General features: G+C 40.3%; 7 protein-coding genes, 3 long non-coding RNA genes, 3 other non-coding genes and 1 pseudogene across 33 annotated transcripts; 5 read left to right on the forward strand and 9 right to left on the reverse strand.

Moving 5' to 3' along the window:
- The first annotated feature begins 16328 nt into the window (after positions 1–16328).
- Positions 16329–383784, forward strand: NR3C2 (nuclear receptor subfamily 3 group C member 2). Of its 2 annotated transcripts, none has more exons than XM_067736718.1 (9): positions 16329–16850; positions 22196–23951; positions 191605–191756; positions 268900–269016; positions 309578–309916; positions 311694–311838; positions 345503–345633; positions 351445–351602; positions 381752–383784. In XM_067736718.1, exons 2-9 carry the CDS (start codon positions 22198–22200, stop codon positions 381905–381907), a joined length of 2952 nt encoding a protein of 983 aa, XP_067592819.1. In that variant the 5' UTR covers positions 16329–16850; positions 22196–22197; the 3' UTR covers positions 381908–383784. The 2 variants fall into 2 exon arrangements, with proteins under 2 accessions (XP_067592819.1, XP_067592820.1); XM_067736719.1 differs by having other exon boundaries at positions 16334–16850; positions 191605–191744.
- LOC137223251 (uncharacterized) lies at positions 251346–253408 on the reverse strand. Its single transcript, XR_010942765.1, has 3 exons — positions 253329–253408; positions 252647–252827; positions 251346–252079 (listed from the first exon to the last, which is right to left on the reverse strand). It is a non-coding gene; the product is annotated as an uncharacterized lncRNA (long non-coding RNA).
- Positions 320442–326998, forward strand: LOC137224137 (S-methylmethionine--homocysteine S-methyltransferase BHMT2 pseudogene; annotated as a pseudogene).
- A 6921-nt stretch (positions 383785–390705) lies between the features above and the next one.
- Positions 390706–716091, reverse strand: ARHGAP10 (Rho GTPase activating protein 10). 5 transcript variants are annotated; one of them, XM_067736721.1, is made up of 23 exons: positions 715683–716085; positions 635281–635376; positions 635146–635207; positions 609277–609348; positions 600093–600194; positions 593112–593222; positions 590934–591038; positions 582873–583002; positions 579804–579910; positions 577342–577436; positions 552522–552603; positions 550532–550577; positions 548612–548677; positions 519484–519558; positions 513013–513100; positions 497132–497190; positions 484509–484614; positions 482926–483085; positions 443919–444069; positions 416983–417142; positions 399584–399736; positions 398398–398489; positions 390706–391469 (listed from the first exon to the last, which is right to left on the reverse strand). In XM_067736721.1, the coding sequence occupies exons 1-23, from the start codon at positions 715834–715836 to the stop codon at positions 391381–391383; spliced, it is 2361 nt and encodes a 786-aa protein (XP_067592822.1). In that variant the 5' UTR covers positions 715837–716085; the 3' UTR covers positions 390706–391380. The 5 variants fall into 5 exon arrangements, 4 of the variants coding, with proteins under 4 accessions (XP_067592822.1, XP_067592825.1, XP_067592824.1 ...); XM_067736724.1 differs by lacking the exon at positions 715683–716085 and adding an exon at positions 706891–706984; XM_067736723.1 differs by lacking the exon at positions 519484–519558 and having other exon boundaries at positions 715683–716086.
- On the reverse strand, positions 629060–629132 carry TRNAA-UGC (transfer RNA alanine (anticodon UGC)). The gene has a single exon. It is a non-coding gene; the product is annotated as a tRNA-Ala (tRNA).
- A 2735-nt stretch (positions 716092–718826) lies between the features above and the next one.
- On the reverse strand, positions 718827–759967 carry LOC137223941 (tigger transposable element-derived protein 1-like). 13 transcript variants are annotated; one of them, XR_010943144.1, is made up of 9 exons: positions 759804–759967; positions 756879–756927; positions 739945–740078; positions 731530–731743; positions 729125–729238; positions 728463–728608; positions 726328–727399; positions 724749–724798; positions 718827–720617 (listed from the first exon to the last, which is right to left on the reverse strand). XR_010943144.1 is itself a non-coding variant. In XM_067736725.1 (3 exons), the coding sequence occupies exons 1-3, from the start codon at positions 759929–759931 to the stop codon at positions 746431–746433; spliced, it is 480 nt and encodes a 159-aa protein (XP_067592826.1). In that variant the 5' UTR covers positions 759932–759967; the 3' UTR covers positions 745673–746430. The 13 variants fall into 13 exon arrangements, 1 of the variants encoding a protein (XP_067592826.1); XR_010943146.1 differs by having other exon boundaries at positions 726328–726572; positions 726647–727399; positions 728463–729238; XR_010943142.1 differs by adding an exon at positions 733084–733123 and having other exon boundaries at positions 728463–729238.
- Positions 759968–760087: 120 nt separating this feature from the next.
- Positions 760088–788188, forward strand: PRMT9 (protein arginine methyltransferase 9). Its single transcript, XM_067736727.1, has 12 exons — positions 760088–760460; positions 762900–763048; positions 765119–765355; positions 765877–766044; positions 768357–768459; positions 770051–770157; positions 771660–771852; positions 772545–772728; positions 775276–775993; positions 782205–782358; positions 786510–786632; positions 786924–788188. Exons 1-12 carry the CDS (start codon positions 760272–760274, stop codon positions 787137–787139), a joined length of 2541 nt encoding a protein of 846 aa, XP_067592828.1. The 5' UTR covers positions 760088–760271; the 3' UTR covers positions 787140–788188.
- TRNAG-UCC (transfer RNA glycine (anticodon UCC)) lies at positions 781540–781612 on the reverse strand. Its single transcript has one exon. It is a non-coding gene; the product is annotated as a tRNA-Gly (tRNA).
- Positions 788189–788754: 566 nt separating the features above from the next.
- TMEM184C (transmembrane protein 184C) lies at positions 788755–820237 on the reverse strand. Its single transcript, XM_067736728.1, has 10 exons — positions 819538–820237; positions 811071–811201; positions 810936–810972; positions 810081–810286; positions 795013–795087; positions 793809–793902; positions 791853–791965; positions 790407–790506; positions 789714–789885; positions 788755–789495 (listed from the first exon to the last, which is right to left on the reverse strand). Exons 1-10 carry the CDS (start codon positions 819658–819660, stop codon positions 789230–789232), a joined length of 1317 nt encoding a protein of 438 aa, XP_067592829.1. The 5' UTR covers positions 819661–820237; the 3' UTR covers positions 788755–789229.
- An 8-nt stretch (positions 820238–820245) lies between these two features.
- Positions 820246–911380, forward strand: LOC137223946 (uncharacterized). Its single transcript, XR_010943153.1, has 3 exons — positions 820246–820551; positions 840537–840670; positions 911241–911380. It is a non-coding gene; the product is annotated as an uncharacterized lncRNA (long non-coding RNA).
- Positions 824686–826486, reverse strand: LOC137223252 (ribulose-phosphate 3-epimerase-like). The gene has a single exon (XM_067734745.1). The coding sequence runs from the start codon at positions 826469–826471 to the stop codon at positions 825785–825787; it is 687 nt and encodes a 228-aa protein (XP_067590846.1). The 5' UTR covers positions 826472–826486; the 3' UTR covers positions 824686–825784.
- EDNRA (endothelin receptor type A) lies at positions 884059–946100 on the reverse strand. Of its 4 annotated transcripts, none has more exons than XM_067736731.1 (8): positions 945983–946100; positions 939307–939791; positions 911265–911392; positions 897523–897721; positions 893157–893309; positions 888684–888817; positions 887916–888024; positions 884059–885647 (listed from the first exon to the last, which is right to left on the reverse strand). In XM_067736731.1, exons 2-8 carry the CDS (start codon positions 939724–939726, stop codon positions 885507–885509), a joined length of 1284 nt encoding a protein of 427 aa, XP_067592832.1. In that variant the 5' UTR covers positions 939727–939791; positions 945983–946100; the 3' UTR covers positions 884059–885506. The 4 variants fall into 4 exon arrangements, 3 of the variants coding, with proteins under 3 accessions (XP_067592832.1, XP_067592831.1, XP_067592830.1); XM_067736730.1 differs by lacking the exon at positions 945983–946100 and adding an exon at positions 943929–944325 and having other exon boundaries at positions 939307–939795; XM_067736729.1 differs by lacking the exon at positions 945983–946100 and adding an exon at positions 943925–944325 and having other exon boundaries at positions 939307–939795.
- On the forward strand, positions 934058–934164 carry LOC137224187 (U6 spliceosomal RNA). The gene has a single exon (XR_010943282.1). It is a non-coding gene; the product is annotated as a U6 spliceosomal RNA (small nuclear RNA).
- Positions 946101–1080764: 134664 nt separating the features above from the next.
- LOC137223253 (uncharacterized) lies at positions 1080765–1082443 on the reverse strand. The gene is made up of 2 exons (XR_010942766.1): positions 1082190–1082443; positions 1080765–1081091 (listed from the first exon to the last, which is right to left on the reverse strand). It is a non-coding gene; the product is annotated as an uncharacterized lncRNA (long non-coding RNA).
- Positions 1082444–1153433: the final 70990 nt, after the last annotated feature.

The raw sequence follows: 1153433 nt of genomic DNA on the forward strand, positions 1-1153433 counted from the left end.
ATCACATAGGCTTTCTCCAACTTGGGAACTTTCTGAATAATGCACTAAATAAAGGGAAAATTGTTCTCTGCTAAGCACTATTTTCAACACATAAAATTTTGTAGTGATTTTCTTTTATTTGGGCATACATTAAGGATATAGATAATTTCTCTGGACCCAATTGTTACCTTTTACTGCTCCTATAAAGTCAAATTTATGAAAATCAGTTTAGAATGGAGAATCACAGAAATTAAACACTGGATTGGAAATATTGGAATATTGAAAAGGGTATAGGGATGGAAGACAGTTACCTAATAGGTTTTAGGTGCCTAACCCTGTAGTGCTACTAGAAAGAAAGTATTATTGGGATTTCAGAGAAAGAACACATTAAAATCAAGGTAATAACTGTTTGAGACAGAATTTGAATCTGATTCAGTAGGATTCCAATCCATATTCTTTTCTCTATAACATTCTGCTCAGCTACCTAAACTCCATAATGAATTCGGTAATCTTAAATATAGGAAACATTAGGATATAAATACATGCAAACTTCACTATAATACTGTTCACTCTAGGCTTATATTCTGTACAAATATTCCTATTCTGCACCATCTGAGTTAATCAGAGCAATGTACCAGAATCTCATGGAGTGCACACAATAAAGATTTATTTATCACTTACATCACAGTCCAATGCTGTTCAGGCAACTCTCCTTCGTAGCTCTCTTTCACAAGGTGACTCAGGGATCTAGTCTCCTTCCATTCTGTGATGTCGCCATCCCAAACTTGAGGCCTCCAAGGCATTCATGGTAAGGGAAGTGAGAGCTGAGACAAGCATTCAAGGGGTTTTAAAACCAGTGGAGCATGTCACTTTCGCCAATACATCAGGATGTAGACCCAGTCATACATACCCAACCTAAGTGCAAGGGAGGCTGAGATATGTAGCCTTCCCGTCTGTTCAGAAAGAGACAAATGAAAGTGAATTTGGGAAACCCATAGCACTGTCTCTTCCACACCATTTAAAGGAATTTATTTCTTCAAGTAGAAAAACACCCAATGAATTTTATGTAAGGGTCAAAGTCAAGTTTATGACATGGACACTAGGTTACGTGCCACAAGTGTAGCATGTTTTGCGATGGGAGGCTTGAAATATTAGAAAAACGTGTTCCTGAAAGTTAGTGGGAGGAAGTCAGGCAGTCAGTCCTAAATATCAAATAGCCCAGTAAGGAAAACACCAAAAAAGAAGTGATCCAATAAGGTCAGAAGCCAAGCATGGAGAGCAGGAAAGAATATGGATAGAAGAACAAGTAAGAGTATATGGTTTAGGATTAAGGGTATGTAAAAATATCATAGCTAATGTTCATTATTTACTATAAGCCAGTCATAGTACAGGTTATTGATCTCCATAACAACCATATGAGGTAAGTTGTATTATCTTACTTTATAAGTGATGAAACAGAGGCCCAGAGTTTACTTAATTTACCCATAGTCCCACAGCTACTCATAGACAGAGCTGGGATCCAAACCCAGGCTAAGTCTGACTCCAGAGTCTATGCTTTTAACCTTTATTCTTTATTGTCACTCTTAAAGACAAACACTGTTGGATTTCCTCTTTTATGTGATATCTGGTTTATGACTTAGAAGCAGCTTTTCAAAAGAAAATGTAAAAGGCTGGATGTCAAAGTTCCAATGTACTTTATCACCCACTGACTCATCAGGCTATATTGGGACTTTCTTTTTCCCTGATCTCATTTCCTCTTCGCAAAGTAATTATTTAAAAGGCTGCACAAACCTATAGATACCTTACTCCATCACTCTGGTTACAGACCCCTGCCTTTGCCATTCCAGATCAGAGGAAATCCTACTTCTAAATTCCTCCAGAGTAGGAAGTTCACAACTTCCTTTGCAATCTGTCTCAATATTTTGTAATCTGTAAATACATTAGATATGTAGCATCTGGAATGTAAGAGAAATCAGAAATTCTTCATCAAAATTCCAGGAAGACCAGTAAATTCAGAATAGCGTATGAACCAAAGTGGCAAAAAGTATGTTTTCTGCAGACCCTTCACACTTAAAGAGAAGTCGACAAATCAATCTGGGTGTTATCTTTTTCCTTCTCCATCTTATCTATTCCATATGCAGAGTTACTGCAGACTGAAGGAGAAGAAACTACTGCTTTCTTTCTTAAGAATCTTTCTTCCTTGGCCCTATGTGGTCTGAACACCTCTCAAGAAAATTTTGAATAGCCCCTGAAAGCAGGGGTAACATTGATAATATTTAATGACCTGTATTGTAACCCTGGTCAATCAGGCCTGTATATCAGCCAATCAGAAGGAACTAGGGCTGTGAGCAGGGTCCAGCTGTCCTGGTATTGACCAACTGAACATCAGTCCTGCCCTTCACCTTGTTCTGTGGGGTTCTGGCAGGCAGACTAAAGGAGACTGTGATCTCCTGTGCATTCCCCCTGTGCTAACATACATGCTGAGGGCCACATGCTAGCTCTCTCTGTATCAGGCATTTTTTAAGTAAAATCTGAGCATTAAAATCTGAGTCTTTTTTGGGCTTTCCATGGAATAGTGTTACTTGCATTTCAAACTCTGCTTATTTATCTCACATAGCTGAAATTCCTGTTATATTTCAATGATTTGGGGGGTGATTGGTTTGTATTGGATCTATTTCTCTCCATTTAAAAAAATCATTAATTGGATCTAGCTTGTTCTGGAAACTTACCATGTGGCTCAGTGAAAGATGAACCCATCTTCACTAGAATATTTAGTTACCGGATTCCAATCTTTTGGTTTATTGCAAAAGATGGATCCCCTTGATTTTTTTTTTTTTTTTTTTTTTTTTTGCCGTACACGGGCCTCTCACTGCCGTGGCCTCTCCCGTCGCGGAGCACAGGCTCCGGACGCGGACGCGCAGGCTCAGTGGCCATGGCTCACGGGCCCAGCCACTCCGCGACATGTGGGATCTTCCTGGACCGGGGCACGTACCCGTGTCCCCTGCAACGGCAGGCGGACTCTCAACTACTGCGCCACCAGGGAAGCCCCCCCCTTGATTTTGAGAGTATAAAAGCGCCCCTGACCCCACCCATCATTTCTTGCACCCTTCCTTAACCCTAAACTTAGGTCTTTGTGCCATAGTTTAAGCCTGTCCCATTTTCTGCTCTGCTCAGAGGAGCTGGTCATCACTTGACAAAGACTGTTACTTGTCCCATGTATTAATTTACCCCTTCTTCCTTTTAGTAGAACTCCAGTTTTAGAGGGGGGCACATGGCCAGTCCACCTTTCTTGAAAATTGCCCTGGTAATGAGATGTAAACAAAAGTGATGCATGCAAATTACTTGGTCAAAGTTTTTGTTTTTAATGGAAAACTGTGGATGCGATGCTGGTGACACAGCCTCCACCATACTGATGAGGACAACACTCTATGGAATTGGGGAGCAGCAAGAGACAAGGGGTCCTGAAGACTCCACACAGCAGAACCACCTATCTACCCTGGATCACATTCATTTTTCTCAGTTTCATGTAAGATAGATGTAAACTTCTTTCTTACTTGAGCCATTGTATTTTGGGGGGGGCCTTTGTATAGGTGGTTCATCTGTACCTGACTAATACATCAGAATATATGAAATACCTGAAGATTATTTCTAGGTTAAAGGTCAGTATATTGCCAAATAACGTGAGCCAAATAGTGGTTAAATGTTGAATTCTTAAGCCCTGTCATTATGGTCTGAATCTTCCTGTCCTCCCAAATTCGTATGCTGAAACCCTAATCCCCAATGTGATGGCATTAGGAGGGGGGCTTTCGGAGGTGATTAGGCCTTGAGGGCAGAGCCCTCATGAATGGACTAGTGCCTTTTTAAAAAAGTCTCCACAGAGCTCCCTGGTCCCTTCCACCATGTGAGGATACAATGAGAAGTCTGTGCTCCAACAGCAAAGAAAACCGTAAGCAAAATGAAAAGCCAACCCACAGAAAAGGAGAAAATATTTGCAAATGATGTGACCAACAAGGGATTAATCTCCAAAGTTTACGAACAGCTCATGCGGCTCAATATCAAAAAAACCCAACCCAATCAAAAAAATGGGCAGAAGACCTAAATAGACATTTCTCCAAAAAAGACACACAAATGGCCAAGAGACACATGAAAAGATGCTCAGCATTGTTAATTATTAGAGAAATGCATATCAAAACTACAATGAGATATCACCTCACACCAGTCAGAATGGCCATCAACAAAAAATCTACAGACGATAAGTGTCGGAGAGGGTGTGGAGAAAAGGGAATCCTCCTACCCTGTTGGTGGGAATGCTAATTGGTACAGCTACTATGGAGAACCGTATGGAGGTTCCTTAAAAAACTAAAAATAGAGCTACTATATGATCCAGCAATCCCACTTCTAGGCATGTATCTGGAGAAAACCATAGTTCAAAAGGATACATGCACCCCAATGTTCCTTGCAGAGCTGTTTACAATAGCCAAGACATGGAAGCAACCTAAATGTCCATCGACAGATGAATGGATAAAGAAGATGTGGTACATATATACAATGGAGTATTACTCAGCCATTAAAAAGAATGAAACAATGCCATTTGCAGCGATGTGGATGGACTTGAAGATTATCATCCTAAGTGAAGTAAATCAGACAGAGAAAGACAAATATCATATGATATTTATATATGTGGAATCTTAAAAAAAATGATACGAACTTATTTACAAAACAGAAACAGACTCACAGACTTAGAGAATGAACTTGTGGTTACCAGGGGGAAGGGAAAGGGGGCTGGAGGGATTGGGAGTTTGGGATTGACATGTACACACTACTATATTTAAAATAGATAACCAAGAAGGAACTACTGTATAGCACAGGGAACTCTGCTAAATATTCTGTAATAACCTAAATGGGGAAAGAATTTGAAAAAGAATAGATATATGTATATGTATAACTGAATCACTTTACTGTGTACCTGAAACTAACACAACATTGTTAATCCACTGTGCTCCAACATAAAAAAGAAAAAAACAAAATGACCTTCATGAAAACATGTTTTCGTAAGTGAATTGTTACTACCCTGCCCTCCCTCAAATTGTATCAGGACACTTATGTGAGAGAGTAACCACTGTAAAACCATTGTTGATGTATATGTATAACTTAACCACTTTGCTATACACCTGAAACTAACACAACATTGTTAATCAACTATGCTCCAACATAAAAAAAAAAAGTCTGTTCTCCGGAAGAGAGTCCTCAGTCAACCACACTGGCACCTGATCTTGAACATCCAGCTTCCAGAATTGTGAGATATAAATTCCTGCTGTTTATAAACTATCCAGTCTGTGGTATTTTGTTATAGGAGCCCCAACAGACTAAGACACCTGTCCGAACTGGACTGAACACTTTCCTCTAGGATTAGAGTCAAAATACTTGACAATTCATACAACATGGGCCAACCAGTCAGAATAGTTCTGGTAATGATTTAAGATCAGCATGCAATGATTTATATCAGCCCTGAATTTCATTGGGTAAAAGACTATTAGAATTAATTGGGCTAGGAAGAAAGATGATTGGAAAGTGACGCAAAAAGCAATATTATTGAACTGAACTGAACTTGAATTGCTCCTTTCCAAGGATATGTAGTTTCCTAGGTGGGCAGTTCTCATGCCCTGAAGTCATCTTCATTCTTGAAGGTCTCAGAGAGAATAGTTTGACTTTTAAATCCCTGCCCTCAGTGGAAACCATGAGCTGGGATGATCTACCAGCCCAACTTTGAGTGTTGTTTGGATATATTAAGAACTAATTCCCTCTTCTTAAGATCTGGGGCAGAGGATGCAATACTCAGAGCTTTTAACAGTGGAAGCAAAATTCCCAGCTGATAAAAACTACCCCCTATACTTTTTGTCTCCCTCCCTCTCCAGCAGTAACCCCTATCAAGAAATAGGAATGTATCACTTCCATGCAAGATTTTATACTTCTGCAGCAAATATGACAAAATGTTCACACCTCATAATATGAGGGTGGTGACTATGTGAAAACATGATTAGTTTTTGGTGTGCTTGAAATATTTTATGAAACATTTATAAACTTTGAAATATGTTATGCTTTATAATATTATAATTAAATATATAACAATATTTTTTAAAATGCAGTCAAAAACTCTAAGTGATTTTCACAGTAGCAAAAAATAAAATGAGCTCAATGGGCTACCTGACTTGTTATGATTAGTTTTGTATGATGTCACTGTTTACAAGGTTAAGGGAATCTAATTACTTTAATTTTTTCACATATTTCTTACTTTCAAAAACTGTTAATGATGTCTGTCTTTCTGAACAGTTTCCATCAACCTATGGATGACATAATGCTCCAATAAGGGTCTACTGCAAAGTACAACACCAAGTTTCCTCACAAGTACCATATTCTACTCTTCCCTTTGTAATCTCGCTCATGCCAGGTCATTTGATTTAAGTAACACTAGGAATACAGTGTTATTTTCTTTCTGCTGGCTTTCCTTGATTATTCTTCAGGTCCATCTGTCTAAATACAGGGGTTTCATCTATCTTGATTGAATTGCATTTTTTCAACTTCTTAAGGAAGTTAAATCTTACAATGTCAACATCATTTCTTAATAAAGCAATGAACTTGTTATTAGAAGTAAACAGAAGGCCTGAACTCCTGAGAAAAATATTGGAAATCTCCTCACATAATAGTTGGTTAAAAACTAGGAATGACCACTATGGCTTTGTCAAAAGCTTATCACATCCAATTGACCTAACATTCCCTTCTGATTTGATGAAACCTGAAAATAAAAACATCAGTTAAAATCTAACTCAAGAGTAATGGGTTCATCTTCATGACACACTCAGGATACAGGGAGAAAAGTGATCTGGACTTGGCCACGGTGAACTATGTGCAAAGGTAATTGAAGGAATGTGGTTTACCAGTTCTCACCGCCCCCCCCCCCACTCCCCAAATAAACCAAAGTTAGTGCCTTAAGATAATACAATAATAAACCAACAGATACTTTAAGAGCCTGAAAGTGGTAAAGTACTTCCCAAGTACTGATTCAGGGGAAGAATCTAGAGGTCATGAAAAATCAACATATAGTCTGAGGGTTGTGGAGAGAGAGTCCTCACTCAGCAGCAGTTACCAGCCCCATGATTCCAATGATTATGTGATTGTGAAGCCCCACCCTGCTTTATCACTACCTGACAGTTCCTTTCTTCAGTCTCTTACTTTGTGCTTCTCATCCCTCCCTCTCACCTACCGCAAATCAGCAGCTGCTAGCAATAACTTAAACCTTGGAAAGTGCGCAGCCTGGGGGCAACTGCTTCTTGTTCTATACTCCAGGGCAGTGGTTCTCAAAGAGTAGTCCCTAGAGCAGCAGCATCAACAGCCACCTGGGAACTTGTTAGAATTACAGATTCTTAGGTCTCACCCCATGCCTACTGAATGGGAAACTCTAAGAGTGGAGCCAAGTGAGCTTTGAAAAGGCTCTCCAAGTGATTCAGATGCACAATAAAATTTGAGAATCACTGCTCCAGGGAAGAGGATTCTTAGAAGTCTGAAGTGCTTGAAGACCTCAGGCAAAGCTCTGATTCTTGAGGGATCTCAAAACCCCTCTGAATTGGAGGCAAGATCTTGAATCCTCAAATGAATCAGTCTCGATTTTCTATAACACGTCTCTGGAGGTAGATATCTAACACTTTTGGAGAGCACTTACCAGGTCCAGGTACTGTGTTAAGTACATATCCTGTTGTGGTGTCAACTGTCTCATGTTACAAGTGAGGAAACCTAAATTTAGAAAGATTAAGTAATTTGCCCTGGGTCATATGGTTAGGAGGTGATGGAGCCAGGATTCAAAGCCATGCAAGCTGATTTTACTGTACTGTTTGATTTCCTGGTTCTGTGAAAAGGGGTAGTGAAATACAGCTCTAGGCTGAAAGTTACTGATTAGACTCATTCAAGGAGATTGAGCCTTGGGGCTTCTTCTTTACCTTGGGCTTTTTGAATTATCTGTAGAAGCTAGTGTTTGCTTGAATTTCTCAGTGAGTATACTTGCTATGGTTAATAATCTTGATTCAGCTATTGGATCCATAGTTTGTTAAAGTATTAGTAATTGTATTCTAGTATTTTAATCATATAGTGCAATGGAAATAACATAGAATGGGTAAAAAATATGTGTATATGATATTGCATTTTGTTCCTTGGCAATTTTTATTGAATTACAATAATAATATATTTTTTTACAAATAAAGGTAATTTAAAAATATATATTTTCAAACAAAGCTTCAGTTCATGTCATATTCAAATTGGAAATAAAAGCGATGTAATTTATAAATGAATAGGGTAGTAGTATATATTGAATTGATGTAGTTATAAAAATAATTTTCGTGGAATTTTTTCTTTTGAGATATATATATTGTGAAAATACGTGCTTTTGTGTTAAATCAAAACAACAACATAAAAGTTACATGTATAAGTGTATTAGAAGAATCCCAAGACTTTACTTAGGTGCTTACTTGGTTCTTTATACAAGCAAGCAATCCGTACTGTCATATAGTGGCATTGTAAGTCTACTTAACTTCTACTTAAAGGACATTCATAGTGAAGGTCATCAAAAAGCTTTTTTTTTTTTAAAGTAATGAACTAGCTTAAATTTCTACTTGTTTTGATAAAATATTAAAGTCTAGCTATAATTAGCACTAAGCACTTCCAAATAGATTGTGGTTTAAATATTAATAATTGATGTGGCCTATACCTTCCATATAGAAGGTGTTGATACATGTTTCATTTTTACACATGGATATTTAATGTCAAAAATGTATGCACTAAGAAAACCATATAATGCTCTGTGAAAAAATATCAACCCCAAAAGATTTGCATCTGACAGGGGTTTGTGCTGGGAGAGAAGAAAGGATATCTACCTCAATTTTTATGAAAATTTCACATGTCTGTTGAAAAAAGTCCTACCAAGCAGTTAAAAAGGCTTCATATTGAAAGAGCTAGTAGATCGGTGCCCCCACAAGGATTAGGAAAAAAAAAACAAATGCAATATAATAAAAATATCATTTGATCTAAGAATGCATTCATTCCCCACCACGCCAGCTAGATGAAGTGGGAAATACTCAGTTGCCTTAGTTGGGACAAACTCAAAATTTGGATTAGGTCCTCGAAATGAGCAGATGACCTCTGGATAGGATGATTCAGTAGGCTGCTTTAATAATATACCATTACTTCTCTTAGAACAAAAATCACTCAGTTTGGGGAGACTGCAGATGAAAGGGAAATTTGACACTTGCAGAGATTAGTTTTAGTTTGCTTTGTAATGCATTACCCACAGCAAATTTACCTCTATCTTTAGGAATAAGGATGACATCTGTCATGAAGCCTCTTACATTTTTTCTGTCTGCTATTTCCAGTGTCATATATCTGACATGTGATAACCCCCTTTATAAACTCTAATGTTAGGGAGAAGATTTTATTCCTTTCGGGTGCCCACATGGCTATTCCTGACCTACTTGCAAATATATGACAAGATCCAGTGCACATTATCTTATTCTGAGGTTTCTGTTTCTGACATTGAACACACCTTTCAAGAATAAATTAACCTTTATTATGTGTACCTAGGCATCAGTAAATGAAAACTTAAGAATTCACTTGCCCTCATTTTATGTGGATACCTTTTTGCCTGCCTTTGATGCATTGTTAACATTTTACGTCACAAGAAAATATCTTTTTTGTTTTTGCTTTCAGAGCTAAACATTTAAATCCTGAAGCATTTTGTTTCTTTGCAATCATCTTTGTTAGAATTTTTTTAAAAAGTGTTGATCAGAATGTTGTCTTAGTTGTTACTGACAGCTGTTAAAATGCTGCTAAAAATATAGCACCAACTACTGAAAGATAACTGCTCCTGTGAAGTCCTAATGAGAAATTCTAAATGAGTTTTTCATCAAGTTCGACAAAGACTCTTATTTCCCACACCTGACCCACTGGATTGTTTCACTTTTCCACGGTTGTTATTGCACATAATATCAGAGAAACAGCCTTGATGCATAATTCTAATGAGCCCACAAACCATGCAGTTATTTATGTAAGATTAGCACAGTTATTTAAAGGTGATGAATTTCCTGCACTAAACCAAGAAAAAGAGAAGGAAAGAATAATTGCAAATATCTTTATTTTTATTAAAATACACTGCTCTGAGTTCCTACCCCTCCCCCTTTTTCAACTACTGTACATTATTTCTAAATTTAGAACATCAGTGTAGGCACAGTGAAATCTGATTTGCTTCTAATAATATGGCATACTAATTGTGATGCATGTGCTGTTTGGTGCTCTGTCATCTCAAAATCTGGTCATAGAAATGTATGAGGTTTGTGTGTTTTCTGTTTAAAATGACTACAAATGAAATTAAGGTAGACAGATGAATAAATAGTTTGGTAAACAAATATGGAAATTAATGAGTAAGCAGAGCTAATAAAATATTCCAAGTAGTCCAGAAAATTGAATTTGGTCTATTTTGGATATTAACTAAAACTCTGATATGTTTTGTATTTCTCTTCTGGTCCACAATTTCTTATTTGCTTGCAATGTTTATAAACTGTAACATGTGTGTTTTGCAATAAACAAAGAAGTTCTATCTTATATTATTCTCCTATTCATCTTTGCTCTCCAACACCCCCCTCCTTTCTCTCTCTGACTCTCTCTTTCTCAACTCTTTCCAACAGCTGGTAACAGACAGGGAAAAAAAAAAAAAAAAAAAGCTTAGCTTTTTAGAAAGAAAAAAAAAGTGCCAGCATGACTAGGCTTATTAATGAAGTTAACTATGACCAAATGCTTAGTCTTTAACTTCTTAAAATTATTGAATACAATTAAATTATATGATACTTAATGGGCTTTACTTTCCTATCAGTAAATAAAGATATAAAGGAGTGGTATTTAATACATTTCAAAATATATTCAATTTGGGGGGGTTGCTTAAAATTTCTCCGCTTAAACAACTCCATGCCTTTTATTTCTCCCCCCAGTGTCAGCTGTTTGAAGAAGTGGGATTTGGATCAGAGAACTAAGGGGTGGTTCTGCTAAAGCTGAAATAAAGAGCAAGGGAGGATTTTTTCCAACACAAACTTAGATGATATTAAGCTTTGTATCTGAAGTTATATAATAGAGGATGTGACGTCACACATGTAAATTGCAAACGCAGAGCCGTGCACTTTATGGTAGCAAACCTCAGGGAGTTTGACACTAATGGGATGAGGGAGGGAGGTGTCCTGAGGTACAGCGACTGTGCAAGGAGGGTGAACAATTGTCAAAAGGGACAGATCTTATGCTGCTTCAAGCTTTGAGACTATTTGGCAGATGTAAATAGTCTCCAACGATTTGGAGATGAAATTAAGGTCCATTTCTGTGCTTTTCCTTTCTTAATTTTTATTTTTCTTAAAAACACATTTCTACCCTTTTGCAAAGAAAAAATACATCTAAAAGGATGAAAAGAACAAAGTTTGTTAAGAGCTTAAAAAACAGCAAATAATGACATTTCTAGGCGTACATTTTTAAAGTTGATAGGGCTCTTTATTAATGAGCATTGGAACGAAGAATATTCTGAACAACCAGGAAAAACCTGCATCTCCATCTTTGATGGAGTCTCTCAGAGACACTACTTGTGGGGTGATTCCCAGCAAAACCAGTGCCACCTTTTCTTCAGATGAGGGAGCCACAGATCTTATCTTGGAGCTGTTTTCCTTTTAGGGTGGCACAAGACCACCTCTTGCAGCCAGCAAAAGTAAATGAAGAGAAGACGGAAACTTTATCGTTCAAAAGTTTGGGCAAATACCCAAATACTCAGATTTCCAAAAATAAAGTTTTGCCTGTTAGTAATGGCAAGATCCCCTAATATCTCTGTCAAAGGATAAGAGAAACTGATATACATGGGCATATGGACCTCCCCATGAGCTATTTTGGTGTGAAAAAGTTTCAAAAGAATATATATAAATGCTTAAAAACTCAATCTTAGTTTTATAATACGAAACTGTTTTAAAGCATGGAAGATTAAAATTTGAAATTGGACAAGAGAAAAACGCAGGAAGAAATCTTCTAGATTTCTAAAATATTGCAGTTATAACCCCGCTTTACAACAGAGTCTGATCCCTGACAAGATGTTTGTAATAGAAATTACTGATTAAAATAGTGATGGAGTACCTAGGTAAAAAAAGTTTAAGGACAATCGTTTTGTAAAGGGGAAAAGAATAATCAAATGCCTAATTTATCGATTTTGTAAACTGAATTTACATTACAAAAGTTACCTTAAAGGAGGGTTCTTTTCCCCTAACATTTCATTATGAAAAATTTCAAACATACAAAAAAACCACCAGCTAGATTCTACTACTAGTATTGTACCATATACATGCTTTAATCACATAACTGTTCATCCTTCTGTCCATTATATCAATCCATCAGCGTCAATCCGTCCTATTTTTGATGCAGTTCAAAATTCAGTTTTTGCAGTCAATACACTTTTACATGGTGGTGCTTTTTAAAGTTCATTGAATATTTATTGTTAATTTTTTAAATGTATCATTTAATTATTGTTTTCTTGATTTCACCTAAAACATAATACCTTAAGAACTTCACCTTCCCTACCCATAAGGAAACAGGCAAAATGTTCTTTTGCTACAGGCCAGATGCCACCTTGAGCCATGCAAGAACAGGGTAGTGCCAGCACTGTGTGGGTGACGACGCAATGGACAGCTCGGGACTCGGACAGTGGGATTGTGGTTGAAGAGACGTAGTGATTGTGTTAGCAGTGCAGCTCCGTGTTTAACACAGTGGGAAGGGATTAACAACTTTCACAGCTATTTAGGAAGAAAACGGGAAAGAACCCAGCAAAGGGCAGGGGGAAGGGGTCAATAAAGCCTGTAGGAAAAGGAGTGTGTAGCCGGGAAAGGGGCGTATGTTGTCAGTTCCTGGGGTTTAATTGAGTCCTAAAGGACCAGAAGCGTGGGAGCCTGGAAGTGGTAGTGATATTCACAATGCATGCCCCCGCCCACCCCAAATCTTCTGCTAAGGGTAAGTGTAACGGTGAGGTAGAAGAGTCTGGGGCGGAAGCGTATTTCTCCCACACGTGAGTGCTCGTGAACACGAACACACACACGCACACATTTGCTCTCATGAGGGTGATCTGTGTGGCGCGGGGGGGCGGGGTGGGGGGTGGAGGACGTGGGACTTCTGGAGACTCCGGAGCCAGGAGGCACAGGCGGCTCCTCAGGGCAGCCGGAGCTGGAGAATCCCGGGACCGCGGGTCACAGCTCCATCCTCCGCCCCCCGCCGCGCTCCCTTGAGCCGCCCGCCGCCCTCTCGGCTCGGTCGCCCCCCTTTCACTTTCGCGTTTGCGTAGGTGTCTGCCCGGGCGGCGGGAGGGCTCGGGGGCGCGCGGGGCGGCGCGGGGGCGCGCGCGGCGCTCGGCGAGCAGAGAGTGGAGGGGTCCTGGCGCTCGGCCCCTTCCTCCGCTCGCTCGGCCGAGCGGGCGACGGCGGCGTCCGAGTCGCTGTCAGAGCGAGGGGACCGGTGGCGCCCGCCTCTCCTCGCCATTCTCCCCCGCACGCAGACACCCTGTCCTTCCTCGCCGCCCCCCCACGGTGGGGGTGGGGCACAGGCGCTGCGAGCCCGAGAGAGGGGGGGGGAGAGGAGCAGCCTCGCCCGGTGGGCAGCTGGGGAGCAGGAAAAGAAACTTTTCCCTGCTGCCCCCGGCGCGTGGTCCCTAGCCCGCGTCTCCCCCCGCGGCTGGGAACTGCACCTGAGGCCGGGGCGCGAGGTCAGGGCTGGACTTTGGGGAGCCGTGGGGAGGGGTGTGGGGTGACGTGCATCGGGGTTCCGTTTGCTCTGGGCCTCCTCGCAGCCAGTGGCCAGGGTGGGAGGGCGGCCACGGGAGCCCCCGGCCCCCTTTCCCACCAGCTGGTGGCTGGATGCTTTGCTGCCTCCTCCCGCTGGTGAGGGTGTGACCCGGCGAGGGGGCCGCGGCGCCACGGGCTCCCCCTGCGGCCGCCCCCTTAACACACACACACACACACACACACACACACACACACACACACACACACACACACGTTCAGCCGCCCGAGCTGTCACCGGCCACCCCAGGCCTGGGGAGGGGGCGCGGAGAGCCCGTTGCGGGGCGGCCGGCTTGGGGTCATCCCGCCGGACTTCCCGGCTCCCAGGGCCGCCACCGTCACCGCCCAGGAGACCCAGCAGCCCCGGGAGAGGGGCCCGCCTGAGGCCCGGCCGCCAGCTGCTGGGGGCGGGCGGGCGCCCGCGTCCCGCTCTGCGCGATTTGGCGCCGCCGCCTCGCCTCCTCCTGCCGGGTAACGACACTACTGCTCTATTGCTCTACCCACCGTCAGTAGGGCGACTGCCGGGATTCTCTTCCTCTCCATCCTTACCGCCGATCTGCTAATATTGGACTTGCTGGTGGCGGCAATAGCGGCGGCGGCGGGAGTTGGTTGCCCCCACCCACCCCTCGCGCCCCAGCCTCCCCACCATGTCCTAGAAAAGGTGAGTGCGGCGACAGTCACTTTGCGCTGACAGCGGCGGGAGGGGGCCCGGGGAGCACAGGGCTGCCCCAGGGAAGGCATGGTCCGCGCAGAGGGCGCGGGTTGGCGAACCGAGGTGGGTTGCGGTCAGGAGATGAGGTGCCCGCCGGGCCGCCTCCGGGCGCGGGTGCTGGGCGGCGGGCGAGCAATCGCGGCGGCTCTCCCTGCAAGATTCTAACCTAGATTCTGCAAGAAGCTGAGATCCAGGGCAAGACCGGCCCTCCGTAAAGGAGGTAAAAACTTAGTAAAAGAGACACGTCCATTCCTTTAATAATGAATAATTCGGCGGCGCAGGCGGAGCCGCTGTCTCCTCTCGTGCGCGGGCGCTAGGTCCGGGACTCCCTTCGCTCCTGCCGGCCGCCCGCGCTCGGCCCCGGGTGCGATCGATGCCCGGCTGCTCGTTTGGCCAGGAGAGCGCGCATGACCTCGGGCCCCGCGGGAAAGTTGGGACACTTGCGGGGACTCCCGGCTGCTGGTGCGCAGGGGGCCGCTCAGCGCGGGGGACTGTTGAGCACCAGAGTCGGGGGTTGGGACCAGCTCTCTTGCGCCGCCGCCGTCTCTCCCGCAGCCAGGGAGTTTTGTACCTGGAGCGGCGGAGAGTTCGAGTTTTCCTGGGTTCTGGGTCTGAATCCTGAAGCTTAATTAACTGTAAGGAGAGGAGGGGCCTTTGAGCACAGGGCTAACTCCCTCCCCCCTTCCGAGTTTGGCTGGTGCGGGGCAAGGGTGAGGTGGGAGGCTGCACAGCTGCCGCCGCCGGGCTGCGGGTCGCCAAGGGCCGGGGGACCAGATTTAGGTGTGTACGTCACTGGTGCTGACTCTGGGCCAGCCGGGAATCTAAAACGGAGCCTCATACGCGGAGCCTCAAAGTCCTTAGAAATCAAAGTTAAGAAGCCCATCCTTTCCCTTAGTAGCTTCAGCGTTTGGGTGGGCGGGAGGAGAATCGAGGTGGAGGCGATTGGAGGGAAACCGAAATTTCTTCTTGCAGACACTTGATCCTTAGAAAACAGTTTGTTTCCTTCCCCACTCCCGTTTGTTTCTCCCAATTATGTGCACCCCCCCCATTATAAAGAAGTGACTCTCCTCGATGGTAAGCTTTCTTTCAAACTGAACTAGTGGAAAAATCCAATACGAAAGTAATAAATACAGCAACAAAATTATAAGGGAGGAGTGCAGCAGCTCTAGACCCTGGCACTTTTTCGGGGGTGCGGGAGGTGGGAGAGAAGCTGTGTTTAAAGGGTTTTGGCTGCAGTGAAATCACTCGCTTTTCCGGCACGGTTAAAACAAGGAAATTCAAATCGAGTGGGAACGTGATCCTCTTGCTCGCTGGCTGCGGACGCTGCGGCTTCTCGGCTGAGAGGTAACTCGGAAGACAGACGGGAGGGGCGGGGAGCGGAACCTCGGGGGTCTGAAGAAGCCCACTGAGAGTCCTCCCCTGAGCGCGGACGCGGTGGGCGGCGCTTGGGCCAAGGCTGCCGCTCACCTGGAGCTGCAGGTGGAGAGCGACAGGGGACGGCACCTTCACTGGCTTTCGGAAAAACCGACTTCTTCCGCGTCACCAGAGTTTTCACGTCTTTCCAGACATCCTGGGTTTAACCAGGAGGAGAGCCAGGTGGGCGTGAGCAACTTTGGGGCAGTCAAGCGATGGGGGCAGGGGGCCGCGGGTGGAGGGTACCTAGTGGCGTAGCCGCTGCCCTGCACCCCAAGCGGCCACCGCTTCTGCGGCTTTAAGGGAGCTGCCGAGTCCAGGCTGTGTCGCAGCAACTTTGTATCAGTCATGTCGCCCTCCTGGTGACTGACAGCCGGAATTGCCCAATGAGAAGCCAGCCTGACCCGTGCAGCGTGGAGACTCGCTTCCCTCCGGGCCAATGGGAAGGGCCCAGGGAGGCGGGATAGCAACCTGAACTTTTTATCTGGACATGTGACCGGCTTTTAAAAGGGCCGGCCCTGGAGCTGGCCCACTCCCCCTCCGGGCTTTCGCCCGCCCTCTCGAGCTCTCTCCCTCCCTACTTCGCCCGCCCTGGCCCTACCCGTGCCCCTCCTCTCCGCCCCTCCGCGCCCGGGGTGTCATTGGACTGGGAAGACGTAAGCCAACTTCAGGCCGCTCGGAGGAAACGCGTGCAGTCACCTGGGTGCAAGAGCGTTGCTGCCTCGGACTCTCCCGCTGCAGGGAGAGCGGCACTCGCTGGCCTGGATGTTGTTGGATTTAGGGGGGCTCCGCAGCAGGAGTGTCGTGGCGTTGGCAAGCGCTGCAACAGGTAGACGCCGTGAGACGGACCCTGGCCGAGGCAGGTGTGTACGGGTGCGCGGCTGGGCGCCGCTCGCCCGGGTCGGCGTGCGGCCGCGGCGCGGGAGCGTGCACTTTGCAGGGAGAAGTGGCTGCGTAATCCGGAGGCAGTCAGTAGGGTGCTGTGTGCTTGTTGTTTTGTTTTGGTTTTCCACTTTTTCTCCCCTTTGACCGCCAGAGGACTATTTTGGGAAAGTTTGGCCACTTTGGATAAATGCCCTCTAACGAGCAGCTTTCAACCGGCTTTGGCAGTGGGAGGTCTACCACCCTTCCCTTTACCCAAAGATGAATTTCGGATCGTTTTCCTTGTACAGTTTTTAAAGGACGTTTGAATAATATTTCTTTCCTCTATCAATTGCGGAAGCACCCAAATCTCAGCCGGAGGTGCAGCGGTAAAAGGGCAGTTGAAGGAGATAACAGATCCTGATGGATCCTGTATGAAAGGGGCTCTGGAAATTCGTGCATTTCCCGTTCCTTAGTATTCGCGAAACTCCTGAAAGAGATTATGCTTTCTGTGGCATCAGTTGGAATTCTAAAGGCATCCAAAAAGGAATGAGGCTTCTTTTGGTGGCATCAGTACCCTGCTACTGAATTTAGGTGCACAGCTTTTCCTAATGCATTTTAAAAGGCCAGGTTTAAATCTTAATGGTTTATGGCACCAACAGTTTTAACTATTTATTATAACAAGTTTTCAAGTAGGAAAACTTGATAGCAGACAAGTTTTTGAAACCACTTAATTTCAAATGCAGTAATTGGTCTTTAACATTTGAATTGCCATTTCTCTAAGTGCTGTTATTGATCTTATTTACATAGTAATGATAACAGCGTTCTCCGTCTGGGAAGTTCTGGGAAGTATTAATTTTATATCTGACTTCATAGCACGCTATCATGGAAATGCTTGAGGAGAGAAGTTTTTAAAAATAATCTGAAGGGGAGTTTTTTCCTTTAAGGGAGAAATAGTTTAGTTCGGGGCTTTTAGAAAGATCAGGTGGCTCAGTGAATTAGGTGAGTGAATAGAAATCAGATGTGTTCAGTTCTAACTGGTTCTCCGGCTCCCTTAGGTGACCTTGGGCTGATTTCTATCATTTACCTCATCTGTAAAAAAGAGGAACCTAGTAATAGTTATGCAGGGGGGAAGACAGCAAAATAGTTACAAACAGTGAACTTTTACAACTATGCAACTGGTGCAAATTATGAAATTCTTAAGGTTCTGTCTTTAAGATGTCATTATAGTCAAATAACTATAGAAAATGATGCATTTGAAGGGAACTATGTTTGGGGGGTAGTAAAAGTGAAAGTGTTTTCAGATAAAATATAAATTCGCAAGATTTCTTGTTAATACTCCTGAAAAAAAACTACTTCCTTGTAGAAAACAGCAATTTAACACAGTCTGTAAAATATAAAATTTTAAAGTCAGGTTTTTCCTTTGCAAAATAGTGTTTAAGAGCATATATATGACTTAAGGTAGAACTTATCAGTGCTTTTCCTTACTTTCCTTATGTGAAAGTTCCTTTATTTTTTTTGGGTGGGGGGAGGCCGTTTGCATGAAAATTAAGGGGTCCTCATTGTTTTTGTCTTTGTCCCAAGGGAGTCTCTGTTAACAGTTTCCATTTGTAAGGGAGACAAATCTGATTTTATGTAAGCTAGATTTGTATACTGGTATCTGTTTCGTCTTATACTTTAGTAACAAAACTTTCCCTTTACCATCTGGATATTAAGTTCTATGAGGATCATATTCATCAACTAATATTTTGAGTATTCACTAGTAAGTTCAGGAAATTCTGCTCCAGCCATGGTCCTTATGCCGGTTTTAAAAAGACAGCCTGGATTTCCTGGACACTGTAGGAAATAATTACCTAAACTGATCCATTTGTTTTACAGAGAAGACCAATTAAGATAATCGGGAGAATTCAGCATAAAATACTTCAATAATCATATTCTTTTAAAAACCCAGTCTTTAAAAATATTTGCAATGGAAGCATGCTGATGTCCTCCATTGTTTTGTGTTTGTTGCCAGCCTTTACTCTGTTTTCTTTGTTGAGAGGTGCATTAGGTTGGTAGATGAGAATACCTTAAACAAAGCTAATGTAATAGATTTCAGCAAAACCTTTTGCAAATTCTCTAATGATAGCCCTGTCAATAATGTGGTGAAATGCAGGCTGGTTTATGTTATTGTCAAGAGAGTTCAAGGCTAGCCAGACAGGACTTGGAAAGTTATGATCACCTGCATGATGTTAGCTGACATGGTGCTTCCTTGTAGATTGCTTTAAGATGGTTCTTGCCCGTCAGCTGTTGTAGAGATTCTCTTCAAATCTTCACATAGCCTTACGTATCCGTGGCTCCTGCTTTGAGGCAGAGTGGTGAAAAGTGTCCCTCAGCCTGCTAGTAGGTGTTCTGTGAAAAAAAGGTGCAGTAACCAAATTATTTAGAGGACTCTGGATTAAAAAGGAAACAGATTTCTGTACCGTGGAACTTCCCTGGAGTTTTAGCATGCAAATTTCCACTGTGAAACTTCAGAAAAGGCAGTGAGTGATCATGCTTTCCAAAAGACAATTTGGAGGATGAATTTTTGGGGAGGGGTCTGGATGAGGATGGCCCTTCAGACCCAGGGCAGATGGTTCTCTTGCCTGGGGGGCAAGGAGTGACACTGTAGGTGTGGGAGTGAGGAGGGGTGAGCCTGTGGAGACCTTTGGTGGGGGTGCCAAGGCAAGGGTGACTTCTGGGCATGTGGGTAGAGGGTGGTGCAGTTCACCAAGACAGAGAATGTGGGTTTAGGGACGGGGTTGGGGGTGGGGGAATGATGCACAGGTGTTCAATTTTGAACAGGAGTAGACATGTTTCTTGTGGTGTTTAATGAACTTGGACCTGAAACATCTATACGTTAGATATACATCTGTTCAAGTTTGCTATGGGGAAGACAGAATATTCTCAGGTAGAAGTAGAAGCAGGGCATAATATTTACTGGTATTTTCAACCCATGGCTACTATTAAATGGTTTTTCAGTAAGGTAGAAAAGGCCAGTATTAGCTGTTTTGGTCCCATTTCACTATATATATATTTTTTTCTTTTTTCAACTTTCATTTAGCTTTCATCCACATTAATTTTTTCAGCTGGAATTACCAGATGACCTCCTCAAACTTCGTAATTTGACTTATTTTCCACTGTTTTGTGATTTGATTTGTGATTAGGAATTTATAGAAAAATGTTCTTTAAGTAAAAGCACACTGCATGATTGGGAGATTTTAATGTCCACAAGTTACTGAGTATTGATTATGTTATAATAGTTTAACTTTCTTAAATTTGCATTATGCTGTCGTCTTGGGATGCAGTGGTAAAATTGATAAAGTTTCTGCCTTCTGGGAACTTAAAGTCTGGTGTAGAGTACAGAAAAGTAAGAGGTAATTATGATACTTGGACAATTTGGGCATTAAATTTTGTCAGTGAGCCCTGCAATATCTCATGCCAGTTTATTTAGTAGAGTCATTATATTATTTTTCCATGATAATTAATATAATTTCTGGAGCAAAAAAGCATCCTAGTCTCTTTTTAATGAGGGGAACATAGGGCAGAAGGAGATTGTGAGTGGCAAAAGTTGGTGGGGAGAGGACTGAGAGGCCTAAAGTAATATTTGTATTCAGAACTGCAGAAACTGCATCTTGTAGATCAGGACCTTTATTTGGGTCAGAGAATGTTTACACACCTGAAAGGATTTTTAAAATGCATACTTGAAGATTTTAATTGTTTTATGCATGGAAAGGCACAAATGAAGTTTTATTGAGAGTGAGTTAATTTTCTTTGAGATATGTTTCTTTAGAGCGGTGGTTTTCAAACGAGGGGTGATTTTGCACCCACCAGCCCCAGAGACATTTGTCAAGGTCTGGAGGCAGTCTGGGCTGTCACAACGGGGGAGGAGGAACGCTACTGGCATCTAGTGGGTAGGGGTCAGGGAGACTGCTGGACATCGTATGATGCGTAAGACAGATCTCAACAAAGAATTATCAGGTCCCAAATAGGGCCAAGGTTGAGATAGCTTGGTGTAGACACCTGGGATCAAATTCCAGCTCTGCTGTGTGGCTCCTGCCTCAGTTTCCCCAGTTGTATCATTTGGGATAATACTTTTGCCAGTCTTGTAGGGTTGTTTATAAGGGTAAATAAGTTAATATATGTGAAAGGCTTGTAATATGGCATTGAATGATATAATGCGTAAGAATTATATAAATATAGCCTATTATCATTATTCTACCTATGAAATAAATTTATAGAGAGAGCCAGTGAGTAAGATGGTATATGTAAAACAATCCTGTGGGCTCCCTGAGGACGGGGACTGGGCCTGTTTTGTTTATCACTGTAGATTCAGTGACTACTTGTAGGCCCAGGATGTAGCACATACTGGGTAAATATTTGTTGAATGAATGAACACATAAATTGTCAGGGCCCATCTCAAACTTCCTCCATTAACTGTTGAGACTGAAACTGGCTGTCTGTTGGGAGTCGTTTTAGCAGAAGTACCGCTAGGTCAGACTGCATGTCAGAGTCCTTGCCAGGATTGAAATACAGACTAGAGTCCTGATATTCTTAAGTTGTCCTACAGCCTCTCTGTTATCGACCAGCTTAATTAATCAGGATATGTGACTCTTCACATAATAGAGTTGATATTAAATTATCTTCATCACTAATCCATTTTAAGAAAATCTTATTGTTTTAAAAGTAATTCTTAAGTTATTTTGCCTGTGATCATTCACTTGATGACTTTATATTGGGAAATGGTAACATTAATTGCATTTCCTCGTTGTTTTTAATAAAGCCACGTATTAGATATGGAAAGCAGCTTCCATATGCTGGAAAGACTCCAAAGGCTTTGGAGTTAGAAGATTTAGTTTTAAACCTGACTTTGTCACTTATTATGCCTTTGACCTTGGGCGAGTTGCCCTCTTCACTAAGCCCTCAGTTTCCTCCTTGCCTGCCTCATGAGTCCCCAGGATTACTTTGCATATTAAATAAGTTAACATTTGTAAATACTCTTTGCAAACTCTAAAGGCTGTATTATAGCAAAGATGATTTATTGGTAAATATTCTTTGCAACCTCTAAAGGCTGTATTATAGCAAAGACGTTACTTTTATTTCCATGCAAAATAGTTTTATTGCTTCTTATATTCTGACTTCCAAATTATAGTCAAGACTGTTGTATCAGCACCTAAGAAGGTAATAATTTTAATATAACTAGAAGTATTGCTTATATTAAGTAGAATACGTATTTAGAGATCATTCCATGCAATTTCAGAATGTCTTTTAGAGTAATCTTGCTATCAAGAACTCTAATTCGGTTTTTTAATATAAATTTATTTGTTAGCTATGGAAACCAAAGGCTACCACAGTCTCCCTGAAGGTCTAGATATGGAAAGACGGTGGGGTCAAGCTTCTCAGGCTGCGGAGCATTCTTCCTCGGGACCTACAGAGCGGACCGATGAGAATAACTACATGGAGGTCGTCAACATAAGCTGTGTTTCCGGTGCTATTCCAAACAACAGTACTCAAGGAAGCAGCAAAGAAAAACAGGAACTACTCCCTTGCCTTCAGCAAGACAATAATCGGTCTGGGATTTTACCATCTGATATTAAAACCGAGCTGGAATCTAAGGAACTTTCGGCAACCGTGGCTGAGTCCATGGGCTTATACATGGATTCCGTAAGAGAGGCCGACTATGCCTATGATCAGCAGAACCCACAAGGAAGCGCGAGTCCAGCAAAGATCTATCCACACGTCGAACAGATGGTGAAATTTTACAAAGAAAATGGCCACCGTCCCTCCACTCTGGGGAACGTGAGCAGGCCCTTGAGGTCCTTCATGGCTGACTCGGGGAGCTCCGAGAACGGCGGGGTCATGCGCACCATGGTGAAGAGCCCCATCCTGGGTCACGAGAAGAGCCCCTCTGTTTGCAGCCCTCTGAATATGTCATCTTCGGGCTGCAGCCCTGCCGGCATCAGCTGTGTGTCCTCCACCTCGGCTAGCTTTGGCAGTTTCGCAGTGCACAGCCCCATCGCCCAGGGCACTCCTCTGCCGTGCTCCCCTAATGTGGAGAATCGGGGTTCCAGGTCACACAGCCCAGCCCACGCCAGCAACGTGGGCTCTCCTCTCTCCAGTCCGTTGAGTAGCATGAAATCCCCCATTTCCAGCCCCCCGAGTCACTGCAGTGTAAAATCTCCAGTCTCCAGTCCTAATAACGTCCTCCTGCGATCCTGTGTATCCAGCCCGGCAAATATCAACAACTCAAGGTGCTCTGTTTCCAGCCCTTCCAACACAAATAACAGATCCACACTGTCCAGCCCCACTGCTAGTACCGTGGGATCTATCTGTAGCCCGGGAAGCAACGCCTTCAGCTACACTGCTTCGGGCACCCCGGCTGGATCCAGTGCAGCCCGGGATGCGGTTTCTAGTCCAGACACACACGAGAAAGGTGCTCATGAGCTTCCCTTTCCTAAGACTGAGGAGGCAGAGAGTGCAGTCTCCAACGGTGTGACTGGCCAGCTTAACATCATCCAGTACATAAAGCCGGAGCCAGATGGAGCTTTTAGCAGCTCGTGTCTAGGAGGCAATAGCAAAATAAATTCTGATTCCCCATTCTCAGTACCAATAAAACAAGAATCAACCAAGCATTCGTGTTCGGGCACCTCTTTTAAAGGGAATCCAGCCGTCAACCCCTTTCCATTCATGGATGGCTCATATTTTTCCTTTATGGATGATAAAGACTATTATTCTCTATCAGGAATTTTAGGACCACCTGTGCCCGGCTTCGATGGTAACTGTGAAGGCAGTGGCTTCCCAATGGGGATAAAACAAGAACCGGATGATGGGAGCTATTACCCGGAGGCCAGCATCCCTTCATCTGCCATTGTTGGTGTGAATTCAGGTGGACAGTCCTTTCACTACAGGATTGGTGCTCAAGGTACAATATCTTTATCACGATCAGCTAGAGACCAATCTTTCCAACACTTGAGCTCCTTTCCTCCCATCAATACTTTAGTGGAGTCGTGGAAATCGCACGGTGACCTGTCATCTAGAAGTGATGGATATCCGGTCCTAGAGTACATTCCAGAAAATGTATCAAGGTAAGTGGGCCTTTTTTTCCTGTTTTGAAAATGGCTTTATAAAATGCTGAAGGTTAGCACTATCTTTATAGTTAAGAAATTTAAACACGTTTGATTTTTGTTTTCAGCATGGTCATTTAGCGCTTCTCCCTTCGCTTGTTGGTATGTTATTACTTTTTTGAAATAGAGAAACGAAAAATTCTGTGAATCTCTTAGAAAATATTTGTGTTGATTTTGAAGGAGTGTATTTAGGTGTTTTTCCCCCTCTGCATTGCCTGTTGTAGGTGTTTAGGAAAAGTTTGTTTCCTATTGTCTGTTACTATATTTACTTTAGCAAACTAGTGCTAGATTTTTTTTTTTTCTTTAGCTGTGTACGGGTTCACTAAAATTGCTTTAAATTGGTCTCTTTGTGGTCATAGTCTTTTTTTTCCCTTTAATTTTCTTTATTAACCACTTCATTGGTTGTGAAAAATGAAATGAAACCCCAAATCTGTTACCCACAAGCTCCCCACCCTCTTCATCTTTTTCTAGATTGGTTAATCGTATGCAAGTTGTGGTTTTCAGTACAAATAAATCATTTCCTTAACTCTGGAGGGCTTTTTAAAGACTCAGCACATCTAAAATTACTAAGTGGCCCGTCTTGCTTTCTTACTCATTGGAAGTGAAGTATGTCACTGCAGTTTTGAACTGGTATATTTATAACTTTTAAGATCTGCAAGAAGACATACTTTACTTACTGTAAAATACCTCTTGGCTTTCCTTCATGCAGATAGCATATTGTATATATTTAGAAAAAACAAGGAAGAGGTTTTAGATATGACTCTGAAGGGTGGTTCTACGTTATGCAATGAATACTTGCATTGGACTTTGATTCAGTACTGTGTTTATTATACGGTTGTGGTCAACGATCCCTGTATTGAACATATAAAGAATAGATTTCCTAGATATAGTTCACATGGGCATCTAGGAAGATGTGGCTGTTTTCCTTAAAAACTTATTTGGTGGGGAAAATGGCCATTCCCATTAACAAGATGTAAGGTTGACGTGTATTCCTTACTCTTTCTCCTTCGGTTTTTTACCGAAGCAAAAGGAAAAACTTTCATTTGTGCATTGTTTTCATCATCATCAACTCATACCTCGCTCCTCTTGCTTTTATAGAAGCACACATTCCATAAAGGAAATTTACACATTGTTACAGTTCTCAGTAGCATGACTAGTCAATCCTATCCTAATGCTGCCTGTCTCTCCTGAATTCTAAACTCTTTACACAAATGCTGAGGTGGCATGGTTTTCCTCAGAACCAAGCTCAGCAGGTGTTCCACTGCTAGTGCTTTGTTTTACTTTCAGAGCAGGACATTTTGCACACGATGTAGATATTTTTGTAAGTGATGTTGGTAGTAGGTTATTCAGAGCGGGGACAGCCTGGTAGTTAAGAGCATGGCTGCCCTGGTTGAAATCCCCAACCCTGCCCCTCAACTGCTTTGTGACCCTGTGCACATCCCTTCACCTTTCTGGACTTTAGTCTTCTCATCTGTAAAAAGGTAATTCAGTAGTACCCATCTCAAGGGTAGTCAAGACAATTGAGTTAATTTATGAGAAGCACAGAGTATTATATACAGTTCATTGATTGCTCTTAGCATTTAATTCAATTGTTTTCATAACCTTTAGTTTCCGTTTCCTTTAGAGTTCTGTTTTCTGCATTCTGTGAAATTCCACAGAATCTTTTAAAGAAATATGCATAGTGTAAGGAAATGTTTGTTGATAAATTCTTATGATTAAATTATTTTTTTTTATGGTTAGGCACCCTACATTTGCTACTACATTTCTATTTATGCTCTTTTACCTTTGAAGGCTATTGCTTTGGGTAATGATATTTCTGGTAGAAATACTAGAGTGATACTAGCTAAGATCAGTAATTCTCTTTTGTTTGTTCTGTATCCTATTTCTACTGTTTTAATTGTCTTTTTCACACTCAACTCATGAAGCCCCTCCTGGTGGTCTGGGGACCCATAGCCTTACATATTCGTATAAATCAGTGACCTTGAGCCTACTCTGCCTTTGTGGGAACCTGGGGTGTTGTCTGGTGTCTCTTCTTGAGCCTTCCAAAATTCTTACTGAGCTTGTTAATACAGTCAGAGGGGATTCCTTTTGTTTACATATATACCGGTATTGTGCTAGTTAATATAAGTTTTCCAAAAACAGTAATGTCAAAGCTTTAATGTTATTCAAAGTCTCTTTTAGATTACTAATTCTTTACAGCTTTTCCTGGTGAATATTATCCAAATGTATTTGTTTTGATCATTCTCAGAGTAAACTTAGATTTTTTTTTCTGGATTTCAGTCTACATGTTATAATATTTAATTTAATCTCATCCAAGCTTCATTATTGGCCTCTTCTTTTGTGTCTTTTGGACCAAATCCAACCTTTCTGCCTATGTCATAATTTATCATGATGATACCCCATTCCAGGGAATGTTGGATTAATGAATTAACGATTGTAAAGGATCCAGGCAGTGCGAAACTGCTTCTAAGTTTCATAATATCCTTTATCTTTAGGTTCAACTCTAAACTATTTTCAAGTAGATGCCGAAGTATGGTTTGGGGTTCCTGAGACCTTTTCAGGGAGGTCCACAAACTCAAAAATTGTGTATTGGTAAAAGCCATTCAAAATGGGAGACAGGGCTTCCCTGGTGGCGCAGTGGTTGAGAGTCCGCCTGCCGATGCAGGGGACACGGGTTCGTGCCCCGGTCCGGGAAGATCCCACATGCCACGGAGCGGCTGGGCCTGTGAGCCATGGCCGCTGAGCCTGCGCATCTGGAGCCTGTGCTCCGCAATGGGAGAGGCCACAACAGTGAGAGCGGCCTGCGTACCGCAAAAAAAAAAAAAAAAAAAAAAAAAAAGGAAGATAGACCAACGGTTTTAATGTAATAGTGTGTGAAAAGTTCACTGATAGAGTTTCAGATTCCATGTGGCAACTAAGCTTTAAGAAACCACTGACTCTCCATTTTCAGTGTTGTGTTAAAGAATCGTATCTGCAATGATCTGAAATGACCATTAAAATGCTCCTCCTTTTTCCAACAATGTATCAGTGTGAAGCCAGGTTTTCTTCATATGCTTGAACCAGAACACATCACCACACACTGACCACAGAAGTAGATATGAGAATCCAGCTGTCTTCTATTAAGCGAGACAGTAGACTTGCAAAACTGTAAAACAGTGCTGCTCTTTTCACTAAAGTTTTTTGTTCTGGGAAATAGTTTTTTTTTTTCACATATGCACTTTTATGTTAATGTGTGATGACTTATTTTAAATGATTTAAAAGAAATATTCGTTTTAATTTCTAATAGGGTAGATATCAGTAGATAGAAATGCAGATAAACAAAACCTCTTGTCCTCAATACATTTTAAGAGTGGAAAGGCATCCCGAGACCCAGAAGTTGAGAACTGCTGGTCTCTTCTATCCTATACACCCTTTGGAGGTTAATGCAGAAAGAGGATATTACTCTATTTGTGTTAGCTTTACTGAATGTTATGCTGAGGAAGGGGTGCCCCAGGCAGATAAGGAAAATGATTCGTATCCAGGTGAACTTGTCAAGCTGATAGAAGTGAGTGATGGCCATGGAGTGTGTGTCTGTTTCAGCCTGTGGGCGTTCTATAAGAGCGGTGACCAGAGGCACACCTGTTATCATATCCAGCGAGTGGTTTATCTGAGGGCCACACTGGAAGGTACATGATGACAAAAGCTGGATGTAAAACTCTGCGGTGGACACTGGACCTAGTTGGGTCATGCAGATGCAAGTTCCTCTGTCCGCTTGGACACAAACAAAGCTGTGACCTTGAGTGAGTGGCAACTTCTCTCGGCCCCAGTTTCTTCATTTGAAAGAAAACGAGTTGACCTAGATGCTCTGTGAGGTCTGCCAACAGCGCGACTGAGTGACTGTGTAGTTTCCTTGGAGTCGTGTACGTTAAGAATAAAAATAGAAGTATCCCTTAACATATTTGCTAGTCTGGTTTCAAGTTTATCTTACAAGTCCAGCTCTGTAGTTGCCAGGGTAGTCAGGATAGAAAAATGTCATGACCATTTACCTTTTAAAAGTAAGGGTGAGTAGGGGTGACCTGTCATTTTGCTTGGAGAAGTGGCAGGTTTTTTTTCTTTTAATCAAATCTTTCCTTTCTTAAAACTTGACACTTACACTATGAGTTTCTTGTTCTTTTGAATTTACACTATTCCTTCTGGAAACAGGGTTTTTCTGTTGACATAACATTGGGTGTTTATGGCGATGGTCATAGTCACTGATAGCATTGTAACACAGTGCTACCATTGACTTAGACTTTTCGAATATAAAGTTCACTGTTTCAAAGGGCACGTTCTGGTAGTTTTCAAGACAAGTAATCAGGAATTTATCTTAATATATGCTGAACTTTTTTTCCACGATAGGAGGAAACAATTTAGTGATAACCTACAGTTGTTTTCAAAATTTTTCAGTGGTCCCTGGAGTTTTTCGAAACCCATCTTCCATAATAAGTCAAAACCTTCAGAATTCAAGGAGTTTGTTACAAAGTTTGCCATGTCTCTTGGTAAGCTTTGTAAATAAACCGCTGAGATATAAGTAACTTCATGTAGTGCAAAGCATGAAAGAATAATGGGTTTTGGAGGGGAAAGATTGACTGATTATTGGTGCTTACCATAATAAATCCATTACAGAATTACTTAGGTCATTTGGAAATGAAAACATGGAACTTTCTTTTTCTTATTTGTCTTATAATATTTTGATTTTGAAATTGCTAGTGTGCCTAGAATTTCTCCAGGTTAGTGTTCTAAATAGTATTTTTATAAATATTTAGAAGGAGACTTGCTTCTTCTGATGATTCATTCACCTTCATTATTTATGGTATTTCTGGTAGAAGTGGTGATAAGTTTATTGGAGAAAAAAAACCCTATTCCTTTTTAATAAACAAATCAGTATGTACTGCCCTTCTATACATTTTGCTTTTCACCTCCTTGATTTATATGTCAGTATGTCCACCTTTTATCGTCTGAAGTGTTAGTATATTTAGAACTGTTTATTTCATACTTTAAAAATAAAGTGGAGGTAAAAGCCCTGGTTTCAGTTAAATAAACTCAAATTATTTAACTTAAGGCAGTTCTCATACATACCAGTGACATGATGAAACTAGGGCCTGGAGAGTTATCATTTATGGATTTGATGCCTTTTGCAATATTGAAATTCTGGGTGTGCCTGACCTTTTCTATCCTTGTAATGTTTACAGTAAGAGAAGATGTTATATTGATCACCAGTAATTTAGGAGTAATACTTCACTTCCCCTGATGTCCTTTATTTTTTTCTCCAAAATAATACTTATTTTCCCAGGCTTTCAACTATTGCTGTAGTTTCATACAGCTCACCTACTGATAAAATTTCAGCTCTGCTTCTAAATAATTGATCGTTTCCTTTCATTTACCAAATTCAAATTGAGAGAAAAATACTGATTTCTTGGATCCATTTAAATGTAGCCATTAAGTTGTATATTTTTGTGGACTGCATTCCAAAATTTATTAGTGAAAATCCAAGAAATATAAGTGTGTTAAATGGATAGTGTCATCTTAAATTTTAGAATTTCTAGTTTTAAACTTGTCAAGTCTAGGCTTTGTTTTCATTTTTAAGAGTTTTATTTTGTTCTTTATATAGTAAGGTAATGACGAAGTTAAAATGTAATTTTATGTAAGCACGTGTTACTTAATTGATGCTCTGAAAAACCTCTGGATTTATGATTGTTAGTGGTATGGCCAAGGCCAAAATTTCTATGTAGAAAAGAGGTAGAAATTGCTTATATTTTATGCAAGACATAGAACACTCTAGCCCAGGAAGGAAAAGAGGACAAACAAAAAGTAATCTGAATACTTAACAAAGTTAATACCCTGGGGAGAGAGTGTGAGCTAATAACTGGCCATCTGAATTCGCAGCTCTGGCCATGACTTAATGTTATCAGTGATGACCTCTTCATTGGCATGTATCCTCACCTTATATATTAGGAGCTGCCGAAACAAATATCCAAAAATTGTGACCTGAAACACAAAGAAACAAGGTTTGTAATGGGCAAAATCAACTTCGGGTGTTCCGACAGGGAAGGATCTGGGCGCGTCTTGGAAAATGAGGAGATGGGGGTATGGTGATCACAGTTGGTATTTATCCTTAGTCTTGAAAAGTTTGCTGGGGATCGGGGGGCACTTCCTGGTGGAAGGAGTTACGTGGGCAAACCCCTGACAGGCAGAAAACACTGAGTGTGGTCCAGCTGTATGGCTGGCTGTGATATGGGGAATTGGGGGAAAGAGGAAGAGCCTAGTTGGAACTAGAAGCCAGTGGAACTTGGAAGTCACACTAAGAAGTTTGCACTTAATTTGGCAGGTAATGAGGAGTTCCTGAAATGTTGGAGCAGGCAAGCAGCCTGAGCTGAAGTACACTTGGGTAAAACCTTAATTAGGCAGTGGTAGTAGGGTGGATTGGAGCGTAAAGGGCCTTGTTAAGAAGTTATTGCAACAGTGCAGGAGGATGGGAACTGGAATCTCTGGAGCAAGGATGTCGGGGGTAATGGAAAAAAGGGGCAGATATGACATATTCCAGAAGAAGACTTTGTAGTAGTTGATTTTTTAATAAAATTTTTATTTTGAAATAATAACAGACTTAGGAAGATCATGGGGGAACCATTACAAAGAATGATAAACAAGGACACATGTACACAATACAGCCATCAAAATTCAGAAAATAACCTTAAGTTACTGACATCTTGATTCTGGTTTTGCCAGTTGTGCCCATAATGTCTTTCATAGTGAAAGCACCCCGGTGCAGAATTGTATTTTGTTCTTTTTAGCTGTCATGACTCTTTAGTCTCCTTCAGTCTGGGAAAGTTCCTCACTCTTCTCTAGATTTCTTGACTTTACAGTACTTTAGGGCAGTAAAGGCCAGCACTTCAGTAGAAAGTCCCTGATTTGGGTTTGTCCTCTGTTTCCTCATGATTTGATTTGGGTATCGCCCCCTTGTCAGGCGTATCACAGAAGGGATGTAGCATCCTTCCTCCTTGCTTCCTATCACATGCCAAGCCGTTTCCCTTCGTGCCTTTACAGTTCATCTGCAGCGTTTTATCCAGGTGCTGTCTGCCAGGCTTCTCCACGGTGAAGTTACTCTTTTCCCTTTGCAATTAGGAGCTATTTGGGGGAGTGGTACTTTGAAGTTGTATAAACATCCCAATCTTCATCGCACTTTGCTTATTCATTAAGTTATCGATATCTTTATGGCATCATTGTTTCTTCTTTTCTGCAGTGAGTTATAGCCTGTTACTGCCCTTATTTTTGAGGTTCAAACTGCTCCTCAAACAATTGGGAGCCCATTCCAGCTGGTTTCCGTGACCTTTTGCCACGTTCCCATCATTTCTCTGAGTGCTTCCTTGCTTTAGGCCCATCTTGTACTTTTCCTGCCCCAGTCCTGGAGCCAGCCCTTTCTGCAAGGAGTGCCCCACCATGCCTGCAGACACCCTCCTCTCCTCTGTGACTGGAGTCTAACTCTGCATCCTGGGTCACAGGGCCACACCCCCACTGGATGCCCTCCTCCACCACTCGGGCGCTGACTCCCGCTGCTGGGTTCTGAGACCCGGCACTAGGCCAGGTGAGCACATGGATGCCCCCCTCCCCCTCTGTTGGGACTCTCTGCATGGGGGGGCTGCCCCCCCAGTGGGCCACCATAGCCATCCACACCCTAGCCCCCAGTGTGGAGCTCTGCCATGCTATGTCTGGCCTAATGGCTTTAGGACTAAATCACTAAGGAAGGGCAGGAGAGGAGTTGATATTTGAGTGGAAAGGATGTGGAAAATCAGTGAAAACTCACAGGTTGTCAGCTTGACCATCATGGAGGGGGGTGAGCAATTAAGAGAAACGGAGAGGTCGAGAAGAAGTGATGATTTATCTTGGTTGCCTGAGTTTTACGTTCCAGAGAGGTGGGAATGCTGGTGTGGGAGTATGGGAGGCCTCTTCACAGACATGGCAGTGCAGGGGGCAGCGTGGGTGCTAGCCAAGGAGAGAAGGCATACATGACTCAAGTATCGTCTACAGTGCCTTCTCTGGGAGTTTGGAGGAAAAGTACCCCAGTAGATGAGCAACACCTGCTAATAAAGGCCACAGGAGTTGTTTTGACAGTCAAGATAGTGCGGACTCCTGGATGCCAAGGGAGGAATAACGTTGTCTTGGAATTTCCAAATTAGAAGGGCCCTAAGTCTGTCTATAAATCCAGCCCTCTACGGGCACAGATACTGAAACTGAGGCTGAGAGAGACTGTATGCCTCTTCCGGTCTCAAAGTAGTTAGTAACAGAGCTTTCCTTCCAGTGGGAGAGGGGGGTTCAAAACCCGATGGGAGGGCTTCCCTGGTGGCGCAGTGGTTGAGAGTCTGCCTGCCGATGCAGGGGACACGGGTTCGTGCCCCGGTCCGGGAAGATCCCACGTGCCGCGGGGCGGCTGGGCCCGTGAGCCATGGCCGCTGAGCCTGCGCGTCCGGAGCCTGTGCTCCGCGACGGGAGAGGCCACAACAGTGAGAGGCCCGCGTACCGCCAAAAACAAAACAAAACCAAACAAAACCCGATGGGAGGGCTGAGGAGGCCAGGAATTAGGCCGAATAGTTGGAGCTGGTGGCTTTTCAGGAAGGAATTCTGTAGAGCGGTGGGAATGGGACCCAGTCTGTGATTGACTGAGGAATAAGTTAGCAATGAAGAAGAGAAACCTGTGGGTGTGGGGACAGTGCTTACGCTTTGGTGGTAAAGGGAGAGGAGTCGAAGGGAGAGACGTTGGCAGAAAGACACAGCAGGATTGGAGAAAGGACAGGTAAGTCCTTTGTTGGACAGGTAAGGTCTAAAGAGGGCAGTGGACCTGTGCTGAGATTGAGGTTGAAAACGTCACAGGGAGGGAAGATGCTTGATGGGGGGCCGTGTCCCAGGAAGACGAGGGCAGAAGTGAGACTGTCGTTAGCCTACGGTCAGATATTTAACTGCTGGCTCGAACCCACAGGTGGAGGCAGTTGCTGGTAGCCGGTGTCACCGTTTTATAGACCTGGAAACTGAGACTTAAGCCTGTGAAAGAGATCCATCTAAGGCCACAGAGCTAAGGTAGATGAAGAAACAAACACTTGAGCTAGAGAAGACGAAAGCTGAATGTCCTGGAATAAGCAGATGGGTCTTTTAACGAGCGTAAATCAGATTGGGTGGCTGACCTAAAGCCCTCTGGCCGCATCTCATTGCAAGCAGCGCAAAGTAACTTAGGGTCTGTAAAGCACTGAGTTACCAGGCCCCTGACGATTTTATTTAGTATGTTTCCTCCTTGCTCATTTCCCACACTGATCTTTCTGGGGCTCAGACAGCCAAGCTCCCTTCCTTCTTGGGGGCCTCTGCTTGCTGGTCCCTCTGGCAAGAAGGCTCTGCCTTCAGATTTTGGTTTCCTGTCCCTCGTCACTCAGGATTAGCTCAAATGTCACCCTCTCAAAGAGGCCTTCCCTGACCATTCTATTTAAAGTGATGACACCCCCCTCCTCTAACACATCATCCTCTTTTGTTGTCTTCATAGCACACACCTGTCAGAAATTATCTGCGTTTACTTCACTTCCCTAATTAGAATGTCAGCTTCCTGAGAGCAGGGACCTTAGCTGTCCTGTTTTACCAGTACGTTCGCCATACCTAAAACAGTGCCAGGTACGCTGTGGATGTTCAGTAAATCTTGATGGACTGAGTGCCTTGGTTAGCAGAGGGACTTGGGGTGATGAGGTAAGTGTTGGTGATTGGGTAAGACTGATAAAATTATTGTTAAATAATAGTGGAGTTCTACTGGGTTTAGCAAAAATTCTTGTGACCTCTATCAGCATATTTTTTAAGGACTTTCACAAAATAAGCAACAGATGCTCTTCTTATTTTTTCTAATCTCAGCATCATAGAGGAGTTGGTAAGGGTGTATTCCAGGCTCTATGGTGACATTCTTAGTCTTCATTATGAGGTCATTTATTTAATTTTAATTTATAAACAGTGAAATGTTCTCTTTTTGGTGTACAGTTCTGTGAGTTTTGCCAAATGCAGAATCAGGTAACCACTGCCCACTCAAGATACAGAACAGTTCTATCACCCACTGAAATACCCTTGTGTTGCCCCTTCCCAGTTCAGCCCCTCTCCTTACTGTCAAACCATGGTGACCATTTATGTGTTCCCCATCCCTGTAGTTTTGTTTTCTCTAGATTGTCATATAAATGGAATCATACTTTATACAGTCTTTTGATTCTTGGTCCTTTCATTTAGCATAGTGCATTTGAGATTCATCGGTGGTATTGCAGGCACCAATAGTTAGTTTCTGTTAGTGCTGAGTGATATTCCATCTGTGGCCACACGATTATTTGTCCATCTGTTCACCTGTTGATGGACATTTAGGTTGTTTCCAGTTTGGGCTGTTAACAGATAAAGCTACTGTACATATTCACGTGCAAATCTCTGTAGGGATGTTTACTGCCTTTTTTCATCGGTAAATACCTACAAGTAAAATGGCTAGGCCATATAGTATCAAAAGATGTAGGTTTAATTTTTAAGAAAGTATGAACTATTTCCCACCAAAGTGATTGTACTAGTTTACATTCCCACCAGCAGTGTGTGAGTTCTGGTTCCATTACATCCTTGCCAACACTTGGGAGGGTCAGTCTTTTTAATTTTAGGCATGATAACAGTACTGATAACTTATTGCGGTTTAAATTGGTATTTCTCTAATGCTTACATGATACTGTACATCTTTTCAGGTGTTACTTGCCATCCATACGCCTTCTTTTCATGGCTGTTAACTCTTTTGCCCATTTTAAAAAGATGTTTCCCCTTTCTTCTTCTTTTTTTTTTTTTTTGTCTTGCCACGTGGCATGTAGGATCCCAGTTCCTCATCCAGGGATCAAACCTGTGCCCCCCGCAGTGGAAGCATGGGGTCTTAACCACTGGACTGCCAGGGCAGTCCTCTCTTTTGCCCATTTTTATTGGGTGGTTTTCATCTTTTTGAGTTCTGCTATCAGTGTATTTTAAGATAAGCTTTTTGATAGAAAACCTAGAACTAAGAGAGAAATAGCTTAAAAATTCTGTGTTGGCAGCGGGAAAAATACCAGGCAACTCTCGAATTATTTAGTACCTACTGTGTTCTTAATGTGGGGGAAGATACCAAATGAATATGAAGCAAACCAAGTGTCTCCCCTGTATTCCCATCTAGCTGAGAGAGAGGACTCACCTGAGTTTATATAGCCCTTCTTTTGGTTGTTCCCTAGTTACGTGTTTGGTCTGTTACCGAAGATGAGAAAAGGAGGAGTCTTATGTGGGCTAGAATAGTGAAGGAGAGCCTCATACAGGAGGTGAGATTTCAGCTGAAGTCTGAAGATTGGCGGTCTTTGGGGAGGAGTAGAGAGGTGTCACAGGAAGAAGGAAAAGCACAGGTCATGTGTGTGGGCACAGGACAAACAAGGGCTGCTTGGAGGGGTTTAGTGGTAGTTGGGGAAAACTAGACTATAGAAATCTGTGAATGTGAAAAAGAAGTGCTTCGTACTTTTAATATAGTGCTCGTAAACATTAAAAAATTTTTTTTATTGTGCTAAAGGTTACATAATAGAAAACATACTATTTTAACCATATTTAACTGTACAGTTCAGTGCCACTGAGTACATTCACGTTGTTGTGCAACTCTCACCATCATCCAATCTCCCGAATTTTTCACCTTCCCAAACTGAAACTCTGTCCCCATGAAATAATTTTCTTTAAATCTAGGAATGACCTAAGAGGATAGAGAGGTCCATCCGGTAAGGGAGATAGAAAATAGTGACAGAAACAAATTTTAAAAAGCAACGGAGAGGCTATCATATTGGTAATTCAGGCTGAGTGGTTGGAATGGTGAGCAAGGGATAAATATTAGAGACAGTTTATGGGAAGAAGTCATTGAAGATCAGATTATCTGACCCAAAGCCTGTTTCTTTCCCACTCTACTCCCAAGCCATGTGTGTTAACAGCCCCACAAAAAGTAGATTGCCAAAGAGCATAGGGAAGAAAAATGCAGAGTTTTATAGTAACAAGGAGAGAATTTCTGCGTAATTATGACTCTTAAGAGAAAAGGAGCAGAATAGTTTTGTTATTTGGATGAAGGTAAAACCCGATAATTTCGATACCAAAATAGAATACTTTTTATTAGACTTGGGGAAAAAACGCCCCCAGGGAAATGGAAACAGGAAGAACCAGCTCCTGGTTTAACAAAGTTGGAAAGCAAACTGGTGAAAGATTATGTAAATCAATTAGAAATAGTGACATATGGAATTCTGATTTGCATACAAAGATATAAAGGAACAGAAGAATCTCAGCTCCTTGGGAAGTCCATTTATTTTGTGCTCAAGTATCTGGTGTTTGAATTCGCAGGGCTCTTTCCAAAAGTGGAATTGTGCTGATTTTCCTTCATCACGTGGTAGAGTTTGTATTTACTTAAAAAAATACTTTTCTGATAAGTTTGAGGTGAGAGTCCAAGTGCAGAGTTTGAGAATGTAGGGATGTGATGGGAGCAGATATTCTTTTATTTACTCCAGTTCGGATTTTCACTGTATTTTTTGAAATGGAAATTGTGTTCAGAGAGGCTTTTTTTCTTGGAAACTTGAAGGTATGGCTGAAGAATTTCTGGTCGTACGATACAAAGTATTTTTTTCTCCATCTCTCTGTCATTTTCAGACCCAGCCGAGGTAAGTGTACATGTGAAGTATTCCTTTGAGACCTCTGGAAGCATTTGAGTTTCTGTATGTGGCAGAAATATGATAATTTTGTTGACATATACCCTGTATTTTGGACTTGGTTGCTATGATTCAGGTGAAAACAGCACTTTCCCCTCCTAAGTACTGTTTTTTAGGGAACTGAAGAAATTGACAGAGGCCTGGAGTAGGGGAAAGAGGAGTTACAAACACAGCAACATTGTCATGATGAAAATCTAAAGCAGATTGCGCTTATATTTACATGACTTCTGAAACGTTTAGCTCCATGGGTAGTTCTTAAATGTCCCTGTTTTTGAGCTAATGTTCATTTACAAGCCAAAGATTTTTATAAGAGGGTATAATTACATGAACTGTGCATTTTTTTGAAGATTAATTTGTCACCAGTACCCGAGGATGGAAGAAGTAAAGAATAGAAATCTAAGTGTTGAACGTGGTCTAGCCTCTACGATTTCATAACACTGATGAAATATGCTTTTTTAAGAATTTTGATTCTTGCCAATTCTACTCTAGCAGCAATTATCAAATTTAGTATTATGAGGGTTTTAAGGAAAGTAGACATAAAACAAATGTTAAGAAATCAATGTTTTATTTAATATGGAAAATGACTACATTTCCATGACTGTGTTAGAGTCCCTACACAGTCAGTCTCCTCCAGACCCAGACATGTAACTGATGCAGAGCTCGCTAACCCCGAGTTATTTAAGGCTTTTAATCAATGAAGAATGATAAAAGTTTGCTTGTCATACTATTCTTAGACAGTGTTGATATTTCAGCTGCTTGGCTTTAAAAGGGGGTACCCTTCCCTGATCCTTAGCCCAAGAGAGACTATGCAAGACAGAAAACATGGAGGTTTTTTAAAAAGGCATTTGCTGCTACCTATAAGTAACTAAATGAAATACCAATTCTGTTTACTGAACACCATGGAATCTATAACAACAATGTACATTAAAAACACTTACTTGGAAGTCTACAAATAATAAATCCTGGAGAGTGTGTGGAGAAAAAGGAACCCTCCTACACTGTTGGTGGGAATTTAAGTTGGTGCAGCTACTATGGAGAGCAGTATGGAGGTTCCTCAGAAAACTAAAAACAGAATTACCATATGATCCAGCAGTCCCACTCCTGGGCATATATCTGCAGAAAACTCTATTTCAAAAAAATACATGCACCCCAGTGTTCACTGCAGCACCATTTACAATAGCCAAGACATGGAAGCAACGTAAATGTCCATCGACAGATGAATGGATAAAGAAGATGTGGCGTGTGTGTATGTGTGTGTGTGTATACACACACATGTATATATACATATATATATATATAAAATGGAATATTACTCAGCCATAAAAATGAAATAATGCCATTTGCAGCAACATGGATGGACTTAGTATGATAATCTATAAGTGAAGTAAATCAGACAGAGAAAGACAAATATATGATATCACTTATATGTGGAATCTAAAAAACATACAAATGAACTTATTTACAAAACAGAAATAGACTCACAGACATAGAAAACAAACTTATGGTTACCAAAGGGGAAAGGGGGGGCAGAGAGGGATAAATTAAGAGTTTGGGATTAACAGATACACACTACTGTATGTAAAATAGATAACCAACAAGGACCTACTGCATAGCACGGGGAACTCTATTCAGTATCTTGTGGTAACCTATAAAGGAGAAGAATCTCAAAAAGAATAGATGTATTAGAAAAAAACACTTACTTGGCAAAAGTTCTGGGCGTGGATGGTGGTGATGGTTGCTCAACAATGTGAATGTACTTAGTACACTTAAAAATGGCTAAAATAGTGAGTGTAATGTTGTATATATTTTATCACAATGAAAATAGCACCTAATCCTAACAAAAACGGGGGTGCCTTGCATTGATGAAATTTGGCACACAGTAAGATTCCGGGGTGCCCTGAAGGCCCAGTGTGGGAGCCCCTCTAAGTAGAGAGGAGGTGGGGACCGTATCACCCAGAGCCGTGCACTGACCTGTACAGCGTCGCACACAGGCTGTGTTCAGGACTGATTCCCACTCAGCAAGCCTTTATGAAGCACTTGATTCTGTCTGGGCAGAGTCCTGGGTGTATGTATGGTCACAGTAAGAATGGGAACTTCCTCATCCTTCGGAACACCCAGTCTAGATCCAGCCAAGATCCCATTGCAAAGTAGGTTGTGATGAGTCTTTTTCTGGAGGTACCAAGTAATGTTTCCAGAACATGGGGGAAGGAACACTTCGAAAATATTCATTTCGTTAATAAAATTACATGATGGCCACAAGCAAATTTTATGTGATCAGTCAGAACTCTCGGTTTGGAAACAGCACAGGAAGCCATCTCATACTAATTTAAACAAAACGGAATCCCTTGGCTCACAAAATGGGAGAAGTTCAAGGGGTAAACCTCAGGCTTGGCTAGATCCCAGGTTTCAAATAGTGATGTTGTGACTTTCTTTGTCTCTCCATCTGTTGGAGCTTTTCTCTTTTCATTCGACTTTGTTTTGGGGAGCAGTGGCCAGTATCACCCTGGGCTTGTATTTTCATTAGTTACTGACCCTGGTGGAAGGAACAGCCTCTTTCTTGATAGATTCTGATTGGCCTGGCTGGGGTCTGGTGTCCAGCCTTGAGTACAGATGGTGATGGTGTGTGTGTGTACATGTATGCAGGTGGGGGGGTGAGTCCTTGGCCTCACTTTGGACTAAAAACACAGCAGGATGAGTCTCCAGAGTGTTCTGGACAAACAAGACTGTACTCTATAGCAATAGTTTCAAAAGCTGATCATGTTGTCCGTTATTAATTATCTCTTATTGAAATAGAAATGTTAAGCACAATGCTTGATTCTCTAAGCATTATCATTAATGAGGTTTTACTAGTATTGAGGTGAACTATCTGGCAATGTTGAAAACTTGTGCAGGAGAGAAAAATGATGATTGGGAAAGGCCAATGCAATGTTTTTTAGAGGGAGAGAAGATCTGATGGTCTCTTTTGTGAAGTACATTTATAGATGTTTGTGGGGTTTTTTTTTTTGCTTTTTGTTTTGGCAGTACACGGGCCTCTCACTGTTGTGGCCTCTCCCGTTGCGGAGCACAGGCTCCAGACGCGCAGGCTCAGCGGCCATGGCTCACGGGCCCAGCCGCTCCGCGGCCTGTGGGATCTTCCCGGACCGGGGCACGAACCCGTGTCCCCTGCATCAGCAGGCGGACTCTCAACCACTGCGCCACCAGGGAAGCCCTATAGATGATTTGATGATGGGAATATTTAGCAGTAACCAGGATGTGCTCCAAAAACAGTACACTGCAGATTTAATCCCACTTTCTGATACAGAGGGAAGATTGGGGTTAATGAAACTCTAAAAGGTTCATTAAATTGACCCCCTTAATAAATATGGCCCTAGGCCATCCAGAACTAGTTATCATTGCCCATCTAGGAGCACCTAAGAAATGCCTTATATTGTATTTTCTTTGGCTTATTCATTGAGAGCCTCTGCCGTTCTTGGTAAAAATGATAGTTTCTTAGTGTGGGAGGATTACTAATAAAATGAACTTACACCTGTTCACCAATTCAGTATACATGCATACTTATGCATATAATTTTGCTGTGGCTTCAGAAGATTCATGGATCATTTCATGAACTCATGGACTGCAGGTTAAGAACCACTCCACTTGTTCATTGTTAAAATATGATTACATAACTACAGAAAGAGGACTGTAGTGATCAGCTACCAATAGGACATGTGTAGTTGAAAATGCAGTTTGAATTATGTGTTCAACAGTAGTGCCAGGTTATACATTTGGTCACATCATCTTACGCAGTAAATATTTATGCAAGATGGCTATCTAGGCAAAAGAATCCCATGAAATAGGGAATGTGGAGTGGCCCATATAAACAGGCCAGAGATATCAGTTGCTCTGATTAGTTGATTTCTGACAAGTTGAAAAAGATGAGGCTCAGTAAGTTTGCAGGTATTGACAGGTAGAGATAGCATCATTTAGGAAAAATATAATCAGAAGCCAGAGTTATCTTGGTAAATGGGAGAAAATGTAAGACATGAATAAATAGGAGAATGGTGGTGGATAGGAAGGCCAACTTTGAGGTCATACCTCCACTTACTTGGTGTATGACCCTGAGCAAGTTACCTACCCTCTCTAACAGTGAGTTTCCGCATCTTTAAAAGAGTGACGATAATAGTCCTTACCTCCTGTGGCTATGGGAAATTTATCTGAACCAGTCTGAGTAAAGCGCTGGCATACAGTGAGTGCTCAGTGGAAATCCTAGCTCTTACCATTATTGTTGATTGTTATTAATAGTTTCAATTAGAAATGAAATCGAGGAATAGGAACAATAGGAACTACAAGCATAAATAATTGCTCATGTGAAAGTATGACGTAAAAGATTCCATCGTGAAAACAATTAGCAATGTAGATTTAATAAATTCAACCACAAAACTAACATTATTTTAGAGCGAGGAAATCCTTCCAATTCTCTGTGCCCTCATGAGATCCTTAATTGAGAACTCTATTCTTCTCTGAATTCCAAAAATAGAGATTATTATGAAGATAGTTTAGACTAGTGAGTCTCAACGCTTTCTTAGAGCAATACAAATGAAGATTGATATTCACATATATCCCATACTCCATGGCAGATTTGATTTAAAAAGCGTTGTGTGGGTATGTGTGTGTGGGCAGCAAAGCAAATAGCACCATGAGCTTTTTGTTTTTGTGGTATTCATAAAAATCAATACTCGGCATAAAAATATTATTCTCTTAGAGTTGCTTATTATGGGCTGTAGCATAGATCAGACAGGCTGCAGGGTGGTATACTGTGATGGTTTTAACTTCCATCTCTTTTCCCATCTGCAAACGAGTGAGTGGCTTTTCCCATCTGCAAACGAGTGAGTGGCTTTATTGTAGGAAGAATCATGGACCTGTTGTGTGTTTCTATTTTAAAAGTAAATAATTCACAAACATCAATTTCATTATTATTAACAAATTACTTGGCACACGGCTCACAACTGATCATGCCCTATTGTATGGTACTCTGATATAAAGGAGAGCCTGAGAAATTAGTAAAAATGCCATAATCCCCCCTCTTCCTCTACACAGTTGAAATCACTAACTAGAATAATGCTATTCAAATTGGAGAACCGTTCAGTTGATGATACCAAATATATAGTTGCTGTCTTCTTTGGACGATAGAATAAAACAAGAAGAAATCCTGTTAGGGATTTAGATCAGCTATGAAAATCTGCTGACTTTATATCACGGTTAAACATTGGGCTAGACTTATTGTTCGGAGAAGGCCCATGACGGCTTTTACTCTGCAAGGTTTGAAAGGTAAGAATAATTTTCATGTTTGAGATTTTTTTTGATGTAGCTGTAACCAGAATAGAAGTGTCTTAGATTATGACTTTTCCTCAGATTGAGTAATTCGGCTGTAATAAATCAGCATATGTTGCTGGCTAGTCTAAAAACTACATGAGGATAAAAACACGTTATGTAAAACCATCCATAGTATCAAGTCTTTACGATTTCACTCTGCTGAAGATTTAATGCCAGCACCATACACCAGATAATTTCCAGTTTCTCTGAAAGAGAATGTCAATCGAGAAAAAACGTTTGAACCCCTATCTGAATCCTGGAGAGAGAAGTACTTTCTAAGACTAGAGCAGTGTGTTTTGTTTGATTTTAGGTTTCAAGTCTCAAAAGGATAGACTGTGATTTGTGGGTATCATTCATTATACTGAAAAATACAATAATGTTGGTGCAGTAATTAATCCCTATTAATCCTGTAAATTAATGTTTTTAAAGGAGGGTATGGTTTTATTAAAATGTGCTTTGGTTTTCACTGTTTGTATGCGGGTCTTATTTATTAGCTGAGAACATATTTCACAAAACGTGTTGAACAAATAATGTTATACATACTTTTATTGAGGTGTAATTGGTATAACGTATTTTTCAGGTGTATGTTTTGATATCTATATATATCATAACTTTTATAACTGAGAATATGTAACTTTTGACCCCTTCACCCATTTCGTCCCACCACCCACCAAAAAATATTTTATATGACTTTCAGTTCCTCATAATTGTCATTTATAAATATAAATTTAGATAAACCGGTTTATATGCCTATTTAGCCTTGATTCTTGTTATTCTGAGCAGACCTCAATTGTGGACTTAGAGTCATTTCCAAGGTTCACATGTTGATAATACATGTAACGTAATTTTAAAAAAGCCTGGAGCAGTGGAAGAAAAGCACACGTACACATAAACTGAGCATTTTGATTATATAAAAATTCTGTGTGCCAAATAAAATTAAGACAAAAGGTGGAAAATGATGATTACGTTAATTATCTCTATATTAGGAGCTAATACAAATCAATAAGATCGTGGAGACTTCCAGTAGGGGTGGGAAAAAACAAAGAACATGAAGAGACAGCTCATAGAAAAGTCAATACAGAAGGAGTGCATGAACATCTAAACTGTTCCGTCATGCTAGTAAGTAGAGAGATGGAAATGAAAGCAACAGTTAGATAGCATTTTTCACCTATCAAGTTTTCAGAGAGGAGGACAAATGATGGATAGATGGATTCCACTGTGAAGGATGTCCACAGGAAGTAAGTATAAAGAGAAAGAAGTGATATGGCCATCAGAAGCAGTGTGATGTGATTCCATAGCAGGAACTCTCCAGCCAGAAGGCCTTGTATGAATCTCAGCTTCACCACTTACTAGCTGTGCAATCTTGAGCAAGTTACTTAACCTTGGTTTTCCCATCTGTAAAATGGAGATAATCATAGAATTTATCAAACGGAATTGTTATAAGGGCTCATTGAGTTCATGTATGTAAAGTGCTTAGAAATGTACTTCGGCCATGTAAGCCCTACATAAGTATGTTTGCTTTATTGTTGTTATTATTATCATTGCCGTTATATACCTCAGAAGGTCCAGTTTCTTGGACTGTATCATCAGGAGATTATTATACATGTGGACAAAGATTAGCGTATAATGGTGTTTATTTTAGTGTAACTTAGAAAAATTTAAATAGCTTTTTCCCCAATGAATTAAGAATTAGCCAAATCATGGTAAATTTATTTTTATTACTATCATGTAATATATGCAGTCATGTCTATGGAGAAAATTTAATAACTTGGAAAATCATTAAAATGTTTTTCATTTAATATTATATATGCAACTGTATTTACAGAATTTGCGCATATTTATGTATGTGTATATTTCATTCCCAGTGGAAGGAAAAGTCTCAAAATCAGAAGCGGTTGTCACTGCTGAATAGTAGGATTTCTGTTTCGTTAATTTTTCTTTTTTGTAATCACCAAATTTTCTACGATGAGAACGTTATTTCTGCAGCAAAAAATTATTAAAAGAGCACCAGCAATGATCTTGAGAGTGTAATAAATCTCCCACATATGAGAACAGATCATCTCTGTCTCCAGACGGTACTATCATTTTCACAGAGAAGTGAAGGATTCTGGGCTGATGGGCATTTTGTTTCCTTATAATCTGTGCTTGCTGGGTGTGTTTGCCTCTCGCTCTCCACACCAGCCCTAGAAGACCCAGTGGTCGGTGGTCTGGGACAGCGAGAGGTGGGCGGGCCCTGCACACGCCCATCTGAATGTTGCTCTGTTTCTTGCAGGTTTAACCTGCTTCCAGATTCTTTAAGGTTGTAGGACCATTTGTCGTAACAGCCATTAAAACTACTTGAGAGTGAATTAAACTGTTATGTTTATAATTGTCTGAATAAGCAACCATGATGAATAATGCAAGTTTTTCGTAACAGTTTATTTCCTAAGCTAATAAAGGAACTTAAGAGCTATTAGGGCAGAATAAAAACATTGCTTAAAAAAATCCATTATCCTCACATTTATTCCTTCTCTACCTTAATGATCTTTCCTATTATTCCACCATGGGGTCCCGGTTTTATCAGGCCTGAAATCTGACCCCTTCAGTTCCTTTGTGTAAGAACGGTTCTTTCGGGTGCTTAGGTTAGATGGACCGTCTTTTGTTTCTTCTTTTCATTTCTGTTTTTGTAAAGTTGTGCTGTTCTCCTGTAGTGATCCTTTAGCTTAATGATATGAAGAAAAATTAAATGTGAATGAACAGGAAGAGTTTTATTTATTAATTGGGATTGGGTGATCACTGGAAATTTTGTAAGCCTCATAGAGTTTTTTTGGTAGGCTAATCAGTTGAAAAATATTTTAAAGATCGACTTTTATGTATAAGTATGAAATTCTTATTTTTTAAAAACCACTTATATTGTTAATTCATGGTTTGGAATTGTTCCGCTGACTAGATGCTATATTCACCAAGGGTCTGATGACCTTTATGTAGTGACTTATCTAGATTTATATTTATAGTTAGTCAGCTGTTACTGTGAAGTAGTATTTCTTTGTAGTAAAAAGTAATTTTTTTATGAGATAAGTTACAGGAAAATTAATTTCTACATAAGTTTCCTTAACATCAGTATATATGACAAATTATCTTCCAGAAGACTTTAATGTATTTCAGTTTGACCTACTGGTAATTTTGGGGTGTAGTTTTCCAAAGGGGCATAAAGTTCAGCATAGAATTCCTTAAGCTAGGCAACAGTCAAGGTAGATTACAGTTACCTTCCAGGAAGTGGGATCAGTTGAACCAAACAGAGGCCAAATCAGCTAAACAGGGCTTAGGAATTTACACATGATGCCTTATTTGTTCCTTTCTTTATTTTAAAATTACCAAAGACAATAATAATATCCATATTTTGCCACTCAGAGTTAACACGTGTTCATTTGTCATTTGTTTCAGATCTTTCTTTAAATTATTAGAGGCAAAATATCACAGCTGAAGTTCAAGTCCTATTTGAATCCCTTCCCCCCTTCCTCTCTGTCTCTGCAGAGACAGTTGAAGTCAAGAATGTCATATATATTCTCTGTCCGTATTTTTATTCTACACACATTAATATATGCATATATTTAACAATTTTACAGAAATGGAATCTCACCCTTGCAAAATATCTAACAATTTTTGAGCTCCATGTGTGATGATGTATTCAGATCTAGTTCATTCCACTTTCATTACTTTATGTATTCTGTGACTTATCTGGTTCTTTATTACTGGGCACTTAGGTTGTTTCCAGTGTTATTGCTAATAAAAATAGTGCTGCAAAGACCAATTTTGTAAATGTCTCCTTATACACACGAGTAGAGATTTCTGTAGGATATATAACCAGAAGTAGAATTCCTGGGTAATGGAGAATGTATGTATCTTTTTGCAAGTTTTACATGATGCAGGGGCAGTGTATTTGTACTAATTTACATTGTGTGTAAGGTACTGGTTTCCTCACTTCCTTGTTGGCACTTTGTATTGCTAGTAGGAAAGTGTCTCAGTTGTAGTTTAAATGTGAATCTCCTCATTACTAGTGAGGTTGACATATTCTCCTAGGTTTATCAGAGTGGGTTTCCTCTTAAATTGCTATTCATATCCTGTTTACCCAGATTTCTTTTTTTTTTAATTTATTTAATTTATTTATTTTTGGCTGCGATTGGTCTTTGTTGCTGCGCGCGGGCTTTCGCTAGTTGCGGTGGGCGGGGGCTACTCTTCGTTGAGGTACGCGGACCTCTCACTGTTGTGGCCTCTCCCGTTGTGGAGCACAGGCTCCGGACGCGCAGGCTCTGCGGCCGTGGCTCACGGGCCTAGCCGCTCCGCGGCACGTGGGATCCTCCCGGACCGGGGCACGAACCCGCGTCCTCTGCATCGGCAGGTGGACTCTCAACCACTGCGCCACCAGGGAAGCCCCCCCAGATTTCTTTTGACTCATCTTCTGTTTATTGATTTATAAAAGCAATTCATCTGTACGTTAAACCTTTGGTTATATGAGTTGAAAATATGATCTCCTAGTCTATGGCCTGTGCTTTAACCTTGTTATGGCATTCTTTTTCATACAGATGCTTTACATTTCGATGTAAAATTTCATTTTTTTCTTAAGGTTTGTGCTTTACATGCCTTACCCAAGAAACCTTTCCCTACTTTACATTCCTAAAGATATTTTCTGATATGTGCTTTCTTCTCTATTTGTTTTAAGTCTCAAAACTTTTCACGTAGTAGTTGATAAAATAATTTATTTTTCAGAAATGTGGTTACTCTAGAAAATGTCCTGTTGCCACCACCATCCTTTAACATAATCTTCACAGCAATAGGAATAATTTCCTACCATATTTAAGGAGCTAAGAAAATAAAACAGTGACTGACTTACCAAGAGAAACAGCTACATAGCTATTTAGAAGTTTTTTCAGTAAACACAAGATAAAGCACAGAAGTCAGGGTTGTGTTTATTTCTGATTTGGTTTTGAGGTTCAAATATTTGTGAAAATAAAATGTGAGTGTGGGAAGATGAAATAGAGGAAACTTCTACTTTTGATGATTCCAGTTGTCAGTGTAGATTTAGATTATTATCTTAAACTTCATGGGAAATGAACATAAGGCAACACAGGAAAAGCGCAAATGATATAAATTTGGGCTCTCTTCTCGCAACATAATTGGTCACCTGACGTATGATAGGGATAGTCAGTAGCCCTTTGGGCACGATGCCTAAATAAGGCGCTTATATTCACAGTGGGTGGCCTGGGTCAGGGAGGGGAGCTCTGTCGCAGATTCAAAGACAAAAATTACTCATTTTTAGAAACAATAAAAGAATGTTCATAAGACTGGAGAGCACTGGAAATTGAGTTTTCGAGGCTACAGTTGGTGTTGCCATTGTAAGGCTCTCAGACGAACCTATTTTTCCTTTCTAAGAAAGGAAGGAACCTTTTTTTTTTTTTTACCGTCTTTCTCTACTTCTCTTGTTTCTGCCTCTCCAAGTTAAATTACTGATAGACACTGCCTGCATCTTATCATTGAAGGGCTGAATCTGAATCCCCAAACTGTGACTCCTTAGCCAAGAGACTAGTTAGAAGTCCAGCTTGATCTTTTTTTACTTCACTTATATATTCTAACACAAATTCAGTCTTTTGAAACTTAACTCATTTGAACTACACTTTGAGGAAGAAGTCAGCCCCAAGAAAACAAGTGATTAAATATAAGGGATTCATTGCTTGCTTTCTTTTTTCTTTTTCTTTTTTTTTTTTTGCCGTACGCGGGCTTCTCACTGCCGTGGCCTCTCCTGTCGCGGAGCACAGGCTCCGGACGCGGACGTGCAGGCTCAGCGGCCATGGCTCACGGGCCCAGCTGCTCCACGGCATGTGGGATCTTCCCGGATCGGGGCACGAACCCGTGTCCCCTGCAACGGCAGGCGGACTCTCAACCACTGCGCCACCAGGGAAGCCCTCATTGCTTTCTTAACATTAAGAATGGCGTCGCTGCACCCACCTGTCCCCACAGAGAAGAAGCTATCCCATTGGTGGGTACACAGCATCAGTCAATCCTGCCTTCAGTGTTGCCCATGGGCCAGTCTTAGTTGCCATGTGCTTTCCCAGCATGAGTCTCCGTGGCGACCCTAGGAGACAGGTGTGCCACACCTGCTTTGCTGGTGAGAGACGGATGCTTTTACCAGGCTGAGTAGACCTTTGTGATCCGGATCCCACAGTAAATGCAGAGCTGGGCTGATAACCCCATACTCACAGACTCTAAAAACCCTTTTCTTATCGATCCTATCTGCTTAATTAAAACGAGCAGTGGTGTTAGAACTGTATGACTTTGTGCCTTGGAATGAGTGGCTTCTCAAATTCCTACCTGGGGAGATGTGGAGTCAAAGATCAAGAGCCAGGGATTCTTGCTGTGTGCTTGCAGAAGAGGCAGACATTAGCCTTCAGTGTTGCAGGAATAAATATTCTCTTTTCCCTCACCTTGCCTCTTGTTTATATAACAGTAAATGGAAAGTAACCTTTAAAAATTGTATTAAATTTTTTAATTTTAAAAATAAAATGAATAAAAATTTAAAAAATCATGTCAGAAGTTTTAGAAAATATGCTAATAATCTTATATGTGTAAACTTCCTGTTATTATGAAATATAAGTAGTGACCAAATTGCTTCCGGAAGTAAGCTCACCTCAAACCAGCTGGCTGCTTCTCACCCATGCTATTCCAAATCAGGTGACCTGTGCTTCCAGTAAAGTGCTTAAACGATCTATTAATAAGTTTACAATAAAAGCCCATTCTTAAAACCAGGGCACAGAGGAGACGACAAGAAGCCAGACCATCCTCCACAAGATAACAGATCAGATTCTCTCACATTCTCAGTTCACAGGATCTCTCCCTTGAATGGAGCAGTAACAGGAGTTTATGGGCTTCAAATTTAAAGAGACTCAATTCAGGGAACTCTTAACACCGCACTGTAATAGTTAACCTTGGAGCTTGTCCTGGATCTCGATGCAGGTGGTACCACCCATAAGTGTCTTGTGATGTGCTGTTGTCCGAAGACAACCTAAGTAGGGCTACACTGTCCAGAAGGTTGGAGGATGGGTCTCAGTGGCATTGTGTTGAGGTTTTTTTTTTTTTAAAAAGGAAAAAGCAGAAGCAGATTGTAGAGCAGTACATATCGTGATGATACCATTTGCATAGTAGAGCAGTACATATCATGATGATGCCATTTGCATAAAAAATTTAAAGCAATAAATGTGTCCATTTATTGTTCATATGTGTGTATATAATGAAGTATAAACAGATGGGACAAAGATAGCAACGAACCTTTTGTTACTGCTTGGCCCTGGTGAAGGAGGGACACACAGAGACATCACCCTTATCTGTAATATTTTCATTATATATTTGAAAAGGATCTGAGATGGATTTCATGAATGCTATAACATCTTAAAATTCTAGGTGGTAGGTCTGTGAGCGTTTTGTTACATGTTGATATTCTTGCTTTTACTTTTCTGTACTTGAATTTCCTCCCCCCCCAATAAACACCACAACAAAACATGGTCAGAAGCCAGGAGGATTTGCTACTGGTAACCCAGCCCCCAAACAGAGCTATTTTGGACCCAGAACTAAAGAGTTTCTTTGATTCCTTGTTTGCGCTGTTGAAAAGAGAAGTCTGCTGTGACCAGCTAAAAGGAGTGGCATTAAGCTCTTCTTGCCCAAACGAAGAGTATGTGGTTGGGACGTAATAAGAAACTGCCCTTTGGGCCCCCAAATTGTGTTAAGGTGACGTTGAATTGAGAGCTGGAATGTTGAAGTTTATCTGAGGCTTTCTTACATGCCTTGGTTTGTGGCTTGGGTGGCTATGTGTTTTGTATGTCTGGGAACTCTGGCAGCAACCTGCAAAGCACACCTCGTCACTGCTCCTGTCCAAATGGTGTGTGACACTGTTGTGCTCTCTGGGCACATAAATGATAGAAGCACAACTTCCATTATTATGGGTGAGAAAGAAATCTGGATGACCAGCCTATAAGTACTCACTGCTTGGAGTCACGTTTTTCCCCCCAGAGTCTAAGATGGTCACATTAACTCACAGATAGGTAAGAAAAATCATTTCTTTGAGAGACCCTGCTTCTTTGAGAGATAGTGAAAGGTCCCCAGCCATGTAGGTAAGGTCACAAGGCACTAGTTTGTATTTTCATTTTATTTCTGTACTTTAAACTTTGATTTAAGCTTCTGCAGTTTAACTACAGTGCGGTGTTAAGAGTTCCCTGAATTGAGTCTTTCTAAATTTGAAGCCCATAAACTCCTGTTACTGCTCCTTTAAGAGGGGAGATCCTGTGAACTGAGGATGTGAGAGATTCTGATTTGTTATCTTGTGGAGGATGGTCCGGCTTCTTGGCATCTCCTCTTTCTGTGTCCTGGTTTTAAGAATGGGCTTTTATTGTAAACTTTATTAATAGATCGTTTAAGCACTTTCATTTATTGGAAGCACAGGTCACCTGATTTGGAATAGCATGCGTGAGAAGCAGCCAGCTGGTTTGAGGTGAGCTTCGTTCCGGAAGCAATTTGGTCACTACTTATATTTCATAATAACAGGAAGTTTACACATATAAGATTATTAGCATATTTTCTAAAACTTCTGACATGATTTTTTAAATTTTTATTCATTTTATTTTTAAAATTAAAAAATTTAATACAATTTTTAAAGGTTACTTTCCATTTACTGTTATTATACAATATTGCCTGTTTTCCCAGTGTTCTACAATACATCCTTGAGTCCAGCTTATACCCAGTAGGTTGTACGTCCTACTCCCAGTCTCCTATATTTCCCCCCACCCATTGGTAACCACTAGTTTGTTCCATATATATGAGAGTTTGGTTCTTTTTTGTAATATTCACTGGTTTGTTGTATTTCTTAGATTCCACGTATAAGTGATATCATGCAGTATTTTCCTTTCTCTGACTTACTTCGCTTAACATAATCCGTTCCAAGTTCACCCATGTTGCTGCAAATGGCAAAAGTTCATTTTTTTTTTTATGGCTGAGTAGTATTGAGTTGTATAAAAAACTTCTGACATGATTTTTGAACTGGACAACCCATAGATTGAGAAATGAATAAACATGCATTGTTCTTTAAAGAGTTTTTGTTTCCTTTATGTTAAAAATGAAGTAACCCTTTAAAAGTACCTACATTTTGATGTGACTTTTCCTTCATGGTTTTTATAGAAAACATGTGAAATGCTAGTTTTGGAATTTGTGTATGAGTTTTTTAAAATACAGGATGGTTTAAAGGGCTTTATTGACATTATGTCATTTAGACTGATAACATCCTTCTCATGTGATTGATTATAGGGTCATTCTTAAACCTGCTATTATATAGAGGGGAATTTTTACTAAAGAGAAAGTATGTTTTCCTTAAAGTCCTAAGGAAAATCACGGTAAAAACAGAATTTAGGAGGGTGGGAGTAGGAGAAATGGGTGAAGGAGGTCAAAAGGTGCAAACTTCCAGTTATAAAATAAATAAGTTCTGAGGATGGACAGCATAGTGACTACAGTTAATAACACTGTATTGCATGTTTGAAAGTTGCTTATAGAGTAGATCTTAAAAGTTCTCATCACAAGAAAAAAAATTTTGTAACTATGTAAGGTAATGGATGTTAACTAGATTTGTTGTGGTGATCGTTTCACACTGTATCCTGAAACTAATATACGGTATATTGTCAATTATATCTCATTTAAAAAAAAAAACAACAGAATTTAGGACAAAGTAAGTTACTTTCCTTGGGACATTTTACCATGAACCTTATTTAAGCTATGATAGTTAAAGGGACCACCTAGATAATCACATATCTTTATATGAAGTTTAAATATAAAATTTCTATTTTGATAATACATCTTAGTTTCAACATTTTATGATCTCAATTTACAAAATACTAACCTAGAAATTGACCTCTTGACTTAATAATTAGGGGTATTTTTTAGGTAATTCTTTGGAAGATAAAAATAACAGTTAAAATATACTTACTATAACTGGAGAAACGTTCCATCTGAATGCTGGAGTCTAGGTTTACAAGTTTTGACAAAAACAATGTTGTGGCAATAAAAACAAAGGCTAAGGCTAGGGGATAAATACTAGGGAATCCACAGCTACCCCCCGGGTTATTGAAATTAGGCTCTGAATAGTTCATGGTTCTGAACAGTTCTGAACAGTTCATGGCTCATAGTAAGGAAAAACACTAACAATTTTTGTGCAGAAAGAGAAAATATAAATGGCCAATAAACATATGAAAAGATGTTTTATCTCACTATCAAGGAAATATAAATTAAGACACTAAGAATCTATTGCTTGCTTTCCACTTTGATAAAAATTTTAAAATAAGCTGTGTTTTTTGAAGTGAGAGATATACATATGCTTCTCATGAGATTACAAACTGGGATGTCTTTTCTGGAAAGCAGTTGGCAATATGTTAAGAGCCTTGTTTTGTTTACCCTTTGACCCAGTATCCCCACTTCTAGGAAACTATCCTTAGGGAAAAATGAGAAATGTGGACAAACGTTCACAGTGATTTATTGTGGTATTAGAAGACCAAGAAAACAACAACTAATAGGGGAATTAGTGAACAAAGTTTGGTACATTCCTATTATTTGGGACTTTATAGCTGTAAATATTGTAAATATTTTCTAACAACTTTCAAGAATAGAAATTACTGAGTGAAAAAGCAGAGTATAAAACAGTCCATACAGCATGAGCTTTTCATGTATCCATGTATGTAAAATATACATTCTTAGATGTAGTCATAGATGAAACAGATTCATAGATGAAATACACTATTTCTCTGGGTGGTGATATTATGAGGGATTTCATTTTTCTTAACACTTTTAAAATTCTCTGTTATCTATAATTAGTCTATTGTTTTTATAATCAGAAAGTTAAATAGTTAAAACAGCTGCCCTTTTATTTTTTTATTGAAGTAGAGTTGATTTACAATGTGTTAGTTTCTGGAGTACAGCAAAGTGATTCGGTTTTTTATACACACATATGTATGTGTCTGTATGTATATTCTTTTTCTTTATGGTTTATTATAGGATGTTGAGTATAGTTACCTGTGCTATACAGTAGGACCTTGTTGTTTATCAGTTTTATATATAGTAGTTTGTATCTGCTAATCTCATACTCATAATTTATCCCTCCCCCACCCCCTTTCCCCTTTGGTAACCATAAATTTGCTTTCTATGTCTGTGAGTCCATTTCTGTTTTGTAAAGAAGTTCATTTGTATCATATTTTAGCTTCCACATATAAGTGATATCATATGGTATTTCTTTCTCTTTCTGACTTACTTCACTTAATATGATAACTTCTAGGTCCATCCATGTTACTGCAGATGGCATTATTTCATTCTTTTTTGTGACTGAATAGTATTCCATTGTATATATGTACCACATATTCTTTTCTTAAAAATAAATTTATTTATTTATTTATTTACTTATTTATTTTTGGCTCTGTTGGGTCTTTGTTGCCACGCGCAGGCTTTTCTCTAGTCGGGGCGAGCAGGGGATACTCTTCATTGCGGTGCACAGGCTTCTCATTGCGATGGATTCTCTTGTTGCAGATCATGGGCTCCAGGCACACGAGCTTCAGTAGTTGTGGCACGCGGGCTCAGTAGTTGTGGCTTGCGGGCTCTAGAGTGCAGGCTCAGTAGTTGTGGCGCACAGGCTTGGTTGCTCCGTGGCATGTGGGATCTTCCCAGACCAGGGCTTGAACCTGTGTCTTCTGCGTTGGCAGGTGGATTCTTAACCACTGCGCCACCAGGGAAGCCCATGTACCACATATTCTTTATCCATTCATCTGTCGATGGACATTTAGGTTGCTTCCATGTCTTGGCTATTGTAAATAGTAACAGCTGCCCTTTTATAAGCAAAGATACTATCTAGCATTTTTAAAAAAATATTCTTCTTTGAACATTGTAAAGTTTTAGTGGATGATTTGATTATTTAAACAGAGTATAAATTACTGAGTTTGATGCTCTGGAGTATAAAGAAATATAGTATGATATCAGCCTTCCACGAGTATAAAACGTGATTGGAGAGGCAAGATAAAACTCTGCTGAAAATCCTACAAGTAAGTTCCCTGAGTTTTCAGAACCTACCTCTATAGTTACATTAAAATAGAGGGTGGAAATCTAGTTTCCATTCTTGCAACCACCTGATAACCAGCAGTGATTAATAGAAGTATTAATTTTGATCATTTACGCGAATTCACTGAGGCCTGCTTGGCCCATCTGTGAAGACATGTTACACCCCGCCACCCTCTCCTTTCCATGTTTAGATTAAAACTTAAAAAATTGTCTTGCAGGTGTTGGGTCTCTGCTAGTTCATATGTGACAGCTAATAAAGGAACCTTCTTATTTGCTAAGGATATTAATTTGACCACATGTTGGCTTACCTCATGCTCAGCACAATAGCAGAAGGAAGGAGGTGGGAGGAAGGATTCTTTTAAGGTTTTTTTTTTTAATCTAAAAATTGTTGCTTTTTAATTTTCAGGAAGGCATTACTGAGGGCCTTTCACCAAGTTGTTGGAATTTTCTTCATATCAATTTGCTAATATAAATTGTTTAGAAGAAAATACTCTAGGATTAGTGTTAATATTCCAAATTGAACACTATTCCACTAGTAAACAGTGATGGGGCAAGGATACTGATCTTTCATAGAAAGAAGGGTGGCACTTTTGAATACTACAGTAATACTAAAATGGTTAAAAGAGCTGCTAACTAATGTAGAAATGGGACGGTGAACTAATTTCTTTAGAAGGATGTATTCCTAATGAAGTGGGACCTCTGTTAGATTTGAGTGATTTACATTCATTTAGATTCATTATGTGCATATGCTTGCAAATCATATTCTAGAATGATGAAAGGAGTATTTGGCATGCTTGGCAGTCTGGTGAAATCCTGTCTGTCAGTGGTAATTTATGCAGACTTTAACACTGTTTTCTTTGAAGAATAAGCTGTTTAATGAATGGATCAATACAATTTCACAAAAGTAAACCATTCAATCAAAACTAATTATATGTTTGGGAGGCATGATAAAATCATTTTAATATGGTAAACTGTATGAAAAGAGATATTTTTTTATGACCCCCCCCATGCAGTTTATGGCCATAGACTCTGATTTGAAGACTTTCTTTAGTTGAATAAAATATAATCAGGGGAACGCTGCGTGTAACAGGGTCTTTGTTGTTGTTGCTAATGGGCTGTATTTCCCCTAGGTTACAGATTATCATCTTCCTAACAGACATCTCTGACTTTGATTACTGTGTAATGGCGGGAATTGAAATTGCACTGACTTGCATTTGCATTCTGGTTCTGGATGGCTATTAGTACTGTGACCTTGGGAAAGTTATTAATTTCTGTAAGCCTCAGTTTCTCCATTTGTGAGAAGCTACTTAATTCATTGGGGAGGGGGTTGTGAAGAATAAGTGAATAATACACACAGAGTCCTTAGCACAGTGCTTGGCACTTATGTCAGTGTTAACTCTGCAAATGGTTGCCATTAATAAGATTCATATTTTTAACTACTTGGTATTACATTTTCTTAGACTAAAACGTGTAAGTCCAATAATTTTGCAACTTAACTTCACATCTTCCTGAAAATTGTCCACTGTCAGATTTCAACACTGAGATGTGTATGTTTTGTGTTTTCCAGATCACACAACCTGATGGTCAAGAAATCGAATAAAAAAGTTTTTTGTTAACAATTATTTTGTATAATAATGAGTTGTCTTATTTTAACATTTTTAGAGTTTAATATTTGAAAAATCCTGAATGTCAGTATTTTAAGATCCTATCAGTCAGGATCTTTAGTTCAACCTTTTGGTGGCTTCTTATTGCCATTAGGATAAGAAGGCCAAACTTTTTAATACGGCCTCTAAGACCCTGACGAGCCCTTTTTCTCCTCTCTTGCCTTCTCTCTCACAGCACAGCTCTCTCTGTGCTGAATTTCTTCCAAGCATTCCAACAGTACCTACTCTCACCTGTGGGTAGTTTTCCCTGCATACCTCCCAACCCCACAGCTGTCTTGCCCCACGTGTGTGTCCTACCTCTTAGGACTTCAGGGCTCAGCTTGCCATTTCTCCATCAAGAAGGCGTTCAAACTCTGTGATCTTAAATTCTCCCTCTATGTATTCTCACCGATCTTCATACTTTTCTATCAAGTATATACATTATCAGTATTGTGATTATTAGTACTACTAGTATTACTTGTTTAACTGTCTTCCCTTCTAGAATGTATGCCCGCATGAGGACAGTGCTGTGTCTCTCTTGCTCACTTTTATCTTACTGTGCTTTGCATTTGAAAGTTGGAAACCTCTGAACTGGAAAAGAGTGGCAAGAGCCACTGAGGGACTCGGCACCTGTCAGACAGCTGTTACGTGGGCAGATGTGCCTTGTTGCCTGCCCTTGTATGAAGCAGGAACTTCCCTTTAAAAACCTTCTTTAACTTCCCATTAGAGACCTTGCATTTGTAAAATGCTTTGTAATTCCAAAGATCTCTCAAATTTTTATTAATAGCATTCAAACTTTGCTGGGAATAGGCAGATTTCTCTTCGCGTAGGTAAAATCCAGTTATGACTGGTTCAAGAACTAGTCAATATTTTGTTGCAGTGCAATTTTGTTAAACCTGGTAACTTCCCAAAGTGAAATCCCTCTAAAGATGATGTGGTATATATTTACAATGGCATATTTCTCAGCCATAAAAAAGAATGAAATCTTACCATTTGTGACAACATGGATGGACCTAGAGGGTATTATGCTAAGTGAAATAAGTCAGAGAAAAAGAAATACTGTATGATTTCACTTATATGTGGAATCTGAAAAACAAATGAACAAACATAACAAAACAGAAACAGAATGGTAGATACAGAGAACAAATGAGTGGTTATCGGAGGGGAGAGGGGTAGGGGTTTGGGTGAAATGGTAAAGAGGATTAAGAGGTACAAACTCTCAGCTGTAAAATAAGTCACAAAGATATAATGTACAGCATAGGGAATAGAGTCAATAATATTGTAATAACTTTGTATGGTGACATGATAAACCAGACTTATTGTGGTGATCATTTTGTAATGGGTAAAAATATCAGATCACTGTGTTGTACATCTGAAACTAATATAATATTTTAGGTCTTTATACGTCAATAAAAACCGTAAGTCCCTCACCAGGGAGAAGTGAGTGAAGTCTTTGCGCCTCTGTTATGAATGTGTCTGTAGGAAGAGATAATGATTCTGGTGGTTGACAGATCCATCTTGAACCTACTGTCTCTTGCCTACTCCCAGTTGGAGAATATGAGACGGATTTGTGTGCTGCACATGTGTGTAGTTGAAAGATTTGCAACGTATTTTCTCTCTTGAGAGTTGGAGAGAGAAGGGTGATGGCTGTATATGATGCCCTTCATATAGCCTTTTGGCGAGAATATTGTATCTCTCTGTCAAAGGCATACTGCATGTCAAATTGTCATTGATATGATTTGTTATTTCCATGTACTGAATTTTCTTTAAGCAAAATAAGTCTGTTCTGGGTTTGGATGTTATTATATATGAGCAGAAGACAATTTCTAAAACATTACTATCTTATTAGAAATTAATCTTCAAAAATATTTGGAACTTAACAGTCCACTGACTTTGTATACTGAAATAATTTGCTAAAAAATCCAATCTGTGAAGTTGGAACCATTTGATTCCTCACATGCATTTTAGTTTTATAAGCTTAGAAGATTCTGCTAAATATATGCTTTTATTTCTGGTTATTTTAAGTCAGCTAAATTTGATTATAATTTTTTTCCTTCAGGTAACATTCTGAGAAGCAAATATTACAAATAGATTGTGAATGTAAATGAAAAACGTTACCTAGACTTTCATCATTACTGAAAATATGCCCCTAAGTACATTTCCTTCTTTTTTTTATTATTTTTTTATGCTTTGGTATGATGTTTTAAAATCATTTTATCATTTTCCTTCCAAATAATTCATCAAGATCCACATATATTAGTTTGAATTTGAATTTCTAGATGAGATGCTAGATCATAAGTGTTAGAAAATGATTCCCTGAAATTAACTGAGCATCATGCTAGCATCATACTTACGCTGTGGTAAGAGATCGGAAATATGTTCTGTTTGCGTTTTTGCGCATATACTTCGCCCGCAGACCTCCTCGCACCAAACGAAAAACAAAACAAAGGCTCTGGGAGCCTTGAGATGATCTTTGGCCAATAACAAAATGTTGACTGTTAAATACTAGTGTACCTCATTTAATGACTGGGTTCTCATTCCTTTTTTGAGAATTAAGTTCCATATAACATATTTAAAGTTTATTCAGGAGAATTTAATTTTTAAAATCTTTAGAATCATATGCTAAAGAAAAATATCTAATGTAAATAACCAGTGAATCATTTCTGATTCACTGATTTATATAAATTTTAATAAACTTGCGTTTTCCGTTATTTTATGCAGGTGTACCAGGTTTTTAAGCCTGAGCTATAAAATGAAGACAAATTAGACATGAATTTATACTTTACAAAATAATTGTAAGTAGAAAGCATCAGAAGCACAGATTTTGGAAATCAGATATATTGAATTTAAAATCTGACCCAGCTCTCTAAGCCTGAGCAAAATATAACTACTTTCACTCTTGGATGTCCATCCAAGAAATGAGGATAACACTTACCAAAAAGAGTAGACACATAAATATGTAAAGTTTGTTATAGAATGTGAAACTTCATACATTTAACAAATTGTCACTGGCCTCCTCGTGATAAACAGTTCCCCTGATATATTTAAAATAGAAAGTATATAAAAGAGAACATAAAATTTTTTGACATTTGAAGAGATCTCAGAAAATATACCTTCCTCTAAAACATAAAGAAACTAGCTATCAGAGGAAGTATGCAACGTGCTTATTTTAAGAATCTTGAACTTCTACACTGGTACTTATTTTTCACTCTGTATTATTTAGAACAGTTATATTTGCAAATTACTGTGATCAAATCTAGTCTAGTAAAAAGGTTGTCTTAATTTCATGGCCTCATGTTTCCACCAGCACCTGGCTCTCTATAAAAAATGTGTTTCTTGAGGAGTGAGAATAATCTGTAAAGAATATTCTGAAATAAAATTGAGTAACATTATATAGAGAGGGCAGGCATTGAAATCTGCTAGCAGTAGATATTTTCCTCCCAGTCATTAGAAAATAGAACATCTCCCTAAATTTCTATTTTCCTTTGGGCCTGATCACCTTCCTTTCAACACTTGACTACTTTCTAATGGAAGATTTCCTTTTAAAGCCAGGAGGGATTAGTCTGTAATAATGATATTATTACCCAGTAAATGGAAAGCAAACCATAACAAAGTATAAAGAGCTGGTGGAATAGAGAGACCTCTTTCTTTTTCCTTTTCAGCATCCAGTATCTTATTTGGATCTAAAGTAGTAATTTATTGAAATATGAAGCTGAAGTTTTGTAATATGAGAGGAAACGTAAGGATTTCATGCTATAGACTCTTCTTTTCTCTTCTTTTTTTATTTCAATTTTGTGATTAAACTATTTGAGTAATATTCATCTTTTCATTTGGATCCCTCAAGTAATTAAAAAAACATTTAAAGTGCTTTATTATAGAATACGTGTTTTAAAATATGTACATATGTTTATATGTGTATATATTCATACATACAAATATATGTATGAAATAATGCAGGATTACATAGAGTAGAAAGTTTCCTATTGTTCCCTACTACCAAAAAAAAAAAAATACGCTCAGAATCAAAAGAGCCACTATTTGGTATTATATCCTCTCAGAGATTCTTCAGTGTATTTACCAGTTAGTTACTTGTTTGTCTGCAACTACCATTTTTAATTTACTAGTAAATTTTGGACTTATTTCCATGTCAGGAAAGCCTCATAAGCCTGTTTTGTTTTCCATTGTCTGTATGTTTCAATCTTAAAAGCCTTTAAACAAATAAATTGGAAGCATTTATTAAATCATAAAATAAATATTTATTGAATATCTATCATTTGCCAAATAGGTACAGGGATGTTGATATAGCTCCTGACCTCAAAGACTTACATAGCAATTTTATGTGTGTCCATACACAAAAATAATATAAATACTGAAGAAACTTTCTAACTGAAAATTTAACAAGTTGTAATCAAGAGATGTCCAGTCAGCCTAGGGCCTCTATATTAGTCTCTGAGGCCCTTCACTCCCAGATACTTTATGTGAATTTTATGTCTATCACAAGACCTGAAGCCCAGTAAATACCAGCTTATTGATTTGACCATAACAAACAATATCCTGGTGAGATAGTTCATGTTCATATATCATCTGCTATAATATAGATTACTGATGATGTTTTCCTTATTAAGTAGCTGGTTTTGTTATTAACAGCTTCGTTTTGATTAGCTTCTCTTTTTCCTCTCTCCAGTTATGCTAGCTCAAAATAATTACTGAAACATAATTTAGCCTGGCAGTTTATTGTGAAGAATTCAAAGCCCAGAAGGTATTTGTGTCTGTCTACTGTTCATGAAACTTATGACTATACATGTAACACTGACCGCTGCCCTGGGATAAGGTTAAATGCCTGCATGTAGCCTGACACCCATACCCCATTTTGGATGCTTCCACCCTTGAAAAATACAATGTTAGATATTAAAAAGTCAGTGAATAATAATATGGTAAATGATGGCATGGCATTCAGTGGAATATGATGGTGCCATTTTACCACAATCATGAAACTCTTACAAGTATGGCGAATGTTCACTATATATAACACAGAATAATCTTATATGTATTCTGTGTGTAAGTAGTCATAGCAGGACAGTTACACAAAGGCCGGGGCAAGGGAAGGCGGGCTGTTTTAAGGGATTGAAAGTGGTTCTGAATGGAAGGCAAGCGTAGAGTTGGAGTTGGGCAGTGTGGCAGGAATGACCCTGCAGAGATAAGCAGGAGGTGGTTTATAAAGAGTCTTGTCTGTGCCATCCTAAACATACATTTGTTCTCTCTTCCTAGAATGTTCTTCCTCTGTCTCTCCTGTGGCTGCTTCACCTCTTCTCAGACTATGGCTCAACACACCCCTTCATAAAGGGCCTTCCCCAAACCTACCCTGAATTCCTCACCCTCATCCAAACACACACACACACACACACACACACACACACACACACACACACACACACACACACACACACACGCGCGTCTCTCTCTGTATCCATCCCACCACTGTGGGTATGTCTTTTTTAGCTTATCATAGTTGGTAATTATTGTGAATTTCTTAACCGCTTGTTTCCCTAATAGAATGTAAATTCCATGGGAGCAGAGATTATCTATATTTACAGATTGATGGCTGTTACATATGGAGCATTCAGTAAATATTTCTGAATGAATGAATCAGGAGTTCCAGCTCTCTCCCCAGCACGATTCCTTGCTCACTGTGGGTCTTTCTCCTTTATGGATTTGGAATATACTTATACCTTGGGTTCTGGTCTCAGCTGACATGATGTAAAAGATTACATAATGTGGCCAAAAGTGTGACAATATGTCTGGATAGCCTCTCTGAGATTGTGGCTCTGTGTAACCACAGTACAGAGGTCATCTGACGGGCCCAAGCCACATAGTTCTTAGATGGCAGAGCCAGGATGAGAACCCAGGACTCTGGCTCCAGGACTGTTCATATTTTCACCGCACAGTGCTGCCTGGAAAGGGGTCATGATGAAAGGCCATGGCTCCCCAGGGTCAGGAATGGGGCCACCCTGCCCCTCTGGGATGTAGGGCCCAGCCTGGTGGTCAGGACAGCCAGTCAAGGACTGAGGGGTGTGGGGGGAGGCTGGCCCTCTCTGGTGTTTCCCGTCATGCCTTCTGGGAGGGATGTTCAGTGAAAAGCAGGACTTTGTAACATGATATATAATCCATCATTTATAATATATAAAGTAGCTGTTCAAACCATAAATCTCAATAAGGTTCATGTGGGAAGTTTTGATACTGGAACTTCCAGAGGACATTTGTAAATGGTAGTCTATATTTAATACTTAAAACTTTTGAATCCCTCATAAAGAAGTGTTCTTAGATGTCTAACAGGGAAGAAAAATACCACCAACTTCTATAAATTGAGCCGTCCTTTATACGCAGAAGTAGGGCTTAGAGAGAACCCCATCCCTTTTGTAATGTACTTATGTTAAAAGGAAAAGTTTAGAAAGTTAATGAAAAGATTAAAAATTGCTTTAAAATTATTCAAAGTTTATTAGAGTATACTAAGTTTTCAGCTAATCAAAAATAAATTTTACTTCATGGAATACATTCAGATGAGCTATGGTGTGATTTCTAAATGAATTAAAAATATCTTTTAGTAGCTACAGTGTTTTCTATGCAGGTAGTTTTATGGAAACCTGTTTCCAGGGACTTAGATGTTTCTGTCCCTATATTATTTAGGTTGAAAAATAAGTTCATGGTATGAAAGTTGTGTTTGTTTTTTTATAGTTTAATGAAACTTTCCACCCACTTAGTTAACTATGGAAGGAAAATAATCTCTTTACTATTTTTTGTAATTAAATTCAAGTAAGGCTTCAATTATTTTCCTCAAGTCTTTGTTAGTGAGAGGTGCTTAGTTATACTACTTGAGGGTAATTTAGATGTATACAGAATGGCCGGATATAAATTTTTCTCAAATTGCCTTGAACTCTTAACGGATAAAGTGAAGAAACTCTGCCCCAGGGAAAACATAAGCATTTCAAGTTTTATTACTCGTAAGTACTAACATATGAAGTTTTAGTCTCTGTTTATATATGTAATTTATTTTATGTGCTGCTTTATATTTATGTGACATATCGTGAAATATTGCACATGATATGTTCAGTACAAGTTTGGCGTTGAGATTGTTCCAGAGAGCTGAGAGTTTGCTTAGAATTCAACACTGTTTTGTTTTAGGCATTTGAAATAGAAGACTGTCGAAAATAAATTGCCCGTTTTCCTGTCTTCTTAAATAGATGGCACCGAGCGAAAACCTTTCCTTGATGAATGATCAAACGATCAGGGTTTGTTTTAAGCTCCTTGGGAGCTTCGTTGCTTTCATAAGGGTAAGATGTCTTATCCTTGTATGACTATCACTTTGGCCCGCTCGTAAGTCCTCTGAAAGCAAGATTCACATTGCGATGGACACCTAGCCTGGCACATGGTCAGTCATGTTAGTTGAATAGATGACGCTGTTATGCCAAAATACGATGCCCTGAGTGCCAACTGATGTATTTAGTGTACTCGGCCAGCAAAATAAATGACCTCAGATTGCTGTTGCTGCTTCCTGTTTGGGGGCTGATAATCTTGTGTAGCTCATCCTAAATACTTTTCTCCTTTTGTCATGAGTCTGGAAAATTTAACTGAGTATGCTTCAGTATTCTGCACCGTGAGAACAAACACTCTCTAAGAGCCTGACCCTCACTGTGCAGGAGCGCTTTTGGCATGTAGATATGGGGTCATCTGTCTTAATCACGGAGGTCTGCTTTTCTATTTTTTTTTTTTTCCCCGGTATGTGGGCCTCTCACTGTTGTGGCCTCTCCCGTTGAGGAGCACAGGCTCCGGACGCACAGGCTCAGCGGCCATGGCTCACGGGCCCAGCCGCTCCGTGGCATGTGGGATCCTCCCGGACCGGGGCACGAACCCGTGTCCCCTGCATCGGCAGGTGGACTCTCAACCACTGCGCCACCAGGGAAGCCCTGCTTTTCTTAATTTGCCTGCCATTTGCTTCCGTCCTTTTCTTTTGAGAAACAGATCTGTGAGGATTGGGATAACCCTTGTGGCACAGTTCTCATCCCATGGTTCCTTGTTGCCATGCTCCTCACCTTGGTGGGACCTTTAACTGATGCCAAGTTTCCAAAACTTGGGAAGTGAGGTCTCACCTGGGTGGCTTATCGCCCTTCTGGGCCCCCCTTTTCCACCCAGCACCCGTCATGTGCCGGAAGAGGAATGCCCATCCCAGAGGGTTTAGGGGTATATCCCAAACCACCAGCCACAAGAATAAAATTTTTTGAAGCCTTACATTTTATCTTAAAAAATTAATGCCAATTTAGAATCTATACATAGTACATTCACACTTACTTTAATGTAAAGCAATATTTTCAATAAGTCATAGAAAAACATTGTATCTGCACACACACACGTGTATACATTTAAGTACCTTGTTTGTTTTTACACCCCGGACCCCTCATGCCCCGTCAGTACACGTGCGCACATGCGCGCACATGCGCACACACACACAGACACACATACACACACAGTCACACTGGTTATCTAGCACATTGAAAACTTTGAGGATGAGAGAGAGGTTTATTTTCAACCCACCAAATCCTAGCTCTCTCTTTTTCCCCTACATTCTGCTTGCAAACTGAACAATTCCTTATTTAGCTGTTCTTTCCCCCCCACGCCCCCCGTGCCTTTATCAGCTTAAGGAAACCAAATTATATTTTCAGCATTCTTTCTAGAGATCTTCTTGGCCAAATCAACAAGGTCGTTAGGTACATTTTTATCTCCCACTTTATGGCAGGCAAAGACGCGGTCGGCTATTTTGCCACAATGGGCCGCTGCTTTTCCCATCGTTAATCACCTCTTTATTATTTCCCCGGCTTCTGTCTACCACCCAGCCCGAAAACCGACTCCACATGTTTCCAGTTTTGATTATGAGCTTTTATTATGGCAGCCCTCTGCTTTCAGTACAGCTTCTGTATCAGTTTTCTATTTCTGCTGAGTCAACCTCCCCAAGTTTCGTGGCTAAAGCAATAGCTATTTGCTCACGATTCTGCATTTTGGGTGGGCTTGGCTGGGCAGTTGTTTGGTATTAGCTGGGCCCACTCAGGCGGCTGTGGTCATCTGATGCCTTGTCTGACTGGGGCTGGAGAGCTTAAGATGACGTCGCCTGTGTGTGGGCGCCCTTGGTACTGGATACGAGGCAGGCCCTTCTCCCCAGGGGGGGGTCTCATTATCCTGTAACCTGTCCCAGGCTTCCTCATCTGGCAGCAGGAGTGCTCAAAGAGAGGGAAGGGGAAGGCTACCAGGCCCCTTGAAGCCCCAGCTCTGCGACACACACACAGTGTCATTTTGCTGTGTTCTGATGGTCAAAATAAGTCACAGGGCCAGCCAGACTTGAGGGGTGGGGAAATAGACCCCATCACTTAATGGAAAGAGCTGCAAAATACTATGATCGTGTTTTACCAATTCCCTGCCCCTCCCCGCTCCATGACCTACCTCCAGAGCGCTCTGGCTGAGGGGCACAACTTATTCAACACTGTTGATCTTCTAAACCTGGGAAAAGACCGCCAGGGCCTCAGTGTGATCATTGGCATGTTTCAGCATTTAAAACCCAAGAGATTTTCTCATTCAACTGAATCTTGAATTCTTTCTTCTCTTTAGCGAAATGGAAGCCCTGGTAATACCAGGCTTGCAGCTGCAAGTTCCCAGGGAGCTGGTGCTAAGTAGGGGGTGTCTTTCCCATTTTGTCACCATCCCCACCACTGCCCCTTCTAGTTTAGATGACCCACCCAGCTTCCAAGGCATTTGAGCCTGTGACAGCTCACCATCAACCAGGGCTGTATCAGAATCACCTGTGAAACTTTTAAAACTGCAGATTCCAGGGCACAACCCTTCGAATTAGATTCGCTGGGAAGGAGAGCCGGGGTATATGTGCATTCACACAGCTTTACAGGTGATCCTAATATCCCCCCATCATTAAGAAACACTGATTCAAGATAAGGTTCCCACATATTTGAATAATATTGAATAATTGAGAAATGACTGTACATTACTTATTTCTCTACTGAAAAAATGTCATGTGCTTTCACGTTTATTTCATTTTTCCTGATAACTTCTCTGATGAAACTGAGACAGGAAAATTAATTTGTGAATTGCTGGGAAATTTAATGTTGTCTAACTTCTCCATATTAAAAATAGAAACAGTCAAAACTTCAGCGTTTGTTGTAGCTTCAGGGATATTCCACTTACAGGAAATTCAAATAGAAACAATAAATATTAGTGGTGGTCCTTTTACTAGCACCTGAATCTCTGCCTATTGAAAGATATCTTTATAAACACAGACTTAGAGAACGAACTTATGGTTACCTGTTGGGGAGGGATAGCTAGGGAGTTTGGGATTGACGTGTACACACTGCTGTATTTAAAATAAATAACCAACAAGGATCTACTATTTTTAAAAAAAAAAGGAGAGGGGACATGAGAATGATATAGATGGAAAAAAAAGATGGGAGAGAGTTGTGAACGTTAATAGCCACTGAAGATGCTATGGTGATAGTACCATTCACCTTGAAATTAAGGTAAAGCCTTAAATTATGTTAAAGGGTGAGGCGGCACACAGAATGTATCTTCCCTCTTCAGTGTGTCTCAGAAGGCAGCTTCTTTTATGGTATTTTATTTTAGTAAAATACTTCTACTTTACCATAATAAAATTTTATAGTGTTTTAGATGTGGTCAGTGTTTGAGGTTCTTTCAAAAAAAAACCATGTTTTGGGCTTCCCTGGTGGCGCAGTGGTTGAGAGTCCGCCTGCCAATGCAGGGGACAAGGGTTCGTGCCCCGGTCCGGGAAGATCCCACATGCCGCAGAGCGGCTGGGCCCGTGAGCCATGGCCACTGAGCCTGCGTGTCCGGAGCCTGTGCTCCGCAACACAGAAGAGGCCACAACAGTGAGAGGCCCGCGTGCCGCAAAAACAAAAAACAAAAAACAAACCAAAAACATGTTTTAAGGTCAGCTTTTGTTTTCCTTGACCTGCCTTCTCAGTTTTGTCAGCCCTGTCTTCTGTGTGTCGTACATACCCATAGAGTCGCAAGCAAGTGCTGGGCTAGATTCTGGGGACACTGGCCAGGCATGCCTGCCCTCAGAGAGCATGAGGGGACCAGGAAGTTACAGTGTGTTGTAAATCCTGGAAGAGAGACTCCTGCCAGCTGCTCTAGAAGTCAACAGGAAAAACACAGTGTAAAGCTCGCCGATAGCAAACATTTCAGAAACACATTAGTTCCCTAGAATGAATTCACTGAAGTCTGAACCTTAAAAGGGGTTAAGCACGGTACTGTCTTTCCTATTTCACACTTTAAGGTGTTCATAGAAAATCTGAATTGATAATATGACCTGAAGAGAGTTATAAATTGGCTTCTTTGAAACTTCTGCCAAAGCCTGTCTCTTCTGATGGAACTTTCTCTGTTAATATTTGGTAAGTGCATCTTACTTGTCCTGTCCAGGTCTTTAAAGCTGTGTGCATTCAGTATATTTGGCTCACCAGATACTTTTCAGGCCTTAGAAATATTGCCCCAAATTGCAGGTTTAGTACTCTCTGTTTAAACCAAGAACCTGGTATTATGATTAACTTTGTATTTAGAAAATTATTCACTGTCTTAATGTGTGAATTTCTTATACTTCCCCCAAGGTTTTCTACCATTTTATTAATTATGATTTATTATTTTTAAAATTCTCACATAGGCTAAAGGAGACATTTGCCCTTTTATATTTAAGTACTGGACATAATACTTATTAGTATATGGTTTGTCAACATCCTGCTAAATTTGGATCAAGGCCATGAAATTCTCTTATCTCTTTGGGGAGAAGTCTCTGCTTTACTTGTACCAACAATTCAGTGGATGGACATGTTTAAATAAAATATTATCAAGGCCAAAGACAATATTTGTACGAATTATATAACACACTATTAAAAGATTTTCTAAAATTAAGAAAACCTTGATTTTTTTTCTTACATATTATTATAGCTCACTTTAAATGTATAACTCCCCGACTGTGAATCACAGTAAGAAGTAGAACAGAAAACCATTTATGTTAGCTATTTCATGTATTGTTACATACCGTGGTTTTGAGAAATAGATTTTGTAAGCCTTGGGATCTAATGAGAGGCCCTGTTTGGTTTATAAATACGTGTGGGATATTATTTAGGTCTTTAGAAATAAAAGCAGAGAATGATTTCCTTGTGTTATCAGTTCCTCTATGGGGAAGCTTATTAAAATGTAGAAAATATAATGCTATATAATTTAGCAACATAATGTACAGTGTGGGTTGAGAGACAATTACAGTGTTTTATTTCCCTATATTTTCCATTTTAACGGAATGCATTTTAACAACAATTGGTTTCTGGCCGTAACATTATTTTAGCTCTTTCATAAAGCTTTATAGCAAATTACTGTGTGTACCAGATAAAATAAATTCCTGACTTAACTCTTAAAAGTTGTATTACGAGCAGGCATAAGTTTTTACTTTTATAGGTAAGCATGTCTTTTATAACAATTTTTTTTTGTGTGCTGTCAAAATCTTAGTTCAAGATTGTTGTTCCTAACATTACTTTAGTGTTTTCCTCTGTATTTAAGGTTTAGTTTTATGGAGCAAGTCAGGCTTCTTCCTGTTTGGTTCATAGTAAGGTGATATATACAGTACTGAATTCTGGGGTCACACATCACCAAGTAAACAGCATCTGCTTGAATGGGACCTTGTTGTGTTTTCCATTCACACAGTGCCTGTAGTGTACTGTCTCCCCAGACAATCCTACCTTGTCCTCTTTTCAGGTGATTCTGGCTTTACTCTTTGACCCTTCTAAATACCCTGCCTGCCTCTCTCCCCAAACCTTTGAATTCTTATAGTCTGACACTTCTTACCTAACCTCAGATCCCACTGGGTCTTGTTTTCACCTGAGAATGTTACAGTTTCACCCCAAGATTTTTTTCCGTACTGAAGACCCTAGAGAACACACTAACAAAATTGTCCCTCCAATTTAATTGTCAACGTTTTGCATATTTACTGCTATTCCCTTTTTTTAAAGGAATGTATAATTGAAGGGCTCCTAATCACATTTCCTTTCTTCTTTCCCAGATGTTACCACTCAACTGGTGTGCCCTTTTCTAGCACATATTTTATACTTGTATCACAGTCCTATATAGCCACAACAATAGGAACTATTGCATTACATGTTCATAATTTGGCATATGTAAAAGGTAATGATTTTAAAAATTGGGGCATTGTGTTACAGGTGAACGTTTTAAGACTTTTTAAAGGAGCCGTTTTAGGTTCACAGCAAAACTAAAAGGAAGGTGCAGAGATTTCCCACATACCCTCTTCTTCTTTACATGCATAGTTTTCCCTATTATCGACAGTCCCCCACCAAAGTGGTACATTGGTTACCAAGGAGGAACCTACACTGACATCATTATCACCCAAAGTTGGTAGTTTACTTTCGGGTTCACTCTTGTTGTTGTATCATCTGTGAGTTTGGACAGCGTTATAATGATGGGTATGGATGATCATAGTACTGTACAGAGTATTTTCACTGCCCTAAAAATCCTCTTTGTCCCACTACTATCAACCCGCCCCCAGCAGCCACTGATCTTTTTCCTGTTTCCAGAGTTTCACCTTTTCCAGAATGTCATAGTTGGAATCATACAGTATGTTGCCTTTTCAGACTGGCTTCTTTCACTTAATAATATTCATCCCTAAGCTTCCTCCATGTCTTTTCATGGCTTGAGAGCTCATTTCTTTTTAGTGCTGGATAATATTCTTGTCTGGATATACCACTGTTTATCTATTCACCTACTGAAGGACATCTTGCTTGCTTCCAAGTTTTGGCAATTATGAATAAAGCTGCTGTAAACATTCTTGTGCAGCTTTTTCTGTGGATATAAGTTTTCAACTCATTTGAGTGAATACTTAAAAGCGTGATTGCTGGATCATGTGCTTAGAGGAGTTTAGTTTTGTAAGAAACTGCCAAACTGTCTTCCAGAGTTGCTGTGCCATTTTGCTTTCCCACCAGCAATGAATGAGAGTTCCTGTTGCTCCACATCCTTGCCAGCATTTGGTGTCGTCAGTGTTTTGGATTTTGGCCTTTCTAATAGTTGTGTAGTTTATCTCATTGTTTTAATTTGCATTTCCCTGATGACATATCATGTGCAAGTGAAATTTTTTCAATAATATGATTACATTGCTTAGCATTTAAATTTCTTATTGCATTTTAAATATGAAAAATGGTTTGTGAATATAGGTTTTTAGCCTCAGCAGTATCCTTTATCCTTTAAGTATTTTTGTTCTTAAAGCTCTGTTATAGTTGGTAACCACTAACATGTCTTCTGTATATTTAAATGAAATAATGTACACCTAAGACTTGATTATCTCATTGTAATCACTATAAGATGCATAGAGGATGCAAGATATGTATCAGTCCAAAGAGTGTACTTTTTTGTACAGTTGAGTTTTTTAATTCTTATCTACAAAGATTGTCTTATTATAAGTTAAACTGGAAAATGTGGGATTTTTCCTGTAATTGGGAAGAGAGGAAAGCCTCAGTTTCACAAAAGTAAAACTAAAGAGATAAATGGAGAAAGAAAAAAAAAAAGCAAAGGGCAAGAAGACTTCTAAAACTACAAGAACAGTATATTTTTCAAATATACTGTACAGGTACATTTACCAAATTAATAACCTGAAAATAGTGCACTTACATTGGAAACGCCCATCTTTTGAATCCTGCAGGTGAGCCACTGTAGCTGCGCACTGTAGAATCATGGCACAGCCCTGCCATCTTTATTTTCACATACAGGTGGACGAGGTTCTCTCTGCAGTGAGCTCTTTTTCACCTGTGGCTCTGCCCTTTCTGAAGGATCTGGCCAGGCCCCTCACTGCTGTTAATTGCAAGTTGGATGGCTTCAAAGACCTGGGGGAGAGAGTGTGGCCGAGAGAGGCTTTCCTTGAATCTTAGGAAGAACCAAGTGTAATGCTTTGGTAGATGAAAGTGGAAATCTTAGATGAAAGCTAGACCTGGAAATGGAACATTGAATCAGTTGAGATAGAACATATGTTTTTAAAGTATTGACCTGTAACATAGCTTAGTTATGATCTTAGCCAAGCAAAGCTTTCTCATGTAAGCCAGCATGCTGTAGGGTGCCTGCAAAGGCAATGCCTATGAGTTCACATGTCCCTTTCCAACTCGCTTGCCAGGGTTATATGCCACCCAAGTCCCTTGCCCGAGGATGGCGGAGCTTCAGGAGAGCCAGAGAAACTCCACTTTCTCATCTGAGTCTCCTGCAAGCCCCGTGACTACAGAATGCATTTCAGTTGTCAGCTATCCCTACTAGTCCTTCCACTTATTATAATAAGTATTTGGGCAAGACAGCGACTAAATGACATGCATTGTTAAGAAATAGGTTTATTTAGTTCCAAATAAATGACTGTTTAATGTTCTCCTACTTATAGCTAGGCATTTTGTCGTTTTCTATCTGGTTTTATATGTTGAAATTGGGGCTGACGCTTGATATGTTTTTATGTGAAGTTGTGATGTGATACAAATACACATTTTGAGGAGTAAAATTGGTGTAATTTAAAATTTAGAAGAGTGTCTATCCAAGGCTGATGCAGCCTTGCAGTGCTTTATCATTTTGTCCTAATGTATTGGACTTTATTTACTTGCCTAATATTCTGAGAAAAAGTAAAGAAAACTACTGTAGCATATAAGTTATTTTCTGAAGCTGTTTTCTCCTTTCAGCTTATTAGAATTTGCAAATGAGACAAGAATAAAAATGAATGCGTCTGGCAGAGGCAGAGGTGGTAGCAGCTGAGAATTCTTGGGTAGTCTCAGGAAGGAATCTGGACATAGAAAATGACTTACCAGAAATGCAGTGTAGGTGGCAGGATTTTTAGGGGTGTGTTCATATTCTGATTGTGTTTCTGGCTACAAAGTATTTCATAGGATGTGGGTAACCAGTTGCCTGGATGTTCTTTGCACCACCTGTAAAATACTGCTTGCACTAAATTGCAGAATTGAGACATTGAGAAATCAGCTATTTAGAGTTAAAAACATCCTTTCGAGAAAACGGCATCCCCAGTTCATATAGGAGATGTTGCTGTCGCTTTTAAATTCTTAGAGATTACTCCAAGTTACGGACCCAGTTTACCTCAACTTTTCTCAGTAAAAAATTTTTTTGAACTGTACAATTGAAAAAGTACAATTGTGATTTTTTTTCTTGTTCATGGTGACATCTGTTGACACCTGATATATAAATAAGGAATAATTTCAGCTGTGAGTAACTGAAAACTCAAGCCACAGTGGCTTAATCAAACAGAGGTCTCTTTTTCTCTTATCTAGACTGCCCAGGGCAGGGTAGGGAGCCTTACAATGTAATCAGATCTGAGGATCTTTCTGACTTTCTGTTCGGCCCTCCTTTTGGTTGTCCAGCTTTCATCCTCGTGCTTGTTGCCTCATGGTGACAAAGTGGCTGCCACACCTCCAGGATCCTCCTAGGAATGAAGAAGGTGAAAGGCAAGGAACAAAAGGCACAAACCAGTCAAATCTGCTCCCTTTTAAAGAGCTTTCCTGGGAGCTCCCACTGGCAGCTTCTGCTTATATATTTCATTGTCCAGAGCTAGGTCTCTGCCATCTGTAGCTGAAGCAGAGGTTGGGATATGTAGTTTCTTAGCTAGGAACTGCTGCTCTGCATGTAACAGGGGTTGTGTTGCTAAAGAAAAAGGAGGGTAGACTAGACAGGCAGGTAGAAGGACCCCCCCCCCCCCGACACACACTCACCTGTGTGCAGAAGTGCCATGGCAGACAGGCCAAGACAAAACCCTGGAAAATGGCACGTAGAACAGAACTACGTTTTTTATCATTGACAAAGCTCTAAAGAACAATAGCATAAAAAGAAGTTAACATTCTATAGTCTTTTCTTTTGAAATGGACCACAGGGAGTTCTTGAATTCCAGCAATTTGTAGTGTCATAGAAATGCTCCAGACCCAGTATTAGGGGAGCCTGGGGTCTGCCCCTGGGTCTGCCCTTGTCTGACTTTATTATGCTCAACAAGCTGCTTCATTCTTCTTGGCATAAGGGTTTCTTCCCCTGGCCTCTAAAATGAGGGAGTGAAACGAATCACTGTGATCCCTCCAAGGTAAAAGATGTTTTGATTGTCCAAGTCTGTGGCCAACAATTTACTCAGTTTGACTCCAAATCCAGCTCACTTTTACATCCCCGCACGTGAGGTTGATTAAGTATATATAGTCCTGGTGGTCATTTTTAGGAAACGTTACCATCAGGTTACTTGTTAATAAGGCTTTCGTTTGTATGGAAAGGAAAGCCGAGGTGTGCCGTTTGTCCAGAATGTCACCCGTTTAAGACTCATCTGTGGCTCAGACCTGTGCCCACACAAGGGAGTGGGCCCTGTGAATTTTGGTGTTAGAGTTGAATTTTCTTTTTTGGACGCTCATGTTCAGAGCTGTGGAGAGAGGAGCCGGGGGCCTTGATGTCACGTGAGTGATGGGAACTTATTCGCAGATGCTCATCACGCTGGTTTCAGGCGTGCAGACACCAGTCGCGTTGACATCCCAGAGCAGAACTGCCCCCCCTCTCTGGTCCCTCTGTACCCTGTCTGCTCCTGCAGCAGAGAGCTCCTTTGGCTCACCTGTGTATCGGAAAAAGGCAGACGATTAAACTGATGACAGTAGCTCTGTCTTTAGGGGCAAAATGTGCCAGGAAGCAACTCAAATAGACAGAGGTGGCGTCACTGATGCTAAACCACGTGGAGGCTTTTGGAAAGTGCCTAGCAATGCTTCGGTCAGCCTTTGAGGCTGCAGAGGGGCCTGGACCCTGAGAACAGCACAGGTTCGTGGAGAAGGCAGGTGTGGGACAGGAGGGGCGTGTGCAGCTGAGGTGCAGGAGGGGGACCCCTGTGGAAAGTCTGGTCACAGAGGTTTGCATGATTTGCCAAGATAAAATAGTGCATCTGTCTGTCTTGCCTTTCTCTTTTTCTCTCCCTTCCTTCCCCTCTCTTTTTCCATCTTTCTCTTTCTGGCTTTAATTTAATATTTTATTCTAAACAAATAAATCTTTGTGTTCCACTGAAAATCGGGGAGAGACATTTTGGTCTCTTAAGGCATTTGCCCTTGAATAAGGCAAAAAAAACCCCCTAGGATTTCAGATAGAAATCTGAGCAACCTGAGGTTTCTGTATGGAATATAAGCAGAGTTGCAATGAATAATTAAACAAGTTATAGCTAATAAAATATACAGCACATTGCTTCAAACTAAAACATTCTAACTCTGCCTTTGGGATGAATGCTTTTCATTATTTTTAAATTGTTGCCAGGGTTCGACCTTGAAGATCTTTGCTGGCAGATAATTTGTTATGGTAAGAATGAGATCACTAAGCGTTTTAGCACAAGCCCCCTGATGCATTCGGTTTCTTCCTATTATGTAACGGTGATGTGATAAATCTGTTTTCCTGGGGATTTGTTCTTTCATTTCGGTGGTAGCTTCTTTCTCGGGTCCTGTCTTTGGCCATCTGAGTGTTGCTGTCCTATAGGAGGATCTCCGTGGTTCCAGTGCAGCTCCCTGAATCCAAGTCATATTAGGCCTGCTAACCTCTGCCGGGCCCGTGGACCACCAGAGCCATGATCCTCCACTTTGATAAAACGGACACAGGAAGATCTAGGTTCTCCTTTCTACCCTCAAGATCACGTTGTCCTGGGAGATCATTCTTCCAGGAACAGGGGTGTACAACTTTGCCCTGATGGCCTTTGGGTCTTCCTTTGCATTTACTCTAGGACCTATGATTGCAGAGTGGTTACCAGTCTGCCTAGTTCCCAGTATTTTTACAAATGACTTTGAAAAGAAGCAGTACAATGCCATTAAATGTTTTATTAAATTAATTCACAGTTCTCCATTTACATGGCGTCTTATGAAGAACAGATAATAGAACATTTTGGCTGCAGAATTGACGAAAGCGTAGGGAAAATCTGTAGTTTTCACCAAATAGAATAAGAAAAACATGTTGTATACAGTTGGGGGAATTACATTTAGCAAATATAGTTTCTTGTTTGTTTAGAATGTGTCCTGCATTTTAGGCTTGAGGAGTAAGTTCAAAACCACGTGGTGTTGAAGTGCAAAATATTAGTAAGTTTTATGTAAACCATTTGGATAAAAAAAACACCTCATTCAGTTGATGGGGCCATACGGTATGTCTTTATTTGTCAGTAACATTTAGAAAAAAATGTTGGTTTAGGAGCAAGACAATATTCTCATGATACTTCCTTACTGACGAAGAGAATCCAGTGTACTTTTAAATAAATATAAGATGTATACTGTATATGAACATATATATATAAGAATAAGAAAATTACTAGCAAGTGATCACATATGGATGTGAAAATTTTAGCTTCTATTATTACAGGTAGAAATTATTTGTTTTTATAGTCTTAATATTTTGGATGATAGAAAATATGCGTTGTTTATCATACGTGATCATTTAAATTCTATTTTGATATACGTAGAACAGTAGATGCCAAGTGTACTCTACGTAATATGTATTGCTTTTCCTTCCCAGAAATTGCCAATGAATCGTGGTTCTTAAAAGACAACAGAACCCCCTATCATTTACTAAGTGTGTAGTTCCTTATTGCTGTCATCCAGCTTTAAAAGGTGCTTATTTATAGAGCCTGTGAAATCAAACTGTGTCCTTGGATTATGGTGTTAGAGTTGTAAACTTAGACCCTTTGCACCGGTGATGTTCGTTTACATTTTGATATGGTAGATCCCTAGTCAAACAGCTGTTATTTAACATTTATAAAACTTCAAAAATTTGTGGCAAAGCTGTCATGTTTAATTTCAGACACACAAAATATAGAAAACTCATAATTGTTAACCAAAGGCTCGAGTATGAAGTTATCCTAAAGGTAACGAAGATCTACTAGATTTTTCGGCTGCTGTACACTGGAGCGTAACAAAATTATAACTACACTGTCTTGATTTACATGAAGGCAATTTAGCCTCTTAATACAGTAGATTTATCTTCCCTCTGATTGCCTAAGGCTTGGTTTTCTCAGCTCGGAAAGGAAAAAGCTGGAAAATCATTGAAAATTGCTACTTTAGTTCATATTATTATAGCCACTTTTGATACAATATAATGAAACATGCAGCATGACGATATTTCATGCTACCCTACACGTTATCATACATTAAAATAATCAAGTTGTGACTCTCTTAACTCCTGTCACAGATTAATTTTGAGAATATTCTGAGTATTTGCTTATTATCTAATTTATAGGCCTTCTTATTTACACTTTGGGTAAATGATCTTCATCTTGTGGTGACAAACTGGATTTGAAAATATTACCTCTGAGGAAGTTGAGACTTCAACCATTTACATTTTTTTTTAAGGAATGGGTGGGGAGCAGGTCTTTTTTTGTTGGGAGAGAAGGATAATACTGTTTCAATGCTTTATGGGTAGTCCTACTTTACTTATAAGATCCTAATAACTACATCCTTCTTTTAATATTACTTACAGACTCTTACTTTACTCTTTTCTCCAAAACAGATCTCTTGATTGGCAGTAAGAGGTTAGAACCTATAAATAGATTATGGTTTTAAAACTCTACTAAACCAATTACTGCCATTCATAGCCTATTTTTATAATTTTACAAAAGATTTATGAAAAATTTTATAAAATATTTAATAAAAGAAATTACATTATAATTTAGAATAAGAAAACTAGAGTAGCCTATTTAATGTATAATGTCATGGAAATTATGGACATTAGTTTTATATGCTATAAAGTACATAATGATTGCATCTATGTAATATGTATTTTTATACCTTAATACACTTCTCAGTGATTGAGCTGCCTCAGACATTGAGATTGGGTGACGTTGGAGTTGGAAAAATTTGTCTTTTTTTCCTCCAGATTTGTCTTTTGATCTTGACTTGAGTACTGGTTAGTTTTGTGAGTTTGGACAACTTCACTTCTAGAGGCTGTTTTTTCTATGCAGTGAATAAAATAGTAGGGTCTTTTGTGAAGATTAAAAATACAGGCATATCTCATTTTACTGCACTTCACAGATACTGTGTTTTTTACAAATTGAAGGTTTGTGGCAACCCCGCATCGAGCAAGTCTTTTGGCACCATTTTTCCAACAGCATTTCCTCATTTCATGTTTCTAGGTCACATTTTGATAATTCTCACAATATTTCAAACTTTTTCATTATTATATTTGTTGTGGTGATTTGTGATCAGTGATCTTTGATGTTACTATTGATATTATAATTATTTGGGGGCATCATGAACCACACCCATTTAAGATGGTGAACTTAATCAATAAATCTTGAGTGTGTTCTGACTACTCCACCAACTGGCCATTCCCCCATCTCTCCGCTTCTGAGGCCTCCTTATTCCCTGAGACACAACAATATTGGAATTAGGCCAATTCATAATCCTGCAGTGGCCTCTTAGCGTTCAAGTGAAAAGAAGAGTCACGTCTCTCACTTTAAATCAAAAGCTAGAAATGATTAAGCTTAGTGAGGAAGGCATGTTAAAAGCCAAGACAGGGGCTTCCCTGGTGGCGCAGTGGTTGGGAGTCCGCCTGCTGATGCAGGGGACGCGGGTTTGTGCCCCGGTCCGGGAAGATCCCACATGCTGCGGAGCGACTGGGCCCGTGAGCCATGGCCGCTGAGCCTGAGCATCTGGAGCCTGTGCTCCATAACGGGAGAGGCCACAGCAGTGAGAGGCCCGCGTACCGCAAAAAAAAAAAAAAAAAAAAGCCAAGACAGGCCAAAAGCTAGACCTCTTGGGCCATACAGCCAAGTTGTGAATGTAAGGGAAAAGTTCTCAGAGGGGAAAGTTCTTGAAGGAAATTAAAAATGCTACTGCAGTGAGCACACAAATGATAAGAAAGTGAAACAGCCTTATTACTGATATGAGGGAAGTTTTAATGGTTTGGATAGAAGATCAGACCAGCCACAATATTCCCTTAAACCAAAGCCTAATTCAGAGCAAGGTCCTAACACTCAGGCTGAGAGAGGTGAGGAAGCTGCAGAAGAAAAGTTTGAAGCTAGCAGAGATTGGTTCATGAGATTTAAGGAAAGGAGGCATTTCTATAATATAAAAGTTCAAGGTGAAGCAGAAGTGCTGATGTAGAAGCTGCAGCAAGTTATCCAGAAGATCTAGCTAAGATAAGTAATGAAGGTGGCTACACTAAATAACAGATTTTCAGTGGAGATGAAATAGCCTTCTGTTGGAAGAAGGTGCCATCTAGGACTTTCATAGCTAGAGAGGAGAAGTCAATGCCTGGCTTCAAAGCCTCAAAATACATATTGACTCTTGTTAGGGGCTAATGCAGCTGGTGACTTTAAGTTGAAGCCAGTGCTCATTGACCATTCTGAAAATCCTACGGCCCTTAAGAATTATGCTAAATCTATTTTGCCTTTGCTCTATAAATGGAACAACAAAGCCTGAATGACAGCACATCTATTTATAGCATGGTTTACTGAATATTTTAAGTCCACTGTCAAGACCTAATGCTCAGGAAAAAATTCCTTTTACGATATTACTGCTCATTGACAATGCACGTGGTCACCCAAGAGCTCTGATGGAGGGGAGATGTAAGGTGAGATTAATGTTTTCATGCCTGCTAACACATTTATTCTGCAGCCCATGGATCAAGGAGCAATTTTGACTTTCAAGTCTTACTTATTAAGCAATACATTTCATAAGGCTATAGCTGCCATAGATAATGCTTCCTTTGATGGATCTGGGCAAAGTCAATTGAAAATCTTCTGGAAACAGTTCACCGTTCTAGATGCCATTAAGAATGTTTGTGATTCATGGGAAGAGATCAGAATGTCAACATTAACAGGAGTTTGGAAGAAGTTGATTCTAGCCCTCATGGATGACTTTTAGGGGTTCAAGCCTTCAGTTGAGGAGGAAACTGCAGATGTGGTGGAAATAGCAGGAGAACCAGAATTAGAAGTGAAGCCTGAAGGTGTGACTGAATTGCTGCCATCTCATGATAAAACTTGAATAGATAAGGAGTTGCCTCTTATGGATGAGTAAAGAAAGTGGTTTCTTGAGATGGAATCTACTCCTGGTGAAGGTGCTGTGAAGATTGTTGAAATGACAACAAAGGATTTAGAATATTACGTAAACTTAGTTGATTGAACAGTGGGAAGGTTTGAAAGGATTGATTCCATTTTTTAATTGAAGTATAGCAGACATAATTTATGTTGGATTGTCTCCAGTTTTGAAAGAAGTTCTACTGTAGGTAAAATGCTATCAAATAGCATTGCATGCTACAGAGAAATTGTTTGTGAAAGGACAAGTTAATCGATGTGGCAAACTTCATTGTCTTATTTTAAGAAGTTGCCACAGCAGCCCCAGCCTTCAGCAAACATCATCCTGTTCAGTCAGCAGCCACCAACATCAAGGCAAGATTCTCCACCACCAAAAAGATTATGACTTGCTGAAGGCTCAGATGATGTTTAGCATTTTTTAGCAATAAAATATTTTTAAATTAAGATATGCACATTTTTAAAATGTAATGTTATTGCATACTTAATAGACTAAAGTATAGTGTAAATATAACTTTTATATGCACTGGGACACCAAGGAAATTCATGTGACTCACTTATGAGGTAGTCTGGAACTGAACCTGCAATAGCTCCAAGATATATCTATAACAGTGCAGATGTGGAGCAACTGTTATATAGTAAGTGCTTAATTAATATTAGATATTTATTAAATGCATGGACCATCTTCCTATTTTTATCCTTAGCACTAGGTTAGGGTCCACTTGGGAAGAGGTGGAATAAATGCTGAATAAATGAATGAATGCATAATAATGAATTCATTTAGAGATCCTAGAAAGGCAGCTATTTTTGTACCTTCTGTTTTGGAGGCTATCCTCTTTGAGTTGATTCGTACCTTCATTGCATGTTTATGGAGAAGGGGATGTGACCTACATAGTCAAATAAATGAGAAACCTAGGAGTCATCCTTGGTTCTTCAAAATCCAGCTCCTTTTACCTACCCGTGAATTTAATTGCCTCCACTGATATTTGGTGTAACTGTTCAGTGGAGGGAATAGTTAAACCAACAGCTTCATATAAATTATGGGCTTGTATTGGATGTGGTTAGATGGCAGTGGTGTAGAAAAAGAAGACTGGAGAAAGGAAAATTCCAGGCAGGGAAACTTACATGAACAAATGTATTGAGGCTGGAAATACAGAATATATTGGGGGGAGTTAGTGGTTAGACCAGAACATCTGAATATATACACATACACAAAATATTAACAGAGCTCACTAAATGGTTTTGGTACTGGCAGCGGAAAAAATTATGGCATCATTTACTAAATGATCAAGTGAGCATATCCTGAATGAGTTAAAGATCATAGCTTGAATGAGTTAACCGTTGCCATCAGCAGTACTTTGAGCTTTTGACTTATTTTAGGTTTTGAAAAATCGCAACATTTTGATTGAATTTTCCATGTTTTAAACATCAGTCTGAGTCCTAACTTTTATTGTACAGAGGTCTTAAATGTCATGAGTGTGGGCAGTAATGTATTTTGTCAAAAGAGAAAGTGTACCTTCTAGTACTTGAATTAATACTGAAATGTTTCTGAATGTACTTTAAGTTAATGTTTTATTTTGGTCTAGCACATAGAAAGGTCACAGAAGTGAGATTAAAGCAATTTGAAAACTGTAACAAGTAATGAAACTTTTAGTGATTACTTAGAATATTTTTCTAGAGAAATAATAAATGGCATTTGAACAACTGGGCTAGCTACTTACCACCAATTACTGCTTTGCTATAAGATATTGAACTGCTTTTCCCAAACTTTATGCTTATGCTAGTATTCCTTTGATCAACCATTTTGCTAAAGAAGGACAAAATATATGCATATTATAAGCATATAAATTTATAAAATTTCATAACTATATAAATGTATAAAATCTTATGTCAGCGTATGTACTTTTTAAAGATTTACTTTATTTAAAATTTTTCTTTTTATTTGGCTGCGTCCGGTCTTAGTTGCGGCATGTGGAATCTTTCATTGAGGTGTGTGGGCTCTTCATTGCAGTGCGCAGGCTTCTCTCTAGTTGTGGCACATGGGCTCTAGAGCACATGGGCTCAGTAGTTGTGGCACGTGGGCTTAGTTGCCCCGCGGCATGCGGGATCTTAGTTCCCCAACCAGGGATCGAACCCGTGTCCCCTGCATTGGAAGGCTGATTCTTAACCACTGGACCATGAGAGAAGTCCCAAGATTTACTTTTTGATGATCTTCTAGCAGTTTCCTTGTTCACAAAATAAGTACTCATTGACTGTGTAAATCTGTTAGGTCTAATTATGTAAGAAAAATATTATGCAAGAGTTAAACTCATTCATTATTGTTGTAGCACTAGTTAGATCAATATAAGCTATATGGAAAAACTATTTTTCTAGAAGTCTTTGTGCTGAAAGATGCTCAATATTATTAGTAATTAGGGAAATGCAAATCAAGGTTGCAGTGAACTACCACTTCATGCCCACTAAGATGGCTGTAATTAAACAGAGAATAACAAGTGTTGGTGAGGATGTGGTGAAATTGGAACTTTTGTGCATGGCTGGTAGGAATGGAAAATGGTGCAACTGCTTTGGGAAAGTCTGGCAACCCTTAAAAGCTTAAATGTAGAATTACCGTATGACCCAGCAATTCCAAGAAAATGGAAAATATTTATGTTCACACAAAAACTTGCAGACGAATGTTCATAGATGTGTTATTCCATAACAGCCAAAAAGTCCATCAGCTGACAAATGAATAAACACGTGTGGTATAGCGATACGGTGTAATATTTTAGGGTCATAAAAAGGAATGAAGTACTGATATATCTGCAACATATATGAAACTTAAAATCATTATGACAAATGAAAGAAAGTAGACACAAAAGACCACATATTGTCTGATTCCATTTATTTGAAGTGTTCAGAGTAGTCAGTTCCATAGACATAGAACATAGTTGAGTGGTTGTCGGGGGCTGGAGATGGAGTGTGGGGAGGGGGTGGAAGGGTGGGGAGTGACTCTCAAGTGTACAGAGTTTTTGGGGGGAATGATAAAAATATTTTGGAATTAGATAGAGGCAGTGGTTGTACAACTTTGTGAATATACTAAAAATCACTGAATTGCACACTTGAAAAACACGTTATATGAATTATATCTCAGTAAAAACAAAGGAAAAAAGTTTATGTGCGTGCAGAGTACCACTGGCGCTATATTTCCCCTAAATCACTATGTTTTAAAAAAATATCTAAATTTCTCATGCGCCTTTTTGAATAATTAAAATTAAAATCATCTAAATCTATTTTTATGAACTTTTTCATATAATCCTTAATTTTAGTTTTCCAAATTAGGTGAAAGTAGAGGATTAGTTGGCATTAAAGTGTATTCATACTAAAATAGGAACTTAATAAATGAGCACGTGTGAGGAAAAGTAAGTACAGAGGCCAGGCTTAATGTTATCCAGCTTCTCAATATCTTCAAGCTTTTGACATAGATTTTCAAATTATTCTTTGAACCTTCACTGTATCTCATCATTCTCTTTATCCCGGGCAGCCAGAGAAAGTTGAAGATGCTTGTTTAGTAGATAATACGGGAGACTACTATAAAATTTTGTTTTTCTTTTGCTTCAGAATTGGCCTGTCATCTCTTGTCAACTCTTGTTTCTGAACAGAAGCTCAGATAGTTGTTACAAAGGGATGGTTTCTTAGACCCATTTGAAAATTGTACCTAGAAACTCTGCTGGTGCCTTACTGGTACTTTTCCAGGACCTCATTTCCCAAAGTAGAAACAGCCTGGCTCTGGCAGGGAGGGTGAGCTCCCTGCCCGTGTTGCTTTTATGCTAGAAGGTTCTGCTCTACCCATTTGCGCACCAGAGATCGAATCCTTTCCTCCCTGGAAGTGGGGAGGCTGTATATCCCTGCCTGGATCCCCTGATGAATTCCTGGCCACCTCTATCTGAGAACTTCTGGCATAAAGAATACTTGATTTACATCCTTAAATCAAATTTCTAAATAAAAGCTGTGTAAGAATAATAATATGCATATTCCAAAAGAGGTATCTGGATTTTCTGTACAGTTAAATTTAGACACGTAATTAAAGTATGAGGTAAATTTTAATTCCCAATCCTTTTTCATTAGTTGCTTACTCTCCCTCTAGTGGGTTTTCCAGCTTTTACTCTTTATAATATAGCATACTATGTATTCTTTTGTAACTTGCATTGTTTGTTCATCTTTTCCTTTTTCCTTTTTCCTCCCTCCCTTGTTTTGCTGGTGCAGGTTGATTCCATGAATTCATTTTAATTGCTCTTTAATATCCTATTATATGAAAATAATTTGTTTCTTTCATTTCCTTTTGATGAAAATTCTTTGTAATTTTTCTTTATTGCAAACCATGGTGCAGTGAATACTTTTATGTGTTTCTTTGTGCAGAGATGCGACCATTTTTCTGGGTCTATTCCTGTAAATGAAATTGACTGTGCATGGAGTATGCCTGTCTTCATTTTATTCTAGTCATTGCCAAGTTCTTTTACAATTTATAGTCCTACCAGCAGTGTATGAGGCTCCTCCTGGTTTCACATTTTTGCCAACACTGCTATTAACGAGTTTAAAGTTTTTGCTACTCTCATGGGTATGCATGTCTTCTTATTGTTGCCTTTCAGTTACTTTTTTCTTTCTCAAGAGCCCCTAAGCAACCAGATTGGAAGGAAATTGAATCTTCCTAGTCATACTCATTATTATTCCTCTAACTTCCTCCATGGCTGATGTGAAAGACCCAGAGGTTATACACAGAGTAGAACATTTGAGGAGGTCCCTCTGGCTGTCAGTCTGTACTTTCCCCTCATGTATCTGGTGTGTCTATCGTCCAAATCCATGTAACCCCTTGAAGGTGGCATGAAGATTTCCAGGACATGCTGGCACAGTCTGTATTTGCACCACACACCCACGAGAAATAAATTTCTCGGGTCCTGTTATTTTCCTGGGCACTGGGAGGCCTGACTGCCTGGATCCCAGAGAAGTTCCTTCCCCCATCTGTCCCCACAAGGAAGGAAACAAAACAAAACAAAACACTGGAAACAGAACAAAAATAAAATCTCAGTAAACTACCCTGCTGTAGAAGTATCTTGGTGATTCCTCCATGTAGCTACTCAAACTCTCCTGAGAAGCCTCTTGCAGGCTTCAAGAGTTTACAAACTCTCTTTCCAAATGTCTAATGTTCAGCTGTTCTGCTAATTATTATTAATGTTTAGGCCACTGCCTCAAAACCTTTTCTCTTCACATCATTCCCAGCTGTCCATGGCTTTGCCTCTCCCTTGTTCATCCGCTTTCTTTTTCTCTCTTTTTTCACATTCCTTCTGTGCCCACATGAGCTCCTTTTCTCATTTGGGGAACAGCATCTGTGTTTAAAGAAAAGTCGCTTTGCTGTCCGCCCCCGTTCTTTGGGAAGAGCTTCACAGTCCTTGAGAAGACTTGTTGATTTCTTAGGAAACCCCGTCGTGTGCTGGTGATACCCAGAGACTGGTTCCCTTGTACAACTCCAGACACACCTTCCCAGACACCTTCCCTAAAACTGCACCCTCTTCTTCCTGCCCCACCAAATCATAACCCCCCATTCCTTCTTTATGTTTTCTCTTCAGCAGTTTTCACTATCTAGTAGTCCATCTATTATACTTATTCGCCTTTCTTTTGTCCTCCTTCTCCCCTTAGAACAATGTCAATGAGGAAACTAAAAGTTAAATCAGAGATGTGTTTTCCATCACATTGATATTTAAGATAAACTTTTGTTTCGGCTGAAGCAAATATGTAACCTTAGGTATAGATAGAGAAATAAAAATTGCAGTATACTTCATTTTCATTTACATTGTATTTGGGCATAGTTTCAAAAGAAGTGTCACTTTGGGGGAAAAGAGTTTTTGTGGTGGTTGATTTTAATATGCTGGTCATAAAACTGTCACTTTAAATTTTTAGTTACTTCTGGAAACAAAGTAGGAATGCGCTCTATTAAAATTGTCCTCGGGTCCCTAATATAATTTTCCTGATGTCATTCAGTCCATTTTATTGGCTAAAAATGTGTCACAACATAATGGAAAGAAGAGATATTAAAACTCCCTGAGAAGCTTCTTGTTTCAGGTTTAGCTGTTCTCAGAAGACAGAGTCCACCTATATTGTTAAATATCATGTGCTTGTAAGCTTTGGAAATTTTTAAAGTTCAATCTAAATGAATAGATATGCTATCTTGGCAAGTAAAATACATGGTTATTTAAAGTTTAAGCTAAAACTCTTAGCCCAGTACGCTTTCTCTTGCCCTTTTGGCGACTCTTGTGACTATAATTTGAGAGTCATTGAGGAGAGAGAGCTGTAAAAAGGAGAGGGTCTATTGCATGTGGGGTTACATTCCTTCTCTCCACAATATTTGAAACACACAAACCCAGCAACACTACACAGAGTCCTTTGTTCTTCCCGTTGGGCAAAACACTAGATAGCTTACTGTAAATATGGCCAGCCGCCAAGCTGTGGCGCAGATTCTTTTTTTTAAATACTGTAAACTGGCACAGGCTCAAGAATTACAGTTCTTCCTCTTATTTACTTTCCCCTTCTATACTGAAGAGTTTCATCTATCGGAAGATAGAAAAGCAGTCGTTGTGGTTGGGGGGAAAGAAATTCCCAGACAATCCTTTTTTTTTTTTCTGCCTTTCTCCACTTAACCTCGGGTAGATGTCTCATGAAATAAGTAGAATCCCTTCATTGCTCTTCACTTTGAAAAGAATAATGTCCTCTGATGACACATGAAAAGAGCTCCAGTGGAGCAGGGTGAGCTGAGTTGAAGGCAGAGCACTGCTGCATACCATGCTGCTTTAAAAACGGATTCTGCCCCCGTGTTTTCCTACTTCTCTTTGTCATCCTGGCTTTACTTCTTGTTGTCCTAGAGTGTATTTGGTTTTCGATTCTCGTTTTCATAGGCCTGCTGTATTTCTGACATTACCAAGTTGCCTTCCCTTGTGTTGGAATTTGTGTGGCCGCAGCTGAATTGAAAAGAGGTGGAGGGAAGTGAAGGGTGGGGAGTTCTGCCTTTCAACTACAGGGTGTGTTCCTTTTGAAACTTTGTTTTTAATATAAGAAAAAGCTTGGAAGTGTATTTTTGAAAGGATTATTTGCTCTGATATTAAAATCAAGATGCCAGAAAGGAGATCCTTTTTTGATATAAATGACATCTTGTCAAAATCTTAGTTGTGCAGTTTTATTGATTTTTACGCATAGAAACTTCTAGATCCGAGTAAAAATTAAACATATGTTGCGATTAGTTTTTTTAAAAAATCAAGCTAAGGTTGAACGTACTATCCTTGCCTACTTCACTGACATTAAAAATATTTTATATGATAGACGCATCAACATGTTTACTTTCTCATTTCGTTCACTACTCCTTTTAATCTTGACTTCTTGATTTATTAGATTATTACATGGTAGAAATAACCTTTTTTTTCTTTTTTTAACATCTTTACTGGAGTATAATTGCTTTACAATGGTGTGTTAGTTTCTGCTGTATAACAAAGTGAATCAGCTGTATGTATCCATATATCCCCCTATCCCCTCTCTCTTGCGTCTCCCTCCTCTGTCCCTATCCCACCCCTCTAGGTGGTCACAAAGCACCGAGCTGATCTCCCTGTGCTATGAGGCTGCTTCCCACTAGCTATCTATTTTACATTTGGTAAAAATAGAACTACCACATGACCCAGCAATCCCACTACTGGGCATATACCCTGAGAAAACCATAATTCAAAAAAGAGTCATGTACCACAATGTTCATTGCAACACTATTTACGATAGCCAGGACATGGAAGCAACCTCAGTGTCCAACGACAGATGAATGGATAAAGAAGATGTGGCACATATATACAATGGAATATTAGCTATAAAAAGAAATGAAATTGAACTATTTGTAGTGAGGTGGATGGACCTAGAGTCTGTCATACAGAGTGAAGTAAGTCAGAAAGAGAAAAACAAATACTGTATGCTAACACATATATATGGAATCTAAAAAAAAAAATGGTTCTGAAGAACCTAGGGGCAGGACAGGAATAAAGATGCAGACGTAGAGAATGGACTTGAGGGCACGGGATGGGGAAAGGTAAGCTGGGGCAAAGTGAGAGAGTGGCATGGACATATATACATTACCAAATGTAATATTGTTCATTAATCGTTTCTTAAAAAAGGGAAATTTCACTAGGTTGTAATTGAAGGATATTCGTCTTGTTTCCAGATACAACTCACAGTAGAGGATATTTTGTTGATAATCAGATAAGCTTTATGACAGTCTTTTTAGAACATGTGGAAGATCTAAGAAAGTATAGATGAGTAAGATAGGGAGACTGCTTCTACAAAGATGCTCTCAGTTACTGTGATGAATTTTCTTTATACCCTAATATATTTTTCATTGTTTGAGGGAGAATTTTCATTGAACTGATTAAAAATAAATTTAAAATTTGGGCAAAATGTATTGGTTTATTTGTGCCTCAGCTTTCTCATATGAAAATTTCGGTTGTTACACTAAAGTGTAAGGAGCCATAGGTTCTTTCAGGTATTGATATATAATTACTAATTCTTATTTTCAGTGTTCCTCTAGAAACACGGTATATAATTATACCAGCATAGTGTAATTATAGTATAACCAGTGGACAAAGCAGTTAGGCTGATATTATATTTAGGGGGCCCATTTCTTATCTTGGACTTTATTAATAACAATATGGCCTTGAGGCTGTTGAATCGTTCTGGGCCCAGTTTCCTCATCTGTGAAATAATCGGTAGAATTAGATGATCTTAGATGTTTCTTCTAACACGAAGAGTCTAGATAACTTTCTATGACTATTTTGCCTTTTTTATGGACTGGAATTTGTGAATAATGAGAACATGATATTCTAACGTAGGGACTATTTGATTTACATTCATAGAGTATAGGTGTATAATTTTGTAAAGTTGTATAATTTGAAGGTATTTTTCTTATCTCCTTAGTTCCTACTGATTTTAGAATCCTTTTTCTTTTATTTACAATAGCCCTTTGTCATTTGATGTCACGCATCAAGAGAATGTGAGAAAAATGGCTTACAGATTAGGGTATTTGGTAATTTTGAAGAGTTCCAGTGCATATTAAACCTCCCAGGAGGGGGATACCATTTCATATCTTGAGCGGCAGCCTCAGAGCACCATGCCATAAGACTTTGAGCTCAGACCCTGCGTTTTAATCCTGGTTTTGTTGCTGAAATTTTTATCCTGGGCATAATTTATTAAAATGCTCCAATTCTGGGATTCCTTGTCTTCAAAATGGGGATATCAATGACAGTTCCATAGATACACTGTGAGTACTAACGGAGTTTAAGTTAGATTGTGTGTATGACTACTATTAACTTCAATTTTAACATTTTAAAAATGTCATCTTTCAGTTTGTCAGCAAATTTTTGTTGGGTATCTAAGGTACGATGCTCAGGGGAAGCATGTATATGCCTGGATAATAAGAATGGAAAGCATGATACGGAAAAGTTGGTTGTAAAAAAGGTGAATGACAGTACAGTAATGTAGATTGGGCAGTAGATGTCAACTGGTAAGATTGTGCAAGACTGCATGAGAAGGTGGGTTTGGGCAGAAGAGAAGTTGCTTCACGAGGAACTCAAGTACAGCATTGTTTTATGGAAGAAGAAATAGTGTTTAATTTCCTCAGAAATTGGAAACTTATGTAACGTGCTGGTTTATTCTAATGTCTTATGAAAGACATCTACCTTCTTTGGATACTTTTTCCAAATCATATAATAAGTGTGTGTGTGTGTGTGTGTGTGTGTGTGTGTGTGTGTGTGTGTATTCAGACATAATCAGATACTGCTGAAAAATCTTTCAATTACAAGTGGTATATAAATTCCTCTAATAGTAGGAGAATGTTATACTCCTGATTTTTTTTTAACTAATTAGGATGAAAAACTTCTTTAAAGGGATTAAACTATCTGAAGCATACTCAGACATCAGTGGAAAGATTGGAATATTTAATCTTAGCTATTATCACTTCAGTTTATGCTATAACTTAATAACTTTTTCTTTGGAATTGATCTAGTCAGTATCTGAGTTTGTGTTACTGACTTTGAAGTAACAAACTTCAAAGTTTGGTAACAAACCGTTTTTAATAATATTGTTAAATATGTATAATATAAAATAATATATGTATAATATATAATATTATAAAATATATTATTTAAAATAAGCTACTATGAATTAGATTGCTTATAAATACATTGTATTTCTAATTGCCAATAGGAAATTTTTTTTTCAAACCTTGAGTTAAATTATTTTCTTACGTGCTAAGAAATTTTCTTTAGTGTTTGACTACATATGTTTGGCTTTTGGGAATGCTGAGATTACCACTCACATCATTTTAAAGGATATAAATAGAATCACTGAGAAGAAGTGGTCAAGGCCAGGGCTTTTGTTTGAAGAATATATTAACAGGACATATAAATTAAGGGACTCTAGCATATGCATATTTTAAAAAGATGAGATCATAATGTAGTATCTAGAATTCTATTTCTGCCGTTATCGTTAATTCACTTAGGAGATTTTCAGAAAATGACACATTTTTCTGCTTTGGTTTCTTTATCCATAGAACACCTTTTGAGGTAGAATGTGATATTAAATGTTTTATCAGAGAACAGATCTTAATTTAAATGCCTTATGGTTGAAAAACTAGTTAGTCTTCTTCATTTGCTAAAGCATGATGCAGGTGTATTTGCTTCCAGTTTTAGACATCGTCTTTTAAAATTGTGACCATGAATTTTTGGTACGTGAGCAGCATTCACCCCTTATTTCTTTTCTGTCCAGGTCACCAACAATAGTAGGATGTGTGCAGAATGAATAAATGAAAAATCAAGGGCATAGAAGTAATGATTTTCATGGAAAAAGTTGAAAAGTTGACTTTCTCTACGTTGTCCTTTTAATCTTGTCCTGTTTGGGTACTCTCACTCACTAGCTTATGACCATGAGCAATGACCTTATTTAATGTATCTAATCTTTAGTTTGTCTGTCATAGAACCTGTCTCTCAGGTGCGTGAGGATTAAGTTAGATCATGTTTTCATTTTAACAAAATTTTGAGAAAAATGTTCAGTGTAAATTTGTTTGGCATCCCTCCAAAGTTCTTGGTGCTTTTGAATGTGTTTTCCTCCATTTCTTTTCCTCTCTGGTGAATTAGAGACTACATTTAAAGGGACTGTTTATACACAAGATTATTGGTATAAAATTCTCACTTTCTATTAGACAGGATATGCCTGTTTAATTCTGTGCTGTAATAGTGTCTTTGGGAGCCTCTTTTGTCTCTGTGTATTTAGAAGGTTAGTAGAATTATAAACTAGTCAAACCAATGGGTCCTTGGGCATTTATCTAGTTTCCTCTGCAGAAAGGTCCAGAGAAGTTTTTACCAGCTCTCCTTTCTCCCACATGATTATAAGAATTAAAAGTAATGAAGGGAACTTAACATTCAAAACTTAGTCTCTGAATAATATTTGTTGGTAAGATTGATTTTTCTGTTTTAAGGTAAACCAGACTGTGAGCATGTCTGTTTTTTTCCACATTTCAGCACTCTCTCCCATTCCTGCATTTTTATTTCTTATAAACTGCATAGTTAGGGAAACTCCTACCTAAACCCCTTGATTTTGACAGCATGCCATGTAATTTTACTCAAAATAACACATGTGAAAGAAACATGTTTCTTTCACATGTAGGCTTACATACATACATGTTGAAACAAAGCTACGTAGCAAGGCTAGTTCTTGTATTCTTCTAACCATACCACTTTCAGGATTACCTTCATAAGAAAAGCTCGAGCAAAGTAAATTGAGTAGCTGCCTTTTCATTGCTTAGTAAAGTTTTTTGTTCTTTTTTTTTGACTGTTGAATTATTAGTTTGCAGTGAGGTGCATTTTGCACCACAGGAACAGAAGTATTGAGTAGACAGAAACGCTGTCTTCCGAACTCTTGGGTCGGTTTTTGTGCCTCTGGTAGCCTGTTTGACCAGGTCAGTCCTGGAGTTCGTGGGGTCCAGGTTTCCTTGCATAAGGAGAAGGCACTATACTTTGTTCTGTGGTCAGACTGCAAGGCCGAGTCTGGACAGTTGTCTTGCACCTGTCCCTGGCTATCCATCCCCATGGGATAGATCTTCCCATCCATCACCACTGCTAGCAAAACACTTCAAAGCGCATGCCTCCCTGCGGACGGGCTGGCCGTACCATCTTGGTCTACAGGAAAGCAGGCCGTGACTGATTTAGAAAGTTACTGCTTCTAAAGAGGCTGTGCTTGCTTCCAACCCTTCCGTGCCATCAATCGCGTCTGATTCTGTGAGACTCTATGTGACGCCTGGAGAGACTGACAGCCAGCATAGCTAATCCTGAGCTCGGAAGCAAGTCTTGTTGCTTTTTGCAGTGTAGCTCACTGCGCCTTTCCTCCTGTGACATTATTGTGCTTGTTTTGTAGTGTTCTCCTCATTAAGATCCTGCCAAGGGGGGAAGTAAGTGTCTCTGGATAAGAATTTCCATACTGACATTAAAGTGGGCACAATCCATTTGCGGTAGACAAATAGCAGATTATGCTTTAACATTTAGAGAAACTGAAGGATTTAAGAGAAATGGTGAGCGTGGTGATTATACTCCTGCTTAAGAAATACTTGTCAGTTTTCAGATCTGTTACCTTTTACGTTCTGCCTGTTGATTTTTTTTTTTTTTTCAGTCCGGCTTTAATTTTTCATGCTTCAAGTCAAGTGTACATTTCTGATAATGCTGCCATTTGGGGCATTTAAATTTCTATCGGCAAATGCTGTAGTCATTAAACGTGGGGGGTTGAATGCAAATGGAGAGCATTAGAAGATGGCTTCTATATGGCAGTGTGAAATTGCATTCTAACTTATTTTTAATTAATGTCACGGGCACCTTAAACAAAATTTCAAGAGAGCTCTAGATTTTATCCATTTATAGCCAACACTTTAAACCCACCTAAACTCACAAATGCAATGCCACGTATGGAATCACAGTTTCGATACTTGCCTTTGTAATCCATTCTGGATCATTTTTTGCATAAACTCTATTAAGGGAACTAATTTTTTCCCCTGGCTAACAGGTAATTGCCAAGTGTGACCAGTCCCATGACTTGCAAAGAATTCTAAAGTGCTGACTCCATTTTTACAGAAAGCAGTTAATGACAGCCAGCTGTAGAAGAGGAGTAAACCCAGAGAGGAGCTGAGTGTAACAAGCTGAGAAAAGGCAGAGAAGGAAAGTTAGAACCGGGAAAATATCCCCAGTACAGTGGAAAAAAGCTGTCTCCACAAGGCTGCGTCTTTGTGGAAATCACGCTGGACAGAGTGGAGCAGGTATGAATCGAGATGACCGCTTTCTGGAGTCTCCTCGTGGACATACCTCCTAGGTGGTCATGTGTGCCTTTTATGTTGTCCTACCTTTTCTTTCACTCATGCTCTCCTTTCTAGTGCCAGTTGACATACCCATCCAGTCTTCAGATCTCTTTCTGCTGCTGCTTCCCTCACCCGCGTTTAATGAGCCATCATATACTGATAGAATGTATAGGATTCCCATTGCCCTCGGTGTAACCAGGACCAGGGAAGGATTAACTTTGTGATTGTGTATCTTAAAGTACCATGTTAATTTCATGAATAATAAAAACGTGCCACTGTTGGTTACTTATTATTACTTATTATTGTTATCAAACATACTGATGATGTAAGAATAACCATGTAATAACAATAGCAGAGACGGGGTGGGGGGATGGGAGATAAAAATAACCACTGCCCTTGAAAGTGCTACTGCACAGCTCAGGGTTCTGCTCCCTTCCCTGGGTTGTCTTCTTTGAGGAGGTAGTGATTCAGTTGAAACACCCTGTTAATATTAAAAGCACATCCCAGCCAGAGAAGTTAGAGCTCTTCCTCCCCGCCACAATAAGCGACTTTAAGGGGCAACGGGAAGTGTGCGGAGGCTCAGAGGTGAGAGACCCTGCCAGAGCCTGAGCAGGGGTGGTGGTGACTGAAGGAGGGTGGAGAAGAGGGAGAGGACAGGTGACTGGCCTCACCTGGGGAGACGTGTGGACACTCCCCCCATCAGGGGCGTCAGGAGAAGTGACAGATCTGGGGGACACTTAAGTGGAATCTACAGAACTTGGTGAGTGAGTGATGGCGAGGGTTTGGGGAGAAGGGTGAGTTCAGGATGATACCTGAGACCCGGTTTGGGCATCCGGGTAGATGGTGGAGGAAATACAGCAGGAGGGAAGGTTTGTGGGCGAAAAATGAGAGTTGCTTTGGTGTGTCTCTGGGTGGATGCATACTGGGTAATTTGCAGTTCGTTGTTGTTGTTGTTGTTGTTGTTTTTTTTAAAGAGGAATGTATTTCTGTTTTTCAGTATGTGGCATTGAACATAAGAAAAACAGGTTTTTAATGGTTTTTAAAAAGTTAGCTTCTTCCTCAAAGACTTCTAGTTTTGTCTTTACTGTCACTAAAGTAATGCTGAACATAAATCCTTCGTGATGTGGATAATGAGAAATTTGTGTCGTTCTGTACACTTAGAAGGTATATTACATTTGCCTTTGTGCCTTTATGGATATTAGGTTGGGATTGTGGTTAAGCTAATGAACTGAAGAACTCAAGCTAATGGTCTCATCATTCAATCCAGCAACTTGTCTGAAATTTCAGGCTAATATCTATGTATACATGATTGCTTAGCTAGATTTCTTTTGGAACATTAACACTTTTCATATTAAACCCAAGCTGAATTTTAATATACATTTTTTTTCAGTTTGAGAGTACCTTTAAACTTTTTAATATATTATAGGTTCAGTTAAATGATGACATTGTTGACTTAACATTATGATAGTATTTATGTAATATGATCTAGACTAATAGAACAATTATAGTATATTGAAAGTTTGTGTGTTTAATATTTGGGTTGCCGTATCAGCTCAAACAGTTGTGTTCATTGAAAACCACCTCTTAATTTTTAGGTAGCTTTTGAAATGTAGCAAAGTCACATGACAAATCCGTTTTATTATATATATATATTTTGTTGTTGTTGTTTTTGGACAGTGACTCTCAAGTGTAGAGGTACTGGAACCTTTTTGCACTTTTCAAGTGATATGTACTTTTTAAAATGAATGACTTTGGAGGTAACAAAACTCAAGACTGGGTTCATAGAATGTAACATACTTTCTGAATGTTATAAGGGCTCTTTTTTAACTTCATAGCCTTATAGAAACTAAGTCACCATACATAAAACATAAGAGTGAAGGTATTTTTTTGTAGATTGGCATTGAAATCACGTTGCCAGTGTAATTGTACATCTAGCTATTGTTTTATTAATAAAATCTGAACATAACTAACAGAAGGTCATTTCACTGATTTGATGTTCTAGAAAATTCATTTCTTTTTTTTTTTAATACAGCAGGTTCTTCTTAGTCATCCATTTTTATACACATCAATGTATACATGTCAATCCCAATCTCCCAATTCATCACACCACCACCACCACCACCCCTCCACTTTCCCCCCTTGGTGTCCACATGTTTGTTCTCTACATCTGTGTCTCAATTTCTGCCCTGCAAACCGGTTCATCTGTACCATTTTTCTAGGTTCCACATATATGCATTAATATACGATATTTGTTTTTCTCTTTCTGACTTACTTCACTCTGTATGACAGTCTCTAGATCCATCCATATCTCTACAAATGACCCAATTTTGTTCCTTTTTATGGTTGAGTAATATTCCATTTTATACATGTATCACATCTTCTTTATCCATTAGTCTGTTGATGGGCATTTAGGTTACTTCCATGTCCTGGCTATTGTAACTAGTGCTGCAATGAACATTGGGGTGCATGTGTCTTTTTGAATTATGGTTTTCTCTGGGTATATGCCCAGTAGTGGGATTGCTGGATAATTCATTTCTATTATAGTTCTTGGAGAGGTTTTTATTGTTGTTGTTGTAATTTTAGTTTTTGATATTCAGGGTGGCATGTAATCACTCTGGATTTAAGTATGGGAGAAAGAGGAAATCAGAATTTTTTAAAGATTTGATAGGTCCTATCTTTGCCTTTCATAGGTAAGGAGGCTTGGGAACTGATGAGAAAGAATAGAGACATTCCTTTAGTTTGTTTTTTTTTTTTTCCTTTAGTTTTAATTCAATTTAGATTTTCCTGAAGTAGGACTTGTGTCTTGAAATCGATAAATGAATTTTAGTGCCAGTAACTTTTTTCTCTTCTAGTATATCTTCTAGAATATCTTAATGCTTCCTAAAAACAAGTGTATGAAAAAGGAAGTAGCTGAAATTACTTCAAAACTTCCCAGATGGTGAAAGACTATCACGTAATTGGCGAAAGACGTACTCACCGTACAGCGTGTAGAGCAGGCAGATATGCCCATTGTAGTACAGGAAGGTCAGCCTTATCTTTAGGAGGAGGAAAAACTTCCCTTTGTGTGCATTGAATTGTTCCTTATGGGTTTTCCAGGAGCCTTCCGATAGCAAGTATTTTGTCTGGTTCTCCCCCCATCAAGCCATGTCTGCTTATTTTAGATTCAGAATCTGTGGTCTCCGTATCTATAAGGAATGAATTTGGGGCTATTTTGAGGTCTCTCTGCATGAGGTACCTCGGTAGAGTTGTACAGGATGATAGTGAAGTCGAGCCATGTGTTACAAAAATCTTGGGGAAAGGCGCAAACAGTGGGAAAGTGTGTCCAGGGGAGGAGATTTGGGAAAAGGCATGGAAACAAATGCATCCTACTTCATCATATTTAACATCCTTGTGTGTGGATACACCTGCCATGTGTCCTTTTTCTTTGATTTGGAAGCCAAACTACGTTTATCCAAATAGGTTTTCAGCACACTAGGTTTTTTTAAAATTCCGTATTTCTTGAAATTTTTTTTAGAGATTTATAGAAAGGTTTGGAAAATTAAGATTGGTGGAAGTTGGGAAATAAAACTTTGAATTCATGAAAAGTAGAATTTTCTGGCTTTTTTTTTTTTTTTTTTTTTGGTTCGACCTTTAGATTTTGATACTGATATTAAGGACTACTTTTTTGGTCATGTATTGAAATGCTTTGAAACTCATGTGGCCATCTTATACATTGGTGAACTTTGTTGTGGCAGTTGTCAAGGGTCCCAGTGGCATCGGTGGCTAGAATTTCCAAGAGTTCGTGAGCTTTGGTGAGGGAAATAATTACACTTTCGTTTTCAGTAATAGCTAACTGAAATTGAACATTTTCCTTAATTATGAGCGCAGGCAATAAGCCATAATAGTATTGGCACACTGTGACTTTGCCACTGGTAGAAATCACAGATATTTTCATATCACATTACAGTTGTGGTAGATATCTCAAAATATTTAAGCTCATCACTACTTTCAAATTACAGTATTTATTAGACCCACACTAGAACTTGTTATTTCATAGACAAATAAGCAGTACATTACTATATCACATTTAAAAATATTTTGATAACTGTCAATCGTTTTATTTTCTATGTAATCTAGTTATATACGACCAAAAAACACACGTTATTCTGAGAAGGAGTCCATAGACTTTACCAGACTGCGAAAAGGATCCACAGCGCAAATAAAGGCCGCTGGGCAAGGGAACCGAACAGATGGGTATTTTAGAGCCGGTTTACCAGCTCCTCACTGTGTGACCTTTCCCAGTACCTCACAGATGTGCCGTATGATGACGGCATCCATTGATTTAGGAAATTACTGTAGAGATAAAACAAGGGAAATCGTTTTGAAAACTTTTAGTATTCATACAGAAGGGGTTTTTGCCTTTGTAAGAACATGCGTATATTATTATTCATTGTTAAGAGCGTAAATGAGGCATCTAATATAATTTCTGCGTTCAGTCCGACATTTCAGAGTATAACTCAGCATCATTACTCTTTACAGTGAACTGCTACGGGGACACGCCAGTTTCAACATAGCTCTAAAAACCATTACCATTCACGGAAGCAAAGAGAATTCGTTTTCTCTAAATATTTCTTTTTCAATTGATTCCTGTAGTCTCCTGTCCTCTAATCCAAACCGATGGGCTTCAGTGCTCTCCAAAGCAATGTGTCAGTCAGGCAAATCACAGGAGAAAAGTGCATGCTTCGTTTCCAGCAAACCAAAGGGTAACAGTGTGGTGAAGTCCCTCTATTTACTCAATATTATTAATCAAGAAATGTAAGAAATGGGAAGAGGGAAGAACAGGTACGGAGAATGATATTTGATGTTTTATAAAAGTTTCATTTTTATGGTGACCTTAGGTAGGTCATAATATTACAGCATTTAACAAATGAGCAAACAAATAGGTATCAACTTATTAAATGGTCATGTTACTCAGAAGTTACCAAACTTAGCTTATTGTACAAGACTAATTGTAAAGCCATGTGACTGAATTAAAATATAATTACTGAGTAAAAATTAATTAGGCATTAATTTTGAAATGTGAGATTCTTTTTTCTTTTAGAATTTTCTCTCTTTAATGCACTGTTCATTTCTTCACTGATGCCTGAGATTGGCTATACAGTTTGGGCAGGAGGGTATTTTTACCCCTTTGAAATTATAGGTGAGACATGATAGAGAGATATATGAAGAGTCGACTCTAGTTATTATGATTAGTTACATATTTTCATTTTTTAAATCCTATCCCCTTGTGCCTGTGACTTTGATACATAACAAACGTATTTTAAAGCTCTGTTAAGTGAATGAGTGACTGATAAATGGAAGGAAGGTGTGTTGTGTTGCGATGGGTCAAAATCCTGGTGGAGGTTGACTTGGGAATATCTGAAATGTCTGTTCATTCAGAGAAAGCTAACAGCAGTGAAGAGACCACTGAAGATCAGAAGGGAGGAGAAAGAGAAGATGTGGTAATAAATACAAGTTCACACAGTTAAGGAGCTCTGGAGTCCCCAGGACCTCTGGCGTCCGTCACTCACACACAGTCTTATTCCCAGGATCTCCGTATGAGGCGCTCAGGGCACCTGTCCTCCCCATTGTACGGTTGGAGCCCAGGCAGGGGAAGCACCTCTGTCAGCTTTGCAGATGAGAGGCAGAGCGGGGTCTCCTGATTCAGAGTTTGACTGCCTCTCCACCATATCCTGCTGGTGTGGTGTGGGAAGGGAGAGGGATCCTGGGGAGAATTGAAAAGCTGCAGAAAGAAATAGAGGAACAGGTAGTAAAGAGACGCACCGTGGAAGCCTTGCTGCAGGGACTGAGAGGGTCTCCTTCAGTCCTCTGCTGAAGCGTACGTCCCTCAGAGACCCTTCCCGGCCTCCCTGGCTCCTTAGCCCTCCCCTCTGCCGAATCTGGTTTTCCTAGGATGTGATGCTCTCTCTTGTACTTCACAGCAGTTATCCCAATTTGTAATTATTTATTTGGGTAATTGTTTCATTAAATACCTCTTTCCTCTGTGTGTGTGTATGTGTGTGTGTGTGTGTGTGTGTGTGTGTGTGTGTGTGTGTATGTACCTCACATCTTTTTTATCTAAAAAATGAATGAATATAACAAAACAGAAATTCACTGATAATAGTGACCAAACTATTGGTTTGGTTACCAGTGGTGAGAGGGAAAGGAGAGGGGCAGGGTAGGGGTAGGGGGTTAAGAGGAATGAACTACTACGTATAAAATAGATAAGCTACAAGGATATATTGTACAGCACAGGGAATATAGCTATTATAATAACTTTAAATGGAGTATAGTCTATACAAGTACTAAATCACTGTGTGGTACATCTGAAATAATATAGTACTGTAGTAATAATACAGTACTATAAATCAACTATACTTCAATTTAAAAACTACCTCTTTCTCCCTCAAGAGTCTAGATTGTAAATTCCAAAGCAATGAGAATAGTGCCCGTATCTTCCCTTCTGTAGTCTCAGAGCGTAATGCTTGATATACTGAAACTTTTATGAAAGCAAGGATGAATATATAAGAAATTATCAGTGAGTGGAAAAAAAAGAATGGCCAATGTGGAGATAAAGACTCAGAAGGACTTTTAATGAAAAGAAGCAGTGCAGACAGCTTGCAATCTTGGGGAATGCTCTGTGCCCTGAATTTTCCAGGAAATCTCTCTTTTAAATATTAGTCTAGTTGTTTGGTTTTGTCCCCCAATTTGGGGTTTAGAAAATATGGTCACCTGTACCTCAGTAACCTTGAAGGTAAGGTGCACCTTGTAAGAACGGAGGAGGGTGGTGTGTGTGTTCACTCGAGCTCTGCAACGGCCCTGGGTGGATGGTGTTACCAAAAACTTAACAGTTGAAAAGATGGTGGACAAGAGATTGAACTTGTCCGAGATTCAGACGTTAGGTGTCCAAGCTGAGATTAAACTAGAGCCCATGATTTTCCGTTAATTGAATCATATTTGAGGAAGCTGGAAAAAGACAATGTCGCAGGCCTGGAAGGTCATCAGCTTGCAGAGCTACTGCTGGGACAAGTTTCGGTGTGGTCCTCCCATTCCTTGGCTTATGCCGTCTATACTTACAGTTGCCTCTAGAGTTCTGTATAAGAACTGATGTTCACAATAATTACTGAGTCATTGGCAGAACGTTGAATTATATTACATTTAAGAAAGAAAAGAATATCATAGTGTAGGGATTTTTCTTCAAAGTGACTAATGGTTTAGTACTTTAATTCTGTTGTGGAGGAAGCTGATGTTGAAATTGATCTTGTGTAACTGATGTGGGCTATCAGTTTAGAGATTCTTTCTTTTCATTTAAAATTCATTCTTTTTTTTTTAAGAATTGATAAACCTTTATTTTGACAAATGCTTTTTTTTTACTTTGTCATACTATTTTATTTTAAATTTTTAAAATTTTATTTATTTATATTATACAGCAGGTTCTTATTACTTATCTATTTTATACATATTATTATTGTATATGTGTCAACCCCAGTCTCCCAGTTTATCCCACCACCACCACCCTCACCCCGCTTTTCCCCCTTGGTGTCCATACATTTGTTCTCTACATCCGTGTCTCTATTTTTGCCTTGCAAACTGGTTCATCTGTACCATTTTTCTAGATTCCACATGTATGCGTTAATATATGATACTTGTTTTCTTCTTTGACTTACTTCACTCTGTATGGCAGTCTCTAGGTCCATCCACGTCTCTACAAATGACCCAATTTAGTTCCTTTTAATGGCTGAGTAATATTCCATTGTATATATGTACCACATCCTCTTTATCCATTCATCTGTCGATGGGCATTTAGGTTGCTTCCATGACCTGGCTATTGTAAATAGTGCTGCAGTGAACATTGGGGTGCATGTGTCTTTTTGAATTATGGTTTTCTCTGGGTATATGCCCAGTAGTGGGATTTCTGGGTCACATGGTAATTCTATTTTTAGTTTTTTAAGGAAGATTCCTTAAAATCTTCCTCCATACTGTTCTCCATAGTGGCTGTATCAATTTACATTCCCACCAGCAGTGCAAGAGGGTTCCCTTTTCTCCACACCCTCTCCAGCATCTGTTGTTTGTAGATTTTCTGATGATGCCCATTCTAACCGGTGTGTAAAATTCATTCTTGATTTATATTATCTTTGTATTCTTTAAATCCCCAACTTCTGTTAGGTTATCTGTAAACAAGCACTTCATTTTTTCAAAATTCAGCAGAGGTTTATTACCAGGTGCCAGAATGTACCATAGTTAATGTATGGTTTCTGCCTTCTAGGAGCTTACAGGCCAGTGAGGGAGAAGGAGATATATACAGATATTTACAATCCTGGGGTGCTGATGCCACAACAGGGATTGAGTGGCATCCTAGGGGGCTGTCTACAAGGGTGACAACTGTGGCCCAAGTCATACACTCCATTGTCCTGGGAGCCCCAGACTTCGTGGGTCTAAAATACAATTTCTTGTCAGTCTGTATTTAATACTGTGTTATAAAAGATGTTAGCATTATATGATTATATTAAAGTGAAAACTTATATGAAATCTCCTATTGAAATACCTGGCACGTAGCACTTAGAGTTTTTTAAAATTCTCTTTCATAAATTTGTGTGAATTGGAATATTCCAGACTCTGAGAATATTCTAACAAGCGGTGACTCAAAAGTGTGATTTTGTTTATAACGCAAACACATCCTAAAACCATACAGGGATGATTAATCTTTAGTTAATATGTCAGATGCTTATAAATTAAAAAAAAATAAAGTTCTCTAGGGAAAAGTACGTTTGTTAGTGAAGAAAATATACTTCTAATTACAGTGAAGTTTTTGTGATGCTTTTGGCTGAGTTGTTTGCCTTTCCTATGAGCTTCACAATAATATCCTTTAATACCCAGAGCATACAGTAAGAAATTAACGAGCATACTTACTGCAGTTACACAGTATATGGATCTTGGCCTGCGTTACTATGATCCAGTTTCAGTTGAAGCTTATTTTCGGTTTTGTTTAAAGAAGAAAGCACATACGGTTATGTGGAAAAAAACATATATACAGTATGCTTATGTGTATATATAAATTAATAGTGTCAATTATATAATTAGTTTTATTTTTATAAACTTCTCTACGGTGCTTGATGCTAAATAAGCAAGATGAGAACGAAGCGTGAAGCAGGGGGAGATGAGAAATTCCTTTGTATTGCCAAGAATGACTTGTGATATCCCTTCTACATTTTTGTGCTTGAACAGGCTGCCTGAGAAAAATTCCATTTCTTCTTATCACTAACTTCCTTCCACTTTATTTGGCTACCTTTACTTCCCGCTTAGAAGTGAAGAAAGCAAAGCCAGGGGCTCTGCTATACCCCTGGGCATCAGCTTCTCATCCATACGTACCTGCGTCGCTCATCCTGAGGGCTCACCTGTCTCCTGCCTCCGTAACCAATTACAAAGGATAATCCAATTAATTGTGTGTGAAGATTTAGCTCCCCATACACGTGCTACTGCCATTTTTAACATTTTAATTCTTGAAATTATATCTAACATTCTGTGTATATGTTACCTAGGGGAGAGGAGTGGGTACACAGCTGTTTCTCAAAGGGTTGGGACCCAAAAAACGTGGGAAAAATGGGTACTGACTCTTAGATCTCCTCCACCTCCACCAATATACCACCATTTCCTCTTAAAAAAAAAAATTAAACTGTGGATCTTGAACAACTGTGAAAAGCTGTAGTGATGATTAATTTATTTCGCACCTATAAAATTTATTGGTACTCATTTGTTTCTTCTCTAATTTTTTAGCTATATTTGCCAATTTTGAGTGGTGAAACTGAAGGTAACTGGGATCCTTTTGTTTGCGGAGGGAGGTACAGATCTTATATGTCACCCAAGGGGATGTGAGAATTATAGGCGGTAAAAATCCTAACTTCTATCAGGAATGTCTAAGAACCATGTGGTGCAATAAATTCCAGCTATGAGGTGTTCAAATTATTAACTTTTTTAATAGCTACGGTGAGTACAGGGCAGAGAACTCAACACATTTAGTCAGATGTTGAGTGAAGTTACTCCGAGAGCACTGGCTTATCAACTTTTTGGATGATATCCAAGTTGAATGGTCCAGAAAAGAAAATTAATAGAGAGAGAGAACTGTGTAAGGAAGTTGGTCCAAAATTACAGATTAGCAAAAGCAATTCATTTATCATTTCATTCTAGCCTGAGTTCTTCCTTTATGCAACTCTCTTCTGACACGATGATCCAAAGGAATGATGCTTGAAAAATAGGTATGTTTTGTGACCTAGCAAGTGAATCACATGTAGCATTTTGGAATTTTTTTGATTTATTGCAGTCTGTCCTTTTCATGAGTTGTGGTTTAGCTTATTTTATTTTATCTACGTAGTGTTTCTGTAGCTGCTTTTCCCTTTTTCTAGACCAAACTTTGATTATGGAAATACTGTTATTGGTATGCTATTATCCTGTTTAAAGGAAATTGCCAATTAAATATTAATTTACTGGCCAAGCACGCTAATGGATTAAGATAAGCACAGCTATAATGTCTTGAAAATGGAAGCATGTTTTTTTTCTTGAGATTCTAGGACCTACTACTTTTAGAAACCTCAGTGATTAAGCAGTTTCATGTAATTTAAATTTAGGAAACAAAGAACTGGGGCATGTCATTTTAATAAGGGGTTTACCTTGTATTGGAAACACATAGTTGAATAAATATGGCTCTTTTGAAAGAGAATACTTTCAGTACATTTTCACAATTTAAAGATACTTGTTTGTGGTTTTCTCTTATAATAATGCTCTATTAACTGAGTAGTAAAAATTTCTGATCTCAGTGTATTTATCCCTTTTTTGACCCACTCCTCACCTTCATAGCCTTTGCCTTACTTTGAATTTTAACATGCCAGGAACTAGAGTGGTTTGCACCTCTATTCCATTTTCCTTTTAAATGACAATTGAAAAGGAAAGGATATAGTGGGGATTTATAAACAGAGAAAAATGAACAATCAATATGCTATAATTTAGCAGAGATAATTAATGTTAAATAAAAAAGAGCCTTTGATGGAAGTTTCCTCATAAAAGTTTGTCATGTTAGCATTTTCCTATATTCTTTTAGTAAGAAATAAAAATTCTTAGCTATCACAAAAATGCTTTATATTTGGAGCAGTATATGCATTATATTTGCTTAACTTTGATAAAGTTCTGACTTGGGGGAGCCTTCGATGTTACAGCTACCATATAAAAAATACTTATAGTCTAGTCATTTAGAAATGTACCTTAGAATTCAGTCCTCTCACTATAGAGGAGATTGATGGTGATTATGACATTTGAAAGCATAGGTAGTTTTACAATAGGTAAATGGGCTTGTCTTTTATAATCTAATGCTGATTTTAAAGATTTACAAGTAAAGATTTGACCAGCGTTATAAAGTTATGACCAGAGAGTTGTGGGAAAGTAAAATTTTATTCAGGTAACAAGACTTTATTTTTATATATACACACATATGCTACCGTGTCAGAATTTTTATAAATGTCTGCTATTGTGATATGTGCCATATACGTAAGGCTACTTGAAGAAGTGGTCTTTTTGTTTGTGAAATAATATCATAGTACTATATGGATCCTAAGTATCTCTTTTAGCAAATTCCAATTTAGAGTGGATAGATTTATGTTACGCTCCCAGTATATTTACACGTAGGAAATTGTGGCTCAATAAGCTACAGCCTAGATCTACAACCTTTATGGATAAAACTACTGAAAAAATATTCCATTTTTTTTAACCCTGGATGTCCATTTCACAGATGTCTATCTTTAAATGAGAATTTGCTATTTGTATGTTCATATAGTTTTTTTCAAAATTATATAATGTACATATAAAAACAGGACACACAATGGAATTAGCAAAATCATTTGTACATTTACAAGAGTTTTTATTTTCGTCAGTATTTTAAGTACTTTGGATAAAATTTTCTCAAATATACAGAGAGCATATTTTCGTTATTATAGCGACAGTGGTTTCCATTGTTTGATAAGTATAATGTATAAAATACTTTAAAATTTGTCCCTTTTCATGCTATTAATTTGCATGATGAGAGTTTTATCCTGTGTGTCTGAGGTTTGCACATGAATATTATGTGATTTTAGTGGCACTCGGGAAACACCAGCTTAGGTCGGGTTCAGTGCTAAGAACCTCATGCACGTGAGTCATGTAATACACACTCTAACCCAACGTGATGGGAATTCGCCGTGTCCCCATTTTAAAAACAAGGAAATTCAGGCTCAGAAGGTTAACTAATTTGGTCCGGGCCAGGTAGCAGGACCAGGATTTGATCTCCAAAGCCAAAACTTTACTTTTCCTCTTCAGATTTCTGACAAGAAACCTCTTTATTCAAAGTGTTATTCTTATCATTCGTTTTATTAGTAGGTAGCTCGTCTCTCCTCCCAGTGATCGTGGTGGACGTCCAAGCTTTAGAGCAGTTTGTACCACATTTGTTGTTTGCCAGTGATATGCTCACAGTAGCTGACCGAAGGAGCAGAAAGGGCCCCTGCCCTTCCCCTGGAGAGCGATGCTGCTGCCTTTGGAAGTGTGCTGCAGTCTCGTCCCCCAGGTGCCTCGCGAGTACTGCCCCAAACGGGGCACTGCCTGGGAAATGCAGGAAAGCTTTCTTCTGGCTATTACACGAGGGTTGAAGTTCAGCAGTTGTTGATCTGGAAAAGAATGGGGGTGGAAGTTGAGTGAAGTATTCTGGGCAAAAGAAAGAATAAACAAAGATCACGAGACAGAAGCACTGTGATGAATGTAGGGCCCATCAGCATGTTGGGGCTTTCATCTGAGATGCTTTTGTTGGAAAGCATGCTACTCCTAAAGTAAAAAACCTAAGGTGACATGCTGCAGGTTTTCTTGGGACTTCTAATCTCTGGCACACCTCATTTATCCCAAGAGGTCTGTGGACCTCACCTTGAGAAGTTTTGGTGTTAGATATTTTACTGATAAGTTGTGGAGGGTGCAGGAACAGTGAGAAGAATCCTTACTGTACGCAGGACACTGATATCTAGACATTTTCTGACAATAAGAACAGCTCATTTTAAACTCTTGATTATTGAAATAGGTGGTAGTTTAATTTTGCTCAGTTGCATTAAAAACTGTTATTTGATTGCCCCCTTTCATTGAAATAATTAGTGTGATTAGTGATGTGATCGAGGTATTTTTTTTAAATATAGCATAAACTCAGTATAAAGTCATCAACTCACTTCTTCATTTCGGTTGCTAATTTGGAGTATAATGTTTTTGTTCTTGTTTCATGTTTCTCCTAGGTACAACAGATTCGTTTAATTTTATACTTCTAGAATTAAACCATCCTTGATTGGGGTGAACCTGTATCATTCGTAACTGAATATGGTGCAGTTTTATAGTATTTTTCATAAAAATAACTTCATGAACTCTGTTTCTTTGGGAGATGCTTTGTACACCCATAGCATTGGGAAAAAATCTGTGTTTTACTATCACTATTAGCTTTCTATCATTGTTTTATATCAGGACTTTTAAATTTTAAAATACCCAGCACAGGCTTGAAAAACAAATATGCCTTTATAGCCATTTATCCTTGAGAAAAATGTATTTTATAATACAATCCTTCTGAAAATGTAGTTCATTTTTTCTTTTTTCAGTTATTTCTCTTCATTGGGTGAGTAGATATTTTCAAGGTTGGGTAGGTTTAAAATAATTTTTACATGTCCAGAGGTGTAACTTATAACTTATGAATTGTGTAATAATTTTTCATGCTGTGTAATATTAATTTTAGGGGGTAGTAAAAGAGGTTTTGATTCCTAAGTGAAAGAAGCCATTAAGTTGAACCCCTTTTATATATGGTAAAACATTACTAGGATATGGTTCCTCATTTACAGTACATGGGTTGGCCTAGGGTGAAACTCTGTCCTATAAAACAATAAAATCTTAATAAAACATGTTAAGTCAGCAAGAAGAGTGATAATAGATCCTCTACTATTACTCATCTATAGGAAGTCTGTTGTTTTGAGTAGCAGCAATGGCCTTTTCCTATAGGAATATAATTAAAAATGCATATAAGAATATGCATTTTTCTTTTTTAAAAAATTTTATTGGGGCATAGTTGCTTTCCAATGTTGTATAAGTTTCTGCTGTACAGCAAAATGAATCAACTATATGTATACATATATCCCCTCTTTTTTGTATTTCCTTCCCATTTAGGTCACCACAGAGCATTGAATAGAGTTCCCTGTGCAGGTTCTCATTAGTTATCTATTTTATACATAGTATCAATAGTCAATTTATATATATATATATATATATATATATATATATATATATATATATATATACAGTTGACATAGTATATATGTCAATCCCAATCTCCCAATTCATCCCACCCCTCCTTTCCCCCTTTGGTGTCCATACGTTTGTTCTCTACATCTCTGTCTCTGTTTCTGCTTTGCAAATAAGTTCATCTCTGTACCATTTTCCTAGATTCTCTTAAAAGTATAGTTTTCTACTTTATAAAAATAAAACACATTCTTTGTAGAAAACTTTTCTGCAGACTGTCTTTTCATTACCACTTGCATTTACTGTATCTCATAAAAATTTTCCAGTGTTGTTATATATTCTAGAATACATGGATATATATGTGTGTATATATACATGTATATGGAAGATGTATCTATAATTATCTTATGTTGGTATATTTAAACAATCCTCTATTATTAAACAAGTTGTTTCTTATGGTGGTTTTGGCAAACTATAAATTTAGCTTTGACTCTAATAGATTTCTGTAGTTTAAAATTAAGGTAAATTTGTATTAATAAGAATATATTGGTGCTTCAGTTGTGTATTTTACCAGGGTTTTGGAATTAATTTAACTAGCATTTTTATTGTAAGCCTCCTTACATTTTTTTTGGAATAAAGCAGGATATAAATATATATTAAAGTACACTATCTGGTTTAATTATAACTTGGGAGCATTTTGAGATTGTCTACTTATTTAGGCAGAAAAGATCTTTCTGGTTTTGTAAAAATGGATACATTGCCCTACAGTGAGTACTTCCCTTTTTTCTACCTGTGATCTATGCAAACCGTCTTTAAGGAGTTTTTTTTTCAATGTTAAGACCTGCTTTGTCATCTGTGGGGTTCTCATTAATGTGTATTCGTTCATCGTTCAACTTTATATTTTATGTTATTTCAGAAAATTTGTTAAGTAACTTGTTAGCTGCTGTACATTTTTACACCACATTTATATAAGAATCTTTATTTTTCAAGCGTTTGCTTTGCGTTTAGCATTCACATTATTTATATATCCATACTTGCTTGGCGTTTCCAAAACATTTAGTAAGATAGGATTTTTAAAACAGGAAAAAGCTATAGTTTGTTCACTGCTGGGTTCATGGTGGAGGAAGCTAGCTGCTGATTGCTTTTAGGAATAAGATAAATAGAGATCAAGGGCCACAGTCTCTCATCCTTTCCTGATGGCCTGTGGATGCAGGAGGGACAGTCTGCAGTGTGATGTTGGGATGGGGTCTTTCAGTTCCATCTGAGCATCAGCCTACACGAGTCACTGTGTCATGGCAGCCCTGGCTGAATAGAATCTCAGAGATGCTAAGCAGCATTTTGGCCAGATGAACAAGGATATATATCATCATAGTTCTATGTAGGGTTAAGATTTATGATTTTAATTAACACAGTAATAAGAGAAGTCAAATACTCTTGAGTGATCTCAAAAAATGTATAAAGTAATACCCCGTAAGTATCACCCCACGCATCATCTTTTCTCAAGATAACATCCAAAAACCCAGAGAGAAATCCAGAAAAATATCTTCACGTGTTTTATTGCTGGGAAGTGGGTAGGACACTGTTGTCCAAGGACCAGTATTGCAGAATCCATTCTCAAGGTTTAAGGAACAGGTTTGATCTCTCCATTAGCCCTCCTCCCTCCAGCAAGGCAGGAAGAATAAATAACTTATCGTTCCATTGGCTACTTAATAAGATTCCAGAATTCCTTTCTTTTTCAACCGCAGATTATTCACCCTTGTGGTATCCTGAGTTTAGAACACTGAGGAAATACATCTTATGGTACTTGATCTGCTAAGGCTTGAAAATCAGAATGGAGACCGACATAGATGCAGAGAATAGACTGTTGGTTACGAGAGATGGGGGTTGGGCAGAATGGGCACAGGTGGTCAAAAGGTACAAACATCCAATTACAAATCCTGGGGATGTAATGTACAGCTTGGTGACTATAGTTAACAATATTTTTTAACTATATACATTTTGCAGTATATACATACATCAAGTGATTATGTTATACACAAGCGAATACAATGTTATGTCAGTTATATCTCAATTAAAAAAAAGAACAGAGGCTGAATTTTGAGAATGCCTCCCTTGATGCAGTCATATCACCAACAATATCTAATGTCACCTTGTAGGCAGCGTTTATCACCCTTTTATGACTGAGGAAACCTGGACTCAGAGTTGATCACCATGAGTCAATTTATTTGCTTTTGTTCACTCATTTACTCAACACTTGATCACCTGCCAGCTGCCCCGGGAACAAGATGCCGTCCTGCCCTCAGGTGACTGAAAGCCTTGCAAGCTTGTCACTAACCAGTGGGGCCCATATGGGGTTCTTGTCATTGTCCCATGGCTGAGAAAGGGGAGGGACAGGCATCCAGTGACAGGGGAAGTGGTAGATGTTCCTGGCCAGTGAGAAGAAACAGGCAAAGGTTACCTACTAGAAAAGACAAGTTGGACCAGAATATGAAATTGCTGATGAAACAGAAGACTTGGATATCCTATGCAGCACTTTTAAATGTTCAGGGAAAAAAATCAAAACATAAAAACATGAGTCTGGTAAGGTTGTTATATTTATAACTAATTTTTTTTTTAATTGAGCACCTACTGTAGCACACCAGCTACTCTGGCATTTAGAGATGTATATACATGGTTTCTTTATCTCAGGATGGGAACAAAGGAATAAGACAAGAAAAAGAACAGTAGAATGAGAGAAGAATATTTTGTGCCAGGTTTAAGGCTGCTAATTTAATTCATTTCAATAAACATTTATTGAACTAATAAAGCTTTTTTTCTCACCCTTGAGCTCACAGCTACTTTAAGACAGGTGATTGAGGAGTGCCAGCCTCTGAGGTCTCTATATCCCATGCCAAGGAGATAGGAGTGTGTTTAAGTGTGGGTTTAAGTTTAAAATGCGCTGTTCTAATGAGATATCATCTCACACCAGGCAGAATGGCCATCATCAAAAAATCTACAAACAATAAATGCTGGAGAGGGTGTGGAGAAAAGGGAACCCTCTTGCACTGTTGGTGGGAATGCAAATTGATACAGCCACTATGGAGAACAGTATGGAGGTTCCTTAAAAAACTAAAAATAGGACTACCATACGACCCAGCAATCCCACTACTGGGCACATACCCTGAAAAAACCATAATTCAAAAAGAGTCATATACCAAAATGTTCATTGCAGCACTATTTATAATAGCCAGGACATGGAAGCAACCTAAGTGTCCATCGACAGATGAATGGATAAAGAAGATGTGGCACATATATACAATGGAATATTACTCAGCCTTAAAAAGAAATGAAACTGAGTTATTTGTAGTGAGGTGGATGGACCTAGAGTCTGTCATACAGACTGAAGTAAGTCAGAAAGAGAAAAACAAATACCATATGCTAACACATATATATGGAATCTAAAAAAAAAAATGAGCTGTTCTTGTCAGACATTGTCTAGAGGACAGAGGAGAGACAGTTTTGAATTTGTGTTTTGAATTTGAATTTTAGTAAGGTGGCTACATAAATAAAAATGAGGGGTTCATTTAGGAGACTAATCCAATAATCTGAGAAAATAGCATGGCCTGAACAAGGGTATAATTTGGAAATTTAAGAATTAAAAAAAAAAGTCTTTTAGAGATATTTCTAGACCTCTGAGTTTTTCCATTAACTTATTAGTGCCAGTTATTTGAAAAGTTAAGTAAAGGGTGTGTAGTTCGTCTTTTCTGTCCAAATATATAGTAATTAAAAGTCTTACTCATATTATGGATATGAATATGGAGTTTCAATCCCACCACCTGAAATTTCTTGGAAATTACCATATTCGGCAGTGCAAGGCGGGGTCCAGATGATTTCAGAAGGGTCAGCATACGAGGACACTAACTTCGGAATCAAACAGACCTTTTGTACTTTGCAGCTGTGTTTCTTGGGCAGTTTAATCTTTCTCGGCATCAGTATTCTCCTCTATAAAATGGGCATAATGCCTGATTTCATGGCTTATAGAGTTAGTGAGGATTAAGGAGACAACGTAGAGCATCTGGCACAATACTCGCTCACATTCTAAGCAACAAGTAAGTGTTTCTTGGTTTTATTTATAATAAGATACTTGTCTTTCAGGAAAGACAACCATATTGTAATTTGGGGCCGCTTGGTTTATTTTGCCACTTCTGTAATAGGACCCTTGTTTGCATATTTCTTCAATTTTATGTTTATACATCTTTTCTTCTTCCTCTAAATGTTTTCCCTCAGTCTCATAACATTGCCTTGGGAGCAGTACACTGTTGTGTTATTTGATGCCAACAATATACACCATCAGCCTTTCTTTTACACTTTTCTGGGGACTCAAAAGAAATTTAGCAAATAATGAGAAATTGTCTAATGGGAATTGGAAGTCATGAAATTAACTGGGATATTGCATGTCATACATTAACATTGACAACAAAAAATCAAATGTGTTATAAACACTAAGGAAGCGGTCATAATGAACTATTTTCCCAAGCAACCAACATGGCCCTCATAGAAGGGAGATAATTCTCATTCAAAAGGTTTGCTCAGCTTTTAGACCAGGAAGCATTTGTGATCCCTTTTTTTTGCAGGAACGCTTCCTTTCCTTATGGGGCTACCTTAAAGAAGATGATGGACATTTGTCATAGGCCTTTCCTTTTCTGAGTTTAATTTCTGTTTTTTTCCGGCTTGTCTTCTAGCTGATCTTAACAACCTTTGCAACAGGCAAAATCGTGAGCTGTCCCTGGAAAGTTGCTATAGCTCAGATTCAAGTTACAGTGCAAGAAAGACATAATGAAACCAGAAAAAACTGTAGAGACAGCCAAACAAAATAATCGGTGAAAAGGAAAGGCTCTTGTGAGAGAGAACACTTTTCTTTTTTAATACCAGAAATATGATGGCTTATTTTGCATAGTACGTAATGGAATTTTCTACTCCAAAAGGTGCCATGTTCTGGATTCATTGTTTTAGCCAAGTCAGGGTCTAGGTTAGTAAGGAAGCATCCGCTTCAGGACTTTCAGAGTTATTGCCATGTCTATGTAATTAAATGGATAAATTAACTTAGTACACGTTCAGCTGTTCTGTTTTCTTTCGAAAACAGCTGTTCCGTTTTCTTTCTGTTTTATTTTCCTTTTGCTTGGTAATACTGCTTTGAATACAGCAAAAATCAGGTAACAAGTTAACCTTAGGGTGTGAAGATGGTTGACAAGTCAGAAGGATGAAAGGAGAAAAGTCATTCTAGTAGTTAAAATAAGATATACCAAAATCTCTGCACGATATTCCATGCCCTTTTTTTTTTTTTTTTTGCGGTACAGGGGCCTCTCACTGTTGTGGCCTCTCCCATTGTGGAGCACAGGCTCCAGACGCGCAGGTTCAGCGGCCATGGCTCACGGGCCCAGCCGCTCCGCGGCATGTGGGATCTTCCCGGACCGGGGCACAAACCCGTGTCCCCTGCATCGGCAGGCGGACTCTCAACCACTGTGTCACCAGGGAAGCCCTCCATGCCCTTTTGATAAGGCCAATAAACAAGTATCAGGTTTCTTGGATTATCATATATTAGAAGCAGCAAATGAGAGGATGAGAACAAGCATATTGAAAGTGGTAAGAAAGACAGGATGTTAAAACCCATACAAGCACTTAGCACAGCAATTAGGGAGCGATCTGTTATCCAGGCAAACGACCCTGCAGACCTCATTAGCTCCCGATGGTATCACTGCATTTACAATCAAGTGCAAAAATTAGAGTCTATAATGATGACCCAGGGAAGATACAGTTACATCCATTCTGCACGATACAAGAAGGCAGACAAGGATAAGAGAGTTTTCTTTGAATGGTAAAAATACAAGTTTGGGCCTGTATGTGAATAAATTTCCTGAATTTGGAAAATTTGCTTTCATTCATTTAACTAGTAGTTATGGCACAGTTGTTGACAGTTGTAAGCCTTATAAGCTGCACCATTAAGCCCTTTACACTTATTAATTGTTTAACGCTCACAATTAATTCATGAGTTAGGTCACTCGTCGGGCCTATTGCACGGATGAAAAAAAATCAAGACAGAGCAGCCCGCGCTCGAGCCACACTCTGCCTGGGTAGACCTAGCCTCTTGGTTGGGGATCTATGCCACATTCCCCTGCCAGCTGTATCGGCCACAAACCTGATGTTACAACACACCCTGTCCGCCCAGAGCAGCACTCACAGTACGTGATTTACGTCTGATTCACCGACTGTTCTGTACACCCCATGAAGGCAAGGATTGTATCTAAATCAAGGATTTATATCCTCAGCACCTAGAAGAACACCTGGGATATAAGAGGTGCTCAGAAACTATTAGTTAAAAGACTTAAAATGCAGGAAAATTAACTACAGTAATTATTATTATTATTTTTTTGCGATACACGGGCCTCTCACTGTTGTGGCCTTGCCCGTTGCGGAGCACAGGCTCCGGGCGCGCAGGCTCAGCGGCCCTGGCTCACGGGCCCAGCCGCTCCGCGGCACGTGGGATCTTCCCGGGCCGGGGCACGAACCCGTGTCCCCTGCATCGGCAGGCGGACTCTCAACCACTGCGCCAGCAGGGAAGCCCAGTAATTATTTCCTTATAATTTTTTTAATAAATTGGTATTTTAGAAACAATTTTTTCTTCTACCTGTGTTCTAGCTTGAATATGCTTTTCAGTCTTTTTTCTTGTCTGACGGCCCAGCAGACCCTGTTCTCCCCTCTCTGCCATTCCGAGCCTGTGCGTTCCTGGTCTCTTGTGGCGCCACATTATCCAGTTTTCCCAGCTCAATCCTCCTCATCACCCCCATCCCGCGAGTGTTGGAACCTGCAGCTTCCTGAGACCAAACTCTCACTAATGCTCTTCTTCGCTTTTTCAAGCCTGTTACCATCTGTCAGCGCTGCCCGTAGAAATATAACATAAGTCACAGTGTGAACCTCACACGTAATTTTACATTTTCTGGTAGCCACATTATCAAAGTGAAAAGAAACAGAAGAAATCCATATTAATAATATATTTTGTTGAAACTGCTGTCAAAAATACTTTCACTTCACCATATCATCAACGTAAAAACGATTAATGAGACCCTACATTCCTTTTCCGTATGGATTTCTTGGAAATCTGGCATGTATTTTATATCCAGCACAACTCACTGTGGCCTGGCCCCACCCCAGGTGCTCCACAGGCACTTGTGGGTCGGGGCCACCGTGCTGCACCCTGCAGGTCTGTGCGCTCACAATTGCCAGGTCTTCATCTCTATCACACAAGTTTCATGGGGCTCTAGACCCCCTTATCCAGTTCCCTGGAAAGTGCCTCGGACTCAGCCTGCCGTCTTCCCTTCCTCCTTCCAACCTGCTGTGCCTCCAGGGCTCACGTCCGTGAAGACACCTTCATCTACCCAGTTGTCTACCCTGGAATCTTGTGCATTTCCTTTGGCCCTGCCCTCTCCCTCAGCTGCACATCTGGTCCTGTCACATGTATCAACCAGACGTCTTTGAATCTGTTCACTCTTCATCATCCTTGCAGTTCCTTGGACCACAGAACCATCATTTCCCATCTGGGCTTCGGTAACAGCCTCAGATCTGGTTTTCCTGCTGCGGTTCTTGCTGTGACACAATATTGCCCACAGTTCCTTCCTGATTCTAATCGTCCCGTCACCGTTTAAGATCTCTCCATAGTTTCCCTTGCTCTTGGGATAAAATTCAAACATTTTTATTGTGTCCATCAAGGTCACTTCCTGCCTTCCTTTCCAGGCTTCACCCCCGCCCCCTGCCTTTCAGCCATCCTGACTGTCCTTCACTTCTCACTCACAGTTTTCCCTGCCTGGAGAATTCTTCTCTCTCCTCTTGGGCAGTTAACTTCGATTTGCCCTTCAGATGGCTTTGGTAGAGAAGTCTTTCCCTGCCCCAGGCCTAAGTCTCTCATTAACATCCTCATGGCCCTTATGTTGTTTATAAATCCTTGTATTTCATCTTTCCTACTGGACTCTGAGCTCCAGGAAGGGAGAGACTAGGTCTGTCCTTTGCTCTGCTGTGTGTAAAGTGTGTAGTAATTTACCTGGCATTTAGTGAGCATTTCATGAAACAAACAAATATAACAAAACAAACAAACTCACAGACACAGAGAACAAATGAGTGGTTACGGGTGGGGAAGCGGGGATTGGGTGAAATAGGTGAAGGGGATAAAGAGGTACACACTACCAGTTATAAAATAAATAACTCACGGGGATGTAATGTACAGCACAGGGAATAGGGTCAATATTTTAGAACTTTGTGTCTATATATTTTACAGTCACTTTGTGTAATCTATAAAAATATCACATCACTATGTTGTATACCCCAAACTAATATCATATTGTAAGTCAACTACAATAAATTCAAAAGAGAAAATATTTGAAGGGATGAATGAATGAACAAATCCAGGAAGAACACAGTGTAGTGGTTTCCAGGTTTAATTAACCTTTACCCAGTACATGAGTTACCTTTGGAACATCCCAGCCTCTGCTTGAATACTAGTAATGGAAATCTCACTAACTAGATGGGCATTCCTTCAAGTCATTATTTAAAAGTTATTTCATTGTATAGAGAAAGTACGTCTTATATAAGAAACTGGTTTGTAAACTTTAAAGCATTATACCCTCTCCTCCCCAAAGAAAAGCATGAGATAGTTTGTATTATCCTAAGTATTCTGTTTTGACTTAAGTGTTATTGTTGAGTTTAGTTAATAGTTGCATCATGAATTTCATTTTCCACTGAAAACAGAACAATGTATATATATATATTTTATTCTTGATAATTAGTGTCTACAGTGAAGAGAAATGAAACACATGTCAACTCGTTTTTTGTCTTGTTTACATGTCTGAGTGTGTATGCATTCTTATGTGCATATATGTATTGTCTGTTTCTCGCTGGAGGAAAAAAAAAGTGATCTTTCTAACTATAAAGCATCCAGTGTTTTCCATTAGGTCTCATTTGTTACACATTTCTGCTTTTAAATTACTTCTGAACCACAGAATCTGGCAGGCCTCATTGGAAGGCATTTGAGGATAACTACTCTATCTGGAATCCAGCCATTTACAGTATTTGAAAGCAAAGAACAAAGCAAAGCAATTTGAGATTATTTCACTGAATGTTTAAAAGTTTTGGAAAGAACAATTAAAATTAAAAGGAAATCCTCCATTGGTGCATGCTTTGAAAATACCAACTTTTCTCAATCTTTAAGTTTTGTGCATCTGAAAACCAATTCGAATTTGTTCATCTTTAATCCTTCGCTAATCAGTGGAAAGGTTTACTTTCTGCCAGTTTATGGCAGAATTGCTAATCCTCTATGGCCTGGAATAATGTTAAAGAATCAGATAGTTTATTGGGTCAGTTGTCCTGCTTTCCCCTCTTAGAGTCAGATGCAGACCCAAGCAAATCTTGATCGTGTGTATTATCTCAGTTCTTCCTCAAGAGAATTCAAATTGCATCATCTGGTTTTAGAATTTCTAAACCTCTTAATAATGTTAAGTGTGTGGAGCAAGAGTAGCAATGCTGACCTCAGACTAATAACAGAGAAGCAGTGGAAAAACTCGGGCTTTGAAGGTGTACAGATGCGGGCTCTCTGCTGAAAGCATCTAACATGTACCAAGTGCTGATGCAGTGCTGAGTGCTGCACTCAGTGCTGTAGGTATGTTGTCTCATTGAGGACAGAGGGGTATCTCCATTTCATGAATTACAGAGGTCAAGTCACTTGCCATGTTTACATAGCTCCCAGTGGAGTTTGACCTCCAATCCTGGTGTCTGGCTTTAAAGCCCAGGCTTTTTCCAGCACCACCACCACCTCTGTGTTGTTTAGGTTTCTTGAGTTATTGTGGTTGTCATTGCTTACAATACCGAAGTTGCACTGTATTACAAATAGTTCTAGTATTTTAATTGAGCTTAATATAAGGGATGTATTTGAGTATTGTTTCAGGAGGTTTAAAAACTCGTTATTAATATTTCTGAAGATATCGACCTGCAAGGAGCCATTTCTGTTACTTTAAGAGAGAAATGAGATGGAAGTTTCTTTTCCTTGTTGGAGTAAAGTCAATCCTAGGCAAAAGAATAAGGGCTTTAGAACTATTCTTTGTGAAGTTTTAAGTAAAACATGGGTCTATTGTTCTTTCTCTAGATAAAGCTTATGCCTTAGTTGGCATTCAGCAACCAATTTAAAGCTATATCAGGGACTGTCAACAACTTTAGCCTTGCTTATCATTCCTGAGGCTCAGCAAACAAGAATGCAACCAGCCTTATAATTTTGTAGCTGAACCAGGTCCCACTCGGCAACCTGTCTTTCTGTGGAGAGGTCATAATTGAACCCCCCAATTCTGAATGTCCTGCTCTCCAAAGGAGAAGACTGGCACTTAACTATTACATTTCCTTTTGCTTTTTAGTTTTTTGAGTGTGTGTTCGTGTGTGCGTGGGTTTATATCACTCAATGACTTCTGCTCCCTCATCTGACTTTACCTTTTCTCAGAGGTATCTTTAAAATGCTCCTTTGGGGGAATTTTCTCATTTATAGGAAGTTTTAGTCCTAGTTTCTGTACGCTTCGGTTGTAATTGTCTACAAACACAATGAGAAATTGGGGCTTCATTCCCTCCAGCTCCATCCCAAAAGTTGAGAATTAAAAAGAACGAACCTAGTAAAATCCTGGAGACCAAAAGCATGCTAGACAGGGTGGGTGTCGGTGGGGAGAAGCAGCCCCAGGATGCTTCCCTCCTGCGTTGGCGGTTGAATCAGAGAGATTCAGACAGGCTGAGTTTGGTCTGAAGTAAAGGGTTTAAACTCTTTGATTCCTTAGCAGTTCTCATTCAATGACACAGACAATGATGAAGGCGAAATAATTGAACTTGAGATAAAATAATATGGACTGAGGGAACCCAAGAGAGGTGGGGGAGGGGATAAGCACTTGGCTGTGACAGTAAGGGGTAGACCGCCATTTGTTTGGCCTCAGATCCTGTAGGTATTGGAGTGGTGGATGTATGTCTGCTTTACACTTTCCAGAGTTTGGGCTGCTTAGGAATCTTTCCTAAGTCTGATTAGGGAAAGAGCTGTGATACTTGATTTAATAATTACCATGTAATCAGATAAACTCCATTCTGTATTAGACTACCATATTAATCTCCTAATTGGGCTTTATTTTACGTTCCAGGAATGGGCTAAAAATCTGTCCTTGTCTTTAGTAAACTCAAGAAAGATTACTTTGTATCTGAAGTAGTTGCATTAGTAATGGATTCATTCCAAGTTCTTTGAAGTTTTCTCAGAGCCTTTAAAAGATGTCACTTAACCTTATAGCTAAAGTAATTTACAGTAAAAAATACAGACAAAATGACTGAAACAGTATTTCTGTGAAAATTGTACTGTTACTCTTTGTTAAATGGTGAGATTTTGGAGTAAGATTAGGTTTTTCGCAGTTCTTTAATGCTACAGCATGTTAATTGTATGTGTTAATAATAAAGGTATAGCAGAGGATTAGAAGTTCTAGTCACTGCTAATAGCAGTTTAAAAAAATCCTGCAGCAGGTTCGGATATGTGGGGAAGGATTATAGTGAAAGCGCAGCTTAGCTCTTAAGGGGCTTATTACGGATCAGCACTCAGGGGCCTCATCAGGTATGAAATACAGGTGTATTCTCAGAGTTGTTTTACTTTGTGCCACTTGATACCCATCCCAGTACATGTATGGAGCCCTAATGGAGAAATTTCGAATGTGCTTTTAATCTTTCAGTCTCTTGCTAGTTGGTGTTTTTAGGTATCCATGACGTTAAAGAAATGGTATAATAGCTTTCCTTATAAGGGTTTCTCTTCTTTCACTTTCTCGGCTGTGGTTCCTGTTTCACTGAAACTTCTTCTCTTGAAAAGAGAACCCTCCTACACTGTTGGTGGGAATGTAAATTGTTACGGCCACTGTGGAGAACAGTATGGAGGTTCCTTACAAAGCTAAAAATAGAACTACCATATGACCCAGCAATCCCACTTCTAGGCAAATATTTGGAAAAGATGAAAATTCTAATTTGAAAACATACATGCCCCCCAGTATTCACAGCAGCACTATTTACAATAGCCAAGACAGGGAAACAACCCAAGTGTCCCTCAACAGATGATTGGTTTAAGAAGACATGGTATATATATACACAATGGAATGTTACTCAGCCATAAAAAAGAATGAAGTATTGCAATTTGCAGCAACATGGATGGACCTAGAGATTATCATACTAAGTGAAGTAAGCCAGAGAAAGACAAATGTTGTATTTTATCACTTGTATATATAATATAAAAATAATACAAATGAACCAATATATGAAACAGATTCACAGACGTAGAAAACAAACTTATGATTACCAAAGGGAAAAGGGATGGGGGTAGGGTTAAATTAGGGGGAAGGGATCGACAGATCCAAACTACTCTACGTAATATAGATAAGCAACAAGGATTTACTGCATAGCACAGGGATATTCAATATCCTGTAATAACCTATAATGGAAAATAATCTGAAAAAAAAATATATATATAGAAAACTGAATCACTTCGCTTTATACCTGAAACTAACACACTATTGTAAATCAACTATACTTCAATTAAAAACAAGAAAATTCCCCTTTATCCTAATTTGAACCGCAGTCTTCTTTTATTGCCCTTAATGGCTCCTTGAATATGTCACAGAGCTTGACTCTTTAGGACAAGCTTTATTTGGTATACACTATAACCTTTGTTCTTATGCTTCTAAAAGCCAAACTTGGGGTTATTCTAACTGATACAGGACATGCAGACTTTCCTCACCTTATTCAATTTATTTGAAATCTAAATCTTTGGAGTAAAAAAATAAAAAGACCCAAAAATTTTAAATGAAACAATACTAATAGATAATATTGAGTAGTGAAGACTTAGAAATAATTTATTTAAAAAGTCACTTAGAAATGTTTTACTTACTCAACATTTTCAATGGCTCTTGTTTTCTGCAGGCTTGGAAATTGTATATCTTAGAGAAATAAATAACCACAACATAATGACAGCAAAATGGACTTCATCGGTTCTTAAATGCTAACTCAAAATACGTTCAGCAAGACAAAGCCAGGCCTGTCTGATTGCTACAGTACTTTGGGCGCACTGGGCTGAAGGTTAATTGCTGCTGCTTATTTCCTTTACACTGTGAGCTAAGAGGGAAAGGCTAGCACCTCCTCCTGATCTCATCAGAACGTGCCATCAGCAGTGGCAGAGTCGGTATTAAAATCTGGCCAGTGTACAGAAAAGTTTTGATCATAGTTACGGGGCAAACTTGATTTGAATGACTGCTTATTGGAGCAAACTTGTTTTTGATCCACTCATTGATAGCTAAAATCCTTAAACCTCAGAGTTTTTTTTTTTTTTTTTTTTTTTAAGTAACCTGTTATCTGTACTCATGATTCTGATTTAAAACAAAACAAAACCCCTTATCTCTACCATTAGGAACTCTTACAGGTTCAAATCTGATTTTCTGGAAAGCTTGAGTGTTTAACCCCTTAGGAGAAAAGCACAGGCCAATGTTGAAGTTGCGAGGCCCTTCAGAGATGTAGTCTAACCTATAATGAAACATCAGCTCGTAAAATAATTCTTATCCAGTGTTTATAATGGCCCAGGACTTTGCACATGATAGATTTCCTATAAATGTTTGTTGAATTAAACACATACCTTTCTAGAAATGTAATGCTGACCAGCCTGCGCCTGTGTCCTAAGAACCCAGGGCTGTGTGTGTGTGAGTGTATGCAGTATGTTATTTGTAGCACTAGTTTGAACTATTGTGCTGTGTAGAAAAGCCGTCGGGGCCCTTTGGTAAAATACCTTGCAGAACTCTGAGCTTTGTGGGTCATGTTGGGCAACGTGACCCTTCACCAAAGATCTCAGGCTCTGACTTTGACTGCTGGTAGCTATCACTCTCTGAGGCTCTTCCTGTCATCTTGGGGTCTTTAACATCAAGTCTATTGTTATCAGTGGGACTGTCTGCAGCAACCCCATTCCTCCTAGGCTGATGACAAAACATGTAAAACCAGAGTAAGAAAAATTAGAGGGGGGTACCCAAGGTTTCCATGTAAATCCACTGCATGAAATGGTGACAACAGTGTTTTCTGCTCAGAAGCCCTTTTGCTGCTTGGTTGGCTTTTGAGTGGCACATAGGCGATGTTTGGGGGTATTTAGATTACAGATATGTGAGTTGTTATTCTAGTTTTCAGTTACTTTTCCCAGACTTAAAAAATAAGTGTTTATATTAAAAGGGATGTCTACCTATATAAGGCAATTTTTAAATTAAAAAAATGTATATATTTTTCTATTTCATACACTCCAAAAGGGATGGTACTGAAAATGTTTCAGGTGATTGGGAACACTTACGGCAGAGGTCACAAAACTGGCACCATCGCCATATTTGGCCCTGCAAAGTGTTTTGTTTTGCCTCTACATTTTAAAAATTAAATTAGTCCCTAACTCTTTAAAATCGAGTTATTTCTGGTCCTTCACAGCGGGGATGGGGGATGGCGGAGACCAGACTGTCTGGCGCTACTAGATTTGAATTCTACCTTGTCCAGGGCAACTGGCTTCTTTCCAGGGGACACATGTTGCTAGGTCACTGCATTTGCCACTGTACCCTGTTGCTCTTTCTTGCTAAGATGAAGGGTTGGGTGTCATTCAACAACGGGCTTGCCCTGTCCCAATCTGACACCTTTCCTCCTTTATTTCACCTGACTAAGTCGTATAACCATTTCCGTTTTGACCCCTGATTTTGACATGAATAAGCCAGTCCTAGATAAATCATGAGAAAGCTTTCATACCATGAGCAAAGGAAAATGTATAGACAAGATTCCATCATCTACACCACTTAAAAATACAAACACTGAAATATTCTTTTTTTAAAAAAACTAATTTAAAAATCATTACATTTAGCTCTCAGATATTCTGTTTTTGATTTTTAGTCTATAAACACATTATCTGAACTTAAGACTTTTGGTATACCAGATGCCTTAACTTATGGAGCAGAGGATCTGCTTAATTTATCATTTAAAATTCCTTCCTTAATTAATTGGATATTAAATATTGTAGCAGAGTAAAAAGGAGTTTATAACTTAGCACGTTTCCTTCTAAGGTAGTTACTAATACTGGAAGAAACAACCTGAATTTCTAAAGGGAAAGTGACTTTTGTGAGTTGCGTGGTAGTTTTGCTGTTCCCCATAATGCAGGGAAGGTTTCCTCTTTGAGAGCAAGTCCTGTTCCTAAAAATAACAATAACGGTGGAGTCATATTGGTGCTCACTTTGCGCCCATGTACTTTACATATAAAGATACTGTATTTAATTTGATTGAGATACTGTATTTAATTAATTCACAGTATCTGAATGAAGCCAGTTCTTACATTATCCTAATCCTACAGATGAGAAAAAAATGTATACCTGGTCACAAAGCTGATGAGAAATCCAGGATACAAATCCAGGTTTTCTGTCTCTGTAAGCATTGAACCACGATGATGTTTTCCAAAATTTGAAAAGAGAGACACGCGTCCTTTGGCTCCACTCCCTCCAAAAACAAAAAGCAAAAGGTGAATTCCCACTGTGTGTACTGAAACCATTACACTGTAAGTGTACTCGTGAAAACACTGATATTTTTGCCTGAAATGTTTGCTTAATTTTGGATATATACCATATATTTCTTGTCTGAAGGAGCATTTTTAATATTGATTTTCCTTTTAGTTGTTAAAAGGTAGTAAACATAAACATTTACCCAGTACTGAAACCAAAGCCTTTCTGACCAAATGACATGCTTTATAATAATTGATAAATTATGTTTAGACTTGTTATCAGTAGCAAATCCTAAATTCTTAAATATATTTGAAAGTTCATATAAGGCCTTAATCAAAAGATCTTTCTTGGCCTTCCCTGGTGGCGCAGTGGTTGAGAGTCCGCCTGCCGATGCAGAGGACGCGGGTTCGTGCCCCGGTCCGGGAAGATCCCGCGTGCCACGGAGCGGCTGGGCCCTTGAGCCATGGCCGCTGAGCCTGCGCGTCCGGAGCCTGTGCTCCGCGACGGGAGAGGCCACAACAGTGAGAGGCCCGCGTACCGCAAAAAAAAAAAAAAAAAAAAGATCTTTCTTCTTAATGTTTCTGCTTTACAGTGTATTGCTTAACCAACCACTTAACCAATCTAGGAAACCAACCACTAAATTATAACTTCCACGTCATCAGGAGATAGTGTGAAAGTTAGCGATCTTAAAAAATAATCAGCAATCAGCAGAATGCCAGGTGAACCGAACATTTAGGTTTGAAAGGAAAGAATATACTAATCCCGTGTGTTTATCTTGAACTGTTTTTCCATTTTAAAAGTAATATAACCATATTATAGAAAAACGAGAAATAATATTCCCTCTTCCCAGGCTGCTGAAAAAAGAGGAAACAGCAGCTATTGTCATTTTGGTATGTTTCCTCACAGGCTTTTTTCCTGTGTGCTTTCAAAAAACAATAATACGTATATGTCATCAGACTTTCACCTTTTTTTTTTTATTCTGCCTTTTTTCCCATAGCATATTACAAGCTCTTTTTGGCATAATTGTTTTTTCACCATTTGAATGGTTGAGTAACACATAGGATTCTTAAGCTAAAATCTAGGGTAGGCAAGAGACTTATACATAATTTCTTGTAAATTTTGTAGACTCTGACAGGTTAGGGAGAGGGACACTGTTTGCCACCTGTAGCTTTCTCCTCCCATGTCCTGGCAGAGATCCTGTGGGGTGTGCGTGGAGTCTTGCGTAGCACTGTGGAGGTCCCCCACTTAGGAGTCCTTATGCCCTCACCACTAACATGCCTGCCATCCAAGCCACCATGCTCCTTCAACAGCTGATAGATCTACGTCTTCATTGGGCATGGGAATCCTGTCAGGTCTGCACCCTCTGGATCTTGGAGTTCTGCCTGAATAGACCCATAAAACTACCATTTCTCCTAGCAGGCCACCTACTCCCAGAGGCCTGCCCTGGCTTGCATAGGTCTCTCCTATGCAGCCGTCACCTCACAGCTCTCAAAGGCGTGCTCCTCTCTTCCATTCCCACCCACGGGAACACTTGGTCTAATCCCACTGAGGAGTGCAGGCTTCCAGAAGACATAAGGGAGTCCCACTGTCTGCCCGCAACATCAGCCTCTGGCTCTGAGGCAACGGAGGGACATACGATGCCCTTGTATGTTAGTTACCCAGTCATAGTTGCAGAGTATAGTATCTGGGCTGCACTATACTTTGCTACCCATTCCCCTGTCTCAGACAATTGTTGTCCATTATGTTTGTTTTGTTTTGTTTTGCGGTACGCGGGCCTCTCACTGCTGTGGCCTCTCCCGTTGCAGAGCACAGGCTCCGGACGCGCAGGCTCAGCGGCCCTGGCTCACAGGCCCAGCCGCTCTGCAGCATGTGGGATCCTCCCAGACCGGGGCACGAACCCGTGTCCCCTGCAACGGCAGGCGGACCCTCAGCCACTGCGCCACCAGGGAAGCCCTGTCCATTATGTTTTCAGTGTTACAAATAACACTGCAGTGAACATTTTTGTGCATACACTTTCTTCGCTATTTATGATTTCCTTAGGGTAAATCCTCAGAAGGAGCATTTCTGGTTATGAAAAACTTTTTATGACTTTTTAGATACTGTAGAGCCAAGATGCTTTCCAACGCTGAGTTTGAAAACTGAGTAGAACATTCTGGGGGTTACAGCTATGTAGTGAGTAAAGCAGGCTTTCAAAGTCATTCTTCTTTTCAAGTTTTTCTAAAATGATGAGTATTCAAGCAATTCTAATGCTTGCTTTTAATAAATTTTTTCAACTTAAGGCAACTCGCTGAGCACGCTGAGGTACCTGAGAGGAGCTGGGCACTCAGTGGATGAGTCAATGGCTGCTGTGGTGTTGAGGCTGAGTAGTGGCTCCCCTGTGGGCAGTCACTCCTGTGGTCCTGCCTGTTTCAAACGTGGCCCCATCTGTGCTCAGCTCCACACATCTTCTCTAGTCTAGTCACTCAGAGCTTTTATTTAGCTAAACATCAGTTTATTAGTTAGTTACTTTAGTTATTTCATGATCAGGTACTTTGTACATTAACATGTTTCACAGACCCTTTTAAATAAATACAAATAGAAATCAATACAAAACGGCACAGGTGTTAACACCCGCTTGCTTTCGTCCAGCTGTCCTGGGAACGAATCAGATGGACCTTAGAGTCTTACCAGTTGTTATGGGTCAGGTTGTGTCCTGCCAAAACCCACATGTTGAAGCCTTAACCCCTCAGTGCCTCAGAATGTGACTTTACATGGAAATAGTCACCACAGATGTCATTTGTTAGATGGAGTAGGGTGGGCCCCTAATCCAGTATGACTGGTGTCCTTATAAAATGGGGAAATTAGGACACGGACACTCAAAGGAGAACATGTGAGAATGGAGGCGGAAATTGAAGTGAGGCAGCAGAAGCCAAGAACGCCAAAGATTACCAGTAAACCACCAGCAGCCAGGGCAGAGGCTGGGACCCATTCCCTTCCATGGTCCTGGGAAGGAGCCAACCCTGAGCAAACCTTGGTCTTGGACTTATATCCTCCAGAACTGTGAGACAGTAAAATTCTGTTGTTAAAGCCAGCCCAGTTCATGGTATTTGTTATGGCAGCCCTAGCAAACGAATACACCAGTTCAAGAATGTTTTACAATTATCTATTTGATAACCAAGGGTCCTTCTTCCCCCTTTTAGGTTGGTTGCCCCTTTTCTTTGTCATCTGAAACAAATTATGGTCACATCAATGCCGGAGCTTCTAAAGTTTCTATTTTGTGCTATTCTCCCTTTATGTCCATTCTGTTACTATCCTTGAAGGATGCTTTAAGCACATTTTTATGTGCTTTGTGCCTTTTCTAAATCAAAAAACCTCTCTCATTGTAGCCATAAATGTTCCTAATATTCTTCATCATTTTCCTGAAGGCCTGTATGGCATCATTGTGCTCAGGCCAATTACGGCATTTCATGACTTCCAGGTTTTGCAGATACACCTTACTATTCTGTGTATGCTTTCTTATTTCCACTTCACAACTTCTGTTTTCTAATTATCAAGCCATCGTCTCAGCTGAAAAGAAATTTTAAATTATTTTGATTTTTAAAGTGTACAATAAAAAAATAGAAGCCAAACACTGGTTTTTAGTCAGTTTTTCAAAGCTAGTTTCAAAGAAAGTTAGCTGTGTGGACATCTTAGGACCAGTTTTGAAATCACTGCTTCCAGCTTTTTGATTCCTTTGGACTAGGAGCGCTCCAGTGGGCAGGGTCCCGGGCACAGTCTGTTGCTGTAGCAAAAATATATCTGTTTCACTTTGAAACAACTTTTATACTAATACTGCCTTCCTTGTCCTGATTTTATATCACCTGGGGTTAGGTTTAGCTACACACACAAAAACAGTGCTTTAAATAAGGTTTCTTTCAGGACTTCCCTGGCGGTCCAGTGGTTAAGACTTTGCCTTCCAATAATGCAGGGCGTGAGGGTTCTCTCCCTGGTCGGGGAGCTAAGATCCTACATGCCTCGCGGCCAAAAAAAACAAAACATAAAACAGAAGCAATATTGTAACAAATTCAATAAAGACTTAAAAAATGGTACACATCAAAAAAATCTTGAAAAAAAATAAGGTTCCTTCATGTAAAAGAATCTAGGATGTGGCCGTCTGGAGCGATCATGGTGGTCCTACTTAGTCATCAGAGACTCACGGTCCTCCCAACTTTCCATTCTGTCTCTAGGGAGATTTTTTTTTTTTTTTTTTTTGCGGTACGCCGGGCCTCTCACTGTTGTGGCCTCTCCCGTTGCGGAGCAACAGGCTCCGGACGCGCAGGCTCAGCGGCCATGGCTCACGGGCCCAGCCGCTCCGCGGCATATGGGATCCTCCCGGACCGGGGCACGAACCCGTGTCCCCTGCATCGGCAGGCGGACTCTCAACCACTGCGCCACCAGGGAAACCCTCTAGGGAGATTTTTAAAGAGACGTTCTAGAAGTTCCATGAATAGTTCGGCTTGTATCTCATTGGCTACAGCTTAGTCACATGGTCACAATCCAGCTGCAGAGGAGACTGGAAAGTCTAGTCTTTTGGGTAGGCAACAGTATGCCCGGCCTAAAATCAGAGTTATTTTACTAAGACAGGAGACCAGATATCAGATATCCACTGATGATACAAAATGCCAACTTTTGTGGTTGTCTATAGCATATAATGTTCTTTTTTAACCCTGAGTTTTATTTTTTATGAAAAAAGCCACACGGCTTCCCTGGTGGCGCAGTGGTTGAGAGCCCGCCTGCCGATGCAGGGGACATGGGTTCGTGCCCCAGTCCGGGAAGATCCCACATGCCGCGGAGCGGCTGGGCCCGTGAGCCATGGCCGCTGAGCCTGCGTGTCCGGAGCCTGTGCTCCGCAACGGGACGCAACGGGAGAGGCCACAACAGTGAGAGGCCCGAAAAAGAAAAAAAAAGACACAAAATTAAGTAATACAGAAAAGTAAGTTTCTGTAGATTTCAGTTGTACGCTTATGTACAGAAAACAAGACAAAAACAAAATGCCGAGAAGAAAACCCTAAAAAAAAAAAAAAACCACATGCAAAAAAACCTTAATTTGGAAAAGAATTAAAACTTTCTCTAAAATAGAATAAAATTGATGTCCCATGAAGACACACTATCGTGTGCCATGACTATCTCTATAATGTTTCATTTTGGGATATCAGAGCCCCATGTGAGAAGCAAGGCTATAAGGTCAGATGGCAACATTACCGTCGTCTTGCTATAGACGTGTGACGTTTTGACTGAGGTAGAATGCCACAGACATTAGCATACTGAGGACAGCCTGCTAACCATTTTAATACAGGACATTTTGACAAAAAGCAACAAAGCAAACAAACCTCTCAGCGATAACTACTGTTAACAAATATTTGTGTATAGTCTTCCAAACTTGATAAATGGGAAGGTGTGTATATTCATATAGCTATCACCTGTGTTAAGAAAACAGACATTTCCAGTGGAATTCTGCTTCAAAGGTTATAATGGTTTAAATAGTAAAGCATTTTTTAAATGGCCTCCTAAAAGATTGAATTGATTTACTTTACCAGTGGCAGTAAGTGTTATAAATATTGTCATCCTGGGCAAAAAAAAAAAGATTATTTTATTTGCAGTTTTTTCTTGCCATGATTACCTACTTGCATAGATTTATAGAATATCTTTCCCCCTCCCTCCTCCCTCTCTCTATCCCTCCCTTCCTTCCTTCTTTCTTTCTTTCCTTCCTTCCTCCTTTCCTCCTGAGTTTTGTTGAGGTCTAATCTCCATATACAATTTACCTATTTAAAGTGTACACTTCAATGTTTTTTAGTATGTTCATAGACATGTGTAATCATCAACACGACATTTATTTCTTTTTATAGTTTTTAACCTTTTGGATTTCTTGTTCAACCTGATTTGCAAGAGCTTGTAATTTAATTATCACAATATGTTGCATTTATACTATTCTCAAGATTGTAAATTGTCAATATTTTTAAAGTGTTTTTTTCTTCCTGAAGTATTAATAGCTGTCAACCTTCATGATTCCTGGTTTTAGTAACAGATTTGGAAAGTTCTTTCTAACCCAAAGTTCATAGAACAATTCTCCTAAATTTTCTCTGATACTCTTATAAATCATCAAGCTTTCAGGTTTGTTTGTTTTTTTCTTTTTTTTTAAACAACTAATGTGTGAAAGCAGGTATTTTTACCCCAGCTCTCTAACCTCATGCAGTGGAGCTATGAGGCAGAATGGCTGAGCCCCAAGGAGAGTGTTGACAGTTGAGCTTATTACTTAGTAATAAAAGATAGTATTTTATATGTGACAAGGTCAGATGACCTCTGTGAAATGTCGTGTTTCATTTTCTCACACCCTTTGTTCACCTGGATATGGAAGATCAACATATATAGATATTTTTATATCTAAAATATAGGTGTAATTATATCTAAAATATAGATGTTACTATATCTAATATAGAGATGTTACTATATCTAATATAGAGATATTATTATATCTCTTTGCAGCTCACTACTCCTCTCCTACTAGGAACCTACTTTCTTTTGTTTCTAACATCAAAGTGTATCTCTGTATATTTATGAAAAAAGCAATTTTTCATTGGATTCATAGAATTTTTGCTTAACTTAGGTTTAAACTATTGCTTAGAAACCTTGTAGAAGTGTCCTTTATGTAACGTTCATCCTGGATATCCTTTGATAGTTAAATGTTTTCTAATTCTCATGTATTTATTTTTTGAATGAGGAGAGTTACCTTGGACACTTTTCTTTTCTTAATTGGGTTATAGCTGCTTTACAATGTCATGCTAGTTTCCACTGTACAGTGAAGTGAATCAGCTACATGCATACATATATCCCCTTGTTTTTGGATTTCCTTCCCATTTAAGCCACCACAGAGCACTGAGTAGAGTTCCTGTGCTAACTTTGGACCTTAAATGTCATGTTTCCACTTGAAAGATGCTGTCACCTCTATGCTGCCCCCTTATGTTGATGTGTGTAGTTGGCTGAAGAGACTTTAAACCCTTATTCAACTGATTCTTTCCGTGTTTGGGACAGTCTTTTTTGACAATCATTTGTTGTTTTTTTTAACCGATCTTTTTTCTTGTAAGAAGAAAATTACAAAGATTTCTAGGTATAACTTTTTCTATTAGCAGAATGACCTATTTTTTTTCCTTTGCACCTTTTTACAAACCTTATGAATGCCAAAGGTTAGATCTACTTCTGTTGACCAGTTTTGGAGAATATATGTATCTCATTTATATACTGTGAGTGAACTTTTGAAAATAAAGTCAAAAAGGAGAATAGGAGTGTCTGGGTATTTATCACGGGGATGCACGTATACCTAAAGGTTGGAGTTTAAAAAGGACTTATTAAAAAGGACTTATTAAAAAGGACTTATTCTTCAATCTTTAATTGCCAGAATCAGAGGAAGAAAAACACAGTTAACAAGGCACAAAAAGATTATATGCAATGAAGAGTTATTGGGTGTCTAAGTTGGGTCACCTCTGCTTGTGACACGGGAGTTATTTTCTGGGATGCCATGAGATCAGAGGCGAGGGATAGCCCAGTGGAATCTCTGTGAAACACTGGGTTATAAGTCAGTGAAGCTTGTTATTTTATCAGAATTTAGATGGGCCAGTTGTGAACATAAGTCTGTATTTCATAATGTTTCTGAGCTGAAGACCTCATAAATTTCGAAACCACAACTTGTCTAGTTTATAAATGCCTACTGAGAATGAATCTGACCTTAATGCATATTGTGGGGCTTTCACTGGGATTAATTAGCTAATATTTGCTGAGTTTTATGAAGATGAAAGGCACATGTAGGTGCTCAGAGACATACTAATTTTTTCCACTTCCATTAACACCAAAATGTTTTCTAGCTACTGAGAGGTTAACCTTTGAAACTCACAGTTGGATTTTCAACTCAACCACCCAATTTTTAAACTTGCCCTCAAATCAGTATTGTAGAAATATTTACATTGTTGGAACCACGGTCTCCTTGGATAGTCAAAAAGAGGTAAGAGATGATCAATGGCTAGGTATGTAAAGGTAGTAGTAGGTGATCACAGAGTGAAAAGCCATTTGGCACCAATCTGTGCCTTAGGTTTCAAGTTTTACTAACAGTTAAATAAAACTTTTTTCTGGTTAGCGGATTCAAATTCATAGAAGAATCACTCAATACTTTTATTTGAATGAATTGTTGAGTTTAGAATTTGTCAGAATTCAACCCCAGTCTCCACCACCTTGGGCAAGTTCCTTAAGCTTTCTCAACCCGTTTCTTTACCTGTAAAATGTAGACGGTCCTAGAAACGTTTGTAGTTTCTCCCAGAGTTGCTTGAGGCAGTTGTATATGTAAATCTACTAGTGTGCCACCTGGTACAAGGAGGGTGTTCAGCAAATGGAAGTTGTCTGTCTACCTTCTTCTTTTTTACTTAAAAGGATTGCCATCTAACAGGGAAATCTATTGTTATATCAGATTGGTATTGTGGAAGAAAAGGACTTGAAGTTTTGGAAGAAAGAACCAAAAAAGTATAGAATCTGTAAGCAGTGTCAATGAATCCTCCTTGTTTTTTTTAATAACTTGGAAAATGAAGATGTCCCATTTTAGATGATTCTTATAAACTTAGGAGTTGGGGCTTAAGTGCATTGAAAAATAGCTGATACAGAACATACACACGTGTATGCATATACATCTGTATGCACGTGTGTTTGTATACGTATATACTGATATATTCATTTTCTGTAGTACAGTGCTAAGACTGAATCATATTACATCAGTGGGGAGGCAGAACAGAAAAGAAAGAAGTGTGAAGAAAGAGAAAGGGGTAAATATATGACACATAAGAGTTCTTGCAATGGAAAGGTTCTGTAGACCTGTGCCCGTGGATGTTGAGGGGACATGGGGCTGGTGCCCCTCCACTCACCAAAGGTTCTATACACCCTGGAGTGTCATTCTTCAGCCTAGTGACCTAATTTGTGTGACCGGTCACCAGGCCCCTGAAGGTGTTCACAATTTAGACCTTTATCCCATCGTCCTGTTGTATAGTCTCTCACGAATGTAGAGGTTTACAATTTCTACAGGTGTAGAGAATGACAGGGAAGAACAGAAAAATGGGTCGCATCATCAAGAAATCTGGCAGAAGCTCGGTCGGAGACTGGTTGAGATTGGGCGCTACAGTTAGATTCTGAAATATCTGAGAATTCACGTGGAATCAGAAAACCCAGGGTTAGAAGTTGCACTCCGCCATTTATGAATCATGAGGCCTTGGATAAATACTTGGAGCCAGCCCAGGGCCTGGCTCTTTGGTGATAGTAAACCTGTTGTTAGTTTCTTCCCTTTGTTAATTAAGAATTGAATATAGTTCTGTGTTAACAACACTCTTTTTACTGTTTAGACTAAAGGATACAAATTTAAGAATCTGGATTGACCGGGTGGAGAACTCCTGAAAATTGAGAACAAAAAGCTTGTTTGCTTTTACTGGGGAGAAGGCTTATTTCTTTTATTCACTCTCTTTTTGGGGGGAGGGGGGGTGTGCTCTCGTTCCCTTTACATTGTTCAAAATTGGCCATTGTTTCTGTTTCTGTGGCAGAAGATGACCGAGGAAGATGCTAGGACCTACTTTCAAGGCATGGCTTTGGCTTCGTGTCTTTTCTCCACACACCTCCCTTTGGGTATATGTGTCCGCCTTGCAAGAAAGAGAATCTGCATAGGGTTCAGGTGGGGAGGTGTGTTTTGTGCCCCAGGGATGCTTCTGTTTCCCTTAGCCACACTTTCCTCCCCACACTGATGCTTCTTCCTTTAATTTCGCCTCCCCTCTTTTACAGTGGGAGCAGGAACCTTCCATCTGCCACTTGCCACTGCCCTTTGCAGGGTTATGTTGTTAAAGGCAAAAAAGGGAAGTAGGACAATTTGTTCCTGCTGCAGCCGCTGCCACTTCTTTCCTCATCCCTCCAGTCCTTTCTGCAGCAAATGCAGCCCTGGCTACAAGTGGCAGAGCCCTGGCAGGAAGCCAGCATTGAAGTAAATACCCGTAGTCGATGGGCTCCACTGTTGCCTCTGAAAAAGGATAAGCTGGGGCATGGGATTGAGGCAAGAAAGCACAACCGCAGAGACCGAAATCCCCCCACAGGGAGGAAGAGGCTGTAGGGGCTCGGGATGTGAAAATACTTTGCCGGTAATGGGTGGGCTCCCATGCGCCTGTCTGGCTAAGCTGTGTAGCTGCAAGCAGGTAAGAGTGTATATGTGAGGAAACGGAGAGAACAAGGCGAAGTCCAGCAAGTTAAGTCTGGATGAGACCATACAATTTCATTCCATTACCAAATCCCAGCTACCAAGAGATAATACTAAGATGCCCAACGCTAGCAAAAACAACAGGTTTTATTTGACTTCTGTAACAGAGCACACCCACCTTGCCCCATTGACCAAGCATAGCCACTCCCGCCCCATAACTCTTTCTCCTCACTTCGGTAAAATCATCAGAAAGGATGTCACAGGAAGGGACCTTGGGAGCTCCAGTGCGCTGACTGATGCATCGGCTGATCGCTGACTAGGAGGAAGAGTAGGCGTTCCAGAAACCATCGTTATAGCGTGTTTAGAGGTGCTCCAAATGGTAGACATGTTTTTGCCACAATAGTAGTCCCCAGGATCCCATGATGCTCTAAGGGACCCCTGGGGTGAGCTTGAAGAATACATAGGAATGGCCATGATTAGAGTGTTTTTTCTTTTTTTGGATTGGGGCTCTACATGGTTGACCTTGAATTTGAAGATTCACATATTCTCAACTAAGTTAGCTCTGTGTCCTTAATTTTTCAAATGTGCTTTTTCTCCCATCCCCTTTTGAACTTCCAGAAATTGAGATGTTTCTTAAAATCAGCAAAAACATGTTGTATAGGTTTCTTTCCAGATAAATGAATGTTGCATCTTACCATTCATCATGACTTAGAATTGAGGGAATTTGGTATGTTTATTTGTGTTCCTTGTGAGCGACTCTGATTGTTGAAGATTACTGCCCTAACCCCACTGACATCTTCTGCCTGTTTAATTTTAATTTCTTCCAATTATGTAGCCTCTCCTTATGTAGGCCTTAAAGTCTAGAACTCGGATTATTAGACAAAAATAATTCTTACTCAACTGTAGACTTATCTCACATGGTGTATCTGTAAAGAAGTATTTAAAATAGGATTTTAGACCCATTTGAGTTATGTTTTATAAATATAATGTATTCTTGGTCGTATTAGTATTACTGAGCTTTTATATCTTCTGATCATTTTTGCCTTTGTAATGATTTACAAAGCAGATATTCTTTTTCTTTTTAATTTAATTAATTAATTTATTTATTTTTGGCTGTGTTGGGTCTTTGTTGCTGCGCGCGGGCTTTCTCCGGTTGCAGCGAGCAGGGGCTACTCTTTGTTGTGGTGCGCGGGCTTCTCATTGCGGTGGCTTCTCTTGTTGCGGAGCACGGGCTCTAGGTGCACGGGTTTCAGTAGTTGTGGCTCGCGAGCTCTAGGGCACAGGCTCAGTAGTTGTGGCTCGTGGGCTCTAGGGCACAGGCTCAGTAGTTGTGGCGCACAGGCTTAGTTGCTCCGTGGTGTGTGGGATCTTCCCGGACCAGGGCTTGAACCCATGTCCCCTGAGTTGGCAGGCAGATTCTTAACCACTGCGCCACCAGGGAAGTCCCTAAAGCAGATATTCTTTTAGAAGAAAATTTTAAATATTTACATTTAGTTGTAAGCATTAGACAGTGGGATTTCTTAGCAGTGTGGCACAAGCTCCCTTCATGAAAGGTAAACATTGTTAGTGGTGGTGAAGCTCCACTGTCACAGAAGTTGTTTATCAGTCCTTGTTGTAAATGTATTGTTTAAACCTGTGTGTTACAGAAACAGTTGGTGTCAAAATCCTTCAAGCCCTAAAGAAAAAAACCTGAGAAGCTCAAGTCTGTCAGAGATGGACGGCTTGCATGTTAAGACAGTAAAAATAATGGATAATAATAAAACCTCTGCCTGGACCAATTTTAGCTATGTGTAAACTTCTCTTTAATTCTTTTCCCTAAAGAACTCTTTCATTTTGGAATCCTAACACTGGCAAGCTTGAGCTTTACATAAAACTTATAAAGATGCTTTGAGAAATACATATTTTAGAAATGAAACCTCTACAGTTCTTATCACAGTCTGGGTCCAGTGATCTTGCTGGTTGGAGTTTACATCTAACCTTAACTGTAAATTAGAGAGTAGTATATTTTGGGGGATCAAACTGAATTCATCCATAAACTTGTTAATAGTGTTATGTTTCATGGAACAAAAAGTAAAACCAAAACTGACAGAATCTGGACAAATGCAGCTAATGTAGCACACACATGTAATTATATCTCCTACTTAACAGACAAAACAAGATCTTAGATATCATCTTATATTTTAAGGATCTACTGTTTTGTTTTGTTTTTTTGCGGTATGCGGGGCTCTCACTGTTGTGGCCTCTCCCGTTGCGGAGCACAGGTTCCGGACGCACAGGCTCAGCGGCCATGGCTCACAGGCCCAGCCGCTCCACGGCATGTGGGATCTTCCCAGACCGGGGCATGAACCCGCGTCCCCTGCATCGGCAGGCCGACTCCCAGCCACTGCGCCACCAGGGAAGCCCAAGGATCTACTTTTGAATATATTCAAGGAGATCAGTTGCTTGCTCTGATTATTACACAGGTAGGGGAAGTATTTAGTTTTGTTGACAGTCATTGGGGAAACAATTTGCTACTGCGTTGCTTACTTAATGGCAGCAGGGAAATTCTGGTTTCTCTCTCCCTGGTGAATAAATTATTGGTTGTTTAGATCTGTTTTGATCTTACCCCTCTTATGCTGTAGCACACTTGGTGGATGACAGGCACCTGTGTGAAACAGCCCCCTGTACTACCGTGAGAGAGAATACCCATATTTCATGCAGAGTTACTGCACTTTACATGTCACAACTTCCTGCTAGCCGTAAGTCCAGTCATGTCTTTCTCAGGGATCTGTAGCACACTTACGTGTTGTAACATCTCTGCTATTATAGAGAAGGCAAACAATAGGGACAATGTAGTAGAGAGAGAAAAGAGAGACATTGAGACACACATGCACGCAGAGGCTGCTTTGCAACTTCACTCTGTCTGCTTATTTTTCTCCCACCTCCTGTAATTTTGATGACTCACAGTATGTAGTAGTATAGGAAGGACATCATTTACAGATAAGGATACCAAGATGCAAGATGTCTTGCTCAAGGTTACAAAGCTGTTTGGTAGCAGAGCTGAGAGATTTGAGTGTGAAGAAATGTATTCATTATGGTACCCCCTCCCCAGGGATGCACACCCTTCCCCCCATTCTCCTTGCTTTATCACAGCAGCAGACCTTGTGATGCTTGTTTTAGAGAATCATTTTGGTAAGTGTATGCTTATACAAATGATCCAGTAACCTGTAATCATTGTCATTGATCACTAAGTCATTGTAATCATTGATCCTGAAGTGTGACTGGTTTTCTCTCTCATGCCCATGTTAACTTCTGAAATAACATTTGGCTTTTGTCACAGATATTTTGCCGTGTCTTTATTTCTATAATTTACCAGCCTGTAACAGTTTTTAAAAAGAGAGACTTCTGTAGTAGTTAAGGCACGTAGAATGATTCTTTATTCAATTAAAGATAGCTAATCCTTCTCAGAGTTATGCTGTGTTCCCTGGTTAATGATGGAGCATATAGGAGGATAAAGGCATTGTTACGTAGATGCTGGTCTCACCAGCTGGTTGTCATTCTGCGCTGAGATTTATGTTTGTTTTTGTTAGAACTATGTAGAGGTTGGAAATGAGTAATTTGTGAATTGGAACAAATGCAGACATTTTAAAATTATATCACATTTAGAAAAACCTTGGGATTGAAGACTTTTTAAAAATATGAGATAGACATAATTTCAGGTTTTTTTTACTTTTACTATAGATCCATCATTTCCCATTTATTACCATAACACTTCTCCTTCATTTGTTCATATATTTAAAATAATGCTGAAGTGATTTGTGATGTATATTTCAAGGCAAATTAAAACTAAATACCTTCCTCTTTGAGATCATTTTTTTTTTTGGCTTATCATCTTTAAATCCCCATGCTCCCTCTCTTCAACTTTATTTTAACCACACCAGTTATATTTTCTTTCATGTAGCTTGTAAACTTTTTATGAGTTACTCAAAATAGGTACAAAGCAACCTGGTTTAGTTTTATTTGGTTGGGCTGCTTCAGTTATGAAGAAAGCTAATAAGATGATACTGTTTCAATTTTTATAACTGGAAAATTTTGAAGTACTCTTTTTTCCATTCAGATAGCTATCTTCTATGAAAATCTTTCTAATATATGTATTGAATTTCTAATGCCTTAGGTCAGTAAATTCCTAAGTATTCATAAGAGTATGATTTTCCTTTTAAAAATACTAGTAGAGAACATTTGATTTTTAAGTGGGTGTTGGGACCCAAAATGCACATTCTCCTAAAGTAACATGAAGTATAAATATAATGTCAAATTGGAGTCAGATCAGTAAATTAAAAAACCCATGTAATTCTAAGCATAATTTTGACTAATTATAAAATATTCCTTCTTAAAACAAATCGAAGAGAGAATTTCGCAAATACCTATTGATTTTTATTTCTCAAAAATTCTAATTAACACTTTATATGTTAACTTATGCCAATTTCTCCATTCTATCCTTTTTGTAAAAATGTGCAAGATAATATTTTTCTCTCATATTTCATAAGAATTGGCACTTGTGTTATTAAGTCAGCGCCTTACAGAAATTTGTGTACAGCAAATTAAAGCTACATTTACATGGGTTGTAGTTCCCAGAAGATAAATAATACCCCCATTTAAAGAGGAAATACAAATAACAAGTTCACTATAAATTTATAAATATAGTTTTAAAAAATTGTTGTAAATAACTCCCTCATTATATATATAAATAAAGATTAAGCAAACCAATGTTATTCAGCCACACCAGAAACAACCACTATAAATATTTCACAGATTCCTTCCAGTCTTTTCTCTGTGTGTGTTTTGTGTGCACTCAGTTACATAAATTGAACATAATTGTGATCGTGTTTTATATTACAATCACCTTCTTTTTTCCGTTAGCACATCATAAGCATTTTCAATATGGAAAATATTTTTAATGCTTGAAAAAGCCTATTGTAGCCTTTATCCTGTATCCTAATGTGCTTAAGTTTTCTCTTTTTGACCATTCAAGTTCACATGTGGTTTTTTCCTCATATAACTCATGGAAAGTGCACATTTGTACTTAAATCTCTACCTGAATTCTGACACTTTAAGATGAATTCCTAAAAGGGGGCTTGTCAGATGAAAGAGCGAGGATTTCTGAAAGTATATGTCATAAAACTGTCTTTATAAGTATAGTACAACTTACATTACTGTCAGCATTAATTTTCATATGAAAGCAAAAGATCCTATAAGAAGCTACACCAAGAGAAAATATTCAGAAGGTGTTGTGGGATCCTGCAGCCTAAAACTTTTAGCATCGTTGTGAAGAAACATTACTTACTGCTTAGATAGTAAGGGGTTCAGAGTTTTCCAGAAGAGTCTATTTTTATCTTGCTCGAGTTGTATTTAGGTGTTGGATAGTCGGGAATACTAACACCCAAACGTGGTAGCTCAGAGGTGACACTGCAGGTCATTTTGCATGACAGGTGGGCTCGGGCACCATGTCAGCTCCGAACCACCCAGAACGGCCATGGTTTGCCACGGAGTGAATATGGCCGTGACTGGGCACAGCCAACCCTGGGAAGACCCTGTTGGGCTTTGTGAGTAACTGATCAAAGTGACTGAAGAGTGAGCCGTGATGTAGGAGGGAATCAAGTGCTGGCCCTAACTATTCTGGTCCCATGACCTACTGCCAAAGCCATTTTGTAAAAATAAATTCTCATAGCAACTTTGATCCTGTCAAAACGTTGGTTATTTAAAACTTTCACTTGTCTAAGTTATAGATAATCAAGAGTTTTCCACATTAAAAGTACATAATTGTCATTTATTATTATATTTGGAGAATGCTGTTTTCAGTGTTAGAATTTTACATAATAGAGATTTTACATCAATTTCATTGTATAAAACACTCAAATTGTTTACTGTGTTCACTGAAGATTCTGTGTCATTGGACGTATGTTTCCTTAGTTATGAGAATATTGTAATTTATTTTGGTATCAGAAACAGGTATAGAATTTGTAATTGTTTTTACAAATGAGTGGTAATGGAAGACTTTGGATTTTAATTTTTCTTTTAGAATCTTCTGGATTATTAGGAAGTCAGAAACTTAGTTTTCATTTCAAAACCAGTGTGAACATTATTTACTTTTAAAATGAATTATCCTTCCTAGGAAATTACAAAACTGTTTGTAAGTGATTATTAATAACAACAAGATCATGTTTAAAATATGTGGACAGGCAGGTAGCCTTATAGTATTTTATTAAAATACCATATTGAATGAAGGCTTTTAGGTACTGAAGTGTCATTACTGTGTACATTGTAAATACAGATGTAAAATATTATTTTATACCAATTAGGCCATTTATGGGAAAATATATATATAACTATGTACATAGTAAACGCACAACACCTTTTCCATGACTGATACTGAAGAAAGCTCTTAAATGTGAAGAGGTCTCGTATTTGAAGCATGGTTTTCTATCTGGAAGAATGCTAATATTTTTCACAGAACTAAAAAATGGCCAAGTTTAGTACCGTGCTAAAAACAGAGCACTTGCATCTGAAACTGTGTTGTTTGTTGATTTCTGGTGACGCGTGGTAGCAAGGTGGGTGCTTCAGTCTCCCTCATGGCACACTTGCTCTTTCCTTTCCACCTCAAACTGTGTGATCAGATTACTTTTGAAGATCTTTTCCCCACATGGTCCTTCAGTTGTTGCTTTTAACTGAATCCACTCTTAGTTGCTCTCAGGAGAGTTTGGTTCCAGGTTAGGAACTGCGATGCCATACACTTGCTCTTATGACAAAATACACCTCTTTCAAACAGAAGTTGCCATCTTTGCAGCTTCTGTAAATGAGACCCTTCCATCACCTGCTTTCCTGCTAGAAAAGATGTATCAGCCATTTCCATAAAACCTGCAAGTGTGTGCTAGCAAGAAAGGCTTGCCATAGGATATCGGGATCTGAGTTTTTGCCGTTGAGCTTAGCAAAAAAATTGCTTTGCCTGGGGGTATGTTTACCATTTTGCGAGACAGAATACATAGAAGAAGGGGAAGGCCAGGCTTCAGTAGGTAAACTCAAAGCATATAAACTTTAAAAACTGGAATATGAAGAACGGTTGAAAACTCGGCATAGCATAATAGAAAGAGCAAAGAATTCAGGGTCAAAACTGAGCCCCATTTTCGCACCTTACTAACTGTGTAGTCCTGGCTAAGCTGTTTAAGTTCAGTTTTCTTTCATTTTGAAAACGGGGCCAATAACAATTCTCCCCAAGCTTTGTCCTCAGATTTAAAAGGATTTTAACTTTTAGCTAGATTTACAATAACAGCGTTTTGTTCTTTTTAGTTTACAAAACGTAAATTGAAAGTTTTTTTAATCAATACAAAATCTGATAGGAACCATACCCAAGTGTATTATTATTATTTTTACATCTTTATTGGAGTATAATTGCTTTACAATGGTGTGTTGGTTTCTGCTTTATAACAAAGTGAATCAGTTACACATACACATGTGTTCCCATATCTCTTCCCTCTTGCGTCTCTCTTATTATTGTTGTCCACCAGGTCAAGTTTCTCACAAATATAACACGTTGGATGGTTTACAAATATTTTTGTATATCAAAGCGTGCCCTGAGTGAAACGGACCTGTTGCAGATTTGAAGTTCTTCAGGACTAAGTACGTTAAAAATGATCATGTTTTATATGGTTTGTTTTAATGGATCGTAATAAATCTGCTTACTAGTCACAAGATAAACGTTATTGGACTGTAGCCCAAGGACTTTCTAAAGACTGAAATGTTTCCTTTCCCTGGTAAATTATCCATCATATTTTATCTTATTTTGGTATGGCTTATTTCTCGCAGTTGGTAATAAAAGAGAGTCCTGGGTCATTTAAATAAGTAATTAAAAGGACCATTTACTGGTTTTTGCCTTTGAAAAGTGTTAGTTTTATTTGTTGTGAGTTAATGATGCATTTATTGTCTATGCTTACAGCTTCCAGTAGTTCAAAGGTGAATCATTCCGACAGTAAAAAATTTTTTTCTGAATTGTTACATATCTTTAAAAACATATGCTTTCTTTTTTTAGGAAAAAAGGCCTTATAAATTTGCTGAAATCCAAGCTAAACAAAACTCTGAGGCAAGAATGTATTAATTTTAAAAGTCTGGAAAAATGCCAGCTGTAGCTAAGTTGAATCATTGTTTCCTGAGACATTTATTTGAATTAATGGGACATTATTTAATAGAGTACATATAAAACTGTATACGACTTGTCAAATGAAAGTACATTATAGTTTTGCGATTTCTTTCTTCTTCTTATACTTTTGCAAGTGACTTTCAGGGAAATTCTTTCTCTCATCCCTTCAGTATTTTAGCGCCTGCTGTGTTCCAGGCACTGTACTAGGTATTTAACAGCTGGCGCTCTGTGGGTGAAGAAAGGCCTGATTTTTAGTGTTTGTTGATTTCTGTGGTGTAAATACTCCCACCATAGCTGATTTCACAAAGCAAATGTGACGTTACTGAATGTCAGTTGGGAAAAGGTGCTAAGGTAGCCTGCGGTTATGCGATATTTCCACCTAAAGAACATAGAGGAAACGGTAGTAAAATAATTAGAAAACGATGAGTTTTGAGTATTTATTACCTTTTTAAACACAATTAATTAGTTGTAAGTTTACAGAAGGTAATTTTTAATAATAGCTGACTTATATCAACCAACTGGCCAGATTCCTGAAGATTTAAGAATTAACTTTCATGACCAACTGAAAGCTGTCTCAGTACACTGCGAAGGAACACGCAAAATGAAAAATTAAAGGTGATAAGTATTATCAAAAAAATTAAAGGTGATAAGTATTATCAAAAATTAAAGCAAAAAAAAAAAATCTAGGGATTGCTGAGTGTGTGTGCACATGTGTGCAGATGTACCGCCTTAGAAAGTGTGGGCAGTAGCAGCCTTACCTAGAAGTTGACATTTGAGCAACTTTCCAAAGGAGGTAAAGGAGACAGTTATGCAGCCTCAGGGGAAGAGTACTCCAGGCAGGTGCCAAAGCCCTGGGCAGGAGTGACTTGGCACATTCCAGAATCATCATGGAAGCCCACTTGGCTGGTCCAGACTAAGTGAGGGGCCTTATCACGAAGGCTCTTGTAGCCATTAGTAGGACTTGGGCTGTTATTCAGGCAAGGTAGGAAAATATTAGAAACTTCTGAATGACACTTGTTTCAGGTGTCACAGGATGACTGGCTGCTGCGGATTCTAGGGGCCAAGGGCAGAGAGGTGTGGAAACCTGTTAGGACACTATTGCCATAATTCATTGAATGATCGCCTGGACACGGTGGTAGTGATGGAGGTGGTTAGAAGTCACCAGATTCTGGATCTGTTTTGATGGTAGAGTTGATTGAATTTGCTGACGTGGGGTGCAGGAGAGAAGATGGCGACTCCAAGGCTTGTGCTGCGGCCACCGGAAGAATGGAATTACGATTGATGGAGGTGGGGAAGCCTGCTACAGATTTAGAAGGAAGAAGTATTTTTTTTTTTTGGAGATATTAAGCTTGGGGTATCTGTTAGGCATTTAAGCAGGTATGCTGAGTGGGCAGTTGGATTTAAGGATCAGGGGAGAGATTGGATTTGGAGATAGAAATCTGAGAGTCCTGAGAATAGAGGTGGATGAGGTTACCAAGAGGATGGAGAAGAGAAAAGGTCAAGAGCAACCCAACAGATTGGAAAGATGAGCTGGTGAAGGAGCCCGAGCTATATATAGCCCCGGCGTTAGAAGGGAAATAAAGGGCATGGTGTTGGGAAAGCAAGTGAAGTGGTGTTTCAAGAAGGAGAGGGAGATCAAACATGTCTGATGCTGTAGGTTATAGGTCAGATAAGGCGGGAACTGAGAATCGTCCAGTAGACTTAGAATGTGAGGGTCATTGGTGACCATGTTGAGAGCAGTTCTGCTGTGACTGACCGTGTTCAGAGAGTGGGTTCACAGGAGTATGGGAGGAGAGAAGTTAGAGACCAGGAGCATGGGGATTTTCTCCTTAGTTTTAGCTGTGAAGGCCAGCAGAGAAATTGGTGGTAGCTGGCTGGGGAAATGGAGTCAAAGTGTTTTTCTTTCTTTAAAAAAAAAATGAGAGCATGCTGATATGCTAACGGCAGTGAATCAAAAGGAGCAAACTGACGTGGAGCATCATTTCTGAGCAGGCATGAGAATGTGGCGAGCTGACACACCAGGGGACACTCTGCATTAGTTAGACGCGTCCTTGGGGCATCCATAGAAACACAAGGGAATGCGGAGTCCATGGGTGCAGGCGGGCAGATGTGCCGGTGGACACCTACAAGAGATCTCTTCCGGGCTTCCCTGGTGGCGCAATGGTTGAGAGTACGCCTGCCAATGCAGGGGACATGGGTTCATGCCCCGGTCCGGGAAGATCCCACATGCCGTGGAGCGGCTGGGCCAGTGAGCCATGGCCGCTGAGCCTGTGCGTCCGGAGCCTGTGCTCCTCAACGGGAGAGGCCACAACAGTGAGAGGCCCGCGTACTGCAAAAACTAAAACAAAAACAAAAACAAACAAACAAAAAGAGATCTCTTCCAATTTGCCTATGTCTTCTCAGTTAAAAGGGAAGGTATGAATAGCTGTGTAGTTGCACATGAGGGTGAATAGACTAGGGAACTGCTCTCTGCTGCCTAGGTGATTGGTAGGCAGCACTAAAGGTTCACATGCATTTGTCGATCTTGAGATTAAAATGAGACCCGTCTTCTGAGTGGAGTTTTATCTAGCCGTGGTCAGAGGCATGGATGCAGGTGTGGAGTTGGTGGGTGGAGACTTGGATTAAAGCAGGGTTAGAGTTTTGCTAGGCAAGTATGATGAAACAAGTATGAGGTAGCAAGAGGAATTGAAGATTTATGCAAGAGGAGAGATTAAAATATTTGGGGATGAAATAATGTAATTCTAGCATAAATCTATGCAAGTATTTTAGGAGGTAGCTCAAAACTTTTTTGTTATATTTGATTGGCCAAAAAGTTTGTTTGGATTTCCTGTAAAACCGTTGCAGTTAAATAATCATATCGCATTTATTTATAGTTCTTAGAGGCAAGGACAGTATTTTTGTAAGCCCTGTGATCTCTTTTATAATTTTCTCCTCCACCCCGCCTGTCACCCCACCAAGCAAAACCTGTATCTCTCTTCTTGCTCCTTTATCGCTCATTAAACTTGCATTGATGGTTAGGGAGTGTCATCTAGATGATCACTTAACACATTCTATGAGTTTTATAATTACTGTGATAAGAGGTAAATAAGGAGTCATATGCTTTAAATTCACATACCACATGGCTCCATGTGAACTTGGACAATTCCCATGATCTTCCAAGGTCGTTTGTAGATTAAGAGGGATGATATTAAGATTTCTGAACTCTATTCCTGCTTATAAAAAAACTATACCTTTTTTCCCAATTTTTTTTATTGTGGTAAAGTACCCAAACATAAAATTTACCATCTTAACCATTTTTGTGTGTACAGTTCAGTGGTATTAAATACATTCGCAGTGTGCTGCTGTCACCACCCTCCATCTCCAGAACTCTTTTCATCTTGGAAATCTGCAACTCTATACCCAACAGACACTACATCTTTTTCTTAAATTGAGGTATAGTAGATGTACAATGTTGTGTTAGCTTCTGGTATACAACCAAGTGATTCAGTTATATATATATATTCTTTTTCATATTCTTTTCCATTGTGGTTTATCACAGGATATTGAATATAGTTCCCTGTGCTATATAATAGGACCTTATTGTTTATTCATTCTATATATAGTAGTTTGCATCTGCTACTCCCAAACTTCCAATCCATTCCTCCTCTGCCCAACCTCCTTGGCAACCACAAACCTTTTCTCTGTGCCTGTGAGCCTGTTTCTTTTTTGTAGCTAAGTTCATTTGTGTCGTATTTTAGATTCCACATATGAGAGATATCATACGGTATTTGTCATTCTCTCTCTGACTTACTTAGTATGATAATCTGTAGGTCCATCCATGTAGCTGCAAATGGCATTATTTCATTCTTTTTTATGGCTGAGTAATATTTCATTGGATATATGTACCACACCTTCTTTTATTCATTTATGTGATTTTCATGTAAAAGATATTTGAGTGGTTCTTTGTCATACACAGATCTCACGTAATCTGAATCTCATTTGTCAAATGTTGCCTACCAATCTCATTTCATCCTCATGTTAGTCTGTAAGTTAAAACTTCAGGCAGTTATGTTGAAGATTATAAAGTAGGATAGAAATATAATACAGAATAACTGACTGATTTCTTCACTTGTTATTTTGTTTTCACTTTGTAGCAGACAATATATTTTAACCGCAATCATAAGTTAGATCTGAAGTTGTCAGAAATGACTGCTGCAAGTGAGAATTCAACAGAGAAAACCATCTTAAGTAGGAAAATTCTTTCAGATAGTTGTCATTTCTCTTTGCCAAGTTTTAGCTTGTTTTATTTTTTTACTTAATATAATGTAACACAGCAACAAACTCTCCTAGTGTTTAAATATAACGTGGTTTCTTATTAGTGAGGTATAAATATAAAAACATTTAAATTCAAAAACCCTAAACTGTCACAAAAATATTTGTTAGAAGGAAAACCTTCCCTCACTATGCTTGGAATATAACTATGTCAAAAGCTGTCACATTTAATCCACAAATTCTGGTGAAAGGGACACATAGTTGTAAACAAGTATTATCTCTCAACTATGAGTCTTTCCACTGCAGAACTGATCTTATCATTTCATTTGCCCCATAAGGCATATGTGCCATAATCTATTTTTAATGTTTTACAGCATATTTATAGGGTGAAATTATGCATTTAAATCTATGGTATGTGTTTGGAAACCATCTGTTAGAACTTATTGGAAAACAGAAACTTCTTATATTAATGTGTTTCCTTATTTGGGGGGCGGGGAGGCTTAAACATTTAATATTATCTTTCCTAGTCCACAACTGAAAGAATGAGAAACATTGAAAATGAGTTCTGTTGTTCTCCCACAAGAGAATTCAAACTGCTTTGTATTCTGTCATATTTCAGAATCATTATGTTATAAAAATAAACACTTACGATTTCCCAAGGCAGCAAAAAATATGTCCAGTTAATAGTAATTTAGTATTTAAAGTTCAGCATGTGTTGGAGGGAATATTCATAATAGACTTGTCCTCAGATATAGGAATGATAAATCTGTTTATTTGAAAATTCACTTAACCAATTGGAGAAGGTACAGTAGGGGGTGGATTCAAAAATGAATACAACACGGGACTTCCCTGGTGGCGCACTGGTTAAGAATCCGCCTGCCAATGCAGGGAACATGGGTTCGAGCCCTGGTCTGAGAAGATCCCACATGCCGCGGTGCAGCAAAGCCCGTGAGCCACAACTACTGAGCCTGCGCTCTAGAGCCAGCGAGCCACAACTACTGAAGCCCACGTGCCTAGAGCCCGTGCTCCACAACAAGAGAAGCCACCACAATGGGAAGCCTGCACACCACAACGAAGAGTAGCCACCGCTCACCGCAAGTAGAGAAAGCCCACGCACAGCAACGAAAACCCAACACAGCCAAAAAAAAAAAAGAAAAAAGAAAAAAAGAATACAGCAGTGTCCCTGATTTCAAGGAAGTTTAATCGAGCTGTAAAATATGCAAAATGCTCTATAACCAAGGGGTATGATGAGTCTCAAAAGAGAGGTGTAAGAATTTTGTACAAATTGATCACAGTTTGTTTCAACGTAACCAGTAAATCTATAGGTAATGGCATTAAGGAAATTTTTTTACTTACCTCTCCTTGATTTTATCACTTTGGAAATGATCAGATATGTTCTCTTTTCTCTCAATTTTTCTTTTTTATATCTAGGAGATTTTATCTCTTTTTGGAAAGTATATTAAATCCTTCCCTTCCCCCAATTGTGGAACCATTTATGGATGACTTTATTTATTAAAATAAATACACTCCCTCAAGAATTGCAAGTGCAAGTATTTCATTGACGTTCACTGTGAAAGGTTAAGAGTGAATAAGGAGAGAGGCCTCCTGGTACAAGAACTCTAGGTACTGTTCCCATCATTGCCGTGTAACCTCTAGCAAGAGGGAAAGACAGACACGAAGAGCACCACTGATTCAAAATCCATCTTGGCACTTGTATTTCAAGTTCATATTTAAATTTTTATAAGTGAAACACATGTGCGGAGAAGCTGTGTAGAAAGTGATGACAAAATATACCTGGGTCAGCAGAGCCTTGGTGTACATCTTCAATTAAAATGATATTTTCTTTAGTTCACTAAAATCGAGATGCTTATGTCCCAGAATTTTTCATTTAATAGTCATTCCATTTTCTATTTGGATTAGTATTTTTCCTATATTTCTTCTGGACTTTCAAGTATGAGTGGAAAGGAAGGTGAAATATAGAAATTCATTTTACTTACATCAGAGTATGAAAGTCACGTTGTTATTTTTAGAAAGTGAAAAACAAACAACAAACCCGTTAACATCCTAAAAAAGACACGGTTGGGTTTTAGTTTCCGCTATAGATTTTAGTAGATTCTCTTTTTCAGTAGACTTCATCTAGGAATTTTGTTTCCCCAGAGATTTGGAATATAAAGTTGTTCTTGAGCTTTTAAAAAAATTCCAAACAACAAAAAAACAAACAAAAACAAAGTAAGGAAGGTACAGAAAACTAAAGAAAGGGAAGTGACAAGAATCTGATTTTCATAGAGTGAGTAGGAGGGTGACAGACTGACACCACTCCTGGTTCTTCCCCAACAGTTTGAATATGTAAGTCCTTTGAAGTGAATTATCTTGCTATTTACTTCATTAAAACCAATTCCATTGTTCGCATGTTTTTACTTTAAAGTCTGCAGATTTTTAAAAAAAAATTTTTGGAGTGTAGTTGATTTACAATGTTGTGTTAGTTTCAGGTATACAGTAAAGCAATTCAGTTATGCATATACACACACACATACACACACATTCTTTTGCAGATTCTTTACCCATATCGTAAGCATGGGATCATGGCCCGTGGTTTCTGTAGGTTGTTTGAAATGCCAGCTCCTTAGAAGTATTTGGTGAATAATTATAACAGAATCTAGACTAGAAGGGGTGTATACTTGGTATTAATTTTTTGGTTTAAAATTGCTACTATCATCAGAGATGGGATAACCTGATATATTACATGCCTTTTGATGTGACACAATAAAGAATACTCAGCATCACGTTATGTAGAATTCTTGCAAAAAACAACTTATCCTAGGTCACCAGAATGTGGACCCCACTTACAAAGTCTGTTTCCTAAATAAAGATGGATTTTTCGAAATGCAGTGAATAGCCCTTGATTGGATCCTTATCGAAACAAAGTACAAAAGACATTTTGAGGACAGCTGGGACAATTGTAGTATTGACTATATGTTAGATACCATTGAATTAAAGCCAGTTTTCTTAGGTGTGATAATGGAATTATGGTTATGTTGGGCAATATTCTTAATCTTAGAAGATACGTATTCATGTATATGAGGTAAGATTTTATGATGTTTACGTGTATTTTCACATGTTGCAGCAGAAGGAAAAAACTATATGTATTAGGGTTTTCCAGAGAAACAGACCCAATAGAGAGAGAGAGAGAGAGAGAGAGAGAGAGAGAGAGAGAGAGAGTGTGTGTGTGTGTGTGTGTGTGTGTGTGTGTGTAGAGAGAGAGAGATTGATCGATGGATTGATTGATTTTTAAGGATTGGCTTGTATAATTATGGAGGCTGTCAAGTCCAAAATCTGCAAGGTGAGCTATCAGGCTGGAGACCCAGGGAAGAGCGATGTTGTCATTCAAGTCCGCAGGCTGTCAGGCTGAAGACTCAGGCAGAGCTGAGGTTGCAGTTTAAGTCTGAAGGCTGGCAGAATTCTTGCTGAGGGGAGGTCAGTCTTTGGTTGTATTCGGGATTTCAGCTGATTGGATGAGGCCCATCCATGATTCCCACAGTTTTCTTTGTGATCTAGACTCCCTGATACCTGCAGCATCTTGTCCCTACAGTTCCAACTCTGGCAGACAGAAAAGCTGAAGAGTCCCAGGTGTCTATCTTAAAAATCAGTGAGAGAAGTCATCTTCCTTCCTGAAGTCCCAAAGTGCCGCCAAGAGGAACTTAATATATAACAGAAGGAAGAACTTTCTAATTCAAATGCATTAGAATCCAGGAAAAACCTCTACATCTAAGCCTCTATTCTACCTCTTGCTTCCTTGGGCAGTTACTTAATTTATGTCCCCTTCTGGGGGAAAATGCAGGTGAGATTGCCTAGAACAGTCCATGATGGGCGGCAGAAGAATAACTCAGTTTATTAAACACGTCTGAAACTGTAAAGTGCTGCACAAATACAAGGCAGTGGTATGGCGTACATTGTGGGCCAGATGGCTCTCATGGACTTATTTCATGTTAAAATAGATTCAACTTTTGTCCTTTCATTAGTCAGTCCTCAGAACCCCTTCCATCACCCTTTAGCTCCTGCAAGTCTGTCTTTTCTGAGAACTCTGGGAGCAGCTGCTTACTTGGCATGTAAAATAAAAGCATCTAGAATAGCCAGCACACATATTGAATCTATAACTTCTATGAGTTTTTTATAAAATATTCATATTCCTAAAAGGACCTTCACCTGTTTTCATAGTAGTAACATTTCGTTAGTTCCACATCCCCAAATCTAGTTAACTGCCTGCAAGCCCCAGCTTTTTCCTAGCTCTGAGGCATACATGCTCACGTACGATTATAGATGAAGATTGTCCTAAAGTTCCCCCAAGTAGCCTTTTCTTAATTTTGGAGATTTTCAGAGGAGTCTTGGAAGTTGTAACTTTTTTAAAGAAAGAATGAGATATTGATACTTGACAAAAGGATCAAATGGATACTGCACAGTTCTGCAGTCCAGTGGTGTGCCCCTCACCACCCATTCCTGTGAGCCCAGCCCTGGGAGTGGGGCACAGCATGTGGGACTGTATCCAGCTCTGCTGGGAAAACCTGCTCCTTCAGCCTCTGCCAGCCTCTTTAACTATGGCCACTGTCTCTCCTAGCTGGCTTTAAAAAAAAGACTGCATTTTTTTTTTTAATTTTTATTTTATATGGGAGCATAGTTGATTAACAATGTTGTGTTAGTTTCAGGTGTGCAGCAAAGTGATTCAGTTATACATATACGTGTATCTATTCCTTTTCAAATTCTTTTCCCATTTAGGTTATTACGGAATACTGAGCAGAGTTCCCTGTGCGTGCAGGAGGTCCTTGTTGGTTTTTTATATTGAGGGGGGTGGAGGAAAAAAACTTTATTTCATCCCAGATCCCAAGGATATTTGGTCTAGAACAAAACTTGAGAAAAAGTTAAGCAAGAATCCAGATTAATTAAATGGAAAATTAATGACATCATATTTCCCTTTGCAGTTTATATGTACCCAAATTTTAAATTATGCCAATGATACCACAGATATTTTGCACTTTTTTCACTCTTGCAAATGAGAAAATTTTGATTTTATCATTTCATTGACCACCCCAGAACTACAAGAAATTGTAAATTACCTAGAGAATTATATACAGATTGCTTATTCATTATGGATTAATTCTAAATACAAAAGCCCTTATGTTATGGGAGACATAACATATTTGCAATAGCATTTGTAATTTCTCTGCAGCAGAATCACTGAAGTGTTTGTGCCTTGTTGAACTCTGATCGGTCTAAGTGCCATTTAACAGTGGATGAGGAGAGACACACCAGGAAACACACAAGGAGGAGTAGATCCGCAGATCTTTGATATTTGCCATCTGTTCTAAGACATCCACATAAGTCATTTGATCATCTTGTCATATATCAGTATCTCAAGTCGCTATTAATGATTTTTAAATTAGCTGTGTCTTTGCTGATAAAAAGGAAACTAAATTAGCAGTTAATTTGTTCTTCTTTTATTCCAGTTCTTTATTTTGGCTAAAAAGAAAACCTGTAAGTTCTAAAATAACAAGCAGTATGCATCACCCCAGTCATTCTTTCCCCTTATCCTCTTCCAGAGACGATCACTGTTCTGCATTTTGTTTTGCTTTGTTTTGTTTTACCATAGGTAAGCATTGCGTCTTCTAGAACTTCGTATCAATGGAGTCATATATTGCAATAGTATGTTCTTGGTCCAGTTATCTTAATGTTTTTGAGTTGTATTCATGTTGTGTAAAAAATGATTCTTTTTTATTGTTGTGTGGTGTTCCATTGTCTGAATACACCAACAGTTTATCTCTTCTGTTGATAGACATCTAGGCTGTTTCCAGTTTCTGGCTATTTAGAATGAAGCTTCTATGAATGTTCTAATACAAGTCTTCTGTGGACATGTTTTCATCTTTTCGGATAAATATCTTGTAGGGAAATTGTTGGATGATAGGGCAGATGTGTGTTTAGTCTTAGAAGTAACCACCAGACATTTTCCTAAGGTACTTACAGCATTTTACACTCCCTCCAACATCTGAGAGTTCCTTTTTCTTTACATTCTCACCAACACTTGGTATTACCTTTTTTTTTGTGTGTGTGTGTGTGGTATGTGGACCTTTCACTGTTGTGGCCTCTCCCGCCGCGGAGCACAGGCTCCGGACGTGCAGGCCCAGCGGCCATGGCTCACGGGCCCAGCCACTCTGCGTGGCATGTGGGATTTTCCCGGATCGGGGCACGAACCTGTGTCCCCTGCATCGCCAGGCAGACTCTCAACCACTGCGCCACCAGGGAAGCCCTGGTATTACCTTTTTAATTTCAGCTATTTTGGTGTATGTATAGTGTGTGACTTTTTAATATATGTATAGGTATATTTTCAAGAATTCCAAGGTTATTTTGGATGCTATGAATTATCTACATATTTTGATGTTTATTTTTTTTTGAATTAGAAACTAGGTGGACTCTTTTTCAAATTGGCACAGATGTTTTTGTTAATTGGTTAGAGTTGAGATATTCAGCAATTAAAGGTAATGGATAATGATTAGGGATAAAAGATATTTAAAGATAACTTGGCAATTATAAGTCTTCATCGCATGAAATGTGGAAATGTATGTTTTAATAGGTTTGTTTGTTTGTTAGCCAAGTCATTTATTCATTGATTCATTCATTGATAAGTCATTTTTTATTTTTAATAATTTTATTTGATTGTCTGACGGTGCTGCCCAGTAGACCTTTCTGTCTTGATGGATGGACATGGTCATTCTGTGCCATGATAGCGACATGGCTGTTGATCACTTGACGTGTGGCTAGTGCTACTAAGTAATCGATTTTTACATTTTATTTTGTGTTAATTATGGCCAGTGGCTACTGTTTCAGACAGCACATGTCTAAATAAATATGTCCAAGTATTATCTGGTCTTATATTGTAAAATAAAGAAAATGTCTTTCTTATTTATATACTAGGAAGTGCAAGCCTGGTTATAATCATTTTAATATCACTTAAATTTTTTGTGTTTGGAATTTTTAAAAATTATTTTCAATTGAAGTTTTTATGGAGATAATTATTGATTCACATGTAGTTGTAAGAATTAATAAAGATCTTTTCTACCAAACATATAGAGAAGAACTAATACCTATCCTTCTCAAACTATTCCAAAAAATTGAAAAGGACAGAACACTCCCAAATTCATTCTATGAGGCCACCATTACCCTGATACCAAAACCAGACACAGACACTACAAAAAAAGAAAATTACAGGCCAATGCCTTTGATGAATATAGATGCAAAAATCCTCAACAAAATATTAGCAAACCAAATCCAACAATATATAAAAAGGATCATACAACATGATCAAATTGAATTTATTCTAGGGACATAAGGATGATTCAACATTTGCAAATCAATTATTGTGATACTTCACATTAACAAAAGGAAGGATAAAAATCACATGATCATCTCAATAGATGCTGAAAAAGCATTTGAAAAAATTCAACATCCATTCATGATAAAAACTCTCAGCAAAGTGGGTAAAGAGTGAACATATCTCAATGTAATAAAGCTTATTTATGACAAACCCACAGCTAACATAATACTCAACAGTGAAAAGCTAGAAGCCTTTCCTCCTGTGCCTACTCTTGCCACTTCAATTTAACATAATATTGCAAGTCCTAACCACAGCAGCCAAACAAGAAAAATAAATAAAAGGCATTCACATTAGAAGGAAATAAATAAAACTGTCACTATTTGCAGATGGCATGATACTTTATATAGAAAACCCTAAAGTTTCTACCCCAGAATTATTAGAACTAATAAATGAATTCAGCAAAGTTGCAGGATAAGAGGTTAAAATACAGAAGTCTGTTGCTTTTCTATACACTAATAATGAAATATTAGAAAGAGAAAGGTAAAAAATCCTGTTTAAAGTCTCATCAAAAAGAATAAAATACCTAGGAATAAACTTAACCAAGGAGGTGAAAGACCTGTACTCCGAAAACTATAAAATATTGATGAAGGAAATTGAAGATGATACAAAGAAATGGAAAGATATCCCATGCTGTTGGATTGGAAGAATGAATATTGTTAAAATGGCCATACTACCCAAAGTAGTCTAGAGATTTAATGCAATCCCTGTTAAAATACCCATGACATTTTTCATAGAACTAGAATAAATAATCCTAAAATTCATATGGAGCCACAAAAGACCCTGAATTGCCAAAGAAATCCTGGGAAAAAAGCTGGAGATATCATGCTCCTAGACTTCAGACTATACTACAAAGCTATAGTAATCAATGCATATAGCTGATTTATTTTGTTATACAGCAGAAACTCATGTACCATTGTAAAGCAATTACACTCCAATAAAGATGTTAAAAAAAAAACTACTGTACTTTTTGGCATCTGATCTCCAATTAATTGCCAGTTATTAAGGGGACATGTCTATAGATCTTCTCCTAATTGTCAAGGGCAGTGAGCCAATGAAGTAATAAATTGCTAGAGAAAGAAAAAAAACAAAAACAAAAAACAGCATGGTACTGGCACAGAACCAGACACATAGATCAGTGGAACAGAATAGAGAGCCCAGAAATAAACCCACACACCTATGGTCAATTAATCTTTGACAGAGGAGGCAAGAATATACAATGGAGGAAAGACAGTCTCTTCAATAAGTGATGCTGGGAAAACTGGACAGCTACATGGAAAAGAATGAAATTAGCACCTTTTCTAATACCATATACAAAAATAAGTTCAAAATGGATTAAAGACCTAAATGTAAGACCTGAAACCTTAAAACTCCTAAAAGAGAACATAGGCAGAACACTTATTTGACATAAATTGTAGCAATGTTTTTTTTGGATCTGTTTTCTAAGGCAGAAGTAATAAAAGCAAAAATAAACAAATGAGACCTAATTAAACTTAAAAGTTTTTGCACAGCAAAATAAATCATTGACAAAATGAAAAGGGAACTTACGTACAGAATGGGAGAAGATATTTGCAAATGTTATGACCAACAAGGGATTAATTTCCAAAATATATAAACAGCTCATACAAGTTAATATCAAAAAAACAAACAACCCAATCAAAAAAAGGAAAGAAGATCTGAATAGACTTTTTCCAAAGAAGACATACAGATGGCCAACAGGCACATGAAAAGATGTTCAACTTTGCTGATCATTAGAGAAATATGAATAAAACAACTGGATATCACCTCACGCCTGTCATAATGGCTATCATCAAAAAGTCTACGAATAACAAATGTTGGTGAGGATGTGGAGAAAAGGGAACCCTTGTACACATCTGGTGGGAATGTAAATTGGTACAGCCACTGTGGGAAACAGTATGGAGGCTCCTCAAAAAACTAAAAATAGAAATACCATATGATCCAGCAATTCACTCCTGGGTATATATCTGGAAAAAGCAAAAACACTAATTCGAAAAGATTCATGCACCCCAATGTTCATAGCAGCACTATTTACAATAATCAGGATATGGAAGCAAACCAAGTACCCATAAACAGATGAATGGATAAAGAAAATGTAGTGTAAATATATACAATGGAATATTAGCCCTAAAAAAGGAATGAAATTCTGCCATTTGCAGCAGTGTGGATGGACCAAGAGAATATTATGCTTAGTGAAATAAGTCAGACAGAGAAAGACAAATACTGTATGATATCACTTGTACGTGGAATCTAAAAAAATATATAAACAAATTTATATGCGAAACAGAAGAAGACTCACAGATATAGAAAACAAATTAATGGTTACCAGATGGGAGAAGGAAGGGAGGAGGGGCAGATCAGGGGTATGGGATTAAGAGATACAAACTGCTATGCATGAAATAGATAAGCATCAAGGATATATTGTATAGCACAAGGAATTACACCCGCTATCTTATAATAACTTTTAATGGAGTATAATCTGTAAAAATACTGAATCACAATAGTGTACACCGGAAACTAATATAATATTGTAAATCAAGTATACTTCAAAAAAAAAAAAGATCCTGAATGACCTTCATCCACTTTCCCTCAATTGTAACATTTTGCAAAATGATAGTACAATATCACAACCAGAACTTCAATACAGATACAAGCAAACGCAAAATTCCAAGTTCTGTGAGGTTATCTTTTATGTATACTTGATGTAATGCTTAGGTTATTTAGAACAGTAGCAACCTATAAAAACATTCATTCTACTGGTCAGCTGTTTCTGTGCATAAAATGAAATAGCTGATTCAGACTGCCTTCTGTTTATGCTGTTAGAAAGTTTTCATATGTTCCTTTTATGTTACAGGCACATATGCTTTTTTAATTGGTCAGATCATTACTGAGCAGATTGAAGTCATAAAGACAATGAATTATTAAAGAACAATCCAGTTTTCTTAAGAATGAATTCATTTGGTTTCAATGATTATGTGTTTCTGATAGGTATAATATCTCGGTGTGAAGAAAGAAAACAAAAGATCCTAATTAGACAGTGTTCTCTTTTACTATTGAATATAATGTGACAAAATAAAATAATACTTGTTTCTGTTTTTTTTTCAATCTAGATTCTTTTATAAATCTTAAGGAATACTGCCTTTTTGGGTCAGTTCCCAGAAATGTCGTAGCATTTTAAGTGATGCTGTAGCACAGATAAGTAAGTTGACAGTAAAAATATTACTTTTTCATTCTTCAAAATAATCTTTTAAAATAATAGATGTTTGTTTTGATAATGGATTTAAGGAGGATGTGAGTCCAGTAAGATGTTTTGCGACCTTCCTAAGCTCATCCTAGGTCTGCCTAGCCCTCCATTCTCCCCCCCACCCCCCAGCTGATATTAAGGATCTCTATGTTTCAAACGAAGTATTGACTTGAACAAAATTGTCCTATGTTTTCTGTACTTGCTGTATTTCTGGATGAAATGGGTTGATTCTGAAGTTAAAAATGCACCTTTTCCAGCTCCTATCAGCCTCCAGTCTGTGTGTTTTAACTTGTATGGAGATGATCAGCTGGCCTGGGTAGGCAGGACAGCATCACCTGCCACTGTTAAAACCCCTTCAGAATGCCTCTACTGATGCTTCGTGCAGGTCCTTTGCCGGGGCTGTGGTGAAGTGAAGATGAATTAGTCAAGAGGACTATATCTTGTCCTTATTGAGCTTAGGTTCAAATAGAAGAGGGTAGACGGGTATCAGACGAATTCAGGGTAATGCCAACAGTGAGAGTGGAAGGAAGAGAGAGCCCATCCATCTTGGTCTATGCAGGTGCTGGCCTCTGGGCATGGCCTTACAAGACGGGCAGGATTTTTGATGAGCAAAGATGGCAGGACTAGGCATTCTGATGGAGGGGATGAAATGGATAATGGTTCAGAGACTAGACATACCAGAAAAGTCTGTACATGTAGTCCCTGGAGTAGAGGGTACATACAGGGAATTAACATGAGGATGGAGAGAATTAGGTACTCATTGTGACAGTTTTCAATTAGGGCTGTGGCTTTTGGATATTGGGGGGACAGTGCTTATTTTCATACTTAAATGTACTTCTCAATTCACTTGGTTTTCCTATACTTTTTTCTCCATTTTTTTCTGATTATATCAACATTTTTAAAATACTGGGTTCCAGAAAAGATGGTCTTACAACATAATTCAAAGAGAAACTTTCATTTTGTGGAATATCTAAAATCAGGTAGAATTTAGTGATCTTTTCCCTCTCTTTTATAGTTTTTTGTTCTCTAATGAATGTATTTAAATAGATTTTTGAATATTTCATATTTTGTCAGTATTTAGTCTGGGAATGCTTATTTCACTGTTATTTGATTAACAGTATTACAGAGCAACATATTTTTATATCAACAAAGAACTCTAAAAGGAATTCTTGAACTAGGATGAAGGTACAGGTGCTATAGTATTAGATTAAAATTCAGATTACCCGCAATTGAAGTACTTGCATTAAATTACAGTAGAAAACAGGATAAAGGGCTGTTTTGTGTAAGGAGTGGCTAATAATATGCTTAAAATATTTCCAGACAATTTAAGTACAGTACTGTCAAAAATAGCTATGCAGAGGTTGTATGTATATGGAAAACACAGAGTTGTATGTATAATATAGCTGAAATCATTTGGAATTCATTAAAATAAAAGGTGGCACTACCAGGCAGGACTTGTCCAAATTTAGGACATGTAATTGGAGATTAATAGAGTACTGACCTAGTCCCTAGGCCTGTGCTGGGTGTTTGTCGCGGTCAGTCCTCAAAACTCTAAGGAGCTTGGGATGAGCACGCACACACTACTATATATAAGATAGATAACCAACAAGGACCTACTGTATGGCACAGGGAACTCTACTCAATATTCTGTGATAACCTCTATGAGAAAAGCATCTAAAAATGAATGAATATATGTATATGTATAACTGAATCACTTTGCTGTACACCTGAAACTAGCACAACATTGTAAATCAACTATACTCCAATAAAATTAAAAAAAAAAAAAAACTAAAGCAGGTACTGTCCCCATTTTCTGGGTGAAGAAACTGTGGTTTGGAGGCAGCATGTATCTAATTCATGATCACACATGGCTAGTGGCACGCCGCTGTGTGAACCTAGCTCTCTTTGCCCACAGAGCTGGTGCTGGTAACCCCCTGTAATTTCACTGGATCAGTTCTTGAAAGAGCAGATAGGCCAGACTCCATACGGTTTAGGACAGACACAGAAAGCACTCACAGGGAAGGCAGATTTCTCAGTGTGAAGAGCAATACCAGTTGTGATTATAAGAAAAAAACTTACAACGTTTGGTGAATATATATTGTTATTAAGGCATTTCTGATCAGAAATGGTTTGGAGGAGGGACCACCACCAGCCTTCGCACCCCTAGCAGAGTCAGTGTCTGGGAGTTTCTGAGCAATCTCTGTCTCTAAATTTTCAGAATGTTTCCAGCGTGATCTGATGAGATGCCCTTCTTTCCAGTGAATTCTGATACCGAGTTTGGTCTGAGGACAACCATAATGATATTAGTTCCTTGAACATACCCAAGTGAGGAATTTGATCTTCTAAATAAATGGTTGTAAATTGACTCAGCTTTTTTGGAGAAATGTTTATATCTAGTTGGATCTTCTCTGTGGCCCGTGTCCTGATATTATCCATATTATATATGAATATATTTATTATATGTGTTATGCATTGTATTTGTTGGAAAAGGGTATAAAATTTTACTTACTTTAATTCGAAGTTAAACAAACAATGGAAAAATGCTTGCCATGAGTTCAGATGTTCTTTGTTTTTTGTTTTATTTATGGCTGCGTTGGGTCTTTGTTGCTAGCCATGGGCTTTCTCTAGTTGCAGTGAGCGGGGGCTACTCTTCGTTGCGGTGCGCGGCCTTCTCATTGTGGTGGCTTCTCGTTGTGGAGCTCTAGGCACGTGGGCTTCAGTAGTTGTGGCACACGGGCTCAGTAGTTGTGGCTCACGGACTCTAGAGTGCAGGCTCAGTAGTTGTGGCACACAGGCTTAGTTGCTCCACAGCATGTGGGATCTTCCCAGACTAGGGCTCGAACCCTGCATTGGCAGGCCGATTCTTAACCACCGCACCACCAGTGAAGTCCCAGATCTTATTCTTATTTTGAGTTCTTATTTTGAGATTTTTCAGGGTCTTCTAACTGTGAAGTTAACTGTTAACCTTGTTTCATATCATGCATTCTTTCAAAAGCTCTAAATCAATATATATTTTAGTGTTCTGTACAGCTATTACTCAACATCATCTCTATATCCCCTTTACCTATCACAGCCCTGGTGTCTAGACGGCAGTGAGTATACTTTGAATTGCTTGTTGAACAGAGTATATAAAAATAGATACATTCTAAGAGGTTAGCTGTCAAATCCTATTTTTTATAGACTTTAACCTATCATATCAGAATTATGTTATGTTGCCTGGAGTCTGGCAATAGCCCTGACTAGTCCAAAGACCTGTGAGCACCACAGTTGGGCAGATGGTCAAGAACTCAGCCATTTGAGTTTCAAAAGCCCTTATTAAAATTCCCTATATTCTGATCCCTCACCCTCATTCAAACCACAGTCTGAGGGAAACCTTATACCCTGGGCACCAACCTGGAGTGGATTACTTTGTACTGCAACCACGGTAGGACAGGGAAGGGGGAACTAGTATGTTTTTATACGTGGGTCTTTACTTTCCAGTTTTCAAATCAGTATAGCAAAATGTCTAAAATACTAGAATTTTCTACTTTAGATCTTTCTAAAATGTGTATTATAATAAGAGTTATAGCAATATTAACATGGCACTTATCTACATACCTGTCTTCTTAAAATATGATTATATAAAACAACAGATATTTACTGGGCATTAATACATGCCAGACAGGATTTCAGTTAAGAAACTATGAGAGGTAAATCTAGAACCAGAGTAAAGTTTCTCAGAGAATATCAGGGTGACAGCTGATTTTATATGAATCAAGTAAGTTTACCCTTTCTACGCTCTATATGATATCTAGAAATAATGGTGATAGAGAATAATAAAGAGCAAAAGAAGAAAGACTTAGAAAAATAGGAAGGTAATAGGAAGGTATATTAAAGAAAATCGAGGCTACTCCAAATAAAGAAAAGAGATACATACATAGGAATAAATACTACAGGGTGAAGCTGAGACTGGCGATGCTACTGAGTGTTTCCTCAATGGTAAACTTGATGTTCTGAAAACATTTTAAGATATTAAAGAAATAGTAACTAAATACCACTGTTCATAGAGTTGTAAGGTCAAAGAAGAAAAGGCAAGCAGAGTCACTTCCCTGTGTGTGTAAATACAGGTGAGAACTGAATAGTAGGTAATGCCTGTAGACAAGAATTGGATTTCATTGTTTAATGTTCAGTAGCCTACGGAAATATTGATAGTCACAGGAAAAGAGATAAATGCTTTTCAGACCCCCAAAGTAAGATCAATAAAAATAATACATATAAGAAGTAGTGTACAAAGCAGTCCCTGTAAGATAGATGTTATCTCCTAAAACATAAGCAGAGAGGCACTTTTGGAAAATACTATGTCAAAAGGCTAAATTCAGGATGTGATCCAGAATTTTTCCTTGTAGCAAACTAGAAATTCCTGGCATAAAAGTTTAAATGAGTAAAGACCATCTTGAAGTTGTTAGGAAAAAAATTCTAAGTCGTAATCTAGTTACAGGTTTACAATTAGCAGGGGGAACATAAAACTGAAATTGAAGAGAGTGTGTTTTCTTGGCCTTTAATTAATGTTGATCATTTTCATTAACAAATAGAGTAAAGAGTAGATGTCAGTGTAAAAAGCTGATGTGTTATTTGTATCATCTTGCAATAAAAATGCTAATTTACTGGGTATGGTTTGTAAGTGGACAAGCGTTGAAGGCAGTTTTTTATACGAAATGGAATGAAAGGAAATAAATAATATATGATAAAAATCATTGTATTGCTCATTCTAATGGGTTATTATAAATCTAAAATTGAAAATATTTTACAAAGACAGAGCATAGAAGATGACCCTCCTCTCTGGAAACTGATGAACCTCAAACTTTTCAGAATATTGCATTTTGATGATTTAAGTGCAGGAAGTACCAGAAGTAACAACAAACTTGAACCTGTTAGAGAGGAATTTGAATCTGGAATTGGTGTTTACCAGATGGATATGCTCCAGATTTCTGCATGACAGTAGTTTTTGCATTCAAAGGACATTAGTCATTTCAAGTATACATACCTTCAAAACCAGGAAATATGGAATAAAAAATTTGAGTTCATTAGGTTTAAGTTCAAATGACAAGTTTTAATGAAGTCTTTTTTCACTGGACCCAGATGGTGAATGGTAATAACTGTTTTACCTAATATATTGATTATCTGTTACCGCATATCAAATTACTCCAAAACCTTGTGGCTTGAAACATTTATCTCACGTTTTCTGTAGCTCAGGAATCTAAGAGTGACTTAGTGAGGTCCTTTGCTTTAGGGTCTTTCTTTTTTTTTTCTTTTTTTGCGGCACTAGGGCCTCTCACTGTTGTGGCCTCTCCCGTTGCGCGGAGCACAGGCTCCGGACGCGCAGGCCCAGTGGCCATGGCTCACGGGCCCAGCCGCTCCGCGGCATGCGGGATCCTCCCAGACCGGGGCACAAACCTGTGTCCCCTGCATCGGCAGGCGGACTCTCCACCAATGTGCCACCAGGGAAGCCCACTTTAGGGTCTTTTATAGGCTGAATTGTGTCGCGCCAAAAATTCCTGTGTAGAAGCCCAAACTCTTAGTACCTCAGAATGTGACTATATTTGGAGAGAAGGTTTTTAAAGAAGTAATTAAGTTAAAATGAAGCAATTAGGGTGGGTTCTAATCCAATATGACTGATGAAGGGGAGGAAATTTGGACACAAACGTGTTTGCAGAAAGAGAAAAGACCACGTGAAGATACAGAGAGAAGGCGGCCACCTGCAAGCCAAGGAGAGGCCTCAGACAAAACCAAACCTACTCACACCTTTTTTTTTCTTAAATTGGATTATAGTTGCTTTACAGTGTTGTGTTAGTTTCTGCTGTGCAACGAAGTGAATCAGTTATATGCATACATATATCCCCTCTTTTTTGGATTTCCTTCCCATTTAGGTCACCACATAGCATTGAGTAGGGTTTCCTGTGCTATACAGCAGGTTCTCATTAGTTATCTATTTTATACATAGTAAAATATATATGTCAATCCCAATCTTCCGATTCATCCAACCCCCTCTTTCTCCCCTTGTTGTCCATCTGTTTCTTCTCTACATCTGTGTCTCTATTTCTGCCTTGCAAACAGGTTCATCTGTACCATTTTTCTTGATTCCACATATATGCGTTAATATATGATATTTGTTTTTCTCTTTCTGACATACTTCACTCTGTATGAAGTCTCTAGGTCCATCCACGTCTCTACAAATGACCCAATTTCATTCCTTTTTATGGCCGAGTAATATTCCATTGTATATATGTACCACGTCTCGTTTATCCATTCACCTTGATCACGTTCTCCTAGCCTCCAGAACTGTGAGCAAATGCAGCGTTGTTTAAGCCACCCAACCTGTGGTTCTTTGTGACGGCAGCCCTAACAAACTAACACAGGGTCTCACAGGCTACAGCTTTCTCAAGGCTTGGCTGGGGAAGGATCCACATCCAAGCACACTTAGATGGTGGTTGGCAGGATCCACTCCTTTGCAGGCTCTTGAACTGGGGGCCGCAGTTCTCATAAGCTATTGTTCTGAGGCCATGTGGGAATCTCCCAAGAGCAGCTTACTTGCAGCATGCGGCCCACTTTATCAGAGACAGCAAACAAGAAAGGAAGGACCCAACGAGGAGAGGGAGTCCAGAAGTTCCATTCTTTTATAATCCAGTCTCCAAGGTGATGTCTCATCGCTCTTGCTGTATTCTGATTGTTAGAAATATGTCTCTAGGTCCATCCCGACACTCAGAGGGGAGGGGATTATACAAGGGTGGGGCGCCAGGAGCCCGGGCTCGTTGGGACTGCCTACCACACCTGGTTGTCTGAGGGTCTTAGAGTCTTCATAAGTATATATTTGCCATTAAGATTATCCATATAATAAAAAAAAAATCAGAGCATAGAGACCCATTACGTGGTAATGATTATATGTATTTGTAAACCATCTATTCTTTATAGTGGTTAGTGAGTCATTTTGATATTTTAAAAATAGGCTTTAATTGGATTATATAACTTTTATGTACAAAACTAACAACCCGTGTATAGTTTTAACTTTTAACTTGTGTTTTTGAAGGAGGTTTAAGGCATGCTGAGGGCCAGTAAATGCCAATAGGCATTGCATATACCGTGTATTTTAAAACCTTTTTAATGAAATATGTCAAATGTACAGAAAGTCAAGAGAAGCATACAGTGCATACTCATCACCAGGGTTTAACAGTTGTCGACTGTCATGTTTGTAACACCTATTTTGGTTGTAAGTATTAAAAGTAAAATTACAGACACTGTGGCTTTTCATGTCTAAGTATTTCAGTACTCAGCTCTTAAAACTCCTGTTTTGCCCCATAGCATACTACTGTAGTAATGCATAACAAAATTAACAGTTAATACAGCTGACTTTCTCAAACCAGGATTCAGACAAGAGCCATTATTCCATTTGGTTTTTATGCCCCATAAGTTTCTTTTAGTGTGCTAGAACCCTATCCCGCCCTCATTTCTTTTTTTCTGTACATCAACTTGCTAAAGAATAAGACATATTTTAAATCAGTGCCTTTTTCATTTTCCCAAACATTCATTCCTTTAGTGAAAAAGTTATTTATTCATACCAGAATCTTGCACTGGGAGCCTAGTATGTTAAGTAGAAAGCATGAAACAGATAAAATAGAGACATATGCTCTGATTTAGGCAGGGCAGAGAGACCTGTTCCCACCAGCCACCCCCATCCCTACTCCCAGCAACCTTCCTGGCTGAACCCCTGTGTTTGGCACAATTTGACACGCCATAGTTTAAATCATAGATGGTTGAGACTGAAGGGCAGAGTAGGAAGAGAAGAAAGGAGCAGACAGGAAAAACAAGAGAGAAAAAGTAAAGCAGCCAGGCAGGATTCAAATCTTCCAACCTTCTGTATGCTCTGGAGCAGTTGGCTGGTACCCAGGAACCGTGTGCTGAATGGAGTGGTGAGGCCAAGTTGACTGAGGGGCCGCTTGTTGGCATTTATGCTACAAGCCAGCATCTTTCTGATTCGCCCTACTAGAATGATGGTTCCATGTGGGCAGTGCCTTAGAAAAATGCCTGGCACTTAAGAGTGCTCAATTAACATTGGCTGAATAAATTTAGATCTAAAAGAATTATGCGTGAACTACCATGTACAGAGCATCTATTTTATATCAGTTATGCTTCATGCTGGTCACATAATTAATAAGGTATTCAGGTATCACTAGATGCTTATCAGGTAGGTATTATTGTCACCAACTTCCATATAAAGAACTTGAGCTAGAGAGAAATTTGAATTTGTCTCAAATTATACCAAGTAAGGTTTGGCAAATTTCTAAAGTACATACTACTGGCTTTAGTGGAACTAGAAATAGCCAGGAGAACCGGATTTTAATTTCAGCCTTTCTTCATGCTATTTACAGACAGTTTCATTTTATGGAAATCATTTTGGTTTTCTGCTCTTCAATCCCTTTATGGAAAATATAGGCAATTAAATATGTTTTATGGATCAGTTATGAAGATAAATTTGATATCAGGAAGCAAAAGAGTTTTAGAAAAAACTCGTGCTCTTCCCCAAGGTATTATTGACCACGTATTAGAATGTTTAACATCTGGTTGGCACTTAAATTTTTTGTCTGACATTAAGAACTTCTGAATGACAGAATGTATACATGTCATTCAAGTGCATGCTATGTTTTTATAGGCTATGTAACCAAAACCGTTATACACTTTTCCAGGAGTTATTATGTACAAATCATATTTACAACGCACACCCAAGGAACTGTGTGAAATATTTTATCCTGGAACTTAGTTGACTATAATAGTGAACTGACATGCAGATAATATGGTACCTGATCATTTTATCACATAGTTTTCTTTTAATGGTATCTGCCTTAATAGAATTTGAATTTTTTAAGTATAGTAATTTTATAGGAAAACTTTGAGAGTTTAAGCTGGCAATTCCAAATCGGCCCACTCATTGTGTTCACTAAAGTGTTCTTCCAAAAATAAATGAGTAGGCTGGCATTGTGTTTTAAACATCAAGCTAATTTTGGTTAATTATATAAATCTAAAAGCCATGGACAAGGCAGCAATTCAGTCTTACTAGATGATGATCAGTGAAATTGTAAGACAGCTTGCTGAATGGTGCCCATCAAGCTAATAACCTGAATGCATTGTGTCCAAAAGGACAGTGCCTGGCAGAGTATCAGATAGGAAGCCTTCCCAGTGCTTTAATAAGGGGCTTGTGAAAGCTTGCAAAAAAGGGTACAAAGTTAGAAACAGTAGTAACAGCTCTGATCGGAATTCAGAAACATTAGAGAAAAAAAAAAAAAAAAAAACCATGGTTACCATGCATAGCTAATAATTCTGTTAAATAATGGAAAGCTGGCTTGAGCAGTGTTGTGGGCCATCCCTGACTTGGCCTTATCTCTAGTTTTTGTTTAAATAAAATGAGAGTGCTACATTATGTGGGGGCTCTCATTTAAATTAGGTGGAATTAGCATTGTGCCTTAAGCGAGCAGGAAACACAGATGCAGAATAAGAATGCGGTTGCGGGCAGGAGAGTTTAGAGCACTTGATTCTCTAACGACTTTCCCATTCAGAAAAGAATCATGACTCCCTTTGTACATGATTGTAAAGTAATAATGGGTGGAAATTATATTAGATGATTTTTGCTGTAACCGAGCTCAATTGGTGGATTTATGTTGCTATCTGTAAAATAAGAGGTTGAATTTATTAAAATGCTTTTATGCTTGGACATAGATTTCTTTAGCCCTCATTCCATCTCATCCCTAGAAAAGGCTGTATGCACTATTGAGAAAACATCTTTGTACTTGACTGTTGCATGATTTCCTTATCTTAGTTGAATGACCTGTGGTCATCTCTCAGATTTATTCAGGAAAGAAGTACCTCTCTCCTTCATCCAGATGTGTTGAATGGGCCCAAGGATGACTGTTCAGGCTCGTTTGCTTCATGAAATAATAGATTTGATTGAACTTTATCTTTTTTTTCAGTGACCATATGGTCATTGTGAAGATCATGCGGTTATTTGTAGAAGTGAATCACAGAGAATTTCTATTGCTATAGAATCTAAACAGTTGATTCATATAATCAGGTAATTTTCCTCAGCTTTGTACAGCCTGATTTTTACTGGCCTATAAATCCATGAGCAGTTGAATGGAAGTCCTCAAGAAGACAGACAGACTTGAAAGCCATTCACAGTAGCTGGGTTTTTTAATGTGATGCCTAGTTTGCTCTGGAACTATTATCAACCATCTTCCCAATGTTATAATATCCTAACAGTTCAACATGTCCCAAGAAAATTGTATTCCTGTTTATTGTGTTCTTTCATAGAGTTTGAACTGCTAGCAGAAATTTAAATAGCAGAATTATTTGTGCCACACACACCCAGGCTTGTCCTGCAGTGTCACTTTAGATAAAGTAAAAACTTCCCATGCAAACTATTATATATAGGATGGTTAAACAACAAGGTCCTGTTGTATATAGCACAGGGAACTATATTCAATATCCTGTGATAAACCATAATGGAAAAGAATATGACAAAGAATATATATATATATCTATATATATATATCTGAATCATTTTGCTGTATGGCAGAAATTAACACAACATTGTAAGTCAACTATACTTCAATAAAATACATTTAAAAATTTTTTTCCAATTATCATTATTTAACCCATTGCTTCCCAACTTTCCTAGTCATATGTTAATTATACAGTAAATGATGTATAAAATTTCATTAATTTTAATCATTTTTTTAAACACACACTGTAAAATCATTCTTTGAATAGAAATAACATGGGGATATGTTCCTCTAGAATAAATTCTTTGAAAGATAAATGTATTTTACAGCATACCACACGTGTGAAATAGATTGATAGAAATTATATGAGAAAGCATCAGACTTCTTAAGGTCCTCTATATTTGACTGTGACTGAAGTTTATATGTGACTGTGATACCTCGTCCTTTCGTCACATGTAAAGGACAGAAAGCCGCTGCAGGATGTGGCCATCCGGAGGGAGGTTTTCATTTCAGAAGATGAACTGTACTTCCTCTCTTGACTTCTCTGTAAATTGGACGTGTTGCCTCTCTCATTGGCACCCCTAGAATCGGTACAACTTCAGCCTCATCCTTCAGTGAGTCAGTTTATCTTTGTCTTCTGTGATACAAGTTACAGATTAGAGAGCCCTGAGCATTTTTTAATGAATTCATTCCACGAGAAAGGTTGCAACAAGGGGGAAATCACTTCCTTCTTGGAGCAGAAAACATCCTGGGCCCTGGTCTCTTCTGACATCCTCAGTTCACTTACTTCCTATGAAGTAAACCCTTGGCGTAAAAGTAAAGCCCCCTAGAGTGGGGCTCTCAGAGCTGCTATTGCTCGAGAGATCTGGGCTTTGGAAATGACCTCTGTGTTGTACAATCCAGAGAGATGTCGAGAGAGAACTGGCTTCCAGGTCTTACTCACCCGGGTTCAAGTCTGCCTCTTCCAGATACTCGCTCTGTAACCAAGGGTAGCTAGATTTCGCTTTTTCTGGGCCTGAGTTTTTCGTCTATAAAGTGAGAACAATTATCTGTAGCAAGAAGACTTATTGTAGAATTAAAGAAAAGAATGCATGCAAAGACTCAAGCCCCTCAGTGCTTTTATGTTCAGCATGTGTTAGTTTCCTTCCTCTTCCCCTTGAAGGTCAGAAGGTTTGGGCAGTGGCCTGGGATCACACTGCCGTGGGCCAGTGTGCCATCTGATGGCAGCAAGGGCTCACTGGAGCTCTGTATATCAGTATCAAATAAAGCTTGCCTCACAAGACAGACAGTCATGGTTCCTCTCACCTTTCTAGCTTGTCAGAACGCTGTCACAGTAAGATTCTTGACAGCAAAATGGACTAGCAGGAATCCTTATGGAAATAACCTAAATGTACTTGTTCACCTACCTGATTTGTTACAAAAAGAAACAAATCTAGTATTCCTCTAGGTAAAAGTAAAGATCACTGGGCAGGACCCGGACTTGATCCTGCCATGAGCTAGCTATGAAGACTCAGACCTGTTCACGACCCTTCGCTTCACTCCTTCATGCATTTATGTCAGCAAACATGTATTGAGGATTAAGATATGTCAGACCTTTAGCTGGGCAAAGACGAGAAAGTCAGCCCGTACTCTCAAGGAGTCGTCAGGCTTCTTGGGGACACGTGTGTATGCAGAGAAGAACCCGGAGGAATAAGTATCAGTAGAGAGAGGTATGTTCACGCTCAGCCCTCCTTTCGCACCCCATCCCTGAACTACTGCATTGTCCCATTCTTTTGTACAATATTGTTTCTCATACTGTAGAAGATCAATAAAATATTTCTTAAAGTGAATTGAATTGGTATGGGAACACCTTGGAAGTCGTAATTCCTCACATAGGTAGAGATGGGCTGGTAACCGTCCTCACCCTCTATTGTCTGTGACCTGAAGGGGTTTGTGTGCTTTTGAATTTCTGTTCTGACTACTGTTAAAAATTGAATAATGAGGGTTTCCCTGGTGGTGCAGTGGTTGAGAGTCCGCCTGCCGCTGCAGGGGACGCGGGTTCGTGTCCCGGTCCGGGAGGATCCCACGTGCCGCGGAGCGGCTGGGCCCGTGAGCCATGGCCGCTGAGCCTGCACATCCGGAGGCTGTGCTCCGCAACGGGAGAGGCCACAACAGTGAGAGGCCCGCGTACCGCAAAAAAAAAAAAAAAAAAAAAAAAAAAAATTGATTTACCGGAAACTGATGTAATCAAATATGAATTAATGAACTAAGTTATTTGTTGTCCTAGCAGCAGTTGTGAATTAACCAAGAATTGAATTATAAGTTGCTGGGTTTTTATTGTTATAGATGGCATAATTTTCAGCATGTTTCTTCTATATTTTGAAAATGGAGAGAAATTTTAAGTACTTTTGCCAGTTGCGTTACAAAAAGAGGTAGATAAGGAGATGAATGTGACTAGGTATGTATTGAATAGTTCAACTGAAAAATAACAGTCATCTGAATTTAAGGTTGTTAATGCTTTAAAATTTTCTTGATATTCCCTGACGAATCCTAATACGCTTGTCAGCAGCAGTCACAATGGGGGAAGAACACCCTGGGTTCTTGGGGTCACGGTCACTCTTGTGTTTCCCTTATTGATGGGTTCTTTACAAAAATATCCCTTGACATGAAGGAGACTCTACTGATTAATCCTAAGTGCTATAAACCTGGTATCATTTGTTTAAAAGTTTAATATTTTGAAGAGCCTTATGAATTTTGTAATGTTATTGGTATAGAAGTAAGACTGACCTATCTATGGTGCTTATATTTTTCCGATCCTTTCAGTTGTACGTAATGACTAAAATTGGCTTACCTGACCATACGCTTAAGCAAGGTTATTTTATTTACTTTTCTTACAGTTATCTTCTTCCTTCACATGCTCCTTCTTATCTTTTAAAGATAAATGATAAAAATGACCCAATTATTCTGATTGCTTACTTCTTTCACGTGCTGTATGTTTGCACTTGTAGCACATAGAATATTTAAAATAATTTATTCTTGCAGTTTGCTAGGTGTGATTTTTTCTCAGCCCTGTTTCCTTCCTTTTCCTTCTAACGTTGTCTCTCACATCTTTGTTGTTTTCTTTTCCTTACATTCCCTACAGAGTCCTTCAACTCTCATCCTTCCAGACCATCGTCTTTGTTTCTCTTCTCAGTCTTGTAAATTCTACTCTTCCTATTACTGCCATCTTTCACTTATGTCCACCTTGTATTCCTTCCTTGCTACTCTGTCTTTTCACCTACCCCTGTCTTTTCTTGTCTTTTATTTTCCTTCCCTCGTCACCACTCCTGGAATTCTTCAGATTACTCTTGCCAAATGAGTTTTAGGCAATTTCCTGGTATTTCTGTCCCTTTGGTTATCTATACCCATTCGCTCACGTGCACAGGTGCACATACACACACACACAGTTTGATTTGGGACTTTCTTTCTTCTTTGTTTCCTTGCTCCTTCCCAGCAAGAACTTTGTCAGCATCCTCTCTGTATTCTGTTAACCTGTTTTGTGAATGTTTGTTGAAGGAATAGCTTATTTGACTTTTCTACTTTTATCCCTGTTGCACAAACTCTTATACTGTAATGTATATTAGACTTGCCTGCATACATAAAATGGTTCTGTTTTTAATTATTGTCTCAGCCTACCGTGTAGTAAACAAATAATCTAAAAGATATTCAGATAAGTTAATGAAAATGTATAGGTGTTAAAATCTTACCGGTACTTCAAGGCCCACCTCAGGTATTACTGCCTCTAAAGTGAATTAATCTCTTCCTATTTTGTTCCTATGACGCAATTTCTATAAATGATATAGCCTTTATGAATATTACATATGACCATCTTTACACATATTTTGCTTCTCTGTTAGTTCCTTGAAAGGACAGGAATCATCTTTCCATCTCCCAGAACATTTAGCATGATGCCCTGCATAGCATAGATGCTTGCTGAATATTTGTCAGACTAAATTGAGAGGTGTAAAAAGCATAGAAAATGAAAATTCAGAGAACGTTGCTATTTAACCAGATCTTTTCATAAGGCATAAGGCAGAAAGAAGCAGTGAAATCTAGGGCAAAGGTTGGAACTTAAATTGAGAAAACACAAAGTATAGGAAATAGCTGAGAAAACACTGATTTTTGAAGCTTTAAAATACATGAGTATCTGAATGTTTTGCAGTTGAATTTTCTAATCATGAAGGAGAAAATGTAAATGAAAATATCTGGTAATGATTGAAAGTATATAAATGTACATAAAGTGTTCATTTTTTTAATTAGGAAAGAACACAGAGTCATGATAGCATATAGAATCATAGAATGTGCTCAACAGTGTTTGACTGAATTGAAACTTTTGTTTCAATTAAATGTAATTAACTATAGTTCAGCAGTTTTCCCTGCATTTTCGTATAATCAGGGGCACTAGTTTTATAGAGGAAAATTAAAAAATGATTTTTCTCATCTTTTACCCACTTTTTTCCCCCATGGGATTAACTAGCTAGTGTCATAGTCTGTCTCCTCTGCTTTGGGGATTGTAATTATACAAAGGGATAAAAGAACAGAGGGAATGTCAAAGCCATGACAGCTTGAACTTAGAGAGCCAGGGAGCAGGAAAGAATGAAGTGCCAGTGGGAGGTAAAGAGAGTGTCAGAGGCTCAGTGGAGTTCCCAAGGAAATGGCTCCCAGAGGTACCTGCAGCTCTGGCCCAAGGAGGACAGGTGGCCTGGGATTGTTTCTCTTTCTGGTCAGTGTTTTCCCTAACTAGCATCCACCCCTTCTCTCGAACACATTATAACACCCAAAATTAGCATAAAAGGGGAATTAATGCATATGAATCTGTTTCTCTTACCTTATTACCAGAGAAAAATATCATGTACATATATATGCTCTGAAATAGACTTAATTCTCTTTCTTGATAGTCTGAAAGCCCTGTCCCATTCTTGGCATTTCTAAGTACACTGAATTTTTCTTTGCTGTAATTGACATTCTTTTTGGTATTGCTCATAACTTTCTTTCCCTGTTAACCCTTCTAGGTGAAGAGGTAACTGTATTTATAAACTGAAAAATTACAGAACACATTTTTATTTCTCCAGGGAAGTAAGACCATATTAACTCTAGTTATAATAGCAAAAAGTGCACTTCAGAAAAATTGTGAGGATACATTAAGCTTTAAAATTTCTTTGAACAGATGTTGAAAACTAGACTCATTCTACCATAGGAACTCAGTGAAATTCTGTTAAAGGATACACTTATCTCCTATTACTAAGTTTTCATTTTTCCTGATGTAAACAGATTATTTTAAGGTGAAAATAAGATATTTTTGTCAGTTTGAAGCCAGCTAAAATTATTGCTTTTACATAGTGTGGCAAGGAATGGAGGCGATGCTTGATTTGATTCAGGTTAAATTCTTAGTTAACCCTACATCAGGGAAAATAGGTTCATTTTATGTTTGTATGTAAGGTTGTCAGCATGTGCATTGCTTTTTTATAAATACTCTGAACCCTCTCTGGTTGATACTTTGAGCTGGAAGACGTAGGGCAGGGCTTTGCTTATATTTTGTTTTTACATTGTAGTCCTGTCTTTAGACTGTGTTGTTTCCTCTTTCCATAAGTCTGGTGTAAAACGCATATTCTCGATAGTTACGGCACTTCCAATAATGGGAAGAAAAGGAAGGTCGTGTTTATTTAGTGTTCTGCTTTCCATCCAGTTTGACGTAGATTAATTTTTAGGCACTTAGATACTTTATTATAATATTTAAAATCCTGTGGTACTTCATATGCCTGTGAGGATGACCAGTAGCCGTGAGGATTCCAGGGCACATTATTTTCTGTACAGCGATGATTCGTATTGTTTTAATAGTCTTTAAATGTCTTCTTTGGGAACTCATTATCTTGCTTAATATTACAACGTAACAGACTAAAATTCTTTAAGAGCTGGAATTTAAGCTTTTATGTATGAAAATATTCCATTTTGTAGGATTTTATGCTAATATTTATCAAAAAGTGAGGTGAATGCTGATCTTTAAGTTGCTACTATAGATCTAGTTCCCAAATGTTTGATTATTAAAGAATAGTCCAAAAAAATTATTTATGAATATTTTCATTCCTTTTAGAAATTGAACATTTGCTTCTAAAGATCAAATGAAACAAATCTATTAAGTGGTATTATCAAGTCACTCAACACAGTAAATTATCATCTGTCTTAATCTTGCTTGAAATAATGTACAAACACATGTAATTAGTTATTTTAACTAGAGTTAAAAACAGCTGTCAGTATTCTTGAAACTGTTTATAAAAGAGAAATTTATCACTGGGTTATGGTATTAATGTTGTAACTCAGCAGTAAATTATTTCATAGTGTAAAAGAAATACTGTATCTCTGTGCAGTATTACCTCAGTTTCTCTTGAACAAATAATAGGAAATTGTGGTACCTTTGTGAATGATTGACATTTGTTTCTCGGGAACAGCCTGTTACTAATTGTGGGAAAGGGAGAGTGTCTGTAATCATCTGTTTCATCTGGTCCCACTTGCTAAAAAATACCATATGTAACTGTTGTTACCGGACTGTAGTCCTTTTCTGGTTTGGGGTAATGTTTGCTGGGACTGTACATATCATTAGGAAGAGGAAATCCCTATTCCTATATTACTGTGTTGCCATTATTTGTTTAGTGCTCATACTAGGTCTTTAAACTTTATGCAACTGTGAGTAATAAGAGTAAACTCTCTTATATTTGGTCCTTAATCCCTAGATTCTGGGTCAACTTCAGGACCTATAAAATGCACATTATAAGACCCATTACATCAGAGTTGTGTGCATTTAAAAAACACTCCAGAAACTCACAGTTAAATAGATCCACGTTAATCAGAGCCTGCAATTACTAATTTGTATGCAGAATTCTAGTAGTTAATAGGAAATCATCAACAAAATAGCACCTCACTCCAGTGGTGTCCCCACCCTACATGTACCCCACTTCCCCTGCTCCGTATTCTCAGGTCAGACACATTAAGGCTCTCATCAATTGTTCACAGTAAGGATTCTAAGGTTCTGAGTGAGGTGAAAATTTTCCATTGAGTTCACTATACTCTGTGTATTTTAGAATGGTTTTAATACTTGTTTTAAGGAAAAAGAAGTTTATGAATAATAATCAAGTAGTACTATGAAATTTCACAAACCAAATTATCCCTTATTTATTACGATCACATTTTATATTATTCATATAAAATGTGTTTATTTAAATAAGCCTATGTTGAAATATTTTTCCCTATTTCAGGAATTATAAATTGAATTAGAAATTTGTTCAGAGTTGCTTGGGATCTGTTGACTCTTGGAACATCCAGATTTTCTTCTGTTAGTTGTATGAATGGCATATGGTAATTATTTTCATTATATTTTTCATATGGTTTATAACATAAAGTTAGCATAATCTACTTTATAGCAAACTTAATTCTTCATAAACTCCTATGTGCTTCTATAACTTAAATTTTGGAAATAAAAGTGAACAAGACTTTTTAGCTTAATTTAAGACCTCCACAAATTACATTCTTATTCTACAAACATGCGGTAGAACATTCTTCTATCCTAACACATCCTTTTTCCTACCCTTAACTTCTTAGGCTTCTTACTTTATAGTGATCTTTCCATTTAGTGTGGCTCTAATTATTTCAATTAGCAAATAGTCTTCTCTACCCAGAAGATAAACAGTGAACTTGGATGCATACCTCAGAATTATGTTTCCCTTGATCTCAAATTGATTTCTACCATTATTTTCCTGTTTCTTCCTTGGAAATACAGGCCACGTCTAGGTAACATTCCTGACTAAACTTGTATATACCCACCCTCCTAGGACTCCAATATATTATTTACCACTTGTGTCTCTGAACACCATCTGTTCTTAACAGCATTTCCCTTAAAACACTTAACATACTCAGAAACTTTATGCTGTTTCTGACTGCTTGGGTTTTTTTTTAAAGGTTTGTTTTTCTCTCCTTTCTTTCTCACCTGCATCAACTTCCCTTTTTTCCCATGCACCAGCTGCCTACTGCCTACTGAACTTGCTGGCCTGTTGCTGCTTGTGACGTGGTCTGGGCTGAGCACAGTTATTGGCCAGGGCAAGCTGGGGAGGCTCCCAGGACAAGGCAAACTTTGACACCACAAGGTTTATCTGCCCCAACACTGTAATGTACATCTGCCCGCCAACTTGACCTGGCCCGGGCCAGCTACCTCGTATCTGACTCTGCTGCACAGGTGGCTGTGATTCTGTTGGCTGGTTTCCAGTGGCCTCCCTGACTTGGAAACCTTCCTTGTCCCAGCTTTGGGCATCTCTGCACCCACTGGCTCTAGCAAACACCCCTTTTCCCGGTGTGCCTTCTCTTCCTGCTTCCTGACCACCTTCTTGTCCCAGCTGTGTCCCTTCTCAGGTGTCCACACTGGCTCTTGAAAGTTGCCTGCTGGACTTCCCTGGCGGTCCAGTGGTCAGGACTCCGCACTCCCACTGCAGGGGGCTCGGGTTCGATCCCTGATGGGGGAAGATCCCGCATGCCGCGCAGCATGGCCAAAAAAATAAATAAAAATTAAAAATAAAAAATGCTAAAATCTTAAAAAAAAAAAAAAGTTTCCTGCTGTCCCTGTGACCCACCCTGCTGGGATCACAGCACCCCTGGGGCCAACTCCTTCTTTTCTGGGCCCTTAAAAATTATATTATCTGTTTGGATAAGTTTTATTAAATTAAGAGGAGAAAAGGCCAAGATGCTATCTTGAGTCCTGAACGTTATTTTACTGTATTAAAAAAAAAAATGTTGGTGACCATATTCTTTAAATCAGGTAGAATTTACCCAGATACACATCCTTGTATGTATATGCATCTGTATTATGTTCCCTCTGTTTGAAAATATATTAATCTCTTCCAAAGAATATATATAGTATATACAGATTTCAAACACTAGAAAGGGAATATTGATGCAGATTTTTAAATTTTTATTGCAAACAGGTGATTATGGTACAATTTTGATAGAGGGTATATGCAGTGTCCTTAAAATCAAGTCGGGACATCTAACAGTCCTAGTTCTGTGGCACTGAGATTAAACATAGGAGGTTTAGTAGATCTTATATTAGGTAATTCCATATAATAAAATAGAAAGAGAAAGTCCAGGTTCCCTCAGATCTTTGGTGGTGGGTATCAGGGTGGTATCAGATGGCCGTTCGTCTACTTCTTCTCTGGCAACAGTAGTGGCAGGGAAAGATTTTTGAAGCAAGATAGATCTAAGTTACTTATCCACTGCTTCTTGCCTTGTTGCTATTAAAACTGAAGGAACGCCCTTCCTCAACTTCACCATCTTTCATCACTATTTATAGGCATTCTGAAATCTTTTTCTTTTTTCACAAGTTCTAGTGGAACTACTTCTGACCACTAAACAATGTCATATTTGCTTTGATATCTATGCCGTTTGCCTTGTTTTTAAAATGTTTTTCATCTTTTCTCAGATCCATTCCAAAGGCAAAAACCTAACTTGAGGTTTTAAACTTTTGAGAAAAGCTTCTGTGATTGCTCTTAAGAATGTCAGGAAAATGATAAAGGTTATTTTGGTGCAAGTTAACGATTGTCTTTTCATAAGTACAGATTTTCACAACATTGGAAGATAATTAAATGGAGTATTCATGCCAGTTGTAAAAACATGAGTACCTTTTATTGGAAGGACTGCCACATCTCACTGAAAGCAAGAAAAGACTAGCGTGTTTACTTAAATTCCAAGGGCATTTTCACACACACACACACATACACACACACACACACACACACACACACACACACACACACACACACACACACACACACACACACACACACACACACCCCCCCCAGGACTAAACCATGAAAGTATGTATTTAAATCCTGATTCAGTACTCTCGGGGGTACTTTCTTGAGTCTCATGACTGTCATCTCATTTACAAGAAGTTACATTGAGTTAACTGAATCTAGACCTTTCATTTTGGTTTTTCCTGCTTTGAGGAAGAACTCTTTTAAGCAGGCTTGATACGTTTTATAAGAGTGAGGAAAATAATTTTAAATGGTTTCAGAAGTTAATACATATATCAACATTCCTTTACTTTCCAGTAGGGATTTATGCAGTCCCCTTGCCCCTCCACCCCCATCTGAGCCCAAGAGCATGACCTCCAAATTACAGGGATTTTAGTATATTTTGTTAGCTGGTCAAGGCTTAGGACAATGCCTGGCATATGCTAGGTGCTCAGTAATGGTGTCAAGTAAGTGAAAAGAGGGACAAAACAGTTGTTGCAACACCTGCTTATTGCTCACAGCACAGGACCTCTGGGTTTGGAGAGAGATGTGGAGGTGACTATCCCTATTCCTTAGTTACAGAGACACGGTGAGGAAGAAGGTATATGTGAGCTAGCTAGAAAAAAGGTGGGTCCACTACTGGCAAATACCTAAATGGTCCCTTCCATTTAAATGAAATATTTAAATACTTTTAATGTCTTTTCTACAAGAACCAAATATACCCACACCTCTAATAATAGTGGTGGCTTTTTTCTCAAAGCCAAAATATGTATGATAGTGGGGTTGGGGCAGGAGGAAGGTGGGGACAGAGATGGAAGAGGAGAAGGAAGAAGCAGAGTATTTGATAGATATTTTTTGTCTTGCTTTTTTTCCTTAAGAGTAAAGTAGGGTACAAGATACCTGGACAAGATGATAGCTCGTGAAATAACTCCTGCATTTTTATGTACCTCTGAGTTGGCCGCATGGAGCCACACTGAGTCAACACATGGGTGCAGACAGTCTTTGCGTGCCAAAACCCAGCCTTTGTGAAACCTTGGGTGTCAAGTATTTTTGGAGGGAGGCAATCAGAGTAACAGCCCGACGTGTCAAACCCTAAGAATAATAAAGACCCAAAGAAAGTACACAGGATTCTGTCATTGTTCTGTTCATGTCAAGTCAAAAATGAGCATATGGTTTTGTTTATTAATTTTTTTATACTAGCATTTCACTGAAAAGTAAAAGTAATGAAATCGATCAGAAAAAATGAACAGTTTTTAAAATAAGAGCCAAAATTGCTGGAGAACATGGTAATGGAAAGGAACTCGGCGGTCTGGGGGTGGGATCAGCAATATCTAAGTTCACCTCAGTAGTTCAGTGTGTTACCTTGAAGACCTGAGACCATCATACTTAGTAGAATGCTATTGCCCACTTAATTGTAGATGATGATTTTATCGATCTGGAAATGCTGTCCTGTGATAGACCCTGGTTTTATCATTGAAACCAGTGTCCAGAAATGTGTTTAATGGAACCATAAGAAATGCCTGCTTTTGCAGGTCAAAAACAGTTGAGCAGCAATTTCATATGTAGGCTTAATCCTACAGACTGTGCTTAAGCAGGAGAAGTTTAAAAGGGAGCTCTGTAGGGAACTTAAAGGCGAGCGTAGGCGGCTCAGATGGAACGGTACAGCATTGATCCCTCAGTCCTGAAGGGTAGGGGGGTGGAGTCGAAAAGGCGCCTCTGAATTTCCTTGCAGACTCAGTCATCCAAGTCTACTGACTAGTGCCCTATGCTGGCTCCTCCTTAAAGCCTCTGCCATTTTCTTCCGAGGGAGTTCTTATGAAGAATACCTGCAGAGCAGAAGAATACTGCAGAAGATTCTTGCATGTTTGAGGGTACATATGTGTTCCTCTTCAGGTGTCTGTGCACACATATGCCTTCTTTTCAGAGCTTACCAGTGAGGCTGACCATTTCCCTGAGTAGCATTTTGCAGCTCTGACCAAACCACTCCTTGTAGTGATGCCCGCCAACAGGAGCCAGCCTTGAGTCATCCTGCCTTCAAGCAGAATGAGGACAAGGTGGCTCTTTTCGTGTGTGGTTAGACTGTAGGCTCCCGTGAAGAAAACCCTCGTAACTAGAAAAATGTATTAGTGTTTTGAAAAGGAATATTCTTTTGACCTGTTATAAACTAAAGTGTGAATGGAAAAGATTTTTTTCTGATAGATTCCTTATACCTTTACTGAAAGATCATTTCAGAGTATTAAGCTGATCTGAACGCAGTGATGTCATTTCACAATTATAGAATTAACTCTAACAAAATACGTTAATAATTTGGGATTTATTTTTCAATTTTTTTCCCTAACTCTAAAGTGGTGATACCTCATTGATCATTCAGAAACTGAGATGGTAAAGAATGAATTTATTTGATCCAATTAATATAAGATTCCTTAGGACTTTTGATGTCATACTAAGAGGCTGTTTTTCAAACTTAGGTTACCAAAGGTGAAAGGGGGATAAATTAAGCGATTGGGATTAACATATACACACGACTGTATACAAAATAGATAATCAACAAGGACCTACTGTATAACACAGGGAACTCTACTCAATATTCTGTAATAACCTATATGGGAAAAATATCTGAAAAGGACTGGATATATGTATATGTACAACGGAATCGCTTTCTGTACACCTGAAGCTAACACAACATTGTAAATCAACTATACTCCAACATAAAATAAAAATTAAATTAAAAAAAGATGCTGTTTTTAATATTTCAAGGGTGGTAACTCTGCGCAAAATCAGATACTGAGTAGATTTGAAGTAAATATGTCATGATGCCATGTCAGCAAATGTGCCAGGACGTTGTCATTAATGTCATTAATTTATAGATTTTGGAATGAACCTCTCTAAACCTATCGCATGTAAATTTTTGAAATAGTGAAGGCTATCCCTTTATCCCATGTGAAAAAAACTTAATATAAGGCAGGAAGGGTAGAGGGTGCCAGCTGCAGAACCTCTGTGATCTTACATACGAGCCTTGCATAGCAGCGGTCATAACTGATTGAATTGAGTTGGCAAATCGGAGGGCCGTATCAGTGGCAATGAAAATCATTATTTCTAGAATTTAAGAGAAACAACTCAGGGAAAAAGCAGTTTGGAGTTTGGAATAATTAAATTTATAGAAAGAAGCCATATTCTGTTGCTCAGAAAGGCCATGATGAAGCATGTTTTCCATCAACTTCTTTAAAATGTGATAAAAAACACGCTGAAATCAGTAATTTTCTAAATAACTCAGGTTCAGGATCCACAGCTAGGTCCAGTGTCCATTACTGCTCAGAATCTCAGGCCATCCGTATCAGCATCTAAGTCTGCATCTTAACATAAGGATAGTTAATGTTCAGGGAGAAAAGTTAAATCATGTTGACTATTGATAGTATGTTTCTTTTTTCACAATTTTTATTTATTCTTTAATTTAATTTTTATTTTATATTGGAGTGTAGTTGATTTATAATGTGTTAATTTCAGGCGTACAGAAAAGTGATTCCGTTGTACATATACATATATCCATTCTTTTTCAGATTCTTTTCCCGTATAGATTGTTACAGAATACTGAGCAGAGTTCCCTGTATTATACAGTAGGTCCTTGTTGACTGTCTATTTTATATACAGGAATGTGTATATTTTAATCCCAAACTCCTAATGTATCCCTCCGCCACACCTTTCCCCTTTGGTAACTATAAGTTTTCAAAGTCTGTGAGTCTGTTTCTGTTTATAGTATGTTTCAAAAGCAAAGTCACTGCAATTAAAAACACTCAAGCAAGCATTTTGTGGTAATCTTCTTAAAACATAATTTATACACTCAAGCAAGTACTTAGAGGTAGTCTCTTTCCAACATACTTTATAAAGTACTGTCCAACAGATCGTGTGATAAGTTTATGATTCCTTCCAAGGGGATTCTAAATAACTAACACTCAACATGCCAGTGATTACAGAGGTAAAATAAAATGTGGAGGCATTTTTTTAGCACATATATTTGGTCATTGTATTAGCAACCACTGATTGGCATATATGTGCTCAGTAAATGTTTCTGGAGATGATTTGATGTTAGATCTTTTTTAGAGACTTTTGCATGTGCTCAAATTACCAGGTAGTAGTTTTATGACTAAGACAACTTCCCTGAATATGGAAACTTCTTAATAGAGAAGATGGGGAGTGCCTTTCACTTCAATATGGCTTATATATGCAGAAAAAACCATCGCTAAAGTCAACAGTGTCAACAGTGACCACAGCCCAGTGGTTCACCTTTAGTCTTGCTCTCTTGGTGGCATATGACACTGTTGGTCCCCCATTCCTGATCTCCTCCCGTTAATTCGAGACTCTGCATCATCTTGCCTTCCCGCCTCTTTTGTCTTTCTTCCTCAGGTTTGTTAGCAAGTTCTTTCCCTGCCTAACCAGAAATGTGAGTTTTCTGTAGATTTCCATCGGTGACCTTCTTTTCTCCTCATTTCACCTTCTGCCGGGGTGAGCTTATTCATTGTTCTAAGAGTAAAATCCAGAGTCCTTGCTCTCTAAGGGTGACCTACCTCTTGAGTGATGTTCCAAACTTTCTCTTGTTGAACCTGTTTTTCCTGCTTCCCCTATTCAGTGGTCCTTAGTTTTCTTTCAGTTCATCAGACCTTTTGTTGTCATTATCCGTATTGTGCATATTAACAGTTGTCATCAGTCACTTTGTGTCCTCTAACATGGTAGATCTTTGCACCTCGCTTCGTTTTCCATGTCACCTTTTCAGTTGTCTACCAGATGTTTCAACTCACTGTTCTAGAATCATCTCTAACCACTGAATCTGGTGTTAGAGACTCATGATTTGGGCCTTTTTCCATGCTTGTCAGTGTATAACTCATTGAGTTCTGGATCCCAATGCATTTGTCCCTGTCTGGACATTTTTCTTGGTCTGGCTCATTTTCACCTTGCCCCATTTCTTCGTGAAGCTTTCCTTCAACCCAACTGCAAGTTACTGGATTCTATGAATTCTTTATTTTTAGCCATGGATTGCTCCTATCACACAGTGACTTTAATATTTACCAATCTCCATGTCTTACCTACCCTGCTCGATTATAAACTTATTGAGAATAGAAGTCATTTGTTATCTTTGTGTTCTAAGAAGGACGTCCACACAGCTGGTGTGGAAGTCACCTGATTAAAATGATTCATTAACAGTACAGTGGCCAGTAATTACATTTGACACTTTGTTTTGTTAGAAAATACGTTTTCATCTAGGGTTAAATAATTTTGCCTACTGTCCAAAAAAATAGATTTTGCATATTATCATCAAGTGAGAATTTGTCTAGCCATAATTGAAGGAGAAAAAGTTACTTGAATGTCCTTCTAGCATAGATCTTTATTTTATTTTATTTTTTATTTTTTTTATTTTTTGGTACGCAGGCCTCTCACTGTGTGGCCTTTCCCGTTTTGGAGCACAGGCTCCGGACGCGCAGGCTCAGCGGCCATTGCTCACGGTCCCAGCTGCTCCGTGGCATGTGGGATCTTCCCGGACCGGGGCACGAACCCGTGTCCCCTGCATCTACAGGCGGACTCTCAACCACTGCGCCACCAGGGAAGCCCTAGATCTTTATTTTTAAAATGAAATTTTACACATCCTAGGCTAGGCTTAGCATGTGATCCAAAATATTCCTACCTTTTTTTCCTTCTAGATCTCTGTCAGGATACGTTCCTGCTGTGCTGAAGCTATGCTCTGTTGATTATAAGTCTTTTATGGGAAAATTACATTCACTTAAATGAAATTCAAAGTATAGAAAATACTTATTAAACAGAGCCACTCTAATAAATATTACTAATCATATAAACTGTTGTAAAAACAAAGAAAAAGGTAAATAGGAAAAGACTAATCAGCCATTTTGGGGGCTTTAATTTTTATTTTCCAAGCTAGTTATATCCTTGAAGTTTCTGTGTCAGGTAGCTTTATCTATAATTTTATTCATACATCTGAGATTGAAAGATGTGTACCAATTATTTAATTCCTGTCTGTGGTGCATTATGAATTGTGGCTTAAGAGGAGGAATTTTGTTTAGTGGTAAATCATTCCCCAAAACATTAATGATTCACTTATCATCAAAGATGATAATACCACCAAAGAAAATATACCACAAGAATCACTCCCAAACATTACCCCTAAATAGTGGGAAAACTAAAATGAGATATCTTACGTTAAAAATTGACTCAAAAAGGAAATAGTCAGCAAAAGGGTTTTTTTTTCCTCATTTATATGTGGATGAAGGTACGGATTTTAGTAAACTAGTAGTCAAAGGTGATTTGTTTCTGAAATGTATTTTTTGTATATTGAGTGTTCTCCAAATTCTTAGGTTTCTTAAATTTAGTGTTCTTTATATAAAAGTATATATTTGAATCTCAGTGATTGTTTATCCTAGTGATCTAATGTGGCTGTTCCCAGCCTACATGCTACAGTCACCAGAGGAACCAGAATTCTTAAAAGAGATTCTCAAATCCATATTCACACAGAACATTGCCTAAACAGTAAATAAACAATATGGCTGTTGCTGTACCACTCTCTTATACTATATTTTTAAAAACCTTGTTTTTTGCTGCTAACCAATGTTATACATGCTTATATAAATTTAAAGCAGTACAGAAAAATATGCTATAGAAAAGTAGAATTATCTGTAGTTCTACTACTATGCCAGTCTCTATTAAGAGTTGTAGGGACTTCCGTGGTTGTGCAGTGGTTAAGAATCCGCCTGCCAATGCAGGGGACACGGGTTCGAGCCCTGGTCCGGGAAGATCCCACATGCCACGGAGCAACTAAGCCCATGCGTCACAACTACTGAGCCTACGCTCTAGAGCCCGCGAGCCACAACTACCGAAGCCTGCCCGCCTAGAGCCTGTGCTCCGCAGCAAGAGAAGCCACCGCAATGAGAAGCCTACACACTGCAACGAAGAGTAGCCCTGGGTCACCGCAACTAGAGAAAGCCTGTGCACAGCAATGAAGACCCAACGCAGCCAAAAATAAATAAATTAATAAATGAATTAAAAAAAAAAGAGTTGTAGATCCAACAATAATACTGATTCATAATAGTCCGAATTTAAATAGTGCTGAATATGTGTCAGACACCGTTGTATGTGCTCTTAAATATATTGAGTAATTCAGCCATAAGAAAGAATGAAATAATGCAATTTGCAGCACCATGGATGGCCCTAGAGATTATCATACTAAGTGAAGTAAGTCAGAAAGAGAAAGACGAATACCATATATCATGTATATGTGGAATCTAAAATACGTCACAAATGAACTTTTTTACAAAACAGAAATAGACTCACAGACATAGAGAACAAACATATGGTTACCAAAGGGGAAAGGGGGTGGGGGAGGGATGAATTAGGAGTTTGGGATTAGCAGATGCAAACTACTATATGTAAAATAAACAGCAAGGTCCTACTGTATAGCACAGGGAACCATATTCAATATCCTGTAATAAACCTTAATGGAAAAGAAAAAAATATTTTGATAACTGTTACAATAAAAATTGGATTCCTTTAAAATATATCTCTATCTATATGTATGTATGTATGTATTGACTAATTTAATCTGTAAGAACCCTATAAGGTAGGACTTTTGTTATCACTCCTTAACAGATGACAAAGTGGGCCCAGAAAGGTTAAATAAGACTGATATATGTTTGCTCCCAGTTTTTCCTATGGATAGACTATCATTTAATATTATTGCTATTGTATTATTTACAAAAATAGGAACATACCATACTGATAACTGTTTTACCACTGTCGGGTCCAAAACAGACTCCCCTGAACTGCCAAACTGCTCTTCATTCCACTATGAAAATATAAACAGCACCACCATACAATTTTTCTGCAAGTCCAGTGGGTACTATCTACTTAAAGAGCGAAAAAGGCCATTTCTCACTGTCTTCACTGCTTTAAGCTAAATCCAAGCTCTGTCATCTCCTGCCTGGATAATTGCTGGAGCTCACGTGGCTGGTCTCCCCACTTCCAACATCACCCACTCCTGTAGTCCATTCTCCAGGCAACAGCCAAAGTCAGATTTTTAAATGTCATGCAGATCATATTACCCTTCTGCTTCAAACATCTCAATATTCACATCACTCGTGATGTCACTTAAACTGGCATCCTGAGTCATCACCACAGCCCTCGAGACCCATGTAGTCTCTCTCTGTCCTCTTGGCCCACACATCCTACCTCCTCCCATCTCTCCTGCCTCCTTTCGGCTACTACTCATTTGCCCTCGTTTCCATCTCTGGAACGTGTCATGTTCATTCCTTCCTCAGGGATTTTGCACTTGCTCTTCCCTTTGTTGGCATCTTCGCATGGCTGGCTACTTTGTCCTTTCAGTCTCGCCAGAGATGCCTTCCCAGGCTACCTTTCTAAAGAATCCTAACCACCCACTGCCCCAGCCAATCTCGATCTCTGTCATTTTCTTCAAAGCACTTACCACTGTCTGAATTTATTTCCTTACTTCTGTATTGTTGTTCTCTTCTACTGTAGTAGAAACTCCATGAGAATAGGGACTTTTTCTTACTCATCTGAGTGCCTAGAAAAGCGGGGGGGGGGGGGGGGGCATAGCAGGCTTCCAATGAATAGCTTAATTAATGAAGGATTTAAAACACACCAGCATGTTCAGATAGAAGGATGTTTCCTGAAGTATTGTTTGCATAGGCCTCCAAACTCTCACTCTGCTCTAGATCACTGAATGAAGGATTGAATTGATTGCATGTGGAAAGATTCAACTTTTCAGCAGCTGGTGATGATGGTAGAAGCATCTCTGATTAAGTGAAAGTACAAAAGACAGGTTTGCTTCATTGATGTTGAGTGAGCTTGAGAAATGGGACAAACTCCTTGTCATGTGAAGAATTTCTGGTCACTGAATAGTGGTGGATCAATCACTATGGTGGTGTTATGTAATTGTTATAAAGATGGGGAAGTAACATAGTAATTCCTGGAACAACATGGTACATTATAGATTCTCAGCCGAATTTTCCAGTTCAGTCAGTAGAAATCCCTTTTTCTCACACAGCTTCTTATTGCTTCTCCCTAAGCCTCCAACCGTTGCGTGGAAAAAGATTGCCCAGTAAGTGTTTTTGATGATTGGTTAGGATGTCCCCTCCCAATTGTCACCCAAATCAGCATGAACCTTTGATTAATCTCTTTAGCTCTTCACTGAGTCATTAGAACTATTCTACTTGGTACTGAAAATAGTTGCACCTTCCTTGTTTCCCGAAGAGAGACACTTGTCTTTACAAGTGGAAATACAATGCTCACTCATTTCTGCTTTATATAGTACTTTAACATTTGTCTAAAACCCTGTGAACTACCTTTGTGGATAATAAAATTCTGTGCATGTTATTTCTTTGATTACCAAGACTAAAAATGACCAGTTTGGGTAGTTTTTCCCAACTCGTCGCTGTTAAAATGGTTTTTAGTGGGTAGAATACCATTTGAATGCATACATTTATGCAGAATTTTTAAGCAAAATCAGCAAAGACACAATCATATAGATGAAAGAAAGATTTTAAGTGCCATAGGATTAGCTGTTCTAGAAAGAATAAGTTTTTACATGTAGATGTTTTTTATGCTTGATCTAGATCAGACAATGGCTATTTACTGTGTGTAAGGTGCTGTCTTTAATTTGAGCTTGAAATCCACTTCAAATAAAGCTTGATCATGACAGGGTGTTCCATTTATCTTTTGTGCCCATATTTATCTTAAAGGGATATCTTGAAAAGGATCTTAGAGATGATCTGTTCAACGTTCTTGTGGTGAGAATTACGGCCCAAAGAGGAGAGGTGATTTTGTTAAGGTTTTATCAGTTAGTGGCTGAGCTAGAACCGGAACCAGGCTTCCTTACTGAGCTCCTGTGCCTGCCTTTACCCCTGCGTGTTTGGGACTCACATCCCATGAAGATGCTTAGATGTTATAAGATGTTAATGGGTTCTACATACTATAAAGGTGAATTCTTACATCCAAAAATCACTCAATAAGCTTTGTGTTTTGATATAACCCAGAATCTAACAAGTGAGTTCAAGGTCTGCTCCCTTCTCCTCCTTTTCCTCTCCTCCCTCTCCCTGCTTATAAAATGTAATAATGTATTTCTTGAAACCAGACATATACCCTTCCAACCATGTCCCATCTTTCAGTTTCAGAGGTAATCACATGAAAGGGTGTCAGTGGAGACTGGAGTTTTCCTGACCCGTCCACACTTTGTGGCCTGTCTTCTTTGTTACTAATGCAGACGCCTGTGGGATAGCTCGCTGAGCTTTTGAGGATAGTCTGTCTCCCCGGATGTTTTTTCCCCTCTGTGCAAAGCTAAATGAACCATATAGGAATTGAACCTATAACCTTGGCCTCATTCATTTATCTTCTTTAAAATTGCCTTTTGGAAATTTATGTTCTGCTGTGATGAGATTAAGGTTGTGATTTCATTCATTCAATAAATAGTCCCAGCTCCACACTAATGGCAGCAGAGAGTACAGAGAGGCAGAGGACAAGGTCTTTGCCCTCAAAGGATTAGGATAAGGACACAAATCACGAATGTCGGGGCAGAAGTGATGACCGCTGGGGGAGGGGGGGTGAGCAAATCAGGAATTCACGAAAGCGAATCAGGAGAAGGGAGAGAGGTGCATCCTGCCGGGAGAACATTAGGGGCCCTTGAAGGATGGACAGTTTTCCCAGGAGTCGGAGCGGGGGTAGGTGTACAGATGGTGGTACCCACAGCACCTCAACAGGGTTGTTGCAGTGGGGCGAGCACAAGCATGAGGGGACCTGCGGGGGCAGGCATGAAGGAAGAGGGACAGGAACGTTATCATTTATGGTGGTGTTGTGTAGGGATGATGGAAGATTCTGAACTGGGCAGTACTAGAATCAGAACTGTATAACAGGAAACGTCATTTGTCAGCCACTGTAGAATGAACTGGAGGGTTGGGGAAGAAGCCTGAGGAAGTGACAAGGGTCTGAACCTGGGTTCCCAACAGGGTGAAGAGAAGTGATGGGAGACAGGCCTGGAGAAGCAGAACTTGGTAACTGACTAGACGTGTTAATGAAGGTTTGAACCTGGGTGCCTAGCAGATGGCAGTACCCTTCCAGAGGCCAGTAGACCACAGAGGCTGGGAAGTTATGTAAAGGAAGTGAACACATGAAATTGGAACACTGGGGAGAGGTTGGAGCTGGATATAAAGATTCGCGAAGTCATTCACCAGGAGAGCTGTTTGAGCTGGGAGAGTGGATAAGGTCATTAAGGGATAAAGTGTAGAAATGAGAAAAAAAGATGGCCAAAGGTAGAACGCCAAAGAAAATCTACATTGGTGATATAGACAATGAGAAAGAGCCTGAGAAATAGAGACTGAGCTCAGTACACTGTTACAGAAACCGAAGAAGCAGAGGGCTGCCGAGAGACACGTAGAGGCAAGTGTGCTCCCTTGTCATTGAGAGATGTTAGTGAACAAGAAGGAAAAATAATCCCCCTTTGCTTTAATTTTGTCATTGAGCCAAATTACTGTTTTAATTGGGATTTCACAATGCATCTTTTCGATGCTATGCTTTGACTTCTCTGCATTCGGTTCCACTACATACTTTTCACTCTCAAGACAGTTAAAAACCAATCACATTCTTATATGTAAGGAATGCAGTAGGAGTTCAAAACTGATGAAAAGGCCAGTCATCTGTGATCACTCATTTATCCCAAGTGTTAATTGGGAGGCTAATAGGTACCAGGGACTATGCCATGCCCTGGGGACATAGTGGCAAATAACACAAAAGCAAATCCAGGCCCCTGTTGAGTTTACCTTCTTGTGTGGATGAAGCAAACAATAAACAGACTAAAGAAGGAAAATACACAGCATGTTAGCTGGTGACATGCGCTAGGGAGGAAAATAAAGCAGAAGGGGAAGGGGGTTTGGAAGAAGGGGTGTCTTCAGTAGAGGGGGCAGAAAAGGCCTGACTGAGAAAGTGACATTTGGATGACACCCTGAAGGGAGGTGGGGGTGTGGGGTTGTATAGATACCTTGGTGAACAGGGGGCAGCACGTGCAAAGGCCCCGAAGTGGGGGCACGCCTGGTGTGTTTGAGGTCTGGCAAGGATGCCAGTGTTGCTGAAAGGCAGCAAACAAGAGAGAAAGGTTCGTAAGGTCTCAGGGGCCACATTGGGGCCCTGTGGTCATAGGATGACTTTGGCTTTTCCTCTGAGCCTTTGGATGGTTTTGAGCAAAGGAGTGAATAAGGACCGTTCTGGCTACAGGGGAAGGAAGGAGGCAAGGAGAAACAGGAAGATGAGCGAACAGACTTCCACACATCCTGGGAAGAGGTGTTGATGGCTTGGACTAGAGTGGTCCCAGAGGAGGTGTGGGAAGTGATCAGAATCTGGATGTTTTTTGAGGGTAAAGTAAATAGAATTGAACAGATTGAGAAGGAAACTAGGGAGAAGGAAGAGTCAGGGATGAGTCCAAGTTGCTGTATCGGTCGGCTAGGGCTGCATAACAAAGTACCACAAATGGGTGGCTTCGGAAACAGAAATATATTGTTTCATGGTTCTGTAGGCTTGGCCAAGTTTAACGTGTCAGCTGAGTTAGTTCCTTCTGAAGGCTGTGAGGGAGAATCTGTTCCATCCCTCTCTCCTAGCTTCTGGTGGTTTCTTGGCCGTCTTTGGCGTTCCTTGACTTGTACGAGTATCACTCTCTTCATCTTCACACAGCATTCTCTCTGTGTGTGTCTGTGTCCTAATTTCCTCTTTTTACTAAGAACCCCAATCATATTGGATTAGGGATGACCCTTCTCCAAAATGACCTCATCTTAACTAATCATATCTGCTATGACCATATTTCCAAATAAGATTACACTCTGATGGAAAACTAAAAATGAAATTACCGTATGATCCAGCAATCCTACTCCTGGGCACATATCCGGGCAAAACTATAATTCAAAAAGATAGATGCACCCCCTATGTTCGTAGCAGTACTATTCACAATAGCCAAAACATGGAAACAACCAAAATGTCCATTGACAGATGAATGGATGAAGAAGATGCGGTACATATCCACAATGGAACACCACTCAGCCATTAAAAAGAATGAATTCATGCCAGTTGCAGCAACATGGATGCAACTAGAGATTATCATACTAAGTGAAGTAAGTCAGAAAGAGAAAGACAAATACCACATGATATCACTTATACGTGGCATTTATAATATGACACAAATGAACCTATCTATGAAGCAGAAACAGACTCGCAGACACAGAGAACAAACTCGTGGTTGCCAAGGGGGAGGGGGAGGTGGGGAGGGATGGACTGGGAGTCTGGGGTTAGTAGATGCAAACTATTATATATGGAATGGTCGGACAACAGGGTCCTACTGAATAGCACAGGGAGCTGTATTCAATATCCTGGGATAAACCATAATGGAAAAGAATATAAAAAAGAATGTGTGTGTGCATATATAGATATAGACATAGATAAAAAACTGAGTCACTTTGCTGTACAACAGAAATGAACACAACATTGTAAATCAGCTGTACTTCGGTTTAAAAAAAAAAGGTCACCCTCTGTCTTAGGGGCTAGGACTTCAACATTGGAATTGGAAGTAGGGAGAAGGACATGATTCAGCCCATAGCAGTTGCCATTGACTGAGCCAAGGAAAGTGTATTTGGATAGAAGAGGAGAGTTCCAAAGACCAAAGTTAAGAGACTCTTCAGTTTGAGGACCAAGACCAAGGCTCACAAAAATGTTAAATACAAATCCCATGTATGCTTGCAGTTGTAAAAAAGCACTTACATGTTAATGATGGTTTTTAAGTTGTATTCTAATTGTTTATGCAATCATGGTATTTTCCTGTGAAGCGTAAGAGAGAGTATGGGTTGAGTTCTACTGGCCAATATGCCGAAGAAGTTACTGGGGCTGAAATGGAGTGTTTTGAATGCCATAAAGAAGTCAAAGGACGCTAATAAAAATAATAAAGAGCACTTTTCTCAGAAGGAGAAACAACTTTGGAGAACATTGTTTCAGCCTTTGATTTAAGAAGTCATTTTTCTAGAAAGTCAGTCATGCTGCAGTGCTCTGAGCAGCTGCATAGTTTGTTCCTTCATCTGTTTTTGGTGAGAGTGTAGTTAAAACGTATAAAATCAATTTTAAAAAAATCACGAAGGCAATAGTATCACATTTAGCTAATTTGAAAAACAGAAATCATCACCATGCTAGCCATTTCATATGTTTTCTTTGAGTTTTTATGTTCCTGCTGTTTTACATGGAGACATAAAGCTAGGACAACAAGGTGATGGTGCTGACATACAAAAAATCTACCCAATGTTTTCTGAACACGTTCAGCTCGAATTTCTCTCACATTCCAGCTCGCGTTGCACATTCTGTTTGCTCTGCCCCTGTCTTTGTCTGGCTACCATCTAGTCGTGCTTCAGAACTCAGCTCAGCTGTCGCCTTTGGGGAAGGCTGCTGACTGGTATATTCCTAGCTTTCCCAGTATGGAAGGCTGAGCCTACCATGTGCTGCCATATTACCCTGCACCTAAGCTCATACCATAATGCTGCATGTCTCCACCAACTTTGAGGACAGGGACTGAGCAGTCTATATTTATTTCCTCAGTACCTTGCACAGGACCTGTGGGTAGATATTCAATAAGTGCATGTGGGCTAGGAATGAAAAAAAAAATCGAATTCTTTGCCTGCTTGGCACACATCGGTCACTGAACTATGAGACCTTATTAGAATTTAAAACAATTTTGTTCAGATTGTGCCATAAACCGGCACGGGAATATGTAATATAGCTTGACAAGAGTCTCCTTTAAAAGTATTCGTGTAGGGCTTCCCTGGTGGCGTAGTGGTTGAGAGTCCGCCTGCCGATGCAGGGGACGTAGGTTCGTGCCCCGGTCCGGGAAGATCCCACATGCCGCGGAGCGGCTGGGCCCGTGAGCCATGGCCGCTGAGCCTGCGCGTCCGGAGCCTGTGCTCCGCAACGGGAGAGGCCCGCATACCGCAAAAAAAAAAAAAAAAAAAAAAAAGGATTCATGTAGATTGTTGCTTAAAAGGTTAAATTTGTCCCTAAAAACTGCACCCTTCAGTTTCTTACCATGAAAGGTACCTGAGATAGTTACCATATATGGCTTGTTTTTAGTATTGACTGTGCCCCTTTAAATTAGTAAGCGAAATGAAGCAATTTGAACATACCTAGGTAAGGTAACATGGGAGAATATGCAGGAGCTTGGAGGAGTAAAATTCCTGGCAAAAGAGACAAGAATTATTTGAATTTTAATTTGTGGATTGTTTTGGAGAGGGGAGAGTTTTTTATCTGGCATAAATTGAGATATAATCTGAGTCCCAGTGAAGAGAGTTGAGAAGTATTGTAATAGCCCTTTGATGCCAAAAATAGTTCTGTGATGACTCAGCTCAAGATTTCTCTCCTCTCTGTTCACCTAGAATGCAAATAATATTTTTTGGTAAACGTTCTCAAAAACAGGAAAAGGAAGAGAAAAGTTTATATGGGATTATTTATGACTTCTTAGTACTGAGAAGAGGCTTTGCTGTAGAGAATTCTTGATACATTACTTCCCTCATAGGATTTTGCCTTCATTTCCTAAGTCACTAGGGATGGGACCATATTGAATTCATTGATGGAACCAAGATGATTGACAGATATTGAGCTAAGCTGTACAGCATGTCGAATGTGCCACTACACTGTAGTTATTTAAATCTTGATTTCTTTCCCCAGCTCTACTTTACGAAGTGTTTCCACTGGATCCTCAAGACCTTCCAAAATATGTTTGGTGTGTGGGGATGAGGCTTCAGGATGTCACTATGGTGTAGTGACCTGTGGCAGCTGCAAAGTGTTCTTCAAAAGAGCAGTGGAAGGTAAATGTTCATGTGGGTGTTCCTTTTACACATTTTCTTTCCTGGTGTGCAGTTTACTTGCAAGGTTAACTCGATAACACTATTGGGAAATAATTCAAAAATGTCCTTAGTTTTGGATGTAATCTGTCCTTAGTTTTGGATGTAATCTGTCCTTAGTTTTGGATGTAACCTGTCAGTGATAAATAGTAATGAAGCCTTGTCTAAAAACCACTTGGAGATTCTCCACCGAGCAATATTTAATGGCCAAAATTCTAAACTGTGGATTAAGAGCAACCAGTCAGAAATACTGGTTGTTTTGGTTGTTGGTTTGTCTCAGTTTTGTTTTTTTCACTTAGACTTATCAAAATCATTCTGTGTCACCATAAATTTAATTTGCATGATCAGAAAGACCATTTTTTTACAGCACGTCTGCCTGGTCTGTTTCTATATAAATATATGTGTTGGTGGCAAGTTAAAACATTGACATCAGGATCGTGTGTGTAATTTAAGTTGTGTTCCTTACAAAATAATGTCATTTAACAGCTGCTTGAGCGTCCAGGTCCCCATTTGAGTCCTACCTTCGTTCCTACTGAAAGTTTCCAAACCAGTACATTAAATGAAAAATTGGACTGAGATTCTTTAAGTTATGTAGTCTAGCTTTTGCTTCTGTCCAAGTAATTGTACTTACTAAGGAGAAATGGTCTTTTCGTTTGTTTCTGCCTTTCTCCAGCTTCACTTCCAAGCAATTAATTAACATCAGGCTTAGGCCTGATGGTTTTATTAGTGTTGACTACTACGACTGGTCAAAGTGTAGAATTTTTTGCTATCAGGAGAAGTGTTGTGTAATTGACACTTATTCTTACTAAGGAGTTCAGCATTAAGATTCCTGCAGGTGTATTTCTCAGGACATTTTTCTGAGAGGTGAATTGGTGTTTCAGAGACTTAAGCATAAATGACTTGAATGTTTGTTTTGCTGAGGACCACAAGGAAATGTCCTTAGTTCTGGGATAAAAAAAGCTGACCAAGTAGTTATTTCTATGCTTCTGAGGTTGATTCTGCATTATTTAATTGATAGTACATGATTTTACATTATTTATACTATTAATTATTTAGTAGTCCCCAAACCCAGCATTGAATTGGTAATAGGAGTTCCATATTTCTTTCTCGGGGTATGAGCTCTTGGTTACAGGTGACAGAAGATTCAACACAAACTGGCTTCAGCACCAATGGAAATTCATTGGCCCACATAACTGGAAAGTCCTCATGTGGGCATGGCTTTGGGCAAGCCATGATCTTAAGCCAGGTCATTCGCATTCAATCTCATTCTCTCCATCGCTTGACTTTGTTCTGGCTCTGTTCTCATGTGGCTTCTCTCGTGAGAAGAAGAGAGGTTTTCTGTTCCCAGGGGTTGTTATAAAAGCCCCCAATTGAATCTCCATGGACTGAACTTGACTCACGTTGGCCCCCTCCAGCCCAATCACCGCGCCTGGGGGGAGCAGTGATCTGATAGGGTGGTCCTGGCTGGAGTCGGCCAACCTGAACAACCTAGACCCACTGTGGGAATGAGCATTTCCCGGAGAAAAAGGTGGGCCCTGTTACCAGAAGGCTGATTTCCAGAAAATGGGGGAAACAAGTATGTATAGTACTGAAATCAATTTAATTTTTTAAGATTGTCTTCCCCGCCACCCTCTTCTTTCTTTCCTTAACTCTGTGATGGACTCAGTAGAAGATAAGTAGGTAAGATATACCTCTGGCATCTTCTAATGCCGCTTTATACCTTCCAACATAAGGGCTCCCCTCCTAGGCTCACTAATTGGTGAACAAAGGTGATAAGTAAAAATAAAGCAGTGAGCGAAGGACATTTAGAGAGGGTGCCTCTGTGTTGCCCTACCTGTGGGTCAGCATTCACATCAGAACCCATGTATGGCTCTTTATAAAATCTGCCCTTCTCTGCAAAAAACGGTTTTCTAGATGTTTTTGTTGTTTTTAAGTAGTTTCTCTGGAAGTAGCTAAGGAAAGAATTGTTTTTGCAACTGAGGTACATATAAACATGGAAAAACCTAAATGTCTGTACGTCTTTTTCTCTCATTGAAAAGCTGATCAGTAATGGATAATGAACCTTGACAAGTGCCTTTTAAGACTTTTATTAATATAGCTTATTGCCTATTTATTTGGGAATTAGAATTTTAGCACCTACCTGTGTGAAACAAGGCTATAAATTTTAAATATAAACTTCATGAGAGTAATGACTTGTTTTTGTTTTGTAATTTGTATTTGCTTACTGTTTTATCATGTGTGTATGTGTGAAAGAAATAGGACTATCTCTGTATCAGAACTTTTTGATTTAGTAAGAAATTATTTTTAAAATATTTTATGTAATTAGAGGCACTAATTTCACAAAATTATGGTATATGGATGTTATTTTTATTCCCCTTTTACAGATGAAGAAATTTGGGATCAGACCCAATTAATCTATTTGGAATCATAAGGCCAAACTTAGACCCATATTAAAGTCTTATGACTCCAAACCTAGACCCAACCTAAGGCCTCATAGATCTAAATCTCATAATCTCTTCTTTCCATTTTCCATAATTCTTAAGTTCATGAAAATCCTGCTCTATATGTCATTGTTTATGCCTGCTCGGTAATAATGAGGGCAGTGATGTAAACATTGAGAAGACAGTGTGGTACCCTTAGTGTGTGTCTCTGCGTGTGTGTCACTGTGTGTGTACATACACACACATATACAAACATGTATGTGTGTTTTTATATTTGAATATTTACTACGGTGGTTTTCCGGTTTTAACCTTAAGCTCCTCCTCGGATTACGTATACAGAGGCTTCTAAGCAGCTGCAGGTAGGGGAGTCCTTTAAAATCGAAAGGAACTAACAACATCAGGGCGAACTGGAAATGACCACTAGAGAGAGGACAGAGGGAAAATCACAGCAGTCTGAGCTTCAAGCTTGTTGGCTTCAGGCTTTTATGCCCTAGAGCACCCCACTGCAATGCTTGGTCTGATAGTGTAGTGGTGACTACATAGGGAGACTGCACATCATTTGTTTTAAGTGTATATTATGTTCTCTGTGTCCCGTCTAATGGGGTGTAGATATGTGCTTATTTCTTCTTCTTAAACATTTAATATAAAAACACTTAGGTGTCTCATCCAGAATACCTTTTTTGTCAATAATGTTGGTTTAGAGCCGTATTACTGTACCTTACAATGGAAGCTTATCGTTTTATTTTTAAATTTGAATTGCTTATTTGCCTTGAAGGTTTGTCAGGACCTTTCTGTCTTAAGAAAAAGAATAAACCTATATGCACACGCACATGCACACATACACACATATATATTTTAAGTTGGGTTCTCCCTAGTGGTGGAAAGTGGACTGGCTTTAGGGTCAGAAGACTTGGTTTAATTTCCAGCCCTGCCACTCACCTGGTGTAAGATTATGGCAAGTTATTTAACTTACTTGGGTGTCAGTTTCTTTATTTATAAATGGAAATGGTAGTATTGCCTTACCTGTTGCTATGAAAAATTACATGAAAGCAAAATGTCTTTGCAGATTTTATAAATCGTAAAGTGGCATCAAAATATTAGACCTTGGGCTTCCCTGGTGGCGCAGTGGTTGAGAGTCCGCCTGCCGATGCAGTGGACACGGGTTCGTGCCCCGGTCCGGGAAGATCCCACATGCCGTGGAGCGGCTGGGCCCGTGAGCCATGGCCGCTGAGCCTGCGCGTCCAGGGCCTGTGCTCCGCAATTGGAGAGGCCACAGCAGTGAGAGGCCCGTGTACCACAAAAAATATATATATATATTAGACCTTGACTTTAGGAACAACTGCTGAAGTTCTTTGGCCACATCTGTACACAGAGATCATGTAAATGATTCGGTAACGTTGTACTGTTAGGTCTTCATTTTTTCTTCATTTTTCCCGTATTACATTATTTTGCCCATAGAACTGCCCTTTGAGGTTGTAAGATCCTTCTAGACTAGCAGTTCTCAACGTTTCAAAGGATGTCGGCATCAGGGGTGAGGGGATAGAAGGCCTGTTGACATTTCCTTGAGGGACTTTTCCACATTTTCCACCATGGACTGAACCACCAAGATTGATTCCCATAACGAACCTTCATAGCTGACTCTGACACCCACCTTTGGGAGTTGCACAGTAGAGGAAATATTGAGAGATGCCAACTGGACTTTTAGCTCCCCTGTTCGATGTCTTTAGGGCAGGACAGGGTCTTATCTCTAGAACCTAGCAACACCGCAGATATTTAGTAGCCACTAAATAAATGTTTGAATGTACATATCAACGTACCTATGTGGCATAAGAGCATTCCAGGTTAATGACTTGCCCCTCAAACCAGTAAATTAGCAACGAAACTGGCCCAAGAATTTACGCAGGCCTTTTGATGTCTAATCTGCAACTTCTAATTCTAGTCTGAGTTTTTACTTTCTCAGTCTCTTTCCAACTGTAAGTTCCCATTGGTTTCATCTTGTGTGTATTTTACTTTGTGATCCCTCAATGAACAGAGCTGCCTACAGTCAGCAGGCTATTTTATAACCTAATTTCCTTTCTGGCTACTCAGTATACAGCAGTGTCTGGAAGACACAGCCCCCACAAATCACTGAAGAGGTACAGGGCTGTGAAAGAAGAAGAGAGTTCACTATAATGTAAAGTCAGCTGGATTTATATTTTTGTAAGCAGACCCGTTAGGCTAAAGAGTCCATATCTTGGTATGGCCAGCCAAATCATATGATGTCTATTTCGACACTCAGACATTTCCCTTAAGTAAGAGACGTATAACTCTATTTCCTGAAATGAAACGGCTTTAAAAGGTCTAACTGTAGATTAATCTCAGCAGTCCTCAAATATGCAGCATTTAAGGTACCCACACCTGGATACATGCACCTCATTCCTTTCACGTGTTCTTCGCAGCATATAGGTGAGAAATCCTGCAGTTCATAGACTGATTATCCTGTGGGGGAACATGTTTTTAAGGACATGTAATGGTTGACTAATAGTTAATTTTCTTCGCTTTTCTAAACTGAATGAGTAAACCGAACAGGTCCAGAGGAAAGTGTGTCTCACCATGTCATGGGCTCACGTTATCCCCATCAATACTGTGTGTGCTCTTAAGCAAGAGGGCCCAACAGGCGAGAGTGTGAGTAAGTGTGAGGTCTGGGGGGCTGGATGATGGACCGTGCAATTATGCCGCAAAACAGAGCATTTAAATTGAATGGACACAAGCTAGATCAGGATGGTCTTACATAGTAATTGAAATACAGCCATCCCCTTGTAATTGGCAATATGAAATTAAGGAAATGATAAAACAAGGAAATAACACCTGCTTATTAGATGTCTTCAGATCACGATGTGTGTGATGCAGCCCTCTGTGTCTCTGTGTGCCACATACAGGAAGCTTATGTACATCAGAGGGCATCGTCCCTCCTACAAAACTGCTGAGTCAGAGATAGGAAACCAAGGATTCTTCTGGCTTACAGTTTTCTCACGAAACACTTTAAAGATTAAGTCTTTTTTTCCCTTTACCAAAAATTGGGAACGAGGTAACCTGATTCTTTCCAACTACTTCCTATAAGTGCTTAAATAAATACCTACCCAGTAGATCATATCTAGGATTTTTATGAACACTCCTTTCCTCCTTATATAAACCCAAGGCTTTTGTGTTAATTACAAATGTTTGCCCAGATTTTTTTATATATCCCTTCAGTTGGTTGCCATGGGAACATACAGAGCCATGACATTTAGGCCAATCTGGAAGGTCAAGGAAACTTCTTAAAGAATTGACCCCCAAACTGAATCTTGAAAGATTAGGATTGGCAATGCTGAGGGGGAGTAAGGACAGGCTGTCTGCACAGGGCACCAAAAGCTATTTCGTGTTACCTCTATGGACGTGTGAGAGGCAAGGAGATAAAAGTGGAGGCTGATGTGCAGATTGAGTCCAGGTCCTGGACTCTAAGGAGGGGCCTGAATTTATCCTTGGGCAAAACAGAACCTCTGAATGTTTTCATACAGCAGAATGGTAAGCTCAGGTTCGCATTTAATATCTGGCTGTGCGGAGGTAGGCTTATTTAAAGAGAGACAGTTCCGGTGGCTCTTCTAAGTCATTTCGGTGAGAGATGACCAGAGATAGAACTAGACCAGCAGCGTTAGGGATAAAGAGGAGGGGACAGCTAACAAGACTATCTGGGAAGTAACATTGGTGGGTCTGTATTGGAGGTAAGGAAGCAAAGATCTGGGATGTTTCCATAGGCTCGGCTGCTGGTGCCCTTTGCTGAGACTGGGGACGCTGGAGTGGGAGCAGCTTTGGGGGCATGGGGGGGCAAAGGTCATTCATTCACCAAACATATTCAATATCCACTAAATGACAGACACTATTCTTGGCATACCTAGGGACTTCCTGGATGAAGAAAGTGAACAAAATATACAAAGATCCTTGCCGTGGTGGAGATTACATTCTAGTGAGAGGTGGTGGAGAGATTAAACATACTAAATGAGTTATTTGTGTAACATGAAAAGTTGATGGGTGCTCTGGAAAACAAGCACTGCCCGGATAAATGGGGTTGGAATGAAATTCCTTTTAGGACAATGAGTTTGAAATGTCCATAGAACATTCAGACGTGCCTAACAGGAAGTTGGATGTGTGATTCTAAAGCTTGGGGAATAGGGAAAGATCGAAAATAACTATTTTAGAATCATCAGCCATGAAAGTAGATGCATTTGCCCAAGAAATGGGTATTTAGAGAGACAAGGAATAAGCCAAGGTTAGAAGCTTAGAGAGCATAAATATAGGACATTGTGTGTGTGTATATGTGTGTGTGTGTGTGTGTGTGTGTGTGTGTTACACATGTGTGAATAATTTTTCTCTCTCCTCCAAGTTGTACACAGAAAAGTCTTAGTTGCTTGGTCTCTGGTTCTTCCAAGTTTAGATGAACTTCAGACATTATTGCATCTGTGGAACTTTCAATCCCAGTTTTTGCTCTTTATTAATCATTAGTCTTGATTTTCTTTTAATCTTAGCCAGTCCATAGCCCACAACCAAACATGATAGCGAGGAAATTTGATTTGCTAACCCGGGCAGAGATAATGTCACACATGTAGCAGATGCTCTAGACACATTTGTTGATTGATAACTATTTAAATATATGTATGGGGTTCCCCCTTGTTCCTGTCACTGTTTCTCTGAGGTCAAAACTATGTTGAAGTGATTTCTTAGAAAATGATTTGGAGTAGGGACACGTAGGCCAAAAATAAATTAGCGTTATCCAAAGAGAGCTTCTTGCTGCTTAAAATTTTAAACGAAGGTGCACTTCACATAGCAAATTTGGAAAGTATAAATTAGAAGCACAGTAAGTAATTTTCAGGTATTCCCCATGTCTGTGCCTCTGTTTGCAGCCCATGTCGTTCCAGAAAAGAATCCAAAGCAACTCACAGCTTTCCATGAGGTAAAATGAAATTTCTCATAAGTGAAATGAAAAACAGGACAAAGGCAAGACGAGAGCAAGAAAGAGAACATACAGCCAGGAAAGGGGATGGTAGAGAGAAATATGCCCTTTGGCCTTGGCAGACACCGGCCACCTACTTGGCTTTCTAGGCCCCAGCTCACAGACAGTGGTGAGTCACCTGATGTACGACGTTCTTAACAAGTAGATTAGGGAATTGCCTGTTGGGAAGAAAATTTTCATGAGCTGCTTTGGTTGTAATGTGCCTATTCTTTTCATGTGAATTATAACCTGAAATTTAAAAAAGTAACTCTCCCATTGGTATTAGTGGGATTGTTTGGTTTATCTTAAGGAGCAGTGCGAGAAACATGCTTTATTCTGTCAGACACCTTCTCCGAGAATCATCGCTGTTATCTATGGAGCAGTTACTCCATGCCAGGCAGGCACTATGCCAAGTACTCCATGTTTTATCTCATTTTTTCCTCATAACTGCTGTCTTAAAGCTGAAAGTTTTGTGAGTTTTGCAAGGCAATATCTTTAAACCTGAACCCTCTAAGCAATTGTTGTAACAAGGAAAACAGTGACTACTTTTCTTTAACAAGGCTTAATGGTATGATCGTTCCACTCTTAAAATTAATAGCAATAGTGGGCTTCCCTGGTGGCGTGGTGGTTGCGAGTCCGCCTGCCGATGCAGGGGACACGGGTTCGTGCCCTGGTCCGGGAAGATCCCAAATGCCGCGGAGCGGCTGGGCCCGTGAGCCATGGCCGCTGAGCCTGCGCATCCAGAGCCTGTGCTCCGCTACGGGAGAGGCCACAACAGTGAGAGGCCCGCGTACTGCAAAAAAAAAAAAAAAAAAATTAATAGCAATAGCAATAAACATTTGAGTACTTATTTTGTGCACATTAACCTAAGAACTTTATTGTTTTATCATTTTAATCCTCATGATAATCCTATGAAGTAGGTCCGATTATTCAATTATTATCTGTCCTCATGTTAGAAGTCAGTCATCTGAGGCATGTAAGAGTTGAATTAGTCAGTCCAAGGTCACCCAGATCGAAGGAAGTGGCAGGGCGGGGATTTGAACCCAGGAAGTCCAGGCATTCTGACTCTGTATATTCAACACATAAGCTCTACTGCCTCTCACAGAGTTATATCAGATCCCAACTATTTTTACCCCTCAAAAAGTAGGGCAACATCCCTGGCTGGAGAACACTTATGAAGAGCCCATTGTAATTTAACAGTTTTCCCGCTATACTCTAAATAATTAACTCCTAGCCATTCCAAGTTGAAGCTCTCATTTGAATTTCTGTTGCCCTAATGGGAAAGAAATTGGGTAGTCTCTAATTTTTTCTTAAGGAGTGAACTCCCTATTTTTAAAAATTACCATTACCATCCTAAAGTACATCTTTAACATCTTGATATTAATCTAAGGTTTGATGGAAATTTTTTATCTTCCTGTGTTTCATTTCCTATGTGTGATAAAAATTAGACAGAGCCTGTCAGGCTCAGAGAAGCATTGCAAGCAGGACCTTCCTCCTCCAAAGCTGAAAGCCCCAAACTCTTCAGCCCTGATGCCTGGCAGCTCAGAAACAGACCCGAGAGCCAGAGGACGCAGGGCTGCCCTCCCAGAACTTGCGCCCATGATGTCACTAGGATTGTACCGCTTACGTGATTCTGTCCCCTTGAGAATGCTTTGACACCGGAAATGAAAATTGCTAAGTTGATTGCAGTCAGTGCCAAAAACAGAGTCCTGGAAGATACGGAGGACAAGGAGGCGTTTAGGCATTAAGGTGGAGGCGGGTGGTGGAGGGATGGAAAGATGGGGGCTTGAACCTGAGTCTGCTCAGTTGAGCAGGCCCCGTTCGGTGAGGGCCTGATCCATGCCCAGAGGTGGAGGAGGCGACTGAACAAAGACACTGGGGCCAAACAAAGGCCCTCATTTTGCAGTGTGAAATCTCAGCCCTTCTTAAACACAGCAAGTCTTTTTTGAGGAAAAAAATCAACGCAGGGGTATAGACAGCGTTGTCCCTTGGTGTCTGCGCAGTGGCTCATGGCAGGTACCACCTAGCAGAAGAGAAGACGACTGGGATGGGATTGTGGATGATGGAAGGTAGAAAGGGCCTGACTTAGGATGGAATTGGTGCAACTGAACAGAAGGCCTGATTTGAGAAATGAGAAGGAGGAACGGGCAAGACCTGATGGTGGATTAGTTCTGGGGGATGATGGAGATTCTGATGGAGACTTGGGAGGAAACACTTTGAGAATGGAGAGGATGAGAGGAATTTAAAAACTGTTGAGAGGGACTTCCCTGGTGGTCCAGTGGTTGAGAATCCGCCTTCCAAGGCGCAGGGTACGTGGGTTCGATCCCTGGTCGGGGAACTAAGATCCCACATGCTGCGGGGCAACTAAGCTCACGTGCTGCAACTACAGAGGCCACGTGCTCCAGAACCCATGCGCCACAACGAGAGAGAAGTCCATGCACCGCAATGAAAGATCCCGCATGCCACAACTAAGACCTGATGCAGCCAAATAAATAAATATTAAACAAAACAAAACAAAACTTGAGATTGGGTCAGCCAAAGAGATAAAGCAGTCTCTATGAAAAAGCAGAGACTAAATTCTGAAAAAGTTCATTTTTTTTTTAACCTGGATATATTTTCGGGCACATTTTAAAATAAAAGAAGTGTGTAACTAGATATAAGGTAGTTTGGCAGATCGCCTTAGTTTTAGGCGACAGATGTCAGTGGCTGCTTTGGCTGTTTGGTGCAGAACATGGGAAGTTATGAAATGAAATTGAAATCCTGGTGAAAGTGCTGGGCCCAATGAAACAGCCCCGCAGGGCATGGTGGATCGTTGGGGAGACATGTCATCATTACTGCCCATGTTAGAGGTACTAAATGATGTTAGCAGCTCATGACACCGTAGGAAACCACAACATGAAGCTAATTTTTTTTTTTTTTTTTTTTTTTACCAATTTTAACCATTTTTAAGGGTACAGCTCAGTGGCATCAAGTACATTATTCTGCAACTATCACCACCATCCATCTCCAGAATTTTCTCACCTTCCCAAACTCCATACAAAAACTCCCCAATACCACTTCTCCCAGCCTTTGGGAACTATCATTCTACTTTTTTTTTTTTTTTTTTTTTTTTTTTTTGCGGTACGCGGGCCTCTCACTGTTGTGGCCTCTCCCGTTGCGGAGCACAGGCTCCGGACGCACAGGCTCAGCGGCCATGGCTCACGGGCCCAGCCGCTCCGCGGCATGTGGGATCTTCCCGGACCGGGGTACGAACCCATGTCCCCTGCATCGGCAGGCGGACCCTCAACCACTGCGCCACCAGGGAAGCCCTCATTCTACTTTTTATCTCTATAAATTTGACTGTTCTAGGTATCTCATATAAATGGAATCATACAATATTTGTCCTTTTGTGTCCAGCTTATTTCTCTTAGCTTAACGTCTTCAAGATTCAGAAAAATTGTATGGCAAAAAAAAAAAAAGCGCATGTTTCAAGTCTCCAAAATTTTTGCTGTAATATTTTGCTCTTTAAAGACAGACATATCCAATGGAGTGATTTTTTTCTTTTACCCTTATTCCTTGGTATCTTCATTCACTGCCCATCCTGACCTCTTAGATCAGAAAGAGAGAAAGGCTGATGATGATTTCTGTAGAGATAAGCAGGTACCTGTAACGCATACACACATAAGCACACACACACTTTTAGAGCTCTGCTCCACTTCACCCTGTCACCCAGTGATTGGCGTTCTGAGGAGAGGGGAAAACCTTGAACGTCAGCAAGAAGACTCCCAAACCACTTGAAATGATCATGAAAGCATCTGTGCACATGCTCACATTCTCTGTCTCACACTCACACACCTCCCTCCAGTATCAGAGACCAAATCCACCTCTAGATAAGAGCAGGTTGACACCAAGGAATGAAGCTCACCCGTCTCAAGCAATGGAGCTTGTTTCCATCTGCCCTCAGGTTGGCCCTAATTGAAGCTCTTTCATCCATGCCAGCACTTGGAATTTGTTGACTATAACATTACATTTACAAAAGCATCATCTTCCTGTCTGTGCTGTGTTGCTAATTAACAGTGAACTCTTCTACCTCACCAGGCAAAACATCCCTAAGGAGGAGTGACAAATGTATTTTCTCCTTACAGGTATAAGACTAAAGGCTCCATTAAGTCACTGGTCTTTGACAACCTAATGCAGCTTTACAAAAGGACTCTGTTTACTTTTCTAATGGTAAAACCACAAAATAAAGCAAATGAAATAAAACAAAAGATTAAAGAATCAAAATGTAGAGGGGCATCATAACTGTGAACAAGAATTGAAAAGTCACTTGTAGCAAATAAGCTGAGGAATAGATGGGATGAGGTTTTTAGGAAGTTTAATAGAAATTCACACTTACACATAGCACTATAGATGAGCCCAGACTCAGTCAATTATATTTGTTTCAGAGGAATCAAAAGTATATAATTTGGCGGGGGGCGGGGACACAAATACCTCCTCCTCTCTCCTAATCCCTCCTTTTATTTTATTTTCTTCTTCAATTTGGAAGGAAGAACCAAGGCTAGAGTTTGGAGATTCACACCATCCTCTTAGAAGCCATACTGACCACTTAATGTTTTAGTGAAAGGCTCCTTGAATATTATCCAGCAGTTTAAGCACTTACTGTGCGAGTGCTCCAGTAAGAAGCTGTATAATAAAGCACCACCAGCACAGATTCCAGAGTCATCTTTATGTTGAGGTATCGCGTGAGTAGAGAGAGATTTGGCCTTGGGGTCAGACAACCTGGCCTTGGGTCCAGAATGACACTGCCCACTCTGAGACTTCGAGCAAATAATTGAAGTTCTGTTTCCTCTTCTGTAAGAAAATAAATCTTAAAAGTATCTGCCCTACCCATCTCTCAGAGTTAGGAGGATAAAAATTAGTACCTGTATGTTGAAACTGCTTTAGAAATAATAAAGGGTTACTTTACAAACGCCATATTTAAAAATGAATATTCCCCTTCTTAGGAAGTAATTGAGTCAATAATTCATGGTTCTCAATAAAATGTAGAATATTTAAATTCTAGCTACTTTCTGTATGTGCTAAATATTTGCCTTGAAGGAAAAGAAACAGTAAAAATTAAAAGAGTATCTCACTTTAGGCAAGACTTAGAGGTTTGACTTCCTTGTTTAGGAAGGTTTAGGCAGATCCCCATTGTTCATGAGGATTGCACCCAAGGGCCACAGTGGGGAAAGCTTCGTATATATTTAAGATCAGGATTTAAATTTAATCTTCCTGAATACAGAATCATAAAAAGCACAGAGACAGTTTTCATACTCTTTCTACATCTTAAACAATTGGGAGATCACAACTACTTTTCACTTTCTTCTTCTTTTTTTAATTAACTGTACCAGGATTTCTAAAACATGCTGCATTCTGTTGCCCTCCCACTTGTGTTGAATGGCTTAATTGCAAAACCAGTGCAGAATTAGTCTAGGTTGGTTGTTTTTCATCTGGCCTGTACCATAGCATTTTCCCAGTTGAACCAGGCTCAGCAATTTGATATTGCTAGCATTACATAGGTACTAATTGTTCTGTTTTTTACTATTCAATATGAACTGAAGTTGCATTCAGAAAAAGAATAGGAATGAAGAGTATTAGTAGCCATTAATTAGAAATCTTAAGTAAAAACCACTGTTTTTAAAGGAGAATAGTGGAGAAACTGTTATTGAAATGTCATTATTAAATGATAATAGATTTAAAAGGTCCTTCAAGCAACCTTTCCTTTCAATATTTAAAAATAAATGTGCTTCTGACATATCTGATGAAGATTAAGATGTATTTGAAGATCTTTAGTTGCTGTCATTGGTGATACTTAAAATTCAAAATATTTCTGTGACATCTCCCAAATACTGAAATAGCTGACCTACACCTAATTTAACTAGCATTTCACAGAACAGAGCTGTGATCGTGACTAAGGTCAGATGTCAGTGAAACATGAAGCACTAGGTCCAGAACTTGGAGAATCAAGCTAGGATCAGGTGCTAAGAAGGCAATGAAGAGGCAAGGAACCAACAGGGCCAGAGCTGATGTCAGACAAATAGTCATTGAAAATAGAAAGGAAAATGCCGTATGTGGGCCCACAGTGTAGACCCACTGTGTAGAAACCAGGCACATTCCTTCAATTCAGCCAGCATCTGTTGGATACTTACTGTGTACTAGACCCTAAGTGTGTGCTACAGTCCATTCCTATTAACAGAAAGGCATGGGAATCCCAGATACCTTACTTTAATTTATTCTAAGTAGTGCACCTTTTTATAAAATCCTCTACTGTATCTTAAAAATTACCTGTAAAGCAAAAATCATCATATAGAGCCTTAGGAATTAACCTTGTCTTTTTTACTGCAGCAGTGCAAATTGTGCAAAACTCAAGTGGAACTAGGAAAGGTTTCCCGTTTTACAAAGTTTCTCACTGTTGAACTCAATTTACTAGGCAGAAAATTGGTGTTTTCAGGTGCTGATGGCTATTTCCTTTAATAGACTAAGTTGTAATTTATAGTCATGACCCACAGGGAGGGGATAGGAACAAAAAAACGAAATTATTTTAGTAGTGAAAATTAACCTCTATTGAGCCATTAACACATCCTTTGTAAAACAAGCCTGAAAATAAAAGCGATTTTTAAATGACTTAAAAAATCAAGCAAAATTGTCTTTCCTATAGTGAGGAGAGAATGTTAGAAGTATAACATAAAAGCGTGTTTTCATTTATGTCAGAAAACAGAGCAGGCTGTCTCTTTTATCTTTACCATAACTCACCATTACATAAGTACTAATTCTGCTTTCTTTTTTTTGCTCTCCAATATGATCTGAAATTACAACTTTAAAAAGAACAGTAATCTAAAAAGAGTATTCAATAAATGTTAATAAAAATCACTGTTTTTAAAAGAGAATAGATGGGGAAATAATTACATAAGTGTTTTTAGGTCTAAAATTCCTTCAATCAGCTTTCCCTTTAACATTTTGAAATTAACTGTACTCAATGTATCTGACTATGATCTTTTGAAGGTCGTCAGTTGCTAGCTGGATTACAAGAAGAATGTCATTTCAGATACTTGTGACTATGGTGCTTTCAATAACGATTTTTTAAAAATAAACTCTATTAAATATTTTTACAGGTACTGAAATATGTTTAAGATTTAAGTTGAGACATTAGTACACATTTTTCACATGTAGATAGTTATTCCTTTAGTAATTGCACTATGACATCATTCTGCTATACGTTCTATGTGATTTGTTTTGGGAAAAACAGTTGCCAAAAGAAATGTCATTATGCAGTGAGGTGTGTACCTGTGTTGCAGCCATGCTGCCTACCACAGACCAGCTACTTTAAAATAGAAATTGCTGCATCTAGAATCATGGAAAGGGCCCTCCACCTTCTTTCATCTCATCATATGAGGGGATGCCAACCATTTTGTTACCTTTAGGTTTCTAGAACACATTGCAGGTACCCACTCATTGTTATTAAATGACTAATCTAGAAATCAGATGGAAATTAACCCCAGGCAATGACTTGTTTATTTATGTATTTATACTATACAGGTAAATCATAGGATAAATATTCTTCCCACTGTTTAAGATTCTACTAAGATCCTATAATAAAATAATTCTGTTATATTTAAAATGTCGTAATTCCACTTCCTTATACAAAATTTCCAGCAAATACCGTATTTCCAGCTTCAGTCTCATAAAACTTAGTGTTTATTTTTGGTGTTGTTCTTTATTGTGGTAAAACACACATGCTATGAAATGTACATCTTGCCATTTTTAAATGTACAGGTCAGTGGCGTCAAATACATTGACGTGGTTGGGCAGCCATCGCCACCTCTTATCCTTATAATGCTTTTCATCTTGTAAAACTGAAATTCTGTATCCATTAAACAATCACTCCCCATGCTCCCCTCCCCCAGCCCCTGTCAACCACGATTGTACTTTGTCTTTATATGTCTTGGTTTTGTAACATTTGCTTTTTCTTAATTTTAATTGTTACTGAAACTAGACGATGGTATGTCATTTTCCAGATTCAGTGTAGATGTACCTTGTTACGGCTAGAATCATAACCGTAGGGACCTGTGTTCAAAGTCCAATGTCACTGTCTCTAGTATTCATCATGGTGAACATTTATTAAATGTGACTGTGAGCTAGGAGGGCAGTAAACAGTCTCTCATTTTATTTCTGTACAGTTTTTGTAGGTGTGAAGTAGTATCCTTCTGTTTTGATGAGAAAATTAATCAGAGGAATTAAGCCATTTGTCCACAGTCACACAGTGAAGAACAGAGGTAGGAATGGCAGGCAGGTTTTCCTGACTCCAGACTTTGTCTGATTTCACTGTGTTGCCCTACTGGCCCCGAGGCCTGGGCAATTTACCAGCCTCTTCCTGATTCCTCGCTGTAAAATGGAGATGGGGAAATACCTTGGGTATTGTGATGTTTTGGTGACTGTGGCATACGCCAATTTTCTGACACGTTGTAGACGTTACAGGAATGATAGCTTCTGTATCATACTGTGAATAGCTATCATACAGAAATGATAGCTATTCACAGTACTCTTATTACTTGTCAGACTGGACACATCCCACAGAGTAGGCAGAACTCCCTAAGTGCTTACTTGATGAAATAGTGTATAGATGTCAGGGGCACAGTAATTTTATATGTCTGATTCCAAACCCCCCTACACACGTGTTAAATGCAAAATGTGTATTTGAAACCAGTAAAGGGGCTGCTTTGAATCCTGGTGAGAATAAATACCACTGAAATTGAATGTAGACCAAGGGCGAGCAGCTTTTCTAGTTGTTAAAATAGCTCTGTTTTATTATCAAATCGGGTGATGGATGACATTAAAAACTATAATACTATTTTGTAGAAGAGCTTCTCTGCATGATATTAGGTATGGGCACAGATCAAAAGTCCTAAACTGTCATGTTTCTAAAACGAGTAATTTCAATCCTAACTTGAAACAAAATTTTACTAAAATTCTGCCCACATAGGTCTGATAGGGAGGTATCCTTTAAAAAACTTACGGAAGAAAAAGAAGGGAATACAATAAATTGATAAAAATATTAGGCAGTTTCTCTCCCTTCAAGACCAGATCTCCAGAAACCAGAATACATTGGCAGCCAAAGTTAAGATCCTGGGGGCTTTGCTCCTGAGAAGGAATATGCAGGGAAGGTCACCTCCATTTCTTCGTGTACCGTTGCGATAATAACAGCGTGTGTTTGTACGCGTCTTCACACTGCTAAACGCTTGCCAGTGAGCGGCTTCGGCAAGTGGCACAGCTAACCAGTGAGGAAGCTGAGACTCAAACCTGCATCTGACTCCAAAGCCAGTACTGTTCCCTGACAAAGTAGCTAACTCTGTGAGCATGGTAAATTGGAGAAAAGTGGAAAGAGAGAATGCCCCTTAGTTAAAGTGTTTAAATTGGAGTTGATATACATGGTCCCAAAATACTTTCTTAAACTTCTAGTGATTTTCCCTGAAAATACCTGAGATGCCCATTCCTCTCATCCCAGAACCTATAGCTGACCATTTAGAAGCAAGTATGTAAACTGAGATTAAGAGAGCACCATTTACTGAGGATGCTGTTTGTGTCATTGGCCTCTTAAATCACGGGAGTCAATAAATGGCTCCGGGACACCTTTCAAGGTGGTGGTTTTGCCGGCTCCACTGGTCCATGTGGCTGACCCTGTGTACATATTAGCAAGAATTTACTGTGATACAAACTCATTCTCGTATGTCTGTGACTGTCCCGCAAACCAACCCATTTTAATAATTTTGTCCATAGTGCCAGTTGTAAAGGATGTAACCACAGGAGACTTTTCTGTTGCAGAAATTACAACAGTAAGCGTACAGCACTCTTCTTCAATAAACAGGTACCGACGTCACACTTGGCACACAGTTAAAATCAACAGATGATTCGCTTTCCAAGACTTCCCAATGCTTTGCACCATTGTAAGAAATCAGGATGGCTTCATGTTTTCAATTATGAATACGTTATTGTAGATTTCGGGGGTGGGGGCACATTTAGGACAGTAGGGAACTAGTCAGGATTACTGCTCTGAACTGTTCAAGTGTACTCCATTTAAAGAAAGCCCGCTCTGTAGGAGTCTGTATTTGTTGACATGGAAATGATAGAAATGATCAGTGAGTCTTTGGTTGGTATACATTATTCCTGAGTGTGTAAGGAGGTGCATGGGGCCCTTGGAAATCCAGGGAGAACAGGTCTGGTCTCATACAGAACTCGGGATACTAAGTGGATACTGGAAATCCTTTATAAAACTAACCATTGAGGCAGTGAAATGAAGTAAAATTAACTTTGCTCTGAGTTGTTTTTTGTAATAGTAATCGGCTGATTAGTGATACTTGAGGAGACTTTTATTTATCATGGGACCATTTTTCCCAGAGTTAAAACAACAACAAAAAAAATGCCTGTATAGAAAGAAAGAGCCAACTACCTATTTTATTAAAAAAAAAAAAGAAAAGTTCTACCTATAATGGTAATCTTCTTGCAACTAATTAATGTTCCTACTTTTATCAGGATCATTTTAATAGGATTTCATTTTTGCCTCATTAAGTAGACATAAAATTTTTGATTTGGCAAAATGTTTTGGAAAATTAAGTGGTCGAAGCTTAATGTGATTCACTCACTCTCATTCCTCAGCTTCTTACATGTTCGCACTATTTCTCTTTACTTTGTAGTAGACTTTTAAACTTCTCATCCTAAAGAAGTTGATTTGATGACAGAATTGCATTGGTTTACCAGCTTTTTAATAAGTAGTCTTTTCTCCTGCTTATAAGAAAATATTTTCTGTAAAATTTTAGAAAAAAAGAATGAGGAAGAGAAAACATTTATGCTTTGAGCATAGCAGGGAATTAGGTGAGAGTCAGTCGATGTTGTGATGTTTGCTTTACTCTCCAGTAAACGCAGGGTGCCCAGGAATACAAAAAGTATATGCACTCTGAACTCTTCCCACATGGAGGGAGAATGCTTCCCGGAAGATTTTTCCTACATATGTCCTTATATTTTCTTTTAATATTTGATAGGCTTCCAGACTAAGATTTCTGAATCAAATGAGGATTTTAAATTTTAAGAAATGTTGCCAGGGACTTTCCCTGTGGCACAGTGGTTAAGAATCCACCTGCCAATGCAGGGGACATGGGTTCGAGCCCTGTTCCGGGAAGATCCCACATGACGCAGAGCAACTAAGCCTGTGCGCCACAACTACTGAGCCCACGTGCCACAACTACTGAAGCCCGTGAGCCTAGAGCCCATGCTCTGCAACGAAGAGTAGCCCCCGCTCGCCGCAACTAGAGGAAGCTCGTGCACAGCAATGAAGACGCAACGCAGCCAGAAATAAATAAAAAAATAAAATAAAAAAAGGAAGGAAGAAAGAAATGTTGCATGTTGCTTTCCAAAAGGTTGAAGTAATTCACATTTCCGCCTGGAATATATTTGAGGACCCTTCCTCCATCCCCACCAGTGACTGGTACTACCACACTTTTTGCTTTGTGCTACTTTGCTAAGTATATATCACTGTTACTTTTTTTTAGTTGTGGTAAAATACACATAACAAAAAATGTACTATCTTAACCATTTTAAGCTTACAGTTGAGCAGCATTAAGTCCGTTCACATTGTTGTACAATCACTGCCACCCCACCTTGCATCTCCTGAATTCTTTTCATCTTTCTCAACCGAAACTCTGCCCATGAATTACTAACTCTCCATCCCCCTCCCCGTAACCCCTGGCAACCACCATTCTACTTTCTGTTTCTAGGCATTTGACTACTATAGGTGCCTCATGTAAGTGGATTCGGACAGTATTTGTCCTTTTGTGACTGGCTTCTTTCACCTTGCATAATGTTCTCAATAAAAATATATTTTTTACGATGAAAGATAACTCCTCAAGACATGAGCGGCACTTCCTGACATCTAAGCAGTCGCATGTCCTCTGCATCTGTGCAGTTGTCGTGGTACTTTTTGCATATCAGACACTTAGAGATCGCAGCAGACTCTCGACACTTTCTGTTCACTTCTGGCCCTGCTGCCAGTAGTCTAACCCAGAGGCGGACTCAGATGCCCTCAGAGGTGGGTAGGTAAGGAGTGTGTTAGCAGCCAGGTAAAGGAAAAGGTGGGACCCAGGGCTGAACTGAAGACGCCATGCCTTGCAGAAGGCCTGCAGGTCCCAAATGTCATGAACTGTGTTGCCAGTCTGAGAGCCTGGCCTTAGTTGAAAAGTCCATTACATTTAATAATGTGGCAGAAGCACTAGTTTCATTCACTGAGTGCGGGGGGGGGGGCACTGGGGAGAGGTGACGGGGAGAACACATGAGCCTTTCTAGCATTCACTCATCTACGTGGCTTTGCTTTGCAAGGTTCCTCAGAATTCCTCAGCGTTGTAAGAGCAGAGGAGGCCGGTTGTACCTATGTGCTTTTCAGATGCCAGAATACTCCCTCTGACGTGGAGACGCCTGTTCTTGGGTTTGCGGGAATGGCATTTTCTGCAGGGGCATCTAGCATGCCCCTTCACATTTGCTGAAATGTCAGCTCTTCGTGGGGGCTTCTTCAGGGCTACTTTGCTTCCCTAGCCACCTTGTTGGGAAACAGCTGGCAATGTTGGCTTTCTCCAAACGTGTCAAATTGATCATTGAATCAGCAAGATCTGTAAATATTTATTATCGAATTCCAGCAGGTCTTGCAGGATTTGATTCTGTATCCAGGGTAGGGATTCCTCACCCTGTTTTCTTAGATTGAGTATGTAGGATTTTGTGTCACTGCATAATATAAACCAGAAGGCTGCTATGCACAACAGATCAAGTTGTGACCCCTTGATAATGCAGGGCTGTGTTTTTTTCCTGCATACTACATATTCTGGGATTGTTACATTTTTATTTTTCTCCCTCCCAAGGGATATGAGAATGTTCAGGAACATCATAAAATCCCTGCATAGCAGAAACAAAGCGTCTTTCTGGTTCATGATTAGTTTGACATTGTCATAGCTTGCTTGCTGTCCTCTGAGAATATTTTCAATGTGGCAGAACTTCCTAGTTCATATCAAAATTGTGAAGGGGTGGGCTTCCCTGGTGGCGCAGTGGTTGAGAGTCCGCCTGCCGCTGCAGGGGACGCGGGTTCGTGCCCGGTCCAGGAAGATCCCACGTGCCGCGAGGCAGCTGGTCCCGTGAGCCATGGCCGCTGAGCCTGCGCGTCCAGAGCTTGTGCTCCGCAACGGGAGAGGCCACAACAGCGAGAGGCCCGCATACCACAAAAAAAAAAAAAAAAAAAAAAATTGTGAAGGGGCTTAGTAAAAAGTTCCTTGACGAAACAAATTATAGTAAATGTGCATAAAATCAGATCATTAATTGTACTGTTGTTCACTATGACAAATATTTGGCAAATAGAGTTTTTATTAAAAAGTTTTGTGAGAACCCACCCCCCCAAAAAAATAATAAAAAAAGAATTCCTCAGCATTATACACGAGCTTTGGAACCTACCTCCTTCTCTAGCTGCATCACTTTCCGCTCATGCCCCAGAATCTGTTCCTTAGCTGCCCTTGGCTTATGAAAGCATCCATCCCTCCCGCGTGTGTGTGTGTCTAGATGCCCATCCCACCCCGAGGCCTCTGTGCACGCGGTTTTTTCTGTTTGTTCTCCCGTTCATCCTCCGTCTCTCTGATCTGTGCCAGCTGGTTCCTCCTAGGGATTCTGTCCTCAGATGAGAGGTGGCTGCCCCTGGAGGCTTCCTTGACTCCTGTGTGTCCTGTCGCACCTGAGCTTGCCCCATCACAGGTCTTAAAGTGGCCTGTTTCCGTCTTCCCACTGGATCCCGAAGAGTAGGGATGCACCTGGTTTCCTCTTATATTCCTACAAGTAACGCAGTACCTTGTGCATTGTAGGGGAATGAATGAATGAGCTGGAAACCGAGACACGAGAGTCTCCTCAGAAACGTGGGTAGTTTTTGAATGTTTGTCTTAGATCTTGGAAAATGCAATATTAAAAAAATTAACTATGGGAAAAAAATGGACGCTTGTTATCTTTTGCACTGGGTCTCTGCAGTGCACTGTCATTCAGCATTTCATGATGATCTTTTGATGCAGTTTATATCTATTACTATCTTTAAATTGTTCTCACACTTTTGATAGCTTCCTTCAGTTCCACTTCCGTGTTGGTTTCTCTGACCTCTCCTTTGTCTGGCAAAATGATTTTTTTTTGTTGCCGGCGTTAGTCACAGGGATTTGCTCAAATTTCTCACATTCTTACGGATGACGTTAAGAACCTCAACTTGTTTTGACTTAGATGGGTCCAGTGGTAAAATTCAGCTGAAGGGAAACATTGTTTTGGCTTTGGGAAACAGATATCGAAGATAAATCCGGGTGTCATTCCCATCTGTAACTGCATAGTCTTTCCTGCTGAGGGGCTTTTTAAGTGAATAACAGTGGCCTCTCTCTCCTCTAGACCCATATACTGAACATACCAAGAGAGGATGCCTGAACGTTGATACTTTTGCAAATAGAGTTTGCAATTTTAAACAAAAATATAAAATAATGCTGGCAGTAATTATAGTGATCAGTTAGAGAAAGGGAGATATATTTGATGGTGTCCTCAGATGGCTTGTTCTAAATATTAGTCAAAAAGTTACATTGAGGTTTCTCATTTGGGATCCTTAGACTGTGTCTAAATTCCTCCTTGTGATACCTTGTATAGATGGAATAAACTGTCAGAACCCATATTTAAGCTGGTATCCTCTTACTCTCAGAGTATTTAAATGAATGATACTAATAGTTTTGGACAATCATTTGGAAATAGTTTTAACATGTATATTGCTTGTTTCTTGACAGGGAAGTTCACATTGCTATTACTCACCCATTATAAACAATTTTAGCTTCACAAAAGAAACATAGCACACTAATCTACTCCGTAAAATGTATCAACTTTATGCATTAGTATTCTTAAATTGATTTTTTAATGCCGTGTATTTTCTTACGTAATTGAATTTTTAAATGTAAATCATTTTGACTTCTGCATAAAAAGTAGCAAGAAAAATGTTCCCATTTTGTTTGTGGGCAGTGCTCCAACTTACAAAGTTATTGAAGTGCTGCATAATGTAAATTCATTTACATTATGAATTTACTAATAAGTTCATAAAACTGTGTCACACTTCATTATAATCTCTTAACCAAAGTGGAAAAGCCTTTTGGTTTATAAATTCCAGCTGTTTTTAATTTTTCAGTTTGATTTGGGTTTTAACGTTCATGTACATAGTAAGTGCTGCTGAGAATTTTAATTATGACATTTTTAAAGTGAGGCGACCTTAAAAGAAATTGAAATGTTATTCAAATTCTAGGGCTATCCAAATGAGAAAAATATGGAGAACACCTCAGAGTTCATTCTTTTTCTATTTTGGATTTCTAATTTACCTGTACACTCTGCGTCTCAAAATTGTTGTTGGTATTTTATAGTCCTAGTGGTTTTGGGCCATATTTCTTAAACAAATTATCCAATTGGGAAGTGAAAGTATTCTCCCTAGAACTGGACTATATTTTCAAAATTTTGCAATTGAGTGGTCACCATAATTCTTGTTTGATAAATTATAATTTACTATATTCAATAATGTTCATTAAAGTTCATAATTCAGTGATATATATATTACCGATATAAAGACAAGGATGTTAATGGTACAAATGTAGAATATCAGAGTCAAGGGATAGGATTAAAAATGAGGTCCTTTTATCATCTCCGTACAGATGGCTAAAGCTTTCCAAAGGTAGAAACTTGAGAATAACTATCGGAGACTTCATTACAGCCCACAAAGAATTGGGAACTATAGCTAAATCTCATTAATCTTAAATGTTTTCATGTTGAATTGCTTATAACTCGGGTGATCATGTGTCCCAGTTTGCCTGGAATAGTTTTGGATTATGCCTGTTACCCTGGTGTAATTTTTTATGGCATCTCCTTTCACATTCAGAAGTATTTGGATAATAAATGGTATGGTTGCTGTACATATGATGCATTATAATTGTGACCACAAGTGTCCAGCTATGTACCACACTTCCCCAAAATCATTTATTTTCTTAAAAGCTCAAAACAATGAAATATGAGCATTATTACTGATAGTAAAATCTTACATATTTTATTTATGGTATCCCTAAACCTTCAAATAAAAGTTTTCTGAGGTTTTATTTTTAACTTAAGGGATATCCATTGTTAGTTGTGTATGTTAACAGTATATATCCAAAGTGAATTGTTCTAATACTAAGCTATATTTTCATCTATATGAAAAGCCTATAGGATTTCATTAGACAAATCAACCATTCTTTTTCGGTTGATACTGGAGATTTGAAAATGAGAGCACAAATGCCAATTCCTAGAGCAGACACTAAAGTAACACAGAAATGTTTATGTAGAGACGAATGTTAGAAGCCATTGTTTGCTGGGTGATAATTTACCTCATCCTCTACGCCTGGGTGGGAACGATGGTGGAGAAGTAATGGTACAGTTCTAGTCAGGCCTACTTTAGTGTATTCAGTTTTTTCCCATTTCCTGAGAAGTGGGAAAGATAAATTATGTTCTGCTCTTCCCAAGGGGACCTGAGATATCGGGGGTGGGAACCCTCCCTAGAGCTGCCCTGGTCTAGCCTTAGAAACACAGAAGGGTCGATTCAGATCTCGTGTTTGCCCACTGCTGCTGGCCGTGGCCATCTGCCAACAGAGAAGTTATATGGGAAAAGGGAAAAATGTCTATTTCTTCCTCATAACTTGGCAAGGAGGAAATATGTCAATAAAGATGGAGGAAAAAAGATAGCTCTAGTCTCAAAATCTAGTTGCTGATAAATGCTGTTTTTTTAGGATACTGGTATTTAAAGAAGAGGAAGATAGGCTATTATGATAACCATCGTTTAAGTAGAACTTTGTTTCCCAACAAGAAAAAATAAAAATAGTCCCCAAGCAAAAAAAAAAAAAAAAAACTCTCCTGGTTTAAAATTCAATCATTGTTCTGATGGTTGTACAACTGTATAAACTAACTAAAAATCAATGAACTGTGCACTTAACAGTGGGTGAATTATATGGATGTAAATTATACCTCAATCAAGCAGTTAAAAGTGAAAAACATAAAATCAGATTTCAAGATGGTTTTGTTGTATCTTTAAAAAAATCCATTGAACCATTCTGCTTTAATTCCTCATATTTTAAAATAAGTGTTTTTTAACATGGAGAATTTTTTTTTTTTTTTTTTTTGCGGTACGCGGGCCTCTCACTGTTGCGGCCTCTCCCGTTGCGGAGCACAGGCTCCGGACGCGCAGGCTCAGCGGCCATGGCTCACAGACCCAGCCACTCTGCGGCATGTGGGCTCTTCCCGGACCGGGGCACGAACCCGTGTCCCCTGCATTGGCAGGCGGACTCTCAACCACTGCGCCACCAGGGAAGCCCCATGGAGAATTTTTTAAATATACAAAGGTAGATAAAATAGTATACTGGACTGTCAGGTTCAACAATTATCAGTATATCCCCTTTGCTGCCTCACTGGGTTATTTTAAAGCATGCCCTGGCATCCATAGGTTCTTCAATTTGTATCTTTAAGAGACAGGACCCTTTTTAACGTAAAACTAAAATTTAATAGTTACCTAAAATGTTAAGTGTAATTATCACTAAAAGAATAATCATTGAGAATTTCTTTAGTATCATATCATAAATGTCTTCTTATAATTGTTGAAATCAGGAACTAAACAAGCTCCACAAATTTTAATGTCCTAAACAGCATGTAACTAGGATCTTAAGGCTAGGAGTTATACTTATAAATGTGATTTATTAAGCATACCAAAGGTCTTGTAAATATTTTTTTTAACATCATTATTGGAGTATAATTGCTTTACAATGTGGTGGTAGTTTCTGCTGTATAACAAAGTGAATCAGCTATATGTATACATATATCCCCATATCCCCTTCCTCTTGCGTCTCCCTCCCACCCTCCCTATCCCACCCCTCTAGGTGGTCACAAAACACCGAGCTGATCTCCCTATGCTATGTGGCTGCTTCCCACTACCTGTCTGTTTTACATTTGGTAGTGTATATATGTCAATGCCACTCTCTTACTTCGTCCCAGCTTACCCTTCCCCCTCCCCATGTCCTCAGGTCCATTCTCTACATCTGCATCTTTATTCCTGTCCTGCCTGTAGGTTATTCAGAACCATTTTTTTTTAATTCCATATATATGACTTAGCATGCGGTATTTGTTTTTCTCTTTCTGACTTACTTCACTCTGTATGACAGACTCTAGGTCCATCCACCTCACTGCAAATAACTCAATTTCCTTTCTTTTATGGCTGAGTAATATTCCATTGTATATATGTTCCACATCTTCTTTATCCATTCATCCGTCGATGGACACTTAGGTTGCTTCCATGTCCTGGCTATTGTAAATAGTGCTACAGTGAACATTGTGGTACATGTATCTTTTTGAATTATGATTTTTCTCACAGTATATGCCCAGTAGTGGGATTGCTGGGTCTTATGGTAGTTCTATTTTTACTTTTTTAATGAACCTCCATACTGTTCTCTATAGTGGTTGTATCAATTTACATTGCCACCAACAGTGCAAGAGGGTTCCCCTTTCTCCCCACCCTCTCCAGCATTTATTGTTTGTAGATTTTCTGATGATTGCCATTCTGACTGGTGTGAGGTAATACCTCATTGTAGTTTTGATTTGCATTTCTCTAATGATTCATGATGTTGAGCATTCTTTCATATGTTTGTTGGCAATCTGTATATCTTCTTTGGAGAAATGTCTGTTTAGGTCTTCTGCCCATTTTGGGATTGGGTTGTTTGTTTTTTTGTTATTGAGCTGCACAAGCTGCTTGTAAATTTTGGAGATTAATCCTTTGTCAGTTGCTTCATTTGCAAATATTTTCTCCCATTCTGAGGGTTGCCTTTTCATCTTGGTTATGGTTTCCTTTGCTGTGCAAAAGCTTTTAAGTTTCATTAGGTGCCATTTGTTTATTTTTGTTTTTATTTCCATTTCTCTACGAGGTGGGTCAAAAAGGATCTTGCTGTGAAATATGCCATAGAGTGTTCTGCCTATGTTTTCCTCTATGAGTTTGATAGTGTCTGGGCTTACATTTAGATCTTTAATCCATTTTGAGCTTATTTTTGTGTATGGTGTTAGGGAGTGTTCTAATTTCATATTTTTACATGTACCTGTCCAGTTTTCCCAGCACCACTTATTGAAGAGGTTGTCTTTTCTCCACTGTATATTCTTGCCTCCTTTCTCAAAGATAAGGTGACCATATGTGTGTGGGATTATCTCTGGGCTTTCTATCCTGTTCCATTGATCTATCTTTCTGTTTTTGTGCCAGTACCATACTGTCTTGATTACTGTAGATTTGTAGTATTACTCTGAAGTCAGGGAGCCTGATTCCTCCAGCTCCACTTTAAGTTCTCAAGATTGCTTTGGCTGTTCGGGGCCTTTTGTGTTTCCATACAAATTGTGAAATTTTTTGTTCTAGTTCTGTGAAAAATGCCATTGGTAGTTTGATAGGGATTTCACTGAATCTGTAGGTTGTTTTGGGTAGTATAGTCATTTTCACAATGTTGATTCTTCCAATCCAAGAACATGGTATATCTTTCCATCTGTTTGTATGATCCTTCATTTCCTTCGTCAGTGTCTTACAGTTTTCTGCATACAGGTCTTTTGGCTCCTTAGGTAGGTTTATTCCTAGATATTTTATTCTTTTTGTTGCAGTGGTAAACGGGAGTGTTTCCTGAATTTCTCCTGCAGATTTTGCATCATTAATATATAGGAATGCAAGAGAGTTCAGTGTATTAATTTTGTATCCTGCTACTTTACCAAATTCATTGATTAGCGCTAGTTATTTTCTGGTAGCATCTTTAGGATTCTCTATGTATAGTATCATGTCATCTGCAAACAGTGACAGTTTTACTTCTTCTTTTCCAATTTGGATTCCTTTGATTTCTTTTACTTCTCTGACTGCTGTGGCTAAAGCTTCCAAAACTATGTTGAATAACAGTGGTAAGAGTGGGCAACCTTGTCTATTTCCTGATCTTAGTGGAAATGGTTTCAGTTTTTCACCATCGAGAATGATGTTGACTATGGGTTTGTCATATATGGCCTGTATTATGTTGAGGTATGTTCCCTCTATGCCCTACTTTCTGGAGGGTTTTTATCATAAAAAGGTGTTGAATTTTGTTGAAAGCTTTTTCTGCATCTATTGAGATTATCATATGGTTTTTATCCTTCAATTTGTTAATATGGTGTATCACATTGATTTGCATATATTGCAGAATCCTTGCATTCCTGGGATAAACTGCACTTGATCACGCTGTATGATCCTTTTTAGTGTGCAGTTGGATTCTGTTTGCTAGTATTTTGTTGAAGATTTTTGCATCTGTGTTCATCAGTGATATTAGCCTGTAGTTTTCCTTCTTTCTGACTTCTTTGTCTGGTTTTGGTATCACGGTGATGGTGACCTCGTAGAATGAGTTTGGGAGTGTTCCTCCCTCTGCTAACTTGGGAAGAGTTTGAGAAGGATAGGTGTTAGCTCTTCTCTAAATGTTTGATGGAATTCGCCTATGATGCCTTCTGGTCCTGGGCTTTGTTTGTTGGAAGATATTTAATCACAGTCTGAATTTCAGTGCTTGTGACTGGTGTGTTTATATTCTTTATTTCTTCCTGGTTCAGCCTCAGAAGGTTGTGCTTTTCTAAGAATGTGTCCATTTCTTCCAGGTTGTCCATTTTGTTGGCATATAGTTGCTTGTAGTAATCTCTCATGATCCTTTGTATTTCTTCAGTGTCAGTTATTACTTCTCCTTTTTCATTTCTAATTCTGTTGCTTTGAGTCTTTTCCCTTTTTTTCTTGTTGAGTTTGGCTAATGGTTTATCAATTTGGTTTATCTTCTCAAAGAACCAGCTTTTAGTTTTATTGATCTTTGCTATTGTTTCCTTCATTTCTTTTTCATTTATTTCTGATCTGTTCTCTATGCTTCTTTCCTTCTGCTAACGTTGGGTTTCTTTTGTTCTTCTTTCTCTAATTGCTGTAGGTGTAAGGTTAGGCTGTTTATTGGAAATGTTTCTTGTTTCTTGAGGTAGGATTGTATTGCTATAAACTTCCCTCTTAGAACTGCTTTTGCTGCATCCCATAAGTTTGGGTTGTCGTGTTTTCATTGTCATTTGTTTCTAGGTATTTTTAAAATTTCCTCTTTGATTTCTTCAGTGATCTCTTGGTTATTTAGTAGTGTATTGATTAGCCTCCATGTGTTTGTATTTCTTACAGTTTTTCTCCTGTAATTGATATCTAGTCTCATACCATTGTGGTCGGAATGGATACTAGATACAATTTCAATTTTCTTAACTTTACCAAGGCTTGATTTGTGACCCAAGATATGATCTATCCTGGAGAATGTTTCATGAGCACTTGAGAAGAAAGTGTATTCTGTTGTTTTAGGATGGAATGTCCCATAAGTATCTGTTAAGTCCATCTTGTTTAATGTGCCATTTAAAGCTTGTGTTTCCTTATTTATTTTCATTTTGGATGATCAGTCCATTGGTGAAAGTGGTGTGTTCAAGTCCCTTACTATTATTGTGTTACTGTCAGTTCCCCATTTTATGGCTGTTAGTATTTGCCTTATGTATTGAGGTGCTCCTGTGTTGGGTGCATAAATATTTACAATTGTTATACCTTCTTCTTGGATTGATCCCTTGATCATTATGTAGTGTCCTTCTTTGTCTCTTATAATAGTGCTTATTTTAAAGTCTAGTTTGTCTGATATTTGAATTGCTACATCCGCTTTCTTTTGATTTCCATTTGTATGGAAAATCTTTTTCCATCCCGTCACTTTCAGTCTGTATGTGTCCCTAGGTCTGAAGTGGGTCTCTTGTAGACAGCATATATACGGGTCTTGTTTTTATATCCATTCAGCCAGTCTGTGTCTTTTGGTTGGAGCATTTAATCCATTTATATTTAAGGTAATTATCGGTATGTATGTTCCTATTATCACTTTCTTAATTGTTTTGGGTTTGTTATCGTAGGTGTTTCCCTTCACTTGCACTTCCTGCCTAGAGAAGTTCCTTTAGCTTTTGTTGTAAAGCTGGCTTGGTGGTGCTGATTTCTCTTAGCTTTTGCTTGTCTGTAAAGGTTTTAATTTCTCTGTTGAATCTGAATGAGATCCTTGCTGGGTAGAGTAATATTGGTTGTAGGTTTTTCCCTTTCATCACTTTAAATATGTCCTGCCACCCCCTTTTGGCTTGCAGAGTTTCTGCTGAAGGATCAGCTGTTAACCTTATGGGGATTGCCTTGTAAGTTATTTGTTGCTATTCCCTTGCTGCTTTTAATATTTTTTCTTTGTATTTAATTTTTGATAGTTTGATTAATATGTGTCTTGGCGTGTTTTTCCTTGGATTTATCCTGTCTTGGACTCTCTGTGCTTCCTCGACTTGATTGACTATTTCCTTTCCCATGTTAGGGAAGTTTTCAACTATAATCTCTTCAAATATTTTCTCAGTCCCTTTCTTTTTCTCTTCTTCTTCTGGGACCTCTATAATTCAAGTGTTGGTGTGTTTAATGTTGTCCCAGACGTCTCTGAGACTGTCGTCAATTCTTTTAATTATTTCTTGTTTATTCTGCTCTGCAGTAGTTATTTCCACTGTTTTATCTTCCAGGTCACTTAACTGTTCTTCTGCCTCAGTTATTCTGCTATTGATTCCTTCTAGAGAATTTTTAATTTCATTTTTTTGTGTTGTTCATCATTGTCTGTTTGCTCTTTAGTTCTTCTAGGTCCTTGTTAAACATTTCTTGTATTTTCTTCTTTCAGTTTCCAAGATTTTGGATCATCTTTACTGTCATTATTCTAAATTCTTTTTCAGGTAGACTGCCTATTTCCTCTTCATTTGTTTGGTCTGGTGGGTTTTTACCTTGCTCCTTCATCTGCTGCGTATTTCTCTGTCTTCTCATTTTATTTAACTTATTGTGTTTGGGGTCTCCTTTTCACAGGCTGCAGGTTTGTAGTTCCCATTGTTTTTTTTGTCTGCCCCCAGTGAGTAAGGTTGGTTCAGTGTGTTGTACAGGCTACCTGGTGGAGGGGACTGGTACCTATTTTCTGGTGGATGGGGCTGGATCTTTTCTTTCTGGTGGGCCGGGCCATGTCTAGTGGTGTGTTTTGAGCTGTCTGTGAACCTTTTATGATTTTAGGCAGCCCCTCTGCTAATGGGTGGTGTTGCGTTCCTGTCTTGCTAGTTGTTTGGCATGGGGAGTCCAGCACTGGAGCTTGCTGGCCATTGGGTAGAGCTGGGTCTTAGCGTTGAGTTGGAGATCTCTGGGAGAGGTCTCACAGATTGATATTATCTGGGGCCAGGACGTCTCTTGTGGTCCACTGTCCTGAACTCATCTCTCCCACCTTGGAGCCTGAAGCATGACACCAGGCCACCTCTCCAAGACCAGATGGCACTGTTGATGGTAAATTTGTTCACCAGGCTAAGGCAGTGTTTATCAGGTTTCTCCGCTGTACAGTTACTCTTTTCTCCATTCCATATTGTACTTTTGGAAGGACGTCCTTTTGTAAATATTTGTATCATATCATAAAACAGTGCATGTAGTTTAGCCCAAATATCCTGTGAAAACATTTTCATGTAGAGCAGATCTGTACAGTTTGTTTAAAAGTCATCGAATATTATTATTGTTATATTGATCATTAGTACAATGTTTTCAGTAGGCAGAATAAGACACTTTTAAAAAAATAATTTATTTATTTACTTTTGGCTGTGTTGGGTCTTCGTTGCTGCGTGCAGGCTTTCTCTAGTTGAGGTGAGCAGGGGCTTCTCTTCATTGCGGTGCATGGGCTTCTCATTGAGGTGGCTTCTCTTTGCTGGGGAGCACGTGCTCTAGGCATGTGGGCTTCAGTAGCTGTGGCACACGGGCTCCGTAGTTGTGGCTGATGGGCTCTAGAGCACAGGCTCAGTAGTTGTGGCGCCTGGACTTAGTTGCTCCGTGGCATGTGGGATCTTCCCAGACCAGGACTTGAACCTGTGTCCCCTGCATTGGCAGGTGGATTCTTAACCACTGTGCCACCAGGGAAGTCCAGAATAAGACACTCTTGGCTGTATATGACAGAAGCCAAACTTGCATGTGGAGATTGCTTTTGGTGGATTGCTTGTAGGTGATGGTCAACCTTATAATTATTTAGTAAATATGGGCCATTTATTTCAAGTTTATTCGTAGGTTATTTTATCCTCACAGTGAGTCATTATCAGTCGTTGTAGCAAGTGTTGTTTATTTTTTGTTTTATAGAGCAAAAAGGCTGAATTCAGGAAGTTTTAATTAGTTGTGCAAAATGATTATTAGTTGTATACCTGGGCCTAGAATCTAGGTCTTTACTTGCAGTAGAGAATCATGTTTCGTAGAACATGGTACTTCCGGTCATAACTTCAGAGCACTGTGCTTCTAACTGAATACTGCTTGAGATGATTCATTTGTCTAGGAATTGGCGTTCTCACCAGGGGGTGAAAATTACCTTGACACATAGGTTCTAAGACCTTTTAGATGGTACTAAAACTAAAAGCCTGTCTTATTTGTTAGGCTGTAAGACCACTACCATGCCCATTTATGAATTTCACATCTTAGAATTTATTTTGAGTTTATATTGCAAGAGCTTATTTTCAGTAACTGATATTTAAATTTTGAAAATTTGCTGAGCACATCTTTCTCATTCTTTAGCTGTTGCTAAACATTAATGTGATACTAGGAACCACATGGTCCGTTGAATTTAGGACTAAGCATAATTATATTCTGCCATTTTTACTTTGGAGCTTTAACTTGTGCTTACTACTGTTCCATCCTACTGCATGGTGAGGACTGAGCAGGCAAGCTTAAATGAAATGCAGGAAGAAATTACTTAGCTAAGATGAAGGTATTGAATGTTAAATAGTGTATTCTATCATTTAGGATGCTTTTGGCTATAATTAATTTTCAAAAATCCAACACAAGCAGACTTCAGTAGTGCAGAATATTACTGGCTCCCATACTTGCAAATTCACAGGGAAGGCAGGTATGAGGAATTGGCAAAGAGAGGAGAGTAACAGTATCAGGATCCAGGTTACTTTCCTCTCTCTGTTCTTCCCTCTGAGTCCCTGTTTTGCCCCCAGAAGCAGCTGGAGCTCTGTGCTTTCTCATTTCTGTCATGGAGAAGAGAGAGAATTCTCATTTAAAAATAATAATAATGAGTGCTTTGTTCTTCTGGAAGTCCTCAGCAATCCTTTGGCCTGAGAGTTGCACGCTCACTTGTGAACAATTATCGACATAGGGATTGGTGTTAACTGTAGGATTAAGAACTTTCCTGGGGCTGAGATGGGCGTTAGCTCCCTTGAAGTACATCATCTGTGTGGGAAGTGGGGGTGGAAAAGGGGGCATGTTTAGAGACCTTTTGGGAAGGGAGAAGGTGGAAATGGGTGGTAAGTGGATTACAGTAGTGACCACTACAAGGTCTCTAATTTCAAGCAGCTTATGAAAAAGTCAACTTTCTTCTGTTTACTTTTTTTAAATTGATGTATAGTTGATTTAGAATGTTGTGTTAATTTCTTATGTATGGCAGAGTGATTCAGTTGTACATATATACATTCTTTTTTATATATATTCTTGTCCTTTATGGTTTATCATAGGATACTGAATATAGTTCCCTGTGCTATACAGGAGGACCTTGTTGTTTATCCATTCTATATATAAACGCTTACATCTGCTACCCCCAACCTCCCACTCCATCCCTTCCCTACCCCGCTCCCCCTTGGCAACCACCAGTCTGTTCTCCATGTCCTTGATTCTGTTTCTGTTTCAGAGATAGGTTCATTTGTGTCATATTCTAGATTCCACATATAAGTAATATCATGTGGTATTTGTCTTTCTCTTTCTGACTTACTTCACTTAGTATGGTCGTCTCTAGTTACTCTTCTAACTGTTTAAATGGGAATCTTTGGCTAGGGGTCACCCTGGTGAGTTTCACTTTGGTGTCTTTCTCTTTGCTGTAATGAGTCATAGAGCTGGGAGACCTGGGTGCCATAGGAGTTTCTGTGACTTGTCATAATGTGCATCTATGAGCTGACAATGTCAGTACTCTCTAACCAGACCACATCCCATTCTGCCATTAGAGCCACAGCCCAGATCGCATTTGTTTCTTTAGAATCAGGTCTTGGGATCCCTTCCTTTCCCAGAACTGGCGTGTACACTAATCTCTAATCTCACTTACTTTGGTCTACTTTCAGCAAAACGCTAAGAGGTGGCTTCTTAGCCTAGACCTTGTCTGTCAGCAGTCTTTTTCATGGAGTCTGGACCACATGTTTCTTAGTGCTCAGATCGTTCACTGTAATTGTTCATTCCTTCTTTGCCTCCCAGCTCTTTTATTGGTATCATGCAGAGGTTTGGACTATGTCCTTGCCGTTCTCTTGTGCCAGCAGTCTGGCTGCAATGGAAAGATTCTGTTTCTCTGAATGCTGTTATTGTATAGGCTTGAATATGAGGTTTCTTAAACTGTATATTTACAGTTTGTATAGTTGACCCATTTTTTAAAAATAGGTATTTAGATTTCTGTAACTCCTCAGACTTTTTAAAGCCTTCTTCTGCTTCACCATCTTTTCATAAAAAATTGGGGCCTCATCAAAATTTTGACCTCTGTTCATCAAAACATACCATTAAAAAATACAAAGGAAATAGAGACTGAAGAAAATATTTACAACATATATCTGATATATCTGACAAAGGACTTGTTTATATAAGATACATATATATATATTTTAAAGGTAAAAATTTTTAAACGTAAAAATTAATTGCAACTTTGCTTGTTATTGCAAAATGTTGGAAATAACCTAAATGCCCATACGTAGGAGAGAGGCTAAATCAGCCATGGTACATCCATGCAATGGAGTACTATACAACTTTATGAAACAATGAGAAGGGTCTCATAATTGACATGGAGGACATTTTGTTGAGTGGAAAAAAGCGGAGTACAAAAGTGCATCTATGTAACGCTACTGTTCATTTGAGAAAGATGAAAACATAAGATTTAATATAAATGTATCTGCATATTTGTACTGGAAGGATAAACCAGAAACTAATGAAATTGGTTACAGATAAGGAATGAACCCTATACTGTTGGATTAGAATAGGAAATAGTGTGAACTCATGATTTTTAATCTGCTTACAGATATATAAATATATATGTCTTTTTTTACATGCATATATACACTTTCTTGTTCTGTCTCCTGAGAAGGCCCAGAAGCAGTGATACCGGTAGCAATAAGCACACCTAACATCCAGATCTTGATTCTAATAAATACCATTCTCCCACAAAAGGGTCAGAATCTTTGGAGAAATGGTTGAATTTAGGGCTGGGGCTAGAAACGCACAAGATGATCCTGGAACATCTAGCGGCACTAAAAAATAAGGATGTCTTCAAAAAAAACAAATGATGGGGACATGTCAAAAGCACACAAGAGCCAACTTGAAGGCGCTCTCAGTGGCAAATCAGGGACTTGCACAACAAGATGACTGATAGTAATGGGTTATAACCCATAGCATAAATAAAATATCCATATTCCATACACAATTGATATATAAATTAGGGGAAATGAATGATTCTTCTGTACAGTACAGTTCCATTATAAATGTAGAAGAAAGGAGGGAAATGGGGAACCACCACTTAGCCAACACTGCAGTAATAATTATTACAAGTAAGGATGATTAATGGTTGCTAAATTACTGGGTAAAACTATAAAAAGCAGGATACAGTTGTCCATCAGCATCTGCAGGGGGTTGGTTCCAGGACCCCCTACAGATACCAAAATCTGTGCATGTTCAAGTCCCTTATGTAAAATGGCTTAGTATTTGCATGTACCTGTGTACATTCTCCCATATGCCTTAAATCACCTCCAGATTACTTATAATGCCTAACACAATATAAAGAGTTGTAAATTCAATGTAAATGCTATGTAAATAATTGCCAACATACAGCAAATACAAGTTTTGCTTTTTTGGGACTTTCTGAAAATTTTTTTCCACTAATATTTTTGATCGATGGCTGTTTGAATCCGTGGGTATAGAGCCTGTGGGTATGGAGGGCTGACTGTATTTGCCTTGTCTCAAAATACCTCCCTACATAATATTTATTAATAACAAAAGGTAAAATAATAACACTACAGTGGAACACACAAATGTGTTCCATATATATTCATAGCATCTTATATTCATAACATAATAGACTACATTTGTTCATATAGTGGAATACTACTCAGCAGTGAAAAAGAATGAACTAGTGATACATACAACAACATGGGTGAATCTTAAAATTTTATGCTGAGTTAAGGAAGTCAGACACAAAAGAATACTTACTGTGAAGTTCCATGTGTATGAAGTTCAAAAAAGGCAAAAACCCAACTATGGTGATTGAAATCAGAATAGTGACTGTACAGTGGTAGGTGGGGATTGGCTGGAAGAGGGCACAGGGGAATTTTCTGGGATAATGAAAATATTCTGTATCTTGACTTGGCAAGTGTATATATTTATCCAAATTTATTGAATTACACAATAAATTTTATCCCAATTAAACCCAAGGCCCAGAATGGAGCAGAATGCCTGATATTGAATAAGCTCTTAGTGAAATTTGCAAGGAATGATAACTTAAACAAGAATGGCATGTATAAAACTGGAACCTTAAGTTAATATTCATGTGTGTAAAGCTTTCAGTAACTATCCTGTGGTAGACACCGTAGGAAAGTTAACTATGTATTATTTTTTATTAGACATATCTTAGGAAAGCATAAAGACATTTTATCTAAATTTTATTAATCTATTTTACATTATAGATAGCAAACGTCTGAAAATATCTACTCTTCAGTAAACTTCTGTAGAAAGCTAGGACATTTATTAGTAAGTCATAAACATCCTTTTTGAAAGAGGTAAAATGAACCAGTGAGTAATAGAGTAGAAAGCCAGATGTCTGAGTTCAGCTTAAGTAAGAGTATAAAAATATTAGGTTCATAATCTTCCAGATGAGTCTGCTGTTAAATTCTTTGCATTCACTTCATTTCCTCAGGAGGTTGGTTTTTGTTAATAAAAATGTTTTTCATGGCTTTTAAGTGGCATTTTTCTGGAACTGAGTGAATCTGTTAGTAGTATAGAAGTGATATAGAAATTTGCTTTTCAAAAGAGTTCTAATTATTTCAAAATTAGTCAAGTTTTAATATTCACAACTTATATGTAATTCATTAGGAGCTGATGGGAATGAATATTTTCTAAATGGATATTTGTGTCAGTTTCAGCAGAGAAAAAGATTAAAACTCCTACAGAATTCATAAAATTATTATTTATAAACTTTTGAAAACAAAGTTCTGGAGGTGAGGGAATTTGCATTTTTATATCTATCTTTTGAGGCATGATTTGATGTGGTTTCATAATGAATTATATTTGCAAATATTAACTCATATTTTCAAATATGTAGATGAATAAATTGTTCTAGAAACTCACACAGCATTTTTATATACTGTTGTTTTATTGATCATTCAGCAGAACGTTTCTCTCAGTTGTCAGGCGTCAGTGTGTTGTTTCCTGTTATCCACCAGAACCCTACAGGTTTGGCGACAGGATTTTCTAGAATCTTGTGTCAGCTTGGGTAGGGGGTTAAGATTAGGTTCCAGTTAGAAGAGGAGCCCTTCAGAGGAGGGAAAAATAACCGATGTTTTATCAACAATATGCTATATATCATCATAGCTTCTTGTCTTCCCAATGAAGATTTAAGCTCCCAGTTTTACACATGACATTCTTACTTAAGTTATAATTCCTTAATATTTAATTCCTAGTAATATGTTCCTCTTTGTTCATCAGTTTTGCCTTGACTCAGCAGAAAGAGGAAATACTTGATTAAAATGGATATGATATGCTGGAATCTCAACTGTAGGAGTTTTTTTCTGAAGGTAACTTTCCCAAAATAAGAGGGAAGATAAATAAATTTCCTTGCTTTAGTCAGGCCCTCTCACATATACTATCTCTTTAACTCCTCTTAACAATCCTGTTAAATATTGTTATTACCATTTTTAAATGAGGACATTAAAGTGGTTACTTCCAGAAGCTTCAGGATTTTAAAATAAATGGCAGAGCTGGGAGTCTAACCCATTTTGTTCACCTCCAAAGCCCAAATAGTTTCCCACATGCCACATTATGGCTTGAAGTGTAGACTATGTTGAAATCCATAAAATGTGAAAAAGCTTAAAATGCTCTCCAGCTATAGAATGTAAATACAGGGCTCACCTTCGAGTTGAGAGAGCGCCTCATTCTCCATGCCTCTGTAATCCATGATGGGATGCTATCTCACTGTTTCTAAGGAGAGAGAAACATTTTACCTGTTTATGTAACCATTTATTTATTCACTGCTTGCTCCAAGGTTTCCTGTGTGTTAGGGCTGAAGGGTGGAAATAGATAAAATCATTGTGCCTTGAATGTCAAATCATGAAATAGTATAATACATTCCATTTGGACTAATATAAGCATATGTGTATATAGATAGTCTCTTACAAAACCTTTAAACTAAAATTCATTGTGTTCCTTAATCATAAAATTCCTGACTGTACAGCTCACTACGTTGATTGCAAAATAACCTGCTTCTTCTTGAGAGTGGACGCTCTCAGGTTGTCTGTGTTAGTTCCCTCTTTTTCCTCCACTTTTTTTTTTTTTTTTTTTTTTTTTTGGGTCCATTCTTTCTCCAATTCATACTCTTCCCACCTAACTTGAGGCTCTGACTCTCTGGTCTTTGCCTTTTTTCACTTAATCCCTTTGGTAAATCCAGTCAGCATATGTTTGTAAACATCTCCCAAATCAATATATTCCTCTCCCCAGCTTCAGTTCCCAGTCATGTTCTTTGAGTTCATCTGCCTATAGAATCTCCTGATGCCTGTATTTTACAGATGCTTAAGCATCTATCTATCTATCTATCTGTCTATCTATCTATATATATAGATGCTTAAGCATCTTATATAAGATGAAGTTTTAACTTGTGAGCCTTCCTGCTAATGTGGCAGTTCTTTCCAACTTCCAATTACTGTTAATGATAACACCATTATTACTTCAGTCACTAAGGTTTATAACCTTGAAGTCATTTGGATTCATCTCTTGCCTTTGTTCTTTCTGTAAAATTAGTCTCCAAGTCTTAATTACTCTTCCTTCAAAATATCGCCACTCTCCCTCCTCCGTTTATTCAGGTATTTATTCTCTGTCACTCGGCAGACTCTGCCCTGTCCCTAAACTAAGCGTACCACTGCTCAGCTGGTATTTCTCCAATGCTGATTCCTTTGTGCCTTCCTTTAATAAGAGCTTATCATAGCTCAGTAACAGTCTGACTTTGCTCCTAAATCGGATCCTACCTTAATCAAATACCAAATACTTATTGAAGGCCTGCCAGGCACTGTGGGGAGTGTACAGATTTGTGTAACACACAGCCATGTGCTCAAGCAGTTTTATGGTCTAGTTGGAGAATTAAAACATAAGTGTGAAAATAACACTAACAATACATGGGAGAGTTTAATGAGGACCAGAGGAGGGCGTCCTTATGGGGCTTAAGCTGAGTCTTGGAGAATAATAAGAGTTAGAGAAGCAGGGAAGCCATAGAAGCAGGAAGTGGGGATGCCTTGAGACTCCAGAGAGAGAATGAGTGGAAATTCTAAGGGGATGTAGGGACTGTTAGCAGCTTAATGCACAGCTCTGTAATACTGCCGCAGGGGAGAGTTGGTGTAGGGTGGAGTGGATGGTCAGGTTGGAAAGTGGGGCTGGAACCCGAATACCTTTGACTTCTCTAGTTATTCGCTTTCTACTCCCTTTTTAATATTCTTTCTAAAGACTTTCTAAAGGATTCTAGTTCACATTCTTTGTTCCCTTTTACCCAGATGCCCATATTAATTTACCATACATTTTTACCCCTGATAGCTTTTTCCTTCCCCTCACACACTTTCTTTTTCTTCCCCTCCCACACGTTTTATGTACAGTCGGCCCATTTTATATGAGATTTGAGCATCTGTGGATTTTGGTATTTGCAGGGAGTCCTGGAACCAATCCCCTGTGGGTACTGAACGATGACTGTATATAGATCTTGACACATCCAATATATTCCATGAACTTCAAGTGCATAAAATGCTGTCTGAAACGTCTTTGTATTCCTGTAGCATCTAAGAAGCTGGTAGACACACAGTATGTGATCAGTAAACACTTATCTTATTAAATTGTGGCAAAACAAATGCCAAAACTTCTACCTTCTCTGCTCCTTTCTAGTGAACATTTCAAATGGCAAGCTATAAAATTATCTGAATTAAATAAGGAATCTCAAACAGAATGTATAACCTGCATTTTAAATTGCGTTGCTCTTATTATGTTTTCTTAATCTCCTAAATGCTACTATTTGCCATGGAAACGAAGTACACTGAAAATCTTCAGTCATTCAGTGGTTTATAAATCAGTGTCTACACTACTAGGTATATTGCTTCTCTTTCAACTATTATCGTTAAAAACTTTAAGATTATTGTCCCTTTTAGAGACAGAGAGTAGAGTTGCTATTTAAGGTAATAGGAATTCGTCCAGCTTCATAGTAACACTGGATAACCAGAGTGAATTTCTTTCAGGCAAACATTGTGGGCTAAAGTGGGCTTTGAGTTCATTGAATAAATCAACAGGCTTTTGTGTACTTAGCACCTGGCACCCTCCTAAGAAATAGGAATCCGTTGGGGAATTTTAATGGTTCGTGCTCTTCTAATTCCTCATAACTGTAAGTAATAGAAAATCTGTCACTTTAAATGGTGTTTTGTGGCTCTTCGTAAGATATGTCCTAATTCCAATGATGTTTCATTTCATTTCAAGACAGTATAATCACAGTGTTCCACAGATTAAACAAATGAAAATCCTATTGGTATCCATTAGTTTTCTTTTCTATCAATAACAACCATAATAATAGCTAACGTTTACTGATTGCCTACTTAATTAGTGACTGAGTAATCAAGTAAGTTTAATGGTTGCCAGACATGGTTCTAGCTCTTTATATATTATATTAATTCATTTAATCCACATACACACAAATCTATAAGTTATGTTACTATAATTATTTCATATTAGAGTATTAAGATTATAGTACTATTTCTAAACTGGCTTTGAAGTGTAATAAAAATATGCTTTACCTTTGATTTAAATCTGTAGTTATTGGAGGTTTTGTTTTGTTCTAGTCTCAGTCAGTAGGAAAAATGCTTTTTAAAACTTTCATCAATTTGTTTTGAAGAAGCTTATCCTCTTCCAAACAACTAGCAAGACAGGAACACAACCCCACCCATTAGCAGAGAGGCTGCCTAAAATCTTACTATAAGTTCACAGACACCCCAAAACACACCACCGGATGTGGTCCTGCCCACCAAAAAGACAAGATCCAGCCTCATCTACCAGAACACAGGCACCAGTTCCCTCTACCAGGAAGGCTACAGAACCCACTGATCCAACCTTACCCACTGGGGGCAGACACCAAAAACAATGGGAACTACAAACCTGCAGCCTGTGAAAACGAGACCCCAAACACAGTAAGTTAAATAAAATAAGAGGACAGAGAAATATGCAGCAGATGAAGGAGCAAAGTAAAAACCCACCAGACCAAACAAATGAAGAGGGAATAGGCAGTCTACCTGTAAAAGAATTCAGAGTAATGATAGTAAAGATGATCCAAAATCTTGGAAGTAGAATGAAAAAAATGCAAGAAACATTTAACAAGGACCTATTAGAACTAAAGAGCAAACAAACAATGATGAACAACACAATAATGAAATTAAAAATTCTCTACAAGAAATCAGTACAAGAATAACTGAGGCAGAAGACCGTGTAAGTGGCCTGGAAGATAAAATAGTGGAAATAACTACTGCAGAGCAGAATAAAGAAAACATGAAAAGACGACAGTCTCAGAGACCTCTGGGACAACATTAAACACACCAATATTCAAATTATAGGGGTCCCAGAAGAAGAAGAGGAAAGAAAGAGACTGAGAAAATACGTGAAGAGATTATAGTTGAAAACTTCCCGAATATGGGAAAGGAAATAGTCAAGTCCAGGAATCTCAGACGGTCCCATACAGGGTAAAGCAAAGGAGAAACACGCCGAGACACATATTAATCAAAATATCAAAAATTAAATACAAAGAAAAAGTATTAAAAGCAGCAAGGGAAAAGCAACAAATAACATACAAGGGAATCCCCATAAGGTTAACAGCTGATCTTTCAGCAGAACTCTGCAAGCCAGAAGGGAGTGGCAGCACATATTTTAAATGATGAAAGGGAAAAACCTACAACAAATGTTACTCTACCCAGCAAGAATGTCATTCAGATTCAACAGAGAAATTAAAACCTTTACCGACAAGCAAAAACTAAGAGAATTCAGCACCACCAAGCCAACTTTACAGCAAATGCTAAAGGAACTTCTCTAGTCAGGAAGCACAAGAGAAGGAAACGACCTACAATAACAAACCCAAAACAATTAAGAAAATGGTAATAGCAATGTATGTATCGATAACTAAAATGTAAATGGATTAAATGCTGCAACCAAAAGACATAGACTGGCTGAATGGATATAAAAACAAGACCCGATTATATGCTGTCTGCAAGAGATCCACTTCACACCTAGGGACACATACAGACTGAAAGTGAGGGGATGGAAAAAGATATTCCATGAAAATGGAAATCAAAAGAAAGCTGAGGTAGCAATTCAAATATCAGACAAAGTAGACTTTAAAATAAACACTATTATAAGAGACAAAGAAGGACACTACATAATGATCAAGGGATCAATCCAAGAAGAAGGTATAACAATTGTAAATATTTATGCACCCAACACAGGAGCACCTCAATACATAAGGCAAATACTAACAGCCATAAAATGGGGAACTGACAGTAACGCAATAATAGTAGGGGACTTGAACACACCACTTTCACCAATGGACTGATCATCCAAAATGAAAATAAATAAGGAAACACAAGCTTTAAATGGCACATTAAACAAGATGGACTTAACAGATACTTATGGGACATTCCATCCTAAAACAACAGAATACACTTTCTTCTCAAGTGCTCATGAAACATTCTCCAGGATAGATCATATCTTGGGTCACAAATCAAGCCTTGGTAAAGTTAAGAAAATTGAAATTGTATCTAGTATCCATTCCGACCACAATGGTATGAGACTAGATATCAATTACAGGAAAAAAACTGTAAGAAATACAAACACATGGAGGCTAATCAATACACTACTAAATAACCAAGAGATCACTGAAGAAATCAAAGAGGAAATTTAAAAAATACCTAGAAACAAATAACAATGAACACATGACAACCGAAAACCTACGGGTTGCAGCAAAAGCAGTTCTAAGAGGGAAGTTTATAGCAATACAATCCTACCTCAAGAAGCAATAAAAATGTCAAATAAACCACCTAGCCTTACACCTAAAGCAATTATAAAAAAGAAGAACAATAAAACCCCACAGTTAGCAGAAGGAAAGATCATAAAGATCAGATCAGAAATGAATGAAAAAGAAATGAAGGAACAATAGCAAAGATAAATAAAACTAAAAGCTGGTTCTTTGAGAAGATAAACAAAATTGATAAAGCATTAGCCAGACTCATCAAGAAGAAGAAGACCAAATCAATAGAATTAGAAATGAAAAAGGAGAAGTAACAGTTGACACTGCAGAAATACAAAGGAACATGAGAGATTACTACAAGCAACTATATGCTAGTAAAATGGACAACCTGGAAGAAATGGACAAGTTCTTGGAAAACCACAACCTTCCAAGACCAAACCAGGAAGAAATAGAAAATATAAACAGACCAATCATAAGCACTGAAATTGAGACTGTCATTAAAAGCCTTCCAACAAACAAAAGCCCAGGAACAGATGGTGTCACAGGTGAATTCTATCAAAAATTTAGAGAAGAGCTAACACCTATCCTTCTCAAACTCTTCCAAAGTATATCAGAGGGAGGAGCACTCCCAAACTCATTCTACGAGGCCACCATCACCCTGATACCAAAACCAGACAAAGATGTCACAAAAAAAAGAAAACTACAGGCCCATATCGCTTGTGAACATAGATGCAAAAATCTTCAACAAAATACTAGCAAACAGAATCCAACTGCACACTAAAAAGGATCATACAGCGTGATCAAGTGCAGTTTATCCCAGGAATGCAAGGATTCTGCAATATATGCAAATCAATGTGATACACCATATTAACAAATTGAAGGATAAAAACCATATGATAATCTCAATAGATGCAGAAAAGGCTTTCAACAAAATTAAACACCCATTTATGATAAAAAAAAAACCCTTCAGAAAGTAGGCATAGAGGGAACATACCTCACCATAATAAAGGCCATATATGACAAACCCACAGCCAACATCATTCTCAATGGTGAAAAACTGAAACCATTTCCACTAAGATCAGGAAATAGACAAGGTTGCCCACTCTCACCACTGTTATTCAACATAGTTTTGGAAGCTTTAGCCACAGCAGTCAGAGAAGTAAAAGAAATAAAAGGAATCCATATTGGAAAAGAAGAAGTAAAACTGTCACTGTTTGCAGATGACATGATACTATACATAGAGAATCCTAAAGATGCTACCAGAAAATAACTAGCGCTAATCAATGAATTTGGTAAAGTAGCAGGATACAAAATTAATACACTGAACTCTCTTGCATTCCTATATATTAATGATGCAAAATCTGCAGGAGAAATTCAGGAAACACTCCCGTTTACCACTGCAACAAAAAGAATAAAATATCTAGGAATAAACCAACCTAAGGAGCCAAAAGACCTGTATGCAGAAAACTGTAAGACACTGACGAAGGAAATGAAGGATCATACAAACAGATGGAGAGATATACCATGTTTTTGGATTGGAAGAATCAACATTGTGAAAATGACTATACTACCCAAAGCAGTCTACAGATTCAGTGAAATCTATCAAACTACCAATGGCATTTTTCACAGAACTAGAACAAAAAATTTCACAATTTGTATGGAAACACAAAAGACCCCAAATAGCCAAAGCAATCTTGATAAAGAACAACGGAGCTGGAGGAATCAGGCTCCCTGACTTCAGACTATGCTACAAAACTACAGTAATCAAGATAGTATGGTGCTAGCACAAAAACAGAAATATAGACCAATGGAACAAGATAGAAAGCCCAGAGATAAACCCACATACCTATGGTCACCTTATCTTTGATAAAGGAGGCAAAAATATATAATGGAGAAAAGACAGCGTCTTCAATAAGTGGTGCATGGAAAACTGGACAGCTATATGTAAAAGAATGAAATTAGAACACTCCCTAACACCATATACAAAAATAAACTCAAAATGAATTAAAGACCTAAATGTAAGGCCAGACACTATAAAACTCTTAGAGGAAACCATAGGCAGAACATTCTATGACATACATCACAGCAAGATCCTTTTTGACCCACCTCCTAGAAGAATGGAAATAAATACAAAAATAAACAAATGGGACCTAATGAAACTTAAAAGCTTTTGCACAGCAAAGGAAACCTTAAACAAGATGAAAAGACAACCCTCAGAATGGGAGAAAATATTTGCTAATGAAGCAACAGACAAAGGATTAATCTCCAAAATATACAAGCAGCTTCTGCAGCTCAGTATCAAAAAACAACCCAATCCAAAAATGCACAGAAGACCTAAATAGACATTTCTCCAAAGAAGATATACAGATTGCCAACAAACACATAAAGAATGCTCAACATCATTAATCATTAGAGAAATGCAAATCAAAACTACAATGAGGTATCACCTCACACCGGTCAGAATGGCCAGCATTAAAAAATCTACAAACAATAAATGCTGGAGAGGGTGTGGAGAAAAGGGAACCCTCTTGCACTGTTGGTGGCAATGTAAATTGATACAGCCACTATGGAGAACAGTATTGAGGTTCCTTAAAAAACTAAAAATAGAACTACCACATGACCCAGCGATCCCACTACTGGGCATATACCCTGAGAAAACCATAATTCAAACAGAATCATGCACCACAATGTTCATTGCAGCTCTATTTACAATAGCCAGGACATGGAAGCAACCTAAGTGTCCGTGGACAGATGAATGGATAAAGAAGATGTGGCACATATATACAATGGGAAATTACTCAGCCATAAAAAGAAACGAAATTGAGTTATTTGTAGTGAGGTTGGTGGACCTAGAGTCTGTCCTACAGAGTGAAGTAAGTCAGAAAGAGAAAAACAAATACCATATGCTAAACACATATTTATGGAATGCAAAAAAAAAAAAAAATGGTTCCGAAGAACCTAGGGGCAGGACAGGAATAAAGATGCAGACATAGAGCTTGCACTTGAGGACATGGGGAGGGGAAAGGGAAAGCTGGGACGAAGTGAGAGAGTGGTATGGACAAACATACACTACCAAATGTAAAACAGATAGTGGGAAGCAGCCGCATAAAACAGGGAGATCAGTTCAGTGCTTTGTGACCACCTAGAGGGGTGGGATAAGGAGGGTGGGAGAGTAACGCAAGAGGGAGGGGATATGGGGATATATGTATACGTATAGCTGATTCACTTTGTTATACAGCAGAAACTAACACAACATTGTAAAGCAATTATACTCTATTAAAGATGTTAAGGAAAAAGAAGCAAAGTACCATCTACTATATGATTCCATTCTACTGCCTTAGAAAGTCAATTCTAAAGACAGAGGAAACATTAGTGATTGATTGGGGTAGAAGAGATGAGAATTGACTGCAAATGAGCAAAAGGCACCTTTTTGGGGAGATGGGAATGTTTTAAATCTAGAATGTGGTTGCTCAAGTCTATAAATTAACGAATAAACATTGAGTAGTACACTTAAACTAGGTGAGAGAAAAACTATTTCTGTTTTTTAAAATGCGTTCTTGAAAAATAAGGGAAGAGAAATACACTCAAATTTTGACCAAAATAGAGCAATAAAGCCACTATAGACTGACATGAAGGCTTGTTACCTATGAGAGAATATGTGATTATATCCTATAGCCTTTTGAATCCCTTAGGGATTGACATATATATACTAATATGTATAAAATAGATAACTAATAAGAACCTGCTGTATAAAAAATAAGTAAAATAAAATTCAAAAATTCAGGGAAAAAAAGCATTTCCTATGATTCTGCAGAATCCTGTTTTTGTATAATGGACTGTTCAACCCTAATGTGTTTTTTGCCTGAAGAGGCTCTTTGAACCACACTCTCAAGGTATTATCTTGTTTTTGCCATTATATATATATGCATGTATGTATGCATAATTTCCAGTGGTTCCCATGCATTCTTATCATTAATATCTCTTATTTCCATTTTTTCTCTTTCTCTACAATAAGTGTAGCACTTATTAATTGTAACTGTGATATTTACTTTGTTTTTGTACTTAAGCTTATAGCAGATTCACAGCCTTAACTCCAGACATTGGGCGCCTAGTGTCTTAAGAAGTTAAAATCTAATGTTGGTAACTTTTTCTTTTGTACCATTCTTCTGAAGTTACAAGGTACCCCTTAGCAAATTAACACAAGACAATAAGACTATTTATCTGAATGACTAAACCTCCCAGCAAGTAAAGACATGTAGCTGCAGTAGATTTGCCTTGGTTTTAAGAGGTTTACCTTGTACTTTATTTTCAGAGGTGCCATTGTTGAAGCTTCTTGCTGGTGGCAACAGATGTTCATTACAAGGGCCGTAGTTCATTACACATGGGTTCTGTCTGCCCCTTTAGGTATATAGTTCTTCTCCATGTCTGTTTATAGCTCTTAGCTTCTTGAGCACTTGAGAAGCAGCAAGCACTCAACTCCAGTGAGAAAGTGAAAAAGTTTAGACTCCTTTCAGTTCCAGAACCCTGAATCCACATTTGGTATCAGAGACTTATAAGTAGACGGAAGGAAGGAACAGTTGGCTAATGTCAGCAGAGACAGTGGCGAGCATATCAGCACAGGTCATCAAAAAGAAAAGATGGAAGGAGGCAGAAAGTCCATTGGAAGTGTAAAATCCCAGTAAGAGAGTGGATCTGCCCCAGGAAGGCTTCAGTAGAGACAGTCACATCCTTCGCATGTGTTGCAAAGAATCCATTGCATGAATGGCCTCTGACAAGGGGAAGTTCAGGAAGACATGGCTGGCCCTGACCCCAGGATGAAAATCTCTGAGGTGTAAAGTACCAGGTTGGACTCTGTGGGCCATGAGTGATTTTTCCTGTGCCTGTCCTAGGAGCTATCTGTATTTTTCTTCTGAGGTAGAAGCATATTCCCTGGGCAGACTGCTTTTTCTGTGTGGTTTCCATTGGGTTAAATCTAGCAAGGGAGATCCTAAGAACTTCATATGGTGAGTTTTTTCTGAGCCAGAGACTGAAATTCTTTCCTGAGCCCGAAGAGGGAATTCTGACCACTGGGAACCCATGGCAGTCATGCAATAAATGCTTTGCCCCAAATCAGGTCTGTTTATCTATGATTATTCTGTTTAAATGTATTAGTTAACATTCTCACGTGATTTGTATTGCCTTTTCTAGCCATCTTGCTACTTTTTGCCCTTGATATGGCTTAAGAATCCAGTTGTAGTTCAACTTTGGCTCATCCCCAGCTCCATGGCTGTAGTTTTCAGCAATATGGCTTTGGTAATAAGACTCCAGCCACCATCTGGGACTTGGCGTGTTATGAGCCTGATCTGTAATTGGATGCCTTTAAAGAACTTGTCTGTGATTGTGAACATGAACTAAGTAACAGGTCCAAATAACAGGGCGATGTACGTTCAAGATATATAAGCTCTTTATCTGTAGTACCACGTCTGATAATACTTGGTCTCACAAAGCAAGGGTCTAGGCATATAGTAGTCCTCTTTGTACTCCAGAAACACTACGGGAAGGCTTTTTTTTTTTTAAACATCGATATGTCTGGGTCCCCTGTCCAGTGATTCTGATTTAGTAAATTGGGGGAATCCAGGTATCTGTATTTTTGAAAATTCTCCAGTAAGGTTGCCCAACCAGGGTTGAGAACCACTGTGTGCATATGTGGCCCTCAGCATGTAGCATGGAGCCCACAACCAGTGTGTTTGGGTTCAAATCCTGTCTGCATACACTTAAGCAAGTTACTTGACTGCTCCAAGCTTCCCTGGTGGTGCAGTGGTTAAGATTCCGCCTGCCAATGCAAGGGACACGGGCTTGAGCCCTTGTCCGGGAAGACCCCACATGCCATGGAGCAGCTAAGCCTGTGCGCCACAACTACTGAGCCTGCACTCTAGAGTCCTTGAGCCACAACTACGGAGCCTACGCACCACAACCACTGAAGCCCGTGCGCTTATAGCCCGTGCTCTGCAGCAAGAGAAGCCACCGCAGTGAGAAGCCCATGCTCCGCAATGAAGAGCAGCCCCCGCTCACTGCAGCTAGAGAAAGCCCACATGCAGCAACAAAGACCCAGTGCAGCCAAAGATAAATAAATAAAATAAATTAAAAATTTTATGAAAAAGAATATTTCGTAGGGTTGTCATCATAGTTAAACCATTTATGGTAATTGACCTGGAAATGCTGTTTCCTCTTGTTTGATTATTTCTCTAGATCAGAGGAAGATCCGGCTTGCTGATGGGTTTTGTATGCTCTTTGAGCTAAGAATGGGTTGGGGTGGGGGGTAATCGAAAGAAAAATCATATTTTGTGATACATCAAAAATACATGAAATTCACATTTTGATGTCTATAAATAAGGTTTGATGGGAACCACAGTCATGTTCCTTCCTTTACATATCTTCTGTGGTTGCTTTCACACTACAGTGGCATAGTAGAGCAGTTGTCACAGAAACTGTACGTCCCACAAAGCCTGAAATATTTACAGTTTGCCCTGTCACAGAAAATCTGTCTACCCCCGCTCTAGATCTTTGCAGTCCCCAGAGCCCAGTTGGGTTAATCACAGCCCTTCTCGAACAGGACAAAGAACGAGGAAGCCTTTTTGCCTGGATGTTCTGGTGTTTTTGATGCCCCGTGTTACTTACCAGGGTGGATTGAAGGAAGCACAAATTCAATAGCTATACTGAGCCTGAGGTTACAAATGCATATCTTGGGTCCTGTGTGGCATTGCTGGGATTGGAGTTAATAAATTACCCCCACCTTCTCCGTATTGTTTATCCACAGCATTTGCTTCCTAACAAGGAAGGCCCAGCCCAGCTTCCTGAAGCTTGCCAAGCACAGTCACCACCAGCACACAGCAGTTCAGGGAGAAACGCCTCAAGGGCATTTAATAACATTTGCAGCTTAGTGAACTGGAATGGTTTTCCAGAGAACTGAGAGTCGATGTGAATGCTTTTCCCAGTACTCAACGAAACGCCAGAGTCATATAGCCGCGAATCCCAAGGACATAAGGGTAACGAAATTCAGGGACGTGCCTATGTTCTAGATGCCCTGTTTTCCCTTCTCATACCCTGAACAGGATTTATATTATCGACCCTAATACCAGTTTCCAGGGTTTACTGTGAATTCTTAGGCATAGAAATGTAAAAATCCAAATACAGAAGGCCAGGTTCCTGCCCAGCAGTGCTTCAGTGGAGAATTTGCTCCGAGCTCCCATCCGGGAACAGGTAACCCCAGCCTTCACCCCTGGTGCACCTGTCCTTTCAAGGGTTGCCTAGAATCGGATGGAAATCCAGCCTGCTGAGGTGTTTTGTTTGGCCTATACGATTTTGTTGTTTGAATTTTTTGAATGAGTTGCCAGCATTTAAAAATCAGGAGATTTCATATAAAATCTGGACCCCCAGCCTTTCTCGAAGCAGAGGATGGTTTGGCATCACCGCCCCTGCGTTCCCACATGACAGCAGTTGGCACTCCTTGAGTAGCAGCTGTGACAGCTGCTGTCTCCTTGGGGCGGGGCCTGCAGTCCACTGCTGCCTTGCTCAAGTCATCTTCTGGCCTCAGCCTCATTGCAACTTGCTGGGCCGCACCTTTCCTAGGTGCTGTTCAGGTAGCTCTTTGTAGAGTCTTCGATTCCTTAGTTATAGGTAATTTTCACTTGTCACCTGACATGCTAAAGAGTCATAAAGCCAAATGCATCATTTTGACCTAAACTGTCATCTGGGAAACCTTCTTGTTTAATTTCGTTTGTAGGGTTGAAAAAACAACTCACCATGTAGGAAGTGGGTACAAGATTATATTACCTTGTTGTTTTTTTGTTTTTTGTTTTGTTTTAACTTCTCAAAAGGAGAGCAGAAGAAAAGCAGCCCAGACAGTATGGTGGACTGAAGCTAGGAGATCTTGGTTGGTTCCAGCCTCGACTTTATAATCCATATTAATAGCTGCACTGTTTGCAAACCTATTCTGCTTAGCACTAGACTTGACACCTTAAATATGCTTTCTTTTCTGTCCTTTACAATTGCAAGGTAGATTATATATTTACAGTTGTACAGATGAAGAAACTGACCTATAACGAGTAAAGTAACTTGTTTTAAGTCACATAGCTAGTAACTAATTGAATTTGATTTCAAACCCAGGTCTCTTGATTTAAAGTCTAGCATCTCAGGCATATACATGCATTATATCATAGCAACCCTATGAAATTAGCATTGTTATCTTTATTTTACTGGTGAGGAAATTGAGACTCAATGCAGTTAAATAAATGGAGGAACTGAGTTTAACAAAAAAAAAAGATAAAGTCCAGCATCTCTCTGTTATCTCTGTGACCTTGGGTAAGCCGTAGGTTGGAGTGAACTGTTTCCCTCCAGCTCTAAAATGATATAATTTTCTAAAATAAACAGACCAAAAACCCTCTATTTTCTTCTATAAGAAGCAAAACTTTAAATTCAACAATTGAAGGTAGTACCTACTATTCAAGCTTCAAGGAGAACCATTTGTACCATTTCCCCCTGCCTTCTTAGAGTTCAAGAGCAAGAGGGCTCCGTGAGTTGAAAAATATTCCACAGTCATGATGACTATAGCCTCATAGCATATTCATTCGATGGTCTTACTGGGTGAAACGGAGTCGGATTACAAGGATCTCATTTGCAAAAGTTCTGAGACCCTTGCATGCCCTATTCAAGAAGATTTTATTTTAACTTTAATCAGAATTCCATTTAAATGATTTAGAGTGTTTTTAGGCAGAATGGCTGTCTGAAGAGTAATGTCTTCTTAAACTATTAGGTTGTATTGACTTAAAGGTTGAGTACGTGTGAAAGACCATATCCTTCGGAACTGCTGCATAATAACACTCAACTTTAATTTCATATGAGAGAAACATTCAGTTCAGAGTACTATAAATATTAAAGTGGAAAACTGATTCTTTAGTCAGTTATCATGTAACTGCAGACCTACACAGGAATGCCATCAGTTTAGGGGTTCAGTTTCTTACCTTTTGTTTGACATTCCTTGGACTTGAGAAGCGTGTCGATGATTTCTGTTTTCCTTTGGGTTCGGCAATATGATTGTCTTCATATACTGATATTTTTTGGTATCTTTATTATACTGATTTTAAAGTTAATTCCATGACGTCATTGAATTTCACCATTCAGTTATTTTACTAATTTGTTCCGAGTCCTGTGTAGAGGGTGCTCTGTGTGCTGCGGGACTGTGTTGAGGCCCCTGTGACCCTATCTAGGGAGGTATGATCTTTGTCTGAAAGAAAGCATCATCCTCTCCCTTCCCAGCCTGGAGACACTGCATTTCTCCTTTAAGGTCCAGGTGAAAGATCACCTCTTCATCAAGGCTCTCTGATCCCCACTTGCTGTCTCCCCTCCTTCTCTCATTAAGTTCTTCCTCCTCTAAGACCCTTTAACACTTTTTTCAGCTTCATTGAGGTATAGCTGACAAATGAATTTGTAATATATTTAAAGAATTTGAAAAAGAATAGACACATGTATATGTGTAATTGAATCCCTTTGTTGTACACTTGAAACTAACACATTGTTTATCAACTATACTCCAATATAGAATAAAAAGTTAAAAAAATAAAATGTACAACATGATGATTTGACATACATATACATTATGAAAGGATTCCCACCATTGAGTTAATTGACACCTATATCACCTCGCATATTAACCCTTTTAAGAATTATTTTCTTTTCGATGAGAACACTTATGTTCTACTCAGCAAATTTCATTTATATAATACAGTATTATCAACTATAATCACCATATTTTTTATATATATATATATATTATATTAAATCCTCAGACCTTGTTCATTTTATAACTGAAACTTTGTACTCTTTCACCAGCCCCTCCCTATTTCTCCCACCTCCTAGCCCCTGGCAACTATCATTCTACTCTCTGTTTTTATGAGTTTGACTTTTTTTTTTTAATTCCACGTGTCAGTGATAAGATGCAGTATTTGTCTTTCTCTACTTCACTTCTAATCATGCAAAGCCTGCTAGGTTCATCTATGTTGTTGAAAATGGCGGGATTTCCTTCTTTTTTAAAAAATTTATTTTTGGCTGCGTTGGGTCTTCATTGCAGTGCGTGTGCTTCTAACTGCAGTGGCTTCTCTTGTTGCAGAGCACGGGCTCTAGGCACATGGGCTTCAGTAGTTGTGGCACACGGGCTTCAGTAGTTGTGGCATACGGGCTCAGTAGTTGTGGCTCACGGGCTTAGTTGCTCTGTGGCATGTGGGATCTTCCCGGACCAGGGCTCGAACCTGTGTCCCCTGCATTGGCAGGCGGATTCTTAACCACTGCACCACCAGAGAAGCCCTTCTTTTTTTAAGGCTGAATAATATTCCTGTGTGCATGCGTCTCACATTTTCATTCATCAGTCAACACTTAGGTTGTTTCCATATCTTGGCTTGTGAATAATGCTGCAATGAACATAGGAGTACAGATATTTCTTCAAGATAATGATTTCATTTCCTTTGGATAAATACCTGAGAGTGGAATTGCTAATCATATGGTACTTCTATTTTAATTTCTTGAGGAACCTCCACACTGTTTTCCATAGGGCCTGCACTAATTTACAGTCCCACCAACAGAGCACAGGGGTTCCCTTTTCTCTACATCCTCACCGACACTGGTTATCTCTCGTCTTTTTGATGATAGCCATTCTAACAGGTGTGAGGTGCATAGCACTTTTTATACATTAATCATCATTGTATGTAGTTCCGTGAACTCCTTGTGAGTAGATGTTTTTTCTTACAACCATTGTGTGCTCAATACATGTGGTGTTGGTCACACAGTGGGTGCTTATAAAGGGACAGAGGCTGAAACCAAGCAATTAGAAAATACTTTTATTTTATCACAAATCATTTTGTATCATAGGATTAAACTTTGATAAGTGAGAATCTTTTTTTTTCATTTTGTTGCAGACCACTAAAAATAGTTGAAATGTACTTAAAAACATTTTTTTTTAATTTCATTCAGATGAACTTCTTATCTACTTCCAGGTATTTTCTTGGCCCCCTGTGTGTATTTGCCTTGGTGATACAATAACTAACGACTCCTCTGGGGCAGGGTTTTAAACATTAACTCCTACTACTCTGCCAGTCTGGGCATTGCAAGGTTTAGGAGGAAATGGTAGTTCACAGCATGGTATTGGTGCATCAGCTGAGAGGACAGGGCATTCCTGCCCCAGGTATTAGCCTCTTGCTAAACAAGAGGATAGCACGTGACTTCTGAGAGTAAGGGTGTAACTGCCCAAGCCATGTATATTTAATACCTACCAGGTACAAGGCACCATGGGGCTCTATTGACACATAAGACATGCTCCCTCCTTGAAGGCCTTTTGTTACAGATGTGAAGAAGTGATGTACAAACAGCCAACCTTCACGTAGGGAAGAAAGTGATAATTACCAGTAAGGACAATAAGAACAGCATGAAGTGGAAGTAAGTTTAGTAGTGTTTGGAATTCTTGCAAATCTTAGTTAAGATAATGCGGTGCTATGGGGCCCGACTCATAATAATTCTCAGCCAATGTCAGCTGGATCCTTGATGTTGAAATTAAGTGCAAGGGTGTTTCAGAAAGAGGAGGTATATCTGTCCAAGGTCATTGAAGTTTTCGGGCAAAGTGGAGAGTTAGTCGGGCATGTATAGAGAGGACGTGAAAGTGTTCTGACCTTAGTCTCTAGAAAAGGAAGAAGAATAGGCTGATGGTAATGACCAAAGCCTTCTTTGCATAAACATTTATACAAATTCCATGTTTTTATAATGGTTGATTCTTATTATGGATAATAAAACCAAGTTCCCCAGAAGATTGAATCAGTCCAGCTACATTTGCATTGCTGGTATCTGGTGAACGCTATCCACCTTATTTATTTATTTACTTTTTTTTTTTTTTTTTTTTTTTTTGCGGTACGTGGGCCTCTCACTGTTGTGGCCTCTCCTGTTGCTGAGCACAGGCTCCGGACGCGCAGGCTCAGCGGCCATGGCTCACGGGCCCAGCCGCTCCACGGCATGTGGGATCTTCCCGGACCGGGACACGAACCCGTGTCCCCTGCATCGGCAGGTGGACTCTGAACCACTGCGCCACCAGGGAAGCCCCCGCCTTATTTTGATAGGTGGAATTCAGAACTGGGAAAAACTAGGCTATTTTTGACCTACAAGCTGTATTTTGTTTATCACCATTCTGCTTCATAGAGGCACATTATCTCACAGAACTTGATCTAAGGTGTTAACCACAGTACCTCTTCCTTTAATATTCTTCCCGCGAGGCCACAGCTTATCAGGTATAATAATCTCTCATTTTTTCTTTGACTTAAAATATTACTTCTAGACTTTTCCCCAACACTTTTTATCAATTTTTTAATTGCAACGTAAGATAAACACACTAGAATACATCTATGTGTATATAAATACATAAATAGCCTCCTTTTAGGACTGCAGTGAGCAGGGAAGAAAAGGGGAGTGAACCTTCCATTTCTGTAATTTTCTTTTAATCATGGAATACCTAATAAAATTCTAGATTTTTTTTAGAACAGAGCTTCAAGACTGTAGCGTGATCCCTTTTTAACTTTCAACCCTGTTGCAGTTACCTAAAATATATGTATGAATAGATATCTATACATGTATGTCCACAATCTTGTTTTTCTTTATCTCCTGGAGTACTTTCCTTAGAAGTTATTTTCAGAAAAAAGTAATTTCCCTTATCACTGACTGCCTTTTTCATCAAAGGCCATAGTGACTGCTTTTGAATTCTTTTAACTCATTTGCAATTCTAAGACTCGTATGTGGGGTAAGGACGCTGATTATAGCTCCCCGTCCTGTCTTTAGCACTTTGCTCTTAGTCAGCTTTGCCAGCTACGCTATGTATTTACACAGGCCACAGGGTAAGACTCCATTGCCCTATTTACTGCCTATTCATTCTAATGCTGACTTTATATGTTCCCCTCAACAGTTCTTCTTTACAGGACCCTAGAGGCAAAGAGATAGAGAGACAGAGACAATGGAGATCATCTAATCCCATCTCCACATTTTACAGCTAAGAGAAGGGATTTAGAAAGGCTATAACTGGATCAGATTGACCAGCGTGGTAGTGATTTACAAACATTGCACAGGAACTTATATATGAAAAGGCTGAACATATTAAAGTAATAATTTGTTGGTACTTGTGATAGAAAAGGCTTAAAAACCACATCATGATTGCTTTGTCCTTGCTCTAGATCAGGGTTTCTTCATCCTCACAGCATGGTGCTGTGCTTGTAACACATCTTAGGACAGATAGGAGTAAGGTCGAAAGTCAGGGGGATGTGGCAGTACCCAGGCTCGGTCCAGGTGAATGGCTGGCATGACGCCTCAGAGATTGTGGAGCAGATGGGCAGGGCTTAAGAAGAAGAATCCAGGTAGACAGTCGGCATGTTGGAGTTTTACCCATGGTTTGTTAGAGCTTAAGCCACATTGTGGGATACGGGGGTAAATGATGGGGACCAGTAAGGGCGCAGCAGCCGTGGCACACAGGTGACGGGGAAAGCAGCTCGGAAGGGGGGGCCATGGCCAAGGCCCAACCTTGCCTCAAACCCCAGTTCTTTTTCTCCTGTTGGGAGCATGCAGAGGGGCACTGACCAGTGGGGAGGCAAATTACCTTGTTGTAATGCACTAGGTTTAGGTCCAGACCCTGCTGCGGAGGGTCTTAGAAAGTCAGAGTTAGTCAGGCGCCCCACCAAAGCAGGCCTCTGTGTGCCCACCTTCATTCTCTGCTAGCAAAAAGAGACTGTTCTCTAGAAGCTGACCACCAGACCCTCCTCCAAGGAGAAGAGCATGTGGAACAGAGAGGCCTTGCCGTCTTAGGACCTGAGGCCCAGCAGGGAAACTTAGGCCTGGGAAACTGTTGTCCAGAGAGAGAACATGATGCGGCAGTGCAGCTCGGAGCAAACTCAGGAGGCCAGCATCATGGATTGGGAAGTAGGAGTAGGGAAGGGCTGGAATGTTTCAGGAACTTCTGGTTTTAAGCAGGATCAACCCAGGCCTAAGGCTTGAGGAACCTAGAGATAGGAGTCCTGGAGGAGCAGGGAAAGGCCCAGACAGATGAGGGCTGGAACAACCATCCCAGGCCTGTTTAGAGTCTCTGAGCTAAAAGTCAGCTGGCGGTTTCCAGTGACATAGGCCACTAAAATGAATGCATCTCTCATTTACAAGTGACGGCAGTGATAGGCCATCAGCTTGTAAATCTATATACACTCTTTTAATGACCGAGTCAAGCCATTTCGGTATGTTCCTCATGACAAGCCCTTGTTTTCTGAGAGACAAAAAATGACACAGTACAATTGCAGTTGAACTAAATGTTATTATGTATTTCAGTATGTGTCTTATCTCTTCTGTGTAAGAGAAATGGTGACAGGAATTAGAGAAAGTACCTATGTCTTCGGAAATTAACTAAGGTAATAATGGGGCAGAGTGGAATGTCCTGGGCTGTGAAACCAGGCCTGCTCACCAAGGTGGGACAGTGATGGAGCCTGGACACAGGTGTCATGAGAAAAGAGTTCAGAAGGCAGAGCGCAGAAGCCCCTGTGGTCTGGGCAGGACATGCGTTTGGGTGCAAACAGAGACAGGTAGACTGTCGAGAAAGGCAAGTGTCAGAGCCCCAGTCTTGGGCTGGACTTCAGAGGGAGCCAAAGTTGTAGGAATGTGGGGTGTAAGAATTGGGGGTACCATGCAGGCAGTGGGACACAGGGGAATGAGGCACAAGCCAAGGTAACAAAGCGAATATGAAATACAAGCATAATTAGTAGAAAAGTGGCTTAACTCAGAGATCCAATTTAGAGTAGAGGGACTAGATCCTTCCTGCTCAAAGTCAGGGTTGTCCTGGACAGAGCTAAATACAGCCCTGGGGGAGAGGCACCATTACTGCCCCATTTTACAGACGGGGAGACTAAAGCTTCAGGAGGCTGGCTAACCCTGGCTCTCACAGTCAGGGTGTGAGGAAACCGGCTGAGACCCAGCAGTTTTGCTCCAGGAGCAGTGCTCTACTTCCCGATCTCCATCACTAAGGGAATGACCTTGAGGAAGACCGGAAGGTTTGTTCAGGCACGGGGCTAGGCTTTTAAAATGTGCTACTGCATTTATTCTTGATAATCCCCTGGGAGATAAGTTTTGTCACTCTCACTTTATGGATGAGAAAATGCAAGCCTGAATGGCTTGCTCAGGGTTACACAGCTGATTAGTGACAGAGTCTCGATGTAACCCACACGTGTCCGAATGCCAAACCCCATTACTACATTAGGAACTACATTAGGAACTTGTCCTGAATTTTGGCTGTAATTAAGGATAAGCTGTTCTCTAAATAGGAAATTCTTTCATTTTAAGCAATTTATTCCAGTGAGGAAATGTTCAAAGTTAAAACGTGTAAGTACAAAGCTTTCTCAGAAAGCAAAATGAGATAGTTTTGTGCATGTTGAGATTTCATCATTGCTCTGCATGACTTGCCAGGTGAGTCAAATCCTGGTATCACCACTGGCCACATGAAGCACCATAGACAGCTGCTTAACTTATTTCCTTGTCCAGGGCAGAAGGATAATATTACCTATTTAAAAGGTTATTGTAAATAACCTTTAAGTATTAAGTATGAGAAGAGTATAACTTTCCCAGTCTAGTACCTTAGACCATAATAGATTCTCAACAAATGTTGGTCCTCTTCAATTCTATCTCATGCTGTCTGTCATATTTTCATGGTTGCTCCCCACACTTACGATCTGGTCTGTCGTCCAGCCCTGCCTTTCTTATTTCTTGGCAAACAGCTTGTCTTATTTCACAGAACAATTTCCCACAGTTTCTCTCCCCTCTACCCTCTCTCATCTGATTCTAATCTTTACCTCCAAGTGGTAAAATAAACTTAGACAAAATTCTAGTGTATGCAGATTTATGTCTTGCACCATTTTTTCCTCATAAGCACAAGAATTTTGGTTCACATACTAAAGTTGTAAGTCATTTCTACTGGGAATAATTGGATAAAAGGGGACTGGCCAGTTTAGAATATTAAAAAAGAAAATATCTATTCTGCTTTGGTAAGCTAAGTAATAACTCCAAGGCTGCCATTTTTATCTCAAGAATACATATTATCTATTTCTTTGAGACAATGACAGGACGCAGGAGGCAGAAGTCAATAACTTTGAGTTAGAAAATCAGAAAGGTGTGGAATATTTGCCTGAAGGTCCGGAAAGAAATCATTTAAGATGGCTTCAGTTGTTCTCTCTTGGCTAATGAGTAGATGTTGAAGCAATTGAGATGTGGAAAAAACACATTTGGGGCTAGGGAACAACAGAGATGAGGATGATTAATTGAAAATTGTATCTTCTAACCACCATCTTCTGAAAGAGTCATCGGAAACCTGGGCTTAACCAGTCCCTTTGCCCTTTCTCCAAGATATTTTCCACTGAGCTGTCAGTGTGAGCTTCCTCAAACACAAACTAGACCTGGACAGGCTTCCCCATCACCTGAAGATTCAAGTCCAGGCTATGCAGCACGGTATAGCAAAGATCATCACTTCCTTTTCTGTGTGTCTGTAGACCTCTGGCCCCAGGGTTTGATGTGCTTAGGATCCCCTCTCCCACATTGGACCATGTATGAGTCCCCTGTGGACAGAGATCTCATTGCTCTCTCCACCCCTGTGCTGATGACAATGACAGGCATGTAATAGCCACCCAATAATTATTTATTGAATTAATTAATAAAAGAGCAAGCAGACATTGAATTAATAATGCCTAACTTAACAAACAGAACAGATTTACTGTGGTTAAAAAAACATGTCCTAGAAAACCTCTGGAAGGATACAGAGTCATTGATAACAGTGATAGCCTCTGGGGAAGGGAACGGGTGCCTAGAGGACAGGGGAGGGACAGAGGACCTTTTCACCATATGACCCCTAGCGCTTCTTGAATTCTGTACCATGTGCATGCACTATGTCATTATATACCCAAACCTACTCTAATTTGATGTGTGTGTATGTGCGTATGACCAAAACAAACTGATATCAAATGATGTCATAATTTCTTTCCTTGCAAAAATTTAGATTGCTGATAGAAGTTTATGATACCGTTGTGCTCTATCACCAGTACGGTGCTCATCTGGGTTTCATTTGGGTTTCAAGCTCTAAGGGTGTTTAGAAACCGGGCTATCCCTGAGATGGCACCTATGACCCACTGAGCCGTGTTGAGACCTTCAAATCTTAACAAATAGTTTGAGGCCAGAGTGGCTAAACCAGAGTCCCTTCTGTCTGCCCAGGTCTCATTTCTACTTTTGAGATCTTGGGAGATTCACCGGTTGGGCAAGAATGAATGAAATCTGATCATGAAGAAGCCAGCACACAGGAGTTTTCACTTCTGCAGGGCTGTGCACATGTCTGCTTCGAGGTCTGGGGTTTAGAGGTACCTTTGGATCAGGCAGAAAGAGGTGGATTAGTTAGTATGTAAGTTTGTCATCCTATGCATATTTCAGTTGAGTCTTGGATTTCTGGGTAAGCCTATATTCATGCAGTTTCCTCTTCCACCTGCCAGAGTGATGAGTGATGTTTCCATGTGAGACTTATCCATTATATGGCAACCTAAATATTTTTCACTGCAAAGATTCTGTTTCTGTTCCGTATTACCCTCTAGGTAGAACTATCTTAAGGATACTTCTAATATGTATGAAGCCATAGAAAGAGCAAGTGCTGTAATAAAAGAGTTCCAAGTACAAATCCCAGCTAAGCTAGTCACATGATTTAACCTCTCTGTGTCTTTATTGACAAAATGGGGATAATATGACCAATCTCAGAGCCCCCCACCCCCGGATAGGATTTTTTAATTAAGGATTAAATTATATGATTGGGAAAGCACCTGTCACATAATAGGAATTCAACAAATGTTAGTTCCTTGCCCATTACCCTGAATAACTTATTAGTTTATCGAGATAACAGATGTTTTTGCATAGTCAAGTACAACTAGGTTAAATTCTTACTATTGAATGTGTAGGATGTAAGTCATGCCTCCTGAAAAAACGTTCCTTGTTCCATGGCGATAACTTGTCTTTTCTTATTACACGTCATAATACATGTTTCTCTGGGTTAAAAGCTTATAGCACTTGGCTTTTGCCGTATAGTATTTTCTTTGATTATCTTTCACTAAAATATGCAGCAGGCCTAAAATTTAAATCATGATAATTAGAAGTTATATATATTTTTAAAAAACTAACACCTTTCACACTGAGAAGAATGTTTATCCAGGAATTTCGTGCTTACCCACATGGGAAGAACTCTTAAAACACCACAGGGAAAAAATAAGTCCAATCTGCCTTCTAAATTAAAATCTTAGAATCCCCAAATCATAACTTCAAAAGATCTGTGTTTAAAGGTGGTGGCAGAGGTACCACTTCCTTCTCAAGTGAGTTCCCCCCCGCCCCCCTGCCCCCAACTCTGGCATTTTAAAGCCTGTTAATCCAGGCTCACTCATAAAGCTCAGCGGCGGGGGATCCTTGTTCATTGGTTTATTATGGGCAGACGGGACTGGTTTTAACTGAACAGAGGCAGTTAATTGTCAAATGTTTTAGCTGGCTCGAGCAATGAGTAACCAGTCCTTTTTGGACACCCTCTCACTCACCAGACAGCAGTATAAGATGTAGAGAGGGGGGGATGGGAACTCACCCTTCAGAATCCGCAGTGCGGGAATTTGCTGGGACCGCCCTAATCTGTTTCCCAGGTTGCTCAAACCAGTTCAAGAGCAGTTAAACAAGGTTATGTAAGTGCCATGTGATGTAGCCCAAAATAGTGACTGCAAACCCAGGCTGCTGTTGCTGGGCAGTTGTCAACTGCTTTAAAAAAAAAAAAAATCCTCCAGCAGGACAACACATGGACCTCTAAACATGAAAAAGAGATTTAAGCAAGAAGTTAATTTTAAAAGGACTTTGATGAAATTGCCTTTCTGAGGCTGAAACTGAATGAGATTTTTGGAAAAAGGAAACCACATTGTATGTAAGATCTGGTCATTCTAGAGCATCCATCAGGGATCGTTAAGTGAAAAAGACTCTTAAAAAGTTTAGTTTGCTGCTGACATGCCGAGTTCCCATGTTTTAAGGAACGGCAACAACAAAACCATCGGGTTTGGCTAAAGGCTTTGGGCGTATAACAAATTATTGAGCAACATATCATTCAGAGAGTGATGAATATTCAACTATTTCATGTTTCTGTCCCTTTGAGTTAAATTCTCTGGTAGCTTCAAGGTGTGAAAAAGAAAATTACATTTCACGTAGCACAGTAAGCATGAAAATAAGGTTTTAAAGGAAAATAAGATTCTTTGGTGAAATGTCATTGACGGATGGTTTTTTAAAAGGGAAACAAAAACAACAACGGAGGAGGGTTTAAAATCTGCCTTAACCGTCATCAAGAGACTTGCACCCTAAGTTGGATTTCCACAGCGACCACATCCTCTGGGTTCCCTGCCTTTTAAGAAGCTGCAGTTCTGGGGAGTCAGGGATCCTGAAGGAAGCCCACTGGGTATCTGTCCCTGTTGTTGAGGTCCGGGTCTCAGGACCGGTCTCTGGGGTTCTTTCCCCACCTGGATTCTGAGGAAACGGAGAAATAAAACAAAGTGGTGGGTGGAAGATAAAATATCAACTTTTTTGTTCTTGTTGTTAAATAGGTTGAAGGATATGGTTTAATGGTAAGAGCAAAAAAGGCAGGGGGAGGGGCCTACTCCCTGGCTTCCCTGGTGGTGCAGTGGGTGGGAGTCCGCCTGCCAGTGCAGGGGACACGGATTTGAGCCCTGGTCTGGGAGGATCCCACGTGCCGTGGAGCAACTAGGCCCATGCGCCACAACTACTGAGCCTGTGCTCTGGAGCCCGCGAGCCACAACTACTGAGCCTGTGTGCCACAACTACTGAAGCCTGCGTGCATAGAGCCTGTGCTCCGCAGCAGGGGGGAGGAGGGCACCGTGGTGAGAGGCCCGCGCACTGCGGCGGAGAGTGGCCCCCGCTCGCCACAACTGGAGGGGACCTACGTGCAGCGGCGAAGACCCAACGCAGCCAAAAATAAATTAAAAAAAAAACAAAAACATTTGCACATCTTGAGTTTATAATTTGTGTGATATTCCTGCAGTTTTTATCCAATAACATTGTGGGAAATGTTTGGGGGACTGAACGAGCATAAATAAATGTAGCAAAATTACTTTCTAACCTGCCAAAAAAAAAAAAAAATTAGATACGAGAACAGGCAGTGCTGGGTCAGGGCAGGCCCCCACCCCTGGACGCTGCACCTGCTCCCTGAGGGAGCCCTCCCGCATGAGGAGGAGAATGGTGCTGAGGCAAGCAAGTCAGATCTTCTCAGACTTACTAGTGAAGGCAGAGTGAGTAAAGGAGATGGAGAGGGGCCTGATGTGTGGCATCCGTGCAGCTGCCTCCGCCTGGAAGGAGACATCAGGCTGGGGGTGGGGACAGAAGTGGTCCCCTCCGGGATACCCGATCTGAGGCCCCGGGCACAGCTTCTCTGAGGGCATGGGAAGGGATCTGGGATGCTGGGTAGGGCCAAATGTCAATATTCGGTGTGATGAGAAGTCATTTTTTTCCACACATGGAATTTGGGGCATTCTGTTCAGTCTAAAATCACTTAAATTTCCTGCCTGGTGAAGCGCCTGCTCATAGGATCGAGTTCAACCACCTCTTTCTCCACGCCTCTTTCGTGTAGATTCTAAAAGGTATTTGTAGGTGTTCATGATGGTTTGGGGGCTTCTAGAACCTGGTCCTTTCCATATCTAATCTGACCTGAGAACTTTAGTATTTTACCTGATAAAAGGGGGCGACCTGGATTGTGAGTCATCCTTATCTTAGCTCCCACGTGGAAGAAAAGGAGATAGAGTATTTCCAGATGATGTAGCTGGAGGCACAGAACATTGCTGGGGACTTGAAAGAGTGTGCATATCCACAGATAGCGCTGGATATGAGATCAGTGGAGTCAGAGAAGAGCAGGAATAGGACACTCCTTTCTGAGGTCAGAAAAAGAGCTGATGGGGAACACGTGCCACAGGTGCTGCCCCAAAGTACGGCTGAACACCCACCTGCGTCAGCCAGGCAGGGGCCTGCCTCCGGGCTGCACGACCCGTCTGCAGCCTTAGGATGTCTCTAAAGACGGTGTTCGTGATTCAGGACCAACCTACGTGTCTGTACGTGTGAACAGGGATACAGATATACAGAGCGACCAATCTTCTGAGTTTTTCCATTTTGTTAAGATATACCTCAAAATATATTGTCTTTCATCCCAATAATAATAATAAAACACCAAGAGTAAAAACACCAATGAAAGTAACGATCCAGTGCTACTGTATCAAATGCCTCTGCTCCAAGCTTTGCTTACTTTTCCCGAAATGGCAGTAAGTTTTGCTAAGAGCATCGTTGAGCTCTGCCCACCTTCCCATCTCCCCTCCTTGTGCTCCGGAGGCCCAGTGTCACTTTGAATAAGGTGGGTAAGAGTTTGAACTTGAGAGTTTAAGTAGTGAAGGGCCCTAGAAGGCCTTTCATCAAAGGATGCGCTCATCAGATTTGTGATTCAGAAGGATCACTGCGCAGGCTGTATGGGAGATGGGGGCTCAGAGGAGCCCTAGGGGTCCAGTGGGTACCTTGTGGACCATTGACGGGTACAAAGTGGAGGCCAGCCCCGGGAAGCTCCCTTACATTCGTTTCAACCAGAGTAGCTCTTCTTTCCCTGTTTTAACAAGTTGAGGTCTGTGTGAGAGTTATTTTTTTTTAATTTAATTTTTTATTTTTTGTGGTACGTGGGCCTCTCACTGTTGTGGCCTCTCCCGCTACGGAGCACAGGCTCCAGACATGCAGGCCTAGCGGCCATGGCTCACGGGACCAGCCGCTCCGTGGCATGTGGGATCCTCCCGGACCAGGGCACGAACCCGTGTCCCCTGCATCAGCAGGCGGACTCTCAACCACTGCGCCACCAGGGAAGCCCGAGAGTTAATTTTTTAAGAAAGCTTTTGAAGTTTAAGACTCCTTTGATTTAGAAATGGGGAAATAGTAGAGACAGGTAGACTCATTACAAGTCCATTGAGGTAACGAAGATAATATGCAGTAATGTGTGATAACAGCAGTAACATGTGACAGTAGCAATACTACAGTGATAACAGCTACCATTCATTGGATCCTTACTGGAAGCCAGCGACTGTTCCAGTGCCGTGTGTGGTGTATCAATCTTCAGGGGAACTCATGAGGTAATTCATGATAGGCACTCATGATAGGCATCTGGGTAATTCCCATCTAACAAAGGAGAAAACTGATGGACAGAAAGGTTGAGTCACTTGTCTGAGGTCATACGAATAGTAAGCAAGAGTTCAAACTTCCTAATTTAGAAGTTTAACCAAGAGACCCTGAAATAAGGGGAGAAGGTACTGGTGCCCATGGAGAGGATTCAAGAGAAACTTGGGGGAAGGGTCATCAGGATCTTGTGATCAATTGATTATAGAGGATGTCTGGGGTTGGGGTGTAAATCAGGGAAGATCAGGGGCTTCTAGGTGTGACTCCTGGTTGTAGCTTTAAGGACAAGGAATAGAGGAGGCTGCGTGTGTGGTGGGGACGTTAAGCTTGGTTTGAAGTGTCAGGCGTTCAGGTGGGGCATTCCGCAGGTACATGCCTGTGTGGGTCTGAAACCAGAAGGGAAGAGAGGGCTTAGGAGCCCCCGTGGCACTGACAGCCCCTGCACATCCTCTGGTCACCAGAGTGCGTAGAAGCTGCTTGCTCCTTCTCTGCACCCCTGCCTTCCCGGGCTTCCACCCACCAGACCGGTTGCTCACTGCACATGGAACTGTGTCTCTGCCTTTCCCTGTGCCCATCCTTGACTTGGGGTGCCTGTATGCCTGTCCTCTCCATGTTTCAAATCCACAACACTCTTCAAGGCTTACGTCAGATGCTTTCTTCCTCCATCAAGCCTTGTGCATCTCCCCATTCAGATATAATCACTTCCGCCTTTAAACTCACAAGAGTCCCATGTGATTTCTCTTAATCATTTAAATTTCCCCAGCCTTTAGAATGTTACGGTCTTAGAAGGAATGGACCACGTTCTGCCTCTTTATATCTTGCTTTAGACATCTTTGCTGAATGGAATTAAATCATGGTCTGGGAACTCATTTTAAATCACAGACATAAAACAAACTTATGGTTACCAAAGGGGAAAGGGGTGGGGGGGAGGAATAAATTAGGAGTTTGGGATTAACATATACACACTACTATATATAAAATAGATAACCAATAAGGACCTACTGTATAGCACAGGGAACTATACCCAATATTGTAATAACCTATAAAGGAAAAGAATCTGAAAAAAAAAATATATATATATATATGTATGTATAAATGAATCGCTTTGCTGTACACCTGAAACTAACACAACATTGTAAATCAAGTCTACTTCAATAAAATCAATTAATCCCAGGACCTATTTTCCTTCTTTGCAAGGGTCTTTGGTCCTCAATCTGCTTGCCCCTAAGTATCTGCTACCCGCATCTGGCAGAATGGAATTCAGTCTCCCGGGTTCACCTTTCCTTCTGCCACTGAACGTGTGTACCTGCCGACTTTTAAGAGTTTGGATGTTAAGGTGTAACCAAAAACAGACAGGGGAGATGAGGAACAATAATGCAGGGGAGTTATAACTTGCCAGCATCTTACACCACTCTTACAGTCTTGGACACTGCTGTAGAATTCTTAGCTGAGTTGCAAACAGATCGGAGAGTCCTGGCTTTTTGTCCTGTGTTTACCTTAAAAGGATATAGTTCACCATTCTCACATCCTTGCCAGCCTTTAGAAAAAGTTAAGGCTTGAAGATGAGATCAGAGCTGAGTAGTATTTGTCGTGTCTCAAGTGGACCCTTTTCATCTAGAAACCTCCTTAATTCAGTGGTCATAGTTGCTCCCACAGGAAAATCTTTACTCACTTATATTTAAGAGTTGACTGTGTTTGTTCTTTGGATTTTCTCATATTTTTTTTTTTAAGACCTAACCAAATGAATGATGGATGATAACTATCACCTTTTTTTTTTTTTTTGAGTACCTCAGGCCAGGCTTTGTGCTTCTTGTTTATATATAATAGCAACCTACATTTAAAGTAGGCATTACTGTGTCCATATCATAGATCAGAAAGCTGAGGCTCAGAACCATTAAACAACTTGGCTGAGAATCTCATAGTTCCCTGTTGACTGAGGTAGGATTGGAGCCCAGGTGTATCTGGTTTCAAAATCGTGCCCTTCCTACTGTCTTCTCCCTACCGCCTTCCATGTTTCCACCTTTTCCATTCTAGCATTATAGATGCTTTGAGGCAAGATCCATATGTCACCCAATCTGTATTTTCTCATTTGGGACCAGCCCAAGTAATTCAAAGTAATTGACAGTTTTAAAAGATAATTTGTATTGGGTTCAGTAACTTTTTAAAGAATGAAACTAACTTTAAACACTGAATTATTTGACAGTTAAAAGCAATATCATAGTTGGAAAAAAATGATACTTTTGATTTGTTTTTTGTTTGTGGTACGCGGGCCTCTCACTGTTGTGGCCTCTCCCATTGCGGAGCACAGACTCCGGACGCGCAGGCTCAGCGGCCATGGCTCACTGGCCCAGCCGCTCCACGGCATGTGGGATCCTCCCGGACCGGGGCACGAACCCGTGTCCCCTGCATCGGCAGGCGGACTCTCAACCACTGCGCCACCAGGGAAGCCCTGATTTGTTTTTTTATTTTTGAACTCAACTTTGGTTGTTTTGGGCTTTGGTTTTTTTAAGTCTATAGGCATTTCCCTTTTGATCAGAGTACTTGTGGTTTCCCTGTACATCAATTTTATACATGTACTAACTAATCATCCTGGTGCCTCATCCAAGTTTACTGTAACCTTGACAGCTTTCTATTTTCTAGAAAGACTTCCTTTTCTCCAAAAAGCGACCACTACCTCAGGCAGGAGATGCATTGAGCTAGTATACACAGATGGATGAGTGACTAGAGTTCCCTGAGCCCTGCTGGACAGATTTTCATTCTTAAACAAGATGCTTTTACATCTGAATGACTCTGTAATAGTTTTGATTTAAGGCAACCTAACCAACTTACGTGAAGGGTGATTCGGACCTTACAGGGGAAGTATTTAGTACTTTAGGACACCAAGAAGGTACAAACATCCTGCCTGGGATTCTGACCTTGGTTTAAGCTGTTTCTGCCTTTCTGCTGCTGCTTTGCAAATCCTCAGAGCTCTTTTTCTTAATTGGTGTGTGGGTAGAGGCGGGGATCTAAAAGGTATGGTGCTGGAGATGGGGCAGAAATGATTTGTGTGTATGGGTCTTTAGTGAACCAGTTACTTAGGAGCCAGTAGGTCTTGTGTGAACATTCATGACTGCAGGTTTGTGTCTATATACAACATTCTGTATGAACATGTAAGTCCTGAGTTTCATACATGTAGTAGCAGCTCTGTGTCAAGCAGGATGCTGTTTGTACCATATCTCTACTTGCTCAATTAGCTTGTAGACTAATTCTCCACAGTGTTTCCAGTGGAGTGCCTTAGTGCCTACAGATGGAGGCTCAGCCGTTTTGTACAAAAGTTTTATTTCAAAGGAATATTTTGGAATCTTTGTCATATCCCATTTATTTTAAGCTTTTATTTCTCTCCATGTTGTGGAATTGTGCATTTTTTTCTTTGGAGTATCTATCACAGGGCTTGCTACCAGCTAACTAGACAGAACTTACTCTATATTTTGATGAGGAAATACAATCAATTTGAAAATTGTGGGATATTTGCATTTACCCAATAAGGTTTTAAATTATTTAGTTTCTAATTTTTTGTACAGATTCTTGAGTATGTATGCATATTAGCGTACTGACATTGAGAAAGTGGGTTGTGGGTTTGGGGACTTAGGGGTGGAGTGGTCACTGCATTACATTCTTTATTAAAATAGCCCATAGATTTTTTTTTTTTTTCTTAAAAAAATTGTATTAGGTACTGGTAGCTTCTCAATAATGTTTTGAAAAATCTAGCTATTTATGGAAAGAGGCCTCAACTTCATCCATTAAAATTAATTTGTCCCTAAAAAAGCAATAACGTAAATATTTTAATACTTCTGAGAGGAAGTAATATGGAGGATGAATTTTGTGTTCTCATTTCCCCTTCATGGAGGTAGTCTTCAGTGACGTTCCCCATATATTTCCAGCTCTTTGTCTTCTGGGCACAAGGTGAGATGACAGTTCCATCCTCCCTTGCAGTTAGGTGCGGGTCACTGGACTACATCTGAACAATGAAGAATGAGTTGCCCACTCTGGGCTGGAGCAGTAGATTTCCTAAGTCAGATTCTATAGCTGCTCTGCCGTGAGACTCACAATACTCACTATGGTGGCTGCCCCATCAGCCTGGGGCCCAGGGTGAGAACACGTGGAACGGAATTCGCAGACTCTCTGCCGCTGCCTCATTAATATGTACCAAAACCCAACTTTTACCTTTGTTGATTTTTCTCTGTTGCCTTTTTCTTTTTCATTTCATTTCATTCACTATTATTTCACTCCTTCCATTTGCTTTGGGCTTAGTTTTTATTTTTTCTAGCTTCTTAAGGTAGAATCTTTGATCATCAATTTTAAACCCTTCTTCTTTTCTTATTGAAGTATATAAAGCTAAAAATTCTAAAAGTACTGCTTTAGATGTATGCAACAAAGTTTGATATGTTGAATTTTCATTATCATTCAGTTTGAAACCTTCAGTAATTTCCCTTGTTGATTTCTTCATTGACCCATAGAATTTTTGAAGTATGTTGCTTAATTTTCAAATATGGGGCTTTTTTAGATATCATTGTTATTAATTTCTCATTTAGTTCCTTTGTGGTCAGAAAATATATTGTACATTATTTCAGTCCTTTTATTTAGAATTTTAGATTTGTATTAAAGCTCAGGATACAGTCTGTCTCAGTGAATATTTCATGTGCACCTGAAAAGAACATGTGTATTGTGCAGTTGTGTGACCTAACTGTTAATTAGGTCAAGGTTTCTGCTAATATTGTTCAAATCTTCTGTATCCTCACTAATTTTCTAGATAGTGATTGTTCTATCAGTTGCTGAGAGAGGGGTTTTTAAATCTCCAACTATGATTTTGGATTTGCATTTTTTCCCCTTAGTTCTGACTAATTTTTAGTTGATGAATTTTGAAGCTCTACTATTAGGTGCATTGATATTTAGGGCTGTTATATCCTAATTTAATAATTATGAAGTGATAGTCTTTATATTTTGTGACAGATTTTCTCTTGAAGTCTACTTTATCTGACTTTAATGTAGCCACATCATCTTGCTTATGCTTGCATTTTTTTATTGCATATATTTTTCCATCTTTTAGCCTCCACCCTGTCTGTGCCTTTATATTTAAAATGCATCATAACACACACTTGGGTCTTGCCTTTTTGAAATCCAGTCTGCCATCTTTGACTTTTAACTGGAGTGTTTACACCATTTATATTTAGTGTAAATATTGCTGTACTTGAATTTATATCTCTTATCTTGACGTTCGTTTTCTTTTTGTTTCCTCTTTTATTTGTTCCCCCATTTTTCCCTTTCTGTCCTTTCTGGGTTGAATATTTTTTTAGTATGCCATTTTATATCTTTATTGTCCCTTGAGCTACACTTAGTGTTATTATTCTAGTGGTTGCTTCATGGTAGTATTTCTCAAACATTATTGTGCAACAGAATCACCTGAAGGGTTATATAAAACACAGATTTCTAGGCCCTGCTCCAAAGTTTCTGAGTTAGTAGGTCTGGAATTAGGCCTGTGGATTTAAATTTCTGTTAAATTCTTAGGTGATGCTGATGCTGCTTGGCAAGGGACCATACTTTGAGAACCATTGCTTGAGGGATTACAGAATGTACTCTTAACTTACCATAGTCTACCCTGAATAATTTATACCATTTCAAGTGTAATGTAAGAAATTTATAGCAGTAAAATTCCATTTATATCTCTTCCTATCCTTTGTGCTATGTTTTTAGGTATTTTACTTATACACATTTTATTTTTTTATAAATACCATAATACATTTTTTATTTTGCTTTAAATAGTAATTTGACTTTTGAAGAATTTAAGAAAAGAAAGAAAATTTCTTTAAAATTTTACTCTCTATTCATCATTTCTAATTCTTTTCTTTGATGTACATCCATATTTCTCTCTGGTATCATTTCCCTTCAGCATAAAGGACTTCCTTTTTTTGCCTTATGTGATTCTACTAGCAACAAATTCTTTTACCTTTAGTTTATCCAAAAATGTCTTTATTTTACCTTCATTTTGAGAAATGTTTCCATTGGTTATTCTGAGTTTAAAGGTATTATATTTTGTCTTCTGGCCTCACTTATTACTCTTATCCTTGTTCCCCTTAATACGATGTAATTTTGTCATTGTTGTTCTGGATGCTTTTAAGAATCTTTATATTTTCTTCCGGCAATTTAACCGTGTTGTGCCATAGTGATTTTCTTTATCTCTTGGGGCATTTGCTAAGCTTTCTAAATTTGTAGGATGTTGTTTTAGTCAAATTTGGAAATTTTTATATATATTTTTCTGACCTATTATCTCTCTCCTTCTAGAACTCCAGCTACACATACATTAAATTACTTAATGTTGTCCTATAGGCCCCTGATGCCTTTTCCTTTTATCTTTTTTTTTTGTTTTTAAATTTTATTTATTTATTTATTTATTTATTTATTTATGGCTGTGTTGGGTCTTCTTTTTTGTGCGAGGGCTTTCTCTAGTTGGGGCAAGCGGGGCCACTCTTCATCGCGGTGCACGGGCCTCTCACTATCGCAGCCTCTCTTATTGCGGAGCACAGGCTCCAGACACACAGGCTCAGTAATTGTGGCTTACAGGCCTAGCTGCTCCACGGCATGTGGGATCTTCCCAAACCAGGGCTTGAACCCATGTCCCCTGCATTGGCAGGCAGATTCTCAATCACTGTGCCACCAGGGAAGCCCTCCTTTTATCTTTTAATGTTTTCTCTTTGTGCTTTAGTTTTTATATCTCTGTTTCTTTAATTTCACTGATTTTTTTTGTTAGTGTCCAATATATTGTTAATTTCAACCAAAAATATCTTAGATATTATTTTGTAGTTCTTTAATTTCCATTTGTGTTTGTTTTTTATCGTTTCCAAATCTCTTCTGAGAGTCTCTATTTCTTTAACCCTTTTATTCATATTTTCTTGTATAGTCTAACAAGTATAGTCTATTTAAAAATCTTTATCTGGTAATTTCAACCTCTGGGTCATTTGTGAGTCTGTTGCTAGTGACTTTTTCTATTGACTCTGGTTTGCATTTTTCTAGTAATTATTATTGTATTCTAGACATCCTGGAGACTCCAGATTCTGTTATATTTTTCTGAAGAATATTGAGTTTTGTTCTGTAATCAATTAAATTACTGACAAATCACTTTGAACTTATGGGGCCTTTGCTGTATGCTTTTTTAGGGTAAGTCTGTTTTGGCTGTGCCTTTAACCCTAAGGTGAATGCCTTAATCCTAGGATACAGTATTTGCTCCAAAGGCAGGGACCTTCTACAATTTCAGTGGAAAGCCTGAGGTATTGATTGTGTCCTTCTGATTTAGTGGGATTCAAACTCTGTCACCCTGTGATTAGTAATAGCTGAAATACCTGCTCAGCCTCTTTCAAGCCTTAAATTGTTTCACCCCTGAATTCTCACTCTTTGCAGTCTTATGCTCAGTTCACAGGTCAGCCAAAAATTTGAGGGGAGTTAATATGTCCACCCCTCCTTTCCAGAATATCTATCCTTCTTCAATTTTTAGCTGTTCTCAAAGTCCCACAGTCTGTTCTCTGTCTTCTCAGGCCAGTAGGACTGAAGATGTTGCAGCGTTTCCATCCAGCCTCCACTGAAGGGTGTAAGAGTCTAAGGCCCTTAGGAAAAAAAGCCGTTCAAACATGAATCATGTCTAGGGTGGTTCTCTTTTTTCAAGAGTCAGTATTCCTCCAGCCTCTCCTTTCTTTTGGTTTCTCCCCAATGCCTTCAAATATTTTCCCCCCCCTTTTGTGGACAGTTTATAATTGTTTTTTGTAGGAGGCTTATCTGATTCAAGCTATTCTGCCACTACTAGAACTGGTATTCTTCCCCAAATGGACATATAAGTGGAATGAGAAATAAATCTTTGTTTCCTTTACCACCGACATTTTTTTTTTTAAATCCACAGGATTATTCCGGTGACTATATGTTCTGATTAATATATAACTATTAACTTGCAAAGAGGCCGTCTCTGAGAACTTCCAAGTAGATTGTTAGTAGTGTTCCCTACTTCCATTCTACCTATCTAGGACATGACCTTCAGATTAATGTTTCTAAAATACAGCTCTGGACTTCACATCCTGTAAGCAGGAGTCTCATCACCAGCTTGTTATTCAGAGCCTCCACTGTCTGGTCCCCAGCATTCTGGTTGTCTGCCCTATTAATATAGTACTAATGTTATAGTAGAAAATTACTTACCCTCAAAAGCCTGGGGTATGACTTATTCTGAATTAGCTGTTTTTACACTAGGAGAGCACAGTATTTAAAAAAAGACATGGGGCTTCCCTGGTGGCGCAGTGGTTGAGAGTCCGCCTGCCGATGCAGGGGACGCGGGTTCGTGCCCCGGTCCGGGAAGATCCCACATGCCACGGAGCGGCTGGGCCCGTGAGCCATGGCCGCTGAGCCTGCGCGTCCGGAGCCTGTGCTCTGCAATGGGAGAGGCCACAACAGTGAGAGGCCCGCGTACCGCAAAAAAATTAAAAATAAAAAAAATTAAAAAGGACATGATCAAAAGTTTTTAAAATCTTCTAAATGCATTCTCTTGTTTTCATTGCGGTTTTTTGGTGGTGGTTTGTTTTTCAATATAGATTAAGGGATGGGGCACACATTACCTGTTTGTGTAGGTGCAGTTCAAGTCTTTCATGTTTACAAAATTAAAAATATAAGTGACAGATAATTGTCTGAAAACTAGTAACACATGCCCACAGCTGTCCCTTAAGCTCTCCATCCTGCTTGTGGAAGATGAATCAGTGGCTGCAACCACGCTGACTGATAGAAACCAGGTATACTATTTCATATATTGTACCTAGAAGGAAATTTTTTGCAGCTGTTATAGTAACTTGAATGTTTTAAAGGTGCTTACTAAAGAGAAATCCTCATGAAACAATCCCAGCTTTTAGAAGTCTGTTTTTGAACACCCAGAAAAGAAAGTTTTCTAGTGTGTGCATTAGACAGTGACCATTTCTTATGCATTCTTGTATGCCTACAACTAAGAGGCTGTCACATTTTATTGTAGATTACCAGAAATGGAAAGAACCATAGACTACCCCAACCCCTGATGCAAATGTTTTGTGGCCTTGCACACATAGTAGGTTCCCAATAAGTAATTGTTGAATTGAAACCAATTAAAGTTACATTTAGTTGTTTCTTTAGACATTAAATTTTATTCAATTCAGTGTGAATTATAGATGAAATCTTTGGTTTTGTATTTAATTTCACACCATGATAGAAGGAAGACACATAATGCTGGTTGCCAATGCAAATACTGGGTGATAGAGTATGCCTCATTCAAAGAATGTGCCTTTGCTTGTTGTTTCCAAAGAGCAGTTTCAGCATCCTGTTGGACCACCAGTAAATTATATTGCAAATTGATGTTTACACAAGCCTCTGGCCTTAAGACCCAGCAACATTGTCAGACTTACTGAATTCTGCTTCCAATTCCACCCTTTGGGGAAGTTACTTTACCAGTTCTAACGTGAGTTTCTTCTTGTGAAGAATAGGAATAATAATCGCCTCACCTGTGTCATAGGGTTGTTGTAAGGCTTACATAAAATAGTGCTATAATAGGGCCTTGAAGTTTTATTTTTAAAGTGGTAACTTCTTAAGATATTGTGCAGCAACATGAAATGTTATATTAATCGGTTATAGTCTTTACCGTGGGTATCGATTGCCTTTGTGTAATTACCTACACCTACTTATATTCGCTAAGAGCCTTCCATTTTTTAAGAAGTCATTAGATTATTATAATGGTGGAGTTTCATTTCTTCACTTTGATAGATTTCCCTATTCTATTACTGTTGTTTTATTGTGATCATCATTACTAATATTTACCATAATGTTACCGAGAATGAGCTATAGATTAAATTATTTTAATACCATTGGGCAGTACACATTATTTTTATTGAGTATTTGCTGTAATTTACTTAGTAATTCTCGACGAAGGGAGTGTGATGGTACTAGCCTGAAGGGAGGACTTTAGAGCCTGTTCCCTGTTTTACAGTCATCAGTGAGACACCCTCTGCTTTTCTGCATGTTTTCAATGACCCCATGACTCAGTCCTCAGACCTCTTCCCTTTCCAGTTTCCATGTGATCTCATCCAGTCTCACGGCTTAAAATGATGACCACAAGCTGATTACATCTCCAGCACAGACCTCTCCCGAACTCCAGACCTGTGTGTCTAACCAACCCGCAGGCACTTCCATTTAGATGCACCTCAAGTGTCTCAAAGTTAGCATGTCCGATACTGAGCCAGGGTAATTCCCCGTAAGCCACGAGCTCCTACTGTCTTCCTCATTTTAATTTACGGCAGTTCCATTTTTCTAATTGTTCCACCCAAGAATCTTCATGCCTCTTTAGCTCCCCTTTTTCTCAGATCTGTCAGCAAATTCTAGCAGCTCTACCTTCAGAATGCCTCTAGAACCTGACCACTTTTCATCACCAACCCACCATCATCTTCCCCTGGATTATAGGGACAGCCTGCTACCCCAGTCCCCCTGCTTCTGTCCTCGGTCCACTGCAGTCGGTTTTCTATACAGCGGCCAGAGCCATCCTGTGAAACTTAAATCACATCAAGTGGCTTGTCAGCTAAAAGCCCTCTAGGCCCATGGTTTCCCATCTACTCCAGGTCTTGAACATGATCTATAAGGCCTTACATGATCTGAGTCACACTGGCCCTTTTTCCTCATCTCCTCTTACTGTTCACTCATTCTTTCCCTCTTTCATCCTTGGCTGTTCCCTAAACATGCCAGGTTTCCTCCCCACCCCTGCCCTCCCTCGTTTGCTTTTCCCTCTGCTCTACTCTGTTTTCTCCCCAAGATGTCAACATAGTTAGCGCCTTCCTTTTCTTCGGAGCTTTATTTTAAAGTCGCCTTCCAGCGAGGCTTCCCCTGCATTCTTTCTAAAATATCAACACCCTCCTCACCTCCACCATGTCCTGTGCCCTTCCCTTCATTTTTCTCCCGAGCATCTATTACTGTCCAGCACTTGTACATTTTACCTACTTACCTTGTCTGTTGACTGTCTCCCCCTCACGGTAGGGTCACGAGAACAGGAACTTTGTCTGTCTTATTCACTGCTGTTTCCGCAGTGTGTCTAATACTGCCTGATCCCTAGTGGAGGTTCAGTAGATATTTTCTATTTATTGGAATACATAAATGAATAATAGAGCTAGGGTACAGCTTTGCATTTTGCCGGTAGAGGCCGCCTCCCCAAGCATATTCTGCATCTGAATTATTTTGGTGCCAGTTTGGCATGCAAAATGAAATCATTCTACATTTCTAGTTGTATAATTTGCAAGTCTTCCAGTTGAAATGACATGTGTAAATGTGGATAGGCAGAGGAGCTTAAACAGCTACAGCAGTTGGGAGTTTGGGGTTAGCAGATGTAAACTATTATATATAGGTTGGATAAACAACAAGGTCCTACTGTACAGCACAGGGAACTATATTTAATATCCTGGGATAAACCATAATGGAAAAGAATATGAAAAGGAATGTATATGTATGTATAACTGAATCACTTTGCCATACAACTGAAATGAACACAACATTGCAAATCAACTATACTTCAATAAAATTAAAAAAAAAAAAAAACACCCTGCAGCGGGGCCTTTGTTTAGGTTGGTGCTGGGTGATGGCTGAATGAAAGGTGCACCATCTCCTGAAAGGGTACATGCCAAGAAATTCAAACAGTGAGGAGTGCAGCTTTACTTCTGTGGGAACCTATTAGAAATAAACATTAAGCTTATCATCTGTAACCTAAAGTCTCAGCTGTGTGAAACTGACGATTTCTGTACCTATATTATTCGCAAATCATGTTTCCCTTCTACTTTTTTGAAGAAGAGATTTCAAGGCAGGAAAGAGGATGTTTCATTACCTGATTGTACATATTAGTACTTTATATTAATATAATAGTCTTTATTGTAACAATGGTTCTTTATTATTTTTTTCAGGGCAACACAACTATTTATGTGCTGGAAGAAATGATTGCATAATTGATAAGATTCGACGGAAGAATTGTCCTGCCTGCAGACTTCAGAAGTGTCTTCAAGCTGGAATGAATTTAGGAGGTAAGTTTTGTAGTTTTAGTTCAGTAAGAGTTGTTAAGATGGATATCACACCACTAGGCTTTATACTCCCAAAATTGAAGATGAAGCTAACATGAAGCAAAGATTTCTAAAAATCTAGTAAGTTCTACATTTATGCTAAAACATTTCAGGAGAAAAATATTTCTTAGGAGAAGGAGTTGAAAACAAGTTTGCTATGTGGCTGTGGTCCTCTTGAGTTTGCTAAGGTTTCAAGAACTGGGTGCATAACCAAAACAAAAATGAATGATATTTTACATAGAACTATAGCTAACAGTTTTTATTACTGTGTCTGTTTAGAAATAAGACCTATAAGTGATAACATTAACCAGATAGGAATATATTCCTGACTCTAGGAGTAAATGTAATAAAGGAAGACCTATATGAAAAAAAAAAGCAAAAAAACCCCAAAAAACAAAACTTTAAAAATGTTACAGGAGCTCACCAAAAGAGTGGGACGGGTAAAGACTTGAACCATACACAAAAGTATACAACGTCCCTGGGTGGGGAGATTCAACGTCTTGAAGGTATCAGTTTTCTCTAAGTTATTTTATGAATATAACACAAGCCCAACAGAAATACCACTTGGTGATTCTAAGTTCCTAAAGAACAGCCAGCAAAATTCTGGAAAAGATAAATAATAAGGACAACTAGCTCTGCCACACAGTAAAGCATATGACACAGCTACAGTAGTTAAAATGGTCTGTGTATTTGTTTATGGAGGGTCAGATCAACAGAAAGTCAAGAAATAGATTCAAATAATATGAGAATTTTGTATATAATAAAGTTGGCATTTCAAATCAGTGGGGAAAGGATAGGTTATTCGATAGAAATTATTGTGACAACTGCGAAGCCATCTGGAAAACAAGAAAGTTGAATCCAAACTCCTATGATCCTCCAAAATGAATTCTGCTATCACAGAAGTACTGAAGGAAAACATGGATAATTTTATATTCTGCAAGTGGAGTATTTCATACTTTTTGAGTATTAAATAAACCCAGAAGCTATAAGAGAAAAGAATGGAGGAAATCAATACTACTTACAAATCAAATATTACTGCAAAGGCAAATAATAAAAAACTGGGGGAAAATACTTGCAGCTTATAGACAAAGGGTTTATTTCTTGTGCTTGTCTAATTCCATAAGAAAAGGAAACCAACTCAGTAGAAAAATGAGAATGAAAAGAACAGGAATGTGAACAAAATATAGGGAAAAGAATAATAAAAGAAATACAATTGGTTCTTGAAACACATGAAAAGAGTCCCAATCTAATCCTAATAAGAGAAATGCAAATTTAAAATATGAGATACAATTTCTTGCGAATGGCAAAGATAAAACATTTTTATGATATATTGTTTGATGAGTATAGAAATAAAAGTAAAACCCAGTGTTGATCTCCTACATTTTAGGTGGAAGTAGAAATTGATATAACCTCTATGGAGAGCAGTTCAGCTATTTCAATAAAATGTTAAAAGGCACAAGGCCTTTGACTCGCCAATTCCACTTTTAAGAATTTATCCTAAGTATATTCTGGCAATGTAAGAAATGATATATGCATAAGATGTTCATTGTAGCCTTGTTAAATATCAGACACCCATTAAATATTTATCTGTTCAGAACTGATGAAATAAATTATAGAATACTCTCAGACACTAATAAGAATAAAGGGGGCTCTATACGGACTGATTTCCAAAATATTGTTTAGTGAAAAAAATCAGGTTGCAAAATAGTATGTTTCGTATCCTACAAGTTGTATATCTGCTTTCAGAAAAGAATATATATTGTATAGAGCATTTCTGGAACGAGATGCAAGAAACTAGTCATGGTGGTGGTCTCAGTAGAAAGGACTGGGTAGCTGGGAGACAAGGATAGGAAGGAAAATTAATTGTCACTGTATATTCTTCTGTGCCTTTGAACTTCATATTGGACTAATGCATGTATTGTGTACACAAGTTACCTATTTAAAAGAAATAAAGTAATTCGAAAAAGAAACACAAAGAGATTTCACTCTTTGCTTTGATGAAAGCACCAACTGCCTGACTAGTCAGGACTAGGGAGGAACATGGCTGCATGCAGAACAGAGCAGCTCTTGGGAATTAAGAGGTGGATGAGCTGTGGCCATGTGGCACTGCTCCTATGAGAGCATCCTGGGTGGCTTGAACTCAGCCAGAGCAGCCCATGCTGGTCCAGAGGGCGGGCCCTGGAGCCACACTGCCTGGGTGAGAACCCTTGTTCTGCCACTTCCTGAACTTGTAACCTCAGAGGCAGGTTACCACCTTTCCATGCCCCTGTTTCCTTCAGCTTGTGCCTACCTCCTAGGCTGTGGAGAACAGTAAATGCGTCAGGGTACAGTGAAAAAAAGTCAGTACCTGTACACGTTGGTGGTGTGGTGGGTGGTAGAAACTCTCACTGCAGATTCCATGGCAGTTGCACACATGATCTGAGGGACACGATTGCCCCACATGTTGGTGATGGTGAACCTCAGTTGCCCAGAAAAGTTCAGCTGCTTGCCCTAAGATGCCACAGCCAGTGAGATGCTGGAGCTAGATCTGGATCTCTGGACCCCGGGTCTGGAGGTTCTGATGTGCCACACTGCTTCCTTGTTCTAACGTCCAAATCAGCGCAGATGTGGCGCAAAAGAGCGCCTTCTGAAGCATGTGAGCGAGGATCGGGCCAGATGAATAATTTAAAATCTAAATGGCACAGTGGTACAGCCGTTGGTCATAAAATGAACTCTGAATCAGTTTTGTAAAATCTACCATCTGAATTTAAACACACACACTGCTGAGGTATATTTTAAAGTATTTCTGTGCAATTTTTGTATAGCTTTACAAATCTTATATATTTACATATACTATGTAAATATTACTATAAATACTGTATGATCACACTTTATAAAATGTCATTACTATCAGTTACTATAAAATACTAATGAAGTAGCCATACTTATAGTTCCTACCTCATAGGGTTGTGTTGAGTCCATACATAACCTTCAGAACAGAGTTCCTCAACCTCTGCATTGTTGACATTTGGGGCCAGATAGGTCTTTGCTGTGGGACCGTCCTGTGTGTTGTAGGATGTTTATCAGCATTCCTTGTCTCTACCTATTAGATGTCAGTAGCTGTCCCTTTACCCCCAGTGTGACAACCAAAAATGTTTCTAGGCTTCCCTGGTGGCACAGTGGTTAAGAGTCCTCCTGCCATTGCAGGGGACACGGGTTCGAGCCCTGGGCTGGGAAGATCCCACATGCTGTGGAGCAACTAAGCCCATGCACCACAATACTGAGCCTGTGTTCTAGAGCCCGTGAGCCACAACTACTGAGCCCATGTGCCACAACTAGTGAAGTCCACACACCTAGAGCCCATGCTCCGCAACAAGAGAACCCATCACAGTGAGACGCCCACACATCACACCAAAGAGTAGCCCCCGCTCACCGCAACTAGAGAAAGCCCACGCAGCAATGAAGACCCAACACAGCCAAAAATAAATAAATTTAAAAAAATGTTTCTAAACTTTGCTAAGTATGCCCTGGGTGGCATTGAGACCCACTAGTTTAGCAATAAGAGTAAATAATTGTAAGCGCTATTTAACTGTGAGATATTTTCTGCTGGAATATACATTCCATCAGGGGAGGAATTTTGGTCTCTTTGTTCGTTGTTTTATCTCCAGTAACTAGAACAGTGCCTGGCACCAAGTAGGTGTTCAATAGTTGTTTGTTGAGTGAATGCATGATTAATTGGCATTTTTAAGGGTTCTGTGTGCTGAGAATTCAGCTAAGCCCTCTATATATGTGTCGTGTCTTCTAAATATCACATAACACCATGTGATACATACTGTTAACCTGTCCATTTTAAACGTGAGTTCATGGAGGCCCAGAGAGGTTAAAGAACTGGCCCAAGGCCACAGCGCCGGGTAGTGGCAGAGCCAGAACTGAGATCTCTGTTCCTGGCACCAAAGCACACACCCAGCATCACTCTTCTGTATGAAACGGGTCCACTGTTTATAGATTGACATTTTAAAAATAGCTCAGATTATCTATTAATGGCAGCTGTGGCACCAGGTTTCTTTCTTGTGTCTGTGATGGTCTGTAAGTGAGGCCTGGCACAGTAGTACATGATACAGAATCCACATGCTTTGTTGCTGGTTTCTAGGTATGCAGGGTAGGTTTTATGGATTTCGGTAAAACATTATACTAGAGAAAAAGCTTACCTTGAATCTTGAGGTCATTGAAAACTGAGTCAAAAATGGGCAGGTAGGCACACCGGTCAGAATGGCCATCATCAAAAAATCTACAAACAATAAATGCTGGAGAGGGTGTGGAGAAAAGGGAACCCTCTTGCATTGTTGGTGGGAATGTAAATTGATACAGCCACTATGGGGAACAGTATGGAGGTTCCTTAAAAAACTAAAAATAGAACTACCATACAACCCAGCAATCCCACTACTGGGCATATACCCTGAGAAAACCATAATTCAAAAAGAAGCATGTACCAAAATGTTCATTGCAACTCTATTTACAATAGCCAGGACATGGAAGCAACCTAAGTGTCCATCAACAGATGAATGGATAAAGAAGATGTGGCACATGTGTACAATGGAATATTACTCAGCCATAAAAAGAAACGAAATTGAGTTATTTGTAGTGAGGTGGATTGACCTAGAATCTGTCATACAGAGTGAAGCAAGCCAGAAAGAGAAAAACAGATACCGTATGCTAACACATATATATGGAATCTAGGGGGGAAAAAATGGTCACGAAGAACCTAGGGGCAGGACAGGAATAAACAGGCAGACCTACTAGAGAATGGACTTGAGGACACGGGGAGAGGGAAGGGTAAGCTGTGACAAAGTGAGAGAGAGGCATGGACATATATACACTACCAAATGTAAAATAGATAGCTAGTGGGAAGCAGCCGCATAGCACAGGGAGATCAGCTCGGTGGTCTGTGACCACCTGGAGGGGTGGGATAGGGAGGGTGAGAGGGAGGGAGACGCAAGAGGGAAGAGATATGGGGATATATGTATATGTATAACTGCTTCACTTTGTTATAAAGCAGAAACTAACACACCATTGTAAAGCAATTGTACTCCAATAAAGATGTTAAAAAAAAATGGGCAGAGTAGAAATTAATATTTATAAAAGCAGCATTTTCTTTAGGTTCAAGTTATACTTTAACTACTTCTGGTTCCTGGATTAAGTAATTAACTTTTACTAAGTGTCCAGTTGTGGTAACATACATTGCCATTTTTCTTTTATAATTTATTTTGAAGCCACATTTTCCGTTTCAATTTGGGCAAAAAGAAATGCAAGCAATTTTATTATATTAAAAGAGATAATATGAAGTTTAACCTTTTAATGTGAAGCAATTTTTTAAATGAAATATGTGATTTAAATTAAACCCTTTTTATGCATGTTCCAATCTCACCCCTGTTTTCCTAGCAAAGCAGGTCTGCAGTCTCTTTTTCTTCACCCTTCTTTCCTGTTACCTTTCTTGGGGGATACAGCAGATGCAACCCTGTACTTGAAAGACATTTTCTGTTAGTGAATGGTCATGACTCTGGGAGCAAAATTAGTCATCTGCCTTCTAAAATCATCAGGAATTCAGAATACTTTAGAATATTTTTTTTCCTATCCTGTCAGCTGGTTAGCATGTAATCCTAACCATGTCCCCAAACTAGTCTCTCCCTTAGAAAGTGGAAGGAAGAAGAATGAGTAGGTTTATATTTATCAGAAACCAAAGCCATAAAACGTGCCTCTTCCCTTTTCTCTAGATCCACTCCCTTCCTCTTCCTACACGTGCTATCCCTTTTCTTTAAAATCCTGCTGAGCTTTAGGGCGCATGCAAAGTAATATAGAGCAGAAGATGTGAGAATGTCAACAGAGAAATTAAAAGGAAAATAACAGTTCTTTGGCCCCAGGCTGGGCCCACCACTCTGCAATAGCCCCTAATAATAGATCTCAAAGAGGCATGGTTTTATTTACATGAGAATGTACTGCTTTGCATAGCCTCCTCCAAAGGAATTCATCACTTTGGTTTTACTGCCAGTGATCTGAAGAGGATGATCTATGTGTGTCTTTTAGAGCTGCTCCTAAAATATAAAGCACAGCGTCAAGGCTATGTGGACCTCATATCAAGAATGAGTCCTTTGGGGCGTTTCTAGCTCGACTGTACTCTGGCCATAGAATATAGAGAGGATCTTAGAGGTTTTTCTTTCCCACTCCTCCCACTCACAGATGAGGAACTTGGAAGCCAAGATGCTATCATCAGAAACTTGAGAAATGCAACCTAAAGATTCTAATACAGTTGTCTTTCCTCTTTTCCAAGCCACCCCCCTGATTCATTTTTCATCTGATATGCTAAAGTCTACTTTCACGTTCCTTTAATGAAGACTCTAAAATATGCAAATCTTGCTTCCTGTGGCTTTAAAAATGGAAATTTCACAAACCATAGTATAGTCCTAACTCTGGTTTCAGTTGACTTCCATGACTATCTGCAGTGTTCCCTAATCCCAGCCATCACTTTTACTCAGGTGAGCCTTTAAAGGGTGGCCATCTCGGGTCCACCTTTTCCTCCTGGAATGGAACGTGTCATATGAAAAGAGAAAAGAATTTCAGACACAGGAAGCAGTCGCAACAGCAGACCTCACATGGTTGCTTTTTTGCAGACTGGAAGGCAGGCAACTAGGTGAAAAAGGTAGGGAGACAGGAGATTAATGCTGGGAACCATTCAAAGAAATGGATACTCTTATATTCCTGATAAGAATGGAACCAAAAAAAGAAAAATATTTAAATTAAAATTCATCCACATAATGCAATATTAATCAGCCAATAAAATTACGGCTAGGAAAATTCATAACAACATAGAATACTTTCTGCACAAAAGTAATAAAAAAAATGAGTATGCAAAACGATTTAGGTTCCTTATTCCATGATTACAGCTCTATAGGAAAAGATTTGCATGAGTCAGAAGACTAGGAGGAAATGGGAGAATACCAAAAACGTTTGTGTTTGTGAAGGTGACGGATAAGGTTTTTCTTCCCTCTTTCCTAGTTTATCAATCCTAATGAACATGTTCTGTAATCAAATTTAAAGAAAATAGCATTCACAATTTTGAACTGAAAAGAAGGGAAACAAGATTAGTCGTGCTACTGAGCAGAAGAGGTAAAGAATTAGACATATACAGAAAGCCAAACAGGAAGGAAGAAAAAAGGGGTGAGAAGAAAAAAAAAAAAAAAAAGACCTAGAGACATCAGTAAGTCTCCTGCTGGGAAGTGCTTTAAAGACTGAAATGGAGAAGTTAAGTGAAAAACAAAAGACCCAGAGACAAAAGAATGACAGAACTATGACCAACATGGAGAGGCCAGAGAGAGATCTTTTTACTTGAGGAAAATTGGCTTTACCTGCCAGCAACTTGCTCCAACTAGCTTGTATGGTCCGGCACCTGTAAAATTCACATGCAGCACAGGTCTGGGGAGAGAAATTACAGGATCAATGCCAGTGAGAGAGGAGGTTTAATATCTGAAATCCAATAAGAAAAACAATTTTTATATCTTTAAGGGTCTCCTGAGGCATGATATGCAGTAGTCTGTAGAAGTTTAGAAAGCCCAAGTGTACCGAGTTTTATGAAGAAATACCATTCCTTAGGTTTTTTTTCCCCCTTCCCATTCCCCTTGCTTGTAGACAATAAGAATTTAAGTGGGACTTTTGAGCAGGAAAGTGGAGGGGAAAATAACACATTTCTATAAATCAGTGAAAGTATGGTTTTTGAATCTTCATTTATAAGTTAAGCCGTATTCATTGTCATAGTAATACAATTTGAATTAAACAACTGGTATTTTTACCTTGCAGAATTTCAGAAGGAGAGTTTAGGGTCGGTCCCGAAGCAGGCAGCATTTCAAGATTTATTATATTTCTTCAACTCTAAGGAATTTCTTTCTTTTCAGATTTTTGGCTGTTGTGATTATAATTTGCAACCAATATGTACGTTTAATTTGTATTAGTTTCCTTCAAAACTCTAATTAAATTGGAATCTGAGAAAGAATAGATTTATGTATAACTAAATCACTTTGCTGCACACCTGAAACTAATACAACATTGTAAATCAACTATATTCCAATAGAAAATAAAAATTAAAAAAAAGAAAAACATCAAAGCTAAGAAAAAAGGGGGGGGGGAAATTGGTGTCTTCTTTCGTGACTGATAACGTCTTAGAACAGAAGCAATACAGGCATTGGATGCAAACGTTCTTCCCTCCCAAGAATATACATATTCGTAGCCGCACTTGAGCCTCAGTGAGCTTACCCAAGTAGGCTGCTTATCTTGGGTCTTTTTAAATACAAAACCCCGGGATGCTGGAAACCTTCTGCTGGGTATACAGATGCCCATTTTTGCTTCCATTTCCTTTTGCATTTGCAGTCTGTCCTGGTAGGTCATCATCCCAGTCATACTTAAGGGGCCAGTGGGCCTGGAGCTTAACATTTCCACCTTTGAGATCTTGCATTTGTTGTCTCAATAGGCATGAATCAGAGCTGTCCTTCCTAAGAAGCGTCTCAGATATACAGGTCTCTTTAGACTGGTCTACAGCAGCCCTGCAGTTCCACACACTCACCGATATTTTCTGTAATACACGATTCTTTTTCTAACTGTCTGGTAAAATCTTGGGGATTTTGTTTTGTTTTCGTTTTGTTCGTGGCGCTTTATATTGTTGTTATACTCTTTTGGGTTACCGCAGATGATGGGGTTTTATTATAAAAATATTGCTAGTTTCACATTTTGTCTCTGGGAAATACCAGGATGTCATTTAAGACACAATAGGTTTTTAATTTCTAGGACTTTTTGATTTTTTTCTCTTTTTGTCAGCTTCTTTCTTCCATGCTCTCTCCTCCCTACCTTGTTGCTTTCTTTCTTTCTTTTTTTTTTTTTTTTCCACTGCACTTGTTTCTACTTACTGCCTTCTCTCTCTCTGTCATCATTGTCCCCTGAGTGTCTTGTATTCAAACTTCCCCAAAGAAGGTCCCAGCCAATTGGCTGGTCACCATCCAGAACAGAGCTTCTGATTGGGCTGAGACATAGACAAACATCTGGCTTTGCCTCTACTGCCCCTACCTTACTCAGGCTGGCACGGCCAATTATAGGTCCCTGTGGTACAAAGCATGACAGCCTGTGACAAGAAGCCTTTTGTGACCCCATTTTTCAGACGGGAGCTGTAAGTGTAGATAGTGATCAGAGTGTAGTAGACGCAATACAGACTTGTAGCCATTATAGTCATCTCTTAATTGTGGAGCATCTCTTAAATCATAGCAATTTTTCCAACAGCCTGATTTTTATTCACACATTCTAAGTTATCTATATATTTAGAAGTAAAAAAGTATCCATTTTTAAAAAGCTGATGGACAAAACAGAATAATATCTTTCCATGCCTCTTGGAACAGAACTGCAAAGGCTCTGTTTTGGAGTTCAAGAGTTTTTGAGATGGCTACTCTGAAAACACACAAACCAGAACAAAACACAAAAAGCATTAAAATAGCAAATCTTAATTTTTTTTTTTTAAACCATCTGTTAATGTGTAAGGTGGACATTCTCTTATAGAACACCTCTCTAAACCTGAATCGTTCTCTCTCCCTAAATGCCAGACACTGGGATTGCGGGTGCACTCTGGGCTCATGGAAGAGTAGGGGTGAGGTATGTGGAGATAGTGTGGAAAGAAGGACAAACCACTTAAAACCAAGCATCATAGGTTTTCTGCACTCAGTCATCTTAGAAAGAGCTGATCCATCACTCTACGTAAAGTCCCTGCCTATTCTGTAGGTATCATCTACCTCAGACTCTGGTTTCTCAGTTATAATCATTGATTTCATTTACTTTCAGTTAACAGGTATGCACACTAAGGAATATAACTTAGTCTTTTTTCTTTCATTTGAAAAATCTACAGACTAGTGATCTGCTGCTTGTTGGCTCTCTGATAAATATCCTCTTCTCCCCGCTTCATAGTAAAATAGTGTGATTATAAAAAGGGGGGAGGGACCTCTTTATGTAACAGTAAAGTCTCTGTTCTCACCTCTGAAAGGTACAGAAAGCCATTCAACTGTCTATTAGAAAACAGCCCTTCATATCCTGTGATAAACCATAATGGAAAAGAAAATGAAAAAGAAAGTATATATATATGTATAGCTGAATAACTTTGCTGTACAGTAGAGATTAACACAACATTGTAAATCATCTATATTCCAATCAAATAAAAAAAAATAAAACAGCCCTTCAATCTTCAGGAATAAATAAGTATGATATTTAGTATCATTGATGATGATTTTTCTGAGACAGATAACATACCTTTTAACAGCTAACCCAATTCTAACAGATTTTTAAAATATTTTTATTGATTTATCAAGTTATAAAATGCATACTCATTACAGTGATTAATAAAGGAAAGAAAGTTCTCTGTAATAAATTGGGAGAATGAAGATGGAAGAAGAGTCAAGACGTTTGCTGACTAAAAAATAATGATTTACATTTTGACGAAGAGGCTCTTCAAAGCTGAACTAGCAGAGCCAGTAAAAATGGTTTCTTCTGAATGTGCTGCTTCATTATTTTGAAAAGTAGATCTGTCAACAACGATGTAAAGCCAGTTGCTGAGTTAGGTCATGAAAACAAGAAACTCCAAGATGGAATTGTTCTGTATTCCTCCAAGTGTTTTGTTTTGTACGGTATTTGTTTTGAGAGCATAATAACGTAAAATATGTTTAAACAGTGATGACACTAAGCAGTTACTGTTACCGTATAATTATTTTCTGTATTAAGATTAATCTGGTTTGTAGAAGGGAGGATCATCACAGTATTTAAAAAGTGCATCTCTGATGAATCCATCCATTGATTCTTCATTCCGCAAATATCCATCACACTCCTCCTAAATTCCAGGTGTTCCCCACAATGTTGCCAGTGTAGCCTGGAGAAGGCAGGCACTGGCCTTGTTTTCAAAGGGCTAATCTCTAAGAAAGAAGACATTTATTATGGGCCAAATAAGCATTCGAAATTTACAACGATGTACTTAAGTGTAGCCTCGGTGTTGACAGTGGGACACATCCCTAGAGCTTTCTCCTTGCTTTAGAGCAGTGTCAACTTCCTGACTTGTGTCTCTCGCAGCAAGATGGTGGCATGTCAGGATGCCATTCTCTAACTCCGTCCCTCCATATTTGGGGGTGTTCATCCCGGTTGTGTTCGCTGTGCATGGATCCCATCATAATGGTCCTATGGCACGTACTGACACTTGCTTGGGACATAGTCTGGAAAGGAGCAGCTCTGCATCATGAAATCCTTCAGAAGACCCACGCTCATCCCTACCTGCAGACCACCTCCATCAGCATCCATCAGTCAACAGCATTTTTCATTTGATGTTGGCACTCTGAACTCGGACTATGAAAATCAGCCCTTCCTATTCTTACCAAAAAATTGAATACAACTTTAAAGCTTTCTGGCCACCTTAGACACTTTTAAATTGTTTCTAGCCTGAGGACGGCTGAGGCAGCTCTGGTTGGTCCCTTCAGAATGCATGCCTTGTCTGTCTCTCTTGTAGCTCTTGTAACAGATACTAAGAAATGTCTGTGAAGACAGGCTGGGATTCGCAGGGCCACTTGCTAGCAGCCGACCTGCTGACATCTCCCTTCAGTTTCTGACCTGCCCCAGCACGTTGCTGTCTCCCCTGGAAACTCTTCAGAACTCACTTCAGCATCACCAGAGAAACTGAGAGACACCTTTATGAACAATTTAAAAAATTTTTAAATAATCGAAGATTTCTTTCAACATACAGTTTTCTTAATCTATCAATCTTCAAACCAAGCTGTTCTTCATCCTAAAATTAGACTAATTCACCAGTGAAAATTCAGACAGTTATATCTTCATTTGCCATATAAATGACAGGCATTTCATGTTAATTACTTAGAAACATTTGCATATGTTAATTAGGTCTGTTTTTACATTTTTGCTTGTGTGTGTGGGGGGGGTACGCGGGCCTCTCACTGTTGTGGCCTCTCCCGCTGCAGAGCACAGGCTGCGGACACGCAGGTTCAGCTGCTCCGCGGCATGTGGGATCTTCCCGGAGCAGGGCACGAACCCGTGTCTCCTGGATCGGCAGGCGGACTCTCAACCACTGCGCCAACAGGGAAGCCCTACCTTTTTTTAAAGCAAAAACTTAAATCCCATAGAGCAAAAACACTTTTTCCATTCTGTAAATACTCATATTTTTAGGTAAAGTTGAGTCAGATTCGAAATTTTAAGCCAAATTCTAAAGGTTACACCACGTAAGAATGATGAATGATGGGAATGGGGAGGACTGTGTGATCAGCAATCCAGTGGGGCGATTGTTCTCAGTTCTTGCTGCCTCTCTAACTCATCTGTCAAGTCTTTGTTCTATTTTTATTTAAAAAAATTTTTTCATTGAAGTATAGTTGATTTACAGTGTTGTGTGAGTTTCTGGTATATAGCAAAGTGATTCAGTTATGTATACATTATTTTTCATATTCTTTTCCATTATGGTTTATCACAGGATGTTGAATATAGTCCCCTGTGCTATACAGTAGGACCTTGTTTATCCATCCTATGTATAATAGTTTACATCTGCTAATTCCAAGCTCCCAATCCATCCCTCCCCAACCCCACCCCACCCCACCCTGCCTTGACAACCACAAGTCTGTTTTCTATGTCTGTGAGTCTGTTTATGTTTCGTGGATAAGTTCATTTGTGCCATATTTTTAAATTTTATTTACTTTTTCTTTTTATTTATTTTTAACATCTTTATTGGAGTATAATTGCTTTACAGTGGTGTGTTAGTTTCTGCTTTATAACAAAGTGAATCAGTTATACATATACATATGTCCCCATATCTCTTCCCTCTTGTGTCTCCCTCCCTCCCACCCTCCCTATCCCACCCCCTAGGTGGACACAAAGCACTGAGCTGATCTCCCTGTGCTATGCGGCTGCTTCCCACTAGCTATCTATTCTACATTTGGTAGTGTATATATGTCCATTGTGCCATATTTTAGATTCCACGTATAAGTGATATCATATGGTATTTGTCTTTCTTTTTCTGACTTATTTCACTTAGTATGATAATCTGTAGGTCCATCCATGTTGCTATAAATGGCATTTCATTCTTTTTTATGGCTGAGTAATATTCCACTGTATGTAAGTATGTGTGTGTATGTGTATATATATGTATATGTGTGTGTGTGTGTGTATACGCACATACACACACCACATCTTCTTTATCCATTCATCTGTTGATGGACACTTAGGTTGCTTCCATGTCCTGGCTATTGTAAATAGTGCTGCCATGAACATAGGGGTAAATGTAATTTTTTGAATTATAGTTTTGTCTAGATATATGTCCAGGAGTGGGATTGCTGGATCATATGGCAACTCTATGTTGAACTTTTTGAAGAACCTCCATACAGTTCTCCATAATGGCTGTATCAATTTACATTCCCACCAACAGTGCAGGAGGGTTCCCTTTTCTCCACACCCTCTCCAGCACTTCAAGTGTTTGTTTTAAACACACTCACCCATGCCCTGCATCTAGAGACTCTCATGTTGTAAATGTGGATGGAGCATGGCAGCATCTTGATCTTATAAAACTCTAGACATTGTACATCACTGCATCAGAGCAGAGAACCACTGTTCCAGGGCTTGCTATAACATTGGCAGCATTTTTCTTAGGATAAGAAAAACCTTTCATTGGTTTTTTTTTTTTAAGCCCTTTAGTTTTTTTTTTTTTCTCTCTATTTAATGTTATTTTTATTTTTCTCAAGTGAATCAGTAACCACCATCTGGTAAATATTTCTTCACCAGGTGAAGTCCCCTAAAAATATTTTAAGTTAATGTATTTGCATTTTTCTTGCCAGCCCTAGCATAGCCTTATGAAGGGCCATGTTAGCTTTTAGTCCACTGACTGTACTAGTTTTGTGCCTCACTAAAACTTTAAGCATATTGAATAAGCTGTACATTTAAATGCTACACATCTCTGGGGCAGAGTGTTCAGAACTCAGAGGTGAAGGTAGGTTCCTTATCCCCAGAGAGGACAGGTCCTGAAACAGTGACCCTGACATTCTGTATTGGGGAAACAAGAGGAGCATAAGAGAGAGAAGGTGGGAATAATCCTGAGAAGGAAATGGAGAGGGAAAAGAGGGGACCTTGGTGAGGTTTGTGATTTGTTACAAGAGAATAAACACATTTAGAAATGCCACCCTCAGTGTCACCTCACTTCTGCTCATGTGCCCCCTGGACACACCCTGGACGTGCGTAGACATTTGTACCCTCTGGGGACAGGCAGGAGCAGAGAGAAGGGAACTGGGGTTGCATCTCGCGCCCACATTCACAGTTCCCAGGCCCCACCATGGTGGTCTCCTCTCACGCTTATGTGAGTTAGAAGGAAACATCTGTGTGCCCGGTGTCTTCCAGGCCCTCAAGCGAGTCTGTTCGGTGCACAATGTTTGTTCTTCACAGTAAAACCTCTTGACCCGCTTCTCCATCTTTACTCAGTAGAGTCGGTTTGGGCCACATCATTAAACGTTTTCAGATAATGTTAGTGGTGACACTATTGTTGGCTTTCCAGCTGTTTTATGGTTAAAGAAAAGTTCTTATCAGGCTTTAAATATGATATAAGAGATATTATTAAAATACTCTGGAGTCGAAAACAGATTCAAAATAGAAGTTAAAGAAGCTAGCTTTACTTGATTTATTTACTCTAAGGCTCACTAACTGCCCCGTTCCCACACAGGCTTTCATAGCCAGTGGGTCAGTCCTTCTCAAAGTGTTTGATTTATTTTCTTTAAAAAACAAAATCTGAAGCCTCCCTTCGGGCTATTTGAAATTCAGAATAAACGGGATCCTGTGACTCATCCTAAAGCAGTGGACACAATGCTTGTTTGCTCTCAACCCCACACACACCCCTTTCTGCCTCTGCCTGCTCCCCAGCCCCTCGTAGGGTTCTGAGCCACTTCTGGACATCATCCTATGTGATTGGTCCTGCCACCTGCCCAGCTGTGCCCTCCGCATGGTCAGCGACTTCTGCACCCCTGACTCTTCCTTCTGGTTCACTGCTGTGGGACAGTTCCTGCCAAGTCCCCCTTGGTGGTTTGACAAGGCTCCCTTCTTCAGGCACAGCAAAGGCCTCTCATTTGCACCAGACATAGGAAGGCTAAGAAGGAGGCGCCTATGTACCTATGTGTATGAGTTTCCTCTTGCTGCTATAACAAAGCAACACAAGCTTAAAACAGCACACATTTATTATCTTACACTTCTGGATGTCAGAAGTCCAACATGGATCTCACTGAGTTAAAATCAATGTGTAAGCAGGCAGTATTCCTTGGTGGAGGCTCAAGGAGAGAATTCATTTCCTTTCCCTTTCCAGCTTCTGGAGGCTGCCTGCATTCCTTGGCTCCTAGCCCCCTTCCATCTTCAAAGCCAGATTCAATGCATTCTAACTTTGCTTCTGTTGTCACATCCTCTTCTCTGCCTATCATGCCTCCATCTTTCACTTACAAGGACCCTTGTGATTATATTGGTACCACGTGAACAGTTCAGGATAATTACTTTATCTTAAAATCCTAAATTTAGTTAAGCCTGAAGAGTCCCTTCTGCCCTGTAAGGTAACACATTCACAGGTTCTGGGGATTAGGAGGTGAACATCCTCAGGAGACCATTATTTTGCCCATCACCTATGTAATAGTCTGTGTCCAACAAAACCCTGGAATTTTTTATTTTTATTGAAATATAGTTGATTTACAATATTGGGTTAATTTCAGGTGTATAGCACAGTGATTCAGTTATACATTTTTTTTTCAGATTCTTTCCCATTATAGGTTATTATATGATACTGAATATAGTTCCCTGTGCTATACACTAAATCCTTGCTGTCTATTTTATATATAGTAGTGTATATCTGTTAATCCTATACCCCTGATTTATTCCTCCCTCTGCCCTTTTCCCTTTGGTAACCAGAAGTTTGTTTTCTATATCTGTGAGTCTGTTTCTGTTTTGCATATACATTTGTTTATCTTATTTGTTAGATTCCACATATAAGTGATATAATATTTGCCTTTCTCTATCTGACATACTTATCACTGAGTATGATAATCTGTGGGTCCACCTATGTTGCTGCAAATGGCATTATTTCATTCTTTTTATAACAATAATGTTCCATTGTGTATATATACCACATCTTTATCCATTCATCTGTTGATAGACACTTAGGTTGCTTCCATGTCTTGGCTATTGTAAATAGTAGTGATACGAACATTGGGGTGCATGTATCCTTTTGAATTAGAGTTTTTGTCTTTCCTGGATATATGTCTACCACTCTGGAATTTTTGGATGCCTTCCTGATTTTGGCCCTCTACATACTCACCTACCTCATCCCCATCTCTCCTTACTCCTTGACACTTCCCTTCCTTTTTGAAAATCCATTCTGATTACTTCTTCACAACCTTCTGGTTGTGCCTTTGTCCACACAGTTTTTAAATGGCCTACATATCCCTCCCCTATGCTAATAAATCCCTATTACCCATTTCAGACCAACCTCAAAAAATTCATCACCTCCAACTCTACATAAATTGTACCCTTCACAGATCAGTCTTTTACACAGTTCTGAGATGTTCTCTATGTATATAATTTATTAAGACTTCTTCTCCTTTAAAGCTTTTTTATGACTTCCTTAGGTCAAGTTCATTAGTACCTCCTCTGTGCTTCCAAAGCCTCTATTGTAGCATTTCACAGATTTTATTGTACTTACTTGTTTGTAAGTATTTCTTGCCAAATAGTCTTTGAATTTCTTAGGAACAGAGTTATCCTTTTGCCTTCATATCCAGAGCACTTAGCACATAGATACTTAATAAATGCTTATGGAATAAATGAATGAATGAATGAATGAATAAGAAGTCAAACCTTGTTCATACATTACTAAGCTGAATTTAGCAAAAAACTCTAAGTTTGGTTATACAGTTACTAAAGTCACAATGGACTTCATTTTAAAACCAATCCCATAACCGTAACAAAGATTCCAAGGATGGTATTTTAAGAAAGTTCTAGTACAAGTATTATTTTTCAACCCTGCACCAGGAAGGTGTAGTTTCCAAGAAACATATAAGTCTTGATCTCATATTGACTTGTATAGCATAATTTGGCAACTTCTTAAATGATAAGAAACAGTTTTGCATACCTCTTCTTTCCTTGATGAGAATTTTTAAGTGTTTTCTTAATTATGCTTATTTAACCACAATTTTTGTTGCAAGCATTGGGGGGATAACATTTGGGGACAGCTGTTTTTGCTGTTAAGGTGGGAGTTCTAGCCCTGGTCAGATAGTTTGTAGTGGTGCGTTAAATTCAAAGTCAAGAGAAGCTAGGATGAGTTGACCTAGAGTAAAAGGACTGGAGGAACGAAACTGGAGGAACAGCCTCCAAAGTAAGTGTAAAAAAAAGAAAAGACAAGGATAACAGGGAATGGAAGGTAGAGAAAACAAAGGAGTGAGGCAAACCCAAGAAGAGTAGGTTAAGATGAAGTTTTGGTTGAGGAGGTTTAGTGGAGTAAATTCCAAAGATTATTAACTAAATCAGTGGAATCCGCGTATAACCCAAAGTCAGAGTCAGGGAGAAGTGCTGATTTCAGAAGGGAGAAGAACCTGTCTTCACCAAAATGGACAGAAACTCTCCATCCATGTTCGAGTGGCCTGTTGAGTGAAGTGGAAATAAGCAATGCTGTGTTCATGGCCATAAACACAAAGACAGTTTTGCAGCCCCATTTCTGGGGCTGTACATTTCTTGTGCCAGTACATTTCTGGGAAATGAAGAAGCCTATCAGCTAAAAAAAGACAGTGCTACCAGGGAGGATTTAGAAGACCTTCATTCATGAGAAAGCTGAGTGCCTATATAACTGAATGGTGTGGAACTACACTCATGATTGAAGTCATTCTATGCAGGTCATGCCTGGAAATCCCTTTAGATTGTAGTCATGATTAATTCTGCACTTAAGTTGACTGGACGCAAGGCTACCATTCCTGGTATAGGGGAAAAGGTGCAACTTCCGAAGATGAGAAACAGGCTGTAAACTTGGGGGTGTGGACCTTTTTCCCTCCAGGTGGTGTCAGCAGGAAGTTGACCTTGGGGAGCAGTGCCAGGCACACAGCTGAAGGAAGATTATTTTTTGGGGGGTGCGTTTCATCCCAGGAACAAATATTCTTCTCAATGGATGGTTAGTAAGGAAACCTATTGTAGAAAGCCCAGCTTGAATTTTAATATAAGAATATCGAAATCGGTCAGCTGTTACTCATGTTCTTTTATGAGTGTAATAACATACTTGTCAGTCAGTGGACACACCCTTTGGGTGTGGTAGGACACTTGGCCATGGCTTGTGCATTGTAAATCCGTGGCTGTGATTACACCAGGCTGCGGGAACCTCTCTAGCATGCTGTGCCTGCGTTGCTTGTAAATTACACTTTTATTTTCATGAGCGTGTTTCAGACCTTAATGTTGCTCTGTGACTCCATGATCATGACTTTTTTTAAAAATTTAATTTAATTTTTTTATACAGCAGGTTCTTATTAGTTATCTATTTTGTACATATTAGTGTATATATTGTCAATCCCACTCTCCCAGTTCATCCTGCCCCCCACCCCCCCACTTTCCCCCCCTTGGTGTCCATAGGTGTGGTCTCTGCATCTGTGTCTCTATTTCTGCCTTGCAAACTGGTTCATCTGTACCGTTTTTCTAGACTCCACATATATGCATTAATATACGATATTTGTTTTTCTCTTTCTGGCTTGCTTCACTCTGTATGACAGTCTCTAGGTCCATCCCCGTCTCTGCAGATGACCCGATTTCATTCCTTTTTATGGCTGGGTAATATTCCATCGTATATATGTACCACATCTTCTTTATCCATTCATTTGTCAATGGGAATTTAGGTTGCTTCCATGACCTGGCTATTGTAAATAGTGCTACAGTGAACATTGGGGTGCATGTGTCTTTTCGAATTATGTTTTTCTGGGTATATGTCCAGTACTGGGATTGCTGGGTCATATGGTAATTCTGTTTTTAGTTTTTTAAGGAAGCTCCATACTGTTCTCCATAGTGGCTGTATCAATTTACATTCCTACCAACAGTGCAAGAGGGTTCCCTTTTCTCCACACCCTCTCCAGCATATGTTGCTTCTAGATTTTCTGATGATGGCCATTCTAACTGGTGTGAGGTGATACCTCATTGTAGTTTGGATTTGCATTTGTCTAATAATTTGTGATGTTGAGCAGCTTTTCATGTGCTTCTTGGCCATCTATATGTCTTCTTTGGACAAATGTATATTTAGGTCTTCTGCCCATTTTTGGATTGGGTTGTTTGTTTTTTTAATATTGAGCTGCATGAACTGTTTATATATTTTGGAGATTAATCCTTTGTCTGTTAACTCGTTTTCAAATATTTTCTTCCATTCTGAGGGTTGTCTTTTCATCTTGTTTATAGTTTCCTTTGCGCTGCAAAAGCTTTTAAGTTTCATTAGGTCCCATTTGTTTATTTTTGTTCTTATTTCCATTACCCTGGGAGGTGGGTCAAAAAAGATCTTGCTGTGATTTATGTCAAAAAGCATTCTTCCTGTGTTTTCCTCTAAGAGTTTTGTAGTATATTGTCTTACATTTAGGTCTTTTATCCATGTTGAGTTAATTTTTGTGTATGGTGTTAGGGAGTGTTCTAATTTCATTCTTTTACATGTAGCTGTCCAGTTTTCCCAGCACCACTTATTGAAGAGACTGTCTTTTCTGCATTGTATATCCTTGTCTCCTTTGTCATAGATTACCTGACCATAGCTGCATGGGTTTATCTCTGGGCTTTCTATCCTGTTCCATTGATCTATCTTTCTGTTTTTGTGCCAGTACCATATTGTCTTGATTACTGTAGCTTTGTAGTATAGTCTGAAATAGGGTGTCTGATCCCTCCAGCTCTGCTCTTTTCCCTCAAGATTGCTTTAGCTATCTGGGGCCTTTTGTGTCTCCATACGAATTTTAAGATTTTTTGTTCTAGTTCTGTAAAAAGTGCCATTGGTAATATGATAGAGATTGCATTGAATCTGTAGATTGTGTTGGGTAGTTTAGTCATTTTCATTATATTGATTCTTCCAATCCAAAAACATGGTATATCTCTCCATCTGTTTGTGTCATCTTTAATTTCTTTCATCAGTGTCTTATAGTTTTCTGAGTACAGGTCTTTTACCTCCTTAAGTAGGTTTGTTCCTAGGTATTTTATTCTTTTTGTTGCAGTGGTGACTGGGATTGTTTCCTTAATTTCTATTTCTGATCTTTCGTTGTTATTGTATAGGAATGCAAGAGATTTCTGGGCATTAATTTTGGGTCCTGCCACTTTACCAAATTCATCAATTAGCTCTAGTAGTTTTCTGGTTGCATCGTTAAGATTATCTGTGTATAGTGTCAAGTCCTCTGTAAACAGTGACAGTTTTACTTCTTTTCCAATTTGTATTCCTTTCATTTCTTTTTCTTCTCTGATTGCTGTGGCTAGCACTTCCAAAACTTTGTGCATAATACTGGTGAGAGTGGACATCCTTGTCTTGTTCCTGATCTTAGAGGAAATGCTTTCAGTTTTTCACCATTGAGAATGATGTTTGCTCTGGGTTTGTCGTATATGGCCTGTATTATGTTGAGGTAGGTTGCCTCTGTGCCCATTTTCTGGAGAGTTTTTATCATAAATGGGTGTTGAATTTTGTCAAAAGCTTTTTCTGCATCTATTGAGATGATCCTATGGTTTTTATTCTTTAGTTTGTTAATACGGTGTCTCGCATTGATTGATTTGCATATATTGAAGAATCCTTGTATCCCTGGAATAAATCCCACTTGATCATGGTATATGATCTTTTTAATGTGTTGTTGGATTCTGTTTGCTAGTATTTTGTTGAGGATTTTTGCATCTATATTCATCAATATTGGTGATATTGGTCTGTAATTTTCTTTTTTTGTAGCATCTTCGTCTGGTTTTGGTATCAGGGTGAAGGTGGCCTCGTAGAATGAGTTTGGGAGTGTTCCTTCCTGCACAATTTTTTGGAAGAGTTTGAGAAGGATGGGTGTTAGCTCTTCTCTAAATGTTTGATAGAATTCACCTGTGAAGCCATCTGGTCCTGGACTTTTGTTTGTTAGAAGATTTTTAATCACAGTTTCAATTTCATTACTTGTGATTGGTCTGTCCATCTTTTCTGTTTCTTCCTGGTTTATTTTTGGAACCTTATACCTTTCTAAGAATTAGTCCATTTCTTCCAGGTTGTCCATTTTATTGGCATAGAGTTGCTTGTAGTAATCTCTCATGATCCTTTGTATTTCTGCAGTGTCAGTTGTTACTTCTCCTTTTTCACATCTAATTCTATTGATTTGAGTCCTCTCCCTCCTTTTCTTGATGAGTCTGGCTAAAGGTTTATCAGTTTTGTTTATCTTCTCAAAGAGCCAGCTTTTAGTTTCCTTGATCTTTGCTGTTGTTTTGTTTGTATCTATTTCATTTATTTCTGCTCGGATTTTTATCATTTCTTTCCTTCTACTAACTTCGGGTTTTGCTTGTTCTTCCTTCTCTAGTTTCTTTTAGGTGTAAGTTTAGATGGTTTATTTGCAATTTTTCTTGTTTCTTGAGGTAGCATGGTATTGCTATAAACTTCCCTCTTATAATTGCTTTTGCTGCATCCCCTAGGTTTTGGATCGTCATGTTTTCGTTGTCATTTGTCTCTGGGTATTTTTTGATTTCCTCTTGATTTCTTCAGTGATCTCTTGGTTATTTAGTAACGTATTGTTTAGCCTCCATGTGTTTGTGATTTTTATGTTTTTTTCCCTTAATTGATTTCTAAAATCATAGCGTTGTGGTCGGAAAAGATGCTTCATATGATTTCAGTATTCTTAAATTTCCTAAGCCTTGATTTGTGACCCAAGATGTGATCTATTCTGGAGAATATTACTTGAGAAGAAAGTGTAATCTATTGTTTTCAGGTGGAGTGTCCTATAAACATCAATTTAATCTATCTGCTGTGTTGTGTCATTTAAAGCTTGTGTTTCCTTATTAATTTTCTGTCAGGATGAGCTGTCCATTGGTGTAAGTGAGGTGTTAAAGTCCCCCACTATTATTGTGTTACTGTCGATTTCCTCTTTTATAGCTGTTAGCAGTTGCCTTATGTATTGAGGTGCTTCTATGTTGGGTGCATATATATTTATAATTGTTATATCTTCTTCTTGGATTGATCCCTTGATCATTATGTAGTGTCCTTCCTTGTCTTTTGTAACATTCTTTAAAGTCTATTTTATCTGATATGAGTATTGCTACTCCAGCTTTCTTTTGATTTCCATTTGCAAGGAATATCTTTTTCCATCCTCTCACTTTCAGTGTGTATGTGTCCCTAGGTCCAACGTGGGTCTCTTGTAGAGAGCATATTTATGGGTCTTGTTTTTGTATCCATTCAGCGAGCCTGTGTCTTTTGGTTGGAGCATTTAATCCATTCACATTTAAGGTAATTATCAGTATGTATGTTCCTATTACCATTTACTTAATTGTTTTGAGTTTGTTTTTGTAGGTCCTTTTCTTTTCTTATGTTTCCCACTTATAGAAGTTCTTTTAGCATTTTGTTGTAGAGCTGGTTTGGTGGTGCTGAATTCTCTTAGCTTTTCTTGTCTGTAAAGCTTTTGATTTCTCCATCGAATTTGAATGAGATCCTTGCTGCGTAGAGTAATCCTGGTTGTAGGTCCTTCCCTTTCATCACTTTAAATATATCATACCACTGCCTTCTGGCTTGTAGAGTTTCTGTTAAGAAATCAGCTGTTAACCTTATGGGAGTTCCCTTGTATGTTATTTGTTGTTTTTCCCTTGTTGCTTTTAATAATTTTTCTTTGTCTTTAATTTTTGTCAGTTTGCTTACTATGTGCCTTAACGTGTTTCTCCTTGGGTTTATCCTGCCTGGGACTCTCTGCACTTCCTGGACTTGGGTGGCTATTTCCTTTCCCATGTTATGGAAGTTTTCAACTATAATCTCTTCAGATATTTTGTCAGGTCCTTTCTTTCTCTCTTCTCCTACTGGGACCCATGTAATGCGAATGTTGGTGAGTTTAATGTTGTCCTTCAGGTCTCTTGGGCTGTCTTCATTTCTTTTCATTATTTTTTATTTATTCTGTTCCACAGCAGTGAATTCCACCATTCTGTCTTCCAGGTCACTTATCCGTTCTTCTGCCTCAGTTCTTCTGCTATTGATTCCTTCTAGTGTATTTTTCATTTCAGTTATTATATTGTTCATCTCTGTTTGTTTGTTCTTTAATTCTTCTAGTTCTTTGTTAAACATTTCTTGCATCTTCTTGATCTTTGCCTCCATTCTTTTTCCGAGGTCCTGGATCATGTTCACTATCATTATTCTGAATTCTTTTTCTGGAAGGTTGCCTATCTCTACTTCATTTAATTGTTTTTCTAGGGTTTTATCTTGTTCCCTGATCTGATACATAACCATGTGCCTTTTCATTTTGTCCATCTTTCTATGAATGTGGTTTTCCTCCCACAGGCTGCAGGATTGTAGTTCTTGCTTCTGCTGTCTGCCTCCTGGTGGATGAGGCTATCTAAGAGGCTTGTGCAAGCTTCCTGATGAGAGCGCCTGGTTGTGGGTAGAGCTGGGTGTTGCTCTGGTGAGCAGAGCTCAGCAAAACTTTAATCCTCTTGTCTGCTGATGGGTGGGGCTGGGCTCCCTCCCTGCTGGTTGTGTGGCCTGAGTCGACCCAGCACTGGAGGCTACAGGCTCTTTGGTGGGGCTAGTGGTGGACTCTGGGAGGGCTGATGCCAAAGAGTACTTTCCAGAATTTCTGCTGCCAGTGTCCTTGTCCCCGCGGTGAGACACAGCCATCCTCTGCCTCTGCAGGGACCCTCCAACACTAGCAGGAAGGTCTGGTTCAGTCTCCTGTGGTATCACTGCTTCTTCCCCCTGGGTCCTGATGCACACACTGCTTTGTGTGTGCCCTCCAAGAGTGGAATCTGTGTTTCCCCCAGCCCTGTCAAAGTCCTGCAGTCAAATCCCACCAGCCTTAGAAGTCTGATTCTCTGGGAATTCCTCCTCGCATTGCCAGACCCCCAGATTGGGAAGCCTGACGTGGGGCTCAGAATTTTCACTCCAGTGGGTGGTATAAGTGTTCTCCAGTTTGTGAGTCACCCACCCAGCGGTTATGGGATTTGATTTGTGATTGAGCCCCTCCTACCGTCTCATTGCAGCTTCTCCTTTGTTTTTGGATGTGGGGTATCTTTTTTGATGAGTTCCAGTGTCTTCCTGTCAATGATTGTTCAGCAGTTAGTTGTGATTCTGGTGCTCTCAAAAGAGGGAATGAGCACACATCCTTCTACTCAGCCATCTTGAACTAATCTCCCCCATAAATTACATCTGTAGTTAAAAAGTGTGGCAGTGATAATAAAATTTGGATTTCTACGAAACTGAATGTAAATCTTAACTATATGGATACACTCTAATCTTTTACAACCCCAATGACCTATATCAGGAATTTTGTGTGGAATTTACCTATCTGTAAAGCATAAAGGGAAAACTTCAGTGCTCCATCCAAAGGAGATGTCCTGATCTCAGCTCCAGCCACTTGTTTCCATGAGGGAAAGCAGACAGCTATGGTGAGGTTTTAAGATTTCTTTTCATGATATCAGAAATACAAATTTTTGTGTGAAATATGCCAAGTTGTGAAAGATGAAAATGAAGTTTTGAAATTATCCTTAGCTCACTTTCCAGTTTATGACTTCTGCTAACAAGGAAACTAACTTGTGGAGCATAATGGATTAGCACGCTTCTCATCTCAGCTCTCGTTTGGCTGTTTTTTATTGATATGTAGTCTAGGGATTTAATTATCTTCCTAGCTTACTGTTCTTGTTTTTATCAGTTTCCTTAGTGTAGACCAGTGGTTTTCAATCAGGGGCAATTTTACTCCCTGGGGGCGGGGGTTATTTGGCAAAGTCTGAAAATATTTTTGGCTGTCACAGCTTGTAGGAGGATGCTACTGGCATCTAGGGATTAGAGGGCCTGGGCTGCTGCTAAATATTCTACATTTTCACAGGACAGAACCCAACAACAAAGAATTATCTGGCCTCAAGTATCAATAGTGATGAGGTTGAGAAATCCTGGTATAGGCCATGTTTTTATCCCGGTCTATCCCTCCCTCGCTCCCTCCCTCCCATCCTTCCTTCCTATCTTTATTTTAAAGAACCTTTTTTCCAGGTTCTGTCTGTTTTTCCCTCATTCCATAATCTTATTCAGAACCTTTAGGTTGGTAGTTTTCATTTTCCAAATGCAGAAAAATAGTCACATGGGAGTTTTTAAAAATGAAGAGTCCCAGCCCCCACTTGTAGATATGCTGACAGGCAGATCTGGGATGGCCCAAGACTCTGCATCTTGAAAAAGCTCCCAGGTGATTCTAAGGAAGACCATCCTTGGACCACAGTTAGAGAAGTAGTGAGATAATCTTCGTTTTCATAATCTCTGGCCCTGTGCTTTTCTTCATTTTTTCAGTCCTTTATTAGCTGAACATCTCAATTATATCCTGTTGCTTTTATTAATCCCTTAATATAGACATAGCTTTTAGTAATTATTTATACTTTGGGAAATAAGTAAATTTAAATGTATTATGGACAAAGAGTTGAGAGTATATATAATCGTATGTGGTCCTTATGAGTTATCCAAGTAGCTGGGTAGTATATCTTATATCTTAGAGTTTTTTCCCCAAATTTCTAGTCTCTTCCCCATTTTTTGTCATATACCATATGTCCTCCCCATAAGACGCTGGTTGATAGTGGTTCCCTGAAAGTAAAAGATTAAACATTTGTTTTTTTAAGCATATGAACTAGTCAAAAAAAAAAAAAAAGGTCATGGACTATTACAGCTGAAAATGTTGAAAACAATCCATGTAAGTGATTTCTTGACCACACTGATGTATACAAAATGTTACAGAAGATCGACTCCCAGGAGGTACTAGTTTATGCTGTGTGCTTGCTCCGTGAAAGCAAAATGGTGAGGGCAGTTGTAGGGTCCGTAAGAGCTATTCCTCTACATACTGATTGCTACTTAGGAAAACTGCATGTTTATGCCCCTGTAGGTACCTGCCTTCAGAGGCTTCAATTCATGTCTGATAGTCTATGTGTCGTAATGTATTGAATTCAAATCACAGGACTTTGATAGTCAGGTATTCAAATGTCTTCTTGAAATTTATAACTAGGATGATACATTGCAATGATTGGGTCATTTATCAAGGACTGTTCTCCGGTCTGTCATTACCAAAACGTAAATGTCTGTCTACACAGATAAGACCACTTACAGTCGTATGCTGTCAGTATACTAACCAGCTTACCTTCACGAGTCCCGGATAACTGTGTTATCCAACTTTGGTTGTTTCTCATGATAATCCTGAAGAAACTGTTTTTGAGAGAAAACTGGAATTCCATGTTGATAGCATGTGCTTATGCCACACTAAACAGATATTCAAGTGGCTGTCAGATGGCCTGGGGAGAGGGTCATAGCCTTTCCCTCATAATTTTCATCAGATGCCTTCCAACCTACTATGAAATAAACATGAATAACTGTCGCATTGAGTACATGTGTTTTCACATGTTTCTTTAAAGTCTTCCTCTATGAAAGCTCTGATGCTGGCACTGCTAAACAGGCCACTGAACTTGAAATGATGGAGCTGAGAGTCTCCCACCTCTACCATCTGGAATCTCGAGCAAGCCAGTTCACCCTCTGGAACTTTATTTCCCTCTGTTTAAAATGAGATCAAACTTGCTGTTTTGTGATGCCCCTTCCGGTTCTAGGAGGTTCTGTTAGGGTGTTCACAATTTGGGTATCAGAATGCTGAATTGATGATGGTGTTTTGAGTCAGGAGAAGATCACAGCTTTTCTCTGAATCCCCGCCCGTTCCCCAAGGATGGGTCAGGGTCAAGGGCAAGTACATTTCCCGTAATTCCAGCCACAAAAAGAAACCCATGCTGACATTCCTGATTCAGAGATACTAATCGGGCCCTAAGATTAGGGATGCAGAGTGACCCTTTCTGGATTCTATTTCCAGAGTGTGTTTCTTCCACAGAGCTGAAGAGGAAAAAACCTTCTTTTTGGCTTCTCCCTGTTCATCTCTCTTTAGACTCTCTCAAGGTTAGAAGTGGCAGGCTACCTGCCCTCCACTACTGTACTTGGGGTGCTGCTTTTTGGAAGATGCCTGACCTGCCTCTGTCATCTGCCTAAGACTGAGTTGACCCTTGGCTGGAATTGTTTCCTCTAGGAAACTACCTTAGCTCATTGGGGTTGGAGGTGAAACTTAACATCCTCTGTGTTTCCCTTAAAGGCTTTGTTAGAGAATTAATATAAGGTGTTTCATTATATTGGGCGTGGTCTCTTGATCTTTATTCTCTGTGGTCATATCTATAAAGGGAAACGATTTGAATCTAAAAGAGAATTTCTAATTCTAACTGGGGACCCAAAGAAAATGCCATTAAAGGGTAGAAATTCTCTAAAGGGAAGCTTAGAGGCTTGTGTCATCCCCTTCAATTACGGAAGTTAAAAATTATTATGGGGGATAAAAATTGTGTTTTACCTGGTATGTGACTTAGGACCACATCATCCATTTGAAAATCATAGCATGAGATTGGCCTTCACCCAAGTCAGCAGTGAAGAACTGACTCCTGGTCAAGGCATCTGCTCTGGGATGACAGCCGTGGGCCACCCTGTGACCCCAGACAAGGCTTTTCTAACGCTAGCAAAGCCATCAGTGAAATCCATCATCAACGGTAGTGTCCGTTCTTCAGAGCTACGTATAGGAGGGCTGACATCACAGCATGCTGGCAGACTTAGTTTTAAATGAAGGGAAACCTATCTTTGGAACAGAAGCAGAATTTTAATAGGAAAATGGAGAACCATATGTGAGAAGAAATAAATAACTGTTTTTGTTTAATCTCTTTATTGTAAATGTGACGTTACTTTAAAAATAGTGACTTAAATGACTTAAATGTGAATTGCGACCCCAAAGAAAAACTTGCAGAAATGGCCCAGTTATCCATCCTTCTTGAACTACTTAAATCCTCTCCCGAAGACAGCTCATCTTCCAGCTTTGATGGAGAAGGGCCAACTCGTTTCCATCCAGGTCTGTGGTTCAGTCTCATATGTGAAAGAAAAATACAGATGATAAGGAATCACTGAAAATAAAAGGACATTTAATGTTTCCTTCTTCTAAAAGTTTCTTTTTAACGAGTCAGCATCGTATTCACAACTTTCTTAAATTCTTCCTTGGACTTTTTTTTTTTTAATGCAGCTAAATGCTATAAATTTGAAGAGTCCTTTGCAACCTAAATGGAAAGCATATTCTTTTAAAGATGCTTTTGTTCAGCCTGCTGTGCTGAGCTAGGTTTGAGAGAGTCACCAAAAGCTTTGGAATTTACACTGTGGCAGAATACCAAAGGAAAAAAGAGCAGTTTGTCTTCTCAACAGAGCTGAGAGGTCAGACCTGGGCGTCGGCCCTACCCTGGCATGGCTCCACTCGCCACCAGGCAGCTGAGAGGCCTCCTCTCCAGCAGTGACCTATACCTGCCAACACCAGACATCACCAGAGGGCCTCAAGACGTTCCAGCACGAAACCCTGTGTGCAAAGAGAGGCTGGAATGAAAACACGAGAAGCGAATGCAAGAGAATCACTTATTCAAAAAAGGCCATTTAGCTTGGTTCAGCCTGAATCCTGAAGCGATCCCAGCCTAGAAAAATATTTTTTTTTCAAGTCCATTGGCTACTATTAATTCTTAATTTCAACTCATTCTGATGATGTCAGTGGAATAAAATGTGGAGTAATATTTATTGAAAATGCAGAAAAGCTATCAACATTGACGTTTGTTTTCTTTTTCCTCAGGCCTATCTAATTTTTGCCCCCAACTTAAGTGGGAGCCTGTTAACTCATTAACATGTCCTCATTCTACTCATTCTTTTTTATATTAGCATTAGCTTCTAACATGAGGATATTTTTCAAATTCTGCTGGCCAGCTTTGTCTTGCATTTGTAAAATGTTCTTAATACTAGAGTGATAGTATTTAGAAATACAGAATCTTTTCTGTGTTATACCAGTTGTGAAAAATTGTGAAAAATGTCCTTGTATCAATTCATGGGATTATTATTTTACATCTGTTTTTCTGCTTCACCAGTTCATTTTCTTCCGAAGCAATTTTAATCATTTTTAATCATTCAGTTATAATCTCAACATTGGTAGTCTCAACTAAAACCTCGTTGGTTTACTTTTCAGCTAAATAAAGTAAAGCATTACTTAAAATTTGATTAAAATTAAGGTGATTGTATATAGAAAATGCTGTTAAATAAAAGCTTTTGAAAGAATAATTATAATGTGGCTCTAAGTAATTATTTTATAGGAAGAATGTTGAGCTAAGGGAGATGAAATAATTTGAAGAAAATTGGTACTGGAGATAAAACTGTTCTATATCTGTATATTTTTTCATTTCACTGCATGGTTTTTATGTCTTATGTACACAAATACTAATCATTTAAAAATTTCTGAAATTGAATTTAGGAAAATTCCTTGGTTGCTTTAGAATTCTCAGACACTTCCAAATTGTAATGTCAATTGTAAGGCTACAGTTAAAGGGACCAAGCTGAGGAAACCATTGCAGTGAAGTAGCAACAAATGCTAAGAGGAAAGAACAGGATAATTGAAACATATGTAAAAAATAATGTGCAGACAAACAGGAATGCATTACATTTTGTATGTTCTTTGAGAGCTTATGAAAGAAGTCTTCGGTTGAAATTTTTGTAAAGGAAAATGGCATTACCCAGTGTAAATACCCTCATCATACCTCTGTTGGGTTAAACTCTTATTTTTCTATACATAATATTTCTTAAGGTAGATCCTGCTTAGCTGACTTGCCAGTGTGAGCAGGTCTGCTCGGGACCATTCTTCTGGGTTTTCTGCCCAGCGTGTGCGCTAGCATCTGACCAGCTCTTTTTGGCCTGAGTCTATGGAGAATCACGCCAGGACTGGGGAAGACACAGTAAATTAAGCTGGGTGCCATAATCTATTTCCAGGTCACTGCCTTTTGCCTCTTTATCATACCTTATTCACCGCTTGACCTTGTTAGAACAGTCATGTTTCTTCATAAAATATTCTTAATGAGACTATTTACCTTGCATATCCAGTGAGATCGTACTTCATGTAATAAGTTCTCTGCTGAAACATATGCCAAGAAGGCGGCTCTTGTAGCTATTAAAGAATGAACTTTTTAACTGAGAGAAGGACCTTTTGCTGGACAGCCATAGCTATCACAGTGCTCTTTTTCTTATTTTAAGTAGATTGTAAAACTAGAAGGAGCTTTTCTGTCTTCTTTTTGCTTATTTGCTTGTGTTTTGTTTTACATTTACACAGATATCAATCTTGAGCACAGCATCATTATTCCCAAAGAATAAGAATTTACAAAAGCAAATATATTATCTGTATTTTCTAAAGAATGCTCATTTGATTTAAAAATATATTTATTCAGACTCAGAACTCAGCTATCAGTTGCAATGGAGCTTAGGAACCTTATGTTTTTTACCTAAGAATTCTGCTTTATTGGTGATGCAGAAATAAAATAAGATCATACGTGAAGTTTAGCTGAACTAATACTTATAAGAGTTGACATTTGGGTTCGTACATTGATTAATCCATCTCTACTAACCATTTCAATATTCTTGAACATAAGAACTTGTTTTTTTTTTTTTTTTTTTTTTTGTGGTACTTGGGCCTCTCACTGTTGTGGCCTCTCCCGTTGCGGAGCACAGGCTCCGGACGCGCAGGCTCAGCGGCCATGGCTCACGGGCCCAGCCGCTCCGCGGCATGTGGGATCTTCCCAGACCAGAGCACGAACCCATGTCCCTGGCATCAGCAGGCGGACTCTCAACCACTGCACCACCAGGGAAGCCCAGAACTTGATTTTTAATCAGAAGGAGTAAGTTCTTCCCCCAATAAGTCCTGTTTTTTAGTACAGACTGGTTTGATTTCTGCCTGCTTTGATTTCTCCTGCCATCAGAGTTGAGGTGTCAAAACAAGGAGCAAAAGCAAAGAGACTGTCTCATCTGCTACAGCAACAGCCCCGGAGTACACAGGGGTTGACTGTCCTACACAGGGGTTGACTGTCCTGCCCAGGGAACTAGGAGAGAAAGCATCCTGTGTATTGGTACCGGTTCTTCTGTGTCTCCCATTAAAAAAGGCTGCTGATCTTGTTACTAGAGGTGATCCAATGGCAACCTCGCTGATAATCTAGAAAAGTCTTTAGGGCTCTGGGTCCTTTTCATACCCCTTTGACCTCCTGATTTGATGCACTCTGCACATGTGATGGGGTTTCTCTGTTCTCTTTTTCTATGCCCTGACAAAAACTCACTTTCTCCTAACTGCAGACCATCCTTGTGACCCTGTACAAACCACTTTACCCCTGTGTACAGTGGTGCTAACAATAGTACCTAGCCACAGGGCACTTATGAGGACCTAACAGGATAACATTTTTAAAAGATGCTATCATGCTGGACATACAGATTCTCAATTAATGATAGCCTTTACTATGAACTGTTTTCCCCACTTAAAAAAAAATTAGGTAACCTCAGGATTAGGAGAAACCACAGAGCCCATTTTCAGTACAGACCTGAGTTGTGTACCTTAAATGGTAAAACTGAAAAAAAAAAAAAAAAAGTTGGGGGGGGCATGTGAACTCTGGGGATAGGGTAAAAGGGAGCATATAGAACTTTAGGAGTTTCTTCCATGGCAGTGGATGTTCTCCCAAGCCTGCGTTCAGTGATCACAGTATTTGCCCTTGGAGTATATTTTGGAAAAATATTTCTAAAATTATCTCTTACCACATGTACAAGTGTAAGGGATTTCTTCCTGTTTTTGAGAAAAATATGAGCCAGAGAAGTTCCACTCAGACACATGGAAGGCTGGAATGTACATTGGAGGTCATATTTCCTTCCCTTGTAGGGCTACCGGGTCTCGATAACTCATTTCATCGTCCTCCTCCTGCGCGGCAGAATTGCACTCAGGCAAGCAGGGAACCTGCCTACCTATTACTTTCGAGTTTTTAGAAAAGAATATTACATGTTCTTGGCGGTCATGCATTCCAGGCTCTCTCCATAACACATTCCAGAAAACTTGCAGGAATTTCTCCTAATGTCTCATCTAAATCCCTGCTTCTGCCCTTTAAACCCTTTAGATCTTATCTTGACCTCAGTAGAAACAGAAAATAGATGCTCACTGTGATTTGGAAAAGGGTTGTCAAGTTTTTGAAATTGCTATTTGGTTTCTCATATCCCTCACTTTCTACTCTAGAATAACTCAATCCCTGTCTTTTTTCACTTATTTTTTTCCCCCCCATAAACATTTTTGGTCCAAAGCTTTGGGGATGGAGCGTTCGTCATTTTGTTGCTCCCTTCTGATACTCCCTGGAGGTGGGTATCAGCCCAACAGTGGCAAGGCCCAGATAGGGGGTGTTCCGTGCAGTAAACCCGCTGTCCACCCCACCTGGCTGTGGGGTGCTGGCTGCCGCCCTTGCCCCACCACTGCCCGCGGTTCTTTAGAAGTGATGTCCAAAGGAGTTCTGGAATTACAGTGGCTCAGCCCACTGCCACTCAGTCCAGTGGCATTCTCTCTTGTTTAAACCAGCAAAGGTTTCAACAGAAGAAAGCACTGGAAACTTTCTCCATTACCCAGAGGCCATCACCAAGAGGCCATTTCTCAAGACATTGTTTCCTCTTCTTTGGAGTTTCTTACTTGGTTTAACGCAGTCCCAGCCTGGCCAGACGTCGAAGACATACTGCCTCACCTTTAAAACTCTGTCCAGAGATGGAACCCTCCCCCTGACACATCCTCCTATGTACAGACGTTCCTGAGTCTGACTGACAGTAAAAGAAAAAAAGGGAGGAGAAAATGTTGCGAAGTATTAGAGGAGAAAAAAAGAATCTAATTACAGAAAAATATAAATGCCATAAAAACAATCATGTTAATCAGCCATCTAGCCCAAGAAGTATCTCCTGGGCAGCGTCTGGCTTTGCCCCTTTCTGAATCCCTGTCTCCAGCAGGGAAGGAATCAGAATATGTCACTGGGGATTGTCTTCCAGAACCTTGTCACTGTCTCTGCAAAATCAGCAGACCCCTATTCTATCTCCCTCAGATTCCCTTGAGTCTCTGTTCACATTTAGCTTCTGGTCTGAGGGACTCTCCTCTCGGGACGGAGGGGGTGGGGGGGTCAGTGATGCTTAACATTGGGTGGATGCCCACACAGGGAAGTGACCGCTCCACGTGGGCCCTCAGTGTCATTTGAATCACACCAAAAGCAAACCAGGGCACAGTGGGAATTAACACAGAGGGATACAGGAAAGTGGAGGCGCTCATAGAAAGATAAACCAATGTCTTCCTGCCATTGTTCACTCACCACATACATAGTCCGGAACACTGACCCCAAACTTGTCATAGCCTATTTTATAACCCTGATTGCTTTCTTATGTATTGATCCAACTTCCACAAGGTTGTAAGCTCTTGTCTGGACTCAGATCATCTTATTCAGCATTGCACTGCTCATAAAACCAGGGCACTTTCTACACAATGGGTGAATATTAGTTACTTGCTAAGTAGTAGATAAATGTATTCTATAACAATAGCAACAAAATTATGTTTGTTATAGCTATAGAGATATCTATGGTTATCGCTATACACACATTAAAATGTAATCTGTGGAGATCCACTAATCTGGAATGTCTTCTTCCCCCCAGATTTATTGAGGTTATGATTGACAAAAAATGATACATATTTAACGTGAACAGTGTGGTATTGTGATATCAATATGCCTATGTAATGATTACCACAATCGTGCTAATTAACATGTGCATTACCTCACACAGTTAACGTGCGTGTGTGTGGGTATATGTGTGTATGTGTCTGTTGTGTGGAATGTCTTAAAGTGGTCCAAGGTTGGGTCTGAGTTTGCCTTAGCCTGGTTTTTATACTAATAAAATCAATAATGCCTGTTCATTTGTTAAATTATGTATATTAACGTGAGAATGTTTAGATATACTTTTTAAGACACCCAGTATTCAAGTTCTATAACCACTCAAGGAGATTTATTAAACAATTGGAATGCCACTTATTATCAATTGAGAGGCTAATTATTTATTCATAAAGCAATGTGCCCCTGACCCTCACCCCAATTCTATTAGTGTGTATGGCTTTGAGAACCGTAGATGTTCTTTTTCCTATTAGTAAAAATGAGAGAGGTTTTGCTGCAAAACCAGTTAAGTCTGTAGGAAGGTGGCATTCCTTCCTTTGATCTCATGACACAGAAATACTTGGTTGTTCCGCTAACTCTCGGTGTGTTCCTCCCCTGGCAGGAGAAGGGGAGAAGTCGTGCAGATAAAGGGGATGAGGAAAATAGGAAAGCATGATTAGGAGGAGAGTGACAAGAGAAATGGTCTATGAAAGAAAGAGAATGGGGTGGATGCTCTTATTGCCCTGTGGGTTTTTTTTGTTTTTTGTTTTGTGCGGTACGCGGGTCTCTCTCACTGTTGTGGCCTCTCCCGTGGTGGAGCACAGGCTCCGGACGCGCAGGCTCAGCGGCCATGGCCCACGGGCCCAGACGCTCCGCGGCACGTGGGATCCTCCCGGACCGGGGCACGAACCCACATCCCCTGCATCGGCAGGCGGACTCTCAACCACTGCGCCAGCAGGGAAGCCCTGTCCTGTGGGTTTAAACCAGTAATTACATTTGGCCTGGAACAGAAAAATACATGTTTTCATATAACCTCAATATATCCTCTCTAATATTTACTGCCAAGACCTAAAATTTCAAGACATGACACTGAGCATTTCTAAAATGACAGAATTCTCACTTTACATCTTTCCAGTGAAATGTTATGGTTGAAAAAGCTCCCCATCAGTCTTTTAAATTAAAGGTTTATTTATTTATTTTTTTTTTTTGCGGTACGCGGGCCTCTCACTATTGTGGCCTCTCCCGTTGCGAAGCACAGGCTCCGGACGCGCAGGCTCAGTGGCCATGGCTCACGGGCCCAGCCGCTCCGTGGCATGTGGGATCTTCCCGGACCGGGGCACGAACCCACATCCCCTGCATCGGCAGGCAGACTCTCAACCACTGCGCCATGAGGGAAGCCCCCCATCAGTCTTTTATTCTACTCCAGATGGAAAAAAAAAAAAAAAAAAAAAGACGTTGTCCCAATGACCCATCTCCAAGTCTAAAGAATCTGTCATTTGAACACACTTGAGAAAGATAGTGATGAAAGTAGCAGGAGAATCCCATGCATCTCATCATTTTACTGGGGGATGCAGAAGCGGTGTCTGTCATTCCCAGCCGGCCGCCATTCTACCACACTGGCAGTTTGTCCAAAGGGTATGTAGCAGACCAGGTCGGCCTCAGGAGACAGAGCAAACATGGGCCATGTTTCAGGGCCTTTTTGAATCTTGAGACCCCCATTGGGAATTTTCCACAATTTTTATAGGGTCCCACCAGACGCTTCCTGCTTGCTGTCCAGCTTATAATTCTGGATAGGAAGCAGGTCCTTCCCATTGCACAACTCCTGGGGGAACAATTCATGGGGAATCTATAGCGTTCTTTCCCCCGGCAGTGCCAGGAGAAAGTGGCTGCTAAGATGCTGCTAGTAATTAAGGACTTGGCACCTGGGGGCAGCTGCTAAGCATATACTGTTACTATAACATCCAGGTAGAACAAGTGAAATTCTCCTGGGCTCACGTGGGACTGGGAGACATTCACAGTCATATTAATACACACCACACACACACACACACACACCCTGCAACTGTGGCTGGCAGGTGAGAAATGAATTGTGTCTGGGTCACAAGGGAACATGTGTTCCCAAGCCCAAAGGCCATTAACTCCATGTTAATTTATTAAGGTGGTAGGTAGTGATAAGACCCCTAATTTATGTTCACGGATGCTTTGGGTAATGGAAACATGTTCATTAAGTATCTTTGGCCAGAAATTTTCCTGTGTAATTAGCACACATCTTAATTATACACTTGGATTTGAAGCTGGTGCTAATCTTAAAGTATTAAAAAACAAATTAGATAAAGAGAAAAGGATTAAAAGAGAGACTGCATAGCACAGAGGTTAAGAGTGTGGGCTCTGAGCCATGGCCCAGTTCAAAAACTAGCCCTGGTGTTTACCAGCCCTGCAACCTTGAAGAAGTACTTCCTGTCTCTGTGCATCTGTAAAATGGAAGTAACATTGCCTAATCGTAGGGTCATGGTGAGCATCGGAAGGCTTAAGACCACTAGAAATTGTTTTGAACTGTGCTTGGCACGTAAGTAAAGTGCTCCATAAATTGAGCTTATTATTATTTTAGTTGTGGCATTTTCAGAGTAATAACTCTGCAGGTGGATCATTACACAGTAGAAATTTTGAAAAGGAATAATAACAATTCAGAAATTTTATCCTAAAATGTCAAACTTGCCTACATTTCCTACACAGAAGTAAATTAATAATTTACTTTTAATTTAATTTATTAATAATTTACATTTACATATGTAATAGTTTGTTAAAATGTATTACAGTTTGAAAATGAAGTGTCAACAGACATTTATTGAGTACCCATAAGGGTCATGGAAAGTGATGTTATAGGAGCACATCAGACATTGGCAACTTTCAGGGGCTTTAATTTTAGAAGGCGGCGTGTGTTAGAAAGAGTATAAAATTTTCAAGCATTTTAGAAGGGCTACTTTGGGTAATATGATTGTTATGTAACTGTACTCTTTTAGAAAAAGATGCAGGATGAATACACTTGGCTGAAGAATCTGCACACTGAAAATATTTATTTTCTTGAACTATTTAAGGAACTATAAATAAATACTCAATTCCAGTGTCCCTCATATATTCATAAAATTACAACATAAAATTAAATGTAACTGAAATGCTAAACATAATATTGATAATCTGCTCAATCAGTTGTGCTACAGGCCACAGCCTTGTGTATCAGTGCTAGAGAAAATATTAAGCATTCTTCTTCATGATATTTCATAGCATTGGCCTTAAATCAGCCATGAGAATAGACACAGCATTACAGACCAAAGGCCTAAAACAAGTATGAATTTTATAATTAACTTGCAAGCAGATATCATTTTTAATAAAATTTGAGAATATCACCCTTGTCTATTTCTCATCAATCAAATGATGGTTATCATCAGATGTAGTCTTATAAAGGATAAGGACATTTTAATGAACGGGAATAGTTTTAATATCTGCAAAATTATGTGAAAGAATGGAAGTAGCATTGAAGCGCTATTTCAGATGTTAATAATAATTTTCAACATCGTTTTTAGTTTTCTTACCTGTTGAGTCCTCTGTGAGATAGGAGAGGGAAACACTGTCATTCTCATTTTTCGGATGAATGAGTTGAGGCTTAGAGACAAGTTTATGTGACACAGAGGCAGTTAGTCCCAAGTATCTGATTCCCCAAATGACTAATCTGTGCTATCGAGGATCTTCTCAAACTCTTATAGATACAGTCATCCACTGACCAGCATTGGGGATTATCTGCCTGTTTGATTCTTTTCTTCTCCTTCTCTGTTTTGCCTAGTTTTTGAGGCATTTAGTGATGATTTTTTTCTTTGGTTCGTTCACTCATTCATTCATCAGAAGCATCTTGGTCCCCTTCTGTATGCTCAGCACTGCTGAGCAGTACTTTGTCAGCCACTCCCCATTAGCATACTACATGAATAGGATACATCTGCTTTTCATTCAGACAGTTCTAAAACTCAGGTTTTTCTGCCTCTTTCATTGAAGGAGACAGTCCATGAGAAATGAAATGATCTGAAATAATTGAAAATTTTAAATTGTTTTGCTAATTTCAAACTTCTTAAAGATAGGAATTATATCTTGTTCATCTCTTAAGCCCAATTCCAGTATTTTATGAATGTGTGGCAGGTATGTCTGTTGTTGGATAGGGGCTTGTCTTTTATCTGAATCAGTGTTTCTGTGATGCCAGTGGTAAATGTAATATTAATGGCCATACTTACAAGCATGAATGGTTATTTTGAAAATCAAATTAATCGGTGTGGCATAGCCCTACTCTGTGTTCAATTTGTATCCTGTAAGTTTCTCACACATGTTAGAGCTAAGTTGAAGGTGTCTGGTACTTCAAGAATTTTAAAATAAATTCCTCAATAGAATGGAAAACCTTACAATTGCAAAGTAAATTATTACCATAGCTCTAAGCTCAGTTTGGCACATCTGAGCTTTCTCTATCCTTTATCCATTTATTCATTCATTCACCCATCTTCCCCATTATCTATCCATCTCCCCGTTAACCCCACCCACCTGCCATCCATTCCCGAGTCCTCACATCTACCTCCCAATTCTCCCTTCCACCTCCCCAGTCTTCCTTTCCCTGTATCTATTGTAAGAACCCTCAAGAGAGATGTGAATGAAAAGCAGTTGCTGTTACACTATTTACAGTAGCCAAGACATAGAAACAACCTAAATGTCCATCGATAGATGAATAAAGATGTAGTACATATATGCAATGGAATATTACTCAGCTATAAAAACAAATGAAATAATGCCATTTGCAGCAACATGGATGGACTAGAGGTTATCATACTAAACAAAGTAAGTCAGAAAGAGAAAGACAAATACCATATGATATCACTTATATGTAGAATCCAAAATGCGACACAAATGAACCTGTCTGTGAAACAGAAGCAGACTCACAGACATAGAGAACAGACTTGTGGTTGCCGAGGGGGAGGGGGGATAGGGGAGGGAAGGATTGGGAGTTTGGGATTAGCAGATGCAGACTATTATATATAGGATGGATAAACAACAAGGTCCTACTATTTAGCATAGGGAACTATATTCAATATCCCATGATAAACCATAATGGAAAAGAATATGAAAAAATACATATATGTATAACTGAGTCACTGCTGTACAGCAGAAATTAATACATTGTAAATCAACTCTACTTCAATAAGATTTGTTTAAAAGCAGTTGCTATTAAAGTTAATACTGATTCTTTGGTTTTATGATGAACACACTATTTATTGTCCAGAATGTGGTACTTTTAGGAGTAAACAGGGCACTCACTAATAAGCATGCTGGGAAACAAGCATAAACCAGGACTGTTCTGGGTAAATCAGAATATGGTCACTTGTAATACATTCTACTAAAATTCTAAAGTGGTATTCTTGTACTGTATTGTGATATCTTTTAGTTATAGGCTATGTGACATGTTTATTTATAGTAAAAATATAGAGTAGGAGAGATTTTTAAGGATTGTGTAATGGTATAACTCACACCTGAATTTTTTAATAGCATTAATTCCTGTACGTTTACTGGTTAGTGCCCCAATTTGGAATCATCCAGATATTTCATTTCTTCCCTTCTGTTGCCTTTCTTTGGGGTTGATTAGCTCGCATTCATTCAGTGGAAATCGGTAAGTCACTTTGTGTAGGCATAGCATTTACCAAGGTGCGCCATGCGGGCTGTGAAAGAAGAGGAACACCCAATCTTTATGCCTCAGCAGTTCACAGTATAGCCGGGGACATCGGTCGGTCTAACAGCATCTGCACAAAATAACTACTCTGAGTAAGCAAGTGGTTGCACATGGACCACAGCAGGAAGAGTAAGTGGTAGAGAAGCACCAAAGAGGAATAAGTAAAGGGCCAGAGAAAGCTAATTAGAGGGAGCAGAGACAGCACTAAGATAATAAGCTCAATCGGGCGAGTCTAGCCCTTGTTGCCAATTCTTCGGTGGGTAATAGGTGGGAATTATTGGCTTACTTAAGATTTAGTTGAGGCATATGTAACTTATTAGCATCTGAAATAATTTATCCTTCCTCTGAGCTCTTAACTCTATTTTACATATACTAGCTGTGTAGTCTTGGACAGATTTCTTGACCCTTCTGGTCTGCTTCCTCTTTATAGAATGAGAATCGTAATAGTACCTAGTCATAAAATTGTTAAAGTGGTTAATTTATAAAAAGCATTTAGGACAGTGTCTGGTATCAGAAAAATATTGAAAAGAGGCTGTTCCTACTAGTATAACAAGACATCCTTAGAGGAAAAGTACGCTTTAATCAATATAAGTCAATATTTGCTTGCAATTTACCTCATGTAAGGTATGCCAAACATAATCTTTTTTTAATTCCTTCTTTTTGTGTGGTGCCACTCACTGATTTATTTATTTAATCCCAGTTTTCCTGAGATAATAATTGACCTACAGCACTGTATTAAAGTGTACAGCATAATGATTTGACTTACATACGATATGAAATGATTATCCCAATCAGATTAGTGAACGTTCGGCATCTCATATGGATACAAAATGAAAGAAATAGAAGATTTTTTCTTGTAACACAAACTCTTAAGATTTACTCTTAACATTTGTATATAACATACAAAAATGTTGTGCTTTAGATGGTATTTATCATGCCAAACATAATCTTAATTTGCCCTGTTTATAATTTTTTTTTTTTTTACAGCTCGAAAGTCCAAGAAGTTGGGGAAGTTAAAAGGGATTCACGAGGAACAGTCACAGCAGCCTCCACCTCCCCCCCCACAGAGCCCAGAGGAAGGAACTACGTACATCGCTCCTGCGCAAGAGCCGTCCGTCAACTCAGCGCTGGTTCCTCAACTCTCCACAATTTCCCGAGCGCTCACACCTTCCCCTTCCATGGTCCTTGAAACCATCGAACCCGAGATTGTGTATGCAGGCTATGACAACTCCAAACCAGATACAGCCGAAAATCTGCTCTCCACCCTAAACCGCTTAGCAGGCAAACAGATGATCCAAGTCGTGAAGTGGGCGAAGGTAATTCCAGGTAGGATGGCCTCGCGTTTCAGGGTCTGCGTCCTGAACTAGGCACGTCAGGGCAACAGAGCGTACCGTATACAACGGTGCGATTGAGTTTGCTTTCTGTTCGATCCCGACAGCCAGTTTTTTACTCATTGTCAAATGAATCAAGTGTGTAGAAGAAAAATCTGGTGAATATGCTCATTTCTCTTGAGAAGTTAGGGTTAAGGGTTCTATTGTTAATAGAACAATAGAACATTGTTCTATTGTTCTGTTAATAGAACATACCCATTTCTTATGTTGAGGATTGAAATGGAAAGTTTCATTCCAGTAATATTAATAAGGCAAAACACATTCTAGTTGCCAAAGCAAGAATTGAGCCCATTATTAGCAGCTTGTAGCCAGGGCTACTCTAAGCCCTAGACCAGGTAAATCAAGACATATATACACTACTATATATAAAATAGATAACTAATAAGGACCTGCTGTATAGCACAGGGAACTCTACTCAATACTCTGTAATGGCCTATATGGGAAAAGAATCTAAAAAAGAGTGGAGGGCCTCCCTGGTGGCGCAGTGGTTGAGAGTCCGCCTGCCGATGCAGGGGACACGGGTTCGTGCCCCAGTCCGGGACGATCCCACATGCCGCGGAGCGGCTGGGCCCGTGAGCCATGGCCGCTGAGCCTGCGTGTCCGGAGCCTGTGCTCCGCAACGGGAGAGGCCACAGCAGTGAGAGGCCTGCGTACCGAAGAAAAAAAATAAAATAAAATAAATAAAAAAGAGTGGATATATGTATATGTATAACTGATTCACTTTGCTGTACAGCAGAAACCAACACAACATTATAAATCAATGATACTACAATAAAAATTAATTAAAAAAAAAAGACCTCTCAGGTAGGCTGTAGGGGCCTCTGAAAGAGTCTTTCTGAAAATATCTTACCTCCATAACCCTTTAATTTGTCCTTGAAATGCCTACTTTAGTCTGTTTTATGCTGTAGCATTTTATTAATAAGGCTTCTATTAATCTACAGAAACATTGCTCAGAATTGTGATCACATTGTCCCAGTTCATTAATCCAAAGCAGTTTCTTAGATGCCCTGTTGTCAACCAGCAGCCGTAAGACAAAAGTCTGGGGAAAGCTCTGATGACTGACTCTTTGAAGGGGAGCTTGCCCAGGTGAAACTATATACAAACAGAAGAATACCCTGGTGCCCCTGGGAGTACAGAGGGTGAGAAAAGAAACAAAAGAAGGGCCTGAGGCCCAGAAAGGAAGACTGTGGGTAAGGCAGGACAGCATCAAGGATGCTTATTATGCCTCAGAAGTCTGTTGAAGTCTGGCATTATCCCAGCCTAGGGGAAGCTAGGAATAAGACTTTTTCAATCACTGCAAACTCATGTAAAGTAAAATCTTCCACCAGTATTGCAGATATGCAAGAGTTGATGTCATTAAGTTATCTTTTATTTTGAAGTTATTCACTGTGAGTAGGATGAAGCAAGTGGTACAGGTGAACACAAATTCTTTCAGTCTAACTAAGGGTTGTAGACCACTGTCCACAATGAAACTCCCAGAACGTCTTAGTTTTTTTTTGCCTTGGCAGTTTACCCTCATTGACAATTTAAGGTGAATTTAACATGAAATGTTGAACAGGACCAGGTCCACGATAGGTGCTCTGTAAATAACTGTGGAATTGATTTGAGTCAATGAGAGTAAGGGGGCAGTTTGGCGTTGACTTACGAAGCTTCTTCCTGGAATGTTCTTAAATGCTAAGTGTATTTTTGTGATGAATTGTTCTCTTCTTCAGGATTTAAAAACCTGCCTCTCGAGGACCAAATTACCCTCATCCAGTATTCTTGGATGTGTCTATCATCATTTGCCTTGAGCTGGAGATCGTACAAACATACGAACAGCCAATTTCTCTATTTTGCACCAGACCTAGTCTTTAATGAGTAAGTACCTATTAATTAGCCTTCATAAAATAAACCGAAGAGTTACTCGCTACGCTCTTTTATGATTTCTAAACAGATGTACCTTTGTGAAAGAATCCACTGATAACGTTTTTTAAGAGTTTAAAAGCTATCATTTGAGAACTTAAAAATGACTTTTTTACAAAATTATAATGCACGTGTCTGAGTATATATAGATCAGTGTATATAGATCTCACATGATAGTATGTGGGAATTGTCCCAAAGAATGATGATCCAGTTGGCTCCCAAAACTTGATTGGTACAAGCCACAATTAATAGAAAACAATCTCTTCTGGTATCTACTCCAGTTGGGAAGACTGTCTGATTTCTAGGAAATGTGAATGTATAACGTGCCAGTTTTTGAGCACAGTCATATAATGATTCTTTTGTTAATAGTATACATCTGCTCAGTGTGTTTTCATGACAATCATAATTACCCTTCTTTGTGATCATAAGAGAAGCCAAACTGTTATTCTGTAGTGAAACATTTTTAGGTTTATGATGCATTTTAAAAAGATTGAAAGAATAGTACTAGATTTTTCTTTGGCCGTGAATTCCTCCCTATGTGAAGTTTACATTTTAATATTGTTTGCATTCTACATTAGCACATTTCGTGCGTGTTTATATCCAGCCATGCTTCTTTGTAATTGTTGGGTCAAGAAACAGATAAATTAAAAAGGAACATTTGAATGATGATAGTAACCACAGCCATATTCTAACAGATGGCTGTCTCTCAAGATATGAAAATAGGGGTTTTTCAATAGGGAAGGAAGCAGATGAGAAATGGATTGGTGATAAAAGAGAGAAAAGGGACGTGAAAGATTCAAAGTGGACATGTAGTGCCAAAATACCTAAATTGTACCGGTAGTAGTTGCCCTGAGAGTATCACTTCATCCAAATATGGTGGACCTGGGAGGCAGTTTTAGTCCAAGGTAAATTAGGAGCATCAGTTGTTGGTTCTTGGGGTGACCGTTCTTTGGGCCATTAGTCAGAACAAATAATTCTACTAGTGCATAAATTTTCATGCTTCAGAAGCATGAAGTGAGGCCAAACAACTGACAGGCACATTTTAATTTACTTGTTTTCCTGAATAATCAGCTGATATTATTAAATAGTAAGACTTTTTTAAAATGGTCTGTAAACCGAAAGGAAAACATATTTGGATTCCCTGGCGGTCCAGTGGTTAGGACTCTGCACTTCCACTGCCGGGGGCCTGGGTTCGACCCCTGGTCAGGGAACTGAGAGATCCTGCAAGCTGCTCAGTGTGGCCAAAAAAAAAAAAAAAAGGAAAGCATATTAAGGAGGTTCTTTGTTTTAAGAGGACACGTGGGTAAATACGAATCTCTACGGTTGCCATCCGGAGTGTCTCCTTTAGATTTTGTTTTAATAGAAGATTCATTTAACCTTATTCAGTGAATCTGTTGATTCTTTGTAATAAAATACGTATAATATAAAATTTTCCACTTTAACCGTTTTTAGTGCACAATCAGTAGCATTAATTGCACTGACATTGTTGCACCACCATCATCACTCTCCATCTCCAGTACTTTTTTCATCATCCCAAGCAGAAACTCTGGACCAGTTAAGCAGTAACTCGACATCCTCCTTTCCCCCAAAGCCCTGATAAACTCTGGTCCATGAATTTGCCTATTCTAGATATTTCATATAAATGGAACCATATAATATGTGTCCATTTTTTGTCTGACTTATTTCACTTAGCATAATGTTTTCAAGGTTCATCTTTATTGTAGCTTGTATCAGAATTTCATTTCATGGCTGAATAATATTCCATTGTACGTATGTATAGAATTGACCTCATTGTTTGCAGATTCTGTAGTTGTGCATTGACCTGGCACATTTATTTGTAACCCCAAAGTCAGTATTTGCAGCACAGAGAGGCCGTAAGTTTGAGGTACACAGCATGTACATTTCAGCTGAGACTCTGCCTTCTTGTTTCAGCTCTCATAGTGTAAACAAGCGTCTTTTCCATGGTCTATTTAGTGCCATGTTTTTTGCATTGTTGTGCTTTTGGCTGGTGATTTCACTGTTTAAAATGACCCACAAGCAGAGTGCCAGAGCGCTGTCTAGTGTTCCTAAGTGCAAGAAGGCTTTGATGTGCCTTAGGGAAAAAATATAGGTGTTATACGTAAGCTTCTTTCAGGCATGAGTGACAGTGCTGTTGGCTGTGAGTTCAATGTTAATGAATCAATAATATATGTTAATAAGGTGTCTTTAAACAGAAATACACATAAAACAAGATTATGTATAGATCACCTGATGAAAATGTTATGATCAGTGTCTACTACAACTTTATGGAATATAATTACCATACTTATTTTTACCAAATAAAGAGAATTGATCACATTTTGTTTATCCATTCACGGATACATGGGTCGTTCCTGCCTTTGGCTATCACGGTTAATGCTGCTGTAAACATTTGCATATGATTATCTGTTTGAGTCCTGATTTCATTGCTTTTGGGTATATACCTAGCAGTGGAATTGCTGGGGCATATGGTTATTCTACATGTAACTTTTGAGGAACCACTGAACTGTTTTCCTCAGCAGTTGCACAATTTTACATTCCCACCCTCAGTGTACAAGAGTTCCAATTTCACCACATCATTGCTGACACTCATTTTCTGGGTTTTGGGGTTTGTTTTTTGCTTTTTTTAATAGCTATACTAGTGGGTATGAAGTATTGGGGAGTTTTTTGGTTTGCTTTTCTTGAAATATATTTGTCATATAACATTGTGTAAATTTAAGGTATACAACATGTTATTTGACACATTTATATGTAATATGATTGCCATTGCAGCAGTAGTTAGCACCTCTGTCGCATTACATAATTATCATTTCTTTTTCTGGGTGGGAATAACTAAGATCTTGTCTTTTGGCCAGTTTGTTTATTATAATATGGTATTGCTGTCTGTATTCACTGTACGGTGCATTAGATCTCCAGGACTTACTTGTCTACTGGTTGCACCTTTGTCCCCTGAAGCAACATCCCTCCTCTTCCCCCATCCCCCGGCAGCCACCATTCTATTCTCTGTTTGCTCAAGCTTGGCTCCTTTAGATTCCACATATAAGTGATATCATCCAGTATTTGTCTTTCTCTGCCTGACTTATCTCATAGTAGGTGTGAAGTACTGTCAGTGTGGTTGTGATGTACACTTCCCTAATGACTACGGAGGTTGTGCATCTTTTCATAGACTTTTTGGCCATTTGTATATCTTCTTTGGAGAAATATCCATTCAAGTCCTTTGCCCATTTTTAGTTAGGTTGTTTGTCTTTTGTTCCTGAGTTGTAGGAGTTCTTTATGTGTTCTGGATGGTAAACTCTTATCAGATATATGATATGTATATTTCTCCCATTCTGTGGTTAGGGGTCAAGTTGAAGGCAAACACACATGATCTGCTAGAAATTATCATACTAAGTGAAATAAGTCAGACAGAGAAAGACAAATACCATATGATATCATTTATATGTGAAATCTAAAATACAACACAAACAAACCTTTCTACGATTTCACTCTCTTGATAGTGTCCTTTGATGTACTTTTAAAATTAAAGTTTTTAATTTTAATGAAGTTCAGTTCATCTGTTTTTTGTCATTGTTTGCTATGCTTTTGGTGTCATCTATTAATTTTTAATTGTGTGTAAACATCCAGGTGTACAGGTTTCAAAGTCCAAAATTGTAAGAATCCTTTTTCACAAATGAAACTTAGGGGGAAGCACCTTATATCTGAAGCCTGTACCCCTTCAAAATTAATGTCATTGAAAAAAATTAATTTTGAAAATTGTCATTGAAAATTAATGTCATCGAAGGCTTTTAGAAGTAAATAAGAAACCAAAAAAAAAGAAAAGGTCATATAAGCTCTATGCATGTCTATTCTAGAAAATGTTAATAGATATAAAATGGAAACAACAAAAAAATTGCTTTCTAATGTTACAAGTAGTTAAATAGCATGATATTATACAATTGTTACAGTGAACATTTATTTTTTTTGCGGTATGCGGGCCTCTCACTGTTGTAGCCTCTCCCGTTGCGGAGCACAGGCTCCGGACGCGCAGGCTCAGCGGCCATGGCTCACAGGCCCAGCCGCTCCGTGGCATGTGGGATCCTCCTGGACCAGGGCACGAACCCGTGTCCCCTGAATCGGCAGGCGGACTCTCAACCACTGTGCCACCAGGGAAGCCCTAGAGTGAACATTTTGTTCCCTATTCTTAAAACTTTTGACCTCAACCCCAGCCTAGGCTTAAGTTTTCTCTCAACTAGAAAGAACAAGGCAGAGCTGTGTTTTTCAAAGGGGGAGGTAGGACCTACTCCCAGGAAACATTTGGAAATGACATAAAGCCTTTTGGTCAAATCCCCAAAATTGCCTGTACCTCAGACCCTTTGCCAAAGGGAAGGAAACTGTCTGGCATTTTGTGCAAGGGAGTAATGCATGCTATTCAGCTGAGGATAGAATGCACTGGTGGAACCCTCCCTTGTTTTCCCACCCACCCTCCCTCAACTGTCTTGGACCCCCTCTCACCCGCATTGGCAGATCTTTTTAAGCATCTGTATCCTTCCCTTGTTTGATCGGCACCTCCTCCTTGAAATCACAGACTCTGTCTTAATCATTTTTTAATTTCCAGCCCGTGGCATTGTGTCCAGGACATAGCAGGTACTCCATAAATATTTGGTGAATAAATGAATTATTGAGCAAATGAACCAAACAACCTATTAGTCAGTCTAGAAGGGGTTTTCTAGGTTATCATCGCTAGTTACGAGGGTGAAGCTTATGATCAAGAAGTGTGATGCGGGGAAGCGTTTTCACCAACAGAGACATTGCTATATTTAAAATGGTGAAGAAAACTTGAATAGTTGATCATGTGTGTTTGCCTTCAACTGTGAAATGGATCTGAAAGTTCCCAAAGATCTTATCCTTCAGCTGTGTACCGGATTCATTAGAGTTGGAGGAAAGATGCGAAGTAGAGAATAATTAAGGAAAACATTCTTTCTAAGTTTTTATTAAACATTGGGGTGAAGATATGAGTTAATACTTTAAATTAGAATAGAACTTTTCTTATTATGAACTTAAAACTTTTCAAATATGTATTAAATGATTCATTATTCAATTTCACCTTGAAACAGCTTATCATATATGGCTGCAGATCACTGCAAGTATTCAAATGTCTTATCAATTCAGTACACGTATTAAAACTCCCATTTAAGCCTGAAATGAAATTTCTTCAATTTTTTTAAAATTTCTGAAATGAAGGTTCAGTATTACGCTCTTTTAAGTGTCAGCCAATATTTTAGAATTAAAAGCATATATATTATTAATTTTATTGAAGTATAGCTGATTTACAATGTTGTGTTAATTTCTACTGTACAGCAGTGACTCGGTTATGCATAATATATATATTCTTTTTCATATTCTTTTCTCTGATAGTTTATCACAGGATATTGAATATAGTGCCCTGGGCTATACAGTAGGACCTTGTTGTTTATCCATCCTATGTATAATAGTTTGCATCTGCTAACCCCAAACTCCCGGTCCTTCCCTCCCCCATCCAGCCTCCCCCTTGGCAACCACCAGTCTGTTCTCTATGTCTGTGAGTCTATTTCTGCTTCGTAGAAAGGTTCGTTTGTGTTGTATTTTAGATTTCACATATAAATGATATCATATGGTATTTGTCTTTCTCTGTCCGACTTATTTAACTTAGTATGATAATTTCTAGGTCCATCCATGTTGCTGCAAATGGCATTATTTCATTCTTTTTAATTGCTGAGTAATATAGAATTAAAAGTATATTTAAAAGCATGTTTATATTGTTTCAAGTCAGAGCCCAATAAAAAAATGTATTTTCGATGATCTTTCACTGCCTTTGTAGTTCTGAACCTTCAATTATTTCAGTTCAGAGACTGTTGGTGAGAGAGAGAGTTTAAGTCTTAGTGCCACTTTCTGGGTCCCTCAGGTGAGTGCTGAGTGTGACTCCTGGGAGGGCAGTGTTTGCCCAGCTCATCAGTGAGGGGAGCTGAGCTCAGCCCACACTGCCCTCTTTGCTCAGTGCTGGCTGTGTGATGGCAGCACCAGTAGAAAACCATAGGACTTAGTTATCAGTCATTTCAGGCCATGTTTCCGTGGAGCGATGCCCGTCCCTGTTGTGTCCCCACTGGGGACCACTGTGCTGCCATTGCCCAGCTGTCCTTAGTGAGTGGCTCTCCCCAAGGCCAGTCCGCCAACAGGACAGTCTCCTTAAGGTCCTTCTGCACCTAAGGCCCTAAAGTTCCAGTAGTCTTGGCTCACTCGTGCTGTGTGTTCCAGGCCATGTCCCTTTTGTTCAGGCAGGGATCAGAGTGTCCCCACAGGGACCCAGGTGTTGGCACGCCCCGCCCTCGCCTCCTGAGGGCGCTGGTTGATATTCCTGAGCCACAGGAGATGACTTCTTTGCCTGGACCCTTGGCTCCAGCAGGGTTAGGACAAGGGGCAGAGGTGCTGATGAGAGAGCCAGAGGGTGGGATGAGCCTGGTTCAGCATCCCCTGCACCGGCTCCATCTGCTTTCCCCCATCTGTCCCCAGCCTCTCTTTCCCTCCTCTGTTCCCTTGCTGCTGCTTTTGGATAGGATTTCTTACTTCCCTCCGCTTACGGGGACACTGAACTGTGTAGTTTCTGTGTTTCTAGTCTCTGACCGCCTCCCTTTCCCTCTCCCCTCCCTACTGTCTCACTTCCTTCCCCCCCCTCCCGCCCCCTCTCTTTTCTTCCTCCTCTCCTCTCTTTTTCTGTGTCTGTCTCTCTCTCACACACACACATACACACGTACCCCTACACCTCTTTTCCTGCCACTGAAAAATCAGCAGCCTTCTGAGATTTCCATTGTTTTGCTTTCTTGTTTACTTCTGGGTCAATTTAAGGGAGTAAACTATAAAAGAAAAGAAGTCCTCTTTCTGTCTCCACTGGACCCTCCAACACCCCAGGCCCTGTACCAGCAGCTGGAGGGCCAAGGTGTTTAGCAGAAGGGGCTGAGCACTTGGCTTGCTGGGCAGGACTCAGAGCCCCCCCCTTTAGACGGTGCACGAGCTGCCTGTCTCATCACACTTCCCACACCCTCTGCCCTTGTGCCCTTCGTCATCCGTGCCCGGCCCCTGTAGATGGTTGAGTTTGAGACTCTTGAATAAAGAAAAACAATGTCACAAATAGAGAACGGTCATTCCTTGTCTGCAAGGGACAGAAACATCGCAGAATGGAACTATCTTTCTTTTGCACAAAACTAGGTATAAAGGACATCTTGCCACCTGAAGGAGGCCAGGCAGAGGGAACTGCAGGAGAGGGTGCAGTGGGGTCTGAGGAGGTTTTGTAAGTAACAAATAAGAAATAATTAGTTATATATGAGGGCAGAGAAAATGTAGGTACAGTCCCAAAACAGGAGGTGTTTCTTTTCCTTCTTTTTTTTCTAACGATTATCTTGGGTTTTTTTATTATTATTATTTTTGGCTGTGTCGGGTCTTAGTTGCGGCACACAGGCTCTCTAGTTGAGGCGTGTGGGCTTAGCTGCCCCACAGCATGTGGGATATTAGTTCCCCAACCAGAGATCAAACCCGCGTCCCCTGCTTTGAAAGGTGGATTCTTTACCACTGGACCACCAGGGAAGTCCCCCTTTTTCTTCTTTTTTCAACAATATTTCTTCCCCTTTATCAGCCTAGCATGATGATGAGAAGTAGAGTTGGGAGTTAAAAGTTACTTCCAGATATGTCAGCAGAGGAGGTGAGGGGAGGGAAGTTCTTTTTTTTTAACCTTTTTTTTTTTTTTCTTTTCTTTTTTTGCGGTACGCGGGCCTCTCACTGTTGTAGCCTCTCCCGTTGCGGAGCACAGGCTCAGCGGCCATGGCTCACGGGCCCAGCCGCTCCGCGGCATGTGGGATCTTCCCAGACTGGGGCACGAACCCGTGTCCCCTGCATCAGCAGGCGGACTCCCAACCACTGCGCCACCAGGGAAGCCCGGGGAGGGAAGTTCTTGAAGGAATGGGTAAGCTGCTCACATCAAGAAAAGTGCATCACGGGGAATTATATTCAGTATCCCGTAATGGATAAGAATATGAAACCGTAATGGAAAAGAGTATGAAAAAAATAGAAATATATGTATAACTGAATCCCTTTGCTGTACAGCAGAAACTAACACAACATTGTAAATCAACTCTACTCCAATTAAAAAAAGAGAAGTTCCTGAGAGGAGCGTGCAAGGGACAGGGACCTCCCTTACCTGAGAAAAATGAGTGCGCTAAGGAGAGCAGTCTTAATTTAAAGCTAGAATCGCAGGTAGATATTCTTACTCACTCCTTGTCCTGTCTTGTTTTTCCCCATTCACGCCTCTCATTTTGGACCACCCTGGGGAGGAGGAGATAAGTGGCATTCACTCAGTGTGTTCATTCGACAGATCTTTCTTGAGCAACTTAAATACATTAAGCACTGTTCTAGGAACCAGGAATTCAACAGTGAGCAAAACGTGGGGCTCCCGCTCTAGTGGCAGGTGGGGGGTGTCATGGGAAAAATGAAGGCAGCGTCATGAAGAAATCCCACCTGCCATATCCCCAGAGAATATGACTCAGGTAATATACCATCATCTTCATATAGGACCACAAAAAAGTGGTATTGAAAATAGTAAGGGGCAGTTTGAAGGAATTCTCTCAGAGGATTTGCTAGCGCCCTTGGTTAGCCCCACTGATGACCTTTTGGTGCTTTGAAGAATCTAAGGTCATTCCTGACTCAGGCCCTTCACACTTGCTGTTCGCTCTGTGAAGGAGGATGGTGCGTTCTCACCTTGTCGCTCAGAGTATTGCTATTCAGACAGATTTTGCCCGACCGCCAGACCTAGGGTATATACCCTCCCTGACCACCTTGCCCAATCCCTCCCATCATATCACATGTGTATTTTCTCTGTAGCAGGTCCCCTGACCCCATAACGTAGGCTCAGGGAGGGGAGGAAGCTGGCCTGTGTGGTACACCTTTGCATGGCCAGCACCTAGGATACTGTCTGGCATTAGTAAGTACTTGATGAATTAATTAATTTTATTTTTTTTCTGTTTCTTTAAAATTTTTACTGGAGTATAGTTGATTTGCAATGTTGTGTTAGTTTCAGGGGTACAGCAAAGTGATTCAGTTATACATATACATATGTCCACTCTTTCTTAGATTCTTTCCCATATAGGCCATTACAGAGTACTGAGTAGAGTTCCCTGTGCTATACAGTAGGTTCTAATTAGTCATGCTTAACAGGGAGGGAAAGGGGAGGGATAAATTAGGAGATTGGGATTGACATATACACACTACTGTGTATAAAATAGAGCTAATTAATTTTAACATGCTATTTTCAGTATTATTTCCCTGCATAAACTCTATGCCAACCAAATTAACCTTCCTCTTCCCTTTGTCCTGTCTTTCCACTGCTGTGCCTTTGCTCCTAACATTTTCCTTTCCCCTCCCCCAAGCCCAACCCAAAGGATGCTTCCTCTCCAATCACTTCTCTTACCATCAAAGTCAATAGTGACTTGTTCCCCCAAAACTGTTTTTATCTGTGTCAATTTTTTCTATATCAGTCCTTTGGTACTTTCTATGTTTTACTGTGTGTGTGTGTGTGTGTGTGTGTGTGTGTGTGTGTGTGTGTGTGTATTTACACATACAATTTTACTCCAGATATACTGTAAACTCCTAGAATTCAGGAAGTATTTTAAATTTTTTCCTTAATGTCTAGCAAAATGCTTTCTACATAATTGGCACTCAGTGATGATTTTGGGGGTTGGTAATGAGTCTTCTTTCCAGTACAAGGGTCAGAAGCAAGATTTTTGATGTGGGTTGACCCTACAGTGCTTTTAGGGCTTGGCCTGTAAACTTGATGAAAAGGATTTCCCTTTCAAGGTTGACTTCAAGAGCACTGCTGTAGGTTAATATTTCTTGCATGGCGTTTCTTGTAGTGTACTTGAGAAATTTCCTAAGTAGTTAATGAAGCTGGGTAATTGCCAGTATAGTACGAAATTAAAGCAAAACGAATAGGAGACTGCAAATGGAATGAACTGTTTAAGCTATTTATAACTATATTGGAATCACAGAGTAGTGGTGATGCAAGAAATATGTCCCAGCTTTACTCTGGCTAACTAGAGGGAGCTATTTTTCATTTCGAGTAAAAGTCAAAACCAGTTTAAGATCATATGTTATGTTTAAAAGGCTTAGTGTGGCTAATATTAGCATGTTGTTCTTCAGTTCAGTTAATGTGCTCAAGGACTTTGGTCTCTTCAGGTAAAAATACTCTTCAATACAAAATGAACTCACTGGAGTATATTTCTTTATTGAAAAACTGATAGAGAAAAATTAGTCTTGATGCAGTGATTATATTGCAAGATGGGGCAGGTGGCAAGGAATGGATTAACCAACTAACACACTAAGGAGGGCTCCAGGCTTCCCCCCTTGACACAGGTCATAAGACACAAAGATGGTAGCTTTTTTTTTTTTTTTTTGCCGGGTTGGGTCTTCGTTGCTGCGCATGGGCTTTCTCTAGTTGCAGCGAGCAGGGGCTACTCTTCATTGCGGTGTGTGGGCTTCTCATTGCAGTGGCTTCTCTTGTTGCGGAGCACAGGCTCTAGGCATGCGGGCTTCAGTAGCTGTGACTCGCAGGCTCAGTAGTTGTGGCTTGTGGGCTGTAGAGTGCAGTCTCAGTAGTTGTGGCACATGGGCTTAGTTGCTCCATGGCATGTGGGATCTTCCCGGACCAGGGCTCAAACCTGTGTCCCCTGCATTGGCAGGCAGACTCTTAACCACTGCACCACCAGGGAAGCTCCAGAGATGGTAGCTTTGACAGCGCCCCTCTGGATTGAAGGAGAACGTACCTGCTGTGTCTTGATATATAAAGTATTTTCTGAACTTGTGTCTTTAGATACTTCTAGAACCCAAACTAGGTCACATGATTATCCATTTTTATTGTATCACACACGAGAGATGATTTTGGTTTTATGTCCCTCACTTCCCCTGATGAAACCCTAAGCTAATTTAATAAGATTGTGTTTTGGGCAGGCTCTGAAGTGGTTATTTAATTTTTCTTAAGTTCTGAGATTGATACTTTTCTGAAAGAAACAAGTGGAGAAGGGAGAGAAACCAAAAAAAAGAAAGTCATATGTGGAGACCCTCCACCTCCTTATTTAAAACTCATCTGTGTATCTGGGTCATTAGCACTGCAGCAGGAATGTTGCCCCAGTCAACTTACACAGTGATGGGTGTTGCAAGCTTTGTCTAGCTGGACCCATCTTCTGTGCCCATCCACCTTGAAATAGACACTGCCTCAATAGAATCAATGGAATGAATAGTTTATAAACTCCTCTAACTCCCGTTCTGCTACAGGCATGGTGTCCCTCTCTGTCTTAGGCACCTCAGGCTGCTGTAACAAAACCCCATAGATGGGGTAGTTTAAACAGCAGACCCTTATTTCTCATAGTGCAAGAGGCTAGAAGTCCAAGATCAGGATGCCAGCATGGTCAGGTTCTGCTGAACGCTTTCTTCCTGGCTTGCAGAGAGAAGGCTGCCTTCTCACTGGTCTCACATAGTGGAGAGAGTCAGCTCTAATGTCTCTCCTGCTTCTTGGAAGGGCACTAATCCTGTCATGGGGGCTCCACCCTCATGACCCTAAATGCCTCCCCAAAGCCCCACCTACTGATACCATCACATTGGGGGTTAGAACATCAACATATGGGGGTTGGGGGAGACGAACATTCAGTCCATAACACTCCATTTACATGGATACTAGAGTGCAAAAGTAATTAATAATCGAGTAGTTTACAGGGGTTATTTGAAGGATTATGGGCTTCTGCTGAAAGCTGGTGAAAGGCATCATGCTGTATGCCATCTCCCACACATGATCCTATTTCATCTTCACAGCTCTGTGACGTGGGAATTTATTACCCCTCTTTCAAAGATGAGGTGACAGAGGCTCAAAGTTTTGAGCCCCAGTGTTTCTCAGTCCAAAACTCAGAATGTTTCAACTACATCAACGCTTATACCTTGACCACAGAACTTGATTTTTCAGGCAGTTAGGCCTAGTGGACCTTTGGTGCTAATATTGGTTTCATTGGGTGGTTTCAGAGACTGTATGTATTTGGAAACTTTACTGACCGATCATGTATCATCTTTCATAAGAGTTACTGTCTAAAATGGGTGAGAATATGCCCAATGTATAAAGAACACAAGTGGAAAATAAAATATTCTTAGAAAAACTGGAACTTTGGTTCAGAGTGTGACTTAGTCCTCCAAATCTGTTTCCTTCCTCTCTGATATCACAACAGTATTTAAGAGCTCCATTGTTGAAGACCAGGGGCTCAGTCCCTAACCTTGCTGATCAGTCCCTCAGTGTTGTCAAGTGAATGAGTTAACTTCACTAGACCCTTGTCTCCCTTCTGCAGAATGAGGGAATTGGATGAGATCAACAGTTCACAAACTTTTTGTTCTCAGGACCCCCTTTATGCTCTTAAAATCATCAAGGATCCCAAAGAGCTATTGTTTATGTAAGTTATGGCTATTGGTATTTACTCATATCAGAAATTAAAACAGAAATTTAAAAAAATATATTGATTTATTGATTCATTTTAAAATAAAATTAACCTATTACATATTACATAAATAGCAAGACAAAAACATAATAGCATAAACATTTTAGGAAAAATAACTGTTTTTTTCAAAACAAAAAAAAATTAGAAGAGTGGCATTGTTTTGCCTTTTTTGCAATTCCTTCAGTCTCACTTAAATGAAGACAGTTGCACTCTCTTACCTGCTTCTTACATCCAGCCAGTTGTGACTGGTTGTTTGGCCAAAGTGTAGGAAAAAGATTCAGCCTCACGCAGATGTATAGTTGGAGAAAGAACCTCTCGGAATCCTGGAAAGGGTCCTGGGGACACCCCCGCATCCTCAGACCACATTTGGAGAACCACTTGTCTAAGTGATGTTTAAAACCCAACCCAGACTCTGATTCTGCTTGGCTTTCAGGAAGCTTCACTCAAGGTCCAGATCTCTGTTTCCTCATTTAATTATCTACATTTCCCACACCGGAGAATCAAAGCTCAGTAGAACATCGTCTCTGTGCTTAAAGGGCTCTCCGTCTAGTAGCAGGATACTTATGGGGCCTGCCATGTGCCATTAGCTCTACTTGATGCTTTTATATGACCCACTCGTTTATAGACAATCATATTTTAAGACAGGTACGATGATCACTGTCTTATAAATGATGCAGCTGCCTCAGGCAGACAGCAGTTCAGTGGATTATCCGCGATCACATAGCAGTGGAGAGGTGAACCTCACGTGTGGGCCCAGGTCTTCCCTGAAAACTCCTGCTGTTTTCATTACATCACATGTCTCCTCTTGTCTACAAAGTAGTGGAGAAGGAAGGGTCTCAGAGGTCCCTTCCAACCTCTTACAGTTTATGATTCTGTAGTTCTGCTTTACGAGTCACATAACTTATAGCTGTGAGAACTTGTGGTTAGCGTGAGGTCGATTAAGAAGGAGGGAGAGGGACTTCCCTGGTGGTCCAGTGGTTAGGACTCCGCGCTCCCACTGCAGGGGACGCAGGTTCAATCCCTGGTCGTGGAACTAAGATCCCACAAGCCGTGAGGTACAGCCAAAAGAAAAAAAAAGGAGGAGAACAATACTACAAAGACTATCCCAGTCACTTCCCCTAAAGTGAAAAGTAAATCTCTTCACTCTTATCATTTAGCCAAAAAAATGAACAACAACTGGTGTTTTGCTAGTCGGGAGGAAGTATTGAGAATGTCTGCATTGTGCAAGGCTCTGTGGTGGCCATTGTAAGGGAACCACAGTGACAGTCACAGTTTCCGTTCTCCAGAATTCTGTCGTGTGGTTGGTGAATTGAGATGTAGACACGTGTGGAGAATAGGGAGCCCTCCTACACTGTTGGTGGGGATGTAAATCGGGGCGGCCACCATAGAGAACAGAATAGAGGTTCCTGAAAAAACTAAAAATAGGAGGGCTGGGCTCCTGGCCCCGTGTGCTCCCCACCACCCAGCGCCTGCAACAGCTGCAGCGCGATGGCCCTGGAGCCAAGAAGGGCATTTTAGAGTCTCTGGATAGCGGGGAGGGTGTGCTTGGAGACGGCAGCTTTCACATAACTCTGGAGAAGAGGGGCTACGTGAAGGCCGGGCTCTGGACTCCAGAAGCCATAGTAGGACATCCAAATGCAGTTCGTCATCTTCACGTGGAGTTCTTGAGAGCGGGATAGAATGTCACACGGACCTTCACCTTTTCTGCCAGTGAGGACAATATGGAAAGCCAGTGGGAAGCTGTAAACGCCGCTGCCTGTGACCTTACCAGAGAAGCAGCCGACAGAGCTGACGCTTCAGTCGCAGGGGGGATCTGCCAGACGTCGTTGTACAAACACCACAAGGATGAGGCTAGAATTTTAAAACTTTTTCGACTACAGCTAGAGGTTTTTGCCAGGAAAAATGTGGACTTCTGGATTGCAGACTACTTTGAACACGTTGAAGAAGCTGTGTGGGCCGTGGAAGTCTTAAAAGAATCCGGAAAACCCGTGGCAGCCACCGTGTGCATAGGCCCAGAGAGAGACATGCATGGTGTAACACCTGGAGAATGTGGTGGAAGCTGGTGAAGGCGGGGGCTTCAGTCGTTGGCGTGAACTGCCGATGTGGGCCCTGGACCAGCCTGAAGACAATGAGACTCATGAAGGAAGGCCTACGGGCTACAGGGCTGAAAGCACACTTGATGGTGCAGTCTCTGGGGTTCCACCTGCCTGACTGAGGCAAAAGAGGGTTTGTGGATCTCCTCGAATATCCCTTCGCACTGGAGCCCAGAGTTGCAACCAGATGGGATATTCAAAAATACGCCAGAGAGGCTTACAACCTGGGGGTCAGGTACATAAGGCGGGTGCTGTGGATTTGAGCCCTCCCACATCAGGGCGATAGCAGAGGAGCTGGCCCTGGAAGGGGGATTTTTGCCTCTGTCTTCTGACAAACGTGGCAGCTGGGGAAGTGGTCTCAGCACACGCACCAAACCCTGGGTTAGAGCCAGGGCCAGATGAGAGTGTTGGGAGAATCTGCTGCCGACTTCGGGCAGACCTTTCTGTCCTTCAGTGTTAAAGCCAGATGCCTAAGGAGTCATGAAAGAAAACACTGAAATAGCAGAATGGAAAGAAATCCCCCTCAAGCCCCATCTGGAGCCTTTCCTCGCCTCTATCCACAGCCCACCCTGATGTCTCCAGCGGCTGAACAGCTAATGTGCTGTCAGTTCAACATAGGATGCGTATTGCATCCCTGCTGTGCTTAAGCTCTGAGCGGGATGCTGGGGGGAGATGCAAAGCTGATGAGGAAGGGCTTCTCATCTGTCCTCCAGGTACTTACTGTCCGGTGATGCTGCAGGACGTGCTTTTGAAGGGCATCAAGAATAGTGAAACTTGTCTTTAGAGTGAATTTGAGATTTTAGAATAACCAGAAGTCGGTGAGCAACAAACCCAGTGATTAATTCAGGTGTCTAAATTAGGTACAGAAGGACGATAGAGCAGCATTCTAAACTAAAATTAGAGTAATGAGTCTGCCTTTCTTAAATGATTTGTATAATGACTCCAAAGGCGATCCCAAAGGAAAAGATGCAAAAATGTTTGAGGATTTTTTGAAATAATCATATAACCTTCCAGAGTGATTACTTTCAAAGATGATTTTACTTAAAGGTGTTAGGTCCCAGAATTTTTTAAATGTGTCTTTATAATCACAAATAGCTAGATTATAAACTGCTAAGGACAAGGACAATGTGATATGCTTATATTTTTTCTTAAAGTATTTACATTATGCCATACTAATAGATGCTCAATGAAATAATGTTGATTGTTGGAAATAAGTAAAAAGAGATAAACAGTTTTGGAAGACCTTTTTAGAAGTCCGAGTTCAAATCTATCTTGGTCTAATATTTTCTTGACTTATGTTTGAGCTATTTGCTATGTGCCAATTTCTCTCTATTTTTCAAAACAATGTATTCATTTGTAACAATTAATAAAATTAAAAATAATCTACCTTTAAAAAAAAACTAAAACTAGAGCTACCATATGATCCTGCAGTCCCACTCCTGGACATATGTCCAGACAAAAACATGATTTGAAAAGATACATGCACCTCTGTGTTCATAGCAGCACTATTACAATAGCCAAGACATGGAAACAACCTAAGTGTCCATTGACAGATGAATGGATAAAGAAGATGGGGAACTCAGCCATAAAAAAGAATGAAATCATGTCATTTGCAGCAACATGGATGGACCTAGCAATTATCATACTAAGTGAAAGACAAATATCATACAGAGAAAGACAAATATCATATGATGGCACTTATACATGGAATATGAAAAAATGATACAAATGAACTTATTTACAAAACAAAAATAGACTCACAGATATAGAAAACAAACTTATGGTTATCAAAGGAGAAAGAGGAGAGGGATAAATTAAGAGTTTGGGATTAACAGATACACACTACTATATATAAAATAGATCAACAACAGTGTCCTACTATATAGCACAGGGAACTATATTCAATATCTAGTAATAACCTACAGTGGAAAAGAATCTGAAAAAGAATAGATATTTATGTATAACTGAATCACTTTGCTGTACACCTGAAGCTAATACAACGTTGTAAATCAACTCTACTTCAACAAAAAGTTATTTGTTTGGGGGGAAAAAGATGGAGACACATGAATAGCGTTTTGAGAGGTGAAGTGGGAATAATAAATGACAAAGGAGTTTTTCCTAAGGTGGGTGCTCCAGGAGTGTAAGGACAAAATAACTCCTCAAGGAAAGCTGCTGGCAGAACCATCTAGCTTTGAAGGCTCTGCCAGCCTCTAAAGGAGGGTTAGAATCGGGCCGGACAGAGTACAGAGGTGGCGTGTGCAGTCCAGACATGAGAAACCATCCAGAGCAGGAAAGGTGATCAGTCTCTGAGTGCAGAGTTGAAGTGATGGAACCACAGGATCTGAAGCACTGCGGCTCACCCTCCAGAGTGGAGGGGGCTCTTTCCTTCTGCCTTCCCTTCTGGTGGTTTCTGCCTTCCCTCTCCTCCTTCCCCCTACGACCATCCTTTTCATCTCTCTCCCATCCCATCCCATCCCATCCCATCCCATGCCATCTCATCCCATCCCATCCCATGCCATCCCATCCCATCTCATCCCATCCCATCCCATCCCATCCCATCCCATCTCATCCCATCCCATCCCATCCCATCTCATCCCATCCCATCCCTCCACTTCTGCTTGGCCCTTCCCCTTCCTCCCCATTTTCTGGCTTTCTCTCCCCCCCACTTCCTCTTTTCTTCCATCACTGTCTCTCATGTAGACTGAGACCTTATCACCAAATATCGCATTTATTGAATAAAAACATTACCTCCGAATGTCTTACACTGAAATTAAATGCATTAAGGCTTTTCTACACTTTTCCGGGGGAAGAAAACTGATGACACAAACTTGCTTTTTTACTTTACTGTGACCCTGGTGCTCTTCTCTTTGGGGTGGTCACCCTACATGGAAAACTTTTTCCCACAGGCTCCACCAGTTTTGCCCTTGAAATCATTGAAATTCCTGTTCCAGATGTTACTTGAAGGGATGACTTCACTTTTCTAATTTTTATTGTATTTTCTATTTTTTCCCGACTGCTGGCCTCTGTCCTTGTGGCAGAGAACATTGACTCCAGCTGGCTGCCCACACCTGTAACTGCACCCCCAGATCTTGGTGTTGAGCACACAGTGAGGGGGCTTTTGTGGCACCCACCTCTCTCTTAAAGGTGCCAGAGCTGGTGCCTGGCTGGGTACCGGGGTCCTGCCTGCTCCAGAGACCCCAGGGAACTAGCACTCATGAAATGTGAGCCTTAACTCTCTTTGCTTCTAGGCGATGAACACAGAAACCCAAAGAATCGTTTGCTTGTCCTTAAAGAGAGACTCCATGGCCACTTCGTTCCGATTAGAGGAAGTTCAGAAGTTCACAGAATTTCTGAGTAGAAGAGAAGGTTAGAAAATGTCAGCTGTGCTCCTCAGCAGTCTTGACTAGCAGTTTTCTACAAGCAGATTAAAAAAAAGAGAACTGTTGAGGCTACCCTTTGAATAAGCATTGTGTTCATGTCATTCCGTGTGCATGTGTAGTGTGTCCCGGTGTTGACATTTATGCTACTGGTGTGGTGGCCTGGGGGGGGGGGGTGATCACCCCCTGGGGGGGTGATCATGAATGATGTAGGTGTTCACAATGTCCTAAACAACATCTGCTTTGTGACAGATGTTTGGAATCAGTAATAAGAAAGGGCACGTGGCTAATCTCTGATAAATTAATCGAGTCGAACATCATCTTTATTTTTTTATTTAGGCAGATAAATGATGCCATTTGCAGCAACATGGTTGGACCTAGAGATTATCATACTAAGTGAAGTCAGCCAGACAGAGAAAGACAAATATCATTTGATACCGCTTGTCTGTGGAATCTAAAAAAAATGGTACAAATGAACTTATTTACGAAACAGAAAGAGACAGACATAGAAAACAATGGTTACCAAACAGGAAAGGTGGGGAAAGGTGAGGGAAGAGGGATAAATTAGGAATTTGGGAGCGACAGTACACATTACTATGTGTAAAAACGATAATCAACAAGGACCTCTACTGTAGAGCACAGGGAACTCTACTCAGTATTCTATAATAATCTATATGGGAAAAGAATCTGAAAAAGAATAGATATATGTATATGTATAACTGAATCACTTTGCTGTACACCTGAAAATAACATTGCAAATCCACTATACTTCAATTTAAAAATAATTTATAAATAAATAAATTTAGGGAGATGGATTTATCAGCTTTTACAATGAGTCAAACAGCAGACTCTACCTTTCACCCAGAATTATGGCACCTGAAAATGTTTTCTAGGTCCCCGTTTGATTAATGAATTGAAGAGCGTCTATAATAACAGTCGCTGGAGGTTTAGCTGTTTTCTTCTTCCAAAGCAAGACTCTCAAGGTAGAAGAAGGCATCTGTGATCCAGTTGCTTCCCATCTTCCACATCTGCATCCCCATCCTAGCACACACACACTGCTAAGGCCACCTCTGCATGAGTGAGCCGCTCAGCTGTTGCCTTGGAAGTGCAGCTGCACATCCGGGCTTCATCAGAGTGAGCGTCCTTCTTTATAACCTATGGCAGGTTCTGGTTGCTAGAAGAATGTGACTTTTGCCTCAGGAAGAAAACAACTCCACAACTTGCATTTTAATACAAAGCTTTTATCATACTAGGAAAAGGTGTTTTGCTATCACCCTTTACCCAAACAATAGTCTAGCCACACTTCTAAATTCAGCAATTTACTTTGTTCATATTCTTGAAATTCAGTAGTTATCAAGTGGGAATTTGACCTTTTTATGGCCCCTTTTAACAAGGAAACTATGGTCATTTAGTTCATTAATTCATTAATAAATTCATTAATTTATTGAAATTGAGCAATGTCTTTAAGTATTGATATATACCCAAAATGCCTCTGTTTTTGAAGCAGTAGCTCACTGTAGGTTTTCTGTCTTTTGTTGAACCATCTGCAGTCTGCATACTGTTAAATTTACAGAAATTTTCTATTAAAGTCTACAGCCTATGAAAATAAGGCTTGATTATTTTAAAAAATGTTTTCACAAGAGAATATTGTTCTTTTGAATCCTTTCTGTGTGTAGAGAGATTCTAGTGATGACTTTTTTTTTTAATTTTTGTTGGAGTATGGTTGATTTACAATGTTGTGTTAGTTTCTCCTTTACAGCAAAGTGAATCATATATCTTCACTCTTTTTTAGATTCTTTTCCCATACAGGCCATTACAGAGTATTGAGTAGAGTTCCCTGTGCTATACAGTAGGTCCTTATCAGCTATCTATTTTATACGTAGTAGTGTGTATGTGTCAATCGCAGTCTCCCAGTTTATCCCTCCCATTTCCCCCCTGGTAAATATGGTTAGCACGGATTAAATCTCATAAGGTTCTGAGCATGCTGTTGGGTGTTTTAACCTGAATATAACAGTTGAGTCCAGGCTCTGAGACCAAGCTGCTTGGATTCAAATCCTAGAATACTATTTTCAGCGAGGTTTGACTTCCTAGTTTTTACTTGGAATAAGTAAGTCACTTTATCTAGTCAAGAACTAGAGCCTGTTCCTTTGTCAAGGACGTATATAAGCTTCCTTACCACAGCCAAGAATCAAAACATTTGGTTCACTAGGTCTTCACATGTCCAGGGAATAATCAGGCCAGGCTCTGTTCCCCTGCTAGAGCGGCTGCTGTCAGTAGGCATGCAGTGCCAGTAGTATTCACCTGTTTGCCCGTGCAAAAGGCTCCCACCCGTGGTATAGATAATAGACGGTGAGCCATTTTTCTGGTAAACATTCTGCACTTGGCTGGGTTCCTTACTTTATTCTAGTATGAGGTATTTAGTCACACATCTCAGAAACAGGTGTGTCCCCCATGACACAGTGGGTAGTGTCATGAAAAGTTGCTTAGAAATCACTTTTTGTAATTTATTTTTATATTTTATTGAAGTAGAGTTGAGTTACAATGTTGTATTAATTCCTGCTGCACAGCAAAGTGACTCGGTTATACATATATACATTCTTTTTTATATCCTTTTCCATTATGGTTTATCCCAAGAGATTGGTTATAGATCCCTCTGCTATTTAGTAGGACTTTTTAAAATGAATTATACTGTAACTGGCCTGTGGAAATTCACAGTGCAGTGAATACGAAGATTAAACCTTTGGTCAAGCCAAAACATTTTTGTCATGCGATTTATCACAGATACCCCCAATTTAACTTGCTCTAAAATCTGAACTTTCACAGTGGGTTATGGCTGCATGTTTCTTTCCTCTACCAAAAACATGTGTCCTGTACCCAAAAGAAACTGTGCTGACTCTATGAGTATTTTAAAAGGTAAGGTACAAAGGACTGTTTTATCAAAAACTATAGATAAAATGTATGGTAAAGATTAAACATTTCTAGATTTCTAGGACCATCTGTGGTAAATTATGGTTGTTGTATAACCAGGCTGCTTCTAGATTTTTCAATTGTCACATATTCTTTTGGTCTGTGTAACATCCATTAAAGTCAGCAGAAATTGTGATGCTTAAGTCGAGGGCAGTTCTATGAAACGTATCCCTTCTGGAACATCAATTAAGGTAACAAACAAAACACTGAACTAGCTTTTAACTATTACTGGACTTGGCGATGTAAAATTAATAGAGAATACATGAATGTTATGGAGATCACTGGGTACCACTCCCTCTGGCTCATCTGTCCAGTAAAGCAAACCACAAACAACATTCTGCAGTGATTCTTAAGCAGCTGAGTTCTGCCCTGCCTATTAATAAATGATGTAAGTACTATAAAAATGAACAGACATCTAAACTGCAACTAGAAAAATGGTCCTCCTACAGATATATATTGTTTGTCCGTTCAGAAAAAATCTAGTAAGACTATGAAAAAAAATAAAAACCATAAACTGGCATAATTTGAATGCTCAAATTGAGGTCATTTTTATTCTAATTAAGATTTGAAAAAAAAGGACTGTTTCTGCATGCTGTTTCTAGGAAAATAACAAGCTTCAGACAGGCACCATCTGTTACACTGACCATGTAACAAGATGTTAGATTTATTCATACATAAAAATGTAGCTTGCAGTATCATATGTAAGGTCTGGTCCTGCAGATCTGCTGTGATTATCTGTGTGCACCATACCACTCAAATTATTTAATTCTCTGTTGTAAGATTGACACTATCGCTGCACGCATTCCAGCCTTGTATAACACACACACACACACACACACACACACACACACACACCCCTACACCTGGGGCAATTGATGGAAGTAATAACATGTTAGCAAACAGGTTTATGAAGAGGCTTCTTCTTGAGATTCCAGAGATTTCAAGGAGTTCAGCCCTGAATGAGCACTAATTTTCTTTGTTTATATCTATATTTGAAGAGCAAAGTCTGTGAAATTTGTTGGATTTCCCTGTTCTCTGTAGCTATCAGGTATTTATTTAGCACTCATGTAATTTTGGACCTATGCACTGTACAAGAATCAGTCATAGAAAGATATGCGCCTTAGTATCCAGGAGAAGGACACAGACTTTCCAGGTGCTGAGAGTTGCCTGTTATTTGATTAAACAATACGATAGCCCTTGGATTCAAGGGATAAAGTGAAATATTTCAGAGGTTTATTTTTCTAGTTCCTTACTAAGTAAAGTGATGTCTTACACACCTAAAAGGTGTTTGGGTGACAGGTACAGTTTGGTGCAGTATTGCTAAAGGAGCTTAAGTTTTTAAATGTCACTGTACCTTCCCTAGGCTCCCATAGGTAGAAGGGTTAGGAACCTCTTGTGCTTTGGCATTTATGAAATCAGCCAGTGTGAAAGGATTTCATCTATTAAATGTGAGTTCTTGGAAAGAGAAAGGAGTGATAAAGGTAGTTCTATTTTCCCTTCCCCCTTAGGATACCAGAACTACAGAAGACAGGCGTTTAAGGAGCTGTTTCTGACTGATTTTTAAAACTATGGTTTATTAAAGAATTTTCACTCTTCCTGCTTTCAAAAAGCATTTAGTACAGCTTGCAATAAAAACACTGACACAGTAAGACTAAAAATGCAGCAAAACACAAAAAAGGCAAAAGGCAAGTAGTAAAAACAGAGGAGGAAGAAGATAATTTATATATTCTAAAAGAAGAAGAATGAATGAAAAGCCTAAACCCAAAAAGAAGTTACATAATTAAACACAAATCTTAGTTTCTAATCTCTATCGAAGTATAGCAGGTAGGATTATGGGTTGCAAAGATTCGTTTTTTACGGAGGTATAGTTGATTACAATGTTATATAAGTTTCAGGCGTACAGCACAGTGATTCACAATTTTTAAAGGTTATACTCCATTTATAATTATTATAAAATATTGGCTATATTCCCTGTTGTACAATATATTCTTGTGTCTTACCAATTTTATACATAGTAGTTTGTTCCTATTACTCCCATACTCCTATCTTGCCCCTCCCCCCTTCCCGCTCCCCACTGGTAACCACTAGTTTGTTCCCTATGTCTGTGAGTCTGTTTCTTTTTTGTTATATTCACTAGTTTGTTTTATTTTTTAGATTCCACATATAAATGATATCATATAGTATTTTGTCTTCCTCTGTCTGATGTATTTCACTAAGCATAATACCCTCCAAGTCCATCCATGTTGTTGCAAATGTCAAAACTTCATTCTTTTTTATGACTGAGTAGTATTCCATTTTGTGTGTGTGTGTGTGTGTGTGTGTGTGTGTGTGTGTGTATCACATCTTCTCTATCCATCCATCTATTGATGAACACTTAGGTTGCTTCCATATCTTGAGTGTTGTAAATAGTGCTTCTGTGAGCATTGGGGTTCATGTATCTTTTCAAATTAGTGTTTTAATTTTCTTCAGATATATACCCTGGAGTGGAATTGCCAGGTCATATGGTAGTTCTAGTTTTAGTTTTTTTGAGAAACCTCCATACTTTTTTCCACAGTGGTTGCACCGATTTACATTACCACCAACAGTGTACCAGGGTTCCCATTTCTCCACATCCTCTCCAACATTTGTTATTTGTGGTCTTTTTGATGATAGCCATTCTGACAGCTGTGAGGTGATAGCTCATTGTGGTTTTAATTTGCATTTCTCTGATGATTAACAACATTGAGCATCTTTTCATGTACCTTATAGCCATGATGGCCTGATGGCCTCCTTTGGAAAAATGTCTATTCAGGTCTTCTGCCCATTTTTTAATTGGGTTGTTTGGTTTTTTGATATTGAGTTATATGAGCTGTTTATATATTTGGGACATTAACCCTTTATTTGTCATATAATTTGGAAATATTTTTTGTTTTTTGATTTAAAAATTTTTAATTGCAATAAAATACTTATAGCATACAATTTATCATCTTAACCATTTTTAACTGTATAGTTCAATAATGTTAAATACATTCACATTGTTATGTAAACAAGTGCCCATTCCCTCTTACTCCCAACCCTTGGTAACAACCATTCTACTTCCTGTCTTTATGAATTTGACGACTCTAGGTATCTCAGATAAATGGACTCATACAGTATTTGTCTTTCTGTGACTGCCTTATTTCACTTTGCATAACGTCATCAAGGTTCATCCAGGTTGTAGCATGTGTTAGAATATCCTTCCTTTTTAAGGCTGAATAATATTCCATCGTATGTATATGCCACACTTTATCATTCATCTATCAGTGAACATTGGATTGCTTCCACCTTCTGGATATTTTTAATAGTGCTATGATGAACATGAGTGTATAAATATCTCTTCAAGAGCCTGCTTCCAGTTCTTGCAGAGATTCTTTAAGTTGAAGTTAGCTTGCATTCTCCTTGTAGACAGCCACAGCATGAGGTGTCCCTGTAGGTGTTCAGGCTAATGCTTAGAGCTCCTGAGTCCTATGGTACCCATAACCTGGAATGTGTTGTGGTTTGGGCTTATCAAATGTCTATTTCTATCAGAGTAGAACATGAATATGATTCCAGGAATGTATTTAGTTTGGGGCAATAATTTCCTAAATCAGCTACCTCCAATATGGACCTCCAGAAAACTGAACAGCTAAGACTTTCAAATACATTTTTAGTAGTGTTTTGGTAAGCCAGTACTTGAAAACTGAAACAGAAGTGTTCCTTCTGACAGCCATTGGCCAATAGGTTCAGTGGACTATTCTCATAATGTGAAGTAGGACAACACTGTTAACATATAATAATGGCAAGAGTGCATGGGTCCTGTAGATACACAAGTTGTTCAGATCGTTTAGCTACTAAGTCAAAAGCAGGCAACTAGCATACAAATCATTTAAATTGTGAATGCCCTTCCCACTCTGATTTTAATGAGCCTTTTTCTAATTCTCACTCTTATTATGAGAATAAATTCCAACCCTGAATTCTCTCAAAAAACAGGAAAAAAAGTATTTTCTAATTCTTTGATTATTCACTTTTATTCCAGGTGAATAAGGTTTAGAGACATTAGATTCTTTTAATTTAATATTTTAAAACTATTTCCAAATGATCATATGATTGCAGTTTAGTGTAACACGTCCTAAGAGAGGACCAGCTGAAGTTGTAGCTGTGAATAAAATTGGTTTGCTAGCTTAAGAAAATGACAAAACTATTGAAATGTTTCTTTCATTCTTTTTTCTTCTTTTTTGAAGAGTGTCTTTGAAAATATTTTAGAACTGTCGTTTTCATGGATTTTAACCGAAGGTCTTTGGAATTGGAACTGGATCTCTATGACCATTTGGTTGTTGTGTTTATTTATTTAAAAGTGGAGTTTATGCTGTCCCTGCAAATGAGCTGATATTTATAAATCGATGACATGTCCACAGAAGTAGAGACTGATGACTGTCAGTTTTTCAGGTCTGATGTTTGCTTTAATACAGGGATATTTCCTATCTCAAAAATCTCCTACTAGGGCTTCCCTGGTGGTGCAGTGGTTGAGAGTCCGCCTGCCGATGTAGGGGACACAGGTTCATGCCTTGGTCCAGAAAGATCCCACATGCTGCAGAGCGGCTGGGCGCGTGAGCCATGGCCACTGAGCCTGCGTGTCCGGAGCCTGTGCTCCGCAACGGGAGAGGCTACAACAGTGAGAGGCCCGCGTACCACAGAAAAAAAAAAAAAAAAAAAAAAAAATCCTACTGCCTTTATATTAGCCCACTGTTAAGAGTGAATTTTGCGTTTACTTTTACTTTCTAGAAACATTATACAAATTTCATCTCTTTCCCAAGGTAATCTTGGGAATACCAAGGTATTTTTACATTTTTTTTTACTCAAAATGAAGTAAGATTATTAAATGAATAAAAGCATGTCGCGAAGAAGAGTATTTCTGTGAAGTAATGTTGCAGAATTAATCCCAGTATCATGCCAAAAAGATTGTCCTTATTTCAGCTTCTTTGGATGTGCATTCCTGTGCATTTAGTCTAATTGTGCAAAAATGATGTGAAGTAAAATGTGTTTCTAAGATGGCCTATTTTCTTGAAATTTTAAGCTATATTGAGGACACAGTACTCTTCATTTAGAGAACTCAATTTCATGCAGTCGAAGCAGCAATGGAATTTGAAAAACACAACATCTTACTGCATAATGGTGAGCAAAAAATAAACAAATGAGTGAATGTAATAGCAAAACATCTGAGGTTCCAAATATCTCTTTATAGCTGTAAAGAGATACTCTGGAGGAAAGAGCTATAAATGATTGAGCCAGCAGCATGGAGAGAGGAAAAGGCATGAGTTTTGAAGTAAAAAACCTGGGTTTAGATCCATGGCTACATCATATACCTAAATTATTTTCTTGTCATGAACATGAGAATGATTCTGCACAAGGCATTATGAGAACTAGCAAGAGGAAATTTAAATTTGGGCATGGTAGGCACTCCGTAAGTAATAGCTCTGAAAACCATAGAGGTTCTCAAGAAAGAGTTAAAGAGATGCTGTTCCTACTGAAGTGAAAAAAAAGTGCTTTTTATTTTTAGGTGTGTTGTTACACATTAACCTTATAATCTGTTTTCAAGTGGAACCTGAGGTCTCTCTTTAGTAACCTTTCATCTGTGTGTGGATGTTTTGCTAACACATCTGATAACAGAAACACTTTGACACAGAGGCATTTCATTCTCATGTTCTACTCTGGGCAAGTCATGCCTGCCTTCCTGAAAATCTGAGTCCTCTCCAGTTTCTCTCCTGATTTATTTACCATCCTGCATATAGAAATAACAGCAAGAACACAGTCTTATTTTCCTGAAAAGTCATTCTAAGAATTTGATTAGGGACTTCCCTGGTGGCGCAGTGGTTAAAAATCCGCCTGCCAACACAGGGGACACTGGTTTGATCCCTGGTCCGGGAAGATCCCACACGCTGCGGAGCGGCTAAGCTCATGTGCCAAAACTACTGAGCCTGCGCTCTAGAGCCCACGAGCCACAACTACTGAGTCCGTGTGCCACAACTACTGAAGCCCGTGTGCCTAGAGCCAGTGCTCCTCAACAAACAGAAGCCACCACAATGAGAAGCCCACACACTGCAACTAAGAGTAGCCCCTGCTCACCGCAACTAGAGAAAGCCAGTGCGCAGCAGTGAAGACCCATCGCTGCTAATTAATTAATTATTTAAAATGCACTGCCTTTCCTCCAGAGGTTTCAGTGTGCCTGACAGCAATTTATTAAGACACAATCGGGCTTCCCTGGTGGCGCGGTGTTGAGAGTCCACCTGCCGATGGCGCGGGTTCGTGTCCCGGTCTGGGAAGATCCCACATGCCGCGGAGCGGCTGGGCCCATGAGCCATGGCCGCTGAGCCTGTGCGTCCGGAGCCTGTGCTCCGCAACGGGAGAGGCCACAACAGTGAGAGGCCCGCGTACCGCAAGAAAAAAAAAAACTACCCACAATCATGAGTAGGTTCTAAGAAATTATTTAAAAAACAAGCAAAAAGAAGAATATGATTATTTCTTGGTTTGTTTTAACCAAAATGATCATTGGTCTCCAAGAAGCATTTTATTCTCCCCATGATATCAGCAACAACAACAAATGCTAACATTTGTACCATGCTTTATAATTTGAGAACTTCCATAGAGCTGGTCCCTACATCTCTGCAAAGTAGGAATTTGTGTTAATTCCCCGCTTCACACATGATAAGCCTGGATCTCAGAAGTGACACGATGCCAGGCTCCCAAAGCCAGCACGCTGAGGGGCCAGTGGGCCGTGCATCTCTACGCCCTGCTGTGGCAAAGCCAAGGATGCCTGTTCTGCCTCCAGCACAAGGGAGAGGAAGGGGTCAAATGCTTAGGAGCGCACTTCCTAAACCGCACAGCTTCAAATGCGTGTTGTGTTATATTCCACGGGGGTCCAGATTTGCAAGCCACTTCACCAATTTTACAATCTAAATCTCTCCCTGTTTTTTATTTAAAAAAATTTTTTTAACATCTTTATTGGAGTACGATTGCTTTACAATGGTGTGTTAGTTTCTGCTTTATAACAAAGTGAATCAGCTATACATATACATATCTCCCCATATCTCTTCCCTCTTGCGTCTCCCTCCCTCCCACCCTCCCTATCCCACCCCTCTAGGTGGTCACAAAGCACCGAGCCGATCTCCCTGTGCTATGCGGCTGCTTCCCACTAGCTATCGGTTTTGCATTTGGTAGTATGAGAAACTTCTTGAGAACTTCACAAATACCGTATCTATTTCATTAGCCATTTGATCTTACTTTCTGTAAGTTTTCAGTATTCCCTTTCTCTAATCATCATCCTCAGTTGCACATCTGTGTGTCTGAAGTTCATTTTGTTGCTTTCACTTGTCCTCTTTCCTTTAGGCTTTCCTTCTCTCTCATTCGTTCATGAAACACTTTGGAGCAAATATTGACACATGGCACTTGCCTATCAGACTCTATTTGACGTTCACAGAGGTCAGTCAGACGTGGATCCTGCCTTTAAGATGCTTATAGTTGGCAATCAGAATGGTGGTAGTGAACTGAGCCTTTTTCCCCCTCTGAACACATAGAAATTTTGCATTAAAAAAAATCTTAATTATATAACCAAGTTCAAAAGAAAAGAAAAAAAACAGGTCTAAGAACAGGAAATTCACAGCTAGAGTGGTTTAACTTGGAGTTAAAGCTACACGTGGCCCACAGACTATTGGATGTAGAAAGATGCCTTAGGGATGTGCATTAGAGCACAAACAGGAACAGGACGCAAGAATGTAGACTCCAGCAAGACCAGGGCATGAAATGGAGCCCCCTGCCAAAAGCCAGGCTCTGCAAAGATTTCACTGTCTACTAACAAGGACAGTAAAACCCAGCAAGCCAGCCAGCCCAGGGACATAGCAAGGAAGCTGAAAGAAATAAGAAATACAAGGCTGCACCACATCAAGTGTGGAGTCTAAAATTTAAACAACGCAGTCTCGCAGAAAGCATTTAAGCTGAGAAATTAGCATCAAAACTGACAGAACCAGTGAAATGCTTGTACCCTGATAGTTATAAATGCTGAAACTTCCTGTAGAGTCCCTTCCACAAGACAGCGCCCCTGGGATTCACCTAGAAAACAATATATACCAAAATAATGCATGTTAGATAGGCATATGAGCATCCCCCCAAAAAACGAATTTAAAACATTTGAAAGAAACTATAAAATAAACATGTTAAAAGTATTTAGAGACAGAATAGGTAAGGTATAATTTAGAGGAAGGGGATGTAGTAACCATAAAGTAAGAAGTCTGTCATGGAAAATAACAGAAGTGTTTGAGAAAGAACCAAATAGAGCATTTCTAGGCACCCAGGCACTAAAAACATCCAAATGAAAACACTGGAGGCATTAAACAGATTAGCCCACAGAAAAGGAAAAAAAATTATTAGAAAATAGATCTGAGAAAACTGTCTAGAATGCAGTACAGACAGATAAAAAGAAAATATGAAAGGGAGGTAAAGGTGGAAGACAGTGAGATGGTCCAACACACTGCTAACAGGTGTTCAAAAAGGAAAAATAGCAGGAATGGGGTGGGGATGATGTTTGAAGAAACAATATCTAAGACCATTTCAGAACTTAAGAAATACCTGCATCTTCAAGTCAAATAAGGACATTGAGTCCTGAGCAAGAGAAATAAAAATCAGTCTGCACCTCCGTCCTTCATATTGAAACTGCAGACATCAAAAATAAACAGAGGGGCTTCCCTCGTGGCGCAGTGGTTGAGAGTCCGCCTGCCGATGCAGGGGACGCGGGTTCGTGCCCCGGTCCGGGAAGATCCCACATGCCGCGGAGCGGCTGGGCCCGTGAGCCATGGCCGACGAGCCTGCGCGTCTGGAGCCTGTGCTCCGCAACGGAAGAGGCCACAACAGTGAGAGGCCCGCATACTGCCAAAAATAAATAAATTAACTAATTAAAAAATTTTTTAAATTTAAAAATATAAACAGAGGAAAAATTTTTTAAGCTACCAAAGAGAAGATGCAAATTCCCTACCTGTAAAAGAATGACAATTAGACTAACAAGAAGTTTCCCAAAAGCAGTAGTGAAGGACCAGGTGTAATGGAATATTATCTTCAAAGTACTGAGGGAAATTACCTGTCACACTAGAAATCTATAACGTGTTAAAACTATCATTCAAGAATAAAGGTGAAATAAAGACATTTTCAAACATATCAAGACTGAAAGATTTGAACATTCAGCAACTGACCGCTGCTGAAAGAATTACAAATATATATATGAGTGCGTACCCCAATAGCTTAAATCCAGGCTTCTCATATGTAAAACTGGGAATTAACACAAATTCCTACTTTGCAGAGATGTAGGGACCAGCTCTATGGAAGTTCTTAAATTGTAAAGCACTGTACAAATGTTAGCTTTTGTTGTTGTTGCTGGTATCATGGGGAGAATAAAATGCTTCTTGGAGACCGATGATCATTTGGGTTAAAACAAACCAAGAACCCAGTTGAACCCAGTAGTACGGAGTGGAGTGCAAAAAGCAATGGTGATGAGAGAAATATGTTTGTAACTCTAAACAGACATGGGGTGTGGATGTGAGAGAGAGACAGACTGATTTCAAGGGTGATCTGAAAACAAGTTGAAATTTAAATACTAAAGAGGAATAAGATGCAGGATGGGAAGCAGTGGACCAAAGATAAAGTACTCGACATCTTTTCAGTTTCTCATGGAAAAGCTATTGATTAACTTTAGATTTTTAAGTATGCAAGTTCATAACTTGATAATTATTTTAAGAGTAAAAATAGAATGTGTGTCTTCTAAATCCCAATAGATGAGCAAAGAGGTTTTTTTTTTTAATTTTGTAAGCTGGATCCATGTAATAAAAGGAAGGAAAGTAGAACGAAAGGAGGGGAGAAAGTTAGAATGGTGGAAAAAATATCCAAGTATATTAGTAATCATGATAAATGAGAACAGATTAAACTGAGCTATTATAATACAAAGACTCTCAGATTCTTTTAATCCAGCTTTTTGCTGTTTAAAAGATACATGTGTGATATATAATTATGTGGGAACTTTGTAAACAAGGGATTTTTTAAAAGGGCATTCCGGGCAAATTCTAAAGAGACAGCAAAAGAAGGAGACAAGAAGGAAGAAAGGGAGGGAGGGAGGGACTAAGGAAAGATCATCAGACAAAATTTTTAAGGCAAAAAAATATTATGAATAAAGATGGTATTAGTGATAGGAGGGGGAAAAAGCTTTAAATAAAATGGATAAAGATATGAGGAGACAAATCATCAAAGAAGAAACCCAAATGGTCAGAAAACATGTGAAGAAATGTTTCAGCCTGCTGGTGATAATGGCAATGCAAATAAAAGCAACAGTGGGATAACCTTTTCAACCCCCATCAGATGGCGGAAAAAAAAAAATTCAAATCGGTTAATGACAAGTATTCATGGCATGTGGAATAAAAGGACATATCATCTCTTACTGGTTGGAATGAAAGCAGCAGATGTGCACACATCTATGACTCAGCAGTTCTATTTTTGTCCTGTATTTTAGAGCAGTGCCCAAGGATGTCCCTTGGGCATCATCTGTAATACTCGTAAAGTGGAAACAAACCCAAGTGTCCATCTGGAGTGGAATGGATTAGTAAACTGTGATGTATTCAAACCGATGAAACTCACAGCAGGGAAAATGTCCTTGCTTAGAGTTACCTGTATGAAAATGGATACGTCGTAGAATCACAACGTTGAATAAAAATAAGTTGCAGAAGGATATGCATATCTATTTTCAAATTTACATAAAACCAAGCAGTACTGTGTGCTGTTTTTATGAATACATACGTGTGTGCAAAGTATGCACATCTGAGAGGAAATAATAATCTCCCAAAGTGAGTGGTTCACTTCTTCAATGAGGAAGATGAATGGGGACAGGGAGGGAGACAGAGCGGGCCTCAACCCGGCCGTGTTTATTTTATAAAGATCTAAAGCTAATACGGCAAAAATATTAGCATTTATTCTTAATTCTGCATGGTAGGTCCATAGGCTCCTGCTATTTTTCTGTGTGTGTGTGTGTTTGTGTGTGTATGTGTGTGTGTTTTAAAAATATTTCCTTAATTAAAAATAGCTCCCGGAAAGACACATACCATGTGATATCACTTATATGTGGAATCTAAAATACAACACAAATGAACATATCTACAAAACAGAAACAGACTCACAGACGTAGAGAACAGACTTGTGGTTGCCAAGGGGGAGAGGGGTGGAGATGGATAGACTGGGAGTTTGGGGTTAGTAGATGCAAACTATTATATATAGGATGGATAAACAACAAGGTCCTACTGTATAGCACAGGGAACTATATTCAATATCCTGTGATAAACCATAATGGAAAAGAATATAAAAAGGAATTTATATATATATGTATAACTGAATCACTTTGCTGTACATCAGAAATTAACAACATTGTAAATCAACTCTACTTCAATAAAAAAATAAATTTAAAAAATGATAACAATATCTCTTAGCCTGTTATGGGAAGGGAGAGACATATAGCAATAATACCAAGCAAAATGCTATGTGTTCCATTATGGGTTTTTTACAAATGTCTTTCAGACTTGGGATAAAAGAGATTTTTGCCATTTGAACCCAAGAGTGCATCCGGAAGAGGTGTCGCAGGGTTGCTTTGCTACAGACACCCACCTGGTTCGGTCACTCATAGAAATAGATCAGCCATCGTGACCTCCTTTTCTGTGTCTATAGCCTTTGTCAAGTCCTTTCCCATTTCTCACTAGTAAACTCTTTTTTACTAATTTCATTCCGGTCATCATAACAGAGTACTTATCCAGGGCCTCCCAAAAGAATTATTACTTTGAGGAAAAACATCTGAACAACTAAATGATGCCTTACTTCCTTCTCACGGAAAGAGAAAATAATGAGTTCTGTCGTAAAATCATGAGGATTTTTATGGAAACACTTGGATTTGGCGGAGAAAGTAGCTTGGTTGGCTGTTTAAATGGACACGTGTATGTATCACACAAACTCCCATATCACTTTCTCCCTGTACTGGAGAGATTCCATTTGAGGAATCTTTTAAAATGTTGTCTGATTTCCCTTTTGAAATGTGCTGCTGCAAAGAGTTAACGGACACGTTTCACGACCTCTGTAAAGGGGTCCGTGTAGAAATAAGAGTATTCATCACTGTCCTGCATCCACAGCATCTAACACAGCCCTTCCAAATAGTAAGTGCTTGGGATCACTGGCCAAAGAGGAACAGGCATCTCCAGGCTTCCCCCCACATCACAGCAGCTTCTCTGCTTGGTGGACAATCTCACGATCACACACGCCACCATCACTTGTTGTCACTCTTGACGTAAAATGAAATCACAGCACGCTTTGAGAAAGGTTGGTTTCGGTGCTTCTGACACATTCTCCCAATGGACGAGTCAACAGCCTGACAGGGTTGGTCTATAAGCCATTTACCAGTCACTATGCAAGGCAGCTGACCTGCCTTGCAAGTACACCTCTGCTCCATGTTGAAGCCAAAAGCAAATGAGAGATCTGACCCAGATCTCTCATCAGGCTGCCTTGGGCCGCCAGTCTGGGTCTGATCGTGGACCTTGCCTTCTCAGACATCTTTGCTTTTCCTTTGCAGAGAGAAGATGCACCAGTCTGCCATGTACGAGCTTTGCCAGGGGATGCACCAGATCAGCCTTCAGTTTGTCCGGCTGCAGCTCACCTTTGAGGAATACACCGTCATGAAAGTGTTGCTGCTGCTGAGCACAAGTAAACTGACACCCACTTGGCCCTTCTCCTACATTGTCACATCATCTCCCCTTTAGGAGAGTTGCCTATTTATAGGGTCAGGGAGTCGATATGAAAAAAAAACAGGAGGAGGTGGGCGGAGGGCTTTGGTGTCAGATGAACTAAGTTACTTGCAGAGTATGAAGCTTTGGGTAGAGCATCTGCCTTGATTCCTTCATCCATCTGATTTGTTAAGTGTCTGTTATGTGTATGGTGGGACTGGGCAATTCAGGAACGACTGGGATGAATGAGGCACAGTCTCCACCCTCAGGGAGTTTTACCGTAAGATAAATTCCAAGGTAGTTTTAATACATTGTGGAAAGGGATTATCTACCGTGATGGAGATAAAGAGGGGGCTCTTCTCTGGGGGCTCAGAGAAGAGAAGCGCATGCTCAGTTCTGGGTATCAGGGAGGGATTCGTGGTGAAGCTGCAACTCAGAGAGCTTTGCCAGGATGAGGGGTTGAATCTGAGGCAGGAGCTGGCCTTCCTGCTGGGGAACACAGCACGAGCGAGCGTGGCAGGGTGGGAAGCAGACCCATGCAATAGCACTTAGTTCTCGGGAATTGTTTTGCCTGTTAATGTTTTAAATTTTTTATCTCATTTCTGTATCCACTAAATTTTTCAAGGCACATCAGGTGGTATTGGATTGGGGAGAAGTGGGGAATTAGGTTGGGATGCAGATTGGGCCGGAAGATTCGCACCTGTTGAAGACAACTGGTGTCTATTAGGCGAGCAGGGGAGTGTGGTACCAAAGGCTCTGAGCAGTAGGGTGACATGACCAAAGGGATCCTTCATGGCTTTATGAACATGTATCTGACAGTAAACTGGATGAGAGGGAATGGGACAGGGAGGGAGAGAGGCCAAGCCAGACAGAGAATTGAGCCAGACTAGAAGCCTAGAGACCTGCTGTGAGGCTGTTGAAATAACAGCCTGGAAAATAATGGTGGATGCTATGATGACAGCACCAAACGCATTCAAGATACACTGCAGAGTTGACCTTGGCAACTGACAAGAAGGGGAAATAAAAATAGTCTGGGTCGGAAGTGACCTAGGTTTTGAGTGCAGCGAAGTGACTCAGATGGCAGTGATACCATGAAGAGAAATGCGTTCACGTCAGGACTTGGAGCAGATTTTGTGGAGCGTAAAATGACTTCTCTTTGGGATGGGCGAACTGTCAGAGGTAGCCTCTCATAGAGAGGCTGAAAGAGGGGGAAACTGGGGGACTCGAGCTCAGAAGACAGGTTTGGGTATCAAGATATAAACTTGCAATTATCCTTGTAGAAAATGAAAGTCCAATGGCGAGTGGGGTGCCGAGACACAGAAAGAAGAGGAAAGAGCCATTGAGCTACTGGAAAGGAGGATTGCAGCGGCTGAGGGACAGGGACAGAACTGTCAGGGAGGTAGGGGAACTGGGAAGGTGCCAAGAGTTCAAGGTTTCCCGAGCGGCATGACTAATGGCATCACTTCCAGGGAAAGCTGAGAAGGCTGACAGAAGCCTAGTGGGGTTGACCATTGGGCATCAGGCAGGTGCCAGACAGCCAGGGACTTGCAGATGGATGGGAAGCCTTTTTAGGAGCCCGGAACCAAGCATGAGAGGAGAGAAGTCGATGGCAGACGGTGCCAGAAGAGACGAGGGAGGGCAGGATTAGCCTTGGCAAGGATGCTGGGCGCTTCTTCCCCGGACAAGGGCACAGGCCTTTTCAAACAGAGGGGAAGGAATTTGAGGAAGCTCCCATCAGATGAGGGTGAGACCGGGAATGACGGCAAGAGACAGGATGGAGAGGAAATCCCAGAGCCAAGCGCTGTGGGCCACTGAGAAAACGGAGAAATGTCCTGAATGCCGAGGACGCCGGGGTGAGTGGCGAGGACTTCAGAGGAGGAGAGTTTGTTGAGCGACCACCTGGAAGCTGAAAAGAGCATCCAGGATGCCGCCAGCTCTCCCCTTGGTCCAGGAATCGGCAGCTTGGGAGAAGGGGCGGTTTTCAGTAGAGTCACGTGCAAGGAAGTGGCATCAGCAGCCAAGCACTGAGGATGGAATAGATAAGAAGAGACGCTGATTCGAGCAAGGGAGGATTGGGTCTGGGGAAGACTGGAGCCTGAGACGGGTAGAACAGGAAGCAGGGAGGCAGTGGCAGATGCCAAGCACTGAGGATGGAATGGATAAGAAGAGATGCTGTTGCCCACAAGGGAGGATTGGGTCTGGGGAAGACTGAAGCCTGAGACGGGTAGAACAGGAAGCAGGGAGGCAGTGGCAGATGCGGATGAGTACCTGCTCCACCTCCGTTTAACACCTCTCAGGTGTTTTTATCTGTGATCTGATTTAACACTGCAAGATGGGTAGCCCTCCGTTCTAAAGTGGACAGGATGGAGGCATGCAGGTGTGACTTGTGCAGCCTCCTTGGGGAGTTAGGACTCAAACCCAGGGCCTTGGCCTTCACTCACAGCGATTCCCGCTCTGCCCCAAGCAGGAAGTGGAAAGCAGGCCGTGACAGATGAGGGCAGCAGGGAGACTGGAGGGAGAGCAGGCTGTGGGAGGGAGCTGGGGTCAGCACTTCCCAGCTGTGTTTCACTTGGCCGGCAAGGCTTTTCAGGTTGCTTTTGGCCTTTTGTCTGGTTTGATTTTCACTGACCAGTTGTGCAGGGCAGCCCATGCTGTCCCCAGTTTACCGCGGGCCCCACCGGTCCCTCCATTCCTCCCTGTACACTCAGCCCACAGCCAGGAGCTTGTGTTTGCAGCCCCTCGTCCGCAGGGTCAGTGGAACCAGGCTTAGCTCCCTGCTCCAGTGTTCCTCAAGGTTTCTGAGGTTCCCAGTTTATTCTTTCTGGAATGTAACCTTGGAAATGTACTCTTAGTTCCCCAAGCAGGGATTGAACCCACGCCCTTAGCAATGCAAGTACAGAGTCCTAACCACTGGACTGCCAGGGAATTCCCTGGAAATGTACTCTTGAAATTCAGAGACAGTGATTTTATTCCCCTTTCCAAGCTATGTCACTAATCATTACTCTTAGAAAAATGTAAAAAAAAAATATATATATATATATATCAGATGGGTGATATAATTTAATTTTTTTCTAAAATGCGTGTGATACTAATCCTTTGTTAACTTTGACCACTCCTTGTAATTGGTGTCTTATCCTTTTACATCCATTTAATCAGTCAGCCTATAATCAATTCTGATATCACTTTGAAGCTCCCTGAATTAATTTATTAGCTTCCAAGTAGCTCAGTACATTCAAGGCTGATTTTTGTAGATGCAGAAAAAGCAAAATCAAAAAGTAGAACAGAAGTAAAGAATTTTACTGCAGCTTAAACTGCAGCTTATTTTACTGCAAGCCTATTTTGCTAACCTGTGATACAACGTATGAAAAATTTTCTTCTTATTTAGAAGCTTAAATGACACACTTGATGTCCAGTGTATCAGGAAAGTTTCTAAGCAATGACATCAAGAGAAGATCATGTTCTTTTTGCTCACAGGGGAAAGCAGACCATCTTCCCACCCAGTTGCCTCTTTGCTCTTCTCCAGCCCATAGATTTTGGATGGTTTCCAGGAGCCCTGCTGCATTTAATAAGTAAATTCAGAAAATCCGGGCAGACCTCCAAAATTTGAGGTTTTGCCTAAGTTCTCTTTTTTTGTGGGTTTGTTTCAACTTCTAAAATATCTGGCTGGGAAACTGGTACAATATATTTCAGTCACAGCAGTAAAACACAAGTAATATTTGATACAAGCTGTTCATAATCTTGAGAATTTTGATAACACAGGTATCAGAAATATGAAGGCTTTTGGTTAATCTTAGTAGCTATACCAAATAGCATTGAAATACAGTTGTGAAATGTATTCACTCCATTCTAATTTTAGATAATTTTTTAAGGTATGACATCCATGAGTATCTATACTGAAAAACTAAAGGTTTACTCCATAACATTTTGAAACTTAAAAAAATAAATGTTTATCTGTGGGTGGGCAGTGTAGGCACTTACTTGCAAACTTTCAGTTTCTTTTGGAACGTTTTGGGTTAACATTAAAGTTTTGGTAGAAAGTGCATCCGTCGTTTCACTATTAACGTCCTGGTTATTACCATCCTGCTTTACGTTTTTTATACTTTTACAGCAAGGGTTTAATTGCAAAGAAAAATAAACTGTCACATAATGGATGATATTTAATTCTGAACGTGAATGTCAAATATTTTAAACCACAACTAATATTGTGGCAGCCTCAGGAATTTGTGCAGTGGCCATTAGGGATTTATTTTTTCCCCACAAAAAATAGACTTAGATAAACGACAAATCAAAAGCCTCAACAATTAAACTCAAGGAGAAGATTATTAACATCATATGGGAAGTTAATTTGCAAGATAATCTGTATCTTTATACAGGACAACAGGGTTTATTTGGAAACAGTGGTATTCCTGCTCCCAGGGTTACATGTAACACTCAAAAACATATTCAGCCATTCTAAAGAGCTGATGGCCCAAGTAAGTTATTATTTATACCAGTTATTGTAAATTAGCAAATAGGGTGTGCACTTAAGAAGTGAGAGTAAGAGCAATTTCAGACTCTATTATCACAAGTTGAGTTTTTATTATCTTCATCATCCAAAAAGGAAAGTTCTAAGTGATTTGATTTTTCAGAGTTAAAGCATAAGCATGAGTACATATTGGCTGTAGTGAACAAAAGCAAACATGTAAGTAGATTTTCAAAGGGGACACCTGTAGCTTACACTCTGCCCTAGATCTCCTCGCAGAACACAGACCCTGGTGCACCCCCTTCTCCATAAAGTGTGTTCACATGTGTCCTGGGAAAGAGCATCTCCTTTCAGGTCACAGAAACACTCGTATCCTTCCAGGTGCTGAATTTCAAAGTATTATTTTTAGTGAGATTTTTTTTGTTTCATTAGGAAAGCCAGCCACTCCATACAAAGAAAGAAGAAAACATAACCCTTAATTTTCTATCTTATCGAAGATAATGATGAATGTGGTTTCTTCTCTTCGAAAGTTTTTGATCTTGCCTTGTATGCAGAGCACTGTTTTGTTACCCGTCACACACACAAGCCAGTGCACAGACCTGCCAGCAGGTCTGGGCAGTCACATGACAGTGCCTCGGTGGTCATGTGCTCTTGGAACAAAGAGGACGGGAAGTGCTTCTTTGCCACACACTGTCTTGCCCCTGGTAGATGTCAGGTTTCCCCGAGTGTCTTTGACATTGGAACTGGAATATGAAGATGTTGCTTTCTAATTCCAGCCCCAGCTTACATTGTCTGTGGCTCTTCCAGTTGTCCTGGAAAATCAAAGTATATTTTCCTATGTCTGAGGTATTGGCAAGTTGGGATTCATAAAAACTTTGATGACAGACCACAAGACAGTATAGCACTGTGGTTAAGAGACAGGCTTTGGAAACAGACAGACTTAGGTTTATACCCTTCCTCTACCATGTATTTATTGTGTCCTTGTGCAAGTGATTAAACCTCCAGTCTTCAGTTTCCACATCTGTAAAATGAGAATAACATAATGATTATGGCGTAAGACTGATGTCAAGATTAAGCAAGCTAATATAAACAAAGTGCATTATAACGTACACCCAATAAACCAGTTATTATTCTTTTGTATATGTGTGTGTACAAAGGTTAACCGTCATATAGCTGCCATGTTTATTCATAAATGTAATCGTTGAGATTCAATATCAATCTCAAAGTGTGAGCCTCATGACCTCAAAATAGTCTAAGCCGTTTGACTATGAGGACGCTAAAGCTGTTTTCCAACTTGGGAGCTTACATGTCGGTATTCCTTCAACACAGTTCCAAAGGATGGCCTCAAAAGCCAGGCTGCGTTTGAAGAAATGAGGACAAATTACATCAAAGAACTGAGGAAGATGGTAACGAAGTGTCCCAACAATTCCGGGCAGAGCTGGCAGAGGTTCTACCAACTGACCAAGCTTCTGGACTCCATGCATGATGTAAGTAGAGCCTCTTGGTGCCTGTTAAATGAAGGATCCACAGCCACACACTGTGGACCCAGAGCAACTGGAGAGCTGAGAAAGTTCTCGAGGCTTTGGGAAGAATAGGGGTAAGTTATCCACGGGAGGCAGCAAGAGTTGAAAACTCAGGAGGAAAGAAGCGTTTCTTCAGAATACCTTTGAAACAAACTTCATGTAAAGGAAAAAGTGTGGCTCTTTTCCCTCCTGAGCGGAGTGTGAGAGAAATGTGCACCATGGTGGCAAAGCCTGAGCTCTGGGCCAGGGAGGGCCCTCGGATTTGCTACAGGTGTCAGATCAAGTTTCCCGTTTCTGCTTGCAATTTAGGAACTGTTTGGTTAATGAAAATGTTTGCTTTAACATTGCATAAATAGAGTCCATCTTCTACAACTGTTAATCTAATAACCCAATCTTTCAAAAACATTATTAGTGGTCCAGGGCCAGCTGGGATCATCTCATTTGTTGCCAAATTTTGAATCTTATATTCAGTATTCTTCGTAGGAGTCACCTTTCTTGGCTTGTGTAAATGTGGAAAGTAAATTCTGAGCTGGTTTCTAATTTATTCAATTACAGATGTAGTGGCGGTTAGCAGTTTCTACAAAATACTGACTTGGATAACTTGGTTTGTTATGTCACTTAAAATATGCTTCTTGTTTCATTTTGCAAGCAGTTTCTCTAGTTCTGGCTCAAAAAAAAGTTCTACACGGTCATGCTAATTTAGCTTTTTTATATTTGGAAGGTTTTCCTACTTTCTTTTGGAAAATTTATTGCCCAAGTTCAGCCCATGTAATTTGGGTAAGAAACCCCTTTTCAAGTACTTCTGTATTGTTAAGGACAATGTTGACAGGCTTGATGACCAATATTATAATGGTATTACTACTGAAATAATGGTTCATCCTTTAGAGATTTGTTTATGCCAGTGGAATGGTATGGCCTTGTGGGTTGGTTGATAAAAGAATGTCACTTTCCAGGGTTTCTACACTGAAGACCCTGTGCGTATCACATTGGCCCTTGCTTTCTCTGAACGTTTCATACAATAAGAGTCAAATTTCCACAAGGTGAATAGAGCGATAGATAGTTTTGCTAATTATTAGTGGCCTAAAAGCATGGCTTAATAGAAAATCTCAGGGATGAGAAATGATGGTCTACAGGACTTTGGGGAACACAGCAAACGATGCTATCCACAGCCCTCACAAGAGGGAGTAAAGGAAACTAGACCGTGCCGCAGGACCATCTACCCGAGAACAAGCAGCACAGTTACTCGCTCCTGTTGGTTTTCTTGAAAGTCCTTCTTAGTGGAGCTGGGGTGGGGGCGGAGGAACAGCAGGTGTGATTCTCTCTTGATGAATTCTGTCATTTGTGCAAATGATTGGGCAGGCACAAGCGCAGTTTCAAAATGAGTGTGTAAGTGTTATCACAGCATATGAAAAGAGATGATACATTTTGAAGCAATTTACATGTAATGAGACTGACAATAGAAGTTAAAACCTGTGTATCCACAGCCTTTCGGGATCTCCATGCCTTGAGCACAGTAGGACCAGTGGAAACCCTTGGAGGCTGCACCGGTGGTCAAGGTGTCAGACCGTCCTCTGCTGGCTTGCTTTTAGTGCAGCACAGTGCTTGGCACAAGATAGGAACTCAGTGGACAGTTGCCAAATCATAAATGATGACTTGCTGCAACATCCCCCAAGGCAAATCAATGTCTTTTTAGTATTTTTTCTATTATGGTATAATTGATACAAAATAAACCAAACCTAGTTAGCGCATACCATGTGAGAAGTCTGACACATGTCTACACCCATGAAACTATCATCACAATCAAGACAGCAAACATGTCCATCACTCCAGAAGTTTCCTTGTGCCTTTTTTTTTAATTGAAGTATAAGTGATTTACAGTGTTGTGTTAATTTCTGCTGTACAGCAAAGTGATTCAGTTATACAAATATATATATTCTTTTTCATATTCTTTTCCATTATGGCTTATCACAGGATATTGAATATAGTTCCCTATGCTATACAGTAGGACCTTGTTGTTTATCCATAAGCTTTCCTGCTACCTACTACTCCCCAGGTGCTTTCCATATTGCTTTCTGGCAATGTAGATTAGTTTATATATGCTAGTGTCTCATATACACGGAATTATGCAGTAGATAGTCTTTGGTAGCTGGCATCCTTCACTTGGCGTAATTATTTGGGGATTCATCTATGCTGTTGCCATATATCAGTACTTCATTTCTACTTATTGCTGACTAGCGTCCCATCATAAAGATATTTCACAGTTCAGCGGTCCTATCACCTATTGATGGACATTTGGGTTGTTTCCAGATTGGGCGCTACTAACAGATAAAGTTGCACTGAACATCGTGTATACGTCTCTGTGTGGACATTGCTTTCTTTTTCTTGAGTCAATAGCAGCGGAAGACTGGGTCTTAGGGTAGGTATGTTTTCGTTGTTTACGAGATCGCCAAACGGTCTTCCAAAGTCACTGGACAATTGTGCATTCCCTCGAGAAGTGTGTGTGAGTTCAGATTGTCCCACATCCTTGCTAACACTCAGTATCATTAGTCTTTTTAGTTTTAGCCATTCTAATAGCTGTGTGGCGATGTCTCCCTGTGGTTTTAGTTTGCATTTCTCTCATGATTAATGCTCTTTTCTTGTGCTTATTCCCCATCTTTGCTGAAGTATCTGTGCACCTCTTTTGCTCATTTTTAACAACTGGATTGTTCATTTGTAATTAGATTGTTGAGTTTTGAGCCTCCTTTATATATTCTAGAAACAATTCCTTTATAAGATATATGACTTGCAAGTATTTTCTCCCAGGCCGTGGCTTATCTTTTCATTCTCTTAACAGTGTCTTGTGCAGAGCAGGGATTTTGAATTCTAATAAAGTCCAATTGATTATTTTTTTCTTTTATGAATTATGTTTTTGGCTGTAGCGAAGAAATCCTTGTCTAAGCCAATGTCACAAAGCTTTTCTCTTCCATTTTCTTCTAGAGATCATTGTCCTTCATTGACTGATACGTAGTGTCTCAAAAACCTTTTCTTCATGTATTTTTTTTCTGAGTATTTTTGGTTATTTCTGGTGGAAGGGTAAATCCAATCCACCTTACTCCACTTTGGCTAGAAGGAGAACATTCTTTTGGGAATCACTGGAATCACTTTAATTCTAAAACCTTTATTTTAAGTAATCAAAAATGTTTGCCCTTAGAAGTAGCCTAACAGAAGCATCTTGAATGCTCTGTTTATATTCCCATCCCAGACAGAACATTGAAAAATGCATTGTAAGTCTAGAGGGACCTTTCTAACATTCACACTTACTCAGACTTGAGACTGCTTACAGCTTTTTCATTAGAGTAAATAAAAGAGTCAACATTTGTAGAATTTTCTTCCAGGGAACAAAGAGCTACAGAAGGACTGGCTCTGTACTCAGAGCCTCGTTCTGGTCACCTTGTAGAAAGAGAGCATGTGTTCCTAAGGGTCACACAAACAAAAACCCTGTACTGGGCTTCCCTGGTGGCGCAGTGGTTGAGAGTCCGCCTGCCGATGCAGGGGACACGGGTTCGTGCCCCGGTCCGGGAGGATCCCACATGCCGCGGAGCGGCTGGGCCCGTGAGCCATGGCCGCTGAGCCTGTGCGTCCAGAGCCTGTGCTCCGCAACAGGAGAGGCCACAACAGTGAGAGGCCCACGTACCGCAAAAAAACCAAACAAACAAACCCTGTGCATGTAAATCAAAGTTCTGCTTAAATAGCGTGCATAGTACGCAGCCCTCAGGACACACATCCTTAGATCTGGGGACACGTGTACACAGCTCTCGTGATGCATGGTTTTCTCCCACTTGGTGCACACATGGGTTGGCAGAGCAGTGCCGAGGTGCGTGGAAGGAACATTCTCTGAAAGAACAGGTTGGCAGTTAAGTATTTGAACTGGTCAGCAACTTTCATGAATCACAAGCCCTCCAAACATCAATCTTCCCCCCAAAAAAGATTCAAAGAAAGCAGCTCTGGCCAGGCTTCTCAGGATAGGTGTATTTTTGCATCGTAAATGGGCGTTATATGTAAAGCATGTAGATTCCTTATTCTAGTGAGAACAGAGAATTACTAGTCACTTTCTAGGTATTGCTGTGAATGGCAGTTAATTTCCTGTGAGTGTAAGAGGCACGTTTCTAATGAATTTGTTGGTAACTTCCACTCATTCATGGAGATCAGGGACTATTTATGTTACTATCAGTGTGTAGAACAGCTGGTAAACATTAATGGATGATATTAGTGTTTCTTAGAGGCAAAAAAATTGCCCTTTCTCTGTTAACTAGTTTCAAGGTTATACTGTTGTAATTGACTTTATTTCCACCTACACACTAGCCTACAGAGTGCCTCATGCCTAGCAAAATTGATGAGATTGCAGAGGATACAAAATAAACGTGGGACACCAACCCAACCCTCAGACTGCTTAGATTCTAGAGAGACAGCTAGAGTGTAATACAAGGCAGAAGGTAACTAGGGGCAGTGGGACCTTTGAGAGCACCCGCATGTTCATTCATTCATGTGACTGAGCCCCTACCATGTTCTAGGACCAGAGGTGCAAGTGGGAACAGAATGCCCGTCCTTAGGAATCCCACTCACCCTGATGGAGGAAGAGGTTCATCCCATTCTAAAGGGGAAGCCGAGGGGTGAACACGGGTTTGGATGCCTCAGTACCTATGTTATTTCATGCAGTTCTAAAAACCCCCTACAAGCTGGGTATTATTCTCATTATTCCCATTCCTGTCCTTAGGAATCCCACTTGCTCTGATAGAAGAAGAGGTTCATCTCATTCAACAAATACATTAGTGTCTAAAAGCACCAGGCAGGGCACTAGTGGGAGAGACCCAAACCTGGCCACGGGGGGCTTCCTGCCTGCTCAGGACCACCAGACAGCACTATACAGGGTGGCGGGCCGGGAGCTCTGTAGAGATGAGCACACCATGAGTCATGGGCTCACTGATGTTTATTCTGAGTTGCTGGAAAGGCTTGTCGAGAAGGTCTAGGAGCCAGCTGTGCTGGGCAGGGGTCATGGAAGGCTTCCAGTGGTGGGGTAGGGGCATCTCAGAGAATCTCTCTTTCGTAGAAGAAGAGACAGAGGTCCAGAGAGTGATTTCTCAAGGTCCTTAGGTAGCCAGTGGCAGCTTGGAACCCTCTTAACTGACTGGCAGTCTCTATGCCACCCACGTGATGCAGGAGGGCTTCAGGCTGATCATAGCTGCTGGGTTTCAGGCTGGGCTGCATCTCTGGAGATCAGAAAATGAGTACATTGAAAATAGCTGCACTGCTCTCCGGCTCTCCAGACTCATTTTGCTCTTCCCTGGTATCTTCTGGGATGCGTTGTTTTTGTGAGGCATGGGGTTACATCTTGAAGGCAGTGAACCTGGTGTTATATTAAAATGTCATGCACGTTCAGCAGTTCCCAAAACCAAATGTTGGGTCTGCCTCACCATAAGCTGAGCCGTCTTTGGTGGGGAGGGCTTTCATCTCTGCTGATGATCGTTAAACCCGGCTAAGAACCTACCCATTGCCTGGGCAGGTACTGGCAAGTCCCTCGGCATGACCAGAGGGTCCTGTTGCTGAGTGATCGCTTTCTGTGGTTGTAGAGGGAAGGCTGCACAGCCCAGGTGGCTCTCCTACAGCCAGGCTCTCAGAGCCGAGCTTCCCTTCTGCAAGGGGGATGCAGACGAGATGGGAGCAGAACATCTGGTGATACAGTACCTCCCTGAGTGCCCACTGGGAGACTCCCTGCTTTCCATGGAGAGGGCATTACGTTTCAGTTTCATGATCATCAACAAAAGAGACATCGCTGCAAGCAGCTGGATCTATTAACGAATAATTTTGAGATCCCCATTGCTCATTTAACGAGTGGGTGCTTTTGCATCCGGCAGTGATAGTGGCAGTTTCCATCATGACCACGCTCAAGGTGGTTTTCAGGGCAATGCAGATCTATTTCTTCCCGCACACTGAAGCATGCCAGCCCCCAGGTTGGGTGGATCCACCATTTGGGCTGTCTGCTGCTTTGACGTCTGATTCTGTTTCACGTCATTACAGTCAGTATCTCCTCGAGAAAAGTTCCAAGGCCCACATGGGAATCTGCCACAGAATTGTGACCACTGGAGACAGCAGATAGAGCATGGCCTCTGCTGCTCCACCAACATTTCTCTCAGTAAACTTGGGCACTTGGCCTAAATTTTTGGCCCTCCGTTTTTTCAGCTGTAAAATGGGAATAATAATCATTATTATTATGGGAATAATAATAATTTCCTACCCATCTTGTAGGAAATTTTTAGAAGCGCATGAAATAACACAGGTACTGAGGAGTCCACAGGTAACAGGCACCGAACAAATATTCGCCCCTCCGCGTCCCCTTTTCCAAGACTGTGTTTGAGTTTCCCAAAACCCTGTCTCTGCACCACCAAAGAGCATCATATATCAGGCAGTTTTAGTTTACTTTCAGCCCAGAGACACTCAGACAAGCACATGGCAGAGCCTTCAAGGGGGTGACAGTGTAAAGTTGGCAAGATCAAGCAGGGACATGAGCAGGAAAGGCCATTCTACAGGGTGGGGCAGTCACCTAGTCGCGAATCACATAGACCGAGGTCGGTATAGAAGCCTTTCGAGGCACTTCCGGTCCTGGTGCTCTACGTGTGCTGCCACTTACCAGGGGAGGCTGGTGTTGCTAGAACGTGTTGGGTGTGCTTGAGACACTTTCAGATTCACAGATGGGATGGAAGGTGTTTGGTGATGGAGACAAGGGCAGATTGCTGTGAGGTCACCATCAGGAAAGATGGATGTTGGTGAATGAAAACCCTTGCCCCTGTGATATGATTGTTGGCGGTATTACATGGCCTTCTTCTTTGACGAGACCATGACTAAGAAAGATTCTAAATAAAGGCAGATTTGCTTATCACCAGAGTCAGCAAAGTGAGCAAAGCCTTATCTTTCAGAGCACGAGGGAGGGGCAAAGACCCACTCGTCCGGGAAAAGAAATCTTCATAGGTAAAGATTTCAAATTAATCGAGTAATTGACCGGGCAGATCTTACTCTTTGTCTAGTTGGTGAAACCAGTGGGACAGGTATTAATGGTTCACGGCATCTCTCTCTGCAGCCCTATTTTTGCATTTGCCTCTACAAATTTCCCACTTCAAGGGTATAGCAGGGCTTCCCTGGTGGCGCAGTGGTTGAGAGTCTGCCTGCCGATGTGGGGGACACGGGTTTGTGCCCCGGTCCGGGAAGATCCCACATGCCGCGGAGCAGCTGGGTCTGTGAGCCATGGCCGCTGGGCCTGCACGTTTGGAGCCTGTGCTCCACAACGGGAGAGGCCACAACAGTGAGAGGCCCGTGTACCGCAAAAAAAAAAAAAAAAAAAAAGGGTATAGCAGAGTTCAGACTGCATTGCCCTGGGTGAATTGTGCCAGTGGATAAATAGGGAAAGGATGACTTTGGGTGTGTGGTGTGAAAAGGTCTAGGCAGTTCCAGGATTGGTGTGTTTCATGCACTGGTAGCTGGGGCCACAAAGCCCAGCTGGAAGATGCAACTGCCTGTAGATACAAAGGGTGTCCTTGCGTGTTGTATCTCCTTTGTATACCATGTTGATGGTTAAGGTTACTGCTGCTCAGTTGTGTTTCCGATCACAGTTGTGTTTCTCCAGGCTACCCTGTAGGTGCCCCAGGAGGCTGTTGCTTGATGTAGTCGTACTCATTGAGCTTTGCCTTTGTCACTTGTGCTTTTGGTGTCACATCCAAAAAATCATTGTGAAAGACAGTGTCAAAGGGCCTGGGGCGGGCAGACACCACTGGGCCAGGCACTGTGCTGGTGCCGAGGATACAACAGTAGCCAAGGAGACTAGGCCCCTGCCCTCCGAGTGTGCGGTCCGATGGGGGAACAGAGTAGACAGGTGAACTGGGAATTAGAATGCAGAGTGCTGGGTGCTCGAGGTGGACTGGAAAGCCCATGGGCCGGGCCGGCGGGGTTGGGGCGAGCATCCAGAAGGTGAAGTGGCAGGGTGGAGATGGGCCAGGGCAGCAGACGATGGAAGCCCCAAAGGCAAAGTGGGAGTTGACCAGACAGACAGAGGGAAGCTCACCGAAACCAAAGGCGTTATTATGCCAAAGGAGAAGGGTGCATGGTGATTTTTGAGAAATGGAGAATTTCATTGTATCCAAGGAATGGAGAAAAATAAGGATGGAGACAATGAAAGGACCTGTAAAACCATGTTGAGGGAGCTACTGAGAGATTTTGAGCACATCTGTGGAGTCTAGCGCCGCTCCTTCCAATGTGGTAACCACTGGCCATGTGTGGCTCTTGACATGTAAATTTAGTTAAATTGAAAATTGAGTTCCCCTATCACACTAGCCACATTTCGAGTGCTCAAGCAGCCACATGTGCCCAGTTGCCATCATCTTGGGCAGGGCAGATGGTCATATTGACAGTACTGATCTGGAAAGTCTATTAGAAGAGGAGCCAGAGGGCCAGTTAGGATGCTGGTGCAGTGGTGCAGGTAAGAGATGGGGGCTGGGGGCTAAGTTAGAGCAGGGGTAGGGGGACCTAGGACATATTCAGGTGGTGGGTTGGATGGTTCTTGGTGGTGGATAGGACGGAGAGGTTGAGAGAGAGGAGGGAGCAGATCTAAGATGACCCCCAGGGCTTCCCTGGTGGCGCAGTGGTTGAGAGTCCGCCTGCCGATGCAGGGGACACGGGTTCGTGCCCCGGTCCGGGAGGATCCCACATGCCGCGGAGCGGCTGGGCCCATGAGCCACGGCCGCTGAGCCTGCGCGTCCGGAGCCTGTGCTCCGCAACGGGAGAGGCCGCAGCAGTGAGAGGCCCGCGTACCGCAAAATAAATGAATAAATAAATAAATAAATAAGTAAGTAAATAAATAAGTAAGTAAATAAATAAATAAAATGACCCCCAGGATTTGGACGTAGGTTGGTGGATGGAGTGGCACCAGCACTGGGCGAGGGGATGCAGGCGAGGAGCTTTGTGAGTGGAGAAGATAAGGATGTTTTAGATGTACTGACTTGAGGTGCCCTGAGGAGTCCCGGGGAAATGTCAGGCGAGCTCAGGGCTCCATGGAGATGAGGAAGCAAAGTGCTGATACTGCCTGAGGAGGTACAGCGCGTGGTGGTCACTGAAGCCCAGGGCTCGACAGAACTGCCTGGACATCCGTGTGGCCATACGGTGGACAGAACCGAGCCCGGAGGAAGAGAACCACCAAGGGACCAAAACCAGGAACGCGCCTGCAGAGAGTCTGGGCAGGAGCTGCCGCTGAGGTGAGATAAGAAGGCAAAAAGAGGGACACGGGGGACAAGCCAGAAAAGCGTGTGTCCCCCCCGTGCAAACGTTGGGGCAGAGGCTGCAGACAGGTCAGTTCACAGAAAGTCTGAAAACTCTTCAGTAGCCATAGCAACGAGGAGGTTTTTGTGAGGAATAGCTGATTGATTCACCTAGGTTTCCAGTAACTCTGCCGGAAGCCACAAAGCCACCAGGGGCTGCAGGAAGCTTTGAAAAGGTCAAGGTGCTGTCTGGTAAAGCCCTTTAGTAAAACTCCTTTAATAAAATAGAACTATAAGTCTTTCTCTGATGTGATGGCAGGTATGTAAAAGGAGCATTTTGAACGTGGTTGAGTGAACTTGCAAAGTGTTGTGTTTATGTGTTTAGATACAGTGAAGAAATCACAGTAGCCTAGCAAACTATCTTTATAAATAACCCCCAAACAAACTTTGCTATGGACCTAGACCCGTGTATGAGTAGTTTTGAATTAGTGAAAGCTTTATTATATATTATATACATGTACTATATATTAATACATGTATATGTACTATTTATAGATAAATGATAGATAGATGATTAGATAGATAGGCAGGCAGACACATAGGTAGGTAGGTAGATAGGTGGGTAGGTGAATGGAGGGATGGATGTGAGTGTTTGGCATTGAAGAGCTATAGATACAGATACGAGATTTCGGCATCAGAGGGAGCCATGATGCTTCAGAGCTGGTCTTGCGCTTCAGGTCATGATTTTATCAGTAATGTTGGTCCTGAGTCCTTTCTCACCCATCACCTTCACATCACACCGTAATTACAAGGACAGTTGATTTCCACATACAGCCACAGAACTTGATCTCCTTTGGTCTTTGCTCATGGTTTTCTGCAGCTGACTTAATGCAAAACCTGGGTTATTTCCTTACCTCCTTGGCAAAGGTTGATTTAAAACGTTTAGATATTTTCAGTGGCTAATGTGTAGACTCTTGAAGACAATGCTTACCAACTGCTGATCCATCACCCGGACACATTCTAAGATGCAGTTGTATTTGACTTCAGAGAAATGAGGAAACAAACTTCAAAACAGGAGCTCATCATTCCTTTTTATTTTTTTAAATTGTGGTAAAATACACAAACAAAATTGACTACTTTAACCATTTCTAACTGTACAGTTCAGTAGTGTTAAGTACATTCACACTGTTGTGCAACCAATTTCCAGAACCCTTCATCTTGCAGAACTGAAACTCTATACCTATTAACTCCTGCTTCCCCTCCCCGCACCAGAACAGCCACCATTCTGCTTCCTGTCTCTGAATCTGACTGTTCTAGTACCTCATCTGTGTGGACTCATCCAGTATTTGTCTTTTGAGACTGGCCTATTTCACTTAGTATGATATCCTCCATTGCCATCCATGTTGTAGCATATGTCAGAATTTCCTTCCATTTCAAGGGAAATCATAATCCACTATAGGTATAGACTACATTTTGTTGACCCCTTCATCTGCCAGCAGACACTTGTCTTGCTTTACTTCTTGGCTATTGTGAATAATGTTGCTGTGGACATGGGTGTGCAGATATCTCTTTGAGACCCTACTTTCAATGTGGGGGGTATATTCCTAGAAATAGAATTCCTGGCTCACATGATAATTCTATATTAAATTTTTTGAGGAACCACCAAACTGTTTTCCAGTTATTTTTACCTTCCCACTAACAGGGCACAAGGGTTACAGTCTCACCAACACTTGTTATTTGCTGGGGTTTTTTTTTGATAGTGGCCATCCTAACAGGTTTTAAAGTAGCATCTCATTGTGGTATTGGTTTGCATTTCCCTAATGATTAGTGATACTGAACATCTTTCAATGTGCCTACTGGCCATTTGTATGTCTTCTTTGGAGAACTGTCCAGTTTCTTGGCCCATTTTTAAAAATTGGTCTCTATCTTGTTGAGTTGTAGGCATTCTTTATATATTCTGGATTTTAACCCCTTATCCAATATATGATTTGCAAATATTTTCTCCCATTCCATGGGGTTTTGTCTTGGTGTGAAAAATCTTTCTCTTATGAACTTACAATGATAACAGACAGTAGTTTGTTCCTTTTAATCCTTAACTGGCAAAATTAAAGATTATGTCTGATCCCAATTTATTTAAAGAGAGGGGAAGAAGCATTTTCTTCTTATGATAACCACTCCTTTGGCTTCGTTATTCATTTCATAAGTTTCATAAGTATACCCACAGAACATGTGCCATTGTTCACAGCTAGTTTTGAAAATCTGTAAGAAAAGAAAGTCCTGTAAGGATGCTGGGGAGAAACTTGGACCTTGCCTTTTTCAGGGACGTTAAGGGAAATGTGCATTCCATTTCCACGTGATCCCGTGAGATTTATGATGCCATAGGGTGGGCTTTCTGGAAAAAAAAACATCAGATAGAAAGATCCACTGAGGGTCCAGGAAGCCGTGCTCATAGAAAATCACATCTGACATACAGGAATCTTCCCAATCTGAAATCTGTCTAGGGAAGATTTTGGAAAGCTATCTCATTGTCTAACACCTGTGTCTATAAATCCCCCCCCCCCTTAGGCAGCCTAAATCCCTCCTCTTACAATTAAAATAACTACATAATGCCTGGGATTTACCTAGTGCCTTTCTTCCTAAGTCCTAGCATTAAAGCCTTCTAATATCTCCATGAAGGAAGGATGAGTAAATACTACTATTTACACTTCATCACCTCATCTTAATTCCTTTCTCTATAAAAAGGGAATAATAGTAATATTTACTCATTTCTTTTTACCCTGTTTATAGAGAAAAGAATTAAGGCAGGGAGTGATTAAGTGCATTTTCCCTGGTTCATGAGCGAGGCAGGCGCAGAAGGCAGCAGCAGAGGGGAGAGAAGCCCCTGTGGAGGATGGCAGTGCAGAGCCAGCCCTGCACCTGGTCAGCCCTATGGCTCCTGGTAGCTTAGCTGCCACTTCGGGGGCCCCGCACATAAAAGGGCCCCCCTCTTGGCTTAATGGTCTGATGTCACCATCTTGAAATTCTTAGCAAACTTTGAACAAGGGGCCCCAAGTTTTCATTTGGCACTGAGCCCCACAAACGATGCAGCCTGTCTCGGGCATAATATAATCTTTTTAAGATCATGTTGATCAGAGGAGATGCTGAGTGTGAAGAGCAGCTTGTAGCCCGTGGTGCACCGTGCAAATGTGTCTGTGGAAGAAGCAGGGGTAGGAAAGGCAGAAAGCTTCATTGGAGCAGGGCGTGAGGACGGAAGGGAACAAGAGACACCAATGCACTGTAAAGGAACCTTAAAACTAAAATCATTTTAAATGACTGAGATTGAAAAGGCTGGGAAGATGCCAGTGGATCGATTTTATTTATCACTGTCATGGTTAATGGGACTAGAAATTGTATATGGTTTCACAGTACAGTAAATAAGTGTCCTTTTGGTGGACTATTTAGTGTCATTTTTTTTTTTTTTTTTTTTTTGCGGTATGCGGGCCTCAGTGTTTTGGCCTCTCCCGTTGCGGAGCACAGGCTCCGGACGCACAGCCTCAGCTGCCATGGCTCACGGGCCCAGCCGCTCCGCGGCATGTGGGATCTTCCCGGACCGGGGCACGAACCCGTGTCCCCTGCATCGGCAGCAGGACTCTCAACCACTGCGCCACCAGGGAAGAACTTTTTTTGCATTTTTGTTGGTGATTTTGCTGTTTAAAATTGTCCCCATGTACTGCTCACACACTGTCTTGTGCTTTTCAGTGCAAGGAGGCTGTGATGTGACTTATGGAGAAAATAATCTTCGTTCGGGCATGAGTTATAATAATGCTGTTGGCCGTGAGTTCAGTGTGAAGGAATCAGCAACACACATGGGAATAAGGTGTCTTTAAACAGAAACACGTAAAACAAGGTTATGTATCACTTGTTTGATGAAAATGTTGTGACCAGTAGCTTGTGGGGACCTAACCCTCTATATCCCTAGGAGCAAAGGTTCTGTATTCGCTGACTCACTCTTGGCAATGACTTTATAGAACATAACTACCACGAACAGTGGGAATCAACTGTAAATGTATGTGAACTGCAGTGACTATAGGTTCAAAGGTCAAAAATGGAAGACATGAGTGATGGGAACTCTCCATTTAAATGACAAATTCTGGATCCTTTAAGCTGGGCAATGTTTTCGGTTCCCTAGTTCAACCCCTTTATGGACAAGGATTCTTTCTAAAGCCTTTTCTTTTCTAAATTTTATTTATTTACTTTTGGCTGCGTTGGGTCTTCATTGTGGTGTGTGGGCTTCTCATTGCAGTGGCTTCTCTCGTTGCGGAGCACAGGCTCTAGGCATGCTGGCTTCAGTAGTTGTGGCATGCAGCCTCAGTAGTTGTGACTCGCGGGCTCTAGAGCGCAGGCTCAGTAGTTGTGGTGCACGGGCTTAGTTGCTCTGAGGCATGTGGGATCTTCCCAGACCAGGGCTCGAACCCATGTCCTCTGCATTGGCAGGTGGATTCTTAACCACTGCACCACCAGGGAAGCCCTCCAAAGCATTTTTTAAAGCCTTGAAGAATCTGTATAATATTTGGAACACCAGATCTGGCCACCACCGTATCACTTGATCCATATACTTCTTTTGCCCACATTTAATATTTCTAAAATCAGGAAACATCTTATACTTGCTTTATTTATTTTAGCAAGCGACCAAAACCTGTTCTCCCAAGGCTGTTACTGAATCCGTGGAGTGCCTCCCAATCCAGGGCCAGCAGACTCTTTCCATAAAGGACCAGGTAGTAGATGCTGTAGGCCTTGTGGGTCCCATGGTCTTTGCCACAGCTACTCAGCTCTGTCACTGTAGCCTGAAAGCAGCCACAGATAGTATCTAAATGAATGAGCATGGCTGGGTTCCAGTAAAACTTTTCCATATAATTTTCATCTGTCACAAAATATTCTTTAGATTTTTTTGCAACCACTTAAAAGTGTAAAAAACAAAATGAAAAGACTTACAAACACCATTATTAGGTCAGATTTGCCCTGGAGGCCCGACTTTGCCAACCCCTGATTCCTTCAGTGGCATCGTAGGATCAAAGGAATAAATTCAGCCACCTTGGTCTCTACTGTAGTAGCCCTGCTTGGATCAGAAGAGGCCTTCGGTCCTTAGCCAGGGGTGTCTGCCCTTGTTACTCAGTGTTCCTTTTCTTTCAGAGACTGAAATAAGGATTTAACGGCTTAATCTTAATGTAACCAGACAGTAAAGTTGGTAACTTATAAATATGAATTGGTTTAGGTTTTTACATTGTTCCGTGTAGCGTACATTTGCAAGAAGGATCTAGAAAATATTGAAAACAAAAGTAGCAAAAGTTCATACTTCTATATACAGTAACGTGCCAATGCATTTCACACATAACCCTTTCATTAGATTTCCTTTGTTCAGCAATGTTCTAATTATCCCCTTATCTTTAAGCTCTACTTTCTGCTTTTGCATTGTGTCATTTTTCTTTGTGTTTTTCACATGTACAACAGACCTTATTCACAGGAAGGCGGAGCCGCGATCTAGAATGAGGCTTGTAATACAAGGAAACTTAAACAGAGTGGAAATTAAATAAATTTAAGTACCAAAAAAAATAATCAGAAGGAAATTGAACCCATCTTGCTTAGCACAGCATCCAGACAACGTATTTTGAAGATTGAATATTCATCACTGACCAGAGATCAGTGACTGGTGTTGAATTTATTATAAAAATGGTGATGAGGAATGAATTAAAATGTAACCTCAGATAACAGTCAGATGCTGATGGATGGGAAGCAGAGGTGAGTGTTCAGAAATGCGCTTGGCTTTTCATGAGATGTTGAGCAGCCTGCTTCCCATCCCGGCCGCCAGCCCATTCCTGGGCACCTGGTGTGGCCCAGCTGCTCCAGCCCGTACCAGCCTAGACTCAGGGACCAGCCCTTTGAGGCCACAGGGGACATCCCTGGCATCGTCAGGCAGCTGGGCCTCTGGAAGCAGAGCCAGAGGTGCCCATTTTGGCCTGGAGTCACCCTTGCAGAGAGTCCGCTTGCCTAGAATTTGCAGGCAGGGCTGACATGAACAAGCAACCCCACCGAGGCTTGTCTCCTGCTTCAGGGACACACTTGAATCCAGATGCCCGCCTCCATGTGGGCTGGCCCTTGGGAGAGGACAGCAGTTTTTTAAAATAAGGAATCAACAAAAGATACCCCTTCCAGATGGCAGCTTTGCTGCTGCCGGTGGTAGTTCAGAGCCCCGTAACACCCTGCTAAGTTCCCCAAATGCCTCCTGTAGGCCAAGAATTTAGCTGATACATTGAGCGTACTGACAGCCAAGCTTTTGGCCAAAAAACACCCTTTTGGTGAGCGTTTAAAATCCAATCTTTTTAGGTATTTTTCTGATGGCATTTTTTTTTTAATTGAAGTATAGTTGATTTACAATGTTGTTGTCTTAATTACTGCTATACAGCAGGGTGATTCAGTTATACATGTATATACATTCTTCTAATATTCTTTTCCATTATGGTTTATCATAGGATAGTTTTTTAATTAAATTATTTATTTTTGGCTGCGTTGGGTCTTCGTTGCTGCGCGCGGGCTTTCTCTAGTTGCGGCGAGCGGGGGCTGCTCTTCGTTGCGGTGCACAGGCTTCTCGTTGCGGTGGCTTCTCTTGTTGCAGAGCACGGGCTCTAGGCATGTGGGCTTCAGTAGTTGTGGTTCGTGGCCTCTTCAGTGTAGGCTCAGTAGTTGGGGCGCATGGGCTGTAGAGAGCATAGGCTCAGTAGTTGTGGCGCACGGGCTTAGTTGCTCCGCGGCATGTGGGATCTTCCCAGACCAGGGCTCGAACCTGCGTCCCCTGCATTGGTAGGTGGATTCTTAACCACTGCACCACCAGGGAAGTCCTATCACGGGATACTGAATATAGTTCCCTGTGCTATACAGTAGGACCTTGTTGTTTATCCATTCTATATATAAAAACTTACATTTGCTAACCCCAACCTCCCATTCCACCCCTCCCCCAACCCCCTCACCTTTGGCAACCACCAGTCTGTTCTCTATGTCCATGATTCTGTTTCAGAGATGGGTTCATTTGTGTCATGTTTTAGATTCCACATATAAATGATATCATATGGTATTTGTCTTTCTCTTTCTGACCTACTTCATTTAGTGTGATAATCTCTAGTTGCTTCCATGTTGCTGCAGATGCCATTATCCCATTCTTTTTTACGGCTGAGTAGTATTCCATTGTGTATGTATACATCACATCTTCTTTATCCATTCATCTGTCGATGGACATTTAGGATGTTTCCTTGTCTTGGCTATTGTGAATAGTGCTGCTATGAATAGGGGTGCATGTATCTTTTTGAATTATAGTTTCGTCTGGATATATGCCCAGGAGTGGGACTGCTGGACCATATGGTAATTCAGTTTTAATTTTCTGAGGAACCTCCACACTGTTTTCCACAGTGGCTGCACCAGCTTACATTCCCACCAGCAGTGTAGGAGGGTTCTCTCTTCTCCACACCATCGCCAGCATTTGTTATTTGTAGACTTTTTAATGATGGCCATTCTGACACATTTAAGGTGGTACCTCATTGTAGTTCTGATTTGCATTTCTCTAATAATTAGCGATGTTGAGCATCTTATCACGTGCCTATTGGCTATCTATATTTCTTCTTTAGAGAAATGTCTGTTTAGTTCTTCTGCCCATTTTTCAATTGGGCTGTTTGTTTTTTTGTTGTTGAGTTGTATGAGCTGTTTGTATATTTTGGAAATTAAATCCTTGTTGGCTGCATCAGCCTGTAGGCTGTCTTTTCATTTTGTTTATGGTTTCCTTTGCTGTGCAAAAGCTTGTAAGTTTGATTAGGTCCCATTTGTTTATTGTTGTTTTTATTTCTATTGCCTTGGGAGACTGACCCAAGAAAACATTGGTATGATTTATGTCAGAGAATGTTTTGCTTATGATCTCTTCTAGGAGATTTATGGTGTCCTGTCTTATGTTTGTCTTTAAGCCATTTTGAGTTTATTTTTGTGTATGGTGAGAGGATGTGTTCTAACTTCATCAGTTTACATGCAGCTGTCCAACTTTCTCAACACCACTTGCTGAAGAGACCTTTTCCCATTGTATATTCTTGCCTCCTTTGTCAAAAATTAATTGACCATAGGTGTGTGGGGGTTTATTTCTGGGCTCTCTATTCTGTTCCATTGATCCCTAAGTCTGTTTTTGTGCCAATACCACGCTGTTTTAATTACTGAAGCTTTTTAGTATTGCTTGAAGTCTGGGAGGGTTATACCTCCTGCTTCCTTCTTTTTCTTCAGGATTGCTTTAGCAATTCAGGGTCTCTTATGGTTCCATATGAATTTTAGGATTATTTGTTCTAGTTCTGTGAAAAATGTCATGGGTAATTGGATAGGGATCGCATTAGATCTGTAGATTTCTTTGTGTAGTATGGCCATCTTAACAATATGAAGTCTTCCAATCCAAGAGCATGGGATATCTTTCCATTTCTTTGAATCATCTTCAGTTTTCTTTATCAGTGTTTTTATAGTTCTCAGAGTATAAGTCTTTCACCTCCTTGGTCAGGTTTATTCCTAAGTATTTTATTTTGGGGGGTGCGATTTTAAAAGGGATTTTTTTTTTTACATTCCCTTTCTGATATTTCATTATTGGTGTAAAGAAATTCAACCAGTTTCTGAATGTCAATTTTGTATCCTGCTACCTTGCTGAATTCGTTTATCAGTTCTAGTAGTCTTTGTGTGGAGTCTTCAGGGTTTTCTATATATCGTATCATATCATCTGCATATAATGACAACTTTACCTCTTCCCTTCCAATTTGGATACCTTTTATTTCTTCTTCTTAGCTGATTGCTATGGCTAGGACTTCCAGTACTATGTTGAATAGAAGAGGTGAGAGTGGGCATCCTTGACTTGTTCCAGATTTTAGCATGAAGGCTTTCAGCTTTTCACCATTGAGTATTACATTGGCTGTGGGTTTGTCATAAATAGCTTTTATTATCTTGAGATATGTTCCCTCTCTACCCACTTTTGTAAGAGTTTTTATCATGAATGAATGTTAAATTTTGTCAAATGCATTTTCTGCATCTATTGAGATGATCATGTGGTTTTAGTCTTTTGTTGATATGACATATCACATTGATTGATTTGCATATGTTGAACCATCCTTGTGAACCTGGGATGAATCCCACTTTGTCGTGGTGTATGATCTTTTTTATGTGTTGATGGATTCAGATACCTTTTTTTATTGAGATATAACTGACATAACATTGTGTAAGTTTAAGATGTCCAACATATTGCTTTGATACATTTATATATTGCAAAATGATTACCACCATAGCATTAGCTAACACCTATCATGTCACATAATTATCATTTCTTTTTTGTGGTAAGAACAATTAAGTCCTAGTCTGTTAGCAACTTTATAAAACAGTATTGTTGTCACTGTGGTGTGCATTAGATCTCTAGGACTTATTTATCTACTGGTTGCAAGTTTGTACCTTCAAACAATATCTCCCTAAGTCCCCCATTCCCTGGTAACCATTCTTCTGCTCTCAGTTTTTAAGCATTTGGCTTTTATAGATTCTACATATAAATGAGATCATAGAATATTTGTCTTTCTCCGTCTGACTTATCTCACTTACCATAATGCCCTCACAGTGCATCAGTGTTGTTGCAAATAGCAGAATTTACTCCTTTCTCATGGCTGAAAAATTGTGTGTGTGTGTGTGTGTGTGTGTGTGTATCACATCTTCATCCATTCATCCGTTGACACTTAGGTTGTTTCCGTATCTTGGCTGTTGTGAATAATGCTGCAGTAAATATGAGAGTGCACATATCTCTTTGATATCCTGTTTTCCTTTCCTTCAGCTATATACCCAGGAGTGGAGTTGCTGGATCATAGGTTAGCTCTGATGTTTTGAGGAACCTCCATACTGTTTTTCCATAGTGGCCAAACCACTTTGCATTCCCACCAACAACAGTGCACAAGGGTCCCCTTTTCTTCACATCCTCACTAGCACGTATCTCTTGTCTTCCTCGTGATAGCCATTCTAACAGGTGTCATCATCTGATATCAGTGAGTTATTTCATTGTGCTTTTGATTTAAATTTCCCTGGTTAATGATGTGGAGCATCTTTTTCACATACCTGTTGGCAATTTGGATGTCTTCTCTGGAAAAATGTCTATTCAGTCCCTCTGCCCATTGTTTAATCAAATTGTTTATTATTGAGCTATATGAGTTTTTAATATATTTTGGATATTAATCCCTTATCTGATATATGGTTTGAAGATACTGTCTCCTGTTCTGTCGTTTGCCTTTTCATTTTTTTTTTGATTCTTTTGCTCTGCAGAAGCTTTTTAGCTTGACATAGTCATACTTGTTGAACTTTGGTGTCATGTCTAAAAAATCATTGCCAAGACCAATGTCAAGGAACTTCTTTCTTATATTTTCTTCTATGATTTTTATGGTATCAGGTCTTACATTTAAGTCTTTAATCCATTTTGAGTTCATTTTTGTGAGTGGTGTAAGATAGGGGCCCAGTTTTAGTCTTCTGCATGTGGTTATCCAGTTTTCCCAATACCATTTGTTGAAGAGACTATGCTTTCCCCATTGAGCGTTCTTGGCTCCCTTGTCAAATGTTAGTTGATCAAAAATGCAGAGGTTTATTTCTGGGCTCTCTTTCTGGTCTGTAAGTCTATGTATCTGTTTATTTGCCAGTACCTTACTGTTTTAATTACTATGGTTTTGTAGAAAAGTTTGAAATCAGGAAGAGTGATGTCTCTGACTCTTCTTCTTTCTCAAGATTGCTTTGGCTATTTGAAGTCTCTTGTGGTTCCGTACAAGTTTTAGGGTTGTTTTTTCTACTTCTGTGAAAAATGCCATTGGAATTTTGATAGGGATTGTGTTGAATCTGTACATGGCTTTGAGTAGTATGGACATTTTAACAGTATTGTCCTTTGATTCATGACCACGGGATGTCTTTCCATTTGTTTGTGTCTTCTTCAACTTCTTTCATCATGGTCTTGTGGTTTTCATTGTAAAGATCTTGCACTTCTTTGGTTAAATTTATTCCTAAGTATCTTATTGTTTTGAAGCTATTGTGAATGGGATAGTTTTATTTCTTTTTCATATGTTTCATTGTTAATATGTAGAAATGCAACTGACTTATGTATGTTGATTTTGACCTCTGCAACTTTATTGAATTTGTTAATTAGTTCCAACAATTTGGGGGCTTTGTATTTAGGATTTTCTGTATATAAGATCATATCATTTGCAAACAGAGGTAATTTTACTTCTTCTTTTCTGATTTGGATGCCTTTTATTTCTTTTTCTTTACTAATTGTTCTAACTAGGATTTCCAGTACTATATTGATTAAGAGGGGTGAGAGTGGGCACCCTTGTCTTGTTCCTGATATTAAATGAAGAAAAACTTTCAGTCTTTCTCCATTGAGTATATAATGTTAGCCCTGAATTTGTCGTATATGGCCTTTATTACATTGAGGTATGTTCCCTCAATACCCAATTTGTTGAGGGTTTTTATCATGCAAGGATGTTGCATTTTGTCAGATGCTTTCTCTGCATTTATTGAGATGATTGTATAATTTTTATTTTTAATTCTGTTAATGTAGTGTGTATTTATTTATTTGTGTATGTTGAACCATTCTTGCATCCCAGGGATAAATCCCACTTGGTCATGGTGTATAATCCTTTTACTGTAATGTTGAATTTCGTTTGCTAATCTTTTGTTGAGAATTTTTGCATCTATATTCATCAGGGATATTGGCTTATAGTTTTCTTTTCTTTGGCTTTGGTGTCAGAGTAATGCTGGCCTGGTAAAATGAGTTTGGAAGTATTCCTTCTTCTTCAGTTTATAGGACAAGTTTGAGGAAGATTGACATTAATTCTTCTCTAAATGTGTGGTAGAATTTGCCAGTGAAGCCAGCTGGTCCAGGGTTTTCTATATTTGGAGATTTTTGATTACTGATTCAGTCTCCTTACCAGTTATTGGTTAGTTCAGATTTTCTGTTTCTTCCTGATTCAGTCTGAGCAGGTTGTGTGCTTCTAGGAGTTTATCCATCTCTTCCAGGTTACCCAACTCGTTAGCATATTATTGTTCTTAGTAGTCTCTTATGATCCTTTGTATTTCTGTAGTATCAGTTGTAATATCTCCTCTTTCATTTCTGATTTTATTTGAGTCTTCTCTCTTTTTTTCTTCGTCTACCTAAAGTTTTGTCAGTTTCATTTATCTTTTCAAAAAACCAACTCTTAGGTTCATTGATTTTTTTTTTTTCCTATTGTTTTTCTGGTCTCTATTTCATCTATTTCCATTCTGATCCTTGTCATTTCCTTCCTTCTGCTAACTTTGAATATAGTTTGTCCCTTTTTTCTCCTGGTTCCTTGAAGTGTAAATTTAGGTTATTTATTTGAGATCTCTCTGTTTTCTTAATGTATGCATTTATCACCATAAACCCCCTCTCAGAACTGCTTTTACAGCATCCCATGGATTTTGGTATGTTGTGTTTCCATTTTTATTTGTTTTGAGATATTTTTTAAATTTCTTCTTTGACCAATTTGTTATCCAGGAGTGTGTTGTTTAATTTCTAATATTTGTAGATTTTCCAGCTTTTCTCTTGTTGAACTCTAGCTTCATACCATATGGCCAGAAAAGATACTTGGTATAATTTCAATCTTCTTAAATTTGCCGAGACTTATCTTGTGTTCTCCCACATGGTCAATCCTGGAGAATGTTCCATGTGCACCAGAGATGAATGTATAGTCTGCTTCTGTTGGATGGAATGTTCTCTTCATATCTGTTAGGTCTATTTGGCCTAATATATGGTTCAAGTCCCGTGTCTCCTTATTGATTTTCTGTCTGGACGATCTGTTCATTGCTGAAAGTAGGGTGCTTAAGTCCTTTACTATTATTGGATTGTCATGTATTTCCCCCACCAGATATGTATTTGCTGAATATATTCAGGTGCTCTGATTTTGCATGTGTGTGTGTGTGTACACACACACACACACACACACGTTGTTTTCTTGATGAATGTACCCCTTTATCATTATATATTGACTTTCTTTGATGCTTGTTACCATTTTTGGCTTAAAGTCTTATTTTGTCCGTAATAAATAGAGTTACTCCCACTTTCTTTTCGATTCTACTTGCATGGAACATCTTTTTCCATTCTTTCACTCTGAGCCTGTGTGTGTCCTTAAAGCTGAAGTGAATCTCTTGTAGGTAGCATATAGTTGGGTCTTGATATTTCACCCATCCAGCCACTCTGCATCTTTCGACGGTGAATTCAGTCCATGTACATTTAGAGTTGTTATTGGTATGTAAGGACTTAGTAATGCCTTCCGGTTCATTGTTTTCTGGTTGCTTTGTATTTTCATTGTTTCTTTTTCCTCTGTTTCTGCCTACCTTTGTAAATTGGCATTTTCCATTTTGGTATGCCTGTTTCCCTTTTCTTTATCTCTTGTGCATCTACTCTAGGTGTTTTGGTTTGTGGTTACCACAAGGCTTACATAAGACATTGCATGCATAGATAAAACAGTCCATTTTAAGTTCATAGCAACCTAACTTCAGTTGTCTACACAGGCTACCCCATTTTATATTTTTGATGTCATTATTTAACAAATTATAGTCACTATAATTATTTTTGATACTCTTTGACCTTTACAGTATAGTTAAGTGGTTAACATACCATCCTATTACAGAATTAGGATTTTCCAAGTCTGACTGTATATTTACCCTTACCAGTGTCTTAGATACTCATATATTTTCATGTCACTGATTAGCATATATTCATTTCAGCTTGAAGTACTCCTTCCAGCATTTCTTTCAAGGGGGGGGGGTCTAGTGGTAATGAACACCCTCAGCTTTTGTCTGTTTTGGAAAGTCTTTCTCTCCTATGTATTTGAAAGGTAATTTTGCCAGATAGTTTTTGGCTGGCAATTCTTTTCTTTCAGCACTTGGAATATGTGATTCTGCTCTCTCCTGGCCTGTAGGGTTTCTGTTGGGAAATCTTCTGATAGCCTAAGGGAAGTTCCTTTGTAGGTTATAATCTTTTTTCCCTGGCTATTTTTAGAATTATTTATTTTTGCTGTATGACAGTTTCATTATAACATGTTTTAGAGTAAGCCTCTTTGCATTGAGAAAACAGAGTGAACTATTAAACTTGTGAACTTGGGATGTCCATTTTTCTCCCCAGGTTTGGGAAGTTCTTGGCTGTTTCTTGAAATAAATTTTCTGCCCCATATCCCTCTCTTCTCCTTCTGGAACCCTGATTTTTCTAATGTTAGGTGTTTTAATGGAATCCCTTAGATCACATAGGCTTTCTTCACTCTTTTTCATTCTTTTTTCTCCTTTAATGTGCGTATTTTGGAATCTTCTGACTCACTTATTCTTTCTTCCTTTGCTCTGCTTTACCGCAGATGCTCTCTATAGCATTCTTCACTTCATTCCATGAGCTCCTCAGCTCCAGAATTTCTGCTTGGTTCTTTTTTATGATTTACTACTCATTTTGAGCCTGTATTTCTTCATGATTTTGTTGAACTGTCTTCCTGAGTTTTCTTGTAGCTGAGTTTGTGCAAAACAGCAATTCTTGAATTTAGCTAGATTGCAAAAGTCCATGCCTTTGAGCTCAGTTATTAGAGAATTACTATCTTTTGGAGATGACGTTTTCTTGATTTTTCATATTCCTTGTAGTTTTGCGTTGCCTTTTTCTTGCACTTGAAGTGGCAGATACTGTCTTCAGTTATTGCTAGTTGCCTTCAGATGGGATAGTCTGTTCACTGGCGCTCTTCTGCCTTTGTAAGGATACATCTGTTCCACTCCTTTTTGCTTCTCGTTGTGGCAGAATTCTGCAGCTTTTATGTCTTTTCTGGTTCTTACAGCTCCCCAGGATGGCTACTAGAGGCCTCTTTTTGTTTTCCAGAAAGTGGCACCACTGTAGCTCAAGTTTGTGGTTTCTCCGTAGCCCACAGATCCTGGCCTGTTTTCTGAGCACACTTCCTGTCTACTGGAGCTCACTCTTGCCGCCACACTCAGGAGTGTGCACAAGATGCCAGCTGCAGAGTGGGGGAAGGTATGAGTTTAGCACTCAGGGATTGGGGGGTACCTGTGGACCCTCTAGGGAGATCCCCAGAGGCTCAGGGTAGACCTTAATGGCTGTGTCCCTTTAATGCCCTTGGATATTCCTATCTGTCTCTTTCCCAATCTCCTCCCTCCTCCTCCCAGTCATGGAAGTCCCACCTCAGTACTCTGGGTGCCACTGGTTTCTCCAGCTGTATCCTGCAACACGAGGGTAGCCAAGCACTCACTCACCACTCTCCTTTTCTCCTGGGGGAGAGGTTGCTGCTACCTGATAATTTGGTCCCATGCAGTGTCGCCAGGGGTTGGGACAGCGCTGGTAAAGTTCTTTCCTCTCCACTACTTCCAAACTCATTTAATTTTATTGCTCCAGTGGTGTGCAGGAGTCTCCCCTTGGGAAGGCTGATTTTCTGCGATTTCTCCCTTGTCAGTCGGTATCTGCCCAGGTCAGCAGTCTCCAGGTATTTTCCTGACCATGGCAAGAGGGGTTGGGACAGGTTCACTGGTTTCATAGCCCATGCCAAAGTCTGTCTGCCTATTACCAGATGCACAGATGGGCAAGACTCCTCCCCAGGTCCCTTTGCACGTGGGACCGGATCCCAGAGCTCCACAAAGGTGCTTTTGTTCATGGATGGATGACTAATTCTTTGTTGAAAGGGGGGCATTGTCAGCGTCATGATGCTGACAGTACTCTTTGATGGTCTCTTGCTGATACTTCTTCTCTCAGTTGCCTCTAGGAGGCCTTCAGGACTCTCCTAAGCTCAGCCTCTGGTAGAGCCTGCCAGCACTCAGCGGGGTAGCCTCACTGCAGGGCCTGGGTTTTCAAAGGGAATCCACGAGTAAACAGTCTAACCTTGTTGTTAAAGGTACATTTTCTTCTGGGTGTAGAAACAAGTGCTACCAAGTTGAGGGGGTGTTGTTACCATCACATTTTGCTGAGACGTCACCAGCCAGAGAGAAGCAGTCCTGCGTGGCCACGGGGACCCAGCCTGTGCACATGCCAGCATCTTCCACACTAGCCCTCACTGGGTGGCGGTTGCGGGTTTTGAATGAAGCCCAGACTCCTTATATAATCACTGTGCATCATTTTCCAGCATTCAGAAGGCCATTGCTAGAGGGTAGACAGTTGCTAGTCGTTTCTGTCTATACCTTAACAGTATTTAGAGTTGAAGCTGTGTATCTTTTGCCCCTAATGCTATCAGTATATCTGGCTAAAATTCTGATCTTTGCAAATAAAGCTTCAAACCTCCCAATGCTCAATTCAAGCCAAAGCGCCATCCTCATGAGGTGAAAGTTCTAGAGTCAGCGGCTAACTTATGAGACATGGGCTTGCTGTTGAAAACCCGTGGGACCCAACCCAGAGAGGCTGTTATCATTCAGTTGCTCAGTCACTGCTCACTGATTGTGTAATCTTGGAACAGCAGTGCCGAACCCTCCCTGCGTGCCCCTCCCTCCAAGAGACTGCAGCTCATGGTGGGAGCAGGGCCCAGCTACTGGCCTGCCACAGGCGATGACTCAGTGGACAGAGTGGGAAATAGGCACCGACTGAGCCTGATAGCTTCAGTGTCGAACAAGCAAAGTGCCACCAGTCAACCTGTGACCTTGTCAGGCTCCTCTGTCACCCTAACAGCTGTGGCCCTGACATCGGGCTCTGGATAAATCATGTTGAGCGTCCAGCTAGACTTCTGTGATCCCAACAGATGCCCTTTGTACAGAACGAGAAGTCAACGCAGGACTCTCTTTGATTCCTAATAACATGGACTCTTATTACTGATTATAATTAGGGTTCTTGACTCTCCTTCTAGCCTAGTATTAACCAGCCTTCCAGGCTGTGACCGTGGGGCCTGCCTGCCCCCAACCAAGCCCCTGTACCTGGGGCAGAGGACAGGATGGCGCCTGGTGAGGGCACACGCATCATACCTGGTTGTCCCCATGTTTCCTGGCTCCTCCAGGCTCTGGCAGAGGTGCCACCTGCCTTGCATCAGGCCGACATCCAGGAGACACACGTGTGTAACGTGACCGTTGGACACTTCGCTGTGACACGGCAGTTTGGCTCAGGAACCGGTATCTGTTCTGATGGGTCAACATCTCTGCCGACCCAACAGTATGTGACCCCCCCCCCCGCTCTCAGGACCTAGTTCCCACCGCCTCATGCTCTGACCACCTGCAGCTTTGCCCTCCCCGTGCCTTGTTTTTTCCAGGAGGGGTGGTGCCCTCGTACCAACCTCAGCAACAGGCCAACTCCGACATCCGCTAAGGGCCAGGGACCCCTAGGGCCCGGCGCACTGGCAATGCACTGTGGGTCAGCAGGCAGGTCCTGCAGCCTGGCCACTCAGTGACTGGGGGGTTCCTGGCTTCGATTCTCAGATGATTCCCTGACCCCAGCAACTGCAGCCGTTGGCTCAGGCCCTGCTGGGTTGGGATCTTCAGAGGTTTGCAGCCCTCCCAGGGCAGGCAGGTCCGCCAGGCTTGTGAGGCAGCCAGCGCCTTCTGGTAGCTGCTGGGGCCCCCAGGCATCTTGGTCAGTTAGTGGTAATGGGGGTCCCCTCTCCAGGTGTTCACAGGGTCAGAGGCCCAGCCCTGGCCTTCCAGGCTGACCCCATGTGCCCCAGGAGAGCCCCCATCCCTCAGCAGCTGACATCTATTATGAACAGAAGCCCTGGGTATAGCTCATAACTGGAAATGAGCTGCTTTCCCAGTCCATGGAACGTGGACCAGAGATGCGCGGGAAATGCCAGCCCCCGGTTAATATGCAGGGTCTGTGAGTAGCGTCTGGGACACCTAACCCCCAGCCAACCTGCCAGGAAAAACAGCCGAGCCCCTGGCCCTGGTCTCTCTCCATCTGGTCTAGTTCCCCAGCATCTCCTAGGCAATACTCGTGTGGGTGTTAAAGATGGGGCAGGGGACCTGTCCCCATTTACAGGCTCACAGAGGTGCTCCCCTGCACACTGCCTCAGGTTCACGGACTGATTTACTCTGCTCCTTACCTCTCGTTGTATATAGGAATCTGCAGGCAGTGCTGTCTCCTGTTTACAAGCATAAACCCTTCGGCGGCCCTGGCCCTGCAGGCTCGCTCACAAGCTTCCTGCTGCTCTGAACCCCCTGAGCGACCCCACACTTGCTCCCTGAGTGCCACACGGCCCAGCTCCACCCCCCTCAGGTCATATGCCAAGGCCACCTTGTCACCATGACCTTCCACCTCACCCCTGCCCCACACCTCAGACTCTCTGAGCACCGGGAGCCTTTATCTCCGGATGTGAGCCAGTCCCAGCCCCGGAGATGTGCAGGCTGTGGCCGCCAAGCAGAGCTGTCCTATGTTGGGGGGGGGGGGGGTTTAATATGGCCTAGAAACTCGGATGTCAACGCTTGGGTTAAAATTCAAAAGGAAAAACACCCTCCTTCACAGCCCTGAAGGTGGCCACCCAGAGGGACCCTCGGGGGCAGCGGCAGGGGCAGAGATCAGGATGAACTTAAACTGGGTCCCGAGTGCCCTTGGCCGGTGCCACAGTGAGACTCGTCTGTGGTACCACACCTGGAGAGCAGGACCCAGTGTGGCTTTTAGCGCCCGCAGCCACTGGCCCACCACCGGAAACAATTAAGAAACCTGCCACCCCAAGTCTATTTCAAGACTCTCTTTCCAGGAAAGGCCAAACACAAAGTTCCCCCATCCCACATTTTATAGAAGGAAGGCCTGAGGACCAGGTTACACAAAGATGACCCAGAGCAGGTCCTGCAAGCTGTGTCCCAGTTTGCAGAGAAAAGTGATGGTTGAAGGAGTTTGGGAAGAGGGAGAGGATGACTGAGAATTGGCATCTGCTCAGCACTTACTTACTCCGTGCCAGTTCACTGACTCAGCCTCTGCTGCACCGCTCTGCAGCTGATACTCTCACGGCCCCCATTTTACCGATGGGGAAACTGAGGTGTATCACTCACTAAGCAAGCACAAGTGTGTCTGAACAAGCCCACAGCAGACGGTGCCTTGTGCTCTTTCCCAGCTTATTTGGCCCCAACTTCCTGTGGGTACAGAAAAGTCAGTCCTTGGACCTACCTAGGAAGATATCAGTCTACAGACTGAGGGCCTATTCAGGCACCAACAGAAGCACCAGGTACAGCTCCCAATGAGTTTTTCTGGATTCCTGGTTTGTATCGAAGGCCTTTACCACACAGTTATTTACTACGCGACTCAATTTAAGCCTGCTGATTGTTTTGGGTTTTTTTAATCTTGAGGGAAAGTTACAGATTTTCACTTAATAAAGTGAAAAACACTTCACTAAGATGACCGTTTTGACATGTAATGTTAATGTTGTCTGCTTTAATACAGTGGGAAATGACCCAAAGTCATTTTTCCCATGATAGGATACAGAATTAACTAAAGAAAAATTAGAATGTATACTTTCTGCTTTGAAAGTATATTCCTAGTAAAGAGAATAGCACCCAGTAATGCTATACTGCATTTGTGGGTTGGTTTGTTTTTTTTAACCTTACCGAATTGGGAGTAGTTCAGGTCCAGGAGGATAGGAAAGGTCCTTGGGTCACAGAGTAGGGAAAATGGCTGGACAGGCGGAAAGACATAGATGTTTTCCTTGATGTTTTCATGTTCTCCAAGGGGCTGAGAATGGATGAATGGATAAAGACGATATTAGATAAGGCCGATATTATGTATCATCTTTATCCATATCCACACATACACACACATAACGGACTATGACTCAGACATAAGAATGAAGGAAACCCCACCATTTGCAACAACATGGATGGACCTAGAGAACATCATGCTAAGTGAAATAAGTCAGAGAAAACTCATACTATCTGATCTCACTTATATGTGGAATCTAAAAAAGCAAACTAATAGAGACAGAGAGTAGAATGGTGGTCACCAGAAGGTGGGGGAAATGAGGAGATGTTGGCCAAAGAGTATAAACTTCTAGTTATTAAGAGGAATAAGTTCTGGTGATCTAGTGTACAGCGTGGTGGTGACTATAGTACTAATGCTGTACTCTACACGCAAGAGCTACTGAGTAGATCTTAAAAGTTTTCATCACAAAAAAGAAATGGTAGCTACGTACCTTGATAGAGGTGTTCCTCATTTTGCAATATTATAAGTGTATCAAATCCGCTACACCTTAAACTCACACAAAGTTGTATGTCAGTTATATCTTAATAAAGCTGGGAATGGGGCTGAGAAGTTCAGCCCCAGCCCCCAGCTCAGCACTGGGGTCCTGAAGGAAGGAGGACACTGGCAAGATGAGGCCAGGGGGCTGCCGGTGGAAGTCTGGCTCCCCCTGCGGCCACAGCTCCATTGGCAGGGCCCAGCCAGGCCTCGAGGGGGCACAGCACCTGCCCTTACAAGCTGGGGAAGGCCCAGCGCCAGGACCCAAAGCTACACGCAGGTGCTTGCCCCGCCCAATTCACACATTTATAAATGAGGATTGGATGAGAGCAATTCAGTGACCCTGCCGCTATGAACTCTGTTACTGGCCCTGTTGCTGCTGATATATTTAAGACTCAACAATGACACAGCTCCTGTTTGAATCTGTTTTGCACGAAAGACCTATTACGTGCAGCGGACGTTGAGCATCCTTCCTCCCCCGAGACGGATGACTTAGTCACGTTAATTAAGCAGCTTCGTAGACACAGTGGGATTTGTGAACGTTGCTCTGAGCTTACTCCGGAGTTAGTTAGGACTCAGAGGGGCCCGGAGACAGGGTGGGAATCAGGCCTTGATGTCACAGCCCCTCTGTCTGTCTGTTGCAGCTGGTGAGCGACTTGCTGGAATTTTGCTTCTATACCTTCCGGGAGTCCCAGGCCCTGAAAGTGGAGTTCCCAGCGATGCTGGTGGAGATCATCAGTGACCAGCTGCCGAAGGTGGAGTCCGGGAACGCTAAGACCCTTTACTTTCACAGGAAGTGACGGGAGACATCTCACCAGAAGAACTTTGCCTTAAGTTTCCCCGTGTTACTACACACCCACGAAGGACCCAAGAAAATCCTATTTTTGACACGTGATGGTTGATTCCCACTTGTTCAGCAGTTGCTCAAGTTGAAAATCATGTCAAGGGTTGGGAGGCAGGCAGGCAGGGTGACGTGGATTTGGCGAGACCTGCATAGTCTGAAAGGTTCTTCCCTCTCCAACCCCCAGCACTTAGAAACACGTTCCTGTTCCTCTGGATGAAAAGCCATATCTAGTCAATAACTCTCTGATTTTGATATTTTAACAGGTGGAAGTTTTAACTATGCCATGTAGTTTCTGGGATCGTTCGCTTGTTTTAAAAGGGTTCAAGGACTAACGAACTTTTTCAAGCTCACCCTTGGTTTGCACATAAAGCGTATAGTCAATATGGGGCATTAATATTCTTTCGTTATTTAAAAAAACAAAAAACACAAAAAAATATATACAGATTCCTGTTGTGTAATAACGGAGCACGTGGACTGGACTAGCGACCCCCTTGGGGGCATTGCTTCGCCCACGTCTTTCTGCATCACTGGTATCCTCACCCTCTAGCCTCCATTTATTATTTAATTAGAACGGATAAGATGTTCAAACAAATGCCTTGGTTTCAATTTCTAGTATCTATTGTGTTGGCTTTACCAATAATTTTTGCAGTCTTTTGCTGTGCTGTACATTACTGTATGTATAAATTGTGAAGGACCTAAACTAAGGTATAAGGAACTTTTGTAAATGAGACACATACAAAAAAAAAAAAAAAACTTTAATGGTTAATAGGATGAATGGGAAAGTATTTTTGAAAGAATTCTATTTTGCTGGAGACTATTTAAGTACTATCTTTGTCTAAACCAACAAGGTAAAAAAAAAATTTTTTTTTTTTGTAAAGTGAAACGTTCTGCATGCATCATGAACCGTTTACAGTGTATTTAAGAAAGGGAAAGCTGTGCCTTTTTTTAGCTTCATATCTAATTTACCATTTTACAGTCTCTGTTGTAAATAACCACACTTAAACCTCTTCGGTTGTCTTTAAGCCTTTCTACTTCTTCTGTACTTTCGTTTCGTCCTTGGTCTCCCGCTTGGGGTGTTCGTGGGACTTGAGCACGTTTTCCGGCTTCGGCTCCATCCTCCTTCCACTGGGGACGGCGCGCTGTGGTGTCTGCAGCTCCATGAAGGCGTCATTCGATGACACCCTCCCTGAGAGGATGTCCGGGGAGTGCAGCAGCTCTAGGAAAGCTGCCTCTTTTCCATTTTCCTCAAGAAGCAGAATCAGCTTTAGGGGAGAGAGAGACTGGAAATGCGATGGCTCAGAGAGCGTATCCTCATCCCATTTTAGAAAATCGAATTTTCTCCTTTGGGGGGAAAGGAATTCCATGCACGCGCTACGTCCGCAAAAGGTGAAATGTTCACTTCTGGTCTCAGAAGGGGTTGTTGCACTCCTGGCACTGGTCATGGGAACACGGAGGTCATGGCAGGAGGCACTGGGAAGGTGTGTGTGGGCACAGCACGGTTCAGTCAGAACGGCGAGGAGACTGCACGATGATTAGAGGGTTTTTAGATTTTTAAAAGGTAGGTTTTAAAAATGAATTTTATATGTAAACAGTTTTGGAAAAAAAAAAAAAAACTACAGATCATATAAGCAAGACAGTGGCACTAAAATTTTTAATTCACTAATCTGTTTGGCACTGATGCAATTTACGGCTTTTTCTCTTGCCCCAAATCACAAACATGTATATCTTTGGGGAAACTTAACAATATGATTGCACTAAATACTTTGAATAGAGGCCAAAATTAATCTTGTAAAAGTGATGATAATCATCAGGTACTCAGTGAAATCGTATTCTTTTCCAAAACCTAAAAGCTGTAGCTGGAGAAGCCCAAGGCCGGGAGATGGCAGCGTTGGGATCAACACTTTTCTCCAGGGTTCACCATGCAGGCAACATTACCATGTCTTTCAGAAGACACCTGCCTTGTGCAAGGGGGAACCTGTGAAAGCTGCACTCAGAGGGAGGAGTTTCTCTTACATAATTTGCAGTTTCAAAAATTTAATTTTTATGCAGATCTTTAAATACAGTCAACTTACATGCACAGCAATATGAAAGCCACACTTGGAAGGTGATAAACACACAGCATGCAGACTGGGAGTTTCTAGAAAAGAAATGGCTTCACAAGAGCAGCTTTTAGCTCAGACTGACTTTTGATGAAATCGGAATCTTGACGTAACCAGGTTTGGGGATGGAGACGGTCTGCATCGGCTTTTTGTATTAACGAAGTTACTGGCTCTTTGTGTGTCTCCAGGTAACTTTGCTTGATTAAACAGCAAAGCCATATTCTAAATCCACTGTTGAATGCCTGTCCCAGTCCAAATTGTCTCTTATTTTTGTACCATATTGCTCTTAAAAATCTTGGTTTGGTACAATTCATAATTCACCAAAACTTCTTCATATAATTAAAAAGGACACTAAATTAGTTTAAAATGAAGCAATTTATATCTTTATGCAAAAACATATGTCTGTCTTTGCAAAGGACTGTAAGCAGATTACAATAAATCCTTTACTTTAATCACTTGTTGTTTTGGAAACGGTTCATTTGAACGTCTGTAGGAACACGTGGACTTTGTGCCCTTTTCCACCTGGATAATATGCCCTTCTGCCTACATCCAAGATGGAGTCACCATTTTTCCCCCATGTTAGAAAGCCCTGTGTAATCCACATATTAATTATCCTCTTTGGGGACTCGTTAGATGTCCTGTTTCTTACTGCTGATATTTGGTTCACTGAAATACCCCATAACAATTTTATAACAATAACTACTACTGATGTAGCCACTAAATGCTGTAGGTACACTGCCTCATTTATCTTCGCGACCGCACGGAAGCTTGTTCATTTTACAGACTTCCAGACTCACCTGAGTAGACCAGATGCCCCGTCTCATTCCCAGGTCTCCCTCCACACAGTGGAATCTTGCTCTCACCCCAGGTCCTCTTGGACTATCAAGAGACTCCATTCCAACTGGCTGTGATGCTTCTCACATTCCTTACAGGCTGCTCCCCTTGACGTCCCTCATTAATACGAACAACAAAAGAGCAGTAAGCAATTATGAGTTCATCTTAAAACTAGAAAACATGTATTTCCCACAAGAGAAATTCAGGTACATTGTTAATGTGTCATTTAACTGGTGATTGGTCGAACTAGAAGACTATTTGAGAGTTAACCACAACCTTGCTTTAACACAACTGATATATTTCTGGAACACAACATAGTCGTGAAACACAGCCCAGGGAAAAAAACTATTTAAAAAACCTTTGTGGGGCTTCCCTGGTGGCGCAGTGGTTGAGAGTCCGCCTGCCAATGCAGGGGACACGGGTTCGTGCCCCGGTCCGGGAGGATCCCACATGCCGCGGAGCGGCTGGGCCCGTGAGCCACGGCCGCTGAGCCTGTGCGTCCGGAGCCTGTGCTCCGCAGCAGGAGAGGCCACAGCAGTGAGAGGCCCGCGTACCGCAAAACAAACAAACAAACAAAAACTTTTGTGCACAAATTTGTAAAGCCTTAATTGAGAATGAAGGTAATTTTATATCTTAAAATTTATGCAATCTGACCTATTAGGGAGCACAGTTGGTCGCAGAGAGCCCCTAACTTTAAACAAAAGCCATCGTGGGCTGTGAATCTGCTGTGGCCAGTGGTGGGGGGTAGGGTGGAGGCCCCAGGGTTGTGCACCCTTGGCTAAAGTCGGTGCCCTTTCTGAATAGAGCAGGCTCGTTCTTGGGTCAAGTGTGACTGCATTTCTAAGACCAAAAGTGCTCTCGGGCCCAAAGGATCCAGCTGCACATTTAAGAATCACTAGCTAAGAACTAAGTCTCTGCCACTGAGCCAGCCAGCCACCGTACGCCAAAGCAGGAACAATTATGCATCATGATGCATATATAATTAGGGGTTGGTTTACTTCCGTATGACCAATGTCCCTCAAGCAAAAAGGAAACAATGTTCCTTTATGTTAAAGTCAGCTCCAACATACTTTTTGATAAACTGCGAATGTATCCAGACTAAAATGACTTGATTACATGTATCTCCGACACTTTAATTCCAAGTCATGCAATTGCTGGTGCAGCATTTTTCTTGGAAATAAAACAGTGGCTTCCCAAACAACACTGGCTAAGAGAAGATTAAGATGTGATCTCTTAACGTTCAGCATAGACCAAGCCTGGATCCAAAGCAAAGTGAAAGATGGGGCAGAGTAGCAGGTGCTTAGCTGCAGACCACCCCATCACCGAGTGGTTTAAATCAGCCATCATTTATTATTCTCATGAGTTAGCTAGCGGGGGGAGTTCTGCTCACCTGGGCCAGGCTTGGCTGGGTTGGACTGGTCATGCAGCCGACTGGTCTGAGATGATTTTGCTCCATGTGGCCTCCCCTCTTCCAGCAGGCCAGCCTGGACATATTTTCATGGTAGAAGAAGAAGGCTCTAAGACAGTAGAAAGGGTTAGCACTTCTCAAGCTTCTGATGGTATCAAGTTTGTTTCCATCCCTTTGGCCAAAGCAAGTTATAAGGTCAAGCCCGGAGCTGACATGGCAAAGGCTCCACACAAGGGCATGGATCCGGAGAGGGGTGAAATTTGGGATCATTCAACCGATGTACCGCGCACAATTTAGGTATTTTTTTTCATAGAATGTATGTTGCCAAGACAGTGATTTCCAAGTTTTCCAAATTCTGAAAAAGCCAATTCTTTGGATCTTCATGCCCTGGTCCAGCCTGGTCCAGAGAGGGTCATGGTTCTTGTGAAAACTGGCTTGAGCTGAGTCGGATCGTGTTCCGCCCACTCTCTGAGATGCTCCACCTGCAGCCGCTAAGCCCTCCAAGGAAGGAAAAATTCAGAAACTGACGCATGGTACCAAGCAGCCTAAAGGAATCCCATGCACTTACTGCCCATCCAAAATGCAGTCTCTCTTTGGGCAAAAATCAAAAGTCTACTTTCCAGTCAAGTTGATATTCTGATAGGAAAGAATTCTCCAAGGTACTCCACCCAGCAGATTGATATACTTTTAGCCAGACATTAAAGCATTAAGAGAATGTGCTGGGTTACCCAAATAGGGGAGCAGTAAGGTACCACCCAGGCCAGCCAAGGAAAAAGAGTGCTGACAAGCATCAGAGAAGACACTTGCAGAGCTAGGAGACAGAAAGCTGTTTGAGGACACTCTCCTGGAATAACTTCCCTCCCAGAGGAGGGAGGAAAGAAAGTCGGGTAGCTCAGGAAGATTCAAAAAGTCACGCAGGACTCTGGCTGAGGAAGGGGTCACCAAACCTGGCTGTGAGAGTCTTAAGGGGAGAACCAGTGAGAAGGGGCCCAGCACGAAAGCGAATGGGGAACAGAGACAAGGTCAAGATGAAAAAGGCAGCGTGTGCCCTTGGGAAGACAGAGAAAGGGCGAAAAATATAGGGCAGAGGGAAAGAGCAACGTACGGCCTTGGAGAAGGTACGCTGGAGGGAAGCAGGCATAGCTAGGAGATGAAAAGGGGGGCAGAGACTAACCCCACCCCCCAACATGGTACCCTGCGGCTACCCTCTCCCATCTTCCCCGGTTACTAAACCGTATTTCTTGCCAGGTACCCTTGAGGCATTTAATATCATCATTTGTCCCAACCTCCCAGTAAAGTTGGTACCGCTCTCTCCATTTCACAGAAGAAAACCGATGCATAAAGGGGTGAAGTGAACTCGTCCAAGGTCACCAAGGTATAAAACAGTGAAAAAAGAATTTCAAAATAGGTTGTTTTTTAACTCAAAACACGTACTTTAGTCACTGTATTTGTTTCCTAGAAATGTCGTAACAAGGAACTACAAACCGGGGGCAGGGCGGGGGGTGAGGCACTTAAAATCAACAGAAATGTCTTGTCTCCCAGTGTGGGAGGCTAGAAGTCTGAGATCAAGAGGTCATCAGGCTTGGCTCCTTCCAAGGCCATGAGGAAAGCATCTGTATCTGGCTCCTCTCCTTGGCTTGTACGTGGCCATTCTCTCCCTGTGTGTCTTCACACTGCCTTCCCTCTGTGCTCGTTTCCGTGTCCAAATTTCCCGTTTTCATAAGGCCACCAATCATATTGGATTAGAGCCCAACCCTACTGACCTCATCTGAACTAATTACATCTGCCATGATCCTACTACCAAATGAGGTCGCATTCTGAGGTACTGAAGTTAGGACTTCAACATATGAATTTTGGAAGGTGGTGCACGGTTCAACTCGTAACAGCCATTGTCCCCTACCGGCCCCCAGTGGCAAGACGGTAGAGCAGAAAGACCATGGCTAGCTTACTGAATCTAAACAAAGCGCTCTGCTCGAGAGCCTCTGTTAAAATGAGATCATTTCCCCTGGCTCAGTCAGTCCCCGTAAAGAAAGAATGAGTTGATGCCCACCACCGGTACGGACAATCCATTGCTTTCCCCACCCAGACTCCCAACTACAGACGTTTCTACTACTACAAAGAAAGGGGGGTTACAGCCCCCCCTAGGCCACTTGGCTCTGATCTCACCTGGCATCTCCTCTCCAAGCACAGAGACCACCAGGGCCAGCCTTGGGGTGACACCATCAAATGCAAGCCCCACCGCGAGAAACAAAATCTGAGCGCCCTCTTTTGCCAAAACCCCACGGCCCCAGCGTGTGCCTCTGAATGAACACAGGCCGAAACCCGGTCTAAGCAGCTGGTGCTGAAGGAGGCGGGGCTGCGGGTCCTGAGCCGTGAGGGAGGCAGGGCCATTGCTCAGCCAGCCTTCAACAGATGCTCAGGGGATTGGCCGCACCCATGCAGCAAAAACACAGAAAAACCTATCACCCCATCCCCCCATCTCTCCTCTGGGGAAATGAAGATGATCTGCCAGTTAAGGGAATACTTCCTGATCTGGTCACTAAGTACACTTTGGGCCAGGCCCAGAGGGAGGCTCCCTAGCTGGGGGCTGTGGCCAACCTGGCCACACTGGTCCTACCTGCAGAGGAATACACCCCTGGCTCCCCTCTGGCGTGACCCCGTTCTTCCTGAAACAACCACAGGAGGGGTTGGCAGGGCTGGGGCTTGGGGAGCCCTTGCAACCAGTGCTGTCCTGAGGCTTCACCCTTGCCACACTGTCATCCTACAGAACACAGCTGCCCCGACAACAAAGAGGCAAGTGACACTCACAGCAGTAACAGCATGGGGACTAGCAGTGCTAACTGAGCACGTACTATGTGCTGGGCATGGTGCTAACTGAGCACGTATGTACTGGGCATGCTTCTTGTATTCAGGCACTTCAACCCAAAACCTCTGAGTACAGTTTTCTTTTTAGAAAGCGGGAACAGAATCACAGAGTCAACTTAATTTGCCCCAAACCGCACAGATAGCCAGACCTCACAGCAATTTTCTTGACCAAGAAAGTGGTGATAAACGCACTTTGGGAGTTAACAACAGTTTGGTGGCGACAGCAGGTTGGGTGCACCTCACGGTGAATGAGCAAAGTCTTCCTCAAGCGAGCAAAGAAATCAAGCCCCAGTGTGGTGGGTCATATTTTTACTGCCCCATGGATATATACCAATTAAGAACACGGCCAGGAAATCCTTCCCAGTGCTAACCTGAGCCCACTCACTGTAACTGCCCATGAGTTTGTATTTTCCCACGGAAATAGGAGAGTTTGCCCCAGGCCAAGTTTTTCTTCTACATCCCTAAGCAGCGGGCAGGGGCAGGAAGTGATAACTCAGAAACGCGGGGGACACGGGAGACGATGCCATCCCCACCCCCTGGTCAGGCTGGCCCTTGGCCTTAGGGCCGGCCATTGTCATGGGGCCCTGGTTTCTTCAGCAGCCCCAAAACCCTCCACTGGGCCTGCAATCCAGTATTTTAAATTATGCTGCACTGAGAGTGTCCTTACTTTTTTTAGGTAGAACGTGGATACTTTTCAATGGGCCTGTTCCCCTCTACACACCTGACCCCAAACTTGACACCTTACCTGGTCCAGGGGAGGTGAGTTCCAAACGCATAACCAGCGCTCTGGAATCATCTTACCTGGGGAAGAGGCGACGGACACATCCTTCCTGTGACAATCTTAGGGGAGAACTGTGACAGGCCGAGGAGCCTCCCATGGGGAAGACAGACATGCCGGGCCCCCAGAGCGGGCCCTGGGGCAGGGCTGGCTTCACAATCCTGAGGCCCCTAGAAATGAGCTCCACAGCCCAGGGACTCCAGGTCAGGGGACAGAGACGTTCCCCCTTCCCGGAGAGGTCGGTTTAGCCTGTGCCTGGGAGTCGGAGACTGACAAGACAAACAACAAAGCATCCATTGCAGGGGCATGGCTGAGGTTCCTCCAGGACCGGTCCGAATGCCTGACCCGCCGCCCTGCAGCCCGGCTTAGATCCAGATGGAGACGTGAGCGTCAAGGCCTGGAAAACATAGGGAGTGTGGGGTGGGGACAGGGCTGTACACTGAAGGTCATTGGGAGGGAGGGTCTCACACACAAAGCCCTGGGGGGCAGCGCCCCAGCCCCATCCTGGCCCGGGTTCCTGCAGGACACGCGGGAGAGGCCAGCTGAGGCAGTGGAGGGGGCCCGCCAGGATCTCACCTGTCAGAGAAGACCGCTGCCCCCAGAAACACGCCCCGCTCCGAAGCGGCAAGGCTCCTGGGTGACCCATCCTGCCTGTGAGTGCACACGTGCCAACACCAGGGGACAGTGCCTCCCCACCCACCGGCTGCCAGATCGTGAAATGTTACAGTGAGTGAATTCCACAGTCTCTTCCCCACGTGAGGACACAGATCCAATAGGAAATTATATTTTATTTCATGTACAGAGAGCTCAGGGCTGAAAGATGATGGTTGGGGAAACAGCACACAGGTGAGCAGCACGGAGGAGAAAGCCTGTTGTGAGTCCACCGGTGCCCTAAGTCCAGTGAGGGTGGGGTCCCCAGGGCAGCTGTCCATACAGCAAGGAGCCTCTGTCCGCTGCCCTCTGGGTTTAGACCAATGCACCGCCCGCCCGCGGCAGCCCCTCCACGACACCAGAGTTAAGGGCACGTCCTGCAAACGCAGTTCCCTTTCAGGTGTGCGGGGGGGCGGGGGGCGGTGTCCGGTGGTGTGGCCGCCAGTGGGGCAGGCGGGCCGGCAGAAGGCTGCCCTTCCTCTCGCTCTGCAGATGGGAAAATTAAAACTCACGAGTCCCAAGGCTTGAAAATGCAGTCCATCCTGTTAACCTGGACATCCTTCTCCCGCTGCACCTATCCACACAGCCCTATGCAGCTCTGTGCCGTGCGTCCCCTCTCCCCCCACGTCTAGCAGTATTAAACCACCCCCCCACCCCTGGAGTGCCAGTCCGTGATCTGTCATTGCCGTGTGTCCAGGTGGCCGTGGGTTCACCTGGGGGGAAGATGGTGCTCACACCCCACAGGCAGGTCCTCGGGGGCCAGGGTCTGCAGCGGGGCCCTCACGGGCCAGTTGCTACAGAAGCTTGACGTAATTCTGTGGAATCAGGCCCCTCTTGCCATTCAAAGTCCCTTCCAGCCAGCCAGGTTCTCTTGAGGTTTGCACTGAAAAGGAAGAGAAATCCTTTTTAAATGCTCCCGGGTACTTTCCACCTGGGAACTCACCGCACCGCTGTGGGTCTTAAAGGCTCAACCAACACCGAAACGGGGGCCATTCCTGGGATGTCTGGTTACAAATCTGCACAAGAGTTATTTATAGGTGCCCCCTGGTCACCCCAGCCTTCACCTGTCTTCACGCCACAGCCTCCTAACCGGTCCCCCAGCTTCCGGTCAGGTTCTTCCCAATCCACAGTGCACAAAGGAGCTCAATGAACCTTCCAGAACACACAGCTGGACACGGCACTGCCCTGCATAACATCCACTGTCTGTAGGAACAAACCCAAGCTTGCCCGGGCACCTGGGCCTGCCACCTCCCGAGCCACCAGTCACTCGCCCACAAGCACGTCATGCGGGTCACCCACAGTGAATCATCCAGAGAAAGCCCCGGCCGAGCCTCTAAACCTCTGTAGCTGCAGCGCCGGCCGAGCCTCTAAACCTCTGTAGCTGCAGCGCCGCCGTCTGCTGACATGCCTTTCCCGACTTCTTCACCGGGGAATTCTTCCTCGTCAGAGACCCCAGATGCCCTGTCCTCTGGGGAGTCTTCCTCGGCCATTCTCGGCACCTGCCAGGCCTCACCGGCATCATCTGGGCACCTGTCTGACTGCCACCTGGACGGGGAACTCCTGAGGGCAGGGCGAGACCTTCCACAGCTGGGCACAGTGCCCAGCACGTTCCACAAAGAGCCATGACGGACACACAGGACAGGGACCACAGGCTAGACAGCAAAGGGCACAGGGCCCAAACATTCATCACCAGGGTTTAGAAGCATCCAGTAACCCCCAGCTGCGGGCAGGCCCCGACTCAGGCCTCGGCCATGGCCAGGAGCAGATGTGGCAGCCGTGCATGTAGAAGAGAGGGGAGGTGCGGGCTGGATCAGCAGAGCAAGTCAGGAGCTGGCCCAGCAAGGCAGCCATGACCGCAGCCCATCAGAAGACGGCTGACTGTGTAGCTGGAACCCAGCACACACGTCCACGTGCCCAATACACAAGCGCTTCACGGAACAGCACTTCCTCACTAGGTGTGATGCACTCTTTTCTATTATTTTTCAATGCCGATGGCAACTCAGCAAACGGGCTTCATAACCCACTCCTGTGTAGCAACCCACAGTCCAACCTCTGCATGGCTGGTCCTCTGCTTTCCTCCCCGTTTATGCCTGGACAACCCTCCTTGCCCTTCAGATACCAGCTGAGGTATCCCCTCCCTCCGAGACTACTCCCAGTGCTCCAGATCAGGACAGAGCCACCATATGTGCCCCCTACTCATTCCCCCCACACACACAGGACCCTCCCTCCTAGTCTAGACCGGGACGATTTGCTGAAAGGACGAATAAACAAATGAACCAGAGATGCGCCCTCCAGGTGACCTGGCGGCACCCCTTTCTTCGCACCCTTTTACCCCGACATCGTTCCTCACAGCAGGGTTTTTAAGGGCTCTCACTTAATCCCACGCTGGCAATGCCATCGGAGCACAGCCCCTGTTGGGGAAAAGGACTGGATTCTATGGGAAAGGCACCCAGGGGTCGTGCAACGCGGGGTGGGGGTCCGGGGGCCAAGTAGATCCTTTCCTCAAACACTCAGGGAGGTAGTGACCATGGGAGAGGAATGAGGACCGAATCCGCTCGTCCCCGCATGTTGGGATGCCACCTGGCCACCATCTCCCGTGGGGACAGGGCAGGTCGGTAGCTCCACGCCCCACACCAAGAGGCTGCTCACTGAAGACTCCCACGACACACGGCAAAGAGTACAGCACTCACTTGGCACACACTGGGGAGCACTAACCTTGTGCCAGCTACCGCCTACGCCAGAGACCCTGTCCTGCCACTCACGAGCTGCGCTGGCCCCGGGCAAGGCTCACATCCTTAAGAACCTGATGAGTATGTGATGACGGTCACACCAATACTGCCTGCTATCATCATCTTTTCTACTTGCGGTAAAATACATGTAACATATATATGGAGAAATGTAACCACCAGAACCATTTTTAAGTGTACAGTTCAGTGGCATTAAGTACATTCACAATGCTTTATAACCATCACCACTCTCCATTTCCAGAACTTCTTCATCTTCCCAAACTGAAATTCTGTCCCCATTAAACACTACCTCCCCCCTCCCCCTCCCCAAGCTCCTGGTAACCTTTATTCTATTTTCTGTCTTCATGAGCATATGCCTACTCCAGATATTTCATATCAGTGGAATCATACAATCTGTGTCCTTTGGTGACTGGGTCATCTCACTTAGCATAATGTCCTCCAGGTTCATCCATGTTGCAGCACGTGTCAGAATTCCATCCCTTTTATGGGTGAATACACTATTATACGTAGAGACCCCATTTTGTTTATCCATTCGTCTGTCGGCGGACATGTGGGCTGTTTCTACCTTTTGGCTATTGTGAATAATGCAGCTATGCACATGGGTGTACAAATCTGTTTGAGTCTCTGCTTTCAACTCTTTGGGCTACATATCCAGAAGAGGAATTACTGGACTACATGGTAATTCTATGATTAATTTCGAGGACCTGCCCCACTGTTTTCCACAGCAGCTGCACCATTTTACATTCCCACCGGCCATGCACTGGGGTACCAATTTCTTCACATCCTCACCAACACTCGTTATTTTCCATATCTTTGATAACGACCATCCTAACAGGTTGTAAGGTGGTATCTCACGGTGGTTTCTCCATGGCCTCCGGATTTACCATCCCATAACAAGGACACTGAGCCAGGGACAAGAATACTTTGTGAGAAGCTTTCTCCAGAACAGAATCTGGTCTCAGCTTGGGGTATTTTTTAGCATGATGTAAACAATATGAATGAGAAATATCTAAATCATCATTACACAACAGAGAGCAGGAACCCACACTCAACTCAAGAACTGCAGCCGACATGGACGCCTCCGTCCTGGGCTCATTCCTGTGTCCTGCCCTCCCCCCTCACACCCTCCCCCTGCTCCAAGGGGATCGGCAGCTTCCATGCTGTGTTTCTCACTGTCTTACCCCAGCGATGGTTCAAACACAGGTTCATCACGTACGTTTAGATCCCTAATAATATACTACTTATTTTGTTTGTTTGTGAGTTGAACCAGAATCATACACTATAGAAGCTTCTTGCACTTAATTTTTTTTACTTAAAATGAGTTTCTAAGAGTCCCTCATGTTAGGGATATATATAAGAACACAATTGTTAGGCTGTGGGGTCTATAAGAGGGTCAACTTTCTAAGATAATGATGGCAAGCTGTCTTCCAAGGATTGCTCTTTATATATCCGAGGACTTTAAAATGAATCACCAGCAGCTTTTAAAGATGAATCTGGGCCACACCTGCTCCCCAAACAATGGACAGATCCTGTCTCCAGATTAGAAATGAACAAAGTCTGGCAAACAAGGCAGCCAGCCTCCCTGCCCAGAGAGAGCCAGACCTTGGAAATCCTAATGCCGGGCAGCCCTGGGACGGATACCACTCGCTGCTTGGACTGGTGGGTCCGGCAGCTGCAGGGCAACCTATCGGGAAAGAGAGCAGAACTGACTGGTCACCAAAGTAACGTATTTCTGAGGTTCCCCAGGCCCAGAGAAAAGGGCCCTGGCCTCTGGCTGACACACGCACATCAGCTGCCCTGAGACCTTACACACGGCGCCCCCTGGAGGATATGGGAGGCACTGCCCCAGAACAACAGCTAAGCATTAGTGCGTCTACTATAGAAATGAATCTTCAGCTTAGAATTTAAACTCAAGTCCAGGCCCACACGGTAAGAGCGAAGAGCAAGGGACAGTTATGGGGCAAGGTGATTACTAAAGATCCCTTTCCCTTCCACACTCTGGGTCAGGATTTCCTACTGTTGTATATGTTCGCAACCACGTGACTACTGACAATGCGGCCCAGGGGCCACTCTGACCTGGATTTTGTCTACTCCAAAGGCCACTGAATGGCGTAAGCCAATTTCCTTTGTTGCCTGCACGAGGGACAAGAACGGCTGGCCGGGCAAGAGCAAGAGCATTTACGGTAGCTGGAAGACTCCAGATGGACACAGAAAAAACGTCTTAGGTATTTCAGCGATGCTACGTATCCCTGGTCTGCAGGAAGGACATGTTCCCAGCGACACTCCAGTGGCTGAGCTATAAACAGTGGCCGCCTGGAGCAACGGCAGCTGAGACCAGGGGAGCTGCTGCTCCGGCCCGGCCTGCGTCCGGCATCGGAAGGGAAGAGCCGCAGCCGTTCCAAGAAAGGCATCACTAGACGTGCTCCGAGCAAACACTTCTAACTAGTTATCAAGTCTCTGCTAAGAGATCAACTATGCACAGAAGATGAAGGTACAAACACCCAGAAAAGAATAAATCCTGCTTAAGGGTCTTCCATTTCCTGTGACCTTTAAGAACCACCCTAAGAAACAGTAAGTTTGGGGACGTGGGTTCCGATCGTGGTCCCCGTGCGTATCTTTGGCAACAGGAGTGGGATGCAGGGGCTGCAGGGCAAGGAGCTCACATCAGATGAGATGTGCACGTGCTCCTGTATGGGGAAGGTGTCAACACATCAACAAGCGTCTCTAGAGCAGCTGGCCTGGGGGAGGACCTGAGGACACCAGCGCCACAGAGCCCGGAATCTGAGTGGTATGTGCCTTGGCTCAAAACGAAGCCGGGTGCACGGTGTGCCAAGCGAGGCTCCAAGGTTGGCAACATCCTCCACAATGTCTGTGCTGCACACGTGACCCAAAATGCTGCCCTGACACATCACCACACGTGTGGACATCCTTGCGGATTAGGATGGAGAGGCTGATGCAGAGAGAACTTAAGGAACTTGTCCAGGGTCACAGAGAAAGTGGAAAAGCCAACTGACCTCAGGCAAAATAAGTGCAGAGTTGATAGCTACCTGCTATCAATCACTCTCCTGTTCCCGAAACACACTGAGATATGTGTGTGTATGCCTGTATGTGTGTGTATACATGCATATGAGTATATACAGAGAGACAGACAGACAGACAGACAGACACACACACACACACACACACACACCCCTACGCACACACTATTTTTCTCAGGAGGTCTCCTGCAAGTCACCGAGGGACTTTAAAAGTGCAGAACTTCAGTGTCCCGCGTCAGACATCTACCGGCCTTTCCCAATATCCAAGTTGGCAGAACCGGATTTGATTGGGGTCCTGACCCCCATTCCCATGTCTGAGTGCCCAGAGGAGAAGCCCCTGGACCCAGTGTGGTGCTGATTGATCTGAAGTCCTGGCTGGCAATGACTTTAAGGGGAGCACATGACCTCATTCTTGCTATTGAGACGTGAGAGCAGGTCACCTAGGAAGGATGTTCTGAAAGAGTTTTCTCATGCTTCAAAAAAGAACACAAGGATGAGGCAACCCCCTTCTGCTAGGGTTGAGTGTGGCCATGAGGCCTGGAACTGGGACAGCCATCCCACCCGCACTGGGGAAGCAGCCAGGGGCTCCTGTCCATAAGCAGAGATAGAAACACTGTGGTCTTGGGTGACATCTTTGAAAAGGTGATTAACCAGCCCCTGGAGCTCCCCACGTGCAGACTTCTTAGCGTGTGAGCGAATTCGCTTTCGTGACTGATTTAACCAGCTCTATCTGTTACTTGCAGCCAAAGGCATTCTAATAGATACACCTTCCACCAAGGTAAGTATCACATGAACAATACTGTGTTCTGAGGCCCCGAACAAATCCAATCAACCACACAGCGTCAAGATTCACCCTCATTTCCTAAACGGTGGGTTTCAGTGCTCTCCGCTTTCCCTTCTGCCATGTGGGTGCCCGTACATGCCAGGCCTGGAGGAGGGCAGCTAACTGACTCTCCTGCCAAAACTGCATGCATGTATGTTATGGTGACAGAAGACTGTTCTTGCTTCTACTCCAAGAGCAAAATTTCTCCACGAAGTATAATGCTGTCATATGTGGGGTGTTTTGTTGTTTGTTTTCTGACACTATCAGGAGTCTCTGGCTCTCCAGAGTACGTATCACACAGATATAGAAATCTACTCTAAATGAGGCAACTCGCTTTCTAAAAAACAATCATCAGCTCATGCCGCATTACTGACAATATAGCACCAGGCGTTGTGTTGATATACTCCGTATATTCCAAACATTCTGGCTAATCAACCATTCCATTCCAAGCATCAAAGGTTCTCGCTGCCTCTCCAGAACCCTTTTGGGCAGCTCTGCCCCCACACAACATCACTGTTTCCATAGCAACCAATGAATTTCATAATGAGGAGGACGGGGAAGGAAGAAATCAAGGGGGAGGGAAGAGATGTACACTGAACCATGGGAGGAATTTGTGCAATGTGAAGCCGGGCATAGCTCCTCAATGCTTGTGTGTGACTATTAAACATGCAAACAAAAATCTATACCCTGGTTTCAGTATGCAGAATCAGTACCCCTATCTAGAGATTCATGCACTATTCAAACAAGCGAAACTCATGTAAAGCAAAAGAATGGTAAGGGAATGATAAACCAAAATTGGTCGACAAAGCACTTGTCTGTAGCACAGAGCTGGTGAACCTGAAGCATTTAGGAGGCTAGGGTGGGGACGATGAGGGAGGAAAACAGAGGATGCAAATCACAAACATTTCTTGACTCCAAGTGGCACCGGCTTCTCTACATCAGGAGAAAGATATCCCAAACGAAGACCCTCAAGAGTTACAAGAGTTGGGGAATAACCAAGATTAAAGCGGAAGTGGGCACCCACAGCCCCCTGGCGTTCGGTTCCTGGGACCCAGGTGGGCAGGCTCTCGCCCGTCCAAAGCATCAAGGGACAGACTTCTACTCCTGACAAACCCACAGCCAGGGACCGCCTGCGTGCTCTGGGTGGTAGACCCTCTGCGCCGGCAGAAGACAGCCTCCCACAAAGCTCCCACTAACACTTACCATCCTCAAAAATCGCTCCTATTTCAAAAGACAATTCCGAGCTGTGTTCTGCTTCACACGGGTACACTGCCCGGGCCTTCCGACTGATGAGGCTGAAGAGGGAACATGCAAGGCACCAAGTGAAACATGAGAAACCTCACCTTTCCCCCACCCACATTGCCCAAATCTCATTTCTATGTCACCAGCACGGCAGCTCCTTCCAAAAAGGAAATCAGCGGGAAAGGGAACATCGGGCAAACCACAGCACTTGACTGTCAAGTAAATGACAGGTTTCAAACCCCAATCTTTCTTTAGGGAGCCTCTCCGAGAAGCTTTCCCTGAACCTCTTCACCTACTTTTCCTCTCCGCTCAGTGGGATGCCCTTCCCTCTCGCTCAGCGTTATTAGAACCACAGGGCATGTTTATTTCTGAAGCATTTTGGTTTATCCATTAAGGAAAAGCACCGGTGTCTTGAGACCGAAGGCGAGGCATTGAAGGGCAGAGGCACACGGGCAGTAAGAGGCTCCAGCCACGCACCTCGGACGCCCATCAGTCTACAGTGACGCTCTGCTTTCACGCCACCCTGGAAGGGGCTCATTGCTCTCAGCTGGGTCTCGCCCCCGAAAGGTACATCAGTCTTGGCTTCTCGACACTTGTCAAAACATCCTGTGTGTTCTTGTGGGAAAAGAACACACTGGGGAAGGATGGAAAGCAGGCTGTCAGCCAGATGCACGCCGAGGCAGAAGGAAGCAGCCCACCTCACCGGAGCAGGGGAAGCCACTGATGGGGAGAAGAGCCTCGGCCTGCTGTCCCGGAGGAAGGGCTTTGCTACAGGGTCAGCACCTCTGGCCTCTGCACCACTGGCCCATTAAAGAGCTGTGTTAACTACAGTTTCCAGTGCCTCATTTACCTTCCTTTAAAACAAACCGTGTGCTTTCTATTCACGTATAAAAAGTTCTTGCAAAACACGTGGTTTCATAAATGCACAACCAGCACCAGAAAGAGTAGGTTCAAGCAGGTCTCACGTAAGGCAAATCTCTAAGAATGTACTTGAACCTTTAAGTCTAAGGCAAGGTTGCAAATGTTGTCCACGAAGTCCAGGAGACCAGAAGCTTCTTCCATGTGGGGAGCACAAGAAGCTGCTCAGGTTGATCAAGCCCCTCTGTGTGCCGCCCTCACATTCTACATCACACTCCAAACCACATACCTTTCAGGTGGCTTGTCCGCTACGGTGGCAGGAAGAGAGAGGGGGAAAGACGACAGCTTGGGTGAAGGAGGTGTAGCGGCTGGGTTGCAGCTCGGTGTGGCTGGTGACTGAGGGTTAAGCCACTGGACGGTCGATGATCGGGCCTGGCCTGGGCTAAGTGTGGAAGTTTGAAGAACAGGATTAATAGTATAAAGGCCACGGAACACCAAATACATGACACCCCATCCCTCAATGGCTAGGGTGATAGTTCCTTTCTCTCTCCTGATGACTGAAACGGACAGAGTCCTCTCCACCTCCTCCCAGGTCTGTAGCCCCAAGAGCCACACCCCAAAACTAGAGATGCCTCATTGTACTTCTTCAGGTTTGTGGAGAAGATCTAGTCTTGTCCAACCTAGCACCATACTGGTGCACTAATTACAACACCAGAATCCAACGGCCAAAACTAGTTGCTTGGACTTTTGAGGTATTCACGTTTTCTGCTTATAAGGAAAGTCACAAGAATCTACAGTCAAGCCCATGACCTATAGCTCTAAATATTCAACAGTGGCCTTTTAATGTCTAAATTGGTACAGCCATTACGGAGAACAGTACGGAGATTCCTTAGAAAACTAAAAATAAAACTACCATATGACCCAGCAATCCCACGACTGGGCATATACCCAGAGAAAAACCATAATTCAAAAAGACACATGCACCCCAATGTTCACTGCAGCACTATTTACAACAGCCAGAACAGGGAAGCGACATAAATGCCCATCAACAGAGGAATGGATAAAGAAGATGTGGTACATATATACAATGGAATATTACCCAGCCATAAAAAGGAACAAAATTGGGTCATTTGTAGAGATGTGGATGGACCTAGAGACTGTCATACAGAGTGAAGTAAGTCAGAAAGAGAAAAACAAATATCATATATTAAGGCATATGTGTGGAATCTGAAAAAATTGGTATAGACGATCTTATTTACAAAGCAGAAATAGAGACACAGACATAGAGGAGAAAGGTATGGATACCAAGTGGGGATGGGATGAACCGGGAGACTGGGACTGACATATATACACCATTGATACTATGCATAAAATAGATAACTAATGAGAACCTACTGTTGTATAGAACAGGGAACTCAACTCAATGCTCTGTGGTGACCTAAATGAGAAGGAAATCCAAAAAAGAGGGGATATACGTATACATATAGCTGATTCACTTTGCTGTACAGTAGAAACTAACACAATATTGTAAAGCAACTACACTTCAATAAAAAAATAAAGCTCTTTCATCTGGTCATATACATGTGGCAACTCAGAACAGAATGCCACTGGGAATCAAGATTCCTGTAGAGTGGACCAAAGACTAGCCTTTAAGGGAGAAACCAATGAACAGTAAATCTTTGGTGACCTTAACATTCCCTAGTAGTTGCCAATTTTGAAAATAAGTTAATGTAAAAAGGTCAGTAGACAGACCCATGGAGGGGCTTCTAAACGTGGAGGGTTCGATAAATACATGTTGATCTGAATAAATTATTCTTCAATGATTTCAAAACTGGAGGCTTGTGACGATGATCTACGAAGCTTGCTTTCAAAGCACAGTGCTGAAAGCTTCTCGTTTTACTCAAGTACATTTTCAACACATATGTATTCAATGCTGCTATACCCCGATGCCCCTCACCTCAAATTCACCCTCTTTGGCTAAAACCAGTTTCTACAAGCAGCTTCCGTGTCCTTCCATATTACTGAGTGTTACCTTTGATTCTTCTTCTAAAGCAGAACTAACACCACATCCTGTCCATTTTTACTGCAAAAAGCTCCCAGGCTGTTCCTTTCTCTACGCTCTCGTCAAGAACAGGAGAGGATCCCAATCTCACTGCTCATGCCGGTGTCAGGGCGGAGCTCTCCTAGCCAAGGCCCTAGCCCCGGGCCTCCCATTCGGCCAGTTCCATCAGCCACGTTCAGCCACCTGGGTAAGACCCAGTCCACCCCGTGTGCCTCCCCAGGAACAGGTGTGCTCTCCCACCTGCCCTGGCAGCCTGGCGGCTCAGCCCACAGCTCTGCTCCCCTGACTTCCCCTCCTCCCCCCTCAGGCTCTTCCGCTCCTCTGCTGGCTCCAATCTGTCCCCTCCCCCCGGCTCAGCTCCAGCTGCCTCCCCCAGTTCTTCTCCTCTGGGCTAAGTCACAGACCTTCTCTGAAGGCCCGTCACACCAATAAACGGGAGGGCCGATCAGCATGAGTTGTTCTGTGTTGGTTTCAGACATTTCTCTCGCCTCTGGGTTGAGAGCAGGTGGGTTAACTCTTTGTGTGGATTCACAAAGCCGGGCAGAGGGCTTGGCACAGGAAGTCTTCAAGCCACATCTGAAGCAGCCAGTTCGCATGTGCTAACACTACAACTATTATACAGCAGGCCCGTGAAACATTGCATTACTGACTGGATAGATATTTAGCACACAGAAGGTTGCCTTTACTCTGATCAGAAAAGGGGGGGAAGGAGGAACATTTTAAAAACATTATTCTCTGAACAGCTTATTTACAATCCCCCTATCCAGCCATTCATTTGGAAGTCATAAAACCTACTTCATGCCAAGCGAAGACACCTAGAAATCTCAAGGTGATCTGTATCACCAACAGCAAAAGTCACTCCATTCTTCAGCAGAAAATGAAACTTTAACGAGTTCTTCTTACTAATCAGGAAGGGAGAGGATGGCGTGAGTGAAGCTCTGACAGAGAATTTAAGACCACAGTTAGCCAAACAACTGACATGTTATCTCCCAGCAATTACTCAAGGCGTTGGTGGGTGCTGGTGGTGGTGGAGGATGAGGTGGTTTACCCGACCCGAACCAACCCTTCCTGGTCATAAATAGTCAGGTGATGAAACGACGGCCATCTATCTGCTGAGCGGGAGGACAGCTGCGGGATGAAGAGAAGCTCACAGTGTGCGTATCTATAAGGCTCTTTAAAAGTAAAGGTCATAAATTGTACAGCTATGATCTGCTTCATCCTCACATCTTTCTTTTAAAAAGAAATGTTGGGCTTCCCTGGTGGTGCAGTGGTTGAGAGTCCGCCTGCCGATGCAGGGGACACGGGTTCGTGCCCCGGTCCGGGAAGATCCCACATGCCGCGGAGCGGCTGGGCCCGTGAGCCATGGCCGCTGAGCCTGCGCGTCCGGAGCCTGTGCTCCGCAACGGAAGAGGCCACAGCGGTGAGAGGCCCGCGTACCGCAAAAGAAAAATAAAATAAAATAAAAAGAAATGTTTTGTTTTGATTTTTTGTAAAGGGAAAATACTCCTCCTGGCAAGTGAAAGAATTGTTGGAATAGCAGGTTTAGAAGGTAAGGGCCTATCCTTAGCTCGGCTTTCTCCACCCTGTCCCAAAACAGGAACTCAGAGTCACCCATCCTTGTCCAGAGTCAAGCTCGCAACATGAACCTTTCTTGCTTCTTGGCTTGTTCTCTGTGATTTTTCTGTTTTCTGTCAACACACAGATGTGCTATGTGATCCCACACTCACTGGTTCACCAAGAGAGTCTTTTCAGGCTTCCCACTTAGACCTAAATTTCTGTATTTGAGTCCCTGGGTTTCCCCACAGTATCTCAGAAGCCTCCGCTCGGGACTTCTCTGTGGGCATGAACTTTGCAGACTGGACTATTCATGTTCGCCTCTAATATGGGGAGGAGGTATCCTAAGTCATGTAGAGAACTAAGTCCTGTGAAAGAGGAGACCTGCCCAGCCAAACAAAGTTCAGGAAATGGAGCCAAGGAGCCATGAGGATACAAGAAAATTTCCATGGGCTTCTTCGCTGGGAAGGAGTGGGGATGAGGTAGGAAGCGGTTAAACACACTCAAGACCTAGGACCTGAATTCTCGCCTCAGCCAGCAGAGGCCAGATGACGTTTCACAGGTGTCTCCAAAAGCAACCTGCCAACAATTTTTTTTTGGAAGGCAAGAAATTGTAAATATGAGTTTCTTTATATAAACCATCTCCTACTTTCCAGAATTTGGGTTTTATTTTGCTTTTTGGTAATAAGGATCAAAAAATACTTTTTAACTATTTAATTCTTTAAAAGATAATACTTATAATTTTCTCAAAAAGCAGTAAAGTATTCCTTTTAAAGGAGAATTTCTGGCATTGTCTTTCTCTTCTTTGACTTAAAACATTTTAGAGGAACCCTAGGCATTTGGGAAACGGCAGCCCAGAGCAAAGGTCTAGCAGTTTTTCTCAGCCTGGGCCTCCGGAGAGAAGGCGTCCTAAGGCATCCATGTACATAATGAATTAACCCCTCTCCTGCATGCCTAGAACCGTTCTAGCTACCCATGTGTTGGGAGACAATTCAATACGGGTCTCTGGTGTGTCTGCACTTCTAGTGAGCAAAGGATGGATTATCTTTTCAAGGATGCTTTTAGAGCACAGAGCCTTGGAAGATAAAGTTGTGTCTTCCTCTGGAGCGAAGAGCAGGCTTTACTGTCCGTCATAAAAGATGTGTTTTTCCTGAGCTCTGGGTTTCTCTCTTGCTAACACTCCACAGGCAGGTGTTATCTGGGCCATGGGGCATCACCCTGTGGCAACTGGGACTCGGATTAATACTCTGAGGACTGCTACAGCTGTGATTAGTACAGTCCTTGGACTCTGACCAGGAGCCCATGTCTTCTGCCAGCATCCTTGGAATCATGGCAGGCCAATGCGGGACCCTGCAGAGTCAAATTTCAGATGTCACAGTTCTTGACAGCATCCTTGGGAGCACTGAGGAAATACCCAGGTCATTTTTTGTATTCTGTGGTTCAGAGGAGAACCCTGGCTAAGAAAGTCTTCGGGTTAACGATCAAAACTGGTAGGTGATCTTAGAATTCAAAAGCCCATTGCCTTCAAGAACGCATGGAATATTTCAAGTGTGCTCTCCTACCACTTCCCAAATTTAAGCATTTAAAAAAAACAAACAAAGCTATTTAATTCCTTCTTCCTCCTGCCCCTTTAACTATGGATTTTTGATGCCCAAGACTGGCATGATCAGAAACCACTGATTTTATTGAATAAGGAGCTGCTGAGCAATGATAAAAAAAGCACCTAAAGCGCCATGTTTCCTGAAAGCCAAGCTGTGGTTTGCAAAAATGCAGGCAGAAGTCTACTCTTCCTGAAAAGCTCAGAAACCACATTTACCAAAACAGAAATAAATTACAGAGAAATATGAATCTCTTTCTCTGCTCTCTTCCCAATTTCACACACTAGACTGAAAGCATCATGACTTCTCTCTGTCTTCAGGGCAAAAGAGCCAACCTCCCTTTGAGGAGAAATGTTTCCTTCTCAAAGAAAAGGAAGAAATGGAAACAAGAGGGTTTCACTAAAAACACCGAGATTTCCTCCTGCTAGCTCAGAAACTCATCCTCGAAAACGTTCTGACATTGGAAGGCTACCTGGTATTCCTAAGGCAATGGGAAGTCTCCTGCCTGGGGGCGGGGCAGGTGGAGTGGAACACACATTTGTGAAGGTGACGAGCGAATTCTCTCCACTAACAACACTCTTGCCTTGGCAAAACAGGTCTGCACGTCAGGGAAAGACCGTGTAGCTTTCACGATGGGGAGGACTAAACCCTCAATAACATGAAATTATGACCATTTCTGTGTATGCGTACACTTTACAGAGTTCATTTTTCTGAAAATGTAACAAATCAGTGGTATATGCTGCTTGGGATTCAAACTGTGACCCGATCGTCTCCAATACCAGACTCCACGCGCCATGCATATTAAAAAAAACTTTTTGGCAGCAGAAAAGCACAAACATTTCAGAAATGGGGGAGGGGACTTAGGGCCTTAACTGTTAAAATTCGACAACAGCTGCACCAGTCACCAGAGAACGTCTGCCTCTAACAAACATTTCTTGCAAAGCATAGGCAGGTCAGGCTCTGGGCAGTGCTCGCAATACAAGTGCCTGATTCCAGGCTCTGGGAGTACAGAGCATAATTTAGCATTTGAGGGAGGATACACATCAGGAAAAGAAATGACTGCTTCTCTGAAATGATTAAATCCCCCAAATAGCAAGATATTTGACGATGGCTTTTATGATGTCGGCATCAAATCAGAAGTTTGCACCGGAAGGAAAGATTTTAAAACCTCATTTGCAAGGTCTCCGAGCAGAAGCCAACACATTAGTGAAATGATCTTTCATTCCAGGCTGGGAAACGACGTACAGCATAAGTCTAGAACAGCTGTCCTGGGCAAAAGTGTTTGAAAGTGTTAATAAAGACAGAAGGAAATATTGTCGATCTGTATATTATGAGAAATTTCTGTTCAAATTAATGCCACCGTTCTTCTTTACGTGCCAGAGAGGGGCAATTCCCCAGCCAGCACGCTGTTGGTCCCAAGCGAGCACAGTGAGGGACACAGCCGTGGGGAGAAGTATGCACCTGTGACAAGGGGCCAGAAGCTACAGCACTGGGCCGAGAGGACATCACTGATCATGAGGAGGGTTCGAACTGGACCCTGTTCGCTCATCACTCTTGGTCTGAGAACTACCTGTCAGGCCCCACGCCTGCCCTGGGGACACCCAGGGAACTATAACAGCTCTTTTCCATGAGCACCCAGTCAGGTGAGAAGAGAAGGACAAACTGATGATCATGACGCAGCGTGATGAGCGCCACACAACAGAGAGGGGGCCAGGGTCCCGCAGGAGAACAGAGGAGGGAGCAGCTACCACGTGGGCAGCCAGGGAGGCTTTCCGCCCGGAGCCCACGGCGCCACTGTCAGTATCATCACGTCCTCCCTACATCCTGGCACAGTCGGCGCTGCGCCAGGCACAACCGGCACGCGCTAATCCACTCATTCCCAGCTATGCTACCGCTCCACGCGACACGTGAGAAGCCGAGAGCAGAAAGGTGACGGTGACTTACTCCAGGTCAATGTCGGGTCAAAGCCCCGTTTTGACAAGACCGCACGGAGCTCACAGCCTCAAGTCCCTCCGAGCGAGCAGCTGGAGTGGGACACAAGGAGCTGAATGGAGACACAGGAGAGTCAGAGGCACTCACTGCGCAGGTCCACTGAGTCAGATGCTCACAGGCAGGGTGACTGAAGGATTTTAATCACACCGATTACAATTGCATGAGATGCCGCCACTCTACACAGACCCTGGGTTCCAAAGATAGCCCTGGCAGTGTGCCCATTTGCAGTTTCCTAATCTCCCTCAGCTTGTTCCTTTTTTTGTTTTTTAAAAAAAGGAGGCAGGGCTTCCCTGGTGGTGCAGTGGTTGAGAGTCCGCCTGCCGATGCAGGGGACACGGGTTCGTGCTCCAGTCTGGGAAGATCCCACATGCCGTGGAGAGGCTGGGCCCGTGAGCCATGGCCGCTGAGCCTGCACTCCGCTATGGGAGAGGCCACAACAGTGAGAGGCCCACGTACCGCAAAAAAAAAAAAAAAAAAAAAAAAAGAAGGCAGGAGGGGAATGGGGAGAGAGGGGAGGACACTTCTCACTCTCAGAGGCTGGGGCAGAGCTGGCATTATCAGCCTGGGCTGAGAGTCAGCCACAACTGAAACTTGGGAGAGTAACCATCTCCCTGGTCTCAGTTTCCTTAGCTAAAATGAAAGTAAGTGTTAACAGGCTGGGTGGCAGTAAGATGTAAATAAGATGACAGGTATAAAGCACCCAGCAGTGACTGGAGAACAGTGAGTACTCAACAGGTGAAGCCCTTCTTATGAGCATTAGGTATATTGCCTCTGCTTTCCAAGCTTACATCTTCACCAATGAATCATTTTCTTTACCAAAAGACAACAAACTCTGTCAAAGGGGAAAAACTATAAATATTAAGTAAATGTCACCATTGGGAGAAAAAAGTTGCTAAGTGCAGTATGATTGCATATGATCCAAGACTGAATCCTGGAACAAAAGGACATGAGTGAAACAATTAGTGAAACAGAAATAAAGTCTGTATGTAACAGTGTCGCACCAATGTGAATTTCCTGGTTTTAACCAAAGTACCATGGTTTGGTGTAAGATGTTAGTAGTAGAGCCGGGTGAAGGGTCTATGGGAACTCTCTAGACTATCTTTGTAAATTTTCTGTAAATCTAAAACTATTTCAAAATAATTTTTTTAACAACAGGTTGTAAAAAGAATAACCCCAAATAAATTTTTCAATCACTGAAGCACTAAAAAGCCTTTTGAAATTATGATCACACACTTGAAGGCATCCAAAAGCCATAAGGAAAACTTTTGGTTAGTTCAATGACATGAAAAGATTCCTAAGAGTTACATTTAAAAATCACTTGGACCACCCATCTAAAACATGGCAATTACCACAACTGTTGAAACTGGTTTTTAAGGAGCGTGGGCTTTCCCAAAAAGATCAGTTTTGTTTATAGATTAGATCGAGGTCAGCAAACTTTTTCTGCAAAAGGCCAGATGATAAATACTTCAGGGTCTGCAGGCTGTAGGTCTTGCAACTACTTAACCCTGCCATCATAGCAGCACGAAAGCAGTCACAGACACAACTGTAAATGACTGGGTGGCTGTGTTCCAATAAAACTTTATTTATTAAAAAAAAAAAACAGGCAGTGGTGGGCCACAGTTTGCTCACCCCTGGATGAGATGGATCAGATGTGAATCCATTTCGTAGTGGAGAGTTGGAAGAGGTGAAGATAATGATGGTAAACTCCCCTGGGCTCAGAAAACCCACTCGCCTTCCTCCGTCTTCACTGGCTTTGCGGCGTCGGGACTCCTGTGTGTACCAAAAGCCGATCTGCAAGCACCCAGGGCTTTCCTGCAGCAGGAGCTCTCCTGACTAATTGCTCAGGATCACCTCCCATGCAGGAGGCAGACAGCCAATAGATCGAGCCAGCACGTAAAAGCAAGAACTTGGTCCCCCTTGAGGAAAAGGAGGCAGGTGGGCAGGGAGAGGAGGAAAGGCACGGAAGGAAATCTCTCGAACACAGATAAGACAGAACCTTTTGAGGTTGCATACAACCACACTGAACACTCAGTCCCCACCCCCCAGGATGCTGGGTCTGCTGGGGGGTTTCCCTGGACAAGAAAGGACATCACTAGACCTAGTCAGCCCATATCTTATGAAGTTCACCCCCAGGCTGATCATTTTCTCGGGGTTTGCTATGAGAGAACTGAGAGTTACACCTCTGACTGATCTTTCACTCAAAGTGCTCCTTGAATTGCATTTCTCTTCCTTCCAGATCATCACTGTGGAATCAGGGACCAGGCCTGAACTTTAGCTTGCTAGCCAAACAGAAAAGGAGCTGCAGCTGCGTTTCAGACAATTATGGGGCTGTAGAGAGGTCTCAGCATTATGGTCCCGCAGGGCAACCGACGGGAATATATCCACAAGCTCAATTCGTATGTGGAAGACAGCCACCAGCCAACGTGAGGGTGGAACATATAAAACAGGGGCTCCCAAGCACAGCTCAAAAGGGGTACAGCACTACTCTGCTAAGAAAATCCTCTGGTTACTTACTAAGCTGTTTTACGGGTTACCTGTGGTGATAGGTGAGCTTCCCATACTGCTCAGAACAGTTTAGAGAGCTGGCTGGGTCCCACTGGGAATACTATGCCTTGGTCATGAGCTACCCAAGGGCCCTATTCTCCGAAGCTTCTACAGAGGAGCTTTCTACACAGCGAGGCAAGGACAGGAGCTGCGGGTTCTCCTGGTATAACTGCTGTAAATGCTGGAAACAATGCAACTTCAGGTCAACACTAAAGGCTTCTCCAGGACTAAAGAGCCTATTTTCCCTAAGCCATTTAGTGGGGAGATTACATAACTGATGAACCAGGAAGTTGGGTCAAGTTCAACTAAGAATATTAAATTAAGTTCTCGGAGGAAAGGAAAATGCAAGCCTAGGGCTCCCAGGGGAGCCGTGACTGGGTTTTATGACATGTGGTACCTTGAAACCTCACAACAATCAGGAGGGCTGGGTGCTGTTACTCCCCCTTTGCAGATAATCTTGCTAAGCCTTGGTTTGCTGACGTAATTTACATAAGGCCTCCAAGGTTTGAAGTGGCAGGAGAAGAATGCAAAGCCAGGCTTGTCTGACTCTAAAATCAGTGCTTTACCAGTCTACACCACGGTCTTCCAACTCACAGAAAGCTCACGAGGCCCCTGCCTGCATTTCAATATTGAGACCCAGCCAACCAGTCCACGCAGAGCAAATGATACATTACAATAGCAAAAACCAGTGAAACAAAAAAGAAAAGCAAAACCAAAACAAGACTAAGGAGAAGACTTAATTTTTGTTTGTTTGTTTGTTTGAATCTTAAGCAGTAGAGCAGCTACTACAAAAATTCAGACCGGCGTCTTTAATTTGGAAAGTCAACTTTCATTACGGGGCTTTAAAGTTAGATGAATGACCAGCCATTTGGCTTGAAAATAAAATCTCTGAATTTCAGAACCTGTCTTTAGAGCACAGCAAAGGAAGAGGTGACTCAGGCCACACGCAAGTGCCAAGTACACAATACAAATACCAAAAATACCCCAGCAGGACCCAAGGGACATGTATGGAAGGCTGTGAGGATGCTAGGCGGTCAGTCGGGATGGCGTAATTTCTATACTGAGTTGGAGAGAAGATTGAAGAAGATATACGGGACTAAAGTTATCCACCACCACCACCCCAATGAGTGTGAAGAGACTGAGGGTCGACGGCCAAGCACGTGGGCCCCGAGATTAGCTTCAAGAGCTGTACCGGATATCATGCTACTCATGAAAAGATTGCGGATGCTTCTCTGTTGTAAATATCAAATTTCCAAGTCTCCCAGCTCTGCGGCAGGGGAGGATGCCCTCCTCCACAAATCTCAGCCAAAGGTGTTGGATGGTGAACGTGCCGCAATTCAGATTCAAGGGTTTATTCTCCACAGGTAACTATAAACCACAGCAACGTGTCTTAACACAGGGTCAGCGCTCCCTCTTCAGAACAAGGGCAGCGGCCAGCTGGCAGCCACTGTTAGCTCACTGTGGGTCTCAGAATCGGGGGAAAACTACAATTGAACAACGTTCCCATACGCCACCAGACTTTCCATACCAACAGTAAAACAAGTCCAAGGGAACCACAGATCACAAGGTCAGACAGATCAGGGTCATAACCCTTCTCTGCCCCTTACTAGTCATGTGGCTTGGGGCAAATTTCTGACCTTCTTTGTGCCTCCATTTCTCTATCTTTAAAAATGAACATAGGGCTTCCCTGGTGGCGCAGTGGTTGAGAGTCCGCCTGCCGCTGCGGGGGACACGGGTTCATGCCCCGGTCCGGGAAGATCCCACATGCCGCGGAGCGGCTGGGCCCGTGAGCCATGGCCGCTGAGCCTGCGCGTCCGGAGCCTGTGCTCCGCAACGGGAGAGGCCACAACAGTGAGAGGCCCGTGTACAGCCAAAAAAAAAGAACATAGTTCTACCTCACTGGGTCTGATGTGAGGATCAACATGACATAGTTATAAAGCAGCTACAACAAAGTCTGTGGCCCCCGAGAGTTAATGCTCCACAGTCTTTGATTCTGAGAAATGCAAGAGAGGATCTACCGCATCGAGCCTTCTCTGCAGCCTCTCACCACCAGCCACTGCTGACGCAGACGCTTCTGCCCCCTCTAAGTCCCCAGCCCCCAACAGGTCCAGATGGGCTAAGCTCTGGGCAGAAGTCACAAGGCTGCCGGGGCTCACAGCAAGGCGGTCTACTCCTGCTCATTCATGTGCTTCCCTACGAGCTATCTTACACCTCCATCTTTCTGAACCCACCAGGGACTTTGCCGCTCACTTAGGTATGGGAGACTGGCTTCCAATCCACTCCTCACAGCACCCAGCGCCACATGAAGGCACCAGCTCTACTAGAGACGCCGGTCAATGGAACCCACCACTTTCTGTAACCAGGGTCCACGTACAGGTAAGCAGAGAAGAAAAGGTGCTCCCCTTATTAGGATATGATGTCCTAACTAGCCAATAAAGATGCTGGAAATGCCTGTGATGGGCAATTCACTTTTGGGGGTTAAATACCACCGTCTCCTGATCTCTTTTTAAATATACATAACTTTTCTCCCCTTTTTACAAAAGCCATATGTGCTCATCTTAGTCAAGTTAGCAAAAAAGCAGATATGCACCCCCCCAAGAGAGAGAAAACTTTTAAAAGTTAAATGCCCTATTTTCTTTTGAAACAATCAAAATTTAAGACATCAACTTCTAGGGTGAACTGACTGCCCTGGCAGGGTTGGGAGCAGTAAAGTCAAGGAGCAGTGGGGTTGAGGAAGCCCTCCCTGAAGGGGTGGAGGAGAGAGAGAACAGAAAGAAAGAGAGACGAAGGGAAGAGGCAAAGACAAAGTTTGCCCATGACTGCTACCTTATAATTTCTAAGTGTGCACCCAATTTCACCAAAACCTGCTAAAAATTGTTTAAGGTGATTATTTTTCTGAACTTCAGACAAATCACTCATGGTTTGTTGTCACAGACACAAAGCCAGTTTAAGGGGTACTTTGCTATCTCCCCGCAAAATTCATCAACTCCTTGAAAAGCAATCATGGAACCAAGTCAAGTAATCTCAAATGCCAAGTAGCTGTCTACGGGAAACCTCTATGTGTTTGCCCAGTTTAAAGGAGGCAAGTTATTATTTCATAGACAAGAATAAAAATGGTCACCAGTGAGCACACACAAAGTCTACAGGTGACATGCACGAGGCTGTAAATGGGCATGGGAGCTTACCGTCTAATGACTTTAACCGACTAGCACCAAGCCTGGGGAGGCATATGTACCTCTGAGGCACAACAGCGGCTCAGGGCAGCATCGGGGATAGACGTTGTTAGGAACACCTTCACATTCAGGATAAACCAAACTAAGCCAAGCCTCTCACTGGGTGGGAGAGAAGGATCTATTGCCCTCCCAGCCTGCCAGAGCACACACTGAGTTACATCTCGGGGTACCAACGTTCCCAGCTACGAAGAACGATACTAAGATGCTGCTGCCATCTTGACTACGGACACGTGCTAGCAGGAGGTACTCCTTTTCATTTGAAATCTGTACAGGAAGCAGATAACAACTCCTGGTATCTACTTACAAGAGATTTTCTTTTGTGGCAGAAAACCTAAAAGAATTACTTATCAAGGACCTGCTCCATCATTTAAAAATGAAGAGAAAACTACTTTACTGGGGAAAAAATGACTTTGGAACATTTGAAATACCTTGACCTATGATGTAATGTCCTCCAAGGAGACTGAGCTAGCAATTCTTTACTGGCAATGAAGTCACCCATCACCTTGAGTGTACAGGTAAGGAATAGCTAGAGATTGATTGACTGCAATGAATAATACCCACAAGTCATAAACATCAGCAGAAACCCAAGAAATCCAATTCTGCTGGATTGTTTTCTACCCGTCAGAGACTACAGCTGTATTTACACACTGCCTATATCAGAATATCAGCTGCTGTAGGTTTTCCTGCATAAGTTTGCTTTCTGGTAGCTGGGGTCATGGCATTTCTGTACAATAGAGCTACTGGGGTCCTATGTGATCTACATACATTTGGGCTTCATTTTTCAGGACCTAAGATAAGGCAGGTGTAAGTTTTGGAACAGAGAGTCACCAGGCTGGATTAAAACCAAGCAGTCCAGGCAGTGCCTCCTTTTTAAGGCTCTGAGAAGAGTTTTAATGACTACACAGCAACTTCGGTTTTATTAAAAGGGTTCTTAATCAGATTTACTCAGATCCTACTGTAATCAATACTGTACAGCTGGTATGCAGAGATGATGGATTTTAAAAAAAAAGAAACAAAAAGAAAAGCACATACAATGAAAACTAAATTTATAAGTGCTAAGGAAATAAAGAAAAACGTTATAAAGAGAAAATGGTGAGATTAATTCTGTGAAATTCCCAAAGAGTTTTAAATTGCCTAAGAGACATTCAATGACACACAGAAAGAAATGAGACTTCCAAAAGAAAAGTATTTTTATAAATGCATAATAATTTAAATTGGAAATAAAATATTTATTAATAACTATGTCAATATCACTAAAAAGTTCAAAGAGTATGAGACCCAATTTTATTGTCAAGAATTTTATGATCGAGGGCATCCCTGGTGCTACAGTGGTTAAGAATCCACCTGCCAATGCAGGGGACACAGGTTCAAGCCCTGGTCCAGGAAGATCTCACGTGCCATGGAGCAACTAAGCCCATGCGCCACAACCACTGAGCCTGCGCTCTAGAGCCCGTGAACCACAACTACTGAAGCCCGCGAGCCACAACTACTGAGCCCGCAGGCCAGAACTACTGAAGCCCATGCGCCTAGAGCCCACGCTCCGCAATAAGAGAAGCCACCGCAATGAGAAGCCCACACACCACAACAAAGAGTAGCCCCCGCTCGCTGCAACTAGAGAAAGCCCGTGTGCAGCAACAAAGACCCAATGCAGCCATAAATTAATTAATTAATTAAATCTATTAAAAAATAATTTTATGATCGATCTTGGAGTGAGGGAAAGATTGGATAGTGTTATGCATCTAATGTTTGTGACCCCCCCCAAATTTGCATGTTGAAACCCTACCCCCTCCCATGGGATGGTGTTAGGAGGTGGGGCCTTTGGGAGAAAATTAGGATGCAATGAGAGTGGAATCCTCATGAATGGGATTAGCGTCCTCCTAAGATCCACGAGAGAGCCTGCTTCCGCTCTCTGCTCTCCATCATGTGAGGATACGTGAGAAGTGAGTCGTCTGTACACTGGAAGCAGCCTCCCACTTCAACCCAGCCAGGCTGACACCCTGACCTTGGAAGTCCAGCCTCCAAAACTGTGGGAAATAAATTCCTGCTCTTCATAAGCCACTCAATCAAAGTATTTTGGTTGTAGCAGCCCAAACTGAACAAGACTGATAGATAAGCAGGCAGGCAGATGGAGACACTGATATAGATACATAGATAGACACACACATATACTACACATATACTACTATCAAATAACAATAAAAGGTAAGTACCAACTAGTACTAGAAGGGGATCGTTTTCTAACATCACGTATTGGGTATAGACAGAGGAAGGGATTATTCCGAACCCTCCAGTAGACTAGAGCCCTAGAGAAGGCTACCTGAAAGTGAAAACTAAATTAGATCCTCAAGACAGGTCAAGATTGTCTTGAGCAGAAAGGAAGGGAGACATGTCAGGCAGAGGGAATCAAAGTTTGCAGGGGCACCCAAGGGCTGCTTGAAGACAGCAAACACAATCCTAGGAAGAGAGAGGAGGGGAGGGGAGGGGAGATGAAGGGGGGGAGGGGAGGGGGGAGGGGAGGGGGGAGGGGAGGGGGGAGGGGAGGGGGGAGGGGAGGGGGGAGGGGAGAGGAGAAAAAAGAAAAGAAAAAAGAAGGAAGCACTGTCACTTCTCCTAACTACACTCCTCAGAGAAGCTGTTTACATCAGCACATGCCTAGAACCATGCGGGGAGGGGCGGACAGGAGTCTATGTCAGGGTTTGCCAAACATCATCGGGGAAAACGTTAGAAATCCGCATTTGCAGGCTCTCCCCAATCCTAAGCCTCACTATGGTGTGGGCCCAGTGCCGTGGGCTGCACAAGCCCTGCAGGGGGTCCTCACGGTCCTCAAGTATGAGAGGCGCCCCCCGACTTCATGAGAAATCTGCACTGAGATATGCTTACCAGTAAGTCCTTTAAAAGATACACAGGAATTCTATTATATATATATGAAAGAGAGAGATGCATTTTATCCAGTGCCCAGAAAACAAAAAGTCAAGCTCTTCAAGTAGCAGGAAGTCTCCACTATAACAAAAATCTCCTTTCCAGACTTGTTTCAGCTACTTATTTTGGCCCCTCCCTTTCGGGCCTCTCCAAGGTTGGAGTGCTTTCCATGACATTTTAAAATTTGCATGAATAGGAAGCTGGGGGGATTCACTCCTCATCTGATTGATGACCAAAAATATCAAGCTCTTCATGTTTCAGCCATGGATGTGCTGTGAACTGAGCACTGCCTGCGTCGTGGCTTGGAATGTCACTTCTCCACAGAACCACTGTGGAGTAAGAAGCACTGACTAAAATGCTCTCCACTGACTGTGACAGACACTTACTGACAGGAATAATTAGAGACCTGGCTTGTGCTCTAAAACACACACGCGCGCACACACACATAACCCCAAATTCCACTGCTGGAGTGCCCAGCATTGCAGAGGCTGGGTTCCTATGTTACCACTGTCACTGTGGCTTGTAGCACAAAAGTGAAAGAGTATTTTTATTTTGAAAAAAGAATAGCAAAAATGACAGGCCTGTTTGAGTACTCTGCGGTTTAAATCCACAATACACAGTCTTCAGCATTTAAATATACATATAGGACAATTTTGAAGGGGAAAAAAAATCTCATCTGGAGAATGCGTACCCATATTTTGAGTTCCACTTGGATTTTCGGTTAGTTTTTCAAAGTCTTCAGGTCACCCCCAAATTTTAGCATACCCAACTTCTCCCAGCCTCTTGTAATACTTACTAAGTTCATAATGAGTTCATGTGAATCCAGCAGTAACTATAAAAAGCCAAGTGATGTGAGAAACACTCTCCAATTCCATTTAAAGTCCCCAGAATGCCCAGCTAGGGTAGAATGACATCATTATCTATGACTTATTTTAAGCAACTTCGAGTTTTTGAAAACATTTTTTTTTTAACTTTAAAGACAGGACACCCAAATACTCTCAGGCTGAATTATAGATGTATTTTTGGATGTCATTTGATTGACTAATCAAGTAATGTCATGTAATTATTAGCAGAGTTCTTTTTTTTTTTTTTTCCTTCTCTGAGCATCTGTTTGAAATCTGATGCTCCACACCACCACCAACCTGCACTTACGCCACAGCCTCGGGAAGCAGAGAAAGACAAACCCTCATGTGGTCAAACCAGGTCCATGGTATTTTGTTTGTATTGGTATTATTTGTCTTAATACACCTGAGCTGATCTGCTCATGGCTGGCACTCACAAACTGAGAAACTAAGATCGGGTATTTCATCCATCAGTTGTCAATTATGCAGGGTGCTACGGAGTAAACAGAGCAGGACACTAGCGTAAAGCTTGCAAAAATTCATATAACTAAGATATCATCCAATAGAAAGCCTGGAAAGTCTACTGATCACAACGCACGCATTTGCATCTTTCTAAAAGTTTGCAATAACTAGCGAGAAAACATCCCGAGCAGGACAAGAGCAAACTTCCTACGTGCAACCCCAAACTGCCATGAATTGAACTTAAAACAGATTTGAAATAGCACCTGCCCACCCCTTCCATACTGGGAACACAGACACCCTATTAAAGAAAGGCCTTGTTTTATGGACCCTCTCCTTTTGGCAGTCCCACTAATTAGAGAACAAAGGTCCTGAGATCTAACGGCTTCAGTATCGACCTGCCACATAAACTTCAAAATGAAGGGCCACTTTCATTTCAGGGCCCTCCCTGCCTCGGCACCAAACAGAAAAGCACAGCTACTTACGCAGTGGATGCCCAGTCCCCAAAGGTACCCCCATCTGCAAGAAGGTGGTTTCTGTCTGGTCCAGGGGGCCCATGGGCAGCGGCAGCCGTGGGAGATGGGGAGGAAAATGAGTCCAGGCTGCTGGGAGGAGTGTCCTCCTTAGGAAGATTGGGACGGTCACCTGGGGAGGAGAAAAAGCCATCAACTTTCAAATACTCTGAGGAGAAAAAAAAACCTCCACTAAGAACTACATGGTATCGCTTGATTAGTCAATCAAATTATATCCAAAATTACATTTACAATGCAGCCTGAGAGGATTTTGGTGCCCTGTCTTTAGGGATTTTGGTGGTTTTTATTTTAACCAAAGATGCTTAAAATACATTATAGGTAATACAAAGTGAGGAGTGTTTTCCCCACAAGAAAAAACAATAATCAAAGTCAGATCAAACGGAAGATGAAAGCCTTAATGGCGGCCACAGTGACCTCCTGGTCTCTAAGGAGCACAGTCATAAATCAGTGATAACCTCGAAAACAATCCAGAGCAGTACCCCAGTCCTGCAGGGTCCAGCCTCTCACTTTCTAGTCACAAGATGGCCCTTTAAGCCACTGCCAATCACCACCCAGTCATAACAAATTCAACAACTTGAAAGGGACCTTATCTTCTGAGCTGGTGTCTTGGATTACAATTTAATAGCCCAATTTATTAAATCCCGGACACAGAGAAACTTCCATTTCCCGGTGAACATTAGGGAGGATGTTCTACAAGAACCAGACCCCTGCAGTGACTGCAGGGGATGACTTTAAACCCAAACGAAAATGCATTTCTTAAATGGGTTGCATGATTTATTCGTTCACGGAGGACCATTTTGTGAAATGCGTTTGTATCATCTGTACACATTATGGGCGTGGGTGGGAAATGCAGAAGGTAGAAAAGCTCAGAAGAGCAGCCGTGTCCCTCGACTGGTCTCCTCGCTTTCATGGTACTCCCAGCTGCCATCAACACATCTGAACAGCCCGCACTGAAGCTTGGACCCTTCAGTCAAAGTCACAGTCTCCATTACATTGTAACTGCTCCGGGGCAGCGACTTTCTATTAAGACAGCACTGGCTTGGCCTTGATTTTATAAATGCCGGGTCACAAGAGTGGCTCAACAAACTGCCGTGGCAGATGACACACAATGTGGAGGGTCACACCCCAGCCACAAACAGCTTCCAGCTGATTAAACCTTCGTATTTCCTCAGTCCCAAGTCCCAGAAATGGAGGGTGTATGAACACCAGGAACAGCGAGGAACGTGCTCTCGGAAAACCATCTTAGATGGATTTCAATTCTGCTAATAATGGAGCGCAAGAGCAACCCCGGGCTCTGATGAAGCTCGCTCCCAAGATACTAATCTTGAAAATTGACTGTATAAAATAATTCTTACTTAACTCTGACCTAGCTTACAACTAAGGCTAAAAGAATCTTAGAAGTGGAGATCTGGAGAAGCAGAATTCAGGCCAGGAGGAATTAGAGGGGGTGGTGATGGCTGGAGGAAGGGACCCCTTATAGAAGCAGCTAGGGGGATGCACGATCCTGTGCAGAAGATTGCGGTGAGGGAGTTTTCTGAACTTTTTCTTTCCTAAGTGCATGGTCAGGGAGAGGGATACAATGGGGTGAGAGGTGAATGTGATCTCTGTGAGCAGGTCTTCTCCCTGGGCAAAGTCGCTCTACAAAGCCTTGCTCTCTCTCCATTCACAAACACACAGCCCAGAAGACCATATGCTTCCTCTTTCAGTGAAGTTCCTTTTTCTACTGCCCTTCACCGCAAACGTATTTAGCTAACTGGAATCATTCAGCCCCAAAAAGAAGGGTTCATTTTCAGGCAAATGAACCCAAACCCACTGATCTATCTCTATGATTTCCTTTGGATTTATTTTCGTCCTGGGATACAGTCCACTTTGAAACAAAGGCTGCCTCTCCCCCTGTGCCTGGATAGCTCAATCCATCCAGTTCTTTCCTGCAAATGAGACCTGGAGCTCCAGCTTTCCAGGACCCTTCTGTGCGTCGTTCAGTCGTCCTGGGCAACAACCCCCTTCAAAACTAAGAAGGTCTCCTATGTAACCCCAGCGCGGAGTCTAAAGTAAACTCCTGAACGTTTACCTGCACGAGAGCTGCCAATTCAGGGCTTGGCCAGAAGTTGCAAAATAGGACCAGCTCTGCAGCAGGACAAGACAACCTCCAGAGTGGGTCACAAGCTAGCAGCTTCCTGGCTGCAGGAGACTGGATGTTGGCCCTCTGCTCTCTGGGCTGCAGGCCCTGTCTCTGGGGCAGGACCTGACACAGCAAAGCAGCAAGTGAGAGTCTGGGCCCAGCTATTCCCTGACTCACTCCTACAAGGAGAAACGTGTCAATGAGAAGCTGCTTTGGGGAAGTGGAGCCCAAGGGTCTAAGGTTCCTTTCAAAAAGATACCTGAAAGGTTCTCACAACCATATACACTAGCTCATCACCACCCCCTCCAATCCTGTCCCTAAGCAGACTGACACAGCACAAATTGTCACTCAACATATTAAATCACGTGCTAGTAAGAGAATTTCTCCCTTACTTCCTGCCAAACAGTGGCAATCTGAACCGTCAAGTGAAAAGAATATTGATACAACGGCATAGGTTTACACAAAGTGATCAAACGAAGAGATCTCTCAGCCTGCTTTCCATGCGCACAAAATTCCTCTCTCTCACTGTTCAAGAATGAGCTTATCTACCTGAGAATCACTGCATTTGAGGAAACACTAATACCAGGCATGTAAAGGTTAAATAGTCTAAAATTTTAGTTCACCAAAATTAAATGACTTCTTTTTAACTAGTAGGAAAATAATAAAGCTTTAAAAAATTCTGTTTGACAATATCAGGAATAAAGATTTTAAATCCTATGAAACTAATTTGTACTTGAGAACTACAGTCCGACACCCTCGTCATTTTTCACCTTTTATTTCTCCAGAGTGTCACACAAACTCTTTCCCTAGGTGCTACCCTTCAACAGGCATCTCCAGACTCATCACCTGCGACTAACAGTGTTGATCCGAGTACGTGAACAAAAAATGGTGCTGAAGGGCTTTTGTTATGAACAGACTCCAAGATGAGAAATAGAACACAACTACCACATCTAGAAGAGACAATGACTTCCTCACAACACCCAGCTTAATTCCCACCTCCTCCATAATCTCTTGCCAACCACCTTTTCTGCTTGTTCTCCTTTCTCACGACGGCAGGCAAGCAGAAGTTTACGTTGCACTGTCAATGCTTTCATGACCTGATTTTAGCTCCCCACCTCCGTTATGCATCTTTTGAGGGTGGAGACCATGTCTCATCTTGGTAATCCGTAGAGAACACAATGCAGTGCCAGGCAAATCAGGAGGCTTCAGGAAATACTGGCTGTGGACTCACTGCCACAGAAAAGATCATGAAATTGAAAAGCCAGTGCCTCTAGGAATTAAGAAGGAAAAAAATCTCCAAGTATTGTTAGAAAATCTGCACGCAGCTTCTGATAATCGTCCTCTCCCCTTTCAAGCCACAAACATCTCTCACCCTCTTTCTTCAATTTACTGAGGTTCTACTTATATACTAAGGCACACTGCAGATGCCAAGTTACAAAGGTGAAGAATCAGCCTCTAACCCAAAGGTGCAGAAGACAGTCAGGTAAAGCCAACACAGCAGAAGGTGGTAGGGTGTCGAGTTTTATATCTCGCTAAGGCGTCTGTATTTGTGCTACAGGCATTAGGAAGTTATTGCAGGGATTAAACAAGGAAGTGATACAGATTCAAGAGATATTCAGGTATTACAGTCATCGGACCTCTGTGAATGAAGGTGAAGGTTGAAAGAGGAACCTACCATGACCCTCAAGTTCTTGCTTTAGGTAACCGGGTGAATGTAGACTTATCCATTGAAATAGGGCATGAAAAACAAGGAGCAAGTTGTGTGTGGGAGATAATAAGACCAGCTGTAGACATGTTGGATTCGAGGGGGTAAGAGATCGAGGGGAAGATGTCCAAAGGAGAGCTGGTTTTACAGCCCCAGAGCCCTGGAGAAAGATCTGGGATGATTTTATTGAGAGGCATGTGGGTTGAGTTGAAGTCATAGCACTGGATGGAGAGGGCAAAGGAGAAGATATAGAAATGGAAGAGAACCCTGGAGGAACTTCAGAGTAAGGAGCAGCCTTCTCCGTACTGATGGTGGTGGTGGTGGTTATTGTTGTTACTATGGTAAACAGAGAGAAGTGTTATCTTACAAGTATTTCGGTTTCCGGCCCAGACATAGATTCGCATAAAAAATGGACCAAAAAAGTATTCACGAGGACATGCCTTTCATGTCAGCTACTGGATTTCACTATTTAGTCTGATTTCTTTATGACCCTGAGTACATGCACATGTGTTTTGTTTTCAGGAAAAGACTAAAGCGATCTTCAATGACTGGCAGAAAACTGAGCAGGAAGAGGGAAAAGGAACTTGATAATTCTACCACAGTTAACAATACACAGGATGTTTATCTATCTTTCTATCTATCTATCTATCTATTTATTTATTTATGGCTGCACTGGGTCTTTGTTGCTGTGCACAGGCTTCTCTCTAGTTGTGGCGAGCAGGGGCTATTCTTCATTGTGGTGCACGGGCTTCTCACTGTGGTGGCTTCTCTTGTTGTGGAGCACGGGCTCTAGGTGCGCAGGCTTCAGTAGTTATGACACACGGGCTCAGTAGTTGTGGCACACGGGCTTAGTTGCTCTGTGGCATGTGGGATCTTCCCGGATGAGGTCTTGAACCCGTGTCTCCTGCATGGGCAGGGAGACTTAACCACTGCACCACCAGGGGAGCCCTATCTCCTATATTTTAATAGGCTGATCAACTTTTACTCTAGATAGTTGAACTTTCTTGTTCTGATGATAAGTGCTTCTCTCCACTCACCTTCTGCTCATTTCACTTAAACAGAACTGCTGTTGGAGGGAATAAGGCTTAGAGTTTTCCCTCCCATTTCATTCATTTCTTCTTTGTCCATCTCTCAAATAAACTTCCTAACTGTTAAGACGTCAGAGATGGTTCCCCTTGAATCCATTACCTGCTGTTTTCTACTCAGTCTAGAATGTTTGAGTATGAGCTGAAACCACAGGAGATTTCTGTTATTTGTCAGAGATGAGTTGTCTCCACTCATAAGGCTGGTCCATGCTCCCCTCTCTCAAACATCCTGGCTTATGAATTAGAAGAAAGAAAGAAAAAGAAAGGGGACAGAAGAGAAGAAAGAAAAATGGAAAAAAAGAAAAGAAAGAGAGAAGAGAAGAGAAGAGAAGAGAAGGGAAGAGAAGAGAAGAGAAGAGAAGAAGATCTAATGAATTAGTTAAACTTCTGACAAACTCCGCAGTTACGTATTTGGTTAAATGGAAGACAACAGCAGACTCTCTCTGTGGTTCCGCTGGCACAGAAATATGCTTCCCGTCAGAATAATCTTAGATGCTTCTAAATATCAAACAGCTAGTCACTAGGATCAAAGAAAGATTTATTGTTATAAGTGCAGAACAAAGTAACTGCACTTGTAACAACAGAGTAACACTTTTACAGTAAAGGCCAATCAGGAAATTTCCAGTCAAGACGGCAATGAAATTTTAAATGGAAACCCACCTCTCCTCTCACATGTGCCCAACAACAACAGCAATGAAATGACTTTTAAAATAAATTTGCACTTGAAAACTTGTTTCCCATCTCTGTGAAACAGAAACAGAAAGGAAATAGTTTCAGAAGTCAGCGGGAGTACAAGCCAAAAGTCTACCAGCTCCAGGACTCATCCAAACCAGCAGAAACAACAGACATTTAAATCCTGTGGTATCCTTAGGTCAATATACCTACAATACACCAGGCATGGTTCAGGGGTAGAACCAGGCTCCCCGTGTGGAACTAGGGGTTGGGAGACACTCACCACACTAAATGGAGGCCAAAAATCTGTGACCAAGTTCCCCACTTGCCTGGAAAGTAGATTTGATAAGCCCAACCACTCCCCTCCCCGGGATGAGAGTTACGTACAGGAATAATAGCTGGTTCTGAACCAAAGCACCTGGTTCAACCTGGTGAACACAGTGGTCAAGAGCCGGAGAGGGAGTAGAAGAAAGAAGGAAGAGAAGGAGGCTCTAAGTCGTCCCAACGACAGGTACACACACAAAATCCTCCTTCCTGATGGACTTATACCTACAGTTTCTAAGAACATAAAGCAAACTAGGATAGTAAACTCAACAACAACAGAAATTCAGCAATTTAGAGATCTGTAACACAAAAGAGAAGTGAAATTGCCAACATTCAGATCCCAGAAAAAGAAGTATACTGAGAGGAAGAAATATTTAAAGAAATAATGACCAATTCCTCAAAATTAAAGAATTTCAAAGACCTCAATCTAAAGGACTCAGAGTACCAAACAGACAAATAAAGAAAATACTGCACATAAGATACCTTATTGCAAAATTTGAGAATATCAAATACAAAGAAAAAAATAAAAAGCATCCTGACAGAAAGAACAGACCATATTTTTTAAAAAGACCCAGAGTGACATTAGAGTTCTCAACAGCAAAACTGAATTCAGAACAATACTGAAGTAACATTCTTAAAGTATTGAAGGATAAGAATTTTGAGCACAGAACTGTATATTCAAACTGCCAATCAAATGTGAGAGCGTAACAGTGGTTGAGAGTCTGCCTGCCGATGCAGGGGACACGGGTTCGTGCCCCGGTCCGGGAAGATCCCACGTGCCGCGGAGCGGCTGGGTCCGTCAGCCACGGCCAGTGGGCCTGCACGTCCGGAGCCTGTGCTCCGCAACGGGAGAGGCCACAACAGTGAGAGGCCCGTGTACCGCAAAAAAAAAAAAAAAAAAAAAAAAAAAAAAAGTGAGGGCGTAATAAACCTATTAGACTTTAAAAACACCCAAGGTCTGCCACATAAAGAACTATAATGATAACACTCCCAAAACACAGTTTTCAAGTATTTAAATAAAAGAAGCAATATGAGATTTTCAATGTCTATCATTGTCTTCTAAAAACTCTAGGACAAAAGAAAAAGGGAAAAAAAATAACCAAAATGATCCAGAGCCTAGAATCTAGAAAATATCAACATAGTGGGGGTGGGGAGCCCAAAAAGGAAATGAGAGTCCATTGGATATTCATCTTATTAGAGATGGAGGCAGAAACATAGTTGAGTTTAAGAAGCCAACAGATAAATAAGCTTACAAATCTCAAAATAAGGCAACCACCTTAGAAACAAAAACAGGATACACATTATTAGAAACAGCATAACATTTGCTTTTGTAAAGAGAAAGGAGGAAGGAAAACAAAAAGGTATCAAAATTCATTATTAAATAAAAATTATAAAATGACAGAAATCCTAACATAATGGTAATCATAATATACATAAATGGATTAAACTCATCAATTAAAAGACAGTGATTCTCCAAATATATTTTCCAAATCCAATAATATGTTGACTACGAGAAACATGCTTACAACAAAAAGACAAAGCAAGGCTGGAAATTCAAGAAAATAAAGCTATACTAGGCAAATATAAATCAAAGTACACAATGATCTTAATAAACTACATGAGAGATAAAGAGGGTCATTTTATACTGATAAAAGGACAAGATGATGGAGCAAGAAGATAAGCACCTAATGATACAGCCTCAAGCAATATATAGAACCGTAAGGGAAAACAGAAAAATCAACTGTCATTATTGGAGACTTTAACACACTCCTCTCAGAAAGTTCTATCAGGCAGGGAGAGAGAGAAATATCTGTAATCAACAATACAAAGCTGCTCTATTGTTTAGATACACACACACCTTGAAATAACAGAGGATAAATATTCTTTAAAACAAATGTTTTTTTAAGGATTTTTTTTTTTTTTGGCCACACCATGAGGCTTGTGAGATCTTAGTTCCCCGATCAGGGGTCGAACCTGGGCCCTCAGCAGTGAAAGCGCAGAGTCCTAACCACTGGAACGCCGAAGAATTCTTAAGGAAATGTTTTGAAGGATAGATATTACACATCCTCTCTTCTCAGACCAAAGTTACAAAATATTTAGAACTTAATAAACGAAAGGATAGATTTTACCATTTCAATATGCTGGTAAACTAAATATGGTTTAAAAGAAAATCATAATGGAAATTAAGAAAGATTTAGAACTCGACGATAAAGACATTTCATGTCAAAATTTGTGAAACATGGCACAATAATACCAAAGAAAACTTTATAGCTCTAAAATATTGATTAGGAAACAAGATTCAGAACATTTCCTATGCCATATTTAAACAGACAATTTCCCTAAATACTGACAGTCAAAGGGTCATCATGACTCTTTAAATATTCACATTACATTTCATCAGGGAAAACTCTCAAAACTAGAATTTACTAAAATACATTTGATTTCTTTTATATTTTAGTGTGCTCACTCAACAGGGATTACTTGTATACTATCATTAGTGTACACTAATGTGAAAAGCTAATATTCTTAACTATTATTTTTATTATCGATTGGTATGTAACACTTACTGGGGGAAAAAGTCTCCAAAATCACAGTGGAAATCGACAAGAAAATGTGACCAGACATATAAAAACTCACTACCTAAGTACAGAGAAATAAATCTCAAGGCTAAACATGACCTAGTTTACTTTTGAGGGGGGCTTCAGCCCAAACTAGGTAGATTCTTTCCCCAGCAGGGGGCAAAAAAGCTGACGTGGTGACATTTACCCTAGCCTCCTCCTCCCCTTGTGCCTGGATTCATTTTCCTGTCATTCTGCACTGTAATTATCCTCCTTTCATTCTGAATTTTCTATCTTTTAAACAGGGCTGCCCAATAATGTCTTGCTTAGAGTATTTCAATTTCTTCTTTGCCCACTTGGTGTGTCTGTTCTCATGATGCTACACCCAAGGAAGACTCAAGCACCAAAAATTGAGGCTTAATGTCTGAAGCTGAAGAGGGCACAGCATGTAGGGAACTGAGAAAGGCTATCCTCAAGGAGAACATGTCTGGGTACAAGTCACAGTAGTAGACAGACTGATAGCTGTGGGAATGGAAGTGATGGGAAGAGGCTGAAATGGGAAGAGGATGATGAAATGCCACAGGAAGAGGAGAGTTTTGTTTGTTTTGCTAACTTATATAAGCCTGTTCAAAATACAACCTTTGAACTAAGCAGAAAATATTCAGGCTGCCCTAGTTTCCATCATGTGGCAGATATTATGACATCAATAAAATCTCCTTCGAGCCATAGTGGTCTTTCTTCCTAAGGTCACCCAGGACACACAGCATACTGAAAAGGAGAAGGGTGCCTACCATCAAGAACAGTACTCCCAAACTCATTTCAAAGACACTCTGATGTAATTTCTACTATGCTAAAAGAAAGTCTGAATTGCTATATTTCATCATGTCAAAAGCTAGTTTCTAATACTGCACTGACTAGTGTAAATTAGAGTAAACCAAAATTTATGTTTTCCCTCCCCCTGCTCAATATGCAATGGGACTTGACGTTGTATATAAAACCTGATGCTGAACAATAAATATGGAAGTGACCTCTATAAATAAAACTAAATCTGTCTAGGAGCTGGTGAGATGCTTCAACATATGAAACAGTAGAAGGAAAACATTCCCCCACCAATGTTCATAAGGCCAGCATAACAGATGGGATGGGTGCCAACAGTGGCATTTTAAGGTTGATAGAGATCAAAGGACATAGCCACCATCCATTCTTTAATGACCCTGTGTACAGGAAAAGTAGCATGGACTGAGCGGTGCTGGTCCCTGAAATGTAGTTAATACAAGTCAAAGTATACTACTTAACTCATGAGAAATGAGACATCATAGAACTGTCATACTGCACTGGAACACTAACCCATCTAGGAGAGCACTCTACTTTTAACAAGGACACTCAAGAACACTTGAGTCATACATAGCCTCACTCTTCCTACCTAAGTCTTAGAAGTACATCATAATGTCTTCTTGCTTTCAAATTACTGGGTGAGACTGTTGTAGTCAATGAAACATTCAAGGGTTCCAAGGCTAAGTAAAGGAGCATGACTTCCACAACAGCTTAACACTCACTACTGCTCCAAAGGGAGGATTACAGTTCTGCCCAGTATTTTGGTTTTGCATCTGGTCCTTAGCGCTAGCATCCCCATATTTACTGATGTGCAGATACCAGTGTGACCAGATACCCAAATTTATTGAGACTGAGGAAAACAGGAAAAGGCTACATTCCAACAACATAGAAAGACAGCCTGTCCTGCCTAGCTGGATTATCTAAGACTAGTTTCGTCCAAGTAGCCCACTCTTTGGCTAGTTAAAAAAAAAAAAAAAAAAAAAAGTGAACAGGCCTGTTTCTTCATAGCATACTTAGATACTCACCCAGAACCTCACGGAGTCCTATGAGCTTCTCGAACTAGAAGCGGCAGTATACACACGGAATGACTAGTGCACAACAGAGCAGTCTGTGAGCAGCATGGCTGAGAAGGGTCAGGATCAGATCCCAAACCCCACTAACACCTAACCAGCCAAAGAAAACCCAGCACTGCCTTCATAGCTTCCCATATGCTTAGTCTACTTCAACTAAAATGGCCACGGAATTGAGAGACCTTGCATTATGAGGCACTAGCAATAGTGGCGTTATACAGACAAGATCTATAGAGAGAAAAAGAAGTCACCCCCCCACACAAAAAAGGAATCCAATGCAAGACAGAAAGTAAAGCCGATATATTTTTCAGGCCAGATATTTATTCTTATCCTTCTAAAAACGTAAGCCAAAAGAGTTATATTATCTTGTACATTAGTTTGTACGTACACACACACACACACACACACACAATTCCTTTCTTTAATTAGAATAATAAAGATAGGTTAGGAGACTCAAAGTTTGACTTTAAAATTGAACTTTTAAAATTGCTAATGTAATTGGGTGTCTTTCTTTAAAAAAACCAAATCCAACCCTCCCATTCAAAGGGAATTCTTCTTTGCTGTCCACAGAGCAGTAGGTAGTAAATGACTATTAAGAGAAAACAGTTTAGATTCTTTGATCAGAAAATCTTCCATTAGGGAAACAAACGGGAGGGGGGTAATAAGAAATTAACCCTGCCAACTGCCCATTAAGGAAAGAACGCTAATTGTATTTCTCAGCAGTGAAAGGTGCACTGAGAGACCAGTTATAATTGCCAAGTGGAAGGAAAGGTTCGTAAAGTCCCACTGACCCCAATTCTCAGTTCTGCTGCAAGTTAAAGCAATGTCATGCTGGGGGCGGTAGGGCAAGATGTCCCAGTTCCTCTCATTTCATTTGGCCTCACCAAACAAGACAAACCATAATGGGAACCATGATAAAGCTAATTAACATGCAGGTTAATGACAGTCAGCGGCTAGCTAAGAATAATTCCCTTGGGTAATATAATTTCTTTATCTGAAATCATGTCTAGGAAAGGGAAATGTGACTCTCAATGAAATAACCTCCCACTCCCAGTCCAAAAAGTCCAAAAAACAAAAGTACACATAGATATGCATCCCCCCCAGAAAACTGAATAAGAGAGAAGTCAACTCCTAAACTACAAGTTAAACTGTCACAGTAAGGCGTGAAAAGATGTAATGAAATTGCCATACAATTATAAAGCAGATTTTATTTTCTACTGTCTGAAGATATTAAAAATTAAGCATAACGCCTGCCTGAAAAGCTACCGAATGGCTAAGACATGGCAAAAGTGTATGCTAGGAAACGCTGATGAGGGAATCGGCTGTGTTCTAATCGCATGACATAAAACACAGACCCCATTATAACGTTACAGCAGCGGCTAACAGGCTTTACGTTACAACTCCAGGAACCACCTCTGCTACTTACAAGGTCAATGAAAGGCTGTAGCAATTCAATTACAAAGTGAATAAGACCAGTTCAGCTGCAATGTCAATAGAAGTCAAAGCAAATTGCTTTACTCTGTAAAGCAGAGAGCATTTTTATATCGTAATCACAGTCCAGAGGCATTATTTACAGACTGAGATTTCTGCCTATATAAACAAAAAATATAACCACCATCTACGATTATCCTTAGGAACCAAAAAGTAATCAGATACTGAATCAAGCTGTCTTGCATAAACTTCTGAGGAAGCCTGACATTTTGACAGCTCAGGAAATTTAGAGCAGTGGGTTCAGAACACACTCCAGTCCAGCTGAGAAAGGAGGGTTGTTGGACTCCTAGCTACTTACCTATCCTCCTCCCCCATCACATCATTCTTTTCACCTGAACAATGTACATTATTATCAATTGTCAGTTTAAGGTAGCAACCAATAAACTTATTAAGCTGGACAAAAATAACCAAACACAAAAGACTAAGTACATTTTCTTGGAAAGTATACCACACAGGAAAATATATTTGAAGCCCTCTCTTTTACACATCAGGCCCGCTGGAAAATCTAAGCTAAAATTGAGTATTCACTAAATATTGGGTGGTTTACAGCCATGAACTCATTTGTTCGTGGCAAAAGCCACGGGGAAGTTTACTGACCCAAACTCAGGAGGCTTCAAAGGGGAATTTGCCTAGGTCATATAAGACAGTAAGAAGAGAACAGGGATTTAAATCCAGGTTAGGTTAAATCCAAATGTAACCACAAATAATTCTACCACTCAATAAAACTCTTTGTGGCCTAAGTATTTCCAGTGATAGTGATCCCCAAAACGCTAGGACAATGTGACTTTGAGAGCAGCCCAGGTAGAAGGTGAAAGATGCATTAAATCCAACAGGAAAACACTAAGCGTGACAGCTCCCCATTCTCAATGTACTGCCAGTGAAATTTCTCCAGGTCAACTCATGCTAGCGCGACTCCATATGCTTTTCTCTTGGGCTCTGCTTCACTCTTTGCACTTCAAAATCTTCAACTTACACCCAACACGCCAAATAACAAGCACAACTTGCATCAGTTTTAGGCTGAAACTTTTGTAACTTAAATACACATACTCGTATGCATGATGCATGTGTATATATGTGTATATATGTACACGTATATATGTGTATATATGTGTATATACATATATGTGTATATACGTACATGTATATAACAAGGAAAAAGAAATACAGATACGTTTAAAGAAGAAAATCATCATTCTCTCACTTCCTAAGGAAAACCACTGTCATAACTGATTAATATTATTCCGGATTTATTTCTATGATTATACACTTATTCACACAGTTTTCCCTTTAGAAGTGAGGCTATTCTGAAATTCTGTTTTATAACTTACTTTAGTCATTCAAAATCACACCATGTATATTATTTCTGTGGACACATTTCTGTGATCCTTGGAAGGCTAGACGCCTGTGTGTGATGACTGAGGACCTGTACCACCTGCTTATGTCTGGCTGTAGAACAAGGCCTTTAGGAGCACACCCACACAACAGAACATACAGAATACTATACAGCAGTGAAAAAGGAGAGGGTACTCTTTTTGTGTTGATATGAAAACAATACCAGATATAAAGTTTTTAAAAATACGGTGCACAACTAGCTTTTGAGCACACAGGGGATATATAAAAATCTCTATTCATCTCTGCTTATATGTACATGAAGGATTCTAGAAGGAAAAATAAGAAACTATAGGTTGAACCAAGTCAAACTGCTGCTATTCAATCAGTTTTGACATAGACAAACAGCAGAGCAGTTTCATGTGATACGACCCTCCTAATAACAGCGGCCAGCAATCCAATTTGGAATTTTAACTTTGAAAGGATTTAAGAAACTATAGGTTGAAATGACATGTAAATGAAAAAACATTTGAAATTGCTGATATTAGATAACTTTGGAACTGAGAGCTGGCCCTCTGACATGGCTCAATCTATTAATAGCAGTGGTTACAGATTTGGTTTGCAGGGACTGAGTTGATGGGATTGAATGGAGACTTTTCACCTTACTGCAACTAACGTAAGACCAGATATTTGTTCATTTAGGTAAATGGGTATCTACATCACGATAAAATAAATATACTGAAATAAAATGATTGCTTTTCCTTCTCCCTGCCCATAAAAATGAGCGACTCCTTTCTCTTAGAGGACCCATTTTTGTTACAGTGTATTGTGTCCCAGGTTTAAATCCATCCTCATCTCTGGCCCTTTCTTCTCCTTCATCTCCTTCATCAAAACCATCACTCTGATTCCTTTACAACAAAACTAGCCACTGTTTTTAATGGAAAAACTAACAATCACTCTTAAAATTAAAAAAGAATAAATCAATGTATTGTTTGAAAGGCACATGACATCTCTGAAAAGACTGGCCAAGGAAAACTCCAGAGAAGAGAAGACCATTTGCTGAGGCACTTGGGTTTGCACTTGAGCAGAGTGGTAAGGAGCCCAGACTCTGGAATGGGACTGGTTAATCCTGGCTTTGTCACTCACTAGCCAGGAGACTCAGGTGAGCTCCTGACCTTCTCTGAGCCTCAGTTTCCCCAATTATAAAATACGGATAATAATACTACCGATAGGATTGTTACGAGGGTTACCTAAGTTTAACGAATATTGCTAACAGTAGCCGGCATATAGTATGGTATCTGTAACTGTGTACTATTACCCTCCAAATTTTGTATCCTGTTCTCACATTAACTATTAAAATTTTTAAGAAAAAGAGTCCACCTTTAAAATAACTAAGATAATAACCAGAGACTTAAAGAGTCACTATTTCTATTCTGACCCAAAGAGTAAAATAAAACCACAGCCACCATCACCATTCAAGCTCAAAGACTCCTGTTGCTGAGTTCAGAGAACAAATATTAGTACATGCAAAATGTCAGCCGTCTAATTCACTGTAATAGGTTTGAAGATTTTTTTTTCCACCCAAGGTTGACACTGGACTCCTTCTAAATACTGCCTAGAAGACGTGTGTCTTCTGCCATGCCAAGCAGAATGAGCATTTGGAAGGAGCCAGGCTGCAAGGTTGCGACCCAGAGTTCATAAAAGGCAAGGAGACACAACTCGTTACAGGAGTAGCCTCCACAGTTGACTCGATCTCACATCATTTCTTTTTCCTCAACAGCTGGGAAGGATTCAGTAAGTACAAATAAACTGACCACAGGTTTGTTTGGTTCTATTAATTGTAGACAGCAGTCTTATCTCCTGGTAATTTTTATCACGGTCCATAAGAGTTTTCTGAGTAATAACAATTGCTTGGAATTGGCCACACTGAGATAATACCTTCCCCTTCAAGATTTCTCCTCATCTTCCTAGCTACAAAGGAAACGTTTCAAATCAGTCACTCCTGACAGCCTTAAAAATTCTATTTCATTCAGGATAAACAATACTTCAGCTGGTTTGAAAAGATGTTTCTTAGACAGCCCGGCTACCTCCTACGTTGTAAGTGTTTCAAAGAGGGCTATAAAGAGAGTGACAGCTGCTTGAATTCAGAACTAGAAATTAAAATAAAAGCTATTAGAAGTGAGGAAAAAACCCACACCACAGGGAGACAAGCTTTAAAGAATTTTTCTCTCTTCTATTCTAGTTACCTGCCATGAACTTTTTTAAGGCGTTAAATAAGACTTTTTTTCTTCCCCCTCCAGAGAGAGGGGGAAATGTTCATCCCACACAGGAGCATAGTTAAGATTATAGAGGAAGTCATATAAGAAGGTGCCTCGTGCTTTGTCACTAACATTAGGGGAGCTGAGCTTCGAGGAAGCGTCTGGGGAGACGCCGGTGCAGGAGAAGCAGCGGGCATGATCTATGGGCAGGTCACAACTCAATCGCAGCCCTGGCATTTCTGGCTGCCTTTTCCAACCCATTGATCTCATCACGGTAAAAGTGAGAAATAATCTGTCGACAGAGCCTGTCACTGGATTCAAGCCCGGTCTTAGATTTAACTTCACAACACAGTAATTCCATGCCAGGGAATCATGACTTTGCTCAGAGGAGGTGGTAAGATGGCTCGGCCTTTGGAAAGTTATTATCCAGAATCTACCCGTGAAGCGTCATGCAAAAAAATGGTAAGAATCGAGAGAAGATTACCAAGCATAAGACATAGATCTGCTTGCAGCCGGTTACTTGGGCTGATTATTAATCTCTGCAAGCTGATCAGCTATGTCTATAAGGAAATGTCAATAGCTGCAGAAGGTCTCTGAAAATCCACATCAAAAATGGTTTTACAGTGATTCTTCTCTCACATAAGTGTCCTGATACAATCTGAGGGAGGACGGGGGTAGTAACAATTCACTTACGAAAGCATGCTTTCATGAAGGTCATTTCTTTTTTTTTAATTGGAGCACAGTTGATTAACAACGTTGTGTTAGTTTCAGGTATACAGCAAAGTGATTCAGTTATACATATACATGTATCTATTCTTTTTCAAATTCTTTTCCCATTTAGGTTATTACAGAATATTGAGCAGAGTTGTCTGTGATATACAGTAGGTCCTTGTTGGTTATCTATTTTAAATATAGCAGTGTGTACATGTCAATCCCAAATGCCCAATCTACCCCTCTAAAGATACTCCCTTGGGAGCTGAGATTGGAGAGTGCATAGTTGCCGTGACTGTCAGCTCTCCATCCTTGACTTCTACAGAAATAAACATCTTTGAGTATGGTGGGGGCCGCCCATCCTTTACATAAGCCTGTGACTGAATGGATATAAGTCTGCGAGGTAAAGTAGGAGAAAACTGAGCTCTACATTGTTCATAATTATGAGACTAATCTTTCTCTAAGAAGACACAGCATTTCAGTTATTACTTAACATTTCTCTGTCCACTGGCTTTCCACATACACTATTTATACCAAACCTATTTTCTAAACAAGTTACATATAACAATATGTATTGAAGACACTAACAAGATGAGATGATTTCTTCCTTTTGATGGAAAGATGGTCTAAAGATATATATTAAAAAAAAGCCTCAGGACAAAACTAAGACATAAACACAAGGAAAAGATTTACCTATGAGCCTACAATGTGGCTGATGACATCTGTGTTGATTAGCTGCCTTCATTCTCCACACCTGGTCAGTGGAGAAGTACCAACAACTTGCTTTCACATTTCTACCAGATATCCATTTTATTTTCAATTCCTAGAGCTCACTCAAGCCCACATCAACCTAAGCTTAAATTACTTAACCAGCCTTTTACCATGGCCTTCTTGACTCCTACAAGACAGATCTGTCCCACCCTGATTTTACAGACTGATGCATATCAGGATACGTTCTTCCTTTAAGAAAGGAGGAAAATGGTCCTGCTTTATTGTTACCCCATCTCCCCTTCAACAGTTGTATTTTCACTTTTTTGCCTATAAAGTTCTGCATCCTCGTCATGTTCTCTACCACACTGTAGGACTACAATAATACGTGTTCAACAAAATGGGCTCCAGTTAGCACATCCGGGATCCAAGTGGGAAAGTGCCAACCTAACGATACCCAAAGTAAGAACTACCCTAAAATAATATTAAATCCTGCCAATTGGCTCGCAAGATGATTTTGTTTTCAACTCTTTATAAGTCATATCTTTTCTGTTGTCTAAATAAACAAACTGCTATACCATGTACAAAAGAAGACAGGCAAAGAATACCTAATTACCAAAGAAGATACAAATAAAACTAGTCCTGTGAATGTCTAGTTGTGTTTAAAATTAGAGCTAGCATAAAGGAAGAATGGGAGAGCTTAGTCAAAATTCAGATGATAATCCTCTTCTCACTCACCAAACCTTCTTTTAAAATGTTTCTTCTGCCTTGAAGAGAAAATAGCAAAGAATATACCTCATACAGCCTCATGAACCTTCCTTGTGTATGGGGACAAACACAACAGTCTCTCTTTATATAAAAAGGTACTAAGGGTCCGGGACCCAGCCCCGTCCACCAGACACTGCACCAGCAGCCACGTTGCCACCACAAGAGGGCACATGCAGCCCACATAGGGGATACTCCCTGAATGCCTGGCTCTGGTGGCCAGTCAGTAATGCACTTCTGAGCCCCACAAGGCATCTCCTAAATAAGGCCATTCCTTCAATTCTGGGAGAGATAGCTGATTTACCTAATACATAGAAACAAACACAAAATGAGGCAAAATGAGGAGACAAGGGAATAGGTTCCAACAAAAGAAAAAGACAAAGCCTCAGAAAAAGAACAAAAGGAAACAAAGATAAGCAATCTACCTGTCACAGAGTTCAAATTAATAGTCATAAAGGTAGTCATTGAACTCGGGAGAAGAATAGATGAACACAGTGAGAACTTCAACAAAGAGACAGAAAAATATAAGCAAGTACTAAACAGAAGTTATAACTGAACTGAAAAATGCACTACATGGGCTCACCAGCAGACTAAATGAGGCAGGAGGATGAATGAGCAAGCTGGAAGAGAAAACAATAGGACTCACCCAGACAGAGCAGCAAAAAGAAAACAAAAATTAAGTGAAGATACCTTAAGGGACCTTTGAGACAACATCAAGAAGAAGAATATTTATATTACAGGGGTCCTAGAAGGAGAAGAGGGAGAGAAAGGGCCAGAAAACTTATTTGAAGAAATAGTGGCTGTAAACTTCCCTAATCTGTGGAAGGAAAGAGACATCCAGGTCCAGGAAGCCCAAAGAGTTCCAAGCAAGATGAAACCAAAAAGACACACACCAAGACATATTATAATTAAAATGGTAAAAGTTAAGGACAAAGAGACAATCCTAAAAGCAGCAAAAGAAAAACAACTTGTTACATACAAGAAAAACCCCATAAGGCTATCAGCAAATTTTTCAGCAGAAACTTTACAGTCCAGAAGGGAGTGACACAACATGTTCAAAGTGCTGACAGGAAAAACTTCCAACCAAGAATTCTGTACCCACAAAGTTATCATTCAGAATTGAAGGAGAGATTAAGAGTTTCCCAGATAAGCTAAAGCTAAAGGAGTTTATCACCACTAAACCAGCCCTACAAGAAATGCTAAAGTGACTTCTTTAAGCTGAAAAGAAATGGCACTAATTAATAATGAGAAAACACATAAAAGTAAAAACATCACTGGAAAAGGTAAATATATAATACAGGTAGTGAAACCACTTAAAATGCAAACATGAAGGTTAAAAGACAAAAGTAGTAAACTTAACTAAAATTAAAACAATTGGTTAAAAGATGCACAAAATGACATGTAAAATGTGTCATCAAAGGTATAAAATGTGATGGGGGGAGTAAAAAGATAAATTTGGACACATTCCAAAGCTTTAAGAGGTTACCAATTTAAAATGGGCTACTATTTACTAAGATGTTATATGTAAACCTCATTGAAACAACAGGGAAAAAAACTTGCAGTAAACACACAAAAGAAAATGACAAAGGAATGTAAGCATAACACACATACATACACACGTGCGTGCACACGCGCAAAAACCCACCAAGACACAAAGGAAGCAAGAAAGAGAAGAAATGAACGGAGAAGAACTACAAAAACAGCCAGGAAACAATTAACATAATGACAATAAGTACATACCTGTTAATAATTACTTTAAATGTAAATAGACTAAATTTGCCCATCAAAGGCAGAATGGCTGAATGGAGAGAGACTCATTTCACAAGAAAGGGTACACAGAGACTCAAAGTGAAGGGACTTAAAAAGACATTCCATGCAAATGGAAATGAAAGAAAGCTGGAGAAACTACACTCATATCAGACAAAATGGATTTTAAAACAAAGACTGTAATAAAAGACAAAGAAGGGCATTACATAATGATAAAGGGGTCAATCCAACAAGAAGATATAAGATTTATAAATGTATATGCACCCAGCAGAGGAGCACCAAGATATAGGAAAGCAAATATTAATGGACATAAAGAGATATTAAAGGCAATACAATAATAGTGGAGGACTTTAACACCTCACTTATATCAATGGATAGATCATCCAGATAGAAAATTAATATGGAAACACTGAATTTAAACAACACATCAGACCAAATGGACTTAATAGATATATACAAATACAGAATATTCCATCCAAAAGCAGAATACACACTCTTTTCAAGTGCATATGGAACATTCTCCAAGACAGATTACATGTTAGGTCACTAGACAAGTCTCAAGAAGACTGAAATCGTATCAAGCATCTTCTCCAACCACAATGGTATGAAACTAGAAATCGATCACAAGAAACAAAAGGAAAAACCACAAAAACATGGAGATAAGCCAACATGCTACTGAGCAACCAATGGCTCACTGAAGAAATCAAAGGAGAAATAAAAAAATACCAAGAGATAAATAAAAACAGAAATACGACATGCCAAAATCAACAAGATGTAGCAAAGAAAGTTCATAGCAATACAGGCCTACCTCAAGAAACAAGAAAAACTCCAGTAACTTCACACCTAAAGGAACTGAAAAAAGAAGAACAAAGTCGTCCAAAATTAGTAGAAGGAAGGAAATAATCAAGAGTGGAAATAAATGAAAGAGATTAAAAAAAACAATAGAAAAGATCAATGAAGCTACGATCTGGTTCTTTGAAAACACAAAATTGACAAGCCTTTAGCTAGACTCACCAAGGGAAAAACGAGGGCTCAACTAAATAAAATCAGAGATCAAAGACGGGAAGTAACAACCAGAGAAATACAAAGAATCATAAGAAACTACTACAGACAATTACAAGCTAACAAATTGGACAACCTAGAAGAAGTGCATCAATTTCTAGAAACACACAACTGAATCATGAAGGAATAGACCAATTACTAGTAAGGAGGTTGAAACAGAAATCCAAAAATCTCCCAACAAACAAAAGCCCAGGCAGATGGCTTCACTGGTTAATTCTACAAAACACTCAAAGATTTAATACCTATCCTTCTCAAACTCTTCCAAAAAAACTGAAGAGGAGAGAAATCTTCCAAACACATTTTATGAAGCCAGCATTACCCTGATGCCAAAACCAAACAAGAACACCACAAAAAAAGAAAATTACAAGCCAATATCCTTGATGAACATAGATGAAAAGAATCCTCAACAAAATATTAGTAAACGAAATCCAATGATACATTAAATACATTAAGAGGATCTTACATCATGATCAAGTGGGATTTATTCCAGGGATGTAAGATTGGTTCAACATCCATAAATCAATCAACATGATACATCGTATCAACAAAATTAAGGATAAAAACCATATGATCATCTCAACAGATGCCAAAAAAGCATTTCACAAAATTCAAAACTCTCAACAAAGTTGGTATAGAGGGCATGTACCTTTACATAATGAGGCCATATATGACGAACCCACAGCTAACATCATATCCTAACAGTGAAAAGCTAAAAGCTTGTCCTGTAAGATCAGGAAAAAGACAAGGATGCCCGCTCTCACCTTACTTTTATTCAACATAGTATGAAAGTCCTAGCCACAACAATTAGGTAAGAAAAAGAAATAAAAGACATCCAAACCAGAAAGGAAGAAGTAAAACTGTCACTACCCACAGATGACATGATACCATACAGAGAAAACCCTAAAGCCTCCATCAAAAAAACAGAATAAATGAATTCATTAACGTTGCAGGATACAAAATCAATATACAGAAATCTGTGGCATTTATATACACTAATAGCAAACTACCATAAACAGAAACTAAGAAAACAATCCCATTTACAATTGCAACAAAAAGAATGAAATACCTGGAAATCAATTTAACCAAGGAGGTGAAAGACCTGTAAACTGAAAATTATAAGGCACTGGAAAGAAACTGAAGAAAACACAAATATATGGAAAGATATTCCATGCTCATGGATTAGAAGAATTTATATTGCCAAAATATCCATGCTCTCTACAGATTCAATGAAATCCCTAACAAAATGCCAATGGCATATTTCACAGAAGCAGAACAAATGACTCTAAAAATTGTATGGAACCACAAAAGACCCCAAATGGCCAAAACAATCTTGAGAAAGAACAACAAAGCTGGAGGTATTACACTCCTTGTCTTGCAACTATACTACAAAGCTATAGTAATCTAAACAGCGTGGTACTGGAACAAAAACAGACACACAGATCAACAGAACAGAATGAGAGTCCAGAAATAAACCTTCACATATATGGACCATTAAATTATGACAAAGGAGCAAATAACATACAATGGAGAAATGACAGTCTCTTCAATAAACAGCATTGGGAAAACTGGACAGCAACATGCAAAAGAATGAAACTAGACCACTATCTTACACCACACACAAAAATCAACTCAAAATGGATTAAACACTTGAATGTAGGAGGTGAAACCATAAAATTCCTAGAAGAAAACAGAGGTGGTAACATCACTGACATCGGTCTTGGCTATGTTTTTGTGGATCTGACTTCAAAGGCAAGGGAAACAAAAGGAAAAATAAACAAATGAGACTACATCAAACTAAAAAGCTTCTGCACAGCGAAGGAAACGATCAACCAAATGAAAAGGTAACCTACTGAATGGGAGATGATATTAGCAAATCACATATCCAATAAGGCATTAATATCTAAAAATATCAAAATATATAAAGAACTCATACAACTTAACAACAAAAGCAAAAATAAATAAATAAAACAACCCAACTGAAAAATGGTCAGAGGATGTGAACAGACGTTTTCCAAAACAACACAGAGAGATGGCCAAAAGACTCATGAAAAGGTGTTCAATATCATCCATTGTTAGGAAAATGCAAATCAAAACCACAATGAGCTATCACCTCATACCTGTTAGAATGGCTATTAACAAAGACAATAAATAACAAATGCTGGAGAGAATATGGAGAAAAGGGAACCCTAGTACACCGTTTCTGGAAATATAACTTGGTGCAGCCACTAGGGAAAACAGTATGGAGGTTCTTCAAAGAGTTAAGAAGAGAGCTACCATATGACCCAGCTATTCCTCTTCTGGGTATTTATCCAAAGAACACAAAAACATTAATTCAAAAAGACACATGCACCCCAATTTTCATTGCAGCATTATTTACAATAGTCAAGATATGGAAACAACGTTAAGTGTCCATCAATAGATGAATATACATATGTGTACCATACATATTGTATATGTATGTATGCAACTCAGCCATGACAAAGAATGAAATCTTGATATTTGTGACAGCACAGATGGACATTGGAGGCATTCTGCTATATGAAGTAAGTCAGAGAGAGAAAGACAAATACCATATGATTTCACTCACATCTGAAATCTTAAAAAACAAAACAAATGAACAAAATAAAACAAACACATAGATACAGAGAACAGATTAGTGGTTACCAGAGAGGAAGAAGGTTGGGGAGTGGATGAAAGGGGTAAACGGGGTCAAGTGTATGGTGATGGATGATAACTAGACCTGTGGCGGTGATCACTGTGTAGTGTACACAGATGTCAAATTATAATGCTGTACACCTGAAATTTATATAATTAAAAAAAGAGGTAGGGCTTCCCTGGTGGCGCAGTGGTTGAGAGTCCGCCTGCCAATGCAGGGGACACGGGTTCGTGCCCCGGTCCGGGAAGATCCCACATGCCGCGGAGCGGCTGGGCCCGTGAGCCATGGCCGCTGAGCCTGCGCGTCCGGAGCCTGTGTTCTGCAACGGGAGAGGCCACAACAGTGAGAAGCCCGCACACCGCAAAAAAAAAAAAAAAAAAGAGGTAGGAAGGACATAAATTTGGAGTGGGCAGGTATAAACAAAAACACGACATACACTGAACTTTTTGAGTTACGTTACTACCACTTCTAAGGAAATAAAAACACAAAGATAACCTGAGAACGAAATAAAAGGAAGCCTTTGAGTTTTGCATCTTCTTTTTAGCACTTAGCAGCCTACCTCATATTTTGCTATTTCCCAACAACTGACGTAGCCAAATCTGCTCAGCTTTGAGGTTTGTGAGACTATTAAATGCTACATGAAAATGAACGATATGGCTTCTACAAAATAATAAAAAGAATTTCAGAAAAAATTAACAGCTGCTCTATTTAAAGAAATCTAGCTGGATAATATATCCATTTCAGTTCATCTTAATCATCAACAGAGATCTTTAAGCAAGCAACTAGAATTCTAAAGTCTTCTGCAAATAACAAGTTTAATGCCATTAAATCACATGTTAAAAAGGAAAATAAATGAGCATTGTGTATGCAGTATGGCTAAATGTGCCAATACCAATTAAAGCCTCTGTTAAAGTAAAGATATTAAGTGTCTTTAATTAAACTTGGGGGGCGGGGTTGAAAAACGATGTCTAACAGCGGAGGGCGTCTCTCCTATTTCACACCAGCTAAGCTAGGATTCTCCACTTCTAGGTCTATCCTACTTCAGCTCATGCTAACAGGCTTGCTGACTGCTAATGACGACTTTCTGATCTGCCTAATGCTGAACTGAAACCAGTTCTGAGTGTTTTCCAGGGTTGCCTGTTGGGTCCATCGCATGGTTTCATACCTTACTCAATGCAGAAGAAATAACATACCACAAAACCACTTCACTCAAATACCAAATCTGTGACCAAATCATACAGCTGAGGAAACTCTCCAGTCATTCAAACTAGTTCCTTGAATCTTGGCAAATAATCTACCTAAATTTAAACAAAAATAATTTGTCCTGGATTTTATTAAGTCAAATTTAACTTGTACTACAGTGAATAAATGGGGGGAGGGTAAAGGTGGAAACATACTTGCATTTAAACCTTCTATCGGACTCATAATAAACTAAAAAATTTGGAAAAATCATCAACCAAAGTTGGCTACTAATGCATACCTTAACCAAAACTAGATAAGCATGGAAAGTGACTCAACTACCATCAATAAGAAAAAATACATAAAAAGATTAAACTTTTGAAAATTTCAAATAGAGTTGACAATTAGATGACTCAGGCTACTGAAAAACATTTAAGTCTTGGTGATAAGAAGAGATTTTTTTTTTTTTTGAAAGGGTAGAGTTTTCAATGTGCTAAGTAATAATCAACAACATAGCCTTTTAATATCCTTTCCTTGTATGCTTCCTTTCAAAAGCATTTTCACCACCTCTTCATTTATTTCTTTTTTTAGAATATGCAAAACATGGATCCCACTTTGTTCTCCCTGAAATAATTCTTTTTCACACAACTTGAGTTTCACTAAAGCTTAGCTACAAATAATAGGTGGGGCAGGGGAGAGGATAAATAACAGGTTTTAATTGCTTTATCTTATGACCTGTAAGATAAAACAAAATCACCCCATGACCAAAATCATGGGCTTTTCTGATTCTAACAACTTCCGGAAAAATCAAAGGCTGCAATCCAGAAGGATCAATGTAAAGTTATAAAAAGACAAAATGTACAATAAGACATCATATAGATGGTGAACGTAAAAACAGACTACAGGAATTAAATATTTGTCCATCTTCTTTTTTCCCTTAAAATTAAAGAGTTGTACAGAATTTATATATGGCCTAAAAATTAGGAAAGCTATGATTGTACACCATTTTGAGTATTCCCATAAAAGATGTGCTAAATACCACTTCAGCAGCTTCTTACCCATTAATAATAATCATTCAGCAACCCAATGATCAAAAAATTAGTAAACTATGTACACATGACTGGCTATTCTGATTCAATTCCTAAAAATACCCCCCAAAGTAGATGTGATTCCCTCTTTGGTCATTACCTTTATGAAACAGAGTCAATTCAGTTTTGCTCAAGGGCCGATGAGCCCAAGTAGGTATTGTTTTACATCGCCTTGATATTGCTCCCCTCCTACTTTCCAACATTTGCCTCGTTCACGAATTTTTTAACACTTCCTCCAGAGGACAAGTGATAGATAAGACAAGGCTCAATTCAAACCAGTCAGCTTTACTCCTTATTAGCAACTCCGTTGAGAGAGTGAACACGAGAAAAGAAACAGAGAATAAGAAGTTGGCTGGGCTCAGAAGCTGAAACTAAGGGCTAAAAGGAAGCTCTGAAAGTACAGGTTGACTTTAATAAATCATGCCCATTCTCTAGAAAATGAGGATCTGATTTTAAAACTAACGTGTGTGCATGTGTATATGTGTGTGTGTGTAATATATAAGTGTATACACACACACACACACACACACACACACACACACTACAGGAGGCATTCTGAGTCCTCGTGTACAGATCCCCTGAGAGTTAGTTAAAGACCGGTGTCACCTGCTTGCATGGGTCTTTGGATATTAGCTATGTGACATTTCATTATACAGCTGCTTACGATGGAGGTATTGTATGTTTCTATCTTCATTTCCTCCTTCCCTTTGACAATCACCTCACACCTCCAAACCAATAAAACCTTGGTAGTTTCGATCTTATTCTCCACGCCAATAACTACGTGATTACAAATCAGCAACTGGGGTCTCGCTATGGCTCACAGCCTTGTTTTGTAGGGATCAGTGTTTAAAATTCCAATTTCTAGGCTCCAGTAAAAACGAGGCAATCTGGCAATACTGAGACAAGGTGGCCACATGACAACAGAGAGTTGGAACAGCGTGGCTTGGATGGAAAGTAAGGACTTCCACTGGTCAGAGTCCCACTGCAGCTCGGTCCACTCAGCCTAGCCCCCGACCGTGGTCAATTTGCCACCCCACCCCACTTCCTTGCCTTACAAGAAAGTCAGAAAACCGGACGGTGCAGAAGCACAGACCCCAGCGCCACAGGGACCCGTGCCTTTGATCTCAATGCATTTAACATCAGACTCCAATCTGCTCCTCTCATGAAAGATCTACTTTCATTTTAGTTCCTCTTCCATTTGTCTCGGGGTTATGTAACCTCACAGGAGGTCACACAAGTCTCCCCAAAAAGAAATTTTAGCTGTCTTTTCAAAGTAAAAAAAGAACTGTGAATAACAAAGACAAACACAAAACTGAAACGTGCATTCTCTCCCTGACAAGGAAAGATTTACCACGCCCCCGCCCCGTTAATCTCAAAAATCATAATCTTAAGGGGAAAAGAAGTTAAAATCCAAAGGATGGAAGACCATGGCCCGCCCTGGGGTCATAGGCTTTGCCATATTCGCAACAGACTATCAAGAAGAAACATGTAATTAACATCTTACCATCTTCCAGTTCAAGACAAAGATTATATACAGCCACGGGTCTCTTAGTCCTCTGGCCCTGTCTCTTCGATTGCCTTGGTGGAGCATTCGGGGGTGATGCTGACAGGGTGACTGGCTCAGGCAGTGTGGCGTCAGGCAGGGTCCTAAAAATCTGCCATCAAAACATGAAGGACATTAATTGTTTTCCATGAACAGAAACCTGGGTTTTCCAACAGTCATACCAGTACCGAACAACATTTGGAGTTCATCCAAAAGGGACTGTTGGAGCCAAAAATCCATGCCTTCAAATTTTGGGTATTAAGCCGTAAGTCTTTATTTTTTAACAGAGATTTCAAAATAAAATTTCTCATTAAAATTAAGTAAAAGCAGCATCAAATCATTATATTTAAAAACAGATTCATGCCCAAACTAAACAAGTATAACTATCTTCACCAGATGTAGACAATACCACAGCTCTTCATCCGCAAAGGAAGTAATCGGGATAAAATATTAAAAACAAATATCCCATTCAATTTCACACAGAGTTATATCTATGCCAAAATGCTAGTCTCAATTTTTTTTTCAAACTACAGAAACAGAAACATATGACCGCAAATATTTTTTACACATTTAAAAATAGCCTGTGCTTTACGAAATTACCTTTCGGATTCCCACGCGCATTTTTCAGAAAATGCTTCGTAGATTTCACCAATTCGTTTAATACCTTCCAACTTCTCTTAAATATTTCCCCTCCATTTATGAAACCTAGAGTATCAGCACCTTGATTATCTACAGTGTCATCCATCTATCAGCAATAACAACATTAATTAAAACGTGCTGCTTCTTTGCTCAGCAATTTTTTTTTTCTCTTGAGAAAAGCAAACTATGCCATAAAGGGAAGCATATCATACAGAGGTGATTCATAATAAAATTTTCATAGCTGCCAAGACCTGAGTTCAGAAGCTTCCTGTCCCCAATAACACTGGAGTCCCTTCAGCCCTCAATGAAGTCATAACATAAAATATTTAGACATCACCCTGACACTGTATCTCCAGAAGGCTGATGTTCTAAAGGTAGATGCTCGAAGAAAGCCAGCTAGCATTAAACAAACTGTAAATATAAAACTCACAATAAAAGGCCCTGTGTGAAAGCCCCACTGTTACAAGGAGATTATTATTTATATACTTGAATAAAAACATGACCTGTGTATACGCGTGAGCGTATCGCATATATGTATCACATTTAATAGCTAACAAACGTGTCAGAATTATATTCATGGTCTAAAAGTTCTCACCTAAAAACTACTGTATACCAACAGAAATAAACAATTTCAACAGAGCATTTACTTTCTAAGTACCATACTGCCCCCTCATGTGTAAACTGAATAAAAAATGGTTTAAATTACTGTGGACAAATATTTGCTAGTTAAGAGTTAGTTTTGTCCTCCAACTGGTAACCTGCTAATACCATATTTCCACAGACTTTGTGCTCCAATAGGGCAGTCTGGAAACAGCAAACTACTCATCTGCCCAAAATCCTCTGCTGTCCCTACTAGAGAATGGACCTGAGGACACAGGGAGGGGGAAGGGGAAGCCGGGACGAAGTGAGAGAGTGGCATGGACATATATACACTACCAAATGTAAAACAGCTAGCTAGTGGGAAGCAGCCAGATAGCACAGGGAGATAAGCTCGGTGCTCTGTGACCACCTAGAGGGGTGGGAAAGGGAGGGTGGGAGGGAGACGCAAGAGGGAGGAGATAGGGGGATATATGTCTATGTATAGCTGATTCACTTTGTTATACAGCAGAAACTAATACACCATTGTAAAGCAGTTACACTCCAATAAAGATGTTAAAAAACAAAATCCTCTGCTGTCTAGACTATCATCCACATCTGGACTTATTGCCATCTCTCATTGTTCAAATTAAGGAAGGTTGTGAAGTAGAGGGAACAGGAGAGAAGTTAGGTTGTGAAGAGGATGACAATGGTGAAGGACAGAAGAAAAGGTGGGAAAACTTGATCCCATCAAAAGAAACTAGCACCTGTGGGTGACCAACACTGGGAATAGCTCATTGACTTATGTTCGATCTTTATAAACATGGCACATGGCTCTGGAATGGTACTCGAATAAGAAACCAAACAACACAGAGCCAATATATCCAAAGTATAAATAAACAGTGGAAAGGTTATATCCCAAGAACCGGCACTGGATAGCTGATAACCTTCCGAGCAGCTCTTCCTGGAAGATCGCACTGACTGGAATGATGAGAATGCTGACCATGGTTTCCCCTCCCTGCCCCACTCTCCTCCACCACCACACAGAGTGAGGGTGAGGGTAGTAAGGTGTGAGAGCAGCCCCGGTCTGCAGAGCCAGAATACCAAGCAAACCGGGACCCAAGAGTGTGACTCCAATGTTCCTGGGGGGCTGATCTGAGACATCCCAGAGCTGGGCCTCCAGAAGTCTCCAGAAGACTTATGACATCGTTCAGTTTACATCAGAGTATCTAGGAAACTATTATTGAGCCATCAAAAAGAAGAAAGTCCTGCTACATGCAACAGCATGCATGCACCTTCAACCTCAGTGAAATAAGTCAGACAGAGAAGGACGACACTTTATGATGTCACTTATATGTGGAATCTTAAAAAAGAAAAAAAAAAAAAAACTCATAGAAACAAAGAACAGACTGCAGATTGGTGGTTACCAGAGACAGCTCTGGGGATGGATGAAGGTGGCCAAAAGGTACAAACTTCTTCCAGTTATATGATAAATAGGTTCTGGGGATGTAACGTCCAGCATGGTGAACACAGTTGCCAGCACTATATTATATACTTGAAAGTTGCTAAGAGAATACATCTTAAAACTTCTCATCACAAGAAAAAAAAAAATTGTAACTATGTGAGGTGATGATGGATGGTAACTAAATTTATTGGGGTAATTTCTCACAATATATACCCATATCAAATCATTATGTTGTACACCTTCAACTAATACAATGTTATATGTCAATTACATCTCAATAAAACTGGAGGGGGGAGAATATCTAGGAATGGGGACTGGGCTTGGGGGGGGTTGTTTTGTTTTTCTGTGGTTTGCATTTTAAAGCTCCCCAGGTGATTCTTTTGTATAGTCAAGGCTAAGAAATACCCATTAGGCAGTCATTCCACAGCATTCTGTACTTGTCTTGGATGGACCAAAATCTAAATTGAAACACCAGAAAAATTAGTTCAAAAAAAGTGGCACTGGGGCTTCCCTGGTGGCGCAGTGGTTGAGAGTGAACCTGCCAATGCAGGGGACACGGGTTCGTGCCCCGGTCCGGGAAGATCCCACATGCCGCGGAGCGGCTGGGCCCGTGAGCCATGGCCGCTGAGCCTGCGCGTCCGGAGCCTGTGCTCCGCAACGGGAGAGGCCACAACAGTGAGAGTACCGCAGGAAAAAAAAAAAAAAAAAAAGTGGCACTGGACATATGCAATCAATTCCTTGGATCTTCCCAAGTCCTAATCAGGCATGAAATGTTTCAAAGCTTCTAAAGACCAACCATTCCCTCAAAAAATTCTGTGTATTAGCATTTCAAAGAGCTAACCTATCATCAAATTAGGTGGTTCCAAAGCACAGATGCTAACTTGAAAAGGTACTATCCTGGCTTTTAAGTCTTCCCAGCTATGGAGGCTTAGACATATTATTAAAAGAGTGTATTTCATCTTCTCATTTATATAGTGAGAGCCATAATACTTATGTCTCAAGTTATTACCGGGATTAAATGAGACATTCATAAAGTATTTGGTACAGCACTTGGTACATAGTAACCAGAAGTAAATGGTAGCTTTTCTAATTTGTAAATATGATCACATCCAGTAAATAGTGATAATAAAAATGGATGCAGACCCTCGTTACTCTACTAAACCACTGTTTTGAGAGGTCATTAATTTCTTGAGGTCTTGACTTCCTCAAATTCAGCGTTTAGTTAATCAAAAGTGTTTGCGGAAAAACTCATCAAGAAATGGACTAAAGGGAAGCAATAAACAGAGGCTCTTGTCAAAATTCCAAAGTCACCTACAATCACACGGTTGTTTTGTGTATTTACTTCCACATTTCAGCACTGAAATTTGAGATTTAAATTACTTTCTCTATCATTCATTACTTAATAAACACCTACTAGGTGGTAGGCTTTCTCTAAAGCGCTTCAATATCCTCAAGAACCTCTGAGGTACGTATTGCTCTTCACAGTTTAAAACAATAAAAGCTCAAAGATTAAACAATCAGCCCAAGTCTCCACAGTGTGAAGATGGCACAGTTGGTATCTTAACTCTCAACTCTGATTCCAAAGCCCCCGCTGCCAGTTGAAAAAACAAACAAAATTTAATTCTTAGGGGAAAAATCACCAATTATACTGTTCCGTATCTGTTTAGAAAGAGTAAACCTGGAGATTATAGACTCACCATCATTGTGCTATGTTCTTCTAGATGTTTCAAGAATGCATTACCTTTTATATGCATTTAACCTTGTCTGCCAATGCATCAACCTCAGTTCTCAATTCTCTTTTTTTTAAAGCTATTGATACAAAGCTATGCTCTCATGGTTCTCTCTGAAACATCAGAAATGATTTTAAAAGATACTCTTTTTAAATTCAGAAGAGGAAGAAACAGTAAATTATTTACTTTAAAATTTGGTCTTCTTTCTTGGCAATCTGATTCTAGAAGTTAAAAGTTAGCTGATCTTGTTCTGTGTAGCCAGTGTGTGTCTTCTTTAAATATAACACTGATTTTCCAATTCTAGAACCATGGCATGGATGCAAATTCCTCTAGCACCCAGGTCTCCTTCCAGAATTGTGTGACTCTCCTAACTTCCCTACATCATGTCACCTTTGTTCTGGGGCAAAAGATGAAATTACCTTAAGGAATAGATCAAGTCTACTCAAAACTTATTTTTTTCAGGGTAGAAAATTTCTTCACTTCACCTACGTATTTACAACATAAGAAAAACTCAAACCAGACAATCCAATGACAAAAAACAAAACTCCACACGTAGGTGTCAGGTAAGGAAGCGCTTATTCAGGTCTCTGAAGAGTGCTAGCACAAACAAAGTCTGGCACTATTGCTCAGAGTCACAGATTCCTTACACACAACAACTGGATGTTTATGCCCACGGGACGCAGCCATACATATAAACACCTCCCCAAGTCCTTCCATTGCGCTCTGCTACCAGGGGCCACGTGTGGAAATGACCAGTCCACCTCTGCTGGAAATACTTTGCAGAGAATAGGAAACAAGAATGGGCTCTGCAAATTTCACTTTAGTACCCAACTCAAACCTACAGCATTTGGTTCAGCTGAATTAATAAATACTATGGGTAAAGGAAATTAAGGGGAATGAGGTCATTCTTTTCTAAAAAGCTGTTTCTCCAGAAGAGTTCAGTGATGTTTCTTGTGATTAGAAGATTACTAATATGTTTGTATATTCCTGTCATCTTGAACAATGACAGTTGCAACTATTGGGTACTTGCGCTATGGCTGACATTATGCCAAGTACTTGACTTACAAAGATTTGAACCCAGATTTCCTGATTCCAGCGTGCATGTCTTGGTCATCATGCCCGCCTGCCTCTGATATCACACACTCGTATTAAGCCCCATTCATATTATGTCCTCTTTGGTGATGTCATATCTCTCATAACTATGTGACCCATAACAGAGGTACAGCCAGAAGACAGTTGGAAATTAATGCATACTCCCCTTAGTAAACCTTTAACATGGAAAGAAGGGAAAAATAAAATTTCCAATCTCTTTCTAAAATACATCATGATATTGCTGTACACCTGAAACTAACTCAACATTGTAAATCAACTATATTCCAATAAAGTTAAAAAATTAAAAAAATTAAAAATACAACAAACTAAGGAATACAACAAAAAGGGCACAGACTCACAGACACAGAGAACAAACTAGTGGTTACCAGTGGGGAGAGGGAAGGGGAGAAGGACAATCCAGGGGTAGAGGATTAAGAGGTACAAACTATTGGGTATAAAATGAGCTACAAAGATATGTTGTACTACACAGGGAAAAGAGCCAGTATTTTGTAATAACTGTAAATGGAGGGTCACCTTTAAAAATTGAATAAAAATTAAAAAAAATTTTAATAAAATTACATGACCTTAAAAAATAAAATAAAACACATAAATACAAAATGGCCAAATATTTCTTTCAGCTTCAGAGTCTCTAGCGTGTTTAGACAAATACTCGTTACCTCGGGGCTGTATGACTCTTAAGTTGCCTCCAAGGTAGCCTGAACCATCCATCTACAGCATCACTTCAGAGTTTAGCTATGGTGGGAACAGTCCACGGAAAGCTCTAAAACCTTTCCAGCTGTCTGTCCTTGAATCAGCACTACCCCGTGACCAAATATGGGTCTTTTATAGAAAACTTTAACTAGAATTAATGATAGCGACTGAGAGTGAGACAACAGTTGGGTTCAGGCTAGACGCTGGAAATAGTCTAAGGCTTCATGTTTGTTCTGGTTCATCCAAACTCAGAATCTCAGAGCTGAAAAGGCTCCTGGTTATAATTTCAGCCACCCCTGTATTTCACAGGGGAACAAACTGAGGCCCTGTGGCTAAAGGTTCGCTCACATTCACACCACCACCAGCGGCAGACCCAGGCTTTGTTCCCGGACCAAGGCCTCAACATCCACTGCTATCTCCCATCTTGTTGGCACCAGCCCTTTCTCTCCAACAGACTGTCCTCTATGCATGTACTTCCTCATCGGGGGAGGTTTTTGCTCGGTGGTTGAAATTCCTCTAAGTGCTCTCACATGCATTATCGGACACAAGCCTCAACACACAGAGCTGTGAGGCTGACACAGGAGCATGTTACAGGGTCTTGCTCGGAGCCCTGCTGACGCCCGTCAGCATGAAACCATTTCCATTACATCACAGGGGAGAGGGAGAAGGGCAGCCAGGAAGAATGAGAGGGGAGAAGTGGGCAGGAGAGACAGCCAGCCCAATGGGCATCCATCCCACAGGCTCCGGCTTGACAGGCTCTGGCTTGACAGCGGCCCTGACTTACCATGAGCTTTTTTTTTTTTTTTTTAATTTATTTTTGTCTGTGTTGGGTCTTTGTCACTGTGTGCGGGCTTTCTCTAGTTGCGGCGAGCGGGGGCTACTCTTCATTACGGTGTGAGGGCTTCTCATTGCAGTGGCTTCTCTTGTTGTGGATCACAGGCTCTAAAGCACAGGCTCAGTAGTTGTGGCACACGGGCTTAGTTGCTCCGTGGCATGTGGGACCTTCCCAGACCGGGGATCAGACCTGGGTCCCCTGCATTGGCAGGTGGATTCTTAACCACTGCGCCACCAGGGAAGCCCGCCATGAGCTTTTTGAAGAACAACTTCAATTTTGGTTTACAACCGAAAGAAAAAAAAAAAAAAGAAACTAAATTTGGTTTACAACCAATTTATCAATTGGTAGAGTTCCTGTTTTTCTTTTTCTTTCTAAGTTTCCAACTTTAATTTCTGGAGACATTTTCCGACCCCTTCCCAAGTCCTAATGGGATATACATAGTGATTTCTGCAGTTCCCTGTGCACTAAATAGAGGAGAATACATAACTGACTTTGGGTCTTGACTTCAAGCTTTCAGTAAATGATAACCTTTATCAACAAGACTTTATAAAATGGAATGTACCTCAGAACTACCCACCCCAAACCATGGGCATTTTCAGTGACATAAACTGTGGATACAGCATCAGTGCCCTGGTCTTCCTAATGTTCAACAAAGACCAAAAGCGGTAATAATAACAGTAATAATAATAATAACTTTGATAACATACTGGAACCAAGTGGTATTAAAGAAATTCACATAGGCTCATGGAGTAACTTTCTCCCCAATCAGCTCATGAGGTGAACCTCTCCTAATTAAGCCAAAGTTGCATCACTCTTACATTCATGGTGCAAACACATATTCCCAGTTATAAAATGTTGTTTTTTGGTTTACAAACCTTTAAAAACACGCCAGTGCGGTTTTTGTACAACTTCTTCCGAAGTTCTTTTCTTTCTCTCTTTGCCACCCTTCGTCTTTCCAGGACTCAAGCCTGCCTTAGAAACATGTGGTCCTAACGGCGGCACAGAGGATCAGAACACAGGAGGCCTAGCATCTGCAGTCCCCAAAGGCCTGGGGGTCCGCAAAAAGAGGCCTCCCCCAGTCAGGGCTAGCTCTGGCCATGACAAAGGCAGGACTCTCCCTCAATGTTCCTTGTGAATCTTTAAACTGAATATGAGTAAACACATTTAAAACCGACTCATCATCTTATGAAATTTTCAAGGTAAATGACATTGTTTTCCTTTGGCATATAAGCCGTGACCCCTAGTTATTTGGGTAGGCAGGAATGACCATTTCCCCCTGGACCTATTAATTCTACAGAAGGAAATGTGTGAATTTTGATCAGTGAAGAAAACATCTCCTGAAGACATGTATATGATTATATTTATCAGAATCATCTGAAATCTTTTTCCAAGTATGTACGCCCCCAGGCATGGCCTACATATTTAAGAGAGAGTGCAACACGGTTTTTTTTTTTTCTCCTCCCATTTTAGCGATCAGAAAAATAAAATGCCTAAAGCAAAACCATGTTTTGAAGGTGGTCAATGGTGGGACTTTATGAGAAGCTGCATGGGGAGGGGTGGAGTGTGGTTTCAACCTTCATATTTAATCACTGCTCCTAAAATTTATGGGGCTAGTTTGGTTTTCATTTTTTAATAATAAATTTCTTTCAAATTATAATTTATCCATGTTACAAAAGTGATAACATATTACATTCCCTGCAGAAATCCTGATAAACACACAAAAAAAAACTCTTTAAAGATGAAAACCACCCATCATCCCACACACAGAGACATTTCAGTTAAAATGTTGATGACTATTTATCAGAGTTTTTTCTTCCCGTGCAACATTTGTCTCATTTTAAAGAAGTCAATCCATCAGGACAACTGTATCTGGGGTCCAGGTTCCTAGAATTTACCAGTGTGCAGTCCCTAGTTACACGTGAGAGGTGACCTCTGCTATATGCATCTGTTAGGAAGAAGCTTTGGGCAGGATTCGATTTCTAAACACATTAGGACTCAGCTAGATTTTACCCCCCAATTGAAACGTTTCTAATTAGGAGTTTAGAAGATAGTCGTGCATAATTTTAAGAGTATTCCAAACAGCCCAATGTTTAGACAGACCCTCATGCCTGCCAACTCAAGGTTATGTGAAGGTCACACATACTGAGGGCCGACAGCAGCCTTTCCTTCAGTGTGTACGATTTATTTTCGTAAGTCTTAAATATGATGAAAGCATCAACGATACCGAGTTCCTGCACCTTACAAGGAACATCTCAAAAGGTTAATGCTTAGATTCTTGGATTCCACCTCAGTTTGGAACTCGCTCACCCTCCGTCATTTGCAGCTGTGTTTGAAATGCCAAAAAAGGAAGATTTCCCTCAACTGATCACACTTCGCCTAGGACCAGCTTTGACACAAAGGCTTCCAATCATGATGAAAAGTGCAATGATGCGTTAAGTGTATTCCTTAAATTGGAAGGACAGAGAACAGTCAGGATAAAACAACCAGAGAGGGCTTCCCTGGTGGCACAGTGGTTGAGAGTCCGCCTGCCGATGCAGGGGACACGGGTTCGTACCCCGTTCCGGGAAGATCCCACATGCCGCGGAGCGGCTGGGCCCGTAAGCCACAGTCGCTGAGCCTGCACGTCTGGAGCCTGTGCTCCACAACAGGAGAGGCCACAACAGTGAGAGGCCTGCGTACCGCAAACAAAAACAAAACAAAAAAACCACCGGCCACTGGTGATTGATTCAACCCCCAGCCCCTCTTCGCTCCCCCCAAATCCGGGGGTGGGAATGAACATTCCAATCCTTTATTCATGGTTGATTCTCTGGCAATCTGCCCCCACCCTTAGGTGCTTTCCAAAAGTCATCTAATTAACATAAGCCCAGTCGTGGTGCAAAGGGCCTTGTCATGAATAGGAAGACACCCATTTCATCTTTATGGCCCTGAAGGGACTTCAGGAACTGAGGACGAGAAACGAGAAGCGAAATATAACAAAGATGCGCCTACTGCTCTTATCGCTCAGGAAACTCCAAGGGTTCTGGGAGCTGGGAGCCAGGCACTGTGGACAAAGACCAAATGTATATTTCTTATTATAAACCACATCAAAGAATGTAACCAGGAAGGTAGGAAATTCAAAACAAAGTCGTACAAGTGAAGGACCCCGAAAGAAATCCAACGGGTGCTGTACCAATTCTCAGATTCTAAAAACACTCTCATGTGGAAGAGGGATTCACCTTGTACTTGGCCCAGAGGTTAAACTGGGGCTAATGAGTTGAGATTATAAACAGGCACATGTCAGCTGAATATGAGGGGAAACAACTTTCTGGACTGGTGAAGTTGCACAACTTCTGAGCAGGTCAACTTGGGAGATACTGAGTTCCGTGTCACCAAAGTTTTACAAGGTAAGAATAGAGGTATTCCAAAAGAGGTTCAAATACTACATGCAGGGCTCAAATAGCTGACCCGTGCATCTACGGGGGACAAAATACATGCCCATCGCCCGAAGACATTCTCACTCACCAAGCTATGTGAGCCAAATGACTCAGCCTTCTCAATACAGAAGCCAGCATGTCAAGCTGCGCTGTCACCCTTTTCTGCCGACAGGGCAACCTTTCCGAATCCCTGATAAACACAGCCTGTGCCATGCCGGGACTTGAACTCCCTTCGTTCCCGACCCCAAGTCGGCCACATTCAGAGTTCTGATTTCATCAGCAGTGCACAGTTATTAACATGTCAAAGGAGGGACCTAGGCTGTTCGGGGAGTAATCTCATCTTAATATACCTCTTAACCTGGTTTTCTCTTTCCCAAAAAAGAACATGCCATATATTAACAAGTACATGAAAAGGCTCTGTAAACCGTTATAATTTCATAAATATATTCATCATAAAGTCATCCTTATTTGGCCCCCAGAAATACTAACTTTATAATTATTCCAGAGACATATCCAAGAGCATAATAGCCTCCTAGAAGTTTCCTAAGAGCCACAGCACCTACTGGCATTTTAACCTGATTTTCCTGTATCACAGTATGCAAAAATATGCAGACACACACAAAAAGACTATACAGGTGCTATAGTCGTACTGAGTACTATTCCCAAGAAGACCTGAGAGTTCCACTGACAAGTCAAGTCCGTGTGTGGGGAAAGGATGGGAGAGACAGGAGGGCAGGGAAGGTGGAAACTTAGCCAGGTAGTGAGAGCTCTAAAATTGCTGTCAATATGGGGAGAATACTATGAGAAGAAAATTGATGACCTGCAGAACCAGCACTGTATTATCATCTTTACAACTTTTATTGTATGAAAGATGCATATAACATTTGTTCTGTAAATACATAACCTTTAAAAATATTCCCGTTTCAGAACACGCCTACACTGTTGGCGGGAATGTAAATTGGTATAGCCACTAAGGAGAAAAGCATGAAGGTTTCTCAAAAAACTAAAAATAGAGGTACTGTATGATCCAGCAATTCTGCTCCTGGGCATATACCCGGAGAAAACCATAATTCAAAAAGATACATGTGGAGACCTTCAAGATGGCACATGTAAGACGTGGAGATCACCTTCCTCCCCACAAATACATCAGAAATACATCTACATGTGGAACAACTCCTACAGAACACCTACTGAACGATAGCAGAAGACTTCAGACCTCCCAAAAGGCAAGAAACTCCCCCACGTACCTGGATAGGGCAAAAGGAAAAAGAAAAAAACAGAGACAAAAGAATAGGGATGGGACCTGCAGCAGTGAGAAGGAGCCGTGAAGGAGGAAAGGTTTCCACACACTAGGAAGCCCTTTCGTGGGCGGAGACTGCGGGTGGCGGAGGCGGGAAAGCTTCGGAGCCACGGAGGAGAGCACAGCAACAGGGGTGCGGAGGGCAAAGCGGAGAGATTCCTGCACAGAGGATCGATGCCGACCGGCACTCACCAGCCCGAGAGGCTTACCTGCTCACCGGCCGGGGTGGGCGCGGCTGGGAGCTGAGGCTCGGGCTTCGGAGGTCAGACCCCAGGGTGAGGACTGGGGTTGGCTCCGTGAACACAGCCTGAAGGGGGCTAGTGCACCACGGCTAGCCAGGAGGGAGTCCGGAAAAGAGTCTGGACCTGCCTAAGAGGCAAGAGACCATTGTTCCGCAGTGCACGAGGCGAGGGGATTCAGAGCACCACCTAAATTAGCTCCAGAAGAGGGCACGAGCCGCAGCTATCAGCCCGGACACCAGAGACGGGTATGAGACGCTAAGGCTGCTACTGCAGCCACCAAGAAGCCTGTGTGCGAGCACAGGTCACTATCCACACCTCCCCTCCCAGGAGCCTGTGCAGCCCGCCCCTGCCAGGGTTCCATGATCCAGGGACAACTTCCCAGGGAAAACACACTGTGCGCCTCAGGCTGGTGCAAAGTCACGCAGGCCTCTGCCGCCGCAAGCTCACCTGCATTCCGTACACCTCCCTCCCCCCCACCCTGCATTAGTGAGCCAGAGGCCCCTAATCAGCTGCCACTTTAGCCCCGTCCTGTCTGGGGGGGGGGGGGCACAGACACCCTCAGGCAAACTACACACAAAGGCAGGGCCAATCCAAAGCTGAATCCCAGGACCTGTGTGAACAAAGAAGAGAAAGGGAAATCTCTCCCAGCAGCCTCAGGAGCAGCGGATTAAATCTCCACAATCAACTTGAAGTAGGCTGCGTATCTGGAATACCTGAATAGACAACGAATCATCCCAAAATTGAGGCGGTGGACTTTGGGAGCAACTGTAGACTTGGGGTTTGCATCTAATTTGTTTCTGGTTTTATTTGTATCTTAGCTTAGTAGTTAGAGTTTATTATCATTGGTAGACTTGTTTATTGATTTGGTTGCTCTCTTCCGCCTACTTTTATATTTTTTTTTCCTTTTTCTCTTTTTGTGGGTGTGTATGTGTATTTTTTAGTTTAATAACTTTTTAAATTTTATTTTATTCTTTCTTTCTTTTTTTCTCCCTTTTCTTCTGAGCCATGTGGCTGACAGAGTCTTGTTGCTCCGGCTGGGTGTCAGGCCTGAGCCTCTGAGGTGGGAGAGCCGACTTCAGGACATTGGTCCACAAGAGACCTCCCAGCTCCATGTAATATCAAACGGCGAAAGCTCTCCCAGAGATCTCCATCTCAACGCTAAGAACCAGCTCCACTCAACAACCAGCAAGCTACAGTGCTGGATACCCTATGCCAAACAACTAGCAAGACAGGAACACAACCCCACACATTAGCAGAGAGGCTGCTTAAAGTCATAATACAGTGACAGACACTCCAAAACACACCACCGGACACAGTCCTGATCATTAGAAACACAAGATCCAGCCTCATCCACAAGAACACAGGCACTAGTCCCCTCCACCAGGAACCATACACAACCCAATGAACCAACCTTACCCACTGGGGGCAGACACCAAAAATGACAGGAACTACGAACCTGCAGGCTGCAAAAAGGAGACCCCAAACACAGTATGTTAAGCAAAATGAGAAGACAGGGAAACAAACAGCAGATGAAGGAGCAAGGTAAAAACCCAGCAGACCAAACAAATAAAGAGGAAATGCAGAGTCTACCTGGAAAAGAATTCAGAGTAATGATAGTAAAGATGATCCAAAATCTTGGAAAAGAATGGAGAAAATACAAGAAACATTTAACAAGGACCTAGAAGAACTAAAGAACAAACAAACAATGATGAACAAGATAATAAATGAAGTTAAAAATTCTCTAGAAGGAATCAATAGCAGAATAACTGAGGCAGAAGAATGGATAAGTGACCAGGAAAATAAAATAGTGGAAATAATTACTGCAGAGCAGAATAAAGAAAAAAGAATGAAAAGAATTGAGGACAGTCTTAGAGACCTCTGGGACAACATTAAACTCACCAACATTTGAATGATAGGGATCCCAGAAGAAGAAGAAAAATGGAGCTGGAAGAATCAGGCTCCCTGACTTCAGACTATACTACAAAGCTACAGTGATCAAGATAGTATGGTACTGGCACAGAAACAGAAATATAGATCAATGGAACAGGATAGAAAGCCCAGAGATAAACCCACGCACATATGGTCACCTTATCTTTGATAAAGGAGGCAAGAATATACACTGGAGAAAAGACAGCCTCTTCAATAAGTGGTGCTGGGAAAACTGGAGAGCTACATGTAAAAGCATGAAATTAGAACACTCCCTAACACCATACACAAAAATAAACTCAAAGCGGATTAAAGACCTAAATGTAAGGCCAGACACTATCAAACTCTTAGAGGAAAACATAGGCAGAACACTCTATGACATAAATCACAGCAAGATCCTTTTCGACCCACCTCCTAGAGAAATGCTAATAAGAACAAAAATAAACAAATGGGACCTAATGAAACTTAAAAGCTGCTGCACAGCAAAGGAAACTATAAACAAGATGAAGAGACAACCCTCAGAATGGGAGAAAATATTTGCAAATGAAGCAACTGACAAAGGATTAATCTCCAAAATTTACAAGCAGCTCATGCAGCTCAATATCAAAAAAACAAACAACCCAATCCAAAACTGGGCAGAAGACCTAAATAGACATTTCTCCAAAGAACATATACAGATTTGCAACAAACACATGAAAGGATGCTCAACATCACTAATCATTAGAGAAATGCAAGTCAAAACTACAATGAGATATCATCTCATACCAGTCAGAATGGCCATCACCAAAAAATCTACAAACAATAAATGCTGGAGAGGGTGTGGAGAAAAGGGAACCCTCTTGCACTGCTGGTGGGAATGTAAATTGATATAGCCACTATGGAGAATAGTATGGAGGTTCCTTAAAAAACTAAAAATAGAACTACTGTATGACCCAGCAATCCCACTACTGAGCATATACCCTGAGAAAACCATAATTCAAGAAGAGCCACATACCACAATGTTCATCGCAGCTCTATTTACAATAGCCAGGACATGGAAGCAACCTAACTGTCCACTGACAGATGAATGGATAAAGAAGATGTGGCACATATATACAACGGAATATTACTCAGCCATAAAAAGAAACAAAACTGAGTTATTTGTAGTGAGGTGGATGGAGCTAGAGTCTGTCATACAGAGTGAAGAAAGCCACAAAGAGAAAAACAAATACCATATGCTAACACATATATATGGAATCTAAAAAAAAAAAAAAAAAAAAAAAGGTTCTGAAGAACCTAGGGGCAGGACAGGAATAAAGACGCAGATGCAGAGAATGGACTTCAGGACATGGGGAGGAGGACGGGTAAGCTGGGACGAAGTGAGAGAGTGGCATGGACATATATACACTACCAAATGTAAAACAGATAGCTAGTGGGAAGCAGCCGCATAGCACAGGAAGATCAGCTCGGTGCTTTGTGTCCACCTAGAGGGGTGGGATAGGCAGGGTGGGAGGGAGGGAGACGTAAGAGGGAAGAGATATGGGGATCCATGTATATGTATAACTGATTCACTTTGTTATAAAGCAGAAACTAACACACCATTGTAAAGCAATTATACTCCAATAAAGATGTTAAAAAGAAAAAAAGGACACATGCATCCCACTGTTCATTGCAACACTATTTACAATAGCCTGGTCATGGAAGCAACCTAAATGCCCATCGACAGACGAATGGATAAAGATGTGGTACATGTATACAATGGAATATTACTCAGCGATAAGGAGGAACGAAATAGTGCCATCTGCAGAGTCATGGATAGAACTAGAGACTGTCATGCAGAGTGAAGTAAGTCAGAAAGAGAAAAACCAATATCGTATAATATCGCTTATATGTGGAATCTAAAAAAAAATGGTACAGATGAACTTTCTTTCAAAGCAGAAATAGAGACACAGATGTAGAGAACAAACGTATGGATACCAAGGGGGAAGGAGGGTGGGATCAATTGGGAGATTAGGATTGACATATATACACTAAAATATAAAAAATAGATAACTAATGAGAACCTGCTGTATAGCACAAGGAACTCTACTCAGTGCTCTGTGGTGACCTAAATGGGAAGGAAATCTAAAAAAGAGGGGATATATGTATACGTATAACTGATTCACTTTGCTGCACAGCAGAATCTAACACAACACTGTTAAGCAACTACACTGCAATAAAAATTAATAAAAAAATTTTTTTGAAATATTCCCTTTTTCACCTAAAAGCACACTCCTCTGGAAGGCAACAGGGAAAGGGACTCACTAAACCAAAAATCATTTTCACCAAAATAGTGGGATACCACATAACACCACAAAACAGACCTCTCCAGAGGTGAACGGTTTCCAACAACCTCTGTTGAATTACACTCCTCATTGTCCAGCCCAGGAATCTGGACACGGCCCAGCAGGCCCGATCAGCCTCATGGGGTCTGGCTAATGGCTGGACACGCTGGGACATGAATGGGCCCTAAGTGTGAAACCCCAGTTTTGGTTGTCAGTGGGGTTCCTCAGTTTGGTCCAGTGGCGTCTGGGATGATGCCTGGGATGGGCAGGTGGGAGCAGCTGGGGCTGGCTGGGCATCTCCACCTCTCTGCTATGCAGCCTCTGCCCATGGTGAGCCAGGGCCTCCTCACAGCTTGCCATTCTCAGGATGGCTGGACTTCCTCCATGGCGGCTGGCTTCCCCCAGAAGCAGTATCCAAGAGGAAGGAAGGGGTCAGTCTCTTCAAGCCACAGCTCTGAGTCACTTCTGCCATAGTCTAATGATCAAAGCAATCTCAGGGTCCATCAAGATTTAAGAGAAGGAGACACTGATTCTCCAATCTCGATGGGAGAAGTGAGAATTTGTGGCCCTCTTTGACAGGCCACAAAGAGACACATTTATTTCCTTTTTCATCTGGTATCATGTGCAGAACCAGCTATGATATGAGGAATATAACCATCCCAAAGTAACTTCAAGATATAATCGCTTCACAATAAATATAACGTGTTAAATAGATCATAAATACCGCTATTTCTCCCAGGACTGCTTCAAGTCTTTGTCATCTGAGGACAAGATGGCCACACAGGGGCTTCATTTATTACAAAGGAAGGACATGGAAGAATGGAAGGAACTCAAAAAAGGTTCAGACGCATTTTTAATGTTTCTTCAAACTGAAACCCGATCTCTCCAGCAATTTCCAGCTTTATCCAATATATAGTCAAACTGACAGATATTTTTACACTGAGATACAGAACTAGTGTGTTTATTTTGTAATATAAATTTAAGTGTGTGGTAGTTGGCTTATTATTTTTTAAGTCTAAAAAGAAAACTACAAATGAGCCATCATCTCCCCACCCTGCTAACACTGTTGATGACGATACTGACACACAAAGAATACTGGAAAAATACTAAGTCCCCTCCTCCCCACCAAGGTAATCGTTGTGTCAATAGTTTTTCTATTTTTTTAGACTTTTTTGCTAAGAAAACTTTAAAAGTTACCTATGCATATGCCTGCATGCATATATAATTTCTATTTATGTATTTTAACACACAAAGGATCACCACAGAGATATGGTGCATCACTTCAATTATTTTTTAATATTTTTGGCCATGCCATGGGGCGTGTGGGACCTTAGTTCCCCGGCCAGGGATCGAACTCACGTCCCCTGCATTGGAAGTGTGGAGTCTTAACCACCAGACCGCCAATTTTGAATTATCCATTCAAATATTAACTGAATGCCTACTATGGGACATGCAACATTCTAGACATTGGAAATAAATGAACAAATGCAAAGGCCCTAGGGTAGAAATGTACCATGCATGTTCCAGGAATACCAAAGAGGCCAGGATGACTGGAGTGCAGTGCATGAGGGTATGAAAGGGAAACTGGATCAGTAAATAGCAAGTGATTTTTTAATTTAATTCACAGTGAGACAGGATGCCAGTGTCTTGGAGATCATTCAATTTCAGTGTATTCATTTACTATTGCTGTGTAACAAATGACCACAAACTCACAGGCTGAAAACAATATATTTACTATTACTATTACTGTGTTTTCTAATTCTTGTTATATATAACAAAGCTTTCAATTATCTCAAAGTTTCCAGGTGTCAAGAGCCCAGACACATCTTAACTGGGGCCTCTGCTCAAGTCCTCAGCTCACAAGGCTGTTATCAAGGTGTCCGCGAGCCTGTGTTAGAGAGGCTCCACTAGGGATGAATCTGCTTCCAAGCTCATCTGGGTCACTGGCAGAATTCATTCCTTGCAGTTGGAGGACTGAAGTCCTGACTTCTTGCTGACAACGGGCTGGAGGTCACCTGCAGCTTCCTGCCATGTGGCCCTCTCCGAAAGCAGTCTCACAGTTGCTTCTTTCAGGCCAGCGGGGGAATCTCTCCCCAGTCTACTCCAATGGAGTCTTACATAACCAAACAATCTTGGGAAAGAATCCCATCATCTTGGGTCCTACTGGTTAGAATCAAGCAGGTCCCACCAGTGCTCAAGGGCCTGGATGATTGAGTCACCTTAGAGTGTCCACCACAACCAGTATCAGTATTTACATATCTACCTCGTTCTTTTAATGGGCTACCATATGTTTCTTCTTATGGTCATCACATAATTTATTTAACCTTCTTCCTGTCACTGAAGGCTATCCGTTTCTATTTTTTTACTGAGAGACACACGTGGCAGTAAACATCTTCTACATTTTTGCAAAATTTTGAGAATATTGGAATTTAAAAAAAAATTTGTGTGTGCGTGTGTGTGTGTGTGTGTGTTTTGTTTTGCTGACTGCACCACACAGCATGCGGGATCCTAATTCCCCGACCAGGGATCGAACCCGTGCCCCCTGCAGTGGAAGTGCAGTCTTAACCCCTGGACCGCCGGGGAAGTTCCTGTAGAGTATTTTGTAGCAGAGAGGTTACCTTCACAGCAGGAGTTCATTTTAATCTTTGCTGCAGGCTGCCAAACCATCTCAGAAAGGCTGAACGAACTCACACTCTCATCAGCCACATATAAGACAACTTATTTCCTCTCACGTTTCTTAGCGGAACTTTACAATTTTCATCGAGCAGGTGTTCTTCACCTCTTGATTCAGGCTTACACTTGGGGGATTTAGCTTTTCTTGATTTAGGCTTACACTTGGGTAGTGTATCTTTTCAAATGACACCAATAATACGGCCTATTCTCCCACTGTATTTTCTGATTCTTGTAATATAAGGAAGCTATCGATTTGGGTAACTACGTTTAGTCCTTTGTCACGATGAATCATTTTAGTATACCTAAGAGTGCTTCAATTTGTTCTCTTGGGCTATCCATGTACACAATCCAATCTGTAAATAATGCAACATTTTCCCCTTCCAGTTTTCACACCACCCTTTTTTTTTTTTCCCCCTCTCTTTTCTTGTTTAGTAATCCTAGGACAATAGTTAATCAGTAACAAGTCAGAACTTCAACATCTAAAGCATTTCAACAATTAAACAAAAATACTACCTTCAGGGTTAAAATACACATTTTAAATCACTTTAAGGAAGTATCCACAATTTCTGCTTTGTTATTTTATTAGGAATTATGTAAATTTTGTCAAGTGCTTTTAGGCATCTGCTGAAAGATTTTCTCCTTTGACTTAGTAATACGGTATTATATTAATGTATCTCCTAATACTGAGCTGCCCTTGTATTTCAGGGATGAACTCAGCTTAGATTGAAATATTATACTCTTTAAAGTGCTGCTGTTATTTGCTAGTGTATTATTTAAGATCTCTGCATAAATATTCATAAGTAAAACTGATCTACAACTTTATCTTTGACAGGCTTTGTTACTGCCCTACTGGCGTCACAAAAATAATTTGAAGTTTTCCTTCGCTATGCTGTGGACCAGTTCAAATACCAACAGATTTAACTGTTTCTTCCAAGTTTAAATGCATTCACCTGTGACAATATCTAAGCCTGGTGCTTCTTAGGGAATAGATGGTAACTCTTTGAAAAATGTCTCAGTTTCTTTCATTATTAGTTCACTAATTTCATTCAGATTTTCAAAATTCTATACACCGTGCATCTGTGATCATTTCCACATTTGTTTCTATTTATATATGCAAGCCATCTCTCCCACCCTTTTTTTCTCGACTAACTTAGCCAATGGTTTATCTATTTTATGCTCCATAATCCCTCAAAAATGTAGGAGGTATTTATAAAAGCCATCTTTTTTTCTAATTAATTTCATTTTTTATATTTATTATTTTCTACAAATTTAGGGGGAGGTGGGTGAGTGGAAGCTTATTTCATTCTTTCTGTCTTAGTTATTTAAGGTTATAAATTTCCCTCAGAACATAATTTTTGCCCTATCCTCCAAGTTTTAATGTGCTGTTTTCATAATATTTTTCTAGGTATTGGACAATTTTTTTTAATTTCTATTTTGATCCACAAATCATGAAAGTTTTTAAATTTCCAAATGACCAGAGACATTTTTTTTTGCTTCTATAGTTATTACTGTTAAATTACTGTTAAATTAAATTAAATTAAATTAATACTACTGTTAAATTACTGTTAAAATTTTTCTGGATTTAGAGTGATATGGATCAGAAAAAGTGGTCTGCATTTTTTTTCTGCCTTCTGAAATGTCCGATTTTTCGTTGTGGCCAAAAGGAGACACTCAAGACTTATAAAACACTGCTTTATTATTTTTCAAGTTGCTGTACAAAAATATGAGGCAACCAGATGTGTCCTCCCACTGGAATTGTGATTTTTCCTCAAAAATCCAATAGCTAAACCACACTCTGTCTCTATATGAATAATTCTGAATGACTTAAAATTCAGAATTGATGTTTCCTGCAATTCAGTGAATACTTTGATCAGATTAAGGTCTCACTTTGATTGAGAAAAAAAACCTCTTATTTTTATCATTAAAATTATTTGTATCTATGTATTTGGTTCTGTATCCCCGGGATCTTTCTTGCACTGGGTTATCTTCACCCTCCATGTCTCCTGTTTTCTCAGACTTCTTCCATCTGTCTCTCTCCTTTCATTGAATGGGACTGTTTCATTGATGATGATCACTTGTTTCTTTAATTTTGCTTCTATTCATTTCCATTTTTAATTTGTTCATTTGTTTGGAAATGTCATTGGAGGTATCAGTCTGTTTTCTTAGCCCAGCATGCGTCTTTAAAAAAAATTCTCATCACTTTATTTCTGAACTCCCATTTTACTGAATATTTAGTTCTCCCAGAGAGATAAATTTTAGTAAGTTCACTTCTCCTCTTCCCTAGATCAGTATTTCTTCTGAAATAGATTCTTCATCTACAGTTTACATTTTTTCCCCTTCTGCTGCAATATATTCACATAGACTCCACACTGGACATTTTAGGTTGATTTCAATTATACTAATGTTTTAAATGGGCAGCTTTGTGAACACTCTCTATTCACACCACTACACTTCGGGTGACATCTCCTTGAATCTCTTCCCATGTTTTGGATGTCTGTTTCCTTTTTCCATGCACTACAGTTTTGCCTGCCCAGGGTTCTGCAGCCTGAGAGAATAGCAGATTCATCTGTTAGGGTCGCCACAGCAGAATATCACAGCTAGGTGGCTTGAACCACAGAAATCTATTTCTCACAGTTCTGGAGGCTGGAAGCCCAAGAACGAGGTGCCAGCAGGGCTGGTTTCTTCCGAGACCTGTCTCCTTCTCACTATGTCCTCACGTGGCCTTTCCTCTGCACATGCACATCCTGGGTGTGTCTTCCTCTTCTTATGAGGACAGCAGCCCTATTAGATTAGGGCCCCATCCTTTTGACATCCTTTAACATAAATTACCTCCTTAAAGACCTCTCTCCAAAGAGAGTCACACTGGAGGCTAGCGCTTCGACATATGAATTTTGAGACGATACAATTCCATCCCTAACCAATGGTTATGGGGAGAACAAGGACTCAGCCAGGGCCTGTATGCAGTATAGTCTCTGACCTCATCTCTGCGGTTTTGCCAAAACGCCCGTATCTGTGTTCACTCCCCCTGCCTGGGCTACACACGATTCCTGCAGAGGGCCTGGCCCTTCAGCCCCCACGAGGAGCATCAGTCTTAGGTGGCCAGTTTATCAAACACTTCCTCATCATTTTCCAGGCAGAAGATGGACCACATACGAGAGAATGACTTCTAGCTGCTCACGCTGAAAGTTATCAGGGTGGCAAACGACACTCCTCTCCTACTCTCAGCGTTCATTTTTCCTGTCTTCTTCTTTTGCAGAAGCTCTTTTCATCTTGAAGTCTTCTTTCTGACTTTCTGTTTACTGCTGAAGATCACTGACCCTGGAGTGTCTCGGAGACAGAGTGTGATCTGTCATGCCCCACCTACTCTGGCAGAATTGCTGGGTGGCCAGGAGGAGCTTCAACCTCTGTGGAAATTGCACATCTTTACCTGAAGCTGCCTAGACCGTCTCTCCCTCCACCTCCCTCCACGAGGAGGTGTCTGAGGATTGCATGTGCGGCTGCCCCATACCGCGTCTGTGGAAGGTCGAGTTAGGCGTAAAACAGAGATGGCCCAGGCCAATTTTTGGAAAACTCCATTTGGTGGTCTCTAGGCCTTTTCCTCCATTTGGCTGATACCAAAGGGTTTTCTCCCTTTTTTAACCTATTTTTGGTTTATATTGCAACATTTTGAGATCTGTCTTTACTCTTAAAGATCTGTCTTTACCTTTATGCCATCAGAAAGCATGTGTCTGAGATAATAAATGGATGATAAATAATACTGGTAAATACATAAGTATTTACCAGTAAAAAGTCAATAAGTAAAAAGTAATAAACCATAAGTAAAAAGTAATAAACCATCACATGTGGAAAACTATAACTTGATAAACTTCACTTCCCCCACTCTGCATATTGTATTAATGGGCCACATGTTTTTATTACATTATTTCAATACCACCCAAGTTAATTTCACCTAGAGCGGGGCTTCCTTGAGGTCTCTTCAGTGTTAGGATATGCCCTAAAGTCATATGCAAATGGCATATATGCATTTGGATTTTTTCAGAAAGTGGGATGTTACCTTTCAAATTCTCAAATTCAAAGGGGCACAAAGCATAAAAACTGGTTCAGAATCGCTGACCTAGAGTAATGAACAGGAGAGCTGCCAAGAATGGAGAACTATAAACAATTTACAATAGGTTGGATTCATCTGAATAATAAAATCAAAAGAATTTTAAGTTACATGGAATTGGGCTAAAGCCACAGCAGACTTCCAAAAAAGTTCAACTGTGGATATGTTTGTGGCCCTGGGCATTGTAGGAAACAATCCTGCAGAAACCATGGAATAAAATGATTATACACATGAAACAATTATCACTCCAAGGACCTTTCTACATCAATCTGTCCATAAGTACAGCGGACTCTGAGCTTATTAGCGCATTAATCACAAATGACTTAATACCTTCAGTAAATTTTGAAAATGACGACTAATCCTCTTAGTGGTCATTTCCCTCATTTCCACCTAAAGAGAAATGACATTCCAGAGAAACCAAGCATTTGAAGCCTTCCCTGGAGAAAGAATGTCTCCACTTTTACTTACTGCTGAGGTAGGGGGAAAAAAAAATTACCTTAAAAAAAAAAAAAAAGGGCTTCCCTGGTGGCTCAGTGGTTGAGAGTCCGCCTGCCGACGCAGGGGACACGGGTTCGTGCCCCGGTCCGGGACGATCCCACATGCCGCGGAGCGGCTGGGCCCGTGAGCCATGGCCGCTGAGCCTGCGCGTCCGGAGCCTGTGCTCCGCAATGGGAGAGGCCACAACAGTGAGAGGCCGGCGTACCGCAAAAAAAAAAAAAAAAAAAGCACAGCCTATAAATAAATTCCATTTTCAATACACACAAAAAAAGCAAAGTTGATTCAGCAACAAACAAAAGGGAACAGGAGGTAGATATAGAGAATAATAATATACTTGAGATTACGATCCAGATTTTGAGTGAGTTTCTGATGTGCACTGTTTCTTTCTATGAACATAACACAGAATTACTATCATTTACAAAGGATTATAAATCTTCCTCCAAACCTATTAATTCAACCACTTTAGAGGTTTGGTTTGGCACCATCTACAGTCTGTAGCCCATGTGCACTTTTGGTAATTAAGAATAAGGAATAATGATGACAAACAACACACCAGCTGTGCAGTGATGAATAAGAACTTTCTCATGCACACAACCAGGCGCTGGCATGTGTGGCTCAAGCGACTATAGAATGCTCATGACTTTATGAAATCAAATACAGAGATTTCCTTTATGACTCCCACACATTCCAACAGAGACATACATAAGCACTTTTGTTCAATTTAAATTTAGAGCTATCCATGCAGTAATATTGACTGAAACACTATGCACCATTTAAGCTCAAAAAGAAAAAAAAAAATATGGCCTTGTTTTTCTTGGGATGGTTAGAGGGACCACAAGGAATTTTCTTACTGTGTGGCTTCATGGCCTGGAATCCTTCTTGGAACGAGGCAGGCTATAAATGAATAAAGCAAGCTGTGTGACCTTGGGTTGGTTAATATCAACTCCCCAAGCTTCAGTTTCTTGCCTGAATCTGTAAACTGCAGACAAACCCATGCTTCCTACCCTCTTGGCATTAGCTGGTCGACTCCTGGTCTGAACTAGAGCTAGCCAGTCTGGAGCACCAGGGCTCAGGAAGCCCTTAGAGCCGAGCCTCTTCTGAACATTCTAGTCTGCTAAGGAAAAGGAACCTTGCATTTCATAATTATACCCACCCTATCCCCTGCAGGCCTCGCTCACTGCTGCGAATGGAAGGGGTAAACATCTTCTGAAGAAACAACTAAGGTGATTCACCAAGGGATGCCTAGTACATGAAGTCTTTCCAGTGCAGAAATGGTCTTAACCTGGCTTTGGACAAAGAAAGCGACTAGCTTCTCAGAGGTCCAAACTCAAACACATTATCTTGAGGCCAGGGAACTAGACTTTGGCTGTGTCAGAGTTAGTTGCACTGTTGTCTTTCTCGCTAAATGCTGGACTTCGGGAAAGCAAGACTTGCTTTTTTTTTTTTAAATCTTTTGTCCCTGTCCATATACTACAAGGCAAGGAGCAGCTTTTAAAATGTTTGTTGAATGAATAATGAACTGTGTAAAAGAAACGGTGCCAACACCAAATATCAGATCACTTAACTTTTATCATCAATCATTTCAGACATATATATACAAGTAAAAATAATACTTTAACGAACTCCTATGTCCACATCACCTACCTACATCAGTCCCTAACCGATGACCAATTTTAGTTCATCCACATCACCCAGATTATTTTGAAGCAGATTCCAGACTATGTACCGTATATACATATCTTTAGGAAGCTTTAGGTGATTAGGTTTTACTCTACTCTAGAATTCCAGATACTTGTATGTTAGCGTAACAACAAACACACACTTCTGCATCAAGATCAACAGAATTCACCACTACCTGGTCAGGAGAGGACTGAAGTAAAAAATCAACCCTCCCCCTAAATCGCTCTGGATTAGGGGGTACTTTTAGTATGGATATCATTAAGCTATCTGCCCCCCCCCCAAAAAAAGGCTAGTTAGGTAATAATTTTTCAAATATCTGCATGAAAAGAAATAATGACCTTGAGAAAGCTCCTGGGAGGAGGAAGACTGTTAATACTCGATGGAAAGCTCACCTAAGGAATATGGACTAAAGGCTGCAGGGACTTCTTCAAATTTTCTAACAAAAAGGTTTTCTGAAAAAAATTCCAGAAGATTAAATGGAAGAAGGAGCAGATCTGAGGAGTGTCGGTGTCACCCAGATACCACGATGCCCAAGCTGAGACAAGGAGGTGGGTTTTGACCAGATGCAAAAGGGAGGGGGCAGGACAGACATGATAGCACCTTGATCCTTGAGACAACATGGGGCCCCAAACACAGCACTCAACAGAGCTTAAGGGTGAAAACAGAAACAAAGCTAACCAAACTGATTGCTGCCCTTTGGGGTCACCCTTACGGAGAAATCAACCAAGTGGGAAGTTAAAACAAGGAAGGCTTTTGAGGGACGTTTCATACTGTGCCAAATTAATCCAGTGACATAAGGCGGCATGGCTTGAAATTGACTTAACCTGTACGGACCACATCGTCCTCGATTCCCACGCGCCTCAGCAAAACTCACCCCGCACTTTTCAACAGTGCTGACAATGGGCACTTCCCTGCTAGAATAAGGAAGGTGCTTCCAAAGCAAAAGAGGAAGGGCTCTGAATCCCAACGACAGAGAACATCCTTGCAGGAGAAACAGGAACTCACCCTCACCGCTGCCCTTCAAGCTCCTCACCGTGGCAGGTAAAAGATGCCCGGTGTACACAAAAGAGGAAACGGGGCAGGCCTAGGAAGGCCATCCTTAGAAAACCCTGCTTGCAAAGCTGGTCCCTGGCTGACGTCTGGCAACTTGGCTGATCAACCGTTCTCTAAACTGAAATGAAACATTCCCAAAATGCTTAGGAGGGCCCACTGTGCCTCAACCGTCTCCACATAAATGTGCACGCGCTGGTGTGATGCGGAACACCGGCTTTCCTTCTGGGAGTCTGGATTTCAGTACCCGCTCAGCAAAGGATGACGACATGACTATCTCCCGACAGGCACTGAGTCTCTAAGGCGCTTCCCTGAACAGACACGTTATACGCTTGTGGCTGCATTTTCGGTGCTGGGGGAAGAGTCCGCTGTGTGTGACCCCTCTGAGGAGGTGAGAGCATAAGGAAAATTCCAGTGACTCCTCCAGACCCCAGCTGTGCCGTCATCTTCTCCTTGGCATGTCCTCACTACATCACGGTGATAAACCTAAGCTGTGAGTACAACCACACGCTGAGTCCCATGAGTCCTTCCAGCAAATCCCGGGACACAGGAGTGGTCTTGAGGACCCCGGACACACCCAAGGAGGCAAGCACTAGACTTAATGGGAAGACCTCGATTTGGAGGACCCTCAGTGGCAGCCTGCTTCGTCAAGCAGTCACTGTACCCACTCTGACTTTTAACTCCAGTGGAAATCGGAGGATGAATGGAAGTCTAGGAGAAAGAGAACAATTACTCCCCAGGGTCCATGAGGTAAGACCGTCAACCCTTCGTTTAGCCATTCTAAAGGCAGTTGGGTAGGACATCTGCCTAATATTCATTAGGCAGTTGAATATTCATTAACCAGTTGCACAGGACGTCAGTGTTTGCTATACTAAAGACGCAGGAGCTGAGACACTAGCACATGGTCGATTATCACTGACTAAATGCAGCAGTGGGGTTTCAAAACGGGTTAACTTCAGGGAAATGTGAAAGAATTCAAATGAGATAACGAGGCTGCTGTAGGAAGACCTGACCTGGACAGAGGGGCCTTCTTCAATCTGCCCCCGAGCTGATTTCCACCCTCTGCCCCCTGTGGCAGAAGTCTGAACACCAGCACATCTCAAAATAATACAAAGGGGCTGCCTTTTGCTATTTAAGCACAATGCCTTTCAGTGGGGACTCCTACTGTCTGTGGCCCAGACAAGCAATCAATACTTCCATGAAAGGTTTCCTGGGTGGCTGGTCCCAAGTGGGGAACATAGGAAACAAAGTATGCATCCTCTGGGGTGAAGTGAGAGAGTGGCGCTGACATATACACACTACCAAATGTAAAACAGATAGCTAGTGGGAACCTACTGCAAAGCACAGGGAGAGCAGCTCGGTGCTTTGTGACCACCTAGAGGGTGGGGTGGGATAGGGAGAAGATATGGGGATACATGGATACATATAGTCGATTCACTTTGTTATACAGCAGAAACTAACACAACATTGTAAAGCAATTACACTCCAATAAAGATATTAAAAAGAATAAATAAAGTATGAATCCTTACCTGACCCCCGCCCAGCTCCTGAGCAGAAGTATGGAAAATAAGTCACCAGCAAAAGGCAAGAAAAGTCGAGCCTGAAGAAATGCTCTGGACCTCAACTCCTCATGGATTATCCTGCAGCTCTTGGTTTCCCTATGGTTCTAGGTTCTTGACCTGGGAGTCCCCAAAATTCCTAAAGTTGTATATATATTTTTTGTGTATATATACTATACTGCTTTCTGGGAACAGGACCCAAAGTTTTCTTTAAATTTTCAAAGTGGGTCTTAATGTAGTAAGGCTTCAGAACTACTGCTCTTGATAGAGGAAAAGGATGTTGGATGCGTGAGTGGACTTTAAAATGTCAACTGACTGACTGAACAGCAGACCAGAGGACCGTCCTGCCGGGAGATGTATGAGAACACAGTGGGGGGTACAATACTGGAGACCAAGCATTAGGAAAACAATTACCTGGCCAAAAAAGAAATGATATGAGAATTGAGAAGAAAGCCATTTCCGGTTTCAACCTCGGTCCAAGAGGAGAAAACTGAAGAAGAAAGTTAAAGAAGGTCTAATCATATAGTTATGGGAAGCGACCAACAAGTTAAGATTTGGGTGACCTCAAAGTACGAGTTTCTACCTAAAACTGCATCGACCAGACCCACTTGCTCTGTTTTCATAAGGACTGGGTGCAAGGAGCAGCTGACCTCAAGGACATACAGGGGCTACGTGAAGTCACTGAAACATAAACTGAGCCAAAATCAAAGCTAATGAATAAACTATCTGTGAATTTATCAAACTGGCCAGAACCCTGCACTGTGTATTTTCTCACACTCTCCAAAGACGACTTGGTTGCAACCAAAATGTTACCAAGCTGACATAATTAAACAGGGATTTATTAAAAGGAGTAGCAGAAAGCAGAAAGAGCTGGAACTCAACACTTGCCTGAATTAGGAGCTTGAGGCCATCAAGAGTCAACCAACAAGTCTCCGCTTCTCGCCTCTGCATCCCTCTTGGGATCAGCTTCCCGATCCTTCCCAGAGCACTGCCTTCCTCCACTTGGTACTGGACTCATCCCAGGGGTTCTTCAGCCCCAAGCCCAAAAGCCACCTCACAGTAACGGGCTGCGTTTCCCCACATCCCAACTCCAAATCGCTAGGAGACAGAATCTCACTCAGCCCAGGTTCCACCGTGTCTGCTCTTCTGCATCCAACTGGCCTAAATCAGCAGACCTAAGTAAGAGGAGCACAACGTCACACGAACATGCTGGAGGGGTCGACCTCCACAGCAAGCCGCTGGGGGCTGGGCTGTCCGCTAGGACATATCTGTCCTAAATGACTTACAGGACACTACAGATGAGGGGGGACAGTCTAGAAAAATGCCCTTTTCCCAGCCCTGTCTACAAAGCAGCAGGAGATCTTTCCAGGAGAAAGAAGGAGAAAAAAAAAACCTTTTCTCTGCAAGTATCCTAGTCTGATGCAAATGGCTATGTTATCATGGTATAGGCTTCAACAATACACATACTATATGGTACAAACTTATCATTTTTAATTCTAAAGGTTTTGCTAAAAACATGTAGCTTATTCTCAATCCTCTGGTTTATAGTTTTGAAAAATCAGTTCTTTACATATTATTGAACTGATAACTCCATATTTATGTTTTCCCACTTATACTATTCGGTGTAATCTTAGATATCTGAAAATATATGTGAGACATCAAAATACTGTTTTTAGTGATGTAGTTCAATCTACATATATTCCAGATCTGCTGTTCCTGCGCATCAGAATATTGCAGCCCTGCCCATTAGGCAGTGACCCTGAACACAAAGCCTTCTACTGAAAGCCATTTAGAATGGAAGGAGCAGCAGTAGAGTAGAAGGCTTGACAGCTCCAACCTCTGAGCCAGACAGTCCTGGGTTCCAATCCCATCGTCGCCATTTCCCAGCTGCGTGACCGTGGGCGAATTTCACCCTAAGCCCCATTTTCCAAATTGTAAAATAAGGATGATAACGTCTACCTGAGACGTCAGACGTATAGAGTCGCTGAGCTGGTACTAAACGAGATCATGATGTAGAATACGGTATGAGCACTTGATAAGTATCAGGCAGACTGCTATCCTATTTTTTTAATTTTTATTTTGCGGTACGCGGGCCTCTCACTGTTGTGGCCTCTCCCGTTGCGGAGCACAGGCTCCGGACGCGCAGGCTCAGCGGCCATGGCTCACAGGCCCAGCCGTTCTGCGGCATGTGGGATCTTCCCGGACCGGGGCACCAACCCGTGTCCCCTGCATCAGCAGGCGGACTCTCAACCACTGTGCCACCAGAGAAGCCCTGTTATCCTATATTAATGATGCTGATGGTGATGAAGACGAGGAGGGTCACCAGGGCTTAGCTAGAGCTTTCATCAATGGTGAGGCTGAGAGGCCTTGACCCCGCCTGCCGAGCCTAGAAAGAATGCATCTCAGAAGTGGGCTGTATGTCACAGGGAAGCCACCTGAGCGGCGGGAAGAAGGCCAGTGAGAGGAGTTTGCTTTCTCGTCCTCACCCACTGGGTGTAACAGTCATTTACATAACAATCATCCTGGTTCTCTCAAAATACAAACAAGTCAGCGCTGAAAAGAAATGAGCTACCAAGCCGTGAAAAGATGTGGGGGAACCTTAGATGCACAGTACTCAGTGAGAGAAGCCAATCTGAAAAGGCTCACACTGTATGAGTCCAACTATATGACACCTGGAAAAGGCAACACTGTAAAGACAGTAAAAAAGATCAGTGATGGATGGGCTTCCCTGGTGGCGCAGTGGTTGAGAGTCCGCCTGCCGATGCAGGGGACGCAGGTTCGTGCCCCGGTCCAGGAAGATCCCACATGCCGCGGAGCAGCTGGGCCAGTGAGCCATGGCTGCTGAGGCTGCGCGTCCGGAGCCTGTGCTCCGCAATGGGAGAGGCCACAACAGTGAGAAGCCCGTGTACCGCAAAAAAAAAAACAAAAAGAAAGGTCAGTGGTGGCCAGGCTGGCGGGTGGGGAGGGCATGGGTGGGAGGAGATGAACAGACTGAGCACAGGATTTTCAGAACCGTGAAAACACACTGATGATCGTGATGAATACGTGTCATAACGCATTTGGCCTAACCCAAGAAGGTACAACACCAAGAGCGAACCCTAAGTAAACTCTGGTGATAATGACGTGCCAGGGTGGGTCCCTTGGCTGAAACAAATGGAGGAGGCTCTGCACGCATGGGGGCGGAGGGGGTGGTACTGGAAATCTCTGTACCTTCCTCTCAATTCTGTTATCAATCTAAAACGGTTCTAAAAAATACGAAGTCTTTTGAAAAACACAAATAAGTCATTAGTTTCATATGAAATGTGCGTATTTACACACACATGATCGGACAGCTACAGTGTAGACGTCAGGAGTAGGCTTTGGAGGCAGACAGACGGAGTTCAAACCCCAGCCTGGCCACTTGAGCAATTCACTGAGCCTCGTTTTCCTCATCTGTAAAACAGCTCACCTCATCCTCAACACAGGTCTCTGCTGGATAGGTACTTCAGCTTTTCCTCTTTCACAGGTGAGGAATCTGATGATGAGGTTAAGTGGGGGGCCTGGGTCACCAAAGTCACACAACTTGGTAGAGCTGAGATTCCAACCCAAGGAATTCTCCTTTCGAGCTGGCTCTGCTACATTCTGTGATACTGTCAGCAGATTATTTCAATAAAATGTCACACGAGGAGCGGAGCCTAGGTACCAGCACATAACCATCCCTCTGCTGGCTGAGATTATTACTGTTCTCAACTTTGTCTTGAGAGATACGGAAGAGACAGCTCTGAAAGCTGGTTTCTTTATTTTACAAAGAAAAGTTAAAAGGGGGCGCTTTGTCCATGCAAAAGCCAAGCCCATAAGCACCCTACACTCTGCTGTCCCCTAAGGAAAGTCAAGGTTGCTTCTCTAGGGCCCACCCACACACACCACGCCACGCCCACTCCTCACGCTTACATCCTTATTTTCCCTTCCAAGGATTCTGGGTATTGCTGGGAATATAAACAACATAAAATTGTTTCCTCCTCACCATTCTGAATTCTACCAACACTGATTCAGTGTCAAGTGCCAAGCGCTGAGACAAGCTCGGAGGACCTGTCTTTGCAGCTCTGCGTCTCCAAGGTCACTGGCCGAGACTTTCAGAGTGGGCCAGACCTCAGCCATCTGCCAGCTTTCCTCCAACTCCTCAGACCCATCTCTACTAGGAACACAGTCTCATTATTACAAATATTATGGAGTTCTGCCTTCTGTTGAATCAAAAACTCACCTCCCAGCAAGTTCCACTCACTTGGACCAAGTATGCTTTCTTAGACAACAGAGAATAAACCTCCCCACCCCGCTTTCTACACCGTAGCTCTTCGATCTTCCTGAGCCAGTCCCAGTGCCTTGTCTCTGCTGGACAGGAAAATGTTACAGAATCTGCTTGCATCAAACCACTCTAGTCCCATGGGAAAATATTATCTACCATCTCCAGAGCTATAGCACAGCACACAGCAGAGACATCCCATGCCGGAGCTAAACGAGAAGAGCAGAAGACAATGTCATTATCATTTTCCAACTCTCCTTAAAGGAATGAGAAAGATCAAGCTTTCTGTGCTTTTAAAGCTTCTTTCTAAACACACCAGAAAATGCACAGCCCTGTTGAGAAAAAAAAAAAAAAAGTAACAGTAAAGTACGTTTTCATGGCTGTGCCAAGGAGGACACTTATGAAAACTGCAAGGGGAAAAGAAAAAAAAAAACAAAACCTTTGAAAATTTGTCAAATATTCTTGCTGCAGGATTTGACCTCTAGGCTGAGGGGTCATGACTCAGGCAGACACCAACTTTTAGAAACTTTGGAGTTTTATTGTTGTTGCTGGTGCTTAAGACATTTCTTTTCCTGTCGCAGGAAAACTGCTGCTGCCTAGCAACCCAGGGCCAGCAAAGCTCAATCAAGATGCAGTTCAGGCTGGATTCTTTTTTAAAAAGAATTCTTTTCCCCATTAAATGACAAGCACGCCCTAAGACTGGAAGGTTCCTCGCGCTCAGTGAAAAATGGTTTGCATGCTACTCACTTGGGCCTCACTGGCATTAAAGGATGACAGAGATCAACCCGCAGGAGAGAGCCAGGCTGGGTGTGGTTTCTGAAGCTTCAGGAATGGAGGAACGGGCTGCCCTGTACCCAGAAACAGACCACACGTGGACTGCAGGTGGGGCCTGAACAGGGAATCCATCCCACCATGAACCTGGGAGCAGAGGCACGTTCTTCTAGCTTTTGGCAAAGACAGGAGGATGCAGGTCAGAAAGTCAGTCCCAAGGTTAACAAAAGTGATGCACTGCACCACTGGATACCCTTGTCCATGTGCATGTAATTTAATATTCTGGGGATTACGCTGGACACCTGAGGGGAAATGTATACGTCCTTCTCACCTTTACTGTTTCTAGGTTCCTCTGTGACTGGAGGACACAGCCTATTCAAGAACTCTGCAACCTATGTTACAAAGATGCTTTGATAAAGCACAATCTACTGAAGAAACTCGTGAACAAGAACGTGGTCAGCCTTTTCCAACAAAGCGTCACCATCCCGAACGGCCTCCGTTTTCTCACCAGGAAAAACGAGACAGACTGACACAGAGCTCACTTCAAAGGTGAATATGCTTCTTTTAGCAAACTTATAGGAATCCTCACCAAGGAAAAGTTTTGTTTGTTTGTTTGTTTTTTGCGGTACGCGGGCCTCTCACTGTTGTGGCCTCTCTCGTTGCGGAGCACAGGCTCCGGACGCACAGGCTCAGCGGCCATGGCTCACGGGCCCAGCCGCTCCGCGGCATGTGGGATCTTCCCAGACCGGGGCACGAACCCGCGTCCCCTGCATCGGCAGGCGGACTCTCAACCACTGCGCCAACAGGGAAGTCCTGAAAAGTTTTATGTAAACAAACTCTTAGCACCTTGTGGTCCACAGAAACTGTACTACATAAAGGCTAATACTAGAAAAAAAACCCAAAAACTTCATAACCTACTGACCCTCAGAGAATCAGTGACCATGAAAGCAACCTATCACACTGAAAATCCAACGAAAATCCTTAACAAGATAAATATAACCTGGATTATAACTATATTATGGCATGTATTTTGTAAAGTGATTTGGTTAAGAGTAACATTATGTACCTTACTTTAAATTGGCAGTTTAAACATTAACAGAAAACAAGGCAGATATGAAAAGAGAACCACCCTGATATGTTTTTTTTTTGATGATTCTCAAAGGCTCTTCTGAATCTTCAAGGGCCCCGAGGGACTGAGGCAGGGCAGAGAAAAGGCCGAGTCACATTATAAATATATTTTTTATGACATTAAAAATGTATAAAATAGCAGAATAGGCTCAAGTTAAACAGATCCTGTAACTCGACAGGGTTCTTTACACACCTGTTTAACGAAGTTCCGCTAAAGACAGCCCCCACCCCAGCTGTGAGCTAACAGGTGATCAGAATATGAGAATAATAAGCAAGCCGTGGACAACGCAGGTGTACGCGTCCTCCGTCATCCTTCCTTTCCCCGTCACGGCTGCTCTGACTTTTCCTCCCATCTGTTCTTCTGTCACATGGGAAAAACTGGAAGTAGATCCAGACTTATTATCATCCATTCCTGAACACTCACACGTTTAAGGCCTTACAAGTTGCTCTCAACAGACATCTCACTCTTGGAGAGAACACGCCTTCCACTAGTCCTCATACTTGCCCATCTCCTGACAGCAACTGGCATCACTGACAACACCCCTTGACCACCCTGACACTGAACTCGTCTGGGCTTCTTCTGGCTCCTCTTTTATCACTAAGAGTAAAATCTCATTATTTCTCAAAGATACTGTTCTTCTCCTCTCTGAGTAATGAAAGCTTTGGGGTCCAACAATCCTTAGTGCAAACCCAGGCATTGCCACTCACTAGCTGTGTGGCCGTGAGCATGGGATGTTTTACCCTTCGGTTTTTCTCATATGCATAAAGGGATAAGATATGTAATATGAATTCTGTACACATATAAGGATACCATTACATATATATACACAATAGGCATTACACACACACAGGTCATATGAGATAAACACCGTATATAACAGACGCACCACGGAATTCTTTCTCACATCTACCTCATGTCTTTACACCATATGGTACACTTTCTCCCACTAAATTCTCTCCCCAGGTGGAGCCCCACATCTCCAACTGTCTGCTGGGCTTATCTTGCTGGATATCCAGACAACAACTAAAATTCTGCATGTTATAAACGGAACTCACCTTCTGCCCCAAACCCATTTTTCCCCTCCTTCCATTAATAACACCAATATTCTCCCAGGATGGAATATTCAGCATCATTTATAACACCTTCTTCTGAGGTACAAATGCAGTGCCTGGACTGTGTCTATCCCACCTCACAAACTGATGCTCTCCACCTGTAAGTCACCACTCTCACAACCATGCCATGCGACCTCTTACCTGGTCTTTTATTCCTCTACTTTCTGTTGCCAACCCTGCTGCCAGGTTAAGCATGAGAGGCTTAATTTTAAAAACCACCAGAGGCCCTGATACCTCTAAAATTAGATCCAAAGTCCTAAGGTGGCCGTCTGAAACTCCCCACACCTGGCCCAGATCTCCTTCCAATCTCATCTCGTACCGCTTGCCCCTGTGCCAACAGGAGCCTCGTGTTCCCAGAACACACACCTGCTCTGTTTCTCTGATGACATGATGCCCCACACCTGAAGTGTCCCCTTAAAACACCTCCACCTGTTCAAACTCCATTCTAAAACCTACTCAAATCACCTCTTCAGGAAACGTTCCAGATTCCCCACAGGTGGACATAAACCCTCCTTGGGAGTCTCGGCGGCTCTCTCTCTATCTGTGTGAGAGCACTTACTCTCCACCATTTCTTCTTTTCCCTACAGGACTGTCTTCACTTCTCCCAAATCTCACACCATGTCTGATTCAGAGCAGGCACTCATGACAGATGTACTGAATTAATCCGTAACAAGTACAGTCCGTCCTCCGTGGGTTCCCCGTTAGCGGATGTAATCAACAGCAGATCGAAAATATTTGGAAAAAAAGGTTCCAGAAAGTTCCAAAAAAGCAGAACTTGCATTTGCTGCATGCTGGCAACTACTTACATAGCATTTACACTGTATCAGGTATTATAAGTAATCTAGAGATGACAAAGTATACGGGAGAATGTGCATAGGTTATATGTAAATACTTTGCCATTTTATATAAAGGACCTGAGCATCCGTGGATTTTGGTATCCGCAGGGGGTCCTGGAACCAATCCCCCCCCAGATACCGAGGGACAACTGTATACTTTAAGAACAAAACATATGCAGAACTCACACATTTCTGAGGCACAACCCCAATTTGAAAATCCTTGGGAATTTCACAGTACCCTTTCCACCTGGGAAATGCAATTTTCTGGTTTGCAAGGGAAGAAAGAACTTGATAAATTTTTTGGCCCGCGAACACTTCTTTTAAAACAACATCTTAATGTACTGAGTGGAAATGAAGCCAAAACATATGGATTAAGTTTCCTATAAAGTACATATGGATTTTATGAAAACAACAAAGAGGCTTGGATAAGATGTGATCTCCAAAGCAGATTAACCAAGGGTCTTTTTCTAACTCCGAAATTAATCTGGAGCGTTCTTGCTTTAATTATATGTTGAAAGTTTCCTTTTCTGACTTAGTGACTTTCCTAGTCAGAGTTACCATTTTTCACATTCCTAGGGAAGAAAAATAAGTAACTGAGGAAAAGAAAACATTTTCCTTCTACTGTCATTACCGCCCACCCCCCCAATTCCTTCTCCTTCATAGACACCACCTAGGCCGTTTCATTTCATTGCTAGTTTCCCCTCCTTTTTTTAATGATAATTTTGTTTCCTTCCTCACGAGACTATTCTTTTTAACGTTTGCTATCCTTCCTCCCTCTCTCTTTTTCTCTTTGTTCTCAAACATTAAGAGGAGCCGTATCTCTCCCTCACTACATTCAAGTAAAACACCAGCTCCTTCGGGTGGTGCATGTGGGTCAGTTGTCAGGGAAATGTATGGCTCAGCTGGGGCCAGACATCCCTACAAAGTGTTTCTACGCAATCACCCTTGTTAGCAGAAATACTCCTCCTCATAGCAGAGCCTGGACTCCGAAGTGAAGACCACTTGAGCATGAACAACGAGCTGGGAGTGAGAGTGACAGTGGACAAGGATGAAATTGAAGGGGTGAATAAAGGGGTAACAGGGATATTAAGTTCTCAAAAATGTTCACTAATCCAAGCTCACTGCCCCTACCCAGCCCCAAGCAACCCTCTGCTTCCAAAGCTAAACTCACACACACAATGAAGAATCTGAAAGTCATTATCTCACCTCCTCTTGGTAGGAAACCTCAGGACTACAATCAGTATTGGTTGTGCGTTCACAGCACTATCTAGCCTGGCCACCGAAAGGGAGAGAGGGAGAACCGAAAGCCCTCTACTGCGTTCAATGAAGCTGCATCTCCGAGAGTGGGTCCAGTTCCATCTGCTGTTAACTATTATAATTGGCTCACCAATGCCACCTGAAATTCCTGTACGATTGGGTAACAAGGTGAAAGCAGCCCTATCTATTTCCCAGCAGAAAAAGATCATGTACTTATCTTCCCAGCTTCAAATAAGAGAAGAAAACAGGAAGCTACGGCATTAGATGGAGAACCTTTTATCCAAGAGCAAGACCCAGAACCAGTATTTTCACAAATAAATTGGATAAAAGTTCTCTTAATTGGGATTTAATCTAATGATAGTTGCGCTCCTAAACATTGCCTCAAAGCTTATAGTCTAATCATTTCTTTTTGTCAAAATGAATAGTAGCCATCGTGCCCTGAAGCTGTCTGGATATTTCCGTACACATTAATGACAGTTTGACGGGGCCATAAGAGGAGGCATAAATGCACCACTAGCTACCAAAAAACAAAACCAAAAACCCCACCAATGTCTGACACCCACAAAACAAGCTGCTTTTACCACACAGATAAAGCAAATCTCTAACCAGGTTTCAAGCCTAGCTTTTCAGAGGGAATCGATATTTGCACCAGCTAGAATTGCTCTAGCCAACCAAGAAATGTTCTCGCAACACTTGTGCAAAAGGACTACACCTCTCTTCATCTGTCTCTTTCCCACTCCCCTGACCCCCAGAAATTTCACTGAATCCATTACTTCACCAAATAAATACTAACCAAGTGCCTAAGGAATACCAGGTATTGTTCTAAATGTGCAAAAAGATCTTTGCCCTCAAAGATCTAGAAGAAAGAAATAGATAACAACTAGAAAAATAAGTCAATTGCATAATATGTTAGACAGGGATGTGTGCTGTGGGACACAAGTCCGGAAACAGGGCTCAACCCCCTAGATCGTGACCCGCTTTCCATCAGGGACTGTAATGTTCATCTTCACCTCCCAGCACCTAATACATACTTGGCATATAACGCAATCTCAATATTTTAGAAAATTTATAAACAATTAAAGTTGTTGACCAAGCATTTTAAGTTTTCCAATTCCCTATCTTAAAAGTGAGGAAAGTTATTAGCAAGGTCCTGATCTATATGAACAGAATAAAGGGGGGAAAATATCTAAAAGTTCTTGTAAGAGTCTATTGTATTTTGAAAAATCATGTATTCCCTTGAATACAGAGAAACAAACAACAGGATATGTTACCTAAGATTCATTTTAAACCAGAGATTCTCAACCTGGAGGCCCCGGGTTTGAGGATGTTGTGAATCCCCTGAAATTATTAGCACAATTGCAGGGAGAGGGACAGTTGTGTGTGTTTTTCTGGGGAGAGTGTGACACAGACTGACAAAAAATGTTTTCCCTGTGTTACAGTAAACAGAATTTCAGTGAGAAATCCAAGGATAGGAACAAAGGCAGCAAAAACCATAAACAGTCCACGACGACACTGCCGATATTCATCTGCATCTGGATTAAACCTTGCTTCCTTAAACCCGTGAGATAACAGAAGACCGGGTAAAGCTTCAGATTCGTGGAACTCCATCCAAAGACAGAAGCTCCATGAGGACTTCTCAGAACCAGGCTCACCATCATGATAATAAAATCATTAAATAAAAAGAGAGAGAAGGAAAATCTAAGAGGACAGTTGTACCTCACACAGGGACAAGCCCAAAACAGGAATTCCCTTCTGGGGAAAAAAAAAAAAAAAAAAAGCACTTTTACCTTTTCATGGTTTTCAATTAAAATTTCCACGACAATATTCTGAAACTTCAAATCCATGATGGCAGCAACAGTTTCTTCCTGCGGCCTCATCAGAGTTGGTCCAAACACCACTCCTAAATTTGCCACGGTCATGAGGTTCTGCTTGGAGTGATTTGAAACACTAATAAGATGAGGGGGGGGAAGAAAGGTCTCTGGTTAAAAGAAGGGGCAATAACTGTGGCATGCAGAGTATTTTGCAACTCTGTATTTCCCTAAAAACAAGGAGCCAGACTCAACTGTCCTCAGCGTCTGCCACTGAGATCACCGCATCTGCAAGGCCCCATGTGATGGGGTCCCTGCCTACCTTCCTATCTCCCTTTCTTTGATGCTCTGCTTAACCACAGCATCTTTCTTAATAATTCTATGTGTATGCTAAGCTTGTGTCTCTGAACACCTTCATTTACTGTTCCTTTCTACCTAGAACATTGCTTCTTTCCCCAGGTCATTATACCCTGGCTTCCAGGCACTACTAGACCACATGGCACCTTTGTAAGAATCACCTTCACAAGCACACAGAGCTTGATCAGAACACCCAACTCATCCCTCTCCCAGTACCACTGTGCAGTGAACAACCTGGGCAACAACTGTTCTCAGCAGCCCTGCAACCTAATTCGGGTCTCAACTCAAAAGGTCTCATCCTCAGAAACGAAGTTCCATAACAACCCACTTTATAGTCCAAAACCCAACATATATTCTTTATCCCTCACTCTACTTGGTCTTTTTACCATTTATCACCTGAAATTATTTTATATTTTTATTTTTAATGTTTATTATCTTTTCCGTCTTAGAAAGAAGGGACTTCATGAAAGTAGGGACTTTGTCTGTCTTGTTCAACTATGTATCTTTGTATCAGCTAGCACCTTAAGAAGGCATTCAACCAATATTTTCTGGCCAAATGAATGAACAGCTTTACTAGCAGTAGGACCCTTGGAAACTCATAATATCCTCTGGCCTTCAGTTTCTTTTTCATGTGAAATATGGGTTATAAAACACAGCATTCCTCAGCTTCCTCCCACCTCTAAAATTTTACAATTACAGTGATCTAGGAGTCCTTTATATATGAAGAAAGAGCTAATTTTTCCACTGAATTCTTAGTTTTTGCTTGCTTTGTAAAGAGGGAGTGAAAGGAATAAACTGGATCCTATGAAATAACTACGTATTATTGGATTAAACAAACTTGAAGGACATGTTCAGACTCAAGAGTTAGGTAGGTGTGAAAGCAAAGCTAAATTTGCTAACAGGCTTATAATCACATTTCCAGAATCTGTAAGCAGGGAAATGTATAAGATTCTCTTTTCTTACTTCAAATCAAACCCTGAGTTGCTGGCAGTGACGTTAAGCAAATAATTACACGACTTCATGAGAGCATCATATTTCATCACTCTTGTCCAAAACACACACAATAAGGCAAGTGTCCAGCCTGCCCTCGCAGGTGTGGTCCCTGGTATTGTGTAAACAGCCCCAGCTCCAAGTGTTACATATCTGACACCACCGCACGGCGCCCAGAGCAAAATAAAACAAGTTCGGAAGAAAAAGAGGCTTACTTTGTTAAGTGTTTCACCAGAATATCCAACATTTCTTTATTTTTCTCCGGCAGTTTGTGTACCAAGAAATGGATAGCGTTAACACGAGATTCTGGGCTGCCGCTTTCTTTTAAGAAAAGAAAAAAAGAAAGAAAAGAAAAAGAAAAAAAGTGGTTAGCAGAGAACTCAGAATCAAATATATCCCTAAAAACAATTACAATAGCTCATCCGTTAAATCTTCAAGCAGATAATTTACATGTATTTTGCCACTTTTCAAAGGCAAAGAAAATCCATCCATCCATCTTTCTCCCTATTATGAATCTTCTATGCCTCCCCCTATGACGTAATGTCAGCGGGGCTGCAATTAGTGCCTTTCCCTCTGCTGATATTTAAGAAGAGAGGGCAACTACGGATTCTCCCTCTGGCATGCTGCACCTCAAGTCTGCTCCTCGCTTACCTGATGAGTCTAGTCACTGGGTCACTGCCCCACATTGGAATGCAAATAAAATACCAGGATTAGGTTCCTCCCTTTTACGGGTTAAACTTTATCCCCCCCAAATGATATGCTGAAACTGCAAACCCTCCTCCACCCCAGTATCTCCGAATGCGACTATTTTTAAATGTACCAGGGATTTGTTTTTATCAGGTGTGGTAAGACACGCAGACATGGAAACAACTATCAGGAACGAAGACGCTTGTCCTCACAGATCCCTAGAAACGGGAGGCATGGCATGGCATGCAGGGCCGCATGGGGAAGCACCGGGGAGGTCAGGAGGCAATGAGCAAAAGGAAAATGTGGGCAAGAGGGTTTATTGCAGTATTCACATGAAGGAACAGGCAAGGCAGGGTAAGCAGGCTTAAGACTGGTTGCTGTGAATTTTTTCAGCAGGCTCGGGGGTATAGAGATTGTTCCTGATTACCTGGTTCCTGGCTCTGAGGCAGTTAAGGCAGAAGAATATCGGTCTGGAGTGTTCGAACCCGAAAGATGGTGTCGGGGAGGGAAAAACGGGCTCTGGATTGGTTAGTCTGCACATGGAAAGTGTGCTCAGGTTAAATATCTCTAGGAATTGGTTAGCCCCAGGAAGGGCAGTCTCCCCAGGGTCAGTCAAGCCCCAGATGTCAAAACATTAGAATAATGAGACATACTTGACAGTGCTTATTTGGAATAAGGTCACTGCAGATATCGTTAGTTAAAATGAGACCACAGTGGGGCAGGGTGGTCCTTTAATCCAAGGACTGGTATCCTTATAAGAAAACAAAGACGTAGAGGGAAGATGGCCACGTGAAGGCAGACATACGGGAGAGTATCATGTATCAATGGAGACACAGATTGAAGAGATGCGCCTACAAGCCAAGGAATGCCAAGGATTGCCAGGAAACACCAGAAGGTGGATGGGGCAAGGCTCCTTCCCTAGAGCCTTCCAAGGAAGCATGGCTCTGCTGACACCCTGATTTGGGACCCCACCTCTAGAATTGTGAGAGAATAAATTTCTGCTGTTTTAAGCCGTCTGGTTTGTGGTACTTTGTCACAGCAGCTCTAGCGAACAAATATTGAATATATTACCTTTATCCCTTAGACTTTGGTATTAATGATCGTCCATGGCTCTTACGAACAATGTGCCCAAATTCCCTTTATTGTGTTGATAGAATATTATGGGACAAATCGATACAATGCTTATTATTGAGAATTATGCTAGAGTTGTCAGGGGTGTCAAAGAAGTGACCCATAAGAACTAGGTGCTCCGTTTACCACAGCAGGAAGGAAGGTTACAAATCGCTATGGAAGTTCACAGAGAGAGGCCAGGGATGCTCAGGAAGGTTTCGCATAAGGGAGAATGTTCGAGTCAGGGCTTGAAGAACGGGAGAGGTTTCAGGGAAGGGTGGAACTAAGGGGTGTGGGGTACATTCTGGATTCAGCAAACAGTGTGAGAAAATACACAGCCTATTCAGAGACCGCTCCTAAGCTTACATAAAGGTGGTCAGGGCCAAACTCTGGTCCGTAAAGACCAATATTACTCAGCCATAAAAAAGAACAAAATAAAAAAATATATATATAAAAATTAAAAAATAAGAAGAAGAAGAACAAAATAATACCATGTGCAGCAACATGGATGGACCTAGAGAATGTCATACTGAGTGCAGTAAGTCAGACAGAGAAAGACAAATATATGATATCGCTTATAGGTGGAATCTAAAAAACAATGGTACAAATGAACTTATTTACAAAACAGAAATAGAGTCACAGATGTAGAAAACAAACTTACGGCTACCAAGGGGGAAGTGGGGGGAGGGATAAATTGTGAGATCAGGATTGACATATACACACTACTATATATAAAATAGATAACTAGTAAGGATCTACTGTATAGCACAGGGAACTCTGCTCAGTACTCTGTAATGACCTACCTGGCAAAAGAATCTAAAAAAGAGTAGATATATGTATAAATGATTCACTTTGCTGTACAGCAGAAACTAACACAACACTGTAGATCAACTATACTCCAATAAAAATTAGTTAAAAAAGAGAACTTGTCTTTACTGGTTGCTTCTAAATTAGTCACTGAAAGTAAAGCAAGGAAGGGATACAAGGAGAGTTAAATTGGGGGGAAGACATACCTGACATTTGTAGAGGATGAATTAGAATGGGGAAAAGAGCAAACTAAGAGGGAACCGCTATGTGGTCAAGAAGTATTGAGGCAGCAAGGGGCGGGGACTGGGGTGGGGAAAGGGATCAAACTACAAATAAGGAAATAGAGCAAAGAAGTATAGTTTGCAGTCAGATGGTGGAATCACCGCTTCCAAGTGACAGCTAAGTGGCCTTGGGCAAGTTACCTAACCTCGCTGGGCCTCAGGGTCCTCACCTGCAAAATGAAGCGAATAGCACTACCTCAGAAAGCCACTTGAGATTCCGTGAGGCGGCATCTGTAAAGCACTTAGCCCCAGCACCTGGCATACAGAGGCGCTGGACCGCTGTTAGCAGTCACTGCTGATGCTGTTCACGTCACTGTTGATGTCTGTGTTCCTCTTATGTCAGAGCTACTATGGAAGAGGTAGAATTGACAGGATTTAGCCTCAGACCGGCTACGGGTCAAAGGAAAGAGGCAAAGATGACTGACGTTTCATGTCCTGGTTACCTGGCAGTACGGTCAGTTCTGCTGACAGACAGGAACCCAGGAGGCGAAGCGGGTTTGGGGAGGAAGACGATGGTGGAAGTGATGGAGAAAGTGACATTCAGGGGCTGCTATTCTAGCAGGTATCTGGGAAGGGGAAGAGGCTTTAGAGCTGAAGGCCAGCCACGCTCTCCAAAGGGTGTGACCTCCAGCACGTGGCCAAGGCTGCCCGAGTATTTCAGAGGCTAACAGAGGACGCGGTGGGGAAAGGAGCTCCAAAGACATACAGGGGAGCTAAGCAAAGCACAGGAGGAGGAAGAGACAAGAGGACCAGGGAGTTTCAGGGTCATCAGAAAGTCAAGTGAGAAGAAACCTGCGAACTGGGGAGCTAGTGCTATCCAGAGTTACAGGAGACTGGGGAATCGAAAGACAGAGAAGGGGTCCACGGCTAAATTTACCAATTTTTACAAAAAAAGAGGTTAAAGAGTGAAGTGCTGAAGAGGATGGAGAGGGTGGGTTTCAGACCAATGGTTCAAAACAGAAGGAAGGGAAGGGAAGGGGAAAGAAAGGCAAAGCAGATCAAGAACAGGGAATTTGGGTGGGAGGGAGGGAGAAGCAAGAGGGAAGAGACATGGGAACATATGTATATGTATAACTGATTCACTTTGTTATAAAGCAGAAACTAACACACCATTGTAAAGCAATTATACTCCAATAAAGATGTAAAAAAAAAAAGAACAGGGAAGTTGGTGGGGCTTTTTTGTTTGGTTTTTATAACTAAGGTGCAATTGACATGTAACATTATATTAGTTTCAGGTGTACAACATAGTGATTCAATATTTGGATACACTGCAAAATGATCACCACAATAAGTTACCAATTTTTTTTCTTGTGATGAGAATTTTTAAGATCTACTCTCTTGGGACTTCCCTGGTGGCGCAGTGGTTAGGAGTCCGCCTGCCAATGCAGGAGACACGGGTTCGAGCCCTGGTCCGGGAGGATCCCACATGCCACAGAGCAGCTAAGCCCGTGTGTTACAACTGCTGACCCAGCGCTCCAGAGCCCGCAAGCCACAACTACTGAAGCCTGCGTGCCTGGAGCCCGTGCTCCGCAGCAGGAGAGGCCACTGCAATGAGAAGCCCACGTGTAGCAACAAAGACCCAATGCAGCCAAAAATACATACATAAAATAAATTTATATAAAAAAAGATCTACTCTCTTAACAACTTTCAAATATACAATACAGTATTAGCAACTATAGTCATCATGCTGTACGTTACATCCTCATGACTCATTTATCTTTTTTTTTTCTCATTTATCTTATAATTGGAAGTCTGGACCTTTTGACCCATTTCTCCCACTTTGCCCACCCCCTGGCCTCCCACCTCTGTCAACCATCCATCTGTTCTCTGTACCTATGAACTTGGGTTTTTTGTTTTGGATTTTTTTTTTTAAGAGTCCACAAATAAGTGAGATGATACAGTATTTATCTTTCTCTGCTTGACTTAGGGAATTTTTTTTCAAAACGATAATAGTTTCACCTTCTTATCATTGTAAAAATTAAATATCTTTTCTGCTAAAATTTTAGGAAACATAGATAAAATAAAAATTCAGTTGAAAAAAACACTAAAAATCTGAAACATATAGAGTTGAGAAAGACCAAGCAATCAGATTACACAGAACTCCTACAAATCAGAAAAGAGAGAACCCAAAAGAAAAACAGGGAGAAGCATGGAGCAGAAACTTCATGAAAGGGGACAGCCATACCACCAATAAGCGTATGGAAAAAGCACTAAACCTCATTAGCTATCAGAAAAACAGAAATTAAAACCACAATAAAGGATTCCTATACACCCATCAGGATGGCTTTAAGTGAATATTAAGCTTGGGCAAGGACACGAAGAAACTGGAACTGTCATAGAGTAACTGGGCGGGAATAATTAAATGGTACAACCACTCTGGAGAACTGTTAGTTAGGCAGTATCTACTAATGTTGAACACACACATTCCCACGACCCCAAAATGTCATTCATAGAACCATTCACTAAAGAACACATAGCAGAATGTTCTCGGCAGCAGCACCCTTGGTAACAGTCCAAAACCGAAGCAACTCAAGTACCCATCAAGAGCAGAACAGGAGGGTGGTGGTATATTCATACAATGGAATACTGTACTGCAATGAGAGTGAATGATCCACTGATTCACTCAACAGGAATGAATCTCACAAGATAAGCAAAAGAAGCCAGACACACTGGTATATTATGTCTGATTCCATTTACAAAAAAGGTCAAATGCAGCAACCCTCGCCTGTGGTGTCAGAAGTCAGGAGCGTGCTCACATATCATGGGGATGGATGGTGACCGTGTGGGTATGAGGAAGGGCTTCTGACAATGTTTTTGTTTTTGTTTTTGTTTTTGTTTGCAGTTCACGGGCCTCTCACTGTTGTGGCCTCTCCCGTTGCGGAGCACAAGCCCCGGATGCGCAGGCTCAGCGGCCATGGCTCATGGGCCCAGCCACTCTGCGGCATGTGGGATCTTCCCAGACCGGGGCACGAACCCATGTCCCCTGCATCGGCAGGCGGACTCTCAACCACTGCGCCACTAGGGAAGCCCCTTTTTTTTTTTTTTTGACTGCACCACTTGGCTTGTGGGATCTTAGGTCCCCAACCAGGGATCGAACCCGGGCCCTCGGCTGTGAAAGCGCAGTGTCCTAAACATTGGACCACCAGGAAATTCCCCAATGTTCTATTTCTTGATCTGGGGGCCGATTACATGGCTATCTTGACTCTGAAAATTCATTAAGCTGCACACTTATTATTTACACTTATTATTTGTGCACATTTCTGTTATATTTCAACAAAAAGTTCCTTAAAGTTACTCACACAGTAAATCTCAACCTAAGATAAGCTAGTAATTTTTAAAATTATTTCAGATTCTTTTTCAACAAGATATTGAATATAATTCCCTGTGCTATACAGTAGGTCCTTGTTGTTTATCTATTTTATATATAGTAGTGTGTATCTGTTACTCCCAAGCTCCTAATTTATTTCCCCCTCCCCTTTCCCTTTTGGTAACCATAAGTTTATTTTCAATGTCTGTGAGTCTATTTCTGTCTTGTAAATAAGTTCATTTGTATCATTTTTTTTAGATTCCACATATAAGTGATATATTGTATTTGTCTTTTTCTTTCTGACTTACTTCACTTAGTATGATAATCTCTAGGTCCATCCACGTTGCTACAAATGGCATTATTTCATTCTTTTCTATGGCTAATATTCCATTGTGTGTGTGTATGTGTGTATACACACACATCTTCTTTACTCATTCATCTGTTGATGGACATTTAGGCTGCTTCCATGTCTTGGCTATTGTAAATAGTGCTGCTATGAACACTGGGGTGCGTATATCTTTTCGAATTAGAGTTTTCATCTTTCCCAGATATATGCCCAGGAGTGGGACTGCTGGATCATATGGAATCTCTATTTTTAGAATTTTAAGGACATTCCATACTGCTCTCTATAGTGGCTACCCTAGTAACTTTTAAATTTAATCATTTCAGAGTTTTCCTTCCTTTTTGGTAATGAGATGTTCAAACAACCTATTTCATTTAATATATAATGGAGGGACTTCCCTGGTGGCGCAGTGGTTAAGAATCCGCCTGCCAATGCAGGGGACATGGGTTCGAGCTCTTCTCCAGGAAGATCCCACATGCCACAGAGCAGCTTAGCTCGTGCACCACAACTACTGAGCCCGCGTTCCTAGAGCCCATGCTCCGCAACGAGAAGCCACCGCAACGAGAAGCCCGCGCACCGCAACGAAGAGTAGCCCCCGCTCGCCACAACTAGAGGAAGCCCACGTGCAGCAACAAAGACCCAACGTGGCCAGAAATAAATAAATAAAATTAATTAATTAAAATATATATATATATATAATGGACATCTCTCCATGCCTTTAAATGGAGTGCACACCATCAATTTTATGAATATTTAGATCTCTCCCAATGTTTGTAAAGTTAAGTTTGCGCCAATCTACACTTCCAGGAGTAGTGTCTGAGAGGGAGGAATGAGATCTTACAACACAGAACACATTGTTGCTAAAGGGAGGGGAGGGAAAAGGCTAGGAAATGAACAGGCACATGATAAAGCAGAACGCAAACAATCAAATCATGTAAAAGACTCTTTGATACAGACTACATTTGTCTTCGAAAATAAAAGTACAGCTATCTAAAGAGTTAGGTGATAAATTACAATCAAGTTTTTCAGCTGGAGTTAAAACCAACATAATGCCTTACTAAATCAAAGCTGGAGGAAAATGAAAGCAATAAAAATATAATAGCATTTTCAACTCACAGCTTTGATTTTTGAAATGAAATTAAAGCAGGGACTCTGAAAAAGTCAAAAATTCCAAAGGAAGAAAAGAATAACTGCCTAGAATAAGAATTTTGTACATTCAAAGACTGAACATTTTTGAAAACTTCACTGAAACACTTTCTAACTCGTGTGTGTCTTGTCATTAATAATCATTTTCCTCCAAAGAAAACCCAACTTTAATATTTTTTTATTCATTACTTATTGAGAAACACAAGATAGGAAAATAGCTTCCCACCTTCTAAGGATAAGGGCCTTCATTTCTAAGTGGAAAATACTAGAATCAGTTTTAAAAATAAAATCAAAACCTTCCACTTGCTTTTTTGAGTCCCTCTCCCACCAGCTCACTCCCATCTCATTTGAAATCATACACACATTCTTTGCCAAGTCTGCTTTTTCCCTTTTCTTCTAAAAAGAAGAATTTGTGTACAGTAAAACTTGTTCCCCATCTTGTTTCATTTTGATATTAATTAATGCTTTGTATTAATGGGCATTTTCATGTGGCTACAATAATGACTTTAAGGTACTCAAAAAGTTTTCTAAGATAAATTATCCTTAGTTGCTTATGCTATGTGCATTTCATTATATTTTAATTGATATAAATTACAAAGAATACACAGCATAACTTTTTAAAAATCTGAGATACTGAATTAATCATAACACTAAGTTCCTGACGAATGCCAGGGACCGGAGTTTACTGTAATAGCAAAAGCATTTTTAATTGTGAAACTACAAATCAGCATCTACAACACTTAATGTCTATCTGCTTATGTTGCTATGCCAGCTAATGGAGACTGAAAAAGACAGGAGCGTAGCTTACTTGACCTTATCAAAGACACACAGACAGGGAAACTTAAATTTGATATTTAAACGTCATCAGTCAGTAATACTGTAATTTCAGGAAAGCATTAGCAGTAACCATTCAAGCACTTCCCACAGCACACGGGGCTTCAATTACCAGACATCAAGCATCCCAGTCCTTCTGTGGGAGACACTATCTAATACCAGCAATTGACTACAGCAGGCTAAGATAGCTTGATGTCATTAAGCATCCGATTCCTTTAATTTCCAGATTTCTGAGTCCCTCCCCACCAAGACAACATGATTTTGTCTTGTTTCCCCTGTCTTGTTTCCCCAGGTTTACCAATAAGGATAGAACATTCTGGCTAAGCAAATGCCAGTGCCTTGGATCCTATAATAGTTTTCTTTTTCATCATAAGTGACTAAAGAACTTTGTGATTATGATTTTGCTTCCCAGGTACCTTGACTACAGGAAGAAAACATACTGAAGACAGCAAGACAAGTGTTCTGGTCTGGGGGACAGAAACTTTTTGTGTGATGCCATATTAGGCGTCCAGGCTTCAGCTGTCATTCTCAAACCAAGTTTAACGTGAGTCCAGCCCTGAAGCATGGATCCAATTCTTACCAATATGATCTGTCAGAGACTCTGAGCCTGAAAGGCTGAGACACACACCAAGGACTACAACATTCTCAAAGGTAATAAACATCATGCAGTAAGAGATCCAGGTAAATGCCTGCCAGCCTTCCCCAGCTGGGAACGACCTTCTGACTCCTGCGTAAACCAAGCAAACTGTACTTTCATCTTATAAATTTCTATACTAAAGGCCCATTATATTCTCTTGCAAGATGGATGGTGTGAAATAATAATAAATATACGTATACTGGTCTCTACACCCAGTTCCTGATGCTGAGCTCCTAAAAGTCTTGTATTTGGGGGTGCTCAGAGAGTCTTTTGTTCTAGTATTTCTAGTTTCTTTTTTTATTTTTTTTTATTTTTGCGGTACGCAGGCCTCTCACTGCTGTGACCTCTCCCTTCGCGGAGCACAGGCTCCGGACGCGCAGGCTCAGCGGCCATGGCTCACGGGCCCAGCCGCTCCACGGCATGTGGGATCCTCCCAGACCGGGGCACGAACCTGTGTCCCCTGCATCGGCAGGCGGACTCTCAACCACTGCGCCACCAGGGAAGCCCTCTAGTTTCTGATACAGAGCTCCTAGGGGCTCTGTCATTTCCTGAGTGATCGGAATGTCTGACGCCAAGCTCCTAAGTCCCCTGGAATTTGGGGGCTGATAAGAACATCTTCTGTTTTAATGAGGTGGCTTTTGGTGGGCTTCTAGATGGGGGCTGGTCACAAGAAAGGTTAGAAGCTTGGAATTTTCAGATCTACCCACCATTCTCTGGAGAGGGGAGGGGGCAAGAAATGGAGCTAACAATCCCTCATGGCTACAGGATGAAGCCTTCATAAAAATCCCCCCAGCACAGGGTATGGACTCTAGCAAATTCTCATGTCCAAGGTAGGGGTTACGAGAAAGCTGATTTCTAGCCAATCAGTCAAAAGTCCCAGGGATAACCTGGGACTTGGAACTGGTGTCTTTCATGGGGGGTGCAGTTTTGTAGGACGAGTCCTTAACTTGTGGGATCAGAGGCTAACTCCAGATAAACAGAATCAGACCTGAATCCAACTGCAGGACACACAGCTGGCATCACAGAATTGGTTGGTGTGGGGAAAACCCACACATTTGGTGACCAGAAGTGCAGTGCTATGTGTGTACAGAAGACACACAGGAGTGACTTTCCTAGACAGAGGGTCTCCAGTTCCTTTTAGCAATTTTAAGTTAACTCCCTCAGCTGAAAGAGTTATTTAGACGCTTTCAAAAAAAAATTTTTTTTAATTTCTCAATGCATTCACCATTGACCAGTAGGTATTTCTTTTAAGAATGAAAAACAAAAGATGTTTGCCTTCTGTGGTGACAACAAAGAAAGAAAATTCACATTTGTATCACACACTCCAGAAATTAACTCACAGGTTCTCAACGGAACTCTACAGGAAAGAAACTGATGAGAAGAAATGAAGGGACCCAGGAGAAACCTTCAGAACCCTCAGCAGGGAGGGGAGAAAAGACCATCTCAACATCACAGAACAGACTGAAACTACTGCACATGACTGAAAAGAATCAAAATTTAGTTTCCATGCTGGTGTGAGAGGCAGTAACAGAGATGGGTGATGCTTGATCATTTTAGAAGTCAGCTCAGCTAAGACTCTGCAGCAAAACAAGGGAATCTCTGCCATCGTTAATGGAAAATGATAGTTTAACTGCAATTCCAAGTTTCCAACATTATTCAAGAGGAGACTAATCCTGGCCACCTGATTTCTGTGACCGTTTTAGTCAACACTGGAAAGGACACATGTAAAGATCAGAGGACCTGCTTCTATACTCTCTGCTGAGAGTGCTCACAAGAGAACTGAATAAAAAATGAAAGTCTGCACTGGAAATGTTGGCCATGAAAATACACCCATTTAATATACGTACTTTTCCCCATTAAATAAGGTAACTATGGGTCCCATGCCAACCGTAACTCCACTTGGGTGCAAATACCTGCCAATAATACAGTAGCTACAGTGTTTCTCTGGAACAGGCTTGTTATTCAAATCACTGTGAAGACTCTATGTCAGATCCCAACATAGTCAGGAAGCAGAACACAAGGTACTCGTCTAGGAGGTGATGCTACCCTTCATACTGGCACAATGTCTTCTCCCACAGTGTTGAAAGATAGCCTCAACAACTCTTGAAACTCACCTCCTACCACCACGGACTTAGTAAACACTTGTAAGTTCCTACCTCTTCATCTGGTAAAATACATCGATGTTAGAATTTCAAACACACTGGATTCGGTTACAAGGCGTGATAATGATACTAACCTGTGGTAACTGAAAACTTTATTCCATAATCCCTTTATCTTTCTCCAATTCTCAAAGGATTCTAGATTAAAATTGGCACTCTTCTGCTTTTTCCAGACTCTGAGGCAAACATGAAACAACCGTCCCCCAATGAGAGTTTAATTTCTCTTCCCCCGGTTTGCCAAAAATGCCACGGGGAAGAATCAGAACAACTAAGCATTTGCTTGAGTTTTTGCCAAGAAATCTTTCCCCCACTTCCTTGATCATACAAACTCCCTTTAAAAAGAAAAAAGAAATCCTCTTCCATGTGAAAACAAAAGTGAACAGAACCATATTTTTGCCTTTTCCAAATGCCTGTTTTATATGTAGAGTCTAACTGGGCCTAACTATTCCTTCTTTCTGCAACCTCCTAGGAACCTTCATGCTGGCTGGAGCAGGGACCTCACAAGAAGATACATTTAAAGCAATGTTCAGGCAGGAGTAACATAGGACCCAAGGGATTGCGCTCAAGTTTTCAACAGATTAAACGATGGAATACATCCAAGGGAAGAAAATAAAAGGAAATGGAGATACAGTTACAACTACTGTCAGTGCACCTGTGAAAACCAATACTGCAGGTTTTAGCCAGTGGAACTGGGGTTTTGAATTTTAAATAAAGATCTCCAAAATCTGGCAAGTCACTTAGCATGTCTCCACCTTCCTTTCCTTAACTATTAAATACCTAACACCAGAATATTTTGGAAGACTGGGATGATTTAACACCAAGTGTCGAATAGAAAAACTGAGTGTGTACAACAGACAGTGTAAGAGAGTGTATCAGAGAGAGAAAGCAAGAAAGCTCGAAATGAGTATGACTCACAAAAAATTTAATCACAAATTAAAATGCTACCAACTATAAGCCTTTTTCATTTAACATTTTATCACATAGAATTCACTCTCTACCAAATATTGTGTGGGCTTCCGGTATGAGCTCACAGTATTCCTTCTGCCTGCAATTTCCATCTCAATATCTTTCTACGTGAAGTCATTTCCAACATGCGAATCTCTCCGAATCTGCTAATCTCCCCAACCGTCTGTAAGTTAAATACTCCTGTGTTCCCATCGTACTGTGTTCACGTCATTATTATATACATTATGGTCCAGGGAGAGGTGTGTGTGCCCCAATACTTGCTGAAGAATTGGCTCCTGGGGGCAGAAATCCTTTCATGGCTCTATATATTCATTATATACCAGTGACTAGTGCACAGTAGGACATAAATACATGTCTGTGAGTGAATGAATGAATGAATGAATGAATATATTAATTGTCCCTTTTTTCATCTTCTAAAAGGGGGGGCAAACACCTCCTCAAGTGATTTCCATTTTTAACACAGATTACAATAACATAAAGATAAATTTTTCATGTGGAAATTTCAGTTTGTACACACTGTCAATCACAAAACTGTTTCTATCACCTCGATGCAATACGTACTGGCTGGAACGATGAAGTCTCCGTGTAATTCATAGGTCATCAGCGGCTCTGGAAGACTCCTGTATTAAAAGGACAGCTTAGAATTACCAAATACAAACAGGTCACCTCTTTTTGCATTCATTTTTTATAAAAGGGTATTAAATATGTCATGCATTTCTTAATGTACAAAACTTCCCTAGGAAATACTTTTACATATCAAAGAAGATACATCATTCAAATGGATTCCTTTATTAAGTGTTATCTGCACCACGCACTGTACAAGCTTAAGTAGTCACAAATCTCTATCAGATCTAAGCACACAGTACTTCATAGTTAATCTTGGAAAGTACCTTTATAAACATCTGATTTCATGTATAAAACTCCCTTCCACATACTAACTTATTTAAAGTCAAATATTCTATCCAACCAAATATAAACATATAATTTTGAAAATCACCTCTAGGATATTAACTGGATGCCACAAAAAAAATATGGAAAAGATTAAACAAATTTAAAGAAATCAAGTCCTCTTTTTTTTTTTAAGATTTTTTTGATGTGGACCATTTTTAAAGTCTTTATTGAATTTGCTATAATACTGTTTCTATGTTTTGTTTTGTTTTTGTTTTTGTTTTTGTTTTGGCCATGAGGCACGTGGGATCTTAGCTCCCCGACCAGGTGTTGAACACACACCCCCTGCACTGGAAGGTGAATTCTTAACCACTGGACCACCAGGGAAGTCCCTCCAGTCCTCTTCTCTTACATCTCTATTATAAAAATATGACATCCAATATTGATGTATGCCTATGAAATAACAGAGAAATGAAATAAAATTGATGACAACTTAAAAAACACCCATATCATTTTAATTTTCTACAAACAGATTACATAAATGGTAGATTTTTATCCTGTGGTCAACAGAATGTTACAGTTCAATCAACATTTATACATATCTTAAATTTTAAAAGACGAGATCTCCAGACTCTATAAACACCTAAAGAACACTAAGACAAGTTATCAATCTGCACAGCCCTTCTGGAGGGCAATCTGGCAAGATAAAAGATAAAAACTTTTAAAAGGTTTAAATCACGTAGCCCAGAAACTCCTCTTCAAATGCTTAAAAAAAAGACATCAAAGATACACACACAAAAAAATTTTAAACATATGCAAAAGCCCCAAAAAAATGCCAGGGATAAAGAAGGTCATTTCATATTGATAAAGAGGTCAATTCATCAAGAAGACATAATAATCCTAAATGGCTGTTTGTTTTTTGTAACAATCCTAAATGTTAGTGGGTCTAATAACAGGATCTTCAAAATCCAGGAAGCAAAAATGGATGGAACTGCAAGGAGAAATAGACAAATCCACAAATATGGCCAGAGACTTAAATACCTCTGTGTCTCAATAACTGATAGAACGAGTAGACAAAATCAGTTAGGATAGAGAAGATTTGACCAAAGCTATCAACCAACTTCACCTGACTGGTACGTCCATCACCTAAATGAAACGCCATCCAAAAGCAACAGAAGACACATTCTTTCCCAGTGCATATGAAGCATTTATCAAGATAAAGAGATCCTGGACCATGAAACAAATCTCCATAAATTTAAAAGGGTTCAGTTTATACAGGGTATTTCTCTGATTACAGTAAAAATTAAATTAGAAATCAATAACAGAGATATCTAGAAAACCTCAAAGAAAGGAATATCAGGAAGTATTCTGAAATGAAACAAAAATGAAAATACAACATATCAGAATTTAAGGGATGTTGGTAAAGCAGTATTTGGTGGTAAATTTATACCACTAAGTACCTATGTTAGAAAAAAGAAAGGTCTTAAACTTCCTACCTTAAACAGCCAAAAAGAAAGTAAATTAAACCCAAAATAAGCAGAAAAACAGAAACCAAGATCAGAGCAGAAATCAATTAAACAGAAAACAAACAAACAGAAACAGAGAAAATAAATAAATCCAAAAACTGGTTCTTCGAAATAATCAATAAAGTTGGTAAGTCTAGCCATAATAACTAGGAAATAAAAGAAAACACAAATCACCAATCAGAAGTAATAGAGGCGACTGAAGAATCACTCCATGTTCTAAAGTATTACAAAGAAAATAAAATATTATGAAAATATTCATGCCCACAAATTCAACAGTTTAGATGAAATGGACAAATGTCTCAAAAGACACAAACTACTAAGTCTCACTCCAAAAGAAATAGGTAACCTGAGAAACAGGTAACCCATATCAATTAGAGAAAATGAATTTGTAGTTAAAAATCCTGCCAATAAGAAAGCTCTAGGCCCAAATGACTCACTGATAAATTCTATCAAACAGTTAAAAAAGAAATAATACCAATTCTATGCAAATCCTTCCAGAAAATAGAAGAGGGAATATTTTCTAACTGATTCTTTGATGTCAGCATTTACCTTAGTACCAAAATTAAATACATTATAAGAAAACTACAGACCGGTATTACTCATGAATGTAGATGCAACTATTCTAAATAAAACGTTAGCAACTGGAATTCAACAAGATAAATAAAAGGATAATACATCATGACCAAGCTGGGTTTATCACAGAAATGTAACTGCCTTAATATTAAATTAAAATCAATGCAACTCACCATACTAGCAAACAATAGACAATTCAGTGGAGAAAGGATAGTTTTTCCCACAAATGGTACTGAAACAACTGGACATCCATATTCAAAAGTGAACTTGGATCCATATTCTATATCTTACACAACGACTAACTTAAAATAGATCATAGATCTAAGTGTAAAACCTAAAACTATAAAACTTCTAGAAGAAAACATAAAATCTTTGTGACTTTGGATTAGGCAAAAGCACAATCCATAAAGTACAGTCCATAAAAACTAGTAAATTCAACTTCATCAAAATTTTTAAAGGCTCTTTGCAAGGCACTTTTAAGGGAATGAAAATACAAGCCAGGAAGTCATGAAGAAAACATCTGCAAAGCACATTATCTAAAGACTTGTATCCGAAATATCAAGATTTGGCAAGGATGTATAAAGGAAATGGAACTCTTGTACATCGTAAGTGGAAATGTAACGAAAAACAACCACTTTGGAAAAAAGTTTGTCCGTTTCCCCAAAAGGTAAACATACACCTATTGTACAATCCAGGCATTATACTCTTAGGATTTACCCAAGAGGAATGAAAGCCTACGTTCACTCAAAGATTTGTACACAAAAGTTTTTAGTAGCTTTATTTATAACAGCCAAAAGCTATAAACAACCCAAATATTTATTAACAGGTAAATGGATAAAACAGAAATTTGTGGTGTATCTATAAAATGGAACACTAGTTAGCATTGAGAAGGAATGAACTATTGGTCCTTGCTACAACACAGGTGAATCTGTAATTATGCTGAGTGAAAGAACCCAGATTTTAAAAAGTACATGCTATGTTATTCCATTTATATGAAATTATAGGAAGTGCAAATTAATGTATAATGACAGAAAGCAGACCAGTGGTTTGCCCAGGGATGAGGGAATGAGAAGAGAAAAGTGAGAGACAGGGAGTTCAAAGGGGCTTGAGGAAACTCTGGGGGTGATGGGAGGGTTCAGCCACTTGATTTTGGTGATGGCTTCACAGATGTACACACACATCAAACTTATCAAAATGTGTACTATAAATATATGCAGTTTATTGTACGTCAGTTACACGTCAATAAAACTTCAACAAAATGGAAAAACAAATTTACAGATTATGTTCCCTACATACAATTTTTTATTGAATAAATTTCACTTGGAACATTGGGTAAGTTTAAGGTGTACAGCATATTATTTTGATACATTTATATATCGTGATATCACCGATGTGTCAATATTTATCACATTACATAATTATAGTGTACTATTATTGTCTACATTTATTATACTGTACCTTAGATCTCTAGGGTCTATTTACTACTCATTACAAGTTTGTACCTTATACACCATCAATCTTATCCCTCCACCATCCCCTAGTAGCCACCATTTTATCTTACATACAGCCTTTGATGCTGCAGGACACACACGGACACACACATGTGCACGCACGCGCATGAAATGACAGCTGTAGAGGCCGATACTAAAACTTAAAAGCACTAGTGAAGAAAAAACTGTTCTTTTATTTCCTCTCTTCCTCCCCTTCATCCTCTAGACTCTCATTTAGGAAAGAAAAATAAAATGAATTACACCACAGACTAAATAAAGAAAAAGAAGAGGCAATCAGAAGGAAACCTTTGGTTTTGTTTCAAAACTCGAACAAGCAGGAAGTAGCGATGAAGGAAAATGCTAATCTGTCAGAGAATAAAAGTTAAAGGGTTTCGAAAAGAAAGGGGGAAAAATGAGAACACTCAGAAACCCCATAGAGAGCATTTCTTTTCCAATAAAAATGAATTTGTATCTAGGTATCTTCTACGTGCTGCTTATATCACTGCTGTATGTCTAGCCAGGCAATGCAGCATAAAAAAATATTAAGTATTGTTAATGTTGGGGAAGCAGTAATAAAAATGACAAGTTCCCCATACAAAATTAATTATACTGAGTCATCATACCTGTCGGCTTCTCACCCAACATGACCTACCTCTCAACGGGCTCTGTCTAGGGGTATAAAGCATAATATTTACTAGAGTGGCATTTTCTTCCCCAAAAGTCCCATTCTCATTTCCAGGCTTAGAAGTTTCTTCCAGGTAAAATCATTTTACTACAAACCTCACAAAATAGCTCATCTCTCCCCTGACAATGGGAAAATGCTGAAATGAACACATGACCGGAAATCAAAATTATGGTCGGAACAGATGGGAAATCAACCAGAGGGCTGGAATCCAACCCTCGTTTTAGCTTAAAAAAAAAAAAAACTTCGCCTCAAGTCAGAAGAAGATGACAGGAGATGCCATACATGTGTCTATCGCACATCTTTTTCTACCTCCCAGACCCTGGAGGCTTTGCTCATTTTAGTTTAGTGTTTGTTGGGGGACGGAGGGGGGATGGGGATGTTTGGCTATTTCCCTTCATCTATTTCCAACCTCCGATCCAATATTTGCAGCGAAAAGAATTCAAGGGCAACAGCTTCTTTGGTGAGAAAAGCTATATTCAGCTTCGCGTCATTGTGCCATAAGTGACCCAGGCAGGCTGGCTCCAGAGCCCATGCTCCAAACCATCACGCTGTATTACCTCTTGTGCTAAAAGAAACACCCTTGCTTGACCGTAACCAGGTAGCCAAAATGAAGGTAAATAAAAACCTCAGTTTTCTCCTCTTTGGTGCATCACCAGAAAACTTATTAAATCCTGATTACTGCATCTTCAGTTGCTAAAAATAACATAGGGGAAGGGAACAGCAACCTAACTTTCAACTCTCCCAAGGCATCTGCCATTTTATGATAATCACTTTATCACCTTCAGGCAGCCTGTGTGTATTGTTAGGAGTGAAGTTATACAATAATAGTATCTCCTAATGTTCTTCTGTAGGCAATGCTTGCTTAAAAGTGAAATTCAATAGGATGAAGCAATGTAAAGAGAAAAAAACAGAAAAAGTAACACAAGACCAGAGACAAGAAGGAACTAACTTCAGAGAGTATAAGGAACCAGAAAGAGGGCTTCCCTGGTGGCGCAGTGGTTGGGAGTCCGCCTGCCGATGCAGGGGACGCGGGTTTGTGCCCCAGTATGGGAAGGTCCCACATGCCACGGAGCGACTGGGCCCATGAGCCATGGCCGCTGAGCCTGCGCGTCCGGAGCCTGTGCTCCGCAAGGGGAGAGGCCACAACAGTGAGAGGCCCGCGTACTGCAAGAAAAAAAAAAAAAAAAAAGAACCAGAAAGAAACTGTATGTATTGCAGAAAAAGATCCTCTAGTTTATTAAACTAATTCCCCCAACAAGGGAAGAAAGAATCATGTGAAGCAGGAAAAAACACACATGCAATTTACGACAAAAGAAGTGGATTTTTGCCCTTAGCTTCCAACCAATAACCAAATCATTTTGAACTGTACTAGGCATAAGCTTAAAAAACAGTAAACTGGGTTTAAAGCTACCTCCTGGCAAGGCACCATCCTCTGCTGGTCAGATTAATATAGGACATTTATTTTACTTTTATATCCTTCACCCATTCTGTCCTTCATCCGTCTAATACAGGCTTTCTCAACCTCAGCACTACTGACATTTTGGACATCTGGGGACAGGGGAGGGCCGTCTCGCGCACTGCAGATGTTCAGCTGTCCATCCCTGGTCTCCACGCGTTAGATGCCAGCAGCATCCCTCTTCAGGAATCCTGCCAACCAAAAATGTCTCCAAATATTGCCAAAGAGCCCTGGAGTAGGGCTGGAGAGTGCCAAAGTCACCCCCAGTTTAGAACCTCTGCTCTCATATTTGAGTGACAGAGTTAGCTCTAGATGCTGAGATACTGCAATGACCAAAACCACATAAGATGTCAATATCATCAGGAAGTGTACACTCCAATCCCAGGGTTGGGGCTAATGAGATATTACCATAATCCTCATCTAAACCAGTTACTCACTACCAGTGGCAAACTAAATATAAGCACAAAGATTTAGTCTTCATTTTACCCCCTTCTAGAACAGGGATAATAATAAGGTCGTCCCTCAGCATAAGCAGGGGATTGGTTCCAGGACCCACTTTGGACATCAAAATCGGCAGATGCTCATGTTCTACAGTCTGGCCTCAGTTTCCACAGATTCAACCAACTGTGGACCGTAAACAACCTACACCATCCGCGGTTGGTTGAATCCGTGAATGTGGGACCAACCTGAGGATACAGAGGACTGACTGTACTTAAAAGGTTAAGAAAAAAAATCTCAAACAGTGGCTAAAAACATCTTCTTTGGCACTTGAGGAAGATGGCGGAAGAGTAAGACGCAGAGATCACCTTTCTCCCCACAGATACATCACAAATAACATCTACACGTGGAACAACTCCTACAGAACACCTACTGAACGCTGGCAGAAGACCTCAGACCTCCCAAAAGGCAAGAAACTCCCCATGTACCTGGGTTGGGCAAAAGAAAAAATAAAAAACAGAGACAAAAGAATAGGGACGGGACCTGCACCAGTGGGAGGGAGCTGTGAAGGAGGAAAGGTCTCCACACACTAGGAAGCCCCTTCGCGGGCGGAGACTGCGGGTGGAGGAGGGGGGAAGCTTCCGCGCCGTGGAGGAGAACACAGCAACAGGGGTGCGGAGGGCAAAGCGGAGAGATTCCCACACAGAGGGTCGGTGCCGACCGGCACTCACCAGCCCGAGAGGCTTGTCTGCTCACCCGCCGGGGCGGGCGGGGCTGGGAGTTGAGGCTCGGGCTTCCGTCGGAGCGCCGGGAGAGGACTGGGGTTGGCTGCGTGAACACAGCCTGCAGGGGGTTAGTGCGCCACGGCTAGCCCGGAGGGAGTCCGGGGAAAAGTCTGGAGCTGCCGAAGAGGCAAGAGACTTTTTCTTCCCTCTTTGTTTCCTGGTGCGCAAGGAGAGGGGATTAACAGCGCTGCTTAAAGGAGCTCCAGACACGGGCGCGAGCCGCGGCTAAAAGCGCGGACCCCAGAGACGGGCCTGAGACGCTAAGGCTGCTGCTGCCGCCACCAAGAAGCCTGTGTGCGAGCACAGGTCACTATCCACAGCCCCCTTCCTGGGAGCCTGTGCAGCCCGCCACTGCCAGGGCCCCGTGATGATCCAGGGACAACTTCCCCGGGAGAACGTGCGGCGCGCCTCAGGCTGCTGCAACGTCATGGCGGCCTCTGCTGCCGCAGGCCCGCCCCGCATCCGTACCCCTCCCTCCCCCCGACCTGAGTGAGCCAGAGCCCCCGAATCAGCGGCTCCTTTAACCCCGTCCTGTCTGGGCGTGAAGAGACGCCCTCAGGCGACCTACACACAAAGGCGGGGCCAAATCCGAAGGTGAACCTCGGGAGCTGTGCGAGCAAAGAAGGGAAAGGGAAATCTCTCCCAGCAGCCTCAGGAGCAGCAGATTAAAGCTCCACAATCAACCTGATGTACGGGCATCTGTGGAATACCTGAATAGACAACGAATCATCCCAAAGTGAGGAGGTGGACTTTGGGAGACATGATAATTTTCCCTTTTTCTCTTTTTGTGAGTGTGTATGTGTATGTTCTGTGTGTTATTTTGTCTGTATAGCTTTGCTTTCACCATTTTTCCTAGGGTTCTGTCCATCCGTTTTTTTTTTACTTTAAAAAAATTTTTAATAATTACTTTTTATTTTAATAACTTTATATTATTTTATCTTACTTTATTTTATCCTCTTTCTTTCTACTTTTTCTCCCTTTTATTCTGAGCCGTGTGGATGAAAGGCTCTTGGTGCTCCAGCCAGGAGTCAGGGCTGTGCCTCTGAGGTGGGAGAGCAGAATTCAGGACACTGGCCCACAAGAGACCTCCCAGCTCCACGTAATATCAAATGGCGAAAATCTCCCAGAGATCTCCATCTCAACACCAGCACCCAGCTTCACTCAACGACCAGCAAGCTACAGTGCTGGACACCCTATGCCAAACAACTAGCAAGACAGGAACGCAACCCCACCCATTAGCAGAGAGGCTGCCTAAAATCATAAGGCCACAGACACCCCAAACACGCCACCACACGTGGACCTGCCCACCAGAAACACAGGATCCAGCCTCATCCACCAGAACACAGGCACTAGTCCCCACCACCAGGAAGCCTACACAACACACTGAACCAACCTTAGCCACTGGGGACAGGCACACAACGGGAACTACGAACCTGCAGCCTGCAAAAAGGAGACCCCAAACACAGTAAGATAAGCAAAATGAGAAGACAGAAAAACACACAGCAGATGAAGGAGCAAGGTAAAAACCCACCAGACCAAACAAATGAAGAGGAAATAGGGAGTCTACCTGAAAAAGAATTCAGAATAATGATAGTAAAGATGATCCCAAGTCTTGGAAATAGAATAGAGAAAATGCAAGAAACATTTAACAAGGACCTAGAAGAACTAATGAGGAAACAAGCAATGATGAACAACACATTAAATGAAATTAAAAATACTCTAGAATGGATCAATAGCAGAATAACTGAGGCAGAAGAACGGATAAGTGACCTGGAAGATAAAATAGTTGAAATAACTACTGCAGAGCAGAATAAAGAAAAAAGAATGAAAAGAACTGAGGACAGTCTCAGAGACCTCTGGGACAACATTAAACCCACCAACATTCGAATTATAGGGGCCCCATAAGAAGAAGAGAAAAAGAAAGGGACTGAGGAAATATTTGAAGAGATTATAGTTGAAAACTTCCCTAATATGGGAAAGGAAATAGTTAACCAAGCCCAGGAAGCACAGAGAGTCCTATACAGGATAAATCCAAGGAGAAACATGCCAAGACACATATTAATCAAACCATCAAAAATTAAATACAAAGAAAACATATGAAAAGCAGCAAGGAAAAAAAACAAATAACACACAAGGGAATCTCCATAAGGTTAACAGCTGATCTTTCAGCAGAAACTTCACAAGCCAAAAGGGAGTGGCAGGACATATTTAAAGTGATGAAGGAGAAAAACCTACAGCCAAGATTACTCTACCCAGCAAGGATCCCATTCAGATTTGATGGAGAAATTAAAACCTTTACAGACAAGCAAAAGCTGAGAGAGTTGAGCACCACCAAACCAGCTTTACAACAAATGCCAAAGGAACCTCTCTAGGATGAGACACAAAAGTAGGAAAAGACCTACAATAACAAACCCAAAACAATTAAGAAAGTGGGAATAGGAACATACATATTGATAATTACCTTAAATGTAAATGGATTAAATGCTACCACCAAAAGACACAGACTGGCTGAATGGATACAAAAACAAAACCCATATTTATGCTGTCTACAAGAGACCCACTTCAGACATAGTGACACATACAGACTGAAAGTGAGGGGATGGAAAAAGATATTCCATGCAAATGGAAATCAAAAGAAAGCTGGAGTACCAATTCTCATATCAGACAAAATAAAGACTATTAGAAGAGACAAAGAAGGACACTACATAATGATCAAGGGATCGATCCAAGAAAAAGATATAACAATTGTAAATATATATGCACCCAACATAGGAGCACATCAATACATAAGGCAAATACTAACAGCCATAAAAGGGGAAATTGACAGTAACACAATCATAGTAGGGAACTTTAACACCCCACTTTCACCAATGGACAGATCACCCAAAATGAAAATAAATAAGGAAACACAAGCTTTAAATGATACATTAAACAAGATGGACTTAATTGATATTTAGAGGACATTCCATCCAAAAACAACAGAATACATATTTTTCTCAAGTGCTCATGGAACATTCTCCATGATAGATCATATCTTGGGTCACAAATCAAGCCTTGGTAAATTTAAGAAAATTGAAATCATATCAAGTATCTTTTCCGACCACAACACTATGAGACTAGATATCAATTACAGGAAAAGGTCTGTAAAAAATACAAACACATGGAGACTAAACAATACACTACTTAATAACGAAGTGATCACGGAAGAAATCAAGGAGGAAACCAGAAAATACCTAGAAACAAATGACAATGGAGACACGACGACCCAAAACCTATGGGATTCAGCAAAAGCAGTTCTAAGAGAGAAGTTTATAGCAATACAATCCTACCTTAAGAAACAGGAAACATTTCAAATAAACAACCTAACCTTGCACCTAAAGCAATTAGAGAAAGAAGAACAAAAAAACCCCAAGTTCAGCAGAAGGAAAGAAATCATAATGATCAGATCAGAAATAAATGAAAAAGAAATAAAGGAAATGATAGCAAAGATCAATAAAACTAAAAGCTGGTTCTTTGAGAAGATAAACAAAATTGATAAACCATTAGCCAGACTCATCAAGAGAAAAAGGGAGAAGACTCAAATTAATAGAATTAGAAATGAAAAAGGAGAAGTAACAACTGACACTGAAGCAATAAAAAGGATCATGAGAGACTACTACAAGCAACTCTATGCCAATAAAATGTACAACCTGGAAGAAATGGACAAATTCCTAGATAAATACAACCTTCTGAGACTGAACCAGGAATAAATAGAAAATATGAACAGACCAATCACAAGCACTGAAATTGAAACTGTGATCAAATATCTTCCAAAAAACAAAAGCCCAAGACCAGATGGCTTCACAGGTGAATTCTATCAAACATTCAGAGAAGAGCTAACACCTATCCTTCTCCAACTCTTCCAAAATATAGCAGAGGGAGGAACACTCCCAAACTCAGTCTACGAAGCCACCATCACCCTGATACCAAAAGCAGACAGAGATGTCACAAAGAAAGAAAACTACAGGCCAATATCACTGAGGAACATAGATGCAAAAATCCTCAACAAAATACTAGCAAACAGAATCCAACAGCACATTAAAAGGATCATACACCATGATCAAGTGGGGTTTATCCTAGGAATGCAAGAATTCTTCAATATACGCAAATCACTCAACGTGATACACCATATTAACAAACTGAAGGAAAAAAACCATATGATCATCTCAATAGATGCAGAGAAAGCTTTCAACAAAATTCAACACCCCTTTATGATAAAAACCCTGCAGAAAGTAGGCAGAGAGGGAACTTTCCTCAACATAATAAAGGCCATATATGACAAACCCACAGCCAGCACTCTCCTCAATGGTGAAAAACTGAAACCATTTCCACTAAGATCAGGAACAAGACAAAGTTGCCCACTCTCACCACTATTATTCAACATAGTTTTGGAAGTTTTAGCCACAGCAGTCAGAGAAGAAAAAGAAATAACAGGAATCCAAAGTGGAAAAGAAGAAGTAAAGGTGTCACTGTTTGCAGATGCCATGATACTACACATAGAGAATCCTAAAGATGCTACCAGAAAACTACTAGAGCTAATCAATGAATTTGGTAAAGTAGCAGGATACAAAATTAATGCACAGAAATCTCTGGCATTCTTATACACTAATGATGAAAAATCTGCAAGTGAAATCAAGAAAACACTCCCATTTACCACTGCAACAAAAAGAATAAAATTTCTAGGAATAAACCTACCTATCTAGGAATAAACCTACTTAAGGAGACAAAAGACCTGTATGCAGAAAATTATAAGACACTGATGAAAGAAATTAAAGATGATACAAATAGATGGAGAGATATACTATGTTCTTGGACTGGAAGAATCAACATTGTGAAAATGACTCTATTACCCAAAGCAATCTACGGATTCAGTGCAATCCCTATCAAACTACCAATGGCATTTTTCACAGAACTGGAACAAAAAAGTTCACAATTTGTATGGAAACACAAAAGACCCCGAATAGCCAAAGCAATCTTGAGAACGAAAAATGGAGCTGGAGGAAACAAGCTCCCTGACTTCAGACTATACTACAAAGCTACAGTAATCAAGACAGTATGGTACTAAGAGGGAAGAGATATGGGAACACATGTATATGTGTAACTGATTCACTTTGTTATAAAGCAGAAACTAACACATGATTGTAAAGCAATTATACCCCAATAAAGATGTTAAAAAAAAAAAAAAAAGACAGTATGGTACTGGCACAGAAACAGAAATATAGATCAGTGTAACAGGATAGAAAGCCCAGAGATAAACCCACGCACATATGGTCACCTTATCTTTGATAAAGGAGGCAGGAATGTACAGTGGAGATAGGACAGCCTCTTCAATAAGTGGTGCTGGGAAAACCGGACAGGTACATGTAAAAGTATGAAATTAGAACACTCCCTAACACCATACACAAAAATAAGCTCAAAATGGATTAAAGACCTAAATGTAAGGCCAGAAACTATCAAACTCTTAGAGGAAAACATAGGCAGAACACTCTATGACATAAATCACAGCAAGATCCTTTTTGACCCACCTCCTAGAGAAATGGAAATAGAAACAAAAATAAACAAATAGGACCTAATGAAACTTAAAAGCTTTTGCACAGCAAAGGAAACCATAAACAAGACCAAAAAACAACCCTCAGAATGGGAGAAAATATTTGCAAATGAAGCAACTGACAAAGGATTAACCTCCAAAATTTACAAGCAGCTCATGCAGCTCAATATCAAAAAAACAAACAACACAATCCAAAAATGGGCAGAGGAGCTAAACAGACATTTCTCCAAAGAAGATATACAGATTGCCAACAAACACATGAAAGAATGCTCAACATCATTAATCATTAGAGAAATGCAAATCAAAACTACAATGAGATATCATCTCACACTGGTCAGAATGGCCATCAACAAAAAATGTAGAAATAATAAATGCTGGAGAGGGTGTGGAGAAAAGAGAACCCTCTTACACTGCTGGTGGGAATGTGAATTGGTACAGCCACTATGGAGAACAGTATGGAGTTCCTTAAAAAACCACAAATAGAACTACCATATGACCCAGCAATCCCACTACTGGGCATATACCCTGAGAAAACCATAATTCAAAAAGAGTCATGTACCAAAATGTTCATTGCAACTCTATTTACAATAGCCAGGAGACGGAAGCAACCTAAGTGTCCATCATCGGAAGAATGTATAAAGAAGATGTGGCACATATATAAAATGGAATATTACTCAGCCATAAAAAGAAACGAAATTGAGTTATTTGTAGTGAGGTGGATGGACCTAGAGTCTGTCATACAGAGTGAAGTAAGTCAGAAGGAGAAAGACAAATACCGTATGCTAACACATGTAAATGGAATCCAGGAAAAAAAAAAATGTTATGAAGAACCTAGGGGTAAGACGGGAATAAAGACACAGACCTACCAAAGAATGGACTTGAGGATATGGGGAGGGGGAAGGGTAAGCTGGGACAAAGTGAGAGAGTGGCATGGACATATACACACTACCAAATGTAAAATAGATAGCTAGTGGGAAGCAGCCGCAAAACACAGGGAGATCAGCTCAGTGCTTTGTGACCACCTAGAGGGGTGGGATAGGGAGGGTGGAAGGGAGGGAGACGCAAGAGGGAAGAGATATGGGAACATATGTATATGTATAACTGATTCTCTTTGCTATAAAGCAGAAACTAACACACCATTGTAAAGCAATTATACTACAATAAAGATGTAAAAAAATAAAAAATAAAAAAATAAATCTTTAAATAAAATACTTGAAAATAGGTAACACACACCTGAACCCACTGATAAATGTTAATTTCATTAAAAAGTGGGCCAACTGGACAACACAGGCCTCCTGATGTAATAACACAACAGGAAGAATACAGCACTGCTATGATGTATTCTTGCAATAAATAAACAAAAGCCGAATGTGAATCTAACGAAGCCTATAGATTTAACTATTAGCTTATAGGAAACATGACAGATAACAGAGAAAGCTGAGGATACCACCAGCCATATCTAAAATGTGGAAAATTCTATTTTAAAAAATGACTCAGGGGCTTCCCTGGTGGCGCAGTAGTTGAGAGTCCGCCTGCCGATGCAGGGGACACGGGTTCGTGCCCCGTTCCAGGAAGATCCCACATGCCGCAGAGCGTCTGGGCCCCTGAGCCATGGCCGCTGAGCCTGCGCGTCCGGAGCCTGTGCTCCACAACAGGAGACGCCACAACAGTGAAAGGCCCGCGTACCGCAAAAAAAAAAAAAAAAAGAGTAAAAATGACTCAGGTTCATCAACAAATTAAATGCTGGGGGGGCGGGGTAGAGGGAGGGGACTGCACAAATGAAAAACGACTTAAAACATACCAACCAAATGAAATGTGCTGACAGTGTTGAAATCCTGAAGGAATTAAAACAAACATTAAAATACGTTTTTGAAAAAAAAATCTGTAAAAATGGAACACAGGTTGAGTACTGCATCATACGCATTTTGTTAGGTATGATAATTATATTCTTTTTGTCTTTTCTGTAACGTCCTTTTTTTAAGTCCTTACCTTTTTTGAGATATGCACTCAAGTATTTATGAGTGCAGCAATGTGTTTTAGAAAATCTTTAAAGTATTATTCCAAAAAGTGGCAGTAGAGAGACTAATGAAACAAGAAGTGTCGAATGTTGAAAACTGAAGAGCAGGATAATGGGGCCATGAGGAGTCATTATACTCATCTCTCCGCTTGTATAAATTTGAAATTTTTAAAACATACAAATTTTTTAAAACACAAAATATGTAATATAAGTTGATTCTAATGTGCTTGTTGGAACCCAAATAGTATTTACCTGAAAATCAATCCTGTGGGTTGGTTAAAAAGAACTGATGATGGGGGAGCAGTGCCATTTGTCTGCCAGGCAAAAAGCGAAGTCCCCAGCGGACCCACAGCCTAAGAATTACAGTCGTGACTGTTTTCCATTCCCTTACTCCGTGTACTTGTCCTTCATCTATCCTCAAGCTTTGTGATCATTCATTTCCTTTCTTTTCTCAAGAAAGGTGAATGCTCAAAGAAATGCTGAAGCTTTTCAAGCTCTAATCCTAGATACTTCCTATAGTAAATATAAAACTCAAAGTTTATCTTAAAAAAAAAATAAAAAACCTCATCAAGTAAACTTCTTTTCAAATCGCTCGGTATATGTATGTCATCATTATAATCCTTTAAGTTCACATGGTTTACACTTAAACGAAAACGTCTTCATTTTAGCCCACAACATAAAGAAAAGATTCAATGAATGTAATAAACAGCCTTCTTCCTTACTGTTTCAGAGCATTTAATTCCAAAAACTCACATCCACAATAGACTCTATTTCAAAACCCAAGTCTATTCCAGGTCTGTTCTGTTGCAATTTATCTATCAACTGATGTTCACTGACTATGTCCCACACTTCCTGGGACATCATTAGGTACCTCATAAATGTTGTCCTTTCTCATAAGGTTTGACTTTTGAGATGCATGTTCGGAGTCTGCATTTGCTGTGTGTTAAACATCCAAACAGTCCGCTCTTCCCCCGCCCCACCACCGAGAGGAGCTCACCTCAAATACTGTTTCAGGGCACTCGTTATTGTCTTCACTTCCCAATCTATAGAATTTTCCAGGTCCACCTCATTGCAGGTTTTCACATCTGGTGAGCAAGCAAGGAAGAAAAAAATAATTCAAACCTTGACCAAATGGCTCATCTTTAAACAGCCAAACCACAAATATTGAATTCTGTGGTTTCCTATAAAAACATTACATATAATTTATCATATCATAAGCCATATTCTTTTATCAGACATTTCTCACACTTCAGAAAATCTGTAGTGAAGATCGAAGTAAAAGGATAAGGGTTGGGCTGGGAGTAGGGGAGAACTGGACAGAGCATTTAAATATTCATAACTGCAAAGCATGTACATCTATTATTATTACTACTACTACTCTTATTATAAGGTACTACTCAGTAGTCATGGCTTACAGCATGTGGCATTTTGCAGTGTCTATACATTTGAACTTGTTTCAGATGGCATGATTGCTATCACACTGTGTCATGACAGGGGAAACAGGCAGTACCCTTAATGGCAAAATTCCTATTAGAAGAACAAGAAGTCAGTGGGGGCAAAGGATGGTGAGTCTGGTCCCACACTTCTAAGGTTTATACTCATCATATTATCTTTCTGAAGACTAATACGTGATCAACCAAAACAGAAATGACACATAAACTTAAAAAGTCTTTCATGGGTATCTTTCACATTAACGTTACAATCTATACACTCATCCAAGAAATATTTACTAGAAGCCTCTATGTAACATGTCTGACATTCATTCTAAATTAGTTTTCTTTGTCCTAAAAGTATGTTAATGATGCATTTCTTACAAATGCCCTTTCAAATATCTAGTAAACTCTAAAGAAGATGTAAAACAGGCACTAAAAAAAAGAAGAAGTAGAAGAGTTGAAGGAGGAGGAGGGCAGCGCAATTAGTTCTGTAAAGGAAAAAGTCAACCCTGGTTGAAATAAAAGGAAAGGATAGTGGGAAAGGCAAGCATTCCAAGTGTGGTGGTATCTCCGAGCCTCGTGAGGCTAGGCTACTGCACTTGGCCGTGACCTGGCAGCAGGGAGGAGCGTGCAGCAAGGGACACACACCTGGGCTTCAATCCCGCCTCAGCCCTGACCAGCCTCACCACCCCAACAAGTCAGCTCCAAACCTCTCTGAACTTCAGCTCTTCATGTGCACGACGGAGATAATGTACACGCTCTCGTGGAACTACTGAGAGCATCAAAGCAAATCAGGAATGTACGCAGATTTCCATAAATCATCAAATGAGTGGGTAATTACCACAGCTGAGTCACCAAAAGTATAAGCGCTCAGTGGTGGTACCTACCCTCGGGAGGGAGCAGTAAATGGCTTATGATGAAAGACATCAAACAATCAACAGAAACTGGAGTGAGTTTCTACGCTCCAATCACACAAAGGAGAAAATAAGAGATTTGTGGAAAACACTTACTTCTCCCTCACTCCAGAATGATGTTTCAACTAAGACCCCCCCAGAAAACTAGTCGTTTCAGGTATTTTTTCCTCCCTTACACTGTTATTTGTCTATATACAGAAGGAAACTTGTTAGTATACCCTTTTCAAACTGAAGTTCAAAAAGAAAATCCTGTCCAAATGGGACCACCATGTTAAGTCATGCACGCCACTTAAAAAGTTTGAGGCTTCGGCATGGGAAAGGATGGGTGACAACGCAATGTTATTTCTCAAACTTTTTGAAAATAAAGTCAAACAGGAAGTGATGGTTATTTCACAGCCGTAACATCAGATATATGAAGTCGATTACTCAAAAGTCTGGAAACTTTTCAAAGCACTTCAACAGCTCTCGATTACAGCAACTGACAGCAATATGGGATAAACTACAACAATGGCAATTGACACTGATTACATTTTGATCGGTTCCTACAGTTCAGAACTCATTTGTTACTGAGTTTGTCAGACAAGCCACAGATACATTCAAGAAATCAAATTAAGCACCCTGATTAAAGGTGCAATCCTTTATAACTAGGACTAAATAATTCTGTTCTAAAGGCTTTGCCAACCAATTACTGCAGTAACTGAATATTCTCTCTGTCATTAAGTCAATTATTTAAATCTCATACAAGTCAGATAACATTTTCAATCAACTTGCTACCAGCAAATCACCATTTTAAAATCCAGGAGGCTTCTCAAGGAAATCTTTTATTTTCAGCTTTTGACCAAATGATCATTCTATATTTTGAGAACCATAGTCTTTATATGAAAAAATAAGCCATCCTTTGAATTCATGGAATAAAAAGGAGCTGTCACACGAGAAGCCAATGACTACATAATGTCTATGGTATTAATCCTCTATTAAATTTTCACTGTTTTCAAATAACTCAATCATCCCTAGCAGCTCTTAACAATCCATGGATACACTGGGACTAGGTAAATTTGTTAATAACTTATTTGGGATTCAAACTTAAAAATGCATTTAGAGTGTTCAATCAGAATAGATGTTCTACCATAAATAAGGTAGAAATTCTGTTTCCTTTCTGGCCAAGGAACACTACACCTCGTGGATTAGTTTAAAACCTAAACTAATGAACAGAGATACAAATAGTTGACTTTTTATTTCGGTAAATGCTTCACAATTCTATAATCATTGGTCATTTTTCTGAAACCGGAAACTTTCAGCCCAGCCCAACGTGCTGGCACCCTACTTGACACTGACTTGGGTCCCAGTCTAAAGTACTTAGAGACGCCCAGTGATTGAACGAGTTTGGAGAATATTCTTTATAATCCAAAATCAGAATCTTTTTCAGCTACATTAGTTTACTTTTTCCCTCAATCTTTGTGAAAAGTCCTACAAACAAAGTAAACATGGTAATATGTTTATAGTAAAACTCCCCTAAATTAGTCTGATTTCTGGCTTTCTATGGTTCTCTTAAAATAAAATCATCCAGCTGTTTTTACAAATTAAATTTAGAAACAAACAGAAAATTCACCAGCACACACAAGCTACCACCACATTTTCCCAGCACTTTCCCTTCCCTGCTCTGATGTTTTCATTCCAAAGAAGGAGAAGAAGGAAGAACACAGGACAATCCTAACTCAGCAGAGTTCCAACCTACCAATTGCGATAATTCATCTGTTACATTTTCACCCCACTTACTAAAACACCGTGACTCACCCAAAGACACCTCATCTGCTATTTCTCCCTGCCTTCCCCAGTTGCTTCAAGTTTCTAATAAAAAAAAAAAATTCTACCAGACTATGTGTGCCCTCTGTTAGAGCAAAAAAAAAAAAAAAAAAGAAGGAAAAGAAAAACACCTGTAAAGGGAAGGAATGTAATTGCTCACTGGGGCATGTTCTTGTGGAACCTTAAGAAACTCGGTCCAAGGGAAAGCTAGGAGGCTGTTGGAAAAACCAGCACACCGCTACTTTCTGCCCCCAGGGATGGAAGCTGACCAAGAAGGCAAACAACTCTCATCACCAGGGGAGGAGGGCAGCTGCCCACTCCTTTACCTGACCTGGAGGAGTACAAATGGTGGTCAGCTGCCATTAGTACTTCATGTGTGGCGGAGAGGAGAGAAGAAAGGGGCAGGGGAGGAAAGGAAAGCGAGAAAAAGGAACGGGGGAGGGGAAGAAGAAGAACAGGAAGGGGAAGGAGAAGAAGAACAGAGAGAAATATTTTTCTCTATTGTAATTTTAAACATGAAGGTCATGAAAACACACCCAGTAGAGACACAAGTGAAGAAAACATGCAAGATATTAAGCATGCATCCTTCTTTTAGAAATCGCCACAAACTTTTACACAGGAGTATTTAAAGAATGCTGAAAATATTTTAAATACAAAAATATTTTATGTAAAAATGGCAATAAAGGAAAAATAATAGCAAAGTAAATGATTAGCTCTCAAGAACTAAAGAGAACCAAAGTGAACAGAAGTTCCTGTCAAAAAATATAAAACGACTTGGAACTTTATCTCAGATTTTTAAAAAGTTAGGTTACTTTTCATTTCTGCAAAGAAAAACACATTCCAAACAAAAAGTACTTTGAAAAAATTCAAATTTGAAATAAACGTTATCTGGAGGAATCGAAATTTTAAAAAATAACTGCCTTAAAATGTTAAAACTTGGTAAATCTGGGGAAGGGGTATTATGGGAGTCTATTGTACTATTTACTTGCAATTTTTCTGCAGGCTAGAGATTATTTCAAAATAAAAAATTTTGGTTTTTAAAAGTAAATATATAAATAAATAATTTTTAAAAAATAACTCCTAGTACCACAAATGGGCAAAATTATCAGAATTAATTGTCTACTGGAGGGAAAAAAATAGATTGGTACAAAAGAGCAAAATTAAAAATCTGGCAGACTCACCCAATTTTTTTCTCTTAAACATATATAACTTTGAAACAATGTAGAGAAGTTGGGAAATGTAGAAAATGAATATCTACAGGACAGTGTGTACACAACTATTCAGAAACTCAAATTCTTTTTTTGGAAGAGGTGTAAGTTAGTTCAATTTGAACACTTGCTGAATCAGGAAGAAAGGAAAGAAACATCTTAAGGTAATCTTAAATTCATTAGGAAATAGTGAATAAACCTCTTTCGTTAAGAGCTGAAGTTTGAGTTCGTAACATAAAGTAACAAGAAAATGATATTAATGCTAATAAAAATCCAAAGTTTGTGACTGACCATCTTAAATTCATACTAGGAATTATTTAGAGATGAAGTGAAATTAATTTATCCTGTGCCGTTCCCTTAAATGCATTACTTAATAAGAAAACAGTAAGTCAGTATCTTTCCCTTGTGTCAATTCTCTAATTTCCTCTGATTGCAGAATGATATGACTGAAAACACGGCATTTCTTTTTGCCAGCAGCTTAAATGAGGTTGTGTCCTGGACTTCTCTATGCTGAGCCTCACGGAAAGTGAAAACAGTTTTCCAGGTCATGAATTTTTGAGGGTTTAGATATTTTAAGCACCTTGCAAGTTCAGAACTGTCTTGGGACATTTCCCATGAGCAGAGGAAAGTACCACCCAAGTCCAGGGATGTGGATGATCATATGGTTTTTCTAAGTTTAAGAACAAATTTGGAGACAGCTTAACACCTCAGGGTGACCACAGGGACACCTGCTTGTTTGAGCTGCCCTTGAACATGAATGAGAAGATAATAAAATAAAGCTATCGTCCTTCTAACCAATTCACTGCCAAGTGTGCCTTTCAGCCTTTCTCCCTTTCTGATACCAACAGAGTCTTCCAGTTCTAATCACCATAACACCATCTTGGAAATGAGAGAAGTGTTTCTAATTTTAAAATTAACTAAAAGCAGATGCTGTCGTCCCATTAAACCCTGCCAGCTGCTACTGAACCACTGGCAACCTGCGTCTATTTCATTTGGAGCCCACTAATGGTAAAAAGGAAAATCTGACTGCCAAAACTGCATACCCAAGTCAAACCAGAGAGGCAGAAAATGAAAACAACTCGCGAAAGCGAATGTATTCTAATAAGGCTCTCCAAGTCATGACGAGGCATTTTTCCTGTGGCTAATAAGCTCAGAAAAGAGTTGTTGCTTATTAAATCCTGAATTCAAACGCAGCCAAACAAGCAACGCTACCCGTAACATCCCGGCTGATTTGATTCAGCTCGGTTGATGCTTGCTCAAAGTAAGTCTTTGCGACAATGCTTTAAGATGCAGACGGGTTTAAATGCATTGACAGAATACCTGAGGGCACTGTTAATATTGATTAAAGTGAGATATCAAATAAATTAATATTTAGCGAGGTCATAATGACAGATCAGTTTGACACACAGGTCCTCAAGCCTGATGAGTTATCGTCACCCCCCAGGAGGCAGCCTGCTTTGGGGTCATGGGGGGCGGAGGAGCAGGGCCTCTTACAGGTGGCACTGAGCTGACAGCAGAGTGTAATGTAAAAGCGCTTTGTCATTCACATAACGTCTGGGGTAATGAAATGAATTCACTTTCTGGCTTCCTCTTGTCTGCGATGCCAAAGAACACTGTGTTATCAGCACAGATGGAGCAGGCATGATTCTGGAGAACAGCCTGGTGCAAACTACAAACAAGCCACTGTGCATACCAATGAATCCCTGAGAATCAGACCCTTGCTGTTGAGTGACAGTTGTGGAAGCTCCAGAAAAATGAGCGAGGCCCAGTGGTCTTGTGCAACCAAATGTACTGTCAAGACTTTGGACGGGCAATTTGGAAGCCATGCAAATCACAGAGGCCTGGCTGCTACTCCCCCTGGGAGAAGCAAGCAGTAGAAGACGTTCACCCATGAGCTGCCTTCTTTTCTTCCTCCATTTCTTAGTAAGGGGGACCTGAGCAAACACTAACCGACTTCTCTGAGCCAACTATCTCTGCTCAGGAGAAAAGGACTCCAAGACAGCAGACGAAAAGGATGAATTCCCAAGTTACGTTACTATGAAACACTGAGTTGCAAAGACAACGAACATAAACAAACAATGCATGGAAAATGATTAGAAAAGAGGCATACCCATCAACATACTCAGAAGTCTCTGGACCTTTGAACTCACCCCCACAACTCTGTACAATCCTTGGTCGTTTATACCTATTTGGAAGAGACGAAATGTTAGCAAATACGAGACAGTCAAGTCTGAAAAGCTGTCAACAAACAGTGGCACTCAGAATCCTTGCTAACTCACGTTAGCAGCATTCCCGTTGCCTATAAAAACAACGTTTGACAAAAGTGAGTGTTTACCAACTTGCCTTAGCAGCTTGGTACTCATGACTTATGGTTGGAAGTTGATCTCCTGAAACACTGTTGCAGGTGGCCAAAATGTAAGGAGCCAGTGGTTATGAAAAAAAGTTGATTAAGTAGTACTCACACATACCAATGCAATTTGCAAAGATGCACGGCACCTTTCATGTTTCTTATGTTTACTTATTCTTCAGATTTGTCTTGAAAACTTTTAGCCTTTTAAAAATAATATGGTGCTGGTTAGGACACAGGAAGAAACCGTTGTGCGGCTGATTCTTGAAGACCATGGAAATCACTCACTCAAAAGTAAAGCAAAACTTGTTTTGTTCAGGGTTTTTTTAAGAGCCATTACAGGCACTGTCCAGTAAGAAGCACTAAGACTCCAAAGGAGGACCAGAGGCTGTTTCACTGGGCTGCCTTTTGTTTCGTTCTCCTTACTCAGTTTCAAGCTTCTGAAATGTCCTATTCGTCTGTTATTTGCTGAATTGTGTCCCCCAAAATTCATATGTTGAAGTCCTAACCCCCAGTATCTCAGAATGTGACTGTTTCCGGAACTAAGGTCTTTAAAAGAAGGGGTTAAGTTAAAACAAGGTCATGAGGGTGGGCCCTAATCCAATATGACTGGTATCCTTATAAGCAGAGATCAGGCCACAGATGCAAACGGAAGGAAGACAGTGTGAAAACACAGGGAGAAGATGGCCATCCACAAGCCGTGGAGAGGGGCCCTCAGAAGAAACCAGCCCTGCGGACGCCCTGTCTCGGATCTCTAGCCCCGAGAACTCTGCGAAAATAAACTTCTGTTGCTTAAGCCACCCAGTCTGTGGTACTTGATTACGGCAGCCCCAGCAAAACAGACACACCTTCTCTCTCGACTGTCTCTGGAGAGCTCAAAGGACCAGAAGAGGAAAGGCTGGCCCTTCAGCCTACACAAGACTATTAAGAAGGCTCAAGAATCAAAGTAGCAGAGAGGCACCTTCATGATGGGAAACACTGACTCCAAGAGCAGAGAAAGATGCAGGTCAGCCCTGCCAGGAGTTGGGAAAAAAAAGAAACTGTCAAGAAACACAAAAATCAGAGCTTGAGCCTGCCGGAGGAGAAAACACCAGCCACAGCCCACTCCTTCTGTCTCCTACAAGCTAGAAGACCATGCCCAGAGAATTTTAAATACCAGAGGATTTTTGTCAATACTACTCTATTTAAGAAACCTAAAATAGTGGCCTCAAAGCCAGAAGCCAAAAGAGCAAGTCATATGCTGCAAACAAACGTGCCCTCTGAGAAGTGCCCGACATACAAAGAGAAATGAAATAAGAATGTTACTTCAGCAATAATCATCACTCTGTGCTGGTAATTACTATCAGATAATAGATCAAGTTCAAATTCATCAACCCGAGAGAAGGAGAGTTCATTGCTAATGCGTAATGAAAGGTACAAGGGGGAACTAATGCTACTCAACACAGTTTTTCCTTTTTTAACATGAAATTTAAATAAACCTCCTATAAAAGCAGCTTGGAAACGGCATCTAGAACACATACACTCAAGTCATGTAGGATTTACTGTTTCTTGTTACATTGTCCTTAAAAGCTCTGGACTAGGGACTTGGGACAAATTTTACATCTATGAACACACACATGACATACAAAAGACATCATATAAACAGGTTTGAAGAATATAAACCAATCAATACGCCAAGTCATACGATTCGTATATCCTCTCCAACTTCTCTTCCAAATTTCCCCTATCAGCCAAAGGGATCAGTATTTCTCATCACCAAGTATTAGAATTTTGAAAATTTTCTTTGACTTCCTGTCACTTTCCAAATGCAACAGATCGCAATCTCTGCATTTTCTTCACACTCTGGACTAATCTCTGCTTCTTCAGCATGGCCTCGAATTTGATGCCTGCATGTTGGGCATCCTTACAGGGACATACACACAACCATAATCCATTCTGAACACCATCATTTTTTCTACTTTCCATTTTTCAAGCCACTTTGATTACTTTTAGGTCTCTCCCATCCTCATTTAAAAGTTAAAGTCATCAGATCCAATCCGAATTCCTCAGCTGAAGAAGCATGTAAGGCACAGACACATAACTCCCCATAAGGGGTCCCACCTCACCTACCCACATTTATTGCAGAGTATTTGTCTTCAATCAGAGCAGACCGCTGACTATCAAATTCATCCCCTCCTCAGGCACAAGTCTCCTCTGACGGGGAAGTTCTTCCCCTTCTCTTCATTAATAACTCATCTGCCAAATACGTATTCACCAAATACATGGCAGGTGTGATTCTAGTTGCCCAAGAGTCGACAGTGAGCAAGGTGAAGTCCCATCCAGACCTTCAAATCAGAAAAAAATCCCACCTTTTCTGTCACCACCCACAGTGATATTCCCTTTTATTAAAATTTTTATCTGTTTTGAACTTATATATTCTTTTCTCACCATTTTTTCTATTGAAGTGTAGTTAATTTACAATGTTGTGTTAGTTTCAACTGTACGGCAAAGTGATTCAGCTATACATATCTGTGTGAGTATATATGTGTCTATATCTATTCTTTTTCAGATTCTTTTCCGTTATAGGTTATTACAAGATATTGACTACAGTTCGCTGTGCTCCACAGTAGGTCCTTGTTGTTTACCTAATTTATATACAGCAGTGTGTATCTGTTAATCCCAGACTCCTAACGTCTCTCCCCCACCACCGCCACTATCTCCTTTGGTAAAGCTAAGTTGGTTTCTATGTCTATGAGTCTGTTTCTGTTTTTGTAAATAACTTCACTTGTATCATGTTTTAGATTCCACATATAAGTGATATTGTATGATACTTGTCTTTGTCTGACTTGCTTCATTTAGTATGATAATCTCTAGGTCTATCATGTTGCTGTAAATAGCATTATTTCATTCTTTTTTATGTCTGAGTAATAGTCCATTGTATATATATATATGTGTGTATATATATATACACACACCACATCTTCTTTATCTATTCATCTGTCGATGACAGTCAGATTGCTTCCATGTCTTGGCTACTATAAACAGTGCTGCTATGAACCTTGGGGTGCAGGCATCTTTTTGAATTAGAGTCTTTGTCTTTTCTAGATATATGCCTGGGAGTGGGATTGCAGGATCATATGGTAGCTCTATTTTTAGTTTTTTTAAGGAAACTCCATCCTGTTCTCCATAGTGGGTGTACCAATTTACATTCCCACCAACAATGTAGGAAGGTTCCTTTTTCTCCACACCCTCTGATATTCCCTTTTTCTGAATGTGACTCGTAATTATTTTCTTTTAACACCTGATCACATTTTAAAACAAGCCCACATTCTGCTATTCACAGTTGCCAAAATCAAAAATCTGAATGCCTGACCTGACATCAGGTTATTTAGGTCTGTATTTTTCCCCACTCAGCATGAATATTCATATGTCACTATGTTAAAAATAGTTTCCACACCAAACCTATCTGAAGATGTTAAATATGGGACAGTATATGTCCCATATTGCCTTTGCTCAAACACGTCCACCTCAGAATTTTCAGATTAAGAATCGTGGACTCTGGGACTTCCCTGGTGGTCCAGTGGTAAAGAATCCACCTTCCAGTGCAGGAGACGTGGGTTCGATCCCTGTTTGGGGAACTAAGACCCCACACGCCGCGCGACAGCTAACTAAGCTCACGCACCACAACTACTGAGCTTGCGTGCCTCAACAAGAGAGCCCGCGTGACACAACCAAGACCCGACGCAGCCAAAAAAAATTAAAAATAAATAAATTGTTAAAGAAAAAAAAGAATTGTGGACCTGTGTTCTTCCTTTTCTCCCCAAATACACAGAGATATTACCTGGAAAGATATTAGGTTAACTTTGATTTGGACTTTTTTCGTTTGTTTATTTTTAATAGCTTTCACGGTGCCTTGCATAGAATAATTGAGTACAGAATAGGTATAGCTAGGTTGATTTGACTTGAAATTATTTTAGAACTACAGGTACAGATTGAACTTGACTCAAACCAGACATTACACTTAAGAACTAAAAACTTTAACATCCAAGGTATTAATAAACAAAACGAAAAGGCAACCCTCAGAATGGGAGAAAATATTCGCAAATGAAGCAAGTGACAGGGGTTAATCTCCAAAATATACAAATAGCTCATGAAGCTCAATATCAGAAAAACAAACAACCCAATCAAAAAATGGGCAGAAGATCTAAATAAACATTTCTCCAAAGAAGACATACAGATGGCTAAAAGCACATGAAAAGATGCTCAACATCACTAATTATTAGAAAAATGCAAATCAAAACTACAGTGAGGTATCACCTCACACCAATCAGAATGGCCAACATCAAAAAAATCTACAAACGATAAATTCTGGAGAGGGTGTGGAAAAGAGGCAACCCTCCTACACTGTTGGTGGGAATGTAAACTGGTACAGCCGCTATGGAGAACAGTATGGAAGCTCCTTAAAAAACTAAAAATAGAGTTACCATATGATCCAGCAATCCCAATCCTGGGCATATATCCGGAGAAAACCATAATTTGAAAAGATACATGCACCCCAATGTTCAATGCAGCACTATTTACAATCGCCAGAACATGGAAGCAACCTCAATGTCCACCGACAGATGAATGGATAAAGATGTAGTAATATGTACAATGGAATATTACTCAGCCATAAAAAAGAATGAAATAAGGCCATTTGCAGCAACATGGATGGACCTAGAGACTGTCATAATGAGTGAAGTAAGTCAAACAGAGAAAGATAACTATCATATGATATCACTTATATGCGGAATCTAAAAAAAAGGGTACAAATGAACTTATCTACAAAACAGAAACAGAGTTACAGATGTAGAAAACAAACTATGGTTACCAGTGGGTAAGGTGGAGGGGAAGGGGATAAACTGGAAGATTGAGATTGCCATATACACACTATTACATATAAAATAGATAACTAATAAGGACCTACTGTAGAGCACAGGGAGCTCTACTCAATACTCTGTAATGGCCTATATGGGAAAAGAATCTAAAAAAGAGTGGCTAAATTTATAACTGAATCACTTTGCTGTACACCTGAAACTAACACAGCATTATAAATCTACCGTACTCCCATAAAATATTTTTTAAAAAATCCAAGGTATTAAAACTTTTTCGGCATACCAAAGCTTACTGACAGGTATCATTACCACAATACTTTCTAACTTTTAACAAAAATCTATAATTGGGTCCAAGTGTTTATAGGCCCAAGGATTTTTTTTCTTTTAATTTATAAGATTGGTTCTGATCGGTAGTAAAGGCAAGGTACGTGCTCTCAAGTTCACTGACAAGCAGCTGATGACAGCTGTCCCTGGGCAAAGAGGCCAAGGTGAAATCAAACGTGCCTTCCTTCCCACCACCTGCCTCCTCCAATCTCACACAGTGCTGTCACTAAGCACTGCCCACATCTTCCTTGAGGAGAGGGGCGAGAAGTAGAAATGAGTTTCATCATCATCTCTGCCTCACTGTTTCCTTCTCCAGACCCAGAGGGTCCGTTCAGCTCCAGAAAACAGCTGCCTGGAACTCAGGAACCCCAGTGGGCAACCAGAGGTCCTTGTAGGTGGGCTGGAGAATCAAAAGAGAAAAGAAGATACTTTGAGACAATTAAAAAAAAATTACAAGCAAAAGGAAAAAAAAAAGTTTTAGAGGGTTGATAAATTCCATTAAACAACAGAGGTGGAGGTAAAGGCTGGAGGGACTCAACTGACAAGTCAATGAAGTAAGAAGAAAACACAGTGCCATTTGGAGTTAAGGAAGCAGAAGAGAGAAGACAGGTAATTAAAACTCGCACACAGGAAAGGCAAACAGGGAGAAGAAGAATATGAAATGAAAGGAAGGAGAAGTTGGAAAGAAGTGAGAAGATAACAGGCTAGAAATTATATCACACTTAATTTCCTGTTAATTTCATAAAAAGTATTGAGGACTTACTATATTTTAGGCACTGAGTTAGAATAAAGTGAACACATAGGGTAAAATTAAAAAGAGAATTAAAATGAAAACAGAGAACAACTTGGGACTAACCCAGCCAGAAAGTCTTCTGTTTAGGAAAGAACATTTTTGGCTTCAGGAGCAGATTCTGTGCCTGAGAGCCCATGGTATACATTTAACAAAGAAAATGAATAAACTAATAAATAAACTGAATCAGTAATTGATAAGCTGATGATTGGTTAGGAAAGGGATGTGGAAAGAAAATGAAAAGAGAAAAAGGATTATTTATAACTACAAAAAATAATACAACATTGTAAATCAACTATACTCCAATATGAAATTTTTAAAAAATGTTTTAAAAAGAAAAAAATAGATATAAAAAAGTAAGGCTCAAACTGGAACATCAATACTTTTGATGGTAACAGGCACAAGATTATTGCAAAAAACTTTCCAGGTGTGTGATTCTACAGAATAAATGATCAGATTCCAGGGGTTTATAAACTAACATTCATTCAGTTCTCATCTAGTAACCAGCAAAGTGCTTGGTGTGAACTGAGATATCTGAGTAATATCTGCAGAGGAAGTGAAATGTTTATTTGCATTTGTGCACGTTGACAACAGGGGTGAAAGGTCATTAATGTTCATGTTCACATTCACATCAAAAGTCTGCAATGTGTCATTATTAATGAGGCACATGTGCATATACAAACATGGACATGCATAAGTACAAATAAAGGTTTACACATCTCACCGGCACTGCAAAGACAGACTCCCCTGTTGGCTATGTAATGAACAAATACAAATATTCATGCATGTATGTGTGTGTATAATAATTTTAAATATGTTTGGTAATTATATCTTATATATCTTGAAAGATTCTTGAAAATAAAAGGGAAACAGTATCATATGTAAAATGATTAGGAAAAATTTGTGAGGAAATACCTAGCAACAAGGCTTAAGAATGCTATGCTAGGGCTTCCCTGGTGGCGCAGTGGTTGAGATTCCGCCTGCCGATGCAGGGGACGCGGGTTCGTGCCCCAGTCCGGGAAGATCCCACATGCCGCGGTGCGGCTGGGCCCGTGAGCCATGGCCGCTGAGCCTGTGCTCCGCAACGGGAGAGGCCACAACAGTGAGAGGCCCGCGTACCGCAAAAAAAAAAAAAAAAAAAAAGAATGCTATGCTATATCGCTAATTATTAGAGAAATGCAAATCAACACACAATGAGGCATCACCTCACACCAGTCAGAATGGCCATCATCCACAAGTCTACAAATAAGAAATGCTGAAGAGGGTGTAGAGAACAAGGAACCCTCCAACACTATTGGTGGGAATGTAAATTGGTGCACCCACTATAGAGAACAGTATGGAGGTTTCTCAAAAAACTGGAGTTGCATATGATCCAGCAATCCCACTCCTGGGTATATATTGGAGAAAACTCTAATTCGAAAAGATACATGCATCCCAATGTTCACGGCAGCACTATTTACAATAGCCAAGACATGGAAGCAGCCTAAATGTCCATCAACAGATGAATGGACAAAGAAGATGTATTATACACACATATACACACACAATGGAATATTACTCAGACATAAAAAGGAATGAAAGAATGCCATTTGCAGCAATATGGATGGACCTAGAGATTATCATACTAAGTGAAGTCAGAGAAAGACAAATATCATATGATATTGCTTATATGTGGAATCTTTAAAAATGATTCAAATTAACTTATTTACAAAACAGAAACAGACTCAGAAACATGGAAAATAAACTTTAGGTTACCAAACGAGAAAGTGAGGGGGGAGGGATGAATTAGGAGTTTGAGATTAACATATACACACTACAATATATAAAATAGATAATCAACAAGGACCTACTGTATAGCACAGGGAACTATATTCAATATCTTGTAATAACCTATAATGGAAAAGAATCTGAAAAAGATATATATAGATATATATATATAACTGCCTCACTTTGCTGTACACCTGCAACTAACACAACTTTGTAAATCAACTATACTTCAATTTTTTTAAAAAAGAAAGAGATACTACAAAAGTCATTCAAAGAAAAGCAATGAAGAGACTCATGAATATCGTTTCAGGTCATAGGTGAATTACAAAAACTTGGTAATGCGTTCCTTCCATACATTTATAACTAACCCTCAATGAGCACTATGCTTATATGTCTGTGTAAGTATAGTAAACACGTTCCAGTCCACCCACTACACTGAGTTACATAAAAAATAAACAGGTTCATACACAAAGATACCCTTCCAAGATACAGGGTGATCCATAATATTTTAAGGTTCTGTCAAAAACACGTTTATATTACATTAGTTTTAAATATAAGCACATAGAACCAAGAATGATTCACTCTTCCATCAAAGGGACCTACCATTCAACATCATAAATTTAAGAAGCTCTCTATATAAAACTGCAGAATTCTAAAGCTTTAGAAGAAGAATGCATTATTTTTAACACTTACAATGTATTAAATACTGCAAAAAGCAGTGTAAGAGACCATTTCTAAGCACTGGGACAGTTAGAAGGTTACCTATACCTTTACAAAGATGAGAAGCTCAAAATGATACCGAGTAACATTTTCACCTTTCTAGATCTTGGTTCCCTCATTTAAAAAAAAAACAACAAACAAAAACAAAACATATCCTGGAAATAGAAATTTGTTAAGGTTATAAGATACAAACTATTACAAATTAAGCTTATGGAGATTCTGGAAGCTTCCAGCTCTCCCCTCTCCCAGTTGTTACTGGCAAGTTATTCAACCTGTCTCAACTTCTTTATCTGAAAAATGAGGTTAATGATGGAATGGGGTTGTTGTGAAAATTAAAGGAGATAATGTTTATAAAGCATTTGCATGAGCCTTACATAACAAGCACTCATGAAAATCTTTTTAACTGCAACATAAAATCAAGATTAATATCAAAACACCTTGGCAAAATACATATAAAAGTCACTCTAACCAAGGCATGCAGTCTACAGCCCACTGTCATAAAATAAAGCTTATGTTGGGAAGACAGTCAAAGTTTATTTAATACGAATGACTCATGGAAAATATAAAATTCCTGTTCACCAATAACGTTTGGAATTTCTCCCCTGGATGATAATTATTTGGGCGGCAGATAGAAAAGCATTACAGACAGCTACTATCTGCCAGGAACTGATCTGCGTTTTCCTTTCCTATGAAGTCTTGCTTCCACTTTCGTGTTGGCTTTCCCCTACTCTTTTCATAAAAATCCGTTTCTGGGCTAGGATCAAGAGCCTCCCTACCAGCAGGCACCTAGCGGAGAGGTCTCATGATTTCATTCACGTGTTCTTTTCACACCCAGACCAACCCAAGGCTGAGCTCAGAAACCTGCCAGCTTGGCACTCCCGAGGCTGGCCGTCACATGCAGGTCCATTCCAGCAGGAGTGAGAAATACCCAAAAACAGGACAAGGCAAATATCCCATTCCAGGTCCAAGCCAATTTCTTTGGAAGTACTGATCATTTCTGGTCTCTTCAGACATCTAGGCCTGACTCTAAGTCTCATCCTCTCAAATCCAAGTCTCAAATACAAAGAGTGTTTGGTTTATTAAGGGCTACCTTTATATTGGGGCCCAAATGGACTATAGTATACTCCCAGTACTCCGTGTGGCTGGCCTCATCTCCCGTTTCTAGCCAGCACAAGGGAAAGCATTTTTGCTTCAGACCAGACAACCCCTAGGCTTGCTGTTATTCCTTGTACAACCACCAAGCCAGCAGGCAGGATGCCTAGAGAGGGGCAGGAGGAAGCTGCAAAATAACAGGGAGTTTCCTCTCTCACTAGAAACACTCGGGGTCCCAAACTCTCCCCAGGTGTCTGATGTCTAGCTGTCCCAGGTCTAAGAGATCTAGCTCTGACTCATTCGACGTGCCCTTCCATCTTTCCTCACAGCGTGAACCTCTGGGAAGGAAGCATCTCACAGCCTCTGCACCTTCCGGCATCCCTATCACCACTAAGTTGCTCGGTCACCCAACTCTTTGTCTCATTTTACTTCTATCGCCACAGAGTAATTCTAAGAATCGAAGACCGGCATTCAAATCCCAGCTCTGCCACTTTCAACTTGTCCCTTGAGCCTAATATATGCACCTAAGCCTAATCAAGATGTATCTGCTCAACCACCTACTGAGTTTTGTAGAGACTGGGTGAACTAGAGTACACAGAATACTCGGAAAATGTAAACTGCCGTTTATTTGAATTTCAAACACTGTCAGCTGCAGGTCCCACACTGACATTAGGTCTGCCACTGAGAGACTTTCCAGGGAGTTGCAGAGATTCTCAGCAAAGGGGACACATCTTCCTTGGGTTGATGGTACACCTTCAGGGGTCCATGATGGAGCTGGTCTGGAAAGAGGGCAGGTGTAACTTCAGGATGGCTTCATCCCAGATCGAGATGAGCACTTCAGAGAGTGATACTCAAATCTTCCCTCCCCACTTCCCTTTCCTATTGTCTACAGTTTCAAACCTCCTCTGTTCCTTAAACATTTGTCTTCTGAAAAGATGCTCGATGTCACTAATTATTAGAGAAATGCAAGTCAAAACTACAATAAGATATCACATCACACCAGTCAGAATGGCCATCATCAAAAAGTCTACAAACAGTAAACGCTGGAGAGGGTGTGGAGAAAAGGGAACCCTACACTGTGAGTGGGAATGTAAATTGGTGCAGCCATTATGGAAAACACTATGGAGGTTTCTTAAACAACTAAAAATGGAGCTACCAAATGATCCAGCAATCCCATTCTTGGGCATATATCCAGAGAAAACCATAATCCAAAAGGATACATGCACCCCAGTGTTCACTGCACCACTGTTTACATAGCCAAGATATGGAAGCAACGTAAATGTCCATCAACAGATGAACGGATAAAGAAGATGTGGTACAGGGACTTCCCTAGCAGTCCAGTGGTTAAGACTCTGAACTCCCAATGCAGTGGGCACGGGTTCGATCCCTGGTTGGGGAACTAAGGATCCCACATGCCACGCAGTGTGGCCAAAAAATTAAAAAAAAAAAAAAAAGAAGAAGAAGTGGTACATATATACAATAGAATATTACTCAGCCATAAAAAAGAATGAAATAATGCCATTTGCAGCAACACGGATGGACCTAAAAATTATTATACTGAGTCACACAGAGAAAGGCAAATATCATATGATATTACTCATATGTGGAATCTAATTTTTTTAAAAATATACAAATGAACTTATTTACAAAACAGAAACAGACTTACAGTTATCAAAAACAAACTCATAGCTACCAAAGGGGAAACGGGGTTGGGGAGGGGGATAAATCACGAGCTTGGGATGAACACACTCACTACTTTATCTAAGACAGATAACCAGCAAGGACCTACTGTATAGCACGGGAGCCCTACTCAATATTCTGTAATAACCTATATGAGAAAAGAATCTAAAACAAGAATGAATAGGGCTTCCCTGGTGGCGCAGTGGTTGAGAGTCCGCCTGCCAATGCAGGGGACACAGGTTCGTGCCCCGGTCCGGGAAGATCCCACATGCCGCGGAGTGGCTGGGCCCGTGAGCCATGGCCGCTGGGCCTGCGCGTCCGGAGCCTGTGCTCCGCAACGGGAGAGGCCACAACAGTGAGAGGCCCACGTATCGCAAAAAAAAAAAAGAATGAATGTATGTATAACTGAATCGCTTTGCTGTATACCTGAAACTAACACAACACTGTAAATCAACTATACTCCAATAAAATTAAAACATTTAAAAAAAAATGTGTCTTCTATTGTTTCATTCATCTCCAGCGTCTTCAGAAGATCAGCCTAGAGAATCTCCATGTCCTCACGTTCATTGTGGTTCAGAGCACCAGCTTTAAGAAGAAGTCGGTCTTGGATGTGAGCTGTAGTCTGCCATTTCCTAGCCCTGAGACTCACACAAGTCCGATGATGACCCTTCACTTCAGCTGATCATGTAAAACGGAGAAATACCACTGTCTTACAAGGTTCTTGTAAAAATGACACGTAAGTACAACCTCGTTGTTCTCCAGTTTCATGACTTCTTGACTTCTATTGGCTCTTTCTTGATCCTCCTCATACCTGGATTATCTAGAGCATTGACACTGTTGATCCCCCTTCAAATCTCCCCTTGTGGATTCCCTTACACCACACTCTCTTGATTCTCCTCCTACCCCTTTGACTGTTGTATGTCTCCTTCACTCTTCTTCTTCCTCTCATTCTCTAAACGCAAAGATCCCCAAAGATTCTGCCCTTTGCCCCACTATCTTCTTACCTCACCATCCACCTGAAGGATTTTCCAGCTATCCAAACTCTGCCTCTCTAAAAATGACGCCCATACCTCTCTGGCAGCCTTCATTGCGTTTCTGACGCAGGTATGTCACAGGCACCTGGAATCTGGGATATCCAAAACCAGTCTGTATTCCCCCTGAACCTACTGTTCCTCTTGCATTCTCTGTCTTGGCTAAAGACGTCTTCAGCTACCAGGGCTGGAAACCTTAGAGTCAGGTTTTCCTTTTCCCTTTCGTTTACCTCCTACATCCAACAGGCCACCAGATTCTATTTTTCTGCCAAGTGTCTCTTCTATGCATCTTTTCTTTCCATTGCCAATGGCAAGTTTAAACCTCCGTGATTTCTCACCTGGATTATTTCTAAAACCCAACCAGTCATCTTTCCTTCTATGCCCCTCCCCGCATCAACTCTACTTCCTGTCAAAGATCTGAACGCACCCCTGCTCAGATCTGTCATTGTCGCACCAGTGCCTACAGAACTGAGGCAAATACGCAGCCCAGCACCTGGGATCTGCCACACTCCGGCCTCAATTGCTCACAGAGCATCTTCTCACGTCATCTCCACCCACTCACCTCCGCCAGCAACACCCCAGGGTGGGTGAACACCATCTGCGCCAGCATCTCCCTCTGAAGCAAAGAACAGGTTTGCTTGCAGCCTTGGAAAATATAGTGTCCATCTAGAGCAAACGGCAGACATGCTTGCCAGTCATTTCGAAAGAGTCGAGTTTCCTAAGTTCAGAGTTATCCTTCTCCTAAAACACAACCCAATGTATGCAGATATATCTGAGCCTCTTTGCAGTGCCCTTGGGAACTGGGGCTCAGGGCCCCAACACGAAATGTAAAACACTGGCTACTGAGAGTAGTGAACTGTCCTTCACCTCTGATCCAGGAGTCTTGTGTCTTCTACCAGCATCCATGACACTGTACAGGCTACTGGTTCACATGAAAGTAAAGTAAAATCTCAGCACCTTCACTGTCTTGAAACTAAAGGTTAGATTTAAGAACAGGAACCATACCTTGACCATTTCTCCCCTGTATCTTTCCTTCAAGAAACAGCCAGAAAGTTCTGAGTAAAGTCCACCTAACATGTGCACACCCAGAAGTATTAAGTAGTAAAGTAAGCGGGAATAAATGGGCAGCTAGGGAAGAGTACATTTTATTTTCAAACTCATCATTTGTGTAGCTCAAGTTGAAGTAGCTACAAATTTTTACTTACTTCTAAATTAGAAAAGAGACTCAGACTCAAGGCAAAAGTTGCCCGTTGCTATTTGCAAGACTCCTTTTTATCCCTCCTCTACAGAGAACAGAATATTAGAAAAGGTCTACTGGTGTCTCGCTACTGCCACCTGCCTCTCCTCCACCTCAGAGCAGCTGTGGCATTAGGGACAAATCCATGTTAGGCAAAGGCAACCCTGGACAATCTCTTTTTTTTTTTTCCTCTTTTCTTTTCTCTTTTCTTTTCCTCTTTTTTTCTGAAAGCTTGAGATAATCTAAAGCCATCATCTTGCTCCTGAGTCTCTTTTCTTCCTTGCACTCTGGCCATTTAACTGCTCAAGTATCCATAGGGCAGAGAGACAGGAGGTTGAAAGGCAAGCCAGTTAATTTCACTGCTTGTTACAAGAGCCACTTAAAATTACGTGACTAAAGTGAACTCAGGTGATTTCTTTGCCTATATAAATTACTATTTAAAAAACAAATCCCTTAGTGTTCCCAGAGCCTTGCATCAATAATGGGACCACTGAATTGTGACTGGCCTCAATTCATAGATTTATTTCTAAAGAAGCAACTCACATTTACTGAGCACTCAATATACGCCAATGTCCCAAGCCTCCCTGTTTAATTCTCACAACGACCCTACGAAAAAGTTGCTACCATTATCCCGAATTACACATGATCAAATCAAGACAGAGAGGTTAACCAGCTCACTTGCATGGCTGCAGAGCGAAGAAGTGGAGAAAGAGATTCTGAACAAGGCTGACTTCTGAGTCCCTGTTCTCCAGCTGATGCTAAGAGTGCCGAGAGAGCCTTACAATAAAATGCCCACGGACCTCATCCAAATGGGAGCCGAACACACAAAGCCTCGCACACCTACTCAGGAGCAAGAAGATTTAACCATCTGTCTGTATTAATTTCACTCAACCATTCATTTGGAGGCTAATAGCTTTAGACACTTCTTTGCTCTTAAAACAAATAAGATTACTAATTGAGAAAATTAAAAATCAGTCCCGAATCGCCTGGAGTTAGTATTTCAGCTCCGCATTTGCATTTCTGCAGACACCACAAGACTCTTCACCTCCCTACCGTGGAAGCCTGTCCTCTGTATCCACCCACACACATCTCACACCCATTCTGATTCAAAAAGAGACAGCGAGCGAGAAGGTCTAGTTTACTTGCTGTAAATTTTCTGGGGACAGCTGTTCTTTATTTTCTTCATTTTGCACGTAATTGGCCCTTGGCAGTTGAAGATTAATGTGCAAACGTAGTAAAATATGTTGAAGTCCATTTTGGGCATCTTCCCTCCCACAAAGATTAATACTGAAACTATACATTATCATCTTCTACCGTCCTGAGGCCCCATACAATTCCAGAAGTGCTCTGGAATCAGAAAAACCCTCAAGCCAACTTGAGAACGATTTTCCAAAGACCTAAAACTTTGCTTTCCAAAGAAAGAGAAATTCACTTTTACATGCGACAATTCAGACTGTCACATCTTAGATGTGGCTTCCTACTTCTATCCCATGAGTTCACAGCTTGTTACAAAGCTGAATTTGATAACTGACAGCTTGCCTAGACCGACATTTTAATGCCATGCTCTAGAAATTAAAGTGAATATTCAAATTATCCACATATGGAAGAATTTTTTAAGAGAAATTCATAAACAGAAGTGGCACACAAATATAGTTTTAAATCATGACGACTATTTAAAGAACTTTTTAAGCAAAAGAGCCTTACTTTGTTTTTGCACATTTTACAACATATGCACCTGAAAAACGCTGTGTCACCCAGTTCCAAACAAAAGACCAGGTATTGGGCATGGGAGGCAGCTCCTTAAGTTGTTTACTTAAGGAAATTATTCTCCAAGCTCTGAAACCTTGCGATTTTTTCATATGTAACATGATGCATCTTTCTATCTATGTCTAAAATATTACCCATAATTCAGAAAGATGCTGACAAATTCATGGAGTGAAAACCAATCCTGCAAGTTATTTGAAAGCACTAATTCCAATCACATACAGAAGAATAAATTCTTTCACTAATCTTCCAATAATATTACAAACTGTTGGAACACATAATACTGCCAATGTGGCATTTTCAGCAGATCTCTGAATACTCGAGCAAAAAGCAATTGCTTATTGAGTGCTTACTACGTGTGCAAGACATTGTACTTAGAAATGTGAAGAGGCAAAGGATAAATAAGACATTTTCTCTACTCCAAGGGAAAAGCAAAGTTCCAGAAACAAAATAAATATGTGAGACACAGTTAACGATACCAGGCAACAGAAGTGCCAAATGAAGAACGTGTACATCTCGGGATTAAAACAATCCAGGGGAAGGATGGAAAGAGGAAATAAAGAGATACATTTATGAGTAGTAAAATCTACGATCATCAAAATTAGCTCTTTTGACCTTCACAGACGTGGGTGGGAGTAGACAGTGAGAATGAACTTCCTAGTTCCAGTCTTTTAGAAACTAAGGGTCTGAAAGGTTAACAAAGTTTTACCAAACTACAACTTTCCAGAATGCCTCCCTTACTGCACCACTTTGGAACGTAAACCTACAAATCCTTGTCACCCACAGAAAGGTAAACCTTCCACAGAGGGACCTGAGTGCCCCCTCTCTCCCACACACCTCTCCAGCCCCTCCTCCAGTCTCACCCAATGACTCTCAGGTCCCAGGTGCAGCACATCCTTTCAAACCCCTCCACTTCAACACCCACTCTTTGCCCTGCCAAGACTCCTTGCGCCTGACACCCTGCAAATGCACACCTAGAACGGTTCCCCCTCGTACTTTAGAAGGAAGCCCGACTGCTGGGTCCTCAAGGAAGCCTAGAGTCAGTGGTATTTCAGAGGCCCAGGAGGGGCAAAGGAAAAGACTGGACCCATCATCATCTTAAAGGGGTGCAGGCGCCTGGAAAGGCAGACCCCATCGTGACAGCGCCATGGATCAGACACAAACAATGGCCGAGAGGGTGTGTAAACTGCTTGAGAATACTGGCCTCTTTTCCCACAGAGGGAGAAACTACCACAGGGCATCAGTAACTAGGCATCATGCAGAGATGGTAGGTAGGAGGGCTAGAAGCAAAGCGGTGAGATGAGTGAACACTTCTGAATTTGCCTTGGATTAACCTACAAGCATCTAGCTTTGAACCATCCTTGACTTCTGATGCACTGCAACGTGGCCACTTCAAGACATTTTGTGATTACTTCTCTTAACCTCACTTTTTAGGGTGGAGGCTGTACCCTACATCAACTATGCTCTCTCTTGTAATCCCAGAAGTTACATGGATCCAGGACCTGGAGCCTTCATAAACTCTACTTTCTCAGGAAAGCTTCTTCTATCCCCTAAAAAGTACACGATGAGAAAACTCCCGTCTCCACCTGTCTGTTCTTACTGGACCTCTCACTGTCTACCGCAGAAGCCCGGCCACCAATGATTTTGATTCGGCAAAGATGACTGAGCCCAGGAATCTGCATTTTCAAGAAGCACCCTGGTGATCCTAATATATTTCATCAGGTCTGCCAGGGACCCATGAGTTTCCCTGATATCCTTTGTTTCCCAAACTAAAACTTGAAGGTGAAATTCCTTGCAGAACTGTGATTCTCTGTGTACAACCAACTGCTCCAGATGACTACATCTTCCTCTGCTCAATCACTTGGACGTATCCGTGCTGCCCGATCCCAGTGCCAAATCGATCATCCTCAAACAGTTACCTCCCCTATGGAATACTCCAACCTAGGCAGAATTCTGAGTCATTCCACCTATGGCTACTAATACTGGTTTTTATATTTACCTTTCTAATAAGCCTGCTACTCTGCTATCCACTACGCTCTAGTACTTACCCCAGGTCCTTGCCAATTAAATGCAAATACCTGAGTACTTCTTTACCTCTGTTTCTTCATGCTTCCTTTCCATCTGGCTTGCTTCTGTTTCCACATCTTTGCTGACGTCCCTCTAAATGCTAAAATATACTTTTCTACTACTTTAAAGCCAAAGAAGGCTGTTCCTAAACACAGTCCTCAATTAAGATCAAGTACTCAGGGCTTCCCTGGTGGCGCAGTGGTTGAGAGTCCGCCTGCCAATGCAGAGGACGCGGGTTCGTGCCCAGGTCTGGGAAGATGCCACATGTCGCGGAGCGGCTGGGCCCGTGAGCCATGGCTGCTGAGCCTGCGCGTCCGGAGCCTGTGCTCTGCAACGGGAGAGGCCACAACAGTGAGAGGCCCACGTACCGCAAAAAAAAAAAAAAAAAAAAAAAGATCAAGTACTCAGCAATCCATCAAAATGCATTCAAATTCCCCTGATCCATGCAAAATTGTAACACTTTTATTTTCGTACCTGTTGTACTTAAATTACAAATATCTATATTTTGTCTACCATTCATGGATCAAGCATTATATGTAACCAGCCTTTAATATGTATCTCAATGGCCTAGAGCAAGGCTATTTATCAATACACCACGTGAATGCTCAATAAATACTGGCCGACTGGCTTCAGATGAGAGCTAGGGTTTAACTGTGATAAGTCACCTGTTACTGAGGGAAGGAAAAGAACACTGTGCTATTTTCTTGGGAAGTTTTCTTTTTTGTTTGTCTGGGTTTAGGTTGGGTTATTTTTAAAAAGAAGTTGAAAGTTCCCCATGTAACAGGACTCTACAAAGATAACAACTGTGTATTCCATTGCTCCAACACACAAGAACATTAGGACAGTGGTGCCTGAACTTTACCATGTATCAGCATCACCTCAGGAGCACTGAAAATGCCAACTTCCTATTTCACACCTGACAGCAATGACATCAGACTGACTGGGTGTGAGAGCCAGGCAGCAGTGTGGTTTGAAGATCCCAGGTGATTCCACTGCACAGCAATGTTTGAGAACAGCTGCTTTAGGAAGTCCTTCAGCTTGGAAATCATAAGCAATACTTTCCCAGTGGTAGTCAGACTGCCTGGATCCATTAAGAGCTGGTTCACATCATTGACAAACACTCGGTAAATGAATGAAAGATCAGTTGATTTGACTCCCAAACGTGCCTTAACTTCATGAACAAACAACTCTATGGAAAAGAAGAGTATGATCTGTTAACTGACGCTGATACTGTAGTGAAACGGGGTTTGCTTTGATGCCAAAAGTACAATAAATGCTAACAGTCCCATTTGGCCAATACAGATGATATTATATATGTGTCATATATTATATATGCTATCTATATTAGTATGTGAATACTCTAAAAGTGTTACCTTTTCTTAGGGTACTGAAGACTATAGTAAATTTTAGACATCTGTCTGATGCTTTGCAAATATTTAACTGATGTCACAAACAAAGTAGATAAAAACGCCACATGCTATTTTTAAAAGAACATGGTAGGGCTTTCCTGGTGGCACGGTGGTTAAGAATCCGCCTGCCAATGCAGGGGACACGGGTTCAAGCCCTGGTCCAGGAAGATCCCACATGCCGCGGAGCAACTAAGCCCATGCGCCACAACTACTGAGCCTGCGCTCTAGAGCCCGTGAGCCACAAGTACTGAAGCCCGCACACCTAGAGCCCGTGCTCCGCAACAAGAGAAGCCACCACAGTGAGAAGCCTACGCACCACAATGAAGAGTGGCCCCCGCTCGCAGCCTAGGTTGGAGTATTCCATAGGGGAGGTAACTGATTGAGGATGATCGATTTGGCACTGGGGTCGGGCAGCACGGATACGTCCAAGTGATTGAGCAGAGGAAGATGTAGTCATCTGGAGCAGTTGGTTGCTGCCCCGCTCGCAGCAACCAGAGAAAGCCCATGCACAACAACAAAGACCCAACTCAGGCAAAAATAATTTATTTATTTATTTATAAAAAAATAAATAAAAATAAAAGAACATGATAGGTAAAAGGTACACTAACTGCTTTAACCAAAACATACGAAATGGTAGTTTTCAGACAATGATAGTCATGTTTAAAACACTGAAAAAAGTGATTAGAAATAATTCTTCAATCAGATATCATTAAATGCCTTTGGACACAGGCACGTGACACACACACAGTGGTCATTAATGTTATCCACCAAATATTCCTGGCTGTGTACTTTCCAGGCTCCTGGTAGGGTTGTGCTATGCAGACCCACTGGGTTTGAGTGGGGCCATGTGGCCATTTCTGACCACTGAACTGTGAGCAAATGACTCACTTCAAGGCCAGAGCACTCACTTGTTGGTCCAAAGCCCTCCAGGCAAGGCAACCAGGAACCTGGAAGCCCAGATATCAGTGATGGGCAAAGCCCTCCTACCAATGTCTGAGTGAGAAATACGTCTTGTTGTCTTAAGCCACAGAGAATTTCAGGTTTCCTGTTACAGGAACATAAACTAGCTTTATCCTGACTGATGAAAAGAAGTGATGCAGGGGCACCTTCAAGATGGCAGAGGAGGAACACAAAGAGAACACCTTCTGTCCCACAGATACACCAGAAATACATCTACATGTGGAACAACTACAGAACACCTACTGAACGCTGGCAGAAGACCTCAGACCTCCCAAAAGGTAAGAAACTCCCCACGTACCTGGGTAGGGCAAAAAAAAAGAGAAAAAACAGAGACAAAAGAATAGGGATGGGACCTCCACCTCTGGGAGGGAGCTGTGAAGGAGGAAAGGTCTCCACACGCTAGGAAGCCCCTTCGCGGGCGGAGACTGCGGGTGGCGGAGGAGAGCACAGCAACAGGGGTGCGGAGGGCAAAGCGGAGATATTCCTGCACAGAGGATCGGTGCCGACCGGCACTCACCAGCCCGAGAGGCTTGTCTGCTCCCCCGCCGGGGTAGGCGGGGCTGGGAGCTGAGGCTCGGGCTTCAGACGTCAGACCCCAGGGAGAGGACTGGGGTTGGCTGCGTGAACATAGCCTGAAGGGGGCTAGTGCGCCACGGCTAGCCGGGAGGGAGTGCGGGAAAAGTCTGGACCTGCCTAAGAGGCAAGAGACCATTGTTCCGCAGTGCACGAGGAGAGGGGATTCCTTCCCTGCTTGCCCACAGAAGGCAGAGCACCACCTAAACAAGCTTCAGAGATAGGCGCAAGCCACAGCTATCAGCTCAGACACCAGAGACGGGCATGAAACACTAATGCTGCTGCTGCAGCCACCAAAACTCCTGTGTGCAAGCGCAGGTCTCTATCCACACCTCCCAGCACCCGGAGCCTGTGCAGCCCATCACTGCCGGGGTCCCAGGATCCAGGGACAACTTCCCCGGGAGAACACACGGTACACCTCAGGCTACTGCAAAATCACACCCGCCTATGCCGCCACAAGCTCGCCAGCATTCCAACCATAGCTACCATACCCTTCCCTCCCCGCGGCCCGAGTGAGCAAGAGCCCCCTAATCAGCCACTGATTTAACCCCATCCTGTCTGGGCAGGAACAGATGCCTCAGGGCGACCTACATGCACAGGTGGAGCCAAAACCAAACCTGAACCCCGGGAGCTGTGTGAACAAAGAACAGAAAGGGAAATCTCTCCCAGCAGCCTCAGGAGCAGCGGATTAAATCTCCACAATCAACTTGATGTACCCTGCATCTGTGGAATACCTGAATAGACAATGAAACATACCAAAATTGAGGCGGTGGACTTTGTGGGCAACTGTCTGCAACTGACTTGTTTCTGATTTTTATGTTTCTCTTAGTATAGTTTTTAGCACGTGTTATCATTCGTGGATTTGTTTACTGGTTTGGTTGCTCTCTTCTTTTTTATTATTATTATTACTTTCTTATTTTTTTATTTTAATAATTTTACTTTTAAAAAATATTTATTTATTATTCTTTTTTTCTTTTTCTCCCTTTTCTTCTGAGCTGTGTGGCTGACAGGGTCTTGGTGCTCCGGCCTGGTGTCAGGCCTGAGCCTCTGAGGTGGGAGAGCAGAATTCAGGACACTGGACCACCAGAGACCTCCTGGCCACACATAATATCAATTGGCGAAGGCTCTCCCAGAGATCTCTGTCTCAATGCTAAGATCCGGCTCCACCCAACGGACAGCAAACTCCAGTGCTGGACACCCCATGCAAAACAACTAGCAAGACTGGAACACAACACCACCCATTAGCATAGAGGCTGCCTAAAAGCATAATAAATTCACAGACACCCCAAAAGAATAGGGATGGGACCTCCACCTCTGCCCACCAGAAAGACAACCCTGCCCACCAGAAAGACAAGATTGAGCCCCACCCACCAGAACACAGGTACTAGCCCCCTCTACAGGGAAGCCTACACAACTCACTGAACCAGCCTTACCCACTGGGGGCAGACATCAAAAACAACGGGAACTACGAACCTGCAGCCTGCAAAAAGGAGACCCCAAACACAGTAAGATAAGAAAAATGAGAAGACAGAAAAACACACTGCAGATGAAGGAGCAAGGTAAAAACCCACCATACCAAAGAAATGAAGAGGAAACAGTCTACCTAAAAAAGAATTCAGAGTAATGACAGTAAAGATATCCAAAATCTTGGAAATAGAATAGAGAAAATACAAGAAACGTTTAACAAGGACCGAGAAGAAATAAAGAGCAAACAAGCAATGATGAACAACACTATAAATGAAATTAAAAATTCTCTAGAAGGAATCAATAGCAGAATAACTAAGGCAGAAGAACGAATAAGTGATTGGAAGATAAAATAGTGGAAATAACTACTGCAGAGCAGAATAAAGAAAAAAGAATGAAAAGAATTGATGTCAGTCTCAGAGACCTCTGGGACAACATTAAATGCACCAACATTCAAATGATAGGGGTCGCAGAAGAAGAAGAGAAAAAGAAAGGGTCTGAGAAAATATTTGAAGAAATTATAGTCAAAAACTTCCCTAATATGGGAAAGGAAATAGTCAATCAAGGGCAAGAAACACAGAGAGTCCCACACAGGATAAATCCAAGGAGAAACACACCAAGACACATATTAATCAAACTGTCAAAAATTAAATACAAAGAAAAAATATTAAAAGCAGCAAGGGAAAAGCAACAAATAACATGTAAGGAAAACCCCATAAGGTTAACAGCTGATCTTTCAGCAGAATCTCTGCAAGCCAAAAGGAAGTGGCAGGACATATTTAAAGTGATGAAAGGGAAAAACCAACAACCAAGATTACTCTACACAGCAAGGATACCATTCAGACTTCACGGAGAAATTAAAACCTTTACAGACAACCAAAAGTTAAGAAAATTCAGCAACACCAAACCAGCTTTACAACAAATGCCAAAGGAACTTCTCTAGGCAGGGAACACAAGAGAAGGAAAACACATTCAAAACAAACCCAAAACAATTAAGAAAATGGTAATAGGAACATACATATTGATAATTACCTTAAATGTAAATGGATTAAATGATCCAACCAAAAGACACAGACTGGCTGAATGGATACAAAAACAACACCCATATATCAGCTGTCTACAAGAGACCCACTTCAGACCTAGGGATACATACAGAATGAAAGTGAGGGAATGGAAAAAGATATTCAATGAAAATGCATATCAAAAGAAAGCTGAGGTAGCAATTCGAATATCAGACAAAAGAGACTTTAAAATAAGGACTGTCACAAGAGACAAAGAACGACACTACATAATTGATCAAATGATCAAACTAAGAAGAAGATATAACAATTGTAAATATTTATGCACCCAACACAGGAGCACCTCAATACCTAAGGCAAATGCTAATAGCCATAAAATGGGAAACTGACAGTAACACAACAATAGTAGGGGACTTTAACACCCCACTTTCACCAATGGACACATCATCCAAAATGTAAATAAGTAAGGAAACACAAGCTTTAAATGACACATTAAACAAGATGGACTTAATTGATATTTATAGGACATTCCATCCAAAAACAACAGAATACACCTTCTTCTCAAATGCTCATGGAACATTCTCCAGGACAGATCATATCTTGGGTCACAAATCAAGCCTTGGTAAATTTAAGAAAATTGAAATTGTATCGAGTATCTTTTCTGACCACAATACTATGAGACTAGCTAGATATTACAGGAAAAACTCTGCAAAAAATACATATACCTGGAGGCTAAACAATACACTACTAAATAACCAAGAGAACACTGAAGAAATCAAAGAGGAAATCAAAAAATACCTAGAAACAAATGACAAAAACATGATGATCCGAAACTTATGGAATGCAGCAAAAGCAGTTCTAAGATGGAAGTTTATAGCAATACAATCCAACCTCAAGAAACAAGAAAAATCTCAAATAACCTAACCTTACACCTAAAGCAACTAGAGAAAGAAGAAAAAAAAACCCAAAGTTAGCAGGAGGAAGGAAATCATAAAGATCTGATCAGAAATAAATGAAAAAGAAAGGAAGGAAACAATAGCAAAGATCAATAAAACTAAAAGCTGGTTGTTTGAGAAGATAAACAAAACTGATAAACCATTAGCCAGACTCATCAAGAAAAAAAGGGAAAAGACTCAAACCAACAGAATTAGAAGTGAAAAAGGAGAAGTAACAACGGACACTGCAGAAATACAAAGGATCATGAGAGATTACTACAAGCAACTCTATGCCAATAAAATGGACAACCTGGAAGAAATGGACAAATTCTTAGATAAGTACAACCTTCTGAGACTGAACCAGGAAGAAATAGAAAATGTAAACAGACCAATCACAAGCACTGAAATTGAAACTGTGATTAAAAATCATCCTACAAACAAAAGCCCAGGACCAGATGGCTTCACAGGTGAATTATTTCAAATATTTAGAGAAGAGCTAACACCTATCCTTCTCCAACTCTTCCAAAATATAGCAGAGGGAGGAACACTCCCAAACTCATTCTACAAGGCCACTATCACCCTGATACCAACCCCAGACAAAGACGTCACAAAGAAAGAAAACTACAGGCCAATATCACTGATAAACATAGATGCAAAAATCCTCAACAAAATACTAGCAAACAGAATCCAACAGCACATTAAAAGGATCATAAACCAGGATCAAGTGGGGTTTATCTCAGGAATGCAAGGATTTTTCAATATATGCAAATCAATCAATGTGATACACCATATTAACAAATTGAAGGATAAAAACCATATGATAATCTCAATAGATGCAGAAAAAACTTTTGACAAAATTCAACACCCATTTATGATAAAAAAAAACTCTCCAGGAAGTAGGCATAGAGGGAACCTGCCTCAACATAATAAAGGCCATCTATGACAAACACACAGCCAACATCCTTCTCAATGGTGAAAAACTGAAAACATTTCCTCTAAGATCAGGAACAAGGTAAGGTTGCTCACTCTCACCATTATTACTCAACATAGTTTTGGAAATTTTAGCCACATCAGTCAGAGAAGAAAAAGAAATAAAAGGAATTCAAATCGGAGAAGAAGTAAAACTGTCACTGTTTGCAGATGACATGATACTATACATAGAGAATCCTAAAGATACTACCAGAAAACTACTAGAGCTAATCAATGAATTTGGTAAAGTAGCAGGATACAAAATTAATGCACAGAAATCTCTTGTATTCCTATACACTAATGATGAAAAATCTGAAAGAGAAATTAACGAAACACTCCCATTTACCATTGCGACAAAAAGAATAAAATACCTAGGAATAAACCTACTTAAGGAGACAAAAGATTTGTATGCAGAAAACTGTAAGACTCTGAAGAAAGAAATTAAAGATGATACAAACAGATGGAGAGATATACCATGTTTTTGGATTGGAAGAATCAACATTGAGGAAATGACTATATTACCCAAAGCAATCTACAGATTCAATGCAATCCTTATCAATTTACCAATGGCAGTTTTCACAGAACTAGAACAAAAAAGTTCACAATCTGTATCAAAACACAAAAGACCCCGAACAGCCAAAGCAATCTTGAGAAAGAAAAACAGAGCTGAAGGAATCAGGCTCCCTGACTTCAGACTATACTACAAAGCTACAATAAACAAGACAGTATGGTACTGGCACAAAAACAGAAATATGGATCAATGCAACAGGACAGAAAGCCCAGAGATAAACCCATGCACATATGGTAACATTATCTTTGATAAAAGAGGCAAGAATATACAGTGGAGAGAAGACAGCCTCTTCAATAAGTGGTGCTCGGATATCTGGACAGCTACATGTAAAAGAATGTAATTAGAACACTTCCTAACACCATATACAAAAATAAGCTCAAAATGGATTAAAGACGTAAATGTAAGGCCAAGACTCTGTAAAACTCCTAGACGAAAACATAGGAAGAACACTCTATGACATAAATCACAGCAAGATTCTTTCTGACCCACCCCCATAGAAATGCAAATAAAAACAAAAATAAACAAATAGGACCTAATGAAACTTAAAAGCTTTTGCACAGCAAAGGAAACCATAAACAAGACAAAAAGACAATCCTTAGAATGGGAGAAATTATTTGCAAATGAAGAAACTGACAAAGGATTAATCTCCAAAATATACAAGCAGCTCATGCAGCTCAATATCAAAAAAACAAACAACCCAATTCAAAAATGGGCAGAAGACCTAAATAGACATTTCTCTAAAGAAGATATACAGATTGCCAACAAACACATGAAAGGATCCTCAACATCGCTAATCATTAGAGAAAGCAAATCAAACTACAGTGAGGTATCACCTCACACTGGTAAGAATGGCCACCATCAAAAAACCTACAAACAATAAATGCTGGAGAGGGTGTGAAGAAAAGGCAACCCTCCTGCACTGTTGGTGAGAATGTAAATTGATACAGCCACTATGGAGAACAGTATGGAAGTTCCTTAAAAAACTAAAAATAGAGCTACCATACAACCCAACAATCCCACTACTAGGCATATACCCTGAGAAAACCGTAATCCAAAAGGAGTCATGTACCAAAATGTTCATTGCAGCTCTATTTACAATAGCCAGGACATGGAAGCAACCTAAGTGTCCATCAACAGATGAATGGATAAAGAAGATGTGGCACATATATACAATGGAATATTACTCAGCCACAAAAAGAAACGAAATTGAGTTATTTGTAGGTGAGGTGGATGGACCTAGAGTCTGTCATACACAGAAGTAAGTCAGAAAGAGAAAAACAAATACCATATGCTAACACATGTATATGGAATCTAAAAAACAAAAAGTAAAGGATGGTTGTGAAGGGCCTAGGGGCAGGACAGGAATGGGGATGCAGATGTAGAAAATGGACTTGGGGACATGGGGAGGGGGAAGGGTAAGCTGTGACAAAGTGAGAGAGTGGCATGGACATATATACACTACCAAATGTAAAATAGATAGCTAGTGGGAGGCAGCCACATAGCACAGGCAGATCAGCTCGGTGCTTTGTGACCACCTGGAGGGGTGGGATAGGGAGGGTGGGAGGGAGATGCAAGAGGGAGGGGATATGGAGATATATATATACTTACAGCTTATTCACTTTGTTATACAGCAGAAACTAACACAGCATTGTAAAGCATTTATACTCCAATAAAGATGTTAAAAAAAAAAAAAGTTATGCAACAACATCTGTACCATGTAAAAAAAAAAAAAAAAAATCAACAGCCATGATAGGTGATGTGGGGAAAATCATTAAGAGCAATAGTCCCTGAGAGCACTTTTAAATTTAGGATAAAAGGCTCAGAGATTCCACACGGTTCCTCATCATGTTCAATAACATGAACTGACAGTTGAGTCTTTTAACTCTATTTTTTGTCTATTACGCCATTAAAAGCAAAAGGCTTTAGTAATGGAAGACTTTTAGGAACAAAAGATTTGAAAAGAAAAACATATGCTTTTTTGTCTTTTATTTTAAATGGGGAAAATCTAACTTAAAAATCTGTAGACTCATTCTTCTGTAAAGAAAATCCAACAATTTACATATTTATAATAAAAATGCGTTCAATACATGCAGATTCTACTATACATATTCCATTCAATGTACAGAACACTCCATACAACTACACAGACCAATCCGAAAGCATTCTAGAGAGATTTTTTTATCTGGTCAGGTAGAAGCAAGTATGTATAAATTATATCCTTTTGGGAAAGAATTTTATTTACCAAAATAATAAGCATGCAAGTGATACAATGAAGGCTCCCTAGAAGCTCAGGAAAAGGAGAAACATGAATGATGAAGTAAGAGATATGAAAATCACAGCATCCCAATTTTGGAAATTTCTGAAGCACTAGGAAAAAGAGGAAATTTGTCAGCTCAACCTCAGTGCAGGTTGAAATGAATGAAATTCTGTCATAGCCTGAATTGCCGCTGTTAGAGAGAATGGGAGAAAAGCTTTCTGTGGCTTGGGTTTTTATTATCGATGGGCAAATACCCAAATCATACAACAGCTCGTATTCATCTGTTAGCCAGCGCTCTCATTTCACAGGTGGCAGTCCTGGCTTTATAACAAAGACCTTGTTTTGACAGAAAACGTGAGTGCAATGCTTCATCCCACTAAGTCATCCAAAGTAGGACTGGGATATACAACGTATGAGAGTGAATTAAATATTCAATTTATCCATACTTCACTAGACTCTAAACAAAGAGAAATCCACCCTCCAGAAAGAGCCTGTTTTGCAAAGTTCAATATTTAGTTTCTCCAAAGTCTGCTGGAATGGCTGCAGAGCGCCAGGACCCTGCTTTTCCTTAGGAACTCTAAACAAGAGACCTTTGAGCTTTTAGTCAGGGGACCAAAATGGGGAGGGATTATCTTTCCTGAAGTTTAAAACGGAAACAACCTAAATATGACCAACAGGTGGATGAATAAGCAAAGTGCAGTATATCCATAGAATTATATACTACCTAGCGATAAAAAGAAATGAGCTAGGGCTACACCCAACAAGATGAATCTCAGAAGCTAAACAAAGAGGCCAGACTCAAAAGACAATGTACTGCATAATTCCATTCATATAAAATGCTTACAAAAAAAAGAACTAAAGTGATGGAAAGCAGCTCAGTAGCTGCCAGGGTCAAGGAAGGAGTGGAGACTGACTGCAAAGGGGCACAAAGGAATTCTGGGGGGAGAGAGGAATCTTCTATGATTGTGGTGGTAGTTACACAACTATACACATTTGTCAAAACTCATCAATTTGTACAGTTAAAATCAATGGATTTTATTCTAAGTAAATGATATCTTAACGACGCCGATTTTTAAACTGGAAGCCAACAAGACAATGGAAGATGGAAATATCTCACTAGTGCGTGAACAAGAAGCGATTAAGACTGGTTGTCCGACACTGTTGATTCTTCTACTGATTCTCATTTTAGCCCTGACTTTGTTTCAGTGCAAGGGAGAAACATGTAAATAAAAAGGAAAACCCCACCCTGGCAGAGTAAATGAACAACTGAATCTCTGATGCATAGAATGTGCATTTTGCTTTAATATATTTCATTCTACAAAACTTAACCATGCAGTAAGCATTTGAAATGACCCTTAGATTTTACATACCTATAGCTTCTCATGAGTAAAATGATTCAATCATGTTACCTCGTGTTTCAACTGCACTGATGCATTTTCTAAGAATTGTGAATCCCATCTTATCCAACTGTGCACCTAAAAGAAGCAGTCATAAAATATTAAAGGCACAATTAGTTACTCACAATCTCTTCCTTACAAAAATAGGAGAAAATTATTTAAATCCAATATAATTTTTATTTCACTCTTTAAAAAATGAAAGCTAAAGGCCACGCATTCCCTGTTTAAATAATGTAAATGAGAATTTCATATACTAAGAGGAGCATTTACTGGAATTTCAAGACATTTATTACCAACATATATAAATAAACTTGTAATTTAAACTAGGTTTTCAGTTAATAAATAGTATTTTAAATAGTGGAAAAGAAAGTGACACAAATCTATAGGGGAAGCTATCTAGAAATAGCATTTTGCCCAAATTCCAGCAACAGCTCAGGTTTCTTTTTTAATTATATATATGAATGAAAGTTCTTAAATTTCTTGACAAGCTGGAAAACACAATTTTTTTTTTTTTAACCTGGGGAAAAATTTTTTTAATACTTTTAAAAAATGGTATTTGAGCCATGAGCTTGAAAATTTTTTTCATATTTTATACCATGCCCTAAGCATTTAATATTTTATTTTCATAATGAATTTAAAATAGATGATTCGTGTAGCAAAAATAGATTTTGAAAATATAATTTTATATTGTTTTCTAATATGGATACTTAACCATGATTAGGCTGACCTATTTGAATACCCTAATAAAAGGCAATTCTTGTTTCAAAAATGCAATCAGGGAAAGTGAATGCTTTATTCTGTATTTAGAACTCAGGAGCAGGAATACTAAATAACTGTTCTCAGAGGGGATAGCATGAACAAGTCATGAAAATAAACTTTGCAGATTTAAAACTGAGCTCGGACAGCATTTTAAGGAGGAAAATTGGACAGTGGTTTACTTTTTTCAGGATCCACTATTCACAACATTTATATAAAATGCAAGTGTTTCTTTCTGCTTAGCAAAACTACTTCTCCAAAACAAGGCATGTTTTCATTTTTCTATAAAAACAAGAAAAGAAAGGAAAAAGAAAAGGAAAGAGGGGAAAAGAGAAAGAGGGAAGAGAAAGAAAAGCAAAAGAAAGGACAAAGGGGAAGAAGAGGTACTTCAGTGACTGACAACCTTCCACGGCACCAGGTCCAGTGGCAGGCTAAGTGATATGCACATCATGATCATTTCAAAATCATGGGTATTTAACAATGTTTCCAAACTTTGGACATCTGACAAATGTAGCTTCATTCCTCCAAAGATATTAAAAGTAGATTCATAAAGAATCCAACAAATTTGATCACATTTTCACTTTATCTCAGTACAAATCAAGAGTACAGAGCTAGGGAGTACTTCCTTTTCCTCTAGTGCATACAGTGCAAGTGAAAATTATTGTCCTAGAATACCTGAACGTGTTTGGTTGTTGTTTATTTTATTTTCTAAGGTGCAATGCTATACTATTTGTACAGCCCATACTCAAGAGACTTTAAGGATAAAGGATATTAAGGGTGGAGGTGAGAAGGGTTGAGAACAGGGGAGCTGGTAAACAGTTCCTATCCACGGGAGTTTACAACTTAGGAAGCTGACAGATGCGTAACTGAAACTCTTATGTATTCATTTGTGGCTATAAAAACAAATACCAAAGTGAATTACAGAGAAAGTTTTTTTCGGTTTTGTATAGGAAGACTGGAAAGAAAAACGCTCAGAGATGGGAAAGATCAAGGAGGGTTACAGCTGTCCAGGAAAATTTGAGGAGGTCCTCAATGAATAAGACATCTACTACATAGAGGACTAACACAGACAGGGTACAGAGAGTAAGCACCCAGCAACAGTTTGACATCAGTAATAAAAACAAAATAACTCATGAGAAAGGGAGACAACAGTCATTTTTATAAATTAGCACTTACTTCCTTCTGGTCTTGGGATGATGGCTCTATTAAAACTAGGGAACAGCTAATAAAAGAGAAAAGGGGGAAACAATATTTTTAGCAAATCAATAAAAGTGATTCTAGAAGGCACACCTAGGGACTGTACAAAAAATACACTGACATTGGTTAATCACCTATCATGCAAAGGTAGGTAACAAAAAAGAGCACTCTGGGTCTCCTTTGTCTCTCCCTGAGATATTGCCAAAGTAGCAAAATTAAGATGAAGGGGCCAGGACTGAAAGTTCATGTAAATTTGAAATGCTCAAATGAACGGCTGCATTCTAATCAGTAAGCTCATTTTTTTCATCACTATTTCTAAAATCTGCTGTTTACTTAAGAAACACATGACTGCTGCCCATAATTTTAATAACCACATCTGAAATATCAAGGTGATGATCCCAGGCTGCCTCTGAGAATTCTAGTGCTGTCCCGTTATTTGCAAGGCCCATACAACACCTGGAACAAATACACAGTGCCTTAAGTGTCCCCTTGTAAACACATAGCTGAATATTTATTTTCTTTCTACATACTTGCCTTTGTCTGTATATCTTGAATTAATTACTTAGCTTTTTCACTCTAAAGGAGAGCGTATACATCTTCAAGGTTACACTGCCTTTGGCAATAGACTTATTTCTTCATGACTTAGTCATGGGATCATTTTGCTATGCCAACAGGCAAACTCACTTTCCAAAGAACTTCTTGAATCTCCGGGGGGACAAGTCCCAGTCACTGCCTTGCCTGTACTAGAGACGATTCGGATAACCTGTTTTGGATCTCAGCAACTGTCAATGCTGGAAGTACTCCCGACTCCCAGCTAAAATTTTCAAGGACAAATTAAGAGTAAATAGAAATAAAACCAAGGAGGCTAAATGCAGATCAAGTATAAGAAAATGATACACAATTCCAATCACTGCCTTTTTCCTCCAAGAATGATACCTTCTCCTATACAGGATTTATTTTTAAAAGATGTAATTTGGGCTTCCGTTTCTCAAACACCACATCAAGACCGCCACACGCGGTGCTGCCCAGCCTCTTTGCCTTATTTCCTGCACTCTCAGGGTGCTCCACTACCATCAGATAACAATATATTTTGCCCGTTTCAAAAGCTCTATCCTGATACCTCTCTTTTTACTATACATGACCCCTCTTCCACTTTGCAAATCATGCTCTTTCCTCTTTTTATTTTAAATCCTGCTGAAATGGCAAATGCTCTCCAGGTAAGCCCACCTGGTGCCTGCACTGGCGGTGTGTTCAGAGGCGTAAGACTGTAAGCAGCGTTGACTGAAATTGGTTCTCTGGTGTTTTCTATAATTATCCTCACTAAGTCCCCCATTCAATAGATGAGCTATCCAATTCTCAGCTCCCAAATGCCACCAGTCCACTGAGAGGAAGGTAGTGCTTGAATAAAGCGGCAGACTGACTGAAGTCCTGTGCCTCTGGATCTCTAGCACTGCCTTTCATTTATTCCTCAAACCAATCTGAATACAGAGGACCATTCACTACGGCTACATGATATTGCACACTGCGAATCATTAGGCTGAACCAGAAATTGTCAAATGATGAAAAACAAGTACAGCCGTCCCTTCTAATACTGCCTGCACAGCCTCATGTTTACTGTTCCATCTCCACTGAGATCAAACTGCAAGCATTTATTGTGGTCATCACCCAAAGTACCGTCACAGGTAGGAAAAAAGAAATTGAGGATTCAGATGACCTCCTCAAGCAAAGCAAATCCTAGCGGCAAAGTCAAGAAAAATCAAAAAATAAAAACTAACGATGTATCAGTCTCATGTGTGCCCCTGCTACCTCAAGCCGAATTTCTAGAATACCGAATGCTTCCGAGAGGAATTCAGACACCAGTTTCAGCAGGGGACTTTTTCCAAATACTATAAAGCAAAAACAACATGAACACGAACACAAGCCAACTCTACAGGATTTGAAATAAAACTCAACCATTGGTTATTCTTACAGCTTCTTTTCCACCCAGAGCTTCCAACCACTGCTTCCTCTCCTCTTCCGAAAACGCCTGCATGGTCAAAGAAACTCCAGGCCTGCAAGACACCAGGAACAGATCAGGTTACTCCTTGGCTGCGAAAAACAAACCTCCTTTTCTACTTTCTAAGTTTTCATTGTGGTAATTGTTTCTTTTAAAATTTTAATTGTGATAAAATACACAGAACATAAAATATACCATCTTCACCATTTTTAACTACACAGTTGAGCAGTGTTGAGTCCAGTCTCCAGAACTCTTCATCTTGTAAAACTAAAACTCTGTACCCATGAAAAAGTCCCCATTTCCCCTCCTCACAGCCCCTGGCAACCACCCTTCTACCTTCTGTCTCTGTGAATTTGATTACGTAACTCTTAGAAGTGGACTCATACAGTATTTGCCTTTTTTGTGACTTGCTTATTTCACTTAGTAAAGTATCCTCCATTTTCATCCATACTATAGCGTGTGTCAAAATTTCCTTCCTTTTTAAGGCTGAACAGAATTCCATTGTATGTACAGACCACATTTTGCTTATCCATTCATCCACCAACGGACATGTGGCTTGTTTCCACACGGCTACCGTAAACAAGGCTGCTATCAACACAGGTGTACAAATATCTCCTTGAGACCCTGCTTCCAATTCTTTTGGGTATATACCCACAAGTGGAGTTGTCCAGCATGACATAATAAATATATGTCTGGTCTCTGACCCTATTTCCTGGCACACAGCTCCTAAAACCCTTAGAATCTCTGCAATGATGTGTCATTTTGTATATTAATGAGCTGACGGGACTGGGGGGCTCCTGGAAAGTCTCAGGATGAGGGCCGGTTGCCAAGGGAACCAACCATGTGATGAGAGGATTAGAACTTTCAGCTCCACTCCACCCATACACCTCCCAGGAGTGGGGTAGGGCTGGAAATTGACTTCAAACACCAATGGTCAATGATTTAATCAATCATTCCTGCACAATGAAGCCTCCATAAAAATCCCTGGGGTTCAGAGAGCTTGCAGGCTGGTGAGCCCATGAAGATGCTGGAGGGAGAGCACCTAGAGAAGACATGGGAGCTCCAAGCCCCTTCCTCCATACTTTGCCCTATACATCTCTTCATGAATCTCTTCGTCTGTTCCCATTAAAATATCCTTTGTAATAAATCAGCAACAGTAAGTAAACTGTTTTCCAGAGTTCTGTGAGGCATTCTAGCAGATTATCAAACTCAAGGACAGGGTCATGGGAATGCCTGATTTATAACCAAAAGCACAGTTGACAACCTGGACTTGTAACTGGCATCTGAAGCGGTAGGGGGCAGTCTTGAGCCCTTGATCCGTTGGGTCTTCATGAACTCTACTTAGTGTCAAAACTGAGTTCAATCATAGGACACTTGGTCTCCACAGAGAATTGGAGAATTGCTTAGTGCAGAGAAACCCACACCATTCTGAGTACAGAAGTGTCCCATGAGTAGGGAGAAACAGTTTTGTCTCACAAGAGGGGTCAAATGTAATTTTTTTTTTTTAATGTTGCTCATTCCCACTAACAATGCACAGGGTTCCAATTTCTCCATATCTTTCTTCACCAACACTTGTAATTTTCTCTTTTTTTTTTTTTGAAAGTAGCCATTCTAATAGGTGTGGGGTGGTAGTAATGATTAAATTTTATTTATAAAAGATAACATGTTATCTTTACCCAGGCATGGGCAGAGTGAAAGCAGAAAATCATCTTTCACCCCATCCCAATTCCACTTCCAAGAAGATAGCACTGTTAACTGTTTAGGGTGTTTCCTCTGTATTTTCTTAGAGCTCTGGGTTGGTCCTCAGGGCCAAATGCCAATCTTTCTCAGTTCAGTTTATTTGGATATTTAGAGAGTCTTCCAGAAAACTCATCATATTGGGAAGGAGTCCTAGGTAGAAAAGCCATTAATAATTCCTCTTCAACTGTGGTGGTTTCTCCAATGAAACAAATTTTGTATATTTGATCAAAAGTATTAAAAATGAACCTTTCTGGCAAGGGATGAAAACCATAGACAACTGGAAATGAAAACCATAGACAACTGGAAATGAAAATAGATGGTTGAAATGGAAAGTAAACATTCATTCTCCTTTGATAATGAATATACTTGTTTTTGTTTTGTTTTGTTTTGTTTTTGCGGTATGCGGGCCTCCCACCACTGTGGCGTCTCCCGCTGCAGAGCACAGGCTCCGGACGCAAAGGCCCAGCGGCCATGGCCCACGGGCCCAGCCGCTCCGCGGCATGCGGGATCCTCCCGGACCGGGGCACAAACCTGTGTCCCCTGCATCGGCAGGCAGACTCTTCACCACTGTGCCACCGGGGAAGCCCCTGAATATACTTTTTAAAGTTAACACTCCTGTAACAGTACTTCCTCTCATTTTCAAGTATTGGGTAATCTCTTACAAGTAAAGCAAGCTGCAAGAATCAAGTGCAATTCAATAATCGCTACAATTTTTATAAAGTACTATAAAGCATGCAGCACTCCAAAAGCATCATGCCAAATACAAACATGTGATGCCCCCAACGTTCACACCCACAGGCGTTAGGCTTTCTCCCCATGTGATGGTTATAAAGCCGGAGAAGTTATGTGCTTCAAGTTCACTACCAAGTAACTATAGCTGCAACTGACAGTCTCTTGTCTTCAACCATTTTCTCCAGGCTATGAATTTTGTGGGGAAAAAAAATCACTTGTAATCCCCCAACCCCACTCCTGAACAGCAAAACGGCTCTTTACTGTCTACCCTAAACATTTCAGCGTTGGCCCGGCTTTGCCATCACCTTGGCACTACGGAGCTCACAACCAAGATTCCACCTCCTCTTGCTCTTCTATGCACAGCATCCTTCTGGAGCAAGAATCGAGGCAAGATGCCCAGAAAACCAGGCTGTTTTAAGAAGTAACTCGAATGGGACGTGAAGATTTTGGCCCTTATTCTTAGTAACCCACACTGGGCTCAGGAGAGTTAATTAAAATTGTGAGGGAAAACTTCAGATGGCAGGCATGTTTTTCTTTACATCGGTTAAGTGATAAAACAATATTTACACACAGGGGTCTCAGGTCTGCATGACTGCTCCGTTCTCGTAAAGGAGAAAAAATAGCTAAAGACCTCTCCCGAAAGTATATGGAATGGATTCAAACACTTAATACGTAACTAAGTGAACTAAAGTATAAAATGGACAGTAAGAGGCTACAGCAAATATATAACAGAAAGTTAACAGCTTTTCTAATCCAGGAATGGCAAAACCAGCAGAGGAAAACGGGACCCCAGGTTAAAAATGGCGAAGTCTGTCATGGGAATACAAACACGGGGTTTACAAACATTCAGTTCAACAACCATTGAAATATCATCTGTTGTGCTTTAGGTCTTGAACCAGAGGGTCAGGAATTATTAAATATCTCACTACCTGCTAGGCACTGGGCTCAGCATACAGCCCACAAAGGGCTGACTATCTAGCAGAGAAAGCAAAAGGTAAACAAAATGCAAATAACCAATCAGTTACAAGTACACAGAGCGCTGCCAGGGAGTCAGGTAAGTTTAAATGTGTAAAACCAGCTACCTAGAAGGAAAAGAGGAAATGAGCAGGACATCGGGAGATGCGTGTCCACATGTAAAAACTTTCACTTTCAAATATGCTAAATCATTGTGGTCTAGGAGACTTGTCGGTGAGCTAATTCCGCTGCCAGTCTCTTTGGGCAACTTCAGGATTTCAAGGTACTATGGAGATAGAAAAGGAAAGCCTGGCCTAACCCTGGAAGTTAGGCATCCCTGGGGAAGCGACATTTAATCTGAGGCTTTAAGGATAAATGAGCCATGCAGGAGCAATAGGGCCAGAGTCGTCCCCTAGACCAAAGAGGCACCTAGGAGGAAAGAGCGCACTTTCACGGAGCTGGGATCAGCCTCATCACGGGTCCTACAAACCAGCTGGACCAGCAACACGATGGAAAGCTGGAGATGCAGCCCGGGGTCCCGCCACAAAGGGCCTCCTTGGCCATGCTAAGGGCTCACTTATCCTAAATGTCACTGAAAGTTTTTAGTAGGGGGTTAACATGATCAGATTAAAGGTGTACGTGAACACTGGCTGCTGCTGGGCGGAAAACAGACTGAACAGGGGTGCGTGCAAAGATTTGTTAGAAGACTCAGAGGATAAGACAGAGTGACCAAGATGAAGGAAAAACAAATGAATGGACCTGGGAAATAGTCATGAGGTGCTACTACGTACTATGGGCAACAAAATAATGAGTAAGAAAGCTGTCACTCCAAGAATAAAGAATAAAAGATCATTTACAATATAACATCAATAACTAGTTAAGGGATTCGCTGAGAGCCAAAAACAACTGTAGCAAATAAGGACTTCCTATACTTATAATACTCAAAATCAGACACCGAACCTGATGAAATTTCGTGCTTTCTAGTTTCTTTTTGTTTTCCCCCTAAGGTTCTCCATTCATACTCGAGGGGAGATAATAGTTACTACCAGTATACGGTTGGATATTCTTTTCTTTTCAATATTCATTTATTTATTTTCCTTTTTTTTTTTTTTTTTGGCTGTGTCAGGTCTTAGTTGTGGCACGCAGAATCTTCATTGAGGCACACGGGTTTCTCTCTAGTTGTGGTGTGCGGGTTTTCTCTCTCTAGTTGTGGCGTGTGGGTTTTCTCTCCCTAGTTGAGGCACGTGAGCTCAATAGTTGTGGCGTGCTGGCTTAGCTGCCCCACAGTATATAAGATCTTAGTTCCCCAACCAGGGATCGAACCCACATCCCCTGCATTGGAAGGCGGATTCTTTACCACTGGACCACCAGGGAAGTCCCTGATTGGATACTCTTAACTAAGTTGTAAATAGAGCAGCAGATAAGAGAAATAATGACCGGTTCTGATAACTTGGAAGACAAGACAAAAGTGTTGAATGATGAAGACTCATGAACTAGAATTACAGATAGTAAAGTAAGGACAAAAGCAATTGTCAGGCTTCAGATGAAACAGCCATATTACAACTGGACAGAAATCGAATGTGGCATAAAAACTAAAGCATTATTCTACTCCTTGCCTCCGAGGCGTGATGCCTCAGACTTGAGCCCCCAGCTCTTTGAGGGATACGGCGGAGAACAAACCAACCAACCTGCTGCAAGGTAAGAGATTCAGTAGAAATTTATCACCTACAAGGAAAGAATTCTATTTCTGTTCCCATTTTGACAAATAATAACACGGTTACTCACAACAATTCCAGTTTGGAGAATTAATTCATCACACTGTAGTGATCCCTCGGAACACTTCACACTTGCCACATGTTACTTAAAGGGATTAGTCACCAGTATTACAGAAAGCTGGGCCCCATCCTAACACACACGCTGCCCACAGCCATCCTCCATAAGCCCCTACCTCTAAATAAAACATCGCGCACTAAAACACGTTTCAACCATTTTAAATTGCTCAAGTTTCTTCCCCTTTTTAAATAATCAACTGCTAGGAAATCAGTAAGCCAAACTGAGACTTAAGGACACATTTTAAACTACAGTATTAATAGCATCTCATCCTTAAACCATAAAAATTCTCTAGTTTTTGAAACAAAGACATGTTTTATTAATAAGATTTAATGGAAGTGTAGAACAACATGGTGACCACGAGGCTAGTGAAGAACAGAAAATTTTACAACCATGTGCTGGATAATTCACATTTACATAAAGAAAGAAACAGCAATTATCTCTTTCGTTTCACGGAGTAGCTAAGGGAAAAACATTAGCAACTCCCCAGAAGCTAGAACCAGGATTGAGAACGTTCTAATTTGGGGTTCTTGGAGCAGATACTGCTGCAATGCATTACACGGGTCCAGCTGAGGACGGCGCCTCCTCTTCTTCCTTCATCAAATAATCATCTCGGTACATACCCGGTACATCGGGTACAGGCTGTGTATCACACACTGTGCTAAGCTCTGGATAATCCTGCGTGCATAGCAAGGCAAAGAGGATTCCTGGCATACAAAGGCAACGGGATAAACTTCACGAAGGAAAAGTGGACCAACAAAAGAGAGCACCTGGCCGGGATAGTCTGTCCTTACTTAAAACCAAAATTATTATCTGTAGAGCACAAGGTTGAGAACTGAAATCTGAAGTAACAGGTTAAACAGGTTCTTATTCTTAAATCAGCACCTCAATCTCGTTTCATTCACTCATTCAAAACAGTATGGATGGGCTTCCCCAGAGGCGCAGTGGTTGAGAGTCCGCCTGCCGATGCAGGGGACACGGGTTCGTGCCCCAGTCCGGGAGGATCCCACATGCCGCGGAGCGGCTGGGCCCGTGAGCCATGGTCGCTGAGCCTGCGCGTCCGGAGCCTGTGCTCCGCAACAGTAAAGGCCACAACAGTGAGAGGCTCGCGTACCGCAAAAAAACAAAACAAAACGGTATGGACTATTACGCATCAGACACTACCCAAGGCAGATGCGTGAGAAACAGTTTTAGGAAACTAGTATCTATCTGTATTCTATGTTTGATCCCATATCTATTAATTCTCTTTCAACTGCATTTTTTATAGTGCTCTCGAAGCATGTGGAAGACATGCATTTTCCTCAGATTCTACATGGCAGATCAATGAGCCCGTATATTAAGAAAATATACAACAAGAGCAGAGAGAAACATTCACAAGACATTTATGAGATGTCAATTGATATTATTTTAAATGGAGAAATTAAGAGAAAAAACTAAGAAGCAGCTACCAAAATTTATGATGGTAACAAATCGGGAATATTCTAATGCTTTTCTAAGAGGAATGTTGAAAAGGAAGAGGGGAAAAAAAAATAACCCAGCACATTACAAGTCCTGCACTAAATTATACTCTAAGGGGAAAGCGCCAAAGCCAAGCAAAACACTTTTAAAAGTTTTAGAAATGTTGCAGTCATAATTAGCTTCTCATAAGGGCTGCTGGAAAATTTTTTAAATACATACATTTTTTCTTGAGATAATTAAAGCATGTTACCTGATCTTACTAAGGGGGAAGACTTCATAACAACTTCTTTCTTCTGTCCACTAAGAAACTGCTTCAAATAGAGCAAGTAAGCAATGATAGAGTCACAAGGAGGATTGTTTTCTCCAGTAAAAGTGAATTCAACCCATTCATCGTTAGAGAACAGCTGCGTAGAAGTTGTTAAGACAACATCATTCTCACCTTAAGAACGTGAACAAGATGGAGAACCTATAAAATCGCAGTTTTGTTTTGCTTTATTTTAAATAACCATCTGATGGGACTTCCCTGGTGGTCCAGTGGTTAAGACTCCATGCTTCCAATGCAGGGACGTGGGTTGCATCCCTGGTCGGGGAACTAAGATCCCACATGCCGCACGGCACAGCAAGTAGGTAACGTAAAGTAAAGTGAAGAACCATATGAGAACTGAAAATGCAAAAATCCCTAGTTAACTAAAATGCAGGAAGTAACAAGTCCTTTCTTGGAGAGAAGGCACGTGTGCACATACAGCTGTTTTCATCCTTTGTGAAGCAGCAGGACAAAGAGGCAGCCATCAGAGATGAGGAAAGCAGGATTTTAACAAAGTTTTAAAGGTAGAGTATGAGCTGGTGGGATGGCTTAAATCCTTAGAAGACACAGACACGAAGAGAACGTGAACCCACCCTCACTCCTTCCCGCAGTGTTTCCCCAGGTGCTCAGGGGCAGTCTGAGAGCAGAGATGAAAGAGATGTGTCTGCTAAGACTGAGTGGCAGGGCGGGAGAGCTTCCGGAGGGGGTTCAGAGAGCATCCTCAAATCACAGGAAGCCCGTGACTAACAGAATCTAACTAAAGTAACAACAATGCCCAATCTCAGCTCAACCACCAACTGACCTGACAGCCCTACGCATTAGCTAGCCTGATGGGAAAATGGGCATGTCCTTTACCAGATATGAATATTACTTACCTTAGTCTCTACTGCTCTCTTACGATCCCTGGTATTCCACCAGAAAATTAAAAGGCATGCAAAGAAGCAAAGAAATGTAACCCAACATCAAGAGAGGAAGTAGTCAAGAGAACCAGACCCAGAAATAGCCCAGGTATGGCTGGGGGAGGGGCAGGGGGAGGGGAACTGAAACCTAAAAACAACAGTAAATATGTTAAAGGATCCATGGCAAAAGGCGGCCGACACACATAAACTGATGGGAATTTCAGCAAAGAGATGGAAACTATTAAAAAGACACAAATGGATATGCAAGAAATGAAAAGTAAAATAAGTGATGAAGAGTTCAGGAACACAACTTCCCCATGCAAAGCAACCAAACCCAACTCTATATCCCCAACTGCCCCCTTTATCTAACTCACACGTCCAGCCAATATTTCCCCTGCCCTAAAATCACCCCCAGGCCAGATACCAGACAACTGAAAACCACGCCTACAGCCTAGAGCTCACCAGTATTACTCAGAGTAGCTAATCCTATGCTTTCTCCCCTTCTCTGCCTTACAGAAACCCCAGTAAAAGCTCTAGTCTAGGATTTCCCCTCACTCCTTCCTGACTCCTGACCAAAACCTGGTGTATCCCCACATGGCCCTGTGTGGCATGGTGTGCCCTCTTCTCTTGGAAAGTGTAAGGAATAAAATTCTCTTCCAGTGGCATTAGTCTCTACATGACATCACTCAGCCACCTCTGTAAATTAAAATCCTGCAGGTATAACTGAAACCAGTATCAAACGATCTAACATAATGCATTTAGAGTTCCAGAACGTGAAGAAAGAGAAAAGGGGGCAAACGAAGCATATGAGGAGATAATGGCTAAAATTTTCTGAAACTGAGAAGAATTATCAACTCCCACATCCAAGAACTTCCATGAACCCCAAGCAAGGTAAAACAAAGAAAACCCCATTTAGGCACCTCATGAAAAGAAAATCTTGAAAGCAGCAAAAGAAAGAGATGACATACAAGAGAACAGTAAGAAAGATAGATGACCTGTCATGAGAAAAAAAAAGTGGACCCTTAAGAAAACAGAAATGACTTCTTAGAAATGCTGGGGGAAGAAAAAAACTATCAATCCAGAGTCCTACATCCATCAAAAATGAAGGTAAAAGAAAGACATTTTCAGGTAGACAAAACATGAAAGAATTCCCTAGCAGATCTGCATTACAAGAAATGCTCAAATTAAATTAGCCTAAGGAACTTAAGGGAAATAGCACAAGATAGAAACTTAGTTCTGCAGAAAAGAATGAAGAAAATTAGAATGGATAAATATTTGATATTAAGACATGAGGGACTGCCCTGGTGGTCCAGTGGGTAAGACTCTGCATTCTCAATGCAGGCAGCCCAGGTTCGATCCCTGGTCTGGGAACTAGATCCCGCATGCATGCCACAGCTAAGAGTCCACAGGCCGCCACTAAGAGCCCACACGCTGCAACTAAAGAAAAAACATACTGCATGCCGCAACTAAGACCAGGAACAGCCAAAATAAATAAATATTTTAAAAATAAAAGATGAAACCACACACACACACACCCATATATACGTAAATAAAACATTAAATTTTTTAAAAGAGTACTGATTATTAATTTCATAAAGTAAAACTAGTAACGTATTGTTGGACTCAGAGTATATGTAGAATTAAAGTCTATAAAACAAGGGCACAGAGGGCAAAAGGGTGGTAATTGGAAGTCTACTGTTGTAAGTTTATATTGTTTATGGAAAGGTAAAAATATGGTAATTTAAAAATGCACCTTATACTCTGTAGGACAACTACTAAAAAATGCACAAAGAGGCATAACTAAAAATCATACAGAGGAGATAAATCATAGAGGAGATAAAATAGAACAATAAAAAAGACTCAATTCATTCAAAAGAAGTCCACAAAGGAGGAACAGAGGAACAAAGAGCAAACAGAACAAATAGAAAACAAAACCAAGATGGTGGGCTTAAACCCATACATATCCACAACTATACTATATACACATTAACTAAAACCCTGATTAAAATGCAAAGGCTAATACACTGGAATTTTTAAGAGCAGGACTCAATTATATGCTGTTTATGAAAAGCAAAGTTGAAACATAAAGACACAAAGAGTTAAAAGAAAACGGATGGGAAAAAAATATGTACACCTGAAACTAACACAGCACTGTTAATCAACTAATACTTCAGTATAAAATAAAAAGTAAAAAAAAATATGCCAAGTAAACACTGAGCATAAGAAAGCTAACGTGGCTATATTAATATCACAAGGTAGATTTCAAGATAAAAATTATTACCAGAAACAGAGAGACATTTCATAATGATAAAAGGGTCACTTCAAGAAGACATAATCATAAACGTACAGACACAAAAAAAACAAAAGATCTCAAATAATCAATATAGGAAACAAAAATTACAAAATAAAAGGAAAACAGGCACATCTTCATCAAAGTGAGAGATTTTAACATCCCTAGTTTAGTCACTGATAGAACAATACCAAAAATCAAAACAATACAGAAGATCTGAGCAACAAAAACCAGCTTGATCTAACCGACATTTCAAGAACACTACAACAGCAGAAAAATCATTGGTCTCATGTACACATGGGTCATTTACTAAATAGACCACATTTGGTACAATGAAACAAGTCTAGTAAACTTCAACTCATTGATAAAATACACAGTATGTTATCCAACCAAAAGACAATTAAAGTAGAAAAACAATAATAATATTGCACATAGAAAATCCCCATCCATGTGGAATTTTTTAAATGTAAATTTATTTTATTTTATTTATTTTTGGCTGCATTGGGTTTTCGTCACTGTGCGTTGGTTTTTCTCTAGTTGCGGCGAGTGGGGGCTACTCTGCGTTGCCGTGCACGGGCCTCTCATTGCGGTGGCTTCTCTTGTTGTGGACCGCGGGCTGTAGGCGCGCAGCTTCAGTAGTTGTGGCTCGCGGGCTCTAGAGCACAGACTCAGTAGTTGCGGCGCACGGGCTTAGTTGCTCCTTGGCATGTGGGATCTTGCCGGACCAGGGCTCGAACCCGTGTCCTCTGCATTCGCAGTAGGATTCTTAACCACTGTGTCACCAGGTGAGTCCCTAGAAAGATGTTTTAAAGATTGCAAATTGGGCTTCCCTACTGAAGCCCGTGCCTACAGCCTGCGGTCCGCAACAAGAGAAGCCACCGCAATGAGAGGTCCCTGAACGGCAACGAAGAGTAGCCCCCGCTCGCCGCAACTAGAGAAAAACGAACGCGCAGCAACGAAAACCCAATGCAGCCAATCAATCAATCAATCAATAAATCAATAAATAAATCCTCTTTCTAGATAACACCTGAGTAAAAATTCAACACCTATGTCCTAATCACATAATTTTTTTTTTAATTTTCTGGAGCTGAATTACAATGAAAACACTACACATCAAAATTTGTGGGATATAAGCTAAGCCGTTTTAGAAGGAAATCTATAGAGTTATATGTCTACGTTCAAAATAAAATGGAAAATCAATGCTTCCATCTTAAGAAATGTTTAAAAGAAAACCAAAATCCAAAGGAAATAAAAATAAAAGCAAAAAACAATGAAATATAATATGGACAATATGGGTCATCTGAAAAAATTAGTAAAACTGATAAAGTTCTAGGCAAGACTTATTGAGAAAAAAATGAAAAACTTCAGTACCAAGCATTAAAAAAGAGGTACCACTACAGATCCTCTTTGAAAATAAGAGGTATTATGAAGAAATTTATTCCAATAAAGTCAAAAGCTTAGAGGAAATAAACAAATTCCTTGAAAACCAATTTATCAAAACTAACACACAAAACTAGGAAATCTGGATATCACTTTACATACTAAATAAATCGAATCTGTAATTTTTAAACTTCCCACAAAAAAACCCCACTAGACCAAGATGGCTTCACAGGTAAATTCTCCCAAACACTTAAGGAAGAAACCACACAGACACTTGGAAATAACAGAGCCAGATGGAAAACTTCTCAACTCTCTGAAGCCACCATAACCCTGATATCAAAATCAGACAAAGACATTACAAAAAAAGAGCATAACATACAATATCTGTCACAAACACAAATACAAATACCCTCAACCAAATATTAGCAAAAAAATACAGCAATACCCAATGAAGTTAATACATCACTACCAAGTAGAGTTCATCTCAGAAAAGCAAGATTAGTTTAACTTAGAAAATTCAATGCAATTCACCCATTAACAGATTTGAGAAAAATATTTAATGAGCATTTCAATAGATGCTGACAAGTCTTTTTTTTTCAAAAGTCAACATCTACTTAGGATTAAAACTAGGAAGCGACAAAAACTTCCTCAATATAAAAGGCACCTACAATCTTCAGCTAACATCATACTTTACAGTGAATAATAAGTGTTTTTCCCCTTAAGATGGAGAATAAGGCAAGATGCCCAGTATCACCACTTCCATTCAACATATTATTATTCGAGGTCTTGGCAGTACAAAAAGACAAGTAAAAGAAATAAAAGGCATTCAGCTTGGAAAGAAAGCAAGCAAGCTGTCTTTATTCCCACAGGATACCACTGTGTACAATAAAAAAAAAGTCTTAAACTACAAGCAATAAATCAACTCAGCAACAGAGTAGGACAAAAACGAACTGCATTTTTATATACTAACAGTATACTGGAAAATGAAATGAAAAACATCATACATTTTAAAATAGCACCCAGAAACATAAAATACTTAGGGAAATTTAACAAAAGTTATCCATGACCCTACATTGAAAACTATAAAACAATGTTGAAATTCAAGACTAAATACATAGAAGCTCAGACTCATGAATTATTAAAACTCCATATTGAAAATACTGGCCTGCAGGTTTTTTGATGAAGGATCCTGATGAAGGATTAGTATCCAGAATACTTAAAATAATACAAATAAACTGACTGTAAAATTTATATGGAAATGCAAAGGATCTAGAATGGCCAAAACAATTTTGAAAAAAACCAGAGGAATCATACCACCTGGCTTCAAGATCTACTATAAAGCTACAGTATTAATGATAGTGTGGAACTGGCAAAAGGACAAATAAACCAATGGAACAGAATAAGCTAGAATTAGACCTGCAAATACACAGACAAGTGTTTTATGACAAAGGTGCCAAAACAATCCAATGACAGGAAAGACCTTTTCAACAAATGGTGCTAGAAATACTGGTTATCTGTATAGGAAAAGATAAATAACACACAATCTCGACAAATCACACCACACACTACCCAAAAATCTTCACAAGTCATAGACCCATTATAAAGCTTTTAAAGAGAAAACATGCGGGGACTTCCTTGGTGGCACAGTGGTTAAGACTGTGCTCCCAATGCCGGGGGCCCTGGGTTCGATCCTTGGCCAGGGAACTAGATCCCACATGCATGCCACAACCAAGGAGCCCTCCGGGAGGGAGGGAGGGAGGAAACATGGGAAATGTTTTTTGCAACCTTGGGATAGGTAAAGATTTCTCAGAACAAAGAGCTCTACCAATAAAACTTTTTTAAACTAATAAATTCAACTTAATCAAAATTAGAAAGTTCTTCTCATCAAAGCACTGTTAAGAAAATGAATAGGCAAACCACAGATCAGAGAAAATACTCACAATTAACATATTAATAATTAATACAGCTGATGAAGGATTAGTATCCAGAAAACTTAATTCCTACAATTCAATAACAAAAAGACCAACAACATATTTTAAATGAGCAAAAGACTTTAATAGACAGTTCACAATGTTAGAAATATAACTGGCCAGAAAGCATATGGAACGGCACTCAACCAACTTCACTAGTCATGATTAGCTTAAATGAAAAACACTAACATCATCGAAGGTTAGTTACAGGGTGGAGCAGCTGGAACTCTCATACATCACTGAACTACTTTGGACAATTGTCAATTTTCTTAAAGGTCACACACACACACACACACACACACACACACACACACACACACACACACACACACACACACACACACACACACACACACACACACACACACACACACACACACACACACACACCCAGCAATACCACTCAGAGGTATTTATCCAAGAGAAATGAAAACGTGTGTCCACACAAACCCTTGTATACAATTGTTCATTATGACTTTTTTGTTTGTTTTTGTTTTTTTGCAGTATGCGGGCCTCTCACTGTTGCGGCCTCTCCCATTGCGGAGCACAGGCTCCGGACACGCAGGCTCAGCGGCCATGGCTCACGGGCCCAGCCGCTCCGCGGCATGTGGGATCCTCCCGGACCGGGGCACGAACCCGTGTCCCCTGCATCGGCAGGCGGACTCCCAACCACTGCGCCACCAGGGAAGCCCTATGACTTTATTTACAAAAGCTAAAAACTTTTTGATGATCCACACTCCAATGTCCTTCAGCATGCATTTTCATGAATAAATTCATATGAATGTCAATTCAGATTTCCATTTAAATACTGGAACCAATATAAAATGTGGCTTTCAGTATGCCACGATCAACAATACCATTCTTAGGGTAAAAATCTTACGTTCTATGAAAAACACAGAAGGTTACATACAAGAAATGCTATTTCTAATTCTGCCCACTCCGTTTTCTACCAATTCCACCTAAATTCTTTTTAAATGACTTCCTTTCCTCTTCTCTCTACCCTGGAATCTTAGCAGAACTCCTGAATAATGCACCACGCCCGAAAGGATAACGCCAGACAGAGAGAGCCCTTTGCATTGTGGCTTTATTCATCCCCTGCACTACAACAAATTATCCTATTACACTTTTTTAACTGAAATATACACCCATAAATATTCCTGTAAACACGTAAAAGAAAACAGTACAATTCCATTCAATTCCACAAACTCTTGGAGTTGTCTTTTCAAATGCTTTAAAACAGGGCTTCTCAAGAGCAACCCTACTGACAGGTTGGAGCAGACGGTGCTTTCCTGGGGAGGGCTGTCCTGGGCTGGACATTTAGCAGCACTGCTGGCCTCCATCCACTAGACAGTAGTAACAACAGCCTGCACCCCTGCTGCCCTCCCCATCCCAACTGTGACAATCAAAATGTCCCCAGACACAAAATCACTCACTGTTGAGAACCTCAGACTTCAAGGATTACCTTAACACGTTTTCCCAAGATTTCTATGATTCCTTGTGCTTTGGGCCTTTTTTCCTCCGAGTTTCCAAACTGTGACCAAATCTTCAAGATTAAATTTAACAATCAATTTTTCTAGTATAACCTTCTCCAGCCAGCCCTATTCCCTGTTGCTTCTCAGCTCCCTAAGCACCTTAGACAGACCTCTAAACTGCTTTTTGTTTGCAAACACTCCCAGTCTGTGAGTTCCCTTAAGGTCAGGCCTTCCTTTTAGTCTCTGGTTTACTCTCCCATCCTCAGCGTCAAACACAGTCAGTGGCTGTTTAGTTGCCTGAATGGCATGCACTATAAAATACTTACAAATATTACTCCAGCTAATGTGCTACAGAAACATTCTCATTATTATTCAGTCCAACTGCATGGGCTTCTGGAAGCAGTATGCTCTTAATTCACTCTTTTAAAGTGATAAAGAATACATTACCAGGCACACAGTTGCTAAATAAAGTCTCTGGTATAAATGCAGGCTAAAATGCATACTGCTTCAGATACATGGGGGATTTCATCTTCCCATCATCATCATGAAAATACAAATGGGTGAATTATAAAAATAAGAAGTATCTTGCCAACATCCTTCCAAGTGCAATATACTAGGACCTAGGCAACATCAAACCAAATATAATATTTGAAATGTCAAATTAATGAAAGCAACATGGGAAGCATTTTCTTTAAGTGGCGCCTGGCTGTGATGTGTGGGAGGACTTCACAGAATGGTAATTATTTACCAAGCAAGTGTGTGAGGGTCACAGCACAATGCAGCATGCGGCAGGCTTGCCAGTGAAACGGAAAAGCAAGTTATGTAACAAAATTGTTGGATCCGGGGATATTTCACCCTTCAGGGAGGAACGCTGCACCTCCTGACAAACTACAGCTTGCCATGGGGAAAGTAACTACACAAAATGCTCTTCTCCAACCTAAAACCAGTGACGTGACCATTTCACAGCTCATGGTATTTGAAGTGTGACTGGCGTGAAGTAGTGAATGTTTATAGTCATTTAAAAGCCTGATTTTAGTTATGGTAAGTATTCCTTTACCTGCAGCAGTGTTCCTTTTTTGTAGGCTTTATTGAGATATAATTCACCATAAAATTTATCTAGAGTGTACAGTTCAACGGCTTTTAACATAGTCACAGAGCTGTACAACCATCTCCAAAATCAATTTTAGAACATTTTCATCACACCCTAAAAAAAAAAAAAAAACCCATACCCATTAGCCCTTATTCTTTATTTTCCTCCAAACACTCAGCCCTGGGGAACCACTAATCTACTTTCTGTCTACACAGATTTGCCTGTGTAGAACATTCTGGATGTTACATATAAATAGAGTCATACAATATGTAAGTCTTTTGTGACTGGCTGGTTTCACTCAGCAAACTGCTTTCAAGGTTCATCCACCTTGTAGCATGTTGTAGTGGTTTGATGTAATTTCAAATCTTCTTGTTTATGACAAGAATAAAGTTGTTTTTAAAAGTGAAGTTGGGAGAGACACTGCTTTGGGAGAGATCCCTGCTGTTCTCCTTACTTGCTGCTGGTAATAAGTCCTTCCTTCTCCTGACTATTGGCTTGACAGCCTCCGACAGGTGAACGCAGTTTTGGGGTACCAGAAGGATTCTGCACCCAGCTGCCTTGGAATCTTCTCTGAATGCCACCAAGCTCTCCTTATCATTCCCTGCTTTGTTTTGTTTTTTGCTTTATTCACTTTTTACCAGACTGGACGTCTCCGGGCCTTAGCCACTGACAGTCATATCCTATGTTTTCAAATGCATCCATGTTCAACATGAAATAACTACATCTTGCTGTAAAACGTCTTTGAAAAGATTTTGATAAATTTCAGTTTTTGTAAGAAAAAATCATTTTATAAACATAAAAAGAGTGAAGTTGTTTTCAAGAGCAAAGTTACTGTTTTTGTATAAAAGTGAAATTGTGAGTCAGGAGGTCATCAGCCACATCTGAGGTTGCCGACAGCACTCCGTAACTCAGCTAGTGAAGGGCGCTGCTGAAGCCTTATCAATAAGAACACGTGAAGAAGCAACGGTGGAGAGGGGGGATTTGGACTCTGAATACACAGTTTGTAAGGTCTACTCGAGTGTGTTCGGTCTGGGCAAGGCTACCCTCTGTTGATCTAAATAGCTCTCTGAAGACGTGGGGCGTTAGCTCCTGCTGTGGTGAAGGTGACTCTTACCAGCAGCAGCAAAAGCCATGCAGCAGCCCCACAAAGAAGATCTTGCCCATCCACACTGGCCCCTTCGTTCCCTAGCAACCGGGGACTTTCCACTTTTGCTCTCAATGGGTCATGCTGTCTCCTCCCAAGAGCCAACTGGTAGAAAGGTACACCTCAACTAAATGTATCCCCTTCATCTTCCCTTGCCTGGAACAACAGTGTAATTAATCTAGCATTGGTTTAGAGTATGTTATTTCTTTATTAGCTTATTAAGAGACGTTACATATGCTATTAGAGACAGTATACATTGAGACATTATTCATCCTATATGCTACTGGCTGGTGAAATTATTATAATTCCCACAGTGAACCTGTGTTAAATAAAATACTGGCAAAGACAATCTCAGGCTCTGAGAGTAATTTGCCTCAAAACGAAACACAGCATGTATTAGCTCTTCATTTATGTTTACTGTCCAATCATACTTCATCATATGGCCATGCACATTTATCTATCTATTCATCAGCTGATGGATATTTGTGTTGTTTCTACTTTTGGGCTCTTATGTATAATACTTCTATGAACAGTCCTGGGCAAGTCTTTAGGCAGACATGGGTTTTCATTTCTCTTGTTCACATCACCAGGAGCAGAATTTTCTAGGTCATGTAACTTTAACTTTTGGAAGAACTGACAAGTGTGTTTCAAAACAGCTACACCATTTCAAATTCCCACCATCAGTATGTAAGAGTTCCAATTTGTCCACATTCTCACCAAGACTTGTTATTACCTGGCTTTTCAATTACAGTCATCCTAGTGGGTAATACCTCATTGTGGTTTAGATGTGTATTTCCCTAATAGCTAATGATGTCAGGTGTCCTTTGATGTGCTTATACACACCTGTATAGTTTCTTGAGGAAATGTCTAATTCAGAACTTTTGCCCATTTTTAATTGGATTATTTGTCTTTTTATTATTGAGTTCTGAGCTCTTTATATATTCTGGATACAAGTCCCTTATCGGATATATCATTTGCAAGTATTTTCTCCCATTCTCTGGATTATCTTTCCACTTTGTGTTCTTGGCACATGTGTTCCTAAATGACCTCTCAACTAAGATAGTCAAAGTAACCTTTCAGTGAACCGAGGGAAGGAAAATGAACCACACATCCTCCCAACCATTGAGAATCAAAGCAGTAACGGCTAGTTGGAAATCAACCCACCCAGCTCTTCTCCCCTTCATTCTTCCTAAGAGATTCCCCAAGTATTAGAACAGCACACGGATTGCTCTCTTCTGTTTCCAGACATTTCCCTGCCTCAGCACTTCCCAGCTTCCTTGCAGCTAGGTATAACCATACAACTCCACTCAGGCCAATGATATATGACCAAAAGTAGTGTGCACTTCCTCTGAAAAGCATTCCTACCACAACAGACAATGCTACATAATAAATGGGGGCCGGCATCTTGGACCTAAGGTGACCAGGAAGGTAAACCGCGCACAAGAGTGGGCAGTGTCTGACCCCAAGCAGCATACCAACGATGACCGGATCCCCTGTAGACTTCCTAACAAAGAGAAGAAATTAAACTCCTACACTGTTTAAGTCATCTTATTTTGAGATTTTCTGTTACGTGCAATCAAACCTGATGAATTCATGTAACAATTAAGTGAAAGCTCTTGATTTACATGTCCACAGATCAAACGCAAGCCCAGGCTCCATTCTGCAGTTGATGGAAGTATTGCCTATTGTCACAATGTTACCTGACTGCTTTTCCAACACGAGGAATAAAAGATAGCAAAGACTGATACCAGGAAAGAAGACAAAAAACTTTACAGGGAACCTATGCAATCAGTGGTGAAACTGCTATATAGGAAGGTCTGCAATAGGAATTCTGTACAAACCCCGTCAGAAACCCATCTGCAATACCCACATGCTCCAAAATGCGTTAAGTTTATTTTCTTTCAGCAGAATACAAATACTGGAGCTCACAGTGCTGCCGTGTGTGCGGAAGAAAAGGACGGTTCACTAACCATCGCCTGATTGAATCTAACCCCAGTCCCGTCACTGCTAGGCAACAACTCAATTTCATTTAATCCAGTACAAATTTGGTGAATGCCCACCACACATAAAGCACTGTAGGAGCTAACATGAGGCTCCTACCCTCACGGAATTCATACCTAATAAACAAGGAACAAATTGCTTATAATCCCCAACAGTCGGCTTGGCCAGGAATCAGGGAAATAGACAAAAGAAGAGCCTATCTCATTTCAACTTTTCACTGAATAAATGCCTTCAGAACCCCAGAATCAGGGTGGAGACCTCTGAGAGAGTACACTCCCCTTCTCTCCAGAATTTGCTCCAAAAGTGGGAGACGAACAGCAACACACTGACAGTGGGGGGTGGCAGGGAACTAAGAGCCCCCAGAAACATCAAACCTGGGGGGTTTATGGTAACATCAGACCTGAATAGATGTTCCCCTGTTCAGAAATCAGGAAATAAAGCAAAGACAACAGAAGTCTGAAATTCAACTTAATTACAGTCACATGAGCCCAAAGGCTCAAGGAGATACACACATAAAGATATTTTCCAAGTTAACCAAAGAGCTTTAGAACAAGACTTACAATGAGCATGTATTACTTTTTTAAAAAGATTTACATGGTAGTATTTATATGATAAGATTGAATTAATATACCCATATAAAATATTGGGTCCATAAAGAGAGTATATCTTTCCCCCAAGAATTCTTGGAAATTTTACAAAAACCATTCAGTCTCTCCAACCTCTGCACTATTCAAAATGCCTATCACACATCCCAGAAGCAACTGAGTCGGCAGCTGGATATAAAAACCTAGAGTTCAGGGAAGAGATTCAGGTACAGATACTAAATCTGGGGAGTTACCAACGCATGGATAGCATGGAAAGTCCTGAGGCTGGACAAGATCGTTAGGGCTGCAGAGGGGAGATCTGAAGACTGAGCTCCAGAGAATTCCAACATCAAGAGGTCTGGGAAACGAGGAACTGGCAAAGGAGTCCAAAAAAGATGAAAAGCCATTGGGGTGGGAGAAAAAGCAGGCCAGGTGTGACATTATTGAGCCACGTGAAGCAAGTGTATCACAGAGGAGAGGGTGACTGGCCATGTCCGATGCTACTGCCAGGAAAGAACAAGAGGACTGAGAACTGCTCACTGGCTGTAGCACAAGAACATGATGGCCTTAACAGCAACAACAGAAAAACCCAGTGGAGAGGTGGAGGCAAGGGCCTGATTGAAGAGGATGCAAAGGAGCACAAGAGGAAGGAAATGGGAGACCTGAATATAAGAGCTTTTTGAAGAATTTTTGGGACTTCCCTGGTGGTGCAGTGGTTAAGAATCTACCTGCCAATGCAGGGGACACGGGTTCGATTGCTGGTCCGGGAAGATCCCACATGCCGAGGAGCCATTAAGCCCGTGCACCGCAACTACTGAGCCTGCGCTCTAGAGCCCATGAGCCACAACTACTGAGCCCACGTGTCCTAGAGCCCGTGCTCCACAGCAAGAGAAGCCACCACAATGAGAAGCCTGCACACCACAATGAAGAGTAGCCCCCGCTCGCTGCAACTAGAGAAAGCCCGTGCACAGCAACGAAGATCCAATGCTGCGAGAAAAAATAAAATAAAAAAGAAGAAGAATTTCTACTGTTTATGGGAAAAGAGATATGGGCAGCAGACAAAAGAGAAGACTGGTCAAGGAGGGGTTTTGTCACTGGTGATGGTGGTGGTGGTGTTTTTTGTAAAAGATGGATGAAATTAAGAATCAGTTTTGTACGCTGATGGGATTCATCTAGTAGAAAGGGCAAAGCTGGTGTCAAAAAGAAAGAAAGGAAGAAGTGCTTGAGTGACATCCTAAACCAGGAGAGAGGGGAGGTGAAGAGGGAATGGAAACAGCTGGACAGAGAGGTTGGCCTCAGTCAGGAACACAGTTCCCACGGTGATGGGGACAGCAGGGTGGGTACCGCTGATGGAGCGGGTATCCATGGCAGTGGAAGAGCTCTTCAAATTACCTCTATTTCATCAGGACCGGGAGGCAGTGCCAGAGGCTTAGAGAAGGAGGAAACTGTGAAATATCCGTCAACTAGGAGAATGAAGGAACTAAGACAGTGGAACATGATTTGTGGTTGGGATTAATGGGATTTGAAGCCAGCGGTCAGGAATCGGAAGTGATCCCAGTGAACATGGTAGAATACATTTCTCTAGAAAGAAAGAAGGCAGAGGTGAATCTTAACTTAAGTTGGAGCTGTGCAGACAAGTACAGTAAAGGGAGGGAAGGGCAATGGAGTTGAGTGTACTGAAAAGAGTGACTTTAATGAATGACTGAAATTCACACTTGGCAAGGAAAGAAGTGAGGGTGTGAGGGGCTGAGAACAGTAGGATCAGTTGATTGTAAGCTAAGGATACTTACTAGAAAAGAGTAAGCAGTGAAGAGTAGAAGGTGGTGTCAGAAGGAGAAAGCCTTGCAACTGAGATGACAGAGGGGGTGCCTGTCCTCGTAATGACACGATCTAAGGAGAGAGCACAGAGGGAATGGCTGAGGGAAGGTGAAGAACAGGTGACTGAAGGAGAGGAGCTGAAGGAGAAAGATGCAAAGTCCTACATGAATCATCTGAAATGATACTGAAATGACTAAGAAAAGCATAAAAGGAAGAGAACTGGAGACACACCATATAAGGAAGATCCTAAAAGTAGTCCCAGGGCTTCCCTGGTGGCGCAGTGCTTGAGAGTCTGCCTGCCAATGCAGGGGACTGAGCCTGCGCACCCGGAGCCTGTGCCCCGCAACGGGGAGGCCACAACAGTGAGAGGGCCGCGTGCCGATAGATAGATAGATAGATAGATAGATAGATAGATAGATAGATAGATAGATAAATAAATAAATAAATAAATAAAGTAGTTCCAAACACGGAAAAAGGTAAGAAAGATACAGATTGTAGAGAGACACTCTGAGGGTGAAACCACGTGAATGGACGGCGAAACACAAACAAGACAACAGTGGGAAGTAACACTTGAGGAGCAATGGCTGAAAATGGACAGGTGCCCAAATCGGGGGAGGACCTGCCTGTTTCACTGTGGAGACAGTCAAAGGACGGGAGGTAGACAGTAAACACCAAGTCCAATGCCACTGAAGCTGCCAAGGGCTGTACTCAATTTCCTGCTGGGTGTATTACTGAACGGCTCACCGCAACCTAACTCAACAGGACCACAGCCGAATTCATCATCTTCCTCCACCCTCATGCCTCCTGTGTTTTCCTTCCCCTCCTTCACTCTATACTCTAACATCCAACTTCTCTCTAAATCTGTCTCTAAAAGTCTCCCTCAAACAGATGCGCTGGGCTCCATTCCGGCTCCACCACACCCATCAATAACGCTTCCAACCACTCCTGCCGTTTCTAAACTTTCTCTACTCTGCCAGAGTGAGTTTTGAAAAATATAACTCTATCACTCAGTGCCCTGCTTAAAACCATTTAATAGGTTAAGCTCAAAAACCTCAAGGTCAGGCCTTTGCCTCCCTTCTCAAGCCTCCCTCTCCCATCCTCCCTGACTCTCTGCTCCAGTGACGCTGGGTGTCCCCCGGTGGGGGGGGGACCTCAAGCGGACCACGCTCTCTCTTGTCTCCAGAACTTTACATATATTATACGTCACTCTGCCTGGAATGTGTCTCAATCCCAGCTGGCTCCAAATAAGCCTTCAGTTATCAATTTAGACGTCAGATCCTCTGTATGCCTTTCTTGAATCACTTAGATTAGTGGTCCCTCTACACCCAGTTCCCAGAGAGCGGCTCTGAGCGTCAATGGAAATAAATTAGAGATTTCTGCAAGAATGAAGCTGAGAGGGTAAGGATCCAGGCCCCCTGCCCCACTTTAATAAGAGAACTCTCTTTTTTTTTTCTATTTCACATATGCATAAATGTAAAGGTGTTATTTGAAAAGAAGGCATCCCTATAGTTTGAAAACCACTAGACTAGATCATCTCTAAGGTCTCCCCCAGTTCTGAGAGTCTCCTTACAAGATGATATCATGAGGGAAATAACTCCATAGTAACCCCTCATCAACCTTTACGAGGGATGGAAAGTAGTTATAATCGTAATAAAGATCCCGATTGCAGAAGAGCACTTGGCACGATCAAGGTCTCAGAGAAAATATAGGGCTGGACAAAAACAATATGAATTGTGTTACTATATGGAAGTGCTAGAATTATCCTTTCGAGACAAAGCAGATGAATCTCATTGAACACATTTTCTAGTAGACAGCGTTGCTGACTCACCTCTGTCAATTATTTAGGAAACAACACACTTACACGGTCATACTCTGATGCCTGCAGCACAGTGGTTAAGAGCTTGGGGTCTAGAGGCGGATGCAAGAGTTCAAATTTCAGCTCTTCCACTTACTAGCTACGTGACCTTAGGAGAATCACTTAAGCTCTCTAGGCCCCAGTCTCTCACCATAAAATGAGAAGGATAATGTCCACCTGATAGAGCTGGGCTGAGGATGAACTGAGATAAAGCACAGAAGAATTCAGAACACTGGCACTTAGAGAAAACTCAGTAAATGTTTACAATGGGTGTATGCACACATATTTATGCTCAAGTTGTATTACACAGCCCGAATCTCTTCTTAAAGTTTTTGAACCAGTCCTAACTGGCTTGAAATTTAACCTCTTTCACAATGACGTTCCCTTTCATTTTTTTCCAGTCTTGGCAAAATGCACATTAAACCATCTGTCCTTTTCTTTGTAGGGCCATATTTATCATGGTGCATAAGAGCACATTTTTATGTACCTGGTCTTCAATTCATTTTTTGGAAAGTAAAGCACAGATCTTCCCCCTCTGCACTAACACCATAGACTCAGTTATATCATCTGAGGGAAGAGAAGAATTAATTATTTTTGTATTCCTGGGTCCTGACCTAAAATGAACTTGTGTTTAAAAAATCTCATATTGTGAACTTTTATTATACAAGTATGAAACAGTGTTATCTAAAGACCATCGTTACCAAAACCAGGGCTGGCAAGGAACCTCCACAGTGTCAGCCATTAAAAAAGGAAGTATTCTACGAGTACCGTGATTTTCCTTAGTGCTTCAGGACACAGAAACAAATGCCAGACAAGCAGTAATACTGACAAACAAGCTTCGTTTTTCTTTTTCTTTTTTTTTTACTTCCTTCTCTCCAGCAAAGATTCTTTTCTAACTAAATAACTAAAAGTCATACCACAAGAAAAAATGAGAACTAGTCTTTGAATAAACAGAGTTTGCCTATGACCCTCCACCACATACAGAGTATATACATGGAAGGCTTAGATCAACAATGAAATGCTCCAAGGTCATTTTTTAAGTGACAACACTAGTTAAGATGATGCCAAACTTCAGCCAAGGCTAAGCTATCACTGCACAGCTCAACATAGTGACCAAGACGAAACAGCCCGCGGTGAATACACAGCCTGGAAAGATAACGAGATACCACTCTTCCAGGCCACAGACATCTCAGTTGCAGTTAACTTCTATTTTTTTAAAATCATTTTTTTAAATGACTCTTTTCATAAAGTCCAATAATGCCAATAACTTACCGGTCAGCAGCTTCTACATCAAAACAAAACCTTCTGTCGATGGAGTCAGTATGTCTTCTGATACATTCTTTCAAAAAGAACACCTCTCCATCCCCCTGCAAAGAATCATTTTAAACATTCTCAAGAACTACAGTATAAACGTATACAGAATTAAGCACCCTATATTTGATGGGGGGAGGAGGCAAGGTTCAGACTTTAGGTTCCTCTATCTGATTCTCTTTCAAACCAGTTTATTTAGAGTCATAGCCATTTTTTTTAACTTTTTATTTTATATTGAAGTATATTAACAACATTGTGTTAGTTTCAGATGTACAGCAAAGTGATTCAGTTATCCATATACATGTATCTATTCTTTTTCCAATTCTTTTTTGTCACTGTCCTTTTCTTAAGGTTTTCAAGACCCTGCTTTGATTACAATAAAATTAAACCAGACCTTATGAGTGCTAATTTTAAAAGGTGGGTTAACAATACAGTTTCCACATGCCTATATTTGTTATTCTCTTATTGTCCCCTCGTTAAAAGAAGGATAATGTGTTTGTATGTCACATTACATTATACCATATAAAACAGTCCATATGTAACCATTTCTGACCTTTAAAGACTTCAGTTCCACAGGAATCTACCTAAAAGTACACTAAGGACCCTGGATCAGCCATTGTGAGCATCTAAAGCTGGAACCACTCCAACTATATGGTTTTGCTGTTTCTTAAAGTGAATCACCCTGAATTTATCTTTCCTGAGTTTTCGTTTAAATATCGTACCATTTACCTCCCTAAACCATCCTCATCATGCTCTTTAAGAGCATTAAAAAGAGGTAGAAAACAGGAAACAGAAGCAACGCAGAAGCAGGTTCCCAGTGAGAAACTGTAAGGAGTCTGAGTAAACCCTTCTAAACTATTTTAATATTTTCTGAAACATAAGGATCTCTAATATTAAACAAGCATTTGAATATAAAATTATTCAAAATATCAGTCATGTGTTTAAATATATTTTTTATTATTTGGTAGCTCAAACAGAAAGACACCACTAAGCAGACATGTCTTGGGACTTGACAGGAAACTCACACTCCAACCTCATGCTCAGTTTATAACTAAAATGTACAGAGATGCTGAAGTGAACCCATATTTATCCTTTTACTACAACTTTTGATTGTATCAGTGGCCCTCTGAAATGTGAAATAATCGCGGGCATTTGGTGAATGAATTGTGCACTGCTGCTGTTCATTCATGGAATTTGCTCTTTTATTAAAAAGCAACAAATTTTGCTTTCTATGCGTCTGACACATTACATTTGACAAACATAAATTACTGCGATCTTTAAAACAACACTACCACCACAAAACAACAACGACAAACACTCTCACGCTCAGTCTTAACCCATCACCCTCCAAGGGTGACAACCTCACTTCCTCCTCTTTGCCACGGACTTGATTTTCCATGTCTATTTCAATATCACAAAAATGCGTTTGTATTATAAGCGGCTTTAAATATTTTTCAGGAAGATGCAAAGTATGTGTAAATACAAGTGAACTTGGGTTCATTCTGTATTCACATAAGAAAAATTATGCCCATCCACCCAGCAAGCAATAAATTGACCTTAAAATGCATTACCAGGTATGTGCAACCCTAGTGGGAGGAGTTTTGTTTTGACCGCTATTGTTGCCACGAGCTGCAGTTTCCCTTTTAAAACAAAGATCCCCTTTCGTACCCAGCCAGCTCCTAAGGGCTTCTCGCCCTTTTCCAGCTATCATGAGTTCCTTTGCTTTTTACTTCTGTGGGAGGAGTAAGCTAAATGGGGAGTGTCTAAGTGAGAACACTGAAGTTTAAGTGAAAAACTGTAAACTTCGTTACAGATCATCTACTCTATATAATCTTTTCATCTGTATGAATCTATGTGTGCCCATCAGGCCTCCCGTGTAAATCCTGAGCAGACAAACCACTGAATCATGAAAGTCTGTTGTAGGCGTTAACTGGATCTTCCAATAACAGGGACACAAAATGATTCTACTCTTCTCCTTAAAAAAAAAAAAAAAATCTGACCATAAAAACCCATGCCAACAATTCAGAAAACATAGGAATTATTTTCTGGCCTATTTTATTTAAAAAAAAAAAAAAAAAAGATTTTCATTCTAAAAACAAAATGAAAGTATTTATCATGAGTGAATATAAACAACATTAAAAAGATACCCTCAAAGACCACCTCACAGAGAATATAAAGTATAAAAGGAAAGCCTTGGGACTTCCCTGGTGGTCCAGTGGGTAAGACTCTGCGCTCCCAGTACAGGGGGCCCAGGTTCGATCCCTGATTAGGGAACTAGATCTCACATGCATGCCACACTAAGAAGCCCACATGCCGCAACTGAAGATCCTGCACGCAGCAACTAAGACCTGTTGCAGCAAAAAATAATAAATAAATAAGTAAATATTTTTTAAAAAAAAAAATAAATAAAAGCAAAGACTTACTAGTTTCCCCCCAGATCTGTGCTCGAACGGAATGATGTTGAACTTCTTGGCCGCTTTCCGATACATGCAGTAGTGTTTGACCCAGCTGGAACCAAACGGAGGAGGCCCTTCAACAAGAGACATAATTTTAAATCAACAAGAACTTACTGTATTGCACAGGGAACTCTATTCAATATTCTGTAATAACCTAAATGGGAAAAGAATTTGAGAAAGAATAGATACATATATATGTATAACTGAATCACTTTGCTGTATACCTGAAACTAACACAACATTGCTCCAATATAAAATAAAAAGTAACCTGAAACTACCACAACATTGTAAATCAACTCTACTCCAATAAAAATTTAAGAAATAAAATAAAAATTAAATTAAAAAAGAAAAGAAATAGGACTTTACATTTTTTCCTCATAAAGAAGCAGATATGCAGAGTTCCAAACACAATCCTGAAGAGGAAAAACCCAAGAAGCAGCAACTAACACAGCTCAAGGAAACAAATCAGCAACACAGCTGGTCTTAGACAAGGGAAAAACAAGGGGAAATAAGAAATCTCGTAGAGACAGTCCTAAGAGTTTTCAGCAACACGGAAGTAATTTCAAGACATACTTTTCAAATAATTTGCTAGACTGTTATCTCATACCTGAAAATCTCTTAATTGTAAACTATGCTTCTTGTTTGTGTCTACGTATGAAGAGCTCATGAGGGTTTCAAGAATTCCACTGAATATATGTGATGGTTTTGGATTCAATTCTGGCCTCTAAAAAATGACAGAACTGTAGAATCGCAGTGCAGAAAAGCATTTAGTCTATAAATCGATCTAGTGCTTTAAATCCACTGAAGCACCTTGTAAGTAGCTGCCCTTACTAACAATGGTAAAGCTAAGCTTTTTTGCAGCATGTGGAATCTTAGTTCCCCGACCAGAGATCGAACCCGTGTCCCTTGCATTGGAAGCACAGAGTCTTAACCACTGGACCGCCAGGGAAGTCCTACTGTCTTTTTCATCTAAAAAGTCTTAGGCTTAGACCAAATGCCTGAGAAATGGCAAAGCCAAACCTCAGAGTCTTTGGCCCCAAATATCAAGGAAGGTCCTTCACTGATTAAGCTGCCATCCCCTCCTGACACCACCCAAGCCTACTCAACCAGCTCTGAGCATAGAGATTAGTGATGGTTTTTCACACCATCCAAGCTTCAGGCAATACTGCAGGAGAGGGTACGACATGGACTCCAGCCTAGGACAATTCCAGCACTGAGGAGGTGTATGATCCAGGAAACATTGTTTACTCCTCAGTGTTTCCATGTTCTCATTGGTAAATGGGGTGATAACAGCACTGTACACTTCACAGGGGTTTTTAATGGATTAAATGAAACAAGTTGGATAAACAGCTTAGCACAGTGCCTGGCATACTGCTAACAAGTGAAGAATTCTGTCACTATTGTTTTTTTTGTTTTTTTCCAGTCCAATTTCAGCCCCGTTTCTCTCAAAGCCAGTAAGTTAAGCAACAGTTATGAATCTAAAAATCAAAATTTCCTGTGATTTTTCGCTTTGGACATATAATACAAAATCTCTATCCTTCTCATGTCTCCACCCTGTATTTTTAGTTCTTTCAAATTAAATAAACAAACTGAGATTAAGAGGATAAAAAAAAATTAAAGGCGGAAGGATGGATTGGGAGCTTGGGATTAACAGATGCAAACTAGTAAATACAGGACGGATAAACAACAAGGTCCTACAGTACAGCACAGGCAATTATATTCAATATCCTGTGATAAATCACAATGGAAAAGAATATGAAAAAGAATATATATATGTATAACTGACTCACTTTGCTCTACAGCAGAAATTAACACAACACTGTAAATCAACTATACTTCAATACAATTTTTAAAAAATAAAACATTCACCCTATACACACTTCAATAGCTGTTGTGTTATTGTTCCTAATGGCACCTTTAGAAACGGCATGCTTTTACTGTTCAACCAAAATATGTAAAAATAAATTACCTCTCAGTTTTTTTGAAAAAAAAAAAAAGAAAGATTAAAAAATTAGAAAAATGTAGAGTTCTGCCATGCCAGTAACTGTTCATCATGAGCCGTGAAGGCTAAGTCCACATTAAATAAGGGCAAATGGAAAAAGAACCCCTATTCTGCAATTGCCTATAACATGAACATCCGTATCACATGGCTGTTCCATGAGTCTCTCTGCTATGAAGTTATTCAGTTTGAAAATCCTGTAAATCAGCCACTTAACAAACAAAAACTCTAAAGCACCCGGCGGGAAGGGAGAGAAACAGGAAATACAGAAACATTTTCACATATTCCTCCCCCTACTGGCTAGCAATCAAGCCCTACAGTTGAAGAGGTAAACTTTAAGAGCTTCGTTAAAATAAGACCAAACTCTCAGAAGTCTGAAATCGTCTTGGGGTGCCTTAATTTCCAAATAAGGATACTCTACACACTGCATAACAACTAAGATGGCAACAATGCTGAAAACTCAGTGAGACAAGTTAGCATGTCAACTAGGAGTATTTTTTTGTAGCCGTATGCAATTGCCCTGAAAATTTCAACAAGAACAAAAAACCATCTCAAAGAAATGTGCAAAGAAATAATGTGAAAGAAGAAGAGAAATATGTCCTTCTTGACTTTAACATGGAGGAACAGGGTTATGGGGAGAGGCGTGCATACGTATATGAATGTGTGTGTGTGTGTGTCTGTGTGTGTGAGTGAGATAAAAATGGGTGGGGATGAGAGGAAATGAGGAAAAAGGTACTATCCCACCTCACTTTCAGTCTGTCACCAAATCCCGGCTCCCTTGCAAGCAAGTTTTAACAAAGTGTGGCACAGAATTCGGGGGGTGTGGCTGGAAAGCAGGGTGCTCACAGAGTTCCTAATCTCACCGTCCCCTCCCTAGAGGAGGAATGTGTTTTCCCCAAAAAAATCCAACGTATGCCTTCCAGGATAGGAGAGAGCAAGAAAGCGGTAGGAATAATTACTCCAAAAGTATCAAATTACAGTGAGAGTTTTAAACTAATTTTTAATTAGTTATTCATCACTGTTGGAGAGCCTCTTACTTTTTTCCTGTACATACAGGTAGCCTTCCGCTGTGAACTGACTCGCTCGTTTGTGGTCCTTGGGATTCTGTCTAATCTTGTTCATAAGCTCTTCCACTTCTGACCTTGTTCCTTCAAAACGATTCCGTGTCTGAAAAGGATTTAAAAAACACATACAAGTTTTAAGTTCCCACAGGAGATTTTTCATGTCTGTTTTTAAGTCTCTGGATAACTATAATTAAATTTGTAGTGTTTTTGTACAAATTTTTCAAAATATACCCACCCTTTCCCATGGATCTCTTTGTTGAGATCACTGTGCAAAGAAAAAAAAATTAGTGGTTAAGTAGTTAACAGAGATATAGAAACCAAGGTTACTAGAGGTTATTTACTTTTGAAGCTTTCTAACACCAAGAATAATTCTATTATTCAACACAAGAATTCCTGCCTGCAGGTCTCACAATATTACTAAATCTTACATTTAAAAAATAGGCCATAAAATATCTATCTGGGAAGTCTTTCCTTTGCAACAATCAATCTGACTCATTACTATTATCTCAGCAATATGTCTAGGAATTCAGAATCTGAAAAACTTAATTCTTCTTTGCAAACTAATAAACATCAGTGTCATTTTTTCCAGGTCATGGCAATTGCACTTGAAAATGATGTTTCTTCATCGAAGAAGGAAGTAGGGGGGAATCTCACTTACAAATAATGTCTTTGATATCTAAAAAGACAAATCACATTTCTGAAGCCCAGGAGACTTGGGATGTCAATATCTCTGTCAAATGGCTAGACTGAAAATGGACATGCAAGGTGAAGTGACGAAAATACCCAGGCAAACCTGACGAGTCAGCAGCACCAAGTTTCTCGACATTTCTTCCATCTACATTCAAAAATAATTGTATTAATACCGAAAAACTGCTGATGTGAAACTGTGGAAGAGCTAAGATGAAAAATTATTATTGAAATTCCTCCTCTCTCCTCCCTACAATGAAAGGGGTTACCAAGAGTTCTAAATGCAGAAAAATGATAGAATAGTACATTTTTTAGGGGGATGGAGAGTCTGATAAATGTACACTGTAAAGGGGAAACTTAACTGCAGAGGCTTATTTCAAACACAAGCTGAGAGCTTTTTTTTTTTTAATTTGTTTATGTACTATAAGAATGTACAGGGCTGCAAAGAGGGTGGGACTCATTTATTAACGGCTTGTTCCCTCTCCTGCCTTCCTGTTTCTCATGTCTCTGGGATTTCTTGTCCCCATCTTAATACTGATTATACCCTAATTTTATTCACCTGCTTTGCCACTTTACTGAGATTCTCCACAACCCTCACTTCTGTGTATCTAATATTTATGCATACATACACACACATATGTGCATGTCATATATGTATAGATGCTAGTGCACGCATGCACACGTGCAAACACACACACACACACAATTAACTTAATGAGTTGTATCCCAAATTCTCATTATTTAAGTTAATGCTCAAATTGTCCTAGATTTGACCAGCAGAGGCCCCTTCTAGCTGGCTCCTGTTTCTCTTGACATACCCCCTTAATTCTGAGTAACCCCTCACCCTCTGGTCCAAAAAGGTATCCCAGGTTTACTTTATACTTTCTCTGTCCCAGTCCTAGAATCAGCCATCTCTCCAAAGGAGTCATTGTTCCTTACAGGGGAGGGTAGTATTTTTTTTTTACTGGAGTATAATTGCTTTACAATGGTGTGTTAGTTTCTGCTGTACAACGAAGTGCATCAGCTGTACATATACATATATCCCCATATCCCCTCCCTCTTGGACCTCCCTCTCCCACCCCATCCCACCCATCTAGGTCATCACAGGGCACCAAGCTGAGCTCCCTGTGCTATACAGCAGGTGCCCACTGGCTATCTATCTTATACCTGGTAGTGTATTTGTGTCAATCCCAATCTCCCAATTCATCCCACCTGTTCTCTATGTCTGTGTTTCTATTCCTACCCTGCAAATAGGTTCCTCTGTACTATTTTTCTAGATTCCACATATATGCGTTAATATACGACAATTGTTTTTCCCTTTCTGACTTATTTCACTCTGGTAGTATTTAGAAACCAAGATCTAGGGACAGTGTGCTCACAGCTAAGGGGGTGCTATTGCTTCTAGGTCTTCCTGGAAGACAGACTGAGAAAATGCATGTATGTATATATATATGTGTGTGAATACATTTATTTATATACATATCACAACTTCTGTACCTATCTATCTTAAAACCCATGAGTTCATACCATTACACTTAATTCCAATCCAGTACTTCAGGTTTCTTTCTAGCCCACCCCTTTCGAATTCTGCACATTTCTTTTCAGACAGTAAAAAACATGGCTCCCATGATTCTCAACAGATTTACTTATTTGCTCAATTAACATATCTGCTCAACGTAACCAATCTCCCAAATATGCCAGCCACCTCTTCTGTACGTGCTGCCTCTGCACCTTCCCACCCCCACTTTCAGTGTCACAGACCCCTCCACGTGGTACACTCTGCCCCCACTGCCGTCCTTCCTCAGATGTGATTCTGCACTGGGAAGGGAAAGGAAGGTTCAGCTAAATTTTTTAATGTATTATTTTAGGCAAATTACAAATGAGGGTGAAAATTACATTTCTCAAAATTTGAGCACAAATAATAGAGTGGCTGGAACCTAGCAATTTCCAATTCTAATTTCTGGCTGAATAGGAAGATATCATCAAATAATAATAATGATAGACCTTAAGTGTTACCATAGGTCACATGAGAGTGTTTACACTGTGAATGACATGACTGAGAGCAGTTTACGGTGCTTTAATCCTCACAGTAACCTACGAGATAGCGTAGCGTTCTCCAATGCTGATAAAACAACATTGCTGTATTTCCTTTCCTTGCATGCTTTGATAAATAAACAAATTTCCAAATCAATGAGTCTTAAGTCTTATAAATTAAATATTTCATTACATCACCTACTGGGGGGAGGAGAATTCAATGTGGAGACTAAGCTGGAATTCGGACACATCTGAGTACTTTACAAAACTGGCAGGTCAGGCTTAGCACAGGTTCATACCCATATTTAAGAAGGAAAGAAAGAGGGGGGAGAGGAGGCACTGTTCACATTAAGTTTTACCCAGAAATAAAGCTTTACAGGCAAATGGCAAAGGCTAATTCCAAGTACAGATTGCCATTTTTCATTTAAGTTTTCCCATCCTGGCCCCATGACCTCATTCAGGGAGCAAAAGAATAATTAATAATACAAAGAGGGGCTTCCCTGGTGGCACAGTGGTTGAGAATCTGCCTGCCAATGCAGGGGACACGGGTTCGAGCCCTGGTTTGGGAGGATCCCACATGCCGCGGAGCAACTAGGCCCGTGGGCCACAACTACTGAGCCTGCACGTCTGGAGCCTGTGCACCGCAACAAGAGAGGCCGCGACAGTGAGAGGCCCGCGCACAGCGATGAAGAGTGGCCCCCGCTCACTGCAACTAGAGAAAGCCCTCACACAGAAACGAAGACCCAACACACCCAAAAGTAAATTAATTAATTAATTTAAATATATATAAAGAGGGTTTCACGAAGCAGCTGTAAGACATCAGGGGGTGGGCCCCCTGCAGCCTGCTTTAGTAACCTCCCAAAATAATAAAACAGAAAAGAAGGGGTAGGGTGCTAACACACACCCCTCACTGCAATCCTCAAACATCTCAAGTGCCCTATGAATGGGGACGTGACAGAGTAAGGAATGGAGTGCAGTGGATGCCACGGCAACAGGTGATCAAGTCTAAAAACACTCGAAGGACACCTTCCATGACAGTGAGGGGAACGCAGGTTAGAACTGTTGAGAGGTAGACGCGAGCTGAGGTTTACCATCGGTACCTAAATCTGAGATCTTACCATTAAAGTGACTCCCATGTTACCATGTTACCCAGAAATTGTTAAGGTCCAGGGAAGCCAAATGGCCATATCAAGATGTTCCCCAGCTCCTATATTTACTGACCCCAGATTCACCATGAGTTGAACCCATTTCTACACCAACACTAAATCTGAAAGCAACTGCCTTGGGCCTGCCCAAGTTCCAGTGCTGCCCTGGCCTTAAAGCAGTATGACGTCAGCAAGTTCTTTTTCCTCACTGTCCTTATCTGTGAAGAAGGAATAAAAAAGTCTACATCATAGGACACCTTTGAAGACTAAATGTGTACAATCCAAAGAAAAGCACGTAGGTAACACCTGGCACATGGCAACAAAATAAATGTAAGTGGCATTATTATTTTAAATGCAATTAAGTCACTGAAAAGTGACAATTATTCCCTAACAAAGGAAAAAAGAGAATCTTCAATATCAAACTAAAATTTTATCTGAATGAAAGAGAAAGTACATTTAAAAAAAAATTTTGGGGGGGGTTATAAAAGCTAATTCACAACATTATAAAACAGAGAGAGGGGACAGCACAAACAGCCCTGCCTGGGAGGCAAAAAGAGGTGGTATAAACAAGATTAAAAAGTGACCAGAAACTCACCTCTCAGAAACAATCATGTTCATATTTTTACACAGTCACTTCCAATCTTTTTTTTTTTTTTCTGGTAACATAGTTTATCACTTTAGTGTTCTACTTTGCTCACAAAACTGTAACAAAAATATCTGTGCATATCCTTAAATTATTCTTCACCATTCTTAGTATCTTCTGGGTACTCCTTCGGAATCCCTAAAATTTCTTAGGATTCTACTTCTTCCTGCGAAGAACTCTACTCTAGTCTCCTTTGGGGATAGAGACCACAAAAACTTTAAATTAGTTTTTTTTAATATCCTTTAATTTTGATGTAATTTACATTCTTCTGCAAAGTCTATTTTTTAAAAACCAACCTGCTCTTTTTTGCTGTCCATTAATTACTCTAGATTATGGAAAATAGAAAAAGACTGAATTTCTCTCAAAAAAAAGGTCTAACCATTTTTACAACAGAAAAGGTGAAACCAGTTGGGTGAAAATAGGTTATTTTCACTTTTAAATAACTTTTACCTTTTTTCTGATTATAAAATGGTTTTTGTCATTTTTTCTATAGTAAAATACCTAAAAGTTGACCAAAATTATCTCTACCATTATAGTGCACAGATAGTTCACTCTAAGATTTGGTTTCAACATTTTGGTATATTTCTTTCAATACATAAATACACATAGCATAAAAAGTAACACACAGAAGTCAAACAGAGAAAGACAAATACCATATGATATTGCTTATATGTGGAATCTAAAAAAAATAATACAAATGAACTTATTTACAAAGTAGAAATAGACTTACAGATGTAGAAGATGGACTTATGGTTACCAAAGGGGAGAGGGGCGGGGAGGGATAAATTAGGAGTTTGGGATTAACATATATACACTACTATATATAAAATAGATAAACTACAAGGACCTACTGTGTAGCACAGGGAACTCTACTCAAAATAATAACCTATAATGGAAAAGAATCTGAAAAAGAATAGATATATACATATGTATGTATAACTGAATCCCTTTGCTGTACACTTGAAACTAGCAACACAGTAAATCAACTATACTGCAATTAAAAAAAAAAGTAACACACAGCCGGGATTTTTGTAATACGTAGTTTTATGCAGCCAACACTTCCCCTTCGATATGCTAAAAGCTGACATCCTCAGGGAATGAGAGAAATGGCCAAGAAAGTAGTAAATTACAGCAATACTGAGATATAGCAGGTGAGGTAGAATGAGTGGCATGCGTTTCAAAGGTTCTGGTATTTCTGAAGGGCAAAGAATGAGCTAGAAGCAAAAGTAAAGAGCACAGGCGACTTCCGGATCAGGTGTCCTCAACACTGAAGGTGAGGCGGAAGGCAGAGCCTCTACTTGCAGAGCTGCACGAGCAGCCTCAGAAAGAGCCAGAACAAAAGGCAGAGAGGTGGAGGACCCCAGGCAACTTCCTGATGACAATCCTGAAGTTCCAGAGGACACAGGAAAAGATTTTTTCCAGTAGCTTGTTCTTCGCCCAGTTCTTTATGGGAAATGAAAGTTACCAAGTATGTGTGTTAGGTTCTTAATAGACTAAGTTAGATTCCATTGACCAGCTGACCCATTTCAAATGATAGGCTGTCTTCAAGTGTTGCTTACAGTAGTTCATGCCTGAGTATTGCTCACTCCCATTTAAATCTTGAATCTCGCTGAAATTATTTTGGTGTATTTAAGGTAACTATAGGCCCCTGACCCCAGGGTGGGTGTGATAAATGAACTTCCACATAAGCAAGTTGTGCATGGACAGTTTCTCTGGAGCCCCCAGGAGACGCTGATGTGTCCCCAGACCCTGAGGCCCGGCTGGCTTCACGGGCAGGTAGCCCGTGCCGTCACCCACAGCCCTGCGCTCAGAAGGTCGCGCACTTGATCTAATGCTCTGCCATCGCTGTCTTGAAATTCTTCATTTTTGAATAAGGGACCCTGTCTCCTCATTTTACACAAATTATGAATCAGTTATGCCTGAAGGTTCTCATCCAGGCCAGCCCTGCCCTTGACAGATGAGGTACAGACACAAGTTATACAGTTAGTGGAGGGGGAAAAAAAGAAAAAATCAGGATTATAACCTAATCTTCTAAACTATGTAATGTTCTTTTTACAAACGCTGTGTTCTGCTGTCTACAGAAGTATTCTGATACATCACAGTTTCATTAGACTAAATGTTCTACTACCTACAGAGACACTTTTGAAGTTAGGACTAATCTACACATATACACTTTGACATATTTTTAAATTATGTTACCTTATATCACTGATCTTGGAGGGTGTAGGGAGGAATGTACTCTTTTAGTCATTTAACTGAACAGAATGTAGAATCTTCAAATACAAATTGACGCATAAATTACAAAACACAAGAGATTTCGTTACCTACATTCCCAAATGTAGGGAACAACTATACCAAAATAACTTAGAAACAAAATCTACACAAAAACCATTAGTCCTCAATTTCTAAGATTACAAGAGGTTGAAGGTCAGGTAGCAAACAGCACAGAGATCCCCATCCTTCTCCTTGTATGTCTTTCAGGATGGGTTGAGAGTCTGTCCCAAAACTCACTCACTGTGTTTTTAACAAGGTTTGAAATTACATTAAACATAACTTGAATAGCTTTTCAATGAGGACACTTCCAAAATCAACAAAAGCGTTGAAAGGAAAAACATCTACCACCTTCTGATCAAAATCACATACATTATACTGTTTAACAGTTCTCAAAAAAACTCTTTATCCAAGACCTAACAGAAACCATACATTTCCTTGGAAAACAATAAAGGGCCAACAGCAACTGTGAACACCAATACATTAGTGAATAGGGAGGCACAAAACACAGGAAAGAAATTCCACTGGAACTGTTAGCCTATCTGGGAATAAATATCAAATAAGACATACAAGTAACAGAAGAAAGTTAAATTAGAATTGAAATGCCTTAAATTTAAAGTGGAGGACTGTTTTGTCTGTTTCATACAGAGCAGACTTAGACTTACACAACAGAGGTTATCCTTAGAACTGCCTCACAAAGTGCAGAATAACTATGTCACACTGCCACATGACTTGTTTCAAAGCTGCTAAGAGAGTAGATAGTCAAAGTTATCATAACAAGGAAAAAAAATTTTTTAACTACACGAAGTGACAGATATTAACTAAACTTATGCGGAAATCATCTTGCAATATAATAAGTGAAGTCATTAAGCTGTAACCCTTAAACTTACACAGTGTTGTGTGTCAATTATATCTCAATAAAACTGGAAAAATAAGGCAAATTATGTGAAATTTTGATTGTAAAAACATACTTCATGACTTTTCTGAAAATAAGGGAAGAAAAATAAATTATAGGAAATGAATTATTGAAAAACAAAACAAAACAAAACAGAGCCGCCTGCAGCAGAATTCGGAGCCTCCCTTCCTGGAAAACAGTTTGTTACACCAAGAACTGACCAGAAGGTGGCAACGTAGCCTCAGTTTCTCGGTACCAACAGATCAGCTTGGTCTTGGTTTAAGGCTTTTCATACACCAAAGAAATCAAAACTACACCTCTCAAACATCTTTTTTAGGAGAAAGCTTCCGTTTTCTTACATTCTGAATGTTGATCTGTAGTTCCATTTTGTAGTGATTGAAGTCTTTGGCAAGTTCATGGCCTTGATGATAGAAAGTAAACATTCCCTGAAAAAATGACAGCATCTGAAACAAAGGAGAAAAGGCGACATTAGCACCCAAAAAATCTCAGTGAAAAAAATAAATTAAAAAGCCACGTATTTTGCCTCATCTCATTATGATTCTATTGAAGTACAATAATTAAAAGGAAGTCACTAGAATTCAACTAAATCTAACTGCATATTATTCATTAATTTGTCCCTATAAAAAAAATAAAAGGATTTGTGATTTTTTTCCTTAACTATCAGAGCCATTAGACAGCTTTTACAGTATGCTGTATAGGAGAAATGGAATTCTACATCACCCATTTGTCCTTTAGAGTCAAGAGAATCCCTATATTCATTTGTAATTGAAACCTTATCACTATAGGTCGATAGGACCTAAAAGGAAAGTGAAATACAGATCAAAGAGCTAAAAGCTCTTTCGAAGGGCTTCCAGTGCAGAGTAACCTCTCTGTTTTGTTGAAAAGGATGCTCAGTGACTGGAGCAGAGAGGGGCAGAGTCAGGGCAGTAATTAAGCCCTGAGTTTCCTACAAACTCTCCACCTGCCCCTCTTGATCAGAGGGCACTGCTTCTCCCCCACATGTAAGAAAATCTAGAGTAAGAGTGATTTGAGGTGAGGGTTAAGGAAATCCTGAGATTCACTGTCTTCATAATGTCACACCGCATAATGGTAAGGAATTTGGGACTCTGACGTCAAGTGGCCAGCAAGGGTCAGTTCCCAACTGGGGCAAATTACTTAAGTTTCTCTACTTCAATTTCTACATTTGCTAAGTGGGATAATTAAAATATCTCCTCAGTAGGGTACTGTGTGGAATACATGCATGATCACAGAAAAGTACTTAGAACAACCACCTGAACAATGACTGAGCACTGTAAACGCTCAGTATATAAAATGTAGGCCATTATTATGATTTCACAGAAAAAGAAAGCTTTAAGGAGGTTTTCTCTAATTGGTTAATTTAGGGTAATTCAATTACTCCACTGGACCATAGCTTCCACGAATGCTAATTTTTAATGAATCATTACTTGGTTTTTTTTGGTTTGTTGCTCAACATCATACACACAGTGGGTAAATTGTATGGCATGTGAATTATATCTCAATAAAGCTGTTTTTTAAAATCACATGCAATATAGTCTATGTTAAAATTAAAGTGAATCTTGACAATCATGAATCTCAGTGTACCTCTGGTTTTTTTGCTAAAACCCACAGTATAAAATACCCTTTATATTTTGATTCAGAAGATACATATATTCGTAGATATGTTAACATATAAGTAACTGAAGCTCTCAGAGTGCATCTATATAAGCACAAAAAAAAATCATGTGTTTCTAAAATAAGTATAAAGAAATGTCAGAGGGCTTCCCTGGTGGCACAGAGGTTGAGAGTCTGCCTGCCGATGCAGGGGACACGGGTTCGTGCCCCGGTCCGGGAAGATCCCATATGCCGCGGAGCGGCTAGGCCCGTGAGCCATGGCCACTGAGCCTGCGCATCCGGAGTCTGTGCTCCCCAACAGGAAAGGCCACAACAGTGAGAGACCCGTGTAACGCAAAAAAAAAAAAAAAAGAAATGTCAGAGTAACTTACAAAATAGTTTCAAATGTTCCACACACTGGTTCTTAACTTAGGTTGCATAAGCATTGTGAATTGTATTAGAAATAGTTGGTTACCAATAATTGCTGAAAGTACCAAGGTTTGGATGGATGCACTTGCTTTAGAACAAACTTGAATAAAGATTATCCCATAAATATCCCATGCTCACTCACATTCCAATATAATTTCTTTCATGGGGACTTTTTTTTTTAAGGGTGGAGTTACAGCTAGGATGGCAGAAGTTGTACCTGATTGCAGAGTCCTTGAGACCATATAGCAAAAGGAATAATACTCATTACACATTGCTGTGCAAACAAGGCCGAGAACCACTATTTAGAAGTGATTCTTTGACTTCATGGCTCTGGGTGCACTGTGTACAATTTATGATGTCTTGCTTCGTGTTTATGCACCACAGCCTCTAGCAACCATAAATTAGATCTTCAAAGAAACACATTCCTCTTATATCACGAAATTCGACTAGCAGAGCAACTTGCTATTTATACTTACAGGTTCCACAAACTCAAACTTCTTCCTCTCTTGGATTTCCTGAAGCTTACACACATATTCAAGAGACAGTTCGTAAAAGTGTTGCCGGTTCTGTTCCACTTGGATATCTGCCTATGTTAAAATAATGGAGGCCAGTCAAATTAGAGATGGTTCGGAGTGAAACTCTTTGCCCGAGGTCTGCAAAACTACAGTCCATGGGCCAAATATAGCCTGCTGCCTGTTATTCTAAACGAAGCTGTACTGGACCAGCGCCAGGACTACTCCTTTATGCATCTTCTATGTAGACTTGCGGGTACAACAGCTGACTTGAGTGGTTGCAACAGGGACCTCGTAATCTTCAAAAGTCTAAAATATTTACTGACTGACTCTCTGCAGACATCGTTTGCAAACCCCTGCTCTCTGTGACGAGACTGGCCCCGAAGGACAGAAGATCAAACAGTAAAAGGCACTTCATGAAAAACCTACCCAACCACAACGGACACCCAAGGTGGAACCGCACATGTAGAACCCAAATTACATAAACATTATTTCCATTAACAAATCGCCTAAGAATGAAGTGGCCCGGGAAGGAGGGCTGAGCAAATTCCAGTCGCCACAGCTCTCAGGAGTGAGGGCAGCAGGCGAGGAAGTGACGGCACCATCTCAAGAACTTGGCTTTTGCAGAGAGGCCTGGGCTGGAAGCCCATCTGCAGGCAGTCGCTCTCCTAAGTCCTCACCATGTCCTGCCCCCTGGGAGGGAACAGGCACCAGATGGTCAGGAGACTATTCCAAAGAAAGGTTCCAGCTTCTCTTGTCTAACTAGAAGAGAATTGAGAGAGGGGATGGTTCCACAGAGGAACAGTAGTGAAACCTCTGGTCCTCAGAACTGTTCTTACAAGGCATCTTGTATTTCCTAACTCAGCTAATTTTAGGTCCAGAAGTATTTATCTGGACATTTCTCCAAAGAGGCCATATCTAAGCACAGAGAAAGATGCTGGACATCACTTGTCATTAGGGAAACAGAAATCAAAGCCACAAGGTACCACCTCACATTTACCAAAAACAAACAAAAGATATCAGAAAATAATCCAAAAAACCCTATCTCCCCCCACCAAAATAAAAAACAAACAAACAAAAAAAACAGAAAAATAACAAGTATTGGTGAAGATGTGGAGAAACTGGAACTTTGTGCACTGCTGGTGGTAATGTAAAACGATGCAGCTGCTATGGAAAACAGTATGGCAGTTCTCTAAAAAAAAAAAGCAAAAAAAAACTTAAAAATAGAATGTCCATATGATCCTGCAATTCCATTTCTGGGTATATACTCACAAGAACTGCAAGCAGGGACTCGAAGAGATTCTTGCACACACACATTCACAGTAGCATTATTCACAACAGCTAAAGGGTAGAAGCAACCAAAGTATCCACCGACAGGTGAAGGCATAAACAAAATGTGGTCTCCAAAGATAATGGAATATTATTCAGCCACAGAACGCAAGGACATTCTGGCACTGCTACAACATGCATGAACCCTGAGAACATTATGCTAAGTGAAATGAGCCAGTCACAAAAGGACAGATGCTGTATGATTTATCTTAGGTAAGGTAGCCGGAACAGTGAAATTCACAGAGACAGGAAGCAGGATGGTGGTCGCTGGGGAGCTGGGAGCACAAGGGGGCTGGGGAGTTAGTGTTTAATGGGCACAGAGTTTCAGTATCTCAAGTTGAAAGGGCTCTGGAGCTGGAATGTGGTGGTTATTGACAACAGTGTGACTGTACTTAATGACACTGAATGAACTGCATGCCTGAACTTGGTTAAAATCATGCTTTGTTGTGTATATTTTACCACCATAAACAGTTTTTAATTTGGGGGAAAAAAGTATTTATCTAACAGGTGATCATTTTTTTGGCATCATATCCTTTTTTAATTAAAGTAATGTTTAACTATAATAAGAGTGCTTGTTACTAAGCCAAAATGAGAATTTCTACCTAACACTCATAAAAATCATGATTTTTTTATGCCTCTAAGATCCAGAGATGGAGAGTTCAGCCACTAGCAGTTAACAGACACAACTCCCAGGAGAAACAATGTGAGTGTGTTGAGTATTTAATAAAATGGAGATAGGGGAGGTTAAGGGTGGATTTTTCATGTTATGGTTACTAGGAAATGTCCTTCAAGAAAATGACACCAGGGTCAGATTTACCAAGGTGGTTTTTTAATTTAATTTTAGTGGATTCTCTCGCCTGGCTGTGCCACTGCAATTACCCCGGCATGGCAGGTCAGCTTCTGTCCACAGCTTCCTAATGCTCTGGGTGTTCAGAACCACTGTGCCAGGTGCAGCATGGTCAATCACAAGAAACCCTGGGACTGCCGGTAACCCGTAATTTACAACAATGCCACAGACATCCAAATTATACCTAGCAGCACCGTCCTTTAGCCTGACTCAGTCTAAAAGGCAATCACTATATATGTGATGTAAGAAAAAGTGTACGTGGTCTTTGTCTCAGACTTCCTGGCAGAAATCTCCTAAAACCCTTGGAATTTCCTGAGCGAGAGAAGTGTCTCTAGTCATTTGTAAGGAGCCCCTTTTGAGAGCGCTTGAGTTTATGCTAATGAGGTGACTTAGGGTAGGGGCCCAAGATAGCACTCATTAGAGGGGTAGAACTTTCGGCTCTACCCACCTATTTCTGGGAAGAGGGGAACACTATAAATTAAGTTCTATAACAGCTCTTGAACAAGAGCTCATGAGCTTCCAGGTTGGTAATGTAAAAAACTTAATAAACGGAAAACTCACCAGAAGGGGGAGCTCACATGGCTTCAGACCATCGCAAAGCCCAACAAGAAGAAAGACCACTCTTCTTTCCTGCCTAGGACCCAGCCCAAGAAAAGCCAGGGACTCTTTACTATAGCCCTCTCAACTCTCTTTCCCTCTCAACAAAAGTGTTCTCCTTCCCTTGCCGTGCAGAAACTTGCCCTTGGTTCCCCATGGTTGCAGACCCTAAACTGCAATTCTCTGCTGATCCCGAATAAACCCATCTTTGCTGGAGAAATACCTAGCAGACTATTTATTTCAGGTTAACAGGAAACACATCCACTTGCCTAGAGAGTGACGTACCGCAGTTCCATGAGGACAGAAGTTTCTGCACTTGGGACCCTTCCAGACCCTGCCCTGTGCACCTCTTCATCTGGCTGTTCAACCGTATCCTCTATATTATCTGTTATAATAAACTGCTAAACTTAACTAAAGGTTTCTGAGTTCTGTGAGCCGCTCTAGCAAGGAAGGGGTCATAGGAACCTCTTCTTCGTAGCCAGTCAGAAGCACAGGTCCAGGGCTTGGGACTGATGTCGGAAGTGGGGTAGTCTTTTTTTTTTTTTTTTTTTAACTGAATTACAGTTGATTTACAAGGTGTTAGTTTCTGGTGTACAGCAATGTGATTCAGTTATACACACATACACATTCTTTTTCACATTCTTTTCCTTTATGGTTTATTACAGGATATTGAATATAATTCCTTGTGCTATGCAGTAGGACCTTGTTGTTTACCCATTCTGTAGATAATAGTTTGCATCTGCTAGTCAGAAGTGGGGCAATCTTGTCCAACTGAGCCCTTAACCTGTTGGATCTGATGCTGTCTCTAGGTAGTGTCAGAGTTGAGTCAGTTGCTTGGTGGTGTTGGAAAACACACATTACATTTGAACTATACTTTTTATTACACCAAGCAAAAGTCATTTTTTTAAAACAAACATACAATTTCAATTTGATTATCATCTCATTTCTAACCATTCTTGCTGTTAATATGTATAAAAGAAGTAGATCACTCACACAAAGATATTCAAAGGATCTATTTCTCTGGTCATATTTACTGAAACATAATTATGTGACGACTCAGTGCCGACTTAAAAAAAATGTACAGCGTGCGAGCTGTGAGTTCAGTTTGATTTGGGGCAAAACGAGGACTACAGCCCTGGAGCAGTTAGTTCCTCAGAGCTAGGCTAGTGACTTAATCCTTGTAGAGACAGGTGGCAGGTGCCAATTTTTAATTGGCATCAGGAAACAAAAATATACTTCAAAAATCAGCAGTCATGGAATGTTCTCGAATATCCAATTCTTGTTCTAGTGCAAATATTAATTAGAATGTCGGGTTGTGATGGAGGCAGAAGCCATTGTGCTCAATAAACAGAGCTACAGGTAAAGGTACTAATAGAATTACTAAAATTGCCAGCCTGGTGTCCGCCATAATTTCCTCCTGTTATTTTCATTGGAAACAAGAGGAAAGAATAGATAGCAAGTTTCTATGCCTTTGGTCAGTACCAGTCTCAGCAACCTTTATTAATCTCTTGAGCACCTCAGTTTACTGAAGATGAGCAATGCATTAGCCACTGCCAAAAGTAACCAAAATCCAGATCTAACCTTTTCCTCATTAACGAGCATCCCCCTTCTTACGGCCTTCACGCTTGCAATGGAAAGCTAGGTCAAGTGGGAGTCTCTATGTCTGTAAAGAGCAAAGAGAGCAAGACAGCCAAGAATATGTAATTTAAGTGAAACTAAAATGATTCTCCTTGAGGGTCTCTTCAAATTTCCCATCTGGAGTTTAATTATCTTTGGGAATGATGAAACTATCAAAGCCCTACCTCACAACCTTCACACTTGTTCATTGGGTAAATATTTATTAAGTGCCTATTCCCTGACAAGTCTCATTCTAGGCACTGAGGACAGAGTGTTGAACAGAACACAGCTGTTGCCTGCAAGGAGCTTACATCCTATGGGAAGAAGCCATGTAACAACGGAATATGTAGTGAGTCAAAAGGCTGTCAGAGGGCTTCCCTGGTGGCGCAGTGGTTGAGAGTCTGTCTGCCGAAGCAGGGGACACGGGTTCGTGCCCCAGTCTGGGAGGATCCCACATGCCGCGGAGCGGCTGGGCCCGTGAGCCATGGCCGCTAAGCCTGCGCTCCACAACGGGAGAGGCCACAACAGTGAGAGGCCCGCGAACAGCAAAAAAAAAAAAAAAAAGAAAAGGCTGTCAGAGTATGAAAAAAAAATAAAGGAGAGTAAGGGGGACACTCTAAATAAGATGGCTGGAAAACTTCTCCAGTAAGGAGAAGTCTGAGTGGAGAGTATTTGGAAGACTATTTGAAGGAGTGAGGCATGCAGATCTGGCAGAAGGATGAACAAAGCACAGGCCCTCAGCATGGAACCAAGCCAGAGCAAGGCAGCCACGTGGGTGTGAGGGCAGGCGGGATGTGCCCAGGGCCTCTAAAGGGAGCTGTTAGGAGTATTTAGAGAAGAGGAACACGAAGGCTCACTCCGCTGTTGTACAGAAAATAAACTGTAGGGACACCCTGGTGAAAGCAGGGTGGCCTTTGCAGTAATCTGTGCAAGAGATGCCGGGTGACAGGGGTGGGGAGTCAGGAGAACTGGCCATAGTCCGAGAATATTCTGAAGCTAAAGAAGACATAGGCTGATGGTCTAGATGTGGGGTGAGAGCGAAAGGGCCAAGACTGACTTTACAGACTTTGCCTAATGATACCTCATTAGATAGTGAGGTGGAGATGGAAAGTGACCCGGCGCATGAAAATCCCTTCAGGATACCTGAAAACAGAGATCAGGGGAGAAGAGAGGTAGAAAAATGCTAGCATAAAGAGAGCCTCGAAGAGCAACAGCTGTCATTTCAAAAAAGACAGAGGGTAGGAGATGAGGGAGCACACATAACAAGTGCATGGTTTCCTACGTAATATGGAAGAGAGAATGGAGCCCTACCCACAGTATTGGAGTGAGGATCAAATGGTACAAAAGGGCCTCTCACTTTTACAGAACGTCAAATGCCATCTAAACGTCCGTCAAAAGTACTAGCGAGGGCTTCCCTGGTGGCGCAGTGGTTGAGAGTCCGCCTGCCGATGCAGGGGACACGGGTTCGTGCCCCGGTCCAGGAAGATCCCACATGCTGCGGAGTGGCTGGGCCTGTGAGCCATGGCCGCTGAGCCTGCACGTCCGGAGCCTGTGCTCCGCAACGGAAGAGGCCACAACAGTGAGAGGGCCGCGTACGCAAAAAAAGAAAAAAAAAAAAAAAGTACTAGCGAGACAAAAGAAAACGTGACGTGTAGGTAATGTCAAAATAACCCCGCCACACACACACATACATACACACACACACACACACACACACAGAGTTTGCAACTAAATCTGTGACATGTAAACATAACCCAGGTTTATTCTACAATGTTGTCATTTTGATGATATTTCACTAAGTGTATATTATAGTGGCATATCATGCCTGGATTCCTTATGTGTTTAAAAATAAACAAATGGAAGAAAAAAAAATCACACTTTTGTGGGATGAGTCAAGATCCTTACAGCTGCAAACAGCATTATGTTTAAGGAAAGCATATGTTACAAACTGTAAACAACTGAGTTTCCATTCAAGTGTGCGAGTGAGGAAAAACAGGTGGCAGGGGATTTAAGAAACAGAAAGAGAAAATGAGAGACAAGATATAAATTCCTTTCTTCTTACATACAGCTCCCTCCAAAAACAAAAAAATGAGTCTGTTAACACAAGTAAAACAGATGCTCTCTTTCCAATGAAGGTGAAAACTCCTGAATCTTCTGTGTTAAGATTAATGCTGCCTTCACATAAAAGCCAAATGGGGGAGGAGCTTATTCAATTCACTTTCAAGAAATCTTGAAAGCCAATTAATGAATCTATTCCTGAAAATCATATATCTGTTCTCAGTTATGCTGGTTAAAATGACTGTTCCTGTGAAAATATACTCAGAACCAAAACTTTTAATACTATGAATCCACACTGCATTAATCACCCTAAGAGGTCTATATTTTACATCTTGTTCCAAAAGAGCTCTTTTATTCATGGTGATACCTGGTCATTTTTTCCACCTCTAATAATCCTGGATGAAATGTTTTCAAAAGAAAAGCACAGTTTTTTAAAAAAAGACATGCACTGATTACTGAATTTTAGAAACAAGTTAACAGAAAAATAAAAACAATACCTCTTGTAAATGTGAGTCTTTCTTTTTCGCTGATAAATTCAAATGTTTATCAATTAGGCTATAGTTCTTTTCTGTCTCTTTGTCAAACTTCTTTTTCTCTTCCTACAAATCAGAAAAACATAGACAACTGTGATTACAAAAGGGAAAAAAAAGGCATACACATAGTTAATCCATTGGGAAACTCAAAATATGAAAAATACCCCAAAATAAAAGAAAATACCACGAAGTGTGAAGGAGTTATCTGGAAACTCTATCTGCACCCAGGCCATACTGCTTACTACTCATCAAGACAGCGTTAGGATTGAAGAGTCACTTATTTTTTTTCTTTTTTTCCTTTAATGGGCTTTTTTCCAAGCCTGTTATTTTTCAACTCTTCATACGTATCAGTGTTTGGAATTAATGCCATTCACTTGTCCTTCCATTCAAAAAAATATATATTTTTAAGATGAACACATAATAAGAACATAAAGTTTAAAAAAGTAAACTTGCTACAGTACAGATTTTGGCACAGAAATGGAATTCACTTAAAACTGAGTAAGTTTTGATCTACATTAAAAAAAAATCATCATCATCACCACTGGGGCAGTAGGAAATATCTTAAAAGATCTTCCCCAATTGTCCAGTATGAATATCACAATAAAATCCTCTGACCAGGAATGTCATCTACTCACCCAAACCTTAGGAATGATTTCTTTAGCACTGTCTAGAATACTAGCAATAGGTCGACAAGGCCTAAAATAATACTGACATACTTGTACCAAGATCCTCTGGTTAACATTACAAACATTTCTCAGGCACTGCCTGGAAACAGCACTTGCTTTCCTTTTGCTAGAGTAGCTTTTTTTTATTTTTTTAAATATATTTTTCAAATTTTTATTGGAGTATACTTGATTTGCGATGCTGTGTTATTTTCAGGTGTACAGCAAAGTGAATCAGTTATACATATATCCACTTTTTTTAGATTCTTTTCCCATATAGGTCATTATAGAGTACTGAATAGAGTTCCCTGTGCATTTTTATTTTTTTAAATACATCTTTATTGGAGTACAATTGCTTCACAATGCTGTGTTAGTTTCTGTTGTACAACAAAGTAAATCAGCCATATGCATACACAGATCCCCATATCCCCTCCCTCCTGAGCCTCCCTCCCACCCTCCCTATTTCACAAGGAACCAAATTTTTTTAAGGCAGCAGCGAAGACAGCGTATCTCCCCAACACTGCTTGCCAAAGGTAAGTAGATTTCTCATAAACATTTCGGAGCACCAATGAGCACACGCGATGTCCTCATGCTGTCAAAATGTTTCCATTAACTTCAAACTCTCACCAACTCTCCAAGGCTTCCTGAAAAGGAACATTCCCTTCCCTATTTTCCAACCTCTGTTTTCTAGGTCAAAAATAATGGATTCTCCCAGCCTTTTCTGGAATGATCTTTTCCCTATTAAGCAAAAGGAGTAAATAAAGCACAAAAATTCTGTTTCTTCACATTTATTATCATTTTCTCACTCCGCGGGACTACAAACTATTGTGAGAAGCCAGGAAGGGAGCTCTGCCAGCCCACCTTAAGACCCTAAATTAATCCCCACACTGATGGACGAGACAGACTCCGGAACTGTTACTTCTTCCCATTTCTACTCCAAGTTTAATTACCAACTAGCTGCACATCTTTTGGGGCGGGGGAGGGGAATACCTAACAATACAGAACCTTAGTTTTCCTACTGAAAAGATCAGGGATTTGGTTTTGTACTAGTTCATTCTTAGACCCAATCCTAAAATTCTGTGACCCTACAGTTCGCCTATGTATGAGAATAGTCAAACTTCTGTTGAAACAGAAGCACATTTTTTCTTTATGTCCTAGGTCTAATTTACAACTATTTTTTTAAAAGCTTAAGGCATTAATACTACATGGTTACTCTCTTTTCTGCTTTTCATTATGACGCACTTCCTGAACAATTTTAATGACTAACAGAAAATAAGCTAAAAAGAACATATGGCCACTACTTCAAAATCTCCACTATTTTTAAAAGTTCATATTGCAGAGCATACACTGGATTAGGTGTCAGAGACGCAGGTTCTAGCAGCCACGCATTGTTCTGTGACACTGCCCCAGGGTTACAGCATTCTCTGAGCATCAGTTTCTCAGGTTTAAATGAGATAGAAATGGAGGTGACACAGCTGCATTTACCGCAAGTACGCTGTAAAGCGAGATCACGTGGTTAAACGTGCTCACCATCTGCAGATTAGTACTTACCAGAGAACACTGAAAACATTTTTACTCCTTTGATTTCATGTGAATCACAGAATGGGACAAAGGATGCAGTGATGCTAAAGTCAGCAGTCAAAACACCCCAGCACACGCAGCAATAGTGGGGCATGTAAATTAGCATGTGGGTTAGGTTGGGAATGAAAGAAAATGGTTCTATCAAGGCTCTGTGAAGAAAGAATTTAGCCAAGAAACAACATCACGCCCACCAATTAGAGTGGAAATATAATTGTTCGTACTTGGTATGGTATTATACAAACGCTACTGTGTTTTGTTTTTGAATCTTAAGACTCAGATAATTGTTTCTCCTTGCATTTCTTCTCAAGGTCACTATAGAATATTCTGTCTCTTTGTATTCATATGACTTTTGGCACTTAAATAATATGAATTTTAAAAGGAATTGTGTTCAAGCAGCATTCAATAAAGAATGGAGCCCTTTTTCTTCAACACTGCAATGTAGGATACATATATATGTATGTGTGTGTATAGATATATATATATATATATATCTATACACACATATATATAATAAATTGAGCCATATGAGACAAAAGGCTCTATCAAGGATCAAATTAATACAATGAAAGCTTTTTTATGAAACAGCATTACTCAAGTGAGTCTGAGTCAAGCGGGAAGTAAAACTCAGTAAGGAAAGGTGGAGGCAAGGGCAAATCAGGTAGCCCACATCTATTCTAGGGCGGCAGGCAGCCATAACAGAGCCCCTGCAGATTTCTGCCATGTGGAGATATAAGCCCAGTACACAGACCTTGTCTTCCGATTTTTCTGGAACAGCTGGAAAACCCAGTGATTTTTAAATGGTGGCAACAAAAAAAATTTTTTTTCAGTTTTAACATGAGTAAGCCAAACAAAATGTTTACAAGTTAAAGATGACTCATGGGAAGTCAGCTTGTAATGTTATAAAATCACACATGCAAAAACAACAACAAAAAAAACAGTGAAGAAGAGCTATTACTTAAAACAGCATAACTAGTCAAATAAGATGTACATGGTGTAAATGGTAGAGGGCCTTAATAAACCTAAGAAACAAAACATAAATAATCAGGTTTTTTGAATCTATTAGAAGTAAACATATATATATATATATATATATATATATATAAAGGTTTCATCACAAATCACTGGATAAAAAAATATTACTCAACCAATGGTGTGGGTATAACTGGTTAACTAGCTGGAAATAAAAAGAGAACCATGTCTCAAATCAAAATTAATTCCAGATGGACTGAAAGAGCCACAAGTAAAAAATGAAGCCAAAAAAGAGTATTTTCAATCAGATCTCAGAACAGAGAAGGAACTTCTGAGCAAAAGAGAAATGGAAGAAGCCATAAGAACTTCTAGATATCAAAAATACACAATAAATAAGGCAAAAGGCAAACAACAGGCAGGGAGAAGATACAATTAATACGGAAGAAAAGAAGTAAACGTTCCTAACACATAAAACACTCTTTATTGAGCAAGTTTTTGCTCAAATCACACATTACACTTCCAAGGAAAAATGAGTAAAGAACATATAAAGAATTCACAAAAGTTTGAACACACCTGTGAACTGTCCACATTTCTGCAGGGTACTAGAATTTTTTGCTTTGTTTTAGAAGAAGGGGAAATTTTTAAGTTACCAGGTAACTTTCTTTTTTAAATATTTTTGGTATTTTACAAATTTTCTAGGATGAGGAAATGAAAAGACTTATTTTCAAACTATGAACAGTAAATAATAAGGCCTGACTAGTCTAGACAGGAGCTTAAATACTTTCTTAGAGATTCCAACTCCTTCTCCCTCTTTATTTAAATAAAAAGGTGGGAGTAATGCTGCACATACAAGAAACAAGATTCACAGCACATACAACACACTCGGCAGGAGCACTTTTTCCTGTATATCCAGGCCAACCAGAGCTTTGCAATCCCTGTTCTGCTCTCCTGGTCCACCAACACCCTACAGCCCAGGGCATTGGAAATTCAGACTTTACCCCCAAACCAGGCGGTGGAAATGCCACCTCTTCCATGAAGTACTCCTTGTCTCCTCCAGTGGGGGGACAGCCGCCTCCCTCAACTCCTGCACCAATGTCACCAGTCCTCCTTGACACTTCATTTGCCTACCCAACCCCCCACCCCCTTTTGCCTTTAAGCTCCTTCAGCCTCTCCACGGCAATGAGAAGTCAGCCTCTACCTGCACACCCAGTAGGCGCCCAGGAGATATCGGTCAGAGGACATGGGAAGGGAGAAGCCTATAGAGCAGCGACACCGACCCTGACAAAGTGCCCCTGCTGGTTCCGGTGCCGTTGCTCTCGAGTCACCTATCCATCACCTTAGCACCATCCGGCCAGGGGGGTCACAAGCCACAGTGCTTGAACCCGGCACGCCAAGAGTGGACAAAAACCTGCACAGTTCTTTCTGGCAAGCTGATATGGAGCATGTCACAAAGGGGATCCTAAAAGAACTGCAACTGTGTATATGCCAGGCCCTGCACTAGACCCCAGAAATATGTTAGCAAATGCACGGAAGCCTCGTGAAAACCTTCAGAGACCGGTGTCCTAAGTCTCGTTTTAAAGATCAGGAAACAGGCTCAGAGGCCTTAAGTAACTTGCCCCAAATCACAGAGCCACTTAAGGGGCAGAAGCAGGATTCCAAATGAGGGAGAATCAGGTCTTCCTGAAAGACTTTCCTGGCGCTCCAAAGCCAAGATGATAGGACACCTACAGAGCACCGATGCTTACTCGTATTAGAGCACTTTTCACGGTGCATTTTTATTGCCTTTTTTTTTATTTTGACATCACCCACACAGACTTGCCAATTTCTTAAAGGCCGACCAGTGTTTTAATTCATAGTTGTATATCCCAAGGCCTCTGGCACTGTGCCATATGATAGGCCTGATAAGGTTGTTATTGCTAAAAATGAAAGAAATGTGATTAAATCACATTTTTCCTGCTCTATCAAACATAATTTGAGAAATTATTCAAATAAATTTGCTTTTTAACCCACATTGTGCAGTCATTTACAGAATCTCAGGAAGTTGATTTTTATTAAACATTTAGTCGTTAGGCATAGTCTTGAAAAGAAATACAAAGGAAATACGGAGTGAGAGTCTGGTAATGGCTGAGCTACTAAGGTATAATTTATGAAATAAACATTTTTTCAAGCCTTCTGGTTAAACCTTTTACTCTATTGAATAAAACAGTAATCAGCTCTTTGCAAAACAGCATTTGAATAGGCTCTATAAATTATCAGTATCATTTCGTTGTATCCGTTTGATTATTTGCATGCTGCCCCTTTCAGAGAAAGCAATTTTAAATTCTCCCACTGTTAACTCTTAGCAAGTTCTAGTATTTCTTGGAGTTTGTACACAATGCACTTGGCTCCGATGTCGTCTGGTGCCTGTATTAGTTTCCTGTGGCTAAACTGACATTTAATGAGCAATGGTTATCGACAAAATGTTATGCAGATACTTAGGAATAAGTGACAAGCTTCTGGGGAAGGGAAAAGAGCTTCCGTGAAAGTAAAGCTAAGAGAGGCCGTGAAGAAAACTCTGAACTGATGGGACACAGCACAGAACGACTGTGTCCCGCAGTGGGAAATGGGGCTCTTTAAACAGAGACAAGAACCGGGCAGGCACATGAGAAAATGTGGCAGAACCTACAGGACGGAGGTTGAAGCCCAAACCAAACAGACGTGACTGACAGGGAACATAACCAAATAGAAGTGAAACAGCAGAAAAGAAGACCTGGGGGCTCCTAAAAAATCCGGTTTACAAAAGCCGCCTAGCAGTTTCGATTATGTTAAAAACACAAATTACACATGTCACTGGGATGCTGGAAAATGAAGAAGTAAATGAAACTGAAAGAGCTTGTATATAAAAGTGAAAGACAGGACCGTCCCAGATGGGAAAAAGGAGACGGGAAAGAAAAGATAAACATTTTGACAAGGGTATCTAAAAACTTCTGCTGCGGTCAACTTTTAAAGACTTTTGTCTTTTTCTCCCCACATGAAAACTGCTTCATGGTATTTTAAAAAAGATCTTTAACCTAAGAGAATTAAGTTATTTTTAAGTATCCCGCGTAAGTAAATAAACCACCGGAACAAGAGCGTGTGCTTTTCAAAATAGGATTGGCGTTTAGAAAGCACAAATGGAGAAAATCATCAAATATCCAGGTTCTAAGCCCTTTCCTGGTTCTTCTAGAATAGAATAGAAGAACAGTAGAATTGGTTTATTTATTAAATATGTTATAGTAAGACAGAGTGGAGGCTGGTAGAAAATAAAGAAACAAGCATAGGTTTTTCTCTTAAAGATTTCACAATCTAATGAAAAAGACAGATGCTTATATATCACTATATAACCTAGAAAACTACCTTTCTCTACTGTTTAATACACAAAACTACCAGTAAAAAAAAAGGCTTCTCCCAGGTAACATTGATAGGTGTGACAGGCAGCACACACACTGTACTGAACAAGAGTGTAGGATACACCCTTCATAAACCTGAAGCCAGAAAAAAAAACATGAAGAAAGAAAGAAATGGGGGACTTCCCTGGCAGTCCAGTGGTTAAGACTCTGTGCTTCCACTGCAGGGGGCGCGGTTCGATCCCGGTCAGAGAACTGAGAGCCCGCATGCCATGAAGTGCGGCGGAGGGGAGGGGAGAAAATGTTTTTAAATAATAAGAAGAAGAAAGAAAGAAAGAACTGGGACTTCAGGATAGAATTTGGCCATTAAACAGCTCAAGAGACAAAGTATTAAAATAATTTAACCTTGTAATATGGCAATTTATTTTGCAAGCTGCTCTGCAGGTTAGGCTATACAGTGAGTTAAGCCTTGAACAATGCAGAGGTTAGGGACGCCAACCTAGGAGCAGTTGAAAATCCGAGTAGAGCTTAGAGTCGGTCCTCAACATAGGCGGTTCCACATCCGTGGATTCAGCCAACCGTGGATCCTGTAGTACTGTAGTATTTACTAATGAAAAACACCCACATAGAAGTGGACCCACACAGTTCAGACCTGAGTTGTTCAAGGGTCAACCACACTTAGAACGGGCACAACATGAGAAGCTGGGCAAATCTTGGGAGGAGAAGGAGTCAGTAGAAGACTCAAGGCCAGACATTTCTAAAAACCCAGTAGGTAAATAAAAAGGAAATACATCTATCAATTAAGTCACATTCATTTTTCATGTACATAATCTAACCCTTATCCTTCCCGACCATCATCCAAGTAAAGTAAGAAAAAGAAGAAATGTTTACATTCAGTACCTGCCATGAAATGTTCAAAGAGAAAGAACCAAGATTATTCACGCTTTAAGACAGCCTATGAAGATCAGAGAAAACAGAATCATGAAACTGCAAACTAGAGCAGTCAGATCCCCAGTCTGTCATCTTACAGGTAAGAAACTAAAGCCAATTACTTGCCCAAGGTCACAGATGTGAAACCAGACCCCCCAATGTCCTGCTACAAAGCCAGCAGACACAAACCAGCTTCATGCAGCTCAGCAAACGATTCCAGGAAGAGGACTTGGGGGGGTACCCCCACTGACCTCCCCTCAAAACACAGCCCTTCGTTAAAAACTGTAAAATATCATGCCAAAAAGAAGTGTCTAATATGTTAACAGGTCACTTAAAGGAGAACTGAGTCTATAAACAGCAGCTAAAAAGCTGGCCCTCTCTGGATCCATTTGTATAGCTATCGCCATGGAGACCACAATGTTTATTTGTAGAAAGGGATTTTAATAGTTTATTTACAAAGATAAAGGAAAAAAAAAAACCTCACATCACCAATGCATGGGGGAAAAAAAGACAAATATAAAACCTCTCTTCCCTACCTAAAACTGAAGTTATTCCCGTCTCCTTAGGCCAAGCCAAAAATGGTCAACAACACGGAAACGCTATTTTTTCTCCCTCAAGTACGTGCACAACATTCAAGAGAGGCTGGTGGAAATTACTTCTCTGAGTTAATTTCAAAGCTTCTTAGTTAGCAGATGTTAGAAGTTGCTAAATACATCCTAGGCTCCCAGTGGCAAAGTCCCTGCACTATTCCCAGAAATCCTGGCTACATCCCAGAGCTCTGAGTACAGAGTCTGTGGTTCACTCACCTCTGAATCCCCAGCACCCATAACAATGCTGGTACATAACAGACGCTCAATAAATTTGTGTTAAATTGAAGGAAATACATCCCAATACAGTAAGCCCCCTACATACGAATGAGCTGCATTCCAAGAGTGCATTCGTAAGTCCAATTTGTTCGTACGTCCAACAAAGTTAGCCTAGGTACCCAACTAACACAATTGGCTATATAATACTGTACTGTAATAGGTTTGTAACACTTTTCACACAAATAATACACAAAAAACAAACACAAAAAATAAAGAAAACATTTTTAACCTTACAGTACAGTAATCTTACAGACACATCAACTAACAACATGACTGGACATACGAACACACGTTCACATCTTTGAAAGTTTGCAACTTGAAGGTTCGTATGTAGAGGACTTACTGTAACCGAATATTCTCTTTCTAGTTTCAGTGGCATGCTGGTGTAGCAGCATTTCTAATCTTAAACCCTAGTATGATGCTACAGTCTGCCATCAAGCTGAGGCGGGCATGGAAATCACTGCCCTTCCTACAGAGATAAGATGTTTCTATACAGAGTAAACGTGTTGTCTGCTTAAAGATATTTTTAAAACTCTACATGGAAAGGTGCAGCCAAAGATGATTACGAGAGGTTTTACCATCCAGTCCAGGCGTTTCTGTTTTGTTTTCAATTTCATATTCCCCCAGAAGGGACAAAGCACGTTTGAAACATAAAACAACAGACGGTGGACTCCAACATCTCCTTCAACGCTGCTAACTGTGAACCGAGCGTACGCTCAAGCAGCAGAGGTGTCTACAGTTGCTGTTTACAAGTGTGCTCAAATTAGACACAAACCTTGACGGCTCCAAGTTGCTCTTTTCTGAATTTTTCCAAGGGTTTAATCAGGGTTTCGGTGACACTTAATGCCTAGAGAACAAGAGTGATAACAGAAGAGCAGAGTATTAGCTTTCCAAAGAGGAAAAAGTTAGTCTTTCATTTCCCTCTTCCACCCCACCCAGAAACAAAATGAACAACACACTGAACTGCTTTATCTCACCCTGCCAATGTGACCATTAAATCACTTCTAAACTTATTAACACACCAAATATCCATAAATATTTTCGGGGAAGAGGAGGTGTGGCAAAGTGCCAGGGAAATGTGCAACCTAGCCCCAATACAGCCCTTTTCTTCAAGGAAACAGCAAGAGGGTTGGCTTCAAACAACAAAGGGGTCTATCACATTCATTAACAGAACACTTCTGTTGGAAGGTTTTTTTTTTTTTCTCCCACTGCTCAGAAATTTAAAAGTCGATGACATTCCATTATTAGTGATCAGACTACATAATGTAGAGGGCTAGGTTTGTGGCTACAAGTTTAAATGTAGCAGGACAGCCCTTCATCACTGAAAATTCCTCATGAGGATTTAGGCTATGCTAGCAAAGCAGAGTCACTGGAGCTCAGGACAGTCAGTCACCCAAATATTCAGAGAGCTGGCAAGGTCACCAGGACAGGAACCACACACAGACTCCACCCACAACCTCACTCATTTTTATATTGGCTCGTTTGGGGCTTCTCATTTTAAGACAGAATCTACATATCACTTATATGTGGAATGTAAAAAAAGACAACAGGGACTTCCCTGGTGGTCCAGTGGCTAAGACTCCACGCTCCCAAATAAGGGGGACCTGAGTTCAATCCTTGGCTGGGGAACTAGAGTCCACATGCCACAACTAAGACCCAGATCAGCCAAAATGAATAACTAAATAAATAAATATTAAAAAATAAAATAAGGTATAAGGAAATAAAGTACAATATGAGGAATACAGCCAATATTTTTAATAACTATAAATGGAGTATAACCTTTAAAAGTTGTGAATCAATTACAAGAGACAAAGAAGGACATTACATAATGATGAAGGGATCAATCCAAGAAGAAGATATAACAATTGTAAATATTTATGCACCCAACATAGGAGCACCTCAACGCATAGGGCAAACGCTAACAGCCATAAAACAGAAAATCAACAGGAACACAATCAGAGTAGGGGACTTTAACACCCCACTTTCACCAATGGACAGATCATCCAAAATGAAAATAAATAAGGAAACACAAGCTTGAAATGACACATTAAACAAGATGGACTTAATTGATATTTATAGGACATTCCATCCAAAAACAACAGAATACACTTTCTTCTCAAGTGCTCATGGGACATTCTCCAGGATAGACCATATCTTGGGTCACAAATCAAGCCTTGGTAAATTTAAGAAAATTGAAATCGTATCAAGTATCTTTTCTGACCACAACACTATGAGACTAGATATCAATTACAGGAAAAAAAATCTGCAAAAACTACAAACACATGGAGGCTAAACAACACACTACTAAATAACCAAGAGATTACTAAAGAAATCAAAGAGGAAATCAAAAAATACCTAGAAACAAATGACAATGAAAACATGACAACCCAAAACTTATGGGATGTAGCAAAAGCAGTTCTAAGAGGGAAGTTTATAGCAATACAATCCTACCTCAAGAAACGAGAAAATCTCAAATAAACAACCTAACTTTATACCTAAAGCAATTAGAGAAAGAAGAACAAAAAAAAAAAAACACCAAAGGTAGCAGAACGAAAGAAATCATAAAGATCAGATCAGAAATAAATGAAAAACAAATGAAGGAGACAATAGCAAAGATCAATAAAACTAAAAGCTGAGAAGATAAACAAAACTGATAATCCATTAGCCAGACTCACCATGAAAAAAAGGGAGAAGACTTAAATCAATAGAATTAGAAATGAAAAAGGAGAAATAACAACTGACACTTCAGAAATACAAAGGATCATGAGAGATTACTACAAGCAGCTATCTACGAATAAAATGGACAATCTGGAAGAAATGGACAAATTCTTAAAAAGCACAACCTTCCGACACTGAACCAGGAAGAAATAGAAAATATAAACAGACCAATCACAAGCACTGAAAATGAGGCTGTGAATACAAATCTTCCAAAAAACAAAAGCCCAGAACCAGATGGCTTCACAGGCGAATTCTTTCAAACATTTAGAGAAGAGCTACCACCTATGCTTCTCAAACTCTTCCAAAATATAGCAGGGGGAGGAACACTCCCAAACTCATTCTACAAGGCGACCATCACGCTGATACCAAATCCAAACAAAGATGTCACAAAGAAAGAACACTATAGGCCAATATCACTGATAAACATAGATGCAAAAATCCTCAACAAAATACTAGCAAACAGAATACAGCAGCACATTAAAAGGATCATACACCATGATCAAGTGGGGTTTATCCCAGGAATGCAAGGATTCTTCAATATACCCAAATCAATCAATGTGATACACCATATTAAAAACTGAAGGATAAAAACCATATGATCATCTCAATAGATGAAGAAAAAGCTTTCGACAAAATTCAACACGCATTTATGATAAAAACTCTCTGGAAAGTGGGCATAGAGGGAACTTACCTCAACATAATAAAGGCCATATATGACAAACCCACAGCCAACATCGTCCTCAGTGGTGAAAAACTGAAATCATTTCCTCTAAGATCAGGAACAAGACAAGGTTGCCCATTCTCGCCACTTAGTATTCAACATAATTTTGGAAGTTTTAGCCACAGCAATCAGAGAAGAAAAAGTAATAAAAGGAATCCAAATTGGAAAAGAAGAAGTAAAGCTGTCACTGTTTGCAGATGACATGATGCTATACACAGAGAATCCTAAAGATGCTACCAGAAAACTACTAGAGCTAATCAATGAATTTGGTAGGGTAGCAGGATACAAAATTAATGCACAGAAATCTCTTGCATTCCTATACAGTAATGATGAAACATCTGAAATAGAAATTAAGGAAACACTCCCATTTACCATTGCAACAAAAAGAATAAAATACCTAGGAATGAACGTACCTACGGAGAAAAAAGACCTGTATGCAGAAAACTATAAGACACTGATGAAAGAAAATAAAGATGATACAAACAGTTGAAGAGATACACTATGTTCTTGGATTGGAAGAATCAACATTGTGAAAATGACTCTACTACCCAAAGCAATCTACAGATTCAGTGCAATCCCTCTCAAACAACCAATGGCATTTTTCACAGAACTAGAATAAAAATGTTCACAATTTGTATGGAACACAAAAGACCCCGAATAGCCAAAGCAATCTTGAGAAAGAAAAACGGAGCTGGAGGAATCAGGCTCTGAGACTTCAGACAATATTACAAAGCTACAGTAACCAAGGCAGTACGGTGCTGGCAGAAAAACAGAAATATAGATCAATGGAACAGGAGAGAAAGCCAGAGATAAACCCACACACATATGGTCACCTTATTTTTGATAAAGGAGGCAAGAATATACAACGGAGAAAAGACAGCCTCTTCAATAAGTGGTGCTGGGAAAACTGGACAGGTAAAAGAATGAAATTAGAACACTCCCTAATACCATACACAAAAATAAACTCAAAATGGGGCTTCCATGGTGGCACAGTGGTTGGGAGTCCACCTGCCAATGGGGGGGACACAGGTTCATGCCCCGGTCCGGGAGGATCCCACGTGCCGCGGAGCAGCTGGGCCTGTGAGCCATGGCCGCTAAGCCTGCGCGTCCAGAGCCTGTGCTCCACAACGGGAGAGGCCACAACAGTGAGAGGCCCGTGTACTGCAAAAAAAATAAATAAATAATAAATAAATAAATAAGTAAACTCAAAATGGATTAAAGACCTAAATGTAAGGCCAGACACTATAAAACTCTTAGAGGAAAACATAGGCACAACACTCTATGACATAAATCACAGCAAGATCCTTTTTGACCCACCTCTTAGAGAAATGGAAATAAAAACAAAAATAAACAAATGGGACCTAATGAAATTTAAAAGCTTTTGCACAGCAAAGGAAACCATAAAAAGACGAAGAGACAACCCTCAGAATGGGAGAACATATTTTCAAATGAAGCAACTGACAAAGGATTAATCTCCAAAATTTACAAGCAGCTCATGCAGCTCAATATTAAAAAAACAAACAACACAATCCAAAAATGGGCAGAAGACCTAAATACATATTTCTCCAAAGAAGATATACAGATTGCCAACAAACACATGAAAGGATGCTCAACATCACTAATCATTAGAGAAATGCAAATCAAAACCACAATGAGGTATCTACTCATACCAATCAGAATGGCCATCATCAAAAAATCTATAAATAATAAATGCCGGAGAGGGTGTGGAGAAAACGGAACACTCTTGCACAGTTGGTGGGAATGTGAATTGATACAGCCACTATGGAGAACAGTACAGACGTTCCTTAAAAAACTAAAAATAGAACTACCATATGACCCAGCAATCCCACTACTGGGCATATACCCTGAGAAAACCATAATTCGAAAAGAGTCATGTACCGCAATGTTCATTGCAGCTCTATTTACAATAGCCAGGACATGGAAGCAACCAAAGTGTCCATCAACAGATGAATGGATAAAGAAGATGTAGCACATATAGACAATGGAATATTACTCAGCCATCAAAAGAAACGAAATTGAGTTATTTGTAGTGAGGTGGATGGACCTAGAGTCTGTCATACAGAGTGAAGTAAGTCAGAAAGAGAAAAACAAATACTGTATGCTAACACACATATATGGAATTTAAAAAAAAAAAAGGCTCTGAAGAACCTAGGGGCAGGACAGGAATAGAGACACAGACATAGAGAATGGAGTTGAGGACACGGGTAGGGGGAAGCATAAGCTGGGACGTAGTGAGAGAGAGGCATGGACGTATATACGCTACCAAATATAAAATAGATAGCTAGTGGGAAGCAGCTATATAGCACAGGGAGCTCAGCTCGGTGCTTTGTGACCACCTAGAGGAGTGGGAGAGGGAGGGTGAGAGGGAGACACAAGAGGGAGGAGATATGGGGATATATGCTTATGTATAGCTGCTGCACTTTGTTATAAACAGAATCTAACACACCATTGGTAAAGCAATTATACTCCAATAAAGATGTTAAAAAAATTGTGAATCACTATACTGCACACCTGTAACTTACATAATACTGTACATCAACTATACTTCGATTTAAAATTTTTTAATAAAAATAAAATAAAATAAGAATCTACAACAAACAATGCTGAAAATGCACATAGAAGGGAACATTTACCGAAGGAGAATGCATTTAACCACAATGTGCTAGTGAGTAGTAGCGTTCTCACCACCTCCAGAAGGATTCAGAATAGAAAAGCAACCCTCAAAACACTTGACAACAATGTGCCATCCCTCTTGTTACAAAAAAAAGCCCCCCAAAAATCCAAGCTTAAAATTACAGAAGAAAATAAGTGACTCACAACAGGAAAGGATTCTTCATTTAACCCTAGGCTCCTTTGCAGTGTTTCATTATGGACGGGTTTCTCCCAAAGAGACCATTCATCCAGTGAGATGCAGAATCCTCAGAAAAAAATGATCCTGTCCACACTCGAGATGCCCAGAGCTTGCTTAAACTCTCTTCCCCAGGCCGGCCACCGGACTTCACTCACTCCAGCCCTGACAATTTGTTACTTAGGTATCAAAGAGTTGAGGCAACAGACAGAATTAAGAGCAATCACTAGTCAATGGAAAGGGATCATCTTCAAAATACGATCATTTTATCCTCTTCATATTGTAGGCCACGTGACCTGCAACAAGGGCAAACCAAAGAGCAGAGCAGGGACACGGCAGCACATGCCAGGAATCCTGACGACTCGAAACAATATGGAATGCCCCAAGGTCCACCTGGGAAAGCAGATGAGAGGCTCTGCCATACATTTTCAAGGTGATCCAACTGACACACAACATCTCAAAATAATTTAAAGCTCACTTCCCTTAGCACCAGTATCATCTCCTAGGCATCCACATCTGGACCTAGCCTACTAGTGGTCCTGAATAAACCCACATTTGATCGTCCGTGGAGGCTGGATGAAGCAAGACAGGGGTTTAACTGTGTGAGCTGCAGAGAAATTAAAGAATGAATGAGATCTCAGCAATATCCACGGAAAGGAGGGAGAAAGGGCCAGACTGGAGTTGGTTTATAAATAAAGGGTGAGGACATTTGTGGGAACGACCCTTCTTCAAAAGTACGGCCACGAAGGACAGAATCAAAAGAAGACAATGGTTGAAACAGAACACGAGGTAAAGTGAAGGCAGATTGTTTTTTAAGAAGATCAGTACTTAAACCCACACAACATTACAACACTGTAAAGCAATTATACTCCAATAAAGATGTTAAAAAAAAAAAAAAAAAAAGATGACAGCACATCTCCATGCCCATGCGAAGACTCCAGAAAAGATGGTTCAAAGTCTCTAACGTGGGAGGAAACGGAATGCTGACCCGTCACAGGAGTAGAGATCCCGCCTGCCCTTGTAATAGGAAGCAAGGAGAAAGCAACGGCCCATTCAAATGGGTTTGTAGGTTTCATGAACAGAAGCTGAAGAAGTTGCTACCAGATAGTTATTTTTTCCGAGAAGTACAAGGCAAGGTCAGTTCTCAAGATATGAGGCGTGGTGAGAAGTCTGAATAAAGCGGGGCATGAAAGAAGGAATCATTACAAACAGGGAGGAGAGCACTTCCTGGGCTGAAGGCCCTTTGAGAGAGGTGAACAGGAGTTTCGGAGAACATCCATCAGGCTTTGTGAGACTAGCAAGGCAGGGAGAAGGTGAGCAGTTCGATTCACCTGCGCTAAGAGTACACCCGAGAGATGTAAGCCCATCAGCGTAACATGATGTGGTGTGCACAGTGTGGGTGAGAACAGGAAGCTGCCTGGGTGAGGGAAGACTTCCTGAGGGGATAATGCAGACCTGAGCCTGAAACAGAGTACAGGAGCTCTCCAGGTCAAGGATAAGAGTAAAACAAAGGCCCTCCATGAGAGAGGGGAAAACAGCATTTCCAGTGCACGGAAGTACCAGCAATTCAGCATCACTAAAGCCCCTGAAGAAGTCAGGAAGCAGCGGAGGAGGTGGACGAGATCCGATGGGCTCCAGTGGCCGTCAGAACAGGACCCGGAGATGCTCAGTCGGGGCTAGATGTGGGCATCAACAACATGGGTACACGAAGACCTTTTAAAATTCAAACCCTGAAACTCCATACCCTGGAGTAAACACTGTCGTTCACAAAAGGACCAGGACACAAAGATTCCACATGAGCAATTTTATATTTGTCCTTCACTTGGAGAATTTGATGCAATATTTGTCTGACCTTCAAGGGCTAGCACTAGCATAGACAAAATATATAAGGAGTTTCCACCTTACCATTGGCAGGTCAATAAGCCTGTTTCCAAATCAAAGAAAACAGTAGTTGTGACAGGCACCACTCTAATGCAATTCTTTAATAAAAAAAAGTTTTAATTTTTTTTTAATTTTTTATTTAAAATTATCATTTTCCTTCCTTAAGAAAGTCTGATTATGTCATTTCTGAACTGAACCCTAGGCATTCTGTTCAAGGACAAAATCATGAAGTAGCTGGTAAATGCTTCAGAGTAAGGCAATGTAGACTGAACAACAAAGACGGCTTTCTTCTTTTTCTCAAAATAGAGATTCCATGAAATCTCTCAGTTCCGTTTATAAGTTCACAGAAGTGCTATATAATATTACTAGAAGTGCTAGTAATAAGTGTATGGAAGCTAGTAATAAGTGTGTGGACGTCTTCTAATGCCAAAACATGACTCTTCTTTCCCAGAGGTACATGCATACCAACTTTAGGGACGGCACCTAAAACTCGAAGACAACTTCTGGTGGGGAAAGTTTCCAAATTTGAAAGAGACAGCCGCGGTAATAGTATGGAGAAGCGCTTTCAAATACTAACACATTAAAAATCAATCAAATAATTTAGAGAGAAAGCAAATTTAGAATGTGATTTTTTATAAGCACACATATAAGACTATATAACTATATTTTTCCCCATAAAATACTTGAACCAGCCACCCAAAAAAATGTCATAAGAAGCCTTGCTAATGCGCCTTGGAAAGAGATCTGGATAGTCTTGTATCTACATCAACATAAAACATGCTAATGAATCAGTTGGTCTCACCTTAGAACAGGGGTCAGCCAACTTTTTCTACAGAAGGCCAGGTAGTAAATAATGTAGGCTTTGAGTCATACAGCCTCGGTTTCCAACTACTCAACTCTGCGATTTCAGCACAAAAGCAGTCATACATAGTGTATCAATGAGTATAGCTGTGGTCCATCAAAATTTCATTTATAAAATAGGTGAGGTGGGTTTGGCCCATGGGCCATGGTTGACTCAACCCTGCCTGAGAGAATTCTCTTGAGAATCACAGCATAAGATGTTCTTCTTACTTCCTATATGTTTGTATATTTTTTAAATGTACGTTTGCAAGGCACCAACAGTTGGGAGGGAAGGTTGAACGCTGCATGAGAGAATCACAGCTCGAGTAGCTCTCGACCTAAAAAGGATGCAAAAGTGGCACCACAGAATTTGCCTGAGATAAGCAATCAGCCAGGTTTCAGTCTTGAAAGGCAAATGCTCAAGTGTAAAAGGTATCTTAACAACAGCTCATGTGAATTTAACAGTGGACTTTAACGGGGGCCGCAGCCCCTAAAAATTTGAGTTAACTGAAAGTTCAGCATGAACTAAAGCAGTTAAATTGTCCTAGAAGATGATGAACACATATATAGGTTACATATATTGTTCAAATCCAAACAAGGTAATCATACAACTGTGTCCTGTAAAATCAGAACCTATCTCGACAGTATGGTCACCATATTTTAAGAGAGACCTTCTCTAACTGAGGCAAAGCAGGAATGTGAGAAGAGAAGGCTAAAAACGTGTAGAAGGAACAGGTTTAAAAAAAAAAAATCAGAGGTGTTTAATGAGATTTGGGAGGAAGAGAACATTGAGAGGGAAAATGATGAAAGCTGTCTTCAAATATTTAAAAGGGTATCACATGAGAGAAGGAAAAATCATTTTGATTTGCTTGAAGAGGACAAAACCAGGTCTAACGAGGAGAAGCTACAGAGCAGGTTTGGGTTCGCCATCAAGAGGAATTCAGTACAAATTACAATGGACCCAGCAAGGTAATGTGACACCTCCCCACCCACCGCTCCTTCCGTATCAACAAGTAGAAGCAAGTGACAGGTGTCCAGAGACAGAGTCACAGATTCCTGCACTGAGAGGAAGTTGGCCGAGGAAACCCCTGAGGTCCCACCCATCTCTCTGATTCAGGGATTCCACATGAGTTGGGAGAGGCAGAAACGCAAACTACATTTCCATGTTGCCTTATGATGGCAAACCACAGAATCCATCCAAACTTCACAATCCAAAGTAAAAGAACAAGCTTATTATATAACAGTCTGAAGGATTACATTTTTTCCCACTGTAGAGTCTGAAACCCCTTTTTGTAAGACATTTGGATATGAGAGCTTAAATGTCTAAAAAAGGAAAGAAAAGATAGGGTAATATCTTTACCTACCCCCACAGTTTAAGCCAAAGCTGAGAATCTCTTGACAATACTAGCTGACCGGAAGAGAATCAGACTCTACCGGGGGTGGGGGGAGAAACCACTGCGGGTACTTTAAATTTCCCTCACGTTTGAGATCAAAGGCTAAGTTCTGATGTATTGATACATTCTAATGCTAATGGAGCTTAGGACCAGAAACCCATATTCAGTAAAAGGCAACAAAGGCAGAACTGCATCCTAGGATAGCTTTAGTAATTTTTTTCAAGTCTCAGTCCAGGTCAAACAATGAATAAACCAGCAGAAGCACGACATCCTGCCTTCCTAATCACTCAGCACTAACGAGGACAGACTGAGTCTAATGAAACAGAAGGAATTATGTCCATTCCCCCACGGACCTCGTTATTTTAAGCCTGGATTCCATGTGTTCTTGACCCCAAAGGAATGCATAATCTGAGAGCAAAGGAGAATTTCCACAATTTTCTCCCATGACCGTCCAGAGACTTCCCATTTCATTAGACTGAAGCGAAAACGCGACTTTCCAATTCCAATGTCAAGAACAGCAGCAAAGAAACCGTTCAGCAAAGACATGTTTCTTATTTTTCCTTGAAACAGAACCTTGAGAAAGGATGTCAAGGAACCCTCATACATATCTGAACATAAGGAATATTTTTCCCGAACTTGTCCCTTAGGAAAAAAGGGACTTAGCCCTATGTAAGAATTCTTATACTCTCCTGAAGGAGTGCACTCCCCATCATTTTGATGAACAAAGAATTGTTTGAGGAATCTTAGCCTAAAACGGCCCCAATCACATCTAGTTTCAGCTGCTTAGAGCTCACAAACAGGTCTGGGTTACAAACGCAAGGGGAAGCTAAGAAATTTAAGAGATTTATTTATCGTTCAGGAGATGACCTCAAATAAGTCAGTAATATTACTGACCACTTTTAAGTGGTCAGTAATATAAAAACCGCTCTAAAAAAACAAGCTAAGTAGTTGCATTAAGAAAGTCATGAATGTACATATATGTAAAACTGAATCACGTTGCTGTACAGCAGAAATTAATACAACGTTGTAAATCAACTGGACTTCAACAAAGTACATTTTTTAAAAAAGAAAGTCATAAAAATACATCTCAGGGATAATTTTTTTTAAGTGAGACTGTCCAAATGTGCACTAAGGGGGTACCTGTGACTTGAGATAAAATTTCCAATGAAAGCATCAGAAAGATATTTTAAAAGGGGCTGTATCTCAAATAACTCAGACGGATGTGGCCATGAGGAAAGCTGTGCTGAAAAATTCCGAATGTGTCCGTGATAAACACACTGATGTCAAAGTCGTCAAGAGTTGGAATAACTTTTTCATGAAATAAATGGGGAAAATATTCCTAAAGTATACATTGATAATTTAATTTTTAAATACAGACACACATTTAATCAACTAAATAATGAAAATACACATCTGATTATCTAGCAGACACATAAATGCATACCTAAAAGTGTGTAAGTTCAAGCTATCCAAAAATTTTTTGTTTAATCTTTTCATGGGAAAATGGTGTTGCCTTACAATCAGGCATAAACATTATAGGTAGTGTATATCTGCCCTTTTGGGCTACCTGGTACTTGAAACCCCTTCCTATGTTTGAGGAATTCTCCTCCCAAATAGCACAAAACCCACCTTCTACTATAAAAGCTGAAAATCACAGACACTTGCTTTCCCTGCCATCTTCCATGAGGTCCTGGCACCTGGCCAGAGTTCCACTAATCAGATGTTCCCACTCAAGAATTTGATTTGGAAGCTAGTGCTTAAAAAACAGTGAACAGAGATTCTGGTGGGTGGTAGCAACAATTCCTTCCAGATGCAGCAGTTCTACCAACAACCACCAGGGGCAGTGGTGTTGCCTGGTGCACACTGTACTGTTCTACACACCTGGTGGCAACAGTGGTGACTGTCTTCTCCAAGCCCAGCTCTGTAGTGCAACTCTCAGCATCATTCCCGGTTCCCCAAAACTGATAAAGATACTGGAAGCTACCTAATATTCTTTAATAAACTCTCTTTCTGTTCAGACCATGCAACTGAGAATCCAGATTAACATTTTTTAAATTTCAGAACCTTAAACAATCTTGTCAAACTGATTTCAGTACTATCTTTCTCAATATTCCTAAACAAGATTTTTCTCCTGATTAAACCAATTCACTTTAATTAATGAGATTACTCCCCATCCACATGCATCCTTTGCTACCTTTTTCTCCATCTAACCAGTCTCACCCTGTGCTGTACCTTCCCCCATTAATCTAGGCTCAAATCTTAAAGGGAAAATTTAAACGAAGAATAGAGTCCTCCCACTTTTTTTTTAAAAGGCTCTAATGTTGGCAAAAAATGAAAAAGTTTCACAATTGGTTTTTCTAAAAGAACCCTGCTGCAGAGACAAATAGGAGACCAACATTTTCTCACTTGGCCTTTGTCCGAACTAGTTCTGTTTTTAGACCACAGGAAAAATAATTCTCTTTTGTTGCCTGCATATTCCCAACTATAAAGAAGGATAATACCTGCTCTCTGTCTACTTAACACAATTAAGTAAAACAAAGAAGAGTATATCATGCTAGAAGCAATTTTAACTTCAAAATAAATAAATCCCTGGATGATATTTTATTTTTAAGTACAGCACAGGCTAAGCTGATCCCTCCTGGTAGAAAAAAAATTAATGTAAAAATGAAATTAAATTGTATAGTGCTAATAGCTCAAACTGACAAGAACTGGAGAGCGTCTTAATGAACCTGTACACAAAGCTCTAAAGAGGACACAGGTGCAGAGGGACTGCACATTAATTCTGCAGAGTTTACACCTGAAAATCAGGAGCCAATTAATATGAAATGGCTCCTTGGATGTCTGATTCTTTCAGACCAAGGCAACTTCACTGAAAAGCCTAGGAACCATAATTTGTAAAATACTGACATATATTCCAAATTCATGACTTCACTTACCACACTTATGCTTTCATTCAGACAGTCCAAGAATAAAAACTCCCGAGTTTTTATCAACTTTCAATCCTAAACTCTGAGTAGCTTGACACCTAACAAAACAAGAGGATTTGAGCTCAAGGTCTGACAACTTCTGCTCCGAGTTAATTCCCTCGAGGTTTGGCCATGACCTAGCTCTCAAAAAAGATGTTAGGTCATTGTATCACAAAATTTTAAGGTTCACTTAATGCCTGTCTTCTACAAATATCTTAGCGTTCGTGGCGGGGAGAGGGGAGCATCAGTTTTGAAGGACATTAATAGAAAAAAAGTACCAATTTTACTCATTATTTAAATCAAACAGACCCCACCAGTAAAGGTTTTTGGCGTTGTTTTCAATCATACTTAGGAAAAATCGAGAATCTTCAAACAAAAGCTATTGGGTTTAGTAGGAGTGAGTTAACCTAATAAGGATGTGCAGATATTTAACCTCGAGCCTCATTCCCTCTGTGCCTGAGGGACACAAAGACCTGGCTTGTATTTTTCAGACAAAATAAATACTTGGGCAGAACATGATGAGAAGGAATAAAACCCCACCGGAGTAAAAGATAAGCCAGTCAGAAAGCTGTAAAAGCTTCATGAGAGAACTGGAAATTGGGTGGGTTTGTAGCTTTAAATAAGAAAATTTTAATTTCCGAGGTGAATGGTATTACTCAGGGGCACAGGTAGAAATGGAACCTCATGAATAAGAAGGCAATGAACTACTGAATCGAGAAAATATGAGACAAACTCTATTCAATACTCCATAATGGCCTACATGGGAAAAGAATTTTAACAAGTGGATATATGTATATGTATAACTGATTCACTCTGCTGTACACCTGAAACTAACACTACCTTGTAAATCAACTATACTCCAATAAAAATTAGAAAGAAAATACGAGACAGAGACAGAAGTAGAAAGGAGAACTATTCAGAAAAGAACACCTACACTTCTGACCAACAACAAAGAGACGAGCTCTCCAGTCCTTCTGTGAGGGCTGGGCTCCTTGAGTGGCCAAGAGGGAAAAGGGAGGGCCTGGGGCAGAAAGGCCCTTGATAGCTCGTTCTGCTATGCAGCCACGAGCTAAACACCTCATCCTGGAAAAGGGCCTAAGTCCTCACTGTATCCTCAGGTGCTAGAACACTGCCCAGCTCATAATGGGCATTCAAACATATTTGTTTTATGAACGAAGTGGGATTCTCTCACAAATTTAGTAGTATAAAGAACAGCATTTCTGGATCAACGCAACATTTCCTGCTGCTGGTGATAACAGTCACCGTGAAGGCCCACGTTGAGTCTCCTGTATGGACACGTTCTCTCTCCTTCAGAACAGTCTATGTCTGGATTAGACCAGGTCCTCTAAAAAGCAGACACCAAGACAGGGCTCGAAATACAAGAAATTTATTAGGGGAAACATCTATGAGAGAAAAGGGAGAGGGAGCCAGGGGAGGCTGGAAGAGGCAAGCAACGCAGATCTGGCCCCAGGGGAAGGAGACAAGGTGGGAGAAGGAAGGTGGGGTAGATGCATGTTAGACTGCAGTGCAGTTCTAGAAAAAGTCTGACCAGACCATCAGGGACTCCTCGAGCCAAGGCTGCCTGTCAGAGGACTCCAGAGTCCCCAGGAATGAGACTGCTTTAGTACCCCTGCTGTGCTCACTCACTGGCTGGGGGCAGGCTTGGAACCCGTGGCCTTCACACTAAAGCAGCGATGGAACCTTACAGCAGCTGGGCCCAACGGTCGATTCCACTCCCTGATGCAGGAGATCTGGGGGTGCCTCATGGCTGCCACGGCTTCCAAAATCCATATTCTTTCCACTACACTATCATGGCCACTAGTCTTCCCCTGGACCTCTAACAATTCCCATCACCACTGCAGTACTGCGATTCATTAAATCTAACATGCCACTAATACTAAGACACTCCATATTTTTACATACTATTAAAAAAAAATGATGATGACATCTTCATTTACTATCTTAACTCTAAGAGCTTTTATATTTACTGAAAAAGCTCTTTGGGCAGTTAGATATATTTTTATCACACATCCCTCTTGTGTACACTTTTTAAAAAGACAATAAGCAAAATATACTTCAGATATTTCTAAAGCTTTTTCAGAGTCCAACTCTTCCAAATCACTTTTCAGCTCAGTCACCAATATCTGGTTTTCCCCACACATTTCTTCCTCTGTACCATCAAGAATCTTGGCGCTGCACCGTTTCTTTAAGGGGTGCTCCCTTAAATCCCAGATACTATGGCGTCTGGGATTTTCTTCCAAGATGCCAGCACCCACTCTTTAGGTACTAATACTGGTACTTCCTCAACCCATCCAGAAGGTCTCAATGGCAGGTCTCCCATCCACCATCAGGGTTCATAATTTCTTCCTTCAGCGGTCCTTAAGTGGTTTGCTGATTGAAGCAGTGAGGGGCTACAGCTGTCCAAACAGGCCAGGAGAATTAAAAACCAAATTCACGTCTCCTCCTGACTGCTGCCTGGGGGATACACCTCACCCATATTCGAAGGGGGAGGGGAGGGTATTAAATCTCGAGGAGCTCAAGGCAAGGACCAGGAGATGGGAGAAAGATGCTCTTTTCATCTCTGTCACTAACTTGTGCTGTAAATCAAATCCCTCCACCTCATTGTTCCTGTTCCCCTCCCTTTTTTTTTCATTGAAGGGGTTAAATCTAAGTTTCCCTAAGTTCCCCCTCAGCTCTTTGTTTTAGGAGTCTAGGCCATACCTTCGAGTGTTTCACGACAGGATCTGAATGAAAATAGTTTCCTCATGAAACTGTGGATTCAGCTGAACTAATTCCCACTAAGGGAACCAGTCCTCTGGATGAGAGAGCCGACTGCGCGGACTGGTTACATTCTGGCGCCCCCTGTTGGAGGTGGGGGAGTAAACAGCAGGAACCCACGCCTGCTTTTTACTCTTTCAGGTCAGGATTGACCAGTTTATGGCAAGAGCGAGCTGATTCCGCAGAAGCAGAGAACAAGCCCAAGGAGCTGAAACACAGGAAACGTAAGTTTCAGTAGGGAAGGAGCATCTGATGATGACAAGGCTGCGAGGGCACAGATGACAGTGAGTCACCAATGGCAAAGACACTGAGTCAGGAGGCAAAGCCGCACAAGAAAAGGGTCAGCGAGGAGCCCAGGCCTCCTGCCTGTGACACGTGCGCTCATGACAGAAGTCTGATTTGAGTTAGCCCCGACTGTGGCCTCTAGAGGATTCTAGGTCAGAGAAAGATCTCAAAAGGTGCATTCCTGAAGAACAGGTTTCACAATGACATCTGCCTCTGACTGAATTGTAATGAATGTACAAGAAAAACAGTGCTGTCCAATTGTAAAGGTCAGTTCCAAGGAGGAAAGTTCTTCATGAATTTCCATCACTGACAGGAGGGAATTCCCTGGTGGTCCAGTGGTTAGGACTCCACGCTTTCACTGCTGTGGGCCCAGGTTTGATCCCTGGTCAGGGAACTAAGATCCCACAAGCTGCATGCAGCCAAAAAAAAAAAAAGTTTAAAAAAAAATGTAGAACACTGACAGTTTTTAAACTAAACTGAGAAATGTTTCTGTAAGTTCAAGGGATATTCTTTCCCAGCTGAATGTGACTGCCAAGAGAATTCTGCATAAAAAAATGTGTCACTTTATCTGTAAAAGAACTGATTAAAGTAGGTTTGATACACTATAGAATTAGATAACACTAAAGGCACAATCTTTCCGATGGCATGTAATACCTTAGATACTTATCACACTATAGAAACTCGTAAGCAATGTTAAACACAAATTAAGGCACGCTAAAATTCCGAACAGCAGAAACTTGTTCCTTTATAATAAACTAATATAGTCCAAAACCCTTTGGAAACAACAAGTGAAAGCTTAGGGTCTTGAAGACTACTTTAACATCCTGGGAAGCATAAAGTCGTCAAAAAGCCATTCATAGTGTTTCCAACTTTCAGACAGATCTAGCTACAAGACCATGACGAAAGCCGGTGGAGATTTCACTTGCACCCTAGGCCAGTGGTTCTGCTGTCAGCAGGTTGCACAATAACCTGGAGGCCTTATTAAAACACAGCCTGATGGGCCCCACCCCAGAGTTCCTGATTCAGTAGGTCTGGGGTGTGACCCAAGAATGTGCATTTCTAGCAAGTTCCCAGGTGATGCTACTGCTACTAGTGCAGGGACCCAGCTTTGAGAACCACTGCCCTAGGGTGTACTAAAGAAAGAATATCATAAAAATTCCTCCCCAGAAATAAAAGATATTTAGTTCATTGTAACCAACAAATATTATTTTAAGAACATCATGAAGGACTTTTGAAATTTTAGAAGAGTCAGAGAAAGTTTGAAACAAAAATCAGTGTCAAAACTCCCAAAAGATATAGAAATCGCTTAACCAAATGCTTCTGTAAGATCCTTGAGAAAATGAAAGAATGATGAGAAAGGAGTGAAGCAAATCAGACGAGGGCTGAAGAAACACCCATCGTGTCTTGCCTGGAAGCATCTAAACTACAGTTAAGTCCCCTACATATGAACCTTCAAGTTTCGAACTTTCAAAGATGCGAACGTGCGTTCCATCAACGTCAGGCATGAGTGAAATTGCAGCTTGGCCTCCGTCTCCTATTGCTGACAATCTTTCAGCTCTACCCTCTCCCACCTCCTCTCCCTCCTCCAGTCAGTAACTCCTCTTGCCTGTTCACTTGATGCCAGCCCCTGTATGCCAGCTGTTGTACTGTACTACTGTACTTTCCAAGGTACTGTACTGTAAGACTAAAAATGTTTTATTTTTTGTGTTTGTTTTTTATGCATTATTTGTAAGAGAAGTATTACAGTACAGTAATACTGTAATTACTATTACAGTACAGTACTATATAGCCAATGATATTAGTTGGGTACCTAGGCTAACTTCGTTAGACTTAACCACCAGGTTCTCAGAACGGAACTCGGTTCGTATGTAGGGGACTTACTGTATTAACAAAAGCCTTCAGGATTCAGAAGCCTAGTGCCTTCTTTATCCAGACGGAAGCTCAAGGCCAATCACCCAGGAAGTGTTCCCTGGCCCAGTGTTTTCACAAGAGTGAAATCCGTTGTGGGGAAAAACATGGGGAAGGGAAAATAAAAGAAAGAAAGAGGTCTCAAAAGCCAAAAGAGTCTGTATACATGGGGCTTCCCTGGTGGCGCAGTGGTTGGGAATCCGTCTGCCAATGCAGGGGACACGGGTTCGATCTCTGGTCCGGGAGGATCCCACATGCCACGGAGCAACTAAGCCCAAGTGCCACAACTACTGAGCACGCATGCTGCAACTCCTGAGGCCCACATGCCTGAGCCCGTGCTCCACAACAGGAGAAGCCACCGAAATGAGAGGCCCGCGCACCTCAACGAAGAGTAGCCCACCACAACTAGGGAAAGCCCACATGCAGGAACGAAGATCCAACACAACCAAAAGTAAATAATAAATTTATTTTTTTTAAATGGTCCACATCAAAAAAAAAATAAGTCTGTGTACACACAGGGTCTTCCTGCTCAAGGGAGAGAAGGATGCAGCTGCGGGACAAGACACCCCCCATGTCTGCTGGCCAGCTCAGTCGCCCCCGGCCCCTTCTGGATGAGGAGCAAGCACCTTTTGTGCACCATCGGGCAGCGAGCTCTCCCTTCTCTCTCCGGCGTCCCCTCCTCCCCCAAGCTTCCCTCCCCCGCGGGGTCTCACGCAAATGCCCTGATGTGCCAGAACCTTCAGACGCTGAGAGTCACATTTCAGCAACAGACAAAAACTGAAAGACAGGATGACAGGATGCATGCAGAGAAGTAAATGCAACATGAAGGGCTTTCAAAAGAACACCATGAACACGACAGCACTATTTTAAAAGTCCTTAAATTCCTGGACAGCTGCCCACCTCAGATAAGTACAGCATGTCCTGCCACGCCAGGGAGAACCATGTCTGGAATTCTGGCAGGGAAACACCGCACAGGACTTTCCTTGGAGGACACGCACGGAAGCGACACAGCCATCCTGGCCACTAACGGTGCCCGGCTCTCCACCTCTAGGTTGGCAATATTATCAGGAAAAACTACTCGCTTGAAAACACTGTCCTGAAAAAGGCAATATTGGCCTTTTCAAGGACACAGCACATCCATTCAAAGAAATTTGACTTTCATACATGGAGGGAACCACTGATTTCCCAGACTGGCCTTCTCTCCACTTTCCAACACTTCATTTGAATAGCTACAGAGCTGGACACTAGTGGGGGGGCGGCAGGGCAGTGATATGCAAACATAGTCCTCCTTCATTCTCAAATTCAATCCATTTTCCCTTAAGGAAGTGAAACTGGGGCTTCACTTCCATCTTTCCTTCCCTGGCTAACTCTGATGTGTCAACTCAGACCAGAAATGATGTCTCCAAAGCGCCTTCCCCGAATTCCCCAATAACTGTTACCACAATGCACGCTTTCAGCAATCTCCCCAACAGACAGCCCGCCACTCAAGGGGAGGAACGATGCCTTTGTCTCGATGGCGCTTGGCACAGTGCTGGCCACAGCGTTTGCTCAACTATGCATGTGTATCTAGCCTACTGAGGTAGAGAGGAGGCACATGACCAGATACACCCAGTGGCTCAAAACCAACAAACAAGCACGTCTTCCTGACTGTGGAGCTTCCAGACTCATGTCTTCATACCTTAAAGCCCTAAGTCCTACATTTTAACATTTATTCAGGAGATGGAAAGCTTTTTAAAAAATATCTGGCATTGATCTTTGCCTTCTAAAACACAGATTATAGATATCTTTTAACATTTTAATGACTCAGCCTTAATTATAAATGTCTAATTATTATGCTGCACCATCATTTAATTTAGGACTTTGGGAAATACTAATTACCTTTTTTTAATTGAAGTAGAGTTGATTTACAACGTTTTGTTGATTTCTGCTGTACAGCAAAGTGATTCAGTTATACATACGTATACATTCTTTTTTATATTCTTTTCCATAATGGTTTATCCCAGGATAACTGAATACAGTCCCCTGTGCTGTACAGTAGGACCTTGTTGTTTATCCATTCTATATATAATAGTTTGCATCTGCTAACCCCAAACTCCCGGTCCATTCCTCCCCCATCCCCCCAACCCGCCCCAGCAGCCACAATTCTGTTCTCTCTGTCTATGAGTCTGTTTCTGTTTGCGTGGCCTGCGGGATCTTAGTTCCCCAACCAGGGATCGAACCTGTGCCCCTTGCAGTGCAAGTGCAGAGTACTAACCACTGGACCACCAGGGAATTCCCGTGTCATATTTTAGATTCCATACATAAGTGATATCATATGGTATTTGTCTTTCTCTTTCTGACTTACTTCACTTAGTATGATAATCACTCGTTCCACCCATGTTGCTGCAAATGGCATGATTTCATTCTTTTTTATGGCTGAGTAATACTCCAGTGTGTGTGTGTGTGTGTGTGTGTGTGTGTGTGTACACATACATATACCACATCTTCTTTATCCATTCATCTGGATAGGTTGCTTCCATGCCTTAGCTATTGTAAATAGTGCTGCTATGAATATAGGAGTGCATGTATCTTTTTGAATTATAGTTTTGCGTGGATATATGCTCAGGAGGGGGACTGCTGGATCATATGGCAACTCTACTTTTCTGAGGAACCTCCATACTGTTCTCCATAGTGGCTGCACCAACTTACATTCCCACCAACAGTGTAGGAGGGTTCCTTTTCTCCACACCCTCTCCAGCATCTGTTATTTGTAAACTTCTGAAAGATGGCCATTCTGACGAGTGTGAGATGGTACCTCCTGTAGTTTTGATTTGCATTTCTCTAATGATTAGTGATGTTGAGCATCTTTTCATGTGCCCACTGACTAACCAATTTTAAAGATTAAGTGACCATAAAGACTGTTAAACTCTTAGAACCAATCTTAGAATATTTCTACCTCTGCTTTACAGCTATCATTTTGCATGCCTTTTTTAATATGTGGCTTTTAACATGCTGCTACTCTGTGGCAATTTTAAGGAAAACACGAGTTTTTCAAAGTTCTCAGAAAGCACTGGCATCCACTTTAGCTCCTGAAAGGCCTTCCTTATCTCCTTGTCCCTGTGTTGGTGGGTATGAGCTTGTTAAACTATACAAACACCCCCCACAAGCCACATCTCTGCCCCACAAGCTCCAGTTCAAATACTGCTTCTTTCACAAAGCCTTTCCCAACCAGCACAGGCTTAGCTCCTCCCCTCCCCAGGCAACCACACCCTATACTTTTGTTTAGCACTTAGTATAACATATTTTAATTCACTTTTTACCAGTTACTCTCCAGGGCCACACTGGATACTTCTTGAGGGAGCTATCTTTTCTTATGCAAAAGTTTCAGGCTGGGGACTTCTCTGGTGGTGCAGTGGTTAAGAATCCGCCTGCCAATGCAGGAGACACAGGTTTGAGCCCTGGTCCGGGAAGATCTCACATGCCACGGAGCAACTAAGCCCGTGTGCCACAACTACTGAGCCTGCGCTCTAGAGCCCATGAGCCACAACTACTGAGCCCACGAGCCACAACTACTGAGCCCACGAGCCACAACTACTGAAGCCCGCATGCCTAGAGCCTGTTCTCAACAAAGAGAAGCCACCGCAATGAGAAGCCCGAGCACCGCAACAAAGAGAAGCCCCCGCTCGTCGCAACTAGAGAAATCCCGCACACAGCAACGAAGACCCAATGCAGCCACAAAAAAAAAGCTTCAGGCTGGTGTCGAGGAAATCATCAAAGATTTGTTGTCTACGAAGTGTTCAAAGCTATTTCATGAACCAAAAGTAGCCATAATGATGCCACGCAATTTTCATGGTTTAAAAAAAAAGTGATCACTGACTACCAAGATTAGACAGAAACACCCAAATAACGTCAATATGGGTCAAGTGCCTTTTTTTTTTACTTTCGTTATTATCCATTTTATTATTATAACTCAACGATAACTCAGGAAGAGTGCTATTTTAAAGGTTTTTTAAAATGAATGGAAGAGTATCAGGAATTCCTGTCAAGGGGAAAAGGGAGAAAGAAAAACCCATAGATTAAATGGGACTTAGAAACTTATCAGTCAAATGCAACGTATTTGGATCCAGATTCAAACCGACTGTTACAGGACGCAGGCATGAGGAGGAAACAAAACGTAAATGAATATCAGGGGAAAAAATGAATATGGCCCAATTCTTTGTAATCTCAAGGAATTATTATTTGTTTTTAGGTGTGACAAGTATATTTTGGTTCATAAAGAGAGTTATCTTTGAGAGTTATACACTGAAGTATTTATGGATGAAACGATGTAATACTGGGCTTTCTGTCAAAACAATGGCAGTGGGGTGGTGAGGAGTATAGGAGAAACAAGGCTGGTTGTGTGGCAATGGTTATCAAAGGCGAATATTGAGCACATGTAGCTTAATTATATTTTCCTTTCTGTTTGCGCATGCTCAAAGTTTTCCAAACTAAAAAGTTAAACTAGGGCTTCCCTGGTGGCACAGTGGTTGGGAGTCCGCCTGCCGATGCAGGGGACACGGGTTTGTGCCCCAGTCCGGGAGGACCCCACATGCCGCGGAGCGGCTGGGCCCGTGAGCCATGGCTGCTGAGCCTGCGCGTCCGGAGCCTGTGCTCCGCAATGGGAGAGACCACAGCAGTGAGAGGCCCGCGTACCGCAAAAAAAAAAAAAAAGTTAAGCTAATAATTTTTTAAAAAGCATTAGGCGTCCTGTTAATTCTGTGGTTGGTAGTAACTGCCCTCCACTGCTTTCTGCCTTTGGATAGATTCCTGCTATCCGGCAGGAACTGCCATTCCCGCAAATGGGTTGGAACATGCTGTCCCATTCCTTTCTGAGGTTCGTGGCCTTATACAGACAACATCCTACTCCTACTTCTACCCAGCACTGGAAACCCAGCCCTGTCGTCCTCATTCTGCCTAAGACAGAGACCCCATCAACCCCCATCATAGCTGAAGATTAAATCAATAGGTCAGTTAACAAGAGCTCTGAGAACCATGCTTTCTTTATCAGACAGCCTGGAGCTAAGACCACATTCCAGCCAACTCATCTCAAGGAACAAAAAAAGGAAATACAGTCGTCCCTCAGTATCCAGTGGGGACTGTTCCAGGATCCCCATGGACACCAAAATCCAAGGATGCTTAAGTCCCTTATATAAAATGGCATGGTATTTGCGTATAACCTATGCACACCCTCCTATATACTTTAAATCATCTCTAGATGATTTACAATATGTAATACAGGCAGACAGACCTCAGAGATATTGGAGGTTCAATTCCAGATCACTGCAATAATGCGAATGTTGCAGTAAAGCGAGTCACACGTATTTTGTGGTTTCCCAGTATATACAAGTTATGTTTTCACTGTGCTATGATTCATTAAGTATGCAATAATAGCATTATGTCTTTAAAAAACAACGTACATACCTTAATTTAAAAAAAATACTTTATTGCTAAAAAATGCAAACCATCAGCTGAGCCTTCAGTGAGTTGTGATTTCTTTGCCATAGTACCGTTAAAGATCACTGATCACAGACCACCATAACAAATATAATAATAATAATGACAAAGTTTGAACTATAACAAGAACTACCAAAATATGACAGAGACAAAAAGTGAGCAAATGCTATTGGAAAAATGGTGCCTGAAGACTTGGCTTGACACAAGGTTGCCACAAACCTTCAATATATGAAAAAAACAGCATCTGCGAAGCACAAGGAAGTGAAGTGCAATAAAACAAGGTATGGAGGCTTCCCTGGTGGCGCAGTGGTTAAGAATCCACCTGCCAATGCAGGGGACACGGGTTCGAGCCCTGGTCCGGGAAGATCCCACATGGCGCGGAGCAACTAAGCGCATGCGCCACAGCTACTGAGCCTGCACTCTAGAGTCCGCAAGCCACAACTACTGAAGCCCATGCTCCGCAACAAGAGAAGCCACCGCAATGAGAAGCCCGCGGACCGCAACGAAGAGTAGCCCCCTGCTCACCGCAACCAGAGAAAGCCCGCGTGCAGCAACGAAGACCCAAGACAGCCAAAAATAAATAATTTTTAAAAAACTAAAAAAACACAAAACAAGGTATGCCTGTACAATGAAAATACTAAGTAAATAGTTGTGAACACAATGTAAATGCTAGGTAAACAGTTGTCAGCACGTGGTAAATTCAAGTTTTGCTTTTTGGAACTTTCTGGAATTTTTTTCAAATATTTTTTGATCTGCAGATACAGAATCCGTGGATACAGAGGGCCAACTATAGAATATCACTCTGTGTTTCTGCAGAGCTAAACCCCAGCACCACACTGCCTGAAACTCTCTTCCCCCAGATACCAGGATGCCTCCATAGTTCTCCACTGGAAAGGCCTTCCTTCCTTCGCCACTCTAGATGTAATGGTGCCCTGGCTCCTTGCTCTTCTCAATTTCATTTTTTTTTTTTTTTGGCCACGCCACACGGCTTGTGGGCTCTTAGCTCCTGGATCAGGGATTGAACTTGAGCCCTCGGCAGTGAAAGCCCAGAGTCCTAACCACTGGACCACCATGGAATTCCCTCAATTTCATTTTGTAGCACTTACTGCTACTTGACAATGTGTTATACATTTGTTCATTTATCACCTCCCCTTTCCAAAATGTAACCTCCGTGAGGGCAGGGACTTTGCTTTGTTTGCGGCTGTGTACTCAGATTCTAAACGGTAACTGAAACGTAAAAGGAGATCAAATACATATTTGCTGAATGCTCAGGATCCCAGGAAAATACAACTAAATTTCAAGGAGGATTGAGAACAGAAAGTTGATACTATGAACATAAACTAAGAACGCGCACTTCTACCACCCACACGTCCGCACCCACTTCATGCAATAGAAGGGTGGCTTCATGGCACTGCAGTTATCCACTCTCACACTTAGACTGCTCTAAAGAGCTTGAAAGATCTGTGACTATAGGAACACATGAATAAGGGTTATGTATGTCACTCTGTGCCAGAAAAAACCTAGTGGGAGCACAGTACCTTCACGTGCCCGCTTCGGTATTTACAATAGGCACAAATCATCTCAGAATTTAGGGTGCAGTGCGAATTACGCTAGAGCTTTTAGAGGCCATAGGTCTCTGTCATGCTTCAGTCAAAAATCAGTGCTTTCCTCCTACTTCTTCTCCTACTCCAATTCTACCAGCTAGAAATCCCCACCAGCCACCAGCCAGATTGCAGCAACATCTAGGAAGCTGGCCACGCTGGCAGGTGGTCCAGGGTGTCTGGTTGTGGCCTGACCGGGCTCTACCCCTCAGCTGCCATGCGATCCTGGGCAAGGTGCTGCACCTCCATTTCCTCATTGGTCAGTTAGGGGTCAATCACAGAGTCTATTTCATAAGGCTGATGTGAGAATTAAATGACTTAAACGTAGGTAAACAGCTTAGACCAGTACCACGCACAGAGTAAAGGTTAATTGTCTTAGCTGCCATATTCAATATTATTACCACCACATCTGAACCCCCTCATACAGGTACACTTCCACATAATTCTAGGTAGTTCTCATTCTCGAGAACATAGAAAAAACAGATGGTCATTTTTTTAAAAAACCTGAAAAAACTGGTGAAAATAGATAATGTGTCATAATCCAATGGCGAGTCTGCTGTAAATCTTTGTTGAATGAATATCAGGAGAGAAATACAAAGTTTTCAGAAAGGTGGATGAATACTATTCAATACCCTCAAAATGCATGTTAAATAGGATCTACTCAATGCACTCAGCGTAGCATCCGGCACATGGAAAGCACTCAACAGAGGGGAGCTATTATTCACTACTACTGTGATCATGTATCTCAAGGCAAAGTGGGATTTTAAGGACTTCCAGGTTCGAGCTCTCTTCCTCTCCACACAGCCTAGAAATCCACAGAAGACTGAGGCAAGCTCCAACTGTGCCCTGCTGTCCTCTCCATAAGATGTTCTGCTTTTGTCTTCTTAACATATTAAGATTCTGCGTGAGACTCGATTTAAATGCAACTGCTCCAGGGCTAACAAAAATCTAGAAAGCACCGATATACTTCAACACAGTCTTTTACAGATGAAGACACAGGGTCTTGGTCTAGAGGTCCAGCAACTTATCCAGGATGGTCGGCACCCCTGGGGAACTAGAAATCCAGGCTCCCCAAACCTCATCTGGGAATCTTTCCATTACTGTGCACTATTCATCCATGGACAAATGCACCAAAACTTCCACCAGAACCAGCTACCCAGATTTCCACCCCACTTAAAGATGGACTTGTTATTTTACACCCCACCACTCACCATAATTTCTCTCTGCTCTTCCAGATTCTTCAAAAAGTTAGAAAATTCACGTAACGAAGCATCTGTAAGAAGAAAGGAATGATTATTTCATGGCCAAAGCAAAGGAAAGCCAACCAAAACCCGGTCTTTACGCACCTATGCAGCGTTCATCGTCAGTCTCTGCATCGCCGATAAACTCAAATTTGAAGTCTCTGAGTGAATGAGCAAACTTCCGCTGGGCTGCCGAAAGACCTGGAAAGAAAGATGGAGTGATTACTTGGGTCCTTGTTTCAGGTCAAGGCTCAGCAGGAATTGATTCTTCCTCAGATGGCAGAGCTGTAGAGCTCTCCTCCACGTGATCTGTGAGGAGACACAACCCAACTCCTCGGCCAAGGGGCCCATCATCCCACCCGGGCACTCTCTGGTGGCTTGTCTTCTATGCTAATGCTCTCGGATGGAGCAGGTGCGGGAGAAATATATATATTGTTCCCGGAAGCACTTTCCCTTTCTCTACTCACTCAGGTCAGAACTTCCCGGATGCAAAAGTTCCGTCTATGATTAGGAGCACACACACTTGATAGTATCTCCCAGGGCTGGATGAGATCCAGCTGGCTGCCAGCGTTTCAAATATTAAGGGTCTCAAAGCTCAAAGTCAGCCAACCAGATGCCCTAAACTGATGGTTCAACTCCAGCCAGAGAAATCCAGAGGATTCAAAGAGTATTCATAGAAAACAGCAGCAGGAACGGAAACCAAAGGCCACGTTTAAGTGGCAGAAAGAATTCATTCTGCAAAAGACCTACAGGTCCTCATTTTTCTTTCTTTTTATTGTCGTCATAGAAAATAGTGGAAAACCCAACTTCTACAACAGGCTAACAGTTATTTTATGGGCCATGCACCATGCTAGAGAATAGGTGTATTTTTAACTTTACTCAATACTCTTGAGAGTCTCTATTTAACCATGGAATGCCAAAGCTCCGAGATGTTAAATAACTCGCACAAAGTCACACAGGTACTACATCAGCAAAAGTCTGATCTATTCCAGAGCCATCTGTCCAAAACCCATGCCCTCACCAGGGTACAATTCTGCCTCTGGTCTAAAGCACTTTCAAATAAGCTGCTTCCCAACTCCTGCACCCCGTATGGATCCTGGCTCACTACAATGAATACTGACAGATCGTGTTAAAGTAAAACTTCAGGTCAAGCAAACTGAAAAGTTGAACAAAACACAATCCATAATTTCTGATAAGAGTATTCAGGCAAAAAAATAAATATGAACAAAAGCGAACCACACAGTATAAATGCTGAGGGCTGTTTTGAATAAGTTGGTAAGATAGTAGGAGCAGCAATCTTCTCTTTCTTAGTCGTTGTATTATAGCTAACAGACAACGAATGAAAGCAAAAAATTATTTTTACATTGGAAAATGTTTTTTGTTTTTTTTTTAACCAACTCTTGACCTCCAATCATTAAGTACAATGGTTCCCCAATGCCCTCCTCGACAAGCTGCTTCCTCTCACTTCTTAAACTTTCTAATCATGCTCACCAGCTCTTTCAGCTGCTGTCATGGTCTGGTTTCATGTTTTACTTTTTCTTAACAGACTCTATTTTGGAGTAGTTTTAGGTTCACAGCAAAGCTGGGCACAAGGTACAGAGATTTCCCCTAGACTCCCTGCCCGGACACAGGCATATCTTCCCCCATTATCAACATCCTCCACTGTCACAGTTTTTGAAACTTCATTCTTCCAAAGCTAAACCAGAAACCTTTTAGAAGATGATACAGGATTGTAATTTCTTACCCTTGGAGTAGAGAAGAAAAGCAAAACCATAACGTATAATGTGATGGATTGCAAGCACGGTCTGAATTCTCCACCCCTCCTTTGTAGGAGCTTCTCTTTTCAGTGGGACTCTGCAGCTCCTCGGGTAAAAGGTAGCGTCTATTTTCCCACCCCTTGAATCCGGGCTGGTCTTGCGGCCAAAGAATGTGGTAGAAGTGACACTGCGCTAATTCGGAGCCTCTAGCTCTAGAACCTTTGCACACCCATGCTCCACTCCCTTGGAAGCCTCTGGCGTCCACGTGATCAAGCCCACGCTAGCCTGCTGCGTGATGAAAGACATGTCGCCCAGGCCCCCCACCTATGGCCCCATCGGTCAGACATCCCACCCTCAGAAGCAGAGCTTCCCGCCATGCAGGAGGCAGTCCAGATGAGACCATACTGCCCAGTGTGCTGAGTCCAAACTGAAATAAATAAATGGCTGCTGTTTAGGCCACTGGAGGTGGGGGCGATTTGTTACAAAGCAATAAATAGACTAATATAGAAAGATTAAAAAATGTGACTGCATTAAAATTTTAAAGACATAAAAAGAGTGAAGAAAAGCACACACCCCGAAGGCACAAATAACAGCTATGAATCACTGAGGTAAGGCAGAAAGGCCAATAAAAAATGGGGCAAAACGCCTGAAAAAGCCCTTCACAGAAGGAAGTAAAGGAAATCCAAATGGCCCAAAACCACATGAAAAGGTGCTCAAAACTCATTAGTGATTATAAAAGTGAAGAGAAAACCTCAACATACCTCAATACACTCATGAGATTGGCAAAATGTAATTAAGTCCGGCAACCTCAAGAACGGGTGTATGTCGAGCAACAAAAATTCTCATATACTGCCAGCGAGGGTAAAAACCGGTATAATTCCCCTTTAAGTACTTTGGCATTTTCTTGTAAGTTTGATGATACCCTACAACTCCCAATTGACCTTCTAGGTAAATTCCCAAGATAAACTTTTGCACATGTGTACTTACAGACATGTACTTTCTATAGCAGAACTGACCACAGCATAGCCAAACACTGGAAAAGCAAATACCAAACAACAACCAACAGATGACTCAATTATACTATATTCATACGTTATAAAGTAAAAATAACAATAAATGTATGTATCAACTCAGGTTAACCTCACAATTTGGAGAGAAAGAAGCAAGCCATGAAAGAATACACACAGTATGGCTCTTTCATATAAAGTTGAAAGCAAGCTACACTAAACCCTATGTTTGGATTGCACGTATAGGTCACAAAATTACAGAAAAGCAAGTAAGTCATTATCTCAAGTCACACGATGTTTACCACTGGAAGCAAGGGAGGGGGACAGTCAGACAGCTACAAGGGGATTCAAGGTATTTTAGTTCATAACCTAGTGGTGAGTCTACGGCTATTTGCTTTATCTTTCTTTTTTAAAACACACGCTTGGTTCATATACTTCTGTACTTCCACCATAATTCCACGACTAAACAATAAAAATTTTTTAACCGTAAAAAAGTAAAGCCTGGCTATTGGAGTCACTCCCAAGTTAACTATTCTGTTGTAATCCAGGAAACCTACCATTATTGCCTACGATCTGGCCACACTGGCTTGCTCTTCGTTCACACGTGCCCAACTCATTCCAGAAGGGCACTGACAGGCTTCAAAGTGCTGTCCCACCCCTGGAAACGCTCCTTGCCCAGCCCCACCTTCATCTGGATGGCTCCTTCACAGAACCCTCCCCCTCGTACCATCACCCCCAAAAGAGCATCACCCCTCTGCCCTAAACTCTTCTCGATCCCACGGCGCTTAATCTTCTTCATAGCACTGATCACCTGAAACTGCCTTATTTAGTCAGTATTTCCTCCAGGTTATCTATTCTGCTGAAGAATATCCAGTCCCTGAGACAGCAGCCGACAGCCTTGTGCTTCCCTGCATCCCTGAAACAAAGACCACACAGGGCTTTTCTTTTTGAATTTATTTCATGCAGCTCTTTCCAAATATTAAGCGTGTGGGCTTATTATCATTTCTAATAACTTTATTCCATTTTGCTAATGCTTGCGCTGCCAGTTCTCAAAAGGGGCATGTAATTGGTTCTGTTTGTGTGTGTGTATACGTGTATATATGTGTGTATGTCTATATGTACTTATTTATAAATATTATATATAAATAATATACAAATGTGTTTATAATATGCAGATAACTATAAATACTGGTATAAATTCTATTTTTCCCCTCTGGAGCCATTTCCTTTGAGTATTTTATCCAAAATTACCAGATCAGGGACTTCCCTGGTGGTGCAGTGGTTAAGAATCCACCTGCCAATGCAGGGGACACGGGTTTGAGCCCTGGTCTGGGAAGATCCCACATGCCGCGGAGCCACAACTACTGAGCCTGCGCTCTAGAGCCCACAAGCCACAAATACTGAGACCACGTGTCACAACTACTGAAGCCCACGTGGCTAGAGCCCATGCTCCGCAACAAGAGAAGCCACCGCAATGAGAGGCCCGCGCACCACAACGAAGAGTAGCCCCCGCTCACCACAACTAGAGAAAGCCTGCACGCAGCAACGAAGACACAATGCAGCCAAAAACACATGCATAAAAAATAAATAAATTTATTTTTTTTTTAATTACCAGGTCAAAGGATATCTTAAAGACCATGCTTTCTTATGGTCAGGGCAGGATACTCTCCAGAAAGCTAAAATTTAAATGCGTCTGTTTTTCAAGACGTATTTCATAATTCCTAATCTCATTAGTTGAAAATGTTTATAACAGTAGACTGAATTTGGGTTCGTTTGCACAGCTAATACGATATATTTCTCCCTATGTAAATAGCATGCTTTTCTCTCTTACCGCTGTGCTAGGTACTGTAGTTACATCAAGTCTTTATTTTAGCATATAATCATTTTTTCTCTCTGTTGATTTTTCTGGTGTTATTAGAATTCATTATGCAAAATTGTTATTGTTTAAAAATTGGACCACACCAAACTCCCGTTCCATTTAAAAATCATAAATTTATCACCTGTTCGTTATGTAGTACATTTTAAATTTATTATCATGTAGTTTATACTTTTATAGATATCTTCTGCCTTTCCAAACATAACATAAAATCATAAGACAGTTTACTACATTTAGTACAGTCCATTGAAAAAGCACAAAGATGCTTTGTGCAAAAGATAATGGTTTATCGTCACACATGAAACTCAAACAGTCTAAATCACAAAGGCTGGCAGCACTCCTCTACTAGGGGAAGATGGTGAAGAGCCCACTAGATAGGACTGCCTTTATTCAGGGCCTACTCTATGCTAATGGACTCACAGATATTATTTCATTTATTCCTTATAACCAGCCTACAGGGTAGGTGTGGACGTTACCTTATTTTACAAATCATAAGTAGATTCAGCGATAGATTAGTGACTTGATCAAGGTCACAGACCTCTTCGGACGGTTAGTATTATGTCCTGGAGGCAAAGGATCAACTCCTTGGTTTCTCAAGCTTCTACCAACATCCTTTGCATCACATCATTCTGACTTTCAGGAGATTTAACATTATTCCCAGGGCCCGTGCACAGATCTCAACTATTATCTTAATGGCTCTAATGCAGAACTCTAAATGAAAAGTTCACGTATGTGTGCCTCCACGCCCCCAGTCCTCTCCTGCATGCTAATTCCTGAAGACTGTAAATTAACATGCTCTCCTGAAACACCTTCAAGGCTGGCATATATATATATATATATATTTTAATATCTTTATGGGAGTATAATTGCTTTACAACGTTGTGTTGGTTTCTGCTGTACAACAAAGTGAATCAGCTATAAGTATACATATATCCCCATATCCCCTCCCTCGTGCATCTCCCTCCCACCCTCCCTAACCCACCCCTCTAGGTGGTCACAAAGCACCGAGCTGATCTCCCTGTGTTATGCATCAGCCTCCCGCTAACCATCCATTTTACATTCGGTAGTGTGTGCATGTCCATGCCGCTCTCTCACTTCATCCCAGCTTACCCTTTCCCCACTGTGTCCTCAAGTCCATTCTCTACGTCTCTGTCTTTATTCCTGCCCTGCCACTAGGTTCATCAGTACCATTTTTTTTAGATTCCACATATGTGCGTTAAACATACAGTATTTGCTTTTCTCTTTCTGACTTACTTCACTCTGTATGACAGACTCTAGGTTCATCCACCTCATTACAAAGAACTCAATTCCGTTCCTTTTTATGGCTGAGTAATATTCCATTGTATATATGTGCCACGTCTTCTTTATCCATTCACCTATCGATCGACACTTAGGTTGCTTCCATGTCCTGGCGATTGTAAGTAGTGCTGCAGTGAACATTGTGGTACATGACCCTTTTTGAATTATGGTTTTCTCAGGGTATATGCCCAGTAGTGAGATTGTTGGGTCATATGGTAGATCTATTTGTAGTTTTTTAAGGAACCTCCATACTGTTCTCCATAGTGGCTGTACCAATTTACACTCCCACCAGCAGTGCAGGAGGGTTCCCTTTACTCCACACAGGCTGGCATACACTGATGGATACTGCCAAGCCTGCGTGTACACAAAATGCAACAGCTGACTTTAAAGAACTGAAGTGATCTGCACACTTTCAAATAAACTTGCCACTTCAGAGTCTCCCAGAGTAAGACTTGTAGGTCTTCGATCTGCAGACCAACGGGAGAGAAAAGCACAGGCACTAAAACTCTTCCCAGGGTTAGGAGCAGTTTGAGAGAGGAGCAGTTGTATTTGAGACCTGCTGAGTTTGAGAAGCAGCACACCACGTGGAGAGATCCAACCACAGTTTAAATCCAGGTTCAGAGAACCTCCGGACACTGGCAGGAATTGCCCCTGGTCACCCTTGATGGTTTGACAAATGAGAAAATTCTTTCTTACAGCACAGCCACCTATGAACAGTTTTCAGTGATCATGAACTATTAGACGCATACAGGCACTAGGAAGGGTGGGAAACCTCTCTAAACGGGTTGGTCTACTTCACTGCTAAACAGCCTTCTGGGTACGTGAGAACCCCTGAAGTTACAAGCCAGGCCCTGCGAATAAGGCTGTAACTCTCTCCTGGAACTTTCGGCCCCACCAAAGCACTGAGTGGTATACCTGAGGAAACGTGGCATGCTAATTCCGGGCTTGAAAAGAAAAATGAAACAGCAAATCAATGTACCTTTCTCACTCAGTAAACGTGAAGCTCAGGATTCTTCACCAACCACACCGGATTCTGAACTCTTTTTCCAAACAGGCAAAATTGCACTTAGAAGCTCACATTCCTCGGCATGGTGAGACCCAAATCACTAGATTATCAAATATGCAAAGGCTCTGCCAGGGGAAGCTTTGCTACCCATCCTGCCCATCAAAACAAGTCCCCAAATTCTTCTGTGTTTTATTTAAAGAACAGGGTACAGACTCTTAAGAACTTAATATCTTTCACGTCAGATTCATATCAAGGAAATAGTGCTAATGTTAATCCAAGGAACTTGGAAGTGAAACAAAATTCCTCCAGCACTGTGGACTGGCTTCTCATTTTCCTTCGTGGTTTCCAGATTTACAGAACTGGCAGCAGCGCTATGTACAAGAGTAGCATTCCGGCCTCTCTGTACCAGTCAGAAAGCAAGAAAATAACTCACTGGATACATGTTTTAAGTGGTGCGAACGTCCCCCAAGCCCCAAATGCATTACTGGGCTAGTGGAGGCCTGAAGGCCACATCACAAGCTGTTCTAGGAGCAGCTCAAGGGCCAGCACGGTCTCTGTGACTGCTAGGTCAAGGTCCTCCTGGCCCTAACTCTCCACTTCCAGCCCAACCGGAGTGGCTGTGTAGTGAGTTCTTCTTAATCAGAGAATAAACACCATCTGACGTCACTAGATTGACCTGAATTGACAAATGTATGGGGTAAAGGAACACAAGCTGAGTCCCCAGAGATGCAGATGCCTCAAAACAAATGCATAAAACTGGACTCAAAACCCAGTATGACACACGACAGACAACCAGATAACCGTTGATCAAAGTGACCAACTCATCATGAAGAACACTTAAGAAGGGAGTGCCCTGGGCACTGCAGAGAGTCCACAGGCAGGTCCACACTGGACACCACCACTCAACCTTCACCACCCCCCCATTCCAGACTTCAGCTGCACTGCACGCACTCAGCAAACACGGACAGTCTTCTTGGACAAAGGTCTGCGTATAGAGAGAGGACCCGCCACAGCAGGCTGTCAGATGAGAAGTGCAGGCTGGCGATCACCCAGCTTCCTGGTTTTCGAACTGTCTTTGGCCACACATCCCTTTGTTCAGAGAAAAATCTTATTTACAGTGAGAACAGTAAAAACAGCTAACACGTCTGTATTAGTTTCCTATTACTGCGGTAAGTAACTACCGCAAACTTGAGTGGCCTGAAACAATACAAATTTATTATTTTATATTTCTGGAGGTCAGAAGTCCAAAATGGGTCTCTCGGGGCTGTATTCCTTCTGGGGGATCTAGGGGAGAATCCACTTCCTTGCCTTTTCCAGCTCCTAGAGGATGCCCACATTCCTCTGCTCTTGGCACCCGGCCACCACTCACATCACTCCGACCTCTGCTTCTGTCATCACGTCTCCTTCTCTTACTCCTTTAAGGATCACCGTGATTACACTAGGTCCACCATGATAACCCAGGATAATCTCACCGCCTCAAGATCTTTAACTGCACCTGCTAAGTCTCTTTTGCCACCTAAAATAACATTCACAGGTTCCAGGGAATTAGGAAGGGACATCTTTTGGAGGGCCATTATGCTGCCTACCATACCTGATAATGTCAGGTACTCTCCTAACCACTTTACATTTATTGACTCATTGGAGTATCACCGCAACTCTACGGGGCAGGTTCTGTCATTATGCCCACTTTACAGAGGAGAAAACTGACGTACACAGGTCAAGCAACTTGTCCAAGATCTCACAACTAGTAAGTAATGGAACGAAAAGATAATCAAAGCTGCTCAGGTGGAGGTAGGATGAAGAACCCTGCCCAATTGGTCCCCATCTCCCACTGAGTGCTTCCCAGTGAGACCACACCCTGCAGGACCCAACCTGAAAATCACTGACAGTCTCACCCTCACTGAACAGTCGGGAAATGAAAGTGCAACTTTGGACAACTAGTTCAATTTCACACACCTAGTTCACGGAGAGCACTAACTAGAATCCAGGTTTTGGCATAGAACCCAGTTTTAGTACAACTTGGTGAGGCACAGAATGACAGTAACAGGTGTCCAGGTTAGTGAGGTATACATGGCCCACCAGTTGGACAGCATGACCCAGAGAGAGGCTGCAAAGGACACGCGTGTGTGTGTGTGTGTGTGTGTACACGCATGTTGTGCGGTAAGGGGAAGTGTTGAAGTATGAAAAATATCCAGGATAACACACTCTCAGCCTCCACCTTCTCTAATCACACGAGAAAACAAGAAGAGCTGACAAACAATGTGATGACAAGACTGCATGTTGAAAACTAGGATGGCTCACATGTCCGGAGAAACACCTGAACCTGAGCAACAAACACTGGTAGTCCCGAAAGCTTTTGCACAACCAAGGAAACCATCGACAAAACAAAAAGACAACCTACGGAATGGGAGAAAATACTTGCAAACGAAGCAACTGACAAAGGATTAATCTCCAAAATACACAAGCAGTTCATGCAGCTCAACATCAAAAAAACAAACAACCCAATTCAGAAATGGGCATAAGAGCTGAATAGACATTCTTCCAAAGAAGACATACAGATGGCCAGACACGTGAAAAGATGCTCAACATCATTAATCATCAGAGAAATGCAAATTAAAACCACCATGAGATATCACCTCACACCTGTCAGAATGGCTATCATCAAAAAGACCACAAATAACAAATGTTGGCAAGGATGTGGGGAAAAGGCAACCCTCCTACACTGTTGGTGGGGATGTAAACTGGTGCATCCACTGTGGAAAAAATACGGAGGTTTCTCAAAAAGCTACAAATAGAACTACCATATGACCCAGAAATTCCACTCCTGGGTAATATATCTGAAAAAAATGAAAACACTAATTCAGAAAGATACCTGGGCGCTTCCCTGGTGGCGCAGTGGTTGAGAGTCTGCCTGCCGATGCAGGGGACATGGGTTCCTGCCCCGGTCCGGGAGGATCCCAAATTCCGCAGAGCGGCTGGGCCCGTGAGCCATGGCCGCTGAGCCTGCGCGTCCGGAGCCTGTGCTCCGCAACGGGAGAGGCCACAATAGTGAGAGGCCCACGTACCGCAAAAAAAAAAAAAAAAAGTGCTGGACCCAGAGCCCCTACTTCCTACATGGGCAGGTTTTATAGCACATGACCCTATGCAAACTTCATTAGGGCTAAATGAATAAGGACAGAACAGGCCCCACAGGCCAGTGAGAGACAGGACACATGGAATATGTATATACAGAAGGCAAGAGATGAGCAAATGCCACGAGATGCTAAACAACGGGTGGGTCCAAGAAAGGGTATATGGATGGTCACAATTCTATCCATGCACTTTTTATGGTAAATTCTGAAAAATAAAGTAGCACAAAAGAACAAAGTCATCACGATTTTATTTATTAAAATGAAAGACAAGCACACACGCACACACACACACCTGAATCAATAAACCATTGTGTTCTCCTCCTTCATCGCATCCACCTTCATCTCATTCCTATACTTACAGGGACCCAAGTGGCCAGAATCCCAGTGTTCCCTCCTCAGTATTCTCTGCCTTACTCTATACACCCACACCCACTTGTGCTGTTTATTTATCCTTACTTGCCAGGCAGTGTTCTAGGCACAGGGGTTACAGCAACAAACAAATCACACAGACGGATGAGAGAAGGTAACATACCAGGTCGGGGGGGGGGGCAGTAATCTGAGATAAGACAGATAATAAAACATAAATAAATTACACAGTATGCTGGGAGCTGTTAAGTGCCAGGGAGGAAAGTGAAGAAAGGTTAGGGGGATGGGAATGCGTGGGGAGGTTGTGCAGGTCTGAGCAGACCTCACAGAAAAGCTGGCATTTGTGAAAAAGCTGAAGGATGCAAGAAGCAAGCCACCCAGGGAACTGTGGAGAAGCCTTTCCAGACACAGAGGGCCATCTGGAGGCAGGACAGGGACAGGATGGTACGGCTGGCCCTGAGTGCGGGCGGGACAGCAAGACTGAGAGGAAACAAGGTCAGGGATGACGGGGGCCAGTTCAGGAAGGACTCGAGCTTTTATTATGAGCAAGATGGGGGGCTTCTGGAGAGCTGGGAGCAGAGGAGGGATGTGACCTGACCTTCAGCAGCATCGCTCCGGCTGCTGTGCTGAGAGCAGGCTACATACAGATGGACCAGAGCAGTGGCAGGAAGACAAGTGAGGCGGTCCCTGCCCTGATCCAGGTGAGAGATGACAGCACTTCTTTCAAGAATTTCTGGAAACCATGCCAACAACTAGTGAGACTCAGGGGGTCTCAACCTAATGATCTGAGGGGTCTACACACAAAAACTTCCCCAAGGATGGCAATCACCTTTGAAGCATCATGGCTGTGGTACCAAGAAAGTCTGGTTTACAGGCGCAGTGGTAATTAGTAGTCTTCTTGTATGGGTTCAACTGTGTCCCTCCGAAATTCCTGTATTGGAGTCCTAACCCACAGTATCTCAGAATGTGACCTTGTTTGGTGATAGGGTCTTTACAGAGGTCATCAAATTAAAGTGAGGTCATTAGGGTGGGCGCTAATCCAATGACTGGCGTCCTTGAAAAAAGGGGAAATTTGGACACAGAAACATGCATACAGGGAAGACAAGGTGAAGAGACACAGGGAGAAGATGTCCATCTACAATCAAGGAGCGAGGCCTGGGACAGATCCTACCCTCCCAGCCCTCAAAACAAACCAATTCTACCAACACCTTGATCTTGGACTTCTAACCTCCAGAGCTATGAGACAATACATTTCTGTTGCTTCAGCCACCCAGTCTGTGGTAGGTTGTTATGTCAACCCTAGGAAACAAATACACCATGATTTTTTTTTTTTTTTTTTTTAAGGAAAATAGGGTAACTTTGAGGTTCAAGGCAATATACAGTAGAAGAACACTACTTGCAAGTATCGTTCTTCCGGATCAGGTATTTAAGCTCAATGACGAAACGTAATATTATTCAAACATTTTGGTCCTGAAGATAGTAATCTGGCAAACAAAGTGCTTTCCAAAATGTCTGAAGAAAGGGGAGACAGAAAAACAAATAAAACCACATACAGGGGATAATGTCAAGAAAAGCCACCTTGTTAACCACAGCGTATGCTTAAGGCCCAAAGTAAATATTAGCAGGGATTTAGATGTCAGGTGTTCATCTGGTTTATTGAATATAAGCTTTCCCACCCTTTGGCCACTGTATCACCATTTCATGGCACAGACTAGATACTTGGTTGCCGACGAAAGCCAAGAGTTACTGTATAACTCTCCCGTTTCTCTCAAACACTTCAATATTAATTTCCTTTAAAATTTTAAATCAAGTAAGACTCACCCTTAGGAGGGGCTAAAACCTCCCTGTTTGTGCCCTGAGTTAAACCAGGATCACAAGAACCGCCACAAGTCCACGACCCCCATCGGAGAGAGATCACCGTCACATCCTGCACACGGGGTCCAGACGACAAACTTCATAGGAGTTCAGTGGAAGACAAACTCAAAAAAAACAGTAAAGTCATCAGAAAAACACAGCACAGAATGGGAGTTGAACAGGGTCCCAAAAAGTGAGTTAAATTTTTATCACTGTAAACCACAGGGGAGACACTGAGGCATCAGGAACAAAATGGGGAGAATCCCTGAGATGGGAAAAAGGACTACAAGTACTCGGGGACCCATGTATGTTAGGGCCTTTGAATGCAGGGAGTACTCAAGTCATGAGAATACAATCGCAAAGAGCCAGGAAAAAAAAAAATAGTGAACAACTTGTCCTGAGAACGTGCACTACAGCCTGCCCTGGGATGCCCTCTCCGCCGTTACTACAACGCGGCTTCTCTCTGAGTGTTTACTTCTCTCTCACTTCTAATTGCGTGGTTTCTTCTATTTCATATCAGTCCTTGTTGCCGGAACTGCTGCTTCCTCAGAGGGTCTGCGGCCTTGCCAGCGCCTGGAGGGCCCTTTCACTGTCCTCACATCAGCTGAGATGCATTCTTTCAACGTCAGCTCCCGCTGTTTATCCCATCTATGTTCCCAAAGTAAAATTCTCAAGAGACTCAAAATGGCCTCGCTCACTGCTTTCCCACAGAAGGATGTGACAGAGGGAGCTGTCTAGTGTCCCTCCCTAGTCACATCAGCCAGTTCAGGGAGAGGAGAGGGGACGTCCCACGGTCCTCAGAGAGCCTTCTCCTCAGAGAGGCTGTGAGCAGAGCCATTCTCCCTGAGAAGAGCCGTGAAGTAGTTAGCAGACACCATGTGTCACAACTAGAGTGCAAGGCCAGCAAGTACAAAACACATCCTTTAGGAACCCTCCTACACTGCTGGGGAGAATGTAAAGTGGTACAGCCATGATGGAGAACACTATAGAGGTTCCTTAAAAAAACTAAAAATGAGGGAATTCCCTGGCAGTCCAGTGGTCAGGACTCCACACTCCCACTGCCAAGGGCCTGGGTTCAATCCCTGGTCAGGGAACTAGAATCCCACAAGCCACGCAGCGCAGCCAAAAACAAAAACAGAAAACTAAAACTAGAGTTGCAATATGATCCAGCAATCCCACTCCTGGGCATATACTCAGAGAAAACTCTAATTCGGAAAGATACATGCACCCCAATGTTCATAGCAGCACTATTTACAATAGCCAAGACACAGAAGCAACCCATATGTCCATCGACAAACGAATGGATAAAGAAGATGTGGTGTATATATACAACGGAATATTACTCAGCCATAAAAAAGAATGAAATAATGCCATTTATAGCAACATGGGACGGACCTACCAATTATCATACTAAGTGAAATAAGTCAGACAGAGAAAGACAAATATCATATGATATCACTTACATAAATTTGGGAAAAAATGACGCAAATGAACTTAATTACGAAACAGACTCACATATTTCGAAAACAAACTTATGGTTACCAAAGGGGAAAGGGGGTGGAGGAGAGATTAATGAGCAGTTTGGGATTAGCAGATACAGACTGCTATATATAAAATAGATAAACAACAAGTTCCTACTGTATAGCACAGGGAACTATATTCAATATCTTGTAATAAGCCATAATGGAAAAGAATATGAAAAAGAGTATGTATAACTGAATCACTTTGCTGTACACCAGAAACTTACACGTCGTAAATCGACTATACATCCATTTTTTTAAAATAATTTAAAAAAAAAAACCACATCTTTAAATGCCAAACTTACTTCTAAAGATTTTTCCATGTTGACACACAAAATTCCACAAAAAAGTCCCTAAAGGCAGAAACCAGTCCACTGAAAAACACTGCAGCAGGCAGAGCCTGAGCTCATGAGATGGGCCATTTTAATGTAAGGAACTATGTTCAACATAAAGAAATGTTAACACTCATCACTGACTAGAAAATCGTTTCCAGTCCAGGGCTCCCACATGGTTGAGGTATGTGCAACAGCCACGGAATATTTATTCAGCACCTCCGATGTGCTGGTCACTGCTCCAAGGAAGTACTTGGCATGCATGAGTTTCTTCAATCCTCACCACACCCCGGGAGGCACACATTTCTCACTGCCTATTACGGTCAAGCACAAGAAGACATAAAGAGGTCCAGAGGGTTAAATCGTGGAGCCAGGATTTGAAGCCTGCAGCCAGCTTTAGGTCTAAACCATCACAATCTGCTGCCTCACCGCAGGGAATGCAAACTACAGAGGCCACCACAACTGGGCCACGACACCCTTTCCTCGCGATGCCCTTACAAAATACATGCAAATAATCAAAGTGTCTTTCTTGATGGTGTTGAAATGTAAAGGAGAGATCAGGAATTTTCCACAAAGGTTTTGTGGGCAGCGCTGGGAAAGAAAGGAAAGCATCCTGAAGGAGCTACACGGAGGAACCCACCGCCAACAGGAAGGAGGACACAAAGCCAACGTAGCAAAGCTGTCAGGTTGGGCAGCGAGGTCTGTCTCTTGGCTTCATGCTTCCTCAAGGGCAACGTCAACATATACACCAAGATCCCAGACAGCAGAGCCCACACGATCCAGGCCTCTCAGGGCATATCCTGACACAAGTTGGGACCTCCCGCAAACTGGCCCTGTTCAGAGGGAGGAGGCGCCAGTGTGAAGAAACAAGACACGTGGTCAACTCGTGAACTTACTGAAAGCATGAGAAAGGTATGCACGTGCCCACAAAACAGTTTGGAAGGTAAGCCCCCTGCCAAAAGAGTAACCAATGATTTTCACTATTTTCAAAATCATCTTCATTTAGCATAACTTACTTTTATGATCAGAAAAAAATCAGTTAAAGCCAAAACAAAACCAAAGAGTGGACGACAGCTGATCGTCAGGATGGGCAGGGATGTGAGACAATGTGTCTGTAATGGTTTACACATGAACTTGACTGGGTCATGGGACACCTAGATATCGCATTAAGACTCATTTCTAGGTAGAGCTGTGAAGTGCTTCCAGAAGAGATTACATTCCAGTTGGTAGCCTGAGCAAAGCAGATGGCTCGCCCCAGTGTGGGTGAGCATCACCCATCCACGAATAAACGCACACACACGAAATTCAATGTCACCAGTAATGAGCAGAAATTTTAAATAATACCTTTTATGCCTGACGGCCAACACTACTTTCAATCATGACATTCAATCTTTGCAAGTATATGGGTAAATGAGCCCTTTCATGTATTGGTAGGGAGGAAAGAAATGAAGAACCTGCACCCCACCACTGCCACTCCTCTCTTATTCCCCCCAAAAAGGGGAAAATGCAGATAATCTGGCATAGCAAACTGACAAATTTCTTTTGCGTCCATAAAAGAGATAACATGTGCAGCATTTCCAGAGAAAACAGACAGCTAGTATAAGTATTGTTTGTTTTTTTAATGTTTTATCTGTTTATTTATTTTTGGCTGGATTGGGTCTTTGGTGCTGCACGCAGGCTTTCTCTAGTTGGGGGGGGGGGGCTACTCTTTGTTGTGGTGCGAGGGCTTCTCATTGCGGTGGCTTCTCTTGTCGCGGAGCACGGCCTCTAGGCTTGCGGGCTCAGTAGTTGTGGCTTGTGGGCTCTAGAGCGCAGGCTCAGTAGTTGTGGCGCACAGGCTTAGCTGCTCTGAGGCACGTAGGATCTTCCCAGACCAGGGCTCGAACCCGTGTCCCCTGCATTGGCAGGCGAATTCTTAACCACCGCATCACCAGGGAAGCCCCTAGTATAAGTACTGTTAACAGCAGAAATCCCAACCACTGAACATTTGACACAGTTTACAAAGTAATAAGGGGGCTTCCCTGGTGGTGCAGTGGTTGAGAGTCCGCCTGCCGATGCAGGGGACGCGGGTTCGTGCCCCGGTCCGGGAAGATCCTACATGCCGCGGAGCGGCTGGGCCCGTGAGCCATGGCCGCTGAGTCTGCGCATCCGGAGCCTGTGCTCCGCAACGGGAGGGGCCACGGCAGTAGGAGGCCCGCGTGCCGCAAAAAAAAAAAAAAAAAAAAAAAGTAATAAGGTTAGCTGTCCTTTGGAAAAGGCTTATCACAAAGCTCCTTGGTGATAGGATAGCACAGTGATTGGGAGTATGGGTTCTGGTGTCAGACAGACTGGGGCTCGCACACTAGTGTCAATGGTGACCAGTTGGGTGACCCTGGGCAAGTAACCACTCCAAGCTTCAGTTTCTTCAGGGAAGGCCTTGGGAGTAATATTGGATTTCCTACAACAAACTGTAGCAAAGGAAATTAATGAATAAAAGATTACTAAATTATCCTGTCTGGGTGACAAAGAACAGCAGAACCACCAAAAAGAAAAAGGGAAGTTAAGAGACGAAGAGTTAATTTTTTTTAAATTGAAGTATAGTTGATTTACTATGTTGTATTAGTTTCTGGTGTACAGCAAAGTGATTCAGTTATACATGTATATATATGTATTCTTTTTCATATTCTTTTCCATTATGGTTTATTACAAGATATTGAATATAGTTTCCTGTGCTATATAGTGGGACCTTGTTATTTATTTTATATATAGCAGTTTGTATCTGCTAATCCCAAACTCCTAATTTATCCCTCACCCACCCCCTTTCCCCTTTGGTAACTATAAGTTTGTTTTCTTTGTCTGTGAGTCTGTCTCTGTTTTGTAAATAAGTCCATTTGTATCATTTTTTCAGATTCCACATATAAGCAATATCATATGGTATTTGTCTTTCTCTGTCTGACTTACTTCATTTAGTATGATAATCTCTAGGCCCATCCATGTTGCTGCAAATGGTATGATTTCATTCTTTTTTATGGCTGAGTAATATTCCATTGTGTATGTACCACACCTTTATCCATTCATCTGCTGATGGACACTTGGTTTGCTTCCATGTCTTGGCTATTGTAAATAGTGCTGCTATGAACATTGGGGTGCATATATCTTTCCAAATTAGAGTATTCTCTGGATACATGCCCGGGAGTGGGAGGTTTTAAGAAATAATATTCCCTGCATGAATAAGAAAACGTTGGGGCACTGTGTTTCGTTTGGACCACAATTTAAAGGGACATTGGCAAAACCAAACATCTAAAAAATCAGAATAACAACTCCAAAAACCCCATCAGGATATCAGAATAACAACTCCAAAAACCCCATCAATTAAGACAGGATGTTAGGAAGATAGAATCGTAACTTCTGTTTCTGAATTGTGGGGAACGTTAATCAGAACAATTCTTAGATTCACCCTGCATGGTCTAAAAAGCCAATACAGGAAGTTGTTAAAGGGAGCAGGTTTGGTTTAGGATAAAGCAGGACTTGCCAACTATAATACAGTGGGCTGTCTCCTTGCAGGCAATTATGAGACATCATCACTGCTTGTATCGTGGAGACACTGCTGAGAGTGGGAGGTCAGAACAGTGGTCCAAAAGGGTCCTGTCTGATGTTAACATTTTCTAATTCTAAGCCATCAACAGTTGGTAAATTATTAGCACTCATACTACTATCTTACCTGTAGCATCACAGCTCAACTACATGCATCATGGATTAGAGAAGGCAGGTTTGAAAACCTAACCATTATACTGTACAGCTTTTTTATGATTACAGTATATAGGATTTTTCATGAAACTTTACTCCAAATTCTAAACAACTCATTTTCACATATGGATTACCTATGCAAGTGGGTTGCGTTTTTTTTTTTTTAATATAAACTTATTTATTTATTTTTGGCTGTGTTGGGTCTTTGTTGCAGCACACAGGCTTTCTCTAGTCGTGGCGAGCAGGAGCTACTCTTCGTTTCGGTGCACGGGCTTCTCATTGTGGTGGCTTCTCTTGTTGTGGAGCACGGGCTCTAGGCACGTGGGCTTCAGTAGTTGTGGCATGCAGGCTCAGTAGTTGTGGCTCATGGGCTCAGTAGTTGCGGCTTGCGGGCTCCAGAGCACAGGCTCAGTAGTTGTGGCACACGGACTTAGTGGCCCCGCAGCATGTGGGATCTTCCTGGACCGGGGCTGAAACCTGTGTCCCCTGCATTGGCAGGTGGACTCTTAACCACTGCGCCACCAGGGAAGCCCCCATGCAAGTGTTTTATCATGAATGATGGGAAAAGTTCTCCAAAGCCCAATATGTTTAATTCCCTTCTTCAGTAGGGATCAGAGATTTTATCTTTTCAGCAAGATTCCATGAGTACGGAAGAGGAAGAAAAAACAAAAGCAGGACGAGAAGAACAAGTACATAAGGGGACAGAGAGGCAGTGCCACCCATCCCATGGGCCCCTATGGTCATCATTACCCAAATGACATTAAACAGAGCCAGGATTTAGTCCTATTTTTCATACCTCATTCTTGTGGTGCCTCATGGAAAGTCTTAGGGGAAGAAGTAAATGCTTCCCCTCTCAGGTCTACAGAGTTTGGGCATCAGTTCAGCTCTGACCCTATTTTCTGTAAAACCCTGGAGACTTCAAAAAAAAAAAGAAAAAGAAAAAAATTTACAAACAACCAAAGAGTTCGGACCTGGATTTCTCCATTTCTCCAACTCTGCCATACAGGAAAAAGCTTCCTGGGAAAACACTAGGAGAAGTATCTAATGTCTATGGAGGACACAGAGATTATCTGTTAAAAAGCCACAGAGAATGCTATGATAGTAATTTGTTTAGACAGCGTCACCAATCTTTGTTACATTCTTTACTCTCTTTGAAGTAGACTATGGTGATGATTACCAGCGATAGAACTCTCTTTTGCAAGAGGAACATTATATAAGGTCATTCAGATGTTTTTATAGTAAAAGCAGAAGAATATTATCTTAGACTTTATCAAAAATGATTAGTATTAAAATGGGTACAAATATACAGCAAGCCTGTCATTCAATCTCAGTCAATAAAAGATAAGACTGGATTCTCTTCTTCTTGTATTCGGATACGTTTTTCACTTGGGGAATAAATTCTTTGGTGTGTTAATGTTCTAACCACACTACAGCACTGCAAGGTGCTGAACACTACAGCACTGCAAGGTTCTCTTCTCCTCCAGATAACTCTCTGACCTAATGTGCTACAATGAAACACATACTGGATTCCTCACCAAGAACCTAGGTCAAGGCTGGATTCTGCAATGAACTAGCAATAGGACCCCTGAGCAAGTCAAGTAACCTGACTGGGTCTCAAATTTCCTAACCTAGTAAAGTAAGACAGCTCAGTCACATGATTTGGCCAACATAGAAAAATCAATGCTAAACTTCCCTGACATTTTTAATTGCTTTTAAAAATCTGACATTTAGAGATGAATGATTAGCGACAAAATAGCATGGACATATTTCCACTGCTCCTCCCCGCTAACTAGTAAAAATGCTGGAAATAACAAAAGAGAACTCTAAACGGTGGTAAGAAGAAAGCAAACCAGCTTGTGACTTCAGGACTCAAGGAATCGCACAGCAAAGGGTATCTTGCATTTCCCCCCTCCCCACCAACCAAAGACGGCAGCCACCCAGGCCCACCATGTCCCAACCCCCATCCTTACGACAGCAGGCAGCACATGGAGGCTCACTCCTACTCCAGACGGAAGGAGTCCCTCTGGCAACATCAGGCAAGCCCTACACCATACAAAAAGGGGTCTATCTGAAGCCCCACCAGTAATAAGCAACTAGGAGAGCCAGGACATACGCACTAAGACAGGAGGCCACACACAAGGAACCCAGTGACACATGGCCCAGCCCAGGAAGCCTCTTTGAGCCTGAGACTCCCCACTTCCCCTGCCCAGAAACCTCAGAGAAGCCATGGGGCACCAGTAGAGACATCTCACTTCAACAAGTGACCAGATCAAGAAAAGGTCTCTGTCCCCCACAGGCAGGGGAGATCCACTGCACTCAGGGAAGTTCCTATTTCCCAGAGGCCTGAGTCTACTGTCTTCCACCAAGAGATGCCCAGTGCCCCCGCCCAGGGAAACACCTTCCACCCCGGCAACCAGTACCAGCAGGGAGCAATGTGAGCTCCAGCAACACCTGGTCAACCAAGCAGATTAAAATTAACACTGCAAAGGCACTGAAAATTAACCTGTCATTGAAACCACAGCCTACAACTGTACTAAAACTAAACAGGGTGACTGCCTGCTGAAATACAAGATTTAAATGAGACCTCATATGTCCAGGCAAAATGGATACAGTGGGAAATCACCCATCAGACCAAGAACCAGGAAAACCGCAACTTGAATGACAAAAGCCAATCAACTGATGCCAACCCAGAGAAAAGTGAGATGTTGGAAGTACCTGATAAAGACTTTAAAGCATAAAAGTCATAAAAGTGCTTCAACAATCCATTATAAATTCTGTTAAAACAAATTAAAAAATAGAAATTCTCAGCAAATAAATAGGAGATATAAAAAAGAATATTATATAACCGGGAAATAGAATAACAGAGGTAAAAATTCACAGGATGGGCTCAACAGTAGAGTGGAGATGAAAGAGAACAGAATCCATGTACTTGAGGACAAAAACAAATAGAATTCACTCAATCTGAACAAGAGAGAAAACAGGCTGAAAAAAATGAACAGAGCCTCAGGAACCTGTGAAACAACAAAAGATCCAACATCTGTATCATCAGAGTCCCAGAAGGAGAGGAGAAATGGGGTGAGGCTGGAAGAGTAGTCAAAGAAATGATGACTGAAAACTTCCCAAATTTAGTAAAAGTCACAAACATACAGATTTAAGAAGCTGAGCAAACTCCTGAATCAGGATAAACCCAAAAAAATCCATGCCAAGGCTGGGGTCAATGGCAAAGTATCATAACATCCTAACTGAACTTCTGAAAACTAAAGACAAAAAGTCTTGAATGCAGCCAGATAGAAATGACACACTATCAGGAGGGGAACACCAATTCAAATGACAGTGAATTTCCCATCTGAAAACATGGGAATTAAAGGAAGTAGCACATTTTTTAAGTGCTGAAACAGAAGAACTGTCAACTGAAAATTTTATATCCAGCAAAAGTATCCTTCAGGGATGAATGGCAAATAGACATTCTCAAAGGGAACTAAAAGAATGTGTCACTAACAGACCTACTTTTAAAGAACAAATGAATATTAAATAAGGAATTCTATTTTTCACAGAGACAATTCAAAATTATCTATGAGAAGACCTCTAACTTCAGAGTTTATAATCTAACTAGGGAGAGATGACCCATACACAACAAAAGTACAAATAATAATAGCAGTGTTGGGCTTCCCTGGTGGTGCAATGGTTAAGAATCTGCCTGCCTATGCAGGGGATGCAGGTTCAAGCCCTGATCCGGGAAGATCCCACATGCTGCGAAGCAACTAAGCTCGTGTACCACAACTACTGAGCCTGCACTCTACAGCCCGCGAGCCACAACTACTGAAGCCCACACACCTAGAGCCCGTGCTCTGCAACAAGAGAAGCCCCGCTCACCGCAACTAGAGAAAGCCCACGCGCAGCAATGAAGACCCCACACAGCCAAAACTAAATATACAAATAAATTTTTTTAAGTGTATAGGTTTAAAAAAAATAATAGCAGGATGTCGTATAAGTGCCACAGCCAAGGGTGAACAAACATAGGTGGTTCAGAGGTAGCTGCCAATATTCTGGGGTGCCATAATCACAGAAAACTTCACAGACAAGGCATGAGAAACTGGCCCTTGAATAATGCACTACATTTAAATAGAGCTGATGGTAAGGCATGTCCATCATTTAAAAAATCATGCAAGCAAAACAAGAGAGATGGGAAAGCAGGAAGTGTGTTTATAGGGACGATCTATTTGTCTGACATGTAACATGGGCCTGACCAGGGGACAAAGAAGAATCAGGCACAATTCCTGGCCCTCAGTGTAATGGGGGAAATGCAGAGGGAGACAGAGGGTTGTAGCGTAATATAGAAACCCTACAAGAGGACTGATTGGACAGACGTCAGGGAACCCAGCAGAGGGTACTAATTCTTCCTGGGAAAGGTAGGGAAGGTTTCACGGTGTGTGTGTGTGGGGGGGGGGGGGGGGGGGTGACAGCTGAGCTGGATCTTAATACCTGACACAGAAATGACACATCAGAAAAAAGGAGAGTACATGGGGCCAGGAAATAACAAAGATCTCAAGGCATGCTCTGACATGCAGTATGATGGGGTGCACTTCATGCAGGCTGGGTCAATGGTAAGGACCTGGACTAAGACGCTGGGTTTTCATCTTGAGGATGAGAAGGAGTCACAGAAGAATTTTAAGCAGAGGAATGATGCCAGGGGAGGGGGGAGTTCTACTAATTCTGAGGACCCTGTATAGAGTCAAAGGGAAGGAAAAGAGACAAGAGGAAGGAAGACCAGTTAGAGATCACTCGGGTCATTCTGGTTCAACAGAAGTTTGAACCCACGATGTGCCAGGCTCCAGGTCAGATGCTTAAAACACAACCAAAACTGATTTCTACCCCTTTTCCTCCAAACCCAGGAAGCATCCATAGGAGGAAAGAGAGGACAAGACAGGAGAAACCACATTCTAAAGCCATGTCAGAGCTCGAATCAGCATGACCCCACAAGAGAAGAGCCAGGTGATGTGAGGGAAAAAGACAAAAATTAGATTTTTACATTAGAAAGGGTAGAATATTGTAACTATGGGCAGTACTCCCACTCTAGAAATAAAGGGGAAAAGAGGTGGAGTAGCGCCTGGGTGGAAGGTTGTGTAGGAATTTATGCACTTTCCCTAAGATTCTGTTCCAGTGTCACCTATTCCAGGAGGACCCAGGATGGACACCCCTCTCCATCCGCTATGCTGAGGTCTCCCCTTCCACGGTGTTCAAAAACCAAAACCTACTCACAGCTATATTGATCTATTTTACCACACTGTATTATATTCATATATGTGTCTGTCTCTCCCACTAAGTTCCCCAAGGGCAGGGAATTATTTATATGCATCTTTCTATGTCTACTGCATGACATTCAGTAGGTTGGGCTTCAACTAATAGTCAAAGAATGGAGAAAATATAAGAAACTTCATATTATAGCAAAACCATTATAAATTTATTTTCTAGTGCACTCCTAAATCACTCATCTTTACTATCAGAATAGAGAAAAAAACTTAAATAAACAGCTCCAGGTATTTATTTGTGTTTGAAGAGTCTAAGAAAATTAATCATATTCCGCAAAGCATAGTCATGACATTATAGAGTTCAATCAAAAGAATACAAGCCTGAGGCTCCAGCAGGTCCTCAATGAGTCATTTATTGAGCACCAACTACATGCAAGGTGCCATGGTGACTACCACACAGCTCCTACCTTCCAGGAGCTCACACTCCAGAAGTTCCCTTTGTGAATCACAGCACTAAACAATGTTTCACAAAGAAATGTCAACACAATAAGCACATGAAAAGATGTTCAACGCTGCTAATTAGTAGAGAAATGCAAATCAGAGCTCCAATGAGGTATCACCTCACACAGGTCAGAATGGCCATCATCAAAAATCTACAAATAATAAATGCTGGAGAGGATGTGGAGAAAAGGGAGCCCTCCTACACTGTTGGTGGGAATGTAAATTGGTGTAGCCACTATGGAAAACAGTAAGGAGGTGTCTTAAAAATACTAAAAACAGAGTTACCATATGATCCAGCAATCCCACTCCTGGGCATATATCTGGACAAAACTCTAACTCTAAAAGACACATATACCCCAATGTTCACTGCAGCACTATTTACAGTAGCCAGGACCTGGAAGCAACCTAAATGTCCATCGACAGATGAATGGATAAGATGTGGTATATATATACAGTGGAATATTACTCAGCCATAAAAAAGAATGAAATAATGCCATTTGTAGCAACATGGATGGACCTAGAGATTATCATACTAAGTACGTCAGACACAGACAAGTATCATATAATATCATTATATATGGAACCTAAAACATGATACAAAAGAACTTATTTACAAAATAGAAACAGACCCACAGAGAAAACAACCTTATAGTTACCAAAGGGGAAAGGGTTGAGGGAGATAAATTAGAACTTTGGGATTCGCGGATACAAACTACTATATACAAATAGAGGACTTCCGTGGTGGCTCAGTGGTTAAGAATCCATCTGCCAATGCAGGGGACACGGGCTCGAGCCCTGGTCTGGGAAGAGCTCACATGCCGCGGAGCAACGAAGCCTGTGCGCCACAACTACTGAGCCTGTGCTCTAGAGCCCACAAGTCACAACTACTGAGCCCGTGTGCCACAACTACTGAAGCCCACATGCCTAGAGCCTGTGCTCTGCAACAAGAAAAGCCACTCCAATGAGAAGCCTGCGTACCACAGCGAAGAGCAGCCCCCACTCACCGCAATTAGAGAAATCAGGCGGGGAGCAACAAAGACCCAACACAGCCATAAATAAATAAATATAGAAATAAATAATATAAAAATAAATTTTAAAATAAATAAAATAGATAAACAAGGTCCAACTGTATAGCACAGGGAATTATATTCAATATCTCGTAATAAAGTATAACAGAAAAGAATATGAAAAAGTATATATATATGTGTGTGTCTGTGTGTGTGTATATGTGTGTGTGTGTGTGTGTGTGTGTGTATATATATATATATATATCTCTGAATCACTTTGCTGTACACCAGAAACTAACAACATTATAAATTAACTATACTTCAATTAAAAAAAAAGAAAAAGAAAATTCTATGTCCTCTGAAGACTCATTACCCCTGGAGAGCCTCCTGAAGGACTCATCAGTAGACCAAAGGGAGAGCTACCCCTCAGGCAAAGGAATGTAATTTGGGGCTACAGCAGAACTGAGATGATCTAATAAATTTTCAAGGAGAAAAGGGGAGTAAGAAGAATACAACAGAAATAGGGCAAAAGGAAAAAAGCAAGGACACTACATACACTTACAAGGTACTTTCAAAAGGCAAGTAGACTGGGCTTCCCTGGTGGCGCAGTGGTTGAGAGTCCGCCTGCCGATGCAGGGGACACGGGTTCGTGCCCCGGTCTGGGAAGATCCCACATGCCGTGGTGCGGCTAGGCCTGTGAGCCATGACCACTGAGCCTGCACGTCCGGAGCCTGTGCTCCGCAACGGCAGAGGCCACAACAGTGAGAGGCCCGCGAACCCAAAAAAAAAAAAAAAGGCAAGTAGACCATGTACAAAAACTACAAAAGCCACCCCTGACTGGCAGCTGCTACCTCACAAAGAAGCCACAGGGGAAATCAATACTTTGTTAGCGGCCATATTTATATGGACCTGATCATTGTCAACCGCAAAGTAGCTGGAAACTAAAAACGTACTTTAAATACTGAAATGGATTTTTTTCTTTTATGGTAAAGTATCAGTGATGACATGTTAGAAACAACCCAGATATCCATCAGAAGGATAAATCCATTGGGATTAAATTAATCATTCTATACCTACATGACAGAACACCAACACCATAAGAACGTGAAAAATCATGTTTCGAAAAAAACGCTTAGTGGCACTGTAATATATTCGTTACTAGTTGCATGATCTCAGCCTGTTTCCTCATCTGTAAAATGGGGCTAATGGAATACTAGGCAACAATGGGAATGAGCAATCCCAAACTACATACAATAGAGCAACATACCAAAAGAATACATACTACAGGATTCCATTTCTAGAAAATACAGAAAAAGAAAAAAAAATTGCCGTTGGAAGTCAAGGAGGCATAAGGGGGCTCTCTGGAGTGTCTGTAATGTTTAGTTTGTTCTTACTCTGGGTGCTGGTTACACAGGTGTATACAACTCATGAACGTCCATCCAGGTCTACATGTGTGAAAGTGGACTTCTCTAAATATATGCTAAATTTCAATAAAAAGTTTTTAAAATGAGGATAATTATAGGATCCTCTTCAAGGGGATGTTGTGGGAATTAAATTACATTGTAGACATTAACTGTATATAAAATGTTTGCAGCCTAATACATGGGTGAGCGTACAATAAATCTTAAGTACTTTTGTAATCCTCCCAGTGCTGACCACATGGAAGCTCTAGTAAATGTTCACTGAATGAACAAATCCCTGAGGTGAAATGAATCACTGCCAAACTCTGCTATCCCGAAACTATGTTAAAATTTACTATAGCACTTATTTGGCACTTTGCACGTAATGATTTCTGTTCAAGCTTGTCACTCCCTAACAGGCAGAGCACACAGTCGTCTTTGTATCCTTCACAACACACAGAACAGCAAAGATGCTCAATAAATGTCTGCTGATTCTGGGATCTGAAGACGATTCTAAGAATGGAAGAATGATTTGAAAACTGTAAAAAATTTAACTGCAAAATAGCATCCCTTCTAAGCTTTATTTTTTTAACATGTTGAAAATCTACATAGTGGGTAAAAGTTATGTATATTTAAAAATGCCCACGTGTTTCCACTTGTTCACTTATTCATTCATTCCACAAGCACACTGATGTACACAGGTGCACAGGTGCTTCTTGGACTGTGTCCACATTCCAAGAAGCTTACTGCTAAGGGAGAAGACATGTAAACAGCCACGGATTTGTTTTTGGGAGGCACCTCAGCAGAGGGCCATCACTGACTCTGTATTGGATTTTATGCTAATTCCCTGACTTGGTGATTCCTGGAAAACTTGGGTTGCATACGTGTGAACCCTAAGAGGTAAGGGACCACCTGTGCTTTCTAATTTTAGGAAGAGACCAGAGCACCTGCATCCCCTACCCAGAGCCCAGGCTGAGATGGACAAACTTCTTCAGATTTCTGTGTTGGTGGGCAGGTGTTTTCTGGTCCATCCCTTCACTGAGGGTGCAGCCATAGAGTGGTCCTGGCAAACTAGATATGGAGGAAGATCCCAGCTCCAACTCCTTGCCCAAAACCTCCTTCTCTCTCCCCATGTTGCTGTGAAGACACCAAGCATCTTGATTCTGACTCTGCTGTAAGTTCAGTATATACCTAGTATACCGTCTGGAATTATGTCTTTTCCTCATTGTCAGATGCTAGGGATTTTTCCATACTTTTTACACAATCACAGCTATGCACATTACAGGATGTTTATTTTAGTTTACCCAACTTTGCTAAGTATTTTGTCAATCAAACTCCTACTCTATATTTTTAATACACCTTCGACCCAGGTCTCCCCGGACTCCCACAGATAAAACTCAACCGAAAAGGAGCTCACAGTCCAAAACTAAAAAACACACAAGGAAAAAAGCCACCATGAACAAACAGAGCAGACACTACAAAACAGCAGCGATTCTACCTGCTTTAACTTTAAATAGACTTATGAGATATATTATAAAACCAATAAATCTTAAATAATTATCAACATAAAAGCAGGAATCAAATACACGTGAAGAGAGATGCTGCAAATGACCTAAGCCCACATGGCCACCCGCAAATATCAGGTTCTTTTCACAAACAATGGGAGCCTCCAGCAGTGAGCCAGGCAGGTTTATGGGTTCCTCCCCAACTCCCTCCAGACCAGCTGGCGTGTTACAAGGAAATCAAACCTTATTACCAATTCCACCAAACCAAGAGCTGTGTACCAATGAGAATTATATACACAAAAAGAACTACAAATTGAGAAGAAGCTCTAGAGCAACCTGATTCACTGCTCATGGGAACATGAATGGTACACCTTGTAGGGAAAAAATTGGAATTAGCTAACCAAGTTAATATCAGAATATCTAATCCAGCATTTCCTGTCCCAGATAGTATTCAAGAGACCATCCTGATCACAACCAGCAAGATTCATAAAAATGAACATTGATAGAAGAATGGTGCATAACAACAAAACTAGAAATATCCCAGTCACAGGTGAAATGATAGAAAAATAGTAAAACTGGGGAATGTTATAGGGCAGTGAAAATGAATGGACAAAGCCAAGGCAACAACCCAGATAAATCATACTAATAACAGGGAATGAGAAAAACAAGGTCCTGAATGAAGAGCACATACAGAACTAGATGAGAAGCAATGATTAAAGTTCAAGATATTATTTTTAAAAATGGGGGGTGTGGGGGGACTAGATGAGAATGATTAAAGTTCAAGATAGTATTTTAAAAAATGAGGGGTGTAGGGGGAGGCAGAGGAATGGAGCAGGGAGAAGCACAGGCAGATGGAAACTGTTGGTAATGTTTCAGACCCTGATGAGTTCACAGGTATTCATTACATCAAAAATATGAATAAACGAGAGGGTCATACAAAACCCGATGATGATCATGTGTCATGAACCAAAGATTACAGTCAATCCACTTTTCTGCACCCGAGTCCCACCACCAATAAAGAAGTGGGGGTACCTTATGAACAGGCACACAGAAGCAGCAGCCTGAAAGGCCAACAGACATGTAATAGGACAGTCGACCTCACTGCAATCAGGGAACTGCAGCGTTAAAGCTAGAAACAGTAAGGTATCACTTTACACTACACAGATGAGCAAACTTCCAAAGCTTGATGCTACCAAGTGTTGGGGAAGATGCAGTTCAACAAGATCACAGATATTCTGAGGAGAATGTAAACTGGCTCCTCTGTACAGCAATGTGACACTATCTGGTAAAGCTGGAGATAAGCTTCACCCAGCAACTCCACACTCACACGTGTCCCCAGAGAATCTTACACACACACATCAGGAGACATAAACAATAATGTCCAAGCAGTGCTGTTTACAATACTGAAAATTCGGAAACATGCCAAGCATATCTGACAACAGGAGAACAGGCTAATATAACATAGACTAATCATACAAAGGAATACTATATACATCAGTTTTTTAAAAAGAACTAGAGCTAGGTATCAAAACGAATGAATCTCAAAAGTAATTTTTTTTTCTTTTTTTTTTTTTTGCGGTGCGCGGGCCTCTCACTGTTGTGGCCTCTCCCGTTGCGGAGCACAGGCTCTGGACACGCAGGCTCAGCGGCCATGGCTCACGGGCCCAGCCGCTCCGCGGCATGTGGGATCTTCCCGGATCAGGGCACGAACCCGTGTCCCCTGCATCGGCAGGCGGACTCTCAACCACTGAGCCACCAGGGAAGCCCCAAAAGTAATATTTTATGGCTGTTTTTTCTCTCAAGGTACAGAAAAACTTATACAGTTTGCTATCTTTTTCATAAAGTTTTAAAAATGATTATTTTACATTGCTCATAAACTCATACATGTATAATAAAAGCATAAAATCACACACGGTAATGGTATACCCCAAATCCTGGATAGTGGTTACTTCTAAAAAAGGACAGAGACACGGAGGACAAGGTGTGACACACAAGGGTCTTCGATTCCCAGCGATGTTCATTTCTCACGATAAAAAACATTTTGACATGTTTCCTTCAAATATTAAGCTCTGACAGAGCCAGGTGTGAGTACTTAGGTATTCATTATATTATCTATATATTATGTGTGTTCATAATATTGCATATGAAAAGAACAGGACAAGACTGCAACTTGATAAAATTTATTTGAAAGAAGATTGGAAGAAAAACTCTTTGTAGACAACTTTAATACTGGCTACCAAAGGTGTGCTATAGCTTTCTTATCCCTTCAGCCTAGAGCCCAGCACAGGGCCTGAATCCTAAGATGTGCTCAAGTAAATATTTGCTCAATAACTGGACAAGCACATAGAAAAAGTCAAATTATTAGTCATCTCTGAGTCTTTTCAAATACAGTGCATCAAATCTTTGAATATTTGTATGAATAATAAGTACTGATACACTGGATCTCCTCTAGAACACATATTTTCTACCAGACAGCCCATTTAAAAAACAGTATCACTGTGTGTTATGGACCCAATGTTTGTGTGCACCCCAAATTCATACGGTGAAGCCCTAACCTCCAAAGTGATGGTATTTGGAGGAAGGGCCTTCGGGAGGTAATTAGAGTTAGATGAGGTCATTAGGTTTAGATGAGGTCATGAGGGTGGGGCCCCTTGATAGGATTAGTGTCCTTATAAGAGGAAGAGACCAAAGCTTGTGTGCTCTCTCTCCACCATATCAGGACACAGCAAGAAGGTGGACAAGCCAGGAAGAGGGTTCTCGCCAGGAACAAATCTGGCGGCACCTTCATCTTGGATTTCCCAGCCTCCAGAAATGAGAAATAAATATCTGTTGTTTAAGCCACTCAGCCTATGATATTTTGTTATAACAACCCAAGCTAAGACACGAGGATTAAGAAAAAACAAACTCTCTGTTCATTAAGAACACACCTTTTCAATTGCTAATAGAAAAGCACCAAATGTGAGCCCTCATAAATCCCTACCAAGGAGAGCTGATGAGATGCCCACATTTCACGTGGATCCTGCCTCCCTGGACCAACAGGAATGCTCTGACTCTAAACAACTTCCATCACTGTTTTAAAGAGAAAAACTGTAGTTTATTGGGGAAAGCCCTGAATAGGAAGTGAAAATACAAAAGGTGTGAGTTCTGATACCACCTAGCTGTGTGACACCAGGCAGCCCAGTTCACCTCCACATACCTGACACACTTACCTGAAGCATGAGGTCAGAATTAGGATATTGTGCTAAGCAGAATTTCTGAAACTCGCTTAAAATATGCGGAGCCCATAGCCAGGTGGCACTCAGCACACACACAGAGATACATCTACACAAAATATTGCTTAGGTTGTAATTTAGCAAGCTGAATTTAAGATTATCGTTAAGCTGACTTCCACAAATTGAACGCAGATAATGTTTATACCAGGAGCCTCTTTTTTCAGGGCTCACCCGCAAAGACAGTAGGAGCTGCTAAGAGGGAAGGATGCTCTCACCAAAGCAACCACCCCCTTGCAGTTTGCACTCAGGTCGGCAGGTCAGTGAAAATTCCAGTAGCTGAGGAAAGTTGCTGCTGCTGCTGCAAGAACTGAATGGATTTATGGCATCAGCAACATGTTTATGATCACAATATTAACTGACGTTCTAACGTACGTAGTCCTAGTTTTATTCCATCTGAGTGACTTTCCAGACATCCCAGCTGTTCCATAGCTTATAAATAACAATGAAGCATGAATATTTTCTCAAGCATAAGAAAGTATCTGTTTCCTGATGTCACAGGAATCTATCAAAACACTTATAATCACAGTTCTCTATTCTCTAATATCTCAGAAGGACACTTTTTTATTCATTTTCACCCACCAGAAAGATCTAACATAGATAACACTTATTGAGATAAGGCAGGCAGCCTGCTGATTACCCATGGCTCAAGTCATGTGCACAGAACATTCCCAAATGTGTACAAAGGAAGAGAGAGGCCAGCAGAGGTGAAGACAGGGGATCCCAGCCCAGTGCACTTGTCACCCCACCTTTTTTTTTTTTTTTTTTTGGTGGTGTGCGGGCCTCTCACTGTTGTGGCCTCTCCCGTCGCAGAGCACAGGCTCCGGACGCGCAGGCTCAGCGGCCATGGCTCACGGGCCCAGCCGCTCCGCGGCATGTGGGATCTTCCCGGACCGGGGCACGAACCCATGTCCCCTGCATCGGCAGGCGGACTCTCAACCACTGTGCCACCAGGGAAGCCCTGTCACCCCACCCTTGATCCTTGCCCCCAAGCTCACCAAGGTTTGGACAGAAAGAAGTGCCTTCAGAATGTTTCCTTCATACTTTCACTTGACCTTAGAAGTACTTACTCTTTTAGAGAGAAAAAAACAAAAAGCTACTATGATGTCAATGTGGCGTTTTCGGGAAGGTGTGTTTAGTTTGTGTATATGGGGGAAAGGAGTCCTGCAGAGGAAGAGAGGAAAGTCACTTCTCATGTTTTCCATTCCTGGGAACTATTAATTAGGGTTTTAAGCAAACACTGAGCCCTGATTTTACCCTAAGCCCCTTATTCCTAATCCCATCCAAGGCACCCAGCTCACAGGGCCCACACCCTCTTCACGCACTTTCCTACATCACAGACCTGCTCAGGGATCTGGGGCTTCGAGTTAACTCCACCCACACGCTGTTGTATTTCCCACCAGGTACCAAGATTTCTCCCAAGGTTACTGCATTTGTATTCGTGTTATCAGGAGACCGGAGTTAAGGCTGTTATTACTTGATATGCTGTGCACGCAAGGTGGTAGGAATTCAACAGTCAATGGTCATGGGACCAGGTGGTTCAGGTGAAGTGACCAAAGGACAAGAGGACTGAGCCAGGGCAGCAGGAAGGCAGTGGCTGGGACTTGACCCCTCCAGGGACAAAACGCCTGAGAAGAGTCCAGAGGTGAGACCAAAATGAGGTTGTCCTCATTCTAACCCCATGCAACACGCTGCTGCCGAATTAACCTTCCCAATGCTTCCAGCCGCACCTCCCCTCCACCCACTGCCTAACAAACACAACCCGAAATTCCTTAGCTGCCATTTGCAGCCTTGCCCTCCTCCTGCCCCACCCCCCCCACCCCTACCCCGGCCAAGAGAATGATTCATTTTCACCTTCAAAGCTCCATCATCCCCCTCAGCTGACTGCGTTGCTCATGCTGTTTCCTACACTGAAACTCCTCTTCCCGGATCCAAACTGTTTGTTTAAACCCTGCCTTCATTCATTCAAGTACTGAGCTCCCACCGTGCCAAGTGCATCTCAAAAGCCACTTAAAGGAGAGGAAAAAAAAAACTCAATGCTGCTTCTACCAGGAATTCACACCTGGTCCTCCAGTTTCCCTCCTGTCTTCTAAAGGCCTACGGCACCTTATACGTGTCACACCCCTGATCTCAGCTTCCACCTGGATTATTTGCTGGGGAGATAAGACTTGTGAACAAGAGGCTAACTTTTTTTGCAGAAGGACTGAGCAGTCCTTCAGAATCGGGCAGGGAGTGCTTCAAGAACAAAGGGGTGACTTAACACAGCAAATGCTCCCAAGGGGTGAAGGTAAGAAGTAAAATGCATCCACTACGCTGAGTCCAAGGAGACCGGAAGCATGACCGTGGGGAGGGAACACATCACTGGAGAAGCCAGAGCAAAACACAAGGCACAGTAGGGGGCAAGGAAATGGAGACTGAATACAGATTCAGTTTTGTACCCACCTTTCCTCCACCCATACCTCCAAACAGCTTTAACAGGTCTTATGTGTAAAGAGATAGTAATTATTGTTATAAATTAACTCAAACACAACAACTAATTTGTGCCATCCAGTACATATGACCTGCAGCATATCTACCAATGAATTTTTTTTTAAGTTTCCATTTATCTTCAGCTGTCCTTTAAAATATTACAGTGTTTTTCCTACTAACCCGCCAATCAAAATGTTTCACGGAATGTTTTCCCCCTTCTGTTCCTGCAGATGGGACAGCATCTAGGTTAAGAGGATAAGCTAATGGGAAAGTAGGGGGAAAAATTCTTCCTATAACGTTTTGACACGCTTCTTTTCCCTGCCAAGGGTAGGAACTGAGTTTCTGTTCATGGATCCCTCAGTAGGGTGTTAGGCTTCCCATGCCCACAGGGCAATTACTCCGGGGGTCACACAACTTGAAGGTTGGTATTGCCAGATTCATAAAACAAATACACTTAAAGACACTACTCGGTCTGCTTTTCTTACTAACATTAATGCAGATCAGTTATTTGATATGATGCAGCTGCTTACAAAAGGCTTACAGGCTCTCCAGCTGCCTTAAGGCTAGTTCCACTTAACAACTCTCAGGCAGTTTACAACTGTCACAGTGCCTTCGCCTAGGGTCTCCCTCTGCCTTATCTTTAACCAAAAAAAAAAAAACAAAAAACAACAACCTTGCACATGGAAAATTTGGAAACCGACAGTTTTTAAATGACCCAGCCCAGAAAAATTCTTACCAATAAACATGAACACACAAACCACAATTCTCCTAAGATCAGAAACAAGTTTATCCTGTAAAAGGAATTCCAAGGTTCGGTTTCTCACTACTAACTTGGGACTTAAAAAAATGTGTTCGGTGATTAAATTATGAAAATAGGGAGTGGTTTGCATACCTAAAGGATTAAGAATATGAGCGTCAGCTAACAGTCATCTACGAGCCAAGCCTTTATAGGTATTTTTAAGCCTACTGTAATATTAAGATCACAGAGTCCAATCTTCCTTACTTCAAGTGATTGCTAAAAATCCACAATAACTGGCCAAAGTCATCGCTAACAATGAGAGAGGGAAAGCCAAATTCACATCTTCCTCGTAAATACCTTCAAACAGGCTTAGTACCCATTTTAAGAGCAAAGAGCTCAGATATGACAATGGTGGGGGGGGGGGGCAGCTTGCCTGGATGACTTTTTTTTTAATTTGTTTTTGGCTGCGTTGGGTCTTCTTTGCTGCGCGCAGGCTTTTCTCTAGTAGCGGCGAGCAGGGGCTACTCTTCGTTGCAGTGCACCGGCTTCTCATTGCGGTGGCTTCTCTTGCTGAGGAGCACCGGCTCTACGCATGTGGGTTTCAGTAGTTGTGACACAGGGGCTTAGTTGCTCCGCGGCATGTGGGATCTTCCCGGACCAGGAATCGAACCCATGTTCCCTGCGTTGGCAAGCAAATTCTTAACCACTGCACCACGAGGGAAGTCCCAGGATGACTTTTTTTAAAGGCATAAACCACATGTCATTTACGTCCTGGATACCATGCATGTGCATCCATTTCAGGGATGTCCAAGGAATCCAAGGAGCTGCTTAAGATATCACAAACACTACCTTGGCCATACTCATGTTCTAAAAGTTACATGCTATCAATCTGAAGGGTGTAATACAGCTTCCACTTACGCCCAACATTGTCAAGTCACCTTTCAAAAACAACTGGGAAACCATAACAATAAATGTTAAATCCAGGACTAGAGAAAAGAGAGAAGCAAAGTGGAACACTGGATTACAGACTCAGCAGAAGGAATGAGACACAAGTCATCATCAGAAAACTGGGAAATCTAAAAAAGCAGAACTCCAGCCCTGTGATTTTTTTTTTTTTTTTTTTTTTTTTTTTAAGATTAGTGATGCTTCAAGATACATAGAGGCCCTCGGAGCGAAACAAGTCACTATTCAAAGTTATTCTACCCCTTTAGCTTATGTATTATTATTCGAGTGTCATACAGTAACACTTTATTTTCCTGTTAGAACATAATCACCCACACACTTCATCATTTTGGAATGGACTGCAGTCTCATATTTAAAATAGAAGGAAATCCTTCCTGGGTCTTTTGAATCTTCACAGACTAGTCGAGCTAGGAACAACTGTGGAATGCTTTCAAACTAACCAGGAAGTTTTGACACATGAACATTCCAGAAGTTTCTTCTTTCCTGTTTGCAAACTGGTCTGACCCCTCTGAGCAAGTTGTAACACAGTCAGTAATGTGCACCCCAGGCCCAGGGCTGGCATGCTGCACAGAGACGTTAGCAGTGACCGAACCCGTTACCACACGGCCTCCACAAAGCACCTTCACTTCATCTGATCCCGTGATCTACACGCACAGTTCTCTCAAAGCTGACTTCCCGGCTTTAGTTCTCCCTGAGGTCAGGCAGACTTTTTTTTTTTTTTTTTTTGCTGACAACCATTCCCACAAAGTAGTATTCTATAACTAGTAGCTGACTGGTCAGCTGCACGGCTGACTCACACTGGAAGAACCCACTGCTGAAAATGTGCTACTTCCATGCTGATGAGATGCACGTGCCACGCGAGAAATGCCACCGGTGCCCCCATGATGTTGTGCAACTGTCATCACAGACATAAAGAATCATGTTCCTCCTGAACACTACACACAGCTCAACACGCCCAATACTTGATCTTTCAACCGTGGTGTGCCAGCTTTCAATAAAGTCAGGAAAAAATTTTCACAGGCAAATGTTTCTTTGTCCACACCCCGCACAAGCACCGCAGTTCCATTCAGTATAATCCAGTCTCTCCAAGACGTTTGCTCCACGGCAATGTGAAAAGAGGTTGCATTAGCAATAAAAGTGTTATTTTATAATTTTATTTTACAATGTGAAAAAATGTTTATTTTTGTCGATAGAAATTTTCTTCCCAAAACAAACAACTTTTTATTGAAATACAGTTGATTTACAATGTAAATTTACATTTACAATGTGTTAGTTTCAGGTGTACAGCAAAGTGATTTCATTATATATATATGTGTGTGTATATATATATATATTCTTTTTCAGATTCTTTTCCATTATAGGTTATTACAAGATATTGAACATAGTTCCCTGTGCCATACAGTAAATCCTTGTTGTTTATCTATTTTATATATAGTAATGTTTATCTGTTAATCCCAAACTCCTAATTTATCTAGCCCTCTCTTCCCCAAAAGTCTTTTCTTTATTCAAGTTGTTGCTTCATTGCATTACCCTTTGTAGTCCAAGGTCATAAGTGGTAAAAATTATCTAGTGACTTTCAGAAAATCATGTATTTCATAGTAGTTCCAAAACCAAGCAGCTGAACTGTCAGACTTTTTCAACTGAGAAATTCAAAATTACCGTAAATGCCTAGAACTGGCCATACATATCAAGAACCGTACAATCTGATCCAGTCGTTCTATTTCTAAGAATCTGACTTCTGAGGAAATACTGAGACATACACAAAGATTTACTGCTTTTGTTATCATTCATAGTAGCAAACAGCTGGCATGGAATCTAGATGATTAACATGATGCAATTAATAAAATTGTGGTACATTTATAAGATGAAACAACTAGCCATTAACAATATTTTTGGTAAAATATTTAGTATAGCAAAACAGTCCTAATATAACAAAGAGCTACTAACCTTAATTTTTTTTTAAGGCAGAACAAAAAAGCCAACGTATGAAAACAGTTTAGGGCCTTGGGAAGGAGCTACTCAAGCTATAAGAAGGAGTTCCTAGAGGTCTTTTTATGTGTATATGTGACCTGAATATCCCTGATATCTAGAGTGATCTGGGCTTGCCAGGTCCAGTCCCAATGCAAATATTAACAGTGTCCCAGTTTGGTCAACAGATTAAATGGCCACCACACCTAGGTCCCAGTAGTTTCTGGGTCCTAAATAAGGTCACTCACAGTTATTCCCTAAGTCTGCAGGATCAATGGCTCCTACAGCCAAATAAAGACTTGAGCCCTTCCTCTTTCTTTTTCTCTGGAGTTCCCAAAGGCGAGAGGTGGAGGAGACAGGGCTTACCCCGCACAAAGCCAGGCTGCTCACTTAGCCCACTCCCCCGTCACCGGACCCCCTCTCGGAGCCACTCAAGCAACATCCCTTTGGGCATCTGCTCACCCAGCTGCACCTTAAGCTCTGTCACTACCTGCCTTTACTGACACCTGTACTGTTCCACCCATGGCTGCTGTCCTGCTCAGGCCACCTCGGGCTGAGGCTGGCCTGTCACTGACCTCAAACGTTTCCTTCTCTCTCTGCGTGATCGGCGAGGAACTTCCCCTTCTCAGGTCCCTCTACGAGGACAAGGCGAGGGGAATTCTGCTGTGACACAGTTTCTTCAGCCTGATTTCCCCAGCCTCCTCCTTCCCCAGGCCCTAAAGCCCCAGGAGGACAAACCCGAATGAAGCAGAGATGAGAACAGCAACTCATCAGAGCCCCGAGCGCAGCCCTCTTCACTCCCAGCCCCTGCTCGCCAGACCCCTTCCTTGTCCAGGTCAGCATCTGGTTTCCTACCGTCGCCCCCAGTCATGAGGCCCCAGGCAAAATACAGGGGAAGTCAGATCCTGGGGCAGAGGAGAGGCCAGAGAACACGGGTCACGGAACTCCACACCCTGGCACAATGGCCGCAATCCACACGCAGCCCTCGGGAGACTGAGTGAGATGAAGGAAAACTGTAAAGGCGTAATTTACGGGTAGTTCACAGCAGATTTTCCCTTCTTCTTAAACTGTTATTAATTATGTTCCAAATTTTCTCCAACTTGGAACATGTATTACTTTCAACAAAAAAAAAAGGAAAAACCCAAATGTAAACCAATGTGTGTGTGTTCACAAGGATCGAATAACTAGAAAGTGATAACTCAAAGAAAAGTTAAAGAGCTACACCGCAACCCAATGTAATTAAGGCTCTACTGCTAAAAACGTAAGTGACTTTTATTTTTTAATTTTTATTTATTTATTTGGTTGCAGCAGCTGCGCTCCTTACCTGCAGCTCGCCAGCTCCTTAGTTGTGGCATGCGAACTCTTAGTTGCAGCACACATGTGGGATCTAGTTCCCTGGCCAAGGATCGAATCCGGGGCCCCTGCATTGGGAGCTCAGAGTCTTCACTACTGCGCCACCAGGAAGTCCCCCCCACAAGTGACTTTCAAAGATACTATTTCACTTATACTTAAGGCAAGACTATAAGGTATAAATATCTAGAGAAAATTATACTGGAATGGCTAAGACATTTTTTAAACAATAGTCTTCCATTTAAACCTCAGGATAAGAGGAAATTATTCCAGGAGGCAAGTGACTGTATGTTTAGGCTCATGAAAAACTTAGATATTGAAGATAAAAACAATTGGAAAGCATGGAACATGACGCAGACCCTTGACTTTGAAACTAGGATCGATAATAATCTCCTTGGGAGAGAAGATAAGCAATTTCAACTCAGTTTTTAAATAACTGAGAGGTTCTCTCCAAAGGAGGCGGGGCTCTGATTTCCCCTTTACGTCAACGTGAGCACCATTCTCCAGGCTCCCAAGCTGAAGGTAACATTGGGTCACCTTTGTGACCCACCTTTGTATTCTTCCTTTTTCTTTCCTTCCAGATCTTCCTCCCAAATCCACTCCTGAAATAACCCACCCTCTGGACACAGTCCTACCCTTCATATTGTCTAACCATCTCTGGCTGCTTCCCCCTCTGTTACCAAATTAACAAAAAGTTAATGCCAATAACACGATCCAGATAAAATTCTCCCCTGGCTTCTCATAACCTACAGTCAAGGGCCAGCTCCTTAGACTGGAGCTCCAGACCTCAGCAGAGCTCTGCCCAGGGCCAGCCCGGAAGGGAGCACACGTGGGAAAGGTGATCCCCGGAATTGGGGAGCACGGCTGCCCCGGTCACCCCACCACCACTTGAATGTGACTCCTCCAGCAGCACCTGACCTCCCCCTAAAGCAGGACCAGCAGCATCGCCTGGGAACCGGGAAGACATGCAAATTCGCGAGCCCTGCCTCACACCTAGTAAAACAGAAACTCCGGGGATGGGGCCCAGAGGTGACTGACACACTACAACTGAGAACCACTGCCCCATAAAAACCCTCCGAATCTACCAAACGGACTTATTCACCATCCCCAGATTAGGGGTTTACTTCCCTTCCTCTCCTGTCCCTCTGTTCACAAGACAGCTTCCTCCCCACCACCCAGCAGAATCCTCTCCCCCCTTCTTCCACCATCGAATCTTTCCTGATCACGCTAACACGTTCTTGGTCATCTTCTGAACTCCCACACCCGCTCACACTTACTAAAATGACAGCACAACCAAAAGATGACAACACCTCCAGCCTCTAGGGTATGGATCACAGATGTCATAAAATGTGCCAATTTTAAGCCAACAGCAGTTGCGACCAGGAACCACATGTTCAGGAAGACTCTGAGGCTCTACCCAGGTAGGAAAATGATATTTTGCTAAGCAACATCCCACTTTGTTTGGGAGAGCTGGAGGAGAACAGCAGCATACTTACCATATCTCTTCCCTGCTCTAGGGTTTGAACACAAAGTGAGATGGGGAAAAGGGCTGTCACAGACCCAGAGACAAAATAGACTGCAGTAAGCATAGTTTTGGGGGTACAGTTCACTGCTTGTGCACTTGGCAGGCAGGGCTGACTTCAACATGTCTGCGAGAAAGGAGCCCAGGTCCCAGCAGACCTCAGCACGTGATGCCCCAGAGCAAAGAGTTGTAGCGCACTGTAAACACCACGCGTATCTAATTTTCTCCAGAATTCCACAGTTACACTATCCTGGGTGATGTGAGGGACAAAAAAAAAAAACATTTCCTATCAAGAACAGTAACATCTGTCATTGGCAGATGACACCCACTTCCCTCTCTCTGTGTTTAAGAAATCTACACAAAAATATCACGTCTAAGCCAGGCTCAGAGGCTGCGGGTCTGTCTATTTCAACGCATCTTGCTCCTCTTGGTGCCAACGTTAACAGACATTTCTAACAAGATCTTCCCTCTTACAAACCTATGTCGTTTTTAAGCTCACTTACATCTCCTCCTAAGCCATAGGCAACTTGAAGACAGGAAGCAGGACTTATTTTGACTCCCAAGTTATCTAGTTTAGTGACCTGCGCAGGTGGTGCTGAAAGGTAACCACACACTGGCAAAAGACCTGCAACTCCCCTTCTGCTTTTAGGCTTCCAATTTCTCAAAATATCTCCCACCTATAGGAAGCAGAATCTCATTTTTAGAAACTCAGGTCATTATGTACTACTGTTGTACCATTTATGGTACAATAAGGGTTCCAATGTATAACTTTACGTGTGTTAGAGTAATAAAGGCCGAGTACACTCCCCCAATTCATATCACTATTTAGAAAAGCAAAATGTCCCTACCAGACGTATAGTAAAGACACAGTTGGGAATCACGAATGACCCCCGAAGCCCAGCCAGTGTGATTCACAGATCAGGAAGGTTCCTTCTCCAAGCCATAGGTTCAACATGAGGCCAAGTTTGAGCAGCACACCCTAGCCAGACAATTCAATCCAGCTACACAAACCTTCATTCAATCGGCAGAAGTCCAGAAAACCCAATTTCCTAATGGTGTGTAAGCAGACACGGACATGTAGTTGAGACTCAACTCTGGCACGTCCAACTTAAAACGGTTTACCATAAATACACACTTAGGTCCAAAAGACGAAAACTGATGATGACAGCTTATGAGAGCATCACAGGGCTTTCCGCTGCCAGGTTCAAGCCCAGCCAGTGTTTTTCTAGACTGGCCGGTGATGCATACAGCCAAACACCTTCCCCCAAAGCCTCAGGAGGCCACTAGGGGATAGAGTTGACTTGCTCTCCCATACAGAGGAGCTACCCTAGAGCTTTCACCAGGCCCTGGCAAAAGTCCCCCAAACGCTTAGCAGGACCAGAATGAATCACACGTCATCTGAGCCTCACAGCAGATAAGCAACTGTCCAGGCTCCAACGCGCATCCCATGACCAGGGGCAGCTGCTCCCTGTCAAGCCGCACCCTCCACGGCAGGGCAGAGCCCCAGGACAACCCGGATTAAGGACAAATGCCCAGGGAAGCAAAAGGGTCTGGAGACTCATCAGAAGTTCTAGAACAATGACTCCCAGCCTGCGTGCCGCCCATGGGGGCACTGCCCGTGGTCTCCGAGTGGAGAAGAATGCTTCCCACTGAACCGGGACGACCCTTTCCACTCCATCTGTCACCGCTGCAAGAGGACAATTTTCTCATCAGTGGGTTGTCTCTGTCGCCCACAGCTGGGTCTACCAGGAGGTGAATGCACCAGCCAAGGAAGTGTTATCTGAGAATTGAGAAGTAGCTATAGTTTCTAATATCGAAAGTCTTCAAAATGATCAAAAGGTTATACATCTGGACAATGGCGTAAGCAAACTTTTGAGGGCCTGGAATCAAAGCTGAGCTTCAGTGCCAACGTGTTGTATTCACCTTTCTGGGCAAAACAGACGTGCAGTTCTGGTGGGGCTCAAGTAACAAGCTACGTGACATCTTAGGACAACACCTGGTACAAAGCAAGGGCTCCACCAACGTTAACAGATACCATCGTCATCACTGTTTGCCACTATCCAGGTACGCTGCATCTCACACGTGTTTCTACACCACAAACGTGTGCAAGAGAAACGAGAAGCCTGCCTCCTGTTCCAGGAGAGGAAACTAAGGCTGAGTGTGAGTTTTTTATTTGTAGTCACAGAGTGAGCGACACAGCCAGAATTCAAACCCAGGTCCTCCTGTGATCTTCCCATATTCCTGCCCTGCCTGCTGGGCGAACAGAAAGGAGAGAGAAGCCAAGGGCACTGACGAGAATCATCATCCTTCTCCAAGCGGCCAGGCCATGTTACAATACACTGCTTCAGCACACGTGAGAGCAAGGTTTGGCCCAGGACCTCGTCGCAGTTTTGAGATGGTCTTAACCATCACTGGCCTTTAGGCAACACAAGACAATGGGCACTGCACTCTTCCAGAAAGCTCCCACCTGCCCAGCTCAGCCCCTGCAGAGAGGCCACCTCCATGAGGCCCAGATGGGGGTGGAGCGGCCACAAGCAAGCCCCTTTATTTCTACAGGGCCCAGGACTGCCCAGCAGGAGGGATGAAAGCTTTGCACCTAGCCTCCATGAAGCTGGGCCTCGGAGGGCAGTTAAGGACCATCAAGGAGGAAAGAACCGTGGCAAAGTATTAGCATGGAGAAGACCCAGGGACTGCAGCCTACATCAGCTCTGAGCCTTGCTGGGGCTCCGTCAATGCCAAAATGTTTATCTTATCTTTACCTCTTCACGCAAGCCCAAGGAAAGAACTAAAACACAGGGAAGTGGCTGGCTAAAAGCATTATTCGAATGTTGTGCAATCTGCCACAACACACAAACCCCAAACTCCCAGATGGTCCCTCTCCCACAAAATAAAGTCACAGAAAATAAAGAGGCGAGGCCTTAAAGTTAAAAAAAAATTAAAATAAAAAAAATAAGTATGTTATAGCATGGAGAAAACCAGAAGGAAAAAGAGTTTAAAAAAAGAAAAGAAAAGAAAAAACACACCTTTGATCTCAAAATCTCCCTTCTTCATAACCCTCATCCTAATAAAGACACACTTTAAACACAACAGACACAAACCCAGGTCAGGTTCTTCACATTCGTCCACGCAAACAAAGTCTTCCGCGTCGATGAAACCATCTCTGTTCTGACAGATCGTGCGGAAGGCCTCCTTGAACTCATGAATCTGTGACTGGTCAAATGTGGCAAACACACTGGATGTTGTGCGCCGGGGACCCTTCTTGGTGGTCTTGGTCTTTGCTCTTTTGCTCGACACGGTGGCGGTTAAGTCCCTGCTCAGCCATGAGAATCCGAGCACTTCAGGGACCCCCTCATTGCCCTGGCTGCCACTCCCAACTCCCTTCCACTCCCAGAGACGCTTGACAACATATTTTAAGAATTTCTTAATATATAAAGAAAAGTGTCCCTTTCACCAACCAAAAAAGAAAACTAAGGCAAAATGCAGAAGACATTTCTTCAGGTACTTTGCACATAAAGTGTTCTTATTACCACTTAACTTCAGAATGTAGGGGTTCTGTCAAAAATCTCTCCTAGTATATTTCCAAAGAGTTCCCCCTAACCACCTGCATGTATTGCTTTTGGAATTCTAATCAGTTCCGCCCACCCAATGCCTCAAACTGAAATATTAAGAGATATGAACAGCTGCACTCAGCCACTACACCAAGAATAGCTTTCAGGAAACCAAGCTCCAGTTGGAAAACTGCATTTAGTACTAACCCTTCTCAAATTGAGAGAACACACTATGGGAAACTCCTCTTAGTTAATAGTGAAGACGCCTGTGAAAGCTTTTTTAATGACATTTATAAAATACGTATTCTCTCCTAGAAGTAAATAAGTAAAATGATCTGGGGACCATTTATACCCTAGGATTTTAAACTCGTGTGTGTTTATCTGGAATTCTCGGGATGATGAACACTTGCTAATGCCTTGTCAAACATGTGAAGAAGACATACATACATATGACCAACAGGCACATGAAAAGGTGCTCAACATCACTAATCATCAGGGAAATATAAATCAAAATGACAGTGAGGGGCTTCCCTGGTGGCGCAGTGGTTGAGAGTCCGCCTGCCGATGCAGGGGACACGGGTTCGTGCCCCGGTCCGGGAAGATCCCACATGCCACGGAGCGGCTGGGCCCGTGAGCCATGGCCGCTGAGCCTGTGCGTCCAGAGCCTGTGCTCCGCAACGGGAGAGGCCACAACAGTGAGAGGCCCGCGTACTGCAAAAACAAAACAAAACAAAAAACAAAAAAAACAACTACAGTGAGATACCAGCTCACACCTGTCAGAATAGCTACTATCAAAAAGACAAGAAACTACAAGTGTTGGCAAGGATGTAGACAAAAGGGAACCCCCGGGCTTCCCTGGTGGCGCGGTGGTTGGGGGTCCGTCTGCCGATGCAGGGGACGCGGGTTCGTGCCCCGGTCCGGGAGGATCCCACATGCCGCGGAGCGGCTGGGCCCGTGGGCCATGGCCACTGGGCCTGCGCGTCCGGAGCCTGTGCTCCACGGCGGGGGAGGCCACAGCAGTGGGAGGCCCGCGTACAGCAAAAAAAAAAAAAAAAAAAAAAAAAAGGGAACCCCCAAGCACTGTTGTGCAAGTGTAAATTGCTGTAGCCACTTTGGAAAACAGTAAGGAGGTTCCTCAAAAAAACAAAAAGAGAACTACTGTACGATCAGCAAGTCAGCTTCTAGGTATTTATTTGAAGAATACAAAAACACTAATTCAAAAAGTTATATGCACCCTGATATTCTTACAGCATCATTTATGATAAACCAAGATATGGAAACAACCTGGGTGTACGAATGAAAGTGTCCATCGATGGATGAATGGAAAGATAAGATGTGATCTATATACACAATGGAATACTACTCAGCCATAAAAAAAGAATGAAATCTTGCTATCTTGGACAACATGGATGGATCTTGAGGGTATTAAGTAAAATAAAATGGCATAAGGTGAAAGACAAAAACACATTATTTCATTTATATGTGAAACCTAAACAAGCAAACAAACAAAAATTTATAGACATAGAGAGCAAACTGGTGGTTGCTGGAGGGGAAGGCATTTGGGGGTGGGTGAAATAGGTGAAGTGGGTGAATTACATGGCAACAGGTAGTAACTAGACTTTTGGTAACGATCACTATAATGAATACAGTTGTCAAATCATAATGCTGTACACCTGAAACCTATAAATTTATATACCAATTTTATCACAATAAAAACCTCAGAAAATAAAAAACAACATAAAAAAAAATTATCCTTCAAGAGAACATTCTCAGAGGAATTACAGCTCACTCACCATGAGGCCCAGGCCAGGGGGGTGCAGGTCTGAACTAAAACAGTAAGTCATCCAAAGCCTGGGCTCATTTTTCTTTCTACCCTACCCTGCCCTAAACTTCCAATCAGTGTGTAGAAATAAGGCGAGAAAAAAAAAATTACAGCCAAGTTGAGGGGGAGAAAAACAGAGGAGGGTCCAAAAAACACAAACCATGACATCTGAAAAGTGCCCACTGGCAAATACACACCATTGCCAGGGGGAAACGGTGAAAGAATCCGGGGAGAGAGAAGGAGCTCAAGTCCAGCACTGTGCCTTGGAAAAGTCTCAGGCGCGCCTGCCAACGCGAGGAAAGAAGAGCCCAGCATGGTTTAAAAGCGGAAACCATGATGCCCAGGTGGGCAGGGAGCAGAAGCAGAGAGAACTAACTGCCTAGGAAAGATCACAAGTAGCCATGAAGCAAATCACCCGTTCGGCTGAATGAATGGAGGGAAAAGAAGATGAGAATCAGATGAAAAGAGACACCTAAGTATTCAAAACATAACCCCACCAACGTTTACGGTTCATACTTGGATGGAATATAAAGCAACCAAGATTTCACCCCACCTCTAGCAAGAAGGTTAACACTGAGTGGGTACTAAGCTCCTGGGTCAGGCCTTTGCCTGTATCATTTCATTTAATCCTCACAACAATACAATACCCGAGCACATACTTTCATTGCTGTTACGGGCTGCAGACTGTGTCCCCCAAAATTCACACGTTGATGTCTTAACTCCTGGTAGCCCAGAATGTGACTACTGTCTATTTGGAGATAGGGTCTTTAAAAAGGTAATTAAGTTAAAATGGGGTCTTCAGGGTGGGCCCTAATCCAGTACGACTGGAGTCCTCAGACACACAGAGAGGAAGAGACGTGAAGACACAGGGAGAAGGCAGCCTCCACATGCCAAGGAGAGAGGCCTCCGAGAAAACCATGCAGACACCTTGATCCTGGACTTCTAGCCTCCAGAACTGTGAGAAGAGTAACATACGTTGCTTCCGCCACGCAGTCCGTGGTGCTTCGCTGTGGCAGCCCCAGCAAACTAACACCAGTGCTATCCAGAAAAATACAGCAGAGCTCAGAGACGCTGAGCAACTTGATCGAGGTCACACAGCTAATATGCGGCAAAGCTGGAATCTGAATCCAGGTCCAACTCCAAACTACTCTTTCCAGGTTGAGCACTTTGCCTGGCTACAAAGCAAGTGCTCAACAGATACTGGCTACTTTTTTTATTTTATTTGAAGTATAGTTGATTTACAATGTTGTGTGAGTTTCAGGTGAACAGCACAATGACTTAATTATACACATATATCTATTAAACACTGGCTACTCTAATGATACCCAATGACTACCTACTGAATGCAGGATACGGAGATACAGTCATGACACAGTGTGATTCAGGCTTAATTCCTCAGTGCTATGACAGACAAATACTACTGCAACAGCGATTCTATGGTTTGGAGTTAAGTTCAAAACTGAGAGAAATGCCCCAATTACATGACTGATGAGATGGCACAGGTGAGACCCAATGGTGACGCGGACAGAGAGCTGGGATAAAGTTAGAATAAGATGTTGTATGCCTCCATCTCCATGGTGACAGCTGCACAATAATTTTTCTTGCCTGCTTTCGTCAGGACCTTGTTATCTGGTATACATGCACAAAGGACAGGATGATTTTTCAAGGCCCCCCATTTTAATCATCCTTAGCTCAAAGCTGTACTCCGCAGTCCACGGTTAGGGAAAGGTGGAAGGCACTTCCGGCTCCTCTTTTCCTCCCTAAGCACAGTTCTTAATTCCAGCCATTGCTTTTTTTTTAACCAGGTTAACAAAGGAAAACAGGTTCCACAAGAGCATCCTACAGTTTCTTATGTGAGCAAATAGGGCATTTAACCAAGAAAAAAATATCACACGCAGATTCTCAAGTTTCAAACCATTAGAGGACAATACATTTGTGACATGACAGCTAGACTGAATCTAATTTACTCGAGAGGTTTTTGTGGATCCTCAGGGTAATCATTACAAGCATTAATCATTGCTGTAGAAAGAACCTCAACTTAGAGAAATTCCAGACTAACAGAATGCCAGCTAATAGGGAATTTACTATGTAAAGAGAAGCTCCGTGGCTTGCATTTGAAAGAAAAGACTTGATGCATGGTTTGTTTTTAATGTTTGTAATATGATTAAAGCAAATAGAACAAAGACATATAGGAACCTAGATACATATAAAATTTATACTTAATTTCTAAATAGGGGTTTACCTTAACTTTAAAATTATGGGCCATGATTTTTTCATTTTTCATTTCTTCCTTTTTTTTTTTTTTTTCAGTTTTCCTTTCTTCTTCAAGCACATTTACTGAATAATTTCCCTGAAGACCAGAACTACTACACTGGTGAGAAACTCCCTCATCACTGAAACAGACTAGTGGTACCTTAAGGGTTCTAATGATATCACCACTGCATAATTTATTTTCCCCCATTTTTAAGTACTTAAGTATTAAATCAAAACTTTCAAAACCATACAATCAGGCAGGAACTGAACAAGTCAAATACCACATAAAGAAACAAACTAAGGAGAGATAGGACTTTAACTTGGAGAAAGAAAGAGAAAAAAAAAGCTACAAAGAACAACCGTTAACAACAACAAAACCCCTATATTTTGTGAGCTGTAAAAAGAAAATGGAGACAAACAGTTGGAAGGAGGGAAAAACCAACATACTTTGAAAGTCTTCAGACATGACTCCCTGGAGATAAGCTATTCCCCTCTCAGTTTGCTGCGTTTTTCTGACCTTCACAACAGGATGAAAGGGATTCGTATAGGAGTTCCTGTATCAGTTATGCAGAAAATACTAAACCCGTCAGGCAAGATCACGATGCACTGAAATATTTTCATGTCGATTTAAGAAAAACTATTCCAGCAATCAGAACACTAAAATATATGTATGTATATATACATATATATATAAAAATATATATATGAAGTGTGATTAATAGCTGGACCATCCAAACATTAAAATGATAAGTTCTGAAAGACTGATGATAAAATGATGATGATGTCAGGGTATCAGTCAGGATATGCAGATGAGACACAGTGCCCGAGATGAACCTGGGGGAATCATCAGCGTAGTATTCACTGACATGAGTGTTAAGCAATGTACTTGCGTTTAACTTGCTTGTGTTAAATAATCTCTCCTCATATTGTAAAAGCATTTAGATTTTTGGCTGTTGTTTCTTTCCAATATTACATTCCTTTATTTGTCAAAAAATCAAGTCAAGAGAAAATGGCACATTTTCCACAATCCATTGCTAAAATCCAGAGGAGAAAGGCCTGAGAAGTTTTTTTCAGAGAATGCTGGTGAAGAATTTAGCAACTTATGCTACTGTACTGTAAATGTTTCTCAGCTTTGTCTCCCTATCATATTTGATATTCCATGAATATAGCCCTATGTAGTTGAAGATTATAAAATGTGGAACAAAAATAGAAGTTCAAAACCATACAAGGTAACATCTAATTCTTTCAGTTTCTACAGTTTCCATCACCCATTTCAACTTAAAAATGGCAAATATATGCTTTGGAAAAAATGGAAAACTTGGCAGAGGAGATTCTTGGAATGAACAATTTCATAATGAGAATATGCTCAAGTTTCTTGTTCCTGAGAAAACTTAATAAGTAAAATTCATTAAATCCAAAAACTTTAATGACTTCTCTTAACTAGGGAGACTGCTGTGATAGGAATAAGGAATCGGTAGGTCACTGATAAGTCTTTACACTGATGTTAGTAGGGAATCCTTTAGGATTATTGGGCCACAGGTTTACAATGTTTCCAGACACTGGAAACCATCAAGAAGTGTTTGACAACACAAGAAGGCAAAATAAGTATTGCCATGCTCCTTTCCATGACTCACTCAGCCTGAAATTAGGCTAGCAACAGTAGATAGCAATAGTTAGTAGGGGTCAGGGGGTGGGAGGGGTTTGCAGGAGAGAGGGCCCAGAGAGGAAAAAGATGCAACCCAGAGGAAAACTGCATCGGGAAAGCTACTTCCACCCAAATTAGGAGGCTCTCAGGGGCAGGAGCCATATCCTATCCTTTCCTGAATATTCAGCAGCTAGGGTACTGGCCAGTCAATTACAGATGCTTATCCAGTGTTTGGTAGGTGATCTAATCAATTAAATGTTTGAAAGTCATCCTAAAATAGATAATAAACTATTAAGAAGGACTAATCCATTAATCACACTATAATTTTCATACCTTAAGACTTATACCATTTTCGGGGGGAAGTTACTGCCCAGTATATTCATATATAACATCCTTCATGATCCTATAATCGTTTATCAATGCTCCTTCAATACATAAAGCACTCTAATTTATCGGTCCTATTATTTTAAGACCCATTCCCTTGAGCATTCAAATATGTTATTCCCCGGTCCTCCACCCCCATCGTGATTATTTTCAAATTTGCAATTTATGCTGGGGAAAGAAAAGATTCTAGTTGAGCAAAAGCCAAAGGTTAGCAGAAGAAAACTGTCAAGTTTTTCATTTGATTTTCAACACGATTCTTGATAACCTCTTGGTATGTTCTGTCTTCTTTCATAGGAGCAAATACAGGGTTTTTTTTAAGGTACTACTAGGCATATCTCAGTCATCTCACAATATTATTCAAAATTCTGACAACAGATTTGTGGGGAGATGAAGTTCACACCCGAAGTGTCTACATAATTCCTTCCATGTGGGTTAAAACAAAAAAAAGTAAATTCTGCAGCTCACACACATTAAGGCTTCATTTATATTTCACGCAGCCAACTTTGATTACCATAAGTTTAATTAATATCTCACAATACTGGACATCCCTGGTGGCGCAGTGGTTAAGAATCCGCCTGCCAATGCACGGGACACGGGTTCGAGCCCTGGTGGGGGAAGATCCCATATGCTGCGGAACAACTAAGCCCGAGCGCCATAACTACTGAGCCTGTGCTCTAGAGCCTGCGAGCCACAAGTGCTGAGCCCGTGTGCCACAACTACTGAAGCCCACACGCCTAGAGCCCGTGCTCCGCAACATGAGAAGCCACCGCAGTGAAAAGCCCGTGCACCACAACGAAGAGAAGCCCCCACTCGCCGCAACTAGAGAAAGCCTACGTACAGCAACGAAGACCCAACGCAGCCAAATAAATAAATTAATTTTTTACAAAATCTCACAATATTTATTTTTGAGAAGTTAAAGAGTGGTTTGAGAAGGGAGGTCCTAGTTAAATAAACTTAGGAATCAATGGGTTTAAACCACACTAAACAGGCTTCTTTACTGCCAGACTTCCTTTAATATAATCAGGTGTACAATGTATCTTCAAAACAGGACAGAACATGTCATGAGTTACAGAACAATGTTTACTTCAGATACTGTTTTCAAGGAGCTTCTTTCTATTGGCACTAGCATTCCCCCACCCCACCCCACCCCCCAAAACACCCTGGGAATCGCTGGATTAGATCATATCTCGTGTGTTATTTCAGAAGACCTAACAAAAACACGCTCATTGCTGTGCAGCCTGTCAGGAGTGAAAACGGATGTGGCATAAGTCCCACACACACACCTATTCTGACGTGTACTTAATTATAGTACTATGATATGCAAACATTTGGTTGTGGCTTATGCCAGCTTCATTCAAAAACTATTTGCTAAATAGATGTTGAATTACTCATAGGTCTTGATGAATTATGGCTAATAACTAAAAGAAAAGAAAATGTCCGAGACGGCTGTATTGCTCCACTCCCCTAAGATGTAAGCAACACCACAGTTATTCTATAGTCTACTCTAAGCATTAACTTGGAGTCTATGAGACCTACAGGAGTTATGAACTGATTTCAGAGCATTTAAAAGCCCTAAAATTATAAGCAAGATTACATGTCTCCGTGTATTTTTGTAGAAAGGCAGCTCTTGCTTTTATTAGCTACTCAAAGGGTTCCACAGCCCAGCATATATATATATATATATATATATATATTTTTTTTTTTTTTTTTTTTTTTTTTTTTTGCGATACACGGGCCTCTCACTGTTGTGGCCTCTCCCGTTGCGGAGCACAGGCTCCGGACGTGCAGGCTCAGCGGCCATGGCTCACAGGCCCAGCCACTCCGCAGCATGTGGGATCTTCCTGGACCGGGGCATGAACCCGTGTCCCCTGCATCGGCAGGCGGACTCTCAACCACTGCGCCACCAGGAAAGCCCCCAGCATATATTTTTAAAACACTTCCAATGAACAAGCAGTCTTTCAGCTTTCCTCTGGTAATATTTCCAACACAAAACAATTGTATGTGTCAAGTCAAGATCCTCAAAAACACTGCAAATTGTCCTGAGTAAGACGTTTGCAATGAGCCCTGACTGTGACATTAGAATCGGTACACAAATAGAAGTCACAGTTGCTATTTTTCTCCTTGGTCTGATGGACTGGGGTCTGCAGGAATGATATAAACGTGTTACCAACACAGCACTCTAACACACGTTTAAAAAATAACCTAGAGTTCTTCAGCATATCTGCTATATAAAAGGCACTTAATAAAAGTTTGCTGAATTAAGTTATTCCAGATTTAGAGGGTTTTAGTTCAAGTGTCACCAGTTTATTACTCCCTGGGAGCTGATATGAATTGAAACAGTACTTCCCAAGTCACCGCCCCCATAACCACCACTTCCTAGTGTCAAGGACACCTACCCTCTGGACATGTTCACCCACCTGGCTGGCTCAGGCCAGGCTCTCCAAACTCAGGTATCTCCAAGGCTAACAATGCAAAAACGAGGCTCCTCCAAGTGGCACTGAAGGCCCTCTACCTTCCCAGCCTCATCTTGCATGTCTCTCCCACTGAAACCAACTCTCTCAATGCCCCAAACACACCTTCTGCTTTCCCACCCACACTTCTGGATTCTATGCATTACTCAGACACTTGCTCAGGCCCCACTTTCCAGGAAACCTGTCCAACCCATTCAGTACCCAGTGATCTCATGACCCAATACTCTACTCCTACCAGAGGGTTTCTCAAACGGTAGCCCAAGACCCAGGACAGAATTTGAGGGAAGACCAGGAAACTGCATTTTCAGTGAGTCACCCTAGGTGATTCTGATTCCCTAAAGGTCATGAATCACTCTCTACGTAAGGCTTAATTCATGACCCCTCTCAGATATTCCCAACTCTTCAAAAATGCCCAACCTTCACCCCAAAGCAAGTAGAATCACTCAACCTTTTTTTTTTAAGGCATCAGCATCTTTTTTTTAAAAAACAAGTTTCACATTTGATTGTAATGCATAATGAAGGTTGAGAGCCACTGTTCTTTAATATCCATCTTGCAATAAACCTTATACACCCTTATTATGGGTCTTCTGCTTTTTTTATAATATCATTATATCTGATTTTCCTTTCCTTGTGCTTACGGCCTGTCAAAGTTTATGTCCTGTCTCAATTGTTAAAAGCTGTTGTTATCCTTCAGAATTCCTGGCGAATGCAACAGAGAATAGGTGAGCAGCAGATATCTGTTCTTTGATTAGTAACAATACTCTCTGCTCCCCAGCCCAGCCCTCTTAGAGAAGAAATAAACAAATCATTCCTCTTTGGGGCTGTCTCATCAACCACATCAACATTCATTTTTCTTTTCCTCCACCCCTACTGGGTTACCATTCTGTATCTGCTTCAACTAGCCTTATAAAATATATCAGTGCCGTGGGGGGGGGCGGTCCTTTCATAATGTACACATATAACAGATCATTGCGTTGCACCCTTTAAATATCTTACAATTTTACTTGTCCATTACAGTAGACCCTTGAACAGCATGAGGGGTTTGGGGTGCCGACCCCCGTGCAGTCAAAAATCTGCATGTAACTTTAGTCAGCTCTCCACACAGGCAATTCTGCATCTCCAGATGCAGAACCAACCACAGACCATTCAGTACTGTAGTAAATATTTATTGGAAAAAAATCCATGTATAAGTGGACTTATGCATTTCAAACTGGTGTTTCTCAAGGGTAAGTTGTATACCTCAATGAAGTTGAAAGAAAAAATACCAATGCTGAAGAGTGTAATCTGTTAGAAGACAATAACATGAATTGGTATCGTGTTTATATTTCAAAAGGAATGAATTTCTAACAGTGGAGAATCTGGCAGCTTCTGATCTAGGCATGAGCATGAAAACCAGAGTCAAGAGAATGGACCCAAGAAAAGACGCTGCTGCTACTGCTGCTGCCCAAATGGCTGAAGCAAGTGGCGACTCACTTAATTCAACTCATTTAGCATTTTTCCTTCTTTTGTCCTAGAAAAGCCTTCTTAAAATCACCTTAAAAGTTGCTTAGCACCAATCAGCACAAAATCTTAAGAAAAGTCCAATACTATGCAAGGCAAACTAGCCCACACGTTCTCAATGGACAGATTTCCCAATTCATACTCTTCGCTTTTATATGATTCCAGAAGTCCACGCAATTCCTTTTTAGAGTGGATAAACTTAAAAGTGTGATGTAATGACTAACCCCCCAACAAAAGCGTTCCTTCCATTCATGAAAGAATGCTGCTTCTCCCATGAAGGCGGAATAAATCCAAATACCAAGTTTTCAATCAGAGAGGAACTGCTAGGTCATGCTGCAGACTATGCGGTCTGAATTAAATGTCACTGCCACACCCACCCCAGCCCAATACAAACACAAAACACACACAGAACGTCACTTGAGGTCAGTAAAGAAACTACTATTACAAGGGAAAACCCAAGAGAAGACATAAACCGTTCTCGACACATTTAACTCCAGGATACCAGAAAGAGAATGCCTCTCAGAAACAATTGCCCATAAGCAGCTCTTTTCCAGCTCTCAGTCGAGGATTCTTAACTTCACACACCCAGCCTTTTGTTCCAATCCACATAGTTTCCGCAAGCCTGGCAAGGACTGCCAGCTCTCAGCCGCTGAAAGCCCCACCCAGCACCCACACAGTGCAGGCTCTCCCCTCCTGCCCAGAAGACACCCACAGAGCCCCCTCAAACTGGGAGGGCAGGGAACCAGCCACAAATGAGAAATCTTTCCTTCCCCTAGTTCCATACTGCCAACTACCGAACCGGCCCTCAGACAGTCAAGTCGGCAAATTAACAAATCTTTTTCTCAAAAGATTCATATGGGTTTGTCTGATGTTATCTATCGTGAAAGGGACAGGACAGGGAACTTCCAGGGGAGAATTGGGGGAAATAAGAAAGTCTCAGAAGGAGCCCAGTCTGAAAGAAGAGATCCAACAAGTGAATGAGGGTAGGGAGGGAAGAACAGTGTTCAAAACAAGAGGAAAAATGTGCAGAGACTGAAACCAGCAACACAGAACTTCTGGGGATCTCGGACAGAGCGAGGTCCTCGGGCCAGCTATGGACTTGGGGGCAGACTTTATGTCGAAGGACTATCCCAAGCCTCACGTGAGCTAGATTCTATACCTGACCCTGCCAAGTATCAATAGAAACCTTGTAAATTCAGACAAGCTATTAAGCTCTCTAGATCTCCATACCATTGCCTGTAAAATTTCTCTGCTGATTAGAAGGGAACTGGGACCTGACAAAGTTACTTCCTTGAGTTCTTCTGAAAATCAAAGGAGCTGAGCATGTAAACTAAGGCTTCTATACGTGGTTGGCCTCTACAAACGTCAGATGGAGATTCTGCTATTATCTTCCCAAGCTGGAAAGGGGTGGCAGCTTGAATACAGGGAAGCAGCAAGGGACAGATGCAGGACCATGAGATTTGATGTCATTTAGAGCCGGGCTCCCAACACAACAGTCATTAGCCACGTGGGGCTCTTGGTCTCCAGAAATGTGGCTGGGCCCCATGAATATTTACCATTTTAGTATAAAATGCACACGGGCTTCCAAAGATTTGGTTTGACAAAAATGCACAAGACAATTTTTATACTGGTTACAATTTTTAGGTTGAAATGGTAATACTTTGGATATGCTGGATTAATGAAATCTGATTTGAATTAATTTCACCTGTTACTTTTTTTTTAATGACGTTACTAACAAAATGTAAATTATATACGTGGCTTACATTACATCTTCAGCAGACAGCAACGAGCTACACTGATTCACAAATCCGCTCTGCCAGTTACCTACTTGAGGCAAATTATTCCACCTCTGAGCTTCAATTTCTATAGGAATAAAATAAAGATAGTATAAGGTACAGAGTTCTTAGCACAACTGGTAGCTGGAAGCATAACAAATTGATTATAATTCATTCATTCAGCAAATATCTGAATACTGACCAGGTACTGGACAGTTTAAGTAGGATAAAAACCCCTTCCTCTATAAAGCTCACATTCTGAGAAAAACAAACATTAAAGTAGATATATAAAAACACACAGTAGGTGATAAGTGCTATGTGGCCAAGGGGGAAGAAGAATGGGGAAGCAATGCAAATGGAAAAACTGTGGTCAAAAAGGCCTCACTTGGAATAGCACTGGGGTGGGAAGCATGTTACACATTATCAGGGTGGTTAAGACTCTGCGCTTCCACTGTAGATTCGATCCCTGGTCAGGGAACTAAGACCCTGCATGCCATGGGGCGCAGCAAAAAAAATTTTTTTTTTTAATTAGCCCAAGGGATACAGGGCTTCTTTGGGGGGTGATGAAAATATTCTAAAATCGGCTGGGGTGATGGCTACACAAATCTGTGAACGTACAAAAAGCCACTGAATTGTACATTTTAAATGGGTGAAGCATATGGTGTGTGAATTATGTCACAATAAAGCTGTTAAATAAATACCGAAAGAAGTATTAATCACAGGTTTATTCATATGTAACTGCACATTCTGCACAGAGTGAGATGGAAAACAGCTCCCTCTGATAAAGAAATGATTGTAAAACACCAAGCAAGCTCTGGCACACGGACCAGGTTCATACTTGCACGGTGCCTGCCCCCAGCCAGCCCTCTCCTCCTCTCCCAGGCCCTGGTGAGGCGACAATCTTGGGCAAACCTGTTCTATATGATAGCTTACAACTGGCCAGGCAGGGAGGGGCACCAGATCCAAGAGCAGCCAATCGAAAGGCTGGCCAAATAGGCAACACCACTAATTATTAGAGAAATGCAAATCAAAACGCCAATGAGGTATCACCTCACACTAGTCAGAAGGGCCACCATTAAAAAGTCTACAAACAACAAATGCTGGAGAGGGTGTGGAAAAAAAGAGAACCCGCCTACACTGTTGGTGGGAATGTAAATTGGTGCAGCCACTATGGAGAACAGTATGGAGGTTCCTCAGAAAACTAAAAATGAATTACCGTATGATCCAGCAATCCCACTCCTGGGCATATACCTGGACAAAACTACAATTCAAAAAGATACATGCACCCCTATTTCAGAGCAGCACTGTTCACAAGAGCCAAGACATGGAAACAACCTAAATGTCCATCCACAGAGGAATGGATAAAGATGATGTGGTGTGTGTGTGTATGTATATACACACACATACACAATGGAACACTACTCAGCCATAAAAAAGAACAAAATAATGCCATTTGCAGCAACATGGATGCAACTACAGATTATCATGCTAAGTGAAGTAAGTCAGAAAGAGAAAGACAAATACCACATGATATCACTTATATGTGGAATCTAAAATATGACACAAATGAACCTATCTACGAAACAGACTCACAGACACAGAAAACAAAAAATTGCCAAAGGGGAAGGGGTTGGGGGAGGAATGGAGTGGGAGGTTGGGGTTAGTAAATGCAAACTATTATATACAGAATGGATCAACAAGGTCCTACTGTATAGCACAGAGAACTACATCAATATCCTATGATAAACCATAATGGAAAAGAATATTTAAAAAAACAAGTGTGTTGGGGCTTCCCTGGTGGCGCAGTGGTTGAGAGTCCGCCTGCCGATGCAGGGGACACGGGTTCGTGCCCCGGCCCGGGAAGATCCCACATGTCGCGGAGCGGCTGGGCCCACGAGCCATGGCCGCTGAGCCTGCGCGTCCGGAGCCTGTGCTCCGCAACAGTAAAGGCCACAACAGTGAGAGGCCCGCGAACCGCAAAAAAAAAAAAAAAAAAAAAAAGGTGTGTGTGTGTGTGTATATATATATATATATAAAATGTATGTAAACTGAATCACTTTGCTGTACAGCAGAAATTAGCACGACACTGTAAATCAATTATACTTCAATAAAAAAAATAATAAAATTTTTAAAAAAAGGCTGGCCAGTGACCTCCCAAGAGCCAGACAACTTCTCCCCCAAACAAGAACAATGGTAATTAGCTGGGCCAACCACATTCCCTTAGGAAGCTGACTTATGAACGCAGACGTGGAGTATAGGAACAGTGAGGCTGAGGGAACACTCAAAGAAGCAGCCCATGAGTTAGCCAACATTTGGAGGAAGCAGAAACTGTGAATAAACAGAAGCTATCGGTGCTACAGGGATGGAAGCTGGTAAAGGGAAATCAAGATGATGAACACAGAGCAGCAGAGACTGGGAAGACCAGTTGGGGCACAAAGCCTTTGGCTCAAAACCAAACTGCCCTGTGCTCCCAGTGACTTTCTTGTTCTGGTTTCTGATGTTCTCCTAGCGTGCCAAACTGAAAATATTATCTTTGATTTAGATTTTTCAGCAAATCTAAGAAGACAGTGAGTCCTGCTAACTTTCCTTTGGCCTCATTCATTCATCTCCCTTGGGCTCCCTCCCCAAAGGCACTGCCACCAACCTAGACCATGGCCCTTGTCCTCAAGGTGAGCAGAACAGGACTTCATGGGCTTCCCTGGCCCCAGGCTCTACCTGCTCCCACAGAGGAGTATCTGATCATTTTTTCTTAAGCAGCCTACCTCCTTATTTCCTGTTCCAAAACCACAACTCTCTGGTTTTGTTTTAGGGCAGAACTTATAGCCACATTCATCTTTCCTATAGGCCCTAATATTCTGCACTACATCCTAAATAACCCTGGGTATTCAAGCTATTCCCCTTTCCCAGACACCTCTATCCGTCCCATCCACCCATCCCCAGTCAATTCTACCTTCTCCATGGAGCCCTTTTAACTACACCAGGTATCCATCAAGGTCCCTCTTCTTATCATCCGGTGAGAAAACATAGCACTTAATTTCCCAGAACCATTTCTTTCACGTGTTTTATATTTCTATAACTAGACTGTAAATCCTAATAAGACAACACATTATCCATTAGCATCTCTCTCTGGCTCGCTAAGACCAATAACTACACAGCTCACATCAACAATGCTCTGTGACGACCTGTTGATTAAGTGACGTTAAATGGAGAAACACTATGAAGATCCTCAGCACGAGAATTTGGACCTGCTTATGGCAGATGCAGAAACTGTCTCATTCAACAGCCATTCCAATCTTCTCTCCCTTTGCCGTCCTCTGCAACAAAGGCTGGACTACAAACAACTCCTTCCCAGACTTCCTTGCAGCGCGGGGAAACCACGTGAATGCTGCAGCCGATGATCTATGAGCGGGAGCTGATAGGAGATTCCTGGGAAAGCCTTTGATACAGACTTTCCCCCTTTGCTCTTTTTCCTCTTTCTTGTCCCCTAGAAAGGGGGTGTCATGGCTAGGCCACCTTGCAAACCATGAGTAAAAGGCTACAAAACCTGTAGACTCCTCAGCCTTGAAAACCAGCCAGCAACCACCAACTATTGACTTACTATGGGAGGGGAAAAAAAAAAAAAATCAACCAACCGACACAGTCAACATGTGTCAACTGGCTTTTCTGTAACATGCAGCCAGTTGTTACTGACACACTGCTCCTCAAGACATAATGGGATAAAGGGCCTATTGTATGGCACAGGGAACTATACTTGGTATCTTGTAATAACCTATAAGGGAAAAGTATCTGAAAAAAATAGATATGTATGTATAACTGGATCACTTTGCTGTACACCTGAAACTAACACAATATTGTAAGTCAATTATACTTCAATGTAAAAAAAAAGAAAATTTAAAATCTAGATTAAGCTAAAAAAAAAACATAATATAAACCAAGGACAAAATACACAGCCAACAGCCACAGAGGCTGACTCACCACGTACTACATACACACCCACACACACACACCTACCTTCTTTAGTGATAGTCTAGCTTCTAAAGGAGACAGAGAAAAGTATCACCTGCACTATAATAAGGGTAAGAAAAGCCAAAGAGGCCAGTCTCTGTTTACTGTGTCTACAAGAGCAAACAGAGAGCTAGCTACTCCCTACAATATTTTATCAGCAGCTTGCCAAAGAAAAGGTCAGTGATGTCACTGTTTTCAAAAAGAGCCCTCTCTCTTTTTGATAACACGGTACTGGGGTCCCTTCCTATGGCCGAGGTCCCTTCCCGTGTACAAAGCATCCAATGGATGGAATGCCTCACAGTTTTCTAGGAGAAATAAAATGAGAAGTGATGCCATGAACACAGAACGTCCAGACTGAGTTTATCACAGAGCTGGTTATGTAAGAAAAAAATTTTAATAAGGAAAAACATGACATTTTGTTCTTCTTAAGATAACAAGGACTTCTAATATCACAGCTCTGGTTTTGCATCAATAATACGATTCCTTGTATTTTATCGTTACTGCTTGGGAACGTTTTGGAGTTATTATTCTGAACAGATTTTAACATTCCTTCAGGGACCTCGTTCTATTAAATCTAATAAAAGAAGTACAACTTGACTGTGTAGCCACATCACTGTTTTTACTTGTCTTTGTCCTGTTATTTTGCTTGATGTGAAACAAATGAAACATTAACACCCTTCTTTACTCATGTACAACAGAGAAAATTCACCTACGCTATTTATCTCTATACAGAGACAGACTAAACAGAAACTTATATACAACTTGCAGCATATTAAATATAAACAGTCATTAAGGAATGACAATAGAAAGTCAGCCAAAAGAAATAAACTACTAACCACTCTTGAGCTTTTCTTTCCATGTGGAGGCAGTCTGGGACCCGGAACAGAATTTGAATGCTGTGCCAAATGTACCCTAACTCCTCCCAGGCCTCTCTTCATGCTTTGAAAATTTTATCAACTCAACTCAGGCCAAAACAACCTTCTAACCAGACTCCAGCCACTTTCACCTCCCGAGAGGTCTGATTCTGACTGTGTTCATCAGATGTAAAGCATCCTGGCGGGCATCTGCAGAGGAGCTGAGATGGGAGATGGTAGTCCAAAGTTACAAAAGGCCCTTCCCGCCTTCCATCAGCAGCTCGGAGACAGGGCAGCCATCAGAGGCCCTGGATTCTCACAATCGCATCTGCTTCTCTACTGGTATCATCCAACCTCTGTACTTCAAGGGCTTCCAACATGCCAGGAGCCAGACAGGAATCTACACAGCAAGTATGAATCCAAAACCTGAGAGCCAGGCACAGTCCTTGGCACTAGTTGGGGACCCAAATCGGACAATGCCCTCAAGGGGCTGAGCGTCTACTGAAATGCGGAACAGGAGCAAGGTGAGGGGCAGGACATTTTTAGGAATGTTCAGGCTTTATTAGGACCAGTCGTAGCAGATGAATGGATGTCCCAACCACAAAACAATGTCACATCATCTCTATCCAACTCATTAATTTCTCTACTTCACCTTCAAAGGAGGTGTCAGGAGGACACGCTCTTACTCATGGGAATGATTAAATGGTTGAGGGCTGAGGATTTGCTTCAAACGGCCTTATGAATCTCAGATTAAAAACAGCATGTATTTGTTTTTCTCTTTCTGACTTCACTCTGTTTGACAGACTCTAGGTCCATCCACCTCACTACAAATAACTCAATTTCATTTCATTTTATGGCTGAGTAATATTCCATCGTATATATGTGCCACATCTTCTTTATCCATTCATCTGTCGATGGACACTTAGGTTGCTTCCATGTCCTGGCTATTGTAAATAGTGCTGCAAATACTGTATGCTAACACATATACATGGAATCTAAAAAAAAAAGAAAAAAATGGTTCTGATGAACCTAGGGGCAGGACAGGAATAAAGATGCAGACATAGAAAATGGACTTGAGGACACGGGGAGGGGGAAGGGTAAGCTGGAACGAAGAGAGAGTGGCACTGACATATATACACTACCAAATGTAAAACAGATAGCTAGTGGGAAGCAGCCGCATAGCACAGGGAGATCAGCTCGGTGCTTTGTGACCACCTAGAGGGGTGGGATAGGGAGGGTGGGAGGGAGGCTCAAGAGGGAGGGGATATGGGGATATACGTATACGTATAGCTGATTCACTTTGTTATACAGCAGAAATTAACACACCATTGTAAAGCAATTATACTCCAATAAAGATGTTTTAAAAAACCAGCATATATTATTGGGGTAAGCTTAGTATGGAATCATAGCTTCCTTTGGGACTAAGTTAGTTTATGCACACCTATAAATCAGAGAATTGGGAACAGTACCACTTATCTCAATGGAAGGACACATAAGCATAATTAATATGTGCAAAATACTTGATAGTGAAAGTCAAGCCAGGAACTTTTATAAGGACTCTATTAGAAGGACCAGAATTGGCTTTATTCCAAGCCTCCTACTTTGAAGAGCTTGTTGGCCTGTTGTAACGATCTTCGACCTTGTATTTTCTCTCCTCCGGATCTAAATTTTTGATGAACATGAATATGATGTGAGCATCATGAAAACAGTTGGTTTCCAAAGGGGAAAAAAAAAAGTCACCCTTTACATAGGATTTCCTCATTACTTGTTCATTAATGCTGCAAACATACAGATAAGAAAAATGACTTCAATGTAGACTCAACACTACCAAATGAGCTTCATGAAACCAACAGACGGGACAGAGCAGGTATCTAGGTGGACACGTGGGGCATGTTTCCTCAGCTGTAGAGTAGGAAGCCTGGGCATTCGTTCCCGCTCCACGGTAGTCAGCACTGCAGGACTTTAATTCCAGCTTTCTACATGGAAACTGAGGTTTTACTAAATTCAAGATCAGACAGAATCTGAAATATTTTAAACCTAACTACAATGTCTTCATTAACACTGTCTCTGCCTTCGCCATATGACTTTGGGCGAAATTCTTAACCTTCTGGATAGCAAGTCGCTCATGGGTAAACCAGGAGAAAATTCATTTCACGGTAAATAGATTCAGAATATCATCAGCAGAAAGAATGAAAATACATCTAGAGAGAAAGGGAATGGCTATTTGCGAAGAAAATTAAACGGCAGTACAGTTTGGGGACATAAAATAAGCAGCAAATTTAAGCAAGGGTCCAAACTGACATTGACAGCAAAGCATCCATTCCGCAAAACAAAGGAAAGTGTTTTCCTTTAAAGAGAGAAATCCTACAGGCCTTTGCCTATCAGTGACAAGACATGGAGGCTGAAAATGGCATAACAAGCTGTCAGCACCATTCAAACCCAATGAGCCCTTTGGATGGTTAACAATGACGTTACTCTTTAAATTCTGCTTTGGCTAAAAAGCAAGCAACAGCGCTCTTTTTCATTTTGTGCAATACAAGTAGAATCATACAGCCACTATTCCAGATCATCTGAAAATGACTTCCTTTCCTGTGACTTTTAATAGCTTAAAGGAAGTTTCTATCACCTGCATGGAAAATTTTTAAATTTCCTAAAGTACGCTCTACAGACATAACACCCTCCCCCATGGCTTTACACGAGATACTACCAAAAACAAAGCTTGTGAAATACATACGGTATCAACGGCAATAATATATGCTCTTCTAGAAAACTAAAGGCTTCAGAGAGTGTGAAACAGGCGGGGGCCACACAGCTTTCCAGGCAAGTGCCCTTTGGGCAAGTAACTTAACCGACCTAAACCCAGGTTCCTAAACTGCAAAATGGTGTGTCCTGTCAGAGTAATTACCAAACAGGACGGTTGTGAGAAGTCAATGCTAATTAATGTAAAGGTTTGTCCCCTTACATGGTTTAAAAAATAATAATAAAAATTTTTAAAACCCTATTAACTGCTACTTCTACGACAACCACTATTATTATCATGACTTCTAGGAAACTTAAACTTTGTGTTAGTACATCTCAGATAATGTTTACCAATAGCTAAACTTATAAGTAGATTATGAGGCAAATGAAAATAAAATCTAACACTTCTAATTTGAGATTGTAGTAATCTACTCATTGCTGTTTCAGATTGAAGATATTTTATATGCACCTTCATTTAACCAAATCCAAGACAGAAAAATGGATATTCACACACTGTTTACAATAGCCAAGACAGAGAAGCAAGCTAAATGTCCATCAACAGAGGAATGGAAAAAGAAGATGGGGTATATGTATACAATGGAATACTACTCAACCATAAAAAAGAATGAAATAATGCCATTTGCAGCAACAAGGATGGACCCAGAGATTATCATGTAAGTGAATTAAGTCAGACAGAGAAAGATAATCATATATCACTTATGTGTGGAATCTAAAAGGATACAAATGAACTTATATACAAAATAGAAATAGACTCACAGACATCAAAAACAAACTTATGGTTACCAAAGGGGAAGGGGGTGGGATAAATTGGGAGTATGAGATTAACAGATACACACTACTATATATAAAATAGGTAGACAACAAGGATTTACTGTGTAGCACAGGGAACTATATTCAGTATCTTGTAATAACCAATAGTGGAAAAGAATCTGATATAACAATCACTTTGCTGTATACCTGAAACATTGTAAGTCAGCTAATATTTCAATAATAAAAGGAAAAAAATTAAATGGATATTCACCTGCACAAAATAATAGGTTGAGAGATGACTTTACACTTTAAAGGAATCATCACTGATGCTTCTTAAATAATAAACATGGTTTAGTTACATCTAAAGTGTGATTAGATTACACACACACACACACACACACACACACACACACACGTAAGCCCACAGAGCTGAATGTGCATTCCACTCCATTCCAAATTTTCTTCCTAATATAAACTCTGGGTTTGGGTTTGCCACAATCTAGCAGGCTTCACTCCAAGGTGCCCTCCAAAGGTCAAATGCTCACTGATGCACCAGCTGCCACCATGGACCCGACTCCCTCTCCACTCTTCTGCTGTGCTCTCGCTGCAGACATTAAACTGAGGAAGTGTGTTTACTCAAAGCTCTACTTTCAGCTTTAAAGCTTTGGGAAATGAAAGCTTCGAAGTCACAAAACGTGAAGGTCTTTACTAAAGTTGCCTCTTTGTTCTCTGGACAAAGAAGCACTTTTTAAAACCTTTTTGGTCCGATGACTGTCAAGATAAATCAGTCCTACAGACACCCTGTAGACACTGCCAAAAGGCACTGAACCATCGTATAGCAACAGCAACAAAAAAACTTAGCTGTGGTTAAGTGATACATCCGGTTTCTGGACATAGGACTGCTCATTACCAGGTTAATTTGCAAGCCTTTTAGACAATATCAATTAAGACCTAGCAGTCAATTCTAAAAGATTTCAGAGCTCACATCATAAGTATTTAATTTAACCATCTCAATTCCCCTACAGTATGAATGAAAAGAAAACAGTCCAAACAGGTCACTTACCTACTTTTGAATCCTTGCTTTTGATACTATCCAGCATACACAATAAAACAGAGACAAGGAAAGCATTTCCAGGGACTATCATACAATTTCAGAAGAAAATAAACTTATTTGGACAACTCTTCTAGGTGCTTATAGGATTTCTCAATTGATTTCAAACTTAAAATCAAGCCAGGAATATAGAAAATTAGAAATTTTTAAAATCTGCTCTCATTTCTGTTCAAATATGTTGTTTGTTTAAAAGGAAAAAGAACGTAAAATTACTCAATCCACTCTGCCAGATGAATTACACTCACAAGGATCAGTTTTTCTTAACAATATTTCTCCAAAATTAAACAGGAACACTGTGTCAGAAATCTAAATGAAGCCATAAAATCACTATTTCGTTTTTAAAACATTTTCTTGAACTCTAACAAGTTAAGATGTTATAAACGTTAACTACTTCCAGCTTTTTCCACAATGATCACAAGCGTCTGAGCTACTCCATAGCTCAGAGGTTAAATACTGGACGGCACAGACACTAAGCACTGCAGTGAATCAACAACCTCGATGTTGTATCCAGACGAGCTGCGCAGACCAGAGTCTTCCCTTCCACCCTCTCACCTCTCCCCTCCTTCTCTATTTTGGTTAAAATGAATCAACCGAACAACAGGAAAAAAGAGAAGGCTTCCTTATCTTGACTCGCTAATCTCACAGAGTCCTTTGCCACACGTGGCCCCTAGGCCCGGACAAAAACAGTGTCTAGTAAAGCTGCTTTCCGAAATCCGTGTTCCCAACAAGGACCTACTGTGTAGCACAGGGAACTATACTCAGTATTTTGTAATAACCTATAAGGGAAAAGAATCGAAAAAAACAAATACAACATTGTAAATCAACTGTACTCCAATAAAAAGAAAAAAAAGAAAAAAGATATATATGTATAACTGAAACACTTTGCTGTACACCTGAAACAAACACAACATTGTAAAACTACAATAAAAACAAATAAATAATAACTATTTTTTTAAAAAAGAACTTAGAGGAAGCTTCAAAAAAAAAATGCACCTTCTCTTGCACGCTAGACAGCTTTATTCTATGTTCTGCACATCCCTTGTTGGGACCCTTGGCGTTCCGGTGAGGCAGACATCACTTGTCACCTGCTTCTCCCCCGTGGTAAGCATGCAATTCAGGCTGGCCAAGGCATCCCATCTGCCACACTCAGTGATGGGTCCAGGCTGAACAAGTGACCCAGGACTGATGGGCCTTCAGAGAGGGCAGCCACCTGTTCTTGTTCACCCAGGACAAGACCAGTTTATGCCTGTGGTCCCAGCGTAATTTTACCCCCCAAAGTATTCTGATATAAACGATGTGGTGTTTCTATGTCTAAGGCAGGGTTTCTCAGCCTTAGTGCAATTAGCTCTGAGCTAGATCGTTCTTGGGAGGTTGCGGGGTGGGGGGTGGGGTGCGGTGTCTGGCCCTGTGCATCGTAGGGTGTTCAGGCACATGGCAACGTTGGCCTCTACCCACTAGATGCCAGCAGCACCTCCCAATTATGACAACCAAAAATGTCTCCAGGACATCACAAAACCATCTGATTGAGAACAACTGCTCTAAGGAAAAGGAGTCACTGTTCTCTGGAATCCCCAGAGCAATGAGAAAGATGTAAGTAAACTTAAGCTATCGCCACTGTGGAAAGAGTGCCCATCGGGGTCAAGCCAATTGCAGGAAACGCTAGCGATGCAAAAAGAGAGACCTGATGACATCGCTTGAACCCTTGGATGCCAGTGTAGCCAAAGAAACCCCACTCCCAAGACTTCACTCATGCAAGCCAGAAAGTCTCTTTTTTGCTTCAACTAGTTTTAGTTGGGTTTCTCTCACTTGCAACTGAAGGCAATGCATGAGGATATGCAGGATGTCTTATGCCAAAATCTGAACTGTCAAAAAAAAAAAAAAACCAGAATTAATCTGAACCCTGTCCTATTGCTTTCCACAAGAACAGGCCACCAACTCTAGCTGTAGCGACACAGGCTATGAACTCCTCTGCTAAGTCCTAGAATCTCTCTCCCAGTGAAGAACTTGAAAGTCTGCATGCTTCCCGTCCTTGAAGGTGCCGCGTGCTCACAGCCAGTGCATCCGGAGCCAGAGGGAAGAGGACGGCCATGAATTGTTTCTTAAACTAGTTGGAACCTAACTAAGTAGTTAGCTAGAAAAGAGGAAGAAAAGATATTATATGTTTAGTGCAGGGGTCCCCAACCCTTGGACCATGGACCAGTACCGGTCTGTGGCCTGTTAGGAACCGGGCCACACAGCAAGAAGTGAGCGGCGGGCAAGCGAGTGAAGCTTCATCTGTATTTACAGCCGCTCCCCATCGCTCGCATTATCGCCCGAGCTCCGCCTCCTGTTGGCATTATGGTGAGTCGTATAATTATTTCATTATATATTACAATACAATAATAGAAAGAAAGCGCACAATAATTGTAATGTGCTTCAGTCATCCCAAAACCATCCCCGCCCCCGTCGTGGAAAAACTGTCTTCCACGAAACCGGTCCCTGGTGCCAAAAAGGCTGGGGACCTCTGGTTTAGATCACTGATAATGGCTACGCCTTTAACTCTTATAGGTTCTCTTCTGAACCTGAAGTCCTGGGATCTCTTCTCCGATGTTGCCAAGAGAAACTTCTTCTTTACAAACATCCAAAGAGAACAAGCACAATTCCACTGAGAGCAAACCGAAACATCAGCAGGGTCCCTCAGTGAAAAAGAAAAAAAGCCATCCTCACTGAGTATTTTTTTTAAAAAACCAAGATTAAAGATTGTTTGAATAAAGTATTCGACCTGCAGTGCCAGCAGAACAAACTCTGAAATAGACGCACGTCTTGGTGTCTTGAGGACTGCTTTTTGTTTTTTTGGTTTGTTTTTTTTTTTACGGGGGGGCATGCCATGCAGCATGCGGGATCCTAGTTCCCCGACCAGGGATCGAACCTGCGCCCCCTGCAGTGGAAGCGTGGAGTCTTAACCGCTGGACCACCACGGAAGTCCCAAGTCTGTTTTTCCAGACATTTTATTCCTACTTTTTCTCCCCACTCACCTCTCACCACTTCTTCTCTTTCAACATCTATATTCCATCCCACCCGATTCAAACAGACAAAACTTTTACAAGTCATGTATTACTTATTAAGCGGAAAAAGAATGTGGTAAGGGAGAAATTAAAACAGAATTCATTACTGAAAACCACCTTGCTGTCTACCTCACAGACGAAATAAATCCATCGGTTCCTCATTTCCTCAATGTCCTGACACAAAGCTACAAATGGACCCGGGTGTGCACCCATCCTTTCCACCCCTTCAGTTACTGAAGTAGATGTGTCTTGCCCCCCGCCACCTGGAATCTGAATCCCACCTTCTATGCTATTCAGAAGCCCTGTGTATGCTAGAATATCCCCTGAATCTTCCACCTCTTCCTCTCTGTCGGACACTTAAATCGGCGTGTTCAAATCTCACCAATTAGCCAACAGCTTGGGAGAAATGCCTGCACCACAGGCTCATGTATTTTCCAGGCACCCTCTTCGCCACCCTGTGCCATCAGGCTCCCATCCCTGCCGTGCCACAAACTCATCTCCCACTCATTACCCATGACACTGTCTTTTTGTTGTTGTTTCGTTTTGTTTTAATTTTTATTGGCATACAGTTGACTTACAACGTTGTGTTAGTTTCTGCTGTACAGCAAAGTGAATCAGTTATACATATACATATATCCACTCTTTCTTTTTCTTCTTTTCCCATATAGGCCATTACAGAGTATTGAGTAGAGTTCCCCGTGCTATACAGTACTTATTAGTAACCTATTTTATATATAGGAGTGCCAATGACACTGTCTTGCTAACGCAGTGTCATCTGGACTCCTGGGACCTGACTTCTCTGTAGCATGACCTTGTCTGCTCCCTCCTACTTTCTGAAACAACCTTTCTCCTTAACTTGTGAAACCCTCTCGGGGCTTTCCCACCCCCTCCCTCCCTCCCTCTCAATGGCTACCGCTGTCAAATCTCTTTATCAACCTCTTCTTCTACCCATCCCTTAAAAGTTCTGCTCTCCAAGATCTGCGCTGAGCCACCCTGCCTCTTCCTCTACATTTTCTCTCCAGCTGGTTTGCTACCCAGCTGCCTGGTGTCATTTCCTATCTCTGTGCTCTGTCTCCAGAATCCTCAGCTCTGTTCCCTGTTGTGCAGTACCCACTCGTAAAAGAAACAAACTGCCGAACACATCCACTGGGTAGCCCAGAAGCACCTCCGCCTCCACACAGGCCAAACCAAAAACACATCTTCACTCCCATGAAACCCGTTCCTCTGGCTGGACTACCTCAGCGCCCAGCGCTCTCCGCCCAGGCCAGGAACCCAGGAATCGTCTTGGACACCTCCTTCCTCGGCCCCTACACCCAAGCACCCACCAAAGCCCGCAGCCTCTGAATCCTGACTCCTGGAGAATCTGCCTTTTCCACCCAAGTCTGTGGCCTGGGTCAGTGAGGACCCACCCTCCAGGCCTGCTGTCCTCAAATCCATTCTCCCAACCACAGTCTGGGAAGCCTTTCTCAAATGTGACCCACATGATGCCAACCCCCTGCTCAAAATGTCGCCATGGCTTCCCACTGTGCTTTGAATAAATTCTGAAGTCCCTGACCCTGAGGTGGGCCTCACCAGGGCTTCCCAACACTGCGCCTGCTCGCTCTGGAGCCCCCTCTTCCCGCCCAGACCCATCTGTGCAGCTCCTGCAACCACACATGTTCTGGCTCTGGTCTCCACAGCCTCCCGCGTGCATTTCACTGTGCTCGGGGCATCTTTACCCTCAGCGCGGAGAGCTCCTAGCCTTCCTTCTGGTCTCAGATTTTTTTTTTTGGCCATGCCGCGGTACGCAGGATCTTAGCTCCCTGATCAGGGATCGCATTCGCGCCCCCTGCACTGGAAACCCGGAGTCTTAACCACTGGACGGCCAGGGAAGTCCCACAGAAGTTACCAATTTCTTGAAGTTGTCCTTGACCCCCCTCAACTAATTAGTCCTGTTAACTACGGCCATAGCATCCCATTCTCCATTCTCACTCAGGGGTGTGAATGACAGTGCTTAATTAATCTGTCTCTCCCCATTAGAACTCTAACTTCTGCACGGAGATATAAAAGGTCTCTTTTCACTGCTAATCCTCTAGCAACTCAACAATAGGTCGAGTTCAATGACTTGGGATGACACCTCTCCCCCACTGTCGTACAGGAGATTATCACAGTGAAGACTATATAGTAAACAGATTTTTACAAATTTTTTTCCAAGACTTAACAAACACATATAGGGCTCACTATGGATCAGGCTGTTTTCTTAAGTGCTTTACAAATAACTAATTTAATCTTAGCAACATTCAGGGAGATAAAATTACTATCCACATTTCACAGACAAGGAAATTAAGGCACAAAGAAGTGAAGCAAGTTGCCCAAGGTCACACAGGAAGTAGATGTAACTGCAAAGACCATGATCTTTAATATTTTGGCTGTGCTGCCTTTGACCTGCACTTCACAAAAGAAAAACAAAACTATCCATCACAGTGACAGAAGTACTATCTACCAGATTCTCAAATACAAGTAACAACACGTCAACGACACTCTGCTCCCTTGTACTTTTTTTGGCTTTGTTTCCAAAACTTTCAAGCAAAGATCTTCAGTAATATGCTGGATTTCTACAGATGGTTTCTCCTGTTTAATAAATGAGAGGCCTACACCATCCCTGCACTTCAAAATATGGTTCGCTTCAAAGAGAGGCAAGAACACGTTCACAGATTACTCCTACTGTCACTACGGGTAAAGCCACAGCTGTACCCAAATTCAACCAAAGGAAGCCAGGACAGTGCTCTTCCGACAACGATGATGGTGGTGGTGGTGATGATGATAATTACAGCACCTACCATGGGCCAGGGAGAGTTCTAAGATCTTCTAGTAAGTAACATGAGAATTAAATACCACTACCCCTTGAGACAGAGTTCTTAGTATCTCCATTTTACTAACAAAGAAACAGAAAATTAGCCACTGACGGTTTCAGTAACTTGCCCAAGGTCACCTAATAAGTGAAGCAGCTAACTTTATAGTCAGAGATTAAAAAAAAAAAAAAAAATTTTTTTAAGAGAGTCTTAAATATATCCAGCATTCAGACCAGAGGTGACATCTCCCAGCCAAACTGATTTTTCCTTCAGCCACACACCTCATCGTGACTCACTACCAGACGATGATGGGACCTCGGGACCCAAGGGCAGACAGTGCCTGCGGTGAACCGGGCAACGAAGAAGAACCCATACTCCCCGTTGAAATATCTAGTGGCATAGGATTAACAGCTTCCTCAGGAAACACAGGGAGGGAATTCTGGTCTGACCAGGGAGGCAGGCCTAGCATCCAGCAGTGGTCCCAGCAGATCTTGGGCCTTAGAGAGATGCCTGCCCTTCGAATGTAAAGCGTCAGGGGTTTTTCAGTGTGCCTGCCTGTTTGTTTAAACAGAAGGGTGTCAAGGCTTTCTCATTACAAAAGCATCCCCTTGGCAAGTCTATAAATTATGTTCCTACATTAGGGTAATTAAATCAACAGGCTGTTTGCATAGAAGCCTATCACAAAATACCAACCAATCCCTGCCTAAAAGCATGCTCATCTGACCTATCTAGACTGACGGCTTCCAGAGTGCTTCACTAGCACTGTATCTATGAAGATATCATCTTCTTCTCTATACGCTAACACTGGAAATCTCATTTCAATGAGGCAAAAAGGCCCTTGAAGATTTTTTGTGACTCAGACCACTTATTTCTTCCAATCCTGAAAGTTAAACTCGTTTGCTCTGATTACCCATGCCAAGCTGATAACGTTAAATATCAAACAGAACTTTTATTAAATGTCTTTAAAATTTATGGATTTGTTATCTATAGATTGTTGTCAAAGCTAGTGTTTTAAAGTTTATAAAATTAATTATAAGGCTTTTATATTGAATAAATTCTCTAAGTATATTGTTTCACAATCCAAAAATGCATGGAAATAAGGTACATCATAAAACATCTTAAGTTCTTTATATAACATCTACATACCATCAATCAACCAAGTCTTTTCAAATGCCACTTGTAGGAAAAAGAGGTTGAACTCAATGAAATTGAGCTACATGTGTCCACATGGATAAATCTCACAAGTATCTTGAGGGAAGAAAAGAAACTGCAGAAAAACAAATAGTATATGAATTCATTAAAGTCTAAAACCATGCAAAACATACTATTATTCAGGAATGTGTACAGATGTATTAAAATGTCTGGGAATAATATACACCAGATTTGAGACAGTTGCACCTCTTGGGGGAAAGAACAGGTTCTCTATTAGAAAGGGTGCCATTGGGAAGAGGCAGACAGGAAGCTTTTATTTCTAAGCTGAGAGGCAAATACAGAGATGATTATGAGATTCTTTGTATTGGTTTATAGTTCTAAAACAACTCAAATTTTCTGTAGAGGAAAAAGCCTAATACGAAATTACGAAAACAAAATTAAAATGTACTCTTCTAAAGGGTGGGATGAGGGATGGAGAGTAAAAGAGACACTAAGAGAGGGGGAGAGATGAAGATTAAGAGACAGGAAGAGAGGGGACTTCCCTGGCGGTCCAGCAGTTAAGACTCCATGCTTCCACTGCAGGGAGCATGGTTTCATCTGTGGTTGGGGAACTAAAAAAGAAAAAAAAAAAGAGAGAGACAGGGAGAGAGACTGAAGGAAGGAAATCATACTTTTTTGAGTGGACGTCTGCATCTAGTAATTCATCCTAAATCAATCCAATCTCTGAATATCTACACTTACTGCACAAATTAATAATCAGTTTTATTTACAGTAACCATCCCAGGTGGCCTTAAATTTTAAATCATGGTCCTTGGGCTTAGCTAACAAGAATAGTCTCCTAACCAGACTGTGAAATGTACACACTTGCCAGATAACCAGGATTTATCGTAATAACATCCCCTAACAGAAGAACGCACTTACATCTCTTTACAGGGACAGCTTACTGTTGTGGTTAAGGGTTTTGCAGTCAGACAAATGTGGGTTTTCGTTCCAGCTCCACCACTGACAAACTGTGTGACTGGAACAAGCTGCTAACCTCTCTAAATTCAGTTTCCAAATCTGTAACATGGGGTAAATAACAACATACCTCAATAAGGAAGTCTTCACATTAAATAATAGAATTTACCACGAAGTAAAGCAAACTGTAAATGCTTAATAAAAGTTAGCTGGGACTTTCTTGGTGGCGCAGTGGTTAAGAATCCACCTGCCAATGCAGGGGACACAGGTTCGAGCCCTGGTCCGGGAAGATCCCACATGCCACAGAGCAACTAAGCCCGTGAGCCACAACTACTGAGCCCGTGCGCCTAGAGCCCGTGCTCTGCAATAAGAGAAGCCACCACAATGAGAAGCCCGCCCACCGCAACGAAGAGTAGCCCCCACTCTCCACAACTAAAGAAAGCCTGAGCACAGCAACGAAGAACCAACACAGCCAAAAGTAAATAAATAATTTATTTAAAATAAAAATAAATAAAAGTCAGCTATTATTAAAATCATTAACATATACATTTTAAATAACATTTTTCGATTGTAGTTTGTGATTGCCTATTTGTCTCTGAAATGTAATTCCATTAAAAGTAACCTAGGGCTTCCCTGGTGGCGCAGTGGTTGAGAGTCCGCCTGCCGATGCAGGGGACATGGGTTCGTGCCCCCGTCCAGGAAGATCCCACATGCTGCGGAGTGGCTGGGCCCGTGAGCCATGGCCGCTGAGCCTGCGCATCCAGAGCCTGTGCTCCGCAACAGGAGAGGCCCCAACAGTGAGAGGCCCGCGTACCGCAAAAAAAAAAAAAAAAAGTAACCTAGTAGGGACTTCCCTGGTGGCGCAGTGGTTAAGAATCCGCCTGCCAGTGCAGGGGACATTGGTTTGATCCCTGGTCCAGGAAGATCCCACATGCCGCAGAGCAACTAAGCCCGTGCACCACAACTACTGAGCCTGCACTCTAGAGCCTGCGAGCCACAACTACTGAGCCCACGTGCCACAACTACTTAGCCTGTGCACCACAACTATTGAAGCCCGCACACCTAGAGCCCACAACAAGAGAAGCCACCGCAGTGAGAAGCCCGTGCACCACAACAAAGAGCAGCCCCCGCTCGCTGCAACTAAAGAAAGCTCCCGTGCAGCAACGAAGACCCAACACAGCCAAAACAAATAAAATTTTAAAATAAAATAAAATACTGATCTGTGCCACGAAGGAAATAAAATATTTTTTTAAAAAGTAACCTAGTAAAACATCCAAGACACCCTTAATCAGAATTATTATCTACAAATTTCTAACCACTCTCCTACAAATCCTGAAGGAAAGCCAACCTGACTAAATGAGTTTTCTCTAAACAAGATGTAGAATCAAAGGCAATGCAAGACCATACTGAATCCCATAAAGCAATGTGTTCATAGCTACGTTTCTAACATCAAACTTTTAAAAAGTGAGAAAAGACACCAGATGTTACTAACTATGGTCAGATGTAAACACTTGACCTATTCACTGCCACATACAGTTAGCAATCACCTTAAGCATGACTTACGGTAACCTAGCTGACTACCCAATATTTTTACCTCCTTCATAATTCTTGCCTCCCCAATAAACACAAAATCATAAGGTGATAAATAGCTATTGGAGTCAGAATTCAAAACAGCTTCTTTGGGAATCTGTCCAGGAGACTCTGAGTATCGTTTTGCAGAAAATAGGAGGATTACGTAACAACTCTTTTGGGCGGTCTCTGGCTGCCTTGTGTTTCTCCTGGTAGATTTCCCACAGCAAATACAAGCACTGTCCAGTAGGTTGTTAGGGTCTCCTGCAAGTTAAACACTAAAGTGAATACCTTCTAAAGGCATCACTGCAATTTTAAGTATCTGCAGGTTCCAGCCTCTGACGATGTCATCCCAGTTCCTTGGTCAGAGCTCTCCCCGCCTTCTTTGGCTTTCTTAGCAATCCCCTGAATGAGAGGCCTGTTCAAGTCTCAGCTGCAGACGGCTGGGCTAGATTTCCAACATTCTTAGTGACACCTTCCACATCATCCTCAGATCTTTGTGACTCAGAAACAAATCCTGGGACGTATTTTCCCAAGATACCACTTAGCTTTGATTCATCCACTTACCTGCCAGATTTTCCAGCATACTGAGCTACATTTAAACTTTCGAAGCCTTACCAGACTTTGACCACTTTGTCTTTCTTCTTGGTCACTGGTCACGATGATTTGGACAAATACATTCTTAGGGGTAATGAGTGCTAAAAAGTTAGACGCTAGCCGCTGGGCCAGAGCAACCCTCTTTCAGGCAAGAAAAGGGCCTGCATATTAAAACATATACCTGCAATTTAGAACATCATGACTGCTCACGTTTGAGGGCGTATTTGAAATGCTTTACACGTATGAACTCATTCAACCCAACTGGCAACCCTACAGGGCGGACAGTATCATTATCTCCATTTTCTGTTGGACAACACAGATACAGAAAAGCTAAGCAACGTGACTGAGGTTTCCAGCGTGAATGAAAGGCAGCGCCTTAGCACGCTCTTAATCTTCTCTACTACACTGTCTCATCAGCCACGTTAAACGTTAAAACACAAAAATGCCCTCCTCCTGGGCCTTCTCCCTCTTCCAGAAGTCCACAATGCTTCTGGTCCCCCCGCCTCAAAAACAGAGTGAAGAGGAGGTGGTCAAAGGAACCCCGGTAGATGGGAGGGCAGGGAAAAGGCAATGTGGCAGGAAAACTCACAACAGCAGATGACTCACAGACCCAGCAAACGTTCCATACAGACAGGGTCGGCTGGTGGAGGGCCCTCAATTGGAACTACTCTAAATGGAGACAAGGACCACCTGCAGAGAGTAAAGCAATGAAAGCTTTTAGAGCCCTTCTGGGTCCACAGCCCAGTTCCAGCCAGATGGGAAATCTTTTCACAGCAAATCTACATTAGCTTTAGAGACCAGCCCATTAGTAAGACCCCAAGTGAGAGCTGAAGACTTACCCCCAAGTGATGCCCTGAAATGTAGGGGGTCCACAGTAATTTCTTTGGGGCAAAGAATATTGATGAGTCTTCTTGTCCATCTGGGGTAAAATTATATTTGTAATTTAAATATCATTTCACTTCCATGCCTCTCTAAATTCCACTTAACCGAAACATCAGCCCAAAATTTACAATTATATCTCTCCATCAAAATTAGGGTGTTGGAAATTCCCTGGAAGTCCAGTGGTTAGGACTCTGCGCTTTCACTGCCGAGGACCCGGGTTCAATCCCTGGTGGGGGAACTAAGACCCCACAAGCCGCGTGGTGCAGTCAAAACAACCCCACAAAATTAGGGTGTAAAGTAGCAGAAAACCCAACTCAAACTGGCTTATGTCATTTAACAAGCTATGCAGAGGTAGGCTTCAGGCACAGAACCATCTGTGGCTTCCATGACCGCATCGAAAACCCAGATTCAGTTACCTCTCTGCTCCAATGGTCCTTACCTTGAGCTCCACTCACCGTCCCAAGATGGCAGGAGCAGCTCCAGGCAACACAACCAGACATCACAGAAGAGTCTAGAACCCTTTTTACAAGTCTCCTCTCACACAAAAGAAAACCTTTCCCAAAGTCTCCAGCAGACTTCCTATCATGTCTCACTGGTCAGAACTGAGATACATCCTCATTTATCCAATGACCAGCCCAGAAAATAGGTTTACCCTGCTGAGTTGCTAGAGTTCAGTGTTTCTCAATCCCAACTGCGTGGTTTTTACAGCTCCCCAGGTGATTCTAACGGTCAGCCATGCTCAGGACTGAGAACGACTGAGTCAGACTAATCAGAATTATACCTAATCACCTTTCCATGAGTCACTTGGGAAAGAGTGTAGACACCTGAACAAAATTTGGATTGTCAGAAAAAAATATTAGCTGGGCAAACAATAAAGCCTACACAACCGCTTCACACTTGTGTTTTAAAAACATTTTGGGGGCTTCCCTGGTGGCGCAGTGGTTGAGAGTCCGCCTGCCGATGCAGGGGACACGGGTTCGAGCCCTGGTCCGGGAAGATCCCACATGCCGCAGAGCAACTAAGCCACAACTACTGAGCCGCCAGCTCTAGAGCCCACGGGCCACAACTACTGAAGCTCATGCGCCTAGAGCCCGTGCTCTGCAACAAAAGAAGCCACCGCAATGAAGCCCAAGCACTGCAATGAAGAGTAGCCCCCACTCTCTGCAACTAGAGAAAGCCCACGTGCAGCAACGAAGACTCAATGCAGCCAAAAATTAAAATAAATTAAATAAATTAAAAAAGAAAAAGAACACCTAATTGTAAAATGTATGAGAAAAGTATATATAGCTTATTGCTGTTTCTGGTAAACAGACTATGCATTTCTACGAATCATAAGCATCTGCAACTACATAGACATCCTATGAAAGGCTCACAAAAGTTTAAACTGTATTGAAAGAAGACACTGATTATTCTAGGAAAGGAGTGAAAAAAGAAAAAGGGCTAATAAAACCATTTAAACAAAGACTCCACTGAACTGAGTGAATGATCTCCAAATCCACCACATAAATCAGTGGTCCCAGACTCTGCGCTCCGCAGCCCCTCCCCAGCCCCACTGCTATCTCCAAAAATCACCTGACACACAGACAGATACCATACACAGCCTCTAAACCATCTCTTTCCCATTATGTCAGTGATTCTCCACAGGATAAAGCCCGAATTCCAAGCCCACTTTTATGGCTTCCACAATCTGAAACTGACCTTTCCATGAATCTCATTCTACTCCCCCAAATGAAATCATCACCATTCCAGCCAAACTGGTCTTCTCATCCTCTTCAGACACGGTGGCGGGAGGGCGGGGGGCCCGCTGGTTTCTTCTCAGCTGTTTCCAATCTGACAGGGTTCTACAAGGTTCTATCCCTTCCTTAAAACACCAATGAGTCCCCAAACTTCCACTCTAACCTACAACATACTCTTGTTTCTGTCAAAGTTAGAAACCTTGCCACTGAATCTTCTGAATCTTTTAATATGTGTGTCTGTGTATCCTTCACTTCTTCAAGAACTTAGCACAATGCATGCAGCAGTTCAAACATGTTCCTAGATTGAACTGAATTCAACTATAGGACAATAACCTCAAGGACAAGGGCCTCTAACTTCTTTCCTCTTTGTGTCTCAAGCCCAATATTTAACAAACTGTAGATGCTAAATATTTGCTGATCGCTACATAATTGAACTCAGCAATAAACTTTCAGGTCCCACAGAAGTCACCTCCAACTTCTTTAAATATCTGCGGATTAGTCAAAGCATCAAGACATTCTACACGGAAGTAACAATATGGTCGTCAGTTGTGTATTTAGAAATGTAGCAGGGATGTTTTCATAATTTTCAGAGATTACGCATTCCCCAACGACTAAGAAATTTAAAAAAAAAACTAAAGCATCAAGACATCAAAGTTATATAAATCCAACATGTATTTAGCGCATGGAGGAGGCATCTTACAGGGCAATTAAAAGCAGAAATCACTTAAACACGCAGATTCTGAAAATGCGCAAAACGCCGTTTTTGCAAAACAAAGCACAAAACATCTGAAAATATAATCAGTCTGACCTAGCTGATTGTTCCTTTCTGTAGCTCCCCCTCGGTCTCAGGTCCTGCCTCGACCTCTTGAGCTTTTCTCATCTGTTATAGAAAAGCTCGACTGGTTAGGCCAACGACTGACCTAGACTGCAATTTCAAATGACCTAATCACGCCATTTCCAAACACTGCAGAATCTTACTGATGCCTCTGAGAAGTAGGACAAGAAAAACTGAACACAAAAATGACCTGCCCAATTGTCCTGTAGCCAGGCTCTAACAGTGAAGGCTAATTACACCCAGGTGTCCTGACTTACGTCCAGGGCTCTTAGTCTTGATAGGAGCTGGACGTCAACTTTACGTACGGGGCAAGCTGGGCAAAGGCCAGGTCCCCCTAACTTGCCACAAGCGTGTGAGCTAAAGCTGTATCTCTATCCTCCTCTGGAAAAGAATTTAAGGTAATTACACACAATGAGAAAAGATATTTTCTTTGAGCATAAATTATGTTTCCTATGGTAAAGGACAAGAATCAAAAGGAGTAAGGAGCCAATTCGTAAACTCAAGAAAGTCTACATTCTGGAGGGGAAGGCTGACAGCTGGCCCCCCAGATGCACTAGCTGCTGCTGGAACACCGGGCATGTGTCCTGTTGGCAGAAGAGCGAATATGCAGTCACATAAATAGCTTTCTACCAGTGGCCAAACTGGCTTTGCCATCTACCTCTCTCCACACCAAAGCCTCCCTCCTCATGCCCCATGTCCCAGAGGGAGCTGCTACAGCCAGTAAGAGAGAAGGGGCACTCCCCTACCTAGTGACGCTAGTTAAGACTAAACTACAGAGGGAGATGTTCACTACACACACATACCCACACGCATGTGCATGCACGTTCGCGCGCGCACACACACACACACACACAGGCACCGCATACCCTTCTCTCCTCCTCCTTTCTCCACTCCTACATATTTACAGCCCCTCCCCACCTCCATCCCAACACACATACCCAATGCCAAGGCACTGGAGAGCCACCAACCAAATATGCCCACCTATCACATGTCCCAAACAAAGTGATTCCCAGTCCTCGTTTTGCAACACCAAAGAGGTCACAGAGGCAAAAGAAACCACGGACAACATCCAGAGAAGTCGTGGGACGTGCTTCCAAAATTACAGAGCTGGCTCACTGAATTCTACCCATGAAGACGTATTTCTTTCAACTCATTCATTCAACAAATAGGCACTGGGCTGGGTACCTGAGACAGTCTGCTCAGTATGTTTTCATCTTCCTTAATGCAAAAGCGGGGGAGGGATGACACGGGGCATTTTTCCCAGTCTGCTATACGGATAGGTCTTTTTAATTGGGAAAAGGGAGCACTCACAGGCTTCCTCAGAACCGGCTATGGGTTACAGGTGTGGTCAGGCTGCGCAGCTCCTCACTCAAGCTAATGTCTCCCCATTTCCAGCCAACTCAGTGTTTCAACACGAATTTCAGGCCCCCTCCCTCCTAGAAAGACTCTTCAGATAATCAACTAATTAATTGTGTTCTCCTGTGTGGCCACTTCCGAGTTAAAAGATGGAGGAAGAGAGGGGAGGAAAGCATTAAGCTTGACCGGGGTGAAATTCCCTCTTTGCAGGCAGTGCTCGCTCGGGCCGGAGGGCAGGCTGTCTGCACAGCCTCACAAGCCCCAATCTTTGAACCGTCCTCGGCGCAGGAGGAGGAAAGGAATGTGCGGAAGGCAGCACAACGCCAGGTGGACTTTCGGGTTGAGCACAGTAAGGGACCCGGGACGAGACTGTCGCAGGTGATCCGAAAATGACACGGAAAGCGTACGGCTTAAGGGCCTTCTGAACAATTCAACACCCAGCAGGTTTTCAAAGAATTCCCAGTCTCGTGATCTCTCAAAAGAACTTGACAAGACCCGTGAAACTTATGTGTCTGTTTCGGGAGAGACACTGATAAGCTCTAGGGGGTAAAAGAACCTGCCCCGGGGGGGTCCAGCGGGGAACACAAGGAGCCGGGTCGGAGCAGCGGGGCTGGCGGGCGGCGCGCTCGCACGCACGGCTCCCGACTCCGGCCGCCGCGCAGGGCAGGGACGGGAAAGGGGACTCGCCCCTGGCTGCTCGGGGAGCCGCGGAGGAACGACCCCGGGGCCTCCGGGTCCCGGATCAATCTCCAAATCCTCCGGCTGCCGGCCCCGGGCACCGGACGGTCGGTCTCCCTCCGGGAGAGGCTCCTCCCGGCCTCGCCACGCCGCAGCCCGCCCGCGCCCCCACTTACTTTTGGTCGCCGCGATGAGGTTCTTGCCGTCCTTGATGAGCTCTTTGATGAACTTGTTGGTCCTCTCCAGCTCCGCTTCGTGGGCGCGGATCCTCTCCCGGAACCACGGGCTATCGAGGTAGCAGTCGCTGAACTCCAGGGGCTGCAGCCCCATGACGGCGGCGGTCCGCGAGCACAGCGCGAGCCGGGCTTCGGTACCAGGTGCGGGGCCCCGCGCGCAGGAAGCGCCGGAGAAGCTAGCAGTCCCAGGCGCGCGGCGAGAGCAGCGCAGACATGCCCTGCGGAGGTGAGCCCGGCCGCGCTGAGCAGCGACGCCGAGGCGAGCGAGAATGCGGCGCTCAGATCCCGGCGGAGCTCCGATCCCGGCAGCCCCCGCCTAAACTCGGGCGCCGCGGCCCCGCCCCGCCCGGCCCCCGCGCCGCACGCCCTCCCGGAGGCGCGAGCCCGCCCCGCCCCGGCGCCTCCCGCCCAGCCCCCTCCCGCGCTAGCCGCTCGCCCCCTTCTCTTTCCTCCGCCTTCCTCCTTCCTTCTCTCCCTTCCCTCCCTTCCTCCCCCCAGACGCCTCTTCTCTTCCCACGCGCAGTGGCCCCTCCTCTTCCTTCCGAGGCTTCCTCGATCTAGAATTTCGCCCCGCGGCTCTCCTCCGGGCGCGGGCGCCTCCCCTTTTCTTAGCGACCTTCTTCGGGGTGACTCACTGTCGGCTCCCCGAAGCGGGGAACTTGACCGGGCCCAGGAAGGGGCGTCTTCAGAGCATCTGTAAATCCCCGCAGCCGGGCGACTTAACTCAGCTCTGGCTTGCTAGGGGAAACGATGGACAACTATCTCATGGAACCGGGACGGACCCTGAGCTGTGAATGGACTCGCATTCATGGCTCTTTCTTCCCCACTCTCGATCCCCATCTAAAGTAAAATGCGTGTAAATCTCCGCTTTAGATTGAAAGCTTTTTAAGGGTAGGGTGCATTTTCTTATGGGCCGGGCAGCATACTCTTCTGTGTATCCACACTGAACGACTTGGGGGGAGGGGAGAAGGTATCTAAACCACGGAAGGGTTCTGTTGTATTCAGCAAATTAAATTTGCCTGGGTAGGTAGAGTCGATCTTTATTATGCTAAGTATAACCACCTGACAACGAATGCCAGGTTCTCTGGTTTTCGCGAGGCGGGGATCAAAGGCGGGGATCAAAGGAGAATTTGTCAGGGCAGATGGAACAAGGGTACTATTCCACGTGTCCTGAAACAACTCAAATGTGTCCCCAAAATGTTAAGACATTTTAAATGATTGAAAGCCTTACTTCAAAGAACCCGATTGTTCATTAGAGTAACTTTTAGTAATTAGCAGCTAACAGTTTATTAAGCAATTATTATGTGCCAGGCACACACCAGGAACTCTACATACATTTTTACAGGCTCACAACATATGTTTACATATATAGGTTCACTAATAATGTCACCAAGCGACTTCAAAGTGATTCTTTAAAACGTTCAAACTCGGAGTAGGGTAATTGAGGCTCTGGATGGCAGGTTGTAGGGCTGTAACCCTCAGAAACAAGTTAAATAAGCCTCCTACTCAATAAGATTTTCGTTACAAAACAGCTCTGTGAGTGGCTAGCCCACAGATAAACATTATTACTTTAATGGCCATCCTCCAGAGAGTTCAAAATGTTTTACAAATAACTTTTACCCGTTGAAAAGCCTGGTTCCGGCTACAATCAGCTGGGGGGCTGGAGTCTACAGAGCAGAAAATAAAAGAGGCAAATAAAAGGGGGAAAGACACTCAGGAACAGGAAGGGTGTAAACAATGAGGGCCTTGCAAAACAACCAAACACTGACAGGCATGCGACCCTCTGGGCAAAATCCTAGACCTTTCCTCATAAAGAGGGGCCGCTGTCACTTCCCCGAAGTGTTAAACATGAAATTAGCATATGAGCCGGCAACTCCACTCCCTAGGCATATACCCAAGAGAAATGAAAACATATGTCCACACAAATGCTTGTTCTTGGTAGCATTGTTCATAATAGCCAAAAAGTGGGCTCAACCCAAATGTCCACCAGCTGATGAGTGGATAAACAAAATGTGTGTATCCATACAACAGAATAATTCATCTACAATAAAAAGGAATGAAGTACTGATGCATGCTACAACGTGATGAACCTTAAAAACATTATGCTAAGTGAAAGAAGCCAGCCACAAAACACCACATATAATATTCAGTATGAAGTGTCCGAATATAAATTGGGAGTGGGGTTAAGAAGGCCTCATTAGGGCTTCCCTGGTGGCGCAGTGGTTGAGAATCTGCCTGCTAATGCAAGGGACCCGGGTTTGAGTCTGGTCTGGGAAGATCCCACATGCCGCGGAGCAACTGGGCCCGTGAGCCACAACTACTGAGCCTGCGCGTCTGGAGCCTGTGCTCCGCAACAAGAGAGGCCGCGACAGTGAGAGGCCCGCGCACCGCGATGAAGAGTGGCCTCCGCTTGCCGCAACTAGAGAAAGCCCTTGCACAGAAACGAAGACCCAACACAGCCAAAAATAATAAATAAATAAATATTTAAAAAAAAGAAGCCCTCATTGAAGGTGTCATTAAACAGTGACCAGAAGAATCAGTAGGGCGTGACCATTAAATAGGCGGGGGGGGGGGGGGGGGGGGGGGGGGGCGGGGGGAGGGAGCAGAGGAATCCAGGCAGGGAAGCAGCCTGTGCAAGCCCCTGGGATGGGAAAGAGTCTGGTACATTCCAGAGACTAAAAGAGGAGGTCAGGAGGCTCAAGCCCAGTGAGTGAGAGAAACTATGACAATGCTGGGTGGTGGAGGGTCAGCAGGGGTCAGATCTGGTGGAGCCTCACAGGCCATATATAGTGATGAAAGAAATTTCCACGTATGGAGGTATGGGGAAGTCTTACTGGGTTATACATGAGTTAACTCAAATTTTATGCTAAAATAGCCTGTTTGTAGCTTATCAAACATACATTGTACATCTGCTTTAATTTTTAAAGAAAAGGCTGCATTGACCAGAAGATAAGAATGTCCATGTTAAAAATAAAGATTCAATGCCTCCCTTTCTGGGACACCAGTGCTGGAACTCATTCGATGATAAGACTCCCTTCCCAGGGGCCAAGGCCACACTAACTCACTGCATTCGCGATGATCTGGTTTGTTTGGGTTTTTGTTTTTTTTTTTTAACTTGAAGGAATGTATCCATGATTCATGTGATGTTCTTTGTTCTGACAAGACATAAAACTGCACTGAAAACCATGCTTCTCTGGAGCAGTTCCTCAGAGTTATCTGAGAGACTGTCTTCTGGGCTATAGTCCTCAGTTTGGCTCAAATGAAACTCTTTTCTATTCCTACTGTAGATTGTTTATTGATTGTTTTTGTCAACAGTAGGATTTGGGATTGTATCCTAATGCTATCGGGAGCCTTTGAAGAGGTTTCAGTGTGGTGGTATCGTGATCTGGTTTGTGTTTTCTCTCCAGGTGCTGCATAGGGAATGGGAATCCAGAGGGAAGGCTTTTGGAGTTGTCTGGGCAAAAAATGGTACAGCTTCACCCTCCAAGTGACAGTGGAGACAGAGAGTAATAGATCCAAATGTATTTTAGAGGGAGATTCTGGGACTTGACAGAGACCTGGATATAGAAATGAGGAAGGAGGTGTCAAAGATGGCCCCAGGCTCCTGGCATGATAAGTTAGGTAGACAGCTATGAACTCTACTGAACACTGACTGCAAAGAAAACAGGGGATAAGGAGTCCATGTGGTGGTGGTGACTGGGATGGGCAAGATCAGTTTCAGTTTCAGACTCATTAGGCTTAAGATGCCTGGGAGATATTCAAGTATGCATGTCAGTTTGTCAGGTGGGCACTCATCAGTGCCTGGATGAGTTAAGGATTTGAATCAATAAAAGTTGGTCAGGGCTTCCCTGGTGGCGCAGTGGTTGAGGGTCCGCCTGCCGATGCAGGGGACGCGAGTTCGTGCCCTGGTCCGGGAAGATCCCATGTCCCGCAGAGCGGCTGGGCCCGTGAGCCGTGGCCGCTGAGCCTGCGCGTCCGGAGCCTGTGCTCCACAATGGGAGAGGCCACAACAGTGAGAGGCCCGTGTACCGCATTAAAAAAAAAAAAAAAAAAAAAGTTGGTCAGGTTCCAGTCTAGATGTTAACTCAGATGAAACCTTCCCTTTATGTAGGTTCCACTACATACAATATTGTCTTTCCCTGATGAGTCACAAAGTTGCTACCTGTAAAGTCAAATATGGATTCCACTGAACATTATCTTTGGATCTGTTTCAGGCTGTGAGTCAGTTAGAATTAGGTTCAGATACATTATAACAGAAACGTATAAAGAGGGGAGAGCGGAAAAACCTCCTCCCCATACATAACCAATGGTAGCAGTTTGGAGTGTATGTTTTCTTAAAGATAAATTATCACAGAATAAACAGCTGTCCAAGCGTGTTTGACATTTTCATTACATCTATATTTTTAAAAGAAATTTTTTTCCTTCACAGAACCCTATTAAGAGTTCATGAACTAGTAATCTGGGTAATGCAATTTGAGAAATTCTATTCTGAGAGCACCACATTGCATAAGCTCTACTGAGGGTCAAGCCAGAATCTCTGTGTGATGGTTACTCTTGTGTGTCAATTTGATTGGGCTAAGGGGTGCCCAGAGAGCTGGTAAACATTATTTCTGGGTGTGTCTAGGAGGGTGTTTCCAGAAGAGATTAGCATTTGAATCAGTAGACTGAGTGAAAAAGATCACCCTCACCAATGCAGGTGGGCATCAGCCTATCCACTGAGGGCCTGAATAGAAAAGGCAGAGGAAGGATAAGTTCCCTCTGTCTCTTCTTAAGCCGGGACATCCATCTTCCTCTGCCCTTGGACGTTGGTGCTACTTGTTCTCTGGCTTCAGACTTGGACTGGGATTTACACCAATGCTTTCCTGGTTCTTCAGCCTGCAAATGACAGATTGTGAGACTTCTTAACCTCCATAATTATTGCATGAGCCAATTCCTATAGTAAATCTCAATCTCTCTCTCTCTTTCTCTCATATATATCAATATCAATATGATGATATCTAGATAGCTATTGATATACAGATAGAAATATATATTATCTCCTGTTAGTTGATGACGTTTCTCTAGAGAACCCTAATACACTCTGTGTCTCCCAGGATTGCAGAGAGTAAACCCATGTGGTGTAGAGAAATTGTTACTTGTGCCTCTAACAGTAACTGTTCTCCCATTATATACATGCCCGGCGGTGTGCTAGAACCAGGAAGACAACAGCAAACAAAACAAGCACAATTCATGCCCTCATGAAGCAAGAGTCTCCAGTCAGAGAGAAAGCACGTATCAGATAATTACAAACACAAATGTAAATAGTAATTGAAAATCCTGATAAGTGCTGGGGAAGAGCCGCACAGGTGTTAAATGGGAATTTGGCCTATTCTGAGACGTCACTGAGGAACTGACAATTGAGCTGATATCTGTGGGATGAGGAGTTAATGGGTAGAGGTGAAAAGGATGTGACGTGGAGAGGGAAGACGTGTTCCCAGGGAAAGTGTTGTCAAAGAACTAGAACAGGAAACTGAAAAAGGCTCTGTGGCTGGAGCACCACAGGCTGAGATACAGCCCCCGAAGACGGAGTGAGGGCCCATCCCACCTGCTTCTGCACAAGACTCATTTCTTTGCTGAAGAACACTAAGTGTGAGGGACTTCCCTGATGGTCCAATGGTTAAGACTCTACGCTTCCAATGCAGGGGGCGTGGGTTCCATCCCTGGTTGGGGAACTAAGATCCTGCAAGCCACACTGTGTGGCCAAAACTAAAAAAACAAAGAAAAAAAAAAAAACAGAACACTAAGCGTGGGTTTCAGAACCCCTCCAGGGTTCCCTGACTGCTTCTAGGGAGAGCTCCCTTTCCCAACACTCCTAGACATCATAACTTGGAAGAGTTTGGAACCCCAAGGAAGTTCTAGAACTACTCCACTTTCCTAAGGATATTCAGTCAGCAAATACTGATTGCATACCTGGAGTGGGCAAGCTACTGTGGAGAGTCCTGCAGGGAGTACTAAGGTCAGACAGTCCCTAATCTCAAGGCGTTTACCATCTAATATGCTCCAGCCATGGGGAATAAGCTGACACAGGGATAATTACAAAACAAAGTTCACTGCCGCTTGGTCTAGCCACCCTGGTGGTCTGGCTGAGAAGGGGATGTTTCCAGTGAAGCTAGGGTGGGGGAATTGGGAATGAGTGTGTGGGCAGGGAAGCGGGAGGGATTTTCCCATTCTCTCTCATTTAAGTTAAAATCCTCTGAAAAATCTGGGACTCTTATCTTTTCAAGTTTGGAGTTAGAAGAACCTGGCTTAAAATGTAGGTCAAGGCACACAAGCGGTACCCTCCCCAGGTGGTGTGCCCTGTCCTCGTGCAATCACTGCTTCCCCTGCCCTCAGCTTTTGGAGAGACCTGGCGTGGAGAAAAGGGAGCTGGGTGCCCCAGCTTATATTTGCTGATGTATATCAGCAGGCACGCCCAGTGCCTATGGGTCCCTCAGGCAAATGCTACCCTCTTTCCTATAACATGTGGATCGACTGACCTAAGCAGTGACGCTGCAGTTTATTTTATCCAGATAGCAATGGATATAAAACAAATGTCGAAGGAAAGAGAAGAGCTCTGAAGAGTATGTTTTTCCCAGTAGCCCAGATGCCCCTGGCATGACCCAGAGAGAGGTTTCCGTAGGATGACCTTCAACCAGGCAATTATCCTGTCACTAGAAACCCCATCTGCCATGACTAGGGACATATTCTCTGAGTCCATGGTCACTTCAGTAAAATAAAAAATGAACACGTATAAATACTCATATCTTTTGATGCAATAATTCCAGACCTGGCAATTTGTCCTAAGAAGCTAATTTTTTTAGATGTATATGCCTCGGGCTATTCGTTACAGAGGGGAAAAAAAAGAACCAATCTAGTAATTGAAAATAGCAAAACAAATCAGCACATATCAACTCAGCAGACTCATGGGTTCACGGACTTTGATGCCATTAATATGATCGTGCTTTAGCTCTCAGTGGTGGACACTGGCATTTTACCTTCACTCCCACTTCCCCAGAGCACAATGATTTCCACCTGAGTAATCATTTTCCCGCAAAGCACGGAGTCTCGGTAAAATGCGTGTGCCTGCCTCACACTGGGGAATCCAGAGATCCCTGGAGGTTCCTTCTGTTAATCCCTCCTCTCAGGCCTGCCGCTGCCAAAGGCTGAGCACGTGACCTACCCTCAGCCAACTGGACTTTGACTCCTGCGCCCGGTAAAGCACTGACAGGAGAAACAGTTCATCTGTCCAGCCGAGAGTGTCAAAAGAGACCTGCTGCCTGGAAGGCTACCCAGCTTCTAGTTCCCAGGCTGGTTCTTCAGGCTTCCTTTAGCACCCCACATTCTTCCAATGAAATGCCTTTTGGCTTAAGTTGCCAGAATCTTTTTGTTCTTCCTTGCAACCCAAGAAGCAGTAGATACCTAGATTGGTACTAGAAGGCAATGGACCTTCAGGGAAATTGTAGGGCACTTGGAATTGGTTATGTGGCTGAGCTAGAAGAGAAAACAGTTACATACCCTTTTATATTCTGCGAGGGGAACCTAGTAGCCCATGGCACACACTGGAGAAACAAGTCAAGACATGTGTTGTCTCCAGCCTGAGGCATTTAATTGCTGGTACAAGGCTCCACTGCACTTTCTTGCCCTGGCTTAGTAACCATGAAGTCCTTGTGTTCCAAAAGACGAAGCAATGAAATGATTGGGCCTCTATTAGCCTGAACTTCTGAGAGACTGAGAAGCAGATATACTCACTGACTAGCATAGATTATGTAACTTGAGTGAGAAATAAAGCCTTGTTGGGTAAGCCACAAGATTTTGGAGTTGATTGTTACCACAGTATAGCTTGTCCTATTCTGACTAACACAGAAGAATTCCAAGATCTTAGGAAGGGGGAAGAGTATCGCTCATGGGATTGAATAACATATAGCAAAAGAAGGGCAATATTTTTAAAAATTATTTTAAAGTTTTTCTTTGTTTAATGGGTACAAAGATTCTGTTTGGTATGATGACAAAATTCTGGAAATAGATAGTTATGATGGTTATACAACATTGTGAATGTACTCAATGCTACTTGAACTGTACACTTAAAAATGGTGAAAGTGGTAAATTTTACATATTACGTATATTTTGCCACAATTAAAAAATCCCCAGGGACTTCCCTGGTGGCCCAGTGGTTAAGACTTCACCTTCCAATGCAGGGGGTGAGGGTTCAATCCCTGGTCGGGGAGCTAAGATCCCACATGCCTCGTGGCCAAAAAACCAAAACATGATACAGAAGCAATACTGTAACAAATTCAACAAAGATTTTAAATCGGTCCACATCAAAAAAAATCTTTAAAAAATCACCGAAAACTTTTTTTCTATCAAAATCTTCCAATAATGATAAGGGTTGGAAAAATAGGCATTTATATGTTGTTATTGAGAATATAAATACGTACTTCTTTCTGGAGGCAATTTTGGTACTAAAAAAGCCTTTGAAATATGAAGCCCTTTGATTCATTTATTCCTTTTCTGGGTATTTGACCTAAAATTTAAAAAATAAATACAAAATTTTCTGTAAAATTATCATAACCCCAGCATGGTTTTTAAAAGCTAAAAATGTGAAACAGTGGACCATGGGGGATTGGTTATGTAATTTAGGGTATAGTCATATAATTGAGCATTATTTAGCTATTTAGAATTATAGTACAGTAGAATGTTTAATGAGGAATACTGGTGAACTGCTCCAATATAATATTAAATAAAAAAAATATATAAACCTTCGTTCGTAAGTTGAGTAGTAAGTTCCTAGATGTAAGGTTAGTTTGACAGTTTTGACTTAATGAATGCAGTTGACTTTCTGTTCATAAAATTATTTTCTAAGATTGTTAACCATGGTTGCATGATTACAATTACAAGTTCTCTAAATATCTCAGGATACAATGTATCTGGGCATAAAAATAAGTTCATTAAAATAACTAACTTTAAAAAATATCTCCTCCTATTTCTTACCTTTCTTGAATTTAGGTTCTGTCGTACCATAACTCGTTTCCCCTTTCCATCTGAAGGTAATTATTGAGAGAAGAATGGAGAAAAAGAGACTTTGGTTAGTTCTGCTTTCTCTGTTATCTTTTTAACATTACATCATCTTTCCCCAGAGTCTTTGTGTTTTTGTTCTTGCTATGAACATGACCTTAAAAGGACCCTTTTTGGTTTTCTACTATTTTTCACATCTCTAAGCTCATTCTACATCTGCTTTTCCTGATATTGTTACTTAAGGGTCATGCGTAAATAATGTGCTGCTCTCTGGTATTTAGGTAAATATAAACATTATCCATTAGCTCATATTTTGAGCTCAGTAGAGGAATGCCTCTGCAGCTGCTTCTGGTTTTTTAAGATATCGCTCTTTATTTCTTCCCTATTGGAATTAAGACAATCATCTTCAATTTGACTTACAGGAACCCCCAAAAGTATGTAGAAATTTTCCAAGAAGCACTGTTGGCAGGGAAAATTTTATTTCCAGATCCCCAATTTCCATTTGTTCTTCTTCCTAAAATTGATCTGTCTGAAAAGCTATTTTGCAAGTTCTCCTACCCACCTCCCCTTTCACAATAACCCTTTTCCCAGAGAAGAGGAGAAGGTGGAAAAGCACACTGCGAGCTCATTCATCTGCATCCTTGTCCCAAGATGTAAGAATCTCCAGGGTACCAAGGGGACAATTTCAAAGATTTTTTTCTCGAAGCCTTCTGTAATGATTAACCCACCATAGTGCGTTTTGTCTTTCCCTGTCTTTTGTACATTTCTGTTAAGAGTAACTATGGCCTTAGAAACTGTCCCTTTGAGATATTCTGATTATGTTATAGGGTGAGGTGGTAGGAATGATGACAATTTCCCTTTATTAACTTGCCTCTCCCATCTTCAAATATAATTAGAAAATGCATGATTATTGAGGAAGAGACACATGTAAGCAAGAAAAATGTCCTTAAGAAATATCGAACACTAAATATGGCTCTCCTTTTCTCCTTTTTGAACATAAGCTTTTTTTTTATTGGTCTCTCCTCAATATTCCACCCTAGAATGTGTTGTCAGCTGAAAAGAAAAGCACCTTTGAACAGATTAGTCATGCTGATTCTTTAAAGTATAACTAAAATGTATAATTGCGAAGATTTTTGAGACATGATGGGTAAAGTCTGTGCAGAAAAAGTTCACATGATTTATTTCAAAATAAGTTTGCATTATTGAAAAAGAGAGTTAAAACTTATTTCATCAGTTCATAATAGGAAGTAGTTATTGTTTTACTGACAATCTTTCTATGCCTCAGATTCCTTCTCTGTAAAATGGGGATAACAATCGTCCCCTCTCACTGAGTTTATTTGGAGATAAACGAGTCACCCTATAATCTATGCAAAGCACACAGAACAGTGCCTGGTGCAGAGTAAGTGCTTTCATGTTGCCCTACTCCCCCTCTCTAGTCTAGTTCCTCTTCTCTTGGTCTGTACTCACTCCCTTGGTAACCTCACCCAGTCTCCTGGCTTTTAATATCATCTATATGCCAATGATTCCCAAGTGTATATTTCCAACAGCTACTCACCCCAGAACTCGAAAGTCGTATTCAGCAGCCCACTGGACCTCTCCACTTGGATATCTACTAGACGCCTCAAACACTCTCTCCAAATGAAATTCCTGTTCTTCCCTCTCGCCAAGCCTGCTCCACCTACAGCCTTTTTCCCCTGTCACTTGACGTCAGTGTCATCCTTCCAATTGCTCAGGCCTCCAGAACTTGGAGTTAATCTGCACCGCTTTCTTTCTCTCGTACTGCACATCCAGTCTGACTTCCTGCAAAAAAGATATCCAGAATCTGACCTCCATTCACTCCCTCCATGCTGCCCTCTGCTGCAAGCCGCTCGGACCTGTCGACTCCGCCCTGGGCTCTGCCTCTGCTCTTGTTCACTGCAGTCTATCTTTAACGGGGCAGCCAGGGTGATCCTTCTAAAATGAAAATCAGGAATTCCCTGGTGGTCCAGAGATTAGGACTTGGCACCTTCACTGCTGGGACCCAGGTTCGATCCATGGTTGGGAAACTAAGATCCTGCAAGCTGAGTGGCCCGGCAAAACAAACAAACAAAAACAGATCATATCATTCCTCTGCTTACAATTCTTCAGTACATCCCCTCCTATACATAACACAGTAACAACCTCCCCCCCCAAAAAAAAGTATATTCATGCACATACATATTCATTTTTTAAAAGACTAAAGATATGCATCAAATTGTTGGCAGTGGTTTATCTTAGGGTGGTAATAGCACATGTGACTATTTAAAATATTTGTCTTTTGACCCAATAATATTACTTTTAGGAATTTATCTATAGTAAATAATTAGGATATGCCCAAAGATTTAAGTTCAAGGATGCTAGTCACAACAATATTTACAATAGGTAAAAATTGGAAATAATCTAAGTGTATAACAATAGGAGAGAAGAGTTGACCTTGAATAACTAAGGGGGTTCGGGTCGCTGACCCTCCTCGCAGTAGAAGATTTGAGTATAACATATTGTCAACTCTCCTCAGGAGTGGTTCCTCCACATCCGTTATTTCCTCCACAGCCACGGTTCTGCATCCTTGGATTCAACAAACAGCGGATCAGGTTGTACTGTAGTATTTCCTGTTTGAAAAAATTCTGCATATAAGTGGACCTGCACAGTTCAAACCTGTGTTATCAAGGGTCAACTGTAGTTTAATAAATTACATTATAGCAAATGATGGATTATCTGACATCGTTAACCATTTTTTTAATTAATAAGACTGTTAATGAAAAAAGATTACAAACTAGCAAGTATACTATGGGATTAATTTTGCAAATTAAAAAATGTATATGGTGGCACAGTGGTTGAGAGTCTGCCTGCCGATGCAGGGGACACGGGTTCGTGCCCCGGTCCGGGAGGATCCCACGTGCCGCAGAGCGGCTGGGCCCGTGAGCCATGCCCGCTGAGTCTGCGCGTCCGGAGCCTGTGCTCCGCGACGGGAGAGGCCACAACAGTGAGAGGCCCGTGTAACAAGAAAAAAAAAAAAAAAAGTATATGAAGAGAGGAAAAGACAGGAAGAATATGCACCAAAATATCAGTGGCAGTCGTCCCTAGGAAACAGACCCAGGTGGCCGTGATCTAGAGCTACACAGCCATGGAAGAGCCGCTCCTTCCCATTAGCAGACCTGCTTGGAATTCACAAACTCAGAGCAAATGTGCAAAGTCTAACCTGTACTTCCTGCAATGTTTTACAGCATCAGTTTAAGCAACGATCTATTTTATAGGCTGGAAATGCCCTCATAGAGTATATCACATGAATAGGAAGATATTTAAATCTGAATTTACTGTAACACAAATGATTCTTATTCTGCACACAGCGAATAGAAAAAATAAATAAATCCCCTAAAACTTTAAGGAATTTAGGCCTTTTAAATCTTGCCAGATTAGGATGGGTTAAGCTATTTTTTGCAATGACTGATAAGAGTTTCCCAAGCTTCTTATCAGTTTTTAACCTGTTTGAAAAAAGGAGTTACGAGTGCAAGAAATAAGTTGCTTGGCATGCTTGGTGACTAATATCCAGTTTCTAATTTACAAGTTGGTTTTTAAACATGGAGCTTAAAAGTTAGTTTTTAGAATTTTATGTTTCATGGGTTTCTTGTTACTTACGGAATGAAGTGATCAAAAGAAAAAAAGAAACTCTACATTCACAACTGCCTTTCTGTTCCATTCAGTCTCAGTCATCTTCCTCGAGAACACATTAATACGATTAAGAAGTCTAAGAAGTCATCTCTCTTTATTCTTTGCATAACTGAAGCATAGGTGCCATTCAAGCTACCAACTCATTTTCACTGAAAAGTAAAACAAACTACTGAAAAGCAAAATACGAAGCTTGTAAGTAACAACAGAAGAAACCACAAGACTATCAAATGACCTGAAAGCCAAGCTTGCAGATTTTTTTCATGAATCAAGTAATAAAGTCAACCACAAAAGGTGTCAGGTATGCAAAAAAATAGGCTGGCTTCAGCACATTCCTTTGTTTCATCAGTTGGTTTTGACATAAGGCAAGGAGACTGCCCTTAAAAAGCCACATATTGAATACTGAGAACGTGACAGTTTATCGGACTTTGTTGCAAAACTAGAATTGTGTGAGAACACCACCACTTAGTTCTTCTAGAACATAAAGCAGAATTTACCAAACAACAGTCCCCATGAAAGGCAGGAAGATCTGATTATGTGCTTATGAGCTTAAGGCTTTCTTTCTTTTTCAGACTATTTTGGCATTCTTTGTGAACAAACTAAAATTCCTTTGTTTTCTAGGGAGAGAGAGAGGTAGAAATTACTAATGTAAAACAGGAGCTTCTTACCAGTATCAAAACAAGGAAATCAGCTCCAGCCTTACTTGGATTGGGTGTAAGTAGGCTAGGAGTGCCCATTTTGGTCATCTCCATAGGCGAGCTGAGTCTGTACACCGCATACGTCTAGCAAATTAAAAAATCTGAATGTTAATGACATCAACAAAAAGCCTCCAGTGGTTAAGAATCTGCCTTCCAATGCAGGGGATGTGGGTTCGACCCCTGGTCTGGAAAATCAGATCCCACATGCCACGGGGTAACTAAGCCTGCGTGCTCTAGAGCCTGCGCGCCACAACTGGAGAGAAGCCACCATGTAGATCCTGCCTACGGCAACTAAGACCCGACACGGCCAAATAAATTAATTAATTAAAAACAAAAACAAAATGTGGTGCTGATGGGGTGAAACTCAGACACTATAGCATTTAAAAAAAAAAAAAAAGAGTGTGAACAAAGAGAAAATCATTTGCTCCAAGATATTTAGTCAAATCTAAAGTAGAATTTCTCTCTCTCAATTTACACTATGGTTCTCAGTTTAAGGATTGTAATTCTTTGGCAGATGTTTCAAGAAAACCATCCTAAGGTCTAGGTGCTTGTTTTCTTAGTGACAATTTTAAAATTACACTTTGCACAAAATAGGGAGTAAATATTTCATTGATTAAAAAATGGACATATTCCAGCTCAAGTATCTCATCCTTTGATAATGGCAAAATTAACGATCTGCAGCCTCTATATAGGTAGGGGCTACTTCAGTGATATCTACAATCACAGAGAGGTGAAAGGAGCACTTGTTTGCCAATATACAGTCATCAGAGCCACACAGATAATTAACTCCAAACAAGCTGAATGGCTGTTTTTTGGCACCTAGATACATCCTGCAAATTAAAAGGGCTTCACTAAAGAAGGGTAAATATTCATTAATGTATTAAACATGAATTTCTTGGGCTCTTTATGTCCTTATTACTATACTTAGTTGCTGAGTCCCCTTTCCACTCAAGAGCCTAAGACTTAACCTTTTATGTAAACTTTGCAATTTACAGATTTAAACTCAGTCAGTACAGGGGTTTTCCCCCTCTCCATTTTCCTTCTCTTTTCTGTTGTACTGACCTCAAAGGCCCCTGGGCCCAGGATCCGCTGAGCTGGGCAATTCCCTAGTCTGGTTGTCAGCTTCTTTCCCTTGCTGCCCCATGTCTGCACCCACCTCTGCCAGCTTTGTCCTGAACACTAGGTCCCTCCTGTTCTGCCATCCGTCTCTCAGCCACTCCTGTGTGCTTTGGGGGCTGGGGGTGCTCAGGAAAGTGCTGGATGCTCACTAACCTGGAGGGTGGGAAGCAATGTCTCAGTCGCCTAGTGAGGCCTGCTGGAAGCGAGGTGAGGATCCTCTCTGCCCTCAAGTCCTTCCTGTCTTCCTGCAGGGAATTTCTTGTCCTCTCAGCTGACTGAGGAGAGTGGACAGAGGGTACGATCCTTTCTTAAGCATCTAAATTCTGTCATATGCCCTTAGATTTTCTTCCTCTTTTTTCCTTTCCGTAGACAACTTCATACCTCCTAACTCTTTGGTTTATGATGTAAACGTCCTGAGTCCTCCAAGCGCTTATTCATTTAGAACTCAAAAAATGTTTCCACTTTCAAGAAACCAGCCCTATAATAAAAAGCCTACTGTTTCAGCTTTTTTTTTAATTAATTAATTTATTTATATTTATTTATTTTTGGCTGTGTTGGGTCCTCGTTGCTGCGCGTGGGCTTTCTCTAGTTGCAGCAAAGGGGGGCTACTCTTCATTGCAGTGCTTGGGCTTCACTGCGGTGGCTTCTCTTGTTGTGGAGCACGGGCTCGAGGTGCGTGGGCTTCAGTAGTTGTGGCGTGTGGGCTCAGTAGTTGTGGCCCGTGGGCTCTAGAGCGCAGGCTCAGTAGTTGTGGTGCACAGGCTTAGTTGCTCTGTGGCCTGTGGGATCTTCCCGGACCAGGGCTGGAACACATGTCCCCTGCATTGGCTGGCGGATTCTTAACCACTGCGCCACCAGGGAAGTCCACTGTTTCAGCTTTGATTTTAAAATTCCATTCAGAAACTTAGTTGTCCTCTTTGTTCTTGGCTATGTTCACCCTCATCCTAGAGCGATGACTGCTATTGATTCAGTGGGTGAAGGGGGAAATGGTAATCAGGGGTGATGCGAGCCCCCTAGTGGGCATTTGGAAACGTGCAGGACATTTTTAGTGGTCACAGTGACTTAGGGATTTACTGGCATTTGGTGGGCGAGAGTAAGGATGGTATATATCATGCAGTTGCAGGACAATGCCATACAAAATGCCAATAGCTCCCTGCTGAAAAATACCAAAGATGTTCTTCTCTTTGGGGGCTTTTCCAATCTTTGGCCCCATCTGTGTTACTAAACAGTACAGCTCCAGGGTCCTCCTTTCTTACCTCTGAGAAGCTGACTCTTTTCCTCTCCACAGTTGCAAGGGACTAGCTTGTCTCCCCATGCAGTCTTTGCACCTCTCCAGCCTGAGCTGTTTGCGGGAGGAACAGGGTGCTGGACGGAGAGGTACCTTTAGGTGTTCCATCTTTTAACTTCATTTTCCTCTTCCATCCATGGAGTGGTTTGAGTTTTTGCCTCTGAGCTTGCTTGGCCAGTCTCCTACATAAAAAATACACCAAAGTTCATCTCTTGCTTCTCATTCCCATTCCCATCATTGCTATGTGCAAGAGAAAATGTGAAAGAGCCTATATTTTAGCCCTGTCACTAACTATGACTTAGGGTCCATCATTTAACCCCACAGGCAGCTTGGTTTTCTCATTTGTAAAAATGAAGGTATTGGGCTAGATGATCTAACGACATCTCAGTTCTGTGCTTCAACGAAAAAAATGCATTTGTTCTGTGGTTTGGGCACGCTTTACATTTCTTCCTTCACAAAGGTCATTTAGTCTTTTTTGCTCATAATTTAGAAGTCAGTAGAGTCTTCAGCAGAGGAAATGGCAATAATGAAACTAGATTTTCATACCATTTTGTGGCAAGTGTTGGTTGATTATTGAGCTATATGTAGTAAAAAAATATATATACATTTTAAGTTATTCTGTTCTCCACAGAGGATTAATCTCCCATCTGTCCTTGCTTCATTAATACATTTAGGAAATATTTACTAATCATCTACTGTGTGTCAGGCACTGTTCTAGATACAGCAGTGTTGAAAATATAACAGTGGGACTTCCCTGGTGGCACAGTGGTTAAGAATCCGCTTGCCAATTCAGAGGACATGGGTTCAAGCCCTGGTCCGGGAAGATCCCACATGTCATAGAGCAGCTAAGCCCGTGTGCCACAACTACTGAGCCTGCACTCTAGAGCTCATGAGCCACAACTGCTGAAGCCCGTGCACCTAGAGCCTGTGCTCTGCAACAAGAGAAACCACCGCAATGAGAAGCCTGTGCACCAAGAGTAGCCCCCGCTCACCTCAACTAGAGAAAGCCTGCGCACAGCAACAAAGACCCAACGCAGCCAAAAATAAATAAATATTTAAAATAGAACAGTGAACAAAATAAACTCAATGCTTTCATAGAGCTCACATTCTAGATCATCAGTTCTCAAAGTCTGGTCCCTGAAAAATATCTCAGAGGGTCCAAGAGGTCAAAAACATTGTATTCATAATACTAAGGTATTATTTGACTTTTTCATTGTGCTCATATGTGCACTGATGGTACAAAAACAATGGTGGGTTAAACTGCAAGTGCCTTAGCATGAATCAAGGTAGTGGTACCGGGCTTCCTGGTGGCGCAGTGGTTGAGAGTCCGCCTGCCGATGCAGGGGACACGGGTTCGTGCCCTGCTCCGGGAAGATCCCACATGCCGCAGAGCGGCTGGGCCCGTGAGCCATGGCCGCTGAGCCTGCGCGTCCGGAGCCTGTGCTCCGCAACGGGAGAGGCCACAACAGTCAGAGGCCCGTGTACCGCAAAAAAAAAAAAAAAAAAAAAAAGGGAGTGGTACCAACTGTATAGTAGTTACTGCATTCTCCACCACCACACACCTTCAGGAAAAAAAAAAAAAAAGCCAGTTTCATTTAAGCAGTCTTTAATGGAGCAACAAAACTGATCAACTTTTATGTTAAATTTCACCCTTTGAGTACACTTTTTTCTTAACATTCTGTGTGACAAAAAGGGAAATACACATTAAGTACCTCTGCTGCATCCAGAAATACAATGGTTGTCTTGAGGAAAAGCACATGTGATGATTTGTCTTGAGGAAAAGCACATGTGATGATTTGATTTGAAATGAAACCTCATCGTTCCTTGAAAGAACAACTGGAAGATAAACTATGGTTTTCTAGACTTGAAAATTTGGCAGATTTTTTTTTCTTTTTTTGAAAATGAGCCAAGTAATTCTGCAACTTCCAGGAAAATAACTGGCAGTAAAATTCAACCTTTCAGGTGAAAATCAGAATTTTGGAAAATCTGTATCCACCACTGTTAGTTTGACAGCTTCCCAAAACACAAAGAATTCTGATGAGATTGGTGGCAATAGTAGCAAATGTGATTTTTTGATATTGTGTAATGAAGTGTGCCAACATTTGGAAGATCCACAGAGCTCAGCGAACTATTTTCCAAATGACAAATGCATGAGGTTACAAAATCATCCATGCGTTAAAGGTCGGTGAAAGGTGTGAGAGAGACATTAAACTTTAATGTAACAGTATGAAAATTCATCGAGAAGGGGAACTGCGCAGTTGAGGTGACCGGGAACTGAGCTTTCCAGATCCTTCTGGGGTTTTCCACCCAGCTTTAACCAAGGCCTCCCACGCCGTGAAGAATTTCATTACAAAGGATCAATGGCTCTTAACACCCAGAAGGGAATACACCACCAAGAAAAGAATTGAGAACCATTATAGAAATACTGGCCAAGAACTCAAGGAGGCCTCCCCGGAACCATCAATGGAAGAAATACATAAAATTGATCAGTTACGGTGACTTCCCTGTTGGTCCATTGGGTAAGACTCCACTGTCCCAATGCAGGGGGCCTGGGGTTGATCCCTGGTTGGGAAATTAGATCCTGCATGCATGCCGCAACAAAGAGTGCACAACCGCAACTAAGAATTCACATGCCACAACTAAGAATTCACATGTCACAACTAAGAAGTCCGCATGCCACAACTAAAGATCCTGCATGCTGCAACAAAGATCCCATGTTCTGCAACTAAGACCCGGCGCAGCCAAAATATAAATAAATAAATAAATAAATAAATAAATAAATAAATAAATAAATAAATAAAAAACACAGACATAGGTGATTCATTCTCCCACTGTTCCTTCTCAGTGCTTTTTTCTTTTTTTCTTTTTTTTTGCATGCCAATAAACCATTATTCATACAAACAGGCAGAGGCAGGCCACAGTCTGCGGATCTCTGCCTTGGAGACATTGGGGCTCATCCAGGGAGAATGAGAAATGAGGTCCTGCCCCTCCAGTTCTCCAAACAGGAAACAAAGAGTAGCTGGGATGTGGGCCCCAGGGAGCCAGGGAAGGCAGTGAGCGTGCCCTTGCCGTGCGGGCGACCTCGGTGATTATTAATGGCACAGGGACAACGCTCGTGGCAGAAACCTGTCCTGGGGACAGCGCCGGGGACAGTCAAGCACAGCACTCAAGATGCATAGGTTGATGGAGTGAGAAGAATGAAACTTTATCCCCTTTTTTTCAGGCCTGTCTGGGTGTAAAAAGCTCTTGGGTGCCGCGCCCCTGATTAAGGGCTTGGCGATTCTTTTGTGGAGTCCCCTAAATATTGTGTAGCCAGTTTTCTTTTTTGGGAGGGGGTGGTTCACGGGCCTCTTACTGTTGTGGCCTCTCCCGTTGCGGAACACAGCCTCCAGACGTGCAGGCTTAGCGGCCATGGCTCACAGGCCCAGCCGCTCCACGGTATGTGGGATCTTCCCAGACCGGGGCACTCTGTGATTTATGTCACAGAGTGTTCTGCCTATGTTTTCCTGTAAGAGTTTTATAGTGTCTGGCCTTACATTTAGATCTTTAGTCCATTTTGAGTTTATTTTAATGTATGGTGTTAGCAAGTGTTCTAATTTCATCCTTTTACATGTAGCTGTCCAGTTTTCCCAGCACCACTTACTGAAGAGGGTGTCTTTTCTCCATTGTATACTCTTGTCTCCTTTATCAAAGATAAGATGACCATATGTGTGTGGGTTTATCTCTGGGCTTTCTATCCTGTCCCATTGATCTATATTTCTGCTTTTGTGCCAGTACCATACTGTCTTGATTACTGTAGCTTTGTAGTATAGTCTGAAGTCAGGGAGCCTGATTCCTCCAGCTCTGTTTTTCTTTCTCAAGATTGCTTTGGCTATTCAAGGTCTTTTGTGTTTCAATACAAATTGTGAACTTTTTTGTTCTAGTTCTGTGAAAAATGCCATTGGTAGTTTGATAGGGATTGCACTGAATCTGTAGATTGCTTTGGGTAATGTAGTCATTTTCACAATGTTGATTCTTCCAATCCAAGAACATGGTATATCTCTCCATCTGTTTGTATCATCTTTAATTTCTTCCATCAGTGTCTTATAGTTTTATGCACACAGGTCTTTTCTTTCCTTAGGTAGGTTTATTCCTAGGTATTCTATTCTTTTTGTTGCAGTGGTAAACAGGAGTGTTTCCTTAGTTTCCCTTTCAGATGTTTCATCATTAGTGTATAGGAATGCAAGAGATTTCTGTGCATTAATTTTGTATCCTGCTACGCTACCAAATTCATTGATTAGCTCTACTAGTTTTCTGGTAGCATCTTTAGGGTTTTCTATGTATAGTATCATGCCATCTGCAAACAGTGAACACTTTACTTCTTTTCCAATTTGGATTCCTTTTATTTCTTTTTCTTCTCTGACTGCTGTGGCTAAAACTTCCACAACTATGTTGGATAACAGTGGTGAGAGTGGGCAACCTTGTCTTGTTCCTGATCTTAGAGGAAATGGTTTCAGTTTCTCACCATTGAGAACGATGTTGGCTGTGGGTTTGTCATATATGGCCTTTATTATGTTGAGGTAAGTTCCCTCTATGCCCACTTTCTGGAGAGTTTTTATCATAAATGGGTGTTGAATTTTGTAGAAAGCTTTTTCTGCATCTATTGAGATGATCATATGGTTTTTATCCTTCAATTTTTAATATGGTGTATCACATTGATTGATTTGCGTATACTGAAGAATCCTTGCATTCCTAGGATAAACCCCACTTGATCATCGTGTATGATCCTTTTAATGTGCTGCTGGATTCTGTTTGCTAGTATTTTGTTGAGGATTTTTGCATCTATGTTCATCAGTGATACTGGCCTCTAGATTTCTTTTTTTGTGACATCTTTATCTGGTGTTGGTATCAGGGTGATGGTGGCCTCATAGAATGAGTTTGGGAGTGTGCCTCCCTCTGCTATATTTTGGAAGAGTTTGAGAAGGACAGGTGTTAACTTTTCTCTAAATGTTTGATAGAATTCACCTGTGAAGCCATCAGGTCCTGGGCTTTTGTTTGTTGGAAGATTTTTAATCACAAATTTCAATTTCAGTGCTTGTGATTGGTCTGTTTATATTTTCTATTTCTTCCTGGTTCAGGCTCAGAAGGTTGTGCTTTTCTGAGAATTTGTCCTTTTCTTCCAGGTTGTCCATTTTATTGGCATATAGCTGCTTGTAGTAATCTCTCATGATCCTTTGTATTTCTGCACTGTCAGTTGTTACTTCTCCTTTTTCATTTCTAATTCTATTGATTTGAGTCTTCTCTCTTTTTTTCTTGATGAGTCTGGCTAATGGTTTATCAATTTTGTTTGTCTTCCCAAAGAACCAGCTTTTAGTTTTATTGATCTTTGCTATTGTTTCCTTCATTTCTTTTTCATTTATTTCTGATCTGATCTTTATGATTTCTTTCTTTCTGGTAACTCTGGGGGTTTTTTTTTCTTCTTACTCTAATTACTTTAGGTGTAAGATTAGGTTGTTTATTTGAGATGTTTCTTGTTTCTCAAGGTACGATTGTATTGCTACAAACATCCCTCTTAGAACTGCTTTTGCTGCATCCCATAGGTTTTGGGTCGTCATGTTTTCATTATCACTTATTTCTAGGTATGTTTTGACTCCCTCTTTGATTTCTTCAGTGATCTCTTGGTTATTTAGTAGCGTATTGTTTAGCCTCCATGTGTTGGGTTTTTTTTACAGTTTTTTTCCTGTAATTGATATCTAGTCTTTTAGTGGTGTGGTCGGAAAAGATATTTCATATGATTTCAATTTTCTTAAATTTACCAAGGCTTGATTTGTGACCCAAGATATGGTCTATCCTGTAGAATGTTCCATGAGCACTTGAGAAGAAAGTGTATTCTGTTGTTTTTGGATGGAATGTCCTATAAATATCAATTAAGTCCATCTTGTTTAATGTGTCATTTCAAGCTTGTGTTTCCTTATTTATTTTCACATTGGATGATCTGTCCATTGGTGAAAGTGGGGTGTTAACATCCACTACTGTGATTGTGTTACGGTCGATTTCCCCTTTTATGGCTGTTGGCATTTGCCTTATGTATTGAGGTGCTCCTATGTTGGGTGCATAAATATTTACCATTGTTATATCTTCTTCTTGGATTGATCCCTTGATCATTATGTAGTGTTCTTCTTTGTCTCTTGTAATAGTCTTTATTTTGAAGTCTGTTTTGTCACTTTCTGGGTGGTGGGGACGCAGGTGGGCCTGGAGGGGTCTGCAAGGCCTCAGGGCTGGAGCCCAGGTGTCCGCCCACCCCAGCACCCGCCGCCAGCCGAGCCCCACATCCTGCACCTCCATCCTGGGTCCCAGTGGCCAGAGGTGCACCCAGGTCTGCGGGACAGGCAGGTGCAGAAGTTGTTTGTGTTGCAGGGGGGTGTGGCGAGGTTCCGGTGCCTCCGCGGAGCATCCTGGGTCTGGGGCTGAGGGCGCCGCAGCTTGCTATGCTCTCTGCACTTTCCTGGCTCTGAAGCCTCGAGAACACGTCTAGGCAGCAGTAGCATAATGGGGAGTTTGCCTGCTGGGAACTAGGGCCTGCTGGGGTCTCAGTTCTTGGCTTGCCCTGGAATATGAGGTTGCCAGGCATGTGAAAGCAGCAGGTAGGAGTCAGCCACTGGTGCAGTGATGAGCAGGAAAGGAAGGATGGTGGCTGTTGGCCTGTGAACCTAGGCAAGAATGATCAGCCAACAGAATCCAGACCAAGGACCGTGGGCCCAGCTCGGTCCTGTGCAGCTGGTCAGTGGAATAGACCTGCAGGTGTGGCTCTTGTCACTCTAGGACTGGATTCAGGACAGATCCTGCTGATGAGCCCAGGGCACCGTCCTCAGTGCTCCAGGAGAGTGCGCAGTAGTGGAGCGAGGGTGGTGTGCCCGACTCACAGCACAGCGGCCACGCACGTCCAGTCTGCTTAAAAGTGCAGTGGAGAGCCGGAGGAAGTCATGGCCTTGGGAATATCCTCTGATGAAAAAGAACCTACAGGCTTATAAAATAATTTTTGTGTGGAATGTTGGTGTGTTGAAAAGCAGTTCTGTGTGCTTTTCACCTCTTGGTGTGGATCAGCAGTGCTGAGGCAGCAGGAAGTGATACAGAAGTGTGAGCAGAGACCGTTTGGAATCCCCATACTTCAGGGAAACTAAAGGTGACAGCAAGCCTAGTGAAGAGGACAGGAGCTGGGGGCCAGTGGCGGTGGCAGCAGGAAGGTGCCCGAAGGCAGTGGCATCCCATCTGTGGTGGCAGCAGCCCAGCAGGCACCCCTCGTCTCAGGGTCCTAATCCTGGTTCCAGCCGGGTGGTCAGGGGAGCTGCAAGGTCTTCTGGGAGAGCAGAGCCCACAGTCCTGAGCTGTTCTTTGCTGTGTTTGGGTCATCTCCCCCCTCCAAGGGGAGAAATCTAGATGAGGTTTAAGAATTAGTGCTTTAAGAATGTGGATCTCATAGTTGAAACCTTGGAACATGTGTTTTCAGCACAAGGTGTTAAAGTGAACTGAAGGATTTAATGCCTTTTCAAGGAGGGTATCTCCACATGGGCAGAGCTAGAGAATGGGTCTTGAATTAAAAAATAAATAAGTAAAAAATAAAGTCTATTTTGTCTCATGAGAATTGCTACACCAGCTCTCTTGTGATTTCCGTTTGCATGGAATATCTTTTTCCATTCCCTCACTTTAAGTCTGTATGTGTCCCTAGGTCTGAAGTGGGTCTCTTGTAGACAGCATATACACAGGTCTTGTTTTGGGATCCATTCAGCCAGTCTATGTCATTTGGTTGGAGCATTTAATCCATTTACATTTAAGGTAATTATCGATATGTTCCTATTACTATTTCCTTAATTGTTTTGGGGTTGTTATTGGGGTTCTGTAAAACAGAACCCCAATTTGAAAGAGGAAAAAAGAAAAAAAAGCCTTAGCTATGGGGGTGGAGTTTAGGCGGGGGTGGGACTTGGGCAGGGGCGGGGTTTAAGGTGGGGTGGGACCTAGGCTGGTGGTGGGGTGACGTTTGAGTCTGGGGTGGGGCCTTGGCTCAGGACACAGGCAGCCAGAAAAGGCCCTGGGGGCAGGGCCTAGGCAGGGCGATGTTCAAGCGTGGGGTGGGGCCTCTGTTTAGGACCTGTGTGGAAGGGGAGAGACAGCATGTCCAAAGGAGGGCCTCTGGAGTGTGGAGTTCGGTGAGGGCCGAAGGGGGCCCAAGGGGGCAGGGGAATCCTGGACATGCTCCTTTTTGATTCTCTGCCTTCCCAGTGGTCCCCCAATTTCCCCCTTTGGGTGTAGGATCCCTTCCCCTCCCCCAGCCACCTCTCAGGGGCACCAGTCCCGTCCCGCCTCCACTTCTCATCCCCCTTCACTTCCCCCATGCCCCACGTCCTACCCGGTTGTTGCGGGTTCCTCCCGTCCCCTTAGGTGTCCGTGGTCCCCCACCAGTGCCTGGTAGGTGCCCTAGTCGTATGGAGACGTGAATTCCGCGTCCTCCTGGTCCGCCATCTTGACTCTGCCCTCCGTGCTCTTTTTACAACACAGATGTGATTATGTTTGGTTTCTCATTGTTTGACATTGTTTGGACAGTCCAGAATGTTAATCATATGGAGAAATCCTGTTGTACATAATATATCCATAATCCCAGACACATAATATATATTGTATGTGTGTGTGTATATGTGTGTGTAAATTTCATTTCCGAATCTTCTAGAACAAAATAGTCAAAACTTTTCTCAGGATAAAATATTCAAAGCATGAAAATTGTAATTTCAAGCATACAAAGGATACATTTATAGTTGCTGAATTTTTTGAAATACCTTATAGAATATATACTTGTATTTCTCATGTCTTTAACTTTGAAGCTTTTATCAAAAGAGCCTATTTGTGGCTTACACTTGAGATTTTGAAAGCAGTTTTTCTCCTAAGACTTGGTTTCTTGTGTTGCTTCTCAGACAAAGCACCAAAAAGGAAGGCAAAGCTAGGATTTCTTCATGAACTGTACCATTCAAAAATGTAATGGGGAAAATGTTTCTTTAGAGCTTTCCCTAGCAGATTTTTTCTTCTCTACTGTGTAGACCATTAGCTAACTCTCTTGTGACATTTGTAAGTTTTTTGATACAGAAGAATTATTTTTGTAAGTACTTTATGAATAAAATAAATGTCTATGATTACTGAGATACTTTCTGACAAATATTTATTACAGTAATCTGACAAGTATTATATTACAGATATAACTATTCTAGCCACCTCAAATTACACAGGATGCTTATTTCTGAAATAATAATGGTTCCAGCCAGATGATTTTTTTTAAAAGTCCATTTATATATTTTCAGATTTCATATTGTAACTAGCCTTTAAGAAACTATTCGCTGTTGAGTATTGTATCAAAGAAAAATATCCTCGATTATGCAAAAATGTTATTAGAATATTCCTCACTTTTACAGCTACATATCTATATCAGGCTGGATTTTCTTTATAAAATTCTACTAAAACAACATATTGCACTCATAGAATGAGAAGATATGAGGATCTTTGTTTAAGTTAGATATTAATCAAATTTGAAAATGTAAAACAATGCCACTGTCCTCACTATTTTTTTGTTTTGGAAAATGTAATTATTCTTCATAAAAATATGTTATGCATGGTAATATTTAATGAATTTATCACTGTTATTTTAAATGCATTAATAAATAACAGGATTTAATCATGACATACATATATATATATATCTATATATATATATATAACCTGATTTCCTTTGTTTCAACCATATTATTGAAAATTTTATTATGGGATATACTATTCTTTATGGTATTTATTATTTTCAGGAGAGAAATGGACATGATGTGTTATCAAACAAAGCTTTACCCTTTCTTTTAATTAGCTTTATCAGAGAGACAAATGTATAGCTCTGCTTATATATTTATATTGCTTTCTTTCTTTTTTACTATTTATTTATATTTATTTAGGCTGTGCTGGATCTTAGTTGTGGCCCTTAGTTGCGGCATGAGGACTTAGACGACCAGGGAAGTCCCACTTATATTGATTTAAAAATTTTTCTAAATTACTATTTGAATACCACATTTACACTTGAAGGTAATTTGCCTATTTACATATTTGAATATCCAATAAAAATTTCGGGTTCGTATATATTTATTATACGCCATAGAGAAAGATAAAAATTTGCTATCGGGCTTCCCTGGTGGCGTAGTGGTTGGGAGTCCGCCTGCCGATGCAGGGGACGTGGGTTCGTGCCCCAGCCCAGGAGGATGCCGGGTGCCGCGGAGCGGCTGGGCCCATGAGCCGTGGCCGCTGGGCCTGCGTGTCCAGAGCCTGTGCTCTGCAGCAGGAGAGGCCACAACAGTGAGAGGCCCGCGTACCGCAAAAAAAAAAAAAAAAAAAAAAAAACAACCAAAATTTGCTATCAAATGATTCTCCTTATATTTCCATTTGCTGCAAAGAACATTCTGGAATTTCTCCTCCTGCCTTCTGCCAATGTCATCAAACATATGGCTTGATACTGAACATCTTGGACTAAGGAGGAAAATTTTGAAATTGAAATTAAACATAATTGATTTCTCTGTCTTTTCCATCTCTTTTTCTTTTATCAAAGAACTAGATAAGGTATCCCATGAAGCTGTATCCCATCCACTATTCTTTATCTCTATTCCTTGGGATGGTACTAAGTGGTCTTACTCTTTTTTACTGGGATTAAAAACCACTCTACGATAATCTCTCCGTAAGTTCCTAAAGTATACAACTAAAACAACTCAAAGGGGAAAAAACCACTAAAATAATATCAAATAATAATCATTTTCTATGTGCCAGGTGCTTTATATATAGTATTGTTAATCTCACAAGAACATACAAGGTGCGATTTATTATATTATCCATTTTTCAGATGAGGAAACTAAGTTTCAAAATTCTTCTTGAGTTCCGATTGCTAATAAGTGGTAGACCTGGAATTCAAACCCGGGACGCTATATACCTCAGTCAGAGATAATAAATGTGAACAGGACTTGAAATCAAGTCCCCTGATACAGTGCTCTTTCCATTACACCATGTACCTTATGGATAACTTATGTTACTGCAAGTAATAATAATAATCACAATATCAACAGAGTAAAAAAGGCAACCCACACAATGGAAGAAATACTTGTAAATCATTTATCAGATAAGGGATTAATATCCAGAATGTATAGAGAACTCCTAAAACTCATCAACAAAAAAACCATACAGCTCGATTCAAAAATCAGCAAAGGACTTGAATAGACATTTCTCCAAAGAAGATATATAAATGGCCAATAAGCACATGAAAAAAAAGATCAACAACATTAATCATTAGGGAAATGCAAATTAAAAGTAAAATGAGATACCACCTCCTATCCAGTAGAATAGTTAATATCAAAAAACCAGAAAATAAAAAGTGTTGGCAAGGATTTGGAGAAAGTGGAACGCTTGTGTACTGTTGGTGGGAAAGTAAAATGGTACAGTGGAAAACAGTATGGTAGTTCCTCAAAAAATTAAAAATAGAATTACCATAAGATCCAGCAATTCCACTTCTGGGTATGTACCCAAAAGAATTGCAAGCTGCGTCTCAAAGAGATGTTTTGTACAACCATGCTCACAGCAGCATTATTCACAGTAGCTAAAACATGGAAGAAACCCAAGTGCCCAGTAATGGACGCATACATTGTATGTAATATATACACACAATAGAATATTATTCAGCCTTAAAAAGGAAGAAAATTCTGACATATGCTACAACATGAATGAACCTGGAGGATATTATGCTAAATGAAATAAGACAGTCACAAAAAAACAAATTCTATATAATTCTACTTCCATGAGGTACTTAGAGTAGTCGAACTCAGAGAAGCAGAGAGTAGAATGGTGGCTGCCAGCAGCTGGGGGGAGGGTGGAATTGGGTGTTATTGTTCAATGGATATAGAGTTTCAAGAAGAAATAGAACTGTCTTTGTTCATAGATGACATGATTGTTTATACATAAGATGTGAAATAATTGCCAAAAACACCTTTCTGGGACTAATAAGCAATTATAGCAAAGTTGCAGCATACAAGGTTAATATACAAAAGTATATGGCTTTCCTGTGTATCAACAATGAACAAGTAGAATTTGAGATTTTAAAAGATAGCACATACATTAGCACCCCTCCCCACAAAATGAAATACTTAGGTATAAATCTAACAAAATATGTGCAAGATCTAGTTGAAGAAAACTACAAATCTCTGATGAAAGAAATCAAAGACCTAAATTGATATTCCATATTCATGCATAAGAAGACTCAATATTGTCAAGATGTCAGTTCTCCCCAACTTGATATATAGATTCAATGCAATCCTAATAATCTTAATAAATTATTTTTTGGATATCAACAACTGTTTCTAAATGTACATGGGGAGATAAAAACCCAGAATAGCCAGCACAATATTGAAGGAAAAGAACAAAGTCAGAAGGCTGACACAAGCTTACCTTAAGACTTACTATAAACTACAGTAATCAAGACAGTGTGGTACTGGCAAAAGAACAGACATGTAGATCAATGGAATAGACTAGAGAGCCCAGAATTATACCCATATAAATATAATCAACTGATCTCTGACAAAGAAGCAAAGGCAACACAATGGAGCAAAGGTAGACTCTTCCACAAATGGTGTTGGAATAACTGCACATTCATATGCAAAAATGTGAATCTAGACACAGACCTTATACCTTTTACAAAAATTAACTAAAAATATATCACAGACCTAAGAGTAAAATGCAAAACTATAAAACTCCTAGAAGATAACATTGGAAAAAATCTATATGACCTTGGGCATGGTGATGACTTTTTAGGTATAACACCAAAGGCAAAATCCATGAAAGAATTGATAACCTGGGCTTCATTAAAATTAAAAACTTCTCCTCTGCAAAAAGACATTGTCAAGAGAAGGAGAAGACAAGCCACAGAGTGGGAGAAAATATTTGTAAAAGACAGATCTGATAAAGGTCTGTTATCCAAAATATACAAAGAACTCTTACAACCCAACAATAACACACAACCTGACTAAAAGATGGGCTAAAGATATGAATAGACACCTTATTAAAGAAGATACACAGTTATCAAATAATCATATGAAAAGATGCTCAACATCACATTTCATCAGGGACTTGCAAATTAAAACAAGGTATCACCATACATCTATTAGAATAGCTAAAATTCAAACCATTTGATTACATCAAATGTTATTGAGGATATGCAGCAACAGGAACTCTCATACATTGCTTGCAGGGATGCAAAATAGTACAGCCACTCTGGAAGGCATTTGGTGGCTTCTGAAAAATGAAACATAATTTTCCACCCAATCTAGCAATCATGATTTTGGTATTTAGCCAAAGGAGTTAAAAACTCATGTTTACACAAAACCTGCACATGGATGTTTATATCAGCTTTATTCATAATTACCAAAACATGGGAGGAACCAATATGCCCTTTAGTAGGTGAATGGATAAATAAACTGTGGTACATCCAGAAAAAGGAATATTATCACTGAAAAGAAGTAAGTTATCAAGCCATGATAAGACATAGAGGAACATTTATCACATATTACAAAGTGAAAAAAGCTAATCTGGAAAGGGTATATCTTATATGATTGCAACTATACGGCATTCTGGAAAAGGCAAAACTATGGCGACAGTAAAAAGATGAAAGGTTGCCTGGGGTTACAGGGAGAAAAGGATGGATAGGCAGAGCACAGAGGAGTTTTAGGGCTACTATGTACAATACTGTAATTGCAGATACATGTCATTAAACATTTGTCAAAACTCATAGAATGTACAACACCAGGAATGAATCTTAATGTAAATTATGGACTTCGGGTGATAATAATTGTATCAACTCTCCATTTCCGAGGATTTGTTGTTGTTGCTGCTTATTGTAGTTGTTATTGTTTAATGACTTTTCTAAACAGACAAATTCTGTAGTCTATTCTTTGTTTTATGTGGCTCCTGAAGTCTCTGTTATATTATCTTAGTGGTCAGCAAATGATTGGGCAGAGTCCTTAAACAAAGGAATACCTCAGAGAGATTGCAGGTTTGACTCCACATCACTGCAATAAAGCAGATATCTCAATAGAGTGAGTCACATAAATTTTTTGGCTTCTCAGTACATACAAAAGTCATGTTTACACTGTACTGTAGTCTATTAGCATTATGTCTAAAAAAACCAATGTACATACCTTAATTTAAAAATTTTATTGCTAAGAAAATGCTTACCATCATTTGAGCCTTCAGCAAGTTGTAATCTTTTTGCTGGTAGAGGGTCTTGCCTTGATGTTGATGGCTGACAGATCAGAGTGGTCAGCAGGGTGGTCAGCTGAAGGTTGGGGTGGCTGTGGCAATTACTTTTCTTTTTTTTTAATATTTGTTTTTTGCTGCATCACGTTAGTTGTGGCACGCAGGATCATTTTTGCGGCACGCGGGATCTTTCGTTGCGGCGTGCGCTTCTCTCTAGTTGTGGCCTGCGGGTTTTCTCTCTCTAGTTGTGGCGTGCGGGCTCCAGAGCATGTGGGTCTGTAGTTATGGCGCGTGGGCTTAGTTGCCCCGTGGCATGTGGGATCTAAGTACCCTGACCAGGGATTGAACCCGAGTCCCCTGCATTGGAAGGTGGATTCTTTACCACTGGACCACCAGGGAAGTCCCGCGATTTCTTAAAATAAGACAACAATGAAGTTTGCTGCACTGACTCTTCCTTTCATGAACAATTTCTCTGCAGCATGCAATGCTCTTTGATAGCATTTACCCACAGTAGAACTTACAAAATTGCAGTCAATCTTCTCAAACCCTGCTATTGCTTTGTCAACGAAGTTTTTGTAATATTCTAAATCCTATGTTTTTGTTCAACCAACTTCAGAGCATCTTCACTTGGAGTAGATTTCATTTCAAGAAAACACTTTCTTTGCACATCCTTAGGGAGCAACTCCTCATTCATTAAAGTTTTATCATGAGGTTCCAGCAAGTCAGTCACATCTTCATACTCCACTTCTAATTCTGGTTCTCCTGCTATTTCCACCCCATCTGCAGTTACTTCCACCACTGAAGCCTTGAACCCCTCAAAGTCATCCATGAGGGCTGGAATAAAGTTCTTCCATACTCCTGTTAATGTTGATATTTTGACCTCTTCCTATGAATCACAAAGGCTCTTAATGGCATCTAGAACTGTGAATCCTTCCAGAAGGTTTCCAATTTACTTTGCCCAGATCCATCAGAGGAATCACTATGGCAGCTACACCCTACAAAATGTTTTTTTTTTTTTTTGCGGTACGCGGGCCTCTCACTGTTGTGGCCTCTCCCATCGCAGAGCACAGGCTCCGACGCGCAGGCTCAGCGGCCATGGCTCACGGGCCCAGCCGCTCCGCGGCATGTGGGATCTTCCCGGACCGGGGCACGAACCCGTGTCCCCTGCATCGGCAGGCGGACTCTCAACCGCTGTGCCACCAGGGAAGCCCCAAAATGTATTTCTTAAATAATAAGACTTGAAAGTCGAAATTACTCCTTGATTCATGGACAGCAGAACAAACGTGTTAGCAGGCACAACATTAATCTCACTGTACATCTCCACCAGAGCTCTTGGATGACCAGGTTCATTGTTGATGAACAGTAATATTTTGAAAGAAAACTTTTTTTCTGAGCAGTAGGTCTCAACATTGGGCTTAAACTACTCAGTAACCTATGTCATAAACAGATAGGCTGTCATCCAGGCTTTGTTGTTCCATTTATAGAGCACAAGCAGAGTAGATTTAGCACAATTCTTAAGGGTCCTAGGATTTTTGGAATAGTAAATGAGCATTGGCTTCAACTTAAAGTCACCAGCTGTGTTGGCACCAGCAAGAGTCAGCCTGTCCTTTGAAGCTTTGAAGCCAGGCATTGACTTCTCCTCTCTAGCTATGAAAGTTCTAGATGGCATTTTCTTCCAATATAAGGTTGTTTCATCTACACTGAAAATCTGTTGTCTAGTGTAACCACCTTCATTAATGATCTTAGCTAGATCTGGATAACTTGCTGTAACCTCTACAACAGCACTTGCTGCTTCAGCATGCACTTTTATGTTATGGAGATGGCTTCCTTTTTAAACCTCATGAACCAACCTCTGTTCACTTCAAACTTTTCTTCTGCAGCTTCCTCACCTCTCTCAACCTTCACAGAGTTGAAGAGAGTTACGGCTTTGCTCTGGATTAGGCTTCGGCTTAAGGGAATGCTGTGGCTGGTTTGATCCACTAAAACTTTCTCCATATTAGCAATAAGGCTGTTTTGCTTTCTTACCATTCATGTGCTCACTGGAGCAGCACTTTTTTTTTTCTTTTTTTTTGCGGTACGCAGGCCTCTCACTGTTGTGGCCTCTCCCGTTGCGGAGCACAGGCTCCAGATGCGCAGGCTCAGCGGCCATGGCTCACGGGCCTAGCTGCTCCGCAGCATGTGGGATCTTCCCGGACCGGGGCACGAATCCGTGTCCCCTGCATCGGCAGGCGGACTCTCTACCACTGCGCCACCAGGGAAGCCCAGAGAAGCACTTTTAATTTCCTTCAAGAACTTTTCCTTTGCATTCACAACTTGGCTAACTGTTGGTGCAAGAGGTCTAGCTTTCAGCTCAGCATGATTTCCTCACTAAGCTTAATCATTTCTAGTTTTTGATTTAAAGTGAGAGACATGTGACTCTTCCTTTCACTTGAACACTTAGATGCTAATGAAGCGTTATTAATTGGCCTAATTTCAATATTGTTTTTTCTTAGGGAATAGGGAGGCCCGAGAAGGAGAAAGACAGGGAACAGCTGGTTGATGGAGCAGTCAGAACACACATGGCATTTATTGACTATGTTCTCTGTCTTATATGGGCATGGCTCGTGGTGCCCCAAAACAATTACAATAGTAACATCAAAGATCACCGGTCACAGATCACCATAAGTATAATAATAATGAAAAAGTTTGAAATATGGTGAGAATACTAAAATGTGACACAGAGACATGAAGTAAGCAAATGCTGTTGGAAAAATGGTGCTGATAGACTTGCTTGATGTGGGGTTGCCACAAACCTTCAATTTGTAAAGAATGTAGTATCTGCAAAGCACAATAAAGTGAAATTAATAACATGAGGTATGGCTGTACCTGGAACCAAAAAATCTTCCAGTCTTTGCAGAGGGCTCATACGTGTTTGTTTTGGCCTGCTTTCAACACTTGCCAAGAACTTTACAATTCTACCTTAGCCATTATTTCCAGCTTTCTTAGACCCTTAAGGTCAGCGGGAGGTGAAAATTTCTGTTTTTTTTGGTTTCTCCTGAACACGCACACAGCCCTATGCATGCATTTGGCTTTCTACATTCTCAGGACTTTGTCAGAGCTTTGTAAGCCCTTACTGGACACTCATTCCCCAGCCTCTCCTCACAAGCTTTTTGTTTAGTCTGTTTGCCCCTGCTGTTAGTGATCACCACAGGCAGTAGTAACCTAAGATTATTAGACTGTAAATATTTTCAACCAATACTCCAGGGAAGGAGATTTAGCACTAGGCTAGTTTGTAGCTAGGCAAAATAAAGACACGCCTTTAAGCCACTATTCTAGGAAGCCACCAGGCAGATGAGAACAAATAACTAACCACAATTCTTTACTCACTCTGGTACCAGGAATGCAGGCTGTTATTCTCACAGCTACCACTGATCTAAGGAGAGGGGGATGGGACTGGAATCACATTAGTACTTATTAAGAATCAGCTATTTTCCTTAAATAAGTATTTTTGCCAGGTTGTTGCAGGCCTTTGGCTAATTTCCAGAGTTCAAAAAATGTTGATTCTGACAGTTGTTTGCCCATTTTTCATTGGGAATTTTGCCTAATAATTTTAAAAAATGTTTGTTGAGATACAACTGATTAGAAAGTTCAGTTTTGTGGCCAGGATTCAATTGTTGGTGGAACCTCTATCTTTGACATCTTGAGGAATCTTAGTTTATGGCAGCTGTGCAGCTAAGAAGATGTCCAAAAGAGGTCGTACAAGTCTAGGCAAGGTCAGACCCTGAGATGGTTTAGCTCTAATATGACCCTCAACTTTTCAGATCCTTAAACTCTAAAGAGTTACCTCTAATTCTCAGAAATGATTCATGCTAACCAAACTAATAAGAAACTAATTTATAAATCATAATGTCAATAAATTATTTCATAATGCAAACTATTTCTGGCAAGATAACCAATATCAGACCATTTTTTGGTCTCTGTTTCCCAGTGTGTTAGTAGCCGTGGAAGAGACCAGGTCAAAAAATTGCCTGGGGGCTTCCCTGGTGGTGCAGTGGTTGAGAGTCCACCTGCCGATGCAGGGGACTCGGGTTCGTGCCCCGGTCCGGGAAGATCCCACATGCCACGGAGCGGCTGGGCCCGTGAGCCATGGCCGCTGAGACTGCACGTCCGGAGCCTGAGCTCCGCAACGGTAGAGGCCACAACAGCGAGAGACCCGCGTACCGCAAAAAAAAAAAAAAAAAAAAAAATTGCTTGGTGAGCACAGGGTAGAATAATCCAGTTGGGTGTTACTGTAAAATATTTCTTCTAGGCAGGGTACCAGGGAGAATTTCCATCTCTAATTCTGAGCCTCATTTATAAAATGTCAATTACAGTAACTACTTAAAAGTATTGGTTAGGATTAAATGAAATTACACATGTGCATGAATCATGATTTCACTATGACAGAAATCAATTCAACTTTAGCTTAGACAAAAAGGAAAACTTCATAATTCACAGAATCCAAGGAATGACTGAACAACCAAACCATAGGAAGAGCAGGAATAATACCTTCCTCTCTGTCCCTGTTTGACTTTACTCTGTGTGTTGGCTCTGTTCCCTGCAACTGCAGCTTAGTTTCCTCCATATGGTGAGGAACATGGTCACTGATAACTCCCACATTTTACATCTTACAATTTGGCTACCAAGATTCTACTTTTTTTTTCCTTTCGTTCTCAATTCCTGTTAGAAGATGTTTGGGTTACGTCCTTAACCCTGAAGAAATCAATTGTGGCCAAAGGAAAGAACATGCAATTTTCCCACAGGTGCTACAGGGTTTAAGCTGACAGAGGAACAGTGTGGTAAATTGTATTATTGCCCCCAATTATTTGCTCCTCACTTTCCATGTATATGTGACTTGAAGCTTCCTTTCCTTGTGGAAAGAGTATATATCCCCTCTCCACTGAGGTTGAGCTTAGCCATATGATGTGACACTCGTGCAGAAGCTTTAAGAGGCACCATGATCCTCTGGCAGCTCCCTGGCTGCCCCACTCTGCCCTGAGATTGGGCAAGTCTCATGTAGGAGTTGTTTCTTCACCCTGGAATCCAGGATGAGACAGCACATGGTGCACAGCCATAGTCTTCCCAAAGCCTGAAGCAGCACTGTAAGCAACTTGTAGTCTACATGTAACATAAGCAAAAATTAGTCCTTTGTTTTCTAAGTCACTGAATTTTCAGAGCTGTTTGTTATATAGCATAACCTGGTGAAAGCTAATACAAGCAGTTCCCAGAAAAAGAGAGGGGAGATGCTGGCTGGTGAAACATTATTTAAAACAGTGCCTACAATACAGAATGCATTCAATATAGACTCCCCTGAGAAACATCAATAAATCCTAACTTTCCAACTCCCATGTTTAGTGAGTCATAAAACATTCTCATCATAAAGGTGAATTATAATATATTGAGAAAACATAATTTATTCATATTTCTTATATATGCTGGTTGCCCTGATTGCATTTAGGAGAGACCCTGGTCCTACTGGCAACTCATTTTTTAACCATTCCTTAGAATGATGATCCACCTTATGCAGTATCTTACTTTCTTCCACTCTCAATATTCAGAAGATTCTCCCAATCAGAGGCTTTGCTGCTTCCTCTCTGGTCTACATTTTTTTTTTCCTCAGTCTACATTTTGGTTTGCATATTTCCTCCCTCTGCATACTTTCCCTGGAGAAGTATAATCGTTCATACAACTTCAACCTGCCAACGTAATTAAAACCTCCAAATATATTTCTAGGCCAGATCTTGTTCCTGAGCTCTAGACACACCTACCCATCTGCCCACTGGATACCTTCACTTCATGTCCCATTGACACCTCAGACACAGCCACTTTACTCATCATCTTTCTTTTCAAATCTGTTTTCTTCTCCTCCTTCTTTGGGCCTGTACTGCCTATCCTGGTTAACGGCACCACCATGTACCTAGTTGCTCATGCTCAACATTTTGGCATCACCTTCATTTTCTCCCCTTTCCTCATGCCCTTGCTATTCCAATCATGTAACTGTTTCAACTCCTGTAGTCTGTTCTCTACACGTGTGTCAAATCGTCCTTTTCCTCTGGTTCTCCTGCCATGGCCTGCAGCTCAGTTCCATCAGACATTTAATGACTTCTTTAATACTAATTGCTATTCTAAATGCTGCAGATAAAGAATGAATAAGGCATACTCCCTGAGGCCCAGGAACTCACTTTCTAGTCAAGAGGATAAACAGATCATTTCATGTATACAACAGGGTAAATGCTAAAACAGAGTTATGGATAGGGGACTACGGGAAATCAGAGAAAGAATGCTTTACCTAAACTAGCCATTTGGAGAAGTGGAGAATTTTGAACTGAGAAAGGATGACATGGAGTGAGCAGAGCAAACTAAAATGGAACACATTATATACAGGGAGGGAGAACTGCCTTAGCAAAAGTGTGAATGATGATAGCGAGAAGGAAATATTGAAGACTGAGGCTAGAGGGAGGGGTTAAGTGGGAGCCAAATCATGTAACATGGACTTACTTAAGGAGCTTAGACTTAACCTTACAGGGCAGTAGTTTCAAACTGGGCTAAACAAAGCTCCTCAGGGTTCACTGAGTGGGCGGGGGCATGGAAGGCCAGCTGGGCTTCACAGCTTTGGTTCTGACACCTACTTCAAGGGGAACAGCTCAGCTAACCTTTATCCCATCATTTGCATAATAGTTCCCTGACCTAAAGGTGTTGGGTGTTTATCAAAATCACACACATAACGGGGTTGGAGAGGGTATCATTAGCTTGGAAAGCATGAGTGCTGAACAGTTTAAGCCAACTGCTCTGCAGACGAATCACAAGATGAGACATTCAGTTATTATTTCCACATAGCTTTCTATGATCTTTCACATCCAATCAGTACCTTGCGCAAAAATTAGGTGACAGGAATCTTCTGTGATCACTTGCTTTCCACCAAGTTCAAAACACCTTCTGTGGGCTTGTTACCACAATTTAAGATCTATTGTACCAAGAAAAACACTGTATTTGCTCCCTTTCCTTAACTCAGCTGTGGGAGAAAAGAATTAAGCACTTATTGTTCAGCTCTGAAGGCAGATGTCAGTTTATTTGGGAGGCAGCAGGCAGAGGAGGAAAGACTTCTTGTCTTCTTTCCCCCCAGTTAGAGGTCTCAAAGTCCAAGCATTGTGTAAGGCTTCTGTAACTGGCAGGAGATACGGCTCCTCTTGGGTGGAAGCCTGGCTCCTCTGAGAATCATCAGAGTTCTGCTCCAGGGGGAGCTGGAGTAAGAACGGCAACTCACCGAGGGCTTAATATGTTCTGGGTACCATAACTGCATTAACTTATTTAACCATTACAACGAAGCTAAGAGATAGGTACTGTGTGATCCTCATTTTAAGTATAAGGAAATTCAGGTATAGAAGCTAAGTAACTTGTTCCAGATACCTAGGTGGTAAATGGCAGGGCCAGAATTCAAATTCAGACAGCCTGGCTCCCGTATTTGATCTCACAATCACTGAGCTAAAGCGTCTCCTTAAAAGTGGGTCTTACACAGAGTCCTTCAATGCAAAGGGTGTAAAAGGCCAACCCCAGCAAGCCTAGCCTGGGACCAGGGCTTAGTCTTTTTAAAGTCAATTTATCTCATCTCTACCATTTGAAAAGAAAGCCTGTACAGTAAGTCCCCTACATACGAACTTTCGAGTTGCAAACTTTCAAAGATGCAAACGTGCATTTGCATGTCCAGTCACGTAAGTTAGTTCACATGCCTGGCATACATTGTCACGCACGTGCATCCTCTGCAAGTGGTTGTGTTTTTGTGTACTTTACTGTACCGTACTGTATACAGTAGTGCAGTATCTTTATTTCAAGCCCAGGATGTCCGGAAGCAAGTGTAAAAGCAGTGGTGATGTAGCTGGTACTAAGAAGCGCCAGGAATTGGAGGCCCAGAGAAAGGACGAAGAGAGACAAGAGGAAGAAGGAACTGAAGAGCCAAAGAGACTCACGACGCAGGAAATGGCAAGGGGATTTTCTTTATTTGAGGAGGCACTGTTAGTGTCTGAGGCACAGGACTCAAATGTAGCACGGTACCCGAAGTTTGCAGCAGCTGTTCAAAATGCACCCAGTGCTACCGTGTCATCTATGATGAGAGAAAAAGAGCTACTACCCAGACATTATTAGATCGTTTTTTCAAGAGGGTAAATAGAATTGAATCCAGCAAGGAACCAGAAACTGTGCCATCAACGTCAGGTGTGAGTGAAATTGCAGCTTACCCTCCGTCTCCTATTGCTGACGATCCTTCAGCTCTACCATCTCCCACCTCCGCTCCCTCCTCCAGTCAGTAACTCTCTTGCCTGTTCATTTGATGCCAGCCCCTATATTCCAGCTGTTGTACTGTACTACTGTACCTTTCAAGGTACTGTACTGTAAGATTAAAAAATGTTTTCGTTACTTTTTGTTTGTTTTTTATGTGTTATTTGTGTGAAAAGTATTATAAACCTATTACAGTACTATATAGCCGATTGTGTTAGTTGGGTCCCTAGGCTAACTCTGTTGGACTTACGAACAAATTGGACTTACGAACACACTCTTGGAATGGAACTCGTTCGTGTGTAGGGAACTTACTGTACTTTGATGGTCCAGTTCCCCCAAGGTTGCTACAAAAGAAGTTGAGGCTGTGTCCTTATCAACTCGTTTACTAACCACGGGTCAATTCTAATTGGGTCAACTATTTTATTTTGCTCAGGGAGGACACTATAAGTAGAAATTCTTGGGTCTTTTAACCACTAAGGAACCCCACATCTTTAATACATTTTTTCAAATGTACATTCTAAACCAAACAACCTCAGTGTGTAAACTTACACATTCAACATGACTCTTGCTTCCCCTTTTCTAAGGGAAATCTTTAATTAGGATTTAGAATTATTCTCCACACAAATAATTTTTTTTAAGTTTATAATACACAGCTATAGGCGTTAGGGAGCCACTGAACGGGAAATTTGCTTTTTAGATTGTTCTAGCTTCAGCATGGAAGGTAAATTTAAGGGGTGCATGACTGAAGGCTCGATGATGAAAAGGCCATTATAACAGACAAGGTGAAAGATTAAAAGAAGATGAACGCAGGCAGTGGTAATAAGCATGGAGAGGAGAGGGCAGATTTTTCAAAATTTCGTAAGTAAAGAGGTAAAACTTGGTAATTATGTTGGTTATTCTCCATTTGCCCTACAGCACCATTTTCTACCTTTCTTTGCCCACCTCTGTGCCCTGGAGGGTGGCTGACTCTCTGGACTGTATCATCCAAAATCCCTTACTGGCTGGCTTTGGATTGGGTTCTGCTAGTAGGAGGCATTAGTAAGAGACTGGTGGGCAGGGGGAGAAAAAGGTCAGGGAATTCTCTCCTCTGCTTACGGCTATAGTTCCATCTAGGTGGTCCCTCTTCCATAACTACAACTTTCTGGTTCTGGTAATACAGTCCTCTCCTGCTTCTTCAGGTCTGTGGGTACCTCTCAAATCTTGCTGACTCCCTTAACTTCCCTGACCTCTGTAAAGAGTCCTTTGGCTAAACTCTCTTTAATTAATAAGCCCTCTGAGTCTTTTTCCTTCTGGGACCTGGACTAGCAGTGATTGATGGGGAATGGGGAGAGGAATACAAAGAGTTGAGGTGACTCCCGGGTTTAGATTCTTTCCTCTCAAATGGATTTTTAGCGTTTTCCTGAGTGTCTTGTTAGGACATGCTCTATTCAGATTACTTGGAATCCATCCCTGGCACCACCACTTTGGTTGGCATTTCCAGCAGGAGATTCAGGCAGGTTCTCCAGAACCAAGCATGGTGCCTGGTGTAGAACGGCACTCCATACATGGATTTTCTCTCTCAGTGTCTCTGAACTTTACTGTCACATTATTATAGGCCCCCATACACTCAGAGTTTGAACTCAGCATTGGTCTGGCCATTCATTGTTAGTTTTATATCTAACTTTGAGTTCTAGATTTTGAAATGTACATGGGACAGTTAGAAAGGGCTATGTAAAACAACAACAACAAAATTCCCAATTATAGTAAAAGCTTTGAAAACATTGAAGAAACTGGGATTATTTAGCAGTGAGAATGCATTAGTGCACATTTTAATACCCAAGCAGTTGGCCTATGGCTGTAGTGTTCTGTTGATTAAATTATAGAGTTTTCTCTCCAACAAGTAATTCAGTATGATGAACAATCTATTCTTCATCATATAACAATCACTTCAACTCACAAGAATTTAGTTTTAGTTGAGAGACTCTTCATAATGCTTGTATAAGTCATTAATTGTATCTCTACTCCCTACATTGCCTTTATGCCTATACTGCATACCCTAAATACTTCAAATACCCTAACAACCCCTATAGAAGACTGCCCCAAACCCGGCACCCCTCGCATGCACATTAGACTCACCAGGGAGCTCTTTAAAAATACTAATTCCCAGACTCCACCCCATGCCAATTAAATCAGCAATTTGGAAATGAGGCCCAGTTGAGGATATTGTTTTAAAGCTCCCCAGGGCATCCCTGGTGGCGCAGTGGTGGCGAGTCCGCCTGCCGATGCAGGGGACGCGGGTTCGTAATCCCGGTCCGGTCCGGGAGGATTCCACATGCCGCGGAGCGGCTGGGCCCGTGAGCCATGGCCGCTGAGCCTGCGTGTCCGGAGCCTGTGCTCCGCAACGGGAGAGGCCACAACAGTGAGAGGCCCGTGTACCGCAAAAAAAAAAAAAAAAAAAAACTCCCCAAATGATCCTAAAATGAACAAAGTTGAGAACAACACTCCAAACCATAAAATAAAACCACCAAGATTACACAAAAAGATATGACTCTCCACAGAATGTATAAACCCAAGATACCTTGTGTCTGTTTATCCCTTGTTAATGAACTTCCTGTGAGCCTTTTCCCCCCATTAACCTTCAGTTTTTGCACACTGGAAAGCTGATTGAGAGCCCCTCCGTTGGTTTTGCTTCCTTGTTTGACGTGTGTGGTTTGTTGACAAGCTGCCCAGAACATGGTGAAAGACAACCACAATTAAACCTACCTCTGAGTCAGCAGTGGTTTTCTCCATCAGTGAGGTTTTTCTTAGGACCCTAAAAGAGGGTGAAAAAAGAGCATATAAATGAAGGAATCAAATAGACTCTCAACAGTCGTTAAAGGTAACAGTTTGGGTTGGGGAGGGGGAAGGCTATTGTGAACAAAAGAACGATGCTTTCAATATTTTCAAAGAAAGCTTTGACTAAGGATCAAGAAGTAAAATGTGTATTCTGCATTGGTTTTGCATCATGCTTCAGGGTTCTTCGTGATCAAATATAGGGTTCTTTCAAAAGTGAAAGGTAATTGCAATAAATACAGTTACTTTCAATAAATATACATGATCTTGAGTAATTCCAAGTCTTAGTTAGGAATGAGGTAATAAGAAAATAGTTTTTAAAATGTTTTCTGTCTCAGTTTCTTACGGTGAGCAAATGTTCCATGTTATTTGTGTCAGTTCCATTTTTTCTAAGTGACTTTCCCTATGTAGAGAGTGTCCTGAGTTATAGATAAACTACACAGGAATGCAGAGAACCTGTGATTTCTCTATCTAGGATAATTGCAATGTAACTTAGTGAGGCCTAGTAGCTCACAAAGTTATCTGAAGTATTTCAGAAGGGACAGGAAGCATCCCTTGCACTTTTTTAGCAGTAGTCACTGCCCACAGGTTGATACTGTAGATGATGAAACAACCCAAGTTGGCTTCTTTTATTTCTTCTCTGCCCTTTCTCCACTTCCTGTCAAGTTTTCCCTCCATCTCAGCCTATGTTGACTTGGTAATAATATGTCCACTTTCAGTTTCATGCAGTCTAAATGCTTTAGGTAGTTTGGTTATCTCACAAACCAAACAGACCAAAAAACAAAACAAGGCAAAACAAGACAAAAGAAACCTTGCCCTGTGGAATGGGAAAGCAGACCCTGGAGTTCAAGATAATCTGTAAAATGAAGTATTGCATAACTCAGAGCAGGGACTCAAAGAGGTGATTGAATGATGAAGTCTAAAGTGATTTCTCCAAACCAAAATCTCTGGAGAGAATGATTGGGAGGTCTCCCTCTGCTTTCTGGAAAGAGATTCCAGCCAATTACATCTGACTCTTAAAGGATATGAGTTGCATAGGGTTCTGATCAAATGCTTAAAGGTGTTAGTGACTTAATTTTTAATAATCCAGCTAAGTTTTAAATGACTCTAGATAATAGTAATAACGCATAGCATTACATATGTATATATTATGTATAAAATGCTTTTGTATATAGTATCTCATTTGATGGTCATATCAATCTTGTGTCCAAAGTAGGAAAGGTAGCTTTGTTAGGCCTTCTTACAAATAATGACTCTTAAGGAAATGTTCTTAAATGGGTCAGAAAGGACCAAGCTTGGACTAGAATGCATGTATTTTTTTTTTAAGTCTTTTCACATTCTACCACATCGCACTGGGACTCTCTTAAGTCCTTAGCATTTCAGTTGTGTGAGGTGATGAAGGAAGAAGTTTTCATATACTGAGGTATGGGGAACACATTCTTGCTTACACGTGATTTAACTTAAACTTTATGCTAACCAGAACAGCCTGTTTTGTGGCCTATTAAACATACATTGTACATTTGCTTTAACCATTAAAGAAAAGGGTGCCTTGTCCAGAAGTAATATGTCCATTTTTAAGATAGAGATAAATGTCTTCCTCTTCCTGGGACGTCAATGGTCAATGCTAGTACTCCTTAGATGACAAAGCTCCCTTCCCAGGCACAAGGCCATACTGACTCGCTGTGTGCGTGATGCTGTCTTTTATGAAACCTTGAAAGAATGTACCTCTCTCGCGTTTGATATTCTTTGTTCCGACAAGATATAAAACTGTGCTGAAACCATGTTTCCTTGGAACAGTTCCTCAGAGCTACCCAAGAGGCTGTTTGTCAGGCTATACTTCTCAGTTTGGCTCAAAACTCTCTTCTATTCTTATTATAGATCAGCTATTGATGACTTCCCTCTACACAGTGAAATAAATACAATTCAATCTTAAATTTAGTAAAGCAGCAATTGAGGTTGAGAAAGAAATAAGGACCTTAAATGGTTGGGAACGTCTAAGTGCAAAACCTGGGAGTTGGGGGATGTAGTTTCCACTAAAATTTAAACATATGAGTACTTACTTTGAGCCAGACTCTGCTAGGTGCAAAGTTAAAAAATGGTTAAGAACAGATCCTGCCTTCGAGGAACTTTCTGACTAGGGCAGCAGGTCACAATCTAGTGATCTGGACTTTGAAGAATTGATTAGGATTTACATGTGTGCTCAGAGGAAGGGTGGTTCAGATAATCAGGTCAAAAGAGAAGGCAAAAAGGCATATAAATGATGAACTTTTGAAAGTGAAGGAGACCCCAAAGTTTGTCAGTTTGATACGGAAAATTGCTCTATTATTTTGTTTCTTAAGTAAAATACTCACCATCAGCATGTATGAAACCAGGGGCAAAAGAGACTTTTTTCAGCCGTAATTCCTATGCACCACCCCCTCCATTTAAAAGTTCTCAATCTACCCCTTAGGGTCCACACTTGAATGCAAAAAAACTTTTAAAATGTAACCACTATACAGTGGTGATACACCAAACAGTGAGATAAACCCTAAGCTCGTTTGAAAGAAAACTGAACAGGGAGCCAGTGACTCGGGTTTGAGCTGTGCCTATGCTACGAACTGTTCTGTGATCTTGGGCAAGTAACTTCTCAGGATGTCCCTCTCGGTCTGTAAGATGAGTATGACCCAAAGGTCCACCTCACCGAGCTCTGTGAGGATGATTTTTAAAATGCCAGTGAAAGCATTTCCTCTACTCCATTTAGGGTGCTTTTGCTATCTCCGGGCTCCTTCCACTCTCGCCACTTTGAGATTTGGTGCGTCACGACCCAAAGGCCTTAAGCATCACCACAATTGCCTGACCGTCTCTCCTCATACACACCCACGTCCCTCGCGGTAACTGAGTCTGCCGAAGGAAGTCTCGTAGCTGAAGTCACACACTCCTAAAGGCCAGGAGAAAGGAACAGAAAGCTCCGATTCCAGCCGGAGAGATGTGAGGGACGCCAGCATAGTAGAAGGTCAGGAAAGATCCTCTACGCGCAAGCGCAATGGCCCCCCCGCACCTCCCCTCCCACGGGAGGGGGCGGGCCACGACGTGCCCTCGTCGGACGCACTGCCGTTCGCGAAGCGTGCGTCGGCGGCGTAGGACACGCCCCTTGGGGAGGGGAGGGGTTTCTGCCTGGCAGAGGTGGGAGCTCTTGCAGTCGTAGGGGAATAGGTTTCCTGTTCCGGTTCTCGGGCTCTGGTTAGTCACGCGGAAGTGCGATCACCTAGACAGTTTGCGCTTTCCGTTCACCAAAGCATCTTCCCTTTGGAGATACAGGTGCAGATTTCGGCCGGTGACTCTGCCATGCCGAACTTGCGGCCCAGGCCCCGCCGAGGCGCCGGACGGGGCGCCAGGGCAGCCGGGCGGGACGAGCTGGTGTCGCGGTCCTTGCAGAGCGCAGAGCACTGCCTGGGCGCCCAGGACTTCGGCACCGCCTATGCCCACTACCTCCTCGTGCTCAGCCTGGCGCCGGAGCTGAAAGACGATGTGAAGGTGAGGAGGGCCCTTGTTTCTCTCGCTTGCAGGCAGATCCTGTGTTCTCGTATAAATAAATGAATACATAAATAAATTGGAGGGGGGTACTATAAGTGATTGGTGGTGGTTATTAATGTTTACTGTTCACCCTTGACTCTTCTTTTGTTCGTAACCACAACCAGCGTATCAGAAAATATTGTCTGCTGCACCATCGAAATATATATCCAGAATCGTATCCCTTCTTACCACCTTCTTTTTTACTGCCCTGATTCAAGCTTCAGTCATCTCCTTCTGACTTTTGCAATAGGCTCAGGCTCGAAACTAGGCTTTCTCCTGCAGCCTACCGCAACACAGCCAGTATGAGCTTTTCATAATAAAAGCCAGATGATGTCATTTCTCTATTTCAAAACTTCCATTTCATTCAAAATTCCGAAGGTTATATTGCATGAGGCCTCAGGTGATCTGCCACCTCCTATATCTAATTCTAGCAAGTCCCTGCCCCAGGCCCTTTGCACTTGTCTCTACTGTTACGTGGAACGAATGTTGAATTAAGTTTTGGATTAGCCTAAAGTAATCATTCGATGATGCATTCTTTAAGTTTCAGTTATTGGATTATTTGTGAGTTATTCTGTTGAAATGCTGTACATTTTTTCCAAGTTATTTCAGAATCTAAATTTCAAAAAGTGATTTAACTTAATTTTGCATTCAACTTTCAGCCTGAAGCTACTTTGCTTTATTTCACCCAGGGTTTCTCAACCTCAGTACTACTCATATTTTGGATGGAATCTTTGTTGTGGAAAGCTGTCTTGTGCATGGTAGAATGTTTAGCAGCATCCCTGACTTCTACCCAGTAGATGTCAGTAGCATATAGACATTTAAATTTCAGGATCAGCTGGCCTCAGGGAGGAGAACGTGTTATGCTGAGATACAGTTTGCTCTTTTAGGTAGGCAGAAGTAGAATAATGGATCAATCCAAGTGCTTTTTCTTCAATTCTTTGTTCGTTAGTTTCCTCTTTAGTAAAACAGGGAAAATATCTTTTTTTATATTTAGTGTGTATTAAAAGTATTATCTAAAGTTTGTATTTCTTTGCCTGGTGTTCAGTAGGGTTAAGTAACTAGCTCTGTTTCCTGCAGAACAGAGTCCCATATTTCTTTGCAGGGTCCTCTGCGAAAGACCTATCTCTTTAGTCTTATTTCCTTCTACTCTCCATCCTTACACCTCAGCCATACCAAGTTGCTTAGCTGTAAATTCCCTGATCCATTTAATATAATCTGTGTTTTTTCCCCTCACATCCTAGAGTCTTCTTCCTTTCCTTGACTCTCTAGTAAAATTTATCAAAATTCAGTTTCAGATATACACTCTTCTGTATAAAATATGTGAAGATGATATAAAATGTGTTCCTGACTACAGCCTTCTGTCTTTGCACTGGGTTGCAGTGTGGAGAATGTTTGGTGGAGGTGTAATTAGAGCTAGGGTGACAGTGGGAAGACTCTTCCTGTAGTCCAGCAAGTGATTACAAGGACCACGTTGTAACAGTGTGGGGGAGAGGAGGTGACAGATTTAACTATAATGAGAGAGAATTGGCTGGGTTTCAAATTAATTGTACTGGAGTTAAGGTGGCGTTCTAAGGTGACTTCTTAGTCTGAGGTTGGGCGGTACCTTAACCTTCTATCCTGTGTGAGAGAATACGATGGGTTCAGTTTAGAACATTTTGAATTTTTTCAAAATTGTATGTTATATTTCTCTCTATGAGGCCTCTCTGAGGATAGGAACAGGATTTATGTTATGTTGTTCTTTGATATTTGCACACCGATCAGGAAATATTTGGGTTGAGCTGAATTTGAGATGACTGAGGGTCCCTGGTTGAGATGACCAATAGGGAGTGGTAACTATGGGTCTGAGGTTCAGGAGAGAGGGTCTCAATTGGAGATGTAGATGTAGCATCCATTAACACATAGGTGATAGTTAATGCACTGGGGATGCGTGAGAAGAGAGAAGCCGGTCAAGGAAGTACCGCTGAAACATAGGAGCCCACAAAAAAGAGGTTGGTGGAGAATATGATATGGCAGCCAAGTACGGACAGATTTTGCAGAGTGGTCAAGCTGTCTTAATTCTGCATGTTACTGCCATGTAGGTGGTAAAATTTATGCATTTATGTATTTATTTAGCAACAGGGCCTATTACAGCTAAATTAAACTTATGGTGATTTTCAGTTATAACTAAGTTTTATTTTCTGTGGAATCTTCAACCAGTGTTGAATATTCTTTCATCTTTTTTTTTTTTTTTTTTTTTTTAATGGCCGTGCCATGCGGCTTGCGGGATCTTAGTTCTCCGACCAGGGATTGAACCATGCCCTCAGCAGTGAAAGCTCAGAGTCCTAACCACTAGACTGCCAGGGAATTCCCTCTTTCATCATTTATGTTACTGACTAATTTACTGTTTTCTCTTTTGTAAAGGAAACTTTTCAGTATACGCTCTTCAGATGGGCTGAAGAACTTGATGCACTCAGTCGAACACAAGACCTACTTGGTTGCTATGAGCAAGCCTTGGAACTGTTTCCTGATGATGAAGTGATTTGCAATAGTATGGGGGAGCATCTCTTCAGGTAGGTAGTGGTTTCAGTATTACTAGTTAAGGATTATTCTGCATCAGTCCAGATCGGATAAATTGTTGTACACTAATTCGAACATGGGAAGTTTAATATAAACAATTATTAATTATAACAGGGGATCAGAGTAATGAAGGGTTGGCTAGTAAGAAGAGAACTGAAAAGAATATAGGAATAGCAGATATAATATGTAATAATATTATATGTTATACTACGTAATAGCCAGTGCCCCTGGGGCTGAGATCGAGCATCCGTGGAAGAGTTCCTCTCACTGGGCTGAGATCCACACCTTGTTGGAGAGGACATAGCCCTCATTCACAGGATGGCAGAGAAGTCACTGTGGTCCCTTGCCAGGGAATTTGTTGTAAATCTGTCCTCTGGAGCTTCCTGGAAATTTGCTGTTTCCTTTTGTAAGAGCGCCGTTCCCTGTTTGGGTTCCAGAATGTCTTTTTTGCTTAAACCATACCCAAAATGAATAGTCCAATTCAATCTTTAAAACTGGCAGAATGCTTAGAGGTGCTTGTGAAGAAGTATGAGTGTAAAAGGGTTCTACTAGCTTAGTTCTCTTCAGTATGTGGACCACACACTGGTGTGATCCACAGATTACCAGTCAATGACAGAGAAGTATAAAAACTGTGAGTAAACAGTTAGAAATCTATGTAGCAGTTTGACATTGCTGTAAATCCAAGCATGTGGTCAGGGAACTCCCTTGTTGAAGAGAGCATGGACCACTCTGCTGCTGAAATCTGGTGTGGGAGTTGCACACTAACTAATCATGTGCAGTACAAGTATGTTGGTCTACAGATACTTATATATTTTAAAAGGAAAGGGAGTTCTTTATCATAGATAGTTTAAGAAATACTGTTCTGGATGGTTTGATAGTTTTCTCCCCCTGTCTTTTATTATTGATTTGCTCACATCTAATTTAGTAGTAGTTTTTTGGGTGACTCACCTTTAACTTTTTTCCTTAGACACAATGCCTCTCTTTTTGCAGTCATATTTATTTGGTTTCTTTTGTATTTAATTAAAATATATAATAATAACAAGTGCGACTGGTGTAAACTGGTCTGGCAGCGAATACAACTGACTTTTTTTTTTTTTTAATTTAGACTTATTTATTTATTTACTTTTTTTTACTGAAATATAGTTGACTTACAATATTATATTACTTTCGGGTATACAACATAGTGATTCTGCATTTTTATAGAATATGCTCAACATAAAGTTAATATAAAATATTAATTAACTATATTCCCTGTGCTGTGCATTACATTGTTGTGTCTTAATTATTTTATTATTATTTTTTAATAGATCTTTATTGGAGTATAATTGCTTCACAGTACTGTGTTAGTTTCTGTTGTACATCAAAGTGAATCAGCCATATGCATACAGATGTCCCCATATCCCCTCCCTCTTGCGTCTCCCTCCCACCCTCCCTATCCCACCCCTCTAGGTGGTCACAAAGCACCGAGCTGATCTCCCTGTGCTATGCTGCTGCTTCCCACTAGCTATCTATTTTACATTCGGTAGTGTATATATGTCGATGCTACTCTCTCACTTCGTCCCAGCTTACCCTTCCCCCTCCCCGTGTCCTCAAGTCCATTCTCTATGTCTGCATCTTTATTCCTGCTCTACAACTGACTCTTGATGACCATTCAACTCAATTGCTGAGGGAAAAGGTATGCAGGTACAGCGAAGAGGCACCTCTTAGCCATAGGCGTTAATATCTTTTACAGAGGGAGTGGTTTTTAGAAACCACTGGTGTTCTAGAAAGTTGTTTAAATGGAGGATGGCTAGGAGAGCCTCTACTCTACCATAGTAAAGTAGTAATTCATAGTCAGTCAGTTGTTAATGTCCTGGAATGCATAAATATAAAAGCGATTCAGAAAGGAAAGAAGTGAATGAGAATCGCAGTCCTCACGGAAGGCTTCCCAAGGAGATGGCGCTTGGGTTGGGTAGGATCTGGGGTGCTGGTGAGGGGTTCTCAGGCCAGATAAGCGGCACGAACAAAGGCACTGTAATTCATAGTATATAGTTGAATATCTTGTCTGTTATGTTTTACTCTAGAATGGGCTTCAGAGATGAAGCAGCCGGGTATTTTCGTAAAGCAGTGAAGCTAAACCCGGATTTCAGTGATGCAAAGGAGAATTTTTATCGTGTTGCAAACTGGTTGGTGGAGCGCTGGCACTTTCTCATGCTTAATGACACCAGGAGGAATATGATTTATAACGCAGCGATCCAAAAGGCGGTTCGTTTGGGCTCCGGAAGCGTTTTGGACATTGGAGCAGGAACTGGAATACTAAGGTTTGTTGGAATTGTGTTTTAATTATGTATACCTATATACTAATGTAAATTAAGGATTGTACCAAATATGGAAACTTTAACAGCAGAATTTAAAAGTAGAGTTTATTTCTCATAATCTCGTTATGATTATTCATGGAACTATTATTATTATATTTTTCACTATAACTTTTACTTAATTAAGAACTCGACATAACCACCAAGAAAAATTGGGGGTCATCATTGAAATTTTAAATAATGAATTTTAAGAGTACTTTTTACATTAACATTCTGGTTGAATCTGGTTGTTTAAAGTCTGTTAGCATCCTGCATGCCAGTTGTGTTTTAATAAGGTGAATGTCATGATTTATTGTGTGATTTATTGCTTGACAAGAATATTAGTTCATTTCTTAAAATGCAGAACGAATAATGGTTGTGTTAAAAAATAAAAGGAAAACCTCATGTTTAAGCATTATAATTCCACTAAAATTTGAAAGATTACAGTAGATTATTTTTTCCTGATGGAACACTTTTTCCTCTTGTAGCATGTTTGCTAAAAAAGCTGGAGCGCACTTGGTGTATGCCTGTGAGTTATCCAAGACCATGTATGAACTTGCCTGTGATGTAGTGGCAGCAAACGAGATGGAAGCAGGGATCAAACTCTTACATATGAAGTCGCTTGACATAGAAATTCCAAAACACATTCCTGAAAGGTATTATAATATGAACTAATTTTAGTTTTTATAATCCACTATTTTTTAAAAAAAAATTAAGATATTCACATTTCTAGCTTCTAGTCCAAACAAAAATGCTAAAACCCTTATATTGTAAAGATGCAGATATAGGATAGTTTAGCCTAAGATTGATTTCATAGTAAGATCATTTTCTTGGTAAAAAAGATTTAAAGATCTTAAGAAAAATTTGTGGCAAGGGATTTAATACATAAACTTAAGCTTTAGCAAGTTACTTGACCTTTGTTAATTTCAGTGTTCTAGTTGTCCTTCTGTGTGGTCAATAACTATTTAAAAATTGTACTTAAAAATAACGCGTGGGTAGATGAAGCTTGATGGGCTTAATCACATTTGGTGTTAATATCCCTGGCTAAAATGAAGGATAGCCTTTGGCTTTGGAAGCGTCAGCTGTCAATGTATTTTGGCTTGGGCCCTTCAAATGCTTTGAATATTATCTCATAAGTCTTAGCTTTTTAGTATGTTATTTCACCTTGATCCATATCACAAGGGGATGGAATTTTAGAGCTAGAGGGGATTTAAAAATCATCTGGTCCAGTAAACTATCATTTTAGATACAGAGTTTTCTCTGAGTAGCACTTGCTCTACTACCTCTTCTGGGTAGTCTATCTTTTCATCTTAACTTAAATTCAGTTTACATTGAAACAGGGCTTTTTTATGCCCTGTCATCATTGAGACTATGATTTTAAAAAGTCTTTTGCCATATATGTATGATAATATTTATATTTACATAATAGTTATGCTTTTCAATGGTCTCTACATATGTTCTCATGAAAGAAGTCCTGTTAGATTGTTGAGGCAGATATTATACCATTTTATAGAAATAAACAGTGTCCTCAATTGTCTTAGTCTGCTCAGACTGCTATTAACAAAATACCAGACCAGGTAGCTTAAACTACAGACGTTTATTTTCTCACAGCTCTGGAGGCTAGAAGTCCATGATCATGGGTGCTGGCAAATTTGGTTTCTGATGGGCGCTCTCTTCCTAGCTTTGCAGATGGACTTCCTGTGCGTCCTTACATGGCCTGTCCTCTGTGCATGTGAGGAGAGAGGGATCACTGCTGTCTCCTCCACTTTTATAAGGACACATGCCCTATCAGATTAGGACTTCACCTTTATGACCTCACTGGACCTTAATTACCTCGTAAGGATCCTATCTCCAAGTATAGTCACGCTGGGAGTTAGGGCTTCAGCGTGAATTTTGGTGGTACACAATTCAGTCCAGAGCATGAATCAAAGTTATGTTAATTCAATCTACATTTTTGTCACAGATGGTGTTGTAGAAGGATCTATTGGCTTTGAATTAAGAGATACGGTTCAGTAATAATAATTAATAATAATTTATTTTGACCTTGAGCAAATCTAGAGACTTGAAGATCTTGGAATAGATGATTTGAGATACCTTCCATGTTCTAAATATTTGCAATCATAAATATTGAAAATTTTGTGAATATATATAATACTGGGCTTAGGCACTGTAGGGCATACCAAAGTCTGTCCTCAAGGCACCTACAGTCTAGATAGGAAGATAAGGAATATTCATGAAAATATCTTTACCTTCTAATTACACAAATGAACAATACTGGCAGTAAGTAGTAAAGAGGTTCAGAGAAGGGAGAAATTTTTTTGGTGTGTCTTTGAGTGAACTTTTCTAGAAAGAAAGAATGGACAGAAGATCAGAGCTCTGTGGATTAGGCTTTTGTGAAAACTCACAGGTGTGGGTAAAGCAAGAGAAGTAACAGGAGAGGGACACTCAGTGTGTAGAGGTAAACACACCAGAGGTAGAGGAAGGATTTTGAGGGGCAGGCCTCCTCACCCGCACTAAATGTTATTTACAGATCAAGGAAAATTAGAACCGAGAAAGAGTATTCATTTTGCTAAGTCGGGGAGTCACTGATGATAGAGAGTATTTTTATAGAGTGTTGGGGATAGAAGTCCAGTTACTCAGGGTTAAGGAGGGGGACTGGTAAAAAGGTAATGGGTATGAACCACTCCTTAGGATTTAGGCAATGAAAGGATAATCCGAGAGGCAGGGGGTCAAGTGAAGGTTGTGGACTCCCACTACTGTCCCCACCAGGAAGCTGCCGGTGGAGGACAGAGGAGCCTGAATCTTCCTCAAGATTCCAGGGTAGATATTAAACACAAAATGTATTAGAAAATTTTACATATGAACTGTTTCTATAATAAATGCTTCCTTTCTGCTCTCAGCTTTGACATCTTTTATATAAATAGCATGATATTTTACTTACATATATTTTTAAAAAATCATTCTATAGAGTGTCCCTTGTTGTAACAGAAACTGTCGATGCAGGTTTATTTGGAGAAGGAATTGTGGAGAGTTTGATTCATGCATGGGAACATTTGCTTTTGCAGCCAAAGGTAAGCAGCATGAAAACACTTACATCTGATTAAGAATTCATTATTCAGTAGATAATTTATTGAGCCCTTAGCATAATTGCAAATCAGTATGAGATACATCCCACTCTTGAGGTGCATACTGTACTGTTGGAAAGAAATCAGTGTGAAAAAACATTTAATAACATAGTGCAGTGTATACTTGTGTGCCCAAATGGTGTATATAGGCAAAAAACACTCCAGGACAGAATTCTTAGGAATTGAGATTACGTTATGAAGGGATTGACTCTGGAATTCTTGAGCAGGGTTGAGAAAGGGAAGTACTTTCAGTCTCACAGCCTTCACTGCTTGTATTTTTTGGCAGATTATCAAAAGGGAATATAGTGATAACTGGCATGGTATGGTTTTAACGTATCAGTTGGACCCAGGCTACTGCTTGGACAGGACTGATTCTTATAATTGCCAAGTTATATTTTGCATTGAAATCCTCTACTGTGGCCCAGTAAATTGTAGATTTGGTTTATATATATGTATTATGAATGAAAGAATTTTAACATTTAATAAGAATTTAATACTTACAGAAAATGATTTGGATTTAAAATAGCTAATGAAAGGTTGAAAGAAGAGCAGTTTGTTTTTCAAGTAGGTAATGGTGATTTTGGCCTCTAAGTTAAAGTCATACTGAATAGTCTTTTGTTGTATGCAGACTTAGAGATTTCTAGCTCCCCACCTCCCTCCCTCCCTTCCTTCCTATTTGTACTGGAAAAAAAGAAAAAAAAATATGTATACACACAAACATACATATAGCAATGAAAATAAAAGAAACTTTTTAAAGGAAAAAGACCCCTTAACCTGCTTATCTTTTTTTTTTATTTTAATAAACTTCTACCTTTCCCATGATGAGTACTTTATTTTTTAAAAGTTATTTATTTTGGGCTTCCCTGGTGGCGCAGTGGTTGAGAGTCCGCCTGCCGATGCAGGGGACACAGGTTCGTGCCCCGGTCGGGGAAGATCCCACATGCCGCAAAGCGGCTAGGCCCGTGAGCCATGGTGCTGAGCCTGAGCGTCCGGAGCCTGTGCTATGCAACGGGAGAGGCCACAACAGTGAGAGGCCCACGTACCGCAAAAAAAAAAAAAAAAAAAAAAAGTTATTTATTTTAATTTATTTATGTTTGGCTACATTGGGTCTTTATTGCTGCACGCAGGCTTTCTCTAGTGGCAGCAAGTGGGGGCTACTCTTTGTTGCAGTGCACAGGCTTCTCATCGTGGTGGCTTCTCTTGTTGTGGAGCATGGGCTCTAGGCACACGGGCTTCAGTAGTTGTGGCACATAGGCTCAGTAGTTGTGGCTCACGGGCTCTAGAGTGCAGGCTCAGTAGTTGTGGCACACAGGCTTAGTTGCTCTGTGGCATGTGGGATCTTCCTGGACCAGGGCTTGAACCCGTGTTCTCTGCGTTGGCAGGCAGATTCTTAACCACTGTGCCACCAGGGAAGTCCTGCTTATCTTAATTATTATTTTTTTGAGTTCTTTTCTGATAAATTTTCATAGCTTGCCATCATACACACATATTTTGACATAAATATAACAGAATATAATTTTTATTGTTATATTTTTAGACCAAAGGTGAAAATGGTAATTGTGAAAAATATGGGAAAGTTATACCGGCAAGTGCTGTTATATTTGGGATGGCAGTAGAATGTGCAGAGATAAGAAGACATCATAGGTAAGTGATTATTTAAATAGTAAATATTAAAAAATAGTAATTTTAAGGCATAGACTGTACTCCAGAGGTTATTTAGTGGACATTTATTCAGATGAGAATGTGTAGTTTTCTGACCTTTAAATTCATGATGTTTATTCCAGTCTTAATTTTCTTTTTGCTTTTTTTAAACTTTCTTCGAAAATAGAACTCTAGGACTAAAATCAGCTTTCAGTTTTCTAGTGGAAAATTAATTTTGATACAACTTAGTATCCTTTCGATGTGTGATAGATTCATGAGAAAAATACTAAGTTAAGACTGATTTTAGAGAAAGGGAAGTAAAAATTTCCAATGTGAAAATAATTTTATTTCTCCCATTTTTCTCTTCTTAATAACTATTGACATTATAATATTTTCTGGTTGGGTGGGATGAAATTTTAGGATCTTTCTACCCTTGAGATTCTGAGATTTATCACATGTGATACAGGTGAAAAATTTTTTTAGTTATAGAAGTTTCTTGGTTACATGTTTTTCTTGAACATTAATGAATTTTTTTATTTTGCTAAAATATTGATCCATAGTTTTTTGGAACTTTTTAAGGAGGCCCTCCATCTGATAACTTGATAGTGTTAAATGTAACATATTTACATTTTAAGAAATACTGATGAGTATTTGAAGAAAATAAAAATCATCCTAAAGCCTCACTAGTAGGCAACTACTGTTCATCCTTGTATGAATACACCACAGTGCATTCCTCCGTTTTGCTGGTGATGGACATTTAGGTTATATCCAGTTTTGGGAGTATTGGAAATAAATAGCACAGCTATAAACATTCTTGAACATTCTTTTGTTGGTGGTATGTATGAATTTCTGTTGGTTGTGTTCCTAAAAGTGCGAATGTCAGACACTCTGAGGTTCCCATATTAAGAGTGAATCTAGAATAGTCATGTTCATCTTGAGCAGGAACTACGAAAGTCTTCCAGAGTGGTCTTGTTAATTTTCTATTCCTACCAATAGTGCGTGAAACTATTCTTACAACACTTACTTTCCCCATTCTGGTGGTTGTGTAGTATGGCTTTAACTTCATTTCCCTGGTGACTAAATTTTCATATGCTTATTGGTCATTTGGATATGTTCTTTTGTACATTGTCTAAGTCTTTTGCCTATTTTTGTGTTTCTTTTGTTGTGGGAATTTAAAAATATATTTTGGATATTTGCCCTTTGTTGAGTAATGTATTACAAATCTCTTTTCCTACTCAGTGGCTTGCCTTTTTACTTTCTTCCTGGGTATCTTTTGATGAGCAGAGTTCTTAATTTTAAGGTACACTTATTTATCATTTGTTTTCCTTTATAGTTAGTGATTGTGTTTATAACTGCGTTTAAGAAACCTTTGTCTATGAAGCTTTATTGCATTTTTATATTTATTTTTGCTGGATTCAGTATTAGATGGTGTTACTTGATTCTTAAAAAAACAAAAAACCAAACCTGTCTTTCTCCTTTTCCTCTCTTATTCCCCCTCTTACCAGGGTGGGTATTAAGGACATTGCTGGGATCTGTTTGCCAACCAGTGTGAAATTTCAGAGTCCAGCGTATTCTTCTGTAGATGCTGAAGAAACAATTGAACCTTATACAACCGAAAAGATGAGTCGAGTTCCTGGAGGATATTTGGCTTTGACAGAGTGCTTTGAAATTATGACAGTAGATTTCAACAATCTTCAGGTAAAAATGAAAGTTCAATTACTGTTTTTTTTAATATATATAAATTTATTTATTTACTTAGTTTTATTTTTGGCTGTGTTGGCTTTTCGTTGCTGTGCGCGGGCTTTCTCTATTTGTGGCAAGCGGGGGCTACTCTTCCTTGCAGTGTGAGGGCTTCTCATTGTGGTGGCTTCTCTTGTTGCAGAGCATGGGCTCCAGGTGCACGGGCTTCAGTAGTTGTGGCTCGCGGGCTCTAGAGCGCAGGCTCAGTAGTTGTGGTGCAGGGACTTAATTGCTCCGCAACATGTGGGATCTTCCCGGACCGGGGCACGAACCCGTGTCCCCTGCATCGGCAGGCGGACTCTCAACCACTGTGCCACCAGGGAAGCCCCAAACACTTTTTTAAAACAAAATAATCTCTATTGCTTTGCCACTCGCTACCTTCATTCAACACTATGTCATGGACTTCTTTCTACATCAGTAATATGTGTCTGCCTCATTGTCTGTAATAACTGTATGGTACTCACTACCATATACCATATATCAGAGCTTCCTATCCAGCATGCCTTAAATGATTGTAGGTGTGCCAAGATACCGATCCCCTAAGGGCGCTGGGCAGGACTGAGAACTTACAGAAATGGGAATTGATATGATATTGGGGCAAGTATATAATGACTGTCTAAAATCCTCTTATTCCTTTAACATTTTTTCAGGAATTAAAAAGTCTTGCAACTAAAAAACCTGATAAAATTGGTATCCCTGTTATTAAAGAAGGCATACTCGATGCCATTGTGGTTTGGTTTGTACTCCAGCTTGATGATGAACACAGTTTATCCACAAGTCCTAGTGAGGAAACATGCTGGGAACAGGCTGTCTACCCTGTACATGACCTTGCAGGTATATCTTGTCTAATTTTTGTTGTTGTTGTTTTTTAAAACTTTTTGTTTTAACCCTCTAAGCATTTGAGTCAGTGTCAGAAAATTCACTATGAATATGAAGTTTCTAGTCAAGGGAGATTGGTTAAATCTTTCAGAATTTTCTTTTTCTTTTTTAAAAGTAGTTTTAAATAATTAATATATGTGGTTAAGAAGAGAGACTAAAATTGACATGTACACACTGCTGTATTTAAAATAGATAACCAACAAGGACCTACTGTATAGCACAGGGAACTCTGCTCAATACTCTGTAATAACCTAAATGGGAAAAGAATTTGAAAAAGAGCTAAATACATGTATATGCATAAATGAATCTGTCTGCTGTAAACCTGAAACTAACACAGCTTTGTTAATCAACTATATTCCAATATTAAAAAAAAAAGACTAAAACACAACTCTGCTGCATACCACTCAAAAATATCTATCATTAAATCATTTCTTCAGCTCTGATTACTCTAGTTATCAGTAAATAAGAGAAATGCTAGTCCATTTTTTATGGAACACAGTGGAAAAATACTGCTTTTAGTGCAGGAGTTCTTACCACTTACAGAATCTGATAGCATCTGTGGAGCCCCAGGTCCTAGAAATATGCACACTCATAGAAGTACAGAATTTTGCAGTTTAGAGTTCATGAATCCATGGACTTACTTAGGGATGTCCTATATTAAAGATATTTTTTGTATAGAAATTTTTTACTAGCAATTTTATGGGTTTCAATATAGTTTACAGCAGTTGTATTACATAGAAAAATTCTACCTTTTTAAAACTGGAAGGTAATAAATATTTACTTCTATATAGTCTCTATTTACTTCTATGTAGTCTCTTAATCAGGGATCTAATTTGGCAAGGTCGTTAAGTCATGGAATCAATATAGTATTGTGGCCAGTATGGGTTTTGGAGTCAGTCAGGTAGATTTCTTTTTTTTTTTAACATCTTTATTGGGGTATAATTTCTTTACAATAGTGTGTTAGTTTCTGCTTTATAACAAAGTGAATCAGTTATACATATACATATGTTCCCATATCTCTTCCCTCTTGCGTCCCCCTCCCTCCCACCCTCCCTATCCCACCCCTCCAGGCGGTCACAAAGCACTGAGCCGATATCCCTGTGCCATGTGGCTGCTTCCCACTAGCTATCTACCTTACGTTTGTTAGTGTATATATGTCCATGACTCTCTCTCGCCTTGTCACAGCTCACCCTTCCCCCTCCCCATATCCTCAAATCCGTTCTCCAGTAGGTCTGTGTCTTTATTCCTGTCTTACCCCTAGGTTTTTCATGACATTTTTTTTTTCTTAAATTCCATATATATGTGTTAGCATACGGTATTTGTCTTTTTCTTTCAGTCAGGTAGATTTGAAATTGGGTCTTGGCTACTTACTGACTTCCTGGCAGGCCTTGCTGGTTATTTCTTAGAGCTTTTGTTATGTGATTATAAAAATGGGAATGATGCTGGGAATTCTTTGTTGGTCCAGTGGTTAGGACTCTGCGCTTTCACTGCCTAGGGCCTGGGTTCAGTCCCTGGTTGGGGAACTAAGATCTTGCAAGCTGTGCGGCGTGGCCAAAAAAAAAAAAAAAAAGAGAGAAGATGCTGCCTATGTTGCAGGATTGTTGTAGGAATTATTAGACATACTAGGTATAAAATGCCTACCATAGTGACTGGCACTCAATAAAGAGCACTTACTTTAAAATTTTGTTTATTCTAACTCTCTTTCAGTAACTTAGATGGTATTTTTTTAAAAAGTCCTTCTTTGGGAAAGGATATTTTAAATGTGTAAACACAAGAATAGCAACTTGTATTTCCAACTGGCTCTATGGCTAATGAGAAGGAATTGCAATTATACATTTACACTTTAAAGTTTTACCACGTGTGAAAGCTCATGGATAAGAGCATGATACAGTCTTTATTGTAGGACTTAGTCCTTCCTTATATTTTCAAATTCCTAAACATGCAAGAATATCTAAGTACTTACAGTTAAGAGATATTACTGACAAGGTGCTACTGAATGCTGCCTTGTTCTTTGGGAAATTTCTCTTAGAGAAAAGAATGTCCCTTTAAGCTAAAGTGAGTTTTGGTGCTGATCCCTGAGTTTCATCTATCTTTGTTATTGTTGGCTTCATTACCAAAGATTGAGAGTCCCCTGAAGTCCTTCCCCCACCCTCCAATTTGGGGACATTGATGGTACCTAGTGATTACGGTAAAAGCACTATAATAGTGATAGTTAAGGTCCAATAATGATCTCTTGAATCTATTATGCTGTAAGTCAATTGGATCTTCTAACCTCAGTTTTTCCCTATGTAAAGCTGGAGGGATTTTCCTAGTTTTGTTTTTTTGGGTTTTTTTTGAACTGAATAGATTAATTCACTTAATTCTTTTAAATCAATAGATGCAATCCTTCCTGTCATGGTTTAAAAAATGACAGGAGGACAGAGGTGTTTGTGTGATCCTCAGACTTATAAACACTCGTATTCATCAACTACAACTTTTTTTCTTTCTTCTTGTTTTATGAAGACTACTGGATAAAGCCTGGGGACCAGGTGATGATGGAAGTGTCTTGTCAGGATTGTTACCTAAGAATCCAGAGTATCAGTGTCTTCAATTCGGAGCATGAAATGGATGTTGGGAAAAGTTTTACCAAGAATAAAGACTTGCTGCCTTTAGGAAATGAGGCTGAGCTCTGTAGTGCCCTGGCCAATCTTCAGACCAGTAAACCAGATGCTGTGGAGCAGACTTGTGTTTTGGAATCCACAGAAATTGCTTTGCTTAATAACATCCCATACCATGAAGGCTTTAAAATGGCAATGAAGAAAGTGTTGTCTTCACTGACTCTGGAGAAACGGGGTCAGGCCATGGATACCCAGTGTCAGAGTAACGAGATGAGCTGTGAAAGTGGACAGAATAATTCTGCACAGAGCATCCCTGAACCTTTGTATGTGTTAGATGTGTCTGAGGGCTTCTCTATTCTGCCTATAATTGCTGGCACACTCGGGCAGGTTAAACCTTATAGTTCTGTGGAGAAAGACCAGCATCGTATGACTCTGGACCTCATATCTGAAGCCAATCACTTTCCTAAAGAAACACTTGAGTTTTGGTTGAGACATGTGGAAGATGAATCCGCTGTGTTGCAAAGGCCAAAATCAGACAAGTTGTGGAGTATAATTATACTGGATGTCATTGAGCCATCTGGGCTCCTTCAGCAGGAAATAATGGAAAAAGCGGCAATATCCAGGTAAAACACAAAATACAACCTTTGGCTTATTTGAGCTTAGACTTCACGTAAGTTCTTTTAGTTCTTTAATGGTGTCACTGCACAAATGAGTCGTGATCATCGTGTGTTCCTCAAGCATTGCTTTTCAGGACCTGTGACTTCTTGTCTTTCTCTTTCTGTGCATGTCATTACTGAATTTTTTTTTTTTTCTTTAAAGGATCCTCTGCCCTGCAGGTGTGAAGAGAGCCTGCGTTGGGATTGGACTGCCTATGTATAATATAGGGAATTAATTAGAGCTCTGTAAGAACAGATAAGACATTCAAGGATAAATAAGGAAAAATCAAATTTCATCTTTATAAGAAAAACTGATGAGAAACATATAGTATGCATCTGATGGTGTATAGGGAGAGCAGAGTGCTGCTTGGGAACAAGTCCTAGTCCTTTTAGGTCCTAAAATCTCTATAGTACAGTTCTGTCCCTAAGGAATTTGCCCTTCAGTTTAGGTTACTGGCGACAAACTTGACCCTAGTATTTAAAATTGAAAGCAAATCTGGCTAAGCTTCCAGGTTCTTCAGTTGTGCTGCTCATATCTGAAAAGATGGCAATATTGAATATTTGGGGGCCCAAGTTTAAGTAGAATGAATTTATAGGTTTTAAATTGTGTGGTATATGAACAGGGCTGGTTTTGTAGTACAGGAGCAGTGGTGGAAATGCAGACCAAACTGCAATAGCAAAAGGCAAATTGTTCAGGAAAAAAAATTTGCTTATATAGTTAATTATATTTTAGGTTTTATATGCATTTTCTTTTGTTAACCACACTTATCTTTTCTTATGAGGTAACTAGTAAAAATCACTGCCATTTTCTAGTCTTTAAAACAATCTTGTACATATCACAAATTATGGGGATATAGAGGTCTGACATATATAAATAGAAACATACACTCTTAAAATTTTAAACAGATGTACTTTAGGTAGAGTATAGAACAAGGAGCTGGAAGGGTGTGTTTGAATCTAGTCTCAGATTTGTCTGTGAATTCCTGAAGTAGTAAAAATTTTTTTAAGTCATTTAATATCTCTCGTCCTCAGTTTCCCTCATCTATAAAATGAGGGATACTGGGTTAGATGCCTTTGAAGGCATTTCAGCCCTACGAATTTCTGACACAGATGAGGTTTGACTTATTTGGTAGAATCACCTTGGAAAGGTGTACAATTTACCTAATGGTTTATTTATTTTTAGTTTTGATTTAATTCTTTTTCTAATTTTTTTTATTGTGGTAAAATGCACATAAAATTTTTCGTCTTATACGACTTGAAGTGGATAGTTCAGTGGTATTAAATATTTTTGTAGTGTGGGGCAGTCGTTTCCCCAGCCATCCTCGGAACTCTTTTCATCTTGTAAAACTGAAACTTTATACCCATTAAACAATAACTCTTCATCCCACCCCCACCCCCCCACCCCACCCCAGGCCCGGGCAACCACCATTCTACTCTCTGCTTCTATGAGTTTGACTCCTGTACCTCATATGACTGGAATCATGCAGTATTTGTTGGTTTTGTGTGTGTGTGTATGTGTGTGAGACTCTTACTTCACTTAGCATAATGTCCTTCAGGTTCATCCATGTTGTAGTATATGTCTGAATTTCCTTCCTTTTTCAGGTGGAATAATCTTCCATTGTATGTGTATGTCACATTTTGCTTATCCATCCATTGATGGACTGATTGGTTATGTTAGTGGGAAACAACTCATGTAAAGCTGCCTACAGTTCCCCTTCAGTGTTTCTCAGCAGAGGGAGGGGTCCTGTTGGCAGTTTGGGTGGGACGGTCTTTTAGGGGGTGTGGTGGGGTCAGTTCTTAGGTAGGACTATCCTCTATGTGTTGCAGGATGTTTGGCACCTCTGGGAGCTAAATGCTAGTAGCACCCGTGATCACTGTTTCAGCCAGTGTTCTCCCAGTCCCGCAGAACAGCTCCTGAGCAACAGTGGAGAGCCAGTGCTCTGCCCTTCAGCCGAAGCTCCTGCACAGGCCCCTTACCAGGTGCTCCTGGAGGTGTCAGCTTCCCTTGCTTCTGGGGCCAGAGGTGTGCAGCGACTCCCACCCAAGCCTTTTATTATTATCTTTAGCCGCTGACAGTGGGGAGGCCTCATGACTGGTCAAAGAGGATGCACTTAGGGGTTGGGAGGATAGATTGTATTTAGGATAAGGATAAAGGGCATCTGTCTCACTGGATACCAACCCTCCCAAAAAAACGCAAGGAAAAAAAATAAGCCACTACACAAACTTAAGTATTCCGTTACCTTTGCTAACATTGTTTTAAAATGTTCATTATTAACTTTTATTCAGTCATACTAGATTAAAATACAGGAGAAAGTTTAAAAGCCTGGTGAGCTTTTTTTTTTTTTTAATTTAAACCCATTTTAAAACACTTTGTGTTGGATCACAAGGCAACAGCAAAGAGTTTCTTCAGAATTTTTGCCATTTATGGTTAGAGTTTTGAGTTGGAACATATATATATATATATTTATTTCTGAAGGCACAGATGGTTCAGAGATATTACTTGGCTTTGCAGAGGATTCCGTTGAGTCTGGCAGCTGCAGTGGTGTAAGTGACAACAAACCACTCAGTGTCAGTAAAGCTAAGTGGAGTTGCAAGACGATTACTGTTTTATGACTAAGAAGCATTCTTGTTAGTAACGGTAACATTGAGTTAAGAAGGATTTGAGTTAAGATTTTAGATTAAAATAGTGTGAACACGGCCTTTTAAAATAATTTGCATACTTGCTTTTGTGTAGTATTTATCTCTGCGTGGTTGTTAGTACTTGATTCACCTTTTCTGACTTTACAGGGTTCAGCAGATGGTTTTTTTTGTTTGTTTGTTTGTTTGCGGTACGCGGGACTCTCACTGCTGCGGCCTCTCCCGTTGCGGAGCACAGGCTCCGGACGCGCAGGCTCAGCGGCCATGGCTCACGGGCCCAGCCGCTCCGCGGCACGTGGCATCTTCCCGGACCGGGACACGAACCCGTGTCCCCTGCATCGGCAGGCGGACTCTCAACCACTGCGCCACCAGGGAAGCCCCAGCAGATGTATTTTTGACATCTTGTTTAGCCTGATTTCTGGTTACCCCCTAAATGACCTAATGGTATTTAGTAATACTAATAATACTAGTAATACTAATAATAATACTAATAATACTAATTAGTATTAGTAATAATACTTTATTAGTAATACTAATAAAGTAATATTCTTTATTGCTTTTTTTTTCTCCCCAGTCTAGGTTCTAATCAAGGGACATGTATTACATTTCGTTACCATGTCCTGTTGTTATAATTCAGTGGTTGTTCTGGTTTTAGACATTTTTAAATGGTTGAGATAATCAGTTTACTAAAAGCAGAATGAAGAATTTGAAACTAACTTAAGAGCAGAAGGGCCAAAGTGGTTTTGAGGAATGGGGTGTTTTTATAGTTTGTCAAGATTTCAGTGATCTATTCAGGGAAACCGCATGGTGTACAATTTTAGAAACTTGCAGCAACTATTTTTTTAGATACGCATTGGTCAAACATTTAGTCCTGTATTTTTATAAATAGATCCTTACTGACTAGAAATATTTAAGACTGAAAGCTTAATATGAAAGATACATACGATAGATAATACAAAGTCCAGCTGTCTGTAGTAGCCTGTCCTAGAAGTTCAAGTGGAAACCGACTTGGAATGTTCAGTAAGAATGAGGGATTTAACGTTTGATTGTAAATGTGGCGAACGATGAAAGTGCCTTACAGTATCCTCCACGTCCGTTTCCTTTGGTGGCAGTAGGTGACCCACCCACCGCTCTCGTGCCTCCCACACAGCTCAGGTGTGTGGAAATAGCCCTGTGCGTGTGGGCGTGGGAGCTGCCTTGGCTCAAGAGCCTTACATCTCACATAGGAACTTCTCCCCGGGGCATAGCTTCCAAGTCCCAGCAATAGGAACACGTGGTTACAAGTCATCCCACACTCAGGGAAGCCCAGAGGTGGTGTGGCTTCCCATCAGGCATTTATAGTTTACAGTTCTCTCAATCCAGGTGCATCTACCTATTAAGAGGCATTTAAAAATTTTTTAAATCATAAGCAGTGTTGCTGATAACACAGCTGACATTCCACCTTTTTGGGATTTCCAGGGAAACAGAAGGTGAATCCAGGATCAACTGTAGGAGGAGAAAGGGTTTTGTTAGCCCTTTATTCATACTTTTAATAGAGTGTTTGGATTTTTAATCACTTTTTTTTTTAACCCTTTCAGAGGGTTTAACTTTTTATTTTGAAAAAATTTCAAGCTTACAGAGAAGTTAGAGAATAGTACAAAGAACCAAACATGTACCTTACACCCAGATTCACAAATTGCTACTGTTTTGCCACATGTGCTTTAGTATTCTCTCTGAACACTTTAGAGTAAGTTCCAGATATCGTATTCTTTTACCCCTAAACACCTTGGTGTGTATTTTGTAAGAAAAAGGACACTCATTTATATATTCATCACACACTTAACAAAATTAGGACATCTACATGGACACAGTACTGATATCTAAGGGAAAAATCTTACTCAGATTTCACCATTTGTTGGAGTAATATCCTTTACAGGCTTTTTGTTCCTGGTCCAGAATTCAATCTAGGACCGCACATTGCATTTAGTTTCTTTAGTCTCCTTTATTCTGGAACAGTTCCTCAGTCTTTTTTTTTTTTTAATTTTATTTTTTTATACAGCAGGTTCTTATTAGTTATCTATTTTACACATATTAGTGTTTATATGTCAATCGCAATCTCCCAATTCATCCCCCCCACCCACTTTACCCCCTTGGTGTCCATATGTTTGTTCTCTACATCTGTGTCTCTGTTTTTCCCTTGCAAACCGGTTCATCTGTACCATTTTTCTAGATTCCACATATATGTGTTAATATACGGTATTTGTTTTTCTCATTCTGACTTGCTTCACTCTGTATGACAGCCTCTAGGTCCATCCATGTCTCTACAAATGACCCAATTTCGTTCCTTTTTATAGCTGAGTAATATTCCATTGTACGTATGCACCACATCTTCTTTATCCATTCGTTTCATTTATCGATGGGCATTTAGGTTGTTTCCATGACCTGGCTGTTGTAAATAGTGCTGCAGTGAACATTGGGGTGCATGTGTCTTTTTGAATTAATGGTTTTCTCTGGGTATATGCCCAGAGTTCCTCAGTCTTTCATGAGATTCGCAGTTTTGAAAAGTGCAGGCCTTTTATTTTGTGGAATGCTTCTCATGTTTCTTACTAGAGTCAGATTACCCATTTTGCAGAGGAATACCACAGAAGTTTTGTCACAAAGGCAAATGGTGTTGCTTTATCCCATATTGTTGTTGTGAATTTAGATCAGTTAGTTTAAGTTGTATCCATTAAGTTTTTCCACCCTAAGTTGCTATTTTCCCTTTGTAATAAGTTAGTCATTTATGGGGGTGATACTTTGAGACTATATAAATATCCTTTAACTAATCAAACTTTCACCCACTAGTTTTTTGGTTTTTTTTTTTTTTTGGCTGCACTGCGTGGCATGCGGGATCTTAATTCCCCAATCAGGGATCGAACCTGTGCCCTCTGCAGTGGAAGTGCAGAGTCCTAACCACTGGACCACCGGGGAAGTCCCTCACCCACTAGTATTTTTTTTAATTTATTCATTTATTAAATTTATTCATTTAATTCATTTCATTTATTCATTTATTTATTTATTTGGTTGCACTGGGTCTCGGTTTTAGCAGGCGGGCTCCTTAGTTGCAGCTCGCCAGCTCCTTAGTTGTAGCATGTGGGCTCATTAGTTGTGGCAGGCAGGCTCCTTAGTTGTGGCTCCAGGGCTCCTTAGTTGTGGCATGCAGGCTCCTTAGTTGTGGCATGCGAACTCTTAGTTGTGGCACGCATGTGGGATCTAGTTCCCTGATCAGGGATCAAACCCTGGCCCCCTGCATTGGGAGCGTGGAGTCCTATCCACTGTGCCATCAGTGTCCTTACCCACTAATTTTAATAGCCATTGATTCTTAATGTAAAAACTTGTATCCATCCAGCTGACCCGTTACTTTTCAAGCGGTCTGCCATTCTGAGCTACCAGCCAGCTACCAGTCTAAAGTGTGTTAGATTATATACTATCTGTAGCTCCCCAATTAGTCATGATTTAGTTATTGATACTTATAGAACGTGGAGAATCAGGATGCTTTTTAAAGCACTTTTCCTTCCTCCAGGTGTTTGCTACAGTCTGGAGGTAAGATCTTTCCCCAGTACATGCTGATGTTTGGGTTGCTCGTGGAATCGCAGACACTGGTGGAGGAGAACGCTGTGCAGGGAACAGAACGAACTCTTGGATTTAATATCGCACCTTTTATTAACCAGTTTCGGGTAAGTGTTTTGAAGAGTTCAACCACTTGGCTGTCGCCCACAGTCTGCCTTATCTCTCTGTAGTTTTATAGTCACTATGTTTAGCTGGACTGGGATGGTAATCAGTTTTCTGTAGCAAAGGAACTTACTACTGGTAAAAATCAACCTAGGGGTTAGTATAGCTGAGGAATTCTGTTGTTCCTACTGACAAAAGTCTATAGATTTTGCTCGGAACCACTGTTGTAAATGGAAAATAGGGTACTGGGTTTAGTCTTATGAAAAAGTGTGCTCCTTGTCTATAAAAGCAGCCGCCAGAAGGAGACATCTGTTCTAAACATGAACCCTTAATCACAGTGAGACTTCCGGCTGGCAGGTGACAGGTGTGAGCAGTTAACGTCTGGGCGGTCAGGCTGCAGCGAGCCGGAATGGAGGAGCCTAGGAAAGGGGTTAGTTGCTCTTTGGGAAACAAGGATTTAGTGCTGGCAGAGCTACTAGCAGCAAAATAAAATTTGTGAGTTATAACTGTGGGAGTGGATGGAATGTCTAGGGAAGAGGTGTGGGGTTGGAAATAGGTGGGATCTGCTGTGTAAGCCAAAGCGACATTTTGGGAAGTGGGATGTTGAGTACCGAATTAAAGGAGTGATATCTAAACCTTCTATCAAAAGGCTATAGATGGTAAGCTCTTGAATATGCATTGTTAGATCTTCCATGAACAATACTTGCTAAACAAATATAAATTTGTTGAGTAAATGATTTTTTCAGAGCAGACTAAGGTTTTAGTTTATTTACTTAGTTTTTCTGGAGAGTTTAATAAACAAAATACACTTAGCAGAAGACAGAGAAGTTTAAATTATTTCTTTGTGTGGTCCCAAAATACTACCATCTCCTATCTTTCTAGCTTATTCTCTCCCGATCCTGACATCAGCAATTCTTCGATTCCATCAGAATCTATGATATTTTAATCCTGCCATCTTTTCACCCTGCCTCCCATCTCATAGCCTCGTTTCCTTCACAGCTTATGTTTCATGGTTGATATATTTTTCACATATCATGGAGCTAACATACAAATTGCCGATAAAGAGACAAGAGATGGACAGTAAACAAAGGAGTAGAAAGATTAGTATGATAGATGGTGAGAAGTGAGAAGGCTAGAGGAGAATGGGAGTTGGAGGGATGGGATATTCTATTTTATTTAGGTAATGCCTAAGGAAAGGACTCAAGGATAAGTGATATTTAAGCAGAGACCAGAGAGAAATAAGGAAGCAAACCATATACAAGTCAAAGGATCAACAAGTGCAAAGACCTGAGGCAAGAGCATGATTGGAGTATTCCGAAACAGCAGGAAACCATGAGGGAGAGTCGGATGAAGGATGCAGTGAGAAAAGTATTAGGAGCCAGATCCTGTAGAGCCTCCTGTAGAGGTCGTGGTGAAGGTTTTGGCTTTTACTCTGAAAGGGGTGGAAAACAACTGGAGGGCATCGACCAGAGGAGTGATAAGGTGTGACTTGTTTTGAAAGGCTTGCTATGGCTGCTGTATTGGGAGTAGACCACCATGGAGAGCCGGCAGAGGCATAAGGTTACTGCAGTAATCCAGGAGAGAGGTGGTAGTGACTTAGACTAGAGTGGTAGCAATGGATGTGTTGCAAAGGGGTCAGATGGTTGATGTATCTTGAAGGTAGGTTTTGTGATAGATGGGACATGGGGTATGAGAAAGCGCCTGGAAGGATAGTTGCCATTTACTGATATGGGGAAAATAACAGGAGGATCAGGTTGTGCTTCACGTTTTTATGGGGTCATTAAGCAGTTGGATAAGAATTCAGAGAAATAGCTAGCCTGGAGATGTAAATCGGGCAGTCAGATTTGGTAGATGATATTTAAAGCCAGAATAATGGGATGCAATCACCTTGGGGATGTGTAGAAAGAGAAGAGGGCTGAGAACTAAATTCTAGAGAACTCACAAAGTTATGAGCTCTACATTGGAAATCTAAGAAGGAATTAGCAAAGATGACAGGAGTGTCCAGTAGGCTAGGTTAAGAAACAAGTGAGGACAGATTATGAGGGATGGGTACAGCTGTGTGGGGATTAGAGTGCAGGTGATGAGAGGTGACACAGGAATCTAGGGCTGTTCTTCTGGTGACTGATACAAATAGGGATACAGGGCAGGAGTCCTGGAAATGGCATGGCATTGCTGTTTTTATGTGGAGGAAACGTTGGATGCCTTCAAGGATGCCCAGGGAGAGGTTGATATATGTGTCCTTTCTCACCATGAACAGTTGCTCTCTAATATTTAAAGGAAAGAGAACACTTTTTAAACAGTTTCCTTTCTATTTCAAATGAGAAGGCTAAAAGTTATTAGTAGGAAGTGTCCATTGCTACTAAAATTGATGGAACAGTTTATAGCAGTGGTTCTCAACCTTGACTGTACTCAGAACTACCGGTATCTGGATCCCAACTCCAGATGGATCTGAGGTGTGGCCTGAGCAGTTGGACTTTTTAAAAGCTCCTCAGGTGATTTTAATTTGCAGTCAAAGTTGAGAACCACTGCCTTCTAGATAAATAACCTATTTTCAAAATGAAATCCACTATTAGCTGTTTGGCTGAATTTGGCATATTTGCTCAAACAGTTCAATAATTAATGTTGTACAGTAAGTCCCCTACATATGAACCTTCAAGTTGCGAACTTTCAAAGATGCGAACGTGCGTTCGCATGTCCAGTCACTTAAGTTAGTTCATGTGTCTGGCGTACGTTGTCACGTGCGTGCATCCTCTACAAGTGGTTGTGCTTTTGTGTACTTTACAGTACTGTATAGAGTACAGTGGTACAGTATCTTTATTTCAAGCCCAGATGTCTGGAAGCAAGCGTAAAAGCAGCGGTGATGTAGCTGGTACTGTTAAGAAGGCACCAAGCGATAACGATGGAAACAAAAGAGAAAACAGTTGAAAGTGGAGTGAGGCGAAAAGATGGTCGACGTCACTCATTCTTATACCGTGAATCGTTCAACCATCAGCATGATTCTAAAGAACAAGGACAAGATCGTGGAACATGTGAGGTCTGCTGTGCCGATGATGTCAATAATATCGAAGCAGCAGCGTGGGAAAGTGATGGAGGAGATGGAGAAACTTCTCAGCGTGTGGAGGCAGGATCGGCATCAGTGTCAAGTCCCGCTCAGCTTAATGCTGATGCAAGAGAAAGTTAGAAGCCTTTATGAAGACTTGAAGAGGAAACATGGCGAAGAATCAGAGGGCACATCTTTTAATGCCAGCCATGGCTGGTTTCGTCGGTTCAAGGCTAGAGCCAACCTTCACAGTGTAAAAGTGGCAAGGCAGTGAGTACGGATACGGTAGCTGCCCGGGAATTTCCTGAATTCTCTTCGACCCAGAGAAAGGACAAAGAGAGACAAGAGGAAGAAGAGACTGAAGAACGGAAGAGATTCACAGTGCAGGAAGTGGCAAGGGGATCTTCTTTATTTGGGGGGGCACTGTTAGTTTTTGAGGCAGAGGACTCGAATGTAGAATGGTACCACGAAGGTTGCAGCAGCCATTCAGAATGCAATCCAGTGCTACTGTTTCATCTGTGATGAGAAAAAAAGAGCTACTACCCAGACATTACTGGATCATTTTTTCAAGGTACTGTACTATAATATTAAAAATGTTCTCTTTATTTTTTGTGCTTGTTTTTTATGCATTATCTGTGTGACAAGTATTATAAACCTATTATAGTACAGTGCTATATAGCTGATTGTGTTAGTGGGGTACCTAGGCTAACTTGGTTGGACTTAACAAATGTGCTTTTGGAACGGAACTTGATCATATGTAGGGGGCTTACTGTACTATCTGCTTATTAGTTCATCTTTCACACATAAGCACATCCTTGGCTTAAACTTTTTGGAGCTGCCTGGTTAAGTAAAAATTTGCTTTCATCCAAGTGAAGAATCTATAGATAATTGAAATCACAGAAAATTATTTAACCAGCCTCAAACCTTGGTTTGTTCATTCTTCCTGTAAAACGGAATCATGGAAGTCCTTATGCCTTAAGGTTGATGTGGGAATTAAATGAGGTAATAGATGTCAAAAGCACTATATCATACTGAGCGAAGTACAAAGCAGGAAACTTAACGAGACTTGGTCAAAAAAAGAATTGAGTAAAAGTGAAAATTTTATACTTTCTTTAGGTACCTATACGTGTATTTTTGGACCTATCCTCGCTGCCCTGTATACCTTTAAGCAAACCAGTGGAACTCTTAAGACTAGACTTAATGACGCCATATTTGAACACCTCTAACAGAGAAGTAAAGGTAATATAAAATGATTACTCTTGTCATATTCAGAATTATCTTAAACTATATACTACTTTACATACATAAAATAGTTTTAGCCACTTCCTTTGAAGACTTAAATTTTCTGAACAATATCCAAACATGGGCTTGGGTAAATATTAGTGAATAAAACAGGTTGGTATTAATTTGAATTGGGTGATTAAATATATTCCTTTATAAAATTTGGATCTAAAGCTACAAAGACAAAGACTTATCCAAGTCTGCTCTGTTTACTCTGATGAAATTTTCATGATTTCTTAATTTTCCTAGGTATGCATATGTAAATCTGGACAAGTGACTGCCATTCCCTTTTGGTATCATATGTACCTTGACGATGAGATTAGGTTGGATACTTCCAGTGAATCCTCCCACTGGAAACAAGCTGCAGTTGTTTTAGATAATCCCATCCAGGTGGAAATGGGAGACGAACTTGTACTCAACGTCCAGCACCACAAAAGCAACGTCAGCATCACAGTAAAGCAATGAAGAGCAGTTTTCTAATGAAAAAAGGTGGAAGTAGAGCAGCAAGTACACAGTTCTAGTCTGAATTAGTAGTGGGATTGTAATCATAAAATGGAGGTACAAAGATTTAAGTCCTTGTAATGGTCAAATATTTTTTAAAAACTGACATTAATAAAGTGTATTTAAAAGATCCTAAATTAAAGAGTAGCATGATTACAAAAATATTGCAGCAGACTTCCTTACTGGAAAAGGCTGTCATTAATTTTTCAAATTAGGAAACTTTTTATTGCTTGGTTTTACTTACTATAGATTAAATTTTGCCAAACCTGTTAGTTTGTACTCTAGAGCTATAAATATAAGGAATTTTGAGGCTCATTTTCAGTTTTTTCACATCTTGGCTATTTTTCTCAAATCCAAACTTATAGTGGGGATACCTCAAAAAGTTGGCTTCCACTTTAGATTGAGGGTTTATGGTTATCTGTAAATTCCAAGCTTGCTTCTTGTAAATAGTAAAATACTTCTGAACCTCCATCTCAGTTTTTGTGTTTTGGGTATGCAAACCTGAGTAAGAATTTAAGCTCTAGACTAAATGTAATTAAAAGAGTAAAAGAGGGACAAAATAAAATCTTAGGAGGCAGTATTTTTCGTGGTCTACGTTTGGCGAAGAAAAAATTTTAAGCTGATAAATTAAGTTCAAGGAAGAGTTAAACCTAAACCAGTTATTTTTCAAAGTTTTGATTTGAATACACAGAAAGAAAAAAATAATTAGTCCAGATTTTAAAGACTTGAAATAGGGAGATTAATAAGGAAGAAGATTATCATGCCTTGTATATACTGTGTGCTCTCTGTAGGTTAGCCACACAGAAAATAAGATGTACCTTCTCTTCACACTGCCTGTTCTCCTTGCCTCTTATACTGCCCAACTTTATTTTCAATAGAAATGTTTAGTTTATAATAATGGACAGAATAAAAACTTTGTATCTAATGACTGTGAACCAGTAGGTATGTTTGTGTATGTGTGTGTGTGTATGTATATGCGCTTAAATATATAAAGCATAAGTTTTGAGAAATGATACTTATCCTTGCTATTTGCAACATACCGCTCTGGCCCTTTCTGTATTTATTTTCAGTGTAAAATGTTAGACCCAATGGGCTGTGATTAACAATTAGAGGAACTCCATCCTAAGTAATAAATTTCTCCCAAATAGCATCTATAAGCCTTCTGACTGTGGTTTGATAAATAATTAAGACGACTCAGCTGAGATTTACATTTGCTGACACCTTTAGTAGCACTGAGGAAAAGCAGACTCTGTTTCTATCACAAGTTTCTTATTTATTCTTCCACTCTTCCATCCACTTTATTCTTTTCATCTCAAAGTCCTGGATAACGTATTTATCTGTTCACATTGGTGCAAATATGATTTTTAGACAGTAGTTGTTTTAAGATTAATAGATTAGGTCAGATATTTCTCCTAGTAGGAATGTAAGATATAGGCCTCTTTCATTGTAGGTATATGATTTTCAACCCTTTAATTTTTTGGACTTAATTTTTTTCTGCTGTGCCTCTCATCATGAACTTTTTGTGATAACATTAAGGGTCTATGTTGAAAGAATGAGAGATATAAAAAGTTGCAGAAAATAAATGATAAATTCTTATTTATTGAAAGACATCCAGTTGAGAAATAGAGAAATAATTGTTAGGTAAGCAGATATGGCACATGATTATGATTAAGTTCCACTAATTCATATTTCTGAATTCACTTTCTGCTAATTCCAGAGCATTATATTCATGCAGCGGTGGTAGAAAGCACTTTTTTTTTTTAACGTCCTCCTCTTGATAGAGCACTGTAATGTCAAGAACGTTTAGTAGTCATTTCCTCCATTTGAGTACGTGATACTCTATAGTGTTAAGAAGTCAAGTCTAAGTCTAGGATATTTAGACTGGTTATCTGTGATATACAAAACCTAGTTGTATGAATCCAGTAGTTGTACCTGGTTTTCGCCGTTTTGTTGAAATTTTCCATCATTAACGGCTTGTCCCAAGCACAAAATCCTGAGCAATGGGATACCAGGTAATGAAATAACGTGGTAGTAGCACAGCTTCTGCACACTGTTCAGGAGGCCACGGACTTATCTGAAGGGTCTTTTTTCTCTCCTGTAGTATCATTACATATGTCATCAGATACATTAGCTGTAGTAGGTGTAGTCTGGGGAGTCACAGTGTGTCCAAACCCTTGATAGTGACCCATGGGTGAAGGTGGCACAGAAGAGGCAACGGAAATTGCATCTTGTGATGACGATGATAACAGGCTTGTGTGTTCATTTTGATCTTGATCCTCAGGAAAAAACTTTTTCCTAGAATGTCCCATGACTGTCCTTCCTTTAAAGTAACATAAAGGTTTCTGAGTTAGCCAAAAGTTTGGTTATTTTTACCACTATAAACTTGCCATGCTAAAAATAAGCTCCCCGCTTCCCTCCTCCCAATTTGGAGAGCCTTACTGTGGTACTGCTTTACACGAAGTCTTTTCACCTCTTAAACAAGACCTGATAGGAGAACTACAATAGCCTATTCGAATGAATTAAATGGCTGGTACTTACCAACATGCCTTACTTGTTCAGAAATATCATCCCTAATATCTGAAACATCCCACATGGCAAGAAAGGAGTCAAAGCATGAGCCCTCTTCTGCTTCTTGGACATACGGTTTATATGAGAAAGTGTAGTGATGAGCAATAGCAGCAAGGAACATCTCAATACAGATAATAAAGTCCTACAACAACAATATCAACAATGTCAGCCATGTTGGAGTTTAAATCTAGTTTTGCAGGTCAAAAGGGAAAGCACTATCTTTCTCTCTTTTCAAAAGTACTTAAGTACCAACAGCTGTTTTTTTCCCACAAGACTGTATTCATTTTTTCATTTTCCAAAATTATTTTTGACCTCTTCAAAAAAAAAAAAACACAAAACACCAAAAGTTTAACTCTATTTTGCACTACCTCAATCAAGTACTTCTTTGCCAAGTACAATGCATTCTCTTCCACTGTCCAAGGACTTAGAGGAGAAATGCATAAAGTGAAATAGAGTAGGAATAACAAAATCTAGGTTCTGTTCCTGGTTCTACTACAAATTAGTAACTGTGACCAATTTTTCTAGGGCTCCCCCATTTCCTCACATGTGAAGTGAGGATAGCAGTAGCTCCATAGCCTGCATGTGGTCAGGCTGAGGAGATAACATGTAAAAATGCTTAACAAATAGTAAAGTTCTGTTGAATTCAGAGAGAGCATTACTTACCTGGAGTCCTGTGGCCACAGCTTCTACTGTTTGCCATTCCCACGTATGCTTTTCAGAAATAACGCCAACTTTTACCAACAAAGCAATAACTACTGCTTGCCTATATGTTAGGAAAAGGTAAACGCCAAATCTATATCAAGCATAAAATGAGCAGTTGCTTTAAAAATATGCCATTTAAAAAGTTAAACCCCAGCACAACCTGTGGACCACCGCCACCCTGCCTTTACAGTGTATTCCTGAAGACACTGTGTACCTATATTAAATATACTTGTTTTACAAATTTACTTCTAGTACAGTTTCATCACATGAATTTTGATTATGTGTTCTTAGAACTTCAGTACGTGGTTTATAGTCGTTTTTTGTTTTGAAAGTGTGCACAGTAATTAGGTTTTAAGTTCTTCCTACACATAGACAATGCCTAACACCTTGTACAACTGGAATTTAAAATGAAATAAAGAACAGATACTTATATGTTATTTATGCATGTATCAACTGATTACTCAGATTATTTTAAAGAACATTTTGAAACCAGTCTTGTTTGAAGTCCTGGAACTAGAGACAAACTCAGAAGGGGTCTCTGACTCCAAGATGGGGAGTGATATTGAGCATTTCAAGCAAATCTAGGCATCTGCCCCTAGGTTAAATTTAAACAGCTAAAATGAGATAGATAAGCTTTCATAGATCTATATACAAGAATATTCACTTCAATATTGCTTGTAATGGTAAAGAAAAATTAGGAACAACCTAAATGTCAATAGGAGATTGGTTACAAAGTTCTATCCACATATCAGAATACTATATGAGGTGAAAACAAAAGACCCAAACAAAATTACATCCTCACTGTACTTACAAAGAACTATGACTGCAATCTACTGAATGTATCATTGAGTTCTACAAGTTTTTATAGTATGTATTTGTGTTTCTGTGGAGTTATATAAAATGATGGGGACTACAACGTCAATCATTCATGCTGGGTGGTAGGATTTCAGGGATTTTTCTTTCCCCCCTTTTTGTATTATTTGTATATTGTTAAATTTGGTGTATTTGTTTCTAGGCCCCTATCACCCACGCCTTTACTAAATTGGGACCATGTATAGTTTTGCCCTCTGTTTTAAACAGTATTTTTACTAATGAACATTTCCTCACATTAAATATTCTACATGATGTTTATCTTCCAAACTGTATTCTCTTATATAAAGAGACCATGATTTTTTTTTTAGTGTTGAGACATTTAGTGTCTCAAACTGTTTTCTTTTTATAAATGTTACAGTGACCATCTAATTATTTCTTTATGAAAAACCAAGAAGGGCTAAAAGAATGAACTTTTTGAAAGCTAAGTAGACATTTTAATTCATCTTCCATATTAAGACTTTTAAAAATCCTTCCAAATCAACAGTTTTATTGCCCTTTAGAAAATGAGAACATTTAAGAGAAAGCAACACTTACCAAAAAGAAACAAAAACCACCAGCTTTACACAAAGAAATTTGCCAACAGGTTGGATTGGACTCAGTTCTTCCTTCAGTACTTTATAAAACAGGAGGAGACAATACATGGCAAACTAGAAACAAACAAAGTTCTTAAATAAGAATAACTAAATATGGTATTAGAGATATTGATATTAAAGTTATAGACCAGAGACCTGGTACAGAGTAATGTTTCAGGCAAAATTTTCTACGCTTTATTTTGCTATTTTTAGATTGACAACAAGCTTTTATATTTTACTGTGGATGAATATATACAGTATGAAATTTCTCAGAAGAGATGTATAACATCTTCCCTGAAAATGGTTTTAAGTGTTCACTTACAGAAGCCCACAAAGAACACAATGAACAAGTGACTGCCATGAGTGGAAGAAAAGGCTCTCATTCAACCAAAATAAAAACATCTATCTGCTTGTTAATGGCTTTTATACACAAATTACCGTTCATTGTATAAGGGCTGAGCTTACTAACTACTAATTGTATGCATATTATTTATAAGTGAACACATTAAATAAGTACTACTTCAATAAAACTGTGACCATGAAATCAGAAAGTAAGGAATCAGGGAAACCATTTTTCTTGAGGGCAGTATGTTAATCCAGCTGAATTTACTTTTTAAAGATAAATGCTCAAGACATTAACTATTTTTAGAAATCAGTTGTAATTAGCGTAGTGTTGCATAACAATGAACATTTCCCTAAAAGTTTACTTTTTCCTATTATAAAATGCTCATTTAAATTATTTTAGAATATGAAAGCATGGTCCCATCATCCAACCATTTCTTTCTACACATAAGGTGGGTTTTAGCAGGTATAACCAACTAAATATGAAATTTTGTTGCCTGATTCTTTTTTCCACTTAAAGTGCCCTTTTCCATATATTTCATTAAATAACAGCCTAGTGTTTTGGCCAATGGAAGGTACATAGTATATTTAACTAGTTGGACTGTTTCCAGGCTTTTGCAATTAACAAACAATAGGCTTTATATACAAACACACTGAAAGCAAAAGTACTTCTGGCCATTTCTTGAGGCATTCCCAGAAGTGGAATTACTGGTTCCAGAGAATATGAACATATTGAAAAGCTTTGAATACACAAGCATTTGATTTTTATTATAAATTTCTAATACCACACATGCATGCCATTGCACCTAAACTATTATTTTGCTGAAAGCATTAATGAAAGATTTTCAATAAAATGCACTTTCCTGTTTTGTTTTTTTTTTTTCGGTACACGGGCCTCTCACTGTTGTGGCCCCTCCTGTTGCGGAGCACAGGCTACGGACAGGCAGGCTCAGCGGCCATGGCTCATGGGCCCAGCTGCTCCGCAGCATGTGGGATCTTCCCGGACTGGGGCATGAACCTGTGTCCCCTGCATCGGCAGGCAGACTCTCAACCACTGCGCCATCAGGGAAGCCCCACATTCTTAAGTTGAAAGGATCCAATAGTTATATCTTTGGAGCATTTCAGTTTCTATAACATCATTTTTAAAAACTTGGCATTCTCAATTTTCAATTCCAAATATATGAGAGAATTTTATTCTCCCATTTTAATTCAAACCCTGTACTGTCATATACCAATAAAACATTTTTCTTACTCAATATGCCTAGGATATGTGCTTTTTATTTAAAAGGAGAGCATTGTGTTTTTATTTATGACATATCCATATAACTATGCAATGAATACCAGAATCAAATGAAAAAACATAATCAACGAGTCAGTGTATAAGTCACCAGATAATCAACAAAGATATTATATCTTTATATATGTATAAAGATACATGTTAAAGTTTCAAGTTCTTCCTACAGATGAAGTTCAATATTAAAGTTACAATTAAGCTTTATTCCAGAAGAGACTTTCCCTAAAAAAATTTAGCACTATAGATCTAAATTTAGTACAGTTAAGATGAGTATTTACTTACCAACTGTGACATATTATTTATTATAACCAAGTAAGTCCAAGCATTTGAAAAGCTAAAGTTCCCTTCATCATATATACCAAGCAGCTCACAGATTCTAAAAAATGGTAAAAATGAGACAACTTTATGAATAACTAAATCAAAAATACATTTTAAAATACAGCAATGACAGCAATACTTAAATTTAGAAGTCAGTTTATTTCAAAGATCCTGTAGATAGTCACTTGATTTTGGCCATAGAGGTTGTTCAAAAATTAAAAGAAAAACATTTTTCTAGAAATGTTACCATATTACTATTCCTCCAATTTGAAGGAAATCCAAGAGACATAACATTGAACTAGAAAGGGTAATTATTAGATTCAAAAAAATGATGCTGCCTAATTTTAAAAAGATTGTTAAAAACATATAATGCAGGTCTATAACTACAACTATAATTTTTTCTCCCAAATTGTCTTGGAGGCAACTTTTATGATGACCCAGATCTAAGTATTAACTTGTCTTGATTACCCAATTTCTAAACAGCAGAGAAATAAAGCATGCCTTCATAAATAAGTGAATTAGTTTTAATTCCAAGGCAAATGTCACTAAAGAATTGCTAGCACAGAAGCAGAATAAAGAATTGAATGCTTCTTTCACCTTTCTTTCCATTCTTCCTCTGTTAACAGACAGAATGCTTGAATAGCTAGCAGATAAAATACACACTCTACCTGCTTTAAACTATTTGATGTTCTTAAATTTTTAGGGAATAGTTTTACCAGGTAGCTTAATGATACCCCATTTTACCTGAAGTGCTAAGACTTGACAGAATTTTTTAAAAAGAAAAATATGTTTTCTTCTTTAGAATACAGTACTCATTTAGAAAATAAAAGCATGTAATGAATCTATAGTGGTATACTTTAACTTCATGTACTAGATGTTTCTGTAAAGCTGTGTGAACATTAATACTTGAAAAAGAATATTTGATAATGCTTTCCAGAAATCTCCAGAGAATATTATTTAGAATAATCCTGTGGTGATTCCTTGTCTATACATGGTCACCTTATTTATTATAATATAGTAGGATTTCTATATACTGTGTTTTTATACCAGACTAGATGTGTTATAAACAAGTAATGCTTTTTACATGCTTTTCTACTCAGTTGTCCCACTAAGTAAAAGCATGAGAATTTTTGAAAAATAAATAATAATATAAGTTCTGTGCACTTACAAAGCAACGATGGTGGTGAATGGTCTGACAACTGTATATTGTAATACACCCAGTTTGCATCTGAACAGCAAGACTCTGCCAAAGAAAAAGAACTTAGCATTTCACCTACTCATTTCACTAGTATCAAGCTTTCTCCAAAGCCCCCAAATTAAATCACTTTCACAAATGATGCCACATTTATACTTAATTCTTTTAATTTAGTCAATCTAAATGGCTACTTGAGAAGAATGGGGATGGTAGCATACAAATTATCTAAATACTATTTTTTAAATTGCGTAACAACTACATCTTCTGAAAGATCTCCCTTCCTATGTCCAGTCTCAAATTCCTGAATAGTGCAGCACAGATCAGGAACAAAAAGAATGAAAGTGGGTCCCTGTGTATTTCTGGAAGAAAAACCAAGTAACAAATAAATTACGTGTAGGGTTGCATATATGAAACCATATTCAGAAAATATTATTTACAGTTAGGATTCAGTTTCAAGTTTGGATTTATATATATATATATATAATTCCAGAGAGTATCACTGACTAGATACTCTGAAAGAACAAAACAGAGAGCCTATCCTACATAAAACAGTTTTTATCACTGAGGTCACTTAATGTAGGGGAAAATTCACAAGGAGTAACAAACAGAAACAAAGCAAAAAAGTCCCAAAACAACAACTATCAAAAAAGGCTCTCTACGTGACCACCTTGTGTAAGCCTCCTTAGGAAACAATGATGCTCTGAGCGCAAATGTTTATTTAGCACTCCTCCGTCAAGTTTATGTATTATAAATCCCCTAATTTAAGAACTACATCTAGACTGAGAAGAATGAGCCTGACATACAGACCCTGAGGCATTGGGTTACTAGGACTGAATGAAAAACTGATCAGGTTCTATGTGCTGAGAGCCTTCTCTGTGCTGAAGCGGCTCACTCCCACTGACAACTAACTGTGCCCCTGTGGAGGTGGGTGTGGCAGCTGCACTTGGGCTTGTTGTAAGACCTTTTCATGAACATGCCTGGGCTACACTGTGCTTCTGGTCCCATACTCTTTACAAAGCTAAATTAAGTAGAAGTTGGGTTAAACCTGTAGTGTTCTATGAGCTGATTGTCAAATCAAACCTGAGACCAGTAGGGTGACTATGCAAATGTATTAAATAGTCAATTAGATACCTTTGAAAGCTGTGGAGAATTAATGAACTGGAAGATGTATCTGAAGAAATTGGCCATAATGTAATAAAGGCTGAGACAAAGAGACAAACATGAAAGAGAGTTACAAAGAATAGAACAGAATCAGAAGGTCTAACATACTTAAAAGTTACAGGAGAGTAGAGGAAGGGCAAAAGCAGAAGTTTATGGCTGAGAACTTTTCAGAACTGATCAAAGACACAAATCAACAGATTGAGGCACCCTGTAAATGAAGCTGGACTAAAAACAAAAAACAACTTGGTAGGGAAACTACAAAACATCAAAGACAGGGAGGGTCTTAAAAAATGCAGTTAGACTCCCTCTTGCGAGAGCACTGGAATCACAACTAACTGCTGAACAATCATCAACAGGAAGACACTGGAACTCAGCAAAAAAGTTACCCCATTTCAAAGACAAAGGAGAAGCCACAATGAGACGGTAGGAGGGGCACAATCACAACACAATCAAATCCCATAACCTCTGCGTGGGTGACTCACAAACCTGAGAACACTTATACCACAGAAGTCGACCCAATGGAGTGAAGGTTCTGAGCTTCACATCAGGCTTCCCAACCTGGGGGTCTGGCAATGGGAGGAGGAATTCCTAGAGAATCAATCTTTGAAGGCTAGTGGGATTTGACTGCAGGACTTCGACAGGGCTTGGGGAAATGGAGACGCCACTCTTGGAGGGCACACACAAAGTACTCTGTGCATCAAGACCCAGGGGGAAGGAGCAGTGACCCCATAGGAGACTGAACCAGACCTACCTGCTAGTGTTGGAGGGTCTCCTGCAGAGGCGGGGGGCAGCTGGCTCACCGTGAGGACAAGGACACTGGTGGCAGAAGTTCTGGGATGTACTCCTTGGTGTGAGCCCTCCGAGAGCCCTCCATTAGCCCCACCAAAGAGCCAGGTAGGCTCCAGTGTTGGGTCGCCTCAGGGAGGGGACCCAGTCCAACCCATCAACAGCCAAGCAGATTAAAGTTTTAATGAGCTCTGCCCACCAGAGCAACACCCAGCTCCACCCACCACCAGTACCTCCCATCAGGAAATTTGCGCAAGCCTCTTAGATAGCCTCATCCACCAGAGGGCAGACACAGAAGCAAGAACTACAATCCTGCAGCCTGTGGAACAAAAACCGCAATCACAGAAAGACACCCAAGATGAAAAGGCAGAGGGCTATGTAACAGATGAGGAACAAGATAAAACCCCAGAAAAACAACTAAATGAAGTGGAGATAGGCAACCTTCCAGAAAAAGAATTCAGAATAATGATAGTGAAGATGATACAGGACCTTGTAAAAAGAATGGAGGCAAAGATCAAGAAGATGCAAGAAGTGTTTAACAAAGGCCTAGAAGAATTAAAGAACAAACAAACAGAGATGAACAATACAATAACTGAAATGAAAAATACACTAGAGGGAATCAATAGGAGAATAACTGAGGCAGAAGAATGGATAAGTGACCTGGAAGACAGAATGGTGGAATTCACTGCCACAGAACAGAATAAAGAAAAAAGAATGAAAAAAATGAAGACAGCCTAAGAGACCTCTGGGACAACATTAAATGCAACAACATTCACATTATAGGGGTCCCAGAAGGAGAAGAGAGAGAGAAAGGACCCGAGAAAATATTTGCAGAGATTATAGTCGAAAACTTCCCTAACATGGGAAAGGAAATAGCCACCCAAGTCCAGGAAGCACAGAGAGCCCCAGGCAGGATAAACCCAAGGAGAAACACACCGAGACACATAGTAATCAAATTGACAAAAATTAAAGACAAAGAAAAATTATTGAAAGCAACAAGGGAAAAATGACAAATAACATACAAGGGAACTCCCATAAGGTTAATAGCTGATTTCTCAGCAGAAACTCTACAAGCCAGAAGGGAATGGCATGATATACTTAAAGTGATTAAAGGGAAGAACCTACAACCAAGATTACTCTACCAGAAAGGATCTCATTCAGATTCAACAGAAAACTCAAAAGCTTTATAGATAAGCAAAATCTAAGAGAATTCAGCACCACCAAACCAGCTCTACAACAAATGCTAAAGGAACTTCTCTAAATGGGAAACACAAGAGAAGAAAAGGACCTACAAAAACAAACCCATAACAATTAAGAACATGGTAATAGGAACACACATATCGATAATTACCTTAAGCATGAATGGATTAAATGCTCCAACCAAAAGACACAGGCTCGCTGAATGGATACAAAAACAAGACCCGTATATATGCTGTCTACAAGAAACCGACTTCAGACCTAGGGATACATACAGACTGAAAGTGAGGGAATGGAAAAAGATATTCCATGCCAATGGAAATCAAAAGAAAGCTGGAGTAGCAATACTCATATCAGAAAAAGACTTTAAAATAAAGAATGTTACAAGAGACAAGGAAGGACACTACATAATGATCAAGGGATCAATCCAAGAGGACGATATAACAATTATAAATATATATGCACCCAACATAGGAGCACCTTGATACATAAGGCAACTGCTAACAGCTACAGAAGAGGAAATCGACAGTAACTCAATAATAGTGGGGGACTCTAACACCTCACTTACACCAATCGACAGATCATCCTGACAGAAAATTATTAAGGAAACACAAGCTTTAAATGACACAATAGACCAGACAGATTTAATTGATATTTGACATTCCATCCAAAACCAGCAGATTACACTTTCTTCTCAAGTCCTCATGGAATATTTCAAAGGTTAGATCATATCCTCAGTCACAAATCAAGCACTGGTAAATTTAAGAAAATTGAAATCATATCAAATATCTTTTCCGACCACACGCTATGAGACTAGATATCAATTACAGGAAAAAAAGTCTGTAAATAATGCAAACACATGGAGGCTAAACAACACACTACTAAATGACCAAGAGATCACTGAAGAAATCAAAGAGGAAATCAAAAAATACCTAGAGACAAATGACAATGAAAATACGTTGATCGAAAACCTATGGGATGCAGCAAAAGCAGTTCTAAGAGGGAAGTTTATAGCAATACAAGCCTACCTCAAGAAAGAAGAAAAATTTCAAATAAACAATCTAAACTTACACCTAAAGAAACTAGAGAAAGAAGAACAAACAAAACCCAAAATTAGTAGAAGGAGAGAAATCATAAAGATCAGAGCAGAAATAAATGAAATAGAAACAAAGAAAACAATAGCAAAGATCAATAAGACTAAAAGCTGGTTCTTTGAGAAGATAAACAAAATTGATAAACGATTACCCAGACTCATCAAGAAAAAGAGGGAGAGGACTCAAATCAATAAAATTAGAAATGCAAAAGGAGAAGTTAGAACAGACACCACATAAATACAAAGCATTCTAAGAGACTACTACAAGCAACTCTATGCCAATAAAATGGACAACCTGGAAGAAATGGACAAATTCTTAGAAAGGTATAACCTTCCAAGATTGAACCAGGAAGAAATAGAAAATATGAACAGACCAATCACAAGTAATGAAATTGAAACTGTGATTAAAAATCTTCCAACAAACAAAAGTCCAGGACCAGATGGCTTCACAGGTGAATTCTATCAAACATTTAGAGAAGAGCTAACACCCATCCTTCTGAAACTCTTCCAAAAAACTGCAGAGGAAGGAACACTCCCAAACTCATTCTATGAGGCCACCATCACCCTGATACGAAAACCAGACAAAGATACTACAAAAAAAGAAAATTATAGACCAATATCTTTGATGAATTTAGATGTAAAAATCCTCAACAAAATACTAGCAAACAGAATCCAACAATATATTGAAAGGATCATACACCATGATCAAGTGGAATTTATCCCAGGGATGGAAGGATTCTTTAATATATACAAACCAATCAATGTGATACACCATATTAACAAACTGAAGAATAGAAACCATATGATCATCTCAATAGATGCAGAAAAACTTCTGACAAAATTCAACACCCATTTATGATAAAAACTCTCCAGAAAGTGGGCATAAAGGGAGCCTACCTCAACATAATAAAGGCCATATACAACAAACACACAGCAAACATCATTCTCAATGGTGATAAACTGAAAGCATTTCCTCTAAGATCAGGAACAAGACAAGGATGTCCACTCTCGCCACTATTATTCAACATAGTTTTGGAAGTCCTAGCCATGGCAATCAGAAAAGAAAAAGAAATAAAAGGAATAAAAATTGGAAAGGAAGAAGTAAAACTGTCACTGTTTGCAGATGACATGATACTATACATGGAGAATCCTAAAGATGCCACCAGAAAACTACTAGAGCTAATCAATGAATGTGGTAAAGGTGCAGAACACAAAATAAATGCACAGAAATCTCTTGCATTCCTATACACTAATGATGAAAAATCTGAAAGAGAAATTAAGGAAACACTCCCATTCACCATTGCAAAAAAAAGAATAAAATACCTAGGAATAAACCTACTTAGGGAGACAAAAGACCTGTATGCAGATATAAGACACTGATGAAAGAAACTAAAGATGATACAAACAGATGGAGAGATATACCATGTTCTTGGATTAGAAGAATCAATATTGTGAAAATGACTGTACTACCCAAAGCAATCTACAGATTCAATGCAATCCCTATCAAATTACCAATGGCAGTTTTACAGAACTAGAAAAAAACAAATCTTAAAGTTTGTATGGAGACACAAAAGATCCTGAACAGCCAAAGCAGTCTTGAGGGAAAAAAAGCGGAGCTGGAAGACTGAGGCTCCCTGACTTCAGACTATACTACAAAGCTACAGTAATCAAGACAGTATGGTACTGGCACAAAAACAGAAATATAGATGAATGGAACAGGATAGAAATCCCAGAGATAAACCCATGCACCTATGGTCAACTAATCTATGACAAAGGAGGCAAGGATATACAATGGAGAAAAGACAGTCTCTTCAATAAGTGGTGCTGGGAAAACTGGACAGCTACATGTAAAAGAATGAAATTAGAACACTTGCTAACACCATACATTAAAATAAACTCAAAATGGATTAAAGACATAATGTAAGACCGGACAGTATAAAACTCTTAGAGGAAAACATAGGAAGAACACTCTTTGACATAAATCACAGCAAGATCTCCTTTGTTCCCACCTCCTAGAGTAATGGAAATAAAAACAAAAATAAACAAATGGGACCTAATGAAACTTAAAAGCTTTTGCACAGCAAAGGAAACCATAAACAAGATGAAAAGACAACCCACAGAATGGGAGAAAATATCTGCAAATGAATCAATGGACAAAGGATTAATCTCCAAAATATATAAACAGCTCATGCAGCTTAATATTAAAAAAACAAACAACCCAATCAAAAAATGGGCAGAAGACCTAAGCAGACATTTCTCCGAAGCAGACATACAGATGGGCAAGAGGCATATGAAAAGCTGCTCAACATCACTAATTATTAGAGAAATGCAAGTCAAAACTACAATGAGGTAGCACCTCACACCAGTTTGAATGGGCATCATCAGAAAATCTACAAACAACAAATGCTGGAGAGGATGCGGAGAAAAGGGAACCCTCTTGCACTGTTGGTGGGAATGTAAATTGATACAGCCACTATGGAGAACAGTGTGGAGGTTCCTTAAAAAACTAAAAATAGAACCATATGACCCAGCAATCCCACTACTGGGCATATATCCTGAGAAAACCATAATTCAAAAAGACACATGCACCCCAATGTTCACTGCAGCACTGTTTACAATAGCTGGGACATGGAAGTAACCTAAATGCCCATCGATAGATGAATGGATAAAGAAGATGTGATACATATATACAGTGGAATATTACTCAGCCATAAAAAGGAACGAAACTGGGTCATTTGTAGAGACGTAGATGGATGTAGAGACTGTCATACAGAGTGAGGTAAGTCAGAAAGAGAAAAACAAATATTGTATAGTAACGCATATATGTGGAACCTAGAAAAATGGTACAGATGAACCAGTTTGCAGAGCAGAAATAGAGACAGAGACATAGAGAACAACGTATGGACACCAAGAGGGGAAAGTGGCTGGTGGGGGGTGGTTGTATGATGAATTGGGATAATGGGATTGACATATATACACTAATATGTATAAAATGGATAACTAATAAGAACCTGCTGTATAAAAACATAAATAAAATTTAAAACTTCCAAAAAAAATGCAGTTGGAGATAGGTCACCTATAATGGAATGACAACTGGATTAACAGTAGAGGCTTAACAGTAACAATTGAAGCCAGAATTAGGTGGAACAAAATCTTCAAAATGTTTGGAGAAAATTCCTGTCAACAAAGGATTATATCCAGCAAAACTATCTTTCAAGAATGAGAGCAAAATAAAGATATTTTTGGTTAAGTATATCTGAGAAAAGTTGCCACTGATACACTGACACTAAATGAACTTTCAAGGGCCATACTTTAGAAAGAAGGAAATGATCCCAGTCAGAAGATCTGAGATGCAAGAGGAGTAAGGAACAAATAAATTGATGCACTACAGTGAAATCTATAAAAGAATTACCAAAAAAAAAAAAATTCTATCCAAAAATTGATATCTAATTTTTAAGATTAAAATAGGGCTTTATATAATCACAATAAGACTAGAAATAGAAACTATAACTTCCAAACTAGTAGTGAGGGGAAAAAAAATGGAATAAGAAAAACAGCAACAAAATAATGTAATCAACTATCAGTGAGATTTGGAGTAGCACCTGTAACCCAACATTGATACAGCTGCAGTGTACTCCATAAACAGTAAGATAGTCACATTAAAACTACAAATAGTCAAAGATTATAAATAAAGTTTTATCACTAGATAAGCTATGAAAAAACTTTTGGTTTTCAAGGCTTTATGTACATATATATACATTCTTTAACAATTGCAAATATGGAATCACGGACCTGTAATGTATTAACTTTTGTTCAATGTGGGTGGTATAAAATAGATTTGTCTATTACATTTATTAAATTTATTTGTATCCCAAAAATGATTGAAAAACTTTAAAATTATTTATTAAATAATTAGAAGGACCTTCTCAAACTTCTTATAGCTTTTTCAAAGTATTAAATGAAAGTTTATATTTTTAAAAAGAGACTAAATGCAATCTGGATTCCTGGATTGGATCCTGGAACAGAAAAAGGACATTAGTGGAAAAACTGAGGAAATCTGAATAGTCTGCAGTTAATAGTATTGTACCAATGTTATTTCTTACTTTTGACAAATGCACCAGGATTACAAAAGATGTTAATATTAGTGGAAGCTGGATAAAGGGTAATAGCAAATCTCTGTCTTGTCTTTGCAACTTTTCTGTAAATTTAAAATTATTCCAAAATAAAAGTTTATTTTAAAAGTGTAATCAATGAAAAAAGGAAACTAGAAAAAGTGAGACAGAACAAAAAGTCCCCAAAATTATAAATGAATATATCAATAATCACAAAAATATAAATAGCATACCTTGTATAAGTGATGTATCATCAGATTAGAATTAAAGAAAACACTAAACTTAAGAAAAAAAGTTATACACCTCATAAGGACACAGAAAAGATGAAAGTGAAAGATAATGAAAGGTAAGCCAGGCAAATACTAAACAAAGGAAAGATAAGATACCTGTTAACATCAGACAAAGTAACTTTAAGACAAAAAAGATTTTTTGGAATAGAAACTATCTAAACATAAAGCAAAAACTGACAGAAGTACACAAAGAAATTGACAAATTATCAGTGGCAGAATTTCAACGTCTCTTTCAGTAACTGATAGAACAAGTAGCCAAAATCAACAGAAATGTAGACAAACTGAATAACATAATAAAATAAGATTGACCTCATGGAGATAAACACTACACAGCCACTCACTAATACAGCATACACATTCTCTTCAAGCACACAGAGAACCATTATAAAAACTGATCATGTACCAGAGGGCATGAAACAAATCTTAACCAAGTTCAGAGACTGTCTCATACATTCTCTGACTACAATGCAAATAAATAAAATGAAAAAAAAATCCTCATATTTGAAGTTTTAAAATACTTCAAAATAACTTGGGTGAAGAAAAAATCCAAACAGAAATTTAAAAACCTTAAACTGGATGATGATGAAAATGTTAAATATGAAAATGGATTCATGGGGCGATAGATGTTAAATAGACTTATTGTGGTAGTCATTTATTGTATATACAAATATTGAATAGTTATGTTGGACAACTAAAACTAATATAATGTTGCATGTCAATTATACCCCAACAAAAACAGGGATTCAGTGAATGCAGAACATGAACAGAATTATATAGTTTTAAATGCAGTATTAAAAAAGAAGAAAGGCTAGAAATTAATGAGCTAAGACTCATGTTAGAATAAGAACAGAGTAAACCAAAGGAAATGGGAGAAATGAAGTAAAAATAGAGTATAAATTAATGAAATAGAAAACAAACATACAGATAATCAACAAAACCAAGAGTCAGTTCTCAAAAAGACTAGTTAAAAATAGGCAAACTTCCAGCAACACTGTTCAAGGAAAAAATAGAGATACTAGTAACATTAGAAAGGGAAAAGGAGTCATAATGACAGATTCAAAAGAGATTAAGATATAAACTAATATATGCTTATACATTTTATTTTTATTTTTTATTTTTTGGCCGTGCCATGTGGCACGTGGGATCTTAGTTCCCCGACCAGGGATCGAACCTGCGTCCCACAGTGGAAGCATGGAGTCATAATCAATGGACCACCAGGGAAGTCCCTACCTATACATTTTTTTGGCTGTGTTGGGTCTTTGTTGCTGTGCACGGGCTTTCTCTAGTTTCAATGAGCAGGGGCTACTCTTCATTGTAGTAGGCGGGTTTCCTCATTGTGGTGGCTTCTCTTGTTGCAGAGCATGGGCTCTAGGCACACAGGCTTCAGTAGTTCCAGCACACAATCTCAGTAGTTACAGCATGCGGGCCTTAGAGTGCGTGGGCTTCAGTAGTTGTGGTGCGTGGGCTCAATAGTTGTGGCGCATGGGCTCTAGAGCTCAAGCTCAGTAGTTGTGGCGCACGAGCTTAGCTGCTCTGTGGCTTGTGGGATCTTCCCGGCCTAGGGATCGAACCCATGTCCCCTGCATTGGCAGGCGGATTCTTAACCACTGTGCCACCAGAGAAATCCCCTAACTGTACATTTTTAAACTTTGTCTATTCTGCTTAATTCCTAAATGCTATAGTTAAAAAAAAATTTTTTCCAGAAACAACGGGAAGCCTAAACAGTTCTATAATTGTCCTCCCACAAAGAACAGTCCAGAACTAATCTTTCAAGGTATAGTATATAATCTCTTTCTGTGATATATAAATAAAATGCAATAACTCCTATTCAGGCAGCAAAACTTGGATGTGAAAACCAGACAGGGCCAGTATAAGAAAGGAAAATCATAACCCAATCTTTCTCATGAACAAAGCTGTAAAAATTCTATAAAGCTTATGATGTAGAAAAGCTGATGATACATCATAACCACTTAAAATTTATCTTCTAAAAGCAAGGGGATTTTAATATTAGAAAAGCCATTAATCTAATTCACTATATTAACAGGGTAAAAGCAAAAAATTATGATTGTCTCAATAGGTATAGAAAAAGCATTTGATGAAATTCAATACATATTCATGATTAAGAACTCTTAACAAACTAGGGGTAAAAAGGAGCTTTTTAACCTAATAAAGGATGCCTACAAAACACCTTTAGAAACATTAAATCCAAATGTGAAATTTTATAAGAATTCCCTTTAAAACCAGGAATGATACAAGAAAGTCTAGAGGTACTCATCAGCACAGTGAGAAGGAAGAGAAATGTGTGGTATAAAGACTAGAAAGCAAACAAATCCTTCTTTTGAAGATGACTGGCTACAGAGAACTTATTAACATCTACAGAATAAGAAGACTTGACAAGACTTTTGGATATAGGCTCAATATGCAAAAATCAACTGCCTTTTTACACACTGGCAGCAATTAAACTAACTTTTAAAAAGATGTCATTTATAATAGCAATAAAATATAAGATGTTAATAAGGTCAACAAAAGATTTACAAGACTTTTATGAGAAAACTATACTTAATCAAAAGATAAATGCAGAGCTAAATAAGTGAGAGTAGACAATATTCATAGATAAGACTCAAAACCATAAAAATGTCAATAAACTGAAGATTGAATTCACTTCCAATCAAAAACCTCCAGGGGCTTCCCTGGTGGCGCAGTGGTTGAGAGTCCGCCTGCCGATGCAGGGGACACGGGTTCGTGCCCCGGTCCGGGAGGCTCCCACATGCCGCTGAGCGGCTGGGCCCATGAGCCATGGCCGCTGAGCCTGCGCGTCCGGAGCCTGTGTTCCACAACGGGAGAGGCCACAGCAGTGAGAGGCCCGCGTACCGCAAAAAAACAAACAAACAAAAACTCCAATAGGGCTTTTCAAACAACCTGATGAGCTGATTCTAAAATTTATATGTAAGAGCATCGACCCAAGAATAGCCAAGAAAACAGGGGTGGGGCACCTGCCCTTCTATTTTAAGGCTTATTAATAAACTATAGTAGTTAATGTATGGAATTGGTCCGGGGATAGAGAAGTTAACCAATAAAACAGAAAAAATGAAGATCACAAATAGACCCATATATATGGAACCTTTATATACAGCAGAGATGGCTACATAGACCAGTGAGGTAGGAGACAGAATGGTGCTAGGTCAGGAAGGCAATGGAATAAAATGAAACTGCATTCCTACCTCACACAACATATGAAAAAAAAATCAATATGTGTTTATAAGTCCTTTTTTTTTTTTTGGCCGTGTTGCATGGCACGCGGGATCTTAGTTCCCCAACCAGGGATCGAACCCGCACCCCCTGCAGTGGAAGCACGGAGTCTTAGCCACTGGACCATCAGAGAAGTCCCTGTTATAAGCTTTAATGGAAAAAATATGAAATGTTTAGAAGAAAAGCAGAGGAGAATGGTTTTATAATCCTGGGGTCAGGAAGAATTTTTTGAACAAGACGCTAAGTACTTACTATAAGATTGATAAATTCAACAATATAAAAATTCACAACTTTCATTTATCAAAAGATATAGTAAAAACTAAAACTAGAAAACTAGTTTTCTAGAAAAAGATAGAAAAAGATATTTTTAACATGCATTAAATAAAGAATTAGTTTCTAAACATATCAAGATCCTGTACAGACAACCCATTAAAAAATGAGAAACAGAAACAATCATTCCTCAGAAAGGAAACACAAGTGGCTAATAAACATATGAAAAGTTGCTCAACCTCACTACTAATCAGGGAAATCCTTTACACCCTCTTAACAGGCAAACATAAAGAAGTCCTGGTAATTCTAAGTATAGGTGAGGCTGTGGTTCAATTAGAAATCTTTTCTACTGTTAATGGGAGAGTAATTTGGTACTGCCACTTCAGCAATCAATTTATCACAAAGTTGCACAAAACCTAAAGACCTAGCATATCCACTCCAAGGTACATACCCTAGGGCAAATTTTTTCAAATTGTGTCAAATGTAATTCAGTAGGCTGTGACCCAAATTTTAGAAACAAGAGGGAGGAAGGGAATACATAGTAAGAGTTAGTACTGTTTCATGAAAACATTTGTTTCATAACAGTATTAAATCACTGGGTAAAATGTTCCCCTCCTCTCACAAACTAACAAACATAAAATCTAAAATTCATGAAAAGAAAACTCATTATGCTCACTGCTTATGTCACAGAAATCAGAGTACAAAAAGCAGACTTAATTTTAACATCTAAGGACTAGAAACTTGCCGTGGCATTTGCATCTTAAAACCAAAGCATTATACTGAATTATCCTCAACAGCAATATTCTGAGTAATGATCATATATATAACACCAGTTATCTAACAGAAGGAGACTGGTAACCTAAAATGTACTTATATACGAGAGAATGAGAAGTTTTATATTACTAAAACCATACCCCCAAACGGCATGGATTTGGTAAATGCTTAATGTCTTCAAAGGAAAGAAAACCTGGGTTACAGTTATGGATGCACTGCTGATATTATTCAGGTAGCAGCTGTCAGAACCTAAGCGTCTCAGGGAAAAAAATGAAACCAACACAGAGTCTTAACAAGAATAAATGTAATTGCTTGTGTAGTTAGGAATAAATCAATTGCACAAGCACAGAAAAGGGAAATTCTGACCTATAGCATCATTTGAAAAAGCTCTGGGGTTGACCACCTGCTGTGATAAGCCAGCCTGAAGAGGCAGCTAGAGCCTCATCTCAGGTTCTGTGTTAATAGAAGAGTCCTGCTTGAAGCCAAGCTGCCGCTGCCACCACCACCACCATCATCATCATCATATTAACTGGACCACTGCAATCTCTTGCATCTATGCCCACGTCCAGTTCAGTCTACAAAGAGTACAAGTAATCTTGGAAACCAGACCTCTGCTTAACATCCTATAATGGCTTCTCACTTGACAATCTCTCTCCTTGATCAAACTTTAGACAGGGCTCCTCTGAGCCTTCTTTTCAACTAGGCATCATCCTTAGGCCCTGTCCTTGGCCTGTGAAGTCAGTCTGAGCAAAAAATCCTGCTAAGACACCCATCACCAGCACACCCCACCCCCAGTTTCTGATTACCCTGGAAATGCGATCAAGCTCCTCTTCCCTCACCCTTGATGTTTACTTGGCCTGCCTTTAGTAGGATTCTTATCAGGCCAGTTTAGAGAGAATCCCCCTACCCTTGATGTCTCCTTAGTAATTTTCCATCCAGTGACCACCCCAATCTCTTTGGCTATAAATCCCTATTTGTTCTTGTTTTATTTGGAGTTGAGCACAATATCTCTCCCCTGATCCTCAACCTACGTTACTTTTTCCTTACTACCCTCTTTCATAGACTCCTGTTCTTTTTCCTTCATAGTATTTCCTGAAATAAGTAACTATATATTTGTGTCTTCATTTAATTCCTAACCAAGCTGTAAGTGCCATTAAGTTCCACATCTGTTATATGTATTATATCTATATACTAGCACATACTAGGTGCTCCATTTAGTGCTGATGTTGTAGAAATGGTTCCGTACTGCATGGAAGGCAATGGAGCTAACCCTAGGCCATATATCTACACTGATTCCTCCAAGTCATTCCAGTTACACTGGCTTGCAACTTCCACCTACATCCCCTTCTATCAGTGATCAAGTCCTGTTGATTCTCCAGTTGCATTCTCTTATTGTCTCCCTTTCTATTCCAATTTCACACTCCTCTTCAGCTTATCTCACAAATGAACTACTATAATAACCTCCTAATTTATTTCCCCTTCTGGACTCTTCTCCCCCTAACGTATCCTGTATAGTATTGTAAAATTAATCTTTCTAAAATTCTGGCTTCAAATGTTTCCTGCCGAAAAATAAATTCATAGAGTAAATGCAATCTTAGTTTCAACTTAACCTTTTAGGCTTTATTTTCCTTTACTGTCCTACATGAATGTATAATAAGGCCAACTTACATATTACTAGAATAAACATTGCTATTTGTTGCTCTAATTTCATATCAAATGCTGTTTCCCCACCTAGACTACCTTCTCCTTGAGTTTTAGACCTGATTTTGCCATTAATTCACTGTGTGACTTGAATAAGTTAATCTCTGCAGACCCTGGTTCCCAACTGTAAGAGGATGTTGATTAAATGATTTCTAAGGTTTTTTCCCCACAACATTTTAATTTTCTATTTAGGGTGAATAATGTAAAAGAAACTACCTTATATGTGTGGGTTATAAAAATGTGTTTTCTTAGTCTTCACACTTGACTCTGAACTACATGAGGGTACGGACTCTGTCTTATACTTTTCGTCCTGCATATAGTACTTAACACACTACTTTGCAGAGAAATGATAGTTAAACCCGCTTAAATAAAACCCAACATAAAAGAATTAAAACCAAACATACTTACTCTCCCATAGTCCATGGTGGACAGCAACACAAAGGAGGGAAATGTTTCTGCTGATCTTTGGCTTCAAGGATTAATACCAGATTTGGATACCGGTTAGTTAGGTAATTGGTAAGGAATCCCATAAAGTTGTAAATGACATAAGCTTCATAACATTCTCTGCAGGTATCCACATATATTGCAATGCTGGGATATTTCAATGCTATCCACTATGAAGAAGCACAGATGTTAAAAACAGTTGCAACTACGATAAAATGAATTACCACTCCAATTCATGGTACTCACATAATTAGATCAAACTTTCTAAATTTTATCATTACGAGGGCTACCAATCTGTGAAATGAATTTTTAAAAGCAATAAACATCTTGGATATTGGTAAACAAAAACATTTGTGTTGGGGGTAAATAATGAATATGAAGAGAGAAGTTAAATTATGTACTTGAGTTCTTAAATATAATCTGAAACTTCTTGACACAATCACAGAAAATGATGTTAAAGATATTTTCTTTATATTTAATCAAATTAAAGCAGTTATTTGTAACAACTGCATGTATTAGAATCCACTGGGGAAGATTTCTGTTTTGGTCCAAATAAATATTATAATAAATAAAAAGGATGATAATGTAATTTAAGTATTACATTCATTAAAGGACTAAGAGCTACTAATCTTAAATTTTAAAACATCTGCCTTTTCTATGATTATACTTTATCTTCTCTATTAATATTAAAAACAAGTGAAACTTTTCACGTATTAACCTAACTCCTTATTGCCAAATAATATTCCTTTTATTACCTTAATTACAGTTAGCATCATCAAACAAGTTCTTAGTTAATGAGATAAAATGAAGCATACTTACACTATCTAAACTGTATATGGGTACCATCCAAAGAATCCTATTTGGAAAGCAAAACATAAATTTAAAACAGTTTACATCATATTTATGAGATAAGCCAACACAACACTAGTAGAATCAAAACATATAAAGATTTACCTTATTATTGGTTTCTGTAGTTCAGGTTGTGTATAATGCACTAAATGCTGCAATATCACCCAAAGCGAGATAGGTATAGTCAACAGCAAAAAGATTCCAGCAATAAACCAAGCCTTGGTGTGTATTCCAACCTTAATCAGCAAAGAATATGTTAGTATAAGTTCTCTGATATTAAAACTAAAGAGCTAAATAAAATATTTGTATTTAAAACTTTTTATTTATTTGATTATTATCGAGGCTCAATATTTTCCAAATGACTAGTGGCTATTTTTATTACTTCTTCAATAAACAGCCCATTTATGCTTTTGTGGAAGGAGGGGGTGGATTTTTCCTCATGTGGCCTTTTGTAACAGCACTGTATGCATTAAGAATATTAACATCATGTCATTTCCCCCTAACTTGTTATTTGCCTTTATATTTGATTATTATGATTGAGGATGTACAAAAGTTTTAAAATTTTCTGCAAGTCAAATCTAAAAATCTTCTTCTGGTTTATTCCTCTGCTTTTATGTCTGGATAAAAATCTGCAAATCAATGTTTTCTGCAAATTTTACTGTTACCCAACATGTTAGTAAAACAGTTACTGATTGCTGACTATTTGCCTGATAACTTTGCTGAGTTCTTTACATGCATCATGTCTTTTGACCCTCCCATTTGCTAAGCACTGCCACAACTCCTGTCCAAGGGACCCTTGCTAATAGAGGCTGCCCCTCTTATATACAACATTATCAACTCAGGACACTACATTTTCAAAAGATCTTTCTTTCTTTTTTTTTTTTTTGGCTGAGTTGGGTCTTCGTTGCTGCGTGCAGGCTTTCTCTAGTTGCCGAGAGCGAGGGCTACTCTTCGTTGTGGTGCATGGGCTTCTCATTGCAGTGGTTTCTCTTGTTGTGGAGCACGGGCTCCAGGCACGTGGGCTTCAGATGTGGTGCGCTCGCTCGGTAGTTGTGGCTCACAGGCTCTAGAGCGCAGGCTCAGTAGTTGTGGCACACGGGCTTAGTTGCTCTGCAGCATGTGGGATCTTCCCGGACCAGGGCTCGAACCCGTGTCCCCTGCATTGGCAGGCAGATTCTTAACCACTGCGTCACCAGGGAAGTCCCTAATTTCTTTCTTAGGTCAATATCTGATCAACATTTTAACTTCTAAAATCTCAATTTCTAAAAATATACTTTGAATTACCTCATCCTAACATAGAGTTGAAGTAATCCACTCGCTTTCTGGTAAAAACAAATTTAGCTGAAACTCTGTTCTATCTGAGGAGCCCTCGGGAATGAATTTTATGCTAACTTGTACTCCTGCCTTGAAGAATGTGAATCCTTTTAATTAAAAAAAAAAACCAGCAAATGCTAACTTTTTAAAGCAAAAAAGGTGGGCATTTATTTTTAGTACTTGAGGAGTTTGAACAGTTAATGGAAAAGGAACTTAAGTCCACAACTTGTAGTTTTTGCTGTTTTAAACAAGATTTTTTTTCATAAAGGGTCAAAGATTAAAGAAGTAGAAAACAAAGTATAGAGAACAAACGTATTTTTACAACAATGAATTTCTATATTCAACTGTATGGAAAACTTGAAAAGCAAATAAAAGTCTTGCTGAATGCTGGAGATTAATCAAAGCAGCAAGTCAAAAGCAAATACGCAGAGGTGAAGATTCTGAAAAGAACGTCTGAACAATAATTTTCCAGACATTTTTCCTTGGCTCAGTTTCATTTAAAATTCAGTACTCATTTTAATGATGACTTAATAATAATATATTCTAGATCTTCATTATAAGGTGATCATTAAGAACAGTAGTGCCAAGTACTTTTAATACCCACATTTGTTTTTATGATTGCCTTAGTGCCAAAAGGTAGAACTTGGTGGTAGAGTTGAGAGAAAAATTATGTGCTCGTGACTAATGATGGTCAAGTGTCCTCCGTGTGCTATAAGAAAGAAAGTTCTTTTTCAAATGATCATAAAACAAGTGACTGGATAAAGAAGATGTGGCACATATATACAATGGAATATTACTCAGCCATAAAAAGAAACAAAATTGAGTTATTTGTAATGAGGTGGTTGGACCTAGAGTCTGTCATACAGAGTGAAGTAAGTCAGCAAGAGAAAAACAAATACTGTATGCTAACACATATGCACATATATATGGAATCTAACAAAATAAATAAATAAATTAAAATGGTCATGAAGAACTTAGGGGCAAGACAGGAATAAAGATGCAGACCTACTAGAGAATGGACTTGAGGACATGGGGAGGCGGAAGGGTAAGCTGGGACAAAGTGAGAGAGTGGCATGGACATATATACACTATCGAATGTAAAACAGATAGCTAGTGGGAAGCAGCTGCATAGCACAGGGAGATCAGCTAGGTGCTTTGTGACCACCTAGAAGGGTAGGATAGGGAGGGTGGGAGGGAGGGAGACGCAAGAGGGAAGAGATATGGGGATATATGTATACGTATAACTGATTCACTTTGTTATAAAGCAGAAACTAACACACCATTGTAAAGCAATTATACTCCAATAAAGACGTTAAAAAAACCAAACCAAAACAAACAAACAAAAAAAGTGACCAGAGAATTGAGTCATTTCACTATAGTGATTCCAAATTTTAAAAATCTTGCATCATAGAGTTAGTACCAGTTTTACATTGCAAGTGATGAATCGGTTTCAGAAAAACATCACCTGTCCACATTAATGCCACTAATTTGAATCACTGGTCTTATAACTGTTTTGACTTTTAAGCTATTTAAAAAGCTGTGTGCATAAGAACTGAACCTATTTTACGTGTGTACATATTTAGGTGACATTATATATAATAGGTCAACTCTAGGTATCTGTAGAAATTATTTATATGATTATTACATTTATTTTAATTTACATTTATCTCTAAATAAATTATTCACATTTGAGACACACTGATAGAAGGATACGATTAATGTTAAACTTATCAGCCATGAGTAGGGTTTTTTTGGGCTCACAAAACAAGGAAGAGATAAGTAGTGTAGATTTTTTTTCCTAAGGTAACTTGAAGAAAGTAGAGAGGAAAGAAAAAGACCATTAACGACCAGCTTCCAGGAGTGAGTTAACTCACTCAGCCAAAGGCTTTCAGAGCAGAGAGTTAAAGAGAAACAGGAGAGTGCTTTCTGGGCTCACTTGTCCTGAGGGCAAGAAGGGAGCACTTCCACAGAGTAGCTACTTGGAACATAGGACCAGCAGGGCAGGGTGAAATGAATGCAGAGCAGCGTGACATCATGTGTGCATTTATTTTTTATTTTATTTTTTTAAAGATTTTTTTGATGTGGACCATTTTTAAAGTCTTTATTGAGTTTGTTACAATATTGCTTCTGTTTTATGTTTTGTTTTCTTGACCCCGAGGCCTGTGGGATCTTAGCTCCCCGACCAGGGATCGAACCTGCACCCCCTGCATTGGAAGGTAAAGTCTTAACCACTGGACCACCAGGGAAGTCCCTGACGTGTGCATTTAACTTACATGACCTCACTTAAACATGCTCAACCAAGTAAGAGAATGAGAGAGATGGTTTAAGTAGTGCGGATGGTCACCTGGCCACTCCAGTCATGAGTATATGCCCCATGGACATGGGATGGGCTAGCCGAACCTCCAGTTTTCTACAACCTTAGTTCCCACTGACTTCTAACAGGGTGAGCATTGTGATTCTGATGTTTAAAAGACAAGTATTTTTCATACGAAACTGTCCCTAAACATGTCAATTACTTTTTCTAGTGCTCGATCAGATGCATTATAACTTTGCTTTAGGTGTTCAGCTGTGAAGCTAATCCCAATAAAAATGCTATCCGAAAATGCTATCCCACGAGAACAGAACTGTTGCCCCACTGCAACAATAGTGATGATATTTTAAAAACAATAGTGATAATTCAGGCTTACTGAGCACCTATTATGTGCTCGGCACAGTGTTATGCATTTTAGAGACATAAACTCATCCAGTGAATAATGAGAATGATTGTATATTAAGTACTTAGCATAGTGTCACTTTAGCCACTTATCTGTCTCAGTTTTCACATCTGTAAAACGGGGATAATTCCTATGCTTCAGGACTTTTAAGAATATTAAAGAAAATTATGCCTTATCTTAGGGGCATGCTGTGGTTAGTGTCTCTAACACCTTAACAACAAAACACAATGGTTGGGTGGGGTGGGGGTGGGGGACCCTCCCTTAACCCACACTTCTATCTACTGTGCCACTCATTCTCCTGAGTCAAAAAATACTCAAAACAAACAAAATGAACAAAAACTTGTCTTCATATTTTTAAAATTAATTAATTAATTAATTTTTGGCTGCATTGGGTCTCCGTTGCTGCACGCAGGCTTTCTCCAGTTGTGGCGAGCGGGGGCTACTCTTTGTTGCAGTGCGCGGGCTTCTCATTGCGGCCGCTTCTCTTGTTGCAGAGCACGGGCTCTAGGTGCGTGGGCTTCAGGAGTTGTGGCACGTGGGTTCACTAGCTGTGGTGCACGGGCTTAGTTGCTCTGCGGCATGAGGGATCTTCCCGGACCAGGGCTGGAACCCGTGACCCCTGCATTGGCAGGTGGATTCTTAACCACTGCGCCACCAGGGAAGTCCCTGTCTTCATATTCTGATACCACTTATTCACTCCACATTTATTCTTCAAACAACTCCCTTTAGTTTCGGACCTGATACCTCCATAGAAACCATGACGAGGATCACAAATGACCCTCCAATGGATGGCTCCACAGCAGACTGTTCACTACTTTGTCCTTCTGTTCTGGCTTCCACGACACCCCTCTCCTGGCATCCTACTTCCCCACTGGTTGCTGCTGCTTTTTAAAGTTCCTATTCTTCCCTGTGACCTATAGATGTTGGTGCCAAATCCTCTGCTTTTTCTTCTTCTTCTTCCCCTTTATAATCTCATCCATTTTTATGGCTTTCAACACCATCTCTGTTCTGACAACTCATATTTATATCTGCAGCTCAAACATTTCTGAGCTCTAGACTTGCATTTCCAACAGCATATTTGACGTGCCCATGTGAATGGAATGTCTCTCATATACCCTGAACTAAGTGTCCCAAACAGAACTCAAATGCTTTCAAACCTGTCCTTATCTATCAAGTTTCCATCTTGGTAATTGGCATCACCATTTACCTTGTTGTTCAAGACATAAAACTCAGAGAGGTTCTTGATTTCCCCCTTTCTCCCAGTGCCTCTCTTCCCCAATCCAATCCAGTGTCAAGCCCTGTTTCTTCAATTCCAATGATACTTAAAATTCACTTTTCCATCTCTGTTTCTGCTATCCTGACTTGGGCCATAAGTCATCGTAGCCCAGGCACCCACCACCTCTGAACTACCTTAAAGAACTTTCTAACTTCTTCCACTTCAATTTTCCATAAGCTGGTAGAGTTGTCTTTTGAAGATGTGTAATAATGTTGCCCTGCTTGTTCGCTTTTTAGATCTTTTTTAGTTTCCTCAAAGCATTTTACATAATTTTATTTTATTGATTTGTTTTTGCTGGTTGTGTTTGTCTCCACCACCAAGTTCCATGAAAGTAGGTGCCATGCTTCTCTCTCTAACCATACAGAATACCAGCCTGATTTATCACTGGGACTCAAATAATAATTTATTAAGTATCCAATATTTGAGAAGAAGGAGAAAACAAGATAAAAAATGTATCCTGTTAGATGGTGGTGAGTCCTAAAAACTATAAAGAAGGGAAGAGGATATGAAGAGTTGAGGAAGTGAAGCTTGCGATTTTTAAACTGGGTAGCTGGGTGACATTGAAGTAAAAACCTGAAGGACACAAAGGAATGAGAATACCGTCTGGAGAAAGGCATATTATGACATGCAAAGGCCCTAAGGAGGGAGCCCGCCCTGCATTTGAGTAAAGCAAGTGTGGAGGAGACCCAGGAACTGAGGAGAGAGAGTCAGAGGGCGGTGAGGTGGGGGTGGTCTCAGATCATGTTGGGCTCCAATGCCATAGTCAGGAATACTGGCTTTTAATCCAGGACTAGGAGTGACTGGAAAACTTTCAGAGGACACACATAACGTGACTTCTGTTTTAACTGGACACTCTGGCTGGTATGTTCAGAATAGTCCAGGGAATACACGATGAGAATCTGGCTCAGGATGTTAGCAGTCGAGATTGCAGATTAAAATTGTCCTTAAAAGCCCGTACTGAAAAAGTACAGTTGACATCAGTGATGAAATAAAAATTTACATTTTAAGGCAAGACAAGAAATATTCACACATAGAACTTTTTCTCTGCCCTTTGGCCTCCTCCCTCCCCTCTAGATGCATCACGCATCTGCATTATGCATTAACCAGACCTCCTCAATGGCAGAAATACCTGCTCAACCATAGTGATCACTTTTTCTCCTTCTGGTACCAGCCACATAATTCCTTAGAAGATAACATTCCTTTTTCAATTCTGAAAGGTGTCACGGTGACCCACCACTAGCCTTGTCAGTGCAGACATCTCTGGTGAGCTTTATGTGCAATGCCAATATATCATTCCCCTTAAAGACAGCGATTGGTGCAGAACAGACTGGTCAGACGACCTGGGGAGATACCGGGCCATACCTAACGAAGTTCGTAGCTTAATACTTACTTATGACGTTATTAATGTTACTAGCTAAATTACTTGTCTTCTGCCTGTTTTACAAGATTATTGTTTCTTGCATTACCAAATGTGTGACTGAGACTCAGATAAAATTAATGATGATTAGGCCACTTGAAACAACTGACCAAATATATAGTTCTATAAGATCCATAACCGTAATCGTGTAACTTCTTCTATATGGGAAGAGGGAACAACAAGAAGAGGGAACCGTTTCCTGGACAGTAACAGTAAGATAGGTGGCCCAGAGGCTTTTGGTTATTGTTAACAGAGCCTCGTCCAGTAATAGCACATTGAGTGGCCTAACAACAAAATCCTCACCTGACCTGGGAATTAGCATTCCTAGCCATACGGGACAAACTGGTCGAAATGTCTCCCAAACTTTGGCTGAAATTAAGACCAAAAAGGAAGGGACTGTAAAATAAAGACTGCTGCCCACCATCCAGTTCTACAAGAATCAAATCACTAGCCACTGAGGCTATACACCCTGAAAGGAATAATACACCTTGAAAGGAATCTGGGGTGTGTGTTGGGGCAAGATCAGGATGAGGCACTCTGTGCTCTGGGAAAACTTGTCTTCAGGTAGATATTTTCAGGAGAAAATTTTTATGAACCTGGATTCTTGCATCTTCCCATACTTAGAAAAGCACTAAAATCATTAACTTAGATGTCTGTTCCTCATGACCTGTGACCTTCTACCGAGATGTGCGCTTGACTGCACATACCCCCTTTGCCAAAATCACGTATATACTGGCTTCCCCCTTTGTCTCTTCAGAACAGTCCTCAGAGCTCTCTGAGAGACTGTCACCCGGGCTATAATCCTCAGTTTGGCTTGAATAAAATTTTCCATCTCTTTCTTAATTTTTTGTCATTGACACCAACAACTAAGAGAAGTCTTAAATTAGGTTATTATACATAGTATTAATCTTTAAAATAGTTCCTATATTTCAAAGTAAGAAATACTCCAAAGTAAGAAATTCCTATTTGTATTAAGATGTCTATATATGAATTCTGGTAGACAAATTATGGAAGTAACCTAAATATCTAACAAACTAGAAATACTTAATGTAGTGTAATATTATAGTAATATTAAGAATAACTATATGGACTATACTAGTTTAGAAAAGTCAACCAAAAAAAATTGAGTGAACATACAGAAAACAAACATATATTAAATGCATTTCATTTAATTACATAAAGATTGTTCCCACACAAAAGGCCTAAAATAGCCATGGTCTTGTCATAACTCTTGTGAAATAGTTGTTTCTAAGTAAAAATACTTCCCTGGATTTTATGAACTTCAAACTTAAAAGCTCATTACAATTTTTATAAAGTACTTAGTTAAATATTTACCTTGGGTTCTTTCAGCTTATAGTACTTTACTGATGTCATAATAAGAATATGACATCAAAAAATATACAAGGGACTTTTTTCAAAACCTTTGTTAAGAGTTAATTTCTAAAGTAAAAAAGAAGTTAAACCAACTCGAACCCTTTAATTCAGGAAGCTAGTTAAATGCTAATAAAATTCAACACCTGGTCTTTAGATCTAGTTAAGTCTTAATATTTAAACAGATCAGATTTCAGAAGTAAAGTTACCTTACTTTCAGGATATTGATGAATGTTTGCAAAACAGTGCTCTCCGAAGCAGCTATCTTAATATATTTTATTTTCTCGGTCCTACCTTCACGAGTAGCATGGTTTGAAAAACGGTTAACAACCAGAAACCAGACAGGTTATGTCACGGGTTCATTACAGGACATGGTTTTCAGGATATCAAGTCTGGAGCATCCGGGATAAAAATAGGCTACCTTAGCTGGGCAGGACGGTAGAAGAAAGGGTAGAGGCGGATGGTGCGGGACCCTCTTACCTCCAGTTTCTGTAATTCCCACACGCATAGGGGAACCGCAACCACTATGGACACCAGATAAATGACCACCGCTAAAGGTCGAATCCACTGTCTCCAGTTCCTCCAGGTACAAGTACAAGGCATGTTTCCGCATAAATCAGCTCCGAGTAGCAAGGGAAAATAGCTCGAAGGAGATGGTATTGGGGTCTCTGTTCTTTGGCTGTTCTGTCGACTCGCATACTACGGAAAAACAGCCGTGGAGCGACTTCACCAGCTGGAACCGCCTCCTCGGCCCACGCTGTGCTTTCTATTGCTGCTACTGCTGCTGCTGCCACAAACGCGGCGGCTCAGGGTACTACTGGGGAGCAGTGCGGTCAGCATTCTTTCTTCCCCACCTTGCAACTACCCAGTTCTTCCGCGGTGGAATCCCCGGCAGAGCCGCTGCTCTCACCTAGGAATCGCCCGGAGCTCCGCCTGCAGCATGGCCTCGAGGGGAGAGGCGCCAAGCCGGACCGGCCTGTAGAGACCCTTAAATCAGTTCGGTTCTGCCCCGCGGCTGCCTGCCCGTTCACTCTTTTCTTGGGCGGTGAAGTTCCCTCCCTCCCGCGCTCGCAGGCGTCTGCTCGGCCGATTCCGCTGATAGATAAGAGATGAAAACTTAAACCCACCAGCCACAGGATTTCTTCACTGGTTCCCACGGGCCAGTCCCCCAAGGCGGAACCAAGGCCAAACCAGGGCTTCCGCTTCCGCCCCCGCTGTCTGAGGTTGGTGATTCGTGGACAGCGCCAAGATAGGCCCTCCCCATCCGGCTCACTTCCCACTCTCTGATTGGTCATTTTCCGGGGCGGGGCTGTTGGGATGGATACCAAGGGTACAAAGTTGGATGAAGCCGAGGTGTGTGGAAGTTGTGCCGTTGCTGCCGGGTGGCCTGGTGGCCAAGGAGGATTCTGCAAGCTGTATAGGTCGTTTGAGAACACATGAGGAACTCCTGCTACATTGTTCTGCTGACTATATTCCAGCTTTAAGAAAGCCTGGGTAAGAGGCCATTACCTTAGAGCTGAACCTTTATCTGCACGAACATCTCCGATTCTCCCTGGGAGTGGATAGGGGAGTCAGCTGGACTAAGAAGACAGAAAAAAAAAAAAGGGAAACGTCCACCTAGTTTTGTGTCAGTTGCCAGAATCTAGGGGTATAGCCACTTAGTTATTTCGGGATTGTGCGGAAGGATCATTCTAGGGATAGCTTAATTTTAGAAGCAGTACTGCATTTGGAACTTGTTAAAAACTCGCATACGTTTAAGTTTCAGAGAGTTGACATTACAACTGACAAAGAAATTTTATGTGCTTAAAGCTTTTAGCTGAACCAGAGCAAACAAATGGCAAATGGGATCTTAAAGCCTTCCTAAACCAATAGAGCAAACAAATAACGTACCTCTCAATTAGATACACAAATACGTCCTATATCTGTCCTTTTCTACGCGCTTTTCTTACATTATATTAGTTGATGTACACAAAAATCCCCAAAGGTAGGCAGTTTTCCATGTTACAGATGAGAAAACGGATTCAAGTGGTTAAGTAGTTTGCAAAGCTCATTGAGCTAGTTAGTGGTAGAGCTGGGATTCTAACCTTGATGTCTGACTCCAGCATTGGACCTGTCAGTACCTGCCACCTGAGAATTTCTGACTAATGACCATATATGGACAAGAAGGCTTGCAGTATTGAATACACCCAGACTAAGATTCTCACAGAAGCACTGAGGGAATGTTGTCTTCCCCAGGGTCCTAGCCAAAGTTTGGAGCTTGATAACATCTCCTTTTTAAAATTTGGCCTCTTTTAATACAAACTGATTTCTTAAAGGGAAATAGGCCTTTTGTTTGTTCTTTCTAAACTAACCTACAAAATTGAAGTCGTTATTTTAAAAAATTTCCTGATCATTAAATTAACACATACTCCATTGTTGAATTTCAAAAAATAGAAGAATAAAGAAGAGAAAAGTAACCCTTACTCTACAACTAAGTATATCCACTACTTACTTTTTTGGTACACAATATAGTCTTCCTTGGATATACTGCATACATAGATTGTCTCTGTGCTTTCAGCCACAGTCACTGCCATCTATAATAATCTTTCCCATTCTTTCTCATGGGCAAATCTTTTTCACGTAATTTGTGAAAACTTCCTTGATCCCCTGTCCCCCTCCCCCCGACCCGTAACCTTATGGCACTCACATGTTATAATAATTTACTTATTTGTCTGTCTTTATTTATTTTTAAAATTATTTATTTATTTATTTTTGGCTGCGTTGGGTCTTCGTTGCTGCACATGAGCTTTCTCTAGTTGCGGTGAGCGGGGGCTTCTCTTCATTGTGGTGCTCGGGCTTCTCACGGGTGGCTTCTCTTGTTGAGGAGTGCCGGCTCTAGGCGCGCGGGCTTCAGTAGTTGTGGTGCATGGGCTCGGTAGTTGTGGCACACTGGCTTAGTTGCTCCGCGGCACGTGGGTTCTTCTGGACCAGGGCTCGAACCCATGTCCCCTGCATTGGCAGGCCGATTCTTAACCACTGGGCTACCAGGGAAGTCCCTGTCTGTTTTTAGTTTGAGTTTCTAGGAGCAAGCTAAAGTTCTAGAACTATTAGAATAAAGCAAGGGAGGGAAGGGACCAGAATGTCAGATGCACAGGTGGTTTCCCACACCAGTGTGTGAACTGGGGTTCATTCATGATGAAGGTTCTACAGGTGAGCAGAGAAATAAGAAAAAAAATACATAGTGAGTTTTTATTTGGTCAAACTTATTCATTCTAAAGGATTATGCTTTATTTTGAAATTGTCCATTCTATTTTTTTTTAATGTGATGATAGTTACAGAGTAGTTGTTTTTTAGATGTTCTTACTTTGGAAAATAAAAAGTTGTTCTTGGTCCGTGAAATCCTAAAGTCTAGTACTCACTGAGACAAGGATTGGCCGCTGATTTCAGAAGCCATAATGTTGGCATGATCCTGATCTACTTGCTTTACTTGCTCTAGGTGTTCTCTGTATTCTTTCTTAGGATATGACTTAGCCTAAGTCTGAGAGTGGATCTGAGCTTGATCGTGTTTGAAAAATAAGAAATGGTTATAACTAGCAGATGGTACTGGGGTCAAAAGCAAGCTGTTAGTCTTTCTTGATGCAATTTACATAGATAAAATGAAGTTTCTGTTTATTACTGAATCACATGAAAATAGGTAGGTGAAATTTTGCCATCCATGGAGGATATGCTTGGATTAGTCTGACTTAAAATAATAGGTTAACAAAATTCGCTTTGAGGGATTCTGGGAGGTGGGCACTGTTAACCCCTTGGCATTTATTACCGTATCTCTCTATGGAAATATATCTGTGATGGTTTTAAAATGTGGCTGCAACTTCTTTACTCTTCCCATAAAAATATATACTCTGTACCCCTTCCCCTTAAATCTGGGAAGGGTGTGACTGATTTGACCAATAGAGTACAGTGAAAGTGATCATCCTCACCATATGACCTTAGCGGCTAGGTCATAAAAGGCCATACAACTCCACCTTATCTGTTGGAACAATTGCTTTTGGAACTCTCAGCCATTGTGTAAGAAGTCTAACTGTCTGAGGCTGGTGTGCTGTGAAAAGCCCAAGACACATCAGGAGGGCCCTTGAAGGTATGCTGAGTGACAGTCACAGCTGAGCCCAGCCCTCCAGTTAGCCCAGCCCAGGTGCCTGTCATGTGAGTGAAGAAGCGGATTCTAGCTTCCAGCCATTTGAGTCACCCATCAGCATTTTGAGTTTTCCAAGATGAGGTGCTAGACTTATGGACCAGAGGAAGCCATTCTAGCTCTGCCTTCTCCTAATTCCTGACCTGATGAATCAATGAGCTCAAGAGAACTAGAAGAAAGACACAAACTGAGAAAAAAAGTTGGAAAAGACACATCTGTTAAAGGACTGGTATCCAAAATATACAAAGAACTCTTAAAACTCAACAACAAGGAAGCAAAACATGATTAAAAAAGGGGCCAAAGACCTTAACAGAACTCATCTAAGAAGATATCCAGATGTCAAATAAGCATATGAAAAGATCCTCCACATCATATGTCATCAGGGAAATGCAAATTAAAATAACTATGACATACTGCTACATACCTGTTAGAATGGCCAAAATTGAAAGCTGACAACACCAAATGCTGCTGAGGATTTCACCAGTGATTGAACTCTCATACACTTCTGGTGGGAATGTGAAATGGTATAGCTACTTTGGAAGACAGTTTGATGGTTTCTTACAAAATGAAACACACTCTTACCATAGGATCCAACAATCGCACTTCTTATTGTTTACCCAAAGATAGTTTAAACCTTATGTCCACAAAAAAAATCTTCTGCACATGGATGTTTATAGCACCTTTGTTCATAATTTCCCAAACTTGGAAGCAACCAAGATTAGATAATAAACAGTTTAATAAACAGTGGTACATTCAAACAATGGAGTATTATTCAGAGCTAAAAAAAATTGAGCTATCAAGCAATGAAAGGACATGGAGGAATCTTAAATTCATATTACTAAGTGAAAGAAGCCAATCTGGAGAGACTACATACTGTATGATTCCAACTATATGACGTTCTGGAAAAGGCAAAACTATGGAGACAATAAAAAGATCAGTGGTTGCCAGATGGGGGGAGGGGTAAGGTGAATAGGCAGAGCACAGAGGATTTTTAGGGCAGTGAAAATATTCTATATGATATTATAATGATGAATGTATGTCATTATAATTTTGTCCAAACCCAAGAATATACAGCAACCAAGAGTGAACCCTAAGGTAAACTGTGGACTTTGGGTGATTAGCTATGATCTTTGGGTGATTATGCTGTGTCAGTGTAGATTCATCCTTGATGAAAAATGTACCGTTAAGGTGAATAATGCTGATAATGGGGGAGGCTGTGTGTGTGTGGCTCTCGGGGGTGGGGGGGATATGGGAATTCTTTGTACATTTCTGTCGATTTTGTTGTGAGCGTAAAACTGCTCTAAAAAAATAAAGTTAAAAATATCCATGAGCATAATGAAAATGGTGTTTTTTTTTTCTTTACTGGATCCTTCCTTTCCATGGTACCAGCCTGTTGAGCTTTATTTAGTATCTTCATTTTTTAAATGGGGACAAACATACCTGTCTTACCATTCATAGGACTGATTTGTGGGTTTAATGAGATATCATCAACATACTTTATAATCTACAAAGCATACATTTATATAATGATAGCTACTTTGTATTGAGCATCCTCAAATTCTACTACCCTACAATTCTAGGAATAGTAGTGGAAGCTTTACGTATATAATTAATAGTATCTCTTAATCCTCAACACAACCCCCCACTGTTGTTATGATTACATTCAATATATAAATCAGTTAATAATCAGCTCAAAGAGGTTGGTTGGATTGGTTTGCTAAGGTCAAACAAATAGAAAGGGGAAGAGAGGATTCAACTTAATATTACTTCCAAATAGAGGCCTTCCTTTCCTTTTAGCATACAGCTAGGAAAACATTTTATGTCGTTCAGAACAGTGGGCGTGATTAAGAAAAAGGGGAAATGGGGTTGGTGGAGGGTGGGTAGGGGGTGGGGGAAGAACCACTGAATAACCTGCCGCTATAGCAAAGTTAACAAAGAAAACACCCTGATAAAACTTGTGCTTGCGTTTTACAACAGACCACCTGAAAATCCCTGGACTTCATAATACACTGGTTTTTTTTTATGTATCAAATATAAGGTGCAAAGTAAAAAATAGATGTTTTCGAAGCTAGAAGAGCCATCCATCCCTGCCAGATCCAAACTTAGTTACCACGCAAATACACAAGTCAAAAATGACACGAAACCAGAAAAACAGGACTTCCTCTGCTTTCAGAAAAGCCAAGAAGCAAAGAAAACTCTTTTTAGAAATACAGAAAAAAAATTTTTTCATAGTAGCTAATATGCCTTCCTTAGGCATTAAGACACGTTTCTGTTCATAACCTTGATACAGCCATATTTTTACTCTTTATAAAAATCAAGTCTCCCAGTAAAAATGGTATTTTACCACACTAATCTTTAAATTCCATCACTGAAAACATAATACATACCAATTTCTAACCTCTTGGAACATTCTGCAAAATGGATTTTAGTCACTGGAATGAATAATTGCTAGGAAAAGCAGCACTGCCTCAACTGTGGTACGATTCGGTAGTCAATATTCTTGTTTTCCAATAAAAAGGAGATCGCATAAGCAGAAACACTGGACTCCTTGTGGTTTCATCGATCGAGAGAACGTTTCTGAGCAGCTTCTGAGCAAACATTTCTTAACAGGTTGATCACGGATCTGGGGTCTTCACTCCTCGTAATGGCACTGCCAGATACAATCACGTTAGCTCCTGCCTCTGCACATTTATGGGTGGTGTCAGGACCTACTCCACCATCAACCTCAATGTCCAAAGACGGGAACTGGGTCCTCAACCAGTGAACCTTTGGCATCATACCTTGCATGAATTTCTGCCCTTCAAATCCAGGTTCCACTGTCATAACCAAGGCCACGTCTATCTGATTAGCCCATGGTGCCAAATACTCAACTGTAGTTCCTGGTTTGATAGCAAGGCCAACGTTCATTCCATTCTCCTGAATGTCTTTGATCAAAGCCCCCGGATTCTCAGTAGCCTCGAGGTGAAAAGTATATTGATTGGCTCCTGCTACAGCCATTGGTTTTACCCACTGTTCCGGCCTGGACACCATCATGTGCATGTCAAAGAAAGGGTCCTGGCCTAGCTGCTTTCGGAGACTTTCTACCACAGGGTGACCAAAGGTGATGTTGGGAACAAAATGCCCGTCCATTACATCCAGGTGCAGATAATCGGCCCCAGAGTCCAGCATCCGAAGGCACTCCGCCCCTAAACTGGCCAGGTCGCTGTTGAGGATGGACGGGCCAATCCTGCAGCCGGACACCATGGTGCTAGTTCTCTCTGAAAATGGTTTTTTTTACCTCACTGAGTTTAGGGTTGTTTGTTATGCATTTGTTCCAGTGAATGGATAACTGAAACAGTGTCTTGTGTCTATGTGTGTATATACTGTCTACCTAATCTGAAAGAAGCTTCCTGCTTAGAGTGATTTTTTTCTTTTTTTTTGCTTAGAGCTGACTTTAAGTCTAGATAAATTGCCTCAAGCTTTTCTCCTTTAGGAATATGTTGCCTTCAGAGTCTGAGGTTGTGTCAACCAGTCAAAGAGTTAAGTGAGTTTTAGATTTAAATGTTGCAAGAATGCAGGGTAGAGCTCCTAGCAGATCTTAAACACTATGCTTAACTTTGTAAAGTGTAATCTTTTCTCCTACGCCCAAATGGAAGGAAAATTGTTTACTATGCACCAGATGAGTGGGGAAGAAGATAAAAGTGGTACAAGCTATAATATCAAACTTTCAAATTTGAACTTTGAGTATTTTCACCCATTAAGTTTCAGCTTTACCTACCACATCTTCAGGCTACATTTTAAGCTTTGTTGAAGATGCCATGGTTTATTGATCTCTCCCTCTCCTATACTTCTCTACATCTGTAACAGATAAAGCTGTAGATTCCTGGGTGTATCACCATATCTCTATGTGTCTAGATGTCTTCATGTACTATCTATCTTGTCTTAAAGAGACTCAAGTATGTTTTGGTAGATAAATACTGTAGTTGCATGTATAAGTTTTGGTAAATGTAATAAGTACATTAAATGTGAAACTCTAACATGTTCATGTTAAAATAGAAATAAATTGTAATTTAAAAAATTATTTTATGTCATTTTGTTTATTGGGTCTGATGATTCAGAGCAAACTATGGCCTGCAACCCAGGTGTGGTCCACAGTCTGTTTCTGTATGGCCCATGAGCTAAGAACGGTTTTTACATTTCTTTTTTTATTGTGGTAAAATACACATAACAGAAAATATACCATTTTGACTATTTTAAGTGGTTAAAATTCAGTGGCATTAAGTACATTAACATCGTTGTGCAACTATCACCACTTTCCATCTCTGGAACTTTTTCATCATCCAACTGAAAACTCTACTCATTAAACACTAACTCTCTATTACCCTTTCCCCCCAAGTCCCTGGTAACCACTATTCTGCTTTCTGTCTCTATGAATTTGCCTATTCTAGGTACTCTGTATAAGTGGAGGCATAGAATATTTGTCCTTTATTTGTCTGGCTTATTTCACTTAGCATAATATTTTCAGGGTTCATCCGTGTTGTAGCATGTATCAGGATTTCCTTCTTTTTTTAGGCTGAATTGTATTCCATTGAATGTGTAAACCACATTTTGTTTATCCATTCATCTGTCGATGGACAGTTGGGTTGTTTCCATCTTTTGCCTATTTCAAATAATGCTGCTGTGAACATTGGTTTCCACCTTTTGCTTATTGTGGATAATGCTTCTATGAACATAATTGTATGTACCTGGAGGAGGAGGTATGGATGTGATCCTCCTCTATTGCTGTTGACCTTGACCAGAGCACTCTCCTTCCTGTCCCCTAATGGTGTCCAATGCTGCTATATACACTGGTGTACAGGGGAAATGGGGAATTGTTAATTCAGCGGGGGTAGAGTTTCAGCTTTGTAAGACGTGGAGAGATCTGGAGATTGGTTGGTGACAATGTAAATGTACTCACTTCTTTTTGGCTTTTACATTTTTAGAGTTGTAAAAAAAATTAAAAGAGTATTTTAAAATATTTACTATCAGGCCTTTTATAGAAAAAGTCTGCCAACCCCTAATTTAGAGTAAATGTTTAAAATTTTATAATGGGCTATTATAAAGTTGCTAAATGAATCTCAGTATACAGTTCCCTCATTTCTTTTTCTTTCTTTCTTTCTTTTTTTAAAAAATTTTTGGCCGCACCAAGTGCCTTGTGGGATCTTAGTTCCCTGACTAGGGATGGAACCTGTGCCCTCAGCAGTGAAAGCACGGAGTCCTAACCACTGGACCACCAGGGAACTCCCAAGTTCCCTCATTTCTTCACTAGGAATGTATTTAAATTTCAGCAGACTTTCCCACACTAAGTATTTGGGGAACTCTAGTTCCATCCCAAAATCAACATCGAAAATCTCGGTTTTGTTTTTGTTATTAAGATTTACTGATTTAAAAGCAAGATTCACTGATTTTTTAATACAGGGATCCTATAGTAAATTCAGAATAACAGGGCACAAGAGTTCTTTTCTTTAGAGCCAGGATCACATGAAAGAAAAGGCCCCACCATGTATATTAACTATGTAGAAACTGGAGATGCTGTCATTTCCACTTTTAATGTGCTTCTCTGATTCTCCTCTGAGCAGTCTCTCAATGTCCTTTGAACTTAGCTTGTCCCTAAGGCAGAGATTCCCCAACTTTGTTTCACAGCACCCTTAGAATCTCAGTAAGTTTTTCATGGTGTCCTTAGGCCAAAGAAATTTCTAATAGTTCCATTTAGTAAATAATTAAGTCCAAACAACCTAATTGTAGACATTCATATAATGTCTGACAGATGTTTCTGTGTTTCTCTGAAAAATTTAAACTATCCAATCCCTGCGGCCTCTGAATCCACTCCAGTGCTCTGTGGCCCCTCAGCACACAATTTGGGAATTGCAGTCCTAGGGTCTTATGCCTGCGTTTCTGACTTGGACTAGCCTTTGTCCTTGGCTTTGCTTCTTGTTTTCAGATCCTACTCCCCACAATTCCAGGGTTTGCCTAACAATTTATTTTTTATTTATTTATTTTGCCTAACAACTTCTGATGGCTTTCTTTGCTTAACAGATTTAATTTTCACATTCTTGATTCGGGTCTATTCCCTCAGTACATTAACTTTTTTTTTTAATTTAATTTAATTTATTTTTTGGCTGCATTGCGTCTTTGTTGCTGTGCGCAGGCCCTCTCCAGTTGCAGCAAGTGGGGGCCACTCCTCACTGCGGTGCGTGGGCTTCTCATTGCGGTGGCTTCTCTTGTTGCGGAGCATGGGCTCTAGGTGCACAGGCTTCAGTAGTTGCGGCTCACGGGCCCTAGAGCACGCAGGCTTCAGTAGTTATGGCTCGCAGGCTCTAGAGCACAGGCTCAGTAGTTGTGGCGCATGGGCTTAGCCGCTCCACGGAATGTGGGATCCTCCTGGACCAGGGACCGAACCCGTGTCCCCTGCATTGGCAGGCGTATTCCCAACCACTGCGCCACCAGGGAAGTCCCAGTACATTAACTTTTATATTGGATTTTCTTAATAAAGGCTCTTTATTTAAACTACTGAAATAGTTAAATAGAACATTTGCCCTCCTCTTCAAAAGTGTGTTATTGGCATTACTGGATTAATGCCTGTCAGGATCCCCAATTACCTCACAAGAAAGGTGATAAAGTATCTTAAGCCACCTGTAATTCTTAGTAGTGTATGTTATCCTTTGTCATTCGAGTGAAGAGGATCCTGTGAAAGGTGCAAGCGACTCGCATAGTAAATAATAAATCACCTTTTCTATAAATTATTACTCAGTGGATGAACTTTCCAGTAACTCTGATGAGGAAGTTTTTTTTAATTGATATTTTATTTTCAGACTGATTTAAGATACTTCTGGCATATCAATTTACAGGCTAAAAGGAATATGAAAAACCTTAATAATTGTAACAGATTCAAAACTAGATAATTCAGGAGACTTGGGAGAGAAGGTATTTCTGGTTAGGAAGAAGATTCTGTGCATTATCTGTTAGGATGATCTGTGCACTGAGAAAGGAAACTATTTTTATACTGAGACAAATTCTTTTAGGATTTAAACAAAAATCACTGTGTCATTTAGTGTACTTTAGATGCTAGGCTGTGGTGATCCCCACAGAAAGAAGGCTTGACTTACATGAAGTAAGGAGAATTCATGGGAGGATTTCGCCCCTGTGTGGAGGAAGTTTTCTCTTTCACATGTGAGCAGAGCTCTCTATGGAGCTTGAGTTTTACCTCTTACTTTTCTCATGTGTTTTAGGCTGTCAGTTGCCCTGTGTAAACTCATGAGCACATGTCCTGCTTGGTTTTATGTGGGTCAGATCTGGGGGTGGAGTGAGAATTGATTCCTCTCTCGCCCCGTAGAGCGATATTCTGTGCATGCAAAGCTCTGATTGGAGCCCACCAGGCTTTACTTTGTAGATGCAGAACTAGACTTTTTTTTTTAACTCCTTGGGTGTGAATCGTATGATTTGTGCTTTCCCAATTTTCTCATTTGGGAAAGGAGAGGAAAACATGTGAGCAGTGTCTTTGTTTTTCCCCTTCCTCCTTGACACTCTCCCTAGGAGGGTCTCTAAGTCAGGATATAAGAATCAGGCAAGTGCCCCAGAACTAAGTTTTTTAACTCTCCTTATTCTCAGGAACCCTGGGTTTGTGATCAGTGATCCCAGGAAGGAAGACTTAAGTAGAAAAATACCTTGCCTAATGTATTTTCTTTTTTCTTTTTCTTTTTTGGCTGTGCCTTGTGACTTGTGGGATCTAAGTTCCCCACCCAGGGATTGAACCCGGGCCGTTGGAAGTGAGCGCGGAGTCCTTACCACTGGACCGCCAGGGAATTCCCGCCTGATGTATTTTCTGTTGCTACCGTAACAAATGACCAGAATGTTAGTGGCTGACATAGAAACACATGGCTTCAGGATGGTGGGCCACTGAGCTAGGAGTTCTTGGACTGTTAATATCTGTGAAGGGTCTGAGATTTGTACCGTATTTGCAAGCTAACAGGTTAGCCTGCCACAGTTTCATGGATGCTGACAAGACATGAGACATTTGAGTCAGAGGCAAAAGACTTTTCTACTAACAGCACAGCAGGCAGTAAGAGCTTCGTGTTTGCATTGATTCCTCTTGCCTCCCAAGTCCTATGGGGCGAGGTGGAGAGACCCAAGTGTATGCTGTGTAGGAAGGAGTTTGCACCACAGCCGAGCAACTCTGAGCTTAGAAAACGCTGTCTTTTATAATGACCTGAGAGTAAACCTGTCAACCTTTGTCCTGGAGAGAGACATTGTCTTTATCATCCTAGTCGGGAAACAAATGTGCTCTTTGCCCTAGAAGGAGAGGCTATCTCTACCTCTCAAGGCTGCTTGCTATATGAATATCCTTGAAAAGATATTCCAGAACAAAAGATAGAAAGAAAGTATACAGAAGTACCATGGGGATTGGCTCCCAGTAAACTGGATAACCAGGTGATTTATATCACCAAAAATTACACATTTGGTGAATGGAAGCCTGACTTGAGTCAACCTGACAGAGTTACTTGCTTTCCCTCCCTAAGACTGCTCTTAGACCCAGAGACATTTTAATAAAAGCAAGGCCACATACCCTTGAGGAAGGTCTGAGATAATATTGAAGGTACATTCCACGAATCTTGTCTCAGGTGTATCAAGGAAGCTATGCACAAGGTAAAGGGAAACAGCCACACCTTTTGTTATTATCACACAACTGTTTTGAATTAACACTGTCAAATAATTCTAAATAATGATTACCATCATATGATTCAGTCAAGGTTACTCATGGTTGGTCAAGTTGGGCGATTTGAAGAGTGTTCAGTAGGGGACTTCCCTGGTGGTCCAGTGGTTAAGACTCCTTGCCTCCACTGCAGGGGTCGTGGATTCTATCCTTGGTGGGGGAACTAAGATCCTGAATGCTGCAGCGCGGCCAAGGGGGAAATAAAAGAGTGTTCAATAGAGGGACTGTTTACAAAGGTTTGGTCAAGGAGCATGGAAACCACTTGGGATGGTGAAGTAACAGCAAAGAGGAACACGATGATGGAGAGGCTGTGTGGAAGGAATGGGTCATCTGAAAAGAGCTATGAGATATATATGGTACATATATGTATTGTATATATATATATCATATATATATATATATACATGATACATATATCTAACTGAATCACTTTGCTGAGCCCCTGAAACTAACTTTGTAAATCAACTATACTTCAATTAAAAAAAAAAGATTGACAAAGATATGACCATGACGATGTGAATCAACTGTAACTCTCATAATATATCATTTGATAGAGTGTAGAAGAATTCAACTACTTTGAAAAACTAGTTGTTCCTTCTAAAATCACTTACAGTGTTTTATTAGTTCCTTATAAAACTATGACCCAGCAAGTATTAGGATTTTATCCAAGAACAAAGAAGACACATATTCACAAAGAAACTCAAACATATGTTGGCAGATACATAAACAAATTGTGATATATCCATATAATGGAATACTAGGTAGAAATAAAAAATGAACAAAGTACTAAAACAACTTAAATGAATTTCAAAAATGCTGTCTTAGAAGGAGGTTAACTTCTGAATGGTAGAGTAATGGCCACCCCAAACCTGCTCCTCCATAAAAGCAATGAAAACGCTGGCAAAACTTGTCAAAATTACCTTTTCAGCATTCTGGATATTAACTAAAGACTTGCAACAACCCTAGGAGTGTTAATTCAAGTAAGAATATTGGAATCCTGCTAAAAATTAAAAAACATAAAAAAGAGCTATGACTGTCTGTGGAGGGATGACCCCACCAAGGGAAGCAGAAGCCATTAGTGCTGGACCTTGCTCTCTTCCCTTCCCTGATCTTGCGTTCATGTCCCCTATTGGCCAAACCCACTGGAAGCCAGAGGACAAAGGAGCCTTTTGCTGTAGTCCAAGCAGATCAGCTTCCCGGGGCACAGAATACAGCAAAGAAGGGCAGAGGATGGATTCAGAGTGAAAAAGAAAGCCAGCCCAGCATAACATAGCAGAAAGTATTCAAAATAATAGCTTAAAATATTCTGACTCCCCAGTGCTTCCATTACTAACATTTTTATTATGAGAGGAAATGAGCTGGAAATTTGATGTTTGGGACATAAATCTGCCTACATTTCTATGAAAAACAGTATTGTTTATTTTTACTCCACACCCATATAAATACATCATCTACATCATTTTACTTGCTAGTGTCCCTCTGAAATTAGCTGATACTTCACTAGCATCACTCCTTTTTTACCTGCAGGGAATGATCCATTATGATTTTTGAATATGCCCTCATTTTTATGTGACCAGTGAATTGGCCTGCTGCAGATTTGACCCAATTATTTCAGCCATCTTCATGTTTGATTCTCATCACTATGGGTTGAATGAACTGTGTGGCCATCTATGCTGATAACGAAGGGGCTTGCAAATGATAGGATCAGTGGTGCCACAGCCTGGTCATGCTGCACAGAAACATTCTTCTCGAGAATCAGTTTTTAAAAATCAGCAGAAGGAAAGATGCTGACCCTTTCCAATCCTTTTACCATTTGAATTTTCAGCTACACTGTCACCAGCATTTTTTTAAAAGCTGATACAACAGGACAGGTGTCCTGAAATAAGTGCCCTGTCTTTGGAAAGAGCAAATGGTTGACAATATCCACATCTGAAGTCTACAGCAACACCGAACTGACCATACTAGCTATCCTCAGGGAGCCCAAGACTGCACGACATATATTTTCTGAAAAGAGGTGAAGCCAAGCAGAGTGAGAGCAAAATTTGCAACTGAAGACTAGTTAAAATTTTATGCAAAAATCTATAATACCAAAATGAGGCTTGGTGGTCTAGTTTTCTTTCCAATTATAGTTAATCCTTAAAATCTCTAATAAAGAGCTATCATCATATATTGCATCAGCTATATCACTGTCATCTTTACTCACAGTCTTAAAGAATTTCAGCTTTAAGGGGGGACTATAGTTTCTTAATCAGATTATTTTAATCTTGGGAGATGTGTGTGTGTGTGTGTGTGTGTACAGTTACAAATTCTTAGATCTAGCAGGATGTTGTTTTTGTTTATCCCCAAAGACGGTTTATAAAGCTAGACACTTTCTTATTATGGAAGCCTATTGATATGAACTCATATTTCTAACATTCATATTATTTATTTATATGTTATGTATTACATATATGTAATATATAATAATATCTATTGTGGAGGCCACATAATCCAGTTTACTGCTGATTTAATAAAAAAGATTTCTTTAGTCTTAACTGGCAACACTTTCTTCAAGAAAGAGTTAGGAATCTTACGATTTATCTTTTAGCAGCTTTTTTCATCACTTTTCTTTTTCCTTTTTTTTTTTTTTAACTTTTGCTCAATAGGAACCTGTAAGCAGATAGGGCAGGGGGTCCCCAAGGCAAGAGAACCAGACACAACTTTCTTAACATAAGTTTGTGATCTAAGCCTGGCCACAATGCTTGCCCTTGCAGAAGAATAGGTCTCTGGAGTTAAAGATTTTAAGGAACAAAAGAAGGTAAAAAACAAACAGCTATTACCAGGCCAGGGTGATAACCCAATCAGGAGACAATGTATCAGTTGTAAAGACTCCCAGTTCTGTTTCAAAAGTAAAGATTAGCCTGAAGCTCATTCTTGGGCTGTTTTGCAGAATTCAAACCCCCTGGAGCGCTCAACCATCAGATTAACTGGAACCTAAGGAATGATGCTGCTGACCTTTATGACCCTTATGACTCCAGTCGACCCAAGCCTGGACTCTGTCAACCTTTGCCCCAGTTCTATACTGAATTCTCCTCTGATCAAGGTCCTTCATAATATGCATACACCACCACACCCTCATGAATATGCATGTACCCTCAGCTTAAAACTTCCTTCTTAATCTTGTAAGGGGCCACCATGACCCGTGACCCACTAGTTGCTAGATTGTATAAACTGTCAAAAATATGTCATTTAATGTACAGCCCTCTGTCTCAAAAACTTATATAACTGTGGTTTGACCTCTGATGGACGGAACAGTTCTCAGAGTTTTGTGAGAGGCTATTCCCAGGTTATAATCCCCAAATTGGTTCAAAAATTTTTCCATTTCTTTCTTTGATCAACTGATTAATTTTTTTGTTGACAAGTGGAATAGTATGTTTTATGATTCTCTGATACCTCTTATCCAGCCTGTACACCATTGCCCATTTACTCTTTTAAAAATTTTTTATTGAAATATAGTTGATTTACAATGTTGTGTTAGTTTCAGGTGTACAGCAAAGTGATTCAGATGTGTATGTATATAGATATCTATATCTATGTAAAAAACGTTTTCTCATTGTTCCAGTCCTCAGTGATTATTCCCTATTCTGTATCATTCATGTAGTGGTTAGAATAGGCTATCAAGAAGAGTTGGTTATGTATGCTATGATTGTATTCTATACACTCAACCATATTTTAAAAGGGTAAGACTGAGACTTCCCTGGTGGCCCAGTGGTTAAGACTCTGCGCTTCCACTGCAGGGGGCGTGGGTTTGATCCCTGTTTGGGGAGCTAGGATCCCACGTGCTGCGAGGTGAAGCCAAAAAAAAAAAAAGGGTAGGACTATGTTTTATGCACTCACTTTCTTCTGTTATGCCTGGTACAGTGCCTTATAATAGCATGCTCAATATATATTAGTTTTTGTTGATAATGAAATTCTGAAAGGAAAAGAAACAATGATCTTCCAAGCTATTGTTCCATTTTGCTTTGACCTTTCTTTCTGGTTGAAGGTTCTTAAGTCTGAAATAGTGTCAATAGCAATTTACATGATTCTATCAAGTGTGGGTTTTTGTTTTGATTCTGTTAAACTAAATGTACTTGAGAGTGAACACAGATTTTTCTCTTGCCACAAGTAAGAAATTAGAAGGAGCTTTGATCATATTTACTGCAGTGGATGATCAAGCGTGCAGGGCCAGTGTTGCACAGGGAGAAGAGCTCTGTACCAGGAGTCAGGGCGGGCTTTTCTCCAGATGTACAGACTGCATCGGCATTTTGTGTGTTTTCTAAGGTCCTAGTCATTTAGGGCACGCCAAGACATCCCTCCTAAGGTGAAGGGCAAATTGTTGCATCTAATCTGTATCAGTTTTCTATTGCCAGCTAACAAATTACTAGAAACTTAGTGGCTTACAACAATCTGAATTGATTATCTCATAATTGATGCTGAAACTCGGCCTCTTTGCATGGGTGCTGAATCGAATCTCGGCGACAGAGTTTTGGGTGAATTAGAAAAGGAAAGCTTTATTGCTTTGCCAGGCAAAGGCAGGGGACACAGTGGGCTAATGCGCTCAAAAATGTGTGTCCCAGCACCAGGGGGATTTGGTGAGGAGTTTTATAGCCCTGGTTCAAGGGTAGGGTTGCTGATAAGGATCAGGGTATGTGCAGGGCCTGCATTCCTTTGATCTGGCCTCACATGGTCTCCTGATGAGTTTCTGTGATTCTCGAGGTTATCAAACTGTGACCTTCTCTCTGGAAAGAAAAATGCTTCATCCAGTAGTTAACATCTTCCATTTGTTGGGGCTTTTAGTTCTGCAGATAAGCTGAAAAATATTATGTATCCCTTGAGGTGGAACCAGGACCCTGCTCCAAGGCTGCACTATTGTTCCTTTTTTTTTTTTTTTGGCCACACCGACCCTCCTGTGGGATTTTAGTTCCTCCACCAGGGATCAAACCCATGTCCCCTGCAGTGGAAGTGTGGAGCCCTAACCTATGGACCGCCAGGGAGTTCCCTGCACTACTGTTCCTTGACTGCTCCTCCCTTGTCTCCACATCCTCTCCCTTCCCTGATTAGCAACTGTTTGAACCTGCTCTTTGGAACTCTGGGAAAAGGTCATGGAGGCTGAAGCCTATTCCCTACAAACAGGAAATGGGGGACACAGAAAGGCTTCCATGCCCAGGAGCCCCACAGAGTCCTGCTCGGTTTCATGATTTCAGTAGGTCAGATGGTGGATTCTCTGCTTGGATTTCCCTGGGCTGAAATCAAGGTTTGGCTAGGACTGCAGTTGTCCTCTGGACCTGGTCATTTGCTGCTCTCCTCGTTTTGGAGATCCTCCTTTGTTAGTGACCACATAAGGGAGGGTGTGCTGCTAGAGCCAACTTTTAAATGTTTTTAAAGTACATCAGATACGCTGGATGTGGGAGGCAGAGAGAGGGGAGGAACGGGTGGCCAAGGAAGGAGGAACTTTAGTAAAATGATTTTTAAGATTGTGGGGGCTGTTGGCACAGGCAGGACAGATTTTAATAAAAAAGCTAATAAAATTATCTGCACAAAGACTTTTTTGGGGGGTAGCAAGTGATTGGAAATCTAATTGTATTTTTTTAAAGAAAACAACATGAAGAGAATTTGTTGATGACGTAGTTGGAAAGTTCAGAAGTTCAGGGAACCTCAGATATGGCTGGATCCAGGGGTTCAAATGATTTTGCTAGGACTCTGGTTCTCTCCTCTTAGCCCAGCTCTTTCCTAGCCTTTATGCCACCCTTTGATTTTTTTTAAAAGTAAATTTATTTATTTATTTATATTTTAAATTTTTGGCTACGTTCGGTCTTTGTTGCTGTGCGCGGCTTTCTCTAGTTGCGGTGAGCAGGGGCTACTCTTCGTTGTGGTGTGTGGGCTTCTCATTGCGGTGGCTTCTCTTGTTGTGGAGCACGGGCTCTAGGCGCGTGGGCTTCAGTAGTTGTGGCTCACGGGCTCTAGAGCGCAGGCTCAGTAGCTGTGGCGCACGGGCTTAGTTGCTCCGCGGCATGTGGGATCTTCCCGGACCAGGACTTGAACCTGTGTCCCCTGCATTGGCAGACGGATTCTTAACCACTGCACCACCAGGGAAGTCCCATCCTTTGATTTTTAACCCTTAATTGATTATACAACACCTAACTCCTCCTATGGACTCATTGTAGCAGAATGTTATTTCTGTTATTTCTGTTATTCCTGTTATTTCTCAAGAAGGATTTCATGGATAAGGATTGTCTTGGCTTCAGCCACATGCCTCTTCCTGAATCACTGCAAGGGGGCTGGGGTGGCCTAATCGGCAGGTGGGGTTATATGCCCATTTTTGTAGCTGGGCGAGGGGTGGGGGGGTTGGTGGGGGTGGAGTGGTACAGGGCCAGCCCCACCTGTCCTGCATGGAATGAGATCCCTACAGGAAAGAGTGCTGTTACCAGGTGAAGGGGGTGGCTGGTGTCGGGCAGGCAGAAACAACCAATGTCCTCTATAGCATTCCTCTGGGCTTAGGTACAGGCAAGGTCATAGGGTGGAATCAGGAGGGTGGAGAAGAGATACTGACTCATCCACAGGTTTGAGTTACTTCCTTCTGGCAAGTGGGAACAGATCCACGGTTCCAGATTGTTCAGAGTATCTTGAGTATAATTTTTAGAGGAACAGTCTAACACCCTGGGAGAGTGATTCTCTTCATCTTCCTATATCCAGCTTTTCAGTATATTGTTCATGGTGCCATTTCCCTCATTACTCTGGGGCAGTGAGTGAGCTTTCTTCATTCTTCCTTCTCTTTGACTCTTCAGTGACTCGGGTTTGAAAACCCCTTCTTTGTACCATCGTCTACACCTTCCTGTTTGCTACTCTTGGTTGGGTCTTTATTGTCATGGGCAGGGACTGTCAGGTGTCTACTCACCAATCTCTGCTTCGAGCCACTGTCAGATGAATCTGATTAAATCTTTTTTGTTTGTTTGTTTTTGTTTTTGTTTTTTTGCGGTACACGGGCCTCTCACTGTTGTGGCCTCTCCCGTTGCGGAGCACAGGCTCCGGATGCGCAGGCTCAGCGGCCATGGCTCACAGGCTCAGCCGCTCAATGGCATGTGGGATCTTCCCGGACTGGGGCACGAACCCATGTCCCCTGCATCGGCAGGCGGACTCTCAACCACTGCGCCACCAGGGAAGCCCTAAATCTTATTTTGATCATGTCAATTTTCTTCTTTTAACAACCTTCATTTGCTGCAGATAAGTATTTAGATGCACTCCGTATTTCTTACTTGGCATTCCTAGTCCTCTGTGATATGGCTTTGTCTCCTATATCCTGTCCTCAGGCCACCTGTCTGTGTGTAGTCAGTACACATGCCCAGCCCTGCTTCTGCACTGTGCTCACCCCTCCTTCTCACCCAAAACTGTCCCCTGCCCTCCTTCCCACCCCTGAATCCACCACATCCACTAAGACTCACCCCAAGTCCAACCTCTCCCGTGAAGACTTCCCTAATTTTTCCAGTTCGCTATTATTTCTTCAGATTGTTTCAGAGAAGAATCATGGGACTTCTTTTCTGAGCTACCTAGTATACACTTCAGCCTACTCTCTTGAGTTGTTAGTTATCTTTTCATGATAAATATTGTTTCTCAACTCACCTCAAGGCAAAGGCATTTGCCATAGCTGTGTGACTTCAGAAAACCTCTCTGAACATCCATTCCCCCCCCCCCGCTTTGCAATGTGAGAGATAGCTACCATGCAGAGTGGTTGAAAGGATTAGCCAGGATGCCTGTAAAGGGGCTCTCCCCGTGCCTGGTACACGAATCGAGTGTCACGATTGTTAGCTGGAGGCATTGCTGAGCAAGGGAAAGAAGTCCCATCCCGATGCACCTCCACACCCTTCAGCATCTGGTATGTCCCCTGAACCTCGTATCTGAAAACGAGGATTTAATTCAATAAGCATTTTGTTTTAGGTTGAGTTCCCTCAGACGCAGATCCTGAGACAAGGATGTACATGTGAAGGTTTATCTGGGAGGCGACCCCAGAATAGCAGAAAGGGAGTGAGAAGGGGAGATACTGAAGGAGAGGAAGCCAAGGCGGGACACATTCACAGACAGGTTACCACTGAGGGCAGCTGGGCTCCAACCCACTGGGAACCTCTGGGATGCTTTGTAGAACATGTTTAGGGTTGTCTGCCAGAGAGAGAGGAAGCTGATACCTTTGTCCACCAGAGTACATCCATCATTGACTGCTGGCTGCTAACAGGGGCCCTAACTTCCCCACACTTCCGGCTGATTCCTGCCCGTGGCTGAGTTGCTTCAGTGGAGAGAGTTCTCAGGCAGGGAAATCCAGGGTGGGGTTGCCAGATTTAGTGAATAAAACTACAGGATGGCCAGTTAAATTTGAATTTTCGATAAAAGACAAATCATGTTTCAGTGTGTGTTATGGGCTGAATTCTGCCCCCTCCCTAATTCATATGTTCAAGTCCTCAGTCTCTCAGAATGTGACGGTATTTGGAGATAGGATATTTACAAAGGCAATTAAGATAAAATGAGGTCACTAGCGTGGGCCCTAATCCAATATGTTTGGTGCCCTTATAGGAAGAGATTAGGACACTGTCGCACACAGTGGGAAGACCACGTGAGGACACAGTGAAAAGATGGACATCTATCTACAAGCCAAGGAGAGAGGCCTCAGAAGAAACCAACTCTACCAACTGCTAGCCGTCAGAATGGTGAAAACATACATTTCTGTTGTTTTTATACCCCCTAGTCTGGATTACTTTATTATTATAGTCCTAGCAAACAAATACAGTGTGTTACAATATTGCGAGGGATGCAGTTATACTAAAAAACTACTTTTTGTTTATCTTAAATTCAAATTTATTTGAGCTTTCTATATTTTATCTGACAACCCCAATTCAGGGGCTTGTTTAAAGGATAAGAACAGAGCAGTGTCTTCATTTATTGAGTATCTACCATGTGTCTGGAGTGGGGTTTATTGTGGGAATATGGAATTAATGAATGTCTCCAGACCCTGTTTGCTTACCTCTCAGTGTTGTAATTAGGCTTGAATGAATGAAGGAGGTGTTTAGAACTGCTTTGAAAATTATAAAGTACTACACAAACAAATGAAATAAAATTATTCATTTTTCACCTATTTCCTAAAACTCCCAGAATAGTGTCTGGTACATAGTAACTGCTCAACAAATATTTGGTAAGTCAAAAGGAATTATTATTATAGGTCATCAATAAATAATTATTTATTTCTTGATGAATGTCCTAAGACTCAGGTAAGACTATTTTTTAATATCTTCCTAGGTCTTAGACATGCTTATTTTTAGAGCCTTGCCTCACATCACATCATTCATATTGAAGTGAATATCTCATGTGTGAATCGAGGGATTTTATATGTATATGATGTATATATTTGCTGTAGGCATTTTTGAATTAATTTTATAATTTTTTATAAATTATGATTTATAATTTAGTTTTTGAAAAGATTTGTCTATGAGTAATTCACTTCAGATTGATTTTTCAATTTAAGAGGGTGAGGGGCCCATGAACCTGGATGAAAAGAAATTCTTATTTTCATTAACTTCAAACTGAAATTTGGCATTTTCTTTAATTATGAGTATAAGCTACATATTAACATTAACAGTATCTCTCTCACCAAAAGAAGTCACAGATACATTAAAAGCACATTACAGGGGTTACAGATATCTCAAAATATCATTTATATTTATTGTTACTTTAAAAATATAGTAGTTATTAAATCTACTGCTACATCTCATCATTTAACGCATTCATAAATGAGCACATAAGTTGCGAAGTAGTTTTTAAAAATATTTTGAAAATTTTATTTGAAAATAGTTGATTTTCCTTGTAATATGCTTAAAAGGATTTTTTTTGGCAATGGGTTCCAGAAACTTCACCAGACTTCCGAAGGGATATATGGCACAAAAGTTGTAAAGATCCCCTGTTAGTGCTTCATGGGTGAAACAGCCTAGGTGTGAAGCTCAGGTGACTCCTGCCTGGCTTTTCTTCTTTGTTCTTTTCTGGAACAAAGGAGGCACTTATCGGACTCAGAAGAATTGCATGCAGAAGCAAGAGAAAGTCAAAGTATGTCTAAAGTTTACTGGAAAAATTACTGGGTGTGGAGTAAAATGACTTTGGCTCCAGTCCAGGCTTAACTTTACCATCCTTGCATCAGGTGCATTTGTTCACTGTCAACAGTGATTTGCTGAGGGCTGATCATCCGCCAGACCCTGAGCATGGGCCTTGGAGAAGGGTTCAGTCCCTCTGTCACTCACCAGCTGAGTGACTTTGAATAAGTTATTTCATATCCCTAAGCCTCAGTTTTCTAATCTGTAAAATGGAGACACTGATCCTTAATTTATAGGGTTGTTGACAGGATTAGATAAGAGAATGGGTGTAAAGTACCATAAACACATAAAAGATGACAAGTTACTATGAATCACCATTTTGTCCAAGTCCTGCATCAGTGGTGTTGCTAGATGTGAAAGAAAAGCAGATAAAACTGTCTTCTCTTTTAGGGAAAAAAAAAACCAAACATGTCCTTTCAAAGAATGGAACTGAACTTAACTGAGTTCTTGTTAGCTAAAATTTCAAGGTTAGGAGGAAAAGTCTTATGACAAATGCATCTTTTTTTCTTTTGATGGTGCTTGTTTTACCTGAGACACAAAGAGAAAAAAATCCTCGAAAGACTGATAAACTATTTAGTTTACTTTCCTTTATTACTTATTGAAGATATTTAACCTCTTAAATGCTTTTGAAACATTGTTCATATAATTTCATAAGTCATGATAGGGATTACTGTGAACATATATGAAGGCTAAAATTTGTATCCCTCATCAGCAACCTAACTAAACTTTTCTTAAAAGGTATATTATATTAAAAAATATAAAAAGCTCTACTCGCAATTATGATTTAAGAGAGCCACTCCACTGTTCTTTTTCTTGATAGTTTATTTTCTAAAAGCCTAAATACAAGGCATTCTTTTATTTCCATTTGTATTGTAACTTCTGCCCTTCACAGGTGTAAACCGTGTTAATTACAGTAATCACCACCAGGTTGCGCTGTAGTTCCACAATGGAAACAGACTAGGGTCTGTGAAGAATTCTCGGAGGTCTTAGTTAACCATATTGTTTCTGTTTTTTGAAGCGAAGAGGGGTGGAGACAGATACTTAAAAGGAAAAAAGAAAAGACTATGCTGAAAATAAAGAATTCCAAATTCACTATGATTAAAAAATGTGATATTCAGCAGAAAAGGTTTTCTCTGAGAATATTGTTAAGGTTCTTTTTAGAAAAAATTGCTCAGTACTGTTAGTTAAAACTATTTTCCTGATGGCAAACAAAACAAAACAAGACAAAGCAAAACAAAACTCTGTAGAAAGTTTTGTTTCCTATTTTCTCTAGTTGATGGATAAGACTATTTTTTAACATACCAAGATAAGGTGTATTTTATTTAAAAATCATAATGGTATCTTTGATATAAATCAGGCTTTGGAAAATATATGTACATTCCAACTTGAAACAACTTCAAGAAAAGTAAAGCTCCCCCCCCCCGCCCCGCCCCTTTTTCTTTTCTGCTCTTGTTTTTCCCAAATGTCAATATTTATGAGTCAGGGGTTGTGGGAAATGTTACCTAGAGTCACAAGGGTCCAGAGTTTGCCCTCTTTTATCCCCGGGGAGTTGAGTATGAGTGCCAGAGGGCAACATTTGGCTGGAAGGACCCAACCCCTTCTTTCTTTGCACCCTGTAGTATGCCCTTTGAAGTGAAGGAAAATTCTGTACTCAGCTCTGCTTTATAAGATGTCAACTCAAGATGAGCAATGCATACAGGTTTCTGTATATCCCTTTGGCATAAAAACAGATGCTGATGCAGACTTACAGAAAGCAAAAATGCCAGAATTATGCAAGTAATTTTGAGATTTTGAGAACTCCTCAGATAACATATTCACAAGTCTAAATTTCTGGGTATTGCCTGTCAAATTTATGCAGTTAAAAAAAATATTCTGAAAAAAAAATTCTGGATAAGACCTTTTTTTTTTTTTTGTCATACCGCTATCAAAACATCAGTCACTTTAGGTTTAACCCCTTTTAGGATTTGGGTGGCGTTAGTTTTAGCAATGGTAAAGACAGAAGGCAATGACAATGAAACACTCACAGAAATAAGGTAAGAATCTCAGAAAATATTAGGAAATTGTGGAGCTTATATTTATCATATAGTTGAGTTGCTATCCATCAAGATGATGAAAACAATTCATTATTTAGTCCAATGCCTTCTTTTAGTTGGTTTCCTTTCAAATTGTCAGTCATTAGGGGCTGAACAAGAAAATAAAAGCTGAAAATGAACAAGCTTTAATAGGCAGAATACACTGGGAGATAAACTGGAAAATTGGGGCCATTAACAAATGAAAAAAAAATCAAAAACAGTTTTAAAAACAAAAAAGTCACCAGTAAAATATGTTTCTAAGGTCAATTGAAATGCCCTGACATTGATTCTCAGCTTCCTCTTTGTTTTATTTGAAGGCTCTTCTCTTTATTTTTTTCCTAATTTAAATCTTTAACTTATTACCTCCATAGGTGGTTAAGTCTCCAAGTATCTTTTAACTAAGGTTCATTTTTTTCTTTATTCTATTTATTTCAACAATTCTTTATTTAGCTTGCTTTATTTTTATATGTCCCACCCAAACACTTAACTGGTTCAAGCACTTAACTGGTTTCCAAAGGCTCCTTGTAAAAATAACAAGATAAAAATTCATAGAACATTTTATTTTCCCAGATTGGGAGATAATTACACTTTCATTTTGGGGAAAAGTGTGGCAAAATAATTATTGAGATTAATGAAAAAAGTGATTAGGGGGGTATGTTAACATCAGTTTTTTTGGGGAAAAAAAATGGCTCTCTGTGGAAGATACTTACATTTCATTTTCCAAAAGCCGTTGGCTTTTTTCTCAGTGGTCAGCTAGTTCTGAATGCATTTCTCCCACTTGCCAGTGGTGTGCCAGTGTTCTGCTGTTTAAATTCCTCACACCTCAGTTTCTTTATCTATAAGTGGGGATAAACTATTTAGCTCAGAGATGCTGAGAGAATTAAATTAGTACCATGTTCAGTTTTTCATGAACAGTAGGTGCCCAGTGTTTGATGATTTCCTTCTGCCTTTCATCATCAACAGGAATACAAAAAACAAAATGCAGGTTTATCCACATATTAAACACCTCTATGTGGGCCAAATAGGAAACTTGTTTAAAGTAATTTGTATGGCACCTAACATTCCAGGACATGCCATGCTTGCAACCCCATCATAGACATGCCTAATGAAATTAGCTTTGGAAACAAGATTTTGAAACCAACATTATAAATTCCCATAGGTAGACTTAGTATTTTAATATTTCGTTAATATTCATGTGTATGTTTAACGTATGTTTATCTGTTGTGCATAGCATATATGTTACCAAACTTAGGTTTGGCTGCTTGTGGCTCGAAAGCCCATACTTGAAGCCCATAGCTTTATTCAGGAGGCTGGCAAACTGGGGAGAAGGTGGACTCGTGTGCAAAAGCCAACTCTGAAGATTCTGTTTGACCATGAAAGTTTTTAAGGGGAGAATCATTTGGGGAGGGGGGGGTCAAAGTCTTCATTATCTTCCGTTCTGTGCATACTTTATTCTGATTGGCTCGTGGTAAGGTAACAGGATGGTGTCCCAGGCATAGTGTGCTCAGCCTGAAGTTACCATCCTCTACCTGGGTAGGGACTTTAGATCCGGCAGAAGAACTCAAAGGTATTTTGTGTATATTCCTTGAGGAGGAACCAGGACCCTGCCCCAGGGCTGCAATAATGTTTCTTGACTGCTCCTCCTTTGTTTCTGCATCCCCTCCCTTCCCTGATTAGCAGCTGTTTGAATCTGCCCTTTGGAACTCAGGGAAGATCAAGGAGGCTGAATGAAGCCTATTTCCTAAACAAGAAATGGGAGAGAGAGAAAGGATTTATACATGGGAGGGTCCCACAGGGTCCTGCTCTGTTTCATATACACTGACTTCCAGATTGTATATCCATGTGAATGTTTTAAGTTTGTTTGGGGAGAGATCAGTAAAGTATAGTTCTAGGAAGTAATTTCAGATTGCTTCAAAAATGGGATTGGTAAATAAAAATGTATCGTGTAGCAAGCTAAAGAACAGCCAACTCCCTTCATCTGGTCACCAATAGCATGGAATACCTGTGGAAAATCAAAGTGAGGATAGCCTATTTTTCTTTAAAAAATAAAATAAAATAAAAATATATATTCTAAACATATTTAATTAGATATAAATGTAAATAAATTTATTTATTTATATAAAATATATATATATAGAAAAAAATATAAAATATATATATTCTAAACTTTTTAAGAACTTCTTTTGGAATTACCTTTGGGACTAATTAAGGAATCATATTAAAGAAAAAGCTAGTCTTATTACATTGTAGTCACTTCTTACTTAGACTAAAGCAGTTCTATTCAGTCAATTACCATCTGCCTTATTGAATGACTTGATTGTTTCTGAAAATGAAACTTACACAGATGAGAAAAAGATTTTCTTTTAATCGTTCAGGAAATTCAAAGTAATTCCCTCAGCGTGAGGAGGAAGGCAGTTACTAACTGGAGTCCCAAAGCTGTTTCAAACAATAGCAAAGTCCTTGGAATATTGCTACCTATTTGAAGGGGAGAGCGTTTAACAGCATGGATAAATTCAGGAATGTTTGTTAAAAGCCATTGGCCTTGCCTTGTAGTCAGGTCTTTTGAATGTAAATATCTATGGGGTCAAACAGGGATCCTTTTGGGTTAACGGACTTCGTTTAAAGACAAATGCCTTTATTTAAAAAGGAATCTGTGAATTTTTAACCAGCGTCCTGTGTTCAGTTGTATACTTTAGAAACTTCTGAAAAGGAGAAAAATATAAAGGCCTTTGTGCCCAGACAGTCTGCCATATTCCTTTTACCCACACATGGATTTGTTTAGCGAGTTGCTGAAGCTCTGTGTATATGATTAAATCTAAACTGGTCACCAGGGAATAAAAAAAATAAGGACTATGTGGTCCATATTTTGAAACAGAAGCAGGAAAACAACATGAACGCATCTGAGGATGAATCCAGACTTTAATCTTAGCAAAAATATTAATAGTAACAGGATAGAAACAAAGACTAAAAATATTTACAACCTTTTTGTGTTTGGTTATTAATAAAAATGCGAGATTGGTTAAAAAAAAAAAGGAAGGGCTGAAAAGGAAAAGTAAAGCCTCAGCATAGGTACGTATGTCAGATTGTATAAAGCTGAGGAGTTGGCAGCATATAAAATCTGTGCCCCGGGCTGAAGCCCTGATTGGGCCTCCAGGGTTTGGGTGTTTTGAAGCGGCCCCTGTGCCCTTCTGGCTGCCATTCTCAGACCCTTTATACTGAGGGCTGCCAAGCTGCTCCTTTCCCACAAAACTTCAGCAGGCTTGCAGTCTGGGCTGGCCATCTGTGCAGGACAGTCCCTATAAAGCTATGCCTTCTTTCAGATTACCCTCACTGTAGAAACCAGCATCTAGCAAACCTGGGGTCCTTCCATAGCTCTGGAGCTGTGTCGTGCGAACTAGGAAGGGAGTATCCTTGACTCACATTTGATTCAAAATCTTCTTCTTCTGGAAGTGATTTTTGGAATTGAAATGGCGTCCATTTTTTCCCCTATAAATATGGTCTCTCTTTTTAAATAAAGTCCATGAATAATTTACTTTTCTGCCAGAGACATGCTTGCTTTTTATTTTCCTCAAGACCTAACGTGTTGGGAGACAAACATCTTTGTGCCCCTCAGGGCTGCCTGACCTTATGACCCCATGGTCCTGCCAGGTCACTTTCAGGGAAGGAAGGCCTCCCTGATGGGTGGGGGAAGAGGGTCCCCTGAAGTGACTTCACATTTACCACCCTGTCCTGATGCCAGCTTGTGTCTGGCTGCCTCAAACCTCCATGGAAAGCAGGAATTAATAACATAAAGCACAATGTCTGGGGCAGAGGAATCACAGATGAGTTCTCCAAATCTTGGTAAAACAACGAAATAGGTAGTTGGTGTGATTTTAAAGATACCTCAAAATGTTTACTTCACAAAATATAGTCTACTTTCCATTTTTCACCTTCCCTTAGCTAAGGAGGCTAACATTCTTCCTTAGTTACGTGAAGGAAGCCAGATACCAAATGCCACATAGTGTATGATTCCATTTATAGGAAATAAGAGAATCGGCAAATCCCTGGAGACGGTTGCCAGGGGCTGGGGGAGGGGGAGTGGGGAGTGACTGCTTAACGGGCATGGGGTTTCCTTCTGAGGTGTTGAAAAAATTCTGGCGCTAGATAGTGGTAATGGTTGTGCAACATTGTGGAGGTCCTTAATCCTACTGAACTGTACATTTTTAAACGGTTAAAATGGTAAATTTTATGCTATATGTATCTTACCAAAATACAAATTTTTTCTTCCTTAAGTAAAGTGCAGGTTAAATGCAGTAGTGAGAATAATTGTTAAGTCATTTGCACTTACCAATATCTTAGCAGTAATTTTTAGAGCAATCAAGCAGTCTCTTAGAAAGATTCTGATTATTGGACAAAATCAGAAAATTGTGGTGAACAGGTGAGATTAGGGTTAGACATGTGAGGAAAAAACAGGAAAGCAGGTCAAGGCAGATTGACCTGGTGTGATGGTTAATTTTATGTGTCAATGTGACCAGACCATGGGGTGCCCAGGTATTTGGTTAAACATAATTTGGGGGCATGTCTGTGAGGATGTTTCTGAATGAGCTTAACATTTGCATCAGTAGGCTGAGTAAAGCAGATTGCCCTCCTCAGTGTGAATGGCCTCATCCAATCCACTGAAGGCCTGAATAGAATAAAAAGTCTGAGTAGGAAAGAATTCTTTCTCTCTGCATGACTGCCTTTGAGCTGGAACATGAGTCTTCTCCTGCCTTTGGACTTGGACTCTGTTGGCTTTCCTGGGTCTCCAGTTTGCTGACTGTAGATCTTGAGACTCGTCAGCCTCCATAATTGTGTAAGGCAGTGCCTTATAATAAATCTCTTTATATATTTGTTCTGCTTCTCTGGAGAACCCAGAGTAAGAGAGATTTGGGTACTGAGAAGTGGGGTGTTGCTGTAAGAAATACCTAAAAATGTGGAAGCAGCTTTGGAACTGGGTGATGGGCAAGAGGCTGGAAGAGTTTTGAAGTGCACACTAGAAATATGGACATTAAGGGCAGTTCTGGTGAAGTCTCAGATGGAAGTGAAGAACACATTATTGGAAATTGGAGGGAAGGTGATCTCTGCTATAAAGTGGCAAAGAACTTGACTGAGCTGTGTTCTAGTGTTCTGTGGAAGGTAGAATTTATGAATGATAAAACTGGATATTTAGCTGAGGAGATTTCTAAGCAAAGTGTTGAAGGAGTGTCTTGATTCCTTCTGACTGAGGAATGAGAGAAGAGAGGGGAACTGAAGAGGAAATTGTTAAGCAAAAAGGAACCAGAACTTGAAGATTTGGAAAATTCTCATCCTGTCCATATTAAAAAAAGTGAGAAAGCATGTTCTGAAGAGAAGACTAAGGGCGTGGCTGCACTGTCACTCAATCGATAAAAGTTTATGGGATTATAGGAGCGAAACACTGTCGGTTTGAACTGAAGGGCACAGAGTGAAGGAAGGCTCTTGGCCTTCTTGGATCCTACAAGACAGGGACATAGGCCTATCTGGCTGTGAGCTTGTGCTCTTCCTGAAGGAAAGGGAAAAGGACACCAAATTAGATTCTGAGTTCATGAGGACTGCTGCTTCCACTCCCAGGGACCCCTGCCCTAGTAGGTTCTGAAGACAGAGCACCAAACCAAAAAGGATTTTTCTCATGCCTTAATATCTGATGGAGTTTGCCTTGCTAGGTTTTGGACTTGCTTAGGACCTGCCACCCTTTCCTTTTTTCCTATTTCTCCCTCCTAGAATGGGAATTCTGTCCTATGCTTGTCCTACCATTATATATTGGAAGCACATAACTTGTCTGTTTTCATAGGTTCACAGCTGAAGAGGAATTTTGCATCAGGACGAATGATCTCTCAAGTTTCACGTGCATCTGATTTAGATGATGTTTAAATGAGCCTTTGGAATTTAGAGTTGATGCTGGAATGAGTTAGGACTTATAGGGCTATTGGGATGGAACGAAGGTATTTTGCATGTGAGAAGGACATGAATTTGGGGGTGGGGGCCAGGGGCAGAATGTTATGGACTAAATGTTTGTCCCCCACATTCACATGTTAAAGCTTTAACCTCCAATGTGATGGTATTTGGAGATGGGGCCACTGGGAGACAGTTGAAGTTAGATACAGTCACGAGGGTGGGGCCTTCATTATGGGATTAGTGCCATTATAAGAAGGAGAAGGGGGGAGGGGAGAGAGAGAGAGAGAGAGAGAGAAAGACAGACAGAGACAATATCTCTCTCTCTGGGCAAGCACAGAGGAAAGGCCATATGAGGATGCAGCAGAGGCAGCTGTCTGCAACCCAAGGAGAGAGAACTCTCACCAGACACTGACCCTGCTGGCACCTTCATCTTGGTTTTCCAGCCTCCAGAACTGTGAGAAGGTTAAACCATCCAGTCTGTGGTATTTAGTTATGGCAGCCTGAGCTGCTTAAGACACGTGGTGAGTCTCAGTGGGGAAGAGACAGGACAAGAATGAGGTGGGAGTATACTGAAGGCAGACCTGCTCTCTTGTTTTATTCCAGGCTGGTTGTACCTTGGAGCAGGAGATCATAGATTCAGGCAACTGTGTGAGTTTATCAAAATGGCAGTCCTTCTTACCAATCCTCTCCTCCTCATAAGTTCAGCAGGCACAGAGAGGTACGCTCCAGCAGAGAGCCCAGTGCTGATGCTGAAAACTTGGCCTCTGTGCACCGGTGCCAAATTGAATCTCAGAGACAGAGTTTTGGGTAAAGTAGAAAAGAATGGCTTTATTGCTTTGCCAGGCACAGTGGGCTTGTGCCTCTCAAAATTGTGTGTCTCAACCCGGGAGGAGTTGGTGAAGAGTTTTATAGCAATAGTTCAAGGGCGGGGTTGCTGATAAGGTCAGGGTGTGCACAGGGCCTGCACTCCTTTAATCTGGTCTCAGGTAATTGCTTGATAAGCTTCTCTGTTTCCTTTAATCTGGCCTCAGGTGGTCTCCTCTGGAATGAAGAATGCTGACATCTTCCATTTGTTGGGGGTTTTATTTCTGTAAAGAGCTTAAAGATATTGTTATGTGTATCCCTTGCACTGTTGTTTCTTGTCTGCTCCTCCCTTGTCTCTGCTCCCCTCCCTTCCCTGATTAGCAACTGTTCTAATCTGCCCTTTTGGAACTCAAGGAAGGTCATGAAGTGGGGGGTCTGTTCCCTGGAAACAAGGAATGGGAGACACAGAAAGGCTTCTATGCCCAGGAGGCCCACAGAGTCCTGCTCGGTTTCAGTGCTAGCCAGGAAACAAGGCGACTGAAGCATCATCACCTGTCCATATGTCCCGCAAGAGACCAAAATCAAAGTGAATATGTATTTGAAATTCTCTGACGAAGAACCATCATGTGCTTTGACCCACATTCCTGAGTCATGAATGTACCATAAAGTATTTGGAGTTATTGCAACTATGCTTGTTTACTTCTATTGATGGTTGCTCAATGACTTCTTAATACTGGAGAGAGGGTGGGGCGTGGGGAGAGAAAGATCATCACCCCCATATGTTTGCATGGAGAAGAGCAACAACTCCCAAATAGGCATCCATTTTCCATAGTTGTGCTTTTCAGCAAACATGAGGGTCCAGTGACTTCTTGGTGTTGTGTGTGGGGAAACGCTCTTAGTGTGAATGAGTACCTCGAAGGGGAAGTTTCCTAAGTCACATCTCCATCTTTTGTTGGATTATAAAGAGGCCCATCTGAGGGAGGCCTCCTTTTGTGAGCTCCCTCGTGGTGCGGGGGCAGTTTGGCCCTTGCAGTCCGGCTCTCACTTATCTCTGCAGACCTACCTCCTCAGAATCCCCTTCCTTTCTCCCTCCTCCACCCTACACAGCCCCTTGCTGCAGCCACATTGAACTACTTACTCCCCCTGCCAAGAAAAGTGGGGTCTTTGAAGAGTCTGTGCTTTGCATATGCGTTTCCTTGGCCTGGAAGTCCCTCTCGCCTTCTTTGTTTGGCACAATCTCTCCAACCTTCAAACATCCCGATATTTTATGAGCTGTGAGAAATCTTAGACATCACATCACACTGGCCTGCAATTAAATGTTAGAAACAACTCTTGGGAGAATCAAATTTGGTTTTCCCCCCGGTCTTTTCTTTAGATAGAAAAGATACCATCTGAATTCTTAACTGAACTTGGTAGAAAAATATACAGGAAAGCATTTTGTAAGAGCAGATTCCCTGAGGGTGGTTGACCTTGAGGACTCTTGTTCTGTTCTGTGAAATGCAGGAAAAGGATCAGGAACTCCTGAGTCTTTGCCATTTCAGGCCTGAGCAGTCAGTCATCTGCTACAAAGAGATCCTCAGAATGTGCATTCTCCTGACCCAGCTGAGCAAGGGAAATGGTAGAGAAGAAAAAAAAAAGCTCATTACTTGTGCTATTATTCATCTAGCTCTGGGTTAAACTGAACAGTAAGATCCAAGTGGTTTGTTTGTTCAACTGGTTTGTTTTTTGGTGAAGTACTTGTTTTTTTTGTTTTGAGGTACTTTCTTTGGGGGGGCTTAAAGGCAAAGCAGAGTGGAAATGATTTGTTTCTACCGTGTAATCCTGTAATAAGTACAGGTTTGTTGTAGTCTTTTGGTTCCCATAAAGGGATCTGCACCCGTGTGTGTGTGTGTGTGTGTGTGTGTGTGTGTGTGTGTGTGTGTGTGTGTGTGTAGGGATGTGAGGAGACACGAAGCTGAATACAGGGGAATTGTGCCTTGAGAAAGTAAGAGAAGGAAAACAGGGAATGCTGTGGTGGAAAGTGAAATAAATACAGCAGAACCTGGGTAAAGGGGTGAGAAACTCACCAAGGATAGTGGGGAGAAAACATAAAGGTATGTAACACAGTCAGAAGGAATTAGAGCTGAGTTGGCTCTTCAGAAATATTGGATCCATTCTCTTTATTTCAAAGATGAGGGAACTGAAGTCCAGGGAGGCTATATGAATTAATGAATTGGTTAAGGTCTGAGCTAAAACCAGCACCTGGGTCTCCTGCCCCATGAAGTACATGGCTGTGTGCAGAGGGCAGAGGTCACGGGTGGGGGAGAGCTCTGAGCTAAAGACAGGACAGTGATGTGATTTTCCTGTTCACTATTGTTAGAGAATAGTATTTTTAAGTGGCAAAATCATGCCTCTGATACAAATGTAAGATGAACATGCATTATAGATTTTAACTCATCAGTTGTTGAGGGAACCAGTAGGATGTTATAGGCTGAAAGAATTCAAAGTAACACACATATACATAGGCGGATAAGGAATGCTGAAATGAATTAACAAATAAATGCAACATGGCACAGATTTTATTGCACTCATTAATTATTCAGGGAACTTGATAAGAAGTTACAACTGGTTGAAAGGAGAATTCAAAGTACCACACACTTACACAGCAACATAAGGAATGCTGAAATGAATTTTAACATTAACAAACACATGTAATACGGATCCATCCACAGGCAATAATCAATTGCTTCTATCTGACAAAACTAATTTGCATTTGTGTGGACAAGAATCGTTTGTATTGTTTTCAGCTTTCTACAAATTATAGAGTTGTATAGCTCAGAAACAGTAAAGGGCAGATATAATCAGGAAAGGTACAATGAACAGGACACACAATAATCTTACTTATTTTTTCCAGTCCAAAGTCTTGCATAATTTCTCCCAACAGAAATGTATAATGGGAGCTGAAAAACATGCTCCTTCATGTCTTTCGGCTCGCAAAATTGTTAGCAGTGATGAAACCAAGCTGGTAAAATGGGAGGAGTCAGCGCTCCAGCCAAGGTCCCGCTGCAGGCGCTTTGGATCAGGGTGCTGCCGCTGCCACTGCCACTGACGGACACTTGCCACCAGCATTGCTAGACGACCCATATTGGACTACCCCTCAGGATTTAAAGTCTAGGGCAGGGGCATCAAGTTGGCCCAGGTCCCACGCTCTCACTCCCGCTGCCACAGGCGAGGGAGAAGGAATATCTGGTCATTTGGTTTCACTCTGGCAAGCCGAGGCTCACAAGTGGGGATTTCTCTCCAAATAGGAAGGATATGTGATACGTTGGATAGTAAAAAAAAGGCAAATATTTATTGCAATTACTATACTAGGGATACACAAAACAATTGGAGAGGCTCTAAGCTTTTTCCGGAGAAAGATAATACGATGAAGTGGAAAGAGCAAGGGTGTTAGACCCAGATGTACCTTGGGTCCATGCTGGGCTCCACCATTTACTAGCTAAATTATTGTAGGAAATTCACAAACCACTCTGAATTCCAGTTATCTCATTTACACCACTAGTACTATCTGTCTCACAGATACCTAAGACTCTACATGATCTGGTTAATTGCTGTTTCAGTGACCTTATCTACTACTGCTCTTCCCTTGCTAGCTCTGCTCCAGCCCTACTGGCTTCCTTGATGTTTTTTGAGCATACAAACACCCACCTGCCTCAGGCCCTTTGTGCATGCTGATTCCATATATCTCCCCACATGACTTGTTTCCTCACCTCTTCATTCAGCTCTGTTCTCAAATGTCGTCTTGGCTACAGGAATGCTTTCTCTGACAACCCTATTGAAAATTTCAAAAATTATAATTCCTTCCACCTAGTACTACCTATCCCTTCTTTTGGCTTTCTTTTTCTCAGTAACATTTGTTACTTGTCTGTCTCCCTTCTCTAAACCGTAAGATCCACGAGAGCAGGAAAACAAGTCTGTGTTTACACGGCTGTATCCCCAGCACCTTGAACAGTGTCTGGCACATAAAAAGGTGCTCAGTAATATCTGCTGGATGAATGAATTATTGCAAAGTGCATGGCATACAATAGGCACCAACAGACTATTTTTTTTAATCAGGCTTTTCTTTCTTTTCCCTTTCCTTGGCCAACTACCCACAAGCTGACCTGCTTTCCCAGAGGGCTTCTGATCTAGTAATAGAATTTTACCAGTCCAGACCTTAACCTCCAAATTTCCCAGCTAATCAACGTAAGACAGCCAGAATATTACAGTACTCATTTTAGCAGTGATGTCTGGGGGTTCATACTCATTCTGCCCCTTTGTCCATTAATGTATCTGAACTATGGTGGTGGTACCAAATGGTTTATATGGAAGCTGTGCAAAAGCTTGTAAAATCACCTTGAAAGTGTATTTTGAGGCACCTGAGAGACACAACATCTGAACATTAGGAAAGCTCACATATTAGTCAGGATTCTCCAGAGAAACAGAATCTTTCTTTCTTTCCTCCCTCCCTCCCTCCCTCCCTTCCTTCCTTCCTTCCTTCCCTCCATTCCTCCCTCCCTTTCTCTCTCTCTCTCTCTATTTATTATAAAGAATTGGCTCGCATGTTTATGGAAGCTGACAGTCCCAAGATCTACAGGGTGCGTTGACAAGTGGAGGCCCAGGAGAGCTGATGGTGTAGGTTCCAGTCTGAGTCTGAAGGTCTAAGAACCAGGAGAACCAGTGGTGTAGTTCTAGCCTGAAGGCTGGCAGGCTGGAGACCCAGGAAGGGCTGATGTCTCAATTAAAGCCTAAAGGCAGGAAAAAAGCTGTTGTCCCAGTTCAAAGGCTGTCGGGCAGGAATTCTTTTCTTAATTGGGAGACGGTCAGCCTTTTTGTTCTTTTCAAGCCTTCAACTGATTGAATGAGGCCCACCCACACTAGGGACAACCACATGAGGGAGGACAATGTACTTCCTTCAGTCTACTGATTTAAATGTTAATCTTATCCAAAAAACTCCCACAGAAACCCCCAGAATAATGTTTGACCAAATATCTGGGCACCCTATAGTCCAGTCAAGTTGACATATAAAATTAACCATCTAAGTCACTCTTTTATATCCACCATTAATTCTTTTTTTTTTTTTTTTTTTTTGCGGTACGCGGGCCTCTCACTGTTGTGGCCTCTCCCGTTGCGGAGCACAGGCTCCGGACGCGCAGGCTCAGCGGGCATGGCTCACGGGCCCAGCTGCCCCGAGGCATGTGGGATCCTCCCGGACCGGGGCACAAACCCGTGTCCCCTGCACTGGCAGGCAGACTTTCAACCACTGCACCACCAGGGAAGCCCCACCATTAATTCTTTAGTGTCATGGTACAGCTGTTATAAAGAAACTGTGATGACGACAATATCCCAAGTAAAAAGAGATATAGGTCAGCTACCTTATGTAGGTAAACCCTATTTAGTATATGCGTAAAGGCTCTTAACGTTGAAATTAGCACAGAGAGACTACAAGCAACATAAAATCAAGATTGCAACAACTTTATTCTAGTTACTAACTAGAGATTTGGTCTTCAGCAATTCATTTCACCTTTTGGGAATTTGCTCTCTTCTTTTGAAAACTAGGTGATTTTTACTTTTTTATTTTTTATTTACTTTTTAAAAATCCCCATTTTATTAATTTATTTCATTTTCTATTTAAAAATTTTTTTGTTTTTAAAAAATATTTTTATTGAAGTATTAGTTGATTTACAATATTGTATACGTTTCGGGAGTGCAGCACAGTGATTCAGTCATACATATATACCTGTATATTTATATATATTCTTTTTCCCTTATAGGTTATTACCTAACATTGAATAGAGTTCCCTGTGCTATACAGTAGGTCCTTGTTGGTTATCTATTTTATACATAGTAGTGAGTATATATTAATCCCAGCCTCCTAATTTATCCCTCCCTCCCACCCCCCTGGGTGATTTTTAAAGATCCCCAGTAGCCCCTGGATCTTGGGTTCTTGAAGAATGAATAAAAGGGGTAGTCCTGTGTGTCGGCCAGCAGTGTCACACACAGTGACACATCCTTGAAGTTGTGTGCATGGTGTTACCTGTATTTGCACCCGAATGACAAAAATAATTCAGCCTGGCCTTTATTTGTTCCCAGTCAGTGGAAAGTAAACAGTTCATCCTAGGAAATATCATGTCTTCTTTATGAATGTCCTCACCCCGAGTCTCTTCCTGCCCCAGTTACCCTGCCCTCACACGGAATCCGAAACGGCTTCCCACCTCACCTGATTAACTTTGATCAAAATATATTTATGCCGCAATATTACCTCAGCCAGACTTTGGAAATTTAATCTTGTCATTTCCTTTTTTGAAGTGAAAGACTTAGCCCTGGTCTGTAAGAAAATGTCGAACTCTGCAGTCCCCAGAATTCACATTTTATTTAAATCAATGGATCAGGAAGACTTGAATACCAGTTTTACTTTGCAGAATGAGAAGAAGGAAGGTCAGAAGGAATGGGGCATAGCTTTCCCATACTGCTTTCCCCAGACCCACAGTGAGGATGGGGGTGAGGGGTCAGGTCCAGATTGCTGGTGGGATTGCAGGAGCGCCACCTGCAGGCCCTGGGAAACCACACCCTGGGACAATTGAGCCACCCCTCTTTTTTTTTTTTTTGCGGTACGCGGGCCTCTCACTGTTGTGGCCTCTCCCGTTGCGGAGCACAGGCTTCGGACGCGCAGGCTCAGCGGCCATGGCTCACGGGCCCAGCCACTCCGCGGCATGTGGGATCTTCCCGGATCGGGGCACGAACCCGCGTCCCCTGCATCGGCAGGCGGACTCTCAACCACTGCACCACCAGGGAAGCCCGAACCACCTCTTTTAACTGACTCTGTCCTCCCCTGCCTCTCCCCAGGGTCCTCGGATATGTTCTGTGTTTTCTGATACAACAAAATTCCTTTAGTTTGAGTTTGGGATGGTAACTTAACTGTTTTAAAAAAATGCATCCATGGATCTCTTATATTATTAATCCATTGCTGCATAGTTGGGTCATTGGAACATATTCCCTTTATCAGGAAAGATGTTTTTGCCATATATAGAAAGTCAGTGCTGCTAAATCCGGTAAAGAAGCTTGATTGCTAAGAGGAGTCAGAGTTCAAAATAGAGGAGTGAATTTATTGAAAAGTTTAAAAATTGGCCTAAAAGTTTACACAGCGTATTAACAGTGGTTGTCTCTGGTATTTTAATTTTCATCTGCATTTATCTTCCCCCCCCCCCAGTATGAGCAGGTGTTATTTTTGTAAACAGGAAAACACAGCATTAAAACATTTACAGAACAAACCATTTTATTTTAAGCAAATGCACTTCAGTGAACACCAGCACAATGAAACCTTTTGGGAAAAAAATCAAGAATAAGTTTGCAGTTGAGAAGACGTTGCACGTCCGTTTTCACAGATCTGCTGCCCAGGAATTGTGAAAAATTTTGCCCCCTTGAGTAAAGCTTACATCTCACCTCAGTGCTGAATAAGATATTTCCTTATCACATTTGGAATATTATTAATTTTATTACTTTTCTTGTTTTGCTTTACGTAACTCCTTAGAAACTAAATATTGTATTAAGTGGGACTTAGTTTGCAAATTGTTTTCCTTATTAGGAGAAACCCAATTTCCTTGAAATAATAAAGCAATGATCAGGAAAAAGAAGAATATATTATTTCCCACATTACTGTAACATAGTTATCTTCCTTGCTTTGGCTCATTTATTGTAGAATTGTCTAGATGCCCAGGATTTCCGATGAGTTCAGTTTTACTGTGTACCAAATTTCTGAAGATGGTAATAACAACAAGGACATGTGATTACAACAGCAGTAACATGTGCTTAGTGTTTTACAGTTTACGGAGCACTTGTATACATATTCTCAGATGATCCACAATATTGTTATATCCCAATAAGGAAACTGATTCTGAATGGTCAAAAGGTCGGCCCAGTGTCAGCAATGCATGGTAGGCTGAGAAAAGATTGTGCACTTTAGAGTTAGACAGACTTGGATTCAAAACCAAGGCCAGGCATGGACTAACTGGCAAACAAACCATTTCTCCACTTAAAGACCCGTTTTCTTCCTTTTTCCTAAGGACATCTTGAGATAATCAACGTTAAGTGCCTACAGTAGACTTCCAGGCACAGAGTGGATTCTCGATAAATCTTAGTTCTCCTGCCTCTTTCCTTTTACCAACTGCATCCTGGGTTCAGAGCATCATTTGGGAAATGGACCTCTTGGTCATGGAGTGTCTGGCCTCTCTGTTCTTTCTTGTTAATTATACTGAGGGACTCTCGGGCACCTTCATGCTCTGGTAGACCAGGACCCTAGGAGAACCAGGTGCCTACTCTTGGCACCTTGCACAGTACCTAGCACATAGGTCCTTGATACACATTTGTTGGGTGAATTATTGAGCTATTGAGCCAATGCATGTTTAGCTCCTGGAAACAGCACTTGGGACACCCTAGGGTGCCTGACCCACTTAGGAGTTTGCTCTGGCTGGTTAGTTGCACAGTGGCCAGTGAAGCAATCCCACCCCCTTTCTGCCTGCTTTCTGCCTTTCCAGTAGAGGTCAGATAATTTCTACTCTCCATTCCGTCTCCATTAATTTGAATCTCTGATACTGGTGACAACGGCCCTCTTGCCCATGCCCCAGGGATGGTAGCCCCTGACATGGTGGCAGAGGTGGGATAGATATGAATGTCCTCCATTAGAACAGCCATGAGCAGGAGCTGTAAGAGTAGGGGTTTCTGAGGGTATGTTTCTTCATCCAGGTCTGTTGCCCCTTGTGAGCACTGAGGAAAGGAGAACGTTTTTTGTTGTTAGTTCAATGCAAATCTTTCTTCATTTGCCAGTAATCTCCTCCCATTTTCCACTTCAGGATCACTTTATCAGTTTTGAGACCTCTAATTGAATTACGTCTGCTTTCAGCACAGGGCAAAAGGAGTTGGCACAAATACTGATGAAGTCTTGACAGGGACAACCCAAGAGAGAGACCACTAAAGAGGACAGGCTTTATACAACTCGTTTCGAGATCCTTCTGTTGATGTCTTAAATCTTGCCTCTCTATTTAAAAAAATGTAGTAAGACTTTTGGAACCACTTTTCAGGCTTCTGTATTTAAATGTCTATCATAATAACAGATTTCTATAGCACATTATAACTTATAGTGTACTTTCATACACATTATCTTGCTTATTTTTTCACAGCAGCCTTATGTGTTAGGTGAAGCAAGTGTTACAAAATCTTCACATCGTAGGTGAACAATCTGAGCTTCAGAGAAGTTGGATTATTACCCAAGTTCATTCCACTGTTTTGTAGTAGAGCTTAAATTTGAGTTGAGGTATTTTTCTCCTAGAACCAGGATTACACATCATGCTGTCTCATGTAGTATATAGTACTCAGGATGCATTATCTATGTTGTTTTGAGATGGCCACCCTTCCTTGTCTTTCTGCCCAAAGTAAAACTAAAGAAAAGTGATAGAACTTTTGAAATCATAGAGAACCTTGTGGAGGAGTTCTGAATCTGGGGGGGGGGCTGAGTATGTGAATGGGAAAAAAACCGCAATTTTATATTCACTCACTTCAAACTAGACAATAAGCATTTCCTTCAATTATGAACATAGGCAACACACCTCCGTAGTTAGCCAAACCTATGATTTTGTGATTAACAGAAATCATGGATATTTTCACGTCATATTACAGTTATTGGTAGATCTTTCAATATATCACCTATACTCATCACTACCTTGAAGTGTTGAAGCCCTAACCCCAATATGATGGTATTTGGAGGTGTAGCCTTTGGGAGGTAACTAGGGTTAGATGAGGCCTAGAGGGTGGAGCCCCCGTGATGGAATTATCGCCTTTACAAGAAGAGGAAGATGGCCCTCTCTCTTTCCACCATGTGAAGAAACAGCAAGAAGGTGGCCGCCAGCAAGCCAGGAAGCAACTCTTACCAGACACTGAGTCTGTGGGCGCCTTGATCTTGGACTTCTCAGCTCCAGAACTGTGAGAAATAATTGTGTTTTTTTTTTTTTTTAGCCACTGAGCCTATGGTGTCTTATTATAGGAGCTCAGAGCAAGACAGCCCCTTGCACCAAAAAGAATTAGTCACACAGGTGGAGTTGGTGGCACAGCGTTCATTGGACGAAATAGCCTGTATTCAGGTCTCACAAGATTCTTGTAATACTACTTAGCAACATTTTGATATCAGAATTGTTCCCAACTAGCTATTAGCCCTATATCAGACTCAGCTAGTTCTAAGATATGAGAATTAATAGGTTAAATTATTAAACTATTTAATACAACAAATTAAAGTGCTTTCTTGGGAGCAGGACTCTAGAAAAACTTAACCGAGACCCATTGCCTCATAGGCCTTGGCGTCTTGACAGATAATTCCCCCCTTTGGTAAAGACGCTAAAGCCACAGCGAATGGCTTATGTCTCACTTTTTTTATGTCCTGTGGGTTTGTGGGGAGGGATGTTTCTTCCTTTAAATGTCATTTTATTTATTTTTTTTCCGCACATAAACATTTCTCTTTGGAGAGATCAAAAGATATAAATTATATTGATTTATTTACATTGAATGCTTTTATTTGGCCTTGTATGCATGCTGAGTGCTCACAGAAGTTATTAGATTAATGAGTCTGGAGACTAAAGTCTTCTGTTTATCTGCGTATTTGGGAAACAGAAGATCTCTAAGACATTTAGTGTAAACTTGCCTGCACTATGTAGCTAATTGCCTCAAACTCGACCCAGGAAACTCTAGAGCTTCATCTATAAGTCTATCATAGGGCCATAAAAACACTAGCTACCACTCTAAATCATTGTATAAGGAGGCCCTTCCTTCTCCTGTCATCCTTTTACCCTCTCCCCTGGTGTTACCAGGAGGCCACAAATTGGTATTTTGTGACTTTCCCTCTCCCAGATACTTACGGTGGCCATACCATCTCCTCTCCAGCCCTTCATAAATTCATTTTATTCTTCCCTTTACCTCTTCTCTTAGTCCTCATGTAGCTATTTTGCTCTATATTCATGGTATTTATCCATTGCTTCCTGAACTAAACAGAAAAGTAGAGAAGTGCCAGCTTACCCATAATAATAATAATAAATAGTTAACATATGTTAAAAAAAAAAAGTAGATAAGTGGATTTCCAGTAACATTCTGTGACGCTCCTTTCCTCATAATCTGATCCAGGATGAGGAGACCCTGGTCCTTCTAGCTCCACTTCTACCAGAGAAATTTTATCTGTTATATTTGTCTGAACACTCCTAGTAAAACTTCATTTGAACAGAGGGTTCTGTGGGTAAAGGAGTTTAGAAACCATTGAACTAGAGAATGTTCTTAGCAAAGTTTACCACTACACTTTGACTCTGGTACAGGCTAGGGGAAAACTTTAATTGTCCAGTTATCCAATGATGTACACCATGATAAGTGTGTAGTAATACCTACTATGTTGGCCCCTGAAGCCGCATGTCTATGTGGACAAAAGGACAGAGCTATCTGGTTAGTTATTCGTCTTTGGGGACTGTACTGGGCTGAATAGTGTCCCTCCAAAATCCATGTCCACCAGGAACCTCAGAGTGTTACCTTATTTGGACATAGGTTTTTACAGATGTTATCGAGTTAAGATGAGCCCATATTGGATTAGATTGGGCCCTAATCCAACAACTGGCATCCTGATAAGAAGACGGAAGTTTGGGCACAGACACATAGACATACAGAGGGAGAACACCATGAGAAGTAAAGATCTGGGGAAAGAAGAAGGTGGATGGACCTATGAGTGTAGGCACAAAAATCTTTGGACTTATAACAGTGTCTACTAGGAAGCATTTATGGCAGAGAAGGCACCGGGCAGTAAGTTGGACAAAATGATGCATCTGGTGGATGTCAGCCAGACGCTGTTGGTGCTTGTGCACTGGGCCCATGAGTGCAGTGGCCATGTGTTCCAATGATCCTTTGCGACGTAACAAACCACACCAAAATTTAAGGGCTTAAAACAAAAATGATTGTTTTGTTTTTTAATTTCTCCTGATTCTGTGGATTGCATAGCTGGTTCTTCTGCATGATTGATTCTGGTTGAGCTAGGCCTATTGTCTAGGGAGCTTCGGAGCTCCTCCACAAAGCCCCTTGATTTAGCCAGAGTGGGCTTCCTCATAGCGTGATGGTCTCAGAGTATCTTCTGGCTTTTTAAATGGTGGCTGGCTTCTGAGAGAAAGGATTCCCAAGAGCATGAAAATAGAAGCTACTGGCTTCTTGCTGCTAGTAAGTCATCCCAAAACTTAGTGTCTCAAACTAAAAGTGATTTATTGTTTTTTATCATCCTGTGGGTCAGGAATTTGGGCCAAGCTGTGATGGATGGTTCTTCTGCTCCCTGTGGTGTCAGCCATGCATTTTGCTGCATTCAGTGAGAAGCTGGTCTGGTTTTGTGGTCCAAGAAGTCTTACTACTTGTCTGGCACCCCAGTGCTTTGGTGCTTCTCTGTGGTCTCTTATTTTAGTTCAGGCTCATCATTCATTCACCTAGATCAAGTTTTGTTTAGCAGAAGATGGGTTTACATTCACTGCCATTAGTAGTGTCTTATGACCTACAGTACCTGATTTACTGACATGGATTCTCCGTAACATTGCCTTGGACCAAGTGACCTAATTTGGGGGCAAAGGACGTGTGTCCATGGGCTTATGACCATAAGATCCATGAGTACTACAATAGACCACATCACTGGGAAGCAACGGTCTGATAAAATGTTGGAAAAATGTATTAAAGGATCAGATAAGATGAGAGCTTGGAGACAACACCCTGTGGGCTTGGGGCACTGTCCCCCAATTCTGAGATGCATAATACCAGGTTCTTCAGAGGGTCTCCAGCAGGACCAGATTCTAGTTATCTACAGATGTCATGAGCTTAAAATAAACCATTTGCTGACTTTTCTTTCTTCTCTCTCTTAATTTTCCATCTCCTATATTATGTTTCCCAGAGTCACCTTTCAAATAAGCCACCTGTCCAAGTCTGTGTCTCAGGCTCTGTTTTAGAGGGAAGCCATATTCAGACCCTACTTAAGATGTATTGCTTTTTGCTAGCATGAAAAAAATGGAAATTGACATTGTTGGTATACAACTTGCTTTTCAGATAACTTTTTGGGTAGATTCCCAGAATTGCAATTGTTGGATCAAGATGTGTAGATTGCACTTAAGGCTCTTGCTATGTCCATTGAAAATAGTGTTATTTCTAGAACAAATTTGATCTGTTATGTCTCGCTTTCCTTGTCAATTTTCATTTCTGAAGTTGCAAGAAAAAAGCTTGGGAAATCACTGGCTTGCTTCAAAAGTCATGAAATAGGAGTACTTGAAATAATGGTTCTCATGCCATGTTTCATTAGTCAAATCCATTTCTCACTAATTGACAAAGTACAGCGAGAAACAGCTAAATACAGTTGTCCTTCACAAAAGAAAATTCTCAGAAAAAAATATGTTCACATGAAAGGAAATTCTGGGACTCTGAACACTTTCTGGTAAATCATTTCAGTAAAATTGCTGTGGGTGTTAGGGAAACAAATGAAAGTCTCTTCTCACTTAAAGGCTTTACCAGGTAATAAAGTATCACTTAAACCTTTCGTCTTTTGATGGGGGTGGAGTTTATGAAGATAGAAAGCAAAAAATAATAAGCTAAATCAGAAAATTCCTTTCCCCCCTCAGATTTATAGTGTTCATTTATCTCTCTATATATAAACCACATCCTTTGGCTCAAGAAAAATGGACCTTAAAAATAGTTGACTTTCCTGGTAAGTGATGTTTGTTTGTGCAATGGAAAACTCCACTAACTTTGAAGACTGAGAACTTAATTGATATCAAAGTTGTTTTTAATATGAGTTCACATAAGAAATAATGTGAAAATTTTAAGGGGAAGTTCACAAGTGCCCCAGAAGTGTATTATGTTAGTGTGTAACTTAAGCTCTGGTGGCTATGACTAAGGTTAACAAATTATAGGGGACCAGATTGTTTTAAAACGAGTATACCACTCACATATTTCTGATTACTTAAACATTTGTCATTAAAAGAAACCAGATTTTGGTTCAAATGGACACTAAGTCCTCTTCTTCTCAAAGTTCCAAAATAATAGAAAATATACCTTACAAAAGAATAAGACCAAAAAAATCACTGAAAAGTGAGGACAAGTACCATAAGCAGCAAACTAGAAGAGAATTCCTGGAGAATTCCTGATTGAAAGCAGAAGGTGTTTTATTGATGGAAAAGGCACAACAGAGGAAAAACAGAAAAATGCAATGGCAAAGAGTTTAAGGATATTTATTGGTAGAAAAACTTGGTAAAATGCCCAGTGGGGAGTCAGGGCTGTCTCAGTGGGCATGTGACCTGTACAGTGGCAAAGTGCCTATGCTTGGAAGAGACCTCTACTTGGTTTAATGCTCTGACATTGTCTTGAAATTCTTAATAATTTTTAAACAAGGGACCTTGCATTTTTGTTTTGCATCAAGACCTGCAAATTATATACTGGGTCCTGTTACTACTGTTCTTCCACCCGCTAAATTGGGGCCATGAGGAGCAGTTGCTTTACTCTTAGGCCCAAGTTAACCACGGCTTTTAGTTAACAATGGGCTTGCATGAGGCTCCTAGAGAGATCATTCTGAGCAAAAAGTAGCACAGAATTTAAGATAACTGTCAACTTGTGAAACAAAACAAGATGAAGAAGAATGAGGAGGAGGAGGTGGAGGAAGAAGAAGTTTTCTAGGAGTAAAATAAACTAAGCAGCCCTTCATAATTTGATATTTGAAAGTGTTCTTGGCTGCTCACCCATATTGGCTGCCTGGAAACACCCCTCTGTCCACTTACCTACTGTCAGATTCCAAGGGAGAGCCCACTGGAGAAAGGGACCCACACAACTAGAGAGAAAAACTGTCTCAGTTCCCTATGTTAACTAATGTCATCCACCATTGATAAATATGAATAGATAACAGCTCAGCAGACACAGGAGGAAAACAAACAACGGGCAGGGGAAGACTAAAGTTGAAACAATAACCAATCCTGGAGAAAACAGATAATTCAGGGAACAGAAGAGAATTTTTAAAATTCTAAAGACTATCCTCAGAGATATTTAAGAAAATATTGTGTCTGTCAAAACCAGGCTGCTATATAAAAGGAGAAAGCAGAGTTTAAGAAAGAATACACGTAAATTAGAGAAAGAGTGCCCCCCCCCTCAAATGTATGGACTAGCTGAGTTATAAAATTAATGGGGAAAAAGATCATGTTGATAGTTTAAGGATAAAATGAGATAAGCTCTTAGAATTTAGAACCGAAAAGAAAAAGAGATGGAAAATATGTGAAATCTTTTCCTTTAACTCTTATGCCCTGCTTTCTTGAGTAAAATAAAAATACGAGTAAATTATAATTAATACATTTCCCTGAATCTTAAGACTCTATAGTTTTCAGATGGCAAGGGCTCACAGAGCTCCAAGCAAAGAACAACAACAACAACCAAAACAGAACAGAAAAGAACATTAATCTGTTTTGTTCCCAGCTATATTGCTTGCACTCCTGTATCACTTGTTTGGTAAAAACTTGTCAAGTGAATGAATGAACAGATGAAAATATCCCCATAAAGCCTCAAAATTCCAAGGGAAAAGAGAAGAATCTCGACTGTGACCAGAGAGAATAAAAGAACATCTTACTTCAAAAGAATAAGCATTTGATTGTTAGTAAATGTCTCTTCAACATCTATGGATACTGATGGCACAAGCGATACCTTCAGAATTTTGAGGGAAAAAGATTTTGTACCTAGAATTCATTATACGGCAGAATTATCATTCCAATATGAAGAAAAAATAAAGACATTTCCAATACTTTGAAAAGAAAGACTTTTTCTCCCATCTGAAAAAATTACCTAAGGATATTCACTAGGAAAAAAAAAAAAAAAAAAAACGAGAGGAAGATACAGAAGCAGTGGAAGCCAGGAGTTCAATGATAAGTGATTGCAGGATGGCACTTGTATAGAGGCTTAGAAAGCAATAATCCATAACAGAACAGGAAGACAGAGGCTCTGTAAAGAACATCTTTAAGAAGAAAACTATTTCTCACCACAACTAGTGTTATGAAAAACACAGAGCATCTTAATATCATGAAAGCATATTTCTCTTCAGCTGTCAAAATAATAAAAGACAATTAGAAGGTAAAATGCTTTATCCCATACATAGTCCAAATATATACCAAAGCAAATTTTACTCCTCTTTTGGCTTGTAGGGCAATTTCTAGATAGTTCTGCCTGGTCCCATCTTGGCTGGAAGATGAGGCTTTCTCATGATGTTACTGTCATCCCAAAAAGTATTAAAGTCTCCAAAGGTTGATGAGCATTACTGCAACTTGATAGTCACTGATGATGAATGGCGAATGCTCCTCGGTTCATGGCCTGAGTGAATTCATTTTGCTAATATTTTGTTGAAAAATTTTGCGTCTATGTTCATCAGGAATATTGGCCTTAGCTTTCTTTTCTTGTAATGTCCTTGTCTGGCTTTGATGTCAGGTTTTGCTGCCCTCAGAAAATGAGTTTGGAAGTGTTCCCTTCTCTTCAATTTTTTAGAAGAGTTTGAGAAGAATTGGTGTTGATTCTTTAAATGTTTGATAGAATTTCACCAGTGAAACCAACTGATCCTGAGCTTTCTTTTGTTAGCAGGGTTTTGATGATTGATTCAAGCTCTTACTTAGTAGTGATCTGTTCAGATTTTCTATTTCTTCATGATTCGTTCTTGTTAGGTTGTATGTTTCTAAGAATTTATTCACTTCTCCTAGGTTATCCAGTTTGTTGGTATATAATTATTCATAGTCACCTATAATGATCCTTCACATTTCTGTTGTATCGGTTGTAATGTCTCCTCTTTCATTTCTTTTTCTTTTTTTTTTTGGCCACACTGCAAGGCATTCAGGATCTTAGTTCCCTGACCGGGGATCGAACCTGTGTCCCCTGCAGTGGAAGCATGGATTCTTAACCACTGGACCGCCAGTGAAGTCTCTCCTCTTTCATTTCTGATGTTATCTACTTGAATCTGCCAAAGCTCACTCTCACTGCTGTTGTGAGCATGCACAGGGAGCTGGCCATGGGGTGGAAGGTGCGTGTGTGGGTGAGGTGTGTGGCGTGAGGCATGCTGGGAGTGTCTGAGGGCCACTTGGGGACATCTGAGGCAAGGTGTCCCCGAGTGCGTGTGGGCAGGCTTCCTGAAGGAGTCTGTGACATGGGTGGTAGGATCTGCTTCCCTTTCATGCCCTCTGAGAGTCTTATCTGCCTCTCTTTCTGTCACTCCCCACTGCCCCCAGTCGTGCATCTCACGATTCAGTACTCTTTTGGTGTGAGCAGGAAATGGGCCTCTTTGGCAGCATCCTGCACAGCTGGAGAAGCCAGGTGCTCACTCACCCATTCCCTCTCCCTGCACCGTCCCCTCCCACCCCTCCCCCACCCCTTGTGGGAGGAGTCACAGCCGAGGGCTCTCAGGGCCTTAGGCTGTGCTATTTTCCAGGAGAGGTGGTGCAGATAAAGTCAGGCTTGTTCCTCTTACCCTCTCCAGTATGTCCAAACTTGGATTTTTTTTTTTTTTTTTTTTGGCTTCAGTGGTGTGCTGGCCCTTCTCTGCTGAAAACTTGGACTTCCACGAAGACTCTCCCATCTGTGGGTGGCTGTCTAAGGCAGTGTTCTCCAGGGGCTCCCAGACCGTGTCTGAGAGCAGCTGGAGCTGGTTCATGGGCCACTTCAGGGTCCACAGCTGGGACCAAGATCTACATGCCTATTACCCAATGCAAAGTGGTGGGAGGTGGGGCAAGAGTGTCCCTGGGTCCCTTGGCCTATGGTGCTGAATCCACAGCTCCCACAAAGGCACTTTTGTCTGAGGATGAGTGCTACATTGTTGTTGGAGTAGGCACTAAGAGTGGGGGATGGGTTGTTTGGCCATCTTGCCGATGTCATTCCTAGTTTGAATAATTTTGGAGAGCTCTGGAGCTTAGGGGCTGTCCCAAGTGGTTTGGTACTTGGCTCTGGGATAATTAGGGCAAGGAGTTAGGGTCCCTGAGTGCCAGAGCCAGATAAAGGTGGTGGTGGAGTGTGGGCTTGGGATTAGTTGGCTCGCATATGAAAGGTGTGCTTTGCAGGCCTGTTGTTTGCTATTTCAGGAATTAGCTAACGCTAAGAGGGGCAGTAAGAGGAGAATAAAAAACCTCTTCTTTTATTTTACCCAATTAGGTTCATCCTGTTTAGTAAACTGATGAATTCATATGGTGTTGTTTGAGTCGTGGGCCTGGGTTGGGGAGGAAAGGTAGACTTTAATTTTTCCTTTTATACTTTCATAATTATTATCATGTTCATGTATTCCTTTTATAAACCAACAAGTATCATTTCAAGAAAAAAGATAATCTTGCAAAAGAAAGAATAAGAAAGCGAAGGAAAAGGTTGTAGAATCCATATTTTTGGGTTTCCCAATGCAAAAGACTTCATAAAAATTGCTACTGTGTGTCTTGGATGAAAACTTTGCATCTGATCTTTCACCGCTATTTAATTTAGCATTTATCAAACTCTGCAGGATGGAAACTAGTTCATTTCTTTTGCTCTCTCTCTCTTCCTCCCTCCCTCCCTCCCTTCCTTCCTCCCTCCCTCCCTTCCTTCCTACCTTCCTTCCTTCCTTCCTACCTTTTTCTGCTATTTTTCACTTAAGCAGATTTCCAATGACCTGAGTACCATTGGAAGTAGATCTGTCATACCTAGAGTGATAACTAGGGTTATCATTCTTAACCAGGACACATTTGAATGTGAAAACGAGCACTATTAATTAAGAATTACCCTGGGGCAACAGGCATAAACGGGAATAGTCTTGGTCAAAGTGGAACATATTTTCACCCTAAGTAAAGCTCTTCTTCATTGGATCCCCCTGAGTGGAGGAAGAAACTTCACACTCTGCAGAAAGGCACACAGCCCTGTATGATCTGGCCATAGGCTGTCTCTCATGTCAGTCCGTGCTTCCAGTGCCTACTTAGGCATCATATAACTGCTTGTAGAGCCATCTCTGACCATGTACCATCCCCACCTGCAAGCTACACTCAGCTCTATGCTTGCTTTGGGACTTTGCCCATGCTGCCCTTCTCCTGGAATGACCTCTCTCTCCCCACCTACGATGCCTCTTCCTACTTTAAGATTTTATTAATTTCCTTCATAAAAGCTTTGAGTGCCCTCCTCCATGCTACAATGTGCTTATTTATTTATTTTTATTATTGTCTGCCACATTGTTTATACTTGTCTATTGGATTCTTTGTCCCTACACTAGAGTATGAGCTCCTCCAGGGCCACAGCTGACTTTGTCTGCTCCTGACACACTATCAGACACTTAAATATGTGTTGAATGAATGAATGAATAATACACTTCAGATGCATTTTCTTAAAAGCACAAGAGTCTTTAGAAGGCAGTGTGACTTATTCTTGCCCAGAAATCCATGGCTGTATCCACCTAGAACATCCTTTTTACTTTTTCTTTTGATCTTAATGATATCATTAATGTAAAACATGCTACTCAGATTAAATAATTATTTTGGGGAGGATGGGTATTGGAAGCATTGAGATTTGAGACCTAGTTTTCAAGATCAGTTCTTTCTTTCATATATCTGTGTTCTTTATTGGTTTCATTTTTTCTTTTCTTTTCTTTTCTTTTTTTTTGGCCACGCTTCGGGGCATGCAGGATCTTAGTTCCCTGAACAGGGATGGAACCCGGGTCCCCTGCAGTGGAAGTGCAGAGTCCCAACCATTGGACCGCCAGGGAATTCCCTGGTTTCACTTTTTCTAGAACCCCTTCAAACAGGGTGACTCAGGACTGGGACTTTGAGTTTTAATTGTTATGTTTTTTTCCTGACATCTAGCAGCTTGAGTTGCAATATGCTACCCAGAAGCTGAGTTAGCTATGCACATATATGTGGACCCTTCCTGGATTTAAAAGCAGAAGGATTAATGATTCTATAACTGCTTATGGAAGTTGTAAAGATAGGAAAGGAATTATCATAAGAAGGGTAGAAATAACTCCCTTCAGTTTAGAGTAGGGGGAATATTGCCATGTTGCCTAGCCTCTGATTTTATGACTCAGGGAAATTAAAATTCTGACCTGATAGAGTACACAGTCTCTAGAAAGAACAACAACCTAAATATCTATCAGTAATGTGCTACCTAAATAAATTATAGTAAATCCATACAGTGGAATATTATGGAGTCATTTAAATTAATAAGCTTTATCTTTAAGTGCTGACTTAGAAATAGGTATGAATACAAAATGTATTAAATGGAATGTAGATAATATGTAAAGTATGACACAATTTTTGTTAAAAATATATAAATGTGACAAGATACAAACATTCAACTCTTCAAGTTATTTTTAAACAATTTTCATTTTGGGCTTCCCTGGTGGCACAGTGGTTGAGAGTCCGCCTGCCGATGCAGGGGACACGGGTTTGTGCCCCGGTCCCGGAAGATCCCACATGTCGCGGAGCGGCTGGGCCCGTGAGCCATGGCCGCTGAGCCTGCGCGTCTGGAGCCTGTGCTCCGCAACGGGAGAGGCCACAACAGTGAGAGGCCCGTGTACCGCAAAAAAAAAAAAAAAAAAATTTTCATTTTTAGGTTACTGTAGAGTCTTATGCAGTTGTAAGAAATAATAGAGAGGGACCCCACATGCACTTCCCTCCATCTTCCCCAATGGTAAAATCTTGTATAACTACAGCACAGTATTGAAACCATGACATTGACATCAATACAATCCACTGACCTTATTCAGATCAAACTATTTAAAATTAATTTCTATTTTAATGAAAATTATACATGTACATTTAAAACATTGGCACTAAAGACTTGCTACTCTTTAGTACTAAAAGACTTAGGTTCTAGTTATCTATCACTGTATAACAAACTACTCCAATATGTAATAAGTTAAATCAACTGTAATTTTATTATGTCTCATGATTTTGCCCATCAGAAATTCAAGCAGGGCTTGGCTGGGTGAGTTTTCTGTTCCACATGGCGTTAACTGGTTGTGGTCCTCTGGTCTGGTCTGGTCTGGCGGTTTGAAGACAAGCTTCATTCACATATCTGGTGTCTTGGTGGGGTGGGTAGAAGGCTGGGCTTAGCTGGTTATTTCTCTCTTAATACCGTCTCAGGGCCTCTGTATGTGGCCTCTCAAGGGAGTGGTTGGTCTTCTTACATGTTGGTTCAGGGATTCATGAGCCACAGTGGAAGCTTCTAATCAGTTATAGGCCAGCCCAAATTCATTCATGGGGATGTGAAATAGACTCCACCTCTCCATGGGAAGAGTGTCAAAGAATTTGTGACCATCTTTAATCCACCATAGCTAATAATGAAGAAAAGAAGATCCCTGCCCCATCCTTTACCTCTCCTGAGACCTGCTCCCCAGAGGCAACCACTTTCAACTTTTTAACTGTTTTTACTAGTATTTAACTCCATATTTTTGAACAATGTGGTTACACTGCATTTCCCTAGATTTGTCAAATTTATACATTATCTTTTGGCTTCTTTTCAGGGTAAATGAGATCTTACCTCAATCAATCTCTGCACCCCCACCCCGCCCCCATCTTACACACACACACACACACACACACACACACACACACACACACACACACAACTATATTTTTCCTTTCTTTGATTACTACAATGGAGCAAGGTCATAATTTGGACAATATTAGATCATCTACTAATTCTGTCTTTTTCCTCTGGAGACAAGACCCCCTTTCTGTCCTCCTGCTGTCATCTGGACTGGTTGCTCTAGGCCAGCTGCTGCTCAGCTGTCATCCTGGGACTTCTCTTCATCTTATTCTGGGACATCTCTTTGTCTCTCTACGGTGTTGGAGCCTCTGTTTTTCTGGATTCCACATTTTATCTTGGTTAACCATCTTGTTTTACTAGTGTCAATCTCTCTTGTTCACCAAACTGTCTTAGGTTTATCTTTTCTATTTGGCATTGGTAGAAGTCATTTGTCTTTCTGGGGATGGGAATGTTTGCGTGACCTTCTCCAGCATGGGAAGCAAAGCTCTCTCTTCCCTTCCAGGAATGGGAGATCTGGAAAAACTGTTCCTGCTCCTGAAAAAAAAGAACTGGTGCTATGGGACCTAGGTTCAATGGATGATCATGACTCTACCTATTAGCCATTAATACTGTGTTAGAAAAAGAGAAGAGAGAACTTTTCTGTAGTGGCAACAGGAGAAGAGGGAAATAGGTTTAACTGGGAGAGGCTAAGGAAGGGAGAAGAAGTATATGGGGGGTGTGGAGGTGAACACAGGGCTTGGAGAGCCCTGATCACTGCCAGAGAAGTTCAGGGTCACGCCATCAATGGTCCTGGTCATTGGGGAATTTCATATTGCCGGCCTCAAGTGTCCTGCCCGTAAATCACACAGCCACTGTGGGTGTGGAAGCAATGCCCAGCCGAGTCTCCTCTCCTTGACTCCACAGCACATAGAAGAAGCAACTCTCTTATCTGCACCATACCTCTGCCTCCAGGACAAGTAAAGATCAAAGGAATCCTAGGGCTCCCAGTGAGGAGGTTTGTCAGTTGAACTAAGCATGCTTGAGCTTCTCAAGCTGGAACGTTAGGAGGGGACACTTGCACTGTACATACAGAGTATGGTTAAACTGGAATCAATCTAAAGTCACTGTGTGACAAGTTTAGCTTCTCTGTTTCTATACCTGACTTCATCTTCCTCTGCACCTACTTAAATTGCTGGTGATTGTCGAATATCATTTTTTAAAGCTTACGATCAGAAGGTAATTTATACTCATATTCAAGCAATTTAAAATTCAGACTCCCTCCCAGAGTTGTTTCTCTTCTGGAGAGTTTCCCTTCCTTCTCCTTATACCCAAGATGGTGTCTGGGTGCAAAAGGGAGCTTGTTTATCTTCATAGCTTTGGGGAAGGTCTCCTTGCCCAAGTGTTACCGTTCTCTCTGTTTTCCTATTGCTCACCCCTTGAGACACAGCCTCACCTCTGCAGGGAGTGACTTCTGTCTTCGCTGCGTCCACTGCTGAAATGTCCAGCCTTGTCCTCCTGGCTCTCTGGCAGACTCTGTCTTACCTGTGGTCTTCAGTGTCATTGCAACTCTCTCTAGTGACCCAAGGGCAAGCTCCCTCGTCTTGACTCTTGGCTAGCTTTCGTGACATTCTCTGGGAGCAAGTGGAACTTCTGTGTCCTTTCTGCACTACATAGGAAAGTATGGGAGACTTGAAGATAGTACAGTCCTCTCTCTCTAATAACTCATGCTTATCCCTCCTTTGCTGCAGATACCCATGTTGATTTAGGTCAGCAGACACTCTGTGAGGTGGTCTGTTTATGTGTTCCAAATAGGAGCTGTAATGCACTGGACCTTTTTTCTACACAGGGCACGATTCACCATCCTGAGGCTTCTAGCTTGTCTCTCTTGGCCTGGTTTCTGTCTCCATAATCAACAAACCCCTCAACTGGCTAAGTCTTAGGAGTGTAGGGTAGGAGCATTGAAACCCTGAAGAACCCAGGTGGGATGTGCACATAGTTCCCCCCAGACTTTCCCACTGCTCACCAGAAGAGCATGTATTCTCCCTCCTCTGGTGGATACTTCCCTCATCATGTCTTCCACGTGGTCTTTTGTTCTAGATGGTATCTGCCATCACTTCCCTTCAGTTGATTAAGCCTTAATGGTGGAAGGAGCTTCAGGGACAAAGGAAAAAAAAAATCTGGAATACTACAAAGGAAAATACTCTGGGAGGCATTGAAAATGATTTCTCTCATGACCTCTTTTTAAACCCACTCTGTAAGTTCAGTCCTATACCTGTTCTGTTGAAATCTTGGGTCAAGTCCATCATTTTTGGGGTCACTCTTCAACAGTTAAAAAGCCCTTTGTTAATAAGAACAGTCTCATATCAAAGTAAAAATGAACAGGCCAGTGTAATAATCAAAACCTTTTTCTTTTTTTTGGCCGCACTGCACGGCTTGCGGAATCTTAGTTCCCTGACCAGGGATTGAACCCAGGCCCACGGCAGTGAGAGTGCCAAGTCCTAACCACTGGACCGCCAGGGAATTCCTGTACTCTTATCAAATTGTCATTATGTAGGTTTTAACTCAAAAATCGTCTCCCCAGAAAGACCTTCTCTGATCATCCTATATTAAAAGTAGCCTTAAGGTGGTCTCCTAGCCATTTTTTTATTGTTTCGCCTTGGTTTAATTCATTTAACATATACATACTGGGGGCTTCCTCTGTGCCATCCAGAATTATTGCAGGCACTGGGTATATTACAATCAACAAGATAGACCAGATCCTTTATATAATGGAAGGGACTAGACAGTAGACAACCTTAAATGAGCAGGAAAAATATCATTCAGCGATATGTGCTGTGCAGAGAATTAAAACAGACTGAACGATAGAGTGAGGGGGTGACTAATTTACATTGTGCGGTCAGGAAAAATCTCTCTGAGAAAGTGACCTTTAAGCAATCAGAATGACAACCTTTTTCTTGTTGCATTCTGTGTAATCAACAGAGGCAAGAGCTGGTAAGATCGTACGTCATGCAGCATAAATTTCAGATGAGAGTACTCGAGTGTTACCACACAGTGTTCCCTGGAGTACTGGGACAACCTGGTGGGATGATGACTAATCCCAAGTGTGGTCAGAAGTTATGCCATTATTTTGCCTGAACTAATTCATTGTTCAGTAGAATAGTAAGTTCCCGTGACCCTTCAACTTTTTGATTGTAAGAGACCATGGGATGCTGGGCTGATGACAAAAGCGTGTGGCTGTACCAACTAACTAAGCCCAAGGTATTGTGCAATTTACAGTATAGAGCAATTGCTGAATACCTTCAGGTGATGCGGAATCTGAGAAACAGAGGGTCAACGTGGAAGAAGTACTGAACTCCAGGTCGAATTAATGAATTGTGAAACGGAGCATTCAGTGGAGTGGGAGGAGTTACAAAAAGTCTAGCATTTTATAGATTCTCCATGGATACACAGATGAAGGGGAGGAAAATGTGTTAGACCACTTCAGGGTTTAATCTCCACCAGCCATCCTGACTGATCTATTTGGAAGACTGAGAGAGACTCTTTAATGTGGAACAGCTATGAGATTAGGAAATGTTTGTAAAATAAAGGCTTTAAGGCATAGGTATATGGATAGTATTATTATCCAGCTTAATGAAAACTTATTTTCCCTGATAGATTCTCTGAGAAAGCATGTAATAAAATGATTTTGATTTATCTTAAATATTTATTGCATAACTGTGATGATTAATTTTATTTTTACTTGATTGGGCTAAGGGATGCTCAGATAGTTGGTAAAATGTTATTTCTGAGTGTGTCTGTGAGGGTGTCCCTGGAAGGGATTAACATTTGGTAGACTGAGTAAAGAAGGTTGCTCTCAGCAACAAGGGAGGACATCAGCCAATCTGCTGAGGGCTTGAATAGAACAGAAAGATGGAGGAAGGGTGAATGTGTTCTCTCTGCTTGAGCTGAGTGATCCATCTCTCCTGTTCTTGACCATTGGAGGCCCTGGTACTCGGGCTTTCAGACTCAGGCCAGGACTTATGCAATCCCCCTTGATTCTAGGGGCTTTGCACTTGGACTGAATTATACGACTGGCTTTCTTGGTTCTCCAGCTTGAAGTTGGTAGATCGTGGGACTTCTCGGCCTCCATAATCATGCAAGCAAATTCCTGTGATATATCTCTTATGTGTAGCTATGCATGTATGTTCTATTGGTTCTGTTTCTCTGAAGAACCCTGACTAATACAATTGGTAAATTGAAGAAAGTTTAACACTATCATCACCAAAAACCAAAGATAAATTTTCTCTCTTTCTATGTATATGCTGTTTACAGAGCAACACATGTTCATTACAGGAAAGTCATACAGTTATGGTTTCCACTGGCAGCTATGGACAGCCTGGAGTGTGGATGAGATGGTCTGACTCTAGCTGTAGGTCAGTCTTCCCTGAGTCCATCTAGCGAGGAGCTGACCTAGCTGAAGAGTTCATTCAGACAGTGCACTTGGGTGGGTATCTTTCCAGGATGTTCCTGTAAGGTACGATTTAAAAGGGACACTCTTCTACGTACAGTACAAGCAGGCCTTTTCTTGTTCTTAATATGGACAAAGGACATTCATGAGTAGAAACTCATAGGAAATCACATGCCTGAAGAAACAGATGCCGTTGATTATTCAGTGAGGAAGAATCCTTCTTCCTTTCCAAGGCTGCTGTTTGCATCTCCTCTGGGACCTTGATCCATCAGTTATCTTCTTTTTTTCATCCATCTGTGATCTCTTCCTATCACGGGCCTAATTCTACTGTCCTAAAAATGCTGAGGTTGTCTTTCCCTTGAAGAGATAAAAACCTTTCCTTCGGCCCTGCCTTCCTCACGCTGTCATCTTAGCTCTTAGTACCCTCACGGGCAAACCCTTTGAAAGAGTGGCCTGTGCTTGTGACCTGCATTTCCCAACCCACAGCTGACTAATCTTGTTACCCGTCTCATTGACTTCCAGCTTCATAAATGACCTAAACCTTCGTTTGGCGGCCACTTGGGAGAGGCACGTTCTTCTAAGGGCAATAGCAGTGGAATTCCGATATGAGGAATGTTTGGATACACAGAAAAACTTAACAGCCATGCTCCAAAGAGCCTGAAATGGAGTTCCTAAAGTGGTCAATTGGGCCTTCACAGAAAATGGGACTGAGGCTGAGGAAGTCTGGATTGCCGGTTAGCAGAGAGCTCTCATACACGCTCAGCTGCCCCAGACAGAGAAAACCTGAAAGAGTGGTTTCAAATCCCAGATGCCATTTAGTTTGCTAAAGAACCTGACACGTTCAATGTCTGCAATTTGCCATTTAAGTTCAGCAGTGAGATAGAAATGTGTGCCGTCTTTGGTCAGGTTCTTCCAGAAGGAGACCTTGAGCCAGGGATTTGGGTGTCAGTGGTTTGTTAAGGCACAGCCCCCAGAAGAAACCAGTGAGGGAGTAGAAGAGGCAGGCTGGGGAAAGGGAATAAGCTCCCTCACCTTTCTTAGGGTGAGGTTTCAGGTGAGGCTGCTCTCCGGGCATGCTTGCTGTTTACCCCACCAGAGACACAAGAGCTGGGCTTTTGCACTCACACGTTGGTAAGTCCTTGGCCACAGGTCATGGTGGTGATCGAGGTGGATATAAAATTCCCAGTCTCCTCTTCTTCTCCTTACAGGCTAGAGGGCTCCAGCGTCCAAAGGCAGGCCACTGAAAGTTACAGGAGCAAATAGTAGCAGAAACACTGAAGGTGGGGATGGGTGAACAGAGCTGGTATAAAGGATCCAAGAGAATCTGGTCAGGTCTCCAACAGTGTCTGCTACAGAGACCTAGAGGTATGTCCCCCTCCAATGTGATGGCGACCGTGTAAAGAGGAGCAATATCAAGGCACCCAGAGCCCTGAAATCTTTACTAATGGATCAATCCAGGACTGGTGGGGCCATTGTGGAGACAATCTGGCAGGATGTATGATTCAGCTGCAATCCTGCTTCTCTTTAATTTTCCTAAAGAAATCACACACGTCTCCATGGAGACTTGTAAACAGATGTACAGTCAGTGTAGCTTGGCTGTGGTAGCAAAGAACTGGATAAATTAAATGTAAGATATTGAAGGGTAAGATATTATATATATATAAAATGCCCCATGTAGAGGGATCTCTCCCCTTGCATATATGGATCATTCATTAATTATTGTTTTGTTCTGCAAGGACTTTAAATATATCCTACATCCATTTTATATATTATTTTTTATAATTTGAACAGCAAAAATTATTTTTAGAGAAAAGAATACAAATCAAGGGATTAACTGAGCTAAAAATGTGAAAAAGCAGCAGAAAATAAGGAGGAGCAGGATATATGCACAATATCCTTAAAGATGGAGAAAAGAAGTGGTGCAGCTGTTCTCCTTTTTCCCTTTTTGAAAATTAATTAATTAATTAATTAATTAATTTCTGGCTGTGTTGGGTCTTGGTTGCTGCGCGCGGGCTTTCTCTAGTTGTGGCGAGCGGGGGCTGCTCTTCATTGCGGTGTGCGAGCTTCTCATTGTGGTGCCTTCTCTTGCAGTGCAGTACGGGCTCTAGGCGCGGGGGCTTCAGTAGTTGTGGCACGTGAGCTTCAGTAGTTGTGGCTCGCGGACTCTGGAGCACAGGCTCAGTAGTTGTGGCACACGGACTTAGTTGCTCCGCGGCATGTGGGATCTTCCCAGACCAGGGCTCGGACCCGTGTCCCCTGCATTGGCAGGCAGATTCTTAACCACTGCACTACCAGAGAAGTCCCTCCTTTCCCCTTACTAAGGCCACATGGGTTTTCCTTTGGGAAGTTACTCCCCCCTACCCTGTCCCAACTTCAGCTCCAGGAGTTGTCCTTTCTTGGCCTAAGCTGGTCAGCAGAATTCCATCCCTCCCAACAGGGGTTTGATTGAGAGTGAGTGATCCAGGCCTAACCCCATTGGGTTGCCTAAAATAGAGAAAAGACTGGACCTGGGAGATCAAATTTTCATTATGCGCGAATGTTTGCCCTGAAAAGCCTAAAAAGGCACATATGTTCCCCTTACTTGATCGCATTTAGTAGATTTTCTCATTTCAGGATCCTTTAAAAGACAAGAATTTAATTGTAGTGAATCCCAATTGTCATACTCTGAGAGAAATAGAGAGGTATATGTCATGGAGAAATGGCTTATTCTGTAAAAACTTGTGTCAATGGAGGGAGACAAGCTGTGCCTTGTAGGTGCCTGGGGCCTGTGGTTTGGCTGATCACGTGATACTACATAGTCTGGGCAGCGTCCAGTACTCTCTCCCATCTGGGACAAATCTGTCACACAACGCCAAGCACACAGTTGCATCCACTGTCATGGAATCAAATTCAAATAAAAGATGATCAGTTCCATGTACATAAATTAGGTATGGAGACTGTGTGGATTAGGACCAAAAAGGAAAAATCTGTGGAGTTCTCTACATTCCCTTAGGAAGATTCATGACTCTTCTGATTCTATTTAGGGTGGAATTGCTGTTCCTAATTTATTACTTCCCAGGAAGAAACACGGAATCAACTGAATATTATTGATGCTAAAAGCTTGGGAATCCATGAGATATTAGGACTTCTGGCTTCATCAAATCAAAAGTGAACTCTGTTAGCATGCTTCATGGGGAAAGCTGGCTTTGCAGTTATAATGTTATTTTCAGTTCTTGATTATTCCCTGATTCTAAGAGCTGTGGCCTGTCTCCTTTCAGTTTTAGAAACAAAAAAGTAGAAGTATCAGTGCGGACCAAATATAGATGCTGGGTTTTTTTTGTTACTACTTAGAGAAGAGTGTGACAGAAGCTTCTCAAATGTAGGATTATTAAAAAACACTGGGATTTTTCAATGTGAAGACTCCATTGGAATTTCAGAAAAGATCAACTGCATGTGGTGGACTTGTACCTTGATTTAATTTTGCTTGTTTAAAGTATGGAGAAAAATCAATAAGTACAGTACTGTGCTAGGTTATGTTATAGACAAAGGAATAAGAATTTCAGGCCAAAACCTAGAAAGGTTTTGGAAGACTGACTGCATTTTCTTCACTCTACACATATATAGTGTCTAATACACTCTCATGGACTAACAATACTACTAAAAATAACAATAGAGGTAATAGACTAGTGAAAGATTCACATGTGTCTTGGCTGTTTCTTGGACTTAATCTCCAATTTGTTTCACTACTGTAATAATTTAAAATTTCCTGGGTGGGTTTATTTTTGGATGGTGAACAACGTGTATTTACAGACTTTTAAAAAGCTCCTAATGTAGAGACAATGCTATGTTGCTTATTGTAATGCCATTGTCTCAGCAGTGACATGATTATATTGGCTAAAATAAGAACTGTAGAAGCAAGAGCCCTCACACTGTGCTCATTGATGTCACTCGCTGAAGTTTAAAGAATGTTGACTGCCTTTGCCTTTGTGCTATTACCGTCCCCGATGCTGATGGCTACAGATTCACCACTAAGCACTTCAGTGCATGTATTTATTTATACATCCGGTTTTACGTTCCCAGCAACTAGCACAGGGTAATATGCTGTTGCTACATCTGTGTTGAGTGAAAAGATAAATCAAGAGGGAGGGGAGGAGGGAAGGGAAGGTGGAGCACAGGGGATTTTTAGGGCAGTGAAACTATTCTGAATCATACTATAATGGTAGATTAACTGTCACTCTCCATTTGTCAAAACCCATTGAATGTACAACACAAGGAGCGAACCCTAATGTAAACTACGGACTTTAGTTAATAATATCGTTATCAACATCGGTTCATCAAATACACCACACTAATACAAGGGGTAGAGAATAGGGGGGACTGTGTATGAGGAAGCAGGGAAAAGAGGGCATATGGGAACTCTCTGGACTTTTCAATCAATTTTTTTTGTAAACCTAAAACTACTCTAAAAAACATAGTCTATTAATTTAAACAACAGCAATAGGAAGAGATAAATAAAAATAACTTAGATGAGATGTTCTTAGACCATGTGATTGTAAGCAACAGAAAACCAAATTTAACTAGCATGGGCACAAAGGTAAATGTGTTCGTTGGCTTACTCAAGCCACGGAAAAGCAGCAGGGCAAACTAGACCCAGGGACTTAAATGTGCTTTCTCATCTCTGTTACACTCTAGACTGACTTTCTGCACAATGCCCACCCTCCCTGCTTGCAACAGTGAGAAAGGGCTCTTTCTTACTTTAGTTGTTAGTAGAAAACTCCCTAGGGGTTGCTGATCAGCGTAGCTTGGAAATGTGAACACCTTTAGACCACTTATGGGGGTGGAGAGAGAGGCTCCAGTTAGAGTATGGTGTTTCCAAGGCTGGAAACAAGTAGGCATGTAGGATCTGATTGCAGTTATCCTGGCAAGAGATGTTGGTGGCTCAGAAAAGGGAGGTGGGAGGTGTGTGTGTGTGGCAGCGGCAGGGGGTGGGGGGGAGAGAGAGAGAGAGATAAAAAGAGGGAGGGAGAGGGAGAGTCAGATTCTGGAGATAGTCTGAGGATGCGCCTGTCACAATTTATTGAGGAGTTGGGTATAAGCTGTGAGAGGAAGAAGTGGGACAGGACTTCAAGGCTTTTGTCCTGACACCTCAAAAGATGGGCTGTGATCATTCATTTTCTGTGTAACTTGGCTGGGCTGAGGGACAGACACCCTGTAGCTAGGAATATGTTCTTTCTGGGTGTGTCTGTGAGGGTGTTTCTGGAAGAGATTAGCATTTGAATCAGGAGACTGAGTAAAGCAGATCTGCTCTCACCAGCATGGGCAGGCATCACCCATCAGTAGACGGCCTGAAAAGAACAAAAGCAGGAGGAAGAATGAATTTCCTCTGTCTCTTCTTGGGCTGGGACATCCATCTTCTCCTGCCTGTGGACATCCATCTTCTCCTGTCTGGTCCTCCGGCCTTTGGACCCTGGGACTTAACACCAGCGAGCTGTTCTCGGTTCTCAGGCTTTTGACCTCAGACTGGGAGTTATACCAGCAGCTCCCTTGTTCTTCAGGCTTTAGCATTTGGACTGAATTATATTCCTGGCTTTCCTGGTTCTCTAGCTTGTAGATGGCGCATCATGGCATACATATCTCAGCCTCCATAATCATGTGAGCCAGTTCTCACAGAGAATCTTCTACGTATGTATGTATCTATCTATCATCTATCTATTCATCTATCTATCCTATTGGTTCTGTTTCTCTGGAGAACGTTGACTAATACATGAGCAGAGGAATATTACAGCAGCACAGGTTAGAAGGATATCAGGACCTTAGTTTCAGATATAGTAAGTCTATTAGTCCTCCAGTTGGAAATGTCAAATAAGCAGTTGTATGTAGACGAGCCTTTCCTCCAGGTATCCACCTGACACATTGTTTATTGATCCTAATTGTTTATTGTCCAACTCCTTCTTCTAGAACACAAGCTCCATGAGAGCAGGCATTTTGCCTGTTTTGTTCCCTGCTATATCCCCAATACCTAGAAGAACTCCTGGTGCATAGCAGATGCTCAGTAAAATTTACAGGAAAGATGAAGGAAGGAAGGAATGGGAGAGTTAAGTGTTCAATACAGCAAAGTTGGTTGAGAGTAGAGTACAGTTAGGAAGTATCTGTGTTAAAGTAAAACTGCTCACCTGGCTATTACTAGGCAGAGGTTTGCAATAGGTATTGTGTAACAAACGTTTCCTACATAGAACTATATACAAATGAAGAGACACCTGCAAGGCTTCTGTAAACTTTTATTTTATATTTATGGGCCACTGCCAGTGCAGGGCCTTGGCTTCTGGCTCATTTCTACAGATTTACTTGAAAAGCTGTGATAAAGGTAGAAATTGGAAATATTCCTACTAGTCAACCACGGTCACTTACTGGTCCATAAACAAAATGCCCATGGAAGCCTGTGTGGTTATTCAGAAATCTATGACTTTTTGAACTTGTAAAATGCATTTTTAATATGCAAGAGACAAAGCATCTTTAAAAAAAGACATCTGTCTAAACAAAATGGTGTGAACATATGGCTTACATTATAGGGATATATCACTGCATGTGACACACCAGTGGGCTAATGGAATTTGACTGCTAACACGTAAAGGAGCCCTGCCATTGGATGGCTGGAATCTGATATCATTTTATACGTGACTGTGCTAAAATACAGCCCAAAGAATCGGCTGAGCTCATTTATCATCAGCAATCATTCTGGCGAAGCCTGATAGAAACATCTGCCCACTTGTCAGTCTCATCACCACGCTGAGTTGGGAACTGGGACCATATAATACTTCAAATGTTAATGACTTTTGCTCCAGCACAGGAAAAAAATATAACCCCAAATACTGCTTTCTCCTAATGAACCAACCAACGAACCAAAACCCCATTGTCTACCCGTGGCTCGTCCTTTTTCATGCTGCCTGCCACGTTCCATTTGTAATAGTAACACTGTCACAAGATTTACGAACACAGACAGGTTAAAACTGACTGAGGCTGGTTGTCGAGAGGAACATCTACCTAGATTCCACTTAGAGTGTGTGCTTTGGCACAACTGCTGGGCATTAGTATTAGATTACGTGAAGTCCATACAACCATCCCACCACGTGCAAACACCACACCCACGAGTGCCTTCCATAGAGACAATCACAGAAAAATTGGCTAAAAGAACTGTATGGTTGTTTATATATATATATATGTTTATATACACACAGTAAAAGATTTTCTGCTGTACTCACAGTCTGTAAACATCGTGGAAAACGCCCAGCAGAAATCACTGTGGGCCTCTTGAAATGGTGACTATGTGAAGAGTTGGGGTGAGGGAGGTGTTTAGGTGCATACTGGAAATCCAGAGAACCTTAAGTTCATGGTGGCAATTATATTTCACTGACATGATAAACTCAGCTGGCCTCTTTGAAATTATGTTTCCTATATTCCTATGTGAAAAAGGGAATGACCAAAAAAGTCTTACTGCCAGTTAACATTTTAAAAGCAATCAAGAGACGATGAGGTGATTTGCATACATATATGTGTATATATGTATGTACATTTGCATACATACACACACGTATACATGTTACATAAACCTCCATGAAAATTTCCAAATCTTCTAAAAATACTCAGTCCTTTTCTCCTGGCTGTGCTTTGGACTTCTGTGCATTGCACTGAAAGTCTTGGGCATAGTTAAATGACACATACATTTAAATTTTAGTATATGGTATTGATTTTACATAACATGCTTCCATTAAAAAAATTGGGCTCATGAAAAATAGAACTATTTCATTCAAGCATTATTTTTAAATTTAACATAAAAATATGCACAAGGTCTCCTGTAATGAAACACCATTAAAAAAGAAAATACAGATTCTTAAAAGTTGTTTGAATAGCAGCTATTAAACTGCCGTATGTGGATATCGGTCTGTGCTTTAAGGTCTTGTAAGCTCTTGCAGCTTGAGAATTTATGTTTTAAAAATAAGCCAGTGACATAAGAAACATTAACCTAATTGCTCACCTGAAGTCCATTTTATGTCTTCTTCTTTTCTGGGGGCAAAATATGTGTAAATAAGCTCAAATCATCATTTGTATAGGCAACTATGCAGTTAAAAAATACTGGCACTGAAGGACATTTCAAATAAAAGAGACTTAAACCCATACCATGTTTGGCCAAAAAAACAAAATTACTTTAAAAAAATAGAAAACCTTGTTATAATTTCTAAGCTTTTCATGGTGACCAGTTCTTACGGAACATTCTACAGAACCGCCATGAAAGCTAGCCACGTACTCGAAAACTCTATTTTCATGCAAAGATAGTATATATCCTTCTGGTTTAACTGAACAATCTCCTTTCCCCCGCCAACTCCCACCATTTTTTAGGGCTGAATATAACATGCAGAATATGTAAATTAGATAAATCAAAGTAAGATTCGTTGAATTTGTGGGTATAAACCAGTCAACCCTTCAATGTTTTGGAAAACATTTTTCCAGGGGGTGGTACTGAGTCATGGGAGAAGGATGGAAGAAGAGATTTCTGGAGATGCAGTTGTTGTGTTGATTTTTTTTTCTCCAATAGTATTTGAAGTATATTGATGAATGTTCCTTAAGATGTTTAGTTTATACTGTCCTTGTGGCTGCTCCTCTCTGTGTTATGGTTGTTTTGTTCATGGTTCTTCCATTGGATGCTTGTTCCATTCATGGGGACTGAGGTCATCAGACTCTTGGACTGGTAACAGCAGCAGCAGAGGCAAGACTGGGAGAAGGAATAGACTCGAATTAAGACGAGGCTACCAGGGCTTCCCTGGTGGCACAGTGGTTAAGAACATGCCTGCCAATGCAGGGCACATGGGTTCGAGCCCTGGTCTGGGAAGGTCCCACATGCTGTGGAGCAGCTAAGCCTGTGCACCACAACTACTGAGCCTACACACCTAGAGCCTGTGCTCTGCAACAAGAGAGGTCACTGCAATGAGAAGCCCGCGCACTGCAACGAAGAGCAGCTCCCGCTCACTGCAACTAGAGAAAGCCCACGCTCAGCAATGAAGACCCAACGCAGCCAAAAATAATTTAAAAAAAAACAAAAAAAACAGATGAGGCCAACAACCTGTTCCCTGCAGAACCTGGAGGCCTACCAACAAAGGGTGAATGTCTGTAGGCATTTGAGGACAGAGTGTGAGCCTTACTAGTAATGTAGGGTAGGGAGTTTGTAACCTCTAGGGAGAAGTTAAACAGTTTATTCTACTGCAAAGCAACAGATCCCTTGTTTCTTGTTTTAATTTATTCACCAAGTCAAAGAGGAAGGGAAGGCAGTGTTGGTGGAGGGAGAGTGTTCAATGATTTGGGGTGGGCATGAGTGGAAAGGGCTGGGAGGGTCCTGGCATTTCATTTTTTTAAGTGTTTTTAAAAATCATTATTATTTAAAAAAATATCTATTTATTTGGTTGTGCTGGGTCTTAGTTGCGGCACACAGGATCTTTCAGTTGCAGCATGTGGGAACTAGTTCCCCAAACAGGGGTTGAACCCAGGCCCCCTGCATTGGGAGTGTAGAGCCTTAGCCACTGGACCACCAGGGAAGTCTCCGGCCTGGCATTTCTTCAGTGTGTACCACCTACTTGGCTCTCTGCATTGGCCACCTCACCTGATGCTCTTAACAGCTTTTGGGGGTAGGTGCTATTTTCCTCATTTTATGAATGAGAAGAGGGAGGCTTAGAGAGGATAATAAGAGGCAGAACTGAACTTAGAACCCAGGACTCTCTCTATTGGGCTCTTCCGCCTGGGTATGCTGCCTTTTTATGAAGATCAGTCAAAACTGTGTTTAATGTCTGAGGGTTTGCACCTTGATTTTTTCCCTTCCCCTCTAGTTAATGTGTAAACTAATTAGAAACTGATATTAACTCCAGATTACGTCATGTATCTGTTATGACCTGCATTTTAGTCAATCTTTCTTAGGGCAGAATCTTTCTTAGGGCATTTCATGACTTGTAAACGTGACCCACTAAACTTCAAAAGTGTGGCAACAAGAACTTCCACACCAGGTTTCATCGATTTCTATGATTTTTTAAAAAATATTTGTCTGTTTCCTTCTAGATTATAAGTTCCACAAGGGCAGTCGCTTGTGTTTTTCCTCTCTTCTATCCCTAATAATAAGAAGCTCGTACTGAGCACTCTCTGTTGTCTCAAGCACTTAACATATATTAACCCACTGCATTCCACCTTATGAGATAGATACAGTGAGCATCTGATTTTACAGATGAGCAAACTGAGGAAGCAGGAGGGGTACCACTTGGAACTGATAAGACAGTTAGCTAGTGCAGAGCTGTGATCTAAATCAAGATTGTTGGCTTCCAGATCCTGCACCCTTGAACTCTATGCTACTCTTTCTAATACGTACCATAAACTGAAGTTAAACATCCTGGCCAAAGATAACAGAATCCAGTTAGGATTAACTTTATGCTAAAATCATTCTAGGAACTGGAAAAATGACACCTCAATAGGAAGTGCTTGGAGCTTTGGGAGGACATGGGTTGGCTTAGCTATGGGGAACTTTGAAGAACGGAAGGAAATTGATTTCAAATTAAATTACATTAGTTCAGATTTCCAGATCCATAAACATTTACTTTCCTTGAAAAGGCTATTATTAAGTGTACTGTTAAATAGCGTTTAGCAAGAGATTTCTTAACAATGAGTTTATGTTTTGTTGAGATCATGAATAAATTTTATCTATTCTGTTGGCCTAGAGCTCAAGTTGGAGTATTTCTTTTTAAAGCAGGACACTAAATCGGCATGTTATTAAGTTAGCTCTTTTTGCTTTAACCTCTGAATATGTTGTTGTCTGAATAGATATTGCTTTTCTGTTATGCTGACAACTTGACCCTCTTTCTGGGTAACAAAATGTGATTTTTCACTTCTCTACTGAAAAGTACAGCTAGTGAAAGTGATATTTACCACTGGAATGAACCATGCCTGTTGGTTACTTAATATACTCATTTGGTTGTTCTTAAAAAATGCTTGCAAAACGTCTTACCTGGAAACAATTTTTAAATTTCTTGCTCACAAAATATAGAGCTATTGGGTTTATACATGAATTCATGGTTGCCAAGTTAATACCGATGTAATCCATGAGCAGCAAGAAACTAGAACAAAAGAAAATAGAGGAGATAGATTAGAACATGTTTTCAAATCTGCTAACTAGCATTTATCTCTAGAATAAGCATTTTTCTTGCCCAGAAGCCATTTCTTATAGGTGGCAGTCAGATTTTTTTTTTTTTTAAGTCCTTGTTTTTTTTGTTTTTGTTTTTGTTTTTTTCGGTACGCGGGCCTCCCACCGCCGTGGCCTCTCCTGCCGCGGAGCACAGGCCCCGGACGCGCAGGCCCAGCAGCCATGGGCCACGGGCCCAGCCGCTCCGCGGCATGTGGGACCCTCCCGGACCGGGGCACGAACCTACGTCCCCTGCATCGGCAGGCGGACTCCCAACCACTGCGCCACCAGGGAAGCCCTTAAGTCCTTGTTTAAATGGTAATTTCAGTTCTGCAGAACATTTACACATATACCTAGCACTTGGTTAACCCAAACTATTATGCACAGCCCCAGGAGGGGAGCAGCAAAATTACTGATATGGCTTGCGCAAATTTTTGAGATCAGTTGTGGGCTATGTCAGCTAAAGAAAAACAATCAACTTTGCAGTTTTAATTTTCAGGGCTATTGAGAATGTAGAGTAGGTGGTTTTGTAAAAGTCTTATAAATATGAAATCAGAGAAACTCCAGTTTCCTCCTGAGTACAGAGGATCATACCTAAGTAATTCACATCGGTTCGTGTCCATTTCATCATACACGGTTTTCTTCAAAATACGGCTTAAATGAAGAGGGAACCAGCACAGAGCGAAAATTACGACCAAACAGAAAACTGTTTTTGCCACTTCTCGACGCTAAAGGAAAGTGAGAAAAAAAAAAAAAAAAGACAATAAGTTTAGTGTTTCTCTACTAGAGGAAAGAGCTACACAAAAGGAAGTAGTAAATTGGGGAAGAGTAACTCGAAGAAATGCCAGAGCAGCCTGCCCCTCACCATGCCTCCACCTCTTCAAGATTTGGAGTCCAGGGAATTCCCTGGAGATCCAGTATTTAGGACTCTGTGCTTCCACTGCAGGGGGCACAGGTTCCATCCCTGGTCGGGGAACTAAGATCCTTCACGCAGCACAGTGTGGCCAGAAAAAAAAAACAAAAAGAAAAGAAAAAGAAAACATTTGGAGTCTAATTTCTAAGCAAGGAGCTGCTAGTGATTCTTTTGGGGCAGCTGCCAGGAAGGATGTTGGGCTCAGGCTGGTCAACAGGGCCAAGACAGAGGTTCGATGGTGGGCAGAGGTGGGGACTGGCTGGGGTTGAGCCAACACCGTGGCTGGGTCTGTGTGTGTGTGTATGTTGAATATGTGGGGTGAGGGTTAGTTAAAAGTCTCAATAGCAGTTAATTCACCAGCATTAATGACAGCATGGCAGTCAAGGTGACTGACCCTAGCATGATAAAAAATGGACAAATCTAGGGAATTCCCTGGCGGTCCAGTGGTTAGGATTGTGCACTTTCACTGCCGAGGGCTGGGTTCAGTCCCTGGTTGGGGAACTAAGATCCCGCAAGCCGTGCAGCGTGGGGGGAAAAAAAAAGACAAGTCTAAAAAGATATTTGGAAAGCAAAACAGGAGTAGGAAACAGAAAAGAAAAAGGAAGAACAACGTGTTTTCTCCATTTCTTGATCTTGGAGAAACCTGGCATTGGGATTTTTTTGCTTTTAAAATTCTTTCATTAATGACATGGACATGTAGTTTCCAAGGATATATTGTTTACAAATAGAGGGATGAGGGTAAAGGATTATCAGCAATGACGATTAGAAAAACTGGGACATGTTGACCCTGGCTTGACTCCCATGGCAGGTTTACATGCTTTGGGGTCTGCACAGGATCAGCAAAACCGTAGGTTAAGAATTATCTGCAACCAGTCCTTTGTGTGCATTGTACTTGAGTATTACAGGGCATGCGTTTGGAAGCCCCACTGGGAATGGAAAATGCAACTTGTCTGTAACTGGAATCACTTAATGTCAAAATAAAACTGATTGAAAACAGGGTTTGGAAGGGTAATGCTGGTTCAACCCGAAGCATATAGCGTTAAGTATGGGAAGCCTACAATAAACCCACATGATTAATAGAGCCATTTAAAAAGATTTCAGGGCAGTTGTCACAAATTGTGGCTCTAGTCCCAAGAACTGGGAGTTCTTTAATCTTTCAGAGTTAGCTGGCTAGTTAGCTGGGCTATGACTTCAGAGAATGTATAAACTGAACGATGATTGAGAGAAATAAAGGATTCCTTTATTTATTAATCTACAGGAATGGGGGATCATTTTAAAGGGCCAATTTTGTATACACAGAAAGACAGTGTGCCCAGAAAAATAGAAAAGGAGGGTATTGGGGAGAGGTTACATCCCCTGTGCACATCCTCAAAGAGGATAACTTTTTAATACGTTGCCATGACAGTCTGATGTTTGGTTAATCAATATCCATTCTTCTGTTTTCCTTACTATCAGTCAGATCCTTGCTTTTGTCATGGCAGCACGGGAGCCTGGCCTCCTCATCTGCATAGTTCTTACCAATTACATTAAGTAGAAATCGTTGTGTGGAGTTTCTGGAAAAGTTACTTAAAAGTGGGGGATAGGACTTCCCTCGTGGTCCAGTGATTAAGACTCTGCTCTTCCAGTGCATGGGACACGGATTCAATCCCTGGTGGGGGAACTAAGATCCCACATGCCGTGGGGCGTGGCCAAAAAAAACGTGGGGTATACTCCTTTGGCGCACACACACTAATGTGATCGGTGTTCTTCCCTTTCTTGTGCCTGGATAGAAGATAGAATGGTAGAGCTGTAGCCGCTGTCTTCCAATAAAAATGGAAAGGTCAGTACACCAGCAGAACCCTGGCTTCTGAGTCCCTTGACCACTGAGCCAATGACATCTGAACTTCTTGCCATGGGAGAAAAATAAACCCCTACTTGGTCTCCTCCCTGTTATTTTGGGTTTTCTGCTACCAGCATCCAAACACAATCCCTAAGTGATAAAAGGTATCGTTGGTATAATGAAGAGAAATTTGAGAAAACCACACAAGAAGCAAGACCAAAAGCCATATTGGTTATTGGACAGAGTGGCAGGGTCTTTCACTCTGAGCTAGCTTCCCTGCCATCCCACTTGAAGGCCTTCCAGCCAGGCTTGCTCTCCTGCTGTTAGAACCTGCTCTAGCTTTGAGTGAGACACGAGGGAATATCTATTGCATGGGGACCAAGTCTTGGGTTCTGATCTCCATTTGGTTGAGTCAATCTCTTAAACACCTGTATAATAAGGGTAATGCCTGTCCAGCTTATCTCACAGGGTGTTTGGAGGAATCAAATACCAAAAGGACATGGAAATGCTCTTTAAAAACTTTAAAAAATGCTATGAAAATGTGAAGCAGCAGCATCTTATTACCGCTCCCAATCCCCATTCAATTATTTTTAGAGCAGTTGCCACTCATAGCTTAAATAGGCTCAGTCGTGGTGCTTTTGCAAAATCAACATTTTAAAACACTGTTTTCCACAAATCTATTCTAATTAGTTATCTTCATTGCAGGAATGAGCCATAATAATTGCTTAGTATGTTTCACATCTGGAGTACTTGAAACATTCATGCCTGGATGATGTCATACTAAAGTTTCTCAAGATAATTTTCCTGTTAAATTATAATAAAAGATAATAGCTACCATTTGTATAACATGTTAGATTTTATAAAGTATGTGTATGCACATTAATTCCTTTGATTCTCATAATAACACTGATTCATATATTATTATGTCCAATTTATAGATTTTTTGAGCTGACGCTCAAAAAGAAATCAGTCCTCTAGCTGAAAAGTGTTGCCAATGAAGAATGATGCTTGTTGTATGGTCATCATACAGGGCAGATTTCCAGGCTCCATCAACAACTCACATTAACTTTTGGTATGGTTCATCATCCTTATATACTTGTCTGTTGAAACTGAAAACTTACCCATAGTCCTAGTTTTACTCTTTGAATTAATATATATCAACATTTTCTGACTAAACTATGAGTTGGGTTCTATTAGACACTGCACATGCCTTAGGTCATCCCTTTGATGTATTATTCTATACATTTCATTTAAAATTTTTAAGACTCAAAATTAAGTTGGTATTTGTACAGAAAAGTGCAGGTATTATTATATACATTTTCTGAAGAACTAGAAGTTCAGAGAGATCAAGCAATTTTCCCAGTGTCACAGAGCCAGCAAATATAAGCTTCACAGTTTTATCTGTTCTGTTTCCTGCCTGGGAAGGACCAATAGCGTCCTAATGACACGTTCAGATTTCTTCTAGAACTTTGAGCCCTCCAAAATGTGGCTTCTTATGTACCCAATCCCGTTTCCTACCATGACTCTTACCTTAGATGTTGCTCTAATGAGGTCCATCTTTTTTTCCAGTTCCCCAAATGCATGGTGCCCATGCTGTGTTCTACTAGACCCCTGTCCACCCACCTGAAATGCCCCCTGTCCTTTTCTTCTTCCCCATGGAACCCATTTATCCTCCATGAACAGTTCAATCCCCCTCATACAATTTCTCCATGACTTTACTCATATCCTCCTTGGCTTTCTATAGCAAAGGCTACTTTTTACCACAACTTGTGATTCTATTTTCCAATTATTTCATGTTTGTGTTTTATTTCCACAACAAGACTGCAAAGCCTGCCCGTGGAGAAAGTCATATACTTCTTTTTTTGTCCTGGCACAGTTCCAACCCCAGTTCAACGTACTGTTAATCACAAACACGCATGTTTGATACACTCTAGGCAAAATAAATGAATAGTTTCTCTCTGTTTGGGCCCTGCCCGCAGGGCCACCATACAGACAAACAAGACAGTATTTTTTTTTAATTTTTTGCTGTACGCGGGCCTCTCACTGTTGTGGCCTCTCCCGTTGCGGAGCACAGGCTCTGGACGCACAGGCCCAGTGGCCATGGCTCACGGGCCCAGCCGCTCCACGGCACGTGGGATCCTCCCGGACCGGGGCACGAACCCGTGTCCCCTGCATCGGCAGGCGGACTCCCAACCACTGCGCCACCAGGGAAGCCCTGACAGTATTTTTATTTTTAGGAAATCAGGCTAAATCTGCGAAATACAGTATTCATAGGCCTTTTGTTGTCAAGGACAAAACAGTCTTGGTCACATCTTCACGATCTTATTAGATTTACCTGTTTCAGGTGTTCACTGAGGGCAATTCTCAGGCTGCCGTTCCTTCTGTTTAACATCTCACAAGTCATGAGGGTGTAGAAGATCGCGGTGCACACCAGGGGCATGCAGAAGTAGAACCCAAACAGCCACCAGTCCTTAACATCTTGGTAGAACTGGAAAGAGAAGAGAAGGGAGAGAGGAAGAGGAGCATTATAATGAAAATTAGCTGTACAGCACCTCTGGTGGCTTCAACATTTTCACGCTTGCAGATATGTTTGTATATTCATGCTCTCTGGTTGTGGTAATGGGCTTGGAGGTGGTAGTCAAAACAACTAAATTGGAAACTCCAGACATTATCTTGGCTTTATAATAGCACACAAAGAAATTGCATTAAAAATTGTCCTGACAAACAGCGCTATTCACCATAGCCAAGACACAGAAGCAACCTAAGTGTCCATTGACAGATGAATATACAATGGAATATTGCTCAGCCATAAAAAGAATGAAATAATGCCATTTGCAGCAACAAGGATGGACCTAGAGATTATCATACTAAGTAAAGTAAGTCCGAAAGAGAAAGACAAATATCATATGATCTCACATGTGGAATCTAAAATATGATACAAATAAACTTATCTATGAAACAGAAACAGATTCACAGACATAGAGAACAGACTTGTGGTTATCAAGGGAGGGGAGGGAGGGATGGATTAGGAGTTTGGTATTAGCAGATGCAAACTATTATATATAGAATGGATAAGCAATAAGGTCCTACTGTATAGCACAGAGAACAATATTCAATATCCTGTGATCAAACATAATGGAAAAGAATATGAAAAAGAATGTATATATATGGATAACTGAATCACTTTGCTGTACAGCAGAAATTAACACAACATTGTAAATCGACTGTACTTCAATAAAATAAATTTTAAAAATTATCCCAACAAAGATATTTTGAATAAACTGAAGTTGGTTTTAATTACACAGGGCAAGAGCCCTAATCAATAAAAAGAGCTCCCTTCCAAAGCTCATAAAACATGATTTTGAGACATACAGACTCTTATCTTTGTTGGTGATTCTCAACATTTTGCTAGTGCCTGGCTTACTTCTGACTATTGTGGTTCGAGTGTACTTAATGTGCCTATCTAGTCTGGAAACAGTGAGGGTTATGAATGGCTTATCTGTGGAGTTCCGGTTACTGGGAATTAACCCTTTGTCTGGTATGTCTGCTATGTGACCTCGCAGCCAGCCAGTTTGAGCCATCAATAACTCTGCCCTTTCTCGCTCTCTTTTAATACTTACCACCTGGAAACCATTGAGGCAGTGTAGCTTATCTGAAGGCACACTGAGCATTATCTTCCTGAGGACAGGATTTGTAAATACCAGGATGACTCAGTTTTATGAGTTCTTGAAAGAGAAAATATAATACCCAATAAAAATGGAAATTAGAAAATTACATCTAAATTCTTCGTCCCACTAAATTAATCACCAGCTTGGGAAGAAATGCTGTTCCTTTTCTTATGCTGTTTCTCCAGATTGTTTATTTACTAAGGATAATGCAGCCTCCTGTAATATCTCAGTTCCCACAGTAAAAAATAATCACACTGCTCTGTGAAAAACGGGAGAGTTTCTGAATATAGAAAGAGGCCCAGTGGGCTGCATTTATAACATGTCTATTAAAATATGCTTTAAATGGTTCCTGAGGAAAAGAAGTTCTGGGCAGGGGTTCTTAAATATTTTTATGCCATGGATTGCCTTCTGGTGTAGACTATAATTCTTTCTGAGAATAATACTTTTATGTGCATGAAATAAAATATGTAAGATTACAATGGAAACCAATTACATCCAAACACAGATATCAAAATATGAAAAAGAAAGTTCTGATGTAGTAATATATGTGTTTATTAACAAATTAAATCACAGATCTAATGGTGGTTCTATCAGAATGTAGAAGCAATGATGAATGTAAATGATATTTCGAGATTATACAACTGTTATGTGGTATGAAATGTCTGTTATTTCTATTAGTGAAAAAATCATGGTAGTGCTAAATACTACTGTGGTTTGTTGCCTACTTTCATATTAGAAGGAAATGATAAATTTCAGTTAGAAGTTAGTGAAAATAAACATGTAATTTCCTTTCCATTCAAGTTTACAAACCTCTGAATTCTAGCCTCAGGTTAAGTGCAGACTCCCAAAGGAGTTGGTTTATTCAAATCTGTTTATACAAATATATTCCTATTCACATCACACTGTAGAAAGATTTTAGTACTGAACTTAAAAAAACAAACAAAAAATCAGAAGAACTCTCTCTTCATTTAAGTGCAACACAAACACTCCTTGGAGGACCCCCTTCCTTTGTACCCCCTTCTTCTGGGTGCATTGCTGACTGGGTGTGACTGCCTACAAGCAGCTGCGGAGGGCCTGGAAGCTGACCCTACCCTACCTGGGACTGGATGGAGTTCCCTGCCCCTTCCATGGTAGAGGCCTGTTGAGAATGGGGTCACACATTTCTTTTGAACTGATGTCACCAGCAAGGGTATGGAGGGACCTCCCTCCAGTCTAGGTTAGAGCAAAGTTGAGGAGGAAAGAGTGGAAAAAGAGGGGGAATCACATTAGAGAAAGAGAACAGGAGGGGAAAGAGAATCCTAAAACTTTAGACTTGGAATGAAACCTTCAAAATCATCAGTTCAAACTCATACCCTATACTGCAACCCTCCGGGCGCCCGCCAGCCACAACGCTCCCGCCAGCCTGAAGGGCAGCTACTCTTAGCTTCACCTCTAGAAAGGATATGCATCCTTGTGAAGAAGCCCATTTCATTTTGTCCAGCTGGAATGGTCAGTAAGTTCCTCTTTTTTTTTTTTTTTTTTTGGCCACACTGCGCGGCTTGCGGGATCTTAGTTCCTTGACCAGGGATTGAACCCATGACTTCCATGAGTCCTAATCACTGGACCGCCAGGAAATTCCCAGTGAGTTCCTTCTTATGTTGAGCCTCTTCTCTCTAATGTTTTAGTCAGGGTTTTCTAGATTGCTCATTCACACTGCCCAAATTCTGATAGCCTCCTACTACTTTGTTTTTCACTGTGGAGGTTGACTTCATAAAAAAGTCAGTGGATCAGCAGAAGACTTTAATTTTAAGGTTGCTAGTTTGGCTGTGTTCATGAGCACTTTTAATTTTGAAACCAGAATTTCCAAGCAGGATAACTGGTCAACTGTAGAACCACTAATTGTGTGAATTTTCCATGGAAGGAAAACATACCTTAAGAGGTCTGTAAAGGATTAAATGTGGAATCTGAACTGCATGAAACTTACATCAAAGTACTCAGTTATGCTGATTTAAGAGAAATAGTTATTCTTGGTTTTCCTCCTCGTTCTACATGTGACTAGTTTTGCAGAGGAAATGTGCATTTTAAATGTGTTTCCTAATACTCTCAGTTATGTAATTAAGCTTTTCAGAAACATTAATGCAGTCAGGTGTATTAAGCAACAATTGAATTTGCTAAACTAAAATGCTTTTTTAAAAAGTTCTGCAAATTTATATTATTTGGGGCTTCCCTGGTGGCACAGTGGTTAAGAATCCGCCTGCCAGTGCAGGGGACGCGGATTCAAGCCCTGGTGCAGGAAGATCCCACATGCCGCGGAGCAACTAAGCCTGTGAGCCACAACTACTGAGCCCACGTGCCACAACTACTGAAGCCCGCGCGCCTAGAGCCCATGCTCTGCAGCAAGAGAAGCCACTGCAATGAGAAGCCTGCGCACCACAACGAAGAGTAGCCCCTGCTCTCTGCACCTAGAGAAAGCCCGTGTGCAGCAATGAAGACCCAATGCAGCCAAAAATAAATATTTTTTTAAAAAGAGAAAAGAATCCAAATAAAATAAAAATTAAAAAAATTATTTATATATTAGACAGAATCTGTACTAACATAAGCACACATGAGAATGACTTCCTACTTTGAATTAGTAAATCTATCTTTAAAAACTGTGTGAGCAATGTGCATTTCCCCAAGTAACATCAAATAAGCATCAGCGTGTCTGTCAGATGGAAATTGTGCTGTACTCCTTATTATCAAAACAAATAGCACGACATGCATACACATCAATCTCTCTTTCTTAGTAAATCGGTTTCAGAATTCTGAGTTGTTTGGTGCAGAGCAATAGTTGTATCTACAGTTGTGCTATAATACAAGAGTGAAAACAAAATAGTTGTTTTATTCAAGAAGCTAAGCCCTGGTTTAACATCTGCTTTTCATGCAATTAAAGAATATTTGACTGAACTAACAGAGTAAACCACACTCGGCAGTGTAGAGATATCAACAAATCTTGGTGATGGTAAATGAAGACCTTCTCCCCTCCCCAGTTAATTTCCTTTAAACTTTTCATACCTCCATGAATTTTGACGTGGCATTGAGCATACAGGTTTTGTGCTGTTCACCCTTGTATTCAAAGGGCACCATGACGAAGCCGATTGCTTCGGGGATGGCCAGGATAAAAGAAAGGATCCAGATGGAGACAATCTCAATGGCTGTGACCAAGGGAATCCCAATTCCCTGAACACGACTCCAGGAGGCAACTGCTCTGTACCTAAAAAAAAGGGGGTGATGGTACCAAGTGGTTAGGAAATTTTAAGTTTATTTCAATTAAATGAAAATTATAAATGCTGGAAAGATCCTTCCTTTGGCCAGTGACCAACCATTAGCTTTTTAGGAATTTTCTGTGAGTCCTGGTGTGAAAAACAAGTGGGGCTATTAAAAGTTCTACCCATTTGGAGTTCAACTGGCTGGCAGGCCTGAGTCTGAGATCTTCACTTGGGGCCCATCGAAATCTCCTGAGAATTTAGGATGTGGCAGCAGAGATGGGTGTGCTATGTTTATTAAGCTGGGGGGAAAATTGGATGATGGAAGGGGTAGTGAAAGCTGCTGGTACTTGTTATGGTAATGTCTTATTTCTGTTTCTATATTAAAAAAACTCGAAATATTATCTATGAAGTGGATCTAGATATCCTTAAGTGAATAGTGACCATAGATATTCCATTGTTTTCTCCCTTCCTCTACCCTCGAAATATGATCACAAGTGGGCTTGTACCAGGTGGCTGTTTTAGTAAATAAATATTTCTAATAATTATATTTGAAAATGTCAAAGAATAACTATATCTCTCCCATATGGCCCTGTGCTAGACTATATAAAACTGAGCTAAAGATAGCTTGGTTCCTAAACTTTAGGGTTTACAGTTTAATAGGAAAGAATGGTTCATACAGAAGCATAAGATATAAATATAACTGAACAATCATGCCAATCAAAGCACTAACTGGGGGACTTCCCTGGTGGCGCAGTGGTTAAGAATATGCCTGCCAATCCAGGGGATACCGGTTCGAGCCCTGGTCCGGGAGGATCCCACATGCCGCGGAGCGACTGAGCCCGTGCGCCACAACTACTGAGCCTGCGCTCTAGAGCCTGCGAGTCACAACTACTGAAGCCCGTGTGCCACAATTATTGAAGTCCATGCACCTAGAGCCCATGCTCTGCAACAGGAGAAGCCACCACAATGAGAAGCCCGCGCACCGCAAAGAAGAGTAGCCCCGGCTCACCGCAACTAGAGAAAGCTGGCGTGTAGCAACGAAGACCCAACGCAGCCAAAAATAAATAAATAAATAAATAAATACATTAAAAAAAAAAAAAGCACTAACTGGCATTAAGAAATTGTGTCTGCCTTATATTTTACCTTAATATTTTATGATAATAATCACATTTACATGTTAAGTCTAAAGAAACTTTGGTTTCAGAAACTATGCTCTTTGACATGAGATGATGGTCTGGTGCTGCTTTCAGACTTACTATTAAGAAGGAACCTGTGGTACAATATTTTTGTGACTTCATTCTTGAAATTTTTGCTGCTGTTGTAATGGAAAGGAAACATTTTCTTTTAATAGCTTTCATTAGATAGTGCCAGAAAAAGGCTATAAAACAGACCAAGGCGTTGAGACAGGTGCACGTGGGTTTGCAGGCCAGGCAGCTTAATGGGAAAGATTAGTTAGCAGCACCAAGGCAAGATACAAGCTACCCATAGCCACCAAAATGAGCCCCTATCATTTATAGTTAGTGTTCTGTCTCAGTACAACTAAAACGTACACCTGTGAAAACACAACTCCTAGGAATTATGCTACCTGTTCTTCACTGTAGATTATAAACTATAGTTTTGGTATGCACGATGATGCCACGTGGCATATATACAGCACACTTTGCTGGAGAAATGTTTTGCAAAAGATTTTTAGGATAAATAAGATTGGTGTACAATAAGAATCTCTGAAAAAGTCCAGATTAGTTCAGAATGGAATAAAATACAGCTATGCAAACAGACCAAGAAAATCCTTTTACAATGTAGCCAACACTGCATTTGAAAATTTATGGTTATTGCCAGTGGGATGAAGACTGCTATATATTCTGCTTTCTATTTCTGTTTACTTTTCTTTGCTGCCTTATTAGACTGGCAGCCTGATGTCCAGTAAAAGCTAAGAGGAACGGAGACAGAATGTCTATATCCCAAGGCTGTCCATAAGTTATATCTGTTTCTTCTCCCCTCCTCTTATCAGGAAAGGTGATGTAAATAAAACACTTTATCTCTTAAGAGAGAAAGCCAGATTTCTTAGGCAGGATTGGAGATAGAAGGTGGTTTAGTAAGAAAATGTGATCTACACGTTCTAATGATAAATATATTCACAGACCAGCTTCATTTTGTAATGTGCCCATGAATTCCCAGAATATGACATATCTATAATCCAGTGTGAATTCAACATTTAAAAATAAATAGAAGTAATTTTTAGTGCCTAGTTGAGCAAATGATTCATAATCAGTCTGCTCCTTCATTAACCCACATGACTGAGAATTAGAATATTTCCCATTTGTAATCACACTGATCTTAATAACATCTCCATGAGATGAGAAAACAACCATAAGAGCGATTAGAAACACTCACGTGTGATGCTGGAGGTGCAGAAAGGTGTGGAAAATAAGAAATACTGGATGTTCCCAAAATGATTTCTATTTGGGTGATAATGACACAACAGATCATACACAATATGTTCTCCTTACTAGGTGTGATTATGAAGAGCCTGCCAACAAAAACTATTCCGGAAATAATCCCTCCTCTTTAAAATGCTTTCTTCACTTGGCATTGACCACATTCTGCTAGTTTTCCTCCCGCTGATGGGATTGGCCACTCCATCTCATCTCCTTGGCTGGATCATGCCCATGCCTCAGATTCTTAGTGTTGGATTTCTCCTTAGTCCTCGCACCTCTTTTCTTTTCTATCTACACCCTCTCTCTTTGTGATCTCATCTAGTCTCATGGCTTTAGTATCATTTAAACTCTCTATATGCTGATAATTAATTCTCAAATTTATAACTCTAGCCTAGAGCCTCACCTCTAACTCTAGATTTGTATATCCACCTGCCTACTTGAGGTTTCCACTCGGATATCTAATAGGCACTGAAACTCACCCAAACCAGACTCCTGGTCTTCTTCCTTGCCCCCTTCCTTGCCTTCTCTCTAGTCGTTACCATCTCAGGCCCAGAACTTTGAAGTTAGCCTTCCCTCCTCTTTTTCTCTTCCACCACACATCCAATTCTTTAGCAAACCTTGCAACCTCTTCCTTCAAAACGTATCCAGATGCAACCACTTCTCACCATCTCGCCAGTTACCACCTGCCTGGATTATTGTAATAGCTTCCTAACTGGTCTCCCTGTGTCCACTTCGCCCTCCTGCAGTTTGCCCTGAACACAGCAACCGGGGTGAGCCTGTTAAAATGTAAGCCAATCATGTCACCCCTCTGCTCAGATCCCCCAGTGGGCTCCCACCCCAGTGGGAATGCCTACAGGTGTCCTCAGAGCTGCCTCCTCACTTCCTTCAGATCTTTACGCAATGGTGTCTTTTCACAGAGGCCTTCCCTGAATACCCTATTTAAAACTGCCAGATTCCCCTCCAGATGTACCCTGTCCCACTCAGCCTGATTATTTTTCTCCATAGCACTTACTACTATGGGACCAATCAAATATGTTACTTATTTATTTTGTTTATGTTCTATGTCCACCTCTCCCTTTTGAATATAAGCTCCATAGGGCAGACATCTTGCATGTTGGTCACAAGACCTACAACGATAGGTGCTGAATAAATATCTGTTGAATTAAGAATATTTCTTTGTTCGTTTCCTTACCATGCATTTGTCTTTATTGGCCAAAGCCAATATACATTCCAAAGAGTTTCTTATTTTTCAAGCCAGCCCTGAATTAGGCAACAGATAAAGAGCTAATACTTTCAGAATCCTAGAACACAATAATTTAAAACCAAGCAGGACCTCTGGGCTGAAATTTCTCCCTTTGTGTTCTCTTTGGGAACCTGAGGAGGGGTGTGTCACCAAGTCCTCTGCCTGGTCTCCAGTGAATGTGGGGCGCCTGGGCCAGGGCTCTGGTCTGCCAAGTCCCAGGGGAGTCTTTTCCCATGACACCACCGTGAACTCTGTCATGTGACATGCCAAAATACAAGAATAAATTACATGTTTTGTTTATGTAAAGATGTTTGTTACTGTATGTGTCTATAAATAGATTTTTACATGTTTTCAAGGCTAGAGGCATTAAATGCATGTCTTTCAATCTTTAAGGTATGATCTGGGAAACTCATTAAACTGAAAATAAATATTATTGAATGTACTTTAAAACAGTGTAAAAGAAAACTTCAATTCAAAAGATCACTTCAGCAAAATCTATTTTCATTTCTTCTTATTCTTTGCCCATTTCTATTCTCATAAGTGTAGTTTGAATATAATTATATTATAATCTTGTCAGTTACAATTTTGTTTTTGGCTTTATTTGCTTTTCATGTTTCTACATAGGCATGGCATTTATTAATTTCAAGGCTACCCAGTATAACAAGATATTGATACAATTTACCTAAATCTTCCTCCTATGATCACATCATTTCTAGTGTTTCAAGGTTGTGAATAACATGCCTATAAATATGTTTGCACGTACAGATTTTTTTTTCTTTTTGAATGATTTTCCTGGGTTAATTATCTTGAGTGAGATTACTAAATCAAGGGAATGCAAAAGTAGCTTAAGTACCTTTAAAAAATGTTTCTCCTAAGTGCCTGTCAATGCTTGCCTTCATTAAAATTTATTTTTCTTCAGTTTTGCCACTTCCATAAGGTAAAGTGGCACTCATATCTTTATGTCTGCATATCTTTTTATTTTATTTTATTTTGCGGTACGCGGGCCTCTCACTATTGTGGCCTCTCCCGCTGCGGAGCACAGCCTCCGGACGCGCAGGCTCAGCGGCCATGGCTCACGGGCCCAGCCGCTCCGCGGCATGTGGGATCTTCCCAAACCGGGGCACGAACCCGTGTCCCCTGCATCGGCAGGCGGACTCTCAACCACTGCGCCACCAGGGAAGCCCTGCACATCTTTAATTGAGAAAACGTGACCCTTTGTAATGTTTGTTTATGATTCGTGTCTCCTATGTGTTAGGCAGACCAATTGCCATACAGAGGTTTGGGAGCAAAATGCCAGCATGAAGAACTTTATAGAGAAGCCAGGTGAAGTGGATTAAAAGATAGCTGCAGGAAGGAAACCATAAACAAGACGAAAAGACAACCCTCAGAATGGGAGAAACTATCTGTAGACGAAGCAACTGACAAAGGATTAATCTCCCAAATATACAAATAGCTCATGAAGCTCAATATCAAAAAAACAAACAACCCAATCCAAAAGTGGGCAGAAGACCTAAATAGACATTTCTCCAAAGAAGATATACAGACTGCCAACAAACACATGAAAGGATGCTCAACATCAGTAATCATGAGAGAAATGCAAATCAAAACTACAATGAGATACCACCTCACACTGCTCAGAATGGCCATCATCACAAAACCTACAAACAGTAAATGCTGGAGAGGGTGTGGAGTAAAGGGAACCCTCTTGCACTGTTGGTAGGAATGTAAATTGATACAGCCACTATGGAGAACAGTATGGAGGTTCCTTAAAAAACTACAAATAGAACTACCATACGACCCAGCAATCCCACTACTGGGCATATACCCTGAGAAAACCATAATTCAAAAAGAGTCATGTACCACAGTGTTCATTGCAGCTCTATTTACAATAGCCAGGACATGGAAGCAACCTAAGTGTCCATCGACAGATGAATGGATAAAGAAGATGTGGCATATATATATACAATGGAATATTACTCAGCCATAAAAAGAAACGAAATTGAGATATTTGTAGTGAGGTGGATGGACCTAGAGTCTGTCCTACAGAGTCAAGTAAGTCAGAAAGAGAAAAACAAATACCATATGCTAACACATATATATGGAATCTAAGAAGAAAAAAAAAAGGTCATGAAGAACCTAGGAGTAAGACGGGAATAAAGACACAAACCTACTAGAGCATGGACTTGAGGATATGGGGAGGGGGAAGGGTAAGCTGGGACAAAGTGAGAGAGTGGCATGGACATATATACACTACCAAATGTAAAATAGATAGCTAGTGGGAAGCAGCTGCATAGCACAGGGAGATCAGCTCGGTGCTTTGTGTCCACCTAGGGGGGTGGGTTAGGGAGGGTAGGAGGGAGATGCTAGAGGGAGGAGATTTGGGGATATATGTATATGTATAGCTGATTCACTTTGTTATGCAGCAGCAACTAACACAACATTGTAAAGCAATTATACTTCAATAAAGATGTTAAAAAAAAATAAAAGATAGCTGCAGAGAATGAAATAATGCCATTTGCAGCAACATGGATGGACCTAGAGACTACTAAGTGAAGTAAGTCAGAGAAAGACAAATATCATATGATATCATTTATATGTGGAATCTAAAAAAAATGATACTAATGAATTTATTTACAAAACAGAGACAGACTCACAGACATAGAAAACATATTTATGGTTACCAAAGGGGAAAGGGGGGGAGGGGATAATTTAGGAGTTTGGGATTAGCAGATACAAACTACTATACATAAAGTATATAAACAACAAGGTCCTACTGTAGAGCACAGGGAACTATATTCAATATCTTGTAATAACCTATAATGGAAAAGAATCTGAAAAAGAATATATATTTATATATGTATAACTGAATCACCTTGCTCTACACCAGAAACTAACACAACATTATAAATCAACTATACTTCAGCAACAAAAAAAGAAAAATTAATAATAATAAAAAAGAAAGATAGCTGCAGATATTTGGACATTTCTTCAGTTGGGTCCTTCATCTGGGCTGGCCTGTGGCTCCTTTGACCAGCTGGGCACAGCTGGAACGATGCTTTGTCAGTTTCATGCCTGGCCTCTGAATGGAGCAGCAGGTTCCACCCTGGAGCCCTGAGCCCGCTGGAGGGGTGTTGGACAGCCCTGGACTTCATGGAGAGGGAGATGGGCTCCGCTGAGCTCAGGTGTCCAGCTGTTCTTGCCAAGGGGCCAGTCATGTGAGTCTTGGACCCATGAAGCAAGCTCAGTGGCCAACTGAAATCCACCGTGAGACCGCAGTCGAAGTAACAAGGAGCGGAAGAACTGCCCAAATCCCTGACCCACAACATGGTCAGATAATAAGTAAATGGTGGTTGTTCTAAACCACTAAGTTTGGGGGTAGTTTGTTATCAAGGAAAAATGAGGTAGCAAGATTAACCAGTCACCTGATCTTGACAATAGAAATAAAAGAACGAATAACTATGTGCGACAGGGAACAGACCCCCAAATGAGATCCCAAGTTGCCCTACACCCAGCGTGAAAGGAAAATCATAGCACCAGGAGAATAAGGAGAAACCAAGCCCGAGTCTAAGTAAAAATGAAGTTTTTTAGAAAATCACTTCCATGCTTTCTTGAGTTAGGATAAACCTTTGAGAAGATCATAGAGACCACTAAGCAATTACTTGAAATGAGGGATGAAGAACTGGCTTTGAGTTTGAGGCAAATCAAAGTGCGTTAGTAATGGATCCTTACAACTTTCCCAGGTATCTAATTACACATCATCTGGAGTAGTTGTTAAGAGTTATATCTTTTTTACAGCCTCTTTCCCTAGGCAACTTTTAAGTACAATCTGGAACTGTACCCAGACCTTTTTTACTGGTCTGACCCCCATCATTTTCTGCTTTAAACATGACTGTTAACCTTACAAGGAATAGCATTGAATTCCTCTTCCCAATCCCTGCCGCTTCTTTTTTTCCCCCTGAAACAAACTCAGAGTAACTTGTAAAGCTTGTCACTTATGGCAGGTAAGAATACCTATTTGCACTATTGGTAATGGCTGGTTATTCTTGTTTTGTTGGGAAAAATTCATTCATTTTAGAAGTATACTGCTTTAGCATTAGACAAAACTATTTCACTGCTAAAGCTTGGATAGAGGTCAAAATTTGTTTCTAAATTTCCCCAGTCTTTTTCTGAAATTCCTGTTTTATCTTATTCTTAAGTAACTAATGATGTGAAATAAAAATAAATAATAGATTTGAGGAAGAATTAGTGAAAAGCTTTAATAAGACAAGTCCATAGTTGAAATGAACAATGGGAAGTCATCCCATTCTGGTACAAGGGATGCCTTGTAACCTTATTCAGATTAAAAGCCTGGAGTAAGGAAGCTAGACTTTTTCTTTGATCCTAAAGTATTAGTATTCACTGAGCAATCAATGAAGTAATGGAGAAATTGTATAAAACTTGGATGAATAGTTATGTTCATTATTTTCCCTCAAAAACAACAACTCTGAAATGAGACGTAATCATCATATTTAAAAAACAAAACCAAAGAAATCACGGGAACTCTTCCTGGGCCGTAATTTGATTCAGCTCATAGAATGAAAGCAGGGATTCCCAAGTTGCAAATTGATTCATAACAGGTTCCAATTTCCCTCTTTTTACTCCTTGTTTTTTTTGTTTTTTTAAATAAAGGCATTTTCTTATTTTTAGAAGAATATAATGCAACTGAATCAAGATTGAAAGCAAATTGTATCTTATCTTCAGAAATCAAGTGTGAATGATTCATTCTCTAGTGTGAAAGCTTTTGAAATAGAAATGTCAAAATAGATTCCCTACATACCGGTCCCAAAGTTGAGAGTCAGTACCAAATGAAATGTAAAAATAATAAAGAAAGGACCCAGGGAACAAAGGACGGTGAGTTGATTACCCAGAAAAAACCTCCTGGATTCAGGCAGATTTTTGCGAAAGTAGAATTTTAAAACAGTTCTTCTCGTTGATCTAAAACTGAGGTTAAGTCTTAATGAAATAAATGCTTGACATTCTTTTTTCTTTCTTTCTTTTTTCAAACCAAGAACATTTCATGTGCTACATAACTGACAGCTTGTGATTGAACAGTGAGTTAATTTTTCTCCATGCATGAGGTAGGGGAGGACATGGTGTGGGTGAGGTATTCCTATACCAGAAACAGGAATCTATGACCTAATCCCTCCATTTCCCCATCCCATCATCTCCCACCACCCCCTTCTCCCTGCCTAAAGGTAGGGTTTACACTGGGGAGATTGAAGCTCAGGAAAATCATCCTCTGAGGTTCCCCCAAGGGAGAAAGAGGCAGCAGAACAAGGTGAGCTAGAGAAGGAATGGAGGATGTTGATGATTTAGCTGGCTGGGGAATCCAACTGCCTGAACACTTCCCTGTGCACTTCTTTCTCCCTGGTTCCCAGGTCATTGTCTTCACAACCATGGAAACTCCTAAAGAACAGCAGCCGGGCCTGATTCTTCATGTCTGTACCTCATACCCTTCTTGCCAAGTCTCTCTGTTGAACTATATTATGAATTATGCTTCTCAATCTAGGGATAATTCATGATACAGTATATCACTGAGGAATAAGTGCCCTAAAGTATTTTTCAATCAAGAAAAAAATTTATTAAATAGATTCATACGAACTACAAAAGGGACCACTATAACATGGCACATAACACTACTCAGAGCATACACTCTAATTTTTGTAACAAGAAAATATATTGCAGGGATGAAAAGTTGCCTATATTTCTTATCAAACCAAGCAAATTCTTTCCTCTCCTTGGCCTCTCTTTTCATCAATGCCTCTCTTCTCAGAGGATTATACCCAGCTGCCTTAAAAAAGGTTTTACTATTTATAGGAGCCAAGCATCTTCCTTGTGTTCCTTCTCCTGTTTTTCATTCTTGTTTGTCATGGGCTGTTCTTGTCTGGGTTTGGTTAGATGTTTCCTCGGAGGTGCAGTTTTCTTAGAACACTGAGTGGCCCTTTCCTAAAACTCGTTATCATCCTATTTTTACCTAAACTTTGGGACAAAGTTTAATTTTTTAAATAAAATGCTGTTTTCCCAGATTTGATGGTGCTTTTGTAAAGGCAAGAGTAGGCATGGAAGTAACTCTGAGCTGGGCATGTACCTGTATTTCTCCACACACACACAGGCCTACATATGCTTACGTTTTAGAGCTACCCAGTCATAGGAAATTAGTGTTAATTTAAAATAAAGGTCATAGGAATGAGCTGGGCAGATGAGAAAAATAAAATGTAGGGAATAGCATGAAATAAATAAGGAAAATGGGTCACAGAAAATAAAATAAACTTTCATAAGTTTTTTTCTGCTTGCAGAAGAATGTTACATCTGTTACTCTATCCCTTGACATAACTAATACTAATATTTATCATATTCCTTTCAAGGAATTTTATATTCATATACTTATACATATAAATTGCATTTAACATCCCTATCCATTTCCCTAATACAAGGCTGCTTTCAACTTTTTCTTTAAATGATCTTGTAAAGCATGGGTTCACAACCCCTGGGCCACGGATGGGTACCAGCCCGTGGCCAATTAGGAAGAGGGCTGCACAGCAGGAGGTGAGTGGCGGGTGAGCGAGAAAAGCTTCATCTGTATTTACAGCCGCTCCCCATCGCTCGTATTACTGCCTGAGCTCCGCCTCCTGTCAGGTCAGCGGTGGCATTAGATTCTCATAGGAGTGCAAACCCTGCTGTGAACTGTGCATGTGAGGGATCTAGGTTGCACACTCCTTATGAGGATCTAATGCCTGATGATCTGAGGTGGAGCTGAGGGGGTGATGCTAGCGCTGGGGAGCAGCTGCAAATACAGATTATCATTAGCAGAGAGGTTTGACTGCACAGAGATCAATTGCTTGCAGACTCATATCAAAACCCTATCAGTGAGTGGCAAGTGAAAACAAGCCCAGGGCTTCCACTGATTCTGCATTATGGTGAGTTGTATAATTATTTCATTATATATTATAATGTAATAATAATAGAAATAAAATGCACAATAAATGTAATGCGCTTGAATCATCCCGAAACCAAATCCCCCCCACCCCGCCTCAGTCCATGGAAAAGTTGTCTTCCATGAAACCGGTCCCCGGTGCCAAAAAGGTTGGGGACTGCTGTTGTAAGGAACATCTTTGTACCTGACTTCTTTGTTCAAATTTTGGATCATTTCCATAGAATTGATCGTAAAAACTGTAATTACGGGGTCAGAAGGCAAAAACATTTGTAGGACTTTAGTTTCTGGAAGGGCTGTTCAATTCCCTACTACTGCCAGATTTTGAGAAACATGCTTTTTAATGAGAATTTCTTTGATAATATGAACATGATTCATATGTTAGTCATTTTAGTTTCTTCTTTGATGATTTTTATACTCATGCCCTTTTTATATGGAAGTAGTAAGATTTTAATTACTATTTGTATGGCTTCTTTAAATACCAAGAATATTAACATGTAGTTTTGCTGCAAATATTTTCCCTGGATTATTGCTTTATTTATTTGTTTTTTAATTTTATGAATGTTTGATATTCATGTTTTAAAATTTTATGTCCTGAAATGCATTTATAGTTTTATTCAGATTTTCTACCATCCACTTTAGGTTCAAAATGTCTTCCTTTTCTAGAGATCAAAAAGATATTGGTTTATTTTCTTCTATTGCTCTATGGTTTGAGTTTTTGCATGCTTGTGCATAGTGGTTAAGAACACATACTACTTTTGATTATGGCTCCAAAACTTAGTAGCCAATTGGCCTTGATTAAGCCCTTTCGACCTCAGCTTCCTCATCTGTAAAATGGGGATAATTATAGCACCATCACAGGTGTTGTTATAAGGATTAAATAAAATAATTTCTGGAAAGTATTTTTAACAGGGCCTGGTACATACTAATACTCAATAAATGGTAATAATTATAAATATTATTACTGATATATAGTACAAAATAAGACTTTAACATGTTTTTTTCCCCCAGATGGTACATAGCACTGTTTATTGATGAATCTTTCCTTTCCCCACTAAAGTGATTTCAGCCAATAATATGTTCTTGTACACTCTGACACCTGTTTCTGTTTTTCCCATTGATTTGCCAATGTGTTTATGTGTGTGTATCACATTGTTTCAAAACTGTAGCTTTATAACATTTAAGAATATCATATAGGAAGAATATGTGTATAGGAAACGTAATTCTTTTAAAAATTGTCATGATCATTTTCTTATTTCTTTTCCCCATATGGGTTTTAGAGTTATATTATAATTTAAAATTTTAATTGGATATTATAATGAAAATACCTAGCTACATCTCTAAATATACAACTCGATAAATACAGGTAGGAAAAATTTTTCATGTATTAGTAATGTAATAGATATAATTTAATGACTTTAATTTTTAGATAATACAATACTTTAGTTACAAGACAAAATGATATTATTGGGGTGCTAGGAGTGGGAACAACAGAATGAGAATTCATTAGTGAATAAAGTCCAGATTATAAATGCTTGCTCAATTTTTTAGGACATGGTCACAGTAGCATAATCTATTATCTGTCAAGTGAAAGTGATACAGTGGCCATCTATTGTATGTAAATATTTTTATGCAGCAGCCCTTAACATCTGATATGATGCAGAAGAAACCTATGTAGACCTCAGGTTTTCCTGGGAATCACTGTGAATCCTACTAATAGGTGATGAAATTATTTCTGATCTTTGTGTTTACCACTGCAGTGGTAGCATTTTTGTCAATAGCATTACTGCAATTTAAACTACTAATGGAATTTTTTGGTTTTAATTTCAGCAATAAATTTATTTTTAATAACACTACTAAACATTTTGTTTAGTGTTTCACAATTATTATAACCATAAATTTATAACAAGGATACCATTATAACTTTCTACTACCAATGGAATGAGTATTTTTATGTTTTAACAGTAACACTTTTGGTCCTGAAAATTAATTGTTAATGATAAATAATGAATATCTGTAAACACTAAAATGTTCTTTAAGAAAGTGGGACTTTTATTTCTATTTTGATGGGACTTAGGTGCTCTGATAAAGTGATTGTCAGAGTGTGAAAGGAAAAATGAAAACCTCTTCTAAATTGTAGGTAAACCACCTAAATAAGACATTAAACAGCATTTGCAAAGGATTATTTTCAATATAGAAAAGCACCACAAAACGTGTTATAGAGTTCCTAACTTCATTTTTTATAATTCCTGCTATGAAAATTAGAAGGTATAGAAAATACCTTCTAGAAGTTCATGGAATTCAGAAGGACTTCTTTCTTGACGCCTTGACATCCATGTTTGAGAAGAATTCTGGAAAGACTCTGAGATACTTGATGGTTTTTTTCAGAGTTGGATCAAGGGGTGCTTCTGTTGTCCTCTTTTTAAAAATTAGGAAGCATTTCAGGTATTCAGAAAAGCATAGATTAGAACATAATTCTGAGTACTCACCACTCAGTTCAACTAATCAAGCATTAGAAACACAATTGAACAGTATCTTCTTTTTTCTAATGAGAAATCTACCATTGAAAATACAGAATGTGGATGTCCTAGAATTTCCTTTTCCAACATTCATTCCATCTAACATGTTCCTTTTTCCTTCGTTGCCATAAGGATGTCAAATGGATATAGTTGGTGAAATGCTCTCGGTACAAGTTGCCTGAACCAAAGATGGCTGGTAATCAACAACTGTGGAAAGCAATTCTAAACAGTAGAGCAAGATCGCTAGTATTTTCATTGCTGGGAACTAATGAACAACTGTCTTGAACACCAATTCTCAAGGCTCCTCGAGTTCTCTTCTTTCTGACAAAACTGCTTTTCTCAACCCAACAACAGAGTAAAGGGAAAGAACCACGTTACCTGTCAACGCTGAGAGCGCAGAGATTGAGGACGGTGATCCCCACTGAGGACTTCTGCAAAAAGGGGAACAACTTGCAGAGAAATACGCCAAAGTCATTGTGATCAAAAGGCCAGCGCCCAGCCAGCAGCTGAAAAAAGGAAAGAGCATGGTAAGAAATGGCAGAGCCAGCATAGGATACGCGGACACTTATATTTCTAATTAGGCTTCCAAACTTCTAAATTGTATCGTTCACTATGCTTTTCAGTTAGTGTGGTAGCAATAGACTATGATCATCTTTTTTTTTCCATATTTTAAAGCCTCAGCAATTTTTAAAATCCTGAACAATGTGAAGAGTGGTAAATATCATAACAAGAGATGAGACTTTGATCTTATAGGAAGTAGTCGTGCCGCCTGATTTTCAAAGAGGAGCAAAATTTGGGGGTTTGCACGACGGCTTAACTGAGAAGCGGGCAGTCATCTCTGATCAAGTCTTACTAAATCATGAGTGAAATGAATCATTTTCAGCTAGTGGCATTGGGAGATTATATTATCTCCTGAGAAGCAGCCAAAGCTCTGAATAAGATGTTCTGGAGAATACTGGGAAAGTGAAGTGGTTTAGAATGCACTGGCCTTGCCAGCTGGTTAACAGCTAAAGCCACTTGAAACTCACCTTTTCCTCCATGCTTAACTTGCTGCCCTGCTTCAGCAGGTGTGACACCAGTGGCCTATCTTTATTTAGGCTCAGATTTTCCTCTATCATACAAGAAAATGTGGTTACTGTGACCCGTTTGTAGCATTCGCAGGGACATCTATTCTTCCATGTTGACAATTTGAAATTTTTGCTCCAGGGAGAGGGTGATGACCCTCTAGTGGCTGTGGTGAGTAGCAGGAACATAAATCCTCTGTGAATTGCTGATATCTAATTAGAGATATCTAATTAGGTATCGTACTAGAAGCATGGCCTTAAATAATAGCTCAGCTACCTAAAAGGAGGAAGCCTCTGCTGAATATCTATGATGCCTTTTCACGAGTAAAAATGGTATTGATGTCCTTTCTTATGTTTGCTTAGTGACTCAGAATTTAAATGTACTCCACTCAATAGGAGATAATACTGTACTAACTTGACAAACTTCTTTTTTTTGCAGAGTACCTATCGCCATAGTAACTCTAAGTTGACCTTCCAATTTCGTTCTACTATTTCTAAAAGAGTAGGTTTAATTTCATGGTTGGCGTGGCCATTCATATAAGTCCATGGAAAGAGGATAGGAAACTATTACCCGAGAAATACAAAATCAGAACTAATGCATTTTGTGAGTTTAGTAACATAGGGCTATCTATAATTCTATTTTTTATGGCTAAGATCCTGTTTGATTTAATTTCTGATGTTCTCTCTTTTTGGTTTTCAAACATATTTCCCTTCTTCTGAGTAGTTTTCTAAAAGACCTTTTCCTTCAATCCAGCCCTACTGCTGGTCTCTTCTTCCTCTCACTCTAACTGGTCTTGGTTGGTGTCTTCTCAGAATTTCCATAAATACCTTTGTCCAAAGACAAGCAGTAGGCTCTTCACAGAAATACTGCCCTAAACTCTGACAGTTCTCACGAAGCTAAAAAATAATTATACCATTGCTGATTGCTAGTTATGAATGCCTGATGCAAGTAAACACATAAAACATTATTTCTGAGATGAATCACCCCCTAAAAAGAAAACCTGAAAATTACTTTTTACACAGTGGGAGTTTAGTATTTTGTCCCAGAACTGTAATTCTCCACTAAAGACTAGAGAGATGTAATTAAAATGGGTAAGGATTGTTATAAGTTTTGGAACAGTTGAATTGTTATGGTTGGTTCATTCCCAGAGACAGACGATCCTGAAATCTACGTGGATGGATTTCCCAATTCACACATCCAACAATGAGGGAAAAGAAAAGAATGTTTCTGGCTTAACAGGGGAGACTCTGAAATCCTGTGCAGGTCTAAGTAACAAGTGCTAAGAAAAATGATCTGGGAGAACCCACAACAGAGCATGTATTGTTTCAGGCCCTTCCAATCTCAATTGAAATATTTTTTTTTTCATGCTTGCTTAAACTTTTAATTAGGATTAGGTATAAAGGAAGCACCCAAGAGAAAGATATCATGGAGTTGGTGAGCACCAAATAGATCGCAGAATTGTCTTTCTTGGACACAAATAGGTGTTTGGTTATTTTTGTTGTTCTTTTTTTTTTTTTCTTCTTTGCCAGCATTGATTCTTCCTGGGAATTACTGACAAAGGAGAATGAAAGAAATCATTGGAAAAAAATTTTAGGTACAATCACAGTGTAGACATCCCTGACGTATATCCACTTCATTCTCAAGGGATATATGGATAGTAACTGTTCGCATGCTGCCAGCAGGAAATTAGGGTCCTACCTGCAGGCAACTTCTCTTTCTGGTTAAAGCTGGCTTCCTCAAAGAGGCCCTGCTTAACTACCCAATCTCAAGTAGGACCTGCTTGTTAACCTCTTTAATGGAACCAGTATTGGAGTAATCTTAGATTCAAAGACTCCTTTCAGCCCACTCTGTCTTAGCAAGAAAACATATACAAAAGGAAGACATCAAAGAGACATAGAGTATAGCTCACCTATTTTTCTCTTATTTAGAAGAGGCATTTTGGAGCTTATGAAGGACTATGGGAAATGTATCCTTTCTGTTATTTACTAGCGTTTAAAATGGAAAATAGAATATTTAAAATGGTAAAAGTTAAGCTGTATAAAAACTTGTATAATGAAAAGTTAAGTCTCCCTTCTATTCAAGACCCCTTAATTCCCTGCCCAAAGGCAACCACTGTTAATTATAAATTGTGTTTTCTTCTGGAAAACTCCCTATGTACATAAATCCTGTTTTTTTTTTTTAAAGTCAAAACATTATGGAAATAATACCTTCCAGCAGTCTTTTATGATTTTGTTTCCTAGAGCAGACTTCTGGGAAGCAGTTCTATTGCCTAATTAAAATGTTTTGATTTTTTAAAAGCACGTTGAGGAAAACCACTTAGACTAGAATAGGAAAAGATAAAGAACTGCTTAGCATAAAGAGACCATGGTAGAAGAACTAGTTGAATTCATTATTGTTAACAAGCTAATATCAATTCAATGAAAGAAAAACCAAACCATTCTGACAAACTAACAAGTCGGATTGGTTCAAGGGTAAATCTGGCACCTTGGAGCAGTCATAGCTTATTTTTGCCATGAGAGGATCTGTGCTTTTATGTAACCCTCATATTTATAACTGCCAAGGGCATCACACAGTACCTCGTATGTAGTAGGTGTTGAACAAATTAATGATTTCAACTCACTAATTCAGGGAAATATTTTCACATTTTGAAATTCGATAGCACCAATTTTCCACAGAAAACACATTCATCTTATAATTTACTTTCTATTTAAAAGTCATTTAAAAGTATCTGAAAGTAGTATTTCCACTCTTTATGTTGAAACAAACAATGTACCGTTCAACTAGTTGTTGGAGGAGGTGGGAGAGTACCATTCTGTTGAAAAGTCCACGGTAAAGAGGGGTTGCCAAACACTTGCTTGGAGAGCCCTCCCTTTGTGCTGAGACCGTCCAGCTTGATAAGAGCCACAGAGCAGGCACCTGAAGATGACGCCCGTCCTATGGTCCAATCGGGTTCTCAAGTGGACCACAGAGGAACAGCACAGGGCAATCTAGGCAGCAGAGGGTCATCTGCTGAGCATGGATTTTGCTTTAGGACTTTTCTTAGGGGAATTTTCTGCAGCTGAAACATAATTAAAGTCCTGATCTCCACCTGAAAACGAAAGCACTACTAAATGGCACAAATGAATGGAGAAATTCTGTATTTGTGTGGCTGATTCGGATTGTGGAAAAATCAACATAAAATTGACAGGCTGCGTTTTTTAACCTGTCGAAACAGATTTACCTAAGGACTTCTACCACATGATCCACCAATAGGCACCCTGTTTTTAGAATGACTAGATTCAAAAGCAGGATGTCTGGCCACTACTATATTTGGTATAAAGCAATTTCTACTTAGTTGTGATCTTTTATTGATGGTATGTACAACGTACCTGCTTATGTCAGCTTTCTGGAACATACCTGACCACCAGAAAGTAAGCAAAAATGTAAGGCGCCAAATGGTTGCTGTGAAATGTATGCCCTGAAGTTCACGTCCTTGACTTACGGGTGAACGGTCTGAGTCTTCCCCGCAGGTTGATTTGTTTTTACTTTACACCCATTTTTACTGTTCTTTTTAAGTGGTTCTGTTATTTGTGCATTGCACATCCAAAGCTACTCATTAATACGAACCCGCCTGAGTAATGGTTCTCAGCCTTGGCTGTACATTAGAATGATTGAGGGAGCTTTTAAAAATACCAATGCCCAGGCCATGCCCCTAGATGACTGCTCTTCATTGTGGGGTGCTTTGTCTCCCAGGGAACATTTGGCAACGTCTGGAGACATTTTTCGTTATTACAAATTGTTGGGAGGCTACTAACATCTGGTAGGTAGAGGCCAGGGATGCTGTTAAATATCTTGCAATGCACAGGCCAGGCCCTCTAATGAACAGTTATCTAGCCCAAAATGTCAGTAGCGCTGAGGTTAAAAACCCTGTCCTAGGGCTTCCCTGGTGGCGCAGTGGTTGACAGTCCGCCTGCCGATGCAGGGGACACGGGTTCGTGCCCCGGACCGGGAAGATCCCACATGCCGTGGAGCGGCTGCGCCTGTGAGCCATGGCCGCTGAGCCTGCGCGTCTGGAGCCTGTGCTCCACAACGGGAGAGGCCACAACAGTGAGAGGCCCGCGTACCGCAAAAAACCCCCAAAACAACAACAACAACAAACCTGTCCTAGGCCAATTAAATCAGGATCTCTGGAGTTGGGACACAAGCCCGGAAGTTTTTAAAGCTTCCAGGTGATTCCAGTGTACAGCCAAGGTTGAGAATCACTGCTTTAGCACACTTGTTTTCAAGCTTCAGCAGGTCCAGCATCATCTGGAGGGCCTATTAAACCACACTGCTCCACGCCCCCCGCCCCCGCCCCACCGAGTTCCTGATTCAGTAGGTCTGAGGTGGGGCCTGAGACTTTGCACTTGTTTTTTTTTTTTTCTTTGACTGCGTTGGGTCTTCACTGCTACACGCGGCGGCTACTCTTCGTTGCAGTGCGCGGGCTTCTCATCGCGGTGTCTTCTCTTGTTGCGGAGCACTGGCTCTAGGCACGCGGGCTTCAGTAGTTGTGGCTCGTGGGCTCAGTAGTTGTGTCTCGTGGGTTCTAGAGGGCAGGCCCAGTAGTTGTGGCACACGGGCTTAGTGGCTCCGCGGCATGTGGGATCTTCCCGGACCAGGGCTTGAACCCGTGTCCCCTGCATCTGCAGGCAGAGTCTTAACCACTGCGCCACCAGGGAAGCCCGTGGCTTTGCACTTCGAATGAGTTCCCAGGTGATGCGGATGCTGCTAGTCCACCAACCTCTGCTTTGAGAACCTCTGCTCTAGAGATGCCATGATCAGTAAAAAAATGATGGCTAGTTGACAGCCAGATAGTGCAGGATGAGCAGAAAATAGAATATAATGTAGACATGACTAAAAAATCATAATGGCTTGGGGCCGCGTAGCTTGCATGCCTCTCATGCTGATAGTGCCTAAAGCCATCAGTACAGAAAGGCAGGTGCCCTAACTGGTGTGCATGACTCTCATGTCCCAGGCCTAATGTCCCAGGCCTCACCAGCTTGGCATTATGAAATAAGGCTGTTCTTTCCTTAAAATCAACTTAGATTGTCATTTCGTAAGACTTAGGTTCAAATACAAGATTTATCTGTTAGCAACAGTGACCTGGGGTAAGCCACTTACCCATTGTTATGTCTCATTCCTGTATTTGTTAAATGGGGTGGCTCTCATACCTGCCACAACGGTATGATGACCAGCTGGGAGGCTCAAATGGGACAATGCTTACGAGAGAATCCACAAGCTGAGCGTACACTGCACAGACGTGCAGTGCTATAGTTTGTATAGCACTGTATAGTTTGTATAGCAGTGAACTGCTATAGTTTGTAATTATAAACTGAAATGTACCAATTATTCATGACCATGAAGAAAAGGATAATATAAATGAATTTACCCCCTCTTTTTATCCATTCCAGATGCTAATGCCATTACTTGGATATTATCTTTGTTATTGTCATGGCATCTTCATAATGCGATAAGTAGAACCAGCGGTGCATTTTTCTTTGTGCTAATTTTCTTTCTAGCCCATCTGGTGAGGATGAGGGCTTCTTCTCCTTCCCTTCATCCCACCCCACCCATCTCAGGAAGGAATAAGGGATTTATGAACATAGTCTGTAATAGCTGGAACCCTCAAAGTAAATAACATGTTCTCTTCCCCTCAACGTGGATTATTGTTGGGTCACTTGAAGCTGGACATGACGGACCAGGTACCAGTCTTCAGAAAGTGGGGTTCTGAGGTTTTCTTTCTTTCTGGGGCAGGGGCTGGGATGTAGAAGTTGGTACATAGTCGAATCACCAGTAAAGATGTTCTACATCTCCCAACAGTACAGACTGGGATGGTAATAAAGCCTGCGGTGCCCAGGACAGGCCTTCCATGAGAACATGTTTTCTGGCTGTTGCAAATCTCAAATTGGTTACAATAAAATAAATCACTTTGCATGACTGAGAATGAATTTTGCCTTTCCCTTATGCTTTAATTGCTTCCGGATTGAGGCAGAGTTTTCACAGAAATCAAATCAAATAAATAGAACAAAACCCGTGGCTTCCACCCTAGCCATACACTTTTTCCTTTGACAGGTTCCTCCTGCCTCCCGACCAGCCCAAGAATTTGGAAAGCATGACGTCCTTAGAGCAGAGCAGACACTCCACAGATGTTCTCGACTCTGGGTGCCCTCCGTGACCTGGGGGGATGGAGAAGCACTCCTTTTGATGAAAGCAAGTGGCTTGGTGTAGCAAAGAGCGTGGGCCCTGAAGCTCGACTTCCTGGGTTGGACTGAATCCCAGCTCTGCTATGTTTCACACCGTGTGACCTTGGCATGTTGGTTATCCTCGCTGCTTCTCAGTTTCCTCCTCTAGAAAATGGAAATGGTGATGGCAGCTACCTCACAGGGTTACTGTGTGTAACAGAAGAGACAATCCATAGAAAGCAGTTAGCAGAAGTAAGTATCTGGAAGTGTGAGCTATTTGCACGGCCTGTGGTTATCAGTCTCTACTTTCTGTCTGTTTTTTCCAGTGAGATTGTGAAGGACGGTCAGCCAGGTTACCAGGTACAGGGGGGTGGCAGACCCCACAGGTACAAAGGGCCCCATTCACAAGGAAATGACTACCCAGAAGATGAACAGGTGTGACGGTCCCTAAAGGAGCTGCAAGCAACATTCTGTGGGAACTCAGCCAAAGAAGGCTCCGGAACCCGGAGGCCTTGTACCCTACATGACTTACGCGAGTGAACTGTGCCTCAATGAAAACTGGAGATGAAAACTATGCCATATGGTTGACGGGAGTGTGAAATGAATTAATCCAGGCAAAGCCCTTAGAACAGGGCCTGACCCATCTCAGGCTGTGAATGTTAGTTCCTGTAAGAGATGGGTTTTGAGGAACTGCTCCAGCTACTCTGCACTTAGATTAGAAAACTTGAGGTTGTTGCTACTACCCACTATTCATCTATTTCACCATTGAATATTCAGTGTTTCGGTGTTGGCTGAGGTCTTAACTTTTTAGAATCTGAAATACATAGATGTTAATAACAACCAGGTGAAGGAGAGAAAAAAAAAGGGGAAAAATACTTTTAATTTTTTAAAAATTTATTTATTATTTATTTTTGGCTGCGTTGGGTCTTTGTTGCTGCGCATGGGCTTTCTTTAGTTGTGGCGAGCGGGGGCTCCTCTTTGTTGTGGTGTGCAAGCTTCTCATTGCAGTGGCTTCTCTTGTTGCGGAGCACGGGCTCTAGGCGAGCGGGCTCAGTAGCTGTGGCTCGCCGGCTCTAGAGCACAGGCTCAGTAGTTGTGGCATGTAGGCTCAGTAGTTGTGGCGCACGGGCTTAGTTGCTCCGCGGCATGTGGGATCTTCCCGGACCAGGGCTTGAATCCGTGTTCCCTGCATTGGCAGGCAGATTCTTAACCTCTGCACCACCAGGGAAGTCCTGAAAAAATACTTTCTAAAACCAAGTTCCAAACCCAGGAAGGTTATTTCCTTAGAGGAAAGATGGTTCACCCAAGATATGGGCTTATTATCCCCAAGAATGTCAGTCACCTGAAGGCTGGGAATGAAAAGAAATATCTCTGATAAAGCTGCTGTAAGGATGCCAATCTAGAATCAAGGGATTTATGACTTCTACTTTTTTGGTATGCCTAAAACCAAAGGATCATTGGATGGAGAAGAATTAATTGTTTTTCAAAAAAAAAGTTAGAAGCACTCAGTATCAAAATTGTATAGGTTAGTGCCAAATGTGTGTGTCAGTATTTTAGGATTTAATTCATAATGGAGAGAAGAGTTACACTGGAAAGAATGAACCCGGCTTTTCCTGGATGGAGAAAAGACAGTTAATTATAGAAAATAAGTGCTCTGACCTGGACACACAATAAGACCCAAAACCTATTGAAAAAACGTTACTGTTTATTTTAATCAGCACTCTCTATGGTAGTACATGCTAGTGCTTATTTAAAAGAAACATGCAGGCGAAAACAAGCAGAACAAAACAAAACAAAAAACAAACTGGTAATGATTTCCACATGTAGATTTAGGTAGTAGCCCCAAAGCACTTATCAGGAAGGTGGTAATAAGTAGAAAAAAGCAAAAGCCAACGGCATATTTGAAAGCATGCTGCCTATATAATGATGTAATGTGTGAAATCTTAAGAACTGAGGTTAGTTCTTCATTGTAAAGTATGTCATGTGGTCACAATTATCCTGTGTTGATGGAAACGATGACCCAACTAAGATACGGTATGCGGCATGAAGAAAATGATACCATATGTGTCTTTTGGGGAAAAAAGAACACTATTGATGCTGAAGCTGATGTGTTACAGTAAATAAGGTTGAGGTGATTTTGAATATTTAATAACAAATTCATTAGGAAATAAGACAATTTGCAATAGCTGAGGTATAAAGTGAATTAGGAAGACCTGCTCAAGATGGCTGAGTTACCAGTCATGTAATGATGCTTCACATAAGAATGACGTGCATGTAAACAGTTCACCCACTAAAGTTTCAGAAGAGGGAAGGATGTAATATACTGCAGGGAAGTTAGAAATTCTGGCTTCCAGCTCTAGCCCTGTCAGAAATCTTCGGGCTTTGCCTTCCTCCTCTGCCATATAATCTCGTTCTGGCCCAACATTTCTTATCTCTAAATTCTCTGCCAGCTCTTAAATTGCACGATTTTTTTTTTTCATATCAGAACTCCAGTCTGCAGCTGGTTTCACTGAAACTATTAGCAACTCCATTTATCCCTAAACTCGCTTAACCTCAATCCCTCCCTTCATTTTATATGAATAATTTTGTCTTCCCAATTTCTCTTTTATTCTTCCCAACTATGAGTATTTTAGTCCTTTTTGCCTTTCTTTTTTCTACCCAATAGGATGAAGGATGTCAGCACCTGTGGAATCGCACAGGTGAAGTCTTGAGACTATTTATTTACCTCGAATGTATGAACAGTATTTTATTCCTCTCCAGGGAGAAGCTAAGATATACGGAAAATTTGCCCAGTGAGCTATAAGCACCATACTGTAAACCCGGACTATAAGTAAAATGCAGGAGAAAACAGTAGGTAAGTGGCTATTTTAAGCTTCCAGTCAAGGGTCTGTTATAAATCATAGTGTAAAATTAAGAATTAAAAGATTTGAAAATGAGTTTGATCCTACTTTGTCTTATTTCCAGTCATTCGGAAATGAGATAACATTAAATTGTATAAGTCAAGAATAACAGATTTTAACCTAGTTTTACTTCTCAGTCTTGATATTCGACACATACTGTATCTCCATTATAAGTATTTTGTTTATTTTTAGTGCTACCTAGAACAGAAAACATACAAATTTGGGGGCTAATGTAATTAGCCTACTAATTAGCTGGGCTTCCTTTCCTAGACACTTGAGTACTGAGAGAGACTTGTACCATTTCCTTGAGATTAGGGCCAATGTTCTATTTCCTTTTCATCTCTCTCAGAACACCTGGTACATTGTTTTACATGCAGCAATTGTCTAAGGAATATTGACTGCCATGAAAATCAGTGACTTAAGCAAATGTTATTAAGACAAGTTTGGTAAACAACATTTATCTTAGATATGAAAAATTACAGCATTTTAGACTTTGGACAGGTGCTTAGGGACCATCTAGATCAGTGGTTCTCTAAGTGTTGCCTGAGGACCCCTGGAGATCCCTTTTCACAGTTCAGGAGAACCTTTCATAGGACCTGCAAGGTCAAGATAACACTGAGATGATTGCCTTTTCTACTGGTTGACATTTGCATTATTGGTGCAAACTGTTCTAAGAGTCACTGCATTCTTCGCCATCACACACTAGCTGTGGAAAAAAGTTGATGCTGCAAGTATAATGGTGAGGACTTCAGCAAGGTCATAGGCTACCACAGCAATATACAAACATTGGTTGCATTTGTATATACTAGAAATGAAAAATGAAATTGAGACAATTCCATTCAAAATAGCATCAAAAAAAGAATAAAATACTTAGGAATAAATTTAACTAAAGAAGTATAAGACATGTTTGCTGAAAGCTACCAAATACTGGAGAAATCAAAGACCTAAATAAATGTTTTTGCATTGGAAGGATGAGCATTGTTAAGATGGCAATTTTCTCTAAGTTCATCCAAAGAGTCAATACAATTCCTAGGTAAATTCAAGGAAATTAGCAAGTTGATCTTAAAATTTATATAGAAATGTAAAGGACCCAGAATAGCCAAAAATTTTTTGAAAAAAAAAAAATCCAACAAAGTAGGACTTATAGTACCTGTTTAAAAACTTACTATAAACTACAGTAATCAAGGCAGGATGGTATTGACATAACAATAGACACATAAGTCATTGGACTAGAAAAGAAAAGACAGAAATAAACCCTTACATTTATCATCAATTAAGTTTTAACAAAGGTGCCAAGGCAGTTCTTTGAGGAGACGATAGTCTTTTCAGTAAATGGTGTTGGGACAATTGGATATGTGTATGCAAAAAAGTGAACTTAGAAGTTTACCTCATATACTACACAAAAATTAATTGTGATCATAGATCTAAATGTAATGGCTAAAATTATAAAACTGTTAAAAAAACATAAGAGAATTTTTTGTGATTTTGGCTTAGGTAAAGATTTCATAGATATGACACAGAAACATGTCCATAAAAGAAAAAAATTTGATAAATTGGATTTCATCAAAATTTTAAAATTTTGCTCTTCAAAAGACAGCATTTAGAAAATGAAAAGAAAAGCTACGGAGTGGGAAAAATATTTGCAAATCATATATCTGATGAAGGATTTCCGTCCAGAATATGTAAAGAACGCCTACAATTAAAAAATATAAAGAGAAATAACATAATTAAAAAGAGTAAAAGATTTAAATAGACATTTCACCAAAGTAGAAATACAAATAGCTAAGTACATGAAAATGAAAAATGCTCAGTATCATTCATCATTAAGGGAAAAGTACATTAAAGCCACAATGAGCTACCGCTACACATCATTAGAATAACTATAATAAAAAAGACTGACAATAATAAGCTGGTGAGGATGTGGAGAAATTGGAAGCCTCATATAATGCTGGTGGGAATGTAAATTGGTACAACCATTTTTTTGACATTGATATGATCCAGTGATATTATTCAGATTTCTCCCGTGTTACTCATTGATTTATTTGTATTTATGCAGTTTTATCACATGTGTAGGTTTGTGTATCGACCTCCAGGCAAGACATGGAATAGGTCCATCACCACAAGGACCCCTTATAATGACCTCTTATAACCACACTCCCTTCCCCTCTCCCTTGAACTCCCTAGCCCCTGGCAACCATTAATCTGTCCTCCATCTCAATAACTCTGTCAGTTCAAGGATGTTATATAAATGGAATTATAGTATGTAATCTGTTGAGATAGGCTTTATTTTTTTCCTACTCACCATGATTCCCTTGAGATTCATCCAAGTTGTTGTGTGTATCAATAGCTTGTTCCTTTTTATCACTGAGTAGTACTCTATGGAATGGATGTACCATAGTTTATTTAACCACTCACCCACTGAAGAACATCTGGGTTGCTTCCAGGTTCAGGCTATTACAAATAAAGCTACCATGAACATGCCTGAACAGGTTTTTGCATGAACATAATTTTCATTTCTTTGGCATAAATGCCCAAGATTGCAATCGCTGGGTCTTATGGTAATTGCATGTTTAGTTTTATAATAAACTTGCAAGGTCTTTTCTAGAGTGCTTCTACAATTTCTCAGTCTCATCAGTGATGTATGAATGATTCAGTTTCTTCTCATCCTTGCCAGTATTAAGTGTTGTCACTATTTTTAAATTTTATCCATTCTGATAGGTGTGTAGTGATATCTCACCAAGGTTTCAGTTCTGCATTTCGCTAGTGGCTAATAATGATGAACATCTTTTCATGTGTTTATCGACCAGCTTTATATCCTCTTCAGAAAATTTTCTGTTCATGTTTTTTTTGCCCATTTTCTGCCTGGATTGTTTGGTTTTTTGCTGTTGAATTTTGAGAGTTTTTAATATGTTCTAGAAACTACTCCTTTGGTTAGACATGTTGATTGCAAATATTTTCTCCCAATCTGAAGCCACCGTAATGATGAGAAGCCCGCGCACCGCAACGAAGAGTAGCCCCCGCTCGCTGCAACTAGAGAAAGCCCGAGCACAGCAACAAAGACCCAAGGCAGCCAAAAATAAATAAATAATAAACTTAAAAAAAAAAAAAAAGTAAAAGCAGGGCCAGGGCAGCGGGTGAGATGCCGCAGGGGTGGATAAACTTTTTCTGTAAATGGCCAGATAGTAAATATTCTGGGCTTTGCAGACCATCTGGTATCTGTCGAAACCATTTATGTAAGCAATGGGTATGGCTGTGTTCCAATAGAACTTCATTTATAAAAATAGGCTTTGGGCCAGATTTGGCTCATGGCTGTAGTTTGCCCACCCCTGGGTCAGAGAATCAGACAGGATCAAGCCGAAGTGGTGAGTACTCAGTGCTTGCAAATTAGGCCCTGGAATATTACCTTAATGTGCAAACTTCCCCCTGGATTTACTTCCCCTCCTTTACGGTAACCCAGGAGCTGGAGGCATTTTAAGGTCACTCCATGAAACCAATAAAAATATTATTGTGAAGGTAACTATTTCCTCAGAACAAAAAGCAGGAAAAATTTCAACAAATCCTGTAAGTTTAAAGGCACAATCGTAAGACTGCAAAGCCCAGTGTTCACACATTTCACAAAGTTCTGAATAACTTCTTGGCAGTATGTATTCAGGGCCTTGTAAGACCGCCATCGAATTCCATTTAAAATCTACTCAGTGGTTTTGATACATAAAATCTCTTTTATGTGATGTTGAAATGCAAATTTTGGTGTTGATGTTAGGAAGGATTTTCTTTTAGATCTGTCTTCATATGCTACAATTTGGTAAATTCCTATAACAACCCTCCCTTACCATTTTGTCTTACAATAATGTGGTAACCAGATTACAACTAAACCTCCAAGTTTTACCTAGCAACTGGCATCCCAAAATATGTCATTTAACAAAAATAACCTCAGAGAGATTGTCTGGAAAATTTCATCAATCCAACTTAAACTCTCAGAACATTTACTGTCTGAAATCAGTGCTTTTTAATCTGTGTTTCGTGGGGTGTTTTAAAGTTTTAAAATAAATGGCCATTTACTGCAGCAGTAATGGAAAATGCTGAAACCTAATTTTATTTCTGTGTCTCTTGAGATTAATTGGATTAATTTTGGTTTAGCTGTATATATTACTTTAGGAGAAGGAGAGATGACAGTTTTTCTGTTTTTAAAGAAAATGTTAATAGGTGTTTTACATTCAAAATGTTATTTTTTTCAGTAAAATTGTGTTCAATGGTCTCAAAAATTTCAACAGAACACTGGACTATAACATTCGCCTGGCATTCAGGCTAACTTGATGGAATATATGTATCCTCACACAGAATGCAAGCCACTCAGAGGCACAGCTGTCCTAGATTTCTTTGTGTTTTCTATAGACACTTAGTAAATGTGTGAGTTGATTTGGGGATTATCCAATATGAAGGCAGATAATAGATTTGCTTGAAAGGCCAAGAAGAATTATAATGAACAAAGTTCAGACATATGCCACGCAAGCCTTTAGAGCTTTTAGAAAAGAATTCTGTCTAGGAAATTCTGCCTAGTTCCCAGTACTGTACCATGCCCTGGTGGTTCTCCAAAATTACTGATCAAAATATAAAAGGATTATGATAAAGATTTATGTTAAAAGCATATATTTAGTATATAAATATATGTGTTGATATTTAAGTATTCATGATCAAGATTTATATTAAAAGCATTTATTTAGTATATAGGTATATATGTTGATATTTAAGTGTTATATATATTTATATATACATGTTAAGTTTTATATATCTGTATATATTTATTTTTTCGGCAATCTATATGCACACAAAAAGATGCATGTGAGAAGGTCCATAGATGCACTATTCATATGAGCTCAAAATTGGAAACTATTTAAATGCCTACCTAAGTAGAATGAATAAACACATTGTGGCATTTTCAGACAGTGAAGTGCTATACAATAATGAGAATGCATAAGCTACAACTAAACTCAACAGCATGGGTTACTCTCACAAACATAGTGCTGATCAAAGGAAGCCAGACAGAAAAGATCATACGTCATATGGTTCCATTTACATAAAACACAAAAGTAGGCAAACAAATTCATGCTGTTAGAAGTCAGGAAAGTGGCTGCCTTGGGAGTTTGGGTAATTAGTGACCGAGGGACTTCTGGGTGCAGGTAATGTTCTGATTCCTGATCCTGGATACACAGATGTGTTCATTTGGTGAAAATTCATAGAGCTGACACTTAATGTACATTTTTTTTGCATGTATATTACATCTCAATAAAATGTCGAAAATGTTTACAAAGTATTATGGCACTTAAATGATGTAACACTACCCTAAATTTTCATAAATTTACCTTCTATAAGAACATCAAATTTGTGGAAACAGAGGAAATAGGCAGAGAAACACAGCATTTGTAACATACATGACATCATTTTGAAAGAGAAACGCTGGAGTATTCTAAACATTTTTGTTTTGTGAAACTAAGCTAAAAGTTCACAGTGGCCAGATTTTTAAAAATACACATTCTACAGAATTGCTTTATCTGACATAAAACTCATGTGGGATGGGGCATAGTATGCTATTCAATATTTGGCAAAGAGATGTATGCCCATTACCTTTTATATTTTGAAAGGAATGATTTTGGATATTTTGAACATGCTCAATATAGTTTGCTTTTAAAATTAGGGATATTAGGGACTTCCCTGGTGGTCCAGTGGTTAAGACTCCACGCTTCCAATGCAGGGGGCACGGGTTCAACCCCTGGTTGGGGAACGAAGATCCCACATGCCGTGCGGCATGGCCAAAAAAAAAAAAAATAGCGATGTTAATAAAGTTCCTTATTCAAATAGCTTCAGATTTAATGAAACAATTTCATTAAACTTCATTGTAATTTTTTTTTAAATTGAGGATTTCTAGCTTATTTTATTTTATTAAAGTATAGTTAATTTACAATATTACATTGTTTTAAGGTGTACAGCATAGTGATTCAGTATTTTTATAGATTATACTCCATTAAAAGTTATTACAAAATAATGGCTATAATTCTCTGTGCTATACAATATATGCTTATCTATTTTATACATAGTAGTTTGTCTCTCTTAATCCAATGCCCCTATCTCCCCCCAAACCACTGGTGACCACTAGTTTGTTTTCTATATCTGTGAGCCTGTTTCTGTTTTGTTATATACATTCGTTTTATATTTTAGATTCCACAAATAAGTGATATCATACAGTATTTGCCTTTCTCTGTCTGACTTACTTCACAAAGCATAATATTCTCTAGGTCCATCCATGTTGCCACAAATGGCAGAATCTCATTCTTTGTTTATTGCTGAGTAATAATCCATTGTATATATAAACAACATCTTTTTTTTTTTTAATTTATATTTATTTATTTATTTTTGGCTGCATTGGGTCTCCACTGCCGCGCGCGGGCCCTCCCCAGCCACGGCGAGGGCCACCCTTGGTTGTGGCGTGTGGGACCCCCACTGCAGTGGCCTCTCTCGTTGCGGAGCACAGGCTCCAGGCTTGCGGGCTCTAGAGCGCAGGCTCGGCAGCTGTGGCACACGGGCCCAGCTGCTCTGCAGCATGTGGGATCCTCCTGGACCAGGGCCTGAACCCGTGGCCCCCGCATTGGCAGGCGGATTCCCAACCACTGCGTCACCAGGGAAGCCCTACAACATCTTTTTTATCCATTTATCTGCTTCCATACCTTGGCTATTGTAAATAGTGCTGCTATGAACATTGGGGTTGCATGTATCTTTTCAAATTAGTATTTTCATTTTTTCCAGATATAAACCCAGGGATGGATCATACGGTAGTTCTAGTTTTAGTTTTTTGAGGGACCTCTATACTGTTTTCCATAGTGGCTGCACCAATTTACATTCCCACCAACAGTGCACAAGTGTTCCCTTTCCTCCACATCCTTGCCAGTGTTTGTTATGTGTAGACTTTTTGATGATGGCCATTCTGACAGGTGTGAGGTGATCTCATTGTTGTTCTGATTTGCATTTCTCTAATAATTAGCAAAGCTGAATATCTTTTCATGTACCTGTTAACATATGTATGCTGTCTTCAGAAAAATGTCTATTTAGGTCTGTGGCCCATTTTTTGACTGGATTGTTTATTTTTTTGATATTGAGTTGTACAAACTGTTTATATATTTTGAATATTAACCCCTTGTTAGTCATATCATTTGCAACTATTTTGTCCCATTTCATAGGTTGTCTTTTCATTTTGCTGATAGTTTCCTTTGCTGCGCAAAAGCTTTTAAGTTTACTTGATCTCATTTATTTATTTTTGCTTTTATTTCTTTTGCCTTAGGAGATAAATCCATAAACATATTGCTATGATTTATGTCAAAGCATATTCTATGTTCTCGTCTAGGAATTTTATGGTTTCAGGTCTTACATTTAGGTCTTTAATCCATTTTGAGTTTATTTTTGTATATGGTGTGAGGAAATGTCCTAATTTCATTGTTTTACGTGTATTAATAGCTGCCCAGTTTTCTCAGCACCACTTATTGAAGAGACTATCTTTTTCCCACTTTATACTCTTGCCTCCTCCTTTGTCAAAGACTAATTGACTGAATATGTGTGTGGGTTTATTCCTGGGCTCTCTATCCTGTGCCATTGATCTGTATGTCTGTTTTTGTGCCAGTACCATACTGTTTTGATTACTGTAGCTTTGTACAGTAGTATAGTCTGCAGTCAGGGAGGGTGATACCTCCAGCTTTGCTCTTTTTTCTCAAGATATTTTTGGCAATTCAGGGCCTTTTGTGGTTCCATATAAATTTTAGAATTACTTGTCCTACTTTTGTGAGAAATGTCATGAGTATTTAGATAGGGATTACATTAAATCTGTAGATCACTTTGGGTAGTATGGCCATTTTAACAATATTAATTCTTCCAATCCAAGAGCATGGGGTATCTTTCCCTTTCTTTGTATCATCTTAAGTTTCCTTCATCAGTGTTTTATAGTTTTCAAAGTATAGGTCTTTCACCTCCTTGGTTAAGTTTATTCCTAGGTATTTTATTTCTTTCTTCTTTTTAAATATCATTTGAGACATATTCCCAAATGTCATCCATTATGCTTTCACATTACCTTTTTAATTCCTATGCATCTGGTCAACTCCTAAGGAGGAAGATCTAGAAATGCAACATTTAGTTTTATCAATAAAACCAGGTGTTTTTATGCCAACTGAAACCTTGGGATAGCCATAGACACTCACTTTTCTGTCTCATGCCACAAATTGCCTAGCCTTTCCAATGACAACTGGATGAGACACCAATTTGGCAAAAAAGTGTTCCTCTGGGAAGATAAGCAGATGTATATGTCTAGGCAATCAGTCCATCAAAGAACTTAACATTTCTTTTCATTTTTAAAAACTTTTATTTTCTGGCTCCCTTCCGTCGATTGATCTCACCAACATGACAATGAGTATGGAATACAAAAATCTGTTTGACAGATGTTCCCATGCAATCTGCTAGACTTACAACGTAAATGCTATTCTGGAGAGCAACCTCTGTTTCATACACATCTTCCTTTATAGTGTGTCACTTCTGTCTTAAATAAGCAACTAAAGAAGTATTGGGTTTAATGCAGGAGAGAAAAGGGGATGACTATTTTTTTTTTTTAACATCTTTATTGGGGTATAATTGCTTTACAATGGTGTGTTAGTTTCTGCTTTATAACAAAGTGAATCAGTCATACATAAACATATGTTCCCATATGTCTTCCCTGTTGCGGGGATGACTATTTTTGAACACAGTCTTTGAAAATATATTTCTGTACTAGGGAGGACATCTGGATTACTATCAAGTTTGCCTTATGAGGCATATGGAAGAGAAGCAATGTGGCAGCTTAGCTAACAGCATGGCCTCTGGGATCAGACTGGATCCAAATCCTGGCTCTGCAACTCGCTAACTGTGTAGCCTTGAGGGTATTCCTTAAACACCATGCCTCAGTTTATTCATTTTCAGGCAACAGTCATATAGGATAAGTTTACTGTGAGGATCAAATGAGTTAGCTTGGTACAGAGTAAATAGTAATTAGGCTTTAGGTCATGTTATAAATTGGTATACATAACATACTTTAAGACTGCATATTTTTCCTGCATCGATTCAGGAAATGCTTCTCAGCACAGTAGCCAGCATGTTTTTGTTAAAATGTAAACCAAATCATGTCACTCATCTCCCCATAACCTTCCTTTTTTAAAAAAATTAATTAATTTCTTTTTGGCTGCTTTGGGTCTTCACTGCTGCGCATGGGCTTTCTCTAGTTGTGGCGAGCGGGTGCTACTCTTCATTCCAGCGCATGGGCTTCTCACTGTGGTAGCTTCTCGTTGCAGAGCACGGGCTCTAGGCACGCGGGCTCAGTAGTTGTGGCATGTGTGCTCAGTAGTTGTGGCTTGCGGGCTCTAGAGCACAGGCTCAGTCGTTGTGGCACACAGGCTTAGCGGCTCCGCGGCATGTGGGATCTTCCCAGACCAGGGCTCGAAACTGTGTCCCCTGCATTGGCAGGTGGATTCTTAACCACTGCGCCACCAGGGAAGTCCTGCTCATAACCTTCTAAAAGCTTCCTATCTCACTCAGAGAAAAAGGCTAAAGGCTTTATACAGGTGTATACACAGGGTGACCACGCTTCCTATTTTTTCCAGGAGTCTTGGTTTATGCCTCTTGTCCAGATGCAATTATTGATAGTGTCTACTTTCACTCTCAAAGCATCTTGGTTTGGACAATAAATTATATGGTCACCTATTGTTAGGCCCCACGTTATCTGCTTCTCCCTATCACCTGCCCTACCCTAGTATCCCTGTGATCTCATCTGTTACTATTCTCTTCCTTCCACTCAACCACCATGGTTTCCTTGCTGCTTCTTTAACCCTCCAGGCACATTCCTGCCTCTGGGCCTTTGCACTTGCCACTTCCTTCGGCTGGATGCTCTCACTTTGGATAGTGGCATGGTTTGCTCCTTTTAAGTTCAGTTTTTATTCAACGTCACCTTGTATTGAGCTCTTCTTCAGCCACTCACACTAAGATGAATACCCTCTTCCTCTTCTTTTATTTCTCTTCCCTATTTTACTTTTCTCCTTAGCAGTTATCTCACATACTATATATTTACTTATTAACTTGCCTGTTGTCTTGTTCTTCTACTAGAATGCAAACTCCACAAAGACAAGGATGATTGTTTTTCTTCACTGCTATTTCCCCAGTAACTGGTATATACTAGGAGCTCAATAAATATTTATGAATGAATAAATGAAGAACATTCAGAGAAGAGAGACCTGATGTAACTGAGTAACCAAATAGCCAATCAGTTGCCCATCCGCATTAATTTCTAGTATAAAATTTGACCTAAAAAATATTGGGTTGGCCCAAAAGTTCAGTTGGGTTTTTCCGTGAGATGTTATGAAAAAACAAAATGAACTTTTTGGCCGGACCAATAATAGGACTCCCGTGTTTAAGATAAGTGTTGTGAGAAGCATGATTTGAGTAGATTCTGTTATCTATCCTAGTCTCCAAGTAAGTCGTGATGGCAAAAAATGTGGATGAAACTTTTAGAGAAGTTTAAATTATACAAAGTAACCTCTAAATTTGCACATCCACAAAAACGGTATTAAATCTGAGGGCACACTTGATTTTTCTTCTTGAGTTCAGGAGCACTGGGGATTTCAAACCTTGCGAATTTAAATAAATATTTTAGAGCATGTGGTTTTGTAAAATCTTTGATGTTCAAATTTAAAAATAAGGCTATCAAATATTAACATTGAATGATACGTTCAGTTCTATTATTGAGTTTAATTTCAACTATTAACTTTATAATGAAGGAAAGTTTTTCCAAGAAAAACTAGACCTAGTTAAAAATAAAAGTGTAGCTATAGAAAGCAGTTACTCTAGCTCTCAAGAGAATATGGTAGCTCCAGAAAGCAGTTGTAGAATTTCTGGCTGTATATCAAATTTATTTTGACAGAATTTCTTAGAACATTCCTTATCTAACCACTCTAGTCTTCAAATCAACTTCAGAGACAGTAAACTTCATACCTCTTTCATTTTAGTTCACACACGCTTTACACGAACTGTATAAACTTTGTGTCATAATAAAAAAATAACACTCACATGCTAGCAACTCAAAAGATAAAGACACTCTAGAAATATTTCAGAATAAAATAGCCAGGACATCTGCTTTTACTGCACAGAGTGCTGGAATTACTGCAACATTACACACACACACACACAGTGTGTATGTGAAAATTCTTTTCTCAAAAGTAAAACATTTATGCATCACTATTATACAGCAACCTCTTCTGTGATCTGAAGTGTCTGATGGAGGAATATCTTCAACCACGATGCTTTACACAGCCCAACACCTTCCTAATGAGAAGGGGACTGAATCCATCTCTCCCTCCTCAGCCATGGGAACGATCTTGCAGTTACGGATGGTTTCCATCCCCCATCCCTGAAACAGGAATAACTGTGCTGTGAACCAAATGCTGAGGGTTAGCCCAGTAACCTCACATGAGAATAATTACTTAACAGGACCATGAGAGAAAGCAATGAGGTTCCCAGACACAGGAAACGAAAAGTCAGAAGGGGAGGTAGAGTTGGAGAGGGTTCTGAAGCCTTTCCAGACAGCAACTTCCTTATAACAAACAGCAAGTTGGGTAATAAATGTATCACTCTGTTATTTTATATGTACATATATCCTTAAGTCAGCTGGTTAGCATAATGAACTTTTGCAGTGTGCTTGTGTTTTAGCCATGCTAGAAAATCAACATGTTTCCTGTTCTCTAAATTAGTAACTAAAATCGTCTGTGATATGAATGTTCATTTTGATATTCCAAATCACTTGTAGGTTTAATATTTCAATCAAAACCACAATTACAACTATGCTCAAAAAATGCCTATTGCACAGAAATCTTGAAAAGTGACTCTTCAATTGGTTATATGTACCGGAGAGAGAGGAAATTAAACAATATAATTCCGGAACCACAAAACAAGAACTCTTGACTTCTAAAGACAAAGGGACAAGGGGAAAACAACTCTAGGCTGACAGATTTTTCACAGATTTATGGACCCTGAGACATCCCTGGTCTGCAGGAAAAAAGTAGAGATTCAGTGAATTCAAAAAGCAAGTCTGCCTTTAGATCCGGAATTGCATGGGAGAAAAACATTCTTACAGAGGCAAATAGAGTATTTGAGCAAAATGAGTATTTTGCTCATGCATCAAATATTTTGAAAGCTGGGCACAGTGCTGGATGTGGAGATACAATGATAAATGAGAATCATGGCAGTGTGCCTCAGGGGACTTGCAGTCTAGTGGGGCAGACAGGCAAGCGAATTGGCAGGCACAACAGAGCGTGTGTTAGATGCTCTTAGGGGGTTACTAGAGGGTGTCATGGGAGCACATGAGAAAGGCACTGACCTAGTCTATGTTAGGGATACTTGCCAGACAAAGAGATGCTTCAGCTGAGATCTGAAGAATAAAGTGGAATAAGCCAGAGAAGGCATGAGGGAAGATATTCAAGGTAGAAGGATCATCTTGGTACTCTTGGTTAGCTGGAGTGAAGAGGGGTAGATGAAAAACATGAAGAGAGAGGTGCCTGGAGATGAGGCAGGGTCAGAGCTATCTAACAGGACACGATGAGCTGGAGTGCAATGCACCTTCAAGGGACAGAGAGCTTGGTGAAGGGACAACATTTTCTCTCTTAAAATTCCGGGAATACAGTTTCTATACCTACTTTTACGATTATAGCGCTATTACTGGAATACCTGAGAAAGGCTTGTTTTTATTTGCTTGATGATGAGTAAAAGGCAAACATCTATCACATATGCAACGGTGTGTAATTGGATCAGCTTGGGGGAGTAGTATGTGCAGACCACAGATAATACCCTATGCCTTGTCTGTAAACAAAGAATCCCTCTGACAAATCAACATCATCACCATCATCAATATTTTAATTTGAAGGTCTCAGAAAAATCTGATTACAAGTATATTTTAGTGCTCCCTTCAGGAGCACATATACTAAAATTGGAATGATACAGAGAAGATTAGCATGGCTCCTGGGCAAGGATGACATGCAAATTTGTGAAGTGTTCCCATATTTTTTACTTATCTATGAAACAGAAACAGACTCACAGACATAGAGAACAGACTTGTGGTTGCCAATGGGGAGGGTGAGTGGGGGAGGGATGCACCGGGAGTTTGGGGTTAGCAGATGCAAACTATTATATATAGAATGAGATAAACAAGGTTCTACTGTATAGCACAGGGAACTATATTCAATATCCTGTAATAACCTATAATGGAAAAGAATATGAAAAAGAATATATATATAAAAATGAATCACTTTGCTGTACACCAGAAACTAACACAACATTGTAAATCAACTCTACTTCAATTAAAAAAAGAAGTTAATTTTAATCATATCAAAAAGCATTAATTGAACAGCTACTATGTTTGAGGCATACAACTTATATGTTGTGATATGTGTTTATCACAACATATATATGTGTTTCTTGATGTGTCAAGAAACAACTTTTGTATGGCTGCCCCAACAGGATGGATCCCAGTTGCACAAGATGTCAAAGGCTGTGTGAATATGGAGATAAACTGGCTTTGTGTGAATGTCTCTGGTTTCCACATTGCTCAGATCCTCTGCCAGAGCAACATATTGGGAATCTTGGCTTTTCATTGCAAAATATTCCTGATAATTTCATACAGAAATTTTGTTTATTTTTCATTGTTGTCCTCAGGAAGAGGTGGTTGCTTAGAGTGGACTAAAATAGTCAACAGCTGATTACTGGATGTATCACTGGCTGCTTCCTTTGTTCTCAGAGATCTGCTTTACCCCACACATTAAGTGGAGACATTATTCATCTACAGTATTATCTATGACGTCACTGGTTCCACCTCCCTGCTGTGCCAACATTTCTATGTCAAGTCATTGGACTCAACTGCCTCTCCCTTCCCATGACCATCATTCCCATCCTCTCCATTCTACTTCTCTCCTACATATATTTCTCCACACTTCTGTTTCTACTTAAGAGGCTAAGGTGCAGTGGTTTATGGGCATATCCGTGTGCACATCTGGGTGACAGTTATCTTGAAAGCACATGACACCAAACTTTGGCCCACCCATGCACAAACATCACTTTTAGGGTTTCCACTCTATTCAAAATTAAAACCCATCTCCCTATAGGTGACACTCTAGGGCATAAATAAATCATTAAAGAATATGATTATTAAATTCTATACTTCTAATCTATATTGGCATTTAGTCATTGGGGGGCATTTTTGGATTCTAAACACAGATACAATGCTTTAATTATTTTGCCATTGTAATGAATGTAAATATTTTGTATACAGATTAATCTACTTGCCTAACTTTTTGCATTCCTTGAAAATTCAGCATATCAGATAGTGTAATTTCTTGACAAATTGAATCCATCATCAGTTTGGGTTACAAGTGTGAACATTTGAAAGGGTCTACTAACTCCTTTTCCTTCCTCTCTCCTGGTTTTGTCAGTCTGCTCATGAAATTAATGATATGTTTTTTGCACAATTCCAAATTAGAGTAATCCTTTGATAAATAATACTGTTTCTTTAACATTGCCATTTGAAAACCAAGAAGGTAATTGGCATTTATTTGCATCTTTTGGTTCCTTCTGTTTTACATTTTATTGTCTCAGACTGTCCGATTTTTATCACCAGGTAGTGTATGTATGTGTGTGTGTGTGTGTGTGTGTGTGTGTGTGCACGTGCACGAGTGTAAACAAGGGCTAGAGGAATTTCTCTCCACTTTCTGGGTTATTTCTTCTCTATGAAATGTATATAACTCCAGACCTAATTCATTTTTTAATTTAGGATCTGTACATGCTTCAGCAGCAGCAATTTGGCGACTATATCCAGCCTCTCTGAGAATGACATTTAGGGCAGAGAATGTTACTTAGGGGTAATGATGACATTCGGACAAGAGCTGCACATGCGTGTTAGGAACCAGTAAGAAGCAGGAGCTCTTGGGGGTTTCTGAGCAGAGCAGCACTCGATAAGTACAAGCAAAGTCCAGTACAGCCTGGCAGAAGAAGTCCTGAAGCTATAGAGATCAGCTAGGAAACTTGGAAATTCAGATGTGTAGTGAACCCCTCTTCCATGCCCACAGACGATCCAAAGCTACCCAGCACTAACTGCACGGGATAATGACAGAACAGAAACAGCCTAGCCGTCTGATATACTTGCTGCATTGATTTTCAGTTGTGTTTTACAGCATATCAATATATGAAACAGTTTCAGTACAACTCTTTCAAAGTGAGAGAAAGATAATAAAATGTGAATAGAAAGAACACTTTGTCATGTGCTCTCCTTTTTCTTGTAATATTACTAGAGTCTAATCAGCAAGTCTCACTTGCCCCAAGATTCAATCTTCATACTACTTTCACTCACTCTGATTCTAACCTAGCTCAGTGCAATGTTCTCCCTCTGGAGACACCTTAAAACTGAGTCTAAAAGCAACTGATAGAATTGTTAAACACAACGACCTGTGCGATTTGAAAACTTATCTTTCTTTGATGAACATAGCAGATCTTTTAAACCATTCTTCTTTCACCCTAATTCTAATAATACGGGAGATAAAGAAGCTTCATGCATCCCTTTAATAGAATGTTCTTCAAGTCTATGCATTTTTCATCAGTACCTAAACATAATGGTAAAGTGAGACTGGATGGCTACTACTTTGCCCTGCAATGCAGAGGTAGCTTGACATGGTCAGAGGAATCCACAGGTCTGATATATGAGACTCCAAAGCATCAGACTCTTAGAGCAGGAGGCAGCTGTGGAGAAAAGGCATGAGGACCTAGAGCACACATTGCTTAGAAGGATTTCTCTTGACTCTCCCGGGCAGAAGTCAGAGAAACAGTAACATCTTATGGTTTCCTAACCTAGAGGAATGGACTGCCAGGAGGAAATAGAAATAACGCTCAAATATTGTGAGGCTTTTCTGTTCGCTCCAATGCTTTTCTCTTTTCCTCTGGAAGAAGATTGAAATGACTAAAGAGTATTTATTTCTTTAACCCCAAAGGTTTACTTTCTAAAATTAATGTTGGTTAAAGGACTCATTACATGAGTTTTAGAAAAACAGGAATTATACAAATGTACTCCTGCTATGAAAAAACACATCAAACTGTCCACATTGTTGAGAACTACAATAAGGTATATAAAGTATTGGATTCCCAAGATGGAAAAATCATAAGGTCAAATAAGGAAGTGTCAGTTTTTTCCCATTGTTGTATGAATGTAAAACAAAGTTTTATTGGAATTTTCACCGAATTTGGAGATATTTCAGATGATCTGACTTAAAATGTTGCTACGGAATAGAAATGAAGTTTAGTCTCGTGAAGAGCAGGTAGCACCTCAAAGAGATAAGCAAGGCTCCTTCTCAGCAGATATGGTTATGTCAAAAGCTGCTTTTGCACATGGTCAAATGGGAATTATTAATCAGAGATGGTTATGTTATTTTCCTGAGCCATAATGGGTTGGTTAACTAGTTGTGTAAGTGTGAACAAAAAATGTTTAATACCCCGCACCGTGATTGTGAATGAGTCAAGTCAACATTTTCAAATCTCTTATTAAAGAGAGATGTCCCGAGGAAGTCGTGTTGAGTATGTGTAATATTTCACTAGGAGAAAATCAAAACCTTTTTAAAAGAAAAAAATTCTGTAGCATATGCTAAATATTTAAAATTATTTACATATTTTCAATTTTGCCTCCTAATTTGGTTCTGAAATCCTGCTTTGAGTTCAAACAGAAAACACATGTATTCATGCTCTTCTGTGGAAAGAGATGGTATGTGATTTTAAAAAATTTTGGCCATACTGCGTGGCATGTGGGATCTTAGTTCACCGACCAGGGACTGAACTCATGCCCCCCGAGGTCACCACTGGCCTGCATTGGAAGGTGGAATCTTAACCACTGGACCACCAGGGAAGTCCCTTAATTTCCCCATTTTGTCTAATTTCCCCAATTTTGCAAACAGTGTATTGGAGTAATTTTGAGATGATTTTTCCTTGTAATGTTCAAAATTTTCATCATTGTTTTCATCTTTATGGTTAGACCACTGCTTTTTCTGGTAGGCTAGTATCATTTCACCACAGTTGGAGTGTATCTACTTGAAACCAAGATGCCACTATTTCACTTAAAACTAATCATGTCTTCAACTGACAAACTTTCCATTTCAAGTCATATTTCAGAATATTCTTGCTCAGAATAGTTTTGTTTCTACAGATAATACATAGAAGACAAAAAACTAAAGGCTGAGGAAAGTGCTTTCCCTGTGCTAGGAATAAAGACATTCTAAAACATCTGACACAGATGATGAAATTTCATTTGAATTTTAGCTCACTTGAATTCTTGCAGCAATTTCCCCCACACAACCACTAGACCAAATATGGAATAACTGATTCCTTTTGGCTTTAGTTGTTTTGGTACTAACTAGTCCCTAGAGCAAGGTGATCACACCAACAGGGGGTGAGTTCTCTTCCTCTCCCACTCAGGCTCTAACTTTGATTGTCTTTGGATCCTTGTTGCCTAGCTCTGCAGCAGGCACAGAGTAGGTGCTCCTTGAATGTAAGCGGAAGCAATGCGGGAGGCAACAGTAAACTGATGCTTAGTAATGCTGCTCAGCGAGGTCACCACTGGCCTGCCATCTCGTGCACCCGTTATCCCTCAGTTGCCCTAACTGCGGAAGCCAGCATGACCTTTGCCTTCAATCATCCAGACAGTCAAAATAAAATAAGCCCTTCTCATTTCAAGCCGTACTATGGATATCGGGCTTCCGAATAGCATCACATTGAAAAGGTAACCGAAACTGAAGATAAATTTATTTTAAGTACTTTTTGGGCTCAGCAGGTCTTACCCTGGAAATGGAATGTCAGAAAAATCCAGTGATCTTCCCCAGATTGCCCATCTACCCAGCAAGCTCATGGCTGGCATGAGAATCCCATTCATGCAAGACCATGACTTTGAAGAGTCATCCCTGAAATACTATTTTGTTAACAATTAAGTTAGAAAGTCAGTGTCACATTTAACAAACAATAAAAATTTCAAATGTCACCCAGTTTTAAGAGAGCAGAAATGGCTCTCAGTAAAAACACAGACTGAAATTCCAAAGGACAGAAAAGTCTGCAGCACCTCTCTCAACTGTGGAATCAGAGCATATGTTCCAACCTGCAAACGCATTTGTGGTTACTTCCTACCTTAAATACATTGATAGGGAGATCAATGACCACATAGATAAGGTCTCCGAGGGCAAGGCTGGCTATCAGTGCGTTGGGGCCATTCCTCATGCACTTGTTCTGGTAAATGATCCTGAGCAGGGTTGCATTCCCCACCATTCCCACGATGAAAATAGTACACGATATCACAGTGTTAATGTATTTGAAAGCTGAAGTAATCTTAGTCTGCTGTGGGCAATAGTTGTGCATTGAGCCATTGTTGGGGAGGGCCAAATTCGTGGGTCTATGTGTGGTAACCATGAAGCTGAGTTCTGTCCCACGAAAAGTGGTGAAATCGTCCACACGGGTGCTTAGATTTGTGCTGTAGCTCTCAGGATTATCACTGACGACACATCCAACCAGCGCCAACCCAAACAACACCCTGAGGCAAAAGGTTTCCATCTTGATGCAAATTTGAGGAAAGGTCTCTTATCCTTTTGCTTTGACACCCCCCTTTTTTTTTTTTTCTACCTGAAAAGAGAAAAGAGAAAAAATAATTTTGGTTACAAAATCCAGCTGCCAATAAGACTGTAGTCAATGATAATTACTGCTTCAATTAAAAAGCAGGATGTATCTGGTAATTAGATAAGATATATCTGTGTCAGGTTACCCCATGGAAGAACAAAAGAAGCAAAGATCAAAGCTCTACTAGGGCAAGTTATATCTCTGTATCCTGCCTCTATCTCTGTCTCTGTCTCTCTCGCTTTTGTCCATAGCTATACTTACATCTAGATTATAATATGAGGACATGGCGGTTTTTCCTTCGAGTAGTAGAGAAGAAGTTACATTACACCTAGGCTGATAGCCTGAATTACAAAAAACCTTCACGAGTTGAGATAACAATATTTTAGTTATTAACAGAAGAGAAGAGACATTATATGCTGAGTGAAAGTTATGTAGTATTAAGGCATAAAATCACCAAATTCTGTAATTAACAATTCAGTATTCCAACATGTGTGCTGTTTTGCCAATGGCAAATAACGAACATGAAAATAACATGCAGCTCAGGTAGCCATTTGAAGTGTTATGAAATGTTCATTTAAAAACAGAACTCTGATTAACACCATCAATACATTTAACAATCTTAGTCATTTAAAAGTGAGATAGTTGATAAAGACCAAATATTTATTTTATTGAAAACCTGGATGATTACTGTGTACAATCAACATCTTCTGACAGGAGTTTTTCTGCTTTTCCATTCGTCAGAAATTATTATCAGGATATATGCCAATGAATGAAACTAGGAGTAATAGACTTTCTCAGGCCAGGCATACTATTTGGTTTTCCAAACATCCTTTATACATCCTTTAAACATCCTTTATAGCTACATTGATTATGACCAGTCACTGTGCTGAGCACTTCACATGCGTGATGCCCTCTATTCCATACAATGACCCTCTGAAGCAGTTACATGGTTCCATTATAAACACAGGGAAACACAAGGTCAAGTAGCTTGTCAAGGCCGTAGCTGGTGTGGTGCTTCTGTGATTCAAAGGCAGGTTAGTCTGACTTTGAGCCTGAGCTCTTAACCACTAGACTGTACTGTCTCTCATTCTCATGACTTCTTAGCATCTAAAGTGTTTTAACAATGTTTCCAGCGTTTTGAAGAAGCAATAGACTTTGGAGGTTGGTTAGATATTTTCAAAAGACCATTTCATTGTTTTGTTTTGTTTTGTTTTAGTCACTTGCAGAGAGCAGTGGTCCTTCTTGTTCAGGAAGTCTAGGTTTCTACTTGAAGAAAAGATGCTGGGAAAATGAGGGAGGTTGGTGGTAACACAACAATTAAAGGTAAATAAAAACGGCTCTTCCCATTTTAATATTTTGTATATTTTCTGTGAATTTTTGTGAATCTTTAAAATGAAGGCCATAAGCTCATTTATGATGATGTGGTGTGTGTGTATGATGAATACACCCAGGTCACAATTTAAATTTTAAGAATTGTGTCCTTTTGAGTCTATTCATGGTTGATATGAATTTTGATATGAACTTTTAGGAATTTTGACAGTTATCTTGGTTATCCACAAAGTTTAGGACTTAGTCAATATATGGATGAAATAAGATTTATTCAAGTTGTACAGAAGGTCTAAAATAAATATAAGGTGCAAATACTGCATACTTCTGCCTTCCCCAGAGATTTCCCCCCAGGAACCTGAATTAATAATAACATTTTACGTATAGTATTAATCTATTATATACAGTATTTGTTGTCAGACTTGAACTTTACAACTCTAGGTAAGCAGGGACAATATCATGAAGATACTGAGCCTTGAAGAAGTTGTCACATTTTTGTGGCCAAGAAATGGCAGGACAGGTAAAACACCTCACTCTACTTTGCTCATAAGACTTGACTCAGTCAAGTCTTAAAATATCAATTTTTCTAAGCTAGGGGCATACAGTTCTGCCTAGACTTAATTATAAGTAGTTTGCAGGTTTTTTTTTTTTCCCTGCTTCTTACAGTTTGGAGTATTTGACCAAATGTTGATAGACCTACGACACGCCGCTATTTCCATTCCACCGTGGAGACCAGAACTCTAAGAACAAAGCATATTGTCATCCACCCCTTCAGATCAGAGATGGTAAAAAGGAAATCCTTCAGTATTTTGTGCTGTTTAATGACTAAAGCCTCCCAGTTGCCCAATAGGAATGAACCTTCAGAAACAGTTTTCTTAAAAGTAAAAGAGAGAAGGCCTTTTCCAGAAATGGAATGGCTCTTTGCCCATCAGTCTGCTAGGAGGCTATTTCATGAACTGACCTGGCTATCTATGGTGGGTTGACACCACTCACAAAAGTACCACTCGTGATTGAACGTCAGCACATTGGTTTGCTTGGTGAGCTGATTACCTCAGGGGCTGAGAAGTCTTATCAAAGCTGTGGGTTCTTATCAAAGTGTGCGCCAGCTACCATGAAAACCACTTTCTTTCTCCTCCAATAATGACGCCACCACAGAAATCATTTCTGAAGACATCTCTTTCAGCTCTCTACACATATGAAGCTGCAGAACTAAGGGATACCTGGCAAAGGCACGTGGCTGCCATGCCATCATTGGGTGAAAAATACAAAACCAAAGGAAAAAACCCTTTCAAAGGCATGTTCCTCCAAGCTTATTTCTCTAAGTCACACTGCGCTTCAGATCATCAGTCATAATCAGTCATAGCTCTAGTGAAGCACCTCAGGTTCAGACCTGAAGGACATGGTTTATAGATTCAGCATTCTTCATATTTGGGGTCTAAGGATTTGCTGGAGTTCAAAAGCTACCATTAAGGGCTTCCCTGGTGGCGCAGTGGTTGAGAATCCGCCTGCCAATGCTGGGGACACAGGTTCGAGCCCTGGTCCAGGATCCCACATGCTGCAGAGCAACTAAGCCCGTGCACCGCAACTACTGAGCCTGTGCTCTAGAGCCCACGAGCCACAACTATTGAGCCCACGTGCTGCAACTGCTGAAGCCCGCGTGCTGCAACTACTGAAGCCTGCATGCCTAGAGCCCATGCTCTGCAACCAGAGAAGCCACCGCAGAGAAGCCTACACCGCAGTGAAGACTAGCCCCCCACCCGCCTGTGCACAGCAACAAAGACCCAATACAGCCAAAAATAAATAAATAAAATAAATAAATTTATTTTTTTTAAAAAGCTATTATTAAGCAAGAGGACTGAATCCTTTGTGCTTTAACAGGATCTCAGACTCCCAGGATCAAAGTTCACTCGTAATTAGCAATTTGGAAATTCCGACCTTACCCACAAGGCAAGCGTTTAGAGCAGGTAATTTACAAGAAACGACTGCCAAGGTGTTTCTCAATTACTTAACACAAAACAGAGGGAATGGGAGGAGTCGTAAATATCTACAAGAGGAGGAATAAACCAAATAAACTAGGAACTTCGAAATAAGTTTTTTTGGTGGGTCTTGCTCGGTGGGTAAGAAATTAGTAACTCTCCTGACTGACAACGCCTGACTTTAATATGCCTCCCAGCCCACCCCCCTCCGCCGTCTGGTCTATCCCGGAACGCCATTAGGATGGTGTAAACGGAGGCTGATTATCGGGAAACAGCCCTTGTTCTCGGCACGTGAAGGGCAACAAGTGTCCATGAAAGGAGGGCACAGAACAAAACGCCCAGACCTCCAAGGGCAGGTTTCCAAACTCATTGCCCTGGGGGTTTTCCAGACACATCTGTTCCTCACACCCAGTGTCCTTGGCTACCCTTGGCATGCCCCGGGCGTGCGGGAGAAGCAGGCTGCGGGGCAAACTTCACAAGTAGGCTCTTGAGTCAACAACAAGGGCGTGAGGTTCCACAAAGTTCTCGCAAGCCTCGGGGAAAGGGAGACCCGGGGAGAACTGCTGGTTTTCTTTTGACTAAAAATCCGACGCCCGCCTGGGAAGGCTGAGGCGCTTTGGATCAGTTTCCCAAACCCCCAACGTACCCGGAGCGCACCCCGACCAGGAAAAGCGCCCGCGCCGCCTCGCGCCCTCTGGCAGGTGATGCCAGCCCTGGTGCAGGAGGTGCAGGCGCCGGGCTACAACGCTCCAGGCTCGCCTCTCCTCCCGACCGAAGGGCCCGCCGGCGTCTCCCCTACCCAGCTCGGGACCCCTAAAGAAAAAGAGTTGCACCGACCGTGGAGCTCGGCGGGCGCGGACGGCTGCCCGGTCCGCGCGCGGCGCCTGGGCGAGAGGAAGCCGAGACGGCGAGGGTGGGTGGCGAGTTTCCCGGGCTCCGGCGCTGCAGCGGCCCCGGCTGCACCGCTGCCTCCGCTTCGCAAAACTTCCTGGGCACGGCTTCTCTGGGGAGGTCCTCCCCGAGCCGCCCGCCTCCGGCCACCCGGTGGGATGGAGCGTCTCCACCTCCCGTCCGCAATCGCCAGACCAAAGGGATGACTGTGCGCGCGCACGAGGACTCGCAAGAAAAGGAAAACTCCGGAGGAACACGCCTCCCGTCTGTCCTCCCCTTCTCCCAAGGCTCCCAGACCTTCTACTCCACTCTAGGGCGGCAAGAATGTCCAAACCTTCCAGCCCTCCAGGGATGCAGCCACTATAAAGCACTAGGCTGCCGCCCCCTCCCAGGCCCTGAAGGGTAGGAGTCTTTTTAACTATTTCCTTCCTGAAATGAAAGTGGTTGTGAGGGGACGGTGATCGAGGAGGAGGGTAGTTTAACAGACAAGACTCAGAACTGAGGAAGGCCTTGCAGAGAAAACTTTCCTTTCCCATTAAGTGCAGGCAGATTTGATCTGGAGGGAGCGACTGCAGAGTCAGGATCCGAGCATGGTTTCTGCTCTGCGTTCCCTGCCCCTTTGCTTGTCTTGTACGTTCCCCCTTAAGCTTATAGCAAGTAAAAGAGCCAACATGGACAGCAGTTTACTGGATCAAGGACGTTTTGTTTCTATCTTGTCCCTTGAAGCCAGCACCCCAGGGCTACCTAGTACCGGCCCAGGGCAAAGCAGGAGCCCCTGGAGAGATTGTTGAAAGGTCCAGTATGTTGCTCTGAGAAATCCATGATTCCTCAAGAAATCCAAGCAGGGAGGATGCAGATGCTGCAGAAGGTGGGTTTCAACATGTCTATACCATAGAGAGTTTATCCTAAATGGGGTCGTGGGAGAGGAGATGAGGGACAAAGGCCATTGCCTTGACAGGTGAGAAAAAATCAAGGCCCCTTGAAAAGGAAACCCTTGTACACTGTCGGTGGGAACGTAAATTGGTGCAGCCACTGTGGAAAACAGTATGGAGGTTCCTCGGAAAATGAAAAAATAGAACTACCATATGATCCAGCAATCCCACTCCTGGGAATATATCTGAAGAAAACTGAAAACACTAATTCGAAAAGATACATGCACCCCAGTGTTCATAGCAGTGTTACTTACAGTCACCAAGATATGGAAGCAACCCAAGTGTCCATCAATAGATGAATGGATAAAGAAGATGTGGTATATATATATATATATATATATATATATATTATGGAATACTACTCAGCCATAAAAAAGAACAAAAATTTGCCATTTGCAACATGGATGGACTTGGAGGGTATTATGCTTAGTGAAATAAGTCAGACAGAGAAAGACAAATACTGTAGGTAATCACTTATATGTAGAATCTAAAAAATAAAAAAAACTACTGAATATAACAAAAAGGAAACACACGGAAATAGAGAACAAACTAGTGCTTACCAGTGGGGAGAGGGAAGAGGGGAGGGACAAGATAGAGGTAGGGGATTAAGTATAAACTACTATGTATAAAATAAATAAGCTACAAGGATATATTATATAGCAGTATTTATATATTATATAGCAGTATTATATAGCAGGGAATGTAGCCAGTATTTTATAATAACTTTAAATGGAGTATAATCTTTAAAAATTGTGACTCACTATGTTGTACACCTCTAACTTATATAATATTGTAAATTAACTATACCTTGTTAAAATCACAATATGAGACAATATTTAATAACCTGAGTAAATGTTCAATATCAAGAAAAGAATAAAAATAAAACATTCTATGGAAAAATATAATCGAGGGCTCCTTAGAGAAGGCCTTGCCCGGGAGTCCTTCAATGCATTGCTGGTAGGAGGCACATTGTGCAAATGTGAGTTTGGAGTCACATTATATTACAGACTGTTCTGATTATCAGCTGCAGCTAAAGAAAATCACCCTAAAATGGTAGTGGTTTAAAACAACATACCTTAGTCATCAATCTGCAATTTGGGCGGGACTTGGCCGGAACAGCTCGTCATCTTTGCTGGGCCTGGAGACTCCACTTCCAAGAGTTTGCTTTCTTGGTAATGAGTGTTGGGTTTTCTCTCTGTGTGTCTCCCTACAGAGTGGTTTATGTTTCCTCACAGCATGGTGGCTGGGTTCCAAGAAGGAGTGTCCCAAGAGACAGGAAATGGTGGCTGCCAGTTTCTTAAAGTCTGGGCCTAGAAACTGATACAGTGTCACTTCTGCGAATTCTATTAGTGAAGCAGTCACAGATCCTAGATTCAAGGTGAGGGAATACAGACCTCACCTGTCAATGCAAGGCGTGTCAGAGGATTTGCGGGGCATTTTGTAATGCATTCAAAGAGATCCACAGAATACCATTGTTGAAAGGGACCTTAATAGTCACCTAGTCCAATGGGCTGGGTATTACCCTGTGTGTTAATCTGTTCTATCTACAGCTCCCTCACGTTGAAGAGTCGGCCAGAATAATTAATAGCTTTTATAAGTGCCTTTGTTTGCATTTAAAAAAAGGTGCCCCTTTAGGCACAGGGCTTGGCAAGCTGACAATATTTTCAGGGAAGAAGAAGTCCTACACCAGGGTTCAAACCTTGGCATGTGAAACGTGTGCTGGTTTTTAGCCCCCATTCACCCTATGACCAGACACACTTGGACAGTACAACCTGCACAACTGAACATGGCAGTCTATCCAGTCTTTGGTAGAGCACATCTATCAGCCTCTACCTCCTGGGACAGCTCATCCCACTGTGGTGCAGGTCTAATTGTTCAAAGTCTTTTCTTCATACTCATTAGGATGGCTATGATCTAAAAGCAGAAAACAAGTGTTGGTAAGGATGTGGAGAAATTGGAACCCATGTGTGTCGCCGATGGGAATGTAAAATAGTGCGGCAGCTGTGGAAAACTGTTTGGAAGTTGCTCAAAAAATTAAACAGAAAATTACTGTATGATCCAGCAATTCCATTTTTGAGTATATACCCAAAATAACTGAATGCAGGGACTTGAACAGATATTCATATACTTATATTCATAGCAGCGTTATCTACAATAGCCAAAAGATGGAAACAACCCAAATGTCCATCTATGGATGAATGGACAAATAAAGTGTGGTATATATATGTAACCTGAAATATTATTCAGCCTTATAAAGGAAAAAAATTCTGATACATGCTACAACATAGATGAAACTTGAAGACATTATGCTAAGTAAAGTAAGTCAGATCCAAAAGGAGAGCTATTGTATGAATCCACTTATATGAGGTAGTTAGAATAATAGTCAATATCTTAGAGACAGAAAGTAGAATGATGGTTACCAGGGACTTGAGGGAGGGAGGAATGAGGGTTTATTGTTTAATGGGTTTCAGAATTTCAGTTGGGGGTGATGAAAAAGTTCTGGAGGTAGATGGTAAGGATGGTTGCACAGCAATGTGAATGCACTTACTGTCACAACCATACACGGAAAAATGGTTAAAATGATAAGTTTATTTTAAGTATATTTCACCACAATAAAAGATATTCTTCCTGACATTAAGCTGAAATCTGTCTCCCCATAATATTACCTTTTGATTGGCCCTATAAGTTCATAAAAACAGTTTTCTGTCTCTTCTGAGAAAGATCTTCAGATATAAACAAACATGTTTATGTGCATCACCAGCACAGATCTGCCTTTGTAAGACATTGGGGTTGCCTCATTCTAGGTGAGAACAACGTGAACTTAGTTGTTGAAGATTTATTTTCTCATCTTCTCCACTTTACTTTCGGGAAAATGACTCCAGTGGATTTAAACCAGTGGTCATTCAAAGTAACTACCTCCAGTAACCCCTCTCCCTATAGCCAAGACTTTAAATACTTGCCTCACTATTGTATTCCCTGCTTTGTACTTTTAATGAACATATAATTCACATATTTGACTAAGTTTCTCAACTCAACTTCCAAAGGTTATTTCTTTTCCCTGAAAGGTGGGTTGGAAGCAATCTGCAAGTCTTCTGGGTTTCAGGGAGACTTTCTCAATCACACTTGACTTCTAGTTCATGCAGCTCATTAAGTGGAGCATTACGGTAATGGTATTTACAATGGTTTTTCTCAGCATCACATTATCATTATTGATTTCCTGAACAATAATTGCAGAAGATTAAGAAGTACTCAAGATACCACTTAAAAGCCAACTTTTCATGGGTCCTTGGGGGTAAATGTTCTTATGAATTTAAGTTTCTTGATTCAAGTGTGCAGATCCATTTCACAATCGCTAATTCCTTAGCTCCTCATATCTGAACTGCAATAAAGGATCTGAATTGCACAGTATTTTCTAGGAACGTTGTGTTCACTTTAAGGCTCCCTGGGGGCAATAAAACATGATGGGTTCAGGGAAGAACCACAGAGATAAAGAAAGACTGGACAGCTGGTTGTGAGAAGAAAGATGGAGAGATTGGGGAAGTGTACACCAAATCCTGAACCTGTCACTGCAGCACTGGGCAGTATCATGGCTGAGACTCACTATTGGCAGAGAACATCACTGACCTGGAGGAGAAAAAGCAAGCCTTGTGATTTGAAGGTCCATTTTTAATTAAAATTCACCATAGGCAGTTTGTTTCCAAAAGGAAGTATTCCAAAATGCTAGGTTGTAGAGGGGTTGCTGAAGATTCTAGAAGTTTTCTCACCGCAACAATGTTGCACCTGGTGGTCAAGACTGCAGGGTATCTCATCAAAATATACCGAAGGCATAATTATGTAGCCCAGTGTTTTGTAAACTGCTGGCGGCCTCACAGGAGGGCTGAAAAATCAGTCAATCTTAGCATCACTAATGACTGGATGAGCAGATATTAGGTGTCCTCTGATTACATATTCCATCTGGCCCGAAATGTTTAACTTGAATCAAGACTTTAGCTATTCTTGTTTCCAGGAAAGATAGGAGATAAACATACAAGTTAAACAAATACCATGAAGAAGCAAATAGATAAATCCAGAAAGTATGACATTTTACTCTTCAGTGAACTAATCAATAAAAAAAGCGATATTTTTCTAGATTATAAGAGACTTAAAGGAGCACAACAACCAGTTACACCATCCTGGATTGGATCCTGGCTTGGAGAAACCAATTATAAAGGACATTTTTTTTGAGAACTGGGAAAATTTCGATTTGGACTAGGTATTAGATGTTATCAAGAAATTACTAATTTAATTAAATGTCATTATTTGGGGCATATAGAAGAATGGTCTTATCTTTTTGAGATTCTTTTAGGGGAGATATAATTTACTTTTAACTACCAAAGCAGAAACAAAAATGACAGGAGTTAAAAAAAAAAGAAGAAGAAGAATAAAAAAGTACCTGAAGTCTTGGCACATAACAGGAGGTCAGTAAATGATAGATCTTTTCACTTTCATTTCTTCCTGCCTTGTTTGTCTGTGAGGTGACTGGTAGAGCAGAATAAGCAGCATCACGTGACAACCTGGCTGACTTCAGGAAGGTGTCATAGCAGTAGGGCTAAGGCTAAGGAGACCAGTGGTATCCAAGGAGCTAAAAGGTAAAAGATGGAAGGGGATCTGATGCCTTGCATTGGCCCAGAGGAGACCAACCATCTACAGCAGAGTTTAATGTCGATGCTGCAGCAGGGATCCTTAACAAGATGGAAGGGGCCTGGGACTTCCCTGGCAGTCCAGTGGTTAAGACTCTGTGCTGCCACTGTAGGGGGTGCGGGTTCGATCCCTGGCTGGGGAACTGAGATCCTGCACACTGCGTGGTGAGGCAAAAAAAAAAAAAGGAAGGGACCTGAGAGTTCCAGAGTTTGTTAGTGAGGACAGGCCAAAATGGGTACTATCATGAGGTCATTATGACTCTGACTCTTGAATGTTCCTTAGGCTGATGTGGGCTTGGGAACTGTGGGTTGCACTTGCAATCAAAGAAGACAAACAAACAGAAAGCCTGATCTTGAATGAAGGAGACAGTGAAAAGAGGTGCATTGGGCTGCTCCCCCCAGGCCTGCAAGCCCTGTACTTGCCCAGCCTTGAGACCGAAGACAGAGCCTGGAGTCAGTGACAGAGACATCAATAGTTTAATGATGGGAATCTTACATGTCTGAGCAAAAGGGTCCTGGAGTGATACCCCACCGTGGACAGCAGACAGCAGGCAGGACACGGCAACAATCTTCACTCCTGGGAGGAATAGGGAGACTACTACTTATAGGGGGAATTGACTCATCGGTTACCAGGTAAATCAGCAGAGGGACATGGCCCTCTTAGACCCTCAGGCTAAGTACCTTCATGGGCAGAGGTCTTCCTTTTGATAAACTTGTTAAAATTTTTAAAATATTTATTTATTTGGCTATGTCGGGTCTTAGTTGAGGCACATGGAATCTTCATTGCAGGGTTGGGGATCCTTCCTTGCAGCGCGAGGGCTCCTTATTGCATGGCAAGGGCTTCTCTCTAGTTGTGGTGAGGGCTCTAGAATGCAGGCTCAGTAGTTGTGGCACACAGGCTTAGTTGCCCTGTGGCATGTGGGATCTTAGTTCCCCAACTAGGGATTGAACCTGCATCTCCTGCATTGGAAGGCAGAGTCTTAACCACTGGACCACCAGGGAAGTACCTTGGTAAACTATTGTAGGGGAGCCATTCTGATCTAAAGACTAGAACAGTCACTAGCTCAGGCTGGGGGCAAGTATGTAGGTATTTACTGATTAGGCTCTATGATTAAGAGGGAAGTTCAGTTATGTGAGTAGAGTGTAAATGAAACAGGGATGGGTCGAACAGGGGATGTACAGAGAGCAAGAGAACAGCCATCTTGAATGGCCTGGCCATACAAGGTGACAGCAGGTCTCATGTGTAGTAACTTCAGATCAGAAGAGGAAAAGGCCATTAACTTATAATTTTTGTTTAGATATGTCAGGGTAACATGAAAGACCCTGACATTGGCAGAAAAGATTGGTAGGTGTCCTGTCTAGTGCACTCTTCTGTGTTATCTATGCCTTTCCTCATCTTTGAGCTATTTTATGACTCTGTTAATTGTAGAAAACTGACAGAAATGCAAGTGATTCTTGTCCATAGAAATGAAAATTAATTTTGACTGGTAGAGATGTAAGTGATTCTTGTCTTGTGGATGTTGATGTTGTCAGCTGGGCTGCCGCCATAAAATACCCACAAACTGGGTGGCTAAAACAACAGAAATTTATTTTGTCACAGTTCTGGAGACCTGGAAGTCTGAAATCAGGGGACCATTATGCTCAAGATGTGGTGAGAGCCCTCTTCCTGGCTTACAGATTACTGCCTTCTTGCTGTGCCCTCACATGGCAGAGGGAAGAAAAGTGAGATAGATAGATAGAGTACTCTGGTATCTCTTCTTTTTTAAAAAAAAATAAATTTATTTATTTATTTTTGGCAGCATTGGGTCTTTGTTGCTGTGTGAGGGCTTTCTCTAGTTGTAGAGAGTGGGGGCTACTCTTTGTTGTGATGCACGGACGTCTCATTGCAGTGGCTTCTCTTGTTGCAGAGCATGGGCTCTAGGCACATGGGCTTCAGTAGCTGTGGCACGCAGGCTCAGCCACTCTGCACCATGTGGGATCTTCCTGGACAAGGGCTTGAACCCATGTCCTCTGCATTGGCAGGTGGATTCCCTACCACTGCGCCACCAGGGAAACCCTGGTGTCTCTTCTTATGAGGGCACTAATTCCATCCTCAGGGCCCCACCCTCATGACCTCATCTAATCTGAATTACCTCCCAAAGCACCATCTGCAAATACCATTACATAGGAGGTTAAGGCTATAACATATGAATATGGGGGGGGACACAGACATTCAGCCCATATCATTCCACCCCAAAATTCATGTTCTTCTCACATGCAAAATACATTCCTTCCATTCCAACAGCCCCCAAAGTCTTAACTCATTCCAGCATCAATTCTAAAGTCTAAGGTCCAAAGTTTCACTTAAACGTTATCTAAATCAGATATGGGTGAGACTTAAGGTTTGATTTGCCCTGAGACAAAATTCCTCTCCTGCTGTGAATGTGCGAAACCAGACAAGTTATGTATTTCCAAAATACAATGGGGAGATAGGCATAGGATAGACAGTTTACTCATATGTAAGAGGAAGTTGTAAGATCATATTAACTATAGGCTTTTTTTTAATGCTTTATGATTCTATGATTATCTTATAATGATTTTAGGATCAAAATGGATATTTAGGATATAAAATGGACTTTATATTTAGGAAATAAGATGTCTTTATTTATCATTGATCAGGATATGTGAAAGAAAAGCTTTTGGAAGATTAATTTGGCAGAAGTGTTTCACATATCTGAATAGTAACTAGTGGCAAGAAGACAGGTTAGGTTGGTGTATTATTTTAGTATGAAGCATGTGGTAGAGAATAAAGTGGTGATGAACACTGCTTTGGTGGTTTGGGGATAATGTTTAAGGCACAAATCCTAGAGACATTTAAAATGAAGAAGACTGATGTAGCAGCTAGCTTATGCTGTATAACAAATCACCCCAAAACAACACGTTGGCTTAAAACAATTTTTTACTAGGTCATGATTTTGTAGTTCAGCAATTTGGGCTAGGCTCATCTGGGTGGGTTTTTTGCTGGTCTTAGCCAGGCTCATTCATGCCGTAGAGTGACCTCACGTATCTGCAGTCACCCAGCTTCTATGGCCTTGCTAACATATTTGGCTCTTGGCTGGAGTAAGGGGTTAGTTATCAGTGTCATGTGTCTTTCATCATCCAGCATGTTATCCTGGCTCATTCGCCTGGTGGTATTAGTGTTTCAAGTGCAGCAAGAAAGGGCAAGCCCCAATGCTCATGTACTTTTCAAGTACTGGCATCATGTTTGCTATTATCCTGTTGACCAAAGCAAGTAACATGGTCAAGCCCAGAGTCAGTATTGGTGGAGACTAGCCAAGGGCATGCAAAGAGAGAGAGACAATTATTGCAATCATTTGTGCAAACAATCTAATGCAACCCAGAATTTTTTTTTCTTGGGGGGTTGGGGGGGTGTGAGGAACAGATTGGATCTATGGGATGAAGTTAGAAGAGACTAAAAAATGACTCTAAAATTTCCTGGAGTGAGCTCAGAACTGTTCATCAATATTTATTTAGTAAAAACTGTGTATCAGGTTCTGTGCTAGGAACAGAGATTTGAAAAAGCAACAACAGATAAGACATGACCCTATCCTAAAGAAGCCTCGGGTCTAATGGGTAAAAGATAATCAACAGCTTAAAAACAACACAGTAAGTGTTAGGATAGACCTATTTTCTAGATAAGGGGCTGGGAAACATTTTCTGTAAATGGATATCTAGTAAGTATTTTTGGTTCTGTGGACCCTACAGCCTCTATCACAACCAGTGAACTCTGCTGTGATCGCACAAAAGGAGCCCTAGAAAATATGTAAGCAAAGTGACCAGGTGAGAAAGATGGACAGTGAATCCATTAGGGTGCCTAAAAAGGGAAGCCAGGTTTGGGGGGCCAGAGGCATTTATGTGGGAAGAAGAAGAATTCAGTTTTTAAATAGCTTGAATCTAAGGGCATATGAGGGCTTCAGGCTTGAAATTAAAGCATGTAGAGATCAGTAACTGAAGCCAAGGGTTGGATGCATTTCATTTGGAGACAGAATGTGAAAAAGAAAAGGGCAAAGAAATGAGGATGAGCTTTGTACAAAGCATTCAGTTAGAAGCTTGTCAATCAGAGAGAATCACCCGAGAAAGAACCAGAGAAGAAGGACAGTGTCTGTGACACAAAGAAAGAGGAGAGTTTTAGGAATGAATGAATGGTCAAGAGAGGTCAAAGGGAATGAAGAGTGGGAATGGGTCATGGAGATCGGCAATAAGGGGGATATTGTTCTAAGGCTGTCAAGCTGAGCCTTTAGGCAAACTTTTCTGCTTTACACACATTCAAAATACCTTAGTAATTAGAAACAGTGCAAAAAGACATGCAGAAACATTGCTAAGTAGTGAGTATAAATCTTTTTGCTAAGTTTACTTTCATAATAGGTGGAAGAAAAATCAACACCATCTGAAATTAGCATTGCTACATTAGCCTTTATTTCAAGACTTATTGGTAACTTTTGGAAAAGGAAAATTATTTTCTTGGGAAATAATTTTTCTATTTTTATATGGAGGTGAACAATGACAAGGAAGCTTGCATGTCAGGTAAAGCCTTTTATTGATGCTAATTTCTAATTTACATTTTTTAAAGGTGAATATGTTTTCCATGGCTTTATCTGAAGGCTAAGTTAAAACAGCCTACATGTCCATCAACAGATGAGTGGATAAAGAAGATGTGGTACATCTATACAGTGGAATATTAATCAGCCATAAAAAAGAATGAAATAATGCCATTTGCAGTAACATGGATGGACCTAGAGATTATCATACTCAGTGAAGTAAATCAGACAAAGACATATCACATGATATCACTTATATGTGGAATCTAAAAAAATGATACAAATGAGCTTATTTACAAAACAGAAACAGAGCCATGGACTAAGAAAACAAATTTATGGTTACCAAAAGGGAAAGGTGGGGGGGAGGCATAAATTAGGAGTTTGGGCTGAACATGTACACACTACTACATATGAAATAGATAATCAACAAGGACCTCCTGAATAGCACAGGGAACTCTGCTCAACATCCTGTGACAACCTAAATGGGAAAAGAATTTGAAAAAGAAGAGATATATGTATATGTACAACTGAATCACTTTGCTATACACCTGACACTAACACAACATGGTAAATCAATTATACTCCAATATAAAATTAAAAGTTAAAAAAAAAAAAGAAAGAAACAATAACTGAGAGAGGGAGAAGGCCAGCAGGCAGAGGCGGGAGAAGCAGCCAACGAAGGTGGAAAGACTGGGGCCCCAGCGGTGATGAGAAAGGGCCCTGGGAGAGCCACAGGAATGCCCTGATAGAAAGAAGACGCAAGGTCCGGACCTGCACGGGCTTCAGGGAGCCAGAGGGACGCGCGTGCGCGGTTGAGCAGGGAAGCGGCACTCCCTCGCCCCCTCCCCACGCACCGTCTCCTCGGGTTTCCCTCCATTTCTCGCATCTCCTTTCCATTGCCGGCTCCTCCCGCCGCCTTCTGTGAGGGCTCCAATGGAGGTTCTGCCACCACCCCTGCCTGCCCTCGTGCCAGACTGCAGATTTCATGGTTTCTGAAGTCTGCCACCCACCATCAGCCCAGAGGAACACGCCAGGTCAGGACCAGAGCTCAGGCGTGAATCCTTTCCCGAACTGCCTGCTCCAGATCTCCAAAGTGTGACCTCAAGTTCAGGGCCCGGGTGGGTAACAGGGTGAACCATCTGTCTGTAGGCTGTAAACCACAGCTGTAAGACAGGTCCTAGTCTTTGAGAACCTCACTTATATGCCAAGAGCTGAAAGAAGGTTTCAACCCTCAGAAAAGGAAGTGGGAGAACTGCACACCCTGCCTTCCCCGACATGTGTTTGGTGCCTTGGTTGGATTTTGATTCTCAGTGTAAGGTGCAGCTGGGGCTTGTTCCCAGCCACCACGCCCCACCAAGGTTAACAGTTTCAGTCTCTAGTTACGATTAGAAAGGCACCTGAGATAGGACTTTTTTGTTGAAATTGATGCCGAATCTGGCCTCTATACCCCGACACGGAAATAAATCTCTGAGACAGAGTTTTGGGTGAAGTAGAAAAGGATAGCTTTATTGCTTTGCCTGGCAAAGGGGGCCACACCAGGCTAGTGCCCTCAAAACTGTGTGTCCCTACCTGGAGGAGGTAGTGAAGAGTTTTATAGTAATGGTTCAAAAAGGAAGGTATGATCAGCTCATGGACATTTTTCTGATTGGTTGGTGGGGAGGTAAGTGGGAGTCCGCATCATCAACCTTCTGGTTCCAACTGGTCTGGGGGCTACGTGCCTGTGGGCAGCATACCAGTTACTTCTCTTACCTGGTAGGCGGTTCAGTATCTGCAAAACAGCTCAAAGATATTATGTGTATCCCTTGAGGGGGAACCAGGACCCTGCCCCAAGGCTGCACTATTGTTTCTTGACTGTTCCTCCCTTGTCTCCGGATCCGCTCCCTTCCCTGATTAGCAACTGTTTGAACCTGCACATTGGAATGCAGGGAAGGTCATGGAGGCTGAATGAAGCCTATTTCCTGTAATCAAGAAATTGGTGGGGGGGAATTCCCTGGTGGTCCAGTGGTTAGGACTCAGTGCTTTCACTGGGGGGCCTGGGTTCAATCCCTGGTCAGGGAACTGAGATCCCGCAAGCTGCACAGAGTAGGAAAAAAAAGAAAGAAATGGGGGACACAGAATGACTTTTGTGCCCAGGAGCCCCACGGGGTCCTGCTTGGTTTCAAAATGAGGAAAAAGGAGCCGTTAGATGGGACAGTGAGTTGGGTTATGGAGTGTTAACGGCTGGATCAAATAGATGTGGGCGATTTACCAGTGAACAGAATATAGAATCCAGAAATTGCTGTGTACGTGTAAGTGTTTAGTATAATCATAGTAGCTCACATTTGCTGAGTGCTTGTGTGTCAGCTACTGGAGCCATTTCTCAGGTTATCTTACTTAAGTCGCTGTAAGTTAGGCCCAATGACTCTCTTGGTTTTACAGCATTACCCAGAGCCATTACCGGTAAGTGTTGAAGCCAGGCAGTCTGACTCCAGAAGTCTCAGTGGTATTAATAAATTATCTGTTACAGATCATTCATCAGTGGGAAAAAGGTTATCTGAGGAATGACTAAACACTGGGGACAGGCTTTACACCTATTTCATTTGTTAAATAAATACTGGATGAATCAATAGTTTAAATGTAAAGAATGAAACCATAAAAAATACTACAAGAAAAAAACCAATAATTGAGACTTCTGGCTTTTCATGTATATTTATTGATGACATTTAAGTATCTTTAATGCAGAGTGTATTCTGTCACAAAGCTTTCCAATTTTTTTCATCTTAATTTGTCAATCAAGGCTTTAGGACTACTACTTACATGTCCAAAACTGGGTGATGGGTTTTGTGCTGTAAATAATTTAGAATTCAGATTTCAGAATTCTCTCAATGTGCCATTGCCAACAGCTCAGTCATCTCTCATGGATGAGGTCTCCTTCCCAGGTACTCTTGTTATCCCTCAACTGGAAGACTTAGAGGTGGCTTCGCCTAAAGGAGGGTGGATGGATTAGACAGCATCTCAAGGACATTTGTCTACAGCTTTCTGATTTGAATATTCCTGGGCGGACATCTGTATTTGTTTGCTAGGGCTGCAATAACAAAATACCACAGACTGGGTGGCTTCAGCAACAGAAATTTATTTCTCACAGTTCAGGAAGCTGCAAGTCTGAGATCAAGGTCTTGGTAGGTTTGGTTTCCTGAGGCATCTCTCTTTGGCTTGCAGATGGCAGCCTTCTTGCTGTGTCTTCACATGGTCTTTTCTTCTGTGAGTATGTGTATGTCTTAGTCTTATCTTCCTACAAGGACACTGGTCCTGTTGGATTAGGGCCCACCATATGATCTCATTTTGCGTTAATTACCTCTTTAAAGGCCCTATCTCCAAATACAGTTGTTGGGAGTCAAGAGTTCAACATATGAATTTTAGAGGGGACAAAATTCAGCCCATAAATACATCTAATGCTTGCACTCTGTGTCTTGGAATGGCAGCATGGTTTTGCAGCCATGGAACCCCTGCATTCCAGGCCTTGCTCCCACTTGCTGCTTCATGTACTGCCCTTTGGGTTTGAGTGATTTAAAGAAAAATGTTCACAGTTTGCTTTATGTGCTTCACAAATGTATATATTTCTGTGGAAGTATTTTAAAGTAAATTATAGACATCATAACCTTCACTTCTAAATATTTGATTATCTCAACTATAAGAACCTTTTCCTATTATTGGAAGAATTTATTTCCAATTTTATTAAATGTTTATTTCTTCTCAAACATATGAATTCAATTTTGATATTTTCCTGATGCACTTATTTTTAGCTGTCCCCTTTTAGTCAAGTGTGCAGAGTATCCTCTAGGTTGGTGTTTCATCAACATTTTATCATTGGCCAAGTGTTCTGTGGTTAAGTAGCATTTGGAAATGCTGGTGTTAGGTGAGTCTCAAGGATGTGGTGATGTCATTAGTCACCATTTTAGTCATACTATGTTGCTGGTAGTCACTACAGGGAAAGTTTATTCATGCTATAGTTTTGTGATTTCTGTCCATGTGAGATTTAAAAAAAATTATGCCTTGAGGGTATTACATTTTAGACATTGCTTTTTTAAACAGCATTTTAAGCTCTTTTATATTGAGCCCTTGCCTACTTTATTCCTTGGAGATACTCTTTTGTTTTTCATTTCTGGGCTGTGGTAATATTTCCCCAGAACATTAAAAAAAATTTTTTTTGATACCTGGTAGGAACTAACTGAAGAGTCATATAAACGACTCCACCCCATCCACTCTTCCTGTCTTTATTCAGAGCCAGCTGTGTATCCTTAGACCCACATATATCCTTAGACCCACATATAGTTCGTGTGAGGTGATATCTCATTGTCCATCTAGCAAATGGCTCTTTAATATGTTAACATACTGAATTCTGTGAATTAATTTTCTAATGATAAACCAGTCCTTATATAAGCCATATTTAATTATGATGCTTTGTTCTTTTACTCTATACTAGAATTGATTCACTAATATTTTAGTAAGAATTTAAAAATTTACATTCACAAGTGAAATTGGTTTATGGTAAGAGCTGTAGTCTCAGATGCCTAGAGGAGACAAATTTGTCTAAAAAAATTAAGTAGATGAGGCTCTCAAAGAGAAGTGGAGGCTGCGGTAATAGGAGAATGGATGTTGGGTCTCATAACGTCTATTCAGCATTAAAAAACGCTATCTAAACATAATCATTGGCAAGAACAGGTATGGCCCATAGAACTCAGCTAGTAGCATTTAGTATTTGTGTATGTGTTCGTGCTAGCCTTACAGAATGAGTTAGGAGGCTTTTAAAAAAATGTATAGAAACAATTTAAATTAAATAGAGTTTATTGGTTTTATTGAGACAAATTCACCCATAAAATGGTCTGGACCCAGGACCCTTTCGGGGGCAAACATATTTATTTAATTTGTCCTAAAGTTATTATCTAATTTGGGTTTACAACTGGAACTCTGTATATTTATGTTTTCTAGGAGCATAGTGTTTCATATAGAATTTTAAAATTTCTGTGTAAGCAGACATGCTTTCTTTTAGACTAAGTTAGCTGGGAGCAGCTGTGCAAGCTGAGACCCCAGGCTTGCCAGTGCAAGAAATGTTTGGGTGCAGAAGTTGCCCCCTTTCCTGGGTGTGTGTGTGTGTGTGTGTGTGTTGATTGTGGGTGTCTGGAGTTACCTCAGCCTTGGCTGTGCTTCTGTTTCTTGCCCTATGCTAATAGCCCTGCTCAGTTAGATCTTCTGGAAGCAAATATCCAGCCAGAAGATTTCCATAGACAGGGAGATTCAGGGACAGAGCTGGCTCAGGTATTTTATAGGTATTTCTTTAATTGCTTACCTGGATAATCTCCTCATCATCCACTCTGCCCCTCACATTTGTGGATTCAGAACTTACAATTTCTCTGTGACGAGGCCTTAGAGATGAATGTCTCTTTCATGGTTGCCTTTCCCACACCTATTTTGTGTTTCAGTTTTCTCTGGTTTGGATTTCCATCAGTCTGATCTCATCTGCTTTTTATTTCCTCAAAGTTTCTGGTCTACTGATTATAGTTTTTCTTGTTTCCAGTGCTGTTAGGGATTTATTCTTTAAAAAAAAATCTTTTTATATTTTCAAATGGGTTTTGGGAAGGAATGAAAAGTAAACATATGTGTTTCTTCTGTCACCTTGAACTGAAAGCTTTGTGGGTTCTGTATAATTGCTTATTACTTTATTAGACTCTTATTCAGTCTCCATCCTAACAAACATACACTTTTTTTCTCTAACTGTTGGGAAGTTAATATTAGATAGGGTTTTTTATATGGTTTAACATTATGGTATGAAGTATTGACTAGAAATATTTCTTTAAATCACTTCTAAATCTTTAGACTCCATATTATGTTTGAACCATGAACTTATTTGAGCATTACAAGTTTTGTGGTTTAAACATTTTTTTAAAAAGTTATAAATGCTATGGTCTTTGCAGTAGTCCATTCAGTAAGGCCAGTATGGAATTCAGTTACTAAATCAGCTGAGAAAGGATTGATATATAACCCACTGGAAACAGGGACTGTACAGTTGGATTCACTGTCTTCTGCTCAGATACACAAAGGGGACATAAGTGATGTCATGAAAGGCTGTGGAGTTGGTGTTTGAAGTCATATAATTGGGTTTTGCCTCTAGCATTCTGAATTTTGGGACCTCGAGCAAATCCCTTAAATTTCTGAACCTCAGTTTCCCCATCTGCAAAATGGTAATGATTGTATCTGCTCATCCTTATCTCGAAGGTTTTGAGAAAATGAAGGTGAAGCTCCTTTAAGAAACCAAGTTAAGTAAATGTGAGTCAGTTATTAAGTGTTCTTATACCTTACCAATGACTATCTTCAAAGATGTTTTTAAAATCATAAAATTCTTGACTTCCTTCGAGGTGAGGACAACTTGAATTCAAACATTTATTATTTTTTATTATGAAAATGAGACCTTTTGTCTGGGAAAACAAATGCAGAATAATAAGTTCTTTGTTTAATAAAGTGGAACCATTCATTAGATCTGATGAAAAATAGAGGTTTCATTTCTAATAGAGGTTTCATCAGTGTTTCAAAATTATGTTTCCCAAAAGGAACCAATTTGGAGATGTTTTCATAGAAACATCTGGATAGTGGGTTAGAAATGTTTAGAATGTGCCTTGTCTAAGTGTACTTAATTTATTTTGGCTGGCTAAGCCTTTTCTCTAGAATAGATATTTAGGACTCACCTTTTCTTGGTTAGTTTCTCCCAATAACCAGTGTCACCTGAAGAGACTCATTCTTTTAATCAGAATGCCCAGTCTGGCAGCCTGTGTGAGTCAGTCTTCAATTTGAGAATTCTGCCAGGCAGAGAATTGTTAAAGGAAAAAAAATTGAAGTCAGGCCATGAAAACTCAGGATTCATTTGTACCCAGCTAATTCACCAGGGAAAATAACCTTGGGGTATATTTATTGTAGAAGAAAATTAAGCACTCTAATGGATCTGGATCAAGCCTTTGGAAAAAGAGAGGGGGGTTCATTAACAAAAAGTCCCTCTCTCCTATCCAACCTTCCTGTGACCTGAAGTTATGGAAACAAAATGCTCCAAAGAACAAATACTGTTGAAAGTTTGTTTGTGGTGGTTGAAGGGGAATGGCATGCCACAGAAATGGAACTGAATAGCAGATGCCTTATGGAAAGTCCAAGACTGTCCTCTTCGTGTAAGACAATCTTTTCTAACATACGTATTTAAGATTATAATTGCCACTTTAAGTATCACTTTACTGGCATCGCACAAGTTTTATATGTAGTATTTTTGTCAACATTCAGTTCTAAGTATTCTGTAATTTCCAGTATACTTTGTATTTCTTCAATTAATTATTTTGAAGCATGGTTTTTAGTTTCTCATTGTATTTTTTACAGGCTTTTTGTTATTAACTGTTAACTTCGTTGCATTGCTGTCAAAGAATACTATCTCTGTATTATCAATTCTTTTGTACTAGATGAAGCTTCCTTTGTAGTATAGGCATGGTTAATTAAGATTTCCATGAGATCCTGGAAACATTTAAGGCCTCCAGACATCTTCTCTACTTAGGTCCTTTCTTTCTGTCTGTTCTATGAGATTCTTGACCAGTGGTTCTTAAACTTTAGTGTACATCTGCACCACTTGGATGACTTGTTAAAACACATATTGCTGGGCCCCAGTGCAGAGTTTTGGGTTCAGTAGGTCATGTGTGGTTGAGAACTTTGCATTTTTAAGTTTCCAGGTGAGACTGAAGCTGCTGGTCTTGGGACCACACTCACAGAACTGTTGGTACGGACCATAATGCCTCCTCTATTTCTCATTACTTTGTTGTCCACTACCCCTGATGTTCAGCTGACAACTCATTTTTGATCTTTGCTAGACTAACAACTCCACATGTTTGCTGGGACTGTTTCACCCAAGAAACTGAGCTCTGTTCTACAGCCTGACTCCAACTTCTGATTGTTCCGTTCCCTTTTTCCAGGCCTTGAGCTGTAGCTCTGCTGATCAATCTCATCATGGGTTAGTAATTTCCAACCCTCATTTCACAATAGAAAGACCTTTCCAAAGATATATGTTCAGGTTCTCTGCTAGAGATTCTGGGGTATGGACTGGACATGTATGAATACTAAATGCTTCATAGTTCATTCTAATGTGTAGCAAGGATCAAGATTCACTGACCATATGGTTTGGCAGTAAAGGCTTGCATTTTTGACTTTGTTGCCTGCTGTGCCATTACTTTACTTATGAGAGAACATATTCATATGTGATGTCTCAAGTGTCTCCAAGTGGAAGCCTTAGCCCATTAGAGGAGATGTTGAAGTCAGGAGACGGACTGAGTCTGGATATAGATGTGGAATTAAGGAATTATGAACATACAAATTAACATTGAAGCTATGAGAATGGATGAGCTGTCTGTAGGGTAAAGGATGGGAAAGAAGAAAAGAGGGTCAAAGACTAAGCCTTGGGAAATAGAAACATGGAGTGTCAGAGACAGAAGTAATACAACGAAGAAACCATTTGTGTAGGAGAACCAGTGACTTCAGGGAAATGGTCAATTTAATTCATCATTGTCTTTGTAAAATCAACTCTACAATTTGTCAATATGACACCATATTCCTATTTGTCTAGGTTGAGTTCAGAGTCATCTTTTGTTCTTCATTTTTTTTCTGACCCCTCAGGTTCATTCAGTGAGATCTGACACTTTTTTTTGTAATGTTTCTCATTCATTTCTTCCTTCTCATTACTGCTTGTCCAAGTCTTTATACCTGCAAACCTGACTTATAATGAAGGTGTGCTAACTGGTCCTTCAGCTGTTTGAATCCATCTTGAACATAATAGTCAGTCATCTTTCTAAAATGTCATTTTGATTTTTCTGTTTCTTACTTAAAAGTCTCAGAGGTTTTGTTGTTGTTACCAATAGCTAATCTTTCCATTCTTATATTTCTCCACTTCTGGCAAACTGTGACTTTTCTCACCTTTTTGCTTTTGCTCATCCCTTTCCCCACCAATCTCCCCTCCATTTAGTGAAATCTTATCAGTCCTTCAAGACCCAGATGAAACCTAACTTTCTTTGGTTTTGTACTTTGAAGCCAGAATGTGTGGATTCAAATCTCAGCTTTGGTATAGTACTTACTAATTTTGTGATCTTGGATAAGTCACTTAACTTTTCAGAGCTTCAATTTCCTCAGCTGTAAATAAGGATAATATCACCTGTCTCACAAGTTGTTGTAAATATTAAATGAGTTAATACATATAAAGTACTTAAACTAGCCAGTGCACATGATAAACACTTTTCACATGTTAGATATCTATATGGTGGTGATGGCGAGGTTGATGATGACGATGATGACACGATGAAAAACAAGTCTTTGAGCATTTTACATCACCCCTCTTAACTCAGCATTTATTGACTAAATTACTCATTGGCAGAATGATGTCTTTTCTTGTGTTGGTAATTATCTTTTAAATTATTTAAGTATAATCTCCTCTTTTAGATGCTAAACTCCTTCAAGAAAATGGGAGAATCTTCCTGACACTACTCTGTAAAGATTTAAAAGGGTCTAAAAACATCTTATAGCTAGTGTTTGAGGACTGAAAGGAGATTGATAATGGTCACCAAGTGAAAAGTCAAGAAATCTGGTTAAAAAGTAGAACCAAATACCTCTGCCATTTTCCTAAGTAGATCTTGGGGCATATGCTGATGTCAAAAATAAACATAAACCAAAACCCCGTTCCAGGTATTTTTTTAGTGACTTTTAGTGACTTTTTAATTTGAACTTTGAAGCAATGAAAGAAAGAACTGAAACATATTCTTATATTCCCTGCAAGTATTCAACAATAGGCCTCATTGGCTGGAACATATAATTTTTTTTTCACAAAAAAAGGTTTGTGTATTTTTTCATTTGAGAAATACACTTCCTGGCTGCAATTTAAAAATAACAACCAAGGGTATAAGGCATTGAAAAGGATCTATGTTATTATAGCTGCTAGGATTTGGCTAGAATAAGGGAAAATGTATCAAGAAGCACTGGTTGCCAGGAACTAATGATTCTGGTATTAATTGTCATGTCTGGGCTAAATTGTTTTCAGAGACGGTGGTTACAGTAACAAAGAGGTAATACTTATTTACTCCGAAGAGTAACATGCTCAGTCTTGACAGTCTTATAATGAATAAAATGTTCAAGAGATTCTTTAGGTTTATATTTAAATAGAATCTGAAACACTATTCATTCAATTTAGGAGAAAGTCTTCAAGTGACTAGGCCAAAAGCAAGTAAAAAATTCAGGTAATACATTTTGGAAATTTAGGTCAGCCAGGGTTGTGCTTATCCCCTGTTTATCGTTATAAGTAATCACCCAGCCTTGCCTGACATGAGTTTTCTTTTCTAAAATGACTATAATAGATTTTTTTTTTTTTCCCAGAGAAGAGGTCTATTGCAAACACGCAGTGTGATCTTGAGTTAGAACCACTTTGGACCTCAGTTTAACTATCTATAAAATTGGAGTTGAATTCAATAATTTCTGAGGGGCATGGCTACTCCATTATACTACGTCCAATAGTATATAACAGCAGGGGCTTTCTTTGCTGTTTTATTTGGCTATCTATATTTCTTTTCGAGCTCCCTAAGTAGAGATTCCTTTCTTTCTTTGCTTCCTTCCTCCTGTCCCCATGTCTTTTAGTTTCTTTCTCTCCCTTTCTTTGTTTCTTTCTTTTCCTTTCCTTCCCTCCCTCCTTTCCTTCCTTCCTTCCTTCCTTCCCCTTTTTCTTCCTTCCTCTCTCTCTTTCTTCTCCATCCCTCCTCTCTCCCCCCACTCTTCCTTCCTTTTTTCCTTCTCTCTTTCTCTGTCCTCCCTGACCCCCAGTCCCTGTAAATGCCTCAGTAGTCTTTTTTTTTTTTTTAATATTTATTTATTTGGCTGCACTAGGTCTTAGTCGCGGCATGCGGGATCTAGTTCCCTGACCAGGGATCAAACCCAGGCCCCTTGAATTGGGAGCACGGAGTCTTAACCACTGGACCACCAGTGAAGTCCCTGCCTCAGTAGTCTTTGTGAAAGGCACTGTGCTAGGTATTTGTTTGTATTATGCCACTTACCTCTCCTCATAACTCTGTTATCCTTATTTTATGAATGAGGAACGTGAAGCTTGGAGAAGTTTTGTAACTTGTCCCATATCACAGAACAGTGAGTGGTAAAAGGGGATTTACATCCAAGTGCGTCCAACTCCAAATCCAGGCTCTTCCTATCTGCTTTTCTATGCTGCTGCTCTGCACGTTGTCTTTCTCTCTTCTTTCCTTATTTCTATACCTAATCACCTATCCTGTCTATCCCTTTTGTTTCCACTTTAGCTGTGTTAGCAATAGTCACAGGCTTTAAATCCTCATGTGGGTGTAATTATTCCTGTTCTTACACAACATACACTTGATCTATTATATAGTCTAGAATTATGCCCCTAAACTCTAAGTAACCCCTTGGATCTCCAGAATATCTGTAGTCTTTGTAAGTTTTTCTTCCTATTGGTTCTTGAGTTCTGCTTTTAAAGCAGGATTTTCAGCAACTTTCATTTCTAAAATTTACCTTTTCCTTGAAAATCTACCTGCATATGTTTCTTGTGTCCCTCATAGCTGACATCCTTTCCCTTGATCTCTGCACTCCCTTGTTTTGTCTCTTGCTATAAGCCTTTATTTTTCACTTCTTAATCTTTTCTATAATGCTTTTCCATGTGCCAGTGTTAGGCTCTGATGGAAACACTTTTCTCCATCATTCCAAGGAAGAAGAATAAAACCATTCCTCTACTTCTGACATTAAAATGGAAACAAACCCACTGTACTCCAAAAAGCTTTGGACTATAGTAAAATATCTAAGCTATTTTAAAATCCCATTGGAACTATTATTCTCTGGAGAATGCTCACTTATTTATGAAGGTAGAGATGGTTCCTTGTATCCCTTAGTAGCTTTGAAGATGAAAACCAGTTCTACCAGGTGTCACCATGGACTGGCATCTGGCTTTGATTAAAATGGTAAAGTTTGCTTATAAAAAACTAAGAGAAGGAAAGACTTTAACATATTGTCCACGTTCTTATACATTTTTCTACAATAATTCAATTGTAGCATCAGTCACAGACATATTAACCTCTCATAAGTAAGAGATGAATTATACATTTATACCAAGATAAAAAAACAACACTCTCTCAGAAATACAAATGCAGGCTCCTTCCACGAGACCTCAACTGTTACCAATTATTGTTTAATCTAGTGGTGAATGCCTTTGGAAAATTTATTACCAGAAACAAAGGTTTTCTCCCTTGAAGCCTTTGTATGCTTTCTTTCATTGCCATTGTATAAATCACTGTGTTTTCCTTTTGGTCTTGACTGCCAAGAGGCTTGGGGCCAGGCATGGAGTTCAATCACAGTAACTGTATTATCCTTTGTGGTTAGGATATTTGTTTCTTTCTCCTTTTCTGGTTTTAATTTCTATTCCAACAGTGTTTATGCCCGACTTTACCAAAAAGCTATATCAAATCCCCACACCCTCTTTTGACTAGGCAAGAAGTAATAATACATAAATAACAATGGATTTACTTCTTTAGATAAAGTACAGTCCATTTGGATTTTTCTTTCAGAGTCAAAACTGTGCTTCTAGGTTCTACTTGTCTGACAGTCATTTAGAACTTGATTTAACTTTGCAGTATAACACACATGTGCACACACTATACAGCAACCCTGTAACCAAGTCTTAAGTTTCTTCTTGATCAGGAAAGGAGGAAGGGGTTTTTCTGTTTAGCTCTTTGAATTAGCCATGGCCTCCAGCTTTTCAAAGACCCCTCTTCTGAGTTGAAGGGTGACACTCTTTTCTGCTTCACTTCCTAGTGGCTGACATCTGGGGGTGGTGGGTATGCGAGTAGGTGAGGGCAAGTTCCCTCTTTCAATCTTTCCCTTTAGCTATCTTTTTGGACCAGCCAGGAGAAAATTCCCCTATCAGCGTAGTCATTTATTCTTCCCCAAATTTGTTTCTTTAGCTAAATTATTATTCTGTTTAGCCTAGTGAACCCAAAGTTCACAACCTGCTTACAATCTCTGAGTCTTTGCCAGTATTCTTAAAGTATATATATATATATATATATATATATACTTTTATATTTTATTTCACATAATATACAAAATGCATATAATATAGGTGTAATGATATATATTACACACACACTTATACATACTCACACATACATATTCCAAACAATATTAGAATTATCTAAACTTAAAAAGTGTTCCCAGTCCTACCATCTCAGTAGATTATACTATATTTCAATATTTCTTTTTAAAAAGCCAAACTTTTTGCATACTTTAAACCTACTGAAGCAAAATGGAATTATATTTAAATAAATTTATGAAATAGTACTCTTACAATCTATGTTAAAGAGTAAAATCTTTTTTTGATGAGCAGATGTTCATATTTATAGAACCTTGCTTTTTTTCTGTCTCAGTTTTCACCTCTTTCCATCATCTTGGTTAGCGTTTTTTCTCTCTTGTTATCAGCTGTATCATTTACATTTGTTCCATGTTGGCTTAATGTATACGTTAATGTTGGCTTCATACCAAATGCCAAAGTCAAAAAGTTTTGATAAATAACCTTGCCTTGCATTGTGGAACACCTTTCCTATCCAGCCTATCACTAGCAGATAACCATGGTATTGGGCTAATTCCCATGAAATGACACAACATTGAATTTGGCATCCTTGTCAGCAGCTCTTGTCCACGAGAAGTGTCTGCTGCCTGTGGTTGACTGTCGTGGACTTTAGTCAAGGAGATACTTGCACTCTCAAGATCAAATGTCTCAAGATTGCATATTTTGAGAGGTCAAGGGACCCTGACCTTTTCTTTCTTCTTGAGAAGTGGACAGTCCCTTTTCCTCCCTCTCTGGAGCAATGACTCCTGGATGGGTCCCAGGAGCTCTCTCATTCCAGCCCCACCAGCTGGAATAGAGTCCTTTACTTTAACTTGACTTGGATAATTTTGATGACTGATTCTCTTTTTTTTTTTTTTTTTTGCTGTACGCGGGCCTCTCACTGCTGTGGCCTCTCCCGTTGCGGAGCACAGGCTTCGGCTCCGGACGCGCAGGCTCAGCGGCCATGGCTCACGGGCCCAGCCGCTCCGCGGCATATTGGATCTTCCTGGACCGGGGCACGAACCTCCGTCCCCTGCATCGGCAGGCGGACTCTCAACCACTGCGCCACCAGGGAAGCCCGACTGATTCTCTTTAAAGGGTTTATCTTAACTTAAAAGAACAAAGTTTCTGCTTCTAGAGGAAAAGATCCAACAGACTATCTGAACTTCCCTGATAGAATAAACCCAAATCTCGGGGCTCACCCTCTTCCCTCCTCCGCCCTTATTGCCTTGCCTGAGCCTTTCCTGCTTCCACAGCTGAGCTGCTTGCTCCTCTCCTCTCTGAAACCCCCAAACGTTCAGTGGTAGTTAAGGCTTGGAAATCTTACTTCTACAAAAGTGGGAGTGTAGACAGCACCTCCAATTCTAAAACAGGGATAAAGGAGACCTGACTTACAGTCCCTGCTCTGCCATAAACTGCTTATGGAACCTCAGGAAAATTACTGAATCTCTGAGATTCTCTTTCTTCATCTATAAAATGAGTAAAAACTACCCTCGCAAGGTACATAAGAATGGAATGTGGAAGTGTGTGCAGAAGAGCTTTAAACTCAATTTATTCTTTTATTATAGTCTGTGATGGGGGAGGTGGGGAGTCATAGTTGACCGCTGCACTTGGCTGGGGAAGATTCAGTGGCAGAGTTAGGAGATTCTTCTTGCAAGAATGAGGAATTTGAGGCAATTCTGGGAGAGTGAGTACACCTTGGTTCTTGCTAAATTATCCCCTTCACTGGACCCCCTGTCCTTTTCTACTTCTCTATGTCATTTTTCTAAGGACATTTTCTCCCTGGTCTTTAGGGTCCCATGGGCTAATGACATTGTGCTATGCTACGGAATCCCTGAGCCTTCAGAAAAGTTGTTTTAGCAACTTAACCTGGGCTTGTGAAACTGTCCTTCTTTGGAGCTATTGCCTTTTCCATCCCATGACATCTTAAACATTTATTTGGGCGTGGGGCATTAGGTGTTGGACAAAAATGACACACAGTAAATTTTTTGAGTCAGAGCTCACAAATAATGAGAAAGATACAAGGAACCCCAATCTGAAATGTGATAAAGGCTCTAATTTGGGTAAAGACAGTGCATTCTGAGAGTACAGAGGAGGAGAGATTAAAGTCTCAGTGATTAGAGACATGATAGGGAAATGATCTAGAAGGCTTATGGAAGATATGGGATTTGAGTGGTAAGTACGTAGCAGACAGGACTTTTGATGGGTCTAAAAATGGGAATGGGTTGGATTAATTCAAAGGGAAGGTTGAATTTGAGAGGGTAGGTGAAGGTAGCAGGAGATAAGTCTAGAATTTAGAAAGGTGGATAGAGGGCCAAGTTGTAGCATGGGCATATTCTATTTTTTTTTTCACCCCATATGAATGAATTTACTACTAGTTTCATTTCAGTGAATTTACATTGACTATTGGAAACTAAGTCCCTTTAATCATATACAATTCTTATACTTCCTATGAAACCCAATTATGGTGGCATTTGGTCCATGGAATCTTTCAAAGTCTGCATGGAGTGGAAACAAACCGACGCTTTTATGATTTAAGATAATTGTGCTTTTGCTAATCTTTTCTCATTAGCAACTGAGGGTAACTGGTAATCATAGATTTTAGTGGTGTCTTGTGGAATAAGCAGATGCAAGGAATATGGCTTGTAATATTCCAAGTGAGGCTCTGTCTCTGACCAAAATGCTTAGAAAAAAAAATGCCCCAAGGATTATGCCAAAGCATGGCAAAAAAATTGCACTTGGATTGCAAGTTGTATATTAGAACCTGTGATTCACAAAGTTTATGGTTAGACTTTGAAATAAGTGGTAAAGGAAATCAGTCCAGAAACCTGCTCCCTCAATATTTAATATCGTGAGGAGGAAGGATTTCTATAGATTTATAACTTAATTTCCTCTTCTCAGATAATACCACTGCAGTCTATATATTCATCAGTTCTGAATAAAAAATTAGGAATAAAGGCAGAAGGAACTTTGTAGTGGGAGTATAAACTTATATCTTTCATAGACCATGAATTCCATGGTCTGAAAGAATTATTTTTTTTTCTAGAAGATGAGCAAATTCCCTTCTCTTCCATATACCAAAGCCAGGGACAAATTCAAGTTTAGCGGGCTGGAAAGGCTCTTTTAATGAAAACCCTTTTTTCCTTTCATCAGTGCTTGTTCTTTGAGATGCTCAGAGTAGTTGACAAACATTTATTTTCCAGATTTCCCAAGTGATCATATAATCAGCAAAATGTAATTTCAATTTTCAGTGTCTTGGGTGGGCTTTGGCAAGGGAGAGTTTGGGGAAAAGAGAAAGGCCAACACTTTCCATTCTCCCCTTGTCCTAGAGCAGTCTCAGTGCTGACATCAGGTGTCCCCACCTGAAAGCTCATGGCGACTTTGCGATTGTCCACAAACTGAACTGGACAGGTGACAGGTGGCCCCCAGAGCTGAGTCTGCCTTGATTACAGCATCACTATCATTACAGTTTCCACTGGTGTTGCTGTTGAGTTGGAGAAAAGAAGCAAGAAAGGGAGCTGGTAGGGAAGCCTCAAATGCTAGGCACCCAGAGCTAAAGATTTTATATAACCTCTGTGCCCCTGTACTGGTTAATTTTCTGAGTCAACTTGGCTAGGCTATGGTGCCCAGTTGTTTGGTCAAACATGAGTCTAGATATTTCTGTTAAGGTAGTTTTTACATAGGACATTTAAATCAATAGCTTTTGAGTCAAGTTGATTTCTCCATAATGTGGGTGGGCCACATCAAATCAGTTGAAGGTCTTAAGAGTAGAGCCTGAGGCTTGCCACAGAGGAAGGAATTCTACCTTCAGACTGCCTGCAGACTCAAAACTACAATATCAACTCTCCCTGGGGTTCTAGCCTGCTGGCCTACCTTGTGGATTCAGACATGCAAGTCCACACCATCACATGCACCAACTCCTCAAAAGAAATCCCCTCTCTCTAATAATAAATCAATTATTAATTAATACATATTAGAATATAAAATTTAAATTTCATATATATAGTTCTAGCTCCCTATATATCTATCTATCTCCTATTTGTTCTGTTTCTCTGGAGAACCCTGACTAATACAGTCTTTTTTTTTTTTTTTTTGGTGGTTGTTACTTGTATTAGATAGTCAAGAGTTGAGTATTTCAGAGAGAGCTGAACATAATGTGGTGCTCCACATACCTAGACTTTTTTTCTCACTGGTATTAGTTTCCTCATCAGGTCATGAGATAGACTGATAAAAGTTAAGGGTAATGAGAACGGCTTTGGAATGAAGCATGCAGAGTATGGGGCCTATTCTGTTAAGCTTCAGCTGCTCTCTGTTACCCATCTTTCCCTTTTAGCCCATGAATGTCACGTTCCATTTGAGGTTGAGCTGTACTGCTCTTTGCTGGGAAGAAAGAATGTAAGCTGCTTTTATTAATGGGTATCATGTTGTCCTGACCTATCCTTCCTTTTTTTCTTTTTTTTCTGAGCAAAGGTGGCTGGAATTTTAGATAGTTCAAGATTTCACTTTTTGATTTGTTTTAAAGTGGAGTAAACTTTATAGTTTATTCTTTAAATTTTTGTTTGGTAACTGAACCATCTCACTGTTCGAGATTTCTATGGTAATGGAAATATACTTCCATGCTCTCTGATATGGTAGCCACTAGCCATATGTGGCTATTGAGTACTTAAAATGTGGCTAATGTGGCTGAGGAAATTAAATTTAAATTTTATTTCATTTAAAGTCATTTAAATTTAAAATGAAATAGCCACACAAGGCTAGAAGTTACCATATTGCACAGCACAAATCCAACTGTCTTCATACATCAATTTCCAGTTTTTTTTTTTTTTTTTTTTTTTTTGCGGTAGGCGGGCCTCTCACTGTTGTGGCCTCTCCCGTTGCGGAGCACAGGCTCCGGACGCGCAGGCTCAGCGGCCATGGCTCACGGGCTTAGCCGCTCCGCTACATGTGGGATCTTCCCAGACCAGGGCACGAACCCGTGTCCCCTGCATCGGCAGGCGGACTCTCAACCACTGCACCACCAGGGAAGCCCTCCAGCATTTTTTTTTTAAAGAAAGAATTAGAAAATTTTATTTGAGCCAAATTTGAGGATTATAACCGGGGAAGAGCATCTTGGAAAGTTGTGAGATCCAGTTTTTTTTTAATTAATTTTTTAAAAGTGGAGTATAGTTGATTTACAATGTTGTGTTAGTTTCTGCTGTACAGCAAGGTGAGTCAGTTATACATACAAGACTCAGTTTGTTTTTACTCAAGTGTATTAGTTAGGGTTCTCCAGAGAAACAGAACCAGTAGGAGATAGAGAGATAGAGATAGATACAGGTAAGAGGAGATTATTATAGGAATTGGCTCATGTGGTTATGCAGGCTGAGAAGTCTCATAATCTGCTGTCTGCAAGCTGGAGAACCAGGAAAGCCAGTGCTGTAATCTGAGTCCAAAAACCTGGGAATTGAGAGGCTGATGTCCAAGGGCAGGTGAATATGGATGTCCCAGCATAAGCAGAGAGAGCAAATTTGTCCTTCCTCCACCTTTTTGTCCTATCCAAGCCCTCAACAGATTGGATGATGCCCACCTGCCAGGGGTGAGGGGTGATCTTCACTCGGTCTTACTGCTTCAAATGATAATCCCTTCTGGAAAAATTCCCACAGACACACCCCAAAGTAATGTTTTTCTAGCTTTCTGGACATCCCTTTGTCCAGTCAAGTTGACACATAAAATTAACCATCATACCAACTAAAATCAAGTCTCCTTCTACATATCAAATTATTGACAAAAATATAATAAATAGCCTTACTCCTGTAATTGAGGTCCTCGGACCAGCAGTGTCAGCACCATCTATCAGTTTCTGTTAAGTGTAGAATCTTAAGCCCCACCCTAGACCTTCTGAATCAGAATCTGCATTTTAACAAGACCCTCAGTTTATGAGCTCATTAAAGTTTGAGAATTACTGATTTAAACCAACCATATAGTCTTAGTTCACAGATGGAGGTGGGGGGAAAGTGGTGAAGATTTTACCCAGATCATTTGTGTGACTTCTTCTGAAGACCCTCTCTACGTGCCTCCCAAACTCGATTTTGGAGTTCAGGCACCTCCAACCCTGGTTCTGGCATGACCTTTTAAGGGGAAGTATTAGAATCTCTCTACACATGTTTTTGATTTTTCAAGATGCTACATCTGCTCACAAACATCTTTTTTTCTTGCTGTCTTGGAGTAGGGGGTGGGTAGCATGTTTGAATCTTAGGACTTTCCTGAAGTGAAAAATCATTGCTTCTGAATCAGTACCTACTTGTGCTATGTGATATCTTATGCAATGTATCAACAGTTCATTGATAAAAGAACTCTCCAAAGTACAAATCAACCTCTGCATTGGATTTCTGTTTACTATCAAATCAATTATATCTTATTAATAGCATTACATACAATACATGTTGAATGCTCTATGTTTGTACTGTTCTATCATTATTTTGGGGAGTGAAAATTGTAGCATATAATTGAGGCTGGAGGTGGTGAATTTAACATTTACTTGATTTTAAATTAAATCTTTATCCCCTGTAGGCACTGGTAACCACAACCAGTGTGATAGAAAGGTCAGATAACTGCTGTTATGAGTCCCGCAAGGTCTTTTGGTCCACAAGCCATGTTAATGTATTAGTTAGGTTCTAAAAACTATTCTGAACTACTAAACTTTTCTGACCTATGATGGGTGTCATGTAAAGCAACTTATACCAAAGCTGTCCTGTCTTTTTAGGACATAATGAGATACTAGGTAGTAAATCACGCTTACTTCGAGTTTTACTGGCACAACTCTAAAACGCCACTGTAACTTTATAAAAGAACGAACGCCCAAGCGCAAAGAAGGATGTTGTGCTGTGATTTTGTCTTGGCCTCAATCTTGGTACCTTTTTGTGTCCCTACCTGTGTTCACTTTTCTTTCTCACCTATTTCTAATTCATATTATTTTGCTACACTTTATGCATCTTTGTAAGCTATTTTTTGGTCACAAAGTGGGGCTAAAAATTAACAAATGATAGTTTGGATTACAAGTCAAGATTTAGTTAATCTGGGTCAAAATTAGGAATTGCCATCAGGCCCATGGCTTCATCCACTCCATTAGGTTAAGCACACTCTGTATGCAAATATTAGTACAGGGCTTCCCTGGTGGTGCAGCGGTTGACAGTCCACCTGCCGAGGCAGGGGACACGGGTTCGTGCCCCGGTCCGGGAAGATCCCACATGCCATGGAGCGGCTGGGCCCATTAGCCATGGCCGCTGCGTCTGCACATCCAGAGTGCTCCGCAACGGGAGAGGCCACAACAGTGAGAGGCCTGCGTACCGCAAAAAAGAAAAAAAAAAATTAGTACAATGCTTTCCTTCCATAATCTTAATAGGGAGCAGATGGGGAGAAGACTGAAAGCCTAGGTTAAAATTTAGCCCGAGGTTTGCAGTCTGACATTTTGAATCCTGGGTTGTTCATGTATTTTTACAGACGAGATAACAACACTGACTCAGAGGTAGCTGTCTCTCAGAAAGGATGAGGTCTCCTATTCTCCTCCTAGGAGGTGGCTTGGCAGGTTAGAAGCACCCACAATGTAAGATTCTGATTACTGTAGCCACATTCAAGGTGAAATGTTATGGTTTGGCCCCAGATTTTTTTTTTTAACATCTTTATTGGAGTATAATTGCTTCACAATGGTGTGCTAGTTTCTGCTTTCAGATGTTTCATATAAACATGTGTCAGTGGCAGGTGCTGTGGGTGATATTCTTTAATAGGTCCAATTCCAAAACGACTTAACACATGGAAGGAGCTTAAAAAGACTCTCCTGTGCTCTGACTGGGGGTCCAGTATATATCTGACTCCCCTGAAGTACCTGTAGGTTTCCTTGTGAGTTCCTTTCCTTGAGAATTTCAGTGATATAGGTTCTTTAACTGTAGTGTGGTTCTACTCATATCCACAAAACTTCTCCCAGCACTTGCACCTGTGGTGGCCTTCAATGTGCCATGATTCAAATGTGCAGTGGCTGCCCAGACCAAGAACTGGCCCCGAGAGCCTGACCTTGAATGTGAGTAACCTCTGTGCCTCTTAGTATCAATTGATTTCAACATACTTATCCTAGGCACTCGACAACTATGCAGCAGAAAATTGAAGTTATCTAAAATGCCACTACTCAGAGATAATGGTTTAAATTTTTGTGTATTTAATTTCAAAGGTCTTTGGCGGGGGGTGGGGGGGGAGTGTTTACACATATACACACACATATTCACTTCCATATGAATTATATTGGTATTTACCAATATTCTACTCTTTAATATGAGAAATAAAGTAATATGGGATAATGAATGTTATTAAATATTTTCTGAAAACAGGATTTTTATTTATTTTTATTTTTTTTTTGTGGTACGCGGGCCTCTCACAGTTGTGGCGTCTCCCGTTGCGGAGCACAAGCTCCAGACGCGCAGGCTCAGTGGCCATGGCTCACAGGCCCAGCCGCTCTGCGGCATGTGGGATCCTCCTGGACCAGGCAACGAACCCGCATCCCCTGCATCGGCAGGTGGACTCTCAACCACTGAGCCACCAGAGAAGCCCTGAAAACAGGATTTTTAATGGCTGAATTCTTTCCTATTAGATGGATGTTGCATTACCTTTTGAACCATCTTCTTATTGTTGGACTTGGTGTTTTTCAATTTGTTGCACTATAAATAGTACTTCATTGCTACTGTTTCACATGATGTGAATTCTTTCTTGATACATATTGCTAAGTTTAATTCCTGGAAGGCTGTGTCAATAATGTTCCCAGTGACAGTAGCTGAAAATAGCAACCCAGGACCCTAGCAAGCACTGAGAACTAACATTTAAAAGATGCCCATTGGGTGAAAAAGATGAATTGTTTTAACTGATGAATTATTTTAGTTGATTGTTTTAGTTTGTACTTTTTTCTTTTTTTTAACTGGAGTATAATTGGTATATAACTTTATATTAGTTTCAGGTGTAGAGCCCAATGATTCAATATTTGTATATATTGCAAAGTGTTCACCAAAATAAGTCTGGTTAACATCTGTCACCAGACATAGTTCCAAAACAATTTGTACTTCTTTACATGGTCACGTGGGAATTTATTTTTAAATATTGCAGTGTTGAAGTTTTTGTTTAAATACAGTTGTCTCTTTCCCATAATCAGAGTTACAAATGTTTATTGCAGAAAATCAGAAAACGCAGAAAACAATATAGAAGAAAATAAGTCACTTATAATCCACTCACTCAGGAGTAACTGCAATTGACACTGATGCCCAGAAGGCCCTTCATATTCTTTTCTGCGCTGACATAAACCCATGCCGCAGCCATCCCCGCTTTCTTTTCTGTCACCAAAATGGAAGCAGGTACAATTTTTGTAATCTGATCTTTCTCACAGAAAAATATATTGTGGGAAAAACCAACAGCATGGTGTGGTTAGGAACCTGGCCTTGGAAGTTCAACTCCCTGGGTTGGCATCTCAGTTTTGCCACTTATAAGCTATGTGACCTTGAACAAGTTGTTTAATTACTCTGCATTCATTTCCTTATTTGTAAGGAAATGGGGACTGGGAATAACTGAGAATAATAATCAATGAAAATAATTTACAGTCTATTCACACGGTTGTCATCAACAGCAAATGAAATACAGCATGTAAAAAACACCCAGAACAATGCCTGACAGATAGTGACACCCAAGTGAACTTTTATTAACTTCTCATCTCAACAATAGATGATGGCTAGGAGGATACTTGCATTCTATTCTATCATTGGTGGTATTTGATTGTATCATCTTTTGTGTCTGTATGATAATTTACCGAAACAATCCCCTGGATTGTTTAAAGTACTTTTCGGTTGTTTATAATTTCTCATTTTTAAACTTTACAACGATGAATGGTGAGTGAAGCAGAGTGGAAGAATGCTGGCTCCTAAAATTGCTATATCCCTGTGAATCCTGGCTCTGCCACTTACTAGACAAACTACTTAACTAAGCCTAAGAATCCTCACGTATAAATTAGATGTAACAAAACTCTCATAAGGTTATTATCTATTTCTGCAGAACAAATTAGCCCCAAACTTGGTGGTTTGAAACAACCATTTCATTTGCTCATGAGTCTGTGGGTCAGCACTGGGGCTGGGCTCAGCTTGGGGGGTCTTCTGCTTCTCTCACCTGGGGTCACTCCTGTGGCTAAAATCATGTGAGAGCTCAGCAGTGGCTGGATGGTCTCAACTGGCCTCCCCTCGCCACCACGTCTGGTGGTTGGTACTGGCTGTTGGCTGACCTTGAAATCTTCAGCGGGTGAGGGTTTCTTAACAGTGTGGCAAGATTTCAAAAGCAGAGAGAGGGAAATCCTCTATTTGTGATGTGTGCTTTATATCTCATTCTCCAAAAGCAGTGACATGGCCAAACCCAGAGTCACTGTGGGAGGGACGATGCCAGGGCATGGACACAGGGAGACATGGCTCTTGGAGCAGGCCATGGCTGTAATTAATACCTTAGTTTGGTTGTTACAAGGATTACAAATTAGGTTTCTCATCCTTAAAATGTAGATGATCATAATAGTATCTACCTCATAGAATTATCATCACGTGATCGAATGCATATGTACTATTTTTCAGTGTCTGGAACATTGTAAGTGTTCAATAAGTATTAGTTATTATATTGAGTACTTGCTTGCTTCCTTAGGAAATGAATTGAAGTATGTATTTGATAAAGACATTAGATTCTATTGGCAAATTATATATTTTCAGTGTTGAAGTTTTTGTCTAAAAAGAGTCATATGTTTCCCATAATCAGAATTATAGATTTTCATTGCAGAAAATCAGAAAATGCAGAAAACTATATAGAGGAAAATAAAAGTCACTCATAATCCACTCACTTTTAAGGAACTTTGGGTGTTATCACTTTTGAAAATCATTGTCACTCTGATGGGTGAAAACTTATTGTTATCATTTACACTTCTTTGATTATTTGTATTTTTTAAATTCATAATTTCCATATATTTTTGACCATATGCAATTTTTTAGTGATTTGCCTATTCATTTTCCTTGTCCATTTAAAGGAAAATAAGTGTTTATTTTGGAACAATTTTAGATTTACAGAAAAGTTGCAAAGATAGTACAGAAAGTTCCTGCATATCCCATGTAACATTTTGCCTCACCTTGGTCCATGTGTCACAGCCAAGAAACCAACATTAGTACATTACTGTCAACTAAATTGAAGGCTTTATTTAGATTTCACTAGTTTTTCCACGAATGTCCTTTTTCTGTTCTAGGATCCAGTCCAGGGTATCACGCTGTATTTAATCTTCATGTTTCTTTTGTCGCCTCTGATATGTCGCAGTTTTTCAGTCTTGGTTTTTCATGATCTTGACTGTTTTGAGAGTACTGGTCAGATATTTTGTGGAATATCTTTCACTTTGGGTTTGTCTGATGTTTTCTCATGATTCAACTGTGATGATGGGTATTTGGGAAGAACACCAGAGAGGCCAATGCCTTTCCCATCGCATCCTATCAGGTGGCACACACTGTCACCATGACTTAGTACTGATTAGTACTGAGATATTAACCTTGATCACTGTGTTCTGGTGGTGGTTGCCAGGTTTCTCCATGGTGAAGTTATTATTTTTCACTTTCCATACTCTATTCTTTGGAAGCAAGTCACTAAATTTAGTCTACTCTCAAGGTGGGTTTAAGTGCCACCTCTGAGAAGGGAGGTATATTCATTTGCTAGGGCTGCCATAACAGAATGCCAGGAACTGAGTGGTTTAAACAACAGAAACTTACTCCTCACGGTTCTGGAGACTAGCAGTCCAAGGTGTCAGCAGGTCTGGTGTCTTCTTGCCTTCTTGCTGTGTCTTCCTTGTGTGACTACATGTAATCTTCTCTTCTTACAAGGACACTGGTCCTACTGGATTAAGGCCCACCATATGACCTCATTTTGTCTTAATTATCTCTTTAAAGGCCCTGTCACCAAATACAGTTACATTCTAAGGTATTGGAAGTTATGCCTTCAACATATGGATTTTGGAGAGACACAATTCAGCCTATATCAGAGAGAGTATCTATATATATTATTTGGAACTTTTCTGTAAGGAAGATGATTTGTTTCTTTCCCTCTGTTCATTCATTTATGAATATATATATATATATATATATATATATATCAGCCTGGAATCATGTACACTTATTTTATACTTTGGATATAATTTAATACCATGTTAATAATTTTGTTGCTCATATTCTTCTAGCTTTGCCACTGGGAACTCTTTCAGCTTGGCTCATGTGCCCCCATCCTTTGTTTCTGAACGTTCTTACTTTCTGGTCCTACAAGATGATACAAGCTCATCCTGTATTCTTTTGTGCTCCAGTCTTGGAATCAGCCATTTCTCCAAGAAGTTCTGGCTCCTTTTATGGGAAAATAATATTTAAACACCAAGATCTGGGCATTGGGTCTGCCCATTTTTTTTCTATGGGAATGAAATAATATTCTTATTCATCGGGACACTCTATGTTAGTGATATTAACTTTTTGTCTGTCTTATAAGTTACAAATGTTTCTCCTTTCATTAATCAACAAATATTTAGCACTTGCTTTGTGTTTGGCATTGGTCAAGATGCTAGATATACTGAAGTAAGTAAAACAAAGTACCTGACTTCATGGAGCTTGTACTCTAGAGAAGGCAATCAGTCGATGAACAAGTAGGAAATGAAAAAATAAAATAATGCCATAGCATAAGACCTACAGAGAAAAATAAAGCAGGGTAAGTGCTAGAGAGAAACTGAGGGGATGACTATCTTAGATAGACCAGCTAGGGAAGCCTTCTTAGATCAGGTGACATTTGAGTAAAGACTTGAATGAAGAGAGGAAACAAGCCATGGGGAGAGCTGTGGGGTAGAGTATTCTAGACAGAAGAAATAGGACGTGCAAAGGCACTGAGGTGAGTGCATGCTGGCTGTATTGTAGGGATAGCGAAGAGGACAGTGCATCTCGAGCAGAACGAATGAAGGAAGCAGTCATGAAAGATGACATCAGAGGTTGCGAGGGGCCAAATCATGCAGATCATGATGAACACTTTGGCTTTTCTTCCGAGTGTAATGGGAAGCCATGGCGGGGGTGTGGATTCTAAGCAGAGATGTGACATGATCAGATTTATATTTTAAAAGTTGTACCTCTGGCGTTTGTGTGAACAATAGACTAGAAGGGGCTGGGAGTGGAGGCAGGAATCCCAGTTGAGAGACTGTGGCAGCAACCCACAGGAGGGGTCTTGTGGGCTGGGTCAGGGTCATAGTGGCGGAGATGGAAGTAGTTGGATTCAGGATACATTGTGAAGCAGAACCAACAGAATTTGTTGGTTGACTAGATGTGAGGTAAAAGGAGGAAAGGAATCAAGAATAACTTGAAGATTTTCACCTTAGCCACTGGGTGAATTAAAGATTCTTTTTTATTGAAAAGGAAAACTCTAAAGAGGACCAGGTTTTGCAGGAGGAATCCAGAGTTTTCTGTTGGATATTGGATGCCTAGTGACATCAGAGAGGAGACATCCAGTTGGCAGATGGACAAATGAGTCGGGAGTTTAGGGGAAAGGTGTTGGAAGTCATTCATAGGTACACACACACACACAAACACACACACACACAGGGCTTTAGAGATTAAATGTGGTTTTAATATGCACATTTAATTTATACATAATATCAGTCACTATTTCTGAATAGTGACTTTAGCTTATTATTATTATTTTTTTAACATCTTTACTGGAGTATAATTGCTTTACAATGGTGTGTTAGTTTCTGCATTATAACAAAGTGAATCAGTTATACATATACATATGTTCCCATAACTCTTCCCTCTTGCTTCTCCCTCCCTCCCACCTTCCCTATCCCACCCCTCTAGGTGGTCACAAAGCACCGAGCTGATCTCCCTGTGCTATGCGGCTGCTTCCCACTAGCTATCTATTTTACATTTGGTAGTGTATATATGTCCATGCAACTCTCTCACTTTGTCCCAGCTTACCCTTCTCCCTCCCCGTATCCTCAAGTCCATGCTCTAGTAGGTCTGTGTCTTTATTCCCGTCTTACCCCTAGGTTCTTCGTGACATTTTTTTTTTCTTAGATTCCATATATATGTGTTAGCATACGGTATTTGTTTTTCTCTTTCTGACTTACTTCACTCTGTATGACAGACTCTAGGTCCATCCACCTCACTACAAATAACTCAATTTTGTTTCTTTTTATGGCTGAGTAATACTCCATTGTATATATGTGCCACATCTTCTTTATCCATTCATCTGTCGGTGGACACTTAGATTGCCTCCATGTCCTGGCTATTGTAAATAGAGCTGCAATGAATATTGTGGTACATGACTCTTTTTGAATTATGGCTTTCTCAGGGTATATGCCCAGTAGTGGGATTGCTGGATCATATGGTAGTTCTATTTGTAGTTTTTTAAGGAACTTCCATACTATTCTCCACAGTGGCTGTATCAATTTACATTCCTACCAACAGTGCAAGAGGGTTCCCTTTTCTCCACACCCTCTCCAGCATTTATTGTTTCTAGATTTTTTGGTGATGGCCATTCTGACTGGTGTGAAATGATATCTCATTGTAGTTTTGATTTGCATTTCTCTAATGATTAGCAGTGTTGAGCATTCTTTCATGTGTTTGTTGGCAGTCTGTATATCTTCTTTGGAGAAATGTCTATTTAGGTCTTCTGCCCATTTTTGGATTGGGTTGTTTGTTTTTTTGTTATTGAGCTGCATGAGCTGCTTGTAAATTTTGGAGATTAATCCTTTGTCAGTTTCTTCATTTGCAAATATTTTCTCCCATTCTGAGGGTTGTCTTTTGGTCTTGTTTATGGTTTCCTTTGCTGTGTAAAAGCTTTGAAGTTTCATTAGGTCCCATTTGTTTATTTTGTTTTTATTTCTATTTCTCTAGGAGGTGGGTCAAAAAAGATCTTGCTGTGATTTATGTCATAGAGCGTTCTGCCTATGTTTTCCTCTAAGAGTTTGATAGTGTCTGGCCTTACATTTAGGTCTTTAATCCATTTTGAGTTTATTTTTGTGTATGGTGTTAGGGAGTGTTCTAATTTCATTCTTTTACATGTAGCTGTCCAGTTTTCCCAGCACCACTTATTGAAGAGGCTGTCTTTTCTCCATTGTATATTCTTGCCTCCTTTATCAAAGATAAGTAGCTTATTATTTTAACTTATATAACATACTATTATAATTTTTCTGTATCTCCAATTTCATTTAGCACTGCTAGTCCTTGAAAAATAATGATTGTATCTATTTTTTTAAGAGAAAGGGTACTGTATTATACTCTTCCATTTTCTCAACAGTTAAAAACAGATGTAAAGAACTAAGAAGGAGACTTTGGTATCAATGACATCTTAATGTCCACTACATTGGTTAGGGCTATACATTGCAAGTGACAGAAAATCCCATACAAACCAAATATACAAGGGGATATTTTGGTTTACTTAAGTGGGAACTTCAAATGGTAGGTCTGGTTTCAGACACAGTGGGATGCAGGAGTTCAAACCATCTCATCAGCTCTCTGTCTGTTACTGTTTCTGTCACTGTCTCTGTTGTCTGTCTCTTCTTGTTTCTCAGTATTGCTTATCACTACTCTGTTTTATCCCTAGACTCTATGGCAACATATCCCTGGTGGCCACAAGTATTCTTACAGCTCGGGATCAAAGTGCAGAAGAGCCACTCGTGTTAATCCCTCAGAAAGGACTTAGATGAACACTTGTTGGGCTGCCATGTGAGGAAGATAAATTTTTCAGATTGGTCAGCCTGAGTGACATGTCCAACATCTATGACAGGGGATATAGAGCTTTTTGATGGATGGATTCAACAGAATCACATGGAGAGCCAGGGGACATTTACCAAAAGGAAGCCATGCTGTACTGCTAGCCTGCCCGCAGCTCTGAAAATGATTCCACCAGAGAAGGGGCTGTGTAGTATTTGTAATATAGATGGTGAAGTTCAGCAGTGAGATGACTTTTATATCCCTGGAGTGACTCTAAACTCCCAGGATTTTTCATTATTCAGTCGATTTGGTTTAGTAATACTGAAATATTTTCATGCCTGGATAAAATTTTTTTGTCTTGAAATATCTCCACCTAAACATGAAAACACACACACACACGTAAAACCACAGAAACAGAGACTTAATGAAGACCAAGGAGGTAGTTAGTAGCAGAGGTAGGACAAGAAAAGAGGCCTTATTCCTGGCTCTTTCATCGAAAAGCTAGAGGAGAGCTTACCCTGAGGAGCAGGGAGCAGGCAGTCACGTTGGATATGAACCTCCTTGGTGAGTCAAAGCCTCTGGGACTGTCAGGATTGCTTCAGGAGTGATGACTCGGTACCTGAGCAAGCTGTTTATGTAGGGAGGCAGGAGGGAGTGGGAAGGGACCAGAGCTGGTTTCTGAGCACTTCATTCTTCTCAAAAGCATCTCATAGAGGTCGTGTTGGTACAGATATTACGGTGACAGCATACCCTGATATTTATCAAATTACACACTGTTCAGTGCAATGTAGTGGTTAAGCTGGTAGTCTCTGGGTCAGGGCAGTTTTGTCCATTTCCTCCATTTCCTAGCCCTTGGATCATTGTCAAATTACTTAACCTCATAAAGCCTTAGTTCCTTTATCATTCAAACGGCAGACAATAATGAAATTGACCTCAGAAGGTTGTGGAGAGGATTATAAGAGATAACACACAACAAGTGTGTAATACACTGCCTGGAACAATAGTAAATACTCAATAAAAGTTGGCATTTCTTGTTATCATTATTCTTATTACTGTGACTATGTAACTGCTCTATATCGTCATCATTGCCACCACACTTGAGTCACCTAGGCCTCATTCTAGCCCAGAATTTAGGCATTTCTTTTTTTTTGGAAGTCTTCAACCTTTATTTTTTAATTTTAATTTAATTTTATTACTATTATTATTTTTTAACATCTTAACTAGAGTGTAATTGCTTTACAATGGTGTGTCAGTTTCTCCTCTATAACAAAGTGAATCAGCTATACATATACATATATCCCCATATCTCTTCCCTCTTACGTCTCCCTCCCTCCCACCCTCCCTATCCCACCCCTCTAGGTGGTCACAAATCACCGAGCTAATCTCCCTGTGCTATGCGGTGGCTTCCCACTAGCTATCTATTTTACATTTGGTAGTGTATATAGGTCCATGCCACTCTCTCACTTTGTCACAGCTTACCCTTCCCCCTCCCCTTGTCCTCAAGTCCATTCTCTAGTAGGCCTGTGTCTTTATTCCCGTCTTACCCCTAGGTTCTTCGTGACATTTTTTTTTTATTTTTTAGATTCCATATATATATGTGTTAGCATACGGTATTTGTTTTTCTCTTTCTGACTTACTTCACTCTGTATGACAGACTCTAGGCCCATCCACCTCACTACAAATAACTCAATTTTGTTTCTTTTTATGGCTGAGTAATACTCCATTGTATATATGTGCCACATCTTCTTTATCCATTCATCTGTCAATGGACACTTAGGTTGCTTCCATGTCCTGGCTATTTTAAATAGAGCTGCAATGAACATTTTGGTACATGACTCTTTTTGAATTATGGTTTTCTCAGGGTATATGCCCAGTAGTGGGATTGCTGGGTCGTATGGTAGTTCTATTTGTAGTTTTTTAAGGAACCTCCATACTGTTCTCCATAGGGGCTGTATCAATTTACATTCCCACCAACAGTGCAAGAGGGTTCCCTTTTCTCCACACCCTCTCCAGCATTTATTGTTTCTAGATTTTTGATGATGGCCATTCTGACTGGTGTGAGATGATATCTCATTGTAGTTTTGATTTGCATTTCTCTAATGATTAATGATGTTGAGCATTCTTTCATGTGTTTGTTGGCAATCTGTATATCTTCTTTGGAGAAATGTCTATTTAGGTCTTCTGCCCATTTTTGGATTGGGTTGTTTGTTTTTTTGTTATTGAGCTGCATGAGCTGCTTGTAAATTTTGGAGATTAACCCTTTGTCAGTTGCTTCATTTGCAAATATTTTCTCCCATTCTGAGGGCTGTCTTTTCGTCTTATTTATGGTTTCCTTTGCTGTGCAAAAGCTTTGAAGTTTCATTAGGTCCCATTTGTTTATTTTTGTTTTTATTTGCAATTCTAGAGGAGGTCAAAAAGGATCTTTTATTTGCAATTCTAGAGGAGGTCAAAAAGGATCTTGCTGTGATTTATGTCATAGAGTGTTCTGCCTATGTTTTCCTCTAAGAGTTTGATAGTGTCTGGCCTTACATTTAGGTCTTTAATCCATTTTGAGTTTATTTTTGTGTATGGTGTTAGGGAGTGTTCTAATTTCATTCTTTTACATATAGCTGTCCAGTATTCCCAGCACCACTTATTGAAGAGGCTGTCTTTTCTCCATTGTATATTCTTGCCTCCTTTAGCAAAGATAAGTTGACCATATGTGCGTGGGTTTATCCTTTTCCATTGATCTATATTTCTGTTTTTGTGCCAGTACCATACTGTCTTGATTACTGTAGCTTTGTAGTATAGTCTGAAGTCAGGGAGCCTGATTCCTTCAGCTTCATCTTTTTTTTCTCAAGATTCCTTTGGCTATTCAGGGTCTTTTGTGTTTCCATACAAATTGTGAAATTTTTTGTTCTAGTTCTGTGAAAAATGCCAGTGGTAGTTTGATAGGGATTGCACTGAATCTGTAGGTTGCTTTGGCTACTATAGTTATTTTCACAATGCTGATTCTTCCAATCCAAGAACAGGGTATATCTCTCCATCTTTTTGTATCATCTTTAATTTCTTTTATCAGTGTCTTATAGTTTTCTGCATACAGGTCTTTTGTCTCCTTAGGTAGGTTTATACCTAGGTATTTTATTCTTTTTGTTGAAATGGTAAATGGGAGTGTTTTCTTAATTGCACTTTCAGATTTTTCATCATTAGTGTATAGGAATGCAAGAGATTTCTGTGCATTAATTTTGTATCCTGCTACTTTACCAAATTTATTGATTAGTAGTTTTCTGGTAGCATGTTTAGGATTCTCTATGGATAGTATCATGTCATCTGCAAACAGTGACAGCTTTACTTCTTCTTTTCCGATTAGGATTCCTTTTATTTCTTTTTCTTCTCTGATTGCTGTGGCTAAAACTTCCAAAACAATGTTGAATAATAGTGGTGAGAGTGGGCAACCTTGTATTGTTCCTGATCTTAGTGGAAATGGTTTCAGTGTTTTACCATTGCGGACGATGTTGGCTGTGGGTTTGTCATATGTGGCCTTTAATATATTGAGGTAAGTTCACTCTATGCCTACTTTCTGGAGGGTTTTTATCATAAATGGGTGTTGAACTTTGTTGAAAGCTTTTTCTGGATCTATTGAGATGATCATACGGTTTTTATTCTTCAGTTTGTTAATCTGGTGTATCGCATCGATTGATTTGTGTATATTGAAGAATCCTTGCATTCCTGGGATAACCCCACGTGATCATGGTGTATGATCCTTTCAATGTGCTGTTGGATTCTGTTTGCTAGTATTTTGTTGTGGATTTTTGCATCTATGTTCATCAGTGAGATTGGCCTGTCGTTTTCTTTTTTTGTGACATCTTTGTCTGGTTTTGGTATCAGTGTGATGGTGGCCTTGTAGACTGAGTTTGGGAGTGTTCCTCCCTCTGCTATATTTTGGAAGAGTTTGAGAAGGATAGGTGTTAGCTCTTCACTAAATGTTTGATAGAATTTGCCTGTGAAGCCATCTCATCCTGGGCTTTTGTTTGTTGGAAGACTTTTTTTTTTTTTTTTTTTTTTTTGCGGTACATAGGCCTCTCACTGTTGTGGTCTCTCCCGTTGCGGAGCACAGGCTCCAGATGCACGGGCTCAGTGGCCATGGCTCACGAGCACAGCCGCTCCACGGCATGTGGGATCTTCCTGGACCAGGGCATGAACCCATGTCCCGTGCATCAGCAGGCAAACTCTCAACCACTGCACCACCAGGGAAGCCCTGTTGGAAGATTTTTAATCAGTTTCAATTTCAGTGCTTGTGATTGGTCTGTTTATATTTTATATATTGGTCTGTTTATATTTTCTATTTCTTCCTGGTTCACTCTCGATAGATTGTGCTTTTCTGAGAATTTGTCCATTTCTGTCCTTTTAATTGGCATATAGTTGCTTGTAGCAATCTCTCATGATCCTTTGTATTTCTGCAGTGTCTGTTGTTACCTCTCCTTTTTCATTTCTAATTCCATTGATTTGAGTCTTTTCCCTTTTTTTCTTGATTAGTCTGGCTAATGGTTTATCAATTTTGTTTATCTTCTTAGAAAACGAACTTTTAGTTTTATTAATCTTTGCTATTGTTTCCTTCATTTCTTTTTCATTTATTTCTGATCTGATCTTTATGATTTCTTTCCTTCTGCTAACTTTGGGTTTTTTTGTTCATCTTTCTCTAATTGCTTTAGGTGTAAGGTTAGGTTGTTTTTTTGAGATGTTTCTTGTTTTTTAAGGTAGGATTGTATTGCTATAAACTTCCCTGTTAGAACTGCTTTTGCTGCATCCCATAGGTTTTGGGTCATCGTGCTTTCATTGTCATTTGTTTCTAAGTATTTTTTGATTTCCTCAGTGATCTCTTGGTTATTAAGTAGTATATTGTTTGGCCTCCATGTATTTGTATTTTTTACAGATTTTACTGCAATTGGTATCTAGTCTCATGGCATGGTCACAAAGGATACTTGATACGATTTCAATTTTCTTAAATTTACCAAGGCTTGATTTGTGACCCAAGATATGGTCTATCCTGGAGAATGTTCCATGAGCACTTGAGAAGAAAGTGTATTCTGTTGTTTTTGGATGGAATGTCCTCTAAATATCAATTAAGTCCATCTTGTTTAATGTATCATTTAAAGCTTGTGTGTCCTTATTTATTTTCATTTTGTTTGATCTGTCCATTGGTGAAAGTGGGGTGTTAAAGTCCCCTACTATGATTGTGTTACTGTCCATTTTCCCTTTTATACCTGTTAGTATTTGCCTTATGTATTGAGGTGCTCCTATGTTGGGTGCATAAATATTTACAATTGTTATATCTCCTTCTTTGATTGGTCCCTTGATCATTATGTAGTGTCCTTCTTTGTCTCTTGAAATAGTCTTTATTTTAAAGTCTATTTCGTCTGATATGAGAATTGCTACTCCAGCTTTCTTTTGGTTTCCATTTGCATAGAATATCTTTTTCCATCCCCTCACTTTCAGTCTGTATGTGTCCCTAGGTCTGAAGTGGGTGTCTTGTAGACAGCATATATACGGGTCTTGCTTTTGTATCCATTCAGCCAGTCTGTGTCTTTTGGTTGGACCATTTAATCCATTTACATTTAAGGTAATTATTGATATGTATCTTCCTATTACCATTTTCTTAATTGTTTTTGTTATTGTAGGTCTTTCCCTTGTTATTGTTATTGTAGGTCTTTCCCTTGTTATTGTAGGTCTTTTCCTTCTCTAGTGTTTCCTGCCTAGAGAACTTCCTTTAGCATTTGTTGTAAAGCTGGTTTGGCGGTGCTGAATTCTCTTAGCTTTTGCTTGTCTGGAAAGGTTTTAATTTCTCCGTTGAATCTGAATGAGATCCTTGCTGGGTAGAGTAATCTTGCTTGTAGCTTTTTCCGTTTCGACAGTTTAAGTATGTTCTGCCACTCCCTTCTGGCTTGCAAAGTTTCTGCTGAACGATCAGCTGTTAACCTTATGGGGATTCCCTTGTATGTTATTTATTTTTTTCCCTTGCTGATTTAAATTTTTTTTTGTATTTAATTTTTGATAGCTTGATTAATATGTGTCTTGTTGTGTTTCTCCTTGGATTTATCCTGTATGGGACTCTCTGTGCTTCCTGGACTTGATTAACTATTTCCTTTCTCATATTAGGGAAGTTTTCAACTATAATCTCTTCAAATATTTTCTCAGTCCCTTTCTTTTTCTCTTTTTCTTCCTGGACCCCTATCATTCGAATGTTCGTGCTTTTAATATTGTCCCAGAGGTCTCTGAGACTGTTGTCAGTTATTTTCATTCTTTTTTCTTTATTCTGCTCTGCAGTAGTAATTTCCATTATTTTATCTTCCAGATCATTTATCTGTTCTTCTGCCTCAGTTATTCTGCTATTGATTCCTTCTAGAGAATTTTAAATTTCATTTATTGTGCTTTTCATCATGTTTTTTTGCTCTTTAGTTCTTCTACGTCCTTGTTAAACGTTTCTTGTATTTTCTCCATTCTATTTCCAAGATTTTGGATCATCTTTACTATCATTAGTCTGAATTCTTTTTCAGGTAGACTGCCTATTTCCTCTTCATTTGTTAGGTCTGGTGGGTTTTTATCTTGCTCCTTCATCTGCTGTGTGTTTTTCTGTCTTCTCACTTTGCTTAACGTACTGTGTTTGGGGTCTCCTATTTGTAGGCTGCAGGTTAGTAGTGCCCGTTGTTTTTGGTGTCTGTACCCAGTGGCCAATGTTGGTTCAGTGGATTGTGTAGGCTTCCTGGTGGAGGGGACTAGTGCCTGTGTTCTGGTGGATGCGGCTGGATCTTGTCTTTCTGGTGGGCAGGTCCATGTCTGGTCATGTGTTTTGTGGTGTCTGTAGCTTTATTATGATCTTAGGCAGCCTCTCTGCTAATGGATGGGGCTGTGTTCCTGTCTTGCTAGTTGTTTGGCATAGGGTGTCCAGCACTAGCTTGCTGGTTATTGAGTGGAGCTGGGTCTTGGCATTGAGCTGGAGATCTCTGGGAGATTTTCTCTGTTTGATACTATGTGGAGCTGGGAGGTCTCTTGTGGACCAGTGTCCTGAACTTGGCTCTCCCAACTTAGAGGCACAGCCCTGATGCCTGGCTGGAACACCAAGAGACTGTCATCCACACAGCTCAGAATAATAGGGAGAAAAAAAAGAAAGAGAGAAAGAAAGAAGGTGAAATAAAATAAAGTAAAGTAAAATAAATTTATTAAAATAAAAAATAATTATTAAAAAAATTTTTAATGTAATAAAATAAAAGGAAAGAAAAAAGAGAGCAACCAAACCAAAAAACAAATCCAGCAATGATAACAAGTGCTAATAACTATACTAAAAAAACAAAAAAAAAAAACAAAAAACGGACAGACAGAACTCTAGCACAAATGGTAAAAGCAAAGCTATACAGACAAAATCACACACAGAAGCATAAACATACACACTCACAAAAAGAGAAAAAGAAAAAAAAAATATATCGTTTCTCCCAAAGTCCACCTCCTCAGTTTGCGATGATTCGTTGTCTATTCAGGTATTCCACAGATGCAGGGTACATCGAGTTGATTGTGGAGCTTTAATCCGCTGCTCCTGAGGCTGCTGGGAGAGATTTCCCTTTCTCCTCTTTGTTCGCACAGCTGCCGGGGTTCAGCTTTGGATTTGGCCCCGCCTCTGCGTGTAGGTCGCAGGAGGGCGTCTGCTCAGACGGGACGGGGTTAAAGGAGCCGCTGATTCGGGGGCTCTGGCTCACTCAGGCCGGGGGGGAGGGAGGGGCACGGAGTGCGGGGCGGGCCTGCTGCGGCCGAGGCCGGCGTGAGGTTGCAGCAGCCTGAGGTGGGCCGTGCGTTCTCCCGGGTAAGTTGTCCCTGAATCCAGGGACCCTGGCAGTGGCGGGCTGCACAGGCTCCCCGGAAGGGGGTTGTGGAGAGTGACCTGTGCTCGCACACAGGCTTCTTGGTGGCGGCAGCAGCAGCCTTAGCGTCTCAGGCCCGTCTCTGGCGTCCGCGCTTTAGCCGCGGCTCGCGCCCGTCTCTGGAGCTCCTTTAAGCAGCGCTCTTAATCCCCTCTCCTCGCGCACCGGGAAACAAAGAGGGAAGAAAAAGTCTCTTGCCTCTTCGGCAGCTCCAGACTTTTCCCCGTACTCCCTCCCGGCTATCCCTGGCGCACTAATCCCCTGCAGGCTGTGTTCTCGCCGCCAACCCCAGTCCTCTCCCTGCGCTCCGACCGAAGCCCGAGCCTCAGCTCGCAGCCCCGCCCGCCCCGGCGGGTGAGCAGACAAGCCTCTCGGGCTGGTGAGTGCCGGTCGGCCCTGATCCTCTGTGCGGGGGTCTCTCCGCTTTGCCCTCCGCACCCCTGTTGCTGTGCTCTCCTCCTTGGCTGCGAAGCTTCCCCCCTCCGCCACCCGCAGCCTCCACCCGCGAAGGGGCTCCTAGTGTGTGGAGACCTTTCCTCCTTCACGGCTCCCTCCCACTGGTGCAGGTCCCGGCCCTATCCTTTTGTGTCTGTTTATTCCTTTTTCTTTTGCCCTACCCAGGTACCTGGGGAGTTTCTTGCCTTTTAGGAGATCTGAGGTCTTCTGCCAGCGTTCAGTAGGTGTTCTGTAGCAGTTGTTCCACAGGTATATGTATTTCTGATGTATTTGTGGGGAGGAAGGTGCTCTCCACGTCTTACTCTTCCGCCATCTTGAAGCTCCTCAGTCCAGAATTTAAGCATTTCTTCCAAGCGGACTAAAGATTTAGGGCCTTTGAATTTTTCTGAGATTAGGAAGTGTGACACTCTGAGTCCAGTAGTTTGGATTTCTTGCATCTGATACACTGACCTTGGTGTATAGCTCTGAGCTCTCATATTTCCTGGCTAGATGGAGGTTATGATCATGAAGACTGTTCCAAAGTTGTAAGGATGCCCAGTGGCCGTTCAGATCATTAATTAAGAGTCAGGGCTCAATGCCTCCCACTCACCAGGTGGCTGTCAGGAAGGACTGGCTCATGGAACTCACGAAAATTAAAATAAATTTCCCAGTATTTCAGATTAACACATCCTAGCTTTGATGTATTTTCAGGGAGGGAATATCTAGCTCCCTGCCCTCTGTTTGGATCATGCCCATCGTGATTTCTAGTACTTACACCAAGACAAGAGTTTAAACAGCAACAGACTTTCAAAAGAACTTGGGGGAAATTATAGCTTGTAATGATTATGAACTAGATTTGTCAAGGTCATATAATGGCACGGTACTGGGTCTTTAGGGTCTTTGTTTTCCCAGAAGGACATTTGAAGACACTTGTCCCTTCTGCATAGAGTTCATGCCCAGAGGAAACACTGCCAGGCCATGAAGAGCCCCGTATGCTAAGTTTTCAGGTGAAATACAGTTTCCCAAATGTGCTTTGTGTTTGCAGAGCTCCAGTTCCCTCTTCTGTCTAGACCATTCCAGCTGGAAGGTGTCTCAGTACTCAGGGTGCCTGGAGAAATCTTCTAGAAGACAGGAAATTAAGGGCTCTGGGGAAAGTTGCTTCCCATGTAGTACTAGTAAGGAACTACTTCTGGTCAATTCTTTCAGAAAATGATGGGCCCCTATGGGCTGCAAGGAATTCGCCCAGTTACCCAAAGTAGCTATTTGTCTACCCTTCCCTCCGCCCCATCCTGGCTTCAATTCAACATTTATACTTGGAATATAGGATGAGCCATCTCCTTCCTCTCTTAACTCTCTCCCTCTCTTCAAGACGTTTTTTTCAAATTTAATTTTAGACCTAGGGAAGAATTGCAGAGTGATTACTGAGAATTCCCATAGTTTTCACCCAGCTTCCCGTAATGTTAAAACCAACCATAACTGAGATATAATTGGCAAAACTAAGACATGACTTTGATACAATATTCTTAACTAAGCTAAAGACTTTATTCAAATTTCTTCAGTTTTCCATCAACGTCCTTTTCTGTTTTAGGACCCAACCCAGGATCATATGTTACATTTAGTTGTCATTCCGCCGTAGTGTCCTCAAATCTGTGGCAGTTCCTCTGTCTTTTGTCTTTTGTGACCTTGAAACTTTTCAAGAGTACTGGTATTTTGTAGGATGTGCCTCAGTTTGAATTTTTCTCATGTTTCTTCATGGTTAGATTGAGTTTATGGATATTTCCTTCTCTCTTTAAACAACTTCTTTCCTGGCTACTCTTTCAGAAATACTGATGTAGAATGTTGTAGAATCAGTATATCTCTATCAGTGAATGAAAGGTACGTTGTAATTGTATCCCCTTGCAGGAGGAGAATGGATTGGGTTGGAAAAAAGCTTAATGGTCTTAAAAAATTTTTTTAAATGAATGGAAAGCTCTCCTTAAGGAGAATCAGCAATTCAGCAATCAGTGAAGTTGTTTTGGATGTTCTCCTTTGTAAGAATCTCTGGTATCAAAGCGTGGGTTGGCCTGTGAGAAACGGAGGTTAATTGCTATTGCAAGAAAATGTAGCCCAGGCAAAGGAAGTTTATAAAGTCATCACGCTTGAGGTTTTTCAGAAAATGTACCTAAATGTTGGATTAAAAACAGGTGTATTATGACATCTGTTATTTCTATTTAAGGCAGCATTAAGTTTATTCAACAGATATTTATTACCCGTTTTTCTTCATCCTAGACACTGTGTTACATCTAGCTCATGATGCATTTAATGTAATATTTGTGGAAAGCATGAGTGAATTGTATATTCAGTGAGTTCTCATTATTCATGGTGGTTATGGTCTATAATGTTGCTGCAAACAGTAAATTAGCAAATACCACAGCATCACTCCTAGGGGAAATACAAGGTTGGCTTCCTCTGAGCCTCTGGTGGCAGCATTTTTGTCAATTGATCAACATGTAATCTTGTTTTATATGTGCTTCTGTTTAAAAACACCTTATTTAATGTATATCATTGATTCATTACCATTGAACTCACAGCCAACAGCACTGTAACTCATGCCTTGATGAAACATATCTTACACGTGTATTTTTCCCTTAAGACACATCACAGCCTTCTTGCACTTAAGAACACTAGATGACAATTCAGCACTGCACTAGGTGGCCATTTAATTTAATTAAATTAACGAATTTATTATTTTAATTTAACTACAGTTGATTTACAATATTGTGTTAGTTTCAGGTGCACAGCTTCAGATTCTTTTCCAGGTTATTACAAGATATTGAATATAGTTCCCTGTGTTATCCTTGTTGCCTATCTATTTTATATATAGTGGTGTGTATCTGTTAATCTCATACTCCTAATTTATCCCTCCCTCTTTTCCCCTTTGGTAACCATAAGATCGTTTTCTAAGTCTGTGAATCTGCTTCTGTTTTGTAAATAAGTTGATTTGTATTATTTTTGTAGATTCCACAGGTAAGTGATATCATATGATATTTGTCTTTCTCTGTCTGACTTACTTCACTTAGTATGGTAATCTCTAGGGCCTGCCATGTTGCTGCAGATGGCAATATTTTGTTTTCTTTATGACTGAGTAATATTCCATTGTGTGTGTGTGTATACATATATCACATCTTTATCCATTCATCTACTGTTGGACACTTAGGTTGCTTCCACTATTCTTGGCTATTGTGAATAGTGTTGCTATGAACATTGGGGTGCATGTGTATTTTTGAATTAGTGTTTTCATCTTTTCGGGATGTATGCCTAGGAGTGGGATTGCTGGATCCTATGGTAACTCTATTTTTAGTTTTTGAAGGAACCTCCATACTGTTTTCCATAGTGGCTGCACCAATTTACATTCTAGGTGGCCATTTTAAACAGTGAAATCACTAACAGCAAAGAGCATGAAAATGTGAAAAATGTGGCCTTAAATAGACCATGGAAAGGACACTTGTTCACAGTCTAAGAGCTGAAACAAGAAGGCAGGACATGATCTAGAGGTTTTACCTTAAGCTGCTTTATTTGAGGAATATATAAATGCCTTCAAAAATATATGTGCTCGTACTTTATTTGAAAAAAAAAAAAGGAAAATTTAAGTTTTTAGAGTGCTCTCTATCTGAAATGCGTTATTCAGATTCCATTCCTCCCAGTAGTAGGCTATATGTCCATGTGGTTATATGTACCATATAGTGAGAAGACAGGACCACTGAGATGGGCATCCCAGGAAACACCATAGTATGAGTCAGGGTTGCGGGGGGTGACAGGGAAGATGCACCCAGGAAGAAGACAGAGACAGAGAAGCAGAAAGGGGACAAGAGAACCTGGGGAGCAGGATGCCACTAGGACTGGGATGAGGCAGTTCCCAGAAAGCTGTAAAGTTTCCATTACACAGCAGTGTAAGTGCTTCAGAAAGTATTCAAAAAGTCAAGTAAGACAAGAGCTAAAAAAGTGTCCAAGGGCAAAAAGGGAGGACAGACATCTGGCCAACCGTAGGCCAAGGTGCATGCATCAGTGACCTGTTTTTCTCATGGGCCCGTTTCTGTTTAGTTCCTGTTGGACTTTTTGGAGTGTGTGTGTGATTGTACAAACATGGATTATTCTGGAAGCAGCTGGCATGATTTGCTTCAGGCCACCTGCTTTGGGGAGCAGCAATTCCATAAATGCAAAGAAGCAAATAATTGCAGATGCTATCTGCCTGCTTTTGAATTGCCATAAAAGGCCAATTCCAATTTTGTTCTAAAAATGGGCAAAAGTTTTCAATGGACCCATCTGGCACGAGACATTTTAAAGAAGACTTTTCGTCCTTTCAGTAGCAATGTAAACCCTTGGCAGGAGGGAGTTGGTTATTCCAGCAGTGAGTTCGTGGTCTTTCATTTTAGTACCACCCCTGACCTGTGACAACAATTGAAATGGCATTTTTTGTTTCTGTGAGTGGTGCAAATTTGCATTTGGGGTTGAATCCTTTCTTCACAGGCCCGTTTAGAAAGAACCATGAGGACTTGTGCTTTAGTAGCGATGGAGCAGGCGGTACTAAGATTAAGAGCAATGACCTAAATCCTGGTGCCCGCTTTGATGCTTCCTGGTGGCAAGGACATACAGGTGAAAGGAACACCTTACCCTCCGAAGTGTCTCTTGGGACTAACTTGGAAGAGCTGACTTAGATCTTAGAGTTCTTCCCATTCTGAGCTTTCTCTGACTTTGCTTAGGAAGAGAATGTGAAATAATGCAACAATGATAATGGCAGTGCTGCTATTAATAGCAAACACTCACTGAGCCACCCCTCTGTTCCAGTCTATGTGCAAAGACCTTGACAATGTTATGTAATGCAATCCTCACCATGGTCTTTATGAGATATGAGCCATTAGATTTTACAGATGAGCAAAGTGAGGTACAGAGTGGTTAAGTACCATGCCTGGAGTTGCTCAGGTGATGAGAGGTGAAGTTGCATGTCACACCTTGGTCTTCCTGACTCCCCGGCCCTCCTTCATCCATTGCTACTTCTATGTCTGTAAAGTGCCCGGCACAGTGCCTGGCACTTAGTAGGTATTCACTGGATGGTCCTTTCCTTCTTTTCTGGGTGGTGGTTGGTTGGAAGGGCAGGCCTACTCTCTTTTGTCAGACGGATGGCGACACACCATGAACACCGCCCAGACACTGGTCATTCAGGCCGGAATGACAAACATGAGGGCAAAAGTTGCAGGACTCTCTGGTTCCCCTAGGGGATTCGAGAACATTATATAACCTTCTGAGTCACTCTTTGTCATATTGTGGTATTTCTTGATCACATCCTTAGCAGTGGTTCATGATATTTGCTATTAAGTATCTCTGGGCTTCCCTGGTGGCGCAGTGGTTGAGAGTCCGCCTGCCGATGCAGGGGACACGCGTTCGTGCCCCGGTGCGGGAGGATCCCATATGCCGCGGAGCGGCTGTGCCCGTGAGCCATGGCCGCTGAGCCTGCGCGTCCGGAGCCTTTGCTCCGCAACGGGAGAGGCCACAGCAGTGAGAGGTCCGCGTACCGCAAACAAACAAACAACAAAAAAAGTATCTCTTAAAATTAAAAAACAGCAACAACAACTAGTTTTTCTTTACCAGTTGAAGACTGATTGCTGTGGTTTGGGGAGAATGAGGAGGTGTTTGAAAGGAATGTTCTTTTTATCTAAAATTCCAACATATGCTGTGAGGTCAAGGAGAGGATTTTTTTCCTATCAGTTTGGAGCTGAATCAGGAACTGAGTTTCAAGGTCCAGAGGTAGAGGAGAAACTGGCTCTTTTTCTCTTTACACAGAGACACGAAATTTTACTGCTGCTTTCCGTGCTCAGAGGCCTGAGGGAAAATGGAGAGGGTCCAGAGAGGAAAGCTGAAGGTTATGGTTTCTTTCAGCCCTGCTCAGATTTTGCCTCTGTTCATGGTGGAGGTTGGTGGAGACATTCAGAGTGTCAGAGCTGAATCCTTGCTGGATGGTGGGCATGGAATGGCGCCTCCTACAGGTCTTGGAGGGAGCAGTATTACAGGTAGCAGGAAGCCACCTTGGCTTCCTAGGGCCTGACCATTGGACCCTCCCATTACCCACCCAGCAGGGATGAAGGGTGCTGGACCCTTACTGAGAGTGGAAGTGCATTCAGGGGCACATATAACAACAGTTGTTTTAAAACAAAGCACTAAAAGCCTAATCACACATTTATATTTTAAATACAGCATGAGTGCCTGAGTTTGAACTCTGTATTGTAATTAAGTTACATTAACCAGGTTTATATCTATCTAGAAGGCCTCAGGGCTTCAACTACTTTGGGGTACAGCTGGCAACGAAAGAATAAAATGAACTCCAGTGTCAGACCAGCTGGGTTTGAATCACAGCTTCAGGATTTACTGGTTGTAGAGCTTGGACAAGTCACTTGCGATCTTAGTGCCCCAGTTTCCTCATCTGTAAACTGGAACGAACAATAATACCTACCTCATGGAGTTGTTGTGAGGGTTGAGTCTTAATCAAATAAAACATGTAAAGCAACCAGAACTATGTAAATATCAGCCAGTCTCATTTTTATTATTGTTGTTGTTATGGTACAAAATGGCATATGCTTGGAGGTGGGGAGACTCCCTGCAAGACAACAGCAATAATTGTTTGTTAAGGAAATTAGTTGATGGATTTCTCTGCGTTCAAGCTTTGTGTAAAAACAATGGAAAGTCCACAATGAGATCTCGCCTCACATCCACTTGGATAGCTATAATTAAAAACAAAAACCAAAAGCAGAATGAAAAATAGCAAGTGTTGGCAAGGATGTGGAGAAGTTGAAACCCTCTTAACATTGCTGGTGAGAATGTAAAATGCTTCCACTGCTGTGGGAAATAGTCTGGCAGTTTCTAAAAAAATTCAACGTAGAATAACTCTGGGACCCAACAATTCCACTCCTAGCTGTATATCCAAAAGAAGTAAAAACAGTTACTCAAACAAATATTTATATGTGAATGTTCACAGAAGCGCTATTCACAATAGCCAAAAGATGAAAACTCTCCGAATATTCATCAGTGGGTGAATAGGTGGACGAATTATGATAGATACACACAATGGAATAGTATTCAGCCATCAAAAGGAATTAAGTACTGATCTGTGCTACAATACAGATGAACTTTGAAGACATTATGTTAAGTGAAAGAAGCCAGATACAAAAGGTCACATATTGTATGACTCCATTTATTGATATGTGAAATATCTAGAATAGATAAATCCATAGAGACAGAAGGCAGATTGGTGGATGCCAAGGAATGGGAGAAGAAGGATTGGGGAGCATCTGCTTAATGGGTACTGGGTTTTATTTTGGGGTGATAATTTTTTAGAATTAGATGGAGTTGGTGGTTGCACAACATTGTGAATTTACTATATGCCACTTTAAAATGATTAATTTTATGTTATATGAATTTCACCTCAAAAAAATGAGATAAGCTCTTTCGGATTATAGGAAACAATAATCTGGTTCACACTATTTAAAAAATTATTGTTAAAATTTCTTTCCTTACGGTTACCATAAAAATCAGGAAAATGTTTTATTTAGGTGGTGATGGAATTGGTTGGGAATGCTATTTTTTGACCTGTATGGTAGATACATAGGTATTTTCTGTATAATAACTTTTTAAGCTGCAAATTTTTGTTTTATGCACTTTTCTTTATTTGTGTTTTACAATAATAAAGTAAAAAGCAAACTTGGTTAGACTGTTCTCTGAAAGAGGACTGAAACTTTCCCCCTTCTATTGAGTAAACACCCTTACTTCATAAACTTATTAACTAGTAAATATAAGTATAGACTTCTTCCTAGTTTCTCTTAGAGATATATTTTGAAACCTAGGAAATGGACCTTTTCTCAGACATAATGCTCATTTGAAGAATTCTTTAGGGTTTAGCACAGCGCTAAAAGTTTTGCTGAGTAAATGAATTAATGAATGGGAAAGTGACCAATGTAAGAATATAGAATGAAGAGAAAGTAGAGAGCAGACTATGTGATGAGTCAGTAATGCTTTGTTTCTTTCGATTGGGTTAATTGAAATTCTGTGCTGTCTACTTCAGTGTTGCCTACTCTGTGTTTAGAAGGTAGTTAAAAATTTTTAGAAAGGGTTGAATGGGATCTTAAAGTCATCCAGTCCAACCAATTACTGACACACAACCCAAATCGGATGGCTGTGCCCCTTATGAGCACTGCCTTTGAGGCAGTCCGCACCTTCTTTGGACAGCTTTAGATATTTTCATGTTCTTTTTGGCATACAGCTGCATTCTATCCCTGGATTTCCAACCAAAAGAGGTTTTGAAGGTATGAGGAAGGAGCACCCTTACTATGAAAATATATTTGGGAAAAGGCATGTTCTCTTTTAGCATCATTTTTTTATAAATCTTGTGAGCAGAGGACCCTGCATAGCATGTTCATCATTGTGTGAGCAACTCAAAATACCAGATACTCATTGGAATTGAGTGACCAAATTCTTGACTTCAGTAAAAATATAGACTGTCACATTTATGTGTGCCTTCCCATCCTCCTAATTGTCCTAATATTTGAGTAAAAGTGATAAAACTTAGCAGAGTGCTTACCTGAAAGGCAGGGTAGATTTTGTATTTAAACACAGACGCACATACAGGTAAAACTGTGGCAAGAAGCCAAACTCATTCCTCTATGTCTAGTGGAAATCTTCCCCACAGGAATATTCAACCAGGGATACAGAGGCTCCTGTCCTGTTGCTCAGTTAACTCAACTCAAGACGGAGCAAATGCCCAACAACACACACACACACACACATGCACGCATGCATGCACACACACACACATTCATATCTACCCCTTCAAGCCAGTGCGCCATGTAAAACCATAACACGAGTGGTGATCTAAATAATGCGCATTGTTGTGATGACTGCTAATAAAGTTGACCTGTTAGTGAGGAAAAACAGCTGTCAGTTACTCTTTTCGTTTCTTAACACTATATTAAGTGAACTTGGATTAAATGCCAAAGAACACACTTTCATAAAGTATTGAAAAGATTTTGGATATCAGCCCTGTGAGCTATCTATGTTTTAACTTTAGAGCCTGAGCTCTCCCTTTAAAAATAATTTTAGACATATATAATAATGTAAAAACTTTTTACTCAGACATTTATTTATGGCAGTTTAGTTCTACAGCTCTTTTTACAACATGTCCTGTCCTTCTTCAGAAAGGTAAACCTGTAGTAAGTGCTGAGTCAGGACACTAACAAAGAGCTAACAGAGTTTTATTGGCAAAAGAAATCAGTCGCTTGAAATATGTTAATGTATTTCTGTTAAAGTGATAGCCAGGAATGTCTAGATTAATATTAACCGCAATGAAATTGGAATTACCCAAGAAAGTTGATTCTGTTTTCAGAGAAATATTTTGTTTGCTCTCTTTAGAGGCTAGGCAACCGTAGAAGTTACTATCTTAGAAAGTCTCCCTAGACTAGAGCCAAAAACAATTCCAAGATTTTTGACTCTGGTTTTCCTTTTTAGTGTCTTACTCTATGTAACATCCCAGACAAGCACTTATCAAATGAATCCTCTTCTGTTCTATGTGAAAGAAAAGACATTATGGACTTACATGGGAGTGAAAATCTCATTATTGCCAAAGTTGGCCCCATTTTCTGTGTTGTTAGACTAATACGACAATGATCGACTCAGTCTTAAATGTGTATGTGTTGGTTGCACCTCTGAGGAAAAATAGGCACATAGGGTCTCACTGGTGAGGGTTAGGGTCATCATGTCATTTTTGCAATACAATTTTTAAAGATCAAAGTATAGTTGATTTACAATATTGTGTTAGTTTCAGGTGTACAACAAAGTGATTCGGCATATGTGTGTGTGTATATATATATATACACACACACACACACACACACACACACACACACACATATATATCCATACATATATGTACACATATATATTCTTTTTCAGGTTCTTTTCCATTATAGGTTATTACAAGTTACTGAATATAGTCCCCTGTGCTATACAGTAAGTCCTTGTTGATCTATTTTATATATAGTGGTGTGTATCTGTTAATCCCTTACTCCTAATTTATCCCTCCCCCACTTTCCCCTTTGATAACCATAAGTTTGTTTTCTGTGTCTGTGAGTCTGTTTCAGTTTTGTAAACAAGTTGATTTGTATTACTGTTTTTTAGATTCCACATATAAGTGATATCATATAATATTTGTCTTTCTCTGACATATTTCACTTAGTATGATACAGTAATCTCTAGGTCCATCCCTGTTGCTGCAAATGGCATTATTTCATTCTTTTTTATGACTGAGTAATATTTCATTGTGTGTGTGTGTATATATATATATATATATATATATATATATATCTCCACATCTTCTTTATCTGTTCATCTGTTGATGGTTGCTTCCATATCTTGGCTACTGTAAATAGTGCTGCTATGAATATTGGGGTGCATGTATCTTTTCACATTATTAAAGTTTTCATCTTTTCCGGATATATGCCCAGGAGTGGGACTGCTGGATCATATGGTAACTCTCTTTATAGTTTTTGAAGGAATCTTCATACTGTTTCCCATAATGGCTGCACTTATTTACATTCCCACCAACAGTGTAGGAGAGTCCCCTTTTCTACATACCCTCTCCAGCATTTACTTTTTGTAGACTTTTTGATGATAGCTATTCTGACAGGTGTGAGGTGATACCTCATTACAGTTTTGATTTGCATTTCTCTAATCATTAGCGATGTAGAGCATCTTTTCACATGCCTTTGGCCATCTGTATGTCTTCTTTGGAGAAATGTCTGTTTAGGTCTTCTGCCCATGCAGTACAATTTTTAAAGCAACAGAAACTAGCCATGTACATTTGAGATGAGGTTGAGAGGGTCAGTTTGCCTGCCAAAGATTAAGGGTATTGGAAGATCAATCTGAGTCACCAAATTACCACATTTATCTGAATATTAGCTTAGAGTCAGGTTAAGGATTTAGCCTGTAAATGGGGGCATAAGGCATGTTGAAGCTGGAGAAATCCATTTGGTAGAGGAGAATGCTAGTTAATGAAAATGTTGACTTCCTTGCCCATAATATAATGTTTTTTTTAATCCATTTACTGGCTAAACTTTTTTCCATGAGGCAATTTGTCAACTTTCCCTAAATGTGAAGACATTTACATCAGTAGAAACTATTTCTCTTTTATTTATTTTATCACCGTTATTACTATTTGTTAAATGCTGGTCATTAATTCCTGAATGTTTTAAATTCTAAATAAAGGGGAATTTCAATTTTTAGATGATTATTTTTAGTGTATGTGAATAGCCATTTTAGATAAATCATATTTAAATTTTCCTCTTCATAAAGTAGCAAAATGTATTATATATATGAACACAGCGGTTTGAATGGTACTGAGTTTCAACAAAAATGGCATTTAGCTTTAAATTGGATGGCATATGTTTTGGATTATTGAATTTCTATATGTGGTATTCAATAAAATAAAAATATTTTTGCCTCCATAAAATAAAAAGTCAGGTAGCCATCATGAGTGGCATTTCTTTAAAGAAAGAGGCATCTTTCTAGTTCAAACACTTTGTTATATAACATGCTTGTTTTCTTTGTCCTTCTGGCTGGGGCCATGACTCAAGATATGCCCATTCTGCAGCCTACAAATCCTTATGTGTATTTTTATGTTAGGCATATATTTCCAGAGAGAGAGAGAGAACATGGGAACACGCAATAGAAATTTTCAGAAATTAATCAAGATTAAGTAGAACCAAAGAATGTAAACATTCAATTTTTATACCTGGTGAACTGCAAAAATAGTCTTTGGAATACATTAAATTGAGCAAACTAAGAAGTGCTTTCTTATGTAGAAATCCCTTTAATTATGAAGGGAGAAAGTATGTTGTTACTATATTATGGATTTCTATTTGTTGGCTTCTATTCAGGAATATCATCTCTTGGCACAAAGAGGGAAACCTAGAAGTGGCAACATAAAGAATTTTCTCACTTTTTCATTAGCTGGAGTTTGGCTAAACTTAAGGTTGAATATCAAGGCTAGAACCTTGTTCCCAGTGTCATTCATCTTTGCTGTAGAAGACTGCTGATTTACCATAACTCCTGGATAGGTTTAGAAGGCGGGGCTTTGCTATAACTTTCCTAGAAAGCATTCATTCACTCATTCATTCATTCATTCATTCATATAGTTATTTATTTATTAATCCATTCAAACAGCAAGTATTTATTGAGAACTCTGCATTAGGCAAACGTTCAGTTCTCTGGAGATATGTTACTGAACAAGACAGACGAGGTCCCTGCTCTTGGAGTGCTTATATTAGACAGGGAACACAGACAGAAAACAACTAAACAAACAAATGAGCAAGATATTTCAGAGAGGGGAAAGTGCGGTGAAGAAAACACAGCTGCAGGAGAGAGGGGTTGATAGTTGTGGAGGGAAAGTGCCATTTAGGAGAGTGACCTGGGAAAGCATCTCTGAGGAGGTGACTTTTCAGCTGAGTCATGAATGCCAAGTCAGAGCAAACTGTGCATCTAATCTGGGAGCAGGGTGTTCTGGGCAGAGGGAGCAGCAAAGTACAGTGACCCCAACAGGAACAAGCTGGGTTTATTAGAGGAACAGAAAGAAGGTTGGTGTGGGTGGAGAAGAGCCCTCATGTAAAGGAGTGTTAGGAGGGAAGCCCAAAGGAGGCTTGGCCTTATCACATGGTATCTGCAGGCTGTGCTTCATTTAAGACACAGACTGTATCCTTTGTATTTTGCCAATATAGCATCAGCATACACAGTTGTAGAGTGAAAAATATGCTCCCTTCATGGTTTCTTTCATTCAAGGAAAAATAATCAGGTTATTTTTCTCTCATTGATTAAAAAAAAAAACCCAATTATTTATGCTTCAGGTGGGCAAAGCCTGAAGGACCTAAATAAAAAGTAAAGAGTACAAGTATTTTAAAACTTCATGCATCACCACGAGGAAACTAGGAGGCTACAAGGCGTTCCTTCTTTAGCTCGCCTGAACTTGAGGTGCACCTTTGGTCAAGTCCACGTGGGCCAACTGTAACATAAGGCTTAGCACGTCTTGCTCAGGAATGTTGGAGAATCTATAACTTCATCATGTGTCATTCATGTTCTCACGATGGAATTGCCATTAAATTTTGAGGCTCGTGAAACATGGACAAAAGCCCAGGAAGGTTCAAGTGTGGGCGTGTCCCACACAGGTTCTCACCTGTCACGTAGGGAGAGAAGTTCAGAGGAGCAGCAGAGGTCCACCCTGCCGCCAGGTGTTCAGTTAACAGCATAAGCCCTGGGCTGCTCAGGGGTCACCTTCTGGGGATAGTGAAAGTACCTCCTTTTTATATAGAATCTTTTTGACCTCAGAGCTTGGAGAGGAACCCGTGACTTGTTTAAGTGTGATGTGAAGTTTGACCTTCATTTTCCTCAGAGTAGCTCTACACTCATCTCTTTTCTTTTTTGTTGACTATGCATGAAAAATATAGGAAGTCTGTGGGGTTTAGTAAAAGGATATACTTTCAACTTTGAAACAGTCAAAAGGAGTCTTTCCCTAAGACTTGTTCCATTTAATATTCCAATAGCTTGATCAACAAATATTTATTTTTAGTGACCAGCTCCATGGCAAAATCCACCTCCAAGATCACTTCCTTCGTGAAGCATTGCTTTATAACACGTGGGGCAAAGGGCTCTCCGAATTACAGTCCAGCACAGCACACTGTTTGATGTTTGATGGCTGTGTTCCCCGTGAGACGTTTTGGTGGATTCCATACAGAAAGTCAGTGTGGGGTGGTGGAAACTACACAGGGCTAGTTCTCAGACAGCTCCTTACACTTGCTGAGGAGCCCCTGCTCTGACATTAGTAAAATGGCAATAATACCAATCTGAGGGGTTTTGTGAGTTTAAACCAGGTTATGTGCGTATAGTGCCTGGTAAATAGAAACCATTAGAAAAAAGGCAGCTGTTAATTTATTCTGGGTAAACTTGATTGCCAGTATTAGTGACCAAAATCTTGAGGTCTTTGGTGGGGAAAGATAGCTTCTCTCTCTCTGATCTCTTTTTCTCTTTGTAAGGTAATATTTCTCCGCTTCTGCCTTCTTTAAAAAATAATTTCACATTTAAATGGCAAGTCTCAGGCATGTGTAACTTCTCACTAGAGTGGATTTTTCAATCCAGTACAAATCAGTCAAGATGTTTCTTAAAAATTGATCATGTAATTGACTAGTTATCAAATATATTGCTTCTAAATTCACTATCTTAAAGGTAGAAATGATAATTAATTACACACAGTTTTCAGAAGAATCACATAAATTATTTTTTGTTGTTGTTTTTGGCTGCGCCATGAGGCATGTGGGATCTTAGTTTCCCAACCAGGGATTAAACCTGTGCCCCCTGCAGTAGAAGCATGGAGTCTTAACCACTGGACCATCAGGGAAGTCCCTCATGTAAACGATTTACTTGAAAATATCCTATCTCGCAGGTAGAAGTAGGTGGAGGATCTGGAAACATTTTTCTCTCTGTGCTTGGGGTTAAATTTCACAGTGAGATGTGTGAAGATCTTCCTTTTTTTTTGAAAGATTCTAGCAGGTCTGTATGTTAACCTTGTCTGATAAGCAACCAGCTAAATCTATGACCCTAGGAAGAAAGAGAGTGAGAGGGGCCGTGTGGTCTGGTGAGTTATACGGACAATATCGTAGATATTTTGCCATCTGTCTCACAAAGTCTTCACTTGTGCAAAGAACACTGATGAGTGTGTCTGGAGAGTGGGGACAGACACATTTTCATTTAGTAAGGATAAATAATTGTTATGGACTGAATGTTTCAATGCCTCCAAAATTCCTATGTTGTGATCCTAACTCCTAATGTGATGCTATTAGGAGGCGGGAGCATTTGGGAGATAATTAGGTTGTGAGGGTGGAGCCCTTGTGAGTGAGATTAGTGCCCTTATAAAAGAGACCCCAGAGAGCTCTTTTACCCCTTCTGCTTTGTGACAACACAGGAAGAAGGCAGCTGTCTATGACCAAGAAGCAGGCCCTCCCCAGATATTGAATCTGTCAATGCCTTGATCTTGGACTTCCAGCTTTCAGAACTGTGAGAAATAAATATTTATTGTTTAAGCTACCCAGTCTGTGGTATTTTTGTCATAGCAACTTTAATGGACTAAGATAATGATGTGTACCTATAATTGTTTTATGAGCTGTGGGATCCTTATCTAAATTTTACAATGGATAACAAAAGGACTTGTATGTAGGAATAATAGTGAAGAATCCTATTTCATTGAATAGCACCATCATGTATCCAGTCTCATAAGCCCAAAATCCTGTCATTCTTACTTCCATCTCTCACAGCTTTCATATCCACAGTATCATGAAAATCCTGTCTTTTTTTTTTTTTTTTTGGCCATGCCCCACAGCTTGCAGGATCTTAGTTCCTGCAACCAGGGAATGGGCCCAGGCCCTTGGCACTGGAAGCTCAGAGTCCTAACCACTGGACTGCCAGGGAGTTCCTGAAAATCCTGTCTTTTTTTTTTTTTTTTTTTGCGGTACGCGGGCCTCTCACTGTCGTGGCCTCTCCCGTTGTGGAGCACAGGCTCCGGACGCGCAGGCTCAGCGGCCATGGCTCACGGGCCCAGCCGCTCCGCGGCATGTGGGATCTTCCCAGACCAGGGCACGAACCCGTGTCCCCTGCATCGGCAGGCAGACGCTCAACCACTGTGCCACCAGAAAAGCCCCAAATCCTGTCATTTTAATGCCTGTATATCTTTTCTCTCCTCCACCACTACCACTAGTCCAGAGTGCCATTACTTCTTTTTTAAAAAATTGAAGTATAGTTAATTTACAATGTTGTGTTAGCTTCAAGTGTACAGCAAAGAGATTCAGTTATATGTATATTTGCAGATTCTTTTCCATTCTAGGCTATTACAAGATATTGAGTATAGTTCCCTGTGCTGTACAGTAGGTCCTTGCTGTTTACCTGTTTTATGTATAGCAGTGTGTATATGTTAATCCCAAACTCCTAATTTATCCCCCTCCCCCTCCCCCACCCTGGCTATCCCCTTTGGTAACATAAAATTGTTTTCTGTGTCTGTGAGTCTATTTCTGTTTTGTAAATAAGTTCATTTGTATCATTTTTTTAAGATTCCACATATAAGTGATACCATATGATGTTTATCTTTGTCTGACTCACTCCACTTACTATGATAATTTCTAGGTCCATCCATTTGCTGCAAATGGCATTATTTCATCCTCTTCTTATGGCTGAGTAATACTCCATTGTATCTTGTTCAAACTCCTCATTAGCCTCTGGACTTTTCTATCTTTTCTGTCACTCTTGATTCAGAATGTTCCAGTTGGATATCCACATTGTAGCCCTGTGATCTTTACAAAAGGCAAATATGAGCATATTATTCAACACCCTGTTACCACCCCTTAAAACACTGTGATTGAGTTCCTGCGCTTCTGGGATAAAGTGAGAAACTCTTTAAAATAGCCTATACAGGGGCTTCCCTGGTGGCGCCGTGGTTGCAGGGGACGCGGGTTCGTGCCCCGGTCCGGGAAGATCCCACATGCCGCGGAGCGGCTGGGCCCGTGAGCCATGGCCGCTGAGCCTGCGCGTCCGGGGCCTGTGCTCCTCAATGGGCGAGGCCACAACAGTGAGAGGCCCGCGTACTACCAAAAAAAAAAAAAAAAAAAAATTAAAAGAGCCTATCCAGCCATGGACTACAGAGCCTTCCCAGCTTCATCTTCCTCAGCAATCCCTCTCATTTTTCAATCCACTCACAGCGGCTGTCTTCACATTCATAAAATAGACCCAGCTCCCTCTCTTTTCCTGTGCAGTTCCCTCTGGAAAGTGCCTGTCTGATCTTTGCCCTTAATTTCCTTTTCTTCTAATCATCATTCAGAATTAAGTTCAAGTGATCTCTCTGTTGAGGTGAAATTCCTGTAATAGCAGAGGGCACCTCCCTCCTTCCTGGCACTTTTTCCCATTTCAGTTTTACACTTACTTGTGTGGCTTGTGTACTTTGTATTTGTTAACTTCTCCAGTACACTCTAAGAACCTAGACAACAAGAATTTGCTCACCATTTATCCCCAGTGCTCATCTCAGTGCTGGGCACATAAAAGTCACTCAATAAATACTTGTTTTCAGACTATAAGCTCCATGACGGCAGAGGTGATGCTTGTATTATTCACATGTGTATATCTGATGCAACAATTGTTTCTTGGATGAATAAGTAAGTTTTCAAAGCATTTTCCCATTTGTTATCTTATTTGAGCCTCCCAGCCAACCCTTGAGATTAAGGTATAAGTGAACAACTCAAGTTCGCACTTCTCATAATTACGTGGTACTTGACCTTGAACACAATACTTCTCTAAACCCATTTCTTATTTATTACCTTGTTCCCATCAAAGGCATCAAATTCTGTTTTCCTGATTTTCAATTCATTCTGATATTTTACTATTATATCTGAGTCCAAGTCTTTTTGTTACGTATTGTAAAATGTAGATAAGCATTCTGCATCTCATAAAGCAGTTGTAGGTATACATCATTCGTTCTTATTAAGAGTCTGTTCCCATCGGATACACTCACCAGAGTGTTTCCTTACACTGATGAAAGTTTCACAACACACATGACAGAACATCTACAGCGTTGTCTGTGTAACTCACCAAACCACATGGCCTCCTAACTCATTTTCCCTAAGACCACAGTTTCAGCTCATCAGACAAGTTTAACGTATAAAACTGCAGTCATCTTTCAAAGTGAAGGAAGATCTTCCCACATTTGACTGCAAAAATTAACACTAGGCCCAAAGAAAAAAATTTTCCAGATTCTTTTGCATCCTTTTAGGTGTGAGGGAAGAAGTATTTGAGCCTTAGTGGTCTCCAGTTACCAAATGAGGGTATAAATAGCCATCTCATAGGGTTATTGTGAGGATTAAAATGAATATGACTAAAGTGTGTGAGATTACTTTACAAATCATAGTTTATAACTATAAATTATTATTTCAGGGGTATGTACAGAAATCAGCTAAAGTTTGTTTGTTAGGTAAATCATTATAAAGTTGAGGATCATTTCAGACTATTTCCAAACCTTTTTCTATTCTCTCTTTCTTCTCTCCATTCTTGTCATCACCCAATGCCTCCTTCTTGGCCAATTTCCCTAACTTTATAACTCTACCCACTAAAATCTCTCTCCTTTTCTCTCTGATCTATTCTACTTTCTATTTCCAAAGTAATCTCTCTCTCTTTTTTTTAAAAAAATATCTTTATTGGAGTATAATTGCTTTACAATGTTGTGTTAGTTTCTGCTGTACAACAAAGTGAACCAGCTATATGTATACATATATCCCCATATCCCCTCCCTCTTGAGCCTCCCTCCCACCCTCCCTATCCCACCCTCTAGGTGGTCACAAAGCACTGAGCTGATCTCCCTGTGCTGTGCAGCTGCTTCCCACTAGCCATCCATTTTACATTTGGTAGTGTATATATGTCAATGCTCAAAGTAATCTCTCTTAAACCTTTTATGTTCTTTCCTGCTTTTAAACTTTCTTCAAGACTAGTGACCTGACCTTGTCTTATTCTTTTTATTTTCTTTTCTGCACCCATCCCTAGTTTCTGGAGTACAGTAAGTGTTAAATGCAGTTTTAGTTTGTTTAAACAACAAAATCTTGTGGCCTAGAGCACAGTAGTCTCCAAATTTGGACTCATCATCCCAGGAAATGCTTAAGACCATCCACTGGGAAATGGAAAGACACTATTAGGACTTTATTCCTAATTAGTTTTCAGATCAGACCTTTCAAAATTTTAATTTATATTTTGTGTGTATTTTGTAGTTGTACATCCAAATAAATAAGTATACGTGTGTTGGGAATGTATGCTCAAAAGTTTTTCTGATTATATTGAATTGTTTTTTGCTGCGATAAGGCTGTGACACAAATAATCCCACAATCTCCGTGGCTTCCAATAATAAACATTTACAGTAAGTCCCCTACATACGAACCGTCAAGCTGCGAACTTTCAAAGATGTGAACCAGAATTCAATCCTCTACAAATGGTTGTGCTTTTGTGTACTTTACTGTACAGTACTGTGTAGAGTAACAGTAGTACAGTATCTTTATTTCAAGCCCAGGATGTCCGGAAGCAAGTGTAAAAACAGTGGTGATGTGGCCGGTACTGTAATGTACTTTTCAGGGTACTGCACTGTAAGATTAAAATTGTTTAGTTTTTGTTTATTATTTGTGTGAAAAGTATTATAAACCTATTACAGTACAGTATTCTATAGCCAATTGTGTTAGTTGGGTACCTAGGCTAACTTTGTTGGACTTACGTACACATTGGGTTTACGACTGTGCTCTCGGAATGGTCCTCGTTTGTATGTAGGGGACTTACTGTACTTCTTACTAGGTTGGCTGGGATTAGCTGTGGGCCCCTCTGGTTGGTTGTGAGTTATCTGAGGCTCTGGTTTGGATTTCTGCATTGGATTTGGGGCTGCTAGATGTCTCTCTTATTCTAGGACTATCAGCTAGTCAGGGAAACTCTTCTTGTGGCAAAGCACATGATTGCAAAAAGCCTGGTAGAATCTCGCCCTGCCTCCTCAATCCTCAACCAGGACTAGTACTCTCTTTCTTCTGCCCACAGTCTATTGATCAAAGCAAGGCACATGCCTAAGCCCCATGTCAGGGAGGGCAGGATCATATATTCTCCCCTGGAAGGAGAGGAGAGAGTAAACATTTGCTGAACAATAATCCAATTTACTGCACTTATAAAAAGCATGCAGTAAAAGACTGTGTGTGTGTCCATTGGCTTTGCCCTGGAGGATGAAGTCCAAATGTCATATGGCAGCACTCTGGGACAAGTCTACCTTTCCAGTCTCATCTGCCAGTGCTGGTCTTCATATACACTGTGATCTTGGGTGTCTAGGCCAGTTGGGTGCTATCCTCCAAATGTGCTCTGAAAGTTTCCACCTGTGCCTTTTATGATAATAACCCTGACTGTGAAGCAGATTGCTACTGGTAGGGAAGAGAGAGTTCAAGTCACCACTTCCAAGGGTTACAGCAAGGGGTAGTCTGGGCTGGGCCAGCATCACGATCCTGGAGGTCAATTTGACCTGAGAGCATCAATGAGGGATACTTTGGAAGGGGCCGCTCTCAGTTTCAATAGAGTTTGAGTCATTGGTCAAGGAAGTCCAGAGTATCCATGCAAGGGATTCAGGCCTGGCTCAAGAGTACAGTACTTGGCATCTGGCAGGCACTTGGGAAATGTTTGTTAAGAGCTTGATGTATTCATGAATGGGCACTGCAGACCATCTCCACCGCTGCCACTCTGGTCTGAGCCACTATCATCTTCAATCCAGAGTTTGGAGGTCGTTGCCTCTAATTGTTTTCCTTTTCCCTGGGATATAGCACCCTCACAATAGTCTACAGGTCCTACGTGATCTGGCCGCTCAGTTTCTTTCTCCCCGTGTCTCCTACAACTCGGCTTCCTCTTCACTCCAGCCACTGGAGTGGCTGTTCTCTGAACGTGTAATGCCTGCTGTGCAATTCCTGCTGTTCTCTGAATGTGTAATTCCTGCATTCCACCATTCATACTCTCACACAGGCAGTTGGCTCAACCTGTATGAGATTCACAAGAGTCACATGAATCTTTATTTACCTCCTGGCCTCCTTCAGGGCTTCCCTGAAATGTGGCCTTCCTATGGAGGCCTTCCCGACTACCCGATCTAAAATTGTACTTCTCCAGTACAACTCCAGTTCTCTGCCATTACTGTTCTCCAGAACACTTTGCACCGTGTGAGAGATGTTTTAATTTTTAGCTGTCTATGTTCTGCTTCTCTCCGTAGAGGGAAGCTCTGTGAAGGTGATCGTTTTTGCTGTTTTGTTTGCTCTAGTACTAAGAATAGTTCTTGCCCATCAGATCCTCAATCCGTGTTTGGTCAATATCAATTAATGAAAATTTCACCATTCTTCCTCTTTTATTTCCTCACAGCACTTTCTCTGTACCCATTTCATAGTATATGTCATATCCTAGCAGTATAGAATTAATCTGTGTGCTGCTTCTCTCTCCCACCAGGATGGGTATCCAGTGCTGAATTCTGCATGTGCTTAATACATTTCCCCCTCCCCAATTTATGATGGTTTATTGAAAGCAAAACAATAATGCAAATGTAAAACTTTTTCACAGTCCTCTTGAAAGGCCGCTAATGACATATTCACCAGGAGCCATAATTTCTCTCTAAAAGAATCCTGATAGGTGTCATTTGCCCATACAGAAACAATTCACCTTACCTTGGTGATGCTTTTTATTTTATTTTTAAAAATTTTTATTGGAGCCTAGTTGATTTACAATGTTGTGTTAGTTTCAGGTGTACAGTAAAGTGAATCAGTTATACATATATCCACTCTTTTAGATTCTTTTCCCATATAGGCCATTACAGAGTATTGAGTAGAGTTCCCTGTACTGTACAGTAGGCCCTTATTAGTTATCTGTTTTACATATAGTACTGTGTATATGTCAATCCCGATCTCCCAATTTATCCCTCTCCCCTTTTCCCTGGTAACCATAAGTTTTAATACTTTTTAAAAAATGAATTATTTTTATGCTTTTAAAGACATTGCATTATCATTTTCCTTTCTCTTGCTGAACGACTATTGTTTCACATTCAAAATCAGTCATTTCTTAAACACCAAGTAGTTGCATTCTAGCTATTTATGTGGACAGCCCATCCAAATACAGAATTACTACATTTCTAACCCTTCCATATTTTAAAAAGTTACTCTTTCTTTGGGCTTGGATGACCATCTCGTTGAGAGGCACAGAATGCTTGACATTGCTCAGAACAGTCTCACCTTTCAATAATGATTTAAGTTAAATGAAGAAGGTTTGGGGATCCAAGTTCTATGTCATAACATTTAAAAGTGACTTTCACAATGGGAAAAAAAATGAGAAAGATGGTGGGGATGGGAAACAGAAAAAACAAAAAGTAGACATAGGTTAGGCACCAGGTGCCTTTCATTCAACGAATACAAGGGTGCCATAGCAAATGGGATTGTATACACATATAGGCATCCTTATTATATTGAAAATATAAAATGGTTTTATCCTAATTGGTGACTCTAAAGAGGAATGGCTGCATATTAATTATGACAAATTTCTGGCCTGTATATTAATTATGACAAATTTCTGGCTTTGACAGGAGTTTTTCCCTATCAGAACCAGCATAGTATGACAAATTTCCACCTGATGGATGTATAGTGGCTTACTATACACAACAGAGAAAATATGTATCATTCTGCTTTACCTTACAAAAGACGAATGAGTTTAATAATAAAAAAAAACCTCTTTGATCCAGTAACCTGGGCCTATAAACAAGAACCTTCTTGTTAAATATCTTGGTGAATATCTTTAAAAAAGTCCCCTATTGGTTTTAGTACACTGGCTTAATTGGGTATCATATGTTACAGTTTACACTATCTGCTATTTGTTTCCCGGACCAGAATTGTACTGCCAAATTGCCAGTGAATCTACAAACTCCTATGTTATGACACAAATTTTTAAATAATGATTCAATTTCCATTAATAACCTACAAAGTTGTTTTACATAGAGACAAATAGACACAAATTAGAGTTTACCATGTAACAATTTGCTAATTATGTTATAGTATTGGGTTTTTTGTTGTTGTTACTATTGAAATGTTGTTACAAAAATTAACTACTTAAGATTTGGAGACATATTATTTTTAAATGTTACAAAATTTTGAAAAAGATGCTATTTTCCTTCAGATATTGAAAAAAAATTTTTAATTATTGGTATCAGAAAAGATATAATTGGAAAGTTGTTAGAAAAAAAAGTAAAGAGAAACTTTGGCTGGTTAAATAAATTTTTTGGAGAAATAGGTGGAATGACAGAACAAAAAAGAAAAGAGTTTCAGAACTAGAATATTCAGCAGAATGCAGCATAGATATGTCATTAATGGAGCAGTATGTAAATTTACCTTCCATCTCAATGTCAACTCTAAATGAAGAATTTTAAGAACAATTTGAATGGGGAAAAATACTAAAGAATCCTTTAAACTGAACATTCTATATGCCATCCAGGTTCATGGCCATCTAATTTGAATATGCAACAAAAGGACATGCCACTCTTGTAGAAAATTATCCAATTTTTATAAGAAAGTATAACATTCCAATAGAAACTGCTAGGCAAGAATATTTCAAATATGATTATGTACAAATTCTCCCAAATGTTTAAACTGATTAGATTATGGTTATTTTATCTCAAAAGATTCTATTTTTTGTCTATATTATACGTACTTGGGGATGGAAAAAAATCCACTAATGAATGAGAAAGTATTCAGTGACTGACAGCTTTTATTACATATTCTTACTAAGAATGAAAGTAAATGAAATGCACATCAACAGTAATGTAAGTATTCAAAATTGGTGGATGCTGACATTTCAATTTCATAAAATTTTCAGGTATGATGCGATACTGTGAACATTTTTTCCAGTCATTTAAAAATGCAAAAGCCGTTCTTATGGGCTGTACAAAAACAGACGGTGGGTCATATTTGGCCCTGGAGCCGCTGTTAGCTGACCTCTGTTCTAGATGACATATACACTTTGAAATCTGTAGAAATGAATTAGTACAAGTACATAAAAATTTACAACTGAAATTTACTGACGAACATGCTAACAAAAACATATTGATGGGACATCAACATGCAGCATTAATTTATTGCACACAGTTCCAAATACTTATCTGGCTGTCAGTTTACATTTAACTCTGTCAATATCAGTGCCAGTGGATAATTTATTCTCAAACTGAAAATTTATTAAACATGATTTAACGTCTACAGTATTACAAAAAGTGTAGTCTAGTCCAGCGGCCATTTCTATAGAATGAGACACAGTTACAAATAAATATTGGAATTGCTGTAATAAATTTATTTGCCATGGAAGAATGATGTGTAATTATTTTAAACAAATTACTATATTATAATTAGTTAACATTTTTTATTACTGGGATTACAATTTTGAATTTTGTATTTTATGTTCAGTAGTTTGATTTGTGAATTTTATAAAGAATGACTTTAAACCTGTTGCAGTTGTTATAACTGGAAAATAAACACTATACTGACTTAAAAACTTTTACATGAGTAAGAGATGTCTTATTTTTTTTTCGGTACGCGGGCCTCTCACTGTTGTGGCCTCTCCCGTTGCGGAGCACAGGCTCCGGACGCGCAGGCTCAGCGGCCATGGCTCACGGGCCTAGCCACTCGAGATGTCGTTTTAAAATTTGTATGGGTGCCCTGTGTGGACCAATGGAAGCCAGTCCTTGGTAGGGATGGAGAGTCCCATCCAGGACAGTCCTAAGGGAGATAGATTACAGAGATGAACAAAACATGACTCTTGGCCTTACGGTGCTTCTGGCCTAGGCTGAAGCTATATGTTTTGCAGTCCTAACATTTATTTTAAAACATCCCTCCCTGTTATTGTTTTCTTCCATTGCTGTATTGCAGTGCAGTCCAGGGTTTTACTTTAAAACAAAAACAGCGATGTAAAATTTACCCTACCTAACAGCAATAAAGCAAAAACGGATGAAAAAATGGAAGCCACTCTGTCAGTATGCTGTGATGTTTAAAATGTTACATTGTGTGAGTTTTTGGTTGTTTATTCTACCTCTTATCTTTAACTGCACTTGGTAGAGTCAAGAAGCTTCACAGACCCTGCTGCGATTAGCCTCATGTCTTAAGGACAAAGATTAGTCAGATTGACAACTTGTTATTTTTGACAGGACCTGTCAGCTCTATGATCAGCAAAATTATACACTGAAGATAACTTCAGGTACAAAAAGAAATTCCTCAAAGCCGAAGCTCATTGGCTTTTAGACAAAAATACGAAATCCTCTAGAATTGTAGAGTCAAACAAAACTTTTCTTTAGAAATAAACTTTGAAACTCGTGGAGGCTGTTTGAAGATAAAAGAAGAGTTGTTTATGAGCCAGTGATGAAAGTGTGTAAAGGGCCACAGGTATTTTGCAATGTCTATCTGGAGATCTCATTAGAATTTGAAAGCACCTTGAGGGAAAGAAGTTCTTTAAAGTATGAGAGGTTGGCTGAGCTTGAGTGAGGTGAGTCACACCTGGAAGCAAGGATCTGAGGGAAGTTCTTGCCCTGGTGGTGGTGTGTAGACTGATAGGAGTCAGTCCTGTATGTCAATCTAGTTATTGGTTATTACTACGAGCCTTTTGAAAGCATGACTATATGAAAGGCAGAGACCCAATGCAACCATGCCTTTTATTTAAAAAAAAAAATTTATTTATTTTATTTTTGGCTGTGTTGGGTCTTCGTTGCTGCACGTGGGCTTTCTCTAGTTGCGGCGAGCAGGGGCTACTCTTTGCTGCGGTGCGTGGGCTTCTCATTGCGGTGGCTTCTTTTGTAGCGGAGCACGGGCTCTAGGCGTACGGGCTTCAGTAGTTGTGGCACGCAGGCTCCAGAGCACAGGCTCAGTAGTTGTGGTGCACGGGCTTAGTTGCTCCACTGCATGTGGGATCTTCCCAGACCAGGGCTTGAACCCATGTCCCCTGCTTTGGCAGGCGGATTCTTAACCACTGCACCACCAGGGAAGCCTGACTGTGCCTTTTAAATGTTCTTGGCATTTCCCTGTATATTTGAAAGCTTTTTTTCTGTTCCAGAACTTGTATGATAAATAGGTCAGTGATAGAATATCTAGTCTGACAACTGTTTATTGATTTGTAGTATCTTTTTCTCCACCCTGGATAAATTCATTTTCACATAATATGATGAACTTGTTGACCCTTACAGGATAAAAAGACAAAGCTATACGAAGCATATTGGAACTATTTGGCTTTCTTCCTACGGAAATGGCATAAGCTACCCTTAAAATATGATCTTCTGTAAAACTCCATGTAATTGCAAAAGATGCTGAAATAAAAGTAAGGACTGAAGTAGATAAAATGAAAGATTAATAAAACAACATTAAGATCAAAGTTAGTTCTTTAAAATAACGAATAAATTGAGTAAACTGACATGATTTAACAACTTGTTCTACTTGATAAGAAAAGAGTAAATATTACTCAAAATCCAAAAGATCATTGAGAGCATGTTTTAAATAATTTCTGTATTATCATTCCTGTTTTATACTAAGAACTTTGATGACCAATTTAAATGATTAATTATAAAAATGATATAACTCAAATAAGCACAAGAAGTAAGGAATGTAAACTATTAAGAGAGGAAGAAATAGAAAAGGTTTCTATGTGATTTAAAATTGATATTTGTTCCCAAGTGTTATGAAACTGTGAAATTCCAAATTTCCAAAATTTCCAAAAATACATTCTTAGGAAGATACAATTTTCTAAAGTATGTTACCTGATTTATTTAACAGGGCAAATATAGTTTTGGCTTTGAATATAAGAGCACTATTAAAATGTAAAAGAAAAAAGTAAACATAGGCAAATATTAAAGATAAACTATAGGAAACTTAGCAAGCAAAGTATAGTCATACAGCAGATGAATAATATGCTCTAATCAAACAGGGGTACTGCAACAAAGTGAGGAGTCTGTGTCACAAAGATACCACTTATCAGATTAACAGGAAAGAAAACAAAAGCCCACAGTGTAAGCTCAATTAATTCCAGGAAGGTATTCAATAAAATTTACCATCTTTTCTTAAGTCACATAATAGGTAACTAAACTGTTAAAATTTTAAATTTATTTATTTACAATTTATTTAAAGTAATTAAAATAGTTTTTTAATAGTATACACTTAGAATGAATAAATATTACATTCACTTCAGAAATACTAAAGCTGTTTCTTGAACCAGGAGTAAGATGAGGATACACCCTTGTCACCACTGCTATTTAGCATAACACTTGAAATGCTGGCAATAGCTCTTTGAGATGAAAACAAAATCAGACATTAAAATAAAGACAAAAATATTTTAGGAATAATTTTCTTATGAAAATACATATATATAAATTAGAAAAGTCAAAGAAATTATGGAAATAACTGACACTATTAGAAGTCACAAATGAATTTAGCAAATTTTCAGAATATAAGAAAGCTCCAAAAGTATTGCACATTAATTACTATTTAGCTATTACTTATTTTTATATATAAAAATATATATACTCCATAATGAGGAAAAGATTTACTAGAGCCTTATCCCACCTGGGGGAAGTGCATTTCTCCTACTCTAGCCCCTGCAGCCTTCCTTTCTCCCCTCCTCATGTTGATATAAATAAGTACTTGAATAAATATGTACATGGGGATAAAGAGACAAGTCTTTCATACAGAAGAATTCCAAATAATTTATGTAGATATTTTACCCTCAAAGAGGCAGAATCTCACTCCTTACTCCTTAAGTGTGGGCTATGCCTAGTGACTTCCTCCCCAAAGGTACAGTATGGAAAGGGAGAAAATGATAACTTCACTGTAGAGAAACATGACAAACACTGCTTTATCCAGGTGATCAAAGTCATATCACCAGTGATGTTATGTTGATAGTATGTACTCTTGATATGATGTAGTGAAAATGGCATTTTACTTCTGTGGTCTGGTTCCCCCAAACGCAAAACATGAATGTAATATGAGAAAAAAAACATCAGACAGATCACACTTGAGGGATGTATTAGTCAGCTTGGGCTGCCATAACAAAATCCCATAGACTGGGTGGCTGAAACAACAGAACTTTATTTTCTTACAGTTCTGGAGGTTGAAAGTCTGAGATTGGGGTGCCAGCATGGTCAAGTTCTGGGAGGGCTCTCTTCTTGGTTTGCAGATGGTGCCTTCATGCTGTATCCTTACACAGTGAAGAGAGAGATCTGATGTCTCTTCCTCTTTATATAAGGGTGCCAGCCCTTTTAGATTAGGACCCTTATGACCTCATTTAACTTTTATCACCTCCTCACAGGTCCTATCTCCAAATACAGTCACAATTGAGGGTTAGAACTTCAACACATGAATTTCAGGAAGATATAATCCAGTCCATAGTAAGGGACTATCCTACAAAATAACTGACCAATACTTCTCAAAAGTATTAAGGTTATCAAAAACAAGGTAAGCCTGAGAAACAGTTAAAGTCAAAGAAGAGTCTAAGGAGACATGATAACAAATGTAATCTGGTATCCTGGATGAGATCCTGGAACAGAAAAAGGACATTAGTTAAAACTTAGATTTAAATTATGAAAAAAAATAAAGTATGGACTTTGGTTGATAATAATGAATTGATATTGGTTCATTAATTGTAACAAATGTACCCTACTGATGTAATGTATTATAATAGGGAAATAGGTATGCAGGAACTCTGTACTATCTCTGTAATTTTCTGTACATCTAAAACTGTTCTAAAAAATAAAGGTTATTATTAAAAAAAACCTTTATGTCATTGGATTAAAAAGAGAAAACATAATTACATTGAAATTTCAGAGGAATTCACAGACTATTTTAAAAGAAGAAAGATGACAGATCAGAAATACTAGAACAATAGAGAATGACATCACTAATTACTAAATATATCAGGGACAACTGACAACTGGTATAGAGAAGAGCTGAATTATTGACAAAAGCACCACAGATTACAATAAGAAACTCCAGATTTATCGAAGAGTAAGGCACTAAATGGATAAACAACAAGGTCCTCCTGTATAGCACAGGGAACTATATTCAATATCCTGTGATAAACCCTAATGGAAAAGAATATGAAAAAGAATGTATGTATAACTGAACCACTTTGCTATACACCAGAAACTAACACAATATTGTAAATCAACTATACTTCAATTAAAAAAAGCAAGGCACTAAAAAGCAGAAAGGACACAAGATACTTATCCTAACTCCCTTTAGTTTTTTTTTTTTTTAACCTGATCTTGATTTACCTGATCTATTTCCCCTTGGCCTAATTTCCAAATTCTATTTCTATTTTGACATTATTATATTGTGTGTATTCCTATGTAAACTTTTACTACTATTTTTGGAACAAGAGAGGAAATTTATAATTGCAAAATAAATTCCCAGCTATTGAAGAAACAGAATATCATGATAGACGAGATGGAAGGTTCTGATATGGTTCTGCCTTTTTTCTGACCTATTCCAAGCTTTTTTTTTTTTTTTCCTCACAAACCACACAGCAACCACATAGAGGTAAGAACTAGTGGTAGTGCAATTCATCTAGGACTGGCCCAGATCACTCTCAATTTGATCCACCTCTGACTCTTCCATAGCAATCTGACCTCAGTGGACCCAGCCCTTCCAGTGTGCACTCTGATCGGCCAGATTCAGTGGTTCTCTCAGACTCTCTGTCATCATGTGTTGTGTGTGTGGCTGTCTGCCTGCTGAGAACTGCCCTAAGGGCAACCCTGTTGGCTGTGATGAGCACTCTCAGCCTCTGCCTGCATCCCCAAGCCTAGACCTCAGACAAGGGGAGTTAAATACATAACGCTAAAAATGTTCTGTATGACATGGGCTGCCCTGGTGGCGCAGTGGTTGGGAGTCCGCCTGCCGATGCAGGGGACACGGGTTCATGCCCTGGTCTGGGAGGATCCCACGTGCCGCGGAGTGGCTGGGCCTGTGAGCCATGGCTGCTGAGCCTGTGCGTCCGGAGCCTGTGCTCCGCAACGGCAGAGGCCACAACAGTGAGAGGCCCGCGTACCAACAAAAAAAAAAAAAAAAAAAAAAAAAAAAGTTCTATATAACAATAATAGGACAAAATTTCAAAGAAAACCACAGAATAACAAAATAATAGGTAAAATCTGTTAGAAAAAAATATATGCTATGTATAAGAAAAATATGATACAAAAGTTGTAGAGGTGCTATGTGAATTTATATGTATCATACCAATACTAAAGGCCAATTCAATATGGAGATGAGAAGACAGTATATGTACTCATAAGAAAAGGGAGAAAATCAGCACGTGCGTGACAAAATGCTTTGCTCAAAATGGAGGGTATGGATTTTAAAACAGCATTGGGGTACCATTATATACCTATTTAAATATCATAAATCAATAATTATAGCAAAAAAACCCATGGTGGTTGGTGGGCTTTGGGGAGGGCACAATTGTAAAGAACCGCCAGCATTGTAAATTGCTTAAGTCCTTTTGGAGAGGAGTATGGCGTAATTAAAAAAGAAAGTTTTAACACCTTTCCTTTGTTTTGATGTTGTGGTTCTACTTCTGGGCCTCTACCCATGGAGGTGATGTGGTGATATTCAGACCAGGCTCTAGGGAGTTCTAGAAGAAAAGAGGGTGGGGGAGGTTAGGGTTTAGGGATTTTCCTTTTTTACTGCTCCTGTGTGTGTTTTAAACTAAAATTTGACTAAACAAAGGGTTTAGATGAAGCTAAAATTTAGTTGAAGCTAGTGCTCTATGGAGGTATCCCTAAAGAGAAAAATGTAAATTACATGACAATATTAAAAATAACTCAATTTAAAATAGGAGAAAATAGGACACCAAGCCAAAAGCCAAAAATAAAAAAAAAAGACTAACAGCAATAGCATCACAAAGGAGCACCCACCACATAATTTATTCTATGACATGTAAAAGGCATATTTTGTGTGCAGGGTCTATTTAGTCACAAAAGAATATTAATAAAGTGAAGAAAAAACAGAATACAAAACAATGCATGCATGATACAATGACATAAAAATGTACTTATGTATGTACAGTGACAAAAGTTAGAAGATAATTTAGAGAAGTATAAATAGAGCTTAATGTTCTTTAGTTCCCTTTTTCTACAAAAATAAAGTGCAAAAAAAAATGCAGAGCAAACTTAAAAAATTATGCTTTACATATATAGGAGAATATGGGTTATTTGGACCAAACCTTCTTAGATGAGTGATCCAATTAAAATTATCACAATATAGTTCTGTACAAGGGCAGTATACCTGTTTTTGTAAATTTCTATAAAATTAAAGGCCTCTGAGCATGTTGGTTGAATTAGCTTGGCACTGTAAACCAGGTTCTACAGACATTCACAAGCATATGTTTGTGTACTCAGATGCATAAACAACAAAATGATGGATCATTTCCATGTGGGAGTGTTTTAGCATTTCAAAGTCAACATCCAAAAAAATACACAGATGTATATGCAGCTGGAGAACAGTCCTATTTTTCTTTCCTGTTCTGTAATGACATTTAAATTCTCAGTTTTTGTCTGCATTGGTTGTTGGTTTCCAGCGTGGTCTTGATGAACCATGATTTTAAGGTCTTCAGAAGGGTACACATGGTGACAAATTAATCTGACATTTGAAAATGATGAAATGCAGTGGAAAAAAACCTACTCAAGATAAAATAGTGAAAGCTGTGATAAGATAACAGAATAATGGTGGTAGAGGGTAAGGTTCAGTCAGAGCCTTTTTTTTTTTTTTTAAACTAAAGGAGTCTGAAAGCTGCAGAGGACAAGATGATTTGGCAAGTGCCCAGGTTAGGATTCAAATCTAGGTTTCTTTGTAGAAAGAGACTGAGGTATAGTCTGAGGACTTCATTCCCACATTCAGGAGAGCACCCTGATGGAAAAGAGAAGAATCAGGTGAAAGCTGCCAGCAGAGACTGTGGACTCTTGGTGGAGAAGAAGGAGAGAAATGTTCGTTCATTCATTCACTTTCTGGCTCTAGGATCCATGGCGAATTACCTAACTTCTCTGTGCATTGGTTTCTTCATTTGTAAATGGACAAAACAATTGTACCTACCTCACAGAGTTGTTGTGAGGATTAAACGAGTTTGCACAGGCCAGGCACAAAGTATGTTTTCAATAAATGTTAACTATTGTTATTATTGGCAGAAATGGGGATTGCAGGACTTCGCAACAGACTGCAAAATTCCATCATAAAATTGAGAGCTCTCCAGATAATCTGGGTTACAGAAAATCTCAGAGCCTGCTAAGTGGGGCTACATTCCTACTTAATTAGGGCATGCAAGAGATTGGTGGAACACAACAAAACTGTTTAACCAGATTGCAGAAGTCAAGTTCACTGAGATGCAAAGGCTGGCTACAGGTGTATTTCACTGCGTGTAGCATCTTTGTTATGATTTATGAGGGTCCTGGTTTGGTCTTGATCCTGACCCCAGTGACTTGCAATAAAAATGAGCCCAAAGCACATGGCTGGCCATTTGATCCACTGTTAGTGTTCTTTTGCTAAAGCTGGGGAAGGAGGGATGCAGAAGGGGAAGGAAAAAGGTTTGCTACCATTTCTTCCTTGACATTGGAAAGAAAGCAAAGCAACAGAGAGAAATAAATGTTCAAAGACTTAAAAAAATCTTAACTATAAAAGAAAATAGGAAATAATTTTTTAGCTGGCAATTTAAATTTAACCCCAAAGTTCCTGCCCACATTCTAATCTTGGACAGTAAAACTGACAGTTGGAAAACTCACAACCGGACCAGTGGTCAGTGTCTTGGCTGAGTGCATTAGAACCCTTCTCTGATGACTGGATTCCCATTAGCATTCAGTTCTTTTCTTCTTATGATCATCTTTATCCAGAGTCTCTTATCTGGCAATATTAAAATTCTCCTTAATATGATTTTCTTTACCCTATTTTTCATATTTCCATTAATCCTCTTCCCAGGCCCTATGCTCCAGTGGCTCTTCAAAAATTATCATTCCTCTTATATACATTGAAATGGCCTACTAGGTGAAAAAAATGTTTTTTCACTTCCAGGAATATCCAGCCCTCTGTCCCATCCTGCAGTGCAAATACAAACAGTCCCACGGGTGTCACTTCCTCCATGGAGCCTTTCACACACCACCTCCTGACCCTCCCCCAGCTGAAAGGAATGGCTGCCTGCCGTTCTGGAACTCCCTAGAGCAATTAACCTGAACTCGTTTTCTGAGACTGACCTCCTTCTTCTGTGTGTTTAAATTATTTATGTTCATCTGTTCTCCCTCACTACACTGTTAAGCAAGCCGAGGGTATAGTCCATGGCTTATTTATCAGTGTTCAATGAATGAATAAATATTTACCTAAAGCGATACCTAAATAATATTTACTGTATAAGGTATTATGCAAAGTAAAAGAGATGGACATGGGTGTCATGTGTGCCATTGTTATTGCCCCTTTAAAAAAATCACTGATCCATCCATTGTATACAAATGTCAAGGCCTACAGAATAACAGAGATTTTATGACTGAGAGGAAATGCAACTTTTACAAATTTTATTAACCTACATAAGGACAAATAATAAGGTATTTCAGTTTAGATTTTCCATTTATAGTTTCTCTTTATTCAGAAAAAGACTGGGAAGCTGTAGCTGTAGCTTCATACTTCTGCCATTAACCTGTGTATCATCTTGGGTAAATAACAGCAAAATCTATTCATAGAAAATCCAGTCACTTCTCTCCAACCCTGCTGGTCTGAGTCACCAGCATCTTCTCTTTCTGGAACACTGCAGGCACCTCCTACTGGTTTCCCACTTCCTGGGAAGGACCCGCTGTGCTCTGTCTCTTCCTAACACAGTAGCTAGAGCGATCCTTTAACAGGGAGAATCAGATCGTGTCACCCTGCTCTAGTAACTGCAATGGCCCCTCATTTCACTCTAAGAAAAGCCAAGGTCCTGCTTAAGCATCAGGGTTCCGCATGATCTCTCTGGCTGTGTTTCCCCTTTGACCTCACGTCCTGCTACTTTCCCCTCACTGCTCCATCCACATGGGCTTCCTGGCTCTTTCCCTAACTGGCCACGCACTTGCGCAGACTTGGAGCTGTCTCTTCCTCTGGCCTCAAATGCTTTTCCCCAAATGTATGAATGGTTAGCTTCCCCACTCCTTCAAGTCTTTGCTCAAAAGTCACCTTTTTGTGAGGTCATTCTTGACCAACTTATTTAAAATGGCAAGCACTATCCCACTTCCCCTTCCCAGCAGTCTGGATATCCCTTCCCTTGCTCTATTTTATTCCATAGCACGTGTCACTTGTTCCTTTGAACGCACTGAATTTTTAATTTAGTATTACTTTATTGTTTCGTGTCTCTCTCTCCCATTCTAGGAAGCTCCATGAGGGTAGGGATCTTGTACATTCACTGATACGTCCCCAGTGTCTACTGCGCTTGATGCAGAGCATACACTCTAAATATGTGTTCAAGGAAGAGTCCTTATAATGTGCCGGGCACTGCTAATCACTTCCTAGCCCTTTATCACTTAAGCCTTGCAGCTGCACGCTGATTTTTTAAAATATTTTTATTTATTTTTATAACCCCCATGTTAAGTTGAGGGAACTGAGGTTTATAAGGGTTAAAATGCCCAAGATCACGTCATTAGTCAGGGGGCAGAAGTAGGATGCAAATCAGGGTTATCTAACTTCAGATACTATCCTACTACTTGCCTTAGCTGTGCTGGGCCTCAGCCTCTTTTACATTTATTTATTTATTTTTGTTTATTTTTAAAAATTTATTTTTTTGAAGTATAGTTGATTTACAATGTTGTGTTCATTTCTGCTGTACAGCAAAGTGATTCAGTTATACATTATATATTCTTTTTCATATTCCTTTCCATTATTGTTTATTATAGGATAATGAATATAGTTCCCTGTGCTCTACAGTAGGACCTTGTTGCTTATTCCCACATTTATTTTAATCAACATTATTATCACTCGTAATTTTAAGAGTCAAAAAGGTCTACAAAATTAGTAATGAAAAATGATTTCCTTGTTCCCTCCCCTTCCACTTCCCCCTCCCCAGAAGCAAACACTGATAACCCTTAGCTGATTTTTGGTTTTGGTATTTTCCTCCATATTCATGGATAGTATGCTACTGTTTCTACTCCTTGATTTTCCCCTCCAGTTTTAGACATTATCTTTTGACTTTTCATGTTGGAAGATGAGGATTTTAGCCCTCTTCCTTCCCCTTCCTTCATACTACACACACACACACACACACACACACACACACACACACACACACTCCACTCACATATTTTTTTCCTAACCCCTGATCTCCCAATATAGTTATATTATACTTTTGGTTAGATCAATAGAAAGGTTTATGTTGTTATTACTGCTGTACTTTATTCATAGATGAATTTACGAATGTGCTATTTTTTTCCTTCTTTGCATAACCTTCTGTATTCCCTGGAGTTGTCTTGTTTGAAATTTGCTTACTTTTAATTAATTGTACTTACCACTATTTGAACCCCAAGGCCTTCACCACTTAAAAAACTTTTTTTTGAGTCCTTGAATATCTTTAATATTTGTATTCTGTCCTGAAACTTGAATGATGGCTTGGCTGCTAATAGAAATTTAGGCTGGAAATAATTTTCTTTCAGAATTTTGAAGGCATTCCTCCATTAATTTCTAGTTTTCGTTTGCTTTTATGTCATTTGAGGCTATTTTACTTTCTGATTCCTCCATATATGGAGGAATTTTTCTTTCTTTCTCTGGAACTGTGTTTGCTCTTCTCTTTACACTCAGGGTTCTAAAGTTTCTCAGTGATGTGCCTGTGTGGCTCTACTTTTACCCCCCATGCTAGACACTCAGACCCATGTTCTTCAATTCTAGGAAATTCTCTTGAGTTTTTCAGTTGTAGATTTTCTCCTTCCATTTTTTTCTTTGTCCTCTCTTTCAGGAAACCTAGTATTCCAATATTAGATTTTCAGAACGGGTGTACCACTTTTCTTATCTTTTCCCCTTGTATTTTCTTTTCTTTTTTTTTATTCATTTTGCTGCACTTTCTAGAGATCTCTTCATCCTTATCACCCAACTGTTAAACTATTGAGTTTTTTATTTCCACTTAGGCCAGAGCACAAGTTCTCCCTCTTACCTGGGAAGGAAGTTGAGAATATTTTCCTAGAGCAAGTAGACTGCTGGCCTCCTGAAGAAAGTGTCTGGATTTCTGTGTCTAGCTCTCAGGTGGATGCATAGTGGGTACGCAATAACAGACAAGGAGAGAGCTGTCCACAAGAGCCAGGTGAAGATAAATGAGTACTACTGGAACTATAAGCCAGGGCAGGTCTGGGAATAGATTGCTTGGCAGGCATGTCTACTTGAGATGCTCAACTAGAGCCCCTTCAACTTCTTCTGATTAATGATAGCATTGGATTGAGATTCTGGGGAAGGGTTCAACCTGAAAATGTGTCAAGACGCCTTAACTTTGAGTAGGGAAAGTTGCAGGATCTGGGAGCCTGATGGAGGATTAGAATGTTAATTTCTCTGGCATGGACACCTCACTTGAGAATGCTCCTCCCCACTCCCCTCTGGTTTCAGAGGCATTGGTGGGATGACTACTAAAAATCTGTAATGTATTTTCCCAGTTACTTTAAGTGATGCCTCTCCCCCACCTCCCCATCCTGCTAGTAAAATATAGTGGCTTGCTAAAATGATGGAGTTCGCTGCCAATAAAATGAAACAGGTTTGTAGACCCCAAGGAAGTAGCTAGGTAAATATTTACACATGCAACTGAATTTTCTAACTGTTGTGTGCCCCTGATCTTTGTGGAATGCTGCAACTTTTTGCTCACAGTTTAGCATATTGTGGAGATGTGAAAACAGGCAGATGTTTAGCTCCTAAGACGGTGCCTTGCTGCTGGGCCTTCTGCCAGTTGGCCTGATGGGTTACGTCTCAGCTGCTGGATTTCAGTCCCACGTCTCACTCTTATATTTTTTTCATTCTGAAAGCCCTAGAGAATTGGATTGCTTCTGTTCCTTGATTCTTTTTCTCCCAGGACTGGCTGTTGAGTAAGATGCTATCTTCCCATCTCTCTCTTTACTTGTTGTCACCAAAAATAAGTACTTGGGCTCTTTTTATTTAACAATTTTACAGCCGATCCCTTCTTGTCTTGGGGATCAGCCTACCCAGCCGATCTGTAATAAATTCAGTGGCTCATTTCTACTTAGAATATTAATAAGCACCATGTGGATTCGTGTTTGCTAAGTGAATGAAAGCATTTGTAAAATTGATAATTGTCATATGATCTCTAAAAGTTTCCCCTGGAAGCTTCCTATCAGTTGGCTCTTCCATCTTTCCTTAAAATCTCTTTGACTTGGGTCCCTGAAAATCATTGATTCCCTGGTCCGTGTCTTCCTGCTTTTTTTTCAGGTTTGCTGGTAACAGATTCCTGGAGCCACCCCCAGAGATCCAGTTCTGGGATGATACTGATGCTGCTGGGCCAAGGTCCACACTCGTCTATAGCGTTAAGAATTGTGGTTCTGATGTTGGATAGACAGGCTCCCTCACCAATTTCCTGAGCTACTGTTTGGGTCCAATCTTTCCAAAATCCTCGAGGCAGAGGCCGAGTGGAGTGGATTTGTGATACGACATTTCTCTCCAGCAGTACTGCCAGGTCCCCATTCCCTTGGCTAAGGAAAGATACGAGAACTCTGTTACAGAGGATATAATTCACATAGGCTCTGGGCTAGGTACAGTCATGTATTTCCTTCACTGAATGTTCACAAGAACCCGATGGCATTAGTACGGCTGGTCTCATTGCATAGAGAAGTTCAGTAACTTACCCACTATCACCAAGCTAGGAATCAGGGAACCAAAATGTAACCCAGGCTCTGTACTAATCACCAGAAGGCACCATCCTCCTGATCCAAAACCACCTGTCTTGTGTTGAACCTCCCTAAAGGTTCTCTTTCAGTTCCGAGCTACACCTCCGAGGAGACCAGTAACTGTTCAGGCAAAGAGCTTGTTCAGACATAGTGCTCTGCTTTCCTCCTTAGACTCTGTGATTCACTGGGTTGCCCTCTGCCCCCATGAAAGTGCTCTGCAGAATTACAGATCAGCAATGCCAGAAATAGCTCATTTCCAGAACATAGTTACAGGCAATTTCTACCAAAAGAAGAAAGTGATTTTCTAATAGGCCTACAAGAGAAATCAGATTAAATCTAAGGAAAATCAAGAGATAGGTCTAATGAAATGTAGTGTGTTTTATTTCTTCCTTGCAATTCTTTATTTCCTTTATATTAGATGATCCTTTGAGGATGAATTTGCATTTGTTTATGAAATACAAGAGCATATAATTGCTGTAATTATTTCGGTGGAAGAGAGTAGTATTCAAACAAAGATAAGAGACGATTACAACTGTTTAAGGCTGGCATGAGTCATGATTTGTTTTGAGTCTTTTTGTGTCCTGACATAGTAAGCTGTGTACTTTCTGTGTCCAGGGATTGAGTGTGGGGCAGTGTTTTTCAGCTTCTTTAGCTGCCAGGAGGTCTTTGCTATTTTTGATTTAGGGAGCTAAGTAATAGTCTTCCTAATATTCTCTGTTTCAGTCATTGCACGGAGCCAGAAATAAGATGCTGTTTGATCCTCTCGTTCTTCCCCATCCCTTCTGAATCCCTTCCTTGCCCTCCCTCTAGTTTTTGAGTCAAGTGTAAATTTCATAAGGCTCACATCATCATAAATTGTTGCCTGATCATAGAATAAAAGAAGGTCCAGTTTCAAGAATCTTAGGATTTGTTTTTTCTCCTAGTTCTAGTTTCGTCATATATTTATGAACTTGGGCAAGTCACTTCTCTTCACTGGGTTTTACTTTTGTTATCTGTAAGGTGAAGGAGTTGTACTAAATTATTTCTAAGATTTAAAGTTACATGAAACTAAAATTGCTATAGAGAAATTTAAATTTCATTTTGAATAAACCATTCATTCAAATTGTGACAACTTCCAGGTGGATGCCTAAAAGAATTTTTCTTAGACTCTAGGGAGCTTATCAACTTCAAAATCAACTTTTAAAAAACAAAAAAAAAAAACCCTTGCAGGTAGTTAATTGAAGTATTCTAGTCTGTCTCTTAATTATTAAGTGTTTGGGTAGAATAATGGAATAATGGACAAATTGATTCTTATATTTCTCACTTAAAAGCATTGCTATCAGGATGTGAAAACTTTGCCATTTGCCAGTGGTGAGAAAAAAAGATATAGTGCTTTCAAGCAATTTCTTCAAATCAAAATCTAAGGCTTCAGGGAATCAGACCACAGGCCAACTCAGTGGTTCAGCTGTGCCTTTAAGCACCACTTCCTGAAGAGAATCTGCAGATGAAGATGAAAGGAGCTCTGAATGTGGGGTGGGGGAGATTGGGAAAAGCTGAACAGCCCAAGGAAACCACACGTATGATTTCTGTCTTTCCACGAGATCAGATGAGCTCTTAGGGCTTTTTCTTTTTCTAAGCCATTCCAAACATGGACATTAAGTAAATAATGTTTATTTGGAGAGGTGCTTCCATGGCCTACTTGAATATGATGGCTGGACAGGAGCATCCCTGATGCTGGGGGCCAGATAGGATTGCTGTCCTGTAACCCACATCCTGAGGCGGGACAAGATGGTCCAGTCCAAATGGAAAGCCCACTAGAATCCAGGTCAGTTTAATGGTTTAAAAAGGCTGTGTGCTCTCCAGTGTGAGTCTCCGTACATTTCACATTTCAGTTAAATTCATGTGACTGCCACGAGATCCAGCAAAGTCTTCCTGAGGAGCCTGGCCTGGCAGCAGTCAGAACCTCTACCTCGGTTCTAACTTAGCGTCTCTGGGAGAAGACTGAGGTTTAGGTTAGAAAACAGTGGAAACTTGGCAGAGTTCAGGAGTGCTGGTCAAGAATTGCAAAATGCGCTCAGGTGTCAGACTTCGCATGAGATCCAGGAGGCAGGGCTTTGATCAGTGGACATTTTCAAAGGAGCACTTGATGTTATTTTAAGGAGGGCCGGAAATTCAAAGCCAAGTTAGTGAACAGATGGCGAAGTACAATCCAAGCCAACGGGATGAAAGCAGGGAAGGAGACAGATTAGTCACATATCACCAACAAAGAGAGAGGAAGAGAGGGTGAGGGAAAGGAGATCCACCCAAAGGTTGGCTGCTCTCTCAGTTGGATTTTATTGACCCACCAGTGTGTTGGGCAGCTCTGGGAAACCACCTCTGAGAGGGTATTTAAAAAAAAATGTTTTATGTTTATCCACAGGCCATACCTTTTGCTTTTTTAAAGTGAGCAATTCAATGATTTTTAAATGATAGTCACAGAGTTGGGCAAGCATCACCACAATCCAATTCAGAATATTCTCATCACCCAAAAAAGAAATCCCATATCCATAGCAGTCCCTTGCCCCTACCCTTCCCATCCCCCATCCTCTAGCCCTAGACAACCACTAATCTACTTTTTGTCTCTATAGATTTGTATGTTCTGCACATTTCACATAAATGTGGTCTTCTGTGACTAGCTTCTTTCACTGATAGGGTCATTGAAATTCTATTTTCTCTACAGAATTTACTTTGCTGTTAAAACGATTTTGCATGTGTGTGTGTGTGTTACTGAATTTAGAGTACTTTTTCCACTTATAAAGTATGTATATACCAGGAAGTGTCCTTGTTATACTTAATTGAGAGTTATATTGACCTCCAGTTTAAAAAATTTTCAAATAAAGTATGTACACATAGCATTAAATGAATTTGTTCTTTTTTCAATGGTTCCTGTCCTGAAGAGCCTCAATATAATTATATGATTGAACATACATGCCATTATTATTATAAGGATATAAGATGTAGGCGATTGGTCTAATGTGTACAGTTCCTATAACCTATGCTAGGTAGAAAAACAACAGCACAACAGCAAAAAACCTCCAAGTCTCTGATACCCATTTGTTTATTTGTTTTGTCTCTTTTTTACTGAAGTAAAATATGGAAAAAAATTCCAGTTATCTGAACTTTTTGGTTGTTTGAATTCTGGAAAGAGGCATTGTAGTAAGTTAGGGAAAAGGAATCTGACAGTGGTTTATAAAAGAAGAGATAAAAACATTGGCCTTTCTATCAGCTGGATCTTTGGGTGTGGATTTTTGAGTTGGGTGAATCCTAGTTCCTGTTTCCTGTGTTCATCTGCCTCCTCAAGAAATCATATCTAGGCTGAAGCTTTTCTTTTTGGAAATGGACAGGCAAGGAAAGGCAAGACTGGGAATTGTGCTTCAGAAAAATTATCCAGCCCGTTTAGAAATATGGCTTAACCCATGCAAATTAATATACGTCCAAGAAAACAAATATACCATCAAACAAGTTGATCTGGCAAAAATCTTGCTTTGGCAAAAAAAAAAATATTTACTTTGTAAATGAAAGCAACTTAATTAATGAATTGTTAGCTACAGGAAGTGCTAGCCTGAAAAAAGTAAAATGTCAGGATAGTGATGAGGCCTTTCACACCAGAACAATCCTGAGATATGGCTTGGTACCAGAATGTATAAAGGAGAAGATTTAAATGGTGGGAAAGTCATTATCCCATGGGACCCATCCCGTCTGTTTAAGACATAACTTTCTCGGTTATGCCTTTCATTCCTTTACATCCTTGAGAGATAAATCATGCCTTTGTTGTTAACAAGAACAGCTGGACTCCTGTGACTAAGGGATCGGCCTGCAGGAAACGTTGTTGATATTGGACCATCATTTCCTGCAGAGAGAAGAGTGGCTTATGTGGTGGATCTTCTTTTCTACATACATTTGCTAAATGCCTGTTCATGCATTTTGCAAAGAATTCCCATGAGAATTTTTTAATGGGGGCATTTTGGGTTTTTCTGCAGATTCTGGCCTTGAACCTTTGCATGTGCTCATATCCTACTGATAAATGCCGAGAGTGAGCTGCTTGGCCCAGAGGAGAAATAAGAACAAGTTCAGAATGGGTCAAGAATGACAGCACAATCTGGAATACATTGTTCTTTAATCTCATTAGCTAAATTTCCTTAAAAAGTGTTGAGTTCTTTTATGAACAACGCTTAGAACCCAACTGCCATGGCCCAGGATGGAGTCTTTTGTGTTTTTAATTGAAGATTCAGCGATGGAGCATCTCTTACGATTTCAGTCATGCTGAAACAGAAAGCGCCTGCCCTGAATGCTTTTGAATGCTCAGTCCACTGTTTTCTCTATCTGTTTTGTTCACATTACCATGTATACAATCAGCTGACTCGCCCAGGGTCCTGGGAACATACTCCCTTTGTTTTGATCTCTCTTTATTAACTGTTTGTACAATTTCCTTTCTGACTTGAGTTTAATGAAACTTTCCCTTTCCTGGCTTTATGATCTCCTTTCTTCTACCCTCCTCCCTCTCCCACTATTCTTGTCCTTCCCCCAGACTGCTTATCTAGCTGGAATTTGTTTGATTCCTCTTCCCCTTGTTCTATGGGAAAGCTCAAGTCTAGGCTCCCTTAAACATTTATGAACTTGGATCGTGCTCTTGAGTCCCTTTGGATAATTCAAGCTTGACCCCATCACATATCTTTTAAACAAGACTTGCTTTGAGTGCTGTAGTATCACGCATGTAACATCTCCTTTAGACTGTAGGGCCATACATTACACTCAAGATGCAGAACAGAGAGACTGACATATAGATTATACGTTTCATGTTCAAAGTCTAAGGAGTAGAAGTACTGGGATATTCTAGGTGAGGAACGTACCCTAGCTTCTACAGTGCATGTGATTTCGGTTTTAATCCACATCATCATTACTATTCTAATTACTTCTCACCCTTCAATCCAGAGACGAATAGGAGGGAAGGAAGAAGTGAAAAAAATAAAAGGAAAACAGCTTGTGATGTTTCCTATTAAAATGCCGTACGAACTTGAATTTGGAGTTTAATCGATAACTCCTAAGACATCATCTGCCTTTCATGCTACACGTCTGATTCTATACATCTAGCTATGCATTATATTTATTTGGTCATGCATCTTGGTTTTCTTTAAAACTGTTGATACTTATTCTCTTGGAATATGTACTGTTTTTGGTGATTGATCACAGTGTAACTTGGCAGTGGTAGGAAGCTCTTTATTATGGGCTCATTTTTTTTTTTTTTTTTTAAAGTTCAGGCAATGAAGAATGAGTCTCTAGTGCTGCTAAGTATTTTAGGGGGTGGGGTGGGGAGTGAAGAGGAGAGTTAATAAAAGGTCAGCTAGCTTGAGTCTTATAGAGTGCAGAGGCAAGAAAGGGGAAGAAAGTTTCCTATTTCATAGAGAAATTTTGGACAGATTTTGAACAGGGAATAAGCAAAAATACCCAAATGTAATTTTATAGCCAACTTCCCATGTCTTCATGTCTGCAGGATAACTTAAAATCTTTTCATTATATTTCCCTTGCAACTCAATTTGCTGATGTTCCAAGAGAAATAGGAGGAAGGGTGGGAAAATTCCTTTTTATGGTTGGAATACACAAGGTTTATTACACTTTTTAAAATTGCAGTGCATTTACACCATAGTGTTAGCCATTATGATATATATATATATATATAATTTGCGTTTTGAAGTTTCTTTTTTATTGAATGAAAGATTCTTTAAATTTTATAGTGCTTTACAATTTTCAAAAGTTTCACATACATGATTTTATATCCATTATGACATTTTTGATGACATTGTCTGGGTAAATGAAACGTGAAGATCACAAGCAGAATTTCTAAGCTGTATGTACGTGATAAACTGTGTGGTGCACCCAGCAAACATTTCTGTTCACAGGAGGCCCCCAGATGGGCACATTCCTGTGGAATAAACTCCTTGAGTTAGGCTCCCCTTCCCTGCCACTTCACTGCCCCAAGAGACAGAGTGAGATAGCAGTGGGTAGAGAAAAGTAAAGTTCAAGTGTCTTGGCTTTTAGAAGTGAGTGGATGAGGACAAGCCTAAAAGTTGGCAAAGCGGCACCTTCTCACCTTATGCCACCTGCATGTCACCCTCTTCTGCTGTTGCCTCTATATTCTGGCACCTCTTCTTCCCCCAAATAGGGTTGGAATGAACGCAGGATGCCCTCTGGCATGCTTTTCCTTTTACCCCAAGATAAGGCTCCCAGGCCTGCCCTAACTCCACGGTATCCACACTGATAGTGACCAAGTTTTGCTAAGGACAAATCAGGACATGAAACTGTGACAGATAAAAATGTGCTTGTTGACAGCCAAAGAAGGGATTGAGGCCATTCGGAAACAGGATTAAATGACAGTCTAGGTTTTGACCATCAGACTCCCCTGCCTTCATTCCCTGCTTTGCACCCAGGACACTGGCAGGGAAAGAGTCATAGGCACTGGAGGCCCTAGGCACCTGCCAAGCATCCTACAGCAATGCCCATCATTGGACAAACCACGCACAGGGAGCTTCCAGTAAGGATCTGGTGGTTGACCTTTAAGTATAAAGAGCTAACCAAGAGGAAAGGTGATTTTAAGACAGGAACCCAAATGAACAGAAAAATAAGTGAGGGCAAAAAATTCAATGGAGGGCTCACAAATATATATATATATATATATATATATATATATATATATATATATATATATATATATATATGTGAGAGAGCTTAATATCCTCAGAAAGATAATCAGTTTATATACATAAAACAAAAATAAGAGCGTCCTAAGAAACATTTATTAGGGAACTAACTCATGGAAAATAGAAATAAGGCAGAAAAACACAACTCAATAGAAGATTTAAAGGATACATTTGAAGACTTCTAGAAAGTAGAACAAAACCAGGAGTGAAAAGTGGGATAGAAAGATAAGGAAGTTAGAAGGTAATGGAAATCTGACGTTTAAATAATAGGCATTCCATCTAAAAAAAAAAAAAAAAAGGGTTCTGAAGAACCTAGGGGCAGGACAGGAATAAAGATGCAGACATAGAGAATGGACTTGAGGACACGGGGAGGGGGAAGGATAAGCTGTGACAAAGTGAGAGAGTGGCATGGACATATATACACTACCAAACGTAAAGTAGATAGCTAGTGGGAAGCAGCCGCATAGCACAGGGAGATCAGCTCGGTGCTTTGTGACCACCTAGAGGGGTGGGATAGGGAAGGTGGGAGGGAGGGAGATGCAAGAGGGAAGAGATATGGGGATATAAGTATACATATAGCTGATTCACTTTGTTATAAAACAGAAACTAACACACCATTGTAAAGCAATTATACTCCAATAAAGATGTTAAAAAAATAATAATAATAGGCATTCCGGAAAAAAAGAACAAAAAAATGAGGGGAAACATTATCAAAGATTTATAGAGAAAATTTCAGAATCGAAGGACATAAGTTTTTTGATGCGAAATGCCACTGAATACCTAATACAATGATTGGAATAAAGAACTATTCAGGGCATATGATCATGAAATTTCAGAAATATGGATATAAAGATCATATGTTTTTGAAATTTTAAAATAATTAATTTCTATTTATTTTTTCTTTGTACCTTTTGACCACCTTTACCCTTGTCTCCCACCTCCCAACCCCCTCTGGCAACCACCAATGTGTTCTCAGTATCTGTGAGCATGGGTTTTTGTTATTGTTTTTTTGTTTTTTGAGTTTCACATATAAGAGATCATACTGTATTTGTCTTTCTCTGACTTATTTCACTTAGCATAATGCCCTCGAGGTCCAACCATATTGATGCAAGTGGCAAGATTTCATTCTTTTTTATGGCTGAATAATATTCCATTGTATGAATATACACAATTTCTTTATCCATTCATTCATGGATGGACACTTAGGTTGTTTCCGTGTCTTGGCTATTGTAAATAGTGCTACAGTGAAAATGGGAATTCATATATCTTTTTGAGTTAATATTTTTGTTTTCTTTGGATAAATACCCTGAAGTTGAATTGCTGGATCATATGATGGTTCTATTTTTAATGTTTTGAGGAACGTGCATACTGGTTTCCATAGTGTCTGCATCAATTTATATTCCCACCAAGAGTGCACATGTGTTCCCTTTTCTCCACATCCTCTCCAACACTTGTTATTTCCTATTTTTTGATAATAGCCATTCTAATAGGTGTGAGACAATATCTCATTGTGGTTTTGATTCTCATTTCTCTGATGGTTAATGATGTTGAGCATCTTTTCTTATACCTGTTGGCCATCTTTGGAAAAATGTCTGTTCAGATCCTCTGTTCAATTTTTAATTGGGTTGTTTGTTTTTTTGATGTTGAGTTGTATGAGTTCTTTATATATTTTGGATATTAGCCCCTTATCAGATATATCATTTGTAAATATTTTCTCCCTTTCAGTAGATTGCTTTTCATTCTGTTGATAGTTTCCTTTGCTATACAGCAGCTTTTTAGAATGATGTAGTCACACATTTATTTTTGTTTTTGTTGCTTTTGCTTTTGGTATCATATTTAAAAAATTATCACCAACACATGGACCTATATTCAATATCCTATAATAACCTTATAATAACCTATAATGGAAAATAATCTGAAAAAATACATATAACTGAATCACTTTGCTCTACACCAGAAACTAACACAATATTGTAAGTCAACTAAACTTCAAAACAAATTATCACCAAGACTTATATCAAGGAGTTTACTATGTAGCTTTTCTTCTAGGAGTTTCAAGGGATTCAGGTCTTATGTTCAAGTCTTTAATCCATTTTGAGTTAATTTTTGTGTATGGTGTAAGATAGTGGTCAAGCTTTATTATTTTGCATGTGGTTGTTCAGTTTTCCCAACACCATTTATTGATTCAGTAGGTCTAGGGTGGGGCCTGAGAACTTGCATCTCTAAAAAGCTCTCAGATGGATGCTGATACTGCTGGTCTACCAACCACACTTAAAGTACCCTTGATGGAGCTCTTGGGAAAACAGTTTTAAGGGTCCTTTGGGCAGGATCCAACTTGCTGCAGTACTGACATTTAGTAATACATACCTATTTGTATTTTTTTCTTTCAGGATAGATAGATAGATAGGTAGATAGGATGACGGTTGATTTTATGTGTCAACTTGACTGGGATAAGGGATGCCCAGATAACTGCTAAAACATTATTTCTGAGTGTGTCTGTGACGATTTTTCCAGAAGAGATGAGCATTTGAATTTGCAGACTGAATGAAGATTGTCCTCACCAATGTGGGTAGGCATCATCCAATTCATTGCCATCCTAAATAGAAGAAAATTGGAGGAAAAGGCAAATTTGCTCTTTTTGCTTGAGCTGGGACATCCATCTTCTCCCTCCTCTTGGTTCTTGGGCCTTCAGACTCAGACTGGGACTTACACCACCAGCACCCCTCCGTCCCCTGCCCTCCTTCCCTGCCCCCTGATTCTTGGGTCTCTAGACTCAGACTGAATTGCACCACCAGCTTTCCTCGTTCTCTGGCTTGCAGATGGTAGATTGTGGGACTTCTTAGCCTCCATAATTTCATGAGCCAATTCCTTATAAATCTCCTCTTATATGTATGTATGTATGTATCAATCAATTACATATCTATCTATCACCTATCTATTAATCATCTTTCTATCTATCCTATTTATCTGTTTCTTGGGAGAACCGTGACTAATACAGATACACAGAGAGATAGAGAGATGGATAGATAGAGAGATGAATGGGTAGATTGATAGGTAGATAAAATACTCATTGGAGAAAAAAAGAGAGGGAGGAAAGAAAAGAAGGAGTAGGGAAAGAGAAAGAAAAGGAAGGGAGAAAAGAAGGAAGGGAGGGAAAGAAAGAACTCAGGATATTTTCTGACCCCTTACCCAGTCATGCATGGTAAATACTGTTGACCATATTGCCTGCCAAGGATGTCCTTCTTCAGGGTCCAGGTCTCTAGAATGACCTTTAAAAAATTTTTTTCTGGCCTCGCCACGTGGCTTGCAGGATCTTAGTTTCCCGACCAGGGATCGAACCTGTGCCCTTGGCAGTGAAAGTGTGGAGTCCTAACCACTGGACAACCAGGGAATTCCCCTAGAATCACCTTTTTTTTTTTTTAACATCTTTATTGGAGTATAATTGCTTTACAATGGAGTGTTAGTTTCTGCTGTATCACAAAGTGAGTCAGCTATACGTATCCATATACGTATCCATATATCCCCATATCTCCTCCCTCTTGCATCTCCCTCCTGCCTCCCTATCCCACCGCTCTAGGTGGTCACAAAGCACTGAGCTGATCTCCCTGTGCAGCGCAGCTAGAATCGCCTTTCTTATTGCTCCCTTCCTGCCCATCGCCTAGTCTGATGACATCTCCACCATTCCTGCAGGTGACCACAAACACTATTTATTTGACAGAAGGACCCCGCAGTACTGTAGGCAGCGAGGAAATGTCTGTGGACTAAGGAGCACATGTGAGGAGCCTTCCAGACAAATTTTCTCAACATCTCTGCCTCCCTCTGGCTGCTGCCCTTCAGTCCTGCCTGACACTTGTGCAGGCCAGCTTTCAGAGAAAGTTCTGGGAGGTTTTGGAGACAGAAGGGAGACTGTGGGACACTTGTTGTACCTGGGTTTGTGGATTGTTGCAGTAGTTTAAGGATGAACTATCTCAGTGGCATTTTGTGAAAGTTCATAAAGACTTCAATTGCTTTTCAATTTTATTTTTCAGGTGGTGTTGGATGGATGTCCATCCGAATGTGAGATCACGTCAAGACACACTTCCAGCCAAGATTGTGCTTCCTTGTGGGAACTGTGAGGAAACAGGAACCAAGGTTTGCCTGTTTCATATTATTTAACGATGTTCTTTTGATTTGCTTATTTTTTGCTTGTGGTTACTGGGCAGATCTGTGGAGAGGTTCCTCTCTGATTACACGGTCGTGTCAGTGGACAGTACATGACACAGCTGGCTCTTTGTGTTGTCATGGTCACTGCTGACTCAAAGGACACAAAATTATCAGTACACCTTATTTTTTATTTTCTCATCGAGCATGGTTACCAGGATCACTACTCATCTTCACCATATATATATATATATATATATATATATATTTATATTTGTGTGTGTGTGTGTGTGTGTGTGTGTGTGTGTGTGTGTGTGTGCTTTCACCATAGACACTCACTTCTGTGGACATGCCTTGGACCATGTCTCCTCCAGAAACTGCAACACCTCTGAAATCTCAAACTTTACATCATCTTTGATCTTCCTAGCGCATTAGCTCAAGAACCTCCTCTGCAGGACATCTGTCTTATCAGCAAATCCAGTAGGTCCTCCCTTCAAGGCACATTCCCAACCTGGCAACTCCTCCCCGTTTTCATTGCTAACATGTGGGTTGAGGCCACCGTCATCTCTTGTTTATACTAACTGGTCTCCCTACTCCTGCTCTCACTTCCATAGAGTTTATTTCTTACAGCAGCCAAAGTCATCTTTTTCCAGAGTAAATCAGATCATTTTACATGCCTATTTAAAATTTTCCCACAGTTTTCCCAAGCCCTTGGAATTAATCCAAAACCCTTACAGTGTAGCCTGTAAAGCTCTATCTGATCTAACACTTGGTTTCCTCCCTGACTTCTCTATCCTCTGCTAACTCCTTGCCCACTATTCAAATTTCTGGGAAGAAATTTGCCCTTCTTGCTTTTCATTAAACCAGAGTCTGTCACCTGTTTTTGTAAATGAAGCTTTATTGGATAATAGCTACCCACAATTGTTCATATAGTGTCTATGGCTGCTTTTATGCTACAATGATAGAGTTGAGTAGTTGTAACAGATCTAATGGCCCATCAAAGCCTACATATTAACTATATGACCCTTTACACAAAAATTTTACCACACCCCACCTTAAGCACATCAAATGTATGCCTGCCTCAGGGCCTTTGCACTTGCTGTTTCCGCCATTTTAAACACAATTCGCTCGTAACTCAAATACCTCCCTCTTTTCACTTCATGCCTTTACTTAAATTTCACCTCCACAGAGGCCTTCACTGATTATTCTATTTAAAAAGCAGTTTGCATCACTCTCCATTTTTTCATCTGATGTACTTTAAATCTGCCTGACATTTTGTATCTCCTTGTTCATAGATGTGATAGAGACACCAAAGATTCATGCTTCTCCACATGTACCACTTCTCCACATGTACCACTCTTTCTGGAAGCAGCTGTCCAGGATTATATTTTCCAGCCTCCTTGTTTCTAGGTAGGAGCATTTGACTAGTTCTCACCAATGGAGTGTGAGCACAAGGATGTGTATCCCTTTCAGGCAGAGATGGTAAAACACCAGGATGCTAGCTACTCATTCACTCTCTCTTCCTCAGTAACCTTGGAGGTCATAGGTCATATAGCAGCATCACAAGGTAGGAGGAGTCTGGATCCTTGAGTTACTCTTTGGAGGAAAACTGCCAGACCAGAAACATTTACTTTTGATTTTAGCAATTTTTTAGTGTGAGTCTGCTGCCAGCAAATTCCCAACTGCGCTGATTGTCTCCCTGCCAAACTAACGGTCTCATACCAGCTGAACTACAAAGTAATCCCACTACTTTTGTCTACTAGGTGCATGCTAATTTTAAAGGTGACTATTTCAGACCCCTTCCTCTTATGTAGACCTTTTAGCCGCAAATGACACTTCTAGCTGATGAGCTAGACTTATGTATGTTTGAGAAAAGAAAATCAATCAACCAGGAAAGCCCTAATCTTACCACCAAGCCCCTAGACCCACCAGAATGTACACCCACCACCATCTTCTCTGTTCCCTCATGATGAAACTGATAAGGTGTCATTATCCTATCAATAGTCGAATTTGCCCATGAGCTCTGGACCCCATCCTCTGTCAAGGACTTTTGTCTTTTGTTTACTTTTCTTCTCTCCTGCATGATGAATATTTCCATCTCTACTGCCTCACTCCCAGGAGCAAACAAACTTTGTATATCTCAACCTAAAGTATAAAACAAACAAAAAAACCTCAAGCCCCCTCTTGAGATGTCAATCTCTTCTAGTTATCATCTCATTTCTCTGTCCCCCTTTACAACAAGCCATTTAGAAAGTTATTTCTACATGGTACCTCTACCTTCTCACCTTCCATTTGCTCTACAGTCCTTTCCAGTTTGGTTCAATCCAGAAAACTTCACTGACACTGCTTTTGTTTAGATCATGAGTAGCCTCTATATTGTCAAATCCAATGAGATTAATAAGTTCTCATTTTATTTGACCTTTCAACTGTGTATAGCCAGTTATCTGCCTGTGTTTTCTTAAAATACTCTCATTTTTTGGTGTCTGTGACTTTACACCCTGGTTTTCCTCTACCTCTTTATTAGTTTCCTTTATAAGTTCTTCTCTCTCTTCCTGACCTCTAAATGTAGGGCCCCCCTAGGCTCAGGTCTTGGCCCTGTTTTCTACCCCATCCACATTCTCTAATTAGGGATTAATTTCCAAAATATACAAACAGCTCATACAGCTTAATATGAAACAAACAAACAACCTAATCAAAAAATGGGCAGAAGACCTCAATAGATATTTCTCTAAAGAAGACACACAGATGGCCAACAGCTGCATGGAAAGATGCTCAGTATTGCTAATTATTAGAGAAATGGAAATCAAAAGTGCAATGAGGTATCACTTCACACCAGTCAGAATGGCCAACATTAAAAAGTCTACAAATAATAAATGCTGGAGAGGGTGTGGAGAAAAGGGAATGTAAATTGGTGCAGCCTCTATGGAGAACATTGTGAAGATTTCATAAAAAACTAAAAGTAGAACTACCATATGATTCTGAAATCCCACTCCAGGGCATGTATCAGGAGAAGACTCTAATTTGGAAAGATACATGCACCCCAATGTTCACTGCAGCACTATTTACAATAGCCAAGACATGGAAGCAACCATTGACAGATGAATGGATAAAGAAGATGTAGTATATAGAACGGAATATTACTCAGCCATAAAAACGAATGAAATAATGAAATTTGCAGCAACATGGATGGACCTAGAGATTATCCTATTAAGTTAAGTAAGTTAGACAAAGACAAATATCATATGATGTCACTTATGTGGAATCTAAAAAAACGATGCAAATGAACTTAACTAGAAAACAGATGTAGGTTCACAGACATAGAAAACAAACTTATGGTTACCAAAGGGGATAGTGGGGGAAGGGGAGAGATAAATTAGAAGTTTGGTATCAACATATACATACTACTATATATAAAATAAGTAAACAACAAGGAGCTGCTGTACAGTGCAGGGAACTATACTCAATATCTTGTAATAACCTATAATGGAAAAGAATCTGAGAAAGAATACATATATGTATAACTTAATCACTTTTCTGTACACTTGAAACTAACACAACATTGTAAATTAACTATACTTCAATAAAAAAAAAAAGAAAAAAATTTTCATCTATATTCTGGACCCATCTATCCAACTATATACTTTTGACATGTGTACTTGTATGTACTCTTGTTTCCTCTCTTTCTTACAGTTACGTCATGAGTTCTGTCAATTCTACAACCAAAACAAATCTTGAATTCATCTTTTTCCCCAATTCTCTTGTCAAAACTTGAATCCAAGTCACCATCTCTGACTTGGACTATTAGAACAGACCTAGTTTTTGGTCTCTCCATTTCTACTCTTGGCACACCCTACATGAATCTTATCCTTTATAGTAGTGATGACCATGTACTTTAACATCCATGCTTTTAGATATGTGTGCATGAAAAGGATAATATGCTTTTGTGAAAACATGGTCCTCAAATATAGAGACATAGCATCCATATTGTTCCAGCCTCAAATCAGAAGACTTACCCTAATAATACACAGTTTGATGAGAAAATTTGAACACAGGACTAACCTGGGAAATCTAGGCCAACAAGTTTCCTGCCATCATAAGCAAGAACTATGTGTGTACTGGGCTGTTGCCAGGAATCCTCTACTTGAACTATAACTTGCTCCTTTTAAAAGTCAGAATAAGAACACTTATTTTAGAGAAAGAAAGATTAAAGCCTATTCTACCCAAGAGGTAAAAATGGGACTGTTCTAAGTCTAGGCTTCATCTCCCTTTTCTCAGAATTCCTGAAAGGACTTAGGGAAGTGCAGTGTGAACAACCGTAATTCCCTTGATTTTTCCATTTTGCTCTGGTGTTAAGGAGATCATATACCTTGAATCTTATATCAACCTTTGCTGTATAACAATCCACCCCAAAGCTCAGTGGCTAAAACCACCATGTATTAACCTCACCATCCTGGTGGTTACCGGTTTTGGTTGCTCACAGTTGGGCAGTTCTTCTGGACTCTCCTGGGGTCACTCATGAGGCTGCACTTATCTGATGTCTTGACTAGAGCAGGATAATCTCCACTGGCCTCACTCACGTGTCTGGCAACTAGTGCTGACCATCAGCGGGGCCTCTTCTCCAGCTGGCTTCTTATCCTCATGAAGCCAGCCTGTGCTTCTGCATGTGAGGGCAGTCCTGTAACTAGAACATGAGAGCAGAAGCTGCAAGGCCTCTGGAAGCCCAGGCGAGGAAGTCACACACATCACTTCTGTTGGTCCGAGCTGGTCACAGGGCCAGCCCAGATTCAAGGGAAGGAGAAATTTACTCCACCTCTTGATGAGGGAGTGGAAAGTCACACTGCCAAGTGCTAACATACAGGGATGGGAGGAATTGTTGTGGCCACCAGTGCCCACAACCTATACAGCCCTAGTACTTTACTTCCTTAGAGAAATACTTTCTCTGAGTTACTTCATGTGTATATATATACCTGTATATGTATGTCTTAGTCAAGTTGGGCTGCTATAACAAAATGCCATAGACTGGGTGACTTGTAAACACAAAAATTTATTTCTCATAATTCTGGAGGATGGAAGTCTGAGATCAGGATGCCAGCATGGTTGGGTTCTGGTAAAGGTCCTCTTGCATCCTCATGTGGTGGAAAGAGGGCAAGAGAGCTCTCTGTGGTCTCTTTTATAAGGACACTAATGTCATTCATGAGGGCTCCACCCTCATGAATCAGCTCCCAAAGGCCGCACCTCCTAAAACCATCATATTGGATTTCAACATATGAATTTTGAGGGGACAGAAACATTTAGTCCATTGTACTGTGTGTGAATATATATGTAGATATGTGTGCTGTAACTCAGAAATTTACATGTATGTATATATAACATACTTATAATGTACATAAATATAATTTACTGATATGTAGATTTATTTTGGTGAACATATAAACAACATCTGGACAGGAGTTGTCTGTGGCTTGTTTATTATGTTGTCCAAAGTCATTTGTAAAAGGATTTCTGCAATAATACTTCTTAGAGGTTGCTTAACTCCTAAATAAATATTTCTTTTGTTCAAAAAAGAAATGCATAATTCATCACTGACCTTTGTTTACTTTGGCTTCTAGAAAGGAGCCAAAATTTCAGAGTTGAACCTAAATGTCATCACTCGTTTTTGATATTAGCTTAGATGTAATTGTTTTCTACTAGCATTAGTTTCCTTTTGTTTTTAACTTCCCTGTTGTATCCATGTATTTCTTATAAGCTACTTCAGTCATTTTTGAAATGGGACAAGGTGCAATCCAAACACTTAAAAATACATGAATGTGCTTTTTGTAGCTTCACTTCAGAGAGTGATGTTAATGTATTCTAGAAAGACTGGAGAACCACGTTAGGATTATTTCACATTGTGAGATTTGTAAGTTTAGTTTATTCAATAAAATAATTCAAAGAGTGGAGACGAGTTCCCCAGAAAGCTACTGGGCTCAAATGCCTATGGTTTAATGCATTTGTTTTCTCACTCTTCACAGTCAGTCATCTACAAGAGCTCATGGTGAGTCATCCTTAAAAAACAGTCATAGACTTCATATCTCCATTTTCAATCTGCTCTCCAATTAACCCCTTTCTCCTTTCTAACTCAGAAAGGAGTCTTCATGGAGGAAAATATCATTAATTTGGTTATTGGTCAATATTAGATTATTATCTCACATATAAAAAGTTTCCTTAAGCAGAGGTATTTTTTTCAGCTTTGATCCTTGACATTACTTTCAGGTATGTTTTCTGAGTTATCAACTCACCATTCATACTTTTGGCACATAATATTTTTCTTTGATTTTCTTTTTCCCTTCAAAAGAATCGATCCCAATATGTTTTTCCATGTATCATTGGCATTTATATTTAAATGTGCATTCTCTCGCCCCTTTTACAATGGAAGTGCAAAGAATTCAAATGGGTACGGAGGTGAGGGGAATATTGTGAGTTATAGTAAGAAATGTAGTGCTGTTATGAACATTGGGGTGTATCTTTTTGAATTAGAGTCTTCATCTTTTCTGGATATTTGCCCAGCAGTGGGATTGCTGGATCATATATTAGCTCTATTTTTAGTTTTTTATGGAACCGCCATACTGTTTTCCAAGAGTCCATCAACAGATGAATAGGTATAGAAAATGTGGTATATATATATAATATTACTCAGCCATAAAAAAGGATGTAATATTGCCATTTGCAGTAACATGGATGAACCTAGAGATTATCATAATAAATAAAATAAGTCAGACAGAGAAACACAAATATTATAAGATTTGTCACTTATATATGGAATCTAAAAAATAATATAAATGCATTTATTTACAAAACAGAAACAGACTCACAGACATAGAAAACAAACTTAAGGTTACCAAAGGAGAAAGGGAGGCGGTGAGAGGGAGAAATCAGGAATATGGGATTAACAGATACACACTGCTGTATTTAAAATAGATAAGCAACAAGGACCTACTGCATAGCACAGGGAACAATATTTAATATCTTGTAATAATCTATAATAGAAAATAATCTGCAAAAAAATACAACTGAATCACTTTGCTGTGCACAATATTGTAAATCAACTATACTTCAGTAAAAAATAAGAAACATATATATGTTAATACACACACAGACACACACATATTTGGTCTTCTTTGCACACAGCCCCTAAACCTTTGTGATTTCTTAAATGATAAGAGCACGGGAGCATTTTCTGTTTAATGTTTGGTCTTTTGTCCTCAGATCCTGAGATAGCTCCAGAGAGATAAGATGAAAAGAATGTCTTTTGTTTTTCATAAGCCCCTTTCAACCACATCTGAGTTTATGTTAATGAGGGAATTTTTGGAAAGCACCTAGATTACCATAGGATGGGGCTAGTTGCCAGGGGAAACAACCTTGTGACTAGAGAGTTGGAACTTTCACCCACCCCCTCATCCCCCTTCCAGGGAGGAAAGAGGGACTGGAGGTTGAACTAATCACCAATGACCGATGATTCAATCAGTCAAGGCTATGTAATAAAGCCTCCTTGATAATCCCTGTAGTACGAGGTTTCAAGAGCTTCTGGGTTGATGAACACGTGGGGCATGGAAGCTCTGTACTCCTTCCTCCATACATTGCCCTCTTTGTCTGATCCATCTGACTGTTTCTGAGTTGTATCCTTTATGATAAACCAGTAATCTAGTAGGTGCTCAACCTAAATAAAAAGTCAAATTACCTGAAACTGACTTTATTCGGGAATAGCAGAGGAATTGCGATTTGAAAACAAATGCTGTAGCAAGCTCCAGGAGGGTCCTTTGAGGATGTGGGGCAGGCTGTATTTATAGGCAAGGAGTGCAGAGAGGAGGAAGTCCAGCCAGAGACCAAGGGGTGATTTCATTGGCTAAGAGGATGGGGAGAAATTCTTGGCGGAAGTTCATTGGACAGGAGACAAGTCTTGGTTTTAAGGCATTTACGGCATATCAGTCTCATCTCTTAAGTTTCGTTTCGTTAGGGTGCACGCATGAGATTCTCCATTTCACATGCTCCGGTTCCATTTTAGATTGAAATCCTTTCACAAAGTAAACTGCTTTCCGGAGTTCTGTGAGCCATTCTAACAAATGATTGAACCCAGGAGGGGACTGTGGGAACCTCCCATTTACAGTTGGTCAGTCAGAAGCACAGGTGACATCCTGGACCTGCGATTGGCATCTGAAGTCGGAGTGTGGGCAAGGGGGCAGTTTGTGGACAGAGCCCTTAACTTGGGATCTGATGTGAACTGCAGGTAGATGGTGTCAGAACTGAGTTGAATTGCAGGACACCCAGCTGGTCTGTAGAGAATTAGAGAACCTCTCGGTGGGGAAAAACCCTCACACATTTTGGTGGCCAGAAGTATTGAGAGTAGAGTCTTTGAGGGGAGATTTTTTTCAGGGGCTACAGAAGTTAAGCCATTTAATAATTTGAGCATACTTTGCATATTCTGGGGTGATTTATCGGGAAAACTCTTCTGTCAGGAGCAAAGTTACTAACCTGTAAGGAAGCAGATTATCTCGAGTGCCTAACATAGATACAAGTCTCCTCACTGATTCTCAAACAGGCATTTGATGAGCCCATCTACTGTTACTTTGCTCACATCTCACCAGGATTGTTGTCTAATTTCCGAGCCCGGAAACAGATTAAAGTGGCAAAGTAGAACAAGGTTGTGAGTGGCTTAAAGAAGGTTCACTGAGAAGTTCAAGAAGTTGGTTTGATGGCCTGATGATGACAGAAGCAGAAAAACCAAGGAAAGCAGACATACAAATGCAGAAAGCGTAGCGACCTCAGGCAATGAGCATCATCATAAATAACCCTGTAGTAGCGTTAATCTCCCAGGACAGCATTCCATTCTCTAAGGCACACAATTTACTGTTCATTACTGTGGCCCTGAGTTGCCAGAAAAATGTTATGCTATATTCAAGTAGTCAATTTAAAGAGACATGGAAATATTTCCATCAAGTTTTTATAATAATAATAATTATTATTTGTCTCTGTGCTTTAAAGTCTGAAGTTCAATTCATGGGAACATTCACTGTATTTTGTGACTCAGGCATCATCCTTGGCTCACATTTTAATGGTGCATCCGCTATATGCCAGGCACTGAACTAGGAGCTGGATCCTTAGTGGTGGTCAAAACACATGCCACTGCTGTCTGGATGGAGCCTGCAGGACAGACAGTTATTAAACAGGCAAACCTCCCAAAACAACAACACGTAATTTAACTTGCGTAAAAGGCTAGAAGAGAAAAGAACGTGGGTTGTAATAGAGCACCCCAAGGGTGGGAATGAGAAGGTATAGAACATGATTGTTCATTTAGAGTCACCAGGGAGGGCCAGAGAATCCCCCACACAGGAGGAAGGCAGGACTGTGAAAAGGGGGAGGAAACAGAAACAATGGGCAAAGGATTGAGATAGTAAGAGGCTGGCAAGGCAGAGGGGTGGCAAGCAGGAGGGTGTGGCAGGAGAAGGTCACACAGAAGGTCGGAGGGAGAAAGGGATGACTTGGATTTGGAGAAGATCATGGAGGGCTTTGCAAACCGCACTAAGGAGTTTGGGTTTAATTCAGAGTATCAGGGGAAGCCTTTGAAGGATTTCAAGCATAGCTGCTGGATAACAAGCTCGACGTGTTTTAAAATGCTTTAGTTATTTGTGTCTCTCTTTGCTTTTGCTTAGAAATGATGAAGGATACTTCCACAAATGTGTGGTGCAGAAATGAACCCAAATCTGGGGGGCCCCCATCTTAAACAGTTTTGGGAGGGCCTCTTAAAGAAACAGAACTCAGAATTACAAATATAAAATGAGGGATAGAGTTGTCCTTGGAAGGGTCCCATGCAAGTGAGGGGCTCTGGAGCTTACACTTCATCATGTCACGACGTATCTACTCACTTCTGGTATTATGCAAAGGGTTTTATAGATATTCCTGGCTTTAGGTGGTAACCAAAGTCAATTATCAAGTTTGAGAGTGGCTTGAAACACCATTCTTCAGAAGCCCTGTCCTTTTTTATCCCTTCTTCTTTTTCCCCCTCTTGTACCCCATCATCCAATGCCCTCTGACTTCAACAGCTCAGATTAAAAACTCTTGCTTTTGTGATTGTTTTAGAATTGATTTGGAGTTTTTCTGTTGAACTATTTCATCCTTCCACACACATGTATACATCCTTTCTAATAGTATCCTCTGAGGGTTAGCATGAGTGGGTAACTGAAATGGTATGAGACCGGGAGATGGGATGGAGAAAAGATGATGAGATTCATGTATGGTAAGAGTCACGTTTTAGAGGTTCCATTTTCTGGAAAAAAAAAAATTACTGGAAATATTCCAGGAGACTGTTACAGTGAGGTTCCAAAGCTTCACTTTTTAAGATCAAAGATCCTGGAAAAGTGCTTTATTGAGTCAGAGCCCCTGCCTTTTCTTTTGTTCCACATTCCTGTCTCCTTTGAAATCTTATTGAACACTGTTGCGTATCTCTTACCCTATTTGTCAAGCAGTTTTACTGCTGGAAATAGTGTCTATTCCATGAAATGCTCTCTCTACAGAAATAGTACTCTGTTTTTTTTATGAAATAGAGGGAAAGATGAGCTGGCTGACTTATTTCATTCCAAACGCTTTGTAGCAAAAGTTGAAATGAATGAAAATGATTGAGTTTGTAGGCCTGGTCTGCAGATAGGAAAAACTGCTGGAAACCACTGAGTGTGGAATGGCTTTAATTTACAGCGTGGATATCAGCCAGCCCATGATATGCCTGCTTTTGGTTAACCTTTATAGAAGAGAAAGAAATACAGAGAGCAATAGCTTTCGGAAAGGCTGTACTTGAAAAGAACCAGTGCTTGAAGCCCTAAGATGCTTATTTACATTAAACAATGGGACATTGTTCTGGAGGCCTGGGAGAAGAGGCGGACAGAATGGTGGGGAGTACGGTGAGTTGGACTGACATACCCATTAGTGAGAACTCAGATGGATCACGCCCTATCAGATGGCTTCCTCCATGGGCAGGAGGGCCTGGGGATGCCCTGGGACCCCCAGAGCTAGGACTTGGTGTGATGAATAAGGAGGTCATGAGCATACAGTTTCACTCTCTACTCCAAGAATACTGTCCCTAGATTTGCGCTACGTGACTTAAATATCAACATGTTTGATACTGACTGGATTGAAAAATGGTGGCTGTCGTTTCTTCTTTTATCTTTCTACTCCAGTGCTGACGGTTCATTCAATGAATATAATGGGGTCCCATAGCGGTGCCCATCAATACAGGAGGAGAACATCCTTTAGTACACAGATTCTTCCACCGAAAGAGTGACCGGCTCTTCAGTTTTCACGTTTTTGCTGTAATCAGGCAGCCCGGCACTGCTGTGACCCCAGCCTCCTGGAAGAGTACTCGAGCAGGGCATCCTGTATGATTTACAGCAACATTGAATCATCCGGCGTTTGGGTTTCATGTCTTGTAAATGCGAAGTGGAAGAAAGCAGTCCCTGCCCCCATCCCATCCTGGAGAGGACAGAATGGTTATTCATGTCTTATTATCACGCCTTTCATCTTCCTTTGTAAAATTTTTTAAGGTAGTATTGAAACCATCTGGGCTGCTTTGAAGTCAGTTTATTTTACTAAATTAAACTTTCCTAGATTATGCCCTTTTTCTTTACACGATGCCATGTAACATGTGATTAATTCTGGCACGAGTACACCTGTGTCTATAAATCTGACCATTTAGTTTGTAGATGAAGGAAGCTGGAGTCAGAAATCTGTGCCAAATTCAGTTTTTTTCTTCTTGGTATGATTTTATATTAAAGTTTCCCTGTGTGGATAAATTAGCTTCCACTTTAAGTTTCAGGTTATTTACATAGAAAGTATAGTATAGTGATAAACACATAGGACTTAGAGTCAGAGAGAACCAGGCTCAAATATCAAGTTCACAACTTACTGTGTGACCTTAGGAAAGTAACTTTACTACCTCTCTGGGAACCAGTAACCTCAGTTGTAAAATGGTGATTGTGGTAGCCAGCCTCCAAGATGGCCCCAGCGACCCTGGCCTCCAGGTGTTCATGCCTGTGTGCAGTCTCCTCCCATACTGAGTTGGGTTGACTTGTGTAAACAATAGGGCATTGTGGAATTGATGGTGTGTGACTTCTGAACCTAGGTAATCAAAGACATTGTGGTATCTGCTTGGCCCCTTCTCTTGGATTCAGTCTTGGGGAAGCCAAGGGCCATGTTGTAAGGATAGTCAAGCAGTCCGAGGAAAGGCCCCCTTGGCAGGAACGGAGGTCTCCTGCCAGCAGTCAGCACCGTATGGGTGAGCCATCTTAGAAGCACATCTTCCAGCTCCAGTGAAACCTTCAGTTGTCTGCAGCCCTGGCTGATGTCTTGACTGCAACCTCATGAGAGATCCTGGGCTAGAAACACCCAGTCAAGCTGCTCCCCAATTCCTGACCTATAGGAACTGAGTGAGATAATAGATGTTTATTGTTGTGTTGAGCTGCTGAGCTGGGGATAATCTGTGATTCAGTGATAGATAACTGATACCATTATAATGATTGTGCCCCCTAGTAGGATTGTAAATGTGACAATGTAAGGGTTTGCACAGAGCCTGGCACATAGTAAGTGTTATTCAGAAAGATAAAAGCATTGGTTATGGATGGAACTTGACACCAGATGACGAGTTCTCCTCTCTAGCACCTGGACTCCAAATGCTTTATATGGGCTCTGCGTTTAGTTGATGAAGAAGCTCAGATTTATAGTAGAATCCTGAGTGAGTGGTAAATGGAGTGGCATATCTGGTACTTCTTGTGTCTCGCCTCAGAAGCTCTTATCCCACTTTTTAATTTCAACCTTTCTGTGGCAACCAGCTTCAGGGCAGCGTTAGCCTGATTGCACCTGCCTCAGCTGCATGGGTGCCTCTTGCTTCATCATGGCGCTGCCTTGTGGCACACCCACATGGGCCCTTGCAACCATTTGGATGCGTGTGCAAACCTGGACCCGTTAGGATTGGGAGGTGGTGGGTGAATACTCCCCTCTTCATCCCTTGGCTGGATGATTCTAAGGCGCCTCCTACATGGCTCCTAGGAGATGTCCCCTGGGGGGTGGAGACCTACTGCCCACGGCAGAGATCTGTGCAATGGTGCATCTTCAGACTGGCTTTCTCTCCTTTGTCTCACTCCTCCCTTCTCCTTGGGCTCACTGCCTAAAAAAAACTAAGAGCTCGCCAGCCCTGCGTGTCTCTGGCTCCATTCCTTGGAGGTGAACTTAGGCCAAGACAGATGGCTCTAATAAGAGTTGGCTGAGTGTTGTTTTCTTGATATGTGTTCATGAAACCATTACCGTGATACCTGGTTTACTCCCTGCACTAGTTTCCCACTGTTCTGAGGACAAAGTCTCAAACATCTCACGTGGTGGCAGCGGCCTCCACAAACTGAGTCCTGCCCACACATTCAGCTTCCTCTCCCATCAGGTGGTCCCACGTCTCTCTAGCTTGGCCTCCTTGGACTTTGTTCAATTCCTTTTATGTGACAGTCTCTCTGTTGCCTCTGGACCAAGTGCATGCTGTTTCTTCTTACTTTTGCTTGGCCACTTGTCACTCTTTGCTCAGGTCTCAGCCTAAAAACTGCATCCCCAGGAAGACCTTGAAGATGTCACTTGAAATATCCTCATATCAAAGTGAACTTCTCTTTTCTTAACACCTATTGCACTTGTAAGTATTTTCCTAGTGTTTATGTTTCCCTCTTGAGTGTAGACTCTATGAGGGCAGGGACGGTGACCATCTTGTTCTCTATTGCTTAATGTTTGGCTTAGAGAACATTTCAATACATTGAATGAAAGAAAGAATTTACCTGGGCAAAATCCACTTGCTGAGGATTTTCTGTGTTATTTTTTTTAAATGCCTTAATCGGTCCCTTTAAAACATGAATCATTTCCAAAAGGGCCTCCTCAGGCTGCTGAAAGAAAGCATTACTTTAATAACACAAATGACAGATTTTTTGGTAGTAGAAGAATTTACTTTTATATTTACTTTTTGTCACTTTGCAAAAGGCAATATCATAGGCTCACACCAACTGACAAGCTGCCCCAGTAATTTAGATTATAATTCAGTTTACAAAATGAGCTTGACAGACAACTATTAGAGATCATCTCTTTTGTGTAGAGTCTACCCCTGCTTAAGTAAAACTTGTAGTTTCAACTCTTGTAATCTAAGCGCTACTGGAATAAAAAAAAGACTTTAGCTTCTAATATATGTTGAAAGAACACTCTATCAATGAGTCATTAGGAAACAGGAGGTGTCCATCTTAGGAAATCTTCTGACCATTTCAGACACTGTAACACTATTCAGATGTCGGGTCATATCAGAATTCTGCTTGTATACTTAAGGATGGAGAGTTATTTATGAATGAGATCATGCTTCAAAATATATTAGGGTAAAGTCTAGGACCATCTTGTATTGGCATCAAATGGCCTAAGTTTGTCAACTCATACCAGAAATCTGGAATTGTATCAGAATTGCATTATGGTATAGGTAAGAAACCTCTGAATAATGTTGTATTTAAAACAAGGTGGGTTTTTTTGATGAATATGTTTGCAAAATGGAAGTGTTGACTGAAAAAAAAATGCACAACCTAAAAGTTGAGAATTGTTTTATTTGGTGAACCAATCTGAGGACTTGAGCCCAGAAGACAGCCTCTCAGCTCTGAGAGATGGCTCTGAAGCGGTAAGGAAGCAGCCAGGATGTATAGAAGTTTTTGCAACAAAAATCGGGTGGTCGGAACATCATAAGATTACTGTTAGTTAAAGAAAACCAGACATCTCAAGTTAGTGAATGTACTGCTTTTCTGTATATGGAAATATGCAAGAGTCTGGGCTCATTGAAATCATTCCTTTGATATGCACCTTAATTATCTAGGACTAGTATCCTGTTGTTTTACATCCTGAATCCCTTCAGGGTGCACAGTCAGCTGACTGAAGACTTGATGACTTGACTGAGGTGACTGAAGACTTGATGGCCGCAACATCCTTTGCTTTCCCATACGGCAGGCAATATTTTTCAGCCACAGAAGTCAACTGTTGTGGTAGATCAATAATGCACAAAGATAGCTCCTTTGATATTTTGCAAAGGGCTGTACACTAAGTTTATGATGTCCTTCACAATTTTAAAGATCACACACTTTATGTGGCAAGAAACCATTGATTCAACAGCTATTTATTGAATGCCTACTATGTCCCAGGCCCTTCTCCAGGCATATGAGATATAGCAAGAACAAAATATAGCTTAGCATGTTCTCTTCAAGAACAAATTTTGCCATGGCAAAGGGCTTTGCAAAACCTCATGGAAAGGAAATGGTTGACATCGTTGAGAATTAGTGTTGTCAGCCTACAGGAAATTGGCAACAGATTTCCCACGGTGTTTTCTGAAGCACTAGGATCTTCCAAAGAGGAAGCAGTGTCATGTATTTCATTGAGAGCCAGCTGTTCCAGCAGTTTATTTGAAGGCTAGAAATGTTCATTTTCTGGAAGGAAATGGAGATAGTATTGAATTAAGCTACTTGAACTCACTTCTCACTCAACCACACTAGTTCCTCTGGTAGGGCTGACCCCCTCTTTCCTCTCCCTAGGATCAGGGGAAACTCAGCCAGCCATAGTGAGTTGTTGCTAAAGACCGAGAAGAATCATGTACGGAGAAGACAAAGGCTATGGACAGTCTTAGAAGTTAAGGACCATGTTGTGATCCAGCTTTGATAAGGCAAGATACATTAAAAATTCATTTTTAGGACAAAATGGAAGAGGTCTTGAATGTGCAATCTAGATCATGATTCTGAAGCTTGAGTGGGCATCTGAATCATCTGTGAAACCAGATTGATAGATGCTTCTACTCAACCACAGCAATTCTAATACATATTGAGACTTGAGAACCACTCACCCAATTGTTAAAATCCATTTGGTAATGAACTGCCTGCCATACTTTCTCAAAGATTTCCAGAGTCATTGGGTGAGAGAGCAACTTTCTATGGTGCCTTAAGTAGAATCCTTTTATTTCTGAAAATCTGTAAAACAAAACAACAACAAAAAGTCACAAAGTTACATTTTAAATTCTTGTTCCTTCATAGATTATGTGAACTAGGGAAGTTGTATGTGACTAAGGGTGCTGTGGTTCAATTTTAGATCAAGTGTTCCTTTGACTAATTGGGAAACACTGTGAAATATTTTCATTTGTTGTTATTCAAACACTGCAATTAGGGCCCGAGTTCGGACCCTTGCACCATTGACTAGTGAACTAGGGATCTTTAAACCTGAAAAGAGTTTGTATTTTATTTTATTTTTATTGAAGTATAGTTGATTTACAATATTATGAGTTTTTATTTTAAATGTATACCAGTAGTATATGGAATCAAGTATATCAGTGAATAGCGGGGAGATGTGAGTTGTGTGGATAGGACTGCTACTGCTGTTTGGCAAAGCCATGGTTTGAATGGCTTAAATCCAGAGCCTGATGGGTTTTGTTTTCTCTCCTTTGACTGTTACTCAGTTTAATGTATTTCTAAACTGAAAAACAAATACCTTTAAAAACACTAGACTATATAAATTCTTGGTTAGACACATTTGCTAATTTGCTCTGTGGTTAGACACATTTGCTCTGTGGTTAGACACACAGATTTCTTTCTGAAAGATGGTGGGAGCCATTTTTCCTTTGGTGCTTTCTCCCAACATTCTGAACTTGCTGTATGAATTGTATGTTTTGTAGCACATCATTCTTTTCCTAAAATTCTTTGAGTTTTTCTTTACAAAAAGCAGTGGAAATTTACCAGAGTAAATCATAAATCTTTGCTGCTGTTGACTCGAACAAACTTGAATTACACAACAAAATGAACATAGAATTAAAAAAAAAATTGGCAGATCTGGTCATTGTTTTAAGTATAGTTCAGCCCCAAGGAAAGTGAAAACTAAGTTATGAGTTGAGTTGTATATGGTGTAATAGAATGAGGCTTTGAAGTACAAACAGAATTTACAATTCTCACAATCCTTGCCTAAAGCAAAACTCTTCTCTTTTGCAGTGTTTTCTTGAATTAGAAACCTATGTTTACGAGCTGCTATAAATCACTTTTTCCTTTATTACAGAGTTGGACACGGTGATATCTTAAAGTGGATGTTGCTTATCTTGGGAGTGGTATGGAAGTTGAATGAATAAGGGAAGGAATTATAACCATTTAACAACTGTTTGCAAAGGTTCTAGGGTTCTTGGGAGGAAGCAGGAAGTATTAATATAAAAATAGTTCCCAAAGCCAAAATGAAGAAGGAAGAAAAAAGCATTTTATTTCTTAATTTGTTTGGATTATCTCTAAGGAGATGAGTAATGAATGAAATTTGGAATTAGTACACAGGAAGGTCCCCTAAGAGACTGTCTAGACTCTAGGCCATCTTTCTCTTCTACAGAACTCCTCCTGACATTTTTTAGAGAGAAAATTCTCTGCCATATTCTTAAGTGCTTTGAAGGAAAGGGAATTAAGGAACTCTGATCAGTTCAGCATCTAATTAAAACTTCATCATCAAAACAAATTTTTTTTAAATATTTTTTTTAATGTCTCTAATTGCAATTTGTGTTTTCTTAGGTCCTATAGACTCAGTCATTTTACATCTTGGATTTATATAGTTTATTTTTCTGCCCATTAAAACAATTTTGGTCAAAATTATTTTAAATTCTAAGACACTTTGAAAAATCACTACCCTTTGCCTTAAAATTTCAAGTCGTGTGTTAATTTAACCATGGTATTTCTCTAAGTCAGCAGCAGAGCTATCTTTACTGTCATTGACACATTTTAAACTACTATTGGGAAAAATTTCCTAGTAAAATTGTTTTATATCTTCCACATCTCTTTCACGGTAGTTATGAAAAGTTCACACATAGAATTCAGCTAAGATGGGACTTCCCCGGTGGTGCAGTGGTTAAGACTCCATGCTCCCAATGCAGGGGGCCTGGGTTCCATCCTTTCTCAGGGAACTAGATCCCACATATATGCGACAACTAAGAGTTCACATGCCACAACTAAGAAGTCTGCACGCGCAACTAAGGAACCTGCATGCCGCAACTAAGATGCGGCACAACCAAATAAATAAATAAAACCTAAAAAAAAAAAAAGAATTCAGCTAAGGTAGCCCTGTAACAAAAGGATGAATTCTTTATTTATCTCCGCAACTCCAGTGCTACATAATGTAAAATAATTTTAAAAGAGAAATTTGTTTATGCAACTCTTGTAAGCATATAAATGAAAATATTATATAACTGACCCTGGTGAGCGGTTACAAAAATTTCCTTATACTTCAATACTGGGATTGAAAACCCACTAGTTTTCCTTTTTCTTACAACTCCCAGGCTGCAGAAGGTGGCTCGCTCTCTTTACTGCATTTCAACACTTTGGGATGGCAGAATTTGTCACTGCCGCTGGGCTCTTAAACTCACCCTACTTTGGAAACCATTTTCTGCTGTTGTAGGAAATCAGGTTTTCCCTGAGAAGCACTTCTGCCTGCCTGTGGAATGAGTGGGACCTCTCTAACTTACTTACCAAAAGGCCCATTTTTTCTTGACGACCATGTCTCCATTGAGGCAGACTGTGAGGCCTTTCCCTGGGACTCCTATTTGCATCTATTCTGAATAGATTTGGAATTTATTTGCTACTCTTTATTGTTCCAGTTCCATCTCTATCTATCGCAGTTCCTTCCAGTGGTGAAAGTTTTATGTGCTTTACACACAAATATTAAAATTGTTTAACAACCTACTACTTAAAATGCTTATCTATCTGGGGATGGCTCTGTAAATTTTGGTACACGTTTGTTGAAGAGTATGCAACCAATAAAAATATAGAGTTTGGAGTGACTTGGAAAAATGCTTTTGTTAACCTGCCTATTAAGTGAGAAAAGCAGGATGCAAAATTGTATATACACTATGACCAGAGCTAAGTAAAAAAAGAACTCTGCTTCCTTCTAAAAAATGTATGCTTAGAAAAAGTCTGAAAGAAAAGTTACTAAGTCATGGTTGATAAAGAGTGGTGAAACCAATGGCAATTTCCTCTTTTCCACTTTGTTTTCAAATTTTCTGTAATTGAGATGGTATCACTCTAATAGTATAAATAAAAATTCATACCTTACCTTTTAATCAAAGCAACCTAATCACTATTATCTAATGGGTATCTAATGATACCCATTAGATAATACCTTTTCAGTACCTTGAAAGAGCAATTCCTCATTCTATAAGTGATGTTGGTCATTGGGAGAAATAGAGAAGAAAAAAAGATATATAAATAACAGTAATATTGAGTTCACCTAATTTCATTAGAAATATACAGACTAATACATATTTAATGAGTAACTAAATGATTGAAATAATTCAGTTGACATCCAGCTTCTTACTTTAAGTAATTTCACTTTCCAATTCTGTCTCTGACAACAGAAAATATAGTTTTAAAAAAAGCCCTTTCTTAATGTAAATGTAAATGAAGTTGTTGAAGACTTTGATCTGATATGGTGTACTGGTGATCATCAAAACGTAATCCAGGATAAATTCTTCAGGTCAGAGATGTAGACATTGATACTCAGAAGGCAGAGTGACTTGCCACATTGAGTGACAGTGCTGAGTCTAGAACGTCCACCTCCAGCCCACCATTAGAGTGTCCTTCCCACCATGACTGTGTCTCCCAAGAGCCAGCCTAAATTCAGAGTCTTCTTTGGTCTGGAACAGTTTCAGTTTTGGACTGCTGTTTCATCTGACAGGCAAAGTGTAAGAGCTAAAGAATATGAGAAGAACAGTTTTCCATATGTCTGCTCTGCCAAAACTAACACGCACTGGCAATTGTACCACCAAAGCCATTTAGAAGTCTTCATTGCTGGGGAAAGGCCCTCTTTCCAACATGAATCACTTGAACATCGTGCTTGCAGACAATGACTGTGCACTGTTTGTACTGGAGAAAGGGAAGTGAACTTGGGAAAGGATATTTAGAAAAATGCAGATATCCACATGCAGCTAATAAAGAGACCTTGTGGGAAATAGCTCCCCATCTAGCTTTTGTGCTGCTTTTCCCCCTCCGCACTAAGTGGAGTGTTTATTTCTGTACCGCCTCTAAAAACATTTGAAAACTCACAAACTTACAAAAATGCTCTTCAGATATGTTGTATCATGTATTGAATTTGTCTAACACGCCTTTGGGAGTATGTATCATTTTTCATATTTTATTTTAAAGATTTGTTTTTGATGTGGACCACTTTTTAAAGTCTTTATTGAATTTGTTACAATACTGCTTCTGTTTTATGTTTTGGTTTTTTGGCTGAGAGACATGTGGGATCTTAGCTCCCTGACCAGGGATCAAACCTGCATCTCCTGCATTGGAAGGCGAAGTCTTAACCATTGGACCACCAGGGAGGTCCCATTTTTCATATTTTAAAGATGAAAAGAAAAAACCTTCCTGATTGCAGCTAAAAATTGGCCGTTCAGCATGGTCTTCTTGCGATCTCCAATCTCAAATTCCATGTCCTTTCCCCATCCTCTATGATTTATGGCCCCTCTGCCCTAGAGGCCCCATTCCATTTACAGGACAAAAAGTCACTAAAACTTTTGCACTTTGTGTAACACAGCTGTTCTGAAATTGTACTTCATTGCTTGTGTGAGTCTCCATCTTTGCATCTTTCTCAGTGAGGGAAGGAGTAATAGAGCAATGATAATTTTAAAAATTTCTCTTGAGATAGTGTTTTTTGGTAGATTCAGTTCAGTTTGCTTTGTTTAAACCCTGGAAATAATTATGAAATGGTGGTTGAGTTCCAATAGTGGTTTTTGTTAGAAATATCTGTCTGTTCTGATTGGATTCATTTTTTAAAAATAGTGCATGTGTGAGCACAGACTTAATAACATAGAATAGTGGCATTCTTCACTCAGGTTTTCTACCTGCCTACTTAGGTGATTTTTATCCATCAGAAAGGAGGGCATTTGCACTGAAAGAAAGCTCTGCAGTTTGTTAGTAGTTTTCATAGGACACTCCAAGGTTTCTGTGTTTTTTTTTGTTTTTTGTTTTTTTTTGCGGTACGCAGGCCTCTCACTGTTGTGGCCTCTCTCGTTGTGGAGCACAGGCTCCGGACGCGCAGGCTCAGTGGCCATGGCTCACGGGCCCAGCTGCTCTGCGGCATGTGGGATCTTCCCGGACCGGGGCACGAACCCGTGTCCCCTGCATCGGCAGGCGGACTCTCAACCACTGCGCCACCAGGGAAGCCCAAGGTTTCTGTTCTTAATAGTGTTCTTTAGCCTGTGACGTGAGTCAGTAACTGCTGAATGTTTCATCATGATTTTTCTTTTAATTGAGATATAGTTGATGTACAATATTGTATAGGTTACAGGTATACAACATGTAATGATTCACAATTTTTAAAGGTTATAGTCCATTTATAGTTATTGTAAAATATTGGCTATATATCCTGTGTTATACAATATATCCTTGTAGCTTATTTGTTTTATACATAATAGTTTGTATCCCCTACCCTTATCTTGCCCCTCCCCCTTTCCCTCTCCCCACTGGTAACCACTATTTATTCTCTAAATCTATCTATCTATCTATCTATCTATCTATCTATCTATCTATCTATCTATCTATTTTTTGTTGTTTTGTTTTGTTTTTTTTTTACCCTAACTCTATGAAACTGGCACAAATGAAAAAATGTGATGCTGTTTGTCCATCTTCTACTATAATCCTCCGCAACACACTTTCTGCCTTTGCTCATTCAAAAAATATTTATGGAGAACTTACTGTGAAGCCTGGACACAGAAGAGTAAGTGACTTGCCCAAGATCTCAGGGTTAGTAAGTACCATGGTCAGGACTTGCGTGAAGTCTATTTGGTTACAAAGCCACATGCTTAACTGGTAAGCCACTATAATATGTGCTGTGTGTGTGTGTGTGAGACAGAGAGAGAGAGAGACAGAGAGAGAGACAGAGAGAGAGAGAGATTAAAAGAACACCTAAGACATGGTCTTCCTTCTCCCAGTCCTTACAGAGGGCAGCACTTTGGGAGTCACACTTATCCCTGTCTTCTGTATGAGCTCTGTGCTGCCTATACGTATATCTTCATTATTCCCTAATGCCAAGAAAATATGGCTTGGTAACATTTCAATGGGAGAACATAGATGTGTAAGTGAGAATAATTACTCTTTCTGAAAAAGAGACATTTTCTTAGTGACCTATATTTTCTGACTTTTGACAAATATTTTAATCTTCAGTATTTTAAAAAAATGACCTCTTTTTTGCTTGAAAAATATGGGAAACTAATTTCAACAACACAGAGTGATCTTTCCCCTCTGCAAAGATCTTAGCGCTAAGTGTTATGGGCAGGAGGTGCTATGAAACAAGAACATACTCAGTGACTGCCCTACATCTGGTCAATTCAGGACAAGAAACAAGATTGGTCCTAAACCAATGGGACCCTTTGTGGGATTCACAGATTGGTACTGCGAACCAGACTGATTATGAACAGTCTGTGACCAGATAGATACAAAAATTGAGAGTGCTTAGCAACTTTGTGGCTAACTGAAAGAAACTTGACAGTGTAATATTATGTCTGCTGAACCTAATGATAAAAACAAGGGCGTTTGTATTTTCTATATTTTTGTCTTTCTTTTCTCCACCCCACCACCAGCTTTATTGAGGTATAATTGACAAATGAAACTGTATATTTAAAGTGTAAAACTGATTATTTGACATATGCATATATTACATTTTGAAAGATTACATAATCAGGTTAATTAACAAACCCATCACCTCATGTAGTTATCTTTTTTTTGTAGCGAGAACACTTAAGATATGCTCTCTTAGCAAATTTCAAGTATGCAGTATAGTATTATTGACTACAGTTACCATGCTGCACATTAGATTCCCCAGAACTTACCATCTTATAACTTGTACCCTTTGACAAGCATCTCCCCATCTCCCTCACCCCTGAGTCCTGATAATCACCATTCTACTCTGTTTCTGTGAATTTGACTTTGTTTTTTAGATTCCACATATAAGTGAGATTGTACACTATTAGTCTTTTCTCTGTCTGGCTTCTTTCACTTAGCATAATGTCCTCTAGATTCATCCATGCTGTCGCAAATGGCAGGATTTCTGTTTTCTCATGGTTGAATAATATTCCATTGTTGTATGTTATCTATCTATCTACCTATCTGTCTGTCTATCTCACATCTTCCTAGTCCATCCAATGAACACTTAGGTTGTTTTCATATGTTGGCTATTGTGGGTAATAAACATAAGTGTTTTCATTCTCTTTTTTTGGTAATTCATCTCTGTTTTATTTTCCAAAAATGTCTATTTTGGATTGAAAATTAAAAACAAATAAACAAACTGGTCTTCCACCACAGATTATTTGAGAACACTGTGCTAACCCACAAGCAAGTCAGGTTTGTTACTAAATTGAAAAAAAAAAGTTTTTTAAACACATTGAGTATAAAATACCAGATTAAAATGTGTAAATTACAGCGTTATGTATTTTTCAACCCTTGTTCAACTAGGTGAATAGAATTGAAAGGATTCTGGAGATTTGCAATCACATGGCAATTTTTACTTAATTCCAAGTGAGAAGTTTTGCCAAAAATTTGGGAGAAGGCAGGCCCTGCTAACTAGCCTAATAGTTGAATATCTTAACAAAGATATCATGAGGGTATCTTTCCTCGGTCTCTCACACAAGGAATTACTGTGTAACCATTCATTCATCCAATGGTTATTGAGCACTTAGTAAGTGCCCAGGGTCATTCCCTGCATATCACGAAATGCTTCAAGAATAATATAAGGGGTTGTCCGTATACATACAAACATCCTTAGAGATGATTTAAATCCAAGCCCTTTGAGTTCCTTGAGTAACCCTTGAGGAACTCAGGCCCACTGAGCACATTTGCAAAATGTTCATAGCTGACTAGATTTCATTCCTGCTTTATCTCTTTTCCTGGCCTCATTATCTGTCACCCCAACTTTCTCTCCTCCTACTTTTTGAATGGACCCAGAAGATAGCAAGTCAGACAAGACAATGGGAATCACAGAAGAAAGTAAAAGTTAAAGCTGGGACATACCTGCAGAGGCAGTCTCCACCACAAAAGTAATTGGCTTTGGCGAATGGGCAAGTAGGTGTGGTTTGTATGAGACCCCTGGGGACACGGTGACCTACATGAGCACCAGTGTCATTTCAGCATAAAGTTAGCAACATATGTGTAACATTGAAATCCAGATAAACAGCAAGTTATTACTGTATAGCACAGGGAACGATATTCAGTATCCTGTGATAAACCATAATGGACAAGAGCATAAAAAATAGAACGTCTCTATGTGTATAACTGAGTCACTTTGCTGTACAGCAGAGACTGCCACAACATGGTAAATCAACTCTAGTTCATATATAAAAAAAAAAAACTAACAGTAAATCAGCAAAAAAACCCCCAATCATCAAGATTTTAACCCTCAGTCAGCCAGTTTGATTCTCTATCTAGAAGGAGAAGGCAAGACTACAGTGAAATTCCTGCTAGAATCCTATTTGGTAAAGTGTATCCTCTGACATTCCACTGCATGATCTTTGGGAAGTTCTAAAGATGGAGAATGCCTTTAGAAAAATCACATAATCTTCGTTTCTTTTCATTTTGATGTCCTCTTATTTTCTTGATTTATCACTAATAGGTTTGTTGTTATCATAAAAGAGAAAGTTTTCATCATAGATGTCTTGGGTGATGCCAAGTTGTAAAACTGTCTGTTTTTCTGATGGATGTCCAGATAGCACTGAATGAGGGAAGCCTGATCATTCAATCTCTGTCAGCAATTAGGCTGGACCCATAAACAGGAACACATGCTGAGGCTGAGGAGTTGACTGGAACAGCTAGGCATTTCTTAGCAAGGTTTCCTGAGTCTTGATTTTTCTCCACATGGTGTGCATGGGAGACGTTGGGGAGGTCAAGAGAAAATAAGCAGAAGTCAAAGGGAGACGTGTAAAACAAACAGAGACATCTGGCAAACGACTTCCTCTCATGGACGTAGGAAGGACTGTGATTCAGGACGGTGAATGTAAAACGTTGTTCTTGGTAGTGTGTTAGCTTAGTGTCCATCAGATCTGGGAATGAGGTTCGCTTAGGTTTATAATATTTCTCTTGCTCATGGTGTGGACCTTAAGATCTGATGTTCACAACAGCCAGTATCCATTTGACTATTCTTCAGAATCATTAAGTTTCACTTTGAAGTGTTTTCAAAAGAGATTTAAACATTAAAGACCTTATAATTCTTCATTATCTAAACTTCTGTTTATCTTCTTAGGGAACTGTATTATTTATGTTGGACAGGTCTAGTACTGCATCTCTCTTTGCTCAATAACAAAAAGAACATTAAATTCTAACAATTCAGTATGTCACTTCAAACATACCAACATAGTAGAAGCCCTCTGTAATTTCTTGATGTGTAACTATTCACATTAAATGATTAATAAGAAATTTAGCTTTTAATAACTTACAATGCGTTATTCTATATCTCATCACTGGCTTATTAAGAATAATTTCAGGAATTTTCTTACAAAAATAGATGTATTTTTATTGTTTTCATAGACTAAAAAAAGAACAACATGCATATTATATATCGATAAAATAAAACAAGTTTATAAAATAGAAAACGGAGTCTTTCACCCAGGCCGCATCAAGTGACAATTCCGTGACTGTATAACTCAGAAATGAAGTATTACACAATTTTTATTTTCATATGACATTCACTATTTTTAAGTTAATATAAAGATAGCAAAACTTTCCAATTTGATTGTGGGAGTTCTGAAATGTATTGCTTCTCAGTGCAATAGGGAAAGAAGTGTTTTCTTTGTCATGGGGAAGAGAATGGGAAAATAGTACATTCCTCTGGAGGGGACAGTGGGATAGATGTCCGTTTAATTTCCCATCTCACTTTCTCTTCCCTGCCTCCCATTTCTCAGTCATTGCCATTTATGAAAAGCAGATGGGAGCGAAGTGATTTACACACAGAATAATCCTATTTTATGTTACGGGAAATGTGCATGCCTCGGTTCAGGATTTTTCTGACGATGTTGTTTTTTTAGGTGCAGGCCTTTCACATAGTGAAACCATCTGTTTTTCTGAAGCCAGGCGTTTCTTGACGCAGACGCACCAAAAGGCTCATGGACTTCAGGTGGGGATCTGTGTCCATGATCTACAAGGAAAAGTGAAAAATTCTGGGCTTCCCAAAGCGGGGAGGTATCTGAGTAAAAGTGATCTGAATAGCAGGTCTACCATGACAAAACCACCTGTGGAAGATGGCTCAGCAATCCTATTTGAGATGAACTGTCACTTGTACACTTAAATTTGCCACCTCTACCCCATGTTGTTTGAAAAAAAAACAGCATAAAAACTATAATATACCTTTTTGAAGTGATTAGAGTGGAAATTAGAGAGGGGAGAGACTATTTCTACCTGGTGACATTTGAGGCGAGGAGTAATTTTGAAGTTAATGATTAGCGTGGTGGTAATTCTGTGAAGAGGTAATCATGTGCAACAGTCATTCTTTTTTTTTTTTTTAAGATGTTGGGGGTAGGAGTTTATTAATTAATTTATTTTTGCTGTGTTGGGTCTTTGTTTCTGTGCGAGGGCTTTCTGTAGCTGCGGCGAGCGGGGGCCACTCTTCATCGCGGTGCGGGGGCCTCTCACTATCGCGGCCTCTCTTGTTGCAGAGCACAGGCTCCAGACGCGCAGGCTCAGTAGTTGTGGCTCACGGGCCTAATTGCTCCGCGGCATGTGGGATCCTCCCAGGCCAGGGCTCGAACCCGTGTCCCCTGCATTAGCAGGCAGATTCTCAACCACTGCGCCACCAGGGAAGCCCCATTCCTTTTTCAAAATGTTGAGACGCCTTATGCTCCTGACTCTGTATCTCTCTCCAGAGCTCCAGACCCACACGATCGGCTGGCCACTGCACATCCCTCCTTACGTATATCACAAATTACGGGAATTGTTTATGGTACTTCAGAACAGAGAGCAACTCAAGGAAGTTTATTACAGAGATCCAGTTAGTCCCAAAGGGAGACACGCAACCATAAGAAGACAAGGCAAGCAAGGTTTGGTCCATGATTGGGGACTTTCTGCCTTGCCTCTGCTCCTGGTTTGCATTAGCGGATGTACTGTCTCGGCACAGCTGTGAACTCGCCAGGCAAATTTTTGGTACCTCTGTTGCTCACGTGTTTATATATCATAATTCCAGCAACATGGAGGGACTGAGCCAATTCTCTTTTGGTCTTTATTCCTCCTAACAAAGGCTAGTAAAGAGTCAACATATTCTATGCCATTGTCTCAAGCACTAACCTATAGCAGTGAACAAAGTAATCAGCGACAGAATATAGACCGTAGGACAAATTCTTGGGCCACTGACGAAGAAGAGGGAAGAGGCAATCGCATTTTGTTTGAAAGATCAGCATGCATCGTGGCTGTGGTTTAATTCTTGCCCAGTGAAAATAGGCCAGTAGCCTGGGGGTGTCGCTTCCTGTGACATGATAGGTTCTGGGCAGGTTAACTGCAGAGGGATAGGAAAGACCAGCCAGGAACTGGGCACACACCCTGGGGCTGGGATTGGCAAAGGCAAGACAGGTTCCTAGTTCTGGAAGGTCTGAATTCTGAGCCATTTACTGAGTCACAGATTAAAAAGGAGCAAGACAGGCAATTAGGCGTCAACAAGGTTGTGGAAGTGAAGCCTTAGTTTTCGGAAGTGGCAGTAAACTTGAACTAAAGTGTGGTTTTCAAGGACTGATGGGTCTCAGAAGCTGAGACAGAAATCCAGCCACAAGTGTCTGTGAGGGGAAGAGGGCTTGGGGATCTGGGAATGGGGTTGGGGGGAGTGATTTGAGGTGTGTCTTATAAATAGGTAGTGAAGACTTTTGACTCTATTCACCTGAGAATAGGTTTGGTGAATGAGAAGAATGTGTGAGAGTTTTGTATTTCTGTGCTTTATTAGTCAAGACCAGGATACAGAGAATTTGTGAGAAATTGCTTCCATAATCATCTTAAACTTAATTTACCAAAAATACTAACCATAAGTTGACTCTTCTCACTGACTTACGTAATAACCTAGAGAGAGTTTCTTCCACGTAAAATATAATAGTACAACCAGGAAACTGATAATCAGCAGTAAACTGTGGAGATGAAAAGCCTTATTTCAATAGGGAATTCCCAAGTTAATCTTTTTCTTTCTTTTTTATTTTAAGTTGGGGTATAGTTGCTTCACAATGTTGTGCCAGCTCCTGCTGCACAGCAAAGTGAATCAGCCATAGGTATACACATATCCCCTCCCTTCTGGCTTTCCCTCCCATCCAGGTCACCACAGAGCATCGAGTAGAGTTCCCATAATCTCCAGAATATACAAACAGCTCATGCAGCTCAATATCAAAAAAACAAACAGACAACCCAATCAAAAAATGGGTGAAAGACCTAAATAGACATTTCTCCAAGGAAGACATACAGATGGCCAAGAGGCACATGAAAAGATGTGCCTCTTGGCCACTAATTATTAGAGAAATGCAGATCAACACTACAATGAGGTATCATCTCACACCAGTCAGAATGGCCATCATCAAAAAATCTACAAACAATAAATGCTGGAGAGGGTGTGGAGAAAACGGAACCCTCTTGCACTGTTGGCAGGAATGTGAATTGTTACAGCCACCATGGAGAACAGTATGGAGATTCCTTAAATAACTGAAAATAGAACTACCATGTGACCCAGCAATCCCACTACTGGGCATATACCCTGAGAAAACCATAATTCAAAAAGACACATGCACTCCAATGATCATTGCAGCACTATTTACAATAGCCAGGTCATGGAAGCAACCAAGTTAATCTTTTTATTAAAAAAAAAAGTGCAATCAAAGACACCTGTTTTGAATAACCACTTGCCCTGTTCCTTTTCCCCCTTTCATTTCTCCTGTTTTTGTTTTTTTTTTTTTTTTGCGGTACGCCGGCCACTCACTGTTGTGGCCTCTCCCGTTGCGGAGCACAGGCTCCGGACGCGCAGGCTCAGTGGCCATGGCTCATGGGCCCAGCTGCTCCGCGGCATGTGGGATCTTCCCGGACCGGGGCACGAACCCGTGTCCCCTGCATCGGCAGGCGGACTCTCAACCACTGCACCACCAGGGAAGCCCCTTTCATTTCTCTTTCATCTCCATACTGGCAATGAACATTTCTGTGGAAATGGAGTGCTCCACGCCTACATTTCCTATCTCTTTAACAGGCAGCGTCCTCAGTTATTTCTTTTCCTGACTCCGTATTATCTTGTGATGCTGAATACCAGAATACCTCGTTCCCTCTCAGCCCTGAAGGCTCCCAGTGGGATCTTATAACCTTCATGACGCCTTTTTAAGCTATTCTACCGCCCAGTGAGTGGTATCGGAGTCATCACTACACACCCTAGTACTTAATTTTTATTTACGTGTTTTATGTAAAGCTATTCTTCCTCCTCATCGAGACTGTCAGATTCCAGGTCCTTGTGTTCTTCAGTGTAGAGATTTGTCTTCTTATGGAGCCTATCTACTTTCCTCTTGCCTCTGAAAAATGACCCTTTTCCTCTTGTACCTTGAATCACTAACCCAGTTCCCCATACCTCGGTCCTTTCCTGAATAGCCCGTAGGCACCAACATTGCATTGCTAACGCCTGTCTCATGAGATCTTGCCCAAGATTTACATTATGTTTTTTTGCCTGTCTGTCCCTTTTACTCTCTCTACCACTCACTCCACCTGTTTGAACACATGGCCTTTTGGAGCCTGAGTTAGGAAACACTGACTCTCCCTCTTGTGTGTCTCTCTCCCTCTCACACTCCTGCCACACTCTGACACCAGATTGGGGGGGTCGGTGGTTCCCACACCAAGCAAGTCTCTGTGATACCAGCTGAATGTCCAACAATTCAACTCAATTCTGACACTCCCTACAGAAAGTATCATCAGATCCCACAGGTCAAAGGCTGACCTGAGCCTTCCCCCCAACTTCAGATGCTGGTCACAAAAGGTAGGTCCCCAGTTTACCCACAGCTTCTGTTCAACTTGGCTGCAAAGTGGAGTTTCCATGACCTCCTCCCCCTCGGATTCGATTATTTGCTAGAAGAGCTCGCAGAACTCAGGGAAACACTTCCATGTATCATTTTATAATGTAATAAATGATGTGATGAAGGATACAGATGAACAGCCAGATGAAGAGATGCACAGGGCAAGATATGTGGGAAGGGGTGCAAGACTTCCACGCCCTCTCTGGGTATACCACTTCCCCAGCACCTCCACGTGTTCAGCAACCCAGAAGCTCTCCAAACCTCAAACTCTGGGGATTTTTATGGAGGCTTCATCACATGGGCATGATGGATCATAAAATCCATTTCCAGCCCCTGTCCCCTCTCTGGAGAATGGGGGGGAGGGGCTGAAAATTCCAGGCATCTCTTCATGGCTTGGTCTTTCTGGTGAGCAGCCCCGCTCAGAGCCCACCCAGAGTCACCTCTTTAGAACAAGACACTCCTATCGCCCAGGCAATTCCAAGGGATTTAGGAACTTGGTGGCAGGAACCAAGGTCAAAGACCAAATATTAGAAAAAAAGATGCTTCCGGTGCTCTTATCACTTAGGAAATGACAAGGGTTTTAGGAGGTCTTTGCGGGATTTGGAGACAGAAACCAATATATGTATTTTCTATTTCACAGAGTGCCTACTAGGTTATCCCCACGTGGCACGTTTTCTAGGCAAGCCTACAATCCTTCTTGACCAGATGCTTCCTGACTCCTGCATTTTGGCTTTTAATGATCTTTAAATATTTTCCCCAAATATTTGGGTCTATGCCTCATCTCTGCTACAATATTTAATGTAATATTTGTGGCCAGCATGTGAGAAAAACACTGCTGTCCCCATTTCACAAGTGATAAAATGAAAGCTTTAACAAAGGATATCATGCCCAATGCCAGCCACTCATAGGTGGAAGCAGAATGATTCAAACCTAGGTCCTCTGTCCTCTATGTCACAGAGAAAGGGAACAGAGAGGCCCCACAGGTCAGACATTGATCTTGTCGCTGAGGACATGCAACTCATGGAGAAGCTTCTCTTGTAGCATGGGAAATTCTCATCACTGGTGAATACTTAAGAGTTGCTTTGAGAACAATGTTCAGCTTGTTAAAATAATGGATTTCGTTGTGTTACTAAGACAAACATATAATTCTAGTTACCAAAAGAATCTCAGCTCTTTTTATTTATATTCTTTCATTTTGTCTATTCGAAGGGAAGTAAACTACCTGAATTTCACATTGTTCCTGGGAGAACATTTGTCATACAAATACTGTGGGAAAAGGTCATTATGATTTAGAGAATCCACAGTTAGAGGGGTAGCATTTAGAGCTAATTTTCTAAGGAATTATTGCTTCTTATTGGAAGGAAAGTTCAAAAGTATCTCCTTACTGTTGTTTTTCATTTAATCTTCTCCAAAATCCAGTTCCCTATCACCTGCAGGTATTACACTGTGCCATTTTAATTTAAGAGGGAGCATTTATAAACAGTCCATGTGAATGAAAGGGTATTCAAATATTTTTTTAATTTATTTTATTTTATTTTTTAAACTTTTTTATTTTTTTAACTTCTTTATTGGAGTATAATTGCTTTACAATGGTGTGTTAGTTTCTGCTTTATAACAAAGTGAATCAGCTAAGCATATACATATATCCCCATATCTCTTCCCTCTTGCATCTCCCTCCCTCCCACCCTCCCTATCCCACCCCTCTAGGCGGTCACAAAGCACCGAGCTGATCTCCCTGTGCTATGCGGCTGCTTCCCACTAGCTATCGATTTGAGTGATCAGTATGTCTGTGGTCAAAACGCAAAATTGCAAACTTATACTACAAGGTGATAAAAGGGGCATGCTAACTTTGGGTTTGTCAAGGTGAACTAAATTTGGATTTGTTAAGGGGGAATTTATAGATTTGATAAGTCGTGCAGAAGATTGTCATATAATAAGGATTGAAAATGATTATAATAAGACAACCTAAATGATATTAATTTAAGTATACAGCTGATTTTAAAACAAATATAAATACAGAAGATAATGTATATTTACAGTCTCCTCCAGCTCTAAAAATGTCAATAACAGTAACAGTATCTCTCTCTCTTGCACATTTGTGCAAAGGAGATGGAGAAGGATTAGTCAGAGAGATAGAAGGAAAGCCAGAAGAGTGAGCATCATTAGAGCCAAGGGAAAAGTGTGCTTTAAGTTAAAGAGACTGGCCAACAGTCTTGAAGATAATAGAGCAAGGAAGACAAAGTCGAAAATTCTTCGTTAGAACTGTAGGACCTCAGAGCACTTAGCGGTCATGGTCAGATTGAAGTGGGCTGAGGAATATGTCAGTGGCAAGTAAATGGAACCAATGAGTAAAAAATCTTTTGAGAATATTTTTGTAAAGGAGAAAAGATATCTAGAAAGGAGATGAGAAAGAGGTGTAGGTTAAGAAAAGTTTTGTCTGCTTTTTAATGGAAAAAACTTGACTGTGCTTAAAAGCCAAAGATCCATTTGATGGGGGGAATGGAATATTAAAGAGAGAAAAAAGTTAATCAGTCGTTCTTGAGGTTCCTGAGAAGGTGAAGAGCATAGCATTCAGAGCAAAGTGGAGGGATTGGCCTTATATAATGCCAAGGTCCACTCCTTCACTGTCACAGGAAGGAAGATGAGAATAGCTGTAGGGAGATTTGGATATTGGTAATGCATCGCTAGGCAATTGGCAGCAATACTATTGGAATAGGATAGACCACAGAATCTAAATTTGATAAGGAGAGAGGTTAGAAAGATCAATGAAGTTGTGGAAGAATAGTCACAGCAAGCATAACCCCTTTTAGATGAAAAAGAGGTTATAATCGGAAAGTGGGATGCTTCAATTAGAGCTTTTGGGACTGGAGCAATTCCAGATGATGACAAGGCTCCAGGTGGAACCCAGAAACATGTGCTGATGTGAAAAATGTTGGAGAAGGTTACTGGAAACAAGTGGTTAAGAAGCTGAGAGGCCAATTGTTAGATTGTCCCTGTGGTTGTTGTCATTCTCCAAAGAGATGGCAACACCTTGGGAAGAAAAGGTGGCAAAGCCTGGTGGGTGAAAGGGAGTGGATGAAAAATTTGAAGCCCAGAGGCACAAGGAGCAGGAGAAAGTTGTAGCATCAAATGGCATGGCCCCAAAAGAACAGAGCGTTTTGCTAGCAAAGGAGAAGGACTGCAGCTGGAAAGAAGGAAGATGGTAACTTCACTTCCTAACCCTGATGTCCTTGAAGTGTGGAAGAAGCAGTCATCATTGCAGAAGTTTGCGGAGAAAATTGTATGTTTAAGGGAAAGCTGGGGTTCAGGTGTGGTAAGGGGATGGGGGAACATCTAGAGAAGGTTATAGAGAGTTTGTTGATTTTGGAACAATAATTCTAGAGGGGGTAGTGGGAGGGCAGCTCTGGGGAAGGAAGTATAGCTATTACGGGCAGATAGTGTGCCAGAGTAGCACTTCTCAAATTATAATGTGTATCTAAATGGCCTTGTTCAAATGCAGATTGTTATTCAGTAAATCTGGGGTGAGGATAGAGATTCTGCATTTCTAACAAGCTCCTGGATGATGTCAGTGCTGTTGGTCCCAGACATCTACTTTCTCAAGGTATTAGGGAACGCATTTGTTTTATTTGGTGGATGCTACAATTTTGGTGGTGACTGATGAAAGTAGGGATAATATTAATTAACATTTATTAGATTTACTATATGCCAGAGACTCTTTTCATATGTGTTACATATATAAACTCATATAATCTTCCTGATAACCCTTTGAGTAGGTACTATTATTACTCCCTTTTACAGATGAGTAAACTGAGTCACTTGCCCAAGGATAAACAGCTGGTAAGATAGAGCCAGGATGTGAAGCCAGGCAGTGGTGACCAGGGCTGACATACGTTGCTGTTTATGAGAGGAATGGAAGTTAATTTCAAGGGTCTGTATGAGGAGAATGAACACTGGGACCAGTGGCCAAGGGGTCTTATCTCTCTCGGTAGGTGCTTTGGAAAATTTTGAATAAAGGAATACAGTTTTCCTTTGTTACAAACATCCCACGGGGTGCACAGCACAGGGTACCATCTCTTAGATAATTTGGAGTTTGCAATTTAGGAATTTGCGATGATTTATTAACTTCTGTTTTCATAGATATGTGAACATAGCTCTGAATTTAAATCAGTAGCTGTAACGACGCATCTACTGACGAAATGCAGTCATTTGCTTATTGATTCTTCCAGATCTTGCTTGTGTGTTGGAAGCAAGATGGTGGCCAGTTCATCTGTGCCCCACCATATTACACTTGGATAAATAAAGACTCATATACTATTTGGCCATCCTTAGTGCCCATGTATGGGTGAACACTTTGATACTTGCAAAATCTTCCTTGGCCTTCTTGAAGAGCTTGGGAGCACTTGGAAGGACTCTAGAAACTAAAATCTTACTATGATAGCTGGAACATAATACCTCCATCCCCATCAAGTTGGCAAGCTAGTCATATTCTTTTGGCAAACTGATCACATTCCTTCCAGTTCAGCTTTCACTGGAGTTCTTCCTAAGGGAATCTACAAAGAGAGTAAGGAATAGAAAGGTTCTTGATCTTAATAAAGAGAATATCCAAGTTGTTTTCTCTTTTTCAAGCCATTCACTCATCTAGAAAGGTGGCATTGCCTTAAACCTGGGGATTCAAGTGGGGATTGAAACCCAGGACAGTGAAAGAGATCATCCTTTAATTCATACAATATTTAGCTAGAAATGTCTTATTGTTGGTCTTACACCTACAGGTCAAGGACTTGAAGGAATTTCAGAGCTCCTATTTTAGTACTAAACAATCTGGTCTCATGTCTCTGCCAAAAAATAGTTCCTAGATTGAAAGAGTAGTGGCTCAAGAATTGTTAAGTTCTTAAATTGTGTCTGTATTAAGTTTTAGATCAGTCACATTTCTAAAATCAAACTCTGAAAAGAGTCAGTGGAGTGAAAGATGAAAACTAGGTAGATAATTCTCCTTTGGAAAATACCTTCTGCCCCCAAATTGGTAAGTTTCTGCCTGGAGCAGTATCTCAAACACCTCTGTAGGTTATCTTCATGAATGGCGACTTCAGCCTTTAGAAATTCTTGATGAATTAAATATGTTTTAAGGGAAATGAAATATATACTTTAGATGACCAGTGATAATATGTGGAGGGCGTGCAATTGTGTTAATATCAGTACTCAAACTAATGCTTTGTTTATTTAAAGGACAGCTTGCTGTCTTTATTGGGCACCATTATCTTCTACTTGGAACGATCCAATAGCCTCTTAACTCACTTCCCATTCTCTATTTCACTCCGCTACAATGCATTCTCCATGCAGTCATAGAACTTGAAAAAACAAAAATATACATCAGTTCGCATTTTTGCTTGCCTTAAAACTTTACAATGTTTTCTCTTTGCAATTAGAATGAAATCCAAACTCTGTATGTGATGCGACACCTTATTAGTTATCCAATCTTTCTCATACCACTGTCTCTTTGGTCACATCATGGCAGCCCTGACAACTGGCTTGGGTTTGTTTCTGTCTTGGAGTCATGGCATTTGCTCCCTGCTGCCTGGAATGCTCCTTCTCAGATCTTTACGTGTCTTTTGGAATTCTCAGTTCGCTAGATTTTTGACTGTGTTTCAATTTAATATAAGCTAAGGGCCATGATCATTTAGTTTTTGTTTTGTTGACATAGTGATCCACTTTACAACAATGTTTAGTATTTTCAGGGAATCATGAAAAGTCCTGAAACCTTAATATTTTTATTTCTTTTGATAAGAATATATTTTGCACTTCTATACCTTAGAAAATAGGATTTATAATAATAAATGAACCATTTCTTGATGACCCAGGGCCATTAGTATATATAATTGTTATTATGGTCTAATATAAAAATGTTCTCTGGGACTTCTGAGGATCTCTGTCCTTTCGCTAAATTATTCCATGCTGCATTTTGGGCTCTAAGATTTTTTCTTATAGTTCTATTAAAAAATCTATTCCTCCCTGTTAAGCTGTGTCAGCTAATATATTTTATTGCTTTCAATGACTCTCCCAAACTCTACTGCCCCTTTCTAGTTTTCTGCTTTTATTATATTATGTCTCAAAGAAACAGATTACTGAGCCAAATAAAATTATGCCCAAAATAAGAAAAATTGGCTCGGAGTTAATTTTTTTTTTTTTTTTTTTTTTTTAGCGGTACACGGGCCTCTCACTGTTGTGGCCTCTCCCGTTGCGGAGCACAGGCTCCGGACGTGCAGACTCAGCGGCCATGGCTCATGGGCCTAGCCGCTCTGCGGCATGTGGGATCTTCCCGGACCAGGGCACGAACCCATTTCCCCTGCATCGGCAGGCGGACTCTCAACCACTGCGCCACCAGGGAAGCCCTCGGAGTTACTTTTATGTGCATTTTTACAAATGAAGTGCTTACATATCAGTGCAAGAAGTTACATCTAAGTAGTTTGGCTTTTTGGAGCTGTTTCCAGTTTATTTCAGGTTTTTGATTGCATGACTATTTCTTAGCTATATGAGAGCTAGATAAGAGCCAAGTGACAATTACTGTTTTCATTTTTTTAAAAGTTTCATACAATTTTGGTCCTGTCAAGATCAGCTCGTGAATTTTTAAACTTTGTTTTTCCAGCTTTATTGAGATATAATTGACATGTAACATTGGGTAAGTTTAAGGTGTACAATGTGATGATTTGATACACAAAAATATTGTTAAATGTGTACCATAATAAGGAAAGTTAACACATCCTTCACCTCACGTACCATGTTGTTATGGTAGAACATTAAAGCTTTATTCTCATAGCAACTTTCAAGTATGCAATATGGTATTGTTGACTATAGTCACCATACTATATATTAGATTCCTGGAACTTATTCATCCTGGAAAGTTTGTATCCTTTGGCCAGTGTCTCCCCTTATTCCCCACCCCTTTGCATCTGGCATCTTCTTTATCCATCTTCTTTACCCATTCCTCTGTTGATGGACATTTAGGTTATTTCCATATCGTGGCTATTGTGATTAATGCTACATGTTCATAATAATGAACATGGGGGTACAGATATCCCTTTGAGGTCCTGATTTCATTTCCTATGGTTATGTACTCAGAAGCAGGATTACTGGATCATATGGTAGTTTTATTTTTAATTTTTTGAGGAACCTCCTTACTGTTTTCCATAATGATGGCACCATATTACATTTCTACCAACAGTGCCAGAGGGTTCCCTTTTCTCCACATCCTTGCCAGCATGTCTCTCTGTCTCTCTTTTGATAATACCATTGTAACAGATGTGAGGTGATACCTCATTGTGGTTTTGATTTGCATTTCCCTGATGATTAGTGATGTTGAGCATCTTTTCATGTACTTTGGAAAAATTCTATTTAGGTCCTCTACCCATTTTTTTTGTTTGTTTGTTTTTTGGTTTTTTTTTTTTTTTTTTTTTGCGGTACGCGGGCCTCTCACTGTTGTGGCCTCTCCCGTTGCGGAGCACAGGCTCCGGACGCGCAGGCTCAGCGGCCATGGCTCACAGGCCCAGCTGCTCTGCGGCATGTGGGATCTTCCCGGACCGGGGCACGAACCCGCGTCCCCTGCATCGGCAGGCGGACTCTCAACCACTGCGCCACCAGGGAAGCCCTCTCTACCCATTTTTTAAAATGAGATTGATTTTGGTTTTTGTTTATTTGTTTTTGCTGTTGAGTTGAGTTCCTTATATGTTATAGATATTAACTGCTTGTCAGATGTATGATTTGCAGTCTTTTCTGTCATTCTGTAGGTTGCCTTTTCATTTTGTTGGTGGTTTCTTTTGCTGTGCAGAAGCTTTTTAGTTTGGTTTAGTCCCACTTGTTGATTTTTGCTTTTGCTGCTTATGCTTTTGGTGTCATATCCAAAAAAGTAAATGCCAAGACTGATGTCAAGGAGCTTCCCTGCTATGCTTTCTTCTAGGAATTTTATAGTTTCAGGTCTTATATTTAAGGTCTTAATCCATTTTTGTGATTGGTTTAAGATAGGGGTCCAATTTAATCCTTTTGCACATGGATGTCCATTTTTCCCAACACCATTTATTGAAGAGACTGTTCTTTCCTTACTGAGTATTCTTAGCTACCTTGTCAAATCTTAGCTGACCATATATGTGTGGGCTTATTTCTGGGCTCTCAATTCTGTTTCATTGGTCTATTTTAATGCCTGTACCATACTGTTTTGATTAATATAGCTTTGTAATATAGTTTGAAATTAGCGAGCATGATGCCTCCAGCTGTTCTTTTTCAAGATTACTTTGTCCATTTGTGGTCTCCTGAGAGTCTATGCAAATTTATAGATTTTTTTTTTCTATTTCTTTGAAAAATGCCACTGGAATTTTGATAGGGATTGCACTGAATCTGTAGATGGCTTGGGGTAGTAGCACGTTTTAACAATATTAACTCCTCTGATGCATGAACACAGGGTATCTTTCCATTTATTTATTTGTGTCTTCTTCAAGTTCTTTCATTAGTGTCTGATAGTTTTCACTGTATGGATCTTTCATTTCCTTGGTTAAATTTATTTTTAAGTATTTTGTTCTTTTGATGCTATTGTAAATGGGATTGTTTTACTCTTTTTCGGACAGTTTATTGTTAGTGTATAGAAATGCACCTGATTGTGAATTTGATCATATGCCACAACCTTATTTCAAAACGTACAGATTTCACCATGATAATTAGTCCTCCTAGGAAGAATTTCTATGAAAAAGCATCAATAAAATCTCTTGGAGCTTCAAATAGAAAAGCTTTGTCAATTAATTGGAATATTTGTGAAGTGAGCACCAGGTAACCAACTACTGCCCAACATCATATTATTTCATGGGGTAAATTCATGGGATAAAATTTAAAGTGTCGTAGCATTTGGGCTGCAGACCATATTTTAAGCTATTGCTCTAAAGTATGTAGCCCAATTTGGTGCTTCATTTTGAATCATGAAGGATTTTTTTTTTATTTGAAGACATGCTTTACTTATCTTAATTTACCTGTAATACACTAAGGGGTAAGGCTGGCAATCTATTTAATGTAATAGAAAGTAACGTGGACTTAATATCAGATGGTAAAGAAGCGCCACAGAAATTTTGTGGATATGATGCTGAAAGCTCAGCTTCTCTGTACACCGGTGGCAAATTGAATCTCGGAGACCGAGTTTTGGGTGAAGTAGAAAAGAATAGCTTTATTGCTTTGCCAGGTGAAGGGGGCCACAGCAGGCTCCTGCTCTCAAAAACTGTGTGTCCCCACCGGGGAGGATTTGATGAGGAGTTTTATAGCAATAGTTCAGGGGTGGAGTTACTGACAAGATTAAGGTACACGGTGTGTGCAAAGTCTCAGGTTGTCTGTCTCCTAATCTTGATGAGCCTCTCTGGTCCCTTTAATCTGGCCTCAGGCGGATTCTTGGCTGCTCCTTCCTTGTTAGCAAGTGTGGAATCTGCCCTTTGGCGCTCCAGGAAGGTCATGGATGCTGGAGTCTTGCCTACAAGAAACGGGAGACAAAAAGGCTTCTGTGTCCAGGAGCCCTACAGGGTCCTGTTCGGTTTCAGATATAATGAAGAAAAAAACTCTTGAAATAGTTTATTTTAAATTCTCTTAACTACAAGTCACTAGGCTTATATGTTCACTTCTTGGTTTAAATTCTTCATTAGGGTTGGAGTCGGTCACAGTTGATGGCAGTACCTCAATGCTTATTTCAGAGTTCCTGAAAGATCATTCCCTAAAAAAAAAATTTACTGACAGGCTGTAAACACAAAAAGGCAGTCTTTGGAGGTTAAAGATAGTTATGAGAAAGAGAACAAATAAAGAATAAAAAATTGCAGCTCAAAAGTTTGTTTAGTCATGTATATTAAAAAGGTTCTTTATCAACTCTCCTAAGTATTTTCTGAAGCCTTATGATTCAGTCAAAAGAACATATAATTCTTTGCTTTTAGCAAAGGTAGAATTACTTTTGGAAACTTGCCTGAAGAGTGTTTTTTTTTAAAGAACTACTCACATTTCTTCCTTTTTACATTTACTTCAGGAAGCAAGTGGTGGATGAGCAGAAAAGTGATCAAGAGTTGGAGGAATCTCAGTGTAACCTTGTTATACATGAGGTGGTGGAGGCGAGTCTCCACTGCACTTCCTGCTCTCAAAAGTTATCATCTGTCTAGTTATTTCCCTGTCTAGTCGTCATCCTATAACAGCTCCTTTCTTGCCAGGTCATTAAGACCCCTGCAAGCCTCCGTGACAAGCTCTGCCTCTCAGGAACTCAAGATTAATACTTTAGGGAGAGTTTGGGAATTCCTTGTTATCAGATTGATCTATGAGAGGTTTTCTTTATCTGCTGGACTCAGGAATGCAGGGTAGGTGTGGAGTCAGTCAGGCTAACATAAACATGTGCCTGTATACACATTTTAAATCCATTCGCGCCAGCTTTTCTCTCTTCTATCTTATTTACCTAAGTCGTTAATTATCTATGAGATTAGTTTGTGTTAAAGAAAAATAAAATTCAACTCCATGCGAGACTAGGGCTGATACTGTGGTTTGGAGTAATATTTCAATTTGATTTGGAAAAAGTTGGTGTTAACCCAAGGTGATTTTCCTATCAAATCTCTAGAAATCTTCCTAGCTGCCTGCAGTTGTCTTTAAATCAAGTACTTTCCTTTTCCACACGTTGCCTTTATTAGTGGAGAGAGCCATGAATGGGGAGACGTGATCTTTGAGGAAGCCGCTTCATGTTTCTGGGCTTTGGTTACTCTATCTTAAGGTAAAAGTTTGGCTTAGATGATTGCTAAGGTGATCCCACCCAGCTGTGTGGGCTTCATAAATCACCATTTCAGATGCTCTGTAAGTGTTGCAGGAAGGGGGACCCCTTCCAGGGTCTGAGAGTGGGCTCTTGTCTAACACTCGGAAATGAATCGTCCAAGGAGACACACGTGCTGACAGAGCAAGAGACTTTACTGGAAAGGGGTGCTTGGGCAGAGAGCAGCAGGGTAAGGGAACCTGGGAGAATTGCTCTGCCATGTGGCTCACAGTCTCGGGTTTTATGGGAATGGGGTTAGTTTCCGGGTTGTCTCTGGCCAATCATTCTGACTCAGGGTCCTTCCTGGTGGTGTGCGCATCACTCAGGCAAGATGGATTCCAGCGAGAAGGATTCTGGGAGGTTGGTAGGACGTCTGGACTGGCGTCTCCTCTCTCCTTTTGACCTTTCCCGAATTCTTCCGGTTTGTGGTAGTCTGTTAGTTCCGCGTTCCCTACCAGGACCTCCTATTGTAAGATAATTCATGCAAGTGGTTACTGTGGTGCCTGGCCAGGGCGGGTGGCTTCGGTCAGTGTTTCCCCTAACATAAGCACCACACTTATGTTCATTATTAGGGTTTTCAACGTGATGTATATGCTCGTCATGCGCTTAAGCCCATATATCAGTCACAATATGTTAAAATAAATAAGATGATCTCTGAGACATATTTGTTTGGTAAAGGTCAGACGGTTTACTAACTGTGCAAGAGTTCCTCAGGATTCTCTGCCTTCTACTTAACACTGATGCTGATAGTTATGATGAAAAATGAGGGAACAGGATCGCTATCAAAGGGAGGATTGTTCCAAGTTAAATGACACTGTTACGTTAAAATCATGACTTTTATGATCATCACCACCATGTACTAAGTGCCTGTTTGCTTTTTGTTCTGCTTCAAAGATTGGTAGGTAGAGGCCAGAATCCAGGTGATTTGGCTAGCATCTTGGTGGCTTCTGTGCTAAGTTGTGAGAGGTTTGGTTCAGTGAAGGGAGAAGGAAGCATGAGATGTCAACCAAAACGCAAAAGGCATTGGAGAAGGGCTAAGGAGGACGAGGAAGATTTTAAAAAGTAGGGCACCTAAAGAGAACAGACTTATTCTGTGCGGTGTGAAAAACTTTATCTTGATGATGAGACAGGAAATAGCACAACTTATAAACTGTCACAGGTAATCCTTACTAGTTTGGGGCTGTTCCCACCAGTGAGTTAAGAGCAAATATTCAAATAGAAGGTAATTATTCCAATAGGACTTTCAGATGTTCTATTAAGTAAATTGGAGGAAGCACATGGGGCCCAATAGACCTGTAAGGAGGGTGCAGTTATTCTACACTAATAATAATAGACAGGAGCCTAGTGTGGGAAGGGTGCGGGGTAGAAGGTAAATTAGTCACCTTTTGGAGATGGAGTAACTCCTTTAGGCCCCTAGGGTGCCATTCAGTACATACATTTGTGCTCTAATTAACACCCTTTGGTCCAAGTGTTAATGCAGGCCAAGAGGGAAATGGTTTGCTCCCCAGGTATCAGGAACATAAGGCCCATTATTAGTGTTTATAAGAAAATATGATACTTACCCCACATCTTTGATCAAAGGCTTGTTTTTCCTTTTCTTTCCAAAACACTCTCATTAATCCTAGCAGCATTCCTGGGATTAAGTGGCTGAAACCTTGTATCATTATCTCCATTTTTGAGAGGAAGGAACTAGCCCAGGCAGGCAGCAACTTGCTCAGGCCACTGTGAGTCAGATGTTGAAAAGGGACAAAAAAAATCAGAATTCCTGGCTTTCCTTCTTGGGCTAAAAATATCTTAGCTGATGAAAAGATGTCAGGAAGTGACTCTAGAATTCAGCAAATGCTTTTATTTCTCCCACTCATCTCCTCCTTACCCATAGTACTTTGATTTGATAGAGTTGCCATAGGGAGTTTCTCCTTTCCTCAAGATGATTGAAGAGGGCCATTGGTCCACTGTGCACCAGCATTTTTGTTTTTTTAAAGTATTGCAAGTGTAGTCCTCTTGTGCCATGTAAAAATTCAAAGAAGTGACCTACAGGAAAATCCACTTGTGAAGTAGCGTTAAAAAGAAATCTATCCTCTAAGTATTTAATAAGACAAAGGTCCATTTCAGCAATAGGAACAACTAAGTATCATGGAGGTCATTAAACACCTAGGCATGTGAGTGCTCAAGACCTGGAACTCCCACAGAGTAGGTAAACGACCTCTAACACACGTTATCTTGTGCCTGATTCTCCCTATGGATCTTCAAGTTTTCCTCTTCACTTTTCGAACAAAGCCTTCATTTCTTCAAATTATGGAATTTGTCTGAGAGCTGATTTGTAGTAACAATGTTGTGTTAGTTTCAGGGGTTTTTTTAAGATTCTTTTCCCGTATAGGCCACTACAGAGTACTGAGTAGAGTTCCCTGTGCTATACAGTAGGTTCTTATTAGTTATCTATTTTATATATAGTAGTGTGTATATGTCAATCCCAGTCTCCCAATTTATCCCGCCCCTTCCCCTATCCCCTGATAACTAAAAGTTTGTTTTCTACATCTGTGATACTACAGTAAATCTTAACCTTGTCTGTCTGTTAGAATCGTCCAAAGATGATTCTTAAAAATCCCAATGTCCAGGCTGCACCCCAAACAATTCAACAGAATTTCTGGGTGTGGGACCAGGCTGTACTCTGAAAGCTCCCCAGGTGTTTCTATATGCAGTTAAAATTGGGACTCACTCTAGCTTTGGCCCTACACTTTGGCAAATGTCAGGATTACAGGGAACCTGGTGGTTCTAGGGCCGCACGCTCAGAGATTCTGTATTCAGTGGGTCTAGGTTAAGGCCTGCGGATTTTCATTTTTAACAACAGCCCGCTATATCCTCTTCACCTTGGGGAGGCTGACTGAGTAGCCTTAGGACCACACATTGGGAGACAGTGGTGTTGACTGGTAATCCATTTAGAGTGATCCCGTTTTAAATTCATAAGGTTCTAACCCAGAGTAAAAACCTCATCAATATACATTATTCGGTCTCTTCCAAGATGCCATATAAGGAACTAGAGCTTGCTTTCAGATGTGTGGTAAAATTTTAAATTAGCACCCCAGTTTTGGGTTAGCTTTTTGTGACCCACTGTGAAGCTGCCTTAATTCACCAGACAAGAGGCAAGGGGCTGCCGCTGACTTGTGGAGATGGGCCTGGGAAGGTTTCCAGAGACTGTGTCTGTTGGCATGGGTGGATTTGCCCCTTGGGGTTCAGCCCATTGTTTTACTCAATTTTATTAAACTTTAAAAATAAGCTTTTACCATAATTATCTTTTAGGTTTTCAACCATCTACTGAGATCTCTATAGATTTACCAAGCATTCATTAAATGAAATCATTTCTGATGAGTCTCATGTGATGCTGTTACATTTAATGTTGGATTTCCTGTTTGCTTTGTAATAAAATACAACTAAAATTTGTACTTGTTGAATTTTTCTCAAGTCTCCTTTCAGCTTCTTGGGTTTGCCATTCCTTGGAGACACACCACGCATTTCCCTTCTTATGTAATCTGAGCTGTGAGCATACTCTGTGTTTAACCCCTGCAGCCAACTCCAGTATAAATTATTCTTGGGAAAGGCCAACGGGGAATGACATTTTGTAAATCTTTGTTTCATTTCATTGAGTTTCAAGCCAAGTATACTAAACAAGTATCAAAAAAAGAAAAAGAAAAAAGGAAAAAGAAAAGAAAGAAAAACAAAACCGTATTGTTAGAGTCCTTAGGTTTTTAGGGCAAAATGAGTATGTTCACTAAATAGCACCAAATATACAGTAATGGAAATTGGCTTTTAAAACAATTAGTGTGTTCACTAATTAAAATGGCAATGTAATGATATCCTGGGCCCTTCTGAAGCAGTCAACCTTATAATTTATGGCCTGTGGGACTAAAATTTTGTAATCTGAAAATGATAAGGCAGATTGAGAATAGCTCTTTCAGCCCTTTATCCTGGATTCTGAGAAGTCGACTTTAAGCACTGGTGGCTTAAGCAGCTGTTCTCATCTCTACCATTCATAGTATGAGAATCGTGAACATTATTCTTGTCCTGAGCATTACTCTCAGTGCCTGGGCAGAGATGTCCCGGTAAGAACCAGCTTCCGACCCAGGGGTAATGTGTAACTCTGGAATAAACATCTTCCTGATTACCCACAGGCCCAGGACCAAGGAAAAGAGGTCCCACTGGACTGAGATGGGGCTTAGCCACTACAAGAAAAACCCAACTTTGCCCAGAATGTATCACATTACCGAGTAGTTGTACAGTGAAGGGACTTGGATAGAGGTAGACTTATCTTCTAATGCATCCATTCATTCAACAAACATTTTAGATCCCCTACTGTGTGCCAGCTCTTGTTTGGGTATTGGGGATATAGCAGTGAACAGAAATCCTTATCCTCGTGGAGACTGCATTCTAGTGAGAAGAGGTGACAAAAAGTAAAATAAAAAAGTGAACTATATAGTATGTAAGATAGTGATAAGTGCAATAGAGAAAAATAAAGTAACAAAGGAGAAGAGGAAGGATGCAGGGAGGTAGGTGTTGCTGTAATTAAAAAAATAGAAATCAAGAAAGTTCTCACTGAGAAAGTAAGATTTGAGTAAGGTCCTGAGAGAGGAGAGAGTTATGTGGATATATGGAAAGATAAGTCCAGGCAGAGAAATGTATGTGCAAATGTCCTGAGGTAGAGAGTACCTAGCCTGTCAGAGGCAAGGGATCTGGATCTTTAAGGTTAGGTGGAATATTCTTGGTTGGGGTTAACCAAGTGGACCTAGTTATCCACTAATTTAAAATGCTTATTTACTAGGCTTGGAAATAGAGGCCCCTCCTGACTCCCGACTTCTCCTCATCTTCCTCTGCTCCTCTTCCTCCTCCACTATTTTTTCTCGTCTCCCAGACTTGTTTGTGGAGCTATGCTCTGTTTAAAATTTTCTTCTTCTTATAGATACCCATCAAGGAGACTAGAGAATCAGAATTAAATGACCATGGCCTTGTCCCCTAAAGTAAATTCCACAAGATGGCCCTGACACCTTATATCCTTATATGAAGACACTTCTAGCCACATGAAAGCCACATGCAAAAGATAATTGCATTTCCTAACCCAACATTATATGAAAATTACAAATACCAATTTACAAGGGAAGTCTAGCCTGTATTTTGGTCTGTTGAGAAAGGGATTGAGCTGGTTTGGATATCTCTAGGAGGTTACACGATGGTGTGGGAAACAATACACAGGCCCTGGCATCAGACAGATGTGGAGTTTAAACCCTAGTAGTGAAATTGCCAGAACTGTGTTTTTTTAATCATCGTTACAAGTTTTTGTCAGTTAAATATGTGGCAAACACCTCATTCATAATTGGAGGCCAATAAAATGCAGGAGTACCTTTATAAACAGTGAAAGAAGGAAAACAGTGAAAGAGCATATTTGTAGGGTGAAGCCAAGAAGCCAGTAGAGATTAAAAAGGTGAAAGGTCCTGCTCTTTCACTTTTGCACATTCCTTCAGGGAAGGCTGTATATAGGACACTGTTGTCATCACTTCCCTGTAAAGCTGCCTCTGTGCCTCCTGGCTGGTGAGGCAGTCATGAGTAGATGTGGGGTGGAATGATAGGGGCCACTGGGATCCTGGCAGCCCATGTTTATCAATGATTACCTTCTGGGTGTGGACTCAGTTGCTGATAACAACTGTAGATTTAACTAATGTGATTTATGGCCTGTGAACGTGATCTGTCATGAGAAAGAATTAGTGCAAGTCAACTTTGATGAAGAGGTGACTTTCAGTTTGGCCCCTTTGAACCTTGATGACTGTGGAAGGACGTCCCCAGATCTCTTACTAGGAAATGAAAGAATGAATAGAAAGCACATGTGTAATGTCTGGCACAAAGGAGACTTTCAATCAATTGCTGTTGTCTGCTGTGACAATCTCAATAAACATAGCATCTACTTACATTTAAATTTTATTAGGTTTACCCTGAGAAAACCGAAATTCAAAAAGAGTCATGTACCAAAATGTTCATTGCAGCTCTATTTACAATAGCCCGGAGATGGAAACAACCTAAGTGCCCATCATCGGATGAATGGATAAAGAAGATGTGGCACATATATACAATGGAATATTACTCAGCCATAAAAAGAAACGAAATTGAGCTATTTGTAATGAGGTGGATAGACCTAGAGTCTGTCATACACAGTGAAGTAAGTCAGAAAGAAAAAGACAAATACAGTATGCTAACACATATATATGGAATTTAAGAAAAAAAAATGTCATGAAGAACCTAGGGGTAAGGCAGGAATAAAGACGCAGACCTCCTAGAGAACGGACTTGAGGATATGGGGAGGGGGAAGGGTGAGCTGTGACGGGGCGAGAGAGAGTCATGGACATATACACACTAACAAACGTAGTAAGGTAGATAGCTAGTGGGAAGCAGCCGCATGGCACAGGGATATTGGCTCGGTGCTTTGTGACAGCCTGGAGGGGTGGGATAGGGAGGGTGGGAGGGAGGGAGACGCAAGAGGGAAGAGATATGGGAACATATGTATATGTATAACTGATTCACTTTGTCATAAAGCAGAAACTAACACACCATTGTAAAGTAATTATACCCCAATAAAGATGTTAAAAAAAAATTTTATTAGGTTTATTTTAAATGTGGTATAATATTAATACATTTAAGAGTCAAGTAGGATTCCATGAGAGTAAAATTATTACAGCTATAAATAGCAAAACAGAAAGTGATAATTCATCTCGATAGTTTTAGGTCTAGGAGAAAAAAATGTGTACGAAAACCAAAACACACAGATAAAGGTTTGCCTAGTTGAAAGAACAATACAAAAAGCATCAAAAGCAACTCGGCGCTTCTTTGATTCTACTCTCTCAAAATAAAAATGTAACCCTTTAATTTATCTTCTGGGGTCTTTTTTTTTAAAAAAATTGAAACTGGTTTAAACTGTAATTGATCATCATTCATGTGAAATGAAATGCTGCTGCCTCTTATAATAATTGAAATGATTCCATAATCATGTACATGTAGGAATGGAAAAGAAATCCAGAAAGAGAAATACAGCTTACTGTACTTGAGAACTGCATGTCACTGGAAGTCTGTCAGGACATGCTGACTTCCTTCTCCTTGTTCAAGAAGATCATGCTACTTACCAGAAAAAAAGACAACAGAAATTTGAGAAAATGATCCAAGCTTTTCCTTCTATGCTCTAAAATTCACACACCTGTATACAAGAAACTTTTGTATTATTTTATTGCTTCTTACTCTGTGCAATATATTTTCCACATTGAATGAACTCAACAGTCCCATGAGAAAAGCATCATTATCCCTATTTGTAGATGAGAAAAGAGTTCATAGTATATACCTTGCACCAAATAACACAATGCATAGCACAAGAGATGAGATTTGAACATGAAGCTATTTCCAAGTGACTAAAAAAATAAGTGTTCTTTCTACTTCCCCACTTTGTTCTATGTGCCTAAGATGTTTTCTCTTCTCTTCCTACTTGGTTTCTGCCCACCAACCCTTCTTTTGCACTATACGCTCTGCCTTCCAATCTACACTAGCCCACATCTGCTATCTACTGCTCAGGTACCTCTTCTATAAAGATGTCTAGGGGTCAGGGCAATTGTTGACAAAATACACTGTCATGCAGGAAGTTCCTCTAGGGTAATACAGAGTGTGATCGTCTGACCAGTATTGTGGGCATTATCTGGTAACTTGTTAGACAGGCCTTCAAATTTAGGAACTAAACTTGGCAATGAAAGATGGTTAAACACATTCACAGCTAAACATCTCAGTTTCATGGGAAACACTGATGGGACCCTGTAAAATGAAAATCAGAAGTCTTAAGGAGTTGCACCGGGTCTTAGCCCTTTTCTGTTTGCTCCCCTAAACATTCCTATCTCATATTCATGAATTTGATGTTTTTCAGTAGTTCGTTTTGTAAAGGAGACATATGTTTTTCATCATGATTCATTCAAACCATTGCAGGATGCTCTTTAGAACTTAGAACTTCTTTCAGAGTAGATTGTCCTGATGAACAGTTAGAGATCTGTGTGCAATATGAATCTTTATGCTAATAGTAAAAATTTATTTTCTAGCCTGGACTGAATATCTTCAGAAGTGTTTTCATAGCTTCATGGTCATAGAAAGCTGTCCTCTACGAATCACTCATTGTGGGCTCCTTGCTGTCTAGTGCTCCAAGAAGGGAGAGCTGTTAGCAGGAGCCATTTCTTCCTGCATAGAATAGCGAGAAGGCTGGCTATGGTTAGGCCCATCGTGTCCTTGAAAGATGGTGATTAACCGAGAAGTCACTTGAGCTTCACGATTGACTCTCATTTGTATATGGTTGGAAGGAAGTTTCCACACCTCTGAGGGTTGGAATTCATCACGAATGTCTATGGTTTTGTCTCAGCTCATGCAGACAATACAGAGATGTATGTGAGGAAAACATACTCCCTTTCATTGCAAAGTTATTTATAACGACTGAAAATCCACAACTTGAAAAGGCTCGAAAGTATGTATTCCCCTTTGAGAGAACATAAACATTTGACTTTTCTTTCTGGAAGAAATAAAAGATGAAAAAAACCTTATTTCAGTCTTCACCATGGGTTTAATTACTTTGGAGCCTCCTCCTGTGCTTTTGGCCTATTTGGCAATCCACATTTATGAATCATCTAAAAGCAAGTGGGCAAGCAATTATGAATGATTTTGAAAAACAAAGATAGGACTGTGAAGCATTTGCTCTCCATATATTTTGATGTCAACTGTGTGAAATTTCTTGGTTTGGAGCATTGTCATATGTAAAAATGACCTAGGAAGTATAAAATGTTTTGTTTTTAATGATTAAATCTAATTCTATGGGTTTCTCATATTCTATAATCATTCTGGGTAGAATACTAAACATGATGGAGAACTGTTTTATGCTCTGGAGGAACACAGTTTTTCTCTCTTTTTGTGTTTTTTCTATCTACCCTATGAAAATGTAATCACAACTATAGAGCTGTGTGTAAAAAGTACACTGTTCTAGGGCTTCCCTGGTGACGCAGTGGTTGAAAGTCCGCCTGCCGATGCAGGGAACACGGGTTCGTGCCCCGGTCCGGGAAGATCCCATATGCCGTGGAGCGGCTGTGCCCGTGAGCCATGGCTGCTGAGCCTGCGCGTCTGGAGCCTGTGCTCCGCAACAGGAGAGGCCACAGCAGTGAGAGGCCCGTGTACCACAAAAATAAATAAATAATAAATAGATAAATAAATAAATAAATAAAATGCAATTAAAAAAAAAAGTACACTGTTCTAAATGGTACACTAAGTGCATATCCTCAAATTTTAATGCACATTTAATTTAATCTATTCCAAAGAACAGAAGTATTTACACAAGGAGCTTGTTCTCACCTTCCTTGAATGATAAAAGAAAAATTCATTTAGCAGATTAAAAAAAGACTCGGAAAACATGAAGATAAAAAATCAGCCTGGTGAATCAATGGATGAAGTACGGTCATCTAAGCCACGTACATAGATTTTTCTGCAAAAGCAAATATTTCTACTGGTTGAGTAAGACTGCAAATCAGGTCTTCTGCTTTAGGCTTGGTTGCCTCTTTCTCTTTGATTTTGTAGTCCTCAGAGATCTAAGCTGTGCAACTGAGTTATCCTAAAACTCTCCACAACGGTTTTCTCTTTAATATATAACAAATATCAACTAACTATAAAGAACATCGAAGACATTCTGGATTAATATTCAATATGCATGGCAAGAGGAATTCAAGAAAGTGTTCTTATATATCCACATGTACACAGAATGGAAATGAGTGAAAGCCAGGGAACTAATTACTAGATTTTTGTTGTCGTTGTTTGGTGTGTACATGGAATTACATTTTATAGTGGATATTGTTTCAGGCAGTCAAAAAATAATAATTTACTTTAAATAAGATTTAAAAATAGAAAAAATGCATATTGGTGTGTGATGTCTTTGCTTAAAGAAGGTAATAAGAGCTGAAAAGCATGTATAATGTTAGCTGAAATGGTCAAGGAGTGAGAGGGGCACTGCTGACATGGCACTTACGTGACCCTCCTTGCTGTCCTAGTGTGACAGTTCTACAAATATTGTACAAATGATGTACAATACATCATAAAAAGCTTGTCATTCGATGACTGATAGGAACAGACTCCTGTGTCAAATTAGCACTATTTCAGGAAGGGAGGCAATAGTTGGAAAACATGCAGAATTGGGAACTTTGGGAATATCAAAATAAATCCTGGCACAAACAATAAATGCTTTGTTGACAGGAGGAAAATCTTCTTAATGTGTAGTTAAACTGCTTGCAGTGAGTAGACAGAAACCTGATCATTTTAACCTGGATTATAGCATGGCATGTGCTGAGAAGACCAGAGGGGTTAGAATGAGAATAAGGCTTGTGTTCCTCTCCTCTCCATGCACGGGTACCTGAAGAATAATACAGCTACCATGTTCATCGTTGGAAATACCTGTATCCCAAATCCCAACACACAACGCTTATTTTCCTTGTGGTGGGGAGGTAAAGTAGGGATAGATTTACGTTTTGATGGAGGCAAATTTACTGATATATTTTTCTCTTATTGTTTGTGCTTTTTGTGTCATACTTAAGAAGTCTTTGCCAAACTCAAGGTCACTAAGATCTTTCCTTATATTTTTTTGGAGAAGTTGTATAGTTTTAGCTTTTACTTTTATTCTTTGATCTATTTTAATTCAAATTTTGTAAATAGTGTGAAAAGTCAAGGTTATTTTTTTTTACATAAGGCTCTCCCATAATTCTAGCACTATTCGTTGAAATAATGTTTCTTTCCTCAATGAATTGTTTTTGTTCAAAATGAATTGACCATGTATGTGTGGGGATATTTCTGAATCTTATTCCATTGATTTATGTATCTTTCTTTATAATCGGTCTTGATTATTGCTACATTATCTGTCTTGAAATAAGTAGCGGTGTGGAAATATTCCAAATTTGTATTTTTTCAAAGTTTTTTTTTACTATTTTAGGTACTTTGATTTCCCATATAAATAATAATAAGCTTGTCGATTTCTACAGAAAAGGCCACTTGGATTTTGATTGGGATTACATTGAAGCTATAGATCAATTTGGTGAGAACTGATGTCAGAATAGAGTCTTCGAATCCTTAAATATGGTATATTTCTCCCATTTATTTAAAAAAATTTCCCTCAGTACTTTATTGTACTTTTCAGTGTACAAGTCACACACATCTATTTTCAGATTTATCCCTCCGTATTTCATATTTTGCTATTACTGTAAAGACATATTTTAATATCAGTTATGATTGTTGGTATTACTTATAAATACTGCTGATTTTTGTATATTGACTTCATACCCTGCAACATTGCTAAATTTATTTATTACTTTTAACAGTTATTTTGTAGCTTCTATAGGGTTTTCTACATACACATCTATGTTTGTGAATAAAAGTTTAGGTTTCCTTCCAAATTATTTAACATTTTTGTTTCTTTTTCTTGCCTTATTGCGCTGACTGGAACCTCTAATATGTGAATAGAAGTAATGAGAGTGGACAGTCTTACCTTGTTACCTATCTTAGGTAAAAAATAGTATGCTGGTAGCTGTAGATTTTTTGTAGATGCCCTTTAACAGGTTGAGAATGTTCAGTTCTAGTCTTAGATTCCTGAGGGATTTTTTTTTTTAATCAATAATGAGTTGGATTTTGTCAAATGCTTTTTCTGTATCTCTTGAGGGAATCACATGATTTTTCTTTTTAGTCTACTAATGCGGTGAATTACATTGACTGGTTTTTGGCTGTTAAACCAACTTTGTATTCCTGAGATAAACACCCCTTAATCATAACATATTGTCCCTTTTATGTATTGACGGAGTTAATTTGCAAAAATTAAAAATTTTTTTACATTTACATCCATGAAGGATATTGGTTTGTAGTTACCTTTTATTATAATATCTTTGTCTGGTTTTGATATCTGATTAAGGCTGGCTTCACAGACTGAGTTTGACATCTTCCTTATTCATTATTTTCTGGAAAAGTTTTTAGTTAGTATTCCTTTTTCCTTAAATGTTTGGAGAATTCAGCAGTGAGCCCATCTTGGCCAGGAGTTTTCATTGTGAGAGTATAACTACAAATTTAATAAATATTCAGACTATCTGTTACTTCTTGAATGAACATTGTCCATTTCATCAAAGTTTTAACTTTAATGGCAAAATATTGTTTAAAATATTCTCTTTAATCATTTTAATATTTGTGACTTTTATAGCTGTGTCACCACTCTCATTCCTGATATTAATAATTTGTGTCTTCTCTCATTTATTTCCTGATCAGTATGGCCAGTTGTTCATCAATTTTACTTATCTTCTCACAGACCCAGTGTTTGTTTTTTAGAATTTTCTCTATTGTTTTTCAGTTCTGTTGATTTCCACTCCTCTCTTTACTTTAGGTTTAATGTCCCCCCTGCCCCCAGTTTCTTAAGGTAGAAATTGAGTGTAGTGATTTGAGAGCTTTCTTCTTTTCTAATATGGGCCTTTACTGCTATAAATTTCCCTCTAAATGCTAGCTTCGCTGGATCCCACACTTTTTCTATGTTGTGTTTTCATTTTTATTCAGTTCCAAAGTGGTCACCATTTGGAAAAGGACTCTGTGACTAATTAGGCATGTATCTTTCACTCAGATAACAAGTGAGGACATTTTGTTTTATCAATAATGGAAGCCTAAATTATCATATAGGAGTTGTATATTATGTGAGAGTATTGAGCAATGCAAGGGGGTGGGATGTATCAGACATCTTTTATGTATCTCAGATCTTTTGGTTTCGCCTCTTTCTAGAGTCTTTGGGCACTTGTTGCACTGAACTGTTGCAACCGCTGATTTCACAAGGGAAAAGTATTACAGTTCTTTGCTTTATGCCTATGCATCTCTAATCCTATAATGCTCTTGTTGCTACTGAAGTGTGAGACTGCAGGACCCACTTGGTCCCCATGCATGCGCAGCCCAGAGGTACAGGGGAGCCAATGTCAATGGGGAAAAACTTTGTTCAGTAAGAGATGTTACCCAGTGGGTAAACTTTTCCTCCTTTCTCCCCTTGGATCGATTGTTCTGAGATAGTAATTTATACAGCCTGTTGGAATATGGTTACAGAAGATAGAATGATCCAAGAAGCTGTATAAACTACTTGCATTTCCTTTCCCTCCTCTTTGACTTTTCCCCTTTCCCTCACTCCTGCTTTCCTAGGATTGTACTCTCTAATGAAAGAGTAGCATAGCCTTTTGCCTTCTATTCTACTTTCTGGGAAACCCAGACTAAGGCAGAAAGGGATCAATAAATGATAAATCAGCACTTATTATCTTCAATTAATTTTACTTAAAATTGTTTGATTTTCATCAAGGTCTATTATGATTGAGAAAATCAAGATAAGGATAAGTTTTAATTAGCCACCGTTGGAGGAGGTCATGGAGAGGATGTGACCGCCGGTTGATCCTCAAGCTGGACTCGGGCAATCAGAGGCTCCTCACCCTCTCCCACCTTTGGAATGTATGTTCCACCCACCATTTCCACATTAGCAGCTGTTTCAAAGACTCAGCCTTGAGAGAATTAGGTGTTGTCAAGACCATCTGGACTAAATATGTGATTGAACCCAGTTAAGCCTTCTATATAAACTTCTAAGAGTCTGGCAGGCGGGTGCAGAGATCTGCTCATCTGGAGGCCACCCAAGCCAAGCCTCGGATGTAAGTTCCCTTGATTATTAAACCTGTCACCTACTGATCTGGAGAGGTCTGCCTCTTTCTTTGGTCTCCCCTTCCCCTCTCTGTTGGGGGCCAGTTTGCGAACTGACAACCAGTGTTGTTCTTTTGAAACTGAACCATTATTAGAAGTTTTTTTTTTTCTCCACTCAATATTGATTCAACAGTTGCTTTCCTTTGATGATTATATTTCCTTCTTATGTATAGTGTTTTGCATTTTGAGTTTGGGTGTCTGGCATCAGGGAGCAGGTGTTAAGGCTTTCAAAACTCTTTTTGGGGTTAGAGCCCTTGTAGTTTTTTGTTTAAATTGCACTGTCTGAAAGGTGAATACTCATTGATCCTGAGCCTATGGTAACCTGTATTTTTTAAAAGTCATCCTTCTCTTTAACCACCTCCATGTCAGCTCCTTCTGTTTGCTCTGAGCTGCTTGTATTGATATTGGAAGAAGGTAAGAGGAACTATTTGCGTTATGAATAATCTCTGTGGAGAGTCATATATTGTCACTTGTAAACTAGTGTATGCTTGACTTGATTTCTTTGTAGTTGCTAAAATTCTCTATGGGTTTGCTTATTTGCTCCTTTCTCCTTGTTCAGTGACTAAAATCTTGTAAACCTCTGTCTGCTGGCAAACTCTTCTGTTGACAGCCAGAGCCAAGATTTCATAAAATGCAACTACTGCTAATCTGGTATTTGAGAAGCATAAGGCATGGGAGGCAGTGGTATGTTTTATATTACCTCGTCATTACAAAATTAATAAATGCTCATTATGCAAAATGTAATAAATTGGAAAAATAGAAGACAATATCACTAGTAACTCAACACAAATGTGTCACTGTTGGCATTTGGGTGTATCCTTTCAGTCATTTTGCTGAGCGTGTTATTTTTATATGACTATTATCACAGAAAATTAAATACATCAGTGTTTTCAAGAATATATTTTCTGATTTGAAAAGTAATGCATGCTTGCTCTAGGAAATTTGGAAAATAAGATATTTTTGATAAAGAAGAAAATTAAATTATGTCACCTGAAATAATCACTTTAAATATTTAACTTATTTCTTTATAGTGTTTTTTACATGCAAAAGATTATTTAAAAATAAGCATTTCTTAAAAGTTCTAATAATACTCTGGATAAGAAATATCAACAGCTTTACCTGATAGCTTTATTTTCTTTTTTGCTGTTTTATGGATTTATTTACTGTAGACTCATAACTTTTTATTATCGTTTTTAATTTTTATTTTATATTGGAGTGTAGTTGATTAACAATGTTGTGTTAGTTTCAGACGTACAGCAAAGTGATTCTGTTATACATATACATGTATCTATTCTTTTTCAAATTCTTTTCCCATTTAGGTTATTACCAAATATTGAGCAAAGTTCCCTGTGTGATACTGCCAATAGCTTTTATTAAATCTGAATTATCTAAACTTTAACAAAAGTGAACTTAATTTGTTTTCTCCTTACTTATTAAAAATATTAAGTTGTAAGGGCAAATAATTGCTATCAGGCTAACATTTGAAAAAAAAAAAAACAATGTATGCCTGATAACTTCTTAATATAAGCAATATCAAGGAGGAGATCAGAATACCAGGTGTTTCCCAGAAAGAAAATACATTAAAGTTTTCAGAGGAAACTTGAGGAGTTAATGTTGAAATTCACATGAATAAAAGGCTGAATTAATAATAATGCAGTCAAGCTGGTTGATGTAGAACCAGAAACAGGAACATAGCTACACCGTAAGACAGACAGACAGACTTAAAGACAAAGTAGACACACACACATACTCTTGTACAGACTGAAGATAAAATTAGCTTAAAGTGACTGCCTAGAAAATTCATGGAGGTAGTTCAGGTCTTAGGTAGGCTTGCATAAGTAGGCTGGTTTTAAGCAAGCTGTTCTAATTTTATTTTATCATATATATGATAGTTACAGAGTCACAAGAAGTTGCAAAGATGGTACAGAATAGTCACGTGTACATTTTACTTAAATATCAAGCAAACGCACAAAATCGACGTTTTACAATACATGTATAGTTCTATGCTATTTCATTACATGTGTAGATTTATGCAATCACAATTGCTGACTATGGTCGAGTTTTATAAAAAAAAATTTTTTTGAAGGAGTGTGAAATATCCATGGAGGAAAACCCAATAAATATTTTAAAATGTTGTGGTGGTTTTAGGTATGTCCACAAATTCTTTGATACTCCTCCCTTCCCATCCCATCCTACTGGGTGTGGGCTCTTCTTAGTGATCTAATTCTGTCAAAAACGATAAAGTGGGAGTAGTAGTATGCAACTTCAGAGACTAGGTTGTAGAGGGCGCCACTCCCTGAGTTGGAATACTCACTTGGTGGACTGTAGCTGCCATCTTGTGAGCAGCCACATGGAGAAGCAGCCCATGTGTTGAGAAACTGAGGCTTCCTGCAAATACCATGCAAATATGCCATCTTGGAAGTGAATCCTCCAGCCTCAGTAAAGCTTTCTGTTATGGCTTTAGCTGACATCTTGACTGAGATCTCTTGAGAGAGCCTGAAATACAATTGCCCAGCTAAGCTGCTCCCAGGTTCCTGAACCCAGAAACAATGTGAGATAATACGTTTGTTTTCTTAAGCCACTAAATTTTGCAGTAATTTGCTGTGTAGCAATATATGACTAATCCAAGCATCATTATGTAGGAAGGCATATAAAATATGTTAGAAAATCAAAAGAATGTTTTAAGCATCATGGAAAATTCCTACAGATCACCTTTGATTTTATAATTACAACAGCATTATGGGCATGAGACAATTAATGTCAGGCCAGGAGACAGATCACTGGTTGCCCCAACTATGAAGGATGTTTGTTTTTGCTGTTTCTAATTGGGGTAGAGGAGAACCTAGGTCATGGGATCTTCTAAGTTTCCATCCCACACACTCCTTTGTCTTTTTATCCCCTGAGGCTGCTGGCTATGTGGTACCTTTTGTGAGGTTTATTTGCAATGATTGACCTTGGCCATAATTGGAGGTCACCCAAAAACTTTGTGCTAGACCGAGACACAAAATAATTATCCACTGGCCAGTCTCTGAGATGATTTATTGTTAGAATTTGAAGCCAAAACTGTTTGTCTTTTGAATCTATTATTTGCTCAGTGCTCCAATTTAGTTACATTAAAAAAAAAAAAAGAGAAGCGAATCTATGATTTATAATATAAACAAAGCTAGAACTAATCACTCACTGTCAACTATCCTGTTTGGTTTCCACAGTATTTGTGCTCAATCACCCTATCCTTATTTTGTATCTATTGGGTTGCCCAAAAGTTGGTTTGGGATTTTCCATAACATCGTACAAAACATCCGAACGAACCTTTTGGCCAAACCAATCTTTAACAAGTATTTTCTGATTATAAATATACTATCTTTGAAACTTATGTCATCAGCCTATGTAATAACTACGGCAACCCTAGAGCAACCACTGGCAGGTTCAGACTTTTTTAATGAAGTTACTTGTTGGAGGAGTGTAGCAATCTAGCGGGAATTGGGAGATGGGGCATTTGTCTCGAAGCTACAAAGTGCCAGGAGATTACAGGGGCGGGGTGGTGGTGGTGATGAAACTTCCTTCCCTTCCAGGCATTTGTTGGCAGTACCATTGAAAACAATAATCTACTGTGGAAACTTTCTTTCTCCATCTCTTTTGTTGGCAGCTCTTCCTCCACCAGTCCCTTAACTGCTATTCCCTAAAGCAATGTTTCTCAAACTTAAGCATGCGTCAGAATTGCCTGGCAGATGTGTTAAAACAGATTTCTGGACCCACCTTCAGAGTTCCTGATGCAGTAGTCCTGAAGTGGGGTTGGAGAATTTTCATTTGCAACAAGTGCCCTGGTGATGCTGGTGCCACGGTTCTGGTGACCACACTTAAGAACCACTGCCCTCAAGTTCTATGCTTGAGTAGTAGTGGGGACCCAAGGATGTGGGGAAGGACAGGAGCCAGTGCAGTGAAGGAGAATGCCATACTGCTCCGCATGAGGCAGCAGAAGGAATATGTTTTTGCTCTTGAGGGAAGAAGTGAAGAGGAGAGAGAAGGAAGAAGCAAGGTGGCATGAGCAAGATAGCTTGAGACCGAGGGATCAGATAAAGATCAAGGTGGCTCTAGAAATATGCCTGGTAGAGAGGTCCTTGGAGATCTTTATAAGTTTCTCCTCCAATCTGGAAAATTGTTAAAATATAATAAAGTCAGTCATTTTCCTAGCAAGGGGTGTGTGTGTGTGTGTGTGTGTGTGTGTGTGTGAGAGAGAGAGAGAGAGAGAGAGAGAGAGAGAGAGAGAGCGAGAGAGAGAGAGAGAGAGAGAGAGAGAAGGTACATGTGCCTTTGTGAAGAAATTAAGACAGATGCTGATTTTCTGCTAAGGGTTGATGCAGCGCAGAAGAGAGCACCTTTGAAATGGTAAAGTGACCAGCAAACTAAGTAAGCAGTAGGTTGTAGCCAGAGGTGATCCAAACATGTTAGTCTCCTGTACTCCCCCCCTTCCCTTCACTGGAAGTTATCGTTGACTTGGAGAAGGATTGGGGATTGCTCAGCACATGAAAACGGGGGCTTGAATCAATCATATTTAGTTCTCTAGGGGCCAGAGATGCCTCAGCTAATATCCGGGTTAGTTTCTCTTGCAGTTCTCATCTACTTTGTGTTTATTCTTAAGTCTTTCCTTCAGGTAAGCAGAGTGCAATGTACTTCTTCAGATCACTATCTCCAGAGGCTGTGGTTGGACTTCTCCTCTTGAATTCATTGGATGGTATAGGGAGATAACAGCTACATGCTGCAGGTTATTTTTATTCTCACCTCCAGATGAAGGCTGGATATTCTCCAGCTTCTGGGAAGGGAGGAACTGCCCCATTTCCATGTGGGGGAGACCAGGAGGACAGGGACTGTAAAAACAGGTCCATCCCAGCTGAGGGGAACAAGAAAGATGTTGAGGGGCCCCACGAGCATCTTGAAGTCCCATGAAGATGCCTATAACTTCCTATCACTTTCTCTGTTGTGAGGAAATTCAGAGATTTAGGGGTTTACACCTTCCCTGTTAACAGTTCATCTTCAAATCCTCTTCATCCAGAAAACTGTGAGCATGTGAGGGAAGGAAAGGAAGAAACAGCTACCTTGGTATTTGAGACAAATAGACCTGCCTCTCGCCCCTGCTTCCTTAGGTACCCATGTGGTCCACGGTTGTGCATCCTTCTAGGAATTTATCTGTTGGTTTCAGCACTGACGAGTTCAGACTGTTTTCAAGCCTCAGAAGAAGAAACGGCCAGTTAGAGGATTTCATATGAGGCTAATGGTGGACCTCAATGCGGTGCTAGTCAGAGGAAGGGAGAGTGTTGTTTCTCAATATCTTGTTCACCCAGACAATGCTATGTTCTGAAAACTTGAAGAGATTAAACATTGAAAACTTTTATGGTGGCGATGGTGGTCGTGGTGGTGAATCAGACCATTTTTGCCTGTAGGAGTCCTGCATACAGTCTAGCAATCTCCCATAGAACAGTTCAATGATTATTTTTCTCTTTTTTCACTTTTTTGAGATATAATTGGCAACTGAAAATGGTACCTTTTCAAGGTGTACAAGTTGATATTTTGATATATGTATACATTGTGAGATCACTACAATCAAGGTCATTAACATATCCATCACCTCGCAGTTACCACCTTTTTCTTTTGGCTGCACCTCCCGGCTTGTGGGATCTTAGTTCCTCAACCAGGGATTGAACCCCCGGCCCCTGGCAGTGAAAGCGCAGAGTCCTAATCACTGGACTGCTGGGGAATTCCCTAGCTACCACTTTTCAATTTCAATTATTGATGCAGCGCCATACCCTGAGTTCCTGCTTAGGGTAAAATATGTTTTCCAAGCACCAAAACTTAGGTCAAAGATGGAGTGTTGGCATAGTCCTCCAAGTGGAGGATGCCTCATTTGAACTGCTGGATCAAGGCATTATTTTTCCTGCTCCAGGAATCCCTACCCTTCCCCTTCCTTGCTGATTTCCATACTGCTTCCTCTGCTCTCCTGGAGTCCCTTTTCAGCATGTTTATGACTGTTCTCTACCCACAAAGTGGAAGGTGTGTGAGAACTGAGCTCCACCGCGACTGTCAGTTCTAGGCATTGTATCAACACCAACAGAATCCCTGTCTGGGCTCTTCCCAGAGGGTATGGGAATCTTCATTCAACAGACAATAAACAATAGGGAACAAGGATGCTGGCCATTGATGTTGCATAAGAGGTGCCTGTTTTCATTATTTATACTCTCTGTCACTAGCTCATGGAGACTTTATTCAGAAATGGTAGGCAAAACCAAAAAAGGATTGATTCATGGAGGAAATTGCTCTTGAAAATAAATTATGAATAAAAGCATTTCTGATAATTCTGAAAACTTTGGGAAAGAATAGATTATTGGAATAATATTGGCAGCTTAGAGTATGGGTGAAAGAACTAAACAACTGAGCCTGGGGAGGCATGGGAAATAGAGGTCCTGTCTTTATTCAGGTTTTTAAATTCCTGGATGAGAGAATTTGACTGGAGCAGATTGGTTCCAGCATCCATATTGCCAGGAGATAGGACAAGGAGCACAGCTGCTGTGATTGGGAGAATCCTGGTGAGCTGAGCAGCCCCTCCCCCCCATATATATGTACTGTATGGGTCATTGTTGTTTATATATATATACATACACTTACACACACACTTCTATCTTCTTCTTCTTGTCTTCATCACCATCATCATCACTGTCATCATCATCTAGCTATCAAGACTTTATTGTTTTAGAGAATTTTTAGGTTTACAGCAAAATTGAGAAGACGATACAGAGATTTCCCATATACCCCCTACCGCCATACATGTATAGCCTCTTGCATTATCAACATCAGTCACCAGAGTGGTACATTTTCTTTTTACCAAGGATGAACCAACACTGACACATCATAATCACTCAAAGTCCATAGTTTACCTTAGGGTTCCGTATTGGTGTTGTACATTCTATGGGTTTGGACAAATATATAATGATATATATTATATTATTATATGATATTATTATATATATATAAAATATTATATATTATATATAATAAATATATATAATATATATTTAATATATAATATATTATATATATAATATATGTTAAATGTATATTATATATTATATGATATTATTATATAATTATATGATATTATTATAATATCATGCAGAGTATTTTCACGGCCCTAAAAATCCTCTGTGGTCTGCCTATTCATCTCCTCTCCCTGCTACCCCTGGCAACCACTGATCTTTTTATTATCTCCATACTGTAGTCTTACTAATTCCAGAATGTCATCTAGTTGGAATCACACAGTATGTAACCTTTTCAAATTGGGTTTTTTCACTTAACAATATGTGAAAATATATTCACTCCATGTCTTTTCACGGCTTGATACCTCATTTCTTTTTAGAGCTGAATAGTATTCCATTGTCTGGATATACCATCATTTACTTATCCATTCACTGCTGAAGAATATTTTGTTTGCTTCCAAGTTTTGAATAAACTTGCTTTATTTTTTTATTCAATTGTGAATAAAATTGCTATAAGCATGTGTGCACATAAGGTCAAATATAATTTTAACCAATCAAGTTAGTAGCTATTCAACAGAATGTGCCTAAACTTAGATTCTTACCACTCACCATTTATCTTAAAATATGAATGATTTATTACCAAACTGGGGTCAACACAAAGCATTCTCCAGTGAAAAGCAATTTTCCTCAAAGTGTGGTCTCCATACCATCAGCGTGAACATCACTGAGAACTTGTTAGAAATGCAAATTCTTTTTCCCGCTTCAGACCTGGTAAATCAAAACCTCAAGGTGAGACCCAGGAATTTTGTTTTATAAATGATTAAATTATGATGATTCTGATGCATGTAAAAATTTAATGTGCATATGAATCACCAGGGGGTGTTGTTTAAGTACATAGTCTTATTTAGTAAGTCTGGGGTAAGCCTGAGATTCTGCATTTCTGACAGTCTTCCAGGTGATTCCATTGTTGATGATGTAGAGATCAAACTTTGAGAAACAAGACTTGAAAGATATTGAAGGAGAAAATTTTTAGATCACTGTCTAAAACTGCTGAAATCCTGTAGACAAAAGAGCTACACAACCCAGAAAGCTCTTTATGAATACATTATTTTTATTGCTGTTGGATGATGATAATTTGCATAAGTCTTCAGAATGTTGTATGTTGTTTTGGGGGAAAGGGGACCTCTTATTTTCAACTGGCAGGTCTGCAAACAGAATTGGTTAAAAAGTTTATGTACGAAAAAGTTTATGTACGAAGTCACCTTTAAGTCAAATGTGTAAATGCTCCATCATGTCTTAATCTCAACATGCAGCAGCATGTACCAAGAGCAGAATCAACATCTCCAGCTATCCTTTATTTTGTCTTGTTCATGACAGAAATACTATGTTGCACATTATTTAAAATGATAACTCAAAGCTTAATGCTAATGAAGTTACCAAGCCATGACCTAAAAGAAGGGAGAGTCTGGCCAGATGGCTCAAGTCACTGACTATAACTTCTTAGGTCTTTCTTTTCTGTCCCAGATTGATCATATCTAGTGTTTTTAGTCTCTGGCTATTTAGTGACTAATCTTGAAAGCTTTTGAGAATCGGGTCCAATCAGCAGTTTGCTATTAGTGCCACTCAAATCTGATGACATTTGCTTGACACATTTGACTTAATGGAAGTGGGGGGAAACTAAGTGGGTCTATGAACCTTCCCAGGTGAGGATTCTCTTAGACTATGTTCACAACCAATATTTTCATGTCCAATTTTATTGCTTTCATTATCAGATGGCTGTTCTTTGAGTTTTTGCTTTGGAAAGGTTACAGATGGTTTCATTTCACGTAATGAATTCAAAACATTTAAGAGGATCTCTCCTATGCCAAACTCTCCCAAGAGGTTTAATCAACCTAAGTATATATGAAAAAAACTCTCATTACAACCGAAATTAAAACAAAAGCTAAGATTTATCTGCAGAATAATTTCTATTCGAATTATTTGAAGAGGTCAAATGAGCATGAGAATAAAGATAAACCAGGAAACACAATTTATTTAATCTTTGAAAAATACTCATAAACTTTGGTAAGAAAAATTAAATCATCCTTGATTGAGGGGTTCCTCCTCCCCATAAAGCCTTTGTTTCCTGTCAAGAAATAAAAGGCAGAGATACAGGGACTTCCCCGGTGGCGCAGTGGTTAAAACTCCACGCTCCCAATGCAGGGGGCCCGGGTTCAATCCCTGATCAGGGAACTAGATCCCCCACATGCATGCCACAAATAAGGAGCCCGCCTGCCACAACTAAGACCCGGCGCAACCAAATAAGTAAGTAAGTAAGTAAATAAATATTTTTAAAAAGACAGAGATAGTGTTTTTCTGAAGAAAGAAATATTGACAGTGTGACGTCCCATAAATTACTTCTGACGTGTCTAAATTAACATATTTATAAATGATCTGGATGGTCAATTATGCATAGTTAAATGGCAAGTGATGAGTACAGTAATAACATTCGGGAACCTAATGGCTATTTCTGGTTTGAATTTCAGGTGTGATTGCATTTCACATATCACCGTCTGATCACTCAGCTTACAGGCTTGGAAACTTGGTTATCTTTTTATTGAGAGGCTTTCCAGAAAAATGGCTTCCTTAACTTGGAAGAGGCTGATTAAAGGTAAGAGAGTACAGTTTTTATAAAGACTTTTTCCTCATTATAAAAATCTCTAGATGTTGCTTGTAGAAAACTTAGAACATATGAGGATATTCAAATTTTAAAAATTCCCCTTTACCCCACTATTGTTAATATTTTGGGTTTCAGTCTTTTAGTATCTGCATATACAGTAAAATTTTACTAACCTTGCGTGAAAATCTTTGTACATTTAAGTGTGTTGTCTGGTTCAATAGATACACTAAAGTTATTTTTGTAGATTTTTCATAATTACCCTCCATAAATCTATAAATTTGCATTCTCTTCTGTTAGGTATGAGGGTGCCTATTTTCCTACCTTTTCATCACCATAAGAGATGTCATCCCACTTGCTTTTGGCATTGGCCTCTTTCTCATGAACGTGTTACTGACATGCTTGGTCCTACCTGGTCATTGGACTTATGATACCACCTGCTACTATTGGTCATCAATCATCCTTGCCTCTGTCTTGAATTGCTGAACCTCAGAAATATTTATTTCCTAAGATTCCAGGTCTCTTTTATGGCACCAGTCTTCCCCCCGGGTAGAAGTATTAGAAAACACCTTGGTTTCCTTCATACCACATACAACGTGGGAGAGACTTTTCTATACAGTTTCCTCTGATAGTGCAGCACTACTGCTGTTAAACCATATTGAATGTGGCCCCAGGCTGAAGGCAAGGCTTCCGAGAGAGTTTGCAGCCTCTCCCAAGCAACACCTGGAAGAGTGGGGTGCTAGCTTTGATGTTCTGCTATTCTTTGATATTTATCTGAGTGTCTCTGCAGTTTATTCCCCCTAATCCATGGAGGTTTGGCATTTGACCTCCTTGCTCTATCTGTATAACTTCCCCTTTCTTTCAGACATAGAAGTGTTTTCTTTTTCTTTCATTTCCTTTCTAGTCTGGCTGGGATTTTGTCTACATAATGTTATTTTTCAAGATGTTATGATGAGAAGCATGTAGAGAATCATGATTATTTATATTATGCCTTTAACATGTGCCTTTATAGCACTGATTATGTGCAAGGCACTATTTTAAGTACTTCTCAAATACTAATTCATTTAGCCCTCATTGCAATCCCACAGGATGGATTATCCCTACTTAACTACTGAACTGAGGCACAGAGAAGTTATGTAACTAGTCCATGTTTACACAGCTTATAAGTGGTAGAATCAGGATTTGAATTGAAGCATTCTGGCTTCACAGTCTATACACTTTTCACTGCACTACATTGCCTCATATTTGAAAAAGTCTCATTTTAAACTGCCTCATATAAAATGAAAAATGTATTATTTTAATATTTTCAAGATTTCCCCCATTATACACACATAAACACACACAGAAGAGGGACTGGAAGAATATCACCTAAAATTTTTAACGGCAGTTATTACTGCATATTGGGGTTATAGATCAGGTGATTTTAATTTTACTTCTTGGGGCTATTATAAATTTGCTTCAGTGTAGATGATTACCATTATGTTCAATAAAACAACACATCCATTAATAAAAATGTGATTATTTGCAAACATACACTTATACTGAAAAGTCTAGGCTCAGAAAAGAACTACTTTTTATTTCATTAATTCATTCAATATTTGTTGAAGGAATGTACCATGGATTACTCTATGACTAAGGATATGGAGATGAGCAAAACATAGTTCCAGCCTTTAAAGGAATTATTTATAGTGAGGGTTGAGAGGTAAGTGGACAATTGTGAAACACTATTCTAATAGCTATTACAAGCTTGAGTACACAGTAAGAAATGCATACGAGAGACACAACCTAGTCTTGAAGGATGGGTGAATGTTTATTGAAAACTGAGACTGAAGGAACCTGGGGAGGGGAAAGTAAAGTATGTCCAGCCAGAAATACCAGCATGTGCAAAGGCCCTGATGTGTATTCAAGGAATTGAATGCTACTGTTGAGCTGAAGAACTGAATAAATTGTTTGGAGTGGTGAGAGAAGACACAGGAAAGCAAGTTTAATTACAAGGATGTAATTGGCGATTTTGGCAAGAGTAGATTCAACTGTGAAAGCAAATGAACCTTTGAAACAGGATGACATAGAGGAGGGATTTTATACCTCTTTAAAGAAGGAGTTTGAAGAAGGACAGGTGCAAGTGGTGGATAGTGTTTGAATCTACTTGAATCCTCCCACAAAACAAACATAGAAACTAAGGATTACAAGACCAAAATCCCATGGGTAACATCTTAACAAAACTAGGTGACCAGGTACCCCCAAACTCCAAAGGACAGCAAAATGTTGCCATGGTTGAAACTGCAGAAGAAAATCCTGAAATTGATAATAAATACCTTCAAAAGAAAGGGTCTCACTCAGGAGTGAAAGGAAACTCAGCCAATCTGGGAAAACCAGCTCAAACAGAGAGAGAGCTTTTAATGTTCCAATGTGCATATATGAGTACAGGGAGACTTATAAATACTTGACAATGCTGAGCCAGCCTAGGCTCTATGAACTCTTAAAACCAACCTGCTTAAATTTTCTTCCAGGACAAAAACCCATATTGAAGAGAAACTATAGGAAGTAGAATCAAATTGACACTTGGGCAAAGGAAAAGAAAAAAGATTCATATGAGAATGGGAGAAGAGAAAGGAAAGCAGATTTCAGAAAGAACTCGGCATATTTTGAATTATTGGTCATTAATGATAGAAATGTCAGCCCTACAACCATGAACTCAGAAACTTGTTCTGGTTCACTCCATTCCTCCAAAAAGGAGGCTCCCCCTAGGAGCACAGGAAGACCTACTGCACGGAAACATGAACAACATAAGAGGTCGGTCATTAGGTCTTACGTGAATTATTACAAGAAAAAAGAGAATAACGAGCAAAGTAACATTCCCAAAGACATTCAAGATAAAAACTGTAGCCCAAATATTTATAAGAAAGTTAAAGAACTTCCACATCCAGATGTGTTTTCCCTATTCCTCCTGTTAAGTACAACTAAAAACCTTGGACTTAACATATAAAATAAACATAAAAAGCCACTGGTAGAAAAAAAAAGGCAGACTTGCTAGGGAACTTGGGACTTGAGACATGATATGGTGGTGAGCTCTTGGGTTTTCTTTCTGCCTCACATATCTCAGAATTAAATCTGAAAAGTCAGCAACCTAGAAATGCCAGTGACTACAGACAAAGTCCTATAAAAGCAGTATATTTCTACGCAAACGACCAGGAAATGGGGAAGCCTAGGAAATCAGAAAACTTTCAGATATTAACTGCTCTGCTGCAGTCAAAAACTGTGGCCCCACTGCTACCCATGCCAGCAAAGGCTGAGTGGAGAACCTAGAGTTTTATTTTTAAAAGGCTATAACAGTGTGGCCCATCAGTTTCACCTGAGTGGTGTCAGAGAAGTAGGGACTTTTATCCTTTCAATCTTGTAAGAAGGCCTTGCACTGTCAGTGGACACCTCATGGGAAGCTGGAACTCCACCTCATTACTTACAGTAATGAGGAGACCTGCCCTCACCATAGCAGGTATCAACTGAGGCTAAGTGGAAACCTAGGCTTCTACCTCTGTGTAGAAGAAATGAGGCAGCACCACCTTTCCCTTCCCTTCCAGAACAGTTTTAGAGAAAGTCAGCTAAAACAGAAGATTTAATAGTATGCAGTCTCCTAACATAATAGAAAATGTCCAAGTTCTTAATTCACAGTCACTCATCATACCAAGAACCAGGAAGTTCTCACACTGAATGAAAAAGGCAATCAATAGATGCCAATACCAAGATGACAAAGCTGTTAGATGGCCTGACAAAGATTTCAAAGCAGCTGTGATAAAAATAAGAAATTATAAACATGCTTGAAACAAATGAAAAAGTAGAGATCCTCAGCAAAGAAATAGAAGATATAAAGGAGAATCACACAGAAAAATTTTAACTGAAGAATACAATAACCGAAAAATACAATAAAAGTACAATAAGTACAATAATTTTAACTGAAAAATACAAGTTAAAATACAGTAAAATATTAACTGAAAAAATTTAACTGAAAAAAACAGTAACAATACAAAATTACGAAACAGAAAGTTCAGTGGATGGACTTAAAGCAGAATGGATATGACAGAGGAAAGAATCAGTGAACTGGAAGATAGAAAAATATAAATGATCCAATCTGAACAGAAGAGAGAAAGTAAACTATATTTTTTACAACTTCATTGAGGTATAATTCACAATTAAAAATTGTATATATTTAGGGTGTACAATGTGGTGTGGTGTGTTGATATAAATACCTTCTGTAATGATTACAAGTAAATTTCTCAGTACTAAAAAAAAAAAATTGAAGCACCAGAGAAAAATTGCAAGCAATGGTGGATTTCTTTTCAGAAACAATGCATCTCAAAAGGAAGTAGCACAATATTATCAGATGCTGAAAGAAAAGAACTGCCAGCCCAGAATCCCAAACCTCACACAAATATCATTCAGGAATAAAGGGGAAATCAAGACATTCTCAGGTGAAAGAAAACTAAGGTAATTTTTCACCAGCAGATCTATCCTAAAATGTAAGTTCTCTAAACAGAAACAATGTGATAAAAGAAGAAACCTTAGAAAATCTGGAAGGAAATAACAAAACAGTAAATTAAAACATGGATAAGTAAAACAGGCTTTCCTTCTGCTCATAAATTTTCTAAATTATCTGTGAAGGTTGAAACAAAAATTACAACACTTGTGGTTCTAAATGGATGTAGAGGAATTATTTAAGGCAATTATATTATCAATGAGGGAGGGTAAAGGGACATAAAGTATGGTAAGGTATCCATGCTTCAGACAAACTGGTAACATGATGACACCTGTAAATTGTGATTATATAGAGTATATAATTATATATGTATATATATTTAATACAATATCTAGATAATGTCTCTGGATAATTACATTATCTAGGTATATAATGTAATATCTAGAGCAACCACTAAAAAAGCTATATAAAGAGGTACTAAAAAGATATAGATGATTCAAAATGGATTCTAAAAAATGTACATGTAGCCCACAGGAAGGCAGACAAAAGAAAATAGAGAGGAAAAAAAAAAACCCAAAACAGAGAGAATAAACAGTAAATTTAAATGGCAGATTTAAGCCCTAGCAGTAATTACATTAAATGTCAATGGTCTAAATATACCAATTAAAAGACAAAGATGGGCAGCTTGGATTATAAACTATATTCTATCTATACGAGATTCACTTCAATCATAACCACATAGGCAGGTTGAAAGTAAAAAGATAGAAAAGGTATATCATTCAAATATTAATCAAAGGAAAACTCTAGTTGCTATATTAATATCAGATAAAGTTGACTTTAGAACAAAGAAAACCACCAGAGACAGAAAAGTATATTATATAATGATAAATAGGTCAATTCACCAAGAATACCTAGCAATCCTAAATGTATATGTACTTACTAACAAAGCTGCAATATATTTGAAACCAAAACTGATATAAATGAAAGGAGAAATAGACAAATCTATAATTATATTTGGAGACTTTAAAAACCCTCTCTCAACAATTATTAGAAATACTAGACAGAAAATCAGCAAGAATATATAAGAACTCAGCTATACCACTGACCAACAGGATCTAATTGATATTTGTTTAACACTATACCCCCAAACAGTAAAATACATGTTCTGGGCCATAAAATAAACCTTAACACATTTAAAAGAATTGAAATTATACAGAATGTGTTTTCCAGCTACAATGGAATCGACCTAGAAATCAGTAATAGAAAGAATGGGAAAGTCTCCAAACATTTGGAAATTATACAACACACTTTTAACTTATCCATGGATCAAGGAGGAAGTCTCAAGGGAAATAAAAAATAATGTTTAACTGAATGAAAATAAAAATTGTGGCAAAGAGCTAAAACAGTACTGAGAGAAGAATTTATGTCTTTAAATACATACATAAGAGAAGGGGACGTCTCATATAAATAACCTAGGCTTTCACCTTAATACGTTGGAAGAATAATAGTGATATAAACTCAAAGCAAGCAGAAAGAATAAAATAATAAAGAGCATAAATAAAAAAACTAAAAACAAAAAAGTAGAGGAAAATTAGTGTAAGAAAGGGTTGATTTTTTGCAAAGACCAGTAAAATTAACAAACCAGTAACAATACTACCAAAGAGGTAATGAAACAGGGACTATTACTACAGACCGAGCAGATAGCAAAAAGATAGTAAGGGAGATATTGAAAACAAACTTATAGTTACCAAAGGGGAAACGTGGGTGTATGTGGGTGGGGATAAATCAGAAGCTTGGGATGAACACGCACACACACTACTGTATATAAGATAGATAGCCAACAAGGACCTACTGTATAGCACAGGGAACTCTACTCAATATTCTGTGATAATCTATATGAGAAAAGAATCTAAAAAAAATGAATATGTGTATAACTGAATCACTTTGATGTACACCTGAAACTAACACAACATTGTAAATCAACTATACTCCAAAAACAAAACAAAACAAAAAACCCCAAAGGATAGTAAGGGAATGCCACAATAAACTCTACATGCATGCATATGATAACTCAGGTGAAATGAACTAACTCCTTAAAAAATATACAAACTACCACAACTCACCCAATTTGAAAAAGCTAATTTGTATAAGCTTTTAACTATTAAGGAAGTAAAATCTGTAATTAAAAATCTTCCAAAAAGAAAATCTCTAAGCCATTGGAGAATCCAAACAAAAGTTTAAAAAAAGAATTAACACGAATTCTATATAGCCTTTTCCAAAAAATGGAAGAGAAGGGAATACTTCCTAATTCACTCTATGAAACTACTATTTTCTTGATACTAAAAGCAAATGAAGATAGTACAAAAACAAAAAACCCCAAAAAACCCCAATATCCCTCATGAATATATTGCATGAATTATATAGCATGACCAAGTGGAGTTTATTCCAGGGAGGTAGGGCTGTTTCACTGTTTCAATCAGTGTAATCCACCATATTAACAGGCTAAAGTAGAACAATCATATGGTCATATCAGTTGATGCAGAAAAGCATTTGACAAAATTTAACACTCATTCATTATAAAAACTCCAGAAAATGGGAATAGAAGGAGGACTTCCTGCACTTAAGCCTACAGGTAACATTATACATAATAGTGATAGGCTGAATGCTTTCCTTCTAAGATCAGGAACAAGGCAAGGATGTTCATTCTTGCCACTTTTATTCAATATAGTACTGGAATTTCTGTGCAATAATGCAAGAAAAGGAAATAAAAGCCATACAAATTGGAAAGGAAGAAACAAAGCTCTTCCTATTTGCAGATGATATAATTGTATACATAGAAAATTCTAAAGAATCCACAAAAAAAAGCCAAAAATGAAAACAAAAACCCTTTCCTAAAATTAATAATTTAGTTTAAGAAGATCACAGGATACAAGATAAACATACAAAAATCAACTCTATTCCTATATACTAGCAATGAACACATAGATACTGAACTTTAAAATACAATACTATGGGCTTCCCTTGTGGTGCAGTGGTTAGCAATCCACCTGCCACAGGGGACATGGGTTTGAGCCCTGGTCTGGGAAGATCCCACATGCTGTGGAGCAACGAAGCCCGTGTACCACAACTACTGAGCCTGTGCTCTAGAGCCCGTGAGCCATGGCTACTGAGCCTGTGTGCCACAACTACAGAAGCCCACATGCCTAGAGCCCATGCTTCACAAGAGAAGCCACCACAATGAGAAGCCCAAGCACCGCAACGAAGAGTAGCCCCGGCTCGCCTAAACTAGAGAAAGCCCATGCACAGGAACAAAGACCCAACACAGCCAAAAATAAAATAAATAAAATATAAATATATTAAAAAAATACAATGCCATTGCAATTGCTTAGAAAAAAATACCAAACCACTTTGCACCCACTAGGATGGCTAAAATAAAAGAGATAATAACAAGTGTTGAGAGTATGTGGAAAAATCGAAACCTCTTTCATTGCTGGTGTGAATGTAAAATGGTTCAGCCATTTTTGAAAGCAGTCTGGCAGTTCTTCAAAAGGCTAAACATAGAGTTACCATATGATCCAGCAATTTCACTTCCAAGGAAATGAAAAATAGGTTTCACACAAACACTTTTATATCAATGTTTTTAGCAGCATTATTCCTAATAGCTGGAAAGTGGAAATAATCCATTCAAATGTCCGTCAGCTGATGAATAGATAAATAAAATGTGGTATATCCATACAATATAATCTTATTTGGCGATTAAAAGAATGAAAGACTGATACATGCTACAAAATGGATGAAACATGAAAACACTGAAACCTTAAAACACAGATAATTTGCCTCTCTGGGGTATGGATGCCCTTATTGATGAGCCCCAGGTCTTCCTTTTCCAGGAAGCCCTGGCCAGATCATGGCCTCCTTGAGCCTCTGGCCATAAGGCCAATATCCACCATTACATCTCAGCATAGTGGTCAAAGCGTCCTCCACAGTTCTTCCTGGGCTGAGGCCTGTGATGTCCCTCCCACTCACAGTGGTCCTAGATGAGATGCTCTCTGGCTACTGCTTTGAGGGCCTCATCTGTCCAGTGGCAGATGTTGCCAGGCCTTCCCTGTCCTCTGGCTTTACTGATTCTATCATCTCATTTCTAGGTTCTTTTATTTATATTGCCTTTTCACATTCTGTACAACTTTCTTACTTTTTATAATTTGATTTGAAATATTACATTCTAATTTTCATCAGTTTTGCGTGGTAATATCTTTTTGGTATGTTTTCATAGAAAATGTGTTCCAGTGTCTATTCTCGCTTTTCTTACAGTAGCTATATATATCCAAAATCTTTTCTGTTGCTCATTTGTGTGAATTAGTTTTTCTGGATTTTAAAATAATAATGTAAATTATTTTAATAGTAATTAAAATATTTTTAATAATAATTAAAAATAATGTGAATTTGTTGTTTGTATGAAGTGTAAAAAGATATAAGCTAGTACTTTCTGAGATCTCTCAATTCTGTTCTCATCTGTGCTTTTACTTGTTCTTTTATTTCCTTCTATTGCCTCTGTTTAATTTGGAATTTATTCTCATCTATTTTTCCTCACTGCAGGGCCTTGTCCTGGAAGGGATCTATTACTAGTTAGATTTTAGAGTTCATAAGACTTGGTCTATACCATCCCCTTCAGGTCCCATGCATAATCACTTGCAAGTGTGAAAACTTTTTCCACAACTGTTTTGCTCAAATTGTACACCATGTTTTCCAGCATGCATCTGTTGTCTCTTTCGGTTTGCCTGTTGTCAAGTCTGGTAGATGTCTAAGTGACTCCCCTGCTTCCCCTAGCACACGTGTTCATACGCATTAGGTTTCATAGATATGGGTGGTATGCCTCCACCCACTAGTATTTTGAGAGTTGTGAGATACCTTGTCATCGAGTTTTAATTTACCTGCTGCCCATTAGTTTTGCTATCTAGTGGACTCATCTCTTTTTTATGGGTGGGTTTTGGTGAGAATAAAAACTATGCGTCTACTGCTACTGCTACCTTTCAGAATCCTCTCAAAATGGAATTCCTGATCATTCACCCCAAACCAGTCTTTACCAAATTTTCTCCATATCAGTAAATGGCATCACTAATCAGTCACTTATACAAGCCAAAACCGAAAGTGTCATCAAGGATACATCCTTTCCTTTCATCCTTCATATCTAATCCATCAACAAATCCTGTTCATTATATCTCCAAGATACATATTAAATTTATTAATTCTGTTTCATCTTCACTATCATCACTCAAGTCCAAAATGCCGTCATCTTCCCAGATTCCTATAATATTCTCTTTATTGGCCTCCCTGTTTACACTCTTCTCCTTCTATAAGAGCCAGCGTGATCTTTTAAAATTATAATTTCCTGTTTTAAAAGGCTTTTCTGTTTAAAATGGATTTTAATAAAATTTCAATAGAATAAAATCTTTCAATAGCATAAAGTCCCAGCTCCTTCCAGGTCCATAAAGTCTGTATATAATAGGATCCTTTTCTGATTTTCCAAACCTCATCTCTCTCCTATCTTCTCACTATTCTCTATCCAGAGCAGTATCATTTCAAAGCTAAATAAGTGATTCATAGAAAGGGAGAAAATATAGAAGTAAAAGTTTGATTACCTCGATGAGGTAGAAGAACAAGTTAATTACAATAGTATATAACAACTTTGTTCCTATATAGTTCTGATACCTCTCCCTCATTTGTGCTATTATTGTCATAGACATTACATCTTTACACTATGTACCCCTCAACACAGATTTGTAATAATTGCTTTATACAGTTTTCTTTTAATCATATAGGAGAAAAAAGAGTTACAAACAAAACATACACTTACACTTTTATATTTATCTATGTAATTAACTTTACCAGTGATCTTTCTTTTTTCATGTAGATTTGGGTTGCTCTCTAGTGACTTTTAATTTAGCCTGACAGAGTCTCTTTAGTATTTTTTGTAGGACAGGTTTGCAAGTGATTAATTTGCTTAGCTTTTGTTTATCTGGAAATGTCCTAATTTCTCCAGTTTTGAAGGATAATTTTGCTGGGTATAGAATTCTTGGTTGAGAGTCTTTCTTTGAGCACTTTTAATATGCCATTCCCACTGCTTTCTGGTGATTTCTGATGAGAAATTGGCTGTTAGTCTTGCTGGAATCACTTTTATGTGATGAGTCACCTCTCTCTTGCTGTTTTCAAGATTCTCTCTTTGTCTTTCTCTTTGAATAATTTGATTATGATTTGTCTAGGTGTGGATCTTGTTGAGTTTATTCTGCTTGGATTTCATTGAGCTTTTATAGGCAGATTAACTTTCCTTCATCAAATTTGGGAGGCTTTTTGCCATTAATTTTTCAAATGATCTTTCTGACCCTCTCTTTTTCTTCTCTCCTTCCTGGACTCCTAATACAAAGTGCTGGTATACTTGATATTGTCTCACAGGTCACAGATGCTCTGTTCATTTTTTCCTCATTTTTTTCTTCCCATTCTTCATACTGAATAATTTCAATCAGCCTATCTTCAGATTTGCTGATTCTTTCTTTTCCTTGGTCAAATTTGCTGCTGAGTCACATTAGTAAATGTTTCATTTCATTTATTGTATTCTCAACTCTGAAATTTCTGTGTGTGTGCTTAAAATAATTTCTCTTTATTGATATTCTGTATTTGATAAGTTATTATTCTTATACTTCCCTTTTGTTATTTAGGCATGGTTTCCTTTCGTTGTCTAAACATATATATTAAAATAGATTCTTTAAATTCTTTGTCTAGTAGTTCCAATGTCTGGTTTTCCTCAGGGACAGTTTCTGTTTATTGATTTTTTTTCCTGGGTATGGACCGTGCTTTCTTATTTCTTTTTATGTCTAGTAATTTTTATTGAAAACTGGACATTTAAAAGAATATAATGTTCCCTCCCCAGCGTTGCTGTTTGCTTAGTATATTTTCTGAACTAATTCTTTGTTGAGTGTTGTCAGTAAAGCCTATATTTGGTTAGCTTAGTAGTCAGCTAATGATTGGATGGAAATTTTCTTAAACACCTGTAATCAATACCTCCCTGTCTTGCGGAAGGGTCCTGTGTGTGTGTTGGAGCAAACCTTCAACAGTCAGTTAGGCAGTTAATAATTTTGCCTTCTTACTTGTGCAGAGCCTCAAGGTCAGCCCACAGTGAGAACTTAGGGCCTTCTCAGATCTTTCCTGAGCATGTGCACAGCCCTGGACATGTACATAGCCTATGCATCGTGTGGGCTTCTAGATTCCCAGAAATGTCTTGGAGCTTCTTAATACCCCTGCGGGCATCTCATTCCCCAGCCTTTCTTTTTAAAAATTTTGGTTCGCTTATTGTTTACTCCAACTGTTATCCACTGCCTCATGCAGTCATGAAGTTAATTAATTGCCTCTAGTTGTTTTTACAAATTCTCCTGGGGAAATAGCTTTTACACTGACTGAGCTCTGAGTCACGTAAAAAACCACAGCCTTGAATATAGCATTTTCCATGGAACCATAAGGCAGGTTGAATAATGATATTGATCTGGGAAAGAGGCTTTGAAGGAGCTCCACTACCATTCTTCCCACTCTGGTGGTTATCAGGCTTTTAGTTTACACTGTGACTGCAGGCTGTTGATTTTCACCACGATTGCTTTGGTTTTTTAAAGCTATCTCAGAACTGCAGAGTAGAGGATCAGAAAAGGACAAGTGAAAATGCCACAGAGTTTCCTTGTCTTACTAGAATTCAGACTTTTTCCTTGAATAAATGCTCCTTGCATTGCTGAAACCTTTGGCTTATTTCCAGAGTTCTGAAGAATTTGATTCTGACAATGTTTTCTATTTTTTCTTTAAAGATTTTCTTTTGATGTGGACCATTTTTTAAAAAGGTTTATTTATTATTTATTTATTTAATTTATTTTTGGCTGTGTCAGCTCTTAGTTGTGGCACATGGGATCTTTGTTGGGACATGCGGGATCTTTCGTTGCAGTGTGCGGGCTCTTTGTTGTGACACACGGATTTCTCTCTAGTTGTGGCATGTGGGTTTTCTCTTCTTTAGCTGTGGTGCGCAGGATCCAGGGCATGTGGGCTCTGTAGTTGTGGCGCGTGGGTTCCAAAGTGCATAGGCTCTGTAGTTTGTGGCACACAGCCTCTCTAGTTGAGGTGCATGAGCTCAGTAGTTGCAGTGCACGGGCTTAGTTGCCCCGTGGTATGTGGGATCTCAGTTCCCTGACCGGGGATCGAACCCGCATCCCCTGCATTGTAAGGCAGATTCTTTACCACTGGACCACTAGGGAAGCCCCTGTTTTCTATTTTTATCATTGATTTTATGGGGGAGAGAATTTTATGAGGTCCTAATCCTGTAATTATCAGAATCATCTCTAAAGATCTGATGATGACTATGATCATCTCTAAAGATCTTATCATGTGACTATGTAACATGCTCCAACTGGTATTTATTTGAAAACATATTTATAATATGTTACATTCCCTAAGAGTGGAATTTTTCCAGCTGATTCTTTAAGTTAAGGAGTCAGAAAAACTTAGTTCTTTGGAAGTGTGTGCTACGTCCATAATGACCAATAAAATGTAGAAGGCTAGTGAGAGAAATTGAATATTTTTATTCAGTTTTCAAAAATAAAGTGAATGAATGTCTGGAATATTTCATGTAGTTCTGGTTTCTATACATTAAGAAATCATAATAGCAAGCAGAGATATGCATATAATATAAAATTAAAGTTAAGACAAGTTTGTCTTCTAGACAAATTAAAAAGGCAAAGGCTGCAAAAAAGAAAATTTATCTTTGATTAATAAATTTATGGAAGTTGTTTTCTCAAGGGCTAAGAGAGGTGAAATTTATCATATTAAAATTTTGCTGCCTTTTACTCTCATTTTTTCAGAAAACTTGACAGAGCAGTAGAAATCAATTAAAATTAAAAAATGATTCTTACCTGACTGTAAAATATGTCAAAATTTAGATCTAACAGGATTTAACCCAGGTCAAACCTTTGTCCCTGATACTGTAGCAGATTTAGAGATTATAGTTTGATACATTGTTCCATTCAGAGGAACCATAATTTGACCAAGAGTATGACCAAAAGCATGTTTTTCCATTAGCAGGCCAGAAGTTTATGTGTTATACACTGAATAAAAATTAGAAATTATTTTATTGCTAATTGAAAGGAGATATCAAATCCTAGGTCCAATAGTTTAGGTCCAAGACCCCTGACGAGATTTGAATTTGACCATGAATCATGGAAATTGCAATGTTTTGAGTCTGACTCTTAAAAGCTCTAAATTGATTTTGGTGGTTGAAACTGGATCTTGGCACTTTTATTTAATTTTGATCAGTGTATTTCCTGTGGTTACTGTTATTGTATGTACGTATGTATTATGTATGTATGCATTTAGAGAGAAAAAAATGGAGAGATTTTTAAGTTTTGATTTTTTGTCACGAACAATTAGGACCTTCAACATAAAGTTCTAAAATAAATCAGTGTCAGCATAAAGGATGAAAATATAGTAGGGTACATGAATTTAGTGATATTATGCTCAGGGTGTATTTGGTTGAATTATGCATTAAAAAGTGAAACATAAAGCAGACTGCACTGTGCACGATGCCTCCCACTTGGAGGGTTAGGGCACCATTCTAGGGGAGATATACTGGTAGCATAGAAAAGGCTGGTGGCAATAAGGACATGAAGTGGACGGATGAAACGTGTTTAAGAAAGTGAATAAACAACATTTATAATTTCTCTTTTCCCCACGTAATATAATTCACTTCACCTAGATTGCAAACTTTTTTGGCTTTAAACATCCATTCCATTCCAATAAAATGAACTTTCTTTCCTGTTGGTCTTCCTCAGAATAGATACTGTGCTCTCTTCATCGATGTTTGAAAATACTTCTAAAATAGCTTAGGGAAAAAGTCTTAACATGGGGATCTTTATACTAAAACTAGCACAAAAGCATTTTCATTTGGCCTATACACAGTTTAAAAAAATTGAATTAGTTGTTAACCTTTATATGTAGGGAGCTTCTTCACATGAAAATACAGATTTTTAGCTTTCCTTGAAAATGTGGGTGCTTGACCAGATGGCTTCTCTTAGCATGTAGCAGCCCACTGAGGTTGACCAGCTGCCTGAAGACCACGTGCTCTCCAGACTCCCTTGATCCTACCTGACAGTTTCACTCATTGTACAGGACACATTTCTGCTCCCCCTGGAGGCACTTAAGTTTGCAACTTATGCCCAAATGTTAAACAAAACCCCCTCTATAGGTAGTTTATAAGTAGTAAGAATACTACTTATTAGTTTGGATCAAGAGTGGTCAAACAGCTTTATATCTTTAGTGTTTGTTCTATAAAGATGGTGAAGCTATAAAATGTTTCCTTTATGTCTCTGGGCCACTTGAAGTTGGGAAGCCCAGGTATGTGAGTCAGGAGAAAGGGAGGAGAAGGAAAGAAGGAAGAGAAGTGGTAATAGAAGAATATATACAAGCTTTTGGAGACATGGGGAGCTCAGAACTGACCTAAGTGGCTCCAGAGTGTGGCATTTAAAAGCCATCTTGCAGGGCTTCCCTGGTGGCGCAGTGGTTGAGAGCCCACCTGCCAATGCAGGGGACGCAGGTTCGTGCCCCGGTCCGGGAGGATCCCACGTGCCGCGGAGTGGCTGGGCCCGTGAGCCATGGCCGCTGAGCCTGCGCGTCTGGAGCCTGTGCTCTGCAACGGGAGAGGCCACAACAGTGAGAGGCCCGCGTACCGCAAAAAAAAAAAAAGGCCATCTTGCAGACTAGAGATTAGGAGAGGAGGACACTTGACAGACGTTGTTGATTAGAAGCTTTGGGTTCATAAAAATGAGAGACACATAGAGGAAAATTTCTGTATCTGAGTGAGTTTTTCATGGTTGGGGATTTTTATAACTGGGGATAAAACCATTTTGTTAACAAGTCGAAGCTTGCTCTGCTCGCCGCACGACAGGCCAGTACACTGGGAGACAAGGTGTTGAGCCAAGGAATACGATGTTATTAGGAAAGCTGGCAGACTGAGAAGATGGCAGACTAGTGTCTCAAAAGAACCATCTTCTCGGGGTTTGGATGCCAGTTTTTTTTTGTAGAACGGAGAGGGAGAGGAGATGAGGAAGTAAAGTAAAAAGACCATAAGTTTTGCAAATATCCCCTGGAATGGCCAGCCTTGGGGAGGGGATGTGTTAATTGCTTCATTCTTGCAGCCATCTATAGGTGGACAGGGTCAGGATCCTTCCCTGAACAAAGGCACTTTGGTTTAACATTCAGGCAGAGGGGCAGGGTTCCCTGAAGCAGGCCGTTATGTATAGACAGTACCCTTTTAGTGAACAAAAGCAGCGGAAAGCAAAGATTAAAGTAAAAGAAACAGATCTAACATGTAGTCAGATTTGGCTCTTCCCCGTTACATTACAATTTTACCTTTATTTGAGGGGTACACTTGGGGGCCAGCAAGAAAAAAAAAGGAGAGAAGGAATTCTAGTTTCTATTTCAGAGCTAGAAAAGATCCTTGCTTCCTCCTTTCCTCCCCACCTCCCTCTCTCCCTCCCTCCTCCCTTCCTTCTCTTCCTTGTTCCTTTTATTTTTCTTTCTCTCAAACAATTTATTGAGCATATGCTGTCCTAGTGATGTACATAGCTGACTGTCATCCAAGGCAATATGTGTTTACCACTGTGATAGAGGCTCAAAGTGCAATAGGAGAGGGCCTGGGCTCAACTGGGGAAGGTAGTGTGATGTGGAAAGAGAAAGGAGTTTGGAGTCAGATATATCTGGATGACATTTAGATTCCACAGCTCCCTCGCTCTATAGCCTTTAATGAGTTATCTCCTAATCCTACTTTCCTCATCTGTTAACTTGGAGCATCGGTATTAACTGGGCACTTACCATATACTAAGTACAGGTGTGTATTATTTTAGTTGATCCTTACCAGAACACCATGAAAAAGACAGTTATTATTCTGTCTTTTACTGATGAAATGGAGGCAGACTTTCAGTCCCTTTTCCAAGGTCACACAGCTGTTTTATTATCTTTAAGATATGGTAAGGCCATAGATAGATGGAATAGATCAGATCAGACGATGACTGCCATTGAAAAGGAAGTTTGTTATACTCACAGGTCCCAAGAGGAAGGGACATACCATGGCAGGGGTGGGGTCGTGGGGCACTGGAGTCGGTCAGGAGACAGAGGGAGAGGGGGAAACTGAGCAAGAGCCTTTACTGTGATTTCCATGGGAAGGACCAGGAGAGACAGATGAAGCAGGCTTAGGATTGGCTAATTTGAATAATTCCAGTAGGCTCTGGGGTCTGTGTGCTGTCCCTAGTTGCCTTGGTACCTAGCCCTGAGGTGAGCAGGGCAGGCAGATAGTAGCCTGGAGTGTGAGGGTCCAATAAAGGAGGTGGTTAAGAGTGTGGGCTGTGGGTGGTTGGTTTACATTTGAAAAACATACATTTTTTTTTTTTTACTATCTCCAGGAATTGGATAACCTTGGGAGGGGCAGTCCCTCCGTGGTCAGCAAGGCTTGAGATGTCAAAGCATCAGGATACAAAAAAATAAAAAGTAAGGACAATACAATGGCTTGTCAATAAGTGATGGAGCTTGGATACTGATTTCTTGACTCAAGCCCAAGTCCTTAACATTCTGTGGTCGGTTGCATAGGAGAGCCCAGGTGAGGGATCTGAGGACATGACCAGTGGACCTAGAATTGGAAGCCAGTTCATTAATTATCATAATTTAGTTGAGCTGGTTTATTGCATGAGACCATAGCTCTGCCTCCTTGTATATACTGGGTTGGCCAAAAATTCGTTCGGGTTTTTCTGTAAGATGTACCCAGTACATGAGCCTTCATGTACCTGAAGTAAATGTTCTTCCTGATAGACTGACAGAGCAAAGGAAGTGCTGCACTGAGATTAGCAGAGGAGATAGAGATTCATAAAAGGAAGACCGCCATGGTTATTATGACCTGGCTCAGTAGAGACAATGCCTCCCTCTCTCTTACAAGGAGTTTCAAAGTCACTAGTTACAGTAAAAGCTCATGACTCTAAGGACCGTTTTGGACCCACTTTGTCAAAATTCCTTGGCTTGAAGGGATGTTTCTTGCCCTAAATGCTTCCTCTGAGGTCACCTCAGGCCTAATGTGGGTAGACTTAGTCTGAGAAGGGAAGGTGAGTAAGGCAGCAGGGAAGACATACCCTGCAACAGCTGTTGCACATTGTTCCCGTTAAGCCCCTCATTCTTTCCTTTATTACAGCAGCTGCACAGTCCAGGTTCATTTTCAGAGTCTCTGCCCCTTGGCCAGATGTTGGAAATTTTACAGGATGCAGGAACTAAGGAGTGAGACCCCACCCTCAACAAAACTGCTCGTGCTTTTCCAAATTCAGGAGAGATCACCCCACAGTTAGTTTGTAGGGAAAAATAACTGTAGCAGAACCTGTTTTTCATTTACTCAACAAATTAATTGCCTATTTACACATGTAGTTCTGAAATGTTTACCAATATATGACATTCCTGAAATTTCACAAGCTCTCTTTAAATAGTACACTTTATTTTCAGGCACAATTGAAGAACTCAGTGAAAATCAATTCTTGCTTATAAAAATAGGTTCTGTATTACTTATTTGCTGTAACTCAGTGATTTGCTATATGTGAAGATAGCTTAAATACAAGTTTAGTTGAAGACGACTTTATTGTCAATATGAACCCCAGGAAACAGTGACTTTTTCTAGTTTTATTTAATGGAATAGCAAGTTAATACCATTTTTTATGAATGTGGAAATAAGTCACTTTTTAAAATGCAAATGACCTGATTTCTTTAAAGACATCTATTACTAGAAAATTTGGACTCTAGAATGAAAGCTGCAGGAAAACGAATATATTTCCCTTTAATGTGGTGAAAGGTGGCTTTTAGAATGGAAGTAGCAGGTTTCCTCTAAATGAATCCTGGCCAGAAGATGGAGAAAATTTGCCAAAATGACAATGATTATGTACAAATATCAGAGTCAATACAACACACTCTTAAAATGAAATGAAGTTCTCAGGGTGGCAGAAACATTTGAATGATGAAGCCAAGGACTGACAACAATTGTAGTGTGAGTTACTGTTTATTTTTGAGGCTTAAATATTTGATTTCAATCAAGAGTCACTGTTGTTTAGAATAAATTCTATTTTGTTAAGATTACTCCCTTAGCATTTAATCAAAGAAGGGCTGGAAGGAAATTTGCTTTTGTGAAACCTTCTGATGCAGGAAGCCACTTTAAAAGCGGCTCAATAAGCATCCTGTCTTATAGACAATTCATTTGGTGGGTGATGGGATTTGTAAACTGAAAATAAGAATTCTATTGCTGGACTAAAGAGTGACTATTCCCTATAAAATATATTTGAATGATAGTCCCCTGCAAAAATATATTTGTTGTGTAACTGAATTTGGGGTTGGGAAACTTCTGTTAGAAAATTACCCTCTTTGGAAAGACTGCAATTAAGAGCCAATCCTATATCCATAGAAGTGCTTTAAACATTTGCTTCAACTTTAAGTCCAACTTGAGTCTCTTATAAGATTTGGGTGGTTGGGTAGAGTTTGGGTAATGGCTTCCTCACATGTATGGTGTTGCTGGTGGCTTTGTATCTCCAGAACATGGATGGATTTCCATCTGGAAGGAGAACATCAGTCTTGAGTTAGAGGATCTGGCAGACTGAGGGGGGCAGGAAAAAAGAGAGAGATTCAGACAGAGGCTGGCACAAAGGGGTGCTTTGCTTCTCTTTACTCATCGTCTGAATCCCAGGATTAGACTATTCTATTGTTTTCTGTTTTAGACTGCGATGGTCTTCATAAATCTAAGACATGTGTATAATGCTTTGTAGTATCTCAGAAATATCCAGCCAAAAGGTTTTAATCACCCCCAGAAGTTTTAGAAAAGTTCTGGTGTAGTTTTCACATCACGTGGGTCGGTTAACAGGGCATCCCAAATTGGAGCATTCCTGTTGATGGCAAGGGGCCCTGAAACCTATCCAAGTGTTTTATTTATCATTTGACTGCCTTTGATTTAGTAGGGACAATCTGTATCTATGCTGTGGGTAAGACAATCATGTCTTAGGAATCCCCTCAAACGTATTTGATCTTCAGAGGTACTTCAGGGTCCTCGTTCGTTGCAGCTACATATCTGTGATGCATCCATCTAGTTTTGTAACTTAGAGAGTGGCTGAGATGTCACCCAGGAGTCGTGATGACCACCTAGTGAGAGAAATAATGTAAATGCTTCTGGGGAGACTGAGTAGAGACAACAACAGCTCTACTCTAACACCTTCCTGGGGGTGGGGGGGGTCCTGGGCACAAGAGGATAACTTGGGGTATATTTCAAATTAGGAACCTCACGCATGGAAAGCTCACCTCTTCTTCCTGGTTGGCTGCACTAATGTGACCTTCACTCCCTGCCCTTCCCTTCTTTTCATTGCTTTCTCCTTGGTCACTGTCTCCAAATTTTCTCTCCTATGAAATAAAATCCTACCATCTTGGCACCCTCTAATTCTCTGGTGCTTTTTGACACCCAGAAGCTGTGCTCTGAGGGACATTATTGTCTGATATCCGCCTGACTAGTGAGCTTGTCTTTTACCCCTTTAAATCTCATCTATTGTAGGTTGATTGAGTGCATTCTATGTGTGCATGTAAAAAACAAAGAATTAGCTAATGCTGCTACCTTGTTGACTCTTAAGTCATTCAGAAGAGTGCAAACAATAGGGTTTTAAAACTCAGAAGGCTAGTGATGCAATAAATCCAACTTGCATTTCCTTGTGCTGCTTCATTCAGATAGGAATACTTGGATATGTGTGACCTTGTCTGTGCAGTCATTTGAGATGAATATTGTCCCCCTATAAACATATGCACTCTCTTTGAGTGTGTGAGAAGGCATAAATAATTTCTAGACAGATAGGATGCTGTTTCAGCTTTTATTATACCTTTTTTGGGTAGCTAACCTATTGTTTTAAGACAAAGAAGACTAGCGGGACTATTTTCAAAGACATTTTCACAAACATTGCTCTTGGGAGTGTAAATTGGTACAAAATTTACGGAGGGCTATTCAACAATATATTTTAAAAGCCTTGAAAAACTCATACTCTTTGAACTCAGTAATTTCACTGTTTTGTATTTACTCTAAAAAGAAAAAAAAATCACAAATATGCAGAAAGATTGATATCCCAGAATTTTTCATATCAGAGTTAATAGCAGTGAAACATTGCATACCCTACGTCCAACAATTGAGAATGATTAAATAAATTATGGCACACGTATGTAATGAAATACATTTATGCATTTAAAGTCCTGTTGATATATAAAAGGCTCAAAAACACAACCAACTCCTAATAATAGCTATTTCTTGGTAGTATTTCAGAACATTTTCTTTCTTTCATTATATTTTTATTTATTTTACAACTTTTTCTGCCTTGAGTATCGATTTTCAAATGAGGAATATAGTATAAAAATTAAAATAAGGAAAAGTCCATTAATTATATTAACCACTAACTATATTATTAAGTTGAATCATTAACTGTATTACTAACTTGAATTTTTTAGGGACTGATTGGTCATCTTTTTGATTATCTAAGAACTTTATTTCTTTTCCTTTTTCCCATCCCTGAAGCTCTGCTTCTGTTGATTTCATTACTTATTTGCCCTGTGGTTCAAAGTGAATGAACAGAGAGAAGAGGAAGCAGACTCCTAGGACCTTCTTATAAGCTGGATTTTAATATAGATTTTATTAATGATAAGTAAGGGAAAGTCTTTCTGTTGGTAACAAATTATTTTTTTAATAAATTGTTTTTGTAGAGGTTGTTTAAATGTTGAGATTATATGAGAACCAGCAGCAAAGTTTCTGAAGGGCTTCTGGTTCTTTGTCCTAAAAGAGAGGTAGGAGCAGAGCACGTGTGGGCAGGAAGTCAAAATGGTGTCCTCCTGGGTCAGTGGCGCCCCAGAGGGGGGCCCTGAGGAGAAGAGCTGTTGACCTGACACAAAGGACTCAGAGTTTTGTTTTGTTTTGTTTTTTTTCTTAGCCTCCTTTTCTTCTAACCTACTCTCATCGAGAAGTTTCTGAGTCACATACTGGTTATGTGGAATATTTAAAACACTTCAACTAGAGAGTACTGAGCAAGAATTACTTAAAACAACTGCTCCATATAATGATGATGACTGTGGGCCTAATGATTAAATTCATGTGTTTGGTAAAAAGAATCACATTCTTATAATGTATGTTCTATTTGGTAGGCACAAAGATACTTCTGTTTTTATCATCTTAACACAGTCAATAGCATGGGCCGTTTTATGCTTGGTTACTGGCTGTGAACAATGGAAAATGCAGTATAAGAGATTACACAAGGGCACATGCTTCCCGGTCTTGGCTTTTTGTCTTTTTAAATGTCTCATGGTTAAAAACTTTTGTTTTACTGACCTTTATGAAGCTGAAATAAGTTGATTTATGTCTAGTTAATTAGCCCAAGGGAAGTCGCTGCAGAGCTCAAAGCCCAAATTGTTTTTTTGAAGTTGGGGAGTTTGAAATTAAAGTCTTCCAAATTCTGTCTCCTGCCTCACCACTCTATTCAGTAATCTCTTTTTAAAAAAAATGTTTATTTATTTATTTATTTGGATGCACTGGGTCTTAGTTGTGGCTGACGAGCTCCTTAGTTGCAGCATGTGGGCTCCTTAATTGTGACAGGTGGGCTCCTTAGTTGCAGCAGGTGGGCTCTTTAGTTGCAGCTCATCGGCTACTTAGTTATGGCATGCAAACCCTTAGTTGTGGTATGTGAACTCTTAGTTGTGGCATGCATGTGGGATCTAGTTCCCTGACCAGGGATCAAACCCGGGCCCCCTGCCTTGGGAGTGTGGAGTCTTAACCATTGCACCACCAGGGAAGTCCCCTATTCAGTCATGATTACATCCAATCTATGCTGGATGAACAAAATTCTAGGCATTTATAGGGGTATGAAATTGTCCTAGGAAAGGCATTCTGACCCATCAAGATCCATTCAGGTACAATGTCTTAAAAAAATGCATCAGCTACTATGTCAGATTTTCTTCTGCATCCACTCAGGAACTTTAATGTTCTATTTTCTTTTTCTAATTATGAAAGTAAATAATGCTCATTGTAGATAATTTAGAAAATCCATACAGATTTTTAAAAAGAAAATTAGAAATGCCTGCAATTCCTAAGCATAGAAGTAAATTTTGTTAGCATTCTGTTGTATTTTTTCTAGTCCTTTTTCCAATGCATGTATGTATATTTAACCTAGTTAAAATCCTTAAGTATTGCATTTTGATTTCTTCATAAACAATAGTTCATGATCATTTCCTTAGCATTAAAAAATATTCAGAAATATATTTTTTATTTATAATAATTGAAGAATCTCAAGTATATCCTCTATTTTTGGACATTTTGGGTGTTTGTAGCGTTAATCATTATAAATAATGATGTATTGAACATCTTGTGCATACATTTTTTTGCTCATACCCTTAGCTAATTCTTTAGGACAGATTCTTAGAAGTGGAGTTGCTGAGTCAAATGATACATTTAAAAAGTTTTAAATTCATGTTGTCTCAGGTACCTCTAAAATCAGATTTATAGAAAATCAGATTTACTTACTGAGAAATGATAAGGCTGAAAGTGGGAAGATTGTAAATGCTATAACATAAGAATTTAAACTTTGTTCTGAGTTCCTGATGAGCCATATGGTCCAGACTCTTGGCAATGTGCCTTAATCTCTTCATCTCATGGAATTGTTAAATAATACCACTCTTTTTCTTGTTGCCCTTTTAGAAAATTTTAAAGTAGGCTGATTGACAAGAGTTTTTGAAGTATTTTGAACATGTAAAAAGGGGTGTGGAAGAAGAAGTAATGACAATCTGGTTGTTTACTTTGTGTTTGTGAACCAAAATCAGATGTTCGGACCTCCAGTTGTTAGAAGTTTGGCTGGGAAAGCAGGAGACAATGAGACGGGCCAAAGCAGCATTTACCGTTCAGTATAATTTCAAAGGTATGCTAAGAGAAAGAGAGCTCAGCCAGGAATTTATGACTCGGTCAGAGGCAAAGTTGAGAGCTATCACCTATTTCAAGGAGGAGAGCTTTGGATGAGTTCATATATATGCATGGCACACTGCTGCAGTCTAACTTTATGACTTTTAATGACTCTGACCACCTAATCACTTGTGAAAGGATGTGCTGGAGTTTGCCTTCACTCAGCTTGACAAGGTGATGGGAGGCATATATCTTCCTTACATGAAAACACTTGTCAGTTGCATCATATTTGGTAAGACAAGCACCAATGTCACCTTGGGGGGAAAGAAAAGTAACTCAGCTGACATCCAATGCATATGAGTTTCCAATATGCTTCAACATAGCCTAATTTCAAGTGAAATATGCAAATATACCCTATTTTGTCTGTAGTTTTTATTTTCCTGATGCTTTCTCTAAGTGCCACATCTTCTGCTGATGGAAACATTGTGTAACTTCTTCTGAGCTGATGCATATTTAAACACGCGAGGCAAGGAATTTTTCAGCCTTTGAGTAGAAGCAACATGGCAAACCAAATGCAAATCTCTCAGTCATCTGTTCTCGTTTGGTTTGTTTTTATTTTATTTTGGAGCTTGGGATGCACTTATATAACCAGTTCGAGTTAGTTCAAACTGCTGAATTTTAGACTGTTTATGGGTAGGTTAGTTGAGTGAAGTTGGCTTATTAGGGTTTAGGACTAAGCTACGTGGGCAGCAGAGGGATGACTGAGTGTGTTTGATAGTGAGGAACAGATAAAAGAATTAGGTCACAAACTCATGTCTCTTTCCTACTTCTTTCACTAGACTTTAAAGAAGACTATTAAAGTAGGTGTGTTTTGTAATTTATAATTTTTTTAAATTGTCTATTTATTTGGTTTAGATTTCTAAACAACTTCTGTACTGGGACAGCATAACCAAATAAGTCTAGGTATAAATGCTTCCAAGAGACAAATATTATGGATCAGGTGAATGTCCTGAATCATAACAGTGGGTCTGATGGCTTTCAGAGCGGTAGAGTCCTGTTTCCTAAGGAAAGGAAAAGGTTAAGTTGAAAATGGGACTGCTATTGAAAAGGCTTCAGTGCAAGCTTTGTCCGTAACAAAAGAAAGCCATTAATGTTTGATGGGGCCTACTAGCCCCAAAGAGCTATGTTTTCATTAACATGGTAAACTATGGCTTTCTTTCACATGTTCTGATTAGCAGTTTTAAGAAAAACATATTTTTGTGTATAGCCAGAAATACAAAGTCGGTATTTTGTCCCTTGGTGAATTACAATGAAAAGCCAAATGTAATTTGTACCTACTATTTTTTAGGACAGCGTTGCACCATGGCCCATCCAATTCTACATGTGTTTTTTCTTAGTGTATAAGAACTCTCTTTCTCTGAATTGTATAACATTGTAAATACAACTACACCATATTGTGGGACTCGAGGGACATTGTTCCAGCTAATGATTAAGAACTCTCCAGACAATAGGGGCTTCTTAGACAATGGGTGAATTTCCAGGATGTCCGGCCCCCTTCCGAGAAGGAGGGAGATAACAAAATGTAAAAAAGGTGTCTGTCAAAGACCAATCAGGCAGCTGGGGACAAGTTCCCTCTCTGGTCCGAGCCTAAGCCGGGACCAATCAGCAGGAGAACACAACCAAATCTATAATTTACATACGGGGAAGTGGGAACCTATAAAACTGACATATTCGCGCCCAAAAGGGTTCCTTCTTCGACCTCCTGCGTGAGGACCAAGGAACCCCGGTGCACCGGCCTTCAATAAACCTCTTGCGTTTTGCATCGACTTCCGACTCTTGTTGTTTCCTGGGCGAGTCGAAACTCCTAGGAGACCGCGCAGGTCTAACAATATCACTGTCTTCATGTTTCTCTCAGGCTGCCATGGAGACCACAGGCCGTTGGCTCTTTATTCCTTGACCTTCCACAAACTATATAAAGTAGCCATCAACTGTTTTGATTTGCCGTGGATAGACTTAGATGAAGAATCAGATTCCAGTGATGAGACTGTCTTGTTTCTTGGGTGGGAAAAACAGTTTGACTCATCTCATCCCCTGGCCTCCATTCCTCCATGGTATGAAACAGTAAAATCTAAATAAAGTCATATCAAATTGAGAACAACACCCTGTTTTGCTCTACGTATATGAGCAAACATTTGGAATTTTTGCTTCCAAAATAGGCAGAATCCTACTACACAACTCAGTTGGAGAAAGGATCCACTCTAGCCCCCCAGAAATGACTGAATATATGTGGCTAGCAGTAATTGAAGGGAAGCTATATATGAAATGAGTTGGAACCCTCGACCATTGTATTTGCAACAGCTGACTGACATTATTAGAAAGTGCCAGCTATAATAAATGTATGCATGGTTAAAAAAGAAAAAAAAGCACACTATGGGAACTTGGACTTAAGTTATTTACCTATAACCTGGAAAACACAAATGAAACTCTTTTGTAGATCGGGTCCTCCAAAAGAGACCACCATCTCCTTGTAAAACACAGACGTTTTATTAGGGAAAGTCACTTTAAGTTTCATTTTAAGTTTCAAGCCTTTGTTCCTTCCCCAACTCAACATTCATGACTATGTGATGCTATTTTTTCTTTTTTTTTTTACTATTTATTTTTCAAAAGTTGGTGAAAGTTGTATTCCAGTGATCATCCGATTATGAGTTTGGTTTTTTAAAAATTAGAAGTCATTTGAGAATAAAATAACAAGTGTCACTATAAATCTGAAATGAAACACATGTTAGGAAACACACTTTCTCTTATCATGCAATTGTCTCTTACAAGGTAGCTAGGAAAAATGATCTCCTTTAGCGTTTATTATTGTATAGCTCCTTCCACAATCGGTCCATTGGTTACAGGTTTCCTGCTCTTGCTATTGTTTGGCGGTGAAGAGGCAAACAAAGGAAACGCACTGAATTGTCACATGACTATTTAGGATAGTCATGAGCAACATTTTCTTCTTGTATGAAACAATAACATTTAAATATTGTGGTTATGTATCATGAGTGTCTGACAGCAGAAACCATTGTGATTGGCAGGCAGTAGATTAAATTTATGGGTTTTAGGCTTTTTTTTTTTCTTAATAAGGATACCTTGAGAAAGTCCAAGGGAAATGAAAGTCAGTTTTGTCATCTCGCACAGATTTCAAAGGCAGGGGGCTACACCAGGGCTTGAAAGGTCTATATTACACTGCTGCTGTCTAGCCATACTTGACAATGAGACATACTGTATTTGCTCACGGTGCTGGAGTTTATCATGCAAGAAGAGTAATTATATTTGAATTGTGTCAGCCAGCCACCCTAAAATGAAGGAATGTCAACGAATGTTGCTCCAAGGAGAAGGAGATGATTAGTTATAATTATCCTCAGTGTCCAAGAAATATGTTTCATTCCCTCATTCTGTTGCAAAGGGGAGAGGGAAAAAAAAACCCAACAAAATTTTCTAGTACTTCTCAGTATTTTAAAAAAAAAACTTTCAAGGTGGCCATTTATTGTAGAAATTTCAGATAAATGCTCTGGTGTGACCATTTAACTATCTGAGGACTTGCTTGGTCTGTGCAAAATTTTATAGCCTTTAAAAAAAATAGTGTGTAATACATCTTCTAAATTTTTCTTCCTCACCATTTGTAGACAATCTCATAACAGGGGAAATGTTAGACAATAGGAAACAAATTTTTAATTCACCTAACTGTGGTTTCATCTACATAGTGCCAAGGCATAAAATATGGCTTTACAGCCACTTATGAATATGGTGATTTGATTTATAATTCTTGTCAAACGGACGGTTTGTTTGAGATGATGGGATGAATACTGGAGTGTTGATACTTTTTTGTGTGTTTTTGTCAGCAAATGGTTACCGGAACTTAGCTCTCATATCCTAAGAATACACATTTTGAAGCTTATGTATCTCTGAGACTTTTTAGGTGGTGCATTTTGCTGTATATTCTTTTTTTATTGTGTAGTGTCCCATATCTAGCTTAGAGTGATGGTTTTGGGGGTATTAGTTTGCTGGTCAACTCTCATAGTTGTTGATTCCTGTGACTTCCTATGTATAACTTTTTGGGGATAAAATTCTCACTTCAGCAATTTTTTAATAATGTTGAGATGATGGTCTGGTTGATGGGCTTGGCTTATCCCTCAAATAATTTGTTATTTTACTTATAAGAATGAGCTTCATTTGTGTGGTTTCAGTAACTTCCCAAGACATTCTCACGAAACCAATATTTTAAGTAATGGTAAGATGAGTAGAGATAATGGATTTAAAAATGGATGATGTTCTCAAGTTGTATTTGCTGAAAAATCAAATTAGTACCGGCCATTTTTGTATATTATTTAATTTAACTTCCTTAACAGTGAAGACATAGGTGGTCAAAACATTTAAAATATTACTTCTGTTATCTGAGTAATATAGTCTACCAGCTTTGATTATATAACTATAAATATATAATCAATATATACATGTTTTTATTGGAAGTTGAAATAATAAAGTATTTTCAAAGATGTCAGAATGATAAAAGTCATAGAGATGGTCTTTCTGGTTTCCATATTTGCATCTGGTTGGATAACTATTATGGATCACTCTAAATGGCTCTGAGTAGTTGTCTTTAACACGATAGTTTACCTTTAACAGAAGTTTGCAAACTCTTATCAGAAAATGTGCAGTGTATCTACGTCTGATCCATATAACGTGAATTGGGACATGACATAGTCTTCATGCAGAGAAAACCTCACTGTTTCACCTCAGACAGCTAGATCACTGAGACAGAATTTCATGGATATATACATATATAAATTGCTTTTTCTCAGCTGCTCAACTCATACACACAACATGTAGCACAGCCATGACACTGTTGCCTGATGTGACTGCCTGTTCCAGGTGGTGGAGGTCATTGCCATGATAACCCTGATTTTTTTAGGGTGAGCACTGTTACTGCAGTGAACTCTTCAGATGGTTTTTCCTTACTGTGATTTTCTTTTTTTCATGTGTTTAAATGTAATCAGACCCATAAATAGATTTGCCAAATAAAGAATTTTCAGTATGAGTTTTAAGATTTCCAAATTGTACTTGACTGTAAATATTATAGCTTAAGGATGCCACCAATCTATAATTTTTTGCTATACAAATCATTTTCTTTCCCTTTATATGAATTTTATTTTTAGATATGGTTGGTTTTTTAGATATGTTGGTTTATCCCAATGTGCAGTGTCAGTAACTATGGCTCCAAAGTCTTTTGTGCATTTCTTTTTTTTTTTTTTGTCAGGTATACAGAATTGAGTCAATCATGGTCCTCATTCATAGCCTGCTATGTTGTAGATTGGCTGGAACAAGCCTCTCTTTTGTTTCATTTTGTTTTCCAGTGTGGTCCCAATCTCTACTTAATGTTATGTTCTTGCAATTCTTGCCATGTATATGTGTGTGTCTAGATACACACATAAAAATTATATACAATAAATAAAATTATAGAAGTACACAAAGTTAAGCATACCCTTGAAAATATACAGTATTGTTTTGAGTGTCTTTTAAATATATATAAATGGTATTGTGCTATAAATCTCATTTAATTTCTTGCTTTAAAAATTAAGCATTATGTTTTTGAGCTCTTTCTATGTTGCTAAATGTTAAGTCCAGCTCGTGAGTTCTGCCTCTGATTTCGTACTCATGGTTTGCACACTTGATATTTTACCATTCCCAGAGATGGATATTGTGTTTCCTCCTCTATTTGCAATCATAAACAATGCTTCTGTGAACATTCCTATACAGACTCATTTGTGGACCTGTGAAGGAATATATTCAGAAGGATTGCTTGGTTGGTGGGTCTGTGCCCATTTCCTTTCGACAAAACCTTTCCACCTAAATTTGGACCAATGAATGAGCAAATGCTGGTTTGCATTTTGGGATCGCCTAGAATTCCCCCCCACTACTTGTTTGAGCTTCAAAATCAGGTTAACGGGTATCTTTTTGGAAGGAAAAATTTGACCCTATTTTTTCCTTTTACATCAGCTAATCAGCAGCAGTATAAATCTGCTTCAAAGTAGTGCCACTTTTTTAAACTTAGGAATAAAACTGATGGGGCTTTGTATTAAATTGTGTAAAATATTTATCCTAGCATTGTAATTAGTAAGTCTGAGTTTACAAGTAGAATGTTTATTTTTTGATGATTTTACATTTACTTAGATGACTGATAAAACAACTTTAATTATACATTGACCACTTGAATACAGTTCTTTACTATCTTGCGCCCTCATGTAGTAAACAGTGAGCAAAAGAGTGTACAGAGTGCACAGCTGTGCGGTGTGTGTGTGTGTGTGTGTGTGTGTGTGTGTGTGAGTACCTGCCTGAGATCTTCATTTCTGGTTAGCTTGTCTTTATCAGAATTTCTTCCTTACTTTACACCCAAATTCTGTCACCCAAATTCAAACAGAAGTTCCAAACAAGAGCTTCAGAAAGGAAGTGAAAGTGATGTTGGATGAATAATATTATTTGCTGAATACTTTCCTCAAACCCCATTGCCCAAAGAGCCCCCATTTCAGTGAATCCTAGGCTGTGTGGCAGAGCGTCGTTTGTTTACTGGAAATAGAGACCTTATACAAGTTACCTTTCCATCCATGTGGAGGGGTCTGTTTATGCAGGAGAAGCAGAGACTAACTAGAAAACTAAACTGAGACTCTCTCGTCAGTGTCTTATGGGGAATTGTATATATTTATGAAATTACATGCTGGTTTATTTCATGTTTTATTTTCCTATCTTTCCTAGTAAATCTGTGTCCCAAATATCAAGAACTGCAATCAGCATGATTATAAAGGAAAATATGCTATTTAAACTTGGTCACGAGAAAGCTCTTATCTAGTTATTTAGATAAAACCTAAGTGACCACTTCTTAATTTAGGCGATTTGGTTATAATTTCACACATCATTTTGTTTTTCTCTTAGGCATTCCTCTATGCCACATCCGTATTGATAGCCCTTCACTCTAACTTTACGTACCGGATAGAAACAGTGATTTCTCTTTGTTTTCTGTTGTAAATCTTCTTAGCGTATTTTTAAAAATTAGCTGACATGAACGCTGATTGATGTTACATTTATTGAAACCCTCTTTTTAAAACCTAAATATTTTAGCGGCTTTCGCAGCAGTAACAATAATAAAACCCCAATTCTTTGACTTTCAGTGCACATCTTTTAATGATTCCTCACACTCTATTTGGAACTGAACCGTCCTTTCTGGCTCGCGTTGAGGCTGGGCATGGTTATTAATTCATTAGGGAATGGTGGATCCACTCTTAGGCTCTTCTGCCTTCCTTTGGTCCTGGGAGCCAAGGAGAGAGAGGAGGAGGGGTGGGGGGAAGGAGGAGAGACAGTGAAGGGAAGAGGGAGACAGGGAGACAAAGCCTGAGAGGGAGACGATGACATTAGAGGTGACACATAGCTATCCTGAGCTTCCTCATTCTGAGGGGAGAATAATGAAGGGCTTTCCCTGCGTTCTACAGCCCGAGGACAACCCTATGGCCACAGCACCTTTTCTAATCCCATTTTCTGTGTGCTGCATGTCATAATCTGTAAGGCACTGGTTCCAAGTGAAAACACTGAATCCAAACAGTGACTGGATCTTGTATTTATTTGCACTTTAAAACTACAGTGTGTGGGAAAACTTACTCCTTAAAAAAAAAGGGGCAGCAGCAAAACAGCATCAGGAGTATGTTGACATTAAAGTAGCATCACTGGACCCAGCACGCCTTCACATTTCAGTCCTCTGCTTTATAGCAGCATGTCACCAGTGACAGAAAAGTGTGTGTCTCTTTAAAACTTTTTGTTGAAATCTCCTCTCTTTGGATTATCTTAGTTTCTTCCAGTTTAGGGCCCCATGTAACAATAAGCAGCTGTCGTAGAGTCTGGCTGACCCTAAGCACCCCACTGTCTAGAGAACCATGGAAGGCTACAGCCACAAGATTCTGAGTGGGAAGAAGGCAGGACAGTTTTCCTAGATGCAGGGACCTGGGAGGAAGCATGTCAAAAGCAGCAGGGTTATATCCTGCATGCTGTTTTGTACACAAAGATCAATGGTAATAACCAAGAAGAAGAACTTGTACACAGAGCATATTGAAATAGCCACTTACCAACTTTCCTCTGCCAACCTGGTGAGTAGAACAGTCACTAGATTAAATGATTCTCATTCTGTACCGAGAGAGTTGATGGTATAAATGGAGAGTCTGTGTGTATTATTTTGAAGGTATGAATAGTATTTGTAAACTTCCTGGGAGTGAGAGGCGAAGAGGACCAGATAGGAACCAGAGTGAGGAGGTGATTCATTAACCTGACAGTAGGGAGTAGGGGCGGGCAAACCTGGGAAACTGGAAAACAGGCAGATTTCTGGGGCTAGCATTCATGTCTGCCTGTCTGCTGGGAGTGTTCTAGCCAGAACTTAAGAAAGAAACTATTGTAAAAAGCCTAATCTAGCTATTTTATAAATGCTGATTAATCATTATAGCAGCAAATGTCTTGCTGATATAGAAATGGTATGATTACAGTTGAAAAAAATCATTATTTAGACCTGTGGTCCTTATAATTCTATGGGCACACTATTCACTATTTTACTCCTTCAAAATTTGACTGAGATGTGTTAAAGATGTAATATGACATTTTATTATAAAATTGCATTTTCTTTTTGCAAATATAAAGCAAAAATAACAGCTCATTTTGAGCTAGGTTAGCCTGCTAGAAATAGGTTGTGACTATTGATCAATAAGATTAACTATATTTTAATAAAATAGTTAAAAAAATTGCTGCAGAAGAGGTGTTTAAATGGATATTAATATAGTTTTTTAAATTCTGTTTATTCCGTTGATGTTCTTTTGTTTGCTTGTGGTCAGTTTGGGTCTTTTCTTTGTTCACTTTCTAGGGCTACAAATTTATTCTATGTAATTATGTAACAATTCCAAAAGAAAATACTTAGTTCACTTTTGGTTTAATAGGATTTCTTGTCTGAAGATGAGAGAGTTGATTTAAAAATCCACAAATGCATACTAAACATTTTATAATAATTATGCCTATTGGAGAAGTAATAGGAGGCCTCCACTTTTAAAAAATATGAATTAAGGATATGGAGGAAAAAATCTGCTGATCCAACCAGGGAAATCTAATAACTTGGTCAAAAATGCTGTTTGATTGTTAGAATTCTCTAAATGCATTGTCTGGTTATTGGAACTTAGTTATTATTATTAGATCTGGCCTATCAACTCTGAGGAAGAATGATGAAGCCATCTTAGCCAAAAGAAAACCTTTTTTTTTTTTTTAATCAGCATTTTTTTCACTCAGATTATAATTCAGCTTTCATAACTAATAGAATTTACATTTACTGGTTCCCATTTGAATATCATTATTTTTACCCTCTTCTGTCTGGCAGTTATTTATAAGGAAAACACAACAGAATTACAAAGAGATCATCTCAGGTCATTTATTATTGTGTGTTTTTAATAGAATTTTGGCTCAGTACATCCTCATTTCGGAAGAATTAATGATACCCTAATGGGTAAATAAGCAGGATCACTTGTGTGCTTCACTAAGCGAATTTCTGATTTTTAAAATGATAATATTCTGGTGGGGTCTCTAGTCACTTCATCTCAGAATAATGTGAATACTGTAATTGGCATAATGTTATAATTTCTGGTAAATTATGGATGCAGATTTTGGTTTCGTTCCAACACCGTCACTAACTAGCGGTATAATTTTGGACAGTTCACTTGATATTATCAGACTTCTGATTTCTTATGTCTAAAGTGTAGACAGAGGAAGAGACACTCCAAAATCCTTTTTTTATTCCAAAGTTTTATGATATAGAAAGAATTTGCATGAACTTAACAGAGTACTATGTAGAAGACCATAGTTACTGTGATAGTGTGATTGAATCAAATTGAACATTGGTTTTCTTTCCAGGCTCTCAGAAGTATTGTTGAAAAGAAAATTGAGATATCCTTAATGATTCTGGCCATCTCATTTGGTCTTGCTTCGTATTATCTGATAGTTGACTAAAAGTAAAAAGACATACTGCACAGTAGCTTGGAGTGACTTAGAAAATAATATTACACTTTTATTAGTGAGGAATCTATTGGTTGCAAGTGACAGAACTCCAACTCAAATTACCTTAAGCAAAATAAGGGGAATATTTTGGAATCTGTAGTCATCCATCCAAGGATGGATCTACTTCAGGTACAGGTAGATTCAGGGTTTCAAGTAGTGTCCTTAGAGCTTTGTTTCTCTATCCCTTTGCCCTATTTTCCTATTGGTCTCAACATGAGAGGAAAGGAAGCCCCAAGAGTTTATCTATCCTTTTGAGTTTTGATTAAAAGGAAGAAAGACTCTCTCAGGCCAATCAAATACTCTGACTGGCTTTCATTAGGTCACGAACTCATCCAATCACTGTGGTTATGATAGGGATGGAGTATTCTGATTGGCCAGCTGTGAGTCATAGGATCATCATGTGGCCACAGACAGGTTCACCCCACCCAAATCACAAGAAATGGGCTTTCCAATGGAGAGCCCATAATGGATTCTATTATTAGAAGTGCGGTGGACATACAGAAAAGACACAACAAAGTCACAAATCTAACACAAGGTCTTAGATTGATTACTTTTTTGACAGTTGAAAAAATTGTAGCCAAATGGATAAGTCGTCAACACATTTGGAAAACAACAACAAAGCAACCAGTAGCTGAATGGCTTCCACTCATTCTTTAAACAATTCAATCAGGCAGATGTCAAGACCCTTCCTGAACTAATTTAAAATTGATCTGCCCAAGGATTCAGAACTTTGCTTTATTCATGCATGTATTTCATTCTTTTAATAATTTATAGTAGTGAAGCTTTGTGTTTCTCCAAGGTATTCAAGATGGGCACCTTGATTTTCTTGCTTTTTAACACTTACATGTTTGTAATATGACTGCTCCATTCCTATTTTATATGATAGAGAGTAGAACTTGAAATGATTTTTAGAATACTTTTCAAAATCAAAGGACAAGATGTCATCTTTTCAGGCTCCTCTCTAATGTTTTCTTGTGTGACAAAATGTGATTTAAACTTTCCATTTGGTACCCATTCAGTATTGATTGAATTTTATTCTGAATCACAGGAATATCTTGAGTCATATATTGTGTAAAAGTTCAGGCAATGTTTACTTTTGTCATTTATCAGAAAAACACAGAGACTGTGGGGCAAGTGTCACTCAATTATTATTAGTTACTAATAATTAGAACTAGAGATATTTTAACTGGCAAAACATTTTATTAAACAATCCATATAATTAGACTAAAAAATATTCGCTGGTGCTATCTCATTAGGTAATGATTATCAAGCCAACAGAGTAGAGAAGAAAGATTGTGTACTTTGGCAACACACAGAGCTGGTTCCAAACCCAGCTCTTCCAGTTACTGGTTCTGTGGCTCTAGGCATGTGATTTAATCTCCTTTGCCTCATCCTTATTTGCAAAATGGGGAGAGTCATAATCCTTATTCACAAGATTCATATCAATATAAAAATGAGGAGTCTAGGTGCCAATTCCTAGCATAAACATTTAACAAATATTTAGTTTTTCCCTTCCTTACTGTTATTTCCTTCCTTTTTTTCTCCTTTTTTTTTTTTTTAAAATCTAGCTTAACCATCATATATGCATTCTTTGTTACATATTTTAAGCAAAGAATAAGTATCCTTAATTGAAGTGATGATTGATTAAATACCAATTTACTTGAGAGGAAAAAACCCCATACCTGATAACAAATAATATGTAGATGTTTCCTTATGACTAATTGGGAATGATTTGGTTTAAACCATATGCGCTCTCTATTTTTTTTGGTCATGCTGGGCATGCAGGATCTTAGTTCCCTGACCAGGGATTGAACCCGTGCCCCCTGCAGTGGAAGTGCAGAGTCTTAACCACTGGACTGCCAGGGAAGTCCCTAAACCATATGCTCTTTTTCTTCTTTTTTTAAAAAATTAAGTTTTGGCTATGTTGGTTCTTCGTTGCTGTGTGCGGGCTTTCTCTAGTTGTGGCGAGCGGGGGCTACTCTTTGTTGTGGTGCGTGGGCTTCTTAGTGCGGTGGCTTCTGTTGTTGTGGAGCACGGGCTCTAGGCATGTGGGCTTCAGTAGTTGTGGCACTTGGGCTCAGTAGTTGTGACTCGCAGGCTAGTGTGGCATAGGTGGCTTTGAGGTAACTAAGTTCAGCTAGATGTCGGTTTCAGTCATGCCCACTCTTCCCACTGAGGCTACAGATGTGGACAAATTACTCTTTTAGATCCTCACTTTCCTTACAGGTTGAATGGGAAGAAAACTATTCATTTTGGGGGGTTGTTTAAGGATAAATGAAAGAGAGGATTTCAGTGTCAGGCATATAATCGACACTCTATAATTCATAGGTTTTATTATTGCTGCTATGTATTATTTTCAGAAGGAATTTTGACACCATCTTGGAGCATTGAGAATATTTGTTGATGTTCAACTAAGGAAGGAAAAACAGAGAAGTCCCTGTTACCAAGAGTGATGTGAAACAAGATCTCACTCATTTCTGATGACAGTGCAGATTGGAGCATCTCTTTTGGAAAAAGCCTTAGCCATTTGGTATCTATTGTAACACTACCATGGTGCAGGAATGCACTATTTAAAAAGCGTGGGTTAGGAGAACTGAGTGGGCAGAAAGGGCTTGTGATGATTCAGTGGAAAAATGGGAACCCAGTGGAATCAGGAAATGTCTTTCTGGTAAACACTGGAAAAAGCTGAAGAAAATAGAAAAAAAATTGCCATTTCCACTGAATTAAAATCTTTCTTCCCACTTTCAGCTTCTGTTGACAGCATGACCTAACTCTTTGCAGAAGGCAGCGACCATGGCAGATGGTGGTGTAACCACCTGGGATATTAGCAGTTAGAAACTGGTAGAGACTAATTCTGTGGTCAAGCTTTTTCAGCTCAAATCTGGGATTCAGGGTCTTGTGTGCCAAGCCAAAGAGTGAAAACACACCCTGAAGAAAACCCTTCCATAGTCAGCACAATTCAAGGAGTTCCACTGAGGCCAGGACCAATAAATAACACCAACCCCAAGGAGTCACATGAGGGGTGTGACTGCGTTTTCCAGGTTGATGCCATCCTGTCTTCCAGCTTATGCACAATCCACACATCTGTATGTGACATATGACAGCTAGCCTTTCCTGTTACTCCTGTGTCCTATCATCACTTCTTGGGGTGAGAGCTTGTCCTTTATTTTAAACATTCCCACGTTATTGGGCAAAGCTAACGTGAGGTATATACTTTCTACTGACATTCCACCAAAAGAATTATCTGAGAGACTACAGGAAAACTTACCTAGAAGGAGGTGTCACAGTAATAGATCCACAAGATATTTACACATTTTTGCTGCCATACTCCTAGGATCCCACTACCAGGTCTGGAAAGTATCCAGAAAATACTTAAAGAAGTTCAAAGTTAAACATTTTGAGGTAATATACATACCCCAAACGAGAAAAGGCTTAAGTAAATTAGTAATAAAAAATAATAAATAATAAAAAATATGCATATGAAAAATACCAATATCATGTAACATCACATGGGAAAGAGAAGGTACAATATTTGATATATATGACAGTTACAACAATATGAAGAATAAGCACTTATGAAAACAAGGAAGAGCATATACAAAAATCATAATACTTCTATTGGGTAGTATGCTTATGGGATATTATTTTTATGTTAATTTAAAAATAAAGCAAAGACTTATTTATGCCAGATTTTTTCTTTTAAGATCAACTCTTTATTATGCCTTTATCTTCTGAGAACTGTAAAAAGGAAGAGAAGAATTCAGTATTTTATTGTGAACATAATACTCTTCAGCTCAACTTCCCCAAAGTGGGATTTATTTTAAAGTGAATTATAATTAAATAAGAAACCAGACATATTCCAATGGCTGTAAGATTAAAAATAGAGAGAAAAAAAACCTTTAAGACATATGAAAGTTATAGATCTCACCATCACACTGACTAGGTGTTTTAATTTATGCCACAGTGTAAACACAAGTTGTAGATATTGGAAATGCATGATATGTCTCATCTAATTTTGGGGAGGAATTTTGCATCTTCACCCTTGTCTGTGTTTCCAAAATATAAAGTCTACTTTGACATTACTTTACTGTGTTGGTCTTCTCCCCTCATTTATTAAAACAGAAAATGGTAGAGAAAATGTCAAAAGATTGTGTTTCTTAAGCAATATCCACCAGCTTTTAAGGAAAGTATATTTTCTAAGTCAAAAGTCACAAATAATCAAATGGAAAATCTGTTGGTTGATACTTGATGTCCCCAAATGTCATGGATGTGCAAGGGAATATTTTATCCTTCTGACCACGTTTATCATACTCATTTTTTACTTAGAATATACACACATGAAAAGTTCTCCTTCTCTGATACCTTTCCAATTAAATAATTTTGAGGGCATTTTCCCCCTTTTTTTCTTGTTTTTAAAGAGAGTGGACCAGGGAAGCCCCCCCCCCCCCCTTTTTTCTTGTTTTTAAAGAGAGTGGACCAGGGAACTTTTCCTCTAATCCCGTTGAAGGCACGTTTCTGGGAAGGCTAAGTATTTAGGCACAAGACAAGAATCTGCCTAAGTTAAGCCTTGCAAAGAATCATAATATCCCTCCACTTCTTTCACTCTACTTTTGTGTATATTGGCCTAGTTCCTAACAGATTATAAACTCTGGTATAGTTTATAAGGAACTTAGTATTGGAAATTTCCTTTAATTGGAAACAATGAGCTGAAACCAAAAGACTGTTGAATTTAGAATTAGAATTAGAATCTGCTGTACAACATAGAGCCTATAGTAATGATACTGCATTATATGCTTAAATATTTGTGAAGAAGGTAGATCTTATGTTGTGTTCTTATCACACAAAATAATAATATTAATAAATCAAGAGGGTGGGAAGAAACTTTTCAGAGAGATGGGTATGTTTATGGCATAGATTGTGGTGATGGTTTTCAGGTGTATACTTAATTCCAAACTCATCAAGTTGTATATGTCAAATATGTACAGGAAGGAAATAATAAAGATTACAGTGGAAATAAATGAAATAGAGACTAAAAAGACAATAGAGAAGATCAATGAAACTAAGAGTTGATTCTCTGAAAAGATAAACAAAATAAACATGACTCACCAGGAAAAAAGAGAGAGGACTCAAATAAATAAAATCAGAAATGAAAGAGGAGATGTTACAACTGATACCACAGAAATACAAAGGATCATAAGAGCCTACTGTGAACAATTATACACCAACAAATTGGACAACCTGGAAGAAATGGATAAATTTCTAGAAACAAAGAACCTATCAAGACTGAGTCATGAGGAAAAGAAAATCTGAGCAGACTGACTACTAGTTAGGAGATTGAATCAGTAATCAAAAACCTCCCAACAAACAAGTCCAGGAGCAGACAGCTTCATTAGTGAATTCTACCAAATTTTCAAAGAAAAATTAATACCAATCATTCTCAAGCTCTTCCAAAGTATAGACGAGAAGGGAGCTCTTCCAAACACATTTTATGAGGCCAACATTACCCTGATACAAAAACCAGACAAAGACCCCGCAAAAAAAGAAAATTACAGGCCAATATCACTGATGAACATAGATGCAAAAGTCCTCAACAAAATATTAGCAAACCAAATTCAATAGTACATTGAAAGGATCATACACATTATCAGCTGGGACCCAGGATCACAAGAATGGTTCAAGATCCACAGATCAATCAATATGATACACCACATTAACAAAATGAGGATAAAATGCATATGATTCTCTCAGTAGATGCAGAAAAAGCATTTAACAAACTTCAACATCTATTTAAGATAAAAACTTTCAACATTGCATGTAGAAAGGGAACATACCTCAACATAATAAAGGCCATATATAATAAGCACACATCTAACATTATATTCAGTGGTGAAAAGCTGAAGCTCTTCATCTAAGGTCAGGAACAACACAAGCATATCCGTTCCTGCCACATATGTTCAACATAGTATTGGAAGTCCTTGCTAGAGCAATTAGGCAAGAAAAAGAAATAAAAGGCATCCAAATTAGAAAAGAAGAAGTAAAACTATCTCTATTTGCAGATGACATGGTATTATATATAGAAAACCCTAAACACACCATCAAAAATCTGTTAGAACTAATAAATGAATTCAGTAAAGTTGAAGAATACAAAATCAACAAACAGAAAAAGCTATTGCATGTCTGTACACTAATAACAAACCATCAGAAAGAGAAATTAAGAAATAATCCCATTTATAATTGCATCAAAAAATTATAATACCTAGAAATAAATTTAATCAAGGAGATGAAAGATGTATATATTGAAAACTATAAGACAATAATGAAAAAAGATAGAGAAGACACAAATAAATGGAACGATAACCCCATGCTCATGGACTTGGAGAATCAATAGTTAAAATGTCCCTAATACCCAAAGCAATCTATGGATTCAATGTAATCCCTATCACAATTCCCATGGCATTATGCCTTTTTTGTTTTGGTTTCACCACACAGCACGTGGGATCTTAGTTCCCTGACTGGGGATCGAACCCATGTCCCCTGCAGTGGAAGCAAAGAGTCCAAACAACTGGACTGCCAGGGAATTCCCATGGCATTTATCAAAGAAATAGAACAAATAATCTGAAAATTTATATGAAACCATGGAAGAACATGAATAGTCAAAGCAAGCTTGAGAAAGAAGAACAAAGCTGGTGGCATCATACTCCCTGATTTCAAACTATTTTACAAAGCTGTAGTAATTAAAACAGTATGGCACTGGCATCAAAACAGACACATAGATCAATGGAACAGAATAGAGAACCCAAAAATAAACACACATATGGTCATATATGGTCATTTAATTTACGACAAAGGAGCCAAGACTATACAATGGGAAAACACAGTCTCTTCAACAAATGGTATTAGGAGAACTGGACAGCTACATGTGAAAGAGTGAAACGCAACCACTATTGTACACCATAATCAAAAATTAACTCAAATGAATTAAAGACCTGAATGTAAGACCTGAAATTCTAAAACTCTTAGAAGAAAAAAAATGTGGTAAGCTCCTTGACAGAGGTCTTGGTGATGATTTTTTTGAATCTGAAAACAAAGTAAAAGCAACAAAAGCAAAAATAAGTGGGACTACATTAAACTAAAAAGCTTTTGCACAGCAAAGGAAACCACTGAAACAAAATGAAAGGGCAACTTACTGAATGGGAGAAGTTATTTGAAAATCATGTATCTGATAAGGGGCTAATCTCCAAAATATATAAAGAACTTATACAGGTCAATAGCAAAAAAAAAAAATCCAATCAAAAAATGTACAGAGGATCTGAATAGACATTTTTCCAAAGACATAGAGATGGCCAAAAGATACATAAAAAGATGCTCAACATCCTTAATCATCAGGAAACTGCAAATCAAAAATTACCTCACACTATTAGAATGACTATTATCAAAAAGACAAGAAATAACAATTATTGGTAAGGATGTGGAGAAAAGGGAATACTTGTATCCTGTTGATGGGATTGTAAATTGGTGCAGGCACTATGGAAAACCGTATGAAGTTTCCTCAAAACAGTAAAAAATAGAGAGGGACTTGGAGGAGCTTCAAGATGGCAGAAGAGTAAGACGCGGAGATCACCTTACTCCCAACAGATACATCAGAAATACATCTACGTGTGGAACAACTCCTACAGAACACCTACTGAACGCTGGCAGAAGACCTCAGACCTCCCAAAAGGCAAGAAACTCCCCACGTACCTGGGTAGGACAAAAGAAAAAAGAATAAACAGAGACAAAAGAATAGGGACGGGACCTGAGCCAGTGGGAGGGAGCTGTGAAGGAGGAAAGGTTTCCATACACTAGGAGCCCCTTCCCGGGTGGAGACTGCGGGGTGTGGAGGGGGGAAGCTTCAGAGCCACGGAGGACAGCACAGCAACAGGGGAGTGAAGGGCATAGCGGAGAGATTCCCGCACAGAGGATCGCTGCCGACCATCATTCACCAGCCTGAAGAGGCTTGTCTGCTCCCCCGCCGGTGCAGGCAGGGGCTGGGAGCTGAGGCTCGGACTTCGGAATTCAGATCCCAGGCAGAGGACTGGGGTTGGCTGCATGAACACAGCCTGAATGGGGCCAGTGAGCCATGGCTAGCCCAGAGGGAGTCCGGGAAAAAGTCTGAACCTGCCGAAGAGGCAAGAGATTTTTTCTTGCCTCTTTGTTTCCTGGTGCGCGAGGAGAAGGGATTAAGAGCCCCGCTTAAAGGAGCTCCAGAGATGGGCATGAGCCACAGCTATCAGCGCGGACCCCAGAGACGGGCATGATATGCTAAGGTTGCTGCTGCAGCCACCAAGAAGCCTGCGTGCAAGCACAGGTCACTATCCACACCCCGCTTCCGGGGAGCCTGTGCAGCCCGCCACTGCCAGGATCCCAGGATCCAGGGACAACTCCCCCGGGAGAACGCACGGCGCGCCTCAGGCTGGTGCAACGTCACGCTGGCCTCTGCCACCACAGGCTTGCCCCACATCTGTACCCTCCCTCCCCCTGGCCTGAGTGAGCCAGAGCCCCCAATCAGCTGCTATTTTAACCCCATCCTTTCTGAGCGGGAGCACACGTCCTCAGGCGACCTACACGCAGAGGCGAGACCAAATCCAAAGCTGAACCCCAGGAGCTGTGCAAACAAAGAAGAGAAAGGGAAATCTCTCCCAGCAGCCTCAGAAGCAGCGGATTAAATCTCCACAATCAACTTCATGTACCCTGCATCTGTGGAATACCTGAATAGACAACGAATCATTGCAAACTGAGGAGGTGGACTTTGGGAGCAATGATATATATATATATATTTTTTCCCTTTTTGTCTTTTTGTGAGTGTGTGTATTTGTATACTTCTTTGTGTTACTTTGTCTGTATAGCTTTGCTTTTACCATTTGTCCTAGGGTTCTGTCTGTCCGTTTTTTTTTTTTTTTTTTTAGTATAGTTTTTAGCACTTGTTATCATTGCTGGATTTGGTTTTTGGTTTGGTTCCTCTCTTCTTTCCTTCCTTTTTTTTTATTACTTAAAGAAATTTTTTAATACTTATTTTTTATTTTAATAAATTTATTTTATTTTATTTTACTTCATTTTATTTTATCTTCTTTCTTTTTCTCTTTCTTTTTTTTCTGCCTTTCATTCTGAGCCGTGTGGATGACAGTCTCTTGGTGTTCCAGCCAGGCGTCAGGGCTGTGCCTCTGAGGTGGGAGAGCCATGTTCAGGACACTGGTCCACAAGAGACCTCCTGCCTCCACGTAATATCAAATGGCAAAAATCTCCCAGAGATCTCCATCTCAACGCCAAGACCCAGCTCCACTCAATGACCAGAAGGCTAGTGCTGGACACCCTATGCCAAACAATTAGAAGACAGGAACACAACCCCATCCATGAGCAGAGAGGCTACCTAAAATCATAATAAAGCTATAGACACCCCAAAACACATCACCAGATGTGGACCTGCCCACCAGAAAGATAAGATCCAACCTTATCAACCAGAACACAGGCACTACTCCCCACCACCAGGAAGCCTACACAGCCCACTGAACCAACATTAACCACTGGGAAAAGACACCAAAAACAATGGGAACTACTAACCTGCAGCCTACAAAAAGGAGACCCCAAACACAGTACGTTAAGCAAAATGAGAAGACAGAGAAACACACAGCAGATGAAGGAGCAAGGCAAAAACCTACCAGACCTAACAACTGAAGAGGAAATAGGCAGTGTACCTTAAAAAGGTATTCACAATAATGGTAGTAAAAATGATCCAAAATCTTGGAAATAGAATGGAGAAAATGCAAGGAATGTTTAACAAGGACCTAGAAGAACTAAGGAGCAAACAAACAATGATGAACAACACAATAAATGAAATTAAAAATTCTCTAGAAGGAATCAAGAGCAGAATAACTGAGGCAGAAGAACGGGTAACTGACCTGGAAGATAAAATAGCGGAAATAACTACTGCAGAGCAGAATAAAGAAAAAAAGAATGAAAAGAATTGAGGACAGTCTCAGAGACCTCTGGGACAACATTAAACACACCAACATTCAAATGATAGGGGTCCCAGAAGAAGAAGAGAAAAAGAAAGGGACTGAGAAAATATTTGAAGAGATTATACTTGAAAACTTCCCTAATATGGGAAAGGAAATAGTTAATCAAGTCCAGGAAGCACAGCGAGTCCCATACAGGATAAATCCAAGGAGAAACACGCCAAGACACATATTAATCAAACTATCAAAAACTAAATACAAAGAAAAAATTTAAAAGCAGCAAGGGAAAAAAAATAAATTATATACAAGGGAATCCCCATAAGGTTAACAGCTGATCTTTCAGCAGAAACTCTGCAAGCCAGAATGGAGTGGCAGGACATATTTAAAGTGACAAAGGAGAAAAACCTACAACCAAGATTACTCTACCCAGCAAGGAGCTCATTCAGATTTGATGGAGAAATTAAAAGCTTTACAGACAAGCAAAAGCTAAGAGAATTCAGCACCACCAAACCAACTTTACAACACATGCTAAAGGAACTTTTCTAGGCAGGAAACACAAGAGAAGGAAAAGACTTACAATAACAAACCGAAGACAATTAAAATGGTAATAGGAACATACATATCGAAAATTACCTTAAATGTAAATGGACTAAATGCTCCAACCAAAAGACAAGACCCATATGTATGCTGTTCACAAGAGACCCACTTCAAACCTAGGAACACATACAGACTGAAAGTGAGGGGATGGAAAAAGATATTCCATGCAAATGGAAAGCAAAAGAAAGCTGGAGTAGCAATTGCATATCAAACAAAATAGACTTTAAAACAAAGACTATTACGAGAGACAAAGAAGGACACTACATAATGATCTAGGGTCAATCTAAGAAGAAGATATAACAATTATAAATATTTATGCACCCAACATAGGAGCACCTCAATACATAAGGCAAATACTAACAGCCATAAAAGGGGAAATTGACAGTAACAGAATCATAGTAGGGGACTTTAACATCCCACTTTCACCAATGGACAGATCATCCAAAATAAAAATAAATAGGGAAACACAAGCTTTAAATAACACATTAAAGAAGATCGACTTAATAGATATTTATAGGACATTCCATCCCCAAACAACAGAATACACATTCTTCTCAAGTGCTCATGGAACATTCTTCAGGATAGATCATATTTTGGGTCACAGATCAAGCCATGGTAAATTTTAGAAAATTGAAATTGTATCAAGTATGTTTTCCAACCACAACGCTATGAGAGTAGATATCAATTACAAGAAAAAAATCTGTAAAAATTACAAACACAGGGATGCTAAACAATACGCTACTTAGTAACCAAGAGATCACTGAAGAAATCAAAAAGGAAATAAAAAAATACCTAGAAACAAATGACAATGAAAACACGATGACTCAAAACCTAGGGGATGCAGCAAAAGCAGTTCTAAGAGGGAAGTTTATAGCAATACAATCCTACCTCAAGAAATAAACATCTTAAATAAACAACCTAAACTTATGCCTAAAGCAATTAGAGAAAGAACAAAAACGCACCAACATTAGCAGAAGGAAAGAAATCATAAAGATTAGATCAGAAATAAATGAAAAAGCAATAAAGGAAAGAATAACAAAGATCAATAAAACTAAATGCTGGTTCTTTGAGAAGATAAACAAAATTGATAAACCATTAGCCAGACTTATCAAGAAAAAAAGGGAGAAGACTCAAGTCAATAGAATTAGAAATGAAGAAGGGAAGTAAAAACGGACACTGCAGAAATACAAAGAATCATGAGAGGTTACTACAAGCAACTATATGCCAATAAAATGGACAACTGGAAGAAATGGACAAATTCTTAGAAATGCACAACATTCCAAGACTGAACCAGGAAGAAATAGAAAATTTGAACAGATGAATCACAAGCACTGAAATTGAAACTGTGATTAAAAATCTTCCAAGGAACAAAAGCCCAAGACCAGACGGCTTCACAGGTGAATTCTATCAAACATTTAGAGAAGAGCTAACACCTATCCTTCTCAAGCTCTTCCAAAATATAGCAGAGGGAGGAGCACTCCAAACTCATTCTACGAGGCCACCACCACCCTGATACCAAAACCAGACAAAGATGTCACAAAGAAAGAAAACTATAGGCCAATATCACTGATGATCATAGATGCAAAAATCCTCAACAAAATACTAGCAAACAGAATCCAACAGCACATTAAAAGGATCATACACCATGATCAAGTGGGGTTTATCCCAGGAATGCAAGGATTCTTCAATATATGCAAATCAATCAATGTGATACACCATATTAACAATTTGAAGGAGAAAAACCATATGATCATCTCAATAGATGCAGAGAAAGCTTTCGTTATAATTCAACACCCATTTATGATAAAAACTCTCCAGAAAGTAGGCATAGAGGGAACTCACCTCAACACAATAAAGGCCATATATGACAAACCCACGGCCAACATTGTCCTCAATGGTGAAAAACTGAAACCATTTCCACTAAGGTCAGGAACAAGACAAGCTTGCCCACTCTCACCACTATTATTCAACATAGTTTTGGAAGTTTTAGCCACCGCAATCAGAGAAGAAAAAGAAATAAAAGGAATCCAAATCGGAAAAGAAGCAGTAAAGCTGTCACTGTTTGCAGATGACATGATACTATACCTAGAGAATCCTAAAGATGCTACCAGAAAACTACTAGAGCTAATCAATGAATTTGATAAAGTAGAAGGATACAAAATCAATGCACAGAGATCTCTTGCATTCTTACATCCTAATGTTGAAAAATCTGAAAGTGAAATTAAGAAAACACTCCATTTTACCATTGCAACAAAAAGAATAAAATATCTAGGGATAAACCTACCTAAGGTGACAAAAGACCTGTTTGCAGAAAATTATAAGTGTCCATCAACAGATGAATGGATAAAGAAGATGTGGCACATATATACAATGGAATATTACTCAGCCATAAAAAGAAATGAAATTGAGTTATTTGTAGTGAGGTGGATGGACCTAGAGTCTGTCATACAGAGGGAAGTAAGTCAGAAAGTTAAAAACAAATACCATATGCTAACACATATATATGGATTTAAAAAAAAAAAATTGTCCTGAAGAACCTAGGGGCTAGATGGGAATAAAGACACAGTCCTACTAGAGAATGGAGTTGAGGATATGGTGAGGGGGAAGGGTAAGCTGGGACAAAGTGAGAGAGTGGCATGGACATATATACACTACCAAACAAAGAATAGATAGCTAGAGGGAGTCAGCCGCATAGCACAGGGAGATCAGCTCAGTGGTTTGTGACCACCTAGAGGGGTGGGATAGGGAGTGTTGGAGGGAGGGAGACACAAGAGGGAAGAGATATGGGGACATATGTATATGTATAAGTGTTTCACTTTGTTATAAAGCAGAAACTAATACACCACTGCAAAGCAATTATACTCCGATAAAGATGTTAAAAAAAAAAGAATACTTCATCATTAAAAGAAAAAAAGTAGAAATTCCTCTTTATAGTCAGCATTCAAGGTTATTTTTCAAATTCAAAATTAGATATTAGAGTCCAGGGAGTATAATATCAATAATTTATTTAGATCTGGCGTGTCCACTGGTCTCGTATTGTCACCCAATCTGCCACTAGCATATCACAATTATTTTTGGAATTATGGAGTAGTGAAAGAGTCTTTGGGGTCAGGCTGACAAGTATTCAAATTCTAGCTCTACCTAATGTGTGCCTCAGTTTTCTTTTCTGTATTATAAGGATAATAATTTAGCATTGTTATGGAGATTAAATGAATAAATATAGACAGAGCATTAAAAAAATTAAAAAATAGATCTACCATATGATCCAGCAATTCCTCCTATGGATATTTATCGAAATAAATCTCCCAAAACACTAACTAGAAAAGATATATGCACTCCACTGATCATTGCAGAATTATGTACAATAACCAAGACATGGAAGCAACCTAAGTGTCCATTGATAGATGAATGGATAAAGAATTGTGGTATATACAGGCATACCTCAGGGATACTGCAGATTCAGTTCCAGACCACTGCAATAAAGTGAATATCACAATAAAGCAAGTCACGTGAATTTTTTGGTTCCACAGTGCATATGAAAGTTATATTTACGTTATAGTCTAGTCTGTTAAGTGTGCAATAGCATTATGTCTAAAAAAATGTACATACCTTAATTAAAAAATACTGTATTGCTAAAAGTTGCTCACGCAATTATAATAGTAACATTAAAGAATACTGATCACAGATATGGGAACATATGTATATGTATAACCGATTCACTTTGTTATAAAGCAGAAACTAACACACCATTGTAAAGCAATTATACCCCAATAAAGATGTTAAAAAAAAAAAAGAAAGAAACGTTTGTTATAAGCCACACACAAAAAAGAAACGTTACTGATCACAGATCACCATAACAAATATTATAGTAATAAATAAAAAGTTTGAAATATTGTGAAAATTAACCCAAAATTGCACAGAGACACAGAATGAGCAAATACTATAAGAAAAATGGTGCTGATAGACTTGCTTGATACAGGGTTGCTGCAAACCTTCACTTTGTAAAAAACACATGTATGAGAAGTGCAATAAAGCAAAATGCAATAAAAGGAGTAATGTCTTTATATACAATGGAATATCATTCAGCTATAAAAAATTATGCGATCTTGCCATTTGCAACGATGAATTGACCTTGATGGAGTTAAGCTGAAATAAGTCAAACAGAGAAGCACTAACACTATATGATCTCTCTTAAATGTGGAGTCTAAAAAATAAAAAAAAGAAGAAAAAAAGAAAAAAAAGCTTGTAGATACAGAGAACACATTGGTGTTTGCCAGGGGCAAGGGATTCGGGGTGGGGGCAGAGAAATGGGTGAAAGAGGTCAGAAGGTAAAAAGAAAAAAATGTGGATGGTGACGATTTTCTTAGATTTGTTAGTGGGTTATGCATTCCGCTTGCTCCCCAGAACCCCACAGTTGTGTAGAGGAAGGAAGTGCTTCTACTCCTCCCCAACCCCCACAAAATCAGATCCAGGTCAGTCTGACTCCAAAGCCTGAATTAGAATTTAGTCTATAACCTGTAACCTCTTAAAGTAATCATTAAAATTCCTGCTATCTAGACACAATACATCTTTTAAAAACAGCCTTATTGAGATTTAACTCACATACCATAAAATTCCCCTGTTTAAAGTGTACAATTTAATGGTGTTTATTATATTCACAGGGTTGTACAACCATCACCACAATCTAATTTTAGAACTTTCCCCTGCAGAAGAAGCCCCATGTTTACTAGCAATTTCAAACATCTCTTAATCCTATTCTGTGACAAATCACTGGGCCATAATTGACTCTGAAAACAAATGACTGTATAATATTTATGGTGAATGTTGGGAAGAATAGTATTGGGATAAATATTTTCTATACCCTTAGGACTCTAGTCTCACCTGCCCTATGTATTAATCATAGGCCTCTTATTACCCTCCCAGAGAGAATAATAGTGGGACAGCAAATCCATGTTGTAACACTTTCTTAAAACAACTCCTAGTATAACACAGGCTGTTATGACAACAATGCTAATCTAGGGTAATATATTAGAGGAAGAATGAAAAATAATAAACACGAATGAATGAATGATTGAATGAATGAATAAATGAAGTACAGTCAATCATACCTCAATAGAGCAGTTTTAAAAAGCTATAAGAATTAGAATATTTGATTCATTCCTTTTTA

This window comes from Pseudorca crassidens, chromosome 4 (genome assembly GCF_039906515.1).
Source record: "Pseudorca crassidens isolate mPseCra1 chromosome 4, mPseCra1.hap1, whole genome shotgun sequence".
In the NCBI taxonomy this organism is placed as follows: Eukaryota; Metazoa; Chordata; class Mammalia; order Artiodactyla; family Delphinidae; genus Pseudorca; species Pseudorca crassidens.

Excerpts from the sequence above, each read along its gene's own strand:
- EDNRA (XM_067736731.1), bottom strand. The coding sequence starts at position 939,726 with ATGGAAACCTTTTGCCTCAGGGTGTTGTTTGGGTTGGCGCTGGTTGGA. Across the intron at positions 911,393-939,306 it reads TCCCTATCAATGTATTTAAG|CTGCTGGCTGGGCGCTGGCC; the intron begins GTAGGAAGTAAC and ends TCCTTTTTTCAG. Across the intron at positions 897,722-911,264 it reads TGCGCTCTCAGCGTTGACAG|GTACAGAGCAGTTGCCTCCT; the intron begins GTAACGTGGTTC and ends CCTTTTTTTTAG.
- LOC137223941 (XM_067736725.1), bottom strand. The coding sequence starts at position 759,931 with ATGCTGGCGTCCCTCACATCTCTCCGGCTGGAATCGGAGCTTTCTGTT. Across the intron at positions 756,928-759,803 it reads AGTTACCGCGAGGGACGTGG|GGTCCTAAGAAAAACCTCAC; the intron begins GTGTGTATGAGG and ends ACCCTCTTTTAG. Across the intron at positions 746,734-756,878 it reads AAACCACTGCTGACTCAGAG|GAAGAGGTCAAAATATCAAC; the intron begins GTAGGTTTAATT and ends TGTGATTCATAG.
- NR3C2 (XM_067736718.1), top strand. The coding sequence starts at position 22,198 with ATGGAAACCAAAGGCTACCACAGTCTCCCTGAAGGTCTAGATATGGAA. Across the intron at positions 309,917-311,693 it reads GTGGGCGAAGGTAATTCCAG|GATTTAAAAACCTGCCTCTC; the intron begins GTAGGATGGCCT and ends TCTCTTCTTCAG. Across the intron at positions 351,603-381,751 it reads TTCTGGACTCCATGCATGAT|CTGGTGAGCGACTTGCTGGA; the intron begins GTAAGTAGAGCC and ends TGTCTGTTGCAG.
- ARHGAP10 (XM_067736721.1), bottom strand. The coding sequence starts at position 715,836 with ATGGGGCTGCAGCCCCTGGAGTTCAGCGACTGCTACCTCGATAGCCCG. Across the intron at positions 519,559-548,611 it reads CAGTGCAGTTGAAACACGAG|GTATAAACGACCAAGGATTG; the intron begins GTAACATGATTG and ends TCTTCCAAATAG. Across the intron at positions 417,143-443,918 it reads TTGTCTTGAACTGGAAGATG|GTGACCGTCCCAATCTTCCT; the intron begins GTAAGATGTTAA and ends TCTCCTCCCCAG.
- PRMT9 (XM_067736727.1), top strand. The coding sequence starts at position 760,272 with ATGCCGAACTTGCGGCCCAGGCCCCGCCGAGGCGCCGGACGGGGCGCC. Across the intron at positions 763,049-765,118 it reads ATGGGGGAGCATCTCTTCAG|AATGGGCTTCAGAGATGAAG; the intron begins GTAGGTAGTGGT and ends GTTTTACTCTAG. Across the intron at positions 766,045-768,356 it reads CCAAAACACATTCCTGAAAG|AGTGTCCCTTGTTGTAACAG; the intron begins GTATTATAATAT and ends ATCATTCTATAG.
- TMEM184C (XM_067736728.1), bottom strand. The coding sequence starts at position 819,660 with ATGCCTTGTACTTGTACCTGGAGGAACTGGAGACAGTGGATTCGACCT. Across the intron at positions 811,202-819,537 it reads GGGAATTACAGAAACTGGAG|GTTGGAATACACACCAAGGC; the intron begins GTAAGAGGGTCC and ends TTGCTGATTAAG. Across the intron at positions 810,287-810,935 it reads CCATATACAGTTTAGATAGT|TGGATAGCATTGAAATATCC; the intron begins GTAAGTATGCTT and ends GCTTCTTCATAG.
- LOC137223252 (XM_067734745.1), bottom strand. The coding sequence starts at position 826,471 with ATGGTGTCCGGCTGCAGGATTGGCCCGTCCATCCTCAACAGCGACCTG.